Here is a 1,135,246-nt window from a genome sequence, read left to right as displayed (position 1 = left end):
GCAGGGTTTTTTTCTTAAATATCCATGCATATGACCTAATGCATACCGGGAAGCTATTAACATCAACAGGACCATTTTATTAACTTGGTCAAGTCCTAGTTCAAGCTGCAAATCGATGTACTTGGGATTTTACTGCTTTTTGCGGTTTAATAATAGGCAGCATACTCTGAGAGCTTACGTTGTATAAACAGTTCGCATAAACCAAGACTTGAGCTGGGCTTTTAAAAAAAAAACGATTAAAAGCCGCTCTAGTGGCCTTTAAGCTGTAAAATAAACAGAACCAAGATAGACGCGGCATTAAATGCATCTTCACGACTGATGCACATTTTTGAAATGTACATAAAAGCCATTGGAGCGTGGCAGACAATTATCAGGATCTCAAGGAGGTGCAGAGGGATAATTTCGCCCTTTTCTCCCCTGCAACGGCCTCCATGAAAATTACTCCTTCGAAGGTGCCATTACTATTGAAAGTTGCATTGGCTTCAATGCAAATAGCAGCTCCAATGCAAATAGCAGCTTCAGATGAGTTGTTCATTTGTTTGTTTGGCCACAACTGTAGCAGAGGAAGAAAGAGTTAAATTGTCTTTGCCTCCTGCTATGCCTGGGACTTTGGGGTGAAGGATGGGTAATAAATAACTAAATAACTGATTATCAGCCCCCACCCTGCCTCCAATGGCTGCACTTTTTTTTAAAAAAATGTGCACATTAAATGCAAAGACAAATTTAGGATCCTGTCTAGTTTGGCCCACTGGCTAAAGGACAGTTTTCCTGGTGAAGAGCCAGTTGCTTTTCTGAACATGTTTTTAACAAGCAGTGCATAGTTTTAATATGTGGTAAGGCTACATTTGGTCTCTCTGCCCCACTTGCGATAATATAATCATCATAGAGGTCACAATGTTTTGGAGCTAGTCGTCTTGTGGGTTCTCAGTCGAGAAGCATTCTGTACTTAAATGCATTCGCCTCACCTCCTCGGTCAGTTAATAGGAGAAATGGACTCATCCACTGTGAGCCTTAAGATCAGTGAACTCAGGGTGTACAGAAGCTTTAAAGGCCTCTCTAAGGCAGAGGAAGCCCACAGAATATATATCTTATTTTGTAAGATATGTGAAATAAAAAAACTTGCTTCATATCAGTTGTTCCTTTATCTGGGGGCAACAGAGCAGCAGGAAGAGCACTATTTTCTTATGCTCTTGATCAGAATCTCAGAGGAAATTTTCAATTAAGGGGGGGGGGAAACCTGTGAGGAAGAAATTGTACAACCAATAATCAGATGGAGCTTGCTGCAAAGGGAACATAGGGCATGAAGCTTAAGCCTAAGAGAACTCTGTGTGCAGCCCGTAATAGTGAAGGAGGAGAAGTTGGATTCAGTTTGCATTTAAATCTGCACTTTCCAGAGCAATACACAAAGCAAAGCATTCTTCAAAGTGAGCACTTCTCCAGATTCTTTGCAGTGTAGTTCTCCAGCCGAGTAGTGCGTGCGCAAAAATGCATACACCAGACTAAAGCGTGCACTAAACTGCATATAAATGTACATACGAAAAATGCATTAGGGAAAACAGCTTTGCAAAAAAGTGTATGTATTAAGGCAAAGCTGCATACAAAAAAATGTGTACAAAGATAAATTTGCACTAAAATACTGGTGATTTTTTTATGAGGCCTTTTTGAATAAAAATTGCAAACTGATGTGTAAATGTGAGGAACTGAATTGAAGACTGGAAAAAACGAAGAAACAGAGAAATCTCAGGTTTTCTTTTTCTTATTCAGCAAACAAGTCAGTCTGGAAAGTGTTCCCTAGTGATAGAAAGTTTGGTAGCCACGGCCTTGAATCCCTTTTGTCAGCAAATCATTGGGTAAAAGAAATTACATCCCTATAAGCACTGCTTGTGCCACAGGCATTCTCTGCAGCCCTACAGCTCATTGGCTAGAAATGGCATTCCCAAATGTCACCTCACACCAGGGATAACAGGGCATGTAGTTCAGTATCAAAAGCCCGAGCAAGAAAATCTGTGGTGTGTCTTTTTCCTGTGCAATGGGATGGCATGTCACCAGTGGAAGTTCCTGCTGGGAGCATGTTTCTGCTTCTGCCTCTTGACCCTGCCCACAACTGCCATGTGGCTCCTGGAAAGCTGAACAGAAGAGAATGTGGCCCCTGGGCTCAACCCTAAACTGATTCCTAAGGACTGTGGGGCCCTTGGGGGAAGGGAAAGGACTCCCTTTGGGGTTTAACCAGTGCACACACCTAAAGCTGTGGGACTTGGGGAGGCAGCAGGGCTGTCTTAAGCATATGCTCAGCTCTCGGGCCCCGGAGACTTGGCCTGGCGCCCCTGAGAGCCTGGCGCCTATGGGTAAGACGGCCCTGGGAGGCAGTGAGTGGCGAGAGCCTCCCTCCCGGCACATAAAGGCCTTGGCTTTGGAAGGAGGCAAGTAACATACTGCCCAAAGCCCAGGGCAGGATAGTTTCAGCCTTTCAAATAGACATAAGCAGCTCCAGCAATTCTGGCACAACTAGAGTACTGCAGATCTCCTTGTTCAAATAAAGTTACTGTCTTAGCTATCTAACTACTGGTGCCTTGCTTCTTTCTTCCAGGTATGGGAACAGCGGGTGCATATTCTGTGTACGGGCACAGAGACCGTTTGCTTTTCCTGCTCAGTCCTTCTTTACACCAGCGCAGCCTCTTCATTTTATGTCCATGTCACCTTTTCCGCCTTTTTAAATGCGGCCGCCCTGTGTGTTATGCCAACCCCCCCCCCCATGGCAGCCATTTTTGTGACTGGCACCCGCAAGCACCTCAAAATTATACCCGTGCCTTCTGGCCTCTGCAAAGGTTGGTAACTGACACGGCAGCACAATCGTTGGCCTCTGGGGAAACTGCTAGCCAGGTACCCACAGGTACCGAATGAAGACTATATCTCAGGGATCAGCAACCTTTTTCAGCCGTGGGCCAGTCCACTATCCCTCAGACCATGTGGTGGGCCGGACTATATTTTTTTGGGGGGTGGGGAATGAACGAATTCCTATGCCCCACAAATAACCCAGAGATGCATTTTAAATAAAAAGGACACATTCTACTCATGTAAAAACACGCTGATTCCCGGACCGTCCGTGGGCTGGATTGAGAAGGCGATTGGGCTGCATCCGACCCATGGGCCTTAGGTTGCCTACCCCTGCTATATCATGATAGAGATAGATAGATGATGATAGATAGATGATAGATAGATAGATAGATAGATAGATAGATAGATAGATAGATGATAGATAAAACAAAATCGAAAATTCTTTCTAGTAGCACCTTAGAGACCAACTGAGTTTGTTCCTGGTATGAGCTTTCGTGTGCATGCACACTTCTTCAGATACACTGAAACAGATGATAGATAGATAGAGATAGAGGTTTGTAGGTGCTAGAATTTAATTAAGGCTTAGCGTTGTGAAACCAGGAACTAGCCAGACTCATGTGTACTCAGGATAGACCCAGTGCATATTTGAACCGTGTGCTAGACCTTGCTAAGCCAAGCGGCAAAAGCCAACGAAGTCAGGATTAGCGAGATTGAGGATGAAAGGGCAAATCTTGTTTGCACATGGGTGAGTTTCCTCCCTCCCTCAAGCAGGAGTTTAGTTTAAAAAGGCAACGCCAGTGTTTTAGGGATGGTTAGAGTTCAGAACGGCCATTAAGAGGAAGCTGGGATGTGCCTTGAGGGATCAAGGGGAGCTGCAGCGCAAGGATGCTATTTTGGCTCCGGGGGAAGCAGAGGAATGCTGTTGGTCCGCACACCTTCAAGGCAGGCTCAGGTTGTATATATTTGTAAATAAACCATATATCATAGAGACACCATGTATCTACCATGTCTGGAACTCCCTGGAATCTCACACTGCTGTGGGGCTTGGGAGGTGGCGTACAACAACCTCCTTGTCAGGAGAAAGCTCAGTTGTGAGTGTCAGGTTGCAGTTAGAGGCCTAGCAACCAGCCGAGGGAAAACAGGTAGTAACCGTAGCAGCAGATAACCATCTGATTCAAGAGCCCAGGCCTTCTCATAAACTTTTCATCTCCACCAGCAGCTGTTTTTCTCCCTGGATGAATCATGCTCTGGTGACTCATACCCAGAGTAAGCACTGGGCAGATTATTCAGCTGTGTATTTTAAGCTTTGACCTTTCGAAAAGAGATTTCCCTGCTTGGTACTTGAATGCATTTAACCCCGTGACGTAGCTTCAAAAAAAGAAAAAAAAGAAAAAAAAGAGCAGTTCTGCAGGCAGAGAAACACACTGGTTTGAAGACAAATTTGGATACAGTGGTACCTCGACTTACGAATTTAATCCGTTCCGAATGCACATTCGTAGGTTGAAAAATTCGTAAGTCGAACAAAGCAATTTCCCCATAGGAATGCATTGGAAACAAAAAATTTGGAAAAATTCGTAAGTCGAGTAAACCGCATCTAAAATTCGTAAGTCAAGTAAACCCCATCTAAAACCGCCAACGGATGTCCTTCGTATGTCGAAAAATTCATACTCGTATGTCGAGTAATTTGTAAGTCGAGGTACCACTGTACATATTTCATGTATTTGTTCACCTGTGCAATCCCTCCCTATCCTGGATACTCACGGTGGGTAACAACAACATGGTTTTTAAATTAAAACATGACCTGACTATGCTATTATTACTATAGGCAAAGGTAAAGGGACCCCTGACCATTAGGTCCAGTCGCAGACAACTCTGGGGTTGCGGCGCTCATTTCGCTTTATTGGCCGAGGGAGCTGGTGTACAACTTCTGGGTCATGTAGCTAGCATGACTAAGAAGAGCAGCGCACGGAAACGCCATTTACCTTCCCGCCGGAGTGGTATCTATTTATCTACTTGCACTTTGACATGCTTTCAAACTGCTAGGTTGGCAGGAGCTGGGACCGAACAACAGGAGCTCACCCCGTCGCGGGGATTTGAACCGCCGACCTTCTGATCGGCAAGCCCTAGGCTCTGTGGTTTAACCCACAGCGCCGCCCGCGTCCCTATTATTATTATAAGCGATGCTTAATCACAATTGCCACCACCTGTCTGGTCAAAAGATAGGTGAGCTTTTCCTGGTAATATATACCAATAACAAACTCAGTGTTTATAAATGCAATCATTTTTATATCTGTTTGCATTGTGAAACCACTTCAACATGCTGCATGGGAAGTGATTCATAAATGAAACAAAATGATAATAATTATCCAAGTCTCTTTTTTTTTAATTATCTTTTCTTTGTTGTGTTATAACTTTTACAAATGCTTCCCCCCCCCTTTAAGAAAAAGGAAATAAATACCATAATTCCTCAAGTGCTATATGTAGTCGTAACAGCATCACACATGCATAAGAGAGAAGCATCAGCAGATTCGGGGGAGGGGGGCTGAGATTTGATGATGTGCAAAGGTCTTCTGGGCAGGGTGGGGACTCTTATGAGAGAAAACTCCTCTAAGACATCCCAGTGTTCAGTGACCACATCATGTTGACTGACTGTAGGGAAGGGAGGACCACAATATGCTACAACATTTTGTTGCAGGTACCGCTTGTTTCTTCTAAAACTGCAGTACCCAACCGAGTCACATCCCTGCAAGGAAACGTCCTTGTCCAATGTCGGCCCCGCTCGCTTGCACTTTTGTTTTGCATTTTTTTCTTATGTTAGTGCAGTTTGCCAATCGTTTGGCATTCCTTTTTCGGTCAGAAGAGTCACCCAGAAAGTCTGAAGGAACCTCCTTTCTGAGTTCAGCTCATCTGTCGGGGGAGCTCCCATGTGGTAATAAACACCTCACCCCTTTCATTTCCTCTTAAAGTATTTTATTCTAGAATTGACGCTGCAGCTTTTATAACTACTGGTCAAATGAAAATAAAGTAGAACTGTATACAGAGAATCATTCTATCTCATGGCTCTTCAGCCATCTGGCCTTCACACAACACAACATGCAAACCTCTCCTCCAGAACCTGCCTTATAAAGAAGCCTGTTGCTAAGGGAAACCTTGTTACTGGGGGATACCTGTTGCTAGGGGCAAACTTGTTGCCAGGGACAAATCTTTTCAAGGATCGTTTCAAGTCATAGCTGTCAACTCCCCCCCCCCCTTTTAAGGGGAATTCTCTTATTCCGAATAGGATTCCTCACAAGAAAAGGGAAAAATTGACAGCTATGTTTCAAGTCATTGTTTAGACTGCACTAAAAACTCAGCCAGCAATTTCTAGTCCTTTCCTCTGCATGAGGAACAAGGAAAAATGTTATATTAATGACTGAGGGAGTCATCCAAACCAGAGATCCACTGTGTTGTGTATTAAATAAGATATTCTGGCAGCAGGGTAAAGTATTGTTATTGGTCAATTTGAAGTGTACAATCACAATCCACAGCCTGATTGGGTCCCGCCGGAAAGTTTGAATATTATTGGTTCCCGCTAAAATGTATCTTTTCCCTCAGTCCCAATGTGTCTATAAATAGAGCTTTCCCTACCCCCTATCCCCAGTCTTGTCTAATCCCTATAATAAAGAGCTGTTTTCACTAAGACGTGCTACTGGACTTCTTGCGACTAGAACCCACGACACAACATACTGGCGACGAAGGTGGGATTGAATTAGGCCGGCTGAGGGCTGTGGACCCTAGCGACCTGATTCTGGCGACAAGACTCCCTGTGACTGACAGGACAGATCAGTCCACTAAGATGGCTGCGTCACGGTTCATGGAACCATTTCAGCCCGGAGCAACTGAGGCCTGGGATGCTTACCTCGAGCGCTTTGAATTCAGCGTGACTGCAAAAGGGGTCACCGACGAGGAGAGGAAAAAGGCGTTGTTCCTGAGTTGCTGCGGGGCAGAGACCTTTGAGTTGGCTCGGGCAATTCTGGCCCCCACAACCCTGCGGGAGGCGTCGTTCGCGAGCATTACGGAACGCCTCTCGAGTCACCTTAATCCTACAGCGTCGAAGATGACATGGCGCATCGAATTCCATAAGAGGCAACAACGACCTGGTGAGACGGTAGCAGTTTTTCTTACCGAACTAAGAAAGCTGGCGAGACACTGCAAATTCGCCAACTTGGAGGAGGCCCTGCTGGATCGGTTTGTGTGCGGCCTTCGCAGCAGCAAGGGCCGCAGGCGGATTGCAGCAAAACAAGACATGGACCTCGCGACAGCGCTCCGTGAGGCCATTGCGACAGAGAGCGCTGAGAGAGAGGAGCAAAACCCGGGCCAGCGAGCCGAAAAGCGAGCTGGAGAGTCAACCAACACCGTGGACAACCAGGATGTCAGCCCCAACCAAAGCCCTGTGCCGGGAATAGAGATGGTGCGACAGGAGAGCACAGTAAATAAAGGTCGGCAGGGGGTCTGCTCTGGCTGCGGCGGATCACATGAGAGAAGGAAGTGCCGGTTCCGAGATGCTACGTGTCATGCTTGTGGGAAAACGGGGCACATAGCCAGGGTCTGCAAGTCGAGTGGCACGTCGGGGTCCGCGAAATCAAGAGGTCAGAGGACATCCACAGCGACGCACCAACTCGACGATTGCAACTACCTCACGCAAATCGAGGGCAGAACTGTGCAATTTCCAGCCCAAGGGAAACCAGCGGTGCGGGTCCTAATCGAAGGGAAGCCGTGTAACATGGAGGTGGACTCCGGATCCGGATTCTCCATCGTCTCGGAGGACACGGCCAGATCGTTATTTCCGAGAGGTAAGCTTCCGAGATTGGAGCCCTTCCCGGCTACTCTACAATCCTACTCCGCCGGCCGCATAGACATTTTGGGGATGTGCGCAGTGAACGTACAGTTCCGCGAGAGGGAGGCCGTATTAAAGCTGGTGATCGCAAAAGGGAAGCGCACTAGCCTGCTGGGTACGGACTGGTTCCCGGCCTTAGGGTTGGGAATCTCAGGGCTCAACACGGTCCAGACAGCTTCCGAGACATTTAACACCTTGTACACGGAATTTGGGGAGCTATTTAATGGAGAGTTAGGATGTTATACAGGACCTCCAATTGACTTAGAACTGGACCCGGGGGTTGCGCCAATCCGCCTCAAACCCAGGCGGGTTCCATTTGCGCTACAGCCTAAAATAGAGACTGAATTGGAGAAGCTAATACAGCAAGGGGTGCTTTCACCAGTGGACTCTGCTAAATGGGAAACACCCATTGTCACACCCCTGAAGGCTAACGGGGAAATACGAATTTGTGCGGATTACAAATGTACAATTAATAAGGCCATCAGGGGCAACTCTTATCCAATCCCAGTAGTGTCCCAACTTTTAGCGAAGCTGGCTGGGGGCAAGGTGTTTGCAAAGATTGACTTGGCAACTGCATCGGCCCCCACAACCCTGCGGGAGGCGTCGTTCGCGAGCATTACGGAACGCCTCTCGAGTCACCTTAATCCTACAGCGTCGAAGATGACATGGCGCATCGAATTCCATAAGAGGCAACAACGACCTGGTGAGACGGTAGCAGTTTTTCTTACCGAACTAAGAAAGCTGGCGAGACACTGCAAATTCGCCAACTTGGAGGAGGCCCTGCTGGATCGGTTTGTGTGCGGCCTTCGCAGCAGCAAGGGCCGCAGGCGGATTGCAGCAAAACAAGACATGGACCTCGCGACAGCGCTCCGTGAGGCCATTGCGACAGAGAGCGCTGAGAGAGAGGAGCAAAACCCGGGCCAGCGAGCCGAAAAGCGAGCTGGAGAGTCAACCAACACCGTGGACAACCAGGATGTCAGCCCCAACCAAAGCCATGTGCCGGGAATAGAGATGGTGCGACAGGAGAGCACAGTAAATAAAGGTCGGCAGGGGGTCTGCTCTGGCTGCGGCGGATCACATGAGAGAAGGAAGTGCCGGTTCCGAGATGCTACGTGTCATGCTTGTGGGAAAACGGGGCACATAGCCAGGGTCTGCAAGTCGAGTGGCACGTCGGGGTCCGCGAAATCAAGAGGTCAGAGGACATCCACAGCGACGCACCAACTCGACGATTGCAACTACCTCACGCAAATCGAGGGCAGAACTGTGCAATTTCCAGCCCAAGGGAAACCAGCGGTGCGGGTCCTAATCGAAGGGAAGCCGTGTAACATGGAGGTGGACTCCGGATCCGGATTCTCCATCGTCTCGGAGGACACGGCCAGATCGTTATTTCCGAGAGGTAAGCTTCCGAGATTGGAGCCCTTCCCGGCTACTCTACAATCCTACTCCGCCGGCCGCATAGACATTTTGGGGATGTGCGCAGTGAACGTACAGTTCCGCGAGAGGGAGGCCGTATTAAAGCTGGTGATCGCAAAAGGGAAGCGCACTAGCCTGCTGGGTACGGACTGGTTCCCGGCCTTAGGGTTGGGAATCTCAGGGCTCAACACGGTCCAGACAGCTTCCGAGACATTTAACACCTTGTACACGGAATTTGGGGAGCTATTTAATGGAGAGTTAGGATGTTATACAGGACCTCCAATTGACTTAGAACTGGACCCGGGGGTTGCGCCAATCCGCCTCAAACCCAGGCGGGTTCCATTTGCGCTACAGCCTAAAATAGAGACTGAATTGGAGAAGCTAATACAGCAAGGGGTGCTTTCACCAGTGGACTCTGCTAAATGGGAAACACCCATTGTCACACCCCTGAAGGCTAACGGGGAAATACGAATTTGTGCGGATTACAAATGTACAATTAATAAGGCCATCAGGGGCAACTCTTATCCAATCCCAGTAGTGTCCCAACTTTTAGCGAAGCTTCCAGTGACGCACAATTGTGACGCACAAGGGCGCCTTTAAGGTGAATAGGCTGCAGTTTGGAGTCTGCGTGGCACCTGGCATATTTCAAAGACTTATGGAGCGCCTGTTACGGGGCCTGCCAGGTGTCCTGCCGTATTTTGATGATGTGTTAATCGCAGGCAAAGATGCTCAAGAACTACTGGGACGCATCCAGGCAGTCCTATGCAAATTCCGGGATGCGGGGTTGAAACTTAAAAAAGAGAAATGTAGTTTTGGGGTAGCAGCTGTGAACTTCTTAGGGTACAGAATTGATGCTGCTGGCATCCACCCCATGGAAGACAAGGTTAAGGCTATCGCCGCAGCACCGACACCTAGTAACAAGGCTGAGCTGCAGTCCTTCTTGGGCCTCGTCAATTTCTATCACGCCTTTGTGCCACACAAGGCATCGATAGCCGAACCACTGCATCGGCTACTCCAAAAGAAGTGTGCATGGCGTTGGGGGCAACCGCAACAGAGAGCTTTTGAAACGCTGCGGGGCGTGCTGTCAAGGGAAAGTACACTTGCCCACTATGATGCTGCTAAACCATTGGTGTTGGCGTGTGATGCCTCACAATATGGCGTGGGGGCTGTCTTGAGTCACAGGGAGGCGGATGGGTCGGAGCATCCAATCTCATTCTATTCAAGAACCTTGAGCCCCACAGAGCGAAACTATGCCCAGATTGATAGGCACTGGCTATAGTCACAGGAATCAAGAAGTTCCATGACTACGTGTACGGCCGCCCTTTCACAATTCAAACGGACCACAAGCCGTTGCTGGGTTTGTTCTGCCCGCATAAACAAACGCCCCAAATCTTATCCCCACGCATGCTCCGATGGTCCATTTTTTTGAATGGATTTCAATACGAACTGTGTCATGTGAAGGGTAAGCTGTTGTGCCATGCGGACGCGCTGAGTCGTCTACCACTACCTGGAGCAGCCGACGACGACCCAGCTCCGGCCGAGCACGTCATGATGATGGAGACACTTCCCGGACCACCCGTGACTGCCGTCGACATCGCCGCGAGAACTAAAAGGGACCCCGTCCTCGCCCGTGTTCTTGTGTGGGTGGGGAGGGGATGGCCAAGTGGGACTCAGGAAGAGAAATTTAGACCTTTCATGGCAAGACAAAATGAGCTGTCCCTCCATAAGGGTTGCATATTGTGGGGCGATAGGGTGGTTATTCCAAGGTCGCTACAGAATGAGGTGTTAGACACATTACACATGGGTCATCCGGGCATGGTTCGGATGAAATCTTTAGCCAGGTGCTATGTGTGGTGGCCAGGTATGGACAAGGACATTGAACAATGGGTGCGCACCTGTCGAGCGTGCCAGGAGGTGCACCCAGAAATGCCCAGGGCACCAGTGCATTGGTGGGAGCGGGCTAAGAAACCGTGGAGTCGGCTCCATGTAGATTTTGCAGGGCCGTATCAGGGAAAGGTGTTCCTAATTGTAGTAGATGCCTACTCGAAATGGCTGGAGGTCTCAATTGTTCCAAACATGTCCTCAGCTGCTGTAATCAGGGCCCTGCGCATTTTGTTTGCAACGCATGGGTTACCCAAGACCATAGTATCTGACAACGGGGCGGCTTTTGTGTCCCAAGAGTTCAGGGCATTCCTGGCCGATAACTTCATTAGAGGGGTAACTTCTGCCCCCTTTCACCCATCCTCGAACGGACAAGCCGAACGGATGGTGCGCACGGCCAAGGGTTCAATAGCACGCCTGCTGGAGGGGGATTGGTCTGCTCGCATTGCAAGGATGTTGTTCCTGCAGCACACAACGCCGTGTGCATCCACTGGCAAGTCCCCAGCTGAATTATTAATGGGAAGGAGGTTGGCCACAATCCTAGACTATGTCCACCCTGACAAGGTGCCGGGCCGCGATGCAAGAGAGCCACCGGCTGCCGAGGGTGACAGAACCCGATACCTGTCAACAGAGGATTTGGTTTGGGTCCGGAACTATGCAAGGGGACCAGCATGGGTGCCGGGGGTGGTCACCCGACCCAGTGGGCCAGTGTCATATTTTGTGACGTTAGAGGATGGCAGAGTAATGCGCCGCCACATTGACCAGCTAAGGCGCCGGTTTCCTAGCAGGGTAAGCCCAAGTGGGGAGGAGCCGCGCACAACTCTGCCGGCGTCCAGTGAATCGCAGCAGTCTAGTCAGGATGACTCCGGGCCACAGGTGGTGGAGGGCTCAGAGAGTCAGGAAACCGAGATCACCACTGATGAACCTAACCCGGGGACAACTAGTCAGCCTAGAGAGTCAGCTAGTGACACAGCTCCAGCTGAGGTACCCGAGGTTATTGGGGAGAGACGTCTGACCACGGACAGTCCAAGGAGTGACACACCGGGGGTTAGGCGATCCGGTAGGACTCGAAGACCTCCGCAATACTTGAAAGATTACGTGTATAGTATCAACTGGGTGCGGGGGAGTGTTGTGTATTAAATAAGATATTCTGGCAGCAGGGTAAAGTATTGTTATTGGTCAATTTGAAGTGTACAATCACAATCCACAGCCTGATTGGGTCCCGCCGGAAAGTTTGAATATTATTGGTTCCCGCTAAAATGTATCTTTTCCCTCAGTCCCAATGTGTCTATAAATAGAGCTTTCCCTACCCCCTATCCCCAGTCTTGTCTAATCCCTATAATAAAGAGCTGTTTTCACTAAGACGTGCTACTGGACTTCTTGCGACTAGAACCCACGACACAACACACTGGGATGAGTGAGATTGGATCTAGCAGATCTCCAGATCAAATGCATGATTCCTAGTGCATGCAGCCTATGCTGGCGTAACCCCCTCATTCAGTGCTACTTTTATATAAAATGATGTGCTGGAACTCACCATGAACTCACCAAGTGCCAACTTGAATAAAATATTGGGGGGGGGGGGGTTAATCCTCACCCGACATAATTGATCACATGATGCAGTGCACAGACATCATTTGAATGGCAATGCACATCAACTTTTTTGGGGAGGGAGCAACCCCCTCAAATATTTTATTGGGGGGCGAAGGGATCTCGGCCCCTCAGAACTGGCTGCTATGCCATGAGTATCTCCCTCATTCTCTTGGAATGGCAATGGTGCCCATCTGAGAGGTGTTGGAAATGAGTTCTGGTCAGTTCTGGCTGAAGCAAAGCCCTGTTCTCATTGCAGCTGAGCAGGGGCTCAATCGGCTGAGCCAGCACCAGCAGATCTTACACCAGCATAAACCCTGAAAAATGGGCTTTCCAATATTGACTATGAAGCGTGGTTGAAATTGTGGAATGAAAGTATGAAATTCACAGCATGTGTCACCTTAAAAGAAAATGTATACAAAATGATGTGACGATGGTATCTAACACCGGTTAAGTTGTCAAAAATGTATAGGATGAATGATAAACTATGTTGGAAATGTAGACAAAAGGATGGTGAATTTTATCATATGTGGTGGACATGCGGGAAAGTTAAAGTGTTTTGGGAAATGATTGGTAATGAACTGAAAAAGATGTTTAAATACACCTTCCCCAAAAAGCCGGAGGCTTTTTTGCTCAGCTTGATGCGTGAAGAGATTGCTAAAAAAAGACCAAAGACTGTTTATGTAGGCAACAACTGCAGCGAGGATACTTCTAGCCCAAAAGTGGAAATTACAGGAGTTACCAACGATTGAGGAGTGGCAGATGAAGATGATGGAATATGCTGAACTTGCAAAACTGACTGGCAGGGTCAGAAACCAGGACAATTCAAGATTCCAAAGAGATTGGAGTAAATTCGTGGAATATATTAGGTTGAATAGAGGAAGTTTGAAAACACCAGCAGGATTGGAATAAACCTAGGGCATTGAATAATAGATCTAAATAAGAACTGCGTGATTAGAAAGGACAAGAAAACCTGCTGACAAGAGGGAGGGAAGTCGTAGCTCGGCAGAGCGAGGATATAAGTGTGTATGTTTATATATGTTTTGTTTGATGTAATTGGCTTAATTGGAAAATATTAAAAAATAAATACTCAAAAAGAAAAAAAAAAAGAAAAATGGGCTTTCCAGAGGATTGTTGGGAGAGTAACAGGAACAGTCTAACAGTCAATCCCTCTTTGTAGGGAACTCTGGGAATTTTCACTCTCCTAATAATTCTCAGCACCTTAACAAACTTCAACAGTTCCCAAGATGCATTGGGGGAAGCCGTGTCTGCTTAAAGTTATATGATGCCTTTAACTGTCTAGTGCACCTGTTGCACCTGTGAAATGGGACGATTACTCTGTCAATGGCCAGTTTTGAAATTGTGCACTTAGAAGTAGCTTGTCATGAAGGGCTGATAAAAAAGCGAAAGCTGTATCTTCTGCATCACCCTTGCATTTGTATTGTATTCATACCGCCATCTGGTAAAACATCAGGGTGGGGTGTGACAGCTTGTATACAATTAAAAAAAGGACAACTATTAAAAACGGTAGAAAGCAGTCATTAAAATGACTGGCTAATTTTTTGAAAAAACGTTTTAAGCAGCTGCATAAGCCTGTCACCATAAAAAGGTCTTCAAGAGTCAACCCAAAGTCAACGGTGAGGGTGACTGATGGATCTTTTGCAGAGTGTGAGACTGGCAACAACAGTAAATAGCCAGGTGTCTGTAACATGGGAGACAACTAACAGTATTCCTCCAGATAATCTCACTGATCAAGCTGGGATATAAGGGCTCAGAAAGTATCCATGTTGCTCAGAAGACTTGAACCCAGCCTAGTTGCATATAGACAGCTGGTGCAGCTGTTTTAGCAGAGCTACATAGCTGTCATCTTTCCCCCTTTTTTAAGGGAAATTCCCTTATTCTGAATAGGATTCCTCGCAAGAAAAGGGAAAAGTTGACAGCTATGGAGCTATCATATGCTGCTACTTACCTACACCCAAGGGACGCAGGTGGCGCTGTGGTCTAAACCACTGAGCCTCTTGGGCTTGCCGATCGGAAGGTCGGTGGTTCAAATCCGTGTGACTGGGTGAGTGCCCGTTGCTCTGTTCCAGCTCCTGCCAACCCAGCAGTTCGAAAGCACGCCAGCTCAAGTAGATAAATAGGTACTGCTGTGGCAGGAAGTTAAACGGCGTTTCCGTGTGCTCTGATTTCCGTCATGGTGTTCCGTTGCACCAGAAGCAGTTTAGTCATGCTGGCCACATCCAGGCCACAGAAAGCTGTCTGTGGACAAACACCGGCTCCCTCGGCCTGAAAGCGAGATGCGTGCCGCAACCCCATAGTTGCCTTTGACTGGAATTAACCATCCAGGGGTCCTTTACCTTTTTTTACCTTTTACAGTGGACGCTCGGGTTGCGAACGTGATCCGTGCGGGAGACACGTTCGCAACCCGCAGCGCCGCAGCTGCGCATGTGCGGGTTGTGACTTGGTGCTTCTGTGCATGCACAAAGTGCAATTTAGCACTTCTGTGCATGCGAGAGTGCCGAAACCTGGAAGTAACCCATTCTGGTACTTCTGGGTTCGGAGCGGAGCGTAACCCGAAAAAGCGTAACCCGCAGCGTTTGCAACCCGAGTATGACTGTGCCTCAGTTCATAAGAGAGGGGAGGTGAGGCCATATAGGGCTGGTTGGTCCTCTGCAGGGCCTAAGTCCTCTAGAACACTTCCCAGAATCCTTTGCAATGCAGAGAACTTCTGTTGCAAGAGCAGTGGATCTTCTCCACAGGCGAGTTTGTGAGGAAAGCATTTCCTGAAGCTGGAAAGCATGGAAACCGCAGACTTGGAAAAACTTCATAGTAGAAACATAAAATGCCACAATCCATAGAAGAACTAATATGGTATTTATTTGTATATTAGCAATTTGTTGGTCTGGTCAGGACCTGAACACTTCTTGCACGGAAGAGACCCATAGGTTTGCTGTTTGTTTTGACTAATGCTTTCTTTGTAATGGAGCCATTTCCTTGGCGGATCTGTAAAGTTACCATGCAGGCTCAATGTGTGCGGCGAAGGGACAATGTGACATATTACAGCTAGACATTGCCAGAACAAACATTTGGCCAAGCCTATCGAGATGGGCAGGTATGAAAATAAACAAGAGTGTGCTGACCCTCTCTCTATTAGATAGCCTTCCTGGAAATTCTGACCTACAGAAAAGGCCCGTGTATTTCTGGGAATGAAGATGCAGCCTCCAGCGCAGCATTGCTCGGAGCTAAGGATGGAGGACAAATGTGATTCGGTTCTCATTTAAAGATGGATCCATCTCATTTGCAATTCCGAAAACAGTGTGCAAACTGAAACACAGCCATCTTTTGACACTCACACAATTCTCCAAATTTTGCGATGCAGCTTTCTAACCGTATAATGTGTACCGTCCAGGGGTCCTTTACCTTTTTACCTTTTACACCCAAGGGCATCCCCACATATAGCACACTGCCATCTTCTGGCCTCAAGGTTACCAGTGCATGGACTACACTGGTGGCGTGTCAGGCAAAGCTGGTAAAAGGTACTACTTGCCACTTGACCCTCTAATGGCAAATATGTCTCCAGGAGTTTCCCCAGGCTAGACACTTGCTCCCTTTTAGGTTATTTTCTAGATATAGGAACCACCTATTCAGAGAGCTTCCACCTTCCCAGGATTCAAACTCAAGTTTCTTGGCCCTTTTCCAGTCCACCACTGCAATCAGGCACAGATGCAGAGCTTTTGCAGCCTCTCCAGATTCAGACGTTATGCAGAGATAAAGCTTCATGTTATCAGCATGCTGCAAGCAGTATAATCCAGGGACTCTTGAAGTTTTTCTGCCACTACTCTCCCTACTACCTCTCTCCCACCCCCCCAAAAGAGGGGTACTAGTGAAGGGGACAGTTCAAATAGCTAAGAGCCCATTATGGTCTTACACTAGTGGCTAGCAAATAGTTATGCACAGTGCTTTTTATTTTCCTGGGGGGACGCAGGGGGACGCATACACCTAAACATTTTGTGAATCTAAGTTTGGCCTCATTGAGGGGCAGTATTTCAATATGAATAGCAAAATGAGAGTACCCCTAAACATTTTTTAAGAAAAAAAAGCCCTGGCTATGCACCGTTAGGTCTGTGATTTGGCTTTTTATTGAGGAATTGCACCACTGCCTGTATCTGAAGAAGTGTGCATGCACACGAAAGCTCATACCAAGAACAAACTCAGTTGGTCTCTAAGGTGCTACTGGAAAGAATTTCCCATTTTGTTACCACTGCCTGAGACAGCAAAGTCCAGTGCTATTTTTCTAGAAAAAGAGGTGCCGGAACTCAGGCTGCCATGCGTCCAGACATTAACAGGATTTCAAAGGCAGCCGGAATTGATGTTGGGGGGGGGGGGAGAAGTGTCCTGGATCCTAAGGGACCGCCTCTCCTGGTATGTCCCGGGTAGGACCTTAAGGTCCTCAAATAATAATTTGTTGGAGGTCCTGAGCCACAAGGATGCTAGGTTGGCTTCAACTAGGGCCAGGGCCTTCTCAGTACTGGCCCCAACTTGGTGGAACAGTCTGGCACAAGAGACCAGGACCCTGTGGGATTTGGCATCTTTCCGCAGGGCCTGCAAGACGGAGCTGTTCTACCTAGCCTTTGGGTTGGTTTCAGTTTAACCCGGATGTTTCATTCTTTTGGTGTGATCGGTGGGCTACTTAAAAATGAGGCTGCAGTTTAGATTTAATTTTAAATTATATTTTAATCTGTATTTTAATGAATTGTTTTATGTTTTTGTTGTGATTTTATTGGTGTTAGCCGCCCTGAGACCGGTTTGGCGGGGAAGGGCAGGGTATAAATTAAAATTTATTATTATTATTATTATTATTATTATTATTATTATTATTATTATTATTATTATTATTATTATTATCTTAGGCAAGTCAATCATAAAATCATGTTTCTTTGGCATTTTTGTAACAACAACAACAACAACAACAGCAACAACAACAACAACAGCTCAACCATTTTGGGGTCTTTCTAATAAAAGCTCAACAACTTTCAGGGTGCCCTTCCTGGTTTTTACTTTTTGAAAGATGGCAACCCTACCAAAACTCACTATGAACTTCTCTTAGAATTGCTATAGTACCCACCAGAGAGGTGCCGGAACTGAGTTCTGCCGAGTTCTGGCTGGAAAAGAAAATCCCTGGTGAAGTCATTACCAAGTTAGGTTATTTTATCCTCAAAATGTACATATTGCAACCTCTCACAGAGGTTGCTACAGGGGCAGCCCCTCCCCCTCTGAATCTGAGGTAAGAAGCCTCCAGACCACATGGAACAGCTTTGTTTCCTGACTCCTCAAGGATGTGATAGAAACAGAGAAGTAATGCATTTAAATAGACACAATACTTAATTCTTGGCACCTGATACAACAGCGGGGCTGTGTGACAGGTAATGGGTGTGCCTGTCTCTTTAGGCCAGGGCTGAGATTTTGCACGGCTGTGTGACACTGGCATGCCAAATAACAGACCATAGTAAGGAACAACTTGGACTCTGGAGCAGCCAACCAGACTTCCAGTGGACGTCTGGAAAGATAATTTGGGTACGTCTGATTTGGCTTCCGGATTGCAACTAGTGAGGCTCATGCATCATCATGAACAGAGACAAAATATTTCATATTTCAGCAGTAAGAGTTTTCTTGTTCATTTGGAAACATTTTCATAAGGCCGCTTATCCCCTGGAACTTTAACAAGTCAAGGAATTGAACGCACCACACGGGGGCAGTCATGCCTCACTTTCCTTTCCAATAGCAACCAAAAGCCTTGATCCTCGAAGGATTTCCTGGCTTAGAATCTTTTAATATAGTTTTCTGGAACCCAGATCCCGTGCCTCTTGGATGCATAACTGTATGCAGATCACAGCTGCTGCCTTGTAATATACATAAATAATTAGGTATGTGGGTTTTTTTTAATTGCTTGTTTTTCACGTTTGGTTTTATCTTTTTTAATATATATATATATATATATATATATATATATATATATATGAATATTTAAATTCTTTCTTTGGAAACTGCTTACAGGTCTTCTGTCAAGCCAGTGACATATGAATGTTTTTAAATAAATAAGTAAAACGCAACATATGTGACTCCCGGGAACAATAGCAAAGAGCTTCTGCATCCTTCTGCAGGCCAAGGCAAATGTGTACTAGATAAAGATGGAAGGCGCCAACATGGACTCTCACCAGGTTGGATTCTTCTTACTTAAGGATGTGAAACGTAGCATTTAGAAAGCAAAACTGCCTTATGGGAGAGCTGATTCCCCCAAATATCTATGCTTAAGTGCATCTTTGATAATAAAATCATTGGGTGGTATTCAACTATGTTTTACTAAGCAAAGACATCACCTTGCCGACAAAGGTCCGTATAGTTAAAGCTATGGTTTTCCCAGTAGTAATGTACGGAAGTGAGAGCTGGACCATAAAGAAGGCTGATCGCCGAAGGAGGAGACTCTTGAGAGTCCCATGGACTGCAAGAAGATCAAACCTATCCATTCTTAGAGAAATCAGCCCTGAGTGCTCACTAGAAGGACAGGTCCTGAAGTTGAGGCTCCAGTACTTTGGCCACCTCATGAGAAGGGAAGACTCCCTGGAAAAGACCCTGATGTTGGGAAAGATGGAGGGCACAAGGAGAAGGGGACAACAGAGGATGAGATGGTTGGACAGTGTTCTCGAAGCTACTAACATGAGTTTGGCCAAAGTGCGAGAGGCATGGAAGGATAGTCGTGCCTGGCGTGCTCTGGTCCATGGGGTCACGAAGAGTCGGACACGATTGAACGACTGAACAACAACAACAAGAATAAACAACAAGAAAATAACAGAACACCACTAGTCATCACATACAGCTCCCAAGTTAAAACAGTACAACGCATCATCAGAGATCTACAACCTCTCCTAGACAATGACAGTTCTCTTTCTCAAGCTCTGGGAGGAAGACCCTTCATCGCATACAAACAGCCACCCAATCTCAAACAGCTCCTCACCCACAATAATACAAAAACAGGACTCAACATGGACACTGGTACCAGAGCCTGCAATAAACCCAGATGCCAACTTTGCTGCCACATAAACCCGGATAACACCATTACTGGTCCCAACAACATCAAACACACCATCTCAGGACTATTTAATTGCTCATCTTCCAACATTGTGTATGCAATCAAATGCCAACAGTGCCCTTCAGCTCTCTATATTGGACAAACAGGCCAAACCCTACGCCAAAGGATAAATGGACATAAATCTGATATCAGGAATCACAAGACAGAGAAACCAGTAGGAGAACACTTCAATCTCCCAGGACATTCTATAAAAGATCTCAAAGTAGCTGTCTTAATACAAAGAAATTTCAGAAATAGACTGGAAAGAGAAGTGGCTGAATTGCAACTAATCACCAAACTTAAAACCATGGAGAAACCTGGTTTGAACAAAGACATTGGATTCTTATCTCATTATACATAACAAAGCCATCTTTAGCCATCTCACCCCTTGCCTTTCCCTGCAAGACTAATCGCAGCCCTTTAGAGTCGTCAACAGGTTTTCCACACTTATCAGCCTATCACCCATTCCCACCACCCTTCTGAGTAATACCCCTCCCCACTCCCCCACTATATTTAAGGATCTGGTGACTTCTGTTTCAGTGTATCTGAAGAAGTGTGCATGCACACGAAAGCTCATACCAGGAACAAACTCAGTTGGTCTCTAAGGTGCTACTAGAAAGAATTTTCGATTTTGTTTTGACTATGGCAGACCAACACGGCTACCCACCTGTAACAAGAATAAACCTATTGACGTTAATGTACCTAACTTAGGCCACATCTGCATTATACATTTAAAGCAGTATGATGCCACTTTAGACAGTCATGGCTATGGCTTCCCCAAAGGATTCTGGGAAGTGTAGTTAGTTAAGGGAACGAAGAGCTGTTAGGAGACCCCATTCCCCCTCACACAGCTACAATTCCCAGAGTTCCCTGGGAAGAGTGATTGGTTCCTAAACCACTCAGAGAATTACAGCTGTGTGAGGGGAATTGGGGCCTCCTAACAACTCTCAGTACCAGTGCTTTTTTCCCCAACCAGAATTCGCCGGAAAGTTCCGGCACCTCTTGGGTGGATGCCACTGCCATTCTAAGAGAACAAGGGAGGTGTTTGTGGTGAGTTCTGGCACCTCTTTTTCCTATAAAAATAGCACTGCACAGCACCTTTAACAAATCCAGGATGATGATGATGACGATTACTACTACTACAGAGGGGTGTGTGTGGAGCCAAGACTGCTTAAAGTGAAATGATCATGCTTTATATGCATAGTGCAGATCATACTCATTCATTTCACTGGGTCAACCGTGAGTAAAACTTACTTCCCAAAGAGTTGGAAGGGACCTCAAAAGTCATCTAGTCCAACCCCTGTTAGAGCAGTAAACGATAATGTCCACACCATTTTTGAAAGATCTTTCTGTGGTACTCCATAATGATTTACTAAACTAACAGTAGGCTAATTTTCCAGAGTCTGTTTTGTGAGGCGTGTGAGGGAGGTCAGGAAATTCTTAACACCATTACTAAACTACAGTTCCCAGAATTATCAGGAAGCAGCCATTTCTGTCAAACTGGTGCGATGGTTGTATAACAACAACAACAACAAGTATTATTATTTATTATTTATACCGCTCCCATCTGGCTGGGTCTCCCCAGCCATTCTGGGTGGCTCCCAACAGAATATTAAAAACAAGATAAAACCTCAAACATTAAAAACTTCCCTAAACAGGGCTGCCTTCAGATGTCTTCTAAAAGTCAGATAGTTGTTTATTTCCTTGACATCTGATGGGAGGGTGTTCCACAGGGCGGGCGCCACTACTGAGATGCTCTCTGCCTTGTAAATATGCAACATCAAAGCTGCAGGTTTGCACACTTGCAGCTTACTTCTGGGTAAGCATGTTTAGGACAGGTGTACAAAAAAGATTCTCCCTCTGACATTTACATTCTTCTAGCACTTACTGTGAATGTTATACATCAGTCTCCCCCATCCTGGTGCCTGCCAGATGTTCTGAACTAAAATTCTCATCTTCCCTGACCACTGGCCATGGGCTGATGGGAGTTGGAGTCCAGCAACCTCTGGAGGGCTACAAGATTCCCCACCTCTGGTATAAATGATGTTGGTTGCTTGGTGTGCAAATAGGCCTGAGGTGCAAGTGCCAATTCGATATTTGGTTGCTGGTGTCACAAGCATATCAATTTGATTCCTTAAGCAGGGGAAAACAACACGTCACGAAGGTAGGAGAAAGTTGTCATCCAAAACATCTTGAGGGCATCGGGTTCGGAAAGGCTCTTGTATATACTTACGGTGCAATCTTGCCTAGTAAACATTGTAAAGCCTCTTATATTCCAGCAGGATAATTTTATTACAATATGCTTAAGTTCCTCGCATTGAAACCATAGTTCTTTTGGAGTGATGTTGAGGAAGAACTTGTAAACAAACCAAAGTAAGCTTCAAATCTATATGAAACAGCCAGCGGACAGATTTCAAGTCATGGGTAACCGGATCCTGCTGACCTCGCTCTAGGCAGAGAACAGCTGGCAGATTGCAGTGGGTGTCTTTGTGCAGCAGAATCTAGAAACAGCTCTAAAATCATAATATACAACAATGTATTCTTCCTTTGGATTATTTATTCAGCTAACACTGAGAGGTGCAAAAAGCAAACAGTTACCTGCTTAACACCAGATTCAGGTTTTGTTGTGTTTTTTTTTTTTAAAAAAAATGTGATATTATTAACCTTGTGTAGTGGGCTTTTCCCCCTTCTTCATTTCTTGTCCACGTTGAAGTCAGAACTATGAAACTGTAAACTCTGAAGGAACAGTGTTGCAGATTTTATTAGAAGCCTTTTTGGTTTCTTTGGTTTCTCGTTAGAAGTCTTTTTGGTGTCTGGTTTCTTTCCTGACCTTACTGGGAGGAAATTCAATTGAGGTTCATCCCCCATTTCCTCTCGGTGGAACCAAGGAATATGCAATATGCCCTCCAGCTGTTGTGCACTACAGCTTCCACCAAACCTGGTTTTTGTCCATGCTGGTCAACCCGTCAGGTATCTGTCGGTTCGGGTTTCTCTCCAATTTAATTTACTATATTTCTGTGCTGCTTTTCCCTCCATGAGTCACAAAGCGGCTCACATAAATAAATAAATAAATAAATAAATAAATAAATAGCCAATCTGAATAATTGCAATGTAAGTTGTATAAAACAATTGAACAAATTTAAACAACCGCCTTCTATAAAACACGATTAACTAAACAAAAATCGATTTAACAGCACAACTACAAGAAAAGTCATATGGTAAAGTTCACAAAGCATTCCAGCTCTCATAAACCACAAAACATTATTAACAAACTAACAAGCAAAAAACAAACTAAGCGCTGCTGAATTCACACACACACTCTACCCACTCCCATAAAAAACAAAAAACAAAACAAAAACCAGTCACATTTTCAAAATCTTAAGTACAGTTTTGCATGGGCTCGCAGTGTTTTATTTCATAAACATTTTTCTTAAGTTTTGCAGATAAAATTCCCATTAAAACATATCATTCACCATTACATATAGGATTCTCTGAATCCATTGACTTCCCACCACCCTCTTCCAGTTTCCATTGTCACTCCTTTTTTCATTCTGCTTATCCAATTTTTCTAATTTGTTAGTAATGTTGTTACATTTTCCTTTATATTTTCCTCTCTAGTTAGAACTTTGTCTTCTTTCCATCTCTGGGCGAATAGTACTCTCGCTGCTGTTGTCACGTACATAAAAAGTCTTCTCTGCTCTTTCGGAATTTCTGTACCTAAAATGCCTAACGAAAAACCTCTGTTTTTCCCCCCCACAAGGGCTCACAGTGTTTTAAACGGCCCAAATCCATATGAACATTTTGGGGGAACACTTTCCTTATTATATATGCATCTTGCACCCATTTCTGGCTTGGACAACTGCAGTGCAAAATTCAGAGGTGTGAATTTCAAAGAATATTTTTTGTCAGTCAACCTGTTGGTTTGGGAAGTGCAGATTATGTAGGCTTGCATTAAAAAGGTGAAGCAAATGATCTGCTTTCCCGTCCCCAGCTGGGGCTGATGCGAGTTAGAGTCCAACAACATCTGGAGGGCACCAGGTTGGTGGTCCCTGGCCTAACCCAATTGTGCCGGGGAAAGTGACCAGGTGTTCTGCAGCTTTGTCAAAGAAACCATCAAATTAGCTGGGAGAATGTGATGTTGATGTAATGCAGGGATTCTGTTACAACATATCCAGATTACTCCCTTGCTGCCCATTCTGCAACAAGTATTGTATGCACAGTGGTTGGGAAGAGAGAGATGCATAGTCTCTAGCACAGCCTCCACTCACCTGGTGTCCTTTGAGATGCTTTGGACTACAATTCCCATCAGCCCCAGCTAGCACTTCCTGTGCTGTAGAAGGGGGGGGGACCCAGTTGGTGAGGGCTGTTCTAGCCATTGCAAGTTGCTTTGGGGGTTTTCTTCTTCTTCTCAGAACAAGAGTGGCTGATCTTAGTAATTTGACCCTTCCAAGAACGGCGTTAGGACAGGTTCCAGAGTACAAATTCCTCACGAGATATATTTAGAAAACGAAGGGTAATAGGCCAGGAGGATGAGACTTAACGCAAGCTGCTGCAAAGTCTCCTAAGTTAGAGAGTTGTCCTTTTCAATGCACACAGCCATGTATGTCCTGCTGAAATCAGCAGAGAGAAGTTACTTGCAGCTATTCTATGTGGTTATTTATTCAAATGGGACTTTAAAGCTTTCCCTGGTGCGATGCATTTTTGCATTGGTATATGCATTCATATGCACACATTTCCCTTGCAAATGCATTTTTGTACACATTACTCAGCCGGAGAATGGCACTGCAAAAATTCGGAGTAGTGCGAATTTTGCAGGACTGCTGTGTTTTGTTTTGCAACTTGTTTCAGAAAGTGTGAATTGGGTTAGGTTCACCTTTAAAAGTGAACTGAATCAAGTTTCTCTCCCAGCCTCACCAGGCAAGCCATACTGCATAGTTGGGGCGGAGGCAGGCACCAACCCCCCCCCCCCATGTGCCATTGTAGCAATTAGATGATGTACTGCAGAGCTAAGTTCACACCACAGAAAGCAGGGAGATTGTGGCATTGCACAGAACCAATGGACAACTGACTGATTTACCTACTGTGGTACAATTATAGGACAAGAGAAGAATCTGGAGCCAGAGAGATTGTGGTGCCTTCCACATTCATTGCTATGGGAGCAACTCTCCCATGGTCCAATCTATGAGTAAAGTAACTACACAGGCCGTGTGTGTGTGTGTGTGTGTGTGTGTGTGTGTGTGTGTGTTTATTTCCAGCCCAATTGTAGTACTTCCTCTTGGTTGGGCAACAACTAGGTATGAAAGGCTTGTGCGATTTCCCTGGCTCATGTGGTTGATATATTTATACACACATACCTTATTGGCATGGGATGTACTACAAGGAAATGGATACTACACTGCTTAGCAAGGAGTTTAGCCTCACTGCCATTTTAAGCATGCCCCTTGACTTTAGACAGCCCTTTCTGAATTCAGTTCACAGGACTGGGTTGAAATAGTTAATATCTGCTTTCTCTTCCTTTTAGCTCATCAATTCCACCCCCTCCCTTCTCACACACCCTGGCTCCCCAGAAGCATTTCCCCCCCCCTGGCCTTCCCAAGACCCCACCAACTTTGGCAGGGGCCGCACCCCACTGCTGGCATGTGAACCCCTCCCCGAGGGCTGGCCAAGATACCTGTGCCATCTCCCAGGGAGGTACCTTCCAGCTTAGGTATCCAGCATGGTGCCATCCATATGTTGTTGGACTGCAGCTACCATCAAATTTGACCATTGGCTGGACTAACGGGGGCTGATGAGAGGTAGGGTCCAGGAGCATCTGAACAAATATGTTGGTTACCCCTGTTTCTACCTCCTCCTTCTAACCCTGCTGGGCTTCTCTCAATGCCAACCTTTTCGAGGAAATTGTAGGGAAACAAGAACTCAGGCCACAAGGGTACAATTGTGTAGAACTGGTGATTTAAATTATTCAAGCTTTTCGAGTCACTTATGGATAGATTTATTTCTTGAAGTTTATATGCCAGATGGAGTTAATATGCCAGGACAAGGCCCTGTTTTGGAGATTCTTCATCAGCTGGAACAATAAGAGACCCTATGTTAATTATTATCATATAAGCAGTATAAAGTCGTCTAAAGTTTACAAACATATATTTGAAATAGTATAATAAAAATTAAAAATTAATCTTACCCAGTAGAGTCTTAACATTGTTCCAGCTGATGAAGAATTTCCGAAACAGGGCCTTGTCCTGTCATATTAACTCCATCTGGCATATAAACTTCAAGAAATAAATTTATCCATTAAATTACCAGTTCTACACAATTGTGACCTGAGTTCTTGTTTCTCTACAATTTTCTGCATTGCTCCTATCAAGAACTCCAACTTCTTTAACCTTCTCGAGGAAACAAGGTGAGTTACTATGGAATGCTTAAAATTCTTATCTCCCTTTCCTTCCGCAAAGCTCGTGGTTTGATTTCCCAAGGTGAAAAATGTGGACTCTCTGCATCTGACCCTCCATCTTCTTCAAGATTCACTCTCTCCTGCGAGGTGCTGGGTTGTATTTAGCACATCAGCAGGTGGAACTATGATCACATCTCTGCCTTCATGAGTTCTTCCTAGTTCCTAGACTTTGCTCTCCCCATCTGAATACAGGCAACCATTCATAGCTGGTTTAATTTTAGAGGGCCTCACTGAAGCAGCATCAAGGTAACATATACTGAGCATTTTAGGATACAAAGCCTGAGAGAAAGCTCCACTCTTCACGGCTGCTAGAATTTCAATTTGCACACGGCAGTCATTCCAGAAGGAACAAGATGTTACTAAGTAACTAACACTTATTTGCTTCAAAGGCTTTCTACATCTGTGTTCAACACAATATATTTCCACATTTCTTCTACTACTTTAGCCCTCCAGATGTTGCCAGACTGCAGGTCCTGTCATCCCTGACCATTGACCATGCTGGTTGAAGTTGAAGAATGTTGTTAATATGTTTGTATCCACGGCTTCCCCCCAGCTGGAACTCACCAGAACTCAGTTCCGGCACCTCTCAGGTGGGCACCATTGCTGTTTTAAGAGAACAAGTTCCAGTACCTCTTTCTGTAGAAAAATAGCACTGTTTGTATTTACTGTTACTGTTGTTGCTATAGAACTACTTTAAAACTGTTAGTCAAATGACATGACGAATACAATTACATGTGAGTTTAAGATGTTTTGTTTAAAGGTGGCTTTTGTGTGTATTTAGAATAAAACTTTGTGAGTGATAGAACTAACTTTGAATGGCTCAGCATCACACCCAGCAGGGTTAATTAGGATGTATTTGTGTGAGATGCAAGTCTATCACAAATGGAATTACGTTTTGCCCTCTGGAGCCGTAAAGTCTGAAAGTGATGGCTGCAGCTATTTTCCTGAGAGATATGTATTTATGATGTATAAAGATATTGGACTAAAATTCCTGTTGAATTATGAAAATGAAAAGCAACACACCCTTTTGGATTAATGAATCAAACCGAATAGATTTTCTGTCCTTCTCTCTCTCTTTAGCTTCCATAAATAAAAAAGCAAAATTGCAAATAATATACATAAATGTGGATTAAATGTCAAGCCTTTATTTATAGAGATATTTATTCTAAAAGTATGTTCCCTCCCCAAAAACCACTTGCAACAGTTTAATCATAAAACAGCTGTATGTATAGAACAGAACACATACCATAACTGTGTTATGCAAAAGCCCTGCAAAAGAATGTTGCCATATGGAGTGATTTCATGTTCAGATTTCCAGCCAGCCAGTCATAACCTTTCCCAGGATATTCCATTCCATTCCATTCGTTCTCCAACAGCAATAACAGTCAACTAAGTATGTAAAGTTGACTCTAAGTTATAACTGGGAAAATTAATCTTAGGTTGGGACGGATCATCATGTGTACGACGCAATGATAACAAGATTTTATTATATAAAGAATGTCGAATTGAGGTGGAGGGAAGTCACACAGGTGTAATTTGTGTTTCTATCTTTTTTATTTAATTTTGTTTATTCTTCGTTTGCTTTTTGCTTTTTTGTCTTTTTTCTCTTCCATGGAAAATAATAAAAATTTAAACGACAACCGTAAATCAACATGCTATGGCCACCAAACTCAGTTCTCAGTTTGGCCAGCATCTCTTCATGTCATGAGGAAATCTTCCAGTAAGAGAAGTTCAGTGTGCTATATTTACGTGGCGCTCTAGTCAAAACCAGGGCAGAAGCTGGATTGAAATGAATCCAGATCTTCTGCGTCAACCTGGAATGTTTGGCATCAGGCCACCACCTCCCACTTGAGCACCTTGGCCAGAAAATGGAGATCAGTAACTAGTTAGCTGTCGTTGCAGTCAAATGAGGTCTAAGGAGTTCCTTTAGGAGTGGCCTAATAACTGCCTCCACAAAGGTGGCCAGGATCCATCCTCCATTCAGTCTTACATTCACAACTGCTTTCATCCAGCTGACCATTCCTCTCTGACAAGGTATCAGCCAAGATAGCATCTCATGAGAGATGGAGAAGTAGTTCACACCTGCTTGCAATCAGCTGGAAGCTGCCAGCTACAAACTTTTCCCACAGGCTGAGTGAATACAAACGAAATGTTGCTAGCTTCACTGTTCTGGACTGGAAATGTTCTTCTCCAAAGGTGATGAGCTGAACTTCAGTTGGTGGACAAGTACCGTAATTTTCCATTGGGCCTAATGAGATCGATTTTCAAAGAAACCACTTGTGCAATAACTACAGAGGGTTTCTTGACAAAACCATTTCTCCAGCTTAGTTAATGAACACTTGTGTTGAATTCTATTTGATTTTCTTTCACTTCATAAATATTTACAATGTTTCCCAGATGTTGGCTTTCCACATAGATTACAGCGATCTGGTGTGCGTCTGGCACATTGATTCAGGATGCTGGATGCTGCAAATCAGAGAGTGACTGTGGCAATACCCATGTTGATCATTGTTCAACAAAATGTTCCGGCACAGTGGAAAGTCTCCCATCCAAGTAGGCCTGATCCTGCTTAGCTTCCAAGATCAGATGAGATCAGGCATGTTCAGGGTAGTATGGCCATATAGACTGGCACAGTGGAAGGTAATGTTCTTTGGACTACAACTCCCAACAGACCCAGCCAACATAACCAAAGGTCAGGGATGATGGGAGCTGTATCTGAAGGAGACCACAGTGGCTACCCCTGTTCTAGCAGAATCAATCCAGGAGGAACATCAATCACTTTACTTCCCTGGCATTTCAATGAAGTCTAAGTACTATAGTTCTCCTTGTGTTCAGCATGAGATATAGAGATACTAAGATAGCCACAATGGTGTGAAATTAATTCTTCTTTTGAATACATCATCTTGAACTTTGGTAGATGATCCTTGGTCCATCTAGCTCAGGGGTGCCCATTTCCCCCCCCCAAGAGGGCTGGATTTGATGAGGTGAACATGCCTGAAGACCAACCAAAGTTGTTGACCTTTTTTAAGGATCGAAGGCCCCCAAAATGGACTTTGGACATGCCTGATCTAAACTGACGGGCAGAGGCTCTTTGGAGTTCAAGACAAGGGGCATTCCTAGCCCTGCGTGGGGATGCTGGGGATTGAACCTGGGACCCTCTGCACACAAAGCAGATACTCTATCACTGAGCTACAGACCTTCTCTCAAGCTGCACACTCGTAGGATTCCATTGACCAGGACATGCCCCTACAAGGAACTCCACAAACTTCTGGTTTGGAGCAATAGCACTAAAGCAGAAATGTGGGAACCAGTAGCAAAAAAAGATAGCTCATCTGCTTGGCATGCAGAAGGGAAGAGGGGAGGAAGGCAGAGATACAGGCAGGCAGGCACATGACCAGGCAGCCCAGGTGAGCTGTAAAGGAATAGCCACAACAGGCTGTGGCATCTCCTTAGCAACCGGCCTGCTCTGCCTCCAACTGCTGCTTCTCTCCTCTTCACTGCTGAGGCCAAAATGGTGTTGTTGGTGTGAGGCTGGCAGTATAAGCAGGGGGCAGAGGGGAAACCTAAGGGCAAGGTTTCTTGCAAGTTGTAAGAGTGGGAGTTCATGAAATGCAATGGGAGGGGGTTGGGGTGAGTTGTAAGGGGTGAGGTTTTTTTTTGTCAAGGGAGAAATGGTGAGGTCTAAGAGGATGGGGTGTGTGCGTCGGTGAGCAATGGGAGCAGGGCACAGCCCTGGGTACTGTGCATCTTTTATAAACAAGTAACATTTGTAATGGGAAAGGACTACATTATCTCTATAAATTGCATCGAGCGTCTTGACTAATTGTAACTTGCACGCCGGAGCTGCACTTTGAAATTCCTGTGTTCAGATATGGAGATCTTAAGATCACTGGCAAAGCAGACTGATAGCTAGAAATGCCCGCTGTCTGGTGTACAAATGTTGTCATTCCAGATGTCAGATTTTGCATGACGCGATTCGATCGCAAGAATTTGCATTGCAATATATCCACTCCCCACCCCCGCTCCAAGTTAAGTGAAGGGAATCTTATCTTAAAGAAAAACATCTGGGATTACCTTCTTTTCCGAGGGTTCAGATTTACGAACGAGACTTTCAGCACTTATCGCTGCTTCTCCCCTCTCCCTGTCTCAACAGTGGCTTGTAACCAGGGTGATGAAATACTTGGCTTGCATCAAGCTGTCTTCCAAGTCGTCATCAGCTACTAAGGCAAAGGAGAGTGTTTACATTTCTGCGGTTTTGTCAGTTCGCTTTTTTATTAGCCGTTAGAGATTCTAAAGAGGATTCAGAACTCAAGCACTACGTCTGCGTGAGGAGAAATTCACACCAAAATGCAAATGAATTTCCAGGAGGCATTTTTAATAAATAAAGGAATAAATAAACAGATCACACACGGATGTGGAAATGTGGGAGACTGAACTTAAGTTTGCAGCCTGAAATTAATGGCATCTTTTTATTTTTAAAAAAAATTCAGATGGCAAGCTGATACAGCTTGGGCCTGATACAGCTGTAAAGACACCCCCCCCCCGACACACTAGGGTCCAAATCTGGATTAGGGGGTCCCATATCAACAATTTATGGGGAGAGGGTGGCAGAAAAATCTCTTGCACTCAAGGAAAGAACTTCGTGGCTAAGGTCACGTGTAGTTTGGCTCCAACTACAATTTTCTGTCTGTAAAAAAAGCAAACAAATGCCCACGACATAAAATATCCCAGATATCCTTTTTATTCCCAGTCAGTGTAAAGTATAGGGATGAAGATATGTCCCAGGGGTTCTTAAAATTAAATGCTAAACCAGGGAAGCAGACTTAAGTGCCCTACTTCTGGACATTTTACTACCCCCAAATCATTGGAATTTGGCTACAGGTAGGAAAATGGACACACCCTCACACCCTGCAAAAAATGTCTGCACTTGTTGGGCTTTCTGGGATAGGGTTGGTGTCCCCTCCTCCTTCCCCTTTATGTTAAAGCTATTCTGTCCTCCTCTTCTTCAGATGTACAGAGATGGAGCTTACACACACACACACACACACACACACACACACACACACACACATCCTGGTCTTCACACGGCAAAGTCATCTAATGTTATCCTGTCGCACGTTGCAGCAATTGAACCAACTCTCCCTGTCCTGCAGTCCTGCTTTCCTTGAGGAAAGGATTGGTATTGATTGCGCACACCCTTTATGAAACTCCTTGTCTCCCATTCGTTCTTACTCTTTCCCACTGCTTATTGACTCCTTCCATTTGGGTGGGCTATGGAATGATTATTCCCTGTGCTCCCAAATGATTTTCCGAGCATCCAGAAGGAAGTCACATTTTCCTGTCTAGCTTCCTCCTCCTCCTCCTCCTCTCTCTCTCACAGCATCACAAACTGCTCTTGAAATTCCCCGCCATTTCAAAAGCAGTTGGGCACGTGGGGAAGGGAAGATGCTGCTTTTTAAGAAACAGAAGTCCCAACACTCTTCTGCCCTCGTGAAACAAGGTCTCTGGACTGAACCCTCGTCTGCAAGAGAGGTAGTGTCTAGCGGTGAACATTAAGATTTCCTACCCTGCTCTTCCTTTCCACTCTCCTCCACTTTCCACGCTCCTTGCCTGCATGAATCACTCTGCTGAAATCTGTTGGAATGTTATCGCTTTTGCCCTCTTTCGGTTTTGACCTCTTCGAAATACTTCATTGGCAGGGCAACAGAGCAATGCCTTGCCAACACATAGGAAACGAGGGGTCAGAGGCTTGAGTGGCCACTTATGTGTTGCTAAAGAGAAAAGGGGGAAGGGAAATGAATCACCAGGAACGGATGGGCAAATCTGTCAGTTCCAGTTTCTCTCAGTTTCTCAATTCCCCAGTCTTAAATTCAGGTCTCCACATTTCCATCTCACTTTGCCTTTTCTAAAAAGTCCTCATAAAAATTTATCAGCATGTTAGTGCAGTTTTCTCATAATATACATAATTCAATACGCAATTTCACCTAATACTGTACACACATTTTGGCAAAGCAGTTTCCACTTGGCACAATGCACTTTTGCATGTTATTTTCATATATTCATTCTTAGGCACACTTACCCAATAACATGCATTTTTCTACTTGGCTGGAGAACTGTATTCCAAAATCTGGCGGAGTGTGATTTCTCAAAAGACGGCTTTGTTTCAATCCGCAGAAGTTGTGAATTAGATGAATTGGCTCATGCCTGGGTAAGTGAATTTTCGCATGGCGAACTTTTGTAAAGCAGGACCTGTGTGTAAATTCTATACTTTGTATTGCAGAGGGATTCACACAAACACATGCCCTGTGATGTCCAGCTAAAGGTTAAAAGCATCTGAGTTTTCCTCATGTTTTGTTTTGCCTCCTGAAGCAATCTCCCGACAGGGTATGTTAGCAGTATGTTAACTCTACTGTCTTGGGTTTGGCTTCATTTTCCCCTACTGCTTTTTGGGTAGCCTTGCTCTAGTGATTTGAAAACCTCTGCTGGTTGGTGGGGGGGGGGAGGATGCTATTTGTTCCAGGAGACTGTATTGTTCAGCCTTAAGAAGAATGATAGCAATGTGCCTTCGGTTTCTTGGAAATGCTTTCTTGGGCTTTGCAGAAACGAAGTGTTTCTCCCGTTAAGGCTAGTAAGACTCTTTGCGTTATATAATGCTCACAAGCTGACAAACGACTGGGTTGGAAGTCTCGTGCAAGAGAAGTTCATAGCCATCAGTCAGCCAAACAGGGTGATGCCAATGTCATCATGTACACATTTATTGCTGCAGGAAAGAGAGCACCAACCCGCTCTTTGGATAATAGCTTATATGTATCCAGCCTTTGAATTGCCAGTTGATCAAGCCAAGTGCCCAGCACACAGGCCATTGAAAGTCTGGTTATCATGCCAAGGCAATGTCATGTTGGGGATTGTTAGGGAATTAGGGAGTGAAAGTCAAGTATTACTAGATCAAAGTTCTTGGCTGATGAGCAAAAGGATAAACTTAGTATGATTTGGTGTGATTCTATAATTCTCCCTCCTTCTGCAGAAGTTCTTTTTCGACCAGGAGTGGAGATCCTCAGGCCTGGGGCTAAAATGTGGCCCCCAAGCCTTCTCTCTGGCCCCCAGGGCTCTTCCCAGGCCACACCTCCTTCCTCAGGTCACACTCCTCATTGATCCTGCTCCACAACCTTGAGTGCTTCTGCCCTGTTGGAATGTGTGTTTGAACTGTTACATTGTGTGTTGCTTGCTTGGCTGAAGGCTGGTGGAGACTTGGGTGTGAGTGTGTAGAAACCTCTGACTTTTGAATGGCTGGAATGTAGCCTAAAGTACAAAGAGAAAAGCCACACCCGTTCCTCACCATTTGTCAGACACGACCAGCAGTAAATCACAACATGCAAGCTGGAGTTAACTCTTTCCTAGCAAAAACACAAGCTGCACAGGAGCTAATGAGTGCAGCTAATCATCCCTGGTATGTCTTGGCCCCTGGAAGCAGTTGCTGAATCTGAAGCCTTCCAACAGCTGCGTATGTCCCATCTTATCCAGGGTCCACCCCCCACCCAGCAATTGGAGACTGCATCTGCACATCACCCATCTCCCCTCCACCCTTTTCATGGCTCTCCTGGTTCTGTGAGACAAATGGCGAGGAGAGCTTGTCGCAGCTGGAGAGGGAGACTAACGGGAGTCTCACAGAATCATAAGTTGGAAGAGACCACAAGGGCCATCCAGTCCAACCCCCTGCCAAGCAGGAAACACCATCAAAGCATTCCTGACAGATGGCTGTCAAGCCTCTGCTTAAAGACCTCCAAAGAAGGAGATTCCACCACACTCCTTGGTAGCAAATTCCACTGCCAAACAGCTCTCACTAACTCATCTCTGCCTCTTGGCTTCTCTCCTTCCACCTTCCTGCTTCAGCTTCTGCCACAGACTCTCCCAGCACACTAGGCCCTATTACCTCCTCAGCTTCCAACATCTCCTCTTCTCTGCCTTCTCCCTCTTCTCCCTCTGACCACTCACTGTTGTTCCACCACCACTCCCCAGGCTCTGAGCCTTATTCCCTTCGGCAGTTCCCCAGCTGGTTCCTCCCACCATTCCTCTGCGTCCAACCAGTCCATGCCGCCAATTGTGGCTCTGGTCACAGCCAGCATTGGCATGTGGCCCCTGGAAGGTTGGCCATGATAGAATGTGGCCCTCAGGCTGAAAAATATCCCCCCCACCTCTGGCCTAGAGAGAGAGAGAGATTGGCCATATCAAGGACATCCTTCCAGCAAAATGAATCATTATCGGATTGTTGCTGCAATGGGAAATTGTTGATCACAGATGCCCTCCTCACTGCATACAGAGGAACCTGTTTACTAGACACTCTTTTCCTGCTTTTTATGTCCCCGATAAACCAGATAAATGGGACGCCACTATGAAAACAAATGAACCCTATAACATTAACGATGTCATTAAAACAGGCTTTAATGTCAGAAATGGCACACAACAGTCTTTAAAAAGGGTATTTAAATCTGAGTGGCTTGACCCTCAGAAACATTGCGTCTAAGATCATTTTCTGGCTTGCCTGTATTTTGCACAATTTTCCTCATCCACAAGGGCTGGTTATTAAATGAAGCAAAACACCATTGCTCTGAGACCACAGGGCACTGATGTCTATGAATGAACAGTGGTGTCAACTGGCTGAAATAATGTCTTTTATCCGTAATAGTTTGTACAGTATAATATTTTAACTGTTTTAGGATGCTTTTTTGTATTATGACTAATGCAAACTCTAATGACGACAGCAACATTTTGTATTGCCCATTCTTCGAAATGTACAAATCCCTCAACAATTACAGAATGGCTGAAGAAAACCAGGGTAACGGTCTTGCAGATAATGCAAACATAAAACAGGAATCTCTCTTTTTTATTTTTTTTTTATTTTTTTTTAAACAGAATTTATTAGCATTTTCATAATATAACACAAACCCAACCCCACACCTACAGATACAAAAACAAATACAAATACACATAATGTCAGGATTCTTCTTCTTATTTATATACCTTACAAAAAAAAATTTCTAGTTCTAAATCTTGACGTTTGACTTCCCCCGCCTATTCACCTTCGGTTTTAAATCAATATACTATTTCCTTAACAACTTTTCTCTATAAAAAAAATTAACTTTACTTAAAAAAAAGATAACATACTTATCTTAATCTTTGCATTATAACCTAAATCATAACCAAATATTCTTATAGCTAAACTTATTTCTTCTATCCTTTATCATGCTGCTTTTAACTTAAAATTCAATATCTCCTTACTTATTTAAAATAAACTTGTAATTAACAGACTTCACACTCCAATTTCAGATACCATGGCAGACCATTTGGATTATACATTTAGTACTTCAACCCACTCCCCCTCTGTCCATTGTCTTTTTCTGTCTTTCACTGGAACCAAATCTCCAATTGTCTTCCTCTGAGTGTCCACAGGTCCAGGCAACATCCACAACAAACCCCGCATCAAGCCTCAGGGTCTTCATCACTTCCATGGGCTCCTCCGTTTCTTTTTCTTCTTCTTCTTGTAGAAATCTCAATTCCATGTCCCTTGCCCCCGAGCTGCCACCTCGGAGTCTGGATATTTTAAATTTTCCCGTTCCAGGGCTGCCACCCCCAGAAATCGGCTCCTCCTCCTTTCGGAGTTGCCCAGCCATTTCAAACCATTCTTCCAGCGCCCCTCCCAGCTCTTTGCCAAGGTTTGATTCCATTGTGTAAAACTTTTGAAAAGCCTCCTCTGTGGACAATAAGTCCTTTTTGTTTATAATTCCACTCAAAACTTGTAGTTTTCGATTAAGCAGTTCCAGCTGCAAGACAGTGAGCATTTCCTCATCCTTTAAACTAGAGTTCGATACCAGTGCGAGCACAAAGTCCAGCATTTTAGGAGAGAGGGTGAGTATCAGATTTCAGTTCCTGTCTCTTCCTTCCTTTGTTTCAGTTTTTTCCCACGACAAACCAAGTCGTCGCCATTTCTCCGAAGCCGGAGTATAAAGACCAAAACTTCAAATGGAGATATTTTTTCCCCAGTTAACCCCCGAGGGGAAATCTCAACAGTCTCAGTTTTTAAATTCCAAATACTTTCTATCGATTGTTGTAGCAGCAGTCACTTAAAGAGTTAATTTCTTTCACCACCCGAAGGGAGGGAGGCGGGCTGCCTTTCTTCTTTCCCCCAGATCGTTCCAGGAATTACAAAGAGTCGATCAATTACTCACAGCCTCTGGGTTCTTATCAGCTCCTTAAAGACAGGTAGAACTTAGACGCTCATCACAGGCTTTGTCGCCGCATTTACATCCCGGTTGGGGCATGTCCCCTATAGCCCGGCTCCGTCGTCCCTTCACCCCCACTCCCCCTTTACAGGGGGAGCGGGGGAAGGGTTCGGAGCCACAACGGGCACAGCCGGGGAGCCCAGGGTGCGGGACGCTCTTCCCGCACCCCAACCGGAGCCCCACTATGCGGCTGCAGGGCTCCTAACCCCCGGGATGGACTGGGTGCTTCGCAGCCGAAGCATCCCACGACCACCCGCAATGGCGTCAGCCGCCGGAAGTCCCTCTCTCTTTTTTTTAATCGAAACAAATTTATCAGAAGGTGGTCTGTGCTCAGACAATTCTGGAACAACAAAGTGGCAGATGATGTAGCTCCATATAACATATTTACATTTATTTAATTTTATATTGCAATGTGTTATTTCTATCTGGTCTTTCCCCTCTCTTCCTAATACAACTTTGCTACTCATTTCACCCTCTCCTTTTATTATTACATAGCTATACTAAAATGAATAAGCATTATTAATTTTAAAAAGAATGGTGGGTTGTTTTCTTTTAATGTGCATGTGTTTGCTGACCCAGACTACTTTGGAAGGAGGGCAGAATGCAAATTTGATAAATCCATTCAATCAGTCAAATCAATCAATCAATCAGTTAATAATGCTGGGCATGCAGAATAATACAATTTTAGGGAGACCAACAGGCCATCAAATCCAACTGCCTGACCCACCCTGTGATTTGAGCACTGGACTATATACAGTCCAGGGACTTAACATCTCTTTTAAAGGTAGTGTCAGGAATGTGGTCCCCCAGAGCGCAGGGGAAGTTAGACTCAGAGACTGAACTAAGTGAATGAGGGACCGGCTCTGCGGATGAGAACTGGCTGACAGAATCGAGAAAGGGCAGTTCACCCCCCCCCCGGAAGACTCTTTTAGCTCTCAAGAAGAGGAAGAGTTGGAAGGCAGTCAGAGCGTTGCTAGGCAATCAGCAGATAAGCAGAGGTCTTAGTCTGGGTCGAGTGAGAATGAGAATGAGGAGGACGGGGGGAAGGCCAGCCTCTCAGTCCCCATTCTAGGTGTCTGGATAAAATCAGGGGGCAATGGAAGGGCAAGAGGGGAAAGGCGGGAGTCTGGTGTCCTTCCTGCTGTGGGAGGGGCGAAACATCAGACTGACCAACAAATGTAAATGCGAGCTGGCTAGAAGCCGGGCTCAGGATGTGTCTTTTTGAAAATAAACCTACATAAATTGCTGGAGAGTCATTACTTCTTATCAGGGCTTGCTTATTTGCCAGAGATCATTCCAGGTAGGAACGTTCAATCATGTCAGTGCTGCCCCTTCCCCTGCTGTCCATCCAAAGTGGAACCATGCCCTCCAACATTCCCTTGATGAAATTTAAGGTGTGTGTCTTCTGGTGCTGTGCTGCTTTGTAAACCAGCTGACTGGCACGGCACCAAAAGATGTGCATATTTTGGTGCCGCATGAGTCAGCTGCCTCTGCTGGGCATCTGGGCCGGCAACTCATTCCCAGGACATTCCAAGATCAAATCAGAAGTTGTACTGGGAAAACAGGGCATGGTGGAACAGACCACTAAATTGCAAACTGCTGTAGAAATTCAGGGCACTTAACGTAAGATTGGAAAAATGAGAAACTGCGAGCACCTGAGATTGACAGCTTTGTCCATTCTTACTTGAGAAGGTATCTGTGATGAGCCCTAGCAGGCCTCTACACTCCCGGCAGCCTGGCTGTGAAGGTTTCGGGAGACAGAGGTGTTTGTTTGCCTTGTGGCCTGGCCAGTGTCTCCTAAGCAAGCAGTTTATACCTCACCCACCCAACCCAAAAAGAAAGAAGGAACTGTGTCAGTAAAGCAGAATCAGAAAGCACACAGAACTTTCATCCGGTAGTTTATATGTATAGATGCAAAATTGGAAGTAACTAATGTAATTTGCAAAGCTAAACAGGGTTTGGTATGGTTTAAAATAGGATGTGAGTTTGCCTGCTGAGATTCCTGCATTGGACTAGAGGACCTTTGGGGTCCCTTTCAACTCTACGATTCTGTGATTCTATGAATTTAAACTTCTCTGTATAGTGGAGAAGACAGGCATAATTTTCATTTCCTTACTAGAAATAAACAGATTTCTCATTGCTTTCTTCTGTTAACCACACTTTTAATGAGTATATTATTTATTTATTTATTTATTAAATTTGAATTCCGTCCTTCATCCATAGATCTTAAGGCAGTTCACAACATAAAAATTATCCATAATCTTTTTTTTTTTTTAATGGATGGATTGTCTGCCTTCTACTTTTTGTTTTAAATTCAGTGGAATGGATTGATCAGAGCAAGTTTCAAAATGCAAAAGACCGGAGTTTTAAGGAGGTTCTCGGTTGGTTCCTAAAAATGAGCGTGTCTTTTTAGGAAGCTATATGAAGAGCTGGCTACAAATGACCAGCATTGTGATTCCCAGAGGAAACGCATGGAACAACATGACCTTAAAGTTTATAGCCATAATTCAGTTAGCAATAAAATCAGGTACAAATTCCCTGTGTTGTAAATAGACTGCCGCTGGCACTATAACTTTCCCCTCCCAGCAATAAAACATTGGCTGCTGCTTATAGATAAACAATCTGGATCGGATCCTATTCCTGCAACTTTTATGAGTATTTTGCAGGGAACTCTTCCTGTGTCCCTTCTGTTCCCAGACGTGTGTGTATGTGCGTGTGCACACACATGTTTGGCATGCCGCCACGTTCTCAGGATGCAGAACTAACAAACACGGTATCCTTTCATTGGGCAAATGCAAATGTAAAGCACTCTGCGAGTCTTCGGAGCTCTTGAAATCCTTCACCAGAAACACATCTTTGGAGCAAAAACGTGCTTATTTTGTTTAAAGTGCCCTTCAGTAGGCAGCTTACAGTACTATATTAATTAATCAATTACGTTTGTAAGCTGCCCTAAATCTGTAGATCTCGGGGCAGTTCACAATATAAAATTACAACAGAAACACCCCCCCAATGCATAATAAACAAAAACAAAGACAAGCCGATAATCCCTCTTTCCGTAACACAATTTAAAAGGGCATTAGATGTCAAACGACCAAAGGCCTGGATAAAGAGGAACGTTTTCGCATGGTGCATAAAGATGCACAATGAAGGCGCCAGCCGAACCCCCCCCCCCCGGGGAAAGCATTCCACAAATGGAATAACAAAATATGCATTAATGTTTTAAAATACTGAATTAAAATAATACATAGTCAAAGTCCTTTTTACTGCAATGTCCTTTTTACTGTGCATTTGTGACAGTTTCTGCTCATGATGGTATCGGGGGGGGGGGAGGGTCCTGCTTTTCTTCTGCTGTAGGACAAGAGTGACCCTCCGGAAGGCAATTAAACAAAAACGTTGGAGAAGCGTTGCAGAACAACCCACAAAGTGGGATGACTTGTGAATGGCCCAGCAGAAATCCACCACAAATGCACCATTATTGCACCAGCGACATGTTCCTGAATGCTGCCACACACAGCAGTGGAAGAAGAACAACCCTATGCATGAGTTCAGTGGGAAAGTTGCTTCTAGGATTGCAGCCTAAATCCTCAAGCTGTCATTTTAAAGGCTAACCATGATTGTTACGCTCCACAGTTGGAGGCAACAATGCTTCTGCATGCTAGTTGCTGGAAAACGCAGGAGGCGAGAGGGCTCTTGTGCTTGAAACCTGCTTGCAGATCACACACAAGCATTGTAAAGAACAGCATAGTGGACTTGATGGACCTGATCCAGAAGGCTCTTCTTCTTTTCTTACATCTTCTCACCTGGCATCTGAAGGCATTAAGAAGTTCTGTTTGGCCACAATGTTACACCAATTGCAGGGTGTGTGTGTGTGTGTGTGTGTGTGTGTGTGTGTCAATGGAAATTTAAGTGGAGACCTGAATCTAGGCACATGTGGATTGAACTTCTACATCGAGAACATTGGTAAGAGTTCTATAAATTCCAAGCTCATAAAAAGTCACAGGAGTGGTGTCTCTCCCCCCCTTTTTTTAAATAAAAAGTGCCTCTTTTGTGAGGTTATGATCACCCAGTTAAAACAGATCTACAATATGCACACTAAGAGCTGTCTGGAAAAGTATTCCGATGCAGATTGCCACCGACAGTGGAGGTTATTGGCATCTCGAGAGACAATGGTGTGCGCCTCCAGGTTAGCCTTTAAGGGGCACTTACCTAGGAGTAAGTCTCACTGAACTCAATAGAATTACTTCTCAGCATAATTACTTCTGAGTAAAAATATATATAAAAAATTAAAGAATTGTCCAGTAGTACTTTAGAGACCAACTAAGTTTGTTCTTGGTATAAGCTTTCGTGTGCATGCACACTTCTTCACACTTGGTTTGACTGCGTCAGACCAACATGGCTACCTACCTGAATCTACTTCTGAGTAGATGTTTATATTTTGGCTCCAGTAGTTAAAAATCACAGCCCTTCTGGAATTTATATGGGTGGAAGACCAGAGGACAATAGCAATTCGGCCAGAGTTTCCAGCATTAAATAATTTGCGCCAGGGTTATAAAAAGACTTCCATGGGATTCCAGGAATTTCGTCTCTTAAGTGCCTCAGAAAAGGGGGGGGGAATTGGCTGGCAACGAACAGCCAAGGGGTGCCCCTTTCTCAACCCTTCTGTGTGGGTGTCGAGTAGCCTAACCCTGAAGATATCAGTTTCCAAGCAGAACAATCCGGTAGCCAAGTGAGTGGAACATAAATGTCAATGCATTTGAGCTGATCCCAGCTACCCGCGGAAGCAAGGTCAGCAAATGGTTCACTAAGGATTAATTCTCAAGGCCTACGAGAAAGAAAAGCAGCTCGTCGTCATCCAAACACCTTGTTTTCCACGATAAGAATAGCACAGCTTGTACAAATAACGCAAAGGTGACTGCCGTCAGCGTTGCTGACGTATGCAGCTCTATGCTTTTAAGAAATTAAATATGAATGCAGGGACGTCGTGGCAAATTTTTATTTTATTTATTTATCCATACATTTCTACACTGCTAATCAAGGGGGGGGGGAAATATTCACAAACTGGTGTGCATAAACATTCACTTTGGAAGTGTGGGGGCTAATCATGGCAGCCCCCTTACCCTTAAGGCAAGTCCAAAGATACAGACAGGTGTGTTGAGAAATTACAATATTGCTACAAAAGCCCGGCACCTGTCCCTCTCTCTGCCAAGCCGTGGCAAGAGCGCATGGGATCTCAGGAGCCCACACAGGATCTGTGGCCCTTTTGAGAATAGAAGTCATGGCAGAGGCTGTCGTGCTTTAAGAAATAGGGTTTATTTGCCTCTTTACACCATAGAAGGGGTCCAGATCTTACAGCATGGCCCAAAACATTGCAGGTATTAAGTAGTGGGTGGACATAGCAGACGACACAGTGATTCTCTGAACTGAACTGAAGGGCTCAGCCAGCCTGCTTATATAGTACTCAGTAACATGCAACAGCAACAACTCCCTCTAGCTACCCAATCCGTGAATGGCACTCTCAATCCTTCATTTGCATGTGGACCTGAGTGAGAACTGCAGTCACGGCGGGCAGAGTGAAACAACCCTAGTGGCCTAGGGTGAGAACTTCAATACATAACAGCAGGTAGTCTTTCCTTCTCCCTTGCCAAGATGGATCTCGGCCTTTCTTCCCCTTTCTTCTTCCCAGAAGCCCCATGCCCTCCCCCAGCCTTTCGATTCTCCAGGCTCTGGTCATGCCTGGGACAAGAAGTTCCATTGTCTTGTTAACGACCCACAATGGCTCTCTTAATGGCCAAAACAAAATAAAAAATTCCTTCCAGTAGCACCTTAGAGACCAACTAAGTTTGTTCTTGGTATGAGCTTTCATGCACACAAAAGCTCATACCAAGAACAAACTTAGTTGGTCTCTAAGGTGCTACTGGAAGGAATTTTTTAATTATTTTTTATTTTGCTTTGACTATGGCAGACCAACACGGCTACCTACCTGTCTCTTAATGGCCTTAGTTTGGGCAAACTACCCAGGAATTCCTTTGCAGCTTATATTCTCCCTTCATATCACAAATAACCCCCAAATCCTAGAATTTATAATTTTTTGTGCTTAGGGGGACACCCCACCCCCACCCCCAGTTATGTAACGAGAGAGAGAGAGAGAGAGAGAGAGAGAGAGAGAGAGAGAGAGAGAGAGAGACGATATTATTTCTCTAGAAAAAGAAGCGTCAGAACTCACCATGAACTCACCTTGTTCTCTTATAATGGCGCCCACCTGAAAGGTGCCTGAACTGAGTTCCGGCGAGTTCCAGCTGTAAAAAAGCCCTGGAAATAGTGCATAGCACAATGCCTCATTCATTAGGATCACCATACAGTGGAACCTCGGTTTTTGAATGTCTTGGCTGCCGAACGATTCAGAAGCAGAATGCCGAAAACCGGGAAGTGCATGTTTCCGTTTTCGAATGCGCCTCAGAAGTCTAACAGCTTCCGCTGCACGTTTTTCCTGTTTTCACCATTCACTTTGCCAACAGCCGGTTTCCGGTTTTCGAACGTTTCGGAAGTAAAACAGACTTCCGGAACGAATTACATTCGAAAACCGAGGTTCCACTGTAACTGCAAACCTAGCCATGGTTTCTTGGCAGTAAGCTTCATTTAAGCCAGTGGTTCTTACTTCTGGCTGCAAACATTCGAGTTGGAAAACACACTGAGCTTTGACAAACGATCTGAAATGCAGCCTCTGGCCTCTAATAGGAAATGCAAACTACATGGTCAAAAAGTGTTACCATGTAAATTGTTAGCTTGATGTAGGTACCCCATTAAAAAAAAATGGAAAGAAGTACCTAGCCTCCTTCATAATAACTTGCCACAGACAAACCCCTGAGTCTGATTCAATTGCCAAGCAAGAAAGGTCCCTTAATAACTTTGGTGCTCTGACAGATGATGCTATCGCTCCTGCTTTGTGGGGGGAAAGAAAGAAAGCTCTGGAATTCTGCACCACTGATGGTAATTCACTGGAGGAGATGACACTCGCCATGAACTCCTCCGATGGCTTGACAATGGTGATCAGACAAAAGGCTAGTAGTCATGAAGACTGTATGGAGCTTCCCATTTCAGTGGCTGAATAATACCGCTGAAATACCAGCTGCTATGGACAGCAGGGAATGGTTACTGCCTTCACGAACTGCTTGCCAGAGGACTCTGATTGGCCAACGCAGGAAGCAGGATACTGGGATGGGTGTAGCCTTAGTCTGATGATCCAGGAGGGCTCTCCTTGTGCTTCTTTCTTTTCATTGTTCTTAAGAACAATCCAAATAATACATCATCATTTTTATAGCTGTCCCACTTTAAATGTTATAGTCTTGTTAACCCATTTGCCTTGCAGCACAAACACGAGCTATTGAGTAACACTTATTAAACTGACTTGCAAATATGAGTATGTAGGGTCTATAAGCTGCAGTATAAAAACATCGCACTGCCTTCTGGAAATGCAGGTCCAGCTGTTGCGTCTCCTGCCCTATTCTTCCATGGACAGCCACCTCCTCTGATACATGATGTGAGGCAGTATTGGGGCCTGCTTCCAACTCAAGCCTAGTTTGGAATGGGAGGCCACGTTTGGCCATATTTAGAAAGCCACGCCATAACAACTGCATCTTCCATTCTCCCATGGAGCACAAACCCTGGGTAAGCGCCTGGAACCCCCTGGAATCTTGCTACCACTCGGCAGAGAGTGGGGTCAACACCCAACTTCTGTAACAATATGTAGAGCTATCTTAGAAACTCACTGACACGCTGTGGCCTTAGCAGGCTCTAGCCCAGGGGCAATGAAGGTGGCATTTCCTCATACTTCAAACTATGGAACTTGCTCCCCAAGGAGGCGTTGGTGGCCACCAACTGGGATGGCTTTAAAAGAGAATTAGAAAAGTTCTTGGAGGAGAGGGCTATTGACGGTTACCAGCCACAGTGGTTAGGCTCTGTCTCCATGGTGAGAAGCATTATGCCTCTGAATACCAGCTGCTGGGAATCATGGGTACACAGAGTCCTTATGTACAGCTTGCGGGATTCCCACAGGAATCTGGTTGGTTGGACGATGATTCTGGATTAGATGGTCCTGATCCAGCAGGCTTGTCTTATATTCTTATGTTCTCCAGATGTTCTTGGGACCAACTCCCATCAGCCCCCTCCAGGGTTGATGATAGCAACATTCAAAGGGTTGCCATATTTCAAAAAGTAAAAACCAGGACACCTCAAAAGTTGTTGATCCAGGATGAAGCGCCAGCTTTCGGAAATTCCCCGCTGGACATCAATTCCACCTCTGAAGTCCCAGTAATGTCCAGGAAAATTCAGACGTACAGTGGACCTACATTCCAGCAATTTCTGTAGAGCACCACACTGGCTACTCCCTCACCAGCCTACTTCATTGTGTGCAATAAGGGACCCATGGGCCATTTCACAAGTTACACATTTCCTGCTCTCGTGACTCTTGTAACTGCCTGTATTTCATAGAATCGTAAAGTTGGCAGGGGGCCACCCTGGTGGTCATTGAGCTCAACCCTTCTTCAATGCAGGATGCAACTGTGTAGCATCACTGGCAGATGGGCTTCCATCCTCTGCTTAAATATCTCCCATGAAAATAGTCCATCACTTCCGAAGGCAATCTGTTCTGCTGCCAGACATCTCTTCCCACCAGGCAGTTCCCTGTAATCTTTAGCCAAAATCTGCTTCCTGCAATTTCCTGCTTTCTGGGAGCAACAGAGAACGAGCCTGCTGCACTTTCTGCATGGGGAATCCTTTAGATATTTTAAGTCAGCTGTCATGCTCCCCCTAAGTTCCTCTTCTCTGGGCCAAACTCCGGGCCAGCTCTTTCAACTATCCTTCCTAGGTCTTGGTTCCCAGATGCTCCACCATCCTGGTAAGTTGCCTCTGTACTCACTCTATGCCATTCTTAAAATGTGGTGCTTTGTAATGTTTCACAGTGCACACAGATGCGCAACGCACATGAACATGCAATTCTCATATCTTGCAACCCACACATAATTTCACTTTGTTTTCTACATGGGAGTGCTTTCTTGCATAGGGAATGTGTAACATGTGATGTGGCCTTGAGAAGTAATGGATGGCAAGGTCAAGAAGATGTGAATTAAACCCCCTGTAGTTTTAAAACACGCAGATAAGCAAAGGTGGAGGCAAAAGTAGATGGTGGTCATCACCCAGTTAGCAGTTGCCGTTCTTTCAAATAAAGTAGACAGCAGCTGCAAGGTGAAGTGATTTGGATCACGACTGAAGCAGGAGCAAAAGGATTAAATCCCATCACTCCCTTCTGCAGATCAAACTCACCCCTTCCATGGCTGCTATTTACTTTTCAGAAAACAGTCACACGTCTACTTCCTGCTGAGACAGGAAGTCTGAGACAATGGTCTAGAAGGGATAGGGAAGGAGGAGTGATGCACATGCTTAGTGATATTGCATAATGGTAATTGGTGCTTTCCTTGATCAATTGATAAAATATCTCTCTTGTGGATGATGTAGGATTTGCCCAGTTGCTACAGTCTCTATAGTATGAACGTCAGTGTTCTGCGTTTCAAGTTCTTTTGACATTGTTGTGGTGCTTATCTCTCTGGCGGCTAAACAAAGATAACTCCTCAGCTTGCACCAAGCTAAGCAAATGGATTAGCTGCATCAAGGAATGAAATGGCAAGACTGGAGAGATATATGAGCCCTGCCCAGACATGAGCCTCTTTGACAGTTCTGGTGTGCTCACAAAGCTAAATAACAACAGTGATTCATAATAAACAAGATATAGTCAACTCCTCATTTATATTCTGAGGCACCGTGCATTTAAGTTAAATCATGCTTATTGGGAACCCCATCGAAAAAGCCTGCAAACACCACAATCACTCCCTCCAAATCTCCTTGCTCAAACTCCAATTTTCCACAATGGTTGGTTGCAAGGGCTTCTGGGATTGTAATTGAAAACTCTTGTGGTACCATTTGGGTGGTACCATTTGAACATCTCTGGCAAAGCTATTCCATAATGAGATGTCACTCGGGGAAAGGTCCAGTCTCTTGTGGTTACCTGCTTTGCTTCATTTGGCAGGGGCTCTCAGAACAGGGCCTTTGATGAGGATCTTAAGGTTCAGGTAGGTGCACCTGAGCAAAGGATGCAGCAGGAGGAGAAGCCAGCCATTGAAGCCACGCCATGCCTGGCTCTGTGCTCAGTCTCCTCTCCCCCCTCGTTCTGAACATTGGTGGGGCGGGGGAGCAAGAGAGCTCAGGCCCTAGGAGTTGACACTCCTGGGTTAATGCGGGCTATTTCCTTCCTTCCAACTTATTGAAAGGGTTGTTGTTGCTTGACTCCCAACAATTCGTGGTCCAGCAGCCCCTTTAATAGTTTTTCATCTGACCATTGTAGGCTCAAGTTTGCTGTACAGTCTGAAAAAGTGGCTTCCCTGTCCCATGACCAACCACCTTCCAGGTTTCTGGCCAGTTCAACAAATACTTAAATTTCACGAGGTGATCCAGCAGGGTGGGGTGGGGGAGGCTGTGTGGAAGAAAGAGATCAAGCAGTATCAACACTAATGGGAATGAAATGTGCATTATTTGTGTGGATAATGTCATTCTATGATTTAGACACTAGGATGGCAGTTGGCTTAGTTGCATCTAGGTGGAACTGAGAATTTCCCAGTTTAAACTTGCCTGTGTTGTTTCAAAGCAGCAATAAAATTCCCAACGTTTTGTGCTCTAAACCTTCCGTGACAGCGTCTATATTTCATTTATTCCCTTAGGCTGCACTAGTCTCTGAACTCCGCAGGGAAGGCCAGCAGACTTAATTGGAAGAAAAAAAGCATTCCAGCCTGGTGAATTCTCAACATGGTGAAGATATTTGTCCCATCCCTCCTCCTCAAAAATGTACAAAATTGTACGTTTTGTACAATTTTCATGCACAAATTTGGAAGCATGCTGTGTAGGGGGATTTTAGGTTCCATTACTGGAGGTCAATAATAACAAAGCATGAACTAGTCCCCTTCCATTGGACTAGGATCTGAAAGACTAGGGTTCAAATCCTACATAATCTGCTCTGTCTGCCTTTTGGCTTAACATGAAAAATGTATAAAATCAATGTTTGAACTAGCATGTCTGCAATTTTCTGGGGGCTGCCTGGTTGGCATTGACCCATGACAGGGCAATTTCAGTGGTGGCCCCTATTTGTGGAATGTCCTGCCCGGTGTGATGCATCTGTCACATCTCTGACTTTCAGGTGAAATTTCGTAATGTTGCTGTTTACCCGGGCATTTGACAGCTGAAAGACACTTTTCCTGGCAACACTGAGATCATTGTTTTCAGAAGAACTGTTTTTTTATTTTAAAAAAGGTTCATTTTTGATGCACTTGCCACATCCACAGTTTTCAGTTTATGCTTCCCTCCTTACAGTTCAATTACATGCACAAGGAGTTGCATGGACACAACCCCAAGCACAGAAGGAATCTTAAAGCTTACCTGCTGAGAGTCTTGGTTTAAGACACCAACCCATCCGGAATCTTCCAGTGGAAAACATCCGTAACATTACCAAAGCTTTTGGGCACCACTAAAATGATGAAATGTTTGCGTAATGCACACATGTCATCCTAACCTCATATCCACAACACTCCTGTTTATTCAGTCTTCTGATTGTCCTAAAAGCTTGGAAGGACCCCAAGCCATTTGGATGAGTTAGGGATGTAATCTTTGTGAATCTTTGATGTATCAGCTGCGTCGCATCTTAACAGCAATTTTGGCTTGCTTAAAAAAAAAACATCCACAGCATAATGAGAATTGTTCTATCGCACACCACCGATTTCCCATATCAATGGCAATAAAATAAACTTTATAAAGCACTTCGGGTCCAGTTTGTTATCTTTCAAGCTTTAACTATGGATATTAGGCCTGAATCCATTCTCAATTACAGAATCTAAAACTAAGCTTGTTTTTATGAACTGAGTCACAGTCCTTTTTTATTTGCACCCTCAAATAAAAACACAGAAATACGCCTGGGCTAGTAAGAACCAGTCTGATTTTCATCCTCTAGGGCCTTTTAATCAAGGCCCTAAATCTTGGAACAGAATAAAAGGAGGGGAATCTTAGGAATTACCATATACTAATGAAGCGCCCACCAAATGGGAATGGGAATGTGTCCAGGTACTGGCAAGACAGATGGATAAAAGCTGATAGTTGCCCACTTCTCTGTGCCTGCATTCATTCCTCCACCTTCTACTTGCAGACTTGCTAAGCATGGCAGTCCTTGGCCCTTTCCTTAGTAGCAGGTGTATTAGTTGCTGGGCATGCAAATAGGCCTGAGGAGAGTGGGGTTTAGGGTAATAATGGTTTCCTTTCTTTTTTTCTGAAATAATTTCTATCTGATTTTACAAGTGTAAGGTTACAACAATACCGAGAACATATCCATATATAGAGAAGATTCTTTCCAGTAGCACCTTAGAGACCAACTGAGTTTGTTCTTGGTATGAGCTTTCGTGTGCATGCACACTTCTTCAGATACACTGAAACAGAAGTCACCAGTGTATCAGTGTATTCAGTGTATCTGAAGAAGTGTGCATGCACACGAAAGCTCATACCAAGAACAAACTCAGTTGGTCTCTAAGGTGCTACTGGAAAGAATTTTCTATTTTGTTTCGACTATGGCAGACCAACACGGCTACCCACCTGTAACTGGAACCATATATAGAGAGATTTCTCTGAATCTCCAGACGTTCCACCCTCCCTTCCTTGGCTCCTATTGTCAACATTTTCAACTGCATATTATTTCACAATCCATATTTTGTACCTCTCCATATTGTCCATAGTGTTTGTTGCATTGCAAGTGTTATTAGAATCCTGCTTAAAAAAAAAATCATCTGCTTACAGTGGTCTCCTAAATAAATTATAAATTTCCCCCCATTCTTTCTTGAAGTTTTTGTCCTGTTGGTTCCTGAGCTTTCCGCTCTGCTTTGCCATTTCAGCATATTCCAACAGCTTGGTTTGCCATTTCTCTCTGGTAGGGACTCTTGTCTTCTTTTCATCTCTGGGCAGTAACATCCGTGCGGCTGTTGTTGCATACATAAAAAGTCTTTTCTGCTCCTTTGGGATGCCGGTACCAATAATTCCTAATAAACAGGCTTCTGGTGGTTGTTGTTTTTAACGAAGGTTATTTTAAACACACAAACCCATTCATTATATAACATTTCCTAGAATGATTTTATTACCTTACACGGCCACCACATATGGTGAAAGGTACCTTCTTTTTCTTTACATTTCCAGCAGTAATGGTTTTCTAGAGTAATGTCACAGTGCCATTGATGGTTCTCTGAAGAAGAGGAGATCAATGATGCTTTCCTGTGAAGAAAGGAAGGTGGGCAAGTGAGGAGCTAGCTAAGGGCATACTGAGCAGGATGGGCCACTGCTGCATTTGCTGCAATGCAACAAGCTGCTCAGTTCATAGGGACACAGGTGGCGCTGTGGTCTAAACCACTGAGCTTCTTGGGCTTGCTGATCAGAAGGTTGGCGGTTCGAATCCCCGCGACGGGGTGAGCTCCCATTGCTCTACCAACCTAGCAATTCGAAAGCACACCAGTGCAAGTAGATAAGTAGGTACCGCTGTGGCAGGAAGGTAAACAACGTTTCCCTGCGCTCTGGTTTCCGTCATGGTGTCCCATTGCGCCAGAAGCGGTTTAGTCATGCTGGCGACATGACCCAGAAAGCTGACTGTGGACAAACGCCTGTTCCTTCGGCCTGAAAGCGAGATGCGTGCCACAACCCCATAGTTGCCTTTGACTGGACTTAACCATCCAGGGGTCCTTTACTTTTTTGTTTTTAACTTTTTACCTCAGTTCATAAGAGAGGGGAGGGGAAGCCATATAGGGCTGGTTGGTCCTCTGAAGGGCCTAAGTCCTCTAGAACTATTCCCAGAATCCTTTGCAACGCAGAGAACTTCTGTTGCAAGGGCAGTGGATCTTCTCAGCAGGAGAGTTTGTGAAGAAAGCATTTCCTGAAGCTGGAAAGCATGGAAACCGCAGACTTGGAAAAACTTCATAGTAGAAACATAAAATGCCACAATCCATAGAAGAACTAATATGGTATTTATTTGTATATTAGCAATTTGTTGGTCTGGTCAGGACCTGAACACTTCTTGCACGGAAGAGACCTATAGGTTTGCTGTTTGTTTTCACTAATGCTTTCTTTGTAATGGAGCCATTTCCTTGGCGGATCTGTAAAGTTACCATGCAGGCTCAATGTGTGCGGCGAAGGGACAATGTGACATATTACAGCTAGACATTGCCAGAACAAACATTTGGCCAAGCCTATCGAGATGTGCAGGTATGAAAACAAACAAGAGTGTGCTGACCCTCTCTCTATTAGATAGCCTTCCTGGAAATTCTGACCTACAGAAAAGGCCCGTGTATTTCTGGGAATGAAGATGCAGCCTCCAGCGCAGCATTGCTCGGAGCTAAGGATGGAGGACAAATGTGATTCGGTTCTCATTTAAAGATGGATCTATCTCATTTGCAATTCCTAAAACAGTGTGCAAACTGAAACACAGCCAGCTTTTGACACTCACACACTTCTCCAAATTTTGCAATGCAGCTTTCTAACTGTACAAAAAGGCACATCCCGGGGGGGGGGGATTCTGTGCATAAATGCACATATTAGTGAAGATAAATTACAAAATGCATTCTATTAGGGGAGTGCTGCTTGCAGAAAAAAACGGGAAAAAGGTGAATGTGCCTGCAGAATTGGGCATATTAGGAGAAATATGTGCTAAATAAATATGCACTAAAATTCTGGTGAATTTCCTTGAGCATTTTCATCCACCTACACGGATTCATCTGCCTTGCCAATATGTGGACACATTTCCATTAACATTTGGTCGGTGTTTCATTAGTATATGACTGTGTGTGTATCTTAATTTGCAGAGGACAGTGTAAACAGGATCGTCGTTTGCAGAGTAAGACACATAGCTGTCCTAACTGGCTGCTGCTCTCAGAGGATGAGGACAGTCCTCTGTTCAAAGATGTTCTCTGAATGATCTGACTGGTCAAAGTCTGGATTATATGTATTTTTTTTTAAAAAAGAAAAGCAGTAGAAAGGAGAGTAGGTGAACTTGGAAGTTGCCCAATGGCAGAAGCACCTGGAGAGCAGACTGAGCCAGCTCACCTGATCACTACCTGTATGGTGAGATGTATTATCTCTCTATTTCAATTATAGCTGTTATTTTAAAATTTGCATCTAGACATATAAAGTGGCATGTGCAAATTTTATGGAAACCAATGTCCTTCTTACCTTACATTTAAAAACAACAACAACAACAAAACAAAAACAAATACAACTTGCTGATGGCATGAGCTGTTTGGCAGTGGAACAGACTGTCCATTTCAGTTTCTCTCATTTTCCCATTTTCCCACCCTTAAGCTCGGTGCCCCACATTTGCACATCAGCTTGCAATTAAAAGAAGAAGAACATCTTTGCGCAAATTTCTTCTAATTTACAAGTTTTGCACGCAGTTTTGGCTGATGCACATTTTTGTAATGCAATTTCCCTTAATATAATGGGGTTGGTGGGTTGTTGGGGTTTTTTTTTGTACATTGCCTTCCCCAGCATATGTATTTTTGGTATGCATTTGCTTGGCAGGAGAACTACATTGCAAAATTCAGAGAAGTGCAATTTTGAAAGATGGCTGTGTTTCGTTTTGCGTATTGTTTCAGAAAGTGGGGATCAAGTAGATTTGCTTTTAAAAGATGAATTGGATTGAATTTCTTCCCCATCCCTCAAACACAGTGACTTGGAAGGTGGTAGACTCTCCTTCATCGGAGATTTCTAAGCAAAGGGAGGCTGGGCCCCCTGCCAAGCAGATTTCCTCCATTGGCCACGGGTCAAATGAGATGGCATATGAAGGACCTCCCATTTCTATGATTCCAAGTTATGTGCTGTCACTGCTGCTACAAAAAAAGAAGACATGGACTTCAAAGACCCACAGGGATGCCGTTATTCATTTTTTCAATGCCTTGTTTTTTTTAATTAAACCCTACCATAAATCTTAGCTCTTAGGAAAGTCTCTATGCTAAAGTTCCACTTTGGGAACAGGAAAAAGAGGTCAGAGGAAGTTGAGAGCCTTTGTGCTAAGTTTCCCCCCCTTCCTTAAATGAAATATATGGCTTTCATAATAGTGACACTCTCTCCTGAGGAACAGAATCGTAGCTGCATCCCACTGGCAAATTACCACCGTTCCAGACTAAAGGGACTAACTATTAAGGTTTAACACCTGACATTTTAAAAAAACACCATACTTACCAACTTATTGGATCATTTGCAGTTTGAAATAGGGTTTTGCAGACTCTGGCGCTAGAAGATATTGGGCACTTAAAATGCAAAGTGTCATTTGCGGAGGTTGACCAGCCATATCGAGTGATTTGGCCAGAGTGACAAGCTGACTCACATCTGCTAAGCTGTGCCAAAAGCTATAACCGTAAAATCTATAATGGACTATGGCTCTTCATCAATTATCATGCTGCAAAAGAACAATAACAACAACGAAAAGAAAACTTGCCTTGGAAGATAAATCCAGACTAAAACAAATGCAAAGAAATGACATAAGGAGGGGCACATGCTGGTTGGCTTCCATCTTTCTTGAGTGGCAATGGAGTGCGCCTCTGTGGGTGAAATATAACTGCTTTTGTTAGCAGCACTGAAGTGACCTCTCTAGGCCACAATCCTGGGCAGTGTGCATGGGGGTCCCGAGCTGCCTAGATAACAAGACCACTTTCTCGGCCTCACTGGTGTGGTCCAAAGGAAAGCAGAACAATATATTTGGCTGCAAGAGTTGCTGGAAGGTAGCATACAGTAGTAATAATAATAATAGTAATAATAATAATTTATTATTTGTACCCCGCCCATCTGGCTGGGTTTCCCCAGCCACTCTGGGCGGCTTCCAACAGAATATTAAAATACAATAGTCTATTAAATATTAAAAGCTTCCGTAAACAGGGCTGCCTTCAGATGTCTTCTAGAAGTCTGGTAGTTGTTTTTCTCTTTGACATCTGGTGGGAGGGCGTTCCACAGGGTGGGTGCCACTACCAAGAAGGCCCTCTGCCTGGTTCCCTGTAACTTGGCTTCTCGCAGCAAGGGAACCGCCAGAGCTGTCTTAAAACAAAGTAGCTGTCTTAATACAAAGAAATTTCAGAAATAGACTGGAAAGAGAAGTGGCTGAATTGCAACTAATCACCAAACTTAAAACCATGGAGAAACCTGGTCTGAACAAAGACATTGGATTCTTATCTCATTATACATGACAAAGCTATCTTTAGCCATCTCACCCCTTGCCTTTCCCTGCAAGACTAATTGCAGCCGTTAAGAGTCGTCAACAGGTTTTCCACACCTATCAGCTGATCACCCATTCCCACCACCCTTCTGAGTAATACCCCTCCCCACTCCCTCACTATATTTAAGGATCTGGTGACTTCTGTTTCAGTGTATCTGAAGAAGTGTGCATGCACGCGAAAGCTCATACCAAGTACAAACTTAGTTGGTCTCTAAGGTGCTACTGGAAATATTTTTTTATTTTGTTTTGACTATGGAAGACCAACACGGCTACCCACCTGTAAGTGGAACAATTTAAAATGATTAAAAAATAAAAACAATTTTTAAAAGGAGCCATCTCTGTTGAGCAGCAGCAGCAGCAGCCCTTTATGGAGCCCTCTAGGCCCCTCCCCAAGCCAGGTGGAGAGAGGCAGGGTGGGGCCTTCTTTGTGTTATTTATGCAGATGCACCATTCAGTTTTTCAGCGGCTGCTGCAAAATTTTGCTCCTTTCAGTGCAGTAGAATGTGCTATCGCTTACGTAGGTCTGCACTCATACAGAGAGCTCCATATGGCTCTTTATGGCGCCAGGCAAGTGGGGTTTTCTCCAGTCCTGGCTCCAAACACACCTGCCCCATAGCAATGAAGGATAAAGAGAGTATGAATGCATTGGCCACCGGGGGCTTCAAAAACTTGTTTCCAAACAGCTGCTTGTCAGAGGCTTATCAGACAACTTGAATAAGGGCTTTTTTAAACCTGCTCTTTTCACTTTGCTTTACTCTGTTGAACAATCTGGTAGTTTCACAGTTGCCCCCAAATTATTTGAAGGCAAGTCAGAATGCTAGAATGCTAGATGGTCAATTGATCCCTCCATCTTCGCCAACAGCTTGTCAGACGTTTGATGGCTATTTAGTATGTGACATCGAGCAAAATCAGTTTTAAGAATCTCTTTGCTCAATCACTATCGATCTTAATAGAGTGCATATATGATAAGGTCACCAGATTTTTTTTCAATGAATCCAGGGACACTTTTCAACTTCCTACTAAACAGATGGATTTTGTATGGGGACTGATTCGTAAATCCGGGGACTGTCCCCAGGAAACGGGGACATCTGCTAACCTTAATATATGACTCAGGTGCCATGATGTGTGTTGGACTCAGTCATGCTCTCTCAGAGGTCAAGCAAGGTCCAGTCATAATAAAGATTTAAAAAATGTTGGCACACAAAAACAAAATATGGTACATGCGTACACACACACACACAGAGAGAGAGAGAGAGAGCGCTAGTGAACGGTTTGTTTATATAATCAGCTGATGATCTGGGAGAATGTTCATAGAATTGTAAAGCTGTGTTCACCATGGTCTGATGTTGTGCCATCAGCACCAATATATGTTTTATTATATTTAGGAAAATGTTTAACTCTTTACTATGACAAAATCTATATCAATTAACAAAAAAATTAATACCAAATCAGATCTCTCATTAGCTCAAATTTGCCACCGTAAGGTCAGTGAGATATATATATATTTGGTCCAATGAGCTTAAAAACAAGTTGTGAAACCCATCAAATGCCAAATACTCTGAATGAATGCTCAGTAAAGACTGGGTATAATCTAGCTTCCGTTTAAGCTTTGTGCAAGCAAACCAGCATGAATGCTCCATAAATAGGTCATTTGGAGCAGCCCTGATTACAGTGGCTGGTGCATACTAGGACTGATAGAGTAGAGGGCAGGAAGATCAACATTCGAAGCCAGGGATAATGGAAGTAAAAACCAGCAAATTTTAGTTTTGTCCCCCTCCCGCTCCCTGCTGCGTTCTACTGAGACTAAGGACAAGGAAGCTGACAGCAAGTGCTGCCCTTTGGTCTGGTTGTAAGTTGGCAGATGAGGACTAGCTGAGACATCTGAAGGCAGCCCTGTTTAGGGAAGTTTTTAATGGAAACCCAGCCAGATGGGCGGGGTATAAATAATAATAATAATAATAATAATAATAATAATAATAATAATTATCTGAAGGCAAAGTGAGGTTGGTGGGGCTGTGCCCCATTTGCCCTAGTTGACCAGGCACCGCTGTGTAGATGTGGTAAGAATGTGGCCGATATGACGAGACGTGACCTGACAGGAGATCTGCTGTGGCCGGACACGAGGTGACCAAACCTTCTCTCCTGCCCCAGGTCAGGCATGAGCGCCTGTCGGAATACGTTTCACGGATCCGCCATGGATTCATAATTTATTGGTTATTTTATGGGTTCTTTAAGGTCTACTTTTGGTATAATTGCGCGCAAAAGTGAAAGTGAAAGCATGAATGAATAGTGTGATTCACTTACAAGATTAATCCGCCTTTATTTTGTAGATCCGGTCATGTTCAAAGTTGTTAATGAGCGTTAAACTTGCTTCCCGCCTTTTTGGAGGGCAGCAACAGTGATTTTATTGGTTAAAGTACTTATGATGATGTCACGTTTGTTCCCTAATAAAAGGCAGAGGCACCCCGCTTAGGCAGAGAGAGTAGCACGAGATCGCACGTTCTTCTTATGTTCTTTTTAGTTGGGTTTTAGTTGAAGTCAAGTTTAGTTTAAGGGGCTAGGAGCGGGCTGGACGGGTTGGATGGGTTTTTCTTTAGTTAGAGTTAGATCGCGGAAGATCATTCGGTTTAGCCTTAGTTAGGTTTTCTTTAGGTTAGCCTAGGGTTAGGCCCGCGGAAGATATTTCGGTTTTAGTTTATTTAGTTAGCCTCGCGGAAGATTGGGCGCGCAGGGTCTTTAAGTTTAGGAGAACTTAGCTTAGGGGACGAGCCTACGCGGGTTCTGCCGAAGCCACTAAAGATACTACCGGTGTCTGTCTTCCTTTGGGGTTAACGGGGGAGTAAAGTAAAATTTTAATTTTCTGTAAATCGGTCCGCCTATTCAGAGTCAGGGTACAAATTTTATTTCACGAGGCAACGTTTCTTTAAAGAAGGCAACTAGGAACTCACACACCATCAGAGTCTTCAATTGGCTTACTCATCATCCTTCAGACTGTGAGGCTTGGCCGGCGACCGTGCTCAAAAGCACGCGGAACGCTGGCCACTTTCCCCGCAACTGGTACCTCGTGCATAACCAATCCAAGGCCGTGCACGAGGAGCTCCAGCAACCATACCCCGACAAGTGGTGCCCTCTCTGAGGCAAAGCGTAGTCAAAATCGCTTCCACGAAGACTCCGGTTAAAGGCAACATATCGGAAGTGGCTCGGAAACAGACATTGAGAGGTGAGGTATAACGGCCCGGTTTATCTAGGATTTCGCTGCAGTAGCGCGAATCCACCGCTTGCCCAAAGTAGTGTAAATAGAAGTCGCGCGCGTGTATTTTTGCCCCAAGGGGTCCCCGGGTAGAGCGGCAAGGAGCTTAGTGTAAGCCTACGGGCAGAGTAAGGTCTTCCCTAAAGCCTACGGGTGGGAAGGGTCTGGCAAAAGCCTACGGGTGCCAGGGTTTTCGGTCAAAGCCTACGGGTAGGGCCGGTGTCTCCCGAAAAAGCCTACGGGTGGGAGGGAAAGGTTTTCTGGCAAAAGCCTACGGGTGCCAGGGTTTTCGGTCAAAGCCTACGGGTAGGGCCGGTGTCTCCCGAAAAAGCCTACGGGTGGGAGGGAAAGGTTTTCTGGCTAAAGCCTACGGGTGCCAGGTTTTTCGGTCAAAGCCTACGGGTAGGGCCGGTAGCCCCTAGTAGAAGCCCACGGGTGGGGGCGGAGGTTTTCTGGCTAAAGCCTACGGGTGCCAGGTTTTTCGGTTAAAGCCTACGGGTAGAACCGGTGTCCCCTAGTAGAAGCCTACGGGTGGGGGAGGAAAAGTTTTGGAAAAGTGTTTTAAAAATGGGCTCCTCACTCTCAACTGCTCAAGTAAAATTTTGTGAAGACTTATTGTACCTTTTGAAAAGAAATGGTCACCCTGTCTCTGAATCAGAAGTAGAGCTTTTAGTTAAAACCATTGGGGAAATTTGTCCCTGGGTCCCTAAGGAGGGAACGAAAGATTTAGCCTCATGGGAAAGGATCGGGTTAGAATTTATGGCCAACCCGAAAATCGGAATTCCTGTACAATTAGTATGGAGCAAAGTAAGAAACTGCTTTCAACAAATCGCTCCAAGAAATGTTTTGCTTAATGGAACAGTGAATTTAGGAAATACTGCTTTTAATAGTGCCCCTGTGCTGCCGCTTGCGGTTGTGCCATTTTCGGCCCCCTCGCAGCAGCCAGTTCAGGCCCCGTTGTCGTACACGCACTCGCCCTTGTCCAATTTGTCGTTGCCAGATTCATTGCCGCCTGTGCCGGTGCAGCAGACGCCGTCGGCCTTTCAAGCCCCGCCGCGAACTGCCCCACCGCCAGTCGCTCAGCAGTCATCGCAGGCCTTTTACCAGCCAGCGATTTCAAGTCAGCAGCAGCCGCGGACCTCGCTCCAAGCAACGGTCCCGCTTCCTCCATCGCAAGCCGCGCTTTTGCCAGCGATCCAGCAGCAGCAGCAGCAAGCAGCCTTTTTGCCAGCAAACCCTGCTGCCCTGCAGGCCGCGCTCAAGCCAGCAGCTCCAGTTTTGCAGCAAGCTGATTTCCAATCAACAGCAATCCAAGCTTCAATGCAAGCAGCACAACAGCAATTTACCAACCCTTCAGCACCTCCAATGCCAATGCAGATTCCAAGACAAGAGCAAAGCCAAACAATGATGATCCAGATGCCAGGACTTGCAGTACAGAGCCAACAACCTTATGCTCCAACTTCAAGTCAGCCATCTTGTCTTCATCCAACTTCAAGTCAGCCATCTTGTCTTCATCCAACTTCAAGTCAGCCATCTTGTCTTCATAGTCAGCCATCTTCAAGGCATCCAGATGTCAAAGACTCTTTAGCGCCATCTAGTGGCCCATCATTTGGAAAGCATCAAGAAAATTTAAACTCACTGATGCCACCTACAGATCCAACAGCAATGCAACCCATCTGCAGAACTCAAGCTTTAGAAGCAGCTTTGGGACAAATAGATTTTAGTGCTGATCCAATGCACATCTTTCCAGTGATTCGTGCCAATGGAGGACAACCTGCAAGATATCAAGCCATTCCTTTTGAAACACTACGTGAACTGCGAAAAGCCATACGCGAAAATGGACTTCAAGCTCCTTATACTAGAAGTTTACTTGAAGGACTGTCCACTAGTAGACTTCTGCCATCTGATTGGAAGTTGATTCTTCGCACCTTCCTGTCGCCTACAGATGCTCTTCTGTGCCTGCAAGAGTGGAAAGAAGTAGCAGCCAGACGTGCAACGCCACTTGCCACAGAAGATATGCTCACAGGATCAGGACATTACTCCAATCTCAATCAACAGCTAGCCATACCTGATGCTGCACTTGTCACCATAGCAGACATTGTAGTCAAAGCTTGGCGCAGACTACCCAATCGCACAGATGCTAGCTCAGTATCAGGATTCGCTGCAGTTAGGCAAGGTCCAAAAGAACCTTATGGGGACTTCGTGGATCGCCTGATTGTTGCAGTGGAACGCCAGATAGAAGATCGTCATGCCAGAAATATGCTGACGAAACAACTTGCCTTTGAGAATGCCAATGATGACTGCAAGAATGCCCTAACAGCAGTTGCAGCTCGTCCAGATGCCACATTGACTGAGATGCTACGCGTCTGCCAGAATGTCGGTACCCACTCCTACAAAGCACAGCTCTTGGCAGCTGCGGTACAGATGCCACGTCAAGACAGCTCTACGCCAGTCAAGAAGTGCTATGGGTGTGGAGGCGATGGGCATTTCCGGTCGCAGTGCACAACAACGCCAAGGCCTTCTGCCAAGCCGCCAGAGAGATGTCCCATCTGTCAGAAAGGATTTCATTGGGCAAATGATTGTCGCTTGAATCCACAAAACACATCACCTACCTCATCTCCAGTTCAGGGAAACGGTTCCGCGGGCCGCGCCCCGGCCCCGGTAAAACAATAGGGTGCAAGTTCAAGAACATCATGAAGGTCAACCATCCCAGAAAGGTGAACAATGCTACTCCTTATCCAGGTCATCAGGAAAAAAGAGTGATCCAGAGAGATATCTACTCTTCAGATGTCCAGAGAAAAGATGTGACCTCATCAAGCATTCAGGTTCCAGAGGTTTCATCATCTGCCTTACCTATTCAAAGGGTTCCAGTAGAGAACACAGCATTCAGTTCACCTTCTGCTGACTGCCCTTCAGTTCCAGCTGATGTCAACCTTGCTTCACAACAAGCAATCACAGTCAAGTCTCTGATCGCAGAATTGCCCTCTACATTGAGAAAACATCCTACTGAGGTCAACCTCGCAGCACCTGAGCTTTACTCACCATTGAGTCAAGGTCAATCTGTCATCGAAGGACATTTGCCCTTGGTGAAACAGCAGTGTTCAAGTTGCAGCCCAGCTGATGATCACTTTCCATGTGGCCAAAGAATACAAGTGAGTGAGCCAGCTCCCTCTTGTGGAAGCTTAAACATCACTCCAGTTAACAATGTCCACACCTTTGTGTCACCTCCAGCTTTTAAGCTCAGCCCGCCACAATCACTGCCTCGCGTCAAAGAGGAAGTTCCATCCTGCCAGTTTGATGCACAACTGCCTGAATGTCAACAGGTTCAACAGCATCAGCAACTCTTACCAACGGAAGAACCTCAAGTTTGCCAACTCAACGCCAAGCAGCTTCAGAGTTGCCAACTTCAGCAGTGCAAAAAACCCGAAGCCAAAAAGATGTCTTCAGACACTGCCAATGAAGAACAAGAAGAATCTTCTGTCCCAGGTATACCACTCTTCTTAACAGAGGACTGTTATTTTTCAAATCCATGGTTTGCTCAGCAATTGCCAACATCCATTCGTGGTCCATTCCCAGACACCTCAATTTGCCTTATTCTGCCTAGGATGGATCGCCTCCCTGCCACAGTCACACTGACTGCAGGCCTAGTTCGAATCACAGATTCATCGCAGTTGCTGATTCCAGGATTTTCAACTGTTCCTTGTGTCCTAACAAAAGGTTTGGAAATTGCCAGACTCTATTTGCTTACTTCTACACCTACAGCTCCTGTAGACTCTTTGCCTCCTCAGGCAGCAATGGCGCTAATCAAGATTACAGAAGAACGCCCTCATCTCGTCTTAGAAATGGGTGGACGAAAGATCAAGGGTCTTCTTGATACAGGCGCAGATGTCACAGTGATCGCCAGAAAGGATTGGCCTGACCAGTGGGCAACGACTGTCACCCAGGAAGTCTTTGGAGTCGGAGGTTTCGAACCCGCCCACCAGAGCGTGCATCCGATTACCTTCCAGTCAGACTCAGGCTCCATGGTGCAGCTCCGTCCACTTGTCATGGATGTGCCTATCACCCTCTGGGGTAGAGACTTATTGTCTAAGGCAAGAACTGTTGTCCATACACATTTTTGATGTGGGCCTTTGCATCAGCGCCAGTACATGCTCTTCCACTCACTTGGAAGGAAGGACCCCCTGTATGGGTCGACCAATGGGCGCTGACGTCAGAAAAGCTCGCTGCAGCAGAGGCCCTAATCAAAGAGCTACTACACCAGGATCGCATGCAACCCCTTACTCTCCATCAGTACCTCATGGATAAAGCTCCACAGTCATTGATCTTAGAGCGTTCCCTTGATAGTCTTAAAACTGTTCTTTGCAGAAAGCCTATTGCAAAGTCCCCCTGGAAAGTTTCACCGCTTGGTAAGGTGAATTCTCCTGTCTACAAGTTCTATTCAGCAGATTCTTCAAGCACTCTCATGTCGTTCAAGTTTTCCCCTGCTCTAATGATCCAATCGCCAACCATGGGATGTTCCTTGCTATGTTCCGTGCTGTCTTTTGCATGGGCATTCTGTTGGCCGGTTTTGATTGGTACTCACCGTGCCTATAATTTGCTGCCATCACTTCTTGCAGCATACCTGTTTCCAACCAAAACCGCAAACCCTTTTCACCTGCTTTCTGTTGCTCTCTACCTGGTTGCAAATATGCTCCGCATCTCCCCAGGTATTCTTCTGGAGTATCTTTTCCTGCATCAACCAAGAACTCTACTACAGGCTCTTCAGACGGTTCCTCCTTGTGCTCAGAAGTACTGTCTTCCGCAAGGAACTCTTCACCTGAAGGTCAAGTCATGTAACCCTGCGTGGTACTTGCCAGCCTGCATCTTCAACGACAACCCCTTGTTGCTTAATCCTCTCAGCGGAGGACTGTCCTTACTTCTGCGGAAAAAACCCCTACTTCCACACCTTGTTTGTGTGATCAATTCCATTCTTCACTTAAGAAACACGCTGGACAAACTTTGCGTGAAATTCGATGCTCCCTTTTCATCACAAGCCGTGATGTCTAACTCTGGTTGTTAGCTACTCGCTAACTTCTCAACTTCCTGTCAAATGCAGCAATTCTTCAAAAGTGCTCAACTAACAGCACCAGTTGAGTTCTGGGCAGTTTGCCTTACCCTCCTACTACCTAGGCCTTTTGTTTGCCTCTGGGCAGCCCCTTGGTTCCTGGCTGCCTAGATTTGTTCCAGTTATTCCCATACCTGCACTCACTAGCAGATCACCTTGATTTGCTTGCTTAACCTCCTTTCTTCTACAGGTATCGTTGTTTCTTCAGAGCTCGATGTTTCAGTACTTTCCTGAGCTCCATGAACTTTTCCTGAGTTCCAGGACTATTTCTTCTACATGGTCATGTGTAGTCGGAGAAGAAGACGACCGGCAACTCATTCATCGTCTTCATCCTCCTCTCCAATACCATTTTGCAGTTCTAAACCTGTCTTGTACTTTATATTGTACTTGTAAAAATTGCATATTTGCCTTTGTATGCTTCTTGAAATATCCGCCTCGCATGTTACATGTGTTTTCCTTATAGCTTGATAATTAATGATATGGATGTTTATATATGCAAAGCTTTTCTGAAATGGTTTCCATTTAGAGCGTCACAATTTTGATGATATGGAAATGTTTATGTAAGGTCAAAGCATCATCTTTGTGCAGTTCTAGTCATAGATATATTTATATATATATGTTTTATTTCAATAATCCTAAATCTCCACGTTGTGCTTGCAAAAGTTGTAGTTCAAAATGTGGTAACATTTATATTTCCTTTGGTCAAAGAATTGGTCATTCTCGGATTTGTTCAAGATATATATGTCAAGTCTGGTGGCGTCCTACCCTTTTGGTACCCCTATTTATTTTAAAGATTCCCCCTCTATATGCTACCTTTGGCAGTAAACCAGGTTCCCAGCTTTTCCCTTCACTCTGTTTCATGCTGTTAATGGGAGACCCTTATGTAGCTGGTTTAAATCTAATATCGTTTCGCTGGAAACCCTTGTGTAGATGGTTTAAATCCTCATCCTGGCTGGGACACCTTTATGTAGGTAGCTTATATCCCCTCTTGTGGCGCAAACCACTTGTACGTAGGTGCCTTAAATCCCCTTTCTGGAATCGGACCCTAGTTCCCCGTTACCTGTGGTCGCTGTGGTAAGTCCAGAATCTGTCTTCCTGAAAGTTCCCTCGATTCTGTAGCCTCAGTGCCACACACCCTTTATGTTGCCTTATCCATTTTACTTAAGTTTTCCAAATAAAAAATTAAAAAAAATGGGGGAGGGGTCTGGGTAGGCCTTGTAGCCCCAGCTCTAGTTATACTTTAATTTTGGGTCCCGGATCGGGACCTCTCTTATGTTTTGGCAGTCGTTATCCGTTATTTTTAATTTTGGACCTGCATCAGGTCCTCTCTTGTGTTTGGGGAGTAATTTGTTGTTTTACGCTGCACGCGAAAGTATATATGCTTATAAGATGATTTGTTGTGTTACACTACATATTGAAGTATTTATATATACCTAAAAAGGTTTACAGTGTATCGGATCGATCACTTTTTATGTTTGGCTAGTGGTTTGTTATTTTCACGATTTTATTGTTACATTATTGTATAAGTATTTCCTCTTATGGGGGGGATGGATGTTGATAGTGTTGCCAGTGTTTATATCACAGTTTTGATGTGGACGCTGTTGGCACTGTTGACGCTCTGCCTTTTCATGTCGAGGTTTATATCAAAACAAATGGTAATGTTTGTGTTAGATAAATGCTTATGATATCTCTTACCTTCTTTTTTTTTATATAACTAAATCAAAAATAATTTAATTTAAAACAAAAAAAGAAAGATGATATGTCGGAATACGTTTCACGGATCCGCCATGGATTCATAATTTATTGGTTATTTTATGGGTTCTTTAAGGTCTACTTTTGGTATAATTGCGCGCAAAAGTGAAAGTGAAAGCATGAATGAATAGTGTGATTCACTTACAAGATTAATCCGCCTTTATTTTGTAGATCCGGTCATGTTCAAAGTTGTTAATGAGCGTTAAACTTGCTTCCCGCCTTTTTGGAGGGCAGCAACAGTGATTTTATTGGTTAAAGTACTTATGATGATGTCACGTTTGTTCCCTAATAAAAGGCAGAGGCACCCCGCTTAGGCACGAGACCGCACGTTCTTTAGGAGAAGTTCGTTTATGTCTTTTAGTTGGGTTTTAGTTGAAGTCAAGTTTAGTTTAAGGGGCTAGGAGCGGGCTGGACGGGTTGGATGGGTTTTTCTTTAGTTAGAGTTAGATCGCGGAAGATCATTCGGTTTAGCCTTAGTTAGGTTTTCTTTAGGTTAGCCTAGGGTTAGGCCCGCGGAAGATATTTCGGTTTTAGTTTATTTAGTTAGCCTCGCGGAAGATTGGGCGCGCAGGGTCTTTAAGTTTAGGAGAACTTAGCTTAGGGGACGAGCCTACGCGGGTTCTGCCGAAGCCACTAAAGATACTACCGGTGTCTGTCTTCCTTTGGGGTTAACGGGGGAGTAAAGTAAAATTTTAATTTTCTGTAAATCGGTCCGCCTATTCAGAGTCAGGGTACAAATTTTATTTCACGAGGCAACGTTTCTTTAAAGAAGGCAACTAGGAACTCACACACCATCAGAGTCTTCAATTGGCTTACTCATCATCCTTCAGACTGTGAGGCTTGGCCGGCGACCGTGCTCAAAAGCACGCGGAACGCTGGCCACTTTCCCCGCAACTGGTACCTCGTGCATAACCAATCCAAGGCCGTGCACGAGGAGCTCCAGCAACCATACCCCGACAAGCGCCACAACCAAGGCACAGCTCCTTTTTGCGCTGAGCCAGGCTCCGGTGAAGGAACCTGCTGTGGAAGCACCTTTTTGCACCCCCTCACAAAATTGCACCCAGTGTCACGGACCCCCACATACCCCTCCATGCTACACCTTTGTTGAGCACACTGCTTTATGGAAGGGAGTTGTGGGCAATTTACAACCACTAGAAGCCACGCCTCAACACCTTCCACTTGTGCTACGATAGGAAGATTTTGAGCACCGTGTGGTGGAAGAGATTCTGAAATGAAGGTGCCTTCCCAAGCCCACATCCCCAGCATGTTCTCACTCCTTTCTCACCGACAGCCACGCTCCCTTGGTCATGTCCACAGAATGGAAGATGGCAGGACCCCCAAAGACGTGAAGTACAGGGAGCTGGCTTCAGGTACCAGGCCAATTGGCAGACCAACTCTATGTTACAATTGTTGTTTAGTCATTTAGTTGCGTCCAACTCTTCATGACCCCATGGATCAGAGCACACCAGGCACACCTGTCTTCCACTGCCTCCCAGAGTTTCGTCAAATTCATGTTGGTAGCTTCTATAACACTGTCCAACCATCTCGTCCTCTGTCATCCCCTTCTCCTTGTGCCCTCAATGGTGGACACACAATGATGCATCTTCAGCATCATAACCAGATGCCTTTGTCTGCCCCAGCTGCAGCATAACATGTTTCTCCTGTATCGGTCTCTACAGCCATAGCAATAGAGGTTCACCCCAAAGGTGCATCCCTCCACTGTCTCCCAACAACCATTTCTTTTTCCTCTTGGTTTTGATGTATCTGTGTGGGGATTTTTGTCCGTTTGTTAGTAAATTGCTTTGGGTTATACTGGGTAAGGTAAAGAGACTAACAGATTTATTAAATAATAATAATGGCATGGTGAGGAATATTTGGGTTACGCTGGGTAAGATACAGAGACTAACAGATTTATATAATAATAATAATAATAATAATAATAATAATAATAATAATAATAATGGCATGGTGAGGAATATTTCACTATATATTTTTAGTTCTAATGGTTTATTAAATTTTACACAGAAGAAAAAAGAAAACAAACAAAGAACAATACATAACGCTATATATACACTTATATACATATTTTCCACAATAAAAAGTAAAAAGGAAAGAGAGAAAAGGAAAAGTAGAGAAAAGAAAAGAAAAAAGATAGAAAAAAGACAGAGAAGAAGAAAAGAAATACCGGTACTTCTCATAACCAGAAATATTACCAAATCCATATTTCAAACACTACAACATATAAATCTTAGTTAAAATATTAATAAAAGACTTCCACCGCATTCACCACACATCTCTTAATAATCCTACTTGCATTCGCATCTGTTCTTCAATCATTTTCCTTCCTTAGATTCTTTCATAATCCATCCAATCTTTATGTTCTCTATATTCTTCACAAGGTTAGTCTAGACACAACCAAACTTTCGTATTTGAGCCCTGCTTGTATAGATAATCATTTAGGCATTCCCATTGTTCTTGAATTATGGTTTTTTGATTTGTGCCTTATTAAATCAGTCAGTTTTGCTATCTCCAGGTACTCACACAGTTTACTTAACCATTCCCCCTCTGTTGGGATATAATTTCCTTTCCAGTGACTGGCTACCAACGTTCTCGCTGCTGTTGTTGCATACAGAAAGATGTTGATTTTATCTTTGGGGATATCCTTATTCAAAATTCCTAGTAAATATGCTTCTTGATCAATATTTCGCTGTTTTTGCTGAAACTCTAGTCTCCGACCCTTCTTCCTTCAAAACTCCTCTGACAGTCCCTCTTGAGAGCATGGGCCTACAAATCTCCCTTTAAAAGGGTGGCTTTAAAATGAAATTCTGTGGCAGCTGCAGCCCCATAATTTTCAAAATGCTGCTCTTGCTTTGCACCACGAAACGCTGCAGAACTTTTATCTCTGAATTGTTTTCAGTCATCTTTCCTGGGACACCTTGATCCTCAGTTGTAAGCGTAGCTACTTCGCTAGGCCAGGATGATCGTTGCTAGGCAACATGATACTTTAGGCTAGAGTTGTATTTTTTTTTTTTAGTTTTCTTGTTTAGCAAGGCCCATCTGAGGAAAACATGATTGGTCTTTTTTTTACAAAAAAATAAAAACCGCCAATTTGGGGGCAGCAATTGGATTGTGCTCTACTTGGGAGCAAGCCCCATTGAACACAGGGAGGCTTTCTTCTAAGTAGATACGTGCAGGATTGTGTTGTTAATGAGTTAATAAGGTAAAATTCAGCCTCTGGAGCTTGAAAGGCATGCAATGAAAGGAAACACTGAAGATGGTTCACCGACGAACAGTTGTAGCAGGCATCAAGAGGTTGGGAGCACAGTGACATTAAACCACTTCGAAAAACACAATAATCTTCGAGGCATTAGTCACCTGAAGGGCTTTTTCCAGGGATCTGGAAGCAAGATGCTGTGTACAGGTTTAGAAGAGGTAGAACATAAAAAAGTAAGGAGAGCCTGTTGGATCAGGCCAATGGACCATATCAGCCATCATCCTCAATGGATTGGATAAAGGGGCAGGTGTTTATTTCTGCAAATGATTGCGGGCAACAATTTATACCATCCAAGGCGAGAGCCTCGGTGGGCTGGAGAGTGTGACCAGAAAGGTCTTAACTTTCTAAAAAGCCACAGAGCCGGCACAAACTGCCCCCCCCTTTTTTGCGTGAGAGATGGGTCTGTGAGCTGTGAAAAACAGGGCAGAAACTGCTGCTAACACCGGCGGTTGTTGAATCTCTTTGAATACTTGGGCTTGTTCTTACCTAGGCATTCGCTTGGATTTGACAGAATGGGGAGGTTGCTGTTTATTGAAGCTGTTCGTAGGGCTTCCTCCCCCCCCCCGGAATTTGTTTATTTTTGGTTTACAAACAAAGGCACCCAATATTTCTATTTAATAAAAGCTTATGATTGTTCCAAAACTTTAAAATTCGTAGGGCTTTTGTATATAGCAGTGGTGGCCAAACTTGGGCCTCCAGCTGTTTTTGGACTACAACTCCTATCATCCCTAGCTAACATTGTGCATGCACACGAAAGCTCATACCAAGAACAAACTTAGTTGGTCTCTAAGGTGCTACTGGAAGGAATTTTTTATTTTATTTTGTTTTGACTATGGCAGACCAACATGGCTACCTACCTATAACCAGAAATAATGCTTCAGGTTAAGAACTTTGCTTCAGGATAAGAACAGAAATCGTGCTCTGCCGGTGCAGCAGCAGTGGGAGGCCCCTTTAGCTAAAGTGGTGCTTCAGGTTAAGAACAGTTTCAGGTTAAGAACGGACCTCCGGAACGAATTAAGTGCGTAACCAGAGGTACCGCTGTATTTTTTAAACATATGGGTGTGGGTGTGGGTATGTGTGTGAGACAGACAGAGAGAGAGAGATTTCAAGGGACCGCTATTCAAGTGCTAGCTGTAGATTATATTTTAGTAATTTTATTATATATATTACACACACACACACACACACACACACACACACACAATATTCAAAGTGACTTACAAGAATTTAGACTGAGAAGCCCTTGGACAAGAGGAGTGTTCTCTGTAAACTAGGACACCTGGCTCCAGAAATGCTCCCAGAATGCTGATTTCTGTTAAGGGAGAGAATGGAAAACCAGACCAGAGGAAGAGTGGAATAGAGTACCCTGGGAAAGCCATGGCTGGCTGGCTGGCTGGCTGGCTGGCTGGAGCTCTGGACAAAACCACTCCATTGCAGACCCCCGTGGGCGCTCCTTTGTGGCAAGTTTGCTTCACGCTGTGACCTAATAATTGCAGCAAATAAATACTGCCTACCTGCATAGTAGCATAGGCATTCTGCCCACAGAAGAAAAACCAAGAACTGCACAATTTAAGCATTAAATCAGCAGGACTTTGCCTGGATTGTGTGCGCCACAATCATCACAATTATGACAAATAAAGGCTTGACATCTCTCGCTTTGCATGTCATGAGTCTATCTCATATGTTAGTTTCACCTTTTAAGTTGAATTCCTGAAATAAATGAACTTTTCCACGATATTCTAATTTTTCGAGTATCACCTGTACATTTGGCACCAGCTTGACTGCAGGATTTGCCAGAAGGAAGTGTACAATATACCATCCAACCATCTTAAAGTCTCCACTTTGGATTTGTGTAGGGTTTACTCCTTAGTAAATATAAGGGAATATTTATTATATTATATTTATTATTAAAGCTACATCTCCATTTTCCTCCAAGGAGCTTCAAGTGGTGTGTATATCTTTCTCCCCACCCAACCCAACTTTGTCTTCACAACAACCCTGTGGAGTAGATTAGGCACAAGGCCACCCAGTGAGCTGAGAGGGAATTTGTATGGTGGCAGAGTACAGGGCTCCTGCAGAATGCTGAGGGATATGGCACACAAAGTTTCCAGAATGAATCAGTGATGTCCATGCTCAAATTGGGCAATATAGCTAGATATTAAAATAATACGGACAACTCAGACACAATTGCAGCCTTTTAATCTTGTAAAATTGTGCCATCTTCCAATCTGTCAGGGTGCCCCGCAAAATGACTGCCTGTTATTGGCAAATTCTCGCTGATGCCTCTCTAGATGTCTGACAGAAGTCTGAGCTAGTAAATGCGTTGTCTGCTCCCGACTCATCTGAGAAAAATAGGCTCTAATTCACTGCATCTAAGACAGCCGCTTCTGTATATCAGCAAGAGTTTCAAGGTTGAGTTCAATAGGCCAAGCTGATTCAAAGCACTTCAGACATATAGATATGGTTCCAGAAGCTCATTTTGTATGTGGAGAGAACCACTGTGTACAGTTAAATCTTTGTGTTTGGAAAGGTGCAGATCCCTCAACATCAAAGGGCAGGTGGAGAGTAATATATATGACATAATGCATCCACTTCTATCAGTTATGTTATTTTCCCCCCTTTCCCTCTCCAGCACTTAGTTATTTCTTCCGGTGTTCTAAAAGTGATTCATAGCATTCAGATCGTTTGTACCTCTTTCAATTGATGCTTACAAGAGGAAATTGATGCCTCGTTCTGTTTTAATGGGCAAAGGAGGTAATTTTTTTCCCCTTCCCATCTCAATTGACAATTTGGAACAATTCCAGTAATTGGAGTGGCAAACCCTGCATTAGGCATTATCACCCAAATTCTATGGGAGGACCTGCAGCAAAGTGGTAGGCTTTGGGTACCCACTATACTTTTAAAGCACATTCAAAGTACATTCTTTCCCTCAAAGAATTCTGGGCATTGTAGTTTGTTAAGGATTGCTGGGAGTCGTGGCTTTGCGAGGGGTAAATTACAGTGCCCAGAATTCTTTGAGGGAAGGAGTGTGCTTTGAATTTGATTTAAAGGCATACTGTGTACACAACCACAGTTTTGTTTTGTAGTGCACAGGTAATTTGCTTCTTCTTTTTATTTGTTTTTGGGGTCCGGCGTTGGCACATCTAGTGATATCTCGTGTATTTCCTGGTCAACCTCTCTGCTTATTTATCCTAAAACAAGGCTCTTTATTTTAGTTTTCTCTGCAGTATTTCACCTGAAGCCCTTTCCTGCCAAATTCTTCATTCTCATAGCTGTATCATCACAAATATAATTTAACCAAAATGATGGCGGGTGGAAGGAGGAGGCATTTTCAGATGCAGAAGGTGAGTATTTTCTGCAACCCATCTTACAATATTTCTCCTTTGCAATCTTGTTTAGATTTTCTCACCAAGCCCCTTTCAAAGACTGAATGTTGCTTGGTTCCCATCATTCTGGAAAGACTCCAGATCAACTCAAGCAAGTATCTGGTTTAATTTATGATGAACATATTAAACAGAAACCCAGAACTTGATTCTGAGAAACAAATAACTGTGGATGGTGGAGTTCCCTTGAAAGATCCCAGCAAGTCATAACATACACTGTTATGAATGCTGGTCTGGTCATCTCCTTTGTCAGGCAAAAGAATTTTAATGGGTGATGGATGTTCCTTAATGTTCAGTGGGTGTCTCTTCATGCCATAAATGGACATTGCCTGAACATTAAGGAACATAAAAGAATATGGTCGGGCCAACATTTCAAGAGTTTATGGGCAGAAAGGTTTTATTGCAATCAAGTGGCGGTATTTAAATGATATGATATGAAATAAATAAATAAATAAATACAATTAACAGTCTGTTATAATTTCGGTTGAGGATTTTCTCTCCACAAAATTACCAAAGGCTATTCCACCTTCACTCCCCCCCCCTTGCACCCCCTATGTCTCCTACAAAGCTCTGCCAGATAATCCACCTCAAAATATCAAATGCCAGCCATACAAATAACTTCCTTCCCTTCTTCAGGAAATTGGGATTATGCATAACTCTCCTGATTGCTTCACAGCCTGCTGCCTGCTTGAATAGCTCAGTCAGTAGAGCATGAAGACTCTTAATCTCAGGTTTGTGGGTTTGAGCCCCACGTTGAGCCAAAAGATTATTGCATTGCAGGGGGTGGGACTAGATGGCCCTTGTGTTCCCTTCCAACTCTATGATTCTATGACATGACTTCCGGTAGGCTTCTAAGTCAACGCATAAAAAATTTGTGCTGTCCCCTCAAGACGGCACTTTTTGGGGGCTTTTAAGAGTCAATTTTTAATGGCCACATTGTGTTCACATTCAATCAAGGGGAAATGTAAGCATGTTGGGCTTAGGACACAATGCTGTACTCTTCAAAAGCTTTGTCGTTAATGCCAAGGTCACAAGTGGTACTTTGTGCTCCATTGATTTTGCGACCCAAGGTTGGTCACAGCTTATGCACAGAGTACAATTAAATCAAGGTTAGGCAAGCAGGCTTCCTTAGCACAACAAGATAATGTGCCAATAAATTTGCATGTGATTTCTAAGCACCAAGAGGCTTCACAGTGTTTTTAAAGACTCTGCAAGAATGACCAGCTGCTGGTGGGGTGGTTCCTGAAGTTGGGAGGCGCATGGTGCAGTTCAGCTGTTGGTGGGAAACAGCCTGGGAAGCACATGTGAGCTGCTCCACACCTTCCAGCATTTCACAGGTCGTAGAATCATACAATTGTAGAGTTGCAAGGGACCATGAGGGTCATCTAGTCCAACCCCCTGCGATGCAGGAATCTTCTGCCCAACATGGGGCTTGAACCCAAGACCCTGAGATGAAGAGTCTCATGCTCTACTGACTGAGCTGTCCTTAATAGCTGCAGCACTTGAAAGGCCGAACTAGATGTAATGTTAAATGCCAAATATCTATAATAGTATGATAGATGATAGATAGATAGATGATGATAGATAGATAGATAGATAGATAGATAGATAGATAGATATAGATATAGATGACAGATGATAGATAGATAGATTTGTGTGTTTTTGGAGTTTGATCAGAAGCTTGAATGGTTTCCAGGCAACACAGAAAGATAAATATGAGTGATATTTGTCATTTCAGTGGTTATTTAAAATGAAAAAAAAACCTTTTTGGGGGGGATTTACACCTTCCACTAGAAGAGGAATCCTTTGTAACAGAAGAATCTGACATTATTTTATGTCCTGCTGTTTCCCAGCCAACACAAGTTAAATCACGAACGCTGTTCCTAGAGCCATGCCGACATTCTCCGTGTTTCCAACATGCAAAGCAAGCTCATAAATGAAACAGGAGCCAGATGGTCAAGAACCCAGCTAACAGGGAAATAAATGTTGCATATCCTTGTTTCAAATAGGAGAGTAGGTTACTCCAGATCATGGGAATTAGGATACTTTCATTTCTTGAGTCTGCCTCCTCACCCCACTCACCCCCCCCCAAATGGACAGCCCTCTGCATTTTTGCAGAAGGAAACACAATTTTAAAGCAACTGTTTCTACATTATTATTTTTAGCATCTCACCCATTTCTCTTTCTTTCTTTCTTTCTTTCCCTGCGATATCTTTCTTTTTCTTGGAATTAAGAGTTTTCCAGATGGTTCATAGCTATCTTATCTTGTGTTGATGCTCCATCTGGGATTCTCCATTTCTCAGAAAAATAAAAAATATTTGAAAAATGTGAAAAGTCTCAATATTGCTTTTATATGCTTCCTGGTCACAACAGTGCATAATATCTGTCATTTTAAAGCCGGGGAATAAAGGAGCAGAACAGGGTGGAAGGGGAGATAAGAAAGAGTTTGTTTGTTTGTTTAAAAAAAGTGAGTTCAGTGTAACCCATCCCTATAGTTGCACAGAAATTTTGTAGCTCTGTCTTATACATGCCAATAAATAGAAGGGGTGTGTGCTGTGTTGGGGGAGTAGTACCTCTAGTGGGGGTCATGACATGCTTCTTCTGAGGTAGTTTGTCCACCTTTGGTCCCCACCCTGAACTCAGCTCTCACCTGTGGTTCCTGAAAGCTGTCAGCATGCAGCAGTGGCTACATCCCAAGAAACAGCTGTGATGGGCCGGCTAAACCAGGTGAGGGTAGCTGATGGGTGTCAAACCCTTGGTGCATCAGGGACTTCCCCTGCATGTGAAGACAGGCTCCGGTGGAGTGAATGGATGAGACCAAAAGAAGGCCCAATGGTCAAGAAGGCAATTTTTTGTGCATGCTGTAGACAGGGCAGATGGGGCCTGTCAACCTGAAGAAGAAGAAGAAGAGTTTGGATTTCCTATTCTTCTTCCCATTCTGAGGATCCAGGGGGCAGCAGGAAGAAGGAGAAATCAGCAAAATGGTTTATTCCCCCACTTTTATCAGCTACTGAGAGCAGCCTTTCCCTGGAAGTTTTTTTTAATGTTTGATGTTTTATTATGTTTTTATATGTGTTGGAAGCCGCCCAGAGTGGCTGGGGCAACCTAGCCAGATGGGCAGGGTATAAATAATAAACTACTTCTTCTTCTTCTTCTTCTTCTTCTTCTTCTTCTTCTTCTTCTTCTTCTTCTTCTTCTTCCTTGGGGGTTCACTGAATCCAACTTGTAGCCTTGCGTGATATGGCTTTCCCAGCATTCCTAATAATCTATGATTTGCGAATGTAGATCATGCCCATTATTAACATGTTTTTCTCATGGATTTCTGAAGCGGCAAATATCCCTTCACCCTCCAGTCCTTTCTGCTCACACCCAGAGAGCCATGAGGTCCTGCTTATGAGGAAGCCACAGCTCATACAGGCTCGAATTTACTGCTGCTGCAGCCGGCTTCACTGAAAATTCAGCTGCCACAGCATGCCAGGGCTTCTTCCAGACAGCCCGGTAAGGTAATTGGCTCTCATCGCAGACGCTACTGTGCTGGAGGGTCCCTTATTTTTCATTAAAGGCTTACTGGACGTCCTTTCCCTGAACTTATTTTCTTCCCACCCAGAAACGGATTGCTGTCAGTAGATTGAACTCCCTATGCACAGACTTCATTAGACGGGCACAAAGATGGAAAGACACAGCCCTACCCACTATAGGCTGATAAAATTATTGGGCTTGGCTGATATAACTAAGCTAACATGTTTAAAGAAAAAATCATTATGAACTTCTTGCATAAAAGAGAAAATGAACTTGTAAAAGCAGGATTCAGAGACTGAAAAAAATACTGGTTTATAGAAGACAGGATATTTGGAGCTTAAAGAATGAATAGCCTATGTAGCTGCAGAGAGCTGGACATTCTTTTATTCTATCTTTCTTTACTTTTCTCCTCCTCCTTTTCTCTTGCTTTCTTCTTCTTTAGATTTCTCCTTTTCCTGTATTTTCTTGCTTCTGACTTTTTCAGATTAAGTACCTGATTTATCTCAGTATATTATAAACGGATACTTTGTGTAATGGGCATGTATTTCTGTGCATCTTTGAATAAGTACCAATAAATAAAACATAAAGGACTTGATTAGGTGGAAGGAGAAGATCCCCACACTGTGCACATAGCCAAGAAGCTAGGAATAAGTTTCACATGACGTAGCAACACAGGAAGCTTTCTTATCATCATCATCATCATAATTTTTTAATTTGTATACCGTCTTTCTATCTTACAATACTCAAGGCGGTTTACAAGCTGAAGAAACAAAAAAAAATGTACATCTTACAACAATCTAATGAAATACAAAACTGTGATAATAAAACATAACTTTAAAATAGGCAACCTACATTAAAAAAGTAACATTCAACAATCATTAGAATAGTATTAAATAATAATAACCTAAAAGTTAAACAGAAATCCACTCAATGGTTACAATAATTTCTAAACTATAATCAATAAAACAATAAAAACAACAAAACTATAATCAATAAAACAATGGCAAGCCACAGTACATAAAATACAATACAAACTGAGAAGCAGAGACTAGAGGGTGGGGCAAGGCAGGTGAAAAGAGGCCTTGCCTGATGGAGTCTCTCCCCTCACAGTTCTTCCTTCAGGAACAGCTCCCTTAGGTTGAGTCGGACCATTGGTCCATCTTGCTCAGGATGCGATACATTGCTGAGCAGAGGCTCTTCTGAAATCCAAGCAGGGGACCTTTTCAGACCTACCCGGAGATGCAGAAGATGGAACCTGCGTCTTTTGGCAGATCATTAAACTACAGCCCTTCAAATGGCAGGTTGTAAACAGTGATGAGGAACGTCCGTGCAGCTAAGACAGAGGTCCGGTTAGCCAGTGGGAGAGCTCATCCGGAATTAGGCGGGAGGCCCTCAAGTGATGTCTCACTTGACTCAGACAATCTGCCACAGACAACAGATGCCAACAGACAGGGATAACGGGAATTGTAGTCCAATAGGACCTAGAGGGCTTCAGGTTGCCCATCGCTGGTGCAAAGCCTGTTCAGGACAAATGAAAGTGCCTTAGGTCAGTTTGTTCACCCAACACAGTATTGTCTGCTTTGACTGGTAGCAGACCTTCAAAGTCTTAAGCTGTCAAATTTATAAAATCATGCATGGAATGGAGAGGGCGGGTGGAGAAAAGGTTTTCTCCCTCTCTAATAACATACCAGCCAACTGGATACCCCAGAATTACAGCAGCTATCCTGCGATTTCCCATTTTGGCTCCCATGAGAGTGCAGCCCCAAAAGACGCCTGTTTTTCTTGGAGGCCATGCTCTTTCGCGAGTCAACTAGTTCCTCCTAGAGCACGGCCCTGAAAGACACGCACCCGATTTCCCCCTGCAGGATGTTGGAGGGCATGCCACAACACTAGAATTGGTGGGCATCCAACTGAAGCAGAACGCTGGAAGATTCGGGACAGGGCTTAGTTGAACTATGGAACTTGGCCCCACAGGAGGTAGTGATGGCCACCAACCTAGATGACTTTGAAAAAGGATTTGGCAAATCCATGGCCATCACGACTGTGCCCTGCCTCCACAGTCGGAGGCAGAAAAGCTTCTGAATACCAGTTGCTGGAAGCCACAGGAGGGGAGAGGGCTCTTGTGCCTGGATCCTGCTGGGTCCTGGGTTTCCCACAAGCATCTGGTTGGCCACTGTGAGAAGAGGATGCTGGACTAGATGGGTCATTCGCTTAACCCAGCAGGTTCTTCTTATGCTCACTGATGAGCCTACAGGTTTTTCCATTTCTTTCTTTCTTTCTTTCTTTCTTTCTTTCTTTCTTTCTTTCTTTCTTTCTTTCTTTCTTTCTTTCCTTCTTTTCTTTCTTTTTTACAGAACACATCTCTCCCAGCATGAGCCAACGTAGCTGCTTTGGCTAAGCAGGATGGGTGAGACCTGCACAATAAGCTATTCAGTTTTGCTAATGGAGCATGGCATCTATAATCAAATCTCTCTTCCCTCATCTTGGCACAGATCAGACAGGTCACTTTTATTTTCACTTTGGAGGGGCGGGGGAAGCAAAAATGAAAAAAAGCAAAACAAAACAAACAAAAACCCCAACGCATAAAGGAAAAGCCAGGCTGCGTTTTTTGTTTTGTTTTTTTAATAATCAAAAAAATCTGGTCCATGTTTCAGAGTTTTTGCTAGGAAGCCAACACTTCAGTTTCGTAATTGCAATGCCCTCTTGGGCAATGGCCATTTTGCAACCATAATTGAAAACTCTGGAGGGTTTGATGCGTAAGTGTTGCTTTTGTTTTTGGCAGGCAGTTACTGGGGAGATAATAAAACCAACACTTAGCACTGGTGTTATTTCACCTGAATGCATTAAAAAAAAAAGGTACTCTCATCATGCATAGGGAAGTTTTTACTCTTTTACTGTGTTTGATGTTTACATTTGCTGGAAGCCGCGCAAAGTGTCTGGGGCAACCGAGTCAGATGGGTGGCATATAAAAATGTAAAGTACTGCACTTGGGCAAAAAAAAATGAAAGGCACAAATACAGGATGGGTGACACCTGGCTTGAGAGCAGTACGTGTGAAAAGGATCTAGGAGTCTTGGTAGACCACAAACTTGACATGAGTCAACAGTGTGATGCAGCAGCTAAAAAAGCCAATGCAATTCTGGGCTGCATCAATAGGAGTATAGCGTCTAGATCAAGGGAAGTAATAGTACCACTATATTCTGCTCTGGTCAGACCTCACCTGGAATACTGTGTCCAGTTCTGGGCACCACAGTTCAAGAAGGATACTGACAAGCTGGAACGTGTCCAGAGGAGGGCAACCAAAATGGTCAAAGGCCTGGAAATGATGCCTTATGAGGAACGGCTTAGGGAGCTGGGTATGTTTAGCCTGGAGAAGAGAAGGTTAAGGGGTGATATGATAGCCATGTTCAAATATATCAAAGGATGTCATATAGAGGAGGGTGAAAGGTTGTTTTCTGCTGCTCCAGAGAAGCGGACACGGGGCAATGGATTCAAACTACAAGAAAGACGATTCCACCTAAACATTAGGAAGAACTTCCTGGCAGTAAGAGCTGTCCGACAGTGGAATTTGCTGCCAAGGAGTGTGGTGGAGTCTCCTTCTTTGGAGGTCTTTAAGCAGAGGCTTGACAGCCATCTGTCAGGAATGCTTTGATGTTGTTTCCTGCTTGGCAGGGGGTTGGACTGGATGGCCCTTGTGGTCTCTTCCAACTCTATGATTCTATGATTCTAAAATAATAATAATAATAATAATAATAATAATAATAATAATAATAATAATAAATTTCAATTTTTCAAACTGAGAAGCCCAGGCAAAAGGATTCTAAAGCTACACTTAGTGCCAGTGGTTCCATCAAGTGTTCTGCAGGGAGTTTTCAAGCTGACCAACATTAAATTAAGAATTGAATTGTAAAAGTATCCAAAGTGTAGTGGAAAGACTGGTGCTATTATTCTTCTTTTACAGATTTATAAACCACTTCACAGTCTTGGGCCAGTCAGCAACTCTCAGGCTAACCTACCTCGCAAGGCTGTTGTGCATTTTACCACTGCTTTTATTGTGTTAGCTGCTTGAGCACCGTGTGGTGGAGACATATTTAATGAATGAGCAAATAGGACTGGGCTGCACAATTCCCCCCCCCCCCCGGTAAGTGCTAATGTTGTGTTTTGAAAAGCCACTGTACCTGCCAACCTTTCACTGGTGAAAATAAGGGTGCTGTTGTAGATTCAGAAGACCCCTATTGCTCCATCAAGAGATGCTTACTGATCCTGATGGCAAGCTTTGAGCTGTATGGTACAGGAGATAAATTTAAGGCAGCTCATATTTAAAGTAAAACTGACCTCATCTGCACTTTGCGAAACGCTATGCAAACTAAAACACACGCTTCACAATTTGCCCTTCTCTGAATTTTGCAATTTGCAAATTTTGCAAATTCTCTGAATTTCCAGCTGAAAATGTATATTCTAGAATTAAATGGGCATAACTATGCATATAAATGAAAATAACATGCAATATATATATATATATATATATATATATATATATATATATATACATACACACATATATATATATATAGACTGTGGAAAAACTGCTTTGTATACACACACAAATCTCTGTAGAGTGGTACCTTGGTTCTCAAACTTAACCCGTTCCGGAAGTCCATTTGACTCCCGAAATGGTTTGAAAGCCAAGGCATGGCTTCCGATTGGCTGCAGGAGCTTCCTGCACTCAATCGGAAGCCATGGAAGCTTCTGAGAAACGTTCACAAACCGGAACACTTACTTCCGGGTTTGCGGCATTCAGGATCCAATTTGTTCGGGAGCCAAACCATTCAAGTACCAAGGTACCCCTGTATTAGGGGGAAATTGCAATAAAATGCTGACCAATTTTCGTGGGGATTGTTGTAGAAATGTGGAGAGCTGAACTCTGAGAATGTCAAGAAAATGTTTTTCAGGTGGTACCTAACAATATCAAAGCTTGCCAAAATTTATAAACAGAAGTCTAATTTATGCTGGAAATGTGGAAAAATGGAAGGAACGTTGTTCCATATCTGGTGGAGCTGCAGAAAAACCAAGACCTACTGGGGTATGATTCACGAAGAACTAAATAAATAAATAAATAATAATGTTAAAAACATCTTTACAAACGAAATCAGAGGCATATTTATTAGGCTTATCGGGAAAAGACGTACCACAGAAAAAGAAAGGAATTTTCTTACATGCTACAGCCGCCGCCAGGATAGTATATGCCAGCAAACGGAAGAGCAAAGTAATACCCACAAAAGAAGACTGGCTATACAAACTAAGTCAATTTACAGAAATGGCAAAGCTAACTGCATACATAAGGAGACAGACAAACCAGAAACTCAGATCAGAGTGGCAGTGTTTCAAAAAATACATGGACAAACACTGTTCAAGAAAAAAAAATATGTTGATATGCTTAAATTAAAGGAGTAAAGTAGAAAACATTAATTAGGAATGTCATAATGAGATCAAAATTTAAAATTGCAACGAAAGTATTGAATCTATAAGATAAGGAAGTCGAGATGTTGTAGGGTGTGTGTCAAAGGGTGGGGTGGTGGGAAGATAGGGGGGTGGGAAGGATTTATGTGTATGTGTATGTAAACAGTAGCCTTATTTTTGTATGTCTTTGCACCGGTAGGGTGCATTTCTTTTTCTGTATAACTAAAATTTAATAGTTACAGGTAGGTAGCCGTGTTGGTCTGCCATAGTCAAAACAAAATCCTTAGAGACCAACTAAGTTGGTTCTTGGTATGAGCTTTTGTTTTATTTTGTTTTAAAAATTTAATAGAAATTAATTTTTAAAAAAGAATGGAACTCTGAGAAGTTGATAGAAACCAAAACTGATGGATTCACCCTTCCTTAGTGACATAAAAGTCTGTGCCCTCGTCCGCAGCCAACATGCATCTCTTCCTCGGATTCTGAGCTTCAACCTCAGAGGGCAGCAAGTTGGAAAGTGATGAATAGCAATTCTATTTAGCACACACTTTAAAAGCATTCCTAACATCCTCTTTATCAATAACGAACTCATTCTCAAAGTGGAAGCCCAGCCAACAATGTGGCTGCTGCATTTTGGACAAACTGAATTTTCAGAGTTGTCTTCAAGGGCAGCCCCAGCTAGAGCGCGTTGGAATAATCCAGTCTGTAAATTACCAGAGAATGCAGTAGTGGCGATGTCATCTTTGTCCGAAAGGGGCCATAGCTGCTGAACCCGTGTAAATAGTATTTTTCTGCTTCCATTTTTTTCTTCCTTTCAATGATTTTCAAAACTACTCCAGGGCACTGTTTATAAATCATGCAGTGTTCTGTGCATCATCTGGGAGATTTATGGGTCTGGCTCAGTGATTCAACATGTCACGTTCACCTCCCTGCTTTGGATAGGATGCTGCTTTGAAAGATTACCCAGATCCCAAAATCAATTCCAGAATCCGCTTTGCAAATTTAATAAAGAGTAAATACAATACAATACAATTAAAAGTGGGCTTTTTGACTTGATTTCACTTGGGTTTCACTTTGGGGAGGTGGGGGGTTGTGTCTGTCAAAAGAAGTTTAAACGTAAAAATGTAAAGGCTGAAACAGAGGTATGTCATAAACTATACATTTTAAAATGATGGTGATGTTTTTAGACCAAGGATAGGGAATCTTTTGCAGGCTGATTCGTTTCCCCCCACAACCTTCTGGTAGCCACATGCTGGCGGCGAACAGCGCCAGTTGTAAAAGTGGGTGGAGCAGAGAATGTAAATTTTACCTCTGTGCAATTGTTCCTACTCACACTTTCTCTCTCTCTCCTCTATCCACAGAACGAAGAGGCATTATAGGAGACCAACAACCTCCAGGCAAGAACACCCAAGGTGGGTGTGAAGGAAGAACAGTAGGGGATTGGGCTAGCGTTGCCAGGCCTCTAGGTCTGACCTAGAATCTCCAGGTTGAGATTTTAACCTTTACTTTTATATCTATATATAAAAATACTATTAAGAAGACTATGTTGTGTGGGGAGTTTGCAAGGTTCAGCCTGGCAGGAGCCAGCTGCAAATCATTGCATGGACACTCGAAGTTGATGAATTACTTGTTTTTCTCAACGCAGCCTACACAGTGAAACGTCCCACAAGCAAATCTGAACATATTGAAACTTGGGGAATCTGCTTTTTGGCTCGGATGGCTGAAAAACACACACACATTTGAATGTGATATGGCTTAGCTGCAGATGGAACCACCATCCATCTATTGTGTTTGGAAACAGTCTGAAGCCTAGCTAAATCTGAAGTTTACAAGCAGCTCTTATTTCTGAAATATGAGAGTTTTATGATCCATCTTACCTTGAGAATAAAGTACTTAAAAGTATCTTAGGCATTTCTGGAGGGCGGACACATTAAAAGCTCTTATGCTGCTCAGAGCTGGGAAAATGTCTTCAGCTTAGTCAGAAGTAAGAACACTTCCGATCCGTGCTATTTTTCTAGAAAAAGAGGTGCTGGAACTCACAATGAACTGTTCTTTTATAGTGGCAATGGCGCACACCTGAGAGGTGCTGGAACTGAGTTCTGGTGAATTCCGGGTGAAAAAAAGCCCCCCTTCCAATACATTTATTTATTTTAATTTTCAACTGAAAGCCACATGCAGCTCGGGACAGACTTCTGGAGATCCCCCCCCCCCAAGAAAAACAGTCAAATGTTCTTACGATGCCCACTGTGGCCCAGAAAGTAGTTCCAATTGTCAAATATATGATTTTCCTGTAAGTTGTTTGTCTAGAACAGGGATGTGGAAGCTTCCATCAGCCACAGCCCTCAGAACTGTGGATCGGGGATGGTGGCAGTTGGAATTCAACAACATCTGGAGGGCCAGCAGTCCCCCATGCTAGATTTAAAATAAATAAAAGTCTCTCTCTCTCTCTCTCTCTCTCTCTCTCTCTGTGTGTGTGTGTGTGTGAAAAACCAACCAGCATCTCCTTTCAATCTGTGATCTAGCCACAAGAGCTACTAGCGAAGAGTCAGTCAGGTATTTAATGAAAGTTTCATCTCGTCCTAGAACATTATTAGCTGATCTCTCCAGGACCGATTTGAGAAAAGCTCTTATGCTGCTCAGAGCTGGGGAAAATGTCTTCAGCTTAGTTAGAAAGGAAATACTGAAATGTACCTTTCAGCTTAAAATAGTCTTATCTGTGGAGAAGAAGCTACAGAGAACATAGCCCTCGTTTTGTGTTTCGTTGTCTCACGTTGTTGTGATGCTGCGTGAAACAAGACCCAATGGATGCCCTTTGTTAAAGGAGCACAGCCATTGGCTAGACTGAACAATATGATGTGCACTGGGTGCTGAATTGCCACCTTGGAAGGAGTGGAAAGGAGAGAGATAAACATCTTCTATATACTAATAGAGAACCCATTTTCTGTGTGCGGTTGCTTATGCAGCCAAAGCATTGTCATCCACACACAAGAGGGAGGTATCGGTAGACTTGGGGGAACCCCAAGGCTTGCAAAAAACATTATGAGGGGAAATGAGAGAACCAAAACAGCCTAATGATCTACCACAGTGTTCCCCAACCTTTTCCAAACTGTTGCCCCCTTCTGACCTTGTTTCCTTCCTGTGGCCCCCCAGCCCATCCTACCGGTAGAAAAGTAGCTATTTACAATCACATAAAATGATAGGAACATAATGAAATATTGCTGAAGCAGAAAAACATAGAATCATAGAGCTGGAATGAACCCCAAGGGTCAGCTTTCTAGTGACTTTCTAGTGTTGGCGGCCGCCGAGACCATATAACACCGGTCCTGAAAGACCTACATTGGCTCCCAGTACATTTCCGAGCACAATTCAAAGTGTTGGTGTTGACCTTTAAAGCCCTAAACGGCCTCGGCCCAGTATACCTGAAGGAGCGTCTCCACCCCCATCGTTCAGCCCGGACACTGAGGTCCAGTGCCGAGGGCCTTCTGGCAGTTCCCTCACTGCGAGAAGCAAAAAGTTTGATACCATCTAAATATCTAATTGTAGTATGTCTTCCAGATGTTAAACTCAGTCTTTAGATTTCCTTTAGATAAATTCCTGAAGATATCAACAAGGGTAAGTTCACTGTGGTTTCCAAAAGAGTGAGGTGTTGATGATGCTACAAACAGACGTTAATAAAGATGTACATAAAGATGAAGAGACAGGGTGCCGGTGTTTTTCACCTGTTTCGCCCAGGCAATCCTGTAGTTTAGGAGGCCATTGTTCGCCCCCAATGGGGCCCTTTGATTGGGGCTTGCAGATAGCACACTCCCACGAAAGATTACGGGCTTCTTCGGTGGTTCTCAAAACTTGGATACTTATACAAATTCAGGAAGAAAACAAATACAAATTCAGGAAGAAAAGGTTTTCTTCATGAATTTGTATATGTATCCAAGTTTTGAGAACCACTGAAGAAGCCCGTAATCTTTCTCCTAAACTAGTATAATATATGCAACGCCAACGTGTTGCATATATTATACTAGATTACTACATGTATCAGCAGCACAGGTACATTTTTTCAGTAAGAAAGTGCATGTGGCAAAAAGAAGCGCTCGGCCGCCCCCTGGTTGGCTGCCACCTGGTGGACCACCCCCTTACCTGCTTGTGATTGGCTAAGAAGATAGCCAACCAATCAGGATTCTTTTTTAAAAAATGATTTCTTTTGTTCTCACTTCCCTCTGTGGCCCCCTAGCCTTGTGTCCCCCATTTACGTAACGTTCACCTGTGGCCCCCTTGGAATATCCTAGGGTCCCCCAGGGAGCCATATGCCCCTTCGGTTGGGAAACACTAATCTAGCAGACCACTTCCCCTTTGCTGGAACTAAATGGGAGAAGTCTTTGAACAGAGAAAACAAGTATCAGAAGCTGGCATTCAATGAATTGCGCTTCAGTTTCTGGTGGTCTTCTCTCCAACTCTGTGGCTCAGGCTAGGCATATTCCATTGAACCACTGAATTGGTTGAATACCATACAAACATGCAACGTATCCCTTAAAAAATCTGGGACATGATTTACAGGAGACAGATTGATAAACTTTGCCTGAGGCTGGCTAGAGCCTTATGAAAGCTACTATTAAAAGGTAGGAGGGAGAATCTGTGGTCGCTTTCAGACAATCTGTTTATTGAGCATTCATCCAGATCTATTTGTACAAAATTTGCGGGGAGTTTATATGACACCAGCTGTTTATTGAGCTTTCCTTTTTTATATGTTTATGGCTGGTTATATGATGTATCCATCAATTGTTACCCTGCTGCATTTTTCCACTGCTTTCCTTGCAAAAAAAGGTCCATTTTTGGGGGCGGGGGGAGTGGGTTTGTTGTGCAAGAGCAGAAAATCCACTAATTGCCCCTGGAAAATAGCAACATTCTGGAAATGCCCAGTGGCATTCACACTCCAGATCTTACTGCAAACAGAGAATTGCACACATGCTAAGTTGGTTGAATCAGCTAGTTGTTGAGTCCATCGTGAAGATGTGCAACTTCATGACAAGAATGAATTGCAGTCTTTAAAAAGTTTAACTTAGGTAAGCGAGACATTCTCCATTTCAGCGTGAATTAACATAGGCAACAGGAACAGTGCGGCTGGCTAAGCTAGAAGCAGGAATCCGGGTTTAAGAAGTCCAAGATTAGAACGAGGCGTTCAGAAATGCATGGAAACAACGAAGTTGTCCCAACAGGCTGACACACCAAGCTTTTAATGCTGAAGGCAAGCTTACTCACAAAGCTCCTCTGCCTTGTGGGAATGTCAAGGATGCAGGTGTCCATGGAAGATGCTAGGTGTGTTCCTGGTGGAAGAAGCACTTCTTGGTCCTGGGTGACCAGGCTGTGCCCTCCCCTTCTGAGTCCACTTCCACTGTTTACAAAGGTTGGTTGATACCCTCCCCAAACTCCATTGATGCTTTTCTTTCCCCAGGACAATTCTTGCCTCCCATCTAGACTCCTACCCCTTCCAGCCTCTGTTCCCTGTTCTCAGCCCCCATTTGACCCTTCTCTTCCCTCTCCTTATCAACCACAGACTGCCAACCCTGAGACACAGTCTCAGGGTTCATGATACAGTTGTCCACATGTAGAACTGTCTGGACTGCAAATGGCCTAACATCAATGGCTTCCTTGCAACAAGGTATAGTGAAGTATACAATGTATGTTCTCCAGTCTCTTCCATCTTTTTTCTGTTGCTGGTGGAGTTGGAGGAAGTGCACAACATGATGACATGGGACATAAGGAAAGTTTTCACTGCACATTATAAAAAGGCAAGGGGAGAACACGACACAGAGCTGCCACTTTCGACAGCACACAGCCCCTTAAATCTGTTCTAGGTTTTCGCCCCAACAACCCACCGTAGACTTGTAGAGGGGGAGGTCAGCCTAGTGGAACAACTTCCACCTTATAAATTTGATTGGTTTTGTTTCTAATAGAAAAGCATGACTCCACCTACAGATAAACAGATTTCATGTCGGTGTCTTACTGCAGAAAACTAGTTTATTTACTGTCACATAAGTTCTTTTTTAAAAGAAAAAATATTTGTTTTGTGAATGTGCAGGATATAATAAGACACACATAAAGATCTGAGAAGTCAAAATCCTCATAATCTATTACCAGAGCTAGCTGTTCTGACACCTGGAGCGGCGCACATGCTGTGCATCCGGGGGGAGGACAAGCCACCCGCAGGGGCAGGGCAAGTGTCCCAGGGGGTGGCACAGTGATGTCACCCCCCAAGGATGTCACCCTGCATGGGCTGCACCCACCACACGCCCTTCCTTCGCCAGTGTCTATTACTTACCTGTTTCCTAATAATTATTCACTATTGCATTAACTTACACTTATAAGTTATATACTTATATACTTGCAAGGTTGACACACGATCTATCTCTGGCTTCATACACTCCCAGATGAGATCTTGCAAATTGCAACAGAGGGCCCCGCCTGTTTTATATTAATGCATTTCTTAACAGTGCCTTAGTGCAATGAACTTTGATCCCACAGCTTCACAAAAAGGGTTCTCTATGCACAGTATGGTAATAATAATAATAATAATAATAATAATAATAATAATAATAATAATAATAATAATAAATCCCCCCCATGCTTCTTTCCAAGGAAACCAAACCTGAAGTGCCTGAAAACCTCTGGAACCTTGCACTGCTCTGCTTTGGAGTGGTTTGCCACAGTGGGTTTCTAAGAAGAAATATCCTGGAGATGCAGAAAAGAGATTTGGGGGAAGAGTGGGTAGGGGAAACAGCTAATGACTGTGTGCATGTGCGGAGAGACCACCAGGAGGAGGAGGAGGAGGAGCTAGAAGGAAGCAGAACCCAGAGTCTGCGGGATTCGTGCACCTTCGCTGGCAGCCAGCGCGTCCAAAGCCCAGAACCAGGGCTTGGCCACCAGGAGGCAGCGCGGAGCTCTGGCAGGAGGGGGTGGGTGGGTGGAAGGAGGTCCAGCAGTTTGCTGACCCTCCTTATTCCCTACGCAGGTCGCCGGGTTTGGGATGACCCCTTTGGCTGACTGTTTCTCGGCGGGCCGGTGCAGGCAAGCGAGAGAGAGCACGCGCGCGCAATTACGCCTCTGCAGCCCGAGGTCAGACGGAACGTCCGCACCGGAGGGGAGGGGAAAGGAGAAATTCCCTCGTCTCCCAACCCCAGGCGCACAGGGGACCGACGCGCGGAGCCCTAGTTGCGCCCTGCCCGGAGGGTAGGGATTTTTTTTATTTTACTTTATACACGACGCGGCTGCAGCAGACTGTCCTGAGCTCTGCTCAGCTCTGGACGGCGCCTTGTGCGATTTCCCCCCACTTGTTGCAGCACCTGCAGCCATCTGGGTTTTGCCTTCGCAAAATAGAGCTACAAAGGGGGTGTGGTTTGGGGCGTGTGTGTGTGTGTGTGTGTGTGTGCAGAGAGTTCGAGGAACCTCAGCACAGCGATCCGCTTGCAAAACCGTAGCGGCGTCTGGATGCAAGGCAGCGTTGGGAAACTTATGCGCCCTCGCCTCCGGGCGGATTCTCATCCAAGCCCTCTTTTCCTCGGTAGAAACCGAGCTGGAGTTGCATTGTCTCCTCTCCGCGCCCGTCGCGTTTCCCAAAGTAGAAGTGCAGCAGCTGGCGCTGAGGCACACCTTGCGAATTTGACAGAGGAGAATCCAGATACCGTCCGAAGGGGAATCAAGATGTGCAAAGGGAGCCTCGGAGAGGCCGGTGCCCTCACTGCTTAGCCTCCGAGCCGCACCACCACCACCGCTCCTTTCGGATCCGTTTGCCCGCCCCGTCGAACTTCAGGGTTACTTATAAGCGAAATGAAAACGAAGGCGGATGCCAGGGAGCTACCTGCTTCCGCCACCGCTATCCGGGATAGAGCGGACCTTCTTCAGGCGCCCCTCCTCTCCGATCGCGGCCCCTTTGCCCGACGGGAGACGGTGGAAGCGATAGACCTGTCTCTAGACGGGCTGCTGTATCCCAGAAGCAGCGACGAGGAGGAAGAAGAGGACGAGGAGGAGGGGGAAGAAGAGGACGAAAACGACCACGAGCAGAAGTCGTGCCTCCCGAATGAGGAGGCGGAAGAGAGGAAAGGCTGCGATTCCTCCTCGCTCCGGGACAGCGGCGGATCCCCAGTGGATAAAGACGTCTTGGACCGAGTCCTGGATACTTTCCTGGCCCCCTCCTCCAGCCAAGGCAACACGGAGAGCCCCTCGACGTGGCCTTTCTTTGGCTCGGACATCCCCGAATTCTCCAGCGCGCTGATGAGCCGCCGCTCCGACGGGAAAGGCGAGGACGCGCCAGCAAACGCCTCTTCGCTGCCTCCGGCGCCGACGTCACCTTCTCCGGTTGTTGTCGCCTCTTCTTCCCACTGGAAGACATTCAAAGATGCGGACGGGCCTCATTTCAAAAGCCCGCAGGGCAGGGCGCCAGGATCCGCCGCCTCGGCGTTTTCCAGGGAGGAGCAGGGCTTCGGAAAGCGGAGCTCGACGGAGCAGGAATCGGACGGCGCCGCAGCCGCTTCCTGCAGCGGCGGCAACGGGGCTTCGCCCGAGGGGCACTCGGACGCCGCGGCAGCTAACCAGCCCAGCACCCACGACCTGTTCAACCTGCCCATCCTCCCTCTCAACCAGGCGTACTTAGCCGCCAGGACCCGGCAGCTGCTGGACGTGGACGAGTACGAGGAAATGCTTCCCTTCAGCGTGCAGGCGAGCACCCCGGTCTCGCCGTCCGTTTGCTCCCTCCAGGATTTTACAAACCACATTTACTCTGCCAGAGACGGGCAACCGCCGCAGCCGCCTTATGCATTCGGCTCCGTCGTGGATTTTCAGCGCAACCTCAAGATCAAAGAAGAAAGCCTGGTGGTTGCGTCGGCTAAGGGCAACAGCGGCGGCGGCGGCGGCTCTTACTCGGCTGCCAAAAGTTTGCCGCCGCCGTCAGCTGCAGCAGCAGCAGCCTCGGCGGCCGCACCAACGATGCCTTGCTCAGACTACGCGCCTCCGAGCGCGCTTCCAAGTGCGCCTCCTCCTCTGCCCAAGAATAGCGTGAGCGGCATTCCCGAGGCCCCCTCTTCCTCGCTCGAGTCCTTTCTCTACAAAGCAGAGGCTGCTGCAGCTGCTGCAGACGCCGCCCCCGGTGGCCCATACGGACCAGCGCCTTGCAAAGCCTCCACCAGCTGCGGGGCTCAGAGAGATAGCCTCAGTTTTCCCTCCACGTCGGGCGCGCCGCCTCCGATCCTTTACCAGCCGCTTGCCCTGCACGCTCCGCAGCAGTTCGCCGGCCTCAGAGACGGCTTGCCTCAGTTCTACTCGCCCTATCTGAGTTATCTAAGGTAGGCGCTTTTCCAGCCTCTATGGGGGGGGGAGGGGAGTTTTTGTTTTGTTTTGTTTTAAATTGACGTTTAGGTGGAACTTGGCAAAATTATTAGGGCCAGTGAGATAATTTTTGAGGTGATTCAGTGTTCCGATTATGGGCAAAAAGGTGGCCGTGGGGGCTTGATCAAAAACCCACAAGTTCCACCCCCCTGGTAGCTTTCTAAAAATAGGAATTGATGGGACTGTTGCAAACATAGGCGATAGATATTATAGTTTCAACTTATTTTGTTTTCCTTGTGCGGCACTCTTTGTATTCTGTTTAGAGACGGTTGGGTTTTAAACAGCATGTAAATCGTGCAAATAAATAACAGCATTCTATTTAAAAAGAAAAAGAAAGAAAGAAAGAAAAAACTCTGACTCCCTTATCATTTGAGTACTGAGTACTGTCGCTCATCTTTCCACTGAGAAGTCAATTGTAAAGCCATCTATTCAGAAAGCTGCAACATGGGTGCCTTCTGCAGATCTAAGTTTCAGAAGGCTGATAGGTTTTGTAAATAAACCCTTCCGAAACACCCTATTCAATATTATGCTTTTCTGCTCTATGAAATATCTAAACTGCCAAAAGAAAAAAATGCATTGAACTCATTGACTTAGTGATTTAAGCAGCCCCACCTGAGACAGAGGTAAGTACCGGTTACCTAAGCTAGCTGGCTGGCACTGGCTTTCCAAAGCCTCAGGCAAGGGTCTTTCTTCTCCCTTTTAACTGGAGCATAAACTGATTAATCAACCATTTAAAGTTTGCAGCTCTACAACTTACACACAGTCCTGTGACCCTCTCTTTCAGTGGAGCAGAACAGGGGGGAGGCCTGGTAGGACAGAGTGCGGATCATCATATCCCGTCGCGCCAATTTTCATTATAGCTAATTGTATTGCTTTAGCTGCATTAAGGCTGTAGTCCTAAATAAAGCCACTGGCTATTATTCCCCACTGATACGCGATAGCTGAGTAAACAAGTCTATGATTGTACTGATTTAAACACATATTTGAAATACAGGGCGCTAATAATTACAGCCTCTTATTACCCTGCAAAACGGTTTCACTTTCCAGAGTGCCACTTAAGTGCCAAAGTGCTTTAGTCCTCTTTAAAAATAATACATTCACTGCTTCTCTTTGATATTTCCTTCCTTCAAAAAAGAAGCAAAAAGCAAATTGAAATGTGTTTTGCCCCCTATCAGAAGTTGAGTTGCTTAGAGTATTCAGTTAGTCTCATGGGCCAATCGCTGTCCCTCAGCAAAACCTACCTGATCTGCTTGTTGCAAGAGACTCGAAACCAGTAGCAAATTAAAACTACACAAACAAAAACATCTACATTCCGTTCAGACTAAGTTTTCTACTTGTGGACAGAGTTTCTACAATGTGAGCAAAGTGTAAGAATTATGGAGTAGAGTTTCTTGAAAACATGTTCTCATTGTTTCCCCCAAATAATTCACCAAATTGTAACAAATGTAGCTTCCCCTCAAAACGGTGGTTTTCAGAACCGTATCTGAAGAAGTGTGCATGCACACGAAAGCTCATACCAAGAACAAACTCAGTTGGTCTCTAAGGTGCTACTGGAAAGAATTTTCTATTTTGTTCAGAATTTCCGTTACTGCTTATAAATAAACAGCGGTTCATTGCTGGAATGCTTTTCAGAGTTCGCAGTCGTTGACAAACCATGCATCATTTGAACTCTACAAAACTTATCTTAAAACTGCTTTGTCTGATAACGGAGCATTGTAGCCGATAGATCTCACCATTCAAACAGGTGCAGCTGATTCCTATGCCTTTGCCTTTGCTAGAAATTTAACATTAACACATAGAGGAGAGGCAGCTGAATAATACCTGATAGAGCACTTCAAAAGTCTGCTAGTTGGCACTCCCACAAAACCTCTGAAAAACGTAAATTAAAAAATGCACATTTCTCGGCCAACAAGGAAAAATACAATTTTTTGCCCTTAACATGCAATAAATGCTAGAAATCTGTGTATCGGACACTACCAGAAACCATGAAGCTAAGAATGTTGAAAAGTTAGTACACTAGCAAAGTTCTTGAATCCAGCTGGAAAAGTGACACATATAGAATCCTACCACCAATGGATATTAAATGCACAGACATTAGGTATATGCCAGCAGATAGTCATACCGAGGAAGCTGTTTCCCTTCTGCTTCTTGTTGGTGGAGAATATATTCTTAAAAGGTTCTATGATTTGAGACTAGAGTATAAAGGAAGACATCAAAGCACACTAGAAAGCTGCATGCAAAAGTAGATTGTGCAATACTCAACCCCCAGCCTACTTGTGGTCAGCTCAGATGAAGTTCCATTGAAGTTGCTAAATGGTGTGATCTCTCAGGGCTTGATTAATTTGAGGTTTGTTCACAACAGCGATATTTCATTACTAATGAGAGGAAGGAGGTGCAACATGGTGCTTCCATGGGGAAGCGGGGGGGGGGTGGGTGGGTGGTGGGAGGGCAGGATGTGGTCTGGTTTTTTTGGTCAGCGATGTTGCTCCTGCCAGCCCTCCCTGGAAGACACCATTTCATGCATCTTTGGGTGGAGAGACCCAAACATCTCAATTGAGGGTGCTTCTATTAAACTGTGTGATGACTTGGGCTATAGAATGTATTGCTTATAGAACGGTGGGGGGGGCAGTGGAGTGTCCCCTTAAACACGAGGAATGAATAAATGCTAGGATTTTGATGAATTGGGATAAGGACAGTATAGAATTGTGCCAAACAAGGGAATTCAGGGAATTCCTGTGCTGGCTTATGCAAACCAGCCTAGATACCTGGGGGAAGAGCAAACCTGTTAGCATTGTTTAAAAAAAAGAGAGGTGTTGATAGAAGGATCCTTTGGCCTGGGGAATCAGGTGACACAAAGGGTAACTGTGTGTTTGAGGTTACAGGTGGGTAGCCGTGTTGGTCTGCCATAGTCAAAACAGAACAAAATTAAAAAAATAATAAAAATCCTTCCAGTAGCACCTTAGAGACCAACTAAGTTTGTTCTTGGTATGAGCTTTCGTGTGCATGCACACCTTCTACAGATGTGTTTGAGGGGGCAGGAAATTGAGCTTTGAAGCAGGGATTCCTGGGAAGAAGAAAGGAGGGGGGGGAGATGCTGGGATTCATCTTTGAGGGAAGCAGGTTGAAGGGTACTTGTGCTGCTGCCTCTGGAAATGTGTGGACTTCCTCCATGCAGATGGAAGGTGTAAATTGGCGAATAGACCCTATGTCTTAAAGCATGGCAATCTCTGCCATGTCTTCTATTCTCCAAAGGGCCGGATTTAGGTTTGATGAGGCCCTGAGCTACTGAAGGTAATGGGGCCCTTTATATGTCCAGCTGTCCTTTGTCAACAACAAATTGTTGCTGTTTTTTGTGTGGGATATATGCTATGTGGTAATTTATGGACCTAATCGGTCCATACACAACACAAAACACTGTTGCTATATGTAGGTTTAATTTTATTGGGGTTTTTATCTTATATTTTGGAAATGTACATCCAGTTTTTTTCTCCAAGAGAGTGGGGCTCTAAGCTATTGCTTGTTTAGCTTATAAATAAATTCAGCACTGCCAAAGGGACACAGACCCTGTGTGTGTGTGTGTGTGCGTGCGTGCGTGCGTGCGTGTGCGCGCGCGCCTGTTGCCCCATGTGCTCTGCCACTGTTTGGCGGAGAGAGGGCTTTTGTATGTTGTTCACTGAGAGCATTTTAAAAGAGGAATTGCCTTTTGGGTAATACAACTTGGTGAGGCTGAAGTGGGTTTTACTACAAATGGGGGCAGGTTTTTTTTCTTAATCAGCAGGGGTGCAAAGTTCAGGAACGCTTAATTTTTGAGACAGTTTTGGTTTGGTGTTGCGTTACTGTAACTGAACGAAGGAGGAAACATTTTGGTTTATGAAACGATGCACGGTGCATAGAAAATGGATACAGGGAGGTTTTTCTCCCTCTTAGATGCTGGGTGGGGGGGTCATCAAATGGAACTCAATAGAGGGAAATTCAGGACAGACAAATGCAAGTGTGCTATATATTTATAAACTTAATATTTTTAGAATCTATAAGCATCTATAAATCTGTATAATGGTGGCCCCAAACCTATTCGGCGACCGTCCCCTTGGTTCCACAAATTCATCCCTATCGCCCCCTACCCAACCCTATACTGTACAGAGAATTATTCAGAATTGTGGTTTGCATGAACCACCGAGGAAGATAACAGCACGATTAAACTGTTTAGTTTAACTAAATTCAACACAACAAGTGAACTTGCTCCAGTGATAGCAGCTTTTCAAAGTGTGGTAGTCATTTACACCTCTACTGACCCCCTTGCCTCTTAGTGCCCATTTAGGAAATCACCTGCCCCCCCCCCGGGGGCGGTACTGTCCACTTTGGTAACAACTGATCTGAAAGATCTGGAACATTGTTGAAGCAACGGTTTTCAAAATGGCAGCCTAAAACCAATAAAACACCAATTCAACAGGGATTCAACCATGTGAAACAGGGTCTGATCTTCTGGGTCCCACCTGTTGAAGACCAAAAATGTACTGCAAGGGTGGGAACCTGTGGCCTTAAAATAGTTATTGGACTACATTTCCCATCATCCCTGCCCATTGGCCATGCTGGCTGGGGCTGATGGGACTTTTAGTCTATCAACAGCTGGATGGCTCCAGGTTCCCCTTGCTTGATCTATTGAGTTGATTGCTCAATCAAAAGTCAGTTTATTCATCAACCCAAATCTCGCTGAAGTGTTCAATAGCTCTAATCTTTTTGTTTGTTTGTTTGTTTGTTTCATATAGCCCCAGAAGGCAGATTTTACTTTCTAAATATGAAAGGTAGAACTTAAACGCTGAGATAGAGACAGTCACTGCTTCTAATAGCCAACTCAGGTGGTGAGCATTGATAGCCTTGGTGCCAGACCAGGGTCCCTGAGAAATGAGGGGGCAGTACTGGAATGCTTCAGGGAACCTTGAGGATTGCAGGACAAAACAACAACTGTCCCAGTGAGGACTGAGCATGTTTAGTAGCCAGGGGATGTTGACTATCAGCTAGAAAATAAAAATGGAAACTTGCGGGTAGAGAGTTCGTCCAGAAGAATCATAGCATTGTAGAGTTGGAAGGGACCCTGAGGATCATCTAGTCTAACCCCCTGCAACTCAGGACTATGCAACTGCCCCATGCAGGGATCCAACCTGCAACCTTGGCATTATCAGCACCTCACTCTAGCCAACTGAGCTATGCAGACTCCCAGGTATCCTAGGGGAGGAGATAGCTAGTTGACTAGAACCGTGGTGCTTTCCCTCCACTTGGCTCACATGTAGTAGGAGGTACCAGATGAGCATCATGGGTGACAGACCGGAGAGCAGGCAACGGGAACCTTTTGGCGCATCAGATGTTGCCGAACTACAGCTCCCAGGATTCCTGCCCATTGGACACACTTGTTCAGCAACATCTGGAGTGCCAGAGGTTCCCCAACGTGCTGTATGGAGACAGTCTATAGGTGGGTTGAGGACTTTGTTTTTGTTCGTAAAATCGGACCTCTGGCACTTAATATGTAATTGATGGAGGCAGACCTGCATTTAGGGAGACACACTTGCTGATGCCTCATCAGTTTTGGTGTAGGCGTGACCTCACAACTGTTGAAGGCCCTCCGTTTTAGTGCTTATGGACTTGGATGTTTTTCTCTCCAAACTTCTGCCTTTGCAACATTGGCAGTCCGTTGCAAAGTAAGACTTGCCATTTCTCCTGCCTTACCCGTGATGCATTTCTATTCCAACGCTTCTCATTTTTGTTTCCTTTGTCCAGGTCGGATGCAGAAGCTGGCCAGAGCCCTCAGTATGCTTTTGAATCGTTGCCGCAGAAGATCTGCCTCATCTGCGGAGATGAAGCTTCGGGCTGCCATTACGGAGTGCTTACCTGTGGAAGTTGCAAGGTCTTCTTCAAGAGAGCAATGGAAGGTATTGTGCAGTGTTATTCGTTGTCGTGGTCGCCTTATAATTATCATGGAATGTGTAATAATTATTATTATATAAGAATTATAAGTATTGTACGTTCCTTATCATTATCATGGTCGCCTAATAATTAATATGGAATTGTTATGGAATAATTAATATGGAACAGAAGCCTTAAAAATACTTTTAAAGGATTTGATTTGAATGATTGATTGCATTTCTATGCTGCTTTTCATTTGAATGAATCTCAAAGCGGCTTACAACCAATAAATAACCAAAACATAATAGCACACTGCGAATACAGCATACATCATTAACAAATTATCAACAAAACAGTTGCAATCTATTAAAAAAAACTTAACAAAACAGCAACTAAAAAATAAGATAAACCTCAGAATTATGGCAAGTCATGTGATTAACTTAAGGATACTTTTCTAGCATGGTTGTTGGTGTGTCTTGAATTTAAGAAGGGATGAGCCTTCTAGATGTTGTTGGACTCCAACTCCCCTCAGCGCAGCCAACGTGGCCAATGGGCAGGGACGATGGGCGCTCCAGTCCAACAACACCTGTGGGGGGCTACCTGTCCCCTACGCTGAGTTCAGAGATTATTTGCAGTGTAGGATTGCTTTTGTGTTGTGGTAATGATCTAATGTCAGGTGTTAGGAGAAGGTGCCAAGAGCAGGTCAACAATTGCTCACACAGCTTCAGTGAAGTTAACTCTTTATTTGAAGAAACAAGGCAATTCAGGAGGCCAGGCCTACAGAGCACAGCAACTCTGTGCCAGTGTGGTGTAGTGGTTAAGAGCGGTAGACTCGTTATCTGGGGAACCGGGTTCGTGTCTCCGCTCCTCCACATGCAGCTGCTGGGTGACCTTGGGCTAGTCACACTTCTTTGAAGTCTCTCAGCCCCACTCACCTCACAGAGTGTTTGTTGTGGGGGAGGAAGGGGAAGGAGAATGTTAGCCGCTTTGAGACTCCTTCGGGTAGTGATAAAGCGGGATATCAAATCCAAACTCTTCTTCTTCTTCTTCCTGGTAGAACTTTTTCCCCATGAGGCAGTTGTGGGGACGGAAGGTCCTCGCCTCCCCACAGCTCCCTAAGTCTCCTCCTCCCCCAGTTCCTTCCAGAGACTCTGTTGTCTTGCCTGTCTTTGCTCCTTCTTCTTCATACCTCTTCTGGTCCTGGGAGACCAGGGAGGAGGGGAGCTGGTTGCAGCAGGACTCCCTGGCTTGATCACCAGCCTTCCCCATATCTCTCTCTCCTGGCCCCCTCTTCTCCTGCCTCTGATTCTGGACTGCTGTCTGCCCCAGACTCTTCCTGCTCACTGTACCCTGTTAACCTCTTCAGCGTCTGTCATGTCTTCTTCCCAGTCTTCTCCCTCTGACCACTCATCACCAGTTCCCTGGCTCTGAGCCTTCTTCCCTGGGGGGGGGGGGAGTTCCCCAGCTGTTGCCTCCTACCACTCCTCCGCTTCTAGCTAGTCCATGAGCATTTTGCTGGTTTGTGTGCTTGAGTGCTTTCATTCTGAAACTGGATGTTGATGAAGGGATTAATGAGCAAGCATCTCGTTTGCATGCACTGGGGTTGCAATGTTTGCTTAAGCAATTGGCTAAATTAATCAGGAAAATAGGGCTGCATGCCAAACAGCGCTAAGTAATGGTCCTGCCAGGACAAAGATTTCAACTTGCATAATGGCATTTTTATCACTCTGCTCTCACTACACTCCCCCAACATGTGTTTTGGGGGAGAGAAGTCCTGTTGCACAAATAGAAATCCTTAGTTTGGAAACTGACCATTACTAAGACAGACTATTCTGACCGGCAATGGCTTTCCAGGAGAGTTGTTTTTTTAATATATTTCTTTATTTTCCACAAGATTTATATACCACTTGATTGGAATGAAACCTCAAAGCAGTTTACAAAAAGAATCAAGGAGTGAAATCGCCAGTAAGAAACGCTTAAATACAACTGCATTATTAAAAACATTCAGGAATTAAGGAAAACGAACGGTACACTAAAAACAGATTAAAACGCATGCCAACATCCTGAAGGTCTGGATAGGCTTGCTTAAAGAAGAAGAAGAAGAAGAAGAGTTTGGATTTGATACCCTGCTTTTCACTACCCTAAGGAGTCTCAAAGTGGCTAACATTCTCCTTTCCCTTCCTCCCCCACAACAAACACTCTGTGAGGTGAGCGGGGCTGAGAGACTACAGAGAAGTGTGACTAGCCCAAGGTCACCCAGCAGCTGCATGTGGAGGAGCAGAGATGCGAACCCGGTTCCCCAGATAACGAGTCTACCGCTCTTAACCACTACACCACACTGGCTCTCAAACAAAAATGTTTTAAGCAGGGACTGGAAAGTATACAGTGAAGGTACCTGCCTGAGGTCAATCAGCAAGGAGTTCCAAAGTGGAATGCTCTACACTAAAAGACCAGTTTCTTACAAATGCAGGGATGAGTATTATGAGGTATCTGTAACAGCGGCAGTTCCACAAACTGAAGTGGCAGGGGCGATATTTCAGGTAAATTGGTCCCAATAGTAAAACGTTAGACTTGGCTGATCATCAGAAACAAGTGCAAGTCTCTGAGCAGAGTTGTTATATGCTGACAGGTTCTAACTCAGTGGCTGAATTACAACTAATCACCAAACTTAAAACCACGGAGAAACCTGGTCTGAACAAAGACATTGGATTCTTATCTTATTATACATAACAAAGCTATCTTTAGCCATCCCACCACTTGCCTTTCCCTGCAAGACTAATTACAGCCGTTAACAGTGTTAAGAGTCATCTACAGGTTTTCCACACCTATCAGCTGATCACCCATTCCTACCACCCTTCTGAGCAATACCCCTCCCCACTCCCTCACTATATTTAAGGATCTGGTGACTTCTGTTTCAGTGTATCTGAAGAAGTGTGCATGCACACGAAAGCTCATACCAGGAACAAACTCAGTTGGTCTCTAAGGTGCTACTGGAAAGAATTTTCGATTTTGTTTTGACTATGGCAGACCAACACGGCTACCCACCTGTAACAGGTTCTAACTCATGTCAGCAGTCGTGCCGCAGCCTTTTGAATCAAGTGCAAGGGAAGCCCCACACAGAGCACATTGCATTAATCCAGTCTTGAAGTAACCAAACTACTGTGGCCAAGGTTTCCCAGTCCAGGAACAGCCATAGTTGTTGCACCTGCCGCAGCTGGCAAAAGGTACTCCTAGCCACTGAGGCTGTCTGGTCTTGATCCAGAAGCCCCCTCAGACTGGAAACCTGCTCCTTCAGAGGGAGAGCAACCCCATCCAAGGTTGGCAGTTGACCAATTTCTCAAGTATACTACAAAAGTCCTGTACGATGGGATGTTTGTTACGTTTAATGAATTAGTGCCTTTATTGTTTATTGGTCTATGTGTTGCTGGACCATAAAGAAGTCTGATCGCCGAAGAATTGATGCTTTTGAATTATGGTGCTGGAGGAGACTCTTGAGAGTCCCATGGACTGCAAGAAGATCAAACCTATCCATTCTCAAAGAAATCAGCCCTGAGTGCTCAGTAGAAGGACAGGTCCTGAAGTTGATGCTCCAGTACTTTGGCCACCTCATGAGAAGAGAAGACTCGCTAGAAAAGACCCTGATGTTGGGAAAGATGGAGGGCACAAGGAGAAGGGGACGACAGAGGATGAGATGGTTGGACAGTGTTCTCGAAGCTGCCAACATGAGTTTGGCCAAACTGCGAGAGGCAGTGAAGGATAGGCATGCCTGGCGTGCTCTGGTCCATGGGGTCACGAAGAGTCGGACACGACTGAACGACTGAACAACAACAAGGGTTTGCAACACAGGGGTTAATTGGTTGTCAATTTCTCAAGTATGGCAACTCACCCACAGTGTTTCCATGCTGCCAGGATTCAATCTTGGCTGGTGTTTCCTCATCCATCCTCCCATCTCATCTAGGCAGCAGCTCAGGATTTCCACAGCCTCTCCCGATGCAGATCTTAATGAGAAATAGCTGGCACCTTGCCCCCATGCACCTCTTGGCTACTCTCAACAACTTCTAATAGATTTTTAAAATTGCATTGGAGATAAAAACAGGTTTCAATCAAGGTATTTCCACAGCCCTTTCTGGAGACACCAAGCAAGGGTTGAAACCGGGACCTCCTGCATGCCTGACAGATCCTCTGCAGCTCTGCCCACTGAGCTGCATTCTTTCCCCTTTTGACTGATGAAAAAGATGCCCCCATTAATCTAGCTGGACCATAAAGAAGACTGATCGCCGAAGAATTGATGCTTTTGAATTATGGTGCTGGAGGAGACTCTTGAGAGTCCCATGGACTGCAAAAAGATCAAACCTATCCATCCTTAAAGAAATCACCCCTGAGTGCTCACTAGAAGGACAGATCCTGAAGTTGAGGCTCCAGTACTTTGGCCACCTCATGAGAAGAGAAGACTCCCTAGAAAAGACCCTGATGTTGGGAAAGATGGAGGGCACAAGGAGAAGGGGACGACAGAGGATGAGATGGTTGGACAGTGTTCTCGAAGCTACTAACATGAGTTTGGCCAAACTGCGAGAGGCAGTGAAGGATAGGCGTGCCTGGCATGCTCTGGTCCATGGGGTCACGAAGAGTCGGACACGACTGAACGACTGAACAACAACAACCCAGGATACTCTCACGTGGAAGCTGGCAAAATGTGGGTTGACTGAGGTAACTGTTAGGTGGATTTGTAATTGGTTGACTGACCAAACCCAAAGAGTACTCATTAATGGTTCCTTGTCATCCTGGAATACAGTGACTAGAGGGGTGCTACAGGAACTTTCTGACGGTAAGAGCTCTTCGACAGTGGAACAGACTCCCTTGGAAGAAGGGATGTTCCTTCAATGGAGGTTTTTGAGCAGAGGTTGCATAGTCATCTGTCACGAATGCTTTACTTGGGATTCCTGCATTGCAGGGGGTTGGACTAGATGACCCTCCAGGTCCCTTCCAACTCTACAATTCTATGATTCATGAAATGGGAATTAATAACAACATCTCTGAGTAAGAATTGGCATGAGTGCCTCAACTTGCATACGCAAAAACATGATTTCCAGGTTCGTGGTGAAAAATTGGACACAGTGTAAAGGAAGTACATTGTTAGATTTTCAAAGGAAAAATGCTCCAACATTCCCATGATTTCCCTACTTAGAATGCAAAGTTAGTTTTTGCAAACTCTAAAAAGAAGAATGTTGCAGGTAGCTTCTGTACTCCCTGAATGCCTTCACATCTCTAAGCAGGTTTAATATGACTGAGACATCTCTCCGGGAAATAAAGACATGACTAACAGCAGACAGTTCCAAGTTACTTCTGTTTCACTTTTTTGATAGAATTGAGCTGTAGTACCCTGGTGGCAATCACTGTTTCAGAGTCGCTGCTTCCAGCCCCTCACAATTTTGTGGATGGAAAAAATTGTGTTGTGGCTGTGGGATTCTTGTGCAACAAACTCCATTTTCTGAAACAAATAAGAGCCTCCCCGCAAATAAATCAGCAAGGATGTTTGGCTGTTTGTCAATCTTGTATACCCTTCCCATAAACTTTGTGCAAACCACTCAGGATGAATGTGCAATAAACAGGTTCTCTGATGGCAACCCATGTCAGTACATAGCAACCAATACAGTAATTAGAGCAGCAAAAAGGGAACCATCTGCTAAGAGTTTGCACTCTTGGTAACATTTGTATTCCCTCTTTGAAATCTTTGGTGGCCCTTCACCCTGGTCTAGAAGAATATTTTTGGTCTGCGCCGAGAGAAAATGGAATGTGCCTCCAGGGGTGAAGTCAAACCACTGGAGAATCGCAGCACCTGCTGTGGCCGCAGAGACCCGTTACTTGTAATGACTGCGTCTCGTGTTCTTTTTGCTGCATTAGCGAAGTGACCTCCCAAGGGTGCAAGCCTAGGCAGTGTGTATGGAGGTCCTGGGCTGCCCAGATGACAAGAACCCCCTCTTGGCTTCACTGATGTGGTCCAAAGGAAAGCAGAGCAATACGTTTGGCACCAGCTTTGCTATAGCAGTTGCCAGAAGGAGATGTGAAAGATACCATCCAACCTTCTTAGGGAGTCCACTCTGGATTTGTGTAGGGTTTACTCCTGAGCCTTTTCTTCTTCTTCTTCCAAAGATATCCTGCAAGGCATCACAGGTTTAGGGTCAGAGTTTACCTTCTCCTAGATGAGCTACCTTCCCAGGTTGATGAGCCCCATCTGCCCCTCATTTCTCTCTACAGCTCACACAGAAACCACCTCCTTGACCATTGGACCCACTCTGGGTCTCATCCAGTCAATCTGCTAGAGCCTGTCTTCACATACAGGGGAAATTCCTAATTCACTGAGGGTTTGATACCCAGCAGATACCATCACCTGGTTTAGCCGGCCAGTTGAAGCCATTTCCCAGGATGTGGCTGCTGTCACATACTGACAGTTTCCAGAAGACTGGTGCAGAATCTCTAGACCAGTAGTGGGAAACCTGTGACACCACATCTGTTATTCTGTGTTTGATTCTGGGCACCATAATTTAAGAAGGATATTGACAAGCTGGAATGTGTGCAGAGGAGGGCGCACAATACCATCAAGGGTCTGGAAGTCAAGCCTTATGAGGAACGGTTGAAGGAGCTGGGTGTGTTTAACATGGAAAAGAGGACACCGAGAAGAGATACGATAGCCATCTTCAAATATCTCAAGGGCTGTCACATGGAAGATGGAGCAAGCTTCTTTTCTCCTGCACCAGAGGGTAGGACTTAAACCCATGGCTTCAAATTACAAGAAAGGAGATTCTGACTAAACATCAGGAAAAACATTCTGACAGTAAGAGCTGTTTGACAGTGGAACAGTCTGCCTTGGGAGGTTGTGGACTCTCCTTCCTTGGAAGTTTTAAAGCAGAGGTTGGATGGCTGTCTGCCATGGATGCTTTAGGTGACATTCCTGCATTGCAGGGGGTTGGACTAGATGACCCTTGGGTCCTTCCACAGCTGTCAACCCTCCCTGCTGTTTCCCAATGCTATAATAAGGGAATTTCCCGCAAAAAAATGGGAAAGGTTGACAGCTATGCTTTCAACTCTACAATTTTATGGTTCTGTGATTCTGTGAATGGGCAGCTGATTTTCAAGGAGCCAAAGAAGTAGAATCTCTATGCACAGGATCAATGTTTTTACATTAATGTTGTTACATGCAGGATTAACAGTTTGACACGGGGACAGGGAACCTTTTAGATCCCAAGGGTTGCATTTCCTTCTGAGGGGCACATGGCAGTGGTGGGCCAGGGACAGAAGTGGACAGAGCAACCAATGCAATTTCTTCCTTCGTACAGCAGGCTAGTTTCTGCACACATACATCCACCCCCTGCTCTGTCCTCCATCCAGGCAAATAAGAGGAATTATCAGGGTTAAAGAACACCTTACAGCCCAGGCAAAAACACTTGGGGTGTGAAGCAGGGCCAGGGAGGGGTGTGGCCTTCAGGGAAGGGGTGTGGCCGGCACATAATTCTGAAGGCTAAATAGAGAGGGCTAGAGGGCTACATTTAGCCTCTTGGCCTGAGGTTCCCTACCCACAGTTTCCATACTTGGCAGCCTTAGCTTGGAGGAGGCTCTCTAAATCATCAGCTGGATCCTTGGGCCACACCGTTGGCAAGCATTACTACTCCTCCCCTGTGCGAAGCATTTTTTGACATTGGGCTTGGAGTTCATTTCCCCCCAAGTGAACCTGTGATCCCTCGGCTGTGTCAGAATTTGTTACCATGTAACTCCTCCCCCCCCCATACCCACACCATTGGCGTTCCCCATGAAAAGGCGTTCTGGATCCCCGTTACCAGAGGAGCAGCAACTTTTTTTTGCAGCAGAAACAAAGCAGTGTTTGCAGCAAAAACAACACAGAGCCTTTGGGCACTTTTAAGATTACATGATTTATGGCGGCATAAACATTTATGGCGGCACAAACAACCTGGGATCTGGTGAAGCGAGACGATAGTTGTGCTGCAATAAATCTGTTCACCTTTTAGGTGCCAGCAAGACTCTTTGTTACAAAGCAGTCCGATAGGCTCAGTGGGAGGAGGAAGTTGACCTGACAGGCAGATAGGCAGATCTGAAGCCCTGCTAGACTTGCACCATCAGGGTTGGAAGGCAGGAACAGACCCTCTTCCTCTTCCCATCAGTTGGCAATTATTATTATTTTTGAAAGATTTTTTTTTTACTTCCTATTATGCAAAGGCTGAAATACTTCTCCCCTCCCCACCCTTATTCCAAGGTCTGTGCTTGAAGATGAGGGCTTGGGATGGACTATATTCAAAGCCTCCCTGGAATAGCCCCTTCCAGATGAGTAATGACTAGACTAGAAGGGGGCACCCAAAGATGAACCTCCCTCTCCACTTGACTGGAGGAGATCATCTAAACAGTACATCATTTTCATTTTCATTATCATTATCATTTCTAATTATATCCTGCCATTCTTCCCAATGGCCTTCCAGAGACCGTAGGGTTCCGTCCTTAGATCACTGTTTGGTTCTTCTTCTGGAAATGAGCAATCTGAGCTGGGCTCCACTCTAGAATCTCCTGGCTAGGTGGCTTAGCAGAATACACGGATGGGTGAATGAAGATAAAGGCTTCTATGACTTTATTTGATACTTTTACACTTCTGCTTCCTGCATATGGGAGCTAAGAATGGGTTAGCATACGTGGAAAACTAGACTGGCCATACCATACAAATAAAATAACAAGGCAAATAAAGAGCAACAATAAATAACTACAAAACCATGAGCCCCAAACACTACAGTTTATAAGGTGCTACTGGAAGGTTTTTTTATTTTTATTTTGTTTCAACTACAATTCACGTTACAGATGCCTGGATTAACTTGAGCCTTTGTTTAAAGATGTCAGTGGCTGGGGAAAACAAAATGTCACCTGGGAGGCATGAGCTTTCGTGTGCATGCACACACAACAAACTTAGTTGGTCTCTAAAGTGCTACTAGAAGGAATTTATTTTATTTTATTTTATTTTTTACTATGGCAGACCAACATGGCTACCTACCTGTAACTGGAACCTGGGAGGGAGTTCTGTAATCAGGGTGCTACCACCAAGAATGTCCTGTCAGCACCCTTCTAGCTTCTGCAGAGCATCTCCTACTGATCAAAACGTCTTGAGTTTGTTGGTGCTGGGGAAGATGCTTCCTCAGGTACTTGTGTCACAAGTTGTTTATGGTTCCAGAGCTTCTGGACTGTCTTCCAGGATAGACTTTGATCCTATGAAGGGTGTTATGAGTGGGATAACAAGCAGACCCAGTAGCAGACAGGTGGTGCTGCACCACTCACCTGGCCTACCTCCAGCTGAGACATTTCTGCATACTGAGATAGGGGGCAGTAAGGTTGGTGCAGTGTTGGCACGCTGGTGGAGTCAATGCTGCCCTCCTGCTGGTGTGTTTTCACTGCAGCCACCTTGCCACTGCCTCGTCCCCCTCCCCTTGGTATGCAGCAAGTGACACAGCTGGAGGGAGGTTGCAGTGCTGTCCGGCATTGACCAAACCACTTGCATGTTGCATGTCGAGGTCCCCAAACCACCCCTCAAATGAAACGCACTTCACACAAGAATATAAGTTTAAGGTTTTTGGCATTGTTTTGGCCACAACTTTATTAAAATACAAAATATGTGAGTGGTTGCTTAGGCATTGGCTAAGACTATCTGTCCCGCTGGGGACAGAACTGACATCCACCCGCCTGTGGAGTCAGTAAAGGGGAAAACACTTTAGGGAGAGAATGTGCGCCCGTTCTCCCCTAATGCTCCCAGGGGCATGGCGAGCCCCTGGGTTCCTTTAACGGAATTCCCCGCACAGCAGCAGCATTGGAGGGGCAGCCACAGCCAACCCTGCCCCTCCACCAACCAATTTATAACCAATGCCTAACCGCCAACCTTACAAGTTGAGACTAATTGCTACGGAGTAGGCGAGAACCAGATGGCACCTGCCAGTTAGCCAAATGGAAAAATTCCTACCAGGCCCCTGCCCCAAAAGCAGACGACCCCATGACAGGCATAGCAAGGTCAACACAGAGGCCTAATAACAGGGAGGGAGGGCAGGTGATCCGATGCACGAAGCCAGGAGAGCTCCCACGCTGCGGGCAGGGTAATTTATAGGCTCTGGGCGGTCCATCAACAAATTGCAACATATGAATCTATCTCCCCAACGACACCCAGAGCCCAATCACAATAGTTGCCATCCATACCAATCCGCCCAACAACAGAGGGGTGGCCTGTTGGCCCCCACTGCAACACGTGCTCTCCATGAAGGAGAACCCGCTTTATGAGAATATCTGTTGGGATTAGGTGGCCCTCTTGTGCAGACTGCATCCCTGGCAACTCTCCTTTTGCAAATTAATTTCTGGCTCCCCCATTCACCTGCTTCTGAAGCAGCTCTGCCCCGTGCACCATGATTAACGACCCCTTAATCAGTTTTGTTTCCATAGTTAATCCAATTATCTGACAGCATTGTATTGGGTGCTATTTCATTGCTTGCCTGCTCTCACCTTTGCATCTGCACAATAGGCACCATGCTTCACTTTTTGACAGATGCATGCTTTATGTATTGTGCTAATAGATTTCTTGGGGTATTAGAACAATAATCATTATTTGGGAGCTTTGCACATGGCTGCTGTTGGAAACAAGCAAAGCACAGGGCTCTTGACTTGGCAGTTTCCCAATTTAGTATTTATTGTGGGACCGAAGAGGGGGAAAGGAACCAATCCTCAGCACCATTCTGTATTTAGGGAGCTTAATAATTTCTGGTTGGTATCTGATGCTTTCCTCCTTGAGATAGTGAGCCTGTGGGGCGGACCTTGTCTCTTTATACAGCAGATGACTCCCAGCCATCTTAACAATTTGGGGAACCCCACTGCACCAGCCAGCCTAAACCTCTCCCATGGCTCCTTTGCCTCAGTCTCTAAGGTGGAGGATTCTCACTGAGTGCTACAGCATCACCTCACTTAGGTGCTGGAAACTTGTGGGAACCATGGTAATTTGCATTTACCATGGCTCCCAGCAACTCTGAAACTGCTGTGGCACCCATGGGAATTCTTTTCTGATCTTTGAAAGTTAGGAAAAGGAGGTCAAGGAGGGCCTGCGTCTAGGGCTGCAGTCAGGGAAGGGCCTGGAACAGAAGCAAAAGAAATATCCTTGCATGGGTGCAATTCTTCTCCCTCCTTCATCTTGTGGTCGTAGGGAAGGGTCATAGTTATTCCTTCATTATGCAAAGGGGTTTTCTGCTGGGTATAATTAAATAGGGGCTGCCCCATCTTTGACCAGTCTTGGTCAGAGAGCCAGTGTGGTGTAGTGGTTAAGAGCGGTAGACTCGTAATCTGGGGAACTGGGTTCACGTCTCTGCTCCTCCATATGCAGCTGCTGGGTGATCTTGGGCTAGTCACACTTCTCTGAAGTCTCTCAGCCCCACTCACCTCACAGAGTGTTTGTTGTGGGGGAGGAAGGGAAAGGAGAATGTTAGCCGCTTTGAGACTCCTTCGGGTAGTGAAAAGCGGGATATCAAATCCAAACTCCTCCTCCTCTTCTTCTTCTTCTTCTTCTTCTACTGGCTCAGTTGGGTTGCTCGCTGTGCTCTGGCTCTGGTTGGTACCTGGATGGGAGACCACCTGTTTCACCTGTTTCAAAGGTGGGATATACCTTAAATAAACAAAACTAGGCTGCTTCCTTTTCACATGGGTGGGCAGACAGGTGTGCCAGGACTGATGAGGCAGTCAGTGGAGCTTGGACCACGCTCTGTCTGCTGCAGTCACCAGCAGAACCAGGCAGGCTCCTTTGAGCTTCTCGTCATTTCCAATATTTTCCCGCCCACTTTGGGTGGTGAAGTAATTTTGCACCAGGGATGAGGAAGCTGTGGCCATCCAGATGTTAGAATGCTCCATGTCCCACCCGCTCCAGCTGCTGATGGGAGCTATGCTATTCCAGCAGCACCCTTGTCTCCAGTCAGACATCACAGTAAAACAAGGTTTTTTTAAAATTTTATTATGAGTACACTTATATTCTCCGCCTTCCTTCCAAGGAGCAAAATGTGACATTCATGCTTATTCACCTCCTCTCCATTTCATCCTCACAGCAGCTCTGTGAGGTAGGCTGGGCAGAGAGATAGCATAGCAGGAAAATGGTATTCTGATTAGAATATGGCCAGAAGAATCTCAAGTATTGCAGCATATTAAGACAGATGGGTTGGGGCACTTCAATATCATACTGTAATTTTGAAATTAGGCAAATGCCTTGCATATTTTCCCTCTCTGGGTCACATTTTCTACCCTTCAGGGAGATGCTGGAATTTGAACGCAAAGGTCAAAGGACTGGTTTCTGCATTCTAAAAGCACAGATATTAACCTGGGACAATTTGTGTGTCAGTGTATGTGTTTAAAATATGTTGTTGTTGTAGTTCAGTCGTTCAGTCATGTCCGACTCTTCATGACCCCATGGACCAGAGCACGCCAGGCACCCCTATCCTCCACTGCCTCCCACAGTTTGGCCAAACTCATGCCAGTCGCTTTGAGAACACTGTCCAACCATCTCATCCTCTGTCGTCTTTGACAGAACACTTCGAGAACACTGTCCAACCATCTCATCCTCTGTCGTCCCCTTCTCCTTGTGCCCTCCATCTTTCTCAACATCAGGGTCTTTTCTAGGGAGTCTTCTCTTCTCATGAGGTGGCCAAAGTATTGGAGCTTCAACTTCAGGATCTGCCCTTCCAGTGAGCACTCAGGGCTGATTTCTTTAAGGATGGATAAGTTTGATCTTTTTGCAGTCCATGGGACTCTCAAGAGTCTCCTCCAGCACCATAATTCAAAAGCATCAATTCTTCAGCGATCAGTCTTCTTTATGGTCCAGCTCTCACTTCCATACATTACTACTGGGAAAACCATAGCTTTAACTATACAGACCTTTGTCGGCAAGGTTTAAAATATACTTTTTATTATTATCCCCCCCAAAAGAAAATCTATTCAACTTGTTCAACTGGATACAGATATTCACATGTTTAGAACTAATACGTTAGGGAAACAAATGAGAGTCCAAATTACCTGCATTAGGCAAATCAGCAAATTGCTTCCTAATTATTTCAGACGTGATTTGATTCTCTTTTCCTCCGCGTTGTGCAGATAACTGACAGCTCAAGCCTATACATGTTTACCCAGAAGTAAGCCTTGCTGAATTCAGAGGAACCGAGAAACCGAGGATTGCAGCCTAAATTAGCGTAAGGAAGCTCTTGCCCTGTTTACAAAGAGACCACAGTGGCCAAGTGCTACAAAGCTGCCTACAGCAGGGATGGGGAACGTTTTCTGGATCCTTATTTCCCTGACCCTGGTACGCCAAATCATCTGACACCAGTATGACGTCAGGTGATGGGGCTGCTGCACTTTGAGCCCTCAATTGTTGGGAATACAGAGGCCAAAACCGGGCTCTTTGAAAGCCCTTTTGCAAACAGCCCCCCTGCTGCTCTTTGAACCCCCTAAAGCCAGGTTCCACAGCTACAGATGGATTGGACATCTGTGGTCAAAGTCTAATGTGCGATATATATAAAAAAACCAGAGCAGTCCATTTGTTTGGAGTCTGTGGCTGGCCCTTTTCAGGGCAGTCTGTGCCCCTGATGTTTGCGGAGCCAACTTGGGCCTTCTCAAATTGCATCTGTAATGAAGGGGCGTGGTTCGGTGGCAGTACATCTGCTTCGCATGCAGAATTTCCCGGGTTCAATCCCTGCCATCTCCAGGTAGATCTGGGAGAGAACCTGGTTGGAAATTTAGTAATAATTACTATAGTTTAATCAGAAATACTGTGGGGAACAAGACGGTGACCAAGTAGCCTGTGTGCCTGATTGGCCTGCTGTTCAGGTGAGCATTGTTGATGTATAGTGGGACTTAAGTCATTATTAACTAATACCAACTCTCATTGATTTGGGAGCATCTGGATCTATTTAAAATCCCGTTGGTTTAAATGGTTCTACTCTGACTAAGTCCATGTTTATTACTTTTATATACTGATCTCATTTAGGGAGCTCTTGTGAGGCAGGCTAGTATGAAACCCTGCCTTGCCCGCACACTGTCTTGCCAAAGTGGTACAAGCGCTGGTTATCTCCTGCTTGGACTACAGCAATGTGCTCTACATGGGGCTACTTTTTTGAAGGTGACTCAGAAACTGCAACTAATCCAGAATGTGGCGGCTAGAATGGTGACTGGGAGCGGCCACCGGGACCATATAACACTGGTCCTACAGGTTCTTCACTGGCTTCCAGTACATTTCTGAGCACAGTTCAAAGTGTTGGTGCTGGCCTTTAAAGTCCTAAATGGCCAGGGCCCTGTATAGCTGAAGGAGCGTCTCCACTCCCATCATTCAGCCCGGACACTGAGGTCCAGCTCCGAGGGCCTTCTGGTGGTTCCCTCCCTGTGAGAAGTGAGGTTACAGGGAACCAGGAAGAGGGCCTTCTCGGTAGTAGCACCCACACTGTGGAATGCCCTCCCATCAGATGTGAAGGAAATAAACAACTGTCTGACTTTTAGAAACAGGTTTTCCACACCTATCAGCTGATCACCCATTCCCACCACCCTTCTGAGTAATACCCCTCCCCACTCCCTCATTATATTTAAGGATCTGGTGACTTCTGTTTCAGTGTATCTGAAGAAGTGTGCATGCACACGAAAGCTCATACCAAGAACAAACTCAGTTGGTCTCTAAGGTGCTACTGGAAAGAATTTTCTATTTTGTTTCGACTATGGCAGACCAACACGGCTACCCACCTGTAACTGACTTTTAGAAAGCATCTGAATCGGGAGGTTTTTAATTGGAAGCCACCCAAAGTAGCTGGGGCAACCCAGTCAGATGGGCCGGGATTAATCATCATCATCATCATCATCATCATCATCCTTTCATTATTTGTATCTCAACCATCTGACTGGGTTGCTTCAGCCACTGTGTGCGGCTTCTAACATATATAAACATAATAAAACATTACATATTAAAAGTATAAGAAATAAATTATTATTATTATTACACTGGTTCCCAGCAGGCTTTAATAAGTTAGTAACTAAAAAAGAATGGGGGCGGGGGGCGGGGAGGAAGCCTGTTTATTCTCTCTCTTACTACCTTGCAGTTTGTGCAAGCTTACATAGCAAGGGATATGTTTAAAAATACATCCGAGGTCCAGGTCCATAATAGAAGCAGTTCACCAATAACAAATGACTGATCATAATATCACCGTGCTAATGTCATGGTGACCCTTACATTGTTAAAGTCCATAAGATACTAGTTTTTCATCGGCTGAGTCATGTTAAACAGGAACAGATTGGTTCGTTCCTTTTTTAATATGACCCAATGCCGGGGAGTGGGGGGGGGGGAGAGGAGAGAAACACACCAAGTGAAACGTGGCTGTTTAGCCTCTCAGTACAAAGGCTGTTCCCTTCTGAACCTCCCTGCCCCCTCCTCCCCTGTAGCTAATAAAAGCACCCAACCAAAAAGACAGAAACAACAATTAAAGAGCGATTGAGTGACAGATGAATCGATGGTAGCATCCAGTTAGTTGCTAGAATAATAATAATAATAATAATAATAATAATAATAATAATAATAATAATAATAATAGGCCCCTTTACTTTGTAAGCAGTTGTTGTTGAGCATTTAGCCTGAAGGACGGTTTATACATCTTGTTTACACCTCCGAAACAGATCAGGAAGGCTGACATTGAAGCTGACTAACGTTGTTTCCAGGCTATAGTTTAGTGATTTGTTTGGCTGCTTTGCACTTTATTCACCCTAGCTTTCTGAAGTGCCCTGCCCTTTCTTTTACTTCTATGTAATCTAGAGTTCATTTCCCCCATCTTCTTTCTTTTTTTCTTACAGGGCAACATAACTATTTATGTGCCGGGCGGAACGACTGCATAGTGGACAAGATCCGCCGGAAGAACTGCCCTGCGTGCCGCTTGAGGAAGTGCTGCCAAGCTGGCATGGTGCTTGGAGGTAGGGAGTTTTGACTCCACAAAATCATAGAGTCATAGATTTGTAGAGTTGGAAGGGACCCTGAGGGTCATCTAGTCCAACCCCCTTGCAATGCAGGAATCTCAGCTAAAGGATCCAGGACAGATGGCCATCCAACCTCTGCCTGGATGGAGGAGGCCTCGGGTTCTCGTTTTCACAGCTGATGCCTGCCAGAGTGCCAGTCACATGTCACAAAGGTTCCCACCATTACCATGCTATGACCTCATCATGCCATTGGGTGGCATATAAACGAGAGAGGGCGCATTGGTTGGTTAAGCTATCATGGAGGAACACTGTTAATGGCTGCTGTTGTTGGCATCCATCTGCCTTGAGAGACAATGGAGTGTGCCTATGGGGGTGAAGTCAAACCACTGTAGAATCACAGCACCTGCTGTGGCCGCAGAGACTGGTAACTCGTAACTGCTGCTTTGCTGCCTTGGCAGGAGTGCCAACATGAATAAAATATTGGGGGGGGGGGGCAAGTAAGCCCCGCACCACATAATCAATCACATGACAAAGTGTGCGGAAACCATTGGAATGGCAGTGCCCATCAACTGGGAGGCGGGGGCGGCCAAGTGAATAGCACAGCCCCACCATGCCATCTGCCAGAAAACAATTCAAGCACAGTTCAAAGTGTTGGCGTTGACCTTGAAAGCCCTAAACGGCCTCGGCCCAGTATACCTGAAGGAGAGTCTCCACCCCCATCGTTCAGCCCAGACACTGAAATCCAGCTCTGAGGGCCTTCTGGTGGTTTCTTCACTGTGAGAAGCGAGGTTACAGGGAACCAGGCAGAGGGCCTTCTCAGTAGTGGCACCCGACCTGTGGAATGCCCTCCCATCAGATGTCAAGGAAATAAACAACTGTCCAACAAGACATCTGAATGTTTGACATTTTACTGTACTGTTAATGTTTGAAGTTTTATTCTGTTTTTAATGTTCTGTTGAAAACTTCCCAGAGTGACTGGAGAAACCCAGCCAGATGGACGGGGTAGAAATAATAAATTAATAATATTATTATTAAACATCTTTCTTTTTGCAGCCAAGCAGAGTTTCAGCAGAGTCGCTTGATAATTAAAGAGAACTTCTCATTACAGTGGCTGGCTGTGTGGCGTTTCTCTCTTGAAAGATAATGGACTTAGCTTACCCATAGTGCGGGAGGAGATTTCAAGTAGATATTGAAAAAAATGTCATTTACTTTGTCCCAGGAAACATGGATAGTAAGATATTGCAATTCTTTCTCCTGAGGTCTCTGCAGCCGCTGCTGCCCTGATGAGTAGTGCAATCAGCACTTTCCAGAGAACAGCTAAAGGCAGCGAAAGTGAACTGCATTTCGGGGCTATAGCAGCAGCAGCAGCAGCAGCAGAAGCTGTATTGTCAGATGTACAGGAAAAAATTGTGGGTGGGCAGGAGAGGCGACAGGTGACGATTGGAATCCTGTTGTGGCGAGGGGTGCAAATCACCCTTTTCCTGCATCACAACCGCCAAACGGAAGGGTGCAGTTGTTATGGCTGTTCAGTTGCTTGGGTGCACTCGGCAATGAGGTCCAGAGAGCAGACCTGAGCAGGAAAAGGGTGAAATGCAGTGTAAAACTCAGGGGTGGCCCCCTGTGCAGTTAGTTGGATGTGTCCAGAGAGGAATTCAAGAAGCTGTACAACCTTATTATTATTAGGTATATTATCAGGATGGCTAATTTGGGAGAAGGGATTGCTTTGCTGTTGGGTTTTTCTTTTTGCAAGTTGCTTGGGGAGCCTAAATCCAGAGTGCAAATAAATGCTTTAAGGAAATAAAGGCTCCTCTGGGTCTGGAGCTTGTCTGTAAGGAGGTTGGGCAGGAAAAGGAGCCCATTCCCAGTCAGAGTGTGAGGAGAGGAGATGGAGAAACTCCTAGTGAGGGCCTCAGTGCTTGTGGACGATCTAATCTTCAAACCGCTCATCCCTCGCATCTCTGCCGGGCACTAGGATGGAATCACACAACAAACAAGGGTTAAACTAGGATGCTGGGTTGGAATGTAATTACAAACCATAGTTAAAGCAAGCAGAGTTTCAGAAGCCAACTCTCCACTGTGGTTTACAACCCTGATTTGCTAGCCTCGAACAGACCAGGCTGGAGCTGGATGTACCAAGAGTGGAGCTTAACCCGGGGGGGGGGGGGCAGGGGGGGAGATGGATTGGTGTTGTATTCAGACTGGACCACAATTTCTCCATTATTCAGTTCCACTCATAAGGTCAAGCTTTTTAAGCCAGTATTGGTAAATCGCTGGATTGCTGTAGTGCTTCCACTTATTCAAAGAAAACGAACCAAGCAGCTGATTGACAACTAATAGCAGGCCACTTTTCATTCTCCTTGGAAAAGCACAGAAGGGCTTGTCGGTTGTGTCATTATTTGCTGTTAAGCATTTGTTAACTATAGTTCAAGGTTTGTAAACATTAGCTGCCCAAGGCCGCAAACAGGACACTGGGCAAAATGTGATTTGACTGGAGCACGTCGACTGTGCAAGTTCATGACCTGTGGGGTAGCGCAGATGTGGCAGGGCTGGTACAGGGATATCTTGGGATAGTGTCGCTGCACAGGAAACAGCCAGAGTTGTAAGGAATGCATCGTATGTAAGGAAACTGGGCTGGATCTAAAGGTCCTTCTGTAGATACAAAGAACTGGAGAGCTGGAAGTAATCCCAAGGGCCCTCTAGTCCAACCTGCATCACAGCTGTGTGTCTTCTGCTCATGCTAGAACCAGGTTAGGGAAGTTGTGACTGACAAATCCCATCATCCCTCCCCATTGGACATTCTCCTTGGAGCCAATAAGAGATGGAACCTCAGATCACCAGGAGGTACAATGGTTGTTTCTCCCTGTGCTAGAGCGTTGCCTAAGAAAGGTGACCCCAGATTTTCTTGGGCTACAGCTCTCATCTCAGAGGTGTATGGGGTGTTAGGGGACAGGCAGTCCCTCTGGTGGGGCACACACCAATTCTCTTTGGAAAAGCACAGAAGGGGTTGTCCTTCTGGGGTGGTTTGTCCATCTTTGGTCCCCATCTTGCACTTAGCTTTCACCTGTGGCTCCTAGAAGCTGTCAACATGAGACAGCTGCCTCACCCCAGGAATGGCTGCGGTTGGTTGGCTAAACCAGGTGAGGGTAGCCAATGCATCTCAAACATTCGGTGCATTAGGGACTTCCCCTGTAAGCAAAGACAGGCACCAGTGCATGGAGTGGATGAGGCCAATAGTAGGTCCAACAGTCCAGAAGGTGGTTTCTGCACATGCTGTAGAAGGAAGCGAGGGGCAGATGGAACACATCAGCCTGGGAAAGTAGGCCATCTAGGAGAAGAAAAAGTCTGATCCTAAACCCCCACTTCCTTGCAGGATATCTTCAAGAGAAGAAAAGGCTAAGGAGTAAGCCCTACACCAGGTACCCCCAAACTCGGCCCTCCAGCTGTTTTGAGACTACAACTCCCATCATCCCTAGCTAACAGGACCAGTGGTCAGGGATGATGGGAATTGTAGTCCCAAAACAGCTAGAGGGCTGAGTTTGGGGGTGCCTGCCCTACGCAAAGCTGGGGTGGAGTCTTGAATGCCTCCTTCTGGCATCTCCTGCAGCCAAGCTGGTGCCAAATGTTTCCCTGAGACCACTGGCGGAGGAACGCGGGTTTGTGGGGGGGGGGGTGCAGTGTGCACCGGGTGTCAGCCGGGAGGGTGGATGACATCGCTGCACCACCCACCCCCAATGCTGCTGCGAGCGGCTAGCGACGCCCCTCCTGGCGCTCACCGTGTGGCCGGCAGGTGGCTAGGGACTCTCCCTGCATGGGCTCGCAGTGCCCCTGTGCTCACTGCACAGGTGGCCAAGGGCACTCGCCATGTGGGTGGCTAGCCCCGCCCCCGCGGACTGGTTAGCCCTGCCCCCGCACCGCCAGTGAGGCCAAGAGTGGGGTCTTGTTGTTTGGGCAGCCCAGGACCTCCATACAGAAAGCCCAGCTTGTGCCCCAGAGAGGTCACTTGGGTGCTTGCGAATGCAGCAAAATCAAATTGGGAGGCAGCAGTTACAAGTTACTGGTCTCTGCAGCCACAGCAGGCACTGTGATTCAGAAGTAACTGTCTTTATGCTAGGTCAGATCATTGGTCGAACTAGTTCAGTATTATTACACTGTCTTTTGTTGTTCAGTCGTGTCCGACTCTTCGTGACCCCATGGACCAGAGCACGCCAGGCACGCCTATCCTTCACTGCCTCTCGCAGTTTGGCCAAACTCATGCCAGTCTCTTCGAGAACACTGTCCAACCATCTCATCCTCTGTCGTCCCCTTCTCCTTGTGCCTTCCATCTTTCCCAACATCAGGGTCTGGCAGTCTGTATATTTGGAATTTTAGATGGGTTTTCTCTCAGTCCTGCTTGGAGATGCTGGGGGTTGAACCAAGGACCTTCTGCATGCAAGGAAGGTACTTTCCCACTAAAGAGTCTTCTTCTTTTTTTCAAATTTCATTCTTAATTCTGCACATTGGCTTGGAGATATGTTTACAAGGAATATGTAGCCTCTGCATGGGATTAATAAAGCCATTTTTTTTCAGCGGGCACATGAAATTAATATATGATTTGGAAAGTGTGTTTGAGGGCAAATGTAATTACTGAGCCGTGTGATGTAAAACGCAAGAATAAAAGCAATTTTGCTAACCTGATTTAGACACCTCGGTGATTAACATATTTTCGTACGTTACATGTATTTAAAATTGCAGTTCAATCACAACATTTTTGAATCACAGTGCGTGGAAGAAAATGAAAACGAGGTTTCGTAAATGGGTTTCTAAAGGCCTCCGTTCAGTATGTTTAAAATATGGGTTAATAATGCAAGCAACAGCCTCAATGACTCTGTCATGCTACATTGTTATTATAGGAAGTTAACAGCAATTCCAAACAAAATGAGAAAGGAACACTTTATATTTTCAAGGCATAAATCTTTCAAATAAGGCGTCTTAATAAGTTTGTCAGCAGGTGGTATTTGGGCATAAATTATCACTTTTGTGCATTCCATAGATAAGAAAGCAGTACAGTGGTACCTCGGGTTACAAATGCTTTGGGTTACAAACTCAACTAACCTGGAAGTAGTACCTTGGGTGGAGAACTTTGCTCCAGGATCAGAACAGAAATTGAGCGCTGGCAGCTGGACCATCAAGAGAGAGCTGGACCATCAAGAAGGCTGATCGCCGAAGAATTGATGCTTTTGAATTATGGTGCTGGAGGAGACTCTTGAGAGTCCCATGGGCTGCAAGAAGATCAAACCTATCCATTCTCAAGGAAATCGGCCCTGAGTGCTCACTAGAAGGACAGATCCTGAAGTTGAGGCTCCAGTACTTTGGCCACCTCATGAGAAGAGAAGACTCCCTGGAAAAGACCCTGATGTTGGGAAAGATGGAGGGCACAAGGAGAAGGGGACGACAAAGGATGAGATGGTTGGACAGTGTTCTCGAAGCTACCAACATGAGTTTGGCCAAACTGCGAGAGGCAGTGAAGGATAGGCGTGCCTGGCGTGCTCTGGTCCATGGGGTCACGAAGAGTCGGACACGACTGAACGACTGAACAACAACAAGCGTGCCGGCAGCGGGAGGCCCCATTAGCAAAAGCATTTCACAGGGAGGGCGCTGCTACTGAGAATGCCCTCCGCCTGGTTCCCTGTAACCTCGCTATGATCCAGCACTGTTCATAGACTTACATAAACGTCTTCCTGCTGCGACGTTTCAGAAATCGTTTCAGGAGGCTAAATATAGAAACACATCGCCTTCAACATTTTGTTCTTCATTCTAAAAAGGAAACATTCCATAATCCAGATATTCTTCTTTCTTTTTTTGTTAAAAGAAAACATTAAAAAGACTTTGGAAAAATGCCCCACCCCCCCGGGCTTAACACCTTCACTCAGGAGTAAGCCCCACTGAGTTCAATTGGTCTTACTTCCAAGTAAGCATGTGTAGGATTGCAGCCATCCAGTTGTCCATCCCCAGAGGAGAACCAGAAGGTTTCCAGTTGGGTTTGTCTGGCTCCCTCCACCAGCTGACCTGCTTGGCTTTCTTGCCAAAGCCCTGGTCGATCTTTGTAATGCAGCAGTGGGCTGGGTGGTTGATGCAATTTCTCATGGGGCTCCCATCATGTTTATCAGAGCCTAGAATGTTCCTTGGTTTGGTGCTAAGAGCAATGAAGCAGGCCGGGAGAGAAAAGGAAGGAGAGGAAAACTCCCAACAAATGCAGCCAAACACCACTGCATGGAGTTCACAGCTCCTCAGGGACACACACCTCCACTGCACCCTCAAGCTGGACCTGAGGAGGTCGTGCAGCCAACTGGTGCCTCCCACAACATGTTTGTGAGGTATCCTTAGGATAAAATCACTTGCCTCCATCAGACATTGACTATGTTATTATAGCAGGTGAATCAGGCAAGGCCTTATGAGGACTGTCTTGTCTACTTTCCAATTGGTGAAGGTGCGTAAAGTGCTTGGTCAGGTTTGTGCAACACCTTATATAACTGCTCCCTTATCTGGAAGGGGATAACCTAGTTTCAGTAATTACGATGTAGCAACCTCCAGATAATAGCGATGATGCATGCTTACATAGAGGGAATCTTAGGCCTAGGACTGATGTGGATATGGACCATCGTTCCAATTAAAGTACATTTATTCCTCCAGACTCAGTACTTGTCAAGTGGGGATTTCAGTCTCTGTTCACGTCTGTACATTTGGTAGTCCTGCCAGATGAATTAATGCAGAGCACGAGGGTGTGGCTTTCTGTGTGTGGCGTCAATGGCCTATATTTTTAGCAGGAACTAGAGGCAAGGAGCAAGAGCAAAGGAACAAGGGTGGAGCTTGGAGGTTATTTAAAGGAGAAACTTGGGGGGATATTTGCCTTCTTCCAAATTTAAATATTTGTCGGTGCATATTTTTCATGGCTGGCTGGCAAAAAACCAATGAAATGCATTAGCAGCGAGAAGGCTCCCACTTTCCTCTTCTCCTTTCCTCCTCCCCTGGTGCTTCTCCTCTGTGATTCCCTGTCTCTGATCCTGGCTTTAGGGAACAAACAATAGTTCAATCTTGCTTCCTGATTCTGGCTGGCAGCATGACCATGGATCTGTTTTGCCAGTTTGGTCACGGTGGCAAGATCAAAAGGAGACAACCAACATGTGCAAAGGGAAGAAGGAAAAGGAAGCACTACAGGCAACAGCCGATTTAGGTAAAGGTAAAGGGACCCCTGACCATTAGGTCCAGTCGTGTCCAACTCTGGGGTTGCGGCGCTCATCTCACTCTATAGGCCAAGGGAGCCGGTGTTTGTCCGCAGACAGCATGACAAAGCCACTTCTGGTGAACCAGAGCAGCGCACGGAAACGCCGTTTACCTTCCCTCCGGAGTGGTCCCTATTTATCTACTTGCACTTTGACGTGCTTTCGAACTGCTAGGTGGGCAGGAGCTGGGACCAAGCAATGGGAGCTCACCCCGTCATGGGGATTCGAACCGCCGACCTTCTGATCGGCAAGCCCTAGACTCTGTGGTTTAACCCACAGCGCCATGCACGTCCAATTGACGTGTGACCATGCACACGCCAAGAAGTGGCCAGAAAACAGGGCAGGGCATGGGCAAGGTGGGATGGCACCGGACAGAGGGGGTGTTTGCATGCTTTGCTGTCATTCATGGGGTCAGAAACGTAACCCCCTGTGTGAAACGTTCATTGGTATTCACCAATTGGTATTCACAGGATACCAAACCATGGTTAATGCCTGAACCACCCCAGTATTTTGTTATGGTCTTAGCCAAGTGTGGGAATGTTGTGGGTAGTAGGAGAGGATTAAATGTTATCCTTCATCACTCACACTAGTGAGTCAATAACAGAGTACGTTCCCCAGTATATTGCAAGAAGCTAGTTGGTAGATTCGTTTGAAGCAATCCAATCTGGCTTGTCCAGATTGGGTTTTGTTCTTGGTAAATCCCCTTTGTTCCCTCTTAAAAAGGAAAAAAAAAGACACAACGGTCTTTAATAATAATATCTTGGAGGTCCAGGGCCTCAAGGAGGTTAAACTGGCCTCAACCAGAGCCAAGGTCTTTTTGGCTTTGGCCCCCAGCCTGGTGGAACGCTGTATCGCAGGAGACTAGGGCCCTGCGGGACTTGACATCCTTCTGCAGGGCCTGCAAGATGGAGCTGTTCCACTTGGCCTTTAGTCCGGGCCCAGTTTGACCCCACTCTATGGGACCCTCTATGGGACCTCTTTGGCCCTTTTATCAGTTCATGTGGGACCAACATGGATAGCTGGCCCTGATGAATACTTGAGGTTCCCGGCCCCTATGGTTGTAATTCGTGGGCAGTCATTCAATTTTATCCTGATTCTAATTTTCAAGCTGTATTTTAATCAATTGTTTGATTGTGTTTGATTGTATTTGATATTTGATGTTAGCCGCCCTGAGCCTGGTCTTGGCCAGGGAAGGTGGGGTATAAATAAAAATTTACTTACTTACTTTAAAAGTAATGATAAGAAGTTTACTTACATTCAGTTCACAGTAGGTTCACTGAAGGCAGGCTTTAGCTTGTAGTTACAGAAGAGAGTTTGAGTTCATCCCATATGGGGATGAGCTCATGTGCTGCTTGCTGAGAGCCAGCAGGCAGCAAAATACATCAAGATGGAATAACGTGAAGAGGAAGGGAAGATGGCTGCATGACCAGCCCCTTTATAGGGTCTCACAGGGTCACGCCCATCTACCTGGTCACAGGCAAGGGGAGGATGCTCCAGATCAGGTGTGACAGGAAGTCCTCCTGGCTGGAGTAACATCCCCCTGTGTGTCCACTCTGGGCAAACAGGAAGTGTTGTATTTGACTGCTTATGTTACATCCCACAACAAGTATGAGGACCAGCTTCAAAAGGGATGTTCTCTGCCTCTTTCTGTTGGCAAGGATTATTTTAAACCCTTTATCTGCGGTGCCACTCCTGTTTCAAAGTGGAAACTTCTGGTAGTAAACAATTGAATTTGATGGACGCTCGGCCATCAAGGCTTCAAGTCAGGGTATCATTTACAGTCGGGGTTGACACGTTTGTGGAAACAAGTGGCTATTCGTAGACGTCAGAAATACGTGGCTGTTTTTAAAAAAATATATTTTCTGATGTTGAGCTGACATAAGTCGTTGGCGTGTCCTTTCCTAAATCCTGCTTGATGATACGCCAGGGTTTTGAACTGCTTCGTAAGGCTTATATTGGAAGGCATTTGGGTGTGGCTTTCAAAGTTGCCTCAGCTCCACGCAAGTTGCTCTTTATGAAAGAAGAACGGGGCCAGGCAGGGATAGGTATGCCTAAAGAGGGAGCAGATGAAATCAGATGTTATCTGCTGCTTGTGTGTAGCTGCCAGTTTGCATCGACGCTGTATGCCATCTATCCAATACAATGGATTGTTCCCCCACAGGACTCAAGCCAATGCTCCGTCTCCCTGTCATGGGGGAAATCACACACACACACACACACACACACACACAGGCCGTTCCCTTGCAGCCATAGAACCCTCTCACTGAAGTTGAAAGAAGCATGGTTTTCTAGCCACTAGAACAGGTTTATTTATTTGAACAATTTATATACGGCATAACTACGAGAGTCTCCAAGTGGTATGGTGCCCATGTCAGCTTCTCTAGTTAGCAAATGTGACTAAATTGGGCTCAGAAAACTTGGCGTCCCCTGGGTTAGAGTGTAGGCTAAGGATGTGGATGAGACCCGAGGGTCAAATCTCCACTTGTCCTTGGGGAACGTTGCTGGCTCTCAGCCTAACCTTCCTGACAGGGTTGTTGTGAGGATACAAGTGGGGAGAGGGGGAGAGCTATGCATGCCGCCTTCAGCTCCTTGGAGGAAAGGTAGCATGCAGGAGGGAATTGTTGCACTCTCCCCCAATCTCTGAGGGGTGCAGGATTCCAGGGATTCCATGCGCTTACCTGGGGTTCAGTTTCCTTGGAATGAGGGACAGCAGAGACTGTGGTGTCTGTACCATACACACACGCAATGGAGCGGCTCATAGCATTAGCACCTGAAGAGGGTCTTACTTCTCCTATAGCCACAGACTTGGAATTCATCAGAAATCGAGCATGGCTCTGTCTTTCAGCTGCTCGGCCTGCTTCTAGCTTCTGGTGCGCACACACAACTTTGCCCTTTGTATTTCTAGACAGTTGAAGGAGCGGGGCGGGGGGTGGCACACCAATTTTCTTTCTGGCACAGAGCCACTTCCTTTGTTACCTTGATGACCCATACATACTTAGGGGCCATGGCCAGTTGTTGGACCCATGAATTAGAAGGGACTCAGCCTACCACTGCTCACATCAATATGCTATTGCCACTTGTAACAATGAGCCCCACCCAAAAAACAGGGGGGGGGGGTTATTGGGATGTCTTTGTTTTTGTTTTTATTATGTATTTTGTGTCTTAACAGGTATAGGGTAGTAGTATACTACTACTACTAATAATAATAATAATAATAAGTGCTTTTTCTGGGAATACTCAAGGGTACGCAGTACTGGCACCTTTTTTCCTAGAAGAAAAGCACTGGTAAGAATAATTGTAACAGGAAACTGGTGAAAGGTTCCTTCAGTTTCTCTGTCTATGGATAAGGTGGAGAATGCCCAAAATCCATTTCCATACAGCTGCAAAACAATCACATAGAAATGTGAAGCAGTATATTTATATTATTGTAGTTGCATCACATTGCAACACTTTTAATTTATTGCTCAATTTTATTTTTTACTCATGATACGCTGCAAGGCCTGAAATGTTGACACCTCTCTATTGTGGTTTTGGCACGTGGGTGGCGCTGTGGCGTAAACCACCAAGACTCTTGGGCTTGCCGATGGGAAGGCCGGTGGTCCGAATCCCCACGGCGGGGTGAGCTCCCGTTGCTCTGTCCCAGCACACCAGTGCAAGTAGATAAATAGGTACCACTGTGGCAAGAAGGTAAATGGTGTCCCATTGCACCAGTAGCAGTTTAGTCATGCTGGCCACATGACCCAGAAAGCTGTCTGTGGACAAACGCCGGCTCCCTCGGCCTGAAAGCGAGATGAGCGCCACAACCCCATAGTCCCCTTTGACTGAATTTAACTGCCCAGGGGTCCTTTACCTTTTACTTTTACCTATTGTAGTTTGGGCACTGATGGGTGGCACTACAGGTGCCATTTGGTTGAGTCCTGCCATGGTCTTGCCATTGAGGACAAGGCCTCCATGGTGCCTCTTTGTGATCTCTCAAAATCAGCTGGTTATCTCTTGGTTTATTTCATCCATTTCGATGGCAACAGCACGCACAAATGGGCTTTCAAGCATACTTGCAGAATTGTTTCCCGCAGGAGAATTCCCAGACCTCAAGTCCCGAGCATTTCCCATAAGAACTGCAAGACCTTACCTCTGCAGTCTCAAAAGTGTTAATGAGGATTCACACTGGAAGGTGAAGGGATGGGTGGTGAAAGATATTGTGTGAGAGGCAGGGAAGATTTCCCAGGGGGTGGGGGGGGAGGCTGGGATAAGAAAGGGAAGCTCCCAGGTGAGAGCTAGGAGGCTCTAACACTTTTTGTGTGGGACAAGGGTTAAGCTACATCCTAGACAGAGGGCTTTGCATCTTCTTCTGATAGATGGCTTTCTATTTTTTTCTTTCACTTTTCCTCTGTTTTCTCTTTCGTGTGTGTGTGTGTGTGTGTGTGTGTGTGTTCTCCCCCCTTTTCTTTTCTCTTTTGGATGAGTTTGGGTTTTATTGCATTGTATGTTGAAAAGTTTTAACAAATAAACATTATAAAATAAGGGGGGGCCGGAACCCAAAATATATTAACAGCATAATCTGATGCCCATTTACTCGGAAGTTATATCCTGTTGGGACTTTGTCTCCAGTATGTGTGTTTAGGATTGCATCATTACAGTAGTTTGATTTTACTGTGGCAACACTTATTTTTGTGTGGAAACCAGCCTAGGGGTGCAGTTTAGACATATAAGATAAACACGTTTGGGGAGCTGTAGCATATCCAGCTCAGATGCCAGCAGTTGGGAAGGCAAATTGGTTAGTTGCACAATGCTGGTTACCAGAATTGCAGGTAGTTATACTGGGGGCAGCCATTGTGGTGCCTTCCAGATGTTGTGGAATTCAATACCCATAAATCCCAGGGGACGTGACCAATATTCAGGGGTGATAGGATTTGCAATCCACAATTTGCGTAGGGCGTCACCTTTGCTATTGCACCATTTTCATTCCACCTACAGCATGCATGACAACAGAATAATGAACTGCAAGGACTTGTTGTGTGCTTGGATATAACCAGGCGCTGATCTACTATGATCATAATTTAATGTAAGATTATTATTTTTTTATACCCTGCCCATCTGGCTGGGTTTCCCCAGCCACTCTGGACAGCTCCCAACAGAATATTAAAAAACAAGATAAAACATCAGACATTAAAAACTCCCCTCTTCCCTAAACAGGGTTGTGTATGAAAGGACCCCTAATCCCAGAGGAGCCCAAGAAGTGACTTGGTTCACATTGCTTAATTTTTGGGGGTCTAGTAGATCCAATTTGACTCAGTTTCATTTATGATGGATCTTACATGTAGATAACATTTCTCTAATTTTAACCCACCCCCCCAAAAAAATATAACTTCGAAACTGTAAGGCATAGTGAATTTTTATTCACACCAGTGACTTTGACACGTGAGATAATTCAGTACAGCAATTTTATTTAAAATCTGAGATATAGTAGTTGTTAGGAACGTCCCTGTCCCCGTCCCCCAGAGTGCAGGGAATGAGTTAGACTCAGAGACTGAACTAGGGGCCAACTCTGCAGATGAGAACTGCTTGTCAGAATCGAGAAAGGGCTGTTTGACCCCAACCCTTTTTGGAGAGAACTCTTACTAGTTCTCAAGGAGAGGAAGAATTGGAAGGCAGCCAGAGCGTTGCTAGGCAATCAGCAGATAAGCAGTGGTCTGAGTCTAGGTTGAGTGAGATTGAGGAGGAGGAGGGGGGGGACAACAGCCTCTCGGTCCCAAATCCAGGCGTTTGGATAAAATCAAAAGGCAATGGAAGGGCAGGAGGGGAAAGGCGGGAGTCTGGCGTCCTTCCAGTTGTGGGAGGAGTGAAACTTCAGACTGACCAACAAACGTAAATGTGAGCAGGCGAGAAGCCGGGCTCTGGATGTGTCTTTTTGTAAATAAACCTACATAAAACTGCCGGAGAGTCAATTACTTCTTATTGGAGCTTGCTTGTCTGCTAAAGATCATTAGGGTAGGTGTGTGTGTGTGTGTGTGTGTGTGTGTGTGTAGATAGATAGATAGATAGATAGATAGTAGTGGTCTGTCATGGAACAATCCCATTGAAGAAGGAAACAGTGGTTACCCAGAGCTTGTTGCTTGTTGTGCAGGGATCTCCGAAGCAGTTCAGGTTTCAGGGTCCCAAAAATGTAGGTCTGCCTATGGGATCAGGCCAATGGCCCATCTACACCAGCATCCACCAAGCTGGATTTGAACAGAAGAGCCCTCTCCCCTCCCATGGCTTCCAGCAACTAGTGTTCAAAGGGTTTATGAGCACAGCCAACATAGCTAGGAGCTGCAGAGTTGGTTGTGGCGTACAAATTATTTTATTGCTGCTCTTCTCCAGATTACGCTTCTGTCTGTGGTTGATGAGAGGCGAAATCACACCAAATGAGAAAGCGCCTGCCTATTTCTTTTACGCAGTGGTACCGTTTCATACTTTGGACTGGATTAGTGATACATTTGCTTAAAAACCAGGAATGTGGGGCTGTTGATCGCCCTCACTGGAGCATTCTCTAACCCTGGCTAGCAGTGCCAGAAGAAATACAGGGCTTTTTCTGCAGCCGGAACTAGCCAGAACTCAGTTCCAGCACCTCTCAGTTGGGCACTATTGAGAACATGGGAGACGTTCATGTTGAGTTCAGGCGCCTCTTTTTCTAGAAAAATAGCGCTGTGTTTTCCACAATGTCCCACAGAACACAAGTTGGTCTTGCTTGCTTATGGAAAGGCAGCCAGTAGGGAACCACATGTCATGTGAGCCAGAAAGATAGCATGGCCTTGGAATGCATCAAATGAGGGTCTCTCTCAACCATCCATGTGGGGCTCCTGAAAACTGCTAGTCCCCGAGGGCCATGGATGTGATGTCAATTGGGTGAATGCAATTAACTTGCATTGTTACATAGATAGAAGCCACAAGGAGCAGCCATGGAAGTACAGTGGTACCTCGGGTTAAGAACTTAATTCGTTCTGGAGGTCCGTTCTTAACCTGACACAATTCTTAACCTGAGGTAGCACTTTAGCTAATGGGGCCTCCACCTGCCGCCGCACACGATTTCTGTTCTCATCCTGAAGCAAAGTTCTTAACCCGAGGTACTATTTCTGGGTTAGCGGAGTCTGTAACCTGAAGCGTCTGTAACCTGAGGTACCACTGTATGAGGCAGGGAGGGGATTTTTTTTAACTCTTTCCTTGGTGTGGTGTGGATAAACAATGCACCTCTCAGATGTTGCTATTTGCATTTCAAAGGAAACTTCCATTTATGTCAGTGGAAATGTCATTTGAAACGCAAATAGCAGCTACTGTGAGACGTGATTGATTTATTTATTTATTTTTGTTATTATTCCCCATGCCTGCTGTTTGCAAGTCAAAAAACATGGGATGTTAATTGCATTTGCCTAATTAACGTCACATCTCATTTGGCCCCGAGTGCCTTCTCGACTTCCCGGTTTTTTTGCAAACTAAATTTACTGCTGGCAAAGAGGGACAGTGCAAGCCTACGTGGATCATTAGCAAACAAGTCGAGCCCATTGTGCTAACCTTCTGATCCTAGAAGCTGGCGACGTAACTGCTTTTCCAGGACTTCAGAAGCTGTTAAATTTTAACAGGATAGGTCCTGCTAGCCATCTTGCATTTTGGAAGGGTGGAGTGCAGATCGGCTCAATAAATTACAGGTAAATTTGCGGGATGCAGCTGAAATAAATGTAGCATTTGGATGAGGAGTGATGATCATTTCATTGATGAGGGGAAAGAGAAATTATCCAGCCATTCCTTGTGTGTGGCTCAACATTTGCGGTGACTTGTTTGCTGTCTCCCACACCCTCCCTCCCATCTTCTACCAGTACTGTACAAATATATTACTTTGGCCATCACTTCGCATACTTCAAAGTGAGCTCAACTTAGAGGGAGGGATTCAACTCATTTTGAGTAAACATGACCTTAGTCATGTTCATTAATTCTAATGGGTCTCAGTAAAATGTAGCTTAGTACCGCCTAGTGTATTTCCAGAAAATTGCTAGGGAAATTTGGGCGGGGGGCGGGTGGAAGGTGGCCACCACAGAAAAAAACCCCCACAATGTCTAGTATTCAGATAAGATCCTGCAAAGGTAGGGGTAGGAAAGAGAAACTTCTCAGAACACCCACCCACTCCAATCACACATGAAAACAAAGACCACCACAGCCAATCACAAATGAACAACCACACCCTAGGCCAACCCCAACCTCTCTCACCACCAAAGGAACACGAGCGAACAAAAGAGAACCTGCACAAGCAACGCTGACATCAAACTCTACATATATTAAGTAAAATAGAAGCATCATCACTTCCCCACCCTGCCCACCTCTCCCCCCCTCTTCTTCCCGATGTCTCAACAAATGAAACCGATTTGTAAACATGATAAATGGAAAAAATACGAGAGAGAGACATTGCACATACTTTTTGTAAATCAAGAAACCTTTAATAAAAAATACTTTTAGAAAAGAAAAAGAAATGTTCTCCGGAAAACGTCTTCTAAGGAATTTCAGCTTGTATCTGCTTCAAGGAGCCATTGCAAGGCAACACATTCTTTTTGTTAAAAAAAAAAAGAGATTGCTCTAAAAGTTGACAGCTCTTAAGACCCAGAAACTGTCTTTTGATCCACAGTGCAGATGTACAACATCTGGCTTTACAGCTGTTCATTCTGCAACTGGGCCACACGGCACATGCTGTTGTGCAACTGTGTGTGTAACTTATTTCCATTTGATGAAAATCAGCTGCCAGAGCCTGCTTCTTTTGAGATTTTCTGTCCAAAATTCACCTCCCTACCCAAGCTGCTAACCCTGCCAAGATCTTTTCTTTTGAAGAAAAAAGTGCACCAGGGTGGGTATGTTGTTGTTGTTGTTGTTGTTGTTGTTACAAGTCAAGCAGACTTAGGACTCAGCTAGGCTGGTAAAGAAAAAGCAATTTATATGCGTTTTATGTGCGATATAACATTGTGCCACCTGTTTTCCCTATTTAAATTTACAACGCTTTACACTGAAACGCTTCTTTGATATGTCCAGATCCAGCATTGCACTCAACGTATGACATACAGTGGTACCTTGGTTTAAGAACAGTCCTGTTTACAAACAATTTGGTTTATGAACTCTGCAAAACCAGAAGTAGTGTCCCGGTTTGCAAACTTTACCTCAGTCTAAGAACGGAATCCGAATGGTGGAAGGGCACCAGCGGCGGGAGGCCTCATTAGGGAAAGCGCGCCTCGGTTTAAGAACGGACTTCCGGAATGGATTTAGTTCATAAACCGGGGTACCTACCACTGTATTGAGTTTGGTCTTCACAGTCTTCTTTCAACTTAACTTCACAGTCTCTGTGTAACTCAGCCCCCTCTTACTGAGCCCTATCTAGCATTTTATCTTGTCAGGTTCTGTCTATAAATTCTCCACTTTCTCTTGAGATTGGCTGACCTGGTTGGCTTCTGGGTCTTCAGGAGGGTGACCCAAGGTCCGTCCACCACTGATGGAGGAACATGGGCTTGTCTCTGGGTTTGCCAGGCACCCTGGGCTTAAGAGAGCCCGGCGGGTTTGAAGTCACAGTAGTAGGCCAATATGTTTCCACAGTCTATTAGCTCCAAGCTGAGGAGAACAGGCTGAGAGCCAAAGCAAGCCTCCTTTGTGGGCAGAATCTCCAGCTGCCCTTCCCAGTCCCAGGTTTGGAGGGGTTCAGAGAGATTGGGGAGTTGCACCGGGTCTTGTGCTGTGTTCCAAAAGGGCAAAAGTCATTCCTCCTCTTTTTTTGCCGGGGTGTGTGTGTGTCAGCATGGTCCTGGTGCCCGCAAAGTTTTCACTGGTCACGCCCAAGTTTTAGGGACCCTCTGCTGTGCCTAAAATTCGGCAGAAATGCCCAGCCTTCTTTCAAACAACTCAGGAAAGAGCTCTGAACAGCCAGCAGCTATTCTTTTCTTTTTTTTTAAAGACAACAGCAGCAATGACCCGCCAAATAATAGCGATAAGTATTTGCTAGAACTGCTTTGTTTAATGGGGTGTTTGCGTTCCTATTTGCATTTATAGCACCGCAATTAAGCATTCTTTCCTTGTTACTACTTCTAAATGTCGCATTCCTTCACTCCTTCTCAGTTGGCACCCATGTTGGGTCTGTCATCGTTTTTCCGACAATTTCCCTGCGCAGGATTGTACACTCTATTGTTCCGCAACTGCTCAGAGACAATGGCTTTGCCCGTGAGATCATCATAATTTCATTAGTGACCAGAGGCATAAATGAGACCTTAAAAAAAAATCCTTTGTAAAGCTGATCAGATCACCGTCACACATTATTTTTAGTTTACTTTGTCATATTTATTATGCTCATTCTGTGAAGCCTTAGGCAGGGTCAAGGGTTAGCAAACTGTTTTGCCCAATCCAGTTTTTCATTTTCATTTTTTTTGGGGGGGGGGAGTGTGGCAATGGAGATGGGGAAGAAGTTCGATTCGGTTCACATTTAAAGGCATACCTACTTAATTTCCAATGGAATATGTAAGCCAAAGTGCACCCATCCTTCAAAATTCACATATCTCCAAATTTTTCAGTGCAGTCCTGCAGCCAATCTATAAAATCCATTTACTAAGGGTAAACGATGTGTATGAATGCATATATTAGTTTTTTTTTAATACCCAAATGCATTATATATGGGAAATAGCCTTACAAAAAAAAAAAAAAAACCATGAAGGCAGGGGGAAATTGCATACAGTAATGTGCACACTAGGAGAAATTTGCACAGAAATGCTGACGAGTTTTCATGGGGATTAAGCCTCGCCTTTCCTCTTGTAAAATGCTTCTCTTTTGGGCTGGGCTGTGCGTGGGAGAGAGTGAGGAAAGCATTAAGGTTCCTTGTGGCTGGCAGTGGACTAAGAAGGGAGAGAAAGGCAATTCAGTTGGCGAACCTCCATTGCACATTACGAAATGAAGCCGTCCTCGAAACCCACACTTCTCTTAACTTTGCAACGCATTTCTTCAGGCAAGCAGTACACGTGCGCACACACAAAAATGCCTACACTGTGGTAAAGTGTGCATAAAATAACACACACAAACACATTTTATTAGGGGACATGGCTTTGCAAAATAATGCATTTTAGGCATACAAACAAACACTCAGAGAAATTCATGCAGAAGTGCTGATGAATTTTCGTGAGGAACTGTTACAGGCAAATGGGCAAACTGATGTTAAGATGTGGAAAACTGAAGGGTGGAGAAATGAGAAGCTGAAAGAAGCAGGAACTGAAAAATTTGCCCATCCCTAGTAGTGGAGGCTAAATTCCACCTGCTACTAACCACTGGAGAATCTAGTACGATGAGCCCCTTCGTGCCCCTTTTCAATAAATTTAACAGCTATCCTATCTGTGGTCACATCCCAGGAGGGGAAAAAATGAAATCCTTTTGCAAGTAAGATTTTTCACAAGATGTTACTTCAAATTTGTCTTTAAAATCTTGATCTATCACCTCTGCTTTGTTCTCTAGCCTGGGCCCGCTCCTTCTGGAGTACATAGAGAACTACGAGGGCAGAGTGACCTTGGAGGCAGAATTATGGTAGTCTGTCGGGGGAAAATAAATCATCAACATTTTTCACCTACTTATTTGGTGAAACATTCTTCATAGAAACTTGTCTGTTTGCAGTGAATTGTCGAGCACAGCTTGGTACCTTCTCTTCCAACTTTCTTCCAAACCCTTGGGAAAAGTGGAATAAATCTAAATCGAGAATTAGGTATGAATAGTTCTGTAGGAATCCAAACAGACTATTGATCATCCCTTGCCTTTTCCTCCAGTGTTACTCCCAAGGCCCAGAGAAGACAAACACCAAATGTTGTCTAATGCAGAATATGGATCTGGGAGACCTTTTATGTTTTTCTCTGGATATTTCCACATTGCCTCAAAAGCTGCTACATTTTTCTAACATACATCTGCAAAAGGGAAGAAGCAAATTTCCCCCTTTATGGCATGCTCATGCTGACTTCGCTTGAAATTTGAATCCTAACATCACTGTGCTGTGTTCCTTCCTCACAATGTAAACCTCTGCATGTTTACTCAGAAGTAAGTGCCACTGTATTCAGTGTGGCTTGGTCCCACAAAAGCATTGTTTAGATTGCAGCCTAAAAGTCACAGAAATCTGACTTAATTCCCCATGGTGTTTAATGTTTTAATTTGTTGGAAGCCACCCAGCGTGGCTGGGGCAACCCAGTCTGATGGACAGCTCAGTCTTCTTCTTCTTCTTCTTCTTCTTCTTCTTCTTCTTCTTCTTCTTCTTCTTCTTCTTCTCCTCCTCCTCCTCCTCCTCCTCCTTCTCCTTCTCCAACTAAAAGGCATAGAAACCAGATACTGCAGATACTAGCTATTTCACATCCATTGGATCTAACTAACACTCATTAGTGTTATCTGAAGAAGTGTGCATGCACACGAAAGCTCATACCAAGAACAAACTCAGTTGGTCTCTAAGGTGCTACTGGAAAGAATTTTTGATTTTGTTTCGACTATGGCAGACCAACACGGCTACCCACCTGTAACTAACACTCATTAGGTTCCCCATTCAAAGGAAAGATTGGATACCTATGTGGAAGGATGTGTGGGTCCAGAATTGGCCTCCACAGTCACTTATGGACTCATTGTTAAAACCGTGTTTATGGAAGACAAATCTTACTCGGCTATGAGTGATTGCCAAAGAGAAAGAGAATATTTCCCTGCCCAATTGCTTTCTAGCCTGTTGTTTTGCATCCTCCTCCATTCTGTGAAGCACCCCTTTCCCTTCTTTTAGGGATGCATTCATACAGCATTTGATCCCCTTCCCCCCTACATTTCCCCAAACTGTTAATTTCTGCATTATATTTGAACTTTCACATGATGTAAAAGCCACTTCTGGAAAAGTAATGGGATAATGTAGAGCTTGCTTAGCACTCATTTACATGTTATTTGATGCTGGGGGGGGGGGACCCTGTTGACAGTCCCCCTTAATGTGGAAAATCGCAGGAGCAAAGTGAGCAAAATAAGCAGACACAACTTTCTAGGCCAGGGTTGGTGCACGGCATACGGCTGGCAGGTTGCACACCTGTCTATCACTTGACATTACAGTGACACCTGCTGACCCATTTTGCCCATGCAGTTTGAAACAGAGCCTTGTAGCAACCGTCAGCAGTTGCAACACCCTTTGCATTGGGCTTCCCAAGTGCCAACAATCAGTTTGTTTGCAGGCAACCCATCGGCAATGCCTGCAAAGTCCCTTTTATCAATGCCCCACCTTTGATTGTAGGGCAGTTTGCCGTGGCTAGGCTGAAACGGCCTCACAGGCCTAGTGGATCTCATTCAGCCCACCCTTCTAGACCAGGGCAAGGGTGAGAATTGCCCGTTTATTGCTATAACCTGCCTCAAGTCTATGGGGCACAGCAGACTATAAACCTAAATTAGCAGAAGATCCAGGATGTGGCTCATGATATTACATAGCTATAGTGTCTCTGATCCCGAACCTAGTTGGTTCCATAGGCAACAACAGACCCAAAATGTTTAAGTTTAATAACGGGCAACCATCTCCAGCTTGACTTGGAACACGTTCACCTAAAATGCGGTCATTCAGACTCGTTTTTATAGCAGGCCCAAAGTAGCTTGGTGTATGCTTGGACCTATGCTCAGCTCCAAGTCTTGTTGCACTGAGTGATGGCATCTGGCACACAATAAGCTTGGAGATCCCTTTTTTAAAATACCTGCCCAATGGAGCACTACAAGCCCTGGAAACCTTGCCTTTCTGTGCCATTTCACTGGACACCACAATGTAAGAAGGATATTGATAAGCTGGAATGGGCAACCTCAGCGGTGGGTACATTTAGCCTGGAAAAGAAGAGACTGAGATATGACATCCATCTTCAACTATCTCAAGGGCTGTCACGTGGAGGAAGGAGCATGCTTGTTTTCTCCCTCTCTGGAGGGCAAGACTTGAACCAATAGCTTCAAGTTACGAGAAAGAAGATTCCAACTCAACACCAGGAAGAATGATCTGACATCTGTTTGACAGTGGACTAGACTCCTTCAGGAGGTTGTGGACTCTCCTTCCTTTAAAGCAGAGGTTGGATGGACATCTGCCATGGATGCTTTAGTTGAGATTCCTGCATTGCAGGGGGTTGGACTAGATGACCCTTAGTGTCCCTTCCAACTCTACAATTCTGTGTTTCTATGAGTCTCTCATAATGCCCCTGCTGCCCTCTTCTTTTTCTGCAAAACATAGCTGGCAGTGATAGAAGGGCTCCTGCAGCCTTGATTCAGTACCATGATTTCAGAGAACTGCATGTTTCCAAGGCTTTGGGGGGGGTCCCTGCTACATTTCTTAGACTCCTGGCAACCACAAGTTACAGCAGGGAATGAAGGGGGTTGCTTTGGTGGCCAAACTACTGTATTTTTCCATCTATAGGACGCCCCCATGTATAAGACCCCCCCTATTTTGGGCAGCTCAATTTTAAGAAAATGAGGGGAGATGGCCCGGTGGGCAGGAGCGCAACCTCCCCCGATGCCGCCGTGCACGGGAAAGGATCCAGGGAGCTCCCACCATGATCAGTGGCATCGAGGGAAGTTGCACTCCTGCCAACGAGCTGGCTGGCGGCGCACAGCTTCTCCCCCTCCTGCAGTTGCGGGCAGCAAACATCCCCCAGATCACTCCCCGCTCGCTGTGGCATCAGGGGAAGCCGCGTTCCTGCCAACGGATGGCTGGTGGCACCCCGCTTCTCCCCCCCCATGCCACTATCAGTGTATTGGACGACCCCAGTTTTTTGACGTGATTTTTGAGTCAAAAAACCTCGTCCAATACACAGAAAAATACGGTAACTATGAGTCGAGCTTCAGCAGTAGCAGATGGTGAAGTCTCTCCATTTACCTTACCTCTGGTCAGTTGCATTGCTGCTGTTTACCAGGAGGGTAAGGTGGTGGCAAGCTCAGCATGGTACCAACCCACTGGCAGGAGCACCAGTCTGGCTCCCCAAGTGCCCTTGCAGCACACCAATCACACCACTGCTCCTATCTCCTTGTAAGTAGGAGGAACGGCTTAGGGAGCTGGGTATGTTTAGCCTGGAGAAGAGAAGGTTAAGGGGTGATATGATAGCCATGTTCAAATATATCAAAGGATGTCATATAGAGGAGGGTGAAAGGTTGTTTTCTGCTGCTCCAGAGAAGCGGACACGGGGCAATGGATTCAAACTACAAGAAAGAAGATTCCACCTAAACATTAGGAAGAACTTCCTGACAGTAAGAGCTGTTCGACAGTGGAATTTGCTGCCAAGGAGTGTGGTGGAGTCTCCTTCTTTGGAGGTCTTTAAGCGGAGGCTTGACAGCCATCTGTCAGGAATGCTTTGATGGTGTTTCCTGCTTGGCAGGGGGTTGGACTGGATGGCCCTTGTGGTCTCTTCCAACTCTATGATTCTATGATTCTAAGTAGTAGCAATGCAGCCGACTAGAGGTCAGGTTAGCAGCAGCTACCTACCATGCCATTGAGGAGTCCAGGCTCAATTCATCATTAGCTAAGCACTTTAAAAACAGAGTAGGTTTGTACTCTGATCTCACCAGTTCCCAATTTTAGCTGCGCTACTATGCATATAATATTGTGATTGTACAAAAAGCTGCTTATTGAATTAAGCATGCATGCTTGTGTTATGTTCTATCTGCTTTGCATTTCTGTTTCTGTTTGCTGCCCCTTAGATGTGTGTTTTTTGGATTGCAGGTCGAAAGTTTAAGAAGTTCAATAAGCTCAAAGTGCTGAGAACATTAGATGTTGCACTCCAGCCATCGGTAGCCCTTCCTAAGGAAAGCCAAGCCCTGGCACAAAGGCTCTCCTTTTCTCCAGCACAAGAAGTCCAGCTTATTCCTCCATTGATCAACGTCTTGGAAAGCATCGAACCGGAAGTGGTCTATGCAGGATATGACAACACACAACCAGAAACCCCAAATGCTTTGTTGACCAGCCTCAATCAACTATGTGAGAGGCAGCTCCTTTGTGTAGTCAAGTGGTCCAAGTCATTACCAGGTAACGGTTTTGGTAACGGTAACGCTCTGTTCTGCTTTGGTCAGACCTCATCTGGAGAATTGCGTTCAGTTTTGAGAGTCACAGTTTAAGAAGGAAATCGACTAACTAGAATGTGGTCCAGAAGTAGGTGAGAAAGATGGGGAGGGACTTAGAGACCAAGTCCTATGATGAAGGACTGAAAGAATCGGGTATGTTCAGCCTGGGGAAAGGGTGATCAGTAGTCATCTTCAAATATCTGATGGAGCAAATTTGTTCTCTGCTGCTTCAGAGGACAGGATTCAGGCCAACCTTTTCAAATTACCGGAAAGGGATTCCAACTAAACATTAGGAAGAAATTCGTGATGGTATGGGTTGTTTGACTTGTTAACAATACTGCGCTAAATGAACCAATTGGCTTGGTATAAGGCAATGTAGGCATTGAAAAAATGATATAATAATAATAATAATAATAATAATAATAATAATAATCAGCCACAATAACACATTAGATAAGCTATCATGTGCCCTATCCACAGCTCTTCCCCTGCTGCTTTGATACTTAGGTGTCTCTTGAATACATTTTTATGCCAACAGGCCTGTGCAGTTGTTTAATTTTTATTTTGATTAGCCAGCCATCTTAACGATTATCTGTATTTTTAATTTTGAAGGGTTTAAGGATTTGACACTGTACCCCACCCTGATATTTTTCATGATATGGTGGTAAAGTAATACTTCTATAAATAAATGGTTCAGATGCTTTAATAGGACACCGATAGAAGAGAAGAAGAGAAGAGTTTTGGATTTGATATCCCGCTTTTCACTACCCGAAGGAGTCTCAAAGCGGCTAACATTCTCCTTTCCCTTCCTCCCCCACAACAAACACTCTGTGAGGTGAGTGGGGCTGAGAGACTTCAGAGAAGTATGACTAGCCCAAGGTCACACAGCAGCTGCATGTGGAGGAGCGGAGACGCGAACCCGGTTCCCCAGATTATGAGTCTTAACCACTACACCACACTGGCTCCCCCACCATATATTTAAAGCATATTTAAACCACATGGCTCCCCCCCAAAAGTATCCTGGGAACTGTAGTTTCACACTCACAAAGCTGCAAGTCCCAGCACCCTTAACAAACCGCAGTTCCCAGGGTGGTGTCGATCTGCCCTCTGTTCATCCTGTCTTCTGGTTAGACAGCTCTGTTTCCCTTGCTGTTGTGAAATGAAAAGGAATTCCAGGCAACTGATTGGGCCCTGTGAGAACAGGGTGCTGGATCCGATTTGCCCGTGTGCTGATCCAGCACAGCTGTCCTTTTGTTCTCACGGAGGCGACACATCTGAGGGTTCAGGCAACTTCATATGAGGAAAGGCAAGTTAAACATTCATTTAATCCCTTGGGGCAATTAATGGGCAAGGCTTCAGTCTAGATCTAATCCCTTGTGACCACTTTTCCTTCTAACCAATGAGTTGGTTTTTAAGCATCCATTTTACTTTAGCTCAGGTTGAACAGGATAACGTCTGGTGAATGGATGTGCTGCTTGGTGGTTGTTGTTTAAAAAAAATGTTTACTCGATTATATGTATTATTTTAATGAGGGAATATTTGCATATTTTCGCATGCAATAAATTTCCAACGTATCTAATTTTCTGTCCCACCTATTGGTTGCTATCGAAAGACAGGCTATACAGTGGCTATGCAGTACCTCAGGGGTCGGCAACCTGCGGCTCATGGGCCACAAGCAGTCCATGGGGGTCGTTTAAATGGCCCATGAGCTGCCCCCGAACCAAGCCGCCCGCTCGGCGAGTCCCCACGTGCCGCACTAAACCGATGCAGCGTGGAGCGGGGACTCACTTCCGCGGCGCTGGAAATCACGTCTGCGCAGACATGATCCGGCCCACGGAGCGATCTCTGCGGGAGTGAACCAGCCCAGGCGAGGTAAACCTTGCCGACCCCTGCAGTACCCCTGCCACCAGAGATGGCATACTGCTGAATACTAGTTGCTGGAAACAACAAATGGGAACGGTGCCATTGCACTTGGGTCCTGCTTGTGGGCATCTGTTTGGCCACCGAAAGAGCAGGATGCTGCACCAGGCGGCCTGATTCTTCTTGCATTCCTATAGCCCTCAATGCTTCTAACGTCTGAGCATTGCTTTAATCGTTGTTTCAGCAGGGTGGCTGCGGGGAGAGGAGACGTGTGCTTCTCTTATTTGCTGAGCATATTAATGCAAACCCAGCTTGTCCACAGTAAGAAGATTGCATAGGCCGAGCCTGCACAGTTTGAGACCCTCTGTGCCAGACGCCACCCACCGTACGTGCCTTTTGAAATGAGAAGGGCTGCAAATTCGCTTTTCACGTCGTTAACCTCCTCTCCACTTTTCCAGGATTCCGGAACCTGCACATTGACGATCAGATAACCCTTATCCAGTACTCCTGGATGAGCCTAATGGTGTTTGCCATGGGATGGAGGTCTTACAAGCATGTCTGTGGGCAGATGCTGTATTTTGCACCTGACTTAATACTGAATGAGTAAGTAAAGGATCCCAACTTCTCTTCCCTTATCCACGTGCTCTCGCTCTCTAAATATTGCATGCATCACAAGCAATGCCAGTTCCAACTACCTGCAGCGGAGAAGGAGAAGGCAGCAAGTACAAATATAACAGGAGGTTAAAATAGATGAATAAAAATGGGTGAATAAAAATGTTTCCACCTGGTGCCAAAAGAAAATAAGGACCAGATTGCCAGAATGTTAATTGCCAGGAATTGGAAAGGTGATACAGTACCAACAAAGGCAGACTAGCAAAATAAGCTGGAATTGGCTAAAATGACAGTGGTAATTAGACAACAATCAAACCAAAAACTTAAATAAAAGAGTGGGAAAGAATATCTGGCAAAACATTGTTCCCAAATCAAACCCCTTGATATGTATTGAATAAATTTCGCAAAGTAAAAATTCAGATAGGTAAATTATTTATTGTGTGTAAATGAGATAATGAAGATAATCAACACAATTGATTAGACTGATGCTAATAAATAGGTTCATGCTCCCAAACAGTTTCAGGGTGTATAGGTTAAATCCAGCATTTTGGATTATGCTTGGGCCAGAAGCTACTTCAGGTGTTCTCAGACTTGCATGATACCTTCTATAGGACCAGACCCAGATAAAACAGGTGTTGTTGTTGGGTTTTGCACTAACCACCGTTTCTGAACAGTCTTCAAAGGTAGCCCCACATATAGTGCATGGCAGCAGTCAATGCAAGATGCTGGCAGCGCGTACATTAACAGTAGCAAGACTCTCTCTGTCCAGGAGGGGTCACAGCTGGCGATGGTGATGATGGGTGCTTCGAAACCCAAAGGCCACATGGACCTTTAAAAATAAGACTAATCTGATAGTTCCTTTAGACTGTGAACCTGATCTTCCAAGGGGAGTGCAACTCCATGCTGTCCAGATGGAGCCATCCATAGTACTTCCATCAAATCTGGATTGAGCTTCAGTTCATTGGCCTTCTTCCAACCCATTTTTGATTGGAGGAGGGAATTGCCAAGAATTACACATGGGTGACTGGGACCAAAAGAGTGTATAAAGCGACTGAGTCAATTCATGGCAGAATTGAGATTTAAATGATAATTGTCACAAACACTTAACTTGAGAGCTCACAGCCTTCACATACCCATACTGGGTTTTGGAGGGGCGATATCAGTTAGTTGTTTTACTTATTGATCATCAGATTTTAATGCTTATCACTTATTTCCAGTCACATGCTGTAACATCGGCACATGAAATATTTGTCGTTGTGTTGTTTTATACTGAAGCCTTTGTGGCTTCCAAGCTCATCCTCAACCCCAACCCCCACCCCCCACTTCTTGAAGGGCTAACTTTTTTTTTTTTTAAGTTATCTGTATGGCAACAAACTTGTAAGAGAATGTCATGATCAGATACCCAGCACATTCTTCCAAGGTTTGTACACGGAATAATCATGGACTTAGCATTCATTTATTTAAGTTTCTCTCTTTCTTGTTTTCTGGGTGTAAGACAGAGGATGAAGGAATCATCATTCTATTCACTGTGCCTGACCATGTGGCAAATCCCCCAGGAGTTTGTCAAGCTGCAAGTAAGCAGTGAAGAGTACCTTTGCATGAAAGCTTTGCTCCTTCTCAATACAAGTAAGACACAGCTTCTTCTTCTTCTTCTTCTTCTTCTTCTTCTTCTTCTTCTTCTTCTTCTTCTTCTTCTTCTTCTTCACATGGCACATTTTATGTATGCTCCATCCAGCTGCCTGGGTGAAAACAAAAAGCTGAATTTTCAAGGACCTTGAATTTTCAAGGACTGCAGTTCAGAGGTGATTCCTAGCAAGTTGTATTCTGAGATATACTGCCTTTGGCTCTGGAGGCAGGACAGAGGCATCATGGCTAGTGCCCATTGATAAATTTATCTTTCATGAATGTGTCTGGTCTCCTTTAAAAGCCATCCAAAGTGGTAGCCATCACTACATCGCAGAAGTGGGCAAGGAAGCAGTTTCATGTTTCTGGTGCATAGCCTTTTCTGTGTCAATTGGCCCTGAAACACATGAGGATGAGCCCACAAGCATGAATAAGAGGAAGGCATGGGGGGGCACCAGCCTCACCCATCATGCAAAGCTCCCCAGCCTTCAGTTCCTACCCGCCACCCCAACTCTGATCAAACATGGTTAATCTGGTGACTAACTTTGAGTTTGGATATCTGCTTCAGAGGGACGCGGGTGGCGCTGTGGTCTAAACCACTGAGCCTCTTGGGCTTGCCGATCAGAAGGTCGGCGGTTCAAATCCCCGTGACGGGGTGAGCTCCCGTTGCTCGGTCCCAGCTCCTGTCAACCCAGCAGTTTGAAAGCACGCCAAAAAGTGCAAGTAGATAAATAGGTACCGCTCCGGCGGGAAGGTAAACAGCTTTTCCGTGCGCTGTGCTGGTTTCGGTGTTCCGTTGTGCCACAAGCGGCTTAGTCATGCTGGCCACATGACCTGAAAAAAACTGTCTGTGGACAAACACCGGCTCCCTCGGCCTGTAAAGCGAGATGAGTGCCGCAACCCCAGAGTCATCTGCGACTGGACTTAACTGTCAGAGGTCCTTTACCTTTACCTTTTTAAAAAATCTGCTTCAAACTCTGTCCAACACACTCAGGTAGCTTTGTGAATCTGTACAACCCCTGAGAGAGGGTGAGAATGTGCCTTTTGCTTTATCTCAGAACAAAGCAATGTGTGTTGGCTTTCCCTCCCTCTTTCAGTTCCACTGGAAGGTCTCCGAAGCCAAAACCAGTTTGAAGAGATGAGAACGAGCTACATCAGAGAGCTGGCCAAGGCAATCGGGCTGCGGCAGAAAGGGGTCGTGGCCAGTTCGCAACGCTTCTACCAGCTGACGAAACTTATGGACTCCATGCACGATGTAAGTTTATTTCAGCAATCCCTAAGATTATCTTGCTGTTACACACCACCCCAATCTCTGAGCAGTGAAAGACTCCAAGGCTTCGGAGCGCCTGCCCAGGGTTCATTTGCCTTGGAATGAAGGTCAGCTGAGACTGTTTTGTCTTTAGGGTATATGCTGTTATTTACACATGTATGCGTCCTCACCCCTGCCCCCAAAAGAAATCTGAAGCCGAGCTTAGGGTAGCAATGTGCCTATATATATGCAATTATGCAATCATTTTCTCCTTGCTAGTAAGGATGGAGAAGAAATTAGACTTGAGTTCTCACTTAAAGGCAAACCAACTTAATTTGCACTTTCTGAAGCAATAGGAGCTATGAAACACAGCCATCCTTCGAAATCTACACTTTTTTTTCAAATTTTGCAATGCATTTCTCTAGCCCAGCAATAATGTGCACAAAAATGCATGTATTGGGGGGAAACTGTACATAAAATACATGAAGATAACACAAAAATGCATTATTTTAGGGGAAATGGCTTTGCACAAATGTGTAGATTAGGAAAAAATGTGTACAAACCTGTGTATATTTAAAGATCAATTTGCACTAAAATGCCAGTGAATTTTCATGAGGATTTAAAAGAAATGGTACCCTGCAAACTGGGGTGGAAATGTGGAGAATTAAGATTGGGGGGGGGGGGGTCTAAGAAACTGAGGGAAACCGAAACTCACAGATTGGCCCGTTCCCAACTTAATCCCTGGGTCTCATTCTCACATTGCTACAGTAGCCTAGTGGTCACCTAGAAATGCTCACCTGTCATTTTGTCTCTCGTCGTGAAGTGGGATGAGGATGAGATTGTTAGAAGCAGGGAAGATGAGAGAGAAAATATAACTTTCTGCATTGCACACATCTTCATAAGTATCGGGCAATTATGGGATGTGGGGGGGGAGGCAGAGTGAAGAACAACATACATTGTTTGGATAAATTATTGATTTTTAAATTATTGATTTTCTTGTAAAAAAATTTTTTTTTTAATACAGCTTGTGAAACAACTCCATCTCTACTGCTTGAATACTTTCCTCCAATCTCGGGCGCTGAGTATCGACTTTCCAGAGATGATGTCGGAAGTGATCGCTGCCCAATTACCCAAGATTCTGGCAGGCATGGTGAAGCCTCTCCTCTTTCATAAAAAGTGAAATGCTGTCTCTCTTTGCTGCCTCTACCCTCTCCCCCGCCTAGCCTCATCTCTCATTGGCAGAGATAACACCCAGCAAATGCACATTTAAAAAATAAATAAATGTGGGAATTGGTTCGGGGTTTGGGATTTTGTAGTGCCAGGGTTTTCAGCCTGTGTCTGACACCTGCGAGTTTGTCTTCAAATCTGCAAATGCTCCACAGTGTTCTTACGGTAAAACTTTCTACTATTACTATTCTTTTACAACAGGTTTTTTTTGGGGGGGGGGCGGCGGCGGAGGGAATCACGACCAATATTTGTCATAAGAAATGTTTTATAATAGGCTTGATTGAATTTCTCCCGAGGAATAAACAAGAGATCAGTTTTGTTTTGTTGTTTTCTGAGAAAGGAAAGTTACCTTGTACATTTCCCCCTCTTCATATTATTCATTTTTAAATTTCTGCAATGTAGTAAGGTTTTAGCTTTTAATACATTTGTGCGAGCGTGTGGCTATATGTGTATATGTATATAAAATGCAAAGAATATGTTGAAAATAAAATACAAATTGTCTTCTACCTTGGGAAATATATTCTTTCTCTGCTTTGAAATTTATCTTGCTGGTCAGAGGGTGGTGGTGATTTTTTACAGTGGCCCAGAGAAAACATGAGGGTGCTTTCACATTTTTGGATTATTTAGGTTCTTGGTTCAGTTGTTGCCGTGTTGGTCAGAATCAATGGTAGCACCAGCGATTATATACATATATTTGGGTGGGGTGGGGGGAAATCTCCCAATCAATCTCCCTCCCCAGGGAACTCTGGGAATTGTACCTCTGTGAGGGGAACAGGGGTCTTCTAACAACTCTCAGCACCCTTAATAAACTACAGTTCCCAGGATTCTTTGGGGAAGCCACGAGAATTTAAAGTGATATCACACCACTTGAAATGTATAGTGCAGATGTGACTTGCAGTACATCAAACAATTGAGGCAGAAACGGCTCTTAACAGCAAGCAAATTTCTAGCAACCAAAATCTGAGGTAAGGAGGGAATGTATTTTTTAAAGGATTCTTTATTATAACTTAATTATCATATGTACAAACACTGCAGTGGCCAATCCCGAACAGGCAAAATTCCTATGTAGTACATTTCAACATAAACCGGGCACATTTTGAGACAAAGGTTTGCATCGGTGGCCTAATATAGCATGAGCTAAACACGATCAATCTGTAACAGACGAAAAAGTTTAATGGGTTGGCACTTCTAGAAAGAAAGAAAAAGCAAGATGAGGCTTACCACTAAGCATGGAAAACTCCCAGGGGCCGGGGCGGGGGCAAAACTATTCCACTCCGGCCCTCCATTGTCCTGGATAAACTCACAAATTTCCAGCAACCACTAATTAAAAATAAGCATCCGCTTTCACAAATCCCAGACTCAAAAGTAAGCTCCCTAAGATTTAACCAACGATTAGTCTTTGATATAACCACCCATGCAAACTTCCTCAGGCCGGTTAATCCACCCTACATGCACCCTATACAAATTACCGGGTAATCACCTTCGTCTAGAGCAGCCTTCACCAACCCGGTGCCCTCGGGGTGTTTCGAACTGCAACTCCCCAAACAGCAGGTGCAGGCTGATGGGGAGTTGTAGTCCAAAAACAGCTGGCAGGCGCCAGGTTGGTAATGACTCAAAGCTTCTGGTGAAGTCATGGAGTCTTGCGAAGGATAATTTTGAGGTTGAGGGGTTTGTGAAGGCGGGCTTTCATTTCGTTTCATTGCGGTGAAGAATTCTGTATTTATTTATTTAGATTTTATTCAAAACTGCCCCCCCTCCCACTACCCTCCGCTTATAGCAGACCAGGAGGCGTTTGGCTTTTTGTCACTAAACAGACCAGCTCTTCCCTCTGGCAAGCAGCTGACTTACACTGCCACCCCTCCGGCTGAGGGAGTCTCTGTCTGGTGCCCCCAACAAATGAAGCCTTTCCTGTTTCCCCAGCTCAGAAACGTGTGGAAATACTGTCATGCGAAGCCTAAACCGGCAGCCTTATTAGATTTATTGGCTTTTGCTGCTTTGTGTCTGGATGGCCTAGTATCAAGCACAGGGTTTGTTTTTAATTTAATTCTTCTCCCCCCTTCCCCCCGCCCTTCTTCAAATGGAAAGAACAAAACATGTTCTAAGGCTGTTAAAGAGCAAGCATGTTCTTTATTTTTGTGGCCCCTTTTCAGCTAAAGGTCTCTAGTGTCTGTGGTGACCTGAACTTTGGATCTATAGTATGGATTGTTAAAAGGAGAGGCGAAAAGCAAGAACACAGGAGGGGGGGGGGTGCTTCATTGCCAATGGTGTTGCTGATTTTTCTGGCTGAAGTTAAGCTGAAGACTTTTCAAATGGAGGAGAGGGCTATCAAAGGCTATTAGGTAAAGGTGAAGGGACCCCTGACCATTAGGTCCAGTCGCGGACGACTCTGGGGTTGCGGCGCTCATCTCGCTTTACTGGCCGAGGGAGCCGGCGTACAGCTTCCGGGTCATGTGGCCAGCATGACTTAAGCCGCTTCTGGCGAACCAGAGCAGCGCACGGAAACGCTGTTTACCTTCCCGCTGGAGCGGTACCTATTTATCTACTTGCACTTGGATGTGCTTTCGAACTGCTAGGTTGGCAGGAGCTGGGACCCAACAACGGGAGCTCACCCCGTCGCGGGGATTCAAACCGCTGACCTTCTGATCGGCAAGCCCTAGGCTCTGTGGTTTAGACCACAGCACCAGCCGCGTCCCTGCATCAATGGCTATTAGCCGGTGCTATTTTTCTAGAGAAAGGTGACGGAACTCAACAGGACTCACCCTCGTTCTCTTATAATGGCAATAGTGCCCACCTGAGAGGTGCCAGAGTTGAGCTCTGGTGAGCACCAGCTTGGGGGGGGGGGATCCCAGCCATTAGCCAGAATAACGGTGCCATGCCTCCACAGTCTGACGCAGCAGAGCTTCTGAATACCAGTTGCTGGATACCACGGGAGGAAAGAGCTCTCTTGTCCTGGAATCCTGCTCGTAGGTTTTGCACAGATTGGCTACTGCTAAAACAGGATGCTGGACTAGATGGGCCATTGGCCTGATCTCATGATCCTAATTTCACCTACTGACTGAGATCCGTCCTCTGTGGTTGCAAGACATTTTGCAAAAGAAACATAGGCAGCTGCCATAGACCAATGTGTTGATTAGCCAGTGCGGTCTACTCCTGCCTCTCCCAGTCTCCTGCCCAGCCCAGCTCACATCAGCTTGGCTGTCATGCTGGCTCGGTGTGATAGAAGTTGTTGTCCAAAATGCACTGAGGGAACCAGGCTGAGGAAGGCCGGTCTTGTCTGCAGCAGCTCTCTTGGGATTTCAAAGGAGGACTTTTTTTGGTCTTCCAGCCGAGATCTTCAAGGGATTGAAACTGGAAATTCCTGTGCAAAAGCAGCAAGGCCAGGCCTTGCACAACTTTCACAGGTGTGCAGAAGGGAGAATATCATCCGTCTGGCAAGCCTGCTGAAATCCCCTTTGCTGCACACCGTGCAAGAGCTCTTGCAGACTTTAGCATCTATATCACCCTCTCCAGCACTTTGCCAGCTTGTGGCCTTCAAAGTGGGAGCAACAGACTTTGCATATAAAGAATTTCGTTGACCCTGATGTTTATTTCCCTAGGTTTTCTTTATTGCTTTGAGCCGACAAATCGAGTATTCTCTCCCTGCAAGGCGCCTGGGTGCCATTCTTTTGGAATCACTGCCACATTACTTGGAACATCATTGCCCTTTCACATGTCCCAAATTAGACAGCACTCCATGATTTTTAAGAAGTCTCCTGTTTTTTCTTTTTCTTTTTAAAAGAGCTTTCTGGAAGTACCATGTAGCCTTCAACATAGGAAACTCTTTTGTACTGAGTCAGGCTCTTGGTTTTCAGAAAGGAACCGTTCCTAACCCTACCTGAAGATGCTGGGGATCAGACCTGGGACCAAACCATGCACTCTGTCACCATGTTTGACCCTTCCCTAAATTGCGGGCTGCATAATTGCTGTGGGCAACAATGACTTTATCACAACATCTTAAAAGTCCCAGGCGTGAATGCCTGCAGCATTTGCAGGAAGATGGAGAAAGTCAACAATAATTTTTCTATGTGTTTCCAAGCACAATTCAAAGTGTTGAAAAGCCCTAAATGGCCTTGGCCCAATATCCACGAAGGAGCATCTCCACCTCCATCACTCAACCCAGACACTGAGGTCCAGCTCCAAGGGCCTTCTGGCGGTCCCCTCACTGTGAGAAGTGAAATTACAGGGAAACAGGCAGAGGGCCTTCTCAGTAGTGGTGCCCGCCCTGTGGAATGCCCTCCCATCAGATATCAAGGAGAGAAATAACTACAAAACTTTTAGAAGACATCTGAAGGCAGCCCTGTATTGGGAAGTTTTTAATGTTAGTCCTCAGGAGAACAGCTCCACGGTCCTTGTACACCACTCAGGGCATACTTATGAACAGGGCCGTCTTAGAGGGATCGGCCGCCGTGGCGCGGCGATCCCTCGGCGCCCCCAGCCTGCCGCCTCTCCACCCGCCTCCCTCCCGCACTGGCCGCCCCTTGGGAGGGGGGGGTGGGCGAGCAGGGGATGAGGGGCATGGTGTTGGAGCGGGCGCTCGCGCACCGGCGGGCGGGCAGGCTGCAAGCCGGCCGCCCTCACCTCCTGGAGCCCCAGCTGGAGTGCTGTAAGGGAGCGCAAAGCCCCGCGCTGCTCCAGTGCTCCAGCTGGGGCTCCAGGAGGCGAGGGCGGCTGGCTTGCAGCCCGGCCACCCGCCGGCGCGCGAGTGCCCGCCCGCCTGCCCGTGGGGGCGGGGGCGGGTTGGGGAGAGGGAGCCCGGTATGCCGGTGGGCTCGCGGGGGCGCCCCTGGGGGGCCCGGCGCCCTGGTGCGCCGTGCCACCAGCCCCTATGGATGAGATGGCCCTGCTTATGAATGTGTCTTGGTTGAAGACAACACTCTTGACCTATTGACCTGAGAAGCTGAATGGACATTTGCAGCAGGGGAAGCTGAGATGTTAATCGAGTTAAAGATCTTGAATCAACAATGTGAAACTGCTACTTCATCTAGGTATCTGTAATCACCCACGCAGCTGAAACCTTTGAATTACATGGTGGGGCTATCAGTCACAGCCTGCAAGGAAGAGGCTGATTCAGTTACAGCTTCGAGGTTTTCTATGCTTTTTCATTTGATTTTGTAGGTGAGTAGATTAAATCTTTTTCCAAGGGTCCCCGGGCGGCAGCTGGACGAGAAGGAAAAATGGAAGCGATGTGCCTAAAGTGAAAACAGGATAAGCTTTGGGATGGTAGCATTTCTTTCATTTTCACTTTTGCATTATTTTACTATTAACCTCAGCTAATTAACTTGTGTCACGATAGAAAGATTACAGAGCAGTTCAAATGCTTCTGCAGAGCTATGAAATGAGGTCAGACAGGGAGGGGAGACATTTTTTATCCACCAAGGCACAATTGGCAGTTTATCCTCCTAACAACCCTGTGAGAGAGGTTAGGCTGAGAAAGGGTGACAGGCCCAAGGTCAGCCGAGTTTACTTTGTGGCGAGGCAGAGCGTTTAATCCATGGGTAGGCAAACTAAGGCCCGGGGCCAGATCCAGCCCAATCGGCTTCTAAATCCGGCCCACGGACGGTCCGGGAATCAGCATGCTTTTACATGAGTAGAATGTGTCCTTTTATTTAAAATGCATCTTTGGGTTATTTGTGGGGCTTAGGAATTCGTTCATCCCCCCCTCCCCCAATTATAATCTGGCCTCCCACAAGGTCTGAGGGACAGTGGACCAGCCCCCTGCTGAAAAAGTTTGCTGACCCCTGGTAATCCTTAACCATCACAACACACCAGCTCCTCTAATGTTTCTCACCCATACATTTTCTCCCCTTTTGCTGTCATTTCTATCCTTCATTCCACCCATATCCATACCCTACCCCTGCTCTTCCTGCTATCCCCCACTGCTGTTGGTCTGCCTCATCTTTTCCCATAGCACACACTGGGTAATTTATTTCCCAGCGAGACTAGTAAGGTAGGGTTGGAAGAGAAATTTACAAAACACACCTAATGTGTCATTCTCAGATTAGAATGCAACTATGCTCTTCTACAAATTTTGCAATGCAGTTTTGGTTTTAAAAATGTGCACAAAAATAGGCATTTTGCATTAAGGAATACAAATTGTGTATTTTCAGGGATGCACATGTGTAAGATATATACAGAAGATGTACAAATTAAGTGCAGATTTCTGGTTCCTTTTCTGAATCCACTCCCAAAGACAAAACTGACCAATGATGAAACATGAGAAACGAAGACAGAAATAGGCTGTCCGTCCATCTCTCCCTTCTATTTTAAACATAAAATTCAAATAGCTGCTTGCACAGTGGTAGAAACCACCTTCCTCCTTGCCAAAGATCCAGAGTTGGGTTTTTTTTTTAAAGGGGAGTTAGGAGTTGGTGTTGCAATATAAAATATTAACACCCCAACTTTTCTACCCCCCAGATCTGCAAGGTTGCTTATGTTGTCAAATCTTTGCATCATTATATCATCCCTTTGAAATAAAACAAGCAGATGCAGAACACCACACAAGCAACACAAGATTTAATTTAGATTCTGGTAGGTCTGACGCAGTTGAAATAAAAATAAAAATAATAAAAAATTGTCTAGCAGCACCTTATAGACCAACTAAGTTTGTTCTGGTATAAGCTTTCATGTGCATGCACACGAAAAGCTTATACCAGAACAAACTTAGTTCCCAGACTTAGACTGGGAGCTCCCAGACACTGCTCAGTCACCAGTCTAGCTGCCACATTCTGGATTAGTTGTAGTTTCCAAGACTCCTTCAAAGGTAGCCCCACGTAGAGCACAGCACAGTAGTCCCAGCAGGAGATAAACAGAGCATGCACCATTTTGGCGAGACAATCCATGGGCAGGTAGGGTCTCAGCCTGCATACCAGATGGAGCTGGTAGACAGCTGCCCTGGACACAGAATTGACCTGCGCCTCCATGGACAGCTGTGAGTCCAAAATGACTCCCAAGCTGCACACCTGGTTCTTTAGGGGTACGGTTACCCCATTCAGGACCAGGGAGTTCCCCACACCTGCCTGCCCCCCATCCCCAAGAAACATTGTTTCTGTTGGAATTCAACCTCAATCCCTTATCCGCCATCCATCCCATGCAGGTCTAGCAGCACAGCTTTAGATATAACACATCTCAGCCATCTATGTGATACATAGCACAAAGCAGCTAATGGGTATGCTGGAGGCTAATTACAAATTTGTAATTGGACTGACCTGCATTTTCACAGAAATGAGAGCCAGGCAAATGAATAACATTCAAAAAAGGAGGCTCAAGGGAAACCATTGGATTATTACTGGATTATTATTTTATTTTATTTTTGAGGGTGAGGGATGAGTCCCTCTATCATACAAAATAGATCTTCATTATCTTGTATATCTCATAGACTCTTGTAAGGAGCCTATTCAGCTATTGATAGGATCTATTCTTTGATGGAGATTTTCAAACCTTTTCTTTCCCCTCTCCCTTCCACAAGACATTTGGAGGAAGCATTCAATAGGAAAAATTGCTCCATCTTCTCGTAATAGTTCAGCATCCATCTGCTGGGCTCTTGCAAGGTGAAAGCATTATTCCTGCAAGCAGCGGTCTCTTCTGGGAGACTGTAATCTGAGTCAAATGTTGCATTTGCTACTTCAGTGCTGACCTGTGTAGAATGAGGTGCAGCAAAAGCCACAGAAACTGTCATCTCGCCCCTCTTTTTCAAGTCGGCTGCATGCTAATGGCGCACTCATCCTGCAAATGCGGAACTTAAGGCAGACAAAATGGCACCATCCAAAATGGCACAACAAGGAGGTATCAGTGGGCTTGGAGAAACCTCAAAGTTTGAAGAAGCACAAATATGGAAAAACCAAAAGTGGATTCCCACCCCCACCCCCATCTCTTCAAAGCAGCTCTCAGTAAGGACTGAGCATATTCATGGGCCACACAGCCCACTGAATTTTAGGGAGACTGGAATGCAAAACCAATTGGGGAGGGTGAATCAGACGGTTCCCTGAACAGCAGCATTCTGCCCTCCCAACATTTTGTTACAGTCCCTGGAAGATATCAGTAGAACACCAAATTTGATCTGACTGCAGATAAGGCTGCCATCAATCCACCCGTCTTCTTTTCTTCCTCCTCCTCCTCTTCTTCTTCTTCTTCTTCTTCTTCTTCTTCTTCTTCTTCTTCTTCTTCTTCTTCTTCTTCTTCTTCCACTCATTGCCGAGTAAGATTGTCTTCCATGACCTTAACGGTCTGTCCGTAAGAGACTGTGGAAGCCAATTCTGGATCCACACATCCTTCCACAGTGGGGACAAAGGTTTCCGGGCGGGAGTTGATCATGGTGTTGATTTCCTAAATGTGCCTTCCTCTTAGTGCGTTTCTCCCTTTCGTCCTGAGTTCGAGCATCTTCAAAGTCCATGACACCTTTGGTAAAGGCTATTCTCCAATTGAACACCTGGTGTATAAAAAAATAGCTCAAGAGATCCAGCACTTAGCCGACACTCATGATGTGCAGAGTTTCATCAAAGCCACAAAGAACATCTATGTCAGAAGTGCACAAAGCCGCAGAGTAACCCAATTTACTGATGACTTCCTGGAGTGGGTGGCAAATTTTTGACAAAAATAACCTGCTGCCGAGTTCACAGCTGCCTGAAAGCTGCACCCTTGAACCCGGAAGAACCTTTATCTCCCTGGTGGATGAGCCACAATTCTGTCTTGTCCAGGTTCCTGTTTCTAGAAGCGGTCAGCTAGATCCTTCTGGGAAGCCTACAAGCAGGGCATTGGGGCTAACTTGACAGATCTATCTTTCATGACTTTGACTAACCCAAATTTAACGCCATCTAAGGCATGCGGGTGGCACTGTGGGTTAAACCACAGAACCTAGGGCTTGCCGATCAGAAGGTCGGCGGTTCGAATCCCTGCGACGGGGTGAGCTCCCGTTGCTCGGTCCCAGCTCCTGCCCACCTAGCAGTTCGAAAGCACATCAAAATGCAAGTAGATAAATAGGGACCGCTCCGGCGGGAAGGTAAACGGCATTTCTGTGCACTGCTCTGGTTCGCCAGAAGCGGCTTAAGTCATGCTGGCCACATGACCCGGAAGCTGTATGCTGGCTCCCTCGGCCAGTGAAGCGAGATGAGCGCCACAACCCCAGAGTCGGACACGACTGGACCTAATGGTCAGGGGCCCCTTTACCTTTACCTAAGGCAGAGACATTCCTCGCTATGGGCTATGGCACATGCAACAATGGGACAATTGTTTGCAGACTGTGTTGTTGCATGTTTTCCTGGTGTTTTATACTCACGGACAATACCTTTTTAAATTTATTTGCAGAGCTGGAGTCAATATCTGGCAACCTTGGGATCCCAGGACCACAGTTGTGGGACACGATTGCTGTCCATCTTGTGCACTGTTCTGGTGTGTGTGTGTGTGTGTGTGTAATAGAAATGCACAGTGTTCAATATAGATTACAATGCAGCAACACAACAAAAATCTAGTATTATTAGTTGATTGAACAGGAGCTTGAGCTTGAGAACGGAAACTCAAGTACAAGAAAAGAGGGAAAGAATAGATGTAAATACTCCAGAGAGTACAAAATATGCAAGTTAACAAAGAATGGACAAATGACTTTTACCCTGAAAGTTGTAGGTATTTATTTAATTTTTACCCAACCTTTTCCTCCAAGGTCAAGGAAATACATGATTCCTTCCCTCCACATTTAATCTGCACAACAACCATGTGAGGTAGGTTAGGCTGAGAGGCAGTGATTGACCCAAGGTCACCCAGTGAGTTTTATGGACCCAGGTCCTAGCCTAGCACACTAATCACTACACCACACCGATACAAATTAAACCTGAAACTGATCAAGTATCAGGTGATCTGTGCCTTAGAGGGTTATAATGTATGTCCCCTTCTTTTATAATAAGGGAATGTCTTAGGGTGAAGGGATCACAATTGTCCCAATGCAGAAATGTAAAGTGACTTGGCTGCTCTGCAATTGTTATCCTATGAAAAAGGCAGCTGTGTGGATCCACTAAAAAATGTGTTTTCTCTGTGATTGCTCATTATGGTCCTTGAAAGGACAATCACCATTTCAGTTCTGATCCCCGCTTAAATTCTTACATTGTTGATAAGCTCCAAGGTTTTGGTGGTGGGGTAGTATACAGAAAATATACTTATTCCCTTCCTGGAAAGTTTTCAAAGACAAAATATGCCATTTTCAGTTATTAATCTAATCTAGGAGGCTCTTCCTGACAGGAAGAGAACTTGATGCCGCAACAGCAGCAGAAATAACACATATTATTCCTTTCTCCCAGGCTGGACACCAGTCCCTTATAAGGAAAACACCAAATAATGCCATGCAAAACATACTGTAACCAAGTAAATCAAACTAATTGACTTCTCATTCATGCTGGCAGATTTTCTCAGCCTCCAAAATGCTTCCAACGAGAATAAAAAGACCGCTTTTTTGTACAGACGGCGAAGGTCACCCAACGCTCCCATGAATCCTTTGCTGTTTATAACTGAAAAGTACACCATGATCTTTGGCAAAGGGTCTCCTGCTTAAGTTAGTTATGCATCCTAATTCGTTACTGTAAGGACACTGGAGAACCATGAGGCTTGACACCACCGCTAAAGAATTCAAAGCAATATTTCAATCGGAAGACGATATCAGAAGTTAAACACCGCCTCCTGCTGTTCCACAGAGTTTCTGTGGTGATACATAGCTGGTGCGGACAACCAAGCTGCCATTTTTTTAGTTGGAAACGTAACAGATAAAGCTGCGCAGCAAAAATAAAATAAAAAATGTGACCGCGGCTCAGTGCCTGCGCTTAACTCGCAACACTTCCTGGAAGGCAAATGGTTCCCGAAGTCCATAGCAGTCAGGCTCCAGGGGCAGGTAAACTTTTGCAAGGGCCACATTCCCCTTCTGGGAAATTGGGAACAAGTGCCTGTGGTGGGAAATGTACACAAAAAAAGCAAGCGAGGCTTCAAATGTAGATGTTACCTTTCTACAGTTTTGGCGTGCAGCCGTCTGTCTTGGGAGACAATGAAGGAGTGCGCCTTTTGGGGTGATGTCAGACCGCTGGAGTGTTACAGTGCCTGCTGTGGCTGTAGAGACCGATACGGGAGAGACATGTTTTTGTTGACTGGTGACTGGGAGCGGCCGCCGAGACCACATAACACCGGTCATGAAAGACCTACATTGGCTCCCAGTACGTTTCTGAGCACAATTCAAAGTGTTGGTGCTGAGCCTCAAAGCCCTAAATGGCCTCGGCCCAGTATAACTGAAGGAGCGTCTCCAACCCCATCGTTCAGCTCGGACACGGAGGTCCAACGCTGAGGGCCTTCTGGCGGTTCCCTCCCAGCAAGAAGTGAGGTTACAGGAAACCAGGCAGAGGGCCTTCTCAGTAGTAGCGCCCGCCCTGTGGAACGCCCTCCCACCAGATGTCAAGGAAATAAACAACTATCTGACTTTTAGAAGACATCTGAAGGCAGCCCTGTTTAGGGAACTTTTTAATGTTTGACATTTTACTGTGCTGTTAATTTTCTGTTGGGAGCCGCCCAGAGTGGCTGGGGAAACCCAGCCAGATGGGCGGGGTATAAATAAATTATTATTATTATTATTATTATTATTATTATTATTATTATTATTATTGCTGGGGCAGATGAACACCTCCATGCAGGCAAGCAAGAAGCATTGTCGGAGTCAGGCAAAAACACCCAAAGGGCAGGTGTGTGCATGGAGTAGCCTTGGGAGGAAGGCTGTGGCTAAGGAGTGGGTGTGGCCTGGAGGGTCACATTTGGTTCCCTAGGTTTGAGGTTCCCCATCCTTGATACCTTGGTTTAAGAACAGCTTAGTTTATGAACAACTTGGATTAAGAATGCTGCAAACCCAGAGGTAGGTGTTTTGGTTTGTGAACTTTGCCTTGGAATAAGAACATGTTTTGCTTCCTGTTGAGTGTGTTCCATTTGTAAATTGAGTCCCCCGCTGCTACAGGAAAGCACACCTTGGTTTAAGAACGCTTTGGTTTAAGAACGGACTTCTGGAATGGATTAAGTTCGTAAACCAAGGTACCACTGTATTACATCTATCTTTAGCTTCTGCTAATCTCTGAAGAAAAAGAAGAAGAAGAAGAAGAAGAAGAAGAAGAGAACTTGTCCACTTTTTGCCCTAAGGTCCCAATACAGGTGACAACAATTAAAAGGCAATCTTAAAAGCAGTTTAAAACAACTTGCAGCCACAAATATACATCTCAGGAGTCAGGCAGGGTAAAGAGGCGGATCTTCAGCATTTGTCAAAAGTTCCATAACAAAGACACCAGACACACCTCCGTGGGGGGAGAGTTCCACATCTTAGGGGGCTGCCACAGAGAAGGCCCTATTCCAGGCCACCACCCTGAGTTTCTGAGGGTGGTGGAACAACCTAGCCCCGCTGATCATAACACTTGCAAGGGGGTGATTTTTCAGATATCTGGGACCTGAGTCATTTCGGGCTTCAAACACTAACTTTGAATTGGTTCACAAAGAGAGGGACTGAAGCTGATAGACAGAGGAGAGGGTTTGCAGGCAGTGCATTTCCCGGCACTTAAATAATAAAATAAGCATATACAAAAGGAGGTGGAACAAAAGGAACTTTTAATTATTTTAAATATTTCTTACATTCTTAGTGTAAAAGTACTACACAGTTAGACGGAAGTAGCAAAATGCACCAGGAATTACATGCTGGTGGTTATTATTTACACATACACATATAGGTGGCTGTACAGAGTGCAGATAATTACCAAATCACGCTACAAAATAAACAAAAAAAAAGTTCTATAATTTACTTGCAACCACTTCTTAAATATATTTGACTTTGTGGTATTATTGGATACAGATTCCAAGAATTAAAATACAAAACAATACCTCAAAATTATATAAAACTCTAGTAGCTGTAATTTTTTTTTATTATTAATTTAAATGGAATTTACAGATGCAGAAACTGCCAAGTGCTACATGCATCTTTTACATTCCAAAGCACGGAGGACCATCTTGGAAAAAAGGGACCTATGGTGAGCATCGGATAATCAGAGCAATGCCTTATAAACTATTAAATATTGACATGTGCAGCAACAGTATTATGCTGCATCATAGTTTTCAGTGGCCGACAGAAAATATTACAAGGGACTCCAGGCTTCTGTGAGAAAACGAACTAAGCTGCCCTGAACAGTGTTACAATTAAGTTATATTTGGCAAATTGGAATTGCTCCAATCCAGCCAGGCTTACATAAAAGTCTAACACGTGAGCAAATTGATCACTGGAAACCGTAGCTAATGCGGGTGATCACAAGTCGAAGTGTGGGGGATCATTCCTGCTTCACTTGTATAGGGAAGATGTTCTTGTCCACCTGGAGATTCAAACCTTTCCCCTACCTAGAGATTTCAGTTCGGCCTGGTAAACTCAATTTCCAATGGAGGAAACAGATCCGCATACCGTATTTTTCGCTCCATAGGACGCTCCGGACCATAGGGCGCACCTCGTTTTTACAGGAGGAAACCAGGGAAAAAATATTTTTCTGGTTTTCCTCCTCTAAAACCCATGTGGTTTTTTTTTTGAGAATCAGCTCAAAGTTTTGCAGCTTTTTTTGCAAAGGGAAAAGCCCTGCTTTTTGAGGATCAGTTCAGATTTGTGCAGCTTTTGCAAAGGGGGAAAAGCATTGCTTACAAACCAGTAAGCACCAGTACAAACCAGTACAGACCAGTAAGCACCAGCAGGTAATAGGAAGCAAGAGGAAAGCAAACCAGTACAAACCAGTAAGCACCAGTACAAACCAGTACAGACCAGTAAGCACCAGTACAAACCAGTATGCACCAGCAACTAATAGGAAGCAAGAGGAAAGCAAACCAGTTCAAACCAGTAAGCACCAGTACAAACCAGTACGCACCAGTAAGCACCAGCAGGTAATAGGAAGCAAGAGGAAAGCAAACCAGTACAAACCAGTAAGCACCAGTACAAACCAGTACAGACCAGTAAGCACCAGTACAAACCAGTACGCACCAGGAAGTAATAGGAAGCAAGAGAAAACAAACCAGTACAAACCAATAAGCACCAGTACAAACCAGTACGCACCAGCAACTAATAGGAAGCAAGAGGAAAGCAAACCAGTACAAACCAGTAAGCACCAGTACAAAACAGTACAGACCAGTAAGCACCAGTACAAACCAGTACGCACCAGCAACTAATAGGAAGCAAGAGGAAAGCAAACCAGTACAAACCAGTAAGCACCAGTACAAACCAGTACAGACCAGTAAGCACCAGTACAAACCAGTACGCACCAGCAACTAATAGGAAGCAAGAGGAAAGCAAATCAGTACAAACCAGTAAGCACCAGTACAAACCAGTAAGCACCAGTACAAACCAGTACAGACCAGTAAGCACCAGTACAAACCAGTACGCACCAGCAAGTAATAGGAAGCAAGAGGAAAGCGAACCTGTAGAAACCAGTAAGCACCAGTAGAAACCAGTACAGACCAGTAAGCACCAGCAAGTAATAGAAAGCAAGAGGAAAGCAAACCAGTACAAACCAGTAAGCACCAGTAGGTAATAGGAAGCAAGAAGAAAGCAAACCAGTAAGCACCAGCCAGTAATAGAAAGCAAGAGGAAAAGTAACAGAGAGCCTCAAATGGCTGAAAAACTCAATTTCCCAGGATCCTCAGCCTTCCCAAAGGGCTGTGCAAGGGGCCTGGGCGGGGCAGGAAGGGAGCTAGCTCCCTTATCTCCCTCCCGATATCCTGCAATCAGCTGTTGAGCTGGTTCCTTTCAACACTCTCTCCCCCTCTTGTTAGCCTTTAGCTCTTTCTACAACAGAAAAAGCAGGATCTGCCTTTCCCCCCTGGGCAGTTTGGCTCCAGGGACCATGCATTCGCTCCATAAGATGCACAGACATTTCCCCTTACTTTTCAGGAGGAAAAAAGTGCGTCTTATGGAGCAAAAAATACGGTATTTATTTGCCAGCACAGTTTTAGCTCCTATCTTTAAAAATGTATGATGAGATGCACATGTGAGAGAGATCCATGTACACCCAAATGCACTCCCACCCCCCCACCCGACAGGATGTTTGTTAAGAATTGACTCAAGCAAGTGATGTGCTTGTCACATGCAGGCTTCCTACACCTTCTCCATCCCTACCGGCTGAGTGCGCCAGCATTCCTGTGCAATTCATATGAAGTCTCCCAATGGATTTGCCAAAACGTGGTAGCCTTTCCCAACATGGTACATTCCAGATGTTTTGGACCCCAACGCCCATCATCTCTGGCCATTTGCCATGCTGGCTGGAGTTGATGGGAGTTGAAGCTTTTTTAAAAACAACAACAACAACAACAACACACACACTTAGGAACTTGACCTTGTGGTTCATCATAACTGAGAAGATTTAAAATGCCTGAAGGCGGCTTATGTGGTGGCATATTCCTGTTCCAAACAACACAAATAATGCCACAGAGGCTCCAATAAGTGCATTTGTGTTGATGTGTTGTTAGTTCCTTTAGAAGCCTGACACAGCCTTTCTTTTATGTGGCCAGATTGCAAAAGCAAGAGGCAACTTTGCAATCCCCTTGATTTTTGATAAAGAACACCTGCTTGCTCAATGGTTCTATGTTTATCCAGTGAGCTCGCTAGTTTATCCCTCACAACTCACCTCAGAGAGACTCCATACGGAGCAGATCTAAATCAAATGTGTGGCAGCAGAAGCAGGGAGTCAAACTATGGTGCTCATTTTTAGCAGCAGAAATAGTTCTCTGTTGCTTCCTTTTATTATCGCCACGACTAGTGAAAGTCCTTTCCTCAAGGGGATGGCAGAACAGACACAATTAAAGGTGAAGAGGAGCATTGTGGGTGAATGGAAAAGTAGTTGTAGTTGGGGTTACTTGAACCACCCCCCTGACCATAGTGCACTACCAAGTTATTTACACAAATGAATCTATAGAGAATGGACTAAGACACCAATGCACATTCTAAGCACCATTGGACATAAGGAGAACCTCAAAGGCCCATTTTATCCCAGAGGACAAGAGTGCAATGGCACCTGAATGCCTGAATTTTTGGCAAGTTGGCACCTGAATGCCTGAATTTTTGGCAACGAATCCTTCAAATGCTTCAGCATGTCAGAATGAGACAATGGCTGAGCACCAAGTTTCTCCTTGTAGATTGGTGGAATGTGGCACAGAGCATGGGGCAGCACCTCGAAACAGATCTACAGCCCTAACAGTCCCCATTTCCCCTTAACTGCATAACCGTAAGCGATGACACAGAACTATAATATTTATCTCTAACACCTCACATTTACCGGGAACTACTGCGAATGCAACCTAAGGCCGTTTAGAGATAAACTGAAGGGGAGTCTTCCGAAGGGTAATCACAATTCTGTCCTATGAGCAGAACATGCGATGGGAGTTCATGGAACTCTATACTCAAACATCAACACACGGAATCCAGACAGTACCTCAACAGGAATGTCTTTACAACCGATCATTCCGTTTCAAAAAAGAAAACAAATTTCTGGTTGCCAGCAGCAGATGACCGAATGAGTACCGTGTTCATAAAAAAATAATCTATTTCCATTAGGTTCGTTTAAGAGCTACAAAGTCACTCTTAATCGGATAGCTATGTGTTTATAGGATGGTAAGCTTTGCCAAGGAGTCATTTTCATTAGATGTCAAAGGTTAGTGAGAAGAGGGAGGAGGTAGATTATCACTTAAAGCTTGTGTCTTTACTAGGAGGAAAACAAGGCACTTAAATATCAACCAGGGTGATCCATTAATGCCAACTGCCTGGGCAATCCCTCTTTCCTGGAATGCATACTGTAGTGGAAGGGTGTCAAATAAGAAGTGGTCTTGCTGCTTGGACTGCCAGCACAACGTGCTGGAGTCGGATATTGTTAGTTAGTTCCAATGCCTAAGCCAATACCGCCCAACATCCGTAACCAATAAAGTTGTGGCCTTTTATGCCCATTAACCTTATTTTCGGTGTCCTGTGTCTTCATTTCACCACGGGAGGGATTGGGTATTGACACGCAACTGCCTGGGCAATCCCTCTTTCCTGGAATGCATACTGTAGTGGAAGGGTGTCAAATAAGAAGTGGTCTTGCTGCTAATTTTATTTGTTGGCTGCTTGGGGTTGTCTATTCTCAGTTACTTCCGTTGCTCCATTATTGTTCTTGCATGGTGGAAAAAGCGAGGTCAGCAAGACAAAACAGATCCTGCTCAGTCTACGCGACCCAAGGAGCAGCGCCGAGACAAGTCCTCCCTCCACCCCCCCCAGCCATATCATGCCTTCTGTACCAAGCGAACGGTCCACACATGCACGGCCATCGCTTGATTCCTCCACACTTGATTACGGGCAGGCGAAATGTGTGAAGAAGAAAAAGAAGAAGAGTTTGGATTTGATATCCCGCTTTATCACTACCCTAAGGAGTCTCAAAGCGGCTAACATTCTCCTTTCCCTTCCTCCTCCACAACAAACACTCTGTGAGGTGAGTGGGGCTGAGAGACTTCAAAAAAGTGCGACTAGCCCAAGGTCACCCAGCAGCTGCATGTGGAGGAGTGGAGACACGAACCCGATTCCCCAGATTATGAGTTCACTGCTCTTAACCACTACACCACACTGGCTCTGACACCGCTGAAAAGCATGGTGTGCAAGCCTATACATGCAAGATTTAGCTGTACCATTTTGAAAGGCTTTGACGGTACTGTTAGGCCTGTAATGGCCCATTCACACATGCAAGTCATAAGTGGAGGCAATGGTCGAATGATGAACGGCCAGGTGTGAAACAGATGAGTCCCTGTAGAGATGGAGGTGGCTTGCAGTGCAGCCACATTCCGGTAGAGGCACCATTTATTTAAACCAGTAACTCCACCTGAGTGGTGTCTATCTGGTTGGCAGTCCTGGAAGCTCTGGTTTTTATTCCAAATGGCTTGGTGATTTTGTTTGCTGTTATTGCTCTGGGTCCTATGTAGTTTTGGACAGGATTTTTTTTTTAGTTTTGTTCTTCTTCTATTTAGATTTTGCTATCTATTTTTTCCATTGCAAGGTCTTAGCATGGATTTTGAGCAGACCTCTTGTAATACTGAATTTATTAATACGGAATATATTTCGTATTGATCGGCCCATCGAAATGTTTCACTTGTTGTGAAAGTGCCGTACATACTTGTTCCGAGCATAATTATCAGGACATATGAAATGAAGACAACTCCACAAAGGTGCTTGTTAAATTTGCAAGAGAAAATCATTCAAGAGCCTAAAACCATTTCATGTGTCGATATGAGCGGCGGCAACAGAACATATTTTATTTAAAGGCTCAAAATTACGAGTTCTCACTTATTGCCTTGTGGACAGTGTAAATTTCAGGGTCCTGTTTGCTTTATTTGCTTTTGTTTATCCAACGGAAAAACACCACACCTTCCCCCAGTCTGAAGGACCAAAGGCAAAGGAAATATAAATAAATAAAAAAGCCATAAATTACTCCTGTGGTTGGTGTTCCAATTTAGGATTACAGCATTTCAGGGAAGACAGACTCTATAAATATAATTTATTAATAATAATTATTATATGGAAAAGACACAAAGTAGTGAACATACAAGAACACATAATTGTATTTAAAAATGCCTCTTAAAAACGAAAAGCACGCTTTTGATTAAACTGGTGCTCCAACTAATTGCCTTTGGAGCCCTATAAATGACATGCATTGCATCTGCAAATTGTGATCTCCGCGGACTTTTATTGAAAGTTTAAATAATATAGTAAATCAAAGACTTGTTTGAAATGGCCGGGACCGATTGAGAATCGAATGCTTAGTTGCTGGGGGGTGGGGGTAAGTCAGAGCTTTCCCAAGCAACAACAGCTCCTTATTTTTTTTGGCTGCTATCGATTTGCCTTAAAAATAAAATGAATTTCTGGTTGTCAGCAGCAGATGACCAAGAGAGTACCATGTTCAATTTCAAACATCCGAAAACAAACCCTGTTGACTATTTGCATCAGGTCTGTTCCGTTTATAAGGAGCTACATTGTCTGTGGCTGCAGAAGTCAAAGGAAATCCACCACACACAGGGCTCACTGGCAGACCCCCGTATCTGTGTCAGATTAAATATATATATATATAAAAATCACAGTGCTTATTGCTTGTTGCCATGGATACCATGAAGATGCTGCTGTCTGCTAACTATTACTAGAGAAAGACAACGTAATTCTCTGGAACAAGTCCTGTTTTGCCTTCATACGTCGCTTTGAGCCATCCTGGTTCCACAGATGGATACACTGTCAAGAAGAAAATAGAAAGAGAAGGAACCTCAGTACTCTCTTGTGAATACATAATGACGACCGCGACGCACAACAACACACATGGCATCTAATCTGAAAGGGGAGAAGCGTTAAGTCTGTCTTGTGACACCTTAGAAGCTAACAAATTTGTCAGGCCACATTCACACAAAGATACCACTTCGAACTTCCCCCAAAGAATCCTGGGAGTTGTAGTTCCTTATGGGTTCTGAGACTCCTAATTCCCCTGACAGAGTTTCCGGAGTGGGTTAGCAGACTTAACAACCGCTCTTCTCTGGGAATTGTAACTCTGGGAGGGGAATAGGGGGTTCTCTTAAACAACTCTCTGCTCCCACAATTCTTTGGGGGGAAGCCATGACTGTTTAAAGAGGTGGCATAGTGCTTTAACTGTATGGTGCACCATAGGGCTCTCTGTTGTTTCTGCTATGACAACAACAACAACAACAACAACAACAACAACAACAACAACAACAACAACAACAACAACGAGAGAAGTCTTACCATTGGAAAATATGGCTCCCTGAGGGAAGGAGAGTTCATGACTGTGCTCGGCCTTGCAGGAATACATGGCTTTGGCTTGCCTGAAAAACAAACAAGCATGGTTTATGTTGCTACAGAAACAGAAACATTCACACTGTGAACGCTGCTGGTAGCAGTCAATGAAGTAGCCATTGATTGAGAGGTGAGAGACGAAAAAAGTTGGGCACTCTGAAAAAGTGTACATGCACACAAAAGCTTATACCCAGAACAAACTTAGTTGGTCTCTAAGCTGCTACTGGACAATTTTATAAAAAAAATTATTTATTTCGACTGTGTCAGAGCAACATGGCTACCTACCTGAATCTGTGTACACACCACACATTAAAAACAAATTTGAAGCACATCCCCGCTATCAAAGAATCATTGGAACTGTCATTACCCCTCAGAGAGCTGCAGTTCCCAGCAGCCTTAAACTAGAGTTCCCAGGATTTTTGGGGTGGTGGAGGGAAATGTGTTTTAAATGTAGGATGTGTGTGCAGTTTGTACCTATAGCGACAGTGCTAAACAGTACTTGGGCCTGGCGGCTTATAAGACAGCCCTGCAACCAGGTAATCTATTCAAGATGGCGGCACGGAAGGTTGGCATGCAAATGAGAAAGGCAGAAGGGAGCTAGAAACTGCCCTAGCAGAGAATGAATGAATGAATCTTTATATGTGCCAGCCATCAGCCATCACAATAAAACAACAATATGATTTACAAAGAATAAAAATAAAAAAGTCAATTATATAAAATACGTTTTAGGGCTTTGAATCACTAGTCAAATAGTGGATCTTATTCTAATTGCCCCAGCTAAAAACCTTGCAACCTTTGCTGTCACCTGCTCATCTTGATCTGCCAAGAGAAAGGACACTGTGGCAGTGGCTGGGTGACCCAGAATGGACAATAAAAGAGGGGTGATAATCTCATTCCTCAAGTCTTTGTAAAGAGTGCAAACCAGAAGGGCATGCGCCACCGATTTGGTACTGCCATCTCCACAGGGACATAAGCGTTTTTCATGTGGAATCTGTTGGAATCGTCCCTCAGGTACAACCGAGGGCAAAACGTTCAATCTTGCGAGAGTAAAAGCGCGTCTATATTTTAGAATTGCTAGGTTATGCAGATAGGGTGCCAGAGAGTCGAAGTGGGTAGGTGGAAAATAATCACACCAAGGGCAAAGTTTCCTTATTGTGGCTAAGTTGTTCTGGCGCTCGATATCATTTAGGAGAAGTGAAAAGGCAAGGCAGGGAGGGAAAGGGGGGGGGGAGCCTCAGGAGTTCACTGCTAATACAATTTAAATCATGTCTCTCTATTTATCCTTGACAGTGCTGGGAGTTAGCCCATTGTCTTCCGGGTGCTTCCTGCATGCAGCCCAGGGAAAGCCCAGACTTCAACCTGAGCTCCTTCCTAATCAGCGCTGAATTTTCCCTCAGACACTTCATCAAGAAGAGTGACTTGGTAAGTTCACATGTACACCTGGAATGCAAAATACAGCTTGGTGGTTTGTGCAAACCGGGACTTGGCATTCTGACTGCAGCCAGTTCATCTACCATCTAGCAAATGGTGTTTTTTGTTATCCTTGGCTTGCTCTGCAGCCAACTGTTTCGCCTGCTCTTTCCCATCTCCCAAGCCTGTGGACCTAAATGCGATTTGCTCCCGACTGCTAATTACCCACCTTTAACTATTAACAGCCTAAGGAGCTCTGATGTGCTAACAAAAGGTCTCATTGTGTGCATTTGTGAAGGTGAGATGCTATCTTTTTGCAGTAAAACCCGCCCCCCCCCTGCTTTTGATGCAGCCAGGAAGAGAGGGTGTGAAAGTAACATTCGCTCCTCATTTCTCTGGAATAAGATAAGGCAGTTATATAAAGGCACCTCTATTTTTAAGAAGCAGGTGGTTTCCTGAGTCTGGCCTTTCTACTTGTTATAGTTAGATTTTGTGGGTCGAACCCTATTTTGTTTACATTTTAATTATTTTATTCCTTTTGTAAATAGCCCAGTAACATAACCAAAGTGCGGTATTACAATCCTTATAATCAATCAGCCAACCCACGGATGGATATTCCTAATGAAGCATAACGAAGAACAGAGAAGATTCTGTTAAAGTCAGCAATACACCCTCTTGGTCTCTCCTATCTGTACTGATTTCTTTCGAGCACCGTTTAACCCTCTCCCTTTTCAAAGGGAAGGGTTGAGGACAAGCCCAAATCGGAGCAAGCCTGAGTTCCGCTTCAAACGAAGGGAGGCTTTCCCAACTTTTAAGTTTCTTTATTTCATAAAATTTATATGCCGCTTGATTGTAAACAAACAATCGAGCAAGCTTCAGAGTGGTTTACAAAAAGAATAAAGCCATGAATTTATCTGTAACTCCCACCCCGCTGCAACTTAGAACCGTCAAAAATATAAGCTAAAAACCACATGTCAGCATTCTGCAAGTCTGGATTTGTTGTTGTTGTTGTTCAGTCGTTCAGTCGTGTCCGACTCTTCATGACCCCATGGACCAGAGCACGCCAGGCACGCCTATCCTTCACTGCCTCTCGCAGTTTGGCCAAACTCATGTTAGTAGCTTCGAGAACACTGTCCAACCATCTCATCCTCTGTCGTCCCCTTCTCCTTGTGCCCTCCATCTTTCCCAACATCAGGGTCTTTTCTAGGGAGTCTTCTCTTCTCATGAGGTGGCCAAAGTACTGGAGCCTCAACTTCAGGATCTGTCCTTCTAGTGAGCACTCAGGGCTGATTTCTTTGAGAATGGATAGGTTTGATCTTCTTGCAGTCCATGGGACTCTCAAGAGTCTCCTCCAGCACCATAATTCAAAAGCATCAAGTCTGGATAGGCTAGCCTAAACCAAAAGCAGGCACTGAAAATTGAACAGGGAAGGCACCTGTCCAATGTCAATAGGAAGGGAGTTCCCAAGGTGTGGGCGCTGAATCCTCCCAGTTACAATCTCTTTCCTATCACTAGGTAGAATCTTAGATTCGCTTCTTTTTTTTAATAAAGTTTTGGGCCTTCATGATTGCATGGTAGAAACGAGAGCATGATAATAAAACCATGTATATATACACTGAATATTGAAGAAGGAATTGTGAAGTGTGACTTACCTTCCTGAGGGAGCCTGCTTAAGTGAGCAACCACTTTCAAACAGCTGGGCCTTGGCTGCTACCCTGGAACATACAAAATCATTTCTGGTTTACACACGCCCTTCCGAACAACCCGAGGATCCAAATGCCTGCACGCAAACATGCACCACAACCCTCTGGAATGACTTACACAGATCCCGGTCTCTGGTAGCCGTTACTTGATGCGGTATCGAGCCGCAGTCTCCTGCACATTTTGGGAGGCAGGTCTGGGTTTGCTGGGGCTTTGGGCGTCTCTTTTGCGTCCAGAGAAGTTAAGCTCTGTACCGAACCGCTGCAGCTTTTGTTACCTGAGTAAAACAGCGTCACACAAAATGATCGGAAGCATATTAAAAAACCCATTATTGAGCATCTGGCAAGAAAACAAGAACCCGTTTCGCCACCACCTCACTGCAAGACCACGAGGAGGTGGGCGACTGGCATTAGAATCATAGAATCGTAGAGTTGGAAGGAACACCAAGGGTCATCTAGTCCAACCTCAAGCAATGCAAGGATCTTTGGCGCAACGTGGGGCTCGAACCCATGACCCTAGGATTAAGAGGCTCGTGCTCTACTGACTGTTTCGCTCAGGGTGGTGCTTAACCTCCCTGTTGGTTTGTTCCAATCGCCTGTTTGCCACATGCAGTGGAAGAGAGCAAGCTGAGAGGCAGTTGTAATGGAAAGCTCAGTGGCAGAGCATCTCCCCTGAATGTAGAATGTCCCAGATTCAATCCCTGGCAGGGCTGAGACTCCTGCCTGAAACCCTGCAGAGCTGCTGCCAGTCCGTGTTGACAATGCAGAGCTCGATGGGCCAATGGTTTGACTTGGTATAAGGCTCCTATGGTAAGAAAAAAGATTAACCTTCTTCTTGCTTCTACCTTGCAAAAAATAAATTAAAGATCTACCTCCCTGGACTTTGCAGCAGAGACCAAGCCTCTGCAATTTGCCCTTGCTGCATATGCACCATGTATTGCTAATGCTGATTGAGAAGTTTCCCTGAGGAAACCTTCTGCAATATACAGAAACAAGCCTACACTATAACGAAACAGCCTGATCTTTATCACTGGTGAGATGAGAGGTAGGCTCTGTAATGCAATCACTGGAAATGATAAAAGATGTTTCTCAAGACCATGCGCTCGCCAAGGTTTCCAGGATCGGTTAGCTTAAAATCCAGACATGACTCATAAACAGTGAAGAAACTACTGACACCTCAGGTTTTGTTGACCTGGAATTTTCTGTTTGAGTAAGCTTTGGTGGGGTAATTTTTTTGCCTTCTTTCTAATTATCTAAACTTACAGCAACAGATAAATAATCATTATAGCCAACGTCAATTTAGATATATTATAAACACAGAAGTTTAACACAGAAATGTGCAATTATTGCAAACAATATTGTGATGATTTGTTCTTCAACGATTCTGTCCTTATGAGGAATTTTCAAAACATGCCTGACACTTGGCCCAAATAGCTGCAAACGCCCTTTATTTATTTAACTTTTTATGACTGGTTTATTGGTGCTCTGCCAATTTGCCTAGTCAGCCAAAATTCAATGGAGAAAAACATCCTTATGGGCTGTTGTTGTTTTTTAAAAGGAGCATCACCAGTTTCATTTTATATCCTTCATTTGTTTCTTTCCACATAATGTTAAATATACCAGGTGGTATCCAACTGATGCAGTGCAAGGATTTTCGCTTCTGCAATGGGACCTCTCCCCCACTCCCTTCCCCCCCTCAAATGTGCTCCAGAGGATGGGGGGGGGAACCCCCAGAACAGATGGAAGTGGCGGCAGGAGAGAAGAGAGAATGTTCTGCCACTCAAGTACAAATCCTTGCAGTGATCAAAGGTTCATGCTACTTTGGATACAACCCAAAATCTTCCTTATTAACTGTAAGGCAACACACAACACACAGGGCTCACCTTCGGCAGAAGGGATTGACCGAATAGAGGAAGCTGCTGACCGTTTCAATCCGGAGAGACTATATATTCCTCTTTTGGTCAGGTCTATTGGTGGAGTCACGGTCTCTGGACCGGTGACAGAAGTAACACTATGGCAGTCAGACTCCATGTCTGTTTTTGCTGTGTCCTCCTTTGAGGAAGATTCAGGACTCGGTGTCCAAAGGCCTGAATTTTTCTGTCCGTTGGATGATGGGGACGAAGCAATCCATGGAACTCCTCCGGCTTTATCCCTGGGCTGAGAAGATGGAGGTTTTGTGGTGCTGTTTTGTTCTGATGAGTGAGATGAAAGAGATTCTATGCTGCCCATCGGGGTGCTGTCTGGGCTGCTACTGTAGGAATCAGCTGTAAGGTGGAAAGGTTGGGGAGGTGGAAAAACAGATGATGTTTATCAGGGTGCAATTATGCCTTCTTGTGGGCAGGAGGGCAACACTACTTGCTCATTGGCAGGGTCTAAATCAGGGGTGGGCAATCTGTGGCCCTCCAGATGTTGGGTCTCCAACCTCATCAGCCTCAACCAAGTTGGCCAACAATCAGGGATTATGGGTTCTGGAGTCCAACGACAAATGAAGGACCACAGGCTGCCCAGTCTTGGCCTAAATGGAGAGTGCCAGTCTTCATCAAGACTTGAGTTTTTCCAATAGTTCTGTTCTTGTTATGAAGATGGGTTTTTAATGCATGGGCCACACTGGGCGAAGCCTCCCTTGGTGTGGCTCCCCCACTGGTCAGGAGGTAGAACTTCAGCATTCTGATCAAGCTTAGTAACCCTGTCCCTTTGTGATTAGAGGAAGCAGAATTTGCCAACTAAGAAAATACGTGCAGGTTTGCACCCTTACTTAACATAGGTTGCAGATGCCAGGCTTTCTTTGAGCAGAATTTGGATGACGTTAGGAGCTAAAACTATCTTTATAGCCTTCCAGACATAGAAGTGCCATAAGCCCTGATCTCAATCCCACCAGAAATGAAGGCACTGGAATGCAATGCCAATGTTGAGCAATAAACACTTGCAGTTCCTCTGCCAGGTATGCAGAAATCGTTCCATCGACGCCTCTAAAATGCACAGTGACACCACTTCATAAATCTACTCCATTAACACCCAGCCTTACTTCCATCCTGGAGCTCAAGGCAGGATACATGAGCTCCCACACAGTCTTTCGCTCAGGCAATGACCCAGACCAGACCAGTTTATTTTGAGCAGGGATCCAGCACCCTCTTGTCCTAAAGACTGTGCTCTGCAACCAATCATGCATCTCCCTGCTGATGGGATGGCACAGAATGGGAACTGATTTTCCTTGGTGGATTTCCTTGGTGCAGAGGGCGAACAAATGGGGATAACTCTACCTGCCTTTCGAACTAAACAAATTCCACTCTGCCTTAGCACATCAAGATGGTCTTGCTTGGGCCAGGGCGGGGCAGGGCGCAGAATAGAGAAATGAAACACACAGCGAAAGCTTGGAACCTTTCAGGGGATAGTGCAAGATTTGCCTCTGCATGCACGCACACACACACACACACACACACACGCACACACACGCACGCACACATACACACACACACACACACACACACAGAATGCTCTGTAGAGTAGCACCCCTTTATGCTCAGAGCAAAACAACTGCTACCATCTATTAACTGCCAACTTCAGTAAGTGAGAACGTGCTAGTGGAGTAAGATGCACTTACTGTCTGGGTCTGCCAGGCATGGGGTATATCGCCCTTTTGGTTTGCGAGTGCCTGTGGAAAGGCAGATTGCTCTCGTCCTTCTTGAGCCCGACCGGGACTGAGGCTGCGGAAGAGGGATGTTGGGGTCTGGGGCTGTGTGGAATATCTGTCAGTTAAAAGCAAAGATAACTGAGAATCTTTTAGGAGCAGCTATATTTCATTTAGGTCAAGAGACAACGGCCAGCCTAATGCTGCGATTTTGCAGCAGCAGCAGCAACAACAACAATTACTTATTACTACTACTACTACTACTACTACTACAACAACAACAACTGATACACCACCCTTCATCCGAAGAGCACAGGGAGGTTTACAACATGAAAACACAAAATACATAATACCAAAAAAAGCACCCCCCCCTCGACACATTTAAAAGGTAACAGGCTGTTTAATCAGTCAAAGTCTGGTAGAAGAGGAATGTTTTCGCCTGACACCTAAAGATACGTAATGAAGACGCCAGGCGAGCCTCCCCGGGGAGAGCATTCCACAAACGGGGTGCCACCACAGAAAAGGCCCATTCTTGTGCTGCCATCCTCTGGACCTCAGAAGATGATTGCAGGATCTACCGCAAACTAGCAAAAGAATCAAGGAAGAAGCAGCTGCTCTTGCCATTATCAAACATGAACGGGATGTAGGTTAGGCTATGGAGCAGCAATGGTGAGGTTCAAGGTTATATGGCGTTTCTGCTTTTGGATTTATTTATTTTTAAAGTCTGTGCCTTTCAAGAAGTTTTACAAGATCCCAGCGTTCTACCTTGTCGTAATGCTCGATGAGAATCTCAACCACAATATTCTGAAACTTGATGTTCATCATTGCAGCCACGGTTTCCTCCTGGGCTCTCATCAGTGTGGGCCCAAAGATAACTCCAAGGTTGGAGATGGTCATGAGATTTTGCTGACTATGTAGTGACACCCTGAAAACAAAACAATTTAAAAAAAAGGAGGAAGTTAATCATCACCCATTAACTTTCTGTTCGAAGAAGAGGTGCAGCGGAAGTGCAGGGTTATTGTTTGTTCTTTCTATCAGGCTTATAATTTTGACACGGTGGAAATGTCAGAATGATGGAAATGTTTCCCCTCATGGAAAAGAAAGCTGACTGCAAGAAGTCCAAAAATATTTTTACCGGTTGTGCCCAGCATATTTTAAGAAAGGCCACAAGTTTCAATGCATTTCTGCAACCAACTCGTGCTATATCTGAAGGCAACCCTGTTTAGGGAGGTTTTTAATGTTTGATGTTTTAGCATGTTTTTCATTAATATTCTGTTGGGAGCCGCTCAGAGTGGCTGGGGAAACCCAGCCAGGTGGGTGGGGTATAAATAATAAATAATAATAATTATTAATTATTACTATAACAAGCATTATTTCTCTTGAATTTTAAAACAAGTCACTTCAGTTGTGAACTTTTTCCCTAACTGAGGCAGAAACCAAGCAAGATGCATTTTTCATTTGAAGGTACATTTGCTCGCAGCTTTTCTTTTCTTTTCTTCTTTTCTAGAAAGGACAACAAATAAATGCAGCAGAAACCAAAGTACACCAATCTGAATCTTTCTGCAAAAGCTACTGGGGCTAAAAGCCTCATGCCATAGACTGGGTTGGTTCATTCAAACCACTTTATGATAAATATATCCTAAACAACCGCTTTCTGTATTGTGCTCCCCACACAGCAGCCATAACTGTCAACTTTTCCCGTTTTTTTAAGGGAAATTCCCTTATTCCAAATAGGATTCCTCGCAAGAAAAGGGAAAAGTTGACGGCTATGACAGCATCTCCTAGGACCTATGTACTCTCGGCTTTCAGAAGCCTATACAACTCATTATATCTTAGGGCGTATGAATGGGATTCCCTGCACTGCAAGCCACACTGACTTCTCATTTCCCTCACAGAAGTTGGATTCTGTATGACAAAGTACTTCCTTTTGTCTGTTCTAAATCTCCCAACATTCAGACTCATCCGTTTCCAGGGAGTTGTTCCAGCCCCCTGGTCATTTTGACTTCTCAGTTTCATTCCCTCCGTCGACGGTCTTCTGATGGTTCCCTCACTGCGAGAAGCGAAGTTACAGGGAACCAGGCCTTGAGGGCCTTCTCGGTAGTGGCGCCCGCCCTGTGGAACGCCCTGGCCCCTTCAGATGTCAAGGAGATAAAGAACTACACAGCTTTTAGAAGACATCTGAAGGCAGCCCTGTGTTGGGATGTTTTTTAATGTATTATTATGTTTTTATATATGCTGTAATAAGCCGCCCAGAGTGGCTGGGGAAATCCAGTCAGATGAGTGGGGTTTAAATAATAAAATTTAAAGGTTACTCATGACCACATAGCAGCTTAGCCAATTTCAGCAAGGCCTTTACCCCCCAAAATGCACCACCAGAGTGTGTCACAGCACACATTTCATTCCAAGAGAGGGCATTTTCAGCAACTGCCATGTGAAAAATGCAGGGTTGACTTGGGGGATGATCCCATCAGCAGATGGCAACAGTAATCTACTGTCTGGGCCATGGAGGTTTCTTGAAAAATGTACACAGAGAGCAAATTTGGTGGGCATCACTTTAAAAGAGCTCCCAGTGACACAAAGGTTAGAGTTGATCTATGGTTAGGAACACCTAGTCGATTTTTAATGCTACGCAGGTTCTCATTTCATTATGTAGCGAGGCAGACATATTGGTGAACGGACCATGCCATTCAACGGGCATTAACAATCCTACGTGTACATAAATCAGACCATTTTCATTCCAGATGGCAGGGTTCAACGCTTCATTTAGAATGAAGCCTGTGAAAATGTTGCTTGTTTATTTGGATATGCGATAAGCAGGATGAACCACAGGCTATGGGTGCGCATTGTAAATCCTTCACTCGGCAGGATTTTTCTAGAGATTGCTACAGAAAGGTGCCATTTAGCCTGTAACTATATGCTGAAAGGAACAGGGACCTGCTGTAATGTGTGGCAAGATTTAGACGCCAATGTAGAAGAGGGCCTCACCAAGGGGACTTTCTCGGTCCTGGGATGGAGTGTTTGGGGGATCCACCTGCAGCACTTGTGATTTTATGAAATTAAATTAAATTCAAACTTTATTTGCGTAGCCGACTGGCCATAGCATCTTTTTCTTTCTTTCGCTCTTTTTTTAAAGATATTAAAGCACAATATATATAAAGTAGCAATTACAGTATATTAAAAAATATTAAATCCCGGATCGAGGCTTGTATCTAAAGTAGTACTAAATCACTCACTGCATTAGTGCAAGGATTTTATGAATTGGTTCTCTGCTAAACAGGGAAGAAAACACCCACCAAAAGAAGGGCCAACTAGATTAGGTCAAAACAAAATCGAAAATTCTTTCTAGTAGCACCTTAGAGACCAACTGAGTTTGTTCCTGGTATGAGCTTTCGTGTGCATGCACACTTCTTCAGATAGGTCAATTTCACATTGGGTCATTCCATGCCAAGTGATTGAATGATTTTTACCTTACCATTTTATATCTATTGCTTTCATTTTCAGTTTCCTAACAGTAATATAAGAATAGGTCCCAGATCTCAGTTTTTTATTTTATTTTTTATCTCCTCTCGTTTTTGAGTTATGAGGGTTTGAAATTTCAAAAATAAATAAATATATAAATAAAAAATGCCAATTTTGGCCTTGCCAGACTAAACGAAAACCTTTAAAGCTCAGCCCAGAATTGAGATATTTTAAAACTGAAAACACTAATCTCTTCAGGACATCATGGGCTTTAACATCATATGACACTAGATCAACTTAGTTTAATTTTTTAAGTTACAAAGTTTAATATTTTCAAAAGTGGTTAAAAATCCCCCCCAAACCCTGTATTGATTGTTTCCTATTTCTAGTAGCTATTTGTGTAGCCCGGCAAAGCAGAAATTGTCAAATTTTTTGGACTTTAAAATCCTCATAACTCCAAAACGGGAGGAGATTAAAAATATAAAACTTTAGATATAAACTTAGTTTTGATTGTTCAGCAAGAGTACAAAGAAAATTGAATGACACAAGTTTTTTTAAAAAAAAACATTAAAAATTGGATCGCTTGATATGGAATGAACCCATTGGCACTCCTTGGCTCTCATATATCTGGGGAGGTGAGTTTTTTGCACCATCTTCTCATGCTGCTCCTAGACCCAGCTTTGCTTTTGGAGACTGAGGAAGACAATAAGAACAGCCTCGTTGCATCAGGCCAGTGGCCCATCTGGTCCAGCATCTTGTTGCCATGGCGCCCAAATAAGATGCCTGTAGGAAGCATGCAAGCAGGACCTGAGTGCAGCAGCACTCTTCCCACCAGAAATTCCCAGCAACTGTCATCCTGAGGCCTACTGCTTCTGATGGTGGAGGTGGACCATGGTCAACATGGCCGACACCGATGTGTAAAAGGGAGGGAGCCTTTTCAGTTATGTGGCAAGTTATTCGCTACGGAGAGTTATAGGAGGAACCCGACAAAGGCTGCCAATTTTGCCGGCAGCCCCGAGTTCGGTAAAGCATTCGGTTTCAAATTTAGCAGCTCAATCCTGCAGAACTCTGTATTTTTTAACTATATGTATTAAAAATAAGATAAAAACCATGGCTTCATTTTGTTAAGTCAGATGGCTCCAGGGGTGCTTTGCAGATTTCCAGTTCCTTATCCGGAAAGGGACTTTGACAAATAGGGTCCAAACACAGGTGGGAATACTAAACCAGTTTCCCTTCCACTCTGAATTTATCGTCCACAACACAGAATATTATGTTGCTTTAGGTTACCATGGTGACAAATTGGATAGTTCAGATGACAAAACAGAAAATGGAATTTGATATCATTCTAAGTATAATGGCTAGCCACCAATCTGCAAACAGGTTCAAAGGCTTAGGTTCTTGCAGAAGTTTTAGAACATTACTTTTTCAGAAAGCTAATAAGCTGGAACTTTTTAATAAACCAATTTTCCTTAGGCCTACTTTACTTTTCCCTGCGAAAAGTAATCTGGTATTGAAAGGTAAGGGGAAGGTGGCAATATCCTTTATTCCAAAAAAACAAAAAACAAAATCACTGTCTTCTGAAACTATTACTATTACCACAGGCCAATGTGAAGTTTTGGATATTGCCAATTTGCAGACTGGCGTGTGAGTTATGGGGTGATTTTCCTCTTTCCTCTTTTATATTAAGATGGCACAGCATGCAAAAATAGCTTCCACAATCCAGTCCTCAGAGTAAGAAGCAAGATCTGCTTATTTGCACAACTCTTATTTCGATTTTTTTTAAATTTATTTCCTTCACTTGTGACATCACAGGCTTTTCAGGGAGCTTTATGAAATGTAAATTTCGAAACGTACAAAAACGCATCTACATCGCTTCACTTTTTATGGTACTTTAGCTGCTGTACACTTGGGAGCTGGTTCACACATGCACGATCATCACCTGGTGATTACGACATCATACGATGACTTGCATGTGTGAATAATAATAATAATAATAATAATAATAAATAAATAAAATAAAAATAAATTTGTATTTGTACCCCACCTTCCCAGGCTCCGGCTAACATCATAAAACTAACAGTATACAAAGAACATAAAAAGCGATTAATTAAAATACATCTTAAAATTAGTTTAGAGCAAATTAAACTCTGGACAGATGGCAGTCCACGGGTAAAATTGAGAGTGGTTAATATTCTCCAGGGCCAATTGTTACCACTGGTCTTATAAGGACCTGTGAACGGGCAAGGAGGCCTCTTTAATGCTTGTTCTTATACAGAAAGAAAAGAATCAGACTGAACCCTGACCAAAGGCCTGGCGGAACAGCTCTGTCTTGCAGGCCCTGTGGAAAGATGTCAAATCCCGCAGGGCCCTGGTCTCTTGTGAGAGAGCGTTCCACCAGGCCGGGGCCACGGACGAAAAGGCCCTGGCTCTGGTCGAGGCCAGTCTAATCTCCCTGGGGCCTGGGATCTTCAGAGTGTTATTATTTGCAGACCTTAAGGTCCTCCGTGGGGCATACCAGGAGAGGCAGTCCCATAGGTACAAGGGTCCTAGGCTGTATAGGGCTTTAAAAGTTTAAACCAGCACCTTAAACCTGATCCTGTACTCCACTGGGAGCCAGTGCAGCTGGTATAGCACCGGATGAATGTGCTCCTGTGGCGAGGACCCCGTGAGGAGTCTCGCCGTGGCATTCTGCACCCGCTGGAGTTTCTGGGTCAGTTTCAAAGCCAGCCCCACATAGAGTGAGTTACAATAACCAAGCCTGGAGGTGACCATTGCATGGATCACAGTGGCGAGGTCAGGGCGAGAGAGGTAAGGGACCAACTGCTTAGCTCAGCGTATGAACACATGAAAGGGAAAGTATCTGATTGGCTGCAATATTACCAGATTAATGAGTTGTATAAAATAGATAAGAAATATGGCTTTCAATCAGAGAAATCCAAGTTGGAAACGGAATTGATAGATTCAAAGGTTAAAAAAATCTGTCTAGAATGTATAATTTGCTGCTGGAGTGGAATACGAAAGCACCAAAGCTAGCACTTTTCAGTAATAATGTGCAGAGAAATCAAGTGATGGGTATGCATGCATGTATGAACCTGGTCTTGTTGACAGGCAACTAAATGTGTAAATCAAATCCACCAAAAAACACTGTGCCTGAGGTGACGTGACAGAAATTTTACCCATGGTCACAGATTCACAGATGGCCAAACTGCGAGAGGCAGTGAAGGATAGGCGTGCCTGGCGTGCTCTGGTCCATGGGGTCACGAAGAGTCGGACACGACTGAACGACTGAACAACAACAACACAGATTCACACCAGCAAAACCATCACTTGCTGCTGTCTTCAGGAAATGAGAATGTGCATCTCAGCTAGCCATGCACCCATTCTAATTCATAAAGCAATTAATTTAGAAATAAACCAACCACCCCTCCTCATGTCTCGCAATTCCTTTCTACCAACAGATTCATTATTCCTTTTTTGTTTTTCGGTGGGATGCTTTTTCATTTTATGAAAATAATTTATAAAGAAAAATACAAAGATTATTGTCAAATGTCTTTTTTTGTCTAAACTAAAACATGAAACCAGGGGCAAAAAAGAAAAAGAGAAGAGGGGAAAGAAAGAAAGAAAGAAAGAAAGAAAGAAAGAAAGAAAGAACAGAAAAAGAATTAAAAGAGATAAAGAGACAGAAAGAGAAAAGAAAAGAAAAGAGAGGAGATAAAGAAAAGTTAAGAAGCTAAAGAACTTCTGATTCTCCGTCTGTCCGCTATATATAAGCATTTTTCACTTCATCCACTCCAGTGTAACACCTACGGTAATTACTCCGAACAGATTTCTTTATGGGCTTCACCCCATGATATTTTCCGAATTGGAAAGCTCAACAAAACGAAAACGAGAAGGAAACAAGAATCCTTCTTATAGCGCACAAATGTTAGGCCTAAGCAGCGTCATTTCAGTTTGTGTTTTTTAGAAAGACATGAAAGTATTACAGGAGATGAAAGGGAAAGGGCCTTGAGCTTCTTTTCCACAGACTCGTTCCCTGGCAGAAACAGAGGGCAATTACAATTAATGGGTTAATTTAATGTGCGCTGCTTATTTGTCCAGAACCCCCAGGGCTCCAGCAGCAAATACATTTCCAGTCAGCAGCTCTTTGCTCACAACCTTAGACAGGGCGGTATATGAATTCAATAGTAACAACTTTCAATAATAATGATTTCATCTCTTTGGAACAAAGCAATTAGGGAAGGTGAAGAGTGGTGCCAGAAAATAAACTACACGGAAGCATCTTCCCTCCCTTTCATCTCTCCTCCCAGTCCCATCACCATAAAGGAAAGAAAATAGTTATTACTTGACCAAGTGCTTGATCAGGATGTCCAGCATCTCTCGGTTCTTCTCTGGCAGTTTGTGAACAAGTGCATGGACTGCTTCCACCCTGTAATTTTGGTCATCAGACTCTATTAAAATAATAATGATTAAAAAACAAAACACACACAATACATTGGTTTTTGTTTTTGTTTTAAACTTATCAAGGAACAAAACAGGCTGCATTTTAGCTCTAAGGATTGATTTAAACCAGGAATGGGGAACTTGTCACCATCCAGATGTGACCAGACTACAACTCCCAGCATGTCCCTACCACTGGTCGTGCCATATGGGGCTGATGTTGATGGACTACAACTTGCAGAACCAGAAGTCAGGGATGATGGGAGTTGTAGTCCAACAAAAACGGTCCTCTGGATCCCTTTCCAAGTCTACAATTCTATGATCTATGGTTTTGGCATTCTACTGGCTCAAATGCCCTAATCTAATGGTTTCAACTGTGTTGTTGTTTTTTTAAACTGACTTGTTTTGTTGTATGTTTTAATCACAGATGTTCTTAATGCTTTGATGGAATCGCTTACTTCGTTCATTTTAGTTATGAATGGATTTTATCATTGGTTTTGTACTGTATTTATGCGAGTGCAAAATAAATAAAAATAACCACCACCTCTGGCCCTCCAGATGTTGCAGAACTACAACTCTTGTCATCCCTGGCCATTGGCCATGCTTGCTGGGGCTGATGGGAGTTGTAGTTCATCAGGAACTGGAAGCTTCAAGGTTCCCCATGCCTGGCTAAATACAGTGGAGTGAAAACTAGACCCCCCCCGATTATTATTATTTTTTACATGACTGGGTTTACACATATGGATTTTACACAGTTAGCTAGTTTGGCCCTATGCCCAATATTTCCACTGTTATGCCTTATCTCTCAAACAAAATCCCTGGGCAGCCGGTGAATGAAAGTTTCTCCCAAGGTTTCCCAAGGATTTGCAGTCACCAGCTTTTGACTGAATTTTCACTTACTGACGGCAACGACAAAATCCTTGTGCAACTTGTAGGTCATCAGTGGTTCTGCAAGGCACCTGCGTAAAATAAAATAAAAAATTGGGGGGGGGGGGAGAGAAAGAAGAAGAGTTTAGCACATTATCCAAATTTCTTGTTGGTTGCAAACTAAGTCTCTTGCGATTGCTCCACCCTAAACTTGCTAAGATGTAACCTGAAGATAGCTCCAGCGAAACTTCAAGCAACGGTACAGTTGGAAGGAGAAATCCACAGTGCAGTTGGAAAAGACAAATTACCGGTAAGTCATCCTGGCATGCCCTGCTGGATTGAAACAGACAATGCAGGAGGAGAGCAAACTTGCCTACTAAACTGTGGACAATTGCCAAATTCCTTTCTGCTACGGGGCTGATCATTCCAATTGTTAAGATTACCTGGCTGTGTATGTCTGGCTGCTTATTTGAATTTTCACACAGAAGAATCACTTGTTGATTCTTGTCTTCAATCAGCATTTGGAACATGCGAAGCTGCCTTACAAAATCAGGCCACCTACCCAATATTAGGAATATTTTCTTAGAACTGTAGTAAAGATGTCTGGCTGACACAAGGCTGGCTAAGCTTGGACTAAGCTACAACTAAGCTGTCATACTTCCTTCTTCAGCTGTACTATATCTTGGCAATTCCAAGTACCCTTTTGCATCAATTTTCTATCTATCCTAAATCATACTTTACCACCTTTCCTAAACAGATCGGAGAGGGCACATCCTTATGGGCCAGCCAGTGCATTAAGATCAGTCAGAGATATTCCCTTGGTTTAAATGAAGTGTGTAGTGCAGGGGCCTGTGGAAGAGCCTTTTCTGTGGTGGCCCCGCCTGTGTGGAACAATCTGTCCACTGAAGTGCATCTCATCCCAACCTTGTATTCTTTTGGATGCCTACAGTAGTAGTAGTAGTAGTAGTAGTAGTAGTTGTTGTTGTTGGTTGTTGTTGTTGTTAATGTTTGGTGACCGAGCAAAGTCATTTTTAGGATGTTCTTTATGTAAATTATGAAAAAATATCAATGTTTGCCTATTATGGGTAGCATCCAGTGCTGTGCCAATGGGTTCTGCTGGTGCAATGGGGTTTCTGTTTTCTCATCTGTCTCTGCTCCACCCCACCCCACCCATCAACAAAAAAATTCTGCTCTAGAAGGTCTCCCTAACCAACTGGTGTAAATAAAATGATTTCACACAGGTTACACAATATAAAAATAGCATTTAAAAATTAAAAAAATAGCAAGAACGAAACAAAACAACTCCCCTCCCAACGAAACTAAAAGCAACACAGTACACAGTTCCAAAGTTTGCAGGAAATCTAAAATGCCTGGGCAAATGGGAAGCTCTTCACCGGGCAATGAAAAGCTTATAATAGGTAAAGGTAAAGGACTCCTGGATGGTTAAGTCCAGTCGAATTCGACTATGGGGTGCAGCGACTATGAGGAGCTGGAGTTTGTCTGCAGACAGCTTTCTGGGTCATGTGGCCAGCATGACTAAACTGCTTCTGGCGCATGGAACACCGTGACAAATGCCAGAGCGCACAGAAATGCCGTTTACCTTCCCGCCACAGCAGTACCTATTTATCTACTTGCACTGGTGTGCTTTCGAACTGCTAGGTAGGCAGGAGCTGGGACAGAACAACAGGAACTCAATCCATTGCGGGGATTCAAACTGCTGACCTTCTGATCGGCAAGCCCAAGAGACTCAGTGGTTTAGACCACAGCGCCACCCACTCCCTCAAAAAGCTTATAATGCAGAGCACCAGACCAACCTCCTTTAGGGTGGCATTCCAAAGTTAGGGCAGCACGCAGAAAAGTTTCTCTACTTCGTAGAAGCATAACTTACTTCTACAACGTGAGGGGACATGGAATAGAGCCTTCCTAGAATGGCAGGTTGGTATTTTATTTTCCATACCCCCACAAATGTAATCACCTATACTACAAAATTCATGAGAACTATTCCAGGAGTTATAGTTTTGTTTACCCTACTTGAACGTCGTGTTAGGAAATTGTTATGCCGTTTTGACAGAATAAATTTGCCAATTAAAGAGAGATTTACTGCCCGGTGCTGTGAACATTAGATAACCATTTAGAAATTAAACAGGCCTCGTTGCAAGCAGAGGGGTTTATGGTGCGCAATAACCGGAAAAGATAGCTATTAATATAAACGAATATTGGCTGGTTATCTCCGATATTATATGGTGCTGTTCCCCCATTATATTGCAGGGTAAAAAGAAATATTAAGCTAGAAGGAAACAAGAAATTTTGAACCCACACAGCTTACTCACCTGAGGTAGTTCTTTAGCCCACTTGTAATAGTTTTGTTGTCCCAAATTTCCAAATCAATGTCCATGTCGGGAGGGGATTTTGGAGCTATGACAGAGAAAGGGGGTGACACTGCATTACTCAACTGCTCCGCGTGAAAAGTAGTAAGTGAGGAATGTAGAACGTGTCTTAAATATCTAACATGACTGCCCTGATATACATCAATGGAAGCAGAAGCATTAAGTGCATGTTTCGAGAGTGATCCAGTTTCTACGGTTCCAACCACTGGAAACACACAGCTCATTCTCTGCACATGTAAGGTCCTAGGTTCACTCACCAGCAGCCCCAGTTAAAGAAGTTTGCTGTTCCATTGCTCTGCCAGTTTTTGAGTTTGCGATATTTATTTAAAACATTTTTATTTATTCCATTTTTATTTATTCCATTGCTCTGCCAATTTTTGAGTTTGCGATATTTATTTAAAACATTTTTATCCTGCTTTCCCTCCTTAAGTGCAGCATCTCTGACCCCGCTGCATATCCAACGAGTGACTTGCGAAATCAATGACATATTTGGAAGCACATCCAAGCTGGCGGTTAAGCAGCTAGGTTCCTTATCTGTCCTTATACACCTCAGCCAGTTTGCGTACGCATTCAATCACCTGAGAGAAAAGGACTTTAAGCCTCTACCTGCTTTCCCTCCTTATGAGCAAATGAGGTTTCAACAAGGTCCCTCGCTAATGCTCACTCCTTGGTCTTGAGTGCAGATGAAATGCATAAATAGAAGAGCTTTAAGGAAACCTCTGCTGTTTATTACACTAGGGCAGAAGAGGGTTAGAGTGCTCTACTGTATATGCCTAAGTATCTACTTGCATTGGAGAAAGTGCAGCGTGCAAAGAAATTAGTTTGCATTAAAGCTTTTCTCGTGTAACAAACAAGCAAATAAACACGGAAAAATATACAGAGTGTCTCCACTTTCAATTCATAGTCCTTTTCACATTTTGTTTACATTCACTATGACACTGTTGTCATGTGTGTTATGTAGTTGGGGGAAAAGAGAGAGGAGAGAGGGGGAAATATTGACCTTTCGTTCTATTGCATGGTGCTTGGGGAGGATTTTTGTGTCAGCATCATGTGGGTAAGTCCTTTATTTATGGATTTATTTTTGTGAGAGATTGGAGGATCCAGAGCTTGGTTGGTTGTGCTTGTATGTGTGAGGGGTGGGTTTGGGTTTGAAAAAAAAACTCATCCTAACAACAGAGGGACACAGCAAAGGGGCGGTACCTACAATATTAAAAATACTACCCCAAGATACTACAAACCCCCTCACCGCGATTAAAGACCAATGGGAGCATGACATAGGATACAAAATAACTTCTACCCTATGGTCAAAAATGTGCTCTAAACCACCGCTTAGGGACATGGGTGGCACTGTGGTCTAAACCGGTTCAAATCCCTGCAACGGGGTGAGCTCCCGTTGCTCGGTCCCTGCTCCTGCTAACCTAGCAGTTCAAAAGCATGTCAAAGTGCAAGTAGATAAATAGGAACTACTCCGGTGGGAAGGTAAACGGCATTTCCGTGCGCTGTTCTGGTTCGCCAGAAGCGGCTGAGTCATGCTGGCCACATGACCTGGAAGCTGTCTGCGGACAAAGGCCGGCTCCCTCGGCCTGTAGAGCGAGATGAGTGCGTAACTCCAGAGTCGTCTGTGACTGAACCTAATGGTCAGGGGTACCTTTACCTTTAAACCACCGCTTAAATCCATCTCAGCCAGAAGAAAGGAACTCACTTTGAAACTTATTTTTGGATGGTGCCAAACACCATGGAAGCTGCCACTGCTGCTGATACACCCGGGAACCCCATCTAAATGCTGGAGAGGCTGCGCTACCTTTCAGACCTTGTTAAAATGCAAAACCTATAAGGCCACCAAACCCTGTTAAAATAAACGGTTGACTAGGCTACTATTTAAAATGGAATGGCTACCTGTTCCATTTGCCCCTACTTGGATACCCAATTTTCATACACAGCAGTATACACAATAGAACACTTCAAATAAGCAAGATGGTGCACAGCCACACTTACAAAATATGGTATTCATCAGCTTCTGAACTTTGGAATTCACGCCACCTATTCGGTACAACCCCAAAATTGTGATACCTTCAAAGGCCAAAATAGAAAATGTGAGTTTTTGCCGTGTTAAGACAGTTTGCATTTGGGCAGCTAATTTGATTTACTTATAATATCGGCACTGTTCCTCTCTCACTGCAGCAACTTATAGAAGCAATTTATTTTTTAAAAGCCCCCCACGGAGGCAGAAATCTTAATTACCTAGGAGTAATTTCCATTGAACACAGTGGAACTTATTCACAAAATAAACAGGAATAAGATTGCAGCCACACAGACTTGCACCTCAGGAGCAAGTTCCATTGAACACAGTCGAATTTACTTCCAAGTAAACAGGCAGGGAACCAGGTTGTATAAAGCCGCCTTTTCAGACTTGCAAATGAAAGTATTGCAGTTTAAGCTGAAATCCTCATCATTATGTCCACATTTATAATTTCATGGTTTCTGATGCCATTGTTGTTGACTTGCGGTTACCGCTTGAGTACAACATTGTTTTGGAAATCTCAGAACAGTCTGTAGTGAGTTTGTCTTGTGCCAGATCCCTCTCCTGAGTAGTTAGATAGTTCACAAACCAGCATTTTCAGTCAAACAACACCAGATTCCTACTGTTTTCAGTACTGAAGAACCAGCTTTTTAGAAAGGAAAAGGTTTCGGAAATACTGGGAACTGTTAATTGGTCATTTGCTATTTTAGCTTTCAGCACTTTTGTGCTTTGATTTCCGGTTGGTCTCAGAAATTAGCCCTACTGAACACTATGACATTTTATTCACAAAGTTAAATTGAGTATGATTAAGCACCTAAAACTGCATTGAAACTGTGGCTTGCATTCAGCTGCTTCACACGTCACATTCAACCCCAGTTTATTTTAAACCACGGCTTGACATAAACAAGCAATACTATTCCCTGCGAGTTCTTTGCTGTGGCAAGGAGGAAACTAACCGGAGGCTGGCTTTGTGTTACATGTGAATCAGTGTTTGTGGTTTGTTTCCTCAAAATTCTCTTGACTTGGCCGAGAAGCAAAGGTTTTTCTTGGCTTCCTGATTGTAGGGGGAAACAAACCACAGAAGCTGGCTCACATGTAATGTGCATGGTTTGTTTTCTTCTTGACATGGCAAACGGTTAGCATGGGGAGGAGCAAATTGGGAATATTTGAACAGCATGGGCCACCGGTACTCTGTTCATTTTTATTAAACCACAGTTTAAAACAAGCTGGGGACCCTTTAATGAAGAGTGAGTAAGTAATTCAACAAATAACATTATTAATGATGTTGTTTGGAAAAAAACAGACTGCCACATGTAACATCATATGGTGGTGGTGGTGGTGTGTGTGTGTGTGTGTGTGTGTGCAGCCTATGTGCACAGCCTGCTTCATGTTTAAATCAAGCCACACTTTACAAACACAAGCAATGGGCTACGTATTGCCTAGGTGAGATCAGCTGCAGCTCTGTGTCAAACGGTCCTTAAGGCACCAAACATTTCATTTTTGCTAAGGCAGAACCAAATGGCTTGCACATCACTTAATACATACCTCTCGTCTCTACTGCATGGATGCACTTCCTTACAAAGTTAAAGCCAGCTTCATTGAGGAACGCTGTCAAAATGGGAGGAACAAATTAAGCCAGACTTTCAATATCTGTCACAGTCCAGCAAGCATACCAGAAACTCGTGGCTTGTGACTTCACGGCCACGCAAATAAAATACTTATCTCAATATTCAATCGATTCATTCCAGTTATTTATTTTTTTGAGGCCTAGCCCTCTTAGAACAGTGTTAAAAGTTACGGGATGGAAATTATTGCAATATCTGGAACAGACCCTGATGCACATTTTTCTCATTACAAACCTCTAATTGGTTATCTTCTTGCAGCTTGTCTGGCTAGTTGCTGCTCAATATTGGAAGGAAAATGGGAAGGAGAAATGTGATTTGTTAATAGCGCTCAGCAAGTGTTGAAGAGATGGGGGAGAAATGGGAAGCCCATCAAATGAAATAAAATGTGGATGGGGAAGGAGCCTCGTCCTGGGTGACTTTTCTAACTTCACTCATTTCAAAAGACCCAATGCATGATCCAAAGGCTCACTGAAATCCAAAAGAGTTCAAGGACAGATTTCAAGCACAAAATCAATAAAACGCAAATGCTTAAATGTGTGCCTGAAACCCCTTGGATTTTGGTGCACCTATGTTTCTTAGGATCATGCCCACTTCCTTCACCTTTTAAAGCACATCTTCGAAACATGTGATGTGTTAAAAAAAAAACCAAAACACTGACATGAAGAACAAAAAGTGCACAGTGTGATCTTAATTATTGTCACCTGGAATCTAAGACAGAGCAGTACTTAGCACCAACAATTCAAGAGAAAGTGTTAGAGGCTGAGAATTTCATCACGATGAGCTCCTTGGAAAAGTGGAAGTGTCAGGCTAAACTGACATCCTAGGGCATTTGCGGGGCAGAAACAAAACAGGTTATTGCCAAGATCTACTAAAAACACTTGAAGGCAGGAAAGGCGCGATTTGTTAGGATCTCTAATTAGCCCAGCCAAAATAAGCTGTTCTCCGTAGTTATTTCTAAAAGTATATCCATGGCTGATTTTGCTAACTGGTTAAATTAAGAAGAACAAAATGTATAAAAGCAATGTTCCTGACAAGATTGCCGTAATTGGTCAGGAGCTAGTAAACTGCTTACAATTTAAACACTCATATATTATAGTTTTGTACAGAAAAAAAGTGTTCCAGGGTCACTTTAGATGGGTAGCGTGATGAGTGGGAAGTTCTTATGGAGAGGTCTGGGGAGAATGGTCAGTAAATATCCAGCAGCAGTGACCTACAAGCAGAGCTTTTGCTGGACGGCTAAGTTGTATCGCTCCTAGCAGCCGAAGAAGGGGGACGGACTTGGAATCCACCAGTCACCATGCTTGCTACATGCCAACATGACTCCCCAACAAGTTCCTCTATTTCACAGGGCAAATTTACCACCCCTCATCCCCAAATCACTGAAACAAACTGTAGACGAAATAGCGAACAAACCAAGCTTACATATTGCAGTAAAATCTGCTGTTTGTATAGGTTATTCTGAGAGAAGCCACAACTTTCAGATAGACGCGACTGTGGCTTATTGAGTTTTGTGATTTAAAATGAGCTGTATGCACACAGTAGTACACTAAGGAGTCTTAGATACGGCACAAATACATGGAAGCATCTACTAGCTGTAATTAATTTGGGTAGGCTTTCTGATGGCATGGTCATGACAAATGGGAGTGGAATGGTACAGCAGAACAGGGGAAGGTTGTTAAGAAGCAGTATGCAGAAGGACTCATAGGCAAAGTTAACAGTCTCATATAATTGAATATTAACTTACTTTCTTCTTTCTTGCTAATAATAGCTGGCAAGGTATAAATCTAAAAAAAAGAAAGAAACCAAGCATCACAGTCATATTTACTTGTTTAGTTTCCTAGCAGCTCAGGATGGGGAAACTCCATTTTATCCTTACCACAACTCTATGTACGAGGGGGAGAGCAAGCGAGATGGTTTGCACACCATGATAAACCATAGTTTGTATTTCACCAAGATTGAATTGTGAATGCGTTTCCCTCCCACCATGTGGCAGCCACATGGCTCAGACAAGCCTCAGCAAGATTGCTGTAGTGTCTGAACACAAGTCATGAGCAGCAAGCCAGAAATAAACCCTAGAACAAAGTGACTTTTTTCTTGCTTAACGGCGCCGCCGGCTGACTTGAAACGAACAACCCACAATCCATTTTGGGACAAAGCAACAAGCCGTGCATCAAAGCGGTTTGCAGGAATGAAACATAAAACATAAAACCACACAATAAATACCATAAAAAGGTTAAAAACAATTAACCATTGCAGAAGGATGTACTCTTAATTGCCTGCCGAGGCCTGGCAGAGAGCAAAAGTTTTCAACAGGCGTTCAGAAGTTGGCACAGAAGGCTGAATCTCCACTGACAGAGTACTATTCTACAGGACTAGGCCAACACACCAAAAGCTTGGTTTCTCATTGTTGTCAAATGAGCCTCACCAACTTGGGGAATGACCAATGATGCTCAGTGATCGAGCTGGGATGTAAGGGTTCAGGAGGCCCTTCTCTCGGTCCAACCACCTCCATGGTGTTAGGGATTGGGAGGGCTGTGAAGGCAGAGGGGCCAGGGGACTGACCCAGGAGAGGAATCTATGGGGCTTGGCACTGCCAGCTAGGCAGTAGCCGAGGGAGAGGAATGGTCAAAGCAGTCTGAGGAGGAGGAAGGTGCACAGGATGTGTCAGAGGTGGAGGAAGAGACTGTTCAGCCAAGGGATGGGCCGACTGACTCTCTGCCATCTCCCACTCCACTCTCTCCTAGAATAAGGAGGGGCCTGAAGAGGGAAGAGCAGTGGCGGATTCCACATAAGAGAAGTCTCAGGGTGCAGGCATGCAGCCTGTCAGAGGAGGGTAGGTTTGTGTGTGGCCCCACTGTTGCTGCAACTGCTCTGCAGGGCACAGACCTGGGGAAGTGTGTGTGCATGTGTATCTGGAATACCACACAAATTGCTGCAAGTGTGAGCTTTCGTCAACAAAAAAATTACCTATCAGACATGGGCCTTCTTTGACTGGGCTTCCTGCGACACACAAGCACATCTGGTAATCACTCGAGGAAAGGGCCTTCTTGGTGGCTGCTCCCAGACTTTGGAACTCCCTCCCTAGAAAACTAGACTGGCTCCCTCCTTGTTGTCCTTCCTCCTGCGGCTGATGACTTTCTTGTTCTAACAAGCCTTTGGGAACTGAGCACTTTTATTCTGTTTCTATTGTAATTATTGGTATGGCACTATCAGATTTTATATATGCATATGGATTTATTTCTATCAATTTTAATTGTGTTTTTTTAACAACAACCCCCCAATATTTTTAACGGTTCTTATTTCTATCTATAAGCTACCATGAGCCTTGTCAGGGGAAAAAGCAGGGTATAAATAAATGTATCAACATAGACATCATCATCGCTCTTCATCAAATCCAGACTCCTCTTCTTCTTCTCCTCCTCCTCTAAGTGTTGGTGCTGACCTTTAAAGCCCTTAACACCCTCGGCCCAGTATACCTAAAGGAGCATCTCCACCCCCGTCGCTTAGCCTGAGGTTCAACTCTGAGGGTTTTCTGGTGGTTCCCTCACTGCGAAAAGCGAAGTTACATGGAACTAGGCAGAGGGTCTTCTCAGTAGTGGCACCTTCAGGTGTCAAGGAAATAAAAAACTATCTGACTTTTAGAAGACATCTGAAGGCAGCCCTGTTTAGGGAAGTTTTTATGGATTGATGTTTTATGTTTTTAGATATGCTGTAAGCCGCTCAGAGTGGCTGGGGAAACCCAGCCAGATGGGCGAGGTATTAATAATAATAATAGGGCTTGGGGAGGGGGCAATTGGCATCTCCACCCACCCAAGGTCTTTATCTACTTCATTTCTTTTTGCTGCAGCCAAAAATTGTGGAGCTTTGGAGGGGGGAAATTGTGTTGCGGGGACAGGATTACGCCCCCATGTCATGAGTTTAGCCTCCCCCCACCCCAATCTTAAAAGAGGCATAGTAAATTTGCTTTTAATTCTCTGCCTGAAAAAAAAAATAAACCAAAAGAAACAAATGATAGCACAAGGATTTCCTTACCGGTTCTTTTCCATCCATTGCTTCCAGCCAGAGCTTCCGGTTGGATTCGGAATAAGCTTGTAGCGTAATGATCCCATGCCTATTTAAACGACAACAAGAAAAGCAAGCGATACACTTATTTTATTTTATTTTCACAAATTGTGAAGATCGTCTGAAGAGGAAAGAACCATGCTAAGTAAAATGAGAAGGAGTAGGTGCTAGAGCTGAACGGAATATTTCCAGTGAACCTCTTATCTGTGGAATGTGTCTCTTCTCTATACAAAATGCTCTCTTTCGTTATAAGAGCTTCCCAAGAGGAGCTCCTGAGGCCCAGCAGCTTAGGCAACTAAACAAAACACCAGAGTTAATCGAACGGACTATCAAAAACAACATTAGAAGTTTCTGGTGTGGACCTTTGGCCACATTCTGCCTTGTCAAGGAGGCCTTGTCAAGGAGCCCGAATTAAAGCAACAACAACAAAAGACTCTAGGGTCAAACAGATTCAAGGAACGAGGGGCAGGACCTTAATTTCAAAACTTCTCTCTTCAAAACAGGGGAAAACATTTAAAAGCAGCCACGAACGATTTGCCCATCTGCAACGTTGGTAAACTGCCATCGCCTGGCAAGATTTTGTTACTGAGTGGCTTGCAGATGCTGCAAATGAAATAGAAACACAGTGCTTTTTTCTATAAAAAGAAAAAGAAAAAAAGAGCCAGCTGGCTCTAGCCCTGCAAGAGGGAGGAGGAGGAGGAGGAGGAGGAACACCATCTCCTCCACAGCAGCCACCCCAGACTCCACTCCTTGGGCACCGGTGGGGAGAATGACAGAGCTCCAGTTTGTGCTGCTACTGTGGAGACAGCTGGCATGTTGGTCCGTCGGGGCAAAGCACTGTAGAAACATATTAACACACATGTCTACACCTTCCCAAAGATTTCACTGTGTTTAAAACAAAAAAAAAATGGCGTATTACTTGAGGTACCACCGCACCACATTACTATAATTCTATAGTAAACATAGGTAGGCTGCTGTAGACCAAGACAGACCATATGTCCATCTAGCTCTGCACTGTCTGCAGCAGAGTAGGGTGCCTCCTAGTGGTGGGGAGGAACAAGGGAGAGAGCTGCAACTTTTATATCTGACTTGTAGGCTTACCAAATGCATCTGGGTGAGACGCTCTAGAAAGCAGGATGCTGGCCTAGCTGGATCTGACCCAGTAGGGCTCTTATGTTTGAATAAAACCAGGTAGGTTTTAGGTTTTATAGAGCCAGTGTGGTGTAGTTGCTTAGAGTGCCGGCTGAGGGCCCAGGAGACCAGGGTTCAAACCCTCACCTGGCCAGTGCCCTTGGGCCAGTCACTGTCTTTCAGCCTAACCTACTTCACAGGGTTGTTGTGCGGATTAAATGAAGGGGAAAATAATAAAATATTCTAAAAAAAAATGAAGGGGAGGAGAACCATGTATGCCATTTTTTGAGCCCCTTGGAGAAAAATGTGGGGTATAAATGCAATAAATAAATCGTAATAAAAATATGGAGCAGGGAGGGAGAATATTTCATGATCTTAGGCTTGGAGGGGGCACAAAAGGAAAGGGCAGACTGAGTAAAGGAGTGTTATCCACATCTTATAAACATAACACTTACAAAAGATCTGAGAGCCCATTTGAGTTAAGCTCTCTCTTTTAAGGTGTAGGCTGGGTGACTGGAGAATTTTAAAGGCCCCTGGAACTTTCTGACTCGGTTGCCCTAGGCAAGATAAATAAACTAATAATAATAATGTAGGCTTTTTATTTTAATTCAACATAGAATCATAGAATCGTAGAGGTGGGAGGGACCCAAGGATCATCTAGTCCAACCCCCTAGCATTGCAGGAATCTCAGCTGAAGCATCCATGACAGATGGCCATCCAACCACTGCTTAAAAACATGATCTTCAAGAGTGTTATTCTTTCCCCATTCAAAGCCTCTTCTGGATGAAAAAGTGAAACACTCAATATAATTTTTTCAGATGCAAATCTATGTTTTTGTCTGCTCTTAACGGTATGGGCACAATGTTGCGTAAATACTTTCTTTCTCTTAAAAGGCATCTATATAAAAAAAATCAAACCTTTCAAATACTTCAATATCGAAGCAGAAGCGCTTGTCAATTGAATCTGTCTTTCTCCGGATGCAGGATTTCAACTTGAACACTTCTGGTGTACTTGGGACGAGACCATTCTGCAAAACATCAGAAACGGGGAAATTGGAATGTTGAAATATTTGTGGAGCGGAGTCCCTATGACGGCTGCACGCCTCCTTCCGGCAACTCCGGGCAGCCCAGCTGGTGCCAAACATATTGCTTTGGACCGCATCAGCAGAGCCGAGAGGGTATTTTTGTCATCTGAGCAGCCCAGGACCTCCATCTACAACGCCTATGCTTGTGTCCCAGTGAGGTCACTTTGGTGCTGCTAACGCAGCTGGTTGACTTCACCCCCGGAGGCACACTCCTTTTTTCTCTCGAGACACACGGATGCCAGCAACAAAGTGAGACAGTAGATGTGCTGAATCAGTGCTTGGAAGGGACTGGATGAGGGCCAATTCAGATAAGACTGAGATACTGTTGGTGGGTGGTTCCTCTGACCAGCTGAGTGATGTGGTTGGCCTGCTCTAGATTTGCTCCCTCTGAAGGAGGAAGCTTGGGGGGTTCTCCTGGATCTGCTGTTGTCACTTGAGGCACAGGTAGCCTCGGGGGCACAGAATGCCACCCGTCTTCCAGATGCTGTGTTCCAACTCCCATCAGCCACAGGCAATGCGGCCAATAGTCAGGAAAGATGTGAGCTGGATCTCAATAACTGCTAAAGGGTCACAGGTTCCTCATCAGAGCTATTAGATTTTCTTTGGTCACTCTCAGGAGCCGGCCAAAGCTGCACCATGCTTCCCCCCCCCAGTGAAAAATGGCCTTCCCTTCAGCTCTTCTGCTAACCCAAACAGCTGCAAAGGCACAAGCTGCCCTTACAAAACATTTTAAAGCTGTGCAAAAACAATTCCGGTTGTTGTGACATTTCTGTTTAGTTTTTCCCCCTCCAGATTTACCCTTCCCCGAACTCATCTGCACACTTCCAGTAACTGAAAGGCTCACCCCTCACCCACAAAAGGAGGCCTACAATATTCAACTAACTAAAAACATTTTATCTGGTGAAAAACTGCGATTCGTACTAAATTCAGCAGCACTTAATGAATTTGTGGGGAGCAGCCGTGTTCTCAGAAGGAGCGTCTCACACAGAGGGAAAGGCTCTTCCGACGAGCCGTCTGCTGTGACAGATGTGGGAATTGCCCCAAACCAAGATTTCCTTCAGTGGTCTTACTTTGTGACAGATGCAGATTTGAGATGCCACCCTAAGGCTGAGGAGTTATGGAGGCAAGGAAGCAATTCCGCCCTCTCATCCAATGCCCTGCAAAGACCTTGAGCTCATTTCGGATTCCTCCCCCCCTTTTCTTAACTTACACTTATTTCCTTCCGAATGGGAACAGCAAGAGGGGAACAAACCTGAATAAGCTACACCAACTCCAGGGCTGGTGTAGTTTGATTTGTGGTTTGGGAGCATGTTGGCGTATTGGGGTGGGATGGGGCACCTTTGGATTCAAACCCGCCCCCCCCCCCCGGTCCTCTCTTGACATGCTTCCAAACCTTGTGCCCTGGCATGCCTCCATTTCAGCCCAACCAACGTCGGAGTCGACAGGGCAAAGGTTGCTAGAGTTTCTACCGTGGTGGCGAGGGAGAAAACTGGCATTGTACCCTCTTCTCCCAGGTCAGAGGGCTCTTTTCACCCGCAGAGAGAGGGAGACCTCATGTTTCCTATGGCCTGCTCTCCCTGGGGCCACTGGATTACTGGGTTACTTGATTAATTAGCAGATTTGTTAAAAGCTCGGCTTGGTTAACTGACCAAACTGAAACTCATTTGGTCACAATTTCTATTATTATTATTATTATTATTATTATTATTATTATTATTATTTGTACCCCGCCCATCTAGCTGGATTTCCCCAGCCACTCTGGGCGGCTTCCAACAAAAATCAAATACATTAAAATATCACACATTAAAAGCTTCCCTAAACAGGGCTGCCTTCAGATGTCCTCTAAATGTCTGATAGTTGTCTATCCCTTTGACATCTGAAGGGAGGGAGTTCCACAGGGCGGGCGCCACTACCGAGAAGGCCCTCTGCCTGGTTCCCTGTAGCTTTGCTTCTTGCAGTGAGGGAACCGCCAGAAGGCCCTCGGCGCTGGATCTCAGTGTCCGGGCTGAATGAGGGGGGTGGAGACGCTCCTTCAGGTGACACCCCTGTCCTAAAGTAATTGCGAAGTTATGCAGTTCCTCTCATGCACTAATATTCCTCCCAATCAGGAGTGCCAAGTTGGCATCATTGCAGTCCTCGCTGGAGAGCCCTGATCAAAACTGGCAGAGCAAGGTCGGATATGATCAGATCAGCTCGGGCTGAGGAGGGAAGATGGCGACGGTAGAAGCTCTGACGCAGAAAGAAAAAGGATATGATCAGAAAAAGTGTCCTTTAATGGGGGGGAGGGAGAGTGGAGATATTTTTTAATTGGAATTACAAATGGGGTGTATTTTACAGGGGATGCATTTGCTTGCATGGAATATTATCACATACAGTTTGAAAAGAGAGTGACTGTAAACTCTGGATGCTTGCCAGCTGTCCGAGGCGTGGGTTTTTATGGGGAAACCGAAACAATCTTTGTGTAACTTACTGATTGCCAAGTACACCCCTACAGTAAATTTGAAACATCGGCTGGTTTGGAAAGATCAAAGACAGTGCGACGTCGCTAATTAACTTCAACCTTGGAAGGAAGCCCAGAGCCTATTAAAGCAACAATCAGCAGAAAAGGGGGGGGGTCATCGAAGGAGGACTTTGCTTCAAAATATGAAGACTGAGAACAATGTGGATAAAGCCCCCTGTGTGATTATAGAAATAAGGAATGGTTACATAAAACAAGATAGAGAGTTATACCAGAGACTGACTGATCGAGAGAGGAGATTGTCAATATCAAGATTGGAAAACTGTGAAGTAACAAAGAAGAGAGCAGAAAGATAAAGGATGGACATTTAGCTCTTGAAATCCAGAACATGGGAAGTCCCACTGGAATTAAATTAATTCGGACTTTATAATTAGCTGTATTGGTTTTTGGTTTTGAATGTGGTAAGATTTGGCATGATTTGTTATTAATATAAATGTTTTCCCCGCTTCTTTATTGGAAAATGAATAAAAATAATTTCCAGAAATAAAAGGAGAGCCAACTTGGCCCTGCGACCACGGGTACCCGGGGGCTATGGGGTGCCATGCAATGTGCATGGCACTGGCACCGAAATTTATGGGTGCCCGGCCCCTTCATGGGGAATTTTGTGGGTGGTTGGGCACCCAGGGAGCTGGCACCTAGAACCATACAGTTGGAAGAGACCACAAGGGCCATCCAGTCCAACCCCCTGCCAAGCAGGAAACACCACCAAAGCATTCCTGACACATGGCTGTCAAGCCTCCGCTTAAAGACCTCCAAAGAAGGAGACTCCACCACACTCCTTGGTAGCAAATTCCACTGTCAAACAGCTCTTACTGTCAGGAAGTTCTTCCTAATGTTTAGGTGGAATCTTCTTTCTTGTAGTTTGAATCCATTGCCCCATGTCCGCTTCTCTGAAGCAGCAGAAAACAACCTTTCTCCCTCCTCTAGATGGCATCCTTTTATATATTTGAACATGGCTATCATATCACCCCTTAACCTTCTCTTCTCCAGGCTAAACATACCCAGCTCCCTAAGCCGTTCCTCCTAAGACATCGTTTCCAGGCCTTTGACCATTTTGGTTGCCGTCCTCTGGACACGTTCCAGCTTGTCAGTATCCTTCTTGAACTGTGGTGCCCAGAACTGGACACAGTATTCCAGGTGAGGTCTGACCAGAGCGGAATACAGTGGAACCTATGTTCCAAATAACTTCCCAGGAACAGTGAGACAGAATGTGGTGAAGTAAAAGAGCTAGAAGAGATCTCTTTAACTGGGGAGTGATATTGGGCCTGCTTCCAACCTTTGCAAGCAGGGCCCCTTATAGGCAAAGATTGAGGAGGGAGGGTAGAGAGATTTTAAGGGCAAAGTGACAAGAATCCTTCCTACATGTCTATTGCCCAAGTGGAGAATGACTGAAGATGTAGCAAAAATTATGCAAAAGGAGCTGTGCAAAGAATTATGGAAAGTTGCACATTAGAACCTTCAAAAATACCCCGCCCCCTTGGAAAGGTAACCTGTCTCTTGAGGTTTAGCTTTTACTCGAAGTTAAATTAGTTGCTGAAAATTCACAGTGTACTTTGTTGGATGAATGCATGGGTGCAATGGCACTAATTCGTGGGAAAGATTAAAGGACCCACAAATTACTGCCATTGCACTTATGATAATGAATAGAGGGTAGTGGTCAGACCCAGGAAAAGATCAACAGAATATGTGTGTACATTTAAAGCACATTCTGCCACCCCCCCCCAAGGAATCCTGGGAACTGTAGTTTTTTTAGGGTGTTGGGAATTATAGCTCTGTTGGGGGGGGAACTATGGTTCCCAGGATTCTTTGGGGTAGGATAAAGTGGTTTAAATGTATGCTGTGTACTCTGTGAAGGTCATTTTTAGTTTTCTTTAAGAAAGAAGAAGCTTTTCTGCAAAAAGATGTGGTTTGGGTTTCCGTCTTTGACTGTCAACAGCAGACTACATAAAAACTGCTTTGATTTGGACACACCTTAACCCTCTAACTAGCAACATCTTTCCTAGTTGATGTCCATTCCCTAACTTGAAATCAACGGAGGAAAAGCCACGGTGCCCTTTTCCAATTTAGAAGACGGCTCGCGATAACACTTACCACTTTCCCTCCAGATTTGGCTTCACAAATGCTCATCGTGAATGCTTTCGTCCCTTTGTCGTAGGTGCAGTAATGTTTTATCCAGGTGAACCCTAGAGGTCCTAAAAAGAAAAAAGAAAAGAAAATGGGAGGGAGCGAGAGACCAAGAGGTGAAAAGGGAAATTTGTACTTATCTTATTTGCATAAATGCTTCCTAAGGGAAAATATTCCTGGCAAAATAGACAGAACATTGGTTGCTCTCTGGTCAGGGTCATTTATAAGAGTCTGAATCAGACATATATATATATATATATATATTGTCAATTCGGGGGAATGAAAGGAGGATAGATATTCAGCCTTTAAAAAAAGATTTCACACATATTTAATGCATTTTCTGTTATGCCAGCTCACAGAAAAAAAACACATTAATCCTTGGCGAGAGTGAAGTACAGTCGTACCCCCGGTTATGTACGCTTCGGGTTGCATACTTTTCGGGTTACAAACTCCGCTAACCCGGAAGTGCAACCCAAAGCGCGCGCGATTCGTGCATGCGCAGAAGTGTTTTTGCGATCTGCGCATACCGAATTTTTCGGGTTACGTACTTTTCGGGTTACGTACAGCGACCCGGAACCAATTAAGTACATAACCCGAGGTACCACTGAATTAATATATGTCCTGGTGTGTTTCAAGTGAACTTTGCTAGCAATGCCCATGGAAAATGCAACCCATTACTGCCCCCCTCCCCCAAATGCCAAAGTAAGATTCTATCCTTTTGGGGGGGGGGATAACATCCTCAACAAACCAATGTGGGCAGCCAAAGCCCATGGGGTAGTGAAACAAAGTGGCATAGTGCATTCATTTCTGAGACCAAGATAATGACTGCATCACTCCTCCCCACCTCCTCAGCTTAAACAAATGACCAAATCCTTTTCCTCTTCAATAAGAGCGTGTTGAGATGGCCTTTCACTGTTTAATGAAGCACTGCGTGTGCCCAGCGCTTCATGGCGTCCTTGCACTCCTATTAATAATGCCCAAGGTAATTTCCGATTAGCAGATTTCTTTTTAATCACATTTCATTATTATCAGTCAACTAAAGGGTACAAAAGGTGCTTAAAAACAATCTGCCGCTATTACTAAAGTAATAGCCCCTTCAGGGGGAAAAAAACAACAAACCATGGAGGGCGGGGGATGGGGGGAGAGGGTTCAGCAAAAGGCAAAAACATCTTGATGAGGAAGGCAATCACAGAATTGTAGAGATGGAAGGGACCACGGCGGTCATCTAGTCCAACCCCCTGCAATGCAGTCGTAACTTTAAGCTGCACTGTCATTGCACGTGCCATTTTAGAATTTGATGCTGTTATTAATGTTATTCTTATCATCATCATCATCAACAACAACTGCTCAGATTTCTATCTCGCTCCTCCTCCCAAAGCAGCGCAGGGCTGCAAACAACAAGAGATAAAACCGCAAAACAACAACAACATTTAAAATAATTCCAGCCCAGATGCAGACTGGAGAAAGATCTTTTGAGCTACAGAGCCAGCAAGTCTACATTTTAGAGCTTATCACACCAGCGCTGCAAAAAACGGAGGTTTCTGGGAGAGATGCTCCAAGCACAACATTTTTCAAGTTCCTGATACAATGATGTCAACGCACTGGAAGCCTTCCTGTTCCCGCTCCGTGTCTACAGCGGCTCCTGGCAAGGATGCTCACAATAGTCTGGTTTGCATGACACAGAAAGCCAAGCGATGCCTTATTGGGAGCATGCAAACATCCAGGAGAGCAACTCACAGCCAATTTTCTCCTCCCCGGCCCTTTTTTTGCTGTTGTTCCTGGGCTACACGGAGCCCTCTCCCCAATAACCATGACCTGTATCCTTTCTTACTGGTTGTGGTTACAAGGGAGAAAGTTTAACCACAAGTCCTGGTTTGGACAGCACACAAAGCCAAACTTGGGCTTAGCTGAGTGCAATAAAGAGGACCGGGAACTGCAGACGGCCAAAGTGGCTTCGAGGCCCTCTCAGAACCTGTAGGTTCATGAAGTCCCAGCAAGGAATACCTTTGTTTATTGTGCTGTGCGAACCAGGCCAATGTGATGATGGTTAAGGGCTGATAAAACAACTATTACTACAGAGGAAAGCTTGTGTGCTCATCACTGATATTCCCTTATTGACAGCATTCCCATGGTTAGATGCTGGCTCAAAGAAGCATTATCCTTGCAACAACATGTTGCTGTAGATAGTCACATTCTATACAAACACTGCATATGTTTATGCAATGTTGCATGCTTATGGAGTTTCGGGAGAAAGTACTAATTATATAAATATTTCCATGGTGGGGCGGGGAGCTAATACTGTCATAGGATAATATTCTTTTAAATTATGTACTAACCATATGGAATTTGACAACTGGCCAACCTAAATGGATTCCTCACGCCCTCACTACAGCTGAAAGACCGATATTGATCCACTGGAAGGATATATCTATGGCTCCCTTTAATCAATGGGTAGAAGGGTGCAGGTGGCGCTGTGGTCTAAACCACTTAGCCTCTTGGGCTTGGCGATTGGAAGGGTTGGCGGTTCAAATCCCCGCCATGGGTGAGCTCTTGTTGCTCTGTCCCAGCTTCTGGCAGCCTCGCAGTTCGAAAGCATGCCAGTGCAAGTAGATAAATAAGTACCGCGGTGGCGGGAAGGTAAGTGGTGTTTCCGTGCGCTCTGGTTTCCGTCACGGTGTCCCGTTGCGCCAGAAGCGCTTTAGTCATGCTGGCCACATGACCCGGAAAGCTGTCTGTGGACAAACGCTGGCTCCCTCGGCCTAAAAGTGAGATGAGAGCCTCAACCCCATAGTCACCTTTGACTGGACTTAACTGTCCAGGGGTCCTTTACCTTTTACTTTTACCTAGAATGCATGACAGCTCTTGCAAAACATAAACTTGTAGACATGGATTGTGCATGGACGAATATAATGATATTTGCAATGTCATAAATAAATATTTTTTATGTATTAGAATAATAATTTCATTTAAATACCTTTGCCTTAGACAAGAATGTATGGAATTATAGTGTTTTTCTTCTTCTTTGTATTTCTTATGCAATTTTTGTTTCCCTTTTTATCTGTTCACTTTAATTGAGATATTTTCAATATAATGTTGAATTGGATGCTGGCTCTCTGGATGACTGGGACAACTCTCATATCCCTTTCATGCCAATCAAACCTTACTCAAAGATATCGACACAGTGAAGGGAATGACAGCATCATCTGTCATAAAGATAAGAGAGAACTGCTGGACCAGGCCAATGGCCCATCTAGCCCAGGTTTCTTTTCCTACCATGATCAACCAGATACCTATGGGAAGTCCACAAGGTAGAACCTCAGTGCAACACCGATTCCCAGCAGCTGGTGAACAGAGGCATAATGCTAAGTGTGCAGTTTGATTCGGATGTGTTAAATACTCACGCTTCTCTTGAACGTAGAGATAGCCTTCCATTGTCCACTGGCTTGGTGGCCTGTAGTCTTGGCTGGCAGACTTCATTCTCTGCATAAGCCGTTCTACTTCCTGCCTTGTGCTTTCAAAATTATTCCGGGTCTGAGTAGCAAAACAATGATGACGACAACAACAACAGAAGCGATGAATTAATCTCGTGCCAATGCAATTTTGAGAGCGGCCTACCAAAATGGAACTGACGTCTGCTCTGAGGGGATTGCAATAAAAACAAGCCTTGACAAATGCTGCTTTTACCACCCACCCCTAACTTGGACAGCCGCTCCAGAAGGTTACCATGGTGTTGAAAGCTGCTGAAAGGTTGAGGAGACACATACATGTCAAGCATTCATTCGTTCGGGCACTGAATGAGAAGCTAAGAAGTACTTCAGGTCTATTAACAAAAAACTTTCAACCCCGTATAAGGAAGCTTCCCTATGATTTCTGTTCTTCTACCACACCGCTTGTATGAGTTTCCGAATTCCTCGAAAAGCGCTATATATATCTATATCTATATATATATATATGCACACACACACACACACACACACACACACACAGAGGGTTCTGGACTCGAGAGCCGGCGTGCAAGGTTTGAAGAACACAACCCCTGTTTGTATGGATCCACTAACACCATGTGCACAACTCATTTTGCAGCAAGGTGCTCCAAACCAACCAAGAAACAAAAAGAGGCAGGAAAATTCCCGGGTAGATCTTTTGCTCCAAAGGAAATGGACTGCAATGGGCTGCAATTCTACTTCGCTTACTTGCAGAGCTACCCAAAATTTTGTGCTATCTACATGCCCACGAAAGAGTGGTCACACTAAACTGAAGTTGCTTTGGCAATGTGTTTATTCAGGGGTGGGGTGGAGGGAGTTGGGGATGCATGAAAGGGACATCGCAACTCTGAATAGGAAGCCCTGTTTCCTCTTGCACCTGTCCATTGTATCAATCAGTGCTTGTCCAAAAGTGCAATGGTCTTCCTACGATGCTCCTACTAGAAACAGTCGGGCGGGGGGGGGGATCAAGTGGGAGGCTATTTAGAACTGCAGTCCGCTTCAACTCAACAGGGCTTACTTCTGAGTTGACATGCATAGGCTCGGACACCTTTTTAAGAGCCTATCATATGCTACACTGGATAGCACTAGACCTGCCAAGGCTACATGAGATGTCCAGGAATAAAAGGATTAAAGTATTGCAAGAGATCCAGATATCGTGAGAACACCTAATGCTTGTTGACTTGGGTATGGCAACAACGAAGACTTTCTGTTCCGGAAAGAACACGCAGTGGATTTGTCAAAAACGTGGCAGATGCAGGAACACTTGCCAGAAATCCGATGACATGTTTTGTAACTAGCACAAGTCAAATTCGCTTACCCCCTTTTGCTGTGCGGCAAAAATTCAACAGCAAGCACAGGTACTTTCAAAAGTCCAACAGGGGCATGGAATCACCCTGGTGGTGCATCTAATTGATGCATGCTTGTGGCTAGAAGCCCCCAGTGACCCTGAAAATTATTCAGTGTCTTAGCTAAAGAATTTATGGGCTCAGTGCATATTACGAACAGTAAAAACTGCCCTGCACCGCTAGAGTAGCAACAACAAGAGTACAGAGAAGGAACGTGTTGCATGACATGAAGCAACAGTGACCTCTGGTGCTTAAAAAAAAAGTTAAAGATTTAGTTACAATCTTAATCACATTGCTCTTAATGGGTTTCTCCCCTCTCCGACCTTCTTATTTGCCTCGGTTCTTTTTGGGAGATAAAGGTGAGAGGCGACTCCCACAAGGGCCAGATTCTGCTCCCCACATTTTCCTAATCCTTTGCCTCAAGTCGGCACTGCACCTCTTTGCAGAACCTGAAGGTTTGAGCGAAGAACTCAGCAATTTCTGTTACCCACACATGTCATTTTGTTGCTGCCTTGGGCTCCTTGAAGGAAGCTAAATACACACACACACAAACACAAACTTGTACTGATGAATTGGACTATGTCCAGTAGTTTTTAACGTTTGATCTTTATCAATATTTTCTCATGAATATTTCATATTGTTTTATGTAAACTACTTAAGAGGTTTACGAGCCCCTTATCCACATCCTCGAGCCTTCCTAACTGAAACATAAATCTTGTCAAGTAAATAAATAAATAAATTTCCTACAGGTGGGCACTTTACTTCACTTATTAGGAGCTTATATGCCTTCAGGGAATTTTTTTTTTTTTAAAAAGGAAAGAAACCACTCCTAACCAACTATGTAATCTGGATGGAAGATGGCTTTTATTATGCAAATTTCTGCCATCTCTAACCGTCTACAGTATTGGATGTTAAGGGCGGAAGTTTAAAAAAAAATTAATTCTGTACTTTTCACTGGATTGCAAAGAGATTCTGCAGAGAGGTTCTGAAATTCTGACAGCAGGTCATTCCCTTTACGAAATGCTTGCATCCAAATATTTCTCCCTTTAAACTATTTTTACTGGGGGAGCATTTCGAATTTACTGCATTACATGAGGCGCTGAAAACATCAGCACCAGAGATTGGCATTGCTGGGCCCTGCAACTGTGCAGACCATGACAAGAGGAAAATGAAGCAGATGCAACCTCCATTTGTTGACCCAACAGCATGGATTAGGACCACCGGGAAATGGCCAAAAGGCAAACCCATGCTAGATGTGCATGTATGTGTTTTCCACCGGAGACATTTTGTCCAAGCTGCCATCTCCTTAGATCTGGAGCTAAGATTTAGTGCTGGTCATCTGAAATCAGGGGCGGCAAACCTCTTTCATCATCCCAAGGCTCACAGTCCCTTCTGGACAGCCTCACACCTCACCTGGGGAAGCTTCCGAGGGCCGCATGCCGTTGCTGGAAGGGGCCAGGAGAAAAAGTGGGCGGAGCAATGAATGCAAATTTTACCTCTGTACAGTGGGCTACTTTCTAAACACACTCACAAACCCTTCTCTATTCTCCATCCTGACGTATCAGAGACATCTGGCACACAAAGCAACCAAGCGAAAGTGCTCAGGGTGCAAGAGGTGTGGTCTGGGGAGAGGGGTGTGGCACAGAGAAAATTCTGTGGGGCAGATAAGAGAGGCCCTGGGGGGAGGTGGCTGCATTTGATTCCCGAGTCCTGAGGTTTCCCAGCCCTGTCTAAAACGAAGCTCATTTTCTCTGCACCTTGCAGTCTGTCTGAATCAGTTATTCAGCTTCGCACTCACTTTTTATTAATATTATTATTTCACCCTCTTGTTGTGCAGTATCCCAGGTGCATGCTACAGTTCTACGGAAGTGCAAGAAAGGGAATGGCAGACATCAGAATGTAACATTTTGCTGCCTGGAAACCTTGATTTTAAATTATCTTTTATTTGTTTTCAGATCATGTATCCGCTTGCCGTTATGGCTACAAGGGTGTGCTTAGAAGTGTGAGCAATGGCTCCGGGTTTCAGGAGCACAAAGGGTGGCTGGTTTTTTTGTTTTTAAAAACAACTTTTTGGCTGGGATGGGGCTTCTATGGCCTGTATAGCTCTCTCCTCTTCCACATGTCTAGCAAAACAGCAAAATAGTTTGTTAGGTTTTTTTTTTTTTTAAGAAAAGCATGCTAAAGAAAGAAAAAAATATGCTAAATTTATTTGATTTTGATCATTTATAGGGGCATCAAAATTGGGCCTTGCTTGGCTCCAAAATCGGATGGGCTAAGCATAGAGTTGCCCTCCGCACCCAAAGTGGGGCTTGAACCCACGACCCTGAGTTTAAGAGTCTCACGCTCTACCAACTGAGCTAGTGTTACCCTGCCTGTCTACCTCTGTATACAGAGGGCAGGCTTTATACATGCTTTTGCTTAAGTCCGTTTAACTTACTGGACATCCCAAATGGAGTTGTTTATCTGAACTGGGGGCAGCGCAAGTTGTACTAATTCAAAGCGTAGAGACGTGAAATCGATAACTGGATCCGCACCTACCCCCACCCCCCCCCAAGGCGGGCAGGTGAAAATCAATGTGACTAAGCAATACAAATGAAGCATACTGCATTTATGCATGAGTTCCCTTGATTTGTTTCCAAGAGATTTTAGCCTCGCAACAGAGCTCTGCCAGCGTGGATTTCTTTCACGCTGGAGTTCAGTTATCTGAGAAGCTGTGATAAACGCCGCTCCTCCTTACATTCTGCAAGTTGAACTGCAGCTGTTGCTTGTATGGTGCAAACTCCTGGGCCAGCTCATATCCCTCGTGGTAAAAGGTAAATAATCCCTGAAGAAAGGCCAAAAGCTGAAAGGGGGAAAAAAATATACCATCCGTTATTAATTGTATTCCTTATCTGCCCTTCACCAGAAGGTCCCAGGGCAAGTTACAGCATATAAAACACAATTAAAACAGTAAAAAAACACCACAAACCACCCACAATCCCAGAACAATAATTCTGTGCAACGTATTACAGGGAGGACTCCCAAATCGGTAAGTTTTGAGGGCATGCCTCTTCAGCAACCAACAGAAGCTGTAAAGAGACGGTGCCAGGCATACTTTGGTTAGGAAGGCGTTACGTATTCTTGGGGCCATCACCAAAAAGGCCCTCTCAAGAGCTGCTTGCTTCCCCGCAAAACTCACGAGCGGCAGAAGGGTCTCCTCCACTGATCTTAATCGATCGACTCATCAATAGGGAAGGAGGTGCTCTTTCAGATATTTGAGCCCCATATTGTTTGGGGCAGGCACACACGAATGGACGTATGAAGCAGGCATGCAATAGAGAACTATTAAGATGGTTTTGGAGAGGGGAGAATTTACTTTCAATGGGAAGAACATACATTGTGGTTATTGTAATGTGCCAAGGGCAATTTATAGTGCTGGTGAAGCCCCTTTCAGCCATTTTGCCAACTGCTTTTGATGCTGCAGAAGGATCGGGCAAGAGCAGGCTTCCTCAACCTCGGCCCTCCAGATGTTTTTGGCCTACAACTCCCATGATCCCTAGCTAGCAGGACCCGTGGTCAGGGATGATGGGAATTGTAGTCTCAAAACATCTGGAGGGCCGAGGTTGAGGAAGCCTGGGCAAGAGCTTACAACATGGGCGTAGCCAGGATTTATGTTTTTTTTTTTTGGGGGGGGGGTGGCAGGCTTCATGTTGGAGGGGAGAGAACCTCAGTTAGTTATATATTTTTGTTGATTTAGTTGACTGACTACGCCCATAGTCTACAACCACAACGGGACAAGAAAAGGAGTGGAAGGTGGACTGGAACAAAGGCACAAAGAGGAAAGACACTGGGGAGTTTGAAACAGGGACAGAAAAGTTGCAGAACAGAAAGATGACGAGTGGGTTTAAAAATGTGCATTTCGATTTAGAAGACATCTGAAGGCAGTCCTGTTTAGGGAAGTCTTTAACGTTTGATGTTTTATTGTATTTTTAATATTTTGTTGGAAGCACCCAGAGTGCCTGGGGAAATCCAGCCAGATGGGCCGGGTATAAATAATAAATTAATTTATTATTATTATTATTATTATTATTATTATTATTATTATTATCAAAACTAACAGCAAACTCAGAGAGGGAGGAAGGGGAGGAAAGGCTGCCTTTAAATTTAGTTTTAATCAAATCTGGCCCAGGGATAATGTAGGTGATGTATCTGGCAACCCATCAAGAGAACAAACATCCAGAAATTTTGTTTAGTTAGTTTGCTTTGCCATTTAAACAGAGGCCCGATTTTTAATCTGTGGGCAAACCTGTCAAGTAAACCTTTCAGTCTCACTGATAATGCTGCAGGGCCAGCAGAAGGTCCAAAAAAATGCAAACATCAAGGTTTCTGAATCTCCTGGTAGCCCATCTTGCTATTATATCCTACAGGCACACCCGCTCACTATTTAAGTACTGCTGCCACCTTCAGATCACAAACTGCTTTGTTAATACTATCATTAAAAAAACCCAACAAACCTGTTCTGTACTGAAGAAAAAGACTTATTGGCACTAGATGGCAGCAATGTCAAACTTAACATCCAAACTTAACATTCAATTCCCTATACCTAAAGTTAATACGGGTTACTTGTTTGAGCAAGCAAGGTGTCCGGCGCCATAGCCCCAAACACATTTTGTTTTATTTTTTCAGGAGAAGAGCTGGTCAAACCACCCATGTGGTCAGTGTGTATGGCGCTCCAGCCACAATGTTCAGAGCTGGAGATTATATCCTGGGATGCCGAGATGTTCAGTGTGTGTGCTAAGAGGTTCGAAATATTTCTCAACACACGTGAAACATTTCAACCTTCGCTAGTATTCCGTCTCAGATTTCCAGAGGCTCTCGGGCAGCAGGATTGCCATTGAATATGGCACTTTCCTTCCACCTCAAGCTTACAAGCAGCCTCGAAAGGGAGTTTTTGGGGAAAGGGAGTTTTGGAATTCCTGTTCAAACTGCAAATGGGGCAGACACAAAACAACTGCAATTGTCTCTGTTGCATCTGGTTTGACCCTCGAGCCTCCCGCCCCCTTTAATCCTGAAAGATGGAAAATGTGAAAACTGAGAATTCTCTCAAGGTCCGCAGACTTCACTGAGTGCTCTGTGCAAAGTGCGAATGGCCTTCGCCATTGATTCACCCAATAAGCAAATACCAAACTTCACCACCTTGCAGATCTGGCCTTGCTCTTTGCCAGACTCCTCAAGCAACAGAGAGAGCCAGGGAGGATGGAAGAGAAGGAACCCAGGGAGGATGCAAAGCTTCAGGACCCAAAGTTCAACTTAATTTAATCCAGGAAAGGAAACACCAGTTCCAAGCGGTGTTTTGGACAGTAAAAGCAGGGGCGGCAAAGGTTTGCTTAAATGCAAACTGACTGGATCCTGCCCTGCGATCTCCTTGGCAAGCACGGGCAGGGTTAAAATACTTTCAAATAAATAAATGAACTCTTTCTCCCTGCTGTTTCTCAATTATTCTACCAATAAACCCCCTACCCACCCACTCCAAATTCCAGGACATGGGGCAAAGCCCCTGGGGAGTGCAATTTGAAGTTAGGCAAATAAATGACAAGCAAAGTATCATTATTCCAGCCCTAACTGCTCCTCTGGAAGTGGCCTTTCTGCTGCTGTTTTTTTTTAAGGGCCAACAGGGGGTAATGTTACCTGATATGCATAAGATCAGCTGTGGCCCTGAGAGAGATTTTTATTGGTAGCTTTGTTTTAAATGCAGCTGTTTTTAATTAGTGCTTTAAGTCAGATCTGGCTAGTCTTCTACAGGCTGCATTCAGACACAACAATAAACAATGGATAATTATATTAAGGAATGAGCCCAGACAAGTCTTAGACTAGCACAGTCCCCTTCTTGGTGCAGCCGCAAGGAGAGCAGAAACTTCTGTTTTGCTTCCATTTTGAATTAACCACAGTTTAGTGTGACATTTCTACCCTAAACTGCACCTGGTTAGTCTTAACTATGGTTTGCCGAAACAAGCCAACTTCAAACCTTGGTTTATGAAGCCAACATGTTTCAATAAACTATAGTTTTATAGATTAACTAGATGCAGTTTACGGTTCAGATGTAACACTAAACTGTGTTTAATTCAAAATAGAAGCAAGATGCTTAAACTCTCCTCATCCTCTTAGTGGAGAGAAGAGGGAGAAAGCATGAACGACTGAGGTTCACCTAGGCTTATTCCTGTAACAATCAACCATAGATTTGTGTTTTGTCAAGACACAGTCACTGGGATTGATGACAGCATGGCCCATTTGAATTCAGGATTGCCATTTTTCACCAATGCGTGGCTGGTGAATCTGTTTCCATTACTGCCCCTCAATGCCTGAGGAAGCTTCGTTGAGCATAACCATATGAGGGTAAGAGATTCTGGGTTTAATCCAGAGTCATACTTAAGAGTAGATCCACTGAAACCAATGGGAATCAAATTACTCACGACTAAGCTTAACAGGTCCACTTTAAGTAGGACCAACTCTGAATCTAATCCATCAACGTGTTATGCAGCTGTTTAAAACGCTTTTGCCCTGCAGAAAACAAACACTAAGTAAAATTCAGGGTCCAATATCCTTAAAGCAAAACCTTGGCCCATTTGATTGTTAGAAAACACCCATGGCTCTTTCTCTCCCCTCTCCCCTATATTCCAGATCACCAACAAAATCAACTTAAGACTGGATAACCAAGGATCTTTTGAGCTATCTGTATCTTTTAAATAAATACATGAACCAGGAAGACAGTAACTTTTTGATGAATTAAAGGCTAGAGGTCAAATTCCTACCCTATCCAAACTGGAAGCGCAATCTTCTTCCTGTGAGAATGAGATGACCAAAGAATCTCAGGGTCACCAACACTACATAAAAATAAATAAAGGAATTTTTGTGTTGTTTTGCGAGCTTCAGATGTTGTCATTTTCCCTTGCTCCTCGTCGCTGAGCTGCTAACTCACCCTCATGGCTAGGGCTGTGTTAAACTACCATAAGCTTTGATTTATTGCACTGATTTAGTGATTCAGAGCCTAGCTAAACATGCAACTGATAAAAGCACAACCGGCCGGAATCAGCCTCCTCAACCTCCAGTCGTACTGTGGGCGGGTTCACACAACATTTACTTTCAGCACGTGGCCCACGCATGTGAACGAGTCATCGCTGACCAAATCAACAGAGAAACAAATGTAGTAGCAGCCCAAATGCAGTGCCTTTCGATAGAGCTAGTTCTATTGCAAATGGGAGCAAGGGCAGCCATTGTGTGAAGTTAAGGTACAGCTCGGCTGGTACAGCATAAGGTGCTGAATCTCAGGGTCGTGGGTTTGAGCCCCATGGTGGGCAAAAGATTCCTGCATTGCAGGGTGTTGGGACTAGGTCACCCTCGTGGTCCAACCCACATTTGCCATCTTTATAAATGAAGCCAGCAAAGTATTAACAGAGATGGGACGCGGGTGGCGCTGTGGTCTAAACCACAGAGCCAAGGGCTTGCCAATCAGAAGGTCGGCGGTTCAAATCCCCGCGACGGGGTGAGCTCCCGTTGCTTGGTCCCTGCTCATGCCTACCTAGCAGTTCGAAAGCACATCAAAGTGCAAGTAGATAAATAGGTACCACTCCGGCGGGAAGTTAAATGGCATTTCCGTGTGCTGCTCTGGTTCGCCAGAAGCAGCTTAGTCATGCTGGCCACATCACCCGGAAGCTGTTTGCCGGCTCTCTTGGCCAATAAAGCGAGATGAGCGCAGCAACCCCAGAGTCGTCCGCGACTGGACCTAATGGTCAGGGGTCCCTTTACCCCTTTACCTTTTACTGTTACCATCAATGATGGTACTTACTTCGTACTTATGCAGGTTACCTGCCAGTATCCATGCATCTATGTATTTAAGTGTAAAAAAAGCACTTGCTTAGTTGCTCTGATCAATGTATTGTTATGCAAATTTGCCTGCATTTAATTAAATAGTGTCTATTCCATTCAACTTCAGCAGCATTGGACTTCCTCTGCCAGGGTCAAGAGCAAGGACGGCTGCTACAGTTTTCCAGGAAATATTTTTGATAAAGCAGTTGCTAAAAAGTGAGGAGCTGGGTTATTTTTTTTATGGCACACACACACACACACATTCTCAAGAACGTCAAGGAAAATCTGAGCTGATTTTGTTTGCTTTGAAAACCTGCAGTTGTGTCCAATATCTTAACTCCTTGCTAAAAGTAAAAAATAAATAAAAATCAGGAGTTTCTGGAAGGAGGCATACAAGGCACCCTCCAACCGTCTTTGGGACTCCACTCCAAATTTGTGTAGAGTTTACTCCTTAGCATTTTCTTCTCACAAAGCGGTGAAGGTTTAGGAGCAGAGTTTTCCTTCTCCTGGATGGACTACCTTCCCAGATTGATGAGCCCCGCCTGCCCATCATTTCCCTCTCCAGCATGTGCAGAAACCGCCTTCTTGACTGTTGGACCCACTACTGGTCTCATCTGTTCAACCCACCAGTTCTCGAAGTGGCTAAATATGCACCTATGAAAACCCCAGGAGACATGAGTGCATTAGCTCTCTCTATGTAAGCATCTTCAGTATGCTTACATGCTCCAAAGGAGTGCAGCCTTAGAGAGTGGAGCAAGCCCCACTGAATTCAACTGAACTTACTCCCAGGTAAATATGCCTAGGATTTCAGCTGTGATGTGGCAATCAAAGTCACATGTTGCTTAGCCCTTCCTTAGCAGTTCCATATTTTTTAATAACTTCCATACTCTCCTTTTCTTTTACTTCTTTAATAAAAGGTCAAACAGATTTATTGAAGTTTGAAGACTAATGCCTTGGTTAGGCATTCTGAGCCAATTTTTACATTATGAAATTTTTACGTTATGTCATGTGTTGCACAGACAACACTGCTAAGCGCAAGTCATTAAAATGTCATGCAGATAGATGGCAAGTTGTCTGCAATTTCATTCCACACTGGATGAGGAAACTTTTACGTGACCATTCAAGAAACGGAGATTATTGTTAAGAACAGGCCTTTGACGGCTTCTGATAATTTCCCTTCTTTAATTAACCCATATATTCCACTTTAAATGCATTAACTGCAGGTTTATGTCAGTGGTTTTCCAGAACTCTGTTCCTGGGAACCTGAGGGTTCTTCAGGAGCAAATTTTGAGTTCCTTACTGAGGTAAATAAGCTGACTTAGTTCAGGCGTCGCATTAAACTACAATGAAAGCAGCTGACCTACGCTTTGTCATGATGTCTGAATTTGAAAAACCACAATTTGCGATCAGCCAGCAAGTTAGTTCTGAAGCAATGATTTACATTTAAAGTGGGTTTGCAACTGTAGTTTGTGCTAAATGCGGCTTGGTGTGAAATCTGAGTTGACAAACCACAATGAGGCCTGTTGGTCTGCCTCCGGAGACCCATGTGACCCAGAAGTGAGAATGCTCACCAGATGGAAGAAGAAAAGCAGATAAGCAGATCTAAGCCATGGTCTGCCATCTAGTATAACAATACTTACAGAGGATAGAGTAGTGGTGAGACATGAGAAGAAAGCTGATTTCCAGTCCTCTGAACTATGGTTTGCAGGATTTGGAATGCGCTATCTCAACACAGCCAATGGCTTAACATTATGCCTGAAATGATCCCTTCCGTGTCATAACAATTCTTTCTATAAAACACCTAGCCTCAGTGCAGAATTAGGAAGGCTTCTTAGACATGTTGGGCCCTCTACATAAACCGAGAATAAACCAACCACAGAATTCTTTGCAACGTGAAGGATTTTCACATACAGGCAAGCTCATCGGCAGACAGATTGATACGAAAAGAGTTTGGAGGATAGGAAATTTAAACCACTAACTTACAATAAAGGAAGTGTAACGCAACTATTAAAAAACCCATTAAAATGTATATGCATATATATTATGATATATCATCACATACTGTAAGTTTGGGTTGTGCAATTGCTTCATTCTTTCTTTCTATTTCTACTTTGATAACCACAAAAACTTACGGGCTCAACAAATTCAAACTTTTTTCTCTCTTGCACTTCTTGGATTTTAAAGACATATTCTAACGACGCTTCATAAAAGTTTTGATGTTCTCGGTCAATCTGTGTGTCTGCCTAAAATAAAAAGAGAAATAGAATAAAGCATTCACTTATTTACCATTTAACTACATAAAAGCCAGGTACACAATAACATTACCAATAAAATGCAGCTAAAAATCCACAAAACTTAAAAAAAAACCCCAAAGTGCAAAATACACAGCGGTAATTTATACAGTTTGTATTTATTTTTCACATGTGAAACAATGCTTTGCAGAAATCAGCATCTATTATGGAAAAACACAGCTAGTCATTCTAGTTAAGAAAGTATCCAAACACTTCTTTTATTTGTATTGATGAGACTGTAAATATTTTTTAATGTGTGTAAATAAAACCAATAAAGATTACTTGAAAAAAAAAGTATCCAAACACATGCACTTCTATAACTAGGCTCAAATGAAAAGACAATTCTCTACCATGACTATATTCAGAGTTCTTGCGCTCTATTTCAATGTAATTGTTGTTCAGATACTGCAATCTTATAAATAATCCATAGAAACCCCCTGCAGCGAGAAAGGTTTTATTCAAACTCGAGAGTGAAATAAGCACTTAACTCTACTTAGCCAGACCATGATTGGCTGTGAAGTATATTATGAAACACATTCCAACTTGCTCTTTAATGGCAAGTGCTTCTATTTTCCCTGCCATTAACAGAGACAGAATTATGCCCCGGTGAGAATTCTGTATGTGTAAATCCGGTACACGCAGGTAACAAAACAACTACTTTCCCCCCCTTGCTTGCAGTTGATTTCATCACGCAGACATCTGTTTAGTGAGTAATAATGAAGACCTAATTCCAAGTCCATAAAACAGCCTTTTACAAGTACATTACAACTTCTTGCTTATAACATGGAGGTGGCAGTAAGAAATAAACAGAACGGCAGTGAATTTTAAAAGGGATGGGGTTATTGGCATGAGCAGAATCTAGCCCTCCTCCTCCCAACTCTCGGACCCATGCAGATGGCCTCAAGTTCAGTTAATCCTGTGGGATTGCAGCTTCCCATTGAGACATTTGGTTGGCCACTGTGAAAACAGTACAGACTAAATGGGTCATTGGCTTGATTCTGCAGGCCCTTCTTAATCCTTCCTCTAGTTGAAAGGATCAGGTAAGCAGATGATGGGAGAGAGCTCTCTGCCTGATGCCCTGGATAACCGCTGCAAGCCAGAGTCTAGGCTAGATGGACGAAACTGTATTTGTTCAGGGTTAGCAGGGTTGGAGATAGAGGGACAGGGGAAATGAACAGCTGAGGGAACTTGGCTGTTTGAAGAAACTTGGGATGGGCCAGTTATCAGTTCTGGTTGAGGTTGAGTTTACAGCAGTCAGCAGCAGCAAGAATTATGTCTCCTGGATGTTAAATATCCCAGCAAGAAGCTTTCAAAAGCCCTCCGTGAAGAGTCAAGTACTGCTACCTGCCTCTGCTAATTATAAAGAAACTTCCTTAGTGGTCAGAATGATCTTCCTTCTATTTGACCAGAGCTGGAGGGTGTCATTCATGCTGAATCCCTGTCTGACTTTCCTGGGGCCACTAGTTCAAAGGCCCACTGTGAGCAAGTCCAGTAGCAGCAAAAATCTGCAACACACTCTTATGCGACACAGCCAGGCTTAGGATAGAGAGAAAGGGATGTCTGCAGTTTTAAGGCATGAAGATTTTAAAGGAATGATGGGAACATTTAGGTACAAGGTGGGAGTTTGATTTAAACGAATGGGGATTTATATGAATATTTTTATTTTGCATTGGTGGGACAGGAAATGTTCTTGATGTGCTGAGGGGAATATTGCGGATGGTGAAAATGGTTTTGTAGAGCAGCCAAACGTGAAAAGTATGGAGTGGAAGGGAATATTATTCTACACAATCAGCCAATAAATTTTACAAAACATGACAAAAAAAAAATATCCCACACTGGAAAGGCAAAACAGTTGAGTTGGTCTTTTGTAGACCATCACATTCTGACAACCTGACCCAGACCTCATCATTGCAAATCTTCTGGAAAGCTCCAAAAAATAACTGCTCTCCTTGGCCTTCCTTCCAGATGTTTATGCTGAGCTGATTTAAGTCGTATTATATTATTGCATGTTAATGTTTTTGGGTCTGACTGTTGTTTAATTTCTTACTGCTGACTTTATAGATTGATTGTGCTGTGCTGCGTAATAGTATTGTGTAACTGTGCTATGGGTGGCCTACAAATATTCAAAATAAAAAGGCAAGGGTGGTGGAATGAACAACATTCCATAATCCTCAGATGATAATTCATTATTGTGTTTAGACAGTCAGGTTAATGGCAAACAACACAAATTGCGTAATCTCACTCTTTTGCTGTAAATCCTGGAAATAGATAAGTCTACTGCAGGCATAGGCAAACTCGGCCCTCCAGATGTTTTGAGACTACAATTCCCATCATCCCTGACCACTGGTCCTGTTAGCTAGGGATGATGGGAGTTGTAGTCCCCAAACATCTGTAGGGCCAAGTTTGCCTATGCCTGGTCCACTGGATTGGATTTCATTATTGATCAGAGGATACTACTAAGTTAAATCTTATTTATGTTGTGTATTTTGTGTTTTTATTTATTTTTATTGTCCATCACCCTGGGCTGCTTTTGGGAGAAAGGGTGATCTAAAAAGGCAATGAATCAACAAATGAAGTATAGTGACAAATTTATCATTATGTTTAAACATATATGTAAGGTCCGTGTGGTGGTTGCTTGCGAGTAACGAGGCAAAAGTCCAGCCTGTCTTTCAACAGGTTTATTGTGCATACTATATACAGCGCAGAGCTACAAATCAATAGCTCGCAGAATCCGGGAGTGGCCCCTTCCGGTTGCGACCCCAACATAAGAATTTCGGCACCCCTAGTCTCCGCCTCTCCTCCTTGCGTTTTACCCCTCTGCATGGTTCGGGCGACGGAAATGGCGTGCCTCCCTCCTTGCCCGCTGGGCGAGGGGAGCACAGGGTCTCTCCAGCATCCCCAGAGCCCCTACGCTCATGGCCCCTGGTCTCCTGCCCTTCCCCACTGGAGATGTTGCTGTTTCCTCCGCTGGAGGAGGTGCTGCTAGTCAGGTGGGGCCAGGGCTCCCTGTAGCCTCCCGAGAGCCCTTCCACCACCTTGTGCTGAACCGGGGACAGTTCCCTGACAATATATTTAAAGTCCATATGCAAGTCGTTTATATGTACCGGTACTTCAAATCTCTGAACAGAAGCATGGATGACCGTTCTACACAAATTCATAAGGTGATTGTCGCTTACCCTCGTTGATACTTCCCCTCTCTCCCTCCTTATTAATGCAAAATAAATAATAATAAAATGAAAGCCCCAATGGTAAAGAGCTTACGTCTTGCAGGTGTGATTCCTTCTTCTTTGCAGATAAATTTAAGTGCTTCTCTAAGGTTGAATAATACTTTTCACTTTCTTTATCAAACTTCTTCTTTCCTTCCTGGAAAACAAGACATTCCAAAGTGAAGAACAGGAAACTAGAGCTGAACATGTTGAAGAAAAGACTTCTCACCCATTAGATGAGGGATCCCCAAACTTCTGACTTCACCTATGAGCCTATGAAGTTCTCCCTCCCTCCCTCCCTCCTTCCTTCCTTCCCTCCCTCTCTCTCTCTTTATAAATTTTATTCAGTTTAAGATTAGACAACACATTACATACAATATATACAATACATACTTTACCAATATACATACCCAAAGTGAATAAACCCAAGTGCTTTGACTTCCAACTACCTTATTCTCATTGTGTTGTTTTACAATTTGGTGATCTATATATAAGCATTTCATTTTTATTATTTTGGTTGCCACTTCTTTTCTGTGTGTACAAATTTTATTACATATTCCTCTATTTTCTAGATTCATTCTAGAGCCTATGAAGTTCTCACCAACCCCAACCCAAATTCTTGGGAAGGTAAATGAAACAAAGTCAAGAAATACCAATACATTATCAACGTTTGTTAATCCTTGACCCCCATTACTAGGAATCATAAAAATGTAATAAATAAATAAATAAGGAAGTAATACTGTTGTAGTGTGGAATCGTCTTCTTAAATACAGAGCTTCCTCATTGGCATGGGAGATCCGCTCTGTGCAAGCCCACATTCGTTATTTCTTCATCGTTCCTGATCACATTTTTTCACACTATGCATCATTAACTTCTTTCCCACTCTTAGGCCCTTTCCATCCCCCAGGTCTACAGATTCATCGCCTGCACAGTCCCATTTAGTCCATGCTGAGACTTGCACAGGTGACAGAGACCAGTGGGGATTGTGCGGAAGGAGAAAGACAACAGGCAACTTGACAAGTGTGACAGAAGCCCAGGGAGCTGCAAACTGCCCTCCAGAAGTGAAGGTCCTCTAGCAAACATTGCTAACAAACCTTCCTTATTACTTAACTCTCAGCCTTGCACTGCAAATTCTCATTTGATGGGATTGCTCTCTCCTACCACCAATTCTCATGTTTTATCCATCCCTATATATTGACGTAGCAGTGCCTCAATTTGTTGCACAAAAGCTAACTATTGTTGCTGATACACACACACACACACACACACACACACACACACACCAGTATATATATATATTTAATTGCGCACACATGTCTGGAAAAGTTCAAGGTCAGAACAAAACTCTGATTCTCATTATCTTTGTAAGCTGGGAGTCCCCTTCCCAATATTGCAGGGTGGTTTTTAGAAAGCAAGGAAACAAATTCATGCATAACCACATGCATGTAAATACACGCTGATTCCCGGACTGTCCGCGGGCCGGATTTAGAAGGCGATTGGGCCGCATCCGGCCCCCGGGCCTTAAGTTTGGGGACCCCTGACATAACCTATCAATAGCCTTTTCCTCCATGAATTTATCTAACTCCTTCAAAACCAACCAAGTTGGTGGCCATTACTGCCCCCTGTGGGAGAGTTCATGTATGTGCTGAAGGAAGAAATTCTTTAATCTATCCTTAATCCTTCAACATTCAGCTTCATTGGCATTCTAGCATTATCAGAGAGGGAGAAAAGCTTTTATATACTTTTATATAAATTTTATATACCCCTGTCATGGCTCCTCTTTTCTCTCAACCAGGCTTTCCCAAACTGGAGTCATCAGCTGCTTTTGAGACTACAACTCCCATCATCCCTATCTAGCAAAACCAGCAATCAGAGATGATGGGAATTGTAGTCGAAAAACAGTTGGCGGCCCATGTTTGGGAAACCGTGCTCTCAGTTGAAAAAGACCTGAATGTTGCTAGCTCATCATCCCTATGACAGCCAGTGTGGTGTAGTGGTTAAGAGTGGTAGTCTCGTAATCTGGGGAACCGGGTTCGTGTCTCCGCTCCTCCACATGCAGCTGCTGGGTGCCCTTGGGCTAGTCACACTTCTTTGAAGTCTCTCAGCCCCACTCACCTCACAGAGTGTTTGTTGTGGGGGAGGAAGGGAAAGGAGAATGTTAGCCGCTTTGAGACTCCTTCGGGTAGTGAAAAGCGGGATATCAAATCCAAACTCTTCTTCTTCTAACTATTCTGGCCAGGACTAATGTCAGTTGTAGTCCAGCCACATCTGCAGAGCTGCAGGTTCCCCATCCCAGATCTAGAGCATTGTCCCGCTTTGAGGCAGGATACTCTTTCTTTGATATAGTCTAGACCACAATGTGCCCGAAGAAGTAAACACATGTGATGGATAAAAGCTTCAGATGGAAGTAAGCCAACCGAAGAACCTCATAAATCAGGTGGAGATCCGCTGGGTTCTAACCCACTCAACCCCATGGATCTTGCTAGAGGACAGTTCCCTAAGTGGATTACAGCCTCAAAACCCCAGTCATTTTTTGCATGCATGTGATAAGAGATGGGGCTGAATTCTCTGTCTCTCTCGCTCTACATTACAACAGAAATCCCGAGGGAAGCAATTCTCACTGAATGCTCCTTTCACTCAACATTTACGTGAAACTTACAGTTGAGAATCACGATCCAAAATGAGCTCCTGTAACAAACAGTTAAGCATTCAATTTGTTGTGACTGTGATAAATGAGCCATTTGAAATTCTGCAACATCTCACAGTGGCTCCTGCCCAAATTCTGCCCACATGCAGAACTAGCAAGCATGGCTAACAGACAATTAAAATTCCTGCCTCCCTCACAGAGGCAAACAAAAGGTAGCCTGTTAAGATGTGTGCAACAGTTCACCCCACCTTTTATCTTATTTTTTAAAACTGCTTTGAAAGCAGCTATTCTGAAAGAGAGAGGTTTAACAACCATGACTTCCTGTTACTAGGGTACCCTGTGGCCTGAGAGCTGCATTTACTGGAAAGCAATGCTACAAATCTGCTTTTTAATTTTCTCTTATTTACCACATGCCAACATTCCTCTTTCAAACGACCCGAGATGGGGAAGTACGCGAACAATTGCAATAGGTGCCTGAGCCATCGCTCAGCAGTTTCGACTGAATTTACATCTTCATTTTTATTTCGGACATGATGGAACTGCTGGGAATCTCTCCATAAAATGCTAGCGGTCCAGACTCTTCTGGCTTTTAAAAAATAAATGACTTGGACAAATATTCCAGGAACGCTATAATTTTTATTATTTTTTTAAGCCAGGCTTCCAAACCGATAGGTCAGCAAGTACCATAGAATTGCCAATGATTTTCAGGTCAACCTCACCCCCGGCCAGAGCCGTCTCATCCATAGAGGCCGGTGGCGCGCCGCGCCAGGGCGCAGGGCACCCCAGGGGCGCCCCCGCGAGCCCACCGGCATACCGGGCTCCCCCTCCCCAACCCGCCCCCGCCCCCACGGGCAGGCGGGCACTGAAGCGGCGCGGGGCTTTGCGCGACCTTCCAGCACTCCAGCTGGGGCTCTGGGAGGCGAGGGCGGCCGGCTTGCAGCCCGCCTGCCCTCCCGCCGGTGCGCGAGCGCCTGCCCGCCCGCCCCTCATCCTCCGCCCGCCGGAGCGCGGGCGCCCGCTCCAACACCACGCCTCTCATCTCCGCTCGCCCACCCCCCCTCCCGAGGGGCGGCCAGCGCGGGAGGGAGGCGGGCGGAGAGGCGGCAGGCTGGGGGCGCCGAGGGATCGCTGCACCAGGGCGGCCGATCCCTCTAAGACGGGCCTGCCCCCGGCACACGTGAAAGTTCATGCAGAACTACCAATGAAAGAGATTTGGGGGGGGGGTCAAAAGCAGGTTAAGTCCCATATCAAGGGACATGTAAAAAAGCCAGCATCATTTTTGAGTATGTTGGCGAATCTTGTGGAACAAGGGTGGGAAGCCTCAATTCTGGGAGCCTCTCTCTTTGTCCCCCCCCCCAGGACTCCCTCTGAGTAATGGCTCCTCCTCAGGCCACACTTTTCACTGGCCCTGATCCACCGGCTCCTCGACTTCTTTTTCGTCACTTAGACTGTATTACTGAACTCTGATAACACCTTTTGCTTGCCACGATAGCTCAGCGGGTTGGAGCGTGGTGCTGATAATGCCAAGGTTGCAGGTTCGATCCCCCGTATGGGGCAGCTGCATATTCCTACGTTGAAGGAGGTTGGAAAAGATGGCTCCGAGGGTCCCTTCCAACTCTACAATTCTATGGAGAGGTGTGGATGTCAGAAGGCTAAGATGGCTTGGGGGGGGTAGGGGAATGCCAGCTGTTTTTTTGTTTGCATTCATAACTTTATTCTAACAAGAATCCCACCTTGAGCATGCTCTGCATGGGCCTGGTAGATGTGCAAGCCTTCCATAGCAAAAAAAATGCACCTTACTGTGCAAAAATAAAAGTCACATCCCTTGTTCCACCCATGTATTTTATTTTATTTCTGCCTTTGGCTGCTACTCACCACTGAAACATGCCTCCTCCCCCTCTGCTAGAAGGCAGCTGTCAGGTTGAAAAAAGCTTCCCAACCCTTGTACACCCGGCAGCATGTAGCTTATAGGCAACATCCATGAAGATCAATGTTACCTTTCCTCCAATAATCCCAAAATAACCTCCTCTTTGCCAGGAACAACCCGCAAAAGCAACTCCACCCCGCCTGCCAAATATGGTTGGAAAGCAATGCAAAACATTTCATCACCTATTGTATTTGTTCCTCAAATTAAATTATTTCCCCTCCCACACTTGTTTTCACAGCTAACGGTATAAGCAGCTAACAGCATCAGAGGAGGAGCCAGTGTGGTGTAGTGGTTAAGAGCGGTAGACTCGTAATCTGGGGGACCGGGTTCGTATCTCCGCTCCTCCACTTGCAGCTGCTGGGTGACCTTGGGCTAGTCACACTTCTTTGAAGTCTCTCAGCCCCACTCACCTCACAGAGTGTTTGTTGTGGGGGAGGAAGGGAAAGGAGAATGTTAGCCGCTTTGAGACTCCTTCGGGTAGTGAAAAGTGGGATATCAAATCCAAACTCTACTTCTTCTTCTTCTTCTTCTTCTTCTTCTTCTTCTTCTTCTTCTTCTAATTCAGCCTTTGAGGTCCCAGTGCCCTCCAGTTGTTTCTGACTACAACTGGGAGCTGTAGTTGGAAACACCCAGAAGGAACCAAATTGGTGAAGCTGGTTTAGCTGAATCAGTCTAAACCAGAGGTCTCCAAACTAAGGCCCGTGAGCCGGATACAGCCCGAGGGACTCATTTATCCAGCCCGTAGCGACCCCCGCCGCCCACTCTTACTGGAGTGGCGCAGCTGCCCACTTCTGGGTCGGAGAAGCACCGGAAATAGCTTGTGCGCATGTGCAAGCGTTATTTCTGGTGCACATCCGGGTCGGAGGAGGCCCATGCACAGGTGCACAAGCTATTTCCGGTGCTCCTCTGACCCGGAAGTGCACCGGAAATAGCATGTGTGCACGCATACGGGCGCACGCTCCCCCAACCTCCACGCGATCGGCGCTGGAGACACCAGCCCGGGGCGTGGTAAGTTTGCTGACCCCTGGTCTAAATCTCAACTGCAGGTGTCCATTCTACACTCCTAAGTAGCATCAGAAGGCAGCCATCACTCATTTCAGGAAGAAGTTCCTTCTTCCTGGTGGAATGTCACAAAATCTGGAGCGCTTTCTTTTGTTTACACAGATCTGGCTTTCCAGATAGTCTCCTGTACTGTATCTTGGAAGCAATAAATTCTTTCCAGCCTCCTTAATCAATGAGGAGCACTGACCTCACCATCACTTTTGTTCAAATCTTTAGCCAGCTGTTAAGCTTTGGCCGCCAAGTCAGACTCTGGTTCCCCCCCCCAATTGAAGTCTCCAATTCAATCTTCAATACCCACCCCTCTAAGACACTTGTGGAATTTATAGGCTTCGCTCTTGCTTCTATGCTAAGTGCTTGGCCCAATTCTTACTTAGAAGATTTTCCCAGAAGCCACTTGGCCACAGACCAAACTTTTCCTCTAATGTGTGACCACAACAGGCTTCCAGTTTATGACTGGTGGGAGGGTCATAAATTGAGGGTCCCGGAGCAACCCCCTAAAAACAAGGTTAGATTGTCTGCCAAACACTAAAGGCTGTGAAAGACAGTATGAGTGTCAAGCTGGAATAACTACAATATAATGGACCTACCACAGGCAAAGGGGCTCTATAAAGTGGGACTCTGCTCACCCATAACCAGTCTACTTTTTCCCTCTTAAAAAGGAATATGTAACACTGTACATGATTACTGTGCTCAAATGTCACACTAAACCATGGGTAGGCAAACTAAGGCCCGGGGACCGGATCCAGCCCAGTCGCCTTCTAAATCCGGCCCGCAGACGGTCCGGGAATCAGTGTGTATTTACATGAGTAGAATGTGTCCTTTTATTTAAAATGCATCTCTGGGTTATTTGTGGGGCATAAGAATTCGTTCATTCCCCCCCCCCCCAAAAAAATATAGTTTGGCCTCCCACAAGGTCTGAGGGACAGTGGACCGGTCCCCTGCTGAAAAAGTTTGCTGATCCCTGCACTAAACCATGGCTTAGCACAACATGCAAGCGCAGGAAAAAGCCACAGCGAGCCCCTTCCCTGTTGCATGGCTGGGAGGAGACATCACCTTGCCAACAAAGGTCCGTATAATTAAAGCTATGGTTTTCCCAGTAGTGACGTATGGAAGTGAGAGCTGGACCATAAAGAAGGCTGACCGCCAAAGAATTGATGCTTTTGAATTATGGTGCTGGAGGAGACTCTTGAGAGTCCCATGGACTGCAAAAAGATCAAACCTATCCATTCTTGAGGAAATCAGCCCTGAGTGCTCACTGGAAGGACAGATCCTGAAGCTGAGGCTCCAATACTTTTGCCACCACATGAGAAGAGAAGACTCCTTGGAAAAGACCCTGATGTTGGGAAAGATGGAGGGCACAAGAGGACGACAGAGGACGAGATAGTTGGACAGTGTTCTCGAAGCTACCAACTTGACCAAACTGCGGGAGGCAGTAGAAGACAGGAGTGCCTGGTGTGCTCTGGTCCATGGGGTCATGAAGAGTCGGACATGACTAAACGAAAACATTGGCTGATGCTGAAAACTGGGAGTGGGCTGCTGCTTTCATTCAATTGCTTGTATGTTTCCCATAAGCATCAGCTTAGCCAACTAGACCATTTGTCTTATCCAAAAGAACCCTGCTTATATCCTTGAAGGGATAAGCATCACATGAAGACTGCGACTGATCTCCTCTTTGTGAAGTTTCATCCGTACAAAATTATGAGATGCTGCCACCAGTCAGGCAAACCTCCTGACGAAGCCTTAGGCAGTCCAGCTATCTGGACAGTTTATCACCCCAACTGACAAGCGCCCCTCTTCTTAAGCCTAGCTATACAGACTTTGAAACAGTAAGAAGTTCTAGATTTACTCCCCGCTCAAAGCCCAACTCTTACAAAGCCTTGTGAACTATATAACCTTAGCACACGGTCTAGAATGTCAGGAAGATTAAGTGAGAAATTCCAGAAAACTGCCCTTTAAAGCAAAATGTCAACAAATAAAGAATTTTATTTTGGGGAAAGGGATAGGGTCAGGGTTGGGGTGGGGTGGGGAAGAGAAAGAGAAAGGAGCCACACACAAAGAAACTTGCACATCAAATAAAAATGCAATCTAACTGGTTATCTTTTACCTACTATCATAGAATCTGGGCTTCAGAGCATGCACAGAGTTCCATGGAGAAAAGTGGTCCTGAAGCGCTCCATTGTTGGGGTCCTGATTTTGATTGTTTTAAGAACTGAGAGTGAAGTCTAACCTTTTTATTTAATTGTCGAGACCAGTAAAAATGGGATCTGAACGGAGACTGTTTAGTTTTGGGACAATTACAAAACAGACTCGGTTGCTGATATAAGTAGCCAAACAGAAAATTATTTAGAAGTCTCCTTCATCTTCCTAATGACTCTGCAGGTACATCTCAGAACAGCTAGCCAATTCTGAAGAGTCAGCTAAGGAGGGGATTACATTTAGCATGTGAATTCAGAAGCAAAACCCAGGATATAATCAATGGAACTTACGGAAGTGCAGTGCACCATATGAAAAACAGGGAGATAATCTAATAGCAAAATGTGCACTTTTTGAAATATTACTTAAGTCTTTGGTGTGACAACTGCAAAAATGCTTCCTGCCAGAAATAACACATCAGAGATGTAAAAAAATATTTCTAAAATTCTACTTTTCTTCATTTTCTGTCATATCTTTGAAACAAACAGCTTGAAATACGGCTTCCCCCTCCCAATAGGGAAGAAAACTTTAGATAATGCCCTGTAATATTTTTCCGTACTGCGATCCATGCGAAGAGTAGCTTTCAGAAATGTAATATTTCTTAAAGGTTTTCTTCCCTCCTTTTGATTTTCTTAATTGTTTCAGCATGTTACTTGAAACAGTATCCTGTTTTCATAATGGACAGCGAAAGGAGTGGAGTCTGGTTGCCCTCTGTATTCATCCTCTTCGAGTGTGTTTAATGAAACGTCATAGTGTGTATATAATCCTTGGACAATTCATCCTAAGAGCTGCTTTGCTCGACTAAGAAAGACCAAAGGTTCATCTGATTTAAGGTTCTGGTTCTAACAGCATGCGAGCAGACAGGCACTTCTGAAATCTTGAAGAGGGAAAGAAGGCAAACGTCTTCTGCCATTTGTCCCCAGAGATGTTCGTCTCAAAATATGGTGGTTTCGTTTAACTGTAATGGCTTATGGCTGTTGGCAGACCTAGCCATTACCGGTGCCTTTTTTCTAGAAGGAGAGGTTTTAGCATGGGGCGGGCACTTGCTCAGCTGAGCACTGGGAGCCTTCCGCACCTCAGCCGAGCACCTTAAGGAAGCCCTTCCCTTCCACCCCACGTGAGCTGGAGACTTGCACAGCTGAGGTGCTTGAAGCCTTTTTCCCTGCGCCTCAGCTCTGCGGGTCAAGGAAGCTGCCCTGCCTCTCGGGCTGGCATGCACAAGCAGGAGGGCGCTGTGGTCTAAACCACTGAGAATCTTGGGCTTGGCGAGCGGAAGGTCGGTGGTTTGGATCACTGCGTCGGGGTGAGCTCCCATTGCTCTGTCCCAGCTCCTGCCAGTTCGAAAGCACGCCAGTGCAAGTAGATAAATAGATACCACTGTGGTGGAAAGGTAAATGGTGCTTCCATGTGCTCTGGCTTCCATCGTGGTGTCCTGTTGCACCAGTAGCACTTTAGTCATGCTGGCCACATGATCCAGAAAGCTGTCTGTGGACAAACGCCGGCTCCCTCGGCCTGAAAGCGAGATGAGCGGCGCAACCCCACAGGCGCCTTTGACTGGACTTAACTGTCCAGGGGTCCTTTACCTTTACAAGCAGGAGGGACAGGGGGGCTCTCCTGCATGTCAGCTGTTAGCCAGGAGGCCTCAGCAAAGCTACGCTGTGCTTCTGGCTTGTGAGGAGACCGTCTCCAGAACTTGTAGAGGATGTCCGCTTCAGGACCTGGGGAGGGTCTCTTTGTCAGGCGGAGGTGCAGCAGGGCTTTGCTAAGGCTGGCCAGGTGCTGCCCACCTGAGAGGCCCTGTCCATTATTAATTCAAGAAGGATTATAGCTCAGGGGTAGAGTGATTTTTTAAAATATCTTTTTTTGCATGCAGGAGGTCCCAGGATTCAGCTCCAGCATTTCCACGTTGGACGGGGAAAGACAGAGACCTGGAGACTCACTGCCAATCAGTGCAGGCAATATAGCTGGAACTATGGTCTGACTTAGCACAAGGTTTTACCCTGTATAATAATTATTTATTACTTATTAAATTTGTATACCGCCCTTTGTTCGTAGATCTCAGGGCTGATAGGTGAGGTAAACCTGTTGACGACTGTTAACAACTGCAATTGGCCTTGCAGGAAAAAGCAAGGGGTGAGATGGCTAAAAATAGCTTTGTCATGTATAATGAGATAATAATCCAATGTCTCTATTCAGACCAGGTCTCTCCATGGTTTTAAGTTTGGTGATAAGTTGCAATTCAGCCACTTCTCTTTCCAGTCTATTTCCGAAATTCCTTTGTAATAAGACAGCTACTTTGAGATGTTGTATAGAATGTCCTGGGAGATTGAAGTGTTCTCCTACTGGTTTCTCTGTCTTGTGATTTCTGATGTCAGATTTGTGTCCATTTATCCTTTGGCATAGGGTTTGGCCTGTTTGTCCAATATAGAGAGCTGAAGGGCACTGTTGGCATTTGATGGCATACACAATGTTAGAAGATGAGCAATTAAATAGTCCTGAGACGGTATGTTTGATGTTGTTGGGGCCAGTAATGGTGTTGTCCGGGTGTATGTGGCAGCAAAGTTGGCATCTGGGTTTATTGCAGGCTCTGGTACCAGTGTCCATTTGAGTCCTGTTGTTGTATTATTGTGGGTGAGGAGCTGTTTGAGATTGGGTGGCTGCCTGTAGGCGATGAAGGGTCTTCCTCCCAGAGCTTGAGAAAGAGAACTGTCATTGTCTAGGAGAGGTTGTAGATCTCTGATGATGCGTTGTACTGTTTTAATTTGGGAGTTGTATGTGATTCCTAGTGGTGTTCTGTTATTTTCTTTTTTGGGTCTGTCTTGCAGCAAGTTCTCTCTGGGTATCAGTCTGGCTCTGTTGATCTGTTGTTTAACTTCATCAGGTGGATATTTTAGTTCTAAAAAGGTTTGCTGAAGATATCTTAGGTGAGAGTCTCTGTCTGTAGAGTTGGAACAGATGCGGCTGTAACGTAGGGCCTGGCTATATACAATGGATTGTTTGGTATGTTTGGGATGGTAGCTAGAAGCATGTAGATATGTTTGTCGGTCAGTTGGTTTACGGTATAAGGTGGTGTCTATGTGTCCATCCTGTATTTTTATAGTGGTGTCCAAAAAGTGAAAATGAAAATTCATATGGGAGGTCAACACATCCCTGCCTCCCAACCAGGGTCCCTCCATCAACCATCTACCACCCCTGTGAGTGTACAGTCTTTGGACCCTAATAAAGGCCCCAAACAGAAGACGCCAAGGAAGAAAGAGGGAAAAAATGAAGGGGGGTTAAAAGGAAAGAAAGAAAGAAGCAGCAAGAAGAAAGGAAAGAGAGAGAAGGAAAAGGAAAAGGAAAAAAAAGACAAAGGGGAAAGGAGCAATAAATTAAAATAAAGAGGACTTCCTATTTTACATCTTCCAGTTACAAAAAAAGTTATTTAAGACATTCAGCCCATGATAACATCCATCTTCTCCATTTTCTGCTACACAATATTTCTTTTAAATCCAAGTGTTTTGATGTTTATTTACAGATTCAGACTCTTTTTTTAAATATATAATATTCAGAAGGGCTAACAGCAGATGGAGAAACAAACATATTTTTTTCTTTAAAAAAACCAGCATCTGCTAAAACAACTTTTTCCCAGCAGCTATCAAGCAACATCTCGGCACAGCCCTTCCCAGTTGGACAGCCAGAAACATCTTATGAGAAAATAAATCTCATGCTCTGTTTACAATGGTCTTCCTGTTTACTAATGGAAAAAGGTGGCTTAAACCAAAGGCTAACCAGGGACATGCAGGCCTCCCCTTAAGCTGGCTAAGCAGCTGCCGGCAGATTCTAGAGTGGGGTTGTTGTGGAAGTCTTGAGTGTTACTGCCTACAGCACCCACAAAGAAATGGGTGCACTTAGGTCCATTCATTCTCAGGGTCTGGTGCTTCCTACCTCGTAGTGGAGATGTGTAATTCTCAAACCCTTTGTGGAACTCCAAGTGATTCCCCAGAACGATGTCAGGGACTGGGCAGCCAAGATTAGGGCAGGGCGCATAATTCAACCTAGTTGCTGGTTTCCCACACTAAGCTCAGGGAAAAGCAGGAGGCTTAGCTGTCAGCACAACAACTGTTCTAAGATGAAACTGTCCATCGCTGGGCTTGTCTGCGAAATGAGCACCAGAAAAAGCTATACCTCCCTACCTAGGAACATTTGTGAAGCCCTGGAAAAGTATATTCCCTGTTCCCCACAAAGACTCTTAAGCTCCCATCTTCCCCGACCATTGGCTGTGCTAGTTGGGGCTGGTGGGAGTTGGAATCCGACAGCGTAAGGCAAGAATTGAGACCAACCGAAGGACGTTTAATAGGCTCGTCACTCAGCCCCAGAAATTTGCTGGGAAGAAAAACATGCAGGGGTTTTGAGACGCGTTTGCAAATAATCTAAAACGAAGCCTGATGGCAGTTCTGCCCAATATCAGATCAAAAGGAATCAGAAAGATCCTTTTTTAAAGATTTTTTTTTAAAAATCTCTTTTGTGAAATTCATTTTTTTTAAAAAAATAATTTTTATTAGTTTTACAAGACAACATGTTAGATTTTCAAAATCAAACAAGATTCTTCTGAATCTTAGGACTTCCCTCCTCCCCTCCATGGGTCCTTTAGATATCTTAATCAACTGCATATTATAGTTAATCCAAATTATAATCCTCCAGTTTGTCCCAAGTCTTTGTAACTTTGCAAGAGTTATTGAAAGCCTGCCAAAGAGTTCAAATGTTTACAGTGGTCTTTTAAATACAGTCTGTATTTGTCCCGTTCTCTATTGAAGTTTTGATCCTCCTGATTCCTGATTTTCCGAGAAAGATGTTAAAGCAGCCTTCTTCTTTGCCACCTCACCTCCATCAGTCAACATTTGTTCAAAGAACTGAAAAGCTGGAAGGGACCCTCCGAGGGTCATCTAGTCCAACCCCCTATGCTGCTTTTGGCACACACAGCAGAGATCAGGGGTAGAGTGCATAATTCGCATGAAGAACGTCTCAGGTTCAATCCCCATCATCCCCAGGAATGACTGTGAAAGACCCCCTGCATCAAATCCTGGAGAATTGTTCCCAGTCAATGTACAGCGTTTCACTGAGTGAACTGGGACAACGGTCTGATAATTTACATGCTGAGCCCTGGGTTTAAGCCAAGAGAGAAGCTTTAAGTAGGCAAAAATGAAGATATATTCATGCGGCTGCAGATTTTAACCTTGGTATTGAATTATTCTACAGTATTAATTGGGCTGCAGGCTACACTATGTCAGAGACTCGGGGAGAGCTGGTGTTAGCAGCGCAGTTTAAGAAGTTGAGTTGCAAATAAAGATATCTGAGGAATTACCTCGTTCCCTACATTCCCTTTCGTCCTCTCTGAGGGTCTTTCTTGTGATGCACCAGGTATTTTTACCACGGTTGTGCGACCAGGGTCTTTTAGCACTGCGGAACGCTTTCCTGCAGAACACACTTCCCATAACTGATGCACGCGGCATTTTGTCTTCTACAGAATACAGCTCAAAATGTTTGTTTCTTCAGGCTTTCCCAGAGAGACAAGTCCATTCACTGACAGTATTTGGCTGGTGGTATTTTATGGCAATCTTACACGTTCGAATGCATTTTTTTTGCTTTAAGTTTGTGCACCGCTCTCTTACTGTTAAACATTTAACGCTCTTATAAAGGTTCCACGTAAATAAAACCAAGGGGTCCCTATCTGAAATGCCATTCCTGCTGTGTTCCCCCCGCCGCCGCCCCAATCTGCAAACTGCAGATAATGGGACGGACTTATCTTACAGGACTGTTGGAAAGATCGCAGCAAGGATACTGTACACACAGAGCGCTCAGAACACTCTGAAATGCCACATCAATGCGAAGCGGAGCCAAATCAACAGAGCAACAAACAGATCTGTCTCTTGCTGCGCCAAGACCAACAGAGAGGCAGATGTAAATGTTAGAGGAGAGAGAAGGAGCCTTCTTCAGTGTCTTTTTAAAAAAGTATCTCGGTTTGCACCCTTCCGCCTTCTTTCATCTGACACTGGCGGCAATAAAGAGGGAGATGAGCACTTCGGCAAACATTGCTAAATACTATTGTACGGGACGGATAGCGAGAGAGAGAGCTTTAGCCTAAATGCAGACAGCACAAGCAACCCGTGATCTCAACAACATTACCAGCTGGGGACCAGCAAAACCACATTGACCAAATAAGGAAAGTGACTTCGTGCCTGAAATCCTTTCCCACTTAGCTCACTCCGCTCTTTTCTGTCATTTGTGCAATAAATGATAGGGGTCACCCTCCCCCACTTTCCCCTCACAGCTCAAATGGAATAAACCACCAAGCGACCCGTATAATGTATAGCTGGGCTTGTGTAATCTTGGGGTGTGAGTAGGAGGTAGAGGAGAGAGAGAGAGAGAGAGAATTATATTTTCAGAGACCAATCCTACACAGAATCATAGAGTTGGGAGGGATCCCCAAGGGTCCTCTAGTCCAGCCCACTGCAATGCAAGAATCTCAGCTAAGGCATCCAGGACAGATGGCCATCCAACCTCTGCTTAAAAACCTCCAAGGAAGGAGAGTCCACAACCTCCCGCCACGGTCAAAACAGCTCTTACTGTCAGGAAGATCTTAGAATCTCCTCTCTTGTAAGTTGAAGCCACTGGTGCGAGTCCTGCCCTCCAGAGCAGGAGAGAACAAGCTTGCTCCGTCTTCCATGTTAACAGCCCTTGAAATATCTGAAGATGGCTATCATAGCTCCTCTTTTCCATGTAAAACATACCCAACACCCTCAACTGTCCTGTCCCTCAGAGGGCCTGGTTTCCAGGCCCTTGATCATTTTGGTTGCCCTCCTCTGCACACGTTCCAGCTTGTCAATATCCTTCTTAAATTGTGATGCCCAGAACTGGACACAGTATTCCAGGTGTGGTCTGATCAGGGCAGGATAGAATGGTAATAGGAACACTGTACTTCTGCTGATTCAGCCTAGAATAGCATTAGCTTTTTTTGTTGCCGCAACACACAGTTGACTCATATTAAGCTTCTGGTCCACTAAGACCTCAATATCCTTTTCATGCGTCTTACGAGTAAGTCAGGTGTCCCCCATCATATATGCTCGTAACATTCTGAAGCTATTTAAACTTGCTCCATGACATTTTCATCCCACAGGACAGTTACATAACCAACACACTTATTTTCCACAAATGGAGCTCTTCCTTAAATCCTTTAGTTCCTCTGTATTAAGACTTCCCGAAATGTCAGAAATTGTTTTATTTTACTGTCCCTGCGTGTGTTTATTAAAATTAATATTTCTAAGTTGATGTTTTAAAACATCCTTCCCAAAATAGCAGAGCAACTATAGAGTATCTATTAAGTATGAAGGGGTGAGGATTCTAAGAATGGAAAGCTGGAGAGAGCCTATGAAAATCCTGGGAACGCAAGCTGTTTATATCGCTGAAAAGGTTTCATAACTCGGAGGGTTTCCTCCTCCGTTTTGGAAACCACATCAGAACAGTTCACCCATCCACTGCTGACTTCCCACAAACTTCAGCATCACTTGAACAGCATTCTAAACAATAATTTTAAGCCGGCCTACGCTTCTGTCCAAACGCCTGATTCATTCACGGCTACTTTGCAAACCTCTCACCTCCAATGAACATGTCGCTTTTATTTTACAGCAAAAAGGGCAAGTGTGCCTCTCTGCGGCGTGGAGAGATGCATAACCTGCCCCACGACTCAGGGAGGGGCAGATGCAGAAGTCCTGCCCCCCCCCCTCTTTGAACACCTTGAAATAATCCAGGGTTCCCCAAACTTGGCTCTCCAGCTGTTTTTGGATTACAGTTCCCATCATCCCTGACCACTGGTCCTGCCAGCTAGCGATGATGGGAGTTGTAGTCCAAAAATAGCTGGAAGCTCAAGTTTGGAAAACTCTGGAGCAACCTAATACACAATAACAGGCGGTGGTTTCCAATGCTTGTTCCCAGCATTTCACAGTCAGAGACGTACTGCAGAGATTTGTAATATTCATAGTAGTTGGGCCCAGGCAATCATATCATGACTTAATCAACCAAACCGTGTATGTCCACATGCAGCCATTTCGCTCTACATAAGCAGACATACATGTTCAGGAACTCACAGTCTGCTTTAAAACATGCCTTCATGTCCTGGCAAAGCCGGAAGCCACTAGCTGGTTCAGACACAATAAGAAGCTATAACAGGAGAGAGCTGTTGCACTCAGGTCCTACTTTTGGGCTTCCCATAATGAGTATCTTGTTGGCAACTGTGAGATCAGGATACTGAACTAGGTGGGTCGCTGGCATGATCCAGCAGGCCCTTGTGTTCTTAATTAACTGAGGCTTGTTTCCTTGCTCGTGCTGAGCTTAGAAGTGGGTGCCTGCAGATGAAAAACCATGGTCCATATCTAGGGAAGGTATCAAGATATCTCACAACAATGGGCACTAATTAAAGACTGTTGCCGATTCCTTTACTTTGCTGGTTTCCCCCTGAAACACCAAGTGGGAACATAACATCAGAATTTATTTATTTTCTGATGGGGATGTCCTTGTGTGGACGCTGGGGGGGGGGGAACTTGGATGTATGAGCAGCACCAAGTCTACCATAAACTGCGTGCCCAGGGATGAGTATTCATGGTTTCGTCATGCAGTGCAGTTTAGCTGTGGGTCTGATTACAGTGGTACCTCGGGTTAAGAACTTAATTCATTCTGGAGGTCCGTTCTTAACCTGAAACTGTTCTTAACCTGAGGTACCACTTTAGCTAATGGGGCCTCCCGCTGCCGCCGCTGCGCATTTTCAGTTCTCAACCTGAAGCAAAGTTCTTAACCCAAGGTACTATTTCTGGGTTAGCGGAGTCTGTAACCTGAAGCGTTTGTAACCTGAAGTGTCTGTAACCCGAGGTACCACTGTAATTTGTTTTGGAATACTTATATCCTGTTTTATAGTCCCGAGAGGCTCTGAAAGCAGCTTACAAGTGATGTTTACAACAACAAAAAATCACATTAAGTCTAGTACCAGGGACAGAAACCACAAAATGAAGCAGTGACTGCGAATAACAATATTCAGAAACAACTTACTTTTGCTGCACCTATTTGTTCCTTACGAAATTTCTCCAGTGGGGCTATTAAAACATCATTGGCATTCTGGATCTGAAATACATGTGAAAAAGAAATATGCATCAGTTTGGAATACAACATTTTCAGTCAACTATAATTCCGATTCACAAACTTATCAGTCGAGAAGTGGCAAAACTCCTGAAGTAATTCACAGAGTTGGAAAGGACCCCGAAGATCATCTGGTCCAACCCACAACAATGCAGAAAATGTTTGCCCAGTGTGGGGTTCGAACCCACAACCCTGAGATTAAGAGTCTCACGCTCTACTGACTGAGCTATTGCACTGGCTATTGAGTCAGCTATTTCAGAAGAGAAAGCTGTATATGAAGACACCGGCTAAATTATGATTAAGTCTGTAACCTTCCACAGGCTTAGTAGAGTATAAGGCTGGATCTAGACACATCAAAGAAGCATTTCAGTTAAATGGGTTGCAAACTTTGTACTGTATGAGAAATCGGGTTAGCAAAAATGGAACTCCACAGCGCCATCTGGTGTCACAGTGTTAGAATGCATAAACAACGCATATAAAGTGCTTTTCCTTTGCCAATGTAGCTGAGTCCTAAGACTCATTGGATTCAGCTGGATTGATTTCTGAACAAATAAACACCAAGCATCCCGGAAACCTCTGCTTCCTTTGTTCTTACCTTTAAATGCTAAAGGACTAGAACCTCTGCTTTATGATGCGTAAAGCAAGTTACTAGTCCTCATGGCACCAAAACAGGCTTTGCTAATATATGGATAAACAATAATATCTTAATCTTTCTGCAAATATATATATATATATATATAGAGAGAGAGAGAGAGAGAGAGAGAGTGAGTGTTGGTAACAACAACTCACCGAGCTGAAATTGTGAGTTATATCTGACCAACTTGACAAGTCAGTCCACTGGAAATCGACAGACAAAAGTTACTGTATTTACATGACTCTAATGTGCACCTCAATTTTCAAACCCTCAAAACAAAAACAAAAAAGGCATTTGCTGGCGAATGTAAATGGCCATCGAATCTAATGCACACCCAAATTTTCGTGATGTAATTTGGCCAAAAAAAAAAAAAAAGGTGTGTATTACATTCGAGCAAATACGGCAGTTGTGTCTATTTATTTCATTGGCTCTTCTCTAAGTATGATTTAGGTGGAAGCACAAGAAGATAAAACAGTTTTGACTTGGGGCCTCAAAGACAGAAGAGCAGGCTGTGGAAAAAAAATGTATTTCCATAGAGCATCCAAGCTGAAAAGGCCCCTAACCTTGGTCTAAACTCTGAAGCAAGCCACACATAAAGAATTTGGGGGGAAAGATTGTCCTTTACTCCTTCCCACGTTTAACAATAGTAGAATCACACCAACACACATATAATTAATGCAAGTTGCAAAACCAAGCTTGTCCTGATATTGATTTGGTTTAGCTTCGTGCAGAATATATAATGTATGTGCATAAAGTATACTCAGATGCCTGTTTAATATATATTGCACTGCATATTCACTGCATGTTTTTTAAAAAAATATGATTTCTGCCCAACTGCTATGATTGTTCCCACTACATTTATGACTAGCAATCTCTCTAGCTAGGAAATCTAAATAGTCATTCCATCTGTCCCAAAAAAATTCCCCATTTGTGAGATTGAAGCTGCGTTTGTTGTTGTTGTTGTTTAAAGCATATAAATATTTAAAGAGAAGAAACATCATTATACTTAAGACTCCCAGAACTGCAGTTGTTTTAAAGTAATTAAGTTTTAGTGTTTGAGCACTGATGTATTTCAGTGCTAATTGTGGGATACAAGGGCAAGACGACTGTCTGGAGCAAAGTTTAATTCAGCTATTCTCCCCGCCTCACCCACAAATAATTTGAATTTGGTGGGTAATTTTTATCTGTTATAATCACCTTCTACTTAACATGCCAAATGAACTGTTGGGAGATATTTTGATAGCTGTTGCTTAAAGCTGTCCGTTGAACTGGGGGTAATGTTAAGTCATTACTCTTAAAATCAATTACAATCAGAGTACCTTGCCCATATGGAACAAGAACGACACACACACAAGTACCGTCAATGAGACCTCTCTGCAATAGGTTTCGTGGCCATGCTTAAAGGGGAGGAATTTGTTATCATTTTTGCACTGGGGAAACCCAATCTGATGCTTCCAAACTTGCTTGCGGACTGGAAGACAACTCTCAGTCCGATTATGCCTTTCTCCAGATTGCAATTCATGGTGCGCAAAAAACGCACAAAAATATAAATGTTACATAAGAAGGCATAAAGTACAAAATGCATAGTTCGTGGGGGGGGGTAATGCATTGAAAAGCATGTATTTTGTGTAAAGAAGCACATGCAAACACGTGTGCAATTTAAAGGTGAGCTTATTTGTGCATCCTTTCCCCAAAATATGTGCAAAACAGGGCAAGATAAACCTATGATTGAGCACCAGATAGGTGGCTTGGTCTATCCCTACTATAATTCCTTGAAGAGCTCCAGCAGTGGTTCTTGGGAACTATTTTCAGCCATGCTATTCCTCCTCATCAGGAATGTGCAAAAACATCCCTACTACAGCCACAGGGATTTCCAGAAAGTTAGCACTGCATATTCAGGGCATTTCTCTGCACAAGCAGATATGTAATTTTCCCAAAGCAGGATTTTCTAAGTGAGTAAGTTTGCATTCTGAAATAGGAAGACGTCAGTCCCTCCTCAAAGTGCTGACTGGTCTGCTGTTTCACCGACTGCCAGATTCTTACTCAGAAGACCAGACTATTAAAACACCCTAATAACTAATTGTGCAACAATTCTCTCTCTCTCTCGCTGTTCTCTGTTGCTTCGCCCCGCTCCCCAAACACATGCAAATCCAGGATAGATATTTAGAAACTTGTTGGTTTATTCAACCATCTACCATTGGAAACAGCAACTTCTGGGGAGATCAATTGTATCCCTACTGCTAATTTACACATAGACACTGTAGCACAGCCGACTTTTTACCGCAAAATTACAACACCTAATGAAGACAGCAGAGAAATCGGTGCTCCGCCAGATTTAAAGGCCCAAGATAAAACAGCAAAATCAAAATGCACTAGATATCGTGGAACGCCATTAAAAGTTTGGGCAGAAGAATAGGACTAACCTTGGCAGGTGCCTAAAATCATGCCAAGCAAACAAACAAAAATAAAACTATACCAACAAAAAGAAATGTGGCCAAGTTAGATGGAGTTCAATAATTTGGGTAGTGCCATGGGAAAGGCCCTTTCTCCAATAGCTACTTACCCAAAGGTAAGGTCACCCGAAGAATTTGTCTGGTGTACAGTGGTACCTTGGTTTTTGAGCATCTCGGAAGCCGAATGTTTCGGTTTCCAAACACCGAAAACCCAGAAGTAAATGCTTTTCGGAAGCTGCCCGAAACGCTTCTGCTGTGTTTTTCTCAATTTTCTAAATTGAAATTGCTGACCGTTTCGGAAGTCGAATGGTCTTCCGGAACGGATTATCTTTAACAACCGAGGTACCGACGCCAAGGAGGTTCGTGGGGTTTCAGGATTGGTTGACTTGGGTTTAGTATGCCTTCCATTCCACTTCTATACCGAAGGGCGTGTGTGGATTACTCAAAAGCTACAATAAAAGCTCTCTACTACACCACATTCTGAGTACGGAAATGAATGCTGGGTTTCCCATAGAATACAGCTTTAGAATGACAGAGATTATTAAATTTGATGCCGTAGAAAAATAACTTGGCACGTTCTGGTACCTCCGTCAAGATCTGGAACTCAGGAAACAGAAGAGATCCCAAAATGCTAATGTCACAAGAGGAGGTTTTGGTTTATGAGGTCATCTGAACAAGGAAAAACACACAAGCATTCCCAGGCACCCAAATGCTGGCTCTCAAGAATTACTAAGAAAAGCCTGTAATAAGTACCTTATGTTGCTGGTCACTGATTCCCCACCCCGCTCCCCGATTCCAGCCTTTCCGCAAGAGGTACAAGCCAAATCTTCATGCAGTGTGTACGTCAGGAATTCATAGAAAAGGAGAACTGTGGCCACAATTGTTCCTCCTTGTGATGTCGACGTGCAAGGTGAACAAACACATTTAATTGCATTTTTTTAAAAAGAAACGTTAACAGCCTTAAGTAAGCAAAATACAAACATGGGTTGGGTTTTATTTTTCAGCAAGTCAGTAGAAGCAGAATAGTATCATGGGGCTTCATAGGGGAAGTGTTTCAGGATATACTGGCTGACTAGATTACGATCAAGGGTGTATGGGATGTGAAGAAGAAGAAGAAGAAGAAGAAGAAGAAGAAGAAGAAGAAGAAGAAGAAGAAGAAGAAGAAGTTTGGATTTGATATCCCGCTTTATCACTACCCGAAGGAGTCTCAAAGCGGCTAACATTCTCCTTTCCCTTCCTTCCCCACAACAAACACTCTGTGAGGTGAGTGGGGCTGAGAGACTTCAAAGAAGTGTGACTAGCCCAAGGTCACCCAGCAGTTGCATGTGGAGGAGCGGGGATGCGAACCCGGTTCCCCAGATTACGAGTCTACCGCTCTTAACCACTACACCACACTGGCTCTTGTAGCACCAAGCTGGTGCCAAGCGTATTTCTCTGTTTTCCTTTGGACCACATCAACGAGGTCGAGTGATGGGTCTTGTTATCTGGGCCCAGGACCTCCAAACACATTGCCTATGCTTGCACCCCAGGGAGGTCACTTTGGTGCTGCTAATGCAACCATCTGATTTCACCCCTAGAAGGGCACTCCATTGTCTTTCAAGACAGATGGATGCCCACAATATATGACCATATGTTAGAACGGATTGGAGACTGTGGTCTGCTTCACCTTACCTTTAGGTACCATGGCCATAGCTACACCTATCTTGATCCTGGTAAGGCAACAATGTCCTCCCACTGATTTTTGTAAATTGCTCTGGGAGCTCTTTTACCTAACGCATAGAATATAAATGCTTTAATAAGATATTACAGATGCAACGGCAACGCCCTCCCCAATTTCTAGGCTTTCGTCAACAAAAAAAGAGTCAATGTTTGTATGCAATGCTAAACCAAGGGTGTGATTGTTATTCAGCCTAAGGGCTGGAAGTGTGCATGCACATGAAAGCTCATACCAAGACCAAACTTAGTTGGTCTCTAAGGTGCTACTGGAAGGAATTTTTTATTTTATTTTGTTTTGGTCCAGACTCTGTAGAAGACATCCGATGATTCAAATTTCAAGCCAGGAGGAGGCACAGACTTATCTCCGACCTTAGCACTATATTTCCACAGCATTAAGATCAGTATAAAACTCCGCTTGAAGACAGGCTAATAGAGAAATGATTTTGTATTCATGGTCCCTCTACATTGAGCAGCACTGACCCACAAAAAAAGGCTGTTTGGGGGGTTAAGGAGAAAGAACAGAAAGAACCCAAGCGTAACTGTTGTGCTGGAAGAAAGTAATTGAAAGTCGTATTTTAAAATAGGGTTTTCATGAATGAACATGTCCAGGAACCCAGCCAAAATCAGCGTAGCTGTTTGTAATGGTACCATGCCTGGGAGCCCTTAAAACTTAAGAGACTACTGTGGAGTCCTCGATTCAGGAGAGTCAGAACACAGATTTACACTATGCACGCCATAAAAATATCCTGAGAAAAGGAGCACAAGAATGTTAAATGTAATACGAATGGATGGCCAAGCAGTTGCTTAAAGACTGCATCTGGCTCCTAAATGATTTTTTTTTCCCTGGCAACCCTAAATTTTGCCCACAGCTTCACTCATAGCAGGGGAAGAAGAAAATTTGTGTTTACACAAACACACACACACACACACACACACACACACACACACACACTTTTAAGGGAATACAGAAGTCCCACAATAACATTATAGCACTTTATAATTTTGCATGTGGTGGCCTGGCTCCTGTCAGAATATGTATATAACTATCAAACTCCTATTGCTAGAAGATGCCACTGGCGTTGTGGTGCCAAATCTCTCACAACTGGGGTGCGGCGAGGTAAATCTGTGCTTCCTGGAGACTTGAAAGGAAACCTCAAACTCATAGAGTCATCCTTGCATTACGAGAAAAAGACATTTATATTAAAGTTATGGTGTCATTCTAACACCTCATTATCTTTTTCATACAATTTAAGTAGACGGACAGATGACCCCTCCCCAAAAAATGTCCCTCTTTCAAAAGGAACCAGATCCCAACCCTCCAGAGCAAATCAGGAGTGAGCACAGAGGTTTGCAGCGGGGAGGCAAATTTCCACTGCACAAACAGAAATCCTTGTGCTAGTGGATCTTAGTAGTTTCTTAGTCACGAATCAGAAATCCTCAATTGGATTCTCACCTTTGTATGCATTTGCTGGGCGACCTTAGGTGAGCTGTTACTATTGATCCACTTATTAGTGCTTTTTTTTTGACAAAAGGTAAACTCAAAGTGACATCCTTTAATTAAAACCAGCATAAAACAAAGCAAAATAAAAGCTAAAAAGCATTCATGTACATAAAATATAGTCTAACACATCCTACGCACTAAAAGGAGGCCGCAGTATCTACAGCTCTCCAAGATAAAGGACAGAATCCTGGCTGAAAAGAAACAGTTTTGCCTGGCACTAAAAGTAGGCAATGATGGTACCAGGAAGGCCTCCCTTAGGAGAGTGTTCCATAAGTGGGGAGCCACCACTAAAAAGGCCTGTTCTCTGGCTGCCGCCCACCACACCTCCCTCAGAGAGGGCACATGTAGAAGGACGTCTGGGTTGGTTGAGCTTCAGCTCTGACATGCCTTCCAGGATCTAAGAACATTAAAGACATCCCCGGTGGATCAGACTACACAACCTATTTAGTCCAGCAACAAAAAGTTGTCTACGGTAAACCGCTTTGGGGAATTGTTGCTGTTGTCCCAATCAAGCAGTGTATAAATTTTATGAAATGAAAGAAAAATAAATAAACCCAGAAGCAACAGTCCTCTCCCACTATTTCCCACTATGTCAGGCATGGCCAAACTTGGCCCTCCAGATGTTTTGGGACTACAATTCCCATCATCCATGAACACTGGTCCTGTTAGCTAGGGATGACGGGAGTTGTAGTCCCAAAACACCTGGAGGGCCAAGTTTGGCCATGCCTGCCCTATGTATTCAGAAGCATGCTGTTTCTGATCCTGTAGGTAGTATGCAGCCATCGTGACTAGTAGTCAGGCTTCCTCAAACTCGGCCCTCCAGATGTTTTGAGACTACAATTCCCATCATCCCTGACCACTGGTCCTGCTAGCTAGGGACCATGGGAGTTGTAGGCCAAAAACATCTGGAGGGCCGAGTTTGAGGAAGCCCGGGTAAGCTAAATTAGATGAGCACTTGAAAGCACAACAGGAGTGCTGAGCATCACCAACTTCTTACATTTTTTGGGGGGGAAATAAGTGTCTTGTTCCCGACAGGGTGTGTGACATGCTCGTCGTTTCAGAAGACAGCTTCAAGGGAAAGGACAAGAAACTGATTGCTTTCATAAATGAGAAAAGGCAAGTGGCTTTGCCGTTTGAAATCCCATGCTACAATCAGTTTGCACTTTGGCTGAACCCAGCCTGGTAATATTATCTATCCGATTCCCACAGAGGATGTGTTTCAAGAGAGAGAGAGAGAGGGAAAGAGAGAGAGAGAGAGAGAGAGAGAGAGAGAGAGAGAGAGAGCGCCAAGCTGTGTAGTGTACCTTTTTTTAAAAAAAACAACAACAATAATTTCATGGCAGTTTTGAAAACTACGCAAGCTGTGTTGTGTTCTGCCACCTTAGTGAGGGGTTTTATTAAGTGAGGAAGTGGAAATAATAGAACTCTGAAGGGTATTGTGCCCTACAACCAATACTATCTGCAATATCTTTGCCGGCAGAGGGTTGCGAGGGGTTCCACGCAGCAAAAACGAAAGCACATCTCAACACACATTTCAGACTGAAGATCAAAGTCTCCCGGCTGGTTGTGTTCTGTTGTGCTCTTTTTGTAACGGGTTGGATTAAATCACAGCATCTCAGTGGTCAGAAACAAAGGAGACAGAGGGGGCTTTTTTTAACCTACATGGGAGTTGGCAAAAATACAAGAGATCTACCATCAAAAGCTTCTTGAGTGATAGGGCTGAAAATCAAGGTGATGCCGACAGAGGAAAAACAGAAAACAAATGATGGAAGGGCACAGCAACGCTACACAATTTGTAGCCTTCCACAACCTCAAGAATATGTTAGACCTCACAAGGGGGCATTTGAGGTGTTCGAATTGGGGTCCTCAAAGGGTTTGCATGGGACTCTGCTTGGCTCAACATTCCAGGTGTTCCCCACTACTGCATTTGCTTCCTGCTATGCTAGCCATAGGGATGCGGGTGGCGCTGTGGTCTAAACCACAGAGCCTAGGGCTTGCCGATCTGAAGGTTGGCAGTTCGAATCCCTGTGACAGGGTGAGCTCCCATCGTTCGGTCCCAGCTCCTGGCAACCTAGCAGTTCGAAAGTGCAAGTAGATAAATAGGTACCGCTCCAGCGGGAAGGTAAACGGCATTTCCGTGCGCTGCTCTGGTTCGCCAGAAGTGGCTTATTCATGCTGGCCACGTGACTCGGAAACTGTCTGTGGACAAACGCTGGCTCCCTTGGCCTATAGAGCAAGATGAGTGCCACAACCCCAGAGTCGTCTGCGACTGGACCTAATGGTCAGGGGTACCTTTACCTTTATGCTAGCTATAAGAGGGCCAAGTTATTAACCATGGTGTAGGGAAAAGGCAGTGGAAGTAGCTGGCACTTCAGATGCCTTGGCAGAATATTTATTTTCTTTATTAAATCTGTATACCACACTTCATCCAGAGATCTCAGGGCTGTTCACAACATAAAAATATAGTATATAAAAACACAAAATGCATGATAAAAAACGAAGAGGGGGACACAAACAAATAACTCCCCTCCTACAAACACGCTTAAAAGGGGCATAAGGTATCGATCAGCCCAAGGCCTGGTTGAAGAGGCACGTTTTTGCCTGGCGCCTAAAGGTGTATAATGAAGGTGCCAGCTGAACTTCTCCGGGGAAAGCATTCCGCAAACGTGGAGCCACTGCAGAAAAGGCCCGTTCTCGTGTTGCCAACCTCCGTTCCTCTTGTGGAGGAGGCAAACTCTCCTTCCTGATTTGCCCCGTCTACATGCCTGTGAAAACCACATACTCTCTTGGCGTACACAAAGGGAAGGGAGAGGGAAGCTTGTTTTGCTAGAAATCTCCTTCTCAGGCATGGTTGTTCATTTGATCTGAATTGGACGCAGAAATCTCCAGAGTCCTGAAAGCAAAGTACAGCACCCCTACGTGTGACCAACCCACCAAGTTCCCATGATCTGTGCATTGCTGGCTCCAATAATATTCATCCCGAAACGGAACTCACAATTCAGCTTGGAATGGAATGTTTCGTGTCACTGTTAAAACAGCGGTTAAAAATAAAAGCTTCTTAGACGGGAACGGTTTTAGAGCAATTTGCTATCGGAGAAAGAGCAGCCAAACACTTAAGTGTATCGTATGACGCTAGCATACCTGGTTCACTTTCTACCATGACCCCAGGGTAAGCCAGTCAATTCCTGCACAAGCACCAGGGGGAGGAGAAGGAAGAAACCCAACAGCTCCCCAAAGGGTGCTTCAAACAAAGCCTATTCTTGTTCCCGTCGAGTCAACAGCAGCTCTGATCTGGATTTCAATCTCTTGGATTAAGAACACATGAAATTGGCTATCAGATCTCTTTAGCCTGCTGCTAATCATGAAATGCAACAAACAGAAACAAAGGCAGCATGGAAGCTCATAGAACGTGGCAACACAGATGTTCTCCAAATTCCACTCAACCCAACTAGAAAGAGGATGAGGGTCAGTTCACTGCTCAACAGACATGCCACTATTTGGCTATATTATCCAGAGCTCCATGAAATCAGTCACCTTCACGTAGGGAAGGTCCATTGTTCAGCAGGAGACCATCTCCTTTCCATGCAGAAGGTCCCAGGGTCAATTCCTGGCATCTCCCGGTAGGATTGGGAATGTATGAAAGGATGTGCTTTCCTACTTAGCTGGGGTCCATCGTGGATGCTTCCAAACAGGCATTTACTTTGATGAGATAGATATTCTTCATGCATGCAGGGTTTCTTTCCTTCTTCTTTTTTGTAGTGTCCACATAGAATCATAGAATTGTAGAGTTGGAAGGGACCCTAAGAGTCATCTCGTCCAACCCCCTGCAATGGCATCAAAAAGCCAGGCTGTATTCTTCACCCACCCACCCACCCATCCACCATACCCTTCCCCATTTAATCTAGACTTGCCCTTTCCAGGAAAAATCCAACAATTTTTTTTAAGGTAGCACCCTACTGCCAACAACTCAATGGAGAAAAGTGATAAACAACCTTTTAACAACATTAAGCCCTCATCTGAAAGCACCCTAAAACTGAGCACATTGTCTTCGATGCTACCATCTCCACACACTTGCACCCAGTGCTTTTCTTCCTATAAAAATGTTTAAGGGTACTCTCATGTTGACCCAAGAAAATCATCATTTTGGGGATAGCAACAGAACTGATAATTCACTGTGCTATTCAACAGAACTGACGATTCACTGTGCTAGAGAAGAATTTAGTTTCTTCTCCTATTAGATTCACAAAATGTTTAGGGGTATGCGTACCCCTGCGTACCCCCAGGAGGAAAAAAAAACTGCTTTCTCCCACCCAGCAAACACTACACAGATTTATCTGCGCAAGTGTGTTTTTCTTGAGGGCAGATCTGCTGTTTTAATCTTCTAATGCAGGCTTCCTCAACCTCGGCCCTCCAGATGTTTTGAGACTACAGTTCCCATCATCCCTGACCACTGGTCCTGCTAGCTAGGGATCATGGGAGTTGTAGGCCAAAAACATCTGGAGGGCCGAGGTTGAGGAAGCCTGTTCTAATGCTCACTGCAGACTGGGCAGAGGAGGAGATGTGGCACACCTAGCGTCCAATCCCATCTATGGCACCTGGTTTCAAATTTAAACCGCGCTCGATTTTAATTTGTACTTTTTTTGCACAACCTGTATTTATTTATTTATTTTGTACTGTTCGGATACCGCTCAGGGCGCCGCTGCGAACAGTAAACTAAAAATCCCGTAAATAAAACAAAACAACCCCACAGTGATCCCCGTGCACTTCAGGTTTTTGCACTAGAAAGCCTTGCTCTAGGTGCAACATGGCCGAAGCATCTGAGTAAGGAAGGAAAGGAAAGAAGGAAATTCCTCTACTGCAGTCTGGCAAGGACACTATCTTTGCAAATGTCTACAGTGTGCTTTCTCCTCTCTAGGACACCAACCCGAGGAACTAGGATAATATCCATCTAGAAACAACTTTAGTAGTGGAGTAAACTCACCAGGGCTTTGGATATTCAAGATCTAAGCAGTTATGACGGCCATATAATGGAATGCACTTCCTAGAGAGCTTTGCATCAATGCTTACTCCAGTTTTCTTCCACCAAGCACATCAAGGCTTTGATTACGGATGGACTGAGTCCTGCTGCTTTTAAGATCACATTTGCTTCCGCCTCATTTGCTCTACGCAACAAATTCTGAGGTTGTTTTCCATCCTCTGCCCCCTTGACAGGTGAGTTTAGAAATGCAATTCAAGTACCATATTTTTTCCCATGTATAAGACGCCCCCTATTTTTTTAAACCTAAAATTAAGAAATTGAGAAATTGAGAGCCAGTGTGGTGTAGTGGTTAAGAGTGGTAGACTCGTAATCTGGTGAACCGGGTTCGCGTCTCCGCTCCTCCACGTGCAGCTGCTGGGTGACCTTGGTCTAGTCATGCTTCTTTGAAGTCTCTCAGCCCCACTCACCTCACACAGAGTGTTTGTTGTGGGGGAGGAAGGGAAAGGAGAATGTTAGCCGCTTTGAGACTCCTTAGGGTAGTGATAAAGCGGGATCTCAAATCCAAACTCCTCCTCCTCTTCTTCTTCTTCTTCTTCTTCTTCTTCTAAGTTGTTTGGCTTTGGGGGGGTGCCGTAAGTCGGGGTGAGGTGGAGATGGAGAGAAGAGAAGAAAACCTCTGGACAGCAGGCTTGGCCATGGCAAAGAAACTGGGGTTCATTTTCCTGCCTGCCTCTCTGCTGCCCTGCTAGCTGCTTCCCAAATCAGTGTCTGTTTGTTTTTAATTTAAAATGTTTACAACCCACCTTTCTGCGGAATTATGGCAACAGTAGTTTGGAGAGGATGCTATTAAGTCCCCCCCCCCCCGGCAACATTTAAGAGTTCTCTAGAGTAAGAAAGAGAATGACTATTAAACAAGCTTGATTCTATCTATCTATCTATCTATCTATCTATCTATCTATCTATCTATCTATCTATCTATCTATCTACATGTCCCCAAGGGCTTATTCTGGCCCTCCCCACCCCCCACCCCATCCTAATGCTTTTCATCTTCCTTTAGCTTCAGATAAATGGAAGGCTGTTGGGAGAAAAAAGGAAGAACTATTTATAAGCTGCTGTCCAAGATAAATTACTCTGTGCATCTCCAAGAAGAGCCTTGAAATCTATACAGAGGATCACCAGACCATGCAGGGGAACAGGATCATCAGATAGGCAGGGACACAGCAGCGCCAGAAAATGTGTTGCCCTAAAAAGAAGGAAAGCGAAACTCTACAGATAGTGAAGAAAAGTGAAGTGTGGCAGCTCCAGCTCTATTAATCTTCTGTAAGTAAGAACAACAGTATTTCGCGTGGCTCTCGGTTTCACAAATATAAAAAGATGCATGGTTCTCTCTTCTCCCACTCTGCAGAGCTCTAGACAAAAACTCCTGGGCACCCGAGTTTGTTTTTAAAGCCATTTTTCATTGGCTAGTAAAAAACAACAACAACGGACTGTGAGGTATTCTTTATTTCTGGCTGTGAATGACTACGATGGGAGCATTACCGAGGCATCTCCATCTATCACGAGTGCTCTCCTGAATGCGCACAAAAATTACTCATCTAAATCTAATGCTACAATAGCAGTCCGCTCTGTCGGCAAAAACATCCATCCACTTTTCCAAGAGAGCATTACGGTGGCTCGCACAGCAATGTTTCACGCAAGGCACCAACTTTTATACACAAATTAGAGGCACCCAGCATGCCCCTGTACTTGTATATGAAAGCTGAAAAACAAACCCTAATATATCTAAGGGTGGCACCATGATCTGCTGCCTACAGCTATTTAGCATGCCCCCAAACCACATGGCGCAGTCCTTTGCCGTTTCAGACAGAAGGTAGGGAGGGAACAGCATGTTTGAAGGCTTACCAGTTTTTTTTTTTTAAAACGAGGCCTCTCAGAACATGCAGTGAATTTGAAAACGACTTGGATCCACTTTTACCAACCTGCTGTTCTCTAGATCTTTTGTCCCATTAGCCGCAAGCAACAGATATTGGGAGAACCACTGTTAGTAAGTCAAATTCATTGTAAATCTCGGACACGTACAACAGAGAGCCAGTGTGGCACAGCTGTTAGGGTGTCAGGCTAGAGAGATATGAGTTCCAATTCTTACAAAGCTTACCAGGTAACTTTGGGACTTGCAGTCCAACCTGCCTCACAGGCTTGAAGCATAAAATACATCCTGGATTTCGCAGGAGAATGCTGGGCTAGCAGTGACCACCATCACAAGAGGCTTAGTTTGCATTTTTCCTTCCCTGCAAGCTAACAAGCGTTCTTGACAAAGAAGTTGAGGGTTCATGGAGAGGAAGATCTGAACTTTTGTTTTGGTGTTCCGATGGCTTTATATTGGAGATAAGACTTTTTATTATATTTTCTTCATACAAGTCAAAGTTAAAATGTGCTCTCACTTAAAAGGTCACTGCAAGCACCTCGCTAAGGTTAATAGATTCCCCATTTAAAATTTCATGTTTCAATGCCATTACCGTAAAAGGAAAACTATGAGCTGAAAGAATGCTGGATATTTAAGGAGTCTGATAGTTCACTATATATGTATATAGCTTGCAGACTTTAATGTTCTTCCTGGACTTTGAAAATAATTACTCCCTTGTTTGAAAGCTTTCCTGTTAAACTTTAGCTTGTAATAGACTTCAGAAGCAACAGAGGAATGGGGACCAGCGCCAGCCAGGTTTTAGTACTATAAAGCCATGGTGAAGTGGGCTGCTTTATCACACAACTAGTTATGATGCTGTGGTCTAAACCACTGAGCCTCTTCAGCTTGCTGATCAGAAGGTCGGAGGTTCGAATCCCCACAATGGGGTGAGCTCCCATTGCTCTGTCCCAGCTCCTGCCAACCTAGCAGTTCGAAAGCATTCCAGTGCAAGTAGATAAATAGGTACCGCTGTGGCGGGAAGGTAAACGGCGTTTCCGTGCACTCTGGTTTCTGTCACAGTGTTCCGTTGTGCCAGAAGCGGTTTAGTCATGCTGACGACATGACCCGGAAAGCTGTCTGTGGACAAATGCCAGCTCCCTTGGCCTAAAAGCGAGATGAGCGCCACAACCACATAGTCGCCTTTGACTGGACTTAACCGTCTAGGAGTTCTTTACCTTTACCTTTTACCTATGATGCATACATGGCAGGTTAGCAACTGGAGGCCCTTGGGCCAAATCTGGCCTACGGAAGGGTGCCAGTCTGAACCAGTGAGAGCTTGGTTCAGCTGCCATTTCAAGAATAAAACTGTGTGGCAGAAGGAGAATTTGGCATGCTGCCATCAGCACTTTGGGAAAAGGGTGGGATAAAAGTGTGATAAATAGAATGCCCCCCCCCAACAAAAGGATACGATGACAGTGGCAGCGGCAGCTGGGAGAGATGTGACTCACTAGGGAAGAGCTGAAACTGAGTGTTAAAGCAGGTGCTTTGCATGCCAAAGGTTCCAGATTCAATCCCCAGCATCCTCACATAAGCGCTGGGATAAATCCGTGCCTGGAAGCCTAAAGAGCTGCCAGTCACTGTAGCTGATACAGAACTACATGGACCGCTGATCAGGGTAGTTCCCGATGCTCTTACTAGTTAGGAAGCTGCTTGGAAAGTTAGGTTGAGAATCTGGCACTTCACCCGTCACCCATTCCCCTTCCCAGACGTAATCTTCAGCAAGGATACACACTTATGGTTGAATTCTAGAAAACAGGATCAAATGTATGGTGGTCTGAAGAAGGAACACTAGCACGACTCAGCCACACAAATTCCCGGTGTAGGCAGTGGCACTAGCACCAGGAGGAAGAATCTCAGAATCATAGAGTTGGAAGGGGCCCTGGGGTTCATCTAGTCCAATCCCTGGCAATGCAGGAATATGCAGCTGTCCCATACGGGGATCGAACCCTATCAGCTCCAGGTGCTAACCAATTGAGCCATTTTGTAAGAAGACAAGGAGCTACATAGTTCTGTGTCCTAAGCTGCAGCTGAGCATCATTTCAGGGGGAAAAAAATAATAATCTAAAAGTTTGGAATTTGAAAGAGAACTTGAATTTAAGTCTCAAAATGTACATTTTGTTTTATTTCGTTTTTAGTGTTTAGGGCACAACTTTTTTATTCTAACCCTGCCTTCCCCAGAGGAAGCGAGTGATGTTCTATCCAGGCTCAAACCAAACCCAGACCTGCTTGCTTTTGCATGTTTGTTGTGTCATGGACCATGTCCCAATAGCAGGGCAACAACCATCTCCTGTATGCATCTGGGATGAACAGACCACACTTTGGCATTCAAGGGCACCCAATATGGTAGAAGGCATGTTAAGGTCAACATTGCAAAATGTGCAGAACTCCAATAATGCATTCATCTGGGGTTTGTCAGGAAGCAGAGAAAACAACAACAACAACAACCCAGATTCTTGCGTGCTGAGATTTCCATAAACATGAATGAAAAACAGGAGCTTTTCCAGGAGAAGAAAAACACTGAAGGAACAGACTTACCAGGCGTCTCCTCTCCTCTTCTACCGCAATCAATAACCGGGCAAACTCCTTCAGTGACTGGGCTATGAGAGAAGAGGGCAGGGGGTTGGAAACAACAACACAGAATGAATTAATTTTATATTGCAAAGTCACTGCTAGTCTTCATGCAAGGAGTAAGTGGCGCTTATGAATTCATAAGGTTCCCCTTGAGGTAGAGGAACGGCAGCAGTAAAACTGGCTTAGATTTGTCACGCAGGGCTACCCTCAAGAACCCTTTCTTAATCTACAGTGCAAGGCCCCAACCTCTCCAATAGGGAACAGATCCATCACAAATGGAAGCCTCTGGGAAGAGCCCCAGAAATCAAAAGTAAAACGCTCAACACTTCAAAAACCTGTTTCGGGAGGATAAGATTGTCTTCCGTACAGTGTGAGGAGACGTTCCTTTGAAATGTGTTAAGTCTTGCCCTGGGAATGCCATAAAAAAGCCAGAGTTTCCCTGTAAGGAGAATTCAAATTTTAAGCCTACATTTCTTCTTGTAGGCTTGGTCCTTGCCTGCGTGGTTTAGAGCAGGGGAACAGCTACTGGTTACAGCAGACTTGCCCAACCTAGTATGCTCCAGATGTTTTTTTAAAAAACAGAATCATAGAATGGTACAGATGTGGTTTTTTTTAACAGAATCATAGAATGGTATAATTGTAGAGTTGGAAGGGACCCTGAGATTCATCTAGTCCAACCCCTTGCAATGCAGGAACAGGCAGCTGTCCCATACAGGGATCGAACCTGCAACCTTGCCATTATCAGCGCCATGCTCTAAGCAACTGAGCACGATAGAAGCTCTGCAAATTAGATCTCCTCCTTTTTGCAGATTAGGATATTTTTGATTAAAGAGAGGAGACAGAATATAAATTGGGAGAAGATGGATTTTGAAAGGTTGGTTCAAATGACCATGCTCTAACCAACTGAGATATCCAGCTACCACCAACCCTGGTTAACATGCTCATGGCTGGAGCTGATGGGAGTTGTTGTCCCAAGCATAAGGAGGACACCAGGTTGGTAATGGCTATAGTACAGAATATCTGTCATCCATGCAGTGGTAGGGAGGTGAACAACTCCCTAGGATAGGTACCATTTTCAGTGTTCTTCCTATACGTAACTCAAGTGGTATGTGCACCAGCAAAAATGGTACCAAGCGAGAGAAGACTCCCTGCCAAATGCTCCTGCCTGAATATATATATATATATATATATATATATCCTGCGGATATATTCCAGCCAAGAAAATATCATTTATATTCATTCTCTGAAGTGCGCAATCATCTGTTTTTCTAATCAAGAGGTGCTCTCTTCTGAGCACTGAAGGATAAGGCCACATTCCATTCAGTGGTAGGCCTGGCAACCCGCGGGAGTCGAGCACAAAGGATGGAAAACAACACGCAAAACAGAATGACACGCAAACCCAAGGTTGATTAAGTATCTAGATTAAGCACTTTGCCTCGCTTTTGTTGTTTCAAGAGCCTGTTGTTAGTTTGAGAGTGCCTAAAATCTACTAGGCACCCTAGCAAAACAAAATCGGAGGGCAATTCCAGCCCATTGGCACACAACATAAATTAAGACAAAATAAGACACTGCAGGAAAATTAGGGGGGTCGGGAGGGATAGGAATGGCATGTCCGTTTCCTGGGTCAATTAAAGTAGAAATACAAACAGCAGACTGTCAGGGGGAAAAGAAGTTTCATGGGAAATTTAAAGAAAAAAGAAAAGCGTAAGAGAGAAATGAACAAGCGTAAAAACAGCAAGCAATGAAAAAGCTGTACCTCCAGATATTTCTGAACCACAACTCCCTCATCCCTGACCATTCTGGATGCTTGCTAAAGCCAGATTCTAGGTGTAAGGACCACTTTGATCTTTGGGATAGGGCAGCATCTCACATGTTCTGTGTGCGAAAAGTCCCAAGGTTCAACCCCTGGCATTTGCAGGTAGGGCTGGGAACAACTGTCCGAAATCTTGGGAGGGCTTCTGTCACTAGGCTATCTTAAATCAGATGGACCAATGGTCTCACTTCTCTACGCAGAACCGAGATGGCTCAGTTGGTAGAGCGTGAGACTCTTCATCTCTGGGTTGTGGGTTCGAGCCTCATGTTGGGCAAAAGATTCCTGCCTTCCTGCAGATTCCTGGACTACATGACCCTGGTGGTCCCTTCTAACTCTACAATTCTGCGATTCCATGAAGCAGCTTAATAGGCTCCTAACTTGCAAATCCATGGGACTGCAGCATGGTTTTAAAATAAGTGGGTTTTCCTTAGTGATGCACTATAAGAAGAGAAAGAACCAAACAGAAATCTGCCTCTTATCCCATAACAGATATATCATACTTTTTGGTGTATAAGACGAGGTATTTTTTAAAATTAAAAATAAAGGTTTGAAATTGGGGGTACACGGATAGCGCATAGGGGGGGCGAGCGATTGGTGGCAGCCGCAAGCAGAAGATTATCAGCAGCGTTTGGGCGGGTGACTGTTGGCTACGGCAGGGCCTGCTGGCGATTGGCTGCTGCTGCGGCAATTGGGCGGGCGATTTTCGGCTGCTTGTGGCAGACGATTGGTGTCTTTGGCTGTGCGTGTGATTGACAGCGGCTGTCAGGCGGGTGAGTGATCGTCAGCAATCCCCCCCCCCAAAGAAAGCTCAACAACTCTGGGCAATTCCCCCCCCCATTTCCTCGATTAGGAGTCCCCCAAAATAGGGGGTGACTTATACACGGGGGCGTGTTATACCCAGAAAAATACGGTGATCCTGCAGCATGAAAAGAAACCGGAACAACGCCCCTGTTAGGAAAGGTTAGAATGTTTGGGAAGCGGGGAAAGGCAATTTAAGAGAAGAAGTGGGGAAACAGAGAGGCCCCTCCCTTCTGTTATTAATACAAGAATCTGGGGTCAGATGAAGCTCAGTGGTGGGTCCAGCAACAGGAAGCACTTAACACAGCGGACAGTAAAACTAGTTATGGAATTTGCTGGAAGATATGGTGGTGGCCACCTCATGAGAAGAGAAGACTCCCTAGAAAAGACCCTGATGTTGGGAAAGATGGAGGGCACAAGGAGAAGGGGATGACAGAGGATGAGATGGTTGGACAGTGTTCTTGAAGCTACTAACATGAGTTTGGTCAAACTGCGAGAGGCAGTGAAGGATAGGCGTGCCTGGTGTGCTCTGGTCCATGGGGTCACGAAGAGTCGGACACGACTGAACGACTGAACAACAACAACAACATGGTGGTGGCAACTACCTGATGGGGCTTTAAAGGTATAGTTAGACCATTTCAAGTAGGAGGGAAGCTATCAGTGGCTACTAGTCATAATGAATATAATCTGCCACCAGGACTGGAAGCACACCTCTGAATACAAGTCGCTGGGGAACAACTGCAGGAGAGGTCTCCTGTCTTTATGTTCTGTTAACATTCTTCCCAGGTGCATCTGCTTGGCTACTGGGCAAAAAAAGGTGCTGGTCTACACAGACCTTTGATTAGACCAAAGAGGCCTTTAATTAATGTGGCTACACAGCCAAAGGGTTTTAATAATGCCCTTCCATCATGCAACGTCTCAATTTAGCCACAGACCAATTTGCTATTCTTGTAATACCAACCGATTAGCACGCTCGCGTATTGAGGAAACGTATGAATTTCAAAATGGAAAACCAGCAGATTTATTTGAACTGCTTGTTTTGTTCGCAATTTAAAATTAAAATAAAAAAATGGGTTCAAAGTCTCTTAGCTTAGTTAGACCCAGTACCCACATTCAATCCCGAGCTACGATATTAGAACCACTAAGTAAAAGTGAAATGAAAGAAGTGCCATGGTCAGATCACTTCCTGGTGCAACTGGACTTCTCCGCGACCCTTCCCTTCTGCAGGAAGGTGGGACCGATTTGGATGGTCCACTCCCACCACTTAATGGATCCAAATGGTTTCCAGAGAGTGGTAGGGGATGCTTTATCCCATGTTGATGGCCTTTCAGCTGATTCCCTGGTGGCCCGCTGGAATGTGGAGTTAACCAGGGCTATTGACTGTTTGGCTCCAAAGCACCCTCTCCGATTGCATGGAGCGCGGACAGCCCCATGGTTTTCCACAGATCTGAGGACAATGAAACAATCGCTGAGACGGCTAGAGCACTGATGGCGGATAAGCCATTCTGAAGCTGACCGGACACGGGTTAGAGCTCAATGTCGAGCCTACCAAGTGGCGGTAGCAAAGAAGACTTTCTTCACCGCCTCTATTGCATCTGCAGAAAACAGCAGGAGGAGACTCTTTCAGGGCCTTCTCGGTAGTGGGACCCACCCTGTGGAACGCCCTCCCACCAGATATCAAAGAGAAAAACAACCACCAGACTTTTAGAAGACATCTGAAAGCAGCCCTGTTTAGGGAAGCTTTTAATGTTTAATAGATTATTGTATTTTAACATTCTGTTGGAAGCCGCCCAGAGTGGCTGGGGTATTAATAATAATAATAATAATAATTAACCTTTTTATTAATTTAATAATAATAATAATTATTATTATTATTATTATTATTATTATTAACCTTTTCTGCCCTCATTTCTCTTCCTGTCTTCAAGGATGACCATATACAAAGGAGGGCAGGTCTCCTGTGTTTTTGTAGTTATACAGAAGAGGGCATTTTGGAAAGTGCACCTTGTTCTGCACGGATGAGACCATGAGACTTCACAAAATATTTTGCATCTGTTATAAACAAAGGAACTCTGTCAACGTTCCTATCTGACCCCCCCCCCCATTTACCTCTGCCTTTTATGCTATTTCGGAAGAAAATCAAGCACATGAAAAAGGGAGATCGTGGTGGTGCCATTGGTGTGATCCAGCTTAGGTCAAGGCACATCAGGAGTCTTGACCCACCAGTTGAAGAACCACGATTCAAGTCCTCATGATATTTAAAAAATTGATCCACTCTGGTATTGAAAGGGTCAAGGGAACAAAGGCAGGTTTTATCAGGAAAATAAACATTACAGGAGCTCAACGTATTTCTAGGAAGCCTCTTTGGTAATAACACTTAGTTTCCGAATAAAATATGCTATGATGTGGGAGTCTGATGATCAAAGCAAGTTAGGGAAATGGGGGTAAATGAAAACAAGATAAAATGGTAAGTCAGAAAACAGAAACGGGGAGGAAATATTTCAGAAATTTATTATGCAGTAAATATTTGGACAGGCTGGCTTTTTTGCTTTCCAAAACGGGGGTGGAGGAATGAGAGAGAGAGAGACAGAAAGACAGACAGAACTTGCATGATTGGAGCAGAAACTTCTACATTGTGTTGTAGCACTGTGGATTTAGAAAACAGCTCCTCTTATGCTTTGCAAGCCTAACCATTAATTCTTTACCAGCAATTATTTTGCATTTTACGCAGGAACACTACATCTAAATGATATCGAGGGACCGTTAGGGAAAAGAGTGCCTATTAGACGCAGGTGTTTCAAATGGTCCCAGCAGCTTAAGTCAGGTCCATATGTGTTAAGTTTCAGACTGCTTACTACAATGGATGCTTTGCTGGTATGTCAGTCGAGACCCCCCAGTTTGCCTATGTGGAAACCCCCAGGTCCACCAAGCATGCAAAATACACCCTTTTTTATAACAACCCCCCCCCAATTTCCACAACACTTATCCCCAGTTCTGTAATTCTGAACTTTAAACTCCACCAATGTTAAGTCCTTAACCAATGTGCAAATGGTAAACATAAAGTATGGTCTAATAAATCACCCGTTGTAAAACTACAGACAGCACCATCATCATCATCATCATCATCATCATCATCATCATTATTATCATCATCACTAGCAAATCTGACATTAGCTCAGATATACAATCCACGCTGGACCAACTTTTAATATTTTCAACTGGCAAAGGCAGGCGCCACACTCCTTTGCAGTGAAGATGGTAAGGAACATATTGTTTGCATTTTCATTCGTATTCAGGCAAGTACTTTGTAAAACAGTTGAGTTTCTTGTAAAGTCAGCTAGACAAAATGCTTCCAGATTATAGCACTGTGGAAACAAGTGGGTTTTAACCACAGCATGATTTGGTCCTCGTCATGCAAGTCACACTTTTACTTGTGGGCATCGCCACCAGCTTCTAGTCTGAGTGCTGTGTTGTTGCTTCCTAACCATTTATTCGGTGACACAAACTTCACGTCAACTAGGAAGGTTGGAGCCCCGTCTGTTTGCTATCGCTCTCTCCCTCTTCCCACCTCTGCACATTTATTTCTAAGTCACAACTTTTCAAGGTTCACAAACCCGTTCCTAAGCAAGACATCAGACAGGTTGATCAATCTTGGGGAGCCTTGGTCAATCCTGCGGAAGAAGAAGAGTACTTTGGATTTGATATCCCGCTTTATCACTACCCGAAGGAGTCTCAAAGCGGCTAACATTCTCCTTTCCCTTCCTCCCCCACAACAAGCACTCTGTGAGGTGAGTGGGGCTGAGAGACTTCAAAGAAATGTGACTAGCCCAAGGTCACCCAGCAGCTGCATGTGGAGGAGCGGAGACGCGAACCCAGTTCCCCAGATTACGAGTTGACCGCTCTTAACCACTACACCACACTCGCTCTCAGTGCATTCACCATGTGCCTTGGCCTACTTCTCAAGCTTTAAAATCCATCAAGGGGAAACCATGGTGAAGACACGAGGGCCAGTCTTTGCTGTACCCTGAGAACAGTACAATGGTACCTCGGAAGTTGAACCGAATCCGTTCAACTTCCAAAACATTCGTAAACCAAGGCACGGCTTCTGATTGGCTGCAGGAAGCTCCTGCAGCCAATCAGAAGCTGCAGAAGTTGCGTCGGATGTTCGGGTTCCAAAGAAGGTTCGAAAACAGAAACAATCACTTCCAGTTTTCGATTGTTCAGGAGCCAAAACGTTAGACTCCCAAGGCATTTGAAAACCAATGTCAACTGTATTAGGCAGATAAAGTTGGGACCTAAAGTGCAGCTTGGTATAAAGAGGTGTGGGATAGAGCTATTAATGGTATATTAACATGTGGCATTGTGGTAAGACAGGGAATATGCAGGAGAAATGATTTTGAGGAGATGTGGAGGGTGTTTGTAGAATTTGTACTGCTAAAACGGAAAGGGGTCACACCATCGCGAGAGGTGTTGAAATTTTGGGAGATTGGGTAGTTACAATGGAATGGTCTCAGTGGTGGGGTGCACATTTTTATTCTTATTTATTTATGGTTATTACTTTGTCAAAATAAAATAGATTTTTTTAAAAAAAATCCCCCCCCCCAAAATAAATAAAGTGCAGCTCGGCATGTCTAGAGAGGATACAGTACTGGGAAGATGATTCTGAGCAACCGGTCCCTACCTCTCAGCTCAACCTATCCCACAAGCGTGTTCCAAATATATATAGAGAGAAAAAACACATGTGAACTACCCTGGAACCCTTGTTAGTATTGTTTTCACAGTTTTGTGCATTTGGATGAATAAGAAAGGGGCTTGATTTGTCAACAAAATATATGACAAGGCATGGTCTAGCTTCTTTTCACATTCTCCCCTGCCTCTGGAGCTGGCAATTGTCCCCCAGTTGACAGATGTTATATAAGTGAACGGCTGGGCCTGGTAACAGCACCGACCGAGTGATCGACTCAGCCACACCTACAGTATTCTTCAAAAAGGCATTTAAATATAATAATAATAATAACCTTAATTACAAGAGCCGTAATAATAGTGATTTTAAAAAACAACAACATGGTGGGATTTAAGTTTAGCCCAATCTTCAGGAACTGGTTTATCCTCACTATAATAGGGGTGGGAATCCTTTTCCAGCCAAAGGGCTCGCTACGTTCCCTGGTGGGCCAACTTCTGAGGCCCACATGCCTGTGGTGGGTGAGGCAACAGATGTGATCTTTGTACAGTAGTTAGTCCACCCACACAAAATCAAAGAGTTTTCTACGTACACACTACTGAACACAGGCAAGGAAGATGTGGTTCAGGGACAAATTACAGCAAGTAAAACAAGAACGTGTCCAATTCTGGGCACCACAGTTTTAAGAAGGATGTTGACAAGGTGTGCAGAGGAGAGCAACCAAGATGATCAAGGGTCTGGAAACCAAGTCTTATGAGGAACAGTTTAGGGAGATGGGTATGTTTAGCCTGGGAAAGAGGAGACCGAGAGGAGATATGATGCAAACTTCAAATATCTCAAGGGCTGTCATATGGATGGTGAAGCAACTTTGTTTTCTCCTGCTCTGGAGGAAAGGACTCAAACCAATGGCTTCAAGTTACAAGAATAAACATATGGAAAAACTTTCTAACAGTAAGAGCTGTTTGACAGTGGAACTGTCTCCCTCGGGAGGTTGTGGACTCTCCTTCCTCGGGGGTTTTTAAGCAGAGGTTGGATGGCTTGAGGTTGAGATTCCTGCATTGCAAGGGGCTGGACTAGATGACCCTCAGGGTCTCTTGCAACTCTACGATTCTATGATTCCATGAAAGTGGAGAATCATTGAATGAATGGTGTGCCCTGGAGTCAGAAAGAAAGATGGGGAGATCGCATTTGGTCCCTGGGTCTGATGTTCCCCGTCCCTGCACTAGATACTGTTGTTGTTGTTGACCTGCCTTTCACCCTAAAGTCCCAGGGTGCATTACAACATTAAAAGACAATACTGTATGAAAAACAAATCAAAACAGATTACACGAGGGGTGAAGGCCAGCAGTGGACAGGGCCTGGGTTCTTGGCATCCGTCTCTCTCAAGAGCAAGTGGAGTGTGCCTCCAGGGATTAAATCAAACTGCTGGAGAATCACGGCGCCTGCTGTGGCTGCAGAGACCGACTGGTCATAACAGCTGCCTCCTGTGTTGTCTGTGCTGTATGTTAGCAGCACCCAAGTGACCTTCACGGGGCACAAGCCTGGGCAGTGTATTTGGAGGTCCTGGGCTGCCCAGAAGAAAAGACTCCCCTCTCGGCCTCAATGGCGTGGTCCAACAGAAAGCAGAGCAATATGTTTGGCGCCATCTTGGTTGCAGGAGTTGTCAGAAGGAGGTGTACAAGGCACCACCCAACCATCTTAGGAACTCCACTCTGGATTTGTGTAGGAGGATGCAGACCATTTGGATCCCTTCCAATCGGGATTCAGGCCTCATAATGGGACTGAAACTGCGTTGGTCGCGCTGGTCGATGATCTTCAGCGAGCTAGGGACAAAGGTGAAAGCTGTTTCCTAGTTCTGCTGGATCTCTCAGTGGCCTTTGATACCATCAACCATAACATCCTTCTGGACTATCTAGAGGAGCAGGGAGCTGGGGGCACTGTTATACAGTGGTTCCGCTCCTTCCTCCTGGGCCGTGTCCAGAAAGTGGTGTTGGGGGATCAGTGTTCAGACCCCTGGGCTCTCACTTGTGGGGTGCCTCAGGGTTCTGTCCTCTCCCCCATGCTTTTTAACATCTACAAGAAGCTGCTGGTTAAGATCTTCAGGGGGTTTGGGCTGGGTGTTCATCAGTATGTGGATTATACCCAGCTCTACCTCTCTTTCAAATCAGAACCAGTGAAGGCCCTGTGTGAGTACCTGGTGGTGGTTGGAGGATGGATGGCGGCTAATGGATTGAGGTTGAATCCTGGCAAGATAGAAGTACTATTTCTGGGGGACAGGGGGCAAGTGGGTGTGGGGGACTCCCTAGTAACTGTGGGGTAACTGTGCCCCTGAAGGACCAGGTGCGCAGCCTGGGAGTCATTTTGGACTCACAGCTGTCCATGGTCAATTCTGTGTCCAGAGCAGCTGTCTACCAGCTCCATCAGGTCCGCAGGCTGAGGCCCTACCTGCCCACAGACTGTCTCGCAAGAGTAGTGCATGCTCTGGTTATCTCCCACTTGGACTACTGCAATGCACTCTATGTGGGGCTACCTTTGAAGGTGACCTGGAACATACCACTAATCCAGAAACTGGGAGTGGCTGCCGAGACCACATAACACCGGTATTGAAAGACCTACATTGGCTCTCAGTATGTTTCCAAGCACAATTCAAATTGTTTGTGATGACCTTTAAAGCCCTAGGCAGCCTTGGTCCAGTATACCTGAAGGAGCGTCTCCACCCCCCATCGTTCAGCCCAGCACTGAGGTACAGCACTGAGGGCCTTCTGGCGGTTCCCTCACTGCGAGAAGTGAGGTTACAGGGAACCAGGCAGAGGGCCTTCTCGGTAGTGGCACCCGCCCTGTGGAACGCCCTCCCATCAGATGTCAAAGAAATAAACAACTATCTGACGTTTAGAAAACATCTGAAGGCAGCCTTGTTTAGGGAAGTTTTTAATGGTTGATGTTTTAATGTATTTTAATCTTTTGTTGTTGTTCCCCAGAGTGGCTGGGGAAATTATTGTTATTATTATTATTATTAGTAGTAGTAGTAGTAGTAGTAGGTAGTAGTATTTGGAAACCTTTTCCTGCAAGTTCCACAAGGAGTTATCGAGGTTTCAGAACACAAATTAAATGCAGAGTTTAGAAATGCAAACAACGAAACTCATAGATGTTACACTCTGTGGCACATTTGAAGTTATCTGGGATACCTCTGCAGTCTGTTTTCTATATCTATGTTGTTTTGCAAATCGAATGCAACACCGCATTTTGTGCTATAATAGGAACAACGTCTGAAACCAACTTTTAACATATACAACAGGATGAATATGCAACTGTGTCCCCCCCCCCCCCCCCGGTCTGGCGGTTTCTTCCCCCAAAGCCAAAACAGGTTTGCAGCTGTTTTCTCTGGAGCCTTCCCAAATCCAGAAAGAGCCTGAAAACAGTACGTATTGTCTGCAGCACTTAAAATCTTTGTACTCTTTTATGGAAAGGAAACCCATTCATTTCTAGAAGCGGTGGGAAAGTGTCTCTCGTTGACTAATACTAATGGAAGCTTAAAACCCAAAGTACGGTAAGTTTTTTTTGGTTATGATTTAATAAATTCTCTTGAGCTCCACTCCCTTCACTCAACTTATTTATAAAACATTACCAAAGACATAATTAAAAATATTTTAAGGATATTAATATGTACAGGGCTTTGTTTCCAGAAACAGACAGATGTTCATTTTAAATGAAGGTTTTTAAATGAAGAGAGCAAAAATGACAGGTTGTACTTCAGGCCTAACCCCATCTGTCAGGAACGTATAAGTATTCCTTCTGATTCTGCTTATATCTAAGGAAAACATGGGTGCAGGTATTGTGCCCCACTGAATCTTGCTTAAGCCCCTGACTCAAATGTGCATAAAAGCAGATGTAACAGAGAAGTCAAGTTTCCCTCTGTAAGGCAAATCCAAGGAAGAGGCAGTGTTGCACCCAGAGTCCCTCAGCCACCCTGCCTGAAACTTAAAAGATCAGCATCTTCAGGTGTTAAACCCATGAAATACAAATCCCCACCTTTTAATTTTACTAATCATATAGGCAAAGAGAAAAAATGAGCTTGCCTCATTAATTCCTACCTGAGCTTGTGTTTTATTTGTTTATTGCCACTTACAGTGGTACCTTAGTTCTCAAATGACTTGGTTCTCAAATGCCAAAAACCCGGAAGTAAGCGTTCCAGTTTTCAAACGTTTTTCGGAAGCTGAACGTCCGATGCGGCTGTCGGCTGTTGTTTCCTGCACCAATCAGAAGCTGTGCCTTTTCAGCCCCAGAGTATTATTATTATCATTATCATTATTATTATTATTATTCACACACACACAAAAACTCCACGTCTCCTCTATATTCCATCAAGGCAAGCATCTAAAATCACATAAACCACCAAGACCAAGACCCCAAATTTTGCATTTCTACTTGAAATGTTTTCTGGTTTCATACTGCGGTTTCGGGTCCAAATGAAGCCACAGCTTCCCAGTATCGACATTCCTGGAAATTCTATTTCAAAGTAAACATCATACAAGTCTGCAACTGGTGTACAAAATTAGGAATGGGCAAAGGCATGGCTATGACGCTCATTACTGATATAGTAATAAACTGTATTTTATCAAGCTCTTCATCCAAATCAACCACCAGGCCCCACGAAGTTTGGCACATAGGGTCCGGTATTCATAACATGAAAACTTTGCTAAGGAGGTTAGATCTGTAGCCAGTTCGAAGTATGAGATCACCCCAGGAGGGCTACAAGGATGTTGTAATAACAGTAGGATTCAGAAACCTACTACTATTAGAGAAACAGTTTGCGGAGAACACTGGCTTGGATTCAGAGTATAACTAGCTCCATATTCCCCATGCGAACTGGATGCAAATTCTCAAAGCGCTTTAGAGACTGCAGGGAGTTTCAAAAAGAGTTTTGAGATAAACCAAACACCCCACTGGACATGCCCAAACCCTGCAAATGCATGACATTGCAAGGAAACTATAATTATAACCGCAGTCACTTTTTATCAGCCTTCACCAAACCTGATGCCCTCCAGATGTTTTATTAGACTGCCTTCAGTCTGGGGCTGATGGGAGACGTAGTCCAAAACGTCTGCACACATATCAGTGTTAGAAACTCAGGTACATATGTTAGGCATCAAATGTCTCCTCAAACCAAGGTTACAGTCACCCAAACAGAATGTCTATCACATTTTCACAAAATGTGATAGAATTTTATTCACGTATGCCACAACAGCAGCTAGAATTTTGATAGCTAAAAACTGGAAGACAGAAGAAATACCAACGATTGAAGAATGGCAGATGAAAATGATGGAATATATGGAGCTCGCTGAGATGACCGGGAAACTTCATGACCAGAGGGATGACGCGGTGGAAGAAGAGTGGAAGAAATTTAAAATATACTTTAAAAATTATTGTTTGATTGAAAATTAGATATAATTTGGAAGAAAAGCTAGACTGTAGATCTAAAGTCTGGTTAAGTGTGTTGGAATTGTGAGGAAATGAGTTAAGATACTAGATTAGATTAATGATTTTGTTATAGTAAAGCAAGATTTTAAGATGGTAAGAAATTACTAAAGATGATCTACAAGGAACGCAGGAAGGAGAGAGATAGGAGGAAGTCAGGATACAATGTTAAGGATAGAGGTTAAGAATAGTATAAGTTTTCTGTTTGTATTGTAAATTTTGTTTTTGTTTTTTTATGGTTACATTGTTTAGTTTTGACATGTTTGTATTGATTGTTGTTGTTTTTATAAAACTTAATGAATATATATTTTTTTAAAAAAATAATGTCTAGTCGCCATTTTGGGGCAAGATGGCTATCAAGTTTCATTTTTCAAGTGATGGCCTGACTGTGATTGATTCTCAGTTAAACATCTGGCTAGTTCAAATGACAACCTTGAGCTAGGTTAAGAATTTAAAGACAAGTCATTTGATCCAGGGACAGTCCATATCGATACTGGCCTGTTTCTACCTCTTTTCCTTAATGGTGACTGCTCCTGCTCAGGCTGCACAGAAAAAGCTATTTCATTCCTGAAATTCATTCTGATTGTGCACATAAAATATAACCAATAGAATTCTACAGGATGGGGTATTAGTGTGTGAAAACAGTCCAGATCCATTGATCCCCAGATGGTGGAGATGTCAGGTGCCATCCTGGCACCCAGGCATCTTCATTTGGCTGCAAGTGGTCAAAAACCACCTGGCAAAAAATGCACCTGGTGCCTGGCTAATTTCGAACACTGCACTGCCACCCCAGCTCCATCTGAACTGCTTCTGAGAATGTGAATCCAAATTCTTCCTGAATTTTGGCTCACAGAACAATGTCTCCACTTCTGAAGAATTTGGCGGAAATCCATGCTGAGGAGGATTGTCTCAAGGATTCAGATGCACACCCAAAAAATACCAGAAGCAGTTGGGCAAAAACTAGGTCTAGTTGTAAATCAGACAAGGGAAGTTCCACACTTTATAAAGAAACAGGAGGAAGTGATGGTTGCCAACTTGGATGGCTTGAAAAGAAGATTAGGCAAATTAACAGAGGATAAAATTATCAATGGCTGCCATTCATGACTGCTAGGCTCTGCTTCCCCAGGCAAAGGTAGTAATGTTTCTGAACACCAATTGCTGGAAACCGCAGGTGGGAAGAGAGATCTGGTGCTCAGGTCCTGCTTGTGGGTTTCCCACAGGCATCTGGTTGGCCGCCATGAGAACAGGATTCTGGACTAGATGGGCTGTTGGCCTGATCCAGCGAGCTCTTCATTATGGTAGCTAAAAAGGACTGAACTACAGAGCAATGTGTAAATCAATGTTTAAACACAGAACAGGGAAGTTGTTTGAGATCTTAAATGATTGCTACTTCATTATACAGTGGTACCTCGGGTTAAGTACTTAATTCGTTCTGGAGGTCCGTTCTTAACCTGAAACTGTTCTTAACCTGAAGCACCACTTTAGCTAATGGGACCTCCTGCTGCTGCTGCTGCGCCGCCAGAGCACGATTTCTGTTCTTAAGAGGAGTTCTTAACCTGAAGCGTTATTTCTGGGTTAGCGGAGTTTGTAACCTGAAGCGTATGTAACCCGAGGTACCACTGTACTTTAATGTCATCGACCCTTCAGAAAGTTGAGGACACTTTGCACGGGGATCACAGTGGCTTCCTGTGCGGGCAATGAATTTAGGCTAATCCCTTCGAAAGCGAAGCAAACTTTTGCCACAGAATTAAGTACTCCAAGGCCATATTTTGGTCCATCCGCTATCTAGAAAGTCATAAATAATACCTGTATGTATTTGACTGGAGTGAGGCAAGATGCTTGTCTCAAGGGGGTTTATTCCAACCAATCGATGCATCATCTTGAATTGCTGACATGGTTGCTTCCAAGTCCCTTTCCTTAATCATGTGAACACTTGATAAATCTTCCACATTTTGAACCAATTTGCACCTAGCCCAGAATGTGAACTTTTCACTTCGAGTTGAAGAGCCAAGGAACTGCCCATCCTCTCTCAGAAGATGGATTATACTGATCCACCACACATACATCTATGCCAAGAGAAGTTTAACAATGGGTACTGTAAATCAGTTTGAAACTCTTAAAAACTAAATTATTAACTTGGTTTCTTTCCCAATAAATTTACACACGGACTCTTTTTTACTGAATTACTTATTGCTTTCGTCACTGGTCAAGGTTCAGAAGACAAGACGTACTAAAGAAATTAATGGGTGGGTGGGTGTGAGGAATCCATCCCTCCTGAGGAAAAATGTTGACAACCTTGGTGCCAGGAACTGAGTGAGCAATGCATGTGACCAACACAACCCCAACGCTCAAGATATCCATGGAGCTGGGAAAGAGTTGATGGGCACAGAAGCTCAATGCTCCTCTAGCTTTGCCTGGCACATCATGCACAGGATCTTGGGCGAGCTGTGTCACTCAATTCTGGCCTCCCTTCTTATGGCATCTGAAGGTACTTTGCTCTTTCAGGTGATGAGCTATGCATTGAGGAACTGGGCAAAGCAAGGAAAGGATAGCGCAGGTGGGCATGAACACTACCTCATCAATGGCGGAAGGGTGGGAATCTTGTTTGCTTTCAAAAACGCATTATTTCATGAGCTTACATAGAGACCGCATAAGTTAAGCTGTGCAGCTAGGATGAATACAGTAAGAGTTACGTCAAAAATTGATGCCATAAGCTGCTTTATACTGTCCACCCTCCATCGTTCAGCCCAAACGCTGAGGTCCTCCACCGGGGGCCTTCTGGCGGTTCCCTCACTGTGAGAAGTGATGTTACAGGGAACCAGGCAGAGGGCCTTCTTGGTGGTGGCGCCCACCCTGTGGAACACCCTCCCATCAGATGTCAAGGAAATGAACAACTATCTGACTTTTAGAAGACATCTGAAGGCAGCCTTATACAGGTAAATTTTTAATGTTTGATGTTTTCTTGTGTTTCTAATATTTTGCTGGAAGTCGCCCAGAGTGGCTGGGGCAACCCACTAAGATAGGTGTCATATGCAGATGATGATGATTACACCATCATCATTATCATCATCAATTTAGTTCAGTATTGTCTACACTGACTGGCAGCAGCTCTCCAAGGTTTCAAATAGAAGACATTCTTAGACCTAGAGCCTTCTGCATGTACAGCAGCTGCTGTTCCACTAAGTTATGGTGTCCTCCAGCACAACAGAACCAATTGGTTGGGTTTTCACATGGTTTTTCACATGTGTCAATGCACAGCACACTTGAGCATCTTGTCAAGCGGCCACACCCAAACTGACAAAGCTCCCCGGACCTTCTCCTCCTCTTCAGCAATTGCCTCTTGTTCTGGCCCAGCCAATGGTAGAGCAGTAGGCGAAGAAAGTTCAATTAAGATGCCACGTACGGATTGCTCAACGGCTGGGAAAGAAGCAAGAGACAGTAATGAGAAGAACGCAATGGTGATCATGGTGGTGAGTCTCTGCAGAGGCGAGTGTGGTTCACGGAAGCTGACATGCCTGAGGACCCTTCAAAAATGCCTTTAACTCAGTTGGTAGAGCATGAGACTCTTAACCTCAGGGTTGTGGGTTCGAGCCCCATGTTGGGCAAAAGATTCCTGCATTGCAGCGGGTCGGACTATGATCATCTTTAGGGTCCCTTCCAACACTATGATTCCATGTTTCTATGAAAATCTGAAGCTGGCACTGGCCTTTCCCTTTCCTTTCCAACACAAGAGTTCAGCATGTCATCCACCTGTATCCTCATCACAACTCAGATGCGGGTTAGACAGAAACGAGTGGTTTGTGCAAGACCACCCAGCAAGCTTCAAGGTTGAGCAGCCAAGCTTTGAGCCCAACACTCTCCAGTCCATGTCCATTCAATGCTCAAGCCATCTCCGCCCCCCCACCCCACTTTCTGGTATGTATGCTAATATTAGTCTGAAAACAAAACCCATACCTCTTAGCACGAAAAGCACACACTCTACAGAATGGAGAAACAATTTCTGCTATCCACTTGGAGTCCGTGAGGCATATGCACATTTTTAAATGAGGAGAAAACACACCTGACATCTCAATAACTGCAGCTGTATAATCTTTACATGTGGGTGGCTGCGTGTGGGTGAAGCAATAAAAAGCAGTGGAAGGGTTTTGAAAAACAAAGCAAAACTTGTGTCTCGTTAAATAGCTTCTTGCTTTCGAAAACACCTGCCCAAAATATTCTTGAACTCCGGGGGGGGGGGGGCTGAAGAATTTTCAACATATTTTCCCACAGCCAAAGTTCTTCACACTAAGCAAACTTACTAGCTGGAAAGTTGGCAAGAAATGAAGGTTTGGGAGTCTGGTCAATAGATCAGTCCCAAGCAGCAGTTAACTACTCAGCTGAATTCGGTCAAATATTGTTACGTACAAAATATTGATAAGGACACCTTTATTTCAAGTGTTTCACTCAAATCAGATAACAGGGGCAAGAGTAAGGGCCCCATGCTCCTAGACCTGAATGTTTTGGGGTCACTCATGTGCACCCCCCCACAATGCCTGTCCGACAAACTCTCCGCCAAAATGTTTCTACCCTTCCAGTTAAGCCACATGGTCTTCCACCATAAATTGAAAGAAAGCATGAACGCACTTCAAGGTCTTCAGCTTGTCAGGGGAGGGATGGAGAGGAGGGAGCCATTATGTGACTTTGGAAAAGCAAGAGGTCCTTCCCCCCCCCCCCCCATGCATTTCCCATGCACACCTGAGGGGGTGGGAAGCTACCAGTGCATGACCTATTGGGTTCACAAAACGAATTACGTTATCTATTAACATTCAGCGAAACCCATGTAGCGCTAGAGGACAACACAAACAAACCCCGAGGCCAAGGAGTCATCGACCACAGTTAATCATGAGCCAGCAATCTACGCTTCTGCTGATGACGGCAGATCAAAAACAATCTGATTCTGTGACCGCTAACGCTCAGTGATCCCTTACTAATTTTCTCCACCACATCACAGAGGAGGAATGCTGCTTCATTATGCAGCCCAACCAGGAAGACACATTCTCCCGGCCCTGTGAACCATATGTGGCTGTGGGTTTCTTAGGTAAGCTATTCAACACCTTGTAATTTACAGCTTAAGGCTTTTGGTATTACTTTTCGGAGGTGAGAACATCTGGGAACTCTTTGAAATGGCTTTGTCGCAGCCTTACTGGGCTAAGAGCACTAGGTAAGTATTGTGGTAGGTTTTCAAGCCCTTGAAGCACGTAGTTCACCCAGGATTAATAAACACAAGTGCCTGAGGATTGGTGGAAATCATTTCACAATGATCTGGTCTGGGGTGAACTAATGATCTCCTAAACCACTGAGCCTAGGGCTTGCCGATCAGAAAGTTGGCAGTTCGAATCCCCGCACGGGTGAGCTCTCGTTGCTCGGTCCCAGCTCCTGCCCACCTAGCAGTTCGAAAGCACATTAAAGTGCAAATAGATAAATAGGTATCGCTCCAGCAGGAAGGTAAACAGCGTTTCCGTGCGCTGCTCTGGTTCACCAGAAGTGGCTTAGTCATGCTGGCCACATGACCTGGAAGCTATCTGCGGACAAACGCCGGCTCCCTTGGCCTATAGAGCAAGATGAGCACCGCAACCCCAGAGTCGTCCGCGACTGGACCTAACAGTCAGGGGTAAAGGGACCCTTGACCATTAGGTCCAGTCGTGTCCGACTCTGGGGTTGCAGCGCTCATCTTGCGTTACTGGCTGAGGGAGCCGGCGTACAGCTTCTGGGTCATGTGGCCAGCATGACAAAGCCGCTTCTGGCGAACCAGAACAGTGCATGGAAACGCCGTTCACCTTCCCGCTGGAGCGGTACCTATTTATCTACTTGCACTTTGACATGCTTTTGAACTGCTAGGTGGGCAGGAGCTGGGAACGAGCAACAGGAGCTCACCCCATTGCGGGGATTCGAACCGCCGACCTTCTGATCAGCAAGCCCTAGACTCAGTGGTTTAACCCACAGCGCCACCCGGGTCCCTAACAGTCAGGGGTACCTTTACCTTTAAACCCATTCCTACTCAGCTAACCCCATCTACCTTCCACTGCAGTCCTCTTGTGGCTATCAAAATTGGCACCACTGCAGCTGTAATGCTCTTCAAATCCACCCTCTACTTCCGCACTCCAGACACAAACTTCAAAAATAGTTTGTTACCATTTTGTTTTGTTTTCATCAATGAGTCTTTCCTCGACTTTTAAGTGAGGGTTGAGGGATCCTTTTTCCCACCCACATGGGCAATGGCTCCACTCTGCCCTCCATCTAGGCAAGGCAAGAGTCATTAGCACACGTCAAGGACGCATTACGGAAAGACAAAAATGCACATTACCCAAGTGGAGAGGTTTTTAAATCTATTAGCGCCAACATACCGTACTTAAAGGTGCTCAAAACCCAACAAGCTATTGAAGCCACTTCCGCCATGCACTAAAAGTACACCTACCTTCGCTCTTAGAGAGTGGCGGGGAAAAGAGAGGAGAGAGGAACAAGATATTTCCTCCGGGTAGTAACCTTGAGGAATATTTGTGCAAGCACAAAGGACAAAGACAGGAGCCGTTAAGGAGGCTATAGGGCTTAAATAGCTGTGAGTTTACATACTGGCAAATATTTGCACACATTAGTGCCACCTAAGTCGCTTGCCCTTTTGTGATAAGAGAGACCTCGCTTCTATTTGAACATCGGAAGCTGCCTTATGCTATGTCATTAGTCCATCAAGCTTGGTTTTTTTTATCTATACTGAGAGGCAGTGGTTCTCTAGCGTTTTGGACTGGGGTCTCTCCCAATCCTACGTGGAGATTCTGGGAGTTGCACCAGGGAGTGGCGTTCTGCATGCAACGTCTGACCCTGAGTTGCAGCCCTTCCCCAAAGAAGAAGAAAAAAGTTCTACTGTCAAGACCGGAACTTGCAGATTCAATTCTTACTTGACTTATGATTTATGAATCTTGATTCCAGCGAACTACTATGATCCACTCACACCCAAATTTTGCTCAACTCTTCGATCTGCATGATACAAGTGCATTTATTGGGGAACCTTGTGAAGTTAACCCTTAAGAAGAGTGGGGGTGAGGGAAGAGACATTGCAAAGAAGGCTTTGTATGTTGCCTTCCAGGAAAGAGGAAAATCTGAGAATGTCCCTGTCTTGAGAATGCTTCCCACAGGATGCTGTTCCTTTCCCCCAAAGAGCAGTGATAAATGAGCCCGTGCAAATGAGGCTTTACAGATGGGAGACAGAAGGAATAAGTGAGCCTGGAGAACTTCTGCAAAACACGCGTGTTAGGCAGGGAGCGGAAGTAAACCATACCAAACACTTAAACACTTTCAACAGTCATGGCTTTACCCAAAGAATCTGGGACCTGCAGTTCTGTGAGGGGTCTAATTCTCAGAACCCTCCACAAACTACAGTTCCCGGTATTCTTTGAGGGGAGTGGTGGCTTTTAAAGAGCTTGAAATGTATGGTCTGAATGTGACCCTAAGCTAAGAGAGTCAGTTGAAGCCAAGTAGCTCTGCGAACTGCAGAAATTTTGTTTTTCATTTAAGGTTGGGGCAGAACTGGGTTACAAAGTCAGCCTTTCGTTTGTCACATACGGGGAGCAGGCACTGCTTCTTCGTACCAGAATCCTGGCTGCATGACCCGAGAGGTCGCCATCTTGGAACTGAATCTACAAAATGAACTTCATGGCTGCCTAACTTTTTACTGCATTTCCCCTCCTCTTTTCCTCATCCCGCTCATTCCTCATGCCTTTGTGGAACATCTTGCCTGATCAAGAGTTCCAGAGAACTCAAAAGCTTTGCCAAACTCCTGTGGCATTTTGGTTGGTCCTAATAAAAGGTATTACCCAACTGTGGAATGTGAAGTGGTTTGGGTCCGTCCGTCCGTCCCCTGTCCCCCCCCCCCAACAAATATTGCCAGCTATACTTTTTATCTGACAAACAAACAAAAGAAAGAGTTAATGGCCCAAATACACAGTCAGACGGCAGCATACAAAATAACAACAACAACAATAACTACTACTACTACTACTATTAATCCTGTTCCCAGATGTCTATGGGAATCCCAAAAGCAGGACCTGAACTTCGTAGCACAGTCTAAGTGAACACACTCTCATTTTAGTTCCACTGAATTTTTTTTTTAAAACCCACCAGGCACTTGACATAGAATTGATCTAAATGTCACCCATTCCCTGCCAATTTATATTTCTCATCCAGTTTCAGAGATGAAAGCTCACTTCATGATAATGCATCTTCAACAGCTAAGATGCTTGCCTCTTCGCCATCTATCATCTGCGGCTGAAAGATTGCATGTGTCATTTTGGAAGATGAAGGAATTGCAGTCATTAGCAATAGGGGGAGTGATGTATTGCATTTTCAATCTAATGTCCATCTCGGAAGGATTAATATGGCCATATCATACCACCCAACAGATAACTGCCAAAAATATATGGATTTTTAACATGGTTTTCATTTCTTCACATTCTGCCATCCCTCTCTAGCCATCTCTCCCCACAGGTGGGGTTCCCTATTCCCATTCAAAATGATCAACCTTTCTTCAGCTGTAGCATCTCTCTCTCTCTCTCAGATTAACCACATGTAAACACATATTTTTTACACCCCCAAAAGTTTCAGGCTACATTTCAATATCTCGTTGATTAAAAGTCAAGCTAACAGGATGAGCCATGAATCTGACGCCACTGCAGCCTTGGAAAAGCTTGAACTCACACAAATCCTTGGAATATCCACAGCATAAAATCTGGTGATCCCAGATTTGAACAGTGGGTGATCCTGTCCATATGAAAGAACACATTCCGTAGCTTCTGCATACATTGTCCAACTGATTTAGAAACAGCGAAGCAGAACAGCAGCTATAAAAAGGATTAAGTGATTGTTGACATTAGCCAAGAATGGGAGAAACATAGCGTGACGCTATAAATTTGAAGCCAGTCCAAAACTGCAATTCATGTAGATAGCATATTTATACAGAGGGCCGATAGGAGAGCAGGTGGCACCCATGCTGGAAAGGGCAGTCAAATTCTGTAGCTGGCTCTCCCAGCCAAGATCCAATCCTAAAAGTATTCCAATAAGAATCCTTATAATTATTGTCTTGCGCGACCTATGCAATCTTGCAATGTTGCAATTATAATATTTTGCATTAGGAAGACTGAAAACCCAATCACCCTGCCTATTCCTGGCTTCTGAACAGAAGTGCCAAGAGAACACTGGTATTGTAATTCTAACAAATTCTACTTTGCATAGGATTAAAATCTTAGTAAGGAGAGCAGAAGCAGCGCAGAACACTCACCGATACTAATTTCATCATCCGTCTCAGCATCTCCAATGCACTCAAACTGAAAATCTTGAAGTGACTGGGAAAACTTTTGTACTGCTATGGATAGATCTGTAAAAGAAAAAGATCGAAAATGATCAGAGTGTACATTGCAGAGAAATACATATTTGGAACACACACACACACACACACACACACACACACACACAACTGTATCCTGGTATACTTGATTACATGATTCAAGGTGTTGCCAAAGTTGCTGAAAATAAAATGCATCTGGTGAATCTGATACTTTATAGGCTAGACTCTATCTGCTTGGGGGACCCATCAAAGCAAAAGGATTGGAATGCATGGCGAGCCCTAAAATTACTATGGACCACTCCAATGCAGGTCTAAAAACGGCAAATCCAATTATAGGATGAATCTGAAGACACTCAGGGCAGACAAGAAGGATCACATTATAACCTGGTTGGATGTAAACATTTAAGAAAATAAAAACAGAAAACACACACACACCACCACAGACAGATAGGAAACAGGTACAATATGGAGGATGGATGGCAGCTAACAGATTGAGGTTGAATCCTGACAAGACAGAAGTACTGTTTTTTGGGGGGGGGACAAGGGGCGGGTGGGGAACTGTGCCCCTGAAGGACCAGGTGCGCAGCCTGGGAGTCATTTTGGACTCACAGCTATCCATGAAGGTGCAGGTCAATTCTGTGTCCAGAGCAGCTGTCTACCAGCTCCATCTGGTAAGTAGGCTGAGGCCCTACCTGCCTGCGAACTGTCTTGCCAGAGTGGTGCATGCTCTGGTTATCTCCCGCTTGGACTACTGCAATGCACTCCACGTGGGGCTACCTTTGAAGGTGACCCGGAAACTACAACTAATCCAGAACACGGCAGCTAGACTGGTGACTAGGAGTGGCTGCCAAGACCACATAACACCAGTCCTGAAAGACCTACATTGGCTCCCAGTACGTTTCCGAGCGCAATTCAAAGTGTTGGTGCTGACCTTTAAAGCACTAAACGGCCTCGGCCCAGTATACCTGAAGGAGCGTCTCCGCCCCCATCGTTCAACCCGGACACTGAGGTCCAGCTCCAAGGGCCTTCTGGCAGTTCCCTCACTGCAAGAAGCAAAGTTACAGGGAACCAGGCAGAGGGCCTTCTTGGTAGTGGCACCTGCCCTGTGGAATGCCCTCTCACCAAAGAAATAAACAACTATCTGAAGGCATCCCTGTTTAGGGAAGCTTTTAATATTTGATTAATTATTGTATTTTAATATTTTGCTGGAAGCTGCCCAGTAGTTGGGGAAACCCAGCCAGATGGGCTGGGTATAAATAAAAATATATTACTGTTGTTGTTGCTGCTGCTGCTGCTGTTGTTGTTAAAAACAGATTATTCAATCCTATTTGGTGTGTGAGCTTACATTTTTTTGCCCTCAATTAAATTCACTTAAAAATATCAAATGCAACTTATTTTCTCATTAATTGACAGGAGAACTTCTTAGCGGGTTGGGGCTTTCTCCCATATACAAATTCGTCCCATTGTTTTCTATTGATATAAATGCTGTTCTCTGCATCCATGCTTTTACAAATCCTGGAGAACCCACTGAAAACTGAATTGCAATTATTCAAAACAGAAGCTCATCTGGCAGTCTTCTTGACATATTGAACTGCTGCGCTGCCTCTAATATTTTACGTAATGTGTGTTCCTTATTACAAAACACGTGGAGTTAAATGCACTCTCGGCGAATGTCCCGCAGACTCACTGGATGCTTCTTATTCCTAGATATGCAGAAAACGTCTACTGAAGCAATGAATCATTCTCGTTCGACAGCTGCACATATGAGAGGAGACAGCAGAGCTTCTGCTGCACAAGTGTGAAGAGTAGAGGTTTTTGGCAAGTACCATTACCTTTAATTCTTCTTCTCGAGAGGTATCCAACTAAACAGTTCTGCTAGCACAAGGGGGTTTAGCTACACGGGGAACTTCTCTGCTTTCTCCTCTCCCTGTGCAACTCCTAAATCTATTCTGGGGTTTTCCCCAATCCTCCGGAACAAATACACAGGGCAGACAAGGAGCATGCAGGGAGAGGCGAGGCTACAGTAGTTCCACTGTGCAGCTAAAACCCATTGCACTTTCCTCAAAACTGAGAGATCCAGAAGAAGCAACACGGACATTTCACCTACCCAGTTCCTGTGAGAGCCCGCCCTAGCAGACCAAGGCACAAACCAGGTGAGTAGCCATACTGAAAATGATGAAGATAATCTATTTCATCCAGGAATCACTGACACTTCCAGAAAAAAAAAACATCTACTTCTGCTTCATTGACTGCACAAAAGCATTTGACTGTGTCGACCACAGCAAACTATGGCAAGTTCTTAAAGAAATGGGAGTGCCTCATCACCTCACCTGTCTCCTGAGAAATCTCTATGTGGGACAAGAAACTACTGTTAGAACTGGATATGGAATAACTGATTGGTTCAAAATTGGGAAAGGAGTACGACAAGGCTGTATATTGTCTCCCTGCTTATTTAACTTATATGCAGAATTCTTCATGCGAAAGGCTGGACTAGATGAATCCCAAACCGGAATTAAGATTGCCGGAAGAAATATCAACAACCTCAGATATGCTGATGACACAACCCTGATGGCAGAAAGTGGGGAGGAATTAAAAAACCTTTTAATGAGGGTGAAAGAGGAGAGCACAAAATATGGTCTGAAGCTCAACATCAAAAAAACTAAGATCATGGCCACTGGTCCCATCACCTCCTGGCAAATAGAAGGGGAAGAAATGGAGGCAGTGAGAGATTTCACTTTCTTGGGTTCCATGATCACTGCAGATGGTGACAGCAGTCACAAAATTAAAAGAAGCCTGCTTCTTGGGAGAAAAGCAATGACAAACCTAAACAGGATCTTAAAAAGCAGAGAATCACCTTGCCGACAAAGGTCCGTATAGTTAAAGCTATGGTTTTCCTAGTAGTGATGTATGGAAGTGAGAGCTGGACCATAAAGAAAGCTGACCGCCGAAGAATTGATACTTTTGAATGAATTATGGTGCTAGAGGAGACTCTTTAGAGTCCCATGGACTGCAAGAAAATCAAATCTATCCATTTTGAAGGAAATCAGGCCTGAGTGCTCACTGGAAGGACAGATCCTGAAGCTGAGGCTCCAATACTTCGGCTACCTCATGAGAAGAGAAGACCCTGGAAAAGACCCTGATGTTGGGAAAGACTGAGGGCACAAGGAGAAGGGGACGACAGAGGAAGAGATGGTTGGACAGTGTTCTCGAAGCGACTGGCATGAGTTTGGGCAAACTGCGGGAGGCATTGGAAGATAGGGGTGCCTGGCATGCTCTGGTCCATAGGGTCACGAAGAGTTGGACACGACTAAACGATTAAACAACAACAACAACCACATGCCTGCAAGCAATCTTGGTCAGAATCAAGTGCAATCATACCTTGGATCCCAAACACCTTGGTACTCAGGTGTTTTGGCTCCCAAACGCCGCAAACCCGGAAATGAGTGTTCCTGTTTGCAAATGTTCTTTGGAACTCGGCTTCTGCGGCTTCCAATTGGCTACATAAGTTTTTTGCAGCCAATCGGAAGCTGCACCTTGGTTTCTGAATGTTTTGGAAGTCGAACCGGAATGGATTCTGTTCGACTTCCGAGGTACGACTGTACACCTTTCCGTAGTTAATGCAAAATACATTACTTCTGGTAAATGCGTCACCATAGCCACTGGAGAGCCATGAAAATTTCTGCCCTGGGTGTTTTAGACATGTCTACCCATGTACTATCTGAAACCAAAGGGGCTCATGGGTTGCTAGGTGTGAAATATATTGGCATTATTTTCAGCTCTCCTACTCCACTAATATGGTTGATGCCAAGTCTAAGGAGACTTTTCCGCACCACATAAAAAGACCTCCTTATTTACTCAGATCTTAGGGCGAATGTGCCTCTTAAGTTTGTTGTTAGGGTTATCAGTTGTAACTGCTACACACGTTTTATGGTTTCATTACCTGATAGCTTTATCACTGCATTTGTAACCTTCTCTGGGGTTCCTTTTCGTAACAAAGAGAGGAGGCTAGAAATATCTTAAGTAAATAAATGCACATGAAGATTTTAAGCTTTGGCCTCAACATGAGAGGTCAGGGTAAACAGAAACGCCACTGCAATATCTTTAAAGTCTGGAAGCAGTTCAGTGAAATGGGCATTCACTCTTGGAATGGAAATGTCCCCCTTTTTTGTTGCTTCTGAGTTTATCAGAGGGGGTAAGGAGGCACGTCAACGCATGTGGAGGGGGGAGAAATAAATGACAGGCCGCACCCAGCAAGAAGCAGGCGCAGAGGGGAACTAGCCATGGGTGCAGGATGAAATGACCTCATTAAACAGAACAAAACAAGTGTTTTAATAACACTGCTATGTATAGTCTGGAAATGGCTGCACCCAGTTCCAAAATTCAGCAACTAAATAGCGAGCTGACAGGCCAAACATCGGAGCCACGAAACACAGTTGTTGCAGGGGTGTGTGGGTGTGTTTTTAAACTGGATGTCTGGAAGCTGCAGTCCTGGTTTATATCCCCCAAGTTCCCCTTCATAATGAGTTTTAAATACATCTACAGATCAGGCCTTCTTAAGATTCCTATTTAAATATATCCCAATTTCAGATGTAGTGCTACAGCTGCTGTTTGTTCCAATGGTTTTGGAAGCAAACTGGACTAGACTGTTCTCCCCACAAGTCAAATGTCACCATTTTGGGGAAAGATATCACACTTTCCCCCATCCACACTAATGACAGGATGTGTTTAGATTGAGAACTGTGGTTGTAGTCACACTCCATATATTCACCCTGTTCATGGAGGAGAATAGATATCACGAACTTCTTGATTTAACTGCTTTGGTCTGAGCTAGGTATAACTTTTGTACTTTTATGCTGTGAACTGCCCTGAGATCTTCAGATGAAGGACGGGACACAAATTTAATAAATAAATCATAGAATCATAGAGTTGGAAGAGACCACAAGGGCCATACAGTCCAACCCCCTGCCAAGCAGGAAACACCATCAAAGCATTCCTGACAGATGGCTGTCAAGCCTCCGCTTAAAGACCTCCAAAGAAGTAGACTCCACCACACTCCTTGGCAGCAAATTCCACTGTCAAACAGCTCTTACTGTCAGGAAGTTCTTCCTAATGTTTAGGTGGAATCTTCTTTCTTGTAGTTTGAATCTATTGCTCTGTGTCCGCTTCTCTGGAGCAGCAGAAAACAACCTTTCTCCTTCTTCTATATGACATCCTTTTATATATTTGAACATGGCTATCATATCACCCCTCAATCTTCTCTTCTCCAGGCTAAACATACCCAGTTCCCTAAGCTGTTCCTCATAAGGCATCGTTTCCAGGCCTTTGACCATTTTGGTTGCCCTCCTCTGGACACGTTCCAGCTTGTCAGTATCCTTCTTGAACTGTGGTGCCAAGAACTGGACACAGTATTCCAGGTGAGTTCTGACCAGAGCAGAATATAGTGGTACTATTACTTCCCTTGATCTAGATGCTATACTCCTATTGATGCAGCCCAGAATTGCATTGGCTTTTTCAGCTGCTGCATCACACTGTTGACTCATAAATAAACCTCCTGCCAAAAATGGCTCATGAAATGAAAGTTGCTCAAACTATATACCCCAAATGCCACACAGAATATGGGAAACGACACACATTTCCTTGCACATACAATAAATATAAAGTTTCAGAACTATTCTGAATCTTTCACAATTGCTGGACTTTTTTGTGAGAGAAGAGAAAGTGTTTTCATGTCTGCACTATTCCTGAATAGTGATGGAATGATCTTTGGAAGTCTTCAAGCAGAGGTCGGATAGCTATCCGTCATGGATGCTTCAGCTAAGATTCCTACATTGAAGCGGGGCTGGACTAGATGACCCTCGGTGTACCTTCCAACTCTACAATTCTAGGATTCTATGTGGAAGCACGCAGGAAAACCTGGAAAGAAAGCAGCAGCTGTAGTTCAACAAACAGTACATCTGAAAAGGCCCTACACACACACAAAACAACAACAACCCACCACTGGTCCTGTGACCATTCTGAATGCAATCTACTACATTAAACTATTAAGTAGTGGGTGGACATAGCAGACGACACAGATATTTCTCCAAGATATTCTTTATAGTAAGCTGGAACTGAACACAAACAGCTCAGCCGGCCTGCTTTTATAGGCAGCCGGCTGACAACGTTGTAACAACAACAGCCCAGGGTTTCCCGCCTAAATTAACTGACGTGGACCTGAGTGAAAACAACATACACAACACCCCTGGTGACCAGAGTCAGAACTTCAATACATAACATAAACCACAACTAAACTGCACTGAGGGTTTTTTTCCTACAATCGAGCGGTATATAAATTTTATGAAAGAAATAAATATGACGCTGAGTGCTTCTCCTATAAAAGCCCAAGCATTATAACCAGCAATTGCATGGAAACACCCTCTGCTTTGGGGATTATGCGTCAACCCACACACAGCTTGATGTGTCGAGTCAGAAACATATGGCATAGGGAGGGTTTTTATAAAAGGAAATGTTATCACGGTTGTAAAACACCAAACCCATTTGTTACACAAAATACTGAGCGAGATGAAGGCACTATGAGAAAACACACCCCTCGGTAACGATCGCTTTTAAAGCAGTGGTTTTTGAAAACATCCTGCTTTCGGAGAATCGCTTTCCCACATCAACTCAGATGGTAGAGCATAGGACTCTCAAGTCTCAGGGTCGTGGGTTTGAGCCCCACATTGGGCAAAGGATTCCTGCATTGCAGGGGGCTGCACGAGACGACCCTCGTGGTCCCTTCCAATTCTACAATTTTGATAGAAGTGGATGAATCAAAATGGCAGTCTGAACTTTTGAAAACTTCACCGGGTTTTGGAGAGTGGTGTTATCATTCCTGAGCAATACCACATACAAGACTGCTTGCAGGTTTATTCATTCGTCCTGCTTTTCTTTCATGGGGTACTCAAGTTGTCTAATAAAAAACGAACTAAAAACAAAGCAAGAGAAATAGCTCTTTAAAAAAAAAAAAGTTTAAAGGCTTGGTAAGAAAGAGAACAGAGGCAACAGGAAACAACGTGAGGCGGTGATTCTTTGGTGGGAAAATAATCTGAGGGGCAAGGGATAAGACCCCCTTCCCTTCAGTTTGCAGCTTCGGCAGTTGTATTGTACAAAACATTTGAGTTCTCCACTTAGCTGTTGTTCTGGCACACTTTCACAGTATAGAAGAGAGTGGGGAGAAATGTACTTTATAAATAAAGGAGGACAAGACTGCCAACCAGTATGAGGTGTTTGTGCTTTGAATCTCGGGGTCTCCCCCCTCTCAAATACGTAATTATAATCATAAACGTAACCATTTATTTATACCCCACCCATCTGGCTGGGTTTCCCAAGTCAATCTGGGCAGCTCCCAACAGAATATTAAAAGCACAATAAAACATCAAACATTAAAAACTTCCCTAAACAGGGCTGCCTTCAGACATCTTCTTAAAGTCAGATAGTTGTTTATTTCCTTGACATCTGATGGGAGGGCGTTTCACAGGGCGGGCGCCACCACCAACAATATAGCCCTGCTAGGTAGGAAATAAAACTTGGGACTTGAAGTTACCGGAACAATCAACAGCTAGGAAACTAGACCAATATTCGAAAATATGCTGAAGGAACAAGTGCGCCCTGCTGACATGTCCATCAATAACCATAGCTTAAAGGTTCCAGGCCCTAAGGAAGTCAGACTATCTTCCACCAGGGCCAGGGCCTTTTCAGTGATGGCTCCGACCTGGTGGAATGCTCTGTCCCATGAGACCTACAGGATTTAACCTCCTTCTGTTGGGCCTGTAAAACAGAGCTATTCCACCTGGCCTTTAATTTGTAACTCAACCTGATCTTTTATTTCCCTTCTCTTCCCCCCTCCCCTTTTTATGAAGATTACCCGCTCCGGGACCCCACAACTAATTCTCCCCTGGCCTCCTTGCTGGCCCAAGTATAGAGATGTAAAATTTCCCGAAATTTTGAAGCTCGGATAAAAACCAGGTTTTTTCTGTTGTTTTTTTTTCTGGGGGAAATGGGAATTTTCGGATAAATTGAAAAAAGTGCTACATCAGCACTTCATTTTTCTTTTCCATATTGAAAGTCAATCTGTTACTTTTGAAACATAAAATATAACTATGGACAATTTTAATGGGCATAAAATTATCACAACTAGCGTATTAAAAATATAGTGTATCCAAACAATTACCCGGTATTACAAACAGAATTTACTTTAAAAATAATATTTATTTGTATTTGTAACAAATGGAGCAACAATCTCCTGAACTGTTTACTAGTTTATGTGGAACAAGGAAAAAACCTCCACAAAACAATTTTTAAAAATCCAGAAGTAACAATTATTCATTTCCTCTCCACAGTATTTAAAAAAAACATTCTCATAAAAAGAACTGAAGAAGGAAGTGGGACTAAGTTTCAATGAATGGGCATGAAATTTAATCAGAATCATTTTCTGAGCTGTAATTAAGTATATACTTTCAGGCCCTTTTTGTTGCTCTATATTTTCTTGCAGTGCTTTGAGGCCTAGTGAAGAGGAACAGAACCAATGCATACCACACACATGCAAAAACAAAACTGAAACCTTTTTCCTTTCTGGTGACAGCACCTCCTAAAGGAAGAAATGTATCTTGTTCTTGCATTGGAGAGTTCAATTTGTAACCTAGGACTTCCTTGTCCTCACAGAAATTAGAATAATCTGATATACCATACATATTTTTTAGAAATGATTTATAAAATATTTGAACCCCTAATCTTAAAATATTTTATTCATTATTTATTTATTTATGATTATGATGATGTACGGAGCACCCAACAGTTGCCGTGCCCAATACAGCCAATTTCATTCATGCCACCGTGGGACATCTCCCTTTTTCCACCCCTGCTTTTCTTTTTCCACAGCTAAGATTGTAAACACGCCAGCTGGTAAAGCGATTATGCTTAGCGAAGCCTGGAAGAATTAATATGGCTTTAAAATATGAATAAAGAAGTGTTTTGTATGTTAATATTGCCGGGCATATCCAATGGGGCCCAACGATTAGATTAGAGCAGGCATCCCCAAACTCGGCCCTCTCAGATGCTTTGGGACTACAACTCCCATCATCCCTAGCTAACAGGAGTCAGACCAGTGGTCAGAGATGATGGGAATTGTAGTCTCAAAACATCTAGAGGGCCGAGTTTGGGGGTGCCTGGATTAGAGGAACAGATAAGGGGACTCTGAAGTCTTTACTGCCACCCATCCTATTCTGTTTTACCTCAGGTAGCCTCCCCCTTTACAACCCTGATTTTAAACCGGCTGGGGTATTTTCTCCTTTTCACAAACACCCCACTCCTCTCAACTGCTAGGGGGGGGGGGAAACAAATGTGCATAAATATATTTTGAAGTAGTAGTAGTGAAGTAACACTATTATACCATGTTAGCAATCACTGTTTCCCCCCAAAGAATCCTGGGAACTGTAGTTTTTTTAAAGGGTGCTGAGGGTTATTTGGAGACCCCTATTTCCCAAGTGCTTTAGCAATCCTGCTCCCCAGGAAACCCTCTGGGAACTGTAGTTCTGTGAGGGGCATAGAAGCCCCCTAACAACTCCTTTAGCACCCTTAACAAACTACAGCTCCCAAGATTCTTTGATGGAAGGCATGGTTGTTCAAAGGGGTACTGTTAGAATGCATTACATGCATGGCGCAGGTAGGGCAGAAGCAGCAATAAATCAGAGAGAGAGAAAGAGCTGGGCGGGGAGACTCTGTAAACTTTTTTTTTTTTTACAAAACCCACTGGCTTAGACCAACAGTCCTTTAACAGTGCAGAAGAGACAGAAACTATGTGCAAAGCCTTTTTTCCTGTGGACGGATGTGAGTTATAGTCCAAAACTAGGAGGACGTCAGTTTGCAGAAGGCAGCTCTATGGTCCAGCTTACCATCTCAGCAAAAACCAGTGCCTGAGCCGGCAAGCTTGAGCATTCTTACAAACAAAGATAACTCTATATCTATCTATCTATCTATTGCTTCAAAAGGATGGGGAAATTTTTGTCATTGTCTTGTTGGGCTGTGTATGTGATGAAGGGGAACCATACTGGGGTGAAGGTGTCTTCTTCAGTTTGTCCCCGTGTCAGTTTCAGTTTACTGGTTAGTTTTTCTAGTAGGGCTGTTTCCCATACAGCTTGGTACCATTGGTCCATGTTTACTCCTGACAGGTCTTCCCAGTGTCTGGTTATGATGTTTCTGGATGCTGAGAGTAGATGGATTTACAGCATATAAATCAATATGGCTAACCTGACCCAAAATACCCACCAACCCCACTCACTCAGGAAACCGAAGATCACCACAGCCAACCACAAACGAACAACCACATCCCAAGCCAACTCCGACCTCTCTCACCGCCAAACGAGCACAAGCAAACAACAGAAAACCTACATAAACAATGCTGACACCAAACCCTACTCATATCAAGTAAAAAAGAAACACAGTCACCCCACCCCACCTACCTCCCCGTCCCACCCACTTCTTCCCCCCTTCCCCCCCCCTTTCTCTCCTAATGTCTCACCAACACTAACTTATAAAAATGTTGTATGGAAAAGCTTGAGAGAGACATTGTACTACCTTTGAAAATCTTTAATAAATTTTTTTTAAAAAAGGATGGGGACACTTTTCTATCACCACTCTGAAATCCCTTAAGATGAATCGGAAAGAGGCTATATTTTAATGCAGGGTGGGAAACCTGAGGCTTGCAGTCATCCCACATAATGTGTCGTTCCCCACCCCCTGTCTCAAACACAACTCTTATGACTTCCCACCTGTAATAATGCCTTTGACAGGTCAGTATAAAAACAGGGTCTCTGGCAGTGAAAACTAGACAAAAGCAGCCTCCCCAAACCCCTCTGCTACCCTGATAAAGACAGTGACTGTTTGCCGGTTGTTTGCAAGAGACGTCAGCCAGTCAAAGGGGGAAAACCCAGGCTGTCGCAGAACAGAGCACGTCCTGCCAAAAAATGTGAAGGCAAAAAGGCCTTTTCGACAGAGCATTTGTTGTCCTCGTCAGTGAATGCTCCCTCACATATTTGCTCAGTGCTCTGGATTTCCGTCGTGTGTCAGCTTGCAAGCCAACGGAATAATAATGAGCCACGTTGTGCCGTTTGGGGGTTGACTTCTCCCCTCAAGTTAGGGGTGCAAGCCAGAACTGTTCCTAAAATAAAGAAGTGGGCTGGAGGCGGGAGACAGGAAGGTTTATAAACAGGAGTCACGCTATTTCTCTTCTTCTGTACATTTGAAGTCGCTCAATAAAAGAAAATTGAAAAAGTGATCCTCTGCTGGCCCACTCTCGCTCTTTCAAGACCTGAAATACAACCTGTGGATCATCTAACTCAGCCTTCCACCAAAATGGTCTTCTCCAGATGTTTTGGACTACAATGGCTGGGCAGGCACAGATGAAGTTGTAGTCCACAGCATCTGTGAGAGCAGCAGGTTGGCAAAGGCTGATTTAACAATTTCCATTTTTCACTATGTACAATCCTGGTTCGTGCACACTAATATCTGGCTTATTGCTGCCATGATTTCTGTGCTGAATTCTGATTCAGCTCATTTTATTGGTTTATATAGGGCTTTTTACCATTATCTGTAATATGTGTCTTTTTGATGCAATGGCCTGTAGGCTACGCAAATAAAGTTTGTTGTTGTTGTTGTTGTTGTTGTTGTTGTTGTTGTTGTTGTCATGATTTCAACTTTCTTCCACTGTAAACAAACCAAACAGAAATTTGCCGATCCACAAAAGCTTTGCATACTACTACTTTTTTAAAAAAAGTATTTTCAGTCTCCGTTGGCCTACCGCACTAAAAATAGACACATCCTGGTGACCGTAAGATTTAAAAATGTGCAGCTGATGCAAGGCAAAGGAGTCAAGATTTCCAAAGTTCTTTGATGTGGCGCATCGGACTTTAGCTATGGAGTTTTAGATTTCAGCTTGAGCTCAAGGCAATGAACAGTATATTGAGGAAATCTTGAAACACACACATACAGCAGTAGTGCAAAAAGAAAAAAAGGATTTAAAAGTACAATAGTCATTAAGAATAATCGCATCACAGCTGTCTGGTAAGTTGTAATCCTGTGAGAGGGCAACCATTCACGACCCAAAAGCTTCCCTGAAAAAATAAATTCTAACCACTCAGAAGAAGGCCTTAAAGAGGTCATCTACCTGTTCACAACTAGGCATATTTCTGGGGATACTGACATCGCCCCTATTCTTGTATTCTGAGTAGGGGGGTAGATTTTTTTAGGAAGAGAACATGGTCCTTCCTTCAGCTATCCAGGTCCCATACCGTGAAGGGTTTTTAAGATCTCATTTGCCTTTCATTTTCTTTCCCAGTTTGGTTCAATTTGACAGGGGAGTCACATGCTCCCAATAGAAGATCATTCTTGATAGCCTGGCCACTGTGTTCTGGACCAGGTGCAGATCTAGTTTGCTCATGACTAGAGCTGGGCAATATATTGGTAAATTGTCCGAAACTGGCATGGAGTTCAGATCACAATACCAGTTTCAGACCAGCTCAAACTGCCTGACAACAGGAAAGACGCAGGCAGGCAGGTGGGAGTCTGAAAAGGTTCCAGTGAACACCTAATTCAGTCACATTTCATATACAGTACTAGCAAATCTGCAGTATCAGTTTTGAACAAGCGGTTTATGAATCACATTTTTCCAATCAAATAAGGGAATCAGTCATCTTCGTCGTAAGCAGCCACTGACAAGAGACTATGACCCAGGCTTTGTGTGCGCATAGGCAGGGAGGACGCACACCCTGAACTTTGCTTCAGTAAATGAGTTCATATAAAGGCATTGGCATATTGCAAGCAAGAAGCGTGTCGGAAAATATGCTTCTGAGCTTTGACGGCAACGTGCCACTACTTTCCCGAGAGGATTCCTCTGGCATGGCAGCCTCTCTGGTGAAATGTTTTACATTCACAGCCAACCGCTCAGCAACAGCGATACCAAAGGATGGCATGTCTCATCGGACCTCTATCATGCCACTGTAGACAGAGCTTTCTTCCCATGAACTGGCATCAGCCCAAAAGGCCCGGTTTCTACGCTGTGTTACAACTCAGAGGCAGCCCATGTGGTGACTTCCAGGTGTTGCTGGAATACAAGTCCCATCATCACCATCATGGCTAGAGCTGGAGTGGATGGGACTTCCATCTGGAGCACATCATATTGGGGAAACATCTGGAGCACATCATATTGACTACCCCTACATTGAACCATTATTTCAATCAACCCGTAATTAAAGCAGCAGTATCAAGCTACCCATAAATTACTTGTTACTTCGCTGCAGTCTGTCATATCAACTCACTCCAACTGACACACGAGTACGACATACAGAGGTACCTCGGTTTAAGAACTTAATCCATTCCGGAAGTCCGCTCTTAAACCAAAACCGTTCTTAAACAAAGGCGCGCTTTCCCTAATGAGGCCTCCTGCCGCCAGTGCCCTTCCACTGTTCGGCTTCCGTTCTTAAACAGAGGTAAAGTACTCAAACCAAGGCACTATTTGTGGCTTTCCGGAGTTTGTAAACCAAATCGTTCTTAAACTGGACTGTTCTTAAACCGAGGTACCACTGTAATGTGAACTATGGTGTGTTTCAAACAAGTTCACTAGAAACCATGGTTTAGCACCATGAGTGTGTGACCTTTTTTGGGTCAAGGGTTGCGTTCCTTTCTCAGCCACAGGGGGAAATGGATCCTTTCTCAGCCACAGGGAGAAATAGATGCAGCAATGAATGTAAATTTTATCTTTGCATAGTAAGCTAGTTTCTACCCATGTGTGCCTCCTTGTCCTCCATCAGGAATGCAAGAGGCATTTTCAGAGTTCAAGACCATAGTCCAGCCATGCAAAAACAGTCAAGAAGCAAGGCCCAGGGAGGGATGTGGCCTTGGGGAAGAGCCTAGAGCAGGCATCCCCAAACTCGGCCCTCCAGTTATTTTGGGACTACAACTCCCATCATCCCTAGCTAACGGGACCAGTGGTCAGGAATGATGGGAACTGTAGTCCCAAAACATCTGGAGGGCCAAGTTTGGGGGTGCCTGGTCTAGAGTCTAGTTCAGCGTAATGTCCAAACGTGCCCAACACTTCAATGGAGGCATTTTTACGGATTCAGCTGCACGTCATAGAGCATTGCACATGCATGTACGATTCAGCCCTTGCTGGGCGGTGCTCTGTAGGGCTAGCTCACGCAATTTCCCTTAAACGAACCCGACTCCAAGGATCAAGTCCAAGATTGCTAACAGCACACTTTCCATCCACACCCCAGAATTGAGCAGGACTTTGACTCTACACAGCAACTGAAACAATTAACTGCTGAGAGGCACTTGACAGCGGCTTGACCTCCCCTTGAGCAAACACTCAACATTTTTGGGCCGAGGTACCTTGAGACGGACCCATGTAACACTGCTAGGTTGGGCCTTCAGCATACAAGCCTTTTCAAATCGGTGGCACGTCCAAATCCAAGAAACTTCTTCTTCCTTTTTCAGCTCATTTCCTCACTCCTTTTCCTTCCAGTGACTTCAGTTTATGTTACACTAATCAGCGGTGGGCTTGCTTGACCTTTGGATTTCTATAGGCTATTGCCATGAGGGAACGCTTCCAGCCTAGGGAAACCGGAACTCTGAGGTGTTTCAGACCTACCCTTTCCAAATACCTGGCGCCATTCACAGTTCGCTGCTCCCCAATGAACTGCAAACTCAACTCACTAGACAGAAGCAGCTTGCAATCGTACATATATTTTAGAATGAGACATGGCTGCTGCAACCAGCCTTCCTTGTTAGGTGAGGCTATGGTACTCTCAGATGGATCTTTAAAGAAAATAACAGAGAACGGATTATATCATCATAACCAAACAGATTTCTGTTAGCTCCTTGGCATGACCAAGGAACTGTGTCTATCAAATATAGAAGTGGAGGCTCGGGCCTCCAATTCCCACTATTTTGCCCTCAGAACTCTCCCCAGACCATACCACCATAAAATAAAAGAATGGGGGGGGGGTTCAAGTTGGTACTCCAAGGATAGGAGCGCCAGGGCTGGGCCTGAGAATAATACTTGTGAGGTGATAACGGAGAGAGTATCAAAAGTTTGGGTCCAGAATCTCTGAACTACGCAGCAATCCCACTACTTATGAAGCACTCTTCTGGTGTGTCCACTGTCTTCTCTGTTTCAACCTGTTTTGTTATGGTGTAGTGGAAGTGAGAGCTGGACCATAAAGAAGGCTGATCGGTGAAGAATTGATGCTTTTGAATTATGGCGCTGGAGGAGACTCTTGAGAGTCCCATGGACTGCAAAAAGATCAAACCTATCCATTCTCAAAGAAATCAGCCCTGAGTGCTCACTGGAAGGACAGATCCTGAAGCTGAGGCTCCAATACTTTGGCCACCTCATGAGAAGAGAAGACTCCCTGGGAAAGACCCTGATGTTGGGAAAGATGGAGGGCACAAGGAGAAGGGGACGACAGAAGACGAGATGGTTGGACAGTGTTCTCGAAGCTACCAACATGAGTTTGACCAAACTGTGAGAGGTAGTGGAAGACAGGAGTGCCTGGCGTGCTCTGGTCCATGGGGTCACCAAGAGGCGGACACGACTAAAAACAACAACAACAACAATTCAAACACATAGAAAATGACCAAAAATCTAACAAATCAATTCATAAAAACACCAGCTTCCACAGGGAAAAAAAAACACTAAGAAAAACTGACATTCACGCCTGCAAAGACTGTACTGTACTGTGATCTCTTCAAGAACAGCAGTTGTGCTCATCTGAAGCAGCAAACATAAATGAGAGCCCCGGGCTGCCTTATAGACAAATACCTCTGTCTTGTGGGATGAAGAAGCTTGCGCAACAACACATTTGCTAGGCATTAAAAGGTACCACAAGCACTCAAGTTATTATAGCCTGCATCGAGCATGGTCCCCGAGCTCAGGTGCAACTGGAAATTCATGGGTGTTTTCTGGGTTTAAAAAGTTGCTCTGCGGGTTAAAGGCCGGGATCCAAAGTGCACACCCAGGAATTTGCACACACCCAGTGGGATTTTTATCATTATTTCTTGGCCTTTGGAAGAACAGGCAACCCAATCCCACAAACCATTCCCACCACCACATGTTGAGCTTCTTTTACAGCCGTTTTCAAGATGCAGAAGTTGTTTGCCATGCAACACAGAAAGGGGCTGAAGTTTGTGAAACACAAGTGCAGAGCCTGCCTTGAGAACATGAAAGTAGCCGTGCTGGTTTTTTTGTTTTGTTTTGGTTTTTTTGGATCCTGGCCACAAAAACAACAGCGTGCAGTTTTTCATCTCCTCATTAATCCTTGGAACAGTCCAGTGCAGTAAGTCATGTCCCACAGACAGGAATTGTTTCATTAGGATTTGTTTGTTCAAAGTATACCTGCTTCTCCCTATAAAACGCTCAGAAGCGCCTGCCATAAGATACACAGAAATAACATGGTAAGAGAAACTTGGCCGTTTGAATAAAGGTAAAGGTAAAGGTAAAGGGACCCCTGACCATTAGGTTCAGTTGCGGACGACTCTGGGGTTGCGGCGCTCATCTCGCTTTATTGGCCAAGGGAGCCGGCATACAACTTCCAGGTCATGTGGCAAGCATGACTAAGCCGCTTCTGTCAAACCAGAGCAGCGCACGGAAACACCGTTTACCTTCCTGCCGGAGCGGTACCTATTTATCTACTTGCACTTTGATGTGCTTTCGAACTGCTAGGTTGGCAGGAGCAGGGACCGAGCAACAGGAGCTCACCCCGTCACGGGGATTTGAACCGCCAACCTTCTGATCGGCAAGCCCTAGGCCCTGTGGTTTAACCCACAGCGCCACCCGCGTTCCTCAGCCATTTGAATACATGTCTCTAAAAGCTGGTTTTCACATTTCTGTGCCAAAGCTTGTGCCTAAGAAGTTTTTAAAGTACATATTTGACAAAGTAAAATGAAAGCGACAAGCGGAAACAAGTTTGTTTTTCTGGAACACATTTTTTGCATGCAGATTCCACATTGCTATACAGTGGAAACTCGGCTCCCGAACAATCAAAAGCTGGAAGTAATCTTTTTGGTTTTTGAATGTTCTTTGAAAGTTTAACATCCGGTACAGCTTCTGAGGCTTCCAATTGGCTGCAGGAAATTCCTGCAGCCAACTCGAAGCCGCACCTTGGTTCCCAAATTGTTTTGGGAGTCGAATGGACTCCTGGAACGGATTAAATTTGGGAACCAAGGTTCCACTGTAATTATAAGAACTAGGAATCTGTGGTTGAACCTTTGCATACAAAACCAGAATTGGATTCTGGTTTGTTAATGGAAATTATAAACCACAGTTTCCCATTGCATCTGAACCAGGAAACTGTGGTTTAAACAAATGTTGTCTTAAAGCATGCACAAAGGGAGAGGACGAAGGTGTAGGCAGGTAGTCATGATCCTTCATCTTAGATCTGATAATTCACAGTTTAATGAATAAGACAAAGAGTATTACACCTGAACCAGGCCACACAATTTTGGGCAAGTCATCAACTCTTAGCCCACCTCACAGGGCAGTTGTGAAGGTAATACTGAAATGAGGAGGACCGTGCATACTGCCTTGAGTTCTTTGGGGGAAAGGTGAGATATAAACGTAACAAATAAATTAAAAGGGTACATAAATAGAAGGTGCTCCCACAAATCAGCACTGAAATCACTTAAGACACTCATCCTGCATGTAGTGAGTTAGGCAAAAATAGTGGCAGTCTAAGGGGAAAAGCAATGTAACTAAGGTTGGGCTGAATTTACTGCCTAGCATTTTGGAAAGCGGAGGGTGGATAAGACGGAGCACATATGGAATTAGAGTGGTTATCTAGGCATGTCGAGTAATGAGCCCTTGGAACAACAAGAGAAGCAGCTATAGCGAGGGTCATGGGAAAGAGAAGCTTCGCTCACCCCTTTTCCTGGCAAGATTTTCTACACTTGGGTGGAGAGCAATTTGTGTTTTGCAAGAATGGGGAAAGGAGGCGGGGGGACGACAACAGAATTAGAGAGCCATCTGCATATTTGGTTAAAAAGGAAAAAAGGACGAAGAAGGGGGGGAAGCCTTTTGCTTTATAGGAAATGAAACACATTCTGCAGCAAATTCCATCGATCCTTAAGAAGTCAGTGACACACAGCCACTGATTAGCTTTCTTTGATCGTAAAGCTTGGATCGCTCACATGACGTTCAGGACTGCAAAAAGCAGTTGGTTCCTCTTAAGCACACATACAAAGCAAAACTGATGTGTGCAACCGCTGTTTATGCACGGCCAGGACCCCGACAACTCTTGAACCCTACGTTCACTCCTGGGATTCAGCAAAACGAAAAGAAGAGGGTGGGAATGGAGATAACTAGGCTTAGCCCACTGACAAGGAAGCTTTGGGCCGAAGAGTTCAAAATAGTTGGAACACCCTGTGCAGAATTAGGCCCTTACTGTGTAGTTAAGCAGAAAGACACTCTTTATTTAAAACCACATGTTTCAGTGAAGAGAGCCGCTCTCATCCGAATCGCAGGCTGAACACAAAAAAGATGCTCAGACGCAATTAGGAAGAGAGCAGTAACACAACTTCTGTAGTAACACGCCCCCCCCCCAGAATTGTGCTGCAAAGGACACACACCCTACATTTAAAGCACTGCCTTCCTCGAAAGATTTTTTTGGGCGTTGTGGTTTGCCAAGGGTGCTGAGAGTTGCTAGGGGGCCCCCCACTCCCCTCACAAAGTTGCAATTCTTAGAGCTCCCTGGGAAGAGGGATTGATTGGCAAGCCACTCTGTGAGGGAACGGCAGTATCATAATGATTCTCAGGACCCTTGAGCAGCCACCAGTTTTTCCGAATGTTTAGTTGCAATCTCCTTTCTTGCAACTTGAAGCCATTGGTTCGAGTCCTAGCCTCCAGAGCAGGAGAAGACAAGCTTGCTCCTCCATGTGACAGCTTTTAAGATATTTGAAGACGGCTATCATATCTGCTCTCAGCCTCCTCTTTTCCAGGCTAACCATACCCAGCTCCTCCAAGCGCTCCTCTGCACACGTTCCAGCTTCTCAACATCCTTCTTAAATTGTGGTGCCCAGCATTGGACACAGTACTCCAATTGTGGTCTGACTAAGGCAGAATAGAGTGGTCCCTTGATCTGGACACTATACTTCTGTTGATGCAGCCTAGAATAGCATTAGAATTTTTTGCTGCTGCATCACACTGTTGACTCATGTTAAGCTTGTGGTCCACCAAGACCCCTAGATCCTTTTCACATGTACTGCTAGTAAGCCAGGTGTCCTCCATTTTATATTTGTACATCTGGTTCTTCCTACCTAAGTGCACCACCTTACATTTGCCCCTGCTGAAATTCATTTTGTTAGCTTGTGCTCAGTTCTCCAATCTGTTAAGGTCATTTTGAATTCTGATTCCGTCTTCTGCGGCATTAGCTACCCTTCCCAGTTTGGTGTCACCTGCAAATTTGACGAGCATACCCTCAATTCCTTCATCCAAGTCATTTATAAAGACCTTGAACAACAACTGGCCCAGGACAGAACCCTGTGGCACCCCACTTGTCACTTTTTTCCAGGATGACAAGGAACCATCAATGAGCACTCTTTGGGTTCGGTCAGTCAACCAGCTACAAATCCACCTAACAGTTACCTCATTCAACCCACATTTTAACAGCTTCCTCGCAAGAATATCATGGGGGACTCTGTTAAGTAACAAACTTAGTTGGTCTCTAAGGTGCTACTGGAAGGAATTTTTTTTAATTTTGTTTCTGTTAAAAGCCTTACTGAAATCAAGATACACTATGTCCACAGCATTTCCCCGATCCACCAAGATCGTAATTCCATCAAAAAAAGAAATCACATTGGTCTGGAATAACTTATTTTTGAGAAACCCATGCTGGGTCTTAGTAATCACAGCATCCATCTCTAAATGCTCACAGACCAATTATCTGTTCCTGGGCGTTCCCCGGTATCGATGCCAAGCTCACCGGGTGGTAGTTACCTGGGTCTTCCTTTTCTCCCCCTTTTTGAAAATGGGGACAACATTTTCCCGCCTTCAGTCTGTAGGGACCTCACCTGTTCTCCAAGAATTCTCAAAGATAATAAACAAAGGCTCTGAAATTACAACCGCAATCTCCTTTTATTCCATTCACAATGCTGAACTTGATTGCTCTCCCACTGGTGATGTTTGAAGCTGTGTGCACAATCCATATCTACCCTGTAGTTCCCTGAGAAATGCTGTCTGTCTGGTCTCCATAGGAGGCAACTTGCAGACCAACTGTATTTCCAGGGCTGCTATCAAAAGCACATTCGCTTGGCCCTACTAAAATGAATATAGACTTCGCACAAATGGAGCTATAAAGCCTTCTACTGCTGAATCATGTTTAACTGTGTGCCTTCCCCCAGAAATACCTAAAGCTATAATGCTACAAAACAGCCTCATTGGTTTCAATGGTGCCACCTTTGACCATTGTACTGAAAACGTAAACAAACAACTGGCAATCCCGGGAAACTCCCAGTGGCAAGGGCAGGTCCACTGCATTATAATTGCTGCAGGAAATGCCAGCCTTACACATTTGCTCAGGAACATAAAACATGCACATGCACATATCTGTGAGAACTGAATTGGACAGAGTTACCAAGCAAGTGTACATGGGTTTTTTAAAACAATGCACGCATTGCCTCTGTACATTACATACTTGGTGTTTCCCATTTCCCACAACAATCGCAGAGCATGTGGAGTTGACCCTAGAACAGGGGTCAGCAAACTTTTTCAGCAGGGGGCCGGTCCACTGTCCCTCAGACCTTGTGGGGGGCCGGAGTATATATTTTTGGGAGGGCGGATGAACGAATTCCTATGCCCCACAAATAACCCAGAGATGCATTTTTAATAAAAGCACACATTCTACTCATGTAAAAACACCAGGCAGGCCCCACAAATAACCCAGAGATGCAGTTTAAATAAAAGGACACATTCTACTCATGTAAAAACACACTGATTCCCGGACCGTCCACAGGCCGGATTTAGAAGGCGACTGGGCTAGATAAAGCCCCCGGGCCTTAGTTTGCCTACCCGTGCCCTAGAATCATAGAATTGTAGAGTTGGTAGGGACTGCTAGGGTCATCTAGTCCAACCCCCTGCAATGCAGGAATCTTTTGCCCAATGTGGGGCTTGAACCCACAACTCTGAGATTAAGAATCTCATGCTCTACCAACTGAGCTATCCCTCGCTGAAGGGCACGTCTGCGTTGTACCACCCTACTGAGGCTGCTGCACCTCTAAGCCTCTACTAGAATAAGTGAATTATGGACTGCAGCTGTGGCACATACCAATGTCATCCAACTTTCTGAGAAGAAGAGTTTGGATTTGATATCCCGCTTTTCACTACCCAAAGGAGTCTCAAAGCGGCTAACATTCTCCTTTCCCTTCCTCCCCCACAACAAACACTCTGTGAGGTGAGTAGGGCTGAGAGACTTCAGAGAAGTGTGACTGGCCGAAGGTTACCCAGCAGCTGCATGTGGAGGAGCAGAGACGCGAACCCGGTTCCCCAGATTACGAGTCTACCGCTCTTAACCACTACACCACACTGGTGTACAGAAAGAGACAAACAAACCAAGCAGCCCCCCCCCCAAAAAAAATCACATACCCTGTAGGTAGAAATCTGATAAGGCTGGCTTCTGAAAGTGAATTGCAGAAGGAAGCGTAAAAGGTTTTGTTTAGGTTAAACAAAAGATAAAACAAAACAAAACTTCGCATGCACAACAGGGTCTGAATTGGCAGAGAACGAGCAAGAAAGAGTTGTGGGAAGTATCAGCCAATGTGCAGCAGCTGTTAAAAGAGGTGAATTCTGTGTGAGGTATCATTGGGAAAGGCACTGAACATAAGACTGCCAATATCCCAATGCTGTTAGATAAATCTAAGGTGTGACTATGCTTGGAATACTCTGTACAGCTGTGGTTGCGATGCACATAAAAGAGGTTACTGTAGAGCTCAAAGATGTGCAGAAAAGGGCGCCCAATAATATCAAGGGGCTGGAGAAACTCTTCCCTATGAAGGAAGGCTGGGTTTAGGCTGTTTTAGTTTGGGGAGTAGGGGAAGGTAAGGAAGGTCATGATAAATCATATAAAATTACAGTGGTACCTCTACTTATGAGCACCTCTGGTTAAGTATCCTTCGGGATACGCACACGGCAAACCTGGAAGTATATTTCTGGGTTTTGCCGCGTGCATGCGCAGAACAGGCAATTCTGGTTGCGAAAACTTCAGGATCCGACCGGAGCTCCGGAACGGATCCTGTCCGCAACCGGAGGTACCACTGTATGTATAGCGTGGAGGAAACGCCTAGGACAGAATGGCTCGGGAGAAGTTTTTCCACGTCTCGTAACGTTATTTAATTGTCGCACCCCAAAGCAGTTTACAAAATGAACCTTGGAAATGTTAGAAAATTGTAAAACTCACGGTCATCCAACGAAGCCAAATGTTGGAAGCTTCAGGGCAGACAAAAGAGAGTATTTACTTCCCGCAGCTGGGACAGCTCAGTTGGTAGAACATGAAACTCTCAATTTCAGGGTCGAGGGTTCGAACCCCATGTTGGGTGAAAGATTCCAGCATTGCGAATTACCGACAATGGAAGGATGGCAGACAAAATTAATGGACTATGCAGAATTAGATAAGATGACAGGAAGAGTTCGAAACCGGCGGGACCAGGAATTCCTGAAGGATTGGACTAAGTTTGAGAAATATTTGAAAGACAATTGTAAACAACAAATCACGCTAATAGGCCTATAAGACGTTTTGTAAGGTTGAATTTAGGAAATATTATGGAAATTAATTTTGGATGGTAATAATTAATTGCTGTGATGAAAAAATAATAGTGAAGTTGGAAATACAATAAGAAATTTGAAAATCATGAGAAGCGGTTGAGGGAAGTCAAAAATATGTATAACAATTGAATATGAATGGATGTTTAAAAGAATGTATGTAAAATTTAATAAAAAATATTTTTTAAAAAAGAAAGATTCCAGCATTGCAGGGGGTTGGACTAGATAACTCTTGGTGTCCCTTCCAACTCTGCAATTCTATGATTCTGTTATTAGACTGGCCTTTGGCCTGATCTTGCAGGGCCCATCTTTTTATTGCCTGCGTACCTGTTTCAGTTGAATGTAACTTCCCCCACCCTGAAGCTTATTCTGAAACTAAAATCAGGAGACCAGGACACCGTTGGGGGGGGGATTAAGGCAGAAAATTCCACAAAGCATCTTCTCTCAAAAACAGGCGCCTACTGTATTCTAAAGCGACATGGCAGACGTACTAATCTCTCCTACTAACCCCCACAAAGGTTCCAAGGAACATAAACAGGAAACACCCTTATGTGCAAACTGAAATGCTTTCAACTTGTCTCTTTGACCTCCGGCTTGCAGATGCAAAGGTTCGATATATTAGAGAAGACACCGAGCTGTAAAACACAGAGGTGGATATTCAAACAAGTGGGCTCCTCGCAGTATATGATGAATTAGAAAGCAATAGGGAGTTTAAGAGAGAGAAAGACCATTGAATTAAAAATATACACAGAGCAGGTGGGAACTGGATGCAAGGTTCACTACAGACTCTCCAAGGTACATGTCCACTCCAAATAAACAATAGCATAGTTTGGAGTTTATATCCTATCATAAGCTACTTTGGTGATGATCCCTAAAGGGATGGCAGCCAGGCACAGAAGCACTATATAAAAACATTACAGATTCATTTTTTTAAAAAAAAGAAAATCCAACAAGATTAAGGACAGAGGAATCTGATCAATGCTCTGCACAGGTTCCTGGTGGAAGAGGATCATTTCAGAATGCATAAGCAGCTTGCGGAATTTCTGGCCCAGAACAGAATTATGGTCACTCAAGACAAGTTTATAAAGCAGGTGGGGAGAGAGGCTGGTTAAAAAAAAATAGTTTAAATCTACTGGAGGTTAATAGTTAAAGTAAACAAACAGAGCATCTGAGGCAGTGTATCTTTGAGCATCAGCGCCTATGTGCAAACAAAGGAGATGGTAGAATCACAGAATCACACACAGAATCACTGAATCGTTGAGTTGGAAGGGACCCGGGCGATCATCTAGTCCAGCCTCCTGCAATGCAGGAATACACAGCTGCCCCATTCAAGGATCGAACCTGTGAACTTGCCGTTATAAGCACCACGCTCTAACCAACTGAGCCAGCCATTCAGGCGCTATCGCTGTCTCCTCTCCGCACCCTGCAATACGTAATTAATTCTCCACAATTCCAATTTTCTGACTATTGCCTGGACTTGAATTCCTGTGATTCCTGCACTACAGGGGGTTGAACTAGATGACCCTTAGGGTCCTCTCCAAACCTGCAAATCTACAATTCTATGAAATAAAATCAATGCCCTGGCTTGCACGACACAATAGCTATAGCTAAAAGAAACTAGGGCTAGAACTAGAAGCAGTAGCGTGCTGACTGATGGGTAATATATATTGGCTTGAAAACACATGTTCAATTCAGAGGGACACATAAATGAGGAGTGTTGTGGGGATCCCAACGCCCCAGCAGCGAAATGTCCTTCCCAGAGAGTCTCGCCTGGCATCTACTTTGATATTGCTCGGTACCAAGTGAAAACCTTTGTGAATTTCCCCAGCCTTTTTCATCTGTTTCAGATTTCAGCTGCCTTTCTTCACTGTGACTGCTGTTATGCAAACTTACGGTATGCTGTTGTTTGAATTTCAAGTTGTTTTTATTTCCCGCGGCGAGCCACCCTGAGAACTTTTGTTCTATGCCCTATTAAAAAAAAAAACATCAACACTGGAATTTAAACAAACAACAGGGACAATTATGGTGGTCGACCTTCGATTATGACTGTTCTTAAAACAAAATTGAAAATTCTTTCTAGTAGCACCTTAGAGACCAACTGAGTTTGTTCCTGGTATGAGCTCATACCAGGAACAAACTCAGTTGGTCTCTAAGGTGCTACTAGAAAGAATTTTCGATTTTGTTTTGACTATGGCAGACCAACACGGCTACCCACCTGTAACTGCAATTATGACTGTTCTTGTTTCATGCTTTAAATCTGCAACATTCCATCGATTCGGGTATTTTAGGGAAAGGGCCTTGTGCTGCAATCCTATGCACTAACTCAAGAGGAAGTTATCTACCCAGAAGTAAGGAGGCACAGGATTGTGAACCAGGTGATTAGCTGCTTTGAATATAACGGTAAAGGTCGCGAGGATTCGAACCGCCAACCTTCTGATCGGCAAGCCCTAGGCTCTGTGGTTTAACCCACAGCGCCACCCGCGCTCCTTTTCAATATAATGGGAAATTGTTTAAATCACCTGGTGCTCTCCAGAGGTTTTGGATTACAATAACCCAGCAGAAGGCTGATATGAGTTGTAGTCCAAAACATCTGAAAAGACACCAGATGGACAAAATAGTAGCATCTTTTTCGCCAGGGTGCTGTGGACAAAGGAAAAAAAACTTGTTTGTTTTATATAAGCCTAGAATATTTAGCTTTGGGGAAAGTGTTGACTCTGCAAGCAGTTCTCAGCATGCTGTTCTCTTCTCCAAAGAAAAAGAAATACCCTTTCAACAGTAAGATTTATTTATTTTTATTTTTAAAAGTTTTGTCCTTGGCATATGGTTGATGAAAACAAAACCAATGTTGCAGGGAACAGGTCGAGCAGAAAACCATCTTGAAACAATTGTTAACCGGAAACTGCCAGTTTGACATAACTGGTTCCCAGTCTACAATAGGGTTACCAGACGTCCCTGGTTCCCGGGGACAGTCCCCCGGATTTGCAAATCTGCCCCCGGACAAATTCCGTCCCTGGAACGTCCCCAGATTTGCAAATATGTCCCCGGGAAACATGGCAGCGGCAGTCTCGGCAGCCCAGAGCCAGCCTGGTAGCGCAGTTGGCTCTGGCTGGCTTCAGGAGCTTCTTGCTGCCACCGCCACTGCCAAAGAGGAACCGGGGACGTCCGGAGGTACAGATCTCCTGCCCCCTTTGTTTTGACAGATCGGGGGAGGCTAGGGCAGGCGGGCATTGCCCAGTTTTTTTTATAAAAAAAACAGCTTTGCGCATTTATGTTTCACAGGGTGCGAAAGAAGGGCTTTGCACCTTTACACAATATGCATTTGTGCTTGGGCCCAGGATCTTTTCCTCACCATCCCCACTACTGACTCCCTGTTGCTACTCAGCTTCCCCCCCAAAAAAGTGTCCCCTGATTCATTGAAAAAAATCTGGTAACCACAGTCTACAAACCCCCAAGAGAATCCATAAAGGTTCCGTCAAGTCACTTTTTCCACTCTTAGCAAGGGGTACGGGGGTGGGGAAAACATTCACAAAAACTACTTTCTTAGGAGGTTGAAACTTTTTATCTTGTAAAGAAGCGTGATGCAAAAGAAAGGAGGTTGAAATTCTATGCCGGCTTGGCTGTGAGTAAGCGCCACTGAACTCAAAGGGACTTACCGGTACTTGTGTATAGACATGCAAAAGTATGCACTGTACACCTCTTATACAGCAGAAATGGAAAAGGCCAAGTGGCAAATATTCACAACTTAAACCAGGGGTCCCCAAACTAAGGCCCCAGGGGCCAGCTGCGGCCCAATCGCCTTCTCAATCCGGCCCACGGACGGTCCGGGAATCAGCATGTTTTTACATGAGTAGATTGTGTCCTTTTATTTAAAATGCATCTCTGGGTTATTGGTGGGCCATAGGAATTTGTTCATTATTATTTTTTCAAAATATAGTCCGGCCCCCCCACAAGGTCTGAGAGACAGTGGACTGGCCCCCTGCTGAAAAAGTTTGCTGACCCCTGACTTAAACCCTTGATTAAAGTTTGCCTTCCTGGGCATCCCTAGATGACCCTTGGGGTCCTTTCTAATTCTACAAATCTATGATGCCTTTGACTGCTCCATTAGGGCGTGTTGAATTTTTTATCTTTAAAAGTCCTGATTTGAGGGGTGTTAAAAAGTTGTGGTATGATTAGGTAATTTGAAATATATTTTGGTTACTTGTAAATATTTAGGTCTTGCTTGGTAAATATCTATGTGAAAAGTTCCTACTTTTTTTTAAAAAATTAAATTTTTCTGTCATTTAAACATATATATTATTCCCAAATTTTCATGAAAACAGATGTTGATAAGTGCCTAAAATTTATTACAAGATATTGTAGTTCTGTTATATATGTATTGTAGTTATCTGTATTATTAATATTAATATTAATATTATTAATTATTAATATGTAGTTATCTGTATTATTAATATTGGGTATGTTTAGCCTGGAGAAGAGACGGTTAAGGGGTGATATGATAGCCATGTTCAAATATATCAAAGGATGTCATATAGAGGAGGGTGAAAGGTTGTTTTCTGCTGCTCCAGAGAAGCGGACACGGGGCAATGGATTCAAACTACAAGAAAGAAGATTCCACCTAAACATTAGGAAGAACTTCCTGACAGTGAGAGCTGTTCGGCAGTGGAATTTGCTGCCAAGGAGTGTGGTGGAGTCTCCTTCTTTGGAGGTCTTTAAGCAGAGGCTTGACAGCCATCTGTCAGGAATATTTTGATGGTGTTTCCTGCTTGGCAGGGGATTGGACTGGATGGCCCTTGTGGTCTCTTCCAACTCTATGATTCTATGATTCTAAGATTCTAAGTCCAGGCAATAGTCAGAAAAAGAGTGAAAACTTGGGAATTGTGGAGAATTAATTACGTATTGCAGGGTGCGGAGAGGAGACAGCGATAGTGCCTGAATGGCTGGCTCAGTTGGTTAGAGCGTGGTGCTTATAACGGCAAGTTCACAGGTTCGATCCTTGAATGGGGCAGCTGTGTAAGATGATTAAAAACTTTAACTTTGCTTCAAAATGCGAGTTTTTGGCTTTTTTAAAGTGTATTTCAAACAAATCTCAATTTACCAAGCTAATCATCAACCAATCATAAAAATAATTGCAGATTTGGATTCCTCATGTGCAATTACATATTTTTAGACCCCCTCATTGAGCAAATTCACAAAATAAAATTTTTCGTCCTTAAATGACACGCCCTACTGCTCCATGGACTGCAAGAAGTCCAAAACTATCCATTCTGAAGGAAATCAGCCCTGAGTGCTCGCTGGAAGGACAGATCCTGCAGCTGAGGCTCCAGTACTTTGGCCACCTCATGAGAAGAGAAGACTCCCTGGGAAAGACCCTGATGTTGGGAAAGATGGAGGGCACAAGGAGAAGGGGACGACAGAGGATGAGATGGTTGGACAGTGTTCTCGAAGCTAACAACAAACTGACCAAACTGTGGGAGGCAGTGGAAGACAGGGGTGCCTGGTGTTCTCTGGTCCATGGGGTCACAAAGAGTCGGACACTCTTTAGCCAGAGTACACTCACTCCATCAATACTTAAGTTACCTAAACCCAGTGGGTCTACTACAACCCTGTATTCTGAACTTTTAAATGGATTTATGTTTACGCTTTTAAATTTACGTTGGTTGCAGACATTTTAGGTAACAAGCGACTGGTAAGTTTAATAAGCTTCAAATGTACCCCAATAAACAAACAAAAACGCCTGATTACTAGGCTGCCTTACAAATGAGAAAGGATCAGAAATAGCTACAGCAGATCACATCTCAACACCAACCACAGTTCAGCGACATGAAGGTTGAAAGAACCATTCTTGCCTGAAGCCTATTATGGAAGTTTTTTGTTGTTGTTTAGTCGTTCAGTCGTGTCCGACTCTTCGTGACCCCATGGACCAGAGTACGCCAGGCACCCGTATCCTCCACTACCTCCCGCAGTTTGGCCAAACTCATGCCAGTCGCTTCGAAAACACTGTCCAACCATCTCATCCTCTGTCGTCCCCTTCTCCTTGTGCCCTCCATCTTTCCCAACATCAGGGTCTTTTCCAGGGAGTATTCTCTTCTCATGAGGTGGCCAAAGTACTGGAGCCTCAACTTCAGGATCTGCCCTTCCAGGGAGCACTCAGGACTGATTTCTTTAAGGATGGATAAGTTTGATCTTTTTGCAGTCCATGGGACTCTCAAGAGTCTCCTCCAGCACCCTAATTCAAAAGCATCAATTCTTCGGCGATCAGCCTTCTTTATGGTCCAGCTCTCACTTCCACACATCACTACTGGGAAAACCATAGCTTTAACTATACAGACCTTTGTCGGCAAGGTGATATCTCTGCATTTTAAGATGCTATCTAGGTTTGTCATTGCTTTCCTCCCCAGAAGCAGGCGTATTTTAATTTCGTGACTGCTGTCACCATCTGCAGTGATCATGGAACCCAAAAAAGTGAAATCTCTCACTGCCTCCATTTCTTCCCCTTCTATTTGCCAGGAGGTGATGGGACCAGTGGCCATGATCTTAGTTTTTTTGATGTTGAGCTTCGGACCATTATTTTGCGCTCTCCTCTTTCACACTCATTAAAAGGTTCTTTAATTCCTCCTCACTTTCTGCCATCAAGGTTGTGTCATCATTATGGAAGTACTGTGTAGAAAAAACACAAGCACCATCGCTTTCACAAGGAAAATGTTGCACCATCTACCTGCATTCTGAATTGCCTTCTTCCGCCAGTTTAATCATTTACCTTTAAATTTATTCTTAGTGGAGGTATGGAACTCATTCGGAACTTTCACCCTAGTTGCAGATTAAAAGCATCTTAACTGAAAATGGTACCCCCTAGCCTCGATTCCAAGAAATATTTCTGTGCAGAATGTGGAACACTTCTGGAAGAAGAAGAAGAAGAAGAAGAAGAAGAAGAAGAAGAAGAAGAAGAAGAAGAAGAAGCTTTTTTTTTTTGGAAGGGGGAATAAATGTGCAGATGGCAAGCCCACACTCCACAAAGTGTTATGTCTCTGGAGGAGGGAGAAGGTACGCTTGCTCACTTGCCCAACATGGAAGAACTCACAAGCCCAGGAGTCTTAAGACTGCGAATTGGCTTCAAGGGATTTCAAAATCGCGTACTTGGTTCTTTGCAAACCTACCAGGGGTCCTGTGCAACACCCATGTGAAATGTCCCTGTACCCAACACAAAATCCAAGGGAACAGCCAAGTTCTTTCCTTGCATCGACAAATCCCGTAGATTTAGTGGAATTTCTCAAGCTTTGGATGAGAGGCAGCAAAACAACAAAACCGAACATGAAACTTCCTTGCGCAAAGGACTGTCAAAGTAAACAAATTCCAAAGCACCGTGAGAAATATGCGCTTCTTCTGAGCTTACATTTCAGGGCATTTTCAACAGTAACAAGTGCGCAATTTTCAGATGTGAACTTAAACGATTACACACACATAATCCTTCACTGTTACTTAGAGCGGAGGGAAACACCGAAAAGGGAAGCACCGTGAGAGTTAGCATGGGAAAACTGCTGGAACTGGTTTAGGTGCAAGAGTGGGGAATCTTGTTCATCCCAAGGGCCACATTCCCTTCTGGGGAGCTTTCTGGGGGCCACGTGCCAATGGTGGGTGTACAGAGCAATTGTACCGTTGTAATCGTACACCTTACCTTTGTACACCAGGCTAGTTCCTACAGTCTTTCCGTTGGAGATTCCTGCACTGCAGGGGGCCAGACTAGAGGACCCTCGGGGGTCCCTTCCAACTTTACAGTTCTGTGATTCATCCAGGCAAGCATTATGAGACACATTCCAGCCAGGCAAAAACACTTGGTGTGGGAAGCAGGGCCAGGGAGGGCTGTAGTTTGGGAAGAGCTGACTGGCAACCCAGTCAGATGGTTGGGGTACAAATAATAAAAATACTACTGTTCTAAGAGTCATGAGGGCCAGATAAGAGAGGTATGGAGGGCCACATTCATGCCCTGAGGACTGTGGTTCTTCTACATCTCTGTTTCAGTGCCGAGCCACAGAGGCCCAGTTTCAAATCCAGACTTAGCTGAGAATGTCACTGAGTGAACATTTTTAAACTAGCCTACCTCATAGGGTTCACTGTGGATAAAATGGGGCTACAGAGAGACTTTAACCCTGAGTCACTTATTACATGTCTACCTCTTTAGGTGGCTGGTGGGGTATATGTGTTGTAAATGAATAGGTTTCGACAGAAGAAATGACTTGTTTTGAAAAAGTAAGTAATTTATAATTACTCTCGGTTTAGGAAATCTACTAGGTTAGATAAGTAATGTTACTATACTTGTAAATTTCTAGACAGATGGGCATGTTAATATTTTTTTAGCCCCACCCCCATCATCATCAAAACAGTGTACATTCGTACCCTCTGAACTTACTCCTCTACAATTCTCACTATACCAGAAAGAAATATCCAAATCAGATTCACTGTGTGATGTGAGCTGCTAGTTCAGGGGTCAGCAAACGTTTTCAGCAGGCGGCCAGTCCACTGTCCCTCAGACCTTGTGGGGGGCTGGACTATATTTTTTGGGGGGGCAGGGGAAATGAATGAATTCCTATGCCCCACAAATATCCCAGAGATGCATTTTAAATAAAAGCACACATTCTAGTCATGTAAAAACACCAGGCGGGCCCCACAAATAACCCAGAGATGCATTTTAAATGAAAGCACACATTCTACTCATGTAAAAACACCAGGCAGGACCCACAAATAACCCAGAGATGCAGTTTAAATAAAAGGACACATTCTACTCATGTAAACACATGCTGATTCCCAGACTGTCCGTGGGCCGGATTTAGAAGGCGAATGGGCTGGATCCGGCCCCCGGGCCTTAGTTTGCCTACCCATGTGCTAGTTTTTACAATGTCACAAGACTCCTCCATACTTTAAAGTACTAACTAGGTGAAATGGACTACTACTCTTGCAGGAAGAGGTGACTCAGGATTACTGTACAGCCTTTTAAATTATCTTTACTATCGCAATGGAAATCCCGCGCCAGAGGCTACGCAAGAAGCCTTCAAGGAACTGAAGCAGAGACTTCGCATTGTTCAACCTGCCACTCGCTCTAACTGGGTTTCCTTCTTCATGAAAACGAGAATTAAAAAAAAGGGAACACTGCCCGATGCTGCATTGAAGCAGAAAGAGATAACAAAAGCACATGTATAAAATCTCATCTCCAGAAAATGAACACCTGTGCAATTATCTGTAATTGTCATCAATAAAACTGCAAACGCGCAGAAATATGAACAGGCCATTTCTTGTGGGGTGTCTGTACTTTCTCCTTTCACGAGAAAACTGAAAACTGTGAAAATTTAAGACTGATCCTAGCAAAGTGAAGCTATCTGGAAAAGGTAAAGTAAAGGTATTCACATATATATTCACATACAGTGGTACCTTGGTTGTTGAACTTAAATCTGTTCCAGGAGTCCCGGAAAACCAAGGCGCAGCTTCCGATTGGCTGCAGGAACTTCCTGCTGGAAGCCGCAGAAGCCGCGTCGGACGTTCACCTTCCCAAAAAGTTCGCAAACCAGAACACTTACTTCCGGGTTTGCGGCGTTCGAGAGCCAATTTGTTCGGGAGCCAATCCGTTCGACATCCAAGGTACCGCTCTATATATTTAAGCCCTTCCTTTCATAGGGTTGCCATATTTCAAAAAGTAAAAACCAGGACACCCCAAAAGTTGTTGAGCTTTCTTTCTTTAGGAAAACCCCAAAATTGCTGAGCTACTTTCAGGACAGCCTGGTAGTTGTTGAGCTTTTTCTAAGACAAACCCCAAAGCTGTTGAGCTTCTAGAAATCCCCCACCCCACCCCGGACGTCACTTCCACCTTTGAAATCCTGAACGTATGGCAGCCCTACCTTTGTATTTTTCCTTATTTCACCTGTGCAGGTCTCAGGTCCAACAACCTCTTCCAGCATCATCAGAAAGGGCTCAGAGACAACCTGGTCGAAAATCATGCCAGTCAGGAATTGATGCTCTGGTGGTGGTCAGACCCAGTATAAGTGGGTTGTTTTTTTTTTTTGGTTTTTTTTTTTGCATCACCAGTCATTATTTTAGGTTTTATTATGTACGCTGCTTTGAGGTTTGTTTGTTTTTTGATTGAGCAGTTTATACATTTCCCTAAACAGAAACAAAACCAGTTGCAAAATGCACAAAGCAGCTAGCTTTGTTGCTGCCAAGTCCAGTCAAAGTCGGCAGGGGGGCCTTTTGTCACTGTCCTTCTAAAAGGGACCCCAGAGATTCAATTTGCAGAAATTAAGTCAAGCGAGCCTTTTTCTTGCTAATGGAGTGTTAGTTTTGACAGCTCTTTCCTAAATTCATTATGAGCAGCGAGAGAGTGCTACTGAGATGAACGCGGCATGTTCAAGATCCAGCCTTTTCTGGAGCGATTGTCTCACAACAGAAGCAGTTGACATCTGAAGTGTAATATGGCAGAGAAGTTTCAGACCAGAGGTGGGTGGATGGGTGGGAGGAGACTACTAGAATTACCGGTATTCAGGCCATCTTTTTTGCAAATGCAAACTATTTCTCGTGGCTTTTTAGGGATACACTCCTGGGCTGCAAGGGGTGTGTGTGTGTGTGTGTGTGTGTGTGCATATATATATATATATATATATATATATATATATATATATATATATATCTGCATCTTGAAAATGCAATAAAATGTTTTCAATGACTGTATTTTTATGCTTGTGGATTAAAAACAAAACAAAACAAACCAGAACACTTCGGAATAACCTATGAAAAATTGATGTCCTTATACTAGATACAATGCTGCGGTGTGATGAAACCTTTAGAATGTGGTATTTATTTATTTAATCCAACCCCTCAAGGCACAAAGTCTTATGAAAGCCACTTGCAAATATTTAACTCTTCGCAGGAAGCAAGAAGTGTTGTCACCCAATTCAAAAAGGCGCGGGGAGGAAGGGAAGGCTGTGATTTAGGCTGCAATCCTAAATTGTACAGCCGGTGTCCAAAACTCCCATTCTTCTAGCCGCATTTTGCGACAGGGAATTTCAGAGCAGTTTCTGAGCAACTGCGCCTAAGATTTCAGATTAAAACTGCAGAGTGGAAGGAAAGGAGGAGCCTTTTCTGCCTCCCCACATCCAGCTACTCTCTGAAGACTGGAAAAGAGACCCTCCTAAGAATATTAGGGGGTGGGCAGGGGAAGGACTAGACCATGTGAAAAATGAGCATGATATTTTAGCTGCAGTTCATTCATTTCCAGCTTTGTATTCTTGTTATGAAAAAAAGCGCCTAGACATTCTGTTGTTGCGTCCATTACCTACCCTTAAGGTGCCATTTAGCTCCTAGTTTTCACATCTCAGTTTCGGACACCGTGTGCAGCACTTAAGAGACAACTGCCATTAAGTGGTATATAAATTGTCTAAAATAAGAAGCTGTCTATAGCATATTCCCCCTGATAGAGCATAAGACGATTAATTCCAGGGTCGTGGGTTCGAGTCCCATGATTCCTGCATTGCAGGGGGTTGGACTAGATGACCCTTGTGGTCCCTTCTAACTCTACAATACCATGCTTCTATTGTTCTTTGACCTCAACTACTCAGACTCCTGCTATTTTGCTGGCATTAAACAATCACCGCCTTTAAAATAAATAAAAAAGGGAAAACTGCAGTTGAATATTTGGCATACAGTGGCCTTGAGTTCCTACAAATTTCCCCGGAAAGATCTGCAACAAAAAGGCATGCAGCAACCCATTCCCCCTTCACTCACTTACTGAGGAGTTCAGCTTGAGAAACTACAACATATTTAGTGCTCTTGAATTCCTTCCTCCCACACACACACACACACACCCCAAAAGAGAACACTGGGAAGTGTAGGATAACAACTGCTCAACACAAAGTCATTTCAAACAAATCAGGATGAATGCAGAGGCCACTTAACCTTCCTGCTAACTCTGTGAAAACAAATGAATGCTCAATAAACAGCAGAGGCCAGTTTAACCTCCCCGCAAAGCAAACTTTGTGCAAACAAAATAAAATAAAAAATTCCTTCCAGTAGCACCTTAAGAGACCAACTAAGTTTGTTCTTGGTATGAGCTTTGGTGTGCATGCACACTTAATTCGGGAGGAATGCTCAATAAACAGGTCACTTGGAAGTATCCTTCGTCAGCTTAGGGCCCAACAAGATGTGATGTTAAAACGTGCCTTCTCCGTGGTGACTCTGGAATGCCCTCCCCCATGGAGGCCTGACTGGCGCCAACACTACAGATTTTCACCATCAGGTTAAGACATCGGGGTAGCCAACTTGGGGCGCTCTCCTGGACTACAACTCCTATCTTCCATGATCACTAGTCATGCTTGCTGGGAGTTGTAGTTCAAGAACATCTGCACAGGGAAGCTGCAGGTTAGCTATCCTTGGGTTAAGACAGTGGCATTTGCCCAGGCATTTCATTTGTAACCTCTGACCTGCCCAATTATTTTGCATTATTCTTGCCTCTCATTTTTATCGCCTGTGTGAAGGGTTTTCCGTTGCTTTTGTTATAATGTATTTTTATTGTTGCGCTCGCCATGGATGGGCTAGATTTTTCATTTTTTAAAAAAAAAACACAAAACATTAACAACATGAAAGCTTTTTTTAAAAAAAAAAAACTACAAATAGCATCAGCTGGGAGGAGCTGATAATTATTGAGATACCAGTAGGTGGGTGGGTGGGCAGAGAAGTGAGTTTAACACTTTCCTCCCCGTATGTGGTCTTGAGGAAAATCCCTCCTACGGAAGTGCTGTTTGCATTGGGAAGAAAACCTCCCATTGGCACCTATGAGAGAATTTACTCCCCAAAGCATATTACCTGTAATAGTTTCAGTTTTTTTTTCCCTGCAGACTGCAATAGGGGACGAAAGGGTTATATTCCCCCCTCTCCTGCTTGCTGCCCTCCCAGTAATTATCACGTTTAATGCTAGTTTGTCCCTTCAAGATAGCAGCTGGAGAGGAGACAAAGCATAAACATTTAGCAACAATGACCTCAGTGGCAGGGGTTGCAATCATTACCTCCAGCAACAGGGTTAGGCAAGGGTTAAAAAACGGAGCTTCCCGTTCTTTTCCCCTGCTTCCTAAATATATTCCTGGGGGAGAATTATGGGAAGTCAACTTACACCCGAAAAGCACACAGAAGCAAAGTAACAAGGATCCTTTCAAATCATGGCATGTGCTTTGGTTCACCATTCCAGATACCCACTCAATTCTATAAGGAGCATCAGACTCCTTAATCTCAGGTCTGTGGGTTCAAGACCCACTTTGGGCAAAAAGATTCCTGCATTGCAGGGGGTTGGGCTAGATGACCCTCATGGTCCCTTCCAACTGTACAATTCTATGATGTATGACACCATGGGGAGGGGGGATATATGTACCACTGTCTAAGCCTTGCAGAGGGGCAAGAAGGGTTTGAAATAGTGGCCCCACCCTCTCCGGTCCTGCTGCCACCACGTTCCCCAGGAACGCCCCCTTTTTCCGGGACTTACACCATCCTTGGCTCAACTGGCTGAGCCCTGGATGAGGAAGTTATGCCAGCATATCTTGAATTAAACTGGGTCTGGAGACTTAATGCCACAGGCTGAGCCAGGAATTAAATAGCGGAGCCAGGAATTAAATAGCGGAGCCAGAGATCTGCTGCATGCATCCTAAATTGCTAATCATCCCAGAGGACCTTGCCATAAACACTGCCCTCTTACAGACAAGCAACACCACTCAATTCAATGGGAGTGTGTCACAGAACCATGCAGCGTCAAACACACCCCTGTAAAAATAATAACACAAACATCAGATGCAGAATGTGGATGAACTTCACTTGCCAACTGCTTTTACAGTAAGTTTAGGCGGAGTATTTTGCAAGTTTCGACCACCGTTTTTTTTTTTTAGTTTTTACACATTTATTCTGCCTGGTTCTGTTTTATAAATTGGTTTCCACCCTTCCCATTCATTCCGTGTTCTTTCTATAACAGCGATATTCCAGAGGAGAGAAACAATACTTACTTAAAGCAACTTGCAAAAAATTAATATCTTGGACTATATCTTCGACTAACTGCATGGAAAAGGAATTAAGGCTGCAATGCTAACAACACACTTGCTAGGGAGTAAGCCCCATTGACCACAGTGCAGTCTACTTCTGAGTAAACCCACTGGACAACTACAAACCCACAGTCTACCTGAAAGGTAAAGGTAAAGGGACCCCTGACCATTAGGTCCACTTGCGGGCGACTCTGGGGTTGCAGCGCTCATCTCGCTTTTTTGGCCGAGGGAGCCGGCGTACAGCTTCTGGATCATGTGGCCAGTATGACTAAGCTGCTTCTGGCGAACCAGAACAGTGCATGAAAACGCCGTTTACCTTCCCGCCGGAGTGGTACCTATTTATCTACTTGAACTTTGACGTGCTTTTCAACTGCTAAGTTGGCAGGAGCAGGGACTGAGCAACAGGAGCTGCAAGAGTTTTGAGATTGTAAACTCCCAGGAGGCAGGGACCCATCATTGTTATTTTGACTCTGTACAGCAACTCTGAATGAGACTAGTAGAATTATTAGGCTACTAGTAGAATTATTATAAAAAACAAATTAGGAAGGAAAGTTTGAAGCATGGGAAAAAGTATGTCACTGGATATGTCTCACATTCATAGGACCATATGAAGCTGCCTTCTACTGAATCAAACCATTAATTCATCTAGTTCTATGTTGTCAACACTGACTGGCAGCAGCTCTCCAGGGCTGGGGTATCTCCCAGCACTACCTGAAGCTACCCCAAATTGAACCCAGCAGTTTATCCACACAAAAGCAAAATACTCTGCTACTGAACTATGACCCTTCTTCCTCAATCTGCCTTACGCTAAGTCAGACCATTGCTCTATCTAGCTCAGTACTGCCTGCACTGACTGACAGCAGCTCTCTAGAATTTAAGACAGGGGAATGTCCCATCCAAACATGAAGATGTCCCAGACTGAACCTGACACATTACCCACACAAAGCAAAACACTCTGCTACTGAATTATGACACTTCTCCTAAAGCTGCTTTCTACTAAGATCGACCATTGGCCCATCTGCCAGCAGGGCCATTGTGGTGTAGTGGCTCTGTAGACTGTTAGACTAGGAGCTGGGTTCAAATCCCGACTCAGCCATAAAACTCACTGGGAGCCAGTAGCTGCCTTTCAGCCCAACCTACCTCACAGGGCAGTTGTGGGGATTAAAGGAGGAGGGGAGAAGTTTGCGTGCCACCTTGAACTCCTTGGAGGGAAAGGTGGATTATAAATGCAATAAATGGCCTTCTCTATGTCTCCAGTCGTGGGAGGTTCAGAGGGTGACAACACAAGAACAGGGCCTTTTTGTGGTGGCTCCTCATCTGTGGAATGCTCTCTCCGGAGAGGCTCGCTTGGCACCATCATTACATATTTTCAGCCCCCCCCCCCCCAAACAGGCACAAACTTTCCTTTTTACCCAGGCGTTCGACCATTAAATAATCTATGGCCTTTTAAAGCTGTGGAGGTGAGGATTGTTATGATGATTATTTTACTATCATGCTATTTCTTTATTATGCTTTTAATGTTTTTATTATTGCGCTCTGTAAAATGTGTTCTTAACGCTGTACAACGCCCTAAGATCTTTTGATAAAGGGAGGTATATAAAGTAACTAAATAATAATAAATAAATAAGAGTCAATAAACGGACCAGCAGCGGCTCTCCATTCACACAAGGAGGGGGACACACATACACACACCTGGAGATGCCACCAGCAGGACCTTCTGCATGCCGAGCAACTGCCCTGGCCCGGAGCTACGCCCCTTCCCCGCCGAGCACGTACGTGTCCCAGTCCCGGGACAACGGCGCCGCGAGAGAACTTTTTCGCCTTCCGACAGGGGCGCGCTTTCGCCGGATCCATTCAAACAAAAGAACAGTTCTTCTTCCCCGCCCCCTGCGCGCAAAGGGGATCGCGCCACCGCCGGGCATTTCCCCCCCCCCCCCGCGCACCGTCCGCACCCGCTTCCCCCGTACTTTATCCCGCGGTTACTTACTCCGGAGCGCCCCGATGAGCAGGCCGCCGTCCTTGATGAGCTCCTTGATGAACTTGTTGGTCCTCTCCAGCTCCACCTCGTGACATTTCAGCCTCTCGCGAAAATCCGGGCTATCCAAGTACGAGTCGCTGAACTCCAGGGTGGGCAGCCCCATGGCACCGGCAGAGAGGACGACGACGAGGAGGAAACGCCGGGCCGAAGGGTCGGGGGGACGGCGGCGAAGCCCGCGGGCGCCCGGGTGCGGGGTCTCGCCGCCCGCTCTCCAGCCCAAGCCGCGCGCAAAAATGGGACTGTCAGCTGGTTACATGGCGCATCGCTGGAGCCACGGCGCGGCGATGGCTGCGTTCCGCTGCTGCCGCACTCCTCTTCCGGCAGATCCGGGCTTTGCCGTCTTCCCCGCCAGCCCTTCCGCGCTTAACCCTTCTCTGAGGCTCCCTTGGCCGGGCCAAGGAAACTCTCCTCCCAGGTCAAGGGAGGGAGACGCGCCGCAGGGGGGAGACCGAGAGGAGAGAGTTCTGGTTTCCCGCGTCTGGCCCAATCAGGGCGCACGGCCGCCACCCACCCACCCCTCCCGCGCCCACGGTGCCACGCCCCCGCGGGATCCTGCTCAAGACTTGGGGAAAGTTTTTTTTGGAAGGCCATCCCAACGTGAGAGCCTCCGTTCCTACCTCCGAAAATGGAAGGGGAAAAGAAAAAGGGGAAAGCATTTGTTTTTCATTTGCGATAGGTTTCAACGATGCTGTTCTAGGTCATAATGGGTTACAGTCGACCAACTCTCTGGCGCTAATATTTGTAGTGCATGCTTTATATAGAACTTTTTTAAAACTCAGCAGCCCATCAAAATGGGAGAGCTTCCCTACCTCCAGAAAAGTAAAACAAAAGAGTAGCCTATTTTTTAATATTTGCGATAGGTTTCAATGTTGCTGTTATAGCTGTCATAATGGTTTGCAGTGCATGCTTTTTGGAATCACGGAATTGTAGAGTTAGAAGGGACCTCAAGGGTCATCTAGCCCAACCCCCTACAAATACAGGACTCTTGCCAAAGGTGGGGCTCAAACCTATGACTCATGTTCTCCCGACTGAGCTATAAGCTGGGGGGGGCGCGCACACACACACACACTGTATATATTTGAAAATGCAGCCATCAGAAATGAGTGCTTCCCTCTAAAAATAAAGAAGAAAATTGTTTTTTATTTTATCTTTGTGATAGAATGGTGCTGCTTTGGTTATAGTGGGCTGCATATCTCTCTATCATGTGTATTGTGTATGCTTTTAAAAATATACATACAGTATATTGTTTGTTTGTTTTTAAATACAGCTGTAAAAAGTCAATAGGATGTACAGATCAATAAAAAGAGGATAAAAACCCCATAGCCATGCATGCTTTTGAACTTTACTGAGTTGTATTCAATTAACTTTCACTCAGAGCAGATTCCTTGAACTTCATGAGCATGACTACCTTAGGTTCGTTAATTTCAAGGGATCCGCTTTGAGGGAAAGTTAGTTGAATGTAACCCAGTAAAGTTCAAAAGCAGGCAGTATATATATACAATTTCAATATACAGGCCAATAAAAACTTTTGTCTTAAGCCTACCCCAGTGGCTAAGGAAAGGGCTTGAGTGTTTCTACAATGGGTTTTCATACAAAAGTTTCCATGCGCATACATGGGGATTTCTATTCCACCCTCACTCAAAGGATCCCGGTAGGGCAAACAGATCAGAGAAACAATACTTTTTTTTAAAAAAAAAAAGAAATCTGAAAACATTTTAAATATATTGTACATGTAATATTTCATGTGCAGAACATACTAATTGATTACCTTAGTAATCCTTATACAACAACCCTGTAAGGCAAGCCAGTAATAATATAGCCCAATAAATATAGCAAACAGAAACGGAAAAATAATATTATGAGGGTTAGGGTTAGAGATAATGCTACCATCCAAACTATAAATACAACAATGTATAGAAGAGGATAAAGTTATCATAATTATCAACAACAAAGAGAATTGTTTGTGGCATAAGAATTTCGTCGACTATAGTCCACTTTAATCAGATGCATGACGTGTTATCCTGAGTTACAAGCAGGCTGCTGGGTGGGGCGATCGTAAAAAGTGAGGTCACCGGGAAATACAATGCAGAGAAGTTTAGACAGGGATAGCTACGTATTTATTTCTCTCTGACATCACTTTTACAATTCCCCACAATAACGCTTCCATAGGAGCAAACTGACTGCATTCTATAAAAGCGGATGCCATAATAACTTCGCTGGTCTTTAAAAGTGCCACGGGACTCTTGGTTGTTCTTTCTACAAAGTGCCACTCCTCTGGAAATAATTAACAGCATCACCATTCATGGAACTTGGGCAGAGCAATCCTGCAAGGCGGGGGTGGGAAGGGAAACCGAGGCAGAGGGTCCAAATCTTCCACAGACCTTCCAAGCACATGGCTGCAGGGGGGGGGAGGGACGGGGGAGGTTTACATTTCCTCCCCACCCCCCACCCCATTGCTTGCTTGGTAACAGTTATATACTGTATACCAGATCATAATTGTACTGAAAGACAGTGTGGGGTAGTGGTTAGAGTGTCAGACTAGGACCTGGGAGAGACCAGAGTTTAAATCCTCACTCAGCCACTGAGTGACCTTGGACCAGTCACTGTGTCCTAGCCTAACCTACCCTGCAGGGCTGTTGTCAGGATAAGGTGTGGAGGGGTGAAATCTTGCAGGGAAGGCCAGCCTAGGAATAAAAATATGGGGCATTCAGATATGAATTCTTCCACTAGCACAAGGACTTTCAGCTCACCACCGTATTACTCCATGTGCCCCTTGCCTGACCCCTAAATCTGGAGAACTAGGGGAACCCCCGGTACAGAGGAGAGGACAAGGAAGTTTCATTTCCCAGCTAAAAGAGTCCTTATAGGCTGCTTAAGGACACCACCCTTAATAAATAAATAAAATATATATCCCTCGTTTTATGATTCATCAGACCCTCCCAAAAATTGGATGCTGGAGAAATTTACAGTAACCCAAAAAAAAAGCTTCACTTTCGAGATGGGGTGGGTGGGGGAAAATATGCATATTTCAATAGACTCGGCCATAAAAGTGTAGTCAGTATTTATGGGGAAAATGAGAAATGAACTTTGCTTGAACTCTTTCCCTCCACACACTCTGCCTTTTACGATGCTTTGTTGTTTTTTCGATCCCGGTGTTTTCATTGCATTATGGGAGCAACGGGAGAGCCCTCCCGCGGGCAGTTTAATGGTTATCATCCATATTTTTTACCATTCTGTGCGTTTTCTCCTATTCCAGTTCGGAGAGTGCTGGTGTTTTTAACATCTTTCACCCACGCCCACTGCACTGTTTTCAGTTGCTGCCTGCAGATATTTCCTTAGGAGCTGCAAACCTATCTCGCACGTCGATTCAAAACATATCGCGTTCGTTATAAATCATCTTGGGCCTGTCCATTCCGAGCCTGTGAAAATAGATTTTTAATTTGTTTAGCTCAGCCCTCCCCCCCCCCACCCACCCACTTCAGGGTTCAGAATCCAAAGAACAACAGCCTGCAAGTTTGTGGAAAAATAAACACAGTTGTGGTCTAGCCCTGAGGCATGGACCGGTTGACTTGGGTGGGCTAGTGTCTGCCGCCTGATACCTCAGGAGGAGGGAAGAGTGAAGAGGGAGAAAATGGAGATTGAGTCAAAGGGAGTATTCCTCTTAGCAACAGATAGAAAATTGCCCATGGCCACATCTACACCATACATTTAAAACACTATGATACCACTTTAAACTATCATGGCTCCACCCAAAGAATTCTGGGGCCTGTAGTTTGTTAAGGATGCTGAGAGTTCCAAAGCTACAATTCTCAGGAAACTTTGGGAATTATAGCCCTGGGAGGACACCCTTAGCAAACTACAGCTCCCATAATTCTTTAGGGAATGCCATGACGGTTTAAAGTGGTATCATAGTGCTTTAAATATGTTGCATGAATACCAGGCAGGGAGAAGACGGAAGATTATAAGGCAGTCTTTCCCGACCTGGCGCCTTCCAGTTTTTTGAACTACAAGTCCCTCCAGCCCCAGCCAGTACTGAGAACTGTAGTCCAAAACATTTGGAAGGCACCTGGTTGGGCAAGACTGGCTGAAGAATTGTGCAGGTAGGTAACTGTAGGTAGCATGCACTTAGACCCTAAGGGTTGTTTAAAAATAAAAAAAAAAGTTAGATCAGAGATGGGGAACCTATAGACCTTCACATTCTGTTTGGGGGTTTTTTTGCAGGCGGTTGATGATGCAGTTCTGCTTTTTAGACAACATGTATGCGGCAAGCCTGTTGCCAAGTCTAATATTATTGAAAAGGAAGATTTACACAGGAATACTGTTATTTGGGGGATCCGATTGCATTAATTTTGGAAGATGTGCTGGATTTGCAGCCTGAGAAAACTATGCACAGAGCTGGGGACCCAATGCAAATGTATCATAAAATCTGCTTTCTCCTTCTTCTGGCTCTGATGAGCCATCCGTTATTGTGATACGGATGTGCATTTCAAGGGCAGTGCAATAGAGCCAGGCTTTGTCTCTCTCCCTTTCACTGTTTGGAGTGTCGCCCGTGGAGGATTTTAGCTTTCTTCCAACGGGAACCTGCAGTGGAAAATCGGACAGGGACCTCATGACAACAGCCAAAGTACCGGAGCATTAGGACATAAGTAGGTGCTGGAATCCACTGACCCTTAATTAATTGTTATTTTTTTTCACAAGTGGGTCTTGTAACAGAGCCTCTATTGTGTGTCCCCTCACTTACTCATCTGTCATAAAGACAGCATGATGCACTTGATCTCACCGGCCAAACATCTCCATTGATCATTGGGAAATCACTGCTCTTTCATTTTCAGACTTAATATTTTCCTTTATAGAATGATAGGAGGCTTCTGTATTTATATGGGGAAACTACTGGAGTGGGTGGATGGGTTGTTGTTGTTCAGTCGTTCAGTCGTGTCCGACTCTTCGTGACCCCATGGACCAGAGCACGCCAGGCATGCCTATCCTTCACTGCCTCTCGCAGTTTGGCCAAACTCATGTTAGTAGCTTCGAGAACACTGTCCAACCATCTCATCCTCTGTCGTCCCCTTCTCCTTGCGCCCTCCATCTTTCCCAACATCAGGGTCTTTTCCATGTACTCTTCTCTTCTCATGAGGTGGCCAAAGTACTGGAGCCTCAACTTCAGGATCTGTCCTTCTAGTGAGCACTCAGGGCCGATTTCCTTGAGAATGGATAGGTTTGATCTTCTTGCAGTCCATGGGACTCTCAAGAGTCTCCTCCAGCACCATAATTCAAAGAAGCAACTACTTGCAGCCCCACATTGCACAAGATACATTCCACTGACAAGAGCTTGGCAGAGGAAAAGCACAAGGCCTCCTGAGAACCATCCCAACTTACCGTATTTTTCTGTGTATAAGACTATTACCGGTATTCCCCACCCCACCCAATTTCTTGAAGTTTAAAATTGGGGGTCGTTTTATACACGGATAGTGCATATGGAGGACTGGTGATTGGTTGCTGTCGCAAGCAGGAGATTGTCAGCAGCGATTGAGCAGTGGCAGCTGCTGCGGCAATTGAGCAGGCAATTGGTGGTTGCTGGTTTGGGTGCAATTTGCAGCATCAGTCAGGCGGGTGAGTTGTTGTTGTTTTTTGCAATCCCCCCAAACAGCAACTCTGTGCAACACCTCTCCTCCCCCCCCAAAAAGCTCAACAGCTCTGGCCAATCTCCCTCCATTTTCTTTATTTCGAGTCCCAAAAAATTCCGGCTGAATGTATCTTTAGAATAAGAAAAATGACAAGTGCGATCTGCAGCAAAATGTTGCAGCGCTGAGGGCTTCCAACCAGCCATGCGTAATACTCCATTTTGTTCCTGCTCCCACTTGGTTTTTCATCCCCAATCCCAGTTCCAACAGTTTGCCTCCTAAGGATGGGCAGTGCCATTTTGGAACACACTCTTGGAGAATGGGATCACAAGGGTCCACTCTTCGGGTGTGCTCCCTTAGGACGCAGCCAAGTGGCCCCCTCCCTCGGCGCATTTCACAGCGCTTTCTCCCCAGCTGTTCACATCAGCATGACTTCATTAGTGTCAGATTCATTTATGTTTGCATATGCACCAGGGGGCGCTGGCAGGCCAGGTGTGTCTTTACCCCTATGCAAAGACTTGGCTAGAGGTGAGTTAGGAACAGCTTAACAGCACAACAAACAGTGGTATTTTATAACAAAGTTCATGAGACATACGCACTTTGGATAACATCCTGTAAAGAAGGATTAAAAACCAGAACTGGAAATGCAATAAGCGCCCAGTAAATGGGAGAATGCCTTGGAGAATGAGTTCATTATTAGTATACAAGACAGGTCCATGTAGAATATCTGCTTCAGTCTCCAGCACTAAAGAAAGATCTCTATACACAGTAACAGGGATGGATGATTTTGTCCATTTTTATTTCTGCTTCTCATTTTCCCAGTCTCACATTCTCCACTTTCCACATCAGTTGAGATTTATTTTTACAGTCCTCACAAACATTTATCAGCATTTTAGCATGGCTTTCTCTCAATACACACATTTTCGCATGGAGTTTCCCCCCCCCCCCTAATGTCCACATTTTTGCAAAACAGGCTTCCCTAATATAAAAGGCATTTCTGTCTGGTTTTTTCCCACAAATATATGCATGTTTGTAAACCGTTTCCCTAGCCATACATTTTTTTTTGGGGGGGGGTACAATTTCCTTGGTTGAAGAACTGCACTGCAAAATTCAGAAAAGTGCAAATTTGAAGGATCCTGTTTGCTTTTTGCATTGGATAGTGAAGCTTAGGAAGATCTACCTTTAAACTCAAAGTGAAACAAATTTTGCCCCCCGGCCCCAATTCCTATGCACCAGCATGGCTTGCTTCATTAGCCCTGGTTTAGCGTTGCCAATTCCCCGGCATGGATCCTATCCTGCACCTTTAACAGTCCCAGACATGGTGGAGTTTGACAAACGAAGCTTTACATCATGAGGAATGGCTGAAATATCACCTGTGAAATTTCTGCTTGGTGGTTGACTGCGCTGGCTTTGGTTCGGGCCCATTTCAACTGCTCCCACTTATTCCCAAACTCTCTGAGACAAAACTCTGTCTGGTCCTATCCTTCATCCTGAATCACCTTCCTTTTTGGTGCTCTCTGGCTCCCCCTACTGCTCCTTTCCCCCTGTTGCTTATCGGTATTTTGATTGCCGGTTGTTGTTGTTTTTATCAGAAGCAAGGGCAGTAATTAGGCAGGAAATGAAGGATGGGAACCGAAAAGGAAAGGAACGGGTGACCTTGGCAATGAAGCAAAACCGAGCAAGGGAGCTGTGCAGTCTGAGCAAGCGAAGAGACCAGGGTGAACTATTTCTGATTCACAGGAAAGAAAGCAATGATTACTCTTTCTCTGTGATGGGAGACCCGCAAATCAAATTGATTCCACGACGCAAAAAGCACCTGCTTTCAAAACTGTGTGTTGGTTGGCATCCCTCGGTCTTGGGGGACAATGGAGGAGTGCTCCTTTGTGGGGGTGAAGTCAAACTGTCGGAAGGTTGCAGCGCCTGCTGTGGCTCTAGAGACCGATGTGAGAGAGACATGTTTTCTCGTAGCCCAGGTGTCCGGTTGTGCTGCTGCAGAGGCACCATGGCATTTCTTCTCTCTGCACTCCTCCCAGCGGTCATTCCTCCTCTGGTCAATGCTATGGATGCACGACCTGACTGTCTCCAGGATATGTTGTTGTCTGCAAGGGATTCCTACCCACAGGGCCGTATTTAGGTTTCATGAGGCACTAAGCCAGGCATAGGCAAACTCGGCCCTCCAGATGTTTTGGGACTACAATTCCCACCATCCCTGACCACTGGTCCTGTTAGCTAGGGATCATGGGAGTTGTAGTCCCAAAACATCTGGAGGGCTGTTTGCCTATGCCTGCCCTAAGAGCTACTGAAGGTAATGGGGCCCTTTATATGTCCAGCTGTCCTTTGTCAACAACAAATTGTCAGTGTTTTTTGTGTTGAATATATGCTATATGGTAATTTATGGACCTAATAGGTACCGTGTTTCTCCTAAAATAAGACACTGTCTCATATATATATATATATATATATATATATATATATATATATATATATATATATTCCCCTCAACAAAACACAGTATGGCTTATTTTCATGGGATGTCTTATTTTAACTGCATCGCATCGATACGCTGCATAGCCACACCTCTTCAGGCTGTTTTAATGGGAGGTGCTGCGTCACTATGGCTTATTTTCGGGGAACGGCTTATATTTCGCAAATGCATGGAAATCCTGCTATGGCTTCTTTTATGGCTATGTCTTATTTTAGGAGAAACACGGTATCTAACCAGTGATATTTTAAGGAGCAGGCTAGCAGGCGGGGCCCATTGCTTACACCATAGGAGCCTACACAACACAAAACACCGTTGCTGTATGTAGGTTTTATTTTATTTGTTTTTTATCTTATATTTTGGAAATGTACAACCAGTTTTTTTTTCTTTTAATTTTTTTGGGGCCCCCAAGAGAGTGGGGCCCTAAGCTATAACTTGTTTAGCTTATACGTAAATCTGGCACTGCCTCCACAGCAGGGTTGATGTTGCAAAACCCGCGTCCCTCACAAATATATTAGATAAGGAAATAAATAATATTTTTGTACATGGTTTTCAGCTGTGATCACATTGCATGATGGGTTTTATTTTTACATGCATATTTCGCTCATCAGAATGAGGAGGGTTTGACATAAAGCAGTTAAAATGTTGTGAGAATACAGGAGCTTCGTTGCATTTAAACAAAAAACGAAAAAACCCAACACTATTTCAATAACATGGCACTAGAATATTATTTTCTTCCTTATACCATCCAATGCAAATAAAACAGTTCCTCCAGCCATAACATTTCCAGTTTAAGAAATGAAAGTCAACATTTCCAGACAATTCCCCACAAGAAGAGGAAAAGAGCTGTTATTAAAGTGGCACGTTTAGAAACACGGTTTAAAAATAGTTCGCGCAAACATTTGCTCAAGTTGAAATGTATTAGGTGAAAGGTTCAGCCAGGTTTTTGATAAGCCTAAAAATAGTTGGCTCAAATATTTGCCCAGGTTAGAATGCATTAGGTAACAGGTTCACTCAAACTTGCTTCAGCCTGGAACCAAGTTTTTTTTTTCCTTTCCCAGTTTGCATGACTCGGTCCTGAAATGCCCTCTAGTGTTGAGAGAGAGAAGACACTCCAACTTCACAAAGAATCTTTAAAGGCAGTAAGAGTGAATTAAATCCTGAGAAATTTAAATTTCAAACCTGGTTCACCCATAATGCCCGTCAACCCTGGCCAGCAACAGATGGGAGTTGTAGTCCCATAACATCTGGAGAGCAATGGGGTGCCTTAATTCAGTGTTTTTCAACCACTGTTCCACGGCACACTAGTGTGCCGCGAGATGTTGCCTGGTGTGCCGTGGGAAAAATTGTGTTTATTTGATTCCTATTCAAGTGAATTACTTTATATATAGTCAATATAGGCACAGAGTTAATTTTTTTAACATTTTCTAATGGTGGTGTGCCTCGTGATTATTTTCATAAAACAAGTGTGCCCTTGCCCAAAAAAGGTTGAAAAACACTGCCTTAATTCATTGCCCAAAAAGGAGCTTGCAATTAACTAACTCACCACTAGTAACACTTCTTTTTATAATTTGCATTCTTTGTACTTGAATATGAATTTGTGGGTTATTCTTTGTAAGCTGCCTTGGGGGCCTTTTTTTTCAGCTGAAAGGTGACATATAGCTAAACAGTAACCACAGTAACAATCCATCTATTTCCACTAGCTTCTGGTCTCTCCCATTTGAAGCTCATTTTCTCCACGTTTCCACATCAGTGTGCCATTAAAAAAGAAGTAACATCCCAAAATGCATCTGTTTGGGGAAATTGCTTTTCTAAACTGTGTACGCTGGGCAGAACTGCATGCCAAAGGGAAAATCCACACTAAAACACGGATGAATTTCCATGAGGACTTTCATGGAATCATAGAACTCCAATGCTGCATTTCTATGTCTTGATGAAATTCCTTATGACAATTCACCAGCGTTTTAGTGTGAATTTTCCGTTTGGAATACAGTTCTGCCCAATGAACACAGTTTAGAAAAGCAATTTCCCTAAACAGAGGCCTACAGAGCTACCGACTCTGCCCCTCCTACTCTTAAACCGTAGGACCAGTCTTCTGTGTGGTTCTCATCCCGGGTGATAAGTCTGTGCATGCAAGCAAGCCCTCCAATTACCTTTCATACTGGTTTACTTATTGCAGGGGATATATTTGTTACGGAATTGTTTCGTGCAACTACCAAAACACTAGTTGTCAAGTAGCATCAGCATAGTGAGATAGGAAGGTGGCTCTCTGTACGTTTCTGAGCACAATTCGAAGTGTTGGTGCTGACCTTGAAAGCCCTAAATGGGCTCAGCCTTGTAGACCTGAAGGAGCGTCTCCACCCCCATTGTTCAGCCCAGATACTGAGGTCCAGCGCCGAGGGCCTTCTGGCGGTTCCCTCACTGAGAGAAGTGAGGTTACAGGGAACCAGGCAGAGGGCCTTCTCAGCAGTGGCACCCGCCCCGTGGAACGCCCTCCCACCAGATGTCAAGGAGATAAAGAACTACATAATCTTTAGAAGACATCTGAAGGCAGCCCTGTATAGGGAAATTTTTAATGTTTTATCTAGATGGGGCAACCCAGTCAGATGGGTGGGATACAAACAAACAAACAACAACAATAGTACAGTGGTACCTCACGTTAAGAACTTAATTCGTTCTGGAGGTCCATTCTTAACCTGAAACTGTTCTTAACCTGAGGTACCATTTTAGCTAATGGGGCCTCCCACTGCCGCCACTGCACAATTTCTGTTCTCATCCTGAGGTAAAGTTCTTAACCTGAATCGTTATTTCTGGGTTAGCAGAGTCTGTAACCTGAAGTGTTTGTAACCCAAAGTGTTTGTACCCCGAGGTACCACTGTAATTGGGTTGAACTGGGAAACCTTTTGCAGAGTAGATGCCCTGACACTGTACTACACCCCCATTTTCACATTTCTCTCCTTCCATTCCCCCCATTTCATGTGGGGTTCACACGGGCATCTGGTTGGCCACTGTGGAAAAGAGCACCCTGGATAGCCATCTTCAAATATCTCAAGGACTGTCACTTGCAAGAGGGAACAAGCTTGTTTTCTCCTGTTCTGGAGGGTAGGACTTGAACCAATGGCTTCAAGTTACAAGGAAGGAGATTCCGACTAAACATCAGGAAGAACATTCTGACAGTAAGAGACTTCTGACAGTGGCACAGCCTCCCTTGGGAACTTGTGGACCCTTGGAGGTTTTTAAGCAGAGGTTGGATGGCCACCAGTCCTGGATACTTTCGCTGAGGTTCCTGCACTGCAGGGGGTTGGACTAGAGGACCCTTGGGGTCCCTTCCAACTCTACAAATCTTTGGTTCTGTGACTAGACAGGCATCAGGGCTGATCCAGCATGGCTCCTTTTGTGTTCCATTGAAAGCCAGACATTGTTTTTTTTTTTTATAAGAATTTATTGGCATTTTTCTATAACAACATATACCCACACCCACACCTACAATTAAACAAATGCAAAACACATAGAACAAATACAAACAGTGTCAAGTTTTCTTATTGCATCTTTCTAGGAAAAAAAAAAAAATTCTATTTCCGTATCTTGACTATTGACTTCCCCTGTCTTTTCACCTTCGAGTTTATATCTTAAGTCTATTTTATAACCATTTCTCCTAACAAAAAAAAAAGAAGTTAAATTCAGTTGTATAATTACAATCAATTATATCTTCAACATTTTACTAAAAATACATCACTACATCTTGATCACAATCCTCTTATTCCATAAACATAATCCACTTAGATTTACTTTACTTATACTCCACCTCACTGATCTTCACAGCTTATTCGATCAAATCTATCTCTTCTATCCTTAAGATTGCTGCTAATAACATGATAACTTGAAATATCTCCTTTCATGTTCAAATAAAGAATATAACAGAAAATTGTTGACAGTATTCACCCTCCGATTTCAGTTTACCATATCAGGCTACCTTAAGTATTACTTAATACTTCACCCCACACCCCCTCTGTCCATTATTCTTCTCCTGGTGGTTTCAACACTAAACTTCCATGTAGCTTCCCTCTCCAAACGTCCACAGATCCAGGCACAGTCCAAACCTCTCCTTGCCACGAGTTCAGAGGTATCCATCTCATCATCTCTCAGCTTCTTCGGTTCTTTGTAACATTCCTTTTCTTCTTGTAAATACCTTAATTCTCTGTCCCTGGCCCCCGAGCTCACACCTCGGGGACTGGATATAAAAAATCTTGACGTCGCCTTGGGGCTGCCACCCCCAGAAAGCGAATTTCTTCTCCGAAGTAGCTCACTCATCAGCCCTCTCAGCTCATTGGCAAGGGATTCTTCCAAAGTGTCAAAAGTTTTAAAAGCCTCCTCTGTGGGCAATTGGTTCCATTTCAGACCCCCACACAAGACTTTGACTTTTCTACAAAGCAATTCCACCTTCAAGGCAGTGAGTCTCTGTTCATCCGTTAATCCAGAGTTCAATACCAGTTCAAGGACGAAACCCAGCATACTGGCAGAGGAGGAGGAAGTGGGTATCATATTTCTACTCCCCTCTTTATTCGTCGCCATTTTCCTGAGCTGGAGCGCAAATACCGCAACTTTAAATGGAGATATTTTCCTCTAATTAGCTTCCCGAAAGAAAAGTTTGCCAGTCTCATGTGTCAATTTTAAATACATTATAGCCAGTTCTGTAGCAGCAATCACTCAGATTGGTTAGATTCTTGAGCTCGAAGGGAGGGAGGCAGGCTGCCCTTCTCCTTCCCCCCGGATCGTCCCAAAAGCACGATTTCACTCAGATTCTTTACTCACGACCACCGGGTTCCTTTAGCTCCATTCTTCACAGGTAGAACTTGGACGCTCACCGCGGGCTCTGTCGCCGCATTTGCATCCCGGTTGGGGCATGTCCCCGAAGCCCGGCTCCGGTTGTCCCTTCACCCCCACTCCCCCTTTACAGGGGGGCAGGGGAAGGGTTCGGAGCCTCCGCGGGCGCAGCCGGGGAGCCCAGGGTGCGGGACGCTCTTCCCGCACCCCAACCGGAGCCGCGCGCTGCGGTAGCGCGGCTCCTAACCCCCGGGATGGACAAGGCGCTTCGGACCCGAAGCAGCCTTCGACCACCCGGCGATGGCGTCGCCGCCGGAAGTCGAAAGCCAGACATTGTTGAATGGAAATTGTGGGCATTTCATCCATGCATGTAAGGATTTGCTCATACGCATTCAAAGAAACTGGAGCCTGATATTTGTTTAAAGTAAGTGGTTTTCAATGCAATCAGAGCATGTTCACTCATAAGCAATGGACTTATTATTCACTCTAGAGATCTTTGGCTTAATCCCAGGAACCCCTACTGTGGAAAAAAATGTATTTTCTTTCTTTCTTTCTTTTTTTAAAGCAATCTAATAAATGAATCCAAAGTCAATCAATCGTTAATGCTTTCCAAACAAGTGTATATCCCTTAACCAGGCTATTCCGCGGCTATTATCGAAACGCTTGCCTGTTGCTGATAATAAAGTATTCAGCTTCGCTGGAACAGTTAATCTTGAAATGTCTTTCTCCGAGAGGGATGTAACATTGATTAGATGGCTGTAAAAAGATTGTCATTGACTATAATTCCTCAAGATGTGACTGGTTTGACAGGCCAGCAAAAGCAACACTTTTGGCTTGTCATTGATCATGTTACCTCTTGATAACCCATTCAGGTGCAATCGGTAGCAGGCGAGGACCTTCATCTGATACCGCTTTGTGTTTCCTTGGTGCATTAATCAAAATCTCTGCTCCTTTCCAGGATTCCTTTTTTAATCATTTTGATATAACGCTTGGCAATGGTGACAAGGAGCTGGCAATATTTATCTCACTCAGCCTTGCAGGAATCTGCTATGGACCAGCAACGCAGGAGTCCCTGCAGTATGAAGGTTAAACTGATGATGGACGCAAGACTCTTAAATGACCTCTGACATGGTTCCAACCTATAATTTTTCCTGCCATTGTTCATGCGCTCAAAGCCCGCCCACTGATGGGCGAGGCTTTTGCTCTGCCTGTCATCAGATTTATTTATATGCCACTTTCCCACCTTGCGTTCAAAGCGACTCACAAGTTCAGCGAGCAATATATAGTTATAACAAAAACATAATCAGTGATCCCGGGTGCATAAAAATAAGGGGCTGTGTCCAACCGATAGCAGACCTGTTGGAATTATTGAACCCACCCAGCTCCGTTCCATTAATTTAAACGGATCTATGCAAGCCAAAAGTTATATCCACAGGAGCAAGCTAACAAACTTGATACTATTAAATCTCCCTTAAACATATGGAAAACATTTGTTTCGTAAACAAGAACAGTTGTCACAAGCCCCACAACATATTCAACTTAACAAATCTGACATCAATTAATTCAAATCACTAAAATGCCAGTAGTCAAAAAAATAAAAATAAAAATCGGGATCAAAAGGTTACCATTTAATTTCTGGATTTAATTGCTTTGTCAATGCAGCAGCATTACAAATCAAATCAAAACTTTATTGCGGTCCAAAGACCCACAAAACAATTTCAAAACTAGATACAGTTAAAATGACCGGAGAGACAGATGGAAGAAACCAAGGCAGTCATTTCGTTTTAACAGTGTTACAATGAGACAGCAAAAAACAGGAGCATATATTATTTATTGCATTTGCACCCCAACTGTCCTCCAAAGAGGTCGAGGTGGCATCCTCCTAAACCTGCCCCCCACCCTACCCTGGGTGACCAGAGCTCCTCAGAATCAAGTCTCTTCTTATTTGTATCTCTGCACCTCTTAATCTGCACAGACTTGTGCTGGGTTTTGTCTCTTGCTGGTGTGGGGTGGAATGTTGGAAACAATGGCAGGGGGGAAATGTTGCCAGTGGCATAGCAAGGTCAGGTGGTACCCGGTGCGGTAAATTTCTTGTCACCCCCCTCACACACACACACATTGAAAACTAGTTGGACTCCCAAGATACTGCAATCTGCTCACAGTATAAAAAGACTGGCTATGATCTACCCATTGTCATTGCCAGGAGTTGTTGAGCTTTTTAAAGGGAAGGATTGACCAAAGTTGTTGAGCTTTTTCTGGAGTTACAGGGTTTGGGTCCTGAGTAGAGAGAGGTCTGCCTCTTTCCCGTCCTCTTCCTGCCTGCCTGCCTGCCTGCCTGCCTCCTACAGTAGCCCAGCAGCGCGGGGCTGTCAAGACAAAGGGGGACGGGGGGAAGGCCGCTGGCAAAGCGGTGCAACTCCACTCCCCCCCCCATGGATCGCGGTAGGTGGGAATCGTGGGCAGGCGTTGCGCCGAATGTCACCCCCCCCCTTGGTAATGACACCCGGGGCAGCCCGCTCCCACCTTGCTCCACCCCTGAATGTTGCCCACCTCTTCTCTACCATCTCGTGTCTATTATGGCATGCGGACATGCATCCAGCCCTTGGGAAATCTCAAGAAATCAGAGCACCACAAAGGCCCATTTGGTCCAGCAACCTGTTCCCACAGGGGCCAACCAGATGCCCACAGGATGCCCCAAAGCAGGACCTCTCCCTACATGTGATTCCAAGCAGCTCTGGTATTCAGAGGCATATCGCCTCTGGCAGTGGTAGTTACATGACCAAAGGTAAAGGACCCCTGACAGCTAAGTCCAGTTGCGAATGACTCTGGGGTTGCGGCACTCATTCGCTTTACTGGCCAAGGGAGCCGACGTTTGTCCGTACGGAAATGCCATTTACCTTTCCGCCGGAGTGGTACCTATTTATCTGCTTGCACTGGCATGCTTTTCAGCTGCTAGGTTGGCAGGAGCTGGGACCGAGCAACAGGAGCTCACCCCGTCATGGGGATGCGAACCGCCGACCTTCCAATTAACGAGCCCTAGGCTCAGTGGTTTAGACCACAGTCCCACCTGCGTCCTGAGTTACATGACTAGTAACCATTAATAGTCATATTCCCCGTGCATTTGTCTAATCCTCTTTCAAAGCCACCCAAGTTGGCATCCAACACCACAACTTGTGGAAGCGAATCCCACAGTTTAGCCTATGCGCTGTGGGAAGAACTCCTTGCTTCTTCTGTCCTTGATCTCCCAACGTTCAGTTTCATTAGGTGGCCCTCAGTTCTACTGCACTGCAAGAAGATCAAACCTATCCATTCTCAAAAAAATCAGCCCTGAGTGCTCACTAGAAGGACAGATCCTGAAGTTGAGGCTCCAGTACTTTGGCCACCTCATGAGAAGAGAAGACTCCCTAGAAAAGACCCTGATGTTGGGAAAGATGGAGGGCACAAGGAGAAGGGGACGACAGAGGATGAGATGGTTGGACAGTGTTCTCGAAGCTACTAACATGAGTTTGGCCAAACTACTAGAGGCAGTGAAGGATAGGCGTGCCTGGCGTGCTCTGGTCCATGGGGTCACGAAGAGTCGGACACGACTGAACGACTGAACAACAACAACAACAGTTCTACTATGATGAGAGAGGAAGACATTTTTTCACATCTCTATCAAGCCTTCGCTCTTTGCTTGTCTTTTCTCTAAGCTGAGAAGACCCACACGTTGCAAGCTTTCTCCAGAAGGGAGTTCCTCCAACCCCCCTCTGTCATTTCGGTTGCCTGTTTCTGAACCCTTTTCCAGCCTCCCTTTCATAGCTGACAAAGAGCCTTGTGAAAATGGGAGCGGGGCTTTTCTCCCCAACAAGTGCTAAACGGCACAATAAAGGATCTAGTATTAGAGATGAGTTTTCCGTTAGCTGCTTAAGGGGGGGGGGGAGATAGATACTCCCCCCCCCAGTAGTAAAATTGTCCCTTCTCTGTCATATTCCCCTATCGCACTTTTGGCAAGTTATCAACCAGCATAATGCTACTGCATAAAACAACATGCCCCGTTCCATTAAAGTCCCAGTTTCTGAGCCTCAGGCCCACCACACAGCTTTCTGAAGTATAATACTGAGGGGTTTATTGGATTCCAAATGTGGCGTCATTTGCACTTCTGCTGTCTCTCATAACTCTGGCGACAATTCATCTGTCAAGTGTATATGGGAGAAAAAGATCTGCGCTTTAATTTATGCTCCATTTTCATTTTCTTGTTCTGATTTTTTTTTTAAAAAAAGAATGCTTATCTTTGTTGGTTTTTGCTTATTCTAGTTCATTTTGGTTTTAATCAGGACAGAGACTTCTAATTGATGAGCATTCCCAGTTTCCTCCCCCCACCCCGCCACCCCGCTCTTTTTTGGCAGCCAAGTTTCAATAATTGCATATTTCGGGTGGGGGGGAATTATCTCCAATAATCAGAGGAAGCAGACTTTCAAGAACATTTTCAACTGACTGGAGTGTGATTCATGACAGCCATGGCAGTGTTTTATGAGATACACTCTGTCGAAAGTGCACTCAGTTATGTACAAAAGAACCTAAAGTCAATTTGTGTTTCTCTTACTTTGTAATTCATTGCAGTCCTGGGGGGGTGGTTTATGGGATAAGTTGCCATCTTCCCACAGAGGGTGGTGAGATTTTATTTAACTAAGCATGAAAATAAGTGTAGCCCCACCAGTTGATGAGGAGGGGGCAGCTGTTTTGGTGCAGTTTAGTTTATATAACATTTCATATTTCTGCAGAACTCTAAAAGTGGCTAATTAATGCATATCCCCACAAAAAAGGATCAATATAAGAAATACAATATAAAGCCCACATTCAAAGCCCAAACAATACTAATTCAATTTTTTAAAAAAAAATAAAATAAAAATAAAAATAATGTAAGTGAACAGCAATAAATATCTCTAAACAAGATGCCCATGTAAAGCAACTAAGAACCACCAAAGCAAATCACACACATCAAGATGCATTAAAATGCAACAGAATTACAGTATATATCATCATGAAAATCCCATAAATATTACAAAAAAGAAGCACACATAATAATACAATCAGCAAAATCATTCGCATGCACATTATATTCCAAAATCCAATCTAAACACACAGCCACCACATGGAGAATTGCTCAACAAGCACACTTTTCTTCCACTCTATCTACTCAACTCTCACTTCAATAAAACACTCGAGATCAGCTAACCAATAATGTTGTACAGAAAAGCAGGCCTTCTTCAGTGCCACCAAGCCTCTGAATACCAGGGGACAATAGTGGAAGAGAGCTATTGCTCTCATACCTTGGTGGTGGGCTTCCTGTTGGCATCTGGTTGACCACCACTGTAGAAAGCAGGATCCTGGATGAAAAAAACCTTTGGTCCTGTGGTGGCTTGTGCCCACTGGGACTGATGAGGCAGAAAGCAGGAAGATCAACAATAACTGGAGCCAGAGCCAATGATAGGAAGAGCTCGTGCTCCTTCCAGCTGAGTTCTGCAAGGGCAACACTGAGACTAAGGAGGAGGAATCCAGCAGGTGGAGCCACTCCTTGGACCAGCTTTAACTTCAAAGGCAGGCAGGTGGGGGCTGGCTGAGGGCAGAATGAAGTTGGTGAGGTACTGCACCATTTGACCTAACTCCTTCTTCTTCTTCTTTGGTGATCACTCGTAGCAGAGTAAGATTGTCTTCCATAAACACGGTTTTAACAATGAGTCCATACCCACCCACCCCACTCACACAGGAAACCAAAGATCACCACAGCCAACCACAAATGAACAATCACACCCTACGCCAATCCCGACCTCTCACCGCCAAAGAAACACAAGCAAACAACAGAGAACCAACACAAACGATGCTGACACCAAATCCCACATATATTAAGGAAAATAGAAACATCGTCTCCCTTGGTGTGCTCTAGCAGGGCACTTCTTGCCCTGGGGAGCATTATTTGGGAAAGCAGCCTACAAATATTGACAGCGACAGTGAAAGATTTGTGGCTGTCCATCAGAGATGGCTCAATATTTAAATTTTCTCTGTCACACACACACTGGGGACAAACAGCAGAATACTAGTAAATGGTTAAACAGTGGTGGCGGCAGGACCTAGCTGCCATTTCAATTTCCCCAAATGTTCCTGAACGATGAGCGGCATTGTGGGAAATTAAAATGGTGGCTGGACTGATCATAAGAATGGGTTGGGGGAGAAATTAAGGGCAGTCCAGAACACTTAGGATCAAATGTAGAATTAAAGAATGCCTTGTCCCCTAAGCATCTATTCTGAGTACCAGAACTGAATTGAACTCACAATCTTTCCACACAAAAATCCACTCCAGCTCTCTCTGTCTCTCCTTGACCCACCAGCTTACGTTGTTTCAGGAATATAATAGGAGCCATTTCTGTAACGTCATTGCTAAACATTGGCGAGTCAGAAAGCCTGTGTGATCTCCTCCAGATTGCCCAGAGATCTAAAAGTAGATTCCAATCTACTCACCCCTTTGTGTAGAGGAAATTGAATGCCAGTTGCTGGGAATTGCAGGTGGGCAGAGTACATCAGGCTGGCCACTGTGAGAACAGGATGCTGGACTAGGTGGGCCATTGGCCTCATCCAGCAGGCTCCTCTTATGTTCTTAACACAAGGATTAAGCTAACAAAACCTCATTGTGAGGGAGAATAAATTGGAAAGCGGCAGGGTTGTATGGTTCAGCGCAATTAATTTCTTCCATGTTTTATATCAATTAAAGCCAAGGGAGGGACCTTCCATGCTAGATCAACTGAGGTCTAGAAAGTAGGGAGGAGAGATGGAGTAAAGGAGGTCAGAGGGAGCACTGAATGTCCTTCTCTCCAAACTTTATCTCCAGCCTTCTGAGGAGACTAGTTTTTAAAAGGTTGGAGCTTGCCATCTGCAGTTTTTACAAGTAGTACTCGAATCAAGAATTTTAACACACACATACCTGTTAGTGAAATGAATCAGGGGGCACATTTTTAGTAGATTAAGGCTGCAATTAGGGGTGGATGTAGCTGTCAATATTGGTGATCCTAGCTTCTCATTTTTCCACATTTCAGCTGCAATTTGCTTAAAAAAAATAACCCATAAAATTTTCTGCATAGCTGGATAGCTCAGTTGGTTAGAGCATGGTGCTGACAATACCAAGGTTGCAGGTTTGATGCAGCTGCATATTCCTGCATTTCAGGGAGTTGGACTAGATGATCCTCAGGGACCCTTCTGACTTTATGATCCTGTGAGGTCTGATGTCCTTCTTTGAAATTTCAAAATTCCTCATGAAAATAAACATTTTAGCATACTAATGAACACATTTTTGTATACAATGTTGACTAATATACACATCATTTTGCATGCATGTTCCTCTAATATAATGCATTTTTGCACGTTGTCTTCATAAATAAATGCACACTTTCTCCTAATAGGCACATTGCATGTGTGTGTGTGTGTGTGTGTGTGGTTGGAAAAGTACATTATAGAATTTGGAGAAATGTGCATTTCGCAGAGTAGCTGTGTTTCAGTCCATGCATTGTCTCAGAAAGTGCAAATCAAGTAGTTAAAAAATGCAAGCCAAACCAATTGCTCCCATTTTGGTAAGCAGTCCCCCCATAAAATGCCTTTTAGTACACATTATTGGGTTGGGGACCTGCATCGCAAAATTCAGAGAAGCGCACATTTAGGATAGCTGCATTTCAGTTCACGGATTTGTTCAAGAAGGGTGAATTAGGCAGTTCCTTATTAAAATACACACACACCAAATCAAATTTCACCTTGGCGGCAATCCCCAACATTCTTCCCTGTTTCATGATTTGTTCATTCATGCCGCAAGATGAGTCAGTCTAATTGCCGAGAGAGGACGAGATGACAGCATTTCAGTATTATTATTATTTTTTTAAAAAAGGCCAAAGAGCTTATGAGATACACAGGTCTATAATATTTTGGAGTGGCAAAATAAAAAGTCCCATCCATGCTGTTTCAGCTGGGGACAAATCAATGAGGGATCACTTAGGGTCATAAAAAGTAGATAGCTGTGTTCAGCCTGGTTTTAATGCTTTTCTGTTGGCTGAAGAAGGAAAACAGAATGGTGAGCAATAAACATTTCTGTCCAAGACTAGACCGAAAATTAGAGATCAGACTTTGATATATTGCTGTATCATAGTTTTTAATATTCGGTTGGGAGCCCCCCAGAGTGCCTGGGGAAACCTGGCCAGATGGGCGGGTATAAATAAATAAATTATTATTATTATTATTATTATTATTATTATTATTATTATTATTATTATTATTATCATCATTACCTTCATTAGCCAGAATTTTCATTTTTGTCCCATGGAGTTTAAGGCTACCCATAGTTACTAGCCAAAATGGTTGTTTTACCTCCATTGCTGCACTCAGATTCTGATTTAGGGCTACCCCAAAAGGTGGTCACTATGGCCACTTTGAGAAGAACATGCTGGACACACTCATTGTATCTTCTTAGATTAAAGATGATATAGATTTGGGCCCTGGAAGTTAAGGTATATGCAAAGGCGTAAGAAGTGGGGGGTGGAGGGAGCGGGCCACCCCAAGTGCCACTCTGGGGGGGGGGTGTGACAAGGTGTGGCGATCGCACACAGGGTCCCCGGACGTTTCACCGTCGATTGATCCCTGTGCCACCACGCTCTCTTCTCTCACTGCCACCAACCAGGCCCTACCTGGTAAATCTATTGAGTCCAGTCAGGGTTAAATTGTAACATCAAAACTTATGTTTATTTATTACAGAATAACAAGCATGTGGTTTCATAAATGATTGCGGAAAATGTCAAACATGGGTGTCTTCCCAGACCTATAACTCGCTCTACCGGCTCTCCCTCATTTAACCACCTCTCAGCTATTTACTTGTCTTCTATTCTCCTAACTGGTATTGACTCAGTTTTCCTGTTACACTAACTTCACCTGCCCACACTCTTTCCTAACTCACTCCCACTCCAACCAGCCTCCCAATTCCAACCCACTCCCACAACTAACTCCCTCTATCTCAACTGCCAACTAACTGTCACTCTGACTCCACCCCCTCTGGGTTCTGATTGGTAACCTGGTTTAACTATTTCACCCCCAGCACCTTCATGTTACCATCACAGATGGCCCCTGCATCCCCCAGCTGTAGAGCAGCCGGGGGCACATTCAGTCCGTAGGGGGTGCTGCTTGCACGGCATCCGTATGGGCTGCCACTCTCGCGCACTGTCCATACGGGCGTCCGCTCTTGTGCGCTGTCCATATGTCCATATGGACGTCCATAAGGCTACCTCTTGCACAGCGACTGTACAGGCTGTCACGTGTGTGCACTCCATATGGGATGCTGCACATGTGCAGTCCATACAGGCTGCCCTGCCCTAGGTGCCGGAGAGGGTTCCTCCACCACTGGGTATATGGCATTCAATTCAGTAACCTGTGGCTTTCCCTCTCTCCTTTCTTCTTCTGGACTTATCTCATATCCTAAAAACAAAAATCTGCCACGAGCTACTTAGAAACAAGCCAATCTTGTCTCCCTGCATGTTATTTTGGCTAACCCTCCAAATCCTAGCAGCTGCAGCATTGAGACAGTGGCTCATAGGATCACTATATTCATAAAAAGAATGGTTGTGGTGTGGGGAAATCTCTCGGTGGTGCTATTGCAGCCTGTAGACCTACTTTGAGATCAATGGAGCTTACTTCCAGGTTTGAGTGTTGGAGATTCCTAGATGTAGGGATGGGTGGAAACTTCAGTTCAGTTCACATTTACAGGCAAACCTACCCAATTTTCATTTCCCAGAACAATAAGGGAACTGAAACAAGCATCCTTCGAAATGGGCAACGTCGTTCTGCAGCAAAGTAATGCTTTCAAAAATGCGTATAGTTGGGTAAAGTGTGCAGGAAAAAAGCACATATTAGTGACAATAACATACCGAAATGCGTTCTGTTTGCAAATATGTGAACATTGGGCAAAATTGCATACCAAGTTTTGTATAACAGGAGGAAAGCTCATTAATGAATTTATGTAACTGAGGAATTTACAAGAGGACTTTCTTAAAAACTGCGAACCGATGTGGAAATGTGGAGAAATTGATCTAAGAAGCGGGGGTGGTGTGGTAGGGAGAGAAATCGAGAGGAACTGAAATGGACAGATTCACCTGCAGTGATGTGACTATTCCATGTCAGGACTAGTTTCCCCCTACTAGTTGTGCCACTCACTATTAAGTTCCATTTAGTTAATGAGACTTGCTTCTTGGTAAATGAGATCAGGCTGTCTGGCTGCAACCCTATGCTTGCTTACTTTGAGTAACTCCCACTTAACTTGGGCTTACTTTTGAATCAACATGCACAGGAACAGGTAGCACAGCCTCAATTCTATGATTTAGAAGTCCCATTGACGTAACTTATGTCTCTGAATAAACATGGTTGGGATCAGCCTGTAAATGTATGACCATCTGCTGGTAATTTTAAAGAAATGTGATCCAAGCACAAATCAAGTCTATGGTTCTGGCACAGGATAATCACAGAGGTAATGAAAAATGCACACATTCACTTTTAATAATGGTGCAGCAATAAAACTGCTAGCATGTTTGCAAAGCTAAGCAGGGTTTGTTCTGGTTTCAAATTGGATGGGAGAACGTATGTTAAGATACCTGCATTGCAGGGGGTTGGACTAGATGACCCTTTCTCTCTCTCTCTCTCTCTCTCTCTCTCTCTCTCTCTCTGTGTGTGTGTGTGTGTTTTCCTGTAAAAATTTGAAGTCCATGAACAATTAGTCAGGTTAATCATGTTTGGCCTATAAACCTCTTCTGAATTGATATAACTAATTATAGAGCAACAGAGTTAAAAATAAATGCATACACACAATGAATGCAGCTTAAGTGTTGGCTTAGGTTGTTTACCATTATAGTCCACCAGGAGTTTGTTCTCCTAATTATCCTCTGCATAATATTAACCATCATAATTACTTGCTAAAGTAGCTAGCTGAATGTTATTTCATAATGTTTAATGTATGCAATCTCTAATATATGCAACAACATTTATGATTTAGTTGGCTGCATCTAGAGAAGTGGAGGGCCTTATAGTGATTAAAGATGTTAACGGTTGTTATAATTCATCCATTTCCAGCTGAAACAACATGGCATCCGTTTATGAATGGTTCCATCAATTGCCCAGATGCATTTACCCAGCCTATCTGTTTCCAATAGATAGGCTTCTATAAATACACCGAATCCCACTGGCACTGCAGTTCTAGCGTTTAATGCATCATGGTTACTGCATGTGATTTGCCTTCCTGAATGCTGAGTATGGAGCAGTAAGGTGGACAATGTTCAAAGAACATGAAAATAGAGTTCACGATGCAAATACAGAGTATAAATTATCAGTAAGAATGCTGAACTGAGATATGGATGGACTTATGCTCAATGGCTGAGGATATCTTGGTAAACAAAAGGTCCCAGGTTAAATCCAAGGCATTTCCAGAGTTTGGCATGCACTAGTTCAGCTGAATAGAGTTCACTGAACTAAGTCAAAAATCTCCTGAACTGCACCTGAACATGGTTCCCATAATTGCTTGGTGGGTAAAAGGTGAATTATGTTCATTTGGGGGTAGTACTATGAACTACAGTATTTCAAGTTCTTCTTGATATTATTGCTTGAAGAAAGAAAGAAAGAAAGAAAGAAAGAAAGAAAGAAAGAAAGAAAGAAAGAAAGAAAGCAAGCCAATATGGCATTTATAAAGGAAATTAGAAAGCAAAATGTGGAGGCAAATTTCTAATGCTTATTAGGCAGATGAGGAAGCATAGGTTTCTCCTTCCTGTGTAAGTCTCAAAAAGGGGGCATGACGGAAGCATGGCAGGGTCAGGACTGGGGGGCGGGGGCGGGAATTTAGACAGGATTCTAAGCCCTAAACTTGGTTGTGTGACCTGGTGACCTGGGGTAGAGCACTATACAAATGGCCTGTTTTCCCTGTGTTAAGCTTAGACAGAGCAGCAGCGCTGCTGCTGAGTGAAGTTTGGATCTAGTATAATATCACCCCAGCTTAATTTACACTGGTTTGCTTTATGTTGTGCATAGGACTGCTGCCTTGGGCAGTCCAGTTTAACAGGTTTTCAGCTCTATCATCTCTCCATGGGATGGTGCCCACTGGACATCTTCCAAGATAGTAATCTGAGAATTTCCCTAATCCATGCTTCATCTGAATTCTTTCATTGTAATATCTCATATTAAATCTTACAGTTGTTTTTAAGTCACTGAAAACAGGAATGAATCAAGGTATTAAGATTTAACCATTTGTCTTCACTGAAGCCTAGTTGCATATCTTTTGGATCTTTGAAAAGGTAATAGTGTTATTCTTTTGTACTTTATCATAGGCATGTATTAAAAATTATTTTGCTTTGCTACAACATTTGCATTTATTGTCATCAGTCAACTGCATGTATAGGCCATGTTGCTATGAGGATTCATTGATTTAAGAACCTACATGCAATAGAATGTAGGAACAGGGCTGTCACCCTATGGGAGAAATCCCAGTCAATTAATCAAATGAGTTTCTATTGAACAACTGAAAATAATTAACCTGCACATATTTGCATGGGATGAACAGTGGTTTCGAAAAGAAACCGTGATTTGTGTTTGGAAGGTACATCAGTGAGAGTGAAAAATATATATACAATGCCTAATCTTACCCGCTTGGACTACTACAATGCGCTCTACATGGGGCTACCTTTGAAGGTGACCCGGAAACTACAACTAATCCAGAATGTGGCAGCTAGACTGGTAACAGGGAGTGTCTGCTGAGACCAAATAACACTGGTCCTGAAAGACCTACATTGGCTCCCAGTACGTTTCCGAGCACAATTAAGTGTTGGTGCTGACCTTGAAAGCCCTAAATGGCCTCGGCCCAGTATATCTGAAGGAGCGTCTCCACCCCTATTGTTCAGCCCAAACACTGAGATCCAGTTCCAAGGGTCTTCTGGCAGTTCCCTCCCTGTGAGATATGAAGTTACAGGGAACCAGGCAGAGGGCCTTCTCAGCAGTGGCACTAGCCCTGTGAAACGCCCTCCCATCAGATGTCAAGGAAATAAACAACTACCTGACTTTTAGAAGACACCTGAAGGCAGCCCTGTTTAGAGAAGTTTTTAATGTTTGATGTTTTATCGTGTTTTTAATATTCTGTTGGGAGCTGCCCAGAGTTGTTGTTGTTGTTGTTACCATCATGTCAGAGACTACAGCTACCTAAGACTTAAAAACATAGGAATCTGCTTTATGCTGAATCAGACCATTGTTGTCCGCACTGACAGTTAGGGGCACTCTAGGGTTTCCAGCCTCTACCTGGAGTTGCCAATGACTGAACTTTCTGCTTGCAAAACAGATGCTCCATCGCTGAGTTATGGTACATAGACATCAAGGTTTTACTCCTCTTTTTGGATGCCTGATGCAAGCTGTCACGCTTACTTTATCTGTAACTATTGCTAATGGGGAAAATTGCTTGTTCTTGAATGACCAGAGCATTATTTTCATTTACATGTACCTCTCCCCATATAAACTGTGTCTTCCCACGTAAACCGTCCTGGACTCTGCATTCATCATCTGAGGCCCTTCTTCATGTGCCTCCTCCCTGAGAGGTCTGGAGGGTGGCAACACAAGAACGGGCCTTCCCTGCAGTGGCCCCCCATTTGTGGAATGTTCTCCTCAGGGAGGTTCACCTGGGACCTTCATCTATATATATAAAATGCAAGTGTCTCTGCGTCCAGTCCGTGTGTCTCTGGGTTTGCGCTACTGCGCATGTGCCCCAGGGACACAGGGATTGGATGGAGAGACATCGGGCCGGGAGCAGCGGCAGCAGTTGAAGCGGGGCCGTTGAAATGGAACGTCGGCTCTCCAGAAGATTGGGGAGGCCGAGGAGGAAGGGCACGCTGCCACTGCTGCTGCAGCCGCCGTCTGACTTGGCCGCTACTTCAACTGCCGGGTGGAGACGGCGAAGCCTCCCGGGAGATGATGCCGCCGTCGCCTCACCCCCCTTGCTTCCCCACCCACCCACCGCGGCGCGTGCCCGCGCACATCCGGGGAGCCCCTCAGGAGAGGCTGTCAGCGGGCGGGGAGCCCAAGTTCCCGTCCCAGGAAAGGGAGAGGGAAACGGGGCCGGGGAGAAGCCCCCCTCAAGCGGTGGCGACCTTCACTCCAAGGGCGGGCGGAGAAGTGAGGTTGAGGCGAGGCAGGCCCAAGTGGCCGTCTATACGCGGCGGCGGCGGCGGCTCCCTCAGCCTCCTGCGCCTCCTCCTCCTTCTCCAGGCAGATCCGGCGGGGGAGGCGCAAGAGAGAAAGAGAGAAGGGGGAGCACAGCCGGCGGGGAGGAGGGAGCAAGGGGGAGCAGAGTGGGGCCGCCAAGTCTTGTGAGAGCTCCAAACGGCTCCCGCGATAATAGGAGGCGTGCGGGGGGGGGAGAGGGAAGGAGTGTTGTCTTTCTTCCCCACTGACCCAAGGGAAGCTGGAGGAGGTGGGCGGGCGAGCGAGCGATGCGGGTGGTGGCGCGGAGGAGGTGGAGGGGGCGGCGAAAGAGAGTACCCCTAAACTTAACTTTTTTAAAAAAGAAAAAAAGCACTGCTTATAGGGAAGGGGAGAATAGATGCCTGTGTGAAATCTCTACGGAAAGGCTGAGAGGCGACCATTCACATCAAGAGCAACTGGTAAAAGACCTGCAGCCGGCTCTTGGCCGGTGAGGCTTCCGGCTCATAGACGCCACTAGCGGGTCCGACGTCTGGCACGAATTAAGCCACGACACCTTCTTGATCATGGGGTTCCTTTCGGAGGCATGCAAGCCACTTCCCTCCCAAGTCCCCCCAAAGGCAGCATTTTCACACAAGAAAGCTTCCCATGCCTATCTGCCCAGTTTGCGAGTCCCCAGCGAGAGGAACGGGGAGATGGGCTACATACACCACCTGCAAACAAATGGGCGCGCATTTTCACCTGCCCACGAGTCCCTCAGGCGCGGGCAACCTACAGAAAAGCAACAATTAATCTGCAGGTATAGGCAATATATATATATGGCTGCACATTGACAGTGTTTATTCCCATGTATCCCAAATTGGTAAGCTCTCTGAATCACACCACACTGTTAAGAAACACCTGTGAGAAATGTTAAAAGCACAATGCACTCAGAATGTGCTATTTTTTTAAAAAATGTATATATTCCCATTCAGTAAACATGCCAGCCCAGAGGTCCGGGTGAGGGGCGCATGGAGGCAGCCGGGCGACGAAGGGAGCGGCAGCCACGAGCAGGAGTCGCCCAGAGGTTGCGGCTCTGCTCCGGTGCGACTTGGTGGGACTTTGCAGGGCTAGCTGGAAAGGGAAAGTGGGGAGGGGGAGGACGTCAGTGCCCGGAGGAGGCGAGCCGGGAGGCTTCGCCCTGCCCCCTGCTGGCCAGCTGGGGAGACGCTCCTGCTGGAGCCGAGTCAGTGGCTGGACTGGGCGGGTGGTGAAGCGGGGCTGTCTATGCAAAGGAGGGAAGGACAGAAAGAGACCCCCACGTCCAAACACACACATCTCTCTTCTACACATTCCAGCCTGGGGTCCCGTTCTCCTCTGCACCTGCTCACCTTGGGGGGGGGGGGAGACCGTTTTCTAAATAGATACTGTTTGATTTTATTCCATGTGCAAAAACGGACTCACATTAACGGGCATTAAAACCAATGGAAGGCTGCTCTTCTATTTGGGGAGAAGGTACCATGCCTGACTTTAAAAAAAAAAAACCACACACACACTTTGCTGCAGCCCCCTCCACATATGTTCTAGCGCCCGTTATTTTAACAGGCTTAAACCACTAGTTATATATATTTTAGGTGACAGGCAAAAACGTTCCTCTTCAACCAGGCCTTCAGCTGATTAATATTCTACAGCCTTTTAAATGTGTCTGTGGGAAGGGGGGGTATTGTTTTGCTGTTTTGTTATTAATTATTTACTTTTTTATCCTGTGTTTTATTCTGTGAACTTCCCTGAGATCTTTTGATGAAGGGCAGTATAATAATAATAATAATAATAATAATAATAATAATAATAATAATAATAATACAGTTGGATTGTGTTAGTTTATTTTTATCCTTTTTAAATATTAAATGCTTTCAACACCACCACCACCAACAACAAAAAGACCTAAAAATACACAATAAAATAACCGACAATGATCCAGAAGCTGGTGTTTAGCAATATGTAAAAAACAACAACCAAATAACAGAAGTTCTTATCCCAGACTAGTATTTGTATACTGGTAAGTAGCTGTGTTGGTCTGCCATAGTCAAAACAAAATAAAATAAAAAATTCCTTCCAGTAGCACCTTAGAGACCAACTAAGTTTGTTCTTGGTATGAGCTCTCGTGTGCATGCACACTTCTTCAGATACCTTCAGATCTTCAGATATGGGCAGGAGTGTTCGCGCATACCCAGGTATGTGAAGAAGTGTGCATGCACACGAAAGCTCATACCAAGAACAAACTTAGTTGGTCTCTAAGGTGCTACTGGAAGGAATTTTTTATTTTATAGTATTTGCATAGAAGGTGATAATCAGTTGGCGTTAAGGAAAAATTTTATAATGTGAGGGAGGTCCTCCATTTCCATTTTTAGCCATAGCCTATATGTAATAAAGCTGTGCCAATCAGTTCAAAAGGAGTCTTTGTGCTTCAGGCCTTGTGCCATATTATTTAATTTTCCCAGAAGTGCTATTTGCCATATTTTGTTTCACCAATTTGTCAGAGAAGCATCCTCTTAAGTTCACCCATTATCTCGTTATTATGAGCCTGGCTGCTAGTAGAAGAGAACTTATTAAAGGTTGAGACTGTAAGTTAATAGTGTCTCCAGTGAAAATATTGAGGAGATTATGTTATGCTAATTGAATGAAGTAAATGAAAAATAATAATAATTGAATACATGTTAGAGAACCTATAAGGGGCCACAAAATGTAACAGAGCTCCCTCTGCATGGCCAGGACGGGTTCAAGACAATAGGCTGCATTCTTTGTAAATAAGACCATAAGAGAAGCTTGCTGGATCAGGCCAATGGCCCATCAAGTCCAGCATCCTGTTCTCAATGAGGCCAATGAGATGCTTCTGAGAAGACTGAAAGCAGGAACATAGAGCAACAGCACTCACAAGTGAATGTGAACAAACATGAACCTGTGCAGAGGAGGGCAAGCAAGATGATCAAGGGTCTGGAAACCAAACCTTATGAGGAATGGTTGAAGGAGTTGGGTATGTTTAGCCTGGAAAAGAAGAGACTTAGAGGAGTTAAGATAGCTATTTTCAAATATCTCAAGGGCTGCCACATGGAAGGAGCAAGCTTGTTTTCTCCTGCACTAGAGGGTAGGACTCCAACCAATGGCTTCAAATTACAAGAAAGGAGATTCTGACTAAACATCAGGAAAAAACATTCTGACAGTAAGAGCTGTTTGACAGTGGGACAGTCTCCCTTGGTAGGTTGTGGACTCTCCTTCCTTGGATGTTTCTAAGCAGAGGTTGGATGGCCATCTGTCCTGGATGCTTTAGCTGAGATTCCTGCATGGCAGAAGGTTGGACTACATGACCCTTGGGTCCCTTCCAACTCTACAATTCTATGATTCTACGACCTGCTATTCCAAGCAACTGGTATTCAGCAACTGACAACGGGGGAAAGAAAATAATCGTTGTGGTTAGTAGTCACTAACTTTATCCTCCACAAATTTGTCAAATCCTTTTTTAAAAAACCACCCAAGCCCCTGCTCAGCACCACAGCTTATGGAAGGGGATTCCATAGTTTAACTCTGCACTGTGCAAATAAGTGTTTTCTTTTATTCGTTTTGAATCTTCCCAACTTTCAGCTTCGTTGGATGACCCCAGAGTTCTAGTTTTATGAGGGAGGGAGAAAAATGTCTCCCTATTCGTTTCCTCCATGCTCCATTTTATACACCTCTAAGCATTACAGTGAGCAGACCTGTGACCGGACTGCACCGCTTCAAGCTGCTGGTTGGGTTCGTAAGGTTGCATGTTCTTGCATATAAATAAATAAAGAAATCCACTCTGTACTGTACTGAAGCCAGCAAGTCAGGGAGAAAGCTTTTTTAAAAAACAGTTTAAATGTCCCCCCCCCCCCCATTTCAACAGTATACAGCCTTGGGTAAGAGAAAAAGGAACCAAATAAAAAAACACAAAGGGCACGGTAAGGATACAGAGCAATATGTTGAGGTTTTACATTAATGCAGAGGTTTTCAACCTTTTTGAGTCCACAGCTCCCTTGACCAACTACATTCTTTCTGCGGCACCCCTGTGGGGCTCAGGAGCCCAGTTATGTCACCCCTTGCCTGCAGAGCTGGCAGCCTCTCACCCTTTCTCAAGGAGCGTTCCCTCAGCCTCCTCTCTTCTCCCCTCTTCTTAGGAGTCCTCTGGGCAGCTGCAGGTGTTGCCCTGGTCTCTGAGCTGCCCCACCCACCCGAAAGAGAGGTGCCCTCCTCACACTGCCCCACAGGAGCCTGGGAAGCACCCCTAGAGGCTTGCAGCCAGGACAGCTGCAACAAACAGCCCTGCAAACCTTTGGGAGGCAGAGACGCGAGAGGAGGGAGGGAAGGAAAGAGGGACAGAGGCCGGTGTTGCCCGCGGCACCCCTGAGCATCATTCAAGGCACCCCATGGTGCCATGGCACACTGGTTGAAAACCACTGCAAGAACGGATAGCAGTGTAAAACATATTCATAGCAAAGCTAGGAGATAATGAAAGCATTTCCGAAGATACAAAGAGGAAACGCAGCTGGGGTAAAAGTCAGAGGTATTTCCAGATAAACTCCTCCTTGGCCGAGACCATATTAAGGTGTGGGTGGTTATTGATGTGCAGTTGCATAATCCTCTGGTTTTGCAATACCCTGCAAAACTCTGAGATGCAGGTAGGTAGCCGTGTTGGTCTGCCATAGTCAAAACAAAATAAAAAATTAAAAAATCCTTCCAGTAGTACCTTAGAGACCAACTAAGTTTGTTCTTGGTATGAGCTTTTGTGTGCTTTCTTCAGATATCTGAAGAAGTGTGCATGCACACAAAAGCTCATACCAAGAACAAACCATCCCTGGGCTACCAAAAAGCCCATCCTTCTTACTGGAATTCTTATAATCTATGTGAACTGTGATATTTTCTGGATGGTGCTGCATCCAGCCAAGGGAGCGCAATCTGAAGTAGCACACCCCAGGCACACTTTTACCATCCCAGTGAGAACGAGATTGCAGTCTCTTGTCTAATTGAAAGACTGATGTTGATCAGGCTACGGGTCACTTTTTTTGCCTCACGCCGAGCTAATGAGTCAAGCCCTTGCCATTTCATTTCCCTGCCAAGTGTATTACAGTGATCAAAACCATTCTATTACCGGCGCAAATCCTGTGACCATCAAGCCCACAGCATTAAAATTAAAATTGCATGAAACCTTGATCTTGTTCTCCATTAATCACGCCAGTTGACTATATACACAGGTACCAGCTTCTCTATTGTTTGAACAGCTTTTCTTTTCTTTTTTTAGTCTACAGCAAAGGGGGGGGGGAGAGAGAAAAACCCTAAAATGTTGGTATATTGTTACGCCTGTATGCCTTGACCCAATAAGACCAGAAGAAAGATTCAGGCAGCAAAGTTTCCAAAAGCAAAGTTTCTTTATTGCAATAAGGTGCATTCAGTAAGCAAAAGGCAAAATGCACACCCCACCTCCTGTGGGGCAAGCTTAAGTACTCTCTATGACATAGTAAAGCTCCTCCTAAATCCCTCCTCCTGGCCTATCAGAACTAATATTATAATACTGCGTTAGCAAATCAGAACATTTCCTTTGTCCGGCTGCCTTTGTCTGTTTCAAGCTGCTTTAGCCGCCAGGAGGTGCTATATGCTATTATTTCAGTGCCTAAATGCCTAGCCGTTGACCCCCAACTGCACCTGGGACCTTATTTTGGCTTCTGCTGATGTTCACAGGAAATGGCTCGGTCATAGGGTGAGTTGTGGTTAGCTCTTTCCCCTGAAACCAGACATAGTGTGGAAAAGAGGAAGTCTGTGGTCGGCCGTTTACTGACATTCTGCTGAACTGCTGAACTGCTGAAACTGCTGATATGTCTAAAAAAGCTGCAGTGTTAAGCTTTAGCTAGAGTGAGCAAAACTGCATCTTCTAAAATGGAATCAGAGTGAAGCTGCATCTAAAATGGGGTTCTGTGGATCTTTCTACCTACCCTCTGGTACCTTGGTGCCTCATTTCCCCCCTTTCAATCGAGAGGAGCAGCTTGTTCTGCTTCCTCTTCAGATTGACCTACTGAGATTTCCTCTATAACTTGATCCATCCAGTGTTCAAACACCTCTATAGGGTCTTCAAAATGTTCATCAGGTTCCCATGTATCATCATCTGGTGAATAACCTTTCCACCGTACTTTGTATAGTATTTTACTATCTGTGGTTTTCATGTCCAGGATCTTCTCCACTTCAAAGACATCCGTATCATATTCGTTGATACCTCTGCCGCTTTCCACCATCCCTTCTCCTCCTGCAGCCACTTTCTCCTCAGCCCCACTCACAACCGCTGCCATGTATGAGGCGAACGTTGTAATGGTGTCCTTCTCCAGTCAGTCCCTTGGACTGTAAGCAGTTGCGTGGCAACCACAGGTATATTTGGTAAGCCTGCGGTTCCTGTACATAAAAGGACTTCCCACCCCCCTTTGGTGACTCTGGGTGGCGTGTCCCCTGGTGTGAAAGCTTCAAATCTCCTTGTGACTACACTGGAGGAAGTCGAATAAGAGCCAGTGCCTCACCCCAAGTTCATTCCTCGAGGACTAAATTCTGGTTTACTGTTACAGCTGAATATGGCCCATATTTCTTATGGAGGGTGATGACATTTACTGGAGGACTGGAAGGGACTAATGAAATTAGTGTGAGAAGAATAGGATCAGTGAATATTTTACCTATTCTGACTTCTTGAGAGCAGTTGCAATGTAGCAAATAGTCAGGAATAACTTTCTAACAGTACGAACTGTTTGGCTGTAGAATGGACTCCCTATTCTCTTTTCCAGTGAAAATACACCCATAGGTATAAAAGACTAGGCCCTCCCCCTCTGGTTCCCAACTATATACACGCAAGGGAATAGAAAGGGATATTGTTACTTTGACAAAGTCAATTTCAAGGGGTCAACAGGATTTTCCCTTCCAATTTCCCGTCCAATCCCAACAGCCTAGACCAACATTGTTCACACCTCTAACACTCCCAATCTATAGAGTTATGCCCTGTCTAACAACTGGTCAACAAACCACTAATAACAATGTCCTTCTGACCAATTTTTCTGATGTGGTTCTGCTGGAGATGGTCTCCGTTGCATAAACTGGAGGTTTCCGGTGGCCCGTGCGTCGAGTGACAGCGTCCAGTGTGCCACAGCAGGGGCTACTTCAATTCGGTCTCCTGTGCGCTGGGCGTCCTTGCCGGTCAGACGCAGCAGGGGAGACTGGTGCACCGTGCGTTGAGTACCTACTCCTGGCTAGGCACAGCAGGGTGTCGACTCCAGGGGGTCACCTCGGCCTTTCACCGCCGTTGGGGTGGATAGGAGAACCGTGTATGGACCGTGTAAGAAGGTTGCGCTTCCACTCCTTTACCCACAAGCTATAGCCAGGCTGGAACTGATGGACTGGCTCAGCAAAGCTGCACGGTGTTTGCTCGAGGGCCCACCTGCTGAGGGAACAACAACACACAGACACAGAGAGACAGACAGACAGATAGAGAGATTATTTGTTTGTGGAAGGTGATATGCTCTTCCACCTGTCCAGTCCAGCTGGTTTTTCACGAACAAATGGAGGTGGCCTCCCATACAGGAGCTCAAATGGTGACAGTTTAAGTCTCTTGGTGGGGGCGCTTCGAATTCGGAACAGAGCTATAGGGAGGACATCTGTCCACTTCAGTCCGGTCTCTTGGGTTAACTTGGCCAATTGGATTTTCAAAGTCCGGTTCATCCTTTCAGTTTTTTTTTTCCCCTCCGAACTCTGTGGCCTATAGGCAGAGTGCAGTCTCCTCTTTATCTGAAGTTTCTTGCACACTTCCTGCACTACCTAATCGATAAAGGCTGGTCCATTATCACTCCCTATACTCCTGGGCAGTCCGAACCTGGGTATTAGTTCGGTTAGAAGTTTCTTAGTTACTTCCCTGGCTTTTTCAGTCCGTGTTGGGAACGCCTCTACCCATCCGGTCAGCGTACAAACAAACACTAGCAGATATTTGCAAGTCCTTGCAGGTGGCAACTCAGTAAAATCCACAATCAGATTCTCCATAGGGCTGTATCCCACATGTTGTACACCCGGTGGGGGTTGCATTCCTTGCTTGGGGTTGTTTTTGGCACAAAGGATACACCTCTGGGAGATAGCAGCAGTTAATTGTGAGAGGTTAGGCACATACAATTTTCTCCCGAGATGTTCCCTAGCAGCAGTGCCACCCAAGTGTGTGGACTCATGATAGTTTCTCACAATTTTGCTGGCCAAGTGTTGGGGCACGAACACTCGGTTGTCTGGGAGGAGTAGCCATCCATCTTGCAGTCGGGCTCCCTCCTGTTGTGCCCATTCTTGCTCTTCAGGAGAATAGTGAGGTTCCAAGTCTTCAGTGGATATTTCTGGGATGAGTGCAGCCACGGTTGAAGGTGGTGATTGCATAGCTGCTTCTCGGGCAGCCTTGTCTGCCTTATGGTTGCCTCTGGTGACCAAATCCTTGCCTCGCCCATGTCCTTTGCAATGCATTACAGCAATCCTCTCAGGGGCCCACACCGCCTCTAACAGACTTTCCACTTCTTGTCCATACTTTAAGGCTTTTCCATGGGCTCCTATCAAACCTCTTTCCTTCCATAGAGCTCCATGCGCATGCAGGGTTAAGAAGGCATACTTTGAATCTGTATATATATATATTCGCCTTACATCCAGCTGCCAATTGCAGGGCTCTAGTGAGTGCAATTATTTCGGCCTTCTGGGCAGAGGTTCCCGGTTGCAGAGCTTCTGCCTCTACAATCTCATCGTTGGTCACCACAGCATGCCCAGCCCTCCTAACGCCATTGGATACAAAGCTGCTCCCATCTGTGTAATATACAACATCAGGCTCTTTCAGGGGTTCATCTTTCAAGTCTGGTCTGCTAGAGTAGACTTCGTCCATCACCTGGAGACAATCATGGTGTTCTATTTCCTCGTCGTCTGGTAGGGGCATCAGGGTGGCGGGGTTAAGGGTATTCACCACTCTTAGGTGCACTCTTGGGTTTTCACACAGCAGGCCCTGGTATTGGGCCATTCGGGGGTTTGTCAGCCAGTAACTCCCTTTGTACTCCATGAGGGTGAGAACAGCATAGGGTACATTTACATTCATTTCTTGGCCAAAGGTGAATTTATCTGCTTCTGTCACCAAGACTGCAGTGGCTGCCACTGATCTCAGACAGGGTGGCCATCCTTTAGCCGTTGGGTCCAGTTGCTTTGAAAGATAAGCTACAGGCCGATTCCAGCTTCCTAGCTTCTGAGTCAAAACTCCAGCTGCCACGCCATTCTGCTCATGCACATACAGTTGGAAGGGCTTCTCTGGGTTTGGCAGCCTCAAGGCCGGAGCCTCCATTAGGCATTTCTTAATAGTCTCAAAAGCCTCTTGCTGCTCTGGTCCCCACACAAAAGGGTCTTTCTCCTTTCCCCTGGTACTCTCGTTTAGAGGTTTTGCTATTATGCTGAATCCTGGTGTCCAAATTCTACACCATCCTGCTGCTCCTAGAAAACCACGCAACTGTTTGCTAGTCGTGGGCCTTCTTATAAGACATATGGCTTCTTTCCTCTCTGGTCTCAAAGCCCTTTGCTGGTGTGACACATTATAGCCTAGATACTGGACTTCTTCCAAGCACAGTTGTGCTTTTTTCCGGGAGACTTTGTATCCTGCCTCCCACAACAAGTATAACAGTTCTTCTGTAACTTCTTTTCCTTTTCTTCCAAGTTTTGGCCATCTTTACCAATTTTTTTTTTTAAAATCCTTGTGGCCAGAATCAAAGGGGTTTGAGTAAGCCAAGATTCAATAATCAGTTCAAGTGTTTCTGGGCTCCTTCTGCCGCCCATCGTGGCAGGAAAGTGAGAGTAGTGTTTTACTGAGACTGGCATTGCCTAGGACCTTACATTAAGAATTATATGCAGGATATTTTTGGCCAACTCTGGGGATTATCTTCAGCCCACACCCCTGGTGGAGCTTGGAGAGTTTCAGGTATTTATTCTGTCACTTTTCCCAAGAGTAAATGGATGGGATTTTGTGATCAAGGCTGCCAAAAGTTCCTAAGAGTATTCTCTAGGCGCCATTAGTGACAATATGCTGGTCACTCGTGGAAATAGCTGCATTTCTGGTCCTTTGGGGACAAAATAATTTGTGCCTGTACCTTGAGGGGACGTCTCTTTCCAGTGAGGGCACTGGGTATTTGGGCATATACAGGAACTGTTGGGTGAGGTGGCATCCTCCAATTTGACATTCCAAATGCCTCCCTGAACAAATCACTTGTGGCTCCCACAATGTTCACTGATTCTAGGCTTTTGGATTGTACAGGCGTGGTTATAACAGAATACTGGGCTCCCAGCGAAATATCTCTGGTTGGTCCCTCTGGGGTATCTTCCTCCAAACCCTCTTCCTCTTTGTCCTCTTCCTCTTCCTTCTCCTCTATTCTGGGGCCATTCTCACTTCCAGTGTGTCTCCCTTTTCTACATATGACACACTGCTTCCTTCCTAGCAACTGACCTTTTCACCGGCCTCTTCCTCGGGTCAGACCCCTCTGGCCTCACCCGGGTCACCAGTCCTAGGACGCTTGTTGCTTGGCCTTTCATCCTTACATACTCCTTCAATGCCTCTTCTACTGCTTTCTTCCAAGCGGCTGACCTCTTCACCGGCCTCTATCTCGGGCCTCTGGGCCCCTCTGGCTCTCCCGAGTCGCCGGTCCTCCTTGGGCCAAAGCTGCCGCCATAACTGCCGCCTTCTCCTTCATCCACTTCCTCTTTTCCTTCTTCTCCTCCTCCCCTCTATAGTCATACACTCGCTGGGCAATTGCCATCAATTCACTCCGGGACTTTCCTTGAAACCCATCCTGCTTTTGTATCTTTGTCCTTATATCTTTAGTGGATTGTGCGATAAATGAGCTATTGACCATCGCCACATACTCGGGGAGGTCGGGGTCAAATGGAGTCCAGATTCTATAGGCTTCCATTAACCGTTCCAGAAAATCTCCAGGGCTCTCATCTGCCTTCTGGGTCACAGCCGAGACCTTGGACAGATCTGTTGGCTTCCTAGCTGCCCTTCGGATACCTTGTAGGAGAGTTTCCCTATATGCTTTTAGGGCGTTTCGGTCTCCATCATTGTTTGCGTTCCATTTGGGATCAGACGATGGATATCGAGTGGGCCAATCTGTTTCTAACACTCTCTGTTCCTTCAAGTGTTCTAATGCTTGTTGATCTATCCTCCTTCTTTCCTCTGTGGTAAAAAGGGTATTCAGCAACTGCTGGCAATCTGGCCAGGTTGGTTCGTGGGCAGCGAAGATAGATGCCATTAAATCCACCATAGCTTTAGGTTTTTCACTAAAGGGTGGTGTGTGTACCTTCCAATTCATCAAATCTGTGGTGGTAAAGGGAACATACTGCATGGTGTACGTCCGGGGTGGGGCATTGGCGCCCGGTGGGGGCGGATTGTCCCATACCACCCGAAGGGGGGCAATTAGGTCTTCTGGTGGTGCTTCCTTGCACCTTTTTGCATAGTCTTTCAGTGCCTGATTACGGGCCCTGCTGTAGGCTGCCGCTGCACTTTTATGCTTAGGATTGGAGGACCTATACCGGCTTATCCTTTCCCTTAATTCTCTGAGGTCTGGGTATATTTCTTCCAGGGTTTGGGTGTTAGGGACCTTCACCCTATTCCCCTGTCCCCCTTCTGCCCCAGCCGGTGGGTCTGCGTTCTGGGGCTGTTGTACTGGGGGCGCATAAGGGGGTGGCCGCGGAACCATAAGCTCCTCTTCTTGACTGTCCAGTACTGGCGGGTGTTTTGCTAACTTCTGTATACTGCAGATCTTTGCCCTTGGTGGCGTTTTTCTGCATCTTTGCAACCACGGGGGGTTATCATCTACAGCCGCCTTCCAGGTGGAGATGTATGGGATCTGGTCTGGATGATTGTCAATTATAGTCCGCCATAAGGGATTGATGAGGTTCTCATCAAAGCTTCCCTCGGAGGGCCAGCCTGTACCCTGTGTTGGCCAGTCTACTTCACACAGGGATCGTAGGCGTCCTTTCCTCAACGGGAATCCCCAATCGTCGCCCTCTGTGGCTTCCTTCCAATGGTCCAGAAAACACTGGAGGGGAGTCCCTTTGCTGGACCCTCCTCCCATCCTGAGCTGCTGAGGTACTCCGCTCCTACCAGGGTACAATCACACACCTTTCTCCGCGTCCTGTCAGTGGCCAGGTGAGCTCGCGCTACCTGAAACCGCACCTCGGGACCACACGTCGCTTGGCTAGTGGCACTAACGCCCCGGCCACTCATGCATACACACAATCACTGGAGTACCTTATTCACACACCACACACATATACCTCCCAAAGTTTTTCCCCTTTTGTCCTTTCTTGCCTACCTACACATATCTATGTATCTACCTGTCCTACCTGTCCTACCTCTGCGTATATGGGTTCGCCAGAGGACCCTTTACCTACTGGCTAATACCATACGCTGGGGAGCGATCAAATCCCCCTTCCTCTAATTAATATAGAGGGTCAGTACTCACCAAAAGCCGGCTGTCTTCCCTGTCTCCCCGGTTCTTTGTCCGTTGCCACTCCTTGCAGGGCGGAGGGGGGTCAAGATGCCTTCTGATCCCTTCCAACTCTTAAGACTGAGGTGGTGCGCGCAAGGTCACAGGGCTGTTGACCAACACCTGCCGCCCTGCCTGGAGGCAAGGGGGCTGCCTCTGGTCGAGGGCTTAAGGCCCAATCCGAGTCCTTGACGGCACCAGAAATGTTACGCCTGTATGCCTTGACCCAATAAGACCAGAAGAAAGATTCAGGCAGCAAAGTTTCCAAAAGCAAAGTTTCTTTATTGCAATAAGGTGCATTCAGTAAGCAAAAGGCAAAATGCACACCCCACCTCCTGTGGGGCAAGCTTAAGTACTCTCTATGACATAGTAAAGCTCCTCCTAAATCCCTCCTCCTGGCCTATCAGAACTAATATTATAATACTGCGTTAGCAAATCAGAACATTTCCTTTGTCCGGCTGCCTTTGTCTGTTTCAAGCTGCTTTAGCCGCCAGGAGGTGCTATATGCTATTATTTCAGTGCCTAAATGCCTAGCCGTTGACCCCCAACTGCACCTGGGACCTTATTTTGGCTTCTGCTGATGTTCACAGGAAATGGCTCGGTCATAGGGTGAGTTGTGGTTAGCTCTTTCCCCTGAAACCAGACATAGTGTGGAAAAGAGGAAGTCTGTGGTCGGCCGTTTACTGACATTCTGCTGAACTGCTGAACTGCTGAAACTGCTGATATGTCTAAAAAAGCTGCAGTGTTAAGCTTTAGCTAGAGTGAGCAAAACTGCATCTTCTAAAATGGAATCAGAGTGAAGCTGCATCTAAAATGGGGTTCTGTGGCTCTTTCTACCTACCCTCTGGTACCTTGGTGCCTCAATATAAATTTAGGAGACAAATAAACAGTGCTCTTTGGCAGAAATTCAATTTCTGTATCATGCTGAAAGATACGACCTCTCATAATTTTGCAGGCCTTAAAATATTGCTTAAAGCAAGACAAAATAAAATAAAAAATTCTTTCCAGTAGCACCTTAGAGACCAACTGAGTTTGTTCTTGGTATGAGCTTTCGTGTGTATCTGAAGAAGTGTGCATGCACACGAAAGCTCATACCAAGAACAAACTTAGTTGGTCTCTAAGGTGCTACTGGAAAGAATTTTTTATTTTATTTTGTTTTGACTATGGCAGACCAACACGGCTACCCACCTGTAGCTTAAAGCAAGGGTAGACAAAATTGTTGCCCTCCAGATATACTTGGGCTACAACTCTGATCATAATCCCTGACTGTGGGCCATGCTGGCTGGGGCTGATGGGGGTTAGGATTCAGAACATCTGGAGGGCAGTAGGCCAAATAGGATTGGGAACCTCTGATTTATTTATTTGTAAATGGCTTCATCACCGCCGTCTCTAAGTACCGCACATTTTTTAAGGATAACAGTGCTTTGGTTTAGAAATTCGGTAGCGTCCTTGCTAACCTCCAAGCCAAACGGAACTTCTGCTCCAATCTTGGTTGTGTCTACATCTTAAATGTTTGCACTAGGAAGGTTGCAGAGAGGGAGAGGCTGCGAGAAAGGGAGGCTTGGAACGATCCAATTACTAGGATTAGTTTCTATTTTACCTGCAGCATTTCCTACCCAGTTTTCGTCTGTCAGGATAATGAAAGAAGTGTTAATGGTACCAATTAAGAAGTGTAAACGTGATTTATTGGTCTTTGTTACTTTTCCAGGTCACTAAAGATGCAACAGGAAGACGCGCATCTAGCAATCTAAAGACAATTTAAACTGAAGCAGTTTCTTTGCAATTTAGGCGTTTAATTAAAGGCTTTTAAAGTTTAATTAAAAAGTTAAATCATTAGTCTAATTCTGGAGGGAGAGGGTTTTCCTGCCTGCCCGTGTGCCAATTATATAACAGAAAGTAAGCAAGGGGGGGGGGCAGATTATTTGCGAAACTTAAATCTGATCATCCCCTCCCAATTAAGCCAAAACACATAAAACATACATTTCGGAAAGGCAGAAACAAATAGCTAAATGATTCAATTAAAAGCAGCATGAAGTAACCCATCCGAGAGAATGCGTTTCTTCTCTTGATATGATTACCTGCAATTATTCTTTGAAGGATGATATCACATGAAAATATGAAAGAATGTTTTTCATTCCAGTAAAGCCACATTTTTTTTGACAAAACAATAAGCTGTTGAAAAATGGCTTCTTGAATTTTTATTTTATTTTATTTAGAACATCCTCATTTTTTATGCTTTTTGGACATTCCCCGAAAAACATCCATTTATTCCTTTAAAATCATGGTCCTAATCTGCTCTCATTTTCAAATGGCGTCAAGTAACTGCCCTCGGTAGCATAGTCAATTTTGAGTGATGTGATCCTGTCCACAGTCAAAACAAAATAAAAAATTCTTTCCAGTAGCACCTTAGAGGCAGTGAGAGATTTCACTTTCTTGGGTTCCACGATCACTGCAGTTGGTGACAGCAGTCACGAAATTAGAAGGCGCCTGCTTCTTGGGAGAAAAGCAATGACAAACCTAGACAGCATCTTAAAAAGCAAAGACATCACCTTGCCGACAAAGGTCCGTATAGTTAAAGCTATGGTTTTCCCAGTAGTAATGTACGGAAGTGAGAGCTGGACCATCAAGAAGGCTGATCGCCGAAGAATTGATGCCTTTGAATTATGGTGCTGGAGGAGACTTGAGAGTCCCATGGACTGCAAGAAGATCAAACTTATCCATCCTTAAAGAAATCAGCCCTGAGTGTTCACTAGAAGGACAGATCCTGAAGTTGAGGCTCCAGTACTTTGGTCACCTCATGAGAAGAGAAGACTCCCTAGAAAAGACCCTGATGTTGGGAAAGATGGAGGGCACAAGGAGAAGGGGACGACAGAGGATGAGATGGTTGGACAGTGTTCTCGAAGCTACTGACATGAGTTTGGCCAGACTGCGAGGGGCAGTGAGGGATAGGCGTGCCTGGCCTGCTCTGGTCCATGGGGTCACGAAGAGTCGGACACGACTGAACGACTGAACAACAACAGCACCTTAGAGACCAACTAAGTTTGTTCTTGGTATGAGCTTTCGTGTGCATGCACACTTCTTCAGATACACTGAAACAGAAGTCACACTGTCCACAGTGTGATGCTTGACAGCCTCAGATCATCTTCTATAGCAGGCATGTCCAACAGGTAGATCGCGATCTACTGGTCGATCACGGGATGCCCCTGGTCGATCTAGTCGATCTTTGGACCCCCCAGCAGTTGAGTGAAATAAATAAATAAGCTCAGCAACTTTGGCTTCCTAAACAAAGCTCAGCAACTCTGACAATGGGTAGATCACTGGCAGTTTTTTCATACTGTGAGTAGATCGCCGTCTCTTGGGAGTCGGATGTGCCTGCTCTATAGCATCCAGTCTAGGAGACATTGCCCCCACTCACTCTCAGGGTTTATATGAATTCTAAATGGAACCCCAACCAGTAATCCAGTCGCTGCATTTTGGGCCAATGGAAATTTCCATGCTGTCTTCAAGTGCAGTCCCATGTGCAGCGCACTGCAACAATCCAATCTGGATGTTACCAGAGCATGATGCAGTACTAGGAGGAGGGTCTTACGGCAGCATATCTTTGGTTGAGGTGGACTTGGGGACTTCAACTGGAGCACCCTGGCTGAGCTGAGGTACCTGCAAGATCCCAACGCATTCATCCCAACAGATCTTAGGTTTGGATTGTCCCCTAAAAGCATAATTGGTCCCGTCTTGTTAGAAGGATCCCTGGTTCCCAGAGTGAGGGCAAGTTTGCAAACTAGTTCTGGAGCCTTATAATTTTGTGCATTTCCAGAGGAAATAATAATTAAAAAATCCTTAAAGAAAATGAGAAAAATGTCTTGAATTGATATATACCAACAATAACAAAATTGCTATTTAATATTTTCTTTGACTTTATTCATAATTGCTTCTTGCAATATTTTCAATGAGAAATACTTAAACTACATTTTTAATTAAAAACAATTTACACCCACATCATGTTAAATATTAGTTATATTTTAATTATTAGCATTTATGTTTAATTATTATTATTAAGCATACAAGACCCCTTCCAGCTTAGATTACTGCTGAATGTGAGGTTCTGTGTTTAGGATTCTGCTGTGCGGAGTATGAAGTGTGGGCAACTCCACTTTATTATCGAAATAAAATTCTTCCTGCAACATAAAGGTAAAGGGACCCCTGACCATTAGGTCCAGTCGCGTCCGACTCTGGGGTTGTGGCGCTCATCTCACGTTACTGGCTGGGGGAGCCGGCGTGCAGCTTCCGGGTCATGTGGCCGGCATGACAAAGCCGCTTCTGGGGAACCAGAGCAACATACAATCAACTTATTGAATCTTCTGACAGATGTTATGGTAAACGGCCACAATCTTAGCCTGCATTGCAGAGGGCTCAAGCTGATGACCCTTGGGGTCCCTTCAAAAACTCTACAATTCTATGATTCTATATAAAGATGTTTAAGAAAGTTAGGAGTGATAAAATCGATCATGGCTAGGGATGGAAGCATGTGTCAATTCTGGTTCTCTCACTCCCCCCTCCCCATTTTAAATTTGGTTTTCCTAAAAAGTCTTTACTGCTCCTTTGGAATATCAGAACCTGCAATTCCAAGCAAGCAAGCAAACAAACAAACAAACAAACAAATAAGAGGTTTTTTAATGTAAGCAACAACAGCTGCATGGATGTTACTTGCCTAGAGATGGAAAGAATACAAAGTCCCTACTAGAGAGGAATGGCAAACTAAGCTGTTGGAATATGCTGAAATGGCAAAACTGACCGGGAAGCTCAGGAACCAAGAAGTCCAAAACTTCAATACAGAATGGGGGGAAATTATAATTCATCAGGGAGACCACTGTAAGCAGATGAAAGCATTAGCAGGATTGTAATAACACTTGTGCATGGGACGCGGGTGGCACTGTGGGTTAAACCACAGAGCCTAGGGCTTGCTGATCAGAAGGTTGGCGGTTCGAATCCCCGTGACGGGGTGAGCTCCCGTTGCTTGGTCTCTGCTCCTGCCCACCTAGCAGTTCGAAAGCACGTCAAAGTGCAAGTAGATAAATAGGGACCGCTCCGGTGGGAAGGTAAACGGCGTTTCCATGCGCTGCTGTGGTTCGCCAGAAGCGGCTTTGTCATGCTGGCCACATGACCCGGAAGCTGTACGCTGGCTCCCTCAGCCAATAAAGCGAGATGAGCGGCACAACCCCAGAGTCTGACACGACTGGACCTAATGGTCAGGGGTCCCTTTTACCTTTAATAACACTTGTAATGTAGCAAATAATATGGACAAAATGGAGAGACATAAAATATGGATTATGAAATAATATGTAGTTGAAACGGATGACAATAGGACCCATGGAGGGGGAGGGGGAAGTTAAGAGATTCAGAGAAATCTCTAAATATGGATATGTGCCGTATTTTTCCGTGTATAAGACACCCCCTATTTTTGGGGACTCCAAATTAAGAAAATACCCTTCAGCGCTACCCATGTATAAGACAAGCCCCAATTTTAAACCTAATTTTTTGGTTAAAAAAACAACAACCCCGGTATTTTGTATTGTTATAATTTGTAAAATCAAATAAAATTTATTCCAATAAATAAATAAATAAATAAATTTGGTTTTCCACATTTCTGTCGCAATTTGAGAACCTTTCTTTAAACAACATAGATGTTTAGAGAAAAGGCAATGGAGAGGCGACATGATAGAGGTTTATGCACTTACACATGGGTTGGAGAAAATTGATAGCTGTTTTTCCTGTTTAACACGAGAACTCGTAAACATCCAATGAAGCTGGGCCATAGAACCATAGACTATTGAGTTGGAAGGTACCCTGAGGGTCATCTAGTCTAACCCACTGCAATGCAGAAATTTCGACTAAAGCAGACACGTCCAACAGGTAGATCGTGATCTAAAACAAGCTCAGTTTTTTTGCCCTGCACCCCCCCAAAATAGGGCTTTCCTTCTCCCTAAAAAAAGCTCAACAACAACTTTGATCTGAATGCCTAAAAAACGGGGCCTCCCTCCTCCCCAAAAAAGCTCAACAACTCTGACCTGAACCCCCCAAAAGGGGGTAGATCATTGCCAGTTTTTAATTCTGTAAGTAGATCACAGTCTCTTGGGAGCAGGGGCATAGCAAGGGGGGGCGAGGGGGCGGGCCACCCCAGGTTCCATAATGGAGGGGGTGACAAATCAGCAAGTAAAAAAAAATTTTTGGAAAAAAAATTCTGAATTTTTTAATTATTATTATTTTGGGAAATGCCTGCTCCGAAGTTCTTATCTTACTATACTAGGGGTTATATAGCTATATATGAAATTTCATCCATATCGGTTAATATCTTGACCCTCCTCCACCAAAATAGCTGTTCGCTTGGCTGTTTCCCTATGTCATGAAGGCTGAAATTTCAGTTCAGAGAACACTTACTGTTCCCAACCCTAACCCTGTGGAAAGCCATCTAATTAAACTTTGAGAGGTTTTTAGGAGGTAATTTAATTATTGTTTGATTTTATACCAATGTTATGTATATGGTGTTAGCCACCCTGAGCCCGACTTCAGCCGGGGAGGGTGGGATATAAATAAAAGGATTTTTTATTATTACTTGTTATTATTCCTTTGTAAGAAAATATGAAATAACGTAAAACCATTTTTGCGGTGGCGGGTTCAATGGGGGGGGGTTTGACAAGAAATTTTCTGCACCTGGTACCACCTGACCTTCCCATGCCATGGGGGGGGGGTTGACAAATTATTTTTGCCCCTGGGTACCAATTTACCTAGCTATGCCCCTGCTTGGGAGTTGGCCACCCCTGAACTAAAGCATCCACGACAGGTGGCCATCCAATCTCTGCTTAAAAACCTCCAAGGAAGCAGGAGTGTTGGAAGATTCTAGGAAGATAAAAGGAAGTACTTCTTCACATAGTACAGTAAGCAGGGATGTCCACCTCGTGAGATTTCATGCAAGACAATACAATGGGAGAAGAACCCCAAGTTTAAACAGGAGAAAAGATATGAGTTGTGCTGGTTTTATTTTGCAGTCAATGAAAGGATTTACAAGAGCCAATTTCACCAAGTTTCCAATGGCTGAAATTCTTCTGCTCTTGCAGGGTTGCAACATCAGTTCTAAGCACATATAGGATAAAGCAGCGTTCCCAACTTTACTCACTGAAAACTCTAGTTTCCAATGCAGTTGGGCCTGTCAAGCTTCCTGTAAAATACTTCCAGGGATGACTTATTTTACCACCTCCTATCTCTCCAGCATCTGCCAGCGTGTTTTTACTTTGATGATTTGTATATCGATGGTGGGATGCTGTTTTTATGTCCTCTTTCAGATTTGCAAACTGATATGAGCAATTGCTTTTGTGGAGGGGAAAATGTGGGGTACACATATAGTGTTATAAACCAATTCCTTTGTTAAGGTTATGGACTCAGCTGACCAGTTAAGTACTGCCATTTACATGTTCAAAAATGTTGCTCTCTTGTTATAGAGACAAAGGGGTGGCCTTTTCCTACCTTACCTGGACTGGATGCTGTGGGATGGGTTATTGATGGCAAAGAGAGTCTCCTGTGTGTGGGTTAAGCAGAGTATTAAGGTCCCATCTTTGAAAACCAAAATAGAAGCTTTGGAATTAGGCTGTGGAGCCTTTCCTCAGTGCCCCTGTTTTCCAAAGACAGTCCCAGAAGCTGTCCTGGTTTTTTATTTCATCCCAGAATGTCCTGCTTTTTCCTTAGGATGTCCCTATTTTCATCGGAGGAATGTTGGAGGCAATGCTTTCCTTTTCTGAGCTATTCTATCTAATGAAGATTAGCTGGCTCGCCCTTTGTTTCCCTCTGAATAAAAGAACCAGGCAACAAATTATAAAGTAAGCTTAGAATATAACATTTACTTACTTAACAGACTTGTATTGCTGCAAAGACAGCAAAAAATGCAGGAAAATATTCTTCTAGATTTCAAAATACATACCTTTTTTCTGTGTATTAGATGCCCCCATGTATAAGAAGCCCCCTATTTTGGGGAACTAAAATTTTAAGGGGGGGGGGGGTTTGCCAAAAATCACTCATCCACACATGCCTCAGAATCCGCCTCTCGTCTGTCTCATCGCCTTCAGAAGCTGCAAATTGACGCAGCGACAGCCAATCAACACCAGCCCTTGACACAGCCAACAATAACATGCCATATACCCCCTGACAGCCACGGCAGTAACCAATCAAATGCCCACCCTATGCACTATCCATGTATAAGACGGCCCCCACTTTTTAGCATACTTTTCAAAGGAAAAAAGCCTAGTCTTATACATGGAAAAGTACGGTAGTTCATTGCAACTATGGAGCACAGACAGACATCTGTCTGCGTTGAAGGCATGGTGAGGAATTTACTTGCACCAAACCATTTTCGGAACTTAAATGGGCTTTACAGTTCTTTTCCTGGAAGAACAGACGTTTCGGCATGACCAGTTGTCAACAACACATGATATAAGACCGGAAACTGTGAAAGATAACAAAGCAAGACAGGTTTTCTCAATGGGTTTTTCGCTTGTTAATAGACACAGCGCTCTTAATCTCTACATGGAGCTGAAGCCAGTATATTAAACTAGAGCTGCAGACGTGCGCATGAACATTTCCCATCTGTCATGGCCAAACAGCTGAATCATTAGGCATGCAAATCCTGCCTATTTAAACATGCAAATAAAAGCTTTGCTTCCACCATGGCTTCGGAAGGAAAGTTCTCCAACTTGGATGGGCTTTGACGCTCATTTATTTTTCTACTTCTTGAGTGCTTGCTTGCTTTGTTAAAAGGCAGCCTGCCAGAGAAACAAGGGCAGGGTGGTTAGTTCTACGTGAAATGTGTTTGGTTTTTAAACTGTGATTCCCCTTCAAGCAAGCAAAGAAAATTGTGAAGGTAATAATGCTGGTTCTAAGGTGTGTGGTGTTTTTTTTTGGGGGGGGGGGTCCAAGCAAGAGGTTGGTGGCACCCACCTACCCATTTCATATAAGAGAATAGTCTTCCTGGATAAAAGCAGGGCTGGATCAATGCATTTGGCTAAATATAGCCTTAGGCTTTCATTTTGGACGCGAGAAGAGAAAGACAGTGACAGGGGGAGAGTGGTAGTTTAAAACAACTGCAGAAGCTTGAGTCAAGGAGAAATTGAAGGAACTGAGAAGAAAATGGCAGTTTTGAACAACAGTAAAGAAGGGATAGCAGGACGCGGGGGGTGGGGGGTGGGATAGCAGTTTTAAATGCTGGGTTTCTGTGTTGCATTCCCAGAGGTCAATGCAAATGCACATTGACACTTGGCTCCTCTTGAATTATTTCATTTTTATTTAACAAAATTTACAGACCGCTTAATAGAAAAATAAAATAAAAATCTCCGAGCAGCCTAAAACATCCGTAAGAAAATACTGAGAACACCCACAGACTTTAAGTGATCAAAACAGTATTGATTATTTTGATCCAAGAGGAAACCCTCACATTTTAATGGAGGCGATGTTTGGAGGGCAAGCTCAGATTCTTCCATCTTGCAAAGCCTGGGCTGGCAACAACGTGGCAGAAAACAACAACAAGCCAAGCTGGAGAATGCGTTGGTTGATTCCATCAAGAGGAGCAGCCCTGTCACAGAGGCGCCTCCTAGCCATCTCTCTAGCGAGAGAGAGAGCCAGTGTGGTGTAGTGGTTAAGAGTGGTAGACTCGTAATCTGGGGAACCGGGTTCACGTCTCCACTCCTCCACATGCAGCTGCTGGGTGACCTTGGGCTAGTCACACTTCTCTGAAGTCTCTCAGCCCCACTCACCTCACAGAGTGTTTGTTGTGGGGGAGGGAGGGAAAGGAGAATGTTAGCCGCTTTGAGACTCCTTCGGGTAGTGAAAAGCGGGATATCAAATCCAAACTCTTCTTCTTCTTCTTCTTTTTCTTCCTAACACTTTTCAGGACTTCTTGTCTGCATCGAGCAAGTGCCGGGAGCCGACGGGGTCAAAGGTCTCTTGCATTCGACTCGAGGAGCAGATTACTGCTGGGTTCAGAGGAGCGTGGCAGAATGCCCTCTCCACCTATTTGAAACCTTGAGTTGTTATTTGCAACCCACGCACGTACATTTCCCTTGAATGCGAGTACCTTGATTTCTGACACAGAAAACATCAGGCAGCTCGCATCCCATAGCTGTGTCTCTCTTCCAAAGCTCTTCATGGCCCTCATTGCTGTAAGCTCACGCACTCTGTCCTGCAAGCGCCTCTTTTCTTCAGTGAGCATTTCCTTCCGCGCCGCAGTGTGACATGTTTTTCTCCTTTCAATTATCCGGATTCTCTCCGCCTGCCTTCCCGGTGAACTGGGGGCACGTCATCCAAAATTCATGGCTTCTTCTTTTTGTATATTAACGATGGTCTTTGTTCACCCGGTTTTTAAGCAGTTAAGAAACATCGCTATTGTCAGGTTATGCTTTTGATAATGAAGGAGGCCAAGGCAGGCAGACGGCGTAATGAGGCACAGCAAAAGCAGTAGCGTAAAATGGAAAAAAAGAGCCCTTTCCTGCTTTTCCTTTGACATCTTTGTTTGTAAAGTAGAAGGAAGATGGGCAGATTTTAGCTTAGTTACCCGGTTTTTCAAAGGTGGATTCTGGTTGTCAATCTGAGGGCTGCGGAGATGCTTGGGGCGGGTGGGAAATGTGGACAGGAAATTTAATCCATCCAGCGCAGTAGGTCTCCATTAGGGATGTTGCAGAATTCTAGCACAAGCAGGAGCCCAAATTGCTGACCTTTACTTATTTATCCCATGTCCATAATAGAAATCAATCCAGCAAATGCAATCATTATTTGCTTTCAATCTGCAAACGAGGTGCAACTGGTTACACTTCTCTCCTCCTCATTTGCACTGTGTTCCCTTTGCATCAGACTGGAATCACTGGCAGGGGGTACCTCTTCCCATATAAACTGTGTCTTCCCACGTAAAGCTGCGGGGGGTGCGGCCCACCCCGGGTGTCAGCTGTGAGGGGGGTGACATCGCCGCCCCCCATGCTCACTGTCCGGGCGGCGAACCATTAGGGACTCTGCTGCTGTGGGCGGCTTGTGGCGCCCTCCCACGCTCTCCATGTGGGTGGCAAGCGGCTAGGGACGCTCACCATGCGGGTGGCTAGCCCTGCCCCCATGGGCTGGCTAGCTCCACCCACACACCACTCCGGGTGCTGGGGCAGTTAGATTATCTCCAGGGTGTCAGGGTTGTGCTAGATGAGGAGGAGTGGTGGCAAGCCCCCCCCCCCCTGGTGAGGCTGCACCCACTGAAGAACCTGGGGAAATGGAGGAGTTCGTACCTGGAGAAGAGTGGTGGCGGCACTCCTCGGAAGAGGAAGAGTCAGATGGAGAGGGGGAAAGACCAGAACAGGAGGAGGAGGAAGTCGAGCCAGAATCAGGCCCTTGTGAGGAGAGAAACAGCCCTTCCCCTCCTCCCTTCTCAGCTGTAGAGCGTAGAGATGAGAGACGCAGGGAACAATTAGAGGCAGCTGCAACTCGTAAGAGACGTGGTTGCAGGCCAACTACTTAAGAAAGGCTAGCTCATCCCTTCACTAGCACCTGCAACTGATATGCTGAGTGCGTGGTTGCTCTTGCTCATTCTGTTCCTGATTCCTGGCTTGTTCCTGGTTCCTGGCTTGTTCCTGACCCTTGGCTTGTTCCTGGCTCCTGGCTTGTTCCTGACCCTCGGCTTGTTCCTGACCCTTGGCTTGTTCCTGACTCCTGGCTTGTTCCTGACCTCGGCTTGTTCCTGGCTCCTGGCTTTTCCCTGACTGACTTGGCTGGTTCCTGACTTGGACTGTTCTGACTTCGGCTTCTCCTGACCCCATACTGATATCTGACTTCAGCTGGCTTCTGACCCGGACTGTTTGACCTTGGCTTATCTGACTGACTGCTGCACTTCAGCACGCCAACTTGTTGGCGCGCTAACACTGGGTGGAATAGCGCAATGATGGTGTAACTTACGTAATTTATATAATTTACGTAATTAATTAATTAAGTAAATTACAAAAGTTGTGTCATTTTGCCACAGCGGGCAGTGAGGCAAACAATGCAATTTTGGGCAGAAAGCGAACTGCAGTGGAAAGGAAACAGTGCTGTGTGCAATGAATACAGAGAGGAAAACGAAACAATGCCTTCTTATGGGCAACATGGGTTGTTTCCAGATAGGGGCTTATTTTGCAAATGGGTTGTTGAGGCATGGACAGTGTGCACACAGGTTTTGAAACAGCCAGGAGTTTCTTCATGCAGTAACTTGTTTCTTTTGCACAGATCCTTCCTTTTAAAAGGAAAGAGAAATAGGAGTTCTGCCTGCTACATCTCAAAAAGGACATCGTACAGCTGAAAAAGGGCAAGCAAAATGACCATAGTGCTGGAACAACTTCACTATGAAGGAAGGTTACAATATTTGGGACTTTTCAATTCCTTTTGTGCTTGAGGTTAAGTCAAATAGTGTTCTTTCAGGACCCTTCCTGTCTACGAGACTCTGTTCAAGGGGTGTCATTAATCGCTGTTCTGTAATCTTTCCCCAAGTGCATGCTACTGGATAGATGAGATTTTATGTCCTGCTTAGCAAACCCCCCTCCCCGCCCCCACCACTGCCTTCTTGGAAGGGTAAGGATCATTTGGCCTGTTAAACAGATTTTCAATAAGTCCCATATGGTCAAAGACATTTTTACGGACCCATTGTTCTCTTTTAGAAAAAGTGATTGTCTGAGGCGTTAACGAGAAGTGGAGAATTGCTGTTCTCCATGTAGCCAAAAGGGCATTTTCAACTTGTCAAGGTAGAATCTTTCTTTAAGAAGCACATTTTAAAATGTAATAATTAATGGCCAGAAATTGGGGCCCAGTTCATAACTGCAAAGTTCATAACTTACTAGGGTGAAAATATTTTAATGAGTAGAAGATTTAAAATGTACTTAGATATTGTCATGGGCAAAACGTTAAATAATGAAGTATTCTCTCTCCTAAGCGCCCCCCCCCCAATTATTTAGGCTGCCGTCTTACCAGGGAGCAAACACGATTCCCAGGGACCCAGGTGGGTGGAAAGTTATCGCTAGTTGGTCTGTTACGGGCTGTAGGAAGCAGAAAGCTTGGTATATGTGCCATTTTGGCAGGTTGTTTCTGTGGCAAGATACCGGTGGATTTAGACCCATTGGCTCCAAAGCTTTACAGATTCCCCAAGAGTCTCGATACTCAGCTGTCTCAAATACTCCAGTCTAAAGAAAAACAGTTAGGGAGATACGATTTAGATTCCACACATCCTTTTCTGTGTGCCCTGGCTGATGCGAGCTGGCATAAATTGGGATGTGGATGGGCTGTTGCATTCCATCAGGCCCCACCTGAGAATTGCTCTGCCCATTTATTCACAAATATGGAAGAAGAAAAGAAGCTGGGAAGCATTTTCAGCTTGGGAGCCACATTCCCCTTGGGAAACCTTCCAGGGGCAACATACTAGCAGTGGGCGGAGCCAGAGGCAAATGTGGGAGGAGCCACAAATTCCAATGTTACCTTTGTACGGTAGGTTAGTTTCTGCATGCATCCAAGCACCCCTCTCCATCTGTCCAGGCAGCGAAACAGCAGCATCGGAGTTCAAGGAAGCATTCCAGCCCTGGCTGGGGGGGGGGACATCAAGGAATATACAAAGTAAAGGTGGTGAGGGATGTGTCTTGGGGAGGGGGTGCGCGGTTGAGGAGGAAGTGTTGCCTGGGATATTTGCTAAGGTCAGGTAGAGAGGCCCCTGAGTTACGTGTCAGGAATCCAGGTTCCCCGCTTGATAACACAGTAAGCTTAGGTAATTAAAAAGGGGGATTTATTGCAAACACAAACAGATAGCTCTGTACGGCTCTTAACAAAGCCTCCGGCATCCTTACTCAAGATGACCCTTCTGAAGAGTCCTTCCGGTGGCGACAGAAGATATTGAACTTATGACCCTTTTGTCTCTTGTTTTGCTTCCTATCTAGCAGCACTCCCATTCACCGACTCTTCGGACTTAGTGGATCAGCTGCAACCTCTTACTGTGAGCTTTGGCTGTGTTCTAGCCTGCTGTCAGCTACTGCCTTATCAGCCGGCCCGTCAAGGTCAGGAAGAGCCGAAGTCTGCAGCTGCCGGCTCTCCCCTGCCTGACTAACATCTAAGCCTCTCTGTTCCTGGCTGCTTTCTGCAATTGGCTGCAAACCTTCGCTTGGAGCTGGCTCGTTCCTGACATTACGGTTCCCTACTCCTAGAGAAGTGCATGAAATGGAGGCAAACGTCATGCAGACTCCCACCAGGGATAAGCTATGTTGCATCAGAATTCGGATCAACTATGGCCACATTCACACCACATGATTAAAGCACTGTGGCGCCACTTTAGACAGTCATTGCTTCCCCCAAAGAATTCTGTGGTTTGTTAAGGGTGCTGGGAGTTGCAAGGAGAGCCCAGTCCCCGTCAAACAGCTACAGTTCCCAGATGTCTCTGTGAAGAGGGATCAATTGTAAACCACTCTGGGAATTGTAGCTCTGGGAGGAGAATAGTGGTTTCCTAACAGTTTTCAGCACCCTTAGTGAACTACAGCTCCCACAATTAACATTTGTTGGAAGCCGCCCAGGGTGGCTGGGGAAACCCAGCCAGATGGACGGGGTACAAATGATACATTATTATTATTTGGGGGAAGCCATGACTGTTTAAAGTGGTAACATAATGCTTTAAATGTCTCATGGGAGCCAACTCCTAGGGGCTGGAGTTCCTTCAGCCTCCCCCAACAAAATATTTGAAGGGGCAGGGCTCCCCACAAAGTTGATGGGCATTGACATTCAAGTGGTGCATGTCTTGTGATCAATTGTGCAGGATGATATTTTATTCAAGTTGGCACCCCTGAAATGTACGCTGTGAATTTGGCCTATGTACAGGGTGGCTCCTTTAAAGAGTGCACATGTTCCACAGGGCCTCTTTTAAAAGACTCACCCTGTAGTATCAGCAATGTAATCCTATCCATATTCATTCAGAAATAAGTCCCATTGAGCTCAGTGGAATGTACCCCCAAGTAAGCATGCCTAAAATGCATCCTCAATCTACCAGGTGACTCTATTTTGCAATTTAATTTAGCTTACAACCACCCTGTTTAAAGAACTGTATAACATCAGTAAAAGTGGAATGGCTAATGCAATTTAATAGTTTCTTTTAAAAAATAAAATAAAAAGGCCAGCACACCTGTGTTCCATTTGGAAGTGTCTCATTTTTAGTTTCCTAGACTGTGCATATATATATATGGTGAAAGATCTACTGCAAGGAGATTTATTTTCCTTGTGTAGTTGATTGAAGATGATTGTCTGTCTGTACAGTAGACCTAATTAATTTCTGACACCAAGGTCATTTACAGTGTATAGGAAAAGTAATCTCTTGGCTGGAACACAAATAGACCAAAGATAATTGCCGGGGACAAGGACAATATATTCCGCCACCCACGCCCCCGACCAAGACAGGGTTCAATGCCATGAAACAGAGTTATAGCTGATGATCAGCGTTTCACAATTCTTCCATTGCATTTTTATCTTCGTAAGTTAGGCTTGTCTACAGAACTTTCAGGGAGAAACTCCAAATCTTGTCGGCTTGTTAGCTCAGTGAGTCAGAGCACAGTGCTAGTATCAACAAGGCTGTTGGTTCAAGACCCACAGAAGCTGGCTGGAAGCAGGTGGGTTCTCCCTTCTTGGAGGGGGACCCTATTTTTAGTGGTAGACCACATGCATTACACCCCGAAGATCCCAGGCTAAGCTTATAGCATTTTCTGTTTCAGTGATGTCTACACTGGCCTGGTCATGTCCACCGAATGGAAAATGGCAAGATCCTCAAGGATGTGCTCTATGGGGAGCTGGCTTCAAGCACCAGGCCAGTTGGCAGACCAACTCTGTGTTACAAAGATGCCTGCAAACATGGAAAGATATATTGCAAACATGGAAAGAGCTGGCAACATCATCCCCACCATCTGGGAATCCCTTGAAGATGACTGCAGTGGCTGGGGACAGACGGTCAAGTTATGCAACCAGACCAGTGACCAGAGGAGGAATGGCCACTGGGAGGAATGCAGAGAGAAGAAACCATGCCATGGTACATCTGCAGCAGCACAACCGGATGCCTTCATCTGCAACAAAACATGTATCTCCCACATCGGTCTCTAGAGCCACAGCAGGTGCTGCAACCTTCCAACAGTTTGACCTCACCCCTGAAGGCATAATCCTTCCTTGTCTCCCAAGACAGACTGCTGCCAACCAAACTTCTGATGGGAAAGAACTCTGACTGAGATGCTGGTGAGGACTGCTGTAGGACAATACTGAGCTGGTAAGAGTTTGGATTTGATATCCCGCTTTTCACTACCCGAAGGAGTCTCAAAGCGGCTAACATTCTCCTTTCCCTTCCTCCCCCACAACAAACACTCTGTGAGGTGAGTGGGGCTGAGAGACTTCAGAGAAGTGTGACTAGCCCAAGGTCACCCAGCAGCTGCATGTGGAGGAATGGAGACGCAAACCCGGTTCCCCAGATAACGAGTCTACCACTCTTAACCACTACACCACACTGGCTCTCACTGGCTCTCACTGGTAAATGAACCAATGGTATGCATCTGTATGAGACCAGATCCTATGTCCCTTAAGTCTTTTCCCCACAAAGAAGCAAATTGTCATAATTGATACACTGGCATATATTTAGCCTTCAATTTGCCTATGTACTATATCAGCACTATGCTGCTGTATGGCTCTCGTGTTGCACAGGCTTCTGGGGGAATAGCCGGTAGTTCAGTGGGACAGGGCATGATGTGACTGCAAAAGTTGTTGTTGTTGTTCAGTCGTTCAGTCGTGTCCGACTCTTCGTGATCTCATGGACCAGAGCACGCCAGGCACCCCTATCCTCCACTGCCTCCCGCAGTTTGGCCAAACTCATGCCAGTCGCTTCGAGAACACTGTCCAACCATTTCATCCGCTGTTGTCCCCTTCTCCTTGTGCCCTCCATCTTTCCCAACATCAGGGTCTTTTCCAGGGAGTCTTCTCTTCTCATGAGGTGGCCAAAGTACTGGAGCCTCAACTTCAGGATCTGCCCTTCCAGTGAGCACTCAGGGCTGATTTCCTTCAGAATGGATAGGTCTGATCTTCTTGCAGTCCATGGGACTCTCAAGAGTCTCCTCCAGCACCATAATTCAAAAGCATCAATTCTTCGGCGATCAGCCTTCTTTATGGTCCAGCTCTCACTTCCATACATTACTACTGGGAAAACCATAGCTTTAACTATACAGACCTTTGTTGGCTGCAAAAGTACCCAGGTTCAATCCCTGAAATCTCCAGGGAGGGCTGGGGAAGCCCTGGAGAGCTGCTGCCAGTCAGTGTAGACAATACCAAGCTGGATGCATCAACATTCTGAGGTATATATCAGCTTCCTATGATGCTGTTGGGGCCTATGATGCCCCTTTTACTATCAGGCAAAGTGAAGTCTTGTTTAGGCCTGCTAATTAAGTTCCCAGTGCATGGATGCAACCACTCCAAAACCATTTCATAAACCATCACTACAGAGATTCCGGATAACTTGGTCAGTTTACAGACATACATACCCATCTCTTCCCACAAATATTGTTGCAGTTTCCAGCACGTGGGAGGACCCACACAGTTCTTGCGAGTTAGCATTTTTTTAAATTTTTTTTTAGTACTTAAGCATTTAAGCAATCATGTAAAAGCACTGGACTATCTGGTGTAAATTGCTTCAACATGAGAAATTATGTCTGGGAGAGGCAGCTTACAAGCCATACCAACGTGCATGGGAAAAAAAGGAAAGTTCCTACCCAGAATGTATTACAGATACTGATGACCTTTCTTCCAGAACTAAAGCGAGTGGAAATAATTGTACTTACAGCTCCCTTCCCATTCCAATCCTTTAAGAGAAACAAAATAGAAAATTCTTTTCAGTAGCACCTTAGAGACCAACTGTGTTTGTTCTTGGTATGAGCTTTCGTGTGCATGCACACTTCTTCAGATACACTGAAACAGAAGGACTTCTGTTTCAGTGTATCTGAAGAAGTGTACATGCACACGAAAGCTCATACCAAGAACAAACACAGTTGGTCTCTAAGGTGCTACTGAAAAGTATTTTCTATTTTGTTTCGACTATGGCAGACCAACATGGCTACCCACCTGTAACGGGAATCCTTTAAGAGAGAAAGAACTACCAGGAGCAGAACGGGGCCTAGAGTAGGTCTCTCAAGCAGCCTTGCACAACCACTAACCCACCAAGCACAAAGCAGCTCACTAGTCATTTCCCTCACTTATTCCATTTTTACGCTACCCACACTGGCTCTACCTCTTCTGTAACTATTTCCCGCACTTTCCAAATCCATGAATCCAACAGTCGGAAGCAAAGAACCCTTTGTACATTCTTGGAGGTTCCCTGTAAGTTCTGGAACACTCGGCAAGCACAGATTTACAGATTCCTCCACTGCTTAGCGTTGGTCCATCTAGCTCAGTATTGTTGACCTTGGCTTTGCAACAGCTCTGGGAACATAAGACTGCGGGATCAGGCCCACAGCCCATTTAGACCCACGAGCAGGCACCGGTCTGTTCTCCCCTCCTGCAGTTTCCAGCAAATGGCACCGCATTGTGTGACCAGGCGGCGACAGCCCAAGCCCCCAGGGATCATAAGAAAGGAATAAAGACTCTGACAACGTGTTACGGAATTAAAATTAGGCCACAACTTTATTAAACGTCCGAATGCAGGAAAACCTTGGCTTAGGCCTTGAGCATGTATCCCTCCCAGCTGGGGGAACTGGGACACATCAAGGTAAATGGGATATAGGGGTGCTCTGTGAGACGTATGTGTACGCAGGCAGCCCAGCCCATATCCCTGCACGCAGGGTAGTTCACCGACAACCTTTCAGTGTATGGCCAGGGACACCCATTATATAACCCCTTTTTAAGAGGGGACCCTGGAATCGCCGCTGCAGGGGGTGGAGTCACCACTTCACGTTGCCCCCCCCCCATTACAGGGAAGAAAAGATTCCACCCAAGGCCATAAACCGCCAATATTGTGACAAATTGCTATGGGGAAGACAAAACCTGCCAATGCAGGAAAAATTTCTTCCCGGTCCTTCGACAGCAGCCAGTCAAAGACCGTAGCAGCGCCCACTAAACAGGAAGAAGAGGTTAACCTGTAAACAAGAAAACATTAAACTAAGGAAGGGGAGGGATGGTGAATCTCCAGAGAGGACTGCCTGGCTACTGTCAGCTCCACCCCCTATAAATAATGGGACTGGCCCCACCTCCTAGCAATGAAGCCTGACCATGAGGCTGGGCGTGAACCTCCAAAAATTATCACTGAGAGGAAAGCCAGCCTCTGTTTGCCAGTAAGCTCCCTGGGAACTGTAGCACTGCACACGATCCCGCAAAGGGCACCCACAATGTAAAGTGTGAGTGCTCATTACTGCCTTTGACCATGGAAGAGAGAGCATATAGCCATCATCCTGGCCGGTGGCCTTATCCTCCACGAATTTGTGCGATCTTCTTTTAGAGCCATCCGAATTGTGGGCAGGGCGGACACCGCTACCTCCTGGGGGAGTGAGTTCCACCGTTTAAGCCTCCACTGAGTAAACACGTGCTTCCTTTTGCTCCCTGGCATTTCAGGCAGGAGTCCTTCCAAGCCCAACCTGGAGATGTCAGGCATCAGACCAGGGTCTCCTTGCATGCAAGTGCTCTAACACTGGGCTGCAGCTCTTTTGTGCCCCCCCATCATGATCTTCAAGGACCCATGCATGCTCCCGTGCCTTCAAAAATCTGGGGAACCGGGTGTGGCGGTTTACTCAACCTGCACAGGTCCCCCAGACGTTTAACGGTCCGTTGATACCTGCGCTCACCACTTTGTTAATTAACCGCTGCCACCAACCAGTCTGTCTGGTATTTACTTCACTCAGTTCAGTCAAGGAGAAATTTGGAACAAAATTATTTTATTTGAAGTTTAGTACATAAGCATGTGGTTTCTGAATAAACAGTTCTTTCTTGGTTGTGTTCTTGTTAACAACAGTGCCCAACGCTTTCTCCCGCCCTTGTTCCTACTCCTTCCCTTGCCACCCTCCTTCCAGCCTCTCAATACCCACAGCAGGCCCCCAGACAAAGACAAAGAAATACCCTGACCAAAAGACAAGACCAAAAGACAAGCCCCCCTGCCTTCCCCGGGAGGGGTTTATATAGCCCACATAATTCCGCCCCCTAAAGGTTCATACTGGTTATTCCTTTTAACTCCTTCTATGCCAATCCTAAATTTGGGTGATCGCCACACCGGGTTCGCGTCTCCGCTCCTCCACATGCAGCTGCTGGGTGACCTTGGGCTGGTCACACTTCTTTGAAGTCTCTCAGCCCCACTCACCTCACAGAGTGTTTGTTGTGGGGGAGGAAGGGAAAGGAGAATGTGAAAAGCGGGATATCAAATCCAAACTCTTCTTCTTCTTCCTCGAAGTTTAGACTCAACAATGACACCACTCCAGGAAAGAATGTTGTTTGAACTGCAACTACTCTTCTTCTTCTTCATCCATTTGCTCTCATGGCATCTCCCTAGCCATAGTGGCTCACGGCGTGGCGCTTGTTGTTATGATAACACTTACATAAAACCTGTTCCCTTAGCAACTGCCAGACACATCCCCTCCCAGCTCTGCCATAATAAGTGGCATAACTAATGCCGGCGGAACGTCTACTCATCTCTGAAACAGTTTTTTTTTTTATCACTACGGTAAATGGGCTGTTCTTGAGTGAAGGGTGGGTTTTTAAATGGTGTGTTATTATTTCGACTCGGGCTGTAATTTGTTTACTCGGATTGGAATATTATTGTGTGGTTGTTTTTTTTTTACAGATTAGAGCTGAGCAGGCTATTTTTTAAAAAATAAATTAAAATAAATAAACGTAAGGAGTCAGATTAATTTCTTTTCCCTCCCATTAAGTTTTTGATTTATGCTTTGTTTGCAAACAGCTGCTGATGCCTCATGAAAATTTGCAAAACAGACACCCCATAGATAATTCTGCTAATATATTATGCAACGGGATCATTTCTACTCACTTGCCTTCTCTTCTTCATCTGAATAAAAGGAATATATATATATATATATATATATATATATATATATATATGGAACCGCATCCAGCAGGGGGGCAGGGGAATGGTTGCAGTTCTGAACCATACTAAACCATTGGTTAAAATGTGGGATCTGAGAAGTTCTGAGTTCAAATCTCAGCTCAGCCATTGAGTCCCCACCCCCCTACTCTAGACTTGGACAAGTCACATTTCTCCAGGCTCAGTTTCTGATGAATAAATCTGGAATAAGCAACCATTATACAAGACGCTTCCAAAAATGCCCAAATTAGCCCTTATCTGACATAAACTGATGGATGCGCTCTGGAATGCTCAAATGTGAGATGGTCTACATGCCATTTCAATCACATTTAAGTACTTTTGAATTAAAATGTCAGTCCCTTTGAATTTCTCTCCCCCCTCGGCCTTTTCCCTGTTGTTTGCCCTCTGGCACGTTGCATTCCAGGGCTTATCGTCGTTGGATTTCCGTGTTTATCTTTGCCGGCATCTTCAAAATTAAATTTAAACAGATTAAAACATCCACATACATTTGAATTTGATACTGTGGATTAGCCCGCAAATGAGACGCGACTCTCGAGTTAGTATGCGAGTATTTGCAAAGCTAATCAAATATTTACTCCATTCAGTCTCTGCTTATGTATATGTGTGTATCTTGCATTTCTTTATTTCCCAAACAACCAGCTGTGGGGGACTGGGTGGGTGGGTGGGAGGGAGGTGGACTGCTTAGTCTAATGAGAATTTCTCATTGGTTTTGGAGATGTGGCGTTTCCTGCATTATCTCAACCGCTGTGCAATTGTTTAGGCCCCAGATCTGTTCTAAACCTATCTTTCGAAAATGCATATCCATTTCTTCTTAGAGGAGGCAAGCTTGCTGTGCAGAGGACCCTGTTGTTGTTCAGTTATGCATCTGTTCAAGAACAGAAATTAGTTGTAAGCCTCACATGTTCCGAGCCTGCCTCTCGGCCTCGACAAACGGAAACAGCGTCAACTTTGAGCTGCTGAGACTGGCAACGCTGTAAGCCGTAAGAGGAAGCTTCTTCTCAACACCAAATCTCTTAAACTGATTATACTTCTGTGGTGCTGTGCTCTTTCCTTTTCTGTTTCGCTCTTTGCACTGGTTAGCTGACGGAGGCTGCAATCCGTCACACAGGGACTTTGGGGGCAAAGCCTCATGGAACTCAGTGGGGCTGATGGATTTCATTCCATTTATGATGAGATGGTTGGACAGTGTTCCCGAAGCTACTAACATGAGTTTGGCCAAACTGCAAGAGGCAGTGAAGGATAGGCGTGCCTGGCGTGCTCTGGTCCATGGGGTCACGAAGAGTCGGACACGACTGAACAACTGAACAACAACAGTTGCCTAAAACATTGGGTTCTTGTTACCCCACCCTCTTGATTTATCTGTGTGTTCTGGGAAACCAGGCGGGAGTGGAGCGGATCGCAGCAGGAAGGGAAGACTCCCTGTCTTCTTCCATAGCCTGCCTACACTCAGCCTTGGAGTCTGCACTGCCCTCTGCCACAGCCTCTTCTTGCTCACTAAACTCTGTTGCCTCTTCAGCTTCTGACTCCTCCTCCTCCCAGGACTCAGCTACATTAGTAAAGAAAAAGCGTTATAACACCATGACACCAGATGGCGCTGTGGAGTCCCGTCTTTTGCCAACATGATTTCCCACTATGAGGTTTACAACATGTTTTCCTGAAATGCTTTTTTGATGAATCTAGATCCAACCCAGTCTGTCCCCTCTTCTCCCTCTGACCAAGCATTGTCATCCCACCACCAATTCCCTGGCTCTGAGTCATCTTCCCTGGGGGTTCCCCAGCTGATGCCTTCCACCACTCCTCTGCAGCCAGCCAATCCATGACACAGCGTCTCTTCACGGTTTCAGGCACGGGACACTCCTAGGCGTACCTGGAAATGCCACTGGGGAGATGAACATGGGACCTCCTCTGTACAGATGAGCTACAACTCTTCCCCAACTGATTAGTGATAAAAAATATGTAAAACTGCTTCATCTATAAGAACAATTTTTAAAAAATGTATGTAAAAAAAAATCCAATTCTAACAGGAATAAAAATCCTCACTGTAAAGACTTGTTGAAAAAGGGAGATCTCTAAGAGGTACAGATAAATGTAAAAGGTAAAGGTAAAGGACCCCTGGAGGGTTAAGTCCAGTCAAAGGCGACTGTAGGGTTGTAGCGCTCATCTCGCTTTCAGGCCGAGGAAGCCGGCGTTTGTCCACAGACAGCTTTCTGGGTCATGTGGCCAGCATGACTAAACTGCTTCTGGCCCAACGGGACAGCGTGACGGAAACCAGAGCTCACAGAAACTCTTTATCTTCCTGCCACAGCAGTACCTATTTATCTACAGTAGTACCTCAGGTTAAGAACTTAATTCGTTCTGGAGGTCCCTTCTTAACCTGAAACTGTTCTTAACCTGAAGCACCACTTTAGCTAATGGGACCTATTGCTGCCGCTGCGCTGCCAGGGCACAATTTCTGTTCTTATCCTGAAGCAAAGTTCTTAACCTGAAGCGTTATTTCTGGGTTAGCGGAGTATGTAACCTGAAGCGTATGTAACCTGAAGCGCATGTAACCTGAGGTACCACTGTACTTGCATTGTTGTGCTTTCAAACTGCTAGGTAGGCTGGGACAGAGCAAAGGGAGCTCACTGCATTGCAGGGATTCAAACTGCCGACCTTCTGATCAGCAAGCCCAAGAGGCTCAGTGGTTTAGACCACAGCGCCACCCGTGTGATAATACCTACCTCATGTAAGATTTACCAAAGGGTAAATTTTGTCACACTAAATGCCCAATTCATACATTGTAGGGATTGGATCTCTTGATGAGATGGTATTTGCAGGGGACCATTGCTGAGTGCAATGATCAGTTGGGTATATATGGAGAGAGGTTACTTTTTAGGTCAATCTACACAGGGTTGCCCTGTCAGGGTCTGAATTCCAAGCACTGCAAGGAGCAGTTTCTAGCTCATTTGATTTCCTTAGCATGTACAGTTGAAGGGCCAAAGCAAAATGCAAACTAATAGACAGAGACACTCCTACTATGTCTTTGGGAAGAATTTCATTATTCTTATTCTGAAAAGGCTTTATCTTAATTAGAATACACAACTGAGTACCACTTAGAATAATTTCTAGTTCTTAAAAAGAAAACAAGACCAGGCACACAAACACATATTTTCAGAAGGCAAAGGATGGAAATGCTGAATTACACCCTTCTTGGCGAACCCCCACAACGAACAGCAACTTTGATTTAACTGTGTGCTTAGCAATCATGAGCATTAGTGACCGTTGATTTCACAAGGAAAAATAATGCTGGCTTATTTAATGAGCCGACAGGTAGTGTTTGTATTTCTGCTAATTATGATGGAGATGCGGAAGCACTGAAATGCTTAATGGAAATCTTTTTGAAAGGCAAAATGCCAACATACTTATATGATGCTGTGAAATAGTTTTGCGTAGCTTGAAGCAATTGGATGCCTAAAAACTGACTCATTTGGGAAATAAAAAGTTGTCCAGTCCTATAAATATTATTCAATGCTTTACTAATCGGAACTTCTTGAAAACAGGTGCAAAACAATCAAAGATACATCCAGAAAGTTGTATAAAGCATATGCATATTCAAACATAGGTCCTTCTTCTTAAATATATAACATAATTACAATCAGAGCAAAAATCAAAGCTCTGTGTCTCCCATAGCCTGCATTAGCCTGCATCCAGCCTTAGGCTATGCAGCTCCTGGAGATGCATCTTATCACATCCATCTTTCTCCTTCTCTCTGTGCCTGGAAACAGAAGACCAAGAGGCAACTCCCTTTCAAAAAGGAGATTTGCAACTGAATACCTCAAGCATATGATCTAACGTTAAGCACTCCCATGAAAGCTAGCAGAGAACACCAACAGTTAATTATCAACCTGTTAAGAGCTCAGAGAGAGTATGCCAAACAATTTTCCAATGTTAAACCCCTTCAGCTTTATACATACAGGCATTCTGCATTTCAGCGGGCAATGAAAGAATCATACTTAACATTTCAGAGACCTTGGACTTGATCGAAACAAAATAGAAAATTCTTTCCAGTAGCACCTTAGAGACCAACTGAGTTTGTTCTTGGTATGAGCTTTCGTGGAAGTGTGCATGCACACGAAACTCATACCAAGAACAAACTCAGTTGGTCTCTAAGGTGCTACTGGAAAGAATTTTCTATTTTGTTTCGTCTATGGCAGACCAACACGGCTACCCACCTGTAACTTGGACTTGATGATTTTTTTTGGCCCTATATCTCCTGATTTTCTTCTGTTGTTTCAATTTTAAGTGTTTATATTATGTGGTTTTTATTATACTTTCTAAACTGCTTGTAGAAGCCCATTTTGGCACTGAGCAACATACAACCCACCATCGTCATTATATGTCTCCCTTTCTATGGTAAAGTGCTTCTCTTACTGAGAAGAGTGATAAACCAACCATGCTGCGTTTGGGGATCTCTCTGCTCACTGTGCCAGTTGGGTCCTGGATCTCTGCCCCCAAGTCCTTCCCGTGAGTCTGTTACACCCCTGGGCATAACAGTTAGTCGAAAACCGCCAGAAATAGACCAAATACAGCAGCTCTCAGGGGAGAGAAGATGAGTTTCAATTTTTAAGAAAGCTTACAGGTGACCCAAGCATTCACCGTGTGGTCCTTGGAGCCACTTTAAGAAGTGCTATTTGAAAAGTACCCTTAGATTAAGCATCTCTTGAGAGTCTCCTCACTTAGCTGCTCAAGACCGTCACCCTTTGCAAACTGATTGTTTTAATTGAGCGAGTGGCTTCGAGGGCTCCCTTCGTTACCATTAAACGAAACTGCCACGCTCACCTCTCCTGCTTCCCCCAGCCCAACTCATTTAGCCAATGATTTCTTTTAAAAGGCTGCAATTTATCTCTCCATTTCATTACACCAAATCTCTAGGAGGTAGTTTAACCCTAAAATGGGAGCCATTATCTAAACCTGCTTTAATTTGAACTGTTAAGTGATTCACTTCAGAAGCCGTGGGAGTTTCTTTTGTTCAAATTGGTTAGGCGTTGAAGCAAATGGTTTGGCAATATTACAGAAACGTAACCCTTGAAATACGATGGAAGGGACACCCAAACGCTCCTTGCTTTGTAAAACCGTTCCAGAACTATACCACCTAAGATTGTAGGTGTGCATGCTGCAGGGCAGAACGATTCCCCATATTAGAAACAGCTCCTTGCACACAGCAAGTTGGGAATGCCACAAAAGGATTCTGGCCTAGTCATCGCCCTTGACATTCTCATATTTGATGCATGCTGTAGAAGGTAACAGACAGACCTCAGGCTGGGTTGCCACATGTCCCTAGAAAAATCGGATCACCTTGTTTTGGGGGAAAAGTGTCACCTGTCCATTTGGACCTTTCCCCCCATATTAGAGTTCATCCAGTCCAAAATGGTGCCTACGTTGCTGTTGGTGCAGCTGACAAGGAGCCTAGTGTGAGCGAAGTTTTTAAAGTTTGATGTTTTATTGTATTTCTAATATTTTGTTGGAAGCTGCCTAGAGTGGCTGGGGAAACCCAGCCAGATGGGTGGAGTATAAATCATCATCATCATCATCATCATCATTATCATCATCTCCCTTCCTCAGCCCTCCTTCCTTCCCTCTCGCTCGTGCTCCTCCTCCAATGCTGCCACTGGTCTAGTATGGTGTTGGTTTGCTGTCGCTTGGCCCCCTCCACCCCCCCAACCTGACCTCTCGTCCTCCCTCCTCCCTCGCCCTGCTTCACGCTTGAGTCTCTTCTGACGCCAGCATGGGCAAGAGGCTGGAGCTGCAGCTCAAATCATACTTGGGAGCCAGCCATCTACCTCTGGCCCCTGACCGTCTATGTGAGTCAAGTGGAAGAACGGGGCTGGGGTGGTGAGGGAGGAAGGAGGCTGAATGTGTGTGGGGGGGACTCCCTTCCACAAAGTGGTGGAGAATTTGGTGTCATGAGAGTGTGTGTGCCCACGTGCCTTGACTTGTATTTTGCCAGATAAGGTGGCAACCCTACTACTTAGGAGTGGTAGTATGTCACAGACAGGACCAATGGGCATTTTCTGGCTTCTGCCAGATTTTTTTTTAATTATTATTGGCAGAGGAAATATCTGTATCTGTCTCCAACTGGCTCAGTGTTGGTCCCTGGCAGGCTTCAGAGCCCTGGCATTTGCCCACCCATGCAGTGTTATAATGCCAGGCCTGGGAAGGAATTTCACAACTGGGGTGCCACCCCTGAAAAACTACCGTACTTTCTGCAGTAACCTCCGAAGGCAGAGACACCCGAAGACAGGCTTTTAAAGCTGGCATATGGAACACAGAGTGGACACAGGAAATGAGTGCATCAGAAAATCTACATTTTGTGTTACAAGCTTTGAAAACTGTTTGGTTTGGAACATCTTATTGGAGAAGCTCATATTTCAGTACAGTGGATCTGGTGGAACTTTCTGAAGTCCACCTAACATTAACTACAAAATATGGAAATTTCTGAATGATGCATCAGTGCAGCCACTGTCATGGAATAAATGCATGAGGTTTTAATGGTCTACAAAGATTTCTAGGTAAGCTGTAGAATGATCCATTTTCTCCTAGGGATCAAAATGTAGATCTGTCAAGTCTGACCCAGAAAGATTTCTTTCCTAAGCTTATACCAATGTAATACTTACCACCATCCCTCAAAGTCATGATTGAGGCCTGAATACCAAACAACTTCCCAGGAGATACATTATGCTAATCACTGCTGCAATCAGTTATTTATCATTCTTACAGACATGTATTTTCCATTTATGCTAACAGGGTGGTTGATTGGATTTCTCTCATTAAATGGGCAGAGTCAAAACCAGTCTTATAAACTGCTGTTCAAGTTAATTGGGGAGTACTTTAGTACTTGGAAACTGAAAATTAAGGTTTTAAAATTATAACCTACATCAATCAGGCATTCTTCCGACATTAAGCCAAAATCAATCTGCTTAGTGTGCTCAGCATAAAGCTAAAGTAAAAAGAAGAAGAAGAAAAGTATTTGCTGGAAAAACCTATGAACTCATCAAGGGAAGGTAGACAATGCTTGGCAAGGGCTAAATGCTGCATTTTTTTGTTTGGGCTACTCAAGGAACTAGTCCATAAGTAATTAGATGACGTAAATGTGCAAGTAGCATATCATTCCCCTCCATAGTTGTTCTTAACATCCATTGCATCCATTTATTGAAGTAAAAAAATTCCAATTTCTCTCCCTTTTCTGTTCTTACCCCTTTCCTTCTCCTCCTTTCTCCAGTCTGGCTCCCATAGTTAAAATAACTGTGAGTTAACATCTACTTATTGGATTCTTATATGAGAATAATAATGATAATAATGATAATGATAATGATAATAATAATAGGAAGAAGAAGAAGAAGAAGAAGAAGAAGAAGAAGAAGAAGAAGAAGAAGTTGTTATATGTCACCCATCTGACTGGGTTGCCCCATCCACCTCTGGGCAACTCCCAGCAAAAAATAGTAAAAGCACAATACAACATAAAATGTTAACATTTTTGCCATATAGCACTGTCTTCAGATGTCTTTTAAAAATCACATAGCTGTTTATCTGTTTGACATCTGATGGGAAGAAGAAGAAGAAGAGTTTGGATTTGATATCCCGCTTTATCACTACCCAAAGGAGTCTCAAAGCGGCTAACATTCTCCTTTCCCTTCCTCCCCCACAACAAACACTCTGTGAGGTGAGTGAGGCTGCATGTGGAAGAGCGGAGACACAAACCTGGTTCACCAGAATATGAGTCTACCGCTCTTAACCACTGCACCACACTGGTGTAGTGTGTTCCACAGGGCAGACACCATTACCAAGAAGGCCCTCTGCCTGCTTCCCTGTAACCTCACCTCTCACAATGAGGGAACCACCAGAAGGCCCTCAGAGCTGGATCTCAGTGTCCGGGTTGGATGATGCAGGGTGGGGTGGGGTGATGCTTGGTATTACCAAGACAATGCAGTCATGGTTCTGCTTTCGACATCATTGTATATCACGACCAGTTCTTATGATAGCAAACTCAGGTGGTACATGCAACCAGGACTGCAGCTGTATTGGGTCGTATTTGACAAAATTGTCCTGTTTATGCAACGACTTCTCCAAAGGGTCATCTGGTCATCTGCTATGCAGGGACATTTATTTAGGGGTAGAGTGGTTTCAGTCCTGAAAGCACGCTGTCATGAACTAGAAGAAAATAGGAAATCAGGCTTATGAGTTTGGAAAAGGAGCTTGAGGACTAAAATCAGCACATCGCAAGGTTCTTTCTGGAACTATAAAGCAGTCGAATGCAAACCACCCATTCTGCAGACAGCATTCAAAGTGCAGCAACAACAATCTGTTCTAAGAACACCCAAGGATGATTTCCCCCTTCTGTATTAAGTATTTGTTTTGAAACATAAAGTAACCACAAGACTTCTTGTCTTAGTTCTAAGGTAGCATTCAGAGGTACGCATCTAATCCACCAAGGATAATCTTTATCTCAGGTGGCATCCAATACAATACAACGCTCTTCCCAGGACAGCTTTTCAATATATGGATGGATTTAGAAACATGTTTACCAAAGATAATGGGTTGGTTTGGCACTGCGCTTGCAAGCTCGTGATGTTTTTCAAAAGGGGGCACTCGAAAGGACGATTGGATCTCGCCATCTCAAAAAGCTTCCTTCGTGTCACAGTTAAGACGCCGTATCATTAGACGACAGAAAGAGCTTGCTCAGCCAGGCGTGAGGTCAACAGCATAAAATGCCACTTGCTAGGGCTTTGACACAGAAACGCTTCATGAAGCTTTCAGTGTCTCCTCTTTTTCTTTCTTTAAATAATAATAATGATGATGATGATCAGATGGTTTCTGTTTCTGGAAAGAAATCGGTGCAATTTCCTGTCATAAACAACATCAGGGATTCAAAAATATGCTGAGTATTGTCACTCCTGATTGGCAGGTGCCTGCCCCCCTGCCTCGGTTGTTCATCTGCATAAATAAGTGGCCATCAAGCCACTTTCTATTATTCTATATTCGTATTTACTTATACGTTCCCTATTACAAACAAGAGGCATATTGTCTCTGTTTCACTCAGAGAAGGGGCAACGGATAACCCTGTAGTAAGAAAATATTTTGAGAACCTTGAGAACGAGGTATAATTATCAAGTAAAACGACTTTGTACCCAGCCAGTGTAGACTGCCTTGTGTCCAGTCTGCAACGTTGGATTCCATGTGTCCTCAATAGAAAAGCGGTGTGTGTGTGTGTGTGTGTGTGTGTGTGTGTGTGTATCCCTCTATATATTGTTGGACTCTTACTCCCAGCAGCCCCAGCCAGCACAGCCAATGGTTAGGGATGACGAGAGTTGTACTTTAGCGACACAGGGTCACAGCCCCTTCAAACCGAATATACTGTAGATACTACCACTGGGAGCGGGGAATCAATGTATTAAGGGACATCGTGTTAAGGACACCCTCAAACTTCGAGGTTCCTGTTTTTGAAGCCCAGATGCATGTTGGTTTAGACATCTGTGGGTCTGGAAGCAAATTATTGTTCTAGAAATAGGTAGAAAAAATGGAGCTAATACTGAGTATACATTATTATTATTATTATTATTATTATTATTACTACTACTACTACTACTACTACTACTACTACTGTCTGTTTTGCTACCCCTCCCAGTTAGTAATTAAGAAAGGAAACACCTTTTGTCTACACAAGATTGTTGATGATCCTCATGAAAAGACAAGAGCAGATTGCAGATTGATAGAAGTTCTGACTGGCTTATGGATTTTCAATATATGCTGTTTGTCTGCATCAGCAAAAAGCACCAGGTCATTACAGCCTTCTGTGACATTCATAGCTAATTTACAACAAGGCCTCTTATAATATGCTACTTAAGCAACAGCCATTCTATAATTGAAATTTCTGTCAAAGTGCCGACAGTAACAATCTATTTTTATTTCCCAGGTTAAAAAAAAAACAGAAAGAAAACTTGTTATGATTTTGCAAAGTCATGCACCCTTAACAATATGCATGCCATAAAGTTATAGTGAGGAGTGCTTAGAAAAGTTCCCTTCCCAACCTTCAATAAGTCAAATTATTAAAAGGTCAGAGAGGTTGTCAGTAAAGATTTGAGGCCTTTCCCTAACATAAAAAACCCTCTTAGGAATCAAAGCCTTCATTATGGAAGGTTGTCTCCAATGTAGCATTAGGTAAGCTTCCTATCAGGGAGATGATGATGATGATGATGATGATTATTATTATTATTTATTTATACCTCACTTTCCCCCCTGACTGGGAATCAAAGTAGCTTACAGATAAAAATAGGAATGCATAAAAACATAGGAAAAATCCAGTCAGTCATAAATAATTGAACACTGATAGAATTATTGTCAGGAGCTGGAGTGAGGAGCAGATCAGCAATAAAATACCTGATGTCAGAGATGTTAACTCTTTATCCAAAGAAACCAAAACACCTCAGTCCTAGTGGTCACAGCAGCTCTTGTCCCAATAAGGCAGTTGTGAGGATAGAAGGTCCCTGCTTTCTCACAACTGCCTAACTCCTCTCCTCCCCTGGGTCCTTCCCAAGCACCCTGAGACTTATCCACCTTGTCTGTCTTTGCTCCACCCTCTTCATACCTCTTCTGGTCCTGGGAAGCCAGGTAGAAGGGGAGTTGGTCGTAATAGGAGGGGGAGACTCCCTGGCTTCTTCAGCAGCCTGCCCAGTGTCTGACTCTTGACCCTGCTCCTCTCCAGCCTCCACTTCTGCCTCTGATTCTGGACTGCTCACTGCCACAGCCTCTTCCTGCTCACTAAACCCTGTTAAGCCTTTTGGCTTCTCATACCTCCTCCTCCCAGGGATGCGGGTGGTACTGTGGTCTAAACCACTGAGCCTAGGGCTTGCCGATCGGAAGGTCGACGGTTTGAATCCCCGCGACGGAGTGAGCTCCTGTTGCTCGGTCCCTGTTCCTGCCAACCTAGCAGTTCGAAAGCACGTCAAAGTGCAAGTAGATAAATAGGCACCGCTCCGGCAGGAAGGTAAACGGCGTTTCCATGCGCCGCTCTGGTTCGCCAGATGTGCCTTAGTCATGCTGGCCACATGACCCAGAAGCTGTACGCTGGCTCCCTCGGCCAGTAAAGCGAGATGAGCACCGCTACCAGAGTTGTCCGCGACTGGACCTAATGGTCAGGGGTCCCTTTACCTTTACCTCCTCCTCCCAGTTTGCTCCCTCTTCTCCCTCTGACCATTCATTGTCATCCCACCACCATTTCCCTGGCTGTGCGCCAGCTTCCCTTGGAGGTGCCTTTGGGGGTTCCCCAAATGTTTTTCCCCACCACTCCTCTTCATCCAGCCAGTCCACGACAACTACACACACACACAAACACAGATTTCCACTCGCAGAACAGAATCCCTCTCCTGCGCAAAAAGAGGGGTAGGGAGGCGGAATGGGGCTGGGGAATCCCCAGTCGTGTTTCTGAATATCAGTTGCTGGAAACAATAGGAGGGGAGAGTGCAATTGTGCTCAGGTCCTCCTTGTGGGTTTCCCACAGGCATCTGGTTGGCTGTAGCAGATTGGTCATTGGCCTGATCCAGCAGCTTCTTCATATGTTATTATGTATTTACAGTATTTACCCTCTTGTAAATACCCTGCAGTATTTTACAAGCACTGGCACTTGTCTGGCTGCTTTCATTCATTGTCCTAACCCTCAAGGTAGACCATCTCTCGCATCATAGGCAAGTTTCAAAAAAACAACAAACCAAACCCAAATATGTAGCTCAGCACTAAAAAAATAATAATGCAATCCTACTACAATATGCCTGAATTTACAGTTGCCTGCTAGGCTGAAGTTTGCTGAAGGAGCCTGCTCAAGGGGAAGCGAAGTGAAGTTCAAAGAATGCCATTGGTTTTGCAGAATATATCACATGTGGCTTTTGCTGAGCAGCCATTATGTTCAGGAGTTGCATGTCCACATTGGAGTGCATATGGAGGTCATCTTCAGTTCCGGAGATCTCTCTCCCAAAGCTGCTTTCCATTCATCACTGCTCTGGGCATGCAGAATTGGAACCATACCATTCAGCATTTGACAGGACATAAGATAAAAGTCAATAAAAAGAGAATAATTTATTAAAAAGATCTAATGTTACAAGAACAGTACACAGGAACCAGTATTTGACTGTGTCTTTCACATAGTATATACCATTATATATAGTAAATATATACACGCTGTATACAAGATATCTAACATTTTTTGAGACGGGACTTTGTTTCGGTTTCTGAACAAAGTTTTGTTTTTCCTCCTATGATCATTTTTTTTATTATCATGACATTATACAAAAATACAGTCTTCCCAGTTAAGTTGGACTGCTCTGTTACAATCTCATCCAAAAGAAACAGAAAAAAAAGAAATCAAACTGACAAACCTCTCTTTGCAGCAAAAAAGCCAAAGACCCCCCAACCCCTCCAAACAAAAGAATAACATCAAGAAATAGGAGTTGTAAAGATGGAAATGTCATCTTCTACAAAGGAGGTGGCAAACATTTAAAACATGTTTATTAATAGGTTGAAGATGCAACATACAACGTTCTGCACAGGCTGGAAAGAAAACACACCCCTTTGCAACCCTGCAATGTAATTTGTCAATGGGGGTTGGACTGGATGGCCCTTGTGGTCTCTTCCAACTTTATGATTCTATGATGGGCTCTGGTGCAACTAACTAAAGCTTGGCCATTCAGATCTGTGGCACAATCTCCTGGAGCTTACTGGGGACATATATCAGAAAAGCCTATTGGTCACGTGAGACGTGCTGCAAGCTTGCAAACATGCAGGGATCCCACTGCAGGTTATTATGGGATTCCAGAACATGCCTATAAGGAACTCTTACTTTCTGTGGACTGCGTTTGGAAAGCTGTGCTTTATATGTCATTCCCCTTCGTTGAGTTACAGTCATTGTTTATGATCCAAAAGAAGGAGGAGGATTCCTGTTGCATGTTGTGTTGGGAGCAACCCACTCCCTGGTCTACATAATTCCAGCATGCCTTCATCAATGAGGTGACAAAGACACCCAAAACCCAATTCATTGAGGAGTGTTTATTAAAGATTCTTCTGATGACATCATGAGTTTCTGGGCCGATCTCCTAACATTGATAGGGTCCTCTGTCTGCTTTATGCTGGTGGCGGCAGAGAGGGACCAGTCAATGTTAGGATGAGCAGTGTGTGCAGGTTGGACTCGAGGCTCCAGTGTGATTATGAAAAGTTCATCAGGATTTTACCAAGGTCCAGTCAACTCTGTGTACTGCGGGATGGGTTTCCCAAACTTGGGTCTCCAGTTGTTTTTGGACTATAGTTCCCATTATCCCTGACCGCTGGGCCTGCTAGCTAGGGATGATGGGAGTTGCAGTTCAAAAACAGCTGGAGACCCAAGTTTGGGGAACCCTGGATTAATCTGTCCACTGAACTTATTTGTGGAGCTAGCAGGGATAACCGGATCAGAGCTATGGTTGGGCCAGGAAGCTTTCTCCTCATTAGGCACTGTCACTACATGGTGTGTGCTAGGGCCCAGAGCCATCAGGTAATATTCTGGCATTTTAAGATGTTTTAAGCTGCATTTCGGAGATCATTTGTTGTCAATGCCAGTTCCTGACTGCGGAATGTCAATTGGCTACATGCATATGAGTGGCTGGAGTGGCAGTGTGTCCTACTTTACAGAGCCCAGGCCTCTATCTGAAGGGTTGTCAGTTCTCTGTTTGAAGGACTGTCAGATTCCTATTTAAAGATTCAGAACCGTAAGGAGAAAGGGCAGATGGGCCTCGAAGTTATCATTATTTCTAAATGAAATGTTCCTTCCTATCTTATGCAAGATTACGTTCTTATTGATTTTTGTAAGCCATTCCCTAAAGGGTAGGGTATAAATGCTGTAAAACAACAGCAATAAATAAAAAAATTGCATTCACAATTAGCGATACAAATTCTATGCTAATATGCTTTTGGTGACGCGTAGCAAAGAATGACACTTTCCATAGCTGGTTCTTCTTCTTATTTATTAAATTTATTCGTTGCTTCAAAGCAACTTTTTAAAATGGAAAGACCTGGTTCGTCTTTCCCGAATAAGTATGTGGCAATTGCACTCCTAATTTTCTGCTTTAAAGTTATGGACCTTTCTTTTTATCACTGTAGAAGTACATTCTCTCTCTTTGCTCACCATCGGAGGCAGCTGCTTCCTCCTCCCACCCCACCCACGCATCTTTCAGCATGTCCTTCAATTGATTCATTAATTGCTGCTTTTTAGACTTAGAGGTTTATATAGCGAGAAAGGGCTCTGAGGAAGTCTTTATCTTGCCTCTAAAACCCACAGTGCTCATTCTAACCATTGTCTTGGTGTCGCAGTGGTTTAGAAGTCCTTGTTCCTCTCCTTTCTAAGGGAGTCAAAACAAAACAATAATAATAATAAAATCCTTCCAGTAGCACCTTAGAGACCAACTAAGTTTGTTCTTGGAATGAGCTTTTGTGTGCATGCACACTTCTTCAGATCCCTACCTGTTTCTAAGGGAGTGTTATACATAGAAAGATGAAATCGGGAGGTGGCAGAAAGCAAATGCTCTTCCATTTATTTCCCAAGGTGGGTGGTAATAGAATGTAGCAAAACACCCACCTGACACTGCACACTTATCTTACTTTGCCTGACATCATATCTGCACCATACATTTAGGTAAAGGTAAAGGGACCCCTGACCATTAGGTCCAGTCGTGTCCAACTCTGGGGTTGCGGCGCTCATCTCGCGTTACTGGCTGAGGAAGCCGGCCTACAGCTTCCGGGTCATGTGACCGGCATGACAAAGCCGCTTCTGGCGAACCAGAGCATTGCACGGAAATGCCGTTTACCTTCCCGCCGGAGCGGTACCTATTTATCTACTTGCACTTTGACGTGCTTTCAAACTGCTAGGTGGGCAGGAGCTGGGACTGAGCAACGGGAGCTCACCCTGTCGTGGGGATTCGAACCGCCGACCTTCTGATCAGCAAGCCCTAGGCTCTGTGGTTTAACCCACAGCGCCATACACTTAAAGCGCACTTAAAGCACAGGACTTCCCCCCAAGAATTCTGGAAACTAGTTCCCTCTCAGAGCTACAATTCCCAGCACTCTTAACAGCCTTCCGTTCCCAGGGTTCTTGGAGGGGAGAAGTCACATGCTTTAAATGTACGGTGTGGATGTTATCTGGCATTCTGTCTGTCCTTTTAAAAACAGTGGCACCAGCCTATGTGGGACATACCCCAAAGAAAGCAAAATAAACAGAAGTCCCCAGATTCCATACAAGTTTCCTCTGCAAAGAATCTAGTGCCGGCAGTTTCCCCAAATTCCATGACTAAATATGACAACCTCAGGCTATATTCTGACTTGCGCCGTCAGTAAGATTCCTTCAAGCATATATAACTTAAAAGTTGCTTCCTTGCCTGTACCATATTCACCACCCTAGAGCAAACCCACATGTGCGTTTTAACATAGACAAGAGCAGAGGCATTTCGGCTTGGGTGCTCCAGTCATGAAAGACCTTCAGCAGATGTACATGCACACACGCAGAGGCACACACGCCTCTTCACTCTGAATTGGAAAAAAAATGCGGAAATGTGTGGTACTGCAGAATAATCTCTAGGATTAAAATTGGCAGCAATGGTCCTAGCCCTTAACTGGACTGGACACAGTAACCTAAATCAAGAAATGGTGACCTGTGATAGTACCCGTGCTCCTTTTCTAGAAAAAAGAGGTGCTGGAACTCACCATGAACGCCTCCATTCTTCTCTTATAATGGCAATGGTGCCCACCTGAGAGGTTTCAGTGAGTTCCAGCTGGAAAAAAGCCCTGGATGGTACCCATGGTCAGGGATAGGGATTAGCAAACCCGTCACATTCAGCTTATTTTTCCATTTTTAACTTCAGTTCCCAAGAGTCCTCACAAAAAATCGCCTGCATTTTAATGTGCATTTCCCCCAATATATTTGTTGTGATTTGCCAATGTATATGCTTTTTGCAATCAGTTTCCCCCAACAAAATTCATTTTTTGCATGCTTTTTTTCATTATAATGTATTTGCACACTTTTTATTTGGTACGCATTTTTTTTTGTCGCAGAACCTCATTGCAAAATTCAGAGGTGTGAATTTCAAAGGAGAGGTGCCTTCTGGTTTGCATACTGTTTCAGGAAGTGCAAGTTGGAACCAAATTTCTTGTTAGGGATGGTGGGTGAATACTTCAGAAACTTGTATCGATAGCTCACGTAATATGAGTCAGACCAATATGGTATAACAACCTTAGTGTAGACAGACGCAGAAAGATGGAGAAGGGGGGAGGGGGGAGGAAGGAAGGAAGGAAAGAAAGAAATAAAGGAACTTGAAAGACAAATGGATAAAGCAATGCTAAAATAAAATGCAAGACAAAGAACTGAAAATGGGCCCAGTCCTATATTTGAAGATATATTCTGGATCTGGAGAGGCTGAAGGCCACTTGTTTAGAAAACAATGTCTAACTGCATTAATTCCAGTGTTGCTTTGAACATGGCATTGTCCTGTTTGAACAGTGTACACGTTTTTGACTGCAAATCCAGGCAACACCATCCTGTTTCGATCTCGAAATGCTTCTTGATATCCTTCAGCTGAATCACCAAATATAGACAGTACAGTGCCATACAAAAATGGACTACAAAAATAAAGGTCTAAAGATTGACAGCTGTTTGAGGATAACAGCTCTTTGCATTCATTCGCTTTTGTTTGTTTTGTTTTTACTTCCAGTTAGCAATGACTGGAGGCTATGATTAAATGCCTGGCGATGGTTTCATTGCCATTTGCATTCTCTATCAGCTATATTCTCGCTGTTGGAAAATAAGCATTTTCCCTCTCTGTTGTTAAGGTGGACAATAGCTGGCGCAAAAATAATACGGCTGCGTTTCATTCTTTGCTGAGCTGCTTAAAAAATTACCTTGCAGTGAAAAAGAGTGACTCGCATGCCCTGAGAATAGAAACAGAGCAGGAAAACAATAAAAAAATTACCATAGTTTGCTAACTTGATGTTGCCTCGTTCATTTTTTTTTAAAGGTGACATTTTCTACAATGATTTAGAAAAGGGACCACATAATGTGACTCTTGCCCTTGTGCCTTTCCAATAGTTGAGGGGGGGGGAGCAATAAAACCAGCCTTATGAAAAGAAGGAGGGGGAATTTTGACTCCAAATATTTATCAAACTTTTTTTCTTTAAAAAAAAACAACAAACCATAACAACTCAAACAAAATAGATGTACTGTACTAGACGCCACCATTTAAACTACTAATGATACAAGACTGGTGTCAGCTAATATAGAAACGCATTAGAAAAGGAAAGTAACATTGGACAGGTTTTTTTTTTCATTTGCTTACAAAAGTTCATTTCGTACAATCTGCATATTTTCTCTGTTGGGCAATAAATATCCCCTCCCCCCTAGAGGACATTTACAAGAAACTGAAGAGAAGAAACCTGATGAATTGTTTTAGCATTATTTGTCACCCACAACACTCTTCCTGGTGCACCATATGTGTTTCTCGTGTCTTTCACCATTGGACTCTTTGTCTTCTGCTTCCTCCATGGATACAGAACTCCATCCAGTGATGTTATCAGGCTAAAGCAATCAGAACGATGAATGAGGAAAAGGTCCACAGTCTGTCTTCACCACGAGGTTGACGGGACCATTAGTACCAAAAGGAACGTTACAGTCGATGACGAAGTAGAGAAAGCACGTAGACTTGACTGAGAACTTGTGACTTTTCCACCTAGGACAATCAAAACAAGAGACAGAAACACAGAATTTTAGAACTGTAGAGTTGGAAGCGACCCAAAGGGTCGTCTAATCTAACCCCCTGAAATGCAGGAATCATAGCTAATGAATACCAGATAGAATGGTGATCCACGATGAGGTAGTAACTCCCTATCGGATTTTGGCATTTTGCAGTCCCTAACCCAATGATCTGCTGTGATTTTAACACGCCAATACCTTGAAAAATTCAGCACAAGGAATTCTTTGATCCAACCCAGAATATTCATTTTTTTAAATTATTATTTTGTCAGTGTGGGCTTACTGGGACAACATTGAAGATTCATTTTAATTACAACAGGTCTGATTGTCCCCCCCCCCCCCCAAGTAGGATGGCTCTGCTAAGCCAAGACGTAAAATAAATTAATAAAATGCAATTAACTTTGCATTCGGCAAGAAATTCTGAGAGTAAATAACCTTCCCTTTGTTTATTTGAAATGCATGTCCTTTGCATACTTATTAATCAAGTAACAATAGTTATTGTTAATCAATGCAACAGTAAACAATGCTCTATGTCATCCTCGGTTTTAAAATTAGCACTGTCGGTCCTTTATTGGCTGAGGCTGTGTAAACAAACTAGGAAGGTAATGTTCTTTCTTTATGAAGTACTCTCTCTTACTCATGTTTTGTTGACAAGAGGACTCTGGTGGGACTCTTACACCCAACTGAGATTTATATCAGAACTTTGGACCTTTCGTTGGTGTTTCAGCAGAGAAATATGTGAGCACAAGTTTAGACCAGATATTTTCCAAGGGAAAAGCTGATGTGGTGCTGTTGTCAAAAAACAACAACAACTCTGGATTGCATTATTGGTGGGTTTTCCACTTCCAGCCACTGTTGTGGGGGAAAGTGTGTGTGTGTGTGTGTGTGTGTGTGTGTGTGTGTGTGTTCAGAAACAACCCTAAATTAACACTTGTCCACCTTTGCTTTTGCTTCCATCCACCATGTGGCTCACAGAAGAGTGCCAAGCAGGGAATGAGACCCCCAGGGATCAAAAACTTCTGCACCCCTGGTGCAAAGGACCATAGCCTGTGTGGGAACTTTCATGTTTCTGCAATAGCCGTTGCACCTAAAACTCTGTAGAAAAAGCTTTCACCTCATTTAACCCACAGTCTTTTCAGTGGAGGGAATTCACCTGATCAGTGGAGAATCATCAAATAAATAAGCAATGAGATATCAAACATGGCATATGCACGTGTGGTTTGACCCCAAGATGTTTCCAAGTCAGCCAGGAGGCAACATAGTTGGTGTTGTCCTCAACTGACTTGACTTTTATTTAGGCTGCAACATCAGAATTTAAACATTCTTTCAGAATAACAATCTGACCAAGACCCCCCCCAGGACTTTGCTCAATATGCTGGAAGCAAAACTTGAGATATAGATCACATGTAAGAATCCATGCCACTTTAACAAACAACAGTGAAACCATGCTATCTCATATATCGGTCATTGATAAGGCAGCATGTGTAATTTAGATGGATAAGCTTGCCACATCTGGTCTGTGGTACAACAATGGTGACAACAGAATAACTGTGCGTTTCACTTCCTTACCTGAAAAAGATGGTACCCTGATTTGGGAGCTCGGCATCCCATCCCCTCCTTCACTGACTGCCCGGACCTCTATGATATACACCCCGACATCAGGGAGAAGCACCACTGCAGATGTTTTCTGTGTTTCAATGACTTGACTGTTGCTGTCACCTTCTTGCCTAAACAAGACCTGCGGACAATATGAACAGCTGTAGAATATCTAGCATCCAATGAAGAACATGGCAATGAAAGCAAGGGTTAAAGTAACTGAGAATTGGGCTTACAGAATAAGTAAGAAGGACAATGTGTATGAAATTATGCATGGTATAAAAAGAGTGGATAGAGACAAGTCCCCCCTCCTCATAATCTGATGCCATTCAATGAAACTGAATGTTGGAATCAGGCTGATAATTGCAGGTCCCCCACGTCTGGGATTTCCATCAGTGCTAACTGTAATTTATACTAACCAGAGTTAGAAAAGAGGGTTTATGGTGATTGATAAAATAGTGGCAGAGCACTCACCAAGGATGTAAGGAGGAGATGGGCAGGAAACGAAAAGGAGGGAGGTTGCAAGTAAGCAAAATGTTCTTGAACTTTGAACCACGTGCAAGTTCTTGCCCTGCTACCCTTTGTCCAATTAATGTAAGATATGAGTCTTCTGGACAGTGAGTGCATACGTTGTCTTGAGTGCTGTTGCAAGTATCTAAGTATTAAATGGGAGGGAGGGAGGCCGGATTTAGGTTTGATGAAGCCCTAAGCTACTGAAGGTAATGGGGCCCTTGATATCTCCAGCTGTCCTTTGTCAACAACAAATTGTCACTGTTTTTTTGTGTTGAATATATGCTATATGGTAATTTATGGACCTAATAGGTATCTAAAGCCATTTGCACATAACAAAATGTGTATTTTATCAAAATAATTGTTGAACTGAAATACAATTAAGAAGTTTACTAATAGTGAAATACAATTAAGAAGTATATTAATAGTGAAATAACTATTAATACATACTGTTGCTGTATGTAGGTTTTATTTTATTTGTTTTTTATCTTATATTTTGGAAATGTTCATCCAGGTTTTTCCCCTTTAATTTTTTTGGGGGCCCCCAAGAGAGTGGGTCCCTAAGCTATAGCTTGTTTAGTTTATACGTAAATCCGGCACTGGGAGGGAGGGAGGGAGGGAGGGAGAGATCATTTGGCTAAAGTGTATATGTACATTTGTATATGCATTTGAGACTGCAACTGGGTGTACATGCAAAAGTGTATGCGTGTGTGAGCAACAGTGTATTTGCATTTTTTGTGGGGACTGTGTGATCCAATAATTATTTTCAAACCACTTATGTGGGTAAAGAGCTCCTCATTCTCCAAAGCACCAAAACTGGAAGAGTGAAGCCAGATGCTACTACGAGTACAGATTGCTGATATCCCCAACACAATCATAACAAATCTCAGTATTTGCACTTCTGCTCCATAAAGAAAATATTAATTTTAATGGCATTTACAACACCTCATGTTTCTGCCTTTCCTTAAATCCTACTGCAAACACTGTCAAATTGAAGCGTTAGTGTGGATTTCACTGCAGTCTGTTCCTATTAATAGTCAAATAGGGTGGCCTTAACGGCATCAGGCAGCATATATTATTCAGTTCATAATCCACAGTTGACAATCACCATATCCAAAATATACTAAGGTATAAAGGTATTTAATTTGATTTTTAAGTGATGGGTGGGTTGTCCTTAAAAAACATAGTGCTTTTGTTTGAACTCCATGGAAATAGATGGCGACTGGAGGGTGGAAGGAAAGGAAGTAGGGTTGAGCCATCCATCCTTACAGGCTCTCTGGTTCAACTGTTTCCTTTTTCATGTCAAGGTGCAGTTCTGAGAGAACCACCTTCCATTGATGCCCATGTGGAAGCAGGCCTCTGTGTGCATACGCGTTGAGGAACCACATGCTCAGGCATGTTCTATGCAAGCGATTCCCCACCCCCACTCGCAGTCTAGTTGCTGGGATTCCACACCTATATCCACCACGGCGCTGTCAGGCACGGAAGGTCCAGATGAAGGAATTAACTCTCTATTGTCAAAAGTGCACTTACAAGTTAGGAAAAGGCAGGTCCATCAGTCCTACGTCTCTCAGCTACTTCTAGGTGCACACCTGATGAGGAAGTTGCCGTGACAAAAAAATCACCCTAACCTTAACCCTAACCCTAACCTCAGCTTATGTATCTTCCCTAACCGAGCTGCACACAAGCAGCCTAAGACTCTACTTGCATGTAACCTACTTCTGCTCCTCCCGCTTCAATCCTCTTCTGGTCCTGGGAGACAGTGGCCCAGGAGAGGTGGGAGAAGGAGGAGAAGGTGTGGACAGTGGAAGCCCTTAACTCTCCACCAGCCCGACCTTTCTCCTCCTCCTCCTCCTGCACCTGTTTTTCACTCTCCATTCCTGCAGCTTCTCCTGCCTCTGCCTCTCCCCTCCAGGCTGTTACATTCCTCTCTTCTTCCAAGTCAGTCTCTAACCCCCCTTCTCCTGGCACCCACTCACCAGTATCCAGCCACCACTCCTCAGTGCCCAGTCAGTCTCTGACAATACCTTAGCTTCGTTAGCTCAGAAAAAATGAGCTGATCGGCTACCCTTCCCTTGGATGATTATGTCATGGCAGGTGCAAACAAGCCAATAAACCTTCCATAAACCATGGTTTCTCATTTTGTCCCAACCAGGAAACTATGGTTAATGGCTCCGGAAATTTCAAATAGCACTGATCAGCTATTTTTGAGAGGAGGAGCTAGAATTAACCCTCCACATTTTGCCCTACCCAACGAACAGCTGAACAGTGCAATTGCTAATTGTTCAACAATGCTAAGCACATACAGGCTTGGCTAATGGAAACCGACACATGGATCGGGGCCTGCGAATTTGGTACTTTGTCTTCTCAGTGCTGAAGAGCCTTGCAATGCACAGTGTGAGAAAAGGAAAAAAGAGAGGAATGAAAGAACATAGCACTCCAGAGAACGAGATGGTAGATACGTCGAAACTGACCTTGTATCCCATGACATCTGATTCATTTGCTAAAGGTTTAACAGGTTCCCATCCCAAGGAAACGTGGGAGCCATCTTGTATCCACATAATGTTGCTTGGTGCTTGGCTAGGAGCTGAGAGGGAAGATAAAAACAAAGAATGATTTGAAATACATGTTGGAAGATTGGGCGAAAGCACCCAAAGAGCCAGACCAGGTTCAGTGACATAGACTCTTGTTCTAGAAGTGTCATTTCAATACCTACCACAAAGCCTGGATCATTTCATCTCCCCTTCCTATTCCATGCCCAAAACAGTTAGCCTTATTTTCCCTGAAAGATAACTTCCTGAGAATCTCAAATGCTCTCAGTCCTCCTTGGAATACAGATCCTTTGGAGTGAGCTCCTGAAGCTAAACAACACAGCAGCCCTATTTTGTTATTCAGCATCTACTCCCACAAAGAAAGGAAGAGCAAGAGAAAGGAATGGAAGCCTTATTAGGGCTGTACATTATGAGGAGAAGAAGAGGAGTTGGGAACCTACGAGATTTCTTGGTGGTGGCACGGACGGCACTGCTGGGTGGTCCATACCCCGCTGAGTTGTACGCCTTCACTCTCAGATGGTATAATGTGTTGCCTTCAAGCCCTGTCAGAATGATGGACGACTCATTTCCTTCTGTCCTGGTCTTTTCAGCCGCTTCCTCTTGTTCCATATCTTTCCAGTAACCAACCTGCCAATGGAGAATTGTGTCAGCGATTGACCACGACACTCATGGGGTTCTTTCCCTAATTATGTACATTCATAATGTCCATAGCACTATTGAGTGTGCAGCCCTTTTTGAGAAAATGTCAAGGGGGGTGGAGTAACTCCACTAAGAGGAAATGTTGCAATGCTTGGATTTTCTTTTTTCCAGTTTAGAAAAAAGTATGTGGGGGGGATAAGACAGAGGTGTATTAAATTACGGTTGATGTAGAGAAAGTGAATAGACATTTTTAAATCTCTCCTTCATATTACTTGAATCGGGGGGTCTTCCAATGAAGCCAATGTGGAGAGATTCTTCAGGACAGGCGTAGAGAAGTACTTCTTCCCATTGTACAGAGTTAAATAATGGAATTCATTCCCACAAAAATATGATAATGGTGGATCAGGCCACTGGACCATCTACTCCAGCATCCTGTTCTCACAGCAGCCAACCAGATGATTACGGTAAGCCCCAAAGCGGGACCTGAGCAAAGCAACACTTCCCCGTTCTGCTGTTTCCAGCAACTGGCTTTCAGAAGCATTGCTGCCTCCAACAGCGGAGGTGGAACATAACCATGGGTAGCTTTATCCTCCACGAATTCATCTATAAGAACATTGAGGTTCAGTGCACCACAGCACGGGATGTTGTTGTGATGAGGAGCTAGATTGAGTGAGCAAGAAAGTCAAAAGTACTTCAGAGGATTCAAGGACAGCCCACCTCTGGTGGGTTCCCCAAGAAATTTACTCTTCAGACCTGGCAAGCTTTGAACTGAATCGTGTGAGGAAATGGCACAAGCAATATTTCCTTCTTTGGCGGGGACACAGTGCGCAGCGAGAAAGCTCTGAGCCTGGGCAATGAATTGGAGATGACAGAACACCTGAGGAAACCTTGTAGTGGGTTAATCATACTGGAGCAGCATCGCTGGGGGACAGAGAGGCGGGCTGTGGGCTTGGTTTGAGTTACTCAGATAGGAACTCGTTTCTGTCAAATGTAATTCAGGAAGAACCCTCTCTGTGGATCGCCTCCCTTCCTTTGCACACAGAAGCCCAAATCGTTTTTGATGTTTACAAGTCTGTGGCAGTCACTGCTTGCCTTTGCTGAGTTCCCCCCCCCCCCACACTCTCTGGGGGGGCTATGCTGGCAGCACATGAATACCAACTAGTTCCTTTGTAATCCGTTCAATGTAGGCACCAACTTCTTGCAAGATGTCAGGCTTTGCAGTGAGCAAAATTGCTTATGTCAAGGTTAACCCCTGCACACCGCTGACTTTTGCTCAGCAAAACATCTACCAAGATGATGGCGGTGGTTATTTATTTCCGAAGCGCCTAAAAGCTTCTAGGCACTGTACACATATTAAAGGAGACAGTAGCATACAAAATATGGAAAGGAAAGGAAAAGCAACATTCCAAGCAGCTCGCAAAATATTGAAGAACATATAATATTGGAAATTGGCATACACACCCAAACACATATGCATACACACACACACACACACCAGTCAGGAGACAGAATATAACCAGCAGGATAAAATACAGCAGACAAAAACTAACCTTATTTTCCAAAGGCCCACTAAACCTACAGTGTTTTACATGGCGCCTGAAAGACTAGGAATGGGGCTCTCATGGGAAGGAGTTCTAAAGCCTGGGTGCCATGACCAAAAAGGCCCTGTCCCATGTAACTATCCCTTCACCTCCACAGTTTCGTTTTTTAAAAAAATATTTTATTAAAAGAATTTCAGCTATAGAAAATAAATAAATGAAAAACAAAAGAGAAAGATAGTGCAAAGATACAATAAGAAAAAAAGAATATAATGCACTAAATATAACATTTACATAATTATTATATAGATATATAAATAGTATTATTTCCTAATACAGGGGTAGGCAACCTAAGGCCCGTGGGCCGGATGCGGCCCAATCGCCTTCTCAATTCAGGCCCACGGATGGTCCGGGAATCAGTGTGTTTTTACATGAGTAGAATGTGTCCTTTTATTTAAAATGCATCTCTGGGTTATTTGTGGGGCCTGCCTGGTGTTTTTTACATGAGTAGAATGTGTCCTTTTATTTAAAATGCATCTCTGGGTTATTTGTGGGGCCTGCCTGGTGTTTTTGAAGAGGGAGAGTTTTAATTCTCTAGTTTATAAGTTTATAAGTCTGTTTGTAACCAAGCTTTCTTGGTTAGCTTTCTCTCTCTCTGTATAAGTTGAAAAAAAAAGTTTTTAGCTAAGAGCTTGTCTGCTAATGCATTCTTTACTGACATACTGTTAATCCAGAAGTGGGCAGCTAAGGGAGGGGGCTTCCTCCCCTTCTCCTCCCCTTATCTCTTTCTCCTGGTACTGCATGGCAGTGGAGGATTCTTTTTGGCTAGAGCTTTCAACTTTCGCTGAACTGAAAGTCAGGTTTTTTTTAGTGGCTCAGAGCCGCGCATTTGGTTTTCTCTGAAGGACAGTCTCTGAACAGAGAGAGAGAGAGAGCTTTTAATTTTGAACTGGATTTCTGGGCTGAAAATCTTCCTTTTCTGGAAAAGAAAGAGACCCTCCTCCCTGAATACAGGTAGATTCTTCTTCTGAAAGACAGTATTTTAATTTGCTACCAAGGAGAGACTCCTTCTTTGGAGGTCTTTAAGCAGAGACTTGACAGCCATTTGTCAGGCATGCTTTGATGATGTTTCCTGCTTGGCAGGGGGTTGGACTGGATGGCCCTTGTGGTCTCTTCCAACCCTATGATTCTATTCTGTGATTATATATTGAAAGCCTCCTGGAAAGCCTGGTGTAAGTTCCCCTTTTACCTTGTTCCCTATGCAATTAAGTCCTTTTAATTGACTTTCCTTTTCCTATGTAAGTCTCTCTTAAGTCCCCTTTTTTTACCTTCCTTCTTTCTCCCTTTTAAGTCCTTTTAAACTGAGATTCTTTCTCTCTCTCTAACGTTTTTAAAGTTCTTTTATTTGACATGTAGCTTCTACTGATGTGTAGCATTCCTAGCCTCTCTATAAATGGTATTTAGACTTTACCTGAGTTTGTAAAACTTTGGCCCCTGTTATTTGATACTATTTGCCTGGCCTTTTTTAGGTTATTGGTATAATATTTTGCTTTTTCTGTAAGCTCTCTTTGTGCAACTTATTCTGTTAGTGCATACCTTTCTTCGCTGGCATATCATTAATCAATGAAAAGCGCCCCTTCCCTGGAGCGCCCCTTCCCTGGATGGCACAGGAATTCCTGGCCGAGGGATGTGAGAGTTGCCAGATAGCCAGAGACAGGATAATTCTTTGATGGATGGTCCTGCCGGTTGGAGGGAAAGGCGGGAGGTACCAGGGGCAGCCAGGGGCTGCTTAACCCTCACTTTGAGATAAGAGTGTGAGACATGAACTTTCACCCAATAATGAACTCAAGGCTGAAACCCTTTAAGTAAAAGCTTTTCTGCAAACTGTTTAGATGAAAACTTTTCTGATAGATATGAACCTTGATTAGTAGTGCATTCCTTACTGGCATATTAAGCCAGGAAAGGAATAGATCAAGAGGGGCCCACTCAAGGAGACAGGTAGGCACCAGGAACGAACTCAACGCTAAGTGACCTTTTGGCCTAAAGATAAGATTGTAAGAACAGGAATTTTCAAGGATGATACTAAGGCTGTGACGTGCACAGATTCCTGGGGAGGGGGAAAGAGGGGTTTGAAGATTATATAAACTGTATGCAACTGATGCTCGGTGCAGTTCACTGTGAATTATCAGGCGGGTGCCTTCCTGCCATTCTAAATGACAGGAATAAAAAAAACTCTTTCTCTATTTCAAATCCTCAGTGTCTTTTTTGACTCCTTCCTCCCTCACCCCCCCCCGGGTGCAACAAAGAACCCAAGGTTAGAGGAAAGGCCTGCAATAAGGCTACATTTTTACATGAGTAGAATGTGTGCTTTTATTTAAAATGCATCTCTGGGTTATTTGTGGGGCCTGGCTGGTGTTTTTACATGAGTAGAATGTGTGCTTTTATTTAAAATGCATCTCTGGGTTATTTGTGGGGCATAGGAAATCGTTCATTTTTATTTTCAAAATATAGTCCGGCCCCCCACAAAGTTTGAGGGACGGTGTGCTGGCCCATGGCTGTAAAAGGTTGCTCACCCCTGTCCTAATACATATATGGTTATTGATAACCTACTATATTCTGTATAAACTTGTTCCAAATGTCAATATAATTGTCCAAACAAATCCCGTGTATATAAGTTGTCCGTTTACATGTTGCGAGTATTGTCATCTCATCAACCCATTGCTTAAGGGGATCATATCTTTATTCTCCCCTAACCTCCAAAGTTGAGCATTTATTTTTAAGGGTGGAAATGAAGATCAAGGGACCTTTTCAATGGGATCACACTGAAGCATGGTGATGCAGCCAAATAATTTTCTGAAATCCAATGAAAGACACTTATTTCCCTTAGTAGTCCATGTTGTTAGGAACACACCATACATTTAAAGCATTCTTATACCACTTTAGCAGGACGCGGGTGGCGCTGTGGTCTAAACCACAGAGCCTAGGCTTGCCGATCAGAAGGTCGGCGGTTCGACTCCCCGCGACGGGGTGAGCTCCCATTGCTCGGTCCCTGCTCCTGCCAACCTAGCAGTTCAAAAGCACGTCCAAGTGCAAGTAGATAAATAGGTACCACTCCAGTGGGAAGGTAAACGGCATTTCCATGCGCTGCTCTGGTTCGCCAGAAGTGGCTTAGTCATGCTGGCCACATGACCCTCCCTCGGCCAGTTAAGCGAGATGAGTGCCACAACCCCAGAGTTGTCTGTGACTGGACCTAATGGTTACAGGTCCCTTTACCTTTACCTTTCAGGTAGACTGTGGGTTTGTAGTTGTCCAGTGGGTTTACTCAGAAGTAGACTGCACTGTGGTCAATGGGGCTTACTCCCTAGCAAGTGTGTTGTTAGCATTGCAGCCTTAATTCCTTTTCCATGCAGTTAGTCGAAGTGGTGTCCAAGATATTAATTTTTTGCAAGTCGCTTTAAGTAAGTATTGTATCTCTCTTCTGGTATATCACTGTTATACTACTTTAGCAGTCATGGGTTTCGCTATGTGCTTTGTTAGAAATTGCAGCTCTGTTGGGTGTGTGTGTTTCTTCTAACAATCTCTCCGCACCCTTAACAAACTACAGTTCCCAGGAGTCTTTGGGGGAAGTCATGGCATCACAGTACTTTAAGTATGCTGCGGGTAATTAGTTGGTGTTGTGAATTAGGTTTAAAGGGAATTGTACCTATTGTTGTTGTTTTTAATCCCTATTTATTATTGTTGTATCTGACTACTTTTACCTCGTACAGGCACCATTGTCCCACTTTGGGGGAGATGGATGTATTTATGACAGCGCCAGTCCATCAGCTTTTTCCTTTCATGATGCTGGCCTGTAAGAAGAAGACTGTGCATTGATTCCAATTTCATCCAGGGGGCAATTTGGCTCTGAAGAAGCTACTCATAATTATCTAGACAACATTTCCTCAGAGAACGAGGCTTACAGCCCAATTATGCAATGACGCAGCAGCTCACAGATTCAAGCAGTCGCTTCCAGTGCCAGGGCATAGAGGCAATCTGCAGCTGCTAGCAATTTTTCAGGGTGAGCAGAGCAAAGGTGTGAATCTCTGCTTGCCCCCACCCTGCAGCTAAAGCTGTCCCAAAGGACTTGGCAGCACAGGTAATGCCTTGGACTTGGGACAAATAGACATAATAAAAATGCCTATGGTAAACAAAACACGGCATGTGATATATATGCGTTGCCCTTGCCATGCCACTCGTTATAACCCTAGCCATTGAAAGCCAGCCTTATGAAAAGAATACACAGGATTGGATCCAGACTAAGGGGGAACTCCTGTGGCAAGACCTTCTGGGATGAAAAGCTTAGGATACAACGGATTTCTGGCTCAGCTGGTGTAAGCTGTTCATCTCAGTTCAGCCGGGGGCTCAGTCAGCTGACCTGAGAGTGGTGTAAGTCCCCCAGATGTGGCATGATGGAGGGTGGAACCAGAGAGGGGGGACTTTGGCTGGCTCCTCAGCCCATTCACCTTAGTCACATGACCTGGCAACCCAGCGTAGAGCACTGTTTTAAAAGCTTGTGTACCCTTTGCCAGGTTTTGGCAAACCAGCTGCCGCCCCGCTACTCAGGGCCAACAACACAGCCACAAGGCACAGTAAGGCCACTTCTCAGCCTGCAGAAGACCCTGAGGCAATGCCTCCTGGGTGTTATGCTTGCTGTACTGATGTTGGTTGGAAAGCACTGGTGCTGATTTCAACTCGGATTGGGCCAATTTCCAGCAACACCTCACTGAAACTGTGCCAGATCTTGTGGAGCACACGAGAGCTCATACAATTTGGGTGAGATCTCGCTGTAAATTGGTGCAATCTCACCCAAAATTGTCGCCAATGCTAGCGCCGCTTCTGTGGGGCAGGCGCCTTAGGCGGCGCTTCCTGTTTTGCCTCTAGTGGCAAAATGGAACATGCAGCCGCTGTTGCTACTGAATAGGGTTTGGATCTGGTGTAGCTTTACGCCGGCCTAACTTACACCAGATCGATATACACAAGTTTCTTGGGCATAGGATTGCTACCTTGGGTCCCACTTACACCAATCAGACATGGCTTTGTCATGCCGAATGAAGTGCTGAAACTTGCCCTGCAGTTTTGTGAATATTTTTCTTCCTCCAGTTTTCAGTCTCATTCCCAGGGCACTTTAGAATTCCTTTATAATTCGGTGGGTACAGGGTTGAGCTGACTTTATGATTTCCCCCTGCACTCAACATTTCTCCAGCACTCTTGCAACCTTCCTGATATGACAAAGGCCCCTATGGGAGCCAGTGTGGTGTGAGAGCCAGTGTGGTGTAGTGGTTAAGAGTGGTAGACTCGTAATCTGGGGAACCGGGTTCGCGTCTCCGCTCCTCCACATGCAGCTGCTGGGTGACCTTGGGCTAGTCACACTTCTCTGAAGTCTCTCAGCCCCACTCACCTCACAGAGTGTTTGTTGTGGGGGAGGAAGGGAAAGGAGAATGTTAGCCGCTTTGAGACTCCTTCGGGTAGTGAAAAGCAGGATATCAAATCCAAACTCTTCTTCTTCTTCTTACCTCATAGTGTCTTACCCTCAGCTTTAACTGAAGTGAGGGTAGCTGGGAAGGCTGGCTACTGAGCACCCGAGGCCAATGCACTCACTCACTTCGTTTTTTAAGGTAAGTTCTTCCTTTTACCTTACATTTTCCCCCAACATTTATTTCTATAACAGTTAAAAAAAAACTTTAAGAAATAACAACAAACAACTGCCACATGTGTGAGAAGTAGCTTCCCTGCCTTCCTGTGCTTACAAGAAAGCCCAGTTGGAGATATCAGGAGCTTTCCAGGAAGTATGGGCACCCAGGAAGGCTGCAGAGCACTGGAGAGAGATTATTTGAAGAATAAAAGGACAGATACTCACAAAGCCCCTCAGGCATCTTGATAGTCAGGGAAGCAAAACAAAAGCCCCACACATCCTACCATGACAATGTTGCCTTAAATTTTCCCTCCCCTTTTATAACTCTCGGAAGCAGTTTATTTTCTCATTAACTGGGAGAAAATGGTAAAAAAAAAAATACATAAAAGCGGAAGAAATTTTCAGTGCCGCCTTAGTCACGACTCACTTTTCAGAACTGGATTTTAATAGTATTGATGTTCAACTTAAACATCCTTTGAGTCTGGCAAGTTTCCAGTGGGAAAGCGTGACGGTGGCAGCTGGTAGCTTCAATAGCTTTTTTTTAAAAAAATACAAATTCATGGTCAGGGAGCCAATTCCTATATTGTAGGAATGCGATTGCTAAAGGAAGCCTCCACACAGCATTCCTCAAGCTGCCACATGATGGAGACAAGCAAAAGGGGAGAGCTGTTTCTCCTGCATTTTTTGCTTACGGTCACCCAGAGCTGGCCATTGTCAGGTTAAAGAATGCTGGACTAGACAGATCAGCAAGACACTTTATGTTTCTATAGATTACAATGTTTTTTGGGGGGAGTACATAGGAAACTGTGTTGTACCAATCGCAACATGGTCCATCAGTATTGTCAACACTGACTGCGTCTGGCGTTCCAAGGTTTCAGACAGGAGTCTTTCCCAATCCAACCTGGAGATGCTCTGGACTGATCTTCTCCGCAAAGCATGCTCGCTACCACTGAGCTATGGCCAATCTTCAGGTAGGGGAATCAATAAGGCACCAGTAATGCCAAAAAGCACACTCATCCAGTTGAGAGAACCAGTTATTGTATTACCAACCATCTCTGGTGTTTAGACCTGAAGGGGTGGGAGCTCTTTGTAGTTCTGCCCCCCTCAGAAGAGTGGAGGGGACAATTTTCTCTGCGGAAGCTCCTAAATACCGAACCAATGGAAAACAGTAACCAGAAAAGGAGGCCTCTGTTGATCTAGAGCAAAGGACTATCTTGCACGGACTCTCCAAGTGTCCCTAGTTTAAAGGGACAGTACCGGATTTATGCAACCTCTGAGCCAAGGAGATGAGTAACTATACAACCATTAGAAGACATCTGAAGGCAGCCCTGTACAGTGGAAACCCGGGTTGCGGACGTTCGAGTTCAGAACGCCTGCGACTCGGAAACGTTTCCGGAGCGTGCGCGACCCCCGGAGGCGCAGAACGCTTCTGCGCACTTCGCACATGCACAGAAGTGTTCAAATCGCGCTACTTCCAGGTTTTTTTTTGGGGGGGGGCGTTCGCGTTACGCACGCCCGTGTTACGTAGCACGATCCGGAACAGATCGCGTGCATAACACAGGGTACCACTGAATAGGGAAGTTTTTAAAAAAATGTTTAATGTTTCATTATGTTTTTATATATGTTGGAAGCCATCTCGAGTGGCTGGGGCAACCCAATCAGATGGGCGACATATAATAATAATAATAATAATAATAATAATAATAATAATAATGTCCCTACTTTTATCAGAGAAATGTTGGAGGGTATGCTAGTCTGGCATTATATTTCCCACCATAATTTTATCCTCATATGCTGTACTCTGCGTCGCTGTATCTTCACAAAAGTGCAGATTATAAATTTGCCAATAAATAAATAAATAAATAAATAAATAAATAAATAAATAAATATGCAAAATCCACTTAAAACAAACAAACAAATCTCCACCCGGCTGCAGTTTTCAATGGGGAAAAGTACAAAGTTAGAGGATGCTAAATGACCAGCCTGCATTAGCCTCAGAAGCAATGCTGCTGGTTCTTTGCTGAAAACCCAGGGCCACATCACCGATAGCTCTGACTGCCATTCAAGGATGCCTTTGAAAGTGGACAATTGCTAGCAATATACCCCTCGGTACAAAACACAGCAGACCCGCGGTTGTTCCAAGTAGGTCACAGAGGACTTATCTCTCCTGTCAATTTCGTTAACAAAACATGGCAGCAAACAATTGCAAAAGAAACAGGGCAGCCAGCCGCCCCGGAAAAAACCCCACACCATATATTGCAAAAATAAAATAAAAATGCCGCCGATCGGAAAAAGCCTCTGAAGTCTCGAAAACCTGCTCTGTGGATTCTGTACTTTACTTAGCATAATGGGTAATCCAGCCCTGTCTGAATAACTTCCTCTCCTTTTGTTACTGCTGTATGATAGCTATGAAAAAAAATGGACAGAGCTTTCACCGCATCATCCTTTTAGCCGGCCACAGGGTTAGGGAAGCAAAAGCAAAACCCATCACAGTTTGTATTTTATATTAATACCTCAAATCCCTGAGGTCTTCCTAGGCTTTCTTTGCTATGTCTCCATGCAACGAGAATCTCTGAAACAGACAATCCTGTAGCCTGGACATCAGTTGGAGCAGCGCTGGGTTCTGTAGGTAAGGGGGGGTGGGGGGGAGAGGAAAATGAAATAGTGAACTTCAGCCGGAACAGCTTGCATCTATCCAAACAGCAGAGCCAAATTTGTCATATACTTTCCCTTTAGCCTCTCTTATTGCTGGGGATAAAACTTCACAGTTGTCCTGAGCACCAGCAAAAAGTGATACAATGAAAACTGTTATTTCTATTGCTTTCCTTTATGTCACATCCGTTCATATCCCCATTACCGGCAGGCCCAGAGAGATGGGCTATTGAGAACTCAGATGCTTATGCAGCAGCCCACATGCATCTGAATGTTTTGTGATGAACTAGCGTTTATGATTGACGTGGTGCGTGGGAAGAGAGGGTTGATTATTACCGTGCTTGCTTTCGTTATAGCCAACTTTTCGAAACATGCACTGAAGGAGGCCTACAGTAAAATAGTCACGGTGCAGTCACAATATGCAGACACCTGGATAACACATCAAACCTGAGTTCCTATGTTTTCATAGCATGAAACAAGAAATGTTATGGAGTCAGAGAAATATTATGCTTCGACGTTTTCCACCCAATACGATGGTCTGTGCAGTAAGTGTGCCTTGTTTTCTGTTTATGCAATTCAAAGATTTGTGCATTGAAAGCCATTTCCTGGATTTTATATCACTGAAGCAATTACCTTGTTGTCGGGGAAGATTGCGGCAGGACAAATAATTTGCAAGCTCCCCAAAATGGTGGGCGGCAGTTTTCTATAAATGTGGAAATTATTTCCCTTTCACAGAACTGTGTTGCTCCAAATGGAAAGTGAGGAGAGCGAAATAGAAATAGCTTTTCCCCATATGGGAATAGAAATCAAGTCTTTCTGCTTAATACATGAAACAAATGCTTGCTTTTCGTTGTAGCACTGCATGCTGTTATTCACTGCCCTTTCACCAATGCTAGACACTAAAGTGCAAATTTGCAGGAAAAGGTTGGGAATGCACAATCTATGAATAAGCTCTGGCATAATTTTCTGAAAGTTTATGGAGATGGAATGGTAGCTTTTATTGATTTGGACTGGAAAAAGAGAACATCAAATTTGCTGTGAGATGAAATAGCCCATAACTCAGTATATTGCTGAATGTTGTTTGACTAACGCTAAGAATAAGATTGATAGGTCCATTAGGTTTGCCTATAATTGTTGCCAGTGTTATGATCATAACCTTTTGTTAATATTGCAGCATCAACTTCCAACTATAAATGCCTTTGTAGAACTGTGCAAATGAAAGGTCCAATATCTATAAAAGTTCTTTTCGTAATATTTAAGATATTTTGTGCAGGGTCTTCTCAGCTACACCATTTTCTCATTTGCAAAGACTATCGTGTGGACTTCCATGTTTAGTTTACCATAGATGGCTGTTGTATCTAAAACTAATGGGAGAGCTTCATTCATTAAGTGAAAATGAGCCTTGGAAAGGTAATCATCTCTTTACTTTTAAAAAATGTGCCTGTTTTATACTAGTTTGCCATGGGAAGCCCATGTCATGAATACTCCTAAGTATCCTCAGGAACGTAAGATGAGCCTGCTGGAACAAGCAAATGGCAGCTGCTTACTCCTGCCAAAGCCTAATTATTATCAGCTTGCAGTGATAAGGAGGGAGGCTTTGTCACTGGTACCTCTGACATTATAGAAGTCACTTCCTGCTGAAATATGAGAGGCCCCATCTGCATTGGCATTCCGCTGGCTTTTGAAGACACGCCTGTTTACACAGACTTTCTCTTGATCTCTTGAGTGGAGTCTTCTGTATAATTACTGTTCTGTTCTAATGGGATTGTTCTATTACACATTTTAATCTTTAAATGGGATTATTTTATTGTGTATTTTAATTACGGACATTTATTTCCCCCCTCCCCCCTCCCCTCCCACCCTCCCCTCTGGACAGACCTTCGTTCTTCAGATCTTTAACCATGTACACAGTCTGTTCATTCGAGCTTGTATGTTTGGGTTGGCTTCACCCCTTTCTATCCAATTCCTGTAAATTGTCAATTTATTTGTAATTCTTTGGCATTTATTTTCCCAACTATCCTCTGCTGCTATCTGTGCAAATATTTCAGATTGTACGTATTCAAAAACATAATCATTCCATTTTCCCATTTCCCATTTAGCCTTTTCTTTCCATCCCAGTGCAATAACTGCCATTTCGGCTAGAATCATAATCTTATACAGCTCTTGCATATTACTTTTTACTTTGTTATTTCCCAGTATTCCCGAAAATAGTAAATCCCTATTCACTTCTATATTTATTTGAAATAATCCCGAAATTACCTTTGTAATCTTTTGCCAATATTCCTTAACCAGACTGCATTCCCACCACATGTGGGAATAAAATCCTTTTTCCTGACCACAATGCCAACATTTGGGACTAAACCCTTTCACTATATACGCCATTTGTGCCGGAGTTCTATACCATTTTAATAAAACATTTCTACTTAGTTCTTTAAACTTTTCTATTTTAATATTGTTTATATTCTTCAATTACGGACACTTATAATCTGTTTGTGATCTGTTTTTATACTTGTAAACTGCTTAGAAGCCTATTTGGGCATTCAGCAGCATATTAGTTAATTACAGACATCTGATTTAAAAAATAATAATATGGGAGTGGAGGATTGGGTTTACCAACTCACCTCCCTCTGCAGAACAAATAACTACGATAGGACTGAATGGTCCATCTCCTTTGTTGTTGTAAGCTCCAACTTTCACTTCGAATGGAGTCAGGGGAGGCACACTCTCGTCTCTGTAGATGAACTTGGAAGCATCGGAAGAGGTTACCATTTTTTCCTTCCAGCCTCTTGTCCCGTTGGGCCGGAAGGCTACTATGTACCCAAAACTTTCTCCATTCTGGAACTCTTCAGAAACTGGCTAAAGAAAGATGAGTTCGGTTATTCCTCTGGTTTGAAGTGGAAGATAATCTGCCCAAAGCTATTTCTTGGATAATATTGCTACCATGACTACACTACTACTGTGATTAATTTTTACCTGCCCTTCACCCTAAGATCCCAGGGCAGGCTATCACAATTTAAACACAATGTTAAAAACAGCTTAGGACAACTTAAAAAGGTAAAGGTAAAGGCCCCCTGATGGTTAAGTCCAGTTGCAGACGACTCTGGGGTTGAGGTGCTCATCTCGCTTTACTGGCCGAGGGAGCCGGCATTTGTCCGCAGACAGTTTTTCCAGGTCATGTGGCCAGCATGACTAAGCCGCTGGCTTAGTTATCGTTGTCCACCTGTTAAATGGCATTCTGGCATTTTCCCTTTAAATATTAATGCAGTGAGAATTCTCGGAAGGACCACTGATTTTAATAATTCCTGGCATATCTGTAATTATTTCCTGACATTTTGAAAACGAGATGCCTGAATATCACTCCGGTTAGGAGAGCCTACTGCTAGAAGGCAGCATCTCATTTCAAGGAAATTCTCAAAGGCTGCTGTTGCATTGCAGAGTTTGGTGCTGCTGGCGTGAATCACAAGGCTCCCAACCAGACGAAACATGGCATTTTTAATTGGCGCCAACGGGAGCCTTCTTCCCACTGTAAATAGTAGGCATTTGGGTGTGGGTGTGTGGAGAGATCCATTTCCAATCTATACACCATGCTCTGGTAACTTCCAGACTGGATTATTGCAATGCGCTCTATGTAGGGCTACCCGTAAAGGTGACTCAAGTTGGTCCAAAATGCAGCAGACAGATTACTGGCTGCGACGAACCTCCACTTCACACTCTCCCCTTGTTACTAAGTGAATTTCTAATCAGGTGTTCTGGGTCAAATTTCAATCCACCCCACCTGTCCCTCTGAGGTCCGTCTGTTATGTCAATTCCCTTTTACTAATAATCTGGGAATCTCTTAGTAACGGGAGTTTTCCTGTCCAGCGGCCGTGGCCGGTTATATCCTCTGCTCTGGGCTTCAGGGGTTAAACTCTTCTTTGCCTACAGTTCGGGGTCTCTCTTTCATCAGATCCCTCACTATTTCATTTAGCTAAGCCCTCTTAGCAACTCTGTGTCAATACCAGGGTTTCCGCCCGCTAGCCCTCCTGAGGGAACTCCAAAACACAAACTATCACCCTGCAGGTCAGTTTTGTCCTTTCCCTGAGTTCACCTCCTCATGAGCATACATAGCTCGCTGGACCAAATGAATGACGATATTTTCTTAGCTCAACAATAAGAAGTCTTTATTTCTTTCAGAACATAACGGTTTCAGTAATGGTTTATAAGCTTAGTTTCATAACAGTGTAAACTCTTTCTTTCAGCATCATATGCACATCTTCAACATATCCTAACCTAACCTAACCTACCCACCACTATCCTGGCCCCACACCCTCCTTCTTCCAGTCACCACTCCCCCTCTCTAACGGCTGCTCCCTCCTTTTAAAGAGCGGAATGTCCCGCCTCCCATGAGATACCTGCCACTCAAACTGGGGTGCCCATTAACTCATAAAACACTGTGGGTTTCTGAAAATCCCTTAACTTAGGTCCGTTTCGTTACAGGCAGGCATAGGCAAACTCAGCCCTCCAGGTGTTTTGGGACTACAACTCCCATCATCCCTAGCTAACAGGACCAGTGGTCAGGGATGATGGGAGTTGTAGTCCCAAAACATCTGGAGAGCTAAGTTTGCCTATGCCTGGGCTGGGATTCCATATTCATTCCAGTTCATTTCCGGCTTGACAGTTCCGGGTTGACAGTTCATTTCTGGGTCAAATTTAAAGCGCTCGTGATAGTATTTAAAGCTCTAAATAGTCCTTTTTATAATGTACCCAGCAGATGGAGAATCAGAACCAGAGCAATAGCTAGGTGATCTTGTGCCCCTGACAGAACTGTCCAGATTGTGCCTCCTAGCCATGGACAAATTAGCTCTTCTTTCCGCCTCTCCTCCAACCCTCCACCCATTCAATTCACAATCTATTTAAACCTTTTCTTACGAGGCAATAATCAATATTTTGTATTTATGGACATATTTTTAGCCAATTTTGTGCCCCCCCTCGTCTGCGTCCCTGGTGGGGGCCCACCTCACCACCCCCTAACTATGGCCCTGGTCAGAAATTTCTTCTTCTTTATCTCCGCTGTTTCTTATCTCTTTGTTCACTCCTCCCTTCCCCCCCCTCTCTCCTTGTTCTCTTTCTTTCTCTCTTTCCTCTCTTTCTTGTTTTTTTCAATTCTATTTATCCTCCATGAGTGCCATCTGATACAGCGGAACTCATCTTATTTTTTTATTTTATTTTTATGTTCATCTTAAAGATGGTAGGAAATGCAAGAGATTTATTTTTTTTTTTTATAAGATTTTATTATTTTCTATTAAGACAAAAGAAAAACATAACATAAACACCACCATTAACAATACAAAACAATACAAAAATACAATACATAAACACAGCACAAAAACACAATCAAACAATTACAATAAAAAGAAACATATACAAACCTTTAAACTAACACTTATCCTCTTACTTTTCTTGGTACTATCTTCTCTCTTTTAGGGGACTTCCCCCATTCCCTCCACTGTCTTCAAAATCATATATATCTCCTAGGTAGCTTTGTATCTTATTCTATTCACATTTGCTCAATTTTTAGTGTGCTTTACTTTACTTAATCATATACCTAATCGCATATAAATCTTGACTTGAACACCAAATCTTAACATATTTTCTAACAAATAAATCTTTCACACAAAAATATCTTCCTAACAATTTTATCTAACATAAACCTGCTAAAGCCGCTATTCTATTTGATTCTGCTCAAATATTCAATTTTACTGATTTAACTAAATAGTCTTTAAATTTTTTCCACTCTCGTGACACCGTCTCCTCCCTCTGGTCTCGGATTCTGCCGGTCAGCTCTGCGAGTTCCATGTATTCCATCATCTTCATCTGCCATTCTTCCACCGTTGGTATTTCTTCCCCTTTCCATGTTCTTGCCAATAATATTCTAGCTGCTGTTGTGGCATACATAAAAAACACTCTGTCCTGACTGGGTATCTCTTCGTTGGTCATGCTCAGAAGAAATGCCTCTGGTTTCTTACAAAAGGTAACTTTCATTACCTTCTTCAACTCATTATAAATCTTATCCCAGAAAGCATTTACCGCTGGGCACAACCACCACATATGAAAAAAGGTACCTTTCGCATGTTTACATTTCCAACACACATCTGACATTTTGGTATTCATCTTAGCTATCTTAACTGGTGTCAAGTACCATCTGTAAACCATTTTCATTATATTTTCTCTTAAGCTATGACAAGCAGTGAATTTGATACCTTTCTGCCACAATCTCTCCCAGTCATCCATCATGATATTGTGTCCTACATCTTTCGCCCAGTCTATCATTGACGATTTAACCAGTTCATCTTTCGTATGCCACTCTAGCAAAAGATTATACATTTTGGAAAGGTTCTTAAAGTTCGATTCTATCAGTTCTGTTTCCAGTTTTGATTTTTCTACTTGAAAACCAACTTTTTTGTCCATTTTAAATGTTTCATATACCTGATGATAGTGCAGCCAGTCGGGGACCTGACTTTTCACCTGATCGTAACTTTTTAGCTTAAAAGAGTCCCCTTCCTGCTGCAATATGTCCATATATCTTAACCAATTTGCAGACATGTTCGGTCTCTTATAGGCTTTGGCCTCCACTGGAGAGATCCATCTAGGGGTCTTTCTCTCTAACAAGTCTTTATATCTAGTCCAGACCTGATACAAGGATTTTCTAACTATATGAGACTTAAAAGTTCTGTGGATCTTAACCTTGTCATACCAAAGGTATGCATGCCATCCAAACATATTATCATGTCCTTCCAAGTCCAATACATCAACGTTCTCTAGTTTAAACCAATCCTTTAGCCAGCAAAAGGCTGCTGCTTCAAAGTAAAGTCTTAAGTCCGGCAGGGCAAAGCCTCCTCTCTCTTTAGAGTCTGTTAGGATCTTAAACTTGATTCTTGGCTTTTTGCCCTGCCATATAAACTTTGATAAGTCCTTTTGCCATTTCTTAAAGCAATCCAGTTTATCCAAAATTGGTATGGCTTGGAATAAAAACAGCATCCTTGGTAGGACATTCATTTTTATCACGGCAATTCTTCCCATTAACGACAGTTTCAATCTTGTCCATATTTCCATATCTTTCTTTATTTCCATCCACAGTTTTTCGTAATTGTCCTTATACAGGTTCAAATTCTTGGTTGTGAGGTTGATACCTAGATATTTTACTGTTTTGACAAAATTGAGGCCAGTGCCTTCCTGTATTCTTTGAATTTGTTCTGCACTCATATTTTTTCCTAAAACTTTGGTTTTCTGCTTGTTTAACTTGAAACCAGCTACAAGTCCAAATTGTTCAATTATTCCCAAAGCTCTGGGGACACTGCTTTCCGGTTCTTGCAGGGATAGCATCAAATCATCTGCGAAGGCGCGTAATTTGTATTCCTTCTCTCCCACACGAATTCCTTTTATCTGTTTGTCCTTTCGTATCATATTTAGGAGGACTTCCAGGACCGTAATGAAGAGTAAAGGGGAGATAGGGCACCCTTGTCTTGTTCCCTTTTCGACTTCAAACTCCTCCGATATCACACTGTTTACAATTACTTTTGCTCTTTGTTCTGTATAGATGGCATTAATTCCATTCAAAAACTTTTCGCCAACTCCCATCCTTTCCAAATTCTTTTTCATAAATGTCCAAGAAACTTTGTCAAATGCTTTCTCTGCATCGACAAACAATAGTGCCGCATCTGTGTTTATGTTTCTCTCCAGTTTTTCTAAAATGTCCACAATAATTCTCGTATTATTACTAATTTGTCTTCCTGGCAAGAAACCTGCTTGATCTCTATGTATATAGTCTTTCAACACTCTTTTTAACCTTGTAGCCAATATATTTGCAAAAATCTTATAATCCACATTCAAAAGGGATATTGGACGATAATTTTTCATTTGCGTCACATCCATATCTGGTTTTGGAATCAGTGTGATAAAGGCTTCCTTCCACGTCTCTGGTGCCCTATCTCCTTCTAATATCTTGTTGCAAACTTCTCTTAGTGGCTGCGATAGCCAGTCTTTCAATGTCTTATAATATTTTGCTGTTAATCCGTCCGGTCCTGGGGCCTTCCCCAATTGCATGTTATTTATTGCATCTTCTATTTCCTGCGTCGTTATTGGGTGGTTGAGAGTAACTAATTTTTCCTCTGGGACCTTTTGTAATCCGTTTTTTTCCAGAAATCGGTCTATTTCTGCTTCATCTATCTTCTCCTCCTTGTACAGTTGCTTGTAGAATCTTTGAAAACACCATCTGATTTCCTCTGGTTTCTCCACGTTTTTTCCGTTTACTACCAAGGTATTGATGACATTTACCTTTTGTCTTTTCTTCAATTGCCAAGCTAGTAGTTTTCCACATTTATTAGCCGATTCGAATGTTCTTTGCTTCATCATTTTCACTTTCCATTCAATGTCCTGGTTCATTATGTTGGCATATTGGGATTGCAAGTATTTAATTTCTTTTTGAATTTTAACGCATTTGGGATGTCCTCTTAGTTCTTTTTCCTTTTCTTTGATTAATTTCAACAATCTCTCCATCTCTGCATTTTGTTGTCTCTTCTTTTTTGCTTTTTCGCTAATAAGAAATCCTCTCATTACAGCTTTACTTGCATCCCAAGCGATTCTTTTCTCCACTTCGGAGCTCCAATTTATCTGAAAATATTCTTTCATCTTTTTCGCCGCTCTTTCCACTAGCTTGGTGTTTCTCATCAAAGCGTCATCCATTCTCCATCTAAAAGAGTCCTTGGAAATCATTTTTAAATTTAGCTGTACAGGATTGTGGTCTGAAAGAGTTTTAGGGCCAATTTCTGCCTTTTGTATTTTTGGAGCCAATTCATTCGAGATCCAAATATAGTCTATCCTCGACCATGACTGCTGAGGTTCACTAAAATATGTTGCCTCTGTATCTGTAGGGTTTTTTAATCTCCATGAGTCCACCAAATTCAAATTGTCCACCATTTCAAAAAAGGTCTTTGGGAGTTTCCCATCATTCGTTAATTTAGTTCTTTGAGATCTGTCCATTAATGTGGAAACTGCACCATTAAAGTCTCCAAGGCAAACTAATTTGTAATCCAAATAGTCCAACAGCAAATCATGTATTTTCTTATAAAAGATTGACTTTCCCTCATTTGGTGCATAAAGTCCCAGAATCAAAAATTTTTCGCCTTGTACGTTAATTTCAATTGCGATGTATCTCCCTTCTTCATCTTTGAATAGCTGTCTTGGGCTATATTTCTCCTTTGCATAAATCACTACTCCTCTCTTCTTGACCTTGTCCGATGATATGAACTCTTGGCCCAATTTTTTATTCTGTAATAATCTTCTGTGACGTCGGGCTATGTGGGTTTCCTGTAAACATATTATATCCAAATTCTTCTTTTCTATGCTGTAAAACACTCTGCGTCTCTTTGGCCTCTGGTTCAATCCCCGGACATTCCATGTCATTAACTTGAGCGCCATTTTCCTTTCTCTAATCTTCTCCTCCTATTGCTTCTCCTTTCTTATCTTCCTCTGGATCCTTGCCTGGGCTTGGTGGACTTGGTAGTGGTCCCGGCGGTGGTGGAAATACCTCTGGAAACCTGTAGAATTGTGCTGGGTCGAGTGGTGTGCCTTTAAATTGTTCCAGATGCTTATCCAAGAACTTCTGTTTCTCCGCCAGGGACCTTATTCTTATCTTTTTCCCTTCAAACGTAAATGCCAGGCCTTCTGGAAATTCCCAACTGTAGGGGATTTTCCTTTTTCTGATCTCAGTTGCCAAATCGTTGTAAGGAACTCTTTTGTCAAGGAAAAATCTGGGGATATCCTTATAAAAAATTACTTTGTTCTGCTCTACCACCAGGTTGTTTCTGTAATGACAGTCCAGAAAGAAATCCCTATCGTGTCGGTCGTGACACACAATCAAACAGTCACTGACTGTTTTATTACTTTTCTTTCCTCTGGAACCTCTTGGACCAAATCTGAAGGCCTTCACTATGCGCGCTGAGACGTTAATCTCTTCTATCTCCCAAAATCCTGAAAATAGCTTCACTATGTAGTCTTTTAGGTCTTCCCCTTCCACTTCTGGAAGATTTCTTAGGCGGATGTTGCCCTCTCTTTGATGTAGTTGCAGAAACGCAAGGGACTCTTCCACAGACCTCTGTCGTGTTCCAATATTCTCTATCTGTTCCAAGTCCAAATTGTCCAATTTTTCCTCCACCTTTTTTATTTTTTCTTTGACCACTTTAATTTCCTCTGAATCCTTTTTCAAGGTGGTCACCTCTTGCCCAATCCTGTTGATCTCTTCTCTGTTCTTCTTTACATTCTCCTCAATTTGCCCAATTGATTTTTCTAGGGTCTGCGTAGAATTTTTAATATCAGCTTTTATATCCGCTTGAAGTTTTTCTATCGCTGAGTTCACTGCTGTATTTCCTGATGAAACTTGATCTTGTGTTTGCTTCAGCCCATCAGTAACGCTTTTCAGTCCTGCTGCAATTTCTGCCACACTAGCAACCAATTTCTCCATTTGTTCCTGTAGAGTTAGGGAAACAGAGCCTTTTCTTTTCTCAGAGCCAGTTCCTTTAGATCTAGTTTCCATTCCCTGTGGGCTCTGCAACTGTAATCTCAAGGTCACTCCAGTTGCTGTAGTAACAATCTCAGACATTCACAGTGGAAGGCCAACAGTCCCAAAAGTAAACACCAGGTGGCCAGCAGATCAGTTCTGAGAACAAAGAGGCTGCTGAGCCAGGAGCCCACACCGGTCCCAAAAATCCAACTTTTAGGCAAAGAGTTTACATTCCAAAGTATAAATTCCTTAAAGCCAAGAAGAGTCCACTTTCATGTAGCCCAAGTCAGTAACAGTTCTTAACTTGCAGTGTTACCGCCAAAGTTTATAAAGTAACTTGTATCTGGTTACAAAGAAGTCAAAATGTCTCCACTGGTAAACAGTCACTGAAACACCAACAAAGAAAAAAATGGCAACAATATATCACAGCCCGCTACTGACCCGGAATCCTAATCCAGAGGGTGAGGGGCGTCTTCTTTTGCCATATCAACTGTTTTTGAGTCTTAAAACAAACTTTAAGCAACTTTTAAACCACTTTTAAAAAGTTTGGCAGAGTTCGCAAAACTTTTCCGTTAGTCGCGGCTTTGATCTTTTAGCGCTACCAAGCTCGCACGAACAGTACAAAGGGAACAGGCTTCCTTTTGCAATTCCTCTGCAAGTAGTGCTCTTTAAACTTGTAAAAGTAATCCAATTCTTTAACTTACAGAGTTTCTTTGGAGTTTTCTTTGCAGGAAGTGCCGGGTGCTCGAGTCTGGCGGGATCGCTGCTTTGATCCTCCGCAGGCAGATGCTTCTTCAGTCCCGTGCCGGCGCTCCGCTCGCCCGATTTTCCCCCTTACGAGGGTCAATCGGGAACGGAGACGGCACGTCTGGGACCCACGAAGCTCAGGTCCACGGGACGCTCTTCCCGTGGCTTTAAGGGACCCGCGGCGCAGGCACGGAAGTCCCTAAAGCCTAGCGGAGGACGGAGCCGTCGGACTCCCGTCCGCCATTGACCGGCACCTAACCGGAAGTCGGAAATGCAAGAGATTTAATTGGAAACGCAGGGGTCAACAAAGTCCAAAGGCACACTTTTAAGATTAAACGGCAAAAACAGCACTATAATTTAAGGCAACTTGCTGCGATCTCTTCCGTATTTATTTACTTATTTAAAATATTTATAGGCCGTTTTCCCAAGCAAACTTCCCCCAGGGTGGCTTGCATGATAAGAACGTCCAAAATACAGAAGCAATAGAAAATAGAAATGCAAAATGCACTAAAAGTTAAATGATCCAGCAATAATAAAACACCCACCCAGCAAAGATGAAACCCAGTTTCCCTATTCATTGAGTTTACAGAGCGGTATAGCAAAAGAAACAGAGATCACACACAGGCCTCCTGAAACACGCAAATCTTCAGATTATAGCGGATTAAGGATTATAGTGTGGTGAATTTCCAGAGGTTTATTATTTTTATTTACAAATCTATAACCCGTACTTTCATAAAAAAACATAGCAAGGTTGAGTATGGCATATAAGGATGGAATCAAGAGCCACAAAAACATCCACAATACTTCAATAAATATCAACAAATACCGACTGGTTAAGAGATAAATCATGTTGTAAAAGCCTGCATAAACAAACAAACAAAAACATTTTCAAAAGACATTTGAAGGAAGGGAGGGATGGTTTCTATCAAACCTCTAGTGGCAGGGAGTTCCACAGGATGGGGTCTGCCACACTAAAGGCCCGGTCCCTTGTGAAGGTCGACCAAACCTCAGGGAGGTTTGGGAGGGAGGAGAAATAATCAGCATGTTTAGTGAAGCAGGATGGTTTAGTGAACAGAGCTAGGCCCACACTCCTGCCTAGGAATGGGCAAATCTGTCAATTTTGGGTCTCATTTTCCCAATCTTAAATTCAGTTCTCCACATTTTGGAGCAATTTGCATTTTTTTAAAAAAAAGGATCCTCGTGAAAATTCACCAGCATTTTAGTCTGAATTTCTTCCAATAAGCATATTTTTACATGCAGTTTTGACGAATTCATACATTTTTTGCAAGCATCCCCCCCCCAATAGAATGTACTTTTTCCATTTTATTTTTACTAATACCTTCACCTTGGGTTTTTTTTTTGTACTTTCCCCTAATACATGCATTTTTGCCAAAACTGGTTGGCGAGTTGCATCGCAACGTTCAGATAAAGGCGAATTCTGAAGGACAGCTGTGTTTGGGTTCACTAGTTGTTTCAGAAAGTGGTGAATTTGATCCGTTCAACTTTAAATGCAAACTGAACCAGATCTCTCCCCCCCCCCCCCAGTTCTACTTTTGTGGACTCTCCTTCCTTGGAGGTTTTTAAGCAGAGCTCGGATGGCCATCTGTCATGGATGCTTTAGCTGAGATTCCTGCATTGCAGGGGGTTGGAGTAGATGACCCTAGGGGGTCCCTCCCAGCTCTGTGATTCTATGCCGATTTTAGCTGCACACTGCAGAAATACAGACACTTGCAGAAGCAATTGCAGCAGTGGGGTGAGGGAAACTCGGTGGTTTGAACTTGTTGCTTAATACTGGATATGAATGCTGAGTTTGCTCCTTGATTCTCCCAGGTTGTGGTTTAAGTCCCAAATAATAAACCAGAATTAATTTGGGGGGTTCTGCCAGACTCTACATGGGATCTCCAAATGACTGCTACTTCCTCTTCATGTTAAATTGGGCACCGCGGGGAGATTTTAACCGACATTTAAGACCTGATCTTCTGTGTGCCTCTCTTGACAGGCTTTGCTGTGGGGAAACCTCTGCGCAGATCTCTGTACCCTGCTCTCAAAGAAGTCAACATGAAATGAGGCCTTTAATCAAAAGAGCTCCTTACCTCCCATGCTATTACTAATTCATGCCTTCTTCCACTTCTGCCACTTACATTAGCAGGAGCTGTCTTTGGAACTGTGAACAAAAAAGAGAGAGGGGCGGGGAGAAGGGGGGAATTGAGAACAAGCTAGTTTGTGAAGTCCCCCCCCCCCCTTGTCAAGAAGATGATGCATCCTGGGCAAATCAGGTAAAGGGGGGGGGAAATCAAATAAAGGAAAATGCTGCTATCTCTGGTTAGATTCTATTTCGAGTAGACACCCAATTATCGTGATGCACTGAGCCAGGAAGATTTTGGGCATCACCTGGAAGGCCAGAGTCTCGAGCCTACATTCCCAGCATATTTGCACTCCTTTCTCAGCGACGTCTATGCTGGCTTGGTCATACCCACAGAATGGGAAATGGCAGAATCCCCAAGGAGGTGTTTCTATAGGGAGCTGGCTTCAAGCACCAGGAGTGTTGACTGACCAACTCTGTGTTACAAAGATGTCTGCAGACATGGCATGAAGGCTGGCCACATCAACCCTGCCATGTCGGAATCTCTTGCAGACGACCGCAGTGCTTGGAGACCCTGAGTCAGGTTGTGTATGTGCAGCAATGACCAGAGGAGGAATGACTGCTCGGAGGAAGGAAGAGAGGAGAAACACCATAGCGCATCTGTAGCAGCACAACCGGATCCCATCATCTTCCCCAGGTGCAACAAAACATGTCTCTCCCCTATCAGTCTCTACAGTCTCTGCAGCCTGGCTTCACTCCCAAAGGCGCCATTGTCTCCTGAGACTGATGGATGGATGCAAAAAATAAAATAAAAAAGCCAACACTCCAATTCCCAAGCAGTGAGAGACTTCATGGGTGTAAGCTCTTACCTTGGTTTCAGTTCCCTTGGAATACAGGTCGCTGGAGACTGCAGTGTCCTTTTGATATATGGTTTATTTGCACATATATACAGCTTGACACATGCACAAAACTCCTCCTTTTGGAGCCGGCATAGGCAAACTCAGTCCTCCAGATGTTTTGAGACTACAACTCCCATCATCCCTGACCACTGGTCCTGTTAGCTAGGGATGATGGGAGCTGTAGTGCCAAACAATCTGGAGGGCCAAGTTTGCCTATGCCTGTTCTAGAGTCATCACTAGCTAGTTGTTTCTGTGGCAACACATCTATACTTGGCCAACACTTTAGACGTGTGAAAGGGATGCTCAACTGACTTTTAATTTAACAAAGCGTTTGACCACTTCAGCAGTTCCTTCCACTACAGACTAGAGGCTTGGAGGGGACCTCAAAATATCATTGAAACCAACCCCCCATCATTCCTAAAACAATACCAGTAATGCAAAACAAATGAACAATTAAGCAGAAAAAAATGCATAGAAGAATAAAAGTACGATTCAATAATACCTATGTGATTTATTTATTTTTGCTTTCACTCTCTGCTTCCCACCCCAAATTTCCTGTCTAGCCTGCTGATATCTCTCTTTGTAGGTGCCATTTGGACAACATAAGAGTTATTCATTGAGTACAACTCCCATCACCCCTCAGTTTTGGCAGTGCTGGCTAAAGCAGATAAGAACATAAGATATAGATCCTTATAGATCAGGCCAATGGGCCATGTAGTTCAGCATCGTAGTCCTACAGTGGCCAATCAGATGTCTGTGGGAAGCCCCAAAGCAGGGCCTCCTCACTTTTGATTCCCAGCAACTGACATTTATAGGCAGACTGCCTCTGACAGCTTAGGTAGTACATGGTGAGAGTCCAGTAATATGTGGAGGGCCATAGGTTCCTCATCCCTGGTTTATAGAATAAATGAACCAAGTCTTGGTTCAGTTATAAGCTATCTGCTCCCGCATGAACCGGTCCAACAATTGCAACAGTCTTCAGAGACCCCACTCAGAACGACCCTGTCTTCTGAGTTGGTCCACCTTCTCAGTGAAGGCACCTTCCCTCTGGAATGTCCACCCTCTTCACATTCACAACCAGCTTCTGCTTTCAATGTCCGTTAGAAGAGAGCTGAAAATGCCACTCCCCCCAACTTGGAAGGAGGATTGCTATTTTTGCTAATTTGCAGATTCTGTCTTGTTTTAACTTATTTGTTTTTATTTTATTTTGTTTGCTATTTTCATTGTTATTCTTAGACAACTTGAGAACCCAAGCAATTGTGGGTCAGAATTCATATCTTCTTCTTCTTTTAAATAAATGAACAAAACGTTATAGGCTTGTTGGGGGTCAGCTTCAGGGACATCAGTTGCCCACCCCTAATTTATATAATGGCACAAAGCGATGGCATCCTAAGGCATAGCTGTGCCATGTCCTGTCTTTTGCTGTTGTTATTATCATGCCATTCCTTTACTAGTCCTTTGGTAGATAATGGAGGTGCAGTAACACAATCTATTAAATCAGTTCTCGAAAGAATAGCCTCCCTCCTCAATGCCTGCAAGGTTTGTGCCTTTATTTATTCATCTGTCATTGGGCTGATTTAGAGCACCAATGCCCTTTGAAGTATGTGAGCTGATAGCCTTGTTTGTTACTCGTCCGGAGATGAGCACCTTTCCAGAGGATCGTTGGTAATAGCCTGGTAGGCTGAAGCCCTCCTTAAATGAGTAAATGTTAAAAGAATAAACCTGTCCAAAGAATGAATCTCTGTCTGCCCTGAACTGTAAAATACAGAGACGTACAGGGAAACTCTCTGAAATGAATAAGCATTTTAAAAATAAATATGTCAAAGCAATATCCTCCCCCTCATTGCACCAAAGCAAAAAAGCAAAAAATAAAAAACCCCAACAACTTGCAGCCAGAGAGTGAATACTCTTAAATGAATAAATGTTCAATGAAGAAAACTATTAAAATGAGCCATTTCCCTCTGCTTGTCACTAGAACTGGGGTTGTTTATGGGCAGTTTCCTCTGGAAATTCGCTTAATTTTATGGAATACGTTTTTCTACCAAGAACTATTTGCCCATAAGCTATGTTTATTGCCACAGAATCAGTACCTAGTTCCTAATCTAGATATTAATTATCAACAGCAATACACATACTGGCTAGTTTGGGTTTGATTGGCGGTTAGGCATTGGGTAAGCCCTTGTTTATTGTAGGGGAGGTTGTAGACTCTACCTGCCCCTCCTTGATAAGGGTATCCTGTTAAAGGGATCTGGGTGTGTGTAGATCCTGTCCAAAGTCCAGATGTGGGCTAGGGCCATGCCATGATCCCACGTAAGTCATAGGGCTCCTCCTTCTTGTAGTTTACCCTTAGTTTGACTCCCTGCAGAAGGTGGGAGTCAAGATATACCCGGGCTTCACCCAATGCCTAAGCCAAACTGCTCACATCTGTAACCAATAAAGTTGTGGCCTGTTTTAGCCCATTAACCTAAATACTTGTGTCTGTGTGTTTATTAATCCACAGGGAAATACAGTAAATACAGAAGATACACATGTAGACCCTAACCAGGGAGTTTTGTGATAAGGGAGGTGAAGAATTTGCTCTAGGAAACCTATGGCTACCCATATGTTGTTGGACTACAACCCCTATCATCTCTGACCATTGACGATGCCTGCTTGGGAGTTGGGAAGAGAACAGAAGAGTCTCGAACAGGCTGAATGTCCATCAAATCCAACATTTTGTTCTCACAGCAGCCAACCAGATGCCCATGGGAAGCCCCATAAACAGGAACTGAGTGCAACACAAACTCTCCTTACTTGTGATTACCAGCAATTCCTAGAGTGGAGAGCACAACTATATAATAATAAACTAAATCAGGGATGGGCAACCATTTTCCTGTTGAGGGTAGCATTCCCTCAGAGTAATCTGTCAAGGGCTGCATGATGACTATGGGCAGCACCAAACACAGTGATGGACAACAGCAATGCCCAAAGCAATCAGGGCCACCATCTCCCTCCTGCCTTTTCCCTCTCCCTCTCCTTCCCTCTCTCCCACCCCTTTCTCTCTTTCTTCCTCTGCACCCATTAGGTTGCCTGAGGAGAAAGAGGTCACTCTTGTGAGCTGATTGATTGCAGAAGGCTTTTGAAATTAGGGTGAGGGCAATTTAAAATTAGGTGGATTGTCACAGGTTGCCCATTCCTGAAATGAACAGATGACAATTGGCTTCATTTAAACAAAGCTCCAAAAGATACTGCCTGAGGCAGGCTGCTTGATTCTGTCTAATGCTGGGGCTGCCTCTGGCTGCTTCAAAGTGAAGATCAACTTGCTGCTGCCTGTTCTTCCTGTATATTGGTAAATACTCAGATATTACTGAAGAACTTCAAGTCCCAGTATCCCCTTTACACATGAAAAATGACACTGTACACCTGTTTTGTAGCTTCACGCTGCCTTGGGAATGAGAAACATGAAACTATGGTTTGGAGCTTCAAAAATGAGCTCCCAAGTTCTTCCTTCCACTTCTGTGCCATGATTCCTTCCCTGACTTCCTGGTTCATGCAAACCACAGTTTGCTGTTACTTCCGATTCAGCAAACCATGGTTTGCACTTATCAGTTAATCACCATCCAGATGTGTGCCTCAAATATATTCAGATCTCAATATTTGTCACAATGACCACTTCCAGCTATTCATATATTTTTTTCCCTATTAAAGAAGGCTTTAAAGACTCACACATTTCAAGCCACCTTTTCTTAAAAGGATAGTTTCATGCTGATGATGCTAGTGCTGAAGCAGTTATAAGCTATTTGTGTTGATTCTACCGTTTTCCTGCTGGGCTGGAATTAATTCCACCATTGTAATATGGTGGGTTATGCCAAAATTGAGCATTGATTATATTTTGTATGTTGGTAGCCGCCTTTTTCAATGTATATCTACATACAGAGCTTGCATATGAACATAAAAAGCGATTTCCCAGGCAGGCATTAGCATGTACCTCTGTGTACTTCTCTTGTTTTGCTCAAGGTCACATGCTATTAGGCTTCCTTATGTATTAGAATTTGAAAAATCACTCTCCTTCTTCTTGGCTGCATACAGCTTTAAGAACTGGACAGCTCCATTCTGATTATGCGTTCTAGACCACACTTTGCTAGTGGCATACTGCGTGACCTTGGTCAAGTCACTTTTGCCTCCGTTCCCCCCGCTATCCTTCCGTCTGTCTTGGCAATTTATTGCCTTAAAGTTATTATTGTCTCTTAATTGTCAATATGGCTCTTATCATAATTAAGATCAGACAGGACCCTGGAGCAAAGGGCGCAGGATACAGCGGGTGAGATTAATCTAGTGAGAAAGGAGGACAAATTTGGAACATCTTTGCTACAAAAAGATACATTGTGGTGGGCGGCACTTGGGGAAGAGGAACAGAAGCAGAATGGGGATCCGTCAACTTACAGGCAAGTGAAGGAATGGACAGCTTATTTAGCACTCTGCAAGTGTTGACTGGACAGCAAGGGCAAAAGCCAGAGATTTCGGAAGTCTGTTGAAGCATTCTACTACCCACATCCTTCAACACCTTGCAGCAGCAACAGAAAACCAAGGTACAGTGGTACCTCGGGTTACATACGCTTCAGGTTACAAACTCTGCTAACCCAGAAATAACGTTTCAGGTTAAGAACTTTGCTTCAGGATAAGAACAGAAATCGTGCTCTGGCGGCGCAGCGGCAGCGGGAGGTACCATTAGCTAAAGCGGTGCTTCAGGTTAAGAACAGTTTCAGGTTAAGAATGGATCTCCAGAACAAATTAAGTACTTAACCCGAGGTACCACTGTACTCAAATGCACATGCCCACTATGGACAGCCCCCCCCCACAAGTTGGAGGCACACTGGAATGATGCCAGGGATCGGACGGACACAGAGTTAACACACTTAGGTCCATCCATCCCTAGTTGGATGGGGCCATCAGTTTGGGTTGTGTAAATTTCTTGTTCTTAAATTCAGTTTCCCACAGTTCAGGTTACTCGTTTGAATCCTCACAGAAATTCATCGGTATTTTGGTTCAAATTTATCCTAACGAGTACATCTTTGTGTTCTGTTTTGAGTAACGTGCATTTTCTTTGCCAGCAGTTTTCCTGAAAAGAATGCAGGTTGCTGTATTATACACATGGGGTTCTATCCAAAGGAGCACTAAGCCTCTTCTTCCATCAGCGCAGTTCCTTGTGTAATGGCATGTTCTTCCTCTCACCTGCCCCGCACCCTCCCAAATTAGAAGCTTTCTCGTTAAAATTCAAACAAAATCAATTTTTTCCTCCACCCCTCCGCCTGGCATCTGAAAACGTCCACAGAGGCATGTGTCCTAACGGGGAATAGCTAGCTGTAGCCAGGTGCCTGCAAAGTGGAAGTTTATTTATGTGTGTGCACCTGTGTGCATGATGCTAAGTGTTGCGTTGTGGTTAAAGCCTCTTTTCTTTATGGTGCTTGATCTCAGTTAAGAAAACAGGAATGTCAACAGCTTGACAAAGCTTTCCTGATGAATGGACTAAAGCGTCCTGGTGGTTCAGCAGACTCTTGAATTTCTTTGTTGTCATCATTTCCTTTTCCTTTATATCTTTCTTGTTTGTTTGCTTGTTTGTTTGTTTCCTTTTCGCTTTGCAGTGCACATCGGAGAAGCCAACAAATGTTAAACGAAAACCCTTTCATGGTATGAAAGGGCACCCCTGAAGTTCACACCCTCCTAGGCAGACGTTTCTCATCTCATCTCTTCTGGAATTAGATGTGAAAATGTGTCACTTCTTTCCAAAGGAGTTGGTCCAACATATCTGAACAAGTGGAAAGCAGCAGGGAGTGGGGTGGGAAGAGATTACAGAGTCTAGTTCACATATCACACATTGCATCATAGGGAGCTTGAAATGCGATTCCTATGCGTTGCCAGTATCTGAACACATTTCCCCCTTTCCCTCCCTTTTAATGCAATGCAAACACTGATTTCCTGAAGTACATTTAATTTCAATTTTAAATGACAAGTTTGCATCATAGGGGCTTTTGCCTCATCTTCCACTAAGGCCATGTTACCAAGTATTACTTCCTAGGCCAGGGGCAGCCAATATGGAGCCCTTCAGATATTACTGACCACAATTCTCATCAACCTCAGTCAATATGGCCAATGTTGGGAGCTGTAGGACAATAGCATCTGCAGGGCACCATATTGGTTGTTGGCCTCCGTCTGTCTCAAGAGACAATGGAGTGACATTGGAGTGTGCTTCTGGGGGTGAAGTCAAAACACTGCATTAGCAGCACCGAATTGACCTCCCTGGGACACAAGACTGGGCAGTGTGTATGGAGGTCCTTGGCTGCCCAGACCACAAGACTGATGTGGTCCAAAGGAAAGCAGAGCAATACCTTTGGCACCAGCTAGGCAGTGGAGATTTAGAGTCAGAGTTTTCCTTCTCCTAGATGTCTTACCTTCCCAGGTTGATGAGCCCCATCTGCCCCTCACTTCCCTCTACACCATGGGCAGAAAGGTCCTTCTTGGCCATTGGACACACTATTGGTCTCACCCACTCAGTCCTCCAAAGTCTGTTTTCACATGCAGGGGAAGTCCCTAACTCAACAAGGGTTTGAGACCCATTGGCTACTCTCACCTGGTTTAGCCAGCTAGTCAAAGCCATTTCCTGGTGTGTGGCCTCTGTTGCATGCTGACAGCTTCTAGGAGCCACAGGTGAGAGCTGAGTGCAGGGTGGGGACCAAAGATGGAGAAACTACCCCAGAAGGAGCATGGCGTGTCCTGCAGCAGAGGTACTACCATGCTGGCTAACTCTTGTTATCAGTTCCTTTCCTCTCTGGACTCCATCTGCATTTTTTTTAAAGTGACTGTACAAACACCTCTGTCCCAGACAATTCAGAGGTTCCTTTATAGGAGGGTTTGCTCAGTTGACTCTGAATAACTTTAAATTCCAGAATGGGGACAACTGATTTTAGTTTGGAAACAGGGGTCCTGTTGCAATGTATGCCAGTCTCTCAACAGCCCCTGCAAAAAAATGTCAAAATTATTATTTCCATATTGCTGATGTGGAGAGCTGAGAGGTTAGGAGAAGTCTGAATTACCGGAAGTCCCGCAAAGAGAGTTCATATGAAACAAACGAATGCCCATCTGTGCTGCAACAGTCCTTCAAGAGAACAGAAACCTCCACAAACTAAGCACACAGATATATATCAATCCAGCCACAGGCAACTTCAGTGTACAGTAAGTGAGTTCTTTTTGTTGTAGGGTTCAATCAGAAAAATGCCTTTAGAAATTCGTAGCACAGCTTAAGAACAATACCTGGTCAGGCTGAGTTAAACTCTTATCTAAATTAGCAGCCTGTTTTTGTTTTATTTTATTTTCAGAACAGTCCAAGTTTGGATTAAACTGGAAGAATAATCTTGATGTTGAGATAGGGCTTATGGGGTGGGTAAGATTGGTTTGCCCGATCATCATCTGCATTGCAAAATGAGACGTGTCCGCGTTTACAAAAACAGGTGGAAAAATTAAAACCGTCCTCATCCAGAAAAAGAACAAACAAAAACAAGCTGGTTTGAAGCAGCTCATTATTCCACCATTTTATTCCTTGGAAGATCTAATTTTGAATCGGGCTTTCTCTTTGCCCTCCTTAATTCCTGCACATATGCGGCTACTGATAAATGTCACCAGCTTATTAGCTCATGGAATCCAGTGTGCATGCATGATTAGCAGGGTAAACTCTGATTCTACTCAATTTCGACTCTTACTTCCCCATGAATAGATAATGTAATTGATGCCGTGCCCCAAGGCTTCAAATGCCCAACTGCTTTAGCGGGATGTCTTGCATGTTTAAATTCATGTTCCTGGCTCTTTTTCTAACTTCGTAGACCTGTAAAATATGCATGTGAGCCAGAAGCGATGGATTCAGAGCTGCCTTCACCCAAAGAGGGCATAGGAGTTTGTAAAAGTTATGATGATGTGATGATGAATTAATAATAGTAATAAAAATAATTTGGAAAAGTAACACAATACTAATAGCAGTAATGACATTGGCTGTTTTATTGATCTGGCTTTTTTTTAACCAGCTTGTTTAGTATGCTCTTTATATTTTATAGGGTTGCTTTATGTTATATTTTATCTTATTTGCTGGTATAATAATAATAATAATAATAATAATAATAATAATAATAATAATAATATATTTATACCCCGCCCATCTGGCTGGGTTTCCCCAGCCACTCTGGGCGGCTTCCAACTGAACATTAAAATGCAATAATCTATTATACATTAAAAGCCTCCCTAAACAGGGCTGCCTTCAGATGTCTTCTAAAAGTCTGGTAGTTGTTTTTCTCCTTGACATCTGGTGGGAGGGTGTTCCACAGGGCGGGTGCCACTACAGAGAAGGCCCTCTGCCTGGTTCCCTGTAACTTGGCTTCTCGTAGTGAGGGAACTGCCACAGACACCATTGTGTGAAATGGTAAGATATTAAGGAAGCAAGATCTGTTGGGTTGAGCGGGTTAGGATCTAGTGGATCTCCAGCAGAGTTACAAGGCTCCCGGGAGAGCCAGGCTTTGGAGGCTTAACTGCCTCATCCTTGGCTCAGCCGCATTGTGGTTCAGCTGGGACCTGGCCAACTGATTCAAGCCCAGAGGATCTTATGCTAGTATAACCCGTAAGAGATGTTCGGGGGCAGGACCAGAGAGGAGGGACTTAGGCTGGATACTAAGCCTGTTCCATACTCCCCAATGTTTTGGAAGGGAAAATTGGGGCATCCCGCACCATCCTGCTACCCTGTTGCGATGACATCACATTACATCATGGACACCATTGGGCACCCATATCCCTGGAGCTCAAGTCGGTGCCCTTGTAGTTTGGCAACACATGGAGGGCAAAAGCTTCCCTACAACTGGTGTCAGAGACTCTCCAGGGCCTCAGAGAGCGAGAGCGAGAGCAAGAGAGAGTTATTTCCATCACCAGAAACATGATCCTAGGGCATTCTGCATGCAAGGTTTTGTGCTGTACTGGTGAAAATGAGTTTTCTTTTTGCCCAGAGATGGAAAGAAGATAAAGTCCTGACCAGAGAAAAACGGCAGACTAAGTTGATGGATTATGCTGAAATGGCAAAAATGACCGGAAGAATCAGAAATCAGCAAGACCAAAATTTTAATAAGTAATGGGGAAAATTTATAATTTATCTTAAAAATAATTGTAAACAGCTAATATCGTTAGTAGGAATGAAATAACACTTGTAGTTTAATGGTGAATTTTGGATAAAGTGGAGATGTAAAAGATATGAATTATTATAAAAGATGCAGGAGGAAATGACTAACAATAGGACCCACAAAGGGGAGGAGGGGAGGTCCAGGAGATTCTTTGGAACCTTGTTTTTATTATGTATGTTGGATATGTGATTGTAAAACTTAAATTGGAAAAACCAAATAAATAAATTTATAAAGACAGTTTTAGGCTCTGTCTAGACCTGAGCTCTGCCCCTTAATTTGCTCCATACCACACAGCTTTACTGCCAGGCTCCACCACAGAATCTATTCCGGGTTCCCTTCAGGCCCTGCTCAAATATTCCAATCTTCTTTTTCAATAGTTGGCAACTGTAACTATTGCCTATGGGAGATCAGTAGCTGTTAGCAGACTGCTTTGAGAAACTGAACTATTTCTTGTTTACAACTCATTGTGCAGAAAACTTAGACTGGAGAATTAACAATCTCAGAATTATCTCTAGACACTAGTCCATCGAGACCCAGGATTCTTCAGGCTCCCGATGAGATTATTCCGGGATCTCTATCCATCTATTATGTGTCTATCCTCCTTCCTTTGTGGAAGGGCCATAGCTCATCAGCTGACCATTTGTTTTGCATGCAGAATGCCCAGCATCTACAGGTAGGGATGGAAATGTGTTCCAGCTGAAATTCTGGAGAACCACAGCAGGTCAGTATAGACAGTATGGGAAGAGGTGGCTGGCAGGTGTGGGTGTGGTGGCAGAGCCAAAATGACACTCCTGCTCCCACGCTTGCGCCATGCTGAGCTCCCTGCCGCCTTGCCCCTTTCCTTCCTGGTAAGCCGCAGTGATGCAAGGTGTTGGGAAGCCAGGAGAGCAATGCAGCCCTACCCACGCTATCCACTGCCGATAATGGCTTCTTTACAGGTTTATAAGGGATCCTTTGCAAGATGTTCAGTGCTGACAGGCAAGATTCCCAAATGATGACTTTTGTGATGTTCCTCATCAACAGGGATGTGGTTCTCCAGATGTTGTTGGACTACAGTTCCCAACATTGCTAATCATGGGCCATACCGGGACCCATGAGAGGGCAGCGGGCTCTCCACCCCTGCTCTGCAATGCACATCTCATGGGGGGCATTGTTGGTTGTGTTTTACAGGACATTTTGAGACCTGGTCTGTAATAATCTCTAGCAGACAAGCAAGCTCTGATAAGAAGTAACTGGCTCTCCAGCAGTTTTTATGAAGGTTTATTTACAAAAGACACACCCAGAGCCCAGCATTTTGCCTGCTCAAAATTTTGTTTCACTCCTCCCACAACAGGAAGGATGCCAGGCTCCTGCCTTTCCTCTCCTGCCCTTCCGTTGCCTTTTGATTTTATCCAAACGCATGGATTTGGGACTGAGAGGCTGACCTCCCCCCTCCTCCTCACTCTCACGCAACCCAGACTCAGACCTCTGCTTATCTGCTGATTGCCTAGCAATGCTCTGGCTGCCATCCAACTCTTCCTTTCCTTGAGAGCTAATAGAGTCCTCTCCAAAAAAGGGTGTGTGTGTCAAAATGCCCTTTCTCAATTCTGAAATGCAGTTCTCATCTGCAGAGTCGGCCCCTTGTTCACTTAGTTCAATCTCGAGTCTAACTCGAGGGGGGGGGGCATGTTCCTGACATGGTCTAAAGGCAGAAGAATATGGAACTGGTAGCATGGACTGTACCACTTCAAACTGCAGGTGTGAAATATTTTTTGTGTAAACCACTTAGAGCCTGTTAAATAAATAAAGGTGTGTATGCGTGTGCCATTTTTGAACACTCTTCCATGTAATAAATTATTTGTACATAAACCAGCGAACAAAGAAAAAAATATCTCACAAGGGAGCCTGGTTATAGCTTTGTTGTAGCCAGGCAAACAGGCACGCTATGTGGCATAACATTTACTGGATTCATCTCCCTATGGAGCAACAAAGCATTATTCTAGATTAGTGATATCCAATTTCTGTATTCCCAGCAGCAACTCTCTTCTCTAGATATCTGATACTGGAGTAGATTGTTGAATATGTAGCTGATTCCTCTTTCGGTTCTTTTATAGTTGGATATTTTGAGGCCCGTGTGGGAAAAATCTATGGTTTAATGATTTCCTGTTTGGTTGTTATAATCCTCTGGTTGCTGTTTTCTCAAGTATGTCATGTACTTTTATTAAATTATTAATTTTTTTAAAAAAATGTATTGACCAGGCCGCTCTGAGGTGCACCAAGTGACAGGAGAGTGGCATATAAATGTGAGTAATGCTATCAATAATAATGATGGCTGTTATTACTAGTCTGGGGACTGAAGTGAATTTCCCAAACCGAGCCTCTTACGAATGGTCATCATAAAGTCGGTGCCATCCACCAGTAATTAATTTGCAGTTACCGAGTGCCCAGCCATAGCTGAGCCTTCGCAAACAAAAACCCAAACCGGAAGCACAGCGTAAAAGCACAGAATATCCCTATTTTACTTTGACTATGTGCTGACGAGTGTATGTTTATTATGAAGATGGAAGGAAAAGATAAGATGCCCTGACTGGTAAAACGACGGCTATCGGGTGGGTGCATGGGAGCTACCAAGGCAAATCACAGCAAACCGGTGTCATGAAAATTTCATAAGTCAAGGTGGTGTGGAAATTATGTGCTTGCAGCCTAAAACACATCTGGCCCATTAAAACACAGAATGCAGGATATGCGCTCGAAATGTAGAAGGAACACGGACCCAGGGATGCAGCCTATCACATGAGATAAGCTTCCCTCTCTGTATGTCCATGTCTCCTTTGATTTGTGCTGCCTGGCTAATCAGAGGAGCAGCTAGACCGTTTCTGTTTGACCGAGTGAGCCCATATGTCGTGGGGGAAACCATCTAAAGTCATAACGTGGGTGGTAAAAGCTTTTTCCAAACATGCCTTTCCGAGAAGGCGCTCATGTATTTTTTATCTCGTTTTTCCTTCTTTCCCATTAGACTGTAATGGAGCAAAATGTGCAAGGAGCGGCTGTAGCTGAAAAGGAAAGAAGAGGCGGAAGCTCTCTGTAACTGCCAGGTACCCCCAAAACCATAGCAGCAAAACGTTTTCAGGTGCGGAAAACCAAACCTCCTTTTTTTTTACAGCATTTGTGGCCGTGCTTGCTGGGGCTGTTGGGAGTTGTAGTTCAGCGACATCTGTGGGTCACTCCTGTGTTACAGCGGCAGCTGTGGACTGGTCTCCATGAGCCTTTACCCTGCTTGTGACATCTGCAAATAGCTTTGCAAAATATATGGGAGTCAGGTGATCGGCTTGCTTCAGAACTGGTGTAGCTCCATGTTCTTTAACCTTCGGTCCCCTTGTTGCTAGACTACAGCTTCCATCAACGACAGCCAGGTCAGGGATGCGGGAGCTATAGTCGTACAGCAAGGTTGAAGAATTCTGGGGAGGTTCAGGATATTTATACATTTTTTAACATATAAATCCTGCTCTTCATCCAGTGAACTCAAGATAGGCAGGTAGCAGGTTGGGGGAGTGCCATACCTCAGTGGCAGAGAAGAAGAAGAAGAAGAAGAAGAAGAAGAAGAAGAAGAAGAAGAAGAAGAAGAAGAAGAAGAGTTTGGATTTGATATCCCGCTTTATCACTACCCAAAGGAGTCTCAAAGCAGCTAACATTCTCCTTTCCCTTCTTCCCCCACAACAAACACTCTGTGAGGTGAGTGGGGCTGAGAGACTTCAGAGGAGTGTGACTAGCCCAAGGTCACCCAGCAGCTGCATGTGGAGGAGCGGAGACACGAACCCGGTTCCCCAGATTACGAGTCTACTGCTCTTAACCACTATACCACACTGGCTCTGGTTTGCATGCAGAGGGTTGTAGCCTACTCAGAGTAGACCCATTGGAAGTTGTTGTTGTTTAGTCGTGTCCGACTCTTCGTGACCCCATGGACCAGCAGCATCAATCCAGGATTTCAAGACAGGGTCCCCCACCCCACCCCAAGTACTACCTGGAAACGCCAGGGATTTTGCTTAGGACCTCATAGGTAGCATTTGTTATAGGAAAATCCTTGGGCTCACTTGGATTGTCAAACAAAGACACCAGCCAAGAACATAGGAGCAAAACAGCAGCCTGTAGGCCTGATCTTTATGTAAAAGACTGTTGCAACTGGACTTCCACCCACCACATGGAAAAAGCATTGAGCAAAGGATGGCTCCAACTTTTTATAAGTTTTCCCTTATACCCATGATTCTAGATTCAGGTAGGTAGCCGTGTTGGTCTGAGGCAGTCGAAATAAATAAATAAATAAATAAATAAATAAAATTTTGTCCAGTAGCACCTTAGAGACCAACTACATTTGTTCTGGGAATAAGCTGGGGGAGGAAGAGCTAGGTGGACCAGTGATCTGACTAGGCGTAAGACAGCTTGCTATAGTAAGGTTACCAGATTTTTTTCAATGAATCCGGGGACACTTTTCAACTTCCTACTAAATAGATAGATTTTGTCAGGGGTCTGATTTGTAAATCTGGGGACGGTCCCCAGGAAACGGGGACGTCTGGTAACCTTATGCTATAGTCCCTTCCAGATCTGCTTCATTTGAACAGTAGAATAGACTCATGGGAACTTCAGGACCATTCTCCAGGATAGAAACACATGAAGCAAAAATCAGTGCAGCTAAATGAAAAACAAAAGCCCAAACATAATCAAGAACAGAAAACATAAAGCAAGTTTTGAAAAATATAACCCAGAAAACAAAAATAGCATGGCAGGGGCAAGCAGCTTTTGCACAGGGAGCTCTCGACCACACAAAAGTGGGTTTCCGGCAGTTTCTACATGGCAGGCACATCGTAAAAACCAGCCTTGAGTTACTAACGCCTTGTTAATACGTCACACTGATAAGCAGGCAAGCCAGAATGTGCTGCATTTCAATGTATCAGGTGCGTAATTGTCTAGGAACGAGAGCAAAGCTAATTGAATGAAACCAAGTGTTAAAATCTAATATAAATTTATTAAAGCAACAATGTATTATTTGGAAGCCGCCAACACACGAGCCAGTTTCTGAAGGAATACTGTGCAGGCTCACCTGCCAGGTCCACCTACGCAGCTGTTTTGGAGCCTCACAGTTCAGAAAACATTTCACACGTTACTTTCTGATTAAAATATCTGTGTTCCACCTTTCGGGCCCTCAAGGCAACTCCAGCTATTGATCTCGTTACTCATGGCATATTGATTAAAAAAAAAGCCACAATCCCATAATGCAACACAGGTACTGCAGTGGATAAGGAACGTTAGGGATCGCGACAGAATCTGTAGCATTATAAACAGTAAAAGTAGCACAACATAGCCTATGCATCACAGTCATTTCAAAGTTCTTGTTTCCCATCAAAGCTCTTACCTGCTTCCTTGGTCCGGATCACTCGAGAGGGCGCGCTTGGATCTCCAGTCCCAATTTTGTTGGTTGCGACAACTCTAAATTCATATTCCACCCACGGGTTCAGCTCGACAGCCATGGCAGACTCCATGTCACCGCTGATGTTTTCTGGAACTACAAAGAACAAGTAAGCAGTGTGACTCATTAAAGCAGCACAATGCATAAACAACATCACCTGTAACTGGAACATCTCCCAGTGTTGCTAAACTGAAGTTGAGGGAACTGCCTGCTGTCAGTGGGGCAACTGGGGGATGCTTGAAGAAGCCAACAGTTGCAAATTCCTAAGCAAGGTGCCCTGACTGTCACCTCTCAGACCAATCTGCACCTCAAAAACTAATAGAATTCAAACTTTTTTTTTCAAATGTTGCATTGCAGCTCTTGTTAAAATGTATCAGAAATACAGATTTAAGTACTATTTTCAGATTTTAAAAAACCATACATTTAAGAATGGCCTCTGAGATAAAATTAGTACAGTGGTACCTCGGGTTACAGACGCTTCAGGTTACATACTCCGCTAACCCAGAAATAACACTTCAGGTTACGAACTTTGTTTCAGGATAAGAACGGACCTCTGGAACGAATTAAGTTCTTAACCCGAGGTACCACTGTATTTAAATATTGACTTAAATGAAAGCTAGCCTTCGTGGGGGTTGACCAAATTTAGGAGGCGATTTAAGGGATAACCTCTGAGATGAAACAGATGGAGATGGGATGAAATGATTCTGGGGAGAATTAATTCGGAGGCAGGGAAGGAGGCCTACAATTGTATGTGTGTGTCTTCTTATCTTTTCCCTTCTAAACCCCTCCCCCTTTTTTCCTTTAATTTTTTTAAAGCTGATGGTTTTGTGATTCGGTTTAGGGGTACAATAGGAGCAGTGAAGCTCTTAGTGCTGCCACCATCAGTCTTTCTTCCCAGAGGATGATGGCAAGAATTCCACTGGAGCTGATGCTATACATCTAAATTGCCAAAAGGGGGTGGGAGTGGGTGGGATGGACCTATAACTGAAAGCAGGTGAGGCTGACACCAAAGTGAAGTGGGCTAATCCACCAATCCCTAAACACGACTAACTTAAGTGCCATTGATATCAATGGGTCTGCTCTAATTATGGTTAAGTTTGGATCAAAATGATCACATTTAGCCTGGAGAAGAGGAGACTGAAAATATTTTAAGGGCTGTCACATGGAAGATGGAGCAAGCTTGTTTTCTCCTGCTCCAGAGGTTAGGACCCAAAACCAATGGCTTCAAGTTACAAGAAACGAGATTCTGACTAAACATCAGACAGAACTTTCTGAAAGTAAGAGCTGTTTGACAGTGGAATGGATTCCCACAAGAGGTGGTGGACTCTCCTTCACTGGAGGTTTTTAAGCAGAAGTTGAATGGTCATCTGTCATGGATGCTTTAATTTAATTTAATTCTTCTATCACAGGGGGTTGGACTAGATGAGCCTCAGCATCCCTTCCAGTTCTACAATTCTACAACTCTATGAAGACCCCTATTTTCACTCACACAGGAAGGTCAGCCTTAGAAGAGTGTACACACACACACGGGCTTATCCCTTTAGTTGATGAAAATGTTTTTAACTGATTGAACTAAGCAATTAATCAATAAAACATTGTAGCTCAATTTCAAGTTTCTTAATTTCTGTCATAAACACACACACACACACACACACACACACACACAAACTCTCACCTGTTTTCACTGTCTGCCAACCAAGTGAAAATGGACTCCGTGCTTGAAGATTGTAGGATGTGATAGGACTGTGGTTGTCTGCCCCTGGAGTCCATGAAAGTGTTGCCGTGGTCTCCGTGATCTCCTCAACAATCACAATCCCTGGAGGCCCAGGTGGACCTGAAAGCAAGGAGATTGAATGTACTACTTTGAAATGCCTATCGCTAACCATGTAGGATCACACCCACATTACACTTCATTAATTAATCCAGATTACGAACATTTAAAAAATCCTCCTGGATCAGGCGAGTGGCCCAACTAGTCCAACATCCTGTGCCCACAGCGATCAACCAGATGTTTGTGGGAAACTTTCAAAGAGGACTTGGGGGCCACAGCCCTCTCCCCTCTTGTGGTTTTCAGCGAACGCCATTGTCTCTCGAGACAGACGAATTTCAGCAACAACGAATGCCCCCAACAGTGGATATGGAATACAGCCATTGTTGTTGTTGTTTAGTCATGTCTGACTCTTTGTGACCCCATGGACCAGAGCACGCCAGGCACTCCTGTCTTCCACTGCCTCCCGCAGTTTGGCCAGGCTCAAGTTGGTAGCTTTGAGAACACTGTCCAACCATCTCACCCTCTGTCGTCCCCTTCTCCTTGTGCCCTCAATCTTTAGCTAGTAGCTATTAACATCCTTGAATGTGTCTAATTCTCTGTCAAAGCCATCCAATATTCTGGCCATCACTATTGTAAAGGTATGCCAGTTATTGGGAATCAGAAATGTGGAGACAGAGCCGTCCCGTCCATGAGGCAGACTGAGACAGTCACCTTGGGTGGTGGGATCCCAGGGGTGGTACCCTGATGAGAAGCAGTGCTGGCTTCTGGGTTCTGGCAACATCTCGCCAAGTGTTCCACATCTTGCAGAGCTCTTGTGAGCTCTTGTGGGGCTCTTGAGAGATCTCACCAGAAGCCACCATTGCCGCCACTTCTCCTCACTTTTCTGGTGAAACTACAAGTGCTCCCCCTCCTCACTGCTGGAGAAGTGAGGAGAAGCAGCTGCAGCAGTGGTTTCTGGGATCTGGTGAGATCTCACAATCAAAAACTCAGGGCATTGTTGTTGTCCTTATTTTAATGGTGCTTGCTAATTATTATTTTTCTTGCAGTTTTAGCTGCAATCAACTTGTCTTGATCCATAAGCAGAAAGTCACATAGGGGGCTGAATGCATTGGCCCAGATCATGGTGATTAACCCTTTATTATTAACTCTTTATACAAGTCTCTGTTAAGGAAAGAGAGGAAAACAGCAGTATGTGATCCCTGTATTACAAAAGCGTTCTGATCTGTTGGGAAAGTTTGAATTAGGCTGTTTCATTCATTCATTCATTCATTCATTCCATAAAATTTATAATCTGCTTGATTGTAAAAACCTCAAAGTGGTTTTAGAAAAAGATAAAGCAATAAAAGGGAGAAAAATTCACAGCCATACTTTAAACAGAACAAAAGTTAAAATACTACAACAGATTAAAATCTCCTCGACTTTCTAAGCATCTGGGAAGGGTTGTCTAAACAAGAATGTTTTTAGCAGGCACCCCAAAAAATCGTTCACTTAAAAATGAAGTCCTCAAGTATCGCTGCCTGCAGCCAGTGTAGCTGAGCTAGGATAGGGACTATGGGCTTTCTGAAGTCTGTCTTTATCAAAAGTCTCAGCCTTCTACATTAGCTGAAGTTTCCAAACCGTCTTAAAAAGTAACCCCAGGTGAAGCATGTCGCTATAATCAATAGGAGAGTTTACCAAAGCATGAATGACTGAGGCTAAAGCCTTGACTGGAAAGAACAGTTACAACTGCTGCCACCTGGGACACCAGCAGCGACACACGATGAAAAATATATGATGTTTGCAGTTTTGAGCAATGTGCATGAAGGGAAGGAACTCCAGGCCACCTCATAAATTAGGTTGCTTTTCTTTTTCTTTTTTTAGTTAAAGCACTAACTCCTCAGACAAGAAAGTCTCTTTGTTATGTGCCAGTGGGTTATTTCCAGAAGCGGCTGGTGGCCTTTATTTTTGCATCTCTGTATATGCTGTAATCTTGGTCATAATAGACAGTGCCGGACAGTTATGCAAGATACCATTTTAGCCCCATAGAGAGACGAAAATATTACAGCTGTCAGGCTCTTGACAGTGAATTTGCTGGAACAATATCGAAATCTCCATGCGTTAGTGAGGGGAGGCGGAGAGAGCAGCAGCTTGCTTTAGAGTCCGCGCATTTAAGCAGAACAATCTGAAAGAGGTCGTGACTGGTTGTTATGGGAGCTCTGGGTGAGAGGGACAGGGACTGCGGTGACGCAACCCATAATACAGTCAGCCACACTGGAGTGCAGTGGATCGCTTGGCAATGCCAATTATGAGTTTGTGTCTAATGCTCCATGAGCCGTGTTTGCAAAGCAAATAAAGGCAGCTTCCATTTTAGACAGGGCTCAAGCGATAAGGTACCTTTTAAGCAAACCTGATAAGCAAATGTGCCATCACACAGCTCAACCTTGAAAGAAAACTGTGCTGAACAAGAATGATAAACTGAAAGAGGCTGCCCAGAGCCATACTTAAATATTTGGGGATGGGGAAATAGCTGTCAACTTTTCCCTTTTCTTGCGAGGAATCCTATTCAGAATAAGGGAATTTGCCTTAAAAAAAGGGGAAAGTTGACAGCTATGGATGGGGAGGCAGTGGAGTGCATAGGTGCCAACTCGAACAAAATATTGGGGGGCCCTGCCCCCTGCCTGCACTTCTGCAGAGTGAGTCTTCATCTGTCATTTACAACTGGGCACAGGCCTCTCCTTTCGCCCTGCGCTCTTGCCAGTGTGGTGTAGTGGTTAAGAGTGGTGAACTGGGTTTGCTTCCCCGCTCCTCCATAATAATTTATTATTATTATTATTATTATTATTATTATTATTATTATTATGTGCAGCTGCTGGGTGACCTTGGGCTAGTCACACTTCTCTGAAGTCTCTCAGCCTCACTCACCTCACAGAGTGTTTGTTGTGGGGGAGGAAGGGAAAGGAGATTGTTTTTTTTATTAAAGATTTTCTTGGTTTACAAAGTGTGTCTCTCGTATTTTTCCATAAAACATTTTTACAGATCAATTTTAGTTGTTGAGACATTAGGGGGAGAGGGGGGGGAAGGAAGTGGGTGGGATGGGTGGGAGGGTGGGATGGGTGGGAGGGTGGGGTGGGGGAGATGATGTTTCTATTTTCCTTAATATATGTAGGATTTGGTATCAGCGTCGCTTGTGTTGGTTCTCTGTTGTTTGCTTGTGTTTCTTTGGCAGTGAGAGGTCATGATTGGCATAGGGTTTGATTGTTCATTTGTGGTTGGCTGTGGTGGTCTTTGGTTTCCTGTGTGAGTGGGGTGGGTGGGTGTCACACGCAGCCCAACAAGACAATGACAAAAATCCACCGACAGCATACAAATCAATATGGGAAAGGAGATTGTTAACTGCTTTGAGACTCCTTAAGGGGAGTCAAAACTCCTCCTCCACCTCCTCCTCCTCCTCCTCCTCCTCTTCTTCTTCTTCTTCTGACCCCCTGTGCAAAAAGTTTCTACCCACCTCCTCCCCACCCTCTGCTCACTCTCCTACTTGCCTCTCCTACCATTTTCTCATTTTCATTTCACTTTTAATTTGTATGACCCCTTTCTATATTACTATACCACAAGGCGGTTTGCAGCAACAAGATATACAACAGAGAACACACACCTTACAACAATCTGATCCGATACAAAACATCACAATAAAACATAACTTTGAAATGGAACGATTTCTAAAGTCATATTCAACAATCTATTAGAATGTCATAGCACACAATCAAGCTGTCTCTCCTACTGGCCGGCCTGTCCGCCTGCTTCTTCCCAGCTGCTCCGGATCAGACATGCTTGGAAATGTCACCGAAAGCTTGGAGGCAAGCAGGGGAAAGAGGGCAGTGCCTAGCTGGAGGGAAGGTGGCTGCCTAAGGGAGGGAGGGAGAAAGGTGCCAACTTGCAAAAATATTGGGGGAAAGTGAGCTCCAAAGTGGAAAGCCAGGGGGGGCATTGCTGCCCCCCCTCCCCGTTGATCTCTGGCTTCTCCAAATAGGACATCCCTCAACCAGAAGCCCTGGAAAGCTGCTGTCAGGGATGGACCTAGATTAAGATCGAAATGTAATTGGATTAAATAAGATTTCAGAAGCAAAATTAAACGAATTTATCTAACCTTGAAATCTAGCACATGGGAGGCCATCTAAAAAGTATAATTGGCTTATCAGTTGGTTTATTTTTGAATTGTAATTGTAAGTTGGTAATGTTAGAATGTGGTTTAAATTGGATATATGTAACTGAAAATTAATAAAAAAAAATATTTATAAGAAAATTAAAAACAACAACAACAGATTAACCAATGGTCTGGCCAGGACAAGGCAGCTTCATATATTCCACCTATATATTCCACTGGAATTGAAATGAGAAACACTGATAAGCATTGCCAGTTATATTCTTTTTAATAAACAGCCAAGTTTTGTGTGTGTGTTTACATCTCACTACATTCATGCCAACAGAAATACACAGGAAGCAGCTGAGAGGCTCAAACAAATAAAGCTGGCAGGCATGATTGCCATTAGGAATGGAAAATTTGCTTCGGGGATCAGAACCAAGAATTGGACTAATCCATCGGTGACAGGGAGCGACACTCGATTGCCTCCTTGCGCTTGAGGCAAGAATCTTCTCTCCCTGCCATAAACATCTCAAGTCTATGTGAATAGCGTGGTGTGCTTGGAGTCATTCTTTTTGCACCCCTGTTCCTGAAGAAGAAGAAGAAACAAATCCCCCGCAAAAATCAATTTGCACTAGGATTCAAAGAAGGGTAAACGTAAGAAGTGGCGATGCCGAAACAGAAAACGAGTTTGGGAAACGCAGCTCAGTCTTTCGCATGCTGTGAAGCAGTTCTGTTTGTTTGTTTTACGAAATGGTCTAACAGAAAAGCAGGACTACTGAAAGGTTGCTGTATGATAGAGCTTTGGCTGCCAGTGTTCATTTTTCATTCTTTTTCATTGTTAAGATTTTATTAAAATTTGGAAAATCAGGATGAAAATGGATTAATATTTTTACATACATACAAAAAAAGAGGAAGTAATTCTTCATATCTCACATAAGGTCAAGTGGAATAAGATTTTTAAGGCTACCGTTAAAAAATGGTCCAAAAACTGCCAGTGTTTCAGAATATAGTAGACCATTTATTATTAAGAAGAACACAGCAGTGTAAAAACAAATTGAAATTGACAGGTTTACCCTCCCTAGTGATATTGCTTGCTTGTTATTTTGAGGGTGTGTATATATATATATATATATATATATATATATATATATATAGTGGGTTATATATATATTCTGCCTGTGCACATGGTTCCTAGTGGTCTCCAATCCACTGCTGCCAAAATCTTCACTCCCTTAACTTAATTTATGCTACAACACCTGATGTTCTCCAGGGTATCCATGGAGCTGATTGCACAATTGAGGTAGTGCAGATTTACTAGATTTGATTATTTTTTTATATACAAAATTGGTGCTTTACTTTTTTTTTAATGTCCAGGCAGATCTGAGGGCTTTTAAGGCCATGCGGTAGGAGTGCAAATATAAAATAAAGAAACGTTGGCAAGGCGAAGAAACTGCTATTCCTTAACAAACCCAGTTTGATAGGTGATACTGTCTGCGGCAGACTTTGGCAGAGGCAATTTAACACTTGTGAAGCTGATATCATAATAGTTCCTTTGCTTCCACCTCCAGAAAAGCAGAACACAATAAGCCCAGGATATATGAAATGGATTTATGTAGCACAGTCTGTCATAATTTTGACTTCAAATAGAGCGTTAATAGAGCATATGAATGTAACAGTTCTAATACTCCCAGTATTTCCCTCCTCCTACATTCACATTCAGTACTCAAAGATAAACAAATAGCAAGCTCACTTCTGTTAAAAAAAATGGTTAGAGAGAGAAAACAACACAGGGCTTTCATAGTTTTGGAAGTGTGATGAAAGATAGGGTTGCCAGACTTTGGAGACCATTCACCGGGTGCCAATTTTAAACCTCAGGGCCATCAGATGATTACTTTTGAATCTTAGGGCAGATAAACCATCATCTTCTTCATCATAATCAATAACAACAACAACAACAACAACAACTAATAATAATAATAATAATAATAATAATAATAATAACAATTTATTTGTACCCCACCCATCTGGCTGGGTCTCCCCAGCCACTCTGGGCAGCTTCCATCAAATATTAAAATACATTTAAAATATCACAGTTTAAAAACTTCCCTAAACAGTGTTATGTGGTCCCGGCGGCCACTCCCAGTCACCAGTCTAGCTGCCACGTTCTGGATTAATTGCTGTTTCCGGGTCAACTTCAAAGGTAGCCCCACATAGAGCGCATTGCAGTAGTCCAAGCGGGAGATAACCAGAGCATGTACCACTCTGGCGAGACAGTCTGCGGGCAGCTAGGGTCTCAGCCTGAGTACCAGATGGAGCTGGTAGACAGCTGCCCTGGATACAGAATTAACCTGCGCTTCCATGGACAGCTGTGAGTCCAAAATGACTCCCAGGCTGCGCACCTGGTCCTTCAGGGGCACAGTTACCCCATTCAGGACCAGGGAATCCTCCACACCTGCCCTCCTCCTGTCCCCCCAAAACTTCTGTCTTGTCAGGATTCAACCTCAATCTGTTAGCCACCATCCATCCTCCAACCGCCTCCAGGCACTCAAACAGGACCTTCACGGCCTTCACTGGGTCTCAGAGTTTTGCAGTAGTATTACTTTGAACCATTATACAGGGTGGCCCAAAAAAGTAGGTATACTGCTTTAGAATCCACTTTCTTTGTTCTTGACTCAAGTTCGCTGTCATCATTCACAACATCAGTAAAGCAGGGAAAAACCAATCCTTTTATCTGACTCCACTATTCTTTCCAATGCCAGTCTGAAATTTAACAGCCGCTTGGTCATGTGTCAGTTATGTCTACCCATATAATCTGTTGTGATGAATTCCATTGATTCAACTGTATACCTACTTCTGTATACCCTCTATATATATTCTGAAAACAAAAATATTGCAGAAGATCTGCCCCCCCCAAATGTTTCCGAAACATGTTTTCAGTGGAAATTTATAGATAAAAAAAGAACCCCCTCTAATGTGACCCCTGCAATGTCTCTCCCCACCTTAATTTCACAATTTTTTTTCTTGGCCTTCACATTTCCAGTTTCATCTTTCTACTGCTAATCCCTGATATTTTCCCCTGCCAGCGTGTCAAAAATATTTCAAGCATGGTGATGTCGCAAGTCTGGAGCCAAAACACTATGGTCCATTGCTCCACGAGTCTTTGACAAGCTGGAGACCTGGAAACCCTATGTGATCCAGAATTCTAACGTATTCAAAGAGTGGGAATAGAGCTGATATTTCATTAATTGGTGATGGAAAAGTGTCAGGATGTTGGATTTTAAAACCTCGCAAGCCTTATTTTATCCAAACGCATTAAAATCAGAATCCAGAAATGATAGGCAGAGAAATATACTGTGTCCCCAATGCATCACTATGAAAGAGGTGGCGCTGTCCCTTTGCCAGACCATTCCTGGCTCCATTGGCAGGTAATAAAAAATCCTGCAGTCTACTTCAGTGTGGCCAAGTGTTCTGTCTCATCTCTCAGCCTAACCTACCTCACAGGGTTGTTGTGAGGATGAAATGGGTAGGAGGAGAACCATGTACACCATCTTGAGCATGGGTAGGCAAACTAAGGTCCGTGGGCCGGATCCTTCTGGATCCGGCCTGCGGACGGACTGGGAATCGCCATGTGGATTGCCAGTGTGCGTATGTTCTTTCCGTCTCCCTCCCTCTCCTTCACATAGCGGCCCCTCCTCCCTCCCTCCTCCTGGCTTCTCCCTGCCCTGCCTAGAGGAGGGAGGGGGCTGGGCTTTGTTGGTACCAGCAGCAGCAGTGCTAGAGCGGCTGCCATTTTAAGCAGCCCCTCTCCGGAGCCCTCAGTGTCCCGCCGCCACCAGTCCCTGCCACTCGCAAGACAAGGTAAGCAGCCATCAGGGCTCGTAGTTCTCTTGCATCATCCCCCCCCCCCCAAATATAGTCCACCCCCCAAGGTCTGAGGGACAGTGGACCAGCCCACTGCTGAAAAAGTTTGCTGACCCCTGATCTTGAGTTCCTTAGAAGATAAATGTGGTACATAAATGTAATAAATCTAATGTTTCCAGTGTGGTTTGGCATGGTGTCCATTTACCCTGTTAGTTCAGTAAGATTCCTGGAAACTAGAAGGAAGGTTGTTGAAGGTGGCCAATGGTCTTCCTTCCTTTTGAATCTTTAACATGCATGTTTAGAGCTATAACCTACTTTTTGTAACCAAAAATTATTCCGAAGGATGAGCAACATTTTTCAGAATCCCTCTCCAAAAACAAAGGTGAGATTATCAATATGATTTATCTCTATGTTTACCAGACATTTGAGTCTCCCCTGTGATCACCGAGACTTTTAAAGTTTTCACATCTGTCAGTTTTTATTTTGTTCGTCACCAGCCTTTGCAAACTCTGACCACATGCTCCTTGTTTGCAGAGACAAAAATTGTGAAAGGGAAAATATCACGTAAATGAGACATACAAAAGAGAAAGAAAGAACCAAGCATGAGGCAAGAATGCCTTGAAATGCCTTTGCAGGATCATTTATGTTTATTGTGTCCTCAAAAACTGCTATTAGCATACTCACCCCTCACAAGAAGTTCTGCCTCATCTGATATACTGTCTGCTGTGGTCTGTACCCTGCAGCCATATCTCCCAGCATGCATCAGAAGAATGTTCCTGATCATTAAATCTGCAGAGGATGCTTGCTGGAAAGAAAGGAAAAAGCAACACAATAGCACCAGCTTTAAAAACACCACAAATCTTTCTTTGTAAAACGGGGGAACAGCTTTGACTGGGAACTTTGGAAGTCCTTATTCCAATCTCCAACCCAACACATTAATGGTAATGACCCAGCCCTCTGACACACATTACACACACCCAGTGGCCCAGAGTTTTGGAGCAGGACCTAGAAATACTGGGGTTCAAATCTCTACTCAGACACAAACCTGGTCACCCTGGACCAGTCACTTGGCTGGTGAACCACATCACAAAATTCGGAGAAGTGCAAATTCCAAAGGAAGGCTTTGCTTCAGTTCTCGTATTGCTTCGGAAAATTCAGATTAGGCAGATTTGCCTTCAGCTGTGAACTGAATTGAATTTCTCCCCCATCTATATATGAGCCTGGAGGCTCAGAGAGTTGTAAAGAGATATCAGAGAGGGAACTGACTGCTATATTTAGACTGGAGCTCTATTCACCCATCAGCCCATGATTATGATTATTTATTATTATGTATATTCAAGTGGCACTATGAGAAAAGCCAGTTTTGATGCTGTGAACTGAGAATGCAGTAGCATTTTTCTGTACTTGTAAGCCAAGCTGCTGAGTTCGACATCTTTCGATGCCCCATAAAAGAGTGCTGTTTAAAGCCAAGACAGGATAACTATGTCATTATCTGCTTCTTAAAAAAATTACAGAGTGGCAGATGATAAGCTTCTTAAATTGCAACCAGAGCTCCTAGAAACGCTGTGCTGTATTGACTCACAATAACGCACTGTCCCTTTCAGCATTTAATAGGGAAAATTATGAGCTTGATGCTGGGGACTTTCTTACTGAATTACATCTTAATGTAAACCGTACTTACTGTTTATCATTACCATCCATTGCAAAGAGGGTTTGTGTGTGTGTTTTAAATGTACTTTATCTCTCTCTCTTTATTACTTTGCAACTCTCTGATTCACTGTCTGGAATCCCTAGAAACTTGGTTACGGAAAATGATTTAAAAACAGCACAATGACCTGAAACTTCTCTTCCCCAGGCTAAACATGCCAGCTCTTTCAACCATTCTTCATAGGACTTGGTGTCTAGGTTGTTCACCACCCTGCCAAACCTTTTCTGGACACCCTGCAGTTTGAGCATATACTCTTAAAATGTTGCCCACAGTGTTCGTGAATCATGTTACACTAGAGTTGCAGGATCTTCACACCCATATTTAGAATCATGGTTTGCCCCTCTTTGGAGGGTGCTTGGTGATAAAATTCATTTAAACCGAATTCTATCACTTCCTCCTATCTCACATTTATTTTTATTTTTGCATTCTTTCTTGATAACAAAATTTACAAATAAAATTCACAATAATTCCGGCATGGGGCGGGGCGGGGCGGGGCGGGGCGGGGCATTGATTTACATTATCACTGCAATTGTTATTCTAACATATCAGAAAGAACACCCATTTCTCCATAAATTTATTAGGCCGATTTATTTGTATTCCGCTATAATAGATTTGATCATTTAACACCATAGATAGATGTTTGGAATCCATTTAAAAAAGTAGCAGATGAGCTTTTTCTTCAGTCATTTGCAATCATTACTTTTTGCCGCGGTGATCACTGTCACTTCCAGATCCCTTTCTATGACAACATATTTTATTTAATCAAACTTTAGGCTCCAAAGGGATACAGATTTGTAGCATTTCTGAAATAGGTTCAGACCCAGAATTCCAAATTTGTTGTATTTGAGGGCACTTCCAGAAAATACGTTAAAAGAAATGCTTTGGCTGTTCCATGTCTCCGATAATTATCTTGTCCTTCTATACCACATTTGTCAAGGTTGCAAGTTCGATCCCTGTATGGGACAGCTGCATAGTCCTGCATTGCAGGGGGTTGGACTAGATGATCCTCAGGGTCCCTTCCAACACTACAATTCTATGATTTTATGATTCTGTGATTTCCAATTGCTTTCCCAAGGTGCTTCTTTTGCTTTTGCTTTGCTCCCAAAAATAGGCTAGTTCACACAGTACTTTTTCATGTACACAGTAGAACATAAGAGCATAACAAGTGCCCAGCTGGATCAAGCCAATGTCCAATCTAGCACAGCAGCCTGTTTTTACAGTGGCCAACCAGATGCGTATGGGATGCCTGCAAGCAGGAGCTGTGCCAAACAGCACTCTTCCCACTTCTGATTCCCAGCAGCTGATGTTCAGAGGCACACTGTGAACAGCAGTGACTTCATATCTGTACACTTGACTGCTGAAATGGAAAAGGTCTGTGCAAATCAGCCAGTGACAACCATACTCAACAGAAATTTCCTGATTGCAACGGCACTCCTTGCTCCATCCCTCCCCCTGCCTGGGCTGGATCTAGACACATCAATGAAGCGTTGCAGGAAAACACGTTGTAAACATTGTATGAGAAATCGCGTTGGCAAAAACGGAACTCCACAGCGCCACCTGGTGTCACATTGTTATAATGCGCATACAACACACACGAAACGCTTTTTCTTTACCAATCTAGCTGAGTCCCTGGTCACTGTGATCACATGAACTGGTGTTGGCTCTGTCAGTTTTGGAAAAGGAAAAGGTTCTGGCCTCCTTTGCCTCCTTTGCCTGGTCCTCAGACCCTAGTTGGCACAAAGAGTTCTTGAGAAATTATACTTTGCAGAATGCTGCTTTTATTCTTAAAATAATCTTCTCCAACCACAACCGACAGCTTTATACATATCAAACGCAACCAGCTTTCTACCATGAATCTGAGGCAAGATTAGTAGGTGTGCTGCCTATTTTAGGGGTTTGCTTGCTTCCAAAGTGCTCTGCTTCTATATTTGCAAACAAGCAGATATTGCAAAGACATTATATATCTGCAGTATTCTTTCTCATACCGAACACACCGTTTAATGATAAATAGCCCATCCCTGGGAGCTCCTACCAGCTGGAAAAATAGGATGATGCAGTCACTTTTTCGTAACAGCGTTTTGAATTCAATTGTGCCTTTTAGATCTAGTATTTACAGACAAATTCAAACTCTGAATAAGTGTTGAAACACACAAACACCCTCTCACACACAGGTGATACTCCACTAATCACATAACTCTTCCTTGGGTATATCAAGCCTGACAGAACTGTTGGCACTTGTCTAAGGCAGTGTTTTTCAACCACTGTTCCGTGGCACACTAGTGTGCCGCGAGATGTTGCCTGGTGTGCCGTGGGAAAAATTTGTTTATTTGATTCCTATTCAAGAGAATTACTTTATATATAGTCAATATAGGCAAAGAGTTAATTTTTTTAACATTTTCTAATGGTGGTGTGCCTCGTGATTTTTTTCATGAAACAAGTGTGCCTTTGCCCAAAAAAGGTTGAAAAACACTGGTCTAAGGCAATTGCGCACGAGAAACATACAGAATAGCAATTCCAATGCTTCCATTGCAAGCTTTCAGAATTTCTCAACCCAGTTAGTTCGTTGCAACTCTGAAGATGTGATGAATCACTATATTTCACTTTAGCAAGGTGCCAGCTTGGGGATGCAAAGTTTGCAACTTGTCTAGCACGACAGCGCTGATTAGCCATGAAATATACGGTATTCAAGAAGATTAATGTTTTCGATATAAAACCACAGATAGTTAAAGGGTAAGACCAAAACCAGTCCACATTTCCCTTTCCCTCTGAGAATAATTTACATTTGCTTTGTTGTTAAAGCAAATAAAAGTATCACATATATACAGTGACTGTCTGCTTTTATTGCCTCGGTGCCTTAAAAAAATTGTAGCTGGTACTCTGAGAGGAGGTTCACAGTGAACGAATCCTAATGTTCTCCTCTGGAAGGCAAATGGGTATTCAGTCTACTGCACATACCAAAATGGGAGAGTGATGGAAAGGGGGTGAATAATAGTTTTTCAGTTGTGAGGGAAGATAAGAGCAATATAACAGAATCCTTGGGAATGCACTTATTCCAACAAAATGCACCAGGAAGGATGGTTCTTAGGCAGTGGACATAGCCACAGGTGCCAGTCATTCACCACTAGGGTCTGATTGCTGGCTCCACAACTTTGCTGGTGGGTCCACTCTGCTTAGCAGGTTGCAAATTGTATGATCTACTCTGTGGAATGAAAATTATGCATGCTGTTGTTTGCTTGGAACATTTTTAGAAATCAGAAGACAAACAAGGGGTTCAGCTGGAGTGTCAACTGAATGTGTATGTTTCTGACTGATCCTCCTTCTAAACGGCAAGGCCATAGGTCATAAACTTTGCATGCACCCCAAGTTCAACCCAGGAATTCAGTTTATTTCATTTATTAAACTTATCTTCCACCCTTCCTTCCAAAGGAGCCGAGGGCTGGGAGAGACTTCCATCTGAAACCCTGGATATTCAGTGAAGACGTTACCAAGCTAGATGGTCTGACTTGGAAGAATGCAGCTAGATGGTCTGACTTGGAAGAATCTCAGCAAAACAAAAGAAAAACACCTCAGCCCTTGAGTCTGCTCTTATTCACAGATCTTGAAAGAGAAGCCAACAGTAAAGAAGAGGAAGTACAACTGTTCTTCCTTGTCCCAAAGACACCCATCGAAGAGTGTTCATGGCTCTGCTTAGCTTTGCAAATGTGCTAGCAGTTTTATTGCTACACCACTTGTTGATGTTCAGTCGTTCAGTCATGTCCGACTCTTCGTGACCCCATGGACCAGAGCACGCCAGGCACGCCTATCCTTCACTGCCTCCCGCAGTTTGGCCAAACTCATGTTAGTAGCTTCGAGAACACTGTCCAACCATCTCATCCTCTGTCGTCCCCTTCTCCTTGCGCCCTCCATCTTTCCCAACATCAGGGTCTTTTCCAGGGAGTCTTCCCTTCTCATGAGGTAGCCAAAGTACTGGAGCCTCAACTTCAGGATCTGTCCTTCTAGTGAGCACTCAGGGCTGATTTCTTTAAGAATGGATAGGTTTGATCTTCTTGTTGTCCATGGGACTCTCAAGAGTCTCCTCCAGCACCATAATTCAAAAGCATCAATTCTTCGGCGATCAGCCTTCTTTATGGTCCACTAGGAACACCACTAGGAGGTCGTATTATAAGTTGCCTTGAAAATAATGGTCCTTTTTCACTTTCCATATCACCGGCAAAGCCGTCAGGCACCATCAGAAATCAGGATGACTCACAGCATTTGTTTAGCAGGAATTCTCCAATTAAAGCATTGTGCTTTGAAAAGGAACGTTTTAGCAAGCATTGCCACATCCCATGAAAACTACTTAATTAGTACAGCATTTTCTGACAAGTGATTTTATGCATATGGACCTTGTTGCTACTGAACTTCATTTAGTCTTCCTGACATCTTAAAGTTGAATAATTTCAACTTAAAAAAAAAACTAGTAAAAGAAGCAGCAGCAAAAATGGTAGGACACTGGTTTTCACACACTTTCAGGGCATCCTTTATGCACCAGTGTTTGTCAGCTGAAGTATCCCTGCACATCTGTCATGGACACTTGCCTGTTGCAAAGGACTCTGGGAGATTTCTTAGGGCACCACTAAGGCTGTTCAGAGGATGATATCCCCCGTTACTTGAGTGTACTGGACTTTCCTCCCCATGCAGTATCCTTGTTACCCGCAGAAGCTGCTAGGGAGGGGCATCCAACGCTCTGGAGAAGATTTTGAAGGCCCAAAGAAGACTCCAGTGAGGAGGAGAGGAAGGTGAGGTCCCATTGCACAAACAGAAGTTTGTTCCACTTGCACACAGAAAACAGCATTGCAAATACCCCTGAGAGAGTGCCCTGAAGCATGCCCAACCTTCTTATTGAAGCTCCTCATTCCAACGACAAAATACAGCAATGGACTGGATGCCTCTTTTGAAATAGGTTCCAATCTAGGATCACTAGTTGTTACATTGGACCGATTGTAGGTGACTAGAAATGGGCCGAAACTTAGAAAAAGAATTCCTCCCCCAAATATATGATCCATATTGCAATTTTTTCCACAACAAGGAACACATTTAACAGAAAACCGATCTTCATTATAAACAACACAACTGCACACTGTGACAGAAATTCCCTTGTTTGGGAGTCCTTTCAAAGATCTAAAAGTGCTACTATCAAGATAACAGGTCCTTCCAGAATGATGCCTAGTTTGCGGGAGGTTTGCTGACTTCATCTTCATAAGCAAAAAAGGACATTTACTAAGGCTGTCCATTGATTAAATAATGTTCAGTTTACAACCAGCTTTATTAATCACTCTGATTAATTTGATGAATTTAAATTGTTTGTGTGTGTGTGTTTTAAAAAATACACAGTATTTAGCTTACATATTAAATATTGGATAACATAACATTTGCAATGACGTAGGAAATTGCAAAATAAATGAAATTGAATGTACCTGTACTCCATCAATTGTATTTTGTCTGTAATAACTAAGACAACATAACTAGCTTTCTGTTAGCACTTCTCGTTGAACTAGTTTAAACATTCCAGGAATAAATGTTTGCTATAAGTGTGGGCTTCATCTCCACTACACATTTAAAACACTATTATACCACTTTAAACCATCTTGGGTTCCCTAAAGAATCCTGGGATCTGTAGTTTGTAAATGATGCTGAGAGTTTTTAAAGGTAAAGGGACCCCTGACCGTTAGGTCCAGTCGCGGACGACTCTGGGGTTGCGGTGCTCATCTCGCTTTCCTGGCTGAGGGAGCCGGTGTACATCTTCCAGGTCACGTGGCCAGCATGACTGGTGAACCAGAGCAGTTCATGGAAATGCCATTTACCTTCCCGCCGGAGTGGTACCTATTTATCTACTTGCACTTTGACATGCTTTCGAACTGCTAGGTTGGCAGGAGCAGGGGCCGAGCAACGGGAGCTCACCCTGTCACGGGGATTGGAACCGCCGGCCTTCTGATCGGCAAGCCCTAGGCTCTGTGGTTTAACCCACAGTGCCACCCGTGTTTTAAGGATACCCCTATTCCCCCCACAGAGCTACAACTCCCAGGGTTCCATGGGAAGAGGGATAGACTGTTAAACCACCCTTATCAAACTACAGTTCCCAGGAGTTTTTTTTAGGGAAGCCTTGGCTATTAAAATGGTGTAATACTGCTTTTAATGCACTACGCAGTTGAGGCTACAATTTACATTTAAAAAAAAAATAGGTATGGGTTTTTTCTCTCTCACTAGGCTCATGAATGTCTCACCAATAGCTACACTGTAAAGATTCACGGCTATTTTCTTCTCGAATAAAGTAAATATTCCTATGCTTCAATTAACACAAATGAGATACTTAATTTGGTGAGCTAACATTTCTTTTTCTTTCTTTCTTTCTAAAGCCCTTGACTGTAATTACATTTCTTCTGGTCATGTCTGAAATACTTCTGTGATGAAAAGACCTCTCTCCAGCAAACCATTTTTCCATTCAACACCCCCCCCCCCCCGGAAAAGAAATGGATTTTTGAAGCATGCTCACCGCCCTGATGCTTTCAAAGTGTCCTCCTTCTTTCTCAAAATCGATAGGCTGCCCATTCAGAATCCAGTGGAACATGACATCTAAGGTGGGGTCATGAATGGCTTTGCAGCTGAGGACAATGCTCTCTCCCACTGTCAGCTCGGTCCTTTTAGGAGACAGGTCTATCTTGGTAGGCTCTGAAGAGACAAAAGGGATGCATGGCATGGTGTGCTAGGCTAGGAATATAGAAATCTGCCTTATATTGTTGGACCAGCAGATCAGTATTATCTAAACTGAGTGGCAGAGGGTTTCAGCATGCTTCTGAATACCAGTGTCTGGAAATTGCAGGAGGGCAGAGTGCTGTTGTGCTCAGGTTCTGCTTACAGTCTTTCCAGAGGTATCTAGTTGGCCACTGTGAGAACAGAATGCTGGACTAGATGGGCCATTAGCGTAATCTTTGTCCTTGCGTTGTCTTTGTCTTTGTCTTTATTATGTATTCTCTCTCTCTCTGTGTGTGTGTGTGTGTGTGTGTGTGTAAACACAAAATACACAATAAAAACAAAAACCAATTACAATATATATATTGTAATTTTACGTTTTGAGACCTAAGGGTTACAGGGCGGTATAATTTTGATAAATAAAGAATCTGAAAGTGGAGGGCAAGACCTTTAAAAAAAGAAAGGGAAAAGTTTACAATTTATTTACAAGACCATTGTAAGCCGGTCAAAACACTAGCAGGATTCTAACCACACTTGTAAACTAACGGAAAGTATGGACAATTTGGAAGGATAAAACTTGGATAGTATTGCTATGCAATTGTAAATATTATCACTAGGACCCACGGAAGGGATGGGGGGAAGTCAGGAGATTCAGAGTAATCTTGATATTTGGATCCTGAATTGTTTTTTGTTGTATTAGCCGGCCTACAGCTTCCTGGTAATGTGGCCAGCATGACAAAGCCGCTTCTGGCAAACCAGAGCAGCGCACTGAAACGGCGTTTACCTTCCCACCAGAGCGGTACCTATTTATCTACTTGCACTTTGACGTGCTTTCAAACTGTTAGGTTGGCAGGAGCAGGGACCAAACAGCGGGAGCTCACCCCGTCGTGGGGATTCGAACCGCCGACCTTCTGATCAGCAAGACCTAGGCTCAGTGGTTTAACCCACAGCGCCACCCACATCCATATATATATAATCTGAAAGTTTATCTGGGGAGAACCCCCTTTATGCTGCTTTGGGGTGCATTATGGGGTGGGTGGTGGGTGGGATAGAAATATAAATAAATGCAACAAACAGCCACGTCTTACCTTTAACAAAGACCGAAGCAACTATTTCTGCAGAACCAAATACATTTTCGCCTCGGCATACATATCTTCCCTCGTCGGATTTGGTGGAATTCAGGATTCTGAGGCTCCCATCTGGAAGAACAGTTATCCTGAAAATTATAAAAAAGGTTTTTATCCTGAAATAGCATATGCAGAATAAACCTCAAATGCAGATAACTTCTGTGGGGTCATCTTTCAGAGACCTTACAAACGGAATTACGGACCGTCTCCCCCATGTTTTTTAAGAACGATGAAAATGCCAGTTGCGTTTGCCAGTCTTTCAAATAAGGCCAAAATAAACTCATTTTTATCCCCTTGCCTTCTGTAATACAAGAGGTCCAAACTCTCCAAAGAAGTGAAATAGTCTTTTAAAACTTAGAAGGGTAAATATGCAAGGCTCTTTTTTTAAAAAAAACACCAGGATGTTTGTCCCTCAGTTTTGAAAAGTATAACTTTACCGTAAAAAAGATGTTTTAATATTAAGCACCAACTGTTCAACTGGAATCTAATATTGACCTTAGCAAATCAAATCTAAAAACAGATAGTGGTACAAAGTAAAAGCAGATGGGGAAAGGAGAGGAAATTAATTGTATATAGCCAAAAGATGATTTATAGTACATTCTATGCCAGCGTAGCATGAAGATGAAAATGAGCTCTGGCTACTAATGCATATTATTTTCATTTATTATAGTCAGGAAGCACATTATCTAAATGAAGCCAGAGACACTAAAGGTGGAATTAAGCTGTATAAGAACCATGAGGTTACTCCTGAGAATTGCAGGCCCAAGTGGGGCCTGTCCCATCCCATAATATGTAGTGCAACTTATTCAGTATGCTGACTTTTATCACGTCGTGGTGTAGTGGTTAAGAGTGGTGGACTAGTAATCTGGTGAACCAGATTCGTGTCTCCACTCCTCCACATGCAGCTGCTGGGTGACCTTGGGCTAGTCACGCTTCTCTGAAGTCTCTCAGCCCCACTCACCTCACAGAGTGTTTGTTGTGGGGGAGGAAGGGAAAGGAGAATGTTAGCCGCTTTGAGACTCCTTCGGGTAGTGATAAAGTGGGATATCAAATCCAAACTCTTCTTCTTCTTCTTCTTCCTTGTCTATGCCAGCATTAGCCGATGACATGGAGACAGAGATTTCACACTAGTCGCTCCTCATGAGATCAAGGAGCTGAACAATATGATGCAGACTACAAATGCACCAGCAGAACCCATCTGATACTTCTGCTGTGACAACCTGCTGTGTCTGGTATCTCAGCTATGGCTGTGTCTTGATTGGTGTGACCTGGCCACTGTGGTCCAGACATTGGAAACCTTGAGACTGGATTACTGCAATGTGTTCTAGGTGGGCCTGCTCTTTGGCATGGCCCAGAAGCTCCAACTGGTGCAGAATGCAGTGGCTTAACTGTTGATGGGGGCAGATGGCCGACCACATGGGACACCTCTGGTGCCAAAGGCAAACATTGGAAGAGAAACGTGTTTTTGCTGAGCATTACAGAAGAACGTATACAATAGGATTTACATTGGCAATGAATTTATTATTGATGCCAGAAATAGCCATTACTGTGAGTTGCAGTCCCTCCTTGCATGCACAGCAATAAAATAATATCATAAAAATGTGTTTAGACACACACACACACACACACACACACACACACACAATTTTGCAAACCCTTTAACATATATTTTGTAATCTGCAGCAGTTAAAACGAGAAATATAATTTAGGAATTCTGTTTATTTTAATTCCCGGTCCCTTCCAAAGCTTTGATAATTTAAAACATTTTTCTACTGTCCCAAATATTGTGTGTGTGTGTGTGTGTGTGTGTGTGTGTGTGTGTACTTGATTTCTTGTAAATTGAATCTACTGGTTCCAGAGCAGGAGAAAACAAGCTTGCTCCATCCTCCTTGGCACAGCCCTTTAGATATTTGAAGATGGCTACCATATCTCCTCTCAGTCTCCTCTTTTCTAGGCTAAACATACCCAACTCCCTCAACTGTTCCTTATAAGGCTTGGTTTACAGACCCTTGATCAACTTGGTCGCCCTCCTCTGCATACATTTCAGCTTTTCAATATCCTCCTTAAATCGTGGCGCCCAGAACTGGACACAGTACTCCAGGTGTGATCTGACCAAGGCAAAATAGAGCAGTACTATTACTTTGCTTGATCTGGACATTATACTTCTGTTGATACAGCCTGGAACAGCATTTGCTTTTTTTGCTGCTGCATCATGCTGTTGACTCATGTTAAGCTTGTGGTTTACTCAGACCCCTAGATCATTTCCACAAGTGCTACTGGCAGGCCAGATGTCCCCCCCCCCCATCTTATATTTGTGCAGCTGCTTATTCTTGACTAAGAGTAGAACCTTACATTTGTCCCTATTGAAATATATGAGACACCATTATCAAAGAAGCCCACCCTCCAGTCATCACCCACCTAATTGTAGAAGAGAGACTGTAACATTCAGGCAGTGGCTTGTGGGAGAAAATGATTCTTTAGATTACCTGGCAGGTAATCATTATGTCATCCGCATATAATGAAATATCCCACTTTGTCCCTCCTAACCCTTTAGCAGATTGATCACCTCTGATACAGAATTAGGAGCTGTTTTCTTACAAAAACAAAACCTGTCCTGAAACCTGCCAGGGCTTTCCACATCAAAGGAATATACTCTATGACCTTACAGAGGGGAAAAATAAATTACAGCTTTGTTGTTGGGTGCATTTCCCGAGATTTGTTGGGTGAAGAAAGTCCCGTTGTCATGAAAAATGTGCAACCATTAACTTGGGATGTGAACGCGGTCCCTGTTCTAAGCAATTCCACAGATAGGGTAGATAGGCGTCAGAGAAAATCTGGGGGCATGGAAAGGTCAGGCAGGCTGCATGCTGCATGTTACATGTGGAAGTTGAAGGATGGATTGCAAGAGCACTAACTGCTGACAACCGAGTCCATTCCATCTAATCACGTTGCATACGTTTCCTTGTTGGGCTCCATTACTGTGCATTACAGCAATCTAACCTCAGGGTTATGAAAGCATGACCGACTGCTGCCAGGCTCAGAACTGTTGCAGGATTGAAGCAGAAACCAATAGTTCAATGGAAGAAGACATGCTTTGCATGCATAAGATGCTAAGTTCAGTCTCCATTTAAAGAATCTTAATGACAGGGCTGAATGCCTCTGCAGAAAGCCTCAGGGAGCCATTGCCTGCCACAGCAGACAGCACTGAGCTGGATAGAACGATGGCTCAACTCAGCGGTTGCAATTACTTGTGTTTGGACAGGAAAAAACCTAGGTGAGCCTTGGTCTCATACACTCCTCCCCCAGTGTGGGCTTTGAGGTGTCCAGAAATCTTTGCTTTCATCATTTATTATCCAGACAGACTGCAGTTAATCTAAACTATGGTTTGTTTGGCACTCTAAGGTGCTACTGAAAGGATTTAAAAAATATATATTTTGTTTTGACTATGGCAGACCAACACGGCTACCTACCTGTCAAATCATGGGTTATGAATGTGGCTCATTTAAGCAAAGTGTAGTTAAGATTAATGACAGTTTAGGGGTTCGGACATAACATAAACTGTGGTTAATTGAAATTTTAAAAAATGTAAGCTTCCAATCTTGGAGGACAAGTGAGAGGTGAGTGTGTGAGTGCTTTCCTGGAGTTTCCATAGACCAAAGTGGTCCAACTTTTCATACTAAGTGGGCTGCAAGAGGGTTTTGACACTGAATCTGCCTTGTTGTGCGGGGGGGGGGGGAGCAAGGTCAAAAATTGATGTCATCGCCCAGCCCTCATGCTGCCTTCCAAAGCCAGATAAGTAAGGCTTTGGGAAGGAGGCATGAGGCTCTGGCTGGGTCCTAGAGCCCTCCCACCTTATTCCTAAAGCTGGGAAAACACTAGCTAGGTTTTGGGAAGGAGGCTAGGGGACTCTAGGACAATGTCAGAGCCCTCATGCCTCCTTCCCAAAGCCCAGCACCTTGCTTATCTAGTGCTCTGGAAAGGCAGTGCAAGAGTTGCAAAGGGAGGCATCAAATGTTGCTGAGGGCCACCAAAAAAGGTATCAAGGCTGAATGTGGCCCTCAGGCCACTTGTTGTACTTCCCTGCCTTAGACCATACCCAGAAACATAGATTTGCGCAGGGGCCATGCTAATCTTCTCTGTATCGTTCCAATTTTAGTATATGTGCTGCCGAATCGAGACTTCCGGCGAGGACGCCATTGTGGGCGGCTGAGGGTCGTTTCGGCAGTGAAACGACCCTGGCCAGCCTTGGGGGTAGGAGCTCCGCTACCGCACAGCGGGCTCCGCAAAACCGCAGGTCGAGCGTCCCGTGGCATGGGCTCTCCAGCGAGCCCACTATGGTGCTGAACCCTTCTCCCGTTCCCTTTGTAAAAGGGGCACGGGAGTGAAGGGACAACGGCGCCGGGCTGTGGAGGTATGCCCCGACCAGGCTGGTGAAGCGGCGGCCGCCGCCTGCACTGAGCGAGTTCGTTCTACCTGATTTGGAAGAAAAAAGAAGAAACCCGCAGGCCGTGAGTACGGAAATAATTGGATCTAAATTTTTTGACATTTGGCGCTCCGGGAGGTACGTTAAAAAGGAAGCCCGTTCCTCCCTTTGTTTAAAGAAGAAAATAACATCGTTTCTGACTGTGACTGCTGCTGCAGTAGTGGATACAAAGTTTCGATGGAGTTTTTCTTTTGACAAGTGAGACTGGCTGAATCCCTTTTAGGGGAATTAAGTTGTTGGAAATATTTCTTCTTGAAGTTGTTGGAATGCAATCTTTTCACCCTGACTCCGGGGAAAATGGCGGTTGAAACTTATGGTTAAAGATGGAAAAATACTGAAACCTGATACCCTATGCCCACTTCTACCATGCTTGGTTTCGTTTTTAAACTGGCTCTAGACTCAGGACTGACCCATGAACAAAGGATTATTCTTTTGAAGTTAGAACTGCTAAATCAGAAATTAAACCTGTTGAACCAGGATGTCGAGGAAAAGTTATATCCCACAGGAAAGACTCTTGAGAATTTTGTTAAACTGGAAGAAAACCTTGGTAGGGAACTTGAGGAGATTTTTGAGAAGCAAAGTACAGTGTCTATGCAACTCCGAGAAGATGAAAAATCCTGTTGGTGTGAGAGACCCAGGGTTAGAAGACAATTTATATCCAATTTCTGGGGTGAGAGCCCAGAAATGAAGGGAAGAAGATTTGTGAATCTACAATTAGAAGATGATTGGAACTTTGAAATGGAGATGCTGGAAGGTGATGATTTGTGTATCCTGAAGCTCCCTGCAAGGACATTTATGGACTGCGTCTGGACCTGTGGAATTATAGAAAAAGAAAAAGAGGACATTCTGGACAATGGTGTTGGAGGGAGATGGAGAAATGTCTGGGGGGAGACCCCGAGATGGCGAAGGAAAATGGTCAGAAAAGGGATAGGGTGAGAATATTTAAAATATAATTAGGATGGCTTATTATGGTACCCTGAAGTCAGTGTGTTAAGAATTTAAGATTTTGAACTAGTGAAGAGATATGTTAATTTTTTTATTAGCAGCAGTTTAAGTGAAATAAGATGTATGATTTGAGTTAAGAAGTAATAGGTTATTTTGAAGTAAAAATAAATATTAAGAAGTCTGTTTAGAGTTTTTGGATGATTTAAACTTAAGAGATGAGAAGTTATTAAAGTAAATTAGAATCGGAACCAAAGGAGAGAAAACGGGGGAAGTCACCCAGTATAGATTCAAACAAGAATTTTTTTTTTTGTTCTAAACAAGAAAAAGAATTATTGGTGTTTTAGTGGTGGTTTGTATTTGTTTTTCATTATGTTTTGATTGTTGTGTTTGTGTTGTTGTATGTGTTTTGTTGTTCTTTGTTTTGTAAAAAACCAATAAAATTCTTATTAAAAAAAAAAAGAAACATAGATTTGCAGCATAGCAAATATGCTATATCAATCCCTGCTATCTCTGGCGGAAAAGATTAGATGAATAGTCTAAGGAAACTTTGCCATGTTTCTTGATACACCATTACTTTAGAAAACAATGTTGAGAGCCAGTATGGTACAATGAAACTGCTACCTGCCCCCATCAATTATTAGGTAACAATTCCCATCATCTCTTACCATTGGCTTTAGTGGCTGAGGCTGATAGGAGGTATAGACCAACAACACTGTAAGGCTACAGGTTCCCTATCCCTGTTTGAATATGGGAGATCAAAATCTATATCTCCACTGAAGCATTATGAACATTGCCTTGGGCAAGCCATTGTGTTATCCTCAGAAAAAGGGAGACAGATCAAGTCATTCCTCTCATTTGGAAGAAGAGCACGATTGCAGTGCAGCAACTGCATACATGAAATTAACAAAGGAAGAAACAACAAAGGCCTCTATGATTCAATGGGCAATTTACCTAGGACACAGCATAGATATGGTCTCTTCGGATAAATTGTGGAAAAACAATAAACTTCTTGGCATGCTATACTCTAAAAGAGAATCTACAAAAGATGATATATAGATGGGGGGACTCCTAGTAAACTTGTAAAAATGTATAAAAAGGGAACCAATTTATGTTGGAAATGTGAAGAGATGGAAAGGACATTTATACACATGTGGTGGGGTTGTAAGAAAGCCAGAGTATTGGGAGATGATATACTCAGAACTAAAAAAAAAAAAAAAAAAAAAAAAAAAAAGATGTTAAGGGTCTCATTTCCCAAGAAACCAAATATGTTCTTATTGAGTATAGTAGAGAGAGAAATACCCCCCCCCCAATACTTGGTCTTTTCCTCTATCCAATAACAGTGGCCAGAATAATTTATGCCCAAAGGTGGAAGGACGAAAATAGTCCTGCAAAAACAGACTGGCAGAATAAGCTATTAGACTATGTAGAGTTAGCAATGTTGACTGCAAAGATAAGAAATCAGGATGAGTCGGATATAAAAGAAGAATGGGAATATTTAAGGAAATATAACAATCAAATAAACTTCCAAGTGGGGTTAAAGATATGAGCAGCAGATAAAATAAGCAGAAGAGGGGTGGTAATTAAGGAGATGCAGCTTAACAAGGACTGAAAAAGACCCCACGGAGGGAGGTGTGAGGAAGTGTAAGATAAACGATGACAATTGTATAACTGATGTATTAAGAGATGTAAAATGCATAAATATATAAATTAACAAATGGAAAATGTGGAGAAAGGAATGTTTACAACATCCATTGCAAAACTACCCCCAAAATTAGATTTACTTATTTGCTATATTCTGACATGCAGGAAACTGCCAAAAACTATATGCATCTATTGCTTTTCTACAGTACTACAGAAGAGGTTATTTGTTTTCTGCTTTTTCCCTGTCAAAAAAAATTGTGCCAAGTTTACTTGCTGTTCAATAAAATATTAGGAAAAGCAACACCACATGTATTTGATTCAGAGAAAAGGATTGGATTACACAGATCAGTGGTTTTATCAACCTTGTTTTTTATCATATGATGTTGTTGTCAGCTGCAATAACAGTGCGAAAATGGAGAAATCAGCTGTTCTTCTCATGAGGAGGATGTATCTATTTTTTAAATAGAGAATGTATTTATGCTGAAAGTACTGTATGTGACATTTGGATGGCTCATCCTCCAACTGTTCCTGTTTGCTCACAACTGCAGTCATACCTCTTGTTGCGCTTGCTTCACGTTGCGGCTTTTCGGGTTGCAAACGCGGCAAACCCGGAAGTGTATACTTCCAGGTTTCACCGCACGCACATGTGCAGAAGCGGTCTGCATGCTTTGCACATGCGCAGAAGTGCTCTATCGTGCTATGCGCTTGTGCAAAAGTGCTGCTCTAGTTGTGGACTTTTCGGGGTGTGAATGGCATCCCGGAACAAATCGTGTCTACAACTAGAGGTATATGGAAAGGCCGGTAGGGTGAAGGCAGGTCTAGCAGAGAGTTCTATAATGGGAATTTGCCTGTATCTGGACAGGAAGTTGGACAGAATCAGGAAACAAATGCGTAGCAGTGAATAACTGTATTCCCCCAAGTTTAAGCAGTCTTACTCTGCTGCAGCTGTTGCAGTGGTGGTGCAGTTGTTCGTCTGAGTACCACATTCAGAATGCCTCACTCTGCGGAAGGATCTCCCTGGGCTCTTCCACATAGCAAGGCAGTGAAGAGAGGGTAGAGGGGGTGGCAAAACCCCCCAGCTCCCTGGGTGGGTGAAAGGGGGCCAGAAGTGCTGGCAGCACTAGCAGAACTGGTACCCTCTGCCCAATCTGACACTCAGCGGGAATTATTTAAGCAGAGTTTTCATTGAAACAAAATAAAAAACTTTTATTAAGCTTAAAATAAACTTCTTCTTAAAAATAGATCACATATAGAATACAGGCTCTTCTCTATAAAGGCACACACTCTGAGAGAAACTAGTCACCACAGTCAAGGTAAGTAACTCACACAGCACTGAATGACATCTACAGACTAGAATGGCAGTTATGGCAGTTAGACTCCAACAGCTGTTCCTGCTCTCATGCGTCTTTGTCACATGACACAATCCTCCTCACTCCAGTGTCGGCCGCCTGGCATAATAGTCTCATTCTACCTCATGATTGTGTAATTTTGGGACTAAATTCTTATTCCTCCTCTCTAGCCAGGGGACAAGGGCAAGCTAGCTGTGACTGAAGCATAGACTGATGTGGAGCAGTGGATTTGGCTCTCGGTTGGAGCATTTCAGCCACTACACCTATGCTCTACCTATATATTTGTAAACAACAACAACACTCAAATATTGGAAAACACCTTAAGTCTCCAGAGACTGTCTTCTAAGGGAAACTGAACCTCTGTAACTTCTCAGTCCTTGGAGAAATGGAATGAGCATAATGGTACAAAATGGCAATGCCAAAAACCAACAGCAACACCGATGCCAGATTTCGATTTGCATCTTCAATCTCTAAATGGGACAGTAAGTGGTTTTTCCCCCCCTTCTTCAAGTAAAAGATTCTTTAAGTAAAGTTGGAGCACTGGAGGAAAGGATTTCTAGAAGTCTCACACAGGGGTACAGGACGTTGGAACGCAAACCATACTGGCAGCCCAGAGCGAGGTGGGATTAAGATGGTTAAGAATCTCAGCAAGAGGACACTGAGTGCAGGATGCCTAAATAACAGCCATGAAGAGAAACTTCATGTAGAACATGCTTTCTCAAAGAAAGAAAGCTTCTGGATTTATTTTTCGGACTACCAACCCTTGCTCATGGTGGTACCAACTAATGTGACTGTATACATCTGAAATGTTTTCAGATGAAAGGTTAAAACCAGGCTATTTTTCAAAAGAAGAGGTGCTGGAACGCACCACGAATTTCTTATAATGGCAATGGCACCCACCTGAGAGGTGCCGGAACTGAGCTCTGGCAAGGTCCAGCTGAAAAGAAAGCCCTGGGTTTATAGAAGATTCTGTTTCTGTTCACTGCAAACTATGCCTCAGACATAACTTGGTTAACCACACTGCATTTTAGTCATCCAGGTCACAATCCAAAGACATTTACTTGTGAGTTAGCCCAGCTGTGCACAGTGCAACTTCCACGTCCATCATGGAAACACGCATTGGACTGTGCTGTTAAGTGTTAACATGGGACGCGGGTGGTGCTGTGGTCTAAACCACTGAGCCTCTTGGGCTTGCTGATCGGAAGATCAGCATTTCAAATCTGCTCAATGGGGTGAGCTCCCGTTGCCAGCTCCTGCCAACCTAGCAGTTCGAAAGCACACCGGTGCAAGTAGATAAATAGGTACCCCTGCGGCAGGAAGGTAAACGGCATTTCCGTGCGCTCTGGTTTCCATCACGGTGTCCCGTTGCGTCAGAAGCAGTTTAGTCATGCTGGCTACATGACCCGGAAAGCTGTCTGTGGACAAACGCTGGCTCCCTCGACCAGAAAATAGAAATGAACACTGCAACCCCATAGTCGCCTTTGACTTAACCGTCCAGGGGTTCTTTACCTTTTTACCTAATTGTTAACATACATGCATTTTTTTTAAAAAAAGAAAAACACAACAACCTTGAATCTCATAGTTTCTTAGAAGAGAAGCTGAAAAAGCTGAAATAATAATGTGGGATTCATGTAGAACATTTTTTTTTTAAGGAGAGTAACAGATGATAAAAAGCTTTGCATCAATCCAGAATTAGCAAGTAGGCTAAAGGGGGAAAGTAGCTTAAATAGTTCAGTTTCCTATTTCCTACTTTTCTCAGTTGACATCATCACTGCGGGTATGAAATTGGTTTGTGCTGCATGCTGGCGACGGGGACTTTTGAGATGCAAAGCAGGTTGGGAAGTTGCATTGACTCATTTACCCTGTGGCCTTTCGCAGTGTTCTGATCTGAGCAATCTGTCATTTCACATTAGCCCAGATACGGAACCTGTCAATATTCTTTAATGTAGATTATGCGGAAGGAAGACAAGTATTTGTAAATAGTTGGGACCTTTATTTCTCCTTGAGCGTCTTGTGAGTTCTCGAGCTCTTTCCCTGTTTTTCATAATAGACTTCTAAGCCTCTAAGTCTGAGAGGAGCTAGGGGCGAGATATTGCATTGCTGAAAGTTCTTGGGCAAACAGGATACTGACTCGACCCTATAGGAAATCTTTGAGAGCCTCACTCCTTATTGAAATTTGTTATTTTTAATATTGTCCATCTAATTTAAAGGTACTCAATTTTGTGGTTAAATCCCAGAGCTCAAAATGAAATTGGATCTCTCACTCAACTGATTTCCCCCTTTGTATTTAAAATGGATTATCTCCAAGTGCTTGAGTGCAGTGCCCTTAAGGTGATTGGAATGCTAAGAGTAAAATACTAAGGCTCAAGCCATTCCCAGCTTTCAGCCAAACAGAAAGTTGTGCTTGTGCTAAAAGGGTTGGTTCCATATCACTAGTTTTAAATCCATGCAGAAAACACAGGACATAAGAGCCACTACCAGTTTTTTAAACAGCTATATATAAGGACTCTGAAATGAGTACTTAAGCCTTTACACTGCTTGCTACTAAAGCATAGGTGGTTGTGGTCACCTTGTAGCAAATGGCACAATTGTGACACCTGTGGGCAGGGGTGCCATAGGGAGGAGCAGGGGCTGAGTCCCCCCCCCCATTTTTTTTTAAGGAGGAGGCCCACTCCTTCAATATTCTGCAGACTGCAGTGGGCCACATTGGGCCTTCTTGTGGCCATGGCAAGCCTCGTTGGGCCTCCTCCCGCCACATGGCATCACACATGTGCAGAGGGTGGAACCCAATGTGTGTGGCTGTGGGTAGAATAGGAAGGTCCATGGTTCTTGCTGTGGCAGAAAATGGGAACCTCTGGACCTCCAGATCCTGCTGGGCTACAACTTGAGCATTGTCATTGGTCAGAAAGGATGATAGCTAGAGTCAAACAACATCTCAAGGGCCACAGGTTCTCCATCTCTTGTACGAATAAAGACAAGACTGCGCCAAGGCAGGCGGCTCTGGGGTTTGAGCCCAGGGCACCACACCACCCTCCACTGCTAACTTTCATGCTGTAAACATGTGGTGACCCCCAGGTTAGTCACTCCATGCAACCAGCAGAGGTATTGGTGGAGGTAATGGTTGCAAGCAATCGTCAGTGGGAACAGTCAACATGATATTTGTAAAATGCAAGCCCAGCCCACAGATCAGTGTGTTGCTCTTGAGAGGGTATGTATGGGAAATATGCAATGGTAGCTTGCAATGTTTCTTCAGAGGAACCCCATCAAGAGCAGGCAACCTCCTTTCCATCCGCTTATCTGGGTCTTATCTGGATTGAGCTTGAATATGCAAATCCCCAAATAGTTTACATAAAACACAGTAAGATAATTTTAAAAAGAAAAATAAACATTCAAAAAACATACAAAGAAAGACATCAGTAAAACAGTGAATTTAGGAGTACTGCAAATATAATTTCATGGAAGCATGCAACAGTGAGCAGTTTTGGAACCAAACTAAATTCGGAATCTAAATTCTGCTCTGGTATCCATTTCTATTAATTTTACAACAAGCTCTATAACATGTACATTTAGAAGTGGATGGGATATTTAATATTTATTTCCCTTGAAATCAATCTCCAGGATTATTCATTCGATTTGCAGAACAATAGATCTCAGACCAAATACCGGTACTCATTATCCTTCCCCCATTGTAAATCTCTTTTTTTGGGTTCATGAATGACAGAAAGAAGAAAATTAGCTCCTTCTCAGAAAACTCTATGAAAAACAACAGCACATTCTGAGGATGTTGCAACAACAGCCTCTCCCACTGCACGCCCAATAGCTAAGTAAGAAAAGGAAACATTTTAGCTGGTTTTAAAGATTCAATTAGGTTCTTGAATATGCAAGTATCAAAGGGCCAAAATGGAAATGGAAATCTGCCTTCTAGTTATTGGGGATGCCTGTAGTTAAGTGGTAGAGCAACTGCTTTGCATGCAGAAGGTCCCAGGTTCAACCCCCAGCATCTTCAGGTAGGGCAGAGTGACAGCCCTGTCTGAAATTCTGGATAGCCACTGCCAGTCAGCATAGGTGATACAAAGCTAGATAGACCAATGTTCAAATATACACTGACTGGCAGCAGTTCTCCAGGGTTTCAGACGGGGGTCCTTCCACGCCTACTTGGAGATGCTAAGGATCAAACCTGGAACGTTCGGCAATCAAGGCACATGCTCAACCACTGAGCTATAGCCCTTCCCCAATAAAAACATATGAATAGCAGTAGACTGGGTACCACTTGCTGGGGGATAAAGGTGTCAAAAGAGTGCTATCATTGTGTTCTTCTTGTGAGAAACAGGATGCTGTGGGAAACAGGATACTGGACTCTAGATGTGCCTTTGGTTTTTTCCAACAGAGCTAATAAGAACATGCTGGATGAGGCCAAAGGACCATCTAGTCCAACATCCTCATGTGGTGCCCCAAAACATGCGGTTTTGGAGGGCAATAGAGTATGGCCCTGAAAAAGGATGTCTTTAGGGCTCCGTGATCTCACACGGCTAATGTGACTCGCACAGGAGCCCGGACAGGAAGACACATATTCCAGTTTTGGGATTCAGTATGTTGGAGGGTATGTGAATGCAACACCTCTCCTCATACTTTGTTCTTATGCAAGTTGGCTCTTAAGAGCTTCATGTAGTGTAATTTGGCTTGCCCCATTTAATTCTATGGAGGTTTGCACCTGAAGATTGGGCCCAATGTGTCATAAATCTGAAGGTCAAACTCTGCCTCAAGTGCTATATCATTGACCTTGAGTGAGACATAATGAACAGGGGAATTATTTACATACTTCTGTGAAGCACAACAAATTTTAATTCCAGTGAATGCGGTGAGAGTCTTGTTAACTCCAAGGTTGCTAATTGACTATTTACGGGGGAAGTTTTTTCGGTGCTTGGGGCAACGATTGCAGAGCTAAATCATCTTTATTATTAAAGTGAGCCTTGTAACATTGTTCAGATGGAAACTACTTCTTTGCATGGGTCCTTGATTTAAAGAAACACTATTGGAATATTAACTACTGTGAACATCCTACTCTGATGATTGTCTGATTATTGTCTCAATATTCCCTTTGTTGGAAGGTTGCATTTTAGTTTAAAGCTTTCCTGTGATTTTATACAGGTATATAAACTTTTCCCCATGTTTGCCGATTTATATGCTTAGAATCATTAAGTAGCATGGCTAATGTTAACTTGAGATGGGTGAACCTGTCCAAACTTGTAATTTTATCACTATTTACCAAAAGCTGCTATATAATCTTGGTTGAACATTCGCAATTTTTCTGAATTCCTTTAACTATATTAGATTTTTTATTGTAGCTTCAAAAACAAAACAGTTTCAAACTTCTACAAGTGGCTAGCTAGTGTGCAGGGCTCTCAACACCACACCATCTCCCCACTGGGTGACCACACCTTGGCTCTACATCAGAACAATAACAGATACGGTTCGTTCCTAGCATTCTCACCAAAAGGAGAGGTCAGTATGCATGTGTATGGAGGAGACTGGAAAAGTGTTTTTGACTAGTGATGATGGATCCCTTGGAAATGGGAGGGAAAATAGCTACAATTTCTATGTTTGCCCAAGGACAGGAACAGAAATCACCTAAGCAAATATGAGTGGCATTCACTATCTTTCTTTTTTCTTTTTTAGTCCATAAATAATCACACAATTTTCTGCATTGCTTTTGGCATTTCCCTTCCACTGAAACGCACTGAAATTAATGACATAATCAATAATGAGGTGTGCTAGTTTGGGCTGTTGTGGATGGGGAGACGAATAACGTAGAGTTTAGTGGAAGCTGAACTGTAGCAGAATGGAAACAGCGCTGATTGTGACAAACACAGAATGAGATAGAAATTTCTGCTTCCTTGCATCCTTGTTCCCTTATTGTGGGAATTGCCCCCCCCCCCAGCTCCACCCCTGACATAACCCCCAGAAGGGCAACTAGCTGGTCATATACTTACTTAAGAGAGGAACGATGTGAATTGCTGCTGAAGAGAGGGGTGGGTGGGTTGGGGCCTTATTAGTGAGTCTTAAAGTACTAATTTCTTTAATATGGTTCGGGGAAATGGCTCTAATATTTAAACTAATGGTTAGTAGCAGAGGTGTCTACTGCCCACTGAGTGCCCTACCACTGAGACCTGTAAGGTAGAAGGTAGGCAAATCATCAGTATTATTATTTTAATTTTATTTATATACCGCTCAACATACCAAACATAAAAAACTAAGATCATGGCCACTGGCCCCATCACCTCCTGGCAAATAGAAGGGGAAGAAATGGAGGCAGTGTGAGATTTTACTTTCTTGGGTTCCATGATCACTGCAGATGGTGACAGCAGTCACGAAATTAAAAGACGCCTGCTTCTTGGGAGGAAAGCAATGACAAACCTAGACAGCATCTTAAAAAGCAGAGACATCACCTTGCCAACAAAGGTCCACATAGTTAAAGCTATGGTTTTCCCAGTAGTGATGTATGGAAGTGAGAGCTGGACGACTAAACAACAACAACAACAACATGCCAAAATGGTACTAAGTGGTACAATGGCATCTAACTGGTGGAGCCAAAGAGGCAGAGCCATTCCCTGGCAGGTTGTAAGTAGGGAGGAAGGCAACTGGTGGCTGGTTGAAGTCAGACTGAAGTCACTGGGCCAGTGCTGCCATTGGTTAGCGGATGCCTAAACAACCACTTAAGCACAGTAATATATTTTCCCGGGATCGCATCTTCTGCATGTGAAGTAGTTACTCTGCCACAGCCATTCTCTGTGTTTTACTTTGTGTGCAAAGGGGGTTGTCTTTGTGCTTAAAATATTTATTTTTAGTGGAGAACACCGCTGACATTATAAATAAATAAATCAAATGGATCCTGAAAGCATCAATAAGAGCTATTTTTATATTCTCTTGTTTCTGCCATTGCTGATTTTGCCCAGTTTCCAAATCGACCCCCGAAACACTTGCTGCTGCTGCATGCACACACTTGATATTCAAACCACAAGTTAATAACCAGACAGATAGTTTCTCCTATGTTTAATATTTTATGAGTGGGCTATAAATAACTACTTGAAATTATCTTGCAAAATCACCAGCTTACTCGTGTTTCCTGTAATGTCCAGTTTGACCTTGGCTATTTAGATACCTGGAGAAAGGAGGGGTGGCGGCGGTGGAAAGCTAAGCTGTCAATCACATGGAGATGCCACTTTGCTTGCTGCTACAGAAAAGACAGTAGTCTTGTCAAAAGCAAAAAGTAAAAAGTAAAATAAAAAGGGGATTATGCCAATAATATACTAGAATATCATTAAACCCTTGACTCCAGTTTTTGCTCTGTCGAGTTCATTTAGAATTCTGGGAACAGAACTGAGTTATCATGTGCTATGATTGGCAAAATGGGCAAAGTAACATCTATCTCTTTTTGCTAAAGCTACAAGATGAATTATGGGTCTGCGACTGGGAAGAGGCAGTTAAAAAGACAGTTGTGTCCTTTCCGGAGAACTTTATTACTGTTAATATTAGGGGGTGAAAAGGGCATTAGTTCCTACTGGCATGCTATCTATTGATTAGGAAATGTCTGGACCTTGCAAGCTACGGTTTACCATGCAGGGGCTCTCGCTCTGTAGCCATAACTTCAGAAGTTCTGACGGTGAGCCTTAATGACATTTACCCTGGAAAGTGATTTCCTCTTGTTAAACATGACATATCCTGCAGCAACATCCCCGGGTACAAAAGCGCAGAGTTGAAATTGCACCAGTACAAATGTTACGGACGAAAGTCCTTCAAAAGTACAGGGTAGGGCTTCAAGAAAATTTTTTTTTCTAAAAAGGCGGAGGGAGCATATATTTATTTATTAAATAAATAAATAAATGCATTAAAAGAAATATATTTATTGCTGCCAGATTGCTAACAGAAAACTCTTCGCAACCCCTTGAGGTTTTTAAAAACTGGTTCAGAATCCTTTGGTGTGGTCCCCCGCCCCTGTGAGCCAATGGAGCACTATTCTCAGGCACCCACTACCCTCTCTGCTTTCTTACTTACAAGCAGTTGGGGGGGGGTATCTGTCCTGGATGCTTTAGCTGAGTTTCTTGCATTGCAGGGATTGGACTAGAAAACCCTTGGGACCCCTTCCAATTCTACACTTCTATGATTCTATAGTTCAGTGGGTGACCCTTGTTCTTGGTATAAGCTTTCTTCAGATATCTGAAGATATTATTCAGATATTCTTCAGGTATCTGAAGTAGTGTGCATGCACACGAAAGCTTACACCAAGAACAAACTTAGTTGGTCTCTAAAGTGCTACTGGACAATTTTTATTCCCCCCCCAACTGCATCAGACCAACATGGCTACTTGCCCTGTCTGTCATTGGCTCTAGCGCCACCTACTGTTGAGCTCCCTGCTTTCCATCCTACCAGTCCAGTGAGCATCAGTCACCACTGTCTCTTCCTATGTTCCATGCAGTGGAAACTAGACAAAAGCTCGGGGGGGGGGCCTTCAAAAGGCATGTCTCCACCCCAAGGTGGAGGCAGTCTGGGGTTTCTAAAAGCTGCAGGGCATGATGATCTGGGGAGACAAGAAGGCAAATGTGGGTGAGAGGGCTTGTGAGAGTCAGGAGACAATCACCACTGGTTTTCTTTCCCCTGAAGAACCAGATGCCTCTCCAAGCCAATGCCTGTTGTCTTGCCTTCCAGAAGAGGTGCTGACCTTCAGACAACAGACTTGCTTTCTTATGGAAAGTCTCAAGAGATCTTGCTTAGACTTTGGTTCTGTTCTTAAAACTTTGGTTCAGCAGAAACTTAGACTTCTGGGTAAGATCTGGGATCACGAGAAAGCAGATCTTGCTCTCTCTCTCTCTCTCTCTCTCTCTCTCTCTCTCTCTCTCTCTGTTAATTGCCATCAGTCATACAAATTATTGCAGCTGTGTTATCTCACACCAGCATCTCGGGGTTTAAAGTGGCCAGTCCATTCATTGGGAACATATTCTTCAACTGTGCTGTCATGGGTTCAGCACCACACTCAAGAGTTCTGGAAGGTTATAACTGAGATACTTTCTAATTGGCTGAGGAGAGAGAAGCACGTTGCTATGCAAGTGGGTATAAGGCACCTGCCTCACATTTGTTGTTGTTGTTCAGTCGTTCAGTCGTGTCCGACTCTTCGTGACCCCATGGACCAGAGCACGCCAGGCACCCCTATCCTTCACTGCCTCTCGCAGTTTGGCCAAACTCATGTTAGTAGCTTCGAGAACACTGTCCAACCATCTCATCCTCTGTCGTCCCCTTCTCCTTGTGCCCTCCATCTTTCCCAACATCAGGGTCTTTTCCAGGGAGTCTTCCCTTCTCATGAGGTGGCCAAAGTACTGGAGCCTCAACTTCAGGATCTGCCCTTCCAGTGAGCACTCAGGGCTGATTTCTTTAAGAATGGATAGGTTTGATCTTCTTACTGGCAGGTATTAGGAATACATCATAACTCAGAGGAGGAATGGACACAGAAGCAGCAGCAAACTTTGCATTTGGTTCTAGTCCTGCTCATATAGCTATGAGGGTGATAAACTCGTTCATATCCCATAATCCCCTGCCCTTCACAGTCACTGTATTTATGAATAAACTATAACTTGATATTAGAAGGTGACAGACTCATAGATGAGTATTTATGATAATCACTGAGTTATTATCATACCTTTCAGACACTGAAGTAAACACTACAATATCTAAGAGGAAAAACAGCAACACGCAGCCAAGCCCACCCCCAGATCACCATAACTGCAGCTTGCAATTCTGAAGGTCAGTGACATATAAAAGAGAGCTTGTTCTCAGTCACAAAAGAAGAGTTAATAACACAGCAAAGCACACTGGGCAGTAGAAAATGGCAGTAAAGTGGCTTTAAAGAGGCACAATCTTTACACGCAGCCCGCAAAAAAACCACGGTAAACCATACAGCAATAAATAACATTTGATTTTAAAGAGCGAAAAAAGAAATCCGAAAAACATTCTCCAGGACCACATTACTGGCACAAGTTGCCTCATATACGTTTTATGTGCTTGTAAGGCTGCTTTTGTTAGAAAGAGAGAGAGAGGAATTAGCAACATGCCTCAAAAATAGAACACAAGGAAAGGGTTGCTTGCGATGAATGGAAGTCCTACATGGAAGACTTCCCCCCCCCTAAGATCTGGGGTTTCCAATCAGCTAGCATTAGGGATGGGGAAGAAATCTGATTCGATTCATATTTAAAAGCAAGCTTAACATACTTTGCAGTTTTTGAAACAATATGCAAGGTAGACAGAGAATGGGGAAAGACCCATTCTCTCACTGCCGTTGAGCTCTGTGATTTTCAAAGTCTGATCCTAGGATCATAGGTTGGGGTTTCTTGTGGAGAGACTGGTAATGGTAGTTGAGCTTCTCTAAAACAAACAAACAAACAAAAATCCCCTACAGATTCAGGGCAGTGTTGGTGTGATTTCACAACCTGGATGGTCGTCCTCAAAAATTGTCCTCATTCATCAAAGGAACATACATGAATGTTCCTGGGAATCTTCCACAGTGTGCATGGAGTCATCTTTTCTTTCCTGTCAAGGGCAGAATGTGTAATCTGTGGGGAGGGTACACACTAGTAGTGGGTGGAGTCAGAGCCAATGGTGGGTGGAGCCAGAAACTAAAGTATTCTGGATTCCAAAATACCTCCCTGAATCAGGTTTTATCATGACTACCTAAAATTAGAATTCCCAATCCTATGCAGGTTTATTTAGAATTAAACCCAGCTGGATTTCACGGGGTTACTTTCAAATAAGTATACAGAAGATTGATTTCTTTTCTTTTTTTCTTTTTTGTGCAACAGACTAATATAACAATTGCTCTGAAAAGCAAGTTAAAGTAATTCCCTCCCTCATTTGTACACACACACACAAACACACACACACACACACACACATGCGGCAGAAGCCTACCTATCAATATACCGCCACATTGTACTAGATTTGATTCACACCATTGGTGTGGTGTGACACAGCGGAGGACATCATTGTGCATGATCCCACCGTTTACACACACATGTGTTTCTGCTCCCCCATGATTCACCCACAAAAACAGTGGGAAAGAACTGCACGAGGGAAAACTGCTCTGAATTTCATCGCATGGCACGATCCATGAAAAGAATGGAGGAATTGCAGCTCAGAACTCCCATGATTATCTGTGTTAATAGGGTCTGAAACAGATTTCTTCCCTGGTAGCAACTAAAGCAGAGATGAGAGCTAAACTTCTGCTATATTCCTAGAAGTGGCTTTTATGTTGTGGGAAAGATCACATAAAACATGGAAATCATTAGGCAAGGCAATATTGGGGAAAACTGAATCAAGTGGGGTCTGGATGCACCCTCCATCTAACAGTAGGGCTCGCCCTTCTCAAAGCAGATTTTCGTCTCCATGGAAAGCTGGTTCTGAAACTTTGGGGAGCCTCAAAAGCAGTTTCTGATAGGTAAGGTCAAGTGCTCAAAGACTGAGCAAAATAAAAGCAAAGCTCAGCTGGCTAACACAAATCCTTCGCAAGAGCCAGAGCTGCTTTTTAGGAGCCCAACCATGACAAATAAGTGAATGAGCAGGAAATATGGTAATTCAGAATAAGTAGGAAACTGCCATTGCATTGAAACAGAGATCAAGTTAATGACCATTGATTAAAGACATAGAAAAAACAAAAAGTGCTCTCTCTGCTTCCCTAATTAGAAAAGATGTGCCACCAAAAGACAGAAGAAGCCTAGCTTGAATTCTTATCATCACTATACAAATTATTTGCTCATGGTAGCTTCTGAAGCAGAGGACAAGACGCTTCTGGAATTAAGATAAATGTGGAAAAATCTACTGGTCCAGATGAAAGAATTGGTTACTCCGACACAATGGCAAAAAGTAAAGCAATATAATCTACTTGCATCTAATAAATTGCAAGCAGTAATGAACCGAGGAGCAAAGCTTATGGGATGATCAGGCAATATATCTGACATCATCATTACCTAGAAACTATTCATTACGATACCGTTGAGCCAAGGCATCAAGAAAAGATCATAAATCTAGAAGGCCCAAGGTGATGATGCGGTCTCATTGGCATCAAGCGATCTGTGAAAATTCAGAGCGAGACAAAGGCAGTGCTAGGGAAGGCTTTCAACAACAGATGTCTAAGACATTCTGACTCAAAACTGTGTATGTGACCTGAAGAAGATATAAGGCATTGAGAAAACATAGCTGGGCTGAAATATGAGCCACTTTATTTAGCATACATGATATCCATACGAGAACCTTGGAAGGTGCCATATACTGGAGTCATGCCATCGACCCATCTAGCTAGAAGTGGATCTCCAGGGTTTCAGATAGGGGTATCTCAGAGCTCTAGCCAAGGGGTGAATCTGTGGCCTTCTGCGCTCCCTTGCTAGTTGGACTTTACAGATGTGTACTGCAGGGAGGTTATTACATCAAGGAGAAATAGGGAGGTGATCTCAAATATCTATATAGAGAGTCTGAGGGTACAGTACTGCTATGTCAGCATGCATGACTGTGCATGGAGAGGTGGTTGTGGCATTTCTTAGTCAGGTCCCTGCTGAGACAAATGCCTACATGCTTCACTACAGCCTCATTATCCCAATAAGTCCTTTGGGCTTTTGCAGTGGATGAGCCAGCAATGTTGGACTATACTTGGGCCTGCTGACAGGGGCTCGCTGCAGCAAAAGCGGGAATTCGGCTGCAGAAAAATCCAAGAGGGCTGGGAAAGATCAAGGGTTCTGCTTGCTTGCTTGCTCTGCAGCTCGTTCCACACACTGCGAGCTTACATTCTAAAATTCAACACAGGGGAAGAGGAGGGAATGTGGAAGTAGGAAACAGGTTCTTTCATAGTCACATGCTTTAGTTCAGCTACTAGGCTAGGTAGGAAATTGTGGCTTATCTGGAGAGGAGGCAGGAGTGCCAGCTTGGCCCTGTGAATGTGAGTGCCCGGGGCCATGGGTGCCATGCAGCATGCATAGCCCTGATGCTGAAATTTGTGGGTGCCCGGCCTCTTCATGGGGAATTTTGTAGGTGCTTGGGCACCCAGGACCCCAGGGAGTCAGCACCTATGGGAGGAGGATAGTGAAGTCCAAACAAACAGGTGGAGTCAATCTGGCATTCCTGCCAATGTGTTTGCACCATGCTGACCTACCCACCATCTTACTGCTCCCCTCTCCTTTCCCATAAACAACTAGGAAGCTAGTGTAGCAGTTCCATTCCACCCAGCAAGATGGAAAAATTGTCCCTGTAGGTTATTTAGAGCAGGTGGTTAGTCTGGTCTCACAAATCCTCCTGAATTCCTGAATGAAAACAGGAGCATTAAATGGAAGTGGAAAGCTGCATCCTGCTCTCTTTAAAAATCCAAAATAAATCAGAAGAGGAGATTAGCCATCTGGACATCTAAAAGAGGGCTCTGAATGCTCTCAGGTTGTCATGTCCCTGCACATCCATTGCTGGCAGCCATTCCACACAGAGGAAATCTAAATCTGACTGTTGAGCAATCAACCGGACAGCCGATGATTGATGGGAGTGGAACCTACCCATTATTAATCTGCAGGTATCTAATTGCTTAGTTCACTCAAGTAGCACTTTGTGCCGAGAATACTGTGCCAGACATTTTTTTTCATTGCCGGCAAAAGCTATTCACATTTAACTGGCATGTGGGCACTACCGCCTGTGTGGGAAAATTGGGATGGTGATGAAGTGACTTATGGTTTAGTGCAACAGCCTTCCTCACCCCATCTCTTCTTCTGCTTCCCCCCCCCAACTATTCTCAGATTTACTGTAAAGGTTAAATAAGATTGTGAAGTATTGCGAGTGACCGGCAGTTCTCTCGTCTCATGCTGTGATCTTATTATGCTCCTGAAGCTAAGCAGGCCTTGGTTGGGATGGACATTTGGAAATGAGATATTCTTGGAAGTATCTGTGTTGAGGCTGAAATTGTTAGTATTTCACCCCCTCCCTTTGTGAGAATCGTGTGACTTATGGTCTGAGAGAAGGGGGAGGGAACTGAGTCTTTGATCTCTTAATTAACTTCTCTCTGCCAGACAGAATGTGACCTTCACTGTGTGTGTTAGACAGGGTTCGTTCTGGAGATAAGATGTGTGGAAGAAAACCTAGCCACACAAGCTGTGTAGTTATGTATATATTGTAGCTTGTAGAAAAATAAAGAAGAACTGTTTCAAGTTAAAATAGCCAGTGCTTTATTCGACCTCTGAGGAAGTGAGGGTGCTCATGACAGACAGTCTTGAGTCCAGATATTTATGATTGAGCTGTAGGTGTTCCAGTCTTATTGCCTGGCCCAGTCGGGGCACGAAGTGGGGCACAAGACCTGGATAGATCCTGGCTTAAATCAACATATGGTAGCAGAGGCGGATGGCTTCGTTCCTCCTATGGTGGCAAGCGGCTGGTTGGCGTTCCTCCTGTGTTGAAGACCGGCTGGTTTTCGTTCCTCTGCAGATGAAGGCGGACGGTTTGCTGTTTGGCTGCTGAGAGCTGCTTCATTTGGTGAGACAGTTCGGCTGCTTCATTTCGGAGCTGTTTTCAAGCTACAGAATTGATTTACAATGGTATGCTGTTTAGCTGCCAGAACAGATAGCAGAGACGCTTTTCCAGATTCTTGCTAATTGCGCTGAGTTTGGGGGAGTGAAGTTAAAGGGAGTTAAGGCTTATTTTGTTGCATGAAGAAGTGGTGTTTGCTACAGTTAAAAACGCAAGCATGTCTTCTGCACAGTTTGGCCAGATATCTCTCTCTTTTCCTCCTCTCACGCCAGAGACTTACCCTACCTGGCAAGTTAGAATGAAAGCGCTTTTACAAAGGGAAAGGCTTTTTCATACCATTGAGGATGACCCCCCACAGCAAGATGATGATGAATGGCCTGCCTGGCATGAAGCTGATCAAAGAGCCAGAGGGACTATTGTTCTGGGCGTTTGTGATACCCTGTTGGTTAGTTTAGAAGATGCTGAAACGGCAAGGGCTGTTTGGGAGAAACTTCGTAATTTGCATCTTAGGCAGGGAGCAGGGAGCAGTATTCTTTTTTTCAAGAAATTGTGTAGACTGGAGTTGCAGAAAGATGGCGATTTGCCCAGCCATCTGTCCCAATTACAACGTCTTAGACAAGACCTCATCCAAAGAGACTTGACTTTTTCTGATGCTGTTTTCTCCATGCTAATGATTAATAGCCTGGATGAGTCGTATGATGCTATTGCTTCTCAGTTATCAGCATTGCCTAATGATCTTTTAACACCGGATCATGTATCTGGTGTGCTCTTAAATGAGTTTGACCGCAGACAGACTGTTAAAGAAAGCCGGGGCAAAGCTGCTGAAAATATTTCTAAGCCTTCAGCAGGAGAAAGTGAAACTACTGCAAAGGCACTGAAGTCAGTACGTTGCCATGGCTGCGGAGAGCTAGGTCATTATCGGAGTAATTGCAAGAAAGCTTCAAAGAAGAAGGGCAACTTCAAAGGTGGTGGAGGACGACGCAGACCTCAAGGGCCAGCTGCACAAAAGGCTTTGATCTCTCGTTGTACTGATAAGGACGCATACTCTGTTTTTGTTGTAGATTCAGGGGCCACACGCCATGTTTCTAATGATAAAAGCATTTTCATTAATTTGCAGAGGCAGGAAGGCCGAATTCAACAGGCCGATGGGTCAGAGATAAAGTCTCCTGGCCAGGGAACGATTTCTCTGCAGAATCTTAATGCAACAGTCAAGAATGTTATGTATGCACCTCATTTGCAGGACAATTTGTTGAGTGTTTCTCAGCTTACTTCTCAAGGTCTCAAGCTGGTGTTCACAAAGTCCCGATGTGACATTATTAGAGACAACAAACTCATTCTTTATGCCAAATGTGTTAATGGTTTATATGTATTGCCTTTTGTTACAGGTGCAACAGCTGGTACAGCTAAGAAAACTAAACAGGCCCACTGCAACATATCAATTGATAAGAATGAGAAGTTGCATAACCATTGTATTCATGATTATCATCGCTTGTTTGGCCATCTTCATTTTCAGGCTTTAACAAAAATGCAAGATTTGGTTGATGGTATGAAGGTTAAGAAGTGTCCTTACCACATGAAATGTATCTCTTGTGCAGAGAACAAAATCAAACAGGCTTCCAAAGGTGCAGAATCAGGAAGGGAGGTTACAAAACCTTATGAAGTAATTCATGCTGATTTGGTGGGACCTCTAGCGCCCTCTAGAGGAAATTCACGGTATTTTCTAGTTCTGATTGATTCATTTTCCAGATATGTCTGGGTTTATGTGTTGCAAAAGAAATCAGAGGCTTTTCAGAGATTTAAGCAATTCTGTGCATGGCTTAAGAATGTGCACAATGAACATGTACGCTGTTTTTTTTCTGACCGAGGTGGTGAGTTTTGTTCAGAAGAATTTGAAAGTTTCCTCTCTGAACAGGGAATTGAACACTTGACCGCCACACCCAGGTCACCATGGCAAAATGGCCTGTGTGAGAGAATGAACCAAACGTTGCAACAAGGGATAAGAACTCTGTTGCATGATTCAGGCCTCTCTAACCTTTTTTGGGGGGAAGCTCTGTCTTGCTTCACTTATGTCTATAACAGGAGATTTCACTCAAGTATTAAGAGTACTCCGTATGAGATGCTGTTTCAGAAGAAACCATTTGTAAAACATTTGAAAATTTTTGGTTCAGAAGTCTGGGTACACACTGTGAAAAATGACAAATTGAGTAAGTGTGGTCAACATGGTATCTTTCTAGGATATGAGAAAGGTTCTTATCGTGTTCTGATGACAGACACAAAAGCAATAAGGTTGACCAGGAGCATAGACTGCAATCCTAAATGGGACACAGTTGGTATTTTCCAATGTTACCCACTGTCTGATGATGGAAATGTAAAACCAAAACCAGAAAAGAAAAAGGTTGAGTCTGATGATGCTGATTCTAGTGATGGTGGAGAGTCTGATCCAGATACAGACCTTCACAGTGCCCAAGCCTCAGTTAAAGATGAGCCAGAGGCTGGTGCAGATGAACAACCTTTGTTCACAATAGATCCTCATTCTCCTAAGGAGGAAGTGGATCCAGATGATCAGGAGACTGTAAGAAGGTCCGAAAGAACCACCAAGGGAAAACCACCAAAGCGTTTTTCCATTGAGTTTGCCAAAACTGCTGTTACTGCCAGTAATTCAGATTCTGTGTTTGAACCAACCAGTTACAAAGAGGTTCAAAACATGTCAGCCAAAGACGCAGAACCTTGGCTTAATGCCATGAAATCTGAATTGAATTCCCTCAAGCAAAATGAAACGTGGGAATTGGTTCCACAAGAACCAGGCATGAAATTAATAGATAGCAGGTGGATTTTCAAAGCCAAAACTGACAAACATGGTAAAGTGGTCAGACACAAAGCTAGACTAGTAGCTCGTGGTTTTTCTCAAATTCCTGATCAAGACTACCACGAGACATATTCACCAACAGTTAGGTTTGAAAGTGTCAGACTGTTGATGAAACTTGCTGCTGAGGAAGGCATGACAATTTCACACCACGATGTGAATACCGCATTTTTATACGGTGTTCTAGATGAAAACATTTATATGCAACCACCAGATGGTGTACAAGTAAAGCAAGGAATGGTGTGCAAGTTAAAAAGGTCTTTGTACGGCCTCAAACAAAGTTCTCGCTGTTGGTACACAAAACTTACTGAAATACTGTTTTCCTTAGGTTTTGAACAAGGAAAGGCTGATTCCTGTGTTTTTGTAAAGGAGCACAAGCAACAGAAGTTGTATTGCATCTTTTATGTTGACGATCTCTTATTCTTTTGGAAAAATGTAAATATTTACAAAGACACACTCACGAAGTTGCAGAAACATTTTGATATGAAAGATCTGGGAGATGTGACTAATTACTTGTCATTAGAAGTTGAAAGGAATGACAAAGGTGATGTTCTGTTACACCAGACATGCAAAATTAATGATTTGGTCCAGAAATTGAGACTCACTGAGTCAAATGCAGTGGACACTCCCATGGTCACAGGGTACCAACATGACACAACTGCTACAATGTTTCCTGATGTCACATTGTTTCGGAGCATATTGGGCAAGCTAAGTTTCATAGCTAGATGTACCAGGCCTGATATTGCCATTAGTGTAAATCTGCTCAGCAGATATTCAAACAATCCCACAGTGCAAGACTTTAAGGCGCTCAAACGCATTGTAAACTACCTTAAAGGTACTATGCACTATCGCTTGCGTCTTTCTAGCCAGAAGTCAGGTGGTCTAGAAATTTACACGGATGCCAGTTTTGGAAGTGACGCAGTTGATGGAAAAAGCACTTCAGGTATCTGTTATATGTACAACCAATGTGTTTTTGATTGGGCATGTAAAAAGCAAGCGACTGTAAGTTTGAGTTCATGCGAAGCAGAGCTCAATGCATTAACTCACTCACTTATGGACATTGAGTGGTTACTGCAGCTATGCCAAGACATTAGACTGAAAATTACTTGTCCAGTTAATGTATACCAGGACAGTAAATCTTGCATAGCACTGATACATTCTGAAGGTTGCAAGCAAAGAACAAAGCATTTGCAGATAAAATTACAACGCGCCAGAGAATGTATTCAGAAAAATGTTGTGAAGGTTTCATATGTACCAGGGAAGGAAATTCCTGCTGATGTGTTGACTAAGGCTGTGAACAAGGAACAACTTGGTATATATGTTAAACAGTTACAGTTATGTTAGATTCTCCCAAACCTCGGGATGAAATGGGGGAGTATGTTAGTATTTCACCCCCTCCCTTTGTGAGAATCGTGTGACTTATGGTCTGAGAGAAGGGGGAGGGAACTGAGTCTTTGATCTCTTAATTAACTTCTCTCTGCCAGACAGAATGTGACCTTCACTGTGTGTGTTAGACAGGGTTCGTTCTGGAGATAAGATGTGTGGAAGAAAACCTAGCCACACAAGCTGTGTAGTTATGTATATATTGTAGCTTGTAGAAAAATAAAGAAGAACTGTTTCAAGTTAAAATAACCAGTGCTTTATTCGACCTCTGAGGAAGTGAGGGTGCTCATGACAGACAGTCTTGAGTCCAGATATTTATGATTGAGCTGTAGGTGTTCCAGTCTTATTGCCTGGCCCAGTCGGGGCACGAAGTGGGGCACAAGACCTGGATAGATCCTGGCTTAAATCAACAGAAATCTCTGGTCCTTTGCTAAAAGGGGCAGTGCCAGGGCAGAAGCAGCTAACAACCAAACTAGATGTGATGTGCTGGATCAACCAGATAGAGTGGGGTTTTTTCCCAGCCAGGGTTGGTGTGTTAGCTACTGTATAACCATACAAATGAAAGCTGGGCAACAATGGTGCTGTTCTTGGTAACCTCTAGATTGGAATATTGCAATGCAAGCTATGTAGGGCTACCTTTGAGGTTGGTTTGGAAATAATAATAATAATAATAATAATAATACCACCACAATCATCTGGCTGGGTTTCCGCAGCCACTTTGGGTGTCTCACAGCACATATAAAAACATAGTAAAACACCAAACATTAAAAACTTCCTGCTACAGAGCTGCCTTCAGAAGTCTCTTAAAACCATGCCTTTGGTTCTGGAGGTCCCGGGCTGCCCAGACAACAAGACCCCTGCCTCTCATCCTCTCTGATGTGGCTCAAAGGAAAGTAGGCCAATATGTTTGGAACCAGCTTGGCTGCGGGAATCGCTGGAAGGAGGATAGCTCAGTTGGTAGAGCATGAGACTCTTAATCTCAGGGTCACGAATTCAAGCCCCACGTTGGGCAAAAGATTCCTGAATTGTAGGGGGTTGGACTAGATGACCCTTGTGGTCCCTAAGGCGCCATCCAACTGTATATGGTTTCCTAAACAGCTTTTAAAAACATATTCTGCATCATGCTAATGATCAACTATTACCTTTCTCTGCTTTGATCTCAAAAATCTCTATAAATCAATTCATTTTTCCTCAATTTATGCCTGAACATGCTAACTACTGGAGACTGGAATTGGCTGCAGAGGAACCAACTGATTGTGTTAAGCATTAAAAGACGGTTGTAACGTGGTATTTGTGATCCTTCCTCCTCCAAAAAAAAAAAACTCAGTTCATATGTATTCTACCTAGGAGGTCCAGATTTATTATTTATGAATTCAGTTCCTCCCTCCACATAAAATATTAAGAGCAGTTATATATAGCACTGAAAAAATGGGCTGATTTTCATCCAAGGTGTGCTGTATACTGTATCTGAGCTCATTGGCAAAAGCCACCTACAGCTTAAGGCTTGAAATTATGCTGTTCTGCTTTGCCCCCAGCACCTTGAATAAAACTTTTTTTTGGGGTGGGGGGAATGTATATGTATTTAGATAAGTCTTTCTAGCTGGTAAATTATTAAACTGCTAAATTGGATTGACAGCATAATGTGATGCTGGAGGGAAAGGGTGGGTCTGCTTTCAAGGTCGTCCTGCAGTTCTAGAAGCAAAAAGATCACTCAACGGGAGCAGCAGAGCTGACAAATAACACAACCTTGAAGACGGACATTCACCAAGGGAGTCTTCCACTTTCATTCAGAGCTGAGGGCAAGGTATGACTGATCTAAGGGACCAAGTGCAGAGGAGTCCCACAATGTGGCATGCGGCCTCCCTCCTCTTTTATTATTCTATTTATGACCTCTCACAGCCTGAAGGATGAGTGTAGGTAACATGGTAATTGTAAAGCAGTGAGCTGAATTGGAAAAGGGAGCATGGAGTATCACAATCTTGTAGCAAATCCTGCTCTGCATAGAACTGGGGCATGTCACACCCCTTCCATGTTTTTGGCAGGCACACTGCCTGCTCACGTGGCTTGAGAAAAGACCACCCAGTTCTTCAGGTGGGATTTGTTTTTTCTTCAATGTTCAACTTCCTACCCAGAGCATGGCCAAGACATTTTGCTGCCTGAGGCAAGGGAGAAGACACTTCCCAGGTGTGGGCTTAGCAGCTAAGTCTGTTTGCCCATTCAGTCTTGCTGGCACTCAATCGAAAGTCTGTTTCATCCTGCCGCATGCCATCACCTCTCATTCCAATCCATTGTACACATTTGGTGGGGCACACCTTTCAACGGTTTTCAAACAATATACACTTCGCACAAATCTTTTACCAAAAAAAAGAGTATATTAATGTGCATTAATTCTGCATGCCAAAAATGCATTGCAAAAGCAAGAGCAGTGTGTAATCTTACTGGAAGTTACACTCTGTTGCAAAAGCAAGTTTGGGAGCCTCAGATAAGGGACCAAACAAGCAGCATCCTTCACTGTACCTGAGGGCAACAGGGTCACTTAGGAAGCACATCGTGATGCACAGCACATAGATATATGTCAGACCCCTCAACTGTTCCAGAATTGCAGAAGCCACCCTGGCTTCTGATTGGATCTTGGAATGCCCTTGTTTTGGTGTGGTGCTCTAGTATGAATCAGCCGACTCGTGCCAGAGCAGCAGACCAAAAGATGCTCTTTTTTTTTTTTTTTGTCTGGAGCTCTTGATGCAAATAAGCTAGATCATGCCGGAGTGCCAGACCAAAAGATGCTCATTTTGGACTTCCGGCTGGCGACGCCATAGCGGGTGGTCGGGGCTGCTTCGGCTGCGAGGCGCCCGATCCATCCCGGGGGTTAGGAGCCCCGCAACCGCAAAGCGGGGCTCCGGTTGGGGTGCGGGAAGAGCGTCCCGCACCCTGGGCTCCCCGGCTGCGCCCACGGAGGCTCCGAACCCTTCCCTTGCCCCCCCTGTAAAGGGGGAGTGGGGGTGAAGGGACAACGGAGCCGGGCTTACGGGGATATGCCCCAACCGGGATGCAAATGCGGCGACAAAGCCCGCGGTGAGCGTCTTAGTTCTACCTTTGAAGAATGGAGCCAAAGGAACCCGGTGGTCGTGAGTAACTAATTTGACCAGAAATCGAGCTTTTGGAACGATCCGGGGGGAAGGAGAAAGGCAGCCTGCCTTCTTCCCTTCGAGTTAAAGAAGCTAACCAATTTGAGCAACTGCTGCTACAGGACTGCTACAATGTGCTTAAAATTGATACATGAGACTGGCAAACTTTTTTCTTGGGAAGTAAATTAGTGGAAAATATCTCCATTTAAAGTTGCGGTATCTGCGCTCCAGTTTAGGAAAATGGCGATGAACAGAGAGGCAGGAGTAGAAATTTGATACCCACTTCCTCCCCCTCTACCAGTATGCTGGGCTTCGTCCTTGAACTGGTACTGAACTCTGGACTAACGGACGAACAGAGGCTCACTGCTTTGAAGGTGGAACTGCTGTACAGGAAAGTCAAAGTCTTGTGTGGGGGTCTGAAAGAGAACCAATTGCCCACAGAGGAGGCTTTTAAAACTTTTAACACTTTGGAAGAAAGTCTTGCCAAAGAGCTGAGAGGATGTCTGGGAAGATGGAGAGAAATGAGTGAGCTACTTCGGAGAAGAAACTCGCCTTTTGGGGGTGGCAGTCCCAAGGCGACGGTAAGATTTGTTATATCCAGTCCCCGAGGTGTGAGCTCGGGGGCCAGGGACAGAGAATTATGGTTTTTACAAGAAGAAAAGGAATGCTACAAAGAACCGGAGAAGCTGAGAGACGACGAGATGGACATCCTGGAGCTCGTGGCAAGGAGAGTCTTGGACTGTGCCTGGATCTGTGGACGCTTGGAGAGGGAAGCCACAGGGAAATTCAGTGTTGATGCCACCAGGAGAAGAATAATGGACAGAGGGGGTGTGGGGTGAAACACTAAGTAAAATTTGAAGTAGCCTGTCATGGAATTTTGAAATCGGAGGGTGAATACTGTCAACAATCTTTCTGTTTTATTTTTTGTTTGAATATGAAAGGAGATATTTTGAGTTACTATGTTATTAGCAGCAGTTTAAAGGATAGAAGAGATAGATATGATATAAATGATTGGTGAAGATTTTAATGGAAGAAGAATTATGATGAGATATTACTACGATGATGCATTGTTAGTTAAATGTTGAATATATAATTGTGTGTAACTATATAATTGAATTTGAATTTCAGGAGAAATGGTTATAAAATAGATTAAGGATATGAACTCGAAGGAGAAAGGGCAGGGGAAGTCAATGGTCAAGATATGGAAATAGAAATTTTCTTTTTAAAGAAAAGATGCAACAAGAAAACTTGACACTGTTTGTATTTGTTTTATCAATGTATTTGTTTTGTATTTGTTTAATTGTAGGTGTGGGTGTGGGTATATGTTGTTATAAGAAAAAGGTCAATAAATTCTTATAAAAAAAAAAAAAAAAAGATGCTCATTTTGGGGTTTCACACAAATCAGCTGACTCATGCCAGAGCACCGGACAAAAAGATGCTATTTTTTTTTATCTTGCACAAGTCAGCTGGCTCCTGTGAGAGTTCGGGACCCAAAAAGGAGCATCCTGATTTTGACCAGTGGGATGTTGGATGTATGCTATGTTCCCCAACACCTCACTGATGCTGCCCACCTTTTAGGTTCTGCTACCTGAGGCCACTTAGCCTAACGGCAGGACTGGCCCTTCTTCTACTTGGAAGACCCCAGAGCGAGCACAAGGAAGCACTGCTTCTGCTGTCTGAATACATTCTGAAAGCAAATGCTTTCTGTGCTCACCCTGGGGTCTTCCAGACAGGAGATTGAACTCAAATTGAAGGAAAATGGTACATATTACCAGCAGCAGGGAGGTTGGGAAAGGACTGTAGCTCAGTGGCAAAGCGCATACATTGCATATAGAAGGCTGCAGGTTCGATCCCTGGCATCTTCAGCTAAATAAGGACCAGTAGGCAGGTGGTGCAAAAGATCCCTGCCTAGGACTCCATTAGAGCTGCTGCCTGCAAGAGTTAGATGAATAGCTTGACTTGGGATATACTAGATGAATAGCTTGACTTGGGATATACCAGCTTCTTAAACTCCTTTGCTAGCATCAATAAATTTGCTGCTTTCAGTGCCTCTAGTCATACCAACGGCAATAACTGAATTGCATGCTGCAAATTTTCAGCCTATGAGCAGCGTCACGTTTGGTGTGTGCACGCGGTGGGTTGCCTTTTAGCTCAGCATTAATGATTTCAACACAGCTCCGCTGAGAAAGATAACACTACACATACTTTTAATTTACTTCATACTTAAAGGCATTATCTCTATATTACGTTGCAGTGTGTTCTGCTGTACGCTTCCCTCTCAAAGGGACACCACCCTGCACTCTCTCCTTCATGGAAAAAGAACCATTGGGAATGATTAATAGGCATATTTAAAGGTCAAGTCACCCCCTTTTATATTTCAGTGCAGGCAGGCAGATCTTTCCTTGTCATTATAGATGTTTGCTGCACCAAGAGGGCAACAGGCTATAATAGGACCCGTCCCGATGAAACAGAAATTATATGCTTGGCAATCTGATAGCCACTATCCAACTTCAAGAGTGAATATCTGGTTTTGATATATTACAAATTAAACTGCCAGTGGATTTGTTAGATATTTTGAATCATGGCAATAAGACAGACCTGGGAAGAACTGATAAGGAGGCCTTATTTTTGTTCTACGACCACTTTGCAAGGCTCGCTTGGGACTGAGCCTTGTATATAAGTTTTAATTTGCGCTAGGAAGAATTTGGGCAGCCTCAACCTCCAGTGTCAGTGGAGACTACCTTTTTGTTTGTTTTTGTTCTCAGGTACTCTCCAAGTGTCCCCATTTTCTAGGGCCAGTCCCAGAATTACGGAAGCCACCCAAGCTTTTGATTTGATCCCGGAATGCCCTTATTTCCTTTGTCAGTGCTGTTGCCAACAAGCTCAGGCAAGAGGGTGATCCAGGGCTTGTCCCGAGCAGCAGCTGCAGCTGCAGCTGCAAGGAAGCATCCCGTTGCATCTCCATGGCCTCTCCATCACCTCCGCTGCCAGCCTCCTCCCTTGGGCAGCTTGTAGTGGCTGCTGGAGAGCAGGCAAGGAGGAGGAGAGGCCTCAACCACCTAGGCTAAGCCCTGCATCATGTGCAGGCTCTGAGGAGCAGGCAAAGGGCAGGGCTGCCCTGTGCAAGCAGACAGGGGGAGTAGAGCAGAGGGCAAGGAATCTTGATATTAAAAAATGCTTTGTGCGTCCACGTCTCGCTGAAATTTATTTATTGGTGTGTGCTTTTCTTTTGTAAGTCCACCGAAGAATAAAATAAAATAAAATCGGGATTAGGGGTGGTGAGGGTTGCCTGTGTTGTGTCCGCCTGGCGTATTGGTTGTGGAAATGCATGGGACAAAAATTGGGGGGTCGGGGGGTCAAGAAGAGCTGGTTGGGAGGAGTGAAAAGATATCCCTGTTTTCATCTGAAGAATATTGGAGGGTTTTGCTTTCACTCCTAAGAGACAGATTGCAAGGGGCTACTTATGCCATCTCTGAAGCTAAAAAGGGATGCGACCTAAGTGGCTGAAAGGAGCAATGACAAAAGTCCACTTTGGAATTGAACGAAACGAAGCTATTTATACTCAAGAGAGAAATCCTTTGATTTGGACCAGTTCAGTGCTGTTATAAGCGGGTGTGACCCTCTTTGAAATGCTATGACAGGTGTGATAATAGCCTCTTGCACCGGGGATTACCGTGCTCCAGTTTTCTCAACTCCTTCTTCCTGAAAGGAATCAAAAATAGGGTCATTTTGCAATTTTTTTTAAAACGTCGCCGTGCCTTGGAAATGGCTGTGGCTTAGAACCACAGGATTGTTTCCAATTTACTCCCCTCCTCCGCCTCTCCAAAAAGGGGAAAGGTGGGAATGTGTGAAATGACAGGTGTGTGTCCCTAGACCAGGGATAGGGACCCCTTCCCAGCCTAAGGGCCACATTCCCTTTTGGGGAGTCTTCTGAGGGCCGCATGCCAGGTGGACAGAAGCTTATTGCGGGCTGAGCAATAAATGCAAAATTTACATTTGTATAGTAGGCTAATTTCTGCGCGCACACACTCCTTCTCCATCTAGGCAAGAAACAGGCATTATCAGAGTTCAACGGCACACCCCAACAAAGCAAAAACACTTGGATGTGAAGCAGGTCTAGTGAGTGGTTTTGGCCTGGAGGGCCAGACAAAAAACATCTGGAGGGCCTGAGATTCTCCACCCCTGCCCAATACCTTCTATTTAAAAAAAATATCAAAGGCTTAATAGACATAACAGGAGCCACATGGGTGTATCTGCCTCAGTTATCTCCCGATAACATATAGCATAATATAAAATGTGGTACGAAAAGAGCTTTTTCCAAATGTAAACTGCAGGTGAGAGGCCCACGTCACATTGGGGACAAAAGCTTAATATCCCCGATCCCCCAGAATCCTGATCCAGATTGGATCTTTGCATTGGCTCTTTGAGAAATAAAAAGCTTGCACTCAAGGTTAAACTATGTGGTAAATGTAGCATGGACCTCATGCTCTATAGCCAATGAGGTGGAGTGGGCATGGGGGACGATGGGCCACATTAATTGCACATGGCAGATTCTGTCTTACTATTAGTTACCAGGCAGAGAGGTGGGAGATCTCTGGGGTGCTTAGATCACCACCACACAGTGACCTCAAGTTCAGATATCAGATGATCTGCAGTTGTGCAGACATGCATTACTGTCTCTGTCTTAGTTTCCCATTTGAAAAAAATAAATGGGAATTTAAATGACCTGCCTCACTGGGACAGCCAGGACTTGTCACGTTTTAAGAGAATACAAAAAGGATATCAGGGGAGGGCTGAGCACATGCTTGCCAGGCAAATGATGCCATGCTCCCCCTGGAAAGATTTCAGATAGCAGCACTGATAAGTCCCTTTCAGCTCAGAGAGTTAGAAAAGAGTGACCTGTGCCTGCAACCTTGGAGAGCTTCGCAAAGCAGATTGGAAATACTGGACTGGGTCATTTTTATTTGGCTCTGGGTTTCTATGCTGTAATACAACAGTGGTCACCAATGTGGTGCCCATAGCTGCAATGACACCACTGAGGTCTCCTCCTGGCACTCATGAAGCATCTGGGCTTCCCCAATCAATGTTGTCTTGGGGTTGCAAAGTAGTGAGGGCAGTGGCGGAGCAAGCCGATTGGACACCGGGGTGGGGTGCATGCCCTGCGTCCAGGGGTGGGGCCAGCCACCCATGGGGCAGGGCTAGTCAGTGCAGGACGCTCCACGGGGCCTCCAAGGAGTCTGCTTGCCTCCTCCCACTCAGCCGCCCTACAGCTGAGGGGGAGGCAGAGGGCAGACCATTTGGGGGAGCGCGGAGCCCGCGGGTGCCTAAGAGACGCATGGCTTGGGCGCGTTGCAGGCCCCGAGGTGAGTGCTGCCCAACATTTTGTCACACACACCCCAGTGGTGACACCCAGGGTGGCCCGAACCAACCACACACCCTTTCTCCGCCCCTGAGTGAGGGCAGTTACCCTTGGAAAGTGCATAGAGTTGAAGGGGGAAGTTGAAAGAGTGACCCTCTTTCCCACTTCCTCTTTCATCTCTATGTCCTTTTCAAGGCTCACGTTAATTCTGCCAGATTTGTCACTGACCCAAACTGAAGTGTGGGCACATGCTCTCTCTCTCTTTGTCTTGCGGAGTGGGTGGGAGCTGATCCAGGGGGGTGGGTGAGAGAAGTGCCCAGAGGGTGCAGTACCCACAGCACCCGCTCAAAAATCCAAATGGGCCTTAAAAGGTTAGGAACCCCATTGCGCTACAGCGTGAAGGAACATTCGGTGCTGATGTTTACATCTGTGTCTATAATACACTCAGTAATGGAAAAGGACAAATCCTGAGCTCGTGGCCTTTGGGATGTCAAGATCCGTCTGACAGAATGAGGGTGCATGATTTCCCTTGAGCCCAGGCTCCTAGCAATGAGAGCTCTGAAAAAGCCATTTGCCTTCCTAGCAGTATTTTGCCTGTGAAAAATGAGGAGATACGGCTGAGCACAATCCATTACGCACCTGATGGAGCTGAAGGTTAAGGCGGTGTGCAGGTGGGTGGAGGGAGAATACATGTATCTGGGAAGAATGGAGAGAGAGAGAGAGAGAGAGAGAGAGAGAGAGAGAGAGAGAGATGCAGAGTTTATGGACATATCAGGCTTCTTTCAGTGCAGTAGCAGATGCACAGGAAAGCCCTTAAGACCTGCTGGGCTTTCTGGAAGTTTGTAAGAGGGCAGGGATGCCTGCAGGCAGCTCATGTCTGGGAAATCCACTGTCAGTAAGTGTCACATGTGGAGATAATGAACCATAAGGAAATGACTCTGAGAGCTCCAGACGCAGACTGCCTGCCTCCCCCCGGAGAGCTCTGATGAAGAGGCAGAAATATGCCAGGCAGTAGCAAGGGCTTTCTGATGCACTTTAAACGGGGAGTTATAGATCGTTGAATGCTGCATGTGATAAGTGACTATCTTTTGTAACAAGATTCTTTGGCCTGGCAGGCCAATCAGATGATGGCCAGTGCTTGTTTTATAAGCCTGGTTCTGCCCTGATAAGGGCATAAGAATAGCCTGCTGGATCAGGCCAATGGCCCATCTTGTCCAACATCCCGTTCTCATAGCAGCAAACCAGATGCCTGTGGGAAACCAGGAAGTTTCCAGGAACTGGTATTTAGAAGCATTCCTGCCTGTTGTTGTTGTTGTTGTTGTTGTTGTTGTTGTTGTACTTCCCTGCCTTCCTCGCTGACAGAACTCAAGGTAGCTTACAGATTAAAAACAAGAACCGCTAAAAACATAGAAAAAGCAATCATTTAAAAATAGCTAAGCATTAATAGAATGAAAACCATATGCACATATAAAAATTGCTTGAAACATACAAATAATAACAATACAACATCAGGGAACCAGCCCTTTCATTAAAGCAGCCAGTTCCCAAATGCCTCTTCGAACAAAAAGTTATTCACCTGCCAGTGGAAGTGTTTGAATTCCAGGGTGAAGTACCCATGTAGCAGAAATTGCCCCCCGTTCCAGTCACCACATGGAGGCAGCGTAAGGTTCAAAATACTTTACTGCTGCAGAGAATTAGGCTTCAGTAATACAGATCTGGATGTTGCTATATACATCCAGCTTGCAGGCTTTGCAGATATAGGTACAGATATATACAAGTAGAAAGTATTGTTGTTGCTCCAGTAATTCAAGGTGTAATGCAGACTCAATTCACAGACTCACTGGCTGTCTAATGAGTTGACATGCCTTAATCATGTGTGTGTGTGTGTGTAGTAAAGGGCCCCTGGACAGTTAAGTCCAGTCAAAGGCGACTATGGTGCCGTGGTGCTCATCTCGCTTTCAGGCTAAGGGAGCTGGCGTTTGTCCACAGACAGCTTTCCAGGTCATGAGGGTAGCATGACTAAACCAATTCTGGTGCAACGGTGACAAGTACCAGAGCGCAGAGAAACACCATTTACTTTCCCGCTGCAGCGGTACCTATTTTATCTACTTGCACTGGTGTGCTTTCAAACTGCTAGGTTGGCAGGAGCTAGGACAGAGCAACGGGAGCTCACCCCATCACAGGGATTCGAACCACCGACCTTCTGATTGGCAAGCCCAAGAGGCTCAGTGGTTTAGACCACAGTGCCACCCGCGTCTCAATCACTTGTATAGATGACCCTGGAAATAGCAACTCCCTTCGGTTGATCTGGCACCTGTTGGTCACCTATATATGGGGTGACTTGTTCCCACAGAGGAAATCAACCCCTTCCTCTATGTCCAGTTCCTCCAAGAGGAAGGACAGCAAGGAAGGAGCCAGCCTAGCTTATCCAGGCCAGTAGCCAGTAGAGCTGCTATAGCAAGGAAGTCATATGCTCCTTAAAACCAGCCCCGGTCAACAATCTGGCTGCAGCACTTTGAGCTGGTTGAAGCTTCAGAGCACTTTTCAAAGGCGGCCTTACGTAGAGGTTGTTACAGTAGGTCAAACAGGGCATAACTAAGACATGTCAGACATCTCAAGGAATGGGCACAGCTGGTGCACCAGCTTTAATTGCAATGTGCAATAATGTATAACAATCCTTGCTTTAGCCTTTAAGTATATAAAGGATGGTGGTGTTATGGGTTTGCAAGAGTGTTCCTATCTTCTGCTGGGAGAAAGTTGGAAAGTAAGAACTGAGCACAGAGCGATGGCACATCAAGATCTGCTGTGGGGTTGCTGTCAATTTGAATCTCAGAGACATCCTCCACAAGCTGGCATCGGTGTCGCAATAGTTTCAAGCACTCCACTCTAGTGAGAGAAACAGGTCGTTCCCTTTGTGAAGGAGATAAGGGTTTAAAAATGCTATTTCAGGATTGAAATGAAAGGGAGAATCACGTTTCACACAACACAGGATTTCATTGGTGTCTCTACCTCTGTCTTCCAGAAAGCCGCGTAACGTTTGAAGGGGGAAATAAGTGCCTTTAGAACTTTGGCTGGAAAGAAGAAAGGAATACTCCCTGCACCAGGCTCCAACAACTGCTGTCAGTGCTGCAACTGCAGTGCAGGTAGGGATGGGTGAATCTGACAATTTGGGTTTCTCTCATTGTTCCAATCTCATGATCAGCTCACCACATTTCCACTGCAGTTAGTGAAGTGTGTGTGTATACACATATGAAACAGACCTCACAAAAACTTCATCAGAATTTTAGTGTGACTTTCTCCTAATATGCACATTTTGTATGGAAGTTTGTGCCACATAGGGACGTGGGTGGTGCTGTGTCACATAGGGACACAGGTGGCGCTGTGGTCTAAACCACTGATCCTCTTGGGCTTGCTGATCAGAAAGTTGGCGGTTCGAATCCCCGCAACGGGGTGAGCTCCCGTTGCTCGATCCCAGCGCCTGCCAACTTAGCAGTTTGAAAGCACACCCAAAAGTGCAAGTAGATAAATAGGTACCACTCCAGCGGGAAGATAAATGGCATTTCCGTGTGCTGCTCTGGTTTCGGTGTTCCATTGTGCCAGAAGTGGCTTAGTCATGCCAGCCACATGATCCAGAAAAACTGTCTGCAGAGCAGACAAATGTCAGCTCCCTCGGCCAGTAAAGTGAGATGAGCGCCACAACCCCAGAGTTGTCTGTGACTGGACTTAACTGTCATGGGTCCTTTACCTTTTGTGTCACATAGACATATTTGCAAAGCAATTTGCCCCAATAGACTGCCTTTTTGTATGTTATTTTTGTGACTACGTGCATTTTTATGCACACGTTACCTATGCATATGCATTTTTGTACACATTACTTCTCTGGGGAATTGCATTGCAAAATTCGGAGCAGTGCGAATTTCAGTTCACACATTGCTTCTGAAATGTGCATATGGTAGGCTTGCCTTCCAATGTGACCTGAATCAAATTTCTCTCCCACCCCCTAAAGTGGGAGTTATTCATAATGCATGATGTTGGTAATGTGTACACCAGTTCTCGACAGTGTGAAAGACAACAGAATGGGGCTTAGTTGCAACTGCTGAGCTGAATTGTGGCTCTGATATTTCAAAAGGGCACATGCTGGGGATTCAGGGCCAATCAAGAGTTCATTTTACACAACTGAGTGCTTGTAAGCACACATTTCTCCTTTAAACACTACAATATTAAACCAGAAAAACGCAGGCGACATTGGGGCCATTTCTTTTCAAAAGCCGAGAAGGCCCCCGGCAACAACATTATATGCATATTAAGAAAACTTATTTGCTTTTTGGAACTTTGGCCATGGAAGATGTCAAGACACATTAGCTTCTTCCCTTGTGATATTTTGAAAGTTGCTGGCAAAATCAAGAGGTGGCGATGAGCGTGCATCACAACTCTCTTCTTAAGGGCGCCCCTTCCCCCCAGTATAATTGAGCACATTCAATTAATAGTGACATTGCATGACTGCCACCTCCTCACAAGATGGAGCTGGGAGGAAAAGACGAGGACCAAATTAATTATAATTTTGTAAAGTCAGGAATCATCTTTAAGTAACTAATCCCTAGAATTATTAAGTTGTGCGTATATAGATGTTAAATCTGCTTAAGCAATTGCCAGCAATAAGACATGCAGCTGGGTCCCCTGGGAGCTGCTTCTTCCATTTATGTATGGAAGACATATGACAAGCTCTGCTGGATCAAGCCATTGCCCCATCAAGTGTAGCATCCTGTTCTCACAGTGGCCAATCAGATGTCTATGGAAAGCCCACGTACAGGATCTGAGCACCAGAGCCTTTTCCCTCCTACAATTCCCACCAACTGGTATTAAACGCTACCTGCTGATTTGTAAGAGCACATAGATCACCATGGGGCACCGCACCCTACAAAATATCATAGGGTGCCGACCCTAAAAAAAGCATTTTATGCTATCGCAATAGGGACTGCCCTTCTCTCTGCTGTATGTGAGGTAGCAATCATCAGTTGCTTCAGATGCCTTGTGAAGAATTTCCTTTTTGCCTGGCATTTCCCCTTAAGATTGGACCCAGGTATGGATCCCTCAAATGACTTAAGTCGCGTTTTTGCTTTAATAGCATTGTTTGTTTTTATATTGTGTACTACTCAGGAGTAGTTTATAAAAGCAAGCAAGCAAGCAAATGTATGTATGTTATCGCAATAGAAGAGAGCAGAAGGCATTTCCTAACGTGCAGCGTAAATTAATAACACAGAGTCTTCTTCAGTAAAAGAATAAAACCTTGTAAATTGAAGCCATTGGTTCGAGTCCTAACCTCCAGAGCAGGAGAAAAGAAGCATGTTCTCTCTTCCATGGGACAGCCCTTAAAATATTTTCTACTATCCCAAATATTTTTGTGTGTGTGTACTTGATTTCTTGTAACTTGAACCCACTGGTTCCAGAGCAGGAGAAATCAAGGTTGCTCCATCTTCCATGTGACAGTCCTTCTCCTCTCAGCCTCTTCTTTTCCAGGCTAAACATACCCAGCTCCTTCAAGTGCTCCTCGTAAGGCTAAGTTTCCAGACCCTTGATCATCTTGGTTGCCCTCTTCTGCACACGTTCCAGCTTGTCAACATCCTTCTTAAATTGTGGTGCCCAGAATTGGACAAGTATTCCAAGTGTGGTCTGACCAAGGCAGAATAGAGTGGGACTATTACTTCCCTTGATCTGGGCACTAGATTTCTGTTGATGCAGCCAGGAATAGCATTAGTTTTCTTTGCTGCTGCATCACACTGTTGACTCATGTTAAGCTTGTGATCCAGCAAGACCCCTAGATCCTTTTCACCCTATCTCTAGTAAAATCATACATTGGCACAAGGCTGTGAAGTGAGTCAATTGCTCCTTTCATTATACGAAATGTCCAGAGGTTTCAAGCAAACATTTAAGCATGGAAACAGAATCTTATTCATTCTCGCATGGGTTTTGTGTGTATTAATGAGAAAGTGACAAAAAAGAAAGAAAACAGAACTCTGTGTGCACCCTTCTTTAAAAATAAGACAGTGAGACATGACCCAAAGTGTTACAGAATGAAGATGCTAAGAGTTTTACTTCAATATTGCAGGTGTTTAGGATTAACTCAAGGACAAATGAGAGCATGTTACACACTTACAAGGCAAAGATGAAAAAGGACACACTGAATTGGATGGTTTTTTTTTTAACAACAACAACAACTAGAGCAACAACATGGATGCTTCAGATTATAAACAACAGTGCCAATGCAGGAGTCAGTGGGTAAATATTCTAGACAACTTACAACTGAATATTATATATAAAACATTTCTTCTTTGGTGCAACTGTCATTCAGAGAGCTTCAATCTGAAAGATCTGTCAAGGGAATGATGACAAAATTCATGTACCTCCGTGGCAAGTTTTACATATCAAACAGGACCACGACCACCACTACACCCCCTATTTAGAGAAAGTATTGCCTAAATATGCATGCAGGTGTAGAATTTCATAATGAAAACTGGAAAGTTGGTCAGCCATGGTTCAGCAGTCTGGTCAACAGCAGACCAAATCTTGCCATCCTTTCAGCGATGCATCCAATAGAACTCCCAAAACTTGGAAAAAATATTGGAAAGCACAAATATTGAAGGATGGATGTGTTTCACTTTGCTTACTGCTTCAGAAAGGGCAAATTGGGTAGGTTTAAATTACCAAGTGAATCAAATTCCTCCTCCATTCCTTTTCTGGATCAATGGCGAGTTTAAGCACTCTATCAACTTCCATCAGATAGCTCATCTGGTAGAGCATGAGACCCTTTCTTCTCAAGGCCGTGGGTTTGAGCCCCACATTGGGTTAAAGATTCCTGCCTTGCAGGGGGCTGGAGTAGATGACTCATGTGACCCCTTCCAAAATTTCTATGATTCTATACCACCCTTTTCGTGCCCTTTCTCTAAACTATTAATGTGTGATGCTGTATTGAGCTTTTACTTTTCGTTGTTGTTGGGAGAAATCCAGAGGGGCTAGGGCAACCCAGTCAGATGGGTGGCATATAAATAATAAATTATTATTATTAAAAGTCCCAGATGTTGTAATCTTTCCTCATAGGAATGTTTCCATCTGCAGATTTTGTGATTTATATTTATAGAAACAATTACACTAACAAGGGAAAGTATGCATAAGTATCAGTGGAAATAGCATACCAAATGCATTATATTAGGGGAAATTGCTTGCTAAATGTGTATAATAGGAAAACAATTGCACACCAAAATGCATAGACTATCAAGACTATAAATGCTGTCCAACTTTTGTGGTCAAATGAACTTGGCATTGGAAAAATGAGAGACGGAGAGATTCAGAAATTGATAGATTTCTCCATCACTAGATGTGTGTATCTTCATGTCTGTCTGTGTGTATGCATGTGAGAGAGGGGGTGTGGAGGGGAGAGGGAGAGCAAGAGCAAGAGAGAAATATCCTTGTAATGGGTTTCTCATGTCACATCTCGTTTGACCCTCAGTGGGACTTGTATCTGAGCAAATGGGCACAGGAAAAAGATGCAACACATTGCAAATGCAGAAGTAGCTCCATTTTCATTGCAAAATGATGCGGAGTATGAAAATGGTGACTTTTGACTTCTGTTTCCTACATATTTGGAATCATCCGAGAGCCTCTGATTCCAGTGGAACAATCAATGTCAGGGACTGGGCAGAGGAGGAATGGCGGAGACCGCCTCCCCAGTTTGACCTTTCCAGAAGACAGTTCAGAATTACAACAGTGGTTTGAGGGAGGTCACAGCTCAGAGGCTGATGAGGGGGAAAGCTGGGAAATAATGGGAGAGGAGGAGGAGGAAGAAGAAGGACCGGGGGGGTGTGACAGCTGACGGACACCATGTCTTTAGAAAGCATTCCAGACACACACCCATCTGCCAGAACCCGGAGAGCCTTGAAAGTAGGAGAGCAAAGAGCTCAAAGGCAGAGAGCACTTTTCAGCACCTGTAGCGATGACTCATGAGGAAGTGAGAGAGATGGAGGGGGTGGGTATTCACTCAGGGCAACACCATTATTCTGAGATGCTGCATTCCCAAGCCCCTCTCTCTGTGAATATTGAATAAAAGCAGATTGTAAGGACTTTTCCTTGTATTGTCCATTCCTGTCAACCTGCCGTGGGGGTTGGTTCCTCTGCCACCTGACAATCAATACTGCACCAGCTCAGGTATCACCATGCATTGTGGCAGAGAATGGTGCACTACTGTTGCAATGCCTCGTCTGAAATATGTAAGTGTTGATATGGTAAGTCTTCTGAGTCTGGGCTGTAAGGTTCTCACAAGGAATGAGAAAGTAAAACTTCTGGCCGTGTTAGAAAACATGAAGCATGAACAAGGGAGGCAGATTTTCCCAGAGGATCCTCCCAGAGACAATCACAAACAACTCTCTGGACCAATAGAGACTCAAAAGTCAACTTTATGCATTATGCTTTTTTAGGTTTACACTTAAAAATAGAACATCTGAATGAGACAAGCCTATATTTGACAACAGAATTATTCTACAGCTCTCTGTGAAATGACCTGAAGACCCAACTGCAGATCAGGATGTGATTTATATACATAAAAGCCAATATTAGAATATTACATTTTATGTAAACAATATTAAATATTATTAAATATTAATTATTAATTATAATAACCACTTAATTCCATATTAAAATGCTCATCTAATAATAACCAAATTGGCTTCTTTCTCTTTAGTTGTAGAAGTGGGGGAGAAAAGCAAGGGGGTTATTATTCTATTTAATTTTTTTAAAAAAGATTTTGGCCGCTGACTGGATAATATTGTAAGAAATGGGAAACATAAGTGCCTGCACAAGGCTTACTAACTTTGTTTAAAACTTTAATTCTGGTGGGCAGTTTCATTTCCATTTCTTTATGCTGATTGACCAAAAAAAAAAAACCCCCACAGTAAAAGGAATTAAGATTATTTTGTCTAATGATTCGTGCTTTCATTGGGGACTCTGCTTCATCCTGTCCGAAATAATATCTTTTTTTATCTAAGGAAGCATCAGACATCCTTATCCTCTCGCATGGTAACTTCTGAAGAGATAACACTAGACCAAGGTCATTGTCGTCCCCAGCTAAAACAATGCAACTATGCCGGAGGGAGGATTAATTCAGAAGTGTTGATTGCTTAATCAACAAAAACGGAGGAGTTAACTGTGAGAACAAAAGACTAGAATAAATACATCTATACAGGGAAGAGAATAGTGGAATGTGATAGGGAAGAAATCAGAGAAGGGGATCTAACAGCAACAAGCCGAAATGCGTCCTCTTCCATAATTGCTTTGTGGATTACTATCTTGACATTTCTTCAGAGTCTGGATTGCAGCGGCTCTTTGGTTGACGTATGTCTGCCAAGTTCCTTATGGCTATCTATATATCATGTATCCCATCTCAGTCTCCCTACTTCTTAGTTAGTTGCTCCAACTTATCTACACTGGTTGCCAGCAGCTATCCTCGATTTCAAAAAAGGGGGTGTTCTCAGCCATAGGTAAAAGGTAAAGGACCCCTGGACGGTTAAGTCCAGTCAAAGGTGACAATAGGGTTGTAGCACTCATCTCGCTTCGGGCCGAGGGAAACAGCGTTTGTCCACAGACAGCTTTCCAGGTCATGTGGCCAGCATGACTAAACCACTTCTGGTGTAACGGGACACTGTGATGGAAGCACACGGAAATGTCATTTACCTTCCTGCCACAGCAGTACCTATTTATCTACTTGCACTGGCATGCTTTCAAACTGCTAGGTTGGCAGGAGCTGGGACACAGCAGTGGGAGCTCACCACCGTTGAGCGGATTCGAACTGCTGACCTTCCGATCAGCAAGCCCAAGAGGCTCAGTGGTTTAGACCACAGTGCCACCAGCTCCTTCTGGAGATGTCAGGGATTGAAATTGGGATCTTCTGCATGTAAAGCAGATGCTCTGCCTTTCACATTTTTAGTTTGTTCTGGGAAGGCACAACTGGGTTGATCTGAAAGAGGGCAGCCAAATGTCTATAAGGAAAAAAAATGTATGTAGAAAGTTTTATGGGACTGAGAGTCACTTTGTCACTTCTGTTGTCAGGCTAGTGATGGACAGCTCCCTAAAGGTCCAATCTGATTGGACCAGATTAAGGTCAGCAGTATTCCTGGTCCCAAATCAGAAAACAGCTTGATTTAATCCTAGGCAATCTGAATTGATTTGGAGCCCAGCATGTGTCCTATACCTGAAAGTCCCCAAGCCTTTTCACACGCCCCAGCTAAACCTTTTCCCCTCCCTTTCAGCAACCTACCTGCTAGCATCCAACTATTCCTCACACCTGCATGCCTGGCAGTGGTGTCAGAGAGGAGAGTCTCTTCCTTTCAGGAGAGCGAAGTCAGTGAAGACAGTCAATAAAGACTGTGCATGTCTAGTACGCAATGTTGGTTGGCTGTTGATAGGAGAAACAAAAAAAATCAGGGGCAGGTGGAATGGAGTATCCTGGGAAAGAGCACACTCACTGGCTGGCATCCTGAACAGGGGCACTCCGCACTGCAGTGCTTTGTTGAACAATTCATTCGTCTTTAAGTCTCATGCATGATAGGGAATGCCAACAGGTGTGTCTTGTATGATAATTAATCCAGAGTAGTTATCTCGAAGTGGCAAATTCATTTTGAGCTATTTCACATGGCAAAACTGGTTCACTTCACCTTGAACAGCAAGGAAAAACTGACTAGTACTTTACACTGGAACTTGTTTCTGAAGTTGCTCTTGTGTGAGCGTGTGTTTGAAAAAAATATGAACATTGCCAGTTAAAATGACATGAATAAAATGAGTCAAAATGGGTAATGGCTCCCTTGAGCCCTTTCCTGTTTATAAATCACAGTCCATGAAGATGCAACAGAGCAATCAAATTTACCCAGAGACGTTTAATTAAATCCAAAATCATTTCAGCTGCCATTTAAGAACAAGCCCATGTCATTCCCTTCCTAAGCACAGGAAATTAAGATTCTAGATCATGGTTTACAAAACGTGGATCAAGGGATGCTATTTCTGAAACTACATAGTTAACAAAGCAGATTGTCTTGTTCTTGTTTTCCTTGAGATTCATGTGTGTGGGCATATACCTTTCAGCCCTAATAAACATCTCCATGTTAGTTTATGACAAAAGAATCTACCACATTTATTTATGCAACAAAAAATTAAACTGAAGCCTTATTTTGACCCCATCAGGGGTCAGAGAGATAAACAACTACCTGTCATTTAGAAAATACCTGAAGGCAGCCCTGTTTAGGGAAGTTTTTAATTTGTGACTTTGTATTGTATTTTGGTATTTGTTGGAGGCCGCCCAGAGTGGCTGGGGAGACCTGGCCAGATGGGCGGGGTATAAATAATAAATTATTATTATTAATTAATTATTATAAAAAGTAAGGGTTGCATCCAACACTAGTCATACTCAAAGTAATGAATGTTACTAACTTAGGATCATTCATTTCAATGGGTCTGCAGTGAGTAGAATTTAGCCATGACCCCAAAAAGAGAATATAAAAATCTTGAAAGCCAAATGGAATAAAACTGGTGGTAGGACATAAGCTCTACTTTGCTGGATCAGACCACAATAAATCTAATATGCAAAGTCCAGATAGAAACTTCTACGAACTCACAACCAGTACAGAAGTGTTTGCCTTTCTCTCTTTCCCCCAGGTGAAACCATTGGAGCTTGAGCTACGCACAGGTCCCACTTTCCAAACACAATGCATTCCCAGGAAATTGTTTGGGAGTGTTGGCATAACAAGCTGACGATTGCCATTCTTACTTATGGGAACATTTCCAATCCATTATCTCTCCCCCTTCTTCCACTATGGTTCCTTCCTAAAATGGCTGCAGCTGGCCAGCAGAAAAGAGATACAGAAAAAAAAAACTGATTTGTCTGACCTTTCCTGCTCTCTGATTTGCTTGATCTCTCCCCCTGCTCCCTCTCTCCATAGTTTCTGCCGGACCAGCAAAGCACAAACTAGTAAGCAAGTGGGAAAACTTAGTCTGCTTGGATATGATATCAGAATCAGCTGTGCGTGCAGAGAGGTTTAGGCATAATTATTTTGTTCCGATAACTGAATTTGCAATTAACAAGCATTCTGGTAGCAGGACCTGCATGTAGTAATAATGCTGTGTATGTGTTTTGTTGTTATTTTGTGTTGATTTTTATTTGTAGTGCTTTTCTAGATTTGAAAGACTTATTTTGTTTTCTTGCGTATTGAGACCCTTTTGGAGTTGACTTTCATTAGTGATGCCATATTTTGACACTTGGAAACGTTCCGTTTTATGTTTCAGGACAGATTGCAAACTGCGTTGAGATTTGGAAATATAAACCCGATTTAAATAAATGGAAGGAAACTGGCCATGATCACTCATGCAAATGTCCTGAATTTTACATTTATTTATTTTTTTTAAAAAAGGAATCAGGTGTTGACTGAATGTAAAAAAAGTTAATCTATACTGTTTACAACAAGCTGTAATTGTCACAATGTGCGAAACAGATTGGATAGTTTTTATCCAAATAACTGTCATTGTTGTTCACAAACTTGGCTCATTTGATCACTTGCAAGTAATGGACTTCCATTGTAAATGTACCCTTCACACAGCTATGATCCATTTGTATTTAACAAGCAATTACAGGCTCATTCCAAAGATGCGCTTGTTTTCAATTTGCTCTGACCCCACAAAAGATATAGGAATGAACTAAGGGTTGTATTCATAAGCTCAGCAGGATTTCTTTTATTTTATTTTTAAAAAGAGCATTTTACTGCTTTGTTTTGGAAATAATTCACATCTTTAATAATAGGATGGCCAGTTCTACTGTAGTTCTCTGCCTTCCTCCCTCTCACTTTTGGTCTTCTGTGATTGCGGTTCTTTTTCTTATAATTAGATCGAGTCAGTTCTCTGCCGAGATAGTGACAGCTTAATGTCATCAGTGTGTGGTTGCCCCAAGAGTCAATTCCCCCGAAAACTCTTTTAATTGCTTTGGTAACTTTAGTGCATTGTGATTCTCTTGTGTAAAAAAAACACCACTACATGCTATTGATCAAAGTCTTTCTTGTGCTAAGCACAAAATTTCCAACCTATTGGTGATGATGTATAAATACAATCTTCCTGAGCATTCCTCTGAGTGTCATTAGAAAGCTTGTACATCAATCCTCTCTTTCCATTCCTCACCCAGCTGTGAGGAGAAAAAGTATTGTGCAACAAGATTTCTGAACTATCGGCTCTGCTATAAAAGCTCATTAGACCATTGCACTAAGGACGCAATCCTGCGCTTCACTTATGCCAGCTGGGCGCTACAGGATATGGCCGAAGCCCTCCTATGCTCAGAGAATGTGATACAATGTGAGATATTCCCTCACAACTGTGTTGAATGCGCCCGTGCAATGCTGCAATGGGGTGTCTTCTATGCTTCCCTGCCGGCACAGCATCTAAAACAGGGTGCAGTTATCAGGAGAAGAGAGCCTGAACATGCCTGCAGCAACATTTTCTAAAATAAATACCTTGAACTAATTTTTTTTTAAAAAAAACAAATAATCTACATTCATACCTCCTTGAGATTGACACACATACTAGGTAAAATCCCCCCAGACTGTTAGAAGACTTGTGGTCCATGGGCCACTTATCTGTGGTTGGAGTGCCCACAGGATAGTGAGACTTGGGGATGAAATACTCAACGAGAAACACCATAAATTAACACTACTTTCACTATTTGATTTAGAGGGAGGGGTGTATTTTAGGATTTGATTGGATCCGTGATAGTTGCCTTCAAGACTTGTGATAGCACAGCTGTGGACAAGCAATAGGGCTCCTCCTACGGCTTTCCGGTTGAGGAAACTTTGGGAAACGGCTCAGACATCAAATCCATATAATACGTAGTGATGGACGTCAGCTTGGATGGCTTTATAGCTCATGGAGAACAAGGCTATTAACACATACCAGTCATGGTGTCTACGTTCAGCCTTCACTATTGAAGGCTGGGTGCCTCTGAATGCCAGATGCTGGGAATCACAAGTCAGGCAAGTCTTGCTTTCAGGCTTCCTATAGGCATCTGGTTGGCCACTGTGAGAACAGGATGCTGGACAAAATGGCTACTGTGGCAGCACAGAGCTGCAGAGCCAGCCTCCAAACAGCAGCGTCAGCTGGGATGGGGCACAGGAGGATGGTGCTTGGGTCAGGGCCATATAGATCCACCAGCAGAGTAAACCCTACCAATGCTCAGCTCCAGCTTTGCCATGGGCTGCCCCACGCCAGCCATGTCTAGGTAAGCTGTAGCAATGCCAGTGTTTGGAGGTCAGCCTCACCCTACCACCCTGGACCCTACAGACCAATGGACAAGTAGAACAGGACATTTGTTCTCTCTCTTCAGAATGGAGTCATTTTATTTTTCATGCTGCCAAGACTGAAAAGACTGACATGCTACCCAGTGCAATATGTGAGAATTTGGAGGGGGGGAATGTTATTCAAGTGCCTGAGGAATTATCATCACTAATGTTTACGGTGTCGTAAATCCTCTCTGAATAATGTAATAATAGTGATTGTCTCCTTCTGTATTAAAGAGAACGAATGCTCTGTTACCGCAGCTGCCATGCCACTGCATTTGTCAGGCTCTTTCTTTGGTCTGGAGTTTATTTGTTTAATGTTGTTGTTGTTTGCACATGGGAATAATTGGAGTTTTCAACGAAGTAAAAGAGCCGGGGAGGAATCAGTCGTGACTTGACATCTGTCAGGATAGTCTGCCAGGAATAAGGACATCCCTATGAAGTGTTTGCAGAACACTTGTGGATGATGAACAAGTGATACAAAGTGATACAAAAGACAAAGTGTGTGTGTGTGTGTGTGTGTGTGTGTGTGTGTGTGTGAGAGAGAGAGAGAGAGAGAGAGAGAGAGAGAGAGAGAATGAGTGCCTCCAGACTGTCATTATTCTGCAGGAAGGATTCAGACAAACAGCAGAACTTTAAGTTTGTAGAGTTAATGTGGACTATAATGTCACCCAATTGCTCCATTCAGTGTAGTATGAGAGCCATTGTGGTTAGAGGACCTGAGAGATGAGGGTTCAAATCCCCACTCAGTCATGCAGCTCACTGGTGACCCTGGGCCAGTCTCATCCTCTCATCCTCACCTACCTCACAGGATTGTTGTGAGGATTAAATGAGGTGGAGGAGGACCATGTTTGCCAACCTAAGCTGCTTGGAGAAAATGCTGGGATATCGATGTAATAAATAAATAGGGTGGAGAATTTCGGGAGGTTATTTTTTGCACAGCTCTAGGGTCTGAATTAGCTTCAGATTGAGTGTCATTCAGACTCCACTCTTTGACTTGACATTTGTGTGGATTTCAAGCCACACTTTTCAGATGGGGTTCAGCAGGCATACAGTACAGAATTGGCAGAATAATTATGTATTGATGTGGAGACCGGCATAAGCATATTTTATAGTGTGGTAGAGAAGTCCCTGAGGCTACTTGGCAGACTAATGTCAAGGCAGGCATAAAGCTCAGAAGACTGAGGTGTCTTACGCAACCATTTTTATTTTTATTTTTTTGTAATTTCATTCACGAACCACTCCCAAGTGCAGCAGAGCAAGCAAACTGTCAACAGTTTAATGAAGCTGTCCAAATTAAATAAAAGGTAGGGTTATTTTTTCTTCTTCCTCCTCCTCCTCTTCTGAAAAAATGATATATACCAATTATTCAACAGTAGCAAGAATCCTGCATCATCTGTTCAGAGCACAGTCAATTGCACTCAGACAATTCTCTGCACTCTGGGGTTCACTCACAAGCATGTGAATTACTTCTCTTTAATATTATGTTTATGCACTGAAAATTCTTTCATTAACCATATTGGGGAAATTACTTTCGACAGAACAAGCGGCCCCATGCTAAGGAAGAAATGATTTTTAATAAATAGGAATTCATCTACTGCAGTAGCTGCCAGGGTTTATAATTTCTTCTCCTTCTTGAAGATATCGTATTACACACTAGGGGTTCCGTTTGCTACCCAATTTGGACTGTGCCTTCTGGTGCGCCGCATTTATCTGAGCATCATGCAACAGTAAAACTTGATGCAGGAAGCCAAAGTTGAGTTACAATTAAAACATCAGAGGGTGAGAGGCAAGGAATGGCCGCTTTCCATTGTTATTGTTATTAGGGTTGGATTGTTTTTTTGCTGTCTGCTTTGGCTTCTGGCTTTCCAAGTGCCACGTAATACTTGTTCTGCACTTATAGGAAATCCATCTTTAAGTGTGGCAGCATCTACACTTCAGAACTCCCCCCATTAGAATCAAAGAATTGTAGAGTTGGAAGGGATCCCCCCAAGGATCATCTAGATTCCCTTGCAATGCAGGAATCACACCAGGCAAGCACCTTTGCTATACTCCTAGCGCCTGCTTAAAACATTTCTATTTAGGCAAGTCTATTCAGACACATAGGCATTCATTTCAATCTGTTTTCAGGTTATTGTTGAATTTAATTCATTTTTTTATTTTTTAAATATCTCTTTTAGCCGCTTTTAAGCAATTATTACTATTATTATTATTTGCAAACCACTTTGAACTTTTATTGCAACCAAGCAGTATGTAAATTTTGCTAAGCAAACAAAGGCATAAAATAACAATAAAATAAAATAAAATAACATTATTATTTCCTGCAGCCAGGTTCTGGTGTTGTTTCTTTCCTCTTTCCAACGCCCTCCTCCCGCATCTCCCTTCTTCTGTGAAGATGCTGCCTTTGTAGCTACCTGGTCCTTCCCTCTAAACTCCCGGCATGTTGCACCTGTTGGAGCCTACCGGTAATTAGCTCCATGACTCAACAAACACTAATTTGTACACCTCCCCACACTTCAGGCGAATGCAGTGCAAATGCAAACTCAAACTGCCTCTCCTGCCTTTCACTGGGTGCCTTTGGATGTGGGGAATATTGCGTTACACCTCCCTGTTTATAATGCTAGCGCTTCTGTACCCATTTTCTAACATTCCTATCGCGCTTCACTGCCTGTTGTGTTACAGAACTGTGGCTTCTTGACTGATATCCGACATGCCAAACTGAGTTGCATTCACACCAGCGGGCATGGCATGACACAACTATGACTACATTGCTATTCCCTCACTCTTTCTGCACACACATGCTTCTGTTTCCTGATGAAAGAACAGCATGCCTCGGCCCAGTATACCTGAAGGAGCGTCTCCATCCCCATCATTCAGCCCGGACACTGAGGTCCAGCTCTGAGGGCCTTCTGGTGGTTCCCTCCCTGCAAGAAGTGAGGTCACAGGGAACCAGGCAGAGGGCCTTCTCGGTAGTGGCACCCACCCTGTGGAATGCCCTCCCGTCAGATGTCAAGGAAATAAACAACTACCTGCATTTTAGAAGACATCTGAAGGCAGCCCTGTTTAGGGAAATTTTTAATGTTTGATGTTTTATTGTGCTTTTAATATTCTGTTGGGATCCACCCAGAGTGGCTGGGGAATTAATAATAATAATAATAATAATACAGAGAAGCTCTCACAATTCACTGAATTGTGACCACAACCACCCATTCACCACTGCTCTTCTCAGGCTCCCTATAAAGATTTCCTATAAGTTATGGTTGCCATATGTTCAGGAATTCCCAGATATGTCCTCTTTTGAGGGTCCTACATGTCCATCTGGGAGGAATGTTACATTTTAAAGCAAATGTCCTTGATTTGTGTGTGTGTGTGCACAGGTGGCTCTGGCGCAGGCGTAAGCGACCCAGGCTCTGGCTCTGGTATGAGTAGCTCTTTTTTTCTGTCCGGATTTTTACCTCTTGAAATATGGCAACCCAACATAAGTGCAATCCTACCTGCTGACCATCCTGCCCTCCCTTCTAAAAACCCTTTGCTATGCTATCTGCTGCAGCCTCTGAGCCTGAGAAAGGGCTGCAGCTCTATGGCACAGAGTTTCTGTTTCATCTTGTCAACATTATTCAAATACCCACTACCTTAATCTGAACAAATCCTTCTTGCGTTGTGTGCAGGATTCGCCTGCTTCTCTGATGGTGAGTTACAGATGCACTTTACCAATCACGAAGGGGCGGAATAGCAAATTTTTATTGAAGTATGTACTCCGCGACAGAACAAATTGTTGCAGCATCGCGGGATTTTGCTGGTTCCTCTTTGGGTAGAACTAAACGTTATGGGAGATACATTGCTATGTTTTAAGAGATAACTGCTAAAAACACCAGCCCTCCATCTTACCCTCCTGTCTCTGGTAATAATGCACAATATGAGATGTAAGGTCATCTTTTTGTACTTTTCTCCATTCAGTCTCTACTTCATTTGCTGCTGTTTATGAAGGCAGAGGAAGCTAAGAGCCGGTTGATCATAGAATCATGGAGTCGTAGAGTTGGAAGGCACACTAAGGGTCATCTAGTCCAACCCCCTTCAATGCAGGAATCTCAACTACAGCAGCCATGACAGATACCACAACTAAAACACCCATGATACCACATCAGATGTATTTTATGCCTACATGCAAGGACAGCACCTGGGGTAAGAGCAGTGATCTGCTCCCATTAGAAAATTACAACATATAGAGCGCAACAGGCTGAAGGGTAATGTTTGTCACAAATTTCTTTACTGGTTACTTCCTAACATACAGGCCTACCCAGCTGCCTGGACCAGCCTGCCTGTGTCTGCTACCTATACTAGCCAACCTCATCAGCTGTATTGTCCGTGACATTTCGGGGACCTTTCCTTAATCACATTTGAGGACTGTGTAACACAAGAATGTATTAAGAAAGGAAGAAATACATCTGCATTGGATTTAATTAAATACCTTAAAGGTTGTATATGGTGTACATCCTGGACTTGATTCGTATGTTAGGAAGTAACCAGTAAAGAAATTTGTTACGAACATTACCATTCAGCCTGTTGCGCTCTACAGGTATATGTTGTAACTATTGCAGCTGCGTAACAAGGTATTGTATTTGTTTTGTCCCCATTGGAAAATTGTCATCCAGTGAGGTCCCACTTAGTGCAGGCTTCTGGCAGGCTTACTAGTGGCGACAGTATTTGCTACAAATCTGGCAAGTGGCCTAAAACACAATTGGATGTGTTCTAATTACATTGAGGCTATTCCTTCCAAATTAGGTTCAGAATTGGCAATACAGTCGATTGATACAATTGCATGCTGCCAGGGAACTGCCCCCGGCTCAGCGCAGGGTGGTGGAAGGGCTCTCGGGATGCTACAGAGAGCCTCAGCCCCAACTGACCAGTAGCACCTCCTCGCCCAGCGGAGGGAGCAGTAGTGAGGTCTCCAGTGAGGAGGAGCAGGCAGCTCGGGAGCTGGTGAGCCGAGGCTCTGGGGGTGTTGGAGAGACCCTGCACTCCCATTGCCCCAAGTACGCAGAGGGGTGAAACGAAAAGAGGGGAGGTGGAGATTTCATATTCCGAAACTCTTATGTTGGGGTCAGAACCAGAAGGGGCCACTCCCGGATTCTGCAGACGGTTGATACAGACATGAACCTTTTAGCTCTGCACTGTACATAGTATGCACAATATAAAATACTAAAGAAACGGCTGGAGTTTTGCCTGGTTTCTCATGAGCAACCATCCAAGGACCTTACATATGCTATTGAAAGAAAAATCCTTGTTGTTTTTTTTAAAAATGGATGATTTTGCCATTTGCTTTTATGATGAAGTCAAAGTTGTCATTGTTTCCTCTTTCTGATTTATATCCAAATCTCCAAATTCCCATTACGGTCAGCCACAGCCCAATTAGCCTATGATTTATGCAAAGAGAGGGTGGGGAGGCTGCAACTACACAATTTGCCCTGGAATATGATTATTATTACTATTATTTTTAAAAATCATATTATACTAATTCCCATGCTTTCCCTCTATAATATGTGCTCTGAAAATCGGCTCTCTTCTGCATTATGACTACTAAACCACCACTAGGGGATCTAGAGAATCAATTGTTCGTGTGTCCTCAGATGTTTACATTCTGGCATATTTTAGATGTCATTTTGTTTTTAATTTGGGGGGGGGGGGAATGAAGCCAGAAGCAGTAGCCCAGGGAGTCTCCACCAAAGAATAGCCTTTAAGAAAATGATGGCTTTTGCATGGCTTTTCTGCACAGAGTTCACAGAGGGAAAATTGGGTAGCTGTTTTCCCCCCTTGCCATTGTGGCGAAAGCACCATAAGTAGAAGAACCTCTAATTTGCTTGGGATGCAAAGGCACACACAATGGACCACATAATCTAACAGGGCAAAGGCATGGATGGAAGCCGTGCTGCACTCCGAGATTATGAATAACACTGCGCAATCTACTTTGAAAAAGCACGTGGCAGGACTAGTTGTTGCCTGGTATTTAGTACCAAAGGCAAAAGTGAGAAAAGAATGGGAATTCTTGGAAACAGGGCTTAGTCTGGGTGATTATTAGCCGTGCTCAATGGTTGAATAGAACATATTTTTAAAATTAATTAAAATGGTAAGAGAGTGCATTAGAGTGGCGCCTAAAGGATCCTTTACACATTATTTCACACTTTGCTTTTTTGAGCCATGGAGATTAGTCTTAATGTCAGCATGGGGGCTGGTGCAATATAATGTCTGAGGGCAAAACTACACATTACACTTACTGGATAGCAGGTAGCCACATTCTTTGATTGCTGTTAATTAAATTACAGAGGAGGAAAGGTTTCTGCATGCAGAAAGGGAAAGCTTCATTCCCCCTCTCCAGTCACTCAGAAAAGAAATTACCCCTGTCCTGTGTGACTAGGAACTTTAGGGGAAACATTCCCTAAATAATACAGGTACCATTTTGGGTAGGAACAGAGGCATAGCAAGCCCAGGTGGTACCCGGTGCAGATTTTTTTTTGTCCCCCCCCCCATTGACAGCTTGGGGTAGGCTTGGGAGTTGTGGGCGGTCTCCGAATGTCACTCCCTCAGCAGTGACACCTGAGGTGGTCCGCCCCCTTCCTATGCCTCTGCACCCCACCCCCACAACTCCCAAGTAAACTGAGCCATCGGGGGAAAGGGGGAGCTATGCCACTATGCCGGGGCGCTGGCAAAGTTACGCAGCTCATCCTCTTGGGAGCCACGGCTCCCGTCTGTCTCCCTCCCTCCCTCCCTGGCTTGCTGTAAAGCGGCAAAGTGGGAGCCACTTACAGAGAGCCAGGGAAGGAGGGAGGTTGGTAGGGGGGGGCCCCAGCTCGCCGTAAGGGATCCCACCGCCGTGGCAAACAGCTACACCCAGCGCATGCGTGCGACACAATGCATGCGTTGTACGTAGTGGTTTGCCACTGCCCAAGAGCTGTATGGATGGTGGTGGGATCCTCCGCTTGCGGCTGTAGCGGCGACGGAGGGATCCCACCGCCGTCCGTACAGTGCTCGGGCGCCGCCGGCAGCAAGCTGCTATGTACAGTGCATGTGCAGAGTCGCTACGTACATGCATGTGACACTGCACACGTGTCGTATATAGCGGTTTGCCACCAGTGCCCCTCGAACGCCGTACAGACGGTGGCGGGTGTGGCGTTCACCCAAACTTCGGATTGGCATAGAAGGTGTTAAAAGGGGATAACCAGTAAGAACCTTGAGGGGGCGGAGTTATGTGGGCTATATAAACCCCTCCCGGGGAAGGAAGGGGGTTCTTAGTTCTTTAGGTCTTGGGTTCTTAGGTCTTTTGGTTCTTTAGTCTTTAGGCTTGTCGTTGGTCTTTAGCTAGGGGGCTTGTTGTGGGTATTGAGAGCCTGGTAGAAGGGTGGCAAGGGAAGGAGTAGGAGAAGGGGTGGGAGAATTTGTTGGGCACTGTTGTTAACAAGAACACAACCAAGAAATTACTGTTTATTCAGAAACCACATGCGTATGTACTAAACTTCAAATAAAACAGTTTTGTTCCAATATTCTCCTTGACTGAACTGAGTGAAGTAAATACCAGACAAACTGGTTGGTGGCAGCGGTTAAGTAATAAAGTGGTGAGTGCAGGTATCAACGGACCGTTAAACGTCTGGGGGACCTGTGCAGGTTGAGCGAACCGCCACAAGTGGTGGCACAGCGGTGGGATCAAAAAGTCCAGTGACTGGAAAGAGAGGAGCAATACACCTGGAAGGGGGAGAGGATAAATCTGGAAAGGATATTATCCCGTCCTAGGGTGTAATTGTGGAGACTCTTGATCACCGTGAGGCTGAGAAAGAATTAAGAACTGGTGATCTCAAAAGTTATTCTGGCAGAAAGGTTTAAGTTGTGGTCGGGGGAAAGTACGCTGGAAAAGGTTAGAGAAAGAACCTTAGGCGTGACTTTGAGACCATAGTCTTGGAGAACCTAGCCCAGAAAACAGAGAGAGAAAAACGTTCTTTTCTTTAATAGACTGTTCGAACTCCTATTTTTAAGAAAATGCCACCCAAAAAGACTAAGAACCCAGTGAGAGAAACCTCTTACGAAAGCTCTGGTGAAGAGAATGGGAATCCTCAGGGGGAGGAAACTAGAGTAGAAGAAATGACTACAACCCCACCCGAGGTAGAGGTTCCACAGTTCTCAGAGGATTTTGAAAAGTGGAAATTAGTACAAGAATATAACTTCAAATTAGAGCTTGAAAAATTAAAAGCTGAGCAGGAAAAAGAAAAATTAAAAGCTGAGCAGGAATTAGAAGCAGAAAAAATGAAATCTGAGAAAGAGGAGCGAATGTGGGAAAAAGAAATGCAATTTCAATTGGAAATGAGAAGATTGGAAGTGACTGCAATAAAAAAGCAGAATAACAGTAACAATACCAATGGGCAAACACTTGTGAAAATAGAGTTAACACGTTTCCCAGAATATAAAGATAGATACCCCACAAGCATTGCAGTAGCTCCACGGTTAGGAGATGAAATTAATAAAATCCGAGACTATGTGTATGATGGACCCATATATGGGGGGAGGAATTGGGAGAACAATAAAAATAAAACTGAACAAAATCGAGGAAAATTTACCTCAGACTCCACTAAGGGAAATTACTCCTCAGAGAAGGGGCCCAATGAAAAGACATCCCTACAATCAGGGAGTGCTGAGGGAAAAGTTAATGAACCCAACAAGACAGATCCTCCTGAAATCTTTTGTGGGAAATGTGGGGAAAAGGGACATCGGAGGGATGAATGTTGGCAAGGAAAAGAGAAAATAAAAAGTCCCACAACTACAAAGAAGACATTTTGTGTCCAGGCTGTAGAGCAGGGCCCAACTGACTCGGTTGTCGTGGCAACCAACTGGAATACAGTTGAGCAGGGGCCTAAGGAGGTAGCTGAGGCCAAGAGGCTACATTGTAATACCATCCTATATGATGGGCACCTATTACAAAGTGCTGGAGAAAACAGTTGGGTAGAGGGGAAGGATACGGGGTCACAAATCACAATCCTTCACCCCGATATAGTAAAATCGGAGGCCATCATTCCCGGGAAGACTATAAGAATAAAGGGAATTTTCAAACATCCTGAGGTACTATCGATGGCAAAAGTTAATATTGGGTATCAGAGTTGGTCAGGACAGTGGGAAGTAGCGATCTCTGAAGAGATTCCCACTGCAGTTCTTATTGGCTGGGATATAGTAGAACATGTGCAAAGTGCTTTTATAGTCACCAGGGCACAAGGGAAGTTATTGTTGCCCAGGCCTGAACAAAGTGATACAGTTGCTGTAACCACTAAGGAAGGAGAGCAGCTGGGGGGAAGGGTGTCTATGGAAACAAGAGACGCTTCTTTATTTCCCCTGACTAATAGTCAAGCCTCAAACTTTGTGGAAAAACAAAAGGAGGATTTAGAGTTAAAACCCTATTTTGAGGCGGCAGAGATAAATAAAACCTTAACTCCTGAGAATCCAGAACAATTTAAGTTGGACCAAGGTTTATTATATAGAGAAATTCTTATCAACCCAGCAAGGGGTGGTGGTGAGATACAACCACGATTGGTGGTTCCAACTGAATATAGGGGCAAGATCCTGCAAAACACACACAGCAGTGTGTTTAGCGCACCCATGGGGATTAATAGCACAAAATACCTGACATTCAGGATGGACGATGAAATCCGTAGTGTCCAACTGAATGCCTCAAAGCCAGTTAAGTCACTAAACCATGAACCCAATCTAGACTACAGTAGGCACGTTGTTGAAAAAGCCCGTGAAGTTGGTAAAGAAGGGTATACCTGGAATGTGATCAGTGACCTATCTGTGAGATCAGTTAGAACAACTAGTCATATTTATGCTAAACCATTCCACAGTTGGAAATATAGAAAGAAAAACGTCCTGGAAGTTATAGCTGGCATGGTGTCCCATCAACTTGCTATGAAAGTGAAAGAGTTTCATACACTAGAGATTGTGTGGTGGGAAGATGGGTACCCTGCTGCTTATGCAAAACAAATAAATGTCCAAGAGAAACGTGGTTACACAGCGTTAATGTGGCCACCACAGCAAAGACATAAAAAAGTAGTCTTCAAATTGCTCAAAGTGGGAACTGTTAAATCAATACAGACCAAAGGTGGACTGACAGCAAAGGAGATTGCTATGAGCAATAAGCAATCGGAGCTTTTTAGCCTACTTTCATTAAGTGATCACACTTGTATAGAAAGCTTCAGCAAGCTGACTAAAAAAGAGGCTATCCATAAACTTATGAAAACAGTTCCCAGTACATTTAAAAGCCAGACAACCAGTTCGTATGCAGCTGTTGAGGACATGGAGATGTGTGTACAAGGCCTCGAGCTTGAACCCTTAACAGAGATCCTGAAGGAGGGAGAAGTTGGTCCAAGAGAGCTTTTGATCCTGAGAAACAAGTATTTTACACAGCTTGGAATCCACAATCGTAACAGATGCATCGAGTGCAGAGATCGGAGGTGGACTGTGTCATACGGCAGAGAAAAGACTGGTGCCAGAGAAAGATTCTTCTTACAGCGTTTAAGGACACTAAGGAGTGTGAAAGTTCCCTTAACATCGTCGCCGATGCCCTATCCAGGAGACCGGAAATGGAAGAAGAAGAGTGAACTACTGAAAATAACCGTAGTAAAATTGTATATATGTTGTTTTGGGGGGGGGTGGACATCCATGAATAATGAGGTATGTTTATGTGTAGCAACTGACAGTTGATCAGGAGGTCACTTGGCAAAGTGAACCCTCCTGAATCAAACTTTCTAAAGGGGGGAGGTATGTGGCGTTCACCCAAACTTCGGATTGGCATAGAAGGTGTTAAAAGGGGATAACCAGTAAGAACCTTGAGGGGGCGGAGTTATGTGGGCTATATAAACCCCTCCCGGGGAAGGAAGGGGGTTCTTAGTTCTTTAGGTCTTGGGTTCTTAGGTCTTTTGGTTCTTTAGTCTTTAGGCTTGTCGTTGGTCTTTAGCTAGGGGGCTTGTTGTGGGTATTGAGAGCCTGGTAGAAGGGTGGCAAGGGAAGGAGTAGGAGAAGGGGTGGGAGAATTTGTTGGGCACTGTTGTTAACAAGAACACAACCAAGAAATTACTGTTTATTCAGAAACCACATGCGTATGTACTAAACTTCAAATAAAACAGTTTTGTTCCAATATTCTCCTTGACTGAACTGAGTGAAGTAAATACCAGACAAACTGGTTGGTGGCAGCGGTTAAGTAATAAAGTGGTGAGTGCAGGTATCAACGGACCGTTAAACGTCTGGGGGACCTGTGCAGGTTGAGCGAACCGCCACAGCGGGATCCTCTGCTTGTGGCTGCAGCCGCGAACAGATGATCCACATGCGGCTGCGGCGGCACAATGGCTGCTTGCGCTGACGTGCCCGACCCAGGGCAGCAGGGCAAGCACCCCTCGGGATGCCTTCTTGTCACCCCCCCCCCGACATGGACCCCGGGGCGAACTGCCCCCCCCGCCTCCACCTTGCAACACCACTGGGTAGGAATTGCCTTCCCAATGCTGCTGCTGCTGCTATTATTATTATTTCAATTAATCAGATGCTTTGTACTAAAAAAAAGAGAACCCAACAGTCTCAATGCAACTTTAACAAAAAGTGAAAATGCAGCTTACACACCACACAGTATGGTGCAGTGGTTGGAGAGCTGGACTAGGACCTGGGAGCCAAGGGTTCAAATCGACTCAGAAACACAGCTTGCTCTGTGACCTTGGGCCAGTCACTGCCTCTCAGATTAGCCTACCTCACAGGGTTGTTGTGATAATAAATAAAATGGAGAGAGAGGGAAAGCGCTTATGCCACCTTGAGCTCCTTGGCGTATAGGTGTGACAGGGATTTAATTATAAAATAACTAAAATCTAATTTGTCCCTACAAGTGTGAGTTCTTAATCCCAATCTCACCTTCAATCAATAAATTTGGTGGTGGTCTCAGCCACCCCTCCCGTTCTATAATATGGGGAGTGAGAATGTTTTCCTACTTTGCTGGATTTATTCTAAGGATTACTAAAACAAAGTTAAAAAGGGGGGGGGGATGCATTCAACACTCTTTGAACATCACTGAAATCTAAGAGCACCAGTAAAGTGGACAAAGTATTTGACTTGGACCAGGAAGAGATGAACTTGAATTTCTACTCAGCTATGAAACTCACTGGCTCCCTACCTAAACCATCTCAAAATGTTATCCTGAAGACAAATGGACAGGATGAGAGAAGCACACATGCTTGGGGAAAGGGTGGAATAAACATGTAAGAAATAAATGAATAATATGCCAAGCGGGAGAAAGTATGTTCATGTTATGTGATTAATGGCACAGACTGAAGATTTCTTTTTCTTTTTTTTAAGGAGAGGCACTTAATTTGCAACTAGATTAGATGGTAGGAGATATGTGACTGGATTTTTAAAAAAAGCCAAATATGACTTTGGAGGAAATCAAATGTGAGCTGTGGTGCTAGAGTGGAGTGTTTAATCTCTTCTCCTGTGCCGTTTTCCTGATGTGACTCTCAGCTGTCATGTCTCCGGCAGATGGGTGCCAACACCAGCACAAGAGAAACTGAAGGAGCCCTCAGCATCTCTTTCAATGCCTTCCTGGCCTGAGGATGTGGCTCTCCCATCATCTTGTGCATGAATCCCCTGTGGCTTTTTTGCTCTCCACACCAATGCAGAAGGGTGTAACTGCAGAATCAGACAACCGTCTTGTCCCTTACATTCCCATGTGAAAATTTCAAAGTATGCTTCCCCACTGTGATGTCAGGAGCTCGAGTCAGCAAGAGAAAAACGTGTGTCAGTGAAGTTAATTCCTTTTTTCAAAGAAACCAAAACAGCACAGGCCTAGCAATCACAACAATTCTTCCCAGTAGGTCTTGCTCCAATGATGCAGTTGCAAGGGCTGAAGGCCCCCCACCTTCCCATCACTCTCAAAGGCTGCTCCTCTCCAGGGTCTTTCCCAAGCAGTTGCAAACTGCTCCTGCGTACAGCAGACTTAAACTTAGTAAAAGTAACATTTACTCAGGAGACTGTTCCATAAGGGAAAACCAGTTCCTTTGTGTTCTCTTGGCCGGAAGCCAAGAGAACATTTCAGTGGTGCTTGTTCTTTGAGAGCGTGGTCAAAGAGAGGAAGATGGAGTGTGGTCCCTGTGGTTTTGTGTTAACCTGCCCAGGTGAGACCACACCCATCTTCTGTTACACAGAGGAAGTCATCCCAGCCCAGGGGAAACAGCAAATTCTGACTGGCTGGCCTAGAGTTCCCTTTCTATGTCCACTTTAGCAATGTTGTGTTTGACTGTTCCTGCGTTTTACATCCCACATGCTCTGCTCTTTTCATTTCTCTGCATGTTCTAGGAGACCAGGGGGGAGAGAAGCTGGTTGTAGCAGGAGGGGGAGACCCTCTGGATCCTTCAGCAACCTGTCTCATCTTTGCCTCTTGCCCATTCTCTTCTCTAGCCTCTCCTTCAACCTTGGAGTCTTCCTTCTCACTAAACCCTGTTATCTCTTCAGCTTCTGACACCTCCTCCTCCCAGCCTGCTCCTTCTTCTCCCTCTGACCACTCACCATCATCTTACCACCGATTCCCTGGCTCTGAGTCTTTTTCCCCAGGGGGTTCCCCAACTGGTGCCCCCCCCACAACTCCTTAACACCCAGCCAGTCCATGACAAGGGATTTGTGAAAGAACACCACCCCATCCCAGTTTGTGATATACTGAAGGAATGGCGGAATTAGCCAGTAATGCCAAAAGGTTCATAATTTTGCAATGTATGGAACTAAGACATGCCACAAACCCAGCTAAATGGATACTCTCTAGCAGTTCTTCCCAATCACAGATCAATCTACTTAGTCCAGGAATCAGTATGCCATGATCACATGCACTCCCAAAAGCTTTCTGCAGAGCAAACAATTCCAGATGACTCGAGCACGTGACACGTTCCAGGAAAAGACGAACAGAAATGGCTACAGTGCTTGCTACTTCTTTCACCAATTAAACATTCAATTTCAGCTAACTGTAGCTTCTGTAAATTTCCTAAGTCTTCACCTGCTAATTCTCAAACACTTTGCACTGGTTTTCTATTTTTATACACTTTCCCGTATAAAACCAAAAGAACTGCATTTCAAGGAAAGGCTATAGCTCTGTGAAACAAACAAATATTGTTGGTTCTACACAGTGCTTTTTTCTAAAAAAAAAAAAAATGTTTAGGGGTATTCTCATTTTGACTCAAGAATACCACCATTTTATAGTTCAATCCAGGAAAAATAAATACAGTAAATGGACATAAGTAGGCCTACAACGATCCACAAAATGTTTAAGGGAATGCGTACCCCTGCATATCCCCAGAAAAAAGCACTGGTTCTGCAGAGAGGTGCTGGTTTTCCCCCCTCCCCCCCACATGTTTTATTTCCAGTGATTTTTGACATGTACGAAGTGCCCATCGTCCAGAGCGTGTCTAAAATAGAAAAGTGGTTTAAAGCTAACTCACTCTGTGAGTTTAGTGCAGAGAAACTGCAAAAGAAGAAAGTAATTGACAACTCTGGGGTCATTTGTGTTTGCGGACTCAGACGCTATCTGGCCAAGTGTTTGAAAGCTGGAAATTGGCTTGTAACCATCAGCTGGAAATCAGTTTGCAATCACCAGCCATACAATTAAAACACAAATCTTGAAATGTAAACAATTCTGGTGTGATACTGTCATTGACATTCAGAAAAGGCTAACAAACTAAAGCAAACCCATTCACTTTTTTATATATAAAAGACACCATCTTCTTGAAATTAGCTTTTTCTTAACTAAAAGCAGACAATTAAAACACGTTTTCTCTTCCAGAGGGAGCAAAGTAAGTAATAATAGAGTCTTAATAGGATTTTTCTTTGCTAGAGTGGTTTGGGATGGTTTTATTTTAAGTATAATTAATGGTCATGTAATGGTAATAATGAGCAGGCATGAAAGCCCAGTAATGAGAAAAATTGTGTGTGTGAGAGAGAAGCACAAAGCTTTGTGTTTTCCCCCCTTATAGTTAATTCTTGTAGCTCACCAAATACTGTGTGGAATAGATTTTTTTAAAAAAATTGCCTTCAAATTGGGGTTTCAGAGAACCTCAAGGTTACCTGGAATTTTATCTGTGGATAAGTAGGTTTTACTAGACTTATAAATTAAAAAATGAACAGGAGATATCAGAAGTTACTCAAAAGAAAATACAGAATTAGTGGGCAAGCTTCCTTGGCAAATAAGACAGCTGACCACTGTGATGTTAACATATTAGAGCACTGGAGGTGAAATAGTTAAACAGGTTACCCCATCAGAACCCGGGGGGGGGGTGGAGTCAGAGGGATTATAAAACCAGCTGTGGGAGAGGTGAGAGGAGTTCGTTGGCAGGTTGGGTGGTTGGTTGGAGTGGGAGTGAATTGGGAGAGTGTCTGTGGGTAGGTTGAGTTAGTGTAGCCGAATAAGCTGTGTCAGGAACAGTTAGGAGCTAAGAAGACAAGTAAAAAGCGGAGAGGTGGTTTAGGGAGTGAGAGCAGGGAGAGGAAGTTATAGGTCTGGATAGGCACCCCATGATTGTAATTGACTGAGATCATTTATGAAACCACACGCTTGTTAAACTACAATAAATAAACAGAAGTGGACTCAGTATTTTACCAGGTAGGGCCTGGTTGGTGGCAGCGAGAAATAAAGTGGTGGCACAGGGATCAATAGACGGTGAAACGTCCGGGGACCCTGTGTGATTGCCACAACCACTAGTGATCTTCCCCCGTAATGCATATCCAGAGGCAGAATATTGTTGGGTGTGTTCTAGAGTCCACCTTGAGTTCACATGGCGCAATGGAGATGGTCCAACAGGCTTGGCTACCACTCAACATTAACTTCGTATTCATCCTAGGACACTCTCCAGAATGTTCTAAAGAGCACAGTGGTTCCATAGCAGATATAAAGGTGGAAAGTTTGAAAACCAATTATTTAGATTATCTAGAGGATAAAAGCTCACCTTAAAAACAAGAAGGAAGTTGGCAGCAAACACAGAACTACCTGATGACCAAACGCTTCCTTTTCAAAAATGCACTTCCATGAACACAACTGAAATCGACGTCACCTTCAAGTGCTAGTCACTAGATCTTACTGATACGTGCAACCAACATTTATTTTCTCTGCTGGGATTTTCAGGAGCATTTCCAGCAGGGGGGAATGCCAAAGCAGCACTATGACAGCTGCATGTCCAATCTCTTTACTGGCTCCAGAATACCAGGAAGAGCTGGAGAAGAGATCCTCCATCATCAGCTACACTGTGTGGCTGTGGATGGGAACAGCTCTTCTCCAGAACAAACAAGAACAACACTAAAAAAGAAAAAGGTTCATGCTAGCATCTCTGTCTACTACAGGAAATTGCCACCTTCGTGACTTGTCTAGGCTCAGTCAGTGGGTGCATCAAAAAGACAAGTGTACGGTAATATATCCATCTTAAGGACATCTCTCAAAATTCTGAGAAAAGGAGAATCAAGTAATGGCAAATCACATTCAAGTACTATTGGAATTAGTGGACATGCTGAAAACCACTTGAGGTAATGAAGTGACCACTAACATTGAGAAGAGCTTCACCTACAGGGCCAAGAGGCATTCATTCATTATGGATCTCTCCTGACTCTGAGAGCAGAAACAAATAACACACTTTCTTCTTCTCTTGTGTATCTCTTGATAATGGATAGTACCACGTGTCAAGCTTTGCACATCATCTTGTTTAATTCCAGCTATAAACTTACCTTCGTTTTCTGACTTGGATATTCCTAGACCACAAAGAGTTGAGCGGCATGCTTGCCAAAATCACATGGCAGAGTCCTCTTTGGACTGTATCACTTCAGACTCCAGGCGTGTACACACCCAAGAAGGGATGGGGAGCTGCATATTTTAAGATCCCCAGTTTTAAATAAACAAAAACATAATACCTGTCCTCACCGTTTTCTATGTGCAGAGCAATTTGTACATGAGAAAGCATTCAAAAACACAACTCCCACACCTACACCTTGAAATGACACAGTCCAGGAAGGAAGTGATTGAATAGATCAGCCCAGAGAGCCTCCTGTGTGAGTCCCTATTTCAGGTTTCTAGCTAACATTTCATCAATAGCTTGACACATTTCCCCCACAGTTAGTCCACCCCTATTGCCTCAGTCTGTTATTTTCTCAGGGGACTGCCAAGAGCACTGGGCATGGGATAGCCTGCAGAGGCATAGAACAAACTGTGAAGCTTGAAGGGCTGTGAAATTGTGAAGCAAAACTGAGAAGAGAATTAGCAAGCTAAGATAGGACCCAGGTGGGGAAAAGATAATTGGCAAACCTGAGAGAATGGAGAGGCTGGAAGAAGTGACCAGAGGGAGAGAATTGGAAGTGTGTTTGTGTGAGAGAGTGTGAGAAGGTTAGGACTAGGTGAATCTGTCAGTTTCAGCTTCTTTCAGTGACTCCTTTTTCACATGACTCATTTTTAATTCAATTTTGCTTATATACACATTTTTGCATGACACTCTCCTATAGTATAATGCATTTTTTATATGTTATCTTCACTAATATATGCATCTGTGTGCATCCTTTACCCCCAGTATATGTGTTTTTGTACACACTACTTGGCTGGTGAACTGCATTGCAAAATCTGGAGAAGTGTCAGTTTCAAAGGACGTGGCTATGTTTTGGTTTGTGTATTGTTTCAGAAAGTGTGAATTAGGGAAGTTGGCATCTAAATGTGAACTGAATTGAATTTCTCCCCTCTCCCTAATGTGTGTGTGTGTGTGTGTGTGTGTGTACTTATGAAGCAGGATGAAAGGGGCTTCTTCTTTGGTGATCACTCATAGTTGAGTAAGATTGTCTTCCATGAACACAGTCTTAACAGTAAGTCTGTAAGCGACTGTGGAGGCCAATTCCACACATCCTTCCACAGTGGGGACATAGGTTTCCGGGCAGGAGTTGATCATGGTGAGGGTTTGCCAAGCTTGCCTTCCTCTTAGCGTGTTTCTTTCCTTTGTCCTGAGTTTGAGTGTATTCAAAGCCCATGACACCTTTGGTAAAGGCTATTCTCCAACTGGAGCGCTCGCAGGTCAGTGTTTCCTAGTTGTCGGTGTTTATACTACATTTTTAAAGATTTGCCTTGAGAGAGTCTTTAAACTTCTTTTGCTGACCACCAGCATTATGCTTTTCATTTTTAAGTATGGAATAGATTAGTTATGGTAACCTTACTCTTTGCTTTCAGCCTACTCAGATTAAAGAGCTTTCCATCTGTTCGATATATGATTTCTACCCTGGTGGGGAGTTTCCCTTTGACAATGTGTAGGATCATAGAGGATGAGATGGTTGGACAGTGTTCTTGAAGCTACTAACATGAGTTTGGCCAAACTGCGAGAGGCAGTGAAGGATAGGCGTGCCTGACGTGCTCTGGTCCGTGGGGTCACGGGAAATCGGACACGACTGAACGAATGAACAACAACAAGGATCATAGCAATGGAAATAATAGAGTTGGGGTGATAACACAACCCTGTTTAATACCTCTCTCTCTCTCTCTCTCTGTGTGTGTGTGTGTGTGTATGTGTGTGTGTGTCTACTTATGAAACAGGATGGAAGAGGCACAATGGAGACAAGGGGTTATTATAAAGTTAAGCAGGAATGGGGGAGGCCAGAATTGTTGGGGAAAGAGGAAGAGAGAGAACAAGGAGGAGACCACAAGGAACTGTGGAGAAACACGGCACTAGTGTGTGCTGTGGGTCACTATCATATAGGCCTGTGCACTCCATTCAGATGAAGCATGAATCTCAAACTGAACCGTACCAATTTGGGGGCGATCTAGGCTTCTACCAATTCGTGTTGAGACAGCCTCAGATGGTTCCAGGTTGGGTGAGGCCACACAGAGCAATCCAGGGCTGTCATGGGGTGGGATATCAGCTGGGAAGAAAGAGAGGCGGAAAGGGCCCTGGATCGGGGCAGAGCAGGGTGTGTGCAGTGCACAGTCCTACTGCCCCATTTTGCGTGGGGTGCTTCTGACATTCGTTTTCTGAACACCTTCTCTCATGCCAAAACCTATCCTTTTGAAAAGACTAACTAATATCCCGCCCTTCTTCACAAAACAGCTTCCATTTTCAGGAATTAAAATATACATTAAAATGCGTTAATAAAAAATAACAAAGCGTCGCACATTCTCAGCATTTATGCGGAGCATTTAAGGCCGGCAATTGTCGATCAAAGGCGCTTGGCTGTTATCTCTTTCTCGCAGGCATTCATTCAGTCAAAGGCAAAAATTAATGAACTGACATCTGACCTTTTATTCTCTCTCACTGCTTTGTCTCCTTTCTTCCATGAGATGGCGGGTTTGGGGGAGGCTTGTGGTTTGCACTCGACGGCAACTTCTTGGCCCCTGGTTATAATGATTGTTTTCTTCAGTTGGCTTGGGGGGAAAGTTGGAGCCAAAGCTGTTGGAAGGAAATATTTCAGTCCCTTAGCTTTAGTATTTCAATTAATTAATTCACAGATGTCGCATGCCAATATGCTTTCATTTTCTCTCCCCCTCTTTTCCTCACTTCCCTCTCCTATAGTGGTTAAAAGGGATTAAACTATTAAAATCTCCCTCAGTCTGTTTCTCTGGCATAGTACCAGAGCCCATCCCAATATCAAGAGATTTTGAGGCAAAGGAGATGGTGTTTCTATGGACAATAGCAACACACACACCCTCAGCTGCCCTGAGACTATGCTGAGGACCCAGATGGGCACCCAGAGTTATAGGTAAGTAAAATATGGAGGGGCAGAGATTCCTCATGTTTGCCTTATAATGTGTTCCGCTAAGGCTGGTGACCCAGGTTCTCTTGATTTATTATGGGCAAAACTGCCATCATTTCAGTGGGACCAGTGGCATAGTGTGGATTCCCAGCGCCCTGAGCATGGCAAGCATTGTGCCCCCACAGACCCAGCAGCTTCCTCTACAGCAGTGATGGCCAAACTTGGCCCTCCAGCTGTTTTTGGACTACAACTCACATCATCCCTAGCTAACAGGACCAGTGGTCAGGGATGATGGGAACTGTACTCCCAAAACAGTTGGAGGGCCAGTTGGATAGGCTGGAATGAAGAAGCAACACTCTGGCGACCTACTTGACTGGCAGCCCTGGTGCCCTATGAGCATCAAGCATCCCTATGGTTGCTGCTACGTGCCCTCTGTCTTTGAGCCTTTTGCTCTCCTACTTTAAGGCTCGCCAGGTTCTGGGAAATGGAGGGTCTGGAACGCTTTGAAGGTGACCCAGAAACTACAACTAATCCAGAATGCGGCAGCTAGACTGGTGACTGGGAGTGCCTGCTGAGACACTGGTCCTGAAAGACCTACATTGGCTCCCAGTACATTTCCGAGCACAATTCAAAGTGTTGGTGCTGACCTTTAAAGCCCTAAACGGCCTCAGCCCAGTATACCTGAAGGAGCATCTCCTCTCATCAGATGTCAAAGAGATAAACAACTACCTGACATTTAGAAGACATCTCAAGGCAGCCCTGTTTAGGGAAGTTTTTAATGTGCAACATTTTAATGTATTTTTAATCTTTGTTGGAAGCTGCCCAGAGTGGCTGGGGAGACCCAGCCAGACGGGCGGAGTAAAAATTATCATTAATAATAATAATAATAATAATAATAATAATAATAATAATAATAATGTCTAGTGACAACGTGTCAGCCAGCTGCTGCTCCAGCTCTGCCTGCTTCTCCTCTCCCATAATTCCCCAACTTTCCCCCTCATCTTCCTCTGAGCTGTGACCTCCCTCAAACTCCTGTTGTAATTCTGAACTGTCTTCTTCTTCTCTAGAAGGGTCAGGTTGAGGAGGTCTCCACCATTCCTCCTCTGCCCAGTCCCTGACACTTGCCAGGGTTTCAGACAGGCGTCTCTCCCAGCCCTCCCTGGAGATGCCAGAGATCGAACTTGTTGCCTTCTGCAAGCAAGGCCGATGTTCTACCACTGACCTACGGCCCTCCCCTCTCCAACTGTCCCCTATCCCAACAGCATATTCTTAATAATGAAATGTAAACAGGGCAACCTTCTTAAGTACACACCCAAAATCCTCAACTCGGCGCTGGTGTAAATGGCTCCGTGCTTGTTTTCGGCTACGCACTGGTACATTCCAGCATCAGACTGATTGACACTGTGGATCAGCAGTACACCATTAACCATCTCAATCCTGCTCTGCAATGAAACAGGAAAATAATTCTACAAAAGCACACAAAACCAGGAAGATTTGTCGGGTTTTCAGCTTTACAGAATAGGAAGAGGGGGGGGGCAGGTTCATATCAGTGAACATGCACAAAAGTAGCTTCCTGAGTTTAATTATGGTGGCTGTTCTTTTGCCTCACCCTTTATGATAGTGCTGAAATATTTTAGATGCTGAAAAGTGCACACAATGGTTATGGTCTGGGAGTATCCTCTTTCAGCTGAAATGTGATTAGAACCCGATTGCTGCATGAAATATCACAATTTTAACTGGCTGACTCACTGCCGCCTGCAGTCTATGATGCTTCAGACCTGGCTCATTTGAGATTGAAGATCTCGGTACAGAGCTGAAAGTTTTCTTCCCCTGTGAAAAACGCTTCCGGTTTTCCTGCTTTGTCCTCAGAGGATTCTTTAGAGTTTCTGGAGAATTTCAGTGGGTGCAGGATTTGGAACTTGCCCTACTTTTACAGCATTTCTACAGCATTCAGCAGCCTCCCTGGCTGCCTGAACTTCCTCGTCTGAAAAAGCTTCACAGAAGGAGTCAGCATTCCTGGGGCTTCAAATGAAGCACAGGCAACCCAGACATGTGGATGCCAGAAGCTGTCAGTTTCATTTTTTTCATTTTGTCAACCTAATTGCTCCCAATATGCGTATTTTTGTACGCAATTTCCCAAAATACAATTCATTTTTCTATGCTATTTTCACTAATATGCACATTTAAATACACACATTATGTATGCAGGTGTATAATGCATATGAGCATTTTTGTAAACATTAGACATCTGGAGAATTGCAGTGCAAAATTCAGGGAGGAGTGAATTTTGAAGGATACCCAAGCTATGTTTTGGTTCCTGTAGTATTTTGAAAAGTACAAATCAGGCAGGTTCACTTATAAATGCAGACTGAACTGGATTTCCCTCCATCCCTTCCCAGAGGGCGGCAGACCAGTGGTTCAATGATTTGTTGAATCATTTGTTCAATGAAACACCCGCCTCAAAAGCAAGGTAAGCATAACATAAACCCTGACCCTGAAAGGAATGTGCTCAGAAAACAAAACAAAACTAACTGCACACTTACCTCTGCCCAGAGAGGTGTTCCGTTTTTCAGCCAACGATAGGTGGGTCTTGGCTTTCCAGTAGCTTTGCATTCCCATCGGAGCTGATCCCCACTGTCTAACTGGGTATCATTAAGTCTCTCCACCCAATGTGGGTATGCTGCCAAAAATAACAAAACAGGATCACAGTGCTTGATACTGCTGAAACTATAGCTAAGTCTATAAAGATATTTTTAAAAAAATTCCTTCCAGTAGCACCTTAGAGACAAACTAAGTTTGTTATTGGTATGAGCTTCTGCGTGCATTCACACTTCTTCAGATACATTGAAACAGAAGTCACCAGTGAGAGGGTGGGGAGGGGTATTACTCAGAAGGGTGGTGGGAATGGGTGATTGGCTGATAGGTGTAGTAAACCTGTTGACGACTGTTAACGACGGCAATTGGTCTTACAGGATAAAGCAAGGGGTAAAAATAGCTTTATCATGTATAATGAGATAAGAATACAATGTCTCTGTTCAGACCAGGTCTCTCCGTGGTTTTAAGTTTGATAATAAGTTGCAATTCAGCAATTTCTCTTTCCAGTCTATTTCTGAAATTCTTTCATAATAAGACAGCTACGTTGAGATCTTGTATAGAATGTCTTGGGAGATCTAAGTGTTCTCCTACTGGTTTCTCAGTCATGAAATGTCATTATGTACATTTGTTTTTAAACTGCTGCCTTTGCATTTCGATAAATGTTACATCTACATGGGTCATATCCAGTGCTGCAGTTCCACTGGTACAACACACTCCTGTGCACTCCTGTCCCCTCCTGTCCCCCTCCTCTTCCTCCATCGCCCTGCACCCTCGAAATCAGTTCTGGAGGGTTGGATACAACCCCTTGTTTTTAAAGTTTGATTTTATCAGCATTTTCTTCTGCACATTTTACATTGCTTCACGTAAGCTGCTTAGAATATTTTCGTTGATCAAATGGTGTGTTTATCTTATTAAATTACCCAACTCCTTCAACCTTTCCTCATAAGGCTTGGCTTCCAGACGCTTGATCATCTTGGTTGCCCTCCTTCGCACACATTTCAGCTTGTCAACATCCTTCTTAAATTGTGGCACCCAAAACTGGAAACAGTATTCCAGATGTGGTCTGACCAAGGCAGAATCGATGGGTACTATTACTTCCCTTGATCGGGGCACTATACTTCTGTAGGGGTGGGGAAACTCCCCTCCAGTATCATCCCTGTTTGGACCCAGTTATCCAATCTGTTAAGGTGATCTTGAATCCTGATTCTGTCTTCAGCAGCATTGGCTACCTCCTCCCAGTTTGGTGTCATCTACAAATTGCATGAGCATCCCTTCAATTCCTTTATCCAAGTCATTTATAAAGACATTGAACAACAACGGTCCCAGGACAGAACTCTGCGACACCCTAATTGTCACTCCCCCCCCCCCAGGATGACGAGGAACCATTAGTGAACATTCTTTGGGTACAGCTGCCAATCCATCTAACAGTTAACTCATCCAGCCCACATGTTACCAGCTTCTCCACAAGAAGATCATGGGGCACTTTGCCAAAAGCCTTACTGAAATCAAAATACATAGGATCCCCCTGATGATTCACCAAGTTTGTAACTGTAAAAAAAAAAAGAGTCCAACACTCTGTTCTTACAATGGCCAGCAAGGGGCCCATGGGAAGCCCACAAGCAGGCCCTGAATGCAACAGCAATCTCCTCTTCTGTGGCTCCTATGGTATTCAGAAGAATGATGTCTCTAACCACAAACACACAAAAACACACCGATTTATGAGTACCGTATATTCTGGCGTATAAGACTACTTTTTAACTCAGGAAAATCTTCTCAAAAGTCGGGGGTCGTCTTATACGCCGGGTGGAGAATCTGCAGTCGAGTATATCTCAAACTCTATATTTTAACTGGAGAAGTTGGGGGTCGTCTTATACGCCCAGTCGACTTATACGCCGGAAAATTTTAAGAATCATCTCTCTCTCTCTCTCTCTCTCTCTCTCTCTCCTTCTGCTGTGTTTTCAGAGTACTCCCCATATTTGTGTGAAAACTCTCACTTTCCATCGCGAGGGAAGCAACATTTGGTTCATACTGCGCCTGAGTATTATTTAGCTGAGCAAATTCACATTCCATACCAGGTGATTATGAGTTCTGGCAACAATAATTCATTAACAGGGAAGAATCAACGTTTTTTGTTGGGAGCGCCCCAGCATAAATTGATTTCTGCATGGAATATTGTCTGCACAGAGCTAGCGTAACAGCATTATCTGAGCTTAGACCATTCTCTGGCCTTTACTCCTTTCATTTTCTGTGTAAAGCTTCTTGTGGTCTGGGGAATTCCTAGCTCTGTAGAGTACTCTGCCTTTCAGCCTAGTTCTGAATACGATTCCCTCAGTCAACACAATGGTTGAACAACAGCAGCTGATATTGTGGGCTTGAGGCCTTAATAACTAGCTATGCTACAGATGCCAACTTCCAAAGGGGAAAAAAAGCCTTCTCAAATTAATAAGGCTTAACTCATTAATCCAATGCACTGAAGAGGAAAGCTTTAAATCTCTTCTGTGCGGCATCACAGAGTATCAGATGTCAATGGCCTTGACATCAAGGAATGCAGAATAATATATCTGGCAGGGTTGGTTAGCAATTGAGAGTTGGCACAGCGACGGATTTATTTCGGACAGAACAAAATCAATAAAGCGCTTTAATAGCAGTCCTTGTGCTGGACAGAATTTAAAAATAAATCTTATAATCTGTTTGGTATTTGACCAGTCACCAATCAGTGTTCCAAGAAGCTGCAGGAAAGGCATGCCAGTTCTTCCCGGGGATATAGGTTGCAAGGAATAGACATCAAGCTGGCATTTAGGCTGCAGTTATATGCGTGCTTAGCTGGGAGTAAGACCCAGTGAATTCAGTGGTATTGACTTCTGAAGAAATGTATATAGGATTGTGCTGTTAGTTTTGCATCTGAAGGCAAGGGTTGGGCATCCATGCAAGCGCATGTTATGCTAAAATATTATGAAGGCTGGGATTACATGTCAATACCCCAGAAGCACTGCTTGAAAACATCACCCTGGGTTTAAAGTAATAGTAACTGGTTCCAGTAATTCATAGAATTGTAGAGTTGGAAGGGACCACGAGGGTCATTTAGTCCAACCCCCAGCAATGCAGGAAGCTTTTTGCTCAACATGGAGCTCAAACCCACAGCCCTGAAAATAAAAGTCTCATGCTCTACAGAGTGAACTCAATATTTGACCAATTGCTCTGTCAGAAAAATGGAGTAACAACTTTAGATAACTTAAAAGAGTGATCATGAATAGTTGGGAAGCAGAACTAATTCCTTTATTGAAATTGATTCCTAACCCTGAAATTCCCAACTTTTCTTTGATATATTTAACAACAGGGTCCCAAGTGCTTCAAATGTCTTCAGAGTTCTCTTCTTTTTTTATCACCATCGTCAGTGAAAGACCCCCCTGAATAGCATCTACGTTGATTACAGACTTGTTGACAGCAGCAAAATGAGCACTTACAAAAAAACAAACAAACAACCCCTGTATTTTAAATGCATTTATATCCTCCCTCAAGGGGTTTCCAAGGGGCTGCCACCTGGGCATTGACCAGACTCAGATCTCCTCAGCTGTCCAATGTGGCAGAATCATTTTAAAAGGGGCATTCCCCCCTATTTTCTGTTACATTAAATAATTGGTTGCATTAATTAAATCTCCATGAGCCTGCATGTGGCAAAAAACAACAACAACTTCTTTCTTTTTTTAAGGGCAGTACCCAACTTTCCTGTTCTGCTAGTGCAAGAGACGTCTGATTCACCCTCGAAACCTGCTTTGGAAGGCTGGGAGTAAATATCCACTGAAAAGGTAATGTTCTACTTATGTCTCCAGCTCTGTTGTGTTTTTATGCCTTTTTCTTGTACTTTGACATCATGGTTTTAAACTGTTGTAAGCTTCCCTGAGTAGCACATCAGCACTAGAAGGTTAGGGTCGAAATAGCCATATGTTGCACTTAAGCCAGAGGGAGAATGGCTTTGCTAAGGCCACCAAGTGGCTAAGGAGAGATTTGAACCAGGGGATTATCTGATTTACAGCGCAGGCGGTACATATCTGCTTGCATGAATTTATGCTTTCAAATCATTCCGTATATCGAATTTTGTATATGCATGACTGCCATGACTTGTAGGGAAAGGGCAGAGAAACTATCCTTTAAAAATGTCTGCTTATTAAGTAGGACATCATTATTTCAGAGTCTTGAAATTTTCTGAGTGCAAATAAACAATCCTAACAAAGAAAATGATTTGCCATCAAGTTGATCTGTGTGCACAATAGGCGAGTTGTGTAAAGCAACAAGTGTACACATTTTCACCATGGTTTGCTGTTTTGCTTATGACCCTTGGTTTAAGTATGATGTGAGACAAGCACCCTTAATTAACCATGGTTTGTTTGGCCCCCTCACCCAAGAAGCTCACAGAGCTACAAAGGCTTCATGCAGGAGCTGCAGCAAAACAAAACAAACTCTGAAGATGCAAGCCATGGTTTATTTCATCATCTGCCAAGGAGTTTGGTCTCCTTCTTTGGAGGTCTTTAAGCAGAGGCTTGACAGCCATCTGTCAGGAATGCTTTGATGGTGTTTCCTGCTTGGCAGGGGGTTGGACTGGGTGGCCCTTGTGGTCTCTTCCAACTCTATGATTCTATGAACTGTGAAACAACTGTTTGTTAAACAAACCATGGCATGGTGTTATGTGTGAACCAACCCATTATGTATATATGCATGAGAATAAATGTACAATAGAGGGAAAGAGGGAAAGGGGAAAGAGGACATGATTTATCATTGTTTACTACTGCCTTGTCTAACTGTAATATTTCCTCTGTATATGTTTACATTTATTGTAAGTTGCTTAGGTCCTCTGATGTTTAGGAAGCTAAGAAAGCATATTAATAAATCAGTTTTAAAAGTAGCACTAAATTACACTAAATTACAACCCAATTTTATCAAGAAGCGTCTTAGGAAAATAATAACTCAATGAAGATGGAATGAGCACGCTTCTTCCAAATAGTAGGCTGCTGGAAAGTGATAGATTGCATGTGCATTTCTAGTGCCCTATGCTGTTAGTTAACACTTTAAAGCATTCAGGTTTGTCTGATGAAGTGAAGAGGATATTGTGTTGTTGAGGATGATCAAAGTTTATTTCTAATGGTTAAGTCCATTTTAAAAATGTAATTCAAGTGAGTGGGGTCAAACTATCAAAGAGGGATGATCAATGTTACCTTACTTTTGGTGAAAATAATACTAGGTAAATAATGGAAAGGGAAAAGGATTCCTACAATAGAGCAATTGTTAACATAATTATGGCAAATTGCAAAAATTAAACCATTTTTATATGTGACTAACAGAAAGCAGCTCAAGCAAAGACCCTCCTTGTGATAAATGGGCATCGTTCGCCATTTATGAGAAAGGAAAAATTAATGAGACTAACCAAGTCAGCCTATTGTTCACTTTAATTAGAACATTAAGCTTGCACTGATAAGATGTTCGGGTCTGGAGTGTTTTGCTGGCATGTAATTACTAAAATGCTGTTGGTACTATTTAAAATAATAATAATAATAATAATACAAAAAACACACAGTTTAAAGTAATACAACATAACACAGTTTAAAACGATTCAGAGACTCCACTGTACTTTGGAGCAAAAGGGTTCTGCAGTCCTGCACAAAACACTGTCCCCTAGTCCACGTTTCAGAATCATGCATGAGTAGAAACATGTCCTGACACCTCTTATTTCTTGGAGATAAGGATCTTGCAACTCTCGTTTATGCATCTGCAGCCAAAGAATGATTGCAACCATTCTGGTCCATGGGGGTGGGGTGGGGTGGGGGGTTGAACAGGAACATTACAATTATATAAAGTTATTGCACTCCTTTCCCCATTTGGATTGATGCCTCGCTAATCACAAGATCACTTATTGCAGTTCCCTGGAAGTGAGGATATATGGATCAATTTCTGGTTCATACTTCTAACCATAATTCCAATCCATGGTTTATATAAATGCATGTTTAAAGTTTCTTTTCTCCCAGTATATATATATTGATGAATTTGGAAAAAGAAACAATGCAGGGCAGTGATGGAAAGGCCATGGCTCTACAAAGGTGGACAGACTCCAACTCCCATCAGCCTCAGCTATGGATAGAGGAGAAATTCAACTCCATTCTCATTTAAAGGCAAACTTCCCAAATTCACACTATCCAAAACAATATCTGGAGAGCTCATTTGGCAGAGCATGAGACTCTTAATCACAGGGTTGTGGGTTCCAGCCCCATGTTGGGGAAAGGATTCCTGCATTGCAGGGGGTTGGACTAGATGAACCTCGTGGTCCCAGCTCTGTGATTCTATGTGGACTGGAACACAGACACCCTTTGAAATTTGCAATTTTTGGATTTCTGCAATGCAATTCTCCAACCAAGTTATGTGCACAAGACATGCCTCTAAAACACGCATATTATATTGGGGAAGGGTGTTTTGCAAAAATGCACACAAAATGTGTATCGTAGAAAAAAATCAAACTAAAGAGCAAATAAATATTTTTATTTTTAAAAATAATAATTTGTAAGGTGGCTCATAAATGTGGAGAATTAAATTTAAGATTGAATTCTTTCTGTTCTGCTCTTTTTTCCAAAATCAATAGCTTCACCCCAGTGTAGCCCTAGCCAGTGGTCTGGCATGATGGGAGTTGTAGTCTGGTAACATATTAAGGGGCAGGGAAAAAGGTAAAGGTTAAGGACCCCTGGATGGTTAGGTCCAGTCAAAGGCATCTTTGGCGTTGTGGCGCTCATCTAGCTTCAGGCTGAGGGAGCCAGCGTTTGTCCACGGACAGCTTTCCGGGTCATGTGGCCAGCATGACTAAACAGCTTCTGGTGCAACGGAACACCAGAGTGCACAGAAACACAATTTACCTTCCCCTTGCAGCAGTACCTATTTATCTACTTGCACTGGTGTGCTTTTGGCAGAAGCTGGGACAGAGCAATGGGAGCTCACCCAGTTATGGGGATTCGAACCGCCGACCTTCTGATCAGCAAGCCCAAGAGGCTCAGTGGTTTAAAGCAGAGCACCACTTTGGCTACTGCCATTCTAGGGTGTGCACAGTTCAGATGAGGCCATGGGGAGGTCCAGCAAGATGGGTCAGCAGCCTGCATGAGCTGAGTTGTGTGTCCTTAAACATTTGCCTGGTCTCTTCTGACACACTCAGGCATTTCTCAGCAGAAAGGTCAATGTGGAAGTGATTCCCCAAAGATTTGAACTTTGAGAGGCACCCTGAGTGGGCCATGAAATCAACTGGAATGCTGGGCTGAACAGCAGCAACAAGTTTACGACAAATTGCAAGTGACTGAAATGACATGGGAGGAGGAAAACACAGTTTTTTAAAGGGGAGAAAAATAACCCAGAAAACTAGAAGCCTGCGAAGCATCTTGGGCCTTGCCAACCAGAACATGAAGCGTCTTTTGTCACTTGCAGGGCTGGAAGTCAAGCCAAGTGGTCGAGACAGAAGCAGTGATTGTTTCCAGAGTGTCAGCTGCATCAGGCAATCATGGTACATCTGGTTGTCAGCATTAGGTAAGCTGGGAATCAAACCGGCCTGTGATTGCATGAGAGCAGACAGGCTGACTCTGTGCATTCTTGGGCATTCCCCAAAGCCTCCATGGTGAACTGGATCAAATTCAACTGACAAACTGAGCATGATTAAGGCAGACAGGAAAGCTAGTACCTAAGGATGAATTGCAAATCAGAGCATTCCCCAGAATGACAGGTTTAATCCCAATACCCTGTCTGAAGCTCTTCAAGGGATGGTGTGTAAAAGATGGTTGTTTAACTGTAAGTCTGCAAACCTATAGAGAGGAACCTGTGGCGATGCCAGGCCCTTATAGCCAAGGCTTGCTTTTGAAGCTAATTCTCTGAAAATAAGGTTAGTGCACTCAAAAGCAGTGGTCAAAACTATCGTTATCTGATTTAGCCATGTAAATTATGGGTGCGGTGAGAATATTAGGGATGGAGCAATAATACTTATAAATGATTGCTGCTAATTCATTTGTTTCTGGCACTTATTATGCATCTATAAAAAAAAATCTCTAGGGGTCATTCAATATATTTAATAGGGTCACTGTATGTAATAAGAGCCTCAAGAAAACATGCAATCCAAGGTCATCTCCAGGTCCTTACGATTTTGGAGGAGAGATTCGGGCACATACTGGAAACTGAAGTTTGTGCACATAAAATGGATTGAAATGCTTTATTGCCTTAGTGCAACATATCCACTTAAAAAACACAGGAAATTTTCATAGATAGAAAAGTGATGGGGAAATGCCCTGAATACTGTGGGATTAACAAATGGTTAACAGAAAGATGGATAAGCACCGCACAAGCAAATCAGGGTGGATTCAGGATAGATGCTTGCCATTGCATATCCCCCCAGCAAAGAAATAAGGGGGGGGAAATGCTCAGTAAAGACTAGACATGTGGTTGTGTCCAGCTGATTTTTAGTCAAAGTAGACTCATTGGGCCTAAATTAGTCATGATCATTAATTGGAATGGGTCTATTCTGAGTAAATATTAGCCAGATATTACGCATGGTGTAACCGCCTTGTAAGATTTGTGCAATAAATTAGGAGAGTGAACTGGCCCTCAGTAGGGCACAGTTCTCAGATGATTGAAACTAGCTCTGTGCAGACCTACTCCTGGTCAGATTGCAGAAAGCTTCAACGAACTCAGTTGGACTTAACACATGAGTAGGGACAGTTTCTTACATTTGGTTTCTGACTAGTCACTGATTTGCAGCCAGAAGTTAAGACTGAACAATTTTGCTATATTCATAAGATAAAATTCATGCATATGGTGAGATTGTTCAGTCTTAACTTCTGCTGAAATATGAGATATCCCATCTGTATTGGCATTCTGCCGGCTTCTGAAGGCAGGCCTGTTTGCAAAGGTATCCAAACCTGTCTCCTGTTTGAAATAGTGTCTTGTTTTAATTGGATTATTGCATATTTTAATGATAACATGTTTATATTTTAATGTTTTGATGGGATTGTCTTATGTGAATTTTAATTATTGGATGTTTATATTTTGATTTTTGTGTAATTGTGTTATTTACACCTGTAAACTGCTTAGAAGCTTATTTTGGTATTAAGCAAAATGTTTAACAACAACAGCAACAACAACATACTGTATACTTGCAGCTGTCCTCTGAAGACATTCCTTCCCCTTGAGTTTTCGGCCTTACATTCATATGTCCCTGCATCTTCCAGCTGCACATTTGGAATTTCAAGAACTGCTTGGGACTTCCGCAGGCGGGCTTTGCTTGGATTGGGGCCATTCACTTTCCTCCATGAGATTGTTGGAACTGGGCTGAAATACACATTGAAGTCATGATTAGCTCTGCTGCTATTAAGAGTATAGATCCTGTTACCTGCTAATTTAAGTACTTAATCGTCTAAGCAGCAATAAAGTGTAATCACAATTAAGGCTCATGAACTGCTTGATATATTTCACTTTCTACTAAGAATATTTAATAAGTTCCGCTCTGCCATGGACACTTCCTGGCTATTTAAAAGTAAGTTTTCCCCTCCCGCAGCTTTTAAACTATGGAATTTAAAATGAACATATACAATGGTACCTCGGGTTAAGAACTTAATTCATTCTGGAGGTTCGTTCTTAACCTGAAACTGTTCTTAACCTGAGGTACCACTTTAGCTAATGGGGCCTCCTGCTGCCACCACGCGATTTCTGTTCTCACCCTGAAGCAAAGTTCTTAACCCCAGGTACTATTTCTGGGTTAGCGGAGTCTGTAACCTGAAGTGTCTGTAACCTGAAGCACCTGTAATCCGAGGTACCACTGTATTATCTTTCATGATCTCGGAGAAAAGCATCACACACTGAAATCTTGATGCGAAGACTGATGCTTAGGCTGGGGCTGTGTGCTAACATTCCTCATGTATTCCAGTTTATCTAGGAAAACTTCCTAAAATAAATACCAGAACCGGAGCATTCAGAGTTTATCTCAGCTTACAGTTTCTCTAGCGCATTTGCATCCCTCCCACCCCAATCTATGTCACCAGTTCATATTTCCACATGAATAAAACACTGCAAAAACAGAAAGGGAAAAGGAGGCAATCTTCAGGGAATTATGCATAAAATTGCATCAGGATTCTTTTATGCAATAGGGATATACACATATAGTCCTGCACATTGGTGGAAAACAACCACAACACTGGGCGATCAAAAAAAGAATATTGATGCACATGCATTGGTAATGTAGAGGATGTGTGTGAGATTGAGATACTGAGAGAGAGGCTATTATAAAGGAACTGAGAGCTACAGTGAACTCCACTGGCATATGTAGAGAGCCAGTATGCTACAATGGATACAGTGCAAAACTAGGACCCAAGAGACCAGGGTTAAAAGCCACACTCAGCCATGAAACTCGCTCTGGAGGGTAGGACTCGAACCAATGGCTTTAAGTTACAAGAAAGGAGATTCCGACTAAACATCAGGAAGAACTTTCTGACGGTAAGAGCTGTTTGACAATGGAATGGACTCCCTCGGGAGGTTGTGGACTCTCCTTCCTTGGAGGTTTTTAAGCAGAGGTTGGATGGCCATCTGTCATGGATGCTTTAGCTGAGATTCCTGCATTGCAGAAGGGACTAGAAGACCCTTTGGGGTCCCTTCCAACTCTAACATTCTAAGTTTCTCCATGTGCATGGGTGCTAGACCAATGAAGAAATATCTTGCAATCTGGCTCTTTAAACAATCTGCAACAGATGATAGCACAATGGCAGGAAACACGTTTTGCATGCAGATGGTTCAGGGTCAATCTTTGGCAACTTGGTTATAAAAGGAATGGTTCCACTCTATTCTGCATTGATCAGGCCATGTCGGGAGTATTATTGTTATTATTCAATTTCATTTCCCTTCATCCCAAAGGTCTCGAGGGAGGCAAACACACAAACAAGAAAAGTGAAACTATCTACAAACAAAAGGCTGATGTAAACTGGGAATGAAATCTACTTGAAAGGCTTGTTGGAAAAGGAAGATGTTCAGTAGGCTCAGAAAAGACAACAGATAGGGTGCCTGTCTAATATTTAATGGGAGGGAATTTCTAAGGGTAGATATCACAACACTAAAAACCTAATCCCTATAGTCTGAGGAACTGAGATCCTGATAAGATGGTAGCTGCAGGAAGCCCTCATGTGCAGAGTACAGAGACTGATTGAGTTCTCTGTCTGGTTCTGGAATTTATAAACTGCTTAATCAAAGTGCTCTCTCAGTGGTGTACAAATAAAATTGTTGCTAAAACACAGCTAAATTTCACAAACCAATGAAAAAACCCAATATAGATAAAACCATTTATCAATGAATTCATACACCACCTTTTCTAGCATTAAATCTGTGCTCAAAGTAATTCACACAAAGGTGACAAGTCTAATTACAGTAACAATATGTAATAAGTTATATAATATCAAAAGTTGCATCCCACAGTATTTGTCTTGTATTTAGCAGGAGTTTGGAGAAATGACCTCTACATATCTATGAAAAGCTAAGTGAGCAGGTGATGAGAAATACCTTTCCGTGAGACAAAAACGGGCAAGGTCTGGCCATTTATAAGTCAGCTTCCTACTTTTCAGATGGAAAGAAGAATCATTCTAACGTATTTCAGAAGGCCCAAAAGTTTCTAAGCAATTTGGCACAGCAAACTTTGAAGAGATCTAACTACACTTTTTATCTTGTTTTAATTGTATGCTGCATCAACTTTACTGCTATCAATTACAGCTGGAGAAATGCTGGAAGAGTTTTTTTTAAGTCATTCCCTAGGCCATTAACAAGTCTCTTTCAAAATTTTACTGCCCCCACCCTCTGATGATGAAGTAATAAGCCAATTTTTCAAGGAGAGTAAAATACTTTGGCTGTAAAGTTTTAATGATTTCAAAGAAAATTGCTCCCAAATTGCAAATCACTATTCACAGGCAAGTTGTAACTTGCTTTAATGAATCTTATTTTCTTTACAGAAGACACCAGTCACATGGATTTTATATCTGAGATGAATATATGTGTGTATGTGTGTGGATATGTAAATGCAGATATTTCTCCTCTGTGACTTTGGCAGAAAATAAATAGAAACACTGTGAAAAATCAAGAATACAGTCAGAAGACTTCATGGTTTTTGTTTTTTTTTGGCATACTTTTATGCCTATATGAATGGCTTAGTCAAAAACACAACTTCTAGATATTCTAGAGAAGTTGACACCTTTTTTGTTTGTTTGTTTCAGTTTTGCTTTGAGGAAGATGACCCGTATAGGATCCAGGTTGTTATTCATTGATAACAGTAGTCAGATTAATCATTTGACTTAAGTGAGTCAAAGTAGACTCATTACTCAAAGTAATTATTGGAGTATGATTTAGTTGTCTGTTACCCTCTGTCCATTGCTAAGGCCTATTAAACTGGGAGGTATTTGTAATAGTGCGGGGATAATGATTTCAGCAAGTGATTTCAGCTCTCTGACATAGCAGGCAGGAGACAGCTTCTTCATGTAACACTCCTTATTCAGGCAAACAAGACTGGGGAAATGAGGAGAGGGAAGCTACATTTATAGGGACAGAAGACTGGCTAGAAAGGATACATTTTGGAGGGAACAATCTCAAGCATCACAAAGCTGCCTTTTGGTGGGAACCAATAAGACTGAGGATCCAAATGCAGCAACTTGAATGAACCAATAGTAGCTGTTCTTTCTGGAACAGGAAGGCAGTTACTTTCCCCTAATGTGAATACAGACAATAGTAATACAGATATGAAAACCCTTGAATCAATACACAACAGTATTCTTTTGTTTGTTATTATGCTGTGTACTTTTTTGCTTTTATATGGTAAACCACACTGTGTTTCCCGGATGAAGACATTCAATAAATAAGACACTAGCAAATATTAATATACTCTCTCTTGCAAGATTTGAACCAGATTTCTTACCTGTCCTTTGCTATAAGGTCCTAGGGCAGGTTATTCCAATCTCAAAAATTAAACTTAGTTAAAAGAATAGGGTGCCAGAATAGGGTGTCAGGATAAAGAGGTGTGTCTTTAGCATTTGATGAAAGCTATACAATGAAGATGCCAAATGCACCTTATTCTGGAGATGGAATTTCACAACTCATGGTTGCCACATAGAAACCTTCTCCCAGGTCTCTCCCTCCTCAACCTCTGAGGGTGGTGAAGATACTAAGAAAGCCTCTTCTGCCTCCTCTGCCAACTTTAGTACCCAATAGGAAAGGAGGCAAGATATTTGGGGTCTAAGTTTCTTAGGGTTTTTAAAGACTCTTTTCATACCCTCCAATGGGATGCAGGGCCCCTCACCCCCGTGGCAGTTGCATGATCATGGTCCCCAAAAGGTGGTCAGGTATGGTTTTTGGGGTACCACTCAAGATTGTGGCTCCCCAAAAAGCTTTTTCTGGGTGATACTGTGTCCCAAAATTGCATGAGAACAATATGGCCACCATGCTCTCATGGGGGGGGGGGAACCCAGGATGTTCTGTTGTTGTTTTTTCTGGAGCAGTTGAGGGGTTTGCGGAAACAGACCAGTAACCAATGCAGCTGTTTTAAAACAGGAGTTACATATGTATTCTAAACAGCACCCTAGCCAGCAATCTTGCCTGCTGCATTTGTGATCCATTGAAGTTTCTGGGTCGCCTTCAAGGGCAGCCCCATGTAGGGCCCGTCGCAACAATCCATTTCAGTGAATGGACTAATGGAGACAACCCCTCTTGACTGCACGGGCCTTTGCTCGCCATACACTCTCTTTCTTCAGCACTTCCATCCTTCAGTCTACCCAGTCGTGTGGCCAGAGTTTGACAGACACATACGGTGCTCTTTCCCTGTTTTAGTCTTTAATTCCTGGAGCTCATGTTGATTGGCAGTTCCAAATAAACACTATTAATAAATCATTAATCTGTAACTAAAAGCCCAGACTCTTCTAAGGGACTCCTGCCAATTGCCTACTACAGAATGTCTCTCAGGAATTTAAGTCATTCTCACAATTACAATGGAGTCAAAGCTGTCTGAGGCAGCTTTGAGCTGAAATCACAAGGAAATCAAGAACGCAGAGGCCTCCCAGCATTTGGAAATCAGTGATAGCCAGCGTTTGTTTATTTTGCACTAAAATGTTGAACAATAAAGAGACCTTGCTCCTTAATGATTGCCTGGTGAAAGGCAACAATAGAAACATTTGTAAATGTTATTCTGGAGGGGGCAGGAGAAATGGTATGAAATGAAAACCTAAGAAGAGGAGGAAATTTCAGGCATGTTTACTTCCTGATTCAGCCTCCAGCTGAAGCCTGAAATGTCATTCGTCTAATTATTACAGAATGAAGTCAAAAGCAGTTTTGGTGTAGGCCTACCTGGTCCCCAATTGTGTACTGATGGCTGGAAAAGAGAGATAAGGACTGCAAAAGACTAAGTATCACCCTGCTTCGCTATTAGTAGATGGCCTGTCTTACTAGATAACCCTTCACTGCTTAGCAATAGAGGCCTTTTCTCGTTTTTTTGTTTCAAGTGTGAGGCAATGAAGGTGCTTCTCAACCTTTATTTTTCTCTTGCTTGATAAAGGTGAGAAAGCAGGGGATGGGCTTGGGGGCAGCAAATTCCATCCCATTTCAGCTTTTCTGGTGCTCAGTTATCGGTCTGTCCTGTCCTGTTTGGTGTTTGGATTTTTTTCTGGATGAACGTGTGAAAATCTTGCATTTAAACTGTAATAATAATAATAATAATAATAATAATAATAATAATAATAATAATAATAATAATTTCTACCCTGCCCAGCTGGCTGGGTTTTCCCAGCCACTCTGGGCTGCTGAAGTCATTTTGCATACAGTTCTTCATAAAACACACACACACAAACACACACACACACACACACACACACATATATATAAACCCATAAAATATCATTTCAAGTGCTTTTCGGTGCATCTTTTCCAAACAATACAAAATTTGGTATAGGGTTTTTGTTTTTAAAAAGCGGAATGCATACTTTGGTGTGCAACCTATAGCATACAGAAAAAACACACATCACAAAATCCAGATAAGTTAAGTTTTGAACTGTAAACAAGTCTGGGAGCATTGGATTGGGTCAGTTGGCCAAAAAATAAAAAAAATAAAAAAATAAAAAAATGGACCAAACAAATTCCTTTTCCATCTTTTTCAAAGCGAAAGAGGAAGATTTGTCTCTGTCATCGTCTTAGTAAGATAACATTGAAGAATCGTCTTCCTAGTTTGAAAGTCTGCCTCAACTAGTTGACTGTTGGTTTCATAGAGCTGTGCCCTCAGAGCCAGCAGCTCCATAAGGCAAGTGAAGGCAATCTCAGGTGGTGGGCATGGGAGTGATGGGCTGGCATGTCCCCTACCTCACTCATCTCACTACCCATCCAGCAATGCTTCTGTGAGGCTCTGCCCAACCTCCCTGCTTCACTCTGACAAAGGGCCAAGGGGGTCTGTGAGGTTTGGAGCTTTCAAGGTTAAAGAAGCTCAACAGTTTGCTCCTCCCACAGGGATGAGGATGTGTCACAACATCCGGGGTTATCTGCTGTATGCGATGTCTTTGTGATTTATGTGACGCACCGTTTATTTCTTGTTCAGTCTTACTTTCGGTTCTGAACCGGAGAGACTGGAGTGATGATGTCCTCCCATTCTCCGGGAAAGTGGCTATGATTTATATGCTTGTAGTAAAGATTACTTGCTTTGAAACAACCCACAAAAGGAATTTCAATCACGCTGTATAGATATATAGGTTGCACTGGTATATATTTTTCACTGTGCAAACGTAGAACTTGCATATTTATATTTCTCTGTCCATTATGCTTGGCCAGGAATTTGTTAATTAGGGTAAGGATGGATACAGAGGTTGGAATTGATTATATATCTAGCTAGTTACCCATCCCATAGGATGGGATATAAATCTGAAATTTCATAATCCATATGATAAATTTCATTTGCTTCTCTCTTACTGTTTTATCAATTTCTTCATTTGGGACTCTGACACATTTATCGATTTAATGATATGCAGGTACTAATTCTCAATCATCATTCATGAGCAACAGTAAAGAACATAATGTTTTGTAAAGGACAGTTAGACTTCATTAAACTTTTTGGAAACTAATATCTGGCAACGTGAGTTATTTTCAAAGGGTTTACAGATTTCAGCACATAGCTAATGGCACTGGGTATATGGCAAATCCACTGCCCAGTGTACCATGTATGAACTCGTGATTCGTTTCAATGACATTTGTGGGTGGGGGAATACTAGAAAAAAAATGTGTTGGGGGTCTATATTCTGGGTATAGACCCAGCACTATAATAAAGTATTTTGTAGCCTCTTCTATGCATATTTACTCAGGCAGAAGTTTTACCGAGTTCAATAGAGCAGTTTCTCCAAAGTTATTAAGATTTTCAAGCTTAATAATGCATTGTTGCATCTAAGGACATCCATCAGAGCTTGGAAAGTTCAAAGAACCTAGTTCAAATTCAATATGTCTAAACAGAAACTTAATTCAAATTCAGTTCATAGTTGAATTCAAATGCATCCAAATGACACTCAGACCCCCCTCCAGCATTCAGAATGTTGAATTTTACAAGGTTCTGTAGTCAAGTATAAATGTCCCTGCTTTATAAATGTTCACTATGCGAAAATTCACTTATCCAAACATAAGGAATTAGCACCCTAACCTCACTATAAACACTAAACAGATATACAAACAGAGAACTTTTTTTTTTTACTCCCTTTGCCTTTTGCTGTTTGTCTGAGGACTGCAGGGAGTGTGGGAGTGCTTGGACAAATCAGAGAGCATTTTTCCTGGGTATTTTTGGCTTTTGTGGGATGTCAAATTCTGTGGTTGTGAACATATTAGAAATTTCCCAATAGGAATCAATGGAAACCATCAACTCCTTATGCGAATGCTCACCTAACAAACAATTTCCAGATGCATTGTCCTCGAAAAGCAAAACCTGCATGTACTTAAGAAGACCATAATAATAATAATAATAATAATAATAATAATAATAATAATAATAAATCAAAAGACAGACACAGTGGATTGTGAGTTGTTCCCTCCAAATTATGATCTTTAAGCTTGAAGGCTCTTGCTTTCATTTTAAAAAGTAAGAGAATGAACCTCAAGATAAACTAGAAACCATTCAATGAAGTTAATTCATTTATGGCAAATTATGGAAACTACTTCAGAGATCTTGGAATGAATTGAATGAACTTGGTTAAAATATACTCGTTCATTCCAAGCATTGGCAGCCACCGGCAAAGGTTGGTCCTTTCCATAGGCAAGATAAGATGCGATCTATCTGACAAACTGAAATGTTTGGATGACTTGTGACTTTAAAAAATAAACACAGTCCTCAAAACTGTTGGCACGAGATCACCATGATTCTTAACAAGACTTCAGAGTCTTGGATGAGAAGCTAGAAAGGGTGAAAAACAAAATAAATAAATCAGATTGACCTTGAAACATTTGCCTTCCCCTACTGGGAGCTATCCAGATGTTTTCAACTACAAACATCTAGAGGGCACCAGGTTGAGAAAGGCTATTATTCATTAATGCTGCCTACTTGACCATGAAGTAATATGGATCTTCTTTCACAGCTGATTCCCAACTGAATGATGGGAGCAAGTGTTATTTCATTCCTGTGTTTCCTGATGGTTCAGGGCAATTTTGCAAGAGACCCAGTGTTGGCGTATTTCATTGTATGTTAACATTTGATGGAGGAGAGCCAGGGTCAAATGCCTGCGGAGCCATAAAGTTCTTAGGGTGACATTGGGCCAGTCACTGTCTCTTAGCTTAGCCCAGAGTTGTGGTGAAGATGCACGAGGAAGGCAAAATCATGCTTCACCACCTGGCAGAAGGGTGGTGGTGGAAACATAATTAACAGACATTTTTCATGCAGGGACGTAGAAACACGTGTGTGTGCTAGTATGAGCTGTTATGTATGAAGTTCTCAGAACTTTGGTTTTCTATGTGTATTTATATTTGGAAGTGGTTGCATCTCGGTACTAATTTCATGTATTTATACCCCTTAGGGAGAGTTCTCGTGTATTTCCAAACTCAGTTCAAACATGTTACAAATATGCATTCTTGTCAGGGGCAGAGAAGGGGTATGTGGTGGAGGCGGGGCCGCCCCAGGTGTCATCACTGATGGGGGTGACAAAATGCCGGTCGGCATTCACCGCGGGGCCTGCAGCGTGCCCGAGCCACGCGTCTCTCCCAGGAGTGATGCGGTGGCTTGGACGCCCGCAGGCTCCACGCTGCCCCAAATGGTCCGTCAGCCGCTTCCCCCTCATCTGTAGGGCGGCTGAGTGGGAGGAGGCAGGCAGACTCCTTGGAGGCTCCGCAGAGCGTCCTGCCCTGACTTACCCCCCCCCCCTTGCGGGGAGCTGACCCCACCTCTGAACACAGGGCAAGCGCACGGCCCCAGGTGCCCAATCAGCTTGCTCCGCTGCTGATTCTTTTTTCAGTATGCCTCAATGTGCTCCTTTATTAGAAAGAAAACAAGCTGTGTTGGTCCATGAGAGGAAATCCCAAAATCAAAACCACGACACACTTTCGTGACATTTTGTTTGCCCCCAGTACAGGTGCTCCCTAACTGTGGATTTTGGATTTTCTACTCCGATGCTTCTTTGTGGAGGGTTTTGGAGACAATGTGTGTACGTAAATTCAAGGACCACATCACCTGCTCTGAGGTGGACCCCACAGTCATAATGTATCGCTTGTGTTTGTTGTAGGTGGTTTTAGTGTTCATATTATGTTTGTAAGACACTTTGGATCACTTTGTGAGGAAAGCAACAAACAACAATTATCTAAACAGTTTATAAGAATGGCTACATGCACACTATATCTTTGAAGCATATCTGAAGCACATTTCCCCCCCTCAAAGAATTCTGGGCACTGCACTTTACCTCTCACAGAGCTACAATTCCAAGCAACCTTTCACAGATGGCAATGCCCAGAATTCTTCGAGAGGGGAACAGTACTTCAAAGGTTCTTTAAAGGCATAATTTGTACAAATTAAGGTTTCTTAAAAAAAACACCAATAAATAGATACATTCACCCCAGAGAATATTCATATTCTTATTGAGCTATTGGGAAGTTGCCTGCCATTAGGAATGGTTTGTGTGGCTTTCTGATGGCTTCTTTATCAGAAAATGTAATGGTTCTAGAGATCTGATGCCTTCCCCTCCCTGCATGGTGACGAGATATTTGCTAGGCTATTTCCAGCAGTGACACTGGCAGGGCAGCAGCAGGCAGTTGCTCCAAGGCATATAGCACAGTTCAGCCCTGACAGGTCTCACTTCAAGGCCCTGCCTCTAGTCTGCATATTGGCCACGTCCCTTCAAATCCCTGTCCTTACTACAAGCAAGGGAAAGTGCGAAGGAGTTTGCAATTGCAGGAAAGGACAGGAGCACACTTCACACACACAAAAATATATTTAAAAAATCCTTCCAGTAGCACCTTAGAGACCAACTAAGTTTGTTCTTGGTATGAGCTTTCGTGTACATGCACACTTCTTCAGATACCGGAAGCTCATACCAAGAACAAACTTAGTTGGTCTCTAAGGTGCTATTGGAAGGATTTTTTAATTTTGTTTTGACTATGGCAGACCAACACGGCTACCTACCTGTAACACAAAAATATGTTCTATTAAGCCAAACGTGTTTCAAATCTGCATCCATACTATTGTTTGGAAAGTAATTTCAAGGTAATAACTATCCTGCAACAGAATTTGGAGACCCAAGGCTCAAGTTGGTGGTGTCCAAGAGTGCACTTGAGTAAGGAATTGATATTCAAAATGCATTGGAGTCAATAAGGCACCGGAAGTGCCCTTTGTTCCTCTCTTCTCACATGGAAGGCTGGCATACAAATGGGTGATCCTGCATGATGATATGCAGAATGGCTGTATGGAGCAGACTTGCTCCCATACCTTGTGGGGGACACAGGAATCAGGCTTATAGCTTGTGGGAGACACAGGAATCAGTCAGATCATTAGTTCATCTAGCTCAATAATATCTACACTGAGCAACAGTGGTTCTCTAGTGAGACACCCTCAGCCGTATCTGGAGATGCCATCGTCAGAGCCTGGACCTTCTCAACCCATATAGGCCTTCTCCAGATGTTCTACCATTAAGCTATGCTCTTTCCCAACTTGCACTGGATATCTATGCTGCAACAAGGGCACTGGCTGCTACTTCATTGATGCAACTGGGCTGATGCAAAATCATTTTGCTTCTGGTGATAAAGAACAATATGGCATCCTTCTGCTTTGGTGCTACCAGAAGACAGTGGACTCACAGTTGACTCTCACTTCAGCGATGCCATCTTCCAGCACACCTGAGGGAAACAGGATAGCTCTGGGAGCACAGGGGGTGCTGTGTGGCACACCCAACTCTAACTTCCAACACCTTGATGCCACACACCCATCATATGCCGCCTGAAGCAGTTGTTTCACTTTGCCTAATGGGAGGGCTGGCCTAGTAGCCAGGTTGAGGGGACCAGTATTCTCTCAAGTCATACCGAACTCAGGCTCTAGAGTTACTGCCTCAACAAAGCAGCTTAAAATACTGGGCCATGTAACGTCCAAACTTTCTTGACAAAGTATAGAATTCACAATTGCCTCCTGAGAGTCAATTCCCACAATAGTTGGCCGATATAAATTTAGCATAAGGACAGAGGAAGGGGACTGTTTTCATTGTAAGATTCAAAGTGCTAAATAACAGGTCCCAATATAAAATATGTCATATTTTAATAACCAGTTGTGTCTAATTATGGAAGAATATGTACTTACTTGCCAAGTGCAAAGCACTCCATCTTAACAGTAGATCCCTTAGCAGCTGTAACTGTGTATGGAAAATGGACTTCAATTTTCGGCTCATATTCCCCCATCACACCTGGGAAATAAAGAATGGTCTTTAAAAATAAAATGAATGTCATTGTTGGTTTCCAATTGTGGAAGGCTTATCGTCAGAGCCACCATGGCAAGGTTGCTAAACAGCTAGATAGCAATGAGTTTCATTGTGGAAGGAAATAGTTACAATCAGAATTAAAACCCCAATCATCACCCAGGACTTCTCAGTAATGTGAAGGCAACATTTTATTTTTAAAGAGCAGACAACCATTTCTCATGGCGTATGTTCCAAGTCAGGGCTTCTCCAACATCTGAGTTCAGCGCCCTCTTGGTGAGCTTGTGAAGCTGTCGCCAGCCCCAACCTGAATTCTAAGGCATGTAAATGAAATAAAGTCAAGGAATATCAATATATAATAAGCATTAATCCTCAATCACTGTTACTAGAAATCAAAAAATGTAAAAAAAACACGCCACCTTGTTAAATACCGAGGTTGTTCATTGGCAAGGGAGGTGCACTCTGTACATGCTTGTGCCCTTTATTTCTGAGGATCCTAGTTACTAATTAAAATTTTCACACTATAAGTCACAAATTTCTTTTCTATCCCCTAGTTTCTGTATTCGTCTCCTACAGGTCGACTCCCATTGACTCCAGTGGGTCATGCTGACCATTAACATCCCTGTTGCCTTACAATAAAATATCTACTTAAACTTTTATCTGGCCTGGAATCCTGTGAGGTTTTCCAAGAGGTTAAGCACCACTCAGTTCAGAAGGATTGCTTCTTTCTTTTTCATATAATTTTTATTGCAGTTTTAAAGTAAGGGGGGATGCACAGAAGGAAAATAAGAAAGAAAAATAAATAAGAAAGAGAGGAGAGAGATAGTAGAAGAAAAACAGTATGCAGCATCGGTGCAGACATGAAACATGAATGCAACATAAATATTGTTGAAGCTTCTACATATTTCGAAAAGAAAACACCACAACTGCTGTTCAGAAGCCAACTGTCCATAGTAGAAGATCTACTATGGAGACTGAACATCTATTTCAGAGATAAAACACAGCCATTATGGTTAGCAGATATTGATAGCCTTCTCCTCCAAGAATTTGACTAATCCTCTTTTAAACGTATCCAAGCTTACGGCCATCACTGCCTCCTGTGTGCAGAGAACCTCATGAACATACACCTAAACTGTGTAGTCAATTTCTGGTATATCGAAAGTCCTGTCCAGAACTTTCTGTGTGTGCCCTAGTCAAATGTCCCTTAACGTTTTATTTGTTAAAAAGTAAATTAAAACAAAAACAAAGCAAAATCCGATCTTTTTCATTTTACTTTATTCAGGCTAGCTCTCGTTGCTTCAAATATAACTCTGTGTGAAAAGGGACACTGAGCATTGAAGACGATATCTTGTTAATTTATGTATTTCATTCTCAAACGTGACATGCTGCACTGGTAAAAATTTGCATTGGGCCATTTTATCACTCTTTCTAAAAATAAAAAATCACGCCAGATCTGTTTAAGTCAGAAAAAAATAGCAGTAAGTGGCAAGAAGCAACTATATGGCCTCTTCCTTCCTCACAAAAACAAATTGATGTGGAAGACTGGTGAAAACCTTGAACTACAACCTGGGAACATATGCGCCAGCTCCTGGGGGCCAAGCCACTTTCACCACCACCCCGGTATGTATGTATGTATGTATGTATGTATGTATGTATGTATGTATATAAAGGGATGCGAGTGGCACTGTGGTCTAAACCACAGAGCCTAGGGCTTGCCAATCAGAAGGTCAGCGGTTCGAATCCCCATGACGGGGTAAACTCCTGTTGCTCGGTCCCTGCTCCTGCCAACCTAGCAGTTCGAAAGCACGTCAAAGTGCAAGTAGATAAATAGGTACCGCTCCGGTGGGAAGGTAAACGGCGTTTCTGTGAGCTGCTGTGGTTTGCCAGAAGTGGCTTAGTCATGCTGGCCACATGACCCGGAAGCTCCCTTGGCCAGTAAAGCGAGATGAGTGCCGCAACCCCAGAGTTGTCCGCGACTGGACCTAATGGTCAGGGGTCCCTTTACCTTTACCTATGTATGTATGTTTGTATTTGTGGCAGCCGGGCCCCCTCAATGTTCAGAGGGCATTCGGCTCCAGCCCCTGGCTCCTCAGAACATTGTGTGTGACATCAGGACATCGCATCGGTCCCCCTCAATCATCTTGAGAAGATGTCGCCTCTGCCTGGGAGACAACACTCTGGACTTTTGAGTTCAGAGAAAAAGTGAGTAAGAGGAGCCATGCTAGCAGTGTAAAATAATAATAATATATGCATGGAATGGAGAAAGTGGACAGAGTAGTCTTATCTCATCACTCGTAACACTAGAACTTGAGGTCATCCATTAAAGCTGAATGTAAAAAAGAAGGACTTCTTCATGCCACACATGGTTAAACCATGAAATTCACTACCGTAGGAGATAGTGATGGTCAATAAATTGGATGGCTTTGAAAGAGGATTAGGCAAATTCATGGTGGGTAAGACTAATCGCAATGGCTGTTTTCTTCCTCCAGTGTCACAGGTAGTATGCTTCTGAATGCCAGTTGCTGGGCCTTGCATCTGAGGAGGGTACTGGTGTCTTCAGGTCCTCCTTGCGGACTTCCCATGGGCATCTGGATGGGTACTGAGATAACAGGAAGCTGGACTAGATGAACCTTTGGTCTGATCCAGCAGACCAGCATTGCTTACACTGACTGCCAGTGGCTCCCCAGCAGAGCCGGCCTACACATGAGGCAAGGTGAGGTGACCACCTAAGGCAGTTTCATAGCTTTTGGGGGATACTTTTCAGGCCGGGGAATCTGCTGCTGTGTCCATATAACTAACACCTTGGATGCTGATCTGAGACAGCATCATTTCTAATTATGTAAATCTTAGTGGTAAAAAAATGCAAGAAGATCAAACCTATCCATTCCTAAAGAAATCAGCCCTGAGTGCTTACTAGAAGGACAGATCCTGAAGTTGAGGCTCCAGTACTTTGGCCACCTCATGAGAAGAGAAGACTCCCTGGAAAAGACCCTGATGTTGGGAAAGATGGAGGGCACAAGGAGAAGGGGACGACAGAGGATGAGATGGTTGGACAGTGTTCTCGAAGCTACTAACATGAGTTTGGCCAAACTACGAGAGGCAGTGAAGGATAGGCGTGCCTGGCGTGCTCTGGTCCATGGGGTCACAAAGAGTCGGACACGACTGAACAACAACAACAAAAAGACATATACTTATTTAGCTTACAGCATATGGAAAATTCAGTGAAGAGGAGGAAGCACTTTTCCCTTCATGCAAATATTTTGGCTTCATGGTCATATCCCTGAACATCACATTCAATATGTTTGCTCCATGATGCACTTTATGTATTTTGTCAAGTATTCTTTCCTTGCTGATTCCTGATAGACTCTTCTTTAGGAACAAAATATGTCCTCTGGTGATCCAGAAGAAGAGCCGTGAGAGATCCCTACACTGCAGCGTACTAAACACAGTAACTTTTCCAGTGGTTCTACTTGAGACAGACTGTGGAATGAAATATCCTTCTCACCCACCCCCTGGCTAGATAGTTCTATTCAAACTATCCCTGCTCAAAATAATTTTCATATTGCATCCAAGGGAAAAAGAGAATGGTGAAAAAACATCCAAGTTCTAGACAGTGAAGGAACGAGACACTTCTCATCTTTAAATATTTAGTAACTGAAGATTGTAGAAATGAAAGTTGCTTAATAAACTGAGATGATGCTCAATAAACTGGGATTTGGCAGTGAATGCAGCTCAGTGGTAGAGTGCAATCTTCAGTTTAAGGAACAGATAGAAGATCATGCAAAAAAAAAAAAAAAAAAAAAAACACTGGAAAGTGACTGCCAGTCAGAGTAGACAATACTAGCCTACACTGTGGACAAATAATTCAACCTGGTGCAAGGCAGAGTATTACATTTTTATATATGGGTTTATGAGTTGCCCAATAAGTATGGATCCATCAATCCAAATGGAATAACAACAATATACCTGTATTGCTATACGTCCAAAATTTCCCAAACATAGCCAGAATATGTCAGTCGGTAACAGTGCCTAGGCAGAAATTGCTGAGATGTCTAAGGAATTTAACTTTTCGAAATATGGCAATAGACACACACACACACACACACACACACACACAAAACCAAAGAAACTAATTGCTATTTTATTGTGTTATTTTAATATTTATCTATATCTGTATCAATCTATATATCTATATATGTGCCTATTTTAGAAATCAGAAATGAGGCTGTAATCCTAACCCCATTTACCTGCAAATTAGCCCCACTGAATTCAACAGGACTTACTTCTGAGAACAAATGGCTAGTATTCTGCTGTTTGTCTAATTAATTGGATACAATTTATTTCTATCATCTCTGGTAGGTAAACATTTCTCATACAATTCTAGGAGAGTTATGTTTGCTAAGCTTTGGCTGGACAATGCCCAGTGATTTGTGGTGAAATAATAATAATAATAATAATAATAATAATAATAATAATTATAAAACATTTATTTTGTCTGCCCAAAATCTTCCAACATTCAGTTTCTTTGGAGTTCTAGTATTATGAGAGGGAGGGAGAAAAACATCTCCCTACCCACTATAAAGGATTTCATAATATTATTTTATACTCTTCTATCATATCTCCCCATACCTGCCTTTCTTCTTTCTAAGAATGCTTGAACTTTCTAGTCTATTAAACACATTTACTATCCTTTCAACTCCCAGCCCCCCCCCCTCCCCAAATGCTTGGGAAAGACACTTGGCAGATGTCGTGCTTCGACCTGGATGCCAGCTTGAGACACTTCTCTACAATTAAAAAACCCATGACTCTCTTCCATTGCTCCTTCCCCGAAATTCTCACATGGCTGCTTTTGTGAGGCACAAAAGCAAACATTCTCTTAATTCAGCTCCTCAGATGGTCATAATGCCTGCCCCGCATTATGGGTGGATTCCCCCTCCATCTCTGCCAGCTGTAATAGACTGAGATAGAAAACAGGATTGCTTTTGCAATCTCTGATAGCCAATTAAGCTAAAATGAGCTGTATGAATGAGGAATGCCTGTCTGCTAGAATGACCCATGTGCATTGTGCAAAGCACAATCAAGTGCAAACATCCCATCATTTCCTTGATAGTAAAGACAAGACAGGAGCTCGGAGCTCTTCTGCAGGAGCGACCCCAAATCTCCATTATTTTGCTGCCTATAGCGACAAAACACCCTTGCTACATTGGAGCTGTTCTGTCCCGAAGCCAAATGGTTCCTCTTCATTATCAGATTGCTTCAATGGGCTGACATATGACAGGATATGACAAGTTGCTCCTAGCTGGACTCCAGTGTCATATCCCAGGGACCATAGTGAAAGCTGTCAGACAGGTAATATACAGGAAAGGTTTGTGAATGGAGAGGTAAACAAATATCTAGCCCTGTAAGGAGCGTCAAGTTGCAAATTTGCCTTTGATTAAGCTGGGAGATGGAATTGTGCTATGCTGTTAACCTAAAGGAGAATGAAATCGACATATTTGTTAGCAAAGGGCCAATGTGAGATTCTCTCGTGTGTGTGTGTGTGTGTGTGTGTGTGTGTGTGTGTTTTCCCAGAGTCTGGTGATGTTTAAGAGCTGACCACGGGGAGCAAACGTAAGCGAGAATCTTCTTCTCTGCCAATGTGTGTTAATGAGCTGTCATGGAATGCTCTATGCCCAAGGTCTTCTGCAACCAGATAAATCTTTCAGCAGATAATTAGCAGACAGAGTAACAAAACACCTGCATCTCCCGTTGATGGAGGTTTGTGTCAAATCAATCGTCAAGCATAACTCGGATTTCACTAAATGATGTGTGATAATCCCCAAGGCGCTTGCCCATACCTGGCCTCTCCCTCTTGGGGTGGATGAGTTTGGAAAATGTTCTTTCTAGCACAACCCTAATCTGAAAGCACTGCTTTGCAAAACAGTTATCAAATGCAGACATTGTTATGCCTAGAGATTTGGCCTGCACAATGTGTAGCCCTATGACACCTAAGGGGGAACAGCCGATCGGAAATCTAATAAAAGACTACTACCAGTTGTAGCGCTAATTCAACCCACTATGCAGACACAGTCCACCAACCTGCCAAAGGCCCTAGAAATCTTCCATGTTTTGCTGCCTGTTTGGAAATGCAAAAAGTGATGGAAGGATTGTTATGCATTTAGCAGAGATTAGATCCACTGCCTGGGCTGTTCAAATGGGTTGAAGCAAAAGCAACAGGGGATTGAGGGTGACCTGTAATCACCAAGAGTTATTCTCCATGTTGCTCAGACAATTTATCTATTTACTATTCATTTCATAAAATTTATATACTGCTTGATTTAGGGGGAACCTAAAAGTGGTTTACAAAAAAAGAAAAGTTCTTTAAAAAATTTCACTAAAAATTTACATCCGTAATGTAAAACATACAAAAGGTTTTTAAATTCTTCTTCTTCTTCTTCTTCTTCTTCTTCTTCTTCTTCTTCTTCTTCTTCTTCTTCTTCTTCTCTTCACAATAGAATAGAGTAAAACAAATTAAAACTCAAACAAACTTTCTAAACATCTAGGTAGGTAAAGGTAAAGGTACCCCTGACCGTTAGGTCCAGTCGCGGATGACTTGGGGGTTGCGGTGCTCATCTTGCTTAACTGGCCGAGGGACAGCTTCCGGGTCATGTGGCCAGCATGACTAACCTGCTTCTGGTGAACCAGAGCAGTGCACGGAAACGCTGTTTACCTTCCCGCCGGAGCGGTACCTATTTATCTACTTGCACTTGACATGCTTTTGAACTGCTAAGTGGGCAGGAGCAGGGACCGAGCAACGGGAGCTCACCCCATCGCGGGGATTCCAACCGCCGACCTTCTGTTCGGCAAGCCCTTGGCTCTGTGGTTTAGACCACAGTGCCACCCGCGTCCCCAAACATCTAGGTAGGCTTGTCTAAATAAGAATGTCTTCAGCAAGCAACCTTGACCTGGAAGTTTTAATATAGATCAATGATTTCCCTTTGACTGCCATGGTTGGTTTCTTTGCAATTCCAGAGCAGAGAACTGTCAGGTCACCAGATCAAAACCAGATGCAGATTTGAGATTAGAGTTCAATCAAGGTTCTGTTTCTGAACTTTCTACATAAGATCACAAGTAGAACCTGCTGGATCAGGCCAATGGCCTATCTATCCCAGCTTCCTGTTTTCACAGTTGCCAAACAGATACCTGTGAGAAACCCACAAGCAGGATCCGAGCTGAAGAGCACCCTTTCCTCCTGCAGTTCCCAGCACCTGGCCTTCTTCAGCATTGCTGCCTCCGACCATGGAGGCAGAGCATACTTTACAACCACACACTGTTGAAGAGCGGTTCCAAGTAAGAAAATGCCCTTCCAAACACACATTCATAAACTAAATTTAAACTCCAATGGTTATGGAGATTCCCACCCTCAAAAGACAAATTTAATAAATAATAATAATCACTCGTCATCTCAGTTTTCCTCTCCCACTTTCCCTTCTGTAGAACATAAGAACAGTCTGACTCTGTATAAGGTAGCTTCCTAGTGTTATGAGATTTCAGAGATGGAGGAGGAAGAAGTGGGCTGTATGCAGAGAACCTTCTAACCTCCGCCCCCAGCAAGTGTTAAAATATAAGGTATATAATATTAGGTAATAGCCTGGGTGATGGGCCATTAAGGGATACAGAGGAAAGGGGTTCTGGGTGAGGCAGCTAATGGGTGGTCCCAGCTTTCGCTTGAACTCATGGTTAGTTAGAAGGACGAAGCCAGAGTTTAGTCTTGGGCTGATGTGGGTCAGAAGCAAAACAGAGAGAGAGAGAGAGAGAGAAAGAGAGCGCACAATGATTGATTTCTGTCCGAATCTAAGGCTGCAGCTATGGGAGAAACAAAACCATTTTGGACAGTTAATGCTGCAACCCTCTCCATCATGGGCTCAGATTGTATATATGTGTAAAAAAACAATATATCATAAAGACACCACAGTCTCTGCTGTGCCTAATTCCAAAAGGAAGCACGAGCCCTCTACCTTCTAGAAGCTTGCACCGCTCAGAGATTGGGGTGGCATTCAACACTTATATTCACAGTTTCTCTCTATGCTGATTCTGTGCTGAAAATTCCCTGACGGGGAAACACAGAGGTACTATACCGGCATTTGTTTGCCTTCCCTCTGTGGTTAATAGCTGCCTTTGGGGGCGTGCAGAGATTTAAGTGATGGAAACAGCCCTGAGAGGAAGTTTGCTTGTTTTTAAATGCATTCTGCCAGAAACATGGCCTGCATCCAAATTTAGGCCCCTGTGGCGGCTTTTAGCAAAAACAGATCTGGAAGAGCAGATCTCTTATTTAAAGTATAATGTATCCCCGAGAAATCAGTTGCGGTCTGAGATCTAACAGTGGCTATACAGGTGAAACTCAAAAAATTAGAATATCGTGGAAAGGTTCATTTATTTCAGTAATTCAACTTAAAAGGTGGAACTAATATGTGAGATAGACTCATGACATGCAAAGAGAGATATGTCAAGCCTTTATTTGTTATAATTGTGATGATGATGGCGTACAGCTGATGAAAACCCCAAATTCACAATCTCAGAAAATTAGAGTATTGTGAAAATTCACAATCTCAGAAAATTAGTATATTGTGAAAAGGTGCAGTACTCAATCCATAACATCTGCAAAGGGTTCCTGAGCCTTTAAATGGTCTCTCAGTCTGGTTCAGTAGGAATCACAATCATGGGAAAGGCTGCTGACCTGACAGTTCTAATTTTCTGAGGTTGTGAATTTGGGGTTTTCATCAGCTGTATGCCATAATCATCACAATTATAACAAATAAAGGCTTGACATATCTCGCTCTGCATGTCATGAGTCTATCTCATATATTAGTTTCATCTTTTAAGTTGAATTACTGAAATAAATGAACTTTTCCACGATATTCTAATTTTTTGAGTTTCACCTGTATATTTGGGGGTGAGAGCAGGGATGTGTGCAGGCCAGAGTTGGAGCACAAAAAGCAGGAGTAACCAAAGTGGTGCCTATTATGTATTCAGTGGTCAGTGTTTGCCTGAGCTTGATTCTGGATTAAGGATTCTGAGCCACTGTGTTCTGATTCGATACATGATATCCAATCACAGAACATTTCAGGATTCGGGCCTCTGCCACTGGCCCTTAAACTCTGAGTTATGATTTGCAGCTTGGAAGTTTAGGCAGCCAATCACGTTGAGAGTGGGAGTGGCCCAGACCTTCAGAAATGTATATAAGCAATTGCTTTGCCCCTGTTGTCTAGTTCTGCTAGTTCAGTAAAGGTTCTTGCTGTTACTACAGTGTCTTGCCTCGTGGGAACCCACCTACACTTCATGGCCAGTGGTCAAGACTGATGGAAGTTGTAGTCCAAAGCAGCCAGAAGGCACCACAGAAGGCTACTCCAGTTGTAAATCATACCAGCCTTTGAGTGGCTCTGTTAATTTGTTAGAAATAAATAGCATGCAATCAATATTGTTTCTATTCATTACAAAGGAAGGAGTGGTATTGTAAAAAATATATGAGCCAAAAATGGCTGTGCATTATTACCAAACAACAAATATTTTATACTCTCTGAGTTTGAGGAAGTTGCCTGTGTCACACACACCCCACACACCTGCAAACACAGTTGTTGATTTTCTTTTACTGCTTGCAATTGGTAACAGACTCCAAAGATGCCTCCTAACAATGCCTCTTTCTCCTGCTTGTAAACACTTATTAAATAATTCTTCTGAGTTTCTAAGGCATTGTAAAAGGCAGTTAATGAAATGATGCACAATCTATTTTTTTCTTCTTGGTGAAACTTTTTATCTCCTCAGATAGAATTTTAAATTGTTTTTGTAAGTCTGCGCAAAGCAAAATTGAATTGTATGGAATGACTGATTGTCAAGGACATCTGCACAAATGAGGTATTCATTTTATTCAGAATCCATTCAAGGATTTCTTGATGTTTTTATTTAATTTGCTTCGTATCAAGGAGATAAGTTTCCCTTTGAGGCAGAGCTCTAAGGAAATAAAAGATTAATATAAAGACAAGTGAATTCCTACACTCTTGTAGGATCTGACATAAAACTATAATATTATTCAGCTGCCTCAATGAAGATAAATATATAGACATGTTGTCTGGGGAGCTTTCTTGTCATAAGATGCCAAATCCCAGGGTGTTGCCCACAGTCAAGAATTCTGAATGGGAAGTAGTAGTCCATGAAGATCCCAATTCACAGGTAGGATTACTGTAATTGAATTCTTTCAAATCTTGCTCTCCACATATCTATGCAGCCTTCCCCCACAAACAGCACACTTGGATGAGTTACTTGATCTTCCAAAGAGAACACTGCTCTGTTTCCCTCAGCAAAGCTAGCCAAGGACAAATAAGGTGTCCTTCCTCTGAACCTAGGTCCTGAGAGAATTCTTTTCTTTCAGAACATTCCATGACATCATGCACGCTCAACCAATGTCAGTAGGGGAGAAGAGAGGCTCACAGGCAGATTTCCCATTGCACCTGTCTTACTCCTTCAGCCTCATTTGGCTCAGAGTCATCCTTCCTGCCCTCAACAACACTCTGGTCTCCTTCAGCCATCATTTCCTTATTCCTTTGTTTCTTCCACTCTTTGCTAAACCCATTGATGTTTCCCTCTGCCTATGGCTTCCTGCCTTCTTCTTCTCGCCAGTCCTTTTTTGTCTTTACTTTGACAACAGTCTTTTCATCTTGGAAGGAATCCATGATCAATGACCCAGTGATCAATAAATACAGCCAGACTGTTCTAATTTATTTTGGTCTTTTCCTAGGTCAGCATCTCCCACCTTCTTCTACCTTCCGATCCCCTTTCTAGGCTTCTGTGAGATCACAGAAGCATAGCCAATAGCTAATGAGGACTCTCAGACCGACAGGTAGCAACTGAATTACCAAGAGCAAATGCTAACATTGCAATTTGTAAAAGTTACAGTCTTAGGTGTTCTAATGGGGAATCTAAATCATATCTCTATGGTATTGGGTATTATGATATAGATTATTAATGCAACAGGAAAACAGGATGGCTGGTGAGTTCATGGAATGATGTGATTACTCTAGGGATTGAAGCTAGCAACACAAGCAAAACCCTTTACTGCTTGTAACAAATCCAAGCAAATCATCACAGTGTTTCTGGCAGCCTGTCCAGTAAACAGGTTCTTTTTCATTTATCACATGAATACTAGATACTTCTCACACTACAGTACATGCATTGCCAAGAGAAATTCATATCATCAGCTTTTGGATGGATGGAACTTGCTTTTCTCACTTGCATGAACAGAAGGAATGGAACCCAACAACCTTGGAAGAGGATAGAAAGCTTTGTTCTAGGCCAGGCATGGGGAAACTCGGCCCTCCAGATGTTTTGGGACTACAATTCCCATCATCCCTAGCTAAAAGGACCAGTGGTCAGGGATGGTGGGAATTGTAGTCTCAAAACATCTGGACGGCTGAGTTTGCCTATGCCTGCTCTAGGCAAATTGGAGATCCCCTTTTGCCTACACTGATGAACTGCATGGGTGTGGGTTGGTGTGGGCAGGTCACAATATTCATTGATCATACCTACTCCCTATACCAATATTTGAAAAAAAATGGAGCTAAGGATAGGAAATAAATTTGGTTCAGTTCGCATTTTTATGGAAAGACATTTGCATTTTTCTGAATCAATCGGCGAAACTATATGCAGCTGTCCTTTGAAATACACACTTCTCTGAATTTCAGTATGCAATTCTCAGACCAAAACACATGCACACAAAAAAATGTGTATATTAGGGGAAAGAGTGTCTGAAAATGCTTATCTAAATAAAAATAATGCTTCTCTAAATGAAAAATGCACTGTACCGGGGAAAATTGCATGCAAAAATATGTATGTTAAGAGAAACATAGACTAAAATGTTGATGAGCTTCCTAAAAAATTGCAAATTGGTGCTGAAATATGACAAGCTGAACTTGACTGGGAAAATGAGAGACTAAGAGAATCTGAAATTGACAGACCAACCCATCCTTTATCAGAGTGGTAGCCTGCCATTACTAGGAAGAGGCTCTCAAGAGTTTTTCCAGCCCTGTCATGTGAGAAGCTGTGAATCGAATTTCCCATACATGCTGCATTTCCTCTCAGGGCACAATTAGAGAAGCTAGTCGAGAGCTGTGACTGCATCCTTCATAAACTTGTGTTCGAAACAGTCATTTCCCCCAAATTAAATAACCTCATTGGGGCATTATAGGGTACATGCACATTTCCCCTAAGGAGGCAAATAATTACTTCCAGAGGGTGGTTTTCATGAGGGTGGTGGGCATGCAGGAGAGAAAGTTAAATCTACCCCTTCCCCAATACCGTGTTTAAGTTCCCACAATATCCTGGCTGCATATTGCTAACTAAAAATAGCAGGATGGGTTATCCCATCACTGACCATCATCATCTCATCTTCTTTGGCCATAGACTATGGCTCTTCTATGTACAGTACAGAGCCTATGGACCATTTCACACATAATGTGGCAACAAACCAGGATTTACTAACTAGTGGACCACTGAACAATTCCCTGCAACAAATTGTGCACTTGCGCGACACATGTTTCTTCAACCACATTTTTTCTGTCATTCACACATTTCCTCTTTAGGATATCTAAAAATGTAAAAAATGTAATGTATGAATGAAAGAAACATGTGCTTCATTAATTTTCATTCATTAAACTTGTATACCGCCCCATACCTGCAGGTCTCAGGGTGGCTGCAGCATAAAATCACAATATAAAAACCACATAATGCATAATAAGCATGAGCTCGGAGACACACACATTGTACAGGTGTGCATCTGGAAAAATGCAATGTGTGACGATTCACCACTGTTGCACGAAGCTCATGTTTCCTATAGACCTGTAGGTCAACAAAAAACCATCTTCTTGAAGAGAATGGAAAACAGTGCATTTGTGGGTATGACCAAACAGAAATGTAAATTCTTTTGGAAATCATGTTCAGCGTCTTAAGAAAGGAAAGTGGGGCTTAGCCCAGATAATGTCAGATAACATTTGTCGACTGCTGAACTACCACGACGGGTAAATTTAGGAGGATGCCAAAGCAAAATAAACTGCTATGGCTTGAAGTACAAGAAGATTGTACTTCTTATGCAGGATTCACGCTGTGCAAACATGGAAACTTTCCAGCCATGCAGTAATGAACAAAGATCAACTTAATTCCAGGCTAAGCTCTGGATGAATATATACTGTATCAAATCAAATGATCTTTTTTTAAAGCCTAGACTTTGTAATGTTCTCACAGTGCTCAAATATTTATAAGCCTGAGCAAGTACCTTTCCTGTGTTTGCATGTTTTATGGCTTTGTTTAATGCTTACTCCTATGCGTTTACGTGTGTGAGAGAGAGAGAGAGAGAAAAGAGAGGACTGCTCAAATGGGTTTCCAAATGAGCAGCAGTCACTGAAAGTAATCTTATATCCTGATCCTAAATACGTTTCCTTGAAATCAAGAAAATGGGAATGGTGCCAACAATCATTCATGCACAGTAACATGTTTAATTTAAAATGAGCGTCCATTGTGCACACATATGAAGCTTTCTTTGACCAGGTCAGAGTGTTTGAACATTTAGCCCAGGAATATATTACAGTGGTGCCCCGCTAGAGGAAAATAATTCGTTCTACGAGTGTCTTCGTAGAGCGAATTTTTCGTCTAGCGAAGCAGCAATGCAGCGCGGAGGTTTTCGCGTCAAATTTTTTTCCCCCGACTTGCGAGGCAGCCCCATTGACTTTTTCTTCTTGCGGGGCAGCCTTCCGCTAGCGAATGCCGTTCGTCTAGCGAGTTTTTCGTCTAGCGAGGCATTCGTCTAGCGGGGCACCACTGTATTTTATTTGTTCTCTCTCTCTCTCTCTCTCTCTCTCTCTCTCTCTCTCTCTCTCTGTGTGTGTGTGTGTGTGTGTGTGGACCCACCCAAAGGTCCTGGAGTGGAAATACAAAAGAATTGAAACAATAATAGTATCAACTCTAAGAAGCAATACCTCTCTCACATTAGAGTATGGAATAAGCATCGCAGCAGAGTGAAATATGGCACGAAAGAAACTTAAGGTTTATCGCTCCTGGCTTTATTACTCGCATCTGAGTATAAGCTCACGTGGCCGTCACACTTGGCACAACATGTCAGCATGCCCCAGAGGGTGTGCGCATGACATCAGCACGCAGGGCGTGTTGATGTCATAACACATGCCATGGGGCATGCTGACGTTTCATGACCCCGGTCCCCTCCATTGCGGGGGCAAGGCTGTGTGTGTGTGTGTAAGGGGCTCAATACGTTTCAACTTTGAGACCAAGGCAGCTTACCGTCAGTTCGAAGTGTTAGCGGTGTGGGTGGGCTAAGCACTCTGGCATTGGTCACTGTGTTCTTCACCAGGCAGATATAGCTGCCTACATCAGAGGGCTGTACTTTGGAAATGTAGAGATTGCCCGTTTCCTGGGAGATAAAGCGCCGGCTGTCTTCTGCCACAAAGGAGGGGAATTCATTAAATACCCAGCTGTAGATGATCTCTGGAAAATACAATTCAAAAAATAATAATGCAGCAGGCGTTATAATCATTGACCAACTAAAATGGAAACAAAAGTGGTTCAAATTCGCTGTGCTTTAAAATGAAGAAGTAAATCTAAATCTTCTATTAAAAACAGTGCCAGAGAAACTTCCTGATTATCTTCGACGGAGACTTTTCAAATCAAGAGAGTAACAGGCAAGGCTGGCAGATCTGATTAATTGGAATAAGGCAGGGCAGAGATGTGACTCAGAGCAAGTTACACATATTAATCATTCCCCCCCCCCCCGTTATGATCTCAAGCAAACAGACAAAAGCAAAAAGCGATTGGAGTGATTCACAAATAAGTCTTCAAAAGGTAACATACAAAGTGGTACCGTGATATACCATCATTGGCTGAACGTGGGCCAGGCACTTTCCCCACAGGGTTGTGAGGATAAAATGGAAATGGAGAGAAATGCACGTGCTGTTTTAAGCTCTTGGGTAGAAAGGTGGGATAAAAATGTAATAAATATATGTAAAAAAGTGATGGTAGTCTTCACTGCTTTATTCTGTTTAATATTCTGTTGGGAGCTGCCCAGAGTGGGTGGGGAAACCCAGCCAGATGGGCAGGGTATAAACAATAAATTATTATTATTATTATTATTATTATTATTCGCACACTAGAAAATAGGTTGAGAAAGAGAAGGCAGCTGCAGCACCAGAGCCCTCCTCTTCCCAGAAGACATAACTGCATCTCAATTATTATATTAAGTATTCTCCGCTTCCAGTATCTTGTCTTCTCCTCCTCCCATTTCCCCACTGACTGACTCTTCTACGCAACTGAACTTTCGACACCCAACATTAGCTCCAAGGCAGCCTCTCTCTGCAGCCGGTTCTCCGTCAGCTTTGTCAGGGTCTGCCTCTAAATGCAGAAATGTCAAGGTTACCTCCGTAATAGAAAGTCATTGCCACTGCTCCAAGACACACAATGCTTTGCCGCTACAACGAGTTCAGGCCTTTCAGCTACTAATTGTCTGAGCTATTGTTTTCAGCCGTAGCGGCACAACGAAGGCAGTAATCACAATTTAGCCTGATGGTACATTTATTTCTAATGTGCTTTTAAAAAAAATTACTCCTTCTCGACTGATAGTTAGAAAGTTGGGGGGAATTTAGGTATTTGAGGTTGGAAGCATCTCCCCAACATTTCCAAACATCCATTAGTTCCTTGGACCATTCAACTTCCTTTTAATGGGAAGGATCATGACTGCGGAAGGGTTATAGCTCAGTGATAGGGCCATCTACCTTGCATGCAGAAGGTCCTGAGTTAATAACAACAACAACAACAACAACAACAACAATTATTATTATTATTATTATTATTATTATTATTATTATTATTATTTATACCCCAGCCACTCTGGGCGGCTTCCAGCAAAATATTAAAATGCAATAATTCATCAAATATTAAAAGCTTCCCTAAACAGGGCTGCCTTCAGATGTCTTCTAAAAGTCATATAGTTGTTTATTTCTTTGACATCTTATGGGAGAGTGTTCCACAGCACGGGCACCACTGCTGAGAAGGCCCTCTGCCTGGTTCCCTGTAACCTCTCTTCTCACAGTGAGGAACCACCAGAAGGCCCTCTGCGCTGGACCTCGGTGTTCGGGCAGAACGATGGGGGTGGAGACGCTCCTTCAGGTATACTGGGCCAATGCCGTTTACAGTTTTTGGCACCAACACTTTGAATTGTGCCCGGAAACATACTGGGTCCAATCCTAGCACCTCCAGGTAGGACTGGGAGAGACACCTGCTGGGAGAGCTGCTGCCACTCAATGTAGACAATACTGAGCCAGATGAACCAATGGCCTGACTCTGTATAAGGCAGCCTTTTACGTATAAGGCAGTGCCAGGGACGGAGGAGGAGCAGTTGCCCGAATAGGTCTCTCAGACCATAGATGGTTCTGTGAGGAGTTTATCATATGTGGTTTCTGGTCTCTCTTGCTTCTGTCTTCCCTCAGACATGCAGACTGTTATGTATTGAAGTTCTCACCCTAGGCCACTAGGGGTATTGTGTATATAGTTTCACTCTGCCCACCGTAACTGCAGTTCTCACTCAGGTCCACAACATGCAAATGAAGGATTGAGAGTGCCGTTCATGGACTGGGTAGCTAGAGAGAGTTGTTACTGTTGCATGTTACTGAGTACTATATAAGCAGGCTGGCTCAGCCCTTCAGTCCGGTTCTGTTCCAGTCTAAGAATAAAGAGAGCTGCTTGGAGAATCACTGTGTCGTCTGCTATGTCCACCCACTACTTAATACAGACCCTTAGCAAATTTCACATAAGGTGACACAGGCCACAATCCTAACCCTGGAGACATGAGTCTGGAAGGAATTAGGACCCAGAAATCACCTTCAGTGCATTTGCTGCTGCTGTTGTTGTGCAGTAGCTCTTGTGGATAATGTAGCAAAGGCAACACACACCCCTGCCATTTTTTTCCTGCTGCCAATTGGCAGAAGGTGCTGAGATGGGGCCTTGCGGGGGCCTGGGAAGAGTTGAGCTGGGCTGTCCAAGGATCTGCCGGATCCTAAGTTCTTCTCAGAAAATGGACTATCTAGGCTTTTCCACGCTCCGCTCTGTGGTGCAGCAAGGTCCAATTAGGATGTTAGACAAGGCAAGGTGGGACAAGGTGACATGAGGTTCAGGTGGGATACTGGGCAAGGCTATGCCACTCTGAGGGGACAAAAAGCTCTGAAGTTGCTCTGGCAAGAAGCAACAGCAGGCATAGTCTTATTGCTAACCTCACCTGTGCTGCAAGATGCTGTCCTGCTTCAAATGCCCCTTCTCCATTACAATAACTTTCTCCTGTAATGGGAAGAGGGAGCTCAGGCCTTCCACAGTGGAGTCCTTTGAGACAGAGGTTGGAAGTGCCATATCCTCAGGTGTGAGGACAGCACTTGTGGGGCTGGCCTTGCACGCCCTTCCCTTTCTCCTTCAGAATCCTCTGACCCACAACCCCTGAAGGCAATGAATCAGACTCCAAGGCCATGACATGGCACGCTACTGTAGAACAGCAAAAAACAACAAATGTGGATTTAACCAGTCCCCGCCTCCCCTTCTGTCCTGGAAGATTTTGGGTGTGGTTGTGGATGCCCTCCTCTTTTCCCAACCGACTCCTTTTTTCCCAACCAGAGTTAGGATTGCTCTGAAGTAAATTAAATTAGAAACAATGCTACGGCTTATAATAATTGCATTTCTACGTCTTGACTTGCGCCCACAATGCTAAGTGATATTTTTTAAGTGTTTATACAGCAACAGAGGGACATTTTCAGAGGAAACAATTTTTAATTAAAGGCACCTGTTCCTCATTCACATGGAAAGAAGGAAGTCTGAGATAATTGGTATGGGTTGGAGGCAGTTCACTTTATTTGAAATGTAGCCATCACTCGGCTTCGCCTGTGACTGATGTAAAATCAAAGGTATTTAATCAGCAACCTGACAGCATGGCCTTTTAATAATTCATCCATTAATTAGAGTGATGACTAAAGAATAGAGGCGGTGTGAACCACTTCAGCAGTTCTACTGAAAAAAACATTCTGTTTGGTGATAACTGCCAGGGTTGTGCCCGTTATCCCAAAGAACTCTGGGAGCTATTTTGCTAAGGGTACTTAGAGCTCTTAGGATACATCTATTCCCCTCATGGAGCTACAATTCCCAGAGTTCTCTGTGGCAGGGGATGGGTAGTTGTGAATTGTAGCTCTGTGAGAACAGGGACCTCCTCACAACTCTCAGTACCCTTCAGAAACTGCATCTCCCAGAATTCTTTGGGGGGGGGAAGCCATGATGAGGGGAGAGACTCCATCAGGCAAGGCCTCTTTCCACCTGCCTTGCCTCACCCTCCGACCCTAGGAGTCCTCATAAGGGAGCTGTTCATGGAGGAAGAACTGTGAGGGGAGAGGCTTCCCTCTACCTGCCTTGCCCCACCCTCTAGTCTCTGCTTGTAAATGTGATTGTATTATTTTATGTACTGTGGCTTGCCCTTGTTTTATTGATTATAATTTAGATATTATTTATTGTAACTGTTGAGTGGATTTCTGTTTAACTGTTATATGTTGATATTATTATTTTATACTATTCTAATGATTGTTGAATGTTACTTTTTGATGTAGGTTGCCTATTTTAAAGTTATGTTTTATTATCACATTTTTGTATTGCATTAGATTGTTATAAGATGTACATTTTTTTGTTTCAGCTTGTAAACCGCCTTGAGTATTGTAAGATAGAAAGACGGTATACAAATTAAAAATGATGATGATGATGATGGTTTAAAGCGGTATCATAGTGCTTTAAATGCATGGTGTGAATGTGGACTTACGCTAAACACACACACACACACACACACACACACACACACACACTTCTTGATTTCCTCCCAGAACAATAGAAGGATCCTTTCTTTAACACGTGGGATAGTCTAGTTAATAGTGCCTCTCTAACCCTGGGAAATCAGGGTTCCCAAATGTGTATGGCCTGTTCAGGGCCGGCCCAGGATATTTTGCCGCTTGTGGCAAAACAAATAAAATGGCACCCCTCCCCTCATCAGCCATCTGCTGCTACTGTATGAGGTGAATGGAGGTGGTTCAGAGAAGCTCTGGCAGAGGAAGAGGAGCCAGTAGACCATAAGCTCGAGGCAGCAAGAGACACACTTCTAGGGATGTGGATCTGCCACCAGTGGCAGGTCTCAAATTTCAGCAGCGCCCTGTGTGACGCCAAAATTTGGTGCACCCTGCCTCTTGTACTCTATTCCAAACCACAGGTGCAGCATCCCTTGTGGCACCCCTGAGGCTCTGTGTCATGTGCAAACGAACCAATCATGCTCCCCTAAATCTACCTCTGCTGCCCCCTCCCTCAGATGTCCCCAGCTTGCAACCTGAGGCAACCATTCCTCATGGTTCAAACATAAAACAGGACTGCAATACCTCAAGGACACCCTCTTTCCATATGAACCTACCTGGACCCTGATATCATCTTCTGAGGCCCTCCTTTGTGTGCCTCCTCCTTGAGAGGTTTCAAAGGTGGTAACACAAGAACGGGCCTTCTCTGCAGTGGCTCCTTGTCTGTGGAATGCTCTCCCCAGGGAAGTTCGCCTGGCGCCTTCATTATACACCTTTAGGCACCAGGCAAAAACGTTTCTTTTTAAATAGGCCTTTGCTTGAACCAATTTACATCCTATGCCCTTTCAAAATGTTTTTTTTTGGGGGGGGGGGCGCTATTGGGTCGTTTTTATTTTTAATTACCTGTAGGTGTTTTGTGGTTTTATAGCTTGATTTTATTCTGTGAACCACCCTGAGACCCCCGGATATAGGGCGGTATAATAATAATAATAATAATAATAATAATAATAATAATAATAATAATAATTGCAGCTCCAGGAAATCCTTTTTACTTGTGCGCTATGCTGAGCTAACTCAAACCTTGGCTTAGCATGCTATCTTAACTCAGGTCCATGGTTGAGCTACAGCCAACGACAAAACGTGGCTACGGGCAAATATGGAGAGTTGTTTTCCTTTTATTTGGGATACATACATGCACTCAGATTTATGTGCACACAATCTCATGGGTTACATTTTATTCTAATAGCCATATACTTTAGTTTTTTTACCCGACACCCGTATCAACCAGACAAGAGATCGTGCAGACACTTCCATGGAAATTGCAATGTAAAGTTGTCAGAAAACAAACTTTTAGGCGCAATTTATCAAAGCGTTCACCACAGTATGCTCAGAATATAGATAAAAAAGAAAAATCGTGAATGGTGAAGGTAGCCGTAAATTGGCATTCTCATGGGATGCTGTGATGGAGCTATTGTCTGCCAGTAAACCCTGCTATTTACAAAGTTTGGGTGTTGAAGTGATTAAGTCACCATGGTGACAGCAGGGCTGGCATTTCGTTTTATGAATAGCTTGTCTTGTTTACTGAGATCTCTCCAGAATTTCGGTATCTACTTTCCGAAGGTCATTTAGAAAGCCTTAGTATAAGTGCTTCACCTATTTCCATATATGATTATGCTTTATTTTGTTCATTTCTTGGGTGTCCGGTGGAACATCTGAGCCAGCAAAAACCAAGTGGGCTGAAAAGATCAAATTTTCTGTGGGGAAGAGGATCACTTCCCCTCCCCACTTTTTGTGAACTTCCATGAACTGATTCAAGGAGATCCATTTCTTCCCTTGCTCACTCAATTTGATCTTACTCTTTTCCTAGAGAAATACTGTATGGTTCTCTCCAGTAGCACCTTAGAGACCAACTAAGTTAGTTCTTGGTATGAGCTTTCGTGTGCATGCACACTTCTTCAGTGTGCATGCATGGTTCTCATGGAACAACTTTCCCAGTATTTCATCTGAAATGAGACTGCTAAGGGAGTCTTGATTATAGTGTGATAAAAGTCACACCACATAAAATTGCCATCCTGGAGACACTGCTGGACTGAAAAGCAACAACACACATCCAATGTGAGTCATTCTTAATTCATTCATTCATTAATATACGACTTACATGCCCAAATGGCTTCAGTTTAGGGTACTGTCATACTGAGATTAACTTCAGTGGGTCTACCCCAAGAAGGAGAAGGATAAAGGACCCCGGACGGTTAAGTCCAGTCAAAGGTGACTATGGGGTTGCAGCGCTCATGTGCTGGCCCCAGGGGTCTGTCCGTGAAGCAAGGTCCAAGTCCAGTCCTGGGTCTAGGGGTCCAAAGGAGGTCAGTCCGGCAGGGAGCAAGGCAGGGAGCAGGTCGAGGTCCAAGGCAGGTTCAGGCACAAGGTTGCAGGTTGAGCACACGCTTGCAACTAAGTTGCTCACGCAACTTGGGCTGGGGCTGGCTGGCTTTTATCTGGCCCTATGCTTAGGGCGGCCCTGATCCTCAGGAGACTCGCCTCTCCTCCGGGCCTGGAGGCGAGCACTCTGCAGTTCAGGAGAGGCTGGTGGGTTACTGGACCCAGGGGCTGCCTCAGCTTCCTCTGAAGAGGCTGGGAGTGGAGCACCTGCAGGCAATGGGTCCTCCCTCCCATCAGGAGCCAGAGCAGACTCTGCTGATGTCTGCACCTGGGGATCCAGCACAGGTGGGGATCCTTCAGGCTCAAGCCCTGGCCCTGGCTCAGCTGGTTCTGGAGGCGGGGAATCCTGTGCAGGCTGGGATCCCTCAGGTTCAGCATCTGAGTCTGACTCCCAGGCCATCACAGCTCATCTCGCTTTTCAGGCCAAGGGAGCCAGTGTTTGTCCACATACAGCTTTCCAGGCCATGTGACCAGCTTTCCAAGTCATGTGACCAGCATGACTGAACTGCTTCTGATGCAACAGGACACCGTGACGGACACCAAGAGCGCATGGAAACGCCGTTTACCTTCCCACCGCAGCGGTACCTATTTATCTATTTGCACTGGTGTGCTTTCGAACTGCTAGGTTGGCAGAAGCTGGGACAGAGCAAAGGGATCTCACCCTGTTGTACAGATTCGAACTGCCAATCAGCAAGCCCAAGAGACTCAGTGCCACTTGCTCCACTCAGAGTAAAACTTGGGGAGCAATTCTATACACAAAAATCTGGTATAAAGCTATACTACTGGTAGATCCAAACTCTGTTCGGTTACTGCTGATTTAGCTGGCCTAAGCCTTGCAGTGAGAAAACAAGCCCTTCAAATAGTGTCTGAGTTTCACCACCTTATGCCGGGTTGCCAGGCTGTGTGACCAAGCTGAACAGGCTTAGGATCCAGCCTCTTCCCCACCCCCTCACGCCACCATGCCATGTCCTCACCTTCTCTGTTCTTAGCAGTTGTGTGCAGTCAGTGGGCTAAGGGTCTAGGCTAGTTCTCTAAATGTTCCCATGATGCCTCCTTCCCAAATCCTAGGAAGCTTTTGCCCGCCACCTTCCCAAAGCCCACCCAACTTTGGGAAGGCAGCAGGACGGCTCCAGCATCCTGTCACAGGCATGGTGCCTCCCATCCAAATCCCAGGAAGTTGGATGTCACCTTTGTGACATCGGCCCTGCCCCCAATCGCTCTTGCAAGCTGGCGCCTCTGGCCCTAACTGTGCCAGTGTATCTCTGGCTGAGCAAAGGATGTGGGAGTTAAGTCAGCATAGTCTGGCTGCAGTAGGAACCTCCCAGCTCAGCCAGCGATCCGCTGGATTCTATCCCGCTCGTCCCAGTAGATTGCTCCCTTAATTGGATTCAGCCCCTAGTAGTTCTTCCAGCTGTTAAGTCATCTATATCTGCAACTCTGAAAGCCTCATAGAGCTCCTGAAGGCCTTTTAGTCATGAAAACACATCCTCCAACATTTTTATTCTTTGCATTGAAGGTACACATTCATCCTGTGACATGGGACACAATGCAATCACGAAACTGCATGCCTTAACACTAAATTAATTTGCAATTGTTGCATGGAGTTGACAGCAACGTTCACATACCCACAACCTGTAGAGGAAGCCCTTTTTCCTGTGCCCCATTTCCCCCAAATAAAACCCCCTATATAAATGGTGCATTTCCTTCTACAGTTGCGACTCATCATCGATGCTCATTAATGCACCACGCAAATCTTTAATGAAAGCAATTTATTTATTGCATTGAAATGAACCACATAGGAAGAGACAATGTTGTCTATTTTTCACCTCAGAACGGAATTGCTTCCTTTTCTGCTCTGGGGGGTTCTGTAGGTACCTGCACAAATAGAAATCCACAGGCTGGGTATTTGTCTTTGTTCAGGTTTAATTACTGTGATAAATCTTTAGACCTTTCCTTCTCTCTAACTGCTTGGTGCACAGGGAGTTACTCAAGATAAGGTAACAAGGTGGACACACAACAAGGATGGATCCTACACTGGCAAACTGAATAGCTGTGTGTGTGTGTGTGTGTGTGTGTGTGTGTGTGTGTCACAGAAAGGCTTTTCCACCCTAATTTTCAAAGTCCTCAGAAGACAGTAAACAAAATGATTCATGAATCAACGAGGGGCATGTTTCTGCCAGAAGGAAAAGCAGGATAAAGGGCACCGAGCTAAGTATTAGCAGCCTTGTGGGTTTGGTTAAAACCAAAAGGTGGGGTATAAGGTGGGTGTATAAATGTTTTAATAATACCATCTCCATGTCCCAGTGCAACGTTTTAAGGACACTAACATTTTAAGGACATTGGACACAGATGCATGTCTAAAGGAGGGAGAGCAGGATGAAGAGAGGTTTTGGACTCAATTTAGCAAAAAAATTAGCACTGTGCACAACAACAACAAAAAAACATATACACTGGTACCTCTGCTTAAGAACTTAATTCGTTCCGGAGGTCCGTTCTTAACCTGAAACTGTTCTTAACCTGAAGCACCACTTTAGCTAATGGGGCCTCCCGTTGCTGCTGTGCCACCAGAGCACGATTTCTGTTCTTATCCTGAAGCAAAGTTCTTAACCTGAAGCGATATTTCTGGGTTAGCGGAGTTCTTAACCTGAAGTGTATGTAACCTGAAGCATATGTAACCTGAGGTACCACTGTACAGGTACTCCCCTCCAACACTGTCCCACTAATACAAATTAGTACCTCATCCCCATTGCCGGATTTACGTATAAGCTAAACGAGCTATAGTTTAGGGCCCCAATCTCTTGGAGACCCCCCAAAAAATGTAAAGGAAAAATCAAACCTGGATGTACATTTCCAAAATATAAGATAAAAAACAAATAAAATAAAACCTACATACAGCAACGGTGTTTTGTGTTGTTTAGGCTCCTATGATGTAAGTAACGGGTCCTGCCTGCTAGCCTGCTCCCTAAAATATCACTGGTTTGCTCATTTCTATATATAGTGGTACCATAAATTAGCATATATTCAACAAACAAAACAGCGACAATTTGTTGTTGACAAAGGACAGCTGGACATATAAAAGGCCCCACTACCTTTAGTAGCTTGGGGCCTCGTCAAACCTAAATCTGGCCCTGCTCACCCCTGAAATATCTGAAGGGCTTTCTAACACAATGTGGAGCAGGCACCAGTTAACAAGATGAACTTTCAGTGGTTCGAAAGTTCAACCCCTTCTTTAATCTCTTGACATAGGACAATACCGCTGACTTATTTGCAGGCTAGCTTGTAAGGTCAGCTGCGATGACGGGGCATGTTGAGTGGCTGGGGCAAATGCTGTAGAAGCATTTGATGCTGCTGTTGACGCTGTGGCATGACATCCCGCCAGTGGCTTTGCGGTGACAACAATGTGACATCTCGCAACCGCAGCAATGGGCTGGGGTGCAGCCATGCTGGACTTTTCCGCGGCATTCACAACCCAAACAAAGCAGGGGTATTAAAGCAAAGCTGTCCAATCTGAAAAGCACATTTGCCCGCAAAGACTCTGCCTGTGTATGTGTGAAGAATCCCAGATGCCTTGCAAAGAGGTTAAAGGAAACCTTACCAATGAACCAGAGGGAGGTGAACTCCAAACTTCTAATGTGATGGTAACTTGTGTGTATAAAGGAGAGAGATTTAATTAAAATACATTGGAATCTGGGTGGGAAGAGAAGTCTAGCCAATTTATCAAAACTTAGTTAACTGCCTAATGATGCCAATACTTCTGTTTAGCCATGTGTTAGGCTAATCAATCAATATCAATATAACTCCTACTCAGTTGTCATCCATACACTACCTGGCGACACAAATGCTGCAGCCCTCACCTGATCTTACATACATATATAAAACACAGCTGAGTCCCTGTTATCTCGTACATCATGTGGAGCTGCTGGAAGCCCAGCAAACTGCTCCCATCCATCTTCCCCTTGTCAAATAATTGTTATTTAGAGATCATGCATAGCCATCTGTTGTCTTATTTCGAGCCCAGGGCTCTGTCCCATGATTACAATATCTCTTCAACCCCTTAGCAATAGCAGCCAATGTGACATTTGATGTTCACATCATAGGGAAATGCATCAAAGAAAGAGGCAACCACATACATGATAAATATTGCACGGTCATCTACGTAGCATGTCGATCTGCAATTGGCGGGGAGAAAGTCAATTCAGATTTAAAGGCAAACCTCTCCAATTCTCAGTTTCTGGGAGAACACGTGAACCAAAACACAACGCCCTTCACTGGAGGTTTTTAAGTAGAGGCTGAGACCAGGACGGGGGACTTAGGTTGGATCCTAAGCCCTTCCACCTTCATCATATGCCATGACAACCCAGCACAGAACACTATTTAAAAGGCTTGTTTCCTCTCTGCCAGGCTTAAGCAGAGCAACAGCAGCTGCCCTCCTGCTGAACAGGGTTTGGATCTGGAGTAACTTTTGTTGTTGTTCACTTGTTCAGTCGTGTCCGACTCTTTGTGACCCCAAGGACCAGAGCACGCCAGGCACGCCTATCTTTCACTGCCTCCCGCAGTTTGGCCAAACTCATGCTAGTGGCTTCGAGAACAATGTCCAACCATCTCATCCTCTGTCGTCCCCTTCTCCTTGTGTCCTCCATCTTTCCCAACATCAGGGTCTTTTCTAAGGAGTCTTCTCTTCTCGTGAGGTGGCCAACGTACTGGAGCCTCAACTTCAGGAGTAACTTTAGGCCACCTTAACTTGCACCAGGTTGCTTTGAGTCACCTTCATCTGCATAGGATCGCCCCTTAATTCACAAATGCCTATGCAATCATACATTTGTTGTTGAAGGTGCCACAGTACCCTTTGTTGTCTTTGCTTAGCACTGTTGACTCTGCCAAGCAGTGGATCTTCCAAGTCTTGGGCAGAGGGTATTTTTCACCACCTGCTACCTGATCCCGTTTTAACTAGAGATACCAGGGAGGCAGAGGCACATGAAGTAGGATATCTGATGATCACCAAGGTCCATGGAACAGAGAGGCTTATCATTGGTTCCTCAACGAGAAGACAAGTAGTGAGGAACCACCCCATATCACCAAAATGCACACTGAGTGTATTCTGGGATATACTGTTAATTTTCATGGGATGACAGTGAGATTCCAAAGGTACCAAGGGAACAGGCAGGTTCATAATCTTCTCACCCTCTCTCTCTCTCCCTTCTCTCTCCCTCCCTCCTGCACCACCTGATTCCAATTTGAAACCAGTGCATGTTCATGTCCATCTAAAAGAAAATGTGCTTTTAGGGCCACCAGTCATAGGAAAGTGTTTTTTATTTGTGCTTTACTAACCAAATCTCCTCTCTGGCCACATTCCTACTGCACATTTAAAGCACTATAATACCACTCAAAACAGCCACGACTTCTTCCAAAGAATTCTGGGAGCTGTAGTTTGTGAAGGATCCTGAGATTCGTTAGGAGTCCCCTGCCCCCCCCCCCCCAAGCACTGGTGCCACAGTTCCCTGCAAAGAGGGACTGATTGTTAAATCACTCTGGGAATGCAATGCACAGGGTGCATTGTAGTTAAATAGCCTTTTAGCTAAGGTTATCCACCATGTACAGGGACGCGGGTGGTGCTGTGGGTTAAACCACAGAGGCTAGGGCTTGCTGATCAGAAAGTCGGCGGTTCAAATCCCTGTGACCATAGCTGTCAACTTTCCCTTTTTTGCAGGAAATTCCATTATTCCAGCGCAAAAAAAGGGAAAGTTGACAGCTATGGCCATTTCCCAATGCAAAAAAAAAGAGGAAGGTTGACAGCTCTGCCAGCGACGGGGTGAACTCCTGTTGCTCGGTCCCTGCTCCTGCCCACCTAGCAGTTCGAAAGCACACAGTGAAAGTAGATAAATAGATACCGCTCTGGCAGGAAGGTAAACGGCGTTTCTGTGCGCTGCTCTGGTTCGCCAGAAGTGGCTTTGTCATGCTGGTCACATGACCCGGAAGCTGTATGCCGGCTCCCTCAGCCAATAAAGCGAGATGAGCGCTGCAACCCCAGAGTTGGCCTCTGTCTCAGAGCTAATGTTAGATGCACTCTAGGAGCATTGGGAAGGAATGGAATAAATGTTCAGAAATTTAGAATAAATGTTCAGAAATTTAGCTGCTTGACATGCAGAGATGCTTCATGCTGCAGCATAAGGTAGCTGTGCCAACATGCAAAGATATCCATTCGATAACGAACTGCTCAGAAATTACTACTTTTAAAAAGACCAGAGTGCAGCAGCTAGAAATCAGCAAGCAAACGATCATGACCGAGAGCGCAATTAATTATCATATTGTCAAGGACAGCTCACTCTGGCCAAAGGGGATGCTTGTGACACCTAGAAGCTCTTTTGAGGCCCCCTATGAGAATGAATCTCGCTCATTAAAGAGGCGGGGTGTTTGTTAACACATTTGCTGTGGGTGCTTAGATGCTGGCCGAAATTTGCGTAATCCTCCCGTCTTTAATCCGAATGTTCACAGCTATGAAACTCTGCACCTGATCTCCTTCAATTATGCTGTCATCGCAGATTCATTTTCCCCAGAGTTAAACCACTTTAAATCATTTCTAGTTAGGAGTTTAACAATCTCCATCTTATTAGGCCTGCGTCAGTTATGAAGGCACTGTCAGGGAAGAGGAACGGGCTGACATTAATAACAGACCCTCCAAGTGTCCCTATTTTCTCAAATTTACAGAAGCCGTCCCAGTTTCTGATTTGATCCTGGAATGTCCCGCTTTTCCTTAGGATGTCCCTATTTTCATCATGTTGGAAGGGTATGGTGTTATGTGACTAGTTATGTGTCTCATACACAGAGGATGTTTCCCTTCGCCTCTGGGATATAAGAATAATTTTAGCTGAGAGGGGGCTCCTGGTGGGAGGAACCCACTGGGGAAGCAGCAAGGGGGAAAGGCTGGGAGCCCTTGAGGTAGTGGGACAATGATGAGTGGTTAGAGGGAGAAGAAGAGGTAACAGGGCTTAGTGAACTTGGACAGTCTGTGGTCAAAGAAGTCCAGAATCAGAAGCTGAAGCAGGTGAGTAGGAGGGGAGAGGTCAAGAGGCAGAGATGAGTCAGGCTGGTGAAGTAATGGGTGTTCTGCTTTCTGCTGCAACAAGCTCCTCTCTCTGGTTATCTCCCAGAACCAGAAGAGGCATGAAAAGGGCAGAGGAGAATTGGCCGGCGCAGCCTCTGATTGCTTGAGGGAAATCCTGGAGAGGAGAGGACTTGGACTGTGGGGAGGCAGGGACCTTCTGTCTCAGCAACTGCTTTATGGGGCAAGACTTTCGTGAGGGATGAGTTGCTGTACTCATTAGGAAGACCTGACACCCCACCAAGTCTCTGCAGATCATGGTTTTGCTAATAAAGCGTTAACTCCAACTGGAACAGTGTGATTTACAGTTGGCTTGCTCCTGACACTGACATAATGTCAGAAGACAAGGACATAAACATGCAAATAAACTGAAACATCAGTTAGCATATGCATTTCTTCTGCAGGTGGCAACATGGAAGAAAACAGATAACACTGGAGAAGAGCCAGTTCATTTGAGAGGTAGGAACTAATGGTATCAACTAATTCCACATCCCTGGCTTAGAATGAACACCAGCGCACGATACTTTTTTTGCAGCTTGCAACAGTGGCTGAAAATGGTCTGCTTCCCAATAGATACAGAAGCGAGACTTTTCATGCGATAAAGCAACCCAATCTGTCTGGTGAAGCAAATACCAGAATCGTGGTGAGGCTTATGCATGTGCAGAGATAGTGTGCTGGGAACTGAAGCTACAGCGCTAGTTATGAGCTAATTTACAAAACGTAGATTAATTGGGATGTTTCCGTAACAAGCTATTAACCTGTCCCTGGGGAGGAGAAGGGGGAAAAAGTCCCTTCCCTTCATTATTGTCCCATATATCAGTACCCACATACGGTAGATGCCTAAAAGGCAATAAAGGACATGGCCAAGAGCCAAACGTCTCGGTGCATTTTTCAAGTTAATTAATTGCCATCTTTCTCATGCTTTCTCATTTTCTCACACGTTTCCTACAATGGCATCTGGAGTTATACTTGTCGACATTGTTAGCCTTGCAACACACGAGCAAACCGCCCTAAAGGAGAATTCTTGTCAGGGCGTCTCATTCCTCCAGCACCTAACACTGGCTTAATTGGGCAAGGCCAACTAGCGTTCCTCATTCCCCCGAGGTTCAATACCATCCCCAGGGGAAGAGGTATTTCTGCAATTGAACCACCATATATCTAAGACCATGGTATTTTGGTGTTCATTAGCTTACATATCAACTTTGCCTTTTGTCAGAATGACAAGGGAGTGGAGAGAGAGAGAGAGAGAGAGAGAGAGAGAGAGAGAGAGAAGGAGGGAGAGAAATCGGGAGAGTTAACTGAATGGGGATGATTCTGGGTTGATTTCTGAAGGAACGAACCACCATCACTCATTCCAGCCACGTCAGGTTATAGGTCAGTGGTAGAAGATCTACTTTGCATGCAGACAATCCCAGGTTCAATCCCTGGCATCTCCAGGGAGGGCAGGAAGAGGAAGAAGAAGAAGAAGAAGAAGAAGAAGAAGAAGAAGAAGAAGAAGAAGAAGAAGAAGAAGGGGAAGAGTTTGGACTTGAAACCCCACCTTTCACTCCCCTTAAGGAGTCTCAATCTCCGGAGTCTCAATCTCCGGCTAACAATCTCCTTTCCCTTTCTCCCCGACAACAAACACTGTGAGGTGAGTGAGGCTGAGAGACTTCAGAGAAGTGTGACTAGCCCAAGGCCACCCAGCAGCTGCATGTAGAGGAGTGGGGAAGCGAACCCGGTTCACCAGATTACGAGTCCACCGCTCTTAGCCACACTCTGGCTCTCCCACTACACCACGCTGGCTAGGAGTCCAAAAGTAGGAGGAACAGAAAGTAAAGCTACCTCCTGGCTGGTTGTGAGGAAAGAGGCATGCAGGCGGTCACTGAGCGAGAGCAGATTGAAACTGGTGGAGCAGTTCCCCATTTGCCCCAATGGACAAGTCTCTACCAATTTTCAGAAGAGTCGCTGTCAGGAGGTGCCAGGGCTAGGAGAGAATCTTCAATATATGGGCACAGCTGCCATATGTGCTGCCCTATCATTATAGCAGGTTGGGAAAGCAACTAGACAGTGATGTCTTCTCAGGCTCTGGACCAGTCCTGACCACCCAGGATGACTGCTGATCTCTCCTGGGCAGGGAAAGCTATAAAAGGCTTCCTGTCTGGCCTTGGACTTTGCTTGAGCAGCAAAGCCTTCCTGGTGCTGATGTGTTTCTCTGCAATGAGGTTTTCATTCTCTCACAGATAGTAAAAACTTTGAATAGTAGTAATTTTTTCCAATGACTGCGAACTATTAGTGCTCTCTTCTTCTTTTTTTTTTTAAAGTCTCATGCAAACCTTGTAATTTAGATGAGTGAATAATAAAAGAGCTGACTAGTCCCCACCTGAAGAATTTCACAATACAGGATTGTAACCATTGTTCGGGAAAAATAATCCTATGAAAATAGAACCACTCCATTACCATCAACAGGCATCCTACTGACTTCTGCAGACACAATGCATTTTACATCCAGTTTGGTTCCAGAGCTGATGACATCTGTTGCCACATCTCAGTGGTCATGAAAGTGATTCATGAAAATGATGGTAATACTCAGGTTTGGGATAAATGATCATCTTGGTCAACCCCAGGATCTATCAAGGCCATTTAACTCAAGACCATGCTTAAAGTGGATTCATTCTGCCTCTTCAGAAAACCCTGGAAAGACTGTAGTGCTATTCCTAACCAGACTACAATTCCCATGATTCTTTGGAGGATCAGCTAAACCAGCACAAGTCCAATACAGTGGTACCTCGGGTTAAGAACTTAATTCATTCTGGAGGTCCGTTCTTAACCTGAAACTGTTCTTAACCTGAGGAACCACTTTAGCTAATGGGGCCTCCCGCTGCCGCTGTGCCGCCGGAGCACGATTTCTGTTCTTATCCTGAAGCAAAGTTCTTAACCTGAAGCGTTATTTCTGGGTTAGTGGAGTATGTAACCTGAAGCGTGTGTGACCTGAAGCATATGTAACCTGAGGTACCACTATATATGTTTTATTATTTGAGTGTCAGGCTTCGGGAAAGGGGCTCCCTCCCTCCCTCCCTCCCTTTGGCTGCGGATAAGCAGAACAAAGCAAAAATAGTCTCTTACCATTTAAAGAGATTTTAATGATCACAGCTCAAGAACAAAGAGTCCGTCTCGGAGTAAAGGTGTTCCCAATTAAGGTTTCCACCCATTAACCCCCTAGTCATTTCTGCACCTTGCAACCTGATCTCACAAGCACCATGCTTTTAGTGTAGCCACCTTATCTGCTCTACGTGACCTTGGGCTGATAGGCTGGACACTTTCCAGCGAGAGAAAGTCTGTTAACTATCTCTCTCTTCCTGTTCTTCTTCACTTTGGTGTTCACCCCCCAGTTCTTCCCAGCTTTTGTCTTTCTTCAGAACTATGCCCCTCTGCAAACCACTGTTCCAAATCTATACTGCTCCACTGCTCCTGGGCAGCTTCAGGATCCTGGTCGGGAGCAGGGGGAGGGGGGGGGCTCCCACCATTCCTCATCAGAGCAGTACTCCTCAGCCTGGTCTCTGACATTGAGTCAGAGAAGCCCCGATGACCTGATCATTTAACAGCCAGCCATTCCAGTTGAGGCTGTCTTTGACCAAAAACATTAAAATGTTTAAAATACAACAACGATAAAGATAATAACACTGTATAATGCTAATTATACAGACAAAAGTGCAGTCCAGCATCTGAAGGCCTTCCTAAACAGGAAGGTCAGACCTTAGTTACACATAGAAAAAGACTTCCCACCTCTGAGCTAGTGAATACTGCTTACCCTCCAGGTCACAGATGGATATTTCTTTCAACATTAAAACGGCTCCATTATTATTATTATTATTATTTGGGGGGGAATAGTTCAGAGTTGGGGAACCTTTTTTTGTCAAGTGGGCCAGATCTTTATCCTGCCCCCCCCCCCCGTGCATGCCTCTACCCATCTGTCAATCATCTGGGGTCAGGATGACATCAGGTGACAGGTTGCCAGTCACCTGGCATCCTGCTGCTCTGGCTGCATGCCAGTTCCCTGTGGGAAATTGGTGTGCACAGCCAATGCAGAATGTAGCTCCGCCCCCTGCTCGTCAGCTGACATTATTCAGGGACACCAGCAGATTAACAGGTGGGTGCAGTTTGGGGGAACTGGTCTCACTGGCCAGGACTGGCCCATGGACCGGGGGTTCCCTACTTCTTCTGTGGTTGTCAGGCTTTGGGGTTCCTCCCCCGTGGCTGTAAATGAGGAGATCAAATGAAAGGAATTCTTACCAGTTAGTTTCTTTAATAAACACAGCAAAGGACAAAAGAAAGTATCAACCCAGAATGGAGGTGCTCCCAATTAAGTTTATACTTCCTCAGTCCCTATTAATCTACGTCACACCTACGTTTTGTAATCTGAGCTTGTATCCTCTGTGCTTTCTGTTCTGAGACTTTCTGAGCTCTTCTTGACCTCGGGCTGAGCGGACTGTGAATCTGTTAACCCTCTCCCTTCCAGTGTTTCTTCTCCTAGGTGTTCCCCATCCAGCATTTCCCAGCTTCTGCCTTCTGAACTATGCCCCTCTGCAAACCACTCTTCCAAATCTATACTGTCCTCCTGCTTCTGGGAAGATTTAGGATCAGGATCAGGGGGAAGGGGTGGCTGCCACCATTTCTCCTCAGAGCTGTCCTCCTCAGCACAGTCCCTGAGAGTGGTTGAATGGCATTTTGAATTTTTGGTTTCGACTCGGTTCAGACTAAGATTTGGATCATTATTCTTCTGCAAAGCAGAATCACAAATGAGAAAGAAGAATGCAACCACCTGGTACTTGACCAAAAAAGGGTCTTTCTTCTAGTTCACTGGGCCAAGGATACTAGAGAGATCACCACCTCCCATCCCATCCTACCTACTCCCTACAGTGAGAAGGAGAGGCCCTTCTCTGCTGCAGCAACCCAAGTGCCTCTGGTATTGCATAGGCATCACTAAACTTACTGGATGGGAGAAAGGTGAGACAGTGGAGAGGTTAGTGCAATTGCTCCAGGTTATTTTATACAAATAAATAAAACAAAAAGTTCCTGTACGCCTTTTTTTGCACTTGCTGGATAAGATCTGGGGGTCCTCCTAGTTTACTTTCTAAACTAGGCCAACCAAATAGTTAATTGATTGTTTAAATCAACAATTTGCTAAAAACACACGCTGGAATTTTGCGTATCTGGATAGGCTTGCCTAAGCAAAAATGTTTTTAGCGGATGCTGAAAACAGTGACATCTGCCTGATGTCAATAGGCAGTGAGTTCCAACAGGTGAGCGCTGACTTATTCCACCCTTCTCCCAGGAGCCAATTCCCCTGGGCAAGGGCTGCGTACTGAAAGTGGGCAGGGCAAAAGCTCAGAGTAGGTGGAGTCAAAACATACAACATAGACACACGTGCCCATGCACAGCCTGGTATCTCTCACGCAGAGACAAACAGACGCATTGTGCCACATTCCCTTTCACACCCATGGCTACTGAAGTTCACATCACTAGCTGAAATGGAAAGAAGGCAGCCTTATCTGAGACACCTAATCTCCTGCTCAGCAGCATTCATGGTGGATGGTCTTCCAGTATTCCTTTTGTGGTCCCAGAATTGGTCATGGGTTTGTGGATAGTTCAGCCTTTAACAATTCATAGTGAAGACCACGGCTGGACATGATGAGCGTGCAGAAAAGTGAGGTTCACATCAGCACAAAAGAAAGGCAGTCAGCTGTACCTGGTGAATGGAGCGGTGGGGAGCACATCAGAACGACGCCTTGACCTTCCCGCACTGACACAGCACTTCTCGTCCGACCACTGAAATTCCCCAGATCTGTTAACATAACACAGCGGGTTTAGATTCATGGAAAGAAACTTCTCGGCATTAGCGACTGCACAGATTTCTCTTTCTATCCTCACCATCCAACCTTTCTTTTTGCTCTCTCATGCTTTAAAAGGGGGGGGGGGGAGAGAGAATGCTCGTTTTTATTATTGAAATTTACAAGAAAAATGCCTGGCTGTTTCACAGTAAATCTATTCTGGTTGATTTCAGCTGGAAAATGGAAATATTTTCTGCATTACACCAACACCTTTTTTTTTATTGCCCCTCCTAGGATGCGGAAATGGTATCAGCAAAAAGGCATTCTGCGACGTACCCTTTTGTAACAGACATTTAATAGCTCTTTTATTCTTTTTTTACTATTTCCTGCTTATTGATTTCCTCCCCTGTAAAAGTCATTCTGTGCATAGTGAAAAGAGAAATAAAGGGGGGGGGGAAGGATGCATCACATCTAAACTGCATCCTGTGCGAGACTCTTGGGTATCGTGAAAGGGATACTGCAAACAAGGTAATATTAATGTGTTTGGAGCGGGATTAGCAACACTGGATCCATTGGGGAATTGGTGCTGTGGTACCTAAATACCAGTGTATTAATTGCATTACCCATTTCTAAAGAGCTTAACAAGTGCAAAGCGTCCCAGTCGCTGCCCTCAGAACAACCCTGTGAATTAGGCCACAAATATATGAGTAGAAGTGGTCAGCAGTTTGAGTATCCTTCCTCAAATCTGAGCAACACCCCCTAACTAATTCCCTTCCCTCCAAATCTTCCCCTATTGCTGTGGTCAGTAAAATCTATGACTAACATTGGTAAGTATACCGTTACAAAAGAATAATTCAAGCAGCTCTAAGGGAATTTAAAACATTAGTCCAATGAGGAATCAGGATGTTCTTCACTTCTGATAGTGAGACAGCGACAAATAATTTTTTTTGGGGGGGGGACTGTGGAAAATATATAAAAACATGCCAACATCTCTCTTACCCCCGTCCCCTGTGATTAGAAAGAGGTCAGTAGCAGTAGGATCCCCATCTTTGTGAGGAGGAAAAAAAAATAGACTGCATTTTCCCTGCTGATATCATTAGAGCATTTAAGTAGAAGAAGAATGGCACTCCTTACTGGGTTTTACAAAGTACGCCTAAGTGGGGCTGTGCGGCTGAATGTGTTGCAAAAGCAGGAAATGCAAGACCCTATGGATCAGAAAATTAGGGCAGATGATGGACAGCTGGTCCTAGGCTCCTCTGGGATATAAATTCAATAAATAAGTAAGTAAATATTTTGTTTACATTTGAAATCCAGAATTCTCATACCCTCCAACATTTCTCCAATGAAAATAGGGATGTCCTATTCAATAATAATAATAATAATAATAATAATAATAATAATGGAATAGGACATCTCCTCCTCCTCCTCCTCCTCCTCATTATTATTATTACCCTGCCCATCTGACTGAGTTGTCCTTGCCACTCTGGGCATATAGAAAAACATAACAAAACATTAAACATTTTAAAACTTCCCTATACAGGGAAACATGCCTTGAGATGTCTTCTAAAGGTTGTATTTTACTTATTTCCTTGGCTTGGGGGTGCTGTAACTCCATCCCTGCCAACATTTCTCCAATGAAAATAGGACCACCCTAAGGAAAATTTGGTCATTCTGGGGTCAAATCAGAAACTGGGACAGCTTCTGTAAATCTGGGTCTGTCCCTGGAAAATAGGGACACTTGGAGGGTCTGCATTCTGTGATGATGCTTAGAATCTTGGCATTTGCAATGGGCTGCTAGAATGCTGATCGGCTGATCCATGAGGGTTTTTCTCACCCTCCATTTGAAGCTCTCAGCTGTAACATTCCTTGCATAAACATGCAAGATGGCCCCTGAAGGCCCCTTCAGGAATGCTGTCCTACACACAGAGAAAAGTCTACATGGCACAGTTTTCTGTGTCCTTACAAGAAATCTATTTTGCACTAGTGGCTCCCCAATCTGGACAAAAATGGGAAGCAAAAAATGTTCAGAGCTGCAAGCGAATTTTGCACACAGTAGTCGATTCCACTTTTTCCCCAGACACTTGCTATCAAAGAGGGTGTCTCTAATATGGCCAACATTTTTCAGACAGAACAAAATTGGTGCAGCAACAGTTTTTGCGTGCTGACATTTCCCCCTCCTGCATTTGTTCTTCTCTGAAAAAATTAAATTGTATTGTTGATTCCTGTCCTCTCAAAGGATCCATTAAGGGCATGTTTCATATTCCAAAAGACAACAGCTAAATATGGAAATTTGTGTAGTCTTCCCTGCCTGAACCATCTATCTTGCTCTTTGAGGGCATTTTCCAGGAAGAGAAATGACATCCCAAGGAAATTAATGATATCTCTGTTGCCATATAATTGCGTTCTTGGAAATACGAGTGTTTCACAGAGCTACCACAAACTGCAACAATTCACAAAATTGCTCTCAAAATTGTCCTCACTGGCTATAAATAAATTATAGAGCATTAAGAGAGATAAGATTGAAATCTATTTTGTTGTCATTAAACCAATTTGCAGATTTTGAAGGTCTCCAGACAGTACTGTTGTTGATTAAAAAAAATAATTTTAGAAATCTAACAGGGACAAACATGTTGTAACAAGAATTTGTCCAAACAGTGGCTTCCTGTAGCTATTATCACCTTTTAAATCTGATAATCTGCCCCTTTCATGGCTACTGTTCTGGAAGCAAACCGAGGCCCAAAATGAATATAATTAACGTGCACAATTTTGCAGTCTAAGTAACCTGGGAAAGGGCATCATAACTGTTTGGGTGAGGAAGGGAAATTTAACCCTTTTCCTTCCTGCTATGTTCCAGATGAAAATCATTCCTCCATGAAGGAACAGGCAGAACCCTGCCCGAAACTTTTTGCCAGCTGCTGTCAGTCAGTGTAGACAATACTGGGCTAGATAGACCAAGGGTCTGACTCAGTAGAAAACAGCTTCCTATGTTCTTACAATAAGGAACAGGTCTGTTCTCTGCCTCCCCTGCGCATCGTGCAAGGATCTCCATGCAAAATGTTTCAGACACAACAATATTTACTACATACCGGTAGGGAATAAGAGTTTAGGGAGCAGATCACAGGTGACAATCCTAAAATATGTTTCTAAAAGGCAGCTTTTAGGGATGAGGGAACGAACAGCTGGCCGGGTCAGGATTCTAGGAGACGGGCAGTTATAAGATGGAAATGTGAAACAGAGATGAAATTTAAGCAGCAGCAGAACTTGTGAAGCTGGTGTTTTAAAAAAAATTAAAAATGTTTTGTCTTAAAGTGTGGCTGTCAAGTGTGACTGTCAGTGCAGGGAGGAACTTCTATATCAAACCAGTGATGCGAGGGGCAAAGGCACAGTCTCCTGCAGCCAATCAGAAGCTGTGCTTTGGTTTCCAAATGTCTTGGAAGTCGATTCTGCTCGACTTGGAATGGATTCTGTTCGACTTCCAAGGTACGACTGTATTCTGTAATTAATAGATGGTGCAAACTCTCTTTTTTAAAATAAATCAATAAATATTGAGTGATAATAACATGAAGTTTCAGGAGAGCTGAATGGCAAATTGAAGTAGAAAGGGAAGAAAGAAACAAATTCAGATTTTAATTTATTAACTCTGTTTTTTTTATATATATCTAACAATCAAGGTGACATTTCACCAAAGCAGTCTCATTAAACTGAACAAAATCAAGCTGAAATGGAATGTGGGGAGAACCCGTTGCTATTTCATCATAGAGGAGCACGGAACAAACAAGAACAACCACCACTTTTCCCTGCTTAGGAAACATAATGAAAACTGCACTGCTCAGCCACATTCATTATGCCTCAATTTATATGCGCCAGCTGCCAGACGGCTTAAGTGACGGGCCTTACCTGGGCATTTGCAAAAATTATTTATAAAAACAACTCTTCTAGAAAACGTGCATTCGTTTTTATTTAAATTCAATTACCACTGTAAAGGGCTTGTTTCCAGTAAACAGTAGAAGCCCATTTGCAAGTGAAAATTAATTGCTATTCAGGTGCTTCCAGCATGGAAAAGAAACTACTATGCACAAGGGTGTAGACAGACTCAGCTTTCCATTAGGAGTATGAGGCTTTTGCAGCGTTAGCGCTAATTTAATCAAACTGGTTAACCATCTGTAAAACAAAGACTGAAGATTTAACACCTTTGCTACGACACAGGACAAAGCCTACAGAACTAGCTATTTGCAGGTGCATAGATCAAGAGGCAGTTCTGCTTGAAAGAGAGCAGGGTACTGTGGGGATAGCCAGCAGATGGGACGACCAGTAATTCTGGAGTTCCTGCTCCCACTGCGTCGTGAAAGGGTCCGCTGGCTATGATCTGAAGGTAGTTGTCGTGAGTTCTGAAGGTTGCTGAAGTTTCTGAAGGTTTTCTGCACCGTATCTGGAAGTTCCGAAGATTCTGGAGGTCTCCGGAGAAGAAGATAGGCTAAGCTAGATAGCGGCCAAAACTTAGAAGGCCAAATAAAAGTTTTTTAAGTAAAATGAAATAAATACTAAGAGACTGCAGTCAATGGTGAAGAAGCTCTCAACTACTCTGTGCGGCTGGTTTCGCTTTTGGTATCTCTCTGCCTTGTCTCGCACTGATGTTCTCACTGGCTTGTCTCGAGCGTTCTCCACCCACGCTACAGTGAGCGGAGGCTATTTATTGAAGAATCAAACATCGTCATAACATTTACATGAACCAATCACAACCTTGTCTCTATGCTAGTTTTTGGGCGGGGAACTACTGAACGTTACATTGGCCAAATCGGCGCGCTTCGCCCAAACGCGGAGGGATCCATGCAGCAAAACTCCCTGCTGGATCCTTTGCCCTTCCTTCCTAATGCGGAAGGACACCTAAAGTAAATACAAACAAACAGGTGCAGTAGCACCTTGAAAACATATTCCCACAGGGTACCACCTGGTTCATCTAGTGCTGTACTCTGACTGGTAATGACTGTCTAGAACAGAGGTTTTCAACTTTTGTGAGTCCACGGCTCCCTTGACCAACAATATTCTTTCTGCCGCTCCCCTGTGGGGCAATGCTGTCTGAGCCCCAGAAGCCCAATTATGTCACCCCTTGCCTGCAGAGCTGGCAGCCCCTCATCCCTTTTTTGAATACCCTCTCTTGTGGAGTGTTCCCTCAGCCCCCTCTCCCCTCTCCTCGTGAGTCCTTCAGGAAGCTGCCGCATTCCCCGCCCCCCGGTCTCTGAGCCACCCCACCCCGAAGAGAGGTGCCTCTTCATCCTGCTCCACGAGGGTCTGGGCAGAGCATGTTCCAAGTGTTTGGGAATCATTCTGCCAGAAACAAGTAGAAAGGTTCTAGAAGGTTCCAGAAACATTCCTTTAAATTTGGGAGTGGCACTCTGAGCTTAATTAGAGTCAGCTGGAAGTGCCAATAATAAGAAGACTTCGTTTTTGCAGATGCCTGATGGCAGATGCCTGACAGAAGAGTGCTGTGCCGTGAATTCCGTTGCAGGACTGTTGCTGTGATTTAGAACGTGCTGGAGATAAAACTTTTGCTTGAAAGTGTGCTGTTAATTGCTGTTTACGTCAACAGTCAGAACCATTTCTTTTGCAACCGTAATGCTTGTACCCGGTCTGGGAATAAAACCTCTTGACCGAGACTTCACAGTTTGGTGAGTCATCTTTAAAATAATGCCGTCATTGTTCACCACTTCTGTGAGAGAAAGAAGATAAACTCTGCTAAACAGTTTAAAAGAGTCGAAATAAAATAAAATAAAATAAATTGTCCAGTAGCACCTTAGAGACCAACTAAGTTTGTTCTGGGTATAAGCTTTCGTGTGCATGAACACTTCTTCAGATACCGCAGGCACACAAAAGCTTATACCCAGAACAAACTTAGTTGGTCTCTAAGGTGCTACTGGATAACTTTTTTATTTGTTTATTTTTTCCCCGACTGAGTCAGACCAACACGGCTACCTACCTGAGTTTAAAAGAGGTTTAACCTAACCACCAGTATCTGCGCAGCAAGATGTGTGGATGGTAACCTCTAATACCAAGCCTGACAGAGACTGGCCAAAGGTGAACGTGAGGCCACCAGCTTACTCACCTTGGGAGGCAGCAGTGGCAGCAGCAGGAACTGGCGGGCCTGCATGGTGGAAAGGCTCTCCTTTGCCATCGGCCACTCAGCTCCCAGGCAGGTCTTTCACACAGCAAGCAGAAGAAAAGCCAGCGCAGTGACTGCCTGCCTGCCTGCCTGCCCATTCGCAACAGCAAGGGCTGGTGGACTGGCTGGCTGGGCTCCCTCACCCGCTTGCTTGCTTACTCCAAGACCACCTCAGCTCCTGGCAACTAACACTGCCTGGCCAGCCCCAGAGGCACCATTCACCTGGGGAACTTGTAGCCAGGACTGCTGCAACAAACAGCCGTACATGCCTTTGGGAGGCAGAGACGTGAGAGGGCATCAGAGGAGGGAGGGGAGGAAAGAGGGACAGAGGCCAATGTTGCCCGCAGCACCCTGACCATCATTCAAGGCACCCCAGGGTGCAAGGGTACACTGGTTGAAAACCACTGGTCTAGAGCATCAGACAGAGGTCTTTCTCCATCACCTGCTATCTGAGATCATTTTGGGCTGCAGCTCTATACATGCCAACCTGGAAGCATGTCATGTTTAATTCAATTCGGCTTCCTTTGAAGCAGATGATAATCTCCCACACGCGGCAATGGTGGCCATTGACCTGAGTGACTTTAAACGAGGATTAGACAGATTCATGGAAGACAAGGCTACCAGCAGACACCAGCCATGATGGCTATGTTCTTTATTCGCTGTTAGAGCCTCTGAATAACAGTTGCTGGAAACCTCAGGAAGCGAGAGTGCTGCTGTGATCAGGTCCTCCTTGTGGACTTTTCTGAGGCATCTGGTTGGTCACTATGAGAACTGGATATTGGACTAGATCGACCATTGGCCTGATCCAGCATGCTCTTCTTACATTAATTCGAGGGTGGAGGGCGAGGCAGTGTGTTTGGTGGAAGGAAATTCACCTGGAACTCCTCACTGAGATTGAGGTGTTCCTCTTCTCCCACCCCCGCATTGTTTTATCTAATTTTCAATAGCAGAATTTATTTATTTTTATGTAAACCATAAAGGTAAAGTAAAGGACACCTGGACGGTTACGTCCAGTCAAAGGTGACTATGGGGTTGCGGCGCTCATCTCACTTTACAGGCCAAGGGAGCCAGCATTTGTCCACAGACAGCTTCCCGGGTCATGTGGCCAGCATGACTAAGCTGCTTCTGGCGCAACAGGACACCGTGACGGAAGCCAGAGCGCACAGAAACACCATTTACCTTCCCGCCGCACAGGTTCCTATTTATCTACTCGAGCTGGTATGCTTTTGAACTGGTAGATTGGCAGTAGATATGTACATAGGATTGTGTGGTCAATTGGACGGTGTGAGGGGCGTTCCCACATGGGTAAAATTCTACAGGGTTGGAACTGCCAAATTATTTGCATGGATCTGTTTCCAAAGGATTCCTCCACCATCCCTATCAAGAACACATCTAACAATATGAACAAGCAAAAAACCCACAGAGATCCCTTATGGGAAAATGAATGCCTTCTACCCCTTTATTTCTATATTCAGCAGGGTGGTGTGAACTGAAAGTGACAGGTTGCCATTCCGGTGCTTCACCACATCACCGCAGAAAAGCTGTCAATGGCAGGAAGAGGCAAGGAGGCTGGGTGGAAGCAGATGGTCCATCACTGGTTCCCCTCTCCACACTTGCACTTTGCGACGGCTTCTTCCCCACCCCACACCTTAAAAGCTTGGCTTCAGGGGGCCTCCTGACTACAGCAGCAAAATGGAAATGATTGACTAGCGGTAGAAAATTAAAATTAATTTTTAAAACACCTTAGCATTACCCTGTCCAGACTCTCATCAATTTTCACCAGGTAATAAGGCCCCTATATCTGGCATGCTTCCTCCGAATCCTGAGCTCATGAGATGGCAACAGACTTGGGAGATGGGTTGTCAGAGCCATTCAGACGTGGAGCTTATTGCATTCGTTTTTCCTGGTTTTTCCATGTTGGCGTTTCTGTCCCAATTTCTTTTTTGGTCACTTATACTGCCATGGTGGGAAAGAACAGTATGATGAGATATGGCCCCAAATTTCATCATTGAAAAGCTCCTGTGATTTTCTGAATGAAGGGAGATACAAACACCCCCCCCCCCGAAACAACACATAAATTAGCACAAAACTTCCACCAGTTTTCCAGAAGTCATGTGAAAGATCACATACAACATGAAAATGAACAGGCAAGGGAAGATGGCATAAAGTGCTGTCTGAATGCAGCCTTAATCAACTATTGTGGTGGTTTTCTACCGGGAAAGGAGACAATAAGCAGAAACAATAGCTACTATAGCAACTACAGCAGAAATAGTCTTTCCAGTCCAATCTTGACATGAGAAAGACACAGAGGACACTATTGTAAGACATCCTGGCATAGCAAATGCCACAGCTGCATAAACACCAGTCTGCAGTGCTAAATGCATTTCTCTGTTCCCCCTTCCAAGATCGTGTTTGAAAATGTTTTCTCCCAACAGCTAAAAATGTTGCTCATTAAACCATTTCTCCTTCGCTTTAAACTGGAGCCTATTGTAAGTTGTATTTCACCACGCATTGCATTGTCCGCTTGATCAATTTAAAAGAAAAAGGTATCCAAATTGCTGGAAAAATAAGAATCGAAGCTGTCGCACTGCCACAAAACTCCGTTTGCGCATTCACCTTCCGGAGACGAAGGTGGACCTCAAGTGCTTCGTCGTTACAAATGAAAAATGAATCTGTTTGCCTTTCAGCTTCTTTTTTTTTGGCTGCATGATGCAAACATAACACAGAGAAGATGGTAGACTGCCTCTGCTCAGGAGATAGATAGATAGAGAGAGAGACCCATAATTTGAGGGGATACTCTTTCACCACAGAAATACTTTAAGGCAGCAGTGCTCAACCTAAGGTCCAGGAGTTGAATGTGACCCGCTTGCCCTCTATATCAGGCCCGCAGGACTCTCTCCAAGCCATGACTCATCTCCACTTCACACTGTTCCCCAGCCTTGTTCTGAGACATCCTCCAGTGTTTTTGACTGCCTGGAATGTGTTCTTAAACATTGATAAAAAAAACTCTTGCTCACCGTGATGGAGGACATTGAGAAATGTATGTTGTAGAAAGCTCTGGATTTGGAATAGCTAGAATATGCCCTACTTTGCAAAGGTAGGAGTTACAGTGGTACCTCGGTTTTCGAACGTCTCCATTGACAAACATTTCGGTTTTTGAACTCTGTAAATCTGGAAGTAAATGCTTCGGTTTTCGAACACACCTTGGAAGTCAAACTTTCCACGCAACTTCCGCTGAGTTCAAGATCCTGAGGCTTATCTGTCAGCCATTGAGTTTTCGCTTTTAGAATGTTTCAGAACTCAAACAGTCTTCTGGAATGGATTACCGGTACATTTGAAAACCAAGGTACCACTGTGCATGACTTCCTCCACCAACTTTTACTTCTGGCCATTTCCACCACTGGCATGTAGCCCTCAAAATGTTCCCCATGAAGGTATGTGGCCCTCAGACTGAATATGGTTCCCCACTCATTTTAGACGTGGCAGCCATTTTGTGTCATGCCACGTACACCACAGCAGCCATTTTGTCACTGGCCCCCACAACAGTTCTTGAGAGAGTCAGTGTGGTGTAGTGGTTAAGAGCAGTAGTCTCGTAATCTGGGGAACCGGGTTTGCGTCTCCGCTCCTCCACGTGCAGCTGCTGGGTGACCTTGGGCTAGTCACACTTCTCTGAAGTCTCTCAGCCCCACTCACCTCACAGAGTGTGGGGAGGAAGAGAAAGGAGAATGTTAGTCGCTTTGAGACTCCTTCGGGTAGTGATAAAGCGGGATATCAAATCCAAACTCTTCTTCTTCTTCTTCTTGAACATTCTGGATGGGCTCACTGGCTCCTGAAATGTTAGTGCCCCATGGGCTAAGGAGATGTTCCGAGCTGCAGTTGTGATAGCTCACCACATGGGGCAGTGGCCCCATGTTCTTGACTGCTCCTGGACAGTTCCTTTTTCACAACAGTGGGAAATGCATCACTATCCTAAGCTGCAGTTATGCTAAAGCCCTTCACTATTGTGCTGATTTTTCAAAGGGAAATCACCACTACATTGATGCTGGGCTGTCACTTCAGCCTGTGGCTTAGCTGACAAAGTGGCCACATGTCAACGCAAAGGAATGTATTATGACACAAAGGGCAGGGCGTGATGTTCGCATTCATATTTCCTGGAGTTAAAAGGAGCATGTGCTGTGACACTCATATAGAAAGGTCAACTTTTGACAGTTAAGACACCTTCCTTGGCTTAGCCGGTCCACAGCAGAAGGTGAAAACACTCAGTACTCCCTGCAGACAAAAGACACATGCGTAAGTCCAGCTGTCACTGAATTTTCTGCATGTGTGGTCAGATATAATAGAGTTTTATATTATTTCTGAATGGGTAGACAGCTTTCACAAAGGGCATGACAGCTCTAGTGTGTGAAGGATACAGGGGGGGAAGGGTTCTGCTGTTGAGATATTGTGATTTGCTGTAGTGAGTCTATGGCTGTCATTAAGCTGCAGAGGAGAGGAAGGGAAATTCCAATAGTGCAATTCTACATAAAATGTAATAAATACTGGAATTAGTTCACCCATCCATTGGCATTAACCACTTAGTGAGCAAGCCCAAGAAGCCAGTATAAAGCAAGCGAGTGCAAAGTAGGGTTGCCATATGTCCAACAATTGGCCATCAGAAACAGTATCTGGGCGGAAATCACTGAAATGCCCAGGAAAATCCAGATTTACGGTAACCCATGTTTTCATCTATTTCCCTTTTAAAAAGTTACGCCATATCCAAACCCCATTCAGAAGCAGGCCTGCCTATGCCTGGCAGAGGGAAAACAAGCATTTATATTAGTGTTCTGCACTGGGTTACCAGGTCATGTGACTGGCCTGAAACATGTGACCAGACCAAGTCTCCCCTCTCTGGTCCCTGTTGGAATAACGCTCTCTCGGAGACGGCGAACTCCACGAGCTCTGAGCGTCTCCCAGGAGGCCCCCTCTGGAATGGCATGTCCCGTCACTCCAGAGTGCCTATCTGCGACAGTTCTCTTATGAAAAGTGCACACAAGTCTTCTAGCATCATGCAGCAAGAAGAGAGACACACCCGTAGATCTAAACTACGTTTTATTTAAAGTCTATACAGAGAATCCATAATCCACGTCTGTGTTCTCCAAGCTCTGGCAGAACAAGCAATGCACACAGCAGAAGTGAAAGTAACTTACAATAACACTCTCAGGCAGAAGAGATAAGACAGTCTTCTGTTCTCACACTCTCAGACAACTCTTGTGATTTATACTAATCACACTAGCCAAGCTGACGCAGCAGAGGCTACACAAAATCCTAACAGTCCCACCACACCCCTGAAATGTTCCTTTTTTGGAGGGTACTTTCTTTACCTTGGGGATGCAGGTGGCACTGTGGTCTAAACCACTGAGCCTCTTGGGCTTGCTGATTGGAAGGTTGGCAGTTCAAATCCCCGTGACGGGGTGAGCTCCCGTTGCTCGGTCCCAGCTCCTGCCAACCTAGCAGTTCTAAAGCACGTCAAAGTGCATGTAGATAAATAGGTACCCCTCCGGCAGGAAGGTATATGGTGTTTCCGTGCGCTGCTGTGGTTTCTCCAGAAGTGGCTTAGTCATGCTGGCCACATGATCCGGAAAAACTGTCTGCGGACAAACTACGGCTCCCTCGGCTAATAAAGCGAGATGACCGCCGCAACCCCAGAGTCATTCGTGACTGGGATTAACTGCCAGGGGTCCTTTACCTTTACCTTTTACACTGACCTCAATTTAGCCAGCTTAGGCTCAGCCAGCTGAACCAGAAAGAGCAATTTATGCTGGCATATCTTGGGCAGAGCCATGGTTGGGGACTTAATATGAGCTGAGCCTGGCTGAGATGGAGATTCACTGCATCTTAACCCGCTCTTGCCAAAGAGCTGTCTGCTTAAAAAAGTAATATATTATAATAGCATCAGCCTAAAATATTAATTATCCAGTGGTACCAACGGCTTTGCATAGTTGTTGATTATTTATCAGCTTTCACATATGTTCAGGGGATGTACAAGCGGTAATAAAAACAGCTAAGAACAAGGTGATTGAAAAACACAAAACAATGCAAAGTGGACACTCATGGCAGAGACCTATTCATCTGGTTGTGAAATAGGCAATAAAAGCAAAAGCCCGCTAGATACTGAGCTATTATCAAAAGAAGGCCCACTGCCAAGCCAATGTTCAAATTAGACAGACTTGCTGTCTCCATTGCACTTCCAGCACAGGGCTTAATCTGCATACCAATTCTTAGATTGCAGTATTTCCTTCAGACATTCAGTTCCACTTTCCCATAATGTACACTTATGGGATGAGAATGATGGAGATGACAGTCGCGAGAATCTGCATAATATATGAGTTATTGCAAAAAATCAACGCATGCCACGCTTTCACCGAGTGAACTCTGCAAAGAATCTGCATAAGCAGTAAACAAGAGTTTTATAAATCAACTTTTAAGTGCTTAACCACCTTTCCGTTTCCAGCTGTATTTTAAAGAGCTGAAGCAGAAACCTCATTTCTCCAGCCATTATAATTCAGAACCTGAAACTTGTAAACCTTTTATTACAGCCCTTTTTCATAACACCTAGACTTAATGTATCAGACGTGTCTCTTTCCCGCAGTTTGCGGTATCCGTGTGGCGTGAACAATGAAGGCGGCATTATTCACAGAGCATACTTTACTTTGAAGCAATATCTATAAATTGGTAAATATACGACTCTTGTAATCACCTTAAACCAAAATTCTGCTGTCATGTTGAATAAGTCAGGTGTACCTAGAGCTTCCCAAATACAACTCGGTTGTCAAAAGCAACTGGAAACCTGCCCTTGCAAAAAAGTTAAACAAGCTGTAGCTCATCCAGGAATTCAGGGCTTGTTGAATAAATTCTTATTATGTAGGAGGTTAGAGGAAACAATATCATAATGATCCCTTATGGCCTCAATATCTATTGGTGGGCATTTGCAGAACCTCTAGGTGGAATTTTGTTATCAAGTGTGTTTTCTGAGCCCCAAGAGGCGGGTCTCCAAGGAAAATCTGTCTGCCCATTTAAATTCCAGCCAATGCTATTTGCACTACCATTCCTTTAACATTATGCATTGCTTGATTGACAGAAAGGCCCCAGAAGATTCTTGTGCATTCATATTCATTCATACTTTTGCCACATTAATCCGTTCCACTTCCCAGTGGGGAGGAGTTGCAGTGGACCGCGTGGCGACCCACTCCCCTCCAGGGGCGAGGGACGAAGTCCTGTGTCACCCGGAGGATCCTGGCCATGCCATCGTCCAGCCAGCCAATCTGATTACTGGGGGGGGGGATGGCCAGGCCCCATTTAAACTGAGGTAGGAGCTGGAGAGCTTCCTCTTGACTCACTTCCTCAATCTCCCGCCCGCCCTCCCTATTTTCAGGTTTTGACATTGGCCTTGCTATGGACCTCGGTTGGTCACCGTTGAGGGGCCTGGTAGGAATTTTTCCACTTGGCAAATTGGCATGGGCCATTTGGTTTTCGCCTACATCATAGCAATCGTCACAACTTTGTAAGCTTTGGCGGTTAGGCATTGGTTGATCTTATAATGGGGGAGGGGAGGTGTGGCCATCACCTGCCCCTCCAAGCTTAAGGGTATTCTGTTAAAGGAATCCGTGGGTGTAGATCTTGTCTGAAGCCTGGGGCAGGGCTAGGGCCGTACCATGATCCCATCGGGAACCCAGGGGGAGCTTGAGTTGGTTTGCATCGATGGGGCTCCCCCTACCGGTGGTTGACCCTTACAGGACTCCCTGCATGACGGGCAGGAGTCAGATATAGTCGGGTCAATTCCAATGCCTAAGCCAATACCGCTCACATTCTGTAACCAATAAAGTTGTGGCCTAAATTTTCCCAATAACCATTAACCCAGGCATAGGCAACCTTCGGCTCTCCAGATGTTTCGGACTACAATTCCCATCATCCCTGACCACTGGTCCTGTTAGCTAGGGATCATGGGAGTTGTAGGCCAAAACATCTGGAGAGCCGAAGGTTGCCTATGCCTGCATTAACCCAATATTTGTGTCCTTGTGTCTTATCCATCAAGGGGGGGGGCTTCGCGGTCTCGACATGCAATAGCCTTTGTTGTCTTTAATCCTCATAAACAAAGAAATGCTTTAATATATTAATGCTTCCTTGGTTCCAGTGACATTTGGTAAAAGAGTTAAATATATAAATATATTCAAAGATAAACATATAACCAAAAATGTGGCTGTTCATTGCTCTCACTCTGGGAAATACTAGATATTCACATTGTCAGTGAAAACTGAATATTGTGGATAACATTAATCTGAGGTTTGCTAGAAATTTCGGAACACTGTGCCACTTTTTTACGGTGCTGGCTGCAATGCAATTAATCAGCGGGGATGTGTTTTTTTGGGAGGTTTCCAAATTAAGGTTTTATAATTCAGTGGTCAAACGGTGCATGCTAGGACATCAGTGTGGATCTGTAAATCACTCCTTCCCAGTGGCAGACCTTGGGGGGTCTCAAATCTCAGTGGTGCGCTGTGCGCCACTAAAATTTGGTGCCCCCCGCCTCTCACCTTCCATTCTACAGCATAGTTGCAGAGCCCCCGAGACACAACCGAACCAGCCGCACTCCCCTACACCTGACTCTGCTTCTTCCAAAAGGGTATGAGTAGCACTTAGCTTAAAGAGCTTTGAAATTTATGCATGGTAGAAGACTATGGCAGTGGTTTTGAAACATTCAGCTTCAGAGAACAGCTTCCATATCTGTCAATGAGCACTTAAGCACACTGGATCTAGCTTGGTTCCAGATTAGCTGTTCCATGAATGGAAGACACCGGAGAAGGAAGACAATTTTCGCAGATTCCCCTTCTCCTTGCAGGCCCTAGGACCATCTCCTCCCATGTTGTTTCACAGAGTCCCCAAACCCTTGGGAGAAGCTTTTCATGGAGTGGAACAACAATAATAACAAATCACTTCTCTTTTCCTTCAGCAGGAGCATCCTGGGAATGGAAATCAACCCCCCAGGAAGTTCAGATCTAGCCCGTTACAGTATGTATATTTTATAATCAACTAGATAGGCTACAATGTTCATCCTGTTTATTAAGATTTCTTAATTTGTTTGGGCCCTTCCATTATTTCCTGCTTAAGAGCTATCCATCACAATTAGCATCTGGTTGCAATATCTGGTAAAACGTGAAAGGCATCTTTAGGTCTATTTATACCAAGGACCAAGCTAAACCAAACCCATAATTTTCAGATTTCTTTTTTTCATTTGCTAAACCACAGACTTATCTTTTCCATTTTAATTTATATTTATTTTACAGTTGACTCATTTGCCACCGAGGCTTTCCATTTTCATTAACAAGGAGAGTGCAAACAAGGATATTTATATAGGGTGCTCAAAATGGCAAAACAATTTACAATAAGGGTTAATGCGAGCTGCTTTTTTATTTATTACAATTTTTTACAGTCCCTGATTAAGTGAAATCGAGTGTTCTAGAGCATGTTCATTACTTTGTGTTATTGCAGAGCACAGTGTACTAAATTAATAATCACCACATTTGAATTCTCACAACTGATCCAGAAACCTTGACTGGTAAAAACAGAAATTCCTGCATGCATTTATTTATTTGGCTGACGTGAAAATTGTCTCTGTGAAGGCCACACAAAGATGCACACTGCATACAGTTTAATAGCAAGTGCCATGATCCATTTCCCGGCTGTAAATAAATGAGTAGTGAGAAGATATGTCTACAAAGACTTGAAATAAAACAAAGAGACAAAACTCATGTTGAAACAAAATGAACTATTATTTCATTTTTACTGTGATCCTAAGCCATTTCTGATGATATTGCTTGTCAAGGGTGTGTGAGAAGATTCTCAGCAACCTTTAAAGGCACTCATCCAGTAGCATAGAGATCATATACACCGCCCTGTACTCTTTGGAGGAAAAGTAGGATAAAAATGAAATTTAAAAGTGTAAGAAAAAACACACCTCTATACCACATATATGTTAACAGCTGCATTGCATATGCAAGTCTAAGCTTGACAGAAGGACATTTTAAGATCACATTTCGTACATAGGCCAATGAGTAGGGTTGCCATATGTCTGGAATTACCTGGACATAGCCATTGTTAGCAGCGTCCAGGCGGAAATCTGTGAAATGTCTGGGAAAATCCGGGCACGTGGCAGCCCCTGTTGGAAGTGTAAATTTAAGCGAATTTATTTATTAATGCAGCTAATTTGAATGATCTCCATGAAACTGATATGTACTTCACCTTACAACCAGAAGACTACAGAGTTTCCTTCCACATGCCGGTTTATGCAGTGCTGATGTGTTTATGTGTTTGTGTTAATACAAATAATAAAGGAGGCCATCTGTGTTGTGAGTGATGGATGGGCAGAGACACCTTAATAAAGGTAATTTACAGCGGCAATCCTGCAGTCTCTCTAATCTTTTGCTAAGTTTATCCAGGCACCAAATTTCACTAATTTGTTCTAAAAGCAGAGAACCCTGTTAAAATGCTTTTATTTATAAATTAGCAATTAAAAAGCAAGGGAATAAAAAAAATTGCAGGAGGTACTCTGTTAATCCAGGCTGTCAAAGAAATTAAGCTTTAATTGTTTACCATCTTCCACGGCACTTTAGTAAGTCTTCTCCTTACTAAAATATTGTTTGTAAAACAACAACAACAATATTATCTTTGGCAGGCATAGGCAAACTCCGGCCCTCCAGATGTTTGGGACTACAATTCCCATTATCCGTAGCTAACAGGACAAGTGGTCAGGGATGATGGGAATTGTAGTCCCAAACTTCTGGAGGGCCGGAGTTTGCCTATGCCTGATCTTTGGTATCCCTCGCCACACTTCTAAAAGTGACTAATTCTCAAGCATCACCAGCTGATGATCTATTTGTGGCCAGCCTTCTCAAGGAAAAGAGTGGTGGGTGGATCATATTGTAGTACCTACACTTTTCTTGTCCTTGACTGGGCATCTATATTAATTTGATTATTTTTTTAGACAAGAAAAAGAAATAGAAATAGAAATGTATACAGCACCCTCGAATATGATGCCTTCTGCCATTTTAATGCCCATTTGCCTAGTATGTAGGTATACCTTTGGAGCTCCTTGTTACCTGCTTTTGTTTTAACTACCCTGAACACCCAGAAACCATGGATGGAATCAGCTGTTCCTCCGTTTCCCTGCCATACCTGATACAGATGCATGGGTGGGGTGGGGTGGGGAGACTGCCATGCAGCGGTAAATTAATCAAACAGAGTCTTCTTCATAAACAGAACAAAAGTTTACTTGAGAAAATAAGCTTGTTCATAGACAACATACAGTGATACCTTGGTTTACAACCACAATCCATTCTGGAGGTATGGTTGTAAACCAAAACAGGTTGTAACCCATGGCGCAGTTTCGCCAATGCCCCCTCCCCAAGGGTTGTAATCCAAAAAAAACAAAGGGACACACACTTCCGGGTTTGACGTGGTTGTAATCCAAAACGGTTGCAAACCAAGGTACTACTGTAGTTGAAGGGCATACACAGAGTGCTCATAGCAGCTATCTTAGCCTTCACAGAGGCACAGATCTTAAAGGTAAAGGTAAAGGGGCCCCTGACCATTAGGTCCAGTCGTGTCCGACTCTGGGGTTGCGGCGCTCATCTCGTTCTATAGGCCAAGGGAGCCGGCGTTTGTCCGCAGACAGCTTCCGGGTCATGTGGCCAGCATGACAAAGCCGCTTCTGGTGAACCAGAGCAGCGCACGGAAACGCCATTTACCTTCCCGCTGGAGCGGTCCCTATTTATCTACTTGCACTCTGACGTGCTTTCGAATTGCTAGGTGGGCAGGAGCAGGGACCGAGCAACGGGAGCTCACCCCGTCACAGGGATTCGAACCGCCGACCTTCTGATAGCAAACCCTAGACTCTGTGGTTTAACCCACAGCTGATTAACTGGAGTCCTGGAGCCGCTCTGTCTGCAACAACACACTCACATACTGAGCCGAGACTGACTCAGACTCTAAAGACAGACTGAGGCCCAGAGAGATGCCTGGTTACATTTATAGGGAACCCAAGATGAGTCACGAGTCAGAGTGACGTGGCAGTTTACTGCTAACAGTTACAACTAGTAGGCTTGAATGACTGTGTAGGCCTTGTGAGCCCCACTGCCTTATTGCTTCTGCTTTTAAGAACCTTTGTCTCATGACAGGGAGAAGGCTTTTTTGGGGGTGGTGGTGGAGGGGTGAATTAACATGCTTGCTTCATTTGCTCTAACTGGACAGGTGCCCATACCCAGTAAGATGCCTTGCATGGATACACTGGATAAAAATCCACACTGCATGCTCTTATTGGCCCCTGTGAAATTGATGGATGTATCTGTTATGGAATTGGGTACCCCCATTTGGGAACAAGGCATGCAAATAAAGCTGGGTTGGGTCCAGTGCTTTGAGCAGCCATCATGGGCCTCAAAAGACAATGGAGCTCATTAAAGTCAGTTTGCAGGTGGGTGGCAAGTTCTCCAGCGAGCTGTCAGGTGTGTTTCATGATGGAACGCATAGCATGCAGGCTGTCTCCCAATACCCTATTGATTTATTTGTCCATGTCATTGCGGACTTCTTATCCCGTCTGTCAGCGGACAGTTATTATGCTGCAACCATTGGCAAAGGGAGATATGAGTTATAGCTAATCGGCAGTTCTCCTTCTGTATCCTAAATGGGAAAATAGATTTAAGGAGCAAGAAATGCCGCAGAAGATAAAAAGAAGAGGCAGTAACAATCAGCCAGATAAAATTGAAAGAAGAAAGTTGAACTGAAAATTTACGAGATAGATTTGGAGAAGCCAATGTAAATAATACAGTCTTGTCAAGACCTCAAACGGGTAAAAAAAATTATCTGTGAACAAATAAAACACACTTTATTGCATTATGGTGCGGGTAGCCAACACAGTACCCTCCAGAGGTTTTGAACTACAAGTCGCATCAGCCCCAAACGGTGTGGACAATGGTCAGGGATGATGGGAGTTGTAGTGGTATCTGGCGGTGCCACACTGGCTGCCCCTGCATTTGGGAACGCAACAGGTATATGTGTAAGGGGTGTCAACAGAGTAAGTAAGTTGACAAGCAAAAGTCAGAGTCCTTACAATCCAGTTCATAGACAGACATGCTTGTTTGCAGTAGATCTTGAAGTATGCGTTATTGTATATTGGGTTACAGCTTTCACAATTGCAAACCAAGCACTGCTCCATGGCAATAGAAATATGCATTTCCCGTCTGTTTCCACCTTTCCTCACTTGGTTTGTTAGGACACTCAAGTGCATAAATGGCTGTGCAATTTTCTCATCAATACAAATTTCACAATTCCTGAAAATTGTGCATTGTTAATGCATACATTTGTTGAGCAATGCAGATGCAGCTGTTCTAACTGCACACTGCTCCCTTTTAAAAAGCATTTTGCAGTGACCTCTCTGGTTTAAGTTAATTTTGCCATATCAGTGAAAAGGCTGGGTCTTCAGTCGTTGACTTGAATGCTCAACACTATCTCATCAAGTTGCCTTTTGGGTTTTTTATGGGCAGACAACTGTTAGTTGTTCAGGATGCTTTCCTGCAGAAGCACTTTGGGAACAGAAAACCATGGATATGCATGACGGCCCTATGTAGCACAAAGACAGGTATTTGCCACTGAGAAGGTATATATACGTCTTGATTTGTTTGTGGTGTCTCAAGATGTTTAATGCAGGCAAGACACAAGCACTTGGAATGACCACAGAGCCTTGTGGCAATTTAAAGACTGACAAATTTATTATGGCGTAATTTTTCATGGACTACTGTTTACCTTATGTGGAGTCTGGCATTGCTTTATGTATTGATTCATTGTTGAATGTTGACGGCAAAGCAATAAGCACCATGACAATATGACTGCAAGGGCTTGAGGTCTTTTAATGTTCCTCTAGGATGGAGAGAGATTCTATCCAGTCAGATCACATCCAATATCACATTAAAAAAAAGTGAACTGAAACACTGCCATCCTTAAAAATTCACACTTCTCCAAATTTTGCAATGCAGTTTTCCAACAAACCAGTGTTTACAAAAATGCATACATTAGGGAGAACGTGCATAAAAATCAATGTATTCATGAAAGATAACATACAAAAATGCTTTATATTAGGGGAAATGCCACCCAAAAATGTGTACAGTAGTTAAAAATATGTGTTTATTAGGAGAAATTGGCTCTAAAATGCTGTTGAATTTTCATGAGGCTCTTTTAATTTTATTTTTTGCAAATTATGGCAGAAATGTGGGGAGCTGAGTCTAAAACTGGGAAAACGAGAAACTTGAGAAAACTGAAATTGGCCCGTCTTTCCATCCCTAGCTACAGATGGTGCTGCAACTTACTGATGTGGTTTTATTTTTGGATTATCTCATGCAAGTTTGTGAGGGTGTTTCCTGTCCGCCTACACTGGGAGAAGTAAAAGGAATTGTATTAATGCGACAAATCCTTGGCCACCAACATAAGGATAAATCATAAAAGCTTTGCAAGCTATTATTATTATTACTAAGCAAGCTGTCTCTCAAGGGATGTTCAGAGGAAAAACACACTACTTCATAACCACCAGCTGTTTGTCAAACTTTAGTTTGTGCTTTAATCACTGGCAGAAAACAGCTTTAAGAGCTATCGTTACCCAAAGAATGATGGCAGCAGTGGACACAATTGCTGGGCAGAAATCCTTTACTTGTAGCAGGGGAGCAGCCCTCTGCATTCACCATATGAGAGGGCAGGATACGCACATGCACCCATGTCAATCCTATGGCAAGATCCACTGGGGTGAGCATTTTAGGATTAAATCTGTGGCTCTGCTGTCTGATTTCCAGCTCATAAAGTCCATAACTCCAAGCTCAGCTGAAGATACACAGACACAACCTGCTCATCCCAGCTCAGCTGGGGCTCAGCCAGCTGAACTTGAAGCTGGCTGAGCTGAGGCCAGTGTAAGTCACCCCAAAGATGGGGAAAGAGCCAGAGAAGGATGGCCTAGGTTGGATCCTAAGCCTGTTCAGCGTAGTCACATGACCTGGGAACGCAGCATACAACACTGTTTAGAAAGGCTTTCCCCACACTCTGCCAGAGTTAGGCAGAGCAGCAGCAGCCAAGCTGCTAAGCAGGCACTAGATATGGTGTAATTTTATTCTGGCTTAATTTACACCAGCGTAAATTAGTCCTGTATACCCAATCCCTGCAATTCATTCCTCTCAGATAACAGGTCTTGTATAGTGTGCACTTCCAAAAACAATATGCAAACTAAAACACAACCATCCTGCAAAATTCACATTCCCCTGAATTTTGCAGTGCAGTTATCCTGCATCTTAAAAAGCAAAGACATCACCTTGCCGACAAAGGTCCGTATAGTTAAAGCTATGGTTTTCCCAGTAGTAATGTACGGAAGTGAGAGCTGGACCATCAAGAAGGCTCATCGCCAAAGAATTGATGCTTTTGAATTATGGTGCTGGAGGAGACTCTTGAGAGTCCCATGGACTGCAAAAAGATCAAACCTATCCATTCTCAAAGAAATCAGCCCTGAGTGCTCACTAGAAGGACAGATCCTGAAGTTGAGGCTCCAGTACTTTGGCCACCTCATGAGAAGAGAAGACTCCCTAGAAAAGACCCTGATGTTGGGAAAGATGGAGGGCACAAGGAGAAGGGGACGACAGAGGATGAGATGGTTGGACAGTGTTCTCGAAGCTACTAACATGAGTTTGGCCAAACTGCGAGAGGCAGTGAAGGATAGGCGTGCCTGGCGTGCTCTGGTCCATGGGGTCACGAAGAGTCGGACACGACTGAACGACTGAACAACAACAACAACGTTTACAAAACGGCATATAGTAGTAGGGTGAAGTGTGCATAAAATTTCAGGTATTTGTGAAACCAACAAACAAACAAAAATTGCAATATATCCGGGGAAATAGCTTTGCAAAAAAAATGTGTGGATAAAGAGAATTTCAAACTAAAACGCTGGCAAATTTTCATGAGCAATTTTTTTTACTACACAAAGCCTGCCAGGAAAAAAACAACAACAAGCAGGAAACTTTATATGGTGATACTCAAACTTGCCTTAGGGTTATAGCACAATGCAGGGTTTGCAGAAAAAGGACAAGCAACACCTACTGTGTCCTATTGCTTTTTGTGAAAGTGCTAAGTATGTGCTTAAACAACCTTGTAAAATAAACCCACAAATGTTACCAGCCTCCTCGGTGCTGGGAGAGGAGAACGAGGGAGCTGGCTTTCTTTGCTGGGTGAGGAGGAAAGGCGTACTCTCCTTCTGTGGGAGCCCACTTGGTTTCCATGCTGGGTGCAGAGTAAGGAAAGGGCCCGTCTGTCCCTCCTCCATCTTTCTGCTCACTCCCCTTCATGCAATTCCTTGTTGCCTAGGGTTACTGGACAAGTGTTTTAATACATGGCTGGCTGAAAGCGAAGTAAATACAATCTAAAAGTCCACAATATCAGCGGAAGCTGGAGCTGGAGCAATGCACCTCAGATGTCTTCCTAGGCAGTAAAGGTAAAGGTAAAGGGAATCCTGACCATTAGGTCCAGTCGTGGACGACTCTGGGGTTGCGGCGCTCATCTTGCTTTATTGGCTGAGGGAGCCGGCATACAGCTTCCGGGTCATGTGGCCAGCATGACTAAGCCGCTTCTGACGAACCAGAGCAGCGCACGGAAACACCATATCTACTTGCACTTTGACGTGGTTTCGAACTGCTAGGTGGGCAGGAGCAGAGACCGAGCAACGGGAGCTCACCCCGTTGCGGGGATTTGAACCGCTGACCTTCTGATCAGCAAGCCTAAGAGGCTCAGTGGTTTAGACCACAGTGCCACCCGTGTCCCTAGGCAGCAGCAGAGCTAAATTGGACCTGAAACCGGGCCAACAAGCTTACACTTTGCCTTCACAGCCCTTTGCGAGGAAACATTCATACCAAACCTGAGCCAGATATTGCGCATCTTGATTTGGAAATAAGAGCAAATTTAATGGAACCTATCGCCAAGGAAAGCTGCATAGGTTTACAGGTGTTTTTTTTTTAATAAGTTCATATCATAACATATCTAAGCTGATCAAATGCTGAAGTGTGAAAAGGTGACTGGTGGGACGAATGCATCCTATCTCAGCATCTTCTGTGGTCAAACTGGACACAGAGATTGACTGGCTGCAAAACACACACATGCAAAGCAGTAATACCTATCTAGGCAATGTGAAAGAGCTCTTCTTGTGCAAAAGGCATGTATGTACGCCAGCACATACGTTCACTTAAGATGACAGTGTGACGGGAGAACCAGAATTGTTGCAACTCCCCAACCAGTTATAGCAAAATGATCTGGAGCCCCCCCCCCCAGTTCCAAAGGGCATTGTGCACCAGGACACAGTTGTGAGAAGTAGGCTTATTCATTCCACAGGGTGGGAAGGGGAAGCTCTATGGAGCTAAGGGGGGGGGAGGCAGGGGGGCTAGCGAATGAGCAGAGGCTCATCTCCTAGTAAACAAATGCATACACTAAGAGATTGGGGGGGGGAGTAATTTCACTATGCAGATTGTCCTCAGATTTTGACACATCTGCTGCTATTGTAGCAGTCTTTGCAAATTCTAGAGATGCCAGCTGGTTCACAGGAACATAGGAAAATGCCAGTGGTCCATCTAGCTTGATATTGTCTACAATACTGATATTGCAGCAACTCTCCAGGGTTTCAAATGAGAGCCTCTCCCAGCCCTACCTGGAGAGGTCTGGGATCGAACCTGGAAACTTTTGCATGCAAAGCAGATGCTCTAGCACTGGAACTGTGGCTCATCCTTCCCTGAACACCAGTGTTGATCTGTGATGATGGGAAAGTAATTCTGATCCCCTAAATCCAAGGTGAGGCATTTTTAGAAATATTGCTATTATCCAACGTTCCTGTTCTGCAGACACAATAGACTTTTGCTTGTGGTACAGATTTAGAGCACCATGCCTGTCTAACTGCACTTCCTTGCAGAATCCTGAATAAAATCATCCCAATCCTTATGCTCCTATGGAGGACTACGGGGCAGCCTAGATGAATGTGCAGATTCTAACAAAGCAATCCTGCACATGCCTATTAAGAGTTAAACGCAATGGGTTGTATTCCACATAATCAAAGATTAATGTTCTGTAAGTGCAAGAAGTTATCCTTGTGCAATGAAAAATTCCCCTATGTACCTCCTAAATCTGTTTCAGGCTTTTCTCCCAATGCTCCAAAGGGCACGGACAGGGTGAAGAGGGGGAGAAAATCCCATTGCAGCTGTGCCAATCCTTGCATTAGTGCAAGAGTTGAATATCACCACTGAGTTCAAAGGAAGCTGCCTCGAGCCAAATGAGGCTATTGGTCCATCTAATTATCCAGGGTTTTAGACAGGAGCATTTCCCAGGTCTTCCTGGAGATTCCAGGTGCTGAACTTGGAACCTTTCTGCATGCAAAGCAGCTGTTCTACCCCTGAACTAAGATTCTTTCCCAATGCAACATGGTCTCAGGTGAAGGTGTACAGTATAGACTTGCAACCTTAATCATTCAAATGCTCTGGAAAGCGCTGTGCTCTATATTTAGTCACACACTGTCAATTTAGTAGAGTTACTATACAGAGACTTTGAAAGTAGGAACAGCATGGGAAAACCTGGGATCCTGCCTCCCTCCCCATTCAGTTCGTGTTTGATGCACAGTTGTGAGACTCTAAACTTTTGATAAATTGCTAGCAGTTTTCAAGTTCTAAACTCAGCAGGATGCAAGAGAAGCCAGAGATGTCACATTATCAATTCAAAGACCTTATCAGCAGGGCAATAAGCTCATATGGCACAGTGACAATTTTACAGAGGGGATGCTACACATCATTACAAATTACCGTATCTTGTGAGAGTATTTGTTATTTTCGAGTACTTCAGAGCTCCGAACAAATTTCTTTCCCATGCCTTCTGTTTCAAGAGGAATATGGCAAATGCTGGGGTATATGAATCACAACATGACTGGTCAAGAGAGGAAGAAAGCACAAGGCCATTGTCTGAATGTCAGAATCTAGTTAGAGCATAATTCGAGGAGTGGGGACCTGAACCAAGAAATAGAAGTGGGATTCTGTATAGACCTCCAACACCATAAGGGACTCTGTGTCAGGGACTGGACTGAAGAGGAAGAGGAGTGGTGGGGAATCACACCCCCTTCTCCTGTAGCTTCCAGAGAGGAAGAAGGCAGCCTTGAATTACAGCAGGGCTTTGAGGAAGATAACAGCTCAGAGACAGGTGAACAGCAGAGTTATGAGGTGTTAGGAGAAGGAGGAAGGGAGGCAGAGCAGCTAGATGACATGTTACTGAGCAGCATAACCGACCCACCTTCTCCCAAAACAAGGCATTTGTTAAGGGTGCAAGGGCACAGAGACAATTGTCCAAGGGCAAACGCTGTAGAGGCAGGTGTTGCTAGAAAGGAAGGGGGAGGAGCTCAGTGTGAGCAATGCCATCATTGAGGAATGATGGGATTTCTTGTCTTTCACCATGCCAACTGAATAAAATCATAAGCAAGAACTTTCTTGTTTCCTCCCTGCTTCGTGGTGCCATCAGGGGAGGGAGAGAATCAAGCAGCTGAGTTATCCAGCCCAAATAATTTTGTTTGTCCCAACAAAGACCCCACGCTCCACACCTGGACCCCTGCCTTGACCCCATGTTCCCTGCTTTCACCTACAGCCCCACAAGAGTGAAGGTGGCTTCAGGCCCAGCAAGCAGTTCAGAACCAGCAGAGGACTTCACCTCTTAACCGTTGCCTGGTTGGGGAAATGGAGAAGCTGGAAAAGAACCAGGTGTGCATTGGGACTGAGCAGATGAACAGCAAAGAGGAGAAGCTATCTGTGAAGACTCTCCTGGGCCTTCGCTGGGATAGTAGATCCCTGCTAAGTTACCATATGGCAGCTTTGCATTGTTCCACTCCCAGGCATGGGGAACTAACAGTGGACAGTAAGACACTGGGAAACTGTGCTCATTATTTGACCACCTAAGTCCCAAAGGTGTAAATTCTAACTGAACCTGCTTGTTCCACTGAGAACCTCAAGAGGGATGATTTCCAGAATGTCTCTATGCCCTACTGCCATCAGAATCTTAATGGTTAGTGGGGGAGTGAAGGAAGGAAAATGTTACATGTGCAGGCTTCAGGCTGTGAAATTTTTTATCTCAAGGGAGCTGCATGAAAACCACTTGCTCTTGCCAGTCTAGTTGCCTTCCAACTCATGGAGGGTGACCTTCTGAAGTTTCCTTTGCTTGTGGAAGCTCCCTGGACATTTCAGAACCCCAATATTTCAGCAGGTCTTAGGTCTGATATGAACATAAGAAGCTGTGATATACTGAGTAAGACCATTGGTCAATATAGCTCAGTATTGACTACGTTGGCTGGCAATGACTCTCCAGGATTTCAGACCATGGTCTCTTCTGGTCCTACCTGGAGATGCTGAAGACTGAACCTGGGACCTTCTGTATGCAAAGCAGATGCTCTACCTCTGAGCTACGGCCTTTCTGGCCTTGATACAGATTTCTCCATGCCACTGTTATAACATAAAGTGGTATTTCATTATATAGCTCTTCTTTGATACATGAAGCATTTCTTCACCAATGGCAACAGAACTACGGAAAACCACCAAGTATAAGAAACCTGTAACGCACCACAATACTTGTTTGGGTGGCTGTATGGGGTGGTCAATATATGAAAGCTGTTTCTAGCATCCTACATAATCCAGCTAAGTTGTAAACTGGGCTCTAACTGAGACCATGGGAAGCCAATTACTTAGGAGATGCAAGAAATTGCTGACGACAGACAGATCAGATGTTACAATCCTTCCAACTCTTCCCAGTGCAAAGCCTTCATTATTCCAGAAGTGGTATAATATCATTATTCAAATCTGGATGATAAACAAAATATATGGTAAGGAGATGAATAGTGTATGGCTACTCACATGCAAACTGAAGTGTAGCTTCTCTGCTCAATATGCTGCCAAACATGTTGGTGGTAAAGCACTGATACTGCCCAGAATCTTTTGTTTCGCTGGGGTTATTGATGATAATGCTCCCTTCTATCACGCTGTACCGGTAATCACTTTCGGTGTCTATCTCCGTTCCATTCCGGAGCCATCTTGGGAGGAAAGCAGAGAAAGTGGTCTGAGAGGGGTCTATTTCAAGGCAACATAGAAGATGTAAACACAGTGTTCATGTAATTGTAAGAGCAACCATTTTCAGGTGTTGCTATCTGAAAGTGTGCTAACACTCAAGGGGGAGCCATGGGAAAATCACCACCCCCTGTTACCAATCTGGCTGCCTTCCAACTCACAGTGACCTTCTGAAGTCTGATGCTTCCTGTACTCGTGGATGCTCCCTGTGCATTTTAGAACTCTGAAAATGAAATCTTTGCTTTTGTTCACCTATCTTCACGGTTCTATCCTAATTTGAAAACTAATAAATATGGACTAAAAGAGACAGAGAATCCTAATATTCTGGTAGCGCCATCGGTAGAGCGTGAAGACTCTGCATCTCAGGGTCATGAGTTCGAGCCCTACGTTGGGCAAGAGGTTCCTGCTTTGCAAGGGGGTTGGACTAGATGGCCATCGGGTTACTTTCAACTCTGCGGTTCTGTGATTCTGATTCCAGGAAGCTCCTCACTTCATATAGTCAACCTCCATGAATTGGAAGGTGATGGAAATGGCAATGGGGGAGGGGGGCGCTTGGAACTAGAGTGTTGCCCCCTCTCATCTGTTAACTTAACATGTTATCTGAACACCTGAAGAAGGCTATTTATTTATTTATTATTATATGGATAAAAATATTTCTGCACTGCCAATACCATAAAATATCATGGTGGCGTGCAACAATAAAGCAGAAAACACCATTAAAATCAGTATAAATCATCAGCTTTAAAAAGTATTCAAGAGACTCCTGAAGCGCAACAGAAAGGATGTCTGCCAAATCTCTGCTGGAAGAGCATTCCACAGCATGGGAACAGTGACATCAAATGCCCAGTTTCTTGCTGAGGCCAGTCAGGCCTCTGGATCACATTACATACCTGTGTAACTAACATAACCTTTTGGTGAAACAATTAGACACGACGCGGAAAATCGATGGTCAAAATCACCTACTTTTTAAAATTATAAAAAAACAGTTTAAGGGTACATAACAAGGGCACAAAAGCCTCATATATATTTCAGAAATACTTCTGGATCAAATAAGTAATCAACCCAGGGAGAATGAATCCAGCAAGCATTTTTTTTTTACCTGTAGGTTGGTGCTGGGTTCCCTCGTGCTTGACAGGTGAGGGATACTTTCTTCTCATCTGAATCCATGGGGAAAATTACATTGTCAGGCTCTTGTATAAACACCGGCCCATAATCGACACTCTCTGTGAGGAGAGAAAGGACATTTTTTTCCCAGGTGTCAGAATGAAAGCTTTCTATTAGTCTTGCACAGTAAGGTTTTTTGGGAGGGGCATGCTTGAGTTATTTTGGACGGTTCATACATGCATGTTCCTTTCCCGATTACTGGCTCAGCAATTAGAAATGTAGAATCATAGATTTGGAAGGGACCACGAGGGTTCTCTAGTCCAACCCCCTGCAATGCAGGAATCTTTTGCCCAGTCTGGGGCTCAAGCCCATGACCCTGAGATTAAAAGTCTTGTGCTCTACCAGCTGAGCTATCCCAGTGATTGATTGCACATGTGAAAAGGCTACCTCACAGTCTGAATACAAGAGCCTGCTTAGTCACACCAATGTCCCATTTAGTCCAGCATCCCATCCTCACAATGGCCAATCCAAATGCCTGTGGGAAGCTGGCCATGAGCACAACAGTACTCTGCCCACCTGTGATGTCAAGCAACTGGTATTCAGAGGCATGAACGCCTCTGGCTCTGGAGGCACAGCACAGTCTTTGATAGACTTGCCCACCATGAATTTGCCTAATCCTCTTAATATATATATATGTTTATTATTTCTCAAGAGTGGAACTGCTAAAAGTCAACAAGATGCACAAATCTATCGGAGGAAAACAACCTCTCCCATAACTGTGAGTGTAACTGTGATTGGGTGAAATACAGAAGTTGCTTAAATCATCTTCTTCATATTCAACGTTAAGAAGTAAATATGGAGCGATGGGCCAGGTCACTGGTAGCTTTCTTCTCCATAAATCTGCCCAACCCCTTTTAAAGCCATCCCAGTGGGTGGCCATCACTGTAAGTTCCATAGTGTAGCTACACATTTCATGAAAAACTTTATTTTCTGTATCCTGAGCCTTCATTGATTGGTTCATTCAGCTTCACTGGTTATCCATGAGTTCTAGTGTTAGGAGAGATGGAGAAAAACTATTCACCATCCACTTTCTCCATGCCATGAATAATTGCATGAACTCCTTTTCTCTAAACTAAAAATGCCAAACCTGCAATCATTCCTCACAGGGGAGTTGTTCAACGGAGGGGAGAAAACAAGAGACTTGTGTGTGGCTCTCTGAAGACTAACAAGCACATTTTGGCATCAGGTTTTGTTGATGAGTGTTTGAAGATTGCTTATCTGGGGCTGCCAGATGTCTAGGAAAATACAACAATCATCAGCTTAGTCTCCTTCCGTTCCTTGAGGTGTTTTAACATGCAAAAAGATCAGCATAAAGGCAGGACTGGTATTGAGGTTCTCCAATACTACTAGCCTTGAGGACACCTCAACCTGCTTGGTCTGTAAGGTCTCTGGGCAGCAGGGTTGTTGGCCCAGTTGCAGCATCTCTATTTTGCCTCTTGCTCAACTCCATAGCTCTCCCATCCCAATAACAATAGTAGTAATTATCTCTATTTCAAAGGAACACATGCATAATAGGTGATGGAATAGGCTTCCTTTTTCTTTTTCAGAAGGGACAGAAGGCTGACATCAGGTGTTGGCATTGTGGGACACTTGCTGAGGCCCACATCCTGCCAGAGCTCCCACTATAAACCCCTGGATCCTCCGGCTCCCCTCCCTGGTGTTGCTACTAGCTCACCTGCCCTCTCCAAACATGGCAAAAATGAAAACACAGAAGATCACTGATCTTGCCCTCTCCCGCTGGACAGTGTTGCAAATTGGACCCAGCAGGAAAAGGGTAAGCAAATGTGGTGAGGAGGTGAGCACCTAGCTTAGGGTTTCCCAAACTTGGGTCACCAGCTGTTTCTGGACATCTGTTCCCATCGTCCCTGACCACTGGTCCTGCTAGCTAGGGATGATGTAGTCAAACAGCTGGAGATCCAAGTTTCAGAAGCACTGATCTAGCCTATGGTGATAAGGCACCTGCTTTTCATACAGATGTTCTCCAGTTCTATCTCCAGCATCTCCAGCCAGGGCTAGGGATGTCACCTGTCGGCAAACCCACAGAGCTGTGGTCAGTCAGTGTAGACCACATTGAGGTAGAAGGACCAATTGTCTAACTCGGTCTGAGGCAGCTTCCTATGGTTCCTGAGAAACGGAGTCAGCATCGCTCCTGACTGTGGTTTTACTTGGTGGCAGTGGTGCGTAGCTACGATCTGCCATTCTAAACTTCCCACAATGCCTCAGTGCAATGCTATATGAGACACCATGGAAGATGACTCACGCATTAGGAACAGACAGGCAAGCGTGAGTGCAGAGGGGCTCTGTCAGCTGCCCAAAGGTGCCACATGCTGACATTAGGCCTGCATTTGCTCGCTGATGAACCTCCATGTGGGGAAATGCCTCACCATTTGAATTTCTACCTTGTCACACAGCTGCTCAGACTCAGGAGGAGGGTGGAAATGGCAACATTAACTATCCAGGAACAAGGTAAAGCTTTTTTACACCACTTTGCATAATCACTGCTCTATAACGATCAAATAATTTGCTTCGTAACTTTTGGTGTCTAATTCCCGTGACATGGGTGCTCTTAAACAAGCCAACGATTTTCATCGGCTAATTTGGAAGATTTTCACTTATGCACCAAAATACCCTTGTGCATAAGTGTTTGCATGATTGGGCTCTTCTGCTTCTCAGCAGACATAATGATTCAGATCAATCCTTGTCAATTTGGGACCTCATAGGAGCATGAAGGGGGTAGCAAGGAAATTACAGATATGAATACCAGCAATCTATCTACAGGAGACTCATAAGAAGACACCTGCAGATATTTATTTTCCATTACATTTCTACTGCACCCATCTTCAAACGAGCAGCATGACTTACAACATCTGAAAACAGCACCACAGACAAAATGCGTAACAGTTCTGAAAATCCTTTCATGTGAAAGATACAGCTTGCTATTTTTAAAAGGTGGAGGTTCTAGTCATGAGCCTCCTCAGGAATAAAGGCAAAGGTAAAGGGATCCCTGACCATTAGGTCCAGTTGTGGACGACTCTGGGGTTGCGGCGCTCATCTCGCTTTACTGGCCGAGGGAGCCAGCGTACAGCTTCCGGGTCATGTGGCCATCATGACTGTTATGTACTGAGTTGAATAGGATCCAATCTGCAGCAGGCTGATTGGTCCTAGAACAATAGGATTGAGATTGCAGCAGTCTGACTGGTCCCAGAACAATAGGATTGAGATTGCAGCAGTCTGATTGGTCCCAGAACAATAGGATTGAGATTGCAGCAGTCTGATTGGTCCGCAGGAGCCACCCAATCCAGCTCCAGGTGGAAGTGAATCTGCACTCTGATTGGCATCCCTGAATTAGCCAATCACGTGGGGCCCATTGTGTAAATAGTGTATATAAAGCAAACGTTTTGGGGGAACTACATTCCTCACTACTATGAGCTGAATAAAGAGCATGAAATTCACACTCGACTCCGAGTATCTTTCAATGACTAAGCTGCTTTTGGTGAACCAGAGCAGTGCATGGAATGCCGTTTACCTTCCCACCAGAGCGGTACCTATTTATCTACTTGTACTTTGACGTGCTTTCGAACTGCTAGGTGGGCAGGAGCTGGGACCGAGCAACGGGAGCTCACCCCATCGCGGGGATTCGAACCGCCAACCTTCTGATCAGCAAGCCCTAGGCTCAATGGTTTAACCCACAGCGCCTCGGGAATAAATCCCATCAAATTCAGTGCGGCTTTCTCTCAGTTAAGCATGAATAAGACTTTAGCCTGAAATTTATGTCCAGAACTTTGCACCTTATTACTGTCTAGAATCAAGTTTTCTGTATTCTACAATGATTTTAATTAAAACTTAAAGTAAAAAACAAAAAAAAAAAAACAAAAAAACCAGCAATGCACACATGTTTGAAAGCATTTGGAACATACAGGCTTTTGCCATTGCAAATGCATTGGTCTTTAAGGTGTCATGAGATTCACTGGTTTTCTTACTGTTACAGGTTAAGGACAAACCTGTCACATAGTTTGGCTACATTCCCACCTTACCTTTAAATTGCTACGATACCACTTTAAACCATCATGGGTTTCCCTCAAAGAACCTTGGGAGCTGTAGTTTGTTAAGGGTGGTGAGAGTTGTTAAGAGAGAACCCTATAATGTAGGTACAATTCCTAGAGTTCTTCTCCGTGAATAGAGAGTGATTGTTAAAACATTTTGCTCTTGCACAGTGGAAATACTACTGCTGCTGCTGCTAAACATATGTGTTGGAGAGAGCACACGCACGTTGTTGGCCTCCATCTATTTCAACCGAAAATGGAGTGGTGTCAAACCACTGCATTAGCAGCACCAAACTGACCTCCCCAAGACATAAGCCTGGGCCATAGCTGTCCACTTTTCCCCCTTTTTAAGGGAAATTCCCTTATTCCGAATAAGATTCCTCACAAGAAAAGGGAAAAGTTGACAGCTATGGCCTGGGCAGTGTGTATGGAGGTCCAGATGACAAGACCCTACTCTCAGCCTTGCTTATGTGGTCCAAAGGAAAGCAGAGCAATAAGTTTGGCACCAGGTTGGCTGCAGGTGTTGCCCTGCAAACAAGGCACCATCCAGCCGTCCTATGGACTCCACTCAGGATGAGTGATGTCATCAAAATGTCAAATTAATGTAGATGGAATTGAATTATTCCCCCTCCAACTCATTAAGCCAGGATGTACTCTGGGGACAGTCCCCTTGCCCCAAACTTCTTCCTCTTGTTTTATAATGTGAAGCAAGGTCGTTTTGAATTTCTGTGCTAATTTTGTTCCATGGTTCCACCATCTGCATTTCTCAGACCCACCAAGGTGCTGAAAGCTTGCTCATTCTTTGAAGTGGAACACTCTAATCCCTTCCTCTTGATTAAATGATGGTTGATTGCTGAAATTTACTTTAATGTGTTTTTCTTCTTCTTCAAAAAAAAATGGGAATGTAATTTAAGAACAATACTTTTTTTTTTTCTCAGAGCAATCAGTTTGCTCAGGAGTCTCCAAGTTGGAAAAGCCAGTCATGGTCTCAGGAAGGAAGCATGTTAATGTGACTTTTAAAGCATGACTCTGGCAGCAGCAGCAGCAGTAACTGTAATTATAATTATAATGCCTTTTGAACAAGTGACTATTTCTCACCCTATGCTACAATTCTAAATTGGTAGTGTGGGAACGTGCATGGGTCCTGAAAGGAAGCAAATCAGTATAAAAAATTATGAGTTCCTACAGAAAATAGTTTCACCTCCCCCTCCCCCAAGTGATTTTCTACAGTTGCTGACTCAGTTCTGAGTTGAGCTGAGGGGAGTTCACTTATCACTGGTGCAGATCATCCTCAGTTCACTGGTGCAGTTCTAACCCTCTTTCTGAGAGATTTCTTTCTTTCTTTTTAGGGCTGAGTCAAAATGGCCGCTCCACAATATTTATGGGTGGCAAAACGAGAGGGGTGCTCAGTATTCTTGAGGCGGGGAGAGCGGTGGAGTCCTCCAACAATTTTTCCTCAGAAAATTCTCTTTTCCAAATGTTAAGCTCACTTAATGTCCAGTGACTGGACTGGGAAGCGTAGGCATGGAGCCATTTCCTTCCTTCAACAATAGTCAAATAATGTGAAAAGATATTAAAACTGGATCAACATTTGTGCCCAAAAAATTCACGGAAGGGAAATTTGGGAGGCCATTTTGCCGAATATTTTCCAGGGCATTATTTAACAGTTCAGGAGGAGACTGAAAATGAATGTTAATAATAATAATAATAATAATAATAATAATAATAATAATAATAATAAGGCAGAAAATCCTCCTCTGATATATTTAATCTCTTCTCCACCACACCACATGGTTGTCTCAAGGCTGAGGAGAAGGAATGGCCCCACTCGATCATTTTCCTGGCTGGGGCTCATGGGAGTTGTAATCATTTATTTTTAAAATTTGTATACTGCCCTACTATATACAGTATCTGTAGATCTCAGTGCGGTTCACAACATAAACATCTGGAGGAGATGGTGTCAGTGTCTCACAGTCTCCCATTAGAGTTGGAGGGAAAAATTCTTTCGGAGAACAAAGAAGCAGAAAGCTGGGCCAGATAAACCAGCTAACCCCACCACTACCACAGAATAACTCATGAAAAATAAGAAATAGGGGGATGCAGAAGGCTTCTGTGGACAACAAGGGGAGGCTTATGGGGAACATTGTGCCTATAGGTCACATTTAGGACCGCAGATTTATACCCTCCAGCACTGAGAGGCTTGATGATGCTATTCCTCAAACACTGACTGGTGGTGACTGGTTGGAAATTATCCAAGAGGTTTTTTTGTTTTTTGTTTTTTTTAAGCAGAGGAATCGGCTGCCATCTTTTGGCCCCAATGCCGTCCTATGCTAAGAATATAAGAATGGTAGGAACAGCCTGATGGATCAGACCAATACCCCATCCTGTTTTCACAGTAGCCTGTGGGAAACTAGCACTTTATTTTATTTTATTTTAAAAATGGCAAAACCAGAATTACAACTCATTAAATAAATAGATGCTGGGGCAGAGGAATTAAACCTCTACCCCCGCTCCAAAATTCTCCAAGCAGCCTGCTTATCGACTTTTATTCTCCGTCATGTGTGAGCAAGAATGTAAAATGGGAAGGGATATTAATAGGTTATAAAGAGTCATGGCAAGGATGTTGATACATAATAAATCAAAGACAACCCTTAACAAAGACAGATCTGTTGAGAAATAGATATAGACAGGCATATGCCATCACTTACGACTGTAATTTCCCAAGGGCTGAATCCACCCCCCTCCTGTTCTTCATCAGGACTTTTAGAAACACCTGTCAGTATTTTTTTTTATAATAATAAAAAAAACCAATTTCTGAAACTCGGCAACGTCAGTACCTGCTATTGTCACAACGGCGTGTCTCACGGGACTCTGTTGATTTTAAATATACCTCTGCGCTTATTAGTTTTCCTTTTTGCAGAAGGTACCCACAAAAGCTTCCTTCACACACACACACACACACCCTGCCTCGTGGAAACTGCTGACATTTTGAATGAATTGAAAACCTCATATTTACCATACTTCTCCATGTATTAGACGAGGGTTGTTTTTTTTACTCCAAAATAAAGTAAAAAAATGGGGTGTGTTTGGGTCGTCTTATACATGGGTAGTGGAGAAGGGGGGTGGGTGACTGATTGCATCCGCGAGCAGGATCTAGTGATTGGGTGGGTGAATGGCATCTGCTACAAGGGCTGCTTTGGATTGGCTGCTGCTTTGTCAAATGGACGGGTTATTAGCTGATGCGGCAAGGGCTGCTTTGGATTGGCTGCCGCTTCCGCAATTTGCCTCACGTCCCTTGCAATTGTTTGCATTTGCCAGTTGGGTGAGTGATATTCGGTTCAGCATTCCCCCTCCCCACAAAAAGTATTGCTCAACAACCATGGGCATTCCCCTCCAAAAAACCCAACAACTCTGGTCAATTCTACCCCTCAAAAGCTCAACAACTCTGTGCCATCTCCCCCCATTTTCTTAAATATATGGGGCGTCTTATAGACGAGGCATTGGCAAACTTGGCTCTCCTGATGTTTTGAGACTACAATTCCCATCATCCCTGACCGCTGGTCCTGTTAGCTAGGGATGATGGGAGTTGTAGTCCCAAAACAGCTAGAGAGTGGTGTTTGGCTATGCCTGTTATAGATGGAAAAGTACGGTAGCTTTTCTCCCTCTCTCACAACCCTAGAACTCAGGGACGACCAATGAAGCCGCATGTCAGAAGATTCCAGCAAAAAACATTTCACACAGCACATACCAAAGCTGAAGTATAGAACTTGCTCCCATAGGAGGCAGCAATGGCCACCAAATCGGATGGCTTTAAAAAGACGATTTGACAAACTCGTTGGAAAGGCTGTCAATGGCCACTAGGCATGATGGCTGTGCATTGTCTTCACTGTCTGAGACAGTGGTGCTTCTAATAATAGTTGCTAGAAGCCCTGGGAGAATGCTCTTGTGCTCAGGTTCTCCTTGCAAATTTCCCACAGGCATCTGGTTGGCCACTGCGAGAACAGGATCCTGGACTAGATGGGCTACTGGCCTGATCTCACAAGGGGTGTCCTACAGCATTTCTCAGAATAATTCTGATATAGACAAAAGCAAGGTTCATTCATTAGAAAGAAGCACATGCTCTTTTCATGTATTAAAAAAGAGAGAAAAATATAAGTGCTAAGACGGCTCAGAGAAATCAGGTGCTCTCTGTTGTTTGACACATCATTTTCACTTTGGTACTCATTCTTTGGATATTTGCCTTCAATTTACTGTTGCTCTGTCTATACGTCAGGTGATTCCTCCTCAGGGTCTTTCAATTAACCTTCATTACTGAGGAAAGAGACAGTCTGATCTCTTAATCAGCTCTGAAATTCTCAGTGTAATGTGTACAGAAAGCATTTTTTTTTTAAAAAATAAAATAAAATATATTGCGGTGTCTTAAAAGACACATGCGTGTCTGCTATAGATCTCCAAGCCAGACTGAAGACTTTGGATGATGCTTTCCTACAGCAGATTACCAAACATTCAAAAGGGAGAGAGATACTGTAGTCCTGGGAGACAACCACTGAGATATACAAATCTAATATGTACTAATAAATAATAACTACCCTGATATTTGTTGGAACTCAAACTCTGCCAAGAATGAACTATAGGGATATGGAGTATAGGATGTATGGAAAGAAGCCTTCTGGGCAGCTCTTAAAATACTGGGCAGTCCACCACTGTCTACCTTATTCCCATCAGCAGATCATGCAACCACTATTCCTGCCCACAGGCATTCCTTGTAAGGATGCTATGTTGTCATTCCATGGGTATTCTTGGGCTCAGCCCTAAGAGGAAGCTCTCTAAAACTCATTTTGTTCATGAACCTAGAAATATTTAACTGCTGCAATTGCCTTTTATGGTATATTTACTTTGAGAGCTTTGTGATATTTGTTGTTATATTACCTGGTGTTTGTATTTAATCTGCCACCTGTTTTTATAGTGGGGTTTTTTGTTGTATGAATGTTGCTAGTCAATTTGAACACTTTTTTTTTCAGGAAGGCAGGATGTGAAAATTGTAAACAAACAGACAAAATTCTCCACCTGCTTCAAATTGAAGAGCCTGATGCACACGTTTTGACTAGTCTGGGTTACAGATGTACATAATGCCATGGCTCTCCTTGTTGAAGTGGTACAGCTGTTTCTGTTGTAAGCAGACATGTCCCTCCTGTTGTAACGTGGGGATCGTGATTCAGCAAGTGACTTCAGCTCTCTGACATAGCAGGCAGGAGACAGCTTCTTCATGTAACCCTCTTTATTCAGACAAAGAAGACTGGGGAGAGGGAAGCTACATTTATAGGGAGAGAAGACTGGCTAGAAAGGATACATTTTGGAGGGAACAATCTCAAGCAATCACAAAGCTGCCTTTCAGTGGGAACCAATAAGACTGAGGATCCAAATGCAGCAACTTGAATGAACCAATAGGAGCTGTTCCTTCTGGAACAGGAAGGCAGTTACTTTCCCCTAATGCGAATACAGACAATAGTAATACAGATATGATAACTCTTGAATCAACACACAACACCTCCATAGCCTTATGGCAGTAACAAGGAACCGGTGGTTCATTGGCTAGGGCTAGGTAGGGCTGATGAAAGTTGGAGTTAGCAACATCCGAAGGGCCACAGTTTCCCCATCAGTCTGATAAGGCTATGTGGGAACATGTTTGCTTAAAACACCAACAGTTAAAGCACTTAATAAAGTATCACTGAAGGCCACAGCTGCCTAGTTGGGGTTATTAAATGCCTGGTTCCTAATGCTCAAATGTATAAAAATCAAACTTACTTTTATTGCACCCACAACACAAAAATATCTGTGGAGAAGATACTTGAATTGACAATGCATAAATAAATGTGTTGCTTGTTTTACTGTGTAGTGCACCTAAGAATGTTCCACTGGACAAGTTACTGTGTTTATATACCGTTCTTGTATTTACATGGGACAGGGGAAATTGGATTTTTAAAAAAATCTAACTTCATTTACCTGAAATGTCCTTCTACAGCTCAAAATATAAAATGAGATTCTGCACATTACTGATTTCAGATTGAGCAGAGATGTGTTTGTCCACCAATACCTATGACCTGTGAGGTATTCTGACCATCTATAATACCTTTCTAGATGAGTAAGCAAAGCTTTTTTTTTCCTCCAGGTTCTCAAGCAAACAAGAGTATGCTGTAGTTTATCAGCTGACTGTCATACTGGTGACTTGTTTACATAATGCTTCAATTTAAAAAAAATCTAAGCAGGTCACAAAAAATAATATAAAATGTTTCCAAATTAGTACTGATAAAATCAACTGACATCAAAAGCAAGTGGACATAATAAAATTATCTTTGTCCGCCTCCATCCAGGCATAGGAATAGGAAACGAGCAAAATGCAAAGTACACCGGTAAGCCTGACCTAATAAGCAGATTTGTGCATTGAGAAGAGAAAACTGACAACATTATGGAAAGAGAACTTCGTCAGGAAGCTGCCATGCTTTCCATAGACCAATATAAAACATTTCTTTCAAACGCAACCTGAACCTCCTCCTCCTTAGCCATCCATGGAGTGAATTAGAATGTTCTGTGGTCCTAATTCATTTTTTTTTAAAAAATAAAATAAAACCTATTTTAGAATGCCAAGCTGCAGCTCAATGTACTGTGGAATGCATGTGTTTATGTGCATTTTTCAGAGGAGATGCTCCACAGCTTTTCTCAAAGAGGCCTTCCAGTAGCTCATACCAAGAACTAACTTAGTTGGTCTCTAAGGTGCTACTGGAAGGAATTTTTTATTTTTTATTTTGTTTTGACTATGGCAGACCAACATGGCTACCTACCTGTAACTAGTCTGAAAACAAATATACATGATAAAATTGCATGTCTGGGTAGGCTTGCTTAAACCAAAAAAAGGTTTTAGCAGGCATCAAAACCAAATGAGCTTTGGGGAGCAATCCTTTGGCCAGATCTGCTGGAATCTGCACCTTGATCACCTGCTCAGCTGGATGATTCCTGGTTCAGTCAGGCTCAGACAGATTTAAGTTCCGAACCCCGGCTCAGCCCAAGATGAGCCAGCTAAAGCAAAACCAGAGTAAGTTCCCAACGAAAGGGGTATTCTAGGGCCATGACAGGGGCGGGACCAGAGAGGAAACAGGTTGGATCCTAAGCCCATTCAGCTCAGTCATGTGATCTGGCAACCAGGACTAGAACAGTATATTAAAGGCTTGTTTCCCTTCTGCCAGGCTTAGGCAGAGAAGTGCCAGCAGCCCCACTGCTGAACAGGGTTTGGATCTGGTGTAACTTTATGCTAGTTTAATCTGCACCAGCTTGCTTTACACCAGCTTCCAGGGCATTAAATTGTTGTCTCATACTAAGTTCTCGACCACAGTAACCTTGTGGGAGAGGAGAAGAAATTGTTTGCACAGTATCTATAGTACCAATCTTATTTGCTAAGGCAAATTGCTTCTATTTTTGTCCAGGCCATTGTCCATGGACTGACCACTACATTTCAAACCACATGCATTGAAGTGCCTTTTGAAATAATGCATTGGTGAATTTTAAATGTTCACACAAATGAAATAATAAAAATAGAGACTGCAAAATATTTTTAAAATCATATTCATATTCATATTCACTGTGTTGGACTTGACCAGAGGTCAGTTCTTTCTGATTTTCCCTTGCTTGGATTTTAATTTGACCTTATCTATTCTACCTTTTCTTCATAGCATATGGATGCTTTTAGGACCATTGATATAAATAATGTGATGATATGATTAAGTTGCATTCCTAAAGAAAGCAAGAGAGAGGGGGGAGGGAGGGAGGGAGAGAAGTCATCCCAAATAATATGTATTGGATGATATTTATCATCTTAAAGATTTTTACACTGGAAAAAATATGAAGGTGCTTATTATAGAAGACTTCTATAAAACACATTTGATTGATGATAAAATTAGTTTGATAAATAGAAGCTCATAGTTGCAAACTACTGAACTAGCTTTCTGGAGTCAGTCTGAAAAATATCGGTGCAAAGGAGAAATATAATAGTTCCCTAACCCATTCTGTATTGACTTTCAAAGATATTGACATAAGTAATATAGAGCAGGTTAGGTTATAATGCAATTTCATTTCATGTTGGGTTTTCCACAGTTATCTTACTTTGACTTCAGTAAGAAAAGAACCTTAGGAAATATGTTGAAAACGTGTGTTTTAAGATTACAGATTTACAGCAAAAGCTTTTATTTTATCTATATATTTTTTGGCTGCGTGTTGTTTATTTAAATTTAGCGGCAGATTCAGAAACAATCCCAATAAAATAAACAACAGACCTAAAATAGAACCCTAGAGCTATGCTTTCTCTCTAAGCTTGTGGGTGGTTTGGTGGGGGCAGCGGGGCTCACCTGACCTCCCAACAGCTGAGTCGTTGCTGGTTACCAGGAAGAACAGAGGAGGCGCACAAGGGAAGTTGGCCAGAATTGGCAGGGGCAATCTGGAGTTCATACCAGTGTGTTTGCACCACGCCTACCTTCTCATCCCCTCACCTCTCCTTCCAGGTTAACAGCAGGAACCTGGTTGCTGGGACATCAGGTGAGCATCACTGCACCATCCTGCAGTAAAATAATGCTCCAAAGGACCCAAAGGGGGGCGTGCGGAGAGTGTCAGTACGCCCGGTCCTGCCCATGCCTTGGGCTAGGCGACTGGAGCACCATCAGCGGTCCAATCCTGGATAACTGGTCCTGGTGCACTGGACCCATAATAGCATATTATGAGCACCAGAGGCTTGGCAGCCTTCAGCAGAATAACAGCAGAAGCCGGCTGTATTGAAGCATAACTTCTTTATTTCTACATACTACAAACTACAGACTTGTGTGAGAGTTACAGTTCTCACTGTCCATCTTATCTCTACAGAGTTACAGATCAAAAACCACACAGAGTCAGGCTGGGACGGGGGAAGACAAGAAGCAGTTCCCGCCCCCTCCTTCTCATACTATGATCAGCAGATTCACACAATGGGAGGGGTGAAAGTATCAACAGAGAGATCAAACATACCATCATGCTTGAAGGCCTCTGCAAAGTGATAGAGATTTGTCGGCGAGTGATAATGCTGTGGTGCCCCTTCCCAGCTTGGCGAAGAGATGCTTCCCAAAGCGGGGCTGCTTGATCGTTGCCTGCCCTTTGAGTTAATGGCCGCTGAGGAGTATGACGAGCTGGCAGACTTGAGCCTTAAGATAGCAGCATATGAAGTAGGGATTCCTGGAACAGCTTTGGAGTATCCTAACAAGCGAAACAAAAGAAGAGGGAGGGGGTTACTCTGAGTTGTGGACGAGGTATCTTTTAGAACGCGGCGTTTTTGTACAAAGCAAATGTGACTTCCAATCTAGTCTGGGACGTCCAACACTTCTTTGCATCCCCATTTGTATTAGGCCTGGCTGCAGTTACAGTTATGCGGGTGGCGCTGTGGTCTAAACCACAGAGCCTAGGGTTTGCCGGTTCGAATCCCTGCGGCGGGGTGAGCTCCCGTTGTTCGTTCCCTGCTCCTGCCAACCTAGCAGTTCGAAAGCATGTCAAAGTGAAAATAGATAAATAGGTACCGCTCTGGCGGGAAGGTAAATGGTGTTTCCATGCGCTGCTCTGGTTTGCCAGAAGCGGCTTAGTCATGTTGGCCACATCACCCGGAAGCTGTATGCGGCTCCCTCAGCCAGTAAAGCAAGATGGGGGTCGCAACCCCAGAGTCGTCTGTGACTGGACCTAATGGTTAGGGGTCCCTTTACCTTTACCTTTACCTTTATGCAGGCATTCGTTAAATAATAATAATATTTTTTTATTTATACATCTCATTAGGACCATTTATGGTTGAAGAGCTGCTCCTGAAACGAATGCAGCCGCTTTATAGTACCATCTGCATTGACTGATGACCCATTATATATATATGGGTTTGTTCATTATTACCTTTAAAGTCCTGAAGTCCAACCTGCTTGAGGGACTATTTCCTTCATTGTGAATCTGTTTGTCCTTAAAGCTCATCTGATATCCTGGGCACGCCACCGTCTTCTGACTTACAGATGGTGGCAACATGCAAAGAGGCCTTTTCATTGGCAGCACTCCATCTGTGGAGTGCGCTGGCCAAAGAAATGGAGACTGCCTTTCTCTTTAATTTCAGCTGGCATTTGAGAACTTAAGTATGGTAAGACTTCAGTTCTGCTGCTGTTTAATCCCAGCCCAGGGAAGCTCTGTCCCGGTGGAGTGACACTAGCATCACTCAGTGGGTAGAAGCTGGCAGGGCTGCTCTGCGGTAGGTGGAGGGTGACCCCTGCCACCTCCAGTCCCTACAAATATGTCACAGAATAGATTTGTATAGTGCCCTAAGTTATTATCTGTTAGGTTGGCTCTGAGTTGTGTTGTTTTCAGCTTGGTGACTTGTTATTTATTTAATTATTTTAATTTATATTGCTATTGTTATTTACTTTTGGTGTTGTTTGGTGTACGTTTTTAGCTGTTGTATATATAAGATGCCTCCACAGAGCATCTCTGGTGGAGGGGGAAATTAGGATCAAAATCTTGGTATAAATAAAAGAAACAAGCATACCCAAAATGCCACCAACCACAGGGCCATATGACCATGACAAGGTGAATGGATATCTGCATGAACTGTCCGTGTAGCTACATGTTTCTTTGAATGGATATGTGAAGATAATTTAAGCCCTCCCATACTAATCATATGGTGCATTATCTTACGCCAAATGCTCTTCCAATAAGCTATGTCCCTTGACCATACAAGAGCACAGTAACCATGACATTAAATTTAAAAATTCTAATGTCGCTATAACACTAACAATTCAACAATTATGAGCTCTTTTAAACATACTGGAAGCTTTATTGAGTATAAAACTTGCTATGAAGTGCTGGCATTAATTCCTAGAAACTCCCAAATATTTACACCTCACAGCACATGAAGCTGCCTGTCAGACCACTGGCCAATCTAGCTCAGTACTTTCTACACTGACCGGCAACAGCTCTCCAAGATTTCAGACTGGGATCTCTTCCCCGTCTTATCTGGAGATGCTGAGGACTGAACCTGGGACCTTTCACAAACAAAGCAGATCATCTACCACTGAGGTACTGCCCTTCCTCAGTGCCACCCAAAGACTAGAAGACCTCAGCAGAGTTCACCTTAGCAGTAGCTTCCTCATAAAGACTCCTGAGACTGAAGGGCAAGGCATGGTCAGTGAAAGCAACTGTCCTCTAATGGTGAACGCAGAGTGTCTCCCCCGGGAGGAATGGGCTGTCAGGCACAGTTTGTGCATTTTGCGGCTCTTGTCAATCACCGAGGGCTTCCAGCATTTCGAAATTTACTGCATATTGGCAAGCTGTCAAGTATGACAGACAACTATTATCTCCGATCAGGTGCAGGTGGCAGGAAAAGGCACTCGGCTATCAGCAGGGAGCTCAGTAGACTAGACATAGCGCGAAAATAGATGGGAACATAGAAAAGCTGCCAGATTGGACCACTGGCCCAGCTTTTGAGGGCAGGGATTTAATGGAACCATTGACAGCATTCGTTGGTTTTGTGCAGGGATGGGGAAGCTTCCTCTAGGCTATGCCCCTTCCCCAACCACATATTTTCTTTGAGTGTTTTTACTCAAGCTCTGATAACACTTCCAGCCTCACATATGGGGGCGTTGCTTGCTTGGCCTGCCTGTTTCTGTTTTCCTTCCTTCCCACTCAAAAATTGGAAAGTTTGGTGAAGTGAGGTGGTGTGCCTTTCTGAAATTTGGTGATCTCTCAGAAAATGCCCAAACTACTTGGAAAGCACTTGGGAAGACCAAGGTGCAACGGAACCTCAAATTCCCCGTTTCTATTTATTTCTCTGTGGTGGCGTGCCGTGTACTCTTACACACCCACCCCACCTGTTCTTCGAGGTCCGTCTAAACTGCCATCATTCCCCCCCTTCACTCTCGGGGTCCTGTAGTAACAAGGGTACTCCAATCCAGCTACCGTGGCCGGTTATAGGCTTGGCTCTGGGCTACCGGGATGTAAAGTCCTTTTGGCCTATAATCCAGGGCTTCACTCACATTTGATCCTTCCCTGCTACTGTTACCTCAGCTCACAGGGCAACTATGTGGCACTTCTAGGTTTTTAGTCCCTGCACCCCTCCTTATTGTAACTCCAGGACCTAACTTATCACCCTGTAAGTCTTTTGGTCCACTTCTCCGAGTTCACCCTCTTTTGAGCCCTCCTAACTTGCTGGATCAAATAATCGACGATATGTCTTGGCACAACAAGAACAAGGCTTTATTTTTCAACAAACATAACAGCCTTAATATTTCTTCTGTTTACAAGCTGAGTTACGATAGAGCATATCTTCCTTCAGTTGAGCATCATCATTATTTCAAACCTAACCACCACTATCCTGGCCCCCACACCCTCTACCTTCCAGTCACCACTCTCCCTCCGCCCACTTCTCCTGTCTCAACGGCTGCTCCCTCCTTTTTAAAGTGCGGAATGTCCCGCCTCCCAACAGTGAACTGTCACTCTTAACGGAGTGCAACTTAACTCTTAACTCCCTGGGGATACTCCGAAGCCCTTAACCTAGGACCAATCCGTTACACAAGGCCATTCCAAATCAGGATGGGTGGCTTTCAGTATCTAGAGGCCTCCTATATGGAAAATACTGAGCTAAACCCCACCCCACCCCACCCCCAGATGTACCACCCCATACTTCCTTCAGCATGGAAGATAGTAGGAACTGAAACCATGACCTCTGGGGTGAACTGAGGGCTATCATCATGACTGGTGCATTGCACCACACAGACAGGGATGTCAGATTCAGATTCAGTGGGTGTTCAAATGCAGGGGAGGGATTGAGAGGCCTCAATCATATAATAAAAGTTTCTCTTGTAATTGACTTTATATTATTTGTATTTTTTCCCCACTTCTCTGTACCTGAAACAGGTCACAAAGCATTTCAGACCCAAGAAAAAAAAGTCTGATATTTAAGATGAGTTACAGTCATCTGTGGAGCAGGAAAATACAGCCTTCAGTTTTCAGCTCACGGCTTGATGAGCTGGAATTTATGAACCCAATAGACATGAGCAGCAGAGGGTGTAATCCAGAACATCTGGTCAGGTTTAAATCCAAGTTTTTTTTCAGCCTGAATTCTTTTAGGCTTTAAAATCCAGGCACTCTGCAGTATGACTATAATGCGTCCACGTGGATAATCAAGCATTAAAGCAGGGATTGCCTTGATTTTAGGCAATCCTTGCACCGTGCCAATTCTTTCTGGAACCAAAAGGGGGAAGTTCTCTCTGGGACAAACCTCAGGAGGCAGCAATTCTGAGTGAAAGGGTAGCTGCCTGGCACTGCAGCTTACAAGGAGGGAGAGGAGAAGAGAGGTGACAGGCAGGTGGAAAGAGTGTTTAATCCTCCACCTGTGGCATATTTTTTTTTGCTCAAGTTTCCCCCCCCCCCCACACACACAGTATGATGATTGCAATTTATTACTCGCCCTTCATCCCAAGGTTGCAAAAATTAAAAACACAACATTAATATTAAAACATAACATTACACAGTATTAAAGGGGGGATGTTGGAGAATTCCAATGGAAATGGAAATGGAAGTGGATACTGTTGCAGTTTGTGGTAGGGAACAAAAATCAGGTAAAACTAATATGATTTGTATTTATTAATACCACTGTTGTTGGCTTTTTCAGTCCACAAATCGTATGTAGTTAATGACAGGTCTGTTTTGGGTTGTTGTTGTTTTTTTAACATCGTTTTGTTGAGATGAATGTGAGTTGCATAAACCTAAAGAGTCATGTAACCTCAGTAACTTATGTGGACAATGAGACAAATAGTGCAGCACTTGGTGGAAGCTGAATTGCAGTGGAAAGGAAACAGTGCGATTATGATGAATGCAGGTTGCAATGAAAATCACCGCTTTCTTACAACTCACCCCCCCCCCCGGCAGCTTTCCTCCTTGCATGGAACTCAGATAAATACACAGATGTGTATTTATCACATCTTTCACCAGCTGCTTCTGCAGATGGAAACTTCACTCTCGATACTGCAGACATAGCAACATAGGTAGCCGACTTTCGCCAAGTCAGACTGGTTGAGAGCTGTCTATGCAAATTTGTTCTTCGGGATTCAAAGAAGGGGTGTTAAACCTCAGATGTTTTGCATGCAGAGCAGATTCTCTATCCCTGAGCTATAGTCCTCTTCCAAAGACTGCAGCCCTCCACCTAAAGCAGATCTGATTCTGCCATGTTTGGAGTCTTTGACTAGCTTTCTGATCAAAGCAGCAGGATGGACCACCTATTTATGAGTGATTGATTCCTCTCCGCCGCCCTAAAATAAAAGACTCAACATTGGGGGCAGTGCTAAAGGCATGGTGTGAATATGCCCTAGACTTGAGTAACACATGCATTGGTCTCTGATCTATGGGGGGATATTGGCTTCCTCCTATGTATTGAGACTTTACTATACACTTCAGTGGAGGAGAATGCTGTCTGTCTGCAGTTAAATCCTCCGAAGACAGAGGTCCTTTGGCTGGGTCTGGATGATATGGGGTTGGGGGGTCCAACTCCCATCCCTTGCGGGGGAGCAATTAGTGCCAGCACCTTCTGTCAAGAGTTTGGGTGTAATCTTCGACGCCTCCCCTTCAATGGAGGCGCAGGTTACAGCTACAACAAAGGCAGCATTTTTTCATCTCTGCCAAGCTAAGCAGTTGGTTCCTTATCTCTCTCGCCCTGACCTCACCACTGTGATCCATGCGACGGTCACCTCAAGGCTTGATTATTGTAACTCACTCTACATGGGGCTGGCCTTGAAACTGACCCAGAAACTCCAGCAGGTGCAGAATGCTGCGGCGAGACTCCTTGCCACGGGAGCACATTCACCCCGGTGCTATACCAGCTGCATTGGCTCCCTGTGGAGTACAGGATCAGGTTTAAGGTGCTGGTTTTAACCTTTAAAGCCCTATGCAGCCTAGGACCCTCGTACCTACAGTACCACCTCTTCTGGTATGCCCTACAGAGGACCTTACGGTCTGCTAACACCTTGAAGATCCAGGGCCTGCAAGACGGAGCTGTTCCGCCAGGCCTTTGGGCAGGATGCAGTTTGACTTATTTTCCTTTGTATAAAACAAGCCCGAAGGAGGCCCCCAACCCGCTCACAGGTCCTTGTATGATTAGTGGAAACAGTTGGTCCTGGCAAGTATCAATCACTCTCAATTCCAACCTGATAATTGCCACCTGCCCAGATTTTTACTTGTCTGAATTAATTTTAAGGTGTATTTTAATTAATTGGTGTCTGTTTTTATGCATATTGTCTTGTTTTTATGATGTTAGCCGCTCTGAGCCCAGCCTCGGCTGGGGAGGGCGAGATAAAAATAAAAATTATTTATTTATTTATTATATGCAAAACTGCCTCTTCCCCCCTGCACTGGAGTGAATGTGGGAAGCCATTGGAAGCCAGAGAGATTACTCAGCCCATTGGCCAGCTGCCTCCCCGAGAATTAGTGGATCAGGGCAGCCATCTTTTCAAAAGTCAGCTTGGGCTTGTTATCTTGTATAGGAACACACATCCTATTTCAGTTCCTGCCTTGAAATGGCATTCTATTTTTCTTAAACCCTTTTTTTATTTCTCACCATAAAGAATTACTTAGTTTTGTAATTTAATATTGCTGCACCCATAAAAAGAAGAAGAAGAAATAGCAATAGTCCGTGATCTACCGCTAAAAATTAAAATGAAGTATGGACAGAGGGTTTCTCGCAGTGATGCCACTAGAAAGCTCCACATAGCAATCTAACGCAGTTTTCTTTACAATGCTATCTTCCATTGTCTCCTGGTCTATTCCTTATCATATTTTAACAAGATCTACACTGTCCCAGAAGGTTGAACTTACAGATTGATCATAATTTTTATTTGGGACTAGAGACTAAGCAAACATCTTGTGTGAAATGAGCCTTGTTTTGTATTCTGTACACACATTAACCCTTTCAGAACAAAAAAAACTGGTCCAGCAATTCTGCTTATGGATAAAGAGTGAAGGCTGCAACTTACTTGATATTTTGATTTCCGTGTATCTTATATGATTCCAATGCAGGTTTTGCTTCTCAATAAATTTTGGACAAGAATGATAAGGAGCGGGGTGGGGGTGGGCAGAGGCGTACTGAGCCGCTTGGCTGCCGGGGGCGGCAAGCCAAGTGGCACCCCCCGGGGGCAGGGCCTCACTCCATAGCGTATGCGTCATGACGCATATGCTATGGAGCGCAGCCCGGGCGGACTGTGCATGTCTGCACATGCACAGTCCTGTGGACTGCTGCGGACATGTGCAGTCCGCCCACACTCCCAAGCCACCGCCTGGCACCCCTTCTGTGCGGCGGCTGCTTGTGCGGAAGGGCTGACGGCCGCCGGCTTGGGAGTCGCACTCGTGGGGGTGTGTGGTGCAGAGTGTCACCCTCCCCAGGCTGGAACATGGGGTGCACCGCCCCCAACGCCCCGCCCTAGCTACGCCACTGGGGGTGAGGAGCTGGGATTCACTTTAAATTGGTTTCAATCCTGATCACTGGATGCATTTAAAGGTGGAAATTTCAAGTTTGTTTTGCTAAATCCTCTGGCACTTTTCTTGTTTAAACCTATTTTAAAAAGTGGGATTCCCACACTTGAACAGGAGACAAGAAGTCGTGAATTATAATTATTTAATTTGTCATTAAAGTGCTCATCTTATTTATTACCCTGACATTCTAAAGGCTCCAGGTGTTGAATGAGATGAACACATTCTATGCAGGTAATCATTTTATTTTATCCTCACAATAGTATTCTTTGGCGGCCACTCGTAGCCGAGTAACATTATCTTCCATTAACATGGTCTTAACAGTGAGTCCGTAAGTGACTGTGGAGGCCACTTCTGGATCCACACGTCCTTCCGCAGTGGGGAAATTGGTTTCTGGGTGGGAGACCCGGGCCACAGATCGAAATCTCGCCCGACTCTTGCATTAAAATCACCCAGGAGGATGATTTTATCCTCCTTAGGCATCTCAGATGGTATCCAACTGAGAATACCAAAAAAATTAATAAAAATGTTTTCATCGGCATTCATTGTTGATGCATAAGTGCTTAGAATAGTAGCCTGTATATTTTTGTTGAGTTTTATTCAAAGGGTTGAAAGTCACTCATTAATGCCAATAGGGATAAAAGCTTCACAAGATCGTTTTTGATAGCAAGGCCTACTCCATGTATTTGACGTTCTTGTTCAGGTAGACCTTTCCAGAAGAATGTGTAGCCTCCTTTTTCTTCCTTCAGTTGTCCCTCACTTGCTCTTCCAGTTTCTTGAAGCGCTGCAATATCGATGTTAAAACGTTGCAGCTCTTTTGCAATGATGGCAGTTCTGCGTTAGTACTTGTAGGTAGGCCAGGCTGGGAGAGGTTCTGACTTCCCTCAGCGCCTCCTAATGAGCTTGTTAGCTGGGTGGAGATTTGAACTGAAGGCTCCCCTTGGTACTGGATTTTGTTCCTCAATCACATCTGCTTATGTATAAACTTTATATGAATTTTTTAAAAAAAGTTAATAGAAGCTTTTATGACGTAAAAATCTAAAGAGCTGTGTCTGAGGACAGGGAATTTCATAGTAACGAAAGGGAAATTTCATTTAGTCTGGTGATAACATCATTCACTAACACCACATTAGGCAATCTGGTTCCTGACCTTTCGGAATGTAATTGCTAAAGGGGCCCCTTCATTTGATAGGGATTAATGTTAACGATGCCGTTTCATTTAACAGTGGCTGTTTTATGCCACTCATGAGGGTTTCGCCTTCCAAACGATGTGGGCTCTTGTAAAATATATTTAGAAATGGTTAATACATTATGTAGAAGCAAACCACGCTTGAGTTTGTTTGATTACAGCCTGGAGTCTGCACTCAGCAGTGCCAACAGAGAGCAGAACCCAGTCTTGCCCCCCAAGAAAACCCATTTCCAGTTGAAGCCCCTCTAGGAAGTGAGCTGGCCCCGCTTAGACCAAGCCCCCCCCCCCCCCCCCCCGCCGGTAACTTAATTAGAAAACACTGTTCCGTAGTATTGTTTCCATTCATCAGCCAGAACCGGCCCTGTCATGAGGCAGAATGAGACTCTTGCCTCAGGTGGATGTTCAGGATGGGCAGTAGAATGTCCTGCTGCAGCTGTACTGTTAGCAATACCAGCCACCTGCCCACCACTATTACTGCTGTGGTGGCTTGTGGTACATGTCCACCCACCATGGAGCACCACTGGTGTAAGAGGGAGACTGTCGGCAATGTTCCAGCAGGCCTCTCTGGTCTCCCCACAACTCACTCACTGAGGGGTCCTTCTTCAGAGTGAGGTGGCCTCAGAGTTTGCTTGTGGCAGCATGGGTGGCAAATCCTGGTCAAAATTTAAGAGACATGAAAAAACAGGATTTGCCACCATCATGACACAGCAGCAGTGGCACAAGCAACCTCCATGGCCACGTCACCCACAATGCCTCGCTCTCCTCAGAGCACAGGGGATGCTGGCCAATCAGGGAGGAGGAAACGGCAGAAGGTGGTGAGGGCGGGGGGGGCAGCTTCCTTCAGGCAGTGCAGTGCGCTGTGCTGGTCCTGCAATCCATGAAACGTCTATGCTTCCGTTTGTAGGGCGCAAATTCTCCACAAGTAGGGTGGAGAATTCTGGGAAACCAATAGCACGCAGCCCTACTTTTTTCGAAGTGCAAGTATGCATTGTCAACCAGATCACCTCAATCCACATGCATGTTGATTCACTCAAAGGACTTTAAATGGTTTGTCAAGCAGGGCATCTTACTTTTATATGCTCTAAACCTAAATCATTTCAGATCCCTCCAAGTTTAAATTGAATTCTGATACATCTTTCAGCTCTCTGACATTAGGGGGGGGGCATTGCGCCAGCAGGAACAGCTGGGTAGTTGTTACTTAAAATATTAACATTTGTTTATTATTGAATTTATAGTCCTCCTTTTCTCCAAGAATTTCAAAGTGCCACACATGACTCTCTCCCTTCCATATTACACTCACAACAATCCTGTGAGTTAGGGTAGGCTGAAAGTTGGCGACTGGCCCAAGGTCACCAGGTGAGTGGGGATTTGAACCCTGGTCTCCCAAATCCTAATCTGGCCCCCTAACCACTACACTGCACCAGCACAGGAAACAAGCACCCTTGCTGTATTATTCCAGCTGAATACCATTTTTCTTTCAACAAGCCTATCCAGACACATTATTTTGTCTTTGTTTTTAATTTTGGAGATTTTTAGCTGGCTTTTATTGATAATTGTTTAATATTATTATCACTGCTTAGAATTTATGTTTGATGCTTGCTGATCAGAAGGTTGGCGGTTCGAATCCCCGCGATGGGGTGAGCGCCTGTTGCTCGGTCCCAGCTCCTACCAACCTAGCAGTTCGAAAGCATGCCAAAAAAGTGCAAGTAGATAAATAGGTACCACTCCGGCGGGAAGGTAAACGGCGTTTCCGTGCACTGCTCTGGTTTCGGTGTTCCGTTGCGCCAGAAGCGGCTTAGTCATGCTGGCCACATGACCCAGAAAAACTGTCTGCGGACAAACGCCAGCTCCCTCGGCCTAGTCGTATGCGACTGGACTTAACTGTCAGGGGTCCTTTACCTTTTTTAAGTGCTTTCTACATATTTCTATTTTTGTTTTTTCAAAAAAAAAATGGCAGTGGAAAACTGGTAAAAGCAACACAAGCCATTGTAAAGGTACTTTCCTTTCCACTTCCTGTTTGCATTTCCATCAGATGGCAGATGGAAAATGCCACCTGAAAGCACCCTCAGTAATCACACGTGTCCAGCAAATATATATAGAGAGGGGGGGGGAGAGGAGATACTTTTTACTGGCTCAACTAGTATATAAAAGTACTGAAAGTGAGCTTCCAAACTGCATGTTCTTTGTCATCTAAGCTATCGACAAATGTGCCGTGTTTTTATAGACTAGTGGGACCCATAAAAAACATTGTTTCTCCCTGAGTTTCTCCTGAAAAGAGGGGCATCAAATGTCCTATCAACAATGATGATTGATGTGATTATTTTTGGAGAGTGGTCTCTTAGTATGAGATCAGGGGCCAGTATTAACAATTGAGTATCCTGTTCATAGTGCTATGGATTATATATTGGATAACAGAAATGTCCTGAAACGAGGTACTTTCCCCAAGAGCTAGAAGCCTGAGGCCAAAGAATTGGCAGCTTATTTCTAATCAACATGTGAAATTAAGCCACTTTGTGGGCCTTGTTGCTTTCACAGAGATGCAAGACTCTTGTGTCATTCCTCCCCCAGGGCCTCCCTTTTCTCTTATCTTCTTAAAGCCCCTTTCTCCTCTATGTACCTTTCCCTGTTTCTTGATCCATTGCCTATCTTGCAACTATCCTTTAACACCTCAACTCTGGAGGTCTTGTCCCTTATTTTTCTTACCTCTTTTTCACCTTTCCTAATTCTCTGCCCATCTCAGGAACCTACTCCTGCCCTGGTAATTTTTGAGAGATTTTAATCCCAGATGACCTAACACATCCTTCTTTCTTTATAGATGCTGGACTGTGAACATTCTGATAGCAAATCCAAAAGTTTGCAGAGGTATGGAAAAAAAATAGGGGTGTGTGTGTGACTCTGATGATGCACCTACCACCACAAAACCCAGGTCAATGAGAACTGAAAATGTTTAGCAAGCATGGAATGCTGACTGACCGTTGAGGGAGAAACATGGAAAAGGGTATGGCTAGCTTTCAGGAACATTGAACAAGAGCAACTCACACTGGAACATTTTATTCTGGGTCCCATTTGTACAATGTAACACAAATTTTAGGCTCCCTAGAAAGAATATGGCAGTTAGATGGGGAAGATTATTTTATTACTCAAAAGGAGGGAGGGAGTTGCTTTTCTTTAACGCATTCAGGGATTGCATGTGCCAGAATTCAGCTTTCTAGCTAGTAAGGAAGTAGTTCAAAAAGTTTGGGTGCATTTCGATTTCCCTGCCCCCGTTTTGAAGGGAGGATCATAGAAAAGTACAGTGGTACCAGGACTTCCGGTCTGGTCTTCGCCACCGTCGGATGCGCGTTTTCGGAGCTTCAAGTGTGAAGCCGTGGACGCGGCAGCTGGCAGGAGAATAGGAGGGGGCAGGACTCTCAAAAATGTTTAGAAATGTGAGTAACATCTGTTGGAGGTGTAAGGAAGTTGGAAACTGGTACCATATCTGGTGGGAGTGTGGTAAAATAGCAAATTTCTGGAATGAAATACATTCAGAAATAGAAGAAATCTATGGAACCAAATTCCCCAAAACCCCAGAGGCCTACCTCATAGGCATAACTATACCAGACATACCGAGAAAAATGAGGAATTTTTTCTTATATGCCTCAACTGCAGCAAAAATCTTAATTGGGGCTAAGTGGAAAAGTGCAATAATACCATCCAGGAGGGAATGGCTATACAAAATTTTAGAATATATAGAACTTGCATATCTCTCAGAAAAGATAAAAGATAACCCGAGAGAAAAGTTCATTGAAGAATGGAGCAGCTTTATGCAATACCTAAAGAAAAAATGCAGTATTAACACAGTACTAGCTTTGGAATAACCCCTGTTATTTGGAAAACAACATAGGAATTAAAAAAGCACACAAGATTAAGCCACCAAGAAATATAAGAAGTAAAGTAAAAGAGGTCGGTGTCATAATTTTATTTATGATGATCAATTTTCTTACATATTTTAATGAAGAGATTGACAGGGAAGTCGAAGAACGACATTATTTAACAATTTAGTCTTACCGTGGTAAGCGGAAGGCTAGAAAGAACAAGTTTATATTTTTTTAAAAAACAACTTATGTAATAAAAATATAATTGATTGAAAATGAGTCTGGAAGATATTAAAATATTTGGATATATGCATATGTATTGGTATAAGGTATTGTAATTGTATTATTGTAATTGTAATTGTAATTGTAATTGTAATTGTAATTGTAATTGTATGAATGTAACTGGATGTGTATATGTGTATGTGTGAGTTATGTGTAAATGGAATTGTATAATGTATCATAATAATAATAATAATAAAAGAAAAGTACAGTGGTACCCCATGTTACGCATGCGATCCATTCTGGATCATGCTACGTAACACGGGCGTGCTTAACACAAACGCCCCCCCCCAAGAAAAAACCCGGAAGTAGCGTGATTTGAGCGCTTCTGCGCATGCGCGAAGTGTGCAGAAACATTCTGCGCATCCGGGGGTCACACACGGGTCGTGCACACTCCAGAAACACTTCTGGGTTGTGGGCGTTCTTAACTCAAACGTCTGCAACCCAAGGTGTGTGCAACCCAGGGTATGACTGTATAGGGCTGGCAGAGAGGAACCCTGTACAAACATTCAATTTTCAGCTGTCCCCCCCCCCAGTTGTTGGCTCCGCTGTGCATGAACCACATACTCCAGATTCCAAGGCTGTGAAATGGGAGTATTTCATCAACAGCTATCCTACAAAATTCCTGCACTAGATGGATTCCCTCCCAATTCTATGAGTCTTTGATTCTATGTTTCTATGAAAGGTTGACGTCACTTTCAGTGCAGCCTGAACACCCATGCATATACTTCCAAACACATAAATACACATTTGTGCATGCGCGCACGCACGCACACACACAAAATTTAGTAGCCCACGACATCCTGCAATTTGTTTCTTGAGGATGATTTTTTTCCCCCTAGCCAGCATATTAATACTTCTATCCTTTCCGGAGTCAGTCTCATTAAATTATTGATAGAAGCCTAGCTATTCAGCACTTGCAGCTGCTCAGAGCTTGATATGATCAGATTTAGACATAATTCACCAAAATAACACCATAGGCAATGCAGACTCATGGAAATTCTTGGTGGTTGGAGACCTCATTTTGCAGAATGAGAATTTAGATTCACTGAGCGATCTAATTTAATGTGTCAGAGATGAGAAATTTCTTAATAGTATTCATAAGGAACATTAATCCCATGTAGTCCTTGATCAAATCATTACATTTCATCCAGCCTGTAGCTACACCGGGTACGGGTGAGGCAGTGGCAAATGTTCAGACATTAGCAGCTGTGGGTCGAGAGCTAGAGGCTTTTCAAGTCTACAGGCTGAAATGTCACATTTTCTGCCAGCCAAGGAAGTACAGGAGGGTAGGAGACCTCTCTCTCTCAGGTACACAACATCCTTGGGCAGTTGTCAGGGAGAACAGCATCCTATCAGGGGCACCCTTCCCCACTTTTTGTGCAAGGCTCTATGTCAACCTGCTCCCTGTTATAGAAGTTTGCCTTCACATTCATGGAGGGCTCTATATAGAAGAAGAAGAAGAAGAGTTTGGATTTGATATCCCGCTTTTCACTACCCAAAGGAGTCTCAAAGCGGCTAACATTCTCCTTTCCCTTCCTCCCCCCCAACAAACACTCTGTGAGGTGAGTGGGGCTGAGAGACCTCAAAGAAGTGTGACTAGCCCAAGGTCACCTAGCAGCTGCATGTGGAGGAGCGGAGACGCGAACCCGGTTCCCCAGATTACGAGTCTACCACTCTTAACCACTACACCACACTGGCTCTCTTTATAGAATAAAGATGACATGGATGGGACTTGGTAACACATCCCTTCCACTTCTGTGTGTCATTGCTGGCATGTAAGAGCAGTGACGCGAATGGCGCTGTGCGTTAAACCACAGAGCCTAGGGCTTGCTGATCAGAAGGTTGGCGGATCGAATCCCCATGATGGGGTGAGCTCCCGTTGCTCAGTCCCAGCTCCTGCCCACCTAGCAGTTTGAAAGCACATCAAAGTGCAAGTAGATAAATAGGTACCACTCCAGTGGTGCTGGAGGAGACTCTGGACTGCAAAAAGATCAAACTGATCCGTCCTTAAAGAAATCAGCCCTGAGTGCTCACTGGAAGGGCAGATCCTGAAGTTGAGGCTCCAGTACTTTGGCCACCTCATGAGAAGAGAAGACTCCTTGGAAAAGACCCTGATGTTGGGAAAGATGGAGGGCACAAGGAGAAGGGGGCGACAGAGGGTTAGATGGATGGACAGTGTTCTTGAAGCTACTGGCATGAGTTTGGCCAAACTGCGGGAGGCAGTGGAGGATAGGGGTGCCTGGCGTGCTCTGGTCCATGGAGTCACGAAGAGTCAGACACGACTGAACGACTAAACAACAACACCACTCCAGCAGAAAGGTAAATGGTGTTTCTGTGTGCTGCTCTGGTTCGCACTTTCTATGAATTTGGTGCAAACGGAGGGAACAACACACACACACTTTAAAAAAAAACCCTGCTTACTTTTTTATTCCTAATCCCTGCACCTAAGGCTCCATGTCAGATTCAAAGCAAATGACATTTTGTCAGCATCATAATTCAGTTTGTGATTTAAAAAATAAAATAAAAAATCCTGAAAATTCACTAGTCTTTTCATGTGAATTTCTCCCAATATACACAGGTTTGTCAGCAATTTTGCCGACAAATTAGACACATTTTGGCCTGTTGTGTTCACTAACACAGTTTATGTAAATCTCACTCCAGTTTTTATGCGGGATAAATGCGCTGAAAAATTCGGAGATGCGTGAACTCTGGTTATGTGGGTGAACTGAACTGAATTTCTTTATGATCTCTATTTCTGATTGGCTAGAGTCACCCAAGTGATCGGCCCAGAGAGCACTGCTCTCACTTAATCCAGCCTTGTTTGCAATCAGTGATTCAAAACTGATTGCAGGTTAGCACAGCCCTACTCTTGAGTAAAGGGATCTGACTGCCTAGCTGCAAGCTGTGAGTTTTGAGTGACAGTTGGTCAGTGGCTAGAGCTCAATGACATTTACTGGTTCTCTAATTAGAATACTTGCTTATAATACTTGCAAATGTGACCTTCGCTTGCACACAGTGTTTTTCTTTTTCTTTTTCTGCTACCAATCATGTTAAGTCAAATGTCACTAAAACTCTGAGACAGTTTTTCTCCAAGCTGCAACTTTTAATTATGTCTTTCTGGAAGAAGTGCCTATTTTATTTTGATACCCTGATGAGCACAAGTCAACTATTTTCATTTCAAAAACCACAGTGTTTGCCATGGTAATGCATAATTCCTAAAGTTAAGCTGCCTACCTAGGCACACTTGCCAAGGAGTAAGTCCCATGAATGCAATAAGGCTTACTTCTGAGCAGATATGCTCAGGATCGTGCCGTTAGAAATAATTTGATTTCCCCCCTTTGCTGACTTTTGTTATCCCTATATATTTGCGAACAGTTTTTTAAATATGATATTGCCTTTGGCAAATTTCAGGTTTTTTCCATTACATGTATGATAATATATGAATAATGATCAACTTTTCTGGCAACCCATAAAATTCAAAGTATGTGAGAATGCCATTTTAGTATTACAGGCCCTGGCCTGACTTATACCGTACCGGGGGGGGGGGGGGTTTAACTCTAGTCTGCTGAGCCAGAGAGCAGACACCAAAGCTGGCTGGAGAAGTAGGTAGAAATATGTTTATTTTAATATGTTTGTGATTTTTTTTTTTTAAAAATGACAATATAGTAGCCTATTTTGGCCCCTTAGCCATCCACTTCTGACCCAGGTATACCACAAAATATACCTGAAGGAGCGTTTCCACCCCCCATCGTTCAGCCCAGACACTGAGGTCCAGCTCCGAGGGCCTTCTGGGGGTTCCCTCACTGCGAGAAGTGAAGCTACATGGAACCAAGCAGAGGACCTTCTTGGTAGCGGCGCCTGCCCTGTGCAACTCCCTCCCATCAGATGTCAAGGAAATAAGCAACTATCTGAACTTTAGAAGATAGTATCTAAGTATCTCTTCATACTCATAACAACCACAGCAATGGTATCGACGCGCATCAGTGGTTACACACACTTTTTAAACCGTGCATGGCTTGGGAATAGGAAACAAACAAAAGCAATCTGTCAGGCTTCAGGGAATCTGATCCCCCTCCCTCATGGCAGGCTGCCAGTAATAGAAAGACAAGAAGCTCTTACCAAGGTCTTTTATTCAGTACTAGTGCTTTAAACCCGTTAAATTAATGGGCGCTAGAACATTCCTTTGGCCGTCTCTTCCGTCGCTCTCTCTCCTCCGCCGCTTCGCTTCCACCCATGCTCCCTCGGCTACCTTCCGGTCTTCTGCCCGGCCGTGCTCGCTCCCGCCATGGGTCCCCCCTGGCTCCCTCACCGCGCGGCCTTTCCGTTCCGCCCACCGACTCCCTCTCTGCCTCACCCGCCATGCTTCGTGGCTGGGCTGCCCCCAGGAAAGAGCTGCCTGGGGGTTTCTGCTCGATCCCTCAGAGATCCCGGGGCCCCTGCGCTGCCTTGCTCCCACCTGGTAGGCGCCGTAGTTGCTCTCGGGGTCGCTGAGCGGCACGAGGCGCCCGAAGTCTCTGCGTTCCAAGTCCCAACGGCTGTCCGTGGGGCACATGCACAGTAGCGCAATCCCACGGACACAGGGACTGGACGCAGAGACACTTGCACTTTATTAGTGTAGATTCACAAAGAGAGACATAGAAATGCCGTCTCTTGGGTAATGGCATTGCTCCAAGTAATCTCCTGCCCCCTTCCCATCTCAGTCATCAACAGACCCACCCCACTTATGGTGTCTGCTTAGGGACAGCCTCCACCATTCCTCCTCACTCCAGTTTCTGACTCCAACAGATCCATGCAACTGTCTATAGCCATGATCACTCAACCTGCAGAAATTATGACTCGAGCAAAGTTGTAAGTACTAAGTCATAGTTGCATGTGGACTGAAACATGGTGATGAACCTGGGCAGGGAAGAGAAGACTGTCTCCCCCAACTCTCCCTAAATCAGGATTGGAGGACCTGGGAACCTCCAGATGCTGCTCTCCAAATCCCATAAGTACCAGCCAACATGGAAAATGATGGCAGTTGTAGTCCATAAAGCACTGCAGGGTCACGCGCTCACCATCCCTGCCCTAAATGGCACTACTTTTTCCTAGCTTGCCTGGAAGACATTAGACGTATAATCATATTTAAACAAGGAGCAGCTATCTATGTAGGATGCAAAATCACCTCCTTTATTTTAGAACGCAAAGATATTAAATGTTGTTTATGGTCCAGCAGGGTAGAAGCTTAGCAATACCCCTCCCAATAAAATAAAATAAAAATGATGGTATCACATATATTTACCTAAATATTTGTATATGTTTATGCTAGGTATGTATCTCTTTTTATTGCATCTTGAAGTACTGCATTATAAAAATGAAATATAAACCTCTGTACTTGTACGTATTATGAGGCTATAATTTTGTCTCAGTGTTCTAATGACAAGGAAAACCCACTCACACACACTTCTTATGGTTTATGTTACTATCTGGGACCTTTTAGGCATGCTTGGGATGAAAATAAAATTACTTCCATAAGTCTTGCTCAGACATAAAAATAGTGGATTTAAAACACACACACACACACACACACACACACACAACACAATCGATATGCTTTTTGAAAGTAATTCTCCAAAATCTAAATTATGATCCATAGAAGGTCCAGTGGTGTGGTATTAAGGGCCCAAATAAGTAAAAAATTATCTGGTCAGAGATTATATTGTAGGTCATGTCATATTAAGTTATGTCATGTTATGAGACTCTGTATTTTACAGGGGTTGTGAATGGCTATCATGTGATGGCTATCATGTGATGTACTGACATAGGCTGTTTATTATGTTCAACATTGGAAAAAGCCTATGGTATTTTGATGCAGGGTCATATATACCTTTAAAATAAATAAATTAGTCCCTCTTGTTTGGAATACCTACAGTACTTGCTTAGCGTCTCTCCTTTTACCCTACGGCTCATTTGCACCAGAGCCTACTCCCCTGTATTGCCTGGTGTTTGACTAATCCTCTGCTCTCCGACTTAGTGCCTGCTAAATATTTTACACCCTTCCACTCACCTTGGTGTGCATTGTCAAGACCTTTCTGTGGCTTAGTCATTCCCCCAGGAATCCCACAAATTAATCACTGGATGTGTTGTCAGCACTGCAGGAGACGCTTGTAAACAGCTTTTGCTAACACTTAATTAAACTATCCTCTTACTTGTGAAGGTTGAAATTCATTCCAGTCCACAGGACCAACACTACATAACACCCCAGCCTCTTTTGCCCATGTATTCATCCATCCCTTCATAGCCAGCCATCCTCCCTTTCATAAACTTGTCCTACTAAAAATCTTCCAATATAATAATCCCCACTCACATCACAAAGAGCTCATAGCCCACCTACTCTCAGCAGCCAGAAGCATCATAGCCAGACACTGGAGAGACCTGTCCGGAATAAGCATGGACCAATGGATGCGGGTGGCGCTGTGGTCTAAACCACTGAGCCTTTTGGACTTGCCGATCGGAAGGTGGGCGGTTCGAATCCCCGCGACGGGGTGAACTCCCATTGCTCGGTCCCAGCTCCTGCCAACCTAGCAGTTCGAAAGCATGTCAAAGTGCAAGTAGATAAATAGGTACCGATCCGGCAGGAAGGTAAACGGCATTTCCGTGTGCTGCTCTGGTTTCACCAGAAGCGGCTTAGTCATGCTGGCCACATGACCCGAAAAAACTGTCTGCGGACAAATGTCGGCTCCCTCGGCCAGTAAAGCGAGATGAGAGCCGCAACCCCAGAGTCGTTTGCGACTGGACTTAACTGTCAGGGGTCCTTTACCTTTTTAATGGTATCAAATAGTATGGGAAACAGCCTTATTAGAAAAACTAACCAATAAACTGAAATTGATATGGGGACAAATAGAAGAAGACACCTTCACCCCAGTATGGTTCCCCTTTATCACATATACAGCCCAACAAGACAACATGAATCTGCCAAAAGCTAACCTGATCCACACACACACACACACACACACACACACACACACATGCCCCTCACTACAGCCAACCAAAGACAACCAACCACATCCTAGGCCACCCCCAACCTCTCTCACAACCAAGGAAATACAACAAGTGGATAGTAAGAGAACCCACACAAGTGACGCTGACACAAAACCCCACACATACACTAAGTAGAATAACAGAACCATTGCCACCCCACCCCACTCACAATTCCACCCTCCCCCTCTTTCCCCCTCTTTTCTTCCTAACCTAACACTGTATGCAACTCTAATTTCTCACAACAAACGAAACTGATCTGTAGAAAACACAACTTGGAAAAAGAGACAATGCATGTATTTTTGTAAACTAAGAAATATATATATTTGATCAGCCCTCGATATAATATCATGTGATTACACATAAAGCTTAATGACTCTGGCTGTCAAATGCAGATCCCACAGTACTAGTTTTTTTGGCAGGGAGGGTTTTTTGAGAGACCTACTAGATAGGGTGTTTGGGGAATCCAATCTTTTGGGAATTCCAGTATGAATGGAAGTGATTCACACTTTCTGCCAAAAGGAGTAGAGGTAGACTATGTTTATGTATGGATACTTAGAGAGGAAACACATTTAAGACTATGCACATCCGCCCCCCAAAAACACCAAAATTCATAAATTAACATGAACATGGGATGGAGCTATCTATTAACGAATGCAAACAAGGGTTATATGGACTGAAAAGTAACTGATTTTGCCCATCCTTATCTCCAGCTATTCCCTGTCTGCCTGCTCCCCACCTGATAATAATACGGAATCTGAAGAGGACATTAATTATAAGCCAATGAAGGATCTGTGGTGGCCCCTTGACAGAGTTATGCATGGCTGTAAGGAGAAAACATTAAATATTTAACTTGTACTCATTTTTCCTAAATGCAAGTCTAAATGTTGACCTTCCCTTGTACACTTCATCATTCCAGAACTAATTCCCCTGGGAATGTTCATTTCAGAAGCCTAAGATATAAGAGCAATTGCTCATATACAGTATACCTACATATTAAATACTGCAATGTCAGTGGCAAATAGCTCATACTTCCTCTTTGTGTATGCACTCATTCATATTGTAGGAGACTAGAACACAGCCACATATCTGACAATTTCCTAGAAATCACAAAGCCTTTTAAGCAAGGATGAACAAAAATGAAAGAAACCTTTTTTTAAAAAAATGCTGATGCTGCCTTGATTTTGGGGGGAGGGGGAAAACACCCTATTATTACAAAAATGTGGCTTTATTTTCAAATCACTCTTCATTATTGATCTACTCATATATGTAAATTATATTATAAAATAATTCAAGAGGGAAGCAATAAGACGGAAGGACAAAACTCAAAGATAAAATTTGTGGCGCTAGGCAGTGGCAGGGATCCTTTTTCGGGTCAAGGGCCACATTCCCTTGTGGGCAACATTTGGGGGTCAACATTGGCGGGCAGGGCCAAAGGCAAAAGTGGGTGGACAATGCATGAATTTTTTCCCTTTGCATGCTAGGCTAGTTTCTGAGTCAGGCTGGTGAAAAGTCGTGGGTTTCTCCCCCACCTGCTGTGACAAACTCCCCTCCCTGCTTGTTTCCCAGAACCAGAAGAGGCATGAAAAGGGCAGAGGAGAGGTTGGCTTCATGTAGGTGCAGTCTCCGGTTGCTTGGAGGAGACGGGGACTTTCAGTGTTGACAACTGATTTTCATGGAGCAAGACCACTGGGGATGAGCTGCTATGCTCATTGGGCCTGACACTCAACAGGTCTGTGGAGGTCGTGTTTTTGCTAATAAAGAGTTGACTCCATTTTTGAACTGTGTGATCACTGACTGGCATGCTCCTGTGACAACGGCATACTCCTCCCAAGCCTCGGTGCATGCATTAGACCCATTTGACACTATACATTCAAAGCACTACTTTAACCACAGAGTGGTTTAACAATCAATCCCTCTTCCCAGGAAACTCTGGGAATTGTAGCTCTGTAAGGGGAACAGGGGAAGTCATGAGTGTTTGAAGCAGCATGATACTGCTTTAAATGTATAGTGCATCTAGGAGCTCATACTAGGAATATCTCTTCCTCTGCATCTTGGGTTGATTCCAATGGCAGCCTTCTGCATATGGAAGGAATCCTTCCATACATGGAAAGGTCATTATTTAGTGTGGGCAGCAGCGTAGCATCGCTTACTAGCATCCAGGGTGGGAGGCACATGCACCGGCAGGGGGGCTCCAGCCCAGCCCTCACCACCAACTCCACTCCTACAGGAGCAAAGCAGGGCTATGGTGAGCCACCTGCCTGCCAACACAGGGGGGAGCTTGGCTGGCCAGTGCATATCTTGGTAGGTGGAGAGGAGCACTGGACTGTGCCATGCTTGGGGTACCTGCGTGGGGGCACCTGGTTTGCACCCCCTCAAAAATAGTGTCCTTAGGGCCATGGCCCTTTCAGTATTTTCCACTGCCACTATTGCAGAGGGTCACATGATCGGATGGTTTCATTTCTTATCACTGTGTGTGTGAGTGGAAGTCAAGCCAACAAACTTCCACTTTTTGCTCTCTGTCCAGCTAGAAAGCTAGAGAGGACGTGTGAGAAGGAGCTCACACAAAATGCCTTGTTTCTTGTGTTTCTTTAGCTGTAAATAATAAAATACTTGTTGCCACAATTCCTACAAAATTTTGCTTTTGCTGACTCTACTAATGCAGTGGTACCTCAGGTTAAGAACTTAATTCGTTCTGGAGGTCCATTCTTAACCTGAAACTGTTCTTAACCTGAGGTACCACTTTAGTTAATGGGGCCTCCTGCTGCCGTTGCACGATTTCTGTTCTCATCCTGAAGCAAAATTCTTAACCCGAGGTACTATTTCTGGGTTAGCAGAATCTGTAACCTGAAGCGTCTGTAACCCGAGGTACCACTGTTGTTCAGTCATTCAGTCGTGTCCGACTCTTCGTGACCCCATGGACCAGAGCATGCCAGGCATGCCTATCCTTCACTGCCTCTCGCAGTTTGGCCAAACTCATGTTAGTAGCTTCGAGAACACTGTCCAACCATCTCATCCTCTGTCGTCCCTCCTTGTGCCCTCCATCTTTCCCAACATCAGGGTCTTTTCTAGGGAGTCTTCTCTTCTCATGAGGTGGCCAAAGTACTGGAGCCTCAACTTCAGGATCTGTCCTTCTAGTGAGCACTCAGGGCTGATTTCTTTAAGAATGGATAGGTTTGATCTTCTTGCAGTCCATGGGACTCTCAAGAGTCTCCTCCAGCACCATAATTCAAAAGCATCAATTCTTCGGCGATCAGTCTTCTTTATGGTCCAGCTCTCACTTCCGTACATTACTACTGGGAAAACCATAGCTTTTACTATACGGACCACTGTACGCTTTATAGCTTGCAAATGTCTCTTGGATGTGTGCCCATACTTTCTACGGGACTCTGGCAAGAGGCACTTCCCGTCAGACCCCCTTGGCACTCCTATGCAACACCCCTGAGTATGGTAAAAAGATACATTAAAAAGGTAAAGGACCCCTGGGTGGTAAAGTGCAGTCAAAGGAGACTATGGGGTTGTGGTGCTCATCTCGCTTTCAGTCCAATGGAGCTGTGTTTCTTCACAGACAGCTTTCCAGGTCATGTGGCCAGCATGACTAAACCACTTCTGGCACAATAGAACACCATGACGGAAAACAGAGTGCACGGAAACTCCATTTACCTTCCCGCCACAGCAGTACCTATTTATCTACTTGCGTTTTCGAACTGCTAGGTTGGCAGGAGCTGGGACAGAGCAACGGGAGCTCACTTCATCATGGGGATTTGAACCGCTGACCTTCCGATTGGCAAGCCCAAGAGGCTCTACTAACAGAAGGGAAAGCAGAAATTTTCTGATGATTTCCCCTCCCCAAATACATCCAAACCCATGATACTTCAGAGGAGCAGATTTTTATTTTTATTTTAATTGTAGGGGAAAACTGCCCTCCACCTTCCATGAGTGGAGGCCTCTGTTGGATGAAAAGATTTTGTGTGTGTGTGTGCAAATGTTACAGCACAATGGGAAACAGTCACTTGATTTTGGTTTTAAATGTTAAATAGGATTGTCACATGACATCACATGGTGACATCACATGGTCTGGTGACTCAGAGGAATGGAGCAATTTAAGATGATTCCCAACATGCCAGAATAACATGTAAACTGGCATGTAAATCTAAGAGGTGATGGCATGGTCACACTTCTCAGACAGGAGGGTAAAATCCCCACCATCAATTCTCGCAAAGACTTTTCTTTCCAAACATTATATAACCTTTACAAAACCAGCTCCGGGATGAAAGGGTTGATGCACACATTATTCTAAAAGCCTTCAAAAAATAGGAAGGGAAATAAAAATCTTTAACACCTGAAGTTATTGGTGACAAACATGAAATTTACCTAAGCTGCCGTGTAAATGTTCAAAGCGCCTTGAAACAGCAAGGGTGGCAAACAAATAATTCTCTCTCTGTTTGTTTTGGGAGACAACTCAAATTCCACAATAATCTCGGCAGGCAGGATAAAGCTCTTTTCTTTGGTACTCCTTTGCTTTTTGGTAAGGACCCAGAATTCCCTACACGTTTCATAAGTAATTCACTTTTGAAATGTTCTGGGGAAGAGTTAGGGGGAAAGCAAGTAAGAAGACCACCACAGGGGCATATTCAGTGTTGGCTGTGTGCTAACAGAAGCATTTTGCTCACATGAGGCAGGGCACCCAGTTTTTACTTACCTGCCTGCCAATTGCAGCCCTCTCTGCCATATAATATCAAATAATTATATTGTAATCTCAAATGAAAGCCAAACAGTTGTGTGTGCTTTAGCCCATGCTGAGACCTTTTGGCTCTGGGGGTACGCATACCCCTAAACATTTTGTGAATCTAAGTTTGGCCTCATTGAGGGGCAGTATTTCAATATGAGTAGGAAAATGAGAGTACCCCTAAACATTTTTTTAAGGAAAAAATAAAGCACTGGGAACAGGTAAGAAATGCTAATATTGTTTGTGTGTGTTTGTGTGTGAGACACCTAAGTAGAAGGGAAAGGACCCCTGGACGGTTAAGTCCAGTCATAGGTGACTATGGGGTTGTGGTGCTCATCTCGCTTTCAGGCCAAGGGAGCCGGTGTTTGTCCACAGGCAGCTTTCTGGGTCATGTGGCCAGCATGACTAAACCGCTTCTGCCACAACAGAACACTGTGATAGAAACCCAAGCGCACGGAAACACAGTTTACCTTCCGGCCACAGCTGTACCTATTTATCTACTTTCACTGGTGTGCTTTCGAACTGCTAGATTGGCAGGAGATGGGACATAGCAATGGGAGCTCACCCCGTCGCTGGGATTCGAACCGCCGACCTTCTGATTGGCAATAATAATAATAATAATAATAATAATAATAATAATAATAATAATAATTTATTTGTACCCCGCCCATCTGGCTGGGTTTCCCCAGCCACTCTGGGTGGCTTCCAACAAAGATTAAAAATACATTAAAATGTCACACATTAAAAACTTCCCTAAACAGGGCTGCCTTCAGATGTCTTCAAATTGTCAGGTAGTTGTTTATCTCTTTGACATCTGAAGGGAGGGCATTCCAGAGGGCGGGCGCCACTACTGAGAAGGCCCTCTGCCTGGTTCCCTGTAGCTTCGCTTCTTGCAGTGAGGGAACCGCCAGAAGGCCCTCAGCACTGGACCTCAGTGTCCAGGCTGAACGATGGGGTTGGAGACGCTCCTTCAGGTATACTGGGCCAAGGCCGTTTGGGGCTTTAAAGGTCAAACACCAACACTTTGAACTGTGCTTGGAAACATACTGGGAGCCAATGTAGGTCTTTCAGGACCAGTGTTATATGGTCTTGGAGGCTGCCCCCAGTCACTTAGCCAAGAGGTTCAGTGTTTTAGACCATAGCGCCACCTGAGTTCCTATGGAGCACAGCACAGCTTTTGAGCAAGTAGCTCTGCACATTTGATCTACCTCCAAGACTGCTGAATGACTCTATGTATCTGCCACTCTAAACTGCTGGGGGGAGGGGGGAAAGCCATACATAATTGTGATCAACAAACTGAATCCGGCCCCCTGTATTCAAGCTAGAAAGACGGGTGTGGGGAGACTGGGCAAAGCTGCTGAAACCACTTATTAGCATTTTTATTTGTGCATGCATTTATTGGCTGTTTATAAGCATTGATTTCTTGCAGCTGTATATTTAATTTGTCTTTGAGATGTAATTTAGGCTTTTAAATATGTTCATATTGATTTGTAGGTCTGCAGAACCTGTGAGCCACCAAGCTGAATGAAGCCCACATGCATGGCAGCTCGCCAGGTGCTAAACAGCAATGCAACCCTCCCATCTTGTTTTTGCAGTGCCAGGTGGAAGCAGAAAAGGGCTAAAATGCTTATGAAAGCTTTGAAATATCACTGTGCAGGGCTTCTGAGCTGCCTTCATTTCATTATACCTCAAGTTATACGGCTTACTCTGCTGGCCAAGAAGTGGACAAGATGGCAATGCAATGTCATGATTCAAATGTTTTGGAATGGATGGGGTAGGGACAAGCCAAGGAATTCTGTTGACTGAAGCAGAAAATTCAAATAGCGCCCTCTGCAATATTGACAACCAGAGTGGTATAGTGGTTAGAGCAGAGATTGGCCACCTGTGGCTCTCCCTATGTTGTTTGACTCACAACCCAGATCACTAGTGCACCAGGTGGACTCAATAGGTCTGCAGAGGCAGAATCCTGACCTTGCAGATTAACTTCAGACCTTATTTGTTGTATTGGAAGACTGTCTGACTACTCTCTGGTGTTGCTGTTGGGGTTGTGTGCACTATCAAGACTTACCTCTGGGTACACTGAGGTTCCAGACAGGGGAAGAGGAGCTTGTTGCAGGAGGGGGGAGACCCATGACTCTTCACCAGCCTGACTCATCTCTGCCTCCTCCCACTCTCCTCCTTCAGCTTCTGCCTCTGATTACCGACTTCTGTCTGCCACAGACTCTCCCAGCTCACTAAGCTCTGTTACCCCTTCCACTGATGACACCTCCTTTCTGTTAGGGCAAAAAGGAGGGGGCTCCTCCGAAACGTCACCCTCCAGAACACATAGCAGAGCATCCACACGCCCAGAGTCACCATGACACACACTGTAGGGTGTGTGCACATAATTAGCTGAAGAAGAAGAAGAAGAAGAAGAAGAGGAGGAGGAGGAGTTTGGATTTGATATCCCGCTTTATCACTACCCGAAGAAGTCTCAAAGCGGCCTTTCCCTTCCTCCCCCACAACAAACGCTCTGTGAGGTGAGTGAGGCTGAGAGACTTCAGAGAAGTGTGACTAGCCCAAAGTCACCCAGCAGCTGCATGTGGAGGAGCGGAGACGCGAACCCGGTTCCCCAGATTACAAGTCTACCGCTTTTAACCACTACACCACACTGGCTCCCCCACTACAGCGAAAACTAGGCTGGTGGAATGTGACAATCAAGCAAAGGCAAAACTTGCCAATGCAGGAAAATTCCTTTCTGGCCCTTCAATGGCGACCATGACGTAGCAGCGCCTACGTATCTGTGGAGAAGAGGTTAACCTGCAAAAGGGTGGGATAAGCTCTGGAGCCAACTGACACTTCACAGGTAAGATTCACCTTCTGTTGTGTGGGCAGGGCGGTCCCTCCCCCTACCTGGCTGATCCCCTGGCAACGCCTCCCCAGGTGGGATTGGGCGATTGGCTGAGGTAGGCGGAGACCTCCAGGTATCCAGCCTGGGGAGGGCAAAGCCAGCCCGTACTACCAGGAGCCGCACTGGGATCTGGGGGGGGGGCTGTGCGCGGCCACGCAAAAGGCATGGGGAGTGGTCATTACAACTTAATAAAAGAACAGAACAATCACGTCTGTGTCTGCTCACATCTCTTCTCCGAGAGAGAACAGAACAAAGGACGGAAGTGAACGTTTCAGGTTCTCACGGATACAACAGAATGGAATGTAAAGAAAATCCCAACACTTTCCCCCGTCTTCTCCCTCTCACTACTCATCATTGTCCAACCACCACGCCCCGGGCTCTGAGCCTTCTTCCTTTGGTGGTTCCCCATCTGATTTCTCCCACCTCTCCTCTGTCTCCAACCCGTCTATGACAGTAGAAGAGCAGATCATGCACATTTTGGGGGAAATAAGGAAGGGGGGACTGTGAAACAAGCTATATAGCTGATAATGTGCTCCTCTATAGGCTAATGGTGCTTTTGTGCTTTCTTCCTGAGGCCAGCACTGAAATGGGGTAAAATCCAAGTAGATAACAGGAGCATGTCCTTGCCCTGCCAGGAAATGTTTGGGATTCAACCTGCAACTTTTGCATGCAAAGCAGATTCTCTACCAGTGAGCTACTCCTCTTCCAAATACATTAACATGAGAAAACAGACTCACACAAACAGAAAGGACTTCAAATGTGGATTTGCAAGAACAACAACAAAAGGCACTGAATAAGTTTCTCTCCAAGCTGTCCTTAAACAAGCCAAACAGCAAGTTTGGATTTAAGACTGCAAGGCTGGGGGGGAAGAAAAGCTGCTTAATCTCAGACGGGTAACTGCCAGTAGTTAATTATAATTCCAGTGTCTTAATTTTCATTATGTATATATTTATGGGATAACGACAATAGAAAAAATGTGTTGCTGCTGGGATAACAGCATCAAACTGCTAAATAAATGCTGCTGCCCACTGCCTTCTCTTTAGCTCGGCAGGGAGCAAGGAAATGCACCAATTATTGCTTTCTACACTCTTTATTGTTCTCTCCAACTGTGCAGAACAGCTCTTTGATTGATGCTCCGCCCACCATGCTTCTTCCAATTAAAAGCAACTGATTATGCAGGGTCCGTGGAATTTTCCTGACATTAAAACATTCTACTGGTGGGGTTTTTTTGGCCAAGATGTGTCAATTGCATTTCGGTGCTTGGCATCGGAATAATATGTGTGCCTCCGTAATTTATTTTATTTTCACAGCTTTGGGAGACATGAAAAAGAAGGTTTTTAATTTATGTAACCTTCCTTTTCCTATATATATATGTGTGTATGTATACACACACACAGAGAGAGAGAGAGAGAGAGAGAGAGAGAGAGAGAGAGAGTGTGATGGCCTGGGAGTCAGACTCTGATGCTGAACCTGAGGGATCCCAGCCTGCACAGGATTCCCCGCCTCCAGAACCAGCTGAGCCGGGGCCAGGGCTTGAGCCTGAAGGATCCCCACCTGTGCTGGATCCCCAGGTGCAGGCATCAGCAGAGTCTGCTCTGGCTCCTGATGGGAGGGAGGACCCATTGCCTGCAGGTGCTCCACTCCCAGCCTCTTCAGAGGAAGCTGAGGCAGCCCCTGGGTCCAGTAACCCACCAGCCTCTCCTGAGCTACAGAGGCTCAGGGCAGAGAGGCGAAGGGAGTTAAGTGCCTGCAGGAGGAGTGCTCGCCTCCAGGCCCGGAGGAGAGGCGAGTCTCCAGAGGATCGGGGCGGCCCTAAGCATAGGGCCAGATAAAAGCCAGCCAGACCCAGCCCAAGTTGCGTGAGCAACTTAGTTGCAAGCGTGTGCTCAACCTGCAACCTTGTGCCTGAACCTGCCTTGAACCTCGACCTGCTCCCTGCCTTGCTCCCTGCCGGACTGACCTCCTTTGGACCCATAGACCCAGGACTGGACTTGGACCTCGCTTCACGGACAAACCCTTGGGGCCAGCACAGAGAGAGAGAGAGAGAGAATTAGACCAAAGGACTAGATATGCAGCCAAGGATGTGTCTGCTTAATTAAAATACGTTTGTGAAATCTAGCCCTTCTTCACTCTTCTCCATCTGCTTCTCTCTTCTCTCTGTGTTCTATCTCTAGGTCTTCTCTCCCATTTCAGGGTAGAACTAAGCATTGCAATGAACATGGACTGTTCAACATTTGGCACTTGTTAGTTTAGAAAAAGGAAATCAGCAGGCTACATGAGAGAGGTGTGTAATATTCTTCATGGTGTGGAGAGAATGGATAGGAGATGTTTTTTCCCCGATAATAAGAGAACTTGGGGCCACACAATGAAGCTGAACATTGGGAGATTCAGGACAGGCGAAAGGAAGCGTTTCATCAAGCAACACAGTTAAAACTATGGACTGTTCTCCCACTCTAGGCGGCTTCCAGCATATACTGCCACTACTACTACTGCTGCTGCTGCTGCTACGTTACTTATACCCACACATCTGGCTGGGTTTCCCCAGCCACTCTGGGTGGCTTCCAACAGGAAAACACGATAAAACATCAAACATTAAAAACTTCCCTAAACAGGGCTGCCTTCAGATGTCTTCTAAAAGTTAGATAGTTGTTTATTTCGTCAGAGCCGTCTTTCCCTTTGGTGTTCATGGTTCATTGCGCCAGGGCGCCGACCTCTCAGGGGTGCCCTAGCGAGTGGGGGAGCTGTGCGGCTTTGCTGGTACTCTCCCCTTTCCCTGCACACCCACCAGCTGCACCCCGCCAACTATATGGCTGGCGGGTGTGCAGCTTCCTTCCCAAACCTCCACAGGAGGAGAGCGATCCCCACAGACGGCCCTGCTCCTGGTTGTTCTCCTCCTGCTTCCTGGCGAAAGGCGGCACGCAGCCTTCCCGGGCTGCCTTCTCGGGCACCCCAATGCCGGAGAGCATGTCCACCAGCATGTTTTTCTGCTTGATTGCCGCCACCATGCTGGGGATTGGGGTGGTGGGGGAGGCAGAGGACATTTCCCACCGTCCACTCCCTTGTTTTGGAGTTGCTGGGGGGGGGGGGGGCGCCGGAGAAATCTTTGCACCACGGCGCCGGATATGCTTAAGATGGCCCTGTATTTCATTGACATATGAGGGATTTCACAGGGCGGGCGCCACCACCGAGAAGGCCCTCCCTCTGCCTGTTTCCCCTGTAACCTCACTTCTCGCCATCCTCTTTAAAAGAGGATGAGACAAATTCATGGAAGATAAGGCTATGAATAGCTACTAGCTACAATGCTGTCAGAGGTAGTATGCCTCAGAATACCAATTGCTGGGAATCTCAGGTGGGGTGAAAACTGTTGTGCTTTGGTTCTGCTTCTGGGCTTCCCACAGGTACTGTATACCATTGGTCTATCCAGCTCCGTTTACTGTGTGCTGACTGGCCGTAGATCTTTAGGTTCTCAAAAGGGCATCTCCCCCGCTATAGCTGGAGATGTCAGCAGTTGAACTTGGGGCCCTCTGCATCCAAAACGTGTACCGTACTACTTCGCAATGCCTCTTCCAAGTCTACACTGGTGGTCCAGCTGCAGCCTTTTATAACCTAATATGTACAGTGAGCTCCAGAAGGGTAAGCCATAATTAGCAAGATTAAATTAATTTTTTCCTCATTTTATTTTAATAACACACTATATATATACACACACAAATTACACTCTGCGGGGAGCCATTTATCAAAGCAAGTTCATGCTCTTCAAGGAAACACTTAATGAACATCCCCCTCCCACAAAATAATGCCAAGCCAAGACTGGTGAGCTCATTTCTTCCCTTCCGATCAAAGATCAAACACCAGCATCAAATTAGTCGAAATAATTAATACTTTAGAATGATCACAGATAGTGGAAAGAAGAAAGAAAGGGAGAGAAGATCTTTGGCTATCAGAAAGGGATAGGAATAGACTGAAAATAAAGAAACCTATAATTTACAGCTTTGAATCCCAAATTTGAACTTTAGACAGTAATAGCGGTGAGCGGAATTTAAGCAACACAGGTGATTTGGAATAGGATTTTCTGAAATGATTTCTTTCAAGATCCCATCCCGATTCTCATCTTACTGTTTGATCTTGGCTTTAAGCAAGGTTGGGGTTTGTTTGTTTTTTAACCAATTCTGCTAAGAATATGAACAATTCTTGCCTATTGTACATATCACTACATGTATTTAGGTCCCAGGCAAAAACATCCCTCTTCTCCTAGGCCTTTGGCTAATTAAACAATATCTGATTTTTAAACTGGGGGGAGGGTTATTGTTTCTGTTTGCTACTATGTTATGTATTTTTGTGGTTTTGTACTGTAAATCTATATTAATAAAAGGATGCACTACAAATGCAGTACCACACAAGGCTTGACTTTTTAATATGCATGTAGTATATTTATTTAGCTGGTTTTTATCCTGCCGTTCCTCCAAGAAACTCAAGATGGTGGTTTGCATACTCCCCCCTCCTCATTTTATCCTCACAAAAACCCTATTAAGTAGATTAGGTTAAGAGAGTGACTGTTCCAAGGTCACAGAATGAGCTTCGTCACTGTGTCGTGATTTGAACCTTGGTCCCCCACATCCAAGTTCAACGCTCTAACCACTACACCACATTCTGTTTCTCTCTATATATACATAAGCAGTTGCTTCAATGCACAGTGTGGTCCAACATGGGCAACCCTGATCAGGTTGAAACGGCTAAGATCTGTGTGAAAATCCATTTGAAACAGATTCCTTCTCCATCCCAACAGCTTCGCAAGAGGCACACCATGCCTTAGATGACAATCTCATAATGGGAAAAATATTTTGCCTGCTATTGGTAATAATGGGAGTTGGGTTTTTTTTTTAAAAAAAAAAAAACAACAACCCAAAGTACACTTAAATTAAAATCCCAAGGTTAATTTGAAGGCAGGCAAAATTTATCAGGTATGAGATTAAGAGCTGCCACTGGGTTTTGTGTAAAGCAAAAAACCTCGAGGTAGATTTGTATGTGTTCAGGAGATACATCCAGTGAATTTTGAAAGGGCTAACAAGAGTTTCAATGACAATGAAATTTCACAGCAGGAACCTGTGCATTCCTATCAAAGGGAAGCACGATGCTGAACTTTGTGTATACTCCCTATCTGGTGCGATATCCACACGGAGCAAAAATTATTGATGTATGCCCTGAGCTTCTACACAAAATTGCTCGTAAACCAGTGCGTGAGAGCTGGGGTAGCTAATTAGCTAGATATCCCAAAGAACAGAATACATTATAACATGGAGAAGCAGCAGACCACCAGAATATGCCTTGACTTTTAAAGTTTCAGTATGATAGTCATAAGCACAGAAAAGTAGTTTTCCCCTACTGCAACGGTGATGTTAGCTGTCATTCAAGAGCATCCTTGTAGGAAGTAGCTTGTCTACAGCACTACAATGTATAACTGAAAGCTTGAACACCACCAGGGGGGGATAAGCCACAAATGTCTAGCTTGCTGAAGGAACGGTAGCTGAGAAATCCACTGAGCTTTGGATCCCACGAGATATTTGTGCAGGTAGCATACCACGACAAGCCCCATAATGAAACAAGCAGAAGAAGAGTTGGCGAAAGATTTTGCAGGAAGGAACCTTATGGGCTGGAGCATCTATCCCAACTTAATTCCTCAGCATTCAGTTGGTCAAAGGGAAGGCAAAACCCTATCAAAGATTAGGAGAGGGAAGGAGACATTTGAGTGGACAGATTTTGGCATGGAGGAAATGCCTATCATTTGATGAAGTAGGCATCTTTCTCTTTCCCCCGCTTTTTATGTTAAAACAAAAGCAAGTTGCTCCACTCAGCAGCCAACAACAAGTTGGCTTTAAAAAAAAAATCTAACAATGGTACTGGGAGCATGGATGTGTGATGACATTGTGTGGTTTCCTTGGGACGCTATAGAAAAACAGTTGGCTCCCCCCCCCCCAAGCTGAATTTCTACCCAGATATTCTTGCTATTACATGCATATAAATCCATCTTGGGGATGCACCATACAGAAGGCATAAAAGAAGCGAGCTTCTGAGTTGCTTCTGGGACATTACATTTCTATTTTTGGAGAGCAAGACAAACAGACTATCCTTTCCAAAGCAGAGTTAGTAGACAAGCACTCTACACACAAAACGTTTGTAAAGATTTTGGTCCTGGAGAGTGAGGCAATGCTGAGAACATGCTTTTAAATTTCTACAGGGTAGCGAAAATGTCCATCACTCTGGTGGGCAGGATGTACGTGGACAAGCATTTGTATGTTGCAAGGTCCCCTGGAGAGGTGCAGTATGTCTCAATGCAAAGAGAAACATACAAACTCTGTGGGATTTCTGTTGCTGGAAGCCAAGCCACCTTAACAACGCTTAACAAACTACACTCCTCAGAATTCTTTGGGGGAAACCATGACAGTTTAAAGTGGCTTTAACTCTTTAGTACACATAAGGCCAGAGAGAGAAGGCAGTGGTGGAAACCCAGTGAAATTGTGTGGCCCTACCCACTTCTGGATCAGGCCCCACCAACCATAGACTATGGCTTTTCTCATATGGACCTGACATATTACTCCTGAAGGAACAATGCCTTGATATTAAGAAGAAGGTTGTCCACTCCTAGCATAACCCCCCCCCTTCATCTACAAAGCCCTTCTTGAAATCTGTTTCTTGGTCATGCAAAAGTATGTCAGAATGTTAGGAAATGGGATTTTTTTTTATTTTTAATACAGAGATGATTGATTAGATTTATTTTAAAAAATTAAAACATAGTGCCTCCTTTAACCCTCGGTAGATTTCCACAGATGTATTTTCCACTGCAGGTGCAAAACATCATTCTTATGCATGAACAGTGTACCGTGTGAGACGTCTTTATGCTGGAGTCGAGAATCTCAAGGAACAGCTAATATTTGGTCTTTGGGTTTGACACTGAAACAAAGCACTTGTCCTTGTGTTTTGTAGAGTAGGAAATAAGTCGCAGCTCAAGAGCTGTAGAGGATTTCAGTCAACAGCAAGCAAATGACATCTTTTAGTAGTGAGCTGAAATGCAGACCCACATGAAAAGCACACATTTCCTTTCCATCTGATTCATCTCCCCCCACTCTGCTCCTGGGAACATTCTGCTTGAAATAGTTACTGGGCTGATAGCAATGCTAATGGATGCTCGCTATTCACAGGAACGGCCTGGTCTCCATAGATTTGAGTGGGATAATTCTGTTTTTTCTTTTTCCTTTTTCCTAGTAAACTGCATTTGTGGGGTGTCCTACAGGTTATGGCAGAGAAACTGTGAAAAACTACCATGATCAAAGCAACGCCACAGAGAAATAGCCTGGAGAATGTTTATCCTCCAGCAAACTCTCCAGGTCTGCCTTTCCTGCAGGGATAACTCCCTTTGAGAAGCTACAGTAGACTGAGTTGGGAAGTATCACAGCTTCTAGGGAGCCTGCTATGTGGGTTTGAGACTCAGAGGCAGTAATCATGTACTCTCTTCTAGTGTTGTGCTGGAATCTATCGTACAGCTGAAGAACTTCCATTTTTCTGTCTCATTCTCAGGGCACTTGATGATTTTTTTTTGAGTGCAGGATTTTCACCTTACTTTGTTGTTGCAAGGTGGCTGTGGGTAGCATATGTGTTTTCCCTACCTCAGTAAACATTTATTCAACACTCTGCAGCCTCCCTGGCTGCCCACACTTCCAGGTCTGAAAAAGCCATATGGGAGAGCTTAACACACGATGTCTCCCTCTGTGCTTTGATTGAAGTGTGGGCACCTGGGACGACTGCAAAGTGCAGGCTACTAGGGAGATGATTTATCGAATGAAAGGACACTCACAGATACCCACTGGCTATATTGAAAGTGAGATGAAATGCAACAGAGTCCATGCACCCCCACCCATTAGACTCTCACCCATTTTTCTTTCTTTCTTTGATAATTTTCAAGTGCAATTCATTTTCTCATTAACTGGTGGCAAATTGATGAAGAAAAATGCAGGAGAATTTCTCAGCACATAACTAACTGCTTTCTGAAAACTCAGAAAACATTCCCAATAGTCATTAGGTTTATTGGTCCAACCAGAGAGATCAGATTATCTAAATGCTTTGCTCTCTTCACCCTTCTTCACTCCTGACCTGCACAAATTAATTGCACATCTATAAGGAGAAGTTACATTGAAACTGTAGAGCTACTTCTGATGAATCAAAGCTTGGTCTAATAAGTATTACCGTATTGGCCTGAATATAAGCCACACTTTCTCCCCATACTCCAACCATGAAAAGTTAAAGTGCAGCTTAAATTCGTGACCTTACAAAAATTGGCTTTTACGATATTGCTGCTGAAACAGACATATGGTAAAACGGAACCAAAAAATGTTTTATTGCCGATTTGCGAGCTTGAGACTGTTGTGCAATTTTCTAGTGTCATTCATCGCTTTCCCTGTATTTTACAGTATTGATTTTTTATTTGCATTTACGGTGCTACGAACAAGTGTTTAACCCACTTGTGGGTCCTCTCTAGTACCCGTAGGATTTTCTTCTACATTTGCCATTTACGGGTGTGAGTGCCTGCGGAATTGTAGCAACTGAATAGCGATTTGTGATTTTAGCGATTGTATGGTAACTTTTGCGGGCTTGCAAGATCAAAGGCTTAAATTGGCTTGGAGTTACAATTCTACCAGCTGCAGCAATTTTCAGCCTGTAACCCAATTTTAAGGTGCGGCTTATTTGTGGGTGTGGCTTATATTTGGGCCAATACGGTGTCGTTATTATCTCCTTGCTCCTCACCCTAAGGCCCCAAGGTGACTTACAAGAATGGAAACACAATATTAAAAAGAGTTTAAAACTACTTATCGTCACAGAAATAATGTGGGACCCTAATATATTTATGGGTCAAAAGTTAGAGTAAATAGGTGCATCTTCAGAAATTGTTGAAATGTATATAGTGAAGATGCCAGACTCACATCTGTGGGGAGGGAGTTCTACACTGAGCCTAGTAATGTTTGCCCTTCCTAATAGGAACTGTTCAATGTATTGGATCTGTCCTAGTTCCTCTGTCTTTCTGTGTCCATTGATAGAAAAGCTGGATGCAGATAAACTCACTTGGTTGAAAATAGATGCACACAATAAACTTAACTTTCTTTGTAACAAGCTTTGGAAATTTGGCTACAAGATGGGAACTGGCCCATTTCAGGATAGATCATGCTCAAAAGTTTATGCACAGTTCCAGGATGTGGTCTGAAGAGCTGGGGAAGCTCAGCAGGTCTAGGTCTGGCCAATGCCTGGATGCAAAACTGGGAACCACATATAGGGCATATTGGGTTCCACAGTGGAAGAAAAGTAGGTGTCAGGCTTCAGGGATCACCCCCACGGCACACTGCTAGGAGTACATAGACAAGGAAAGCTCTCTTACCAAAGTCTTTTATTCAATATTCACAGAGAGAGGCTTAGAAAGGCTTAGAAAGGCAGCCTCTTGGAGGAATGGCATTGCTCCAAGTAATCTCCACCCCCCTTTCCTTCTCAATCATCAACAGCACCACCCACCTTACAGTAGCTGCTTAGGGCCATTTGCCTCTTAGCTCTTTGCTCTCCTACTTTCAATGCTCACTGGGTTCTGGGAGAAGGTGGGTCTGGAATGCTTTCTAGTGATAATGTGTCAGCCAGCTGCTCTGGCTCTGCTTCCCCCCTTCCCATTATTTCCCAGCTTTGCCCCTCATCTATCTCTAAGCCATGACCTTCCTCAAACCACTTTTGTAAATCTATACCATCTTCCTCTCCTCTGGAAGGTTCAGGAGGAGTGGAAGCCAGTCTCTACTATTCCTCCTCAGTCCAGTCCCTGACAGTAGGATATCAATGCAACCAATTAACTCAATAATATAAGGCATACAGCACACAGCACAACCCTATACATTCCATGTGATTTACTCCTAGATAAGAGTGTAAATTTGAAGGGAGTGCAGGATTTCAGCTATATACAGTATATCCAAAGCAAATGCAACTGTAAGGCGATGACTCATCTCCAGGAAGAGTGCACATTATTCTCCTCATCTTTTATGTTTCAAGCAATAAAAAAGTGAGATGAAGGAGACAAGAGGGTGGTGAGACGCTTTGCAAGCAGTTCAAAAGAATGGCGACATGGTGCTCTGGTATCACATACAAATAAGGAGCTAAGCTTTCACTTTTGCTTAACTACCAGGCAATGAGTCTTGTCACACATCAAAAACATAAAAGGAATGTTTGAAGCTACCTTTGGAGTCATTATCCACTGTATTTGTATTGGGAAGTAGGAACAGTTTCTGTATTATGTATTAATGGAAATCATGTACCTTCAGGCTCTTCCGGTGCATTAAAAAGTTGGCTATTGTTTTCTTTGTATAGTTAACAAGGACGGCAACTTTTTGGCCCATTTTAAACATAACTGGGCAACCACATTGCTGGTGACAGTGGAGGAAAAGGCATATCGCCTTCCCTTCTATTGTGTGCTTCCTGTAATGTATGATGCAAAGGATTATTTACCGGTGGTCTGAAACCTGTAACAGCAAGCTGAAGAAGCTGGTGTTGTGACACCAATATCTGCGGTTAGAATTCAAAACTGGTTTTCCGTATCGATGGAGCAAAGATTGCTGCGTCCTCAAGATGAGAGAGGTTTGGATAACACCGCTATCCCACTGAGAATAAATACGACCCACAGAAGGGGGTGGAAGAAACTCAGCTGCTCAATTGATTGATTCCCCCCCCCCCCCCGTAGTCTGTGACATTTTATGTATTGTATTTCTGCTGGTACTGTCTTGGTTGTTTATGATTTAATGACAGGCGGTGATTTTGTTTGATTGTCACTTGCAGATCTTCCATTGATAGCACTTCTTACATACAATAAACATATAAGGGTGTCGTCACGCTGCAGTTCACTTGGCCACAGACAGGTGAAGCTGCAAGTTACAGAATGGTGAGAGGTGGTGGGTGCATGGCTCAGGTGAGCCATGATGGGACAGCCAGAACAGGCCTGGTAATCCATTGCTGCTGCTGTCAATTTAAATGAAGAGGTGATGGGGATCAGGGAGTGTCAGCAAAAGATGGTCCAGGATGGTTTCTGCTTCTGGCCTCCTTTCTACGCTCTTCCTCATGCCAGGCTGACACTTCATCCCACTTTCCTGTTGCAACAGGAGTTGGAAAGGGGAAGGTCTTAGGAGTACAACTTGCTGAAGGAGTGGGAAGCAATTTTCATCCTATGGAAATGCTTCGGCCTCCCCCACCCTTCTCCTTTGCAATTCAACATGGGGGTGGAGGAAAAGGGCTTTGTGATCACCTCTGTCCTTCTCCTTTGCACCTCTGACATTGGGCATGGGGAAAGGGGGAAGCAGGGGGAGTATCACAAAAGGTTGAAAAGATAAACATAGGGTGGGCTTTGCAAGTCTTCCTGCACTCCCTGTTTCAACCTCCCATGCTGGGATTTTGACAGGGGAGCAGGGCAACCCACCTGCCAATCCCGCAATATCACAATGACGTATTGTGATTGTCAGGTAGGTTGCCCAGCACACCTGTCAAAGTTGGCCCACAGGGTGGGAGCCAAAAATATCCCCTACCCCAGGTGACACTTTCCCCCAGAAAACCCATTCTTTAGGAATAAATTGGAACAAATGACAATCCACGGAAAACACAATTGCCTTTTGTTCTGATTCAGCACTAAAGATCGTGTTTCCCCGGAGGAAAATGGTGGGGCAAATTGGAGGTGTGGATAAGCCTTTATTCTCACTGCCACAGATAGAAATTTGGCCACCATCAATGACACCCTTGCGATTTTATCCCCTAGCAAATATTTAACATAGAACTGAGCTGACCTTCCTTGCAGTTTGGCCAGCAAAGAGCCAATCATTTGATGTTGAGCTCCAGCCTAGAAATTGCAAAACAGAAGGACATGCTCCAATGAAAGCTTACAACCTTATTAAAAAGCCTACTTTTTTTGTTTAAAGGTGGTCATTCAAACCATGCTAAACTATGTTATTCATTTGTTTTTCTATGGCACATTTCCTGACACATCAATCACAGAAAACACTTTAGCTCTGTCTGTCAGAGCAAGGCACATTAAAGAAAATTATGCTTTGCCTTTTTAATGTCTCCAAAGGATTCAGCACTAAGCTATTAATAGCAGCTTCTGGAATTGACATGTTCCAAGCTGCCACAAGGAAACAAAGAACTAAAAATAGGCTCTTGACAGCCTGTAAATTTATATATATATTTCCAATAAACATACCTTGTTCTTTTGTTTTGTTTCGGCATAAATAAAAAGTAAGCTTAGTCAGGAGCACAAAGTGGGTTTTTCATTAAAGTTGAGAGAACAGCATCAAAAAGGAGACAAATTAGATCATTGTGATGGCTTTGGGGAAAACAATAAATGAAAGAAAAAACACCACAAGAAAATATATTTCCAGATTATTCTTTGAAGAGAGAAGGCTTTAAAGAGAAAAAAACCCCTAATGTGCTACAATTTTATGACAATATATAGCAAATCTTATTTGTTTCCTAGGACCAAATATAGAAGCTTGTCTCTTCCATTTTTCCTTTATTACTCAACAATCATAAAGTTAATAGCTAAAAGTGTGTTTAAGATTTAGGTTAAAGGTTTTCTTCTTTTTTTTACACACCTACAGACTGCAGAAGGTTTAGACCTTCTGTAGGAGGTATGGAGGTATGGTCATAAATGACACTTTGGTTACCTGTTCTTCAATTAAACAAGCTCATACATACCTGTGATTCGGGTCTGAATTTGTAACCTGGCCTAGGGGATTTTATTCAAAGCAGTGGCGTTCCCATTCCCTCTCCTCTCTCCAGGCCCCTCAAAATCTTCTGCAGAGGGTTACCCTGGGGGCATCGAAATATTTCAAGTGCTTAGGAGCTCTAAAGGTCTTAATATGGCCCTGCTCACCACCTTCCCCAAGAAAAGGAGTTTCTGCAACCGGCTGGTAGTTAGCTTAAGTCAGTTACTCTGGAGTGGGCATATGACTAACCTCTTTCAAGGAGACAGGGACCATCCACCCTTATGCACTGAAGCATTAACTGTGCTCTGGACCAAACCAGTCAAACCCTCTGTACTAAATTTTATGAGCCAAGCAGGGCAGTGATCAAGATGGCATGAGGTTGGGCAAGCACCTCCTTCTGCACACTATCAGACTGGTCGGTTTAATTTGGCCCCTGTGGCAGTTTATTTCCTGGGGCAAAATCCTAAAAAAAAACCACCCTCAACAACTATGAGGTGAAATCCTAAAATAGGTCAACAACTTTGGTTGGCCCATTGGTCGGCCCTCACGGCCCTTCACTTCATCAAATCTGGCCCTCTTTTTAAAAAAGTTCGGACACCACTGCTAGGTGCTTCATTTGGAACTGCAGTAACTGTGAAGTAAAGGTCATTCCACAGTCATCCTCGCAAATCTCATCTCGGTGGTCCTTGAATGGGCCTTCCAAGTGGTCTGAGGGCTGTAGTGCTGTCGGTTTTTACATGGGAGAAGCCATGTTTTCTCCCCCCCCCCATACAATTCCCCCTAACAACAATGGAAGGTTCTCAAGTCCCGTTGCTTCATTCTAGCTAGACGCTGGATGACAGCTTAATATTTTGAAAAGCTAATTTGAAGAGCTTTTCCAAGAACGTAGGCAGTGCAGCAACCCTCAGACTGCCTTGTAAAGGCAACCACAGCATTGCAGACTCTGAAGGGAAGCCATGATACAACCTGAGTAACCCCTTAGTCCTGGTTTTGTTTTATTCTTTGGTAGATTTACAAAAAAAAGAGAAACACACACCAATATATAAATTTTAGAAAGGGGCAAGATTAGATGCAGGTGCCCAAAGCATTAAAAAATATTAAAAAATCAAGACTCATTTCATTCCACTTATCCTTTCTTCCCACCCAGAGCAGCCCTGCCCTCTGCCTGCCCATCAGAGGCTCTTGGCCTTGTCTCAAGAGCCTCTTGTCCTCATCGTCTGCTCTACAGCAGCCACTATAAGCTTCCTCGGAGAAGAGGCTGCTGGCGGTGGCCCTGGAGAGGCAACAGGGTGCTTCCTCACAGCTGCCACTGTCATCCGGAACAAGCACTGGCTCATCCTCCTTCCCAAGCTTCGCAGCAGCCATACTGGCAGGCGAAATCGGGACACTCCGGGATCAGATCATAAGTTGGGGTGGCTTTCATAATTCTGGGGAAATCGGGACCCTTGGAAGGTATGTGAAGATGAGGTGTGTTTGGTGGATTCCCCCTCCGTCCCCAAGAAGGCTCTCGTATCAGCATTGTTTTTAACATCTGAAAACTAGGTGACTAGCACACATTCGTGCCATATGGAAACGCAGTGTGGATCAAATCCACCTATAACATTCTGCAAGCCCATGGTCAGTTAAACAGAATCTTAAGACAAAGAGGCACCATCAAGTTTCAAAGACCAAGGGTGTTTTCTTTTCTTCATTTCCTTTTTTTAAAGCAAGTGTTTTCTGTTTTCACCTTCAAATGCAATGCGGTGTTTAACGCTGTAAGCAGAAAGATAGCAGGCGTCTCTTCACCCCCTGCAGTGCTCCATATTAATTAATAAATAAAGATCTCCAGCATTTTCTTTCCGCGCTCAGAGCTCAGAAAGTCACGGCTTTAAACGTTGCAAGAAGGACGAGGGTAGAAGACCCCGCCTCCCACTTCCCTGTACACGGATCGGATGAATAGAGGAGAACATTGCAGGTGTCTGATTTGCAGGTTCAGCTTTTTTAAAAGAGTGACATTGGGGCATTGGGAGTCCCAGGATGGGAGGACATAACTGGCAAGGCAGGTCAAGAACAACAGGCACAGGTGCAGGAGTTGCGGGCTCAGCTTTCAGTGGAGGTGACTAAGTTGGTAGGGGAAAGAAGGAACGACCAGTAACAGATTCACTATGGAGAGAAGCGGAATGCCGGGATCATCGGCACATTCATTTCTCACTTATAGTATAATAACCTTTGCCTTTTCAGAGTATTTGATTGAGAATAGGGGAAGGGAGGAAATTCGATTCAGTTTGTACTTAAAGGTAAATCTATCTAACATTTTCTGAAACAACTCGCGAATCAAAACAGACCCTTCCTTCAAAATGGACTCCCCTCCAGTTTTTGCATTGCATTTCTCCAGCTAACTATTGCATACTGCAGTTCCCATGTAATAAGTCACAATGGCTTCCACAGAACTGGCTTTGATCCATTGCTATGAAGCAACACAGTTAACCCACCCATCGTAAATCCAAAGAATTAACTGTTTTAAATAACACTCATGGAGGCGCAAGCAGCATTTATCCCAACCTAGCAAAGCACTGTAGACCTGAATAGATATACATTATGTTCCCAACTCTTTCATCATGGTGTTCTTCCCAGAGAAGTCTGAAACACCCAAATCACTTGGATTGGGGGTACGGATGGTGAGTTTATTCCACCAAGACATTGTCCATCACCTCTGCAAAAACAGTGTCACTTTCCTTCAGAAGAATGATTGACATCCATATGTTTCTTGATTGCAGCCTATACAATCGAGTCTAAACCCTGACTGAAATGGATCTAGAAAATCCATGTGAGGTTCAGAGAGTGGCAACATAAGAATGGGCCTTTTCTACAGTGGCTCCCCATCTGTGGAATGCTCTCCCCAAGGAGGCTTACCTGGCACCTTCATTACATATCTTTAGGTACCAGGTGAAAACATGTATCTATTACCAGGCCTTTTATTGATTAAACAATCTATTGCCTCCTAAAATGTATTTCTTTTTTTTTGGTGGGGGCTGTTATTGGTTTGCTTTGGTTTGCTTTTTGTTTTGTATTTTGTGTTCTTATTTTGTAATTTTGTGTTGTGAACCACCCTGTGATCTTCAGATGAAGGGTGGTGTAGAAGTAATGATGACGACGATGATGATGATGGCTGTGTCCCATTTGCAGTTAGGTAATTTTAGATTCTGCATTTAATCGTCTAACGGGTGTAGTGTGGTGTAGTGGTTAAGAGTGGTAGACTCGTAATCTGGGGAACCGGGTTTGCATCTCCGCTCCTCCACATGCAGCTGCTGGGTGACCTTGTGCTAGTCACCCTTCTTTGAAGTCTCTCAGCGCCACTCAGCTCACAGAGTGTTTGTTGTGGGGGAGGAAGGGAAAGGAGAATGTTAGCCGCTTTGAGACTCCTTCGGGTAGTGAAAAGCAGGATATCAAATACAAACTCTTCTTCTTATTCTTCTTCTCCCTCTTTAGATGGTGATGTATATTACTTCAGTTCAAAATGTGTCATTTCAGTCCTGCTGCAGTTGGAGACCCCATCTTGCTGTTTGGGTCCCTGGACATCTGCAAAGTCCTGTCCTGGCAACATCCCTGCCTTGATCTCAACTGAGACTAAACATCTTCTTGCCTGCATAGCCCTGCCCTGAATTCCATTTCTTGTCATACTGAATTGTGATAGAGGTGGGATTCACCCCAACACTGAATCATATCTACATTGCATTTGATGATTTAAATAAAACTTGACAAGTGTGTGATGCTGGTGTCTGTTAATTTGTACAGTTGTTGATTGTGCTCATTTTCAAGTTCTCTAAGTCTGTAGGGAGAGGCTATTTTTATTTCTCCTCCTTTGTACTCCTCTCTGCCCCCCTCATATAAATGCATTTCAAATGAGTGGTTTCCACTAGGGATTGCCATGGATGCCTCTCTTTCATCAAATTTATTTTTAGAAAAACATTTAAGTTTGACGTGGCTGTCTTATTGAGTTCTTTGGATCTTGAAAGCTCCTAGATGAGAATGACCACTTAATTAGATTCTGTGCAAGTCAGGAAAACCAGCACTGGGCAACAATTTAACCCCAGCACGCCCTGTTCAATAGGTGAGCTGCCATTTTAAATTTGGGGACATCATCACACATTCTCACAATGCTCTGGAGTGAACCTACATTGGGGAAATTCTGAGAGATTTTAAATGGTACTGTAGCTTGTAGCTGAATGCTGGCACTACCAGATAGGTATATGGCTACGGTCACTAGCAGACACAGCTGAGAGCCCCATTCAAATATTATTGTTGTTTTTTAGTCATTTAGTCATGTCCGACTCTTCGTGACCCCATGGACCAGAGCACGCCAGGCACTCCTGTCTTCCGCTGCCTCCTGCAATTTGGTCAAACTCATGTTAGTAGCTTTGAGAACACTGTCCAACCACCTCGTCCTCTGTCATCCCCTTCTCCTTGTGCCCTCAATCTTTCCCAACATCAGGGTCTTTTCCAGGGAGTCTTCTCTTCTCATGAGGTGGCCAAAGTATTGGAGCCTCAGTTTCAGGATCAGTCCTTCCAGTGAGCATTTAGGGCTGATTTCCTTCAGAATAGATAGGTTTGATCTTCTTTACTTGCCCTATGGAGAGACTAGAGGGCTGGAGAGACTCACAGGGTAACATTTGGCCCTAGGGTCTGAGATTCCCCATCTCAGTCTTATGGGAAGACCAAAAGCCGTGCCACACCCAAGGTTCCCAGCAGACCGAGAAAGCATGTACGCCACCTGATCAGTTTCCCCCACTATGACCTTTTTATTTAAATTTTAGTAATCATTTCTAAATTTCCCTCTCTGAAATGTATCTTGAAGCGGTGACTGGCCACACAGAGGGTGCATAAATGGAAAACAGATTTAACACAAATGGTTTCTGGAAGGGGAAGGCTGCTTTTAATGCAGAAGTGAAAACTAGAAGTGGAGTTCAAGGTACGGCAAGCCAGGAGGGCCAATAAACTTGAGTCACACCCAGGTCATTTAAAGCCATTTTAAAAGTCATGGAAGGTAATGACCCAGATGAATCTTGGGAACTGTAGCTTGTTAACAATGCTGCTCTCGCATTGCTGCTCTCACAGCAGCCTTATCAAACTACAGTTCCCAGGACTCTCCACAAATGTTAAAGTGCTATAAGAGTGCTTTAAATGTATGGTACAGATCAGACATAATTGAACATATGCAAATTTCATACAAATGTCTTTGAGAGCGGTGCATTTTGCCTTTCTGGGGTGATGTGTTAAGGATCCATCCTTCTGTTTCAGCCATCACAATTTTAAGAATCACTGCATTATTTGCCACCTTTGGGATGTGCCTTGTCCAATCCCTGGTGGCTTTTCAGTTCTATCCAAGCAAGGTTTTTTTTTTTTAAAACAAAAAAGATGAAAGGAAAGAAGTCACCTGTCCATTATATTAAAAAGTAGACAACTTGTAAACTACTTTTGAATGCACATCCTGCTTTCTCCTCTTTGACAGAAGCAGTATTTCAGAAGATACCAGAGAGGCGGTATTTATAGCAGGTGCATTACTACTTAGAAACTAATCTCGCACACATGGCTGTTAACGTGAAATATGGATTTTAATAATCCCAGCTCGGTGAGAGATGTGAGTCTGCCTGGTGGGGATGTGATTAGCCACAGTCTGCAAGATTAATTGAGATGTACAGCACAAGATTACATCCAGAGAACTCCAAACCTGTCTGATTATTCAAGAGATCGCTTAGTTAAGGCTGTATCTTTCCGGATATAAGAAACTGATAAATTATGTCCTCTGTGCTTGCTCAGGATAACCTTCCCTTGTTTTCAAGTCACGAGGAAGAAGAAGAAGAAGAAGAAGAAGAAGAAGAAGAAGAAGAAGAAGAAGAAGAAGAAGAAGAAGAAATATCTGAACACCCAACCCCTGGGAATGGGATATTTTAATGACTTATCAGCAAAAAAGCTTGTGAAATAAATTCCCCTGGCTTGGAGAATATGAGAGCTCCTGGCGCAGACTAGCAGGAGATATGAGACTTTGCTGAACAGTAGATAAGGTCCCAGGTTCAATTGCTGGCATCTTCAGGTAGGGCTGGGAAATGACTCCTTACCTGAAACCCTGGAGAGATGCTGCCAGTTGGTGTAGACAGTAATGAGCTAGATGCAGCAATGATCTGATTCAGTATAAGGCAGCTTCCTACATTTCTACGTTCCTCTAAAAGTGGATCAGACAAAATCATGGTGGGTTGATCTACAAAGGCTATGAGCTGTGATAACCATATACAATCTTCATGTTCAGGGGGGGGGGAAATACGTTTCTACCAAGTACTGGGGATATAAAAAAGGAAAGATATGGTGTTTCCATGCTCTGCTTTTGGGTTTCCCAGAAGGACTTGCCTATCCTCTCTAGGATGTTGGGCTGGATGTATTTTTGGTGAGATCCAACAGGGCTCTTATGTTATTATTTCTTCGGCTGTTACTTACCCTTTTAAGTGAGTTGCTATTCAGATTTCTTTTACTCTTGTGTTTTAGTGATGGTGATGGATAGTTTAATATGATAAAAGTTAGCCCAAAGGCGCTTTCCCAGCCCAGTGGCAGGATAAATATTTTTTTGAAAAAAATAAATCCAAACAAAATGAAATATTTACATTATGGATGCCTCACATTCCATCTGCTCCCGGTGACATACAAATGCACCATACAACTTAGTGACAAAGCAGAATCCGTTTGGAAGGTGCCATGAATAAGAACACAGAGGACCACAGCTGATATGTATGCATTAATGTGGGGATCAAAATCAGCACAATGTTTTTAATCCCGTGTCAGATGCCATCGCACAGAGGTTGTGTGTCTCTGGTGCTTCACAAAGGATTCATTGCATGCTGAGATATAAAGGCATCTTCTCACTTTCTGAGTCCTTTGGCTGACAAAAGCCATCAGGATGTCATGACCGCTCCTACCCTGCTACCCAAAGAACTCTGTGAACTCTATCTTTGGGGAAGGACAGTGGCTCAGTGGTAGAACATCTGGCTTGCAAGCACAAAGTCCCAAATTCAATCCCTGGCATCTCCAGGACACCAGCCTGAAACTCTGGAGAACCACTGCCAGACAGGCTAGACAATACTAAGATCAGGGGCCAGCAAACCTTTTCAGCAGGGGACCGGTCCACTGTCCCTCAGACCTTGTGGGGGCTGCACTATATATTTTTTTTTGGGGGGGGGGAATGAAAAAATTCTTATGCCCCACAAATAACCCAGAGATGCATTTTAAATAAAAGGACACATTCTACTCATGTAAAAACACACTGATTCCCGGACTGTCCATGGGCCGGATTTAGAAGGCAATTGGGCTGGATCCAGCCCCCGGGCCTCAGTTTGCCTACCCATGACTAAGATGAATGATGTGACTTGGTATAAGGCAGCTTCCTGCATCTCTATGTCCACTGTCAGAGGCAATAAGCCTCTTAATACCAGTTGCTGGGAACCACAGGTGGTGAGAGGGTTGCCGCACTCAGGTTCTGTCTTGTGGGCTTCCCCGGGCATCTCACTGGCCTCTGCTAGAGCAGGATGGTGGACTAGATGGGCCTTTGATCTGATCCAGCAGGACTCTTATTATATTCTTATATACTTCTGGAGAGGGAACAGGAGGGGTCAAACAGCATAAGGGTGCTGTCACATCCACAGTGTCAAGGAATAAGTTTCATGAGGGCAGAAGCCACTGGAAAACTCTGGTAAATTCTAGCGTTTTGTAAGTGTCTTTAAGATTCTGGAAGCACAGGACAGCACAGCTGCTGTTTACAGGCTGTGTGCTATCTGAATTTCAAGGCCAACTTCTCCAGGGACGGGCTATAATTACTGTCCAACAGGCAGCTTGCTACTCTGTTATTTCTTTCCTACTGGACTGTACATTTTCTTAATTTTGTTTTTGCATTAATATTGTGTGACTTTTTTTAAAAAAAAATCACTTATAACTGGATTGCGCTCTGAAAGTTTTGGGGGGACCTTGCTCCACCTCAGCATGAACTGTGCATTTTGAACCTCAGTAAACTGAACTGTTTACAGAAAGCTGCTGTTTTCCTTGTGGTCTTTGCATGGTCAAAGCTCTTCATGTGTCTGGTAGCTTCCACTACTCTGCTAAATGTAAACGGCATTTCCGTGCGCTGTTCTGGTTTCGCCAGAAGTGGCTTAGTCATGCTAGCCACATGACCCGGAAGCTGTATGCCGGCTCCCTCGGCCAATAAAGTGAGATGAGCGCCACAACTCCAGAGTCGTCCGCGACTGGACTTAACGGTCAGGGGTCCCTTTACCTTTACCTTTAGCTCATGATACAGAACCACAGTTCATCAGTGGAAGCCATGATTCAGTTTTCAACCACTTTTGAAGCATATATTTTATTATTTATTAAATCTATTTACTGTCCTTCATCCGAAGATCACACAATGGTTTCCAGTATATGGATCCAGTGATTCCATTTAACATTCCCTTTATATAGGGTACATCCGGTTTCCCACATTAAGTCAACAGGTGCACTTGTGAAGTGCTTCTTTCTGGAAGTTTCAGGATCAGTAAACTATATATTTTGGGCAGGGCCCACCACTGACATCTTCCTTATATAGATAAAAAAAGTCCCTGGGGGGCACCATTTAAATATCTCTGAGCATGACCCACATCTTTTGTGCCTAACGCAGTTATTTGATTCCAAATGTGCCTGGGATCTGAATTGCCTGTTGCTCCGTGAGTGTGATATGCTGTCATCTTATTTTGGAAGGATAAAAAGTATTGCTATAATGGTAAAGTCTGGAAATATCAAGTGAAAGAGATGGGAGCATTCTTGATGATCTGGTGAGTATTTGAATTACACTACTAGCTCACAGTAGAGGAAAATGCCTTAAGGATCAGTGTTAATCAATGAAATTCCCGAGCTAATGTGAAATAGCAAAATGGGACACATTCACTTGATTTAAATTGTTAATGATTTGCCCTCTTCTTCCTCATCCATTTGGATGAGCATAGAAAACAAAGCTTTTTCAAGCATTACAAAAGTCTAGAGGACCTGCAGTAATAATTTTAATTATGATTATGTCGAGAGAGAGAAGTCTCTTATTTTTAAAGAGTATAAATATTCAACAAGGTCATGAAACAATGAGGAATCACTCTCGACTGGTGACCTCTGGTGACCTCTTGAACAATAACAGATATCTGCTTCATTGAGAAATGTTCTCCTTTTATTGTGAGTTGTTGGCATCTGTCCATCTAGGGAGACAATGGAGGAGTGTGCCTTTGGGGATGAAGTCAAGTTAAAAGGTTGCTGCACCTGCTATGGTTGTAAAGAGCAATACGGGAGAGACATGTTTTGTTGCACCTAGGGCAGATGAAGGCATCCAGTTGTGTTGCTGCAGATGTACCATGGCATTTCTTTTCCCTGCACTCTGCACTCCTCCCAGAGGTCATTTCTCCTCTGGTTACCACTATGGATTCAACCGACTCCCTGTTTCTATGCTCTGTGGTCAATTGCAAGGAATTCCCACATGGCGGGGTTGATGTTGCCAGCCTTCATATCGCGTTTGCAGACATTTTTGTAATGCAGAGTTGGTTTGCCAACAGGCCTTGTGCCTGAAGCCAGCTCCCCATAGAGCATGTCCTTGGGAGTCTTCCATTCTGTGGGCCTATTATATCCCACAGAGCCAGAGGAGGGCTCACAGGGGTCCGGATATTCAGGTTCCCAAAGAAAGCTGTCCACACTACCAGGTTGATCAGGTCATAGTGGTTTATTTAAAGGAAAAGCAAACTCACAACAAAAAGGTCTGAAGGCTCCTTCCTTGCCCCTGGTTCCAGCACATTGTGGGACAGACTCCGCTGCAAGGAGATGGCTTGTCAACACTCAAGAACTGGAGCAAATGCTTTTTATACAGTAGAGCAGCCCACATGTGGCCATGATCTCCACTACACTCAAGGTTCCCTACAGGTGGCTGATATTGCTTTATTTATTTTTTTGAAAATAATTTGTATTAGTTTTCAGTTACAATAATCCAATAATAGCCTCATTACAAAACAATTACTAGTACCAATCATTCAGATGCCAATTTATATAATTTAGGTGGCCCCCTCCCCTTCATGGATCACTGCCTTGTCGTAGCAAAGGGGCTTGAATTACTCAGGGAAGCTATGGACAGGTCAAGATGGACAGGTCATAGTGGAGAGTTTGGACCAAACGTGATCCACCTGGAGAAGGAACTGGCAAGCCGCTCCAGTATCCCTGCCAAGAAAACTCCATGGACAAAGACAACAGGCATATAAAAGATATGACGCTGGAGGCTCCAGTACTTTGGCCACCTCATGAGAAGAGAACACTCCCTAGAAAAGACCCTGATGTTGGGAAAGATGGAGGGCACAAGGAGAAGGGGACGACAGAGGATGAGATGGTTGGACAGTGTTCTCGAAGCTACTAACATGAGTTTGGCCAAACTGCGAGAGGCAGTGAGGGATAGGCGTGCCTGGCGTGCTCTGGTCCATGGGGTCACGAGGAGTCGGACACGACTGAACGACTGAACAACAACAAAAAGGTGGCCCCCTGCATGCTAGAATTGATGGTTTGCTGATTTACTTTATTTCTGCTTTCCAAAGTCTTATTAAGTTCAATTACACTCCAGTCAAAATAACAATCCCTTATACAACAACTGCAATATTAATGACTTCCATTTGTATTGACACATTAAATGATTTATAAATCTACAGGTGAAGCATTCAAACGATATCCTTGTTCTTCCTGTGTGTGGCAATTATTCTGTCTGTGATGTTTCTTCCTGTCTTTGTAAAATACTATGTTTATCTTTTCCTGGTTGTTGCTGTTTTCCATCATGCCTTGGGCAGAAATAATATTGTTGTTTCAGAAGTTGGCTGATATTGCTTTAATTAGGCCTGGAGCCTAGTTTCCCACACCCATAGATGAAGGTAACTCCCTTCCTTGAGCACGTCAGTTAGCCTGCTTCCCAAGTGTGTTGCATGAAAGCTTAGCACTACAGCTGCCACCAGTTGTGAGGTTATCTTGAATATTCAGTTGGTGCTAGCAAAGCTCCTGGAACAACTGACCTATGGTTTAAAACAGGACCTGGCCGGTGTAGATGTCACTGAGACAGGAAAATGTTGGATGGATATATAGTTGTCAGTTATAGATAATAATAATAATAATAATAATAATAATAATAATAATAATAATAATAATAATAATAAATATCTATGTGATGAACTTTATTTATTCGGAACTGCAAGATGCTGTTTAGAAAGGTGTCTATGCTCTATGCTGTTGCATGGCAATGACCATGATGAGCAATTAAGCTAATTGTAGATGATAATAATAATAATAATAATAATAATAATATGCATATAGCACACAACTGTGACTCAGGGCTGCACGAGAAAAAGTAACCACGTATCTGCTTTTGCACTTGGGGAGGGAAATAATGAGATGCATTTCACACATCACTACTTCCCCAAACAAAACTTTCTAAGTAAAGGAAGCAAAAGTTGCTAATAATTTGTTTTAATCGTCCTCCTAAATCATCCCACAACAGCCGCTGATTGGAGCATCACAGAGTTAAGTGAACTAATCCATCCCGGCATTTTCGATGTTTCTACAGTGTAGCATGAGGGAGATGCCTTTATAGGGCTGTTAACAATATATTCAATTAAGCAGGACTATTTAATTAGCTCCATGGTGTGCTTTACATTGGTCTTCAGGCAAAGATGCAGACATCGCTTGGTGCTACTACTGCCTGCTGAAGCTTCAAGTCATAACACTGGAGCTTTTTCATGTAAAACGGAAACAAGGAAACGCAAAAGGAAACCAGTCGCATTGGCTGCTAAGTGATTATGCTTGATAAACATGAAATCGGTCTGTCTTCAGTAATTCCAAATAATTTTCCGTAAGTGTGCTTGCAAAACAAACCTCCAGCACTTGTATTTAATAAGCAGAGCAGCCTCAGTGGAGGGGTAAGAACCGATATGATCAAGATACATAAAATATTTGAATCCCCGCTCACCAGAGAATTGCTTGGGTGTTGGTACGGGTGAAGCTTTGGCCTGTGTGACAACTCCTTCGAGGTTTTTTTTTTTGCAGATGAAGCACACACAAGGAACGTTTAAAATGAACATACGGTTAAAACGAACATTTCAGGATTGAACTGAGACAGAAGGAATTTTAAATCACATTACATGTATCATTATTATTGTTGTTGTTTTATTTATTATTGCTGCCATCATTATATATTTATTTATACACCGCCTTTCCCTTTGACTGTATCATGTGCCAAGATGCTAGCATTAACAATGACAGCTGCTTTGTGAACAAGCATTGGTGACTATATAATTATCGCTCTTTCTGTACTTTCTGCATTTCATTTCCCACTGACTGTTTATAATCTCCCCCAACCATGGGTCTATCTATCTACACACACACACACACACACACACACACACGTTCCTGAAACTCAGAATAACACTTCACATTTCATGCGTCTGATAAAGTAGACTGGGGTCTCCAACATTTTTGGACCCAACAATATGTTTGGAAATCAAATATACTATTGGGGACACCACAACATACCCATTTCACAGAAGGAAAACTGGCACAGGTCAGAGGCCCTCCCTACACCCACCCAGGCAAAAAGGGAAGGTCACACTGCCCTGCTCCAAACAGGCAATCATCTCAAACAGGCGTCGCCGCCACACACACACACACACAAACACCTTTAAAAATGGGATGGGAAGAGTGCCTTTGGGGTGTCTAGGGGAGAGTCAGAGGAGGATGGTGTCTGAGGGGAACTATCATGTTGGGGACCCCAGAAGTAGACTGTAGCCCACAAAAACTTATGCCACAACAAATGTGCTAGTCTTTAAGGCATTCGACTGATTTTTGAAACATGTCTTCATTTTTATGGTGTCTGTAAAGATGGACTTTTAACAATATTACATATGTTCAGTTTAGATAGCTAACCTTCTTCAGACGAGGGTTTTTTGTTCATATTGTAAGCCTTTTGCAGGTGGAATTGGAAATAATTGTGAGCAGAGCTCTGTGCTGCAAAAGATTCCCATTGAGAAAATTCAAGGCTACTGGTTGCTCAAGACAAATGATTTTACAGGAATGAGGGTGGAATATACTTAGGTCACCTCATGAGAAGAGAAGACTCCCTGATGTTGGGAAAGATTGAGGGCCCAAGGAGAAGGGGACAACAGAGGATGAGGTGGTTGGACAGTGTTCTCGAAGCTACCAACATGAGTTTGACCAAACTGCGGGAGGCAGTGGAAGACAGGAGTGCCTGGCGTGCTCTGGTCCATGGGGTCACGAAGAGGCGGACACGACTAAACAACTAAACAACAAAAGAGCTTTATCAGCATAGTAATAATGCATCTACTGTTGCTTCCACAGTATCTGATGGGAATCAGAGAACTGTGTGCAAGATCCACTGGCACACCACCAGCTATGGTGGGACTGCCACTCCCTCTCCTCACCCCCATCCCTTCCTAAATCTGCTCGAGGATCTTCCAAACTTCCAAACTGGGTGTATTAGTGGATTGCAGGTGGAGAAGAAGGAGAAGTCCCATTTGCATGAGCAAATGTTACCCAGTATCTATTAGCATTGAGTAATGATGTACTGAACTGTTGGGCTGGAGGACCAACTAAATGAACGTGGCTTGACATTTCAGCCAACACCCTCCTTTGACACAAATTAACTCAAGTATTTGCTTATATCCTCTCTCCCACCATCACCACCACAAGCACTTTCTGCATGACATAATTTATGAACGAATCGTTTTTTGTTCCCTAAATGTGTTTTCTTCTTGAGTATTCTTTTGCCTACAGCATTCGCTTCTATCCATACTGACATTTGTCTGGCCTTTTGCTTATCCTTCAAATCTGTTGCCACAGGGAACTCTTAGCTGCTTCCACTTTGATTACGCAAAAGCAAGAAAGGCACGGTTGTTTGGAACGGGTCTTTTTGTGTTGAGATTGCATGGATTTGGGAATGTACTTTGCGGGGTAGCTGAAAACATCAGGAGTGAAAGCCAAGATAAGATGCCTGATGACATATATCAAATGACTTTGTGTGGAAAATATGAACAATTCCTCTGTAAACATTTCTCTCTTGACTTCTAGCATTTTGATCAGATATTGCCAGTCCTGACACCTTCGGGCCAATCTGTTTCCAGATGCAGTAACAAACTGGCTGAACTGTGGAGAAGGATCAGGGAGAATTTTGATTCTGTTGATACTTAAAGGCAAATGTACCAATGCACTTCCCAAACAATATGTGGAACCACACACAGGCTTTGGAATCTGCACTTTACAATCAAAACAATATCACACTGCTGTCATGGCTTCCCCATGAGAACAGGATGCTGTACTAGATGGACTACTGGCCTGATCCAGCAAACTCTTCTCTTCTTAAGCTTTGAGGATCAGGTTTGTCTTACAGATCATCTAGTCCAGAATTTCCCAAACTTGGGTCTCCAGCTGTTTTTGGACTGCAATTCCCATCATTCCTTACCACTGGTCCTGCTAGCTAAGGATGATGGGAATTGTAGTCCAACAACATCTGGAGACTCAAGTTTGAGAAAGCCCTGATCTCTTACATTAGTACCTTCAGATGTTCATTCTGGGGCATGCTCTAGTTATCTCCCACTTGGACTACTACAATGCGCTCTACGTGGGGCTACCTTTGAAGGTGACCCGGAAACTACAACTAATGCAGCATGCGGCAGCTAGACTGGTGACTGGGAGTGGCTGCTGGGACCACATAACACCGGTCCTGAGAGATCTACATTGGCTCCCAGTACATTTCCGAGGACAATTCAAAGTGTTGGTGTTGACCTTTAAAGCCCTAAACAGCCTCGGTCCTGTATACCTGAAGGAGTGTCTCCACCCCTATTGTTCTGCCCGGACACTGAGATCCAGCGCTGAGGCCTCCTGGCGGTTCCCTCATTGCGAGAGGTGAGGTTACAGGGAACCAGACAGAGGGCCTTTTCGGTAGTGGCGCCCACCCTGTGGAACACCCTTCCATCAGATGTCAAGGAAATAAGCAGCTATCCTATTTTTAAGAGACACCTGAAGGCAGCCCTGTTTAGGGATGTTTTTAATATTTAATGCTGTATTGTTTGAACATTCGTTTGGGAGCCGCCCAGAGTGGCTGGGGAAGCTCAGCCAGATGGGCGGGGTACAAATAAATTATTATTATTATTATTATTATTATTATTATTATTATTATTATTATTATTATTAATGAGGCAATATCTCAGTAGCAAACTGCTCCCCAACCCATGTGTGTTCATTAGAAAGGATGGGGGACTTTCTTCAGATGCTCCAAGGAATGCACATAGTATGAGATTGACCTTTGTGTACTTGTCATAATGAACATCTGAAAAAGTTATTTAAGGCCCTTTGAAAAGGACAGGATGGAGAGGGAAGGTTAACAACTCTTTCATGCCCTGCATTGAAAAAGCCCCTTGAACAGCATCTTTAGACAAGAGGTTAAGGATAGCATTATGTGGTATCTATGAGGACTATGTTTTCCCACCGCTGTTGGAGGTAGTGGGACTCTTTATGCCCAGTTTCTGGAACCACAAGAGAGGAGACACCTATCATCTTGGCCTGTGATTGTCCTATTGTCTTATTGATGGATTTCAGGCAGTTCATTCATTCATTCATTCATTCATTCAATATATTTCCAGGCCTATAGAAAACCAGCTCAGGACAGCTTGCTATTGAAAGCAAAACAATTAAACAAACATAACACAAGCATCAAATTCAATCTGAAAGTCAGAGTTTGCTGGAATAATGAAAAAGACCAGAGTTCTTGGGAAGGAAATCCCACACCTGTGGGGCTGCAGCTGAAAAGGCCCTGCTTATCAGATCAATGTTAGGGTCATACCAGAGACCAGGGTTCCTGAGGCTAATATTTGGGCTCAAGTGCATTAATATGGATGTAGGCTGTCATTTCAATAACCTGGTCCCACACTGTTCAGGGTTTACTTCTGAGCCCAATTGGCACTTTATACTCAGAACGGAAAGGTGCATAGCTTTGTAGCAGAGCAATGGCTGTGCATGCAGAAGGTCCCAAGTTCAATTCCATAGAGGACGTATTCCTGCCAGGCACACCTGAGAGCTAGATGGACCAATGATCTGACTCAGTATGAGGCTAATACTACTGATGCAAAGTTGGTGTGATTTGATCCATCTACCTGGAGTGTGACCCCCCAAATCCTTCCACAGATCAGTTCCTAGCCTAGAGCAATAAATAGGGGAAGAATACCGGTAAATCTGTGGAGCGGAGGTTGAATCTGACAGCATCTGCATGTAAATAAAAGAGAGACCAACAGGCTGTTTGACTCATAACTCATTGGCTTATGCTTGCTTTTCAGACATTTGCATCACAATGAAATTTAATCCGGGGAGAGAGCCAAGAAAATAACTCAACAGGAATCCAATAAATTCTTTAAGGAAGAAATCCAGTAGTCCTTATTCAGGCAAAAAAGTTCCACTGATTCTAAAGGGATGATTTATTTTAGATTGGTTAAGTGTTAAGCACGGAACCTATAATGAGGAGGTATGGAAAGTATAAATAAATGATGTGACAACTAATTACTGTGATCTGAATTTTTGGCTTAGATAAGCCATATAGGTTTCAGGCAACTGCTGAAAGCTCCCATTAAAAGGAGGAAGGGGAAACTTTTAACCACTATTTTAAATAGTGAACTTGTTTTTTTGTTTTAAGTAGTTTTACAGCCAGGATTCAGAAATGGACATGCAAAGCCAGCCAGCATGTTCAAGGAGCTCTCAGTAGCAGATGTTGAGTAGGCAGCCAGCAGGTTACAGTCTCTTTCTGCTTTGTTTTATAGCAGCTTCTGGGAGACCAGAGCCAAGGAAAGTTTAAGCAGCCTCAAGCGAGACTGAATTCCAAGGAAGAGCTGGGTTGAAGAACTATTCCACACCCACACGCAAAAAGAAGAAGCCATGTTACTATGGCCAAATTCACGCCATACATTTAAAGCAGTATAATATCCCTTTAAATAGTCACTGCTTCCCCCCCCAAAGACTTCTGGGAGTTGTAGTTTGTTAAAGGTGCTGAGATTTGTTGGGTGGCCCATCTTCCCCTCACAGAGCTACAATTCTCAGGGTGGTTTAACAACCAATCCTCCTTAACAGGGAATTGCAGCTGTGGGAGGGGACCAGGGGCCTCCCAGCAACTCTCAACACCTTTAACAAACTACATCTCCCATAATTCTTTGGGGGAAGCCATGGCTATCTAAAGTGCCATCATAGCACTTTAAATGCAAAGTGTGAGTGTGGCCCTGCAACCGTTTTCATGGAGCTCTGTCCTCGATAAACTGTTGAAGAATTCTTCTTTTATTGATTAAAATCGGCAAAATGCCCCTCTCCGAGGGATTGCTCTGTTCACAAACAGGGTGGACATTTCTGAGAGGTCATTTGGTGCGGTTCTGATGTAAGGAAGCTTTGCATCCCCCCCCCATGGTAACACATCTCGTAAAACTGGTGAATTATTGGATCAGGAACCATAGGAGCTGGCACAACAAAGGCCAAACTTACACCATGCATTCAAATCACGGACAGCACTATAAACAGGCATGGCGTTTCCCCCAAAGCATCCTAGGAGCTGTGGTTTGTTAAGGATGCTGAGAGGTGTCGGGAGACCCTTGTTCTCTGCTCAGAGCTACAATTCCCAGAGTGGTTTAGCAACCAATCCTTCCTTCACTCGGAACTCTGGGAATTGAAACTCTCTGAGGGGAATAGAAGTCTCCTAACAACTCTCGGCACATAAGTGAAATAAAACATTTGTGACTTTCTGGAATTTCAGACAGGGTTGTCTCTCGGCCCTGCCTAGACATGCTGCAGATGGGACTTGGGTTCCTCTGCATGCAAAACAGATGCTCCACCAGTGAGATATGACCCTTCCCCTATAAGCGCACACATAAGATTTCACCGTTAGCCATATAACTCTTCATATTAGTTCTTGCCTCTTTTCCATCTGTACTGCACTGCCATCATTCTGAATATTTACCTCAACATGTTGCCTTGTACGTTAATGCCTCACTTTCCCTCAGCTCCTATTACTGTGGATTACTCCACATGAGTCATCAGAAGCTAGCATTTTACATAATCAAGGAGTTAGGCAAGCTTCTAATGCAACGCCTGGAGTGCTCTAATTTTCAAGGGGTTGCTTTGGATTCAAATGTATTCCCCCATTTCCTGAAAGTTTAACTGGTTCGGGAATGGAACTCCCGTGACTTCAAAGGCATCTCAAACTGTGGAGCTCTAAAAGGTTTGAGGTTTTAGGAGCCGAGGCCTGGTTTTTCTAACTTTGCAGGATAGAAGGAAAAGCCTGCTGAGAAAAAAGCTTGCTGAAATTTAAGCAGGAACATAAATAGCTGTAGTTACAGGTGGGTAGCCATGCACACGAAAGCTCATACCAAGAACAAACTTAGTTGGTCTCTAAGGTGCTACTGGAAAGAATTTTTTATTTTGTTTTGATAAATAGCTGTCTTATACGCAGTAGGACCATTGGCCCATCCAGCTCAGTATTGTTGTTGGCACTGACTGGAAGCAGCTCTCCAGGGTTTCTGGAAAGAGATCTTCCAAAAACTACCTGGAGATGCTTGGGGATGGAACCTGGGACCTCTTGCATGTAAGGCTCTAACCCCCCCCCCCCCGTCATTTGACACACATATCCAGAACCTGAGGCTGAAGCTCTCCTATCCTGATCGCTGTTTAGGAGTGAACAGTGTACAGTGGTCCCTCTGGTTATGTACTTAATTCATTCTGGAGGTCCGTTCTTAACCTGAAACTGTTCTTAACCTGAAGCACCACTTTAGCTAATGGGACCTCCCCCTGTTGCTGTGCCACCAGAGCACAATTTCTGTTCTTATCCTGAAGCAAAGTTCTTAACCTGAAGCATTATCTGAAGAAGTGTGCATGCACACGAAAGCTCATACCAAGAGCAAACTTAGTTGGTCTCTAAGGTGCTACTGGAAGGAATTTGTTATTTTATTTTGTTTTGACTATGGCAGACCAACACGGCTACCTACCTGTAACATTATTTCTGGGTTAACGGAGTCTGTAACCTGAAGCGTATGTAACCCGAGGTACCACTGTACTCCTTTATGCGATAGCCTGAGCAGTACACAAAGCAGACTTCCATGGTACCTTGGACAGCTCCCTTCAGGGCTCAGGCAGGCAATGTATCAGTAAGAGCAGAGCTCAGTTGCTGCTTCAGCGACAGCTAGCCTCTGACTAAGCCTTAAAAGGAGGTGCAGGTCTGTCTCACTTGCTAACTTTGGGGTGAGCAGCCAGTTCACTTAAAGGGTCCTAGTCTGCTTTAGTGCGTGGCCTTTGGCATGTTGCAGAATACACAACCTTGCCTTGGAAGGGGCTTTTTAAAAAAAATATTTTTCTGTTTCATGTGCTGTTATTTGGGTTGGTTGTTTTGGTTTGGCAAACTTTGGGGTGCTGTTTTGATTTGTGGGGACATTTGCAACCCCACTTACCTGAAAGTAAGCACCATTGAATCCCAGGACTTACTTCTGAGTAGGACATGGTGAGGGTTGTGCTGTTAGTGCTCTCCCTCCCTAGCTGCTCGACGTACTTTACTTTGTGATTTTTTAAAAAAATCTTGTCCCAACTTTGTTGTTGAGCAACTTTGGAGGAAGAAAAGCAGCACGAAAGGTTTTAAGAAGTAAGCCAATGGGTAAATAAGGTCTGCATGATTATGAGCGCATCATAGTCATACATCACTAACACACTCTTCCCTTTTACAGGTGGGTAGCCGTGTTGGTCTGCCATAGTCGAAACAAAATAGAAAATTCTTTTCAGTAGCACCTTAGAGACCAACTGTGTTTGTTCTTGGTATGAGCTTTCGTGTGCATGCACACTTCTTCAGATACCTTCCCTAAACACTCTTCCCTAGCTGTGGGTGCAAAGAGTACAGAAGGGAGGTGGAATTCAGTGCTGGATTTCGTGGTCCCTGTTTGACTGTGCTGGTGCAAAAGCACCCACATGGAAAGAGGTGGTTTTCAAGTTATATTTGACCTATGGCATCGGAGGGAGGTATTATTCATAAGACACTTCGCAGGAGTCCTAAAAGGATCTTCATAAAGGTTAAAGTATTAGATATATCACTATGGTAAATGTTATACCCAGGATTTAGATTCCAGGAGCCTTTTTCTAGCCGAGTGCCTTTCTGTCTTCCCAAATCCTTATAAAACATTTACTTTTCTTGGGGTTTATGAAGATTAATTTGTAATCTACCTATGCCTTTAAGCTTTTCCCCAGTGACTCAGTGAATGGTCTGGAGGGAGCTTGTGCATTATTGAAGGTAAGGTGGTTTAAACTGACCAGTGCCAAAATGCCCCCCTGAAGCCTCTTCAGGTAAGCAGGATATAAATTCAATTAATTAATAAAATCGAAATAAAAACTTCAGAAAAAGATGAGGAAAAAGTATTTATTCCATTTGAAATTGAGTTGTTGCAAACACGGTTACGAGCAGGACTATTACACACTCAGTGCTCTAGGAGAGTTGCCAAGTTTTGTATGACATGCTCAAAGTTGACGGGTCCCTGATCTAAACGTAGCTCAGTTAATATTGATTTTGGTGCGGCAAGACTATAGCATGCATTGCAAAGGAGCTGTCTGCACAGCTCTTTTACAACTGGACTGGAGCCAAAGACGGAAAGGAAAAGATCCCAGGCAAGTGAGCTGAGCTCTGGATGTGCACAGCAAAAATACCTCTCTCCCCCTCTGCATCATTATGACCTTAATCAGTCAGATTATGTCACATCTTCCCACACAGCAGTAAAAAAAAACTAACTGTATACAGTTTCACTGATGCCATTTTGTCTTGCATTTAGAAATGTGCACTCATTTAAATCACAAAAATATGGCTAACCCAAAATACTCCTTTACGTAAATCTGCATTTTAACGAAGTTATTTTGACGCTTAGATATTAACAAACTCAATGATGCTGTTGTTACTAATTAGTGAGGATCTTAAAGCAACAGGACAAGTGTAAATATATCATTCCTTACGCCATCAAGCTTCTACCCACCACAGGGTTTCTTTAATTCGCAATTAAAATAGTAAATCTTCTTAGGTTTCTCGGATAACTTGGGTTTAAAAATGTTCAGCTTCCACACCGTGGAGAAATGTCTCTGAGCAACACGCATACAATCTCATTAAAAACCAAGTTAATCCCAAAGTCTTGGTTATACACATTGATTTACGCAATTGGACTTAAAGGAACAAAGAGCAGCAGTGGTTAGTTTGGTGCCTCCTTCCTGATACTAGGATTGGTACAGCTTACTTAGAGCAGTCAAGGCAGGATGTTGGCGAGGTCAGGGCTGTGTAGACACGCTGGCAGAACAACCCAGTGCTCCTGCTGCTGCATCTGCTGACCTTGCTGCCACCCTCAGATAAGATATAGAAATGGCAATGTTTGGAGTGTGCAGCAGACTTTGAGCTTTCAAATTTTGGTGGCGCCCTGTGCAACACCAAAATTTGGCGCCCCACCTCTCATGCTTCATTCTATGCCATTGTTGTGGCACACCCTACCACACAATGTCCACTGGAGCAGAACCAGTCATGCAACCCTAAAACCACCTCTGCTGCCCTGCCATACCGGCCACTACCAACTCAGAGACTTGTAGTGCACTAAATATGAATAACTTCATTATGGCATAGGCTTTCATGGACTAGAGTCCACTTCTTCAGCTACATGGGCTTGATGTCATAGCCTAGGGGCTGGACAACTAAACTTTGTTCAAATTATGGTTGGCAAGTGGTCATTAGTTCCATGCTCCAACTAATAAAGCCAAATACTGGCAGGTTAATAATATTGGCAAAGGAAAGCAAATCTTTTCTGCCATTGAGACTCCTAAACAGATCTGCAAAGTATTTTTAGATTCCATGCATTCGTTTCCTCTATGGTTCCCCTTTCCCAGCTAGGAGGATAGCATTTTTCTTATTAAGAGTTGGAAATCTCATCTAACAGGTTTGCAGTGCACCATCGCTGTCCTGCTCCCAGGTTTCAGGTTCAAAGTTGGTCTATCCATTATATGAGCCATGGGGACTATCTTCCTCCATAATGAGTTTCCTGTGCTCCCAGCATAAATGTTTAGGAGAACTTAGCACAGAGATGGGGAAACTGTGTCCGTCCAGATGTTGTTGGACTATAACTCCCATCTTCCCTGACCATTGGCCATGCTGGCTGAAGACTGGTGGGAGATCATAGAATCATAGAGTTGGAAGGGACCCCAAGGTTCATCTAGTCCAACCCCCTGCAATGCAGGAATCTCAGCTAAAGCATCCATGGCAGATGGCCATACAGCCTCTGCTTTAAAACCTCCAGGGAAGGAGAGTCCACAACCTCCCAAGGGAGTCCGTTCCACTGTCAAACAGTAGGAGATGTTGTCCTACAACACATCTGGTGGGCCATTGCTTCCCTACCCTTAACTTAACCTATCCATCAAGTCCAACTAATTCCACAGCTGGCTCTCAGGCGTTTCAAAGAAGCAGAACCGAAACATCGAAACAAATCCTAGAATAGGCCACTGCTCAGTTGGCATCGTAAGTGAAAAGATGAACAAGGTTCATCCTTCATTTGGAGCATAGCGCTGAACAGGCCTTTTGACACTTGCATGGAAAAAGGCAGGACCCCCGGGGAGAACTCAGAGCTGTGTTTAAATTCATGTAAATCCTGAATGCAGAATGCTCATCAACTGGAGTGCCAGGCAAATCAGCTTGCTTTGATCTGCTTTTGAATACGAGGGATGCTGAAGTAGCTGAAACATCCTGACTCTGAGCCCCCACATGCACAAGGGGGGGGGTTGGAGATAGGAAAGGTGTTCTCATGTTTGGAAACTCCTTCTATCCATTAAATGTTACACACGGGGGGGGGGGGCGGGGGCGGAGGGAATGGACCTGACCTTTCCCTAAAGAGTAATGCGAGGGACTTGCAAATGGAAAGATCTTCTCTGCAACATTCTTCTCAAATATTCAGTGCAGATCGTAGGAGCCAACTCCTAGGGCCTGAGGTCCCCCCATAAAATATTTGAGGGGGCCAGCAGCACCCTAAAGTTGATGGGCATTGTCATTCAAATGGCGTAGTTAGTATCATAGCTGTCAACTTTTTCCTTTTTTTAAAAGGGAAATTCCCTTATTCCGAATAGGATTCCTCACAAGAAAAGGGAAAAGTTGACAGCTATGGTTAAGTATGTGTGCCATGCTTTGTGATTGATTATGCAGGGCAGGGTTTACCTGTCCCCCCCCCCAATATTTTATTGATGTTGTGTCAGGAACCAGCTGGATAAGGAAGAGTGGTGGCAGTCACTAGTCCAGGAGGCACCTGAGGGGGAAGGGGACTTTGAACCAGATTCAGACTGGTGGGACAGGGAGAAGAAGAAGAAGAGTTTGGATTTGATATCCCACTTTATCACTACCCGAAGGAGTCTCAAAGCAGCTAACATTCTCCTTTCCCTTCCTCCCCCACAGCAAACACTCTGTGAGGTGAGTGGGGCTGAGAGACTTCAGAGAAGTGTGACTAGCCCAAGGTCACCCAGCAGCTGCATGTGGAGGAGCGGAGATGTGAACCTGGTTCCTCAGATTACGAGTCTACCGCCCTTAACCACTACACCACACTGGCTCTGAGAAATCATCAGCAGAGAGTGAAGGCGAAAGGGAGAAGCTTAAGGTCGCCACAGACGCTGATCGAGAAAGGGGCAGGGGCTGCGTCTCCTTCTCTGTAATATAGTCCTGATTCAGGTCCTTTCCCTCCCCAACTTTCAGCTCAGGAAAGAAGGGCCGAGAAAAAGGCTAGAGCAATTAAGAATAGCTGAGTCACAGCGGAAAAATGCAAGGAGGGAGGTATAAATAAGGAGGAGAGGGGAAAGAACTTCTGCAACTGAGGTGTTTATCTGATGGCTGTGTCATGTGCCAACTTCCTTGATTGCTGAGCAATAAAGTTACTGTATTTTTCAGTGTATAACATGCCCCTGTGTATAAGATGCCCCATCTTTTTTGGGGACTCCAAATTGAGAAAATGGGGATATTGCCCAGGGTCGTTGAGCTTTTTTGGGGGCGGGGGGTTGCCAACAGTTGCTGAACTTTTTTGGGGGGGGGATTGACCAGACTTGTTCATATTTTGGGGGGGGGCATTGACAAACCAACCAATCGCTAGTACGCTAGCCGAATGCAAGCGCCAATCGTCCACCCTAATGCCGCAGCGGCAAACAGGCAGCGCACCTTGCAGAAACCACCAATCACAAGCAAAAATGCCGCTGACAATATCCTTCTTGCAGGAAACAACAACCACCCATCCAAACTCTCCACTAGCCATGTATAAGACACTCCCCTCCATTTTTGAGAATAATTTTATAATAAAATAACCTTGTCTTATACACAGAAAAGTACAGTAAATAATGCAAGCACTGTTTCTGCTTCTGCATACAGCGCTGGACAGCGGACAGCGCCGGAGGGAGTTTTCTGGCAGCCTGACATGTTAGCACTTCTGGCACCAAGACCATTTAAGAATAAAAATCGAAATTGGGCCTGGCAGTTCCTTACCTACTTCCACTTTTAGCCCCTCCCCCTTCACTGCCACTGACAGGGTGGGACAGAGACTACGCTTGCTTCTCAGAAGGTGGGACCTTGTTGCTTACTGGTAGCAGGAAACGGATCTCTGGATTGGCTCTACCAGTGTGTGTGCAGCCTGACAACCTCTCTGCTTCCTACCTCCTCCCCATTCTGCCTCTAGCCCCACCTGCTGCAAATGTGCCCAACCGCACCTGGTAAGCTGCTGCCACCTTTTTTTTAAAAAAATGTATATACCACTTGATTGTAAGAAAACCTCTACACGGTTTAGGTAAAGGTAAAGGGACCCCTGACCATCAGGTCCAGTCGTGTCCGACTCTGGGGTTGCGGCGCTCATCTCGCTCTATAGGCCGAGGGAGCCGGCGTTTGTTCGCAGACAGCTTCTGGGTCATGTGGCCAGCATGACAAAGCCGCTTCTGGTGAACCAGAGCAGCACGCGGAAATGCCGTTTACCTTCCCGCTGGAGCGGTCCCTATTTGTCTACTTGCACTTTGACATGCTTTTGAACTGCTAGGTGGGCAGGAGCTGGGACCGAGCAACGGGAGCTCACCCCGTGGCAGGGATTTGAACTGCCAACCTTCTGATCAGCAAGCCCTAGGCTCTGTGGTTTAACCCACAGCACCACAAAAATATAAAATAAAACGTTGGTGTTATCAATAAATAGCAGTTAACGTAAAACAGTTAATGCTGAGAGCTATTGGGAGACACACACACACACACCCCAATTCCACTCTACAATTCTCAGGGTGGTTCAATTCCTCTTCCCAGAAACCTCTGCCAATTTTACTTCTGTTGGGGGAATAACAGCCTCCAAACATTTCTTGGCACCCTTAACAAACTCCACCTCCCATAATTCTTTGGGGGGGAAACCATGACTGTTTAAAGTATCATAGTGCTTCGGATGTATGGTGTGAACGTGCCCACAGTGTGGTATAAACAATACGGCTGAAAGAATCCTTTGCTATGCACTCTCTGAAATGAAAAACATTAACATCTTGCATTGCCTCTGTAAGACACTGAGACTCAGAATATATTCCATCCAATATTCTTGTGATTTAAATCTGGAGACAGGATGCGCACAAAATGCTTGAACAACTCTCTGATTGTGTGCTGTCTCTCGCTCTCCTATAAGCTGCAGAGTGGGAAGCAAACTTTTCCATCTGTTTATTTATGGACTGGTTCTATTTTTCTCGGATTTAAAAGTGTTAAGGAGCATCTCGTAGCAGTGATGTGTAATATATACGCTTTGATAAAAAGGAAAACCATCTAAGCCCTGTCTCTCCTTTCCATCAGAAGATAATATTGTATTATGTAAGGGCCAATAAACAAACTGTTTTAGCACTCACGACTTTTTTTCCTGCAGTTTTAGTTTATATTTCCTCGAAGAAGTACTAAGTTTACTGTTATCTCTTTTCTTTTATATGAGAATATTCAGGAGACAGAGAAGATCTGGCTATGGTTACTGTTAAAAATATAGTTAAAATAACAGTAAAAAAATACCTTGCCTGTATAGGAATATGGTGAAATCTATCTTACATTTATAGGACTAAAAGTACTAGAAATCACTTGGGAAAATTTGATTTATTTTCTTATTACCATTATTTCCCATGGCGGGGGGAGTGGAAATTCCTACTTTTTTATTAAGTAAGCATGCATCCAATTAATTAACATGCAAGCTTTTTACAAGTGTAAATAGGTGTGCTGGAGTCTGAGCAGCATTTCAACCATGGAAAGGAAAAATTAACCCATGATGCTGATGAACACCCCCCTTCCTACAAGCTGCTATTTGCAAAGAGAAAGAAGCCTCCATTGGTGGTGCAATGTTCTTTTTTTAAGGAGAGATAATAATGTTCTCAACTAGCTTCCTAACTGGTTTGTCATAAGAACATATGACATTCCTTCCAACATTTTAGACCCCAAACCGGGACGCATGTCTTCTGGGATGCATGCCTTCCTGGGGAAGCCACGTGACCCATGCCTTGCTCTTGCCCACAAAAAAAGTGCTTGGGGTGGGGCAGATCTCATGCAGCATGTTTCTGGGTGCCGCATGACAGCATGGTCCGGGGGGGGGGAGACCTTTTCAGGGCGAGAGTGCAGCACCCAAAATGGCCACCATGATCTTGTGCGAAAAAAATGGGATGTCCCATTTTTTCCAGGGCTCTTGGCAGGTATGATATGAAGAGTCTGCTGGATCAAGCCAGAGGCCCAACTCAACCAATATCCTGTTTGCACAGGTGTGTTTAAGAAACCTACATGCAGGACCTGGTCATAACAATGTTCTCTCCTCCTGCAGTTTCCAGAACAATAACTGTTATGTGCTAGTATTACACTTCCGCTGAAGTTTTTAATGTATTTAATTTAATTAAATTTAATTTAATGCATTCAAGAACCATGGCACCCCCACCCATGAAGTCTAAAGTGGTACAGTCTGTTCTACCTCTATAAAGAAGGCAGCTTGCATTTCTTTCTTTTTCTCATTTCCACCCCATTTTTTCCTCCAAGGAGTTTAAGGTAGCACACATGCTTCTCCTTTCCCCCATTTAATCTTCACAACAACCCTGCAAGATAGGTTAAGCTGTGAGACAGTGCCTGGTGGCCCAAGGTCACCCACTGAGCATCATGGCCAGGTGGGGATATGAACTCTTGTCTCCTTGGTCCTAGTCTGATGCTCTAACTACTACACTACACAGCCTTTCCATGCTTCTCATCCCCAGGCAGGTCATCATCAGCCAGCTGTCCCAAAGCAGAATCAACCAGAACCCTCATAACCGTAATTCCCTCAGAAGAATCTGGACTATTTGCAAAAATGATAAAAATGAATGCCATCATACAATGAGATTTTTGCAATTCTAAAATTTCCAGGGGGTTGACCTCCGATTGCAGACTGTTTAATGAGCTCTTAGCATTGAGGGGATGAGCCCATCATTATCGGGAGTCAATGGGAAAAGAAATACTAAGGCCGTTACATGCTTTGGTTCCCTTTGATTGAAATTCTATGTAAAATTCATGTAAATTCATCGGTGCCTTGGGGAACAAGTTTTGAATTGTTCTGCTATTGCTGCCTTTCCAAACATCTGTCACTCCTGCATCGAGCCAAGGTATTTAAATGTCCCTATTGCTGGAGTAATTCAGTGTTTTGCATCATATTTAAACAGTCCGGAGAGGTAGAGAGATTTTATTATCTTTGTTTTGCAGAGGATGGCTCCAACACAAGCAGGCAAGGATGCTTGAAGATGCAAGCTTGAATCTTCAGTACCAGGCAGGATTTCCTGTTGGACCACCCCAGGAAGATGCCTAAGGCAACAGTTCTCAGGGCGTTATCTTTCTTTTTCTTCCCTCCAACAGCGTATGGAGATTTTGGCTACAATACAAGGTGCACTTTCTTGGGACGATGCTCCATTGAGCTCAGTGTTAGCTCAGAGCAGGCATGCATAGAATGCCACTGTCAGAGATGTCTAGAAATGGATTGGCAAGTAGGTGGGATCAGAGCATTGATACAAATTAGGGATAAGGAATCTTTTTCAGACCAATGACTGTACTGCTTTGGGGGGGCAACCTTCCGTGGGCCATGTGGCAGTGGTGGGTGGGGCTAGAGGCAAAAGTGTCCAGAGCAGCTATCTACCAGCTCCATCTGGTACGCAGGCTGAGGCCCTACCTGCCCGCAGACTGTCTTGCCAGAGTGGTGTATGCTCTGGTTATCTCCTCCTTGGACTACTGCAATGCGCTCTACGTGGGGCTACCTTTGAAGGTGACCTGGAAACTACAACTAATCCAGAATGTGGCAGCTAGACTGGTGACTGGGAGTGGCCGCCGAGACCACATAACACCAGTCTTGAAAGACCTACATTGGCTCCCAGTACGTTTCCGGGCACAATTCAAAGTGTTGGTTTTGAACCTTAAAGCCCTAAAGGGCCTTGGACCAGTATACCACCCCCATCATTCAGCCCAAATACTGAGGTCCAGCACCAAGGGCCTTCTGGCAGTTCCCTCACTGCAAGAAGTGAGGTTACAGGGAACCAGGCACAGGACCTTCTCGGTAGTGGCACCCGCCCTATGGAACGCCCTCCCGTCAGATCTCAATGAAATAACTATCTGATTTTTAGAAGACATCTGAAGGCAGCCCTGTTTAGGGAAGGTTTTAATGGTTGATGTTTCATTGCGTTTTTAATATTCTGTTGGGAGCCACCCAGAGTGGCTGGGGAAACCTAGCCAGATGGGTGGGGTATAAATATATTGTTGTTGTTGTTGTTGTTGTTAGGGTGGAGCAAAAAAATAAAAAGTTTACCTTTGTACAGTGGGCTACACATTCACACAACCTTTTTCTACCCTCTCTTTCCAGACAAGCAAGAGACATTGCTAAGAGTTCAAGAACACATTCTGGTGGTGGAAAAACACTCAAGGTGGGTTTGATGCAAAGGCAATGAGGGGTGTGGATTCAGGAGTGTTTAGATTTCCAACCTTTGGTCAGTCAAAATAAAGGACAGGTCAGGCAAAATGTGGGAGCTGAAGCCTGGATACATGGTGCGAGGCAGCGGTGCGGCAGGTGGCGGTGCTGCGGTGCATTGTATGGTGGTCAGCTCAGTGGGATCCTACCTTCGTCTCCAGTGAAATATACTTGGTGTCAAGTGTGAATTTCATGCTCTTTATTCAGCTCATAGTAGCAAGGAATGAATCTTTCCCCAAAACGTCTGCTGTATATACATTATTTGCACAATGGGCCCCACGTGATTGGTTAATACTGGGCTACTCCTGTAGGCCAATCAGGTTGTGGATTCACTTCCTCCAGTAGCCTGATTGGCTGCTCTTGCAGGCCAATCAGGTCACTGATTCACTTCCACCTGGAGCTGGATTGGGTGGCTCCTGCAGACCAATCAGACTGCTTCATTCTGGATCCTATTGTTCTAGGATTCAGCTCAGTACATAACAGAGGCATTGGTGCCAGAACTGAGTTCTGGCAAGTTCTGGCTGAAAAAACCCTGGGTTTACCTCAGGGTGGATGGATGGATAGACAGATAGAGAGACAGACAGACAGACCGGCAAGTCAATGGTTTGTACTGTATGGGCATGAAAGTTATGGGGGGAATCCAACTGCATTCTACTCTGAATACACCCAGTGAAAATAATGGGCCTAAGTTAATCATATCCATCCATTTCAATGGGTCTCCTCTGAGGAACTCAAATTGGTTACAACCCACAATACAAATCAGGAACAGTCTTTTTAACATACTCATATACACATGTGTCTTTCTGTCAAAGAAAAAGGAAAATAAGGGTTCTGTGCCTTTAAACTAATGGGGAATAATGCATGAAAATGCCAGGATCTGTTCTGTAAAAATACACGTGGATGGTAAAATTGGGGGCGGGGGGGAGAGACCTGCCCTCAAGAAACATTATCTAACTGCTTTTACAAATCAATGACTCGAACAAGTAATGCCACTTTTTGACAATGCTGAAATGTCTGCAGAAAAAGCAGGAAAGCTTTTGCACATCTCTGAAGAGACTTAAGTTGCCCTTGAGCTTCTCTTGTGCTATTTAGGTGTGTTTGTTCTCAATGCAGGAGGAGTGCAGAAGAGGAAAGTTTAGAACTCAAGAGTTACATTACCATTCAGGAAGGCAAAGTCCCCTGTGATATTGTTGAGGAGAAGCTAATAAATTGTGGACTGAACACGTTATTACTGGAGCTAGTTGCCCATAGCGACAGGAACGGCGTATTGAACATGCAGTTAGGATCACAGGCAGAGTCTGCTGGATCAGGACAATGGCCTATCTAGTCCTGTATCCTGTTCTCACAGGGGCCAACCAGATACCTGTGGGAAGCCCTCAAGCAAGTCATGAATATAATAGCACTCTTTCCACTTGTGATCCCAGGCAACTCGCACACAGTGTTGGTGCTGACCTTTAAAGCCCTAAACGGCCTCGGCCCAGTATACCTGAAGGAGCGTCTCCAGCCCTATCGTTCTGCCTGGACACTGAGGTCCAGCGCCAAGGGCCTTCTGGCGGTTCCCTCACTGTGAGAAGTGAGGTTACAGGGAAACCAAGCAGAGGGCCTTCTCGGTAGTGGCACCCACCCTGTGGAATGCCCTCCCACCAGACATCAAGGAAATAAACAGCTATCCTATTTTTAAAAGACATCTGAAGGCAGCCCTGTTTAGGGAAGTTTTTAAATATTTAATGCTGTATTGCTTTTAACACTCGACTGGGAGCTGCCCAGAGTGGCTGGGGAAACTCAGCCAGATGGGCGGGGTACAAATAAATTACTACTACTACTACTACTACCACTACTACCACTACTACCTACTGCTTCCTCTGAGTTACTTTATTTATTTATTTATTTATTTATTTATTTATTTATTTATTTATTTATTTTATTCTGAGTTACTTTAAGTTAAAAACAGAGAAATCCCCCCCCCCAAGGGTTTGTGGAGATTAGTTTCCTCACAGAAAGCCATTGCTCCTATTTCTTTGCAATTGTGTGGGGTTAATCCACTCTTGAGGTGCTCCTTTCATCTGCCTTGTCTCAAAAATTCATCCATCATTCAGCTAGGGCAGGGGTGGGGTGGGGTGGGGTGGGGAACATGGAGCCCTCCAAATGCTGCTGGATGACCAGTGGCCATGCTGGTTGGGTCTACAACTCCCCCAAAACAGGTTCCCCATCCCTGAACTGATGGTATGTTTGCAATTCTGCTCAAAGGACTGGGCAAAGAAGACCGGAAAAATAATGATGATCATAATACCAATTGGTAGACCATCCTATAAATAACATCCAGTGTTTCCTATTTCAATCCATTGCTGCTTCCGAATAAAGGGTAACGGTGAGTCCCTGAAAATGTTTTGCCTTCTTTGGTAGTTGTTCTGTGGCCCACTTTTCCATCTCAGCTATAAATACACAGAGATGCAATTTATCCACACTAAAATAAACAAAATAAAACAGATGCTTTCAGCTGCAAATAATTCCTGCTCCCGGCAACGTATTGCCCGGATAGAAAAATCAATACTGAGAAATGGACTCAGCAAAAACAAATTAACTGTGCTAGTGGCTTGGACTTGCTCCGCAAACTTTTGTTCTGATATGCTTTAAACTCTCTCAGGTACTTCACTTACAGTGAAGCAAAAGAAAAAAATAGTGAGGAAACAATAGACAGAAGAGATTTGTTTAATAGCAGCTGGCTATCAATTCTCAATAAAAAAATAAAAGATGTGTTTCTCTCCTCCTAACGTCTCCAAAGCAGAATTGCATTTCGTCACTGGAGACATGACTTTCCATTTATCAATAGCATTATACAGAAGGAGACAGTTATTGCTGCTTATGCCTGTTGCCTCCTTTTCTCTTCCCGTTCTTTGTTATAGACATTAAAACATCCCTGCGATCCTTGTAATGACATTCTCATTAGGATGCTTGAGAAATAGGGACTTGAAGAACTTGCCTGGAGACCAGGACACTATTTTGCTGGTAAATTGCTCACAGAGTCAGTTTGCAAAGAGAGGCATTCAGCAGGGAGGGGTGTGTGTTGCTGTGCCTGGTAAGGCAAAGAAGTGTCTAGCAAACTTACTGAACTCGCAGGTGGTGGGAAGAAGAGGATTTACGGAATTGAAATTTCTAACCCCAAACCATCTCAGACTCAAGGGCTTTGCAAAGTGGAATTCCTAATGGTGTAAGGGCAACCACTGAGCAAGCTAGCTAGGAAATCTCATGGCAAGGGGGTTGATAGAGAGAGGGCTACTGAGCCCTTTTCAGGATTGGCTGGAATTTGAACCATGTGTGTGTTGGGGTGACTTGAGGTGAATCATGTGTTGATGCAAGCAAAAGGAGAAAGGGGCAGAGTTGTCTCCTAGGATCCAAAGTGACTCCACTCCAGAGGTGGCATTTTCTGAAGCACACTGAGGTGGCTCGACGTGACGTCCTGGCATTGACTGTGTGACATTGCGCACAACGTCCTGACATCATGTGTGTGGTGTACTGACAGTGCCGGATTTATGTATAAGCTAAACAAGCTATAGCTTATGGCCCCAGTCTCTTGGGGGCCCCCAAAAAATGTAAAGAAAAAAAAACACTGGATGGACATTTCCAAAATATAAGATAAAAAACAATTACTTTGATAAAATACATATTTTGTTATGTGCAAATGGCTTTAGATACCTATTAGGTCCATAAATTACCATATAGCATATATTCAACACAAAAGCAGCGACAATTTGTTGTTGACAAAGGACAGTTGGACATATAAAGGGCCCCATTACCTTCAGTAGCTTAGGGCCTCATCAAACCTAAATCCGGACCTGTGTCCTGACATCACTCTACACCTGGCTCTAACAATGGGCTGTGGAGCAACTTTGTACTAATGTAACATTTTTTATAAAGAGACGCGGGTGGCGCTGTGGTCTAAACCACAGAGCCTAGGGCTTGCCGATCAGAAGGTCGGCGGTTCGAATCCCCACGACGGGCTGAGCTCCCGTTGCTCGGTCCCAGCTCCTGCCAATCTAGCAGTTTGAAAGCACGTCAAAGTGCAAGCAGATAAATACCTTCTCCAGTGGGAAGGTAAACAGTGTTTCCATGTGCTGCTCTGGTTCGCCAGAAGTGGCTTAGTCATGCTGGCCACATGACCCGGAAGCTGCCTGCGGACAAACGCCGGCTCCCTCGGCCTATAGAGCAAGATAAGCGGCGCAACCCCAGAGTCATCCGCGACTCTAAAGGGGGTACCTTTACTTACTTTAACATTTTTATATGTAACTGTGTTTTTGTAATATTTTGTTTAAGTTGTCTGTTGTTGCATCATTTATTTGTACTCTACTTAGAGATATTTTTTAAACATATTAAGTGGTATAAAACTTAAATAACCGATCAAATAATCAGTCAGGTACTAGCAGCATTATAAAAGCAGAAATGAAATTTCAACAGCATTGCAGGCCTGATTCATTTACCAGCAACGAGCTTGTCGTTGTTATCAGGGACTTGATCTCTTCCAGGTTTTGTTTTGCTTTCTAAGCTGCGCTGTGCACACTTGAACTCGTGAAACAATCAAAATGAAAAGGCAGCCCAACCCCAGTCTCTGCACGCGCTCTGCAGCATCGCTTTGCTAATTCTAGCCATGGCAAGAGAAATGCAAATGTGTGTGTTATTTTAGCTCTTGCTAATTTGTGCAATTATTGTGGTCAGTGGTATTGATTCCTCCATCGTGCGCGAACAAATTAGACTGGACAAAAGCACTCAAAAAATCATTCTCTAATTATTATCTCCCTGTAAACAACTCGTCCATCATGAATAATCAAGTCTTTAACATGGATGTTCAAATATCCAATTGCTTGGCAGCCCTGGCTAAATTGAAATTTCCACATAGGCAACCATGGAACACTTCAGAATACTGAGGTTTCCAGCTATGTGAACTAGACAGTAAAAAAGTGCAGCTTTCCAAACATTAGGCTTAGGCAGAAATTAATTGGAAGCGGTAGACTACCAGGTACAGAAGTTGAAGGCTGGGGGTGGGGGACATAGTACTCTTCAGAAATCTGAAAGGCTGTCACAGTGAAGAGGGGAAGGACGTCTCTGCTGCCCCAGAGGCCAGGACTAGATCTAATGGGATGAAGGTACAGGAAGGTGTATTTTCACTGAATAGCTAAAGAGATGTCTCAGTGGTGAAAGGAAATATGACAGTGGTTGCCTTTTTCAGTTTCTCTTAATTTTTTCATTTTGCCAATCTCAAATTCATAGAATCATAGAATTTTAGAATTGGAAGGGACACCGAGGGTCATCTAGTCCAACCCTCTGCTATGCAGCAATCTCTTACATGACAGATGGCCACCCAACCTCTGCTTAAAAACCTTCAAGGAAGGAGAGTCCAGCACCTCTCATGGGAGTCCATTCCAGTGTGGTGTAGTGGTTAAGAGCGGTGGACTCGTAATCTGGTGAACTGGGTTCGCGTCTCCGCTCCTCCACATGCAGCTGCTGGGTGACCTTGGGCTAGTCACACTTATTTGAAGTCTCTCAGCCCCACTCATCTCACAGAGTGTTTGTTGTGGGGGAGGAAGGGAAAGGAGAATGTTAGCCGCTTTGAGACTCCTTCGGGTAGTGATAAAGCGGGATATCAAATCCAAACTCCTCCTCCTCCACAGGAGGGCAACCAAAATGGTCAAAGGCCTGGAAATGATGCCTTATGAGGAATGGCTTAGGGAGCTGGTTATGTTTAGCTTGGAGAAGAGAGGGTTAAGGGGTGATATGATAGCCATGTTCAAATATATAAAAGGATGTCATATAGAGGAGGGAGAAAGGTTGTTTTCTGCTGCTCCAGAGAAGCAGACACGGGGCAATGGATTCAAACTACAAGAAAGAAGATTCCACCTAAACATTAGGAAGAACTTCCTGACAGTAAGAGCTGTTTGACAGTGGAATTTGCTACCAAGGAGTGTGGTGGAGTCTCCTTCTTTGGAGGTCTTTAAGCAGAGGCTTGACAGCCATCTTTCAGGAATGCTTTGATGGTGTTTCCTGCTTGGCAGGGGGTTGGACTGGATGGCCCTTGTGGTCTCTTCCAACTCTATGATTCCCTCCTCCTCCTCCTCTTCTTCTTCTTCACCACTCTTGAACAGTACTAACTGTCAGAAAGTTCTTCCTGATGTTTAGTCAGAATCTCCTTCCTTGAAACTTGAAAGTCATTGCTTCTGGTCCTAGCCTCTGCAGTAGGAAAAAACAAGCTTGCTCCCTTTTTCCATGTGGCAGCCCTTATTTGAAGATGGCTATCCTAACTCCTCTCGGTCTCCTCTTTTTGAGGCTAAGCATACCCAGTTCCCTCAACCGTTCCTCATAAGGCTTGGTTTCCAGACCCTGGATCAGTATGGAAGCATGAGCCAAGTAAACGTTTTAAAGCTATGATATCCTGTTTTTGTCTTTTCATTTTCTCTTTTGGTCGTGCACCAAACCCTGAATAGCTTGAAGCAATAAACGAGGGTAGCCTTAACTCTCACCTCCACCCATTAAATTTACAATCGCTACAATTAAAATTAGCCCCTGCTAGTTGATCAGTTAAAACTTCATTTGATTGATCTATCAATGAAACTCATTAAAAGGCACGCATTCCTCAAAAATACATGCATATGTATCCAGAAGGGCTGTTGAATTTAATAGACTTTCAGGAGCCTCAGAAAAGCACATTTAGGAAATATGTATGAAAACGAAGCAGTAAAACTAATTTATCTCCAAAACATCAAAATCCTTCTCAGCAAACAGCCCACAAGGGTACGATAAAAAACAACATTAGAGAATCTTCAACGCGGTAAAGAATTAAGAGATTGGTCAAGAGCTCAATATAAAGTCCCCCATTGTCTGATCTGCAGATTACAAAGCCCCGCAGATATGGAAATGTGCAAGAACACAGGAAATAGCTGAAGTTAAAGTGCTAATTCTGACAGACTAACTATTTAACATTAAATATTAAATAAATACAGATTTGAAAGGAGAGGAAGTTTCCACCATGATCTAATTTATGTCCTTTATCGCATCTGTGGCTTATATAAAATGCAAGGATGGAAATGAAGTCCAGCTAAGAGGACAGGGGGGGAGGAAGTGGAGTTTATTAAGAAGTGTGGTGTGTGTACAATTGTATCTTAAATTCTATCAAATTAAAGCTCTGTGATAGCATGGATTAATCCACTGCAAATGCCCAAATGTTTCTCCAACAGTACCACGTAGCTCATCTTGCAAAGATATCAGTGTTGTTTTGGCTAGAGATGGGGAAGAAATCCAGTTTGGTTGGCATCTTAATGCCAATCTGCTTCATTCACACTTTTCGATACATCATGCAAACTGAAACTTCTCTGAATCTTGCATTGCAGTTCTCCAACAACAACAAATGTCCACAACAATGTGATTATCAGGGAGAAATGTGTCCAAAACACATGCAAAAATAGATGATATCAGGGGAAAGTTGCACACAAAAGTATGTATATTCAGAAAGCTGTGCAATGAAATGCTGATGAATATTCATGAGGCCTTAAAAATGCAAATGTCTGGAAATGTGGTGAACTGAATTTAAGACGGTGGGCAATTAGAAAGCAATAGTAACTGAAAGGGACAGAATTATCCATCCCAAGTTGTGAAGAGGTTTGTTCATGGTGGTGTTAAAAATTGAATGATTTCATTCTTTTAACCTTCTCTGCTTCTTTTCTTTAAAAGGTACTTAGGAGAAGTACTTCAGCAGTAGCATTAAAAAAAGGTCAATAATTAATTAAATAAGTACCATCAAATCTCAGTTACATATGGACTCCTTGGTCAAGGACAGCAATGCATGTGGACGTATATCATCATTAAATTTATCCAAACTGGCTATAATGCTGGCTCTCGTGCAGAGAGTGGTATTCAATTTGTTTATTTATGTGGAATTTTATTTATCTCCTTCCTTTATTGCCTGCCCTTCATTGATTAACAATCCCGGGATGAATCCCAACACAACAGAAACGTGACAATTTGAATCAAATTTACGGAAATCTCTATAGCACAAAGTTTAAAACATCAATTGAAAACTCCTAAAACAATCAGTGTAAATTCTGCAGGGGGCACAATATTGTTCCATCCAGCAGCTAGAAGACATTCATCAGTGGGACATTTCAAGGCGAATCAACCTAATTCACACTTTTCGAAACAATACAAGAACCAAAGACAACCATCCTTCAAGATTTCCACTTCTCCAAATTTTGTAATGCCATTCCCCAGTCTAGCAGTGTATACAAAAAATTCATATAACAATGGGTAAAGTGTGCATAATAGTGCACACGTTAATGAAAAATAATACATAAAAACACATTCTATTAAGGGAAGTTGGTTTGCATATTAAAACAAGTTACACCAGGAGAAAAAATGCATTAGGAGTAATTTTCACTAATATGCTGATGAATTTTCATGATGAATTTTCAAAAAAAAAATAAAAAGCAAAATATGTACATTTTCAACGGCTACAATTTTAGCCCCTTCATCCTGACCAGTCGTCACTTTTAAGGAAAATGGTCCAATAGCAATCTTTGGGTACAGACCATCCTTTCCTCCACATAATATTCATTAAGGAGAGAATACATCTGTAAGGCTAAATGGAAATGGAATTGTCTTTTTTAATTCACCTTCCCATGCCCTGTCAGTAATCAATAGAGCATTAATGGTACTCTGTAACATACGCAGCTACTATTGCTAACAAGAGGCCTGTGTATCTTTCACCATCAGAGGCTATTAACCTTGATGGCTGTGGTCTGCTTCCACATTTGGAGATAGTAATGCTTCTGAACACCAGTTGCGGGAAACCACAGGCGAGGAGGGTGCTCTTGTGTTCAGGTACAGCTTGCAGGTTCCCCACAGGTGAGAACAGGATTTTGGACTAAATGGGCCATTGGCCTGAATCAGAAGACTCTTCCTATGATTTTATGCTGGGGTTGCCATGTGTCCTCTTTTTCCAGAACACGCCCTCTTTTTCAGGAGTAAAAATTCTGTCCAGATGGATTTTTTAAATTTGCCAAAATGTCTCCGGCTATACTTTCTGGATGAGACATAGGCACAACTGGTAGTTGAAGATTTGCTTTCCTCTTTTATTTCTTCAGAAATAAAAGCAGTGAAGTCTGTGAGCGGTATTCAACCAAGTCATAGAAAAACATCAATTAAAATGGACGGACGTAACTTAAACCCATTGCTCAGAGGAGACCCATTGCAACCAATGGATGCCGATTACTTAAGCCAATGCATTTCAGTGGTTCTACCCTGGCATGCCATGACATTATATCCATGTAAGACCGATTCATGTAAGACATTGCAACGTTAGTGAAATTCTTTCAGCTTCCTTTAGAATTACCTCCAGCGGACACCTCGTCAAATTCACCCATATCTCCGCAGGAAAATTCTGCTAGCAGCTCTATAGCTGCTCGAGCACGAATTACGATGCCTGTCTCAGAGATTACATATCCAGAACCTTTTAGTATTCCAGCTGCCTTGCTGGACAAGATGCTTTACAGAGATTGAAGCAGACGAATCCAATGGGGAGACTAATGCGGTGGGTAATGCAATGTAGCTAGAAACACACTGAGCTGGTAATGAGAGAATAAATGTGAAAAATCAACAAAGCAGCAGAGGAATGAGAACCCTGCGCTGTCTTTCACCTGTTCATGTACGAGGGTCGGCTTTATTTGTCAAATCAATGTTATTCTGTCGTGAATGGCACAACTCCTATTTACTTCAAGGGAAACACGGAGCAATTCAGCTGGGTGCCTACACATAGCGGAGAGGCAGAGTTTAGTATTAATGTGCTTGTTTCGTACAAGGAGCACCTATTTTCCTGCATCAAGGCACAAACTTGATCTAACGAAAAAGCTACTGGGGGGTGCCCTTTATTTTATGCTTAGAACTTCACTGAAATTGTATGTTGTGTATACTATAGCTTAATTAGCATCCAAACAACAAACTCTGCTTTTTACAGGCAAGTGGAATCAGGTTGACTTTTGAACAAGCTTTTGGGTTCTTTAAAAAAGATAAGAGAAAAGAAAAGAAAAGAAAAGAAAAGAAAGGATTGATTTTATTGTGCAGTTAAACATAGAGGAAACCTAACCTATGAAATTGCGGAATTTCTACTTTAAGTTGATTAAAATTCTGGATCCAGTTGATGAATTGCAACTAGACAATCTTAAATCTTTCTCCAGTATTTTGAAAGTTTTACGTTGGGGTTTGATGCATTTAGCCATATAGTCTACACATCCCATTATGAATGCATGAAAGCATCAAAGAACTCTCTGTCTCCAGACATACAGTTCAGTTTTAATTTCATTAAAGCGAATTGATTGCAAGCTAGTTTACATTTTAAGACAGCAGGGGCTGTAAATTTTATTCTAACTGATTGGAATATATGATCTAACAAAACCAAGGGAAGACCACCTGCTGTTGTGAACATATGAGTTATTAAGTCAACTTGCTATATCTCAACTGCCGTCCATAAAAGAATTTATGTTAAATATGCCCTGAATTTTAAAAGTCGCAATTAAAAGGAAACAGTCCATTGTGAGTTAGCTAATGTCTGCAGATGTAATGAAATCATGCAGTAGGTGAAATCTGCAGGCGTTTATAAGTGATATATTTCTGGGACAGTCCGGGATGAAATGGATTACATTTATTTCCTGATACTCCACCACAGCTCTGAAAAACTAATGTCTGGATCACTCAGGAGTGCTACCCTTTGTTGCTGAATGAGAGGGGTAGTCATAAAAAGTGCAAGGGTGCCATCATGTCACCCCCTATAAGATGATCATTCTGAAAAGCAGCACATCACTTTTTCAGATGACTAAGTAAGAACTCCTGCTATATTTATGTATTTATTAAAACTATTCATGGCCTGCCTTTCAAGATACAAATCCTTCCAAGGTGGTGTTGAAGAAAAGCAAAATGATTTCCTTTATCTCAACTACAAGTTAATGCATGTGTTACTTTAAACTACCTGAGGGCCAACACTAACTGACTAAGTTAGCTGCACCCATAAAAGATGAATATTTTTGTTTGTTGTTCTCTCCAGACAAGATGTCTGCTACTTTCTCTCTTTCATCTCCTCTCACCATATAAATAGTTCCTGCATTAATAAAGCCTTTGGACTCCAGACACGGTCAGATATTAGCCCTATCTACTGGTAATTCACCCTAGCTGCAATGTCTGCTACTATGTGGCTTAGAAGAAACACCAAACTACATTTCTAGAAGACCACAACAAATAATATATATGTTCCCATTGCGTGCGCACCGGACAGAACATTGCTCCGTAACCGCTGGACCAAATCACATCAAATTAGGACACAGCATACCATGACCATCAAGGAAGGATCTGGCATCATAAAAATTCAAAAAAAACCACACCTGTCATACTTAAAATAAAGAATAAACACCCCCCAAAAAATTGTCACCCCATTACATGTCACCAGCAAAACATCGCCCTCTAGTGACAACTAAACTGGTACTGCAGCTACAAAAGCTAAACATTGGCGCCACAATTAGATGTCATGGGCAAAACATCGCCCTCTAGCGACGGCTATACTGGTACTGCAGCTAATCTGCTTCCCCCTGGCAGAGCTCCATCGGCCATTTGCAAGATCGCAAACCAGTAATTGAAAACCGGGGGGGGGGGAGGAGAGAGAGAGAGAGAAGGGGAAGACGAAAGTTGAACGGGGGGAACAGAAAAGAGGGTAATTGAAAATGGGGGGAAGAGAAGGGGCAGATGGAAGTTGATCGGGGGAGCTTCTTCAATTTCAAAAAATCAGCCACAGCAACGCGTGGCCAGGTCAGCAGTAAAAATATAAAAAAGCCACCAGAATTCTTTCCCCCTGTGCAGTTGGTGGTATAATGGACCTGGGGGTAAGGCAAGGCTCAAACTTGAGCAGACCCTGTGGTGGTCCTCACGTGCCTCCCCTCTCTATCTGGATTATTTTTTAAATAAATGTATAAATCATGTCTTGCCACAGAATTGTGGAGAACTAAATTTAAGATTGGAGAAAAATGAGAAACCGAGAGAAGCAAAACTGACAGATCCTTCCATTCCTAGTGTTGATGTCAGGCTTCAGGAAATTTGATCCCTTCCTCGGGGGCAGCCATCTCTCTTAGATGATGGTGTTTCTCTGAGTAAAGTTCCACCCCCTTCGCCTCTCCTATTATACACCATCCCTGCATCAGCGGATCTGTGCTTTCTGCCTCTGAGCTTTCTGTTCTACTACTCTCAATGCTCGCCTGGTCCTGGGAGAGAGAGGTCGGGTTGGGAATGCTTTCTAAAGACACTGTCAGCTGTTAGCTGTCTCTCCCCTGCTGCTTCTTCCTGCTGCTCCTCTCTCAATATTTCCCAGCTTCTCCCTTCTCTGCAGCCTCTGACCTTCTGCAAACTGCTGTTGTAAATATACTGTCCTCTTCTTGGGAAGGTGCAGGAATAGGGGGGCAGTCCCCACAATTCCTTCTCAGTCCAGTCCTTGACAGATGACCAATAAACTATCCATTTCCCAAGTCTCATTGAATGCCTTGTATCTGTCTGGTGCTGCAATTTGAATTTATACCTGCACTTGATATACAAATAGGGATTCAGGTCCAGAAATATATCTCTCTTTCTCCCTCCCCCCTCCCGACCTCTCTGTGTAGTGAATGACAGCTGCCAACAGATCTACCAGTTACAGGTAGGTAGCAATGTTGGTCTGCCATAGTTGAAACAAAATAAAAAAATTCCTTCTAGTAGCACCTTAGAGACCAACTAAGTTTGTTATTGGTATGAGCTTTTGTGTGCATGCACACTTCTTCAGATACTGCTGTACTTGAAGAAACAGAGATGTGCATGCAAACGGAAGCTCATACCAATAACAAACTTAGTTGGTCTCTAAGGTGCTACTGAAAGGGATTTTTTTTTAAGATCTACTTTGGTTAAGGGGAAATAGTTTTCCACAAAAAAATTAAGTTTATGTATTATGCTTTAAGGACACTCTGTAAAATTATTTCACTTAAAATATCTTTAAATTATTCAAATTAGTCTACAGACTTGACGTAAGTTATAAAAACACACATGTCATGTAAAGTGATCACAGGAATGATTAAACAGAGCTTGCACATCAATCAAAGCAGCCTATTTTAAAAAACAACATCTCTTTGCATTTTGGCCCATTGGATAGAATGACTAATCTATTTATTCCATCCATACCAAAGACTTTGACATTAGAAATAACAGAATCTCAGTAAAACTAATTAACAGAAATCTTTGCCACTTGGCATAATAATACTTCCTGAATCAAAAGTTTGACTTGCAATTTGACTTTATTATTGCACCAAGAAGACATAGTTGCCAGTTCACATGCTCCAGGGTTTACATTGGATTCTTATCTCATTATACATGACAAAGCTATCTTTAGCCATCTCACCCCTTGCCTTTCCTTGCAAGACCAATTGCAGTCGTTAACATTTGTCAACAGGTTTTCCACACCTATCAGCCAATCACCCATTCTCACCACCCTTCTGAGTAATACCCCTCCCCACTACCTCACTATATTTAAGGGTCTGGTGACTTCCGTTTCAGTGTATCTGAAGAAGTGTGCCTGCACACGAAAGCTCATACCAAGAACAAACTCAGTTGGTCTCTAAGGTGCTACTGGAAAGAATTTTTTATTTTATTTTGTTCCTTCTTCCCTGGTGAGAGGAAAACACATTTTGTGGGTCGCTTCAGGTGGCAAAATGTCTTGGGCGCAACCCTGATAGGCACACACCTTTTGCCTCAGCATCTTCACATCTCTATAGGAAGTCCTTGCCTCAGAATCACTCTCTGAGGTGTCTGAGGATGGAGGCATGATGGCTAATAAATTTCAACAGTTTTTAAAGCATTAAATTTGGGGTGGTGGTGTTAACATCTCTGCCCATTTTTGCACTTTCAGAGACCAGGTTTCAGGGGCCACCTTATCACTGCACCTAATGAATTACAGACCATTTAGTATTTATTTATTTTAAATATGCATAATGCTTACCACTGCATTTCAATAAGACAGATCGTATGGTTCCCAGGGCAGAAAAATAATGCTGATCAACGGCTGTTGGCTAGGTTTTGAGAAAAGTGCATTCTGATTATATCCTTAGGCATTCACACACACTTATTTAACTGAACTGTGCCAAAGGTATTTTTTAAAATAAATAAATATTGGTGACTTTTAAAGTAGATCGCAAATTCATTGTTATGCCTCTATTTTTTATTTTGATACCACGAAATTTCCATTAATAGCATGCTGGGAGAACTAGGAATAGGTTTTTGTGTGTGTAATTTTACAGTTTCTCATTTCTTAACCATCAGGCAAGCACCGTGAGTGCCATGATTAATTCTGTGTCTTTAGTAAAGCTTATCTCCCTAGAGACAGGGCGATAAATTATTTACAGTGCTATATATTTTGCGCGGATGAGTAATATTTCTATTTGATATCTCTAAACGCTAGCAGGGATTGAATAGCTTCTGGAAACTAGCTGCTGAAGTTGCTCTCGTTCCGAAGTGGGACTGCTCTCTGCAAATCAGCTGTTTTGTTAGGGGACTCAACATGACAGACCCTCCAATAACACTTTGGAACCTCAGGTACTCTCCTGTCACCAAGGGTCCTCAGTTTTCAGAGTGCTGATTGGCACTTCCAGGGTTGATCTGGGGATCAAACACATTAAATGGCATGAAGTCGAACCAGCTGTAAAACTCCGCTCTTACTGAAGCTTTGAACTGGGCACCTGAGCACTTTCAAGCTGGTCAGACTTGGGCAACCCTAGGCAGGCAGCAGGTAAGGATAGTGAAATCTGCCTGTCTATGCAACTGGCAACCAAAATGATCAAGGGGGATGGAGAGAGTCTCTTCTGAAGGAAGGTTGCAGCGTTTGGGACATTTTGGTTTAGAGAAAAGGCAAGCGAGACATGACATAATAGAAGAAGAAGAAGAAGAAGAAGAAGAAGAAGAAGAAGAAGAAGAAGAAGAAGAGGAGGAGGAGGAGGAGGAGTTTGGATTTGATATCCTGCTTTTCACTACCCAAAGGAGTCTCAAAGCGGCTAACATTCTCCTTTCCCTTCCTCCCCCACAACAAACACTCTGTGAGGTGAGTGGGGCTGAGAGACTTCAAAGAAGTGTAACTGGCCCAAGGTCACCCAGCAGCTGCAAGTGGAGGAGCGGGGACACGAACCCGGTTCCCCAGATTACGAGTCTACCGCTCTTAACCACTACACCACACTGGCTCTCTAGAAGTTTATAAAAGTATGTGGGGCACGGAGACAGAAACGTTTCTCTCTCTTCCTCTCATATCACTAGAACTTCACGCCCTCCAACATGTTGAGTCCCCTCCTGTGCTCCCACGCAAGTCACGTGATCTGCACAAAATCACGGGGCCCAAAAGACATGCTTGGGGGGGGGGCTGTGCTCTAACACAAAAGCACGGTGCCAAAAAACACACATTTTGGGTCCCGCGTGAGATCGCAGCTCCAAATAAGCGCTTTTTTGGGGATGAGATCACAGCACAAAATTGCGGCACCCAAAACGGCCACTGTGCTCTCGTGTGGAAAAATCAGGATGTCCTGGTTTTACTGGGACACTTGCAGGGTATGGAATTTTTGAACACCCAATAAAGAATGTTAGAAGATTCAGGACAGATAAAATCAAGAGTACTCCTTCATGCAACATGGTTAAACTATGGAACTTGCTTCCACAAGAGGTGGTGATGCTCAGGGCTGGATGTAGGTTTGATGGGGCCCTAAGCTACTGAAGGTAATGGGGCCCTTTATATGTCCAGCTGTCCTTTGTCAACAACAAATTGTCGCTGTTTTTGTGTTGAATATATGCTATATGGTAATTTATGGACCTAATAGGTACCTAAAGCCATTTGCACATAACAAAACACTGTTGCTGTTTGTAGGTTTTAATTTTTATTTGTTTTTTATCTTATATTTTGGAAATGTACATCCAGTGGTTTTTTCCTTTGAATTTTTTTGGGGCCCCCAAGAGAGTGGGGCCTTAAGCTATAGCTTGTTCAGCATATATGTAAATCCGGCACTGATGATGCTCACTCTCTTTGCAAAAGGATTAGACAATGATGGCTATGTTCTGCATCCATGGTTGGAGGCAGTAATGCTTCTAAATACCGGTTGCCGGAAAGGACTGGGAGACAGGGAGAACAGTGGTACCTCGGTTTACATACGCTTCAGGTTACATACGCTTCAGGTTACAGACTCTGCTAACCCAGAAATAATGCTTCAGGTTAAGAACTTTGCTTCAGGATAAGAACAGAAATCGTGCTCTGGCGGCGCAGTGGCAGCGGGAGGTCCCATTAGCTAAAGTGGTGCTTCAGGTTAAGAACAGTTTCAGGTTAAGAACGGACCTCCGGAACGAATTAAGTACGTAACCAGAGGTACCACTGTAGATGGGTCCCTGGCCTGATCCAGCAGGGATCTTCTGATGTTCTTCTGACCATTGGGAGGAGCACTCCACAGGCAGGGAGCTTTGTCAAACCAAGTCCAAGACCTCTATTTCACTGCCTTTGAATGGGGAAATGAAACTTGAGAAAGTATTTCCTCCCAGCTTTAGGAGTATTGTACACCTGACGGCAGCTTGGTATTCACCGTGATTTTCCCTCCTCCTACAGTGGAAGATTAGCCGGTACATTAAATACGTTGACTTTAGAAATGTCAAAAAAGACAGTAATTTGAATGTACCACAGAGCAATTAATAAGCTGACTTGGGCAAAAGAAAATATTTTGAATGTGAAGAAAATTGAGGCTTAATAAGATCTTAGCAATGACTCTTCAAGCAGGTAAGGAAATTAGACCACCTTCCAATTACAGTTCTTGAATCTCCAGCAAAAGTAGAATTTCATTTTTATTTAATCATTACTAATATAGCATTTTGCCCTTTCCGGATTTTTTTTGATTATCTAGCACAAATATAAAATGTAAATAGCCAAAGACTAAGCAGCTGTTCCATGAAAAAAGAATAATGACAACGTCTTATAGCTTTTTGTGTCTGTGCGGAATGGATTTTAAATTAGATATTTTTATTTATTTATTAGTGATCTTCATCTAAATTTGGAGGGCCAAATTCGTTATCCAGCTGTTCTTGAAATCTGATTTGGGAACAGCTTCTGCTCAGAGTGGCCTTAACATGTAACATTCAACAAGTATGCTGTCTGTGAGCCTATGCGCACAGTAGCTGAGTCGTACAAATCAGTACACTCCTTCACACAACAACTTGTGCATGTGCAAATAGCAGCTTGTACATATGAATAGGAATAGGAATAGGAATAGGAATAGGAATAGGAATAGGAATAATTTATTATTGGCCAAGTACATTTTCCAACATACTTGGAATTTGTTTCGGCTACATTGCAATGTAAACATACAGACACTGTTCCTCTCACAATACAAAGAAGCAAGGAAACCCCACCCATAATTTACCCCCCCCTTCAGCTATACAACTATGAATTTAACAATTTAATTGCACAAGGGAAAAAACTATTCTTGTGCCTGGCCGATGTTGTATATGAACTCCTGTAGCGACGTCCAGATGGAAGTAAATCAAGCAGATGATGACCGGGATGTAAAGGATCTGCTACAATTCTCTCTGCTCTCTTCCTAACTCGGGTAGCATAAATTGTCTCTATTGAAGGCAAGCTAACACCAATTACCCTTTCTGCAATTCTTACAGCTCGTTGGAGCCTTTTCTTGTCTCTCTTGGAGGCTGTACCATACCAAGCTGTTATAGAATTACAGAGAACAGTTTCAATGATGCCCCTGTAGAATGAGTGGTGTGATGTGCGAAGAACCCTTATGTATGGGTTTTAGGAGGGGCAACGGATGTGCTGTTCTATGTGTCTTTCTAAAGCCAGCATTGGAATAGGGCACCAAACCGCAGATCTTTCTACTCCGGTTGAAAACTTCAAGTTAAAAATAAATCCTGGTGGGTTGTTTTAATGGGGACAGGGGGCACATTGACACAATTGTGCAATTTTGCATGTGTGTGTGCGCGCGAACACACACACACACACAAACACACACACACAAACACACACACTTATTTCCAGGGTATTGGTGTGAAGATGGAGTAGTTCAAACCAAGGAATGAGTAAAGAAAATTTATTTTAGGAGGCAATCCTATGGCAAGGTCTACAAGGATGAGCAGCTTATGGTGTAGTACAGGCATGTCCAACTCCCAAGAGACTGCGATCTACTACCAGTATTTAAAAACAAACAAAACTGGCAGACCCATTGTCATTGGAGGGTGGAGGAACATGCGTTTATTAGGGGGGTGGAGTGCCCAGAGTTGTTGAGCTTTTGGGAAGGGGGGATGACAAAAAACGCTCACCAGAAAATCCAGCGCTGACCATCACATGCAGCACTAAAGCAAACATTATTTCTGCTGCTTGCTGCTTTGACCAGCTTTCACTGCTGCTGCGGCGCCGGCGGATGGACCTAGCGCTGGGGGCAGGGGGCGGTGACATTCCTAGCCCACTATCAAGCAGGATCCTGCTATCTACCACGATCACTCAGGCGATCTACCTGTCAATCGCGGTCGACCAGTTGGACATGTCTGATGTAGGGAATCTGCAGCTCACTGGCTGCTTCCATCTCAGCAATAAGTTCACAACCCTTGTTCAGTCACATATGTTCCAGCGCAACTTGTTCAGCTCAGAACAGCCGGGGCTCAGCCTGGCTGAAGGACAGTCCTGGGGTGAGGTGAGGATGGGACCAGAGAGGAGGGACATAGGCTGTGCAGTTCGGTCAGGCAACCTGAACACTGTTTGAAAGATTTTGTTTTCCCTCTGCCAGACTTAGGCAGAAGCAGCTGCTGAACAGGGTTTGGATCTGGGACTCTGCTATACAGCTGCAAATAAAACGTTTTTAGCGTGTTTTAATTGCGATATACAATGTGACTCAAGATGGCGATGGTGAGTCTTATAAAAAAATCAATGTATTTTTTAAACGCTTTTTCAAAAACATTTTCAGAATGTTTTTATATATATATATATATATATATATACGTGTGTAGATTCTACCCGGGTGTAACTTCGTGCTGGCTTAATGTACACCAGCTTGCTTTATGCCAGCTTCTTCTGCGTAGGATTGCTTCCTGGGTGTGTAGGAGGGAAAGGGCAGAAAAAGGAGCTTGAATCACCTGTCACTGGGCATGGAAAATCCTCAGAGTATTCTGAAACCATTTAATCTTGGTTAAAACTCTTTTATTTTGGAGCTAAATAAACACACCTCCATAAAAATAATGGTCCCGACATTATTAGTTCCCTAGGGCACTGCAGTAACCAAGTTCAGTAAAACGGAACTGAGGCAGAATCTTGCATGCATTACTAATCCCAACTCATTTAGAGCTGCTACTTTGTTCTGTGGTGTGCAAAGTGACCTGTTCTTTGATGTGGTGTGGTCTCGACTCCTCTATGCACCACGCTGGAGACATCTAAAGGGCTAGATTTGGCCTCCGGGCTTTATATTTGCCACCCCTGGTCCAAATCTTCATAATTCTGCCAATAGGTCTACTGCTGAATTCTAATTTTATTCACACAAACATGACCTTCATTGTACGAAGATAATTGGTACCATGATTTAAGACAGCAAGTCTATTATTTGGATTCTGAACAGTCTTTTTTTGACTGGTTAATGCAACAGGGATTTATTACAGTGACAGAGCAAACCAGATTTATGAAAGCAGCAATTTCCTACGTTCTTTCTATCCCTTTCTTTCTTGATATGGATATAATTTAATCTTATCATACTTTTTTATCTTTCCATTAAGTCGGAGATTTAAAGATGTAGCCCCACCAACCCCAGGAGTCAAGAAGAGGTTTTTTCCATCTTCTTCTGTCTGAGACAACTTTTTATGAGTTCCTGCTTCGTCTTAAATCTCTCTCTGTTGCGAAGGTGGGGTGTTTTCTGCATTTGTCTTTGTGAAATTATATTTCTTGGCTAATCAGAGTTCTTGGGAAGGGGAAAAATACTTTATATCTCTGAAATCAGCACACAGAGGCAGACATTTCTTTTGGATATTTAAAAAACAGCCTTCTCCAACCTAGTGTCCTCTAGATGTTTTTGGACTGCACCTCCCATCATCCCTCAGCATTGCCCATGGTAGCAGGGGCTGATGGGAAATGTAGTCCATCTTTGACAGTGCTGGGTTAAAGATGGCTTGTACAGAGCTTCCAGCGCACAAGCTGCTGTGTTAATTCCAATGAGGCACCACAGTTCAAGAAGGGGCACCACAGTTCAAGAAGGATACTGACAAGCTGGAACGTGTCCAGAGGAGGGCTTAGGGAGCTGGGTATGTTTAGCCTGGAGAAGAGAAGGTTAAGGGGTGATCTGATAGCCATGTTCAAATATATAAAAGGATGTCATATAGAGGAGGGAGATAGGTTGTTTTCTGCTGCTCCAGAGAAGCGGACACGGGGCAATGGATTCAAACTACAAGAAAGAAGATTCCGCCTAAACATTAGGAAGAACTTCCTGACAGTAAGAGCTGTTCGACAGTGGAATTTGCTGCCAAGGAGTGTGGTGGAGTCTCCTTCTTTGGAGGTCTTTAAGCAGAGGCTTGACAGCCATCTGTCAGGCATGCTTTGATGGTGTTTCCTGCTTGGCAGGGGGTTGGACTGGATGGCCCTTGTGGTCTCTTCCAACTCTATGATTCTATGATTCTATGAGGGTAAAAGTTATATGGATGTCTTCCATTGCATGTGCTGATGTGCTTGCCATGGAATTATACTGAATATTGATCCAGAGTAGATTCCAGCATATAGTTAGCAGAGTAAGAACTTCAACACATTGCAGGATTCCCCCCAAAAATAGACCAGAGGCAATTATATTTCATTCAGCAGAGCTTTACTGTTGTTGTGCTCATGTTCTTCTTGTGAGGTTGAGGCATCTGGCTGGCCACTGTGGGAACAGGATGTTGGACCAGGGACACAGCTACATTAGGTTAAAAAAACAGCGTTTTGAATGCATTATAAACATGCAACACCAGATGGCGCTGGAGAGCAAAAAAAAAATTCCGCGATTTTCCATAGTGTTTTTTTCCTTTTGTTATAAGGCGTTAATTTCTGACTTGTTTATAGTAGTTTTTCCCCCTGTGTGTAGATCCGCCCTTTGGCTTTGGCCAGAAACATCACTGTTCATATGCTTGATTCAATGTAAATAATGATAACTGTCCTCAGTGGGGCTCACTTTCTAGAAAGTGCATTTAGGATTGCAGCTTTAGTCCCTGGGAATTGATCTTTTGTGCTTTCCAAAGGGATTCCAGTCGCTTCTGTTTAAGTTGATTCTTTGACAGTGACATGATTGCAAATGCTTTTGACTGCTTGTTTTGCACCTGCTCTTGCTAGCATTCACTGGCTGGCCAAGATATTTCCCTTAGATTACAGACGGAGAATTTTTCTTTCCCTTCAGGATTGCAGGTAGTATGATAGAAATGTATTGTTCCCTGTGGTGCATATACTCATTTGTTCTGTCCCACTGTCATCTCTGATCAAACTAGTCTGACAGTCTTTTGAAACGCTACACATAAACCTATGAATAAAGATAAAAAATCTGCGAACACCACAGAGAACGAGAGCTCTTTCGCAAGACTCGCGATTCTCTTTTGATAGTCTATTTTCATCGCAGGAGGGCTTTTTGTGCCCCTCTGGCAGTGATCCACTGGGTTGGAGCAATATCTCTGATACGAAGAGCCTGTTTGATCGGGCCAATGGCATATCTAGTCCAGCATCCTGTTCTCAGTGCCCAACCAGGTGCCTGGGGAAGTCCTACAAACTGCAGATGAGTGCAGCAGCATCCTACCCACCGGTGATTCTCCAAAACGGGTATTTAGAGGCATCCCACCTCTGACAGTGCAGGTGGAACATAGCCATTGTGCCTAGTAACCACTGACAGCTTTCTTTAGTTTCTCAATTTGACTGTTTTACATGTTGTTGTTTTTTTGGTGTAATGTGGTATTTTATGCATTGTCCGTATTGTGACCCCATGGACTAGAGCACGCCAGGCACCCCTATCCTCCACTGCCTCCCGCAGTTCGGCCAAACTCATGCCAGTCGCTTCGAGAACACTGTCCAACCATCTCAGCCTCTGTCGTCCCCTTCTCCTTGTGCCCTCCATATTTCCTAACATCAGGGTCTTTTCCAGGGAGTCTTCTCTTCTCATGAGGTGGCCAGAGTACTGGAGTCTCAACTTCAGGATCAGTCCTTTCAGTGAGCACTCAGGGCTGATTTCCTTCAGAATTGATATGTTTGATCTTCTTGCAGTCCATGGGACTCTCAAGTCTCCTCCAGCACCATAATTCAAAAGCATCAATTCTTCGGCGATCAGTCTTCTTTATGGTCCAGCTCTCACTTCCATACATTACTACTATGTTTTTATTATGTTTTTTTTTTTATAAATGTTTGAATGTGTACAGAGTGGGCTGGGGCAACCCAGTCAGATGGGCAGGGTATAAATAATAAAATTCATTTCTCCCCATTTTCATCAGAGAAATGTTGGAGGGTATGGGGGAGTTCAGTGCCCCCCCTTCACTGAATTACATCTTTTCCTCCATGCAGACATGGAGGAGAGGAAGAACTTATTGATACGATCACAATGGCACAGTGTATTGGGTCGCAATGGCACATATGAGAGTAAGTTTATACAATCAAGAATCTATGAAATCTACTCTTTTAAAAGGAGGCTTCCTCTGAAATGCAGGCAGCTGTGCTGCCAAGAGGAATTAAATGCTTAGGATGTGCAGTGCTCAGGATTATCAGGCCTTTTTACACTGCTGCGCTTAATGGGGGGAAAGCTACCCATCACAACACTCTGCTGAGCAACACAGTTACTAGACACGGTATTTTAAGGAGCAAAGTGAGAACGCAGCCTCCCACAGCTCTAGCTCTGAAGAGTAGAAGGATACTTATCCAGCCAGAGCAGCAAACTAACATTCTCCACTTTATTTACCATTGTTGATCTCAGAACGGTGCCTGGTTAGATCAAACATAGCTTAATCAAGGAAATGTGCCATAGAACCATCCAGTTAAAAGCCATGGGAGAGCTTTCTTTCTTTTAGCCGTTTATGTTTCAAGTGCAGCATCTCCGACAAATGTATGTTTAATCTTCTTGTTCTACTAAACCAGGGGTGGGCAACTTCTCTCTCCCCCCCCCATCCCCAACCCAGCCTCTGAGATGCAGTTGGACTCCATTGGGTTGCCCACTAGGCCTGGTAAGGTGGCACGGAGGCCAGCAGCAAGGGGAGCCAGTGCCCCATACAAGCAGAGACAACTATTTCTAGGTTCCTCCCCCTTGCCTCTCCCTATTGAGTTCCACAGGGATTGAGGAGAAGCTGACAGCCAGGCTGGTTGTAAGTAAGAAGGCAGGCAGGTGAGGAATGTCTGAAGGCAGGCTGAGGTTCATGGGGCAGTGTGCCATTCATTCTAATGGACCAGCCCCCATTTGCTCTGTTGCTATATAGAGTCTCATTCTCAAGGTAACTCTTTTACCTTTGGTGGAGGGTGACAGGTTAGCAACGGGTGCAGGGAAGTGTTTTTGGAGCATTCAACTGCAATGCCCAAAGAGCTTCCTGCACATTGCGGAGACAGTGGATAGACAAAAGTTTTTCTTCCTCTCTTGTAACACTAGAACCCATGGACATCCTAGGAAGGAAAGAGAATGAAAACAGATACCCCATTCCAGAAGTGCCACTTTGTCTGATGTTGTTGTTCAGTCGTTCAGTCGTGTCCGACTCTTCATGACCCCATGGACCAGAGCACGCCAGGCACCCCTATCCTCCACTGCCTCCTGCAGTTTGGCCAGTCACTTCGGGGAACACTGTCCAACCATCTCATCCTCTGTCTTCCCCTTCTCCTTGTGCCTTCCATCTTTCCCAACATCAGTGTCTTTTCCAGGGAGTCTTCTCTTCTCATGAAGTGGTCAAAGTACTGGAGCCTCAACTTCAGGATCTGCCCTTCCAGTTTAAATCAGCTTGGCTTTGTAAACTAGGCCAAGCTGTGACGTCTAAGTTCCTGCAACCAGGAATGGCCATAGAAGGGTGAAGACGTTTTTTCAGGGCAGACATACATTTTTCTCCTCTGCAGCACTTAGGAAAATGAGACCCAGAGATCCTTTTGGGAAAGGACCAGAGGACTGTTTTTAGCAGCAGGCTACAGAGTCGAAGGGGTCAGGCTTCATGAATTAAAGCAATGGCACCTCAGTGCTAACCCCGAGCTTGAATGCTATCATTTCGTGGTCTGCGCTGAGATGAAAATCGCCTCACCTATGGCGTCTTTCAGCTGCACTTCCTCCAGATAAATCCTGGTGGCGTTCAGTACAGATTCCAGTTGACACTTCAGCTCCTTTTGGAAGCTGCTCTAAAAACTCAGCTAAGGAGAGGAAGGCAGTACAACCCGTACCTCACATAGGCAACAATTATTCACACAATAAATATTCTTGTTCAAAAACTATTTTTTTCACCATTTATCAAGTTTGTGTGAGTAAGAAAAGGAAGGGCAGCGTTGCAACAAGCTGAGACTGTGGTTCTAAATGTATCACTCTCTTCTTTTTATCTTCCTCACCACTGGCCTCCTTTATCTTTCTGTATTAAGGAATTTAAGCTCCTTTATCAATACAAGACTCTCTCTGTGGTCTTGCTTCATTCACCTCAATCCTCATGGCTTTCTCTATATTCTCCCCCTCTTAATCTTCATCCCGATAATACTACTAACCTGTCTAGGGAAAACTCCTTAGGGAGCAATCCTGTACACAGAAGAAGCTGGCGCAAAGCAAGCAGGAGTAATTTAAGCTGGTGTAGAGTTACGCCGGAACCCAACTCCATTAAGCAGCGCAGCTACTGCAGGCTGAGCTGATCTAATCCTGACAGAGGGAAAGCGGCCCTTTACAACTGTGTTTGAGGCACACCATCCTTTTCATTGGGTCAATAGGCAAGGAGTACCAGAGGGTAAGTTCTGCCACGCTGAAAGACTGATTCTTTTGGTACAAGGCCCCCAGTATATTTAGGAGAAAATGGCCCTTCCTTTGTCACCACTGACATTCACAGATTGGAATAGCGTTCACAGACTGGCATAGCCATCCAAGGTAAAAGGTAAAGGGCCCCTGACCATCAGGTCCAGTCGTGTCCGACTCTGGGGTTGCAGCGCTCATCTCGCTCTATAGGCCGAGGGAGCCGGCGTTTGTCCACAGACAGCTTCCGGGTCATGTGGCCAGCATGACAAAGCCACTTCTGGTGAACCAGAGCAGCACATGGAAACGCCGTTTACCTTCCCGCTGGAGTGGTCCCTATTTATCTACTTGCACTTTGACGTGCTTTCGAACTGCTAGGTGGGCAGGAGCTGGGACCGAGCAACGGGAGCTCACCCCGTGGCAGGGATTCGAACCGCCAACCTTCTGATCAGCAAGCCCTAGACTCTGTGGTTTAACCCACAGCGCCATCCAAGGGTTCGCCAAAATATTGAACACTTTTAAAGGCACATGCCTAGATAGTTCAGTTGGCTGGCACGTGGTGCTGATAATGCCAAGGTTGCAGGTTTGATCCCTGTATGGGAAAATGGCATATTCCTGCATTGCAGGGGGTTGGACTAGATGATCCTCCAGGTCCCTTCCAACTCTATGATTCTGTGATGGCTTGAGGGAGCTTTCCTATCAAGCCTACCTACCAAATGACAGATGGCCTCATTTCATGAGTGCATTTCCCACTGGACTGGGCAGTGTGTGTGTGTGTGTGTGTGTGTGTGTGTGTAGAAATTAGAAACTTCCCTAAACAGGGCTGCCTTTAGAAAATACCTGAAGGCAGCCCTGTTTAGGGAAGTTTTTAATCTGTGACATTTTAATGTATTTTAATATTTGTTGGAAGCCGCCCAGAGTGGCTGGGGAAACCCAGCCAGGTGGGCGGGGTACAAGTAATATATTGTTGTTGTTGTTGTTGTTGTTGTTGTTGTTGTTGTTGTTATTATTATTTAAACTGCATATGCTGGACACAAGAAAAGTGGACAGAAGGAGCAGCAAAAGGCAAAGAAACTGACTCTTGCCTGTTATGGGAGGCATGCATATTGGATGGGGTTCGGTTAATGACTTTCTGATCCCGCAGGCAACAAATATCTACGCTGGCAGGGACTGCTAAGGATCTGAATACTGCATGTTGGGCAGGTTTGGGGAGGCATTCAGAGGTTCTCCTGTCAGTTGCGCTCCAAGCCTCCAACTTGCCAGATGGAGGGGAAGGGATTTAATAAGAGAGACGGAAATTCTTTTTTCCCATCAGCAGCTGTAGGTCAGAATAGCAGGCAGGGTGCTGAAACTTGCGTTAGTTCTACACGTGTTCATCTCTTAAGGGCAATTTTTGTATTGCTGTATAAGTGGCTTGACCGGCTGTTCAGAGGCGGCCTGCTGTTTCCGATTTACAGCATCCAACTCGGGGGCCCAGAGCAGATGTCCATACATGACGATCCTTGGTCTGAAGAAACTGCTGTGTTTATTTAAAAGCCAGGAGTGGAATATAGGGCCAAGAGTAGTAAAGTACAGTACATTAATTTTACCTTTTTTAAAAACACCAATTTTGTAAGCTTTGTGTCTTTGTTTCTCAATTTGACCCTTTTACGTGGTTTTGTATGTATTGTGGTATTTTATGCACTTTGATTTGCTGTTATTTTTATTGATCACTAGCTGACCTGGCCACGCCTTGCTGCGGCTGATTTTTTGAAACTGAAGAAGTTCCCCTGTTCAACTTCCATCTGCCCCTTTTCTCCCCCCCCATTTTCAATTTCCCTCTTTTCGCCCCCGTTCAACTTCCGTCTGCCCCTTCTCTCTCCCCCCCCCTTTTCAATTCCCCCCCATTTTCAATTACCCTCTTTTCGGCCCCCCCAATCAACTTCCGCCTGCCCCCTCTCCCCCACCCCCCCCGTTTTCAATTACCCTCTTTTCGGGGGCCCCAATCAACTTCCATCTGCCCCCTCTCCACCCCCCATTTTCAATTACCCTCTTCCCCCCGTTTTCAATTACCCCTTTTCGGCCCCCCCAATCAACTTTCGTCTGCCCCCCCCCTTTTCAATTACCCTCTTTTTCGTTCCCCCCGTTCAACTTCCGTCTGCCCCTTCTCTCTCTCCCCCCCCCCCCGGTTTTCAATTACTGGTTTGCGATCTCGCAAATGGCCGGCGGAGCTCTGCCAGGGGGAATCTGTATTAGCTGCAGTACCAGCATAGCCGCCGCTAGATGGTGATGTTTTGCTCGTGACATCTAATTGTGGTGTCAATGTTTAGTTTAGTAAATAATAAAAAAATAATAAATTTATTTGCTGTCCATCTGACTGGGTTGCTCCAGCCACTCTGGGTGGCTTCCACCAAATTAAACACATTAAGCACTGTAAAACATCAAACATTAAAATCTTCCCTATACAGGATTGCCTTCAGATGTGTTCTAAAAGTCAGATGGTTGTTTATTGCTTTGACATCTGATGGGAGGGTGTTCTACAAGGGGAGCACGACTACAGAGAAGGCCCTGTTTTTTTTAAAAAAATTGTAATTGTTAAGAGTGAGTTTCTGTTTAATTGTGAGTCGCTCATACTTTGAGTTACTTTTATTGTGTGCTATCATATTCTTATTTATACTTATACTTATTTGGCATAAGTTGTTTATTTTATATTAACTTATACTTATTTGGTATAAGTTGTTTATTTTAAAGTTATGTTTTATGTTTTTTCATCAGAGAAATGTTGGAGGGTATGATGTTGGGGATTGAACCAGATGTAAGGCAGGTGTTCTACCACTGAGCCAAGGCTCTTCTTTCCCCCCCCAAAAGTCATTTATATTATTTTAAACATTTTAATCCTGCTACAATGTACACCAAGGTACCCAATTGGATTAAGATGCATGAAAGGTGTTTTAAAGCATCATGCAACATTTAGAAAAATTAAGGACATATAAAAACACAGAAACAATGCTTTAAAAAGGAGAAGAATAGAAAAAGTAGTATTAGAAATATAGAAATACTATCACCGCCTCTCTCCATATGATCCAACTTGGACCATGTGATCATCATCTGAGGCCCTTCCAGAGGCATAGGAAGGTCAGGTGGTACCTCGTGTGGGTTTTTTTTGTCACCCCCCATTGATTCCCCCCCCCGCAAAAATGGTTTTGCGTTATTTCATATTTTCTTACAAAGGAATTATTACAAGTAATAATAATAATAAACTTTTATTTATATCCCGCCCTCCCCGGCCAAAGTCAGGCTCAGGGTGGCTCACATCAGATACATAACATTGGTATAAAATCAAACAATAATTAAATTACCTCCTAAAAACATCTCAAAATCAAATTAAAGTCTAATTAGATGGCTTTCCACAGGGTTAGGGTTGGGAACAGTAAGTGAGTGCTCCACTGAACTGAAATTTCAGCCTTCACGACATAGGAAAACAGCCAAGTGGGGGAGGTCGAGATAGTAACTGATATGCATGAAATTTCATATATAGCTATACAATCCCTAGTATAGTAACATAAGACCTTTGGAGCAGGCATTTTTTTAAAAAAAAAAAAATTTATGAACCACCCTAGTAGGGCAATAATTGTTCCTTGATAATTTGTCACCCCCTCCATTATGGAACATGGGGTGCACCGCCCCCTACGCCCCCTTGCTATGCCCCTGGGCTCTTCTTCATGTACCTCCCCTGCAAGAGGTCAGGAGAGCAGCAACACGAGAATGGGCCTTTTCTGCAGTGGTTCCCCCTTGGCAGAATGGTCTCTCCAGCGAGGCTCGCCTGGCACCTTCATTACATATCTATAAGCACCATGCAAAAACATTCCTCTTCTCCCAGGTCTTTGGCTATAAGATCAAACATATCCATCCTTAAAAAAATCAGCCCTGAGTGCTCATAGGAAGGGCAGATCCTGAAGTTGAGGCTCCAGTACTTTGGCCACCTCATGAGAAGAGAAGACTCCCTGGAAAAGACCCTGATGTTGGGAAAGATGGAGAGCACAAAGAGAAGGGGACGACAGAGGATGAGATGGTTGGACAGTGTTCTCGAAGAGACTGGCATGAGTTTGGCCAAACTGCGGGAGACAGTGGAGGATAGGGGTGCCTGGCGTGCTCTGGTCCATGGGGTCACGAAGAGTCGGACACGACTGAACGACTGAACAACAACAACAAAGTTACGCCAGATTCAGCAGCAAGGTGGCTGCGGTTGCTCTGCCTAAGCCTGGCAGATGGAAAACAAACGAAAACTTTTTGCAGTCCCCCCCCCTAAAGCCGCGCTTTCTCTGACCATGCTTCGCAAGACGAAATTTTCGCTATACGACAACACTCGCGAAACGAATTAATTTCGTCTTGCGAGGCACCACTGTATAGAAGAAGAAGAAAAGAGAGAGAGAGAGAGAAACATGGCCTGCCCGTGTATTAAGATTCCTGAAAGGATATAAAGCAATCAGAAAAAGTTACACAAGGGCAACCTACTTCCTGTTCTGATGTCATCAGGGACAGGAAGTTGTAGAGACTCAAAACGTTATGCAGCCTAGGGTCTCCTAAGCTTTTGTTCCTATGCATAATAGAAGAATTTCCCTCACTTCCCACAATACTCTCATGACCTCAACATTTAAATGCTGCCTCCAAACACAGCCAGCAATTAGTGTCCACATCCGTCGCACAACAATCCAGAATAGTGCAGTCAAGAATACTGAAAGCTAAAATGCTAAAGCGTCTGGCTTAGTGGACCATGTGGAACGCAAATCGATAGGAGAAAGCATTTTCAGGCAGGCAAGCGTGGTTCAGTGACTGCGGTAACACAACAACACGTGTGTAATTGTAGAGTAGCCTAATGTGATCAAATGTCAAAAGGGACAAAGCCCAAAGTACATTGTTAGAATTACCTTGACAACCAGCCTGATCCCATCAACTTTGAATTCAATTACGTTTAAGCCAGGAAAAATATATTCCGTCCCACAAAGCCAACATTTTGGCACATTCTAGCATGACCAATAAGAGAGAAGGAGCCAGTGCTATGCAGATATAAGTTACCCGGTAAGTTTGATTCCCAATGGCAAGGCTTAGCGGGGGACGTTTAATTCACATCCCTCAGTAAACCATGCTTACTGCACAAGGCAAAAGCATTCCTCTTCTCCCAGGCCTTTGGCTACTTAAACTCTAGCCTTTAAAACTGTGTAGGTGTGTTGGGGTGGGTGGGGATATTGTTTCGGTTGCTACTGTGTTATGTATTTTCGTGTTTTTATATTGTAAACTGCTTTGTGATTCTTGGATGAAGTAGAGAAATAGTAGTAGTAGTAGTAGTAGTAAATCCCTTTAAATTTCTAGATTATCAGCAAATGCTGCCATTCCCTACTACTAAAAAACATTACAGCAAAAGCAAAGTCTGCCCTCCATTCTCCTTGACACAGTTCTCCAAAGGCATTTCTAACCCCTTCAGGGATCTATGAACTATATAAACCTACCCACTGAAAGTTCTCTACCTGTCATCATGATGGACATTGTGTGTGTGTGAATATATGCATTTACACAAACATTATCTTCACATTTAAAAAACTGATATATAATTAGCATATTACTACTCTCTAAGCAGAAAGATATAACAAAATATACATAGGCATAGCTATATAAACACTTATGCATCAGGTATCGCTTTTGAATTTATTTTCCGGTAGCTGGATATTTTTCTTGAGTCTTTGCATATTAGTACATCACAAAAGGGTTGTATCCCTTCTCCCTTTTCTCTCCTGTGCCCTCCGTGTGCAACCAGACAACCATTTTGAAGATCTGCAAGGGCTTGGAGGGGACAGGAGGAGGAGAGGAAGCTCTGTTGTATGAGAGGAGCTGCAGCTGGTCCCCAACAGTTGATAAGACCAAGACTTTTGCCATTTTTATTTTGAGTCAACTGTCAGTTTGCATTTCTTAGTGCAGAAAGGATTGATCAGATGTGTAGAGATATTTCCTATTCTAATTAATTCAGGAGGGCTCTGGAAGCTCCTCTGTGTGAAAGAAACAAGCAGAAGGTTCGTGATGTCTGGGTTATTCCTTCAGAGAAGCTGTGTATAGCTGGTTTAAACTGGTTCCGTTATCTTTTTCTGTCAAAGTCATGCCGACTATAAAAGTAGGGGCAGAAGGAGCCTGGGTTTCGCTTTCTCTTTCTACCTTTTTTCCTTCTGGTGTGGTGTTCTGTACATAGTATGCTATAGTGTTAAGGTTTAGACTTATTATAAGTTATTGCAAATTTAAGTCAAGTCTGCTGCAACTGGATTTCATGTGGACAGTGCCAATCCTGAATGTATTGGATGTGTGACCATTACGTTCATTTGCCTTCAGTAGCAGTAAAGCTCTGATGGATGAAATATTAATTGCCTCTGGTCTATTTTGGGGGAATCCTGCAATGTGTTTATGTTTGTACTCTGCTGAATATATGTTGGGATCTGCTCTGGGTCAATATTGAGTAGAATTTCAATGACATCAACATGGCCGTGGTTGCTAGTGGAACAATCCTAGCTACAGAAAGCTGGCATAACTTATGCTGGCTTATGTTTCCCCTATTCCAAACTCTGCTTCAGAGGAATTTGACTTGTGCCACTCTTTTTGGACAGCTATGTTCCACCGAGTTGTTAGGTCATGAGACCAAGCTGAAAGGGGTGTGGATTACTTGTGCCTCTCCTCGCTCTGTGCCCCCTTGCCACACCCCTAGACTCCATCAGATGATTGACAGGTGATTGACAGCCCCACCCACATGTCAGATTTGCCCCTTGAGGCTAGGGTCTGATAAGGATCTGTCTCGCAGAACCAAAGAGGTTCTCATCCACCGTTTTATAAGGAATGCTATATTTCTAGTCGTTGCATATCAGATAGCAAGGCATAGTGCAGCAATTATCTCATGCAAATGTTCAAAATGCGAACGCCATTTGTTGGGGTAAATGTAATGCACAGTAACACTGAAGCAAACATTATTTTTATACAATAATCTTCTTTAGCAAAGCTGCAATAAATCTGGGGGTCTAGTGAATGAATTAAATGGGATAACACAGACCTCAGTGAATACCTGGCAGGAATCAATAGGAATTGCAAACTAAAAGGCAGAACAGGTATTTAATTTTAAACATCATTCCTAGTTGACTGACTAATGCTTCCTGTGTTTTGTGATTCTTCAAAATAATACTCTGATTATCATTTCATTTCAAATGCTGTGCAATATTGTTTTGTAATGCTAATTCCGTCTCTCTCTTTTTTGGCGGTTTACATTTCAAAGGGGCTGTGTCTCCCCCACTATATATGGAGTGCAGCCGCTGAAAACAATATATGGAATTTCTCAGCCTTAAAGATAAATGATAAACTACAAGAAATGTTGGAGATCCATGATGGGATCTCCTAATACTTAGCTATTTTTAGCTTAGCCCCTGACCTAAGCATATACCACTGATTCCCCTTCTTTCTGCCCACATGTTTGGGCCCTGTCAGAAGTGCTTTGTAGAATACAACTGATAAGGCCATACAAAGCATCAGTGGCGATAATGTATTGTGCTGATCAGTCAAAACATTCATTTCCACTTGTGAAATAAATAGACATGCATCTAGTTACTAAGTTAAAAACAGGTGTGCGCGAGAATGAGGAGGTAATGAACAGGAAGGAAGGAACTCTGACGGGACAGAAGTATGAGGAAACTTCAGGAAGCATTGAGACCCAAATAAAATGAGGGGAGACCCAAGTCTCCAGGTTGCATACCTGTGGAACCCTGTACAGCCCACCCCCGGACGTTTTACGGTCTATGAGTGCTGCACCAACGGCAAACAGTCCCCAGCTGCAGCCCTTCAGACTACTAGCTGGATCCTGCTTAATTCATTCACCACAGACGAGGATATTGTGAACTAAAAAGATGTTTATTGCGTACAAAGCTTGTGGTTGCTGATAAATAAAAGGTTGTTCAATAAGCTTACAACAGTTGTCCTATACCGGCCTAATACCTCTAAATGTTACCGGCCTAATACCTCTAATAGTTAACTAAATATCAATAACAACGCGTTTCACAATCTCTTTATCCTCTCTGCTAACATCCACCTAAGACTCTAAACTCCCAGCTCTATCTCTTGACTCACACTTCAACTCCCCGCACTTAACTCCTCCTGCCCACACTTCAACTCTCACTCCAACTCTGACTCTGACTGCCTTACTGCCCACTGGGAGGGGTGTTTTATACCCAGGCTAAGCCCGCCCCTGAGGGTTCTAACTGTCAGAACATTTAACCCCTACCTGGCATTGGGCTAGTTCTCCACATACCTCCCTCCTTTTTAGGTTTGTATCAGAGGAGTTACTAGCCAAAGTATCCCTCTGATACAAACAACATTTTTAAACATTAACATAAACAATACATTTTATAACTCTTACCTATTTTCCTAACTATAGCATAATCAGTTACATCTTCAGTAATAGTACATATAGTTGTGAACATTATATACAATAGTTCATGCAGCGTTAGGCTTTTATTGCAAGAAAAGCCGTAACTGTCCATTAACCTTTGTCTTTGGGTCTTCATTATAAGGCGTCTGCGATGATGTTTAGGATCCTTTCACGCTCCTTCTCGTCCTTAACCGTCGCAAGAAGTATCTTTCTCTGGGCACCAGTCTTTTCTCTGCCATACGTGATGGGATGTAAGCTGTCTTCCTCGGCCAGATGCTACAGTCCCATTCCGATCCCTGCACTTGAGGCGTCTGTAACGATTGTGGATCCCAAGCTGGGTAGAGTCCTTGTCTCTCAGGGTCAAAAGCTCTCTTAGTTCAACCTCTCCCTCCTTCAGGTTCTCTGTTAAATGTTTAAGCTCGCAGACTTGTACACACATCTCCAGGTCATCATAAGCTGCATAAAAACTGGTTGTCTGGCTTTTAAATGCACTGGGAACTATTTTCAGAAGTTTGTGGATATCTTCTTTTTTAGTCAGCTTGCGGAAGCTTTCTAGACAAGCGTGAGCACTTAATGAAAGTAGGCTAAAAAGCTCTGATTGCTTATTGCTCATAGCAATCGCCCTTGTTGTCAGTTCATCTTTGGTCTGTATTGATTTATCAGTTCCCACTTCGAGCAATTTGAAGACTACTTTTTTATGCCTTTGACGTGGTAGCCCTGTTAATGCTGTGTAACCACATTCATTTTGGACATTTATTGGTGTTGCATGAGCAGCAGGGTACCCATCTTCCCACCACACAATCTCTAGTGTAGGAAACACTTTCACTTTCATAGAAAGTCGATGGGACCCCATGCCAGCTATAACTTCCAGTACGTCGTTCTTTCTATCTTTCCAACTGATGAATGGTTTATCATAAATATGACTAGTTGTTCTAACTGATCTCACAGATAGGTCACTGGACACATTGCAGGTAGACACTCCTTTACCAATATCACAGGCTTTTTCAACAACGTGACTACTGTAGTCTAGATTGGGTTCATGGTTTAGTGACTGGGTTGGGTTTATCATATTCACCTGCATGACCCGCCTCCCTTCACCATGCTGAATTATATCGTTTATATCATTCATTTTTGAATTGATCTTACAAGGACCTTCCCATGTCAGTTGTAACTGGTAAGTATGGCACGTTTGACAAAATAACTTTATTTCCTTGCCCATCCCAGGCCAAAAGAAATTTTGGGACACCCTTTGTTTGGTTCTGGTGATTCCCAAGTGACCTCCAAAGATACTGCCATGTGCATGTTGTATTATCTTGGTTCTGAATTCAGTAGGTACTATCAGTTGCCTGTGGATTTCATTACCCCCTCTATTAGGCTTTAAAAGAATCTCTCTGTATAGCAACCCATTGTTGACTATAAACCGCTCCGGGCTTTCAGGGGTTAATACTGTATTCAAGGCTGTGGCTTGAAAATATTTCTGTAAATCTGTATCTAGTTTCTGCTTGGCTGCAAAACTAGCTGCTTGACTATTTGTAACTGGCATTATACTTGTATCTTGTGTCAGTTCAACAATTGTATCAGGCCTTTCCTCCTGAGGTAACTGTCGCAGTTTTTGTGCCCTAGTTATCGCAAATGCACTCTGTACATGGTCAAGTAGATCCCACCCAATTAACATTGGAGCTGGGATTTCTGGTGAAACTGCTACTTGCCATTTTCCAGACCATTGTTTATATGTCAGATTAACTAATGCGACTGGCAAGATTTCTGGCTGTTTTGATATTCCTTTTAAACTGATTGTTTTGCCTTTAATAAAGTCTTCTGGCTTTAACAAATCAGGATGTACAATACTAATCTGAGACCCTGTGTCTTTTAAGCCTTTATATTGTTTACCATTCACCCAAATTTCTTCTCCTGTTTTGTGTAATAGCATGTCATCTTGTTGAATTATATAGCACCTCACAACTTGGGCCTCTGGTAACTCCTGAGCCTCTGACTGGGCCTCGGTTGTCGTGGCAACCATGTTGGCAGTTGGCTCTGTCTCCACAGTTTGGACACAATATGTCTGCTTCTGAGGGATATTATTTGCACTCTTAGTTCTGAGTTCAGTTCTACAGTCCAATTGTCTATGGCCTTTTCTCCCACATTGCCAACAGATTAATTCAGGCCTTTTACCCTCACTATATTTATTTACTTTTCCCTCAGTCCCCCCCGTTGTCATAGTCGTGTTATGGGGAACATTTGCATTGGCGGGAAAAATTTTATTGGCAGTTTCTGTGGTAAATTTTGTGGGCTGTTGCATTCTCTTAAACTTATTTGTTTCCCAATGTTTGCCCTTATATTTTGGGGCATCATAAGCGTGTTCTCGGATTTCATTTATTTCATCTGCCAGATTAGCAGCTTCCAGGATGGTTTTAGGGCGTCTTTCTTTAATTAAATACTTCAGATGACTATTAATCGTGTCATAAAATTGTTCTAATGCGAACACCTCTTTTATTTTCGCCACAGAATCAGCACCCTCCTGTTCTAGCCACTTGTTTAAATAATTTGTTGTTTTAGCTCCTAATTGAGCGAATGTTTCCTCACGCACCTTTTTTATTGTTCTAAACTTTTGTCTCAGTTGCTCTGCAGTAATTCCGAATCTAACATAAACCAACTGTTTAAATGCTTCAAAATCTTTAGATTGATCAGATGGCATTTGAGAATAAATCTCTGTTAATGTTCCACTAATACGCGCTCTCAGTATTTGCATTTTCTCCTCATCTTTTACTTCAAAATCTTCGCAAGCCCTCTCAAAAGAAATGATAAATGCTTCAGGATCGTCTTTATCTCTGAAGTCAGGGAATCTTTTTAAATCCACCCTGCTAGGATTTTGTGTGGAACTATTGTTGTTGTTTCTATTATCTACAGCTGATAATTCAAGTCTTTTCATTTCTAATAAATATTCTCTTTCCTCCCTTTCTCTTTCTCTCTCAATAGTTAAGGTCATTTCTTTTTCTTTCAGTTCTCTCTCAATAGTTAAGGTCATTTCTTTCTCTTTTGCCTCTGCTTGTAACTTTAATTCTCTCTCTTTTGCTTCAGCTTGTAATTTCGCTAGTTCAATTTTTAAATTATATTCCTTCTCAAATTTCCATTTCTCAAATTCCTCTGAGGCTTTAAAACTAGTCCCCTCAGCAGGATTTTTGTTAACTGTTTCAGTACTGGTTTCCTCAATCTGGGAAACCCCATTTTCTTCTTCAGAGCTTTCTACTTGTGAGTCCCTAAGAGCTGTTTTCGTCTTCCTAGGTGGCATTTTCTATTTATTTGGTGGTATTATTTCTGTACTTAAATCAAGGATGTTTCAGTTAAACTATTTCTCCAGGCTTAGTTTCCACAGTTTAGGTCCAAAGTCACACCCAAAGTTACCTCAGTGCACTTTGTCCAGCGTACTTTTCCGACCTCTCACTATAAACCTTTCTGCCTGAAATAGTTTTAAACGCAAAGTATCTTTGTAATTCTCTCACAATCTCACAGTCTTAGGCGCTATCACACCACACCCTAGGGCCAGGTAATTCCTCTCTGAATTCCCCTTCTCCCTTTCCAGGTGTATGCGATCCCCCTTCCTGACTAGATTGTAGAGTCTCACAGAAGTTTGCTTAAATCCTCTTTAAGCCTCACACTTCACACAATGCGTCACCCTTAAATCTTTCTTGTACCTTGGCACTGCTTGCCAACACTTTAGATCTATCTTTGATCCTGATGTGACCACCACTTTATGACAATCTTTCGTCCCGACGCTGCCACCACTTTAATGTCGCGGGCCCTTCGCCCTGTACAGCCCACCCCCGGACGTTTTACGGTCTATGAGTGCTGCACCAACGACAAACAGTCCCCAGCTGCAGCCCTTCAGACTACTAGCTGGATCCTGCTTAATTCATTCACCACAGACGAGGATATTGTGAACTAAAAAGATGTTTATTGCGTACAAAGCTTGTGGTTGCTGATAAATAAAAGGTTGTTCAATAAGCTTACAACAGTTGTCCTATACCGGCCTAATACCTCTAAATGTTACCGGCCTAATACCTCTAATAGTTAACTAAATATCAATAACAACGCGTTTCACAATCTCTTTATCCTCTCTGCTAACATCCACCTAAGACTCTAAACTCCCAGCTCTATCTCTTGACTCACACTTCAACTCCCCACACTTAACTCCTCCTGCCCACACTTCAACTCTCACTCCAACTCTGACTCTGACTGCCTTACTGCCCACTGGGAGGGGTGTTTTATACCCAGGCTAAGCCCGCCCCTGAGGGTTCTAACTGTCAGAACATTTAACCCCTACCTGGCATTGGGCTAGTTCTCCACACACATCCCTTCATTTGAATACATAAACTACTACAGGCATCCAACGTGCTCCAAAATTGGCCATAAACATTACACTTATCATATGTATACTTATATACATCTTAAGTCAGGCCCTGTGAAGTACTATATTTCTGCAGCTTAATTTTGCAAGTATTAACACCTGAGTATTTAAGTCAGTGGTTCCCAAAGTGGATAGTACTACCCCTTGGGTGGGGCAGTGGGGTTACCTAGCGGGGCGCCAAGAGGCAACTGGGTGGCAGAGGTGTACATGACTATCAGACTTTGAAAAGCTGGTATCACTGGGTGAGGTTCCTCAATATTGTTGAATTAATTAAGCTAGGTAGTATTAATTGGATTTTGAATAAAGTTCTAATTAATTTTTAACTGCTTTGAATTTTGTTGCTCTGTCATCTTCCTTAGTGGGTTGTGCAAAATGCTATTTTGAATAATGCTTTTGATAGGGTAGGGGGGCACTGGGCATGTATTTATAGAACCAAGGGGGCTGTGCCCCCCTCAGAGTTTGAGAAACACTTGTTTGTGTGCCTGTTACTTTAGTTAATGTGGGATATGCATAGAATATTATACTGCATTAAAGGTAAAGTTAAAGGGACCCCTGACCATTAGGTCCAGTCGCGGACGACTCTGGGGTTGCGGCGCTCATCTCGCTTTCCTGGCTGAGGGAGCCGGCGTATAGCAGCGCACGGAAACACCATTTACCTTCCCTCCGGAGCAGTACCTATTTATCTACTTGTACTTTGATGTGCTTTCGAACTGCTAGGTTGGCAGGAGCTGGGACCGAGCAACGGGATTCGAACCGCCTATCTTCTGATTGGCAAGCCCTAGGCTCTGTGGTTTAACCCACAGCGCCACCCGCTTTCCATATTATACTGCATTATAATAATGCATATAACACATGGTAACTGTTTGGGTTTTCTTTACCAAATGAGTTCTCTAATTCATGAAGTTAGATAAGAATTAGGAGGAGCTCGACCCTGAGATTTTCAGAAAGCTCGATCCCTGAAGAAGACATTATTATCCTGATTCCTGCATCCCATACTTGTATCCCTACACTAGTTTCCTTGATTGTTGCTTGCCTTTGGCAACTTTGTGCTCATGTTTGCTGTTATGTCTGTGCCTAATAACTTCTTTAATTGCACCCTGTTTATTAACTTCTGTTATTTTGATTCCATATCTGATGCACCCACCCTCTCTCCCCTGCCCAGGGATCGCTTGGTCGATAACGGAGGGGATGGAGACAGAATGAAAGAAATAACGTGGCAGCGTAAGAGTTTTGTACTTACCTGTAAGACAGCTGGTGAGTGACAGAAGCAGTGTGAGTTTCCATGACGACGGCATCGCTCGTCTCGAAGGTCTTCCGCCTCCCGTTTGTGTGATTGTTAGCAGCTCGGAGGTTCCTTCATTAAAACGCAACCTGGTGAAGCAAAACACAGCTCATTGATAAGGATGTTGTCTTCCTTTTTTCTTTGCAAAATGATAACATGCACAAAGAGATGGCTGCACCTGCAAGAGCAATGCAGTCCTTAACTTGAGCCAGGGTGGTGAAGTGGACTAGAGTGTAGGACTAAAGGTAAAAGGTAAAGGTAAAGGACCCCTGGAGGATTAAGTCCCGTCAAAGGCGACTATGGGGTTGAGGCGCTCATCTCGCTTTCAGGCCGAGGGAGCCGGTGTTTGTACGCAGACAGCTTTGCCGGTCATGTGGCCAGCATGACTAAACCGCTTCTGGTGCAACGGGACAGCATGACGGAAACCAGAGCGCACAGAAATGCTGTTTACCTTCCCGCCACAGTAGTACCTATTTATCTACTTGTACTGGAATGCTTTCGAACTGCTAGGTTGGCAGGAGCTGGGACAGAGCAACAGGAGCTCACCCTGTCACGGGGATTCGAACTGCCGACCTTCCGATCGGCAAACCCAAGAGGCTCTGTGGTTTAGACTACAGCCCCCCCCCCCAAGTGTAGGACTAGGACCCGGGAGACCAGGGTTCAAATCCTCACTCAGCCACAAAATTAAAAGTCGGCCTCAGCACCACCTCAGGCTCTAACCCACCTCATAGGAGGATAAAATGGGGTTGGGTTGGGTGTGGCGGACCACAGTGTTAGAACATTTTTTAAAATGTCATGCTAGCAGTGATAAGGTGAAAAACAGATCACTATCCCTCAGAGAGGAGGGATTTTCCACATGTGCTGCTGACCATCTGCCTAGAGAATACCATTAGCTTGTCATTATCAACCAAATCTTCAAATCTTTGGGCTCTTTTCTGAGAGACCCAACTCTGGTGAGCAACAACAATCCACCAGCGCAGAGGGCATATTGGCATTTATTTTCAGTTCTGTATTTTTGAGATATTGTTTTGTATATTTAGACAGAGGAATAGCTCAAATGCTGTTCAAATTTCTAAAAAATAAAATAAAAATCTCTTGGGAAATTGCCAAGTTGTTAGTGCAAGAATTGCAGTGGTCACTTAGAAGTCGGTATTTTTTTATTATAAAAATGCCTTCTGTGTATTACACAAATATTTATTTACTCGTTTCAAATGGGGGATTGAAATTACCCAGACCTGCTCTGCCACCTCTCCTTTTTTCCACCCTCACTTGACATTTCTCTGCCATTTCAGATTCTTGCCAGAACTGCAGTAGATGTCCAGCTTAAAAAATAAAATGACTTGCAAGCTACTACAGTATGTATTTCTTCCTAGTTTTCCCAGATATTTTCTGCACCACATTTTTCTCTATGGAGTACACAAGAGGCAGTGCATTAAGAAATTATTCTGTGGGTTTACTCTGAGTAGGACTAGCATAGGCAACAGCCTAAGTGGTAAAATTGTTCCTGCACTCTACCACTTCAGGCCCTCTGAAATATCTATATTCCAGGGACAGGCCCTGATTTAGAGAAGCTATACCCCACACATCTCATTGGGTTGCCCTAGCCACTCTGGGCACCTTCCAAAATATATAAAAACATAATAAAATATTAAACATTTAAAAAGCTTCCCTATACAGGGCTGCCTTCAGATGGCTCGGGGGGTCAGAAAACTCTATACCCTCCAACATTTCTCCAATGAAAATAGGGACATCCTAAGGAAAAGCGGGACATTTCGGGGTCAGATCCAGAAACCGGGACAGCTTCTCTGAACCAGGGACATCCCTGGAAAATAGGGACACTTGGAGGCTTTGAAGTGGTACAGTGCAGGAACAGTTTTACCACTTTATCTGCCATTGAGATTGAAGTGAGTGTGTGCTTTTAAGAAGGCATGAATAACTATCACTAAACATTTTACTTAAAAAGCAGCGAAAGATCCTTGTCAGCAGATTCCACGGTAATTATTTTTCTCCCCCAAGGATTTCGCTTTTTGAACATAGGCGGTATGCTCTTATCTCACCCAGGGTTTCGGAATTAACACCCACCCCCTCCCTCACCAAACACACACCTCCAAAAAACACCGCTTCACAAAATATTTCAACCTTAACCACTTAGAAACTTGCTTTGGAGCTATGCCCTGTCACTCAAATCCTGCTTTAATTGGGCTTTATATGGCACTTTCAGCTGAATAGCCACTTCCAAAGTATCAGAAGCAACTATGAAGTTTTGCATATAAATTCAAACCCCGGCACATTAAATCAGGTCTGCCTGGGACAGGCTCAGTGGCCTGGCTGGTAGAGTAATACAAGCAAAAAAGTTAGGATACCCCAAGGATATTAAGTTTTATGGATTTCTTTTGCATAATAATAGGATTCGAATGAGCTCTGAAGCCCCCTTCTTACTTGTTAAAAGGAAAAATGGCATATCTATTAAACTTTTTTTAACCCATTTTTATTCTTAGCACTTTACACTGGAGCGGGCAGCTTCATGGAATCAGCCCTTTTAGATGAGGAGGACGTAAAATGTGCCTGCCGGCAGTTGAACAGGGATCATCATCTGCAACTCAAACGCAGCAAGTAATTTGAGACAAAGGAAATTTGTGCTGGGAACGTAGTCCCTTTCTGTCTTGCAGGTTATCGGAAAAGCGAACTTTTGGTTCCAGGGCTGGGCAGCAGGTTTCTTTCCCCAAAATGTTCCGAAAGTTTATTTTGCACCTGCTATAAAAAGATGCAAAATCATCGGGGGAGATAAATTAAGGAGGTGCATTTGTATCTCTTGCTTTGCTGAGCTGCATTGGATGCCTAGTTTTTGCACCACGCAGCAGGCTTCAGGCACCCTGCACCACTGTGATTGGACCCCTTCTGCAGATGATGTCGAACTCTAGCTTGCATCAGCCCCAGGCACCATGGCCCATCGTGAGTGACGATGGGAATTGTTAGGACGTTCAGTGGTTGCTTGTAAGTAACTCGCCAGGACTCCGAACTTCTAAAAACTAAGTTCTTTATTGTGAAAGCTATGTACAGTGCAGCAAAACATCAAACGTCCATCTCAATCCTCCACGGAGTCCCGGAATGAAGTCTTCCGGTTCTTTGTCCAACAAAACAGCCGCGGGATTCTAAACCCCCGCCTCCTTCTCCCACGTCCTTCCTGCATCCGACCTCGGACCATGGGAACTTGACCCCGCTCCCCACTTTCCCTACGGTGCTGAGGCTCTCTGACCCCTTCCAAGCCCCTGCACCACCTTCCTGGCTCCACCTCCCCTTCCCCACTTGAGGAATGGTCGCTTCCGGCTGAGGAGGGGGAGGAGGAGCTCGTGAACAGCGGGCGTGGATCCCTGTATGCTAAACGCTCCCGCGACGCCGGCAGTCGTGGGGGAGGGGGTTTTCCTGACAGGAATCAACATCTGGAGAGCTGCAACTTCCCCATATCTGCTGTATCTCCATGCTTACATTCTGTGCATGAAATGTTTTAGTGAGCCAGATTCCCGCAGAGCTTTTAAAATCACATCACATAGAATTATAGAATTGAAGAGTTGGAAGGGATCCTGAGGATCTCTGTGGATCACCTAGTCCAATTTCCTGCAATGCGGGAATATGCAGCTTTCCCATACAGGGATTGGATTGAACCTGCAACCTTGGTGTTATCAGCATTGTTCGAAACTTGGATATGAAAGCGAGGAGCTAAATGGCGCCTGTGCTTATGGCCGCAACGATGGAATGTCCAGGTGCACTTTTTAATAACAAGAATACAGAGCTGAAAATGAATGAACTGCAGCTAAAATATTATGTTCGCTATTCACATGGCCTAATAGTCACATGCCCACCCTGGTAATATTCTTAAGAAGGTCTCTTCTCCAGTCTTCAGTGAGTAGCTAGAAGTGGGGTCCTCCTTCCCTTTCACCACTCTGCAGTTTTAATCTGAAATCTTGGGCGCAGTACTCTGCCCAGAGCTCAGAAACTGCTCGCACTAATGAAATTCCCTGTCGCAAAATGTGCCCTAAACAATGGGAGTTTCAAACACTGGTTATCAGCACCACGCTCTAAGCAAGCTATTCAGACTCATGTGTATAATAAAATATGATTATACATCTTGTTTCTTGAATTTTCTTTTATCAGTCTCTGCAACTTTCACTAGGAGTAAATAGGTTTCGAAGTGGGTAAACAGTTCCTGCTGGTCTGCATCCTTTTCTCCCCTTGGTTTGGTTTTTGCTATTTAAGAGCCAAACGAGACATTTATTTTATTATGTAGCACACAGCTAAATAGCTTGCATTTTCCTTAAGTAACTAAAGGCCCAGGAGAGACCAATTTTTATTGGGAAGGCATCACGAGAGGAGGGATTGTCGCTTCACCACCACCCAGCAATTGGAGTTGAGATTCTCCCTGTGTAGCTAGACACTTTAGGGGGGGAAATTCCCATTGGCACCAATTGAGCTTGCCTACTTTTTCAAAACGTATTAGAGACTGATTTAATGAGAGTCTGTATCTGCATGTGAATGTATGCGTGCTATACCCTATGTACCATGTTCATGCACACAGACATTATTAGAGAGTCCTGGATAGATTGAATAGCTTGCAGTTTTCTGACTGCATTCTATGTACATCAATTCATATGTAAATAAAACTCTAGTCTACATGAATGTTTACTCATACGAGATTGTGTTAGGCCCAAGAGGCTATTCCACAATAGTTAGGCAGATTGTCAGCTGCATACATGCACTTATGTACAAATGGGTAAATTCATAGTAATCTCAGTTGACAAGATAAGAAAGACAATCTATAAACACACACAGAGAGAGAGAGTCCATTTTTTGTTCACAGCAATAACGATGGGAGAGCACGGCTGATTATAATTCCCCAGCAGTGAAGGCTTCATAGTTGCATTTACAACATGTTAACTCAAACACTTTGCAATAGTTTATTCATATTTTAGCTTTATAACCTATACCGAGACTTTCCCCAAGGGTTCACAGCGGATAACAGCCTTCATAAAATGTGATTAAAGACAGCATATAAAAAGGTGCAAAAAAGCCATTGCTCGTTCAGCCCAGGCTTTGCAGGCGGGTGGAGAGGGGAGAGAAGAAACAAATGTTCATGTCCCTTACGCTGCAATTCTATGGTCCCTAAGGATCTTAGTCTCTGAAAATGGAAAATGTCTATCCTTGAAAAGGGAGATTCAACCTCATGCACCTTCCAATAGACAAAAAAGGGAAGCGTTCCATGGGTGTGTTTGAAGTATGCCAACCATCCTATTCCCTGGACTTTGGAATGGGGAACAAGCTATGTCAGCCCAGACCCTCCAAGTGTCCCTATTTTCCAGGGGCAGACCCAGATTTACGGAAGTCATCCTGGTTTCCGATTTGATCCTGTAACAACCAGTGTTTCCTTGGGGTGTCCCTATTTCCATTGGAGAAATGTTGGAAAGTGTGGTGTTATGTGACCCCCAAGCCAAAGAGATGAAGTAAACATAAAACTTATATAAGACACCTGAAGGGAGTCCTGTATAGGGATTTTTCTTTAATGTTTAATGCTTTATTATATGTTGGAAGACACCCAGAGTGGTTGGGCCAACCCAGTCAGATGGGTATAAATAATAAATTTATTGTTATTTTCATCTGAGAAATGTTGGAGGGTATGCAGCCCTAAAGCTGGTGTACTTAATTTCCCTCTCAGTGATTTCTCTGGGAGGACTATGGGGTCGAGGTGAAAAAAAGAAAGATGGAAAAGGAAATGAAGGAAGTGGAATGCCTCTCCCATACTTTCTATTCTGCTGGTGTAAGCCAGGCAGAAAATTAGAAAAGGTATTTTATCTTCCTTTGGCCTATAAAGGACAACTCCACCAACTGATATCAGTGACAATCTTCATCTTCGTTGATTGAAATTTACGCCCAGCTCCCAACCCCCGGGAATGAGGGAAGAATGTTCATGGTCTACTTTTCACAGAGGGCTGACCCAATTTGATATCCCTGAGTTTGCTTGTGGATCCAAATGCAGCTCCCAGTTAGATTATGAACTTCTCAGTTTTGTGATGTAGTTTTGGCATGGAAAAAGTGCACACAGGAATGCATATTTTACATAAAATATGCATAAACAATGCATACAAAATGCATCATTTATGGGTGAGCGCATTGAAAAGTCTGGATTTATGTTTTAAAAGCACAAATTTTTCTACAGTTGAGCACCAGTGAGACTGAAACATGACAGAATTAGCTGCTCAGCCTATCCTTACCCACCCCATCCAAAAGTTGAATGGATCTTCCCTTATTCTATCTCTGTTACAACCAGAGATGAAATATTTACATATGGGGGGATCATGTTTAATGAAAGCAGTTTTGTATTGTTGATTTGAATTGTTAATGACTTTCAGAAGATGGAGCTATCTGGGAGGGGGAGGGTTGAGGGGGGGGAAGAATAATACCATTAGTACTTTCGCAATAAAATGTATTAGCAAATTTTGCAACCAGTCAAATCAAAGTGAAATTACACTAAGCAAATTGTAAGCAGCGAGATGGCTTGTAGGATTGATTGCTGCCCCAAGGGGCGAACATTTAGTTAGCATTTTGCTAATAACATCTCTTTTGTAAAAAATAATAATAAAGAGAGCTATTTTCTATGTTTGTTAATTTATTATTGAGAACAATGTGAGGGTCCTAGGCTTTCCAGCTGAAGTACAAAAATGCCATTTCTGAGCCCTCAAATATTTATATATTTTTATGATTTTATAATGAATCATCTGGGTGCTGTATAATAAAATATAACACAAAATTAATAATGCTAAAATTCAACACTAAAATCGAAAGCCAGCACGCAAGAACAAAGCATTTGCCAGCAGATCATACATAAGAGCCGTGTCTTCCTATATACATAAAAATGTAAGCCTGTCACCATGCTGCAGTTTGAATGGCTGCCAATAGGCGGCCACAGCAACTGCAACATGACCAGTGTTAGGGAGGTGGGAAGCAGTGTGGGTGGAAGGCGGCTCAAGTGAGCTGTTTAATGGGAGAGGTGCTATGAAATGCCTCCTTTCTGTGAAACACAGCTGCAGCAAGCTTTGGTGGACAGGGGGAGGCGCTTCACACAGCGGCTTAGCAAACCGCTATATGAATTGCCTTCCCCTCCTTTAACAGTGGGTGGTGTTTGGCGTATGCTCTAGGGGGATAGGCAAAGAGGTGAATGAGGTGTAAAGAGAAGGGGATTGGCCAGGTGGGTGGGAAGGAAAGTTGGCAAAGAGGTGGATGAGCCTGGCAAGTGGAACAAGCAGGGGCAGTAGCCCCTAATATAAATAAAAGAAGCGCTGAGCTGGATTAGGCCAAAGGCCCATCTAGTCCAGCATCTTATTCTTACAGTGGGCAACCAGATGCCTCTGGGAAGCTTGCAGGCAGGACCAAAGTGCAACAGAGCTCTCCCCAGTTGTGATTCACAGCAGCTGGTATTCAGGGAGGCACGACACTTGAGATATGATCTGCTTTACATATTTTCTGCCATTCCTCCTGCAGTGTGGCATGCAATTCCTTCTCCCACATCTGAAGTATCATCTACTAGTCACTTCAGACATCTTGTGGAGACATATTCCCTTCCCCCAGTCTTTCCACTGACCCATAAATTTGTACCCTGTTATTCTGGATTCCTGGTTTGTTTGTTTTTAACCTGTTCCAGTTTTTATAACAACAGTTTGCTATTTTCATGGTACCAGTTTTTTCAATGTCATTTCGGCATACTGCTTAGAGATTTTAAAATATTAAGCAGTTTAGCAATGTGTTCAAATAAATACATAAACATATAAACCCCAGCATAAACAAGAACTCATTGCCATCAATCAGGAGAGGTGATATATATATATATATATATATATATATATATATATATATATATATGTGGAAAAACAAACACGTTTCCAAATTTAAAACTATTACATAGAAAGATAGAGGCTTACTGGGAAAAGTAAATCACACAAACTGCTAAGCTAATTAAGCCACACCTCCTGACCTCATTGGCTACTGGAGTAGCTAGGAGGAACTAGCCAAGAATATAGACTTAGAACTAGCAGGCTACAGGGAGCCCTGGCAGATGAAGTATCTCAGCCCCAGCTGACAACTTTTCAAGGTGAGTTACAGATTTGTGAGTTTGGAAGCAAGGCAAGGAGGCCACGGCACCCACTCTGCCCAACAAAATCTGAAACTCTCAGGAATCATAGAATTGTAGAGTTGAAAGGGAATCTCAACTAAAGCATCCCTGACAGATGGCCATCCAACCTCTGCTGAAAAACATCCAATGAAGGAGAGGACACCAGCTCCCGAGGAAATCTGTTCCACTGTGAAACAGCTCCTACTGTCACAAAGCTCTTTCTGGTTTTTAGTCGGAATCTCCTTTCTTGTAACTTGAAGCCATTGGTTTGGGTCCTACCCTCCGGAGCAGGAGACATGTGACAGCTGTTGAGATATTTGAAGGTGGCTATCATATGATATGATATGTAACTTAGAAAAGAAAATTGTGCAAGCAGAAAGCCAGCAGCAGTGTGGGGGCTTCCCAGTGTCTTGCACTAACTGCCATATGTATGAATATCGCCTTGTTGGGCTGATGTTTTGGGTATGTACAAAGTGAAATAAGCTTCTGGCTCTCCAGGGACAAGACTGTTCTGTTGTGGCCAAGACCTGCTGACAGGGAGAATAAAGGTGTTGGGGAAGGAAAATGTCACCCTTATGGAGAGAAACATTCTCATAGGAGGAACCCAATCCTTGGGGATGAGCAGGGTTGTTTTTTGTTTGTTTTTTGTAAGCCAGATCTCGCCAGAACTCAGTTCCGGCATCTCTCAGGTGGGTGTCATTGCCATATAAGAGAACAAGGGAGGCCTTGATGTTGGGAGCAATAACATAGCAAAATGCAGTCAAGAGGTCCTAGAAGACAAATTTAGCTCACTATGTAGGATACTGAAAGCCAGGACCTCCAAGAATCCCCAGCATAGAGCTGAGTGTCATCAGCATACTGCTGCCAACGTACTCCAAACCTTCAGAAACCCAGCGGTTTCATGTAGATGTTAAACAATGTAGGAGATAGGATTGAGCCCTGTGGAACCCCACACTGAAGGTTCCATGGGAGAGAAAATCATTCCCCAAGCAGCACCCTCTGGGAATGACCATCCATGTAGGCCTGGAACCACCATAAAGCGGTGCCACCCATCCCTAGTTCAGACAGTTACTCCAGATGGATACCATGGTCGATGGTATTGAAAGCCGCTAAGAGGTTGAAAAAAATTAACAGGGACATGTTTCCGTTGTCAGTCTCTTGACAGAGGTCATCATACAGTGTGACCAAAGCAGTTTCTGTGCCAAAACTGGGCCTAAACCCTGATTGAAATGGATCAAGAAAATCAGTTTCTTCCAAAGATGCCTGGATCTGGTCTGTGACCACTCACTCCAGAACCTTACTCAGGAAAGGGAGATTAGCAACTGGCTGGTAGTTTGTTAGGTTTTCTGAATCCGGGGAAGGTTTCTTAAGGAGTGGTTTTACTACTGCCTCCTTCAAACAGGCAGGGGCCACCCCTTCTTGAAAAGCGGCATTGATCACTCCCTGCTGGTTTTTATCAGCCACGAGGGGCAAGGGTCTAGGGCACAAGTGGTCGCCTTGTCTGATCTGAGCACCTTGTCCATATCCTCGAGCCATTGTCATGGGTAGGTAGGTAGGTAGGTAGGCAGGCAGCCCACCCCCACACCCCAATATGCTCACACAAGTTAGCTGGAGGAGCACTAACGGCAGCCTGTCTGAAATCTCCTCAGATCTAGAACAGGGCCTGTTCATTTTAATTAGAGATATTGCATACAGCACCAATGTTTTCCCATTTTAGACTAACAAGTTTTCTTCCATCTATTGACTTGTTACTCCCAATACATGGTAGGGGAAATTGCAGGTCCTCTGCCAATAAGATGAAAGGGGTGCTTCAAAGATCTCAGATACATCAGTGCTCCCTGGAAGCCTCCCAAGAACAGTTGCTGACCTTAGAATGCCCAGTGATCTTAGACCCATCAAGTCTCCCAGAAGCCAAGAGCAGTCTGGGTGAGCAACTAGAACAACCGGTGGTGCCTCCAGGCAATCTCCCTCATTGGGAATTTTGCATTTGATTCAATTTGTTTATAATTAAAAGTCTCAGAGAAGAGCAAGTTTATGTTTGCTAGAGTGGAATCTCAAGAAGAAGCCCAGGAGGATCGCACAGCTGTTTCCTGAGCCCTTTATTTATACTGTTAACATTCTGTTTCGCAATCCAAGGAAGATGCCAGATTCAACAGTGTGCAGGCATGACACATTCCACCCACAGAAGAAGTCAAACATCAACAGCCATACGGACGGTTTCACCATACAGTGGTACCTTGGGTTACAGATGCTTCAGGTTACAGACTCTGCTAACCCAGAAATAGTACCTCGGGTTAAGAACTTTGCTTCAGGATGAGAACAGAAATTGTGCGGTGGCGGCGTGGCAGCAGTGGGAGGCCCCATTAGCTAAAGTGGTACCTCAAGTTAAGAACAGTTTCAGGTTAAGAATGGACCTCCGGAACGAATTAAGTTCTTAACCCGAGGTACCACTGTATTGTGTAGGCTGGCATCTTGTAGGTCACATCTAGAGATGTTGCCAAATTTCACACGTTTTCTGCTTGGAATATCAACCTCAGTCATGTGTAATGCTTGTCTGAAATATGAGGTGAGCATTATGACTTCTAATTTCTTCCCACCACCCCTTTACCCACAAACCTGAAAATCCACTTCCATCTGCCTGTGAACCTCTATCGCTGTTGCCTTCCACCCTGCTTTCTTGGCTGCTGCTCTGGAGTTGGTGGAAGCAAAAGCAAACAAGATCGGTAGGGCTCTCCCTGCTTGGTGTCTTCAGCACTCCTGCAGTTGGGAGCTAGACAACACTACAGTTATGGACACCATATGGACATTGGGAGTGTTGGGAAGAATAAATTTCCTAGGGCTGCTGACATGTGGGTCAGTGCTGTGGGAATCCTCTGAAAAGCGACAGAGGGAGCTTTCCATGCTGAAGGGGCAAAAGAATGATAGAAGGGGAAATGGAGAAGGCACAGTGGGGTCCAATTGTCTCAAAACTGGAAGTGGAATAAACAGAACTATTATTTATTTACTTGGAGCATAACTTGATTTCCCAAACCAATTATGAATCAAATTCCCACCCTCTCGCTCTGTGGTACGCTGGTGGTCAACAAAAGAGGTTTAAAGACTGTCCCAAGGCAAATCTTTAAAAAAGTAGTATAAACATCAGCAATTGGGAAACACTTGCCTGTGAGCACTCCAATTGGAGAACAGCCTTTACCAAAGGTGTCATGGGCTTTGAAGACACTCAAGCGCACAACGCAAGGGAGAAATGTGCTAAGAGAAAGGCACGCTTGGCAAATTCACACCGTGATCAACTCCCACCTGGAAACCAATGTCCCCACTGTGGAAGGATGTGTGGATCCAGAATTGGCCTCCATAGTCACTTACGGACTCATTGTTAAAACCATGTTTATGGAAGACTATCTTACTTGGCTATGAGTGATCGCCAAAGAGAAGAAGAAGAAGGTACCACAGCACCTCTCCAATTTTATTTGGCACCTACTGTATGTATAGATGGGAGCAGATTCACTTGTTTTCAAAACTTCTTCATATGTTTGAAGACAGCTAAGCTATCTCCCTCAGCTTCTCTCCTGCAGGCTAAACGTCTCCAGCTCTTTCAACCACTCATCATAGGACTTAGTTTTCAAAACCCTTCACCAACCTGGTCCCCCTCTTCTGGACACACCCGTTTTTTAATGTCCTGCTTAAAGTATTCCAGATGTGACCTGAGATGCACTCAGATCAATAAGGAATCATGCTAGCATCCTGAATCAACTAGGACTAGTGCAATGTGATAAGATTATAATTATGTGATACATCATCCTTCTGCCTTCTGTATGCATGGTTAGGTGGGAGACCCACAGGTGGAAAGCTCCCAAATGGGGAATTCTGAGAATGGAGTGAAGCTGAGCTGGCCTGGGATCTTCTGCATCCCAAGGCAGATTCACAGCTGGCCATCATTGGATTGAACCCAAGCCATTTGCTGCCCCCTGTGAATGTCGTGTTGGTTACACTGCTGTGTAGGATTGCCCGTTGAAATAAATGGGCTTAAGTGATTTGACCATTGACTTTGATCTGTGTAGTACATGCCCACACACTAGGGACTGCTGCCCCTGTTTGATTCCCCACCTAACCCCACCTGAACCCACTTTGCCATCCATCTTTACAGCTCACCCAAGTTTCCCACTCCCTCACAGCTCCTTCTGTCCACACATCCCCTCATAGCTCCTCCAAGCACCACGGCCCCCGTCCTCATAGTTTCTCTGTGTCTGTCCATCCCTGCTTTATTCAAATCTCTGCTGCTGCTTAAAACAACTATTTTACAACCTGCCTTCTCTTTTTGGTCCCTTCCCCATGCAAATCCAGGGCTGTGATGCAGAACTACAAATTGTCCAATGGGGGCTGCACCATGACAGTTTTACATTTTATGTATATAGGAATACCCACACGCAGGCTTTCTCTCTCACGCACAGAAAATCCACCACAGTGCCAATTATAATCTTCTTCTGATTTAAAATTGCACCATCTTCAGAAGAAAATCTGGTTGTCCTATCTGGACCAAGGGAGTGGGGGTGGGGGACAAAGAGAGAGCTGAATGTACAGCAAATAAAGCAATCAAATCAAAGCCCAGCATTTTCTTGCATGGGACATCAATGAAGGCCAAAGCAGATTTCATGAGGAGCAGTCTAAAAGCTTTGCTTGTCATTCTAAAGGGTCTATGGCAGCTGAAATGCTAGTAATTTTGCCTTTAGCTGCTTCCCATTTGAATCATCACAGTGAGTTTTTTTCTTTCTAAAAAGTCCTACGCTGAAGGGTATTAATGATGCAACAAAGTGACTGGTGTTCTGAGGATGTATCTATCTATTTATTTTTATGAGTGTGCTTAATTGCACATTTTTCTTAAGATTCTAATTACAACCTGCTCTAAAAGTGATGCCTAGTTGTTTAAAGATGCATTTTTATACTTAATATGCTACATTATTATTAGTTATACTGCAGATAGTTCACTAAGAAATAGTGCCGGGATGCGAGAGGGGATTAGAAATCGCATTACTAATACAGGAGCTTGTCTGCATAGGAAAAAAGGAAAATAAATAAAGCACTCCACACATGATAAGAGCTCCTTCAATTTCTTTCACAAATCTCGTTTTATTGGAATCTAAATGTCACTCTCATAAAAAGATGGAGTTGGCAGCACAGTCTGATTGGGATTGTTTTTAACTGTCCATTTTTGCATTTAACATCTGTAGAACTCTCCGTGGTTCACTGGGAGGCAAAGAGGACTGGCCCAAGACCTTTTGCTGCCTGAGGCAAAAGACAAGATGGCACCCTTCCCCATCCCACTAATAGAAGCCTGCCTGGTGATGGAATAGTATTTTCCACTGCACCTGAGACAGCAGGGGGCCAAGGACAACTCTCTTGTTTGACATGAAGAATAGTTAGGGACCGTGCCCCCTCACCCCATTTATATGTGCTGTCTGGAGTTGCCACACTCAGCCTAATGGTAGGGCCCAGGGCTTTTCCCCCAACTGGAACTCACATGGCACCACTCAGGTGGGCGCCATTGCTATTCTAAGAGGGCAAGGCAGGTGTTCATTGTGAGTTCCAGCACCTCTTTTTCTAGAAAAAATAGCACTGGTAGAGCTAGCTTTGGAGGAAGACTACAGACAGGGAATTTACAATAGGACAACGAAAATGGATTTTACAAGCCATGTAGCTCATTAGGTGACCTTGGGCCAATCACCATCTCTTAGCCTAACCTACCTCACAGGGTGGTTGTGAGGATGAAGTGAGGAGGAAGAGAACCAAGTACACCACCTTGAGCTCCTTGGAAGATAAAGGTGATATGCAAAGGCAACTAATAAATATATTGACCGACAGTGGCTTTCTGGAATTTCAGGCACAAGTCTCTCCCAACCCTACCTGGTGATGCTGGGAATTGAACCTGGGACCTTCTGCTTGCAAGGCAGATGCTCTACCGCTGAGCTAATCCTTCCTGCCATCATCTTTTTCCACTATCATGTTCTCAAGAAGCCCATGCACTCAGCACAAAGGCAATAGCCCTCCCTTATTGGTATCCTTGGCTTAGAGAGCAATTGAGAAGAGAAGAACGGGCACTTTTGAAAACATGAATGTACTTCACATCTGAATTTTAATAGATTTCCCCCACCCCACCCCCCAAAAATGGATCAGACCAAAGCAATGACAAAATAACACATTAGAAATGCTAATGTTTCATTATCACAATGGTTTTGACTTTACCTTGCTGGTTTTTATTAAAATGAACAGGCAGTGCTTTCTGACTGTAGGTTTTTCAGGTGTTCGCTAAAATGATAGCCCTTGATGCATAGACAACAGCTGGGGCAGCACATGTAGACTCCTGTCTGGTTTTGTTTTTAATGCAGTGATTCTGCTGATCTGATGTTTCATAGGAGGTGGGAGAAAATAAACCCCTCTGCTCCCACTTTGTGATTCATTTTTAACAGGGCTCGGTGTTTACAGCCCTGGCAGATGGGTGTGCAAAGCAGCAACATCAATGTGTTCATGTGGTTGCTTTTACAGCTAGGGAAATGTGCTTATATTCTCCTTTGCAGGATTGGGGGACATAAATTATATCAGAGGTGGAAAACCTTCTTCAAGCCAAGGGCTGCATTGCTTTCGTGGTAACCTTCCAGGTGTGGTGGTTGGGACTGGAGGCAAAAGTGGATGTAGCTATGACCTTTGTACGACAGGCTAGATTCTGCACATATTCTTTTTATCTCGCATCCAGACAAGCGAGAGGCATAATCAGAGTTGAAGGACACCTTGCAGCCAAGCAGAAACACTCAAGGAGGGTGTAAGCTGAGCCTGCAAGAGGTGTTACCTGGGGAGAGGATATGTGGCTGGGGTCTTGAGGACCAGAGAGAGGGGCCTAGAATGGCCCATTTGGACCCAGGAATTGAGGTTCCCCACCCTACCCCCACCTGGAATGGCCACTTGGTAGTCTATGAAGCGGAGCAGGTCTGTAGGATCCCTTACTGTGCTGGTGGCAGCTCCTTTGGTAAAACATGAGACTCTTAGTCTCAAGGTTGTGGGTTCAAGGTCCATATTAGGCAAAAGATCCCCGCACTGTAGGGGTTAGACTAGATGACCCTCATGGTCCCTTCCAACTCTACAATTCTATGAAGAAGAAATAACAGATGCAAACATGGAGCAACAATGTGCAAAAGGGTAGTGGCTTTCTTTCTTTCTTTCTTTCTTTCTTTCTTTCTTTCTTTCTTTCTTTCTTTCTTTCTTTCTTTCTTTCCTTGCAAGCCCTTACATGAAGTTCAAAACAGAAACCTTTACACCGTAAGTAAGCATTGCAAACACGCAAAGGCACAGCACTAATACCGCAACCAGCATTAGCGAAATGTTATGTGTGCATATTCAGAAATGATCCCCGTTGAGTGCAACGGGTCTTACACCCAGGTAAATGTGCACGAGTATGACAAGGCTGTATATTGTCTCCCTGCTTATTTAACTTATATGCAGAATTCATCATGCGAAAGGCTGGACTGGATGAATTCCAAACCGGAATTAAGATTGCCGGAAAAAATATCAACAACCTCAGATATGCTGATGATACTACCTTGATGGCAGAAAGTGAGGAGGAATTAAAGAACCTTTTAATGAGGGTGAAAGAGGAAAGCGCAAAATATGGTCTGAAGCTCAACATAAAAAAAAACTAAGATCATGGCCACTGGTCCCATCACCTCCTGGCAAATAGAAGGGGAAGAAATGGAGGCAGTGAGAGATTTCACTTTCTTGGGATCCATGATCACTGCAGATGGTGACAGCAGTCACGAAATTAAAAGATGCCTGCTTCTTGGGAGAAAAGCAATGACAAACCTAGACAGCATCTTAAAAAGCAAAGACATCACCTTGCTGACAAAGGTCCGTATAGTTAAAGCTATGGTTTTCCCAGTAGTAATGTACGGAAGTGAGAGCTGGACCATCAAGAAGGCTGATCGCCGAAGAATTGATGCTTTTGAACTATGGTGCTGGAGGAGACTCTTGAGAGTCCCATGGACTGCAAGAAGATCAAACCTATCCATTCTCAAAGAAATCAGCCCTGAGTCCTCACTGGAGGGACAGATCCTGAAGTTGAGGCTCCAGTACTTTGGCCACCTCATGAGAAGAGAAGACTCCCTAGAAAAGACCCTGATGTTGGGAAAGATGGAGGGCACAAGGAGAAGGGGACGACAGAGATGGTTGGACAGTGTTCTCGAAGCTACTAACATGAGTTTGGCCAAACTGCAGGAGGCAGTGAAGGATAGGCGTGCCTGGCGTGCTCTGGTCCATGGGGTCACGAAGAGTCGGACACGACTGAACGACTGAACAACAACAACAAATGTGCATGCACAGGATTACACAGAACATGTTACATCTTGTGCATGTTGCTTCCAGCTGCAGCTACTTAGAGATTCTATTTGCAGAGGCTAATCGCAGGGGAAGCTGTCCTGAGGTTGGCTGTTGAGGCAAAATAAGAACAGAAGCAAAGCACTGGTGGATCAGGCTAAAGGTCCATACAGTTCAGCTTCTTCTCAGAATGGCCAGCCAAATGCTGGCAGGAAGCCCACAAAGAGGACCTGAGCACAGCAGCATCCTCCTCACTTGCGATTTCCAGCAGCTGCTATTCAGAGTCATTCTGCCTCAGAAATAAACTTCCAACCCCTCTGTTACTGTCTAGGAATCAAGGAATGATAACTCTGGAGCCTATCATGCTTGGCCATCCCTGTAATGATAGAATTTTAGCAAGAGAGCACATAGGCATGTTCTGCTTTTTTCTTCAATTAGACAAAGGACAAACTATACATTACAAATGCTAGCAATATACGGCTTGACATTTAAAAACAAAGGTTCTTAAGTATCTCTCATTACAGAGGACCCTGAAAGATGTCCAATACAAGGTTATCTTTGAGGTGGCATTTTGCTCCATATAAACTTAATAGGATTTGTAAGACTGCATTCCACGAATGTTCGAGATGCCAGTTAATCAATGCAGATTTTATGTATCTTTGGCAGGTATGCAAGGTTGTGGAGGATTATTGAAGGAAATTCTGAAGATAATGTGTTGTGTGGCTGATAATAGGATATCCTGAGGTTGGTTGACATTTCTGAGTTATTTCAATCACTCCATTTAATTTAGAAATAAATCCCTTTTTCAAAATTTAATTAAGCCTCCAAATATTGTTTTGGTTCTTTAAGGGGATGTCCCTAAGGTTTTTGTCAAATATTGGAATGGCTAAGAAAAAACGTTTGGACTTGTCTGGGATGAGGAAACTGAACTTCAGCGATAACACCCAGGGAAGGGCTTTGTACAGTGAACGTCTTTGTGGACAGATGGATGATACTGGTGAATTATAATCATCATGATAAAAATATTCATTTTGGTGTTTGCAATTCTGTAATGGAACTGGAAGAATTAAAAAATAATAATAATAGAGCTGCTGTATCTGTTCGTGAAAGCTGATTCTGTATGCCTATGACATATAGAAACTTGGTGAAATGTGGATTGGTTCAGGTAAAAAATCTCCTAGGGCTTTCTTAAAGCGGCTTAATTCCACATCATAATCTATCTCTGCTTTGGACATTTGTCAGATTCCTGGGGCTCAGTTGGAGACTCATTCCTGGGGCTCAGTTGGAGACTCCTTCTCCCTCTTCTTATCCTGTGACTGCAGGGAATCACTAGATAAGCCAAATTAGACAGCCACGTAGTTCTAGCTTCACAGCGGAGACTAAAACCACCCTAAAATGCCCCCCACCAAACAACAACCCCAGTATCTGCTGCCATCTACAGATTTAAAGACCAAATGGCTGCTCCATTCTGTGGAACAGCATCCCTGTTTGAGATACGACAGGCACATCTTAGCTGCGATTTCTGGAAACACCTGAAGACTGAACATGGTGGGGATAGCTTCCATTCGGGGTTCCAAGAAGTCAACCAGCCACTCTTCAGAATACTCCATTTCCTTACCTTCTGCCTCCTGAGTTTCCATCCCCAACTCACAATACTGAGGCCCAATCTGTCCTATACAGAACTGTAAGAATTATCACATTACTTTAAAATGGCTTGGCTTTCCCCAAAAGAATCCTGGAAACTAAAGTTTGTTAATGGAGCAGAGAGCTGTGAGGAGACTCGTTTCTCCTTCAGAAAGCTACAGTCTCCAAACCACTTTGGGAATTGTAGCTCTGTGAGGGGAATAGCAACTCTCAGGACCCTTAACAAATAACATTTCCCATGATTCTTTGGTGAAAATCTATGACTTTTTAAAAGGTGAAATCCATGACACTTTTAAAAATATATAATTCAGATAGGGCCTCGGGCCTCATTGGGCCGTTCTTGAATCTTTGCACCTTCAGTTAGGATGTGTGAAGTCTTCTTTTCCGAACTCCCTTCTGCAATAAATTCCCCCACCCGCCATTGTTTCTGGAGCTTGACAAGTCTCCATCAAAAATGTCACCCCTCTTTCCAGCAGCTATAAAACTTCTAAAACCCTGAGACACTTGGGAAACGGTTCACAGAAGACATTCACAGAAGGCAACCTGCTACAAAGAGAAAGCAGAACTCAAACACCTTGTCATTTAAACTTTCTTTTTCAGACATTTGTCCACATTTTCCCTCTTTCTTTTTGTCGAAAAAGCTCCAGGCAATGTGTTTTTAGAAAACTTTTCTCCTTCAGAAATGTCACACGCCAGGAACTGAATGGCCATCAGGAGGTGGGAGAGAGAAAGGAAGGAAGCAATGGGCACTGACTTGCCTAAAATAAATAAATCCTTTTTTGTTTTATTTGTTAAGGCTTCACTATGGAACTCATATTTTCCGAGAAACAAATCCCAATTCATAATTGCCGCTGAGACTGCATTCACATGACACTTTATCCTCTTTCCCTGATTTCCCCCGAACTTTTGATTTCCACATTATATTTGAGCTTTTACATGATGTAAAAACCACTTTCAGAAATATAGCACTCATATCCATGTTATTTGCTTTGGGGGGGGGGGGAATAGTTTCCGAATAACATGGAAATGACCACTAAACTTACACTAAATTTTGCTGTGTTTCTGGAAGTGCCTCTTACGTCATTTTGAAAGTTCAGAAAGATCGAGGAATTAACATCTGTGGAAACATTGGGAATACGGGATAAAGTGTCATGTGACTATAGCCTAAGGAACAAACACAAATGTCAGAAGCAGCCATTTGGAGGTCCCGGGGATTGAAATGGAGATCTTCTGGCTATAAAACAAGTGTTCCAACACTGAACTGTGATCCTTCCCTGTCTTATACACACCATGCACTGAAATTATTGGCTTCATTATGATAAGCGTGAAGACAAACTTGTCTACAAACATTTACAGAACCCTGAATTATCAGGCTGTCATTTGAAACTCCTGGAGACATACTAAGTTATAACTGAGGGATATATGCATTTGAGAGACAAAATCCTAGGTTGGGGATATTAGGGGGGATTTTATCACCATGAAAATGAGCATTTAAATATTACTTTTACTCTCAGAGTCAAGTATCATAGAAAACAGCTTGACATCTCAGGCTATTGTGTGCGCATAACTTTTGTAACAAAAGAACCTCACCAGTATCCTTTCAATTGATTTCTCCCCCTTTGAGCAGCTAAAGTGGAAGCAAGATTAAAGGTTGCAGTTATTGTTCCTTCTCCTCCAGAGTCAATTCTGATTACTTTCGGACAGCTTTTGAATACTCGCTTACAACTTTTGGGTTCCGCTAATGGCAAGTGTGAATATTTTTGAATAACAGAGGTTGACAAAGGCTGCTCATATATTCCTTGGTGTCAAAATACATTTACGATAACGTAACTCTGCAAAGGAAATTAATACCATCAGACTCCCCCCCCCCCTCTTCGCTCATGTCATGACAAAGACAAGTTCCGCATGTACATTGGTCTCTCTCTGGGTGTGTTTGTGTGTGAGAGAGAGATGTCTGCCTGTCCAGTTCACAGCCCTACAACAATGGAACTAAGGTGAGTCCAGACAGCCTATCTTCCACCGTTGGATGAAAATCATTGTTTGTTGTGAGATGTATTTGGAATGGTTGTCTGTTCCCGAGCACTATACTTCCGAGCATATCATATGAACATGACAAAGCACAACCTATCTATTTATGATTAGTTTAGGAAAAAGCTATTTTATTGTCTGTATTGTTGGGATGTCATCTGTCAAGGCAGTAAACTTTCTTGTTGTATAAAATGTCACTGTCCTCTTTATTCTGTCTCCAAACATTTTAGCGACTGAGAAAAAAGCACCAGAATAAACTGTCTCTCGGAAGACTGCATTTTGTGATAACAGAAAGCACAATGCTCAGCTCAGAGACCATCTTGGCATTGAGTCCTATCTTGCAGGCCTTTCCCCACTTTGCCCTGACTGACTCCAACTACAAAAGCTGAGGCTGCTGGAACAGGCTCTTTTTGGATGGGGTGTTGTTTGGTGAAGGTTGTTTGGGGGAGGAGTTGCTGTTGTTGATTTTATGTATCTTTCTTTGAGATCTTATGATTTATCAGTTAAGTTGTGTTTTTTTCCTGTCTTTTAATTATTGTATGTGGCTACTTTTGTTATGTTGCAGCTATGTATTTTTTTCATGTTGTAAGCCACCTTGAGCATGGTTTGAAGTGTGGAAAGGCAGTATACAAATAACAAATAACACATATGAGCTCATTGCTACAACAATAAATTGTGGGGTCATATTGACATAGCTGTCAACCTTCCCCCTTTTTTGCGGGAAATTCCCCTGTCAGTACTATACTATAGACCAGGGGTGGCCAACTCCCAAGAGACTGTGATCTACTCACAGAGTTAAAGACTGGCAGTGATCTACCCCCTTTTGGGGGGTTCAGGTCAAAGTTGTTGAGCTTCTTTTAGGAAGGAGGAAAGCCCTGCTTTTGGGGGGGTGCAAGGCAAAAATGTTGAGCTTTTTTTTAGGGGATCCAAAGTTGTTGAGCTTCTTTGGGGGGAGACAGTGATCTACCAGTGATCTACCACAAGACATCCAGTGATCTACTGGTAGATCACGATCTACCTGTTGGACGTGCCTGCTATAGACTATAGTACTGATAGGGGAATTTCCCACAAAAAAGGGAAGGTTGACAGCTATGCATATTGACTACCAAGCTGGAATTAGCAAAGCTTCTGGAACAATTCGCCTTTGGTTCAGCACAATAACACTATGTCTTGCAGGAGCAAAGGCTGTAGTTTAACTATGTGCTGTGTGAAGAAGTATTTTATTTTGTCTGTTACGAGTCTTCCAAAATTCGGCTTCATTGTATGGTCCATGTGTTACCGTGTTATGAGAGAGGGAGAAGAAACTTTTGGACTTCTCCATCCTCTGTGGGTTTCGAAGGAATAAAATTCCTGGTTGAACCCCAGTGTGACAGTCCAAGGCCTTATCAGCCAAAGCCATGGCTCTTCAGCTTTGTTTTGAATTGTTACCATCTGCTGTAACTAAGAGACAGTGAACAGAGCAGGCTGAGAGACAATTGATTTTGCTAGTCAATGTTACTGCGTTTGCATTATAAGGAAACAAATTAGGCAGATCACACTGGTGCTCAGAGAACATCTGCTGGACAAAAAAGAAATCAAAAGCAGCAATAGATCAGGCAGATTTTCCCATTTTGCTAACACTGAGTAATCTGTGGCTCAATGTATGTGTTTGGCCTAGTTTCATTATTCTTTCTCCTCGCCTCCTTAAAAAAAAAACAAAAAAAACCAGGTTGCATCTTAACATAAGAACAATGGGGGGTTAAAGGAGTGATGTAGCTTAACTTCCAGAGTAGCTTATGATAACCATGAGTAAGTCATTCCCTACCTGCCAGTTTATAAACTGAAAGACATGGCGCATGAGAAAAGTGGGGTGGGGAGAGGAGATGGAAAAGGAAGCTAAGATACCAATTCATTTTTTATTATTAAATTAGTCTTTATTGTTTAAAAGCATTTACAAAAATGACAAACACAACAAAAAGAACAACAACAAAAGGAAAAATGTTACAAAAGTAACAAGAAAAAACAAAAGCAAAATAATTTTTTTTACATAAGATACCAATCCCTACATTTATAGTACTTATAACACAGTAGTATAGTTTTGTTTATTCAAATTCTTGTCTTCTTGGGAGAAGCCAACGAAACACAGTGAGTTGCATAAGTGTACCAAAAAGCTAATTGTTTCTTTCTTTTCTTACCTAGATACAGTGGTACCTCTAGATACGAACAGGATCCATTCCGGAGCCCCATTTGCATCCTGAGAAGTCCGCAACCCGCAGCGCCGCTTCTGTGCACGCGCTTGTCTGCACATGCGTGACCCACCAAACCCAGAAGTAATCCGTTCCATTACTTTTGGGTTCGGCGCATTTGTAACCCGTGCCGTTCGCAACCTGCAGCAAATGCAACATGAGGTGCGACTGTAATGAGCTTTTCCTGGGAATGTCTACATAGTAGCATATTGAAGATGGTTGTGAGTTGGAGTAATTTTGGAGCAGCTAATTGTGTCTTTAGTAGATGTTAAGTCAAAACGCTTTTCTAACGGATAAAGGTCACTACAGAAACTCAGTGTTGTTAGGACACACACACACACACACCCCTTTAACCATACCATACCCTCCAACACTGTAGACTTGCATTCCTCAAAGCTCTGACGGAGGAAGAGGAGTGTGGGGGGAGTGCACTGCCCCTGGCAGTGCAATCCCGGTGGGGTGCCATTGTGGCTGCCCCTCCCCTGCCCGCGCTGGGCGCCATGCTCCTGCAGACAGCATGCCCCGCCCCCAGGATGCATGCCACGCCCTGCAGGCAGCGAGCCCTGCCCCAGGATGCAAGCCCCACCCCCAGGACATACACCAGGCCCGCCCCCACTTGCTCTCCGCCACTCTCTAAAATACATATTCAGAGCAGACCCATTGAAATTTATTGACATAAGTAACTTAAGTCTATCGATTTCAGTGGGTTTACTCTGAGAGTGATTTTATTAGATACAACCCTAGGAACAATAGAAACAGTCAGAGCATGTGTATGTGTTGTCTGCCGCGATTAAGATGAATTAGCTTACCACTATATTTTTGTCTCTGTAGCCAATAATGGATCATCTAACAAATTAGCATTGGTCCATATTTATACATTCACCACCTCCAACCCCCGATAAGAAGACTTCTACTCAGAAAACCCTTGGGAACCACATTTACAGGTAGGTAGCCGTGTTGGTCTGCCATAGCTAAAACAAACAAACAAAAATCCTTCCAGTAGCACCTTAGAGACCAACTAAGTTTGTTCTTGGTATGAGTTCTCGTGTGCATGCACATGAACCACAGTCTCTAATGCTGTGTCAGAACCAGCAACTAATAAAATATGAAGGGCTGCTTTAAATTCTTCCAGTTGGAGGAACCAGATACTCAGGCATACCTGTAGATGCAGCTCCCGTTTAAGGCTCACTCTGAGATTGACAGCTGCTGAAACAACATTTGAGCTCTGCTATTGTGGAATTTCCAGCTAGAGCTGTGTATGGAGCTGTCCAGGGTACTGTAATATCCTGAAAGTCAAGCCTTGCCTTAACCTAGGCCAGGTGGGGAAAATCTTGTCCCTCCAGATGTTGCTGAACTACAACTCCCATCATCCCTGGCTACTGACCATGCTTGCTGGGGACAATGGGAGTTGTAGTTACATTTGGAGGATCAAAAGTTTCCTGTATCTGACCTCAGTCATGCCCTACTTCAACTTGCCTTGCTCAGTTTGCCCAAATCCGTACTGCTATCTAAGGAAATATGCTACTGAGGCTGTTGCTTGAAAGATTACAGATGATTTCTACAACAGCAGGCAATTGATAGACTCTACATGCAGCAGGTGACCATAGAAACATAAAATTGTAGAGCTGGAAGGGATCCCGAGGGTCTCTAGATCAACCCTTGCAATACAGAAATCTCAGCTAGACCAAACAGGACAGATTGCCAGCCAATCTCTGCTTTAAAACCTCTAACGAAGGAGAATCCACCACCTCCTGGGGGAGTCCATTTCACTGGTGAACAGCTCTTACTGTCAGAAGGTTCATCCTGATGTTTAGTCAGAATCTCCTTTCCTGTAATTTGAATCCATTGGTTCAGGTCCCATCTTCCAGAGCAGGAGAAAACAACCTTGCTTCATCTTCCATGTGATAGCCCCTTAGATCTATGAAGATGGCTACCATATCTCCTCCCAGTCTCCTCTTTTCCACGCTAAACATACCCAGCTTCCTCAGCTGTTCCCCATAAGGCTTGGTTTCCAGACCGCTTGATCATCTTGGTTACCTTCCTCTCCACACATTCCAACTTGTCAACATCCTTCTTAAATTGTGGCTCCCAGAACTGGACACAGGACTCCAGGTGTAGTCTGACCAAAGCAGAACAGAGTAGTACTATTACTTCCCTTGATCTGGACACCATACTTCTGTTGATGCAGCCCAGAACAGCTTTAGCTTTTTTTGCTGCTGCATCACACTGTTGAGTCATGTTAAGCTTCTCCACCACTGGCCATGAACTATTCATCAGCTTTTTGCTATCGCCTGATGTACAGAGCTGCAACAAGCACTGTCACAAAAGGAATTGCGTGCCAGTTCTTCCAACCAAGGCTGATTCTTCGCAATTGAATCAGACACTTTACAGACTTCACACCAGCTTTCTTTTTGTGCTAACATCTCTCGGGAAGTGATAATGAGTTTGAATTCCCTTTCGGCAAGCAGAGTTTAAACCAAGTTGGCTAACTTGAGCATTACACCACTGATGGTATATGTGGGTGTCGGCAGTTTTAAAATAACAATTGTAATGCGCAAAGCTTGAAGGGTGGTATGGTACATTAGTTCAGTGCTCCAGCAAATACAGCTTGTTTTATTTATATGTCATCTGGGGAAACGGTATCTGTTTCTGGCCTGAAACTGTAGTTCCAGTATGGCAAATTCTGCAATCCCATTATAGCACGTTTCATCCTTGGTGGGGATCTAGTTAATTAAACTGCTGTAAGTAAAACTAACACCGTGTAAGCCTGTGGAGCTGTACTCAAAAAGTCCATTGCTATGCTGCATTTCAATGTCTTGCATACATTTTGTTTCTAACAGAAACTGGTTATTTTGTACTAGCAGATCCCCCCCCCAATCAGGCATTTCTATGGATAATAAGTTTGTTGCTATGCACATATAGGCACTTACAAACTATATTTACTAATATATATGTTGAGCCTTCATGGATCACTGCCTTGTCATGGCGAAGGGGCTTGAATAACTCCAAGAAGCTATGAGCTATGCCATGCAGTTGTTGTAATTTATCCAGGGAAACGGGAACAACGGGCATGCTCCCTGCTGGCCCAAACACCCCCGGCCGAACTGCCAGTCGGACTTCGAAGCCCTGGAACAGCAGCAGAAACCAGAGACCTAGCTTCAGAGAGCCAGGCACTCTTTTCAATCCATTCAGCAGCAGAAGATGCACCACAGAGGCTGGCATGAGCATTATATACAAGCATTTATTAGGCGAACATGAGGACAAAAGAATGCACACGTGCAGTCACCTCCATGTTCGGAAAACGAAAACAAAAGTGCAGACTGAGGAATGGAAGTTCCCAGCAGCACACTGGAACACTATACAGACATGTGACAAGCTTCCATACTCAGTCTGTTATTAAGGTGGAATGGGAATTACAACAGCAGGGCCACCCAAGACGGACAGGTCATAGCCGAGAGTTTAGACTAAATGTGATCCACCTGGAGAAAGAACTGGCAAACCACTCCAGTATTTTGCCAAGAAAACTCCATGGACATAAAAAAGAAGAAGCTTTGAGAAGAGAGTTTCCAAGGCATGCTCTGGTTCATGGGGTCATGGAGAATCGAACACGACTAAGACGACTAAACAACAACAACAAATGTTGAGCCAAGCCCCACTACTACAACTTTGCTGTCCTATCCACAGCCTGTGAATCATTGAGGGATGGAGTTCATGCTGCAATTTTCATAACTCTGTTCGTGCTATTTGCTACTGGACACAGTGTTCTCTCTTCATGTTTAACTCACAAAGAAGCATCACCCTCATGTTGATTTTTCTTCAAACATAACTACGGGTACCAGTCTCACTGGATAGATTGCATCAACACGAAGCCAGCTGGGAGTGACAGCAATTAGATCACTGGGGAAATTCTTTTGATGCAAGCTTTTAAAACCACCCAAAGGGTTTTCCACTCTACAAGAAACGGACAAGGAAAGTTGGAAATTTCAGTTTAGCCCCAGTAGTTGCAGCTTAAGTTGTTCGACACAGATGCATACCTTGCTTCTACAAAACAAACAAACAAACAAACAAACATTCCCTCAATCTGCAGCTTAAGTTGTTCGACACAGATGCATACCTTGCTTCTACAAAACAAACAAACAAACAAACAAACAAACAAACAAACAAACATTACCTCAATCTGAGCTTTCTCTGAAGATGGAATTTCCACAATCCATCTGCAACAAAAGAGCCTGCCCTGGCTCTTCTGTTCCTATATGAGAATCCCATCTTCGCCTAGACACTCTTTATGCCATATAGTGAAAGAAATAAAACGTGTCCACAGTTGCTGTTTTAATGTATTAGTTGCTTGGTGCATAAGAAGCCTCCAAGCATATTGCAAAATGCAAAATCATAAAAGATGGCATAACACCCAGAAAAAAAGAATAAAACATTAGAGAAGAAAGTCATACCATTACTTAAGCAACAAACGGAAATTCAACTTCAGCAGCAAAACTATACCATCAATAGATGGAAGCATTTGACAAGAGGAGAAGAGAAAAATTTCATTGAGTATATACCTTTAATGTAGACCTTTCTCTGGGCTAACAATGTGCTAAGCACCATTCCATCTAGAATTCAAACATAGGAGGCCCGAGTTTGGCATTTTGTTTGAGTTTGTTTGTTTTTGGTCTCCATCAGTGTCTGGCCTGGGGGAACTTTGCCTGCTCCTTGCCAGAATGAAAGCCATGAGTGTCCCTGGGCTTGCAGAGGCGGGGAAATGCTATACTTTCATTGGCAAGTTACTGAATCTGATTTTAGGATCTGCACCAAGAGTGATGATTAGAAGCTGTGTCAGGTTGATCCTTATAGGCCAATACTGTTAGCCCTGATGGACAGCCAATTTCTCCAGGGTTTCAAGCCACAGTGCCATCCCTAATGGGAGACACTGGGGATTGAATCTGGGATCATTTGCATGCAAATCCTGTGCTACAGAGCTATGATCTCCCACCCCCTTTTTATCTTTTAATGTACGGTAACTTACAATTTCACATTCACTTTTCTCCTGAACCATTTAATAAACACTTTAATTAGGAACATTCGTATTATGCTAGTCATATACTATTATACACACAATAATGTGTAGAATTATGCACAATAGCGTGTATAGGGATGTGGGTGGTGCTGTGGTCTAAGCCACTGAGCCCCTTGGGCTTGCTGATCAGAAGGTCAACGGTTCGAATCCCCGCGACGGGGTGAGCTCCCGTTGCTCTGCTCCAGCTCCTACCAACCTAGCAGTTGAAAGCACACCAGTGCAAGTAGATAAATAGGTACCGCTGCGGCAGGAAGGTAAACCCCATTTCCCTGTGCTCTGGCACTTGTCACGGTCCTCTGTGCACCAATAGTGGTTTAGTCATGCTGGCCACATGACCCAGAAAAGTGTCTGTGGACAAACGCCGGCTCCCTCGATCTGGAAGCGAGGTGAGCGTCATACCCCAGTGTCACCTTTGACGGAACTTCACCGTCCAGGGGTCCTTTACCTTTACCTTTACCTTTACAATAACGTGTATAAAATGCTTAAACTCCTAGGCATAGATAGGATATAGACAGAATATGTCTAATTTTTGTTATTGTTAAGTGTAAAATAAAAATGTGTATGTCAGAATTGTTCATGTTTTTAGCAGAACTGATTAAAAAACATTGCTTTTCATCAAGATTAAGAAGTGAAACATGATCTATTTTTATTTGGGTTGACATTTTAAGTGACTTCTCAAATAATAAGATATGTCAAAAGCTGAATGAAACCAATTTAAATAAAAATAAAAACGAAGTTTTCCTTCCTCGCCCTTTGGGAATATGTGCAGCTGTTGCCCCAATCTGTGATATACTTTCTATTTTGGTTTCATTTTATTTCACATTCAGGCAACTGTCAAACTTTGGGAGGAAGCAAAATGCACTTGAGGCTGGCATGCCAGCGAAAAGCATCCGATTAAAATCCATGCACATCGACAGGAGAAAACCCTTTGCATTAATGTTCTCGTCTAGGAAAAAAAGAAAAAGAAAAGAAAAATTCCAATTATAATACTGCAGGAATAACTATTAATATATGAGTCAGTGCGTGCTTGCCTTTAAAGGGAACGGGGGAGATACAGAGAAAGGAAAATTAGTCATTGATTTGATTTCAAAGGAAATAAGACTTATGGAACTAGCAGAGATGGGCAAGTCACATCCATGGCTGAGTTGAGCTAGAGAGGGTCACTTTCATTTATTTAGTTTCCAAGTCATACAGGTCTTTTGAAATCATCTGTAGAACCTCAAATTCAAGTTGGAAGTGTATCAGCAGCCACTTTAGACTTTTAAGTTCAGGGCTGATATGATGCTGACTGACTATGCCATTCAAAAGCATTTTGCACCAGCTGCAGTGTCTACAAGGGCAGCCTTACATTACTGTGCATAACAGTAATCCAAACAGGAGGTTATCAGAGCATGAATGACTGTGGCCAGGCTTACCTCCATCCATGAATGACTGTAGCGGGCAAAAAAGCCAGAGCTGATGAAAGCTCACTTTTCTAAGGACTGCAATGAGACAATCCACGTGCAGAAACTGGAATACTTGTAAGGGTGATGGACAAGTTAAGTATCATCATTACTGCAGGTGGTCAAGCCAGGTTTCACCTTCACAGTGGTATAAAGAAAGACTCAAAACAGAACATTCACTAATGCCAGGCTCTTAAAGACGCCAGTTGTGGCTAACCAAAGCCAGCCCAAATCAAAAGGCTTTATGATGCCTCTGAAAATATTCAGGCTCGGCCTCTGTAAAGACTTCAGAAAGACACTTGAAGACTAGGTGATAACTTTGTAGCTGCTCATCTTGCCTCAACTTGGCCTGAAGATGGAATAACCAAAGTAGACTTTTCTCCACGGTGCTGAGAAGCAAAGAGGCAAATGGCAGGATATATTCTGTTAGGGGTCTTCAGCCTGACACAGTAAAACAAACAAACAAACAAACAAACAAACAAACAAACCCAAAAAAACCAGCCCACCAGCCATGTAAGGTAGAGCATCAGATGGCACTTGCAGTTCACTGGCTCACCACAGGGGGTTGCTGCCAACAAATCCCAATGCAATTGCACCTTGGTTTTTGAACAGCTTAGTTCTTGAACGCTTTGGCCGCAAACCTGGAAGTGACTGTTTTGGTTTGTGAACTATTTTTGGGAGCCGAATGTCCGATGGGGCTTCCACGGCTTCCGATTGGCTGCAGGAGCTTTCTGCAGTCAATCTGAAGCCTCACTTTTGGAACATTTTGGAAGTCGAATGGACTTCCGGAACGGAACTGTATTTCTCTGACACTCTCAGAATTTGACTCCTGGCAGTTGGCATGAGGTCTATGGCAACCAGTCCAAGACCATTCATTCTCCTATGAAATTTCATCACAAAGTTTCTATGGCCAGGTGACTCTTCCCAGTTCCTTCAACTCTCCCCAAATGCATCCTCCTTCTTTGGGTGTTGAAAGTGCAGGTGGGGCTCATCAATATGCCTGTAATTTCTCTTCCCCTCTTCAGTGGTCAGTGGGATTGTATTTTATAGCAAGCAACAATTTCTTGGCATGTTCAAGTAATAGACTGACTCTTGGGATGCATACAGACTCCAAAAAACTCACAAAACCCCCCAGCTACACTTGCCAAAAGATGATCTCTGTCATAACATTAAATTAAAGCTGTCATTTTAAGTCTCCTTAATCCCATGGCTAGAAAAAAAAATGGCAGAAAGGCATCAGGTAAGAACTGGAGATTGATCCAGATACCTTTATGCCTAAGGGATCAATCTGTCCTCATCATAATCCTCTTTTCTCTTTGTGATATGTGTAAAAGGTGCCCATCATATTTAAACCTCTGATTCTCTTTTGGAATGCAAAATTAACTGAGATGAAATGCCACCTTTAAAAGCCAGGCGTATGATGTGGAGGGGTGAAGAGAGTGGAAGCTGTAGCCAAATATTCTGTGAAGTAAATCTTAATACATAAGTTAGTTTTCCGTGAAAACAAACTATTTTCTTGTGATTTGCACAGAGGAGGAATGACTGCTGGGAGGAGCACAGAGAGAAGAAACGCCATGGTGCACCTGCAGCAACACAACCAGACACCTTCATCTGCGCCAGCTGCAACAAAACATATCTCTCCTATATCAGTCTCTGAGCAAGCACTACAACTCTCCAACAGTTTGACGTTGCCCCCTAAGATGCATTCTTCCATTGTCTCCTGAGACAGACAGGTGCCAACAGCAGCAGCAGCCAAAGTACTGACACTGTAGTAGCCTTTGGTTCAATTTAGATAATCTTCCAAACCATGATTTGGGAGATCAGGAAGAAGCTCTGCATTTGTGTGCTTCCTCCTTCTCCATTGCATGCCTTCTCCCTCCTACCCTTTCTCCCTCTCTGCATGTATGCAACTTAATGCAATGTTTCCTGTTTTGACTAAACCATAGTCCTCTTTATGTCTGTACATGACAAACCACAGGTTGACCACAAGCCAGAATCACCAACGAGGATCAAACTCTGATTTGCAATTCCTGTTTGCGGAAAAAACTATGTTTGTTTGTTTTCCAAAACACAGACTGAAGCCTACAAACCCAATGACAAACTTTGGTTTGTTCCACAAGGGACCACAGTGGGGACACTTTGCAACTCATAGAGGTTCAATGCATGATTGCGTCTGGGGAAGGCTCCTCACACCCAAAATTACAGCTGAATTAATGAACAATGGATATGAGCAGCACAATGATGCCGTGGGGCCAAAAATGTTGCCCCACAGCCCCATTGTTCTCACTTTCCCTTATCACCCAAGTAAAGACTGAAGGGGGGGGACACAGCCTCTCTCAATAGAAAATAGGAAAGACTTCAAAGGCAAAGACCTGCAATCACAAACAGCACAGAGAAAGAGGTTGTTGTCATCCCTGCTTCTATTTCCCCCAGTATTTCAACTCTGCAATTTAGTACAAAATAAATGAGAAACTGGATGGAATTTTAGAGATGCTCCACTCGCAGCCTTCGAAAATGCACAGTGTTTGTTGTCAGCACAAACCATGAGCATTGTACAGAAATGCACAATCTGTACTGTAAACAAACGGCGATCTGTACACACTAGATAAATCTACTTATGGAATTTAGTTGGTACTAATAATGCTCATTGTCAAATGACCCATACTACTTGAGATTAGTTTTCCATGAAATGGTGGGAAATGTTGCTCAAGGCGCTGATTTACTCCATAGACTGACAATAAGCCTCCCTATTTGTAATTAATAAATTTAAATTGAAAGCACCCACAAGTCTTTACAGCGGATCCAGCATTAATTAAAGTTTCCTCTTGGTAATAGTCCACACTGACTCAAGTCTTTATGGAGAGAAGTCGGCACATAGCATTCTCAACATGCTCCCAGTGACATATTAATTATCCAGTGAAGCACAGCTGCTTCAAAATATTTCAGCAAAACGGTCATATTATCCTAGATTTCCAGTCCATGCAGGGCAATCTTTTGCAGGCATGAGTCCATTCAGTTCAATGTGGCTTTTTCCTAGATAAGCATGTGCAGGACTGCAGCAGGACTACTGCTCCCCTCATCCCTTGTCATATGCCAGGCACGTCCAACTCCCAAGAGATTGTGATCTACTCACAGTATTTAAAAAAACTGGCCGTGATACACCCATTGTCATTGGAGAATGGACAAGAGTTGTTGAGCTTTTTCTTTTTTTAAGGAAGCCAGAGTTGTTGAGATCACTAAGGGTCCTAAGCTCAATCAGGATCGACCAGGAACACCCCACGATCGACCATTAGATCACGATCAACCTGTTGGACATGCCTGTCATAGGCCATCCTGGTTGGGCTGATGGGAGCTGACATCCAACAACATCTGGAGGGCCACCAATTCCCCATCCCTGCCATGAACCTTGCCCAAGTTCCATTTTTATAGCTTTGTTATACCTACCCCAACCAGTGGCGTAGTTTCATACTCCGGCACCGGGGGATGAAGAGCAGGCGGGGCTGGGGCTGGGGCACGTCCCAGGGGCAAGGCGCGTGTTCTGGGGGCTGGGCATGCTGCCTACAGGGGCCTGGCGCCCAGCGTGGACAGGGGGGCAGCCGTGATGGCACCCTACTGGGATTGTGCTGCCGGGGGTGGTGCACTCCCCCCGCACCCCTCTTGCTCTGCCAATGCCCCTAAAGACCCAAAACACTTAATATGGGGAGGATAACCTAAGTGAAACTAATCAGATTCCCATCAAATCTGATTTATTCAGAGATTAAAGAAATGTATCTCGAGGCAGAGATATGAGGATACACGGAATTTTTCTCTCTGAATGTAGTTACCTTTTATTCTTATAGACATGTCAATTTCTGACCTGGTGGCATTGCAAGTCTGGAAGACCTATCTGCAATTAATGAACTACTGTTGCTATTATTATTATTATTATTATTATTATTATTATTATTATTATTATTTCACCCAATAGCCATAGGTCTCAGGGCGAGTCACAACATAAAATTACAATATACAAAACAAAACAAAACAAAAAAACCCAAAGGCAACCGAATAATCCCCCTTCCACAACACATTTAAAATTTAAAGTCTGTGCACATTTGCAGCTATTGCAACAGGTTTCATACATATTAAACACACCATGCTTAATTGTGCATGTGTTTATTCAAAAGAAAAGACATGTCTCCAAACACCATCATCCAGATTATGTTTGTGTCTCCTCTTACTCGCCTTTTCTCTAAACTAAAAAGTCTCAAATGCTGCAGCCTATCATTATAGGAGAATTTCTCCACACACCCCTTGATCATTCTGGTTGCCCACTTTAAACCTTTCCCACATGCCAATAGCGCATGAATAGACCTATAGCTTACTATCCAGTGTTCTGCATAATAGTTTGAAATGAAACTGATTCTTATAGAGTTTAGTTATGACCAACCCTCCTGCTAATCTGGAAAAAAGCATTTAAAAACAAATGATCTTTAACTTCAAATAATGGAGTGCTGCAGTGAATGACAACCTGGAGCTTGAGCTACAGCTGAATTGCCCAATTTATAAGTACAGGGCAATGAGAGCCGATGGCAAAGGATCTTTTTCTAAAGTAATGAAATAGCAGGCTTTATTGCTCCCAAGATCACCCAAGATGTCTCCTTAGCACCATTACTACAACTGATATTACTGCTAGTATTGCTATTTAACTCCAACAGTGTGATAACTACATCATATACTATGTTCGGGCTCCCAGTTTGAGGGTTTCATATATATATATATATAAAAGAAATCCCTATGTTAATTGTTATACTAACTCATTCAAGTTAGTAAAGTGAATGTATAATTCCAGCTGTATGTTTAATAGCCCCTCATAGCGAAACAGGTTTTCACATACCCCTGCGAGGAATAAAATGACTCGTGTCTTGTAGATCATCTAGAGCAATATTAGAAACAACAGGATTCTGCTGGTATTATATTTAACACAGTTATGAGATTTGCTAAAATATGAACTAAGGGAGGCCTGTAAGCAGCTAACAGATGCAGGCGACATCTTGCATAGAGGACATAGAAACCTGCCCTCTAGCAAGTCATGCCATTGTTCCGTCTAGCTCAATACGGTCTACAATGTCTGGCAGTAGCTCTCCAGGGTTTCAGACAGGAGTCCGCACAGGAAATCTGGTCTAGCACTGGTTGATAAAGAAGCTGCTTGGTTGTTGACACAATCTGAAGCTCTGTGTCTCCTTCTCCTCCTCTCCCTCACCTAGTATCAACCTTCACTGTTGACCACACTAGCCGGGACTGATGGGAGTCATAGTCCAATAACATCCAGAGGACCACAGGTTTGCCATCCCTGCTGTAAAGCTCACAGCAAAATAACACAAATCAGTGCACCGGAAGATAGAGCACTGTGTTAAAGGTAAAGGTAAAGGGAACCCTGACCATTAGGTCCAGTTGTGTCCGACTCTGGGGTTGCAGCGCTCATCTCGCTCTATAGGCTGAGGGAGCCAGCGTTTGTCCGCAGACAGCTTCCGGGTCATGTGGCCAGCATGACTAAGCTGCTTCTGGTGAACCAGAGCAGTGCACGGAAACGCCGTTTACCTTCCCGCCGGAGCGGTCCCTATTTATCTACTTACACTTTGACATGCTTTCAAACTGCTAGGTGGGCAGGAGCTGGGACCGAGCAAAGGGACCTCACCCTGTCGCAGGGATTCAAACCGCCAACCTTCTGATCGGCAAGCCCTAGACTCTGTGGTTTAACCCACAGCACCACCTGGGTCCCTCAGACTGTGTTACCCATGCATTAAAATGAAATGAAACGAAATGAAATGAAACAAACAAACAAACTACTGGGAATTGTTTATTGCTTTTGTGGTATGATGTCTACTGATCTGTACTGCAAATGAAATGTTTATTTATTAGATTTGTATCCTGCTCTTAAATGGAGCATCCCAAATGGCTGGCAGCATTCCCTCCCCCCTTTAATGTTATGAAAGTACAACAGATTGTTTTAAATGCACACAAACACACACACAAAAGCTTGCATACATTGGTAACATGGCTTACAACTCAGGAGCATATAGAACAGGGGTCAGCAAACTTTTTCAGCAGGGAGCCAGTCCACTGTCCCTCAGACCTTGTGGGGGGCTGGACTATATTTTTTTGGGGGAAATGAATGAATTCCTATGCCCCACAAATAACCCGAGATGCATTTTAAATAAAAGGACACATTCTACTCATGTAAAAACAGGCTGATTCCCGGACCGCCTGCGGGCCAGATTTAGAAGGCGATTGGGCCGCATCCGGCCCCCGGGCCTTAGTTTGTGGGGACCCCTGATATAGATGGATGTCATGAATCCTCAGGACTCCCCAGAAGACCAATCCTTCCAGAACTTGATGAAAAGTTTCCCTATTGGATACATCAGAACAAAATGTTTCTTTATAATAAATGCTCCCATGACCTAAGGACAGAACGTGATAGGTCAAAAACTATCATCCAAACAAAGCTGGCAATTTTACAAGATCAGCCATCCCATTTGGTGCCTTGGACTGAGCTAATGAAAACACTTTGTACAGGAGCAGGTGTACAAATACCATTCCCCGCTCTGTCACCCATTAAACTATACAAGGAATGCTGTCTAATGAGGAAGCTTACCATTTTGCCATGGCTTTTTATAGGTTTACAAATGGACACTAATCAGGCTTTTGTAAGTGAGAATCAACAGCCATTAGCATTTCACTGTTGAGTTCTGCTGAGGCTAAATTTCTCACATTATTATCAGAGTTTACACAGGCTCCCCATGTTAGCATCATCCTGCACTGACAACACAGGAAATACAAGAGCCCAGAATGTTGCTCATATTGTACAATTGTCCTGAGCTGTTCATGACCCTTTGCTATTTGTTGATGCATGGGAGGAGATGCTACAATATTATCCCTGCCGTATTGGCCATCGCGTAAATTTGCCTTATCTTGTCTGAGATCACCCAATCTGTTTTCATATTTCTTCCGCCACGTATATTTGAGAATAAGTGCTGACAGGTCTGTTTTCCTATGTACCTGGAACTGACAAGCACCTCCGTGTGAAAGGCTCTGGGTGGGTGAATTGTTTAATCTCCACGATTTAAGGCTGTGTGCTGACAAAGGGAATTCTGCAGTATTGCAAGGGGGTGTTCTCCATTTGCTTCCTCTAAAATTAAAGGGCTGATAATGACCTGAGATTTCAGATGGCACAGGACGCATTGACCCAGCGCCTGTGAGGTGGAAGAGATGAAAGCAAAAGTAGCACAAAGAGCCACAAGAGCAGGTGCTCCCTTATTACTCCATAAGGTTTTATAGAGATTAGATGTTATCAAACACCCCCTGGCTTGCTGTTGTTCAGGTGCTTCCTTGATGGTATCTTTGCATTTCGTTCCTTTGCCCAGAGCTGGGTTGTTGTAATGTCCATGCTGAATCTCTTCCTGACATAGAAAACTGCATCATACTAAATCAGACCATTGATCCATCTAGCTCGATAGTTCTCAAACTTTTTTTCTCTGGGCCACACTTTCAGAATAAAAATTTGATTGTGCCACACGATTAATTAGAAATACATAGGAAAACAAAAAGAAAGAACTCCTAGCAGTGCTTAATTCATAACACAGAACACAACTACTTTATAATATGATCATGAGACATCCGTAAAGTCTAAAACAATGCAGCTACATAAGAACACGAATCCTCCCCAAAATATCAACGAGCCTATTGCATATGTATGTTAGGTATGCATACGAACTCAATGAGAGGTGTGAGCTTACTTTTCCCAGGTAATCTGATTGATATTAGGTCTAATTTAAGACAAACAAACTCTCATTCCCTCATCAACACAAAGAAACCTTTCAATTTTCTGATCTTTCATATTTGTCAGAGTTGAAAAGTTCAACTCTGTTCAAAATAATGTCATGGAAAACTGTAGAAGAATAGCCACTGCTCTTGAAGAGAGGCGTGGATACATTTTCTAGCTTTATATCCACACTACACTGAAATGTTTAAATGTTTCTTTGACTATCCTTGAATCTTCCTGCCACACTTGCCATCCTCTCCTGCCACAGCAGTGTGGCATGCCACACCCTTTGAGAACCACTAATCTAGTTTGACAGTTGTTGACACTGACCGGCAGCAGCAGTCCAGGGTTTCTCTACCAGTGCCTATCTGGAAATGCCAAGGTTTGAGACTGTAACGTTCTGCATGCAGAGCATGTGCTCTACCTCTGAAATATAGCTCTTCCATAAAGTTCCTTGAGATCCAAGGTTAAGTAGCCTTCCACAGGCTTGAATTTTGACATCATGTCTAGTGTTGCTGATGCTAATAATAATAATAATAATAATAATAATAATAATAATAATAATTTATACCCCACCCATCTGGCTGGGTTTCCCCAGCCACTCTGGGCAGCTCCCAACAGAGTATTAAAAACATGATAAAACATCAAACATTAAAAGCTTCCCTGAACAGGGCTGCCTTCAGGTGTCTTCTAAAAGTCAGATAATTATTTCCTTGACATCTGATGGGAGGACGTTCCACAGGCCAGGCGCCACTACTGAGAAGGTCCTCTGCCTGGTTCCCTGTAACCTCACTACTCACAGTGAGAGAAATGCCAGAAGGCCCTCAGAGCAAAACGATGGGGGTGGAGATGCTCCTTCAGGTATACAAGGCCGAGGCCATTTAGGGCTTTAAAGGTTAGCACCAACACTTTGAATTGTGCTTAGAAACGTACTGGGAGCCAATGTAGGACTTGGTTTTCAGGCTACTTGGAGACCAACCCTTTCGTCACCTTTTGTTCTAACTTGTCCTTCACCAGAACAAATATTCCTATGCTCTCCACAAATTCAAGCTACCCTTCCCTGGAACTTTAGGTTTGGGGTTTTCTAAGCCTATCTTATTTCAGGATAAATGTTGAATGTATGCAGATATCTTCATTGACCTCCTGACAGATGTGATCCAACTTGTAAGAAAGTAGGGAGGGAGTGAAGAGGACCTTCAGATGGGACAGTGTAGTAAAAAGAATCTGGGACTGCAAAACTGCCAGGCTTTGGATGGGCATGCTGACTACATGGAGACTTGTTTGCATGAAACAAAGCTTGTAGAAATCACATGTGAAGACAAGTTGGTAAATGGTATTTCTCCCTCAACCATAAGGGTCATGTTCTTTTAAGGCCAGGTAAACACAACTCTTGCACCTTTTCCCATGAAGAAGCTTGTGAAGAACATATCTCCCCACCCACCAAGAAGAAAGCCCCAGTAGCTGAGGGGAAGCTAGTCCTGGAACGCTTTATTCGTCAGTTAAATCTTTGCAGCGTGTTTCCCTAAATGACTAATGAAAATTCAGCATGTGGTCTCGCACCGAAGGCATGAAAGCATCATGAGGAGATCTTTACAGCCATGTCCAATTGCCCTGGAAATGGCTCTGGTTTTTATCTGAGACATAAAGTGGGATGTAGTACACGTTGGTGCATGAAATAATTTTTTAAAATACCTTCTGAACTCACACAGATGAGAAGAAGCAAATACAGTGTGCCTGCTTAAGCATGCATTCTCAGAAGTGATTCTACAAGGGGCTCACTAAACTCTCCAAACATAATAAAAATAAAAATATATTTATTTTGAAGATTTGCCACCTATCTTTCTTCCATCATGCACCTCCAGGTGGTATACATGGGGTCCCCTGGCATCTCCCACCCAGCCACTGTCTAGACCAGGCACCCCCAAACTCGGCCCTCCAGATGTTTTGGGACTACAATTCCCATCATCCCTGACCACTGGTCCTGTTAGCTAGGGATGATGGGAGTTGTAGTCCTGAAACTTCTGGAGGACAGAGTTTGGGGGTGCCTGGTCTAGACCAAAGTCTGCTTAACTTTAAACCAGGGATTGAGAAACTATGGCCCTCTAGATGCTATTGAGTTTTATGAAAATAATGAATAGAACTGGGGTAATAACAACCCTGTTTAACACCTGATCATGCTGTGAATGGTTCATTTTGAGAGCCATTGTTATCTGCGATTGTTGCTGTCATAAAGACTGTCTCAAGACAAATCTTTAAAAACGTAATATATAAAGAATTTATTGGTTTTTTCCATAACAAAGAATACCATCACCCACCCACATTTATACAAAACAAAGACAAACATAACCACAAATCTTCTTCTTTTTTTTACACACACAATGAAAAAATTCTAGTTTCAAATCTTTACAGTTGACTTCCCCTGCCTTCTCTCCTTCGGTTCCAAACCCAGATTCTACTTTAATAACTTCATCTCTCTCAAAAAAAAAAATAAATTCAAATTTAAACAAACATCTTAATCCATAATAGTTGGTAACATGACTTTATATCTTAACATCTCATTCTTACATCAAATCTATACTATTCTTCTTTCCCTTAAACTGCTGCTAGTAACATAGAAATTTAAAATATCCCTTTTCTTGTTAAAAAATAAAATAAAACTTAATGTCTCTTCCCTCCGATTTCAGATTGCCATAGTAAACCACTTATATTCTGCACTTAACACATTTCACCCTATCCCCCCCTCTGTCCAATGTCCTTCTCCATCTTACACCGGAACCACTCCTCAAATTGTCCTCTTTTCTTGAACATCCACAGAACCAGACACAGTCTCCAACAGACCTTGCATCGAACATCAGGGTGCACTGCTCATCTTCTTTCGGCTTCTCCCATTCAATGCTGCGTTCTTCTTCTATTTGTAAAAATCTTAATTTCTTGCCTTTCGCTCCCGAGCTCTCACCTTGGGGGCTGGATATAACATTCCTCGCCGTCCCCGGGCTGCCACCACCGAAGGACGTTTCTTTTTCCGGGAGTCGCCAAACCATCTCTCTCAGTATTCCAATCATCCCCTTCAGCTCTTTGCCAAGGCTCTCTTCCATAGTATCGAATACCTGAAAGGTCTCCTCTGTGGGAAATAGATTTTTCTTCATATCCCCACTCAAAACCTTCAATTTCTGATTGAGCAGTTCCAGTTTCAGAATAATAATCCTTTGTTCGTCAGTTAATCCAGAGTTCAAAACAATTTCAAAAACAAAGCCCAGCATGGTGAGGACAGGCATAGGTATCAAATTTCAGTTTCTATTTCAATGTTGTCCATCTTATAACAGTAATTTTCCACTTCGACTCAGACTTTTCGCAGCCATTTTCTCTGAAACCGGGGTGCTGAGACCATAACTTTCAAAAGGAATGTTCTCCATCCTCTTCCTCCCCAAAGGGAGATCTATAAGGTCTCACTTATGAAAAAAATCTTAACAATGTAGCCATCCAGTAGCAACAGTATCACAGACCGTTATTTTCTTGCCACCGAAGGGAGGGAGGCAGACTTCCTTTGTCTAAAGCCTCCCGGATCGTTAAGTCTTTAAGTTCAGCAATTAATCCAATCAAGTACTCACGACCTCCGGGCTTCTTTTCCTTTCATCTCTCAGGGAGAACGTCGTCGCTCGTCACGGCCAGTACTCGCCGCTTTTCCGCCCGGTTGGGGCATTTCCCCTAATGGCCCAGCTCTGCGCTCCCTTCACCCCCACTCCCCCTTTACAGGGGGAACGAGGGAAGGGTGCGGAGCCTAGCGGGCCCGCCGGGGAGCCCGAGGCGCGGGACGCTCTTCCCGCGCCTCACCGGAGCCCCGCGTAGCGGTTGCGGGGCTCCAACCCCTGGGCTGGACTGGGTCGCCTCGCTGCCGAGGCAACCCACGACCGCCCGTGATGGCGACCTCGCCGGAAGTCTTTAAAAACGTAATATAAACACTGACAACTGGGAAACACTGGCCTGCGAGCGCTCCAGTTGGAGAAAGTCTTTAACAAAGGTGTCATGGGCTTTGAAAACACTCAAACTCAGGATGCAAGGGAGAAACGTGCTAAGAGGAAGGCACGCTTGGCAAACCCTCACCGTGATCAACTCCCACCCAGATACCTATGTCCCCACTGTGGAAGGAAGAAGAAGAAGAGTTTGGATTTGATATCCCTCTTTATCACTACCTGAAGGAGTCTCAAAGTGGCTAACATTCTCCTTTTCCTCCCTCCCCCACAACAAACACTCTGTGAGGTGAGTGGGGCTGAGAGACTTCAAAGAAGTGTGACTAGCCCAAGGTCACCCAGCAGCTGCATGTAGAGGAGTGGAGACGCGAACCCGGTTCCCCAGATTACAAGTCTATTGCTGTTAACCACTACACCACACTGGCCTCCACAGTCACTTACAGACTCATTGTTAAAACCATGTTTATGGAAGACAATCTTACTTGGCTACGAGTGATCGCCAAAGAAAGAAAGAAAGAAAGAAGATTGAGTTACAACTACCACCATCCCTGTCTATTGGCTATGCTGACTGGGGTGGATAGGAGTTTATTGGCAGCATCAAGCAAAGTAGTTCTGTTTCCACAAGGAATGGAATTTCCCATTCCTCTCCTTTCCCCATGTACCCCATACCAACCCCATATCTGCTCTGGAGGACTGGCTTGAAAAAAACTACCTGCTAATAGACAGAGACCCAGGTGGCGCTGTGGGTTAAACCACAGAGTCTAGGGCTTGCTGATCAGAAGGTCGGCGGTTCGAATCCCTGCGACGGGGTGAGCTCCCGTTGCTCGGTCCCAGCTCCTGCCCACCTAGCAGTTCGAAAGCACATCAAAGTGCAAGTAGATAAATAGGTACCACTCCGGCAGGAAGGTAAACAGCGTCTTGGTACGCTGCTCTGGTTTGCCAGAAGCGGCTTAGTCATGCTGGAAACATGACCCGGAAGCTGCACACCGGCTCCCTGGTGTTTCTGTGCGCTGCTCTGGTTCGCCAGAAGCAGCTTTGTCATGCTGGCCACATGACCCGGAAGCTGTCTGTGGACAAACGCCGGCTCCCTTGGCCTATAGAGCGAGATGAGCACCACAACCCCAGAGTCGGACACGACTGGACCTGATGGTCAGGGGTCCCTTTACCTTTACCTTTTATAGACAGAGAAGATTAGATACAGCCCATTGTCATTCAGATGTCAGTTACAGAAGGTAACAGTTTGTTACCTATACTAGCTGATATGGAGGAAATATGGAAGAAACTTTGCAGCTGATTGTGCTCCAATTATTCTGAAAAAGTCTTCCTCTCCTGGGTGAAAGACTTCAGTGAGCTCTGAAAGTCATTTACTGAGCCTGGCTTGGCAGAATGTCACTAGCTTCCTTGATCTGTTCTGTTCCTAGCATTGGAATTATGTGCTGATTATTCCAAGCCAAACCTTTGCACCGACAATAGCTGCTTTTCCCAATGAATCTTCTCGGAATCGTCTGTATTCAGATTTTCACAAAGACACTGCCAGCAGGCCAATGGCTCCTGATCCACCATTGTCGAAGGAAACCAACCCCCTGGGAGGGCAAGGGTCAGGCTGGTGAGGACTTCTGCGAGCCCTATGACTGGAGTGCTTTCCATAGCCCCATTCTCTCATTCATTACAACGCACTGGGAAACTCTCCTGCAAACTGCACCCAATATGCCTATTAATATTAATATCATGTTTCACAAGGGGGAAAGCTAATATGAAAGAAGACAATTAGCACCATCATTGTTTAGAAAAGAGGAGGCTCCGCTAACGACACCATGCACACAATTAGTCATACATTTATCTTCACCTTAGATCTTCACTTACAATAGTGCTTCAAACAATAGATTATTTGCCAAGATGCACAAGTCATCCTTAGTAATTCAACTTTTTTCAAACATTTCTGTTCATGTCTTTCAGCGTGCGTACACACACACACACACTTGCCTTTTTCTTTTCCTTTTTTTACCCTAGCAGTGATTTCTACCTCTCAGTGACTTGATTGTTCTGATGACCTCAATCAAAAGGCAATTACCCAGTGAGGGCAGAAGGTAATTATTCTCATCAAGGAGAGATTGAATGCACCTGAATAGACAGCTGTGGTTCTTCCAGGGATTACATTAGGATGCTAGAAATTGCCTTTGCTAATTTGTGGTGCATGTCAAATTTATGATAAAAAGCTGATTTGTTTGCAGGACAACCCTGCGCCCTGGCAAGCCCACCAATCACCCCCTCATCCATCCACTCGCCCAACAGAGAGAGGTGATGATGGCAGCTTGTTGCTTTGGTCCAACACTTGACATTGTTCAGCATGCAGGCACCTCAAACAGCAGCGGCAATGTCAATAACAGTGATGGTGGTGATAATAAAGAGATTCTCAGGAAGCATTTCTGAAATGCTAATTTCAGAAAGTGAGTATGATGAGATGGAATGCCAACCTCACCACTCTGGGAAAAAAATGGGGGTGGGTAGGAGGGATGGTAGATGTTTAGAATTGATTTATCAAGAGGAGACGAGTATGAGGGGAAAATTACTAGGGTGACTTGATAAGGTGGCGTCTGAAAAGCATTTGTGCTAGGTTCCCTCATGGAAAACAAAACAGTATGCAAAACAGTCTTCCGGTGTTTCATAAAGAGTTCCGATTCTGCCAAGGATTCCCACATGCAGAAGTACCTGGTCCCAAAGAAAACATACTTGATCTGTGTTGCTTCTGACATTTATGCTGCAACAGTCCATGCCTGAGTCAGAATGTCTTCAGCATTGCTATTTTTCTAGAAAAAGAGGTGCTGGAACCCACCATGAACGCCTCCACTGTTGTCCTATAATGACATTGGCACACACCTGAGAGGTGCCGGAACTAAGTTCTGGTGAGTTCTGGCTGGAAAAAAGCAAGCCCTGGTCTTCAGGCTATTTGTCTTCTTTTCATGGTGTGTTGTTGTTTCTTAGGCTAGAGTTTCTAATTCCAGTTTTCCTTGCAAAGAGAGAGAATCAGATGAACCAAGGGTCTGACAGCTCCCTTTGTTCCTAAAATGGACCTGGAATGTAGAGGTGGGGGAGAAATCCATTTGGTTCACATTTTAATGATTACATAATTTGCATTTCCAAGACCAATAAGAACAAAAAAACAGCTATTCTTCGGCATTTGTCCTCCTGCAAATTTTGCAATGCAGTTCTTCAACCCAAAAAATAATAATAATCATATATTAGTGAAACTAATGTAGAGCGCTACGTTGTCACAGGCCAAAAATGGCGGCCAATAAACTGTGCATGTTCAGCAAAATGGCATAAAAAGATGCATATATCTGAAAAATCCATATAAATTTTAATGCAGTTCTTTTTATCCCTTTTAAAAAGTTCACAAATGGATCCAGAAATGGGGCCAACTGAACTTAAGGTTGGGAAAACGAGAAACAGAGAAAACAAAAAAATTGGGCAGATCCATTCACCCCTACTGCCACAAATGGTTTCTGTGCAGTCTGTGAGGGCAGGATGCAAAGGATGGGGAAAGGCGTAGTGTTAGGATTTCACCCCTCCCTACGCTGCAGATATAGGATTGCTGGATCACGTGTCTGTATGTAATACATTTCAGCTGCTGATTGTTAGAGCTATATAAGCGGATTCGGAGATACGCTGTTTGCTCCCTTCCTCCCACTGTTCTCTCAGAAGTGATGTTTTGTTTCAGCGTTCTCTCCGAGGAAGAGAGAGAAAGAGGAGCCATGTTTACTTTGTACTGTTATGTTTGATTTCGTTGCAATAAATAAGGATTCGATGTTGCACCTCAAGGCTAACGCTTCTATTTCGGGCTCTGCTAGTCGTGTGCTCATGTCCCAGGAGGATATGGGTCGCATCAGTGTGATGGGAGACCGGAGTGATGAATCCCGGGCGACGCTGAATTGGGGGAAGGCACAAGGCCTCGGTGTTATCTCCCAACATGCAGATGGCCCCAGGTTCAGAGTCCAGTATCTCTAGGTAGAGGTGAGAGATAACCCTGTCTGAAATTCTGAAGAGTTATTGCCTATCAGTGTAGACAATACTGAGCTAGATGAACCAATAGTCTGACTCAGTATAAGGCAGCGCCCTATGTTCCCTACATTGACCAAGGACCACTGCCAGTATTCCACAGCCAGGTGAGGTAATTGGACCTCCTAATCCACTATCAACATTGTCCTTCTGCAATTTTCGTTTCCAACACTAAAACAGATCACAAACCTAGGCAAGCATTTTTTTTTAAAAAAAAATCATTAATGGAGGTAATGAGCACAAGGGGAGTAGGATTGCACATACTGAGCCTCAATGTCCCCAACCCAGCTGACTCCCTTCCCCCTACCTTCGTGCATTGAATGAGAAAGTCCATGGTTGGATTCAAACATGCTTAGGATAATGCCTGAGATCGGAAATGCTGTTTTACCTCCATGCTTAGGTTGCACTCCTAACCTTGCTTACATGTGGGAGTAGCTCCGTTGAATTAAATAGGACTTAAAGAAAGAAGAATTTTAAAAAGCCAGGCAAGGATTTTCCTGCTATAACCATCAACTCATGCCATAGGAACTGATTCCAGATAAGATCTGCAAAATAAACTTGATGGCCATTCCGTTGCAATTTTGCAATTTCACCCTCTTCTTCTTTGCCAATAAATACATAAATAGCCCTGGAGGCAGTAAGACATCATACTGAGTTTAAGATTTTTAATTTTCTTTTTTTTGTGGGGGGGGGGTTGACTTTCAGATTGTTGGGGACAGATTTCCTTCTGCACAGAAGTTGGCCATAATTAAAGGACATGTTTATTCACTTTTACTGGGTTGGCAATATTGTTTGAATCACCTCTAGCTGTTATTTATGACTTAACATTGAAATTTCATTTCTCTGCTCTCCCGTAACTCCCATAAAACCAGCATTTCAACTTTAGAAAAAGAACATTAAAAAATCTGCTTAGCTAAGGATGATCCACGGGGTGACATTTTTCAATTTATATGAAAGCAACTAAATGTTTCTACTGCCATCATTTTATGGGCAAACACGTAATAACATTCAAATAACTTTTAACATGTAAAATTTTAATCTGCCCGTGGGTCTTTGTTTTAGACAACTGTTTCGGTAAGTACTTTTAAACTTTGAGCTTTTTGGTTGTGAACGAATAGAAGATACGAATGTGTTTCCAGTTCCAGAACTGTCAATTAGAGGGCATTGTGTTCTCTTATTTCTTTTAGCAATGAAACGGCAAAAGCACAATGGTAAATCATTAGGTTGTGCACTCTAGATACAGAGTTAATTTTACCCAATAGCAGGGAGACTAGAATTTGACTGTACCACTTTCAGATCTGGAATTTATATTTTCAAATGTCTTATAGGTGGAAAAAGATTCGTAGGTGCACAGACCAAACACGTCAAAGACATTTTAGCATAGTCATCTCCCTGATTTGCTAGATTACGACACACAGGGACTTTATTATGACACACAGGCATGTTGGGAGCAGCTGTCCAGTGTGTTTGGTAGAGTTTCCACCCTCCTCACCAGGCCATGTAAATGGTGGAAATCAAACCTAGGATTTTGCATGCATGCATTAAGTTGGGGGGGGGGGTGTCCATCCCTGCATTGTACCTCTCACTGTTTCTACATGTGGGCATATATTTAACGATTTTATTATACACCGCCATTATTTGTTTTTCTGAGTTGGTGGTTTATAAATATTCTTATAAATAAAACGACAAACTAAATGTGATGCAGCAGCTAAAAAAGCCAATGCAATTCTGGGCTGCATCAATAGGAGTATAGCTTCTAGATCAAGGGAAGTAATAGTACCACTATATTCTGCTCTGGTCAGACCTCACCTGGAATACTGTGTCCAGTTCTGGGCTCCACAGTTCAAGAAGGATACTGACAAGCTGGAACGTGTCCAGAAGAGGGCAACCAAAATGGTCAAAGGCCTGGAAACAATGCCTTATGAGGAACGGCTTAGGGAGCTGGGTATGTTTAGCCTGGAGAAGAGAAGGTTAAGGGGTGATCTGATAGCCATGTTCAAATATATAAAAGGATGTCATATAGAGGAGGGTGAAAGGTTGTTTTCTGCTGCTCCAGAGAAGCGGACACGGAGCAATGGATTCAAACTACAAGAAAGAAGATTCCACCTAAACATTAGGAAGAACTTCCTGACAGTGACAGCTGTTTGGCAGTGGAATTTGCTACCAAGGAGTGTGGTGGAGTCTCCTTCTTTGGAGGTCTTTAAGCAGAGGCTTGACAGCCATCTGTCAGGAATGCTTTGATGGTGTTTCCTGCTTGGCAGGGGGTTGGACTGGATGGCCCTTGTGGTCTCTTCCAACTCTACGATTCTATGATTCGCCCAGAACCAGAAACCCTTGGCCGTTTCCTTTCCTTGTCTTTGGAGGAAGAGGTGTGTGTTGTGATCCCTGCTGCAACATTTGCAGCTCTTAGTAATGGGGAAGAAGAGCCAATTTCTGCCACTCCGTCCTCCTCCCCAACGTACTTGGGGTTTTCTAATATAAGGCTGTTAAGGCACAGGACACAGCGTTGCATATTCATTGCTTTTCTAATCACGAGCAGCAAAGAACGACTATAAATGTCTTCTGCAGAAGTGGGTGAGAGATGGATATAATGAACGCACAGAGGGGAGACATTTTAAAACCAGTGTGTGGCACTGGTAGGCACCAAACCAATTATGCAAATAATGTGCACATCACTCATGTACTGTTTTGCAGATCAGCAAGTGCCATAAAGTTCTATCTAATGAGAACTTTTGCTGATTGTTACCAAGGGAAGAGAGCCCCTCGACATTTTTTGGGGGGGAACGTGTATGTGTGCTTGTAGGCGAGGGGGCGTTTAAAAAAATCTTCCCTATCTTCGGAAAATTGGAATTTTAAATCTACAGAATAAAGGAACTGGAGGGCAATCACAGTGCCACATGCAAAACAGATCCTTTAGTGGCAAAAGCTTGCATGGAGAGAAGCTGCAGAGGCGAGGGTCAGCAAACTGGAGACCCCTGGGCCAAATCCCCAAGAATCACCTGGCCCTCCGTTGTAGACTCAAAGGCAAAAGGAAAATGCAGACAAATTGTAGTAGTGGTGACAAGACCAGGCAGAGAAAGCCTCCACGCTTTTGGAACATTGAGGGGCCCCAGCCCCAACCCCCAAAATATGGGGAGGTCTGAAAGGGCTCAGCCCCCTGGAGCTGATGCTTTTGACCATGAGGGTCTAGCCTAATCCCCTGTAATACAAGAATCTCAATTTAAGAATCCATGACAGGTGGCCGTCCAACCACTGCTCAAAAACCTCCAGTGAAGGAGAGCCCATCACCTTTCAAGGGAGTCTGTTCCTCTGTCAAAAAGCTCTTACCATGCTACTCTCATTTATCAACATGCATTGCAAACAAACAAACACACACACACAATCAGCTTTCACACCCTGTTCTATATGAATTTAAAAAAATGTACTGGAAATGTAATGTGATACTTCATCTGAAGCTTCTATCTAATGATGACCATTACTTTTTAAAAAAATATATATATCATTTCTGAAAAGGCAATATTTCGTGAGGGATGTCCTGTTCAGATCTTGCAAGCCTCTGTTGGACAGTCATGCTTCAACCTTCTTCCTTACTAGCTAACATCTTTGAACAAATTTCAAGGACAGCTTGAGAGAGCACGTTGCATTAATCTAGCCTCAGGATATTGAAGGAACAGGTGGGTGTGCATCCATAAAAAAAGGTCAGACAGCATGTTTGAATATCTCCAAAAATGAAAATAGCTGTATAAAAGTGATGCCTCAAATCTTCCATTATGAAATATCACTAGGCTGTCTTTTAACATGACTAGTAGATAATGCCAGAGACATCATGTTTTAAGTAGGAGAGAAGATAGATTGTTAAAGAATGCTAAATGTTCTCTGGGAATCTGGGAAAAGATAGGTCACTACTATCATAAAACAAAATGCGAAGTATTGTGGAGTTCAGGGCAAAGTAATCACTGTATAAATGCGAGAGCCACGAAACCAATGAATATGATAGGAGAAATCTCTTGCTGATAGGGATGGACAAATATCTCAATTTGAGTTCTTCATTTTTCCAAGAGTTAAGTTTAGTTCTCCACATTTCTACATCTCTCTCTCTCTCTCTCTCTCTCTCTCTCTCTCTCTCTCACACACACACAATCATTTTATTTGAATGCCACCTTTCCATAGCTAAAACCATGTTCAAGGTGGCTTACAACATGAAATGATTTACATAATTACAAACATAACAATATAGTCATTAACAATAAATAAAACATATCAAAGAGTACACAAACTGAACAATTTACACATAAACCATAATTCATGAGATTGAAAAATAAAGATACAAAAATGGATATCAACAGCAGCAAAAGAAAACCACAACAAATCCCTTAAAGAATACCCCATATCTATCTATCTATCTATCTATCTATCTATCTATCTATCTATCTATGGTATTGTTAAGGAGGTTTGTTGTGGTTTTCTGTTGCTGTTATTGATATTATTTTTATTTATAGATATTAGGCATAATAAAATTCATCAGCATTTTATTGATATTTTTCCTTAACTTAAACATGTCTCTATGCAATTTTGCCCAATATACACAACTTCCAAATATCCCTTAATATAACACAGTGTTGCATGTTATTTTCACTAATACGTGCATTTTATGCACATTTTGCCTAGGTGGATGAATTTTTGTGTATATTGCTTTGCTGGAGAACTGCAATGCAAAATTTGGAGAAATGTGAATTGGCTGTGGTTGAGTTCGCACATTTTATCTGTTTTCTGAAATTTGTGAATTGGGTAGCTTTGCCTTTACATGTGAAGAGAATCAGTTTTCCTGTTGAGAATGTGTTGACATTTTGACCTGTGCTTTGAATTTTAAGAGTGAGAAGGCTTTCTTGGGAGGTTTGATTTCACACTAAACTGTTGCTCTTTGAAATGCTTATGGAGTGGACATTTCTAAGCAAGCAGATTTGACTAGATCTAATGGGCTGAAGGGGGAGAAGGAAAGATTTTGGTTGAATATTAGGAGAAACATGTGGATGCAAAGAGAAGTTCAACTATGGAACCTGGCTGGCTTTGTTGATCTGTTGTTTAATTTCATCAGCCGGATATTTTAGTTCCAAAAACGTTTGCTGTAGATCTCTTTGGTGAGAATCTCTGTCTGTAGAGTTTGGACAGATGCAGCTGTAACATAGAGCCTGGCTATATACAATTGATTGTTTGGTATGTTTGGGATGGTAACTAGAAGCATGTAGATACATTTGTTGGTCAGTTGGTTTCTGGTATAAGGTGGTGTCTATGTGCCCATCCTGTATTTTTATAGTAGTGTCCAGAAAATGTATTTCTTGCATAGATTCATTTTTAGGTTGATGGTGGGGTGAAAGTCATTGAATGTCTGGTGGAAGGTGTCCAGGGTCTACTGATCATTTGTCCAGATAATAAAAATATCATCAATGTATCGCAGGTACGAGAGAGGTTGGAGTGGGTTGGAGTTTAGGAAGCGTTGTTCTAAATCTGCCATGAATATGTTGGCATACTGTGGGGCCATGTGGGTGCCCATTGCTGTGCCACTGATCTGGAGGAACAGGTCATCTCCCAATTTGAAGTGGTTGTGGGTGAGCACAAAATGGCAGAGTTTGGTAGCAAAGTTCACTGTGATTTTATCTGAAATGGTGTTCCTTATAGCTTGTAATCTATCGTTGTATGGGATGTTGGTGTACAGGGATTCCACATCCATAGTGGCTAGCATAGTATTGTTGGGTAGATTGTTCAAAGATTGTATTTTCCTCAGAAAGTCTGTGGTGTCATGTACGTAGCTAGGAGCACTGATGGCATACGGTTTCAGAACAGAGTCCATATCTGTGTGTTTCAGAAGAAGTATGCATGCACATGAAAGCTTATACTCAGAACAAACTTAGTTGGTCTCTAAGGTGCTACTGAACATTTTTTTATTTATTTTATTTATTTTGACTGCGTCAGAACATCATGGCTACCTAACTGAATACGGAACCTGGGTGAAGATTCTGAGGCTCACTGGAGGTCATCGTGAAGAGTCTGCATAACTGTCTATTGTGGGTACTGAAGTTTGGGGTTTCCTGAATCCAGGAAGAATTTGGACCCGTCCCATTCATCTCTAAGATTCAATGTGTACTACAAATATACAATTTCCTTCTCCCTGTGGCTGGAAGACAATGCCTCCTGCTTTACAGAACACAGTAAAGTACAGATGGGCTAATAATAATAATAATAATAATAATAATAATAGTAATAATAATAATAATAATAATAATAATAATAATAATTTATTTGTACTCTGCCCCTCTGTCTGGCCTTCTCCGGCCACCCTGGGCGGCTTCCAACAAATGTTAAAATACATAAAAATGTCACAGATTAAAAACTTCCCTAAAGCCTACAGGTCCTTCTTGTTTTTTATTATTTCAAAATCTCCTCTTTCACCAGTCCCGCCACATTTGAAAGAAACATTTCTCTCCGAAGCCACATTTCAGTTTCCTTGACTATTGTCATGGAGCGACTGGTACATTCAAAGGAATATAGTGCCCTTCCCTCGCTGCCCCTCAAGAATAATCTCATGTCAGAAGGTTATACTTCAGGGACAAAGAAGAGAGGGGGAAACAATAGTTAGCTGAAGGAGACTGGGGGGGGGGCGTGCTTTTATGTTTTTGTCTTTTGTATAAGATAGCCCTGAGTTTTAGCAAAAATATTCAGCCCCATTCACCCCGACACCATCAGGTTCAAGTGTAGCCTGGATAAAATATGATGAAGAAAGGGCTTCAGTGGAAGACTGCAGCGACTTGCGTGACATAAAACAGCTTTGAGAAAGAAACTGGCAAGGATTAAAATGCAGGTCCATTTCACGCTATCCGTCTGAAGCATTTGCAACACACATTTAAAGCACATGACTTCGCCCAAAGAATTCCCCCACTCACACAACTACCATTTCCAGCACTTTTTTTTTTTTTTTTACAAACTACAGTTCCCAGGATTATTTGGAGGAAGGGCACATGTTAAATGCATGTTGAATATGCTTTAAATGTGTTATTTGGTAACGTAGCGTGGGGAATATGGGCCGGGAGCTGGGAAGCCCAGGGTCAAATCCAGATCCCCAAGGAATGTCAGCAGTCTTCGAGGTTTGTGCAGAGGAGGTGGTGTCTCCAGCAGCAGGACTTAATAGCAGCTCAGTTTGGAAGTACATGATAGCTCAGTTGGTAGAGCAAGAGGCTCTTAATCTCAGGGTCATGGGTTCAAGCCCCACAACGGGCAAAATATTCCTGCATTGCAAGGGGTTGGGCTAGATGAGCCATGTGGTCCCTTCCAGCTCTTCAGTTCTATGATTCTATGATTTATGTGTCCTTAGTTGAGAGCAGTCCTCTATTTGAAGCCATGCTCTCCATCTGGTCTAAGATTTAAAAGAAACTGTGAGAAAAGAGAAGGAGGCCATTAACATCCGGACAAAAGACTCGGCAGGCACTCAGGTCCCCTGGTCACAGGCTTCTCCGCTATAGTGGGATGTGTTTCAGTTTCAATCATAGCAATCATTTCAAATTCATATTTTTATTTGTTGAAAAAATTATGAACCACACTTTCACAGAAATACAGCATGCCAGTATGCAGCATAGATTTTTTTTTTTTGTAAGACACATAAAAACTTCAGTGAAAACATAAATAAATACTGGTTGGTAAAAGAAGAAGTTCACATTGCAAAGGTCTGCCTGAATAGAAGAATTTAAGAGCTGTCTAAAAGATGGCAGGAATTATTCCTGCCAAACTCCTTCTGGCAAGGAGTTCCGCGGGTCACATCCCATCACATTAAAGGCAAGGTCCTTTGTAGAGGCTATCTGAACTTCAGAAACACAGGGAACCACAAAAAGAGATGTACCAGAGATGGGACATAAGAAATCAGATGGTCCAAAATGTACCTTGGGCCCAATGTTTTTTTGTTTAATTGCATCTGTTGGCAAAGATTGACACATATAATTTTTCTGCAGATTAGTACCCTCATTTTTGGTGAGGTCTTCCTATGGTAGAGACCAAGTTTGTGAATTATTATTATTTTTAAATGAAGTCACCCTATTGAGAAGAAGCCTCCCAAGGCATCCCATTGACTTTCTCTTGGCTAGATATGTCTATACAGTACCTCCTGTATCAGTTCTAAGATTTGCTATCGCATCAGCCACTAGCCCTATCTGCATTCCCTTCTAGGTCCAATCCTGACTTGGAGACTTGTGCTTCCATCCACACACTCTGCCAGCTCTGTAATTTTGTACCTCCTGCCCATTACCATCACAACATATATTAAGTGATTAGTGTTCACAGTTATCTGGGGATGTAGCTCTCGATTGTACAAATTATGTGCATTAGGTTATCCCAGAATTAGAGGAAATGACAAGGAATATGTTCCCCTTCAAATTGCAGGAAATATGTTCACAAGACCATTTACCTTTGCGAGATGGCCTTGAATTTTCCAGCCTATTTAAGGCTAGCACTAATTAGGTAAAAACGGCACAGTGCAATTACCTTGCTGTAAATGGCTTGTAATTTCCAAGAAGATCAAAGGAAAATTGATAGAGAACGTATCTGGGGTATTATAAACATTGCCTATAAAATAACTTGCATGTTTAACATTTTTTTTAAACCCTCCAAAGAGCAATGTGGAATATCCTTTGGGTCATATTGATCAAATTCTCCTGATTCTTACCTGGCATTCTACAAAATAAATAAAATTTGGCTTTTCATTTGTGCAGGGAAATTGATAAACCATTTTTTTTTCCCAAAGTTACGTTTCTATAGATCATCCCTATTTTGATACTGCAATGTATATTGGAATAAACAAAACATTCAGAATAATTTGGTGGTGGACTCTTCTTCCTTAGAGGCTTTTAAGCAGAGGTTGGATGTTTTAGTTAAGATTCCTGCATTGGAGGGGGATTGGACTAGATGACGCCTGGGGTCCCTTCCAACTCTATGATTCTATGATTCTAATGAAAGACGGTGATCCAGAATTTAGACAGTCATTGCATGAGCTATATGCAACAAGATCTTCAACAAGGCTTTCACTAATAACAAGGATACCAATGACTGCTAGCCATAATGACAACTGTATGTTCTGACAGTTTTCATTTCTTAGTACAGAAAGTATTGATCTGATGTGTAGAGATCATTCCTATTCTAATAAATTCAGGAGGGTCCTGGAAGCTTCTCTGTGTGAAAGAAACAAGCAGAAGGTTCGTGATGTTTGGGTTATTCCTTCAGAGAAGCTGAGTACAGCTGGCTTAAACTGGTTCTCTTATCTTTTCTGTCAAAGTCATGCTGACTATAATAATAGACCAGAAGGAGCCTGGGATTCACTTTCTTTCTGTGCGGTGTCCTGTACAGTGGTACCTTGGGTTAAGAACTTAATTCGTTCTCGAGGTCCGTTCTTAACCTGAAACTGTTCTTAACCTGAAGCACCACTTTAGCTAATGGGACCTCCCACTGTCGCTGTGCTGCCAGAGCACGATTTCTGTTCTAACCTGAAGCGTTATTTCTGGGTTAGCGGAGCCTGTAACCTGAAGCGTCTGTAACCTGAGGTACCACTGTATATAGTATGCTTAGTGTTAAGGTTTAGTCTTATTATACGTTATTGTAAGTTTGAATTAAGTCTGCTGCAACTGGATTTCTTATGGACAGTGCCAATCCCGAACGTATTGGATTTGCGACCATTATGCTCATTTGCCTTCAGTAGCAGTAAAGCTCTGATGGATGAAATATTAATTGCCTCTGGTCTATTTTTTGGGGAATCCTGCAACGTGTTTAAGTTTTTACTCTGCTTTTTTACATTGGAATCTTCTCTGGATAAATATTGAGTAGAATTTCATGACATATTCAACCTGCAACCTTGGCATTATCAGCACTATGCTCTAACCGGCTGAGCTATCAAGTGCTTAGATTGCTGCCATCAAAATGTGTGAACATACTGGTTAGAGAAGTGATAGTAGGAATAGTTAGCATTAAACCACAACCCCTATCATCTCCAAAGTCCCTTCCCTGGTGACCATGTAATGTGTAGGTTGGACATCCATTTCCCTTCCCTGGTAACCATGTAATGTGTAGGCTGGACATCCATTTTAATTCAGGGTTTCCCAAACTTGGGTATCTAGCTGGTTTTTTTGGACTACAATTCCCATCATCCCAGATGACTGGTCCTTATAGCTAGGGGTGATGGGAGTTGTAGTCCGAAAACAGCCGGAGAACCAAATTTGAGAAACCCTGTACTAATTCATTTGTTTACACACAGCTAGCACTGAAATAGGACTACCTATCACAATCCTCCCTGAAATCCATTATTGTGGAACTTGGTGGCAAATTTGAATCAATCTGCCCGCAGTCCTCCCCACTCTTATCTGGGAGTGATCCCACTGAGCTCAATGAGACTTACTTCAGAGTAGATTTGCATCTAGGCTTGCCAGTATCTGATGACTGACGTTCAATAGTTCACATTCAATAGCTGATAAGCCAGTGAAGAAAAAGAATTGCAAGCTGGAACAATTCCAAGCAGGGAGGAAATGCTACTCAAGGGATACATAATCAGTATTAAGGACTCATTTGTTCTCTCTCTACAGCAGTCAAGCATTGTTGCAGTTAATGAACTACAACACAAAACCCAAGGCAGATCCTTGAAGCAGCATGCAGACTTTTACAGTTGCATATATACCCCCTGACCAGCAAGTAGATTTACAAAGAGAGCGATTTTCAGGAAGAAATGGAGGGTGGTGGGTCAGGGAACACAAAAAAGAAATATTCCTAATGTCTTTTGGTAAAGACAAGCACTCATTTTACATACTACTCCTGCCTTTGTCTGATAACATGGTGCGGGGGGGGGGGGGATATTTAGCTCTGGGACTCCAGTCATTGGTCTCTTGAAAATATTTAAACTAAGCAGTCAAGAATAGGGATAGATGAATCTGTCAATTTTGGGTTCCTCTCATTTTCCCAGACTTAAGTTCAGTGCACCAAATTCTCACATCGGTTTGTAATTTAAAAAAAAATCGTCACCAAACCTGCATTTTATGTGCATTTCCAATATACACATTTTGTATGAGATTTTGCCTTATATGCAGCCATTTCCCAAACAATTTTGGTACACTCCCCCGACCCCCCAGAAGGAGAACCACATTGCAAAATTACTCAGGGTTAATGAAAGGATTGCACACAGAAGAGGGAGATGGAGGGCTGGTGAAGGAAATTGTTTGGGAGGCAGAGAAGGGAAGGTGTTGCAGGGCAGGAGACTGGAAGAAGAAAGGGAAGTTCCCAGGTGAGAGCTGGGGGGGGGGGGTTCCACCTCTTTCTCTGTGTGTGAGGACTTTGTATTTTTCTTTTTCTTTAGTTTGTTTAATAATTTTTTAAAAAAAGAAAAAGTGAGTATTGTGAAGAATAGCAGCATTTCAGTTCACGTCTTGTTTCAGGAAGTGAAAATTAGGCAATTTCACATTGAGGATGTGAATTGAACCAAATTTCTCCCCCATCCCTAGTCAGGAAACAATTATTCCATACCTGGAGATGGCAACTTCCCTCCCTTACATTTCAGATTCACAGATGTGTTCTCAAATATTCAAATGTGTTTGTTGCTATGAGAATTCGATCCAAGGACTTTGAGGTTTTAGGAAACCTTTCTGCCGCTTTCCTTATACCTGGCCAATGCTTCCTAGTCAACAACTCCGTTATCAAGCCAATTAAAGATTACAATTGTGACAGAACCAACAACACGAACGTTGCCATCCAGGGCTAATCTTCCTTAAACGCACAGCATGTGCACCCCTAAATAAGTTCAATTCTGTCTATTTGTCATTTTAATAGACTGAAATCTATCCCTAGGTCCCCATGCCATTTGTAGTCACTGCTGGCAAGTAGTCATTCACACATCCTTTGAAAAACTTTGATGTAGCTGCAGATATCCAAATATGCACCCAGACATTTCAATAGTTTGGCATCACAATGTTCATGGAATATGTGCCCAGATCTGCAGCTGGAAAGGCTGCTGTCTTGGGGTTTTTTCATTTTATTATTGCATTGTCACGTAAGAATATAAAGAGAGTTCTCTTGCTGCAACTTGGGTGACAAGAGAACTGAGTGCTGCCGGAATCCCAGAGTTTAACTATGCACTATGTAAAGAAGTGCACTTATCTGTCCTGAATCTTCCAGCATTTGGATATCTCTGAGTTCGAGTGTTATGAGAGAGAGAGAAACTTTTCTCAATCCATTTTCAGCATGCCGTGCATAATTTTATACATCCCTATCATATCTCCTCATACTCACATTCCCCTCCCACAAATTAAAAAGCTCCAAATGTTCTAACCTTGCAGACTGAGCTGCAATCGCAGCAATCGCAGGCAAAAAAAAAAATGAATTTCAGCAGATGCCTTCAATGTCTTGCTTTGGCATCTCTCTCTCTCTCTCTCTCTCTCTCTCTTTAGGTAAGCTGTGGGTTAAACCACAGAGCCTTGGGCTTGCTGATCAGAAGGTCAGCGGTTCGAATCCCCGTGACAGGGTGAGCTCCCATTGCTCTGCCCCAGCTCCTGCCAACCTAGCAGTTCGAAAGCACATCAAAGTGCAAGTAGATAAATAGGTACCGCTCCAGCAACAAGGTAAACAGTGTCACGGTACGCTGCTCTGGTTTGCCAGAAGCGGCTTAGTCATGCTGGCCACATGACCCGGAAGCTGCACACCGGCTCCCTCAGCCAATAAAGCGAGATGAGCGCCGCAACCCCAGAGTCGTCCACAACTGGACCTAATGTTCAGGGGTCCCTTTACCTTTAACTTTACCCAGGTATGTAGAGCTGGCATATATTTTAACAAGTCATTTTATTTTATAATAATTATATTTGTGATTATACTGCATCTGTATTTTGCAATACCCTTTAGGTTTACTTGTTTTCAAACCTGACTTCTGTCAGTAATTTTAATATATAGATTGAATATATTCATTCAGGAAACCCCTGTGTTTTCACTACAGAGCCAGTGTGAAGTAATGGTTTGAGTGTTGGACTAGGACTTGGGATTCCAGGGTTCAAATCACTGCTTCTTAGGCTAAACTACCACACTGGGTTGTTGTGAAGGAAATAAGGAGGAGTGGGGGAACCAAGTACCACCACTTTGAGCTCATTGGTGGAAAAGTGAGATATAGATGTGACAATGATGATACTTTGGACCCATCCCTTCTTTGTTGTCATATTTATCCATTTAGCCATTGAAATTTGATGATAAAAATTCCTTCCTTCCTTCCTTCCTTCCTTTCCTGCAGTGAGTAAACTCTTAAAAAAACACTATACTCCAAACCCCCCCCCCCCCCCGCTAATATATTGTGGTTTCCCACAAATCGGTGTCTGTCAACTTCACAAAGTGATAGAATTCAAACATTTATTATCTTCAAAGTACAGAGCTGCTTCTTTTTTTATATATATAGTCACTAGGCAACCGTTTCCGTGTATTTCCCCTCCCCTTTTCTTATGCAAAATGTGTCCAGGACAAGAAAGGCATAGAACAAGAAGAAAAAATGATTCCTGCAGTGAGATATTTTGACGTAAAAAGTCTTCTCTCATCAAAGAAGGGAAAGCACCTTGTCACTCATATCTAATTACAACCTTGTCTCTGTCAATGGCACAAAGATGACAACTCCCTGTGGTGATGTCATACAGTGACATTTACAAAACGACGCTGCTTTTGGTCTACTCTCCATGTTTGCAAGGATCAGCGAGCATCACAAATGATGGCAAAAGGTGATTTACAATCAAAGGGGTTGTTATCTTTTTAAGGCAAAGAAAATCCCTAATGGTTGTTTTGTTTTGTTTTGTGGTGTCTCTAGTTATACTATGGAAGACAATGGATTTCTACTGAAATCAGACCTACTGAAATGAATGGACCCGAGTTTGCCATGTCTATTAATTTTAGCGGGTCTACTTTCAATATAACTAGCATTGGATAGAACCCGGTGTGTTGCTTTTTCTTTTATTTTTTAAAGACTTTTTGCTGTTTTTGTATATAGTAACCTAGGAATCTATATTAGGCCATTGATCCATTTAACTTACTACTGTCTACACCAGGCTTCCTCAAACTGAGCCCTCCAGATGTTTTGGCCTACAACTCCCATGATCCCTAGCTAGCAGGACCAGTGGTCAGGGATGATGGGAATTGTAGTCTCAAAACATCTGGAGGGCCAAGTTTGAGGAAGCCTGGTCTACATTGACTGCCAGGGTTTCAGATCAGAGTCTCTCCCAGTCCAACCTGGAAACACCAGACATTGAACATGGGACCATCTGTGTGCAACCACTGAGCTATAATCATATTCTAGCTATTTGGAACTTTAAAAAATATTGCCCTTTTCCCAGTCCATGCACTGATGGCATACATAGCTTATCTTTGGTGTCAGCTATAGAAGTTCAGTTGATCAATTGCATTTTCCTCCTTACCCTAGCCTGGGACTGGCACCCTGAAGTCATAATCAAAATGGCTTCTATTTCTTTATAGGTTGGCAGAAGTAGATAGTACCGCTACAGCGGGAAGGTAAACGGCATTTCCCTGCGCTCTGGTTTCCATCACAGTGTTCTGTTGCTCCAGAAGCAGTTTAGTCATGCTGGCCACATGACCCAGAAAGCTGTCTGTGGACAAACACCGGCTCCCTCAGCCTGAAAGTGAGATGAGCTCCTTTGACTGGACTTAACCGTCCAGGGGTCCTTTACCTTTTACTTTTTTTACCTATTCCTGTTTGTAGACTATTGACATGCCACCCAACCACAGACCACATTGAGGAAGAGCTGTAACTCATTAGGAGAGCATATGTTTGTATTCAGGTTAAATCCTTGGTCTTTACAGGTAAGGCTGGAAACTCATGGAAGCCTGTCTGGTGCCCCCACATAGCGCGTGGGAGTGGACTCGGTCACTCAGGTGCACGGCTAATTACTCACAAGTGATTATGTAGCTCGGCCATCCTGTGACCTGTGCAGGCCTCACCCACAAATCCAACAAGGGTATTGAGGGTGCAATGTTAGTTCCCCCAGGGTTCATAGCCTAATGTTGATTGACTTTAATGAAGTGAGAGTGTGACAGCTGTCATGATCTATAGCAGGGATGGAGAACAACTGACCCTTCATATATTGTTGGATTTCAATATCCACACCATCATGCAAAACAGGTCAAGGATGCTGTGAGTTGGACTCCCAACAACATCTGAAGGGCCACTGGTTCTCCATCCCTGAGCTCTATTTCCCTCACAACTGCATTCCACTTTGGGGCTTGGACCACTGCTGCAGGTTCACCCAGTGATAGCCTTTTGCATGAGTTGAATTTATTAAATTACGAGGATTTTTAGACATATTTTTCTTGACCATGAGTGAAAGTGAATTTGCCTACAATGAATTTTAGAAAAGGCAAAGATAAATACCAATGTGCAGTAGTAATAATAGATATTTTCCCCTCCATCCATCCCTCTATACAATAAATTATATAAAAACATTGTGATCACAGCACAATTGGGGTCATTCTGTGTGCATGTGTTGATGATGCCACTTGAGCAGAAATGAGATTTCATTATCTCATAACACAGATTCAGGAGACGAACATAAACACAACATATTGATTTTTTCATTGGCTTTGCAAACAAACCATTCAATTGAGTTAAAAGCCACTTAATTTTGAAAACAAATAATTATCACCTTAATTAAAATCTCGATTTATCCCAGACAGTGTTGTTATACCAAGAGTGACCCACATTCTGTCAATGCGAGCGGTGCTTTCGCAAGCTAAGCTTATCGGTGAAATTTCCTCATTTTAAAAGTGCAATGATGCAATATGTCTACATAGAAGTAAGTCCCACTGAAGTCAATGGAACTTACGCTCAAGTAGGCGGGGTTTCAGCCTTAAACATGCTCCAATATTTACAAGTCATGCATTCATTTCTGAAAACATTTGACGTGTCATTGGCTTCATTCCTCCCTTCCTCTTTATTATCAATTTCAGTATAACCTGTACTCTGAGCATCACACCAAATAGCTTTTCACTGCAATGGTGAAAGGCAATCAATTTCAGAAACAAATTCTTTTCTTACATACTCTGGGGGTTCCAAATGTTCTTTTAATCAATTCATCTTCTCCAGAGAGCACATTCCATGAAATGCCCCTATTACTAGACCAAAAATAATGCAAGCATCACACACAGAGACTGTAGCTCCCTCTTTCCCACAATGAAATTATATATTTGGGGCAGTTTTGATTAACTCTATTAAATAATTAACCAATCAGTTAATTAATCATCTAACACAGGGCAGTTAATAGGCAACTTACTATCAATTGTTTGCCTCATGCTATTTTTTAAAACTCAGAATCAGTAACAGCACCAGCCTGCACAGAAAGAGAACACGTTATTGGTATATTTTCAATGGCTGATTCACATTTCATGAATGTGCTCAGCTCAGCTGTGCATCTCTCTCAGCTCTTCTTAGCTTTGTGGCAGAACAGCATCCCTTCACTGCCAAGCATCCCAGGCTTAGTCATTGGCAGTGAAAAGGCTCAGGTAGCAGGTGATGTGGAGGCCCCTCTGCCTGAGAGGCTGGAGAGCAGATGCTCATCAAAGTAAGAAATATGATGCTAAATGGACAAATAGTCTCTCCAGGTATAAAGCAATTTCACAGGGACCACCTTCCCCATTCCAAGAAGAGACCAGCTAGCTATCTGTGCTTTTGTCCACAAACATCTGGAGGAACAAACATCTCCCCCCCCTTTTAATTTACTTTAGGATATTTGCTGCATCCCTAAGCCAGACACCTGTGACACATTCTGCCTATTTCTCCAAGAGCTAATCCTCCTTTGCTCTCCTTCCTTCATGTCTATCAGATCATTTATCTTCTGGCAAGCTGCACACAGGAGGGAGCCTCCGATATATGCACAGCTACAGGAGGAAATGATGGGACGCAGGTGGCGCTGTGGTCTAAACCACAGAATCTAGGGCTTGCCGATCAGAAGGTCGGCAGTTTGAATCCCCGCGACGGAGTGAGCTCCCTTTGCTCTGTCCCAGCTCCTGCCAACCTAGCAGTTCGAAAGCACGTCAAAGTGCAAGTAGATAAATAGGTACCGTTCCGGCAGGAAGTTAAATGGCGTTTCCGTGCGCTGCTCTGGTTCGCCAGAAGCGGCTTCGTCATGCTGGCCACATGACCCAGAAGCTGTCTGTGGACAAACGCCACCTTCCACGGCCAGTAAAGTGAGATGAGCGCCGCAATCCCAGAGTCGTCCGCAACTGGACTTAATGGTCAGGGGTCCCTTTACCTTTACCTTTACAGAAGGAAATGCTAGTATAACTTATAAGTGCAAAAGTGGACTTATTCTTAACAATTCACCTGCGCAAGGGAATAGTGCAGCATATTCCAACCTGGTGCCCTCCAGATGTTTTGGACTACAACTCTGATCATAAATGATCATAGGCCACAACACCTGGCACTGACGACAACAAAGTGGGAGGAGTAGCTAATGCCTCAGGAGACACATGACCTTGAATTGGGATTCAAGGTGACCTTGACAGATTGGAGGACCGGGCCCAATGAATTTCAATGGGGACAAATGTAAGTTCTACACTTGCCCTACAATATGTTCTATGCTTACCCTGAAATATGTATTTTTTTTGGAAGAAACTGTTTGGCTGCAGAATGCCATTGCAAAATTCACAGAATTGCAACATTCAGAGGACAGCTGTGTTTAAGTTTGCATACTGTTTCAGAAAAAAAGCACATTTGGCAGGTCCATATTTAGAAGCAAGCCAAACCAAATCTCTAGCTGGAGAAGTGCAGATCAAGTCAGCCCTCCCTGTAATACAAGGAAATCAAAATTCTTCAGGCACCTCAACTGTTAACAAAGGCCGATATTCAAAAGCACAGGGCTCATACAAGTGGGCAAATGGCAAGTGTGGAGGACTAGCTTCTGAACATCATTTCCTCTGGAGCAAGTCTTACCCCAACCCTGTCTACAGTGGATTCCTATAATTACACTGTCGGTTATTTCACCGTCTCTCCCGAGCAAGCTCTGAGCAGCCATTACGAAGGAAAAGTTCAATTTTAAAATGAAGGAAACCTAATTATTTGCTTTTGTCAAATCCTGCCACATTTTTTAAAAAAAAGCTTTTAGTGAAATTGTAATTCAGCTAATCTGAGCAGCTGCTGAACAATGCTCTTTGCTCCCCTCCACTCTCGCGCGCATTAACCCAATTGTGTTAGAACACCAAATACAGATTTACATTAGCTGAATTTTAATTAGGCTTTATTAGTTTTTAAAAGGTAATCTAAGACCAAAGGGGATTGACATTAGCCATGTGCCGACCTCCTGGAGTTAATGGAAGCTTTGTGAATGGAGACAGCATTCTTTCTGTGTCAGGAAAGGTTAGACGACACATGCAAAAATGTTCCCGCTCACTGAGAATCGCACTGCTTTACAAAGAGAAACAACTCTTTTCCCCCCCTGTTGTAGCTCTGAGGAGAAAAGATTAATTCTCTTTGGACTGCCATGAGTCATCCATTTTTGTGTTGTTGTGCTATAAGAATATCCTGCTTGAAATACTTACCAATTACATTAAAACACACACACACACAAATTATAGCAGTTTGCAATACGCTGCAAATCTTGCACAATGCTCTCCAGGTTTTCATTGCCAGTGGCGCCCTCTTATGGCCCAATGGCTCAGCCCTATTGATTTCATTGGAAACAGATTCAAATAACTCACCCTAACCCCAACCAGTCCCCCTAAAAGACATGGCACATAAGGAAAGGGGGCTAGGGAGGGAGAAGGAAAGATACAAGCCCAGACACCAATTCTTAAAAAGTTTTCATTAGAACCAGCTGGGATTAAAATGGTTCATGTAGCCCAACATGTTTTAGATGTTTTTAACTCTGAATTCTAAATAGTTTTAACCTGTGCTGGGACCTGCTGGAGTAATAAATATAAATAGAGACAGTCTATTATAAATAAATAAATAAATAAATAAATAAATAAATACTATACATCAATAAAGACTGTCTCAAGGCAAATCTAAAATAATGTAGTATAAACACCAACAATTGGGAAACACTTGCCTGTGAGTGCTCCAATTGGAGAATAGCCTTTACCAAAGGTGCCATGGACTTTGAAGACACCTGAACTCAAGATGCAAGGGAGAAACGTGCTACGAGGAAGGCACACTTGGCAAATCCACACCATGATCAACTCCCACCCGGAAACCAATGTCCCCTCTGTGGAAGGACGTGTGGATCCAGAAGTGGCCTCCACAGACACTTGCAGACTCATTGTTAAAACCGTGTGTATGGGAGACAATCTTACTCAGCTATGAGTGATCGCTAAAGAAGAAATATAAATAATTGTTCTGAATTGCAGACCCAGGGGACTGCTTGTGGGAGTGGCTGGGTGCAGGGATACCAAAGAAAGATGTCAAAAAAGTCAGCATAGCCAGTTCTACTGCTTTATTAAGAAGGTGTGGACTTAAAGCAAAGCAGCCTGCCAGATCTCCTGGCCTTTGCAGACATCGGACAGACTCCGCAGCAAGGAGATGGCTTGTCCCTGCCCAAGCAAACATGCATACATTCTTTATACACAAAGCAGCGTACGACACTTTGTCTAGGACTTTCCATCACTTCACCTGCCCAGATGAGAGCATAGGTGGCAAATACCCAAGTCTTACAGATAGCTCCCCTTTCTGGGCTCAAACCACAGCACCTTAAGCCCACAGATAAGGGAAACATCAAAGCAATCCAATTTGTTGTTGTGTTGTTGTTCAGTCATTCAGTCGTGTTCGACTCTTCGTGACCCCATGGACCAGAGCACGCAAGGCACGCCTATCTTTCACTGCCTCCCACAGTTTGGCCAAACTCATGCTAGTCGCTTCGAGAACACTGTCCAATTAGCTTATATCAAAGCAAGTGAACATAAACATAAAAAGAGCTCATCTCTACAACAATTACCAATTAATTGTGGGGTTATTGTGACTACCAAGACTACACAGTAATATTAACAACAACAGAAGCCCATGCCAGCCTCCACTGAGCTGCATCTGAAAGTGCAGCAGAGGAAATGTCACTATGGTTGCCCTCCAAATGATGTTTTGAGGGGAAGGAGTGGAGCTGGTCTGGATCCTAAGCCAGGTCATTTCCCACAGAGGATCCTGATCTATGCCTCTCTTTTTTTTGGCCTGCCTAGAGCTGCCACTCCTAAAAAGATTATTCAAATAAGCAACAAAACAGTCCTACCTTCCACCCTACCCGCCAAGAGATATGGATGTGGCAGAAGACCTGCTGGTGGTCCAGGCCTCCTTAGCCCCTCTTAAGATTGCTCTGTTAGTCTGGATCCAACCCATGGTCATTTGAGAACGAACATTCTACTTTCTGCCTCCCAACTACCCTATTTGTGGCAAAGAAGAAGAAGAAGAAGAAGAAGAAGAAGAAGAAGAGGAAGAAAGCGACAATAAAGGTGACGAAGGAGAAGCAGCAACGTTCTCCAGCTATGAGGCAATACTATCCAATTTGCGTTCAAAACCTTAGTTCCAGTTTTGCTACTATAAGAACAAACACTCCCCACTTTACTGTTCCTCTCTGTCTTACAAGGAAAGAACTGAAGAACTTTTACATGTTCCTTTTTAAAAATTACTTTCGCACATTTCTTCAAGGAATAAAATTAAGCACATTTCACATTTTTTTTTTCTGCCAAAAACCCCCCCCACCTGCTAGAGACACGAACAAAAAGTATGAGAAAGTGTACCTATACTGTAGAAAGGTTTCCTTTTCATCTTCACCCAGGTTTTTGTTTTTTTGTTGAAAGTACACTTCAGTGATACATTTCCCCCTCCTCTGTTATTTCCCTTCCCCTGTTATTTCTTTCTTTCGGATATTCTACCAAATTGCTTATCAGAACACTTTACCTGCCTACATTTTCACTTCATCTTCCTGGGCTTTGAACTGAAGAGTCATTGATTCCTCTTAACGGGTTCGCCATAACTCTTATTGAATGTTCTTTCATCACTGTCTCCAGAAGATGACATGTCAACATCTGAGGTCATTGGGTGAGCTACCAGTATGTGTTTGTGATTCCAAATAACAGCTAAGGTTCGGTATGGTTTAACTTAGAAATTTCGTTGTTGTTGTTGTTGCTGCTGCTGCTCCTGCTGTTGTTGCGGCACTTATTAGTCTCCCCTTTCCCCAAATAATTCAAAGCAACAACAACAAAAGCACACACAATTAAAACGAACACAAAACTAAAAGAAAGTTAAACCTTAAAAAAACCCATAATTTTTGAAGACTATTTTCTTTAAATTGATGCTAGATATATTGGCACTCCACTGTGCAGAATCATTTTGTGAGCAAACATTCTCATTTCAGCAGCCTTATGGGGACCACATATCAAGGATGGGTGGGGGCAGAGGCAAAAAGTGTAGATAAATGAATGAATGTAAATTTTAACCCCTGTACAGTTGGCTTCTGCACTCTCCAGTCTCCATCAAATCAGAGTTCAAGGACCAAACCATTGCTAAGTGAAGTCCAATACAAAATGCACATTTAAAAAATAATTGACAAGAGAATAAAATATTATCATAAGTATGACATGGCTGTTTGGCAGGCACAAAAAAGATGGGGCAGAAGCATCCAATAGTTAGGGTTTGTTGAAAGAAAATTTAAAAAAAATCCTTCCAGTAGCACCTTAGAGACCAACTAAGTTTGTGATTGCTATGAGCTTCCTTGTGCATGCACACTTCTTCAGATACCTGATCTCTAAGGTGCTACTGGAAGGAATTTTTTTTTTATAAAAAAAATTGTTTCGGCAATGGCAGACCAACACGGCTACCTACCTGTAATTAGGGTTTGTTGTCAGGCATAGCCATGTCCCTCTGGTCTCCCCAGGTGCCTCTTTAGTAGAGCTGGTGAGTCTGGGTCCCGCCTCCTGGGCCAGGGGGAAAGGCCTTGCAGTGAGTGGCCTACAGCACTCACAGGTATGTAGGCCTTGTAACTTATCGGACTCAATTTTGTGTCCCGAGAAAACACTGCAACTGCCCCCTCATAAGCCCCCCTTGCCTGTGCTTGTACGTGTGTGGATATATATTGCTAGGTGCACTGAGCGGGGCAGGAAGCGCGGAGTCAACATGCTTGTTGGATTATGATAAACACTTGCTACAGGGGTATTGATTTGTCCTCCTGAAGACCGTGCTTACATAACGTTGACATAATAAAATATGAAAGGCGCAGAAGGGGCAGTGGCGTGTGACTGTCACATTTGTTAACATTAACTAACAAGTCTGTTGACTTGTACAATGACTTATGTCAGGTGGTTAATGGTAAACTTAATAAGATGTTGCACGCTGTGTCTGAAAATGCCATTAAAAGTATCTGGGAGTTGAGAGCACAATCTCTCGCCCATCGCGTCGCGAGCATTAGCAACGTTTGAGCAACTTTCAAGAATTTTTTTAATCTTCTTAGTGACAGCGCAAAACACTACTTCACTGCACATTCGCCGGACAGGGTAACCACGGTCATTGTTCTGACTTGCATCTCCCAACAACGCGGATGGAAATTGACTCAAGAAACAAACACTGATTACCTGAGATAGAAAGAAATTACTTTACCTTCAAAGGCTGCCTTAGCCCTCCATCCATCCTTTGAGAGGTATTATTTGAGGTCAAAGCTTTCCCAATGGTCTCTGTGATCTTATTTCTGTATTGTGCAGAAGTTCAGGACACAAGTCTAAGTGGACACTGGATTAGGGGGAGGACCAGAGGGGGGAGGAGACTCACTGCATCATCAGGAGGTGGGCAGAGCTATGCAAGGAGTAGGTCAATTCTGTGTTCAGGGCAGCTGTCTACCAGCTCCATCTGGTATGCAGGCTGATAGCCTACCTGCCCACAAATTGTCTCGCAGAGATTTGAGATGGAGTTCTGTAAAGCTCCTTTATGGAAAGTAACCAAAGGTGTTGCAAAAACGTTCTCCACTCATCATTTCTGAAGCCCTTCCAGAACCTCCTGATGGTTTATTTAAGAGACTTAGTGACAGCTATCCTCCCCTTGATACACTGCAACAGAGAGTCATATTTCAGACAACCATCTGGGCATGAAGCAGAAGGATAAAAGGTGTATGTGAATGTTAGTTTCTAACCTCAGATGAGCCAGACATGTTCACCCCTTGTCATGTGCAGGATTCAGATTTTGACCTATTATTATTATTATTATTATTATTATTATTATTATTATTATCCTGTGCTGGGCGGTAGATATAAATAGACAAGATTAGCTTGCCAGGAGCAGGAACCAAAGTTGTGCAAGTGTTTCAAGCAGTTCAGCCATTGCTGAAACTTGATGTTTGTGTGAATAAGCCTAACTATGCCTTTTGACTGGGATGAGGAGCCTCAGGTCTGGGAGCCAAATAAAAATTTCCAGGCCCATTTAGCTGACCCGTCAGACTCTCCCCAGGCCAAATGCCTCGCTCACCTTGATTCACACCCTTTCTTAGTGTTTTTGCCTAACTGGAGTGAATGCTTGAACTCTGACGATGACTCTTGCTTTCCCGCACGGGGAGGATAGAGCTGGGTGTGAGGGTAGAAAAAGAGTTTGTTGTAAAATTGTAAATTCATGGCTCCACCCACTTTTGCCTGTGGCCCCACCCACTACTAGCATTTAAAAGAAAACAGTAATTTGTAAAAATGGAAAAGCGAATTTAAGCCTGGGGAAATGAGAAACTAAGAAAAACCAGATTTGACCACCCCTAGTTTATACTGCGTTTTCAGAAACAATTAGCTGATTCTGTTACAGTAACCTATGTGAATTAATAAAAGTGTTGTATTTGTTCTTCTGTCAGGCTTATAGCTTGCTCTGGTCCCAAAGATTACAACTGAGAACCCTAAATATGCATCTCCTTCTAAATGCCATTCACAGTCCACACCTATCATTCTCCCACTTTAGCACTGTACTTGATGCTAATAAAACTACTTATTACAGCAATTACAGGACTTTGAAGCCTGAACACTTTACCATATGCCTTCAGTACATCCTTTAACTTTACATTTACCTGACCTTTGCAAAACTAAAAGAGCTCAATTTAGATATAGAAGTAATATCATTAAAACTCTTACGGAACCTAGGTATTTGGTTGGATAGGTAACAGGTTAAAATAAATAAATAATCCATTACAGTACCCAATTAATCAGGAACCAGTTACAGGATTTCTAGTGCATCACAGATAACAAATGCTGGCATTCTAGGAAAGTATTTGTTAAACCCTTTGGGCTGGAATTCGATCTTACAGAAGACCAAGGCTGATGCCAAAATCAGAACCTTTACGTCTACCTTTCTCCTCCTCTCTCATCAATATTTGGCATGTGATGTGATGTCAGCACACTGTTAATCTTTCTAAACCCACAAATAGAGTGGCAGTCTTTCGAGTGCAGCAGGGAGAGGAAAGCTCATAATGCAGTGATGTCAGGACATGAGATATGATAGCCACATTCAAATATCTTAAGGGTTGTTGCATGGAGGAGGGATCATGCTTGTTTTCTCCTGCTCTGGAGGGTAGGACTCGAATCAATGGCTTCAAATTGCAAGAAAGGAGATTCCAACTAAACATTTGGGGGAAAAACCTTCTGACAGTAAGAGCAGTGAAAAAGACTCCCCCGAGAGGTGAAGGACTCATATGCCAGCTGGAATGGTCACACCAGATGGTTGTTGATTCTCCTTCCATGGAGGTTTTTATTATTATTATTATTATTATTATTATTATTATTATTATTATTATTAATACCCCACCTATCTGGCTGGGTTTTCCCAAGTCTGGTAGTTGGTTTTCTCTTTGACATCTGGTGGGAGGGTGTTCCACAGGGCAGGTGCCACTACCAAGAAGGCCCTCTGCCTGGTTCCCTGTAACCTCACTTCTCACAGCGAGGGAACTGCCAGAAGGCCCTCGGCACTGGACCTCAGTGTCCGGGCAGAACATTGGGGGTGGAGACGCTCCTTCTGGTATACTGGACCGAGGCCTTTTAGGGCTTTAAAGGTCAGCACCAACACTTTGAATTGTGCTTGGAAACGTACTGGGAGCCAATGTAGGTTTTTCAAGACTGGTGTTATGTGGTCTCGGCCGCCACTCCCAGTCACCAGTCTAGCTGCTGCATTCTGGATTAGTTGTAGTTTCCGGGTAACCTTCAAAGGTAGTCCCACATAGAGGGTATGGCTGCTATGGCTGAGATTCCTGCATTACAGGGGGTTGGACTAGTTGACCCTTGGGCTACCTTCCAACTCTAAGATTCTATGATTCTATTATTTGGATTTAGGCATGACTGGGGAAGAGAGGTAGGTAACAGAGGCTGCATCTCAACAGCAGCCAGGAACGGATTCAAAGGCAGGTAACCCAGGTGACTGTCTAGGATGCTTGTCATGGGACATCATCCTGTATCCTAATAACTATCATTTCGGTCATGTGACCTAGATCCCATTCTTCAAAATTCAGGCCCACCTTCGCCTGCTGTACCTCCTCCCAGAGGCTCCTAAATGGAGTTTGGAATAGTGTTTGGAATAACTTATGCTGGTGTAAATTACAATGGAGTAAGTTACGCCAGCTTCTTATGCTTGGCATTGCTCTGTAATTTGATATCTGGATATGCCAAAATTGCATCATCCACACCTAAGAGGGAATCTCCAATATTTATCAATGTGCAGGAAAGAGGGAGAAATAAAAGAAATCCACTTTCTTTTACTCAGGCAGCCAATAGAAGCAAATACTAGAAACAGGACAGATTTACCTAGAAAGAAAATAACACTGATAATCACTTCTGAAGCTGGCAACATCAGTGCCCATTCAACAAATAGTGTGTGTTTGTGTGATCATGGTCAGATCTATACATGCACATTTATGAGAGAGGCTAAAAGGTATATGTGTGATCCACCCCCCCCCCATCCCACTTTTCTACTGAAACCTCTTTTTACTCTTCTTGAAATTACTTGAAAGTTTTTCCTTGTCAGGAAATTTCAAACATTACCTCAAGGTAGAATTTGGAAGCAGTTAGTCTCTCTCCCAAGGGATGTGGGTGGCACTGTGGGTTAAACCACAGAGCCTAGGGCTTGCTGATCAGAAGGTCAGCAGTTCGAATCTCCGCGATGGGGTGAGCTCACGTTGCTCGGTCCCAGCTCCTGCCCACCTAGCAGTTTGAAAGCACTTCAAAGTGCAAGTAGGTCAATAGGTACCGCTCCGGGGGGAAGGTAAACGGCGTTTCCGTGCGCTGCTCTGGTTCGCCAGAAGCGACTTTGTCATGCTGGCCACATGACGCCGGCTCCCTCGGCCAGTAACGCGAGATGAGCGCCACAACCCCAGAGTCGTCCGCGACTGGACCTAATGGTGAGGGGTCCTTTACTTTTACCTAGTCTCTCTCCCCACCCCCACCACACACCCCACACCCCGGCCTTAATCTTACTTTAACTGCACATGGCCTGCTGCAGTACAGTTTTCAGATACTTTTTTAAAGTATCAACTACCTTGCGGAGTTCAAAGTTGACCAGAAACAAAACTCTCTCCAAAGCTAGCTATGCATGTTGGTTTGGTTTCTGCTGCCAACAGTAATTGAAACTGTGTTTGGAGGTTGGAAAACACACATGCTCTCATCTCCAAAGCAACTCTGCTACAGGAAACTCCGAGTCTTTATTTCCTACAGCACCAGGTAATACACAAAGGGCTTGCCTGCTCCCTAAATGCAATGCTGTAGCCAAAGGCTATGTTTTTCAGAGCAGCATGCTTAAAGTTAGTCATGATGCAATTCCAATTAACATTAATGAGATCAGCGATAATAACCATCCTTGCATTCTAGTGAAAACACACCTCCAAGGTGCTTGGAAGGAGAGATTAGCCAACACAAAACGAAGTTCAAATAAACATGCAAGAGGGAACAAAATCAGAATAATATTAACATTGATAAGAGTTGCTGAAACAGTGCATCCCTAGATAATCACTACCATGTCAAGCACACATTTTCTTTGATACAATTCTGCTTCATTAATGCCATAGCCATGTCAAGGCTAAGGCTACAATGTGCACCCTATTTACCTGGGAGCAGATCCAACTGCATTCAATAGGACTTACTAGTTCCGATTGCAGCCTAAGACATGAATTAGGAAAAGGAAGAGAAGCTCCGACCTTCCAGATGTTGTTGGACTACTTCATGTGTTTGGAACACTCCCTCCTCCTTTGAAGTGAGCCTGGCAGGTTAGACAACCATCCCTGCTTTTCAGTGCTGGGGACAGGGAAGCTTCATTCCATGCACAACGACTTCTGCACAGGAGTAGCTCATCATAAGCAGGCGCAACAATTTCAAACATACCTCCAGAAGCCAACCAGCTCCCAATGGCCTTATGTTGGATCAACCCTCTCATCCTTTTCCTGCAACATACTGCCCTAGGAACCTTTGGACCAAAACTGGGGTTACAAATGGAATTAATACATGAATTGAGAAATAAAAACTGGGGAAGAAAACAGAAAGCAGCAGAAATTAGGAGACTGGTAAATTTGATTTAAGGGGAAAGATTAAGAATGCCTGGTGCTTATATCTTCATTAAATGATGCTGAAGGGTGGATCTGATGAAAATCCATAAATATTTGAAGGGCAACTTTATCCAGGAAAAGGGGGGGGGGTACTACTGAAGCTAGTATTTGGAAATTGACTTTAAGACAATAGGAATAACTTTGAGACATTGATAGATGGTGTCTGTACAAATCCCATCAGCAGACACCAAGACTGAAATGTGTGTTGGTGGGAGGGGAATCACACTAGCTAAGGTAACTGAGATATATAGTTTTCCACTTGGAGCCGTTTGAGTAAGAGTTAAAAATAAAAAGGAAGGTGGGAATTAAGCATTGGATTGAATGATCATGACAGTAGCTCGCCAGGATTTCAGACAGGGTTCCGTCCCAGCCGCACCTGAAGATGCCAAGAGATTGAACCTTCTGCCTGCAAATCAGATGCTCAGTCACTGTTCTATATCCTAGAGAGCTGGAATACCTTGTGAACTATTGTGACCTAATGCTTTAAGCAAAATACAACCCCCCCCCCCCAGGGCATGGACCAAAGCAGGGTAGAGGAGCCATGGGTCTTGTTAAGACTATCCTACCCCGAGTTGACTAACCGGAAACACCCAAAGTTTAAGAAAAGAAATGCAATGTGGATTCCTGGACATTGTGGCAGCTGTGTGACAGTCCAAACCAGATGGTTCGCAGACAAGGGAAACTTCCATGCATTGCTACTCAGCTTGGCTGTCTTCATTGGAGAACAGCCTTCACCAAAAGTGTATTGGGTTTTGAAGACGCTTGAGCTCAGGATGAAAGAGGGGAAAGTGCCAAGAGGAAGGTACGCTTGGCAAACCCTCACCACGATCAACTCCAGAAACCTATGTCCCCACTGTGGAAGGACATGTGGATCCAGAATTGGCCTCCACAGTCACTTACGGACTCACTGTTAAAACCGTGTTTATGGAAGACAATCTTACTTGGCTATGAGTGATAGAAGAAGAAGAAGAAGAAGAAGAAGAAGAAGAAGAAGAAGAAGAAGAAGAAGAAGACTCAGCTTGACTGTCTTCATTATAGGAGGCTCATATTTAGATGAGGAGCAAAGAGCTCTATCATCGTGGAGGATAAGACTATCAATGGATCTTCAGTATTAGAGGCCCAGTTGCTGGAGAACAGAGAGAGAGAGAGCCCTGCATGTCAGTTTCCCACAGGTATCTGGTTGGCCACTGAGGGAACAATGAACTGGGCTAGATGGGCCTTTGGTCTGATCCACCAGGGCTCTCCTTATCCTCTTCTGACTTGCCCTTGGTATTCACACATGGGTGAGATGGATAACCAAATGATGCCAAAGCTACTCAGGCACTCTCATTGTTTGGTCTAAGCTGTATGGGTGTGTGCCTTTTCCCCCAGGGAATTGTAGCCCAGAACTGAAGTTGGGACCTCATATATTGTCATGCTATTTCACTGCAGGTACATATTGGGGATTTGGAAAGAAGGCATGTCATGGTCTCAGTTGCAGCACCCCAGTCATACCATGTGCTGATGGCAGGTCTGCATACATTCAACAGCCATGAGTCACAGCTGTTGGTGTAGCACCATCATAGAACCATGTGGTAAAAGAATGAATACCGGTAATATATAGTTTACTAAATTCTCCTGCAAGCCGGCTGTCAGATGTTGTGAAATCTTGATTGCTGCATGTCTGCTGCTGTCCACTGTTGACATTGTCTGCATGTAGATTCTGACTGTTGCTCAGTGCTAGATCTCGGATGCTGTCAAATGTTGTTTGCTGTTTCTGCAGAATCCCTGGATGTTAAAAGCTCAGGCCAGATATCAAATATTCAGCAAATATCTGCTCATGCAGAGAACATTGAGAGAATATTTACTAAATATTTACTACTCCTTTACTAAAGGAGGTGACCTTCCTCCTGAACGATAGAGAAGTTGGGTGCAAGTGTGCAAATGAATAAATGGAAACCATTAACAGGACTTTAGCAGCCTTCGCCACACAAATTCACCAAACAATAGCAATGGACATGAAGATCAGCCAGTGCTACTGTTTCCTAGGCAGTGCTGAGCCTGGGCAGAACTTGGAGGAGTTTATTGAAGAGGCCCGCGTTAAGCAGCTAATTTCATCTGGTTCTGGTCTTGCTAATACTTATTCATAGATTCATTCCATCCTATTCCATTGCATTGAGTGCCATTGCTTCCTGCCCCATGGTGTGCATTTTACATGTATTTTGTGTACATTTTAATGCAAAATGCACACTTTTCAGACAAATATTTTTTTTAATATATTCACCAGTAAAAACATAAATTCTTGCATGCATCTTTTATGCAAAATACGTTTTTTTGCACACCAAAAATTCACTACAAAATTCAGATAGGTGTAAAATTCAGCTGGGAGCTGTGCTCCAATCCATGGGCAGTTTCAAGAGCACTGGATTGGGCTGCTCCACTGAGAAAAGTGAACCACTGCCCACACACTGCCACTGCTGGAAATGCAGCATACAAATCAGTTAAACAAAGGCATGAGTTTTCCATTCCTGCAACTCCTTAAAATTCCAACCACATGTTCAGATACTTGGTTATAAGCTGAATTGGCTGGTGAAGTGAGCTGGGTCTAAATCAGCTTAAAGTAATTCATCTTAACTGACTGCAGAATGAGATCTTAGTTTGTCACATTCTTTAGTGAGCTACTCAGAATGAAAATATGGCCATCCCAAGAGGCACTGAGGTAGTAGGCGAAGGTCACGGGTTTGATCCCCATATGGGCCACCTGCATTTCAGGAGGATGGGTTAAATGATCACCAGGGTCCCTTCCAACTGAACAATTAAATGATTCTCTGAATCACAAATTGAAAGAACACTGTTGCACTCAGGTCCTGCTTGCAGGGTTTTGGTGGGAACCTGGTAAGGCACAATGAGAATGGGATGCTGAACTAGATGGGCCTTTGGCCTGATCCTGCACAGAAGTCCATATCTTCTTATTAGGAACTGTGAGTAAAGAGTTTTGATAGGACAAGCTAAATTCCCTCAAAGGAGGGAAGGGTTCCACGCAATCCAACTTTCCAGCATAAGCAAGCAGGTTAGGAACCACGTTTATTTGACATCTTGAGCAGGCAGTTTTTCTTTCTTTTTTTCAAAAAAATAAATAAAACAAATCTTCACCAGGTGGGTATTTTTTTAGCAGGCACTGAAAGCACCCAGACCCACACACCCCGCGTGCACATCGCTTTGTGTAGATAGAATTTTTTGGCATGTCGCCAAACAGGTCACCATGAACGGGATAATGTGACAATCTGTTATCATTAACTGTGTTGGAAAAGGCTCTCAAGACACAAGAGAGAATTAAATGACCTGGAAAAGTCAGTCTATGGGAAAGTCTATTGTACTCATCTTCGTTATTTCCAGCTCTACGCATCGCTGGGCCAGTGGAACAACATGTTTTGCTGAGGTAACAAATACAAAGGTCACCCCCCGCCCCCACTTTCTAGCTTTGCGCTTTCTCCTCAAACCACCTAAGGATCTATAGTATCTAATTCACTGAACATTGGAAGAAGAAATATGTAAATTCTGAGGAGAGAGTCAGATCTCTGTGTGTGCACCAAACCCAAAGCTAAATGAAAGTTTTCCACTCCAAAGTGAGAAATGAGGATTTTTGTTCTCTCAAATTACAGATAAGTGAGATCTGCGGCAAAACGTTTAAGTGAGGAATTCCCCCAATTTTGGATTCTGCCCACTTCATTCCCCCTCCTTTGATGTTCCATTACTTCCCGGTAACACACTGTCAGCATTCCGTGGCCATTGAACATCTGCAGTCCCTACTGGGATTTTGGCAGGGAGCGGGTCCCCTCCTTAGTATTTTATATATCTATCCAGTGTTTTTTTCTATTAAAAAAAAAGTTTAGGGTAACTCTCATTTCCCTACTCATATTGAAATGCTGTCCCTCATTGAGGCCAAACTTAGATTCACAAAATGTTTAGGGGTATGCTTACCCCTGCGTTCCTGCAGAAAAGAAGCACTGTATTGATCTATAGTATCAATCTATATCTATATTTCTACATGCGTCGACCCAGTGCCGTCTTTACCTGGGGGTGCAAGGGGTGCGGTGCACCCTGGTGCCAAATTCTGGGGGGCGCTGGGTGCCCACCACTGAAGCAGCCTAAGCTCTTAACTATCTACCTGTTAGGAAGTAATAAATAATTTTGATCAAGCTAGAAAAAACAAAATACATATATACCTAGGTATTACCAAAATGTATACCTACTGTTTCACTAAAGGACTTTCGACTTTGTGCGCTCATTTACCAAAGACGCGCCACGCCAGCCATGGTGCTTGTCATTCACAACAGCGCTGCTTGACTCAACGATGGTGCTTGTCATTCTCAACGGCATCGTGCACACGAAATTAACTCTTACATCATAATAAAAGTTAATTTGGGGGCTAAACTTAATTTGGGGGCACTGGGCGGATTTTTGCACCCTGGTGGTGCATATGCTAACGACTGTGCTAGGTGGACCAATGGTCTGACTCTGTATAAGGCAACTTCCTATATTCCTGTGAAATGAGATTCAACTGCTGGTGCAGTCAACTTTTTATTCCGAAAGTGTGGCCCAGAGAAAAACGTTTGAGAACCACTGCCGTAAAACAAAGTCCGCCTATCTGTTTTTTACAGCTCTGTGATCAGATCCATGAAGCTCTGAGATCAGATCTACCAACTCCCCTCCCCCCCCCCCGCCCACCGCTCTGGTTCAAAGATGCTATTAGAGGCCTCCGATTTTGATTATGCGGCTGTATTTTTGGAAGGGTATCTAACCTCCTCCAGCACCCTGTCTTTCATTCTTCCTCTCGGGAAAAAAAGAAGAGCACCACACTTCCTTTCCCTTCCCAGCTACAGTGCATTTCATGAATATTAAATAGCGAGAAAGAGACAACACTTTTGGCTTAGTAGGTCAGGGGAGTCCTGCCATTTGTATAATCCGGATAAATTTAGAGAAGGTGGTCCCTTGCCAGCTGTACAAAACTCTTGGATGGATTTTTAGCTCGGCGGTGGCTGCACCAGTCAGAAGTCCAAAACTGTGCAGAGCAGGGACTGGAATCGAACGCTCTTTTATCAAATAGATTACCCTTCAATCAAATCCCTTCCCAGCATACAAAACATGAAATAATCCATCATCAAGTTTAACTGCTTGAAACACTTTGTAAGTGGTCCTGCAATGACAGATCAGGTGCAACAAGATGAATGAGGCTGGAGTGTATTTAAAGTGACACAGTGAATCCACTCTAATCAGGTTCATCAGTTCTAATTCACTTATATCTGTTTTGGAGTGGTCCATCTCTCTCGTTTATTTCAATGGCTCTCTTACACCTCCAATATAACTCTCAATTAGCTGCGCAGGAAGGGAATGCAGCTTGACATCGCCACAACTGAACTCTGCACTTTCCCAATCTTTCCACACAGACACAGGGATATTCGCTTTTTAACAAGGCTCCTTCTTCTTCCCGGCAACCTCAATTGCTTGTTTATTACCAGGTCACAAAAGGAGAGGAACACCTCTACAAATTAATTAGAGGTGTTTTGAACTGCAAAGATATAACTCACTCTTCAGGTACATTATGAAGCAAAAACCAGTTAACGGGACGTTTGCTCCTCCATCCCCTTCCATTCTTCAACAATAAAATTTAATTGGATAGACATCATCCATCTGGATAATGAGCTTGAGACCCAAAAGTCTCTGACTTACAGCTGTTGTTACTGCCTTGGTTGGCAGTAGGTTGCCAGCCAGCATAGAAATGAAATGGGCTCATTTTGTACTTGCAGAATGTGCTGCACTTTAATAATCCACTTATTAAAAAGAGGGGTTTTTGTTTTTATTGTGTTTTGCTATTTATTAAAATTGCATTCCTCTTCTTCACTCACATTCATTTGGTGGACTCACTCACAGCTCCCCCCCATCCCCGTTGATAAGTGGGATTGAAAGTTGGCCACAATTTTATTGATTACAGATGTAGGTAGGATTTCGCTCAGGCATTGGGCCCCCATTATCAGCCTCCAGATGGAGAGCTGAAGTTTGAGTGGGGTCATGAACGGGATCTGGGCAAGGTTCTTAAACGAGGTGGTACTTTCTGTCAGATTCCCAACAATCACACTCCTGAGGTACTTTGAATAGTATAGCAGACCTAGGGGATCACCACATCCCTCTTAACTGGTTAGGGTGTCTTCTCTTTCTACCTCGTACCTAAGGGACAGCCTCTCCTGGTATGTCCCAGGTAGGACCTTAAGGTCCTCAAATAATAACTTTTTGGAGGTCCCGAGCCACAAGGATGCTAGGTTGGCATCAACTAGGGCCAGGGCCTTCTCAGTACTGCCCCTGACTTGGTGGAATGGTCTATCACAAGAGACCAGGGCCCTGCGGGATTTGGCATCTTTCCGCAGGGCCTGCAAGACGGAGCTGTTCCACCTGACCTTTGGGTTGGTTTCAGTTTAACCTTGATCTTTCATTCTTTTGGTGTGATTGGTGGGCTACTTAAAAATGAGGCTGCAGTCTAAATTAAATTTTAAATTGTATTTTAATCTGTATTTTAATGAATTGTTTTATGTTTTTATTGTGATTTTATTGGTGTTAGCCGCCCTGAGCCCAGTGTGGCGGGGAAGGGCGGGGTATAAATAATAAATTATTATTATTATTATTATTATTATTATTATTATTATTATTAAGATCACTCCCCTCCTGACTGAAATGAGACCCATGTAGACTGTATTCTCACAGCTCTGCTCCTCCTTGCTCAAACTCAGCCCTCCACCTGTCTGAATACTCTCGCAATTCACTACACACTGTCTTCCAATCTAAGCTCAGAGTCTCCTTTCTCTAGCTGTAGATATTGTCCTCAGAGTGGATGCTATACACAGATCAGAGCCAACTCTCTAACTCTCTCCAACTCTCTCCACCAAACAATCTGAAACATCTCTCAGAAAATGCTCCTTTTATTTTCTCTCCCAAAGTGCTGGCTCCATGCTCCTCTGGCTAGCTGTCTTGGTAGCCAATCAGAAAGAGGCTCCAGCAGTCTGGTGGAGTTCCAACGTATTGCATCACCAGACTATGGTCTAGCTCAGCTGTCTGTCATACCAGTCTAGATGCCACATTCTGGATTCGTTGTAGTTTCCGAGTCACCTTCAAGGTTAGCCCCACGCAGAGCGCATTGCAGTAGCCCAAATGGGAGATAACCAGAGCATGTACCACTATGGTAAGACAGTGTGCAGGCACATTTGTGGTTTAGAATAAGTCAATGAATTTTCTGCAACACAGTGGGGTTCTGTATCCAATCTGCAGGCATTCCTCAATACACTATTCAATCTGGAAAGTAAAAATAAATAAATTGAACACCACTGTTCCAGATAGAAGATAGAAGCCTGGAAGTTTACTTCTTTGCACAAATATATAGTATCTGTACATGATACACGCATGTTAGATATCCCTTTTTAGATTTATATATAACTTGTTGTTTCTCACAAGTTGCAATTACTATTCCTGAGAAGTAAAACTGTGGCTTGTTTATTTTATCATACGCCAATTAAAATTTGGTAAGGCTGCAAAAGTTCAAATAAAAGAAGAACCACCCAAAAGCACTGTTTTCCAATGTTTCCCTGAATCAAATTTACCCTTCATTCTCCACCTATCAATGCTCCATCCAGAGTCAGCCAGTTCCATTTGCCAGTTCTCTGTAAACAGAAGCCCCATCAGGTTGTCAGTTAAGCTATGGAGAAATTGCCAGAGGAGGTGAAATTAACAAAATCTAAATGAAATTGACATGCCTGCTGTTAGAATGACAAGAGAGCACACTGATTGCTGCATCCCTGTGGTAATTAATGGCGTGTCCAGCAAACCAATACTGACTAAGGGACTGGGAAAAGAAGGAAGAGACTACACCTTACAACTCAACTAATTAACCTGTTCAGGGAGAGGGAGGAGCAAGCGCAAAGTTTATAGCTTTAAAAGCAGAAAGCAGGTGAGCAATTAATTAAGTAACCTGCGGAGAAGGCAGTGCAAGCAGAAAAGAACACAATTAGTGCACCTTCCAATTTATCACATGCACACACACCTTATAAATTAACACCACATGAAACAGCATGGTTGGCACGCTGTGCGTATTTGTGTGCATAAGCACTGGAAATTTTATTTGAACCATGGAAAGATGTATATATGTAGAGAAGAGATTCTGTTCTTCGTGGGGAAGAAGCGATTACTCTTCTGCAGACATGCTGCCCATTTTTTTCTTTTCCACTGTGAGGTTATTGTCAGTTCTGTTGTGCGGAATCCTGATTGATTGACTCAAACTTTCCTTATGTCTGATTCTATCAGGTTTACTTTCTGCTGGGGGGGAAATAAAATTGGCAGGTTGGATACACAACCTGTTGCGCAAGCCAGGACAGAGGTGCATCGGGGAAAGGGCTGAGTGTGCATCACAAGAACGCAACAATAGAAGAAGAGGCTACTGGATCAAGCCACAGGTCCAGCAAGTCCAGTGGCCAACCAGATGCCTGTGGGAAACCCGTAAGCAGGATCCAAGCACAATTGCACTCTCCGCTCCAGCAACTGGTATTAAGAAGTATTATTTATTTATTTCCATTTCATTAAAATTCTACACCACTTGTTGTTGCTGCTGTTGTTGTTGTTGTTTTTTTTAAAAAAACTAATTACTGTTTCTGACCACAGAGACAGAGCATAGCCATCATGACCAGTAGCTATTAATGCACATCCAAGTGGTAAATTGGTCAGCACTGCATTTCTGGCAAAATGATGCAAATTCTCATACCGCAGCTAGTGAAAACACTCAACGTCCATCAATTGGCTCATCAGTATAAAGCACATCAGTTTGCACAGCCACTTGTATAACACACATGCACACACACATATGAGTCTGACCAAACTGTGGGAGGCAGTGGAAGACAGGAGTGCCTGGTGTGCTCTGGTCCATGGGGTCACGAAGAGTTGGGCACAACTAAACGACTAAACAAATATACACACATATATAGTTACAGGTAGGTAGCCGTGTTGCTCTGCCATAGTCGAAATAAAATAAAATAAAATAAAATAATTCCTTCCAGTAGCACCTTAAAGACCAACTAAGTTTGTTCTGGGTATGTGCATGCACACGAAAGCTCATACCAAGAACAAACTTAGTTGGTCTTTAAGGTGCTACTGGAAGGAATTTTTTTTATTTTTTATTTTTTATTTTGTTTCGACTCTCTCTCTCTCTCTCTCTCTCTCACACACACACACACACACACACACCAAGGAGCAAAGGAATTCTGCATGTGCAAAGAAAAGAATCTGCATAAGAATTCTGCATGGACGTAAGTTTTGGGGAAAGCAGGGTGTGGACTGCAATGGTTCAGACCAATATTTTCAGGGAGAGGCTTTGAGGGGTTGGGTGAAACAGCTGAAATGGGGCGGGCGGGGCGGGTTGACTTATATCACCAGGTTTTGTTTTTGTTTAAAAAATAGTTCTAAGTGTTCAAATCTCCTCCCCCTCCAAAAGTTTGCACAGCCGCATACTCTCAACAGAGCAGATACCTGCATCAAAAATGGACAAGGGAAACACCCTCTGGAACAGGACAGTGAAACAGGGAGATGAATTTTGCTTCTGTCCCACAACTGATAGCCCAAAAAAGAGAGAGAATCTGGATGAAAGTCTGAAATAAATCCACTCAATTGATTATTAAGCTCATGATCATCAATATGTGAGATTTTCCCACATAGCAGTAGAGTATGCTTTCATTCATTCATTCATTCATTCATTCATTCCAACTCGCCTGTTCCCACTAAGGAGGCTGAACAGGTAACAAGTCCAATTAAAGAACAACAGTTAATCAAACAATACAACAAAATTTATAGCAGGTATAACCTCAAATGTCAACACTTAAGATCCAATAAATCTTGCAGGGGTGGGGGAAGGGGAGATGATGAAACAGGTAGGTTCCCCTTGCGTTATAACATGTACAGTAACCAACTAATAATGGATACTACTAGTAAACATACATTTGAATTAGCCACCCATTCAAGAACAGATTCTTGATACCATTGCTGTATCATCTCAGTAAAGTTAATGGGATTACTCAATTCAGAATATATATCTGGAAGCACTTTTATTTTGAAAAGTACACATATCGGATTCGTTGAGATTCATGTAACCGAAAACCACAGCAGCACCCCATCAACACCTCCAAAGGAATATTAAATCTATCTTACCTACTAGTTGGCTTCCAATATGTGTAGAAGTGCCTTTTGAGATGGACACAGTCACAGCAAAATAGTCCTTAATGGGTGCAAATGGATGAAGAAGGAGCGAGCAGCGTGTTCAGTCAAAAACAGAATCCTTTCAGATAATCTGCTGAACAGAAAATAGTCAAAATTATTATCATCTTCATTCTTTGTTTTATAGCAGCAAAAAGTTCACCTAATCCAGAACTCTCTACCCAGCAGCGACTAGCCAGAATTCTATCTATGCAAATTCTGCTATCAGCTTACCTGCTCTGCACCTCCAGGAATAATGTGCGGATCAGAATGTATGGTACAATTCTAACCAGGTTGACTAAGAAGTAAATTCCTATAGAATTTATTGGAGCCTACAGCTGGGTAAGTGTGTTGTTTACTCCTGTGCAAGTGTAGCGAAGTACCCTAATTAGAGGTGTCAGACTAGGACCCAGGGTTCAAATCTGCAGTATGTCTCTGTATAGCAGCCACAAGCATTCCTTGAGGGCTTCCTGGAGGCACATTGCTCAGCCACTGTGATCCAGCAATGTTCTTATATTTGCTTTGCATTTACACTTCCAGTATCTGAAGAAGTGTGCATGCACACAAAAGCTTATACCCAGAACGAACTTAGTTGGTCTCTAAGGTGCTACTGGACAATTTTTTTTTTCCAACTTCCCGGAAAGTCAGGGGTGGGAAAACCTACTGCTCTCCAGAAGCCCTGGAGGGCTTGTGTCCAGGATACCTTAAGGACCACTTCAACTCTTATATCTCAGCTCGATCGCAAAGATAATCTGGAGGAGCACTGTGAGTTTCTCTGCGCACTGCAGAGGCCCAACTAACATCCACTAGAAGTCAGGCATTTTGTGTGGAAGCCTCTTTTCCAGCAGAGATACAGCAGGCACCCTCGCTTTTGACTTTCTTGAGGACCTTTTTTATGTCGACAGGTCTTTCCAACTGTTTCATTTTATTGGCCAGTCAACTTTTTTAAAAAAGTTTTGTTTTTGTTTTTTAAGAAATGCTTCAATCATGTCAACTGCCCTGATATTTTATGACATGGCAATACTGGGTTGTTGTTGTTTTCCAAATTAATATTTGCTGTTGGAGTTCAGCTCCCTGTTAGTCCCAGCATGGCCAATAGTTCAGGGATAATAAGAGTTGTACTCTACATACACATACACACACACACACACACACACACACACACACGTGTTTCAGGGATCCCAGACCTATTTAAAGTCATACCATAGAGAGAAATAAAGTTTCAATTGGGTAAACCTGATTGCCACTAAAAACAGATAATGCTAGGATTACATCTATACTTTTGTGACATTACTGTTTCTTCTCCACTCTCTAATTTTGTATATGTAACTAGATATCCAGGCCACATGGGTACCAGCCTTTACCTGGCCATTAAGGACAACTACAGCAACTTCAACACACTTTGTTACATGTCCAGGGAGGAACTCTTTCCAACTGATAGGCTACCAGCTCTACAGGATCACTCTTCTAATGAGATTCGTTCTCAGCTGGGTTCCCCACATGACCCAGTTAATGTATCAGAAAATCATAATGAATTGAAATATGGGTATTACTTTAAAAAAAAAAACAGGAATGTGAAGATTTTCTGAGGTGCTGAATTGGGCTCATAACCCCTCACTGTACTGGTTTCACCTTAGGAATTTTATCACCATCCTATTTTATTTATAAAGCACCCAAATTACTAGGCACACTGTACGATAAATTTATAAAAGGCAATTTTCCGGCCTGGCCTGCAGGAATACAGCGTAAAATTGACTGACACAATAGGAATGATCAGAGGAGCAGAGGGTGGGGTGAGGAAAGGAGGAGAAAAGAAGGGATTGTGTGGAAGGTGTTTGTAGAATTTGTACTGTTAAAACACAAAGAGGTCAAACCATCAGAAGAGGTCTTGAAATTTTGGGAGGTGAGATAATTGCAATGGAATGGTATCGGTGGTGGGGTGAACATTTTTATTCTTATTTATTTATGATTATTACTTTATTATTATTATTATTATTATTATTATTATTATTATTATTATTATTATTATTAAATGGAATGCACACAGATTGTGCATAGTTACTGGACTGTACTGGGGAACTAATAATGTTGGGGCAATTATTTTTATGGAGGTATGTTTATTTAGCTCCAAAATAAAATAGATTTAAGCAAGAAGAAAAAAGAAGGGATTCTGAAACAAAAGTGGGGGAAGAAGAAGAGGAGGAGGAGGAGGAGGAGGAGGAGGAGGAGGAGGAGGAGCTTGGATTTGATATCCCGCTTTATCACTACCTGAAGGAGTCTCGAAGCAGCTAACATTCTCCTTTCCCTTCCTCCCCCACAACAAACACTCTGTGAGGTGAGTGGGGCTGAGAGACTTCAGAGAAGTGTGACTAGCCCAAGGTCACCCAGCAGCTGCATGTGGAGGAGTGGAGACGCAAACCCGGTTCACCAGATTCCGAGTCTACCGCTCTTAACCACTACACCACACTGGATAAAAGAAAGAGAGAAAGGAGTGTTTCAGAATTTAAAGTAGGAAATGTGGCACAGAACCAGCAGGGTGGGTTTTTAAAAGAGATTATATCTATATTTATATATCTATATATCTATCTGCATATCATGGATGGGGATGGGATCCAGATGGCTGCTGAAACATACTTCTTTCTGATCCCCCATCTACCTTACAGATAGGTACTTAGTGGACACACAGCAGTCATGTCCCATAACTCTTAAGATGTTTTCATAGTATATTACTATGGTTATACACTGTGGACTAAATGATCCTTTGGTACTCTTCAAACTCTGCAGTTTTATGATTTTATGCTTTGCAGAGATTTTGTTTTTCTCTCTGGTATTGTACTCTTTTAGTCTCTCTCTCTCTCTCTCTCTCTCTCTCTCTCTCTCTGTGTGTGTGTGTGTGTGTGTGTGTCTGTGTGTGTTGTGGTTGTTAATAGCAATAATAATAATTTGATTTCCTTCACTTGCCTTTCACCACGAGGTGCCAAGACACGTTGCAATGCCTTAAAAACACAATACCAAAAACAGCTAAAACAGAGTGTGGCAAGATGTCAAAGCAGTAGCATCCTTAACCTCTAGGCTGGACGACTGCAATATGCTCCAGGTGGGACTGCCCTTGAGACTGATTTGGAAATTGTTTGGTTTCGCTCCCCCAGGAGGCAGTGATGGCCACCAACCTAGATGGCTTTAATAGAGGATTAGACAAATTCATGGAGCAGAGGGCTATCAATGGCTACTAGCCACATTGGCTGTGCTCTGGCTTCACAGCAATGCTTCTGAATATCAGTTGCTTAGAAACTTAGGAGGGAAGAGTGCTTTGTGCTCAGCTATTACTTCCAGGTTTCCCACAGGCATCTGTGAGAATGGGATGCTAGATTAGATGGGCCAATGGCCTGATCCAGCAGACTCTTCTTAAATTGCACCAAGTGCAGATGGTTACAGCTAGTGCTTTTGGCCTTGAACACCCTGCATTGCAGGGGTTTGGAAGAGATGACTCTTGAGGTCCCTTCCAACTCTACAGTTTTATGATTCTATGGATCAGGTGCTTGAAACTCTGCCCTGGTTGCCAGTTTATTACCAAGCTAATTTGAAACTATTAGTGTAGAAAGCCGTAAACAGCCAAGACCAAGTTACCTGAAGGACTAAGGTTGGTACATTGGACAGCTATTTGTCAGGAATGCACTTGCTCCAGATTTCCTGGAGGAGGCAGACAAGCTGACCTACAGGATCCCTCCAATTCAGTGACTCTACGGCAGGAGATTATTTGCGTTGCATCTGTCCACGGAGTTTGCCTTGTCTAACTTGCTTTGACTGCTTCAGTACAGAGATCTTGGAACAGCAAGCACACCATGCTGTCTGGTTGGGGATTTTGTTCTGCTAAGTTACACACTAAACAAGGAATAACCTTGTTACCGTTGCCTATCACACATCTCCCAGTGCAGCCGGTATCTTGTCAGACTCTCACCTCCCTTAAGCCTGCCATCGCAAAACAAAAACCTCATACACACAGACACACACACAGTCAAAAGAGTGGAGGGAAAAGGAAGGGAATCAGAAGAGAAAATGTTCGGCTTGAGCTGCTTTTGCCCATAGGACTGCCCAACAGATTACTGCTACAGGGGCATGATAACCATGTGATACATGTAGCTATCACGGGAACATGTCCTATTGCCACAGAAATAACACTGGCTGAAAAAGCCATAAATACAAAGACATGGTACATTTCGTGGCAAGTAATCATATTGTATTTCTGATGACGCCATTAACTTTAACAGATGTCATGCTGCATGCATTTCTATCATATCCTTTTTATTTCTCCATTGTACCCTGGTATTAAGTGGTATATAAATTATTGAAATAAATATGCTTCACCCAAAAGTAAAGCAATGCCCTATTTGGTGACAACAGAGTAAACACTGCAAGGAGGAAGCTGAAGCACAAGATATAGTGTCCAGATCAAGGGATGTAATAGTACCACTCTATTCTGCCTTTTTCGAATCACACCTGGAATACTGTGTCCAATTCTGGGCATCACAATTTAAGAAGGAGGTTGACAAGCTGGAATGTGTGCAGAGGAGGGTGACCAAGATGATCAAGGGTCTGGAAACCAAGCCTTATGAGGAACGGTTGAAGCAGCTGAAGAGGAGGAGGAGGAGGAGGAGTTTGGATTTGATTTCCCATTTTATCAATACCCAAAGGAGTCTCAAAGTGGCTAACATTCTCCTTTCCCTTCCTCCCACACAACAAACACTCTGTGAGGTGAGTGGGGCTGAGAGACTTCAAAGAAGTGTGACTAGTCCAAGGTCACCCAGCAGCTGCATGTGGAGGAGCGGAGACACGAACCCGGTTCCCCAGATTACGAATCTACCGCTCTTAACCACTACGCCACACTGGTTCCCAGTGTGACCACCCTTCTCATCTCCCTTGGATGAAGCACACAAGGGCAAGGTGGAAATGTGTGAATGGGGACCCTAACCATGTCTGTTCCTTGTGGGGAGGGGATATAGATAACCTCCAAATGTTTAAGTTATTTTCAGCATTATACTGACTAACAGGAAACTCGGTTGCTAGTATGTATGTAAAACAGCATTATTCAAACACAAAAGAGGCATCAGCAGACTTGGCAGAACTCTCAGGTTTGCAGAAGTAGATTTTAACATCCTCCCTAACTGAAATCTAAAATCCTTTGTTAGGCATTTCAATTTTATTTCTCGGTATATTTTAAATACCCACCACATTCTGTTGTATCTTCAGGAAAAATTCAGTACTACTTTAAATAAAAAAAATCAGGAGGGAATGGTGATTTGCTTTTCATGACCATCTTGTCAAAACTGGGACACTTAGAAATTGTACTGGCAGCCTCAAAATTGCCCACAAGACACTGCAGGACTCAAAGAAAATAACTTTCTCTCTCAATACATGCATTTTAACAGAAAGTCAGATGTAGTAAATGCCTTCCTATCGAAATGTTAGGAACAATTTTTTCCTTGAAGTCAATCTTGCCCTTCTGAACGTAGTAGTACTTTCACATGATTTTCTTTTTTAAGGGAGTCACTGTGCACAAGTAGCAATAAATTAGGGTGGAAAGAATATCCATGGCCGGCGTTTAGCAGATCTGTGATTTTTCTCCTCAGTGCCTCACATGCCCCACAAAAGCTTTCAAATGATTTTAGCTGTGCCATCTATCAAATAAAGTGTCAACATGAATGCATTTAGGAAGCATGCTAATAAATATGCTGGTTTTGTTTTAGGAAGCAAACCTCTGGTGAATATGAAGGTGGGTCATTGTGATGCTCGGCCACCTGCAACTTCTATGACTCTTTGGTGTTTAAAGTCAGAACAAAGTGGCTTTTTTTAATGCATGCACAGTTTCGAACACCGTGTCAGCCGAGGACTGGGTAAGTCTTTCCTTGCAATTTCTACCTGCTGTACCATGCTCAAAGAAGTCTTTCCCATACCTCCCCACAAGATTCATCTAGTGTTTGAAATCCTAGATGTCAAGAGCCAAGTTTGGGAGCAAGTTCTCTTCGGCGATAGAACCCCAGCAGAGATTTGACGTGGTTAAAACATGCAGCAAAGAAAATCATGGATATATAGGCTGTAAAACCTTCAAACGGTGTCCTTTCTAGTGAATCATAAAGAATCCCACTTGTGTGAAACAAAAGAGGCAGGTCAAAGCCATGCGGTTTGAGGGAGCCGCTCAGAGCTCCTCACACATCAAATACACATGCAGACTAAGTACAACCAAAGGCCTGGTTGCCCATTTCCTCCCAAGGGGGAAGTGACATAGGCTAAGCCTGGCAGGACAGCTTACTCTATGACATTAACCCCTTCATGCATTAATTAGACTCAAGCAGGCTATCAGGTTGTTCTTGCCTAGGCTTCTTTGTGAAGCTCTACATCTTCTCTCCCCAGGAGTGAATTGCATGTCAGGGATCAAAGGAAGAACAAACAGTCAAATAACCCTGGATAGCTGTAGAGGAGGCCTCACTCGATCAGAACTGCCTGGGCATTTTGGGCCAAACAATTTAAATACTGTCTGGGAGTTGTTGTTTGTTACTATGTTATGTAGTTTTGTGTTTTTATATTGGAAATCTCCCCATGGTCCTTAGATGAAGGGCAGTATAGATTTTTTTTAGAAAATAAAATAAAAAAATTAACAAGGATTTTGACAGCTGTGAAAAGCAGCCCCATTTTTAACCATGGGGTTGGAGGCAGGGTTCCCCCCCCCTTAAAAGTGGTGGAAGGGTTTTCCAATTCATGAGTGCAGGAAGCATTGCCTCTCACACTAAATTGGCTTTAAAATGTTGCCAAATCTGATTATATCCATGACAGATCATTCAGAGTGAGGGCATGAAGTGGCTTTCTGACATCAACATTGGACAGGCTAGATGACAACATTACTAGATGTACATTACTAGATGCACAATACTAGGCTAGACATTACATTACTGAGTTCAGTTCTCAGTTTCTGGTTGGTGGATCACTTGGGGAAAGAAAAAGGTTGGGTGGGGTCAGGGTGGAACAGCAGCAAAAAGTGGAAATGGCAGCAGCAAATAGCTGCAAGCAAAACAAGGTTATGAGATTTGTTGGCAACATTCCAGGAACTCTCCAAAGCTCAGCTTGGCCCTGAAAATGTTCACAGGCAAAATCCGCCACAGGCTCTAGTTACAGTCAGAGGCGTAGCAAGCCCAGGTGGTATTCGGTGTGGATTTTTTTTTTTTGGCACCCCCTCCCACGCCGCTTTGCTGGGGTACTGGCAAAGCTGAGCCCTTTTGGGAGCCACAGCTCCCATCCATCCCCCTCCCTCCCTCCCTGGCTCACTGTAAAATGGCAAAGCAGGAGCCGCTTACAATCAGCCAGAGTGGGAGGGAGGCTGGGGGGGGGGGCGTCTCACCATTAGTGGCTCCCACTTTGCTGCTTTACAGCAAACCGGGGAGGGAGGGAGGCTGGGAGGGGTGGGATCCTCTGCTTGCGGCTGCAGCCATGAACGGAGGATCCTTTACGTGTGGCTGTGGTGGCGCGATGGCTGCTCGTGCTGCCTTGTCATCCCTGGCGACGTCACCAGGAGCGCACCGCCCTCCACCGCCCCCTGTTGTGACGCTACTGGTTACAGTGCTGCACTTAATATTTCATATGAGTGAGCACCAACGTAATAAGCAGAGTCTGAAGTACGTTCCAATCCATATACCAGTTTAGCTATCTTTGTTTCTTTGTGTCACCTTGCAATGGAAAATGCAAATAATAGTCACAATAATAGGAAAATTTCAAAAGGCAGATTTCAGTGCTCCCTTCAGGAAGTGTAAACCAGTTAGACATCTGATACCAAGACAAATAATATTATATATATGCTAATGGTGACTAAAATGGTCTGACTTGCTCAAGGGCTTTGCAGGCGTTTTTTGTTTGTTTCTGCAAGAAAAGCGACTTTAATTCATGTTTAATGCCATCCATTTGTTAACATGGTGTGCTAATGTGCAAAAAAAAATGATTAAGCCTCTGCCACGAGGCTTAACCTCTGTAGTTGTAAATGCTGTTTAATAGAGTGTTCATGAACTGAATAGTTCAAAAAGTTTAATTTTATGTGGGTACTGCAAGGATTTCTCTCAACCTCAGCAGTAAACATAAATAATCGAAATTTGCCATGTGTAATTGGATTTGGTCTGAAAGCAAACATAAATTGGTGCACTACAATTGTAATATTCTTAAGCGGGTCTCTCGTGCCTCCACTCACGTGGTTACACACCTTCCATTTAACCACCCACCTCAGCAGAATCCAAAAGGATAGCTGAACAGTTGCTTTATTAAACAGATGATTAGCAGAACCAGCTCTGAAGTTGGCATACACAGATCTGATCTACTACAGGGCAGAAACCCACCCGAAACAAATTCTGCCCACTGAGGAACATTAGCGACAGTCAATATCCTTTTTAATCCTTTACACACCACATACTACCAACATAAAACCACACTTCCCATCACTGCATAGCATAGGTCCGGGCAACCTTTGGCCCTCCACATGTTGCTGGAATAAAATTCACACCATCCTTAATCGTTGTCTGTGCTGGTTAGGGTTGATAGGAGCTGTAGCATCATGGAAACAAAAGATTCAGGCAGTTGATAACACAGATGGTCATTATTATCTAATTTCAGATGGAGCATTATTCTGGATGTCTGCTGGCTCACAGAAACACCAGAAGGATAGACTATGGCTGAGAATGACAGAAGTCCTGTAATGGTTGTTTTCCTACATTGCATCATGGCACATTGCAGCAGGAGTAGTTGTCCAAAACAACTTGAGAGCACCATGTTGGGGAAGGAAGGCTAGCCTGCAGCAGTCACGATGCTGAACTGCAGGAACTCAACTGGCATTCATTGATCAGTAAAGTGGGCTTGATTTAATATTAATAACAAGAGTTTATATACAATTAAGCCCACATAATCAATGAGCCCTTCAATTTTAAAAACCCAGGAAATTGAACCCCAAACAAACAAATCTAATGGAAATCATTCAGCCTTAATTGGGGGTTGAATTCTGTATGGCAAAGCTGTGTGCTTTTCACTATGCGGTATTATATGCAGGCTCCAGCACCCTGAAAATTTCCACTTCTTCATTTTTTATTTTTTTATTTAAATATGTTTCTTATTATTAAGGATGCATTGGAAACTTGAAACCAGGCAATGCATGGTTAAATCTCAAATTGGCATGTTCTTCAATCAGCTCAAATACCACCAAATACATCCTAACAAAGTCTGCTTCCTTTGCCTGAGTTTTGGATTCTAAACTGTGTCACAATGAGCTGATCAATTTCCTCCTGGTAACCACATAAATGATGGTGATGAATGGAGCACAAGACATATTCAGACTTTATGCTTGGCAACTGCTATGGCTGCACTGGACGTATTGCCCTCTCAAAGCATGAGATCGGCTAAGGGTCTGTCCAAGCTGAGTCAGTTTTTAGGGCTGTTAATATCTCTTCCCTTCCCACCAATCTGGGGCAAGACTAAAAAAAAAAAAAACACCTTAATTAAACATACAAGTGGGGGAGGGTGGAAGAAGAAGGAGTTGCCATGTCCCCCCCCCAAAAAAAAAACCAAGCAAAAGAGGGTTCAATCCTGCTTGGGTGCTGTCATCTGGCTAGTGAGTAAGAGGATTCAGTCCTGCTTTGGTCTGTTTCCCCAGTGTATCCCATGAGAGGCTTGAATCTTTTCAGGTAGCCTGAACTGACTCAGCTTTGTCCAAGGCTGTCTCAATCTGACTTGGTTCAAGCCTGGATCGACCTGATACTGTTTGTGATTTGGGCCTTGGCCAAATCAGGTGCACAGTCCTAGTTGCCATTCATTTTGTGTCTGAAGAAGGAATGAAATTGCTGAATTCTCAGGCCATTTTGGGAGAGGACTTCGTAAGGACCCAAACCCATATGTTTCTCTGATAACCCTTTCCATCACTCGCCATGACTTATTCCCTGAACAGAAGAGCAAGAAGACCAGAAGTGTTTGTTTGATTGTCTGGTGCATTTCATTTGACTGCTATTCATGAATGTATCAGTCCATTTAAAATGGTGAAGAAACCCAGTGATAAGTTTCAAGGAAATGGCACATAACATTGATTTGGGGGCTAAGATTTTAGACCCACACCTGCATACCACAAGGATGAAGCCAAAGACCAGGAACTCTAGAACTCAAAAGGTAGCAATCACAACAAATTAAGTTTTTATGAACTGTGAGCAGGGCCGTGCAGACGTTTATTAGATGTGTATGAAATTATCTGGGCTTGCCAGTTGTGTGTGTGTGTGTGTGTGTGTGTGTGTGTGTTTAAATGACAGGTTGCCATTTTCTTTAATTACAAGGCCTGATATATTTAATAGCAGATATCTGGCCGTTAGTGCAAGTGCTTTCTCTCTCTAAAAAAGGAGGAAAGAAAGGAAAGAAAGAAATCAATGGTTAGACTCCAGGGCACCAGCTTGGTCATCAAGATCAATATTTTTAAAAATATAGCCTGTCAAGACCCTTTGGCCCCCTTATTGATTCAAATAAGGAGCTGCTAGTGCGTTGAATAATGATAGCCCAACTGCGGCCGAAGCGGCTTGTGGATATCAGTGCCTCTGGCTAAGGAATTTTCAAGCAATAAAAATGAAGGAGTCCCGCAGCCCTCTAAATTGGTATGTGGAAGATGACAAATAAAATTAGCCACACCAAAACCTTTCATTTTTGCACACTTATTTATTGGTATCTGATTTCACAAGCTTTACTAAAAGGCAGCCGGGGGAGGGGCACTACTAATGATGGGATTTATTGGATTTTGATTGTGTTACGTTTGTACGCATGCTTTTCAAAGTCTCTACTTCGGTTTTTTTTGCTTGTTTGACCATTTTAGAAATCATCAAGGCCAGCTCTACCGTTAGGCAGGGCGAGGAAGCAGATACTGTGTGCCATAAAAGGGCAGCAAGTTGTCAGTTATTGAATTTGTGATTTAAATTGAGAACCAAAGATGGGCTGCTTGGAACAGATTCAGGGATGGTCCTCAGCTGAGGTGGGATCTCTCTGAAGCAAGCTGAACTGAAATTGGGGACCTCTGAGGTGCTCCAAGGTGCTTCATTGATTTGGGTGTTAAAACGGGTGCAAAATTTGAAACGTTTCCAGTGGTATCCAGTGAAGTAGTTCTGCTAATGCAAGAATTTCTGGCTGGGCAATGGAATTTCGCTGCCCTCTCCTCTTGCTGTGCACCCCTCTAAATCTGTTCTGGGTTTTTCCTCCAACCCTCCAAAGGAATTTTTACATATTTATTTATCTCTGATTATAAATCGCTTTCTATAATACATGTCAAAGCTCTTTAAGAATAAACCATTTTTAAATCCCTTGGTTCAAAGGAAGGAAGGCTTTCATGAATTTGGGTAGGTTTCAAAACATTTATCAGAGAAGGATAAAACACAGAGCTGAATAGGGAAATGATAGTAACCACAAGAAGAGTATTATAAGCGGAGTTGTTGTTTAAGCTCCATCCCAATTCTGCAAAAAATAAAAATAAATACTATGGATTTTCTCCATTCTGATACTGTCCCGTTTCCTCTGCACATTAACACATCACACTCAGGTCCCCTTTTGCCAAACTATGCACACTGTTCACCACAATTGTCAGTTGACATCTTTGTTTTCCCTTGCAAATTATTAATGCGCATCCATGAGCACACATGTTCATTGATTAAATCACACCATGAAAAGGAACTGTAGTGAATCAACCATCTGGAGTCCTTTTTTGCACTGCAACTGATTAAGTCCTATACATGCTTAAAGGTGAAGGTACCCCTGACCATTAGGTCCAGTCGCGGACGACTCTGAGGTTGCGGTGCTCATCTCGCTTTACTGGCCGAGGGAGCTCGCATACAGCTTCCGGGTCATGTGGCCAACATGACTAACCAGAGCAGCGCACAGAAACGCTTACCTTCCCGCCCTTCAGAATCCCCCCACCCATCAGAATCCCCCCCCCCAGGGAAACACCTGCTGTCAGTGGATGCACACAAGCACATTTGTCCAAAATCTGGTTGGAGAAAGTCTTTGCAATTCCAGCATATCAAAGATGGCAATTGCTCTAACATTAATTGTAGCATTGGTCCTGTTTCCACAATCAGGATAATCACCTGATTCCTTATATATACCCTGCCATTTATTTGCATCCCCTTTCCTCACCTGCTTTTTTCCCTTTCCCCCCCCCCCCTTTTTTGGTCTCCTAGTATGAATAAATCATGAGAACAGATGGTGGGAGATTATCAATAAAAGGCGTTGTTAGCCTCAGTATAAATCCACTACACTCAGTCAACACGCTTTCCTTTGCCACCTGCTCATTTATTACACTCTGAACAACACTTCACTGTTTAAAGAACTAACCCCCCCTTCCCTTTTTTAAGGTGCTGGTGTTGCAAAGTGAACTCGTTTTAAAAGTGGGCAGTTTGAAAGCTGTAAGCCTTTTCATGAGACCAATGTCTATTTTCAACAAAATGCCTGATTTAATAGTCGCATTTTAATTGATCATTTTGAAAAACGTACAAACATGGGTTGTTGTTGTTTTTTTAGATTTTGCGTGCAACTGTAAAAGGAAAGACAGATGTGAATTATTATATGGTACATTCTGCTAAAGGAACTGGGATAATCCATTTGCCAAAGCAGCAGGGGTTTTCTTTAAATAGAATGCAGGGGGCGGGTATCAAAGTTTTACAGAGGTAAATGAGTGAATTCTGCTTATATTTGTGGCTGGCTATTAATTATTCTGGCTGTAGATGTATTCTAGCAACAGACTGGAGAAAGCATTTTGTATGGAGAATGTTAAATTGTGAGGCACATGCCTAGGTTCAGTCTCCAGCATCTTCAAATAGAGTTGGGGGAAATGCTTTTCAGAAACCCAGCACAACTGCTGCCACTTGGTGTTGAAAATATGGGCACTTTGATTAACCAATGGAACCTAGTTAGTTTTGCCATGACCTGATGATTATTGGCTTGTGGTAAGATAGAGGCGGGCTTTACCACTGGTGGCATCAGTATTGTGGAACACTCTCCCTGCTGAAATATGAAAAGCCCCACCAATGTTGGGATCCGGCCAGCTCCTGAAAACACCTGTTCAGGCGAGCATTCCTCAGAACTGAGATTTTGCTTTAACTGTTTTTAAACTGTTTCACTTTTCAAATGGTTTGTTTTATTGCATATTTCAATCGAAGCTGTTTTGCTGTTATTGTGTATCTTAATTATGGGTTGATGTTATGGCGGTAAACTACTTAAAAGACAATTTGACTTATAAGGAACAGTTGATGGAGCTGGGTATGTTTAGCCTGGGAAAGAGGAGATGGAGAGGAGATATGATAGCCATCTTCAAATATCTCAAGGGCTGTCAAATGGAGGAGGGAACAAGCTTGTTTTCTCCTGCTCTGGAGGGTAGGACTTGAACCAATGGCTTCAAGTTAAAAGAAAGGAGAATTCAACTAAACATCAGGAAGAACTTTCTGACAGTAAGAGCAGTTTGACAGTGGAACGGTCTCCCTCAGGAGGTTGTGGACTCTCCTTCCTTGGAGGTTTTTAAACAAAGGTTGGATGGCCATCTGTCATGGATGCTTTAGCTGAGATTCCTGCATTGCAGGGGGCTGGACTTGATGACCCTTGGGGTCCCTTCCAACTCTACAATTCTATTATTCTAAGTGATAGACAGATGATAATACTGAGCTAGATAGACCAGTGTTTTGACTCAAATGGGAAAATGCCCTAGTTCAAGGGTAGAACATCTGCTTTGCATCAGAAGTTCTGAAGTTCAATCCCAGGGAGCTCCAGGCAGGGTTGGAAATTTCTTCTCTCTTTCATCCTGAAGAGTTTGTGTAGACAATACTGAGCTATATAGACTAATGGTGTGACTCAGTATAAGGCAGCTTCTCTTGTTCCTATTATTACTTTTTTATCAACCTATATAGGCCTGATGCTGTATACAGACTCAGCTGAATAAGACCTGCCTCTTGCAACATTTAGGGGAATGGACTCCTAAGAGTACCAGATTCACTTTTGTGCTTCTACAAGATAGTGAAAATCAGTTTTTATTTGGTTTATCTGGTCTTGGTCATTTAAGATTGGGATACTTGAGGAAGTAAGTCTGCTGAAATTTCAACATGATTTTAAGTGATCTGCACTTCCAAGATGAATCTGCAGGTCAAAATTCAATTATCTACCAGCTTTCACACTTCCTGACATTAAAAAAAAAGTTTTAAAACAACTTAAACTCTGTAAGTGGAGAGAAAATACTCATTTTGAAATAAAAGAAATTGTTTTAAAAAATATATTTTTATGTGAATTTTCATGTATATTATAAAACAACAGCAGATTGATGTGGAAATGGGACAGAACAGATGTATGAACATGCAAACCTGTCTTGGACTGGAAATAAATTGATCCAACCATCCCTATTTCGAAGAAAGTACAGCATGGTTTGCAATTAGCTAGAATGTCACAGTAACACAGAACTTCCTCGAATGTTTGACTTCTAACAAGCACTGAGAATGAATCTCAGTGAAATTTCACTAAGCATATTCAAATACAGTGTAAATATGCTTTAATGATAATATAATCTTACAAAGTGCTGATGAATACCCAACAATTACTTACAGTCATCAAGCTGTCTAATTATGAATAATCACTTGGCTCTCGTTTACATATTAATGCTAGTGATTTTGTTGAGAGGAACATACACAGAATATTGGGTTGGGCTAAAAGAGCAGATCCACTGAAACTAAGAGGGTAGATCCATTGAAATCAAGGAGACTTCAGATACTCATTGATTTCAGTGGGTGTCTTCTAAGCACGACTCAAGCGTGCCATTCAACTCATGCAACAGACTTTCACTTGAAGAAGAAGAAGAGTTTGGATTTGATATCCCGCTTTTCACTACCTGAAGGAGTCTCAAAGCGGCTAACATTCTCCTTTCCCTTCCTCCCCCACAACAAACACTCTGTGAGGTGAGTGGGGCTGAGAGACTTCAGAGAAGTGTGACTAGCCCAAGGTCACCCAGCAGCTGCATGTGGAGGAGCGGAGAGGCAAACCCGGTTCCCCAGATTACGAGTCTACCACTCTTAACCACTACACCACACTTGTGGAACTCCCCCCCCCCTGCCCCTGTGCATTATCAAAATCTGTCTGACTCCCTGGAGCTGCTTGGGGGGGGGACCCCCTAGAGCAGATGGGGGGCATGCAGGGATAGGAGAGGAAGAGGAAGTCTCACTGTGTGAGCAGCACCAGAACTACAACCTGTTTTATTTAACCATTCAGGGAACCCCGGACCTAAGATTTAATAAATCTTGCATCTAACAAGCAAAATACTTGGAATGTATCTTATATACACATACATAAAACAGAGGGATAAGATAAGCATTTTCTCTAAGTCAGAACAGCTCTGTGATGGCCTGGGAGTCAGACTCTGATGCTGAACCTGAGGGATCCCAGCCTGCACAGGATTCCCCGCCTCCAGAACCAGCTGAGCCGGGGCCAGGGCTTGAGCCTGAAGGATCCCCACCTGTGCTGGATCCCCAGGTGCAGGCATCAGCAGAGTCTGCTCTGGCTCCTGATGGGAGGGAGGACCCATTGCCTGCAGGTGCTCCACTCCCAGCCTCTTCAGAGGAAGCTGAGGCATCCCCTGGGTCCAGTAACCCACCAGCCTCTCCTGAGCTACAGAGGCTCAGGGCAGAGAGGCGAAGGGAGTTAAGTGTCTGCAGGAGGAGTGCTCGCCTCCAGGCCCGGAGGAGAGGCGAGTCTCCGGAGGATCGGGACCGCCCTAAGCATAGGGCCAGATAAAAGCCAGCCAGACCCAGCCCAAGTTGCGTGAGCAACTTAGTTGCAAGCGTGTGCTCAACCTGCAACCTTGTGCCTGAACCTGCCTTGGACCTTGACCTGCTCCCTGCCTTGCTCCCCGCCGGATTGACCTCCTTTGGACCCCTAGACCCAGGACTGGACTTGGACCTCGCTTCATGGACAAACCCTTGGGGCCAGCACAGTTTGCTCACGCCACACCCGCACTCCCCCTTCGCTGGGGTGCGTTCGGGAGGAACTAGTAGCCATGGCTGACCAGGCGGCTGCGCTAGTGGCATTGGCCCAGGAGAACCAGGCCTTGACCCACACCGTGCAGCAGCTAAGCAATGCAGTTACGGCGCTTCAGCAGCGTTTGGATGCCCTACCGGCTCCTGGGGCCGCCGCCCCAGCTCCTGGCAAGTACCCAGTGGCCCTGCCAGAGAAATTTGATGGGTCCCCAGCCAGCTTTCCCATGTTTCTCGCCCAGGCCAAGCTGTATATTCAGGGGCGAGCTCGGGATTTCCCTGACGACCGCACCAAGGTGCACTTCCTGATCAGCTTGCTGAAGGACCAGGCGGCCAAGTGGGCGTTGCCGCTGCTCCGGCAAGACTCCCCCTTGCTGACAGACTATACGGGGTTTTGCAATCATCTGGAAACCACGTTCGCCAACCCTCAGAAGGGGAGTCAAGCCAATCGGGCAATTCGGCGGTTGAAACAGGGCAAGTCCACAGTGGCCACCTACGCCATGGAATTTCGGCTGCTGGCGCAGGACTTGACCTGGAACGACTCTGCCCTGCGGGACCAGTATCTCGAGGGACTTTCAGACGAGATACTGGATCAGCTGGCCACGTTGGATCGCCCTGCCACACTGGATGCCCTCATCCAACGGAGTCTGCAGATAGACGATCGGTTGGAGGACCGTCGCCAGGCCCGGGGCCGCCGGCACTCCGGGCTCCCGGCGCCGGTGCTTCCCTGCAGTTCCATGGCCAGAGCTGAGTCATTGGAGGAGCCGATGCAGCTCGGGGCAGCGCGGCCTCGCCTCTCCCCCTCGGAAAAGACTCGGCGTCGGGAGGGGAACCTGTGTCTCTACTGCGGTGGGAGTGGACACTACGCCCGAACCTGCCCTGAGAAACGCCAGCCGCAGGGAAAACTGCCAACCCCAGTAGCCGATGGCCCAGGCTACCTGGGGACCCAAGCATCGCATGATGGGCCCTCACCAGTGGAATTGCAACACCTCATGATACCGGTGCGTCTATACCCCCCCGGTGGGCCCTGGATTCTCACCCACGCTCTGGTGGATTCGGGGGCAACCCGCTCCTATATGGACTCTGCCTTCGCCACTCAGCATCAGGTGCCGCTTCAGAACAAGCCGGAACCAGTACAGGTGGAGGCAATTGACGGACGGCTCCTACGCTCGGGCGCTGTTACTCGGGAGACCCAGCCCTTGGTCCTGTGCTACCAGCAGCACCGGGAGGTGCGAACCCTGGACATTGCCACCATGCCCCGGTTTCCCCTGGTGCTTGGGATGGACTGGCTGGAGTCACACAATGTTCAGATCGACTGGGTCAATCGGACTGTACGCTTCCCAGACCCGGGTTCCCGTGCTCAGTCCGAGTTAGTAGCAGCTGCCCCCATGGGGCAGGCTGTGTCAACGCTCCCTGCCGTGTACCAGGACTATTTAGACGTGTTCGAGGAACAGGGAGCAGACAAGCTGCCGCCTCATCGGTCCTTCGACTGCGGCATAGACCTACAGCCTGGGGCGCCCCTGCCTGTGAGCCGCCTATATTCTCTTTCGGAGCCAGAGCGTGAAGCCTTGCAGGACTTCCTTCGCAAGAACCTGGAACGTGGGTTCATTAGACCCTCTACCTCACCCACTGCCGCTCCTGTACTCTTCGTTAAGAAGAAGTGTGGGGAGCTCCGCCTCTGCCATGACTACCGGGCCCTGAATAAGATCACCATCCCAGACCGGTACCCCTTGCCCCTTATTGCAGAATTGCTGGAGCGGGTGCAGGGGGCGCAGATGTTCACCAAACTGGACCTCCGAGGGGCCTACAACTTGATTCGGATCCGTGCTGGGGACGAGTGGAAGACTGCATTCGGGACCCGGTATGGGCAGTTTGAATACCTGGTTATGCCGTTCGGATTATGCAACGCGCCCGCCGTGTTTCAACGGTACATCAACCACGTGTTCCAGGACTTGCTAGACAAATACGTGGTGGTGTACCTAGATGATATTCTGATTTATTCCCGTGACCCAGCCCGTCACGAGAGTCATGTTCGGTCCGTGTTGCAGCGCTTGCGGGAGCACCGCCTGTACGCCAAGCTCAGCAAGTGCGAGTTCCACCAGCGGTCAGTGGACTTCCTTGGACACCGACTCTCCCCTGACGGGGTGCAGATGGACCCTGGGAAGGTGGCTGCGGTTCGAGAGTGGGCAGCGCCCCGGAACCGCAAGGACTTACAGCGGTTCCTAGGGTTCGCCAACTATTACCGGACCTTCATTGCAGATTATGCTCATCGCACCACCCCATTAACCCGACTGCTGCGCCCCAAGACGCCCTTCTCCTGGGATGAGGAGGCTGAAGTGGCATTTCAGGGGTTGAAAGCCTGTTTCCAGAGGGCGCCGATTTTACAGCACCCTGATCCCTCTCGTCCCTTCGTGGTGGAGACTGATGCCTCCAGTACGGCTCTCGGTGCCATCCTGTCTCAGCAACACGGACCCGATGCGCCACTGTTACCCTGCGCTTACTACTCCCGGCAGCTCCTTCCGGCGGAGCGTAACTATACCGTGTGGGAGCGGGAACTACTGGCCATCAAGGTGGCCTTTGAGGTCTGGCGCCATCATCTGGAGGGGGCACGACACCCGGTGGAAGTGAGAACGGACCACCGGAATCTGGAGTACCTCCAGACCACCCGCAAGTTGAACCAAAGGCAGATCCGGTGGGCGCTGTTTTTCTCCCGGTTCCAGTTCCGGATCCGCTACATCCCTAGCTCCCAAAACCGGAAAGCGGATGCCCTGTCCCGGAAACCTGAGGACGTCGCAGACACTGTACAGCAGGCAGTACCGACGACTATCTTACCACCAGCCGCATTCCTGGCCACTCAGGAGGCCAAGCCGCTGCAGGCTCGGGTGCGAGAACAGCAACGGGTCGATGCTTGGGCACAGGAACGGCTCCGGGAACTGTCTGACGGGTCATGCCCTCGATATCCGGGGCTGGCCCTGCACCAGGGCCTACTGCTGCACCAGGGTCGTCTATACATCCCACCAGGACCATTGCGGGCTGAGGTTCTCCAGATGTCCCACGATGCCCCAGCAGCAGGGCACTTTGGGCGGTACCGGACCACCCATCTGGTAAGCCGGGAGTTCTGGTGGCCCCGCCTGAAGGCTGATGTGGCACGCTATGTTGCTGGTTGCGACGTCTGCCGGCGGGCCAAGGGTCCTACCGGGCGACCCCCCGGTCTGCTCCAGCCATTACCAGTCCCACCGCGTCCCTGGCACACGGTCTCGCTGGACTTTGTCGTGGACTTGCCCCCATCTCGTCACTGTACCTGCCTCCTGGTTTTCACGGACCATTTCACTAAGATGGTGCACTGTGCCCCCTGCCCGTCCATACCCACAGCTAAGGAAACGGCTCAGCTGTACTTGCAGCACATCTTCCGCCTGCATGGCCTGCCCGAGCGTGTGGTTTCTGACCGCGGCGTCCAGTTCACATCCCACTTCTGGCGAGCCCTGCACCAGACCCTTGGGACGGAGGTCTGTCTATCTTCGGCCCACCACCCGCAGACCGATGGCCAGACGGAAAGGGCAAATGCGGTGCTGGAGCAGTACCTCCGGTGTTACTGCAGTTTTCAGCAGGATGACTGGGTCGATCACTTGCCATTGGCGGAGTTCGCCTACAACAATGCAGTGAACGCCTCCACCCAGCAGACCCCGTTCCAGGCCTCCTACGGCTACCATCCTCGTTTGTTCCCGGACGTGCTGCCAGCTTCCGCGGTCCCCGCAGTGACAGACTGGCTTCAGGAGCTTCAGTCCCAGCAACAATTATTGATGGAGCAACTGCGCCAGGCCAAGGACGCATACAAGGCCCAGGCTGACCGACATCGTCAGGAGGGGCCAGAACTCCATGTTGGCGATCGGGTGTGGCTCTCTACCCGTCACCTGCATCCTTCTCGGCCCTCACGAAAGCTGGATGCACGGTTTGCCGGCCCATTCACCATCACTGCGCAGGTGTCGCCGGTGGCGTTTCGCCTCCAGTTACCTCCATCGCTCAAGGTTCACCCAGTATTCCACCGGTCCCTACTTAGTCCAGTCGCCCCGCCCGACGAGTTCCACCCGGACAATCCACGACCGCAGCCAGTTTTGGTTGAGGGGGAGCCTGAGTACGAGGTGGAGCGCATTCTCGACTCACGATACCGCAGGGGGAAGCTCCAATACCTCATTGACTGGAAGGGGTATGGGCCTGAGGATCGTTCATGGGAACCAGCGGGAAACGTCCACGCACCTGCCTGCCTCCGTGATTTCCATGCAACTTACCCCAGCAAGCCTGGTCCGGCCCCTCGGTTGAGGGGGAGGCCTGGGAGGGGGGATGGTGTGATGGCCTGGGAGTCAGACTCTGATGCTGAACCTGAGGGATCCCAGCCTGCACAGGATTCCCCGCCTCCAGAACCAGCTGAGCCGGGGCCAGGGCTTGAGCCTGAAGGATCCCCACCTGTGCTGGATCCCCAGGTGCAGGCATCAGCAGAGTCTGCTCTGGCTCCTGATGGGAGGGAGGACCCATTGCCTGCAGGTGCTCCACTCCCAGCCTCTTCAGAGGAAGCTGAGGCATCCCCTGGGTCCAGTAACCCACCAGCCTCTCCTGAGCTACAGAGGCTCAGGGCAGAGAGGCGAAGGGAGTTAAGTGTCTGCAGGAGGAGTGCTCGCCTCCAGGCCCGGAGGAGAGGCGAGTCTCCGGAGGATCGGGACCGCCCTAAGCATAGGGCCAGATAAAAGCCAGCCAGACCCAGCCCAAGTTGCGTGAGCAACTTAGTTGCAAGCGTGTGCTCAACCTGCAACCTTGTGCCTGAACCTGCCTTGGACCTTGACCTGCTCCCTGCCTTGCTCCCCGCCGGATTGACCTCCTTTGGACCCCTAGACCCAGGACTGGACTTGGACCTCGCTTCATGGACAAACCCTTGGGGCCAGCACAAGCTCATTGGAAGTTAAACAAGGACTAGCTTTATTCGAAAAGGGCACCTTGTTGTGACTGGTGCCCCCTGGGACTGATAGGGTGGAAGCTAGGTAGGTGGCGCCCAAGCGCATAGCAGATGGAGCCAACCAATTATAGGTTTGACCTCAGCTCCTCTTTGCTGAGTTCTACAAGGGCAAAACTGAGACTTAAGGAGCAGGAAGCAAAATAATCTACGACTACAGTATGATTCCTTGTCTCTAGATTACCCATGACACTGGTCTGAATAGGTTTCACTGATGCTCAACCTCTTCCAAGGAACCAGCAGTGAGCGATTTTCAACATACTGTAAGTTCCCCTGTGTTTGCTCATGCAAATTTCAAAGGAGGTATATTCATAAGAGTAGAAGAATAGCCTGCTGGATCAGAGCAGTGGCCCATCTAGTTCAGCATCCTGTTCATGCAGTGCACAAACACCTGCTAGTGGCAAGCAGGACTCAAGAGCACTCTTCCGCTGCTGTAGTTTCCAGAAACTGGTATTCAGAAGCATTGCAGAGCCTAACTGTCATGGCTGGTAGCCATCCATACAGAGTCCCACAAGTGCCATGCCCCCATCATTCCCCCAAGTCTTTTCCAGACCAGCCTTAAGATATTAATCACTGAATCATGATTGTGTAAACAAGCCATTTTTTAAAAAAGCAATGTATCACTGAAAGGGATGCCATTAATTAGGAAAAATCACACTTCTCTCAGAGATAATGCCTCCTGCTGCTACATATAATAATGTCTACTGTTACTAAAATTAAAAAAGGAAACTCAGTGGGGACCAATCCTTTGTCGCTATTTTTTAAAAGCCTTTTGTGCAATTAATGATGCTTGTGTATAAGTCAGTTGCAATTTGTCAAATACAGTATTTCCAACTGTAGTTTCCACTGAACAGCCAAAGCCTGTAATGAACAAACAATGTGCTCAACCTTATGGATCAAGATGGACAATATTGATGAGCAGAACCCCTATGGGATTTTGTTGTTGTTTTTAGCCCTCAACAATTTTTTCTGCCCTTAGCATTCCTGAAGGTATCTTTTGCAGTAAACTTCAAAATGTTCACATCAAAATGTTCGCTTCAGTCCTCCAAACTGAGTGATAAGCCAGGGGTCACTTCAGAGAGTGTTTCTTCACCTGTCGCGAAGTGGATATCCATTGTTTGGTGAGGCAGGTGATACCCATAGCACATGACCGAAAAGCTGAATTATTACTTCCCACAGATCAGTTTCTCCAGTCCTTTCAAAATTCTTGTTTCTTTCCAAATTCCTTAGATAATACACTGAGAAGGAAAAGCTTGTTTCTATATTTTGCATTAGCTAACTCTACTCATAAGTGCTAATGGCATAGGAAGAGTCCTAGACCAGCTTCCTGGCAAATATAGGGTTGCCACAGGTAGATTTTGGCAAATTTTTGAGATTTAGCAAACAACAACTTTTTTGTCCAGATTTTCACTTTTTTGAAATATGGCAACCCTAAGGTAATCAGATGCTTCTGAAAAGTCCCTGAGGCCCTCCAGTGGCCATTGAGCTCCCAAATCCCATCAAGTCTGACCAAGACTGGTGCAAGTCCAAGAAAAGGAGGGCATTCTTGGTCTGGGCAGGCAGGGCATAAGCTGCAACCTAACTCTGTTTAGCTCAGTCACATGACCTGGCAAAAAGGGTAAGCAAGTTTTAAAGGTGTTTTCCCCCCCTCTGATATTCTTGGGCTGGTTCAGCCTTGTTCCTGAATGGAGTTTAGATCTGCTGTAACTTTATGCCAGCTTAACACACACCAGCTTGTTTTATGTTGTTAGCTTCTTGTTTCTAGGACCACACTCTTGGCCTCCTCGGATGAATGGAAAATAGGGAGGTTGTGAGCCTTAGCATAATGTACACTGGCAGAGCATGGGCATCTGCAGGAGTGTTTCCAGGGCAGGACAGAGCAAAACACTGAAAAGGGGGAACAGGTTAGTTTCTCATAACACAACAAGAAAAGTAAGGTTTAGGTGAGACTGAGCAGGGAGAACATTCCACAACTAGGGTGCCACCACTGGGGAGGCCCTTTCCATTCTGGCCAGAGGGCTGGAGAAGCCAGAGAAGATACCCTGATAAATATATGAGTCATGAAGTGCATTAAAAGTCAAAAACCACTCTTTGAACCAAGCCCAGAAATAGGTTGGTAGGCAATTCCCTTGACAAAGCATGATATGATCCTAACACCCTGTCCCACTTAGCAATACAGCAGGTGTGTTTGGCACTAATTGGAGTTTCCAAAGCACCTGGAAGGGCAGCCCCCCCCCAAAAAAACCCTTAGAGTAGTATGCTATGGGGAGTGTGCGTAGAGAAGTGAAGCCAGGTGATAGCTGCCCGGTTACAGTCACATCTGCACACTAGCCTAGGCAGGGAAAAGGCATTCAACGTCCCTGGAGCTGCATGGCAACTTTACACTTGATCAGTTTGCCTAGGGAGACACAAAAGCAAATCCAGTACTGAAACAGAACTGTGGTCTGGTGGGGGAAAAAATACCTGATTCTGCCAGCATTCACCAGCTTATGCTAGTTCCCTTCCTAACACCCTAGAACAGGGATGGCCACTCACATCATCCCCCAACAGTTTGGCCAATGGTTGAGGATGATGAGAGTTCCAGCCAGAAGTTCTGGAGGGCACCACATTGCCCTAGATTCTGCCAGGGATACATTCCTAGCCTGCCAGTTCTACTCTGGCTCCTCCCTATGGCAGCTAGTCCACATATTGGCTCTGTGCCAGTGGAGAATTTAAGGTGGTGTGGACAGTCCCTCTATATAGCGTTGAAAAATGTTGCCCGCTCCTGTTTGAATGCATGGACCAAAAGACTGAAGGGGACTCTTGCATTCTGCATAAAGGAGAAAACAGAGGAGGGTGGAATGAAAGACCTTTTTTAAAAAAAATTCCACTCATAATTTTTAATTGCATTTTGAACTAACCTTTGGCTGTTGCGGCTTAGCGTGGTTTTAATCAGAATCGTCATCTGGTTATGCTGCCTCTGTTACGAAAGAAATTTGGGTGTTTCCTGTGTTCCTTTTCCAGGTCTTTTATTGCTTATTGCTGATTTTAATTATTGAATGCTTGTAGACTGCCTAGGGAAGAGTTGCAGATCAGGCAGCTAAATAAATAAAAATATTCTCCCATACAATATCTCCTCAAAATGAAGAATTTTCTAAATTTCTTGTCCTTCCCTCAAGTCAACCCACATAAAAATTCAGCTGTGGATCTGGCTTATAAAACCAATACCTGCACAGCCTGAGCCTAAGCAAGTTTATTCAGAAGCAAGTCTCCCTATGCAGGCAATATGCCTTCAATGTTAATGGTGCAGTGCGTGGGGCTGTACCAACAAGCCCTGCACCCAAACACCCTGTGTTCTCTAGACATTGTGGCTAGTAGCCATAGATAGTCTTGTTCATCTGAAAGATGCACATGGAGCCACACATTGAGTGATCCCTGGTTTAGAATGTCCAAATGCTTGGGAGTTGTTTAAAACTGCACATAGTCAAACTATGGAATCCTAGAATTGTCAAGTTGGAAGGGACCCCAAGGGTCATGCAGTTCAACCTCCTGAAATGCAGGAATCTCAGCTAAAGCATCCATGTTAGATGGCCATCCAACCTCTGCTTAAGAACCTCCAAGGAAGAAGAGTCTACAGCCTCCAGAGGGAGACTGTTCCACTGTCAAACATTTCTCACTGCCAGAAAATTCTTCCTGATTTTTAGTCAGAATCTCCTTTCTTCTAATTTGACGTCACTGGTTCGAGTCCTACCCTCCGGGGCAGGAGAAAACAAGGTTGCTCCATCTTCCATTTGACAGCCCTTGAGATCTCTGAAGATGGCTGTCATACCTTCTCTCCTCTCTTTTCCAGGCTAAACAAACCCAGCTCCTTCAACCGTTCCCCATAAGGCCTGGTTTTGCGGAAATTGTTCCTACAAGAGATGGCGATGGCTGCCAACTCAAATGGGTTCAAAAGATGATCAGACAAATTCACAGCGAATAAGGCTATCAGTTGCTTCTAACGACAATGGCTTGTGTTCTCCCTTCGCTCAGGTCTGAATGTTTCACTCAGGTCCTTCTTATGGACATGCTCTAAGCACCCGGTTGTCCATTGTGAGAACAAAATGCTGGACCAGATGAGCCCTGGACGAGAATCCAACAGGGCTTTTCTAATGTGCTGGGGAACATTTGCTGCTGCTGCTATTATCATCATCATCATCATCATCATCATCATCATCATCATCATCCTCTCCTGTACTTCACCTATCTAGACATGGAACAAACAGGTTGCAAATTTTAGGCAGAGAGATAAGAACCTTTTTAAAGTGGAAAGAAATATGGTTCCTGTTTATAAGCCAGCTGTATCTCCAGGGCATCTCAAACAAGGCAACCTGGAATCCAGCCCAGGAATCACATTTCCATGTTCTGCAAACTACCAGCCATGGGGTCAACGATCAAGCTTGGTTTGGAGACTCCAAGTTGGCTCTGTTTGGGAACATCCCAGCATTTCATTTACAGGAAGAGGAAAGGAAGCCAGAGGCTTCGAGCACCAACATTCCTGCTAGATGCATAATAAATCTATCAAGGTCATCTGCCCAAGCAGCTGTTAATCCAGTCTTTGCGCCAGTGAAAGGACGTTGAACAAGAGCGATTGAGGATGCAACACCAGATTTCTCTGTAGTACTTGCAACTCACACAATGAACTGTTTTGTGTTTCTTTGAACCTCCTGTAGAAGTATATATAGAAGCCTATGCTGTAGAATAGTAAGTGCTAACTGGTCACTGGTTAAAGGGAAGGACTGTTGCCAGAAGAAGAAGAGTTTGGATTTGATATCCCGCTTTTCACTACCCGAAGGAGTCTCAAAGCGGCTAACATTCTCCTTTCCCTTCCTCCCCCACAACAAACACTCTGTGAGGTGAGTGGGGCTGAGAGACTTCAGAGAAGTGTGACTAGCCCAAGGTCACCCAGCGGCTGCATGTGGAGGAGTGCAGACACGAACCCGGTTCCCCAGATTACGAGTCTGCCGCTCCTAACCACTACACCAAACTGGCTAAATGGACCAATGGTCTGATTCACTATAAAGCAGCTTCTTTTATCCCTAACTATTTAAGCTCTAAGATCTCTCATCACTTTGCAAACAGGAGCCTAAATAATGATTTCTTCAGTGCTTGGCGGAGTATAAAATGGTTTATATCAACTCATTTACCCACAATTAGAGGTGCCAACATTGGTAGATGAATGTAGGATAAGGAGAGGAGAGTTTGGTCCTCTGCTCAAGAGATTTCTGAATGCTCAGGTAGAATGAGCAAAAGCCAAACCTGGCTTCCATAACCCATTTATGAACTGAACACGTTTTGAAAAAAGAAGTGTCTGCATAGTGCTGGAAAGTGGCAAACAAATGAAACAGGTGAAATGAAATATTTGTGACAATGAAAGGATACTAGTGCCAACAACAACAACAAAAACCTGGTTCGCCTTCTCTGCCTTTAACAGTGGCCTTACAGAACAGAAATTATGATTGCTGGCAAATGACAGGCGAGCTTTCACAGCTCTAGAATTCTTCTCTGGCTTGGGCTAAAATCCAAGCTGAATAAGAATTCCTGAATCCCCCACCCCAGCCAGAGGGGAGTTGCTGCAATGACTTGATCATTTTAGTTGCCCCTTTCTGAACGTTTTTCCCAGCTCTATGACATGTTTTTGAGGTGTCACGACCAGAAAGCTCCTTTGATGGCAGGAGAGGGAAAACGAGGCTCTTTTAAAGACACGTGGACCCTTCCTTGTTGAGGGGTGCAAAGGAACATACGAAGCTGCCTAAAACTGAGCCACACCATCGGTCTATCTAGTATCTCGTATAGTGACTGACAGTTGCTCTCTGGGGTTTCAGACAGGGGATGTTCTCAGGCCTATCTGGAGATGCCGGAGATTGAACATGGGACCTTCTGCATGCAAAGCAGATAGCCTACCAATGATCTTTCACCAGCTGCACTTACAAAATGTCTCAGGCTCATAATTTACAAAGGAGGAAATAAGAGTGATGGAGGGAGACATTTTTTACAACTCCCATTTCTGTTTTGCAAAGAACTTATTTCTGAGCTTTTGCCCCGAGGCCCACTTACTCTCCCGGTGAAGCCATCAGGCTGTGCACACCACAGCCAGAGTCATTTTTTTACCCCTGTAGCTCAAAACCATTGACAAATTCAATCTAAGTACTTAATGGAGGTAGCAATAGTAGGTTCTGTTGCAGCTTGGCTTTGAAGTTTATCAGAGAGTGGCAAGGATAATTATAAAAGGAAAGAGATTTAAAGCAACACTCCTTTTAATCAGTATGATATAGCTACAGAGTGTTTTTTCTCACATAAAAGACCAGCTTTAAGATATCAAGAGGTTTCGGAGGACCTTCAAAAGCAGTTGCTTTTTCTTGTTCTTTTCTTCCCCTTCTACTTCCAAGCATCTGCAAACTGAGGGGTTTTTTGTTTGTCTCCTATACATCGCTACAGCAATTTCTGTTCAATCCCATTCTTCCCCTTGTAACATACTGATGTTTTATCTTTTTTTAATCCCCATGTTTCTTTCATGTAGCAAGTTTTTGTTGTTGTGGGCCAAAAATATCTTAATGGGCAATCTTTCCCAGGCACATATCACTAACAACACAATGCCAATCTCTTGCCAGTGGTTTATTTCCATGATTGTACAGGGGTGTGTGGGTGTGGGTGTGTGTTTGTGTGTGTGTTTTTGTGTATCTGAGGCTTGCGTTTAATTTCAACTCCTTCCATCAAATCGAAATACTCCCCAAACTGTTTTTGAATTAAAAGTAGTTCAATTGCTCAGTCAGTACGGCGTGAGACTCTTAAGCTCAGGGTGGGTCCGAGCCCCACATTGGGCAAAAAGATTCCTGCATTGCAGGGGGTTGGACTAGATGACCCTTGTGGTCCTTTCTATGCTTCTTTCTTATAATGCAGGCAAGCTAAGTGAGAATGCCAGTTACGTCTAAAATTTCTAGGAGGACCATTAACTGAGAGCAGTTTTTGGCTTAAGAACTTTACATCCCACAGGCCGTTGGTGGGGGAACCTCACAACAACCCTGTGAGGTAGGTTAGGCTGAGAGGCAGTTGCTGGCCAAAGGACACCAGGTGAGCTTGTCATCCCTGGTCCTTTACTGCAGGCTACTGCTTATAAATAAAAGTAATGAAATAAGTCGTTAGTACAGTGGTACCTTGGTTGACTAACTTCCGGAAGCCCGTTCTTAAACCAAAGAGACCCTTGTGGTCTCTTCCAACTCTATGATTCTATGATTCATTCTTAAACCAAGGCGTGCTTTCCCATAGCAGTGGGGGACTCAATTTACCCTCAACAGGAAGCGGAACATGTTCTGTTTCCAAGGCAAAGTTCACAAACCAAAACACCTACTTCCGGGTTTGCAGCGTTCTTCATCTAAGTTGTTCATAAAGTAAGCTGTTCTTAAACCAAGGCACCACTGTATTATATTTCTGAAGTATTACATTTATTCAAGAGCCATTTTCCCCCATCATTCAGCCCAGAAATAAGAGACACTCCTCTAGCAGTGCAAACCCAGACATGTCTACTCAGAAGTAAGCCCCCTCTGTTTCAATGCGACTTTCTCCCTGGTAAGTGGGTGTAAGAATGTCAGCTCAGCGGCTCATCTGGATTTCCATTCATGTGCTGTTAAAAAGTGTAAAGCGGTTACCAGACTTTATTTAGATGTTGTAAAAAAGCCTCATTTCTATTAAAGCATGTGTCTCTTTCTTTTTGAAAGGGTTCCTATTTTATCATCCTTTACTAATGCTGAGGTTCTTTGCTACCTTGCTTTCAAAATGCTTTATCATTTTTGACACATGCTTTCAGTTCACTATGTGCAAGTCACTGTGCGTACAACTGGTTCTTCTAAGGAGGAGGAGAGCTCTTTCTATATCTTGTAGAACCCAACTGTGCCAAAAAAATATCTCCACTTTCCTCCACCGCCACTACCCATCTCTGTCAATTAGTAAGAAAAAGGAAACTATCAAGGAGTTTTGTTATGCTTACCCTACTTTCAAGGGTGCTGTCAGGGAACTGTCCCTGGTGCAGCGCAAGGTGGTGGAAGGGCTCTCAGGATGCTACAGAGAGCCCCGGCCTCACCTGACCAGCAGCACCTCCTCTGGCAGCGGAGGGAGCAGCGTGGCTTCTAGCGGGGAGGGGCATGGGTCTCAGGGGATGGAGGGTCGAGGCTCTGGGGATGTCGGAGAGACCCTGCACTCCCCTAGCCCCAGAGGAAATGAAGGAGGCACGCAATTTCCGTTGCCCCAAAGGCGTCGAGGGGTGAAACGAAAGGATGGAAGGCGGGGGTTTCGTATACCGAAACTCTTTTGTTGGGGTCAGAACCGGAAGGGGCCATTCCCAGATTCTGCCGACGCTTGATACAGACATGAACTTGTTAGCTCTGCACTGTACATAGTATGCACAATAAAACTCTTAAAGGAAAACTCGGAGTTTTGCCTGGTTACTCATGAGCAACTAAACAAGGACCTTACAGGTGCTAAAGGGGTTTGTATGAGTGTCATTTTTTTGCATTCTACAAAGCATCTCCTCAAATCGTGTCACTTTGCAGCCTTCCCAGGTGACTACATATCAATTGAAACCCCAGGGGAACTTCTCCTATGGGGCTTTTTCACATCAGGAAGCATAGGCAGGGAGGGAGGCTGCCGGGGGCTGGAGAAATGCATATAGGAAAAACAGAAACAAAAAACACCAACTAGCTATAACTCAGTGGTAGAGTTCTGCATTGCATGCACAAGATCCCAGGTTCAATGCCCATCATCTCCAAGTAGGACTGGGGAATATTTCCATCTTAAACCTTGGAGAGCTAATGTTGGACTATGTAGACAATACTGAGCAAGTTGGACCAATGGTTTGATGGAATAAGGCAGCTTCTTATGTTCTTATATGTTCATTGACCACCTGACAGTGATAAAGAAATCTCAAAATCCTACACCCATTGGAATTCTTCTCAATATGCTTACCAATCTTGCCTGGCACCCAGGTTGTTGCCCTTATTTTCTCCCTAGCTTTTTCAGATCTTGTTATTTTAGTCCTAGTTAGTAGAGTCAGTAGTTTTTGCACCTGCATTTGCTGGTCATTTTATGCTCCTGCGATTTGCATTGTGTTCCATTGCTCTTTTTTGCATTTGGCTTCATGCAGGTTTGGTGTTAAGATTCATTGCATACACACTCCAGTTGTATTATGATGTTTTAAACTGATTTTATGAGACACCCAGAGAACTTATCTAACAGAAGAATCTTACAAAGCTAACTGGTAAATAATAATAATAAATAACACTGTACCGAGGGACCGAGCGGATAAATTCTGAACAAGGCATGACTAAAGGAGGACAGGATGAGGCAGAGCCAGGCCATAAATAGCTAGCTTCCCCACCCTTGCTTTGCTTGTCTTTGCATGCACATGAGTGCACACACAACATACAAACACTATATATATATATATATCTAGCAAGGTGCAAAGTCACTCCCTGATAACCCATTCTTTAGAGGTTCAATCATAAAATCTAGACTGTGATAGAAAACTGGGAACTGGCTTTATATGAATGCAGTGGTTTTTTTTTTCTTTCTAATTTTTTTTAGGGGTACTCTCATTTTCCTACTCATATAGAAATACTGCCCCTCAATGAGGCCAAACTTAGATTCACAACATGTTTAGGGGTATGTGTACCCCCAGAAAAAAGCACTGTATGAATGTACAGGATGTAAGACTCTGGAGAGCCACACATCCCAAGGTGGAGTTGTGATGAAAGGAACCACCCTGAGACCCCTGGGTATTTTTGTTGTTGTTGTTGTTCAGTCGTTCGGTCGTGTCCGACTCTTCGTGACCCCATGGACCAGAGCACGCCAGGCACGCCTATCCTTCACTGTTATTATTATTATTTAACAGTGTTAAATAATAATAACAACAATAATAACATGCTTGATTCTCAGTGGCTTAACCCCTACCCAGGGCTTCCAATAGCAAGTACAGGCCCCTGTGAAAAATCTTTTTCAGGCCTCACAGCAAGGGCGCACCAGCTAAAAACATTCACATGAGAAATAATAAAAAAGTGATCTCATTTTTATGTTAATAATAAAAATGATAATATCCATGCCTGTTGAGAATATTAATATCCTAATGACCAAGGTAATAATATAAGCACCCACATGGTTTGTGCTGAACTATCTATACATTAAACTTGTATGTATATTATCAATATTTGTGTTGCACGTTGAATGCAATGGGAGAAGGTTATAATGATGCTCTTCAGTCATTCAGTCTTGAGAGCCAAGTTATCTCACAATGAATCCAATGAAATCAAAACCGCCAGATGAATAATTTGAAGAGTGCCCTATAGTACCTCATCCAGGAATAAAGCTAATTCACAATAAACTTAATTTGCCCTTTGATTACCTAAACTGATTCATGCTGTCCAGATGACCACACAGATGGTCCAAAACACAAAATCCTCATTGGATATATATTAAAAAGCAAATTGTAAAAAAGAAAGGGGTAAAACAACAACAACCCAGCAATCCTTAATCCTTCTCATAATGCTGCCTCTTGAGGACAGCGAGGAAAGGTCATTCCTCAGATGAAAAGAAAGCCAGGATAGTGAATTTATATTTCACGCCCTGTTTATCAATTAAACTCCCCATATTTAAAATAACCAACTAGCAAAAAAAAACCCATTGTTATGTTGGCTGTGCATGGAGGAACATAAGAACGTAGGTCAGTGGGTAGAGCATGAGACTCTGAATTTCTGGGTTGTGGGTTTGAGCTCCACGTTGGGCGACAGGTCCCTGCATTGCAGAGAATTGTCCAGATGACCCTCGTGGTCTCTTCCAACTTAACAATTCTATGATTTTATGATTCAGTGATAAGAGGAGCCCTGTTGGATCAGGCCAGTGGTCCAGCATCCTGTTCTTACAGACAGAGGAAGCTCCCAAACAATACCTGAGTACAACAGCATTTTGCCCACTTGTGACTTTCAGCATTCAGGGGCATACTGCCTCTGACACAGGGGTGTAGAACATAGGCATTGTGGCTAGTAGCCATAGCAGTAGTAAGCTCTCATTATTCTCCGAGGGACAAACCAGACAACATGTGAAATGTCTGGCTGCAGATGTCCTACCAATGAGCCGTGGGCCTCTCCTGCTACCATGTTTGACCCCAGGTTTGATGGACTTCACAAAAGCTATCAGGAAGGCCACTTACGCATCAACAGGAGGTGGATTTGTGGGCGTCATGACCCGATCATGCGTGTAGGGGCTAAATCCAGCCCCTGCGTGATTGGTAGATTATTCCAGCACCTTCCCCAGGCCAACCAATCCAGTTGGCCTGGGGGTGTGTGTCTTAGTCCCTTTAAACTAGCGGCGAGCGGAAAACTCGCCCTCTTTGTCCCACGTCCCCTTTGTCTACGAGCTGAGAGTGCTAGCCTTTGTTTCCTTGGGTTTTTCTTTGCTTTCGCTTTTTGTAGATTGAGTATATTGGGTTTAGTGAGTTAGGTTATTTAGGGTAATTTGGTATTGGAGCGTTCCTTCGCGCGCGGCCAGAGCAGCCTTGCTGCCTGCTTGCAGGTCCTGCCCGCATCCGACCACTGCTAGAGACAGAGGCTGCCTCCTCTCCCTTCATCTGGTCTCTTTGACAAACACAAAGAAAATGAATCTGCATGGATTGTTTCACCTGCAGCAACAAAGAGCGAGTCAAATTCAAGATCTAGTTCGGAGGCATCCTTGGTCTGTGCGTTTCTACAGCATCCCAGCATCCACTGTGCAAGTTTCTTTTTAAAAAAACTGTCTTGCCACATTCATGACAGCATCATAATGCTGCAGTGTACAGAAGGGTAGGAGGTAACCAGGCTGCAGCTTAGGCAATGAAGTGTGTCACGATCACCAAGGGGAAGGACAGTTCACGGAGGCTGTGCTGGCTGAGATTAAAAGACGGGTCTGAGATTTGAAATTCCCTCTGAAGAGGCTATCCAGTATTTGGCTGACTTTCCTTCTCTTTATTCTTCACATTCATTTCATTTCATTCAAATAAACTGGAGTGGAGGCTTGTGATGAATGGAAGAGCAAGCAAGGATGCTACAGGATGTCACCTTGCTATTGCAAACAGGGCTGGATTTAGGTTTGTTGACGCCCTAACATTCTGAAGGTAATGGGGCCCTTTATATGTCATATTTTAGGGAGCAGGCTAGCAGGCAGGGCCCATTACTTACACCATAGGAGCCTACACAACACAAAACAATGTTGCTGTATGTAGGTTTTATTTTATTTGTTTTTTTTATCTTATATTTTGAAAATGTACATCCAGGGTTTATTCCTTTAATTTTTTGGGGGGGGGGAGTGGGGCCCTAAGCTATAGCTTGTTTAGCTTACACGTAAATCCAGCATTCGTTGCAAACCATTACTGTCGTACCTTGGATCCCGAATGCCTTACGAGTCAAACGTTTTGGCTATTGAACGCCGCAAACCCGGAAGTGAGTGTTCGGGTTTGCAAATGTTCTTTAGGACCCGAACGTCCAACATGGCTTATGCAGCTTCCAATTGGCTGCAGGATCTTCCTGCAGCCAATTGGAAGCCACGCCTTGATTTCTGAACGTTTTGGAAGTCTAACGGACTTCCTGAACGGATTCCGTTCGACTGTACTGGGAGTTGTGATCAGTACAAAAGAAGAGGAAATGTTACTGATCACCAATGAGAAAATTTGGACTGGCTGATCGCCAGGGTCCCTTCCAGCTCTACAATTCTCTGATTCTATAAAGGTCAGGGTAAAAATTACTGGAATATTTCACTATGACATGCGTACCATTGGTAGTTTTCATTCCTCTTATTAACCTGTGTATTTTTCCTCATATAGTTCAATTTGAATAAAAGTTTGTGTACATTTGATATTGAAATATCTCAGCAATTCTTATCCTGACCTTTATATTATTTCTAAATAATATAATATAAATATTATTTCTAAATAGTATTTCCCCTTGAAATAAAGGAACTAGTTTTCATCGAGCTGCTATTAGCGAAGCAGACAGCAGTGGCAGCCAACAAAGGTGCACATACACTATGGCTGCTGCTGCTTTCCTGATGAATGAGAAGAAGAGGAAGAAGAAGAGTTTGGATTTGATATCCCACTTTATCACTACCCGAAGGAGTCTCAAAGCTGCATTCGAATGTGCAATTGTTCTGATCCCTCTGCTCTCCTGGGCATGTTTACAGCCACAACCTGTGGCCACATAGAAAATGATTAGAATGAAATTGTCCCTCCTTACTCCACAAACCTTGGGCATGTGAACCTGGCATACATATTGTGGCCCTGCAGTCCAGCATTCACAAAAGTGTGCCTGCCATGTTTAAAGTTGGAAGGGACCCTGGGGGTCATCTAGTCCAACCCCTTGCAATACAGGAATGAATATTTAGCTGTCCCAAAAGGGGATCGAACCTGCAACCTTAACATTATCAGCACCACGCTCTAACAAACTGAGCTAGTCAAACTAGTTCTTAAATTCTCTCACCTGTCTGGGCTGAATGCATATTGAACCAAAGATACACAAACCCCACCTCAAAGGCCAAAGAAAAATCACCCCATAGTGTGAAGTGTGTGTGGGGGGGAGAGAGACATCTAAAAGCCAATCAGGAACTTCCCCCAAAATTCCTATTCAGCCCCAACAAAGATGACAAGCAAAGCCCACACTGTAAAGGAAATGTATGCCTTTTGGAGCTATACCTTGTCTATGAAAACATGGCTTCCCACACTGTGCTTTGTTAAAGAAACATCCTTCCTACTGCCAAAGAGATAGATGGAGTATATTTAATGTTGCTAGCTCAAAAACAAAACAAACTACCCTCTGTGATGGAAGGAAGAACAGATGGAAGAGAGTTCGTATGACGATAGCTGGAATAAAAATACCCTCCGCGGATCCCAAATGGTCTAAGCAGAAGGTCTTCCAAATTTTACACAAGGCATCAGCAAGTCCTGAGTTTTTTTGTTGCTGTTTTGTTTTGTTTTTTAAAGAAAGGTCAGCTTAATGAATAAGCCAGTTTATTTTTCCCTGACAGGAAGCCCGTACAACTTGGACGTGGCAAGGAGGTAAAGATCACCCTGTAACCCTTTGTCCTTTCTCTTCAGTCTGATGCTAACCCAAATTGAGGTGGTACTGCCTTGCTCAGTAACATTTTGCATGCTGTGCAAAGTGAATTAAATTCCAGAGAGCAGTATCAAGGCTTACCACATGCAGCTTGGGTGGACAGATGCTCCCAGGGATAAAAACAGAAAGGGAACACTCCAATCACAGTGCATGACAGACACAAAGGGGTGGGCGAATCAATGAATTTCATTTTCTCTTTCTCCCAATGATACATTCCTTGATGCACAATCCCATAGCAGTTTACAATTATTATACTTTTTTTAAAAAAGTCCTCATGAAAATTCATCAGCATTCCAGTGTGAATTTCACATAACATACATATTTCGATTTGTAATTCTGCTTTCCATTTTGCTCTTTTGCAGTGATTTTCTCCAATAGGAAGCATTTTTTTTCTATGTTACTTTCACTAATGTGTGCATTTATAGGCACACTTCACACCACAGGATGAATAGAATAGATGCTATATAAACGAATATCTGTACACATTACATGGCTGGAGAACTGCACTGAAAATTCATAGAAGCACAAATTTCAAAAGATGGCTGGTTTTTGGCTTGCATGTTGTTCCAGAAAGTGCAAATGGGTAAGTTTGCCTTTAAATGTGAACCGAGTCTAATTTCTCTGCCATCTCTGAATGCAGATGAAGTTAACTACTTGGTGGGAATATGAAGAGGAACAAAGGGACGACAAGAAAGCTATGTTGTACCTTTACACTGTTGGAGTTGTTTTCCCCCCCCCTCCTTAACAGTAAAACATTCAGATCACAGTCAATTACCGGTAAGCACATCTACTGTAGAGATACCTGAACATTCAGCATGATTTGTTTTGATCCTTTTGATTATCAACCTCCATTATTTACGTAGCATGATCAACATGCATGTAACTTTAAAGGGGAAAAAATAGATCTCTGCCACTAGAGGCATACAGATTAAGGGTGAGATCCTGTGCCTTCTTCCCTGGGATTAAATGTCATTGAGCTCAATTGGATTTAGAGCTGAGCAGATTGTGCTACAAATGGTTTTATTCAACTATATTTTGCTCAAGGTAGACCCATTGAAATAAATGACTCAACTTAATCAGGTTAATTAAGTTCACTGGGTCTGATATGAACAAATGAGGTTACATAGGTTTCCTTTCTATTTCAGTTGCAGCCAAGGACTAAGAGGTTAAGACAAATCCTTAATGAGGCTTACAAAAGTTTTGAAACTTGCTGGTAATGTTTGCATTTCAAGAAACAGCTGGTTACATCTTTGTCCCATCTAGTTCATCTAATGTTGGATTATCTCTGCAATTAACACTATGTTCACATTAGTGGCTTGAAATGCTGTAAGGTCATTCCCCCACCCCCGCCCCCCATGTTTCCAAATCACATTCTCCCACCCAGTCCACAATGGAGCAGGGGCAGAGATGTATTTGCCCAATTATTATTATTTTCCTGCGCAGAACTTGAAGTCAGTGAAGCTTTCACCTGAGCATGTGCCATCATCTGCACATGTATGAAAACCACCAGAATGGAATGGCACTGTCCATTTCTTGAATTGCACAGAAGCTGGTTTGAATAAAAACACATGCTTCTCTAAAAGCAACAGGATACAGATGGATTGGGGGGAATGTCATGCAAACCTGGCTTAAAAAACCAGTGGTGGGAGCACTGCAGAAATGGCAGTATGAACACACCCCTAGACTGCAATGGAAACTGTGGTATAGGTCCTTAATGTACATGGAAAGATTTGCTTTCATTAAACATGGCTAGGCGAATTGGTTAGAACATGGTGCTAATAACACAAGGTTTCAGGTTCGATCCCTGCAAGGGACAGCTGCATGTTCCTGAATTGTAGGGGGTTGGGCTCGATGATCCTCAGGGTCCCTTCTGACTCCATGATTCTATGATTCAATTACAGGTGGGTAGCCATGTTGGTCTGCCATAGTCAAAACATAAAAATAAAAAATTCAAAATTCTTTCCAGTAGCACCTTAGAGACCAACTAAGTTTGTTCTTGGTATGAGCTTTCGTGTGCATGCACACTTCTTCAGATACACTGAAACAGAAGTCACCAGATCCTTAAATATAGTGAGGGAGTGGGGAGGGGTATTACTCAGAAGGGTGGTGGGAATGGGTGATCAGCTGATAGGTGTGGAAAACCTGTTGAAGACTCTTAACGGCTGCAATTAGTCTTGCAGGGAAAGGCAAGGGGTGAGATGGCTAAAGATAGCTTTGTCATGCATAATGAGATAAGAATCCAATGTCTTTGTTCAGACCTGGTTTCTCCATGGTTTTAAGTTTGGTGATTAGTTGCAATTCAGCCACTTCTCTTTCCAGTCTATTTCTGAAATTTCTTTGTATTAAGACAGCCCATTCCCACCACCCTTCTGAGTAATACCCCTCCCCACTCCCTCACTATATTTAAGGATCTGGTGACTTCTGTTTCAGTGTATCTGAAGAAGTGTGCATGCACACGAAAGCTCATACCAAAAACAAACTTAGTTGGTCTCTAAGGTGCTACTGGAAAGAATTTTGAATTTTGAATTTTGTTTTGTCTATGATTCAAAGCAGTGTGTAGGTGTAGCAGGGAACACTTTTTATAAATACTTCTGTTTGCAAAAAGTACAGATCATATATATATATATATATATATATATAATTTACCAGGTCTGCAAACAATGATGAAAGTATTCACTCATTCCCTGCACTCCAGCCCCCAGCATCCCTGATCATTGGCTATGCTGACTGGGACAGATTCATATGCAAGGCAAATACTAAAAAAAAAAAAAGTAAGAAGAACTCTGCTGGATCAGACAGAAGGTCTATCTAGTCCAAAATTTTGTTTCCACAGCGGCCAACCAGACCACTATGGCAAGTCCACAAGCAGGACAAGAGTGCAATAGCCCTCTGGGTATCTTGGAGTAGAATTCCCTATGTATCCTCCCTAAAGTAAACTTCTTTGAGTTCAATGGGTTTTACTCTCAGATAGACATAGAAGCTGAGCCGTGAACAGAGCTAGTCTGCTCTCTTTAGCTGAAACTGGTGTATTGTGTAAGCATCCAAGAACACTAAAAATGTACATAAAATCTGTAATTAGGGCATTATCCAATAACCATCAGTTGTGCTGGCATTTGTTTCTATACCATTACGAGGATTTGCATACCAGCCAAGAAAGAAACATTTGAAACCCAGACAATGTGAAAATTAATTTACAGTCAGCCTCTTGTTTAACATTCATGTCTGGGTATGGAAAGTTATGTTTATCTTGCCTTCAGATTTGGCTTTCAGATAGAGTTTAAACAACCCATTATCTTAAGCAGCGGTCGTGAACTTTGTGGTCTTCCAGATGTTGTTGGACTCCAACTCCAGCCCCAGCCCTGATCTAGTGATGAAAGCTAAAACCAGCAACATCAAGAAGGCTATAGGCTTCCCACACCTGATCTAGAGACTCAGACTTCAATCCCCTTTAATTTATTTATCGATCCCATATACACAGCCTTTGTGCCAAAGCATGCAAGGCAGTTTGTAGTTTGAAGTATTGATTATAGATTACAACATGAATCAGGAAAACTTGAACCATCAGTTATTCTTGGTGTATGACTCCTATCACCCCTAATCATAGGCTTTTCTGCATAGGGCTTATGGGAGCTGGAAAGTGAAGATGCAAATCAGTGGAATAGAGTAATGAAGATAATATATTTCTCCCATCTGGTATATTATCAACACACATGCTTACTATGTCAACACTGTTTCCCCTTTGGCATGTTTCAAATGGTGTTCAAGGAATGCACATCTGTGTATACATGTACAACCATCCACTCAGCCATATCAATAGAGTCGTTTATGTCTCTGTGTGTTTCATTGTCAATCCCTAGTTTCAAGTCTTGATAAGAAGTGTTCTCTTTGAGTGGAAGTCTACTGGGAAAGATTCAGGGGTTGTTCCTCTTTTTGTTTTAGGCACAGGATAGTTTAAACCAGGGAAATAGACCCCTCACAAATCACAGAACAGTTACAGCTACAGGAACAAGGCCTCTTATCCTCCAAATACCTGCCTAAAAAGATGTGCATTAACCAGTCACCTAAAACATTAAGAGATGGGTCCAGACATAACTCAGTAAGAAGTCAGTTCCACAATACATGGGTTCATCATTGAAAATGTCATTTCCAGGGCCCCACAACACATAATTCACACTCAAGCGGGACCACTGGGAGGGCCTCATCTGCTGATCTTACAGCATAAGAACCAACTCCTAGGCTCTGTGGGGGGCTTTGGCCCCCTCAATAAAATATTTGATGGGGCCCAGCCCCATCCCAACTTGATGGGCATTCCCATTCAAATGGTGTGTATGCACTGTGTTATGTGATGAATTATGTGGGGCAGGCCTTACCTGGGCCCCCATAATATTTTATTCAAGTTGACACTCCTGCCTTACAGTATTGGCTGGCTGACATGGAAGAAGGTGGCCTTCTTGCAAATATTTTGGTCCCAGGCCATAGACCTTTAAACATCAATGTAAGTCCGGGGGGGGGGGAGTATGAAAAACAGTTTAGCTGTTTTAAGATAGGATCCATATGCTCTCAGCCACTGCCCCTACCTTTCCACAGCATTCTGCACCACTTGCAATTCTGGACCATCTTTAAAGGGCAGCCTCATATAGAACCCATTACAATAGTCCTGCTTGGAGGTGACCAGAGCATGAGTCATCATTGGTCAGGCTATCCCTATCCAGAAATGGCTACCAGCTGAAGCTGGGCATTCTCACCTGGGCCCTGAGAGACAGGAGCAGCTCCAAGCTCCAAGAGGGTGCAACTCCATTAAGGACAATAATCATGCCAACCTCCAAACATAGGAATCATTCACCCACAGCACTTGTGTCTTCAGTTGGTTGGCCTGCATCCAGCTTATTAACAATAGCCTGAACTGATCCTCTTCTGAACTGAAGTGAAGTGGTCCTCTTCCACTCTTGCCTTTCCCTCTTCACAAAATGTAAGACAGTCCTAGAGAGCTGCCTTCTTATGCTTAGACTTGGTATGGAGGGCATACCACCTTTCAGGTGTTGTTGGACCACAGATCCTATTGTCCCTCACCATTGATCGTTTTGGCTGGGGATGATGGGTGTTTTGAGTCCAACATCTGGAGGACCTCAGGTTCCCTAGCCTTGGCTTACAACCAAAAATACATTTTACAAAAGACAAATGACAACAACAAATGGGGGAGGGGGGAATAAGAAAACTCAGGTACAAATTATTTTGTCCTGTTAAACAAGGAAATGACACAGTGGACTGGCAGAGTGCCATTTCCACAGGTAGCAAATGACTGTTGGCCCCAGGCTTTTCATCCCAAACAGTCAGATGGAATGACGGCTACTGTGGAACCAGTTGTAGGAATGGAAGAACCATATGGCTGTTGGTCCCAGCTAGACCAACATGGGGAGCCTTGCCTTCTTTACTTTCCCTAGGAGACATCTAAGTGCAATAGGAGCTACTGGAGACAGTCCTGGGAAGGGGGAGTGACATGCTTCATTGCTTCATGGTCCAATGAGATAGAGGCTGGTTCCAGATGATATCTAAGTCAGAGACACCAGAAATTGAAACTGATGTATCATATATGCAAGACCATAAACAACCAAGTGTTGATTGGAAAGAAACTTAGATCTGCAACGTGCGACAGCTTAAAGGCTCCTGGAGCAGAGCTTTTTTGTCCAGCGCAGTTTAACACTTACAAACTTGAGCAGCTAGGAGGGAGCAGCAGCTAAATGGTGCAGTCCTACTTGCCTGACATCGATTGCCATTTTCTTGAGTCAAAACGTATTGCAATAATGTTTTGTATGGTTTCCCAGCAAAGTGCCTGCTCAGTCCTCTTGACTACAATTATCTCCTGTGTGAATACCAAGCTGCTCACAAAAGCAAAGGCTTTAAAAGAAACTTACTGGACTGGCTCTTTGGACTAAGACATCAAATGGGCCTCTGTGGTATTTCTGCTCTTTCATAACTGGACACCATCGCTTTAATGCCGGAAAATATCAAGATACTGAAAGAAGACAGGCACCAACACAAATGGACACTAATTCATTTGCTAATGATCAACGTCAGCCATAAGGGGCAGTCACCAGCGGTTTTTCATGTCCGTTTGCGAAAGAAGAGAAGGAGCATATTTAAATGTTTTAATTGTTGCGAGAGGAATGGATTTGCTTTTATCAGATCAATATTACTTTGACCAAAAATCAATTAAACTGACAAGGCTGCTCCTACTGAAGCAAAGATGAAGCATAATTAAATTTCATCCTGGAGATTGTGTTTGGCAAAATAAGAGAAGGAGCGTGCAAAGGGGCAAACTCTTTAGCTGGTGGCTGAATACCAGGGTTAGGATGGCGTCCTAAATTAAAACACTGATGCTGTGCAATTTCAAAGGGAATGTTTCTGTGGATAGGGGAAGAACCCACAGCTTTAGGGTGAATCTTTTCATATTCTGCCACAAGTGGGTAGCTGCATGCACACAACAGAGTGCATTTGTGGCTTTAAAAATATTCTATATACATAGAAACATGACTGAATGTCACAGACATAGAATCAGGCACCAGACCAGAACCTAGCAAGATATGAGTGTTAGAGCTTCAGGCCTTGAAACTCTCCTTAGGATGCATTTTTTTTTTTATTCATTGCTTTATTTTATCAAAACATATTTACCGCCTGCCTGTCCAATAAAATGTTCACAGTGGATCAAAATTAAAGAGATTTTTTATAATAATAATAATAATAATAATAATAATAATAATAATAATAATATAAGCAATAGTAGCTGGAAAATGTCTTTCTTTCTTTCTTTCTTTCTTTCTTTCTTTCTTTCTTTCTTTCTTTCTTTCTTTCTTTCTTTAACTTTAATTGTGACCCATCTTGAACATTGTGTTGGAAAGATCATAAGAAGAGCCTGATGGATGAGTCCAGCATCCTGTTCTCATCCAGATGCCTTTGGGGAACCCTCAAGCAGGACCCAAGCATAAGAACACTCTCACTTTCTGGTAGTTTCCAGCAATTGGCATTCAGAAGAATTACCATCTCCAAGAATGGAGGCAAAGCACAGCCATCATGGCTTATAGCCATTGAAAGCTGCCTGCTTGGCAGGGGGTTGGGCTGCATGGCCCTTGTGGTCTCTTCCAACTCTATGATTCTATGAAAGCCTTGTCCTCCATGAATCTGTCCAATCCTCTTTTAAAGCCAACCAAGTTGGTGGCCATCAATGCTTCCTGCGGGATAACGTGCCATAAGTTAACTATTCAAGGAACTTAAATATATTTTATTACTCTATCCTGACAGCAAGTTTTTGTTTTTTTAAAACAAAAACCCCAATCTTAAAACCAAGGATTCATATGCCAGATTAAATGGTCACACCAGAAGGTTGTGAATTCTCCTTCTTGGAGGTTTTTAAGCAGAGGTTGGATGGCCATCCGTCATGGATGCTTTAGCTGAGATTCCTGCATTGCAGGGGGTTGCACTAGATGACCCTCGGGGTCCCTTCCAACTATATGATTCTTTGATTCTATGAACTAAAATGAACAAGCAAATAGGCTGAGCAGCAAGTAGGCTGGTGGAGGGGGAATGAGGTGAACATATGCTAGACAGGGAGTTTCAGTGGGTAAATAGTACCGGAGGAAAGCATTAAATTGCCCTTTAATATGGATCTGGGATGGGAAATATGAAGCTCACAAGATGTTGCTGGATTCCTTCCAATCAGCGACAGCCCCCCTCAAACTGGGGGTGATGGGAAATGTAAGGCCACTTCCACACCATACACCCACTTGAACAGTCATGGCTTCCACCAAAAAGGATCCTGGGAAGTGTAGTTTGTTAAGGGTCCCAAAAGTCATTAGGAGATCCCGTTTACACACACACACACACACACACACACACGAGATATAGTTCTCATAGTGGTTTAGCAGTCAATTCCTCTTCACAGGGAACTCTGTAGATCTGAGAGGGGAATAGGAGCCTCCTGACAACATTCTGCACCTTTGATAAGCTAAAGTTCCCATGATTCTGGTTTTTTTTGGGGGGGGGGAGCCATGCCTTAAAGTGGCATAAGAATACTCTGGATGTGATCAATAGTCCAGCAACATCTGAAAGGCATGGATTCCCCATCTGTATCGTACACCATGGTCCCAACGGAGGCATTCTGAAGATGTTCAGAGTTCCAGTCACACAGCTCCCATGTCACAGCTAGTTTGATCTACAGCCAAGGAGTTAAAGAAACAACACAAAGGGCATGGTTGTGCGCACGCACAAAAATAGATATTTTGTGACTTGCATACATTATGCAAATACAGCCTAACTATATGAATTATCCTATTTATTCAAATGCAGTCATTTAGATGCTTTTGCTTATTCTTATGCCTGCTTGTTCTGCATATTTTCCCCACTATGTTATTTATTCTACTTCCCATGGAAAGCTTAATAAGGGAAATGAGGATGCAACTAGGTAACTGACAAAGAAGGGGATACAGCAATATTCTTCAAGTCATCATTGGTATGATCTTATCTGGATGTGAACTAGCAATCAGATCTTGACAGAATGAGATGATAGCTGGAAGGATGGCAAACATTAGGAGGACAAGCTGAACATATGCAGCAGGGGGGAGTCATGGTGGGGGAGGCACAAACAATATTGTACATCAAATCCCTGAATCTGGCAACGTTATCCTTCCAGAATGTAGCACCAGCTTGCCTATGTCCAACAACATGTACTTGCTAGAGGTGTGCATAGATCCCAAGATCCAGGTTGTATCTGTACTTAAAAAAATAAAACAAATTCTGATCTGTTTTGAGTCACTCTGTCCTCTCCTCACTTCAGTCTGTGAAACAAAGTTATGTGTTTCCCATTCACTATTTTAAAAAACAACAAAAACCAATCAATTTTCCCCCTTTTGGCCAAAGTGGAGAAATTTGCAGGCAAGGGAGACCCTCTAAAGTGGAGTAATTCTTGCAAGTTTCAGACAAATAGATTTGGGCCAAGCAGAAGGCACTCATTTTCCTCTGTTGTCCCATATTAGGGTGGTGGTGGAAGGGGTTTGCCTCTTGGTCTTTCTTGCCTTAATATAATTAAGAGGGGCTGAAATATGTTTACTCTTGTTTCCATTTAAAAAAGCAAAAAAAGCTTTGTGGTTTCATGGTGGTCTTTAATTTGCAGTACACACTGTACTTGTCTGTGCCCATTAATAAACCTTGTGGTGTGAGGCTGTCTAGAGTACTGCTTGTTCAGGCCTCTATTGAGTTCTCTCTCTCTCTCTCTCTCTCTCTCTCTCTCTCTCATTAAAGCAGAGTAACATACTTAAAAACAACAACACCTTAACTGAAGCTTTAAACATTTTTTTAAATCTTCACTTAGTGCACTTTAACAAAAAAACACAATAGTCAGATATACTGCTCAATATATAACATAGAAAACATAATAGCTTTAAGTGATGCAGAGCAAACCCAAATATCATGTTACAGCAATAAAAACATTAATATTAGTTACTAATAAATTTATCCTGATATCAGCTCCTTCTCCGGAGGACACACCTCCTCAGTAAATACCTCTCAGCTTCCTAGTTTCCACACAGGACTGCATCCGCACACCTTGGCTTTCACACAGGGCTCAAAAAAAACTACAGATCACCCCAAAATCTCACAACAAAGAGGGCTCCTAGAACCTGCTGAAAGCACCCTAGTATTTCACCCTAGCCACCAAGGTTGATGGAGCTACCTAGGGCCACCCACAGCTATTTAACTTTCAATGCTCAATTGGCACACACCAAGGTCCAAGAGATAGCAAACTGGGTAGGTCATAGAATCATAGAGTTGGAAGGGACCCAAAGGGTCATCATGTCCAGCCCCCTGCAATGCAGGAATCAGTCTTCCAAGGTGTCCAAATGTTATAAAAGAAGACATTCCTCCACACACCTCTCCTAACACACACAATACTATCCACTTATCCACCTGGAGCAAGACTGGGGGGGGGGGGGCTGCCAATTAATCCACCAATGAAAACTGCTGTATGAAATTAAAGCGATGTGCTGGTGGTGATAATGAAGAGTTCTCCGAGCAAGAAGCAGACGGCGCAAGACCTTTCCCCATCCTGCAATGCTTCCGAACCCTTTGCCTGCAGCTCCTCTCACCCAAGTCTCCCAATGCAATAGTCCGCTCTCATTCTTTTGTCCTCCGGCTGCCTTGCTCACTGAGGCAAGTAATTAAGAGTGCCAAATAATAGAGCCATGCTTCCAAATTAGCTTCCAATACGGTTGTCTCTTTGCCAGTGGCTAAAACAATGATAACAATGGGGGAAAATCCATATTCTTCCTTGCTAAACATAAATCGGAAGCAACAATTCATTGAGAACCAGATGTAGCTTCCTTGGTAAAAAGAAAATAGAATACTGATCTTTCTTGTGCAGTGTATTCTCCAGTCAATGTAATCGGTCCCTTGCATTCCATTCCCCTTCTGCATAACCAGAAGCAACTCTTATATTGATGATGTTGTTGTTGATGATGATTATTATTACCCACCCATCACTCTAAGATTCCAGGACAGAACATTTAAATACAGTATTAAAAACAAGTTAATTTAGTATGACATCACAACACTGTTATTCCCCACCCCACCCCATCACTACCAACCAATAAAGCTGAGCAGATGATGGAAAATCATAGAATTGTAGAGTTGGAAGGGACCACGAGGGTCAACTTTTCCAATCCCCTTCAATGCAGGAATCTTTTCCCCAATGTGGGGCTTGAACCCACAACTCTGAGATTAAGGGTCTCATGCTCTACTGACTGAGCTAGGAAACATTTCATTCTAAGTTAGCTGTTAGGAGTGAACAATCTTCTGAGGCCCACATGCCAACTGATGAGAGGCAGAAATGGGTGGAATGACAAAAGTAGATTTGGGGTGGTATTCCAACTTAGGTTTACTCACAGTAGACCCTTTGAATTAATGAACATGATCCATTAATTTCAGTAGGACTACTGTGAGTAAAACCTAGCTGAATCCCACCCTTTGACTTCCTACAGTAAGACTAGTGTCTTCCTACACACACCACATCCCTCTCTGCCCTCCAGCAGGGAAGTGGAAAATAAGGAAACTTGGCTACAAGTTATTTCATACTGTTAAATTAATGATGTTCTATAATGATGAGGTGAAGTAGTTATATCAGGAGGCACCTCAGAGAGAGGATAATCCAACTGATTCATTGGCTCCTGGTGAATGAGACTCATTCTTGCTTTCCACCCATGACAGACAGATTGAAGAGCTGCTATTGGAGCAGTTCTGGGAAGGGAGGAGCCAAGTGGATCTAGCTGAGCCAATGGATGAGGATCATTTCCCTGGCATTCTTTATGATGTAATCAAGTGGAGTGGAAGCTACTGTGGACCATTCCAGCAGGCAGGAGGCAACTGGGTGTTGGTTCCAACCTTTCCCTGTGACCTAGAGTAGTGTTTTTCAACCACTGTTCCGCGGCACACTAGTGTGCTGTGAGATGTTGCCTGGTGTGCCGTGGGAAAAATTGAAAAAATTACTTTATATATAGTCAATATAGGCACAGAGTTAAATTTTTTAACATTTTCTAATGGTGGTGTGCCTCGTGATTTTTTTCATGAAACAAGTGTGCCTTTGCCCAAAAAAGGTTGAAAAACACTGACCTAGAGAGTCACCTGAAACAGCTGCTACTGTGGAGACAGGTCTGAGAATGGGGGAGCCAGAAGGCAGTTGATACCAGTAGGGATTTTTTTTTTGGGGGGGAGGGTAATTTGCATTTAAAAGGGGACCTACCTAAATTGCATTCTCTGAAACAATACAAGAACCAAAACACATCCATTCTTCAAAATTCAAACTTTGAAATATCGTCATCACCTGAATACCGCCCTTAACCTGCAGGTCTCAGGGTGGATCACAAGATAAAATTACAATATAAAACCACAAAAAACAAAGCAAAAAACAAAAACAACCCAATAACCCCACCACCTTCTGTTGCAGGGGTTTACAATTCAGTTCTCCAGATAAGTAATGTGTAACACCCCCCCAAATGCCTTTACTAGGGTAGTTTGTGCAAATAAATACAAATAATATACAAAAATGCATTATATTAGGGGAAATTGCTTTGTAAATATGTGCATGGTAAGCAAAACTGCACACATGTGCATATTAGGAGAAAACAGCACCCAAGTACTGCTGAACTTTTAGGAGGACATGAAAAAAAAAATCAGGCTGATGTGGAAACATGGAGAACTGAATGTAAGATTAGAAAAAATGAGAAAATTAGAAAAACTGGCATTTGCTTGTCCCTACATTGCAGCTAGGCCAATGGAAGGGGCCTTACTTCCTGCCTTTTCCATCTGAAGCACTCAGGTGGAAAGGCAGCTCCTGGAGACTCATCTTGCCTGACTTGCAGTACTGCTTACCATCTTTCCTGGTAACCACAACTTTGTTCTTTAAATGTATATGTGACAAATTATATACCAGGCATTCTCCGTATGCAAAGGGAGCTCTCTAGCATTGCAATGTGTTCCCTCTCTTTCGCTGCTGATCATTCCTGATTTACGGGGTTCCTTTCCCTTTTTCATCTGCATAAGAAGAGGCAATCTAGCATGCAATCTATATGGTGGACAGAGGATCTGAATAAAGGCTCCTGGTACAAGATTTCTGACTGTCTATTCACAGGTGCATAAGCAATCACTTGATTTTGCAGTTGTTCAAACAGATATCACTGTGTATGAATTATCTAATTTCTCTAGCATGCAGAGGAACATTATTTTAAGGGTCCTTTCCCTCCTATTCCCTTTCCCTTCTGCAGACATGGATTTAGGGGAGCTCAACCACGCCCCCAAATGGTGTAGAGCGGAAGGCAAGAGGCGTGGGATGCTGAATTTTGGCAGTGCACAGGGTGCCACTGAAATTTGAGACTCCCAGGCCCACGACTGCCTTCTCTTTGCAGATGAAACGGAGGCGAGAACAGCATCAGCCATGCCGTTGCTCACTGTTAACCGTTACAAGATAATTGTTACATAAGGTCACACTATTCCTGTTCACAACAGCACCTGTTTATTGGCAATAGCATTGTGAGAGAAAGATTCCTGTTAGCTTGTGGAATGCTCTAGAGATCTGCATTTTAATGAGTGTTTCGTTTCCAGAAATCACCTAGCTATCTCATTTTAGCGAAGAAAAAATATATATGACCATTGCTCAGTTGAATCTGACTAGCACAAACTAAAATTTTGAAAAGGTTGAATCCTCCTGCTACACAGAAACTTCCCATAAAGCAGAAACTACAGTTTAACTTTACAGACGTTCTCATGTAAAGTTCATATGCAAATTATTATTATTATTATTATTATTATTATTATTATTATACGTAGCAAGGTTGATCCCAGTAATTTGCAGGAAACTTATAAACTACCACAGTCCGATAATTAGTATACTATTACTCCGAATACACTGACAATAATGTTGTCCGGCTGTTACACAGGGACTGAGGTAGTAGACTTATAGCATTCCTTTAGCTCACAAGTGATGAATAAATTAATATCCAAGCATGCCACAATTTGTGTGACCACTTTCTGCTTAATAAATTCCCTTCCGTACAGAATTTTTTGGGCAGGAGGGGGGGGGGCTGCAATATTCAGAGAAATGCAAATTTCAGAAGATAGCTTTGTTGCGGTTCATCTGTTGGTTCAGGAAGGAAAACTCAGTAAATGCAAACTAAAATAAATTTCTCTACCCATCTCCAGTCCCAACAAACCTAGCAGTGTACAAACCTATTTTCAGGGGAACTATGCCAACTGCTTTACAAAACAGATGTGGTTCCTTTGACACAGCCATCATACGGAATATCATCTTGATGTTAGGAACTTTAAACAAGGACTTTGATGTTTGTCAATCAAGCCGTAACTCTCTTTCTTTGAGGGATTGGGAAAAACCCCATCCACTCTGGAGGTCCCCCGGGGACCACAATGACTGTATTTACCACGTCTGGCTGTGCTCGATTTAACAGTATAATTATTTTGCCTCCGTACGAAGCTGGTTTTATGTCCTTCCCACTTACCACTCTCATCTTCCCTCCATTTGATTATATTTGTTTCACAGACAATCCGCTCCATGAAGCAAACACACATGACTGAGCACTACAGCATACTGAGATAAGGTAACATAGCCGGGAGGCAGTTGCAATATTCAACAGTTAGACCTACACACCAAACTCCCCCACCCCCACCCGTTCTATCTCAGGGGAACTCCTCCTGAAAATGCGGATAACATTGTACCGAAGCAATCAAGGGCAGAAAAGAGCTGGAAGACACTTGCATTAGGCAGTTTATCTTGGGGGGTATTTTCAAATGAGTACCTTTGAAACAACTGCACAAGCGAGCTCTCTGAGATTTCTTAGGTAGCGAGACTAGTCTTTCTGTACAATTGCGAATGCATTTGTTCCTTCCACTCTACTACTTCCATATTGTGTGTCTCCCCACCCCCCACTGGACCGCAAGTACAGGAATGTAATACCCATTATAACTGGGGCACAGTGCTCTTTGCAGTCAAGTCAATTTGCTGGCTTCAACTTGCTGCAAGTGGCAAAACGACTCTCTGGAAAGTGATAAACAAAGGCACAGGGATATGATGGCGTCCTTTCATAGCCACTGGTTCTCTTGTGAAATGGACATTAAAATAAATCATCTATGTGTCTGTAAAGACACTAGCTGACCGGGGCCCAATCCAGGGCGTTGGCACTAGAGTACCAAGGCCTGAACAGCTTGCTGCCTGGCACTGAGATCCAAAACCACTTTGCACCACCCTAGGAAGGAATTAACATTGGGCAGAGGTGTCCCTCCTCTCTGCCCTGTGTCACCCTGCCTATGCAGAGTCCATTGTTCCACTCCAAAAAACAAAACAAAACAAAACAAAACAAAACATACAGAGCAGATTGAAACATTTTTTTAAAAAAAAAAAAATCTGCAATATTAAAATCAGTTAAAACAAATTGCAATTAAAAGATTTGGGTGGGTATGGACGATGCCTGGGCTAAGAGGTGTACCTTCAGCCTATGATGAAAGCTATACAATGAAGGCGCCAAACATAGGAGCCAACTTTTTTGCTCCTTCATATATATATATATATATATATATATATATATATATATATATATATAATTTTTATTGATTAATTTAATTTAACAAAAAAGAACATCTTAATCGAACTGTTATTGTATAATGTTACAAAATAAAATTTTATATAGAACATTATCTTGTCTGTGTTTTGTTTTTTGTATCTTAAATAATTCCCTATAAAATATTTAAGGAGGCTGGCCCTGCCCACCAAAGTTGATGGGCATTGCCATTCAAATGGTGTGTGTATGTGTGTGTGTGTGTGTGTGCAACAGGTCATGTGATCAATTATGCAGGGCGGGGCTTATCTGCCCCTCCCCATATTTTATTTAAGTTGGCACCCCTGGTGCCAGGCATCCTTCTGTAGGTGTCTCCTGGGCTCACTCGAAAACTTCTGAAGGCAGTGCAATGAGTAGTAGGGCCAACTCTGCTGATCTAAACACAAAAGAGGGAAGGTGGTGGACTTTCATTTATTTACTGCTTTAAACACTAACGTGGGCACCTTGATTTTGGTATGGAAATAATAACAATAATTAGTTTTAACTCATTTTACTATTGCATTTTTTATAAACAAACAAACAAACAAAAAACAAACAAATAAATAAATATTGTTATGGAATAGTCCAATTCTCTAAAGACAGCTGCATTTTCATGTTGCATGTTGTTTCAAGAATTGTGAATTAGGAAGTCTGCATTAAGATGTGAACTGAATTGAGTTTCTTCCCATTTCTAACCTCATCTTCAAATACTTCACAATGCACTTGCTCCGTTGTGACTCCACAGGTTTACGGTAATGATGACAAATCAAGTGTTAGCCATGCATGGATGAGGCCACTCATAGATCTACTGCAGGCAAAAGCAGACAAACTACATAAAATATTTCTGTTCATGATTCAGAAGATTTATTTCCAATATTAGCTACTCTCTGCTCAGTTCTTCCATCTAGTAACTAACAGCTTGTTCCCAATATGGGTTACCTTTTTTAACATCCTACTTTTTGCTTGCACAATCACTCCATTTTTGGACAACTCAGTCATAGGATTCCTTGTAAGTTTCATTTAAACCCATGGCTTGACACTTCCCTGTACAGCCTGATTTCTCTGCAATTTATCTAGTGCATATATATATATATATATATATATATATATATATATATATATATATATATAACCCACCTATCCTCAAAGAGGTGCTTTTATGAATGCAAAAATAGAACTTGCCAGATTTTCAACTCTTGCTTGTAAATCTCATATTCAGCTCTTAACAGAACTCACACCCTCACCTTTTCAAACAAATGATCTCTATGGTTCATTTTTAAGGACTAAGAATAGTGAAGTTAAGAAAGCTAAAATAGCTTTAATTCTCCAATTCTGGTGCACTTGGAGCTAAATGGTGTGCTTGGCATTTCCAGCACAGGTTTCCAGCTGAGCAAAAATTATGCGTCTACAAAAGATTCCGATTTGAGATAGACCAAGAAGAGATCTGAGCAGGAACATAATTGTCAAGGTGCTTAGGGAGCCCAAACATGCTAAATTTACAGCAGGTCATGTGCTCACACCACAAGCACACCACAAGGATGTGCTGATGTAATAATAATAATATTTATTTGTTTATTTATTTATTTATTTATTTATACCCGCCCATCTGGCGGGGTTTCCCCAGCCATTCTGGGCGGCTTCCAACAAAATATTAAAATACAATAGTCCGTCAAACATTAAAAGCTTCTCTAAACAGGGCTGCCTTCAGATGTCTTTTAAAAGTCTGGTAGTTGTTTTTCTTTGACATCTGGTGGGAGGGCGTTCCACAGGGCAGGCACCACTACCAAGAAGGCCCTCTGCCTGGTTCCCTGTAACTTGGCTTCTCACAGCAAGGGAACCACCAGAAGGCCCTTGGCGCTGGACCTCAGTGTCCAGGCTGAACGATGGGGGTGGAGATGCTCCTTCAGGTACAGTGGTACCTCTCGTTAAGGACTCGATCTGTTCCAGGTTGCCGTTTGTACCCCGAAAAGTCCGTAACTAGAGCGCTGCTTCTGCGCAAACGCATGGTGCAATAGAACGCTTCTGTGCACACACGCGGGGCGAAACCTGGAAGTATACACTTCCAGGTTTACCACATTCACAAGCTGAAAAGACGCAACATGAACCTAATGCAACATGAGGTATGACTGTATACTGGACCGAGGCCGTTTAGGGCTTTAAAGGTCAGCACCAACACTTTGAATTGTGCTCAGAAACGTACTGGGAGCCAATGTAGGCCTTTTAGGACTGGTGTTATGTGGTCTCGGCAGCCACTCCCAGTCACCAGTCTAGCTGCCGCATTCTAGATTAGTTGTAGTTTGCGGGTCACCTTTAAGGGTAGCCCCACGTAGAGCGCATTGCAGTAGTCCAAGTGATACATAACCACAGCATGCACCACTCTGGTGAGACAGTCCACGGGCAGGTAGGGTCTCAGCCTACATACCAGATGGAGCTAGTAGACAGCTGCCCTGGACACAGAATTGACCTGCGCCACCATGGATAGCTGCAAGTCCAAAATGACTCCCAGGCTGCACACCTGGTCCTTCAGGGGCACAGTTACCCCATTCAGGACCAGGGAGTCCTCCACACCTGCCCGCCTCCTGTCCCCCAAAAACAGTACTTCTGTCTTGTCAGGATTCAACCTCAATCTGTTAGCTGCCATCCATCCTCCAACCACCTCAAGACACTCACACCGGACCTTCACCACCTTCACTGGTTCTGATTTGAAAGAGAGGTAGAGCACATATGCCACGAGACATGCCGATGTCATTTGTGCACACCATGGAGCATGCCAACATTGTGCGGCCCTGTCCCCCTCAATCGCAGGGCCAAGGCTGCGTGTGTGTGATGCAGCCTCTATGCTCATTATCAAATTATATAAACTACACATGCACGTTATGGCACAAGTTTGTTGAGTTCATCTCCAACTTGTCATTTCCCAGGTCGCAACCTCTCCCTCTACAAAAAAAAGATATTTTTAAAGATGGGCACATTACTGCAGTAATTTCAGTCAAAGAGTATGTGTGTGTCTCATTGCACCAGTTTCATTGCCATTTGAGATTGTGTAAATATTATCCTGTGTGGACATTGTCACACCAGGGAGGAAGGAGGCACTTTTCTAAGCTGTTCATTTTGGGATCACTGAACATCAAACCCATTTTCTACTGGCTGAAATAAAGTGAAACAACTTTTAAAGCAGTAACATAGACCCCAACTTTTTTTATCCAGGGCTTTTATGTGACATTCAGATTCTCATCCCTGCTGAGATTTAAAACACACAAGGGAAATGTCCATTTGACATTCACATTCCTATTGTTTTTGTGAAGGACCAAGCAGACCACATTTGTGCTTCTATCTATTTATTTTCCCAATGAAGAGTTTCCTATCTTCAAATGCCACATACAGTTCTGCTTCGGTCTGATTAGCAACTGCAGAAGATTTCAATGTTTAGAGGTTTTGTATTTTAATGGAAGAAGCTTTGCTCTCTGGCTTCTCAATTTGGGTTTTAGAAAAAGGGAGAGCTTGATGAACCTACAGCACTTTAAACAACAGCTAACCTCAAGCAGGATGTAGCTTACAATATCTGACGGTACCATCTCACCTCTAATGGGGAAAATACCAAGTATTGCTGTTTAAGCAAAACTGATTTTGGGTTGCTTTTTCTCAAGTTGTGGGAAACACACAGGGATCAGAAAAGCTGGGAATATTGTTGGATGCATGTGTGTACCTCCTAAAGCCCCAACCACCCCTTCCCCAGCTTCAGCTTGTCCTGGTGTGTACCAATCGTGCCTACACTCCTCACAAACAGGTACCAGTTGTGCCTAAACTCCTGCCAATTCGTGACAATAGAGCACACCATTGGCTAAAAGTGATAGGAGGGAGCAATGGGACGGCAGGACCACCCCTGACAGCTCTGCTAAATGACAATTTGTAACAGGCCTCTCCTTCACTCGCTGCCTTTCAACAGCCATTCCATCTGGCTTTAGAAGAGATGGCACTGCAGAGTCCCTTTGCTGAAAGACCAAGAGTTTTTGGCTCCTGCTTTCCAAACTTCTCAATTTCACCTGGATGCTACAAGCATTCTATAGATAATAATAATAATAATAATAATAATAATAATAATAATAATTGTTTATTTCCTTGACATCTGATGGAAAGGCGTTCCACAGGGTTGGTGCCACCACCGAGAAGGACCTCTGCCTAGTTCCCTGTAACCTCACATCTCGCAGTGAGGGAACTGCCAGAAGGCCCCCAGAGCTGGACCTAATATCTAGTTCCCAGGCTTGCTTTTTTCCTCCTCCCTCCCAGCCCCCTTTCCTTTTGTGTCATATCTTTTCTGACCAGAGGCAGCCAAAGTGGTGTCTTCCAGATACTGCTGGACTCCAACTCCTATCAGTCCCACCCAACATGGTCAGTGGTTAAAAGAAAAAATGATAGAAACTGTATTCCAACAACAGCTGGAGAACACCAAGCTTGCTATCCGTTTTAGAATGTGAGTCTGAGGCAAGGGACTGTTTGGACAAGGAACAGGGGCATTAATAGATAGTGGCTTACACACAGATAATTTTTTTATCAGATAAAACAATCCCCCTCCCAGTGGCACAATGGGTCATTGCATCTTAATGTTAACCAGAATGTTGGTGGTTCGAGCCCAGCCAGGGATGGTTGTGGGCAGGATTCCTGCATTGCAGGGGGTTGGACTAGATGACCATCGAGGTCCCTTCCAACTGTATGATTCTATGAAACAAAATGTGTTGATATCGCTCACTAAGATTTAATAACCCACTAAGTCCCGATAAACATATGCCCATAGTTCCACCAAGTTTGGGGTGTCTGGGTGAAAATCTAAAAGGAAATATACTTTGCAGGCAGGTGTTGTGCAATTAATAAGTAGAATTAAGTACTACCCAAATGAGTATTTAGAAATTGTCAGTCTCTAATACTAATTGTTTGGTTCAGGAAAGAATCACAGCCATGTGCAAAAAGGAAAGAGGATATATTACGCATTGCATTACCAGACCTCAAAAATCATGAGCTACATTGTTTCAAAAGGCTGTCTTGGGAATTTAATGATAGATGGAGCTCTACCTGTAAACTTCTCTATTTTGTTCCGTAAGCAGCTTAATTATTTAATTTGAAGTTTACCCTGCAAGAAAGCCACATGAGGTTAAAGCTTGTTTTGCCGATTGCCCTAAGGGATCAGACCTGGTACATATTCTAGAGTAACAGTTGCATAAGATACATATTTATCATCCCTTTTAGTATGCAAGGCATAGGGTATCATTGTTCGAACAGTGCCTGTTCAATGCAAAGGGGAATAGTAATTCTAGCATGCCTTACGCTAAGGTTGTGATCCAACAGGTGGGCATTTTGATGGATAGGCAAAGCTCCCCATTCAAGCACAGGACTGGTTCCTTGTTGTTTGAAAGTTATGGGAAATGCCAGGTGTACGATCCCATTGTACACAAAGAACCACCCTTCAGGCTAAATTTGGGATGGACGAATCTGTCAATTTCAGTTTCTGTCGGTTTATCATTCTCCACCCCTCAGTGTTAAATCTGAATCACAGCATAACATGATAGATTTGTAGAGTTGGGGCCCTAAGGATCCTCTAGTCCAACCCCCTGCAATGCAGGAATCTCAGCTAAAGCATCCATGAGAGATGACCACCCAACCTCTGCTTAAAAGCCTCCAAGGAAGGAGTGTTTGGGTGATGGTTTGTTTAGAAATAAGCCTTCATGAAAATTCACCAACAGAGGCACCAACTTCTCAAAAACATTGGGGGAGGGGGCTGACATGACATCCTAACATCGCGCACCCAACATCACATGAGGCCAAATGGCCTCATCCTCCCACTTCCCTTGTCATGGCTTCCCCAGAGGGAAGCCGCCCCCAGCCAGTAGCATCAGTACCAGCAGCTGATCACTGAGCCATGCCATGCCAGGCCCCGCATTTACCCTCTGAACAATGCCCCCCTCACCACCTAAAATAAGAGAACTACATGGGAGGGGCAAAGTGCCTCAGCCCCTAGGAGTCGGCGCCTATGTTCATAAACTTTCCTGTTTTAATAAGCACATATTCATATACAATTTGGATAATATATAAAGTTTTTGCAAAAAGAATTCTCCCGATATAATTCGTTGTCTATGCTCCTTTCACTAATGTATGGATTCTTATGCACACTCTGCCCTTGTATGTGCATCTATGTACGCCTCACTTGGCAGGGGGACCGCATTTCAAAATCGAGAAGTACAGATTTTTGAGTGACGGTAGTTTCAGTTCACCTATTATTTGGGGCAAGTTCAAATAAGATGGGTTCATCTTTCGGTGCAACCTGAACCAAACTTCTCCCCCATCCCTGCACTTAGTAGGACAGTGCCAGAGGTTTGCCTCCATCAACCAGAAAGGCCGGAATGTGCGTCTGATACTGTGGTTCCCAGGAAGATGGCTTCCTCGCCGCTACTGACATTCTGCTGAAGCCATGTGCATCAGCGAACAATGAAAGGCAACATGTAGGCCAATAAACAGTAAAGGCACTAATTCTTTAAACGCAACAAACATAACATAATACGAGACCAAAATGTACACTCTTGCAAATATGATATATCACACAAAAGTCTCTGAAAGTAATGTAAGTCTTTAAGTAGCCAGCAAGACAATATTCGTCTGTCGATAAATAAAACAGCCTTGAAATGCACGTAGATACACGTGGAGTGGTGCCAAGGTGGTAGTGTGCAGGATAATGATCCGGGTAATCACACTGTTTCGAAATAATCTTCCTCAGCACGACTACACAAAGAATAACAACAACAACAACAACAACGATGACCTGCATATATATAATACAAACCACGTCCATTACAAACCATATCTCATAAGAATAAGAACAAAATATGTACCACAACAATTAAAGAAGTGAATAGAAATTTTGTTCTTATTCTTATGAGATATGGTTTGTAATGGATGAGGTTTGTATTATATATATGCGGGTCATCGTTGTTGTTGTTATTATTCTTTTTGTAGTCGTGCTGAGGAAGATTATTTTGAAACAGTGTGATTACCCGGATCACTGTCCTGCACACTACCACCTTGGCAACACTCCACGTGCATCTGCGTGCATCTCAAGACTGATTTATTTATCGACAGACGAATATTATCTTGCTGGCTACTTAAAGACTTACATTACTTTCAGAGACTTTTGTGTGAAGTATCATATTTGCAAGAGAGTACATTTTGGTCTCGTATTATGTTATGTTTAAAGAATAAAAGAGAGCCAGTGTGGTGTAGTGGTTAAGAGCGGTAGTCTCGTAATCTGGTGAACAGGGTTCGCGTCTCCGCTCCTCCACATGCAGCAACTGGGTGACCTTGGGCTAGTCACACTTCTTTGAAGTCTCTCAGCCCCACTCACCTCACAGAGTGTTTGTTGTGGGGGAGGAAGGGAAAGGAGAATTTTAGCCGCTTTGAGACTCCTTCAGGTAGTGATAAAGCGGGATATCAAATCCAAACTCTTCTCCTTCTACTACTATTTATTCGTCTACGTGTTGCCTTTCATTGTTCGCTGATCTACTGTTTGCAATACAGGGGTTAATTGTTAGAAACCATGTGCATAGCAGTGGAGAAAGAAAGGTTTTCCTCTCTCTCTCTCCCAACACTAAAATTCATGGACATCCAAATTTTGGAAGATTCTGGACAGATTTTTTAAAAAGTCCTTCTTCGTGCAGCGCTTCATTTAAGCTATGGAACTCGCTCCCCACAGGAAGCAGCGATGGCTGCCAACTTGGATGGCTTTTAAAGAGGATTAGACAAGTTCAGGGGGATAATGCTATCAATAGCTACTAACCATCCCGGCTGATGTTCTGCCTCCAATGCTCAGAGGTATTAATGCTTCTGAATGCCTGTTACTAGAAGCTGTTGGAGTGGAAAATGTTCCTGTGCTTGGGGGCACCGCTTATGGGTTTCCCCACAGTCATCTTGTTGGCCACTGTGAGAACAGGGTGCTGGTTTATATGAGCTCTTGGCTTTTATCCAGCAGGCTCTCCTTATGGAGACCATATCCCAGAATGCTCTGCAGTGCGCAAGGGTTCTATGGCAGAAGCATGCATGCCGGCAGTGTTTCTCGATCATGGAAAGTTTGAAGATCATTGCGTTAGAAACCTCAGTCTGATCTTCATTTTCTTTCTTTCTCCACACACTTCCAAGGGACAAGATAGAAACAGAGTGATCATTAATGTCAGGGAAGTTTATTTGCCTTAGTTATGCTGACACCGTGGAACAGAATGCACCTCCTGCTCCACCAGGAGTAATAATAAAAAAACCGCCTACTTTAGAAACATGAATTCCTCTGTGGAGCCCCAGGGGACCGTCCCTTCAAGATTTCCTGACTGCCTCTAAATGTTTAGATTTGTACTTGTGTGTTCTGAGTAACAATTATTTAACTTCTCTGCAATCTTTCCCCATCGCCTCCCCATTGCACACTGACATTTCTGTAACTTGCTATATTAGTTTTATCATCCAGGGCCATGAATTATTGATTTGAGGATCCTGTTTCTCCTTCGAACGACAAAAACCGCTCACTATTGCACTGATGCAAATAGGCTAATAGAGGGAAAGGAAATATAAAGTTCCTCGATGTGGCTTTAAAAGTTATGCCGCCGAGGCTTCCCATCTCCTCTAGCGTGGCTAGCGCTGATTTGTGTATATTAAATCCCAACTTGTGACCTGAAGGCTTTTTCAGTCCAGTTAGCATCTTCCAAATTATCATAGAGATTTAAGACAGATCATTTTTTTTAATTTAAAAAAGTTGTAAAAAAAAAAAAAAGGAGACATTCCTCCCAATATTCTCTAGTGGTAAGTGCATCTTATGCAGGCTGAGAGTGATGTTAAAGACAGGATTAAGATCTGAAGGATGATCGTGAATGGGGAACATTATTTCATTTTGCAGTGTGATACAATTCTATGAGTAAGGAACCCTTCTTCTGTGTAAGAAGTTCACATAAAGAAAGCGGGCTTGTTATTATTTTTCTGACCTTCATACATGGAACTCAGGGTGGTTCACAACATAAAATTACAATATAAAAAACACAAAATATATAGTAAAATTAAGAGCAACAACGAACAAATAATCCCTCCTCCTACAACACATTTAAAGGACATTGGATGTCAGCCAGCCAAAGGCCAGGTTGAAGAGGAATGTTTTTGCCTGGTGCCTAAAGGTGTATAATGAAGGTGCCAGGTGAACATCATTGGGAGAACATTCCACAAATGGGGAGCCACTACATAAAACCCCCATTCTCGCATTGTCACCTTCCAGACTTCTCACGGAGGAGGCACATGAAGAAGGACCTCAGAGGATGATCTCAGGATCTGGGTTCATTCAGCAGCAGTTGGTCTCCTGCTCTGACTAAGCCTGGCAGAGGGGAAACAAGTCTTTAAAATAGTGTTCTACGTTGGGTTGTCGCATGACCAAGCTTAGGATCCAGCCCAAGTTTCCCCTCTCTGGTGCCTCCCACACAACACAGGGATTTTGTTGGGTTGAGGTGGAGCAGCAGTGAGGTTGGGACAGTGGGCTGCACTGGTGTTGCCAGTGGTACCACCTCTGGTACATCCCTGTAGCCCTCACCATACTGCAGCCCCACCCCATCCAGGGAAGCCCTAGAAATTCCAGCATTGGGAGGGCAGTTCTAGGCCCCCCACACCCATTAATACTGAGATCCACTGTAGTTCAAACATGAGCAGAATATATGGAGACAATCCAGCTAAGTTGTGCACTTTGCCTGGCAGCGCAGGAGCTCAGGAGGCAGCGTACAGATGGGGTGTTATCACCCCATGGAGATCTCATGGGACTGAGATCATTCCACAGGATCTCGAAAGGGGGAGGAGGCCTTGGCTAAGAGAGGCCATTGCAACACAAGCCACCCACCCACCCTCAGTCTCAGAGCCTTACCAGGCTATTTGGGGGCACTTAGCAAATGCCACAGAGAATGCCCTCTTCTGAGCTATCACCCCCTTGAGCTTCTGAAGATGGAGGAACAACCAAGAGGGACCCATCTGCTGATCTCAGCACCCAAGAGGGTCTGTAGGGAAGGAGGAGGCCTTTCATATATTTGGGGCCTGGGCTTCAAACACTGACATGAGCACCTCAAATTGGGCCTGAAATGAACTGGCAACCAGTACAGCTGTTTAAAATAGGGGTTACGGGAGATCTAAATGAAATCCCAACCTGTAATCTGCAGCCTAAGGCCATTCAGGTCAATAGGACTTACTTCTGAGTAGGCATGCATCAGACTGTGCTGCTTGAAAGCCAATATAAAAGATGCAGGAGTAGATATTAATTAAGTGGGGTTTCACTTCAATAAAAAGAATAAACAAATAAGGGCAAGAATGATTAGAACATTTGCTTGCTATTTCAGTGGACAAGAATAAACTCAGGGAGTCACAGAAAATAGCAAGACATTAATGAAAAGGACTGGATGTTCTCTGTACAAATATACTGAGTAAAAAAAATGGTAAAGTATTGCCCTAGAAATGCGAATCAATCTGGATTCCTCCCCCCCCCAACTGAATTGAATGTTGAATGTTGAGATAATAATTATGTGTATAATATGGATAAGATGCTCAAAGAGGTTGTATCATTTTTATACTCTGATTCATCCACCAGAAGAGGGGGGAAAACAACTCAGGATAACATTGCCAACTTTTTTGAATGTATTAAATATTCTAATGATTTCTTTTTCAGGAAGAAAGAGGCCTTATTAAATGCTTCAATATCTATTCAAGGGAAACAAAGCAGTATTGAATGTTTGAAAAGTAATAAATTGCTTGGGCTAGATGGCTTTCCAATGGAGCTTTATAGTAGATGTTCAGATGCTTTATTGCCTATTACTGCAATAGTATGCAAGACTCTTAACAGGCCCAATAAGTTGCCAGAATCTTGGGATGGGGCCAAATTGACTGGTATTCCGAAAAAGTAAAAAAATTCCTGCTCTTTCAAGTCATTACAGGCCCACATCTCTACTTAATGTTCAACAGGGGTGGAGAACAACAGAATGGGGGGGGGAAATGTGGAACTCTCCCCATGTCACCCCCTCCTTCAGTGGTTTTGCCTGGAATATGTCACTGAACTCTGATAAGCCTCATTCCAAGAACGACCAGTGGCACACAGCCCAGGAAGTAGTGGAGAAGGTGGAGTTGCATCTCTCTTATCATGGTCTTGTGAGATCTCATGGGATAGGGATCTCCCCCATGAGATCTTATGAGAAGAAGGAGTGGTTGGGGCTTGAAGAAGAAGAAGAAGAAGAAGAAGAAGAAGAAGAAGAAGAAGAAGAAGAAGAAGAGGAGGAGGAGGAGGAGGAGGAGGAGGAGGAGGAGGAGGAGGAGGAGTTTGGACTTGATATCCTGCCTTTCACTCCCTTTAAGGTGTCTCAAAGTGGCTAACAAATAGGGACATCCTATTCAACAACAACAACAACAACAACAACAACAACAACAACAACAACAACAACAATTTTACTCTTTATACCCCACCCATCTGACTGGGTTGCCCCAGCCACTCTGTGTGGCTTCCAACATATATAAAAAACACAATTAAACATTAACAAACTTCCCTATACAGGGCTGCATTCAGCTGTCTTCTAAAGGTTGTATAGTTACTTATCTCACTGGCTCAGGGGTCACATAACTGTGTCTGTGTCAATTGCACTAAGAAAGTAGGCAATCTGTTTTTGGATCTACTACTGTCACACCATATGTTTGAAGCACAGCCTTTCAAACAGAATCTTGGGAACTGTACGTAGTTCATTAAGGCTGTTGGGAATTTTTGTTCTGTGAGGGATAAATTGCAGCTCCTATGATTCCGTGGGAAAGTCATGTGCTTCAAATGTGCCTTAAGCAGATGGTGCATATGCAACCTGTCTTTCCACTTTGACTGCCCCCCCCCAGATCTGTTAAATCCAAAGTGTTGTCCATTCCAGCCCCTTAGGTAAAGGTAAAGGGACCCCTGACCATTAGGTCCAGTCATCGACGACTCTGGGGTTGCAGCGCTCATCTCGCTTTACTGGCCGAGGGAGCTGGCATACAGCTTCTGAGTCATGTGGCCAGCATGACTAAGCCGCTTCTGGCGAACCAGAGCAGCGCACGGAAACGCCGTTTACCTTCCCGCCAGAGCAGTACCTATTTATTTACTTGCACTTTGATGTGCTTTCGAACTGCTAGGTTGGCAGGAGCAGGGACCGAGCAACGGGAGCTCACCCCGTCGCTGGGAGTCAAACCGCCAACCTTCTGATTGGCAAGCCCTAGGCTCTGTGGTTTAATCCACAGTGCCACCAACATCCCTCCCAGCCCCCTACCCCACCCCAATTTATATATTTCAGCACGGAGAGTGAAAAAGAACATAGCAAAGAACAAGGGCAGTTGTGGACTCCATTGCATGAAGACTAATGGCCATCTCAGGTCAGCTCGTCATGCCTGCCATGGAGCACAATTCATGATTCAGAAAGTACAAACTCCTGCTGAGCTGCCCATTACCTCCAGATCCATGCTTTTCATGGAAGGTTTTCTGATCTACACTCCTTCATTCTGTTCGGGTGAGAATGAGAGGTGAACAATAGGACAGCCATTGCTGTCCTGCTCTATTTGTGAGCTTCCTATGGACATCCGACAAGCCATTTCTGGAGACAGAGGACTGGTTCTAAATAGAAGTCAAATCTAACAAGGATATTTTAAAGGTATCCTAAATAGCCAATATACGCTTGGTTGTTTTTTTCCTCCCTTAAGAAAATTGTTCATCATTGCCAGTTTGGGTGCTGATTCTATTACTCCTCTCATTGTCATGTTTATTACAGAAAAGGGACAGTTTTTAGTTATGCAGCAAAGTACAGTAGCACATATGGAGTAATGGCTCCGCAAATGCTTTCCCCAGAACAAACTGTATATATGCTAATTATATGTAAATGCCTCAGATGAAATAAAGTGAACGTAAGGATGGGGAAAGGACTGTGAAGAAGGAGGGTAGATATTGAATGAATTCATGGAGCCCAAAGGTGCTGTATTAATGCCTCGTCGCAATTTACCTGTGTTCTACAGAATGTTTACAGTGTTGTAAAAGTAATGGAAAGGTCTTTCGCAAATGTTTAGGCACTATTAGGTGGCATTTATACCACTCCTGGGATTCACAGTGCAACTCTGTGAATATAGATTCAGATACTGCATCCCCCCCCCCCCTTTAACTTTGCCCGGAACAAAAGGTTCAAGTGGAGAGCTGCATATGAATCTGTTCATGGGACTGTCACTTGTACAAATCTCACATCAGCCATGAGCTCGCTCGGTTCAAGGATTGGGGTTGATCCTGCAGGGTGCAGGTGCTGCTTCACAAGCAGCTTTCCCACAGGAAAGTCACTCATGAAGCAGCACCATGCAGGATTGCTGCCTCTGTTCAACAGCAGTTGAGCAGAGGCTTTGATCCTGCATGGGGGTGCTTGTGAAGGAGTGCCCTGCAGAAATGAACCCCCTGCTGGGGGGTAAGGAAGAAGACACTGTTGTGTGGGTGCTTGAGGTTCACAAGAGAAGTGGGCAGAAACAAGGCACACATGATCTAACTCAGAGCATTCAGGACCCTGGACAGCTACTAAGTCAACCACTTATTTCATTGCATTTATTTCAAACTTTTCTTCCCCTATTTTCATTGCATGTGCAATTCCAGAGTGGGTTTCATCCTGAAATATGAGTCCACGTGCCCAATCAGTTCCCATATAGCAGGCACATGAAAGTAAGAAAAATGCATATCCATCCTGGAAGAAAACCCAGCAACTATCTGGGGGATTTGTCAGCTCAATAGAATCTGTCAATTCTCAGAGGAGAGAGAGTTCTATAGCTGGAGTGCTGCCACTGAGAAGGTTACTCCTTGCCTTGGTTAGAGATACTACAGCCTACATAGCCTTGAGCAGGCAACAAACCAACTTTGTAGCATTTTGAAAGCCAGGTCAGGTCTATCAGAAATGCTCCCCAGCCTCCTAGATACCACACTCTTCACCAGCTGCAACTTCTGAACCAGCTTCTAGGGCAGCCCCACATAGAGTGCAGTACAGTAATCTAGTTCTGAGGTTACTTGCCCATGGGTCATGGCTTGTCCCAAAATCCACTAATAATAGTTCCAAAGGGCTTAATTTCACTCTTAAACAGAGTGGGACACTGCTGAAATTTACAAGTCAAAAGCCAAGAGATTGATGAGGCATTACTTATTGCTACTCTCTGGCTGTTGCTCTGATTTAAGAAGCAGACCCATGTAAGAAGCAGGCCTCCAACTCCCATCTCACAGATTTAGGATGGCTGATGGTGTCAAAAGCAACAGGGAGATCAAGGATAATCAACAGGGTCAACTCCTTCTGTCACTCTCCGAAGAAGAAGAAGACGAAGAAGAAGAAGAAGAAGAAGAAGAAGAAGAAGAAGAAGAAGAAGAAGAAGAAGAAGAAGAGTTTGGATTTGATATCCCGCTTTTCACTACCCGAAGGAGTCTCAAAGCGGCTAACTTTCTCCTTTCCCTTCCTCCCAGACAACAAACACTCTGTGAGGTGAGTGGGGCTGAGAAACCTCAGAGAAGTGTGACTAGCCCAAGGTCACCCAGCAGCTGAATGTGGAGGAGTGGAGACACAAACCCGGTTCCCCAGATTACGAGTCTACTGCTCTTAACCACTACACCACACTGGCTCTTCAGAGTCATCAAGGGTCATTCAGTCCCTAAACCAGGGGACCAGATCATCTGTTTCTTCCAAGAACACTTGCAGTTGGGCCATCACTGCCCTCGCAAGCACCTTCCTTAGGAAGCTGACATTTGCAAATAGGCAGTAGATATTACAGGTCCAATGTTGTTGTTGTTTTGAGTCATGGGGTTTAACAAGCAAGCTCTTGGATCTGTAGGTCCGTGAAGGGAACAGGTGTCTCCTACCAACTCTCAGAACTATTAAAAAACTGCAGCTCCAAGAATTATCTGTGAGAAGCCATGAGTCTTTAAATCAGTAACATTGCACTTTAAAGGCAACTCTTCCAACTCTATGATTCTAAGGCATGGTGTGACTGTAGCCTCACTTAACTAAATAGGGAAGGGGGTGAAATCTGAACTCTCCACATATAAATCAGTATAACCATATTCATTCTACAAAACTAAAGCACCTCCCCCCCCCACCTGCCCCCTGAGATGCAACCCATTAGTAAACGTTACCATGGAAAAAAATGCTTTTCTATAATAATTACTACAATCATAATTATTACACTCGACTGAAGGTTAATCCCTCTGGTATTAATTTAGCTCCAGCGTAAGCAGATACATTGTTCACGTTCATCTCACTGCACTTAGCATATTACTAAAGATTAAGGTCTGCATGGCCAAAAATAGAGATATTTCAAACCCAGTGCTGTCGGGACTCAAACATGCTTTCATCTAACACACGGCAAGCCTCACCTTGCAATGTTCCAGAAATGAAGGAAGTTAATTGCACAAAGCAAACCCTCTTCCCCAATGCAGAGTTTTGTTTGTGCCTTGCCTTGTTGCCCTGAATCTTTCTGTAGGTACCTAGCAAAGTTCAGCTTTCTATAAAAGTGGCATCAGGGCACATTCAGATAAAACTGGTAATCTAAAAGTCTGTGGCTCTGTGTTTGTGTATACACAAACGCACACAAACAATTTGCAGCTATAGCATATTAAATTTCAAAAAGTGATCTTGTTAATTAAGCACATGCAATTTCTCAGATTTAATTAAGATCACCCCACAGCTCTGGAAAGATTGTTATTTTTATTAATAAAGATCTCGCTACACCCGTTTGCTCATCACGGAAGAGCACATACTTTTTGTCTCTTTCTTTGTATTAAGGGGGGCTTTTCTATAAAAGCAGGGATTTAAACAGCCATATGTTTGTTGGATTTATGGAAAAAGTGACAGTATAAGAACTGTAATCCAGGTCACTGTGAAGGAACTTGGAGAGGGAGAGCAAAAAAGACTAGGAAGCGATCATACAAACTAATCCCAATCTCAATTCTTTGAGTGCCGTTGCTTATCTCACCAAAACAGCATAATCTGTACACAAGAGAGAGGTATCAGGAAGCTCAGGGGGATTCCAGAGTTGCAGGTACCTAGCACATCCTTCGAAAGGGGAAGGGGAAAAAAAAAACTAAGGGGGAAACTCCCAGATCAGCCCAAATAAAGACTGAATACGTTTAGTGGCCACAGAATACTGACTTGGATGTTGCAGCGTACAGGTAGAGAGAGAGACAGAAAACCAGGGGTGGCAAATAGACTGGAGTACCCTGAACAGAAAAGCTCAATGTTGCAACATTTTGTTACAGGACCCACTTGTGCATTGTCTTGCAAATAATACTGCACCAAGATTGACGTGAACAAACATCAGCACACATTTTCTTTTTTAAAAAACAAACAAAACCCCAAGGATGTTGCTTTTCAAATTGTTTCATAAGAACAGCCAGTTAGAAAGGATATGATTCAATGGAGTGGTGAGGCCTGGCCGGCTGCTAGGGATTCCATGACCGCAAAGAGTCCTGCACCTCGACAGGTGGCGGCATCTTCTCTTTCCCCAGAGCTCTCAAGATGGCAGCACAAGTGAATTAAAGGAGAAATCTCCAGTTTCATGCCTTGCCTCTTCCAAACAAAAGTGACCCACCTTACCCAAGCCTCTCCCCCTCTCCTGGAAATTCTGGAACCGGCACTGCCTTCTGGTAAGAGAATAGGGGGAAGCCACAACTTGCCAGTAATGCGTAGTAAAATATAAATCGTTGTCCCTTACCGTCCCGGCATCCAGTGATGCGGAAGGAAAAGGCATTAAAGCTCCCTTCCAAAAGATAATGCTTGATGCTGGCAATGCAGCACAATGTTCTCTCTGTGTCTAGCTGGTGTAGTATCCGATGCTTATGATACAATTATTACGCTACCGCCGATTGCTTCAGCCTTTTGGCAAGTTAATCCCCTCGGGTATTAATTTACTTACTCTGACTCTTCAGTGTAGTTTCTGGCGTTCTACCCCGTTGAGGACGGCCCCTATAATTATCCCACAAGTTACAGCACTCAGGTTTTTTTACTTGTGTGTCTTCTTTACCTAATCAGTTGAGCCACTGCAATCCACAACCCATTAAAGCTAAACTGATGGATTGGCAGAGCGATCCAAAGAAAGAAGGGGGAGGGGGGAACCAAAGGTGAATGGACCGCCAAATCCAGAACATTGGCAAGGTGGGAAGGAGGAATGGATGCCTGCCTTCTCCCTAATAATAATAATAACAACAACAATAATAATACCCTACACATGTGGCTGGGTTGCCCCAGCCTCTCTGGCCAGGGCTCCAACAAATATAACAACATAATAAAATATCAAACATTAAAAACTTCCCGGTACAGGGCTGCCTTCAGATGTCTTCTAAAATCCCCTTGCTATTGCTTCTACAGTGGTACCTCGTTTTACGAACTTAATTCGTTCTGGAAGTCCGTTCTTAAACCAAAACCGTTCTTAAACCGAGGCGTGCTTTGCCTAATGAGGCCTCCCACCGCCGGTGCCCTTCCACTGTCTGGCTTCCCTTCATAGACCGAGGTAAAGTTCGCTAACCAGAACACTACTTCCGGTTTTGCGGAGTTCATATACCGAATAGTTCATAAATAGGGCTGTTCTTAAACCAAGGTACCACTGTAATAGGAAGGAACGCTCCAATGTTGGTAAGACAGGAACATGACATGCAGCTGCAAGAACTGCAAGAAGATGGTCTGCAAGAAGATCAAACCTATCCCTTCTGAAGGAAATCAGCCCTGAAAGGACAGATCCTGAAGCTGAGGCTCCAATACTTTGGCCACCTCATGAGAAGAGAAGACTCCCTGGAAAAGACCCTGATGTTGGGAAAGATTGAGGGCACAAAGAGAAGGGGACGACAGAGGATGAGATGGTTGGACAGTGTTCTCGAAGCTACTAACATGAGTCTGACCAATCTGCAGGAGGCAGTGGAAGACAGGAGTGCCTGGCGTGCTCTGGTCCATGGGGTCACGAAGAGCCGGACACGACTAAGAGACTAAACAACAACAACTGCAGCTGGGAGAGCTTGTGCAAGGTTGTCCCTGAGGTTGGAAATCTCCCTCCAACCCTGCAGGAGGAGATACAACCCATATTATCCCATAGGATGCCCTCCCTCCCAGGTGGAAAGGGGATATCTCAGTGATTCTCCCTTGCTAATCCACAGCACCACTACGAAGGAGGCAGTGGGATTTGTTGTTCTAGCAAGCTGCTGCTCTTCTTATGAATTCCTATTATTATTATTATTATTATTATTATTATTATTATTATTATTATTATTTTATACCCCACCAATCTGGCTGGGTTTCTCCAGCCACCCTGGGAGGCTACCAGCAGAAAACTAAAATACAATGATTCATCAAATATTAAAAGCTTCCCTAAACAGGGCTGCCTTCAGATGACTTCTAAAAGCCCAATAGTTGTTTATTACTTTGACATCTGATGGGAGGGTGTTCCACAGGGCAGGCACCACTACCGAGAAGGCCCTCTGCTTGGTTCCCTGTAACCTCACTTCTCACAGTGAGTGAACTGCCAGAAGGCCCTCAGCGCTGGACCTCAGTGTCCAGGCTGAACGATGGGGGTGGAGATGCTCCTTCAGGTATACTGGGCCAAGGCCATTTAGGGCTTTAAAGGTCAGCACCAACACTTTGAATTGTGCTCGGAAACGTACTGGGAGCCAATGCAGATCTCTCAGGACCGGTGTTATATGGTCTCAGCGGCCGCTCCCAGTCACCAGTCTAGCTGCGGCATTCTCAATTAATTGCAGTTTCTGAGTCACCTTCAAAGGTAGCCCCACTTAGAGCGCATTGCAGTAGTCCAAGCAGGAGATAACTACAGCATGCACCACTCCAAGTACACCGGAAGGATGAGGACCATTTGGATAAGCGCGCCAAAACTGTATTCTCTGGAGATGAGCCCTTAGTTAGCTTGTTTCTGATAGGAGTGTTCGCCCTCCTAGCTCTTCTGTAATTGGCTAGGTTGCGCCAGGAGGCTGACCCTGTAAGGTGGTTGAACAGCTCCTATTGGTCTACATACATAACACCTTCCAATTGGGATTCAGGTCTCACCATGGGACTGAAACTGCCTTGGTTTATATGTTTATATTATATGTGGCAACTATTTCTGGCACATTTTCCTTTCCAAGCACAGAGAGTTCTTCTTTCCGGTTCCCCTGATACTTCCCCATTAATCTGTTATTGGGTGAATGAAGAACTTCTCAAAGTTCACCCTTATTTCCTCCTGAGGCCCTTGCCAGCAGCTCCCAAGGTCAAGGAGAATGACCTTTCTTTTTGTCCAGAAGCTTGGACGAGGCTTCCTGCCATTCCTATCAATGACGTGCCATGCATACTGGCCAGAGGTGTTGCTCAAGAGCAGGATGAGCCACTGTGCAGACTAAAGGCTGATTAAATATCGCTCCCAGCATTTCTTGATCTCTGGAGCATGTGATAAAGCTCAGACCTGAATCCTGATGCAATACACAGCTGGCCAAGCCAAACATGTTAAAAATGTCAGAAGTAGCAGTGTGGGTTGTTCGTTCTGTATTGATTTTATCATTTCAAGGGGCGGGGGGGGGTACAATTGTGCTGATTTCGTGGAGTATACACTTTCTTAATATATATAAAAAATCCTTAAGGATAACAGCAGCTATGTAAAATTTAATCCACAGCACCATTAAAATTACATGTGAAGCATAATGGTGTATTGGTTCAAGGAAGGAAGGAAGGAAGGAAGGAAGGAAGGAAGGAAGGAAGGAAGGAAGGAAGGAAGGAAGGAAGGAAATGTAATAAACACATAATTTAGCAGGAGAACTGAAGATTACATCTTGACAATCTGAGGGTACATTCAGACATGGGGAATATTGCATTAGATCTCATTGTTATAGGAATAGCACTTTTGTCTTGTTTTCTAAGGTTCCTTTCACACTGCAGCACCTGTTGTGTTATGGGGCTATGGCTTTTTGACCAATATACAACCTGTTGCACAAAATTTCATTCACACCAGTGGGTGTGATGTAACACAATAACACATGTCATTGGGCAATGTTGCTACTCCCTCACCCTTTCTGCACATGTGTTCTTTTGTCCCTTCAATTATTTCCCTGATATACCACCCAAATCTCATCACTTTTCTCCCACAATTTTCCAGTGTCAGGGGGACCGCAAATAGATTTCCACTGGAATCAAATAACTTGGAAACGAGCAGTATAAACATGCACTTCATTCCATTTGTTTTCCGGAAGCGGCTTTCATGTCACATTAAATCTCAAATATAATGTGGGGATTAATAGTTAGGAAAACACGCTGAGGAAATGGGGGGAAATGGTTGTGTGAATGCAGCCAGAGATGCTTTGAATCATAGAATCGTTAGAAGGGGCCATGAGGGTAAATATTAAGAAATAAGGAAAAGTGGTACGACATGTTGTAAGAAAGTATTAGAAAATAAGAGTAAGTTAGTAATTATAAGCACATTCAATTTTACAAACATCAATTAAATTATGGGAAATTATGGGAAGTCTACTTTATTTTACTTTATCTTATTTTATCTTAGTTTAATTAGAAAATAAGTGGAAAGAGTAATTTAATAAGAGCCATCTGTCAGGAATGCTTTGATGGTGTTTCCTGCTTGGCAGGGGGGTTGGACTGGATGGCCCTTGTGGTCTCTTCCAACTCTATGATTCTATGATTAATATTTAAATTTATGTAAGGTTATTTTTTTTCTTTGTATGTGTGGATTTAAGATACTTATGATATCTATGAATTTCAATAAAGGATTTAAAGGGGGGAGAAGGGGCCATGAGGGTCATTTAGTCCAACCCCCCCCCCCCCTGCAATGCAGGAATCTTTTTTGCCCAGTGTGGGGCTCCTCCTCTTCAAACATACCCGTCTTCTGAGCAACCCTCTCTAGTCAAACCTGAGTGTTTTTTCCTGGCTAGAAGGTCTCTTTGAACTCTGATAATGCTATTTTCTTGCCAGATGGAAGGTAGAGGGGTTTGTGGGTTTGTGGCTGGGTGTACTAGCCTACTGCGCAGAGGTCGAATGCACACTCATCGTTCCACCCATTGCCACTGGTATGTGGCCCTTGGAAGTTTGCTGTGAAGAAAAATGTGGCCCTCGTCCTGAAAAGGCTTTCCCTACCCTGCTCAAACGCATTAGTAGTTCCACCACTAGCAAATGGAGAAGCTTTCTCTGGCGAGAGCTGCGTCAAATGCCCTCACAATGTCGAGCACTTATCTCTGTAACCTGAAAACCAAGGATGAATGGCTCCGATCATGATTCCACAGATTGTCACTCATAAAGCAAGCAATAACTCCCCTTCTTCAGACAAAGCAAACTCTGGTTCATTCCAATATTTGGAAATGACAGGTCCAGAATGATTTGGGTGAAATGAAGCAAGCACAGAGCGAAATGCCCTCCTGCCAGATGCACACAACTGGATGTTTGCCACTCTCGCTCTGTCAACTGAATATGCCACAGGCCATTAGCTTTCCCTAGAAGACTGGGACATAATCCAGAAAATGTTTTTCATTACTGCAACTCAGAAAGTCCCCTCAATACGCTGCTTTTAAGATCGTTTTGCTTTGTTTTCCTGTTTGCGCCAGGCAGGGGAACCTCAGACTCAAGAGGTCAAACCCTGTCTTCCAGGACTCTCTGTCTGGGCCTTAAAACCACCCCCAGGAGAAACCTCTGACTGGCCCTGCTCCATACCATCCTTAGCTGCTTCTGCCAAGCTGAGATGTGTCCATCAGCTGTGAATCTGATTGCCTGGGTGGATGATGGAGAGATGTCTGTGGCATGTGTGCAGAAATCTCTGACTTTTGTGTGACTAGAATTTAGGCTACTGGAAGTTGAATCCATTGCTACACCTATGCTTTATTGGCTCAATTGGCAGGAACTGTAGCTGGAAAGCCGGAGTCTGTGAGATCAACTCCTCCATGGTGGTTAAAAATAAAAATATTTGATTCTTGCATTACAGTGGGCTGGACTAGAATCAGGTGTGGCCAACTCCCAAGAGACTGCGATCTACTCACAGAGTTAAAAACTGGCAGTGATCTACCCCATGTTTTGGGGGGTTCAGGTCAAATTTGTTGAGGTATTTTTTGCGAGGAGGAAAGCCCAGTTTTAGAAAAGGAATACAGCTATTATTATTATTATTATTATTATTATTATTATTATTATTATTATTATTTGGTCCACATTGTCCTGGACTAGAAAATAAGGTTAGCTTGTTTTGAAATGTGGGCTGAATGAATTTGTATTCCATTTGCAGCCTAGCCCTCAATATCTCCCTTTTTTATGGCTGCCTAAAATGTATTCTACACGATCCATGAAATTTGATGTACACTTTTATAATAAAAATTATTCTGGTGATTTTTCACTTAGGAAGCACAAATGAGGCCAAAACCTAAGAAAAGGGGCTTTCTGAATTCAAGAACTTATTCAAGAAAAGAAGACTTCTAGGAAAACTTGTCCTAGAAAATATTGTCTCCCCTTTGGATCCCCCCAAAATGCATCTTCTTTCGTCTGTGAAAACACAGAAAATAAAAAAGATTTAAAAGTGAGCTTAGAATTCACCATCCCAAGAATCTCAGCTTTCATTTTGAAATGAGCAAGTTTCTATTGTGGTGGGGAGACTGTCTTGAAACCGCACCAGAAATATCTGGTAAGATTTCTGAAGCTGTTGGAGAGGAGGGCAGCTCACCCTGATTTAAGTAATTAGGAAGTGGTGTGTCCATCCTCACCCCCCAATCAGCTTTAAATTTAGAGATACGTGAACTCCACGCCTAAGATATGTCAATAATCTCAGCAACTCTCAAGGTTATTCAGATGTTTTCCTCAAGTTAGGGACCTTTGCCTCAAGTGTCACATTCAGATGTTTTGAATCTCTCTGGGAAATTTAGCTAGCTCATTTTGTATTCATTGAAGCTCCTTAGAATTTTTTTTATATATATACTAAGAGGGATTCCAAATTCACCTCAAATTCTGCTTGAGGTAAAATTCATGGCAAGTTAGAGATGGGTAGAATTAACCTAAGAAATTTCACAAGTCTCATCAAAAGTATGCTAAATTCCCCTTAGATGTTCTCAGCCGGGACATCCAACTTCTCTTCACAATTCACTTTAGACACGATCCAGTGGCAACTCATGACTTTTTAGCAATGCTCACCCATTTGCCTTGAAAAAGTAGCATGCTTGGCTTGCTGCTGCCATGACCTTACTTCAGCACATCACATTTCCTTGACTTTGCACTTTCCGCTTCTGTTCAAGCTGGTGCTCATTAGCATGCATTGATATGCCAAAACTTTCAGAAATCTTAGGCTGTGATTGATGTTGACTATTGACTATATTTGAATTACGAGTGTACCTACTGCCCCAGGACACTGGTTAACAAGTTATGTCAGGAGCTGATCCCAGAGTGATACGGCATTTGAAAGAATCAAATATAGCTGCAGAGCAATATTGAATTTTGGATGTGAACCCATGAGCCTTACAAACCTGAAAATGATACGGGAGGAAAAAAATTGAAACCCAGAAAGTAAAAAAAATGAAACATCAAAGTCCAGGGGTATTGTGTGTGTGTGTGTGTGTGTGTGTGTGTGTGTGTGTGTGTATCCCCACTTTTGTTAATTCCCAACTGGAAAATAACAGATCACTGGGTGGATTTTTTTCATTTATTTATCCCAGTTTATAGAGCGCTGACTTTGGATGTGGGAGACACAGTGTACATTCAGATATGGGACACATCCACATCATACATTTGTAGCACTATGATACCACTTTAAACAGTCATAGTTTCCCCCGAAAAATACTGGGAGTGCCTCCACCCTCATCGTTCTGCCCAGGCACTGAGGTCCAGCTCCGAGGGCCTTCGGGCAATTCACTCCCTGCGAGATGTGAGGTTACAGGGAACCAGGCAGAGGGCCTTCTCTATAGTGGTGCCCACCCTGTGGAACACCCTACCACCAGATGTTAAGGAAATAAACAACTATCTGACTTTTAGAAGGTGACTGGGAGTGGCCGCTGAGACCATATAACACCGGTCCTGAGATATCTGCATTGGCTCCTAGTACATTTCCGAGCACAATTCAAAGAGTTGGTGCTGACTTTTAAAGCCCTAAATGGCCTCGGCCCAGTATACCAGTATACCAGTATACCTGAAGGAGCATCTCTAACCCCATCGTTCGTTCCTGGACACCAAGGTCCAGCGCTGAAGGCCTTTTGGAGGTTCACTCACTGTGAGAAATGAGGTTACAGGGAACCAAGCAGAGGGCCTTCTTGGTAGTGGTGCCCACCCTGTGAAACACCCTCCCACCAGATGTCAAGGAAATAAACAACTATCTGACTTTTAGAAGACATCTGAAGGCAGCCCTGTTTGGGGAAGCTTTTAATATTTGATGAATTGTTGCATTTCAGTAATCTGCTGGTAGCCACCCAATAATATTTATTAATAATAATAATAATAATAATGATGATGATGATGATGATGATGTGTAATTTGGTAAGGGTCCTCAGAGCTGTTAGGAAACCTCTACTTCCCCTCACAGTTACAATTATGAGGGCAATCAATTCCTCACCACAGGGAACTCTGGGAATTCTGGCTCTGAGACAGGGATAGGAGCCACTTTCAAACACTCCAACATTTCTCCAATGAAAATAGAGACATCCAATTCTGTTGTTGTTGTTGTTGTTAATTATACCCCACCCATCTGACTGAATTGCCTCAACCATGTTGTGGAGCTTCCAAGATATATAAAAACATAATACAACATTTACAAACTTCCCTATATAGGGCTGCCTTCAGTTGCCTTCCGAAGGTTGCATAGTTATTTATCTCCTTGGCTCGGAGGGTCGCATAACTCCAAACCCTCCAACATGTCTCCAATGAAAATAGGGACATCCTAAGGAAAAGCCAGGACATTCTGGGATCAAATCAGAAACTGGGGTGGCTTTTGTAAATCCAGGAATGTCCCTGGAAAATAGGGACACTTGGGGTGGGGGTCTGCACCTTCACAGTTCCCACCAGCCCCAGCTAGCATGACCAATTGTCAGAGACGATGTCAGCAGCAGTCCAACAACAGTTGGAGTAGCCACGGATTCCCCGTCATTGTTTTAAGCACTATGGAAAGCATATTTCTGTCTACAGTAGCACAGCAAAGCTTTCAATGGTTTATTTTAAACCTCTGATTAACTCATCGTGACGCTGCTTCCCACTCTTCCTTATTGAAATGGTCTCTCAACAAGCAAGTCTAATTCTATCCAAAGATCTAGATTTGATTCATTAGCTTCCATTGTGCAATCAACACACACCTTTGATGGGACTTAAAGGTGTGTTTACACACTTAACAAAGAAGTCTGATAGATGCAGGTGGAAGGATCACTTCAGCAGCAGCGCCTAAATGACTGTATTACTATTATAGGCACGCACAATAAATTTCCAAGGACTAGCCTCTAAAACTTCGATGGCAGGAGGGAACAATTCATCAGTAAATAATATCTCACTTTCAATGAGGCCTTTAAAACTTTATGTATAGCTTTAACTCTCCTATTATTACGCATAGTTCACTATGTCAGTAGGATTGTTAGGAAATCTTCCTTCAACTAATTGCAAACATCTATGCCATCACATATGAAGGCTCACCTCTTAAAATTCACATTTATCTCGCTGATTTTTGGCGCTGAGTATTAACTTGGGGAGGGAAATCAATTTATTAATTCTCACTTTAATGAATAGCAAAAAGATGGATTGAGTGCAGGGGGTTGTGGGTGGGTTGGATGGGGTGGGAGACATAGGAGGAGGGAAATATCAGTGCTGGGATTCAAATTCAGTAGCTCTCACAATTCTACCTTTCTAAAGGAGAGAATGCAATTTCTGAATCATTTCAAAGGAATTGTAGAGTATTGTTGCCATCACATGCTGGCCATAGCACAGAGCATCTGTCCTGCATGTTCAATCCAAGTTCAATCCTCAGGAACTTCTTGTAAGGTTAGGCTTGTAAGGTTGCTAGTCGATATAGCTAATGCCCAGCTTGATGGAAGAGTGGTCTAAATCAACGTAAGGCCACTTGCGATGCTTTAAAATGGACACATGTAAGATTTGCAGTTATTTGTGTGGATCCGAGTTACTGCCAACAGGGCTTCTGAGATATTTGGAATATGCAGGAGAGACTCCCAAAGACAGCAGCAATCTACTGGGTTTCTAAGGTAACCATGACACATCTGCCAGGCAGAGCTGGATTAAAACCTTTAAAGGAACTAAGCACTTAAATTATGGTGCTGGAGGAGACTCTTGAGAGTCCCATGGACTGCAAAAAGATCAAACTTATCCATCCTTAAAGAAATCAGCCCTGAGTGCTCACTGGAAGCACAGATCCTGAAGTTGAGGCTCCAGTACTTTGGCCACCTCATGAGAAGAGAAGACTCCCTGGAAAAGACCCTGATGTTGGGAAAGATGGAGGGCACAAGGAGAATGGGACAACAGAGGATGAGATGGTTGGACAGTGTTCTCGAAGCGACTAGCATGAGTTTGGCCAAACTGTGGGAGGCAGTGGAGGATCGGGGTGCCTGGAGTGCTCTGGCCCATGGGGTCACGAAGAGTCAGACACAACCGAATGACTGAACAACAAGCACTTAAAATGTATGCTGCCCCCATACATATCTAATTCAAAGTATAAACAATAGTAAACCATGGAATTTTCAAAAAGATTTTTTTAAACAATAAATAAAACAAAACCTAAAGTAAATTGGAAAATAATGCTTATTTTTGTATACTTCCACATTCTTTGTATGGGGGGGGGGGGAATTCTCCTACTTTTTTCTAATTGCAAAGTCTTTGATTAGATCCTGAAAACTAATCTTCTGCTTCTATACTTAGTGGAGATAAGGCATCCAGCCTGCCTTGCTGCATAGTTGCTCTGTTGGGATTTTTAATACAGTCGTACCTTGGTTGTCAAACGCCTTGGTGTTCTGGTTTGCGAACATTCATTGGAACCCGAACGTCTGACATGGCTCCCGTGGCTTCCAGTTGTGTGCAGGAAGCTCCTGCAGCCAATCGGAAGCCACGCCTTGATTGTCAAACATTTTCAGAAGTCGAACGGACTTCTGGAACGGATTCTGTTCGACAACCAAGGTACGGCTGTACACTTCAACTGAGGAAATGAACACTCAGCTGAGCAATTTGTGACCATTAATGTTAAAAAAAAATCCAGCAATGGGAAATTTCTGTGGTGTCCCCCTTCCCTTGATGCCCTTGTTGTTGCTGTTGTTCAGTCGTTCAGTCCGACTCTTCGTGACCCCATGGACCAGAGCACGCCAGGCACGCCTATCCTTCACTGCCTCCCGTAGTTTGGCCAAACTCATGCTAGTCGCTTCGAGAACACTGTCCAACCATCTCGTCCTCTGTCGTCCCCTTCTCCTTGATGCCTATTTTGCTTAATGGTTAATCCAGTCCTGCTGCCAGAAGCTAGTGGAGCAGTTGACTCACACCAAGGCAAGCTGCTTCTGCTGGGAACACCTCCTGTCCAGAACCAGAGAAATGAGTTTTAACGTGTTACCTTTTTATTGTAGGAGAGGAGGCTGAATCCTCTCATGGCCCTACTGCACCATGCTACCTCTCCATTATAATGCATTTTATATTGCCCGACCTCTTGGGACAGGGTAAAATTTAAATCCAAATTAACCAGTACTTGATCCCAGGATTCCTTCAAATGTGCCCCGGCTCTGCAATTCATGCCAGCTTGGCTACACTGTGTGGTTTGTCTTCCTGTCTCCTTCCAGTTACAGTTAGGTAGCCGTGTTGGTCTGCCGTAGTTGAAACAGTGTATCTTCAGTGTATCTGAAGAAGGTGTGCATGCACATGAAAGCTCATACCAATAACAAACTTAGTTGGTCTCTAAGGTTCTACTGGAAGGAATTTTTTATTTATTTTGTCTCCTTCCAGTTCTGCTGAATTATAGCCACTAGGAAGAAAGGGGGAAAGCCCAAATATAATCAACTGGTTAACCTCCTCAATTACCTCATCCTTGGGTGCTGTTTTGAAACTAGTGAGTTTATTTACTGTGTGCTGTCACACATTACTGATTGATTTGTCATATAAGTCACCATTTAATTGTACAGGTTATTCTGTGACTCCATATGTTTGCAAGTAGAGGTGCCAAATCCTTCTCGCCAAGCCCTGTCGCTAAGTCTGCTTTGAGTCAACAGAATTAACAGGCGGTTTTGCTTTCTTGAGTCATCTAAGGTCTGCCTGGTTCCAAGTCTCACAAAGGGAGATGTTCCAGTGAAATTGAGGAGCCGTTGTAGTGAAATGGCTGGAAGGGTTAGTGGCATTTCTCTGACTCAGCCTATGACTCCTGCCCTGTTAAGTATAGTAATTTAATCCCCTGAAATTGCAAATGCTTGTATGCATTACTATGTGTTCAAATGTGATTGGCTGGGCAACAATTCTAGAGAGTTCTCTAGCAGTTCTCATGTGATTGGCTAACACTGGTGACGTGGGAGGTATCTAGTGAAGGAGAGACTCCATTTTATGTGAAGTGAGATGACTGTGTTTTAGAATCCACTGTGAACACTGCTAAGTTGAATAGAGTGTTGTAGTGCTTCTTCTCTGCTGAAAAGAAAGAGAGCAAAAGCTGCAGGGGAAGCTAAAAGGGGGAAATCTCTCTTAGGAACTGCAAGGCATGGCTTAATTGAAGATACAGAAGGCTGAGTGCTGAGCTCTGGAATGAGAGGAAAATACAGTTGTTTGGAAGTCAGAAGAAGAGACTATAAGCCCATGTTTGGATAAGCATATGACTGTAAATATTATGTTTTAACTCATCTATAACTATACATTTCTGCAAGTTTTTGAATGGTAAAGTCTGGAAATTGGTTTAATTTCAAAGGATGGGTGACAGTCATATAAATGATCTGAGCTTCTTAGCTGTGATTTTGCTACTCTTACTTCAACATGCCCCACCTGTAATATGTGGCCCGTCTGACAATGTCATTGCCTGGATTGCTAAGAAATCAGGAAGTACCGGGTGCCTCTAGAAAAACATTAAATAAATATTTGGTAACACAGCAATCTGTCTTGTACAGAGTCAAACCATTGGTCCCTATAGCTCAGTACTGGCTACACTGTGTGGCTCTCCAGGGTTTTGGACAGGGGACATTTCCAGCCTTCCTGGAGAAACCAGGGATTGAATCTGAGACGTTCAGTGTGCAAAGCAGATGTTCCACTACTGAGTTACAGCCCTTCCCGTCCAATACTCACACAATGTAGGGGTGGGTAGAGCAGGGTCCTTTTCAGTCACTGTCATTTTCACATATGTTCATTTGTTAACTCCCTTGTGTCCTGCTACTGTGCTAATCAGTGTTTGTTTTTCTTTGTTTCAGAATCCACAGGAGAAAAAAATATTGAAGCACACTTTTAATGCAAAAGTGCCTGTCTGCCAGTGGAATCCATTTCTGCTTCAACCATGGGATTTAGTCCCTCTCGACTGCATGCCCCATGCCATCCAAATCAGCTCCCAAGGGCCCTCTGCAGCAAATTTTGGGGGCACAGAGGGGAGGGGAGAAGAGGAAAGTCCTTTGAATGAGTTGAAGTCTGTTGGGTGTCATCCCTTAATCTCAAACCAGATGTAGTTCCCTTCCTACCTGAATGACTGTCTCATCCTATAGACACCTGCCCAGAATCTGAGATCATCTACAGAGGCTCTTCACCAAGTTCCTCAAATAAATTAGGTGAAGCAGCTATTCAATGGCGTAAAAGCCTTTTCAGCAATTACACATCAGTTGTGAACTTTCTCCCCAGAGAGGTCCATCTAGTCTCCACACTGCAGTCTTTTCAGTATTAGGCTCAGACATTTTTATTTTCTTGCACTTTTTAATTTGGTACTTTCAAGTTCTGGGCACTGTTTTTACTTCCCTATTTATGTTTTTATTTTGAAGCTGTTTTACCTTTTGAAGTGTTTCATGTCTCCGTTCTATTTATTACATTTCGTGTTTCATACACTTCTGTTTCTGAACAACCCAGTGGTATGGAAAAAAGTAAAATTATGCAGAAAAGGTTCTGATTTGCAAACGTTGGCTGGTTATTTGCTGTCCTTCTCTTGCAATGTACTTTGGCATTCTTTCTCTCCCCATTTCCTTTTCAATCAAGCTATCACATTTCTAAATATAACAAAATATTGACTGTAAAAATATAGTGGGATCCGACAGCCAACAGTGAGCATCTGTTGTGAGACATACGGTAAGTAGGGTGTTACCTCACCTATGGTGTCAGCATCAGTTCTGAATGTGTTATTTGTGCTGTTACTGAAGTCCATAGTTCCTTGGCTTGCAATATGAGTGTCAGTAAGTTATAATGCATACTTCCAGTGTGAAGCAAGCATGGGCATGACAACCCCCTGAAGCCCCAGTTCTTCTCCAGCACAGACTCAAGTTTAAACTAAGTTCCCTACCTTGAGGACTGCCTCTTTCTATGTCTACTGATCTTGCCCCTAAGATACTTTTGCATCCCTTCTACCACCAGTTCACTTGCTTTATCTCTTCTGTCCATCTCCCCTTACTTGTCTGCCATGGCACTGAGACTCTGACCTTTGACACCATCCATATATAGGGCCCACCCTATTCTTCTGAATGTAAATTGTTTTAAGTGATCACAATGTTACATTTTTTACATTGTTGTAATCTGCCCTGGGACCATATTGCAAGGGTGGAAGAAGGTACTGTCGCTGGGGACTTTGGTGCAGTTCTCAAAACACAGAGCCCATTCCCCAAAAGAGGAATACATGGAATAAGATGCCAGAAAAATCCAACTTGGGGTACCTTAAAGGCTAACAAATTTATTATTACAAAAGTTTTAATGGGCTACAAGAAAAGCAGAAGACTATGAGCATGTGCCATTTCCTATTTTAACTCACTTCTCATTGTTTTTGCTCGCTTTTGAACTTGGGTCAGCCACTAACTCTCTGCCTGCCCTATCAGTTATGACTGTTGTGATTATATAGGAGACATAAAGTGGATGCTTATTGCTTATATCAGAGTCATCAAATGCCAGTTCCTTTAACCAGAGTGATGTATCCTTGTACAATAAAGGTCCATATTTTTTTTTCAGATACTCCCCGCTTGCAAATTGCACCCGAGTTGTGTTTAATTTTAAGAACAGCAGTGCCAGATCAAGATGTCCACAGATGGCCTCTTTCCTAACTGTTGCCACTTGCCTTCTTCTCTAGACCTGATGTGTACAGCAGCCAAGAACCAAAGGGGAAGATGACTGGAGTCTGCTGCTATTCCTCCTTCTGTTGCTGCTCCTAAGATCAGACTAAAAGCCCATCTAGTCCAGCATCCTGTTCTCATAGTGGTTGGTCAGATGCCTATAGAAGCCCAAACACAGGACCTAAGAGCAAGAGCACTCCCTTCACCTGTGATTCCCAGCAGCTGTTATTCAGAAGCATACTTCTCTGGTGACAGAGAAAGAACACATAGCCATCCTGGCTATCAGCCCTTGATATTTACATATCATCCATGAATTTACCTAATCCTCTTTTAAATCCATCCAAGTTGGCAACCATCACTTCATCTCACAGGAACAAATTCCATCATGAATGTGCTAAGGCCCGATTGAGAGCTCTGCAGAACTCAAAATGCCTGTTTATTATTTTGTGACAGTTTCCGTGGCCAAGTGCTGTCGATTTTGGATATTTTCTAATGGGTCAACATGGCTGCTTGTGCATTTGGGCCAAAATATAGCCCACATGTATTAAGACATACATTGATCAATCCGATGTGAGTGACATCCAGAAAGGGCAGAGCTTTCAAGGCTAGGTAGCCATTATGTCTGACAAGCCTTATACCTTACAGTTCTAACATTAGCCTTCGACTGTAATTTCCACTTGCATCGCTAGACTGTCTTCACATTCATTAAGCATCCTAGCTGTAGGTTAACAAATGGCAATATAACAGCAACTATCTATTCAAGCTATTAGCAATTTGGTGTTTTCCTTTGTTTTAATAATGCAACTAGAACATACCACTGACCATCAATTAAGCCTAAATTCTAAATTCTAAATTTGTAACAATGCAAGGTTTCCAGTGTTTAGGATTCTGGATAGTATGGGGATGTGGAAATAATTGCAAAAGAAGTTTTGTAGCTGTGCAGCGAGATAATCTGATTTTTTTTTTCATCTTAGAGGATTTTTGTCACTTGCTTTATATCTTCCAGATTTCTCCTTTTGTGGGAAACTAAAGGGCAATGCATTATTTACAGCTTAGCTTTCCTATCCAATTACTTTTCTTTACTATCTCATTTTATGTAAATGTTTCTTTTTATATGGTGATGCCGAATGGTTTTAAGGCATTGAAGGCAGTGCAGACACAGTTCCATATAAAGAACTCTAAAGAAAGAAATCGAAAGCCCCAGTTATCTATTTGTCATACAGCAGTACAGGTTTATTAGCAGTGATGGCAACACAGCATTCTGGCTCTCCTAGGAGGGCTTTAATGTATATTTTATTTCATGCAAAAACCACAGAGCTTGCCAAATCAGCTGCAAAAATACAATGGTCTAGTTATTTTATTTTATTTTGCCAGGGGTGGTGGCAGTGGAAGAAGTTGAGCAAAATCAGGTTGTTTCAATATACATGACTTCGGCAAAGCAATTTCTCACGTGTTATCTTCCACTGAAGAAAGATACACTTTTACAAACCAGGTCACCGCTTCTGGAATCCATACAGTGTGTTCCTATGTAAGTCTATATATTCTGTATTGTCGATTTCCTATCTTTGTATTTATTACATGTATAGGTGGGAGAAACCTCCCTTGGGATTCAGGTATGGAGATTCACACCAAATTCAGAATCGGTCAAACTTTATTCAGGAATGTGTTCCAGGACAGAGTCCAAAGAGTTTGTGGGAGCTTTCCATTATGACACACTCTTTATAGGAAAAACATGTGTCATCTGACCTGTTCGTCCTCTGACCAACCAACCATCTTCTGCCACCCCATAAGTTCACCATCTCCTTATCCAACCACTGTCCTTGAAATGCATCTTGCTTAACCAATTTTTACTGAACCTATCAGAACACTCCTTGTGCCTTATATGGAGATTTTTTTTCTCTTCTTTCTCACTTTAATAGTCATCATTAGGTTCCTCCTTAATTGATTCTTACCAGTTTTGTGGTAAAGAAACCATACCCTTGTGTAAGTGAGACTGGCCTCATTGACGAAGGGAAACAGAAATTCTTCCTCAATAACCATTCTTGAGAAAGGCATTCTAGTCATCTGTTGCATTGCAGGGGCTTGGGCTAGAGGACCCTTGGGTTTCTTCCAACTCTAAGATTCTATGATCTTTTAAAATAAATAAACATGGGCACGAAAGATCCACAGTGTTCAACAGGGCTACAGCCTAGGAAGCTGTGAATTTGTTTGGCAGCAATCTCCTATACACCTTTACACCACAAGAACTATCGCTATGGAAATGTCTTCTGTGTCTCACATTATTGATTCTAGATGATGATAGAGGGAAGTAGGTAAGAGATGGTAGTGTGCTTTTCTTCCCAACAAAAGTATGCTTCACCTTCTCCAAATTACAAATTATTTATCTTCTTCCTACTTCCATTTTTAAAGAAATTGCCCTCTGTTTAGAAATTGCGATTAGTTGTGCAAGAAGCATGTAATCCCAGAAAACACGCTGCTGTGGATATGAATTGAAAGAAACACCCAAAAGCTTGTAGTTGTTCCTCACCCGTTGTTTAAAGCCCCTAATTTATGTCCACTATCATAAACACACTTACTTGAGAGTAACTCTCTTCTGAAAATAAATGCATGGGATCATGCTGTTAAAATAAAATGTAGACATGATGGATTTTAAATGCATTCTCTTGTGGCTTTGTAATCTGGATATCATAACAGTTGTGTAAATCATAGATCTAGAAAGGAACGGGAAGAGGTATTTTCTATTTCCTTCTGCGAAAGACAAGTGTAACTTTGATCACAAGTTTCCTTTTTTTTAAAAAAATGGTCTACATTCAGAGATCACAAGTTTCCTTTTTTAAAAAAAATGGTCTACATTCAGAGATGGTGAAAATTAAAAGTGAAATCCACTTCCAGCAAATAATATACACATCACACCATGCAAACAGAAGGAAAAGAGAGGCAATGTGTTGCTGCAATATCGCTTCTTAAAAATAATGCTGATGGCATAATTTGCCCAAGGCTCATGAAAAGGTACTGGGGTTTAAGAGTGCTGACTTTTGGAATCTGAACACTTTGAAATATGATGCTTTCCAGGTACCTTCTCTTTGCAGACCTTGCTGGCTGGGGGATGGAAGCCGCCACCGGAATAAATGTGGGCGGTCCAATTAATGCAATCTGTTACTATTATTGCATGCCCTACCTTTCCTCCAAGGAAGTTCTCTTCAGCAAGAGTGGTGGTAGCAATAATTATTTGCAAGGAAAATATAATGCGGCATAAAATCTCCAGCTGCAAAGCATACAAACCAACCGGTAAAAACAAAACCTTCTCGGGCAACAGCAACAATATTTTAATCTTGATGCCAAAAAAGCAGCAAAGAAGAAGGTGCGAGCGGCTCTGGGAAGGGTATTCCAGCAGGACTGAAAAGGCCTTGTCTGCAGAGAAGTGCCTCTGGGGGGGGGGAGAACTCTATGTACCGGTATTTGCGTGTGAAGACCTCCAAGACCTCCCAATATGACACCAATATTAGTTTAAGGTTATTGGCATAATTTTGGCCACAACTTTATTGATTAGAGAATGTGAGTGGTTTGCTTAGGCATTGGTTTGACTAGCTGCCCCTACACCCCTGGCAAGGCAGCACTGACAACTGGACACTGGCAGAAGTCAGTAAGGTTAAACATACTGGGGGAGCATTGGTTTTACCACATATGCAACCTCACCCCAAAATGCTCCCAGGTGCTCTGGCATGGCCCTAACTCCTGGAAGGGGATCGGACTAGCACTTGGAGTCATTTAAAGGTATACCCTATCACACATTGGGAGGGGCAGTTGTGACAACCTCCCCTCCACCACACCTTGAACCAATGCCTAACTGCCAAACCTTACAAAGTTGTGGCGATTTGCTCCGAGGCAGGCAAAACCCAAGTGGCACCAGCCAATCAGCCAAATGGGGAAATTCCTACCGGGCCCCTGCCCTAAAAGCAGATGACCCACAATGGCATAGCAAGGTCAAGGCAAGACCCTAAATATAGGGAGGGTGGGTGGGTGATCCGATGTGCGAGGTGCGAGTTGCTAAGAGGAAGCTCGATGCAAGTATAAATAGGTCCCCCAGCTGCAAATTCTCTTATCCCATTGGCCAGAATTGCCCCAGCAACTGAGGGACCCAATCGGGTTGTTGTGGCTATCCAATCACTCCCACCCACACAAACGGTGAGGTCAGTCTTGGTGATCTTACCGCAACACATGCCCTCTGTGGTGAGGACATGATACAGTATGTGGGAAGGGACAGTGTCTGTCAGTTTCCATTTCTTAGTACAGAAAGTATTGATCTGATGTGTAGAGATCGTTCCTGTTCTGCTTGGTTCAGGAGTGTTCTGGAAGGTTTCTTTTATGTGAAAGAAACAGGCAGAAGGTTCTTGTTTGGGTTATTCCTTATGGGAAGCTGAGTACAGCTGGCCCTGTTGTCCTTTCTGTCAAGGTGATGCTTACTATAATACTAAGGCCAGAAGGAGCCTGGGTTTAGGTTACTTTCTCTTCCGATCTCTTTGTTCTGGTATGGTGTTCTGTTCCATGTGTAGTGTTAAGGTTTAGTCTTATTATAAGTATTGGAAGTTTTATTGTAACTGCTACAACTGGATTTTTTATGGACTGTGCCAATCCTGAATGTGCAGTCATACCTCTGGTTACGTTCGCTGCGGGTTGCAGTGAGTGTTCCGGTTTCCGAACATTCTTTTGGAAGCTGAATGTCCGGCGGAGCTTCTGCTGCTTCCAATTGGCTGCAGGAGTTTCCTGAAGCCGCGCTTTGGAAGTCGAATGTTTCGGAAGTTGAACAGACTTCTGGAATGGATTCTGTTCGACTTCTGAGGTACAACTGTACCTTGAATGCCTGCTCAGACTATACAGATCATTTTCAAAGAGTGGGACACCATAAACCTCCAGTTTTCTCTCTGATAAAGTTATCTCTGGACCTTGCTTTATTTCACGGAAGAGACAAGAAACAATACATGAACAATTTCTTTCAACCCAACACAAAGACTGAAAGAAGCCTTGGCACTTTCTGGGATATCTGCCCAATGAGCACCTCTTCTGTGGGACGTATTTCTCTTCCACCTCTCTGCTTTTCATAATGCTTGGCCGTTGAGCCTTGGGATATTTTCCTAGGCTTTTAAGCTATGATTTAAAAGTAGAGAAGATAAGAGCTTTGGAAGCTATTTGATGTTTTATGTTTATTCAGTGAAGTTACTGCCAGTTGCCTTTAATCATATTTGCCTTGTCTAATGTGTTTATCGGTTGATGGGTACAGAAACCGTAAAGAATGAGAGAACCTCTCTTGCCCTCAAACTCCCCCCCCCACCTCGCATACCCTCTCCTCTTTGCATTTCTCTCCTCTTCAGGAAGACAGAAAGATCTTTTGTTCGTTTTGCATTTGAGATTCCATGTGCGTTATCTATTGTTGTAGCATGCATTTATTTCAAGCAAGTTTCTATACTGCCAAAAAAGCCAAGGCAGATGCTTGCAGAAGGGTGGCAAATAAATTTAATATAACAAAATAAATAAATCACACAGGCTTCCAGTCAGGAAGTATATCCCAAAACAATCAGATGAACACAAGAGTCTTTCTACTGTTTAGTTTCATCTCTCCCTTATAGTTTTAACCTGCTCTATTTGCAGGATTAGCTTATCACCAGGCCCACCCATAAAAAATGCTCAAAATATAAATTAAGAGGTAAAATAGACATATTTATTAAATGTAAGAAACTGGAAGATCTGCAAAACTATTTAGCCAGATTAACTGAATCATAGGACTCATGGCAGATGGTTTTATGTAATAAGGAAATATGGCATCTCACCCATCTCCTGGGTGTGTTTCCATCAGCAAAGCGTGGCACCCAGTTAAGGATTTGGAGTAAATTGTCCCTGCTTACTATGTGAACTCTAGATAAGGAAAGCATAAGCTACACTCCTGAGATACAGCCTCTCTCAGAGAGTATGTTAAAGGAACCCTAAAGACTTACTAAACACCCTTTACTAAGCATGGCTGAAGAGGTAGGTTTCCTAATTCAAGGTTGGGAAAACCAGCCAGCCGGACATCCCCAAGGAAGGCATTCCACAACCACAATGGAGAAGACACTAAATATTATTATTTTACAACAGGAGATCAAAAAACAAAAGGAGGTGTAAAGTGACACTGATCTGAAATATGTGTGGGGACACATAAGGAAGAATATCCTGGTTCCAGATCATCATCATCATCATCATCATCATTATCTGGGTGGCTCACAACAGTATGTTAAAAATACGATAAAACATAAAACATTAAAAACTTCCCTAAACAGGGTTGCCTTCAGATGTCTTCTGAGGGAGTTTCAGGACTGCTTTGTTCAGGGATGAAACATACTGTTAGCCAATACAGCTACTTCAAGACAGGTGCTATTCAAACCCTTATTCATTTGTAATTAAGGGTTCTGTTTCTTGCATTGAAGTGCATAGTTCAAGGCCATGAGCATCCCATCCCAATTTGCCGCCTGAGGCAAAACAGGAAGGTGCCGCCCCTGTGCTTCCAACCCCTCTGCCACCCAAGCCTTGCTTGCAGCAGCGGCTTCTGACGAGATATCACGAGAGTTCCTCAAGATCTAATGAGATGTTGTTGGAAGCTGCCGCCACCAGGATCTCAACCTTAGACAGCTGCTTTAGTCCACCTGATGGGTGCGTCAGCATGTTACAGTCTGTCAGGCCGGGCAGGTCATTAACAGGTTAGAGAGAGAGAGAGGCACTGGGCTAGCTTGCAGTTAGTTTCTTTATTAAAGAAAGCAAAACAATATATGGAGACTTATAAAGGGTAAAAAGTAAAGGGACCCCTGACCGTTAAGTCCAGTCATGGATGACTCTGGGGTTGTGGCGCTCATCTCACTTTACTGGCTGACGGAGCCGCCGTTTGTCCGCAGACAGCTTCGGGGTCATGTGGCCAGCATGACAAAGCTGCTTTTGGAGAACCAGAGCAGCACCCAGAAATGCCGTTTACCTTCCCACCGGAGCGGTACCTATTTATCTACTTGCACTTTGATGTGCTTTCAAACTGCTAGGTTGGCAGAATGGACAGAGCAACGGGAGCTCACCCCGTCATGGGGATTTGAACCGCCGACCTTCTGATCGGCAAGCCCTAGGCTCTGTGGTTGAGACCACAGTGCCACCTGCATCCCTTTATAAAGGGTGAACCTGTCTAAACAAATACATTGTTTGAACTGGTCTGTCACCCCTCCTTCTGCATCAAGTCTCTCCTTCTGTGACTGTTAGGTCCAAGGGACTCCTTCTGTGTCTGCTTGGCTCACAGGCTGTCAGTAGAGGAGCTGTCAGAGGGGCTCTGAGGATCTATCTCCTCTCTATCATCGCTGTCTGCACCTATATCCAAACCGGGAACATCATCACACTGCCCTGTGCTGGGGGCACCTGTCTGCTTCCATCTCTTTGCTATCCCTCAAGCTCCCTGCTTCCAGCACTTCCCAGCTCGTCCCCTCTTCTGAGGTGTGGCAGGTGTCCAACCCACAATTGCCAGGTTCAAAATCCTCTTCCTCTGTGCCTTCCCTGGGTGAGCTCTTGGTTGGGCTGATTCCACCGCTCTTCCTCATCCAATCAGCCACTGGCAGAGTGATGCCAGAGACTTGTCTAGTTAAGCATCCTGTTCTCGCAGTGGTCAACCAGATGCCTGTGGGAAACCCTCAAGCAGTATCTGAGCACAATGATGCAATTCACAGCAACTGGTATTCAGAAGCACGCTTCCTCCAACACTGGAAGCAGAACATAGTTATTGCAGCTAGTAGCCACCGATAACCTTACCCTCAATAAATTTAATTCTGTTTTAATGCCACCAAAGTTGGTGCCCATTACTACATAGTGTGGGAGTGAATGCCATTAACTATACACCATGTGAAGTAATACTTTCTTTTGTCTGTCCTGAATCTTCCAACATGCAGCTTCGGTGGATGACCCTAAATTCCAGTATTATGTGAGAGGGAGGGAAAAAGGTAAGAGGTCTGATCTCATCTAATAGAAGATTTATTCCCAGGGAGCTACCACTGAGCTACTATTTTTCTCTGCACATAAATTTAGGCAAGTACATAGAGAACCTACCCTGCGAGATGTAATTGGGGTAAGTGAGGGGGAACCCCAAGCTGTTCTATATTGCTACTGTGCCAAGGCGTCATTTGGTTTGCTCACTGAACAGCTCATTAGCAAACAATTAAAATAATAATATCATACACAGCGGAAACAGCAATTTTGCACTTGTGGAAATTATGCTACAATCTGGGGAGACGGCGTGGAGAATGCCCAGCAACCATTTTACTTCGTGGGAAGGAGCATTGTTTATAGTCTCGCAGTCTGCCAACAAATCTTCCAGCACCTTCCATTATAGCTGAATTATGTCAGAACAGTAGACCATCTTGCCTTGGGAACCATTTCCCACTGATCTACTTATTATCTTGATCGGGGGCAACTCTCAGTGGTGGACAGAGAGAATTGGTTGGGGGGGGGAGAGAGCAAAACCCCCAAAGTGGGTGGTATAATATTCTCTCTCTTTTTCTGCCACCTCACTTTCTCTCTCTGGCCATGCATGTAAAACAGTATGATACCACTTAAAACAGGCATGCTTCTCACAAAGAATTCACAAAGAATTATGGGAGCTGTGGTTCAGTAAGGCTGCTGAGAGTTGTTAGGAGGCCTCAATTCCCTGTCCAGAGCAACAATTCTCAGTGTGGTTTAACAACTAATCTCTCTTCATGGGGAACTCTGGGAGTTGTAGCTCTGAGAGGTGAATAGGAACACAGGGAGGTGCTTTAAAGCGGTGTTTCCCAAACTTGGGACTTTATTCACTTTTTCCTCTACTGCCCACTATATGTCTCAATAAGACCTAGGCTTTTCCCTCTAATCCCGCCGACTATCAGCAGGGACGCTGACCGCACGAAATACTTATAGGCCGATGCCAACCCCTTGATTTCACGTGGAGTGGCCATCTATACATTACAGGCCCTGAAACTCAGGACCACCTTTTCGGCTAACTTGCCTTAGCCTTAGTCCTATGTATCTTCCGGACATTGACAGTGTCGTCATGCCCTGCTATTGTTCTCTATTTTATCTGTATTATCCTGTATTATTTACACCCAATGTTTTAACTGTATCTGTAGTATTCTTTGTATAATCGCGACAGGCCACTGCCTGGTCTTTTACTATGTGCTATGGCCATATGGCTAATGCAATAAATAAAACAAAATAGAAAATTCTTTCCAGTAGCACCTTAGAGACCAACTGAGTTTGTTCTTGGTATGAGCTTTCGTGTGCATGCACACTTCTTCAGATACTTCTTCAGATAGTGTGCATGCACACGAAAGCTCATACCAAGAACAAACTCAGTTGGTCTCTAATGTGCTACTGGAAAGAATTTTCTATTTTGTTTCGACTATGGCAGACCAACACGGCTACCCACCTGTAACTGCAATAAATAAATTGATTGATTCCCAAACTTGGGCCTCCAGCTATTTTTGGACTACAATTCCCATCATCCCTAGCTAGCAGGACCAGTGGTCAGGGATGATGGTAATTGTAGTCCAAAAACAGCTAGAGACCCAAGTTTTAAATGGAATCAGGCCATTGGTCCACCTAGCTCACTGTCGTCTACCTTTTGCCAGCATTTCTCCAGGGCTTCAGATAGGGGACATTTCTCGGTTCTAACTGGGATTGCTGGAGACTGAACCTTCTGCATGCAAATCAGAAGGTCTGCCACTGAGATAAAGTCTTCCTTCATGGAATATGGCAGCAAGAAAGGCTGCTCTCAGCCAGAATTATCCTCATGTCTATGGAAATGGATTAGAGAATGTCCATTAATAGGTTGAGCTATATTTTCATGCCAATATATCAAAGCATGCCTTCCGTTTCACCGGTTTTGAGGGAGGGAAGGTAGGGTTTAACAGAGACTTTCTGAAATGCCATCTTGCTAAGTGCTAGATTTGATCGGAAAATGATATAATTTGATTTAATTCAAATGTTAATTGCTCAATAATATTGAAGAAAAATCACCTCAAGTACTTAAGCTTATTAACTATGAAAAAGTAATAAAGAAGTCTGCTTATTAAGAGATTTAATTGAACACATAGCTTGGCGCCAGCACTAACGCTCCCGTCTTAGAGCACATCAGCCCTATGAGAAAATACTGGTGAGCATACTTTGTTCATTTGCTGCATGATTTAAGTGTCGTAGCCTCAACGAGATGAATATGGCAAAACACTTGTGACTGTGATTCAATATTTTGCTGAATGCAACCTCTTTTCAGGACACACGCAGATATCTTAGGGGTGGGGGATCTCAGAATGGATGGGGTAGATATGGTCCTTGAAGTCTGCCCATATGGCCCTCAGGATTCTCCCCACATCTTCTCCTCAGCCACACCTCTTACTAGCCCTACTGTGCACTCTCCTTGAGAGTTTGTACCAGCCTGGAATATGCCCTTATACCCTGATAATGCATTTTGCTTGCCAGAAAGGGAGGATAAAGAAGAGTTGTGTGCTGAAACTTGCCTGTTGTCCAAAGATCAAATGGTCATGTGCTGTGTGACGAAAAAAGTTGGTTTTGCTGGACAGATTGGATCAGGCACCCCCAAACTACGCCCTCCAGATGTTTGGGGACTATAACTCCCATTATCCCTAGCTAACAGGACCAGTGGTCAGGGATGGTGGGAGTTGTAGTCCCAAAACATCTGAAGGGCTGAGTTTGGGGGTGCCTGGTTTGGATCAAAAAGTGTTCCCCTCTTTTCTTTCCCTGCTAGCAAATGGTTAATGAACAGCAGCCTCTGATTGGCTGTGGTTCCAGGAGGGAGAGTTTAAAAGCAGAGGATTTGTTAAGGGGGTTAAAGGAGTTAAGGGTTGGTTTTGGAGGGTTGGAATTGAGGTTGGAGAGGTTAGGAGATAGCTAGGTAGACAGGTTAGGAGGCAGGTTGAGGCATAAAGAGTGAATGGGAGAAACAAATGGTTCTGGAAAAACGATTTCGACTCTGAGCGTATTGTGAAGGACACAGTGTGGTGTCCTGTAGGAGGAACAGACTGGAATATTACTGGGAGGCAGAGGTTGAACCAGGAGAAGCAGGAGCTGGAAAGGAACAGCCTACTTGGGACTCAAACCTAGTCTGGAGGGGAGAGATTCTTCTAAGGAAAAGAAGAAACTTCCAAACCCAGTGAAGGGAGGGGATGTGGAGAGCCCTTTGGTCTATTACTTAAAGTACCTCAGGAGCAGGAGTTTTAAAGGGGGTGGATAACTGAAAGTATCAACCATATAAAGCAGGCATCCCCAACCTTCGGCCCTCCAGATGTTTTGGCCTACAACTCCCATGATCCCTTGCTAACAGGACCAGTGGTCAGGGATAATGGAAATTGTAGTCCAAAACATCTGGAGGGCCGAAGGTTGGGGGTACCTGGTATAAAGGAACCAAACCTATAACGCAAAGTAACAACTGAGGGCGAATTAAAGTGAAATCGCACTGTATTCTTGAAGTAACCTAAATTTAATCCATTTGTGTTATATACTACCTTGCCTTAAATAAATCTTTATTGTTTATTTAAAGAAAACCTGTCTGAGACTCCAACTTACTAGTTATCCCCTCACAAAGGTCCCCCGCAGGATATTCTGGGATAGAATTTAAAGAAGAAAGGAAAAGAAAACTTCGGGTAAAGGGTTGTTCAATAAGGTGGGGGCAATTTATCTGAGTGAGAGCGGGCCCAACAGTGTGAGAGGAAAAAGTGCCCATGTGCCCATAGCATGCTGCTCCGCCCACTTTAGCTTCTGGCCCCTCCCACTACCCCCATGTGGATGCTGCAAGGTTGTCCAGAAGGTAATGTGAACCTCATGTTGAAAAAAAGTTCACTCACCCTTCGGACTGCTTTCCAGCCATCACCTCTCTGCAAATCCCACCAGCCATGATCAGCTGCTGCTATGCTGCATTTTTTTCTGCAGCATTCCAGACAAGGACTGGTAGTGATGTCCCTTTGCTACATAAACACCCTACACCACACTGAGGGCCAGTGTGGTGTAGTGGTTAAGAGTGGTAGACTCGTAATCTGGGGAACCGGGTTCGCGTCTCCACTCCCCCACATGCAGCTGCTGGGTGACCTTGGGCTAGTCACACTTCTTTGAAGTCTCTCAGCCCCACTCACCTCACAGAGTGTTTGTTGTGGGGGAGGAAGGGAAAGGAGAATGTTAGCCGCTTTGAGACTCCTTCGGGTAGTGAAAAGCGGGATATCAAATCCAAACTCTTCTTCTATTGCAAATAGGGTCCATTGGGTCCAAAATTAAACCGTTTTTGCATCTTCCCAAATGGGTGAGGTCATTGCAGAAATGCAAAATCTTTCCAAAACAAAATAAAAAAATTCCTTCCAGTAGCACCTTAGAGACCAACTAAGTTTGTTCTTGGTATGAGCTTTCGTGTGCATGCAGGTATTTTGTTTTGACTATGGCAGACCAACAAGGCTACCTACCTGTAACTGAAATCTTTCCAGTTAGGCACAGTTAAGTAATAGCACTGCAAGGCATCTGAAAGTCTGAGATGGAACCAGGGATTATAATGAACTGGCAGCAAAACAACGGGGCATCGTATGAAACGATAAGAAGTTGTAAGATATAGCAGTAGCCCTAGAGTTCCTAAGAAAGGAGACAAAGACGAAATGCAAATATTGGCTCTCATTTCATCCCCTTGTGCTCTGTTTGGGCTTTCCATATCAGAAAAGCACCTTTTGAGGAGAATGCATAGGACAAGCCCATTGAAAAAATGCAAGCATCGGGGGGGGGGGGGGGAGAGTCAGAATTCCATAGAGGATCACAGAGCACAACAGAGTGGCGGAAGCTTCCCTTGAAACGCCACTTTCATCCAGCAGCCTTTCATCTTCCAGTTTCGAGTGCAGTCTTGGCATCTCATCTGCCACACTGCTAATGCCCGCTGCCATGTTTCAAACTCCAGGCTCTGGGAGGTTTTTTTAGTATGCGGTCCCGACGTGCGCCTTTGCCCCCGGCGTGTGATACCAAATTGGAAAAATAGAATGTGTTCCGAATGGAGGAGAGGCCTTCATCTTTCCTTCTTTTAAAAAATAAAATAAAATCCCTCTTAGATAATAAACCCCCTGGTGATATATCGGAATGACACAAAAACCGGATGCCAGATTAGCTGTGACAACCATTTCGACTTGAAAGGGCGGGCCGTGAGTTCACAAGGCTTCCTGAAGCAATCTGCATGAGCCCCCAATAGAAGCAATGTTATTTTCTTTCTCACTCATGCAGTTCCTATCTGTGGATGTGTTTTCCCCCCACTTCCTTTTTGCTCATTGTTTAGTCATGATTTATTATTTTAGGGAATTTTACCTAGCATTTCCATAGAACTGATGGTTAAAGTGTCAGTCTAAAGTTAGAGATATCTGTGCTCAAAGCTCCACTCAGTCATGAAACCCTCTGGGTAATTTGGGCAGTAGGTTTTGCTCAACACAACCTCACTTACTGGGTTGCTGTGAGGATTAGGGATGGGCAAATGTATCAGTTTGGTTTATCACCATTTGTCATCACCTCCCCCTCAAATCTTTAAGTTCAGCGCTCCACATTTCCACACAAGTTTATGAATTTTCACAAAGTTCTCATGCGAATAGATCATCTCAGTGTGCAAATTTCACCTACTCTACCATTTTTATGCTAATTTTTACTAATCTACAAGTGCCTGAAAAGCAATACACTTTAATGTTATTTTCACTGATATATGAATGTGTATATAATGTAATAGATGCATTTGATCTAGTCTATGCAGCGCTGTACATATTACTTGGCTAGAGAACTGGACTGAAAAATTCAGATAAGTGGGGATTTCGAAGGATGTATGTAGAATGTGGACTGTTTTGGAATGTACAGCTTCGCCTTCAAATGCAAACCAAATTGGATTTCTTCCCCATCTGTGGTTAGGATGTCAGCAATGACACCTACCATCTTCAATTAAAAAGAGACCAGATATTGGGAAAGATTTCTTCCTGAGATCCTACACGACCCGCTGCCACTAAAATATAATACACTGCGTTGCTTCCTGCATTGCAGGGGGTTGGATTAGATGACCCTTGCAGAGCTGTCTCTACCATTGGGCTTAGTGGCGCGTTGCGCCAGGGCGCTGGCCTCTCAGGGGCGCCCCAGCGAGTGGGGGAGCTGCGTGGCTTTGCCGGCAGCCGCCCCTTTCCCTGCACACCGCCTCCTCCAGCAGGGGCGCATCGAGGAGGCACATGCAGCCCGCCCGCGCTCCTTTCCTTCCCCTGAAGCGAGGCGGCGGCGGAGCTGCCTCCATCAAGGGGAAGCGCCCCCACCCGCTCAGCCCAGCCGCCCGACGCTGCGCGCTCCTCCGGGCGCAGATCGCCACGCCTCCGAAAAAGCCGCCTTGAAGGCAGAGAGAGGCGCTGGGGACCTCGGAGGCGGAGGGGAAAGTGCTTTCCTCACCGGAAGCCTCTGGCGCAACAGCAGCCCCCTCCTTCTCCGGGGTCAGGCTCGAGGGCTTTGGGTGCTCCTCAGAGTAGACCCATTGAAATGCGGGAGCAGGACGCTCTCCGCTGGGCAGATGAGCCGGGATTAGCATCCTGCAGGCGTTCCCACATGGGTACAGAAATTCGCCCGGGCGAGCTCGGCTCGGAAAAGGCTAATGCAGCAGGGAGGGTGAGGGAGTGGTAAAAACTCGTAAGCTTGGTTTTGCGCCCAACATGTGTAAAGCTCTTCCTTTCCTCAAGTCTCTCCAGAGCTTTGGCCAGGAGACACTTCCCAGCCTTGCTGGGGTCTTGAACCCAAGTCCCCCCTGCCTGAACAGCTTCCGAGGTGGGGGTGGGAGAGAGGGAGGAAGAAAAGAAAGAGGAGACTCGAGGAAAGGATGAACGCTCTTCTTCGCCCGATCTCGCTCCTCTCCCTCCCCTTCCCCACCTCCCTTTCCTCGAGTGCAAGTTTTGGAGGGCGATTAAAAGGAGAGGAAAAGTTGGGCGAAAGTCTCCGCGGGAGGAGGAGGAGACGGAGGAGGAGGAGGGAGACTTAACCCCGCGGACCAAGTCTGCTTCCCTTTCTCTCTCTCTCTCTCTCTCTGTGTGTGTGTGTGTGTGTGTGTGTGTGTGTGTCCCTCTGTTCTCCCCCCCCCATCTCTTCGCTTTCTTCCTTTCGCCTGCTGCTTTCCCCTCTCTGTCTTTTCCCCCGATCGAGAGCGGGTCGCTGAGCAGGTCTCCCTGGTGGCTGTAGTTTCCCCCCTCCCTTCCTGAAACCAAGGCTGCCCGAGGTCAGCTCGCCGTTTTCTGGTTTCGCCTCCCTTTTTGGGTGTGTGTGGGATCTTGCCCACTGCATCTTACGAGAAGGCTGTTTACCAACGGGGAAAAGGGGGAGGAGCTGCACCTGACGAGCTGCTGCCTGCTTTGCAGCAGATGAAGATGCAGGAACTCGTGCAGGGTCCGTGAGTGAAAATGGAAATCCCAAGCTGGGGGGGGGGGGCGCCGGAGGGATCATTGAACCATGGCGCCAGATAGGCTTAAGACGGCCCTGGACCCTTGGGTCCCTTCCAACTCTTTAATTCTATGATTCCAAGCTTCTGAAACTGGATTACCCCAATGTACACAAATGGACCTGTGTCCAATTCTGAGGGCATCATACCAGCAGAATGCAGTGCCCGCAAAGCAGGAAATAATGCAGACAATAGCATGGGAGAAATTTGGCAATGTTCATGAAAGACCTGGGGACCATGTTCCCACTATGCTGAGGCTCTTGTTCTCTTTCTCTCCTTCTTCTTTCACCACTTTGTCTCTAAACCGGTTAGCGCTCCACAACCTTTCCCATCATTATGTAATGAGCCCACTTCAATAGTAATGATGCTGTGATAAAGGACAAGACAGAATGCAATTTGTGGCTGTTTATTATTTTCCCTTGAACTTCACTCAGACCCAAGTGAAATGAAGGCTGTTTTCGAACACTTTCCATAACACCAGGAGAGCCCTTTCACAATTGCATCCTGTTCAGATTAATGAGCCCAACAAGGGAAGAGGCAGGGGTCTGTTAATCGAGGCATTTGCCACATAAACCCCTGTAAAAGCAATAAAGGTCATATCCACACTTACTTTTTGCCTGGCTCTTACAGGCAAACATCCACACATTTGTTTGTTTGTTTGCCCTGAGCATTCCTCGCAGAAACCCGCTCTTTAAAGCTGAATTGGAGCAAACTTCAAATACAGCATGAGTCACATAAAATAATTAACAAATCATCAATAAAAAACACTGCGACACATGAAACACTATTAACAAAGCAGCAACTAAAACATAAGCTAAACAGCACAATTGCAGCAAAAGCCATTATATGATGAACAAATCAAGAGGGCGTTTAGAATCTATAGAAGAATATTAACAGAATAGCAACTAAAAAATAAGCTGGACGCTGCTAAGAGGTAGCAAGGTCAACCCATCTCTTTTATATGGCCCTCATGCTCGTGGTAAAATGTTTTATGAATCAGTACGGTAGAACACTGGCGGAGGAAGAGGAGGGCAGGGGGAGCGCACCACCCCCGGCAGCGCGATCCCAGTAGGGTGCCGTTGCGGCTGACCCACACACGCGCTGGGCACCCCGCCCCTGCAGGTGGCATGGCCCACCCCCGGGACGTGCACCAGCCCTGCCCCTGCCTGCTCTCCACCCCACCCCACCCCACCCCGGTGCCGGAGTATGAAGCTCCGCCGCTGCGGTAGAAAAGGATGAAAGAGTGGTATTGCTTTTATTTTGATTTACAAATGGAGGCACCACGATCTTTTCTCTGCTTAGGACCTCTAAAGGCCTTAATCTGACTCTGGGTGCGGATCTTGCAAACGGTTCACAGAAACAAGCTATTGCTTTATCGCAGCTCTCAATCTATTGGGAGTAGAGATGAGGGAGAAATTAGGTTCAGATCACCTTTAACTGATTTGCACTTTCTGAAACAATACATGAACTGAAACACACATACTCTTGCTTCTAATATACACATTTGTGTGTTGCACTAGATTGCTTACTGACCCTTCATCGTGAGGTCCCAGGGTGGGTCAAAACCATGTAAAATAGAACATTGAAAACAGTTTTAAAGTAATTGGAATTACAGGAATAGATGGGTCTTTGAATTTCTCTCTCTCTCTCTCTCTCTCTCTCTCACACACACACACACCCCAAGGTGAAGAGGTTCTCTTTAGCATATCTTGACACCTGTGAGGACCCCTTCAGGGAAGAAGGTGGTCTTGCAGATATGTGGGGTGTAAGCTGTTTAGTGCTTTGAACACCAGCAGCTTAAATTGTACCCAGAAATGAACTGGCAGCTGCTTTAACACAAAGGTTGCATGAATTCCAAAGGAACTCCAGTGATCTCGCCATTGCATTTTTTGACCAGTTAAAGTAATGTATTCTTAGTTGAGGCTCCAGTACTTTGGCTACCTCATGAGAAGAGAAGACTCCCTAGAAAAGACCCTGATGTTGGGAAAGATGGAGGGCACAAGGAGAAGGGGGCGACAGAGGATGAGATGGTTGGACAGTGTTCTCGAAGCTACTAACATGAGTTTGGCCAAACTGCGAGAGGCAGTGAAGGATAGGCCTCCCTGGCGTGCTCTGATCCATGGGGTCACGAAGAGTCGGACACGACTGAATGACTGAACAACAACAACATTCTTATATCATACCCTCCAATAGGGATGAACTAATCTATTATTATTATTATTGTTGTTGTTGTTATTATTATTATTATTATTATTATTATTATTATTATTATTATTACCCCACCCATCTGACTGGGTTGCCCCATCCACTCTGCGTGGCTTCCAACATATATAAAAACGTAATAAAACATTAAGTATTAAAACTCTTCCCTATACAGGGCTGTCTTCTAAGAATGCCTTCTTAGATGTCTTCTAAAGTTTGCATAGTTGCTGTATTTTTCCTTCTATAAGATGCCCCCATGTATAAGACACCCCCTATTTTGGGGGACTCAGATTTAAGAAAATGGGAGGGGGAGATGGCTCAGAGTATAAGACGCCCCCTAATTTTTTACATTATTTTAAAGGGGGGAAACCTTGTTTTATACACTGAAAAATACGGTACTTATCTTCTCAGCTTGGGGTCATGTAACTCCAAACCTCCCAACATTTATCTGCTGAAAATCCTAAGGAAAAGCAAGACATTCTGGGATCAAATCAGAAACCGGGACAGCTTCTGTAAATCTGGGACTGTCCCTGGAAAATAGGGACATGGTGTGTGTGTGTGTGTGTGTGTGTGTGTGTGATATGCTATTTTCACTCAATACCTGCATTTTTATACATGCTTTGCTGTGCATTTTTGTGACGCAAAAGACTTGTAAGTTGTTCCTCGGCATTTTAATATAATTATTTTATATTTCCCACATATTATATTTTACATTCTTTTTAAAATTACATATTTAATATTATACTTAATATACCATACTGTGTTTTGTGTATCTTGTTTTCTTCCCTCCTCTTCGACTTGTTATTGACTGAAACAAATAAATACTTGTAACACATCACTTGGAGAATGCCAGGAATTGCAAATTTCAAAGGACAGCTGTGTTTCAGAAAGTGCAAATCAGGTTGGTTTGCCATTACTGAATCAGATTTCTCCCCTATCCCTCATTGTATGGCTGAGTCCCTGCAGTGTTGGGATTTGAAACAAGCAGCACTAATGCAAAGGGATGGAACAGCAGGGCTCAATCCTACACATTGGTTCGAACTAACCAGAGGGAGCCGCGACTGTGGAGCCCCAGCTATATTTTTAAAGTAGAAGCTGACATTTATTTAATGCACGCTTTAATGAAAACCCATTACTTTTATTTCCTTACCAATAATACGATGTTTTATGAATAGTTAAAAGCACACCTAAATGTTTGCAGGAAAATGAGGCCAGATTTAAATGCAAGTTCGCAACAACTAGCATCAGATGCTAAAACAGAATATTCAAAAGATCAAAGCTGTTTAAAAGAGTGCAATAAACTGAGCGGTTTTATATGTCAGGAAAACAAAGAGTTGCCAGGGTTTCATCATAAGCGATGTGCTTGCTATGACCAACAGCTTGTGGGCAGAACAACACAGGCTAGTTCAGATGGTGTTTCCCTCTTGATCTAGTTCAATATGTGGTGCAGAGCAAGTCTACATAACTCCTTCAACCCAGCCAGCACATGACACCCTCTTCACATGAATGCAAATAGCAACAGCATGTAAAAAGTGCAGTGTGTGTTGGTGAAAATCCTGTTTTTTATTTCCTGATTTAGGGAGCAATCCTAAACTGGTGTAAAGCAAGACGGTGCTAAATTAAGCTGGTATAATGTTGCAGCGAGGGACGCGGGTGGCGCTGTGGGTTAAACCACAGAGCCTAGGGCTTGCCAATCAGAATGTCTGCAGTTCAAATCCCCACGATGGGGTGAGCTCCCATTGCTCAGTCCCAGCTCCTGCCAACCTAGCAGTTTGAAAGCACGTCAAAGTGCAAGTAGATAAATAGCTACCGCTCTGGTGGAAAGGTAAACGGAGTTTCCATGTGCTGCTCTGGTTCGCCAGTAGTGGCTTAGTCATGCTGGCCACATGACCAGGAAGTTGTACACCGACTCCCTCAGCCAATAAAGTGAGATGAGTGCCACAACCCCAGAGTCGTCCGCGTCTGGACCTAATGGTCAGGGGTCCCTTTACCTTTAAAGTTACAGCAGACACCGTTCAGCAGTGGGGCTGCTTCTGCTGCTCTGCCTAAACCTGGCAGAGGGAACACAAGACTTTAAAACAGTGTTCTATGCCAGGTTAAAGACTGTCACAAGGGAAATCTTAAAAAATGTAATATAAACACAGACAACTGGGAAACGCTGGCTTGCAAGTGCTCCAATTGGAGAACAGCCTTTACCAAAGGTGTCATGGGCTTTGAAGATGCTCAGACTCAGGATGAAAGGGAGAAACGCACTGAGAGGAAGGCACACTTGGCAAACCCTCACCATGATCAACTGCCACCTGGAAACTTATGTCCCCACTGTGGAAGGACGTGTGGATCCAGAATTGGCCTCCACAGTCACTTACAGACTCACTGTTAAGACCGTGTTCTTGGAAGACAATCTTCCTCAGCTACAAGTGATCGCCAAATAAGAAGATGAAGAATGCCAGGTTACCAGTGAGACCAAACCAAACCAGTTTAGGATCCAGCGTAAGCCATCACTCTCTGGCATCATCCCTTCAACACCTCCAGAATGCCCCTTTTGGATGGCCTTAGAACAGGCATAGGCAAACTCGGCCCTCCATATGTCTTGGGACTACAACTCCCATCATCCCTAGCTAACAGGACCAGTGGTGAGGGATGGTGGGAGTTGTAGTCCCAAGACATCTGGAGGGCCAAGTTTGCCTATGCCTGACTTTGAATCATGGAGTCATACAAGAGTAGGAAGGGGTCATGGAGCGTCATCTAGTCCAACTCCTTGCAAAGCAGGACTCTTTTGCCCAACGTGGGGCTCGAACCCATGAACCTGAAATTAAGAGTCTCATGCTCTACCAACTGAGCTGTATTTACAAACATCCTCAGCTCAGCCAGCTGAGCCTCAGCTAATTTGGGATAGGCAAGTTACACTGGAGTATCTTCAACTGAGCTGGGTTAGGAGACTTAGAATCATAAAACTGTGCAGTTGGAAGGGGTCTTGAGGGCCCAATGCCCAACAATGTAGGAATCCCAACTGAAGTATCCATGACAGTTGGCCATCCAACCTCTGCTTTAAAAACTCCAATGAAGGAGAGTCCGCCACCTTCCGAGGGAGTCTATTCCACGGTCAAACAGCTCTTACCATCAGAAAGTTATTCCACGTGTTGAGATGGAATCTCCTTTTTCCTAAAACAGAGCCATTGCTTCAGGTCCTACTCCCTCTGGAGAAGGAGAAAACAAGCTTCCTCCATCTTGCCTGTGGTAGTCCTTAACAACACTAGCTGAGTCCAGGTGAGCAGTTAATCACCTGGCTGAGCTGGAGATCCGCTGCTTCCCAACCTATGGATCTTGCCATAGGATTGCCTCCTCAATAAGGGAAAATTTGTCATGCAATTTTTGCCAATGCACATTAGATTGTACTCACATAGATATAAGATACCCAAATAGGCTTCTCGCCAGTCCCTAATGATCAGGATGGTGCATTTATTTCACACTTTGAAAGAATTCAACACGGATGCTTTCCCCTGTTTGAACATGGCCACTATACAAACACTAAAATACGGCAGTTTTAAAAACAAACTCTCTTTTATATTATATGGCTTGATCGGTTTCACCTAATAAAAAAGAAGCAAATAAATAAGCACATTATGCTTAATAATATTAAACAGGGAGCTTTGTTTACACTGACATTAATGGTTTAGAAACGATGCTTGAGAAATTATTTTTTTTCCTTGCACCATTTTTGCATAAATTACAGTGTGTAATGATTTCTGCTAAAAAAATTAGCATATAAATATGGTAGCATTTAACAGAGACTCCGCTGTGTATAAAATGTAATGTCTCATCAAGATTTTATTTGAGAATGAAAAGCTAGCTCTGCCACTATTTAGATCCAGTGGCAGAAGTTCCTCAATGGTTATTTTCTGTTTAGTTTACAATGCAAAGCAGTGGCTTTTAGGCAAATGAATGGCTCCATATTGCAATCTTCGACCAAAGGACAGCTGTGATAAAGGGCAATGTGACACAGAAAAAGATGGGTGTTATCTGCTGGGATGTTCTCCTAACCTGTAGCCCTTCAGTTTTGGAATGATAGCACATCATACCTGACTTTTCGCCATGTTGGCTGGCGCTTATGGGAGCTGCAATCCTGAACACCAGGATAGGGAGGGATGCCCTACTGAGGGGGTTGTGCAAGAATTTCACTGAGCTGGATATGATTATTTTCAAACCCAGAAGGCTTTCCTGCATTTTCTGGGGAGTAAAAATACCTTCCCTCCCTGAGTGCTTTTCTCATTATTGTTCTTCAACATCCATATCCACCTGCAGTCATTATGTTTGAAAATGCATCCTTGCTTGCAATCTGCTGTGCACAACAGGGAAGGAGGAGGAGGAGGAGGAGGAGGAGGAGTTTGGATTTGATATCCCGCTTTATCACTACCCAAAGGAGTCTCAAAGCAGCTAACATTCTCCTTTCCCTTCCTCCCCCATAACAAACACTCTGTGAGGTGAGTGAGGCTGAGAGACTTCAGAGAAGTGTGACTAGCCCAAGGTCACCCAGCAGCTGCATGTGGAGGAGCGGAGACATGAACCCGGTTCCCCAGATTACGAGTCTACCGCTCTTAACCACTACACCACACTGGCTTTGAGTTTTATCAGAACCCTGAGACCCATCAGTCTGAACCAGGTGCACGAGAGATGGGCTTACAATGAAAGAACATGGTGCTGTCGAACAATTGCTGGGCATATGGTTCTGTCTCAAGCATCAGTACTGTACTCTGTTGAGCTCAAAATCCATCCATGCAAAAATCTGTTCATGGTGATCCTGGGTCTGGCTGCTGTTCATTTCAGCCATCTAATTTAGTATGTGGTGGCAGGAGGCATGGGTGGGGAATCCTCTTTTTCTTCCTCTTGTTAAAGAATTGGGAGTCAGAAATCCTTGCCCATTTACTGCAAATCCTTGTCTATGTATTGATGCATCCAGGACAGCCAGCCTCCTCAAAGGTAGTCCTATTTGGTATTTGGTACCTTCTAGATTATGCCCGCTCATTTTGGTACTAGACCGGAGAGCGGAGTATGGTTATTTGGATCCACTGGGTTATTATTTCCACCACTGTATAGGCAGCATGCCTTTGTATGGCTTATTGTGAAAGAGCAGCATGCCTAGCACCCCAACTTCTCTCCTCCCATAGTGCAAGCAAGACAGATGGACTAGGAAGCTGTCATTAAGCTGTGAATGAGCAGGATGCTAGAATAGGCTGCTCCTTCTTTGCTCTAATGCAGAGCTTCCCAAACTTGGGTCTCTGGCTGGTTTTGGCCTACAACTCCCATCATCCCTAGCTAGCAGGACTAGTGGTCGGAGGTGATGGAAACTCTAGTACATGATTAAATTACAGGATTTGTTCCCACAAGAGGCAGTGAGCCTCTTGAATGGTTTTTTTTAAAAGGATTGGAGAGTCCAGAGGTAGCATTATTCTCAATTTACAATGGAGTGGAAGGTTCACGGGCTATGAAGGACTTGCTCACAAATTTATTGACAGCTGCACGAATTATTATAGCTAGGAAGCGGAAGGGGCAAGCAGAATATAAAATGGAAGAATGGTATAAAGAGGTGTGGGATATAGCTATTAATGTTAAATTAGCACGTGCCATTGTGGTAAGATGGGGAATATGCAGGAGAAATGATTTTGAGGAGATGTGGAGGGTGTTTGTGGAATGCGTACTGTTAAAACGGAAAGGGGTCAAACCATCGCAAGAGGTGTTAAAATTTTGGGAGGTAGGATAGTTACAATGGAATGGTCTCAGTGGTGGGGTGCACATTTTTATTCTTATTTCTTTATTACTATTACTTTGTCAAAATAAATAAATAAAGGAGAACAAGGTAGAAAGACAACTTATTATTATCTAACCTGTTCAAATTCAGGGGGATGTTCTATCTCCTATGGTTGGAGGGAAGACTGCTGATGCACTCATGTCCTGTGGGCATCTTTATTGGAGGTTTTTAAGCAGAGGTTAGATGTCCATCTGCCATGGGTGCTTTAGTTGACATTCCTGCATTGCAGGGGGTTAGACTAGATGACCCTCGGGGTCCCTTCCAACTCTACAACTCAATGATTCTGCGATCTAGTTGGGATGCTTGACAAGATGGAGCACCGGTATGATCCAGCGGGCTCTTCCTATATTTTTCTTATGACCTAGAGTGGTATTGAATGACCTGTACTGTGACCTTGAAGATTTGCTGTGTGCAAACTTGTTTGAGTTTCTTTTTGTGGCAGGTTGTGGGAAAGTGAGCATGTTTTGTTCAGATGCAAATGCACAGTGCTTTTTTCTCTGGGGGTACTCAAAGGTACACAGTACTGGCACCTCCCCTCCCCCCCAATGTTAAAAGTGTGGCACTTACAGTAACAACTTCATGGTGAGTACTAGCACCATTTTTTCTGTAAAAAAAGCACTGTAAATACACAATAGAATCCAGAGCCCACATCCTTAGAACACGCCTCCCTTCAAATTAAAGGTGTTAATACAGCTATCTCATGCCATCTCAGCTAACTGTTTAAGGAGCAATTATATTCTTATCTTCATTGTGATAGGATAGGCCCAAAAGCTTCACACTACTTTATCTCCTTCCCCAGGTGCTCTTATTTAGCAGCTTAATTTTGTAATCAGAATTGATTTTATACTTGCAACTAATCTTTAGATTACTGGACTTCTTATGCTTTCTTTCTAATACAAGGTTTGGGGACTGCTGCAATTTAAAGACAAAACGTGAATTCCATTTGTCTGGTAAAAGTGGCATAAATTTGGGCTGCTCTATTGTGTCCTAGGGCTTGCCGATCAGAAGGTCGGCGGTTCGAATCCCCGTGGCGGGGTGGGCTCCCGTTGCTCGGTCCTAGCTCCTGCCCACCTAGCAGTTCGAAAGCACGTCAAATTGCAAGTAGATAAATAGGTACCGCTCCGGCAGGAAGGTAAACAGCGTTTCTGTGCACTGCTCTGGTTCGCCCGAAGCAGCTTTGTCATGCTGGCCACATGAACCAGAAGCTGCCTGCAGACAAACGCCTGCTCCCTCGGCCTATAGACCGAGATGAGCGCTCAACCACCGAGTCGTCCATGACTGGACCTAACAGTCAGGGGTACCTTTACCTTTATTGTACCCTCACAGCAAACTTATTGCTTAGACTAGGTCAGGAATGAGGAACCCGTTTTTCACAACCTCATGAGTAATCTTCTAGGGCCTGGGTGGGTGGGGCCAGAAGTAAAAGTGGGTGGAGCCACAGGTATGACTCTAACCTTTGACCTTAAGAAGAACCTGCTGGATCAGGCCAATGGCTCATTTAGTCCAGAACCTTGTTCTCAGAATGGCTGACCAGATGCTTATGGGATACCTTGCTAGCAGGATCTGAACAGAAGAGCACTCTCTCTTCCTGTGGCTTCTAGTTTGAGAGTCTTCAAAGCCCACGACACCTTTGGTAAAGGCTGTTCTCCAACTGGAGCGCTCGCATGCCAGTGTTTCCCAGTTGTCAGTGTTTATACTACTTTTTTAAGGTTTGCCTTGAGAGAGTCTTTAAACCTCTTTTGTTGACCACCAGCATTATGCTTTCCATTCTTAAGTTTGGCGGCGGAGAATATCTAGAGTGGTTAGTATCCCTTGATATCTTTATCTTCCGTGAATTTGTCAAGTCCTCTTTTATAGCCATCCCAGACAGGCACTCAGAATTGTCCGCTAGATCCTGCAGTCCAAAGGCTTAACCCTGTGCATTGTTCTTTGCAAGTCCTCTTCCGTACCAAACCTGAATTTAAAGCACAGCTACTGAAACAGTGTAGCCTGGAGGATACATTTGCGTAAGCAGTTTGGGAGCAGCAACCTAGCTGTTGCTTCATTATAGCCTGTGGAGAAAGTGCTGTAGGGTTTCTCCAGCTGTGGTCCCACCCAGCACTGTCTGCCCATGGAGTCAAATTGCTTTATTAGCTCCTTGCTACTTGTGGGTTCTAAATAGGAGGGAAATTGCTTTTGGAGGGGAGCATTATGTGAAATGGGGAAGGGGAAAACCAGGTTTCAAACAATTAAAATTAGGGTGTATGAATGCTAAACTGAATGTTCCATTACACACAGATGTGCTCCCGGGAGAAACAGCTTTCCTTTCCTTCCTAGGCATGCATACTGTGAGCCCAAGATATTTTCACCAAGGTAATGCAGATATGTGCCTAGAAAAACCAATCTAAGCTGAAATCAGAATAGAGTTTGGTTCCACTTACATCTCAAAGTGGCTAGGAACTGCTTCAGTGTTTGCAGGTGGCTGAAAATAAATGCAGCCTGACTAAAAAGTGGCAAATAAGTGAAATAAATAGAAGGAGGAGGTGGTGGAAGAGAAGCCACATTACTTTGTTTCCAATCCCATAGCTTCCTGCTGTCATTTCCTTGTAGCTTTCTTTACACCACAAATGTTTTGCTGTTGATTTTTGTCCCACTTTTGTTGTGCTATAATGGAAAAAGTACCCCTCCAGAAGAACATTGAGGAAGCACTTGAGAACAACTAATAAAGTATGAACAGTCCAATATAAGCCTGCCACTAAAGCACTCTGATTGTGCACTGTTATTGCATCAATGGCATGTTGCTGACAAACAAACACACCAGTCTGGAGGGACCCACAAACAGCTAGTGTAACGCTGTGAGCAGCAGGCCTGTGTTTTCTCATCTCACTGGGTGGAAAGCCATCCAAGAGGCTGCCACATTTTCAAGCAGAAGACATTTCCAAGGGTTTGTTTAGCAATCTGATCACATATCTGCCTCATCTGGCATTCAATCTACGTGTTTGTTTTAATATATCAAAAACAGTATCGGAAACGTCTCCTCATAAGCAATGTACAGGGCACCCGCTGCTTGCGTATAATGAAGGCAAGACAGGTGAAAAGTCTTCATTCCTCACACCCCCACTCTCTAATGTCCCCTGTACCCTGCAGGTCCCACTTTCTCCTCCCCTCCCCAATCCATTTCTACTCATCGCCATATTGTTCTTGCTTAGCTGCAGAAGCACTTGGGCGAAAACTAAGAGCCTGTAACAGATTCCTCCTGACAACTGCATTAGAACTAAATGGCCCAAGATTAGGGAGGCTAATGGAACTGACAAAGCCATTGCCGCTGGTCTCCGTGGCAAAGAGGTCAAGGAACATTTTGAAGTGCTCAAGAGCAAGCACAGAAAAACAACCTTCTTTATTTATTTTACGGGAAACAGAAGGGGGGGGGGTTAAACTTCCTGCAGCATCCTTTAACACTAATTTGTTAGAAGAAATAAATGAAGCATTGTGGGGTTGCAGGGAAGAAGCTAAACTCTGTCATCTCTGTTTCCTCAGAATACCAGCTGAGAGAGAATGTGCTTTGTTTTAGCCAAAAATTCAGAGAGACCACTTCTGCAAAGTTAGGAGAGCCTTGAGCACTGAGAAACCTGGGAGATGAAGATGAATCAGCAAGTTTCACAGGTATTTCAGGAGTAAAGGTAAAGGACCCCTGGACAGTTAAGTCCAGTCAAAGGCAACTATGGGGTTGCGGCACTCATCTCACTTTCAGGCCAAGGGAGCCAGCATTTGTGCGCAGACAGCTTTCCGAATCATGTGGCCAGCATGACTAAGCCACTTCTGGCACAATGGAACACCGTGACGGAAGCCAGAGTGCACAAAAACACCGTTTACCTTCCCACTTCAGTGGTACTTATTTATCTACTTGCACTAGCATGCTTTCAAACTGCTAGATTGGCAGGAGCTGGGACAGAGCAATGGGAGCTCACCCCCGTTGTGGGGATTCAAACTGCCAACCTTCTGATCGGCAAGCCCAAGAGGCTCAGTGGTTTAGATCACAGTGCCACCCGCTGAATCAGCAAGTGTCATGGGTATTTCAGGAGTACATAGGACTGGACAATGATGGGGAAAGGCTGTAGTTCTGTGGTAGAGCACCTGCTTTGACTTTTTAATGCAGACAGTCCCAGGTTCAGCCACCAGCATCAGGTATGGATGGGCTTCTGAGATCCTGGAGAGGCACTGCCAGCCATGGAAACATAGGTATTTGGTCCATCTATCTCAGTATTGTGTACACTGACTGGCAGTGGCTCCTCGAAATTTCAGGCAAGGGTGCCTCCCACCCTGGAGTTTAAACCTGAGACCTTCTGCATGCCCAGCAGATGTTCTACCACTTAGCCTTTTCCCACTGTTCTTTAAAACTTAAAAAACCCTCTTTTTCTGATATATTAATTAATGTCCTCCCCGCCCCCATTAAATAATCCACACAGCCCATCAGGTTCAACGGAAAGATGCATCCTTTAGACAAAGCATGAAATGACACAGCAGTTGGCTAGCTTGCCTCGCTCCTGATACAGCCGAGTTTATTTCACAGGCTCCTTTGATAGCTGCCATCCTCAGAAATCCTTTGTCAGTGTTATTACACCAGTCCGTTGACTGGAAGACATAATGGAGGTCTATTTCCGAGGTCTCTAATGACTGTAATGCATGGCCATAATAATTTCACTCATGGTACAATGCCGTTTTAAATATGTTTTGAGCTACTTAAAGTTCAAAATCAATTTGTAAATGTGACACTTTGCCGCTCCTTCTCCTGAATGTAGTCGTAGTAAATTCATCAGGCAAACCGGGGGCGGGGGGGGGGAGAGAGAGAGAGAGAGAGAGAGAGAGAGAGAGAGAGGACAGGGCAGCTGACATGCAAGCAGTGCCTGCCTGACACCGCTAACACTTTTTTGCCGTTAAAAAGTCTGTGCATTTTTGCTTTAGCAAATGGTGGAATGAATACAGGTGAAACTCGAAAAATTAGAATATTGTGGAAAGGTTCATTTCTTTCAGTAATTCAACTTAAAAGGTGAAACTAATATATGAGATAAGACTCATGACATGCAAAGCGAGCTATGTCAAGCCTTTATTGGTTATAACTGTGATGATTATGGCATACAGCTGATGAGAACCCCAAATTCACAATCTCAACTTTGGGTTTTTCATCAGCTGTACGCCATAATCATCACAATTATAACATACAAAGGCTTGACATAGCTCACTTTGCATGTCATGAGTCTATCTCATATATTAAACTCCAGTAGCTAATGAAAACAATCACTTACATAAATGGACTTTTCTACGATATTCTAATTTTTCGAGTTTCACCTGTAAGCATTATTCAGTGTCTGAGAAGGCGTATGGAAGGTGGGGAGAAGAACTAGGAAGGGAGGGAGGGAGGGAGGGAGGGAGGAAGGAAGGAAGGAAGGAAGGAAGGAAGGAAGGAAGGAAGGAAGGAAGTCTCTCGTAAAAAAATATGACATACATTTTCCACACTGAGAATCTGCAGACTGCTCTACCAGGAGGCCAAATGAGGCAGCTGCTTCAGCTGGCAAGTGCTGAAGGTGTGAAGTGGAAGTCAGAGACTAGAAATGTGTGCCCCATGTGCGGCTGGGTGACACTGAGCAAGGGTGCTCCCAAGGCAGCATTCTCACACCTGTCCAGGTCAGGTGCAGTGGGCGTCCTCCTCGACCCGCCACCCTTGGGCGCATGCCCCGCACACGTGCCCCGGGTGGCAGGAACATACGCTCCACCACTGGTCCCATGTGGCCAGCTTCATGGCTGCTGAGAAAGTCAGCTGCCTTCAGCTTTGAGGACAATGCTCTCCTGCTGCCAACACTGAACTCAGATTCAATTACAAGCCTTGCTTGATTGTGTAGTTGGAATAGGAGGTGGTAGGGAGGCACCATCATTTTACTTTTTATTTATTAGATTCATCATCATAAGATCTCTGGGTGGTTCGCAGAATAAAATACAGGATAAAAACAAGTAAATAAGTAAAACCAAACAGCATAATAATAATCTTCCTTCCCACAGACACATTTAAAAGGCTGTAGAATATTAATCAGCTGAAGGCCTGGTTGAAGAGGAATGTTTTAACCTGATGCTCTCTCACACACACACACAAACACACACAGCCAATTTGGCTGGGTTTCCCCAGCCATTCTGGGTGGTTCCCAACAAAATATTAATAATAATAAAAAATAAAAAGTGATAAAACACCAAACATTAAAAACTTCCCTAAACAGGGCTGCCTTCAGATGTCTTCTAAAAGTCAGATAGTTGCTTATTTCATTGACATCTGATGGGAGGGCGTTCCACAGGATGGGCGCCACTACCAAGAAGGCCCTCTGCCTGGTTCCCTGTAACCTCACTTTTCGCAAGGAGGGAAATGCCAGAAGGCCCTCAGAGCTGGACCTAAGTGTCCGGGCTGAACGATGGGGGTGGAGATGCTCCTTCAGGCCCTTTAGGACTTTAAAGGTCAGCAACTTTATATAATGAACATGCCTGGCAAACCTCCTTGGGGACAGCATTCCACAAATGGGGAGTCACTGCAGAGAGAAGGGCCGTTCTCGTGCTGCCATTATTATTATTATTATTATCCTCTGGACCTCACTTGGAGGAGGCTTCCAAAGAAGGTCCTCAGGCAGCAACATATTCTGGAGCATCCCTAAGCCTAGCCACCCTAATGGAAAGACAGGGAGGTCTAGAGATGGCAAGGGATGAAGTCTCCCATCTTTAAATGCTTTAACCAGGAATAGAATGAAAATGGGGGTTGTTTCTTTAATATGAAAGTAATCCACTGAGCTATGGTTTTCCCAGTAGTAATGTACGGAAGTGAGAGCTGGACCATAAAGAAGGCTGATCGCCGAAGAATTGATGCTTTTGAATTATGGTGCTGGAGGAGACTCTTGAGAGTCCCATGGACTGCAAGAAGATCAAACCTATCCATTCTCAAAGAAATCAGCCCTGAGTGCTCACTAGAAGGACAGATCCTGAAGTTGAGGCTCCAGTACTTTGGCCACCTCATGAGAAGAGAAGACTCCCTGGAAAAGACCCTGATGTTGGGAAAGATGGAGGGCACAAGGAGAAGGGGACGACAGAGGATGAGATGGTTGGACAGTGTTCTCGAAGCTACTAACATGAGTTTGGCCAAACTGCGAGAGGCAGTGAAGGATAGGCGTGCCTGGCGTGCTCTGGTCCATGGGGTCACAAAGAGTCGGACACGACTGAACGACTGAAGAACAACAACAATCCACTGAGCATATCCACACACACACACACACTTCTCAAAACAGCCAGCCTTGCACCATCTCTTTGCAAATATGTTTCAAAATTACCATTATTTTGTTAAGAAAGGCATTTGCAGAACGATCCCTGTCCCATTAATTCTTAGCATCAGCAAAGCTATGAGCCACATTGACTTATTTTTTGGCAACTGAAAGCAATTTGGCTGGTGGAGGCAATGCATAAGGCTGTGCAAACAGGGCTGAACCATTTTCATGATGCAGCATGTGTTGTAAAAACTGAATATTAGCCATGTGGGCAGGAGAACATTATGCATAATAAAGCTGAATAAGGAGAAGTATTCAAATTGAGCAAGTATGGATTAGATGCAAGTTTAGATACAAATTCAGCTGGTATAGGTTAGATACCCAGCTCTAGGTCTAAGTCCAAATTCATAGTTGATTGTATCCCCATGTAGTCACCCCTAAGACCACTGCTGGCTCCATATTTGTTTGTGTATACAGCAAAACCCATCTGTTTCCAGTTTAAACCAGGGACTGCATTAACACCCACAATTATTATCCTTAATTTTGTCCCGGCATCTTTCCAATTGGTTCAGAATAGCTGGAAAAGTGATTGGAAAAGCTTGATGTCCCTAGGCTTCTGCGCCACACTCTAACCTCTAGGGCAGGGATGGGGAACTTGTGGCCCTCCATATTTTGTTGGGTTACAGCATCCATCCATCCATCCATCCCAAATCTCGAGTTGTGCTAGCTGTGACCGAAGCAGGCTGGAATCCAACAACATCTAGAGGGTTGCAGGTTCCTCATCTCTGATCTAAAGGTTACTGAGTAAGACAAAGGAAGTAGGTTTCTAGTACCCCAGACTGTCCACTGGGTCCCATCTCCCTATAACTTTATCCAAAGTAAATCCACCAGCTATCATGCCTACTAACCTTTTAAAAAAACCTGGTCCTTTCTCTAACTGACCATTGGTGATGATGTCTGGGGAGATGGACGTTGCCATCCAACATCTTTTGGAGAGCTACCTCTACCCTAGAGTCTCCACACATCCATTGAGGATTTGGTGGGCCTCTGCACCAGCAACCAAATGGCAAATGCCGGGAGATGGGTGGAGGGATAATGCGGGGCATCTCAATCCAGGACCCCACTTTCCCTCACCTTTACAGATTGCTTTGTGTGATCACAACCAGCTACTTATCTTATGGGGCTCAGTAGAATGAACACCTATCTGGTTCACCCACACAATAGTGCCATGAAGTTAATGGCTAATATTTAATTTTAACAGAAGTGGGACTGAAGCTGAGATGTAGTGACTTGCCTAGAATCACCTACAGAGTCTATTGTAGGTTTCCATACATGCCTATGTATGTATAGCTATGTTTGTCAAAAGATACAAGCATGTTAGTCTTACAATGTTAGTGCTATTAGATATTTTGTTATCTATAGTGGGGTTCGTAGGTTTCTGTAAGCCAAGACCAAGCCTAGTTTTGTTCTTTCTGTTTTTTAATTAAAGCTCTTTGAAAACATGCTCCAAAAGCATGGAGTCTGCTGTTAAAATCATTAGAGATGGTTACATTAATTTCTTCTCTGCAATAAAGGCTGACTATGGAATTCTGTTCAGCACTCAGAAATGAGAAGCCGTGGAATTTATGATAGCTACATTTGGCAAATGGGGCAGAATATATTTTATATCTCCTCTGCACCTTACATGAAATGAATCGGTCACAGCTCACAACATTACAGAAGCAGTGTGTATCATTTTTGAGACTCTATAAAAAAAGATAGCACGTGTTAACAGAAATGAAATTTGCCTCACGTGGCCAAAAGAACGAATATACATAAAACAAGTGATTATTTAAAAGTTATTGAGAGTTTGGCCAGCACAAAGCACAGAGCTGATTTGGCAAACACAGGTGTTGAATAGAAGAACATCCATGATGGAGCTGATACATTTGGTTTGGAACAAGAGCACTCTGTCTTTAATAGTTGTGCAGATGGTAGCAATGTCAGCAAGGGTAAGGGGGGGGATAGAGAATGGATATAAAAAAGCTTTTGTCTCCATCTCATTGTGAGCCTGTGGACATCTGAAGAAGTTGGATGTTGGAAGATTCAGAGCAGATAAAAGAAAATATCTATTCACACAGCGTATATTTAAACTATGGGACTCAATCCCACAGGAGGCAACGACGGCCACCAACCTAGATTGCTTTAAAAGAGGAGAGGGCTATTGATGGCTACTAACCATCATGGCTATGGTCTGCCTCCACAGTTGGAGGCAGAAATGCTTCTGAATAGTAGCTTCTGGAAACTGGGGGGTCATGAACTAGATGCTCCAATTGCCTGATCCAGCAAGCTCTACTTATGCGCATACGTTCTCCCACAATTGTGTTGCCATGATGAGAGATGTAATTCCCAGCAAATGATTCCTATTTTGCACGAATCTCCAAATACACTGGGCCCTGCTCATATTGAATCTGGTTTCTGTCGTTATCATTATTATTAAAAATTTGTCTGGAGAGAAGAAGAGCAAGTCATCCCTTTTCAGGTGTTACCATGATAAGAGAGGGAACGCAGGGACAGCGGCGAAGCACAGGGACACATTTACCTCCGCCCTCAAAACTGTGCAACTCCTCCCAACCCCTCAAGTGATAAAAGTCAACTCCTGCAGCATGCAGCCCTTTGTATCCATGGAGGCTCTTCACATGGTTGAAAATCCTGGTGGACCAGGGGCGCCAGGGCTTGCACTTCCCCACCTTGCTGTGGGGATCAGCTGGCCACAGCCAGGAAGTGCTGCAGGAAATGTGTTTGTGTGGTGAGGGGAAACCTGAACAGCAAAGTCCTTTATGACAGGGATAAGTTTCCCTTTAGAAAGTGAGAAATGTTAATAATAATAATAATAATAATAATAATAATAATAATATCTCTCAAAAATGCTCAGGGTAATATAAGCAATGCACATGTTTTCGCTCCAACAGCCTCTATTTTATATTCACAATTACCCTGAGAAGCAGGTTAAGCTGAGAGGCACCAAGTAGCCTAAGATCAGCCAGTGAAGTGCATCCCAGAATAGTAAATTGAATCCATGTCTTCCAAGTTTTCGTTCAGCACTCTGTCCACACTACACTGCAGAAAGCTTGCTGCAGAAGAAGTGTACGTGGAACCACCAATTTATTTTTGAGTGGCAACTTTTTGACTTCAGGCTGCTTGCTTCCCACCAGGGGAATTCAGCATTCTAAATAAAATTAAGAAATCACAGCTGCCAACGATCACCCTTGGCACTGAACTACTGAACGCCAAGGCACCACTGCCAGCCTTCCATGCAGAAATGAGGGGTGATTCACACCGCCTTACTCTTAACTTTCCACCCTCGTTTGCTATTTGCCTTCTGCCTTTTCCTGCTTGGAACTCTTAGTGCCACAACATCAGAATATGTAAATTCGCCTTTTGTCATTGGACTGCCAACTAATTGGAGATTGGAGCTATAGAGCCTGTGGAGAATAATGAACATACTGGTTTTGGGGATAGCGCTGTGCAGCTTCACGCAGCTGGAGTGGGAATCAGTATGAGGACATGACCTAGAACTATCAACCATATAGTTTAGTCAAGGGTTCCCCACCCCCTTTATTTATATTGCCAAAAGAGCCATAATCTTGGAACAAGCTACCATTAGGTGAGTTCATGAAGAATTTGAAAGAGAGAGCTAGAAACTCAGTTACTCGCTCTTCATCAGGAACGGGGAAACTGCGGCTCTGTAGCCGTTGCATGATTACAACTCCCATTATCTTTCATTGGAGGTTTCCAGGCAGAGGTCTAGACATCTCTAGATGTCTCTAGAGAAGACTTTTACGCAAGGGGTGAGAAGGGGGAAAGGGCAATCCAAATAACTTTCAGAGTATATGACTATTAAATAGTTAATCATTTTGAGATGTTTCATAGTGGCATTAAATAAAGAAATATGAAGAATGGAATGCACACAGAGATTAAGCTGCTCTGGGGGCTTTTTATTGCCAAAAGGTGAAGTAAATGTTAGACAGATATACACATTCAGTGTATTCATTTTCTTGAAATGTGAGGTCTTTTCTTTTGGGGGGGGGGAAAGCTAATTTGGGGATAGAAATGCATTTTCAGAACGATGTGTAAATGAAACGAGGCACTATGAATTGCAGCATCATTTTTTTTTTACAAGTGAATTAATGATACATGAATGTTCTCTCTCCTTGGTTTTTCACCAGTCTTCCCACTAAATAAAAACCAAAACATATCGATCAACATTCTGACAGTTCTGTGACAAGAAAGAGCCTGAAATCTCAAGGCAAATACCTTGAAGGGAGACACAACAAATCTTAAGAAGCAGCGGCTTAACGTTGGTTGTTGATCATGTTTATAATTCTATGGCATTCCCTCATATGGGACACTAAACTATATCCAATTTGAGGACATATCCTAAGAGAGGGGTGACTAACCTTGGACTCTCCATATGTTGTTGGACTCCAACTCCCAACATCCTCTGCTGTTGACAATGCTGTTTGGGACTGATGATAGTTGTGCAAAATAGCTGAAGGGAACCCGGTTGGAGAAGGCTGTCCTAGGGGGCTGCTGGAGCACCCAGTAACCGAGACTGTGTGGCTCATGTACCTGTAGTCACTACAGATCAAAGCTGCATTTTCCTTGTGTGCTGTGGAATTCTAATGCCAGCACTAAAGAGCAAACTGGAACCTCTTTAAAAGTCACACTCCCTAGAAGCAGAGCAGCAAAATCTAGCAGGACAGAGAAAAGCAAACCTCCTCATTTCTAGTACCAAAAAGCCAAACTTTGTAGAATTGTTTTACTGTTTTTTACATTTGCCCAATAATAACTTCTATACCAGCAGACCAATCAACTAAGCTGGGCACCCCTGTGCATGTTTACTCAGAAGTAAATGCACAATCTTCATCATTTGCTTTAGAGGTTCTGCACTAGCTTCCCCTGCCATTAGTAGGAATGTGAGCAATGGGTCAATATCTCTGGCTGTTTAACCAGAAGGTTGGTGGTTTGAGTCCACCCAGGGATGGATGTGGGCAGCATTCCTGCATTGCAGGGGTTGGACCAGTTGACCCTTGGGGTCTCTTCCAACTCTACAGTTCTATGATTCCTGTTGCTACACTAATTGGACCTGGAAACACTGCAGTTCAGCTTAGCCAGTTACATATTACACAGGCTTGTTTTACCCCAAATTAAAAATTACATTATGCAATGGAAACGGGGATCAAGTTATTAGGGACCCAGGTGGCACTGTGGGTTAAACCACAGACCCTAGGGCTTGCTGATCAGAAGGTCGGCGGTTCGAATCCCTGCGACGGGGTGAGCTCCCGTTGCTCAGTCCCAGCTTCTGCCCACCTAGCAGTTCGAAAGCACGCCAAAGTGCAAGTAGATAAATAGGGAAGGTAAAGGGCGTTTCCGTGCGCTGCTCTGGTTCGCCAGAAGCGGCTGAGTCATGCTGGCCACGTGACCCGGAAGCTGTCTGCAGACAAATGCCAGCTCCCTCGGCCTATAGAGCGAGATGAGCGCTGCAACCCCAAAAGACTGAATATGCTTCTATCTCATAAAAAACAGCACCACTTTAAGCATGCATTATAGATGGGGGAGAAGAGACCTGGAAATTGGCAGAACAAAGGGATGCAATTTGGAAAAGAATGATGCCTCAACAAAACAGAATGTTGCTTACAGCACAATCCTATGGATCTGCTTCAGCTGAATAGATGAAAGCAGTAACTTGCAGTCCTAAATTTGGGAAAGGAAGTGGAACCAGACATAATCACAGTCTAAAGAAGGGATGGGGAACCTATGGTCCTAGAGATGTTGAAATCTGATTTTCATCAGCAACAGCTACCATGGTCAGTGGTCATAGAAGATAGGAGTTTTAGTCCAGCAACACTGGGAGAGCTGCTGGTTTCTGATCAATGTGGCATATGGTGTGTAAATTGTTTAACTGCACACTGAAATGGAGAGTGCTTATATGTATGTTGCTAAGGGTTTAACATTGGAAAATTCCATTGAAGTATACTAAGCTAGAAAGAAGCTCTCTTAGCCTCTAGCTGGGTTGATAATTAATTGTTGATGTTCTCTGCTAGCGCTCACATGAGTGTTTAACCTTAGATGATGTGATTAAGGTATTCAATAGCAAATCTGCCATTTTGAAGGGATTTGGCTTTTGGCTTTTGTTCCCAAGCACAGTAAGAGAAGGATATGATAAGATGCCTCTCCGGGAGCTGCATAGCCTTAGGCTAGATGCAGGCTAATGCAAGCTGTGGGAGGGACAGAGCTTGGATTTTTGCTCCGAGTGTGTGTGTGTGTGTGTGTGTGTGTGTGTGTGTGTGTGTGTGTATATATAACCTATGCTTGAATATGCAAATGCTTTATACAACTTTCTGGATATATCAAAGATTTTTTTGTACCTGTTTTTGAGGAAGTTCTGGTTAGTAAAGCTTTCAATAATATTTATGAATTTGGACAATGTTTATTCCAAAAGGAGTCAGTTTTTAATGCATCCAATTGCTTCAAGCTGTGCAATAGGAATATTTGTAATATGGTGTAGACTACCTTGCTGAAACTAAGCAGGTCTACATTTGGTCAGTGCCTGGATGGGAGAAGAATTGCCTGGTAGCTCATTTATGCCACCTTGGTGATGGAAAGTGAGATATTAATGTAATAAATAACAGCGTGTGCATGTTTGTTATACACACACACACACACACACACACACACACTGTTATTTAATTTCATTGATGACAAGCACAGCTTTGACCTGGATTCTCCAGTTGCTAATGGGTCAAAGAACAGTGCAGTGATGTAGGTAACCTGTATTTCAGAGATTCACCTGCCTTCTGGGTACCTTCTCATATGGCACCATACCACCTCAGAAGTGCATGGGGGCAATCACTAATTTTGAAGGCATCTCCATTTTCACTTGCTGCATCAGAGCATTAGCCTTCTCCCAGCCATGCCACCACTGCTTGTGCAAGGCGAATTGAGCGTAGATGCCGTCCATGCACATTAAATCATCCAGCCTTTCCATGTGCATTCTAGATGGTACAGCTCCACCTGAGTCTTATGAGATATGCTTCCCTGATCAGCTCCCTGATGCTAATGCAGGTGATAAAACATGGATGTTGTCATTTCGTTCAGCCACAGGATTTATCACAGGTACAGCCCTCGCGATATATTATTTTCATCAGATTTCTTTCTTTTATAATTTTCGTCTTTTACAAAACACAAATAAATGCACCTGGGATCGATAAAAGACTATTATATTTGGCAAACTTCATCATTAAAAACACTCCATCAGGTAGACAGCCTACAATAATGCGTGTGATTTCCAGATACATTTTCCAGGCAATTTCACCGCCTATCTACTCACTTGAATACCTGGTATTGATTGGTGTGTGTTTAAAGTAAGCAAAAAAATAAATAAAAAATGCAAGATGCCAATGAATTCCACATAAAAATGTGTTACTCACACTACTTGATTTGTGAACTGTGTGTTTGTGTGTGTGTGTGTGTGTGTGATTTACACCTCAGAACCACCACCCCCACTGCACCCCAAAATGATCTGGCCCCAATGGTGCAAAAAGAGCTTGTACGCTTCCCAGTGACTGGTGTGTTCTTGGGAGTGCTTTCTATACTTTTCTATGGAGAGAGACTACTGCATACACACAAGTATGATGGTGTGATCTGACCTCTGCTGGAGCTGGGTTTCACATGCACAGTGGAATTCTGGAATAAGTAAGAACTTTCCAGACTCGGATGTATTCTAAACAATGGCAACCATTTTCTTCTCAGACTCTTGGCTACTTCCACCCTCAAAGCCTTACCCCACAAATGATGGACAAGGATTCTGCTTTATGAAAGCTTTCAGTGGCCCACAGTTATCCAGGGGCCGATGGCAAGTGCAAACCCACATCTTTCACCATCAAATCCACCCCTTTCTCAAACAAATTATTCTCTATTCCGTCAATGTCATCTCCAAATTCCACCTTTGCAACAAATCAGGTCCTCCATTAAAAGAGGGCACGTGTTGCGGTGCGACCGGCAACCCGACCCAGTGTTGTGGGGGTAATTGGAAATCATGGCCACAACCCCTGATAGGTCGGTCCCGGGTTGCTGGGGTGAAATCTGACCAATGGGGCATCGTAAAATGCAGCAACACGGGACCTATTTAAGCCCATGCGAGGTTACTGAGCATCCTCTTTGGGGCCTTTCGCGTCAGAACACCCACCCACCTCACCCTATATTTAGGGCTTGTGCTTGACCTTGCTATGCCATCGTGTGTCGTCTGTCATTGGGACAGGGGCACAGCAGGAATTTTCCCCACTTGGCTGATTGGCTGGTGCCATTTGGGTTTCGCCTGCCGCATAGCAATTAGTCACAACTTGTAAGGTTGGCAGATAGGCTCTGGTTCAGGTGATAGGCGTGGCAAGTGATGTGGCCACACCTATGAAAATGCAGGATATTCCGGTACAGGAATCCAGGGACTCAATGGTTGTCGGTCCCTGCAAGGGGTCCGGCCAGTGCTCGAGTCCCACGGACATCAGGACGGCTGATAGTTACCCCTACCAGCAGCTGTCCCTGGTGTTCATCCTTGTCTCTCCCACGAACGTGGCTTTGGGACAGGGCTGCCTGCAGGGGTGCAGGGAGATAGTCGAACCAGAACCTATGCAACCACTCACTTGGTTGTAATCAATAAAGTTGTGGCCTAAATTCTGCCAAAAACCAAACCAAATACCTGTCTCTGGTGTGAATTCATTTGGGGAGGGTTAAAGGTCTAAACACGCAAAGACTTGAACCTTTTAAGGCATTCTTTCACACATTCATTTGACATCTACTGTATTATAGAGCTTGTAAGCACACAGCTGTGTTCATGGAGGGCAGTCTGAGCGTGACTGAGGACCCTGTTTCTTCAGGATTCCTAATAGTGTTGCTAGACCTACACACATATAGGCCACATTCATACCAAACATATGAAGCACCACAATACCTCTTTAAACAGTTATGACATCCCCAGCAAATTACTCAGCTGCAACTGACTTGGAATGTCAGGTCTCTGCTAAGTCATTCATTAATTCCTGTCTCTTAAGTCAAATCAAGTGGGCCAAGTAACATGTGTCTAAAGAGTCCTCAAGCCTGAATATTTTTGCCTGTTTTCTTTTGTAAGCAAGGGAAGGAGGTTGCAAAGCCAGGATGTCTGTGCACTGATCTGGATAATGCTTCTTAGAGGGTGATGGTTGGATTTTTTGTTTTTGTTTTTAAGATTCTTATCTAGCAGAGGAACCTCAGGTCCTTCCCATTCCAGATCTGTTACTGCCTGCACAGTAAATTACCATTAATTGAAGATGCTAGGTACTCTGGACTATTGTGACAGAGTGAATTAGCTGGGCAGGATCCTCCCTGAGTGTTCATTAAGCAATTAAAACCTCTTGCCTTCTAATCTGGTTGTTTTGCAAACCAGAGACCACGAGACTTAAAACAGACAGGCAGACACACTGACGCACAAACCCCAACCAGCTATTATAGCAAGAAGACTGCATGATTAAGGAGCAGTAGCCACCATCAATAAATGAGTAAATAAAATATCTTCACAGGCTGGTTCAAGCCACAGGGTTCTATGTCTCTTTGAATCATTTTCACATGGCACTTTAATTAGAAAATCCACACTATTGAACTTCAGCTAACAGCCTCCAAGCTAAGTGCCATGTTTTCTTCTCAAGCTCCTCTGGTTCTTGCAGTGAAGTCCAAAACTTGATTTATATACACAGAATCAATAAAAGGTATGTTTCTTGATGCACTGCCAAAAAGGGGGGGAGGAGCTGGTGCTAAATTTACCCAAATTACCAGATGAGGTCAATGTTGTTCCAAGGAGAGAATACTTTTGATCAGATTGAGGTTTCTGAGTAGACCTGTGAGAACCACCAGAAAGTAAGAAGCCCACTTCTAATCATCCTTTAAAATACATACACACACACACACACACACACACACACACACACACACACCTGCCTTTCAAAATTTTCTGTTGAAACAGTGCTGGGGAACCTGAGGCACTCCAGCTGTTGCTGATCTCCAGCTCCATCCAGCATAACCAACAGTCACTGATGATTAAAGTCACCGTCCAACAACATCTGGAGAATCGAGGTTTTCCCCAGAAATATGTTAAAACAGCAGCAAAGTAGTTTAACAACATCTGGCATGAGACTGTCTTTTCTTTAAAAAAACCAAACCAATCCATTTATTCAAAAGTTACAATACAGCTTTGTCCACTGTCATAATACCACTAAATGATGGGGAAAGATCAGATCAGTCACCAAAGGCTCATCTAGTCCAGTACCATGTCCTCACAGGGTGCCTGTCAGATGCCTGTCAGAACTGGCCAGTCAAATATTGCCAGTTCATCAACCAACTGACACCAGAATCAAATGAAAAATGTGCCCCAACCCTTCTCTGTGCATCACACCTGAATATCTGCAACACAGAGCAGGCTAGCCCTACACGTGGACAGCAGGAACACTTGAATATGGCTTGAAGAGCTGTCCACATGTAGGGCTTGAAGAGCAGTCCACCTTTTAGGGGGCCTGCAACAAAGGATCAAAATAATATTGATTTGATCTTGAAAGGAAATTACAACCAAGCTTTCTTAGTCCAATGTTATCACGCTGGACTAGAGCATGTGCACAAGTGGAACCCTGAAATTTCGACTGCCTAGGGGTCTCCACAAGGTTTAATCCAGCACTGTATTTGGCCCCTGAACCCAAGGTTCCCCACCCCTGTTATGGAAGTTGGGATGTCTTGGACCAGCAAGTGTGCCCTCATACAACAACAACAACAACAACAACAACAACAACAACAACAAATATTATTGTTGTTGTTGTTGTTGTTGTTGTTGTTAATACCCCACCCATATGACTGGACCTCCCCAGCCACTCTGGGGGGCTTCCAACAAAATATTATAATGCAATAGTCCATCAAACATTAAAAGCTTCCCTAAACACTCATGCAATGGGAAATGTGTGAGTGAGAATCACCTGAACCAAAATTCACTTAACAAATGCTCTTGCAATCTCCTATAGCTGGGATGAGCATCCTGTGCGACTACAGCTCTCATTCTCACTGATGATTGGCCATGCTCTCTGGGGCTTGATGGGGGCTGGAGCCCAGGAGCATCTGAAAGGCCACAAATTCCCCATCCCTGCTACACAGGGAATTAGAAGTCACGAAATTAGAAGACGCCTGCTTCTTGGGAGAAAAGCAATGACAAACCTAGACAGCATCTTAAAAAGCAAAGACATCACCTTGCCGACAAAGTCTGTATAGTTAAAGCTATGGTTTTCCCAGTAGTAATGTACGGAAGTGAGAGCTGGACCATCAAGAAGGCTGATCGCCGAAGAATTGATGCTTTTGAATTATGGTGCTGGAGGAGACTCTTGAGAGTCGGCAAGAAGATCAAACCTATCAATTCTCAAAGAAATCAGCCCTCAGTGCTCACTAGAAGGACAGATCCTGAAGTTGAGGCTCCAGTACTTTGGCCACCTCATGAGAAGAGAAGACTCCCTAGAAAAGACCCTGATGTTGGGAAAGATTGAGGGCACAAGGAGAAGGGGACGACAGAGGATGAGATGGTTGGACAGTGTTCTCAAAGCTACTAACATGAGTTTGGCCAAACTACGAGAGGCAGTGAAGGATAGGCGTGCCTGGCGTGCTCTGGTCCATGGGGTCACAAAGAGTCGGACACGACTGAACAACAACAAGCTACACAGAGAACCTCCCTCTCAGTTAAACAATGTGGCTTAGCTTCTCATCTGCCTGGACCTCTCTCTGTGTTCTATTGAGGGCTTGAACCAGCAGAGTTCCTGATTATGTGGAGAGGTCCCACATGCTTCCATTTGCAAAAATGCAGGCTCTTTTCAACATATATGTGGGGCAGAGGTTACTCCTGAATTCCTGTTCCCCTTGTCCCACCTATTGTGTTCGTTCTACCAACAATAAAGGTTTCAACAGGGCTCTTGAGTAGAGGTCCCTAGTGCTCCTTATTTATGCATTTTATTTGGTTGCGGAATGCACTAGAGCTTAACAAAGGAACTTAAATGGAACACATTTCAAGGACAGCATTTTCAAATAAAGTGCCAGCAATGTTGCCACACATGTAATAACATCGTCTGGTGGTGTTATTGTTCCTTGTTTTGGAGTTCTTCTGGTGGTGAGTTCTCCTACTCTGAAAATCAAGCTGCCCGGCATTAACCAACTACCTGAAGAGTTCCACTTTGATTAAAATGGACTATTTTCTTAAACTGTCAAAGATTACCCCCTTTATGGACCCATGCAACTTTCAGTTACCCGTTTTATACGACTGCAGTCTCCTGCGCCCAATTATTAGTAACACCCACAGCTGGGCGTGCATGGAAATGTACCATGTTGCAAGCCCATCTGTTCAGAGGGAGTGATCTGTAACTGCTCAATTTGGGCAAAAGCTGCTTTATCACTGCACAGTTCCTAAATAGAACTCTGAAATAATGATGCTCAGTTTCCACATTTAGATCCCAGGGAGATAACGTCCGTCTAGACAGATGGATATCTGGACTGGTGAAAGCAAGGACAGCTGAGAGGAGAGTGAATGAGGATAGCAAGGGACATGCCTCCATTACTATCTCTTGTCTGAGACTTTCAGTCTCAAAGAAACGGTGATTACTGACTGCCTACTAGGCTCTTGGGAATGGAGGGGGAAGGTGAAGAGCGTGATATGTGAAACCTGAGCAAATAACTTTCTCTTCGAGGGAAAGACAAATAAAAATGCAAAGGCATTATCCTTAGCTGATATAATTTCCCATAGGTTCAGTTTTGCTAGAGGTATGCAACGGGGGGGGGGACATCCGTGCTTCACTCCCCCCCCCCCCCGAGTCCTCAGAATCATTGCAGGGCAGACTAGAAGTGAGGGAAAATGGGGAATGGTAAAGTTCAAGACAAAGAGGCAGGGGGAACTATAAATCCCATGCTCCCAAGCAGAAAATGTCCACCTAAGAACAAGCAGGCGAGATCTCCCATGCAATCATTTATCTCTCCCTCGTTCTTGGGGGAGATGTGGGAGCTAAATTGGGAAAGGATTAGGGCTAGTAGGGAAGAACAGTGGGTGTCAGGGTTGAGCCAGATGAGGAGGAGTGATGGCAAGCCCCCCCCCCCAACCCAGCGAGGCTCCACCCATGGAAGAACCTGGGGAAATGGAGGAGTTCATACCTGGAGAAGACTGGTGGCGGCACTCCTCAGAAGAGGAAGAGTCAGATGGAGAGGGGGAAAGACCAGAACAGGAGGAGGAAGAAGTCGAGCCAGAATCAGGCCCTTGTGAGGAGAGAAACCGGCAGGGCCCCTCCCCTCCTCCCTTCTCAGCTGTAGAGTGTAGAGCTGAGAGACCCAGGGAACATTTAGAGGCAGCTGCAACTCGTAAGAGATGTGGTTACAGGCCGGCTACTTAAGAAAGGCCGGCTGCTCCCTTTGCTAGCATCTGCAACTGCTGTGCTGAGTGTGTGGTTGCTCTTGCTTGTTCTGTTCCTGTCTCCTGGCTTGTTCCTGACTGACTTGGCTGGTTCCTGACTTGGACTGTTCCTGACTTCAGCTTCTCTTGACCCCGTGCTGATACCTGACTTCAGCTGGCTTCTGACCCGGACTGTTTGACCTCGGCTTATCTGACTCTGGCTGCTGCACTTCAGCACGCCAACTTGTTGGCACCCTAACAGTGGGGTAGTGTGCATTGGCAGCACCCAAAACAAGGGTTGTGCCCCCAACTTCCTTGCGGGCCTTGCACAGGAGGCAGCAGATGGACTTCGCTGTGCCCCTGTGCCAGCCACTCCTCACGGAGGTCACCTGCTGGTCACCATGTTTGCCCTCTCAGCTTGGCAAGCTCCGAGACTGATGTGGGAGAGACATGTTTTGTTGCAGCTGGGGGAAATGAAGACACCCAGTTGTGCTGCTGCAGATGCACCACTGAGTGACCTTGGACCAGACAGCCTAACTTACTCCATGGGGCTTTTGTCAGGATAGAACGGGTTGGATGTAAGAACTTTCTATGCCACCCTGAGCAATTTAAAGGCAGGACAGGATAACTCATGGGTGGGCTTCTTTTACAATATCAACTTCAAATATTCTGTGAATATTCAGCAAACAATCAATATTCAGACTTTTCAGATAATTTGACAACATCAGCTTTCTGAGAGAATTTTGAAAATAAATGTAAGGGTCCCTGAGATCATCTTCTGAGGACTTGTTTTGTGTGTCTGCTCCTTGAGAGGTCTGGAGGATGACAACACGAGAACAGGCTTTCTCTGCTCTCCCCAGGGAAGTTCGCCTGGCACCTTTATTATACACCTTTAGGTGCCAGGCAAAAACATTCCTTTTAAACCAGGCCTTTGGTTGATCTTATTGACATCCAACACCCCTTTAGAATGTTGCTTTTGGGGGGGTGTTATTGGGTTATTGCTTTTGGTTTGATTTTATATCTTGGCGTGAACCACCCTGAGACCTCTGGGTATAGGGTGGTGTATAAGTTGAATGAATGAATGAATGAATGAATGAATGAATGAACACTTGACCCCCTCCAACTTGACCGCTCAGTTCTATGTGTATTCTTTTTCCCACTGTAACTGCATCTTAGATTTGGGCCAATGTGCAACCTCTCAGGGATTTCCAATATCGTCACACTGATGTCCCAAATGCAGTTGACATTTCTACAATATTTGATACCAGTATTTGATATCTGACAGATTATATTTGACAATATTTAATAGCTGTCACAAAACGGTATTTGGGGTGTTGTTTTCGGTACTAAAGAGCTGGCATGCAATAGTACTGGCATCTGGTACTGTTTGATCATTGACATGCATAGTGTTCAGTATTTGGTGGCTGATATGCAGTCAGCTTGACAAGAGTGAATGGTTGGCATGCGGTTGTAGTATTTGGTGTCCGTAAGTTAAACTGTGTGCTGTACGTAAACATGCATAATGGTAACCTGATGGCCCTTTTAAAACTTGAAAACATGTTTGATGGGAGAGAGCGAGTGGGTAGGAGAGGAGTAGGGGACAGGAAGTAGCATTTTAATCCAGGTGGGGGGGGGGGCGCTGGGATTCCAAGTCCCATCAGCCTCGGCCATCATGTGCTGTGGTCGGGGTTGATGGGAGTTGGAGTCCCCCCAAATCTGGAGTGTCGTAGCTTCCCAGTTCCCTAGTTTGCCTATTCACCAGAGCCAAGTTTTTCTTATAATTTACTGCTCCTCCTTATATGCTTCCTTTAGCATATTTGAATGTTCTCTATATTGTGAAGAGCCCTGCGGCTGCCTGTGAAAAGGCAGGACGAAAATGCTGCACGTTAAATTAAATCTAAATAAGGAAATCAATAAAGCTGCAGCTGTGTATACGTGTGTGAGAGAGAAAGAGGGGGAGGGGTTGTCTATATGAATGCCCATCTCCTCCCCAAGAAACAAAAAACCCCTCCACTCATGAGGGGAGGGGAGGGGATGGGGGATGGCGAAGGGCAAACTAACCGCTTCTCCCTGAAACGGCAGCCTTCTATTGCAGGGATTATTTTTAAGTGGGGAAGCATTGAAACTTGTTATTCCCCACCTGTAGCCTGAAGCAAAACACTCAGAGAAAAGCTTTATCACTTAATTCTGCTAAATGTGTGAATTCACCCATCAGTAGCAGAATGTTGGATAAAACAGAATGATGGTGGGTTGTTGTTTTTTCTAAAACAAACACACATACACACACACTTCCACCCCTACTGGTTTATCCCAATCTTACACATAATATCAGGGGTGTGGAATGCTTCTTTTTTTTTTTTGCAACTGAGGGCCACATTCCCTTCAAAGCAACCTTTTGAGGGCCACCACATGCGAGTGGTGGGCAAGGGCAGAGGCAAAAGTGGGAGGAGCAATGAGTACAAATTTTACCTTTCTGCAGCAGGCTAGTTTCTACATACTCCCAACGCATTAGTCTCTATCTTCCATTGAGGCAAGCAAAAGAGGCATTCTCGGAGTTTAAGGGCATATCCCAGCAAAGGCAAAAACACAAAAGGAGGGGTATGGAATAGGCATAGGTGGCATCTTGTGGGTGCCCACAATGAAGGGCTTCAACTTTGCCTATTGACTTTGGGAGGGGCCAGTCCCAACAAATATATCATTGTGGGTCCCGAAGCACCCAGGGCTCCCTGGATTTGGCTCCAGTGGGAGTTGGTCTGGTATGAGGTGGGGCTAAGGAGGAGGGATAGCCTGGGGATGTTGGGAGAGATGCATTTGTCCCCTGGGCCTGAATTTCCCCTCCCCTGCAATTTGCTAGTACATCAGTCACCTCGGCATAACAATATATTCAGGCTGTGATCTTATATCCATTTGTATTCCACGGGCCTTAATTCTGAGTAGGTATGTATAGCATTCAAGTGTCAAACCTGTACCAGTGTTAAAAACTGAGGTATATAGGTTAGGCACCACACGGCACCTTGAATCTAGGTTGTGGAAGCCACAACAGAATGTCTATTCACCAAGGGGTGGGACTCAATGACCCTTGGGGTCCCTTCCAATGCCAGAATTCTACGATTCTATTATTTATCTCGAAGTATCTTGAAGTATCTCGAAGCTACTAACATGAGTTTGGCCAAACTGCGAGAGGCAGTGAAGGATAGGCGTGCCTGGCGTGCCTGGTGCCATGGGGTCACGAAGAGTCGGACACGACTGAACAACTGAACAACAACACCAACAACAAAATTATCTAAACTACCTTGCTTGAGTGTAGCTTGCTCATACAACAATTCACTTGTCCCCGTGCAAGAAGGAGAAACGCAAGCAGTGGAAATGGAAATGATGGACTACCGGTAAGTCAGAGGTTCCTAAACTGCGGCCGCCAACCTGGCACCCAGAAATCACCACCTACTCGCAACTGGACCCATGCCAGTAGCAAAACACGCCTGGCGCCTGGCTAATTTCAAACACTGACCTGTATACCTTGCTCATGTACAGCTAAAATGGAGCATAGGAACACAAGAAGCAGCTGTATACCAGGAGAGACCATTGGTTTATCCAGCTCAGTACTCAGAAGCCCTCTAGGGTTAAAGGCAGGAATCTCTCCCAGCCCTTCCAGGAAATGCTGTGCATTCAAACTTGCACCTTTTGCATTCAAGTCACGTGCAGTATTTGTTTATTTATCTGTCTGTTTATTTCTGGCATTTCTTGCCCACCCTTTTACATCAGTGCTTACAAAGATGGTTTCCCATCTCTACCTCGCAGTTCCGTTCCGCTCTTTCAGAAACGGTTCTAATATTTTGCTTTAATCACACTGCGCCGCGAAAACATTCTCTTGTTCCTCAGCACACAGAGAGGACAGAGCAACCTCCAGAGACCCGTATTAGGCTGTGGACCATAAAACCATGGAAATAGCTGAAAGGGATCTTCCCTGAGGCAGCATCCCCTTCTCGGTACTTAAAGCAGAACTCAACCGAGGACTCGGAAGCAGAGAAAATCTAAAAGCAGAAATGTTCCTCTCTGGGGGTCAAAGACACAGGCAATTGGAAAGAGAAGAGAAGGATCCCCCCCCCTTTTAAAAGGAAAGCATGACATAACTGGTTTTCAGCTGCCCGGCGTCTTGTGTATCCAACATCAAAACACGTCTTCCTTGATTCCAAATAGTTATTGGTTTTTAGGGAGGAACTGTGTGCCCTCAGCAAAGAATCCACAGTTTGGTTTGTCACGTCTTTGAGCACTCTCAAAATCCATTATTCCAGTATTTGTTACTTACCGTTTTTATATAAAAGGAAAGAAAATTACTTTGGGGAGGGGGGGAAATGACTCCAAAGGGCATGTGCAATTTCTGACCCAAAATACCTCTTGCTGCATTAATGCATAGAATGGTAGATTTCGAATAGACCAGGCATCCCCAAATTGTGGTCCTCCAGATGTTTTGGCCTACAACTCCCATGATCCCTAGCTAACAGGGATGGTGGGAATTGTAGTCCAAAACATCTGGAGGGCCGAAGTTTGGGGGGTGCCTGGAATAGACCCATAACGGTCATCTAGTCCAACCCCCTGCAATTTGGGAATCAAAGCTAAGCTGCTTGAAGAAAGGGAGAAAGGAGCAGCATCTGCAGCACATATTGAAAGGGCACTATTAAAGCCCAGATGGCAAGGGAAGGGTCGCAGCTCATTGGTAGAGCACATACTCTGAATGCAAAGGTTGCAGCTTCAGTCCCCATGATCTCCAGGTAGGACTGGATAAATACTCAGCCCAGAATTCTTGAAGGGGTTCTGCTGCTCCATAGAGATTATGCTGAGCTACATGGACCAACGATCTGGCTCTGCAGTGTGGTGTAGTGGTTGAGAGTGGTAGACTCGTAATCTGGGGAACCGGGTTCGCGTCTCCGCTCCTCCACATGCAGCTGCTGGGTGACCTTGGGCTAGTCACACTTCTCTGAAGTCTCTCAGCCCCACTGACCTCACAGAGTGTTTGTTGTGGGGAAGGAAGGGAAAGGAGAAGTTAGCCGCTTTGAGACTCCTTCGGGTAGTGATAAAGTGGGATATCAAATCCAAACTCCTCCTCCTCCTCCTCTTCTTCTTCTTCTTCTTCTTCTTCTTCTTCTTCTTCTTCTTCTTCTTCTTCAGCAGCAGGCACTTTCCAACATTCATATGAAAGAAGAAGAAGAAGAGTTTGGAAACACAGCACAAATCGTTCACCACCAGAGCTGCTGTCTGGGCACACCCTACAAGGCCCCCATACCTTGCAAAATGATAAATACGCTGCCTGTCAAGTTGTGTATCAGTAGCAGTGACCGGAGGAGGAATGACTGCTGGGAGTTGTGCAGAGAACCAGATGCCTTCGTCTGCCCCAGATGCAACAAAACACGTCTCTCACCTATCGGTCTCTACAGCCACAGAAATTGCTGCAACAATCCGACAGCTTGACTTCACCCCCAAAAGAGCACCCAGTTAGTGTATAAAGGTTTCATGCATGAAGAGAAAAAGGACAAGAAAGGGTTGGTTTTGGTGTGCTATTTAATTTGGGTGTGTTTTGCACTGCACCTGCAGCTAGTTAAGCATGTGAGAATGACTCAGCACAATCTGCAGTATAAATGCGGTTGTGTTGAAGGCAAGTTGACTATTGGCCCTTGCCCAGATCATTGTGTGTACACTGGAAGAAATCTGTATCGACAACCGTATGTACCGGAAACTGAAACTGCATTATACTGCCAGTAAAGCAACTGACTCTTCCTAGCACTGTTTGGTGTTTCTCTGCTCTTTTGGTGGGCACTCTGCACATGCCCCAACACACTCCTCCATCGTCTCCCAAGACAGATGGATGCTAGCTGCTAAAAGACCATTCAGCAATAAGAAAAGAACCCGGGCCAATGGAGAGTAATGCCAGCACAGCTATAGAACTATACGGACATAAAAATGGCACCTTATACTGCCCCAGACCAGTGGCTCCTTTAGCTCAATAACATCTACACTGACTGGCAGCAGCTCCCCAGGGTTTCAGGAAGGGTTTCCCTTCCAGCCCTACCTGGCAATGCTGCAGTTTTAGCCTGGGACCTCCTGCATGCAGAACAGATGCTCTGCCTTCCCTGTAATTATTTTTCTTTCTTCTGCAGCCCAAAGGAATTGTGCAGGCTATTGTATCAGGAGAAACTTGAAGCTGTAAACTCGCCAAACTCACAGAGCATAATGCAAGGCGCCAGCAGTTTACGTGAGCCCTGGGAATTTGAGTTCCTTGGGAAAGGTCAGTGGTTGAGCAGCAGCTGGAGGGAGAGAAAGATGCAGTCCCCGGAGGCAGTGAGGAGGGGCTTTTACGTTCTTTCTGAGAAAAAAGTATATTTTAACATTTTGATTTTTTGTGGGGGGGGGGGTTTAGGGGTGAGATCTTTTATGGATTTTCGGTGGCCTTTACATCTGTCAGAGGTTTCCTTTCTTGAGAAGGTCATAACAGGCGTACTCTGTGGCAGATGACTGTAAAACGGATGGAAATCATAGCTTTCCCAATAATGTGCAATGTGGAAACTCCCCTTCTGATAACAAAGGAAAACCCCAAATGTGCTTAGTGCATTTTTCTCTCATATAAGAAAGGGGAAAATTATTATTATTATTATTATTATTATTATTATTATTATTAATTATTTATACCGCAGCCATCTGGCTGAGTTTCCTCAGTCACTCTAGGTGGCTCCCAACAGAATACTAATAATAATAAAAAAGTGATAAAACATCAAACATTAAAAACTTCCCTAAACAGGGCTGCCTTCAGATGTCTTCTACAAGTCAGATAATTGCTTATTTCCTTGACATCTGATGGGAGGGCGTTCCACAGGGTGGGCGCCACTACCGAGAAGGCCCTCTGCCTGGTTCCCTGTAACCTCGCTTCTTGCAGGGAGGGAACCACCAGAAGGCCCTTGGAGCAGGGCTGAATGATTGGGGTGGAGACGCTCCTTCAGGTATACTGGGCAGAGGCTGTTTAGAGTAAGGTTACCAGATATTTTTCAATGAATCCGGGGACACTTACTGTTCGCTACGTACATGTGAATGCTGAGAAAGCTGTAAATCCGGGGACTGTCCCAAGAAACGGGGATGTCTGGTAACCTTAGTTTAGGGTTTTAAGGGTCAGCACCAACACTTTGAATTGTGCTTGGAAACCTACTGAAAAAGTGACCCAGTCAATGGCCCCTCTCCCAACTCAGCTGGGGGGGGGGAAGCAATCCTATGGACAAGGAAAAAGCACATGGGTGTAAATTAAGCTGGTGTGATGTTACACCAGAACCAAAGCCTGTTCAGCAGTGGGACTGGTGGTGATGCTCTGCCTAAGCCTGACTTCTAAAATAGTGCTCTGTGTCATGTTGCTTGATAACATGACCAAGCTGTTCTGGCTTAGGATCCAGCCTAATTTCCCCCTCCTCTGGCCCTGGCCCTTTGGTTTGGGTTCCCCTCCCCTTTCCATTTTGCTCTCCCCTTATTTTGGGGGATCTCTTTGTGTGAGAGCAAGCAGGTATGGAGGCTTGACACAATTATGCCCAACCTTGGTTATGTTGGATTATTTAGTTCACCTGTTGAGGTCTAAGGTCAGGTATCTCTTCTGTCTGTAGAGACATTTAAAAATTGCTTCTCTGAATGAATCGGGAAATGATCCACCCAGACAATAAGATGGCTCTTTCTACCCTTAGATCTAGATATATTTATCTGTCCTGCAGATCCACCCACTCTATTATCTTTCCCTCCCATGCAATTGTCAGTTTTGCTTCTCCATTCAGCATTCTCTGCCACTGAGTAACTATGGGACTGGGGGGGGGGGGGTTGGGGGGGCAGGGCATCCTTCTCCCTGGACTCCCCCCCCCACATATTTGTTCTACTTGTGCATATTTGGGGGGGGGGGTCCTCCAACTCTGTCAATACAAGTGAAACTCGAAAAATTAGAATATTGTGGAAAGGTTCATTTCTTTCAGTAATTCAACTTAAAAGGTGAAACTAATATATGAGATAGACTCATGACATGCAAAGAGAGATATGTCAAGCCTTTATGGCGTACAGCTGATGAGAACCCCAAATTAACAATCTCAACTTTGGGGTTTTCATCAGCTGTATGCCATAATCATCACAATTATAACAAACAAAGGCTTGACATATCTCACTTTGCATGTCATGAGTCTAACTCATATATTAAACTCCAGTAGCTAATGAAAACAATTGCTTACATAAATGGACTTTTCCACGATATTCTAATTTTTCGAGTTTCACCTGTATCTCCCCCTTGTGTTTGGGTGAAGCTTTGAGCTATATAAGCTCAGGATGACTCCAAAACGTCCAACACAGCCTTTCTTAACCAAGTGCCCTCCAGATGTTGTTGGATTACAGCTCCCATCATCCGGTACACTGACTGATGCTGATGGGAGTTGCAGCCCAATGGTGTCTTGTTAGGGAAAGGTTGCAAAGCTTGTTCCAATGGCAATCGAGGGTCCCCCACCCATTTTTTTTAAAAAAAACACCATTGTGGAGAAAGCACCTCATTTTCACCATTGTGGAGAAAGCACCTCATTTTCAAACTCTACATTGCTAATACAAGTGTCTTGCACTGTTTTGATTTTCTATTCTTGTTTGCCCTGGGCTCATTTCAGAGGTAGGGCAGGATAGATGATGATGAAGATGAAGATGATGATGATGATAATAGCTACCTGAACAAAAAAAGAACTTAAATGTTGCTTTTCAAAAACCTCTTTCTTGTTGGAGAGAGGGGCTGGGATTCCCTCCCCTCCTCTTAGTTAAATAGCCATTTCTGTCTAATAAATTACCTCCCCAACTCTTGTGAGAGCAACTTGTTGGGAAAATGACGGGGGGGGGAGTGATATTTGGACAAGAGAGTCTTCCAATTAGTCCCTGGGAGAATCGAGGGGGAAACTTATGTGGTAAAAAAAAAAAAATAGCTTTAAAACTTTAGGCAAGTCCCTGAGGGCTGTTGAAGGTCTAATTAATGGAACCCAGCTATCAGCCAATCCATGTACAGCTCTCTGCATGGTCTAGAAAACAGCAGTAGACATTAATGAGCCCTTTGTATGAATTTGGGAATTGAGGGTGAGCAGTCAAGTTTCAGGTGGAAAATAACTTTCTGTCTGAACTAGCTACAGCGGATGGTTGTTTTATGACAGGAGGCTGGGTCCTCTCAAAGTACAACAAAGGATACAGATACCAGCCTGGCTGAGATGATAATAAGGTTTCTACCCTTCAGACATTCAGTTGAATCTCTAATTGGAAAAGTCTACAAGCTTACAATTCGTATTGCTGTGAAGGATTAGGAAGCACATTGACCTAGGATCCTGCCCCTTCTCCGTCTTATGTATTTATGAGGTATGGAGCAGTGTGCACTAATGTTAAGAGAGAGGAGGGACGGGAGCCTGGAAAAGAGAAGGCTGAGAGGAGATATGATAGCCATCTTCAAATATCTCAGGGGCTGTGTCACATGGAAGAGAGCTCTGAAAAAGTGCCCCATCTCTGCTCTAAAAGATAAAGTTTGGAATAAGGCATGTCCAGCTACTGAAATTGAACTTGCACCGCTCCTCTCTCTCTCTCTCTCTCTCTCTCTCTCTCTCTCTCTCTCTCTCTCTCTCTCTCTCTCTCTCTTTCTCCTTTCCTGAAGTGACAAAAGTAATGAATTACAGCTGGAGGAGTACAGAGGCAAAGGAGCATTCCCCTAAGTGATGCAAAACTGCTTCCGTGTTTCCCTGAAACAAGCTAAAATCATGTTAAGTCCCTTTGGGAGTTATTAGAAGAACACCTTTAGTTGCTGTCCACGAAACTGAAACAAGAATAAAGAGATGCTAATCGAGGGAAACCTTGACTCCCTACACGCCGGTCTCTTATTTGCTCCATACAATCCTATCATCGTACAACTCATTGATAATTGCTAGTTCAGTGAACGCTGTTGTTGTCGGAGCACAGCAGCTGCCCACGCAGACACTTCTCCTTGCATCTCCCTTCCTACGCTCCACAGGAATCAAATGTGTGTGTTTGTTTGTTTGTTTTTAAAAAAAGAATAATAGTAGTGTGAGCATCTATTTTTTAGTGGAAAATTACCACTTTGCATGCATACACACACACACACACACGAGCAAGAAATACTTTTATATTTCAAGTAAGAGTGGATCTGACCACCAAGGCTGCAATCTTGCACGCAGCAATGCTGAACCAAGCTTCAGGGCAAGGAGCAGAAGTTGGGTGGGAAAGCCTGTACTCTGCTAACCAACCCAGGTCTCAGTGATACAGACCAGATTGGCCTCTTCATCCATAATCAGATCATGGATGAGCGAGGTCTGCAACCTGCAGCAGCAGCTTCAGACCCGAGGGCTGGTTGGGGAAGCACAATTCCCTAGGTTGGAAGAGGGGCTGGCACACGCCACAGTCACTCACTGTCTGTGCCATGTGCCCCCTTACCCAGCCGGTCCCACCTCCCCTTGCCCCGAACCACTGTGATCGGGGTTGCCCCAGTTCTCCCCAGCTCCTCTCTTCCCAGGCACATTCTATGCCCCTTAATTTGAAAACAACAAAACCCCCCAAATTTAAAAACACACCAGTTAAAACCAATTAAAAACAATGCAAAACATTTTAAACAGGGCAATAAAGACAGCAACAGAAGCACACCCACACACCCTAATAAAAACCCCTAGACAATACCCCAACCCAAGAGTCTGTTCAGCCACCTCAACGTTTTGCAGTTGGAGTCAGTCAGGGCCTAACTAATGCAATTTAATATAAAATACTTCACAGCTTAATAAACTATACATGGAGATTCCTTCCCTTTTCTTCTGCGGCTCCAGTTCTCTCCTCACCCCCCAAAATTTATTTACTGTTAAAAACCCATATTCATATAGGAGGAAGATTGGTGCATGGTTAAAAATAACAGCATTTCACTCTGGATATCAATACAGCAGTTTCCAGTAAATGAAGCAGAGTGTGAGGAAGGTCTGTTGTCATGATCCCTAAGAGGTATTAAATTGGTACATTAAAGGGAAGGGGAGGCTGAAAGAGTACAGTTTAGCAAAATTAAGCAATGCCCTTACAAAGGGTAAAAGCAGTTTGAGCACAATATGGCTACCTAAAAGCTTCTTTGCAGACACAGTCAGCTATAAGCATAATAATAATTACAGCTTTTCCTCGATGCCACCGAGAAGCAAACACATTTATCTGCCGTAAGCACCTCCAGACACAAAGCAGCGCCTGAACATTGCAACTGCTCTTTCAAAGGCGGCAGATACAGTAAGTGACTATGTCCATTACATCCCGCCCCCCCTCCGCTAACATCTGTGAGCCTCTGTTTGACATCTGCATTAACTCACAGCATTTCAATAAGGAAGAGAAGTGACCACAGCTTGCCAATTCCATATTTGTGACTCAAACATTTTACCAGTTACAGGTGGGTAGCCGTGCTGGTCTGCCATAGTCGAAACAAAATAGAAAATTCTTTCCAGTAGCACCTTAGAGACCAACTGAGTTTGTTCTTGGTATGAGCTTTCGTGTGCATTTGAGGAAGTGTGCATGCACATGAAAGCTCATACCAAGAACAAACTCAGTTGGTCTCTAAGGTGCTACTGGAAAGAATTTTCTATTTTGTTTCAAACATTTTATTCATTTATTCCTGGGGTGGGGAAATCAAGGGCTACGTTCTCTTCTCGGCAGTCTCCAGGAGGCGAGGGGTCACATGCCAGTGCTGGGTGGGGCCAGAGGCAAAAGTGGGTGGAGCAATTAATGTAAATTTTACTTGTGTACTGTAGACTAGGTTCTGCAGCAAACATCCCTCTCTATGCTCCAGCCAGGAAAGCGAGGGGCATTGCTCCAGTTCAAGAGCTGTGATCCCCCCCATTCCCCACTGGCCTGGCAGCGTTTGATGGTAAGGTTGACTCAGGCTAGTGAGGGACCTTTCTGAACCCCTGGAGCAGGGGTAGGCAACCTAAGGCCCGTGGGCCGGATGTGGCCCAATTGCCTTCTCAATCTGGTCCGCGGACGATTCGGGAATCAGCGTGTTTTTTACATGAGTAGAATGTGTCCTTTTATTTAAAATGCATCTCTGGGTTATTTGTGAGGCATAGGAATTTGTTCTTTTTTTTTTTTCAAAACATAGTCTGACCCACCACATGGTCTGAGGGACAGTGGACCGGCCCATGGCTGAAAAAGGTTGCTGACCCCTGCTCTGGAGCCTTTAGCAAGGGCCCAACGTGGCCTTCTGCTGGCTGGAATGTTAGGGGCAAGGCATGCACTGCCCCTATAACACAGACCCTCCAAGAATTCCTATTTTCCAGAGGCATTTAGAGAAGCCATCCTGGTTTCTGATTTGATCCCTGTCTGAAATCCTAGAGAACTGTCAGTCACTGTACACAGTAAAGAGCTCTGTGAACCAAACAGCATAAGGCAGCATCCCAAGACAGCAGTACAGAACGTTGTGGGAGGCACGTTCGCAACCCGCAGTGTTCATAGCCTGAAGCGCCGCATCTGCACATGTGTGTGACGTTATTTGGTGCTTCTGCGCATGCTCATGATGTCATTTTGTGCCTCTGCGCATGCACGAGCGCCGAAACCCGGAAGTAACCCGTTCCAGTACTTCCGGGTTTGGCATGGTCCGCAACCCGAAAACGCGCAACCCACAGCATTCGTAACCCGAGGTATGACTATATGCGGGATGGAGGCATAGCAGAAGGTTCTCCTGCAGTCTGCTGATTAGTTTGCTGGAGCAGAGGGAAAGAGCCTGTGCCCTGGAATTTACTAGCCAACACATTGGTTGCAGACCTCTAGTCTTAATTTGTTGTTCTAGAAAGTTTTGCTGTGAGATCTCCCCCTCCCTCTGCCCCCACCACCCTTGAGGGTACTCCTGTATATTTGTTCCAATTTGTACATTACAACAGGGCAAACACACAGGGACAAACAGAACAAGCCTAATCCTAACAAGGCAGAATCCTTCAGCCTCTCCAAGAAATTAATTTTTACCCTCAGGCATGTGACAGATGACTGGGTGAACCTAATATAATAAAGGTGTGTGGTTTCACTTGATAAAAACTGCTGGCGCTCTTCCCCGGGTCTCCAGAGTGTGAAAGCTGAGTAAATTACAGACATCTCTGCAAATCGTCGAGGCAGCACTCGGCCCTTACCTGAAACTCATCTGTATGGGATTTCTTTTTCTTTTTAAATGAGTCTGATTGGATCAGTGGAAGAACGGGGAGACATAAATAAAGGAGGCAACCTCCTGGGAACGGAGAAAAATTGTGCCTTCAAAAGCATACAAATGACAAAAGGAGTTCTCCGAGTAACAAAAAGAAAACAAGACTTTGAAGATAACAAAAAAAAATGCCCCAAAGTCCTGAGGGAGCTAAAACACACAGGCTTGTGCATTCCTTCTCTAGATGCAAAATCCAGTTTTGCTTGTTTACTCTCGGATGTGCATGGTCGGGGTTTTGTTGCTACCGGTGTATAATTCATATATTATGTCTCGGGTGAATGTGTCCCTGGGCATCAAGCAAGTTCTTCAGTTCTATTCAATTTTTTGCTCAATCCTGTTCCAAAGTTATACCTTGTCATTAGGTGATAATTCAGGAGGACTAGTCAGAAAAGAGCTATCCTAAGGTTCATGCTAAGGGGTTGTAGGTGGGGAGGTAAAACGTGTTCCCCCATAGTCCTCAGAGAGTACAACTCACTGAATGCTAGGAATTCTGGGAGATTCCTGCATTGCAGGGGGTTGGACTAGATGATACTTGGGGTCCCTTCCAACACTACGATGCTATGATTCTATGAATTGCTCTTAAATGAATATTGCAAATTCAGAATTGCCCAAAAGCTAAAATGTGGCCTTCCTCAATTTGATATTTCTGATTACAAGAGTGCTACATTTGCATTTTTAGTTTCTAAACCCACACAAATGATTTTCCCAGTCACAATGGGTCCATTGGGGCAAATTGGATGCTGCCCCATCAACTTAATAATAATAATAATAATAATAATACTCCACCCATCTGGCTGGGTTGCCCCAGCCACTCTGGTGTGCCTTAAGGCAGCCCTCACTTGAATTCCTACTCACGTCTTCAAGTAACCTCCATAATACAGAGGACAACTAACTAACAGCAATCCTCTGGATGATCTCAGTGATCGGCATAGGCAGTCCTTAAGCTAACCTGCTCCCAAGCTGTTCTGAGCTTGTATAAGAGCTTTGAACCTGGCCTGGTAGCTCATAATCAGTAAGTATATATTTTTCACAGAGGCATCACATGCTTTTGGTCACCAACAGCCTAGCCACTGCATTCTGTACCAGCTGGAGCTTCCAGACCAGGGCAACCCCACAAAGAGTGCATTCCAGCAATCCAGTCTTGAGGTCATCAGTGCATGGACTATTGTGATCCATGGTGATGCTCCACACCAGCCTTTCTCAACCTTGGGTCCCCAGATGTTTTTGGCCTACAACTCCCATCATCCCTGACCTGCTACCTCTCCACACTGAGGAGAGGTGACAGGCCAAGCAAGGGGAGGACAGAAGCTCCAGGTGGCCAAGGCAACTTGGAAGGAGTCCAAGAGGACCACAGAACATGCTCCTGAAGCTGAAGCTGAACATTCCCAGAAATGTCATGGAGCAATTGGGTGAATTTTATGGCAGAGCTAAATCATCTCTGACGGGAGGCACAACCCAGGCGTGTTCTGTTTCCTGGCTATTAAAGGGATGGTGCCTTCTGCTGCAGCCATTGGCTCCAAGGAGGAGGAGGAGGAGGAGGAGGAATTTATTTCTATGCCAGCCATCTGACTGGGTTTACCCAGTCACTCTGGGGGGTGTCAGGCAGCTGCAAGCAATTCCCATAGGCAGTTCCCAGGAACATACAAAGACAAGGAAAAGTTTCTTACCATCTACTTTTTATTCAGTATTTACAAAGAGAGGCTTTGGAACCCAGCCTCTTGGATAATGGCATTGTCCTGAGTGAATCTCCACCCCCCCCCTTCTATCCCAGTTCCTCATTCCTCATCATTATCATCTCCTTTGTCTTCAAGCCAATCTCCTAATTTTAAGGCTTGCTGAATTCTGGGAGACGGTGGGTCTGGAATTCTTTCTAGTGACAATGTGTAAGCCAGCTCTGCCTGCTCCTCCTCTCCCATTATTTCCCAGCTTTCCCCCTCATCTGCCTCTGAGCTGTGACCTCCTTCAAACCCCTGTTGTAATTCTGAACTGTCTTCCTCTTCTTTGGAAGGGTCAGGCTGGGGAGGTAGTTACCACCATTCCTCCTCTGCCCAGTCCCTGACAGGTGGCTTCCAGCAAATAAAAACATCATAGTAAGACAGCAAACCTTAAAAACATCCCTATACAGGGCTACCTTTCAATGTTTATTTCCTTGACATCTAATTGGGAGGACACTGCCTGGCTCCCTGTAACCTCACTTCTGGCAATGAAGTGCCAGAAGGCCCTTGGAGCTGGAACTGTTGGGGTTTCCAGCTGTGGGGATCTTTCCTCCGGGATCTCTTGAGCCCTTGCAGAGTTTGTGGGCCATGTCCTTTGCTTCCCTTACCTGTGGTGCCCAACGGTGAGGAAATGCACCATGTAATAACATCAAGACATAAAGCGCATGTAGTTCATGTTTTTCCCCAGTTCTGGCCCATTTACTTCTGCCTTCTGCCACAAATGAATGATTACGCCACCAGGCACAGCCCCAAGTTCTTCTGACACATTAAAAGTGCAAGCTGAAGTGCCTCAACTCAGTGTTTACACTCCCATCATCTCTATTTATCAGAGACATTTCCTATTTTCAAGTTCCCATTGCAGATAAACCCCTGCTCCTGGTTTAGACTCCCAGGAATGCCTTGTTAAAATCTCGTCAGGCTGATTTGTTAGCACTGTCATTCCTCATGACTCAGCTTCTTGCCCACCCACAGAAACCTCCTCACCCCCGTCAAGATCCCTAGACCTTTAATCAGAGTATTTGGATGGATATATCTCACCTACAACACACATGCAATTAAAGACACAGACATATTACCATTAAAAGGCAACATAACCTGTCTAGGTCACAGACTGGTGTAGGGAAGCTCCCTTTAAACTACTGACAACAACTGCATGACCATTTATGTGTTGTTGTTGTTTTGCTAAGTCTTGAAGCTAGAGAACAAAATACCTTATTAACTTTGAAATCAGAGCAGAACAAGTCACCCTAGAGTGGATGAATGCAACATACAATAAAAGGAGGATAGGGAAGGAGAAGAAATTTCAGTACTTATTCAAAACCTAATCGATCAAATCTGCACTTTCTGAAACTATATGCAAAGCGAAACGCAGCTATCCTTTGAAACTGGCGGTACTCTGAATTTTGCAATGCATTTGCACAACCAAACACTGCTTACAGAAATGCATATATTAAGGTAAAGGGTGCATAGGAATGAAGATATTAGTGACAACAACAAACAAAAATGCATTACATTAGGGGAAACGGCTTGCAAAAATGTGTATGTATGTCAAAATATGCATATAAAAGAGCATATAGAAATGTGTTTAAGACGACTATAATGCTGGCAAATTTTCATAAGGTTCCTTTTCCTGAAAATACAAATTGCTTCTGAACTGAATTTAAGATTGAAAAAATGAGGCAAGGTAAAACTTTCAGCAGTGTACAATGGCGTGGAGTGGATGGAGGCAAACCAGTTGATGTTTTGATCTGTGAATTGCTAAAAGATCTTGTTGAAATTCGATCAGAAGTCTGTTGCATCCTGCTCCAGCCCATTGTATGCATTTTGTAAAAATTTTGTGTGCATTTTTAGGTAAGATGTAGGTTCCCCCACCCAGATTTGTACCTGCCTATTGCATTCAAACGACAGCAAGACCAACGTTCCCACCTGCCCATGTCATTATCATTATCTCTGCTTCTAGATCTGATCTGGGAGAGAAGAATGCTTCCGGGGAAGGACTATTCTTTATCAAGGTCTAGGTCGCCAGAACCACCATGGACACCAGCTGTGTATTTGTGCTTGTCCCTTAACTTTCCCTTCGTGCGCTGTGTCTTTTTTAGACCCCGTTCCATGCCCAATAAGCATGGGATACCTTTGCCCGGCAGCGCTGTGGCCCATAGATTGCAGCAAAATCCTTGGCAAGATAATCTATACAATGCCAGGCACACCTCTGTGGAGAAGGATTTCCACAGTTTAGTGGCTGTTACAGAGAATGCTCATTTCCAGACCGACATTGGTTGTGGTTGTATGACGCAAGTGGAGGTGTGTGCTCAGTAAGTTCCACCACCTTTTTTATAGGGGGGGGGAGGCCTGCTGAGGGTGATAGAATAACTAAGAGGGCCCCTTCTACCAATCTTAACATCTGAGAGGATTTAAAGGGAAGGACACGGCCTCTCAGATATTTGGGTTCTGGTCATCTAAGGCTTCAACAAACTGTGCTCCAAAATGAACTGGTAACTGCTTTGCAATGTATTCCTCAGTAAAGCATGCAATATATATATATATATATATATATATATATATATATATATATATATATATATATATATATTTGTGTGCTCAAAATGCATTGCAGAATCCAGAGAACTGCCCAACCTTCAAGTTCAGGAGTGGCAGATCATGTTGGCCTGCTTGTTGCAGGATTCCCCTCACATGCCTTGGAACAGTTGCCAGTTCTAGGAAACAAAATGTGCTGACTCCTTAAGTTGTGAAGATCTATAGGACCTTCACCATTTCCTCTGTTAAACACCTACACAGGGGAAAGAAATGCCCAGATTTTTATTCCTCTAATTCTCGTGCATAAAGCTGGGAGCTTCATCCAAGTAAACTGTAGTACGTGCATCATTGCAAGCTTCGTTTATACTTTTCGTACTTAACTTTATTAACTGTGTTTATCTTTTGCACTTCAAATGCTGGCTCAGAACCAGATTCTCTTTTCCTTTAGAAACTATTAAGCATTCCAAAAGGCGCTGATGAAGCTCCTGGAATTCAAATCCCACTAGATTTAGCTGTTCAACAATACAGGATTTTGTGAGCAAAAACATTCATGTTGATTGCTGTAAGGTCCGCTGGGTGGTTGCTCATGAGTAAACAGCCAAAACTCCGTCCTGTCTTTTAGCAGTTTTTTAATAAATATTTTTTATTGATTTTAACTGGATACACACAAAAGTTATAACAAAAAAATTAGAAACAAAAATTTATAATAGAAAAAATTATACCGCACAAAACATCGAATTACAGTTCCATTCACTTCCCTTCTTTCATATTATGTCTTCCTTATATCATTCATCTATATTTCGCACATCCATTTCCCTTTTAGCAGTTTTATTGTGCATACTATTTACAGTGCAGAGCTACAAGTTCATGTCTGTATCAGTCACTCGCAGAATCCGGGAGTGGCCTCTTCCGGCTGTGACCCCAACATAAGAGCTTCGGTATACGAAATCTCTGCCTCCCCTCCTTATGTTTCACTCCTCTGCGCACTTGGGGCGATGGAAATGGCGTGTCTCTCCCCTCGCCCACTGGGGGAAGGGAGTGCAAAGTCTCTCCAACATCCCCAGAGCCTCTGCTCTCCAGCCTCTGAGCTGCCTGCCCCTCCCCACTGGATACATCGCTGCTTCCTCTGCTGGAGGAGGAGGTGCTGCTGGTCAATTGGAATCGGGGCTCTCTGAAACACCCCGAAAGCCCTTCCACCACCCTGCGCTGAGCCGGGGACAGTTCCCAGACAATTTTCTTATTTTTGGTCAACATGCAGATGTACAGCAAACTATACCACACAGAAAACCCAGTGTAGTATAATGGTTTGAGCTTCAAACTTTGAGCAGGGAGAGCCACCTCACAGGACTGTTGTGAGGACAGATGTGCTGGGAAGTATGTACACACACACACGTACACACACACACACACACACACACACCAATCCCCTTGGAGGATGGGAAGCCGGGCAATACAAATTAACTAACATATGCACGTCACGTGCAAAGAACGTTTGTGTTTTGTCATTTAAAGCCATAGGCTGGAGTCTGCTAGAATCTCAAGAAAAAGCGATTTCCAAAATTGTTTAAGGGGAACGTAAAACAAATCTTTATTGATGTGACAGTGGAGATGTTGCTCGGGAGATGAATTATTCATACGCTGAAGTACCAGAGAAGCTAATTCGAAATGTCCTCCCAATACCTAAGTGAATCGCTACTCAAAACAGATATTGTTTCTGAGTCCAGTGTGTTTTGAATTTTGTGTCTGGGCGACACCGCTGAAGTATCACAGCTCTGCGCTGCAAGTTTCTCATGACATATCCTGTGTGCCTAGCAGAATACAAATGCCTCTTTCGGCCTGGAAAGTTGAATACAGAAACCAGGAACGATATTTGCATGGGCTACAAAGGCTACCTGTTCTGTCTGGGGCTATGCCTGCACGACAATAGGCTTTCTTGGCTCCTCTGATTCTTACTAGGTCTGGATGAATCTGGGCTACAACCACACCTTACATTAAAAGCACTGTGATACCAGTTTAAACAGTCATGGCTGTTCAAATAGGAGATCCCTATTCTGTTCACAGAGCTACTCGTATCAGAGTTCCAAGTGAAGAGGCCAGGGCTGGATTTAGGTTTGATGAGGCCCTAAGCTACTGAAGGTAATGGGGCCCTTTATATGTCCAGCTGTCCTCTGTCAACAACAAATTGTTACTGTTTGTTGTGTTAAATATATGTTATATGGTAATTTATGGACCTAATAGGTATCTAAAGCCATTTGCCACTGTTGCTGTATGTAGGTTTTATTTTTATTTTATTTTTTATCTTATATTTTGGAAATGTACATCCAGTTGTTGTTTTTTCTTTTAATTTTTTTTTGGGGGGGCAAGAAAGTGGAGCCCTAAGCTATAGCCAGGACCGGTGCTAGGGTTTCTTGCGCCCTAGGCAGACCACATTCTGGCGCCCCCTGGCGCCCGCCCCCCGCCAAAGCCTGCTTTAGCGGGAGGTGGGGGTGGTGTAGGGGGCAAGCAGCACCTCTCTGCTACAGCGGAGAAGGTGCTGCTAGCCCCCCCGCCCCCCACCCAAGCCTGGCCAGCGCCCCCTCCATTTTGGCGCCCTAGGCAATTGCCTAGTTTGCATTAATGGACGCGCCAGCCCTGGTTGTAGCTTGTTTAGCTTATATGTAAATCTGGCACTGGAAGAGGCACCAATTTTTAAGCTGCTCTGGGAATTGTAGTTCTGTGAGGGGAACAGGGGTCTCCTGGCACCTCTCAGCACCCTCAACAAACTACGGCTCTCAAAATAATTTGAGGGAAGTGCTTTAAGTGTAAGGTGTGAATGTAGCCTTTGTTTATGTCATTTCACATATTTTGCTCTAATCTGGAAGGCTCTTTTTATATCTGTATAAGGCGTGATACTATGTTAGCCTCCTCCCTGTGATATTTAGAGAAATGGAACCAGGGGTGCCAACTTTGGTAAATAAAATATTGGAGGGGGGGGCAGGTAAGCTCAACCCTGCATAATCAATCACAAGACACACCATTTGAACGGCAAAGCCCATCAACTTAATGGGGGGACTCGTCCCCTCAAATTTTCGGGGTGTGTGAAGGGGCCTCAATCCCTAGGAGTTGGCTCCTATGAATGGAACAGGTGTGTTGCACTGTATTTCTTTTCGCAAAAGTTTCCTCATCAGCTACTTGAGCTGGAATTAATTTGCACTGATCTGACGGAGCACAGGAATATGTTTTCCTGCTTTTAATCTGAAGGGCAACGTATTTTGGTGGGGCATGATTAGTTAGCCCTGCCTTTTCACAGAATCGTAGAGTTGCAAGGTGTTACCAAGGGTCATCTAGTCCAACCCCCTGCAATGCAGGCATCACAGCTAAAATTGTGTTTTTAAGGGGGTGTCTGGTTGTTCTTAACGGTTTTTAGTGTAAGTCACTTGGATAAAAGCAACTAGTAATAATAACTATAAACCAGCATTAAAGAGCTGGACGCAGGCTACTGAGTACAGAAGAAGTCCCATTCATTTTCATCCCAACCTAAATGTTTTTGTGTGTGTGCTTGTTGATCTTCACTTTCTCCAATAAACACTGAGCCACCATTTTGATTTCATAACAGTCTTCAGCCTTGACGTTGCCACAAGAAGCTTTTGTCATTCTCCGTTTCCTGAGTTCAGTTTGTTCAAGGAAACACTTAACAAGCCAGCAACATAAATATTGAGAGAGAGAGAGAGAGAGAGAGAGAGAGAGAGAGAGAGAGAGAGAGAGAGAGAGAACAGATTGTTATCAACAAAACTGCAACCTGCTTGAGGTCCGGCTGGATGCAAGAAGCAAGCAAGTGTGATAATGGAAAGTGCTTAAAAACCAGTCGCATTTTCAACTTTTCCAGGATTGAATCTGAAAGGTGAGTATCTGAGGGTAGCAGGAATGGGGAACCTGGAATTGAATCTGAAAAGGAGACAGCAGAGGAGCAGCATCCATTCAAGTCCGATGATCAGTTTGAAAGAATATAACCCCAGGGCAAAGAAGACACCAACCCTGCTGGCAAATTTGAAAGGAGAACGCTCCAGGGCAGGAATCGCTCTGGCCCTAATAATGAGCTTAAAGGTAGAGATCTCCAAAGCACCAGACCTGCATTAAGACTCTAGCCTGAAATCGACAAGAGGAGGGAGAAAGCGAGGGCTTTGTCCTGGGCGGCATATGCTTAACAGCCTGTGGTAATGAATGCAGCTGGTAGGGGATGAGGCACGCACCTATGCTTTGCATTTAAACAAAAACAGGCAGACTTGGGCAGAATCAAAAAAAGAGGAAAGAGGAAGAGGAGCAGCCAAACAAGAAGGCTTTCTGCTTAGGGGCTTGCACAGCATAGTGGCAAAGCAGTGTCAGTTTCTGAGCCGGGGAATTTAAGGGAAGGGTCCACAGCGCAGTAGCAAATGATGCGCCTTGCATGCAAGGAGTCTGGAATATAAACAGTGACATCTCCAGGGACCTCAGAAAGCACAATGCAAAACCAGGAGGAGCATAGGAAACGGCCTTATCCTGAGTCAAACCATTGGTTGATCAAGCCACACTGGAATCAGACAGGATTCCCTCCCAGGGATTGAAGCTGGGACCTTGTGCGTGGAAAACTGGTGCTTTGCCACTGAGCTGTCCCACAACTCTCTCCCATCAGGCTTAATTGACCGGTGACCTGTTGTAACTTTGGTGATGCAGTGACGGTTCTTTGGTTACTTTGGATTTCATGGTTATATTTCTTAAAGCCACCCAGGTAATTTTTTTATGACATGGGGCAGCATACAAATTAAGGCTATGCCATACCCTCCAACATTTCTCTGATGAAAATAGAAATGTCAATAACAACAACAACATTTTTTATTATTTATAGCCCAAGCAACTGACTAGGTTGCCCCAGCCACATTAGGTGGCTTCCAACATATATAAAAACATAATAAAACATTAGACATTTTAAACCTTCCCTATACAGGGCTGCCTTCAGCTGTCTTCTAAAGGTTGTCTAGTTACTTATCTCTTTGGCTTGGGGCTATCACGTAACTCCATACCCTCCAACATTTCTCTGATGGAAATAGGGATGTGCTAAGGAAAAGTGGGACATTCCGGGATCAAATCAGAAACCAGGATGGCGTCTGTAAATCCAGGGCTGTCCCTGGAAAATAGGGACACTTGGGGGGGGGGTCTGTTATGCACCAAATTCAGTTGAGGAAAACCCTCAGGCCTGCTGAATATCTTGTGGGCGGATGGCGCCATTTTGGACCTATAAGGATCAGCACTCAGAACATGACATCCTATCAGTATGATAGGATGGTATGGAGGGGTGGGGGAAAACACACACAAAATAAAAACTTCCCTCCAGTTTGATTTTCACATCTGTAAGAGATTGCTTTTAATAAGTACAGTGCAGAAACCTATTAAGGTCACTGGCTAAATTATTAATTTAGCACCAGTTTCCGAAATCAGTCCCTTAGGCACAGCCATGAAGAGAATTTTGCCCACCTTATATCCATTTTGAACTTCAGTGGAAATGATGCATGGAGAATGAAGGTTCTTAGTGGTTGGGGTCACCTTCGATTTTATCTATAAACTAATATCAACACTTTGATTTACTAGGGTTTATGGTCAGGGCTGTTCAGTGACTGCAAAACCCCTCTGGGCAAAATGAAAAGAACAGGAGAGATTTATTCTAAAAAATAATTTTAAAAAATGCCTTTAGTAAGGATGCCTGATTTTATTGTGCTTCTGAATTATAGATATGCCAGCTCATTCTGTCTCATTCATGAACCTGTCACAGGGAGCAGGAAATATTGTTAGTTATTCGCAATGAATCGCTACATGGGGAGAAAAAAGAGAGAAAATGTATTCTTGCACATACTTAAAAAAATAAATCGGAAATTTGAAATATGGTTGTGTTTTGCAAGCCAGGCATGGTTGTACTGTTTATAGGTAAATTGGAAATGGAGAGATGTCATTGAAAGAATAAATAGGGTAGATTTTTATTATTATTATTTCTTCCCTTTAGTCTTCATACTTAAACAGTGCCAGTAAGCGCATAGTTTGCCACCTGTGAAACTGCTTAAAAAAAAAAAAAGATGGGGAAAATGAATATGTTAATTCCCCTATTAAAATTTTTTGGTCATACTTCTTGCCCTTGTTCAGTGTGCCTGAATTGATATTTAGGAATATAGGAAGCTGCCTTTTACTGAGTCAATCTAGCTCAGTAATGTCTACCCTGGCTGGCAGTAGGTCTTCAGGATTTCAGACAGGATTCTCTCTCTGAGGGTTCTCTCTCCTAGAGATGCTGGGAAACTGGAGCCTTCTGTATGAAGATCAGGTGCTCTGTCACTCAGCTGTGTTCCTTCCCAGTATAACGCAGAAACCACACAGACTGTCCCAAAGAACAATCTCCAGTTGTTGTTTTCTCCTGAACCCCCAAAACTTGGAGCTTAAGAGCCACTGCCAGTAACCCAAACCCTGATAACCCTACATGATTGGATAGCATGTACCAAATCAGAACACAGGGGATTAGAATCCTTAGTCCAGACTCAAGCTCAGGCGAACACAGACCACAGAATACATCACAATGTATATGTTGGGAGATTCATTCCCCATGTGCAGTCATGGGCTTGCTGTCTATCACATGATGGTGTTTTCATTCCACAGAGTGGGAAGTGGGAAGTGACAGAAGACAGGATGTTTGTCTTAAAGTGTTCCGTGAAATGGGACTGTTGTCCTTTGTTCTTTCTCTCTTTGCTGCCTGATGCTAGAGAGAGAGGGAGCCATGTTGAAGAGCTCCATGTGTATTATATGTGATAAAGTAGATTAGCCTACATGGTGAGTTGCTGTGGTCTGTCACGCAAGCTGGGCAAACTCTGTGGATGCTAAGAGCGTGCTGATGTCTTCCCGCATCAGTCGCTGTGATGTTTGGGCTCAGAAAGGCTAAGAAGCTCCCTCCCAGGAAGGAGGGAACATGCCAGTCCAACATGTATCTCTGCCAGGGTCCTACTTGTGAGTAGGCCGTTTCCTGACAGTATATGCTTGCTTATACTACCCCCCCTCCTTTGCACCTTCACACTGGGCTTTCTTTCTGGTGGTTGTTTAGGTCAAAGATAGAAGTTGTAGCCCTGGGCATTTACATGCCTCCCAGTAGGCCTATATGGGTCTCCAGCAGACCAATACAGGACTCCGGTAGAACTGGCTGTGGGGTCCTGAAGAACTCACAAGTGTTTTGTTTTGTCTGTTTGTTGTTGTGCTGGTGGCTATTAAAGCAGGGCAATGCTGGATAAATAAATAAAGCGCTCTCCCTCTCCCCTCTCTCTCCATATTCTGTTGCTCTGCTTTAACCAAAACAAGCAAAACAAAAAACAAAACAAAACAAAACACCCAGAGCTTTGCAAGGAACAGTTTGGACAAGCTCACTTCATGCAAATCCCACAAACCTAGAGAATCATAGACATATAGGGAGCATAGAGCAGAGAAACACACAGAAACAGAGTGACAAAGGGTGTTGTGGGGCTCCCCGAGCTGACTTGGTGTTTATTGGCATTGCAATTAGACTCAGGAGGGAGTGGGAGGCCACCAAATCACTGCGATTTGCCTCATTATTTTGTCCATTGCACAGAGTTAATGCGCACCCCAAGTTTTCCCACACCTCAGAACCTTCTTTTAGCTGACAATTGTATCCAAAGGATAATTATGATCCCGTCTGTGTATTAGCCCAGGGTGTGCAAATTAGGTTGGTTCACTCAAAAAATGCAAAATGAACAAGAATCCTCCTCCTTCCCTAATGCTGGCTTTTTGCATGCAGGTTCTGAGAAAGGAGCAGGGGGTGGAGGAATCTTGGGTGTGCTGCAGTGAAAACAGGTGAGCGGAGAAAGTGGAAGAAGGTTGCATCCTTGGCAGTCGCAGAAGAAGACAAAGGGAGCAGCCATCTCTTGTTAATGGGCTCAAACAGAACAATGAAACATGTGTCTCCCCCTTGTTAGATACAAAGAAGCCACAAATCAATCAATTAATCAATTAAAATGTGCACAATTAACTGCCTAGGAGTGCTTTAATTCAATACACACTCTAGAGGAAGAGGGTTGGGGAATAACGAAAAGCTTCTTTACTCTATGCAAAACATTAGGAAAAAACATTGTCCAACCTATTGATAACAAAACACATGATGCAAAGAGCCCAATATAGGATAAGAGGTATTTAAGGAATACCTAGCTGGAGTAAAGGAAATAATGCTTTAAAAATATGGCAAGTGAAGCATGTTGGTTGTGGAATAGGGTGTGTTGGACCACAGAAGCCACTGTATGGCTCTTCTCATACAGAGCAGTTCTACAAGATACAAGCAGAAACACCTTTGTAGAGATGTCACTCAAATGTAAATATCAATTGAAGAATATTTCTAAAGGAAAACTGCATCCTTGTTTTTAGATGACTGTGTGAGAGAAGGTGGGTAATGCTACTTCGGTAAAAGTGCCAGACACCTGCAACACACACACACACACAGAGAGAGGGGGGGGGGAGAGAGAGATTCAAAATAATGGGGACCTGGGGAACTGCTAAAGTGGAATGCTAAAGTAGGAAGTCAAGAGATAAAAGGAACAACTGGCAAGTTTGGCCTTGGAGATCAAAATGAAGCAGGGCAAAGGCTAATAGAGTTCTGTCAAGAGAACAAGCTGGTCATCACAAACACTCTTTTCCAACAACACAAGAGACGACTCTACACATGGACATCACCAGATGGGCAACATCGAAATCAGATTGATTATATTCTCTGCAGCCAAAGATGGAGAAGCTCTATACACTCAGCAAAAACAAGACCTGGAGCTGACTGTGGCTCAGATCATCAGCTTCTTATAGCAAAATTCCAGCTTAAACTGAAGAAAGTAGGAAAAACCACTGGGCCAGTAAGATTCAATCTAAATCAAATTCCTTATGAATACACAGTTGAAGTGAAGAACAGGTTCAAGGATTTAGATTTGGTGGATAGAGTACCTGAAGAACTGTGGATGGAGGCTCGTAACATTATACAGGAGACAGCAACGAAAACCATCCCAATGAAAAAGAAATGCAAGAAAGCAAAGTGGCTGACCAATGAGGCCTTACAAATAGCGGGGGAGAGAAGACAAGCAAAATGCGAAGGAGATCGTGAAAGATACAGGAAATTGAATGCAGATTTCCAAAGAATAGCAAGGAGAGACAAGAGGGCCTTTCTAAACGAGCAATGCAAAGAAATAGAGGAAAACAACAGAATGGGAAAAACCAGAGATTTATTCAAGAAAATTGGAGATATGAAAGGAACATTTCGTACAAAGATTACCACAATTAAGGACAAAAGTGGAAAGGACCTAACAGAAGCAGAAGACATCAAGAAGAGGTGGCAAGAATACACAGAGGAATTATACCAGAAAGATATGGAGGTCTCATACACCCCAGGAAATGTGGTTGCTGACCTTGAGCCAGACATCCTGGAGAGTGAAGTCAAATGGGCCTTAGAAAGCCTTGCTAACAACAAGGCCAGTGGAAGTGATGATATTCCAGCTGAACTATTTAAAATTTTAAAAGAGGATGCTGTTAAGGTGCTGCACTCAATATGCCAGCAAGTTTGGAAAACTCAGCAGTGGCCAGAGGATTGGAGAAGATCAGTCTACATCCCAATCCCAAAGAAGGGCAGTGCCAAAGAATGCTCCAACTACCGCACAATTGCACTCATTTCACACGCTAGCAAGGTTATGCTTAAAATTCTACAAGGCAGGCTTAAGCAGTATGTGGACCGAGAACTCCCAGAAGTGCAAGCTGGATTTCGAAGGGGCAGAGGAACCAGAGACCAAATTGCAAACATGCGCTGGATTATGGAGAAAGCCAGAGAGTTCCAGAAAAACATCTACTTCTGCTTCATTGATTATGCAAAAGCATTTGACTGTGTCGACCACAGCAAACTATGGCAAGTTCTTAAAGAAATGGGAGTGCCGGATCACCTCATTTGCCTCCTGAGAAATCTCTATGTGGGACAAGAAGCTACAGTTAGAACTGGATATGGAACAACTGATTGGTTCAAAATTGGGAAAGGAGTACGACAAGGCTGTATATTGTCTCCCTGCTTATTTAACTTATATGCAGAATACATCATGCGAAAGGCTGGACTGGATGAATCCCCAACCGGAATTAAGATTGCCGGAAAAAATATCAACAACCTCAGATATGCTGATGATACTACCTTGATGGCAGAAAGTGAGGAAGAATTGAAGAACCTTTTAATGAGGGTGAAAGAAGAGAGCGCAAAATATGGTCTGAAGCTCAACATCAAAAAAACTAAGATCATGGCCACTGGTCCCATCACCTCCTGGCAAATAGAAGGGGAAGAAATGGAGGCAGTGAGAGATTTCACTTTCTTGGGTTCCATGATCACTGCAGATGGTGACAGCAGTCACGAAATCAGAAGACGCCTGCTTCTTGGGAGAAAAGCAATGACAAACCTAGACAGCATCTTAAAAAGCAAAGACATCACCTTGCCGACAAAAGTCCGTATAGTTAAAGCTATGGTTTTCCCAGTAGTAATGTACGGAAGTGAGAGCTGGACCATAAAGAAGGCTGATCGCCGTAGAATTGATGCTTTTGAATTATGGTGCTGGAGGAGACTCTTGAGAGTCCCGTGGACTGCAAGAAGATCAAACCTATCCATTCTCAAAGAAATCAGCCCTGAGTACTCACTAGAAGGACAGATCCTGAAGTTGAGGCTCCAGTACTTTGGCCACCTCATGAGAAGAGAAGAATCCCTAGAAAAGACCCTGATGTTGGGAAAGATGGAGGGCACAAGGAGAAGGGGACGACAGAGGATGAGATGGTTGGACAGTGCTCTTGAAGCTACTAACATGAGTTTGGCCAAACTGCGAGAGGCAGTGAAGGATAGGCGTGCCTGGCGTGCTCTGGTCCATGGGGTCACGAAGAGTCGGACACGACTGAACGACTGAACAACAACAACAACGGGGAACTGCTGCCTAATTCTCTGGGGGCATTTAGAAAAACTCATTTAAAAATATTTAATAATATTTAAATAATATTAATAAAACATTTAAAAAATATTAATTTAACAGATCCTAGCCGAAGAATTGATGCTTTTGAATTCTGGTGCTGGAGGAGACTCCTGAGAGTCCCATGGACTGCAAGAAGATCAAACCTATCCATTCTGAAGGAAATCAGCCCTGAGTGCTCACTGGAAGGGCAGATCCTGAAGTTGAGGCTCCAGTACTTTGGCCACCTCATGAGAAGAGAAGACTCCCTGGAAAAAACCCTGATGTTGGGAAAGATGGAGGGCACAAGGAGAAGGGGACAACAGAGGATGAGATGGCTGGACAGTGTTCTCGAAGCAACCAAACATGAGTCTGACCAAACTGTGGGAGGCAGTGGAAGATAGGAGTGCCTGGCGTGCTCTGGTCCATGGGGTTACGAAGAGTCAGACATGACTAAACGACTAAACAACAACAACAAAGCTGACTATTTGAAAAGGCTGCAGCCCTGAAATCACTTACTAGGAAGCAATGAAGATAGCGGGAGAACATGCACAGCATTTCACTTTGCATGTTGCAGTCTAGATGAGTATCAGTCTGTTTTGAACACACAGAATAGCCAACAGAGGAGCATGGCACAAGCATGATGCTCATTTGAAGCTGGCAAAAGGAAGAATTCCCCACCATGAAGAATATTAGCTACAAAGAGGCCAGACTAATCTCAGACTGTGGTTGCTGTAGCACTCACCTGACCTCCCAACAACTGCTTACTGGGAATGAGAAGAGAAGAAGAGGATGGGCGTAGTGATGGGAGGTTGTTGTGTTGCTAAACACATGTGGAGCCAACCTAATGCCAGGGAACTTGCACCACACTGACACTTCACCCATCCTCTTCTTCTTTCTTCATGGTAAGCAGTAGCAACTCAGTTGTTGGGAGGTCAGGCAAGTATCCGGCACTCCATTACACCATTTGCCAATTACCAATCAAGATTGTTAGGATCATAGCATTTAACCCAGTTCAGGCTATCGTCTGAGGCTTCACAGCTCTGACACACATTCACAGCTTCATAAACCATGGTTAATGAAGCCTCGAATGATCATCCGAGCTGGACCAATGAAAATAAATGGCCAGATTCCTGAAGATACTTAATGTTTATAGCTCCCCACTGTTTCTGATGATGGCTTTCAAATGTGGGCTGGGAAAGTGTCAAAACTTGGCCAAACTGCTTGGGGGGAAAGGATACAATATTTCCTCGGTGTATCACACAGGCTTTTCCCCTCATCTAATCTAACACATTACACTGTTGGCTCCTTGCATATTTCTTTCTTGCTTTATCACATCAGAAGCTGATGTGAACATAAAGAGAATAGTCAAGTTAAACTCTGCCTGGTAGATATATATTATAAACTGACCAGCAAGTTATCAAGTCATTGCAGATGCTGCTGTGAGATCTTAGGAGTCATCCACGGGGAACTGCTTTCTACTGGGTCATAATATTTGTCCATTTTGCCCAAGGTTGTGGAATTTTTGGGCCTCCAGTGATTATTGGACTACATCTCCTATCATCGCTGATCATTAAGCCTTGCTGGCTGGGGCTCATGGGAGTTGTAGATCAATTATATCTGGAGGGGTACAGCTTCCCCGCCCCAAAGCTAGTCAATAATCTCTACTGTGACTGGTAGCTGCTCTCCAGAGTCTCACAAAAGGGTTCTCCACACCACCTGCTCCCTGAGATACTTAAGATGCCAAAGTTTGAACCATGGGGCCGTCTCCCTGTAAAGCAGATGCTCTACCACAGAGCTGTGGTCGCTGCAGGTAAATATTGCCCACCTTTCCAGTTGGGTTCCATAGTGCAGAATCAGTAAGTTGGGCAAGGTCTCGGGGAAGGCAGGTAAGAGGCAAGCATCTCTGGGGCTTCTGCAACCCAGGGCAGTCCGATGTGTAAGAGCAGGAAACTACTTTTAAAGTCTCTGTTGAATGCAATGGTCCATCAGTGGTCACTGACATACCCATTTTGTTATGGGAAGGGAAGAAACCCTTCTCTGCCAGCACTGGATGACCTGAAATACATCTGACTTAACTTTAAAAACAACTTCAAAGAAACAGATCAAATGGTCCCCTGGGCTAGAGATGGATGAGAATTTTGTTTGCTCCTCGTTTTTCAGTGAGCTGACATCATTTGCATATCCTGGACTAATATACAATTTGGAATTTAATTATATGTTGGATTTTGCACTCCTTTGAATTTTGTGATAGGGTACTTGGTTCAAAAATGTATCAAGAAGTATTTTCAAAATATGCATGTTGGGATAATTTTGAGATAAAATGCACATTTAAGTAAGGATTTTCATCCGATTTCTTTTCCTTTTAACAAAATATTGCAGATTAATGCAGAAATGGGATAGAATGAGTTTAGGAATTACATGTGAAATTGACATAAACTCGAAAAGGACTGATCCAGCCATTGCTTTCTGGGGCATACCATATTTTAAAGCAGGGGCTTATCATGGAGGGGGGGGGGCTGTTGGGGCAATGACCCCAAGTGCATTCTTCTGTGAGGTGCTGCTCACACCACCCTGACAGCCCTGAACCCCTTTGTGAGGCTAGGATCTGATCTGAATTCTTTGCCAGGCAAATCATTCTTTGCCAGGCAAATCATTCAGATCAGATTCCAGCATCACAAAGCAGCTGAGGGCTGGCAGGGTGGTGTGAGGAGGACGCAATAGTTGAGGCTGGGATTGAAGGGCGCATGGCTGTTGCATCCTTCTCACACTGCCCTGCACCCCAGCCTCGCAAAGAGGTTCAGGGCTGGTGGCATTTTGGTGGAACCAGCATTGAGGGCTGGGCTGGAGTGGCAGGCTCCATTCATCCTCTGGGCCCTGCCTCCTTGCTGCATGCCTACACACCTGCCATGGACACTGGCAAACCATGCTACGCCACTGCTTTGAAGTAATAATGTCTTGGCAGATATGAAAACCTGAATGGGCCAGTCTAGATGTGATGCTGTGTTTGCACTGAACATGCATGTTTTAAATGTAAATAACTGGGGAATTGTGTATCTGGGGAATTATTCTGTAATTTATCTGGGGAATTATTTTGAAAACAGCAGGAGGAGAAGAGGCTCTTGTGTTCAGGTCCTGGTTGCAGCTTTCCCACAGGCATTAGGTTGGCCACTTTAGTAACAGGATGCTGGACTAGGTTGACCTGATCCTACAGGCTCTTTGTATGTTGACCATAAGGATCTAATGAGGGTCTTCTGCTATATCCCTGGCAAAAATCACTGCCTTGGAGCCCTGTTTACAAATAGAGCGGGAGAATTATAACAATATGCAGCCATTCTCACCCACCCCTTCTGCTGACTGAGCTAAGAGTGATCTAAGATATCCACACACACCCCTATGGATTTGTAGATGCTAGAAATGACTTTTAAAAAAAAGGCCATCACAACATCAATCCTGAACTTTTCTTTAAAAAACAACAACCCCTCCCTGTGGTCTTCATGGTTTTGGTGCAAAATGCTTTGCAGATGAAGCCCATTGTTTAATTAATACTGGAACACCTGTTTCCTAACACTCCATTTTGATACTACAGGACTTAATTAAAACTTATTAGATCCACAATGCATTTTTTGTGCTATAATGTAGCATTGATTGCAAAGGCAAAGCGATTCAGCGATGCTTTGGGTGAGTGGAGTCAGAATGTCTGGCTGTTAGATGATAGCAGCAGCATTTCAGATAGTAAACAGATGCTGGAATAATTCATCAATACACATTTAAAAAAAAAATCTGCTTGCCGGGATCTGAAACCAATCTTTTAAGGCAGGAGCAATTTAGGGACGGCTTCCACAGAAAAGATTAACCATCACAAAAATGTGTTAATGAAATTTAATCCAAAGACAGATTTCAGGCAAACTTGGAGGTGCCTGCTCAGGGGACAAGGAGAGGCAGAAGCCAATGAATTCCAAGGAAAGCAGAGTACTGAGATGGCTAGCAAGATGCCACAATGAAGGCATTCACATCCCTACACATACAAGTTTAAAATTAATAATAATGTTTACTGCATCCTTCATCAAGTTGGTTCCCCCCCGATCTTGTTGGACCACAACTCCCATCAGCCCCATGCTGACTGGGGTTGATGAGAGATGCAGGTCAATGTTCTGCAGAACACCAGGTTCTCTAAAGCTACTTTACTGCATTATGGTTTGCCAGGGTATGGGTCACCTCTCCTGGCATGTGTGTGGCATGCAAGACAGTTGTTCCAGTTTGCAGGTGTCCCCATGAGTCCCAAAACTTTGGGAACCCCCAGGGTCAGGGGAATGGCAATGCATGGCTCGTATTTTCCATTGCCATCAGTGTGCTGCATCCAAGGTTATAGCTGGCCACCATTTCTACCCAGATGTCCATTTAGAGCAAGGGGGATTGATCAGAGCAAATCTCGAGGTAGGGATGGATAGATTAATTTCTGGTTCCTGTCAATTTTGCATGGTTTCTTTTTTTAAAATAGCAGATTAATGCAAGTCCATTCCATTCAATTTCCATTATTCTGAATTTTAATCACAAAAACCCAGATTTTAAATGTTTGTGCCAATATCAAAATAAATGTGTCTAAATACCTATTTTATCACACCTATCTGTCAAATGTGGTCTGTGGGAGTGGGAGGAGATCCCTAACATCTGGTATATATTGTCTTTGAATGCATAGTCTGTACCTGTAATTTTTGAAGGGCTTTGGCTAGGCATTCAGGGCACCCTCCACGCTGCACCCCCCCCCTCGGGAGCGCGCCCGCCCTCGGCAGCATGGGCATATGTTCCGCCGCTGCATTCAGAGACCCTACATATTGCTCACTGCACAGGCCCCAGTTCCCTAGTTTGAACAATGTGTGGAAGTCAGAGAAGGAACAACAGGCAGAACTCTGGCCACCTGCTTCAATGTACTCCTTTCTACCTGTTCACAAAGTGCTGCAATCAGATACCAGCCTAGCACATTGTGGTGCATTCTTTGCAGGCTACAACTTCAATGGAGCTTGTTTTTATTATTGTTTAATGCATACAAATGAGGATTTATCTTAGTGTAGCTCGGTATCCTTATCCTCTGCTCTTTCCCCCATTAATTTTCATTTGCAGTGAGAAGTTCCAACTTAGTAAATAGCTAGAGCCAACGGAGTTAGTCTTTGTGGTGTTCCACCGGGCTGTTACTTTAGATTCCTTGTGTGAGCTGACAATTTATTGGATTTGTTGTATTACTTATTTTCACTGATGGGTTGACATGTTGTTGCAACTTGTTTTCCTCCTGCAGTTGAGTCCAGAGGTCTCAGCCATTTGTGGAATGGACAAAACTGCCTTTGCATGCCGCCCACATATTTTCATTAGCACAGGAGGGTGGTGATGTGCCAGTTACCAAGTGGACTTCATCCTTAACAATGCAGATCCTGTGGGTAATGCATAATGATTCAGATCAGGATGACTACAGCTCCACATCCCTCACCACAATGCTTTATAGGAAGAATGGGAGAGCCCTCCTTTTCTGACCCCATGTCAATCAGCTGATACGTTGAAACAAACAACCCAATTGTGCTTGGCTACACAAATACGTTTGCACAGGCTTAGTGAGAGAACTCCTACACAACATGCTCCTAATACTGTACAATTCATATCTACCCAGGCATCATTTTTGCTTATTCAATCACCTTTATTTTGAAATGTTCAATGCTCCTCTTCAGTAAAGACTCTAAAGGCAGGATGGAATATAATCAGAACCACAGCAATAACAGATGGTTGCCTTATGCCCTGTCAAAACATTGGTCAGTCTAACTTAGTAGTATCTACACTGACTGGCAGCAACTGTCCTGGGTTGCAGGAAGGGGACATTCTCAGCCCTGTCTGGAGATGCCAGGGATCTTCTACATGTAAAACAGATGCTCTGCAACTGAGATGCTGCCCTCCCTGGAAGTCTACTCCAGAAAACCACTGAGTGATGGTCTTCCCCAGTATACTGTTTCCACCGCCATAAGTCCCACCGAGTTCCGTGGGTCATACTCCTAGGTAAATGGGTATAGGCTTGCAACCTAAATATAGAGAACATTAAAAAGGGTAAAGAAAGCAAGGCAATGACAGCCAATCTGTACAATTTAGCAAAATGGATTCTAAAGAAAAACAACAACCCATAATTGAGGCTTGCAATATGTGCTGAAATGCCAATGAAAAGGTCTTTACAAAATGACTTCAACATTGGTGCCAGGTGAGCATGCCTTGGGGGAACATTACATGGATGAGGTACTCATGACCAAAGATGCCCTGCAAAGTAAATTGATTGTAGTGAATGCTTACTTGTAAGATAGGTGCCTTCACAGAGTCCTTAGAGAATCAACAGAGGATGCATTTCTATTTACAAATGAAATCATGCACAAGGGTTCCTGTGTGTTTTGCCCAGGGCAAAAAAAAGGCGGGGGGTTCCCCACAGGTAAAATAGCACAGGGGAAGAGTTAAACATCCCTTCCTCTAGTGCTTCACTATCCCCAAATATGTGTTCAATCAAACATTAAAGAGCAGGAAATCTGATTGGGCTGCATGCTGATTATAATAAATACAGCTACTTATTTAGTGAGTGTGTTGGGGAGAGAATGTGATCAAGGATTTTCCAAACCCTTTTTTTAAGGTCACAATTCAGACAAGGTTAGTGAGGTTGTTTGTTTGTTTGTTTGTTTGTAGTGTGTGTGGGGGGGAATAAGAAATAGAGTCATGGAGTTAGGGCAGAACCTATAAGACATCTGGTCTAACCACACACACACAAACACACAACTCTGTGCAGGAAATCCAGAGGTGGAAGGTCCCCAACAGATGACTGTGCAGCTTCCATGCAAAGAGCTCTAGCTGCTTTACTCAGGGACATGGGCTTTCTGGGATATATGATGGCCCTATTGAGCATTCACTCAGGCAGCCTGAAAAATTGCATGTGCTTACCAGCACAGACGCACAACGGGTGCACAGCACAGATGCACAGCACAGCAGGTGGCGCTGTGGGTTAAACCACAGAGCCTAGGGCTTGCTGATCAGAAGGTCAGCGGTTCGAATCCCCATGACGGGGTGAGCTCCCGTTACTCGGTCCCAGCTCCTGCCCACCTAGCAGTTCGAAAGCACGTCAAAGCGCAAGCAGATAAATAGGTACCACTCCAGCGGGAAGTTAAACAGTGTTTCCGTGCACTGCTCTGGTTCGCCAGAAGCAGCTTTGTCATGCTGGCCACATGACCCGGAAGCTGTACGCCGGCTCCCTCGGCCAGTAATGCAAGATGAGCGCCGGACACAACTAGACCTAACGGTCAGGGGTCCCTTTACCTTTACCAGCACAGAATCATCAGAAGTTTGGCTTCATTCTGAGTCGGAGAAGAACGTCTTCTCGAAATGGTACTTGTAACATTGTAATGCAGCCAACAGAGAGCATTATGAGGGAGAAACATTTATTTTCCAAACCAGGTAAACATACATACTTCATGAAGATCACTAATTATGATGCTGGCTTTTTTATGTCCATTTCCTTTCCTCATAACCCCTAGCATGGAATTTGACCTTTTCACAGCAACTGCACACAGAGTTGACATTTTCATTAAAGGTGCCCACCATGATCCCAAGTTGACCCCCTCTTTACCAATTAATTCTGACCAGTTCAGACCTCATTATTGCATAGGTGAACTAATGCATAGGTGCAGAGGTGAACACACCCACTCCTGTTTTCTTCTTCCCAGTATGCATCTTTGTTATTTACTTGCACTGAACCCCACTTGCTGCTTTGTTGGCCATTCACATAATTGGGTAGATCTTTTGAAGTTCTTTGAAAAACTCTTGGGTGCCTAAGATCCTAAACTGTTTGATATTCTTCACAAACATGGCTAGCTTATTGCTCAACCCTGACCTCAAGTTACTTATGAATAAGTTAAAACCACTGATTCCAGTACAGATCTTCGGGGACTTCCTACCCCAGCAGCTAATTCCCTTCATTGTGAAAGATTTCTGGCTATTCCTGCTCTCTGCTTCTTGTTCTTGAATCAGTTAGTGATTATAGCAACAGAACAGAAGATACTTTATTCTCCTTAAACTATGCTGGCATTTTTAAGAAATATGTTTATACAGCTAAAGTAATCATCTTGCAAAACACATAAATAGGAACAGATCTGCTAGACAAGAATATAGAGGTTTTGCATTGTTCTAGTAAAAGTGCTACATTTTAATTACAGAGCTGATTGGTTTTAAACGAGACAGCAAAGACCATTTGCCATCTCCAGGAGAGCGTAGTAAAATATGGGAGTAAAAATTCTCAGCAGGAGAAAAAAAGACCAAGGGAGGGTACAATGTGATCTACACCCTTCTTCAAGTCTACCAAATCCTTGCCCTCAGTCTGGGTAGAGTATTTTGCCCCCACATTCAGAAAGGAAGACCCAAGGCTGTAGTATGGGTGAAAGTACCACAGCTGTATTAAAGAGCAACTCAATGGACTGCAGCAAAACATAATAGCACTAGGTCAATCCATGAGTCTTCCTCTGTCTCCCCTATGGATGACTCTCATCAGCCCCAGCAAGCATGGCATGTGGCCAAAGATGATGGGAGTTATAGTTCAGCCACATCTGGAGGGCCAAAGCTTCCCCACACCTGTTCTATATTATTCTATGACATCCTGCCTTTGGATTAATGCCCTGTGCAATGCAAACCAAGATCTGTGATTCTACAAAACTACCGGTACTTCATTCAGCATTACTGGTTTACAATTCTGGCAAGCATTTGTTGAAAATCTAAACACATGGTTTTAGAATATTGGATCAAGAAGCCTGGTCTTCAATCAATTTGACTCTGATTCCTCCTCATCTCTCTCCTGGCCACTTCAAAATAATGTTTCATACTGTTATGAGTTTGCAGGGCAGGGGGGATAGGCTGCATGCATGAAGAAGAAGAAGAGAAGAGTTTGGATTTGATATCCTGCTTTATCATTACCTGAAGGAGTCTCAAAGCGGCTAACATTCTCCTTTCCCTTCCTCCCCCACAACAAACACTCTGTGAGGTGAGTGGGGCTGAGAGACTTCAGAGAAGTGTGACTAGCCAAAGGTCACCTAGCAGCTGCTTGTGGAGGAGCGGAGACACAAACCCGGTTCCCCAGATTATGAGTCTACCGCTCTTAACCACTACACCACACTGGCTCTCATGAGCCACCCTTCTAATTCCTGGATCCAGCACAGATTCAATTGCTGGAATAGCCAGGCCAATCTAGTAATGGCCAGGGCTGAGAGTTGGGTTCTGTGAGCTAGAAGGTGGATGCAAAAGTGGCAGAGAGACAGAGCCCTGCCTGATTTCTGCTAGAATCCAAGACTGTGGTTATGGGAGCAGCAACACCCTGTTAATGCTGTGAACCCCTTCATCATAGGTTCAGGTTGTTGATATGTATAAATAAACCATATATCATCAAGACACCACAATCTCCACTGTACCTCTTTCCAAATGGAAACACAAACCCTGGAACCCCTGGAATCTTGCACCGCTTGGAAGTTGGAGTGTTGTGCAACAATAAGTCGTAGATTTAATTAGGAATTTGCCAACAAGCAACGGAAATGGGTTGCATAGTGCAATCTTAATGACCAGCTTGAAAAACAAAAATGTACAGAGAAGGAAAAGAGGAGATGTAAGAATGGCTCCAGATAATTAGGCATCTTGCTTGATATATTTAACTACGGTGCCTCCAGATAAGATATTTCTTTAATTGTCAAGGCATTGCACATGAAACTGCTTTGTATCAGCATGCTCTTCAGTTTGAATTTTCTCTACAATGCCTTCATATGCAGTCCCCCCTCCCTGCCATCCAGATTCACAGTAGCTGTCGCAGATGGGAAAGAGTTAAAATAGTTGTACCTTTCCCTAATCAGCTTGACTTCGTTATACAGACTGTAGCTGTTACCCAGGCCTGGGTAGAATTGATTGGTCACTACAATCAAAACATATTAATATTTAAAGTGGCACCATACCATTCATAAAGCAAGGCATAAAGTGTTTGTTTACTCTGCACTAATTATTGTAGTCAAAGCAGGCAGACTCAAGGATCTGCATTATTCATTAAATATCCCAAAATGAACTTAATACCGGAAATGTTATTTGTTTGCTGGGAAGAACCTCACAGAATAGGATGACCTTTATGTCCCTTGATCTTTACGATGAGAGGGAAAAGTTGTTGGGTTTCTTTCTCTTAAAAGAAAATAAATGCAGGAAGTACTGATTGAGCAAATGTATACTGATTGCAAAGTCATGATATTACACAATTATTCACAGTACAATACAGGGGCTCTCCAAGCCCTTTAGGGCACATTTGAATTTTGAGCAAGTGCAGAAGGTGCCACAACTTCTGGTAGTTACTGCCCCCCCTACCCCTGAGACTTAAAAAGCACACAAACACCCAGGAAAATAAATCCAAGCCTTCAAAAGGCCACAGAGCTGAAAGACCAAGTGGAATGAGCATCATTCTTCCAACTTCCTCCATTAGCCGTATGTGCTTTTCAAGGGAGAAAAGGATAATCACACATACTATCTCATGATCAAAGGGGAAGTGACTTGTTGAGATGGGTTCATGGGCTTCATGGGCAGCAGGGCAAGATCTCAAGAGTGCCTCTGCACACCTGATATAATATCACATATTTCAGCTCATAAACGGCAGCCTCCAAGCAATCATTTCTGCAAGGTGCATGCAATGTAAAGGTAAAGGTAAAGGGATGTCTGACCATTAGGTCCAGTTGTGGACGACTCTGGAGACAACTCTCACTTTATTGGCCAAGGGAGCCGGCGTACAGCTTCCGGGTCGTGTGGCCAGCATGACTAAGCCGCTTCTGGCGAACCAGAGCAGTGCACGGAAACGCTGTTTACCTTCCCACTGGAGCAGTACCTATTTATCTATTTGTACTTTGATGTACTTTCAAATGGTGGTTATAAATAGCAGGTGTGCTTCAGAATTCATGAAAGCTAGATTGCCCTCTGCAGCCTTTTCTCAGTTGCACCTTTGCTGCATGCCAGCTTAATCTCCATCTTCATGAACCTCCCCTCACCCAGTTCTTTTCCAACCTGGCTTAAATATCAGCTAGCTACTGAGTGAACAGACAAAATACCATACACCTAGTCTGGTGAAAATTGGTTCTGGAGTTTTGTTAAGTACAATAAAATTCTTGTTTCCATTAACCACAACCCCCTCCCCTTCGATGTTGGCAAGGAATTTTAGATCCATATTTCCACTTGTGGAAGACAGCTGTGCTGTCTGCCTTGCAGCCAGATCCTAAACAGAATCAAATCTCACTGAATTTACTTATTGCTAATTAGGCTTCAAAGTAGAGCTTTGAGGCACTTGTTTTAAACAGAAGAATTGTTGGGGTACAAATCTAGATAGAAGCCCTGACCCATAATATGAGATTATGTGGGAACTCCTTGTGGCCACTAAGTGCAGAACTAGATCTTATTATTTTGTTTTCCCTTTAAATGCAGCTTTCTCAGTCTGGAGCTCTCCAGATGTTGTTGCCGCCACTCCTCACCATAGGCTATGCTGGGTGAAGCTGATATAAGTTGTAGTCCAAAACATCTGCAGTGCACCTGGTTGTTTACAATGCAAATATTTGTATGCACAGGTACACAGTGGCCCATTCATTGAATACTAAGAATGAACACCACTACTGGGTTCTAAATTGCATGAAGAGACTATGGGGAATACCATAGGTCCAGACCCAGTACGTTCAGATCTTTTCCTTCAAAACATGAATGGTAGCAGAGTCAGACCAACAGACATGTGATGGAGGAGGCAGAGACAGATTCCCTACTGTTATTCATGGCATCTGCATTCTATTTATAATATCTATGGCACTTTGGTTTTGTAAGTCTCCGAAATCTCAGCCAACGCCATAAAAAGAATTGTACAAATCTTTTGGGGACACTTCTTTAACACAAGATAATTTTCAACGTAAAATCCAAAACAAATCCACATGCCAGAATAAAGTGCTTTCCACAAGGCCCAACACAGACACAACCAGAAAAAAACATGAAAATGAAAGTTTGTTCTAAATAGACATTTGAATTCATTTCCCCTTCCTTCTTCTGCATATAGCGTAACCAAAATAATTTCTGTTCCTTTAAAAAAAAAACAAACACCTGTCATATTGATTTTCAGTTAAGGGAAAAAAAGAAAACCCTATGTTTTGAAATTCAGATTTCAAAAACTAGCACAAACATTCATGGTATTCACTGCGTCGTAGACTGTATGTATCCTGTTTTCCTGGGGCCTGGAACTTTCTGGGAAGAGGGGTAGTCTAGCTTAAGTAAGATCACATCAGGTAACATGTCCTCTAGCAAGGTGAGGTGTCAGGAGGCAGGCTCCTGAAGTCAGGCTTAAGAGCATGTCACTTTAGTAGACAGTACTGTATGTGTCGTGATTCAGACAGACCTTTCAGGACCATGGATAGCTCTGCTGCCTATAGCTCTGCTGTAGGTAACAGAGGAATGTTGTCTTGGCTGAAGCCTTTCTGCAGATTTAGGAAGTTCTAGCAAAGCCGCTGGCAAGGGTCTGCTTGCACTATTTAAAGTGTCATTGTCTGGCTCTGTAACTGCTGACTTCCTCAAGACTGGAAAAAAAATGACAAATCTGGGAACTAAAAAATGTATAACATCTTTCTAATGCTAAATTGTGGCTTTGGTGCAGAAGGAAAACATCCATCTGATCCTAGATTGTGGGATCCCAGTGACTGCTATCTACACTGGGAATAATAACGTGCACAGCACTAAACCATGTGCTACATATTTTGGTATTTAGAAGCAAGAAGATGAGACATGCAGCAAAATGCTACTCAAGATTCCAGCCATCCATTCCCCATGTTTTCTGTCCCTTTCTCCCAATGTCCAGTCAGCATCCCATAACCACTGAGTGTGTTCACTCCTCAATGAGCTATTTGTAGGTTCTCCCTCCCCCATTGCCCCATTTAAAGATTTTTCTCCTAAAGTTTTTATTTGTACTTCTGCAAACTTTGGGGTCTCCTTCAGCCTGCTTATACACCCCCCTCCCCCTTGTGCATGAGTAACACTTCCCAGCCTGTAGAGAGGACAATGTTTCAGCTAGTGCAGAAATGGGCCTGAAGCAATTTCCATTGAATGAGGAAACTCTAATAATAATAATAACAATGTAGTTATAATATAAAAGTGCATTCTTGGAGAAATATACTGCAGTAAAGTTCACAATATCTTAGCCTGGGAAACACAAGTGTGTGTGTGTGTGTGTGAGAGAGAGAGAGAGAGAGAGAGAGAGAGAGAGAGAGAGAGAGAGAGAGAGAGATGCAAGAAGCTCACTGGAAGTCAAAAACTTTGTAGAAGAGCACACAATTTGCATGAAAAAAGGGTGCAGAGTTCATCTCCCAGTAGGGCTGTAAATGACTCTTCTCTAAAACTGGATAGTATGGATAGTTGATATAGACCAGGGCTGGGGAATTTCCAAGTCTCTCTATCCAACCATTGGGGTGATCCCTGGACCTTCCCAGAGTATTCCTGGCTGGCTGGAATGCACCCCTGAATTGTAATATTCCATCTTGCTTTTCTTAATGGTGGGTGGAATTTTGTGCGTAGAATGTTGCCTATTGTGCAAAGTAAGCACATTATCTGTTGCTGTTCCTATGTGTACCTCTGGCCTCAATTCTTTTTTTGCTTCTTGTCCTGCCTGCTGCTGGCATGTTTCCTCCGTAATGTTTTTCTGTAAGGGAATGCAGCCCTCAAGGAAAGAAAAAAAAAAAAGATCCCCTACCCCTGATGCAAACAACACTGAGATAAATGGATCAACGGCCTGGTTTGCTTCCTACTCCAGGCATTCAGGATCAGGGCAGAATCTTGCAGATTCTGCCTGCAAGTTGTTTTGAGGTTTCCCATGATCTGAGGGATGTAATCATTGCATTTGGAAAAGAATAAGGAAGAGCACTCATTCTCCCCGAACATTTGCAGAATCCCAAAATGTACCATGCTATTATCTCTTCCCACAAGAGTCTGGTACCTAATTATAAAGCTGTATGGGGGAAAAGTTCTCTGTCAGCAGAACCAGCAGGGGGAGGGAGCAATAATCCACGTTTTTGCACATTTGCGAAAGAACAAAAGACTCGGACGGAAAAGTGATTGTTGCTGCAGATGGACATTTACGAAGCTAAAAGGGGTAATTTAATGCAGCTCGGCGGCTTGCTAGCATAACCAGAAGCTACATGGGACCGAATTGAAGAACTCATTTTCTAATGACTCAGTTAGCCACTGGGGAGAGGCATTTCCCTGCCCCGAGTGTCAGTGACAGTAAGATGTGACTCCGAGATTGCAGTCATGGAGGCAATTTGGCCCAGGAAGAGATGGGATGCTGCTTCTCCAAAGGCAGACCGGCCTGCAGGCAATGCGAGGCAGCTTCCTAAAGGGGCAGGTTATGGGAATGCTAGTGGCAGGAGAGCAGGATCCAAGCTGATTCCTTTCAATGGAGTGTGCACAAAACTTCCTGACGCATTATGCCTTGTGTGAATCAAGGGGAAAGTTGGGAGACTTGGATTTTCTTCTCCAGGCAGGAAAAGTCAGCCGTGATGATTTCTCTCAGAAGGAAATTTAACCCTTAAAAACACCTTCTTATAGCCTTTTCTTCCATGTTTTATGTGGTGTGATAATAATAATAATAATAATAATAATAATAATAATAATAATAATAATAATAATTTAATATTTATACCCTGTCCATCTGGCTGCGTTTCCCCAGCCACTCTGGGCAGCTCCCAGCAGAATATTTAAAACACGATAAAGCATCAAACATTAAAAACTTCCCTAAACAGGGCTGCCTTCAGATGTCTTCGAAAAGTCAGATAGTTGTTTATTTCCTTGACATCTGTTGGGAGGGTATTCCATAGGGCGGGCACCACTACCGACAAGGCCCTCTGCCTGGTTTCCTGTTACCTCACTTCAATAAGGAACAAAGTCTCCCTCTCTCATATACACACATGCACAATGTTTAATCTGTGTATTATTTATCTATTTATATATTTCAATGCTGATCTTCATTGTAAGATTTCAGAATGTGCGTTTGTGAGTGTGCATGGCATCAGGTCTGTGGACCCCTTCTGACATGCTGTCATACTTATTTCCATTCTTCTTCTTCTTCTTCTTCTTCTTCTTCTTCTTCTTCTTCTTCTTCTTCTTCTTCTTCTTCTTCTTCTTCTGTTGCTGCTATTATTTATTAGAAGTGGTAGTAATCAGCACTGAATTTTGGGCAGGGTGGGTGGTTCCCCTACACCAGGTGCCAAGCCGAGGGGGTGCTTAAAAGAAACAACAGCAACAGCAACTTCTGTTTTGTAACAAAGTGGAGTTTATGCGAGTCTATTGAGAAGATCCATTAGACAAGCAACTGCACCAAAAGGAATTATTGAGAAAACAAGAAATATTTTTGGGGGTGGGGTACCAAATTTTGTCCTCGCTCAGGGTGCCATATTACCAAAGCCTGCCCCTGTGTTTAACAGTAGTACTAGAAGAAGTATTTATTGCCAAAGGGGCCAAATGCAGGTTACAAAAATGTAACCATTAAAATATGTGCAATGCAGAATTAAAATTCTGGAAAAAAAAGACCTGCTGCCCAGCAGGCAAAGTTGCATTGAGCAAAAAGCCCTTCTTCTGGGCTACGCCAATAAAACTCAAGAGACTAGAGCAAGCATATTCAATGATTTATTGGGATTCACATTATCACATTTTTATGGCCTTTTGGGCCACTGCCACTGATGGAGCCATTGAGGATAACCACATCTGCTTTGCCCTACTTCTCCCTGCCTGGGACCCTAAAAGGCGAAGCTGCTGTTGCTTAAGTATTTATTCTTCCCTTCTCTTGACATTTTTGGTACTATTAGCATTGTTTGCTATCTGCATTATTTTGTATTTTCATAATTCTGTTTGCATCTACCTGTTTATTCTGTAGGAACGTTTATATATAATATAGCAGGGCTAAACGTTTCCTTATTTGAATTTACACAGCAGCAAGCGGATTGCTGACTCGTTTGAGTCTTTTTAATAATTATGTCTTCTACCTTCTTGGTTGTTAATCCCTTTAGTCCCTCTTCAGGGAGGGACACATGGATCTGAATGATAACAATATAAACTAGTTTACTGTCAGATTCATTGAGTACATACGTAGGTTACAAAAGATACAAACATAGCTGTCAACTTTTCCCTTTTCTTGCGAGGAATCCTATTTGAAATAAGGGAATTTCCCTTTAAAAATGGATATAAATTATATATTAGATATTAGTGAGTCCCAAAAAAGACTCCATCAGAGCATTTACTACTTAACACTTTTATCAGCAGCAGCCCAACCGACCAAAGGACCAAACTGACAGTCACATAGAGGCAGTTAGAGCCAGTGTGGTGTAGTGGTTAAGAGCGGTAGACTCGTAATCTGGGGAACCGGGTTCGTGTCTCCACTCCTCCACATGCAGCTGCTGGGTGGCCTTGGGCTAGTCACACTTCTCTGAAGTCTCTCAGCCCCACTCACCTCACAGAGTGTTTGTTGTGGGGGAGGAAGGGAAAGGAGAATGTTAGCCGCTTTGAGACTCCTTCGGGTAGTGAAAAGCGGGATATGAAATCCAAACTCTTCTTCTTCTTCTTCTTCTTCTTCTTCTTCTTCTTCTTCTTCTTCTTCTTCTTCTGTTGGATTTGACTGACATATCCCACATATTCTTCATGAGTTGCTTTGAATGCCCTTTTTTGGCCAAAAGGCAGCATATATAATGCTGTTGTTGTTGTTGTTGTTGTTGTTGTTGTTGTTGCTGCTGCTGCTGCTGCTGCTGCTGCTGCTGCTGCTGTAGCTGCTGCTGCTATTATCCCACCGTTCATCCTAAGATATCAGGGTGGGTTACAATATTTAAACACAACATTTAAAACAGATTTTTTTAAAAAACCTCACAGATACAGTAACATAGTGTAAAGCAAAAACCCGAAAAACAGCCATTATCAGAAAAATGAAGAATCAGCGCAGAAATGCAAAACAGCGTCAGAGGAAATTTCGAAATTCTTTCAAGATTCTGCTTTGAACCTGTTTGTTAGCTGGGCTTGCGTTTTTATTGATTACATTCTACGCTTTTATGATGATGCTGGGCACCACGGTACTTTGAGGAGGAAGAGAGTGGGATGTAAATAAATGGTGATGGTTGTGATGAAGATGATGGTGATTATTTCTGGCCAGGGGTCTACGTGCATACACCCAAGTGAGTGTAGACCTCGTAGGTTTGATATGAATGTTCTTTCTGGACTTGTAATAATCAGGACTATTGAAGGGAAATGTGTGTGCACATTTATTTTGGCATTTGGGAAAATGAGCAAACTGAACTTGAAGGCACAACTACATATACCTGCAGTAGAGATAGGGGAAATGTTAGATTCAGTTCATATTTAATGGCAGCTCTCCTAAATTTGACGTTTCCAAAAGAATCCGAGAAGTGAAACAGAGGCACCATTTGCAAATCACTCTTCTCTGATTGCAGTTTTCTAACCAAGTGATATGTTCAAAAGCGCATATAATGAAGTAGTGTGCATAAAAATGTGCATATTTCTGAAAATGGCCTTCAAAAAAAGTGCATTATAGTAGAGGAAATTGTTTTGCAAAGATGCGTGCATTAGGCAAAATTGGCATACCAACGTTTATAGGAGGTGAAATTCACATTAAAATACTAAAATGACTTTAAAATAAAATTTAAAATAAAAGCAAACTGGTGTGGACATGTAGAGAACTGTAAAAATGAGAAACAGAGACAAACCACAATGGACAGATTCATTCATTCCTAACATGCAGTTTGGCCTTGCTATCTCTGGTCCTTGCTCGCACTTGACTCCTGACTCAAGTTCCCATTCATTAAAAGAAAATCCCAAACTCCTGGGTGTCTCCCCCAAGCCACAGAAAGGGGATTCAGTCTTCTTCTCATCACCAGTCCCATTCACATTCCTTTGCTACTCCAGTAACATCTGCAAGAAGGAACCACAACATTCAGCCACATTATGAAGCTCCGTCCAACATATCCATAACTCAGGGACGGCTGTCGGAACGAACCATTTCAATGTGACTGACCCACGTGATTCTTCTCCATAGACATTGCAGGAGATATTGCAGAAGGTGGCTCCTGTGCTTCTACAGTAGCACATTAACAGTGGTGAGTGGTGTCCATTGGGCCTAGTTGGGTGGAAGGCAGGAAGACCAGCTGTAGATGGAGCCAGAGCCAGTGGCAAATGGAGCCAACGTATTCTAGTTTGGGGCCCATCCTTCTCCCTATTCTATAAGGCTACCTTGAGGCTGAGGAGGCTGAGAAGCTGACAACCAGTGGCACCCTCAGACTGATCATAAGCACAAAGGCAAGTGGGGACAAGGCACCATTTGCTCTGATGGAACAACCTCCACTGGGTATTCCCACTGGTGGTTCAGAGGCCTAGTCTGGCTGTTTACTAGGGCTGCTTAAAACTTGTCCTGAACAACTCCAGTTGCCCAGCTCAACCATGAAAGTCAATTTGGCTTGCCTGGGGTTTTGCCAAGGGCAAGAAATCTCCTTTCAAATTCTTGACATACCTTTTTCAAAACTCAATACACGGTAGATTGTGAAGGGGACGCATGCCTTTGTCAATAAGATTGGACTGGCTTGTAACTCCAGGGCTTTGGCTTAAAAGATTTGTGAGCTGGAGCCTGGAAGGGCTGTATAAATAATCAGAGAAACCTCTGGCTTGAAGCCATCGCTGGCTGCAAGCCCAATCTTCCCCTAACCTAAGCAGGAATAACTCCCATCAATTTCGCTGGAGTTGCTCTTGCATTATGTGAGCAGCAAAGTTGGTTCTGTGTGGGATCGCCTCCACAAACACCATACACGGCCCTAATAATAGCCTATAAGTTGCACTGTAGCCACGTTCTAATTATAACAGCTCTATCGTGGAAGAACGGATGATCACTTCAACTGTGAGCAATGGAAACTTTGTGAAAATATAGCAGCTGGGAGAGAGAGAGAGAGAAATACAGAGAAGAGCAGTTGCAAACTGTCAAGGAACTGACGCTTTGTGAAGTTGAAAGAACCAAACCTCAAACTTCTTTTTTTACACAGCAGAATGTGAGGTGGGTCTTGGTATAAGAGATTTGTGGAAATATAGCCCTGTCTTCCCTATGTCAGTGAGCAAGGGAGCCTAGCAATTGCAGCTATTTACAGCTCCCAGTAGCCCAATCCACAACTGAGTTAAATGAAAGCACTAAAATTACATTCAATTTAGTGCAATCCTTTTCATTAGATTCACAGGCACATCTACACAGCACACATAAAGAGGCTTGGAACCAGTGTGACAGTCACACACACACACACACACACACACACAGCACCAGATGAATCGTAGTTTTCAAAGGGTGTCAAAAAAATTCTTTTTTGATAATTGCAAAGGACTGTCTGCTCCAGGTTTACATTTTGTATGGGTCATTATATGGATGGTTGGGTTCCTTTGGAAAAGGAAGGTGTCTGTGTTGCGAGCCACATTGAGGACGGAATATATGCACCTCCTAAATAAAAATGCAGGAGGTCATTACAGTTCTACTGTGTTCAAGGGACAAAGAAAAGGAGATCCCTCTTATGGAAAAGTGTCAAGGTAACAGATGAATCAGGCAGCTATATGAAGAAGCATCTGGGCAAAGAAGCTGAGCAGGCTACTGTCCTCCACTTTTTTTTTTTTTAACCTAACAAATCCCAAGCTCCTAAGTAAAGAATCTCAATGTATAACAATAACCGGTAGTGATTGCCTGGGTAGCTTTTAATCAAGGCTCTCAATGGCTACTAGCTATAATAGCTGTGTTCTACATCCAGCATGCCTCTGCTGGGAACTGCAGATGGAGAAAGTGCTGTTTCATTCAGGTACTATATAATGGAGGGCTTCAAGGATTTGTATTGGGGAAAGTGCTCCTTAAGTTGTTCATTAATGAGCTAGAGTCAGGGGTGAGCAGCGGAGTGACCGAGTTTGCTGATGACAAATTATTCAGGTTAGTTAAAATGAAAGGGCATGCAAGGAACTCCGAAACTATCCCTTCAAACTGGGTGAATGGACATGAAATGCAATTCGATGTAAGCAAGCCTAAAGTGGTGCATATTGAGGCAGAACATCCAACTCCTCGTGTGCAGTAATGAGGTCTAAATTGGCAATGACTGACTAAGAAAGATATCTTGGGGTCGTAGTGGGTAACTTGATGAAAATGTCAACCCAGCATTCAGCAGCGGCAAAAACGGCAAATTCCACATTATGGAACATTGGGAAAGCAATTGAAAAGTAAAACTGCCAATATCATAATGTCATTACACAGATCTATGCTGTTGCCACACATAATACTGTGTACAGAATACAGTTCTGGTCACTGCATGGAAAAAAGGGATGTCGCAGAACTGCAAAAGGGCAACCAAAATCATCAAGCAGAAGGAGCAACTCCCCTATGAGGAAATATTACATCATTTGTAGAAGAAGAGTTTGGATTTGATATCCCGCTTTATCACTACCCGAAGGAGTCTCAAAGCGGCTAACATGAGACTTCAAAGAAGTGTGACTGGCCCAAGGTCACCCAGCAGCTGCATATGGAGGAGCGGAGATGCGAACCCGGTTCACCAGATTACAAGTCCACCACTCCTGACCACTAAACCACACTGGCTCTCACTGGAAATTATTGTGTGGCATTGGGAGATGCATGTGATATCATGTGCGCATGAAGTCATACATATGTGATGCATGCCAGGCTCCTTCAATCTTGGGGGCAACCTGTTGCCTCTGTCCCCTTCTAAAACATTTGCAGCTACTTAAATGTGAAGCTAAATTGCAGCGCATGCATGTGTCACATGCACAAATGTGTGATTGCAAGGCTGCGGGTACTTGCCTTCATTCTGCTTCTATATTTAAATTTATGCAAAGCAAAAGAAAAGAAAAGAAAAAAAGGCAGCCTGCTGCATATAGCCAAGCTTTCAAGATGAACAATGAATTTAAGCCTATTCTTCTACTTTCTTTTGTTAAAGTCTGTTACAGCCTCTCTTGTTTAGCTTGCTGACAAAGTTTGTTTGCATGACCTTTGATCTCTAAGCCATATAGCAGTTCTGGATTCACAATCCTTAGCTATTTTCTAAATTTAAATTAGCTAAGTGACACCTTTTATTAGACTAGCGTATAACGTTGAACGATTGCACACACATTAAGCAAAGATTCATGGGTCAGTGGTACACATAGTATACTTACACTTGCATCTAAAAATACTGAGTCTCTGCATTAGGAATTCCATTTCCAACCATATTCTTATGATCCTGAGGAACAGTTACCCACAGAATAGCCAAATATCCAACCCAATTTGGACTGGTTCTCTGCAACATAATTACTTCACCACCATCACTTCAAGGAAAGGTTTCAAATAGGTGCAAAACAAATTTCAACATTTTGTTCTCCTAAATCCTACCCTGAAAATTTCTAATTCTATTTTTTCCCATAATTAGATATTCTCATGGGTGTACAAAAGGGTTTAAATAACGTGAGGAGTAATATATTGTGGAAATCTGCAATGTCCATTGCTAGAGACTGGAAAAGACTCGGACACTTCATGGACAAAAAGTATTTACGATTTCATCTAATGTAGCTGTCTCATTTGCGCAAGGACTTCCTGTTCCCACATGTCCCCCCCCCCAAAAAAAAAATCTTCTCCAGAGCACTGGGGGCAAACCTAGAACAGATCTGGGGGGCATGCAGGGGGAGAAGAAAGAGATGTTCCATTGTGAAATTGAAAATATTTGCATGAGTGGCACTTCAATGGCTACAACCCTTAGTATTGACATAGGTCTTTTCAGATGTCCCCGGAATGCTCCAGATAATCATCTATGTCACGTTTTTAGACAGCAGTCATGCAAAGCAGGCTAGCATAATTAATTGCCAGTGTTATTAGAGATCAGAGCCATAGAGAAGTAGGGGCTTGACCAAGGCAAGGCAAGCCACTGAATTTTCAGCTGAGATTTCTCAGTGAGCAGTTCATTCTCCTAGCATCCAAAATTGTGTAGCAGATTTGGGGATTGGGATTGCTGATCTCCGCCATTTTTTATTTTATTTTTGTGTTGTTTTTGAATAGCTCAAGCCCCATTTCCGAATCACCAAATGTCAGCTTGCCAGCCTAAATCACCAGACCTGGCCTTACCCAATTGCAGGTTAACAGCTTTTTAGCCCCACTCTGTATTCCGTGGGATGGAGCAGCAAAACAGATGCTTACTGACCGTGACTCTTCAGAAAGGAGTGAATGAAGGATGTAAACAAACATGAATCTTGGCAGCTCTGCTAGTTCTAGCCAACAGTTTAACCCCCTTGATGTCCAAAGATCCAATCTGTCATCTGACTGAAGAGCAAGCCTATGCATTTGATCCTGTGGGACTGGCACTTTTACAAATGCCACATAATGTTCATTCTGTACTTCTGAGAAAATAGGCATTTAGTGTGGCAGCAACTTGTCACCGGAACCCGCTGCCCATTAATACTATGAATGCATAGCAGCCAACTCCTAGGGGGTGAGGGGTATCCCCCCCTAAAATATTTGAGGGGGGCAAAAGTTGATGGGCATACCCATTCAAATAGTGTGTGTGCACCATGTCCTATGATTATGTGGGGCAGGGCTTACTTGACCCCTCCTGATATTTTATTCTAGTTGGCACCCCTGCATGCAGGTGTCTTCAATGTACTGTTTCTGAGGATGGCTAAAAATGCCTTCTGGTATCTGGGGCATTCTGCTGCCATGTTTTATTTTTCCTGCCGAATGGGTATTGTCAAATGGTGAGCCATCAGTAAGTCACCCTGTTCAAAGTTGGAATCAAGTCTTTATTAGCAAAAACACGATCTTCGCAGACTTGGTTGAGTGTCAGGTCTATTGAGTACAGCAGCTCATGGTCTGGCCCCATGAATCAGTTGCCGAAACTAAAAGTCCTCACCTCCGAGGGGCCATCTAAGCCCCCTCCTCTCCATAGCAATCGGAGATTGTATCTGTGTACAACTTGAAGCTGTTCCACCCATTTATGTTCTCTTCTGGTTCTGGGAGACAAGTCGGAAGGGGAGCTTGCCGTAGCTGGATGACACCCATGACTCTTCACCAGCCTGACTCATCTTGGCCTCTTGGCTGCCCTCTTCCCCTTTGCCTGCTTCAGCTTTTGCCTCTGATTCTGGACTTCTCTCTGTCACCGACTCTCTCAGCTCATTAAGCCCTCTTACGTCTTCCCTCTGGCTACTCATCATTGTCCCACCACCACTCCCTGGGCTCTGAAGCTTCGTCCCTTGGTGGCTCCTCAGCTGATTCCTCCCACCATTCTTCTGTGTCCAACCAGTCCATGACAGGTATGTTCTACCTCTGCTGTCAGAGGCAGTATGTCTCTGAATACCAGTTGCTGAGAATCACAAGTGAGGAGAGGACTGTTGCACTCAGTTAGTACCTGGGGGCTTCCCGCAGGCATCTGGTTGGTCACTGTGAGAAGAGGACGCTAGACTAGATGGGCCTTTGACTTGATCCACAAGGGCTCTTAGGTTCATATGTGGTGTTCCACTGGAATAGCTGGACGTCCGCTGAGCCCATAGCCCCCAGCCAGAAGACCATCAGTGCTTACATCCTTTGTCTTGTAGTGAAAAACCAGTGCATAATAGCTATGGTGGATTACCAGAGTTTTAAGGGTTGGTTTATTAAAGCATGAGTGTGATCATGGGTTAAAGAGAGCATGTTGCTCCACTCCTGCTTTCTAATATTTACTGTGAAATTTTTGCCAGTTTCTTTTGATGTGCCTTGTTATTTTGCATTAATTTTAAAATCTTTGGTTTTAAACATTGATGTATTTCCACCCTGGGACCTTGAACGAAGGGCAGATTATAAATTATCATAATAAGCAAACAAACGTTTGTTGTTGTGTTGATTGGCATTCATACCCTTAATACTTTGGGATGCTGTGATATCCAGCTCTGGCTGGAACCACACAGATATCTTTGCCTGTTCCTTCTCCCTCACCTTCTTTTCAACTCAGATGAGAAGCACACATCTGATAAGACTTCACACAGAGTGCTGAACTCAGCTCAGTGTGCCACAGTTCAAGGAGGACAAACAGCTGTGAGAGAATAATATTACAAAGTACGGCAGGTAAAGGATCTCAAGGCTACAGCGTAGACCAGAAGAAATTGGGTGTGTTTAGCCTAGGAAAAGAAATTAAGATGTTTACTATCCAATAGCTGCATCCCCCCCTTTGATTCAGGAGAACCTCAGGCCCAGGGACAGAATGTGGCCCTACATTCCTCTCTATCTGGCCCTCGGGACATTTCCCAAGGAACCACTCCTCACTAGATCTGCAGTTTTTGCTTCAAAATAGAAGCACTAAGATTCAGCAAGCTTCTTTTTCTTCTTCTTCTTTTAAATGTGTTTATCACCAAGTGCAGTTTGCTTTCAAGTCCTCCTCCCAGATGAGCATGGTTCAAGTGGGAAGGAGCAATGTCACTGGCCCACCCAGGTGGTTCTTTCACAGTCACCCACCTGACTAGAGTGGCATGGGAAGAAGCTGTGGGAATGTTTCACCCGTGCCACAGCCAGCCTGTGTGACTCAGCCCTGTGTTTTGATTTGCTTTTAAATTCCTGTCAAGCATGTATTAATTGTCCATCTGCTTGCTTTTCGCTGCTGAGGCATAGCACCCCGACATATTACATCATGCATCTAGACAAGAGTGAGCATTAATGAGAAAATTGTGGTGCATACAAAAACGAGGCATCGAGACAGGTGCATTCTTACCACCTACCTAGATTACCTCCTGGTGCTTTTTCGTGGGGTTGCGCTCCTTGTAGAGAACTGTTCGAAGGTAGGCAGATGCTTCCCCTTTTTTATTTTATAGAAATTAGGCTTCAGTACTTAATGCAAACTAAAGCTTAACGCTTAAACACCATGAAGTCATAAGCCCTATGAAGACATGAGAATGTAAGAAGAGGCTGCTGGATCCAACCAAGGGCCCATTCCAGTGCAGCATCCTGTTATCACAGCGGTCACCCAGATGCCTGTGGAAAACCCTCAAGGGAGCCTGCAGCACAAGGTCACTCTCCCCTTCTGTGGTTTCCAGCAACTGGTATCCAGAAACATGAGTGCCTCTGGCTGTGGAGACAGAAGATAACCATCTTGGGCAGGTCTGGAAAAGCTAAAAGCAGACCCTCCGAGTGTCCCTATTTTCCAGGGACAGTCCTGGATTTACAGAAGCTGTCCCAGTTTCTGATTTCATAGAATCATAGAATCATAGAGTTGGAAGAGACCACAAGGGCCATCCAGTCCAACCCCCTGCCAAGCAGGAAACACCATCAAAGCATTCCTGACAGATGACTGTCAAGCCTCTGCTTAAAGACCTCCAAAGAAGGAGACTCCACCACACTCCCTGGTAGCAAATCCCACTGCCAAACAGCTCTCACTGTCAGGAAGTTCTTCCTAATGTTTAGGTGAAATCTTCTTTCTTGTAGTTTGAATCCATTGCCCCGTGTCCGCTTCTCTGGAGCAGCAGAAAACAACCTTTCTCCCTCCTCTATATGACATCCTTTTATATATTTGAACATGGCTATCATATCACCCCTTCACCTTCTCTTCTCCAGGCTAAACATACCCAGCTCCCTAAGCCGTTCCTCATAAGGCATCGTTTCCAGGCCTTTGACCATTTTGGTTGCCCTCCTCTGGACACCTTCCAGCTTGTCAGTATCCTTCTTGAACTGTGGTGCCCAGAACTGGACACAGTATTCCAGGTGAGGTCTGACCAGAGCGGAATACAGTGGTACTATTACTTCCCTTGATCTAGACGCTGTACTCCTATTGATGCAGCCCAGAATTGCATTGGCTTTTTTAGCTGCTGCATCACACTGTTTGATCCCAGAATGTCCCACTTCTCCTTAGGAAGCCCCTATTTTCATCAGAGAAATGTTGGAGGGTATGGAGCTATGTCAGCCAAGGAGATAAAAAACTATACAGTCTTTAGAAGACATCCGAAGGTAGCCCTGAATAGGGACGTTTTCTAATGTTTTGTGTTTTATTGGGGTTTTTATATGTTGGAAGCCACCCATAGTGGCTGGGGAAAGCCAGTCAGATGGGTGGGGAATAATAATAATAATAATAATAATAATAATAATAATGGAATAGGACATCCCTATTTTCACTGGAGAAATGTTGGAGGATATGTAGAAGTAAGAAGCATAAGTGCCAACGCCACCCTTCAACGTCTCCTGGGCTCACGCTGACCTTTGCATGTTTAGTTCAGAGTTCTGAATGGGGCTTCTGAGAGCATTTGGCTGAATGCAGCTGGAATCTTCTGTGTGCCTAGCAACCCCGTGCTATCCAGGTTTCTAATCCTGAGCTCCCCAGATGAGCCAAGGGTCTAACTTGGAATAAGGAAGCTTCCCAACAACCTAGTATGGCAGAAGTAATGAGGCACATAGGTCCTGATAACTGTCTCTTCTAGAACACATATCCTACTCCACACAAAAAATGTGGGCTGGCTCTGAATATTCTTCCTAGACAAGGAAGATTTCACTCTTCCTATGGGCAATGCCTGCTAAACACGTTTTGCATATGCATCATAAACCTAGAAATATATGTCTTGGGTCACAATCCATTTTAATAATTTGTCTGCGTGCTACCTGACTTACCTGCATGCAGAGTACCAAGTAGTTTGTGTAAATAACATCCCTCTCTCCACTGGGTTCATTCGACAATGTCTTAATCCATTGTCGGTGACAACCTAATTTCCTCCATGGTGATAAATTGTGAAGTCACAAACAGTGGACCATGGCATCAATTAATGACCCAAAAAGCAAGTGACTGATAAAGCAAGACAATCTGTGGGCGAGGTAATCAATCAGTTATGATATGTAATGAACTACGGAAAGAAAAACAGAAGTCTCTACCATTGTAGCTGAATATCACATTGTTCAAAATTATGGCAGGCATCCAAACCATGACTTAGCCAAAAGAGAAAAAAAATATCTTCCATAAACATTTTCAGTGGTGTCAGTAAGTACTATTGCTTCTCCATCCACCCTCCAGGAGGGTGTGTCTTTGCAGTGGGAGTGGAAGAAGGGCAAATAGCCACTTCCTGGTCTCCATCTTGGAGGGGCCACCAGGGAAGAGAGGGTAGGGCTAAAAGAAGAAGAAGAGTTTGGATTTGATATCCCGCTTTATCACTGCCCGAAGGAGTCTCAAAGCGGCTAACATTCTCCTTTTCCTTCCTCCCCCACAACAAACACTCTGTGAGGTGAGTGGGGCTGAGAGACTTCAGAGAAGTGTGACTAGCCCAAGGTCACCCAGCAGCTGCATGTGGAGGAGTGGAGACACGAACCCGGTTCCCCAGATTACGAGTCTACTGCTCTTAACCACTACACCACACTGGCTCTCTTGGTGCATCTGCAACAGCACAACCAGACATCTGCCCCAGCTGCAACAAAACATGTCTCTCCCATATCAATCTCTACAGCCACAGCAGGCAAGTTAGAATCTTCGAGGTCCCTTGTAAAACATAAGGCTGGAGAATCAGGAGCTTCCAGCACGTCAGATGTGCAAATCTGCAAATGTCATAAACTCCCACCTGGTCGGATAATAGCAGGAAGAGAAAGAACCAGACTACTCGTTTGTGGGGTTTTTTAAGCTAAGGGTTTTGATGGATTGCAAGTTTGATTGAAAAAAGGAAGAGACCTGTCTTTCATTAGAATAAATAAATCTAATGAATACTTCTCAGAAAGCTGAATATTTTAAGTGCTGTTTAAAAGGAAGATTAAACAAGGGTACAATAGTGTGGGTGTCCCAAGGGAGAGGGCTATTGTGGCTCATGCTCAATTTAAGGGCTTCCCAGAGGCTTCTGGTTGGGCCAGTGGTGGACCTACATTTTTGGGGCCCTGAAGCTTGAACTGTTATGGGGGGTCCCTTCACAACTAGCAACAAGATATGGGTAGCCACTGTTACCTTCTTAAATGGGGTTGTTCCACAATGTATCACCACAAATTTTACATGTGTTTTTGGTATCGCCTTAAGTACTTTTGTGAACTCATTGTTCTTCCACTAGGGCCTTGACCTCTGTTTAAAAGGGGAGGAGGTTACATTAGCCACAGCAGAGCAGCCAACTTACCACAACACTCCTCCTTTACAACATCTGCGCTCCTGACTCTAAAACTTTGGGATTGTTGAAATATATACACACAAACAAAAACCATCAATTTGAGTCATGTGACTCAAATTGGGTCTACTAGGCTCATTAAAAAAAAAAGCAATGTGGATTAAAGTCAATTCTGGGATCCCTCCAGAATTAGGGCCCCCGAAGCTTAAACTTCGTTAACTTTATGATGTGTGGGGTGTGTGTGTGTGTGTTATTGGGTTGTTGTTTTTATTTTGATCATATATTTTGTGGTTTGCTTTTGTTCTGTGAATCGCCCTGAGACCTCTGGGTATAGAGTGGTATATAAATTCCAATAATAATAATAATAATAATAATAATAATAATAATAATAATAATAATAATAATTCATAGTGAATCCACCCCTGGTTTGGCCGCTGTGAGAACAGAAGATTGGCTAGAAAGGACATTAGTCTGACCCACCAGGGCTCATCTTTGTGCTCTTATGATCAAATTTGGGCAGCTGCCATTTTTATTTCCCACAATGTCCCCAATTAGTATTGCCCCAGGGCATTGTGGGGAAGTAAAATGGTGGTTTCCAGGTGATATGGCCGGGGGGGGGGGGGGCGCAGATATAAATGTCAGTCATCTGTTTCAGGGCACTAGGAGTCCAGCAGCAGTCCAAGAGCATGGATGCTTTCCTTGCCCTCAGTCCTAGGTAGTTTACGTGGTTAGCCAGTAGCCTCATGACACACGAGTGCTGCTCCCCTGGACATTTGGCTCTACAACCCGGAGTTATTTTGGGTCGGAGCTGAGGATCCAGGGATACCATTGTACCATTTTCCTCCATGTCGGCAACACGGAAAGCAAGCGGTGAATATAACGGCAGGGCAAGGAGCATATAATTCACAACGCTGCATGAAATTGCATCATTGTGCTGAGAATAAAAGGCATTCCGGATGCTAGCGGTTAAAATAATTTCCAGCAGTACCGAGGTCAGTGAGGAAGACAGAGAGAGAAATGAATAGATTTCTATGAGCATTCCTTTTTTAAAAAAAATCACATCCACAATAAGAAAAGGAAAGTTGGACTACTTTATTGAGCATTGGGCAATCTGACAAATGTTCAGAAGCAAAGGGTCTCTCCAGTGATTGGTGCTGCTTTTATGTGCCGTGCCACCGCAGTATGAAGGATTCAGATGAAGGGGTGGGACAGAGAGAAGAATGGGGGCAGGAATGACATACTTTGGTGAGTCTTGAATAAGGAAGGCAGATTGGAGCTTACATCTAAAAGGGTTTTCTTTTCCTTTTCTACAAAAGAAAAAAAAATATCTTTCTCTGAAACAGATATCCATGCAAGAAGATCAATGTGTTTTATCATTTTACTTGGGGGAAGAAGAAAAAGAATCTCTTTCTTTTCCTTTTTTCTTTTCTTTTAACAAGTAACATGCCCCTTTTGAAACGCTAATGCTAACAACACATTTTACCCGGGAAACAAAAGGACCTGAAGCTCATTGCTCTGCTGCTATGGACGGAAAGAAATTGAAACAATGTTAATTCCTTACCTGTTTGGGTGAATTTATGTGGTCAAGCCACGCAATAGTTAAGTTAGAATGTGAGCTTGCTAACTGGCTCATATGATGATCCACAAGGGAAGGGAATGAGGTTCTGTGTAAGTTACAGTCAGGGACTGGCTGAGCAGCTAATTCCATCTGATTTCTGTTTTCCCGGCTGCATTTTTAATGTTGCTGTAGACACCAGAGAGGTGGTGGAAATGTCTTCACCCAATACGCATTGGCTGATTTGTTTCCCTACCCCAAACTCATATTCAAGGAAGCAGTGGCGTAGGAAGGGCGGGGCGTAGGGGGCGCTGCGCCCTGGGTTCCAGGGGAGGGGCGTGACACTCCCTGGCCCCTCCCCTGCTGCCCGGCACCCCGTCCGGATGGGGCAGCCCCACAAGCTGCCGCTAGCTCGCTGGCTCGCTGCTGGAGCAGCAGCGCCGGCTCGGATGCATCCGGCTGGCACTGCTGCCCCCACGGCGAGCCGGTGAGTGAGTGGCGGGTCGTGGGGCTGCCCGACCCGCCGCTCGCTTGCCAGCTCGCAGCAGCGCCAGCCGGATCCACTACGCATGCCCGGAAATTCCGTGCATGCGCAGTGCATCCGACGCATCGTGGCGTCACGACTCACACACTGGTACGCCCCACCCCCAGGGGGGTGCCACCACGCCACCGCCCCAGGTTGCGAAAAGGCTTCTATGCCACTGCAAGGAAGCTGTCATCTTATCATGCATGTGCAGTAGCTGTCTCAGATGTACACACCTCAGCTTAACCATGACTTACGTTTTCAAACAGGATGGAAGCTGGTTTGACAGAACAGTAGTACATAAACAGAAGAAAAATAAGCAATATAGCCAATGAAGTCCAGCACCCTGTTCTCACAGAGGCCACCCAGATGCCCATAGGCTGAGCTCTCACTGGCCAGGTAGAAGTGAATGTGTGGGGGGGGGGGTTTAGAAAATGGAGGAAGTTCATTCCTTTATCATTTTCTAGTTTCCCCCTTACTCAGTTTTATTTTTAACCACATGATACAAATTCCACTATATTTATAGAATCTAATATATATAAAGCATTCATTGGATGTATCAATAATTAAAGAATTGCTAGGGGAGGGAGATGTGGGGACGGAGGAGAACAGTACGTCAATACAATTTTGAGGAGCTACTGGCAGGAAATCGTACAGAATGTCCGAACTGATTTTTGAACGGTTAGACCCAGATGTAGCCTTCTTCAGCTAGCTGAACGATTCTCCCAAAGAATAAAGAGAAATTACTATTCTACGTTACTGTTGCAGCGAGGTTACTTTATGCAAGCGGGGTGGGGGTGGGGGTGGGACAGAAGACTCACATTAGTTCCAAAATTGGTATATTAAATTATTTGCAAGACAACGTTAAATGAGATCACTCGGATGCTATGGGTACGGCAAGGAAGATTTCATGCATTTAGAAAAAGAGTGAACACTTTAAAAAAAAAGTTTTGGAATAAGAAACACAGAGAAAAAGCTCATAACCTTTTTTGCCTGTACTCTAATATCAAGCAGGTATTTTATTTTTCTTAACATCCATTTTTTGTGGTTCTCAAAGGGGTGAGTGTGCTTGCAAAAGCTGTGTTGTTGTTGTTGTTACTGCTGCTGCTGCTGTTGTTCCCTCCCCCCCCCCGTTGTTCCCAATGCCCCAGGGGACTGGGAAGACAATGGATCCTTCAGGTCAGTCCTTGCTGCTTTCTGACCCAATAGATTTCAGAGACAGGAGAACCCGACATAAAAGCATCTAAAAAGCCCTGCCGGTTTAGACAAATGGCCCATCTTATCCAGCATCCCTCTCTCACAGTGGCCAATGTGATGACCACGGGAAACCTGCAAGCAAGACCTAAACACAACAGCTCTCTCCCCTCCCGCAGTTTCCAACAACTGGCTTTCAACTTAAGTCTCTCTCCTGCTGGGGAGAGATCATTTCCCTCAGACAGGGAAATCTAGTTCTTCGCACCTAGGAACCAAAGAGGTGCAGGGCCCATTTCCTTTCCCCACTGGATGTAATCCCTGCTTGTTCATCCCTGTGTGAGTGGCCAAAAGACCGTCTATAATCTTAGGCATCATACAAGGTGGGAAAAGCCTAAAAGATTATTGGAAGAAGGGGCATGTGTACCTATAGAGGGCTAGTAACACTCACTTGCATTATGATGTAGTACAGTCAGTGCTTTTTTCCGGGGGTACACAGGGGTATGCATACCCCTAAACATCTTTTTAGGGGGGGAGCACTGGGGACCCAGAAGCTGTACGCCGGCTCCCACGTCCAGTAAAGCGAGATGAGTGCCGCAACCCCAGAGTCATCTGCGACTGGACCTAACGGTCAGGGGTCCCTTTACCTTTATAGTCTTCCCCACCAGTGATGAGGGACTAAACCACAGGTCTCACTTCCACCACAAGAATATTTGAGTCAAGTAACAGATTATTTAACATTAGATTATTGCTCCCAGAGAGCCAGTGTGGTGTAGTGGTTAAGAGCGGTAGACTCGTTATCTGGGGAACCGGGTTCGTGTCTCCACTCCTCCACATGCAGCTGCTGGGTGACCTTGGGCTAGTCACACTTCTCTGAAGTCTCTCAGCCCCACTCACCCCACAGAGTGTTTGTTGTGGGGGAGGAAGGGAAAGGAGAATGTTAGCCGCTTTGAGACTCCTTCGGGTAGTGAAAAGCGGGATATCAAATCCAAACTCTTCTTCTTCTTCTTCTTCTCCCATCACTGACTTCAATAGGAAATATCCCAGTTCTCGAACACACTTGACATGGAAATTAAAGCTTATGAAAGCAGGAGAATCGACTGTCAAATGAATGGATAGTTCAGTCGGTTAGAGTGCGGTGTTGATAACGCCACGGTTGCAGGTTCAATCCCCCCATGGGGCAACTGCATGTTCCTGCGTTGCAGAGGGTTGGACTAGATGATCCTCAGAGTCCCTTCCAGCTCTAAAAGTCTATGATTCTATGAGTGCCCAATACAGCAGTGGGGTGCGGGGCTGATGCTACCCCAGCGGTGGCAGTATTGTGCTCAGTCGGACAGAAATGTGTCAAGGCAAGGCAACGGCGACATCAAGGAATCACTGCATTGGTGGTGACTAGATCCCCATCTTTGCTTTGTGACTGCCCAGATCCGTATAGTTAAAGCTATGGTTTTCCCAGTAGTAATGTATGGAAGTGAGAGAGAAGGCTGATCGCCGAAGAATTGATGCTTTTGAATTATGGTGCTGGAGGAGACTCTTGAGAGTCCCATAGACTGCAAGAAGATCAAACCTATCCATTCTCAAAGAAATCAGCCCTGAGTGCTCACTAGAAGGACAGATCCTGAAGTTGAGGCTCCAGTACTTTGACCACCTCATGAGAAGAGAAGACTCCCTAGAAAAGACCCTGATGTTGGGAAAGATGGAGGGCACAAGGAGAAGGGGATGACAGAGGGTGAGATGGTAGGACAGTGTTCTCGAGGCTACTGGCATGAGTTTGGCCAATCTGCGAGAGGCAGTGAAGGATAGGCGTGCCTGGCGTGCTCTGGTCCATGGGGTCACGAAGAGTCGGACACGACTGAATGACTGAACAACAACAACAAAGTGCCTCCATGCATACACCCCACTGCTGTATTGGGCACTCATAGAATCATAGAATTTTAGAGCTGGAAGGGACTCTGAGGATCATCTAGTCCAACCCTCTGCAACACAGGAACATGCAGGTCCAGTATCTTCAGTCTTTCCCAGTTTACGTCTTCCATTCTTGTTTTGCACCCTCTCCAGTTCAGTACCCTGAGCAATTCATAATTTGATTAGATTTTTCTGAACCGCAACAAAGTTTAAATATACCCAACTTGGTCACACTTGCGCACACAGATTCTGAGTAATGTTTATGAGAGAAGAACAGCGGCATGTTCAATGAAAGTACTCCAGGTTAAATATCCCCCCCCCCGGCCGCCATAAACAACATTACATAAAATACAAATGCATGTCATTGGGTGTTAAGGATGTAATTTGAAAATGGAACAGCCTCCAACATACAGTTATTGATTCCAAATGCTCAGAGAATAAAATTATATGGGGACCCCTGTGGCTTCCAATCAACCCCCTTCCCTATCATAAAGGAGAAGCTGCAAGAATTTTCTTTTTTTCTCCCCCCCCCCTTTTTTAGAACATCAGCCTGCTAAAGTGCTCGAGAAAGTGTTTGCAGAAGAAAAGCAGCCATATGTCAAGAATCCCTGCAGCCGTACAAAGCTAGCAGCAACCAACTGGACACTGCGAGAGACGCAGGAATTAAAAACGCAGCCGTTCCAACCCTGGCAGCTTTCAAGGAGTTGTTTGCATTTTTAAACTCTAAGAAGTGGCATGAGTTATCTAGGCTTTTTCAGAAACTGACAGAAAACGTAACATGCAAGCTGTTTGCCTGAACATATGGAGGGTGCAAAGGAACAGTGGGAAATTATACGGTGCGTTCGGAGGGATGGAAAAAGCTCTCGGAAGCTGGAAGCAAGCAGGCGACTACATTAGGAACTATTTTAGCACACACACAAAAAAAAATCAGTCGGAAATAACAAGTCGGTCATCACAGTTATGATTCAGAGGGATACATATGTCTTGGGGAAATGGAATGCGGGCAACATTTAGATATGCCCCACTGTTTGGGGGGACATCTGGGGCGTTTCTGTATTAGCTTTGAGAAGCCCTGACTGGGAAGTGTTAGGTCAAAAGGTCACATCTGCAGCAAAGGAGATTTTCCTATTTTGCACTTCCCCTTAAAAAAAAATTCTCCTTTTCTCTCTCTCTCTCTTTTCCTGGATGGATGATGAAGTTTGGCTCTCACCTGTAAATTTGTATGATTTGAGTTATTTTGGACTTGAGGGAAATTGACAAAGCCAGAATTCTGAGTAAATACAAGGCAAGCTTGATACCTCAACCACCTTGATATCTTAAGAAATCATCCATTTCTCTGCCATAAGTGATTTACATTAACTGTGAAAATGACTAATTTGCAATCTAATAATATGCATGCTTACTCAGAAATCAGTTCTGCGGAAGATGCACAAGCGTAAGTATTTTGACTTGGATGTATGTCCCAGACTTACTCCCAAGTAAGCATGCTCAAGAAGGCAGCCTTGCAGCTTAATTCCATGCACGATTACTCAGAAGTAAGTCTCACAGAAACGAATGAAACAAGGTTACAGCCAAGTCCTGTGTACGTTTACCCAAAGCTTCACGGGACTTACTTCCAAATAAATAAATTGCACGTGTAATTGCTGTGTTTAAATAAAAACAGCAATTGTGTGCGCAATGAATCTATTTGGAAGTAGGGCCCCTGAAATTCTATGAGACTTGGAGCAAACATGCATAGAACTTTGCTGTAAGTCTTTAGCAATATGCCAGTTAAATAGGGACCATTTCATACATTATGTGCTAGCAGTAGATTCAGGTTTGCACTGGGGGGCTCAAGATGACAGGGAGCTGCAGCTAATCTCAGCTCTCCGACTAATGCACCTGTTTGCATGGCATGTTTGCAAACAGTAATACTTTATGCCTTTTTTTGTTTGTTTGTTTTCGGTGTGTCAGTGAAACAGCCTGAAGACACACACACACACACACACACACACACACACACACACAGCAAATTTCAGAGGCTAAGTTTCCATTTTATCTCCTTAACAAAATAGCCCCTTGACAAGATGGTTTTAGTTCATGGAAACTACGTAAACGAAAGGGCAGCATCTTTAGACTGCCTCAACATAGAAAGGTGTGCTTTTATCTCCACGCAGGACTCTTTACCCTTTGCTGACCCCCGCTGGTCCCTGGATTTTTCCTGAATCTGTTCCAATGCAATCAACCTTTCCTTTGCAGAATCAATAGTTTTCTTGGAGTACCAAACGGGGTGATTTCTTTCTTTCTTTCTTTCTTTCTTTCTTTCTTTCTTTCTTTCTTTCTGTAAACCACATAAATCAAACCCGCCGATTCCCCGATAGGCTCCCTATGTCAGCAACTAAATCAGTGGACTCCAGCAAACTCCGAGTCCTGACCTTGCTACTAGGGTGCGTGCTTCATGTTACTCACCCGACTCATTTCTGCTACTTTGTACAAGTGCTTCTATTACCCTAACAGCTGCATCATGTTTATCTGAGCTACCCTCAGAGAGTGCCTCGATCTTTTCTTAAAGGTTAGGCTATCTTTGCCAGTGAAAACCTCCTTATCTCCCTTTCAAATGGTAGGGTACTCTCTCTTTTCAAACTATTACTTAGCATTTCCATGGCATTTCCCCCCGTCTTTTAACAAGCACGGCAGTCCGCCATTTAAATCACCAATTTGAAAAGTAACACAAAGGCTGACTTTTTATTGTCTTCCACAAAGATTTCTTTTCTGTCATTTTCCTAACATAAATTCATCAGAACCCCCCACCCCACCCCTCCTTTTTTAAAAAAGAAAGTTTCTGATATTTTTCTTCCTTAGGGGGGAGGGGAAGGACCACTTTGTAGAATTTTCTGTCAATACTTTCCACCATTTTATTTCATTTTAGTTGTCAACGTTTGCTCTGGAAATAATCCATTAGGACATCAATCACAAATGAACATCATTGTCCACACCCCCAAAATATCTTATCTTATCTAGAGGTATTGTACTTTAAAATATTATCTCAGCCACAGTTCACTTTTTTTTAAAAGAATTACTCCTTTTGCATATTTAAGACTTCATAACTGGAAAGATAACTAGAAGTGATGGACCAACTGTTTAAATATCACTGTGATTTTTGCTATTCCAATGTGGTTTTGTGTGATTGCCATGCCACTGCATTGTCCCTGTATAGGGAAGTTTTTAATGTTTTAAACATTAAAAAATTATATTTGTTGGAAGCTGTCCAGAGTGGCTGGCGCAACGCATTCGGATGGGTGGGGTACAAATAATAAAATTATTATTATCATTATCCCCACAATACCATTTGCACTGTTGGATGTTAGATTCAGGGTGTTGCAATTGAAACAAAATGGCGGTCAGCCTGCCAAGATAGCTGAAACTTACAGGGGCAGCAAAACAGAATTTTTTTTAAAAAAACAAAAAACTGAAGGGGGTGAGTCATGCTACTACCACCACCACTAGTAAGTCACACCCCTGAGAATCTGACAGAAAATTTCTCCTCCTCTTAGAGGAAAATGGTGATAACATTCTCTCTCTACACACACACACACACACACACACACACACACACCAATTTTTATTCCACAAAAATAAGGTGGAGAATCTTGAGAGGCCATTTGTGCAAGACACTACATAAAGTTTCAGGACAAGTTAAAAGACGTTTACGTGCTATTTAATCCTCACCCTGGCCCTGTAAAATAAGAAAGGGGTGCTAGCTATAAGCACTTTGTGGATTTGCTAAATGGAAAGCGTGAAACCAAGACTCCAAGTAAGTAAAGCGTGGAAATTGCATATCTGATGACTGAAGTTGCACATGTGGCTCCCTGCATGTACCAAAATCCAGGTACATGCAATGAACCAGACATGTGTGCAATTGTCCCCCGTTAGGATCTACATGCGGTTTTCATGTTTTTCATACACAGATGTTTCTCGTACACAGATAATTCTTCAGGTGGACTCCATCGTGAGGAAGGGCAATACAGAAACCTAATAAATAAATGCTTATTTGAAACTGCCGCATTGATGCGGACATTAACAAAAGCATGAGGAAACCTTTGCTGACTCAGAGCAAGGGTCCATAGAGATCGGCTGGGATGGCTGCTACAGGAACCAGCCAAATACCTCTAGAAAACCCAGAAGTAAAGCATCCTTCTGCCACTTGACCCCAGTGACTAGTTTTCAGAGGCATGTTGCCGCTGATTCTGGAGGAAGTACAGTAATTCTGACTAAAAGCCATTGAGGGACTTCTCCTCCATGAATTTGTCTAATCCCCTTTTAGAGTTGCCTATGCTAGTGTCCCATGAAGGAGCAGCAGATTCCATAAATTCAACTCTGCATTGCGTGAAGAAATATACTTCACAGCTCACAGCTAAACAGGAACTGAAGTACGCCATCTCTGTTGAACCACAGAAGCTGCTGGGCTTTATAAAGGGTGTATTGGAGAGACAAATGTCCACTTAAGGACAATAAACAGGGATTGAAAGACAACTCAAGTCTCTAAGTCCGTTGGTTACTGAACCACAGCAGGTTTCCCCAACCTGCCACTCAGATGTTCTTCTCAACCTCTCCATATCCTACCTTGCATTTCTGCTCTTAACTTCAGCGGATACAGAAAGTAAGGACTGCCTTTCAAGATGTTGGCTACCCAGATCTGATATATAATATACTCACACATTGAAATGACATGGAAGTCATCTAATCGCAAATGATACACCACCCAGCTGAAATGGTCCATCTAGCAGCATTTGCTCATATTGGTCCTTTATTGTGCTTATCTCTCCTCTGCCTCCCTGCCCTTCAATCCCCTTCTTCCACTGTCAAGTCACAGACTGCTAGTTGCTCGGGGCAGGAACCTTTTCCCACCTTAGATGACCCTCACCATGCAACACTGATGCAGCTATAGAAATAAGCAAATGGATTCAGTGCTGTGCATTCACTCACATCTGGATGAAATAATTTGCAAGACCAAAGACATTCACCCTATAAGCATCGCAATATATTAATAATCCTGAGCAGTCATTGCCACTTGTAGCCCATGCTCCAGAAGCATTAATCGTACGGGTATAAGAGTTCCACGTATTGAGGCAATTAGCAGATATTTCCTGCTCTTCGATGTTTTGGTTTTGAAGGATTCCCTCCCCCCCCTCCCCCAGTTCTGACAGACCTCCAATCGCTGCGCACTTGACTATCATAGCTTTTATGATGGTGTTTACCCAACCACATAGCTCAACTGAATTTCGTAGATGGAGCCTGGGTGTTCGAGAATTTGATTCCTCTCCCCCGCTTTGGAACACTCTTTGTTCACATATCAATCATATTTCCTACACATTTTGAACTTCCGCTATTTTATAATATGTGCGTCCAACTCCCGCACATCTTCAGAAGTTTGTTCAGCCTCTCACAGATGAACAATAAACCCAGAGAGAAACTCTTAAGGAATAACAATGAGCATGACTCTGAAGTAAGAACCAAAAAATAAAATAAAAATTCCACTCGTTATTCTAATACGTGTATAAAAGAGGCTAAATATTTCTCATTCCACTAATGTTCACAGGACACCTGGGCAAACTACATGTTACATGTATATTCATGTAATGAACCCCCAAGTATTTTTTAAATATAAAAAGCATCTCCAAGACACTGCGTTGTTGAGCTTGAGCATGTGTTGGGGTCCTACTTCTCCTTTTCTGACGGCTATTTTCCACTCAATTCTCCACCAACCATTTCCCAATTTAAAAATCACTCCCTAACTGCTTTTCCCCACACAAACATTCCAGGTGTACTTTCATCAACTGGCAGTGATGCAGCTTGACTGAAATAATTCCAGATTTCTCTTGAAATCCCAAAACGATCAGTTGCCCCATCACTGACACTCAAATACCATTCAATTACTTATCCTTATTTCTTTTTATTAAAAAATAATAATAATCTCAGACTCTCCATCTCAAAAAATACAAAACAGATCCATGGGCTTTGTTAGTTAAGGTTGTTAAGGAAAAGTGTGTTGGAGAGATTTCAGTTTGCTTCAAAGTTTTCTTGTTTCTGCTGTGGGGTCTTAAGTTCTCTTTTGTAGATAATATTGCATGTGTGTGAGAGAAGGGGAATGACAGACAAAAGAAAACTACTTGAATGCTGTCGCTCATCACAGTGTAAAATTTTGGGAAGTTTACGCAAGTGAGAAAACTTTTAAGCGACAATCACACATTATGTGTCACTTTAAAATATAATATAGATGATGTCGGCAGCTACACAAGTTTTATGCTCAAGGAGAAGAAGCGGATTATGATTTGAATAGACAGAACTGGCCAAAACAAGTCCATGTTGATTTCTCCAAAGATAAGGGTGAGACTTACTATATTTAGCCGTAACACCATAAAAAACACACATTCTCAACTCTTCTTTCAGCCAACTGTGAACAGTCCATGCTCATCCTCTTAGCCACTGCCTCACAGAATAGAATTTGTGCATTTTTAGATAATTCCAGCTTTGCCTCACTCTGCCCTCCCCCCCCCAAATGTCGATCTTTGTTGGATAACCTTTTAACCCTCTAATTCACTGACTCAGGAGGAGACTGCCTTATTCCCAAGCCAAACCCCATCCTGAACTTCTGCACAAGTAGCAGTGACACACATTGCTTCCTGCCAGAGCCACTGAAACGTTTGGCTTTCTGATGCATTTTATCTGTGGGTTTGTTTGTTTTTGTTTGCCAACCTCGGTGCCAGGAAATCTCCGAAGCCCGGGAACTTTAGACATGCCTCCTTGTTTTGTAAGGCAGCAAACTGCAGTCAGCAAAGGGAGCCCTTTCCTCACATTCTCCTGCTGCCTCTCTTTTCACCGTTCAGTCCTGGGAATATTTCAGCTGCAATGCCAGCCAGCTAGCCAGCCAGCCAGCCGCTCTCCTTCCAGCCTGAACTTTGTCCAAAAAGAAGCAAATCCTTCTTCTCAGCCAAGACCACCCGATGGGCAAAGCCGACCCATTAGCTTAAGAATGGGCAAGAGGGAAGGGAGTGACAGCAGGACGCGTCGCGAACCCAGGAAAAAAAAAAACCCTCCCCTTTAGAACAGTCCTGTCCAAAATCAGCCCAGAGGCCATTCATAAACTACTACAGCCAGAGAGAAATCACGAAGGGATGGATGGATGTGGAGAAGAGGGAGGGAGGGAGGTTGACACTTACCCCAGTTCTCACACTGCCTCTTCTGCCTCTCTCCTTTTGCCTGCTCTTCAGTTTGGGGATTTCCAGCCTCCTTTGGCCAGAGCTGGTCTTCTCAGTCCCTTAAGGTCTTTGGTGCCAGGAGTTTCTTTGAAAGATCTTTATTCTTTCATTTCCTCCCCCCTCAAAAAGAGAAAACGAGAGAGAGACGAGGGTCAGATCTGGAGATTTCACGGCTGCGAAACCCAGGTAAAAATAAATAAAAATAAAAATCATAGCATCCCTTCTCCAAGCCGAGAGGTTTCCCCAGCACTTTGAAGGCTCGGCGATCTAGATAGCCTGGCAGCGTTGCTCTCCCGTTCGCTCGCTTCCTCTCTCTTTCTCCTCGCCGCCTCTCCAGTGCTCTTTCCTCGCCTTTTTTCAGATTTGGATGATATTGGGAAATAGGTGGAAAGACCACCTCTGGTTGGTGATGCTCTCCCGACTGCGATTTCTCCGCCAATGCCTTGCCGGGTCCTTCTCGCTCGCCGCCTCTGAGTGGCTGTGCGCGCCTCTTGCCTTCCTCTCAGTCTGCGATGAGTGTGTTTGTGTGTATGCGCGTGCGAGAGCGAGAGCGCGCGCGCCTGTGTCTCTCGCACACACAGAGCGCCTCGCTGCATCTTGGCGAAAAGGTTCGTTTAGTATGTCCCCAGGCTTAAAGCACCCTTTGCTGCCGGGAGGCCAGTTAAAACGCACAAACGCGCGCACGCACCACATATAAAAAGTCTGCTGAATTGAATCCAGCTGATGAACACATCCACACCTGGTATCTGAAGAAGTGTGCATGCACACGAAAGCTCATACCAGGAACAAACTCAGTTGGTCTCTAAGGTGCTACTAGAAAGAATTTTCGATTTTGTTTTGACTATGGCAGACCAACACGGCTACCCACCTGTAATCCACACCTACGTAAAAGCAAACCCCATTGAGTTCGATGGGGGTTTGCTCCCGAGTAAGTGCGCACAGGGTCGAAGCCTTTTATTATTATAATTATTTTTTTGCAGCTCACTTCCAGGGATGACTACTCTGATTCAGAGCCCACTGAATTCAATGGGGATTCTTCATGAATAAGGGTACACGGGACGGGCTGCAGCCTTCTGGCAGCACAGCCCCACATAGATGTCTACTCAGGTGTAAATCCCTTTCAGTGTGGTTGACTTCTGAGTAAATGCACACCGGATTGCAACTTTGCTGCCCATGGGTGTTTACTTGGAAACAAATCCCTCTGGGCTCAATGGAGCTTCATCAAAACTTGGTGTGAATGGGATTCCAGATGCTGAGTCTTAATTTTGAACGGAAATTTGTTTTGTGTGATTTGCAGATTATATGCTCATCATTTAACTGATATTTTTGTCCTTTTTGTTCATTTTTTTTCTTAGATGGACAGTAGAACCAAAACACGTCCCCGGCTTCTTATGGTAAGCATGCTTAAGCCCAAATCACACAGACAGGGTTTGATCTTATGTAGACTTCGGTGTGTCTAAACCCATAGATTTCTGCTCGGATCCGGGGCTATGGGGTGCCATTAAACCTGCTGGAATCCGTTGGCTTAAGCATACCTGCCTTGGCTAATGTTGTCTTCAAGAGGGGAAAAATAACGATACTTTGATAATGTGCAGAGCAACTTGTTGGACCCAGCCAGGGTAGCTCAGTTGGTTAGAGTGTAGTGCTGACAAGGACAAGGATGCAGGTTCGATCCCCATATGGGACAGCTGCATATTTATACATTGCAGGAGGTTGGACTACATGATCCTCAGTATGTCTCCCAACTCTAAGATTCTACAAGGCACAGAATGCAACTTTCCAGCAGCCTTCTATGACAGGATAGATTAGAAAAATCAGGCTCTCTTTAAATTTGCTCCTTGATGACTTCCAGATGACATGTTTATTTAGCATTCATCCCGACTGGTTTGCAGGGAGGTTATACAACATTGCATGAAGCAAATGTTATTCCACACTTTTAAGTGCATTTGCCCGTCACTTTCCTATTTGCAAAAAAAGAAAAAAGAAAAAGTCTGGTTTTGGGGAGGCAGGTGGGAGGAGCAGGTTCATTGCACAAGCGCTCCAAATCAGCATTAAATGTGCAACTTGAATTTGCTGGTATGTGGCTGAATCCCATCCCCAAATAGTGACAGTTGCTTTGCACCGGAACAGAGCATTCAGCTGGCTGTGATCCCTCTTAGCCACCTGCTCTAAGAAGATGTTCCACTGATTTGAACAGGAATGGTCTAGGAGAAATGGAGAGCCCTGCGGCTACTTTTCTTGATCTGCTTTTAATCACACGGATTCAAAGTCCACAAGCACCTCGGGTAAAAATGGCTCACCGATTTTCAGCAGAACAAAAATCCAAAGAAGGAATTTAAGAAGCAATTCGGTTATATAGTGAAAAATTTAGGCTGTGCAATTATGGGTTTGCAGGCAGTATTGTGTGACGAATCCACTTCCCCCCAAGACTGGGCTGTTTGCAGTAAGTAAAGTGATGGGGACAATGCCCTGGAAGGAATGGCTTTAAAAAGAGATTGGGCAAATTCGTGGAGGACAATGGATAACCACAGTTGTTATGCTCTGCTTCTGAATACCAGTTGCTGGAGACCTTAGAAGAAGAGAGGGCTCCTCTGCTCTGGTCGTGCTTGCAGGCCTCCCATAGTAACAACAGGATGCTGGACTAGATAGGCAATTGGCCAGATCAAAAAGATAATTGTACATTTTTATGTTCTTATCTTCTTTCTTCTTTTTCTTCTTTGGCTATCACTTGTAGCCGAGTAAGATTGTCATAGATGAACACGGTCTTAACAGTGGGTATGTAAATGACTGTGGAGTCCAATTCTGGATCCACACGTCCTTCCACAGTGGAGACATAAGTTTCTGGGTGGAAGTAGATCACAGTGAGGGTTTGCCAAACATGCCTTCCTCTTAGCACATTTCTCCATTTCGTCCTGAATTCAAGCGTCTTCAGAGTTTATGACACCTTTGGTAAAGGCTGTTCTCCAATTGGAGCAGTCACAGGCCAGTGTTTCCCAGTTGTCAGTGTTTATACTACATTTTTTAAGATTTGCCTTGAGAAAGTGTTTAAACCTCTTTTGTTGACCACCAGCATTACGCTTCCCTTTTTAAAGTTCAGAATAGTTGCTTTGGAAGATGATAATCAGGCACCCAAACAACATGACCAGTCCAACAAAGCTGATGTTGAAGAATCATTACTTCAACACTGGTGATCTTTGCTTCTTCCAGTACACTGGCATTAGTTCGCCTGTCTTCCCAAGTGATGTGTAAGTTTTTTCGGAGACACAGTTGATGGAATCTTTTGAGGAGTTTGAGATGCTGTTTATAAGTGGTCCATGTTTCACAAGCATACAAGAAGGTTGGTGGTCAAATAGCTTTGTAAACAAACGTTTTAGTTTCTCTGTGAATGTCCTGGTCCTCACTCACTCTGCACTTCAATTAGGATAAAGCTGCACTCAAAGAGCTCAGTTGATGCTGGATTTCAGCATCCATGTTCTTATAGAAAGTGTGGGGCACTTCTTGCTTTGATGCAACATCCTCTAGCCTCCCCACCAAAAGTCAATAAATCAGAATGATTGCTCACAAAATAGCTGGCGTTGTCTAATCTCCCTGCAAACAAATCAGGATGAATGTGTAATAAACAGGCCACCTGGAAGCACCCTCAGTGGAAGAACATGCAAAAGGTCCCGTGTTCAATGCCTGGCATCTCCAGGTAGGGATGGGAAAGAGTCCAACCTCAAACCCTGGAGTGTCGCTGCAAGTTAATACTGAGGTGGATGGACTAACGTTCTGACTTTGTGTAAGGCTATGTTCCTATCCAGCTGTCTGGATGGTGTCTGCCAAATGTTGTTCTGTGCCTTAGTTCCTCCTTATTTTCCTACTGAATTCATGGTGTTCTTTAAAAAAAAAAAAAAGCAGCGGGAACATCAGTAAGAGCCAAAAGCCCAGCCAGATCAGTGCTAATTGTGTTTTTTAATAGTACTCCCCTAAAAAACAAAAAACCCCTAAAGCACATTGTTTTGCCTGAGAGAGCATCTGTTTTCAAGGCTCCTTCTTTCCTCTCTCTTTTCCTGGCTCCTAAAAATACCTGCCACTTGTCTACAAGCACCCCAGGTATACATTTCCATCCCATCCACCCTCTCCCATTTTCCCCGCTTGAGCCAAAGCTGGCAGCTGGGGAAGGGAGGAGAGAGATAGGAGGATCCTTTTAAAGCCAGAGATGCCGCCAGTCTGCGCCTGAATTTTTATATCACAATATCCGTAATTGGAGGGGGGGAGAGAGAAAAAATAACACAGGCAGCAAATCCATCTGGATAGCATCTTAAAGTGCCATTGTTTTGTGACAACCCTCCTTATCTAACTCCCCTCCTCTTTACCTTTACTTATCCTTTCCCTAGCCCCCAGGATCCATCAGATTTTAATTGAACTCCAGTGAAAATGAATTCTACCAGCTCCCCAGCAAATCTGACTCTTCTCTCTTTCTGTCTCCTTTCTATATTTAACTGAAACATAATCCTCCCTAAGGCCCGGTGTTTGTTCCCTTGGAAAGGGCAGGATTCTCACTCAAGCCTCAAGACTCCTTCGTAGTACTGTACCATAGGGAAGATGCTGTGTACATGTTATTCCTGTTTAATCTGAACCCAGCGCACTCCCGCCGCTGGTTTGGGAAGTGGTACTTGCACAACATTTAGCGACAATCCATATTTACCCTGTCATTTCTTAAGAAATGCTGCATTTCAATGCACTTCCTTTCCAACCAGCTTCGATCCGAATTGAGAAGAAGAACGAGCCAACTGCATTTTAAGCCAGTGATGCGCACATAGCCCGAGAGTCAAGAATGCATCAGATATCTATTTCAGCTGCATTTCTGCTTCCCCTTGATGTTTTGCTGGGTTTAATTGGAACAGGCTGAGTCATATGCAACTACCCTAGCCTACAACTCCAAGCTCTGTGCTTTATCTTGCAGCTTTCCTGTTAATTAAAATTAGGCTTACCCCCTCTGTTCTCTATTGCCGTCTTACCCGTGTCTCTCTCCAGATCGCTCATTTTCAATATATAGGTATTTAATAGCAGCCTTGAGGGACTAGGATGATTTTAAACCTCACACTTTGCCATCACACCAGGAGGAGGCTCGAGACGACAGAAATGTGGGTAAACAGGTTATATTTATTAAAATATAACAACTAGAGGACCTGCCAGTTAATGTAACCAGAACAAATAGCCCAATCAAACAAGCCCGGGCAGGTTGAGTTGCAATAACTGGGGTGATCTAATCATTCCCATTTCCTGAGCCAGCTTCAAGCCAGGTCCAGCCCCCCCCCCCCCAAATGAGGCAAGGTGAGACAACTGCCACAGGTGGCAGGTTCCACTGGGTGGGGCAGCAGGTCCCAATGTCAATCTTTCTCTCCCCCCCCCTTGTTCCTGATGTAGATCCTCCCTCAAACCGTCTTCCCTGGTGGGAAGAAAGGTGCCTTTTGGGGGTCCACCTCAGATGTCAAAATGTCACAGGCCTGCCCTGCTGTGGTCACACAGCAAGGTTTGACAAACTCCTCACCCCACCCTAGGCTGCGTGCACCTTGAGTGCATGACCCCACATGCACATTATGTTCCCATTGACCCCAATGCACCTGACAGGCCAAACCCCCAAACTGGCTCAGATATTGAGCCAATGTTTTCTTAAATCCACACACTCTCCTGAACCAAATGCCAAGAAGCTACATCAGGCACAGGCAAACTTGGCCCTCCAGGTGTTTTGAGACTACAATTCCCATCATCCCTGACCACTGGTCCTGTTAGCTAGGGATGATGGGAGTTGTAGTCCCAAAACATCTGGAGGGCCGAGTTTGCCTATGCCTGCGCTACATCCTTAAATTCCCTTCCACTCCCATAGAAAACACCTCACAGTGTGAAGTAGGTGAAGCAGCAGAGACACCAGCCAATCAGTTTCCAACACCACCACCCCAAGTGTTATGAGACTTCCCGGGGGGGGGCAAGTTGTTAGACTGACCCCCAGGCAGGAACGAAGCCTCTGTGCCTTCCTGGCTACTCGAGTCCAGGGGCACATCAGTAATATGTGATTGTTCCCAGCTTGCAAGAACAACACACACAAGCCAGTGAAAGCTATAACTACTTTATTGCAGTTAGAAGGCAGAGTATGTATCTGCGTAGCCAGCTCATGAATTCAGAGCTGTCTATACTTGCGTCCAGCATCTCTGAGCCAGAACAGAAAGTAAGGATACAACAGTACATTACAATAACATCACGTGTGTGGGAAGCTAGTAAGGCTGGTGGCTTTCCCACAGGGTGAATACATGACTCATAGTCAGGTGACCTCGCTGCTGAGGCTTTTCGCAGCTCGGTTTGTAATAATATCAGAACACCGAGATCCCATTCCGTCTCCAAAAAAAAGAGCAACTAGCAAATCCCATACAGCTAAACAATGGGAGGGGGGTGTCCAAAAAGGAAAGAGGTAAGAGTGCAGGGTGGAACAGGCTTAAATAGTCTGATCTCCACCTCTCCCTTATAGGGCCAAACACCCCACATGATGCCCGCTACCCACCCCTATGGAAGAGATCATCTCTCCTCTTCTTCCAGGGGAGGAGGGTGTGGCAAATATGCCCCCCCTCGGAAGGGGACGGAATTCTCCCAGCATAAGGATGACTCCAACATTTAGTGTACAGCCTCCTCCCCTGTTTACAATTCCTTTTAGCCTCTCATTATTAATCTGATTAGGTCCGTAGGCCATTGTCTACATCCTGAGATGGCAGAGAAGCCTTGCCAGTAGTTGTACAGAAGTTGTCTTGATGGAGTCAGGAGGACAGAGTTTCGCAAAGGTGGGATCCTCTTCGAAAGGGGGCACCACAGCACTGTTTGTGAGACCAAACCAGGGGGTGGTGTGTGCATGTGGATGGAAAGGCAGAGATGCATGGAGGGGTAGGATCTGTCCCCACACATCCATCCCAGGCAAGTTGCATGCATGTATGTTTGCTTTCTTCTATGAATAATTCACCCTTCACCATATGGTCCCACGACGGGATACACACAACATCAAAACCGCAATTAAGACATCATTCAATTTAAGCATTTAAAGATGTTTTCAAGGCGTTGTTATTGTTTTATCACTTGCTGCTTGCCACCCAGGGCTCCTTTGGGAGGGGGTTCAGACAAACAAACAGATTCCAAAATAAAAAAACGCCCTCTAAAAGAACACAGTTTTAAAACAACAAAGTAACAACAGCACTTCAGAAGAGGGAAACTCATTCCGCTTTCTTCCTCTGCCACCCAAGACCTGGATGAAAAGTAGACCCTAGAGAATCTTAGAATTGTAGAGTTGGGAGGGACCACGAGGGTCATCTAGTCCAATATAGGAATCTTTGGCCCAACGTGGGGCTAGAACCCATGACCCTGAGATTAAGAATCTCATGCTCTAGCCACTAAGCAAGGCTACGTGCCTTTCTAACAGAGCATGTTCTACTATATGGAGTGGGAGGCCCTCTCACATGCAACCACCCTGCTGTAAATGGGCCAGTAGGTACAAAGTACTCAAAGTTCCTCTCTAGGTCTGTGTTTTTATGCAATTTCCCTCCAAATATATGCATTTCTGTAAATTTCTGTGGCTGGGCCAATGCAGTCAGATGGGCAGAGTACAAATGATAACATTGTTGCTGTTCTTGTTATATTGTTCAGCCACAAAATTTGGACTAGTGCAGATTTCAAATGTTATCTGTCTTTCAGCCCATGCATTCCCCCCCCCCCCGAAAAATGCAAATTAAGTAGGTTCACCTTTAAATGTGAACTGAGTAGTATTGCCGCCGCCGCCCCCCCCCCCCAATCCCTAACCAAAGAAGTCTGCCTCAGATCTTTTACATCTCCCTCCTTCCCTCCCTCCGTGCGAGTTTCCATTCAAGGCATTGCATGGCGAACGTATTTTGCTTTCTCCGCATCTACAATGCAGTGACATTGCCTTGAATGGACATTTGATTTTCAAGTGCCTCTCTTGTGCTTTTTTTACCTTGCGCGAACAACATTACACCTACACAAAGGCGGCAGAAGAGGTGATTAAAGAGGAATGTCATTAGCAGCGTATGTGCCACCTTATTCAGAGTGATCCTGGACTCCTGCCGCAGCCAGAGAAAGAGGGATTCTCTCAGATGCCTGTGGACTAAGCGCCTGTTGGATTGCAAGCCTTGATGTATTAACTGAATGATTGTTGTCTAGTTCCTTGTCTTTTAGCTTTCACTCTGCTTCAATGACTCCACTTCAGTGCTCTTTGAAGCTAGGAATTTGTGAACCAAAAAAAACCGCCTTCATTGCTTGCTCCGCTCCCATCAGATATTACTGTGGGTTTCCAAGAAGAAGAAGAAGAAGAAGAAGAAGAAGAAGAAGAGTCATAGAATCATAGAGTTGGAAGAGACCACAAGGGCCATCCAGTCCAACCCCCTGCCAAGCAGGAAACACCATCAAAGCATTCCTGACAGATGGCTGTCAAGCCTCCGCTTAAAGACCTCCAAAGAAGGAGACTCCACCACACTCCTTGGCAGCAAATTCCACTGCCGAACAGCTCTCACTGTCAGGAAGTTCTTCCTAATGTTTAGGTGGAAACTTCTTTCTTGTAGTTTGAATCCATTGCCCCGTGTCCGCTTCTCTGGAGCAGCAGAAAACAACCTTTCACCCTCCTCTATATGACATCCTTTTATATATTTGAACATGGCTATCATATCACCCCTTAACCTTCTCTTCTCCAGGCTAAACATACCCAGCTCCCTAAGCCGTTCCTCATAAGGCATTGTTTCCAGGCCTTTGACCATTTTGGTTGCCCTCTTCTGGACACGTTCCAGCTTGTCAGTATCCTCTTTTTGTTTGTTTGTTTGTTGCATGCATCTGAATCCAACAGTTTTGCCTTTCACATACAAATAAATAAAAAAGGCAACAGTTTTGCCTTTCACATACAAATAAATGTCCCAGATTAGGGATGCTATCAAATTTGTACACAGAATCTGGCACTGGATTTGTGGATCTATGTAGGTCCGTGCAGATGGGGTACACTTGCCCCAGGCCTTGGAAGGCTAAGCCAGGATCCTGCTGGACTTACTCTGTCATACCAGCATCACACCGTGCCTCCCAGCTGATTGGGGAACCCTGTGCTGGGCCTCAGACAAGCTCCGCATGGGTCTGGGTCCATGTGCATGATAGACTCATGCTAGAAAGATTCTGAGCCTGGCTAAATGTTACACACATTACATCACAGCTACATACATGGGATATATGCAGCAAAATGGTAATAACAAAGGAAGAGCCTTGCTGGGTCAGACAAAAGCCCCCTTTTCCCAGCATCCTTTTCTCAGCAATGGCCAAACAGATTCAGGGTTCCAAGCAACCAGCCAACCAATACACAATCAATGCAACCCAGTTACTGATTGATTACTACATATTTTGACTATTATTGGCAAGTGTTCACAAACCCAACAGTGTCTGGAACAGCTATGAGCCAGCTCTGAGAACACCATCTCATTGAAACCATGGGCAGCATTAAGATAAATGCAACAGTGTAAATAAGTTTTGATGGGTGTAATAATGGAATACTGAATGGTTTAGTTTATATAAGATATGCAGGGATTTATGTTATGCAAAACGAACCATGGAAAGAGAAGAAGGGAAGTCATTGATATTTTAAGGTTGTTTAAATGGATATTCTAAAATGTAAAACAGAAAATTTAATAAAAATTATACCAAAAAGAGAGAGAATGCCATCTCATAGAAGACAGTGTCCTCGGTATGCGGGTGTATTATTTGTGGTGTCCCAAAATGTAACTCAGGGCGTGCACTTCCAGTTTATTATTCATTTCTACATATTTTGATTGTTAATGGCATGTGTGGGTCACACACAGCTTCAGACTGGACACAATTCAATGCTCCTGCAGCCAATCAGCCTTGGTTTTTGAACGGTTTTGGGAGTCACGTGGACTCCCGGAATGCATTCCGTTCGAGAACCAAGGGACGACTGTATATGTTGAAAACTTTTAATAAAATTAACATGGAGAAAAAGAGAAGATCAGAGTTAACGGCCCCCCACTTTATTAATATCAAGGATGTGTAACAAATTCAACAAACCACAAAGGCATAATATAACTCAGTGGAAAGGCTGGCCAAAGCTCCCACCCTTGAAGCTAAGTGATGCCACTCCAGCTCTGGCTGTGTACTTTTCTTCACCCTCTCACTTTTAATTCAAATTATGGGGGGGCATTGGAGAGGTGCACCCCCCCTTCCCCACTCTCCAGCATTGGGAATCTCCAGGTGCCTTTCCACAGACCCCATCCCTTGAGCCTAGAGATGTAGAAGACTTCCAGTGAAAATGGAAACAGAAATTGCCATTACTCACTTATTTCCCCCCATGTCTAGCAGGGAAATAAATTCAGCAAATATGATCAGTATTCAATGTTGATGCTTTCAGTCTGCAAACAATATGTACAGTGGGTACCCCTAGTTGCAGACACGATCCGTTCCGGGGTGCCGTTCACACCCCGAAAAGTCCGCAACTAGAGCAGCACCTCTGTGCAAGTGCAGAGCGTGATAGAGCACTTCTGCACATGTGTGAAGCGCGCAGAACGCTTCTGCGCATGTGCGTGCGGTGAAACCCGGAAGTATACACTTCTGGGTTTGCTGCATTCACAAACTGAAAAGATGCAACATGAACCTAACGCAACATGAGGTATGACTGTAATACATTATATTCCCCACCCACCCATTTGCATTGTGTTTCCTTTGCATTGAGATGAATGGAGCGAAATGAATTACAGTCATACCTTGTGTTGCGTTCACTTCATGTTGCGGATTTTTGGGTTGCCAACGCGGCAAACCCAGAAGTGTATACTTCCGGGTTTCGCTGCACGCACACGCACAGAAGCGTTTTGCATGAGCTGCTCTTCCGCAGAAGCACTGCTCTACTTGGAGACTTTTCAGGGTGCAAATGGCACCCCAGAACGGATCATGTCCGCAACTAGAGGTACCACTGTAATGACAATGTAATGTATGTAGTTAATTCAGTTGCGTGGTTTCTGTTATTTCACCATAGTGGACAACAAGACAAATGACAGTTTTCGGCAGAATGTGCACTGCAGTGGAATGGAAACAGTGATGTGTGTGAGAAATCCTGGGTTGAATGGAGAAAGGATGCTTTTTTTACATCCCTATAGGACCCAGCTGACAATGAGGGGCCAATTAGGTGAACTTTCCTCCACTGCATCCAGTGCCTTTGATAAACTAATCTCTCTCCCTATCTGTACCAACTTCCATTGTGACAACGAATACAATATCCAATCCATCTCGTCTACCTCCAACCCCAATAGATTTGCAATGCTGTGTAGGCCAGAAAAGGAGCTCTTGTGGCAATTGAAGAACACCCTAAAATTTCCAACTCAGCTTCCAGAGGGCAACTGGCTAATCCCATACTGATATACATTGGTACCTCTGGTTAAGTACTTAATTCGTTCCGGAGGTCCGTTCTTAACCAGAAACTGTTCTTAATCTGAAGCACCACTTTTGCTAATGGGGCCTCCCACTGCCACTGCGCCACAAGAGCATGATTTCTGTTCTTATCCTGATGCAAAGTTCTTAACCTGAAGCATTATTTCTGGGTTAGCAGAGTCTGTAGCCTAAAGCGTATGTAACCCGAGGTACCTGTGTATCTGAAGAAGTGTGCATGCACATGAAAGCTCATACCAAGTTGGTCTCTAAGGTGCTACTGGAAGGAATTTTTTAATTTTTTATTTTGTTTTGACTATGGCAGACCAACACGGCTACCTACCTGTAATCCGAAGTACCACTGTATTTGGATGGGAGAGTTGGGTGCTGTGTCAGTGTGTCAAGCATTTGGGGTAGGAATGGGGATGGTTTATAAAGCTCAACATCCCCACAAAATGTGAGATTGCTGGTTTCACGAGAGCATGTGTTGAAATTGTCTGTCCTCCCAAGTTGGGCTGGGCAAACACACTCCTGCTCCAACATGGGGAGCGATATTGAAAAACCTGTTTGACATCCTGAACCCAAAACCATTTACTATGGATTAAGTCCCATTTATTTGAATCTAACAAGCTTCCCGGTGAGTGAGCTTGGGATCACAGCCTTCATTCTTTCCCTTTAATGTGGGCCGGAGTTATCTAGATCCATTACTTGGGGGTAAATGATATTGCAATGTGACATATTAAAGCCTCTCTTCATTGACTTGGTTCTCACAGTGTTATCATCCGGTCATTATTTCCCATGTTACTAGGTTACACACCAGCATTTAATCAGAAGCCAGAAATAGTGGCTGAATTAATTCTAATCTCATGAATAACTCATGAGCCTTCATTTCCCAATATTTCTACCGTCAACGTTAAAGCCAAAAAGACTTTTGCTAATAAATGGGATTTAAAAAAAATACATACATAAAACCCCAGAGTGCTATTATTTATGACAACAGTGAAAAATTAATGGTGAGGATTTGATTTCTAGCACTTTGTAGTTAGCTTTTCTTTTTTAAATGCACATTGTTAACATGCAAGTGGAAGTCTCGGATACATTCAGATCAGCTTCCGATCAATTATATCAACACAACTGGAAGGTCCATCACCAGCTCCACTGAGGTGAGTGGGGAAATTCCTATGCAGATAAATGGTTGAAGATTGCATTGTCTAGCCCAAGACGACAGAGGAGGGTGACCAAGATGATCAGGGGTCTGGAAACCAAACCAAGTTGAGCCAGTTGGGTATGTTTAGCCTGGAGAAGAAGAGACTGAGAGGAGAGGAGATATGATTTGTTGTTGTTCAATCGTTCAGTCGTGTCCGACTCTTCGTGACCCCATGGACCAGAGCATGCCAGGCACCCCTATCCTCCACTGCCTCCCGCAGTTTGGCCAAACTCATGCCAGTCACTTCGACAACAGGAGATATGACAGCCACCTTCAAATATCTAAAGGACTGTTACAGATGAACACAGTGCCTGGAGACAGATAGTCAGGTTGTGCATCCATAGCAGTGACCAGAGGAGGAATGACGATTGGGAGGAGCGGTCCCAATGGGCACCAGCCACCAGTGATAATGAGGATGCTTGATACACTTTTATGGGGAGGGAGTTTCACAGTTGGGGAGCTGCCACAAAGAAGGCCCTCTTCCAGGTCACCATCTTCTGTATTTCCAAGTGCAGTGGAACCACTGAAAGGGCACCCAATATGGCAGGAGAACTTCAATTCTGGTCAGGATTTATATTCGGATGGAAAGGAGCAAAGGGCAGGTTGATCCCTGGGGCAATTGCAACACATAGCCTTCTCTGAATGTGTCCGTTGTACATTCTCTGCTCTAGATGAGCTATGAAAACAAATTTCTGATTAAGATCACCACAAGTGTTAACTCTGAGATGTTTTAGGTTTCTGTATCATTTTATTTGTTTTACATTTTTTTCTGTTTCACATGGGCGTTTGTGTTTGTGTGTGTTTGGTGTGGTGTTATTTTTTAATTTTAACATTATAAGCCACCAACAGTACTAAGTTGGAAGGCAAGAGGGAACGACAAGGACAGCAGGTTTTGCAATAGTCATGGAAATCACAGATACGTCTATTGAAGGCACATGCCATGAAATGAGAACTACCCAAGAGAAGTCCAATGTTATAATAAAATTATACCGTGTGAGAATGCTTAATCCTATGCTGTGTTCCCTTGTTACATTCCCCAGTTCATTTTTCTGGATCTCATGCCCAAATCATAGCAATTTCTGTTGCTAATTTGATGCCTAATTTGCCTAGTCATTTCCCCCCTGCTACTCGTGTGTGCGCGCGCGCCGTCATCAGAATGTCTCGTGTTTGTTTATTAGGGACTACAAACAGTTTAAATGAACTGGGTCAGCGTCTTTGTACTCCCCTTATGAAAAGCCCATCTTTCGTTTAGCTGTCAATTTGCTTATCTGATTCAGTTGTCTAACCAGCTTTGTGTAAAAGGCATAATCTCTTTATCGCAGCGTCCCCAGTGGGCATGCAGACAGATGCAGCACATCTGCAGCATTTCCACTGCCTCTGAGCTTTATTGTACTTCCCCAGGTTTGTTTATTCTTCTCGTCTTCTTAAAAGAAAAGAAAAGAAAAAGAAGGGACATATTTCTAATTTTAAGCTACATCAGACGTTGGCCTGAAACCAAGTCACAGAATGCTAGAGCTGTTTGTGATCATAATTTACTATGCTTTTGTAGAAGAATGAATTCACATCATCAACAACATCATATTTGTCTTCCTGTAAGCAGGTAACCTAAGTGAGGTGGTGGATAACAGGTGGCCCTTTGTGGACATAAGTTCTTACTCTCCAGTTCCCATCAGTCCCAAACCAGGGAGCTGTAGTCCAACAACATGCCAAGGACACATCATCACCACCACCACCATTTATTATTATTTATACCCCACCCATCTGGCTGGGTTTCCTCAGCCACTCTGGGCAGCTCCCAACAACACGATAAAACATCAAACATTAAAAATTCCCTAAACAGGTCTGCCTTCAGATCTCTTCTAAAAGTCAGACAGTTGTTTATTTCCTTGACATCTGATGGGAAGGCGTTCCACAGGGTGGGTGCCACTACCAAGAAACCATGGGCGTACCCAGGGGGCAAGGGGGCAGCTGCAAAAAATATATATATTAAATGGTTATCGGCAGCCTAAAAGAAAAAAGAAAAAAGCTCAAGGCTGGTCTTTCTCCCCCTCCCAAAATCTCAATAACTATTGAGCTCTTCCGCTCCTGCCGAGGCAGTTGGTCACTCTGTGTGTGGGTGTGGGTGTTGTGCCGGCTGTTTCCCCCCTCCCTCATGCCGACAAAGAGCTGGCGTGCCTATCAGAGACCGGATCCTAGCCTGCACCCTGCTTGGTCAAATGGGGATGCAGGCTGAGACTTGGGCAGTGTCAGGGGGCGAATTCATCGTTGCCGGGATTCATCGTTGCAAGGGAGCTTGGCAAACTGAGTTCCCTTGCATGGTGAGTAGTTCCTTTGCGAGGACTGAGGATCCTGGGAAACTGAGTTTTTCAGCCATTTGGGGCTTTCTGTTTGGGGGGGGGAGTTTTTCTGTTTTTTGAAGCTGTTTTTGTTTTTGAACCTGAACGGCCATGGCTTGCCCCCCCCCCCGCCCTAGTTTTGATCTTGGGTATGCCCCTGCAAAAAACTGTGTGTAAGAGAAACCTGGTGGACAAGCAGCGGAAAGAACAGGCCCATCTGCTTCATCCAATCAAGTCTCTGTTACACATGCTAGGTCAAGTCTTCCATCCACAATCAAGTCGTGGATGGCAGTTGTCTTGTGAATCATTGACCTGGCATTGCACAGCAGCCCCTTAAGGTCCCCCTTGTTGATTCCAGTATCCTCCCAGTCAAAACCAGACCCGGAGGCAGGGATAGTCTTCAAACGACGACTAAACCTGCCTCCTCGTTAATGACATGGTCTGGAAATAAAGCTGAATAGTGTGAGATTCAGAACAGATTAAATGGCGTACATACTTAAACTATGGTACCTTCTCTGACAAGATGCAATGGTGGCTACTAGCAAGGATGGCTTTAAACAAAGATTGGAGAGATTCATGGAGGAGATGGTTACTAGCCACGGTGGCTACGCTCTGCCTCCATGGTTAGAAGCAGTAATTTTTCTGAATATCAGTTGCTGGAAACGTCAGGAGGGCAGATGCCTCTTGTGCTCAGATCCTGTGGGTGGGTTTCCCACAGGCAACTGGGTGGCCACTGTGAGAACAGAATCCTGAACGAGATGATCCAGCAGGCTTTTCTTGTGTCCTGAGTCCTTTGCTTTGATCCAGCAGGGTCCGTCTTACATTTGCAGGAGGGCTTTTCCAAAGGAAAGCAATTCCGACCAGCTAACATGAACACCTCTGTAAGGACCCTTGTTCTCCAAACTTAGTACACATATAAGGAATAACAACATTCATAGGTGCACTAAGAGATGGCAAGGGGCAGTTGCAAAAGCTTGGGTCGTTTATGCCTTTACACTCTGGATGCTGCAAGCAGGGAGAAGCAATAAGGGAGAAGAGGGAACTGTGGCTTTGCAACAGGAATGAATGGTTATAGGGAATAAACACATACCTTCACAAAGATGCTTACTTGGTTTTTGTTGCTTCCATAGATCGAGGGAAGGTGACCAGGTCAAGAGTGGTTTGATCAATCAATTGCAATGACCTTCGAGCTCCACCAATGCTGCTTGTGTGTGTGGCAGAATTCATCCTTCTGGACACAGAAGGCACATCGGCGTATGTACACACACACACACACACACACACACACACACACACACTGCCTGTAGTTTCTGGCCCACAGACTTTGATAAATGGCTCAAACTCTGGGCTGCTCTCTGACACCTGGCAAGTCTAATTGCAGAACTGCTATTTTAGGATGTCACATATTCTCTTAGTTCATTGAGCTCCTGGTAGGCAGTAATTTGTGATGTCTGAAAGCACCCTGAATGTCAGCTCCCCAATCACTTTAACTTTAAATCACCTAAGGAATAAATAAATAAACATTCAGGGTTTTCTTGAATGCTTGAATTGCCATTCATTTCTGTGGCGCTGATGGATACTGAGAAAATCTGAAGAGGGTGAGGAGGGAGGTGTGTGGGGCTAGTAGTTTGAGCCATAGAGCTAAAGCTTAATTCTAGCGCTGCAATCCTTTTTGAAGACTGATGATGTGGCTGAATAATTGGTGTTTTGCATAGAGTTTGTAACAAAAGCCATTTTAAAAATTAATCCTGTCCCTGGAATACAGAGAAAAGGCATCCTTGCTCTGCCTCATTTACCTCCAAAATAGGGAGCAATGCTAAAAGGACTTCAACACAGTCCATATCTGTGTCCTATTAGGACTCAGTACTGTGGGTGGCATCATAGAATCATAGAATTGTAGAGCTGGAACGGACCCTGAGTGGCTGGGGAAACTCAGTAGGATGGGTGGGGGAAGTAGAAGAAGAGGAAGAAGAAGAAGAAGAAGAAGAAGAAGAAGAAGAAGAAGAAGAAGAAGAAGAAGAAGAAGAAGAAGAAGGGAGAAGAAGAGAGGAGGAGGAGGAGGAGGAGGAGGAGGAGGGAGGAGGAGGAGGAGGAGGAGGAGGAGGAGGAGGAGGAGGAGGAGGAGGAGAAGAAGAAGAAGAAGAAGAAGAAGAAGAAGAAGAAGAAGAAGAAGAAGAAGAAGTCCAACCCCCTGCAATGCAGGAATCTGAACACCAATGACAGATGGCCACCCAATCTCTACTTATAAACCTCCAAGGAAAGAGAACCCACAACCTCTTGTGGCAGTCTGTTCCACTGTCAAGTGGTTCTTACTGTCAGAAAGGTCATCCTGATGTTTAGTAGCCAATGGTTTGGATCCTACCCTCCGGAGCAGGAGAAAACAAGCTTGCTCCAGCTTCCACGTGACAGCAATTCCTCCAACCCCTTGTCTTGGTCTGACCACCCCTCCATGAAGATTATATGGGTCTTATGGCAGTAGATTAGGGATGGAGCCAATATCCCAGGTTCTCACTGGGGCAGAAGCTTTCTGGAGCAGATCCAGGTTGGCTGCAACAGGTCCTAGGGCCATTTTGGCCACCCCTCAACCTCCCACATAAACAGATTGCCATCACTGGCCCTTTGTTGTGTTGAAGATCCCAGAGCATAGAGGGAGGAGGCTAGGATGGTGCAAGTATGCCCTCAGGCCTCTCCTCATATTCTCTATGGCCTCTGGCGCAACCAGGGGGCACTGTCATCAGCTGTTACTTCCAAGCGAATGTCCTTGGGAGCCAAACGGAAATATATAAAAGGGTTTAGGGTATGTTGAAACATGTTGAGACTCAAGCGCTCTGAATGGGGATTTTAATGACCGCATCAGAGAGTACAGGGAATTGTGAGGAACGAATTTGCTGCTGTCCTTGTGTTAATGTAACTGAAAAATCATGCAGATAAGGACGTAATTCCCCCGACCCCTTTCTGCACAGAACAGCAGCTTTTTCCTGATGGAATTCGACTCACACCAGTTACCATATGAGGCTCGATCTTGCAAGTACCCTTGAAAAGTTATAATAGCAGAATAATGGAGTCAGGAGGCATTCTGACAGCCAGCTAAGCTGTGTGCTCGCTTTGATGCGATGGGGCCATCTGAGCAGCAATCCAGCTATAGGTTTAATTTCCTTTTCATACTTATCAAGGGTAGTCAGGGTAGAGGAAGTTGGTGTGAACCTAAATAGCAGAGGCAAACAGCTGCAGGCAACCAAATCCTTGTGTCTCGCCATGAGATTATTGGGGTACATATGAAAGGCACTTTAGGCATCTCTTCTATTTTACAGATGAAGGTTCTGCCCCAGTGTCTGTGTGCAATTATATCGTAGCATCGGGGATTGAAGTTCATGTAACTGACTCATCAACCTGTGAAATCTATAGCTGGAAGAAAAAGGGGGAATTCTGAAAGACATTATGGTGGGAACATTCATTAAAGAAGGGGTGGGGGGTCTCAGGGAATGAATTCAAGCCCTCCAAAGATCTCTATTTTCTCATTGGGACTGTGCCCACAGCACACGCCCTCCCAAGCCACACCCCATATCCCCAAGGCAGGTCCCTCACTGGTGCTGCTGGTTCCTTGAGTATTTTAGGCTACTTCAAGTCTTCCATTGGACTCTGATCATGCCTCGGGGAAAGAGCAGGTGGGTGTGAAAATTAGCCTACTGTAAGGAGTTAAAATTTACATTCGTTGCTCCACCCACTGACCCAGACCACCACTGGGTCGTGCCCCCCCCCCAAGCTCATTGCAACCTCCTCCCAAAAAAGTGACAATCAGTGTCTGATCACACATATATTGGGTGGCCATCTGTCATTTAACCACCAACATGATCCAAAGTTAGGCACTTTAAAGAGCCACAGCTTTTGGCAGAAGACATGTGTGCATGTAGTTAACTCTCAGGTTGAAAATAATCGTACTCCAAAGAGCTTAGAAGTGTGCTGCATCAAGGTTTGCATTACTTGGGCCGCCATTCAAAAGGAGAGGTAGGAGCCTTTTCTCACATTACATACTGAAGTAAGTCATATTCCCAATTTTTTTCTTAGGACCACATCCAAAAGCAGTATAGATGGACAACTGAGAAGTCTACAGAGAAAAGATGGCTCACAAAAGCTTTCCAGTGGGATTTCTGAACCTGCAAAGACCCACACATATATCTCAGCCACTTTCTCTTAAGCTGCAGCATAGATGAAAGGCACTTTAACCTCCTTTCCTGAAATGTGAACAGCAACAGAGCCTTTCTCAAAACTCTGCCCTCATTAGGCTTGCATCTCAACTTCTGCGGTATTGAATCAATGGGCACAGCCAGTGTTGCCACAACCTTTGCCTTGCTCAGTCTGAAACGGGCCTGCCTTGAAAATCTGTTCCCAAACAGCACTATAGACTAGAGGAACACAGGAGCTGCTTTCTATGGTCTCCCTAGGGAGGTTGTGGGCTCTCTTTGCTTGAAGGCTTTTAAGCAGAGGTTGGATGTCTGTCATGGATGCTTTAGCTGAGATTCCGGCATTGCAGGGGGTTGGACTAGATAACCCTTGGGGTTCCTTTCAACTCTACAATTCTATGATTCTATACCGAGTCAAGCCATTGGTCCATGTAGATCAGTCTTGTCTACCCAGACTGGCAACGTATCTCTAATGCAAAACTGGGGGACCTTTCAGGCCCAACAGACCAGATCTTTATATCCACCACCCTGTGCACCAACGTTGACCACTCACCTGTTGAAATTGGCCTTTTAAGTGTCTTATTTTGAGAGGGATTAATGGGGAAAATACCAGGACATTTATTACAGAGGTTTTAACAAACCTGAGCAAGCTATCTGCTGTGTGTGTGTTTAAAAGGGGAATGAGAACTCTGCTAATTTCTGGGACTTGTAAACACAAGTTGGAATAGGATATCTTAAGCAATATATCCTCTCCTGCATCCCAAAACATTCCCACAGGGTGTAGTTTGGGGAAAGCTACCTCACGAGCCAAGTGCCGGGGGGGGGGGGTGGTGGTCAGATTTGGCCCACTGTCCAGAGGTTCCCCACCCCTGGCCTAGTGTAGGAGAGTGGTGTCATTGTCTTGTTGCTGAGCAACAATGTGTAGATGTTCAATGTGCTTAGTAGAGTGGGAGGCCAGCCAACCAACCAGAAGAGTCTCTGAAATGTACTTGACTGGAAGCAGAGGCAGCATTTGAAGTCAGGTCCAGTCCTAGGGTCAGGCAAACAGCAATCCACATGCCCGCATGATCCAGGGGTCAGGGAATCCAGTGATCAAGGGCCAAAACAACCAGGGAGCAGCAAGGTCAAGGACTACAAGCATTGATTCCAGCATTTGACTGCTGCTGGAAGCTCTGCATAAGAAGGCTGAAGCCCGCTGGTTCTCATCAGTGCCTTCTCCTCTGTGTCCTTAAAGGCTCATCAGCTACAGGTGGAGTCACTCCCTCTTCTCCCCCTTCAGGCTGCTGTTCAGCAGGCAAATGACTCCATGACAAGAGGTCTCTCCCAGCCTATCTGAAAATGCCAGGGATTGAACCTGGGACCAGCAAAGCAGATGCTGGACCACTGACCTTCAACCCTCTCCTAAGGAGCACAGCAGGCTCATCAGCTCTATGGGGCTGAGGCTTCTACAGCCCCCCAATGTCCATTGGGATGGGGATCACCCCCCACCCCATCTTGAGGGGGCAGAGGAGGCCCGACTGGATGTCGCCCTGAGCCGTTCAGCATTGGGAGATGATGCATGGACCAGCACAGTCTGGCGCACAAATGTTGCATTGGAAGGAGGCCTGGTTGACCTCTCCCAATGTGACAGTCATCATGCTTGCAACGTGCAATGCACATGACATCACACACACGACATGTGCTGCATGCATGACGTCACACACAAACACACACACAATGCTGGGTGCAACTCAGTGCCTGTGGGGCACAACATCTCCTAGCTTCTTCCATCTAGGATTGTGGCCCAGAGTCTATTATATGGTACTGTATTTCTAAAAGCACAATAGAAGTTCAACATGGGTCACTAGGATGCCATTGAGTGGGTGCATAAAGATAGAGGAGTGTGATATGAACCTCTGAATGTGGCCTTAGAGGCATGCACACCAATTGTGCACAAAAGTATGATTTGTTCAAGCCACCTAACTTCTGTGAAGCTTCCATTCAAGGAAGCGAACGTGGAAGAATAAATCAGTAGCAGCTCTCCACCGTGACCTTGATACTACAAATCCTGACGATTTTCTACGAGTGTTCTGGGGAAACTACTCTCCGCTGCGCTGAATAGCTGGGTGATCTGTTATGCATTGGCAGAAAGCAGAATTGAATTCAGAGTGCCTGAACTGAATCGGATGTACTATAAGCAATTAAAATAACACAAATCAACATTCCCCGGCTTACCTGCCTGCCCATGGGGATTACATTCAGCATTTGACTTCTCCTTTTGATGTTTCGCCCTATTATACATGCCGAAGAATGGTGAACTTGTAACTGCTTAAATAGTGGTGGAGCTCAAGATAACTGGAATGAAGCACGAGCTCAGAGTGGTGTGCTGCTGTGCAGTTGCAGAGTGCGTCTGCTGTAGCTTAGTGGTAGAACACAGGCTACGCATACAGAAGGCTCTGGGTTCAATTCCTCCCATCTCCAGAATGGGCTGGGAAAGGTGGATACCCCCAAACCCTGGAGAGCTGCTGCAAGTCAGCATCGAGAGGAGTGAGAGCTAGGTGGACCAGTGGTCTGACTCAGGATGAGTCCACTTCCAGTATTGTGATAGAGTCATAGAACAAACCTACCTATTTTGCTCTTCCCAGAACAGTACGCAAACAGAAACCCAGGTATCCTTTGAAATTCTTACTTCTCCAAACGTTATGGTGCTGTTCTCTAATTTTTATTTTTATTTTAAGTTTCCAAAAATGCACGCATTAGGTGGGGAACACATATAAAAATAGCAGGGAAAGCTGCTTGTGAAAAGGTGGATATTAGATAATAGGGCATACCAAAAAGTGTGCATTGAGAGAAAGTGCAATAAAATACTGGTGAATGTTCATGAGGACTGGTGGTGGTGTTTTTTAAACTGAAAATCAACATGGAAATGCAGTGAACTGAAGATTGGGGGGGTGAGAAATAGGGAGAATTTTTTTAAAAATCGTCTGGTCCTAGGCCTCAACTACACAGCTGCAAATAAAATGTTTTAAATGTGTTGTAAAGTACAATATACAAATGTGACACTAGATGGCGATGGTGAGCTATGGCAAATTCGATATATTTTTCAAAACTTTTTTTTTTTGGGGGGGGGAGGAAGCATTTTCACAGCATTTTTTAATGTGTGTGTAGATTCCACCCTTTGTTGTTGTTGTTGTTCAGTCGCTCAGTCATGTCCGACTGCAAAGAGTTCATTCCGGGCCTTTCCCCCCAACCCCAGTGACCAGGAGAAAGTGGGTCTGTTGCAGCAAGCAGGATCTGGCCTTCCATTCTGTGCCACAGCATGTAAGAAGCTTCTGGTAACGGGGAATATTCCAAAGTTTGACTCCCCATCTGCACTTTGAAGAGTACAGTTCAGAAATCTCCCACCACTGCCTGTCTCCTCTTTTTGTATAACACAACAATGGGCTCAAAGACATCCACCTTCCATGTTCCTTTGGGGCTTGAGATTACATAGCACTGCTGTGGATACATTTCCTACGACCCCATTTAGCAAGTCATCCCCCCCCCCCCGGTTCGGCGCCTTGAATCTTCATCTATAAAACAATCCCCTCCCATAATGACCTATCTTTGCTTATCTCCCCCTTCATGGATCAGGCGTATGCCTGTAACAAAATCCATGGCCTGTCGACACAAATACATATAGAATCAATGCATTAAAGTGTACAAAACGCTCAAAAGCTATGGTAATGGGGCTATATAAATGCCAAAGATGCATTTTATACAGCATCCAGCTATTAGGTTTGCGGGGGTGGGAAGGGAAGGCAAATCTAAAAATAAAATAAAACGGGCTGGAATTTGTTGTATAATGTTTGCGTTGGAATGTGGGTAAGTGCTTTGACAGTAAAGCACAATTCCAATTTTTATGCAGTATAATGGCAGAGTAAAAGTTTAGTGCTGCGATGCTTTGTTTGTGGAAGACATTTATAACTGCGCTACAGGTCCAATGAAATTGAACCTGTGATCAGGACCCACAAGACTGTTCAATCATTTGCTTCAGTGTGGATGAAAGAACTGAGTGGCTCGAGGTAATAGTTGTGGGGTGTAAAGCACAGGAGCATTCAAACACAACATTGCTAGAGTGGACATAGAAGGGGAACTCTAGGCCAGCCCGTCGGAACTTGCTGTTTCTCCTGGGCTAGGATGGACTTCCTCTGTGTAACTGGAGATGGGTGTGGTCTCACCTGGGCACATTAATACAAAACCACAGGGGCCAGACTCCATCTCCCTCTTTTGGACCAGCCAAGAGAACACAAAGGAGCTGTTTTCCCTTATGGAACAGTCTCCTAAGTAAATGTAACTTTTACTAAGTTTAAGTCTGCCGTCTGGGATCCAATTGTGAACAGATGATTTCTCGTGAGTAAACGTTTTTATGCTTTTATAGAAGACTGTGTAATGTCTTATTTTGAGAGGGATTAATGGGGAAAATACCAGGACATTTATTACAGAGGTTTTAATGAACCTGAGCAAGCTATCTGCTGCATGTGTGTTTAAAACGGGAATGAGAACTCTGCTAATTTCTGGGACTTATAAACACAAGTTGGAATAGGATATCTCAAACAATATATCCTCTCCTGCATCCCAAAACATTCCCACAATAGTTAGGTTTAAGGGTTGTCTGTTTCCCAGGTCCAGTAAAAAGATGTTCCCCTTCTTCAAAGCTTTTATTTGATTGGCGAGGGCTTGCATCCTAATAGCACAATAAACTCAGTATACTGCTTTCCCCAAAGTGTTGGGGTCTGTCGTCATCATAACAGGATGCAAAATTCTGGTTCACATGTCTTCCTAAGCAATACCATCCTATACTTGAGTCAGAAGGAAGTCCTATTGTGTTCTTTGGGGATTTCGCCCCAATGGGTATAGGACTGCTAGGTTAACATGCATTACCTAAACTGCTGATATGATAGGGGTGATATGATAGCCATGTTCAAATATATAAAAGGATGTCATATAGAGGAGGGTGAAAGGTTGTTTTCTGCTGCTCCAGAGAAGCAGACACGGGGCAATGGATTCAAACTACAAGAAAAAAGATTCCACCTAAACATTAGGAAGAACTTCCTGACAGTAAGAGCTGTTCGGCAGTGGAATTTGCTGCCAAGGAGTGTGGTGGAGTCTCCTTCTTTGGAGGTCTTTAAGCAGAGGCTTGACAGCCATCTGTCAGGAATGCTTTGATGGTGTTTCCTGCTTGGCAGGGGGTTGGACTGGATGGCCCTTGCGGTCTCTTCCAACTCTATGATTCTATGCTCTGCTGAGCAAGCAGCAACAGCAGCAGCAGCAACAACAACAACAACAACAAATTGTTATTTTTGTTATGCCACCCATCTGACTGGGTTGGCTCCGGTACTCTGGGTGGCTTCCAACAAATGGACGGGTGGGGTATAAATAATAAAATTATTATTATGGTGATCAAGATGATCAAGGGTCTGGAAACCAAGCCTTAAGAGGAATAGTTGCAGGAGCTGGGTACATTTAGCCTGGAGAAGACCGAAACATGAAATAATAGACATTTTCAAATATGTGAACGGCTGTCACATGGAAGGTGGAGCACGTTTGCTTTCTCCTGCTCTGGAGTCTAGGACCCAAACCAATGGCTTCAAGTAACATGAAAGGATATTCTAACTAAAACTCCGGAAGAACTTTCTGGTGGTAAGAGCTCTTCCATAGTGGAATGGTCTCCTTCAGGAGGTTGTGGACTCTCATTCCTTCAAGTTTTTAAGCCAGGCATGGCCAAACTTGGCCCTCCAGATGTTTTGGGACTACAATTCCCATCATCCCTGACCTCTGGTCCTGTTAGCTAGGGATGATGGGAGTTGTACTCCCAAAACAGCTGGAGGGCAAAGTTTGGCCATGCCTGTCAGAGGTTGTGTTGGATATTTTAGTTGAGGGTTGGACTAGATGACTCTTGGGATCCCTTCCAACTCTACAATTCTATGATCCTATAAACCTGGCTCAGTATTCTACCAGACAGGTTTTAATGCTATTATAAATGTCATTTTGCTTTCCAGTACTAAAGAAGCAGGCGCTGATTTAAAACATGATTGCTTCCAATATTATAAGCTATTTTTGATTCACGTCTGCTACACAGCATCTTCTCAGCCTGTCACTTTCTGGTACTTCTCCTTCATCCTCACCAGTTATGCCTGTGATCAGACAAGGAACTCGGCAAGAGATCTGCAGATCCCTTTGAGATATTATGCTAGAGTAGATGTACCAAACTTCTGCATAAACCCCACAGAAATTTAGCCCAAATTCACCTCTGTGTTCATTTAGGAATTTCATTTTAAGGGAAACCCAGCAGCAATTTGCAGATCTGTCTATCTAATATTTATCACAGGCCTGCACAACTTGCGACACACTTTACCAAAGGCAGCTCAACAACTATGTAAGTCTTCTGATTTTGCAGCTGGTCAAACTGGGAGTTTCGAAACAGGATGTTATCGAGCAACTGACTGATTATTAAGCATTTTAGTACAGTACATGGTGTTGGAACTGCAACAGCAGAGATCATTCTGTGTATGACTTAAGGGTTAATTCTGTTGTTAATAAGTTAGTCAGCAAACGTTGTGTGCGTATGTGTGGAGGTGTTGCTTAACTACACAGACTGGCATGATCTTCACTGAGGTAGCATGTGCTCTGATTGGCTGTATAGTTCTGGGGGAGCCTTCCTCTGTACATTTGGCTGAATGTCTCACTGCTATGTATGAGACCTAAAGCTGAAAAGGACAAAAGTAACACAAGAAACTCCACGTCTGACTCTAACATATACAGAGGTCTACCAAGAAGGGACCAATAGGAAATGTAGAGGGGATGAACAGTGGTGGTAAAGTCCAAGCCACCATGTTGAACTCTGGTTGCTTTTTTCTCCAACCACTCCCCATTTATGGGTAGGATTTGGAGTGTAAAAAGATGAGCTGGGGGAATGTGGGGGTCATCAAAGTGGTCTCATAAGCATACCAATTCAACTCAAAAGCTTTTCATGTCTTCTTCAAAGTGGTTAATAGCAAGGACAAGCCATGACAATTAAAATGTCAGGGTCCTGAAGGCCCACATATTTCTCTGGCATGGCAACATTTGGTTGCAGATTGGCAGAGCAGGAATGCCAGCTACACAATGGATAATTGCTTTGTGTCTTCTTGAGGGTAAAATAGCACGGAACCATCCTGTTGAGCAGCTGGCTCCCCTTTAGTAACAAGCTTCTGCTGAAACGCAAGCCATTATTTGAATCTAACATCTATTGTTTGGATTATTGTTTATATATACATATAGAACAATGGTATACTCAACTCGTTTTGGTACTATGAAATCCTTGATAAGCACTTGAAATGATTTCCTACACACACAATGCTGGCAACATCAGATGCTTAATACCGAGTTGGAATGCAGCCGTTTCCTGATGATCTCATTATAGTCCTCCCAGGTGAGATTACAGAGTTGTGCAAGCATTTTGCAGGGCTGAGTTTTACTGACCATTCATACCATACATATAAAACACTATGATACCACTTTAAACTGTCATGGCTTCCCGCAAAGAATTCTGGGGTAGTTTGTTAAGGGTCCTGAGAGTTCTTAGGACACCCCTCTTCTCCTCACAGAGCTACAATTCCCAGAATTCCCTGGGGAGAGGGATTGGCTGTTCAACCATGTAAATTGTACCTCTGAAGAAGAATAGGGGTGTTCCAACAACTCTGATCATCTTTAACGAACTACAGGTCCCAGAATTCTGGGGGGGGGGGATCTATGACTCCTTAAAGTGGTATCGCTGTACTTTAAATGTATTGCAGCCATAGTGTCAAAGCATCAGCACTCAATTCCAGCCCTGATGCTGTGCACTTCAGACCCGTCTCCTGCAGATACTTGTCTCATCATGATGCCCATTCCTACCATGTTGGAATTGTGCCTTTAGCATGGCAGCACCTGCCCTTTGAAACTCCCTCTTGTGACATATCAGACAGGTGCCACATCTATTATCTTTTTGGTGTTTATTGAATATTTTCTCTTTTTTTCAACAAGCCTTTTAAGTAGATTTTTAAAATCCTGGTATGTATCTGTTATGGAGTGTGTGTGTGTGTGTGTTTCTATTTTATATAAAAAAGTAATGCAATGGATTGGAATGGAATAAATAAACAATGCAGGGCTGGTGTCAGCACCTAGCACCTTCAAAGTTGCATTGGCTACAACATTTCCACATCTAATTTAAGGTGCTCATCCTAGTGTTTACAACTCTAAATGACTTAGGCGTCAAATATCCGAGACACCAACTCCTTCCTTACTGAACCTCTTGGGTTCTAAGATCCACAGATCTTGTTAGATCTGCCACCCTCTGAAGTTCAGAGAGTGGTGGTCCAGAAGATGGCATTCTCCATGGCAAGCCCTAAATCGTGGAATCCCCCCCCCACAGAGGTGAGTCTCACACCTTCACTGTGAAGCTTTTGGTGTATGCTGGAGAACTACCTTTTGACACCTGAGATGTGGGTCTTCCAGACCCACCCTATTCCTGTGGCCTCAATTTGTTTTAATTCTTTTTAATTCTGAATTTTAAATTGCCGCAACCCACCCTGGGGCCTTATGGTTAAAACTAGGCCATGAATATAGATATATTAATCATCGTCATCATCACCATCAAAAGCAAGAGTGGCTAATCTTTGTTGGACTCCAGCTCAACTCAGCCTCAGTCAGCATGGTCAATGGTCAAGGATGATGGGATGGAGAGCTACAGGTTAACCAACCATGCTCTAAAACAGTGTTTCTCAAACTTGGGTCTCCGACTTTTTTAGACTACAACTCCCATCATCCCCAGCTAGCAAGCTCAGTAGTTGGGGATGATGGGAATTGTAGTCCAAAAACAGCTGGAGACACAAGTTTGGGAAACAGTGCTCTAAAAGGAAAAGTTTTGACTTCTTGTTTTCCTTGATACCATTAATTCTTCCATGCAGAGGAGAAAATTAAAAATTGGGCATAATCCATTAACAACTTCCCCTATACAACCTCATGTTCATTTGAAAAGGGAGATTGTACTGAAGTTGTCAATAATTCCCATTATTTTCTTCATATTGCCATAATAATCCATTGATGTCACACCAGGTGACAAAATAACTCAGGTCGGAAAAAGCAATATATTTTTAGACCTTTTTTTTCCAAGTGAAGATATTATCATTACCAGCAGGTAATTTATTACTAATTACTCAATTACATAATTACGTAGCACTAGTAATAAGAATCTTTCCTTACGGCGCTTTTTGTCAAATTATAATTGTAAGAATAATTATTTAATTTCATATTTTATTAATTCAGGTAATTCTTCAGTAGACACATTTCAGACCTCGAGTGATTTTTCTCTTTTCTTAGGCTTTCTCCCTACAGAGGAAAATAAGAAGTCATAAATTAACAACAGCATTTTAACACTCAGTTATGTTTAACAGTGCATCCCTATTAAGCACTAGTTGGTTTAAACTGTTAAACATTATGGTAAGGAAAAGCAGAATATTATCTAATATCCTGTGCTTGGATAGACAGTGTGGCAAGCTGACATTCAAAGTGTAGCATTAATATACATTTTGGCAGCACTGTTTTTCTGGAAAAAGAGGTGCTGGAACTCACCATGAAAAACTCCCTTGTTCTTTTAGAATGGCAATGACACTCACCTGAGAGGTGCCGGAACTGAGTTGTGGTGAGTTCCAGCTGAAAAAAAGCCCTGCATTTTTCATAAATGTAGATATCCCTTTCCTACCTGCTCTGGAATAACAATTTCACTTTCCTGGAGGTCCAAGAACTCTTTCTCCTATAGCTTGGGTAACTAACCTGTGGCCTTCCCCATGTCATTGGATCATATCCCCCATCAGGTTACCCAATGGCCAGGGATGATGGAGGCTGTAGCCCAGCAACAAGACTTGTGCCTCAGATCTCAATAGGCATCTGGTTGTCCAGAGCTTTGGGGAGATGCCAGGCAATCGGCTCTGTTAGAGAAGTGGAGTCTCGTGACTTGAAAGTTCAAATAATTTCCTTAGTGCAATGATGGGGAACTTGTCACCCTTCAGAATGTTGTTAGACTCCAACTGACACAGTCAAAGACCATTTGCCATGATGGGTGGAGCTGATGGAGGTTGGAGTCCAACTGCAAGACAAGTTCCCTGTCCCTGCTGTAGTGGACCAGGAGCATAATTAAACAATGTGTGGTGGACTGCAGATTGTTGGAAAAAAGATGGAGCTGATAGCAAAAGCGGAAGGTGTATTTGTGTATTTTTGTTTGGTTTTGTAGCCCTTACCTTTTCTTCAGAATGAGAAAGAATATAAGAAGACCCCTGCTGGATTAAAATAATAGGATAACAGAATTGTAGAACTGTAGAGTTCGAAGGGACCCCACGAATGATCTAGTCCTCCATTTCTCCATTGTCTTTATGACACTATCCTCCAAATCACTGCCTTCCCACACTCTTCCCTCCCTTAAACGGGATTTTCTCATACCCTCTCCTTTGCAGAGTATCCCTGGCATGATAATCACAGAATCATAGAATTGTAGGGTTGGAAGGGATCCTGAGAGTCATCTAGTCCAACCCCCTGCAATGCAGGAATCTCAGGCTAAAGCATCCATGACAGATGGCAAACCTCTGCTTAAAAACCTCCAAGGAAGGGGAGTCCACAACTTCCCGGGGGGTGGGGGGTGGGGGAGGCATTCCACTGTTGAACAGATCTTCCTGCCAGAAAGTTCTTTCTGATGCTTAGTCAGAATATCCTTTTGTGTTACTTGGGTTTGGGTTGTACCTTCTGTAGCAGGAGAAAACAAACTCGCTCCATCTTCCATGTGACAGCCCTTGAAATATTTGAAGATGGTTATCAAAGGCCAAGGGTGTTGTGAACCGCCCTGAGATCAGCAGATGAAGGGCAGAATGAATAAATAAATAAATAAATAAATAAATAAATAAATAAATAAACAAATGATCCATCTAGTCCAGCATCCTCTTCTCACAGTGGCCAACCAGATGCCCATGGAAAGCCTGTAAGCAAGACCTGAGAGCAACAGTGCTCTCCCCACCTGTAATCCCCAATAACTGGTATTCCCATAGAGGCAGGACATAGCTATTGATAGCCCCATCCTCCATGAATTTGCCTTAATAATTATTAATACCCCTGCCCATCTGGCTGGGTTTCCCCAGCCACTCTGGGCAGCTTCCAACAAAAGATTAAAAATACATTAAAACATCAGACATTGAAAACTTCCCCAAACAGGGCTGCCTTCAGTTGTCTTCTAAATGTCCCATAGTTGTTTAGTTCTTTGACATCTGGTGGGAGCGCATTCCACAGGGCGGGTGCCACTACCGAGAAGGCCCTCTGCCTGGTTCCCTGTAACTTTGCTTCTCGCAGTGAGGGAACCCCCAGAAGGCCCTCAATGCTGGACCTCAGTGTCCGGGCTGAACGGTGGGGGTGGAGACGCTCCTTTAAAGCCATCACTACCTCTTGTGCAATTCCCCATCCTCCATTGCCTGGAGACTCAAAGAGCCTGAAGTCTGAAAGCTTTGAGTTAAACCTCTGAATAATAAAAAGCCTAGACTCAGGTAGGGCTGTTTGTCACCTCGACGACCAAAAGACCAATATAGTTCAATATTCATCATGGTTTCAGACCCCTGGCCCTGAGTAATTTCTTGTGAGTGCAGGAAGGATTGCTCACAGAAGGAGCTTCCTTGCTATTCCTGATGGGGCTACCCTCCTCCCTTACGTATTTTTTGAGTTGCAAATTAAACAACTTCCTTGATTCTTATAGCAAGGGCAAACTACCTCCAAATTGGTGACAATAGCAAAAACTGCTGTTGAGACTTACATTTTAATTTTGATCTACCTGCAGCAATTGTAGTTCTATTAATTTTAGTGGTGGGGTTTTTAATAAACCTTCCCTCCCTCCGACTGTTTTATAGTCATCGGAATTGATAGTGTTTGTTATTTCCTTGATTAGAACATAAACGCTTGAAACTTCTGGGGTTCAGGCGGCCTGACTCTTTTGCTCCAGATAAACAAAACTTCATAGCTCAGCTGTTTCCAAAACTAAATAGAATGCAGTTGTCTGCCTTCTGATATCCAGACAGTTCTCTCTGGTTGTCTTTCTTCTTGTTGTTCATTTTCTGATAGCACAATCGTATGTGAACACAATGGGATTTAGTCCTAGGTACACAGGATTGTACCTAGGACTAAATCTCATGGACTGCAAAAAGATCAAACTTATCCATCCTTAAAGAAATCAGCCCTGAGTGCTCACTGGAAGGACAGATCCTGAAGTTGAGGCTCCAGTACTTTGGCCACCTCATGAGAAAAGAAGACTCCCTAGAAAAGACCTTGATGTTGGGAAAGATGGAGGGCACAAGGAGAAGGGGACGGCAGAGGATGAGATGGTTGGACAGTGTTCTCAAAGCGACTAGCATGAGTTTGGCCAAACTGCGGGAGGCAGTGAAGGATAGGCGTGTCTGGTGTGCTCTGGTCCATGGGGTCACGAAGAGTCGGACACGACTGAACGACTGAACAACAACAACACAGGATTGCTGCCCTCATATACTGAATACATAGTTTTTGGTACATGATACAGCTGCTTTGCAGAAGCCAAGCCCAAAGGCATCTTTTTAGTGATTGGATGGGATGCCACCAAGGATGGAGGCTGAATGGAGTTACTTGCCATGAGGGCTATGCCCTGCCTCCACAGCGGGATGTAGTAATGCTTCTAAATACCAGTTGCTGGGAATCTCGGGAGGAGATATTGTGCTCAGATCCTGCTTGAAGTTTTCCCATCTGGTTGAACTGTGAAAACAGGGTGATGGATTACATGAGCCAACGGCCTGATCCAGTAAGCTCTTCTTATGTTCTTATGATGCTGCCTTTAACTCTATAATGAAAGAAAGGAGGGGACATATACCAAGGTGCCACTAGAGATGTGCACTAGAGGGAATCTCTGGTCCTCCAGATGTTGCAGGACTGCAACTTCCATACACTCTGCCAATTGACCTTGTTAGCTGGGGCTGATGGGAGCTAGAGTTCAAAAGCATCTGATTCCCCACCACTGCTATGGAAATTTATTTCTTTGTTGCTTTTGCATCCCCTTCCTCATTCTCCACGTAGCAACAATCATAAAACACAAACACAATAAAACAAATACTTGTGATTTCATCAAAATCTATACCAAACAATTAAAAGATTGTGCTGCAAACAACAAAGATGTAAAAAATTCTTATTAGAAAGGAATTTCAGAAATAGACTGGAAAGAGAAGTTGCTGAATTGCAACTCATTACCAATCTTAAAACCATGGAGAGACCTGGTCTGAACAAAGACATTGGATTCTTATTTCATTATACACGACAAAGCTATATTTAGCCATCTCACCCCTTGCCTTTTCCTGTAAGAGCAATTGCAGTTGTTAACAGTCGTCAACAGGTTTTCCACCCCTATCAGCCAATCACCCATTCCCACCACACTTCTGAGTAATACCCCTCCCCACTCTCTCACTATATATAAGGGTCTGGTGACTTCTGTTTCAGTGTATCTGAAGAAGTGTGCATGCACACGAAAGCTCATACCAAGAACAAACTTAGTTGGTCTCTAAGGTGCTACTGGAAGGATTTTTTATTTTTTTTTTATTTTGTTAAAGCTGTAACAGTTAGGCTTCAATTCAGTTAAGCTTGGACCTAGGATAGCTCAGCTGGTAGAGCATGTGACCCTTAATCTCAGGGTCATGGGTTCGAGCCCCATGCTGGGCAAAATATTCCTGCATTGCAGGTGGTTGGACTAGATGACTTTAATGGTCCCTTCCAACTCTACAATTCTATTCTACTAGCTTACACTTGAATATTGTCAACAGAGGGAAGATAGGGTTGCACCACCTTTCGGAAGTCAATTTCACCTTTGAAATCTTGGTAATATCCAGGAAAATCTGGACGTGTGGCAGCCGTAGGGAAGAGCCACCACCACCACCACTGCATTATCTAGAGTTTATCTAGTCTAATCTAGAGTTTCAAGCTCCCCCTTAATAGAAATGGATAATAAAATTGAATTGGGTGTGCTATCTTTGAAATGTCTTGAAATAGCACTACCTTACATAGGAAAATAAGCAAGTGCCCTATACCACATCACATCATGGGTCCACCTAGATCAATGTAGTGCAGGAGGGAGTTCCACAAATGGGGTCACCACTGAGAAGGCCCTGCCCTGTGTCACTACCCAATGTTCTCCCTCTGTCAATGGGTCTATGTCTGTGTTTGGTCCTGCCTATTATTTTGTAAAGTAAGTGTTAGGTGGATTCGCCTTTAAATGGCAACTGAATTGAATTTCTCTCCACTCCCTAGATACACCTGCTTTTGAAATAAATCCTTTCCCTTTCCTCCTCCACACCAACAGCTGTAGCTTTGCTGCCTGCATTTCAACAATCTTTTCCATAATGAGTTATCATATCTTTTTATCTCGTGCAAGAGGCCTTTTGTGACTGAAAGATGTTGAATGAAAATGAATTGCTTTTTTTTTTATTTACTGCTGTAGCCTAAAGCAGGTGTTAGACTAGGTGGTGATTCCACTTTCTCTGTTCTGTCTACTTAGCTGTCATCTTTTTAAACAGATGTTTCATTTGAGTGTGTGTATGTACACATATACAAACTTTTAATGTTATTGATCAATCCAGCAGACAAAAACAATTCAGGTATTGCATTCCATTTTATTTTTTTATCAAGGCTCTGTTTTTACAAAATAAAAACCGAGCTGAGAATAATAGATGTGTGGATTATTATTTTCCCCCAGAAGTCCCACATCTAGACAAAGAGACAAGACAGAATTATTGACACACAGAGAGACAGTATCTTACATATCAACTGAAAGAGTTGTCTTATGCACAAACTTGCAGTACTATCAATAGTACTGTTGTGGTTTTTCATAGAACAGGGGCAAAAAAACAACAACAATGCACGGACAGTGGGACAGGAGTGTAAGGAAGGCTTGATAAGTTTTTTCTACATTCAGAACAATCCAGTGAGCTTTGTGGCTGAGTGGGAATTTGAACCCAGCTCTCTCAGCTTCTTCAGTCCAACACTCCTCCACACTGGGCTCTTGATTTATGGTACCCATTTCACTTTGAAAAACACTGACTGAAAACCAGGGAACAGGAAATTAAGCATTTAGATTTGCAAGCAAGCAATTGTGATTGTGCACTGCAAAATATTATTCCTTAATAAATACAGAAGCTGACGTGTTGCGGCTGATTTGAAGGTTCCTGCTCCGAGGAAACCTGTGAGGAATTCTGAAAGTAGCAAAACCGTTTGGTAAATACAGAAAAATATCTCTAATAAGAGGGGAGGATTAGCACAGCTGAACACATCACTTGTGTTAGGGTAAAGGTCCCATGTGTCAGGGTGGGTTTGACTGAAGCACTTAAGAACATAAGCAGCCCCTTGCTGGATCAGATTGATGGTGTCCAATGACTTGTTTCCCACAATGGCCAACCAGATTTCTCTATAGTCTGGCTTTGAATGTAATATCCTTTTCCCACAGTTACTCCCAGACATTAGAATTGAGTGAATAGCATAATGCCTCTGGGTTTAACTGGAAACTGCTTTGTCTTGAGTTCAGTTGATTCATCCATCTAACTCATAGAATCATAGAATTGTAGAGTTGGAAGGGACCCCAAGGGTCACCCAGTCCAACCCGCTGCAATGCAGGAACCTCAACTAGATCATACAGGACAGATGGCCATCCAACTTCTGCTTAAAAATAAGCAGGGATTCGAACCACCGACCTTCTGATTGGCAAGCCCTAGGCTCAGTGGTTTAGACCACAGTGCCTACTACACTAAACAAGTTTATGGACATGGCAGCAGAGAGGAGGTTAATGTGTGACCTAGAGTTTGGTCTGCAGACAGAATGAGACAGGTTCAAATCTAGGAGGTAAAACTACTGTGCACATTTTAGATTACCTGCAAGGTACTTTCCAACTACAGTGGAACCTTGGGTTATGTACCATCGTCCTTACGAACGCTTCGCGTTACAAGCTCCGCTAACCCGGAAGTAGGTACTCCTGGTTGCAAACTTTGCTCTGGGATGCGGCGGCGGCAGCGGCAGCAGGAGGTGCCATTAGCGAAAGCGCACCTCAGGTTAAGAATGGTTTTGGGTTAAGAATGGACCTCTGGAACGAATTAAGTTCGTAACCGGAGGTACCACTGTACACAAGTCTTTTATAGGAAGGGGCACTTCCAGTAGCAGTCAGGGTGTGCATGTGTCTATGCTTTATAGAATACCATATTTGTTTGCTAGTAAATATCTGTAATTATTAAGTTGTGCTGTTACCATCTCAGTCTGGAGCTCAATTTCCCAAGACAGGTGTTTTCAATAACATTTCATTTCCATTAATGTGAGGACAAACATTAATGAATAATACAGATAACCAAGTGAAACTAAAGACATCCTATAAACAAGGGAGAGGGGTAGAGCGAGGGAAACGAAGGAGAGATCCTTGCCCAAGAGTCCATCCAAAATTGAATACACTGAATACAGAGAGAAATGCCTCTAGACAATCACGACAGCAGCAATATTTCATTTTAATTTATTTGAGAGAATGAGACCGCAGCCTGAAAAAATGGGACAATCACGTTTCCTTGTCAGACAACTCAATTTGAAGTTTTAGCTGCCTGTGGACGACCAATCAGAGCTCAGTCCCTGCCTGATCTGTCATTTCATAGTTACAAGGAAGGTTGAAAGAAGAGGGAGGAAAAACTCAGAAGACACAGAATCGAGATGAGAGATTAGGGAAAGGAAGAGCTTATCTGGAGCTTTCAGAAGTTTTTAAATTCTTCCCTTGCCATAATGGAAGAGAAATGGAGGGGGAAAGGTTAGAGAAACAAATATTGCAGTTTGTCTCGACATTTATTTTGCAGTGTTTCTGGCACAATTCTTGCAATGTTCTCTCTCCAGGGTCATGAAGTTTCCTGCAACTACTATGCTCAGAGCTGTAGGAAATGTCAGGGGAGTATGAGTGTATCTTCTCAGCTATATTTTACATCAGAACGGAGAGCATTTTTCCACCTCTAGGGCTGCTTTCCCTCATGAGCAATGTTTCACGGACCACATGCTAGTAGTGGGGACAGAGGCAAAAGTGGGCTGATCAATTGATGTGAAATTCTACAATACCTTCAGATGGTGGTGGTGGTGGTGGTGGTGGTGGTGGTGGTGGTGGTGGTGATGATGGACATAAGAAAAGGCTGGATCATGCCAATGACTCTCTCTTCCCTGTGTGCCTCCACACCCCCAAAAATTGACTCAGGGGTGTTGGATAATCCCCAGAATGGTCCATGGAAGGAGGAGAGGGGAGTTGTTCCATCTGCAATGCTAGAACAGATGGAATATTTGTAATAATGTGGTGCTGAATTCCACCCTTAGCAGCTAAAAGCCACACTCAGGTATCATCTCCACAGTTTTATCTACACATTATTACCAGGCCTCAGCAGGTACCGAGGATACCTGTGAGACACTCGAGTCACTTCCTATAGTTGGTACTTTTTCTCTTGAGCACATCTTCTGCAGCATAACAGCACATCATCTCACACAATTCAAAAAGGAAAATAAAACATTTTAAAAAAACAAAGCATAACATAATGTATTGTTATGAGTTTGGAGAGGTGGGTTATCTGTATGGCTGAGCTCCCCTTCTAATTTCTGGATCCAGCAGGGATTAAATTGCTGGAATTTGATTCCTTGTCATCCTGGAAAAAAGGGGACAAGTGGGGTTCCCCAGGGTTCTGTCTTGGGCATACTGTTACTCAACATCTTTATAAACAACTTGGATGAAGGAATTGAGGGGGTGCTCATCAAATTAGCAGATGTCACCAAACTGGTAGGGGTAGAAGACAGAATCTGGATTCAAAATGACCTTAACAGATTGGAGAACTGGGTCCAAGCTAACAAAATGAATTTCAGCAGGGGCAAATGTAAAGTTCTGCACTTAGGCAGGAAGAACCAGATGCCCCAATATCACTTGGGAGACACCTGACTTACTAGTAGTACATGCAAAGGGGATCTAGGTGTCTTAGTGGACCACAAGCTTAACATGAGTCAACAGTGTGATATAAGCAACAACAACAACAAAAAAGCTAATGCTATTCTATGCTGCATCAAGAGAAGTACAGTGTCCAGATCAAGGGAAATAATAGTACCACTCTATTCTGCCTCGTCAGACCACACCTGGAATACTGTGTCCTGTTCTGGGCACCACAATTTAAGAAATATATTGATAAGCTGGAATGGATGCAGAGGAGGGCAACCAAGATCATCAAGGGTCTGGAAAGCCAGCCTTATGAGGAATGGTTGAGGGAGCTGGGTATGTTTAGCCTGGAAAAGAGGAGACTGGGAGGAGAAATGATATTCAAATTCAAATTCAAGATGGAGCAAGCTTGTTTTCTCCTGGTCTGGAGGATAAGACTCAAACCAATGGCTTCAGGTTGCAAGAAATGAGATTCTGACAAAACATCAGGAATAACTTTCTGTTTGACAGTGGAACTGACTCCCTCAGAAGGTGGTGGACTCTCCTTCCTTGGAGGTTTTTAAGCAGAGGTTGGATGGCCATGCTTAAGTTGAGATTCCTACATTGCAGGGGGTTGGATTAGATGACCCTCGGGGTCCCTTCCAACTCTATGATTCTATGAACAGCAATGCCAGCCTGGTCATGGCCCTTGGAAAATGGGTCCTTAAGGGAACAAAGGGAGTGGTTCTGTGCCAGAGGACAAATGTATGGCATTCCCTCCCTCAACTGCATGTTACTTAGAAAGACAAAATGCCATAGTTGGGAATTGAGTCATGTGAGCTAGAAGTGGGATTCAAAAGTGGCAGACTGAGAGAGAGCCAGGTCTGATTTCTGCTGGAATTCAAGGGTGTGGCTATGGGAGAAGCAGGACTGTCTTGGGGTCTGTCTCGCTGTGAATGCCTCCATCATAACCTTAGGTTGCATATATGTGTAAACAAACCATATATCATAAAGACACCACAGTCTCTGCTGTGCCTCCTTGCGAAGGAAACACAAACCCTGGGAAAGTGATGAAACCCCTGGAATTTTGCACTGCTCAGAGATTGGGGTGACGGGCAACAGTATGATCTTCCGCATCCCTGGTGACTATCTCCCCAAGCACCAAGTCCACCACTTTCCACGTCCACTTAGAAATGCACAGCTGTTAACTGTTGCTCCTTCTGACACAGCATTCCTCTGAATTTCTGCTTGGCAGTGGCCCGAACAGCATTCGATACCAATCTCCCTGCAAGGGATGAGTCAGAATCACATAAATTATAGCATCTTGCCAGGTGAAAGAACACTTCCCCTCCTCTTCACTCTTTGTGGGAAGCTGTAACAGCACCTGCCTTTGAGTCCTGGTGATGGTGTGTGCTGAAATTATTTCCCAATTTAATTATTTCCAGAAAGGGAAAGGGAAATACCCTGATGGACCAGAGCTTTTTTGAAACTATGCTGGGATCTTTCAATCGCCAAGCTTCTGCAGCTTCTAGAAAAACTAACCCCACAAAATGAAGACTTAATGCCCCACAGCAAATCAGCAAATCTATTAATTTAAAGAATGAATAGAAAAGTCTTTTGTTAGTTTAACTCAGCAAGGAATTGCTTCTCCAGGCCAGAAAAGAAGAGACGTGGGAGACTTCTGAATGGCTCTCCTGATATATATATGTATTTTAAAGCAACTGGAGGGGGCCTTGAACTCTGATTGGAGCACTGGTGCTGAGAGGGTGGGACACTCTTCTCCCACAAGCTGTTTCCTGACCTAAATCACCCCTTGAAGCTACTTTGCAGTGGGGGAAAAGGCTTCTGAATTGTAGCTGATTTTTCTCCCCACTTTAGGGGCTAATGGCAGCTCTTTTTTGGTGCTGGTAGTGCTAATTAAGATCAAGGAAATAGCGCCTGGAGAAAAAGCTGCAGGATTTCAGCTTCAAGAATGGCAAATGTTTAAAAATGAAGCAAAAATAAATGGTGTGAACATTTTATCACGGATCTATCACATTGTATCTGTTAATAGGACTCATCTGTACTGTTGTTCAATGCAAGGAGTAAGCTTCCAGTACATCCATTAATTGTCTTCATATTAAATCGTCCTCCAAATTACTGTCCTTGGAGGTTTTCAAGCAGAGGTTTGCCATCTGTCATGGATGCTTTAGCTGAGATTCCTGCATTGCAGGGGGTTGGACTAGATGACTCTCAGGATCCCTTCCAACCCTATGATTCTGTGATTATCATGCCAGGGATACTCTGCAAAGGAGAGGGTATGAGAAAATCCAGTTTGAGGGAGGGAAGAGTGTGGGAAAGCAGTGATTTGGAGGATAGTGTCATAAGGAGAATGGAGAAATGGAGGTGATGAAAGTTTTTGATCCACATTAAACGACAGCCTAGATGAGCCCTTAGTCTCTGATCCCCCTTTTGACTGGTCCACAAATTTTACACATCACCTGGGAAGACAGACGAACCAATGCCAGTGTACTGGAAGAAGCAAAGATCACCAGTGTCAAAGCAAAGATTCTTCAACGTCAACTTCATTGGACTGGTCGTGTTGTTTGGATGCCTGATTATCGTCTTCCAAAGCAACTACCTGTACTCTATTCCAAACTTAAAAATGGAAAGTGTAATGCTTGTGGTCAACAATTTAGGTTCAAAACTCTCCCAAGGCAAATATTTATAAAATGTAAAATAAACACTGACAACTGGGAAACACTGGCCTGCGAGCGCTCCAATTGGAGAACAGCCTTTACCAAAGGTGTCATGGGCTTTGAAAACGCTGAAACTCAGGATGAAAGGGAGAAACTCCCACCCGGAAACCTATGTCTCCACTGTGGAAGGACGTGTGCATCCAGAATTGGCCTCCACAGTCACTTATGGACTCACTGTTAAAAACATGTTTATGGAAGGCTATCTTACTCTGCTCCGAGTGATCACCAAAGAAGAAGAAGAAGACCACATGATTTGCATGCAGAAGGTGACAGGTTCAATCCATGGCATCTCCATGTAGGGTTAGGAGAAACTTTTTATCTAAAACCCTGGAGAGCTGCTGTCAGCAGCGAGAATGCTGAGCTGGAGAGACCTGTGGTCTGACTTGAGACAAGGCAAATTCTTATGGTTTCTTTAGAAATGTTGCACAGTTTTGACACTCGCAGGCTAGCATTTCCTTGGAAGTAAGGCCCATTGATTTCCGCTGAACTTCAATTTGACTAGGTCCACTTAGGACTGCAGCCTTTGGCTCGGAGCAGCAGCAGCAGCAAGGCTCCACATTAAGCTTTCAGTGGTATTTCACCCGCAGGTCCCCATGCTTGCGCGAGTGTGTGTGATCACTGCAATGCTTGCTGTTACCAAACACCCACAGGAAACATGTTTGATCACTCAAGCAATTAAAAACAACCCGCCTGCCAGCCACCGCCCACCACGATCCATGCATGTGGGTAGCAAATGATGCTTGAAACATTATTTTATTTTTTAGTTTCTCTATCGCCCACATTCTGCGAGAATGAATCCACATAGAGTTTTGCAGGATGGGAGCCCAAACAGATGATTAATCTGTTTAGCGTCTACGCTGGTCTTCTCGTGCTTCCTTCCCTTGTGAGGATAAATCTGTAAACATGTCTCCTTAATCTTACAGGATGGAAATGTGCACATTTCCCCAAACTGAAAAGCCTAAGCTGCAGCCCAAGGATGCCCATTGGGAACTTGGTGCAAAATCTTCGAAATAACATCAGCCATGAATGGGAGATATAGCAGAACATTGCCATCAGTCCTCCACCTCCCCTCCAGTCAACAGAAGGGAAGGTTGATCAGGGCCAGCTCAAGACATTTGGCAGCCTGAGACAAAGGACAGGATGGCATCCCACCCCATTCTATTTGGAAGCATTTTATTCAGATTTCAACAGTAGCATCTTCCACTGAGCCAGAGGGCAACTGGGTATGTGGCACATCTAGCTCTGATCTTGAGCAAAGGGGAATAGCAAGGACTGCTACCATTGCCTCCCAGCAGTAACTGCCACCTGTGGCAAATGCCTCGTTTTGTTTAATGGTAGGGCCGGCTCTGGAATAAGGCAGAATCTGATTGAGGCCAATAGAGCCATAGGTTAAAGATGGACACAGCAGCTGCTCTTGGGTGATGATGGTGCATGCTTCCTCCACTGGTCCCTTTGCCCAGATTCTTATTTTGTTGCTTGCAGAAAGTCAGACTCCATTTCTTTCCCACAGAGAAGAAGAGAGTGAGTGGACCAGCTGAGATGCAGGACAGGAGATTAAAATAGCTGTATCGTAGAAAACTGTCACCTACAGAGTTGGACCACTGGTCCAGGAAGGTCAATATGACTGGAAAAAGTTCTGCCAATGAGTCAATGATTCACAAAATGTTTTGGGGTATGTGTACCCCTGCGCAGGGGCGTCGCTGGGGGGGGGGCGGTGTGGGCAGTCCACCCCGTGTTCCAGGGGAGGGAGGTGACTCTCAGCATGCCCACCCCACAACTCATAAGTTGCTCAGTGCAGCAGCTGGCTTACACAGCACACACTTTGCTTTTTCCTTCCTGCTGGGAAGAGCCACAGAAGCACAGCTCTGCCCAGCCAGGGCTCCACCCAACAGCCTGGCACATTTCACCAGGGCACTGCCCTCTCAGGGGGTACAAAGGTGCCATCTTCAAGGGGTGACATTTGGCAGCTCCACCTAGAGCCTCAAGCACAAGCCAGAGCAAATCCAGTGGCTTTGGGCTTAGGACTCACCACAGCACTGCAAAAGCATTAGCTGTGCTTGCTTTACTCAGTCCACCTGGACCTGGGGTACCATCCGCCCACACCCCTCCAAGTCACAGTGAGCGTTTTGCATTCCCCCACAATGCTTTGCGGCACCTCACGCTCACTGTGACTTGAAGGGGTGTGGGCGGATGTGGGGGGGGGGTGACAAAAAAAATCCACACCGGGTACCACTTGGGCTTGCTACGACTCTGCCCCTGCATCCCTCCAGAAAAAAGCACTGGATAGATAGGTGATTAGATAGATAGATAGATAGATAGACAGACAGACAGACAGAATGAGTGGGGGGTTTTCTAAAAAAAAATTAATGTTTAGAGGTACTCTTATTTTACTACTCATATTGAAATACTGCCCCAAAATGTTTAGCGCTATGTGTACCCCTGCGTCCCTCCAGAAAAAAAGCACTGGGTAGATAGATAGATAGATAGATAGACAGATAGATAGATAGATAGATAGATAGATAGATAGATAGAAAGTCTGCAACAAGTAATACTTAAAAGAATCCTTCCTTCCTTCTCTAACCCATTCCGAAAACCCAGAAAAATTGGCTTTTTCAGTTAAAGGTGACCCCAGACAGTTTTAACCCACATGATGATTATTTGCTCAGCAGTTCACCAAAGGTCTGTCTGAATGCGGCAGCATTACAGAGGGTCATATTTTCCCACAGATGAACTGCTCCCAAACAATTCTCCAATTTATTGGGCAGAAATAAGCTCTCGATCAGTACCAAGCACATGGGCTCTTCTTCTTTCCTCCCTCCCTTTTTTTCTTATTATGTCCCCCACACACACACACACATTTTCCATCTGTGTTTTTTCTTGTCGGTGTTGTGAGATTAAAAAAACACACACACCACCACAGTACTTTGAGTGATGGAATTCCCCTCACATTCTCCTTCAGTTGTATTTAACAGAAGCGATGAAGATCTTGGTTCACACAGAAATGTTTATCTTCATCTATATTGTTGACAGACTATCCAAATACATTTTTTTTTCTTTTTATGAGAGCAAACATAAAAAACCTCAGGCCACAGGGATAATACTGGTAGCTGTAAGATCAGTGTTTTCTCTCTCGCTCTCGTAGGAATATAGGAAGCTTACCCCTAGCATCTCCTGGTACAACTGGGAGCAACCCCTGCCTGAAAGTCTAGAGAGCTGCTGCCAGTCAGTGTAGACAATACTGACATATGCTCGTCTCCCATAGGAAACTGCCTTTTTGTCAGAAGGGCAAGTGCTGCCACCACTTCTGTAGCAATGTTAAGGATAGTAGGAAAGGATATATTGAATAAGTATTATCCTTCCTTCACTCACGCTAGTGAAGTGGTGCAGCAGAGCAAATTCCCCTCAATATAGATGGGAGCTAGTTTGCAGATTCGTTTGAATCTCTTGGTTAAGATTATTTCCTGGTGCCCCCTTTTGCATGGCAATGTCCCTCCCTCCCGAATGAATAATGACACAGGAGACATTGTATCGAATTTGATGGGCGTAAAGGCCACAACTTTATTGGTTACGGATGTTGAGCGGTATTGGCTTTAGGCATTGGACCCTAACCACTATATCTGACCCCAACCCGGGTGTTGGAGGTCCGTGAAGGGTTAACCACCAAGGGGAGCCCCACTGGTGCTTATCAAGTGGAACTCCCCTTGTGATCACCGTTGGGGCGTGCCTTAGGCCCCAACCTCCCTAGGCTTCGGAGAGGGGCCATGTCCCCGGAATCCTTTAACGGAATACCCTTCCAATGAGGGGCAGGTGATGGCGCTACCTCCCCTTTTCACCTCTGTTGATGTTACCCAATGCCTAACCGCCAAACCAAAAGTTGTGACGAATTGCTACGAGGTAGGCGAAAAAAACCTGATTTGGCTAGCCTGAATGGGAAAAAGTCCTACCAGGCCCCCCAGCCAACTGAGGCGACCAACCAAAGTCCATAGCAAGGTCAATAGCTAACCTAAGGGAGGGTGGGCGGGATAACCGATTCAGCTGGGGGCAGAGAAGGAGAGGGGGAAGGATTCCCGCCGTCTCCCAGTTAAAGGGACGTCTGGCCACGCCCCCCAGCCGACCGGATTGGTCGGCCTTCATGAGGGGAGCGGCGGGAATCCAGCCATTCACGCAGGGGCTGTGTCTCAGCCCCTGCGCGCATGATCGGGTCGTGACGCCCGCAACACCACCTCCTGCTAATAGGCGGAAGTGGCTTTATCCCTCCTAAAAGAATACACAAGAGTCTTTCTGAGTAAAGTAACAAAAAGTTTACTCACATTTTAGTTCACAATATCATCCCTGAAAGGCAGGCTTTTCTTAGTAGTTACACAATAAACTGTGAGTTCATCTCATAGGGAGACCTAACTCATGTGCTGCTTGCTAAGAGCCAGCAGACTGCAAAAATTACATTAATCCAATAAAATGGCTGCAGGACAGCAGCATGGCAGCAAAATGGAGAACAAGACAATAGCAGAAAGACAAAACTAGACACTGAGAAAATGGCTGCATGGCTCGGCTCTTTTATGGAGTCAGCCAGAGCCATGCCCGTCTCCCAGGTCACATGCAGGGGGAGGAAGCTCCAGACCAGTGGAACAGGATGTTACACTGACTGGATGTCCCCCTGCTTGTGCCCATTCTAGGGAAGTAAGGAATGTTGCATTTGACTGCACCAATGGATTACAACTTCACCAAAAGAACTTCACCATAAGAATACAGCACACACTTCATATTCTTGAGAAAACCCCGTAATCCCAATTTTAAAAAAAATATTATTCTTTGATAGATTTACAGAAAGAAAAGCACGCCTCATAAATAAATGGGAAAGTGGCAAGGTTAGACACAGATGCACAAAGCATTAAAAAAAATATAATCAAGACTCTTTGCGGTCTGTTCCGTTCCCTCTTTCTTCCCGCCCAGGGTAGCCCTGCCCTCTGCCTGCATCTCAGAGCCAGTGTGGTGTGTGAAGCTGTGTCAGGAGTCCAGGTTCCCGACTTGATAACACAGTAAGCCTAGGTAACATAAAAGAAAGATTTGTTGCAAAACCAAACAGATAGCTCTGGACGGCTCCAACAAAGTCTCCAGCATCATTACTCAAGATGACCCTTCTGAAGGCTGCTTCCGGTGGCAACAGAAGAACTTATGACCCTCATGTTTTGCTTCCTATCTGGCAGCCCTCCCATTCGCCAACTCTTCAGACTTAGTGGATCAGCTCCAATCTCTCCCAGTGACGAGAGGCTGTCTCTGAGTCTGTTCGTGCCTTTTTGTGCTTCCTGCGAGCTTTGGCTGTGTTCTAGCCTGCTCTCAGCTACTGCATCTAAGCCTCTCTGTTCCTGGTTGCTTTCTGCCATTGGCTGCAAACCTTCGCTTGGAGCTGGCTCATTCCTGACAGGCTGGGCCTTGGCAGTGGCAGCTTCTCCTCCTCCTCGCCTGCTCTCCAGCAGCCTCTACCACCTGCCCAAAGGAGGAGGCCAGCAGCTGCAGCCATGGAAAGGCCATGGAGAGGCAAGAGGATGCTCCATCGCAGCCACTGCTGCCGCTGTTCAGGACAACCCCCAGCTCATCGTCCTTGTGAGAAATGATAATGCTGCTTTTTCACATAAGCCATAATGCTGAAACTGCTAGACAACCTCAGACAGCCCAGACTTGCTTACACCCATAGTTAGAACAGCTTGCAGTGCGGTAATGCTCGTAAATAGGACAGCTTGTGGCTGGAATATGGTTTATTCGCTTTCAGCAGGTATACCAATTACAGGTATAACTCGCTTACACCTTTAATTGGGACAACTAGTGGCCAGGATGTGGCTCTGTCGCTTGCGCCAGAATGTAAATGCATAGGAACATAGACCAAATAAGGAATAAGGTAAACAAGAGGGGTGGGAGTCAAAAATCAGGGTAATGGGAGATGTAAACAGGGGCGGGAATGTTAGTAGGGTAATTATTGCGGCCGTGATAAGCTATAAACCTTGTAGTACCCAGCCAATGGGGAGACAAGGGAGAGAACCTGCACTTCGGGTGTGGGGAATATAAGCTTATTCTTTGTCAGTTTTGGGTTTGCCTACTTTGGACACCCGCTCTTGCAAGAACATTTTGTAATCAATAAACTCTTTGCTGCTTCACCAATTATGTTCAGATTTTATTTTGAGGGTCTCAAGACCCACTTCTAACACTCCTCCCCAAACTTGGTGATGACAGCACTGGTGGGGGGAAATCGGGAGATTCCAGGATCAAAGCCAGAATGGCTTTCATAATTTCGGGGAAATAGGGGCACTTGGAGGGACGCGGGTGGCGCTGTGGTCTAAACCACCAAGCGTCTTGGGCTTGCCAATCAGAAGGTCGGCGGTTCGAATCCCTGTGACGGGGTGAGCTCCCGTTGCTTGGTCCCAGCTCCTGCTCACCTAGCAGTTCGAAAGCACGTCAAAATGCAAGTAGATTAATAGGTACCGCTGCGGCGGGAAGGTAAACAGTGTTTCCGTGCGCTGCTCTGGTTTCGGTGTTCCATTGCGCCAGAAGTGGCTTAGTCATGCTGGCCACATGACCCGGAAAAACTGTCTGCGGAGCGGACAAACGGCGGCTCCCTTGGCCTGTAAAGTGAGATGAGCACCGCAACCCCAGAGTTGTCTGTGACTGGACTTAACTGTCAGGGGTCCTTTACCTTTAGGGACACGTGGAGGGTATGACATCTATACAGGTGTGTGCCTGAGAGGCTGTAAGATCGTTTTCCCCAGAGTGCACAGTTACCGAACTGCTTCCAAGGTGGCAATCGAGCAGCCCATAATTTTTGGCAACCAGATGTCGCATCTTTCATAGATCTGCCCACTTGTCTCCCAAAAGGCTGTGCCCTTTCTTCATTGGAAAGGATGTGGGGAGCGAGAGGGCAACACACACTCAAGGTTACTGCTATAAACAGGATCCGAGCGGCAGGGAATAATAATAATAAAAAGAATTTTGTGGCTCTGAGTCAAAGAGACTCGGAACGGAGCTGAAAATAAATCGCAAACAAGAACAGCATATACCATCCGCATGATAATGAGTCATCTCATTTCCCTTCAAACACATTCACTTAAAGATGAGAAAAAGCAGCTTTAAAACCTATACATCCCATCCTCCAGAGATTAATTAATGCTCAAGTATCTAAGATCAGCTCCTTGACTATTCCACGGGACACCTGTTGTTGCTAAGGTGAGCTGTTCCTGCATGTATTAGCTCATAAGATGCATGAACAGGAGCTCATCTGCCCTATTTTATCCTAACCCCGTTTTATGAGGAGTGTGTGTGTGCGTGCACGCATCCATGTGCGCACAGCTCTTCTGTGAATGCTGATGTATCTTCCGTCTGTGGCGAATGATGCCTGGTATATAGCCCAGTGGGGAAACTCTGGCCCACAAGGCTAATGAGGCCCGGCAGGGGTCCTAAATAGCCCCACAAGGTCGTTATTGTTGTCATCGTCACCACCATCTAGTTATTTATTTATTTTTTGTACCCCATCCTTTTCGCTGAGAGGGACTCGAGACAGCTTAGAGATAAAAATTAGGTTCCCATCCCTCTTATAACAGTTCAGCCTACAGGACAGGGAATCTCTTGATGCTTCCACACGGAAGGTAGGATGTAAATGAAATGAAATAGCTAACTGATAAATAAAAGCTTCAATTCCTAGCAATTCTTACACTTACTAAATCAGTGGGTCTGATTTCTCAGTACACATATTTAGGATCAGGCCGCCAGTCCTATTAAACAGCTGAGCACCTGCTGCATCCTTTAGCTCTTCCCTTTCAAGAGTCCCCAATGAAGACATGAGCACTGGAAACCATTTCCGAGATAGAAATCTTATCGGCCCATCAAACAGAGAGCGGTACGGCGGATTCCTAGCAGGCCACCTCCTCATTCCTTGTGTATGCTGCCTGCGGAGAGGAAATAAATATCCCCTATGTATAAGTCGCTGTACATTTAATTGTGCCCAGACTGAAGGCTGTTAATTCATTCACTCTCAGAATGCTAACTCAGGCTTATTAAAGAAGTGTCAAAGAGTGGCTTTTGAATTACCTACTCCTGAAATATGCTGAAAGGGCTGACTTGCACTTTCCAGACAAAAGCTCGCTGTCTAGCCTTGTCACACACTCATTTACGATCCCGTGAGCTACGTAGGAATTCTATGGAATGGGCCATCCGCTATTTTCCCTCCCCCCTCCCTCTTTTTCATCCACCCGCCACCCTCAGTCTGAAGATTACACGTAATTTAAAAGGGAGCCTGAGTTTTATGGCAGAGAGAATATTCATTTGCTTGTATCGTGGCATTTATTCTTCGGTGGATGCTAATTACGGCTATTAATATTATTCATATCCACTTAGTCATTAGACACATATTGTTTCCAAGGCCATGGAAGAAATAGTACCTCTGTACTCAGCAGAAAGCATCTGGAGTCTTGCGTTCGTTCATGGGCACCGTGGTTCACAAAGGATTTAGGACGGGTCAGATTCCTTGATGAAGCAGAGATAGAGATAGCCAGGCTCTCCTCTCAGGTTGGCATGCCTATTGCTGCTGCTGTCGCCTTGACTCTCTAGAGAAGGCAGGTCCCTGCCCCAAAGGACCTCCAAAGTGGATGATTAGATTAGCTTTCTACTGGTGCATGCTCTGGTTATATTCCGCTTGGTGCATGCTCTAGTAATCTCCTGCTTGGACTACTGCAGTGCGCTCTACGTGGGGCTACCTTTGAAGGTGACCTGGAAACTACAACTAATCCGGAATGCAGCAGCCAGACTGGTGACTGGGAGTGGCCACCAAGACCACATAACACAATTCAAAGCATTGGTGCTGACCTTTAAAGCCCTAAACGGCCTCGGCCCAGTATACCTGAAGGAGCATTTCCATCCCCATCGTTCAGCCTGGACACTGAGGTCCAGCACCAAGGGCCTTCTGGCAGTTCCCTCTCTGAGAGAAGTGAGGTTACAGGGAACCAGGCAGAGGGCCTTCTTGGTAGTGACGCCCTCCCTGTGGAATGCCCTCCCACCAGATGTCAAAGAAATAAACAACTATCTGACTTTTAGAAGACATTTGAAGGCAGCCCTGTTTAGGGAAGCTTTTAATATTTGATGAATTATTGTATTTTAATATTTTGCTGGAAGCCGCCCAGAGTGGCTGGGGAAACCCAGTCAGATGAGATGGCCATTAATAATAATAATAATAATAATAATAATAATAATAATAATAATAATAATAATAATAATTGTTGTTGTTGTTGTTGTTGTTGCTGTTGTTGTTGTTATTTCTTACCTGACAATATTAAAATATCCACAGTACCCATTGGAAGGGACCAATGGCAGGGAGAGGGCGAGCAACAGGGATGGGGGGGGTGCCCCAAATTTCCAACACAAAATGTTGGAGGGTATGGAGCTATCCAGCTTGTAACATAAAATCAATTTTAAAAAGAAAGAAAAAAGAAAGCAATGGGTTGTGTTCAACCTAGTGTTAAACAAATTGTTCAGCCAGCACTCCCTTTTCCCATGTACCCTCTTAAATCTGTTCTGGGTGTCATCGTCGCCATCCCCCACACAACTATTCAGAGCACACAGGCAGGAAGCGAGGGAGAAAACCTTGCACTAGCACAAAAATGTCATTGAACACCACTGAGTGCTTTCACATGCTCACAGTGACCAACAGAATACTGGGCCTATGATTAATCTGTGAAGGCCTAGGTGAAAAAGATAGTTTTTAGCATGCACCAGAAACAAACAAACAAACAAAAAACAACAGAAAACAAAAGCGATTTGTGAATAGCTTATTTCCAGGGGAAGAAGGTTTCAAAGCACAGGTTCCAGCACACCCAGCTTTGGGTGGCTGCAAGTTGAATTACAGCAACAGGCAGAACTACCAAGAGGATCTCAGAAGAAGATTGCAGCAACTGGGCAGGTGTGGAGGAGGGGAAGCAGTCTCTTGTGCAATGTCTTTGAATGACAACCAAGGCCATTCACAGCATTGAATCAACCAATGCAGGTATGTAGGCCTTTGTTGGCAGCACAATCACGCCCTCCAACATTGATTTCAGAGATGAAGAATAATAATGTTGTTGTTGTTCAGTCGTTCAGTCGTGTCCGACTCTTCGTGACCCCATGGACCAGAGCACGCCAGGCACGCCTATCCTTCACTGCCTCCCGCAGTTTGGCCAAACTCATGTTAGTAGCTTCGAGAATACTGTCCAACCATCTCATCCTCTGTCGTCCCCTTCTCCTTGTGCCCTCAATCTTTCCCAACATCAGGGTCTTTTCCAGGGAGTCTTCTCTTCTCATGAGGTGGCCAAAGTACTGGAGCCTCAACTTCAGGATCAGAATAATAATACTTTTATTATTTATACCTTGCCATAGCTGTCAACTTTTCCCTTTTCTTGCAAGGAATCCTATTCGGAATAAGGGAATTTCCCTTAAATAAAGGGAAAAGTTGACAGCTATGTACCCGGCCCATCTGGCTGGGTGGAGGTCACCCCCCCCCCAATGATCATGCAAAAATGTGTTAAGTATAATTAGTATAATTAGAGCCATGAGTGCTCACTGGAAGGACAGATCCTGAAACTAAACATAATTAGTTGAATTGTAATGCAGGCTGGAATGGGGGAGAGACATAGTTTGGATTATTATTTTTTTAATTATCCAATCAGAAGCTGGAATGTCTTTCGTAATTCTGGGACTGTCCCTGGAAAATCGGGACACTTGGTTGGTATGCCGAATGTGTGAAGGAGCAGTTAGGCACCCATCAAGCTACTCCTCTGTGTGTCTTGAAGGTGGTTTGAATGAACTGAGGAAAATGAAAGAGTCTTTTGCAGGAAATTTTGAGGGTAGAGTTGGCGGAAGAATTTATGAACCCCTCTGCTAAGGGATTCAAAGGGGCGAAGACTGAAGTTAATAAAGGAAGAATTAGGTTCAATGGTACTCATAACAATTATAAAGACATTTTAGTAGAGATAATTTAATACCTTGGGATATTAACATTTACATATAATCAAGTAATTCAAATCAGTGACGACAGAGGGCAAAAAAAAAAAAAAAAATGTTAGGTGATTAGGGGTTGAGGTATATCCCTTGAGGTTCTTAAGCAAACAATTCTGAAAACGGGGAGGAGGAAAAGCATGCAAAGGAAAAAAGAGACGGTGGTTGATTTTAATTACACATCAGTTTTACCGTCTTGAATTGCCATTTGTGCAAAGTACTGGAAGATTTACACACACACACACACACACACACAAACAGTGTTTGTCTCAAATCAAGAAGGCCTTTTCAGTAGTGGCGCTTGCCTTGTGGAACGCCCTCCCACCAGATGTCAAGGAAATAAACAACTATCTGACTTTTAGAAGACATCTGAAGGCAGCCCTGTACATTGGTTCCTCTGGTTACGTACTTAATTTGTTCTGGAGGTCCCTTCTTAACCTGAAACCGTTCTTAACCCGAGGTACCACTTTAGCTAATGGGGCCTCCCGTTGCCACTGTGCAATTTCTGTTCTCATCCCTGAAGTAAAGTTCTTAACCCGAGGTACTATTTCTGGGTTAGCAGAGTCTATAACCTGAAGCGTCTGTAACCTGAAGCGTCTGTAAACCGAGGTACCACTGTATTTGGATTTTTTATAAAATGTTTGATGTTTTATCATGTTTTTAATATTCTGTTGGGAGCCACCCAGAGTGGCTGGGGAAACCCAGCCAGATGGGTGGGGTATAAATAATAATAATAATAATAATAATAATAATAATAATAATTATATCACATGCATGTACAGTATCTTTCATGGACACTTCTGAAATCCCAACACAAAGGTGGGATAATTCTGCCCCATAGGTCAATCTTGGCTTTCCAGGGGGTCCACTTTGGTCCACAAGGCCATTTTCACAAATCCATTCCCACCAATCAGCTGAGCTGACATCATTCATGGCATCAACCGATGACATACTCTCCAACATTCCACTCAGGAAAATTGGGACGAGCGTCTTTCAGTGCTGCGCACTCATGCAAGTCAGCTGACTCACACGAGAGCACCAGCACCAACTGCAAGCTCCTCCTCTTTCCTGAGATTGGCAGCTGCAGCAGCGCTGGAGGAGGGAAACAGGACATTCCATGATCCATCCAGAAGCCAGAATGGCTTCTTTAATTCTGGGATGACCCAGGAAAATCAGGACAGATGCTTGCAGCTTCCTAATCTTCTGTTAGGACTTTTTGGAAGGGGAAATACTAACAAAAAAGCCCAACGACATGCCCTGTGAATAGAAACAAACTGTAGATATCAAAACTACTGCCTGATCCTACGGTGATGGTAACAGATTTTATGCTGAGCAGAGCCTGAACCCAGGACCATACCTAGCCTTGCTGCTTGGAGATGCTGCCACATTTCCAGGTGGTGCTTCAAATGAATGTAGAGATAAATAACTGATTTCCCCCAAAAAACCAAACCTTTACATTGTTATGGGCTTACTGAGTTATGGGGTTGAGATGGATGACCATTTAGGATCCTGACCACCTCTGGCATTTCCCCATTAATCTGTGATTATTATTTTTAAGTCCTCGTGAAAATTCATTTTCACTTTAGTGTGTTTTTCTCCTAACGTACACATTTTAGCAAAGTAATTTCACCCAATATAATGCAGTTTTTAGTGTGGATTTTTATCCTACTACAGTATATGCATTTTCGTACATATTGTTTGACCGGAGAACTACGCTGCAAAATTTAGAGAATTGTGAATTACGAAGGATGGCTGTGTTTCAGTCCGTGCATTGTTCTGAAAATTGTGGAACTGGTAAATTTGTCTTTCAATGCGAACTGAGCTGAATTTCTCTCCCATCCTTAGCCTATGTGCTTTACGTTTTTATCATGCTATTTTGCTGTTGTTTTTGAATGTTGCATCTCAGCACTTATGATACTATTTTATTTGTTCCATTTTTGGACACTGCTTAGAGGTTTTGAAAATATGAAGTGGTTTAGAAACGCTTCGAAATTGCCAAATTAAATGAAATCAGTATATGCAAGGAAAGCCAGGACTCTATCTTTCTCTTCCCATCATTTCCATTCTTTCTTTTTTTAAATATTTTTTATTAAAGATTTTCTTGATTTGCAAAGGTAGTACAATGTCTCTCTCGTATTTTTCCGTATAACATTTTTACAAATCAGTTTTTGTTGTTGAGACATTAGGAAGAAAAGGGGGAGGTCAGGTGGGATGGGGGGATAGGTGGGGTGGGGTGACGATGTTTCTATTTTACTTAATATGAGTAGGGTTCGGTGTCAGCGTTGTTTGTGTAGGTTCTCTGTTGTTCATTTGTGCTCCTTTGGCGGTGAGAGAGGTCGGTGTTGGAGTAGGGTATGAGGAGAAAATGTCGTGTGAATTGTATCTGCTATCTCCGTTTTTCAAAGTAGGCAGTGAGACTTTCTGATGGTAATTCAGTACACAAGTTACATTTCTAAGCAGCTTGTTGTCTGGTGTCTTGCTATCACATTGTTGTTGTTTTTTTTTAAAGGGGGGAGGACCTGATCCCCACCCTGGATCTTTAGCGCATTGCCAAAATAAAGCTTCTAAAAAAACCACATGTTGAAGTATAAAGAGAATTTAGAATTTAGAAGTGTTCGCACTTAGAAGAAGTAGAAAGCCCCCACCACTAGGAAGGATTTGGAGCCCTCTGTCATTTGCAGAAAGCATTATAATAAACCAGTGGCTTTTGAGTCTCTGTTCATGCTCCAGGATAAGGCGAGGCTTGCTCTTTGGTCTTTCTTCATGCACTGAATAGTTGAAGGCAAGTCAGGGTCTTTGTCACCTTTTCTTGTTTTTTGAATTTTTCCATTCTGACTCACTCTGCTCCTTTGCAGAGCACTTGGAATACAAAGCGGTCTGGAGGTAGCTGAATGGTGCTTGTGCTGACAGATGATTAGGGCCAGCAGTAATGTGAGTTGCAGTGTACATGCCAAATGGCAACAGAATAATTCGCCAATGGGGCATTTAATACCTCTGGGGCAACGGCACGGACTTGGCTGAATGGCTGAGCTTGGAAACCCAACTACACGGTGGTGCTGAGCTTGGTGACCTGTAGGGAATCATGAGCATTTCAGCCAACAAGGAGAGAATATTGAAAAACGTGTGTGTGTGTGTGTGTGTGTGTGTGTGTGTGTGTAAAAGATGTGCAGTTAGCAGCAGCTGGAGAAATCGTAGCTGGAAGTGGTTAAGTCCCAGAAAATCTGGGCTGTATAGACCAGTCTAAAGCTAGCTCTGACAACTCCAAACACTTCTCCTTGAAAGCAGTGGGAATTGTAACTCTTACTATTTTTATATTGATGTTTTGAATTATGGTGCTCTTGAGACTGCAAGAAGATCAGACCTATCCATTCTGAAGGAAATCAGTCCTGAGTGCTCACTGGGAGGACAGATCCTGAAGCTGAGGCTCCAAGACTTTGGCCACCTCATGAGAAGAGAAGACTCCCTGGAAAAGACCCTGATGCTGGGAAAGATGGAGGGCACAAGGAGAAGGGGACGACAGAAGACGAGATGGTTGGACAGTGTTCTTGAAGCTACCAACATGAGTCTGACCAAACTGCGGGAGGCAGTGGAAGACAGGAGTGCCTGGCGTGCTCTGGTCCATGGGGTCACGAAGAGTCAGACATGACTAAACGACTAAACAACAACATAATTAGTTGAATTTTAATGCAGGCTGGAATGGGGGAGAGACTAAACGACTAAACAACAACAACATTTTTATATATTTATTTTTATCCTGCTATTTTCCTGATAGGAACTCAAGACGGCTTACAGATGAAACACATTTTTTTGGGGGGGGGTATTTAAAAACTATTAAACATTAATAGAATGTGTGTGTGTGTGCACGTGCACATGCTCGCACACAAAAATATATGCATATATATATCCTATATATGTTGTTTTTTAATATTCACACACACACAAATATATGATGTATTACAAACATATGGATAATAACAACAAAAACAGCCCCACACCTGTTTTCATTAATAGCAGTCGACTCCCAAAAGCCTGTTGCAAAAAGACAATCTTAATCCTGCCAGCGGGAGGACAACAAGGAGGGAGCCAGTCTAGCTTCTCCGGGGACGGCTTTCAAAAGTCTGGGAGCAAGCAACACCGAGAGAAGGAGCTTCTAAAACGGCAGGAGAAAAACGTCAGCACAAAGAGGCTGGATTTCCCCCCAGCTTACTTCACACAAGCCCAACCATAAACTCTGCAATTCCTTTTTCATTTCAGTGACTGTAAGCAGTTTGCAAAGAGCTACGTGCATCCCATTTGTTCCAGTGTAAGCTTGCATGCAAGAAAGTCGCGACGGATGGTTCCTGAAGAAATGAGAGCCAGGCCCTCTCCAATTCTTGGAAGCCGGAGAGTGGGAACTGGTTGGTGCACTTATAAATTATTCCAGCCCTGGAGCTGTTCCTTTTGCAGAGTTTCACATTTGTTCCTCTTCCTTGCCCTTCTGTGTATTCCTGCAGGAAGATATCCACATTCAGAGCGACATTTCGTGCCTACCTCTAATTAGGGCTTCGCAGCATCTGTCTCCATCAATAGGATCATTTGCAATATCTGGTCTTGGTAACACAGGGATTCTGTACCCCATAAAAATAAATCATTCCTTTCTAAAAAGCATTCATTAGAGATCCTTTCTCTCTCCCCTGCCCAAATGTGGCTATTTTTGTCTTGACCGTGTTTTCGAAGGCTTCTGCCTGGCAGTTTTGGGGGGCCGGGGGGTGTTCCTGCATTCCCACATAAAGAAAATATAGCATTGTGGACTGTTATGTGTGTATCTGGGTATGCACACTTCACATTTGAACTTATGCACTTAAACACATTTGAGAAAAGAGGAAGTTTTTTGGGTTTTTTTTTTTTTTTACATAGGTTGACTGCACATGACTGAGCACCGTTCTGGAAATGTGTCCAAGGGAGTTCAGGATCCAGCACACCCACAACCTATTCTCAAGTTAAATGCCAATACTCCAGATTTATCAAAGTGGGGCTGTGAAGGGAAATTCATGTACAGTGGTAACTCTGGTTACGACCTTAATTTGTTCCGGAGGTCCATTCTTAACCTGAAACCGTTCTTAACCTGAGGTGCCACTTGAGCTAATGGGGCCTCCCGCTGCCGCCGCCTGCGATTTCTGTTCTCATCCTGGGGCAAAGTTCTTAACCCGAGGTACTACTTCCGTGTTAGTGGAGTCTGTAACCCAAAGTGTTTGTAACCCGAGGTATTTGTAACCCGAGGTACCACTCTTCACACTAAGCAATTCGGTACAGTAAAGGAAACAGGAATCTTAATACTATACTACATTCACAACCCTAAAGTGAAGAATTTCAGATGGTATCAGAGACAGAGAGAAAATGCTATGCTAAAAGGAATAGAGGAATGTTTGAATCTAGAAGTCCGGGGAGAGGTTAATTAATAGCACCTATCCAGTGCTCAGAGGTAATGCCATGTGAGCTTATGTATGTGTTGATACCTGCACCAGGTGCCCAGGTTAGGGATTCGAACCTGCAATCTTAGCATTATTAGCACCATGCGCTAACCAACTTTGATTTGTATGGTTTAAGTTCCCAGGACTCCTAACGGAGGAGAAGGTATATAATTGTAACCAAACAATAAACAAAATTAGCATTATTATTATTTTTGAGGAGATTTCCCGCAGGGATGGGAAGCTAAATTCATTCATTTGCTAAGCTGGTAAGTCGTCCGGCTAAAATAATACAGTTAAACAACTGCAGAAAGCAGCGTTGTTCTACTTTGCAAGTTTCTAGTCCCTCTGGCTTGTCGAGCATTTTCTTCCACACTGTTTGAGTCAGAGAGGCTTTCTTCTCCTTTTATTTTTTAGGATTCTCTCTCACCTTAATCTTTCGCTCATCCAGGCAGAAGGCAGTTTCCAAAAAGTCATATTTATTTCTGCTTGCTACTTTCTCTCCCCTGAGTCGTCTCTTCTCTCGGGCTGACAAGCAGATAGAAAATAAAAATTTAAAAACCCTCGGAAAAAATGGAAGAGGCCAGTGCTTACCAAACGAAAGCCTCAGCTTGGCTACACAGTAGGAGCTTTCTGAAAAGTTCTCTAGCTTGTGGGAAGTGAGAACATGCCCTTCTGCTACATCTGTTTGGCTCTGGAGAGGATTCTGTGAGTTTACATGGAGATACCGCTTGCCATGTACAAACTCTGAAATGTGTTTAAAAATAAAAGATTTAATTGCGCTTGGCATTTCAGAGTCTCCGGCTGGAGGCAGTCCTCTCGCTGCAGAGAGAGATCTGCAGTGACACTTGTAGAACAAGGAATTTGATGCCAACAGACCAAACAAAAAGAAACCCCACGCAGACCTCCAAGTATTTTCTCGGTTGCCTTTCCCATAAAAATGTAAGCATTCCAACAGGACCTGCCAATGATGAAACGTCGAAAACATATTGCAGTTTTTCTTTGATACTTTTAGTTATCAAATGTCCTGATATCCAAATGTGGGCTGCTGTGTAAACTACAATACTTGCTGAACTCGTAAAGGGGCAGAAAAGGACAACCGAAATTTCCAAGGGTTTGGAGTCACTTCATAGGACCAGTGCTTTTTTCTGAGAGTGCCAGTGCTCTTTTTCTAGAAAAAGAGGTGCCAGAACTCTCCATGAAAGCATCTCTTGTTCTCTTATAATGGCAATGGGGCCCACTTGAGAAGTGCAGGAACTGTGTTCCAGTGAGTTCTGGCTGGGGGGGGGACACAAACCCTGGGGGGTTCTCAAGGGTACACAGTATCGACACCTTTTTTTCTAGAAGAAGAGCACTGGTTACAACATTTGGGGAGGTTTACTTTTAGGGAGAAAGCCAATAAGTCACATTCACACCATACATTTAAGGCACTATGGTGCCACTTTAAATGATGGGTAGGCAAACTAAGGCCAGGGGGCCAGGGCCGGCCCAATCGCCTTCTAAATCCGGCCCGCGGACAGTCCAGGAATCAGTGTGTTTTTACATGATTAGAATGTGTGCTTTTATTTAAAATGCATCTCTGGGTTATTTGTGGGGCATAGGAATTCGTTCTTTTTTCTTCTTCTTCTTCAAAATATAGTCCACCCCCCCCCCACACACACACAAGGTCTGAGGGATAGTGGAAAAGTTTGCTGACCCCTGCTTTAAACAGTCATGGCTTCCCCCCAAAGAATCCTGAGTGCTGTGGTTTGTAAAGGGTGCTGAGAGTTATTGGGAGACCCCCTATTCCCCTCGCAGATCTATAATTCTCAGAGTGGTTAAACAGTCAATACCTCTTCCTGGGGAAATCCGGCGACAACAACAACGGCAACAGCAATTTTTTATTTATTTATAACCTGCCCATCTGGCTTGGTTGCCCCAGCCACTCTAGGAAGAAGAAGAAGAAGAAGAGTTTGGATTTGATACCCCGCTTTATCACTACCCGAAGGAGTCTCAAAGCGGCTAACATTTCTCCTTTCCCTTCCTCCCCCACAACAAACACTCTGTGAGGTGAGTGGGGCTGAGAGACTTCAAAGAAGTGTGACTAGGCCAAGGTCACCCAGCAGCTGCATGTGGAGGAGCGGAGACGCGAACCCGGTTCACCAGATTACGAGTCCACCACTCTTAACCACTACACCACACTGGCTCTAGGTGGCTTCCAACACATATAAAAACATAATAAAACACCAAACATAAAAATCGTAGCTCTGTGTGGGAAATAGGGCATCCCTTACGTCTCAGTAAGGGCATAGTTACTCAGTTAGTAACAACCACAGCTCTCAGAATTCTGTGGGGGGAGCCATGTTTAAAGTGGTATCGTAGTGATTTGAATGTATGGTGTGGATGTTGCCCTGATCAAGGTTTAGAAGATGCTGCCCGGTGTGAAGAAAGTGGGGGGGGGAGGGAGAGAGAGAGCGAGAGATTTCCCCCTATATTCCTATATTGTAATATTAAAATGTGGGGTCGTCCAGGGAGAGAGCTGTTCCAGTCCTAAAGATGAGGGTCCATTTGCTCCACCCCAATTGAAGTCATGAGACTTCCTCCTAATGAGAGGAATGGAGCAAGATCTGCCTGGCTCTTTCAGCCAGTCATGGATGGGCTGGTGGCCAGGTATTTAAGCTGGTGCCACCCATTAGTCTACTTTCCTTCTTCCAATGACTGTTCTCCCACCTTCAGGTAGCAGAGTAGGGAGTCTCCAGCACTTTGTGGGTCAACCTTTGGGCCTGTTCTACACTGCTTGGAATTCTAACTGGCTGCTTTTGCTCTTCACTTGCTGATCTGTTACCTGGTTCAGCATTCAGTGCATTCAGTGTGGGCAGGTGAGTGGTTTTTGTGAATGCCATGGATAAAGCACCTAGAGGCATTATTGGGTGAACAGGACGTTCCAAACACCTTTCATTGTCTGGGCTGCTTCAAGGTAGATGCTCTGTTGTACCTGTTATGTGCACCCTGATGAACACTCGACATCTGGAACAGAGAACACAGTTCCGGTACTCATACCTGAGAATCCTCTAGCATCTTTGAGTATGGTGGCATGCCCAGTGGAACAGAGGGCTGCATCCCTAGCTGACTTAAACAAGACTATACACCTGCCTGCAATTTCATAAGTAGGTTAATTGGCTGAAGATCTTAATGTTATAGAATAAACATGACCTTTAAGGTTCCACATCTCTCGAGTCTTTTTTTCTGGGCATACAGGCAATTGATGGCTCCAGCATTCAGCTTTATCACATGACCCTGGATTGTAGTTTTATGAGATGGCAAAGATGCTCTTTCCCAGCTTCTACCAACCTAGCGTTTTGAAAGCATACCAGTGCAAGTAGATAAATAGGTATCGCTGTGGCAGGAAGGTAAACGGCATTTCTGTGCACTCTGGCTTCCGTCATGGTGCCAGAAGCAGTTTGGTCATGCTGGCCACATGACCCAGAAAGCTGTCTGTGGACAAAAACCGGCTCCCTCACTCAGCCTGAAAAGCGAGATGAGTGCCGCACCACATAGTTGGCTTTTGTCTGGACTTAACTGTCCAGGGGTACTTTACCTTTTCCCCTTTTTATTATGAGATGGAGGGAAATTACATTTCTCTAACCACTCTATCTATAATGTTGCCCCCTACTTGCCTTTTTTCCCCTTAACTAAAAATCCTCAAATGTTGTAACCTTTCCTCACAGGGGAATTGCTGGGGAACCGGGTTCGTGTCTCCGCTCCTCCACATGCAGCTGCTGGGTGACCTTGGGCTAGTCACACTTCTTTGGAGTCTCTCAGCCCCACTCACCTCACAGAGTGTTTGTTGTGGGGGAGGAAGGGAAAGGAGAATGTTAGCTGCTTTGAGACTCCTTCGGGTAGTGATAAAGCGGGATATCAAATCCAAACTACTCCTCCTCCTCCTCCTCCTCCTCCTCCTCCTCCTCCTCCTCCTCCTCTTCTTCTTCTTCTTCTTCTTCAGCCCCTTGATCATATTGCTTGCCCTTTCCCGAACCTTTCTGGCTATATAATATTATGTTTGAGGTGCAGCAGCTAGAACTGCACACTGTATTCCAAGTGTGGTCACAGCGTTATGATATTGGCAGATTTATTTCCAAGCCCTTTCCTAACGACCCCTAACACGGCATTCACGTGTGTCCCCCGCCCCCCACAGTTGCAAAAGGCTGCATTGACATTTTCCCGTGGAGTTTTATTCCAAAACCTCAAGAACACATTCCAGTTCAAACCTCAATGGAGTATATGTGAAAGTAGATGGTTTTTGTTTTTTTTGTTTTGTCCCAGTGTGCATCAGTTTATGCATCTTACATAGAATCACACCTGGCATTTTAATGCTCATTCATCTTGTCGGGGGAGATCCTTTTGGAGCTAAGCTTATCAGGAGTCTTTAGGGAGAGGCTTCATCAAAAGCTTTTTGAAATTCCCCAGTTGTATGCTTCTGATGTTCACCGAACACACACACAAGTGTTGTCTGATCACTCGTGCTGCATTCTACAGTCCCGTGTTTCTTAAAAAAAAAAACACCTTTCTGCTGTTTGTACTTGGAATTGTTTTAATGCATGCTTTAATGTTGTGAACGGCTTTGAGATTTTATTTATACCCAGAAATCTCTCACACACTCTCCCTATCTCCACAGTATAGGTAAATAAATAAATAAATAATAAACACTGAGGGAAGAATTCAATGTCACACTATTATGATAGTTGTATCAGAGCAAGCATTTCTGCTTGCCAGATGGAAAGATCTCCCCTCTCCTCCCTGATATGCTGGGGGCTTTTGGGGGGGGAAAGGGGAGGGAGGTTTCTCCTGTCCCTCCACTCCTGACCCTCCAGAGCAGATCTGAGGGAGGTGCATGTGAGGAGAGAGTGGGGGGGAATCACTATTGCGCTGATGATGTTGCCTTTGCACTGGCTTCCACTAGGGCAGTGGTGGCAAACCTTTTAGAGACCGAGTGCCCAAACTGTAAACCAAACCCCACTTATTTATCACAAAGTGCCCAAACTTGTTGAGCTTTTTTGGGGGGATCGCACAAAAGTTGCTTTGCTTTTGGGGGAGGGCGCCCCAAAGCTGCTGAGCTTTTTTTTGGGGGGGGGAAGAACAGAAATAAATGACAAAAAAATACCTTCGCTGGAATTAACATGCAGCGCCGACATCATCGTCTGCCAAAGCGCCAAAAAAACACACACACAGCACAATAAGGGTTAAACAAACGAACGCTGTTATGCCCAATCAGAAACAACTACTGACGCAGCAAATTGAAAAACAGATCAATCGCCGAACACAATCGCCAGCGACTAGCAAAAAATAAAAAATAAAAAAATGTTCACGGTTTCAACAGCGGACGCAAGCCTGGGGAAAAAACAACAACAACAGCACGGATGGGCAGCTGGTGCGTGTGCCAGCAGTGAGGGCTCTGCGTGCCAAATCTGGCACGCGTGCCATAGGTTCGCCACCACTGCACTAGGGCAAAGGATTAGTTGAATCTAACCTGTGCATCTCACAACGAGCCTTGGTTAACGCTTGGCTAAAGTCCAAGGCTGGCTTCCCTCTTATTGGTTCCATGACTAACAGAGTGGGTGGGGAGCAAAACTGGTTTATAAAGGTGCAATTGGAGCGAATGCACCAGGGCCTCTGTTTGCAAAGGGTCAAACTTGCCTCTGCTCACTCACTGGTATTTTGTTTGCTGCTGCTGCTGCCGCGTGCCTCGCCTCTCCATCCCCATATGCTGCAGTATACTAATGCATATAATCAAACAAATTTTGATTTGATACTTTTCATTCCATGCATTACTTTTGTGGGGAAGGGAAGCCCAGAGCGTAGCAAGGGGGCTGTCCGCCCCATTTTACATAATGGAGGGGGTGACAAATTATCAAGGAACAATTACTGCCCTACTAGGTCAGTTCATAAAAAAGGGTCTTATCTGCAAAGGTCTTATCTTACTATACTAGGGATTATAAAGCTATATATGAAATTTCATGCATATCGGTTAATATCTTGACCCTCCTCCACCAAAGTAGCTGTTTACTTGGCTGTTTTCCTATGTCCTGAAGGCTGAAATTTCAGTTCAGTGGAGCACTTACTGTTCCCAATCCTAACCCTGTGGAAAGCCATCTAATTAGACTTTAATTTGATTTTGAGATGTTCTTAGGAGGTAATTTAATTATTGTTTCATTTTATACCAATGTTATGTATCTGATGTTAGCCACCCTGAGCCCGAATTCGGCCGGGGAGGGCGGGATATAAAGAAAAGTTTTTCATTATTATTACTTGTTAACATAAAACCATTTTTGCAGGGGGGGAATCAATGGGGGGGTTGACAAGAAATTTTTCGCACCGGGTACCACTTGATCTTCCTACGCCTCTGGGGAAGCCTTTTGTGAGGAACTGCAACAGGTGCCTCAACCACCTTAATCTGGCCTGGGTGGAGGGGAAATCCCACAATCCCCCCCCACTCTCTCCCTGGCAGTAAAAGGGCAATTGTAATAAATTTAAGGAGCAACACGAAACAAGGCATCTCCCTCCAACATTCCTCCCATGAAAATAGGGGCATTTTCATCTGAGGAATGTTGGAGGGAATGCTGCAATGCTGCTGCTTTGGTATCTGTGTTTCTGCCACCCCCCACCCCTGAGTTCTTACTCTCTCACAACTGACCCCCAATGAACACCCCCCGCACACTTTTTCGGGCCCCTCCCGGCCCCACCACAGAACATTTCCTAACAATGGAATGGTGAGGGCCAGTACTACACCAATCAGACACAGCAGACACTCCCTCCGCTGCCCTGAGAAAACTGCTTAATCCTAATTTTGTTTCATTTTATTATTTGGTAGATTTACAAAAGGAAAGAACCACACACCAATTATAAATTTTAGAAAGGAGCAAAATTGGATGTAGATGCACAAAGCATTAAGAAGAAGAAAAAACAAGATTCCTTATGCTCCACTCCCCCTTTCCTCCTGCCCAGGGTGGCCCAGGGTGGCCCTGCCCTCTGCCTGCCTCTCAGAGCTGCCATGTTAAGCAGGGATAGGCCTCAGTAGACCTCTTCTCCTCTTTGCCCATTCTCCAGCAGTCCTTATGAGCTGCCCGAGGGAGGAGGCTGGCAGCAGCATCCATGAAGAGGCGACAGGATGCTTCCTCGTAGCTGCCACTGGACAATTGGCAACTCAATCTTCTCCCTGAGCTCAGAAAAATCGGGACATTCTGGGATCAAATCAGAAGCCAGAGTGGTTTCCATAATTCCAGGGCTGTCCCTGAAAATCGGGACACTTGGGAGGGGGGAGTATAATCTCACTATGGCGGGGAAGCCTGCGATCAGGTGATCTCCGTGTGACAATGCTCACTCTGCTGTCCAAGTGGCTCGTGGTTGGTGATCTCCTTCCTGGCGATCCAGTCTGGACAGGGGCCAGACAGAACTTCAGATACGAGGACTCATCTCTGCAAATTAGGTTCCAGGGCCACCCTAGAAAGAAAGAAGCAGAGGAAGTCCTTGCATCCTCTTTGGGTGCCACTGTCACAATTATGGTGCAGCCGGAGAAGGATGTCGCTGGGAATAGATCTTGATCACAATCACTTAAAAGACTAACTAGCTTTGAAGTGTCCGCAAACTCACTAAAGGAATCATGGTAATCAAATGAAACTGAGCAGCTTCATCTGCATGCTAATTCCATTGATTTTATTCAGCAGCACCCCCCAGCCTAGATATGGGGCTGTGGAAGCAGCGGGGAATGGGGAAGGAGAGAAGAATTAGAAGGCACGAAATCAATCATCTCTGCTAGCAAGGATGTCATCATTCTCAGAAATGAACTGAATGCAGCCAAAACAGGTGCAAAGTGGCATTGAAGGAGTTTGGGTGCTTTTTAAAAGAAAGAAAGAAAAATGGAATAAATGAAAGGGGGGGAATAGATTGCTTCCTCCCTTCAGCTTTTTGAATTTGCTAAACTATCGCTTGCATGGCAACATAACGCTAAAACTGCAGATGACACTTTGATCAGAAGACCACAATAGACTCCCTGTCAAAGGGGCAACCAATTTGCTATAGCTTCTTGCTCTTCCAGCATGGGATGTGCCAGAGCTCAGTGGTGGATTGAGCACATGCATTGCATACAAAAGGTTTTGGGTCCAAATCCTGGCACCTCCAGCTAGGGCTGAGGAGTCCTGCCTAAAACCCTGGAGGGCCTCTGACAGTGTCATCAGTACGGAATTGGGTGGACCAATGGCCATGCTCTGCCTCTATGGTGAGAGAGAGAGGATTGTTTCTGAATACCAGTTGTTGGAAAACACTGGAGGAGAGAGTGCTCTTGCGATTGGGTCCTGCTTCCAGCTTTCCCACAGGCATCCGGTTGGCCACTGTGAGAACAGGATGCTGGACTTAATGGCCTGATCCAGCAGGCTCTTCGTATGTTCTTTTTGCCTCGATACCTATGCCCACCACCAAATGCAGAATGGCTTCATATTGGTGGCCCTTTTCCCCTGCCAAGTGATGTCCTTGCTTCCTGGGCTATTTATTGAATTTATTAAAGCATCTGCATTACATGCAGAAATTGTAGGATCAGTCTGAGAAGGCATCTCCAGGTAGGGCAAAGAAAGAGCCCTGTCTCAAATCTCAGAGAGACAGTCAGTGTAGACCAGAGGTGTTCAACCTTTCTACATCCACAGCTCCCTTGACCAACTACATTCTTTCGGCGGCACCCCTGTGAGGCTCAGGAGACCAGTTATGTCACCCCTTGCTTGCAGAGCTGGCAGCCTCTCACCCTTTTCCAAACACCCTCTTTTGTGGAGTGTTCCTTCAGCCTCCTCACCCTGGGAGACCTCCAAGCAGCCGCTGCTGCAGCTTCTGTTCTCCAAGCTGCCTGCCCCAAAGAGAGGTGCCTCCTCCCAGCAGGGGCCTGGGACTTGTTTGTCCATTCCCAACAGCAAGGGCTGGCTGGGCTCCCTCACCCACTAGCTTGCTTACTCTGAGGTTGCCTCTGCTCCTGGCAACCAGCACCCCCTGGCCAGCCCCAGAGGCACCATTTGCCTGGGGAGCTTGTAATCAGGGCTGCTGCAACAAACAGCCATGCAAGCCTTGGGGAGGCAGAGAAGTGAGAGGGCATCAGAGGAGGAAGGGGAGGAAAGAGGGATGGAGGCCAGTGTTGCCTGCAGCACCCCTGACCATCATTCAAGGCACCCCAAGGTGCCATGGGACGGTGGTTGAAAACCACTGGCATGGACGGTATTGAGCTAGATGCACCAATGATCTGAAATACTATAAGACAACTTTCTATATTCCTATACTCTGTGTTTTGGGTTCCAGAATCCTCTTGCGTCTTTCACATTAGGAATTCTTGCACATCTGGCAACTTTGCAGCAAGCTGTCTCACAGGCGAACTGCTACCCAGATTTGTGAACCTCATATCCTCCACTTCCCAGAGTAAATAAAAAAAATGTGGCTTTTCAAGTTGCAAAATTCCATATGCCACCAGCTCCATTAGCTGGCTCATATACAGGGCAACCTCACGAAACGTGTTAATTTGAGTAGGCTTTTCATCTTCAGCAAATAAGGTTTGGCTTCAAAATTATGCCAAAAAAAGAAGGTGGGTAGAAGAGTAAATAGAAATTCTTCTCCATCTTTCCTAATGAAAGAACTTGGGGTCACCCAGAATGAAATTGGTTGGCAGTAGGTTCAGGAACAGCAAAAAAGGAAATGTTTCTCAACAGAACACATAATCAGCCTGCGGAAGTCAGTCGCTGCCTCAATATGCGATGGTGATGATAAGCCCCTGGCTTGGAAAGCTTTAAAAACACACATTCATGGAGGGTGTTTAATAACAGCTCTTAGTCATGAGAGCTAAATTTACCATTATGGATTTATTGGTTACATTTTTCAGAAGCCTCCGAAAATCCATTTTCTGAGCATTGAACAAAATCAAAAGAAAAACATAAGAATAATGTGAGGAAAAGTACACAATCATAATCAAACCCCCCCTCCAAAAAAGAATCCCCACCAGAATAGTAAAACCCTATACAGATTAAAGTGAGTTGTACCCAACCAAGCCGAACCGTTACTGCAAGGAGTTTGGCTTGTGCAACAGAACTTCCCATTTGTCTTCTCTCCCCATGCACCCCTATCTGTTCTGGGGTTCCCTGCAACCCTCCAGAGCAGATTTGGGGGCAGGGGTGGAAACAAGGAGCAACAATTGGAGAGGGAAGTTTCACTGCTCACAAAGAAGCCCTTGTGCAAACAGAACAATTTCATTGGCTACAACTCAGCAGATACAGGAGGTAGAACTGCCAAGGTGACATCACATGATCACATGACCATTCCAGGAAAACTGTTCAGCTGGAAGACAGCAGTTATGTGCCCTGCATTGCTTCCAGAAAGCACAGGACTTCCCCGATACGCTTGCATAAAGGAGAGGCTGGTGCAGAGCCGGCCCACCCATGAGGCAGGGTGAAGCAGCCGCCTCAGGCCTCTCCTTTAGATCACATCCCAAGCCGCCACCCATCAGTGTTCTCTGACAATGGCATTAGTAGTAATGCTAAGGTAAAACTACATGTATCACTCTGTAAATTGCCATTTTAGGATTAATAATGTGCCTTAGCAGAGCTAAGAAATATAAATCAAAAGTGAATATTTGAAAGTTGGTCCCATGTTGTAGGCTAGGAGTCAAAGGTGGGTCTCAGCTTCAGACCAGCTGAAGTCCGCTGCATTAGGAGACTAAAATGCTGACAAGTTTCCAGGAGGATTTTAAGAAAAAGTGCAAGTTGATGTGTCACGAGGCAAACCGGATTTCAACCGGAAAAATGAGAGAAGTTGAAATTCATCCCTCTCTACTCAAAACACACTGAAATCAAAACTTCAGAAGACCTTGTTCGTAGCGCAGTAGCAATTTAAGTTGCATAATTTAAGAATCTATAATTCAAAACAAAGGTGCCTTGATATTTCTCGGAGTGAAGCTGGATTGGAAACAACCACCGCCACAGGATACCACCCCCTCTGTTGAGTCTTAAGAGATTCTAATTCCAGTTATGAAAGTCATGAGACAGAATGCCAGGAAACCATTGAAAGAAGAAGTGCCTCATTCCTAGCACCAATTCCCTCAGAAGGATAATAAAAGGAACAATGACTGGGGGAAATGCAGACCTTATCTGTGAAACTGATGTACTCAATTTTTTTTTTAAAAAGTAGGGAGTTTATAATACTAATACAATTAAGAGCAGTGGTATATCTTAGTGGCATAGAGTCATAGACTCATAGAGTTGGAAGAGACCCCAAGGTCATCTTGTTCTCTGCAATACAGGAATCACAGCTAAAGAATATCTGACAGAAGGCAATTCACATGTTCTATCGGCAAGCCAGATGACTCCCAACCTACAGTTAAACATCCAATTATTCCCTTCTAAGTGTATAATCTTACATTTGTCCCTATTTACATTTGTTCTGTAAGTTCTGGACCAGTTCTCCAAGCTGGTCATCTTGAGTCCTGGTTCCGTCTTCTCTGATATTAGTTACCCCTACCAGTTTTGCATCACCTGTAATTTGATGAGAACTTCTTCCATTCTTTCATTCAAGTAGTTTATGGAGATGTTGAACAACACTGGCCCACTTGCCATTTCCCCCCAGAATGGCGAGGAACCATCGGTGAGCACTCTTTCGGTTTGGTTAGTCAACCAGCTAGCAGTAACATTGTCTAGTCCACAAAGGGTAGAGAATCCACTTTGCATGCAGGAGATCCCCGGTTCAATCTCCAGCATCTCCTGGTAAGGCTGGGCAGGATTCTGGGCAGGATTCTGGCTCAAAACCTGGACAGCTGCTACAAGTCAGTGTAGACAATACCAAACACAGTACTAAACTTTTATCTAGTTAGTTATTTTTAGGACCCACCACATTTTTTGTGATTATAAGCTAGACAGTTTTGAATATTAGACATTTGACAAGCACCGATCTTGACTGGTTGTTGGAGACACTTGATTACTTAACCATTGCTACCATCACTATCTAGCTTTTAGAAATTGTGGACATTGGATATTTCTGGTTTTAGTGTACTGATTTCTTTTATGGAGATTGCTCTAAACTACCCTATTTCTAATGAAAGGCTGCATACAAATGTATTAATTCTATCTCTATTTCTGTGTCTCTGTATGGCTCTGGTTGTTTCTTTTTCTCCATCCAGAGGTGGCCCAATGGAACACATTATTGCTTGTCAGGTTTGTTTGGTTTTGTTAAAGCAGAGCAATGTAGGCATTTTTTTAATTAAAAAACAACAACCTTAAATAAATCTTTTAACTTAAAAAAAATCTGCTGCTGTGCTTTAACAAAACAGCAATCCATGGGCAATATTTGGACAGATTCACTTCTTCCAAAGTTCCTGGATGTAGTGAAACAGGGAAAATAGATATATACAGTCCTACATCTTCTGCAGAGAAGACAGACACAAAGAATTGACTCATCTTCTCTACATTCTGTACGTAGTGGAATAATGAGACAAGACAGCAGAGCACTAGATAATGAAGACCATCATTTTATTAACTTGCTTGCAACAAGATCTTCCATGCTAACATTGTGCAGGACCTGGCTAACATTGCCTGCTTGTAGGCAGGGAGAGCTCACCTGGACATGGGCTGAGGGTGGTGGTGTCTTACTCCCACTCTCGCTCTTCCTGTTGACCACACCTGTTCAGGTACTGTGGCAGGGCTAGTCCAAGATATTTTGGCACCTGAGGCAAACCGACTCCTCCCATCCCCAAGCCAAGGAAGAAAGGGTGAGTCAGGAACATCAGGAATACATTTCTACATCGGGAGCAAAGGGAAAGTGAAAATCTACAGTGGGGTGGGGACAAGGGGGAAATCAAATCAATCTTACCCGGTGGTTGGAGGGGGAAACAAAGGGCATGCGGGGGGGCTTGCTCTGAATCATGCTGAGTGAGTTCAAAGCCCAGGATACCCCAGAGGGCAGCCCCCGACATTTGTCCCTAGTGGAGGAGACCAGCAGCACCCCCTATTTGCTGAGAGGACATTGGTGAGGTGCTGAGGAGGTGGCAGATTCAGCCTCCAAGGAGTTTGTGGCAGCAGTGGGTGATGTATTCTTTTGGAGACCAGATCTGCTACAGGTGGATCCTGCCACCTGAGGCAGTCGCCTTACCTTGCCTCATGTGTGGACCAGCCCTGCACTGAAGGTAGGCCACCTCACAACAACCAAACAAGCTCAACCCCAAATAACTAGCATGCTAAATATATTCTAAGGTGCCCTGCGAATGAGGCAGAAAAACTGGAACGTTTTTCAGCTTCTTTCCATGAAAAAGAGAAGTCTTTCCAGCGGCTTCCCATCCTCTAGGAAGGGTTTCTATTTTTAAGCCTGTTGTACAGCATAAGTGCCAATTTCTTTACAGTTTCACACTTTATTTCCTTCAGAACTCTCCAAAGAATTTCACCAGTCTTGGTGATTTACTGCCAGGGAGTCTCTCGAGTTGCTGAACAACTTCCTCTTGGGGGACTTCGCTCTCTGAAAAGGCTACACATGAAAAAATACCCTTGGAAAAGAAATTTCCTCAGCACTCAGCAGTGGAGAAGACCTATCGAAAAATCATTCCACCATTTCTGCAGCCTCAACATTCCCTTAGATAATCACTAAAGTCATTGTTTTTTTTTCCTGAGAGGCAGACAATCACACCGGCAGACCTCAGCGGGCTGGTGGTATTCACAAATTGGGAGCCAGTCTCAGGATATCATGCCCAAGCAAATCTAAAAAAATGTAAAACAAAATAAAAAAATAAAAAAATTCCTTCCAGTAGCAACTTGTTGTTGTTGTTGTTGTTCAGTCGTTCAGTCGTGTCCGACTCTTCGTGACCCCATGGACCAGAGCATGCCAGGCACGCCTATCCTTCACTACCTCTCACAGTTTGGCCAAACTCATGTTAGTAGCTTCGAGAACACTGTCCAACCATCTCATCCTCTGTCGTCCCCTTCTCCTTGTGCCCTCCATCTTTCCCAACATCAGGGTCTTTTCTAGGGAGTCTTCTCTTCTCATGAGGTGGCCAAAGTACTGGAGCCTCAACTTCAGGATCTGTCCTTCTAGTGAGCATTCAGGGCTGATTTCTTTGAGAATGGATAGGTTTGATCTTCTTGCAGTCCATGGGACTCTCAGGAGTCTCCTCCAGCACCATAATTCAAAAGCATCAATTCTTCGGCGATCAGCCTTCTTGATGGTCCAGCTCTCACTTCCATACATTACTACTGGGAAGACCATAGCTTTAACTATACGGACCTTTGTCGGCAAGGTGATGTCTTTGCTTTTTAAGATGCTGTCTAGGTTTTTCATTGCTTTTCTCCCAAGAAGCAGGCGTCTTCTAATTTCGTGACTGCTGTCACCATCTGCAGTGATCATGGAACCCAAGAAAGTGAAATCTCTCACTGCCTCCATTTCTTCCCCTTCTATTTGCCAGGAGGTGATGGGACCAGTGGCCATGATCTTAGTTTTTTTGATGTTGAGCTTCAGCCCATATCTTGCGCTCTCTTTTTTCACCCTCATTAAAAGGTTCTTTAATTCTTCCTCACTTTCTGCCATCAAGGTAGTATCATCAGCATATCTGAGGTTGTTGATATTTTTTCCGGCAATCTTAATTCCGGTTTGGGATTCATCCAGTCCAGCCTTTCGCATGATGAATTCTGCATATAAGTTAAATAGGAGATACTAATAAAAACTTGTTTAAAAACAGAAAGGAAGTCCTTAGCAAGTCCACCCTCACGGAGCTACGGTTGCCAGTGCCCTTTTCTTACTACAGTCCCCAGGATTCTTTGAGAAAAGCCATGGGTGCTAAAGTGGTGTAGAAACAGTTTAAACATGTGCTGCAGATGCGATGCCATATTTACCTTACCATTTTGGTGTGCGTGCATGCAGAAGAGCTCCTCTATGCAAGGGGGAGAATTTGGCCCAGTCAAGCAAGCTCCCTCATGTATTCTGATTTGTGCATGTGCATGTGATGGAAACATACCACTACCTTCATTTCCAGTGCTACACCTTTTCTTTCCTGCTTTACGCTAAGAATGCTTGCATGATACCTTCCCCTTCGGACTCTCCCTGGTCTCTCCACTCCTCGGCATCCTCCTCTCAGCTGGGGCCATGGTGTCGGATAGCACGAGATCAGACGGAAGCCACAATTCAAAGAGCATTTCATGGATTGTCAATTAGAATCAGCCGCCACCGCGGTAACTCTCAAAGACAACCTAATTAGCAATTCTTTGAACTGTACAAAAGTGGTCTTACTGGGTGCAAATGAAATTCATTTGACATGGAGTCAGTTAAAAGGTGACAAGACCTTCTTGTATTTCCAATAGATGAAACAACAACACAGGGAGCAAAAGAGAGAGAGAGAGAGATTTGACAACTCCTGCACTGTCGGAGGCAAGCTAACAAAAACACTGCAATTTGCCCGAGACAATAGGAATTGATGTGGAAATGAATGGAAATCTGACGGCTCTTTACATTTCAGGGGTGGGGGAATCAATTGGTAAAAATTGTATGCATGCTTCCATGAGAGTCAGTCCATTTAATTTTTTTTTTGAATAATAGATTCTTCATAGAATTGTAGAGTTGGAAGGGACTCAGTCAAAAGATTTCTGCCTGAACCCATGGAGCGTTACCACCAGTCAGTATAGAGAATGCTGAGCTACATGGAGCAATGCTCTGATTCAGTGTAAGGCAGCTTCCTGTTGATCCTGTGCATTAATTTATAAAGTAGCTTCTGGGCAAATTAAGAGAGCAGGACACTGGAGTCTCAATGGAACTGAAATTTGCAGTCCTCCCAATTACTCTGTAAGCAAAGTAATAATAGTAGTAAGAAATTAAGGGTGGAATAGGTAGGAAATTGGGAATCCCAGGAGGCCCAAGCCTTGGACCCCTAGGGTCACCCCAGGGTGACAACCCTGATGACCAACCTCGGTCAAATGGGCCCTTTTAAAATCCATCAACTCACTCCAGGATGTGGGATGTAAAAAGGACAGGAGCAGTCAAACACAACTTTTGCTAGAGTAGACATAAAGGTTGTCTCAGTCCTCCAGCCGGAACTTCCTGCCTCCCTGGACTGAGACAAAACTCCCTTGTATGTAACTTGAGATGGGTGTGGCCTCTCCTTGAAGAACCACAGGCGGGGCCTCCATTTTGTCTCTTCAGTCTTCTCTCTCTCTCTCTCATTGCCATCTTAACAGCAGCATTACTAAGATGCACCCTTGGCTCTAGGCCAAGAGAAGAAAAGGGGGACTTTCTCCCATAAGGAGATTGTCACCACATGTATACTGTTTAGTAACTTTTAAGTCTGCCTCTGGGATCCTTTGTGTGAACAGATGATTTCTTGTGAGTAAACGTTTTATACTTTACTGAAGACTGTGTAGTGTCTTATTAAAAGAGGGATTAAAAGGGGAAGACACCAGGATAATATTTCTAATGACTCTAGCGAGTCTGTGCAAGCTATCCGCTGTGTGTGTGCAAAAAAGGGAATGTTAACTCTGCAGATATTATAGAACTTGTAAACACAAGTTGGGACAGGATATCTTAAACAATATATCCTCCCCCACATCCCTTAACATTCCCACACAGGAAAGCTGTGATGCTTTTTCAAAGGAGCATCTCTCTGTTTCTTTTCTACAGTAAATGCTTGGGTGGCTCTGTCCCAGTAATTTGGCTTGTTTTACCTTTGGGGCTTTCTATAATAATCCAAAGGCCCTGGGGCAAGTTTCCCCGTGTTTGGAACAGGAGGGTAATGCACACAATGAAGATGTACAGTCAAAGGCTTGTATTTCCATAGAGGGATAAAGAGAGAGAGGTGGTGTTCTTTTTCCGGTAAGGTTCATAATTTCTTTAGCTAAGCCTGCCTACCAGCATATCTCCAACTGCCATTGCAGGCTCCTAGCACTTCGCTTAAGCAGCTTCGTGTATTTTACAACCGCGGGGGTTGGCCCGGAGACAAAACCATCCATTCAAATCAATAACCATCAAAGAGCAATTGTTGACTGAGCCAGCATCTTCTCCTTCAGACCAAAAATCCCAGTGGGAGCAGCAAGGCAATATTTCTTGTTTTTGTTTGTTTGCCAGCTCTCTCTCTCTCTCTCTCTGTGTGTGTGTGTGTGTGTGTGTGTGTGTGTGTGTGTGTATCGAAATTCAGATCGGATGCCTACTAGCATGCAATCCCACTCTATCTCTTGCCACCTTGTGGCTGTCTGAGGCCACTACAATGGATTGCTTTGCAATGCATCACTTAAACGGGCGTCCTAATTGGGTGAGCAATGCAGGGGTGTTGCTCCCCTTCATTTCTTGGGTCTGTATACATGCCAGTTATTAAAATGAATGAAATGGAACCTCGCCCCATTAGAAGAACCCTGCTACAGGAGCCCCAAAACCTGCATCTAGTCCAGGGGTCAGCAAACTTTTTCAGCAGGGGGCCGGTCCACTGTCCCTCAGACCTTGTGGGGGGCCGGACTATGTTTTGAAAAAAAAAATGAATGAATTCCTATGCCCCACAAATAACCCAGAGATGCATTTTAAATAAAAGGACACATTCTACTCATGTAAAAACATGCTGATTCCCAGACCTCCTGTGGGCTGCATTTAGAAGGCGATTGGGCCACATCCGGCCCCCGGGCCTTAGTTTGGGGATGCCTGATTTAGTCAAACATCCTGTTCTGAGATGCTTCTGTTAAGAGCACAGACAGAGCCTGAAGGCAGCAATCAACTTCCAGGGTTTCTCCCCAGGAAAATGATATATACTGGTTCTGAATCTGGAGGTTGCATATAGCTTTTGTCATGAATAGACCTAAGCCCTGTTCCTGCATTATTTGCTTATAAGACACAATCATGTTTACTTGGAGAGTGGGCAGACTTTGAGCCCCACTCCCGATATCATCGCTCCTTTTCCAAACAAATTGGTGTTGCCTTTGCTTGTTGGAAGAAGAACACCTTCGTGCAAACTCTTGCTCATGCTTAGGGCATCTGTGTGGTTAATACACCTGACCAGGGGTGCCAACTTGAATAAAATATTGGAGGAGCCCTGCCCTGTATAATCGATCACGAGCAAAGCACATGCACACCATTTGAATGACAATGCCTGTCAACTGGGAGGGGGCTGGCCCCTGGGAGTTGGCTCCTATGCACCTGGTTGTGTAGGTGTCCTAAAGGCACAGAGGTCCTACATCAAGTGTTAGGAAACTTTGGCCCTCCAGGTGTTGCTCTACCGCAACTCCCATCAGCACCATGAAGCATGGGCAATGGAGTTTGCACATAGGAGCCTCTCTTCAAAGGATTTCAGGCAACACACAGTTTGAAGAAGGGATTTGATGTGAACCAAGCTATCCTAGGGCTGGCAGGTGGATCCTGTGCAGACAGATCAGCATCCCAGCACAGCTCTATTACCAAGAAGTGTTTGCGGAGAAGCAAATCTATTTAGGGGAGCAGTGAGTATGGAAGACCTGATTTGTGCAACACACCTCCACTCTCCAGAGTTCAGCAGGGAACACATCACAGGGCCCAAGGAGCCACTGAAGCCATTCAGCAATGCAAGCTTGTTACAGAGGTGCCCTTCATTCAAGGGTGCCTCTGGCTGCTTACTGCAGATAATCATCCTAATCAATTTACCTACCCACAATAAACTTTGGCAGCATACCATCCCTGTATTTCTAAATTTTCACATAGCCATGACTGTTGTTGTTGTTCAGTCGTTCAGTCATGTCCGACTCTTCATGACCCAATGGACCAGAGCACGCCAGGCATGCCTATCTTTCACTGGCTCCCGCAGTTTGGCCAAACTCATGTTAGTAGCTTTGAGAACACTGTCCAACCATCTCGTCCTCTGTTGTCCCCTTCTCCTTGTGCCCTCCATCTTTCCAAACATCAGGGTCTTTTCCAGGGAGTCTTCTCTTCTCATGAGGTGGCCAAAGTACTGGAGCCTCAACTTCAGGATCTGTCCTTCCAGTGAGCACTCAGTGCTGATTTCTTTAAGGATTGATAAATTTGATCTTTTTGCAGTCCATGGGACTCTCAAGAGTCTCCTCCAGCACCATAATTCAAAAGCATCAATTCTTTGGTGATCAGACTTCTTTATGGTCCAGCTCTCACTTCCATACATTACTACTGGGAGAACCATAGCTTTAACTATACAGACCTTTTTCGGCAAGGTGATGTCTCTGCTTTTTAAGATGCTATCTAGGTTTGTCATTGCTTTCCTTCCAAGATGCAGGCGTCTTTTAACTTCGTGACTGCTATCACCATCTGCAGTGATCACGGAGCCCAAGAAAGTAAGAAAGAGAGAGCCCAAGAAATACCCCTTCATGGATCACTGCCTTGTTGTGGCGAAGGGGCTTGGATAACTCAGGGAAGCTATGAGCTATGCCATGCAGGGCCACCCAAGATGGACAGGTCATAGTGGAGAGTTTAGACTAAATGTGATCCACCTGGAGGAGGAAAAGGCAAGCCACTCCAGTATCCCTGCCAAGAAAACTCCATGGACAAAGACAACAGGCATATAGCCATGACTAGCACCCATCAATAAAAAGGTCGCCCATGGAGTCTGTACATACAGCAGCTGTGATTGCAAAGGTGGAACCCAGCCCCAGGGGTGGGGTGGGGGTTGTAGGGGTCCCAGACAGGCTGCCATTTGTGCCCCCAGAATCTTAATTAGGTGGGACTCACATGTTTTAGATAAATAAAGGCTGCATTGCCACCTCCATCACTATAATTCTTTTAATTAACCTTCCAAGCAGGAAATCCAATCAGCAGAATTTCCTCCCGCAAGCTGTTTTTCCTTCTCTCTTTTTTTCCCCTGTTGAAGAAAACTTGCTCGTCTGCTCCCAAGACAGACCAAAGGATAATCTCCTCTTTCACTTACTTTAATATCCACTAGTCACCCATTTATCTCTCCGACATGATTGAAATTGGCCTGGGCATCTCTCAGCAGGCAGCGCGGGTGAGTTATATACACACAGGGCTCTTCTCGGCGGGGGCAAGAGTTCAGCTCCAAATATTGTAAAGCATGTACCTGATTTTCTTAAGTGCTGACCTACCAATTAATTCCGGGGCAAGTTCAGGGTGCTCAGAGCTCCCAGATGCTGAGAAATGGATTTCTTCTCTTCCTATGCTGAAAAGTGGGATGGGTACATTTATGTTTTGGAAGTGCTGGTGGGTCACAGAGTTATCTAACACAGAGGTGGGGAACTGGCCAGATTCTTATCTTCCTTCATCTTCTGTGGACTAAGTTTGACAGGTGGGTGTGGCTGCCCACCTCCCAATCACCTGTCATCACAATGACTTCAGGTGACCCATTTTCTTACGATGCACAGGGCTCTGTGCAAGCAACACCCATCGGCTTGAGAAGACCCACACAGGGTGCGATGCTCAAAGGTGCCACTGATCAGCAGGTGGGCAATTCATGAAAACATTCTTTGACCCAGCCATGTCTTAACATGCCCAGCACCTGGGGCCTTATATGATGTCATGTGTTGGGCAGGGTGCATAACTTGGCCAAAGTGACCTTGTGGCTCAGTGAAGCCTCTGGACTGGAAGTTCTCCACTACTGATGTAAAACATCTACCCAGAAGTAAGTCCATTGTATTCCATGGGTCTCACATCCATGTAGGTATCTATGGTTCTGTCATCTACACCATACTTTGAATTGCTGGGTATTATTTATTTATTGGATTTATATGGTGCCTTTTTGCCAAGTCACCCAAGGGGCTTTACAATTTGAAAATGCTAAAGCCAATGCATTATATATAAAGCCAGGGGTGGATCTACTATGAAACTAATGAAGCTTATGTTTCAGGGCCCCTAATCCCAGAGGGGTCCCCAGAAGGGACTTTAGTCTACATTGCTTAACAAAGTTGGGTCTAGTAGACCCTATTTGAGTCGCACAACTCAAATTTATTATTTTTTTGTCTATTTCAACAATCCCAAAGTTTGAAAGTCAGTAGCACAGACGTTGAAACAACCCCACTGAAGAAGATGACAGTGGTTACTCAGACTTCACTGCTGGTTGCAAAGGGGGCCCCATGGCAGTTCACGCTTCAGGGCCCCCAAAATGTAGGTTCACCACTGCATAAAACATAGAGTGGCAGAATCCTCTCAGGCCAAGACAAGACATGTTAATGTGTGCATCTTAGCCTGGGCTCCCTCATCTCTGTCTTTCGTCCAGGCACAAAGACCTTTTAGGATCCCCAGGAAAGGCAGATTAGGTTAAGAGTCAGTCCTGCTTTCCAGGGAACTCCGGGAACTGTAGTTCTGTGACAACAACTCTCAACACCCTTAATAAACTACAGTTCCCAGAATTCTATGGGGGAAGCTGTGGCGTTCACCCCTAAAGGTTCTCCAAGGGTTAACTTGGCAGGGAGGAGCTTGACCAATGGGAGCTCTCCAGGCAATTAGAGTGTGGAAGGATGGCAATTAGAGAGGATAGGAAAGGCAGTTAGAGTTTGGAAGTTAGGCAGTTGAGTTGAGTCAGAGTTAGAGAGGGATAGAGAGAGGGAGATAGAGCCAATGAGCAGAGCTAGAGCAGGTTGAATAATTAACAGGAGGCATTAGGGATAGTTATTGGAATAGTAGGTAGAGAGTTGAAATATACTTATCTGAATAACCATACAGTTATATTAAACGTTTTACCAAGTCATTTGAAACCATTACGCTTTGTACAAACAATAAAGAAACTTATGTTTTATTTTTACCACAATCCGAATCTGAAGTGAGTTATTCATTGCCAGAGTGAATACTGGCTGCTGGCAGCGGATATACCATATGTCGTTGGGGCAGTTACCAATAGACCGTTAAACGTCCGGGGGTGCTGCTCAGGTCTGAGAGAGTGACCGCGACAGAAGCCATGTTGAAAGTGGTATGGTGCTGCTGTAAATGTATATTGCACTGCGGAACCTAGGCCTAGATTTTAGCCTAATAGCTAATTGGCCGTCTGGGCAAAGCCTTTCAGTGTTGGTATAATACGATGGCTATAGTCTGCCATATGAAGTATCTCTACTTCAAAGCAATTTCTGCAGAGTTCTGATGTTAACATCTGGTAGGGACCCCAGTCCTTCTTTCAAACCATCTGCCTGGAGTAGAACGGAAAGTTTTGCTCTATTTGTTTACTACAGCTATAAAACTGAGACTCACAGCTCATCTTGTCTGAGAGCACATCTACAAATGCATTACAAGCAATGGGTAGGCTTAATCTGTTTTCATTATATCTCTACCCATTAAAAAGCTGAGAGAATACATTATATATCATGTGATCGATAAAGTGAAATGACTCGCATTTCAATATTTGGAATTTATTTCTACTCGGAGCCATAAAATATTTTGCAACTTCAGATTTTTATTTCTTATTTATTTATTTATTTACTAAAAAAAAATCATGGTCTGATGATTTCAGGGCAAGTTGCATCGTAAAATGTTTTGTATCTAAATGAAAAAATGTAATCTTTTCGTAAAGGCTGGGTGGAAAGGTAGTTGAAGCTTCCCACGCTTATGAGAAAGCACTTTTACAATACCATATTGAGATCAAATACACCCTAATTATGTATTTCTTTAAAAAATAAATAAAAGGAAATGTGTTTGACAGTCACCAATTTACTGAGCTATTTGTGAAAAAATATGTGACATTGTGTTGAGATTTATTGCAAACAGTGCTGATTCACAACCACGTCCATGAGTTTTCTGAAAAAGTTCAAAGTATTTAAAATCTAAAATGGGTGAAGAAGTTCCTGGGAGACTATATTGGAGAAGGACTGCGGAGGTCAAGTAGGGAGAACTCTGAGAATTTAGAGTGGTGTGAGCTCTCTAGAGATTGAAGGCGAAGACAAATATTCTAAATATACTAGCACTGGTAATGGTTTGTATTAGGCCCATGCATGGGCATCCTGATGCACCCTGTGCCCCAGTCTGTGGTCCATTGATTCGGCCCATCTTCCTCCCTGCTGAGTTCTCCAAGAGCAATACTAAGACTAAGAAGAAGAAAACTGATAGTCCAAGTGTCGCCTCTTGGACTGGTTGAAAGTAGGGATTCAGACAGGTGGGTTGAGTGCAGACTGTGGTTGGTGGGGCAGTGCCCCTTCCATTCTAATGAACCAGCCTCCATTACAGGTTTCTGTAATATGCTGAAGACACACCTCTTTATCATGACCTTTAAAGTGCGCTGGGTTCTGCCTAACATCGGGAGGCTTGGTGCACGTGTGAGATGTAACTAGCATGGCACAGATGATGTCACAAGCTTGGAGGAGGCCTGACGGGGCTTGGTGCTCCCTCCAAAAGACCTGCTGGGTCCTAGTTACAGCCATGGGAGGGCCCGACAGAGCTCGCTGCTGCCATAGGAGGACTCGACAGGGCCTGTCACAGCCCCAAGAGGACCCAATGGAGCCCACTGCTGCTGTGGGAGGGCCTGATGGAGCCCGTCTGGCTGTAGAATATTGAGGGGGCCCGGCCACCTCATTGAATTTTTTTTTGGGGGGGGCCTTAGCCCCCATAACCCCACATAGATAGCACACCTGTGACCTTTGAAAGTTAAGATTTGTGTAGATTTTGTGGTACCACCTCTGTCGTTTGATACACATTTGATACAGATTATAATGCCAAAACTTGCATCTGGGATCTGCTGAGTTCTATGAAGGCAACCGTGACACTAAGGAGGAGGAAACTAACAGCCAGTGCCACCCCCTGGGCTTGATGTACATAAGACAGCAGACAGTTGAGATTGACTCATCGAGGTTGGTAGGGCACTGCCCTACTTGTTAGACCAACCTCCACTATCCTGCAGAGAGCCAGTGTGGTGTAGTGGTTAAGAGCGGTAGACTCGTAATCTGGGGAATCGGGTTCGCGTCTCCGCTCCTCCACATGCAGCTGCTGGGTGACCTTGGGCTAGTCAGACTTCTTTGAAGTCGCTCAGCCCCACTCACCTCACAGAGTGTTTGTTGTGGGAGAGGAAAGGAAAGGAGAATGTTAGCCGCTTTGAGACTCCTTCGGGTAATGATAAAGCGGGATATCAAATCCAAACTCTTCTTCTTCTTCATGATTAGAACCTCCAAAAGAAAGCTATATAGGAATGAGGATATCATGTTTTTTTTTAAAAAAAAAAAATCACACACAAGAGCACCTCATAATTCATGCGAACATAGGTAGGAGAAAGAGAAATGGGTCGCAACAGCTTCAACATGAAGAACAATAAGAAAAGATGGAAGGTGGCAGGTTCTCCTGCCCTGAGGACACAGCAGCAGTTTCCCTGTGATATGTCTGGTGACAGCACTGTCCAAATGGGCCCAAGTTATTGACTGGACAGCAATCATAGGCAAGCCAACACTTGCATTCCGTACACTGGCAGGGACGGAGGAAATGAAGGCCAATGTTTAATGCATGTCGCCGTTGAATTTCTGAGCTCTCCCCTCCAGCAAACCCATCTCCTGCACAGCAGGGACAATTATACATGAGTTCTAAGTTTCCTCTTCTGGAGGGAATATCAGGAGAGCAGGACTCATTAAAATGAATGAACACCTGTTGCTGATGGAACGTGGAGGCTGGCAAAAGCCGAAGGTCTTCCGCACACACTGCCCCTTTCAGCACAGAGTGTATTGTTCATTGCGTTTCCAAAGCATTTATGCAAATTTCTCCCCCCCCCCTTGATTTTTGCTGCAATCATATTTCCCAGGCCATCCAGTAGAGATACATTCTAAATTTCACATGAGGTTTTTCTTATTGTTTTGTAGGGGATGTTATAAATAGCAACGGGGTTGTTTCATTGCCTAGTTTAATGGTGGGTGATTATGTTTCAGTGGAATGATAAGCGTGCATTTTAATTATGGGTGTTGATGCTTGTGGAATTTGTTTTTGTACTTGTAAACCACTTAGGAGCCTGCTTTTGCATTAAGTGGTGCACAAACCCATAAATAACAAGGATAAAATAATATGTCGTCGTCATCACACAGACACCCCACCACCCTGTTACCTACAAATTTCATTGAATTTGTCACCATGTAAACTTTGTCATGCCGAAGAATGATACAAACTCAAGCTTCACTGATGTTTCATGAAATGACATAAATGCATAAGAATTCAAGAAGGAAGGAAATGTGGTGGGATGGGATAGGGAGGAGGACATTTTGTTAACTTCATGTAATCCCAACGCTACTAATGTGGATGAGAAACAACTCAATGGTCCACCACATAAACCAGGTTTTGCATATATGGTATCTTCCAGACATAGCTGGTGAGAGTTGCCATCCAAAACATATAGCGGGCACCAGTTTGGTGAATGCTGAGATACTCTTACCCACCTGATGCCATATCAAAAATTTATGATTTTCTAGCATGGATGGTGATTCTATATGGAAAAGGGCATATTCATTTTTAAAAATATTTATAAACCACCACACACACACACACACACACACACACATACAAATACAACATAAAACCAGAAATATTGAAGTAAATAAAAACAGATATCCAGGTATGTACAACCCAATTCAAGATGTGTGTTTTTACTTGCCATGCTATTTATCCTTGATGGGGAACCACTAGTCTGTGTGCCAGTACTTTGAGAACCAAAAACTGGTGGAGCAACTCCAGTGCCTGGGAAGCCCTTATTACCTGAAGAGATGCTTCAAACTGTTGGGTCACCAGCTATGCACAAAACCGCAGGTCCCTACCTCAACAGCTCTACCACTGAGCTTTGGGGAAGGGCCATATCTCAGTGGTAGTGCATCGACTTTGCATGCCGAAGGTCCCAGGTCCAGTCCCTGGCATCTCCAGGTAGGGCCGGAAAAGATCCCTGTCTGAAATCCTTGAGAACAGCTGTTAGTCAGTTTCAACAAAACTGAGCAAGATGGACAAATGATTTATGGCAGTTTCCCATTTGCCTAGCTTCTGACAACTAGACGGTGAAATAGTCTGTGAATGCTTATTGTGCAACCTCAGAAGCCAACGTAAGGGTTCTTGTTACCTAATCTGGTAATATGCAGATCTATGCAAATGTGTAATTTCCACTTTGTATGTGCTTTGGGGTTTTCCCTCCTCCTTCTCCTCCTCCCCCTGCCTCCCTCCCTCTCCCTCTCCCTCTCCCCTCTCTCCCCTTTGTTACATGCAGGTGCATTAGTTCACACACCCCTCCGAAAATGTCCTTCCCTGTCTCTCTGATGGCTGTTTTGGGTGACAATTTAATATTTTGGAGTCCTGCGGCTCTCGCTTGCTGACTGTCCAAATGACAGACATTCATCCACTGTGCCAGCACTAAAGTGCTTTTATCATTTCAAAAGTTGAAGCCTTCTCCCCTGTATAGTAAATATTGTCCACTGTAACATATCAAAGGCCTTGACCATATTCACAGGTTGTTGTTTTTTTCTGTAAAGCAAGTAAGTCTATTCTTGGAATGTCTAGAAAAGTGTCTAACTTTGAGAATACTGTCTGTCAAATTTTTCTCCTCCTGTTCTCTTCTTCCAGGTAACCGCGATGCTTTGTGATGTTAGTACTTACATCTAGACCAATGAGATGCCCATCAAATGGTGAGTACATGTAGAGAGAGCAGCTGATGATCACCCCTGTATGCGCACACATGTCAGGAGTGCGTGCAGGAGCCAGGCCCTGGGACCAGCAGGGCTTTGCAGGACTGGGGCCCTCTTCGGCTTGTTCTGGAGAGTCAGGGTGCAGCCGCACAGGTATGGCTGCTTGGTAACTCACTGCACCTGGTGGCAAGAGCCAGCAGGGGATATAAGGCCAGCTTTTCCCCTTGGCTCTTTGCCACAGCAACGCATTCCCTACATGCCACCTTGCTTCTTGACCGTGACCTCATGCTTCTGGTGCCTTGATCCTCGGACTGTGACTTCGTGCTTCTTGTGCCTTGACCCTCGGACTGCAACTTCATGTTTCTTGTTTCTTGACCCTTGGACTGCAACTTCGTGCTTCTTGTTCTTCGACCCTCGGACTGTGACTTCGTACCACTGGCTTCTCAACCCTCTGACCCCTGCTCTTCAGACTCTTGTTCCTGCCATCTTGCCCCTGGTCCTGATGTGCCTTGCTGGGACTTGGTTCGCTAACAGCCCGGACCGTGACAACACAAAAGTTTGGTCTTTGGTGGCAAGACATACTCAATCTTAGAAGTATTTGCCTGGTTTCTTATTGTGATGTGTGTTGGCGGGAATGTAAACAGCGTTTCTGTGTGCTGCTCTGGTTCACCAGAAGTGGCTTAGTTATGCTGGCCACATGACCCGGAAGCTGTCTGCAGACAAACACCGGCTCCCTCAGCTTATAGAGCAAGATGAGTGCCGCAACCCCAGAGTCATCCACGACTGGACCTAACGGTCAGGGGTCTTTACCTTTTTTAAAGGGTTGCATAGTACTTGTTGCCAGACTGCAGTCCTATGCATAAGTTACCTGGGAGTAAACTCCATTGATGCTTCCCTATGGCTGCATATGTTCAACTTGCAAAACACATTGATCTTTTAACAAAAGATCTACAGGCCGCTGAAACTTAACCTTTAGCTTTTAATTAGAAGTGCAAATAATCTTGCAAAGGAGTGTTGCCATTTAAACTACCAGCATGAAATCAGAACCCCATCAGACCAAATAATTATCCTGCTCCAGCTTTGTTATATTTTCCTTATTCTCCGACTTCCTCTATTTTAATCTATCTCAAACAACAGTGAAACTTGAACACCTCACCTAATTTAAATTCCAGAGGAAAGAGTGTCTAGGGATTATTCTAGTGCTCCCGCAGATGTTGTCACTGGTTCTGCAATGGGGGGGGGGAATCCTAGAGTTGTGGTCCTGTCTTACTCCCCCCCCCCCCATTCCCATAGCTGTCAAGTATCCCTTTTTTGCGGGAAACTCCCTTATTCCAAGCCGTTTCCCGCTGCTATCCCTTATTGTTGATATCCCTTAAATTTCCCTTATTTCCGGGAAGGAGAGTTGGAGTCCCGGGACTCCTTGGGTCCCTGCATTTCTCAGCCCTGCCTGCCTGCCTGCCTGCCTGCCTACCTCACAGGACTGTTGTGGGGATTAAATGAGGACTAGGACCAGGGAGCTCCTTGGAGAAAAAGGTGGAATATAAATACCTAATAACAAACAAACAGACAGACAGATATATAAAGAAGAAAAAGATAAAATAGACGAATGTTTCTCGGCAACAGGTGCTCAGATTAAGCATTGCTGCCCCTAACTGGAAGCAGAGCAGAGCCAACCTGGTCAGAAGCCATCAGTGGTCCTTTCCTCCTGCATGAATTTGCCTAATCCTTTTTAAACCCATTCAAGTTGGTGGCCGTCGCCTGTGGCAGGGAGTTCCAGAGGTTAACCGTGTGCTGCGTGAATAAGTGCTTTCTTTGCTCTGCCCTGATTTCTCTTTCCTGGGAGCTCTTTCCTGGCGTAAATTAATTTGTAGCCTGGGGGGGGGGGATTACCGCGGCGTGGACTGTCCCTGAGAACCATAGACTGTCCCCAGGACAGGTGAGGATGCTGATCCCTTATTTTCAAATCCGAAACTTGACAGCTATGCATTCCTGCTTCACTACGCCACTACCAGGAGGACTGAGGGAGACTGTTCCACTGTCAAACAGCTCCTACTGTCAGAGAGTACTTCCTGGTGTTTACTTAGAATCTCCTTTCTTGTAACTTGAGCAATTGGTTCAGGTCCTACCCTCCAGAACATGATAAAACAAGCTTGTTCCCTCTTCTGTGTGCAAACTGCTTAGCTATTCACATCTCCTTGAAAACAGCTTTTATCTACCCACTTTCTCCAAACAGTTCATAGTTTTATGTAACTCTACCCTGTCATAGTGCAAGTAGATCAATAGGTACTGCTTTGGCAGGAAGGTAATCGGCATTTCCGTGCGCTGCTCTGGTCTGCCAGAAGTGACTTAGTCATGCTGGCCACATGACCCGGAAGCTGTACGCCAGCTCCCTCGGCCAGTAAAGCGAGATGAGCGTCGCAACCCCAGAGTTGTCCGTGACTGGACCTAATGGTCAGGGGTCCCTATACCTTTACCTAGAGCAAACAGACCTGATCTACACCTCCCAAACTAACACGCTGATCAGAATGTACTTTTTACCAGGTTCTATATCTATATGTAGGTGGCGCTGTAGTCTAAACCACTGAGACTAGGGCTTGCCGATCAGAAGGTCAGCAGTTCGAATCCCTGTGATGGGGTGAGCTCCCGTTGTTCGGTCCCAGCTCTTGCAAACCTAGCAGTTCAAAAGCACTTCAAAGTGCAAGTAGATAAATAGGTACCGCTCTGGCGGAAAGGTAAATGGCATTTCCGTGCGCTGCTCTGGTTCGCCAGAAGCAGCTTAGTCATGCTGGCCACATGACCTGGAAGCTGTACGCCGGCTCCCTCAGGCCAATAAAGCAAGAAGAGTGCAGCAACTCCAGAGTCGTCTACAACCGGACCTAATGGTCAGGGGTCCCTTTACCTTTACCTTTTACCCTTGTTTTACTCGTTTCTAGACTAAGCATCCCCAAATGTGGTCACCTTTCCTCACAGCATGTTGCCCTATCCCCTTGAGGGGTGCCATGGCGACTGGGCTTGTTCAGTCCTTACTGGGCTGTTTTGGGGGTTCCACACTCATTTGGGTTTCCTTCTCAAAACATTCCCTTGTACTTCTGCAAACTTTGTGTTCCTTGCTAGCCTGCTGACAATGGATGGTACTGTTGAGAGTGGATGGTACTGGTTTGGCTACATAAGTTATCAGCACCTACCTCTGAAATTCAGAAAGAGACTGCTACATTAGAAACCAAAATCTTTAGAACATCCAAGTGGAAATTTAGCAATGCTTGCTGCATTTCTTTTCATGATATAGCAACTATCTAATTATTTTAATGAGGTGCACAACATGCTTAATACAAGCATTTTTACAGTACTTGGAAGTCCAAATATACTATCAAAGAATCCAGATGACACAGAATTATTCCTAATTACTCTTATGTTTATGGAAATGGGGCACTTTCTTTTCTTCCAATTTGACTTGCAGTGGCAAAACGTATTGGGGGAAGAGTTGAAAAGAATATAAACTTAAGAAAAATGGGTACACACACACACCCCACATTCAGGTCCAGAGTCACAGATGATTGAAAGTCCAATAATGTAAAGAAGATTAAACTTGGAAAAGAAAGCATATGGGAAACCATATGAATAGTAACAGAATGAGCGTTCAATATATCTTCTTTACTGTAAGCCTATTGAATTTTGATTTTTATCTCTCAATTCTATATGTAAAAGACAAGATGGGGAATTGCAGTGAGAAATAACCCTATTGCAAGGCATCGTATAACTTGCACTGTTTATTAATCCCAATGATCGTCGTTATGCTTACTCCCATATGTTTGCCTGTATAGTCACACACAAAGCAAAAAATAAAATAAAAAATGTGGAGATGGAGTTAGTTCACTTGTTGTATTTAATTTCTAGAAGCAGGGATGCCAGAAATATCAAGATTCCTTCATCTTTGGCTTTGCTGACACCCATGCATTTAAAGAACTTGACTCCCCTGCCCAAAGAATCTTGGGAACTGTAGTTTACTCTGACGTTTACCCCGAGATACAATTCAGACCACCCTTAACAAACTGCAGTTCCCAGGATTGTTCAGAGGAAGGAATGTGCTGTAAATGATAGTGTGTATGTGTCAGGGACTGGACAGAGGAGGAATGGTGGAGACCACCTCCCCCTCCCCCCGAACCTTCCAGAGGAGAGGAAGACAGTATAGATTTACAACAGTGGTTTGAGGAAGGTCACGGCTCAGAGACAGATGAGGGGAAAAGTTGGGAAATAATGCAAGAAGAGGAGGGGGGAGCAGAGCCAGAGCCGCTGGCTGACATGTTACCACTAGAAAGCATTCCAGACCCACCATCTCCCAGAACCCAGCAAGCCTTAAAGGTAGGAGAGCAAAGGGCTCTGAGGCAAATGGCCCTATGCAGCCACCGTAAGATGGGTGACACTGTTGACAATTGAGGAGAGAAGGGAGGGTGGAGATTACTCGGAGCAAAGCCATTACTCCAAAAGGCTACATTTCTAAGCCTCTCTCTGTGAATATTGAATAAAAGACCTTGGTAAGAACTCTTCTTGTCTGTCTATTCCTGGCAGCCTACCGTGTGGGGTTCAAATTCCCTGACACCTGACAGAATGCAGCCTATTAAAAGCCCACAAGTGAAATCAAACAGGCTAGCAACAGGACACATGTTGGGCACTCAGTATGGGCCAGGCCCCTTTGGACCCACCCCAATCTCATCCCCAACCCAAGTAAATAAAAATCCCTGGTACATGCCCTAATGAAAAGTGCAGAGCGTGTTTACGGTGGTCCCAGCAGTGGAGTGGCAGTCCAACTCTAACCAGCCTAGGTGTCAACCAAGGAGGAGAGTGTGGGAAGACTAAACAGTCACTTGTATGTTAGATTTTCATGTGACTAAACGACTAAACAACAACAACAACAACAACGTTTCATTTATATGTTGCTGTTTCTCTCAAAGTTGCTGTGTTTCGGTTTATTTCCTGAAATCATTTTGGGTGGCTTTTTAAAGTGACAGAACATTGTGTTTGTCTATCTTGACTTTTCCTTTTACATGATCTGATTGCTGAGAATACATAAGGCTTTTGTTGTGGCAACCCATTATCCTTCACTTTTGATAGGACACTGATAGCATAGTTATTTAGCTAGCTCGGTTGCCTGACAGCATTGTATGGATCTCAGTGCTGGAAGATAAATACATCAGATGAAGTAGGCTTCTTCTTTTTTGCTTGGATGCAGTCCTCAGGCCACTTTGGAGCAATTATTTCTACGAATGTTATTTTATTATGTATGTTCATTGCTCTTTCTTTCTTTCTTTTTACAAAATGCCTCACAGCAACTTTACGGAATATTTTAAAATGAAGAACAATGCATCAAACATTTAAATCCAAAGTGCCGTAGAATGCACATAACAAAAAACCATGGAAATATTAAATGTTTGAATCCTACAAACAAAAATAAAAAGCACAGATCCTAGCTCACACCAAAAAAAGCCACAATTTTTTCACTGTTTTGCAAACTCAATTAAGAGCCAAAAGCCCAAGCAAACAAGAATTACTTTGCTTGGTGCCTAAAAGGCAACAATGTTGGTGCCAGAATGAGTTTCCCTAGGGAGAGTATTCCAAAATGGGGAAACCGTCATTGGAGAGGTCCATTCTTTCCTTGCCTCCCTCTGCATCTCCCTTAAAGAAATCACATGGAGAAGGGCTTCTGATTATGGTGGTAGGGTCTGCATAGGTTTATCTGAGGAGGGGCAATCCTTGGGTTATTTGGGTCCCAGGTGGAATAATAATAGTAAATCAGCACTATAATTTGCCTGAGAAACCAATAGCCAATGTCCATCCATTTGTTCATTCATTCATTCATTCATCCTTCATTGGCATACTTTAGACTATAAAAATCACCCATAAGACATATTGGACACATAAAATATGTAAAAGACTCAGTACCCAATTTGTGTGGGCCAGAATCCGTGTCATATGCTTGAAGCTTCTGGTCCCTGTAAGCCATCTAGCTGCTGAACCATCTTTAAAAGCAGCCCCATATATAAGACATTGTAGTAGTCTAACCTATACGTTCCTAGGACATACAATAGGGTATCAGAAGCTAGCAGTCAACAGTGCTTAAGAATCTATTTTGACTTCTGAGATTCTGAAGATGACTTTCATTTCCCCATTTTAAAACTGCTGCAAAATTATTATGGGACGATTGCAATTCCCACCCCCTCCTGATATTCATTTACCCCACACAAAAAACCCACCTTCCTGGTTTATTTTGCCATGGGGACAAGTCTGTGAGCCACGAGGTGGACAGCCAGAAACCAGGGCCAAACGAGTAAGTCAGCGTTTATTGGGTTGTCTTTGATTTCATTTTTATAATGTATTTTGTGTTGCTATATTGTGATTTTATGTTGTAACCACCCTTAAACCTGTGGGTATAGGGTGGTATACAAATTTTAACAGCAGCAGCAACAACAGCAGCAACAACAACAACAACAACATCAACAACAACATCATCATCAACAACAACAACAACAACAAAATGACAAATCAGAAGGCAGAATTGAAGAACAAGACCAAAATCAAAGAGATAAGACCATGCTATAACTCAGGACAGTGGGTGGCGCTGTGAGTTAAACCACAGAGCCTAGGGCTTGCTGATCAGAAGGTCAGAGGTTCGAATCCCCGCGATGGGGTGAGCTCCCGTTGCTCCGTCCCAGCTCCTGCCCACCTTGCAGTTCAAAAGCACGCCAAAATACAAGTAGATAAATAGGTACCGCTCCGGCGGGAAGGTAAACGGCATTTCCGTGCATTGCTCTGGTTCACCAGAAGCGGCTTAGTCATGCTGGCCACATGACCCAGAAGCTGTACGCCGGCTCCCTTGGCCAGTAACGCAAGATGAGCGCTGCAACCCCAGAGTCGGACACAACTGGACCTAATGGTCAGGGATCCCTTTACTTTTTATAGCTCAGGAAGTCCTTGCTGTTCAAGCAAGGCTAACTGTAACAGGAAGCCCTTTTATACTTGTTCCTGTCCACGATGATGCAGGGACTACTATGGGTGGGCAGAATCAGTCTGGAAATTGTTACCTGTACTACGGTAAAATGCTGCCACTTGCAGTTCAGGTGTCCACCACATGGGGCAGCTGCATTCAGATTTCTGCAGTCCTTGACATTTATCAGAGCAGGACAATCTACTGTACAGCATATAACAGGTAACAAGGATGCTAAGAGATGTATTTTAAGTAGGGGTAATTGTGGAAATTCAGCTTCTTAGAATAAAGGCCTTAAAAGGGCATCCTTGTTTTCATCAGGGGAATGTTGGAAGGGGCGATAAACCTCTAGCTTAATTAAGAAATATTACCCCCCCCCCCCAGATTACTCATTTATTGTATACATGTTGCACAAAATTTGGTTTTGTTTTGTTGCTGGAACAAAATGAAGAGGGTGGGGATGATAGTTTTTAAATGCATGCAAGTTGTCATAACGTGCCCTGAGTTTATTTAATGTCAGTGTTGGAACTAAGCTTCACATTAAAAATAAATTTATCTGTGTAGAAACACTCTGACAAAAAAGGAGAAATAAATAAAAGGTTTCGTAGGGGACATTTTTGGAGACCTCACTGAGTTTTAAGAGTCACTCCCACTTACACCAGCAGAGAATTTACTTCTCCACATTTCTGCACGATAAAGACAACAATCTATACGGAAGAGTCTGGTGATGTGACTTTGATTTTGGCTTTAGTTAGTTGATCTTTCTTCTTCCTCTTCCTTTTTTCCCTGTATAAAGAGTTGTCTAATTGAAAGGGCTGGGTTCTCTTCCAACTCAGCAACTTCAAAAAGACCGCCTGCAGAGGCAGAGTGGTTTCTATTTAAACTGACACTAGGAATGCTACTGAAGGCTTTAGGCTCTCCCTGGGTTTTAAATCCTGTTGTACATCTTGATTTATTTAACATTACCTAAAGACAAAACGCTGAGAAGGACGAAGTCTTAATTGCACCCCCCCTCACCACGCACCACAAATAGCATCAGATCACATATTAATGTTCTTCTGGAACAACAGCGTTGAATAACCCCGTGAGGTAGATCAGGCTGAGAGTGAATGGCTGACCTGAGTCTTTCAGGTCCAAGTCTAACACTCTAACCACTTCATCATACAATAAGTTTCACAATGCAGTTCCAATTATATTATTCACACTTTCCCCTAATGTGAGTTGGAGAACTGCACTACAAAATTCAGAGAAGTGTGAATTCCACAGGCTATCTGGATTTCAGTTTGCACATTGCTCCAGTAGATGCAATTTAGGTAGCTTCACATTTAACTGTGGACTGAACCCAGTTTCTCTCCCATTGGCACCACTGCCTTGTGTCTTGCTATGATTACTTCTAAGCAGATGCAAAGTATTCCCTCCCATTCACGAGTCATCCCACTTCTGGGGTTGAGGTGTAAGCCTTCTAGACCAATGTTGGGGAGCCTTTGACCCTACAAATGTTGCTGAACCACAGCTTCTATGATTGCTGGTCATTGGCCATGCTTGCAAAGGCTGATGGGAGTTGTAGTTCAGCAACATCTGGAGGGCGAAAATTTCCCCACTGAGGCTCCAGTCAGATGTTATACCCAGAATCTCTCCTTTAAAAAAAAAAAAAAAGACAAAGCAGCCTTCCACATGATTTTATTTGAAGAGGTGCCCAAGAGTAAAATTATTGCTTATGACAACTAGGTTATCAGAAGTTGGTTCCATAATTAGTATTACATTAATTGCCTTTGCCCTGACTTCATTATCTCCCTCTTTTGAAATTCCAGACCCTATCTTCATTTGTTGTATGATATCTCAGTGCCAGTATAATTTAAACAAAACCTTGATCTCATCATCTTTTATTCCTTTGATTAATCTATCCCCGTGTCATTTCAATAAAAGGGATGCAGATTACTTTCCCATGAACTACCTTATTTGGGCAGCACGTTTCCATCTGATAATATATCATGCTCTTACAATTTGATGGGTTTGATCGCCTATTCCCTTTGGATTGTCAGCTCTGTCTAGCGCAGGAGTATCTGCTTCACTCCCATCCTCCTATGGAGCCAGTGATGGGAGCCACACCTCAACTTGTAGAGAGAAAAACAGACAGTCAATCAGAGCTGCTGCAAAGCTCAGAAGTTGATATCCATGAAGACACCATATCAAGCTACCTTAAGTCCTTTTTAGACTTTTTCCAGGATGCATGCAGGCTAAAAGTGGATAGGGGATGGGGAGCACACAGAAGCTCTGCCCCTGATGTTCCAAAGCATGCCATCCTGAAGGAGCATCTCCACCCGCATCGTTCTGCCCGGACACTGAGGTCCAGCGCCGAGGGCCTTCTGGCGGCTCCCTCACTGTGAGAACCCAGGTTACAGGGAACCAGGCAGAGGGCCTTCTCGGTAGTGGCGCCTGCCCTGTGGAACGCCCTCCTACCAGATTTCAAAGAGAAAACCAACTTTTAGAAGACATCTGAAGGCAGCCCTGTTTAGGGAAGCCTTTAATGTTTGACGGACTATTGTATTTTAATATTTTGTTGGAAGCCACCCAGAGTGGCTGGGGAAACCCAGCCAGATGATCAGGGTATGTATGTATGTATGTATGTATGTATGTATGTATGTATGTATGTATAAATAAATATCTCTACTTCAGACCTTCCCACCTTGAGAGTGAAGGTGTGGAGGAAGGATCTAAGCATGTTCTGCTGAGCCCACATAGAATCCTCCCTGGGATCAGGAATCTTACCTTTCCAGGGTTCCTGACTGTGACAGACATTCAAAGCACATCCACCTTCTCAACATGGAAAGAGGTCTGAAGTTGAGCATGAGGACATCAGGGATGGGACTTGCCTTTGCACACCTGCACGCTCCCCACTTTTAGACCACACACATTCAGACAAATGCCTGGACAGGACTCTATATTAACTCATATCTTGCGACAGTGAATTCCAAAATGTCAACCTCTGATATTCAGGTTTTCTCACCGTTTCTAGATGCATGTAACAGAAGCCCATCTCAAGCCCTTGCAAACCAGGAACTATCACACTATGCCAGGTTACTTTTGTGCTGTGTGAAGAAGTACTTCCTAGGCACATTCATTTGTTTTTAAAACAAATGGGTAATGAAACAAATTAGCTCCATTTGTTTCATTCATTTTAGTTGGAGAAAAAGGGCATTCTAAACAAAAGAGCTCTGAATGCAAATTCAGTCATTTTTCATTGGTTTTATTGTTCATTCATTAATCTTGGGATGAAAAAACTGAAAAACCTGGAGCAGTGTGCACAGGTCACAGAAGGTTATAGGGATGGAGGAAACAGGGAGAGAGAGGGAGAGAAAATGGCACATATATAATGGGAGCTATAAAATAGGGGTTGTCCTTTGTCCAGTCTCTGAAATTTGGCAGGTTTGATGCCCTTGGGGTGGCGATAGAGTGCCTGAAAAAATGTTGTGCCATGTTGAATTGAAAACATTGAAGTTACCGGCAACAGAAGATTGCCAGGATTTCCTATTGAAATTAATGGAAGACGAAAAGCAAACGAGCAAATTCGGTTCAAAGAAATGGAAGATGAAATGAAGGCAATTCAACCAAGCAGAAAACAAAAGGAATTAGTATTTCCTCCCCCTCCCTGCATCTGCCTAGTAACAACTTCCCCTGAAGTGCTGCTGCTATGCTTTACACAAAGTCCCTCCTGTTCCAGGTGCTGTAATGCAGAATGCAGGTGACACAACAGGTAAGGGACAAAAGGAAGATGAATGGACCACTGCCAGCTTTTTGATTGGGAAGTAAGTCTTTCTGAAAGCGCAATGATTTTCCAATTGTTTTCTTTCCTAATAAGAGTTTCTTGGTTTTTTTTTTTCTTTTTTAACTGATGAATAAAACTCAACAGCTTCCCCACATAATAAAGGAAACATATCAGATGCTACGAAAGAAGCAACATCAGCAGTTCAATGTAGTTTACAGCTTAATTGTACTTCTAAATCAGGAATTACTTACGAAGAAAAAATATTGAATTTCGCCCCCTACCCTCAGCCTTTGTGCTTAGAGAATTAAAAAAAAAAAAAAAAACTTAAAAAGGATGAGCTACTCACAACAAATTTATTCCACAGATCTGGCCTGCCATTTGTTGGAGGAAGTGATTCCACAAAGGAAGGAAATAGAACAGAGCAAAGCGATGGATTGTCAGTCAAAGTCAAAGGTATAATGAGCATTCAATCACAGTACAAAGATGTACAGAGCTCATGTCTTTTTAAGACTACTGGAGTCACTTGGTGTATTTATTGGTTTGTATACTGCTCATCATGGAAAATATCAAAGTGGCATGCAATATAGAATCACAAAATGCAAATAAAATATCAGAATAAGTGTAAATGCCAGCACTGCCTGCTCCCAAAAGACATATGAAGGATATATTTCCTCCACTATGGGACATTTTTAGTCAGTGAATATAACACAAATGGGTTTATTGCTCAACTTAGGCCTGTGAGGGGTCCTAATCCTAACCCTATAAGGCCATTGTCCCTTCCCTGTGGGGCAGATAAAGTGATGTTTGCAAAGGAACAATTGGGAACCTTAACGTGTGCTCCTGATTGTACTTTGGCAACTGGCGCTTGTATTTGGCACCTCTTAAATTTGGCTTCAAATACAGACCCCTCTGCAATCAGTTCCACCCAGCAGTTCCCAATCAGTGCTCTGCCAAAAGCGAGGTTTGTAATCAGCACTGAATTTAAATTTTCTGCTAACTTCTCGGGAGGGATGCAGGGGGGGGGGTTGGGGGGGGAATGTGCTTTACATGCTCTTTTGAGGTGGCTGAAAGGGTGTTTGCCAATGTCCTGTTTCGTTCTACAAATCATCACACCAGTGCTCTGTGCTCTGCAGCATTCCCGGGTACCCACACTTCAATTAATACCTGGAGGAATACACTGCGTGGATAGGCGGAGGCCCCCCCCCCAACCCCAGGCGACCCCCGAGCAGAATAATGACTCAAGACCAGGCACCCCCAAACTGGACCCTCCAGCTGTTTTGGGACTACAATTCCCATCATCCCTGACCACTGGTCCTGTTAGCTAGGGATGATGGGAGTTGTAGTCCCAAAACAGCTGGAGGGCCGAGTTCGGGGACTTCAGGGTTATCCAGAATGTGTGGGGATTGGGCTGGCTCTGGAAAACATATGTTCAAGCAGAGAGGCCCCCCCCCCCACCGCCGTTTTGCTGCCGTCGCAGGGGAGAGCAATGACAACCTCTTGACGTATGGCCAATGCCTCAAGACCCCTTTAATGGGGAACCCTGGGATCAACGCCGCAAGGGGGGGTCACCACTTCATGCCCCCCCCATTTAGGAAGATAGACTAAAGGACCCAAGGCCTGACACCACCACCTGAGGCCACAAAATTGCAGTCTCGCCGCCAAAACTACCAACACCTGAAAATATGCTTCGCCATCCGTTCCAAAAGCCCATGCCTAATGTCGCTCAGCCAATAATCATTACCAATGACTGAGAGGTGCACACCATCGGGCCTGAAGAGTTCCTTCCTGTACATTTTGGTGCTGGGATGCTTCACAACACAACCCCTGATGCACGAGCTTGCCGAGCACAATGCCCTATTTATTTTTTCGATAGTGTAGTTAAGTCTGGTAGGTTTTGATGTTGCCACGCCATTGTAAACATAGGAGAAGTTCTGACCAGAATATAGTTATGTTAGGGTGCATGCAGCTGCCCCCCTGTCAGCACGGCTTGCTGGCACCGGTGGGCTTTCAGACTAGAATGCCCTCTAGGTGGTGCTGCCCTTCTTCTGGGCACAGCTCAGGTGGGTTTGGGATGCTCCTCCCTGGTTGCATGCACCTTCCGCTGTGTAGCAGCCTTTCCCTGGGCTGGCTTGGCAGGTGCACTCCTTACAGTGCCCCTTCTAGTGGTAAGATTCTGTTGTTGTGTAGTCAGGGCGGTCCCTCCCCTTACCTGGCCAATCCCCTGGCAACACCTCCCCAGGCAGGATTGGGCGATTGGCTGAGGTAGGTGGAGACCTCCAGGAATCCAGCCTAAGGAGGATGAAGCCAGCCCGAACTACCAGGAGCCACACTGGGATCTGGGGGGCTGTGCACAACCACGCAAAAGACACCCCCCCATTTGATGAGGGGAGTGGGCATTATCAGGTAACTCCTCCCATGGGGCTTTTGTAGATCTGGAAGGTGACTCTATTTCCCAGCAACTGGTATTCACCTCCAACAGTGATGGTGGAATATAGCCACCATGACTAGTAGCCATTGATATCCTTGCTCTCAATGAATACTGGAAAGCATGAAAAACAAATATACCAGCCTTGACCACCCCAGAATGATAAGGTCAACTTAAAAATCCACACCCACCTAAATTCTAAAGACATTCTATAGTGACCCAAAAGGATGCAGAGATATCAAAGCCTCTTTCTCAGGGGAGGAAAACATTTGTGAACTTGTGGGAAGTCTTTCAACACAGTACTAGTGTAATTCCCACTCTTGCGTTAATTCCTTGTCTATCATTTCTCATCATTAGAACCAAGATGGGGAGGGGGGAAAGGAAGGAAGCAGAGAAAAGATGGCTTCAGCACATTTTAAGCAGACCACTTTTTTGATCTTCTATAAATCAGACTGAAAATGGGCAGCACAAATGTGTGAAGAAGTGATTGATATTGGCACAAGGAAAGATATTACTCAAGAGTTATCTGAAACAGTTCAACTAGACTGCTCTAGAGGAACTAGTATATTAAGAAGTACCAGTGGTAAACCTCTGTAGTGCAGCATTGCTAATTTCTGGGCAAATGAGCTGAACAAGTATCTATCCTTGAAAGATGATCCCCGAACCAGCCACTTCTGCTGCGTCATATTGAGACTATTAAGCTGGTGGCAGTTGAGATAAATTGGTGATAACAGGGCACTGGGTTGCATATCAGTAACAATCTTTCACTGGGCCCCATTATGAAGGGAATATTTGCCCTCAGCTGTGACCTTTCCTTTAGTCACCCAGTTAATTTGCTTAGCAGGAACCAACCCAAACAGCAAGTAACCAGAGATGCTGGTAGCTGCTAAATTATCTGACCTGAACCAACTTCAGCCAATGATAATTACTACAAATATTGCTCTCTCTGAGATCATTTGCTTCCCCCTCCCGGTGTGAACATTGCAATTACAGTATACCAGCACCAGCCTTTTGAACACAAAGGAGGCTCCAAGAAATTGCTGAAGGTAAGACTGTGTATTGACCACCCACTGTTGTCACTCCAACACGAAAGGAAGAGATAGTAGTAGGAACTATTTTTAAAGGACAGGAAAAGGGAGAGGGATTTAGAAACCTTAGGCTACCTTGTTTTTAAAAATGATATAATTACCAATACCCTCTGGCCCCCCAATCATCAGAAGGCTTTTTGCCCCAACCAGTAACCTCTTCCCAAAGTGCTGAGAAATTCGTGGAACGAGAACATTCAGATCGGTCACATTCACACAATACATTTAAAGCACTCCGATGCCCAGTGGAAACCCAGTTGTGAAAGGGGGTGGGCTATATTTGGTAAATAGGAACATTTGGAGCAAAATGAAGGAATGAAGCATCACCAGCAATGGAACTGTATGTTTCAAGAGGACACCATGCCAACACTGCTTCATCTACACACTGCTAGTACTATCACAGTGTGTCAACACCATCTGCAATTCCTGGCTCAAATGCCCTTTAGGCACATATGCAGAGATTGCATGGCTCTATTAAGTATTGGTGTACAGGTGATGTTCAACCAGTTCTTAGGTCCATGGAGGTCAAAATGTGACCCAGGTGCCAATGTTTGCAATCAGAAGAAACGAGAGGCAAATACTTTTCTGGGATGTACAACAGTCTGATTTTTTAAAAAAGAAAATAAATCCACAAAAAATAGAAGATTCCCTCTCCCTAGAAAAAGAGCGTGCTGAATAGAGTTAAGGTTCCTGGTCTATGAATCCATAACCCAAGTCCACAATGTAGCCACTTGATAGGATAGGAAGAAAACATTCAAGAAAATTGCAGGGAAGATTTTGGCCCAGCACTAAAAGGAATGGTAGATTCCTTTGCACTATATGCAATTTAAAGACCATCTTTTGAAGAAACCTCACAGACCCTGTGGGAACATCTCCTTTATAGAAGATGGTGTGCTTACTCCTTGAGATGAAAGGTTCCGAGGAAGGAGTAATATTTGTTTGAAATATCTCCCTGTGCTTCAGTTTCTTAATTCTGAAGAGTACTTGGGTTACCTGTTCTACTCAGCTGCTTTGACATCATGCTGTAGGCTGTAAGAAAAGCACTGTAGCATTACAGTTGTAGAATGGATATATAGACTAGGAGCTGATGTCGGTGCTCACTTAGCTTGCCAACCCCTTCTACCCCTTAGCCAACCACCCTTTCCCCCACTTGACCATACCTTTTTCCTTTTACACCTCACCAGCCCCCTCACCTATCTTGCCCAAGACACCTCCCCCTTTCTCCTGTCATCCTAAGCCCCAACACATTTCAAAGCAGGAGAAGGTGCTTCCAGATATTTTGGGACTACAATTCCCATCATCCCTGACCACTGGCCCTGTTAGCTAGAGATGATGGGAGTTGAAGTCCCAAAACATCTGGAGGGCCAAGTTTGTGGGTGCCTACATTAAACCTTGCTGCAGGTGCACTTAACAAAGGGGGGAGGTGCTTCACACAGCAGCTTGCAAAACTGCTGCATGAAACACCTCCTCCCCCTCCATTAAACTTACCAGCAGGGATACTTTATGAAGTGGAGAGGTACTTCACAGCACTCCCCCCCCCTTCTATTAAACAGCTTGCCTGGCCCTCCTTGCTATTCCTCATGCCGCAGTTGGCAGAGAATGACAATGACAACTGCATGGCATGACAACAGACTTACATTTGTATGTATATGGGAAGATATCTTAACCACTGACGGCATTGGCAGGGGATGGGTGGCCATTTAGGCTTCATGTGGCGGAACCGCCTTGAGTAGCACAGAATCTTTGCCTCAGACATTAGTTCTCCAACACATGGGGGGGAGATGGAGACAAGCGACAGGAACACAGTGGAGGATGCAGGGCAAAAGAGCTCTCACACACCCTGCCCCTGCTCCTCACATGTCTCTAATCACACAGGAGTGAATGCCTGAACAGGGTTTGAGCCAAATCCCCATGCTTCTCCCCTATTATGTAATGATGAAGATATGTGTGCTGTGTCACATGGCTTCTCCCCATGGTGTGTTTTCCCACTTTCCCTGCCAGCAACAGCCCATTATGTGGACCAGAAGTGGTTCAGTAATGACTGGTTAGTGGAGAAGAAGCAAGAGGAACTCAGCATGGGTTTGTTTGTTTGTTTGTTTGTTTGGCATCTACAATTAGCTATTTTGGAATTGATGCTTTTGAATTATGGTGCTGGAGGAGACTCTTGAGAGTCCTATGGACTGCAAAAAGATCAAACTTATCCATCCTTAAAGAAATCAGCCCTGAGTGCTCACTGGAAGGGCAGATCCTGAAGTTGAGGCTCCAATACTTTGGCCACCTCATGAGAAGAGAAGACTCCCTGGAAAAGACCCTGATGTTGGGAAAGATGGAGGGCACAAGGAGAAGGGGACGACAGAGGATGAGATGGTTGGACAGTGTTCTCGAAGTGACTGGCATGAGTTTGGCCAAACTGCGGGAGGCAGTGGAGGATAGGAGTGCCTGGCGTGCTCTGGTCCATGGGGTCATGAAGAGTCAGACACGACTGAATGACTGAACAACAACAACAAAACCAATATTCAACAGCATCTCTAGTTTCAACCACATCATCTCGCAGGATGTATGATTTCCTGGTGGGCTAAGCCACAGTACTCTTCTTCTTCTTCTTCTTCTTCTTCTTCTTCTTCTTCTTCTTCTTTCAGATAAACTAACTCCTGTTACAATGCTTTATCTACCAAGAAGAATGTGATATAGAAATCTACTTCACATTTAGTAACTTCCTATCAGTTTTTTTTAAGGGAATGGTTGTACAAGAAGTAGTAATGGGGTCAACATATTGAGGCACTGAGTGGAATTGCCATAAGAAAGAAAGAAGGTCACATGTGGTTACATTTGATTTATTAAGCATTCTCAGCTCACTGCATAGCTTTAAAATCAATATGCAAACCAATAGCATCCATATGATTCTGCTATATTTTATATACACTTCTATATACAAATGAATAAAGCAAAAACCTAACCCTAAGCACTGCAATTTGTGAAGAAAGACTCCTGTTTCCCAATATTTCCAGAGGTATTTGTTTTGTTTTGAGCAGGTGTGGTGCAGAATTGGGAATCTTTCTCTGCCGACAGGTTATTTATCTTTCTAAAATGGCCTTTGTTAGAAGGGGAGGCTGAAGTCTAGAGACCATTTCAAAACAATATTAGTCATCTCGGCATACTTTGTCAGCTAGATAAAAACACAAATGGGCTGGAGGTGATTTCTGGAGTCTGTTTTTTCCTAGCTGTTAAGTTTTTGATAAGATTGTCCAACTCCACACAAACACACACACACACACACACACACACACACACACACACAGCATGCCAGCATATCTGTGTTTACGTGTGTGTAAGAGAGAGAATGTTACAGAAGATCCTGCACCTTTCTAGACAAATATGCCCGAACTACTTCATGATTGGCTACCTGCAAGGGCGAATCAGACCAGCAGTGACAAAGGCATTCTATAGCTGCATATTTAAGTAAGCATGTCCTGGGATATTTTCTATAGCTCAGGGAGTGCCATGTGAACAATTCTGAACAATTAAGAGCTGAGGTTCCATCAATAGCTAACAATTTGGGTTCTGAGCTGGTCTGTATAAAATGCAGCTCTGTGCTTTCTGTTAATTATAATAGAAAATCTAAAAATGGCTATAGCATTTTCCCCTTTTGACCAAAGTGGGTGAAATTTTCAGGCATCGGAGCCCCTTGAGAAGTGAATGTGTAGAAAACAGATGGACCATTTCCCAAAATATACAGAAAAGAAGAAAGGGAAAGAAGAAGAAGCTGTGCTATTAAACCTCAGGTAGATAAAGAAATTGCAATCCCCTCTCCACCCCCCACAAAAAACCACATAAATATACATTCCATCTTTTGTGATGGAATGAATACAGTGTTGCTTCACTGTTCTATTCTTATGCTGATGAGATGTCAAGGAGGACTTGTAAGTGTTGTTTGCAATACAGCGATCAGTGAAAGCCTTTAATCATATTTGCAGTTATAGTGAATTTAAATTTTCTCAGCACCAGATTACTTTCACTCCCTAATCCTATAAGTATATATTTGTATATATTTGTGTGGAGGGGAGAATCTGTGCACCCTGAGCCGAGAAATTCCCTTACAATTTATTTGGGATGAAGCTCATCATAAGGGTGTTGTGCTAGATGACCCTTGGGGTCCCTTCCAACTCTGCAATTCTACAATGGCTGACTGACCGAACCCAAAGGGTGCTCATCAATGGCTCCTCTTCATCCTGGAGAGAAGTGACTAGTGGGGTGCCACGGGGTTCTGTCTTGGGCCCAGTCTTATTCAACATCTTCATCAATGACTTGGATGATGGGCTTGAGGGAATCCTGATCAAGTTTGTAGATGACACCAAATTGGGAGGGGTGGCTATTACCCCAGAGGACAGGATCACACTTCAAAATGACCTTAACAGATTAGACAACTGGGCCAAAGCAAACAAGATGAATTTTAACAGGGAGAAATGTAAAGTACTACACTTGGGCAAAAAAAATGAAAGGCACAAATACGGGATGGGTGACACCTGGCTTGAGAGCAGTACATGTGAAAAGGATCTAGGAGTCTGGTAGACCACAAACTTGACATGAGTCAACAGTGTGATGCAGCAGCTAAAAAAGCCAATGCAATTCTGGGCTGCATCAATAGTATAGCGTCTAGATCAAGGGAAGTAATAGTACCACTATATTCTGCTCTGGTCAGACCTCACCTGGAATACTGTGTCCAGTTCTGGGCACCACAGTTCAAGAAGGATACTGACAAGCTGGAACGTGTCCAGAAGAGGGCAACCAAAATGGTCAAAGGCCTGGAAACGATGCCTTATGAGGAACGGCTTAGGGAGCTGGGTATGTTTAGCCTGGAGAAGAGAAGGTTAAGGGGTGATATGATAGCCATGTTCAAATATATAAAAGGATGTCATATAGAGGAGGGAGAAAGGTTGTTTTCTGCTGCTCCAGAGAAGCGGACATGGAGCAATGGATTCAAACTACAAGAAAGAAGATTGCACCTAAACATTAAGAAGAACTTCCTCACAGTGAGAGCTGTTTGATAGTGGAATTTGCTGCCAAGGAGTGTGGTGGAGTCTCCTTCTTTGGAGGTCTTTAAGCGGAGGCTTGACAGCCATCTGTCAGGAATGCTTTGATGGTGTTTCCTGCTTGGCAGGGGGTTGGACTGGATGGCCCTTGTGGTCTCTTCCAACTCTATGATTCTATGACCCTATGATTTTATGATCAGATGAGCACTGTGGAATCAGACCGAAGGCTCATCCAGCATCCTGTTCTCGCAGCGGCCAACCTGGTGCCTCGAAAACCAGTAAGCTGGACCTGAGTACAGTAGCACTTGCCCTACTTGTGATTCGCAGCATACCTGCCTGCAAATGTGGAAGCGGTGCATATCTGTCATTGCATCGGCAGTAGCACAGCTGTTTTTTAAAAAAGAAAATCACCCCAAAATTGATCTTCCCAGGTTATTGGGGTGGTGGGAATAGCAGCCCCCCCCCCAAAAAAATGAGTCTGAAGATTCAGAGAACATTCTGCAAAGTGGTCTTCTTATCCTAGACAAGGCAAGAAAGAAAATCAGGAACTTTCTCAGAAAAAAAAGTATCTAGAGAAATTAATACTGCACACCACCCTGGCTGGGACACACTCACCTTATCTCAAAATAGATTGTTATTCTATTGTCTAAGACATAATTGCTGAAAGTTAGGATCACATCCCAAGGAAGGAAGGAAGGAATGACTGTCAAGGTTAAAGCCAATGGGGAGATTTTTTATTTATTTTTTTAAATGAAAGTCAGTGGCATCAAGTGTTTGGGGAATAAGGCTATTTAAATATTGCCCATAGCTAATGCCACAGTTGGATTCTGCTTGTAATGAGTGATAGTCTGATGATAAGAAATGTTCAGGAGTGGAGATTTTAGTGGATTTAACAATGTACTTTATGTTGAAAAATCACTTTGAAATGTCAGAGACTGCAGGATGCTCTTTCTCAGTTCCTTGCCTCTGCTGGGTATTCAGAGGGTATGCTTCACCCATGCGGACCAGCAATTTTTAATTGACTTTTTCCCTGGGAGGGAGGGGCTCAGATGCTTTTGATCTAAACATTTCTAATCATCCTGGTGATTTAATAACTCTATAATGATTCGGTTGCTGGCCCGTGGACTGGTTCTGTCCTGGGAGGTTTACCTGGTAATGCAAGGGGAAGAGAGGTTAGGAGGTTTAATTAAATTAATTTATTTAATGCATCTAGATGCCATCCTTCAGCTATCCAAAACTGCTAAGGTAACTCAAATGATAGCAAAGTGCAGCGAGAAAGTCTAGGAGTGCTTGAATTAATTACTTGCAAGTTTTTCTCTGACCTCTTCTTAAGTTTTCTTTTCGGTTCAGCTTGGATCATAGTACTGAGACATACTTATTTAGCATTGTAAGGAAAGATGGATAGCCTCCTGCAAATATCCTTCATTCTGTGGAAAATGGCCAAGCCAGCACAGATGACTCTGAGAGCAATTAATAACAGGACCCTCAAGTTGAAAGATCAAAGGAATGTCCAGGTTAACAAGTGCATCTTCAAAGGCCAGTGGGATGCCTCTTTTATTTGGGCAAGGATGGTGCAGCATGAGCTGTCCACAACACCGGTGCTACCAATGAAAAAGCCCACCTTTGCATCACCACAAGCTTGTCGACATTATGCTGTGCCAGCACTGCCTCAGTTCCATTTGTTGACCTGAATGCCCTTACTGGACAATAGAAAAGTAGTCAGTCTTTCAGGTAACCTGGTCCAGAGTTTATTTAGGGCTTTAGTAACAAGAGCTTAAAAGTGGCTTGGTGGTTATTAAGCAGCTAGTGCAAGTCTCTTAGTAATGTTGAGATATATGCCCAGTAAGATGCACTACATAGTACCCAAGTCCCCAGACCCGCCCCCTTGTCCCTATTTTCCAGGGACAGTCCCAGATTTACAGAAACCATCTCGGTTTCTGATTTGATCTTGGAATTTCCCGCTTTTCCTTAGGGCAACTCTATTTTCATTGGAGAAAGGTTGGAGGGTATGGAATAGGATGTCCCTATTTTCATCAGATAAATGTTGGAAGGTATGGAACAGGATGTCCCTATTTCCATCGGAGAATTGTTGGAGGATATGCTATCTATGCCATGGCAATTTGCTCCATCTTCCACCTGAGGGAGAGGGAGATGCAAAGAGAGAGAGCCTGTTTAGAACTGTAATCTCTATTAAACAAATATATTCAAATCGTTTGAAAATCAAAAAGCAAAAACAGGAATGAATGCAAGAAAACTTGTTTACAGTTAGTTGTAAATTTCAAAATGACTTATTCCCCCTGACATCACTAATACAGGTGAGGAGGCCAGCTAATTAACTTCCACCAAACCAACGGTCTCAACTCTGATAGGAGATAAATGTTTTTTGTTTTGTTTTGTTTTTGCTGTTATTTTCTGTTCTGTTTCTTCTGTGGAAAGTGAGTGCAGTGTTTGATTTTGCACTTCTTATTAAGTAATGCTTTACGGATTCCAAATGACATCGGTAAGCCAGGGATACCCACGTGATGCCCTCATAAATGTCAAATGAATTCTTTATGATTGGTGCTATTATAGCGAATGCAAAACAATTTCATTATAATTAGTGCTATTACAATGAATACCAGAGGAATTCATGATAATTAGCTGTAGTAGTCAGAATAGCAAACGAACTCAAAATGAGAGTCTGTGAGTTTACCTTTTTCTGCCAAGGAAAACTTGGAACCTTTTCATGATTGAATGTCATTTTAGGTGACTTAATTGACAAGGAGACATATTAAATGTTAGGTCTCACATGCACACTAAACTTTAGGGCCGGCTCTAGCATTAGACATACTGAGCCATTTGCCTTTAGCCAGTTTGATGGTGACAGAGGAATCAGCTTTACAAGCAACTTTGTGTCTCTGTTATTTCAGCTCAAACCATTGCTCCACCTGACTCAGTATTATTTACATATTTATTTTATTAAAATACTTATATACCTTTATTGTATTTTAAATATCAAAGTGACTATCAATTTTTTTTAAAAAAAAAAACACCTTTAATTTAATACCACAGATTATCAGCTATTATAAAAGAGGCTTTTTTCTGTCTGCCCTATGCCTAGTAGCATGGAAAAGTTTCCAGAAAATGTTAAAATAGAAGGTGCCCTGGTGATTCTCTATTGAAAGAGCATTCTGCGGGACTGTGCCAATGTTGTTGTGTTGCTTTCTTTTATTAGTGTTGATTTAGTTTCTTACTTACCCTTCATCATAAGCTCCCAGGTCCCAGTTACAACAATTAAAAACACATTATTCCAAAAGGTTAAAAGTAGGTTAGAATCAGGAGAATCATGTATTTGTCCTAACATAAATATCTCAGGTATCTGAGGTGTGTCTCAGGTACCAGACAGATCTCGGTGGAAAGAGAATTTAGGGGGCTGCCACACAAAACCTTGTATTCCCCATTCCCTCCAAAAGCACCCCAAATCACCTCTTTATAAAAATCTGCTCTTGGATATACTACTATTTCTTTAGAAAGGTTTTGTGCTTTCCTCATTTGTTTCTTTGCTTTGCCATAAGGCAAGAGCACCATGTGATATCTATAGCTATAGCAATAGCGTCTGAAAATAACCTTCACAATCATCAGGTTGGGTCCTCCGTGCTGTGACAGGATTTGCTATAATTGGCTTCACTGCAAAACCAGTTTGGCATTAACTGCAATGCACTTACTTGCAAGGATGAATACATTAATTGTGATTATTAATACTTGCTAAATATCTCTCTATGTATCTCTACATATATATATACAAATGGTCTCTCTTTGTGTTCCTAGGATCCCTTGGAATGATGCAAGAACCGGAGCATTTTGAGGTACCAGAATGTGCCACAGCTGCCATTGCCACCAAATGCAGCTCCTAAAGAAAAGGGAAGTAACAACAAGATGTAAGGTTAATGTAATGTGATGCGTTTATAGGCCTGTTAACCAGTAATCATAGTATTGTAGAGTTAGATGGGGACCCGAGGATCATCTAGTCCAACCCCCTGCAATGCAGGAATCTCAACTAAAGCATCCATGACAGATGGCCATCCAACCTCTGCTTAAAAACCGCCAATGAAGGAGAGTACATCACCTTCCAAGGGAGTTCGTGTCCTCAGAATCAGAAAAAAATGCACTCAAAATGTTAAAGAAATCCATTATACTTTGCTTGACTTTTGACATTCCCCCACCTCCAGTCAGAACAGCTTCTGAAATCTCTTCCTTTATCAGCTAATTCAAGGTACACAGCAATCTCATGGGGTTATACATTATATATAAGATTAATTACTCGCCGTAACCTGCAAGACCTTGTGAATGAAGCAGATTGTTGGAGAAAGCTGCAGTTAACAACTGGCTTGCACAACTGAAAACAAGAAAGGTGAGATCCAAATAATTGTGAAACTAGTTCTATAAGTTTAAAAAAACAAAAAAAAAGTTTAAGAATTATTCCCCGACCCTGGCAAACTTCATATAGGGCATGGCAATCTTCTATTAAATTTGAATTTTATCAATTGTTTCTCCCCTTTGAATTTTAGCCTTCCCTTTGTTGATTGCAAAATGCAGTTTATGAAATGGCATAGTGGTCAGCTGTTCCAAACACTCATCTTGATAACACAAATCCAGTAGTGGTAAATGTACCAGAAGTAGCAGTGGTGGCTGGCCCATTAGGATGATTGGCAGCTCTGCTCCACCAGCCTCTGTCTGCCCTCACCCAGCCCCCATCTGCCTGCCTTCTTACTTAAAACCATCCCAGGGGATGGTCTCCCACCTTCCTCCTCCTTAGCCTCAATGTTGTCTCAGAAGGGAGAACAATGGGGACAACACTAGCATTAGTTGGCTCTCCCTATCACTCGCCATGACTCCATCTCTGTTGGGCCCCTCTGCCTTCTGTTCCCAGAGCCCCTTCAGTCACCACCAAGGAGGAAGAGGAGCATCTGCAATGGTCCCAGAGAGGTAACACTCAGAGAAAGCTAGGACACTGCCTCATATTGAGTCCAACCATTGGCTTATCTAGTTCAATTATCTTCTACATTGACTGGCAGCAGCTCTATAGAATTGTAGGGTATTTAAAAAAAAAAAAAAAGAAAGAAAACTGAACAGAAACGGAATATATTATGCAATTACTTTATTTATTAATTTATAAATTAGAAACATCACAATACATGTGGTTACAGATTCTTGGGCCTGTTTTCATTTGAAACGGGAGATTGGTTGTTTGAATTCTGCATATTTTAAACAGGTTCCCTGCGCAGTACAGCAAACAACCTGTTCGTATTCTCAGTCAAGTCCAAATCTAGCCTTCCCACTGACACATTTGTTGTTGTTGTTCAGTCGTGTCCGACTCTTCGTGACCCCATGGACCAAAGCACGCCAGGCACGCCTATCCTTCACTTCCTCTCGCAGTTTGGCCAAACTCATGTTAGTAGCTTCGAGAACACTGTCCAACCATCTCATCCTCTGTCGTCCCCTTCTCCTTGTGCCCTCCATCTTTCCCAACATCAGGGTCTTTTCTAGGGAGTCTTCTCTTCTCATGAGGTGGCCAAAATACTGGAGCCTCAATTTCAGGATTTGTCCTTCTAGTGAGCACTCAGGGCTGATTTCTTTAATAATGGATAGGTTTGATCTTCTTGCAGTCCATGGGACTCTCAAGAGTCTCCTCCAGCACCATAATTCAGCACCACTGACACATATATGCATGTTAAGAAATGCGCAAAGTTTTTGTCTGAAATATGGTGGGACATCTAAATATGTGATTGCCCAATTGCAATTTGAAATGGAATTGCCCATCAGAATGCATGCTGTGTGACTGCACCATCTGATGGTTTTGCCTTGGTTCTGTTTCATGATCTAAAAATAGTGAGTGATTGGATGGTCCCGGGAAGGTGATCAGCAGGCCTGATGGAGATAGTCATCCCCTTTGATTAAAGACAAGTCAACTTCTTATCTCTGAGAGCTACCGAGATGAGCTTATTGTACTTAATACAATACCAGTGAACGTAGTCTTGTCGAAGAGGAGGAGGAGGAATGGTATTTGAATACAACAGGGATATTGACATCCCCCATCTTGTTAAATTAATTGAGGTTTGTAAAATCTAGTTATTAAGGTTTTCCTGTACCATAAAAAATTAACGAATCGCCTCAGCCTCTCAAGCTAGAATGTCAGAGGAAATGGAAGCTTTGTAGAATACGCTGTCTATAAATTATTGACATGCTTGCAACCATCCTATTAGAATCCACTCTCCCTCACCAGGAGGATAAATGAACGGGAGCGGTCTGCTGATTAACTTGTGCCTGTCGTATATTTAAAACGAGCTTCCATAGGATGGCTGAGGTCATCAAGGGCTCGAAGAAGAATTTGGATCATTAGAAGGGACATGTTCCTTCCTGGAAGAGAAATGGATGGTCACCGACAGTATCAGTCTTCAATCTCATGCATTCAGAAGCAATTAAACTCCCGGAGAGAGAAAGCAAAAGGAATCAGAACCCCGTGCTGCTTGAGGAGGTTGCTCCATTCATTCCGCAAATCTTTTGCAGGGAAGTAAGAAACTTGTGGACAGCCCTCCTGGGTCAAACCAGGTGGTGCACAACATCACCGGCTAGTCCAGCATCATGTTCTCTCAAAGGCCAGGCAGATGCCTACATGAGAAGCCCGCAAGCAGGAGCTGAGGGCAACAGTGCTTGACTCAATCATGTTAAGAACACAAGAACATGCCGGAACAGGAGGTTGTGGAGTGCTGTATCTTGCTTCTGTAGCACCAACAGTAAAGGCCGTAGGTATCTAACCCACTGCAGTAGCGCCAACTAGAAGTCAGGCATATAGGTCACATCCAGACTCACTCCAAAGAATCCTTGGAGATGTAGTTTGTTTAGGGTGCTAGGAATTGTAGCTCAGTGAGGGGGTAAGCTACAGTTACCCTCGGGATTCTTTGGGGGATACCATGACTGTTAAAGTGGCATAAATGTGACTTAATCTTGACAGTCCTATGCTGTGGAATAGCCTTCCAGCAGGGTTCTCTCTCTTATGTTGATGGGCCTATTCTAATGTTTAAGTTTCTTAAAGATGAGCCAGACATTTTTATAATTCCCCTGCATTGTTGTTGTTTTTTAGACAAAATAGTGGCTGAGGCAGGGTGGGTGTGGGGCTCTATAGTCCACTCCAGCTTGATTATCACATGTTGAATGAGAAAGAAAGGCCTCTATTTCCTAGATGCCAAGGGGAAAGATCACACAGCCCCACTGCTCTGTATTTCCTTTGTGCGAACTCCTACAATTTCAAACGAAGGACATCCTGTTGGCTAAAAGAAAATATCTGCCTCTTCCCACTTGGGGACATCTTTGTTAGAGAAACAACTTTGGATTACTGCTGTTATTTATTTATCTACCACTGTTCTCTTCTGCCGTGACCCTTTACTGGATCAAATAAAGGAATCAATAAAAAAAATGTCTCCCGCACACCAGATACAAACACTTCCCATGCCTACAGAAATGAGCCTTTGGCTTGCATTGGAAATTGTCAGCTTAGATGAGGATGCATTCTGGTTTACTTAGAGTTATGGCTCACCTGATCCCAGGGGCGTCGCTGGGGGGGGGGCGGTACGCCCCGGGTGACAGGGGAGGTGGGTGACAAGCAGAGGCCCCTCCCGCCACTCCCATGCGCCGCCGCTCCCTCCGTCACCCCGGGAGCAACAGCGCACGGCCGAGCGAGCACCTCGTCCATGCAGCACAGCTGCTCCTGGGGTGACTGGCGGTGCGTGGGGAGTGGTGGGAGGGGCCGCTGCTTGTCACCCCACAAGCCACCGCTCTCTCCATCGCCCCGGGAGCAGCAGCGCACGGTGTTTGTGCGGTGCTGCTGCTCCCAGGGCAACGGAGAGAACGGCGGCGCGTGGGGGTGACAACCAGCAGCCCCTCCCGCCAGCCCCACGTGCCGCCACTCCCTACATCACCCTGGGAGCGGCAGACACTTCAGGTTACCGACACTTCAGGTTACAGATTCCGCTAACCCAGAAATAGTACCTCGGGTTAAGAACTATGCTTCAGGATGAGAATAAAAATCACACTGTGGCATTGCAGTGGCAGTGGGAGGCCCCATTAGCTAAAGTGGTACCTCAGGTTAAGAACAGTTTCAGGTTAACAACGGACCTCCAGAATGAATTAGGTTCTTAACCTGAGGTACCACTGTAGAAGAAAAGCAACAGTAAGTCCATCACCTCCTTCAATTTTGGGTGTGATATATTGCATTAAAGTTTAACGGAATAGATTTTGGAAATAAAAACCAATCAGTGCAAAATATAATTTGTTGCATGATTTAAATCCACTTGCCCAACGTGCAGTATAGCACAAATTGTACACATCCTTGGGCTTGGAGAACCTCAGTTCCAAATTCAGAGAAGTGCAAATTTCAAATGATGGCTGTGTTTCAATTCACATTATTCCAGGAAGTACAAATTAGATAGATTTGCATTTTTATGCAAACTAAATTTAATTTATCCTCCATTCCTAACTGGGACCCCTAAATCCCTGTAACCAGGTATCCTAAATAGACCCTCAATTTGGTTATGCCTCTGCATATTATAGCAAGATCAGTGTGGTGGTTAATCCAGCCTTACCCTTATCACAACTGGAAGCTGTGCACCATGAAACATTTACTGTATTCATTCCTCACACAGTTGTATGGAGTTGTATGCGGCAATTATTAGCGAGAAATCATCTTATGAGAGATGGCAGACCAGAATAAGTTGGGAGGACAATGCATATTTAGTGTCCTCATAATCATTATTTATACGCAGCATTGCGGAAATCTCCCAAACAGGCAAACAAAAATTGACAGCAGCATAACGACATCGCGTTCCCATATGTTTATTTCGTTTAATTAAATGAGGGATGTTGTCAATTTAAATAACATGAGCCTCATTAGCCTTCTGAGACTTGCATTTATCTGGATAAGATTATTGGACTTAAGTGCTTTATTGCCTAATTGTGAAGGCAGGGGTCATTGCAGTGCATGACATTTGTTTATTACACTCTGAAAATTCATTTTCTAGTGCAGTGGCACCAAAGATTCACACCTACCCTTGAAGTCTCAGGACCTTGATTACCCAAGCTTTCTTTGAACTGGTTACTGTATATGAACTGAATGTGGTATAATTATATTAAATACAGTCGTACCTTGGTTGGCGGATGCCTTGCTACTTGGACAATTTCGCTTCCAAATGCCACAAACCCGGAAGTGAGTGTTCCGGTTTGCGGACGTTTTTTGGAAGCCGAATGTCTGATGTGGCTTCTTTGGCTTCTGGTTGAGTGCTGGAAGCTCCTGCAGTCAATCGAAAGCCGTGCCTTAGTTTTTGAACTGTTCCGGGAATCGAACGGAAGCCCAAAGTGGATTAAGTTTGACAACCAGGGTACGACTGTACATTAGCAATGTAGGAGGCTGCCTTTTAATGCATCCAACCACTGATCCACCTAGTATCGTCTTCTCTCACTGGCAGCAGCTCTCCATTGTCTCAGACCAGGAATCCCTGCCTCTCCTACCTGGAAATGCCAGTGTTTGAACCTGGGGATGCTCTACCGCTGAGCTACGGTCCTTATCAGATCATTATTTGAAAATCTGTACTGAACAAAGCAGGGATGCTGGTGGCGCTGTGGGTTAAACCACTGAGCCTAAGGCTTGCCAATCAGAAGGTCGGCGGTTTGAATCCCTATGACAGGGTGAGCTCCTGTTGCTCGGCCCCTGCTCCTGCCAACCTAGCAGTTCAAAAGCACGTCAAAGTGCAAGTAGATAAATAGGTACCACTCCGGCGGGAAGGTAAATGGCGTTTCTGTGCGCTGCTCTGGTTCGCCGGAAGCGGCTTAGTCATGCTGGCCACATGACCCAGAAGCTGTACGCCAGCTCCCTTGGCCAATAACACGAGATGAGCACTGCAACCCCAGAGTCGTCCATGACTGGACCTAATGCTCAGGAGTCCCTTTAACTTTACCTTTACTGGTTACAGCCATTTTCTCTTGGTATTCCCCAAACTGCTCTTTTCAAGTTGAGAGGAAGAATTGGGTGAAAAATGGAAGATCAAAGGAATGGGAGGAAGCAACAGTGGTTTAACAATCAATCCCTCTTCCCATGAGCTCTGGGAATGGTAGCTTGCCAATGGGTGGAATAGAGGTCTCCTAAAACCTTTCAGCACCCTTTACAAACTATACTTCCCAGAATTCTTTCCATGGACATGCAACTTTTATGCAAACTAGTACCTTCTTTTTGTTGCTGTTCAGGCAAGAGTTTTTTCCAGTCCCACCTGGAAACACTGTGAAGTGAACATGGGTCCTTCTACCATGGAGCTATGGCTTTTAGTTCAAGCGCCATGACACCCATCAAATAGATGGAGGAAACACACCAAGATTCCGTTCATCAGTCTTCACCATATTAAGTCACCATTCCCTGTGAAATCTTTTAAAGAGCCTTTTATTTTATGGTGCTTCAGCTTAATTGGAAATTCTACTAATGACAGATAACAGCATAAAATTAGAAACATGCAATATTTGTTTTTCACAGATGGGCAAGCAATGTAAAATGGTTTGGAATGTTCTCCTTGGTAATAAATCAATTTCCCATGAATATACAGATTTGCAAACAATTTTTATTTATTATTCTTTTTTTATTTAAATTTGAGTTCAGGTCCCGGTGATGTGATTAATAGAAGATGTTCCACACATGTAAATAAAGAGGAAGCAAATCATATTATTGTATTGTACCATGACTGGCTTATAATACATGGGCTTATAATACACTGCAACAGCTGATTTTAGCACAAAAAGGGGAGCAATAGAAAGGGCACCAGGTTGCAGTGTGTGTGTGTGTGCGCGCACGCGTGTGCTGGTAGATCACATGTTTCAGATGATGTCATTAAGCATACCAAGAAATATCACGACTCTAATTAGCAACGTGGTCAAACTACACCCTCATTCCCCCTTCTATATCTGCCTGTGATGTAAAGTGGTAAAATATCCTACTCTACAGCCAAAGGGTTGAAGGGCTATCAGAAGATAGACCTGCTAGGAATCCTGGATAGCTGCCATCAATCAGTGGGAAAAATACTAAACTGGATGGACCAATGCTCTGACTCAGAATAAGCCAGGTTCCTATTTTCTGAGCTTCCAGCAACTGATCTGTGAACCTGGATACTGAATGCTTGTTGTGCAGACTCACAAACTGACATACAACCTCCTTCTACCTTGGCAAGTGTAAGGTCATGTTCATATTAATACACAGCATCTTCAGGTAGGGTCCACTAATGGGCCATCAACCCACCTGTTCTCTTCATTTAGTTTCCATCCCCTGCCCTGCATGGCAGGTCGGTGTGAACTACGTACCATTTTTATTTCTAGCAGTGGGGTGATGCCACATAGTGGTGCATGATGGAAGATATTAAGTGCAAGGTGCCTTATAAGCCGCCCACTGTAGGTCACAGTGTTGTTGCTGTCCACCACTGCCCATAAGCCTGCCGGGAGTAGGGGAGTACTGCTGATACTTTGCCAGAGCCCCCCCTCAAACCTGAAACCAGGACTGTCTTGTGTGTCATACTGCACCAGCGCAACAGCTTGCACTGTTGCAACAATGCAAAAAGCCATTTTATCTTCCTCTTACTATGCACATTAGGCCAAAGGATTGAGCTGGAACTTAAAAACATTTAACTTGTTAAGAGATTTATTCATTTCCTCAACCTAAGTTAGCTTGACTTTGTGTGATTTTACCTAAGGGAACAGAAGATAAATTTGGAAAGCTAATTTGCAGAATACTTTTAGGTCATTAATTCATGGTATAATTGGGACCTGTTAACTCTTTCTTCTTTTTCTTTTTTCTTTTTGCCTAACACCTTTTTATTCGACAATGCAATGATAATGTTCTTCACCACCTCTAAGTTAAATCAGTGTGCGCCGAAATTTCACAGATATTACATTAGATTCATGTTCTAATGCACCGGCAAATGCTTGTCTTTGTTCCTAAGCTTGCAAAAAAATAATAATGTAATTTTAGAATGCAGTACAGTTGTGCAAGGTGACGCACAAAGCAAGAAGACACAGGGGCAGCTCACAGACACAATCTTCCTCTGCACAATGAATACAGTTGCCCTCAAGGGCACTTTCAAGGGCATAGCTATCCAGAAATTATTTTCATGATTTCAGCACCTGAAATGGAAAGGGGGCACTTCAGGACTGGCTTGAGTACCTGTCATCTTGAGGCAGCAGGGTCTGCTGATGCAGCTATGCCAGTGAGATGCCTGTCATATTAACTCCCAACAATGGCTCTCACATTGCATCACTCTTGGGTGTTGTGGGAAATTAAGTTGGTGGCAAACATTTTAATTTTTCACAGTGGGATGGGGAGAGTCATGTGCTTTCAATCTGGTGCTCCTTCAATCTGGCTGTCCCAGGTGTTTTGCCCTCCCAGTCCTCCCTCTGGCAACAGTGGGGTGTGGAATCAGGTTCCTCCAGGGTCCTAGCCTCCTAGCCAGTGTGGTGTAGTGGTTAAGAGCGGTAGACTCGTAATCTGGTGAACTGGGTTCACATCTCCACTCCTCCACATGCAGCTGCTGGGTGAGCTTGGGTTAGTCACACTTCTTTGAAGTTTCTCAGCCTCAGTCACCTCACAGAGTGTTTGTTGTGGGGGAGGAAGGGAAAGGAGAATGTTAGCCGCTTTGAGACTCCTTTGGTCTCAAATCCAAACTCCTCCTCCTCCTCCTCCTCTTCTTCTTCTTCCTCTCTGTATGGGAGGATCTCTCCTTCCCTGTGCTCCTGGTATTCCATGCCATCTTTCTGTTCTTTCTTTCGGACGGGCTTCAAACATGAAATCTTATAAGTGGCCAACTGTTAAACACAAATCTTGTTTCTTGTCAAATGCTATTATGCTTGCTACTTATCAAATGTGGTTATGTACTAAATACAATTGCGTGTTTTCTATCCAATGCCTGCTCACCGCTACCGCTCTTTCTCTGCAGTGCATAAGCACATGGAATAGTATTGCGTGTGACTCTGTTCAAGGTCACTTTCTTGGGTAACAATGGGCTTTGGTGAGATCAAGCATTGCTATACATAAAGAAAATTTGCATTTTAGAACATGCCCCAAAATTGTTTGCAGTATTCTGCAATGTGTAGGGGGTTCAATAGTAGACACCCAGAAGTCCTTTAGTAAGATGTAGCAATGTGGAAGTTATTCCCTCAAGGATGAAATGTTGAAGAGCACTGTAATCTACCATTGCATACGAGCTGTCAGCACTGTTGTGTACTTAATATGTTAATGTTAAACTGTGTTAACGATCAAGTATCAACAGCCAGTTTTGATTGCTGTTTTTCCGTAGGCAATTTCAACTGACTTGTCAGGTGCAGCTTAATATCAATCTATACATGCAAATTACACCAAGTCCAACCAAATAAGAATAAAATTTGCCACCAGTTTGTTAACACCAGACTGAAAGTTTTACAGAACCAGCCGCCATCATAGATTGTGTCCTCATTTTGCCTGCCAATATGGGATATAACGCAACTGCAAAAAGAGCTCTGCCTTTTAAGCAGATCCCTAATTATCTCAGTTGTTATCAGAGCCTACCAGTTGGTCAATAAAGAATAGAAACCTTTTGTATAAACCTATTTTGTTGTAAGGATATTACGTTATAAGCAAGCAATTGTTAAGTTGTGAACAGAAGTTGCCATTTAATTGCTAGACATATGTGCATTGACTGTTCCAATGTGTCAGATTTCTCCCTGTGTTTAATAAAGACTTGCTGCCTTTAAAAGCAACATTATACTGAGAGCCAGCTGCTGTTTGATAAAAATGTCTGTTAATGCTCCATGCTCTCATGGCAGTGAACAGAGCTGCTTTTTCTGCCTACAATTCAAAATACCAGTGGAACCTACAACAAAAATGCTGTACTTTATCATCACCTTTGAGCAGGAGTATGTCTGTACATGGCTCCACTAGACAGACAGCCATTCCCACCTACAGGATTTCCCATGGTCAACATCCCTGCGCTACTGAGCATGGCCAGTCCTTATTGAGCTGCGTTTTTGTCCCCTTGGGGCCCCCTTCCCTAAAATATTGTTCTTCTACAGACCTCAGGGTTCAACCAAGTATGTTTCTCAGTGGCCCTGTTCTGTTTCCAGTCCTGTTGGCACTCACCACCTGAGTTCACACTTTGAGAGGGTTATTTAATCTCTCTTTCCTCCAAGGAGCTAAGAAAACCTTTGCCCTCATGACACAGCAATGTTGTGGTGCAGATCTTGCTGTCTAGAAGTTGGCTGGCCCAAAGTCACAGCTAATGGGGATTTGAACCCAGGCCTCACTGTCCTGGTCTGACACCCTGATCACTATACGGCACATATCACCACTTACAGTACATGCCAACGAAGGCTGTCAGTGAACTGAAACTTTGGAAAGTCACGTCTTCCTAGCTTGTTTGAATAATGGTTCAGTTATAAATAAGAAGCAATTATTTTGATTCTCTTTCACTGCCTGTGATATAAGTGGTGTTTGTTTCTCCACCCCCCCCATACAGTTGGTCCTAGTCCAACCACTCTACTGCAGGTTCCAATATTTCACAAACTTAATTTGGAATAACAAAGCAAGCTGGATGTCTGATCCACTGCACAGGAGAGGGTTTGGATGAAATAGAAGTGTCCTTGTGCCCAGCTCAATCTAGCTCCACTGGTGGTGGTGGAATAGCATCATTGAGGAGCTCCTGATTCTGCCCACCTCAACTGCAGGTGGGTGGAAACTTCTGCTGGTATTTTCCCTTCTGGCGGTAACTTGTGTATACTCCCCAACCCCAGTGTTTCAGCCATGCCAGACTGGAAATGGTGAAGCAAAAAAGCATGTTTTCCTCCTCTGTCACCTTGGCTGGTGTGCGAGGGGAGGCTCCATATGGGGTAAGGCTCCACCTTTCCATTAAGCCCCACAGCTGCCCACCAGGAACTTGTATCTCAATGGGACCTACTTTTGAGCAGCAAGTACAGGGATGCATTCACATGACAGATTGTTCTGTTTTCACGGCTTTCCCCTAACTGTTCTGCATTATAGTATTTGAGCTTTTGCATGACATAAAAGTTGATTCTGGCACGTGCATGTTTAATGCTCATTTCCATGTTATTTGCTTCCAGGGAAAAAAAGATGTTTGCAAATAATATGGAGATGAGTGCAAAACCTGCACTATATTCCACCATAGTTCTGGAATTGGCTTTTACATAGTGTGACAGCTCAAACGTAATGCGGGAAACTGTGAGGGAAACATTGTGGAAATGGAATAAACTGCCTTGTGAATGTAGCCTAGGGCTGCACTAAAAGGGACTGTTCTGCTTTAGTCTTCATAAGCCTTGGTGCTATCAATTATGAGAAATATATTTTCCAGTTGCATTAGTTGGGGACATTTATAAAGATTAATCAACTAAGAACAATCACCTTCTTTTCACCGATTGACTGATTTAATCAATTAATTTTTTTAAATGGTTAGCTTAAAATACATTTGCATATCACCAAATCTGCAGTAAAGGTGCCTTTCTGACATGCCTTCCTTGCAAACTGTGGGAGAGTTTTGTATGTACTGTAGGAAGTATAAAGTCATGTGCGATTGAATAAAATGGCTTCCTAGAAAGTCAGTCATAATATACTTATTTCAAAACAAAATAAAAAATTCCTTCCAGTAGCACCTTAGAGACCAACTAAGTTTGTTCTTGGTATGAGCTTTTGTGTGCATACCAAGAACAAACTTAGTTGGTCTCTAAGGTGCTACTGGAAGGAATTTTTTATTTTGTTTTGACTATGGCAGACCAACACGGCTACCTACCTGTAACTATACTTATTTCATTCCTTAAACCACCAGAATAAAATCTCTTCTATCATCTATCTATCTATTTATCATCATGCATAGGGGCCAACTCCTACAGGCATAAGTCCCTTCACCCTGCCCTAAATATTTGAGTGGGCCAGGACCCCCCCCCCAAGTTGAGGGGAATTGTCATTCAAATGGTGTGCATGTACCACACCATATGATTGATTATGTGCGTCACGGTTTACTTGGCTCCCCCCAATATTTTATTCAAGTTGGCACCTCTTTACAAGTTCATTTGGTGCCTGACCAGTTCATATGTGCCCAGCCACTGAATCAACTACATATTCAGTTGATTAACATATCAGTAGAGATGTCTGTATCTCACATCACTAGAACGAAAGGAATCCAAATTTGCCACGGAATGTTTACTCCAGCCGCATTTAGTATGCAAAAACAACTTTCCATTCAGCTTCCGCTAAGAAAATGGGTAGCCTTCTGAGAAAGTCAAGATCAGAAGAGTGTCTTTATCAGAACACGAATCTGATTAGTTAAACACAAATTGTATTGATTTACTTAATCAGTGCTCTCTGCTAATTGATAACATTGTTACAAAGTGTGAAGGTTTTGTGAAAGGTATTTTGCCTGATAAATACATTAACATTGAGTTGCCCTTGTGACCACCATTTTCGTTATTTTATTTTCTTTATCAGGAAGACAGAATAGCTGCTGTATACTGAGTCAATCCATTGCTCCATCTACACTCACTGCTACTAGTTTTCTACTGTTTGCTCCCTCCACTTCTTCTGGGGCAAAGAACCCTATGAAAGTGGAGTGGGGAGATATATGATACATTATTAAATATTTTATTGTTTGGAAAGGTCCCCAAGTGCTATTTGGTAGAAGAGTAAATGACATATATAAAATGATGATTAATGGGACTTTGGGTGATTTAACACTGAAAACTCAGAAACTTTTAGAACGGAACTTCTTTAGAAGTCAGTTTAGAAGTCATTATTCTTGTCACTTTTGTATTATTTTAAAAAATCCCATGATATTACAGAAGGAACCCACAAGACTTGTTGGGGAAGACCTGGGTCAACTCTGTATCCAATTAAATCACATTTGCAAACTCATGAATTGAAATTTCCATCGTGTTTGATGAGTAATAGTCTTCAAAGAAGAGTTGAAGAAGAGTTATAAAATCCCTCTTTCATTCCAAATTAAGAACATTAACTTTCTAACTTGCACCAAAGTGCTGCATAACGTAATGCTTTTCTTCAGAAAACTGTCTTTGGAATAGTTCATCTGGTTTTATAGTGCCCAGGTATTTCCCCACCCCATAAAAATTACAGTCAACATTTCACAGAGAAAGGTCTGGAAACTTCTTTCAAATTTCTGATGGAGCATTCATATAGAAACTTTAGACCCCAGTTCCTCAGATTTTTTAAAAAGATGACTGAATTGATGTTTCCCCAAACAAAATAGCAAGCTGTACTTAAAACTCCCTTGATTAAAGTATTAATTCAATACCGGAGAAAATTGCCTCCATCTTATTGTGGAATTATTTCTCATGTGGATTTATTTAAAAACAGCAACAGCATTGTTTTGACTTATTTCCTAACAATGCCATCAACCAATTGCTGGTCAGAGATCTAGAAAAGAGATTGTGGTTGGTAGTTCAATGAAGTTATCAACCAAATATGTGGCAGCTGCGAAAATGGTGAATACCCTGCTACGGACTATTAGGAAAGGAGTTGAAAACAAATCTGCCAATATTGCAACAACATTATATAAATCTGTGGTGCAACTGCACTTGGCTGCCTCACCTCAAAAAGGATATTGCGGATTTGGAAAAAGCTTTTTTTTTTTTTAAGGCAACTGAAATGATCATAGAGATGGAGGACTCCCCTTTGAGGGCTTTTTAGCTTAGAAAAAAAAATTGAAATTATGCATGATGTAGAGAAAGTGGGTAGGGGGTACTTCTTCACACAGTGAAGTTGAGCTGTGGAATTCACTCCCATAATATGCAGTGATGGACATCAACTTAGACAGCTTTGAAAGGGTTGCAGAAATTTATGAAGGACTCATGACAAATCCATGAAGGATAAAGATATCAATGGCTACTAGCCATTCAGGTTGCCTTCAAGACCAGAGGCAGCATTCTTCTGGATACATGTTCCTGGTAGATGGCTGTTGCACTCATATCCTGCCTATGGATCATATCCTCTAGACACAGGATATTGGACTAGTTGGGCCTTTGGTGTGACCCAATAGGGCTCTTATATTAAGTATGAAATGAATACCCATTGAAATTTTCAGATCCACTTATAAATATTGATATTTATGTGCATACTTATTTGTTGTCCCTCAGGATGCCCTGTAGCAGAGGATTTGTAGTCTTCCTTAGGTAGTGTAAAGGTGTTGTGTCAGTATGCCAGGCCACAACCTCTCAATAGTCTTCATTTCCCAGGTCTTGAATGGAGCAGAATGGAACAGAAGTGAATTTTGGATAGACGCTCAAATGTTTGATTGGGGCATGATATGAAAGGTAACAATGCTGTGTTTAATGAGATGACAAAATATTTTTTGACACATATTATGGGAGTTTATGGAGAGTCAAGGGGCTCACTCCCAGGGTAATATGCATACATACACACCAACTTATTGAGGGCAAGGCAGTTTCAGACCCCCAATGTTTTTTTTTGAGGCGGCCGGGCCCACTCAATGTTTAGAGGGTGTTCAGCTCTGCCCCCTGGCTCCTCGCACTGTCATACACATGATGTCAGGATGTCGCGTCAGACCCCCTCAATCAACTTGCAAAGATGTCGCCTCTGTGTGCATACGACTTTAGCCGACCATGTAATTACAGTTACCTGAGAATAAGCCCCACTGAACTCCATGGGACTTCAATACACATAGCCACATATCGCATTGCACTATGTATTTGAGGAATTGTTGCCAACAGCACCAAGGAACTTCTGTCCTTAAGGTCTTATGTCAACTTTTGCCCCACAGACTGAAAGAGGCAAGCCTTTGATGGATCTGTAGTGATAACTGAGTTACAAGAAGTCGTTTGAGCGCCTTTTTTGTAATTGCTGAAACCAAATATAAACCGAGCCTTTATAGTGTTCAGATGGCATTTTTATTATAGTAAGAAATGAAAGCTACAGCAAAGTGAAGATCAGCTGTTCGAATGTGTAATAAGAATATTTTTAGTCTTACCTAGCTGGGATTAAATTTTATAAGGGATATAAATGTATGTGTTCCAACTTGTAATCCAAACACTAACTTCCTCAAGTAGAAATACACATGCATCATCAATGGCCTACATAATATTGTGCTAATGCTTGTTCATCATGGTTTTATGTTGCAGCTTCGCTCTCAGAGCCATGACTAGAGTACTAACCTGGAGTTTGGAAAAAAAACAACATTTGATGCTGCAGGACTTTCATTGGCTGCCGTGCTTGACATGACATTTGTGGCACCCTGTGGTGGGGCAGCCATCTAAGGAGCAAACCCCACCCAACTGTCAAGGCTGGACCATGGGCAGAAGCCTGAAATGAGTCAGGAGCTATGATCCATGTGATAGGCCAGTGGTCAGAACCAATGAGCATGGCACGAATGAAGAACCAATGAGCAAGGCAAGAGCCACAACCATAAAGCAGTAGTGGGAGGTGGCTGCACTCACCTGACTTGCTTCCCCATACTCAGTCTGCCTTCTTTCCTTCTGACCTGCCTGCCTTCTAGCTTATAACCAAGGCTGGCCCTATTTGTCAGCTTCCTCTTCCTTAACCTGAGTTTTGCTCTTGTGGAACTCAGCAGGGAAGAGGATGGGCACAGAACTAGAATTAGATTGTTCCACCAGTCATTAGCTCTTGTTCTGCTTATTGTTGGTTCTGGTTCCACCTGCTATTGCCCTCCTAGCCTTTCTGTCTTGCCGGTCTCCAGGGAAACCAGCCACTACCTTTCACAACACATGCAATTCTCTCACAGCACATAGGATAGGAATTGCCGCCTTAGCCTTCTCCCCATTTCTAAGGACTTTTGCAGGGCTCCCCTGCCCTTTGGGAAGGACCCATTGGAATTCTACATTGGTCCCTTGAATTAACTCTTCAATCTGACAGAAGCATATTTAGACTGCATATCTTGCAATTAAAAAAAAAGCAAGGGGGGGGGGAACCCAGACAGGTATTTCCAGTTTGGAAAGCACTGCTGAGCTGAAGGTGAAATTTGTGTTTAACACAGCAGGCAGCCTTTTGCATTGTGCAGCAGCTGCCTTAGAACTTGACACAAATGAGGCTTTCTGCTGGGGTTGTCAGTCAGTCATGTCAATCCCATGTCAATCACAGTCAGTGAATGAATGAATGAATGAATGAATGTACAAGCAGAAAGGCCTCTTTTCCCTGATTATTTCCATCTCATTTCAACTATGTTCTGGCTTCAGGCTTCGTGTTCCTGGGGTGATGTGAGCATCTCTTATGTTTGGCATCATGGCTGACAAAGCCTCCTGAGGTGTGAAATAATTGCTTAGGTGAGCGTAACTTGGTGTATTTTTATTACCTAAATAATCAATGACATCTAAAATTGTACTTTGTGGAATAGCATAGATTTTGTGCATTTGATAACCAGAGGATTTCTCCTTCCTAGTTGTCACTTGAATACATGCTATTATCCTCAAGGACTCATACATCACAGCAGAACAAGGAGGTTGAAAAAGTGAGAGATGGGGCAGTGTCATTGCTGAGCTCCAGGGGCAGTTCAGATCTTGCCTCAACAATAGGGACACAAGAAAAACTCTGCTGGCTCAGGTCATAGGCCCATATAGATGAGCATCCTGTTCTCACAGTGGACAACTGGATGCTGTGCAAGTTCCCATTGAATTCAATGGAGCTTGGACTGGACAACCCTTCAAATAGAGGGCTAACCTTGGAAGTCAGACATATTGCCATCCCATGAGAGTGGGGTGGGTTCTCTGATTTCAGAGTCCTTGAATTGAACAACACAAGAGATTTCAGTTTGCAGAGTCTTGAGCCCGGATTCCACAGCTTTTGGCAGTTTGGGAATTGCAGGTTTAGGGTATAAACAGTCATTATCATAATCAAAGGGTTTGGGAAGAACTGGGTGCCACCGGAATGACTCGCATTAAGGTTGAAAGCATTTCAATTTCCACAAGGCTTTTAGGCTGGCGTTATCTTGGCTTTTACCAATCCAGAGTCATTCATTTGAAAGCTACTTTTTATTTTAAATTGGGCACTTAAATTAATGCATTGTCAATTTGTTGTTATGGCAGAATCAAATTAAGCAGAAGGCAGAGCTGGGGTGGGTGGGGGAGAAAGAGAGAAACAACAGCATGCTCCTTTAGGTGTCTTTGGGAGCTCTGAAAAAAATGTATGCATGCCTGCCATCCACCCAGGAAATCTCAAGAAAACCCTCAAAGCTGTGTTGGTAAAGCCCCATTTACAAAAGCTTCAAAAGCTTAAGCCATGCTTCAGTGAGAAATTATATTATTTAGTATGACCAACTGAGTGCATACCTATTTCCTTCAATGGCACTTCAGATAAAGAGGAAGCAGACACAAAACATACCAGTAACTAATTAACACATGCCCACACTGTCAAGATCTTTTTCCTGAACTTCAACTTTAATGTTTCAGGATACAAAGAGAGACAAAAAAATAATAATGCTTAGGCCACATTCGCACCGTGCGTTTGAAGCACTGATAGCACTTTAAACGGCCATGGCTTTGCCCAAAGAATTATGGGAGCTGTTGTTTGTTGAGGCTGCTGAGAGTCATTAGGAGACCCGCTCTCAGTTCCACCCAGAGAACTACAATTTCCATAGTTTCCACAGAAGAAAGGTTGATTGTGAAATCACCCTGCAAATTGTAGCTCTCTCTTAGAGAACAAGGGGGTTCCTTAACAAATGACAGGTCCCAGGATTCTTTGGGGGGAAGCCATGTCTGTTTAAAGTGGCATCACAATCCTTTGAATGTTATGGTGTGAATGTGGCCTTATTCAAAATGTAAAGAAAACCCTTTACAAATAGGTGTGTTTGTTTGGAGTTTCTGGGCATGTGTACAGAAAAGGAAAACCAGCCAGACAATTGTTTCAGTGTCTTATGTTTTACAGCCCTTTTAAAGGCCCAGTTAGAGAAGTTTAGACATCTGCCTCTTCTCTGAGTCTGTATTAAAGCTGGGGTAAAATTTATAAAATACCTCATATTTTAATTTTTCTCCTCACCCCCAACCAAACCGGAAGGCAGCTTTGCCATTTTTTCTCTGAATATTTGCCACCAGTTTATGTGGAGGCGATGGTTTTCCCAATGCACACATTCAATGCCCCAGAATTGCACTAGGCCTGTGACATTCCGGAGGACACAAAATGGTGGCCTTGCTGCCAACAGTTTCAGTGTTGCTGTAGGAATCCCAGGAAATGCTGTGTTCCCTTAGGGAAAATGAAAGAATGAAACTGTGCTACTGCCACTCCTAATAGTGAACCCCATCCTGAGAAACCGATGGTGTATTTCTCCTTCCCACTGATCAATTTGACATGTAGTGATCCGGGGCTTTCTCAACCCAACTTGAACCAGATCCAGCACCCAGCCTTAGTATGTAGCAGTAACATGTTGGGTCACCCCAATCTTGCAGACCCTCCAAGTGTCCCTATTTTCCAGGGACAGTCCTGGACTCACTGAAACCATCCTGTTATAGGTAGGTAGTCGTGTTGGTCTGCCATAGTCAAAACAAAATAAAATAAAAAAATCCTCCCAGTAGCACCTTAGAGACCAACTAAGTTTGTTCTTGGTATGAGCTTTCATGTGCATGCACACTTCATGGTTTCTGATTTGATCCCAGAATGTCCTGCTTTTCCTTAGGATACCCCTATTTTCATTGTGAAAATGTCAGACGGTATGGAGTTTTGTGAACCCCAAGCCAAGGAGATAAGTAACTATAAAACTATTAGAAGAGATCTGAAGTCAGCCCTGTATAATTTTATTGTGTTTTTATACAGGTATATGTTGGAAGCCATACAGAGTGCCTGGGGCAACTCAGTCAGATGGTATTATTATTATTATTATTATTATTATTATTATTATTATTATTATACGTTTCATCGGAGAAATGTTGTAGGGTACAAATCTTGATGTGCTATATTAGATTGTCATAAACAACTTCTTCAATTTCGGCCCATTTCCCATGATTGGTTGGGCCTATTTCCAAACTGGTTGGGTCCATTTACTCAAGCTGAATGGCTGGGGCCCACAGCATAGGAATGTCATTTAAAAGTGCATGAACATCTGCAAATATCAAGGACTTGCTTCACTTTGAATAAATGACCAAGTATGGTATTAATTCCATATATATTCGCACATACACACACCTGTTAAGCACTGTTGGAATATTGCAGACTTCCGTGCTCTTTTTTAATATGCAAAGTTATTCAAATGGATTCATTTATCTGTAGTAGATGTAGCTCCTCTGGAGATTACCAGAAGAGGTCATTTCTTTCATATCAGGCATTTGAATCACTGCGACGGAGATTGCCTCCAGTGCCTGCTGCTGAGACTGCGTCATTTCCCTATCTCTAAGTCTTTGTTACTGCGTGGGGATTAGAGTGTCAGAATGTTTTTATTGCTGGCTTTTCTGCCTCCTGTAGAATACCATTATGAGGCTCCTTTGGTTCTTCACACAGCGTAACACATGGGCTCTTACTGCTGTATATTGAGATTTTAAAAAGAGGGGGGAAAGTTCCAGGATCTAATGTTATTCACTTTTGGAGCAAGGGTGGCGAACCCTCCCATCTCTCAACAGTTTGAGAGCAGAGCCATTGTTCGTTACACAAATTTTGTACAAACCAGTTCCTTTTCCTTCACAACTCATGCAGAAAATTTTAAATTGAAATGCACCGTTGATGTAAAATGAAAGGAAAGATACAGCGAGAACAACGGTGGCATTGCTTGCGATTAAAGATGTGTGGAAACTCTCCCTTTATTTCTGTATGCATTTTCCTGAATGTTGTCACTGAGTGTTTCAAACACTTATCCACACAGGTGGTTGTGCCACTTATGTAGATTGAATTCTGCAGGTCACGATCCTGCAACAATTAGGGTGCAATCCTAATGCCAGCCACTTGTCCAGTGAGTCTTAATTAATCAACAGGGCCGCCACCACATCAGCAACCCTGATGAGCATGCTGTTGGTTGCAAGGGGGGAGGTGTAAAAAGAATAATTCCTGGATACAGAGATCCAAATCTAAGACAAATACTCTTTGATCAGAAAGCCCCAGTAGAGCTTTAAAATCACAAAATATGTAGCAATGTAAAGCATGGAAATATAGGCTGTTAGACCTTTAAAATGTGCCCTTGTGAGTTCCAAAACTTCCGTCTTCCCCCAGAATGGGAAAATACCACATGTTTGGTACGTTAAAAGTTGGTTTACTTACCAGACCTCCTCAAAGGTCTGGTTCATGTGGTTTTCCACACAGCATTAAGAAAAGTTGCACAGGCAGTAAAACGTGGCTTACTTGCAGTGGGGAAAGTTCCTCAATTATTTGTATAGGAACTCAAGAGTGACTTCTGAGAGTAATGCAGTCTGAGCTTGGAGAAACCAGCTCATGCCTCTTAACATGCTGAGCTTCTCAGGTAGACTAGCGGGAAGTAAGCAATGGGGATATTTACCCATTACTCCCCAGGTAAAGGAAGTTGATTTAGCTAAGCCTAGCAGGACAGTTTGCTCTATGATGTTAACCCCTTTATGCGTGTTGGTTATAGGAGGCTGGTCATCCCACAGATGTTAGCTGGGGTGGAAGATGGTTGGAGAAGGCAGATTGCTGTGCATTGGGCCTGACTTTGGCCCAGTGCCATCACATGATGGCAGTAGGGTTGGCTTCAGATCCAGTTGCTGCCCTGGGCTCCTTTATGTTAGGATGCAACTCAGAAAATACTGAGCCAGCTTGGCCCTTCTCTGCACTTGTAACAGTCTGTTTCATGGCTTTCTTCTGGCTGCTTCCAGTGGGGACCTTGGTAGTGACACTTTTACCCACCCAAACTTCTGGCAAGCATAAGGAGGAGCTCTGTGCCAGCAGAGTCCAACAGGACTGAGCAGAACAATACAGTACCATTTCTCACAACAACAACAACAAATAGGCAGCCTTCAGTTTTTGCAACCTTAGCTTAGCCTTATCCTCCATAAATTTGTCTACTCCCCCTTTAAAAGCTATCAATGGCTATTAGTCATTATGGCTATATGCTACATCCAGTATCAGAGACAGCATACTCCTGAAAGGTAGGTGCTGGGGAGCAGAGGTTGGAGAGGACTGTTGCCCTCACTCTACTTGTGGACTTCCCAGAAGCATCCTATACCTCTGGTTAAGAACTTAATTCGTTCCGGAGGTCCTATCTTAACCTGAAACTTTTCTTAACCTGAGGTACCATTTTAGCTAATGGGGCCTCCCGCTGCCACTGTTCCACCACCACACAATTTCCGTTCTCATCCTGAAGCAAAGTTCTTAACCCGAGGTGCTACTTCCGGGTTAGTGGAGTCTATAACCTGAAGTGTCTGTAACCCAAGGTGTATGTAACCCAAGGTACCACTGTATTGTGTACAGTGGGAAACAAGATGCTAGGCTGGATGTGTGCTTAGTCCTATCCAACAGAGCTCTTATGTTCTTTATCGTAAATTGCTCCATCTGCTTTTAATGTACAGTGAAACCTCTTAGGTCTAAATTGCAAAAATTACAGGGAAATATTGAAAGATTAAGCCACCAGGAAGGAGTATTCGTGTGTTCAAAAAGCATATATGCTTTTCAAATCCATTTCAGGCAACTCAGTTACATGGCCAAGGGAGGGGGAAGGATTTCCCTTCTTCCTATGCTCCACCATTGTTGCACCCACCTCTGCTGTCTTTCAGGAAAGCAAAGAAAAAGGGGAGACCAGTTTCACATTGCATGATTACTATGTGGGTAATTGCAGTAGCCTTTGGGAGAACTACATCTTTAATGAGCCACCAGGCTCTGTGTCCTGTTCCATCCCACCACCAGTTTGGAGCCACTGAAAGGTTGTGCAGACAGGAATGTAGCTCTCAGTCTGAACCAAGTTCCTCATCCCTGAATAAGCATTCAGCACACATAAAGCATACCAGAGACAACCATCATTGGAGCTCAGCTCACATTATTCTTGACATTGGAAATGTCTGTACCAAGGCTGCCTGTCAAAGTCAAGGTTCCATAAATTATGGAGGTACAAGAAAATAAATGTATTCAGTCACTGGGTTGTGTACTACGTTTGCATGGAAACTGCTATTCATCATGGTTGGAATTTTGGGTGGATCTAGTCCCAGTGATATACTTTGAGCAACTAGAACTCAATCTAATTCAGATTAATTTGTGACAATTTGAGGTGCTTAGATAAGGACTCTCCAAAAGATTCGAGGGACATGACACTATCATCCAAATTTCCTCCCTTGATTTTTGAGTTCCAAACCTACTAATAGAACTAATGTGTTATGGATCCTCCATTGTTCCATTTTTTTCAGTTCCTTCATAACTTTTTCTCCTTTCTACATTATTCCCAAAGTTCCCTGTGAAGAAGGATTGATTGTTAAACCACTCTGAAAACTGTAGTTCTGTGAAGAGAAATGAGATCTCTTAACAACTATCAGCAGCCTTTGTTGTTGTTCAGTCGTTCAGTCGTGTCCGACTCTTCATGACCCCATGGACCAGAGCACGCCAGGCACGCCTATCCTTCACTGCCTCTCGCAGTTTGGCCAAACTCATGTTAGTAGCTTCGAGAACACTGTCCAACCATCTCATCCTCTGTCGTCCCCTTCTCCTTGTGCCCTCCATCTTTCCCAACATCAGGGTCTTTTCTAGGGAGTCTTCTCTTCTCATGAGGTGGCCAAAGTACTGGAGCCTCAACTTCAGGATCTGTCCTTCTAGTGAGCACTCAGGGCTGATTTCTTTGAGAATGGATAGGTTTGATCTTCTTGCAGTCCATGGGACTCTCAGGAGTCTCCTCCAGCACCATAATTCAAAAGCATCAATTCTACGGCGATCAGCCTTCTTTATGGTCCAGCTCTCACATCCGTACATTACTACTGGGAAAACCATAGCTTTAACTATATGGACCTTTGTCGGCAAGGTGATGTCTTTGCTTTTTAAGATGCTGTCTAGGTTTGTCATTGCTTTTCTCCCAAGAAGCAGGCGTCTTCTAATTTCGTGACTGCTGTCACCATCTGCAGTGATCATGGAAGCCAAGAAAGTGAAATCTCTCACTGCCTCCATTTCTTCCCCTTCTATTTGCCAGGAGGTGATGGGACCAGTGGCCATGATCTTAGTTTTTTTGATGTTGAGCTTCAGACCATAATTTGCGCCCTCTTCTTTCACCTTCATTAAAAGGTTCTTTAATTCTTCCTCACTTTCTGCCATCAAGGTAGTATCATCAGCATATCTGAGGTTGTTGATATTTTTTCCGGCAATCTTAATTCCGGTTTGGGATTCATCCAGTCCAGCCTTTCGCATGATGAATTCTGCATATAAGTTAAATAAGCAGGGAGACAATATACAGCCTTGTCGTACTCCTTTCCCAATTTTGAACCAATCAGTTGTTCCATATCCAGTTCTAACTGTAGCTTCTTGTCCCACATAGAGATTTCTCAGGAGACAAATGAGGTGATCCGGCACTCCCATTTCTTTAAGAACTTGCCATAGTTTGCTGTGGTCGACACAGTCAAATGCTTTTGCGTAGTCAATGAAGCAGAAGTAGATGTTTTTCTGGCACTCTCTAGCTTTCTCCATAATCCAGCGCATGTTTGCAATTTGGTCTCTGGTTCCTCTGCCCCTTCGAAATCCAGCTTGCACTTCTGGGAGTTCTCGGTCCACATACTGCTTAAGCCTGCCTTGTAGAATTTTAAGTATAACCTTGCTAGCGTGTGAACTGAGTGCAATTGTGCGGTAGTTGGAGCATTCTTTGGCACTGCCCTTCTTTGGGATTGGGATGTAGACTGATCTTCTCCAATCCTCTGGCCACTGCTGAGTTTTCCAAACTTGCACCCTTAATAAACACCAACTCCCAGAATTCTTTGGCGGAAGCCATGACTGTTTCAAGTGGTATCATAGTGCTTTAAATGTATGGTGTGAATGTGGCCAAACATGTTGGGGGTTGGGGAAATAAGAGATAAACCTAAGACACTAGAAACTGCTCCAGACTGTGCACGCTCAGCCACTGGAATTAATCTTTAGAATTGTCCCAGTTAAACTGGAAATTCATGAGAAGGGGAATACTGAACAAACTGAGCCAGGGCAAATTGTTCAGTCACATCCCCATTTGTGTGTGATTGGAATGCAGTTGCCATTTTCAGCACCGCAAGGGGATGAGGGCAGAATGGGATGGAACGGGGACAGAATGGGGGTGGGCAAGCTTACACACATCCTGCTGATTCACACAGTGCTTCAGAGCATCACCCCCGTGTAAATGGGGAGTTGTCTGTGCATCTTTACTTAAGGATGCAGCTGCCAGCAAAGCCACCTACTGGACCGACTCTTCTAGAATACAGTGATGGACATTCATGCAATCACCATTTCCTGTGACCTGTCTTGCCTAGGGGTTACAGGAGGCTTGCTAATATTTTGATTGCCTTCATTCTTAAATAGTTTTCCAGGCAGCCACATGTTCAAAAATTCAATTATTTTAGGTCATCCGAAAGTCTTGCCCATGTACATTATTTCTTCATACAAATTGTAAATATTTACCCTGCTTTCACCGATTCTCAGAATGAAGTCTGGGTTAGGGAATTTTTGACCCATCACAAATGGATTAACAGATCTGCCTGTGTATCATCTGCCCTTTGTTCCCACACTTGGCATAACAATTTCCTGTATATCCATGCATCATCTTCAAGTGGAGCTATTTTTTTATATATATAAGAATGGTTTTTTTCAAGACTCAGATGAAACCAGATTTTAAAGTGACTTGAAAGAATGTTGTTATCTGACAAAGAGAGGAAATTATATTAACAACTACAGACGGTGTTGAGAAAGGGAACACACAACACTTCAGAAACATATACTGTGGAATCACATCTCACATGCATTTAACTTCAACAAATTCAATTATGTGTGGGCCACAAACAAGGTGCTCCACAGCATGATGTCTGAAGCTGCAGCTCCTTGAAAAAGCAAGGAGGAACTCCTCCGTTTTCCTTGTTTCTTGTTCCCTCTCCTAGGATCTCATCCACCAGTTTAAGGATTTGTTCCAGCCTTTTTCTTCTGCCTGCCTTAATCTGCCTCCCTACCTCCTCTGTTTTTTATCCTTGCCTTCCAGGCTTACATGTGGAAGAGTGGGGTTTTTTGGGGGGGGGGGAGACAGCAAAAGGACTGGGAAGATCTCTCCAAGGGGCTTCACCCCTTGTGAGCCAGCACCCAGCTTCTGCTCACAAACAAGTCCTTCACAACCTGACTTAGATCCCCACACAGGGTTACATGATTATTGCCTTAAGAGATGACCTCAGAACCTAACATTTGGATAAGATCTGATTAGACAAATAATTTTGGCGCCACAGCTGGAAGCTGGAAACTGCAGGAGGGGAGAATGCTCTTGTGCCCAAGTCTTACTCACGGGTGTCCCACAAGCATCTGGTTGGCCAATGTGAAATCAGGATGCTGGACTAAATGGATCATTGGCTAGGGTTTCCATATTTCAAAAAGCAGGACACCCCAAAAGTTACTGAGCTTTTTTTAGGAAGCTGCTGAAATTGAACTTCCGCTTCTTCTTCTTCTTCTTCTTCTTCTTCTTCTTCTTCTTCTTCTTCTTCTTCCAAAAATGCGAATTTTCAGTTGACTTGCGCCACATTTCAGAAATTCCCCCGGACGTCAATTCTGCCTTTGAATTCCCAGTAAAACCCTGTAAAAATCTGGATGTACGACAGCCCCATCACTGGCCTGACCCAGTAGGCTCCTCTTGTGTTCTCAAGGCTTACAAATTGATTGTGGGCATAAGTTTCATGGACCTATTGCCTCAAATCAGGGTCCAAATCAGCAGGAATTGTGGGAGAGTGGAGTCAGATGAAACAAAATGTAAAGAAAAGAATGGACAGTGGCCATCATGTAAAAGTCAAAGAGTTACAGTGGTAATCTGAAAGGGAGTGTCGATGGAACACAAATGTCCTGGGGAAGTGTCCTGAAACCTTACTCAGCTAAAAAATGGAGAAAATGCCAACTTGGGTTTGGGAGGGGATTAAAAATACTGGATGAGTAGAAGTTATTGTTTGTTTACCAGGCCCAGGCCCACCACTTGCTGAAGTTCTGTTTGCCTGCCTTTTGTAAACTTGCATTTCACAGAGTCGAAGTTTCTCAGACCTCTTTGATATCTTAAAGTAGTTTTGGCACTTTTCTGTCAAAATTGAAGCTGAATTAAGTGCTGTGTAATTTCCTGCTGTGTTCTCAGGGCACTTTCCTGTAGATAATGGCAGCTCCCCGATGAGTCTCCTGCCAGAAGGGACTTTTCTGCAGCTCTGCAAGCCTTTCCAAATGCTAGCTAATGTCATATATTCAGCAATTTGTGTCCCCACTGGACATTGACTATTTTGGCCTAATCCTTTACAGACTCTAAAAGATTCTAACCTCAACCAAAGTTTATTCTTGGAGTTTGTACTTAAGGCAGCTGTCCAGATTTGCCTGTTGATTTCAAGGTACTAATCCAACTGAAATCAATTAGGTGGGGGGGATTTGAGGAAGTTTGGGGAGAAAAGACAGGAGGGAGGGAGGAAGAAGAGAAGAAAGTGTACCTGTACCAGACCCAAAATCCAGCTAATCTATTCATAGCAGTGGCCGGCATTACAAATGCTTTTTTAAAAAAAAATATGAGGGATTTTCCTCAGGGTTATGATTGATGTAATTCCATCCTTTATCAGAACCATCCCTTGCCATTTTTAAAACCTGCACGCTAGACACAAACATGTGTGTAATATCACATGTCATTTTGCCCTAAGTATCCTGACTGTTACGAGCTTAGAAGATTGCCTCCCAATCGGCGGAGCTCCGCGTCACTTACATTAGCCTTAATGTGACACACTTTTGCTTGCAAAACTCCACGTGCAGATATGAAACATCTGTAAATGAACTCCTGCTGAAATCTGGTTAGGACAACTATTGAAAGGCATAAAACAATAGCCTGGCTTCAGCTGCCTTTCTGACTGAAGTTTTTCCAGAAATGTGGTGTTCCCTACTGTGAACATTTATT

At 44.0% G+C, this 1,135,246-nt stretch overlaps 3 protein-coding genes and 1 pseudogene across 4 annotated transcripts; 1 reads left to right on the top strand and 3 right to left on the bottom strand.

Moving 5' to 3' along the window:
- Positions 1-86,812: 86,812 nt before the first annotated feature.
- PGR (progesterone receptor) lies at positions 86,813-141,194 on the top strand. The gene is made up of 8 exons (XM_033146165.1): positions 86,813-88,842; positions 94,658-94,809; positions 110,666-110,782; positions 133,769-134,071; positions 136,425-136,569; positions 138,074-138,204; positions 139,299-139,456; positions 140,475-141,194. The coding sequence occupies exons 1-8, from the start codon at positions 87,332-87,334 to the stop codon at positions 140,628-140,630; spliced, it is 2,673 nt and encodes an 890-aa protein (XP_033002056.1). The 5' UTR covers positions 86,813-87,331; the 3' UTR covers positions 140,631-141,194.
- An 18,409-nt stretch (positions 141,195-159,603) lies between these two features.
- Positions 159,604-305,516, bottom strand: ARHGAP42 (Rho GTPase activating protein 42). Its single transcript, XM_033146164.1, has 24 exons — positions 305,004-305,516; positions 266,057-266,152; positions 243,947-244,008; positions 228,080-228,151; positions 211,228-211,329; positions 207,808-207,918; positions 200,571-200,675; positions 196,404-196,533; positions 192,970-193,070; positions 188,194-188,303; positions 186,116-186,194; positions 183,828-183,867; positions 182,004-182,066; positions 180,434-180,508; positions 178,382-178,466; positions 176,085-176,143; positions 175,090-175,195; positions 168,054-168,213; positions 167,262-167,406; positions 165,544-165,924; positions 163,782-163,938; positions 163,613-163,675; positions 160,500-160,579; positions 159,604-159,977 (listed from the first exon to the last, which is right to left on the bottom strand). The coding sequence occupies exons 1-24, from the start codon at positions 305,155-305,157 to the stop codon at positions 159,889-159,891; spliced, it is 2,625 nt and encodes an 874-aa protein (XP_033002055.1). The 5' UTR covers positions 305,158-305,516; the 3' UTR covers positions 159,604-159,888.
- A 77,724-nt stretch (positions 305,517-383,240) lies between these two features.
- Positions 383,241-1,002,562, bottom strand: CNTN5 (contactin 5). 2 transcript variants are annotated; one of them, XM_033146163.1, is made up of 25 exons: positions 1,002,023-1,002,562; positions 807,142-807,283; positions 724,565-724,695; positions 616,188-616,412; positions 603,035-603,158; positions 601,726-601,901; positions 574,518-574,613; positions 554,681-554,884; positions 540,247-540,349; positions 528,589-528,770; positions 519,380-519,516; positions 518,149-518,278; positions 516,382-516,532; positions 447,018-447,145; positions 445,733-445,908; positions 438,177-438,297; positions 429,416-429,574; positions 427,687-427,836; positions 412,224-412,294; positions 401,468-401,702; positions 398,708-398,817; positions 388,787-388,973; positions 388,269-388,381; positions 385,258-385,426; positions 383,241-383,665 (listed from the first exon to the last, which is right to left on the bottom strand). In XM_033146163.1, the coding sequence occupies exons 3-25, from the start codon at positions 724,617-724,619 to the stop codon at positions 383,562-383,564; spliced, it is 3,306 nt and encodes a 1,101-aa protein (XP_033002054.1). In that variant the 5' UTR covers positions 724,620-724,695; positions 807,142-807,283; positions 1,002,023-1,002,562; the 3' UTR covers positions 383,241-383,561. The 2 variants fall into 2 exon arrangements, with proteins under 2 accessions (XP_033002054.1, XP_033002053.1); XM_033146162.1 differs by having other exon boundaries at positions 807,142-807,280.
- LOC117046161 lies at positions 451,167-451,235 on the bottom strand (annotated as a pseudogene).
- Positions 1,002,563-1,135,246: the final 132,684 nt, after the last annotated feature.

Source organism: Lacerta agilis, chromosome 4 (assembly GCF_009819535.1).
Source record: "Lacerta agilis isolate rLacAgi1 chromosome 4, rLacAgi1.pri, whole genome shotgun sequence".
In the NCBI taxonomy this organism is placed as follows: domain Eukaryota; kingdom Metazoa; phylum Chordata; class Lepidosauria; order Squamata; family Lacertidae; genus Lacerta; species Lacerta agilis.
The sequence above is the reverse complement of the archived record's forward strand: the minus strand, read 5'-3'. Positions and strand labels throughout refer to the sequence as shown.

Excerpts from the sequence above, each read along its gene's own strand:
- PGR (XM_033146165.1), top strand. The coding sequence starts at position 87,332 with ATGAAAACGAAGGCGGATGCCAGGGAGCTACCTGCTTCCGCCACCGCT. Across the intron at positions 110,783-133,768 it reads AGCTGGCATGGTGCTTGGAG|GTCGAAAGTTTAAGAAGTTC; the intron begins GTAGGGAGTTTT and ends TTTGGATTGCAG. Across the intron at positions 136,570-138,073 it reads CCTGACTTAATACTGAATGA|ACAGAGGATGAAGGAATCAT; the intron begins GTAAGTAAAGGA and ends TCTGGGTGTAAG.
- CNTN5 (XM_033146163.1), bottom strand. The coding sequence starts at position 724,619 with ATGCCGTCGTCATGGAAACTCACACTGCTTCTGTCACTCACCAGCTGT. Across the intron at positions 574,614-601,725 it reads AGCTACACTTCAGTTTGCAT|ATCTGGGGAATTTCAGTGGT; the intron begins GTGAGTAGCCAT and ends TTATGTTAACAG. Across the intron at positions 427,837-429,415 it reads TTGGCAGACAGTGAAAACAG|TTCCAGAAAACATCAGCGGT; the intron begins GTGAGAGTTTGT and ends TGTTCTTTGTAG.
- ARHGAP42 (XM_033146164.1), bottom strand. The coding sequence starts at position 305,157 with ATGGGGCTGCCCACCCTGGAGTTCAGCGACTCGTACTTGGATAGCCCG. Across the intron at positions 228,152-243,946 it reads AAGAGGAGAGGAGACGCCTG|ATCCAGAATGCCAATGATGT; the intron begins GTAAGTCTGTTC and ends CATGTATTTCAG. Across the intron at positions 193,071-196,403 it reads TCTCTACGTTCAAGAGAAGC|GACCTCTAGGGTTCACCTGG; the intron begins GTGAGTATTTAA and ends TTTTCTTTTTAG.